Source organism: Malaclemys terrapin, chromosome 8 (assembly GCF_027887155.1).
Source record: "Malaclemys terrapin pileata isolate rMalTer1 chromosome 8, rMalTer1.hap1, whole genome shotgun sequence".
In the NCBI taxonomy this organism is placed as follows: Eukaryota; Metazoa; Chordata; order Testudines; family Emydidae; genus Malaclemys; species Malaclemys terrapin.
In genome coordinates this window covers 57,711,453-58,864,885 of record NC_071512.1, presented here as the reverse complement: position 1 = coordinate 58,864,885, position 1,153,433 = coordinate 57,711,453, and the positions used below count along the sequence as shown (strand labels likewise).

At 42.8% G+C, this 1,153,433-nt stretch overlaps 7 protein-coding genes and 1 long non-coding RNA gene across 14 annotated transcripts; 4 read left to right on the top strand and 4 right to left on the bottom strand.

The window, feature by feature from the left end:
* Positions 1 to 124,406: 124,406 nt before the first annotated feature.
* PLA2G4A (phospholipase A2 group IVA) lies at positions 124,407 to 261,101 on the bottom strand. 2 transcript variants are annotated; one of them, XM_054037838.1, is made up of 18 exons: positions 261,012 to 261,101; positions 231,279 to 231,437; positions 223,945 to 224,026; positions 199,173 to 199,321; positions 179,109 to 179,222; positions 176,562 to 176,599; positions 173,297 to 173,438; positions 167,598 to 167,734; positions 161,043 to 161,265; positions 158,716 to 158,830; positions 151,074 to 151,211; positions 150,427 to 150,519; positions 146,718 to 146,789; positions 143,958 to 144,200; positions 137,257 to 137,441; positions 130,195 to 130,390; positions 129,783 to 129,940; positions 124,407 to 125,465 (listed from the first exon to the last, which is right to left on the bottom strand). In XM_054037838.1, exons 2-18 carry the CDS (start codon positions 231,309 to 231,311, stop codon positions 125,334 to 125,336), a joined length of 2,250 nt encoding a protein of 749 aa, XP_053893813.1. In that variant the 5' UTR covers positions 231,312 to 231,437; positions 261,012 to 261,101; the 3' UTR covers positions 124,407 to 125,333. The 2 variants fall into 2 exon arrangements, with proteins under 2 accessions (XP_053893813.1, XP_053893814.1); XM_054037839.1 differs by lacking the exon at positions 223,945 to 224,026.
* Positions 261,102 to 308,802: 47,701 nt separating this feature from the next.
* PTGS2 (prostaglandin-endoperoxide synthase 2) lies at positions 308,803 to 318,896 on the top strand. Its single transcript, XM_054037527.1, has 10 exons — positions 308,803 to 308,981; positions 310,253 to 310,369; positions 310,518 to 310,661; positions 311,436 to 311,579; positions 312,092 to 312,273; positions 313,102 to 313,185; positions 313,468 to 313,714; positions 315,296 to 315,582; positions 316,285 to 316,432; positions 316,618 to 318,896. Exons 1-10 carry the CDS (start codon positions 308,930 to 308,932, stop codon positions 317,025 to 317,027), a joined length of 1,815 nt encoding a protein of 604 aa, XP_053893502.1. The 5' UTR covers positions 308,803 to 308,929; the 3' UTR covers positions 317,028 to 318,896.
* A 139,709-nt stretch (positions 318,897 to 458,605) lies between these two features.
* PDC (phosducin) lies at positions 458,606 to 515,062 on the top strand. The gene is made up of 4 exons (XM_054038068.1): positions 458,606 to 458,643; positions 510,992 to 511,069; positions 512,669 to 512,829; positions 514,535 to 515,062. Exons 2-4 carry the CDS (start codon positions 511,009 to 511,011, stop codon positions 515,060 to 515,062), a joined length of 750 nt encoding a protein of 249 aa, XP_053894043.1. The 5' UTR covers positions 458,606 to 458,643; positions 510,992 to 511,008.
* A 4,070-nt stretch (positions 515,063 to 519,132) lies between these two features.
* On the bottom strand, positions 519,133 to 557,894 carry ODR4 (odr-4 GPCR localization factor homolog). Of its 4 annotated transcripts, XR_008445934.1 has the most exons (15): positions 557,556 to 557,889; positions 556,322 to 556,446; positions 548,942 to 549,073; positions 548,419 to 548,514; positions 546,877 to 546,983; positions 545,454 to 545,490; positions 545,185 to 545,325; positions 544,334 to 544,429; positions 543,328 to 543,396; positions 541,156 to 541,284; positions 535,229 to 535,319; positions 532,485 to 532,670; positions 526,031 to 526,123; positions 522,988 to 523,266; positions 519,133 to 519,489 (listed from the first exon to the last, which is right to left on the bottom strand). XR_008445934.1 is itself a non-coding variant. In XM_054037770.1 (14 exons), exons 2-14 carry the CDS (start codon positions 556,418 to 556,420, stop codon positions 523,199 to 523,201), a joined length of 1,344 nt encoding a protein of 447 aa, XP_053893745.1. In that variant the 5' UTR covers positions 556,421 to 556,446; positions 557,556 to 557,889; the 3' UTR covers positions 520,904 to 523,198. The 4 variants fall into 4 exon arrangements, 3 of the variants coding, with proteins under 3 accessions (XP_053893745.1, XP_053893743.1, XP_053893744.1); XM_054037770.1 differs by lacking the exon at positions 519,133 to 519,489 and having other exon boundaries at positions 520,904 to 523,266; XM_054037768.1 differs by lacking the exons at positions 519,133 to 519,489; positions 522,988 to 523,266 and adding an exon at positions 525,457 to 525,589 and having other exon boundaries at positions 557,556 to 557,894.
* A 227-nt stretch (positions 557,895 to 558,121) lies between these two features.
* On the top strand, positions 558,122 to 645,995 carry TPR (translocated promoter region, nuclear basket protein). Of its 2 annotated transcripts, none has more exons than XM_054036847.1 (51): positions 558,122 to 558,289; positions 562,178 to 562,282; positions 562,850 to 562,923; positions 566,065 to 566,161; positions 566,525 to 566,628; positions 568,928 to 569,092; positions 569,979 to 570,071; positions 572,022 to 572,102; positions 579,046 to 579,133; positions 579,662 to 579,802; positions 580,520 to 580,611; positions 581,105 to 581,302; positions 581,989 to 582,096; positions 582,730 to 582,956; positions 587,916 to 588,079; positions 588,333 to 588,472; positions 588,570 to 588,718; positions 589,519 to 589,681; positions 590,244 to 590,378; positions 591,287 to 591,427; positions 591,599 to 591,767; positions 593,648 to 593,814; positions 597,773 to 597,925; positions 598,615 to 598,731; positions 600,270 to 600,473; positions 600,587 to 600,771; positions 601,266 to 601,413; positions 602,216 to 602,353; positions 603,604 to 603,735; positions 605,102 to 605,232; positions 605,625 to 605,835; positions 606,521 to 606,667; positions 606,960 to 607,158; positions 607,822 to 608,027; positions 608,864 to 608,925; positions 614,267 to 614,475; positions 614,771 to 615,043; positions 616,010 to 616,158; positions 617,139 to 617,222; positions 621,443 to 621,643; positions 623,261 to 623,392; positions 623,901 to 623,991; positions 624,680 to 624,864; positions 627,128 to 627,196; positions 627,676 to 627,767; positions 634,781 to 634,887; positions 640,268 to 640,363; positions 640,578 to 640,734; positions 642,422 to 642,540; positions 644,702 to 644,800; positions 645,793 to 645,995. In XM_054036847.1, the coding sequence occupies exons 1-51, from the start codon at positions 558,139 to 558,141 to the stop codon at positions 645,846 to 645,848; spliced, it is 7,104 nt and encodes a 2,367-aa protein (XP_053892822.1). In that variant the 5' UTR covers positions 558,122 to 558,138; the 3' UTR covers positions 645,849 to 645,995. The 2 variants fall into 2 exon arrangements, with proteins under 2 accessions (XP_053892822.1, XP_053892821.1); XM_054036846.1 differs by having other exon boundaries at positions 627,673 to 627,767.
* A 27-nt stretch (positions 645,996 to 646,022) lies between these two features.
* Positions 646,023 to 688,333, bottom strand: PRG4 (proteoglycan 4). Its single transcript, XM_054038477.1, has 15 exons — positions 688,293 to 688,333; positions 687,392 to 687,489; positions 683,495 to 683,617; positions 679,292 to 679,411; positions 671,176 to 671,304; positions 666,137 to 666,301; positions 663,415 to 663,848; positions 661,616 to 662,976; positions 660,153 to 661,333; positions 658,465 to 658,548; positions 655,892 to 656,031; positions 648,813 to 648,969; positions 647,797 to 647,991; positions 647,453 to 647,578; positions 646,023 to 646,144 (listed from the first exon to the last, which is right to left on the bottom strand). Exons 1-15 carry the CDS (start codon positions 688,331 to 688,333, stop codon positions 646,035 to 646,037), a joined length of 4,464 nt encoding a protein of 1,487 aa, XP_053894452.1. The 3' UTR covers positions 646,023 to 646,034.
* A 38,741-nt stretch (positions 688,334 to 727,074) lies between these two features.
* On the bottom strand, positions 727,075 to 1,065,960 carry HMCN1 (hemicentin 1). Of its 2 annotated transcripts, XM_054038112.1 has the most exons (107): positions 1,065,302 to 1,065,960; positions 1,017,172 to 1,017,242; positions 998,437 to 998,595; positions 997,543 to 997,665; positions 976,066 to 976,237; positions 972,487 to 972,593; positions 948,686 to 948,806; positions 947,848 to 948,111; positions 940,884 to 941,028; positions 935,390 to 935,511; positions 931,646 to 931,921; positions 915,443 to 915,584; positions 914,905 to 915,032; positions 907,009 to 907,122; positions 905,797 to 905,955; positions 904,681 to 904,875; positions 903,809 to 903,907; positions 901,340 to 901,467; positions 898,875 to 899,019; positions 897,244 to 897,356; positions 894,642 to 894,801; positions 893,871 to 894,045; positions 890,538 to 890,665; positions 887,131 to 887,403; positions 885,801 to 885,896; positions 885,121 to 885,315; positions 882,728 to 882,858; positions 875,487 to 875,634; positions 874,586 to 874,712; positions 873,164 to 873,318; positions 868,719 to 868,997; positions 863,369 to 863,650; positions 862,195 to 862,303; positions 861,378 to 861,547; positions 860,972 to 861,126; positions 859,951 to 860,074; positions 857,570 to 857,671; positions 854,447 to 854,623; positions 851,600 to 851,751; positions 850,226 to 850,349; positions 847,065 to 847,240; positions 845,840 to 845,936; positions 842,835 to 842,957; positions 841,219 to 841,380; positions 839,004 to 839,285; positions 836,992 to 837,159; positions 833,665 to 833,778; positions 824,421 to 824,507; positions 822,848 to 823,039; positions 821,829 to 822,002; positions 819,796 to 819,909; positions 817,643 to 817,788; positions 816,262 to 816,412; positions 811,271 to 811,474; positions 809,690 to 809,803; positions 808,741 to 808,928; positions 808,262 to 808,358; positions 804,307 to 804,468; positions 802,233 to 802,346; positions 801,896 to 802,098; positions 801,541 to 801,622; positions 801,307 to 801,438; positions 800,879 to 801,028; positions 799,771 to 799,930; positions 798,598 to 798,722; positions 797,295 to 797,478; positions 797,008 to 797,105; positions 796,237 to 796,515; positions 795,385 to 795,581; positions 792,916 to 792,997; positions 790,029 to 790,165; positions 783,014 to 783,155; positions 781,798 to 781,942; positions 781,181 to 781,308; positions 780,459 to 780,615; positions 778,286 to 778,407; positions 777,920 to 778,084; positions 777,624 to 777,731; positions 769,208 to 769,345; positions 768,944 to 769,078; positions 767,776 to 768,045; positions 767,203 to 767,393; positions 765,539 to 765,752; positions 764,406 to 764,540; positions 764,007 to 764,197; positions 762,766 to 762,847; positions 761,808 to 762,077; positions 760,801 to 760,971; positions 760,472 to 760,642; positions 759,150 to 759,320; positions 757,996 to 758,166; positions 757,111 to 757,281; positions 754,928 to 755,098; positions 753,571 to 753,720; positions 753,199 to 753,336; positions 752,557 to 752,678; positions 750,660 to 750,897; positions 749,501 to 749,563; positions 748,586 to 748,705; positions 748,289 to 748,423; positions 747,660 to 747,773; positions 746,853 to 746,978; positions 745,584 to 745,712; positions 738,493 to 738,843; positions 732,943 to 733,062; positions 729,460 to 729,586; positions 727,075 to 728,458 (listed from the first exon to the last, which is right to left on the bottom strand). In XM_054038112.1, exons 1-107 carry the CDS (start codon positions 1,065,585 to 1,065,587, stop codon positions 728,092 to 728,094), a joined length of 16,944 nt encoding a protein of 5,647 aa, XP_053894087.1. In that variant the 5' UTR covers positions 1,065,588 to 1,065,960; the 3' UTR covers positions 727,075 to 728,091. The 2 variants fall into 2 exon arrangements, with proteins under 2 accessions (XP_053894087.1, XP_053894086.1); XM_054038111.1 differs by lacking the exons at positions 738,493 to 738,843; positions 914,905 to 915,032; positions 915,443 to 915,584; ... (9 more) ...; positions 1,017,172 to 1,017,242; positions 1,065,302 to 1,065,960 and having other exon boundaries at positions 907,009 to 907,106.
* Positions 931,733 to 940,585, top strand: LOC128842260 (uncharacterized). The gene is made up of 2 exons (XR_008445954.1): positions 931,733 to 931,818; positions 940,338 to 940,585. It is a non-coding gene; the product is annotated as an uncharacterized LOC128842260 (long non-coding RNA).
* Positions 1,065,961 to 1,153,433: the final 87,473 nt, after the last annotated feature.

Sequence of the window (1,153,433 nt, the reverse complement as noted above, 5' to 3'; positions counted from 1 at the left end):
GAACACACACCTCCAAGACGTCACTGGAGCCCCGCCAGAAAGGACTCTAGTAATGTCAAGCCATTTACATCCAGCTGCAGTGTATCAGGTACTTAATAAAGTTAACCCATGGATGCACAAAATCTCACCATTTAGTTACCTGTTCAGTTTGCTAGCCTGTGATGTGAAGAGTGGTAGTCATCAAATGCACTCGTAACTGTTAACTCAAATATTAGGGCAATATCCTTTAGTGCGCAGATGAATTTAATGGGCATTAGATCATGCCCCAAATATCCTTAACTTCCAAACTTGGGCAACGTCCCTGCTTTCAAAAAGAGCCCCTAGCTATATTAGGATTGGATTAATGAGCCTAATACTGCTCTCATTGACATCCATACAACCCCACAAGTTCAGCGGGCTTTCACAGGTATGATTACAGGAGAATGGGGCCCCATGTAGAACCTGATGCAACTTGCATTAAAGTAAATGGGAATCGTTCCATTGACTTCCATGGAAATTGAATCAGGCACAGATGGAAGACTGATCAAACTAAAAATAAACAGAAAAAAATTGATTCTATAGGTAGACTGAAAGGCATTTAACAGACCAACAGAGTAGAGTTCTCACTGTTCCCTGTGAGAGATGTCATTATTTAAATAGATTTAAGTGCTAGTGAATTCAAGCTGATACAGGGAGAAACAAGATCCGACAGCACATCTTGCATATCAGCAAAGGAGGAAACTTTTTCAACACCTTTTTTAAAAATGTTAATTTATTCCTATGCTCACGCCAGCAAACATACAGAGATAGTGACTCAAACAAATTTAATTCCATAATAAACAAACAAACATCTATTAAACATCACACAGACTAAGACAATATACAAAACAGGATGCACAACATATAAAAGGATATCTGTTATTCTCATAGCTAATATGAATCACGTATCAGTCAGAGAGACTACCCTAGACAATCATAATAGGCTACATACATATAAATTTTAAATGTTAAGGTCAAAATATAACCAATAGTAGTAGCAATAAACCCAAAATAGGATAGTAAGTATTCCCCACTTTGATCATAGTCCCTTTCATGATGAATTCTCCCTCTAGTTCTGTGATGAAGGCGGCAGTGCAGGCTTTGTATGAAACAATATTTCATAATGGAATTTCAGTTGACCAGACTTGGTGATACAGCATGGCTTATTTTATCTTACAAGCATAATATGATGATTTTCTTAAGAACTCTGGAGACTAAAAGGTTAATTCTTATGCTGTGGAAAGTCTGGTCTTTTCCTGAAATAAATCACTGGAAGTAACTAGAAAAAGATAAGTGTAAATCAATTGTGTATTTAAGGTTACTACTTTGGCCCCAAAACTGGGCAGGAGCACAAAGCCCAGGAATTGTATTGTGTGCACTTTACATATGCAGTGAGTACTATTAAGAACTTAGCTCCCTTGCAAGTGTAATCACATCAGTGTCTGAGACCATAATTAGTTGGGAAATGTGTTTTGTTCCCATGAACATTTTTGATTAAAACAATTTGGACTTTCATTAAAAAAAATAAAAACTTATTTGGTTTTGCTTTTGGCAACTGAAACCTGAAAAATTTCACCCCAAAACTGAAATCTTTGGTGTTTTGGCTGAAATTGTTCAGTTTTCAGCTTTGTGAGTATATGTGTGGGGGGTTGTTTTTATTTGTTTTGTTTTTTTTGACTCTTACCCTCCAAACCTTCCTCCCACACAATACAATTCCTGGGCTTTGTGCTCCTGCCCAGTTTTGGGGCCAAAGTAGTAACCTTAAATACACAATTGATTTACACTTATCTTTTTCTAGTTACTTCCAGTGATTTATTTCAGGAAAAGACCAGACTTTCCACAGCATAAGAATTAACCTTTTAGTCTCCAGAGTTCTTAAGAAAATCATCATATTATGCTTGTAAGATAAAATAAGCCATGCTGTATCACCAAGTCTGGTCAACTGAAATTCCATTATGAAATATTGTTTCATACAAAGCCTGCACTGCCGCCTTCATCACAGAACTAGAGGGAGAATTCATCATGAAAGGGACTATGATCAAAGTTAACCTCAAATATTTTAACTAACCCACCAGACATGTTCTTGCTCAGTTTAACTCAAATGTTAGACTTGGTTGGGAGAAAATTTGAACACAATAAATAGAAAGATAAGGAGATCTCAACTCATGAAGATTTGCTTTGATGAGGATCCTTTTAAGACTTCAGAACTTCAAAAGAAATTAAGATTTTTCTTTGTTTTAAAATGTATTATTTAAGTGTATTCATGAACTGTTAAATAGTTTTTAATTTAATAAAATATCATTTCAAATTCACCTTTAACATAGCAAGAAAGAACAAAAAAAAATCAAAGGCATGAATAGATTTACAGAAGATTACCTATCAAAACCATGGTCCTAGAATTTTCAAACCCCGAACAACAACACTGTAGGAGGGGGAGATTTTTGATACCCAGTGCCTGGACCACTGTCTGCATCTGGAATTCCAATTGGTAAGCTTATTGCTGAAAGCAGCGAAATTGAGGCCTTTTTGAAACCTTAGCACAACTAACAGAATGTGCTAATGACTATGACGAGTAAACATGACTCTATGCCCTCCTAACTTGAGCTTTTTGCTGAAGCATGCAGTTGTACAAGATAGGAAGTCTGACAATAAGAAGATAAGAACGGCCATACTGGGTCAGACCAATGGTCCATCTAGCCCAGTATCCTGTCTGCCGACAGTGGCCAATACCAGGTGCTTCAGAGGGAATAAACAGAATAGGTAATCATCAAGTGATCCAACCCATGTTCCCCATTCCCAACTTCTGGCAAATAGGGACACTTCAGAGCATTGTTTTGCATCTGTGCCCATCCTGGCTAATAGCCATTGATGGACCTATCCTCCATGAACTTATCTAGTTCTTTTTGAATCCTGTTATAGTCAACTATAGTTAACTATTGAAATACAGCTCGATAACTGATGGAAAATTCCCTGCCTGACAGACTGGAAAACTCTACACTTAATTTCTGCTCAGCATTTTTGTTTGTGTTTAATGACAAAGCTATGTAATACTAACAAATTGGGTGTAAAAAGAGGAAGACACAGTGGACACTTGGAACACCTCGGACATTTCTTGGACACCTCTCAAATTCCCCTGCAAACAGAAGGGTGGCCACTGGATGTCTACAGATCTCAAGACCTTGGGTAAATATTAACATGGGGTTAAATTGGGTTACTCTACTAACCTGTTGTGGACATGAGTAGGTGCTAGAGACTAAATAAAGTAGTAGCTTTAAGTGAAAGCACTTTTGTTTGCCTGCTTGCATCAACTATTTATCAGCCAGATGTGCTGTGTCCCTATTGTTTTATTTCCTTCCACCACCTTGCAAAGAGTAAAGTTACCAAGAGCTTTGGGTAAACAACCCCAGGCAACAACACTACTGAAGAAAAGGAACATTAAATGTAAATGTGCTGCTCGGAAGTATCTAACTGCTTATGTGGGGGTTGAGTGACCTCATACAAAGTTCCCAATACTTACAGCTACTTTCAGGGCTTGTCTACACGGCGCATTACAGGGGTCTAAATTCCAGTGCTCACTAGTATGTTGTGCACTAACTGGCCCGTGTGGACCCTGCTGGTGTGTACTAAAAGTTCCCTAGTGTGCATTCATGTATTCCCATTTCAAACAATAGAGCATCTAGGCAGGGCTATACCTAGGAGACACAGGATATATCTTTTTGCACTCTGTTGTTGCTATGTCAAAAATAAAGGATGTTTTCCTGCTAGATTACGAATTACTCAGTCTCTTCTCTATTTCACATGCAGAATGCAGCATACTTTCACAAGCCCTTATGAGTCACTGTACTAATTATCTATTCTGAGAGCAAGATGTGCATTTGTGACACCAGCAGGTCTGATATTTCCCATAGTATTATGTCTCTCAAATTGCACATCTCTTCAAAAATTACAGATACTGCAAAGCCTGTATCAATTTCCATTCTTGTATTTCCATTATTTATATTTGCTTTAACCCCATTTAGAATGTCTGAAACCTTCTGATGCCGCATTAAAAACAGTTCTGCAAAGTGCTATCAGTCGCAAGCCATCTCACTATGAATGGGCACAGATTCCGTAACAGGCCTCTCCTACATAGCTTCATCCTGCACTTAGGCAAAAATGACTATTTTTTCCTCTGCTGTGGTGCACAACATGGGTAATCTGTATGCTCTTAACACAGCTCCTGCACATCATCTTACTGGAAATAAACAAAAATAATGTCTTCATACTGAGTTCAAAAAGAATTAGATAAGGTGGTGGAGGGTAGGTTACCAGAAGCTGAGACTAGACAACAGGGAATAGATCACTCAGTAAATTTCCTGCTCTGTTCATCTGAAGGATCTGTCCCCAGCCACTGCTGGAAGACAGGATACTGGCTAGATAGGTCATTGGTCTGACTCAGTATGGCCATTCTTATGTTCTTAGGTAAACAAAAAACCACAAACATTGCTTTGGTTGATGTGATGTTGCCAAGTAACAAATATGTTGAGCCCTTGTCCTTGATGTCCTCCTGGTGAAGCAACTCCTGAGTCCTGACATCTTCCTTTTCTATGAATTGAGATTTCCTTCTTTTATGTGTCCTCTAGGCAGATGAGCGTATGCTTCTTTGGTGGTTTCCGCTCCAACATGACAGCCACTGCTCCTTCTGAGTATGTTATTCTTTGTTAAAAAAGAAAAAAAAAAGTCAGCAGCCCATTCCCTTAATTCCGAACTTCTGATTGAAAAAAACCAAACAAAAATAAAGATCCCCAAAGGTTTCTCATTAGATGCTTACCAGCATGACAGGTTGTGGAGAGTTATATAAGGCCAGCCAAGAAATGAGAGGTAATTTCACTCTCAGCTTGGAAATTTGCTTGGACTGCATATTTTAATCACATCAGTCAAGTTCTCATATTATGTCACCTAGTTCTTGATGAGCTGATTTATCTAGAGTATTCTCTCAAATGGGCAGTTGAATGTCCACCAGAAGTGATTCAACAAGGTCACACTCCTACCATCCTGTGATGTGTTAGACTAATAGTAGCCTCCAAATGATGCTTTGCATTCTAGACCTTTAGCAGCTGGAAGAGGTCCTTCTTCAGTTTCTGCTAATCTGATCCAATTTCTTATCTCTTCCTCCATTCTCTGCAAATGATTTGGCAACCAATGACTTTGGGAGAGAGGATTATCTTTGGTAAGCCAGCTGCTGAACTTCAGAGAACAGAAAATCATTCCAGTTACAGTCTGTTTGCCAACCAACCTCACAGAGCTGCGAGAAACAAGGTGGTTTCACGTTATAGGGGTTTATGAAAACATTTTCTTTGCTTCTGATTCATGTGGAGTGTTTCCCTCTTTAGTTTCCCTTTGAGCTGGTGTTCCAAACTATCTGCAAATCTGAAAGAAAAACCTCAGCCAAAATCACCAACTCAAAACTAGCAATGTTTCAAGCTACAAGTTTCCAAGCCAGAATTCCCAAAGTTTGACAATGCTCAGTGCTGATATTTCAGTTCCATCCAACAGAGAGGGAGAATCTAGTCCCTAAATTGAAATCTGGATGTAAAGTGACCCAAAGTTTGGGTTTGTTTCTATGAAATGTTTTGGTTCAGGTTGCTCCCTCTAGTTAAAACCAAACAGTATCAAATCTCAACATGGAGGCCACAAACAGGTGCCAAGAAGTCCACTCTGCCTTTCCCATATTGATAGGTTGGAGAATGGTTCATACTAGATCCCAGCTAGGTAGAAGATGGATTCTGGGAAAGTGCCTGGTATGTAAAAAGGGGTCATAATACACAAGATAGAGAGCCACCGCCATAGCAACTGAACATTTTGCAAGGATGTGATGCATAATTATAAATTGAGCATGTTCTCTCTAACTGTACTCATGTGTTTGAATCAGGACTCAGGTTCACCTGATATGTTCAAGATCTCCATCATGGGTAATTAAGAAACAATGGGAATGCAATTTAATAGACGGTAAACAAAACCATCAAGCTAACAAGGGAAGGAGATAGCCATTCAGCATCATAGCAGAGGAAGGAGATTGTAGAAAACAGATCAGTTTGTATTTTAGCAAATACCAGCAAGGGAAGAAACCAGCAAGAAACTTCCTTCACCAGGAGACTCCATGTTGCCTTCCTCGTGGCTTGAATAAGCTTTAATTTGGGGGAGGGGGGAAATAACATGCAGAACAATCCATTTCAAAGGTTCTCTGAACTATAAGAGAGAGGGGCAAAGAACCCCTAGTTATCTTTGACTTAAGACAACAAAAAGAACCAAGCACTTTGGGCTCTGTGGGAGGTCCTGACTAGAGGGGTTGGTCAACCACCTTGGAGGAAGCTAGATTGGTAAGAAAACTACCTTAAACAAAGACTGTAGCTTGTTTTGTTGTCTTAGGCTCTGGAAAGTGTTTTTCACTTGTATTTGCTTGTAGCCATTTCTAACTCTATCCTTTATACTTGGACTTATTTAAAATCCCATCTCCTTTAGCTAATACACTTGTTTTACTTTAAATATAAACCAATCCAGTGCTGTCTTTGATTTAAAATGAATGTTAACTCCAGTTAATGTGGCAAGCATCTTTAAAAAGAGCAAATGAACCTTAATATCTCTCTGAATGGTCCAGGAGAGGGTTGAACATAGCAGAGCAAATGGTTTTAAGAAAAAAGTGAGACTGGGGATGTTGGGGCTATCTTGCCAGGTGAAACCAAGACTGATGTAGGCAAAAGTGTGGCCGTGGTGTAACAAGCAGGCTGCTGGAGTCAGAGCGCTGAACCATGGCTGCTTAATGCACAGACACTCAATGCATGCTTGTATGCTGGCTGAAAGCACCCAGTCAAGAGAGCTACAGGAGCAGGGCATTTTAAGACACTCTGAATTACACGGCAGGCCGAGACACAATCCCTCACTGCTCTGGACTACACCTCAGAAGGTGAGAGGTCTCTCCACTTTTGTTATGCAGAACCTTCACTAGAGAGAACCTTATGAAGGTGACCGTACTGGGGCTGGCTGCTGGAATTCACTCTCTGATCATATAAAAGAAGTGTCATTGCTCTTTGCATGATCTTCACAGCTCCCATCTGTTTGTTAGGCCAGATTTTAGGGATTAATTTACTCCCAAATCATGGTGAGTCTAAACTTTTGTATTCCTGTTAGGAAGCCTCATGTGAAATTCTGGCCCCAGTCAGTTATAAAATTCTCATGAACTTCGATTGGGGGAAATCAGGATTTCACCCGTAGTTTTATGTAAACTGAAAGCTATATTCAAAGAGCAAGCAGGATGATATTATGCATGAGCTATGCTGTGCTGCAGTTTTATCTTCACAGCTGAATAGGAGTTATAATTTTAGCATACTAACCATAATGTATGCATGGTTTTATCATTAAAAAAACTGTAGCTTTATAATAACCATGCCTGGTAGGATAAATGAGCTAACCTTAATATTACCAGAGGGCTAATATGCAGGAATATGTGTACAGATATATCATTAGCACAGGGTAGAAAGACAAAACACTTCAGGAAACTCTGCTACAATGTATCGGAAGAAGACATAAGGCAGGGGGCTAGGAGGAAGTAGGAAAAGTTAAGATATTGAGCTAGCAAGTAAGTGTTGGTTCTGTGCCTGCATTAAAGAGTAAGCACTTTTCTGTTTAAATAAGAATAGCTGAAGTCCAACAGCTTTATTCTTGTGACAGATCCAGGTTTGGAGCCATTTCTGAACTTCTCAAATTCCAGGCATGTCCAAATCTAAGGTTTATTTTAATGCACTGCAAAATTAAGGAGCAGGCACAATAGGTCAGAGTTCATAGTTAATTATGCCACTGTCCAAGGAATATCTTACTACCGTGCACTTATTGTGTCCCAAAGAGAAGACCTTGTACTTGAAGGAATTCAGGTATGCCTCCAAAAGGAAATCAAAGGAAAATACTAGCAATAAATATGCCTTATAGTAGTACTGACGGAGAAAATTATGCTGGCCTTGTTGTTTGCTAGTTCACTATTTCAAGTTTATGCTTCTGCAGTACATCATCCACTGAAAAATAAAAACAAGAGCAGCTGTAATTCCTTTTCTCTCTCTCACTTGCTCTGTAGTTTTGGGGAGAGAATGTTGGTAGGTAGCTGCTAAATTTGCTTTCAGAAGAGATGGTTCTCCTCCCTTGAGGAGCTCAAGCCCTTGCAAACCTCTGACTAACTTTTGGGTTTTCAATGACCTTCATGTGAGTGTCCCAGATCCCCCTGAGTTCAATGCGGAGCCCTATTGAGTTCAAATCAGTGAGGATCCACTTGTGTGGGGCTTATTTCAGGATCAGGACCTTAGCCTGATCTTGCAAATCCTTTATTTCCTCTCATTTAAAGCCATGATGAATTGAAGATGATTAAATTTGAAAAACAAAACAAACTATGATTTTCAAGATAAAGAGACACCTGCATTTTGCAGTAAGGATAGAAGAACCCCTTAAAATCTAGCTTGGCTCACGTGGGTGCCCTACAAAGATATAAAACTTATTTTTCCTTTCCCTCTCTCCCTTGGTCTGTGCTCCTGTTTCAGAGTCCATACTAAACAGAACTCTCATCTAGTAATGTTCAAGTTATGTCAAACTTTTGAAAGCATGATTTTCATGTGGATCATAATTAGTCATAATGAGTTTTTCCGATTCTACTCCTCAACATCCAGTTTGTAGAAAATGAGAGAGGAATAAATTAAAACTGAGCATCAAGATGTAGAAGAAAGAAAGAACCAATGCTTCCATAAGAGTAATACTTCAGAGAGGAGCTGCTGTTTTTCTGCTGTCCTTTCCCTAAGAGACTTTTCTTGTTCCTTAATATGCTATACCATGATTAGTGAAACTACAGCACTTGGTGTCCTTCAGTGGTCTGTGTCTGCTTTGTACTTGTTGGATGCATTCTCCTTCATGTCACCTTTTTTTGTCATGTTACAAGATAATGATAAGAGCACCAACACCAGGATTCCAGGCACCCTTCCAGGCTTGATGGATCTCTGTGGGTGTTTCTTTCATACATTCCTGAGGAAATGACAGCTGAGCCTGACCTCCTCTCTGCTTTAGAATTTTATTTGCTCTTCATGTTCTGATATATTGCAAAAAAAAAAAAAGCATCTCCCCTGGGCTCCCCCATTCTCCTACCTTTACTCCCATAATTAAAATAGAAAGACAATTATCAGTTTTTTAAAGAGAAAATTAAGTACATTTTAGGGGAATTTGACATTTTTTGCAGGATTTCATTAGTTTTGGAGGAGTTTCACACAATGTTGCAGCTGAACACTGGTTTTGTTAAACAAAAGACCTCAAAACATCCCAAATGTTGTCCCAAAAATCTTACAATCCACTTTTTAGTTCTCAAATATTGTCAATCCACAGGCACTAACTCTCACTGTATTTGAAAAATAAAGTAACAGAGTTTTGCTTTTAAGCCCAGTCTACTCTATTGTTTTTTTCCACGTGTGCTGCTTCTACCATCCTGTCTGTCTGTTCTCTTTCGATTTTCTAATTCTATTCTGGAACACTGCTATCTTTCATCACAGCACCACCAGCATCTTTTATGGCCCAAATTCAGACAACCACTTGAGTACCTGCTTAACTTTAAATCAATAGTACCTCAACTTCTGCTTCACTTTAAGCACATGCTTAAGTGCATTCATAAAGATGGATGAATTTAGGAATGTGCTAATTACATTCCTGAACTGAAGCCACTATTTCTTTATTTTACTCTGTTGTTGATCATTTCTGGTACCTACACATCTGCACATGTTTAAGTCTCATTGACTTACATAGATATGTTTAAAATTAAGCACATGCTTAAATGCTTGCTGATCAGGGGCCCAGACTCCTATCTTCTTTCCATAGACTTATTCCTGCCTTTTCCCGCTTTTAGCTTAATCAACAGTATAATTATTGTCCTGTATTCCTACAAAGTTAAGGAAAAGTTATAATTTTTTCCAAAGATGTCAGCCTTATCAATGAGATCAGCTTTTATAATGCTCAGTGGTACTAACCAGTCTCAGAGATACATTCTAATAATATTGGTTTGCTCTACACTCCACTGCTAATAATAGCATTTCATGAATTGCTGAGAATACACTAGAACTGGCTGCAGATCATACCTGTAGCATCAGACTTTGAACTACCCTGTTCATTCTATGTTTCCGAAGAAGTGGGCTGTAGCCCACGAAAGCTTATGCTCTAATAAAGCTTATGCTCTAAGGTGCCACAAGTACTCCTGTTCTTTTTTTAGAAATGAAAGGATTTATGTTCCCATTACCATCTAGTTTCCTTATTTTGTAAGTGTTCTTCATTTACTATCAATCCCTGTTGTTCTGACCAACAAAAGCACTGTGAAAAAAAAACACACTATTTATACAGTATAGGAAGGACTTAGGAAATAGCACACTACACCTTCCAAAATAGCTTCTCACATAAAGGACCTGCCCTACTAGAGTCACTGTACCAATATTTGGGAATATTTTATTGACAGCATTCTTTGCTAACATAAACACCTTAATGGAAGAGACAAAACAAGAAGTAATGTAAGTTTCTACTAAAAATCACATCCTTCCTAAGTGGTGGAATTGATTTTCAACTCAGAGTAGTACACTGTTGAGCATTTCAATTTCCATAATAAATGACATGCCATTTTTTTAATAAGACAGTAGTGCTACATCTAGTGGGAGTATTATTTACTTGTCCCCAATGGTGATTAAAAATTCAATAGCTTCCCATTATTATTTTCTAGTGCCCATTAAACACTCTTACCTTCCCTGAAGAAGAGGGGCTGGAATCTGTCCTGGCCTCCTGAGAGGCACAGCATAGGAGGTTCAGCCCATGGATAGGGGAGGTAAAGATGTCTTTATGCGAACCAGATTCTGGGCTTCTGCAAGGGCTGAAACAGCACCTGGCATAAAATAGAGTAGCCCATGCTGTTGCTCTATTTCTGCTCTATTTTACAACTTCCTTTTGCAAACTGATTTACAACCTTGAATTCCCAAAGTGCTGAGTGCAATAAGCATGCTTCTTCTTACCCAACCTTCAGGGTTCCATTTACATAGGGGACCGCCTAAGGATAGCTTAGGGACACTTGTGTCAGCCCTACACAAGGGGAATTCTTCCCTGGCCTCTTGAGGCCCCTTTATACCACGAGAGCATCATATGAGGACTGGAGCCTGGACCAAAATCCAGTCCAATTCCTATAAAGGAATAGAAAGGTGATAGTTGCATGGCTCTCTAGAAATGGATAGAGAAGCGCCCTGTACATGTAGTTTTAACTGTTTCATTCTTTGTGACTAATGCCCAGAAACTGCCTGTTTTTCTGCATCACAAGTTGAAGGAAGGAACATGTGAAAGTTTATTATTCATTAATATCTCCCTACTTAAATGTAATTAATCAAAATTATGATGTTGCTTGACTGGAGCCATAACATTGGCTATGCTTTTTGGAAGGCATACAGTTTGGCATACACAGTTGAAATAATTGGAGTACAGGTAAAAGTGAATTAATAAAGTGGAAAAATTCCAGTATTAGTTAGTAAAGTAAGAAACTGACTGAAGTTTGTTAACATTTGGAATGTTAATACCAAACAATGCTGTAGAGGGGGCTCAAAAAAGAAATTCTATAATTAAATCTTAATTTTTTTTTAAAGGTAGGATATATTGTATTTACTTAAGGAACAATAAGGAACTGTGGCCAGTTGAGCGATATTGTCACATGGTAAATAGAATACATGGGCCTGATTCACAATGCCATTACTCCAGGTTTACACCTGTGTAACACCATTGAAATCAGTTCCAGGGAGAAGGCTTATAAAAGTACTTATGTTGTGTATTTAAAACACACACACACACACACACACACACACACACACACACACACACACACATTAAGAACTTAACTAGCGTGGAGGGTCATGTAATGGCAAGTCTGTTACCCCAGAATTTGACATTCCTGCATATACCCCAGAACTTGACAATACAGCAGTAAGCTATTTTGTATGTTCAGCCGCTGCTGGCAGAAAACCAAACATCACATAGCTAGGAAAATCTTAGGCCTTTGTGAGGCAAGGTCAGACAGCTGCATGCTTGCAGTTTGTTAATCAGAATGGGAGGATGAGATAGAAAGTTAACAAGTATGGAAGAGAGTAAAGCAACCTGGGTTTTAAGTGCCCGGACACATTCTTGTTATGACGAGAAATGTTTTGATGATAAGAGATGAGTAGTTTTGCTGAAATTAGGAGAACTGGTGACCCACTAGAAGTCACTATAGGTTAAGTGCTTTGTTTGAAGTTAGCTATAAAAGATTAGGTGAAGGAATATGCTCTGGAGCAGTCCAAGGAAGCTTTCTGTGGGCAAGGATCTGACAGCTAAATTCCCCAGCAGCTAGCCAGAATGCAGGGCCCCATGGAAGGCTGACCACTGATCCCTCAGAACTATTTCTTAACTCTGGGTAAATATACTTGTTTTGAAATGCTCTAAACCCTACTGCAGCAACATGACTGTGTATGTGTGTGTGTGTGTGTGTGTGTGTGTGCATGCGAGCACACTTGCTCGCTTGAGATCTAATAAAAAAGTAGCTTTAGATGAAAGCATTCTTGGTTTGTATCAGACAGATTGAGCTGTGTCCCCATTGATTTATTCCTGACACTGCCTGGAGAGAAACAGTTAAGTTACCACTGCTTTGCGTTCTGAAAACCCTGGGTAGCAAGTCTTCCACACCAGGGTTGATTTCCATCTCTTTGGATTAATTTTTGCTGCTGTTAATATTAATGGAGTGATTCTGCACTGCATTTCTCCAGAATTATGTTGGTATAACTCGACTGATTTGAGCTCCAATCCTGCAGACACTTAGGCACATGCTTAACTGTACTCAGGTGAGTAGTTCTATTGACGTCAATGGCACTACTCATGTGCATAAGTGTTCGCAAGATTGGGGCATAAATCCTCCACGTGGGAGTCCAAGTAGAATGGATGCCATTGTATAAGCGCTCTGCTGTGAAGTGAATTATGTCCAGAGTGAATCAGTCTCAAATGTTCCTCACTAAAAAAACTATCTGATGTGAAAAATGTATGAAACGTTGGAATTAGAAATCAGGTGTTTTTCTGGATTTTCATAGTTTGGATTTAATTTTCAACCCCAAACTCATCTCAGATTTGCAAATGATAATTCATTTGGGTAAAGCTGGACTGAGCTTTGTGTTAGCCTTCTGCTTGAGGTTGCCAAGAAGTGATTTACAATCTTTACCTAAATCCATGATGAACACAATGATTTCAGTTCAGTTCCAATTTGATTTGTCAAGCTCAGATGCCAATAATTTCATAGATTTCATAGAGTTTAAGCCCAGAAAGGACCATTAGATCATTAGTCAGACCTCCTATATATCATGGTCCAATAAATTTCACTCAGATACCCTTATATTGAGCTCAATGACTTTACTATTCTGAGGACTGAAATGTTTTGGTCTAACTAAACTGCTGTGTTCCACAGGCAGAGAACAGGAGAGACCAAGGTGCCACCAGTTCCAATGTTCCTGCAATGGTAGGGAATGGATTAGGTGAGATATGTCCAAATGATCCCAGAAGGCAATCCACACCCCATGCTGCGGAACAAGGTGAAACCCCTCCAAGGTTCCTGCCAATCTGACCTGGGACAACCAGGTATCTAAGCAAGATATTCTGTGTACCACCTCACAGCATTGGTCCAGTGTCCCATCTCCAGCTGTGGTCAATCTTTGATGCTTCAGAGGAAAGCAAAAAAACCCACCCACATAACCCAAAACAGAATATCAATTAAGACACTGGAGGTGAAAATCCAATGTGAACCAAATCTCCCTCCCTCAAAATGTGGGCCTCATAAAACCTTGAGAACACAAGCCCCTGACATTTACACAGCTCTGCTGTTAAACCACCTTCTTACAGTTTTCTTTTTGGTTATAATTTTATGAAAATAAGAGTGTGGGCAATCCAATCAGAAGACAATATACCACAAAGCTCAAACTTTCATTCTTCTGCCATAATTTGGATATACTATTAAGCAATGAAACTTTGTGTTAATTCATGCTCATGACAAAGGTTGTAACAAGAACAAGAAATGTAAGAAATTAATTCTTCATATGGGAAACAGTAAAACTTTAATTCATTCTGATCGCAGTTTCACGTTTTTAATATTATAGTTCCCTTGGGAAAGAAGAAACAAAAGGACCTTGTGAGAGGATTAAAAAAAGATGTATATCAAAGAGACAAATTGACTCATAAATGGTGGTAGAACACACTGTAAACTCTTGGGTAGAGCTGTTGAAAATAAGAAGAAAGCTTTATCTAACTAATGAGACAAGGTAGGTGAGGTAATATCTTTCATTTGACCAAAGTTACTACCTTTCCCAGACCGGAAGAAGAGGTCTGTGTAAGCTCAAAAGCTTGTCTCTTTCACCAACAGAATTTGGTCCACACTAAGATCCACATGTATCCACTTTGGAGTGGATCTTTGGATTACATATGGATGTAGTGAACAGCACTAGCCTGCCCCTAACTTGTGCAGAACACCACCTGAGAAAAGCAGCGGCCAGAATTCTCTCTATGTCTCTAGGCAACAGCAAAGTCATTCTATCATGTCAAGTCCTGAAAGCTCATGGATCCCACCAAATTCCGAAGTGTACTCCATAATGATGACAGATTACCAACAAAACAAGATGCTGCAGAGCCGGTGAATCGCTATGACCACACACTTGCCATCACCTCAACACAATGGTTATGGAATGGCCCTTTTCTCTACATATCACACACCCGTCTGGATGGCTCTTGGATGACTTGAGGCAGATGAAGAGAAAGAGGGTGGTAAATGTAGAGTCAATGACAGAAACCTTGGGCTGAGACAGATTTAAATGCCAAGAATTATGACAAGTCTATGCTGAGGCTATGTTTCAGGCTAAGAGAACATTTTTCTTCTCCTCCGTGGCAAAAATTCTTTGCAAAGAGCTATTATAGTTGCTTAATCACCTCTTCAATCCAGCCTGCAGTCTGTAAAATAATACAGCACCACTCAGTGCAAAGAGCTATTGTTTCACTTACAGAACAGGATATCATCTAATCAAATACACTCTAAGTATCATCAGCAAATTCAAAGAGGAAACAGCTCGCTGTGGGAGTGTTACAGAGAGCTCAAGCCCATGCAGCAAAGTGTTATTTTCATAGACTCATGGAAATGTAGGGCTGGAAGGGACATCAAGAGGTCATCTTGTTCAGCCCGCTATGTTGTTCATCACAGCTGGCCCTCAGCCATGGAATTCATTCCTGGCAGAATGAAGAAAGCTCACAAATCTTACCACACTTTCAGATCCAAATGCAAAACACTGCTTTAGTTGTGCTTTCCATAAAACAACTTATATATTTACAGGTACAATACAAAAACTAAACAACCAATGATGTAACTTACTCCCATCGTTAACTTTGATAATCTAAGTCTGGTTTTAAGCTCTGGAAGGAGGTCTGATACCACCAGGATTGGTAAAATATAAGAATCAAAAGAGAATCAAGGAATCAAAATTTCTTTTTTCTGGGGGTGTTGAATTTGCAGCGGTGTGATGTTATATTTGTCCTCAATTACTAGCCCACTGGGTTAAATCTATAGTAATGCTTCTTGAACCACACACCATTAGTTACTCTGACAGTTAATACCACTTATGCAGTGTTTTAGATAATCAAAGTGTTATGCATTAAATAATTATTCCTCATTGTTCCTTCCTTCTATGACATTTCCATATGAGAGTCTCGGTGCTTTCAGACTTTAACATAAGGCAGCTCACAATTCCTGGGTGAGATAAGTGAGTATTATCCCTACATATTGATGGAAAACTTAGGCACAGAGTTAGATCGATTTTCCTAACACCATGTACCAAGTCAGTGGCAGAGCAGGAATTAGAACTTAAGTGTAACTCACCTCCACCTCAACTCTCTGTCCTTTTCTATGGGGGAGATCTTTGCAAGTAGTATTACCACTTGTCTCTTTCAATAAATTATGTGCAATCAGTAGAGCCTGAGATTTCTTCATAAAAACTATCCAGTGTTTTGCAAATATCTGAATTCCATGGGAGAACCTGTCCATATAAATATAAAGAGCACTTTGGGGTTCAGAAGGATCTATACCTGTTCAGAGTTTTATAACAGCACATCTCATCAGCATAACAAAGTAAAATATCTCCTTTTGTACCTGGCTTTGTTGACTGATTGGAGATTCAGCCAACTGGTACATGGCCAGCAACTTGAGGAGTTATGCAGGTTCTAAGAGTATTTTCTACCCCCAATATTGTTCAAACTTGTTTTTATGCTGATTAAATTTTATTTTGTCCTTCATTAACTCTCCATACATAAACTAAGGTAAGAATTATAAACTTTATTATTCCTCTTATGTGATCACATATTAGTTAGCATTCCTGCAGATAGAGAGTAGATAGATTAATATTTATTTTTATTTACATTTTATTATTTCTACATGCATAAGCATACACCCTTTGAAAAGCATGCAGATAGATTCCAGTTGACCCAAAGTCAACTGTGAGACTTTCCCAACCCATACAACCAAAAAAGTGGGAGCCACATGTGCAGGTGAGGGAAGAAGGTTCCCTTCAGAAAAAGGCTTCATCATCCTCACTAGCAATTCCTATCTGGTCTGTGATCTCATTGTTACATTCCAGGAGAGTTTGTCGGAGTGTAAGACAGGCACCATTACACTCAGGGTACTGGCTGAAGAAAAACTATTCAGAATGACTTGAGCACTGGAGAGAAAATAGATAAGTATTTTATTTTCCAAGTGTAGTAAGAAAGATTTTCTGTGGGAGGGAAGGTTTCTGAGTAAAAATGTTTTTCTTTTATGCTCAAGATGTCTGGCAAAATGGGAAAGAAAAAAAATAACTTTCAGCAGTAACTTCAATGCATTTCTTTTCTCCTCAGGCTCCAGATCTTGACTTCATGGATCTGTCCAGGACACTTATATGTCTGTTATTCCAGCATGATTTATTTTATGTATATTGCTGAGACACGTGGAATGATCCTCATGACATCAAATGCTGTGAGCACAATTTAGTCGGCGGCACTTTCTATCAATTTTCTGTTCTTTCCCTCAGTGAAGTCATATCCCTGAAATGGTTATTAGCCTGCAACAGTTGAGTTTTGTCCACATTAACAGAAGCAACATCTCAAGTGAGAAAGGTATAATAGTGTCCCCTGACCACCAACTCCACAGATGCTTTTCCTCCATACCAAACCCAAGTTACTATATCACTTTTGCCCAGTGATGCTGGATGAACACTCCATTGAAACAGAACCTTACCAGTCATTTGGCTTCCCTATGTCTGCAATGGCCCTTCCTAATGCTTCTGAGACACTGTTTAGGAAGGAAGACCACGACCTTCTTTCTGTCTGTAGTGGGTGCCTACTACTTTTTCTATCTCCCATCAGAGGCCATAGAATTTAATTATTTCCACATGAGCAGTAAAGCAATTGCTGGAAAAAGGCTCCAAATCAAAGAAACCTCATTAAATGAAAATTTTAGAGGAATATTTTTTTAAAAGACATAAAATTAGACATTGTTGATAAAGACAAACTTGCCTATATGTACCTGAAGAAAGCAACTCTAGACTGGCACTATAATTACAACATATTGTTTACCTTAATCCGAACCTTTTACAATTCTCTTCAGTCTGGCAAAGTTGCCTTCTTTCTGTATGACATCTCTTCCCCAGCTAGGGTATATAAGTGCAACTAGAGAACCCATAGAGATAGAGTCTTCTCTTTAGGTGTGGAGAGGATGGGTTTTATTCAGCTCAGTATACCACTGCTGGATGACTTCATTCTTGAGGCTCTATACACCTCTACCCCGATATAACGCGACCCGATATAACACGAATTCGGATATAACGCGGTAAAGCAGTGTTCCGGGGGGGCAGGGTTGCGCACTCCGGTGGTTCAAAGCAAGTTTGATATAACGCGTTTTCACCTATAATGCAGTAAGATTTTTTGGCTCCCAAGGACAGCGTTATATCGAGGTAGAGGTGTATTAGTATCAAGATTATCTAGTGGTAGACAGATTAGAAATGAGAGACCCAGTATCACAATAATACATTTCTCATCATCTTGCTACAACCAGTTTTCTGAGGTTATTATTTACTGCTCTATATGGACAAATTAATTTCTTTCCTTGTATTGGCTTAAGCTAAAAGTCCTCATATCTTTTCATGTTTTAATTTTACATTGATACCTGGGTGCATCTTAAATAATAATAAAAATAAGTCTTTCCTCACTTTAAACACATCCTTTGATCTAAGGGGTCAGACCAGGGTGTTGCTTTAGATGGTTTGCGTAGAATCTCATTAGCCCATTCATCCCACTTTTAACACATTTGGTATTATTTCATTACCATGCAAATAGAAGTAGGCCTTTTGCAGGAAGCCTAATGCAGATTTCTCTCTCCTGTCTTAAGAACCATAACTACAGAGGCATTATTAATTAAAATCATAAATATTTGTACAATAAGTTAACCAATTCATAGCAGATTTAGCCTTTCATATCGCCACGAAAAACCCACAAATTATCCTGAATACCAATCTGAGAACACAATTAGCAAGAAGACAGCAAAAGAAGCACTGGATCTGTGGCCCTGAGAGAAAGCAAAGAGAGGGAGATTTTTGAGTAGAGTGCTGGCTGGAAAGAGGCTTGGAACCATGAGCAAAGAAACTGCCTCCTGCTGTTTGATTCCTAAGGTGCTCAGGGAAACAGGACTTGGTACATGCTGTATAAATAAACAGGATTGTATCAAAGAAATGCCTGACTCCATCAACATCTCCTCCAGCAACATCTCTCCTCCTAATGGAAACAGCCAATGTGCAGGGTCTGGCAGGTTTACTTCTTAGGTCAAAAGGGATAACAAGATGCTGCATCTTGTAACGTACAGGGTTACCAGAAATATAGCTGGATTTTTATCCGCTTTCTTTGTTCTCCATTTAATTTAAACAATTCTATCAAAGTTATTATTTAATTATGATTGGTTTACTATTAGTATGAAAAATATCATCTAGATAGAAGCGATCATTCTAATGTGAAAGTTTATACACCTATTTCAAGTGTGCATCTCTTGGACCACATCTGCTTCTCATGTGACTATTTTCAGTCTAATAGAAATTCCAGTAATTAGCTGAGTTGAGAGTCAAGCTTTTTTCCATAATTAAGGAGAGCGGGACACATTATTTAGCGATCATTCTCATGCAGAAAAGGTATGAGACTTCAATTACATGTGCACACACTGTATAATGAATTGGGTCCATTTTCAGGAGCAATTGCCAGCTGAAACAAATATCATCAGGTTTGCTAAATAATGTAATTTGATTACCAATGTTGATTTCTTATTATGTTTTTCAATAGAGGCAACTTCCCTGGAGGAGCAACAGCATGGCCTAAGAATCAATTATCTGAAGGTTCAGAGAGAGAGAGAGAGGAAACTGAATAAGTGCAATAAGAAAAAGTTCAAGTCTGTTAAGCAGACATCCCTTTCTCCTGTTTAAAAAGGAAAGCACTTTATATGCAAGCAAATCTTGCTCTATTGCCTAGAAATATGAAACAAGCAAACAAGCAAGCAAAGTGATAAAAAAGAGAATATATATGAAAATGTTCACTTAGTTAAAAGCAGCATAAATCAATCTTATAAATACTCACTGAATATTATTAAAACCAGGGCAAAGTCAAAGAAATCTAATGAACTGACTAAAAATACTGGATTAGTTCAGTCATTAAAATTCCAGGCACAATTGTCACAATTTACATATTATGTCAGGAGACAGAGAAGACTTTAAAAAAAAATGCCTAACTTCTAAATGCATGATTGCACTGTTGACTAATCTTTGTAGGCCTAATTCAGAAAGATTTAAGATTTCACCTGCCTTTCACTGTTGAGTACTGTCAGGCAGGTTTTAATATATTGTAGGAGTCACTGAGGTCATTTCACTTGCAAGTTTTATAGACAGACTTATATTTTGTTAGTGGATTTTTATGTGGAAGCTTTGTACCCTATTGTAATTCCAGCTAATCATTCCTGTATGATTAATATAGATAAGCGGCATTTATTAACAGTGGCATGATATAAGCGCCATATAAACAGCACATAAAGGCCATCTGAGGTAGTACAGGAATGCTAGATTAATAGTAGTAATATCAAAGATTCTAATTAATCACATTTTCATTAGACCATATGAATGGATATCATACAAAAGAAACTACAGAAAATGCAATCAAAAGTTTCTGCAAGTTTATGAGAGATACAGACTGAATCTAATACAGGTCAGGACACACTGCTATGAAACCTGATCCTAATCCTCAAAGTTTTGCCTTTGACTTTATTCTGAGGCGTTCAGGCCCAAGATTGCCTACGAGTCAATTTGCTCTTTGGAGGTGCTGTAAATACAAACTAATATTTATTAATATTAACTCATAGTCAGACACTATTTTCGAGGGCTGTCAAGCAATTAAAAAATAATCACGATTAATTGCACTGTTAAACAATAATAGAATACCATTTATTTAAATATTTTTGGATGTTTGTCTACATTTTCAAATATATTGATTTCAATTACAACACAGAATACAGTGTACAGTGCTCACTTTATATTTATTTTTATTACAAATGTTTGTACTGTAAAAAACAAAAGAAATAGTATATTTCAATTCACCTAATACAAGTACTATAGTGCAATCTCTTTATATGAAAGTTGAACTTACAAATGTAGAATTATGTATACAAATAACTGCATTCAAAAATAAAACAATGTAAAATTTTAGAAACTACAAGTCCACTCAGTCCTACTTCAGTCAATTACTCAGATAAGCAAGTTTGGTTACAATTTACGGGAGATATTTACGTGCCAGATGCACTAAAGATTCCTATGTTCCTTCATCCTTCAACCACCATTCCAGAATACATGCGTCCATGATAATGACGGATTCTGCTCAGTAACGATCCAAAGCAGAGTGGACTGACGCATGTTCATTCTCATCATCTGAGTCAGATGCCACCAGCAGAAGGTTGATTTTCTTTTTTTGGTGGTTCGGGTTCTGCAGTTTCCGAACTGGAGCGTTGCTCTTTTAAGACATCTGAAAGCATTCTTCACACCTCGTCCCTTTCAGATTTTGGAAGGCACTTCCGATTCTTAAACCTTGGGTCGAGTGCAGTATCTAGCCTTAGAAATCTCACATTGGTATCTTCTTTGCATTTTGTCAAATCTGTTGTGAAAGTGTTCTTAAAATGAACATGTGCTGGGTTATCGTCCGAGACTGCTATAACATGAAATATATGGCAGAATGAGGGTAAAACAGAACAGGAGACATACAATTTTCTCCCTAGGAGTTCAGTCAGAAATTTAATTAAAGAATTATTTTTTTAACGAGCATCATCAGCATGTCCTCTGGAATGGTGGCCGAAACATGAAGGGACATATGAATGTTTACCATATCTGTCATGTAAATACCTTGCAACGCCGGCTACAAAAGTGCCATGTGAATGCCTATTCTCACTTTCAGGTGACATTGTAAATAAGAAGCAGTCAGCAGTATCTCCTGTAAATGTAAACAAACTTGTTTGTCTTAGCAATTGATTGAACAAGAAGTAGGACTGAGTAGACTTGTAGGTGCTAAAGTTTTACATTGTTTTGTTTTTGAGTGCAGTTATGTAACAGAAAAATCTACATTTGAAAGTTATACTTTCAGTAAAGAGATTGCACTACAGTACTTGTATGATGTGAATTGAAAAATACTATTGTGATGTTATTGCCATAAACTGTGACCGTATAGATCAGAGGTGGGCAAACTACAGTCTGCAGGCCACATCCTGCCCACGGGACCCTCCTGCCCGGCCCCTGAGCTCCTGGCCCAGGAGGCTATCCCTGGCCTCTCCCCTGCTGTTTCCCCTCCCCTGCAGCCTCAGCTCACTCTGCCGCCAGCGCAATGCTCTGGGAGGCAGGGCTGTGAGCTTCTGGGGCAGCGCAGCTGCAGAGCCTGGCCTGACCCGGAACTCTGAGCTGCGCGATGGCAACAGTGTGGCTGGCTGCAGCTGGGCGGCACGGCTATAACGCTGCCAGCCACTGGTGCTCCAGGCAGTGTGGTAAGGGGGCAGGGAACAGGGGGTCGTGGATAGAGGACAGGGGAGTTCAGGGTGGTGGTCAGGGGGAAGAGGTGTGGATAGGGGTCGGGACGGTCAGAGAGTGGGGAACAGGAGGATTGAATGGGGCAGGGGTCCCAGGGCGGGGCAGTCAGGAATGATAGGAGGAGTTGGACAGGGTGGCGGGGGGCAGTCAGGGATAGGGATTCCGGGGGCGGTCAGGGGACAGGGAGAAGGGGTGGTTGGATGGGGCAAGGGTCCCAGGGGGGCCATCAGGAATGAGAGGAGGGGTTGCATGGGGCAGCGGGGGGCAGTCAGGGGCAGGGGTTCCGGGGGCAGTCAGAGGACAGGGAGAGGGATGATGGTGGATGGGGCGGGGGAGGGGCACATAGATAGGGGGTGGGACCCGGCCCATGACCCCCTCCCCCAATCGGCCCTCCATACAATTTCTGAAACCTGATGCGGCCCTCAGGCCAAAAAGTTTGCCCGCCCCGGTATAGATCATTGTTGCAACCAGGGTCCTGTGGTTGCACTAGTTCTTATACAGCGGAATCCAAGTGGGGTGTCTATGGGAAGGTTGTAGTTTGCTGGTTATGATTATGCTGTCTACATGTGTGTATCATTTTTGTACTCAAAGTTAAGAATATTGGCTAAGTACTTGTTTGATTCTAAGTAGCTTCAGGGAAGCATTTGGTCGGCTTCTTCAGAAAGGACTATTCTCAGTAAGTGCCCAGTCAAGAAACATTTAACTGACAATGGATTTTGAGAGATTCCAATCTACATCTGAGCTTTCATGGGGACGTTCAAACTAACATGTAAACAATGGTGTCGGCCTGCAAAAAGCTGAATCATTCCTAGACATGTGACTTGCCCAGGAGATTGCACACAGAAGGGCTATGGAAGCAGAGGCAGCCAGGGAAGAAGCTGTTCACAAAAGAGTCATGGAAACCCAGAGGTTAGCCCTGGAGTTAAAAGACAAAGAGATTGAAGCCCAGAGGCTAGCACAGCAAGATGTTCAGCAGGAGAAGGAAAGAGAGAGGCGGGTAGCCTTGGAGTTAAAAGACAGAGAAATACAGGCCCAGAAGCATGAATTGTCTCTTATGGAGTGGAAGAGACAGAACCCTTCAGCATCTGGCTCCACGTCCCCAAAAATCCACAAATAGGAGTAACTTATGTCCGCAGTATGATGAATCCAGTGATATTGCCGAATATTTCATCACCATTGAGAGACTGTGCACTCTCAATGCAATTTCTGATGCTCAAAAAATGACTATGCTAATGGCAAAATTGACTGGAAGAGCTCTAGACATATTCAACAAGATGTCTATTGATGATGCTTCAAACTATGGTAAATTTAAGGAACTGGTTTTGAAACAGTTTCAGATTACATCTGAAATTTACAGGGTTAAATTCAGGAGTCTTAAAAGGGGATCTGGATTGAGTAATGTGGCTTATGTAAATGAAATGAGAGATTTGTTAGTCAAGTGGGTAAGGGGAAAAGGCATTACAAGCTTTGAAGGAATGTGTGATTTGGTTACTCGGGAAGAATTCCTGAATATGTGCAGTGACGATGTAAAACAGTATTTGTGGGACAAAAAGGTGGATGCAGTGGGTGGATAGGCTGAGTTTGCAGACACTTTCGAGCAGTCACAAGCTGCAATTAAACATAAACCACTGGCAGAGGGGTACATGGTTGGTGGAAAGCAGACTCACCATTTTACCCCTGGGAAAAAGGAGGCTGGGCGTTCACTTTCCCATTCCCCTGTTACTGATCCCAAATCCCCTGTACAAGCAGAGAATCCCAAGAAGTGCTACAATTGTAAGTCCACTGAGCACCTGAGGAATAAATGTCCTTGTCTGAGTGGAAACAGGCAGCAGGTAACACATAAAGCTGCTGTTTCTCAGAGCACAGGGGTATCCCAGGCTGCAGCCTCTTTCCACACAAGATTTGTAAAGGTTGCTTTTACACAACCAAGCAGTGAGCATATGCATGCTGTTAAACTTAATGGGAAAGTACTCCAAGGATGGAGGGACACTGGTGCAGAGATTTCTGTGGTCAGAAGGGACCTGATCCATAAAGAAGGATTTGTTGCAACTTGCCAGGGAAAATGGCAGAATTAGAACTGGTGGGAGGTTACAAAGTCCTTGCATCTTTAGCTAAGGTACACATGGAAACTGGTGATTTGCAGGCTGAGCTGACTGTTGCAACAGTGGCACACAATTTTGCACCGTTTCTGCTGGGGAATGATTTATTTGATGTGGCAGAATCTGATGTCCCAGGGTTGGTTAGCAGCAAGAAGGAATCTTGTGCTGAAAGCCCTGGAGGCGAGGGCGGAGTCACATGGGCTGCTGGGGAAATAGGAGAGTATCTCTTAAATTCATCTGTAGCAGTGAAGAATGCAGCTTTGGGGGCAGGAATGGTTGTAACCAGTTCCTGTAGCCCTGAGGCTCAAGGCAAGTCGCTGCATGAGGGGCTGGATAGAGCCAGCTCCTGTCCTGTTATCTCCCTGGGGGAGGGGAATGTTCCACCTTGTAACAGGGAGGCCATCCCAGATGCTGACTGCCAGGAAGTTGCAAGTCAGCAGGGGACGGGTCCTGCCCTGGGGTGCACAGAGACATGTGCCCGGAAGATGGAAGTTGGGGTCCTGATGACTGCTGTGGTGGGAACGGACCCCAAGGACTCTTGCTAGAAGCAAGTCCAACTTGAGGGAAGGGGGGGGGGTTTTGCTGGCCAGTGAAGGGTCTGTCATAGCTGCTAGCTGTGAGCCCACAGCTGGACCAGGGTCACCTTCCCTTTTGAGGGACACAGGAGTTTCTGATCCACAGGGGATTCCAGAGAGGGAAGTCCAGACAGAAGGTGAGGGGGGACTGGAAGGTCTGCGCACCTTTTGTAGGGAGGCTTTTTCCCAGGAGAAGGGTAAAAAATCTGCATCTAAAATGCCAGACCCTTCTCCTGTGGATCAGGTTTTAAGGGAAAACTGGGAGTCAGATTTCCTGGAGTGGAGACTCCACCCATCTGGCCTGTTGGGAGCAGAGAGTGGGGGTAACCGAGAGACTCTTACCAATCCAAAGCACTCCATCAAAAAATGTTATTCCTGCTCCCCTTGTTAAAGATAACACAGTCTCTTCAAGGCTGGGGGGAGAAAAACTTTGCATTTGGGAAGCTTCACAAGGGAGTGGGGTCCAACACAAAGAAATTCCAGAGGGAGGGGCTGAGGGCAGGCATGGTTGCAGTGCGCCCTTTCCCTGCCAAAGCGTCAAATACATGCCTGAATTGAAAGCCTTCTACAAAGAGGCAGAAGAATCTGTATCAGAAGGCCTACCATGGTACACAAAGGAATTGGGAAATGCAATAGACACTAAACAAGCCAACTTGACACTAAACGAAGCCTGTCCACCATAGATTTACTGTTAATCTTGTGGTCTTTTGCTACTTCATCTATGGGTCAAGACAAGGAAGTTAATATCAGTGGTCAGGGCCGGCTCCAGGTTTTGTACCGCCTCAAGCGGCAAAAAAAAAAAAAAAAAAAAAAAAAAAAAGCCACGGCAGCACAATCGCACCGCTCCACTCTTCGGTGGCAGTTCAGCGGTGGGTCCTTCAGTCCCTCTCTTCCTCTTCAGTGGCACTTCAGTGGCAGCTCAAAGAGGAAGAGAGGGACTGAGGGACTTGCCACCAAATTCCCGCCAAAGACCCAGATGTGTCGCCCCTTGGTATTGGCCGCCCCAAGCACCTGCTTCTTTAGCTGGTGCCTGGAGCCAGCCCTGCCAGTGGTAAACCCTTTAAAGATGTGGAACATACCTGATTTGTGGAAAAAACTTTTGTACATGCTAGGGATGGTGACAAGACCACAAGCATGTTGCTTTTCAGCTTATACGTAAACAGGCTGGAAGCTTAGCACAGCAGCAAAAGCATAACAGGCCTACGCTGCTATGTGGCAGGGGAAACTGAGGCACACCACCTCATGGCATTGGTGGCTAAATGCCAAGACTTCTACACAGGGCCGCCCTGGGGATTCAGGGGGCCTGGGGAGCGGAAGGACCCCCTGCCGCCGAATTGCCGCCGAAGACCCGGAGCGGAAGAAGCTCCGGGGTCCCGGGCCCCATGAGAGTTTTCCGGGGGCTCCGGAGCAAGTGAAGGACCCCGCTCCAGGGGCCCTGAAAAACTCTCCTGGGGGACTGGGGCAAATTGCCCCACTTTCCCCCACCCCCGGGCGGCCCTGCTCCTACACTTTAACCGATGTTGCTATCTGCATACTGTTAGCAATACTGCACCCCAACATGTTTTCAGGCACCCAGAGACCAGGAACACATAACTTTGCTAGGACACCTATGAATAACATCATAGGGTTTAAAGGTACTGGAAGGGTGTGTGACTGAAGACAAACGGGGATTTTACATGTACTCCCTCCGCCATGGACAGTGTCCAAGACTGTGGCAGTAAGTTCAGGAGGAGGATATGATGTTATTGACATGAACTGTGAACATATAGATCATTGTTGCAATCAGGGTCCTATGGTTGCACCAGTTCTTATACAGAGGAGGCCAAGTGTGGTGTCTATAGGAAGGTTGTAGTTCGCTGGTTATGATTATGCTGTCTGTATGTGTGTATAATTTTTGTATTTGAAGTTATGAATATTGGCTATGTACTTGTTTGATTCCAAGTAGCCTCAGGAAAGCATTTGGTCAGCTTCTTGAGAATAGGCACTTACTGAGAATAGTCCTATCAAGAAACACTTAACTGACAATGGACTTTGGGAGATGCCAATCCACATCTGAGCTTTCCTGGGAACATTCAAACTAACATGTAAACAATGGCGTCAGCCTGCAAAAAGCTGAATCATTCATAGATGTGACTTGCCCAGGTGACTGCAAACTCCATCTTGTTGAGGAGATTTTACACAGAAGAACAAAGGGGTTTTCACCCACAAGAGAAAGACTATATAAGGCCCTGGAAACCCCTACATTTTGTCTTCAGCTGTCTCAAAAGTAGCCTCTCCATCCCCAAAGAGATGCCTGAAAGAAACTGGAACAAAGGACAATAAGTACTGGGGTGGGGGTGAGTTATTGCTGGACCCAGAGTAGGAAGGAGTCTAGTCTATAAAAGAAGCTTATTGGAACATCTCTGAGAGTGAGATTTACCTGCATTTAGTTTCCTACTGTATTAGGTTTCAGAGTTGCAGCCGTGTTAGTCTGTATCCGCAAAAAGAACAGGAGTACTTGTGGCACCTTAGAGACTAACAAATTTATTAGAGCATAAGCTTTCGTGGGCAAAGAAGTGGGCAGTAGCCCATGAAAGCTTATGCTCTAATAAATTTGTTAGTCTCTAAGGTGCCACAAGTACTCCTGTTCTTTTTACTGTATTAGGCTTATACTTGCGTGTTTTTGTTTTATTTTGCTTGGTAATTTACTTTGTTCTGTCTGTTATTACTTGGAACCACTTAAATCCTACTTTTTGTACTTAATAAAATCACTTTTTGCTTATTAATTAACCCAGAGCAAGTAATTAATTCCTGGGGAGCAAACAGCTGTGCATATCTCTCTATCAGTGTTATAGAGGGCAGACAATTTATGAGTTTACCCTGTATAAGCTTTATACAGCGTAAAACAGATTTATTTGGGGTTTGGACCCCATTGGGAGCTGGGTGTCTGGGTGCTGGAGACAGGAGCACTTCTTTCTTAAGCTGTTTTCAGTTAAGTCTGCAGCTTGTGGGGGACGTGGTTCAGACCTGGGTCTATGTTTATAGCAGGGTAGTGTGTCTGGCTTAACAAGACAGGGTACTGAAGTCCCCAGTTGCCAGGGAAAACAGGCTCGAGGTAGTCTCAGATGGCAGACCCAAGGGGGTTTATGTGACCTAACCCATCACAACTATTTCTTTTGTTTATCATTTTTACAGTGCAAATATTTGTAATAAAAATAATATAAAGTGAGCACTGTACACTTTGTATTGTGTGTTGTAATAGAAATCAATATATTTGAAAATGTAGAAAAACATCCAAAATATTTAATACATTTCAATTGGTATTCTATTCTTTAACAGTGTGATTAATCATGATTATTTTTTTTAATTGCAGTTAATTTTTTTGAGTTAATCTCATGAGTTAACCTCAATTAATTGACAGCCCTGCTATTTTCCCCTCTGTTAAATGCTGAACAACTGCATTTAGCAGTGACTTCCTGAGAATCTGTGGTCTTTTTGGAAAGCAGGAGAAATTGTAACTCTGAATGTAAAACAGAACATTGGAACCAGCCACCATACCCTGCAATTGCAATATTACCTTTCCATAGTTATTTATTTGCAATGTCTTTGTCACCATGGAAAGAGGAACACACTGCACCAGCCTAAGTGATGGTACAGCCTTCATAGGCCCTCTGTGCACCCATGAGCACTGATATGGACATTCACCCACATAGAACCTTGGCTCCACATTACCTCCAACAAGTGTTTGTGCCTTTCGGGCACAATTTGACCCATTTTATTATAGTTAGAGCTGGTTGAACATTTTTGTTCACAATTTCTCTCATAAAAAAGGGCTTTTCTTTAAAATGAAAACTTTCCTGAAAAGCTTTCAGAGATTTCCCCCCCAAAAGATTCAAAATTTTCATCAAAACTGGAAGTGTTCCTGCCTACCTTTGGTGAATCATGATTTCCTATAGCTAGTACAGTAACACGCACGTTGTACCAGTAATAAATTAGAGGGTTCCCATTCCTACCACTAAACCTTTCAAGAAAGGTCAGTACTGGACAGATTTTCTTTACTTGTGAAACTGTTCCTACAGCACTATTTCTCACTTGCACAATCAGGTTACAATAAAGCTCTAGTTTGTACAAAATATCATAGCCAAGATCATCACACAAGATTTCTCCAGCTGAAGTTGCTTTGTACTTGATTCCTTGTATTGGCTTTCAATCCTCTTCTGTATCACATTCAAACTTGCCACCTTCAGAGCCCTTCAGCTGCATCCTTCCATTCCCCTACTCAAGACCTATGCACTGCTAATGACATGCACTTTGATGCTCCCCTCATTTCTTTCTTCTATGAATGGTACCTACCTTCTCCCTTAATTCACATATGTCTGTGCAAGATCCTTCTTCATTCTGCTTCTTCAGATCCTTCCTAATGTCTCACCTTTTTGGTGACTTTCCATCATAGATCCCCCTACCGTAGTTTCCACTCTAGACACCTCCTGCAAACCTAAAACGTACAAGGAAAATCCAAACAAGTAATTACGTATATTTCATAGATTTTCATCCTCATCGTTTTGTATCCCCTCTATCTGACACTTCTCACTGTAGTTCAATGTAATTTTGATGGTAAACTCTGGGGTAAGGACCTCTCATTTTCTTTGTTTTCCTGTAAAACACCTTGCTCTTTGCTACAGTCAAACTAAGATAGGACTCTAAAATAGGACTCTGTTTGGATTTGTTATCCCATGGTATGAGATTACTTGATGAAAAGAGCCACCAATTTTGCTCTGAAGTCTACAAGCTTCCTGGAAAACATGGACTTATACAAAAGGCACAGTTATCTGACTAATCAGACCAGGATCTATATTTTATAGCGAACCCCCAAAGCTATCTTCTGTCAGCATGAAGAAAGAAATAAAAAGAAGCGCACACAGTCTGCAAGTTGATGATGAGCATGTCAATGATTGACAGGACCCGTGTTAGCTATTAATAAGCACAAACATAGCAATGTTGCCTAGTTTTCACTTGAGGTTGAAGCCAAATATATTGGGATGTAACTAAATACATGGTAGGCTCAGCTGCCTTTCTTTATAATTTGATTCAAAGTCTATTAAGCTGAACTGGGCCACTACAAATTGTGAGACAATTTGATTTGCATTGCTGTTTAAAAAAAAACTATGCTGTTGAGTAAATCATCCTCAAAAGAGTAATCACAGTTAAAGTAAAATACAACAATCAGCAAAATGTATTCATTGACAGTAATGATGGACCATCTTTGTTTAAGAGAATCTATTCAATTAAAAACAAATGGAGTTAATGTGAATTAAAGCTACTAAATCAGGTGCAATCAACAGTCAAGCCAATCTAAAAATTGGTCTGACCTTTAAAGGACACTACTTTGACTTGTTAGACAAATTATTGACTTTCTGAAAAGAAATTACAAAGTTATAAAGAGAAAATAAAATTATTTGGCTCTTCAATAAAAGAATCTAAGACAAAGTAATCTTATATTTTGTGGACCTGTGAGAATGAGGGAGATATCTGTATTATGACCTCAGTTTACCCATTCGGTATCATCTAGCCTGACTGCACAGAGTTAAATCAAAGGAGGCTGTTAGTGGGAAACAGTTAGCCATCAAAACAATGATAAAGTAGTGCCATATAGAATCCTGAGGAGACAATGGGGAACTATTAACTGGGAAATGCCCACCTGCCAGGTTCCAATAAGGCTAGCCAGGTTTACTATTCCCAGGCCCAAGCCTAGGTTCAAAGGGCCACTAAATCATTAAAGATGCCAGCCTATGGAGGAAGGGGGTGACCGGGGAGCAGAGGGTGCAGGTGTGTCTCTGACAGAGAGTCACAGAGAATACCATAGGAGCTGACTGTCTCTCCCAGCCCACAAGCAGGGGATTAATGGAATTTACCCAAAACTTGCAAGGGAAAAATAAAGTTTAGTAAGACCCAGGTAGGTAGAGTTATTCAATCCCTTTGCTCTGTGTACTATGTCCCCCTGGGAAAATAAATAATGCTTTGTTTTTCAGACACTATAGTTGAGTCGCTTTAACTGGCCAATGGTCATAGGCTCTGGAGGAAAAGGGATTACAGGCATCAATGCCAGGTGAGCATGTCACATTAACATGGTTAGCAAACAGTGAGACTGCAATCCTGAGACCCAGTCTAACAGGACAGGATCATGTGATTCCACCCAGAGAGGGGGGAAAAAGTAGTGAAACCTGTCACATGATGGGATTGGAAAGGGGGCTGAAGCAAAGCTCACCTTGCAACCATGACAGGGCCCATAGCCATTTTAAATACTTTTCATATATCATGAGGATAAGATTCACTGACACAGGAATTATCTCCACTGTAAAGCTACAATGGATGGGCCCATTCCCCACTGCTAACTGTTGAAGGTTAAAAGGACATAGATTTGCATAAATCCCACATATTCATTATTCCTAAAATAAGCTGAGATATATTAAGTACATTTAAATTCTTGAACTCAAATATAGAACAATCACCTGTCAGCTTAATTTGGTCTGTAAGGTTAAAAAATATTGTATTAGCTGCTCATTCATTCCAGCTGCTGGAAACATATAATAGATGTTATTCATTGTAGTGTTTAATTGAGCAGGAAAGTGACCACAGCATTAGTCTGGAAGTCAAAGACTCCAGGATTCTATTCGCAACTGCTCCACCCTACTCAATTTGTGGCATTGGGCAGGCACCTTAACTCCTTTCTGTCCTAGATATAAAATAGGAATAGTATCATTGACATCGCTCATAAGACTCTTGTGAGACAATTAATCACTGAAAGGCATTTTGAGATCTGTTGGGAGAGGGAATAATAAAGTTAAGAATAACCCCCTCTCTTCTATACCAAAGAACTCTAGAGTAAGTACCTCTGCTAATCTCAATTGCAAACATATGACACAAAGAGAGGTGGCGTTCGAGTTAGGATGATCGAAGGCTATTTATAGGTCAAAACCAACACTTTAAATTCCACCCGGAAGACAGTAGACAACGATTGCAGATTGAGAGCGTGCTCATGTTGAATACTCCACTTAATAAACAAGATGCCCTATTCTGCACTAGCTTCAGCTTCTGAACTGATTTGAAGTGTCTCTTTATGTGGTGCGTAGTATTGAAAGCTGGTACTGAAAGAGGATTTGGCATGACAAGGACAACACAGCCTCAACCCAATTTGTCTGTTCTTATTGTTTTTAAAGATAGGAAAATGAAGAATAACTTTTCCAGTTGAAAATACAGGAGACTTTTGGCAAGGGTGATGTGAATAATGAGTTAGGATTTCACAATGACAATGAGGGCACCATCCTTACTCTATTAAAAAGTGTTATGGGATCTGCAATGGTCGCTAATATTGATGGCCTCTGATTTATATCTCAGACTGAGATCTCTAGTTACACTATGCCTCCCACTTTTACGATGTTGGAGCATTGGTTCAGTGCTGGGAGAAAAGTATCACCTAGTAAGTCATCAGCTCCATCCTGTGGAACTTGGGTATGAGATACAAATGAATCACAACCCAAGATGGTATGGCTGCAGATTATGAAAATGTGATGTAATATTTCCTTGCCTAAATTATTCAATATTGGTTTACTGGAAAATTAGAAGGAGAAAAGACCTATTAACTCACTCAATCACCAGTGAAGAGCTGTTCTAAATAATACATTTACTAATGATTCACTGAGTCTAGCTGCAAGATCCCAAGCAATGTAGCTTCCATCACTTCCCTTAGAAGGCTAGCTTGCTGTCTTATATGGAAAGTGTTCATAGTATTCCTTTACATAATATCATCCTGTCACTCCTAGCTATACTCTTGTGACACCTGACTCAATTCCTCAATCTTGACATCTTTCTTGTATCCGTAGACAGTTATGTCATCACTTAGCCAAGCTATACAAGTTTAGCTATTTCCATATAAGTGCAATGTATCATTATAATTCTGTTTTCAGGCAACTTCAGGTAAAGTTTCATGCACTGTTATGAAAGAAAATTACAGGAAGGGTGAATGAGGCTGATTTAGACTTTGTAAGTGTTGTTACGGATAGAGTTAAGATTCTCTATGTGTTGATCAGTGACAAAGTGTGTGTGAGAAGGTGAGAGGAAATTGTCAGTTGCCAAGTTTGTCCTGTGGGTATCTGACCAGAGGAACTAGACTGAGACCACCAGTTATTTTAACAAGGTGACTAAACAGTTATAAGGGTAAATACAGGATTTGACATCACTATCAACTCAGTTCAAATTCAGGATAAGGATCTTGGGTAAAGCATCTTTAGCCTATTACTAACACTAACCTTCTATCTTCCACTAACTCAATTAGGCAGCCAATTAGCCGTTCATTTTAGTCTCCACACTGTCTTTTGGGAAATGGACTTCTGAGCTGCTAACTTTCATTATAATATCAATTTATAATATCATGATTCTTACAAAGTAATTCATGATTTCCTGCCATGCTACAGCATTTCACAAACATTTATCTTTATTCAACATGGCCACTGTTTCCCATTACTTTCAGTAAGGCTGAAGCCACCCCTCAGCTCAACATGAATCTACAGCCTTTGCAGGTGGAAGTGAGGCTGATCCTAGCAAAAATAAATTAAATAAATAAATAAATAAATAAATAAAGGCCTCTTCGGAGGACTTCAAAGCATTTTACAAACATTAATGTGTAACTTCACAGCATCTTTGTGACATAGATGCTGTGACAGTACCTCCCTTAAGGCTTTATGGGAATATGACATAACTGGAATATATTTTGTGCTGCCTGTGCCATGTAACATATCTCTGTAAACGTTATGGTCTACTATATTTATTCATCCTATTTGTACACATATATCATTTTGTACTTGAGATTAAGAATATTGGCTGTATACTCTAAGTAAGCTTTGTGAGGCATTTGGTCAGCTTCTTTAGAAAGGAATTCGCAAGGTTAAGTGCCCGATCAGGAAGCACTTGGGGAACAATGCATCTTGGAATGCTCCAATTTACATAAGAAGTCTTTCTGGAGACTTGCAAGATACCATGTGAACAATGGCTTCTGCCTGTAAAGACTGTGAGTCATGCATGGACATGTGACTTGCCCAGGTGAGTCCAGAACTCCATCTTGGAGCTGAACTTTGCATAGGAGTGAGGAGGGGGTCTCCACCCACAAGAGAAAGTCTATTTAAACCCATGGGAGACCCTTGCATTTGGTCTTCGGCTGTCTAAAGAGGGAGCCTCTCCACGCCCCAGGATACTTGGAAGAAACTGGAACAAAGAGGTGTGAGTGATTGCTGGACCCAGGCTAAAAGGAGATTAGTCTGTAAAAGGGAGCATTCTGGAACTGGTGAGGATCTTATCTGTATTCAGTTTGATTAGACATAGATTTGCGCATTTTACTTTATTTTGCTTGGTGACTTACTTTGTTCCATCTGTTACTACTTGGAACCACTTAAATCCTACTTTCTGTATTTAATAAAATCACTTTTTACTTATTAATTAACTCAGAGTATGTATTAATACCTGGGGGAGCAAACAACTGTGCATATCTCTCTATCAGTGTTATAGAGGGCAAACAATTTATGAGTTTACCCTGCATAAGCTTTATACAGGGTAAAACGGATTTATTTGGGTTTAGACCCCATTGGGAGTTGAGCATTTGAATGGTAAGAACAAGCACACTTCTGTGAGCTGATTTCAGGTAAACCTGCAGCTTTGGGGCAAGTTATTCAGACCCTGGGTCTGTGTTGGAGCAGATGGGAGTGTCTGGCCCAGCAAGACAGGGTGCTGGAATCCTAAGCTGGCAGGGAAAACAGGAGCAGAGGTAGTCTTGGCACATCAGGTGGCAACTCCCATGGGGTTTCTGTGATCCAACCCGTCACAGGTGCTGCTGAATGTATTTTGCCTATTTTAAAGAGGGTGGGGGAAGGGAGAAGTGGAATAAATCAAAAGGAAGTTCAGCATTTTACCAAAGTTCATGATAGGAGCTATGAATATAACCCATTCCTCCCTAGTGCCAGCCTATAATTTTAGGCACAAGACTATTCTTTGGGACTTCTTTTTATCAATTGCCTCTTCAGGTCCAAGGTATTTGCCCATGCATGACTTGAGCTGTGTATAAAAAGCATTTCTGTCAAGCTCTCCTGGTATCTTTCACACACACACTAAATTCATTTTTTCAAGTTTAGAAAAGAGTTGGAAAGTTGGATATTAGGCGGCACACAACATTGACACACAGAATATTATTGTCTTTGCTAAGATTAGAATTCATACAGCTGACATGCCTACAAGTTTCCCCAATCTACTAAGTATAAATAGGATTTTCTTTGACCTGAGACATTACCTTTTCATCTATTCTCTCTTCTTTAGACACATAATTTAAAGTATTTCACAAGCACAGAAAGCTGTTACATAGTGGGAGGTAAGAGCAGTTTGCTGAAAATGACCAATTAAACTCTTTCCTGGTTTACACAACCATAGTAGCTTAGCCTCACCATAAGACTAAAACCTAATCAACTCAATACTCTACAACTGTGTTAAATAGTCTCTCCAGGTGCTGGCTGTCAAGGGTAGAGACATGAAATGTAAAGGGGAAGTTGCACTAAGTCAGATGAGCCACAGTCCCAGCAGGGACCAAAAGCTCAGTGACTAAACTCCAAGCAATAGGGACAAATGAGCCCAGTCAACATAACCCCCAAACTGCTCCCCAGAGGTAGGGCTTAAACTAAGAAATAAGGACAAACTCTTTCTTTCTGCCTGGATTCAAAGCCCTTGTCAAACAAGCAAACTCTTCCATAGTCAGGGGTTAAACAGGCTTTGTGTAACCAAGATTTGATAAGGGGCTCTGCCACCAACCACACCCTCACTCTCCAGGAGATCCTAGCTTCCAACACTGCTAATTTTATCTTTCCACAGCCCATTCCTCTTATCATGTGTTCAGAACATGCACTTAGTTCCATGAACCTAGCTCATACCGGCTACACCTTGACAATCCCCCACTTCAGGAAGACAGCTGTAGTTTTTCACAGAGACAGAAAGGGCCTGTTAGCCCTTTTTCTTCCAGTCCCTTGATAGGATCTATGTGTGCTGTCTCACGGTTCCACAGCCACAGCAATTGAAAACATTTAGATAAAGCTGCCTGTAAGTGATGGTTTATTTTTATGCCCATTTATTTGATTCTTAAGAGTCTTTCCCTGATGAGTGAGTGGAAAAGAATGCACATTCAGAGTGTATCCTTTAATGTTTATTAAACATTTTGCAGGATGGAAACTCCCCAAAGACAAGACTGTGGTTGAAGTTCCTCTATGCAGTGCAGAGATATTCAAGAGCTAAGGTTCCAATTATGGGCTGGCGGTGGTGTGAATTTCAGTCTCCTGTATAACTTTTTCCTCTGAAATATTACCTTTTACTGACATTATTGCTTCCTGCCCTGAGCACTGATAAAAGATGGACAGTGTCAATAAAATAGAAGAAACTTTTTTTAATAAAAGAAATAAAACGGTATGTGTACTTTTTATTTATCATCACTATTATTTTGGCTAGAACTGAGAAAAGGGAACTGACATGACATGCTGTTTTCTTAAGGTTTACTAGTATCAGACTGAAACTGCACCCATTATGTACCACTATGAACAAAAGATAAAAACATAAGAAAATTGGAGCATGGTACTTGAGGACCACTTTATTTTTATTACTGCATCTTCCTCATCAGACAGAAGGGAAATAGCTGTTTGGCTGTAGCCATTATATCTCACAATAATCACAGTATAGAAGATGCTCGTCTACTGAATACTCTAAGTATCTTTTTTATTGAATAAGATCATTCTCAATTCTGTCTCTTATCAAGTCTTGAGGGGCTGTTGACTGTTAGTGCCAATAGTGCGTGGAAGCTGGAAAAACTGACATTATCATCATCAGCTGTGATTAGCACCTCCTATTCAGACTAGCTCCTATTTTCAACACTAGCTGAATGCTTTCAGGAGCATCAGATGTGTAGGATATTATGGGGAGCAAGGAAAAATGCTGTTAGGGCCTTGTCTATACTAGGGCTTTAGCCAGTGTGTAGCTACACCGGTGTAGCTGCTTGGAAGCAATCTCCTAGTGCATCAGTGCTTCTTACCTTCATTGAGATTGCAACTCATACCTTACACCACTGCAGCATATCAATAGTAGGGGTTTGCACTAGTGCAGCTACATTGATGATGCTCCACCAGTGGCTAAGGGGTAGCTCCCCAAAGGGACGTAAGCACCTAACTAAAAGAACGAGGAGTACTTGTGGCACCTTGGAGACTAACAAATTTATTTGAGCATAAGCTTTCGTGGACTAAAGCCCACTTCATCAGATGCATGCAGTGGAAAATACAGTAGGAAGATAGATAGATATACAGAGAACATGAAAAAATGGGGGTTGCCATACCAACTCTAATGAGACTAATTGATTAAGGTGGGATATTATCAGCAGGAGAAAAAAAAACTGATTATCACTACAGAACCCCAAGTAGCTGCCACCTAAACCTATAGGCATCTATATTCCCACTGGCAAAGTTCCCTAGGTGTGTAAGTTTCTGCTGATGGGCATATGCAAAGCCACCTGAGCAGTTCAGGGGCATCAAGGCTTCACACCCTACCTCAATCCCAGTAGGATTCACAAACTAGGCCTTGCCTTCAGAAGTCCATTCCAGTAGGTATGTTGAGGCCCCCAACAAAAGGCAGCCAGGGGCAAGTTGAGAGAAAATTTGAGGGTGGGCATGTGTGTCCCCAATATACCCAATGGTTAGTGTATTCTCTGGGGAGGTGGAAGACTTAGGGCTGAAACCCCACTCTGCCCAATTTGGAGCAGGGACTTGCACCCAGGTCTCCACTTCCCAGGAGACTTCTCTAGACACCAGGATACTGGGTATTCTGGGGTGGGTCTTGCTCAATCCCACCTGTTGAAGTTCTTCCACTTTGTATAAATTAAATACACAGTGAGCAGGGAGAGTGAGAATGAGTCTGCAACTCAGTGCTTAGGGTACTCATCCTGGAGACTTGGGTTCCAGTCCCTGCTCCAATGAATATTTAATTAGGTTACCTACAAATTAGGTACTGTAATATCAAGTGTTGCAATGTCTAAGTTCCTTTGTGGATCTAGCCCTAAAAAGCCTAAGGCCTAAGACTGCTATAAAAAACTGATTGTAAGAGGGGTGAGCCCTCTCAACTCCCATTGAAGATTCCTTTGAAAATATGACCCATGCCAAGTAAGTGACTTACAGCATGTGTATGTACATTTTATTTATGGTCCTATACTTAGGATTCTTTTTATCTCACAGCTACTTAAATTTGGAAACAAGTTAGTACATGTAAAGCAATTATTATTGAGCTCATCATATGTTATGTGACAAAGTTCCTCCTCTATCTTGGTGGGTCCTGCACTTACTGCTGGATTTTCTTGCCTCAGAGATTCACCATGTGGGTTGGGGAACAGCCCAGAGACCTTCCCCTCTGGGAGAACCCACAGTCCAGGTCAATTGGGAGGTTTGGGGGGAACCCAGGCCCGCTCTCTACTCCAGGTTCCATGCCAGGGCCCTGTGGACTGCAGTTGTCTATAGTGCCTCCTGTAACAGCTGCATGACAGCTACAACTCCCTGGGCTACTTCCCCATGGCCTCCTCCAAACACCTTCCTTATTCTCACCACAGGACCTTCCTCCTGGTGTCTGATAACGCTTGTGCTCCTCAGTCTTCCAGCAGCACACCCTCTCACTCTTAGCTCCTTGCACCTCTTGCTCCCAGCTCCTCGCACTCCCACCACAAACTGGGGTGAGCTCCTTTTTAAAACCCAGGTGCCCTGATTAGCCTGCCTTAATTGATTCTAGAAGCTTCTTCTTAATTGGCTCCAGGTGTCCTAATTAGCCTGTCTGCCTTAACAGGTTCTAGCAGGTTCCTGATTACTCTAGTGCAGCCCCTGCTCTGGTCACTCAGAGAACAGAAAACTACTCATCCAGTGACCAGTATATTTGCCCTCTACCAGACTCCTGTACCCCACTGGTCTGAGTCTGTCACATATCCCTCCCTTCTGCTCAACGCCAAGGGGTTGGGCAGCTTGAGACGCCAGATAGTGCACACGTGACAAGCCATCGACGTTGCCATGACAGCTCCCTGCTCTGTGTTGCACACGGAACTGGAAAGGTTGGAGGGATAAGAACCATCTGGTCACCCTTGTGTTCTTCTCCTTGTACCGCTGCATCCATTGAAGAGGGGCATGGTCGGTCACGAGGGCAAATCTGCGCCCGAGCATGTAGTAGCGCAATGTTTCCATGGCCCATTTTACAGCAAGGCATTCTCTCTCCACCACTGCATATTTTTGTTCCCTTGGAAGGAGTTTCCGACTGAGGTATAGAATTGGGTGTTCCTCCTCCCCAACCATCTGTGATAGAACGGCCCCCAAACCTACTTCCGATACATCCGTCTGCAGGATAAACTCCTTGGTGAAATCAGGGGCTATCAGTACAGGGTTAGTGCAGAGGGCAGTCCGTAGTCTGTGAATGCTTCTTCTGCTGCGTCAGACCATCTCACCAGATCAGGTCCACGGGCTTTCACTAGGTCTGTCAGGAGGCTTGCCCTTGTGGCAAAGTGGGGGATAAATCGTCGGTAATACCCCACCACACCTAGGAACGCCCGGACTTGTTTCTTGCGAATTGGTCAGGGCCAATTTTGGATGGCCTCTAACTTGTTCACTTCGGTTTTACCAGACCTTTTCCCACAATGTAGCCAAGATATTTGGCCTCTGAAAACCCTATAGCACACTTGGCGGGCCAGCTCGCCTGAAGGTATCGAGGACTGCCTCCACCTTCTCCAGGTGGGTTTCCCAGTTTGGGGTATGAATGACCACATCGTCCAAGTAGGCAGCAGCATAACTATAATGCGGGCATAATAGCTTGTCCATGAGGCGCTGGAAGGTAGCTGGAGCCCCATGTAGTCCAAATGGGAGGACAGTATATTGGAAAAGACCCTCTGGTGTAGAGAACGCAGTCTTTTCCTTTGCGTCTTCTGCAAGGGGAATCTGTCAGTACCCCTTTGTCAAGTCTAGGATACTTAAGTACCGGGCATTACCCAGACGGTCCACTAGCTCATCTATGCGAGGTATGGGGTACGCGTCGAACGGGGATGCTTCGTTTAGTTGCCGGAAGTAATTGCAAAATCTTGTGGTGCCATCGGGTTTGGGTACCAGCACGATTGGGCTGGACCACTGACTGTGGGATTCTTCGATGATCCCCAACGCCAGCATTTTCTTTACTTCTGCTTTTATTTCCTCCGGCACCCGATAGGGCCTCATTGTTACTCTGGCCTCAGGGTTCGTGACGATGTAGTGATATGTCTTGATTGTTCGACCCGGTTTTGTCGAGAACACATCTTGGTTCTGGAAGATCATCTCAGACACCTCATTCTTCTGGTCTGGTGTTAAATCGGGAGACACTCTCACCTGTTTGGAAGGCTTGTTTTCCTGAGTTAGGTCTTTTTGGACCGTTGTGCATGCCTCTTGTGCATGCCAGGGTTTCAGAAGGTTAACGTGATAAATATGTTCTTGTTTTCTGCGCCCTGGCTGCCGCACCTTGTAGGTTACTTCCCCCATGGGTTCAACTACCTCATAGGGTCCCTGCCATTGGGCCAGAAACTTGCTTTCTGCCGTGGGTACCAACACCATAACCCAATACCCTGGTTGGAACTGTCGAACCCATTGCTATCGCCAGGCAAAAGTGCACTGGGCCTCCTGTGCCTTCTCCAAATGTTCCTGTACAATAGGGGTAACCCGGGCTATCCGGTCTCGCATCTGCATTACATGCTCTATTATATTTCTCCCCTCATTGGGTTCCTCTTCCCAGATCTCTTTGGCGATATCTAGTATGCCACGGGGGTGACGTCCGTATAATAACTCGAAGGGGGAAAACCCAGTTGAGGCCTTTGGTACCTCCCGGATAGCAAACATAAGGTAGGGTAGTAGGGTGTCCCAATCCTTCCCTTCCTGACTTACCACCTTCCTTATCATAGCCTTGAGGGTTCGGTTAAACCTTTCCACCAACCCATCAGTCTGTGGATGGTAGACTGAAGTTCTCAGGGTATGTATATGGAGCAGTGTACAGAGGTCCTTCATTAGCTTCGACATAAATGGGGTTCCTTGGTCGGTTAATATCTCCTTCGGTAGCCCCATTTGGGAAAAGATCCCCACCAGCTCTTTGGCTATAGTTTTAGAGGCCGTGTTCCGCAGGGGGACGGCTTCTGGGTAGCGAGTAGCATAGTACAAAACAACAAGTATATATTGGTGGCCCTGAGCCGTCTTCTCCACGGGTCCCACTAGGTCCATGGCTATTCGCTCGAAGGGGACCTCTATGATGGGAAGGGGTATTAAAGGTGCCCTCAAGTGGGGACGGGGACTGTGCAGCTGACACTCCGGGCAGGAGGCACAGTACCTCCGCACTTCTTCATGTACTCCGGGCCAGAAAAACCATCACAGGACTCGTGCCAGGGTCTTCTCTACCCCCAAATGCCCCCCCCAAAAGAGGACTATGAGCAAGACTTAATACAGTGTTCTGGTGTTTTTGAGGTACTAGGATCTGCTGTACCTTCTGCCCCTGTACTGGTGCAACCCAGTATAAGAGATCCTTCTTCATTATTTAGTAGGGTCCTCGTCCCTGGGTTTTTCCTTCCACAGGGACCCCATCTATTTCAGTCACCTCCTTCCTAATGTTGTCATACCTTGGGTCTTCTGCCTGGTCCCGTCCAAAATTTCCTCTCCCGGGGCTAATCTGCCCAAGATCTAGGGGCCCAGTCTCTGTTGCCTCTACTGGTTCAGAAGCATTAGGGTGGGGGTCAGACTCAGGTGCTTCTCCCTCTTGCATGGCCTCTTTTTCAGCTGCGTGGGTCCGCCTACCTATAAGAGCGACCCTCTGGCTTGGGGTCAGTATTCGCATTCCCAAGGCCTTAGCTGCTCTTCTTTCCCTTTTTGTCTTTCTACCCTGTCTGGGAGTGGAGAACAAATCTGGGGATATTTCAGAGAAGATTGGGGATTGACAGTCTGCTGTGGATGCCTCATCAATTTTAGGGTCCCCATCTTTCTCCAATCCCCCTACTGGGAATAAGTTTCCAAACCCTGGGAAGTCCCTCCCTATGAGCACCGGGTATGGGAGTTTAGGGACTACACCTGCTGCTACCTCAGTAATGTTCCCTTGGATCTCAATTTTTACTGGGATGGTGGGGTAGTAACTAACTGTCCCATGGACACATGTTATCCCTGTATGTTTAGCCTGCAGCAACTGACTACGCTTCACAAGCTTCCCTGAGATAAGCATGATAGCACTCCCCAAATCAACCAGTGTTGTGGTCCCTACCCCATTTTGTTTCACTGGTCTGGTATACATATGTGGGGTTAGTGAGACCCCCACAAGGTGGATTAGGGAGCATGGACCTGCCCAGTTCCCCAGGTTACACTGCATAGGCTCCTCAGCATTGGGACACTGTGTAGCTATGTGTCCCCACGCCCCTCAGGCATAACATCTGTATGGAGCCCTAGGCGTTCCCCGGTCTCTTGGTTTGGGCAGTCTAATGTCACGATCCTCTTCTCCCTCAGTGCTCTGACTCTTTGTGGCCTCTAATGGGCCTTCAGCCTCTCTTTTTTTCCACCTGGGCCCTCCTGGTGGCCCAGTCACCCGAACTTTAGGGCTTGGTGTTGCTAGTTTAATCCGGGGTGCCTCTTCCTTAACTGGTCGGGTCAGCTCCCTCGCTGTCCTTCGCCTCTCTACCAGGGCGACAACCTTGTCATAGGTGGAGGGTTTGTTCTGGCTTACCCAGGCACCAAGGTCTGGTGATAGTCCGCTCGTGTATCGGTCGATGACCAGAACCGCTAGTATCTCTTCCGGACTCCGGGACTCTGTTTGCAACCACTTTTGTGTGAGATGGATGAGGTCATACAATTGGGACCGCGGGGTTTTTTCTTCCTGGTACCTCCAACCGTGATACTGCTGGGCCCGCACTGCTGTCGTTACCCCAGATCTGGCCAGGATCTCTGTTTTCAGCTGGGGGTAGTCTGTTGCAGCCTCTTCAGGCAGATCATGGTAGACCTTCTGGGCCTCCCCACACAGGAATGGGGCAAGGATGCCAGACCACTGATCTCGAGGCCAGGCCTCCCGGAGGGCTGTCCTCTCAAATGCCAGAAGATATGCCTCTACATCATCCTCCCATGTCATTTTCTGCAGCCAATGGCTGGCCCGTATGAGCCGCATCCCATCATGGCCGCGATTCAGCGCTGTAAGGGACTTTACTTAGTTTACCAGTTCCCGCAACATAGCTCGGTCTTGAGCAGCCCGGTCCATCAGCAGGCAATTAGTCTCTTGCTGCAGACGCACTGCCTCCTGTTGGGCAGCTGCCTGGACACGGGTAGCCTCCTGCTGGGCCACCGTAGCTTGTATCAGTACCCACACTACGTCATCCATTGTGGTGGAAAAAAAATAAACCCTCTCCCTTTTTTTGTTTTGTTTTTTGTTTAAATCACCCTCCTTCTTCCGCCGCGCTGTGCACCCCAAGATCCCACCCCTGACACCAGTGTGACAAAGTTCCTCCTCTATCTTGGTGGGTCCTGCGCTTATTGGCGGATTTTCTTGCCTCAGAGATTCACCATGTGGGTTGGGGAACAGCCCAGAGACCTTCTCCTCTGGGAGAACCCACAGTCCAGGTCAATTGGGAGGTTTGGGGGGAACCCAGGCCCGCCCTCTACTCCGGGTTCCAGCCCAGGGCCCTGTGGACTGCAGTTGTCTATAGTGCCTCCTGTAACAGCTGCATGACAGCTACAACTCCCTGGGCTTCTTCCCCATGGCCTCCTCCAAACACCTTCCTTATTCTCACCACAGGACCTTCCTCCTGGTGTCTGATAACGCTTGTGCTCTTCAGTCCTCCAACAGCATACCCTCTCAGCTCCTTGCGCCTCTTGCTCCCAGCTCCTCACACTCCCACCACAAACTGGGGTGAGCTCCTTTTTAAAACCCAGGTGCCCTGTTTAGCTTGCCTGCCTTAACTGATTCTAGAAGCTTCTTCTTAATTGGTTCCAGGTGTCCTAATTAGCCTGCCTGCCTTAACTGGCTCTAGCAGATTCCTGATTACTCTAGTGCAGCCCCTGCTCTGGTCACTCAGGGAACAGAAAACTACTCATTCAGTGACCAGTATATTTGCCCTCTACCAGACTCCTGTATCCCACTGGTATGGGTCTGTCACAGTTATATGTCATGTATATCACATGCAGTAGAGTGGTGGTGGCAAAATCTGCAGATGATACAAAACTACTCAAGATAGTTAAGTCCCAGGCACACTTTGAAGAGCTACAAAAGGATCTCATAAAACTAGGTGACTGGGCAACAAAATGGCAGATGAAATTTAATGTTGATAAATGCAAAGTAATGCACATTGGAAAACATAATCCTAACTATACGTATACAATGATGGGGTCTAAATTAGCTGTTACCACTCAAGAAAGAGATCTTGGAGTCATTGTAGATAGTTCTCTGAAATCATTCACTCAATTTGCAGTGGCAGTCAAAAAAGTGAACAGAATGTTGGGAATCATCAAGAAAGGGATAGATAATAAGACAGAAAATATCATATTGCCTTTATATAAATCCGTGGTATGCCCACACCTTGAATACTGCATGCAGATGTGGTCGCCCCATCTCAAAAAAGATATATTGGAATTGGAAAAGGTTCAGAAAAGGGCAACAAAAATGATTAGGGGTATAGAACGGCTTCCATATGAGGAGAGATTAACAAGACTGGGTCTTTTCAGCTTGGAAAAGAGGCGACTAAGGGGGGATATGATAGAGGTCTATAAAATCATGAGTGGTATAGCAAAAGTAAATAAGGAAGTGTTATTTATTCCTTTTCATAATACAAGAAAAAGGGGTCACCAAATGAAGTTAATAGGTAGCAGGTTTAAAACAAACACAAGAAAGTATTTTTTCACACAATGCACTGTCAACCTCTGGAACTCCTTGCCAGAGGGTGTTGTGAAAGCCAATACTATAATGGGGTTCAAAAGGGAGCTAGATAGATTCATGGAAGATAGGTCCATCAATGGCTATTAGCCAGTATGAGCAGGAATGGTGCTCCTAGCCTCTGTTTGCCAGAAGCTGGGATTGGGTGACAGGGCATGGATCACTTGATGATAACCTGTCTGTTGGAAGGAGAGGGGCGGGGCCGGAAGTATAAAAGACCAGATCCGCAGCCCATTCAGGGGGAAACCTGCAGAGGAGAAGGATGTCCTGCTGGTTCCAGAGCAGCCCGAGACGGATCCCTTGCCTAGCTCGGTCCACGCCCCAGATGTGGATGACGACTGGCCTGGAGTGCCCGCTGCTGTTTACCCGGAGGAGCCGGACAATGCCTGGACACCAGAGGTACCCACCCCAGGGAGGCAGGAAGTGGCCCAGGGGCAGCTACCGTAGAGCTGGCTGCAAAGCCCAGACCCCCAGCATCGGCGTGTTGCGGCTGGATCCCCGCCGACCCCGGGGCAGCTGGTGCTGCACCTGCCAGGGCCCTGGGCTGGGATGCAGTGGAGTAGGGAGGGCCTGCATCCCCCTTCCCCTCCCCTTGAGGGGCTGACCCTCATTCCTCTGCAAGGGGCTCCCACTCTGAAGAGGAGTAGCCCCAGCCCCCTGAGACTGTTGTTTGCTGGCTGCCTGAGCCCTGCAAGTCCAGGCCTCAGCCTACCTTTAAGACTATGTTAGTTGTTGGCTGCCTGAGGCCCGCCCAGGCCATAGCCAACCCCCCTTGAGACTGTTACTTGCTGGCTGCCTGAGCCCTGCAAGTCCAGGCCCCAGCCTACCTTTAAGGTTACCGGCTGCCTGAGCCCAGGCAAGCCCAGTACTCAGCTAAACAGAGACCAGCCTGGAGGCAGGCTACCACATCCCTCCAGGGGCCTCCCTCCTCTGGGGTGAGTGAGGGAGCATTACAGTTCCCCATACTGTTAGTGTGGAAGCATATTTTTGTATTTAAAGCATTGGACTGAGATTCAGTTCCCTGGTCTGCCATAGGCTTCCTGTATGATCTTAGGCAAGTCACTTCATCTCTTTATGCTGGAGTTCCCACTCTGTAAAATGGGGATGATAATATGTACTTTCCATAAATAAATCAGTTTTATGTTCCAACATTACTTTGTATTTTTCAAAGTTTCAAGCACCCTGAATCCTTTCCCCTGTTTCAGTCTTTTTGTTAATCTAAATTTTATCATAAAGAGGCAAGAATGACATTTCTAGCCTACTAGCTATGTTGTTAGAAATGTGCTGCCAGATAAATGATCCCATAAATGTACGCTGTGCCGTTCCTGAGAATTGCCAATTACCCATGAGGAATTCAGTGCTAATGTGTCACTTGGTGACATACTGGAAGTCATGGTACTTGGCTATGAGAAAGGGCACGGCTGCCCACCCATGCACCTTCCAAAACCAAAACAAAGGGTCGTACTCCACGGGGAAGCTAAGCTCATTATCAACAAACTCCAAATGCTTGATGAGGAAGCACTAGATCAAAATAAACAAAACAAAATGTATGAGATTCTTATTACAGGGCTAAAATAAGACCCAGAATTTAGATTTCCAAAGTAATCTGGGAAATTTAAACATATCATCCATTAATTTCAATGGAAGATGTGTCTGTAACTGGGTCAGGAGCCTCCTCATCGCCCTCACATAGTAAGGGATGGCTCTGCAGCACCATTCCTTTTCCCCTTTCTTCCTCAAATACTCACCAGAGACTTTCATAAGCCCAATAATGGCTCTTCTTGGGGTTTGGTTTATTAATATGAAGTTCAAAATAAACACACAAAAGTCTTCCACACAAGCCTTAAGCTGGGCACAGCCTATCCTTCCTGAGGTATTCTCTGAGAAGATGCAAGACCCGACTTGCCTTCTTCCCAAAAGGAAAACAAAATTTCCAGCCAGTGCTTTCTACCTAGCCCTTTCTCAGGTCCACTGCAGGAGACTCCCTCTTCCTCCAGCTTCACTCTGAAAACCTCACTTAGCTGTCTAAAGGTCTGTTTTTCTACCCCTGCAGAGACCTGGTTTAGTCACATAACCATCGGTCATAAGTCTTAAGTCATTCTCTCCACTAGGGAATAGAGTTACCATAATCCAGCAAGCAAAAAAGAGGATGGGAGGAGCCCCGCCCCGTCCTGCCCTAGCCCCGCCCCTGCCCCTCCCACTCCCCCCCTCAGAACCCCCAACCCTCCCCCCGCTCCTTGTCCCCTAACTGCCCCCTCCTGGGACCCCTGCCCCTAACTGCCCCCCAGGACTTCACCCCTTACCTAAGCCTCCCTGCCTCTTGTCCCCTGACTGCCCCCTCCTGAGACCCTCCCCCCATCCTAACTGGCCCCCTAGGACTCTACGCCCTACCTGTACCCTGACTGCCCCAACCCTTATCCACACCCCCACCCCCAGACAGACCCCTGGGACTCCCACGCCCCATCCAACCACTCTCCACCCCCTGACAGCCCCCCCCAAAACTCCCGACCCATCTAAACCCCTCTGCTCCCTGTCCCCTGACTGCTCCAATCCCTCTCCCCACTCCTGCCCCCTGACAGGCCCCCCCGAACTCCCAAACACCACCCCCACTCCTTGTCCCCTGACTGCCCCCTCCTGGGACCCCTGTTCCTAACTGCCCTCCAGAACCCCACCCCCTACCTAAGCCTCCCTGTTCCTTGTCCCCTAACTGCCCCCTCCTAAGACCCCCCCAAATGCCCCCCAGGACCCTACCCCCTACCTGTACCCTGACTGCCCAAAACCTTATCCACCCCCCCAGAACCCCCCCCGAACTCCCGACCCCCCCACCCGTCTCTTGACTGCCCCCTCCAAAACCTCCCTGCCCCTTCTCCGACCCCCTGCCCCCCTTTTTGTTGGCCTTTCTTCGCCTAATGTCTCGGTGAACTTGCTCAGGAACTGCATGAGCCGCTCGTCGGGCACGCTGGGCAGCAGTGGGGGAGGAGCTCCAGACTGCCGGAACCGATCTGCGATGCAGGGAGGGAGGGAGAGAGTGATTTCTGCTGCAGGGGAGGCGGAGGACGTGCTCTCTCTGGCTGTCAGAGCCCCATGTAAGTGGCACCATTCGGCCGGCTGCACTGTTAGCCGCGCGCGCTCTGCATGGGGGGGGGAAGTCCGGACATTTACAAATTCCCCCCGGCCGCTATTTTTAGCTTAAAAAGCCGGACATGTCCGGGGGAATCCGGACAAATGGTAACCCTACTAGGGAAGGCAAATCAGCTGTGTCACAAGAGGGCTGAGACTTAACTTGCTTTAAAAGAGGCAGCAATCCTATGACAGCGTCTAAATTCCTAAGGGCATTTCGAAAGCCTCCACTCAGAATCCTATATCTGACCATAAGACCCCCAGTAAAATGCCACCCATTTGCTGGCAGTAATAGCAGCTCACAAGAGATCTGGAAATGTCAACAGGTCATAAATTGCTATGAAGAAGAGGACAATTTACATTTTTGGTCTTAAAGCAATGTGTAAATGTAATCATTATCATAGAGAAAATAATCTGGGCATTGTGCTTGAAGGCCAAATCACCTGTAGTCTTGAAGCCTTGATGTTCCACCTACCTCGCAACTAGTGAGTAATTTTTTTTCCAACTGCATCTTCATATTATTCAATAGAACTCTCCCTGCAGATCAGGCAAGCACTATAGGCTAGAGTAGATTTCAAGATTCCAGGAATGTAACCATTCTGTTGACAGACAACAAGAGGTGTCAGAGCTCTCAGCTCAATAATCAATTATAAATATCTACAGAGCTAGAAGTCTTAGGGGCATATTTTGATTATGAATCACTCTCCCCAAAGTTTCACATGACCCATAAATATATTGCCGCCACTGTAAATGTAATTATATATCAGCATTCTCTACTCAAGAGAAGCTGCAAAAGTCAAAGCACCAGATCCTCAGCAGGTATAAATCAGAGTAGCTCCAATAGCTGCAAGGGAGTTATGCCAACTTACACCATCTGAGGACCTGGCTCAGAAAACACTGCTCTACAGCCAAAATGCTTCTGAAATAAATGTAGTCAAACTTTACTAATTCTGGGTCACTGAGAACGAAAATGATGCTTAAAATTGTTGATTGGCTCCAGTTTTCAAGATATGCTATTGGGTCAGTATATACGACCCTTGACTTGGGAATGGCGGAGGATAAGTGAGTTATAAAGGGAAGGGATCTCAATTTACATATCTATTGGCCATACAGGTAAGGTCAAAATAGTCAGAAAATGAAGTACAAACTCAGGTTTCTGAAAAAAAAAATTAATCAAAAACATAACAGAAAAATTAACTTGAAGAAAAACAACCACTTAGTGCTGTGACACTTGATAATTTAGCTGTAGGTAAAATTATTGTGGTTGGACTAGAGATATAAAATTGTAACATTTGCTATACTTTTTCTGAATACCACAAATGAATGTTTCTGCATGCCTGACTTTGTAATCAGAGGCTGTCAGGCTGCTGTTTGTAGGTAGCTTCATTTGCAAATGCAGAAACACATTTGGTACATCAAAGCTGATAATGCAGGATTAAAAAAATTACTGCCCTACTCAAATTTTCTTATTTGAGTGAAATACTGACGAATTTATTTGTGCTTTTCCATTGTTAAGTTAGTACATGCACGATTGGGCAACTTTCAATTACAGAATACTTGAAGCTTTGAAAATCTTGCATAGGACTAGTTATTAACATTGGTATCATGCTGTGATAAAACCACATTTTTAATCTTACAGTATTTAAGGTACATAAAGCACCACTGCTGTTAGAGATTTACTGGTCTCCCACTGTTCAAGTTAATGTTGTCAGCAATAGTGGAAATTCAGCTTTTAGCTCATAGGCAGAGAGAGAAAAACAATGGAAGGGCCTTTCTTCTGTTAAAAATAACCCGTTTACGCTCGAAAAGTTCGTTACTTTACATACAATTTTGTTACAAATGTATCGCAGGGGAAATACGTTGACATTCATAGTATATGTATAGCTCTTAATGGTCATCACCTTTGAAAAAACAGGATTTTCTCTTTTAGAGGGTGTCTAAATACGGATGTAGGAGCTTAATTGTAGATGCACACAAATCTTGGTCAGAACATGGAGTAGGAACGTTCAAGGCCAAGGACCATGACAATGTTTCACAGAAAGAATGGAAATGGGAGAGATGCAATAAGAAATGGGAAGGAGGGGTGCTTGAAGAGGCTCCATGTGCATTAGCTCAGGAGCCTGAACAATCTCATGTTGTGTTACCTAAATTATTCGCAAGCAGGTTGATCTGTCTGAACTTTTTCAAGTTGCAGTTTTTTCTTTCAACAAATTCCTCTCACAGCACCCTTTTGCTAATCTTTTTGGAGCATTACAGTGTAGAACACATGATCTTGAACCTTCACAGTGAATTAGAACATTGTCATCCCCCGGAAGCAGCCGATAACACTGCTCTACAGCCAAAATGCTTCTGAAATAAATGTAGTCAAACTTTACTAATTCTGGGTCACTGAGAACGAAAATGATGCTTAAAATTGTTGATTGGCTCTAGTTTTCAAGATATGCTATTGGGTCAGTATATACGACCCTTGACTTGGGAATGGCGGAGGATAAGTGAGTTATAAAGGGAAGGGATCTCAATTTAAACCAGAAATGACTAAAATACATCTTTGACTGGATCTATGAATAGATCTATGACTGGGTTTGGACAGTACTTGCTTTTTAGGCAAAACAATGAATGATGCAATCTGAAGCTGGTATTGCGTCATACATGATATGAATTGCATCATGTTATTCCTAGAAGTCATGGATGATGCAATCATAACGAAGCTTACATCACTCTGCTGAACAAATTGCCCTATATCAGCTCTAGAAATCATACAGTGTCGTGCTCTCTTATTTGTCAGTGTTTGATTTTTGCAAAGGGACACATTTCTGTTTAGCCAAAGTGAGCAGAGATGCCTCGTACTTGTGTGAACAGTGCGGATAACTTCTGCTGTGTTTGTGGTGAAGTGACTTTTGCATCACAAAAGCGCAGTATAACCACTATGGTTAAGAAAGCCTATCACCTCCAATTTTGCAGCCAAAATAAAGATCAGGACAAGAGGTGGGCCCCACACATATGCTGCAACATTTGTGCAACAATTCTTTGCCAGTGGTTGAACAGGAAAAGGAAATCAATGCCTTTTGCAGTGCCAATGATTTGGAGAGAGCCAACAGATCATACCAGCAATTGTTACTTCTGCATAGTGCCTCCAGTTGGGAAAGGTGTGTCAAAGAAGAAAAAGTGGACTGTGCATTATCCAAACATTCCATCAGCTATACGCCCAGTACCCCACGGAGAAGGGCTGCCGGTTCCTGATTCACCAGAATCATTCTCACTTGAGTCAGACGAGGAAGAGGAAGAGGATGAAACTTCTGGTCCTGAACTATCAGTGTCACAGGACTCACATTTTCTCCCATCCTCCTCCTCTGAACCACACCTCATAATACAAGGTGAACTGAATGACTTTATCAGGGATTTGGAACTAACCAAGAGTAAGGCAGAGCTGTTGGGCTCCAGACTACAGAAGTGGAATCTCCTGGCAGGAAATGTTAGGGTTTCCATGTTCCGTGACTGTCAAAAGGATCTTGTCCCATTCTTCTTCATGGAAGGTGATCTTGTAGCTTGCAACAACATCGATGGTGTGATGGCAGCCCTCAACATCGTTCACGATCCAGATGAGTGGAGACTGTTCATTGATTCATTGAAGACGAGTCTTAACGCTGTTTTACTGCATAATGGCAAATGTTTTGCCATCAATTCCATCATGCAGTCCATATGAAGGAAACCTATGACAACATGAAACAACTTTTGAGGTGCATAAACTATGACCAACATCAGTGGCAGCTTTGTGGCGATTTGAAGGTTGTTGCTCTCTTGCTTGGTCTGCAGACTGGATACACAAAGTACTGCTGTTTTCTCTGCGAATGGGATAATCGTGCAAGAGATTCCCACTACATCAAGAAAGATTGGCCACTCCGACAGTCATTGGAGCCTGGGAGGAAAAGTGTTCAGCATCCACCACTTGTTGAATCAAGGAAGATTTTGTTACCACCCTTACACATCAAGCTGGGTCTGATGAAGAACTTTGTCAAGGCCATTGACAAAACACAAGCAGCTTTCAAGTACCTCCGTGGAAAATTTTCCAAGGTTAAGTGAAACTAAGATAAAGGAAGGTGTCTTTGTTGGTCCTCAGATTCGTGAACTTCTTCGAGATGATGCATTTGACCATGCAGTGCGTGGCAAGGAAAAGACGGCATGGAAAGCCTTCCAGTTAGTGGCAATAAATTTTCTCGGAAACAACAAGGCAGACAACTACAGGTTGTTGGTGGAAAACCTTCTCAAAGCATTCAAAAGCCTTGGTTGCAACATGTCACTAAAGATTAATTTTTTGCACTCTCATCTAGATTTTTTTCCACCGAACTGTGGAGCAGTGAGCGACAAGCACGGCGCGCGATTTCACCAGGACATTGCAACAATGGAGAAACGCTATCAGGGCAAATGGAGCCCATCAGTGCTTGCAGACTATTGCTGGACAGTGACAAGAGATGCTCCATTTAATGAATACAAGAGACAAGCCAAGAAGCACTGAGTAGACACTGAATAGGACTAAACTATGTACATAATAGTTTTTTGCCTTTTGTTTCATAATACATTTTATTTATATAACCCTTTTGCTGATTTTTAAAGTGTTACATAAACAGGACAGGTGAAATATTATCATGTAAAGCAACCATAAACACATGAAAAGACCTAGGTTTACAATTTATGATTAAAACTCTACTATCTACACAATATACATAGACCTAAAATGTAAAAACTTAAATATCTTAGAAACAGTAGCCAATCAGTTGTTTTAATTGTCATATTTGAATTCAGCACATCAAAATACATAATAAATAGCACATTTTATCTCTGAAGCAGACGACTTCTCAAACATTGTAGACCCGTGTAATTTAACATTTTGATATGAGCTAAGAGAACATTTCATCACACTGAATGTGCTGCTTCCATTGCATAATTTGGCATCTGTGAGCAAAGAGGTTAATATACCTATGAATAATTTGATATTTCTGCACCAGCACGTCACTATTTAATTGCTTTTTATAAAATTACATGATTTCACCATCACCTTCTTCCCTGTGAACTGTCTGCCTCAGATTTCACTGGTCTACTATTTTTGAGAAGTCGTCTGCTTAAGAGATAAACTAGTCTGGAGCCCAACAGCTCTGCCTTACTCTTGGTTAGTTCCAAATCCCTGACAAAGTCATTCAGTTCACCTTGTGTTATGGGGTGTGGTTCAGAGGAGGAGGATGCAGAAAATGTGGGTCCTGTGACACTGATGGTTCAGGACCAGAAGTTTCATCCTCTTCCTCTTTCTCGTCTGACTCAAGTGAGAATGATTCTGGTGCATCAGGAACCGGCAGTCCTTCTCCGTGGGGTACTGGGCATATAGCTGATGGAATGTTTGGATAATGCACAGTCCACTTTTTCTTCTTTGACACACCTTTCCCAACTGGAGGCACCATGCAGAAGTAACAATTGCTGGTATGATCTGTTGGCTCTCTCCAAATCATTGGCACTGCAAAAGGCATCAATTTCCTTTTCCTGTTCAACCACTGGCAAAGAATTGTTGCACAAGTGTTGCAGCATACTCAATAGATATGTAATACAGTTCTATATGTTGCATCATAGAATTTGAGTATATGTACCGCTATTGTACTTTATTCCAGATTATGAACCAAAATCATAAGCTCCATATTTAGCAGAAGCTATATGCAGGCTTCCAGAGTGAGTCATTCTGTTCTTCACTTGCCATCAGGGCCTCCGAGAGCGGGTTCGGGCCCTGGTGAAAAAAAATTTCGGGCCCCCCAGCAAGGGCAGACCAGCTAAACAGGGCTGACGAGGGCAGGGGAAACCGGCCCCAGGCCCCCTTCTGGACTGCCGGGCCCCACCAGGCCCCCTCTCCCCTCATCGGCCCTGCTTGCCATTAGGCAAGAAATACAGAATATGGGGCCATTAGACAGATGTGGGTGAGTGGAAACTTTATGCTAGTACTCCTCTCCTTTTCATGGAAGTCAGCTCCTGATTCACAAGACTTAGAAATTCACTTCCCACACTAAAGAAGCTAATTTCGAACTTGGTGCTGGACTAGCTAAAGCTTATCCTCAAATATGAAGCAAGTCTTCAGGAGGAACTGCGGGGATATTGTAGAATAGCGACCTACACAACATTCTGACATGGTGGTCTTTATTTGTACATTATTTTTCACAAACATCTGTTTAGTATCATTGTGCCCACCCACCAGGAGTGCTATGCCCCTCTGAACTGAACATAGATGTCATTGTGTAGGTTCTAAGTATGTCCAGTTTGACAACCAGACCTATCAAAGGTCTCTGGAATTCTATTTTTTCCTTACAGGTTTCTGCCATTGAAACCAAAGGTAATAATTATGTACATTTCACTTAGGAAATTGAAGGCTGATGGAAAGACTGATGGAGAAGCCAAACAACCAGTAGCAGTGGTAATCTCAATGAGACAGAAGATACTATATATCAGTCTCCCATGATGGCACTCCTCTTTTAGTGCTTTGTTGCTATCAACAAATTAAGCTGTCAAGGCTGGATCCCCACTTTGAACTTTAGGGTACAAATGTAGGGGCCTGCATGAAAACTTCTAAGCTTAACTACCATCTTAGCTCTGGTTCCGCTGCCACCATTTCCCAATTAGATTCCCTTCCTGGGAAGCCCTGAGAAACCTTTCACCAATTCCCTGATGAATACAGATCCAAACCCCTTGAATCTTAAAACAAGGAGAAATTAACCATCCCCCCTCCTTCCTCCCACCAACTCCTGGTGAACACAGATCCAAACCCCTTGGATCTTAAAACAAGGAGAAATTAACCATCCCCCCTCCTTCCTCCCACCAACTCCTGGTGAACACAGATCCAAACCCCTTGGATCTTAAAAACAAGGAGAAATTAACCATCCCCCCTCCTTCCTCCCACCAACTCCTGGTGAATCAAGATCCAAACCCCTTGGATCTTAAAAACAAGGAAAAATCAATCAGGTTCTTAAAAAGAAGGCTTTTAATTAAAGAAAAAAGTAAAAATCATCTCTGTAAAATCAGTATGGAAATTAACCTTACAGGGTAATCAAACTTAAAGAGCTCAGAGGACTCCCCTCTAGTCTCAGGTTCAAAGTACAGCAAACAAAGATAAACACTCTAGTATAAGGTACATTTACAAGTTGAGAAAACAAAGGAAAACTAACACGCCTTGCCTGGCTATTTACTTACAAGTTTGAAATAGGAGAGACTTGTTTAGAAAGATGTGGAGAACCTGGATTGATGTCTGGTCCCTCTCAGTCCCAAGAACGAACACACTCCCACACAAAGAACACAAACAAAAGCCTTCCCCCCCAAGATTTGAAAGTATCTTGTCCCCTTATTGGTCCTTTATGTCAGATGCCAGCCAGGTTACCTGAGCTTCTTAACCCTTTACAGGGAAAAGGATTTTGGAGTCTCTGGCCAGGAGGGATTTTATAGTACTGTACACAGGACAGCTGTTACCCTTCCCTTTATAGTTATGACATAAGCATAGAGGGGGATATGGAAAAATACTTCAAGAACAGCAACCGCATCACATCTACTTTGAAGTCATGGCTGGTTTGGCCACGCTAACTTTTATTTCCTTTGTCTGATGTTCGTTGTATTATTATGTATAATATAGCATACCCATCAGCAACCATACATTCTGTTATGCCATTTTTTTAAAAAAGTCATTGGGTTCCTTCTGAAAGAACACATTCATGCTCTTGTCTACTTTCCCTACTTAAGCAATGCTGTTCTTGCGACTTATAATTTCTCATAACAGCTCTTGGGGAACATTCTTCAATTGGATATGCAGAATCTTCTATATCTTGTTGAGACTGACACTTCTGCTGCTTATTTTGCTGCTCTACCTTTCTTTTATACAGCCTCTGGTACTATCCCAATTGTCAGTGGTACCCAAATTATTTCTGTCCTCGCCTTTATGGATTGCACAAAAATTTAAACCTTCCAGAGACAAAAAACTGCAGTCTGTAACATGTAGGTAGACAAAAGCTTATATGAATCTGCTCACTGAGGACTAGGAGTGTAAAGCAATATGAGGAAACAGTTTTCTGTCATTGCTAATAGTTAGTTTTCTCCAGTATACAGCATCAAAAGACATAATAGTGGCACATGTCCATGCCATAAAATGTTAATGTGGAGTCCATATAGGGTTCACATTTAAATTTTTAGAGCTGGTTAAATTTCCAAAATTCAATTTAATTACTTTTTTGAATAATAACTTTATTCCCTCCCACACATACAATGCACAAAAACATTTGTAAATTTTGTGTGTGCATATGAGGAGAGTGGGGTAGAGAGAGATTTTAAATTAGCTCTGATTTCAATTACTTCTGGATGAGAATCCATTGATACAAGCCTTATCAATACCAGTTCTCAAAGACAATACAAACATGATTTCATATGCAGGGTGTGATACATTTCATAAGGAAGGCTATATGAGCAGTTCTTTGTGTATATATCATTTTCTCAGTGCATGCTCATTTAAAAAAAAAAATCTTGCACCAACTTTGTGACCTACCTTTCATGAATAGTATCACAAGGTGGCGCCTGCCCGAGCACCATCCAACAGCAGGCCGTGTCATGCCAGGAGCACAATTTCCCCTTGAAATTCACCTGTGCAATGGAGTACTGTCTCTCTTAGGGGCAAATTCAAACCCTTTTATTTATATGAAGTGCCACAGTCCAAAGATCTATCATAATAAGAACAGTTCCTCTCAGAACCCCAAAATAAAACAAGGTTACAATGCAGCAGCTCTTCATTCCCAATCAAAAGGTTCCCAGTTCACCCATGCAAGAATCATTAATAGAGCCCTGCAAATCCACGGGTATCCGCTTTATATCTGTGGACATCTTCATCTGCGGATGCAAATATCCGTGGACCATTTCTGCGGATAGCGGTGCAGATGCAGATACAAATGTTATATCTGTGCAGAGCTCTGATGGTAAGAGCTGGGTGGGCAGCTGTGAGGCACCATGGCGCAGACCCTCCACCTGCCCTGGGCGGGGGATCTGGGAGGCAGGGTCAGCGGCCGGGTGCTGCTTGGGCCCCCCACCCAGGGCAGGTGGACGGTCCGCCGCAGCTCCCCATAGCTGCCCGCCAAGCTCTTACCATGGACAGGCTGCAGCTCTGAGATGCCCCCCTCCCCAGACAGAACCTGGTTGGGGTAAGAGCTGCATTGGCAGCTGTGGGGAGCCTGGGTCCCTCCACCTGCCCTGGGCTGGAGGGCAGGGACACTGGGCGGAAGGTGCTCAGAGCCCCCTGCCCAGGGCAGGTGGAGGGACCCAGGCGGACTCCTCACAGCTGCCAGCATGGCTCTCCCTGACTCTGCTCCAGCTGGGGAGGGGAGTGGCTCAGAGCCGCAGCCCGGCCATGGTAAGAGCTGGGCGGGCAGCTGTGGGGAGCTGCGGCAGACCCTCCACCTGCCCTGGGTGGGGGGACCGAGCAGCCCTCAGGCAGCTCCATAGGTCATCCCTCCTCCCTTCCAGCCAGGCCAGCATGGAGCCCAGCCAGGGAGCCGTGGGGAGCCACGGCAGACCCTCCACCTGCCTGAGAGCAGCCCCTGGCCATGTCCCCACCCCACAGGCTCCCTGCCCAACTCTGGGTGGGTTCCCCACAAGTGCCTGTGGCTCTCCCTGACCGGATTCCTGCAGGGGCATGGGGTACCTCAGAGTCTCAGGCCAGCCCCTGCTGTAGAGCCCTGCAAATCCACAGATATCCACAGATAATTTTTGTGGATTGGATGCGAATACACATTTTTTTGTATCCACGCAAGGCTCTAGTCATTAACCACAGTAACCACTCTGTCCTAGATCCTTTAGTCCTTGTTTCAAAGCCCGTTCTCGAGGCCTTCTGTCAGAGAGTTCCAAGACCCACTTCTCTGCCACAAGTCTTCTCCCATAGTTGCAAGCCAAGTATTCAATGAGAGGGCTCCCTGCAGGATTCCACTCAGACGGGCCTCCCTGCCTGCCAGTCCTATTCCTCCAGAACCAGCCCCTTGTTCTTCAGCTATTCCTACAGCCTGCCAATTGGGTCTTCTGCCAGAAAGCTCTCTGCAGGGTAAACTCCACTGGGGCGCTTTGCCTGTGAGTCCTATCCCTGCTCTCCAAGAACTCCCTCCAGAATCAAACCTTTGCTTCTGGGTCCAGCTCAGATAGGCCACACTTGTTCTTTCCTTCTTCCTAGGGCCCACTGCCCAAGCCCGCAAGTTGATGGGGTTCCCCAGGTCTAGCCAGTCCTTCAGTTTCTGACTAGCAGCCCACAGTTTCTGGTCTCCTTTTGGTTTCCTACAGTTCTTCTCCTCAGTCAATTCTGTAAATTTCCTTCCATCTCTCCTTTGTTCTCAGGCAGCTCACTTGCTTTTTTTCCTGACTGACTTACTAGGTCTCTCTCCCTAGTCAAGAGCCCAGACACCCTGTTTTAAGCCCAACTGGGGGTTAGGTAGCCAGTACAGGTGGATTGGCCTCTTTCTTCTTGTGACAGAGAGAGAGAGGAGAAAGCATGGATTTTTGTTCTGTAGCAGTCTGTGGTGGAGTGGAATGCGGTAATGAGAGCTTCACCATATACAAAAAAACAACTCTCTTTCGTGTCATGAATCATGATGAAGCCTTGTCGGTGTAAAGCAGCATACACTCACAGAACCTCTCCAATTTCTGATCAAAGAGGACCTAAGGAAATCAGTTAGCAATTTCTAAGGTGCATACAAATAATCTAAAAGTGATCAGCATATGCAGCAGCAATCTTTTTAAAATTGTCTAAGTGTATTTAATCAACAACATTTATTAAAATATTTAGGTGAACTATAGGAACATTAGTTTGCTGCAGTAATTTGAATGAAAAATGTATTGACAGTATTTTGTTCCATATTTTACATAGTCTGCTTTTACTTTAAAGCTGCTAGAAGTACCATCAAAAGAAAATATTACATGCTATATCCAGTAGTGCAAGATTTGTTTATGGCCTAGCATCTCCCAGAATTGCATTATGTACTTCTACGTGTTTTTAAAAAATCTTTCGTTCAATTTCTGAACTGTTTTGGAATTTATATTCATTTTCGATTATATGCAATTTCCTTGATCTATGAAGTCTGAGGGAAATTCTTTATCCTTTAAGGCAGGAAAATATCTGCTCCTGGAGTATATTTAGATCTTGTAACGTGCAAGTTTTAAACCGCTAAGACAACTCACCTAAAGCAATGGAACTGATTTATAATTGACTTGTATAGTCTTTAATGAGCTGTTTTATTTGCAAACAGAAGCATCCCTGCTATCAATTGTCATGGTTGGATTATTTTTAAAACAGTAGGTTCTTCAGACCATTAGAGCCCAATCCTGCAGAAGTGCCTTTAGTATAGCACCAAATCCCTTCAATTCTCACTAATGTCAATGAAAGTACTTTAACCTCAGCACTTAGCTGATCAGACCCATATTCAATTATTTTTTCCTTTTCAAATGGTTAGTATCTTTTGTATTTCCTAATTCTATTCCCTTGCATGATGATAAGGAAAAGTAAACCCTCCCCACATAAATTATTTCCTTCAGTAATAATATTGACATAATTACAGGTGATGAAAACAATTTCTATGCATTCAACAGCAAGCGGATATGGAATTGCAAAGACATTGTTGCTGAACTTTCTGCACAAATATTATGTTTATAGATCAGCATGTTTGCACAGTAGACAAAACAGAAATAACAATTGTGTGGCTATTTCTGGAATAAATAAAGTGAAAAGCAGTGCATAAAATGATTGCTTGTGAACCAGAATGAAAAGCATGCGGTCAGGTTGGTTTAAAACAAAGATTTGCATGATATTATTGGCACATGATATACATTTGAATTTAGACTACTAAATACAGTGACCCCTGCTATCACACTAAGCCAGAAATCTGAAAGAGGTTTGAACTGTTATCAGAAGGTGGCTTAATCTATATCATTTTACCAACAAGTAAGGTGTTCTGTGTATCTTAAAGTTAAAAGGAAGCAAAACTATTTGGTTTCCCTTTCAAACAATTCAACCATTAATTGCATCTTTGTGAGTGGAATAAACAGAGTGAAAGCCTTTGCTGAAAGTCAGTACAACACAGCATTGTGCTGTCAATCTTTTAACAAGTGGGTCCCAGTTTTTTGTTCCCTTTAGCTTGTGAAAATCTCCATGTGTATATGTGCCCGCAGAGAGGAAAAATTATGGACTCATGAATTTATTAATTGATTTTCCTTTTCATATAAAAAGAGCTTTGTAATATCCCTGACCAAGAAAGCCGGCAACACAATTTGAGAAGCAGTCATATTAATTACTCATCCATCCAGTTAGGTGTTTTTAGCCTTACCTTTTGAATTCCCTAGACACATTACCAAAATTAAAGGTCAGCCTCACAAAAACAGATCTTTACCTGGACATCAAATGGCATCTAGTGCAAATCACCTTTATCTACTAAAACATCACTTAGTAAGCAGCCACTGAATTGCACTGATTCGCCCCCAGAAAGGCAGGTGGATGAAAGAATTAGAGGGGGAAAATACAATTGGTTCACAAAGTGTTTTTCCCCATTTTTAACCCCCACCACCTCTAGCTGACAGTATAGAACAGTTTCCAACCTATGTAATTAGAGATGTGGATGAGAGACAAGAAGCTTTGTGTTGTGGTGGTGGTGGAGGGTCCCGAGATTGTTATTTTCCCTAGGGTTTCTCTTTATTTATTTATTTTTAAATACTTGAGCTTTGATGCATCCCAGAACATTCCAAGGCAAAATATTTGATGTGGAGCTCCAGGGATGTTGTCTTTGGCAGGAATGATTAAACCGTATCCAGAAAGGAGCTAAACTCCATCAGAGACAGAGAAATCACTCCAACATTCTCTTCAGTCTTAACAGCAGAATTTTAGGAAGAAAACGGTTAGGTCTGGAACTCATGTGTTCAGATCCGTATATATCTAGAGGAGGTTTCCAGTTACTACTAGCCAACTGTGATCCATGGATACTTATCACTGTGTTTAGGAATCCCAACTCTTAGCCTTAAGCTTAAAGATTGGGTGGGTAGGATTTGTTAGGAAGGAAAAATGATCAAAATTACACACATGTCTAAAGCTGTCACTGTCCATTGTTTCATTAAGAGAAATACCTTATTTTCAAAGGGGATGAGTTCTTTATCAGGGTAGAAATGGAGCAGTGCATTTGGTGTAAGTGGTGGATATGACTGAGGGGATGGCCCTGGCTCTTACTCATTTTGTGGATCTTTGCCAGAAAATAAAGATTTCTTTGCCGTTCCCATGGCTACAGCACACAATTTAAGAAAGCCTTCAGTTGCAGTTCATCCCAGTGAGTTTTCCTGCCACTATATTTGTATTTCCTTTCTTTTTCATCTGACACAGCTCATCTGTGAGCTAGTGTACCACCATAATATTTCATCAGATGTTCCATTCCTTGACCCAGGGGTTGGGTGATGTTTGTGTTGAGGATGCTCTGGAATTTGGCTGGGTCCATAAGCTCCATCATAGCGGTGACATCTCAGCATGCCCCTTCATGGCCAGAAGTAATATTGCAGCAGTTCTGCCTAGGTTCCCCATTGTCTCTTCTGGATCAATCTGGCTACAGGAGAGACCTGACCCTCCACATAACAGAGTTGAACCCCTTTTGGATCCTCAACATCTTTCACTTAAAGTCCACCAGAAAGTAGCAAATAAACTAAATCTTCAGCCCAGCTAGACTTAGCTGTTAGCCTCCTTCTTTGCAGACTAGCCTCAGATGCAATAAAAAGTCCCAACACTGACCCAGTTCCACCTCAACATTCAGGAGTGCCACACTGTCTCCCTGTCTCTGTCTCCAGCTTGGCTTTCATCCAGCACTGAACAATCTGTCTGCTATACTTCCATCACCAGCCCCCTGCAGCTGGGCTTTCCTTCCTCTAAAGACACACCATGTACAGGTGTAGCAGGGCAGGGATAATTGGACAGGGCTGGCTGGCACAAGGCCTCTGGCCCATGAAGAGGCCAGCCACCCTGTTACAAGCTTGCGAGGGAGTACATTAATGGATGAGCTTTTTTCCTGCTGGTGAATCTGATGTCTGGTTTGGAGGTGACAGTGATTTCATCCAACAGTGATCTTACATTTTCAGGCCAAGATCCTCAACTTCTGTGAACTGGTGTCTCTCCATTGAATCTGGCCCTGTATATCCAGTTCTACACAGACTAGCCATGGTAACATTTTCAAAAGCACCTATGTGACATTTCAAAAAGTCTTTGTTCTCTTTTCAAAAATAACATGCAGTTGGGAACCTAAATCTTACTGAAAATCAATGAGACTTAGTTACCTAAGTACTTGTCGCTTTTGAAAATAGGACATAAGCACTTTTGAAAATTTTACCCCTCATCTAGGGTGTGAGCAGCCATTTATGTGGGTCCAGGGATCATCTATATGAAACCCGTGGAAGGGAAAGTTATGTCCACATGGATGATGAAGTCTCCGCCAATGATTTTTGGGGACTCTACTACTGTCAATCATCATCTTCATGAGCTCTTCTGGAAAATCTTCATTGTCTGGGTATGGGGACTGTAGATTAGTAGGATTTCTCAATTGGTTTTGTCTATTGACTCACATATGAAGTGGCTACCCTCATATGTTTTCCCATTGACGCTCCTTCTGTGTTTGAGGTTGGACTTATGTAGAATAGCTGCTGTTTCCCCTCATCCCACCACCACCACCACCTTCCTCATTGTTTGTATGTGTGTTCAGGGAATATGGTATGTGCAGTTTGAGGTGAGCCAATGCTGGCCCTGCAGCATCAATAATACATGCCAAGGTAGGGGTCTCATTTGCTATGAGGCAATGAATGACAGACTGCTTGTTGATCTGGCACAAAATGCCATGAGTTTGAGGTCTGGCTTAGAAGCTGCATCATGCTCTTCTGAGGGCTGACTGCAGGAAGACTGTAGAAGCATGGGGGAAGATACCTCGTGATTTTGTTTCCAGGCAAAGGTTGGAAGAACTCCCATGAACCTCAGTGGAACAGGTTCAGTCCCTTGCATTTTGCAGTTCCAGACATTTTAGTATAAGTGAGAAATCTTCACTTTCTATTACCTGTTGTTTTGCACACGTACTATTGAATATTTAGCCATATTTTCAGAGCTATCATCAGCATAGTATGTCCATTAGCATTTAATCCTTTGGAAACTCTGGACATGCATGCAATCATTTGACTGAGAATTTGGAAAATGGCATGAGTATAAGGGATAATTCCAACCTAATTCAAATCCATATTAACACAAGCATGTAGCATGTAAAATTTGCCCTTTTTTCTCCTACTTAATCATTCCTCCTATTTTCTGCAATTCTAGAGTCATCTTCTGTGGGGAGAGTAACAAGGAGAGTTAATGTAATTGCTAAATTTGAAGGCTCGGCTACTCTAGGAAAATGTGTTTCATTTATCATATTTAATTCTGAGAGATACCACTGAGCTGCTAATATCGAATAATCCACTTATAGAAGCTGTGCTTATCTGTTAAAATTAAATTGTTTACATTTACAATGCTGTGTAGTAAATATAAATACTCATTATTTAAAAATGTATGGCTCTCTGCACTACATTTACCTCCTTGTGAAGATAATGTTCTTCTCCTTTCATACATGGCTAAAGGGCTTCTGCAGATACATCAGCACCATCTTTTGGTTAAACTGTATCCTGACCTATATTTTTTTATTTCATTACAGCCCTTTTCAGCCAAGACTCTTTTATGGGGATGGCAACAAAACAGCCATGCAACAGTTTGTATTGTACCCCATAGTCAGAACAATTAGACCAATCAAAAACTTTGAAAATAAAAGGTTGTTCAGTAACTCACCATCTGTTCCTGAGAGGGAGATCCATGCTGTGGGATGGTGCAGAAACAGCAAAAGCCAGCTCTGCTCTGAGGCATGCTTCCTCAAGACCCCCACAAGCCTCTCTCTGGCAGCTCCTTGAGGTATGTCTACACTGCAGCTGGGAGCCAGCTACCCAGCCTGGGTAGACAGACTCAGGCTCGAGCTAGCGTGCTAAAAATAGCAGTGTGAGCATTGCAGCTCAGGCAACAGCTCAAGTTCTTTAGCCCACTCGACCCCCTGGGTCTGAGCTCAGGGGGACAGACCGAGTCTCCGCCAGAACCGCAACATACACATTGCTGTTTTTAGCACATTAGCTCAAGCCCTGCGAGCTCAGTTCTGCCTACCCATGCTGGGAGATTCACTCCCAGCTGCATTGTAGACATATAGGAACTGGCTTCTAGGGTGAGGAGGAGCCAAATGGTTGGACGAGCAGACTGGGAGGGAGTGCCTACTCTTTGTGGTATCGGCACCATCACCTAATAAATCATGCAGATTTTCATTGTAAGAAAATGCTTCTCCCCTCCCCTGAAAAGGATTCTTGAGGGCAGCAGCAGTCAATGAGCCTAGGCTAGTTTACCTCCTGGATGAACCACGTTGATATAAGCAAGGAGTCAATGTAAAGGCCCAGTCAGTTGACCCTGGTTTCCAAAGATTTGGGGAAATGCATAAGTTTTGGCATTAATTGTTGGGATCTTGTAAAGATACGTGTTCAGAAATATTGTTGGAAATGATCCTTTATCTACTGTCACATTATAACAAATGAGAAATCCAGTTATTCATTAGAGCTTCTCCAGAGTAGAAGACAGGAGAGCATGTGTGTCTTCCCCTGCCCCTGCCCCTGCGTGGCTGATCCATAGAGCACCTTTGCCTCTGCTCCTAGTTGATGGACTTAGTTTTTCAGGTCAAGTGATAGAGACCTGTGCTTTGAAGCTATGTCTTCTGGGTTCATCCCTTGCTCACAATTCACCCAGGAGGTAGGTGTTTACACATTGGGCTTGATTCTCATTTGCACTAAGGCCTCTCTATTACTGCTCTAGCCTTTAAATGTAATTTACTTTAAGTCTCTTATCCTACCAGAGTAATGTAAAAGGGACTTCATGAAAATAAGATTCAGACCTATTGTTCTTAATTGACGATAGATGCTCACAAACAATTTTTCTATGACAAATATAATATGTTAGCTTAGCCTAGACATTTTTATATTCATGTATTTGTTTTAATGTGATTCTTTATAACATATTTTCTATTTGTCTTTTATACTGACTACTTCTATATCCAGGCCATGAACAAGCTACTAAAAGTATTTTTCTACTACTATATTTCTCCAGCATTCTAGATTTTAAAAAAGTGTTTTCTCCTCTGAAATCATGTAAAAAAGGGAAAGAATAAATTGCTTCTTTGGTACAAAGTCAACTCCACTCCAGTGGCATAATTCTTGGGCCAAATGACAGCACATCATCAAAAGGACTTGCATTTGTTAGATCTTACCAAAGATTTCTCAGCAGGAGAAGTCCAACCAGAGGAAAACTAACGTTTGCGGATGAGGCCAAAGACTGCTTCCCATGGTGTGACCTGCACAGGGACAGAGAGGATCTATGCCAAAGGGATGGCAGAACTTTAAAAGATTTTAAGATTAAAAGACACTTGAACTTTTCACAGAAAGGCCTAAGAAGTAGAACATTAATGAGCACCATAAAAACATTTTCTCTCTCTTGCTCTGTCTAAAAAGAATACATTAATGGGTTTGGAATAAATTGAATGTGGCGGTTGTCTATTAGAATCGTAATTAAATTTATTAGTTTCAAAATTCAGGTTGGATGAAGTAATAGGGCACAAAACATGCAGATGATTGGGGAACCCAGAAATGACCTTGTTGCCCTGACTGCAGAGGAATGTACTAGTCCAATTTTGGTGTCATTCAAGTCATTTGAGGTCAAGTTCTACTTCTAATGAAGTCTGTGAGAGTTTTGCCATTGATTTAAATAAGGCCCTAGAAATATAGCTTAGCCTCATTTAGATCAACAGAATTTTGTCTCTTTGTCCCTACCCAGGCCAAAGGACTCATTACAAATTGCAGTAAGAAATCACAAAGCAGTGTCCAGCCAGATGCACCATCTTTTCTACCAAAGGGACATGTTATATTAGCAGAAGACATGATAACAGCCTGCAAAAATATCTGCAGGTGACCAGAATGTGTCTCACGCTGTTGCTAGGTCTGTATCAACTGTGGTGCTATTAATCCTATTAGAATCCTTTTTAACTTTCATGCAAAAGGTAGCTTTCCTAGGGTAAAACAATATGCAGCATTATGTCTGTTTAGTGTAATACTTTAGATTTCAGTTACTGAAATATATAATCACTTTGGGACTCTATTTTGCATAAAAGAGCCATCATCATTCATTGACATCCTACTCAACGAAGGTAGGTGTATCAGGATTTGCCTGTGGCATAGAATGTTATAGCTCTGTTAATCTACAGTAGGGAAATAATTTATTAACAGCAGCAATACCAAAGTAAAACTTAATATAAAAGAGAAGCAATAACACTTGCAGAGAAATATGTGTTCTACATATAGTAATATGAAGATATTAGGTATATTTACTTCATTGTGACAATTACTGGAGTAATAGACAATACATTTAGGGCCAGAGTCTGCCATCTATACTCTTTTTGGGGGGGGAGGGGGTAGTGCCATACTCTGAGCCAGAGAGTGATACTCAGTCATGCTGAAGAGCACCTTGCCCCACAAGTACTTCCACTGACTCCACTAGAACTGTTGGAGGGCAGGGGATAAGGTACTATTCATTGTGAGTAAAGGTGTCACAGTCTGTCCTTCTGTGAGTAGTATTACTGATTTCAATGGGACTACAAGTAGAGCAAGGTTACATTCAGTGCAGCTAAGGCTGGCAATACCTGGCGCCTAGGAAATTTAAGGTGTCTTCAATCACTTTGTCAGGTTTGAGCTCTCCCTCTGGAGGTATATAGCAATACTATAATAATCAAAATAAATAATAATGGGCCACATTGTGGCCCAAGTGCACAGCCGTGGAGAGCAGTCAGGTCGATTTATATTGTGGGAGATGTAGTCTCTGCAGATCTGCCATACCCCTGTTCCCATAGGTGGGCAGGGATGGGTGTGAAGGGGCAGGGATTTCTCAGTCTTAGCTCCACCCCCAAACATGTCAGCCAGCAGTGTATTTGCTGTGGTGAGGATTCTGTTCAAAGGTTCTGCATGCTATTGGTTCCCCCGCACTGAGCATCCTTAGAGGACTCCTCCATGTAAGACAATGCAGAAGCAACCCTTTGATATGGTACAAACCAGAGTGGGCTCTTTGCTTACACTGCAAAGAACAGCAGCAGAGCTGAGTGAACTCCTCCTACCCAGCCACTACATAAAGCTGAAGTCATTATAACAAGATGGAGCATCAAGACAGCACGAGGTAGGACTTCCGAAGGGACTGGAGACAAGCCTGCCTGAGTGCACTTCAGAGTTTGGGGGCTATGCTTCCACTGACATCAGACTGTGAGAGACGTTTAGCAGATGGGGAAAAAGTAAACAAAGCACATTCACCTATTGGATGTTCACACTAGCAGATGGTGTCACAGTTTTCAAGCTAACTGCATCTCTGACCTCTCCCAGTCTCTCCAAGTGCAACCCCTCAAGCCATGACCAGTCTCGAGTGGAATCACGGGATTCTCCCACTCTCAGACTAGACTCTAGGTTGCAGTCTCCTGTGTATCAAGTGTGATTTACCTGACCTATGTCCAGACCCTGCGATTCTGTTCGGTCCATGGCAATGATATTGGTAGGGTTGCCAGGCATCCAGTTTTCAACTAGAACACCTGATCGAAAAGGGACCCTGGCAGCTCTGGTCAGCACTGCCGACCAGGCTGCTAAAAGTCTGGTCAGCGGCACAGCTGGGGTCCAGGGCTAAGACAGGCTGCCTACCTGCTCTGGCTGCGCACTGCTCCTGGAAGCAGCCGCCAGGTCCCTGCGGCCCCTAGGCGCTGGGGCAGACAGGGACTAGGAGGCTCCGTGTGCTGCCCCCACCCCGAATTCTGGCTCAGCAGCTCCCATTGGCCAGGAACCGTGACCAACAGACTTTCATGAAGCATATTCCAATGGGGGGGGTGTTTTGTTTATCTGTCATAAATATGTTGGGACCGTATTCTGTTTCCCCTAAAAAAAATTCTCATTTCATAAAAAATGGGGAAGTATTGCCTGTTAAAAGCACCTAGGGAAGCTATATAGTGAGCCCCGACATTGTGGATGGGGGCTTGAACTTGTGGTCTACACTAGCAGAAGGGGGTCGATGTAAGATACGCAACTTCAGCTACGTGAATAGTGTCACTGAAGTAGACGTATCTTATTTCGACTTACCTCCCGTCCTCACAGTGCGGGGTCGAGGGCTGTGGCTCCCCCATCGACTCCACTACTGCTGCTCACCCTGGTGGAGTTCCGGAGTCAACGGGAGTGCGTTCGGGGATCGATATATCACACTGGGGGGGAGGGATAGCTGAGTGGTTTGAGCATTGGCCTGCTAAACCCAGGGTTGTGAGTTCAATCCTTGAGGGGGCCACTTAGGGATCTAGGGCAAAATCAGTACTTGGTCCTGCTAGTGAAGGCAGGGGGCTGGACCCAATGACCTTTCAAGGTCCCTTCCAGTTCTAGGAGATAGGATATCTCCATTAATTTTTATTTGATCCCCGATAGATAGATCGCGACCCACCGATCCGTCAGGTAGTCTGGACGTACCTGTGTTACTTTTAAGAGGGATCCTCCTAGCTTTTTTAATTCAGCTCTTGTTGCTACCAACAACACTTGACAAAAGAGTTACAAAAATAATAAGGGCCACTTTCACAAACATCATATAAGAAGGAATAACAGAGGTGAACTAGCAAGAAAAGAAAAGAAGATGGGGAAAGGATTATTACCATGTTGCCAAGAGTGGTCAGGCTAAAATCCATACAATCTGTTTGAAAATTACTGAATTTTAAAACATTTTACAAGACATTTTTGTGAATACTTTTCATTCATTTTTGACCAGCTCTAAAAATTCCTTTGTGAGATAGAAAGGTGTAAGGTGCTTAAAAGTTGAAAGGGTTGGCCTAAGATAGATGTGGAGGGGATCAGAGATGTATAAAGTAAGGGCTTGTCTACACAAGAAAGCATAAATTAAAAGTGAGATTTTTCAACTGACATAATTAAAGTGGTGCTAAAGGCTATGTAGTCACTGATTTCAGTTTAGACCATGTGTATTAGTGTTTAGTTTAAGTCGATTAGGAACAGACTTCAGCTAAACTGAAGTAAGCCATTCATAAACCCAAATAAGTCTGTCCCCAACAGGGGTCGCATTGGTTTAATCCAATCAGTTAACAAAAAGTAATTTAAATTAAACCAGCACTACTTCTGCATGTAGCCAAGGCCTTAGTAACCATTTTTATGTAAATTAGATAAGGCTTCTAAATCTATGTTTGTCTTATTAAAAATTAAAATGTTCTGATTATTTGGAATTTGGGCCATGAATCTACTGAAGTGGGCTTTTTTTTTTCCATGTTACCAGCTCAAGCCTGTTATTCTCCACTGGCTATGGAAACATGAATTTGAACAGAATCCAACCAATCTAAATTCTGTGGGTGCATCTGGTTAAAAGTAGTATTGTTACTCAACTGCCTAATAGCAAATTTGATGTGCCAACTACAAATGATTTTTAATAGGCATTTGGCACAGCACTTGTCTGCTGTGCCATTATCATTGTGAATGTTTTATTTATTCAAAAGTCACTTTCAGCAAACAGTTTACCGCCATTAGATTTGAAATGGTAGTAGCTATATTATGGCGATAATGTTTGATTAGGTACCATTGTATCTGATTAATACTGTATCAGATTACATTATTAAAGCAGCATTACATTAGCTGCTGCCAAACACTTGAATGCTCTGTCACAACCAACCCTGAGTATCCTTTGGGAAGCTAGTCCATTCAAGAGGTTGATTGTCATTATTGTGGGTGTTGACGTCATATACAGACTTCAAATTGCATCATCTTAATGTGATGGGACGTGGCATAGGAAAATAATAGGAACAAGGCATTAAATGTATTTGAAAGGAGTCCATTCGAAGCAGGCCCAGAGCGAGGATGTGTGCACAGAGTGTAGAACTGCATAGGGAAATATCCTCTTTCTTATCCACACACACCACTAAGGAGAGCGAGGAGGGAAGAAGAAACTGATAAAGGTATCCTGGTTCCCCCAGTTGATTCTGGAGAGAGGGATTCCAGTGTCAGGATTTCCCTGTTCCTGAAGTGGGGAGGGAGACTTGGCAGTAACAGGATCAGTCTCTTCACTTCTTTTCCCCCCAGTGAAAGAGAGAGAGAACCAGCAGGAGTTCAATTTTCCTTTGGAAGATGGAGGCAGATAGGAATATTTATTTATTCCCATAATACAAGAACTAGGGGCCACCAAATGAAATTAATGGGCAGCAGGTTTAAAACAAATAAAAGGAAGTTCTTCTTCACACAGTCAACTTGTGGAACTCCTTGCCTGAGGAGGTTGTGAAGGCTAGGACTATAACAGCGTTTAAAAGAGAACTGGATAAATTCATGGAGGTTAAGTCCATTAATGGCTATTAGCCAGGATGGGTAAGGAATGGTGTCCCTAGCCTCTGTTTGTCAGAGGGTGGAGATGCATGTCAGGAGAGAGATCACTTGATCATTACCTGTTAGGTTCACTCCCTCTGTGGCATCTGGCATTGGCCACTGTCGGTAGACAGGATACTGGGCTAGATGGACCTTTGGTCTGACCCAGTATGGCCGTTCTTACGTTCTAGGAGAAAATTAATTGTCCAAGCTAGGAGCTACCTATGGGATACTAGTGCTAGTCTCCCTACCAGTGGGGAGATCCCTTTGAATTCCCCAACTAGATTCTTTCTCCTTCTCCAAATTCAAATTCTCCCATCCGATAAATCCTTCTGTCACCAACCCGTGAAGAGGGAGGTTGGTGATGGAGCTCTGGGAGACCTGAGTTCTCCCTCTGCTTTTTTAAAATCACAGTGAACATGGACAAAGGATCCAACCATTCAGTAATTTGTATAACATGACTTTGAGCACATAGGTATTCCACCAGTCAGTCTTTAAAAACAATTAACTGGGCTCTTGAAAGATATAAAGTGTATCAGCATTTTCATTAGAGAGAAATATCATGGCAAATTCCTTTGTGTGATTGAAGGTGACAGTGTGACATCTTTCGGAACTCAGCAAGGGGTGGGGGGGGGAAGCAGATTTGCAAATAAAAAATAAAATTGTGGTTGTCAGTCCATTTAAAGGTTTTTTAAATCAGAGATTATAATTACTTTCTGGGTGGAACCCTTCCTAGCTTGAAGGGCCCATTCAATAGCTAAAGTAGATCAAAACTGGAAGGGAAGCTGTCACCACACCAATCAAAGAGGAGGGATACGGGGAGTATAGTGCTGTGTACCTAAACCAGAGGGAGAAAGGGAGGCTTCCCCCCTGCTTTCAGCTTAGAGGGGTTGCAGGGTCAGACTTAATGACAACACCAACTCAAAATGTGAATGGTCCCTGTTTGAAAAGGAAATGCACTTCTTGATACCCTCTATAATTGAATGTGCTCTAACGTCCCTGCTGGACACTATCTGTTGCACCTTACAGTTATATATAGTGTAACAGCCTGCCATTAAGGGTCATTGAGGTAGGAGGAACTCTCTTTCAAAAGGATGGTTACAAGCAAGTTAACTCTCCAGAGGCATTAGGGGCTATTGTGGTGCCAATGGACCAAGCTCTCCTGGCTGCCTATGCAGCAACAGCAGGGGCAACTAGGGCTGCTCTCCTGTCTGTTTCAGCAGCTGGTAGAGGTGAAAGTAAGCCGGTACGCCCCGGTATGGCATGCCAGAAAGAGCCCGTGTGCCGTACCGGGGCGGCCCGGCTTCCCCAAGTGGCAATTTAAAGGGCCTGGGGCTTTAAATTGCCACCAGAGGCCCGCTGCTGGAGCCCTGGGGTAGTGGCAGTGGGGCTCCGAGGGCTATTTAAAGGGCTGGGGCTCCCACTGCCTCTACTGCTCAGGGCCCTTTAAATAGCCACAGGAGCCCCGCTGCCACTACCTCAGGGCTCCGGCAGCTATTTAAAGGATCGGGGCGGTAGAAGCAGAGGGGTCCTTGGCCCTTTAAATAGCCCCCTGAGCCCTGGAGTAGCGGTGGGATTCTGGGGGTTATTTAGAGGGTCCGGGGCTCCCGCTGCCTCTACGGCCCTGGCCCTTTAAATAGCCCCCGGAGGCCTGCTGCCAGAGCCCTGGGGTAGCAGCGGCAGCCAGGGGCTCCAGCAGTGGATTAAAGGGCCCAGGGCGGTAGCGGGGGCTGAACCCGGGGCCCTTTAAACTGCTGCCGGAGCCCCCGGCAGCGCAGCTACCCCAGTGGGGGAGGGGGAGGGAACTTACCAGTACAGGACGGCCGGGGCTGGCTCTGACCCCCCCATCCCCACCCCTTCCAGGGGCCAGCGCCAGACCCAACTCAGCCCCATACTGGTAAGTCCCTATTTCTACTTTCACCCCTGGCAGCTGGAGGGCAACAGAAGCAGACAGTTTTGGCTTATGGGTCAATATGGGTCCCTGTGAGAGACAGGGGCAACAAAGACAGCACAGAGATACTGGGCCCAAGGTTTCTGCCAAAGGGGGTTGCCAGCGTGCCATTTGTTACCACCCCTTCTCCAGGACACAAGGAAATACACTGACTCTGTTACTGATTTCTGAGCCAACAGATAAAATGAAGTTTCAGGTCATTTTGCTATGTTTCGCTGAAGTTCTTGAGGTTCACCCATCCCTGATTGTAAGGTACTTTCTGGCTTTCTAACTATGTAACATTATGAACTATCCCTTCTTATCTAGTTATGCAGATCATGTAAAAGGAAAAAATAAACAAGTAAGTATGGATTAGCTCACCATGGAGCACATTAAAAAATAATCAAAGAAGCTTCCATAAAACGTACAGACTAGCTGCATTGGAAAATTTAGTGTTGGTCATGAATGCTATTTTTACATTCCCTTAAAATTATTATTGGTGGTGGGGGGGTGTTGTTGTGTATGTGTGTTTAATACACTAACAATGGAGTAAAACAATGTAAACCCAGATGAGAAAAATCTCTCTAAGTCACATCACAAATGTGAAATCTGCTAAATGAGTACAATTCTGCTTTCAATAGATTAGAATTTAAAGTACTTTTGATCTCTTTTTTCTCTTTTGTAGTCAGAGAAAGGCATATTGCATAAAACATCGGATGGCTTCCTTTGATCAGATGCATATCTTTACATTTTATGTTAATCGGGGAAAAAATAAAGTGTAACAGAGGTAAAGTCACAGATTATTTAAATTTTAAAAATGTCTGGCTCATTAGGGTCCCTGTCCTTAGAACCACTTTTGTGATGTGTGTTAGGGTGAAATGAATCTTTCAGCCCTGGTTAATTAAATCTGAAGTTACAGCTCTAGACAAGTGAAAGGAGTAATCAACAGCTCAGTGCAAAACAAGGTCTGGGCTGGGGGGGAGGTGATTCCTTCTCTGAAACAAGTCTCTGACTAATAACAACATTGAGTTAGTTAGCAGAAATAGTTTCTGTGCTTTAATATGGCCTCTTTGCTGCACACTTGCAGTTCACAGGGACCATAAAGCTGCCCTTACTGGCAGCTAAGGATACCCCAATACGGGGGAATCCCTGGGTGGCACAGAGCCAGCAAAGCTGTATATTACCCCTACCCTTGTAGCACCTGAGCTAGGGTTGTGGCCAGTGAAGAAAGAGTGGCTGGATTGACTTTGTGTTCTGTCAACCCTGGCTGGTGTTATTGCCCTTGGGAGTTTTGTAGCTAGTTAGAGCAGATTTAGGGGCTTCTCTAATTTGGGCTGAGAGCCAGACTGGCCCTGGCAATTCCAGGAATCAAGGAAATACAATGCTGTGCAGACACTATGGGGTCCATGCCATGTACAGCATAGCTTAGAGTCTTATTATGAATTTTAGAGGGTTTTTATTAAGATTGCATTCCTGCTATCCTCTTTTACCCTGATTGTCCCCCTCAGCATTAGAAAAAGAAAGTTAATCAACTAAGAAATTGGAAACAGACTATAAAGGAAAACTTATGATACAAAGGAAGTTGGGGTTGTTAAGATGGTCATGCTTAGAGTAAGATAAAAGCAAGGCTGGCAGCTAGGAAGAAGGTATATATCGCTATTCACTTTTTCCTTACAGCTCTGTAGACTTAACACTCAGCAAAATAAATATAACCACATAATGAAAGGCTGTTTTTCCTTAGACTGTATTTGTTTGCCAAAGAATCAAGCTACTCCCTATACATGCATCACTAAAGCCATCTGTTTCTTTGTAACCTAGGCAACCTAGCATTAACAACAACAGGGGAGAAGAAAAGGTTTCATCTTAAAACATCAAGAAATCAAAAATAACATTCTAGCTGATTAAAGGCTCTTTATCCCAGCTTATCTAAACTGCTTCTCAGCCTACTTACAGTCAGAGATATCTAAGGCAGCTGTTTTTCTCTCCCTTTCGTCATTCACATCAGGAACTGACAGAACAATCGATTTGGATAGGCACCTTCCTAGTGTCTGTCTGCAGAGCACACTCCTGTCTCTTCAGAAGAATTCTAACTCTCACAGCCTGGGATATTTAGGAATAATCAAAGGGATCTTAGTGTTGGTTTAAATTCTTGCATATCTTATGACCCCAGACGTGGAGTAGCCTTTGACAAGTCAGTACTTGATTTTCCAATTAACTGCACCTTGATGATGCATAATGAGGTTTGATTTAGTAACCTACATTTGGGACTGGTCTGTAAACAGAAATTGCATTGATCTAACTAAATCCGTTTTGAGAAATTGGTTTGAGTGACTAAGATCGATTTAGCTTATTTCATTACAGATTAAAAGGGTCCACGCAAAGGAGTTTCAGGCCTGGTCTAAACTACAAAGTTATAGTAGCTAGCAATGTGGACAGGAGCATCAAAAACAAACAAGAAATTTACCCCCTAACCAACACAGTTATGCAAGCAAAACTCTTAGTGAAGAGGACTTCTGTTGACATTGCTAACGTCATTTAGGGAGGTGATATTACTAGACTGACAGAGGAACTCCTTCTGTCAGATACACTGCATCTCTATTAGGTGGCTCTGCTGGCATAGCTATGCTAACAGTGTAGAACAGACATTGACTCACTAATTTAATTAAGTTGATTTAGTCTTGCATAGTTTCGGGACTTCTATAACAATGCCAGTTAGGGGTGTGATTTTGATGACTACAGTTCATACCCAAGAGTAGATGTACACCTCTACCCCAATAGAACATGACCCGATATAACACAAATTCAGATATAATGCGGTAAAGCAGCGGGGAGCACCGAGTCCTTTAAAGCACTGCCCAAGCCCTGCTGCTGGAGCTCCGGCAGTGATTTAAAGGCCCGGAGCTCCCTGCAGCAGCTGGAGCACCGGGCCCTTTAAATCACCACTGGGGAAGCCAGTCCAGTCCAGCACGGCGTACCGGCACCATACCTGATATATCGCAGTCTTACCTATAAGGCGGTGAGATTGTTTGGCTCCTGAGGACCGCGTTATATCAGGGTAGAGGTGTAGTTATATAGTATAAAAGGGGCTTTATATCAGCAGAGTTTATTTCCTTTCCAGCATGAGAATAAGCTATACTGATCTAAGCACCTTTATATTTGTATTACTGTGCTCTCACTAAGGGTATGTCTACACTGGCAGAGTTACATTGCCGGCAGTTACAGTGCCACTCAGAGAGCGCTGAAGGGAAACCTCGGTTGTGTGTTCCCACTGTCAGCTGCCTACCCAATAGCGTGTTCACACTTGTGGTACTTGCAGCGGTATTCGGAACAGTGCACTCTGGGCACCTCTCTCACAGAGCATCTCTTCCTCTTCTGCTGCTAAGAGTTGTGGGAAGGCGGAGGGGAAGGCAGTGCATCCTGGGTCCTGTCCCAATGCCCTGTGATGCTGTAACCCTTCTGCCCCTTTGAGTTGGCAGCAACAAGGGCCGGGTTCTGTATCTAGGGGTTCTGTTTCAATAACGCAATGCAAAACCGGCTCAAGCCTCCACCCAGTGACCTGGGACAATTACATACCACCCCCCTGGGCGCCTCTAAGAGGCAATATTTCCCCTCTCGCAAGCACAGAGTCTGAGTGTAGCAGAAAATGTTTAATAACATGAGGTAAACGACATCAGCATTAAATTGGAAAAACACCACAAACAGGGTTCATAACACAAACTATGAGCAAAAGACCCAACCCAGCAAATTGGGCTGTGTCCTTTCCCTTTGGTTCTTGAATCCAGCAACCCAAAAATCACCTAGAGTCCCCAAAGTCCAACACCCCCAAAGTCTCTTGGGTCCAGCAACCACCCAAAGTCCCAAAAGTCCAACAACCCCCAAAGTCTCTGTCCCTGGTCAGTGCAGCCCCCGAGTAAAAAGGGGGCACGTAGGGTGTTAAGGGGCACCTTACATGATCCGAGGCCAGCCGGCCATCTCTCCATGGGGTTCTGACGCAGCCTTCACCACAAGCCAGTCCACTTCCTGCCATTCCACAAACTGCTCTGCTCTACGAGCTGCTCCACTCCGCTTACCGACCTGTAAGCCACTCCAGCCATCCCCACAAACTGGTCCAACAGCCACTTAGTAATATAGCTTCAGGCTCCCCCACTATTTAACACAGCACTCAGTGATTTCAGCTCATAGTAGGGGAGCCCCAGTGCTGGTGCACCATTGGCCCAAAGTGAATTCAGCTCAGCAGCCTGTAACTAGACTCCTAATGGAATCAAAGTTAGCTCTGCCATTCAACAATGGAGAGAGAGAGAGAGAATAGTGCAATTGGTATTCTAGGCCCTCAAAAGGGGGCCTATGCCATCAGATACACATACCTATCCCCAACTTCTCTCAATTCACTGGGTTGTGGAAGCCATGCCCCTTGTCTAGCAAGTGCTACTTAATTACTGGTGAGTCCCTCTGTCATACAACAGTTCCACTGGCCTTGATTCACAGAATCAGGGTAACAACACTTTATTCTTCCTGCCCCAATAACAGAGAAACTGGGGATCCCACACCAGCCAAAGTAACCACTTTCAGTTGTTGTTGTCCCAGGCTAGGCGGGTGGGTGTGCCTATGCAAACAAGATCAGCCCCTGAAGTTCTTTTCCACCCTTGCCATAATTCACCACCAGATGTCAGGGTAGAGCTTATCCTGACTCTGCTTACAATGCATTGCTTCACATCCCAGCAACCCTGTGCTTCCATCGGCATTTGATGCCATCTTTCAACAGTTTGTGTACAGCGCACTCTGCCTCTTTGGGCTGCAGGAACGGATCCCGCACTGTTGACCAATATGCTGCTCACTCTCACTAACACGTCACAAGTGGCAGTGGAGTTATTCCTTCAACTACAAAGGCAAGAGGAGTTCAACTCTGATCTCGCTATGCATGGTAACTATGACATGAGATTGCTTTTGGAATATTGGCCTGTTCAGGAAACTGAAAGCCAAGACCTTCTTCCCGGACCAGAATATCACTGTAGGGGAAGTCAAAATGCCCATTGTGATCCTGGGAGACCCTGCCTACCCCTTAATGCCATGGCTTTACACAGGTCACCTTGACAGCAGCAAGGAGCAGTTCAACAACAGGCTGAGCAAGTGCAGAATGACTGTTGAGTGTGCTTTTGGCCATTTAAAAGCTCACTGGTGCTGCCTGTATGGGAAGCTGGATCTGGTCGATGACAATATTCCTATGCTTATAGCCACGTGTGTACGCTCCATAATATTTGTGGTGGGAAGGGTGAAAGCTTCACTCAGGGCTGGATCGCTAAGGCTCAGCACCTGGAGGCTGAATTTGAACAGCCAGAGCCCAGAGCTATTAGAGGGGCGCAACGTCGGGCCATAAGGATCAGGGATGCCTTGAGGCAGCAATTTGAAGCTGAAATCCATTAATATTTGTTGCTATGCTCGGGAGTGCAGTGCTTGGAATGCTAAGAGGTGATTGTGATTGGTGCAGACGACGCACTATGAAGGTTTAAGAAAATTGCCTGTTGCTTTGCAAGGCTCTGTTTGCTTTCAATTAATGGAATAAAGATTGCTTTCAAACCAAAACAATTATTTTATTAAAAAACAACAACTGGAGGAGAGAGACAAAAAACAACACATCAGCACTGTGGGGGAATGAGGGAAGGGAGGGTCCCAGGAGGAGGTGGGGTCCCAAGACGGCTAAAGATTTGTGTAGGTCCAGGTATCGTATGCAGTCTTGTCCCTTGGAGTACAGTGCAGTGGGTACTGTACTTCAGCAGGGCAAAACTGCCGAGGGATGGTGTTGAGTGCAGTGGTTACTGGGAGTCTGCAGGGCTGGACTGTGACAGGGCAGGAGTGTAATGCAGCAGATACAGACTGGAGTCAGGAGGTTGATAAGAGTGTGTTGGCGGTGTCTGTGGGGCGCATGGGAAAGAGTTTTGCAACAGTGACTGCAGGGGAGGGCGGGCCTGGAGCTGCTCAGTTTGTAATGTTAGTAGTGCCTGGAATGTGTCTGCTTGGCGCTCCATAACTTGTAAGAGCCACTCTATGGCTTCGTTCTGGCACTCTGTGTTCTCTTTCAGTCCCTCTTCTCACTGTCCTGCCACTCCTTCAATTTTTGTTTTTCAGCCGCATAGTGTATCATGACATCATGCAGAAAGTCCTTTTTAGTTCTTCGTGGCCTCTTTCTAATTCTGCACAGCTGTTCAGCCGGCGATAACAAAGAGGAAGGCTGGGCTCCCAAGGTCATCTCTGTGAAGCCAAAATACGTTTTACAGAAGCAGTTTTGTTTGCAACACAGAGACCACTGATTCAGTGATTTAAAACATAGCCACTATTCACATACCTGTCACTAACTGGCTGACCCCAGGCAAGCACACATGAGCCACAAGACACCCAAAATGGTGAGTAACCACAGGGGCAGGGGAAATCAGTGTTCCCGGACCGTACTGTACACTGGGCACATGGCTCTTGGGGGAGCCAGCACTGTAGGGGGCGGGGGGAGGCTTATAATCATTACTGTCCCCACATTTTCCACAGGCTGTGTTCACTATGGAAGATATCCCACTGTTGAGGGTGAGCATGGAATCAAGGGGCTTCTCCAAGACTGCGGCTTCTACCCAGGCCTTTATGCAGCTCGTCCGTGTGCATCAATGGTCTCCCCTCCCCACTCCCCTATCTCCCCCCACCCCGTGACGGCAGAGTGAAGCAAGAAAGTTACCGTTAATGGGGCAAGAAACAAAGCAGCTCTGCCAAAGAACCTGCAGCAACGGATTGCCCAGTATCTCCATGAGAGTTTCCTGGAGCTCTTTGTAGAACTGGCAGCTCGCGGCCACAGCACTAGAGCGGCAGTTTGCCTCCTGCGCCTTGTGATAGGCATTCCGCAGCTCCTTCACTTTGACCCTGCACTGCAGTGTGTCCCGGTCATGGCCCTTTTCTGTCATCCATCGTAAAATTTGTCCATAGGTATCATAATTCCTATGGCTGGAGCGCAGCTGGGACTGGACAGCCTCGTCTCCCCAAATGCTGATTAGGTTCAGCAGCTCAACATTGCTCCAAGTGGGGGATCTCCTGGTGCATAGAGCAGGCCTGGTCACTTGGAAAGTTGCACGTGTCACTGAGCAAACAGAAAGAGGACTTTCAAAATTCCCAAGGGATGAGGCTCACAGTTGGTCACCTGAGGGCAGGGCAGTAGAGTTGAAACCGATGACCAGAGAGGCAAGAACAGGTATGTGGGACACCTCCTGGAGGCCAATTGCAGCGCTGTAATCGACCACAGCATCTACACTGGCACTGCGATGCTGTAGCCCCAGTGAAGAAAGCTGTAAGCCTCTCGTTGGGGTGGTTTTTTTTACAGCACTTCAACTGCGCAGTTTCTACACACTAAGTGGCTTGGCAGTGTGTACACCTTGGGAGTTACAGCGCAGAAAGCTGCTTTACTGTGCAGAAACTTGCCAGTATAGACAAGGCCTAAGAGGGTTGTACCACACTAACTGTATTGGTAGAGTAAAAGTACAACTTGTGTGTTTAGACAACACATTAGAAACCAATTTATTTAAATTAGTGCTACATCTGAATTTAGACAGGGCCTTTGTTGAAGTGAATTTAAGGCATTTGATTGAAGTTTGATTGACAGTATTGGAAACGATTATTCTTCATTTGTCCATAGAACTGAAACGATGCTGACAATGGTTCCAGTTTACCCAAATCGATGCTTGCCCATGTGGCTCAGCAATGGCCTGCAGGGATAATTTGTAGTGGCAAGAATCTATTCCATTCAGTTTTTGACCTCTCTACCAAAGCTGACATGAAGATTGATAATTTGTGACAATCATGGTGGTGTTTTTTTGTGATGTGAAAAGCTGCTCAATTAGGATTGGGACTGAACCTAACAGTTCATCTCACAATGGCACATCAAACATTTAACAAAGCATCTTTTTCTGAACAACAAATGGTTCTGATCAATGTATTTTTTCCAAACTATACGTTATCTCTACAAACACCAGCTTTAAAGTTTAGATATCCTCTACTTTCACTGAGTGGCCAAAATAATTTGCTTCTACTAGGTAGAATACAGTAGAGCAGAGGTTCTCAAACTTCATTGAACTGCGACCCCCTTCTGATGATAAAAATTACTACATGACCCGAGGAGGGGGAACTGAAGCCTGAGCCCAGGTGTGGGGGCCAAGGGACTTCAGGACTCAGCAGGGAGCCTGTAGCCTGAGCCCCAGGACTGAAACCAAAGCCCTACTGCCCGGGGCTGAAGACTTTGGGTTGCGGTGAAGCTCGAGCTTCGGCCCCAGATGGTGAGGCTCGGGCTTCGGCTTCAGCCCCAAGTGATGGGTCTTGGGCTTTGGCTTTGGCCCAGGACTCCAGGCCCCAGCAAGTCTAACACCAGCCCTGGCGACCCCAGTTTGAGAACTGCTGCAGTAGAGAGCTGTACAGTAACTCCTCACTTAAAGTCATCCTGGTTAACCTTGTTTCGTTGTTACGTCGCTGATTAATTAGAGAACATGCTCGTTTAAAGTTGTGCAATGCTCCCTTATAATGTTGTTTGGCAGTCGCCTGCTTTGTCCACTGCTTGCAGAAAGAGCAGCCCCTTAGAGCTAGCTCGTGGGGGCTTGGAACCAGGGTGGACCGGCAGCATCCCTATCAGCTCCCTAGACACCTAAGTTTCCTTTGTGGCAGCCACCCAGCAGGCTAGCAATTGCCAGAAGTTCAGCTGTCCCTCCCCGCACTACCATGTGCTGCTCCTGCCCTCTGCCTTGGAGCTGCTCCTGGGAGGCTCCTGCTTGCTGGGGAGTGGGAAGTGGGGGGCTAATGTCAGGGTGTCCCCTCCCCCCTGCTCCTGACCCCCCATCTCCATAGAGGGAGCTTGCTGGCAGCAGCTGCTATCTCAACTTGCCGATCTATTTAAAAAGGCAATGTACTCAGAGTGGGGACAGCGTACTTAAACAGGCAATGCACATCTCTCTCTCTCTCTCTCTCTCTCACACACACACACAGGGTGTGTGTCTCTGTCTGCCATGCTGCCTCCCCTCCCTCCATTTGTGCTGCCTTGTAGAGTCTGAGGCTACATTAACAACATGTTAACCCTCGAGGGCTCAGCCGAGTGCTAGTTCATCATTTAGCAGTAAGACATTCCCTGGGAAATATCCCACCCTCTTCGACCTCCTGACTTCACCACCTCAATCATCATTGCTGTGTACAGTATTAAATTGTTTGTTTAAAACCTATGCTGTATATATAATATAGTCTTTTGCCTGGTGAAAAAAAATTCCCTGGAACCTAGCCCCCCTTATTTACATTAATTCTTATAGGGAAATTGGATTTGCTTAACATTGTTTCGCTTAAAGTCACATTCTTCAGGAACATAACTACAACGTTAAGTGAGGAGTTACTGTACAAGAGATAATGATCAAAAAATTAACAAGCTTGTCTAGTTCTTTTACAGAAGCATCATCACTAGGAAACATTGTAATGGAAAATAAATTGTTTTTTATTACTTTCCAGTTAACTACATTTAAACACCACACAATAAATACGCAAACGATGCCATTTGTAAGATCTTTCAATTTTGCCTGGAATTCCTATCAGGAGAGGAAAATGTAGGCTCCAATCCTGCAAACACTTAAGCATAAGCTTAACTTTAGACCCATTGCCTTCAATGGGACATATTCTTACATACACACTTAAGTGATTTGTTGGATCAAGGCAGAGTGCTCATCACTTTGTCAGATTGAGCCCATACAATACAGAAGAGAATATCATGAACACATCAAGAGAGAATACTGATATCAAATTACATCCCAGTACTGAGGGTGAAATCCTTGCCCCATTTAGTCAATGGAAAAACTTCCACAGACTTCATTGGGGCCAAGATTTCACCCTGAATCTGTAATCCCCATGTAAAACAGGGATAATAATACTTACATCATATATCTCCCAAGGGGCATTGTACAGCTTAATTTTTCACATTTGTAAAGAACTAGGATATCCTCTACAGAAGACACTATAGACATGCAACATGTTATTTCATAGCATTATTAGGAAGAATTAATCAATAGTGCAATGAATCTTCTGGATATAGACTGACATTCAGACATGCTCAGACTTTTAATACAAAATTCAGATATGAATAAATATTAATCTGCCCAAGTGTAACATTTTATGTAAGAGACTCTACTTTCCCGCTCATATAAACTACCCATATCTGCTACTGATCTTGCAGACCTACCACCAGCAGCATTATAAATAAATTCTATGGGCCACCAAAACTGATTCTAGCTTGCACTGGGAAACTATTTAAATTCTATTGTAGTCTAATGCAAAAAAAATCAGTCTGGCCAGCAGCTGCACGGTTTGCTACAAACTCAAGCAACTTTAATGACCTGTTTAAATAAAGTTGGTTGTTCACAAGTCAATATACTAATGACTTCCTGATTGCTACAGGTGACTCCTTTTTAGGTAATCAATGCTCAGATAATTGCAGCACTAAGCTACAATAGAAACTTCTTTAAGAAAAAGTAGGTTAGGAATCTATTCCAACAGGGTACAAGGAATATGAATATTAAAAAAAAAACATTTTGGGGGAAGATGGGCCAGGCCATCAGAAGACTTCATGGGACTCTGGAGTCAAAAGACTTCTGAATGCAAAGAATTTAAAAAAAATTTACTGTGTAACAAACAAATTAACCTTCAACTGAAACAAAAATGAAACAATGTTTTTAATTCTGAAACAATCGATGAAAAACCAAACAGACATCTAACTACACAGAACCCTTTCATTAAAACAGCAGTGAAACAAAACAGCGATGTGCAACACAGGGCATGGTGCAAGGGGAGGAGGGCTGAAAGTCACAGATGAGTCTGCATCTTGGATCTGCCTCTTCTGGTTCATGGGGGATTCTGGTGTGGAGTGCTATGGCTTGAAGATACCAGGGGTGACAAAAGAACTGAATCCCAGGTACCACTTTTCTCAGTGTCTTAAGCTGGGGTCTGAGAGGGGAATGGCCTCTGGAAGCATTGCTGCAGGGGTATGGTGGGGCGTCTCAGTAGCCTATACTGGCCAGGAACTACATAACATGGCTGGGTGCTGGTTTGCAGTACTGCTTTTCCTGCCACCTTAAGAGTTCCGTCTTGCATTTTGGCTTTGTATTGCCTCCAGCATGTGCCTCTGCATCTTCCCGTCTTTTCCAAACTGTTTTTGGCCATGGCAATGCTTTCCCTGGCAACTGCCACACTTTGCCACTGCAACAGTCTCCCTCAGTCTCCCTCCCTTGCTGGATTCCCTCTCCATCTTTAGATACTGCCTCAACTTCTGCATTTTTCAGAGGGTTTTCGGGGGGGAGGGGCTCAGAATAAATAGGCACAACCATTTCATCACAAGTTTTCTGTTTCCTCCCCCTCAGCCATTGATAAAGGCCCTATCCTTGAGGGTCTTACCAATACTTGTGGGGGTATTAAAATTGCTTATTGTTCATAATCTTTTTTCTTTCTTTGAAATGCATTTCTGGCTTTCCCTCCCTGAGATTCTTCCCAATCTGGGGGGACCCTCAGAGATGGTAAATAGTATGTGCATTGGGCTGGTTGGTTTTGCAGCTGTGCATTGTAGTTGGAGGTTGGAAGGAGTGGAGGGAGACAAGATGTGTAAGGAGATATGTTCTTGGTCTGCGGGTGGGAATTACATTCCCAGTCTGGCTTTGCAGTTTTGCTGTGCCTTGGAGGTACTTATATAGTGTTGGAGAGGTTAATGGGAACATCTGTGGGTGAGTTGGATAGAAACCCCTTCTACATTCCCTTTAGGCTATCCTGACTCTGGATGACATTACACTGAGGTGGGGGACTAGGCAGCAAAGAATGGCTCTATTCAAACAGGCAAAGGGCAGATGAGTGAGATATACTGTGAGATATACTGTGAAGTTATTCACCAAGACAGTCACCTCCCAGAAGTTTTGCAGGAGTGGAAGGGAGTCACAAGCTATTCTGGGGGAGAGGACAGAAGAGTCAAGGGCATGCACCTATTCCTCAATCTCAGAACACAAATTTTGCAATTTCTCAGCCTTAGATTTTGTTTTCTCTCACCTGCAGACTTGTCGGAAAAAAATGTAGAGGAAAATAGATGGGGTCTGTACTGATTGGCAAAAGCATTCACTGGTACCAATTTGTAAGAATGGATGTTACAGGGCACTTACTCTTTTGTAGCTTTAATGACATGCAGTGACCATGTCTACCTCATGTAAAGTGAGAACACTATCCAAACTTATTGTCCTGTAACCACTATCTTAATAAACTTTTGCATTTCATACAAAAGAATTTTCCCTTATTCAAGTCTGCTGCAGGAGTGGTGTGGACTAGAGACTGCAGCTATGCCATGTGCCCACCTGCCATTTTGAATGGAGTTGAGGAAGGGGGCAGGGATGGTGTTTGCCAGGCAGGACAGCTGAGGGAAGAGGAAAGGAAGATAGGTGCATGGGCACAGTGTAGGCCTGAAAATGGTCAGTAGTCAGGGCTTTAGTAGGAGACAGAGGCTGACTGCCCAGCCAGAGTAGATGCCATTTGGGAAAGATGTATTTGGAGAGTGGGGTGTTCAAACAGACTGTGTGGGCCAATAGAGTGAGAGAGACATGGACCAAGGACTCAGAAAGGCTTCTAGCACAGATCTGCCTGCAATGTCTGCAGCCCTGGGTACCCAGCTAGGATGGGGTGTTGCAATAATAATACATTAAAACAAATATTAATTAAAAAATTATAAAGGTTCCCCTCCATAGAATCAAACTCCTCAGTCCCAGTCTGTGTTGCTGACTGGGAATCAGGGCTGGTTTTTGCAGGGCAGCAATCAGACTTGCCTTCTACCTAGCCAGAATCAGGGATCCTGGCTTTCCAGGGAGGTCTCTTCACTGGCTCCTGGGGCTCATCGTCTGAGGAGTTTTGCTGGTCATCCCTTGGGGTGGGCAGTGGAGACAGAGTGAGCAGCAGGCTTCATAAGCTTCCTGGGTTTGGTGGTCATGGAGATATGTAAACTCCTGTCCAGAGCTCATAAAAAAAATGGCCAGGTTACAGGTCCCCTGCTGGATTTTTTCTTGTTAAACGTAGTTTTAATGTAGGTGGTCCTAAGCTGTTTGCTCTTTATCCAGCACTGCTCAGTGTCCCGATCAAGGCCCCTCATGGACATTTGCTGACCAGCATCCACAAAAAGGACTTTATTCTGATGGCTGGCCACAATAGCTTCCACCGCTGACACTTCTCCCCAGGTGGTGATGAGACCCAAGTCCCGGCCCAGCACCAAGCAGCTGGTACCCAGGAGCAAATGGACAAAATTTGGCTGTGTGACAGTTTATAGGCAGGGAGGGGACATCTTGGGCAACTTGACCCCAGAGCAGGGGAGGCCACACGTGTAAAGCAACAAGTGAATTGTGTGTGGCTGCTAAGCAGTGTGGGATAGTCACTGGAAGAGTGCCAAAGTGTTCTGCAGCAGCACTGTCTGCAGCAGACCACACTATTTCAATTCACGACCAAGGTGGTTCACTTTGAAAGAGGACTCTAGAATTCACGATAAATGCAAAGTCAGTATGCAACGATGAATTGTATCATGTGGACACAGGAGTTTTCAAACCAGATTAATTTGACTTAGTCCAGTTTAAATTCCCCATGTAGATAGGCCTAAGAGGTCTGGAAATTCCCAGCCAACATTCTTTATTAGGATGATCTTAAAAAATTAAGGTAATTAAGTCTGTTATCAGTCAGGTGGAAAGCCACTAGAGATTGGGGGATGGCTAAGGAAATGTTGACTAATCCATATTGGGTTCACATTCAGATCTGATTTATATATAGCATTAGATACAAAGCTCTGCTGGTAAAAGTACTGAAATCTCTGCCATTCATCTATCAGAGTCAAACCCTGTACAAAGCACAAAACTAATAGGATGCTAGATGGTACCTGAATGAGAAAATAGAGTTTACAAATGGCTGGCACCTACTGTGTTATTGATTTGGTCTCTCTCTCTTTTTTAGCCTTCGGTCACAATCTGAATTTTTACCTCATCTTATTCTACAGTGAAGTTTCCTACAAAGCAAACTTCTATCATAAATCTTTTCAAAGAGTCTCTCTCCCCCTTCCAATTTCCAACACAAAGAAACAAAAAAGGAAAATTACATCTGTAAGAGAGTCAGACAGAAGTGCACTACTCCAAAATATCAAAACCCTCTCTAATAGTCAAGTAGAAGAACATTAACTTTGCAGAACCTATTATTTTCCCCAATAAAATACCCACTGGGATGATTTGGCACAGTGATTTGCAGCATAAGCCTCAGTAAAAGCAAAAGAACAATGATCTGAGTAAGCCCCGCTGGACTGCATTTTCAAATCATTGTCTCCAAAATGCCTGAGCTTTTATTTATATGGGCAATTTGGTCTGTAGGGGTTAAGTGAACAACCACTGACATGCTATTTTCAGCACACATGAATGTGCACGTGTGCTGTGCAATCAGACACTCAAACCATGCTTGACTGATTTATGAATAATATAGTGGGCATTTTATAAATGTGCATCTCTGAGTGGTCTATTTTTGTTATTATCTGATCAAAATTAGTGATGGTTGAATTTAAAAGACCCCAAGGTCTGGTTCAAATTACTCACCTGAAAATTCAGAAGTGTCACTGTTTCTTGTCTGAACCTCCCTCAAAAATCTTAGAAGAGCAGCCTCTGATGTGGGTTTTCAACACTTCCACTCAAAGTTCCAGGTGGAGTCAGGAAAGGTTAAACATGAAAACGAAGAAAGAAAAATGACTAACAGCACATTTCCACAGCTCCTAGGATTTTGTTCATTTCCCTGATGACTTTTAGTAGGGAGGAAGGATGGATTTTGTGGTAAGGTACAGGAGTGGAAGAGCTGGATGGGTTCAATTCCCAGCTCTGTCATAGAATCCCTGTGTCACCTTGAGCAAATCACTTCAGCTCTCCATAGCTCAGTTCCCACTCTGTAAAATGGGGGCTAATAATCCTTCCTTTCTCCTGTCTGCCTTGTCTCTTCAGGATAGGCACCGTCTCTCAATGTGTTTGTACAGCACTTAGCACAATGGGGCTCTGATCTTGGTTGGGATCTCTGGGCACCACTGCAATACGGGTAATAACAACAGATGGTTCACACAAAGTGTAAGATTATGCATGTTTGCTCATGGAAGGTATCAAGTTGATAGCTCATAAAATTAAAGGGGTTTTGTGCTTTTCCATAAAGCCGGTACAGCATTGGCTGCAACAGCAGTCTTTCCCGCTCTGCTCTTCCCTTTCAATGTGCCTCAGCCATGACCTCTGAGGTGAGGATTGAGTCAGCTGATGTCAAAGCAGTCCTTGGCTGTTCTGCTGAGACTGCCCACTGAGACGCAGAAGCCCACTGGAGGTTCACCACTCTGCGTCAACAGTTCTGGTCAGCCCTGAAGTACTTATTACACCTAACGTACTGTTGTCATGATATATCCACAAAAGATGGTGTATAATATCTCATTGGAAAACTAACACTGATCATTAATATTCTTGTGTGGTGTATGGATGCAGTGAAGTTATGGAGATGTGCTAGAATTATATTCTTACAATGTGTTTGGCAAGCAATGCATAAGCTCAATCTGCCCTAGACAATGGAATGTGTATTTTTTTGTCTGAGCAGCTCGATCATCAGGTAGAGACAATGAAGGCACATTTGCATAAAAAGTAAACAAAGCCATCAACCTCGCTAGTGGGGGAGATAGCCTCATAACTAGAAAGACAGGAAGGCTGAATCTCAAATCATAAGTAATTGAATCAGCTGATTGGATAGTAATATAAAAGTGTATCAAGTAAGATCTTTTAGGAAAGCTAACATCACACTGGTGACTGATATCATTGTGAAATGTATGTATTAACACTATAAGAGGAATTATGGATACTCACAGATATTATGCTTTAATGTCTCTGTCCAAACATAGGGAGAAACAGGTTTTCCCCAGATAGCTGCCTTACATCCTCTCTACCTATCTCCAATGAAATTAAGCAAGGTGTGACTAAAAACAATGCAAGCCCCATTTACATACAAATCAGCAGCGAGGTGGGAAGTCCACAGAAAGGGAAGAACAGCACAAGTTCATCCCGAGTGTGAGGACACAATAGTGAAGTTGGGAAGATATAAGGAGAGAGAAGAGGCCATCCTGGCATCCATCACCAGGGGCCAGAACTCTTGCAACTGAGAAAGATGGGTCCTTCAAGCAAGGGGGTTGAAATCTCTGGGAAAACCTGACTAGATGGAGTTCTTTCATCTAGGAAGTCTGGGCTGCAAGCTGCAGCATCAGGGCATTAAAGGCACACAGTTCTTTATCTGAACTGGTTCCACCATCTCAATGGAAAAGTGGAACCAGTTTGAATTTACAAGATCTGATTTTATAATAATGCTCAAAAATAGATAGAAAGAAAAATAATGGAGAACAAGTACAAGGACTTGTTTCGGCGATTTGCAATTTTCTTCTGCAAACTTATGTCCTTAACCATGTAAATGTAATGATCACTACCAGGGTCCTATTTTTGTAGGGTTTATTTAAAGCTGCTGGATAGTTTTGAAACAATCATTCTTTAAAGAATAGCACTATATGACTCCTAGCAGCATTGCTTAGTCGGGTCTTTTTAAAAAGAACATTCAGAACTGTGTGTGTTGGATTCTGCTGTTATATTATTATTTGTATTACAGTCATGCCTAGAGGCTTAAAGCAAGTTTGAAGCCCCATTTTCCTGGGTGCATAGTAAGAGACAATCTTTCTCAGAGCATTTAAATTCTAAATAGACATGACAGATAAAGAGGAAACAGAGGCACACTTCATTGGAGGAAACCTGCTCAAGATCACAGGAAAGTCAGTGGCAAAGTCTAGACTAAAGACCACATCTACTGAGGTACAGTGCTGCTCCGTGTGTTCCTATCAGACCCCCTGTGCAACATGAATCACATGTATCTTTCCATGTGCCACTTTCTCAAGTGTAAGGAATATTCAGTACTTCCCCCTATATGCTTCTTTCCTTGTCTGGTGCTGTCTCCCCCTTCCATTTAATTGTGCTTGTTCATTTGTATCAGACATATTACTCTGTATTAGACGTTTATCTTTTTTTTTTCCTGAGCCTGAAAATGAATAATACTCATAGCAATAATTTGGGCTGAGCTGCTTGACTTTAACCCATTGGTTTCTGCTTCAGGCGTCACTGAAATCCCCTGAAGCAATTTTTAAGAAGGTCTTTTAGTAGCAGGCAGGATAGTATGTAGCCAAACGTAGATGTCAATTACAGAGTGTAATATTTATTTTAAGGAGACACTTTCATCTGGAAAATCTAGTCACTTTTTAAAAGAGTGAGCTTCAAGTATCATTCCATGTTACAGTTCCATTGCCAAATTTTGTGACTTCAATCTCACTTTCCTATTTTAAAACATGTTACTGTGGGAAAGATCCATGACAATTATACAAGAGATATGACACTGATTTTACACAAAGTGCTGCCAAAAACAGAAAGTAAACAAACTGAAAAGAAAAGATGTTTCTTTGCTCTTTCAACTGTAGTTTTTTATGTGTCACTTGTAACAAAAGTAGCAGCACAATTTCAGAGAGAAGCCTGATTTAAGTTGACTGTGTTCCTCTAAAACTTTGCATTTTTATATTATCTTTCATTTCAACAAATGCATTTCAAGAAAGTTGACAAAATTTCATTATGCTGCATCAGCCTGTTGATGAAGGTAAATCAGGCATCTGCCTTACACCAGGGTAAAGTGGAGCATGGAAAAAAGTTAAATGACTTCCTCAACATCATATGCAGAGTTAATGGCAGAGATAATTCTGACTTCCAGTCCTCTGCTTTATAGCCTAAACCATAAACACAATCCTTTAAAAGTATCAATTATGCATTTAAAAAACCCTCTGAACACATATTTACCTCACCTACACTTCACTTTTCTGTCTTTTCTCCTCCAGCCAATGAAAAGTAAAACACATGCCATTAAAATGTTTGAGACATAAGGTAGGTGAGGTAATGTCAGTTATTCAGTCAGCTTCTGTTGGTGAAAGACAAGCTTTTGATCTTACACAGAGCCCGTGTAGCTCAAAGACTTGTTTCTTTTCGGCTTTTGTAAAGGGAAATCATGCCTCACCAATCTATTAGAATTCCTTGAGGGGGTCAAACAAAGTGGACAAGGGTGATCCAGTGGACATATACTTGGACTTTCAGCAGGCCTTTGACAAGGTCCCTCACCAAAGGTTCTTATGCAAAATAAGGAGACATGGAATAAGAGGGAAGGTCCTCTCAAGGATCAGTAATGGTTAAAAGACAGGAAACAAAGGGTAGGAATAAATGGTCAGTTTTCACAGTGGAGAAAGGTAAATAGACGACTCCCCCAGGGATTTTTATTGGGGCCTGTGTGATCTGGAAAAAAGTGTAAACGGTGAGGTGGCAAAATTTTCAGTCGATACAGTTAAGTCCAAAGAAGACTGAAAGGAGTTCTAACAAAACTGGGTGACTATGCAAAAAAATGGCAGATGAAATTCAATGCTGCTAATGCAAAGCACACTGGAAAATATAATCCCAACTTCACATACAAAATGATGGGGTCCATATTAGCTTGTTACCATTCAAGAAAGATCTTGGATTCATTGTGGAAAGTTCTCTGAAAACCTCTGCTCAATGTGCAGCAACAGTCAAAAAAGCTAACAGTGTTGGGAAGCATTAGGAAAGGCACTAAATATCATAATGTCACTATCTAAATCCATGGTGCACCCATACCTTGAATACTGCATGCAGTTCTGGTCACCCCTTCTCAAAAAAGGTATATTAAAATTGGAAGAGGTACAGAAAAGGGCAACAAAAATGACTAAGAGTATGGAACAGCTTCCATATGAGAAGAGATTAAAAAATTGGGACTTTTCAGCTTGGAAAAGAAACAACTAAGGGGGAGGGAATATGATCGAGGTCTATAAAATCATGAATGGTGTGGAGAAAGGGAATAGGGAAGTGTTATTTACTCCATGTCATAACACAAGAAATAGAGGTCACCTGATGAAATTAATAGGCAGCAGGTTTAAAACAAACATCAGGAAGTATTTCTTCACACAACGCACAGCCAGCCTGTGGAACTCGTTGCCAGGGGATGTTGTGAAGGCCAAAACTATAACTGGGCTCAAAAAAGAATTAGATAAGTTCATGGAGGATAGGTCCATCAATGGCTATTAGCCAAGATGGTCAGGAATACAATCCCATGCTCTGGGTATCTCTAGCCTTTGACTTCCAGAAGCTGGGAATGGATGACAGGGGATGGATCACTTGATGATTGCCCTGTTCTGTTCATTCCTGCTGAAGCATCTGGCACCAGCCACTCTCAGAAGATAAGATACCGGGCTAGATGTACCATTGATCTGACCCAGTTTGGGCGTTCATATGTAGAAGTTGGTCCAATAAGCAATATTGCCTCACCCAGCTTGTCTCTCTCATATATTGGGACCAACATGGCTACAACACATGGCAAAAAATTAAAATGTTTAACTTTTGGGCCTTTAATCACCTAACTCCCTTTAAAACCACAGTGAGTCAACCTCGTGATGTGTCTGCATGGCTTACTAAGATATTGTAGAATCCAATGTTCCATTTAAAAAGAGTCTCTAGCCCTCACATTGGCAAACAATCTTCCAAAGGTGAACCAAGCATACCCAATGCAGTATTGTTTTCCTGAGTTTTCAGACAACCTGAAACAATATTTCTGGGAGGTGTCAATTCCCCTCTTACTCTACTAATTTCGCTGAGGTGTTAACACAGGAGTCGGCAATGTTTGGCACGCGGCTCGCCAGGGTAAGAACCCTGGCGGGCTGGGCCAGTTTTATTTACCTGCTGACGCGGCAGGTTTGGCTGATCGTGGCCCCCACTGGCCGTGGTTCGCCGTCCCGGGCCAATGGGGGTGGCGAGAAGCGGCGCAGGCGAGCGATGTGCTGGCCATGGCTTCTCGCCGCCCCCATTGGCCCGGGATGGCGAACCGCGGCCAGTGGGGGCCGCGATCGGCCGAACCTGCCGCGTCAGCAGGTAAATAAACTGGCCCGGCCCGCCAGGGTGCTTACCCTGGCGAGCCGCATGCCGAACGTTGCCGACCCCTCTGTTAACACATAAAGGGTCATGACTAAGCTTTAGAGTTATCATTAACTGCTTCATTGTTGACCATTTAACCAGATGTAGCAGGGAACAGGATGCCAGTGAACCCCAGGGGGTGGGAATCAGAAGTTTCTGAAAGGAATGAAATGCAGAGAAGGGGGAAAGGGACAAAAACAGATGAGGGAAAGAGAAAAAAAAGAGCAGAAATAGCAGAGCTCTTAAAGATATTTTTCCGCACTAAGTGATGCTGAAGGTGACCTAATAAGGATGATGAGTAAAAAGTTAGCATTAACTTCATAAAACATCACATGACTTCAATGGGGTCAGGATTTCACTCTGTGAGTATTGTCCTAGTCTGATCACTACTCATAGATCATAAAGTTAAACACATGTATAAGTCTTGGCAGGACAGGGCCTATTAACAGACCAATGCCCATAAATTCAAACAAAGCCTGGAAAGGGACATCCTTACTCCCCAAGATATTTTGGCCCTGGAGATGTTGGACGACTTTGGCTATATTTAATTTTCTTAGGAAAAGGCACATGAGATTTCTATGAATATACAGTTTTGAGAGAAATTGACACTTTCTGCTACATCACAGTTTCCTAAATTCTGGATAGGACAGTAAGAATTGACAAGTAAATAAGGGAGTTTTGTCGGTGATGTGTGGAGGCTGGAAGGGCTTAATACAGGAAAGAACCATCTTCACATAAAGTTAGTTGATCCATATCAGCAGCGCATGTTTAATGCGTTTTTATAGAACAATACTGACATCTAGTGGATATTTTGGAAATTTCCCTTTTCAGTCTGGAATATTGCAGGTCCAGACTCATTTTTAAAGATGGGGATCTGGATTAAATTGGAATCTATGCTTCTGCTCATCCCTGATCTGTTGAAAAATCTACATCTATTTATGATGCATGTAATCAAATCTTATTGTCTCTCTACCAAAACTAATCGGGATGCTTGTCACTTCCTGCTGGCAAATGAGATGAATCCCTTAATAACTACTCAGGTAGTAGAGTGGGGAGGAGTGGGGTATTAAATTCCAAATAGATATACCACAGATATGATACATTTCTCTTATATACGTAGTACACAGTTTCAATGAGGAGTGCCTCACCTGCCCTTTCTGAGACTGGGCAGCATATTCCTCAACCTACCACCGCCCAAAGTCAGGAAGCAAGCAAAGATCCTGAGTGAGGAACATATACAAAAGATTACTTATGCAGAAAACTTCAGAGGTGAGATTCATTACTTAAGCATAACTAATGTTTTCTGTTACTTCAGTTCTACACTTTTATAGCAGATTCTGATGTAAACAATTTACAATAAAAATGAAATTATGACGTGTACACTACTAGGAGTGCCTAGAGGCCCCAGCAAACCTTGAGACCCCATTGTGCTACGTACCTGCCAGCACACTCCTCTGGCTGAGTATGGCTTAGCTGGCTCTCCTCCCCAGTGCCCCCTGCTGATGGTAAATCCAGCACCACAGTGATCCACCTCTTCTCATGACTCAGCCCTCCAGCCAGGTCACACTGAGTCCACCCCTTCCAATAGTCCAACAAACAGAAGTCCAATAATAATTCCAAAACCTTATCAGGTCTCTGTCCCCGATCCTGGTCTCAGTGGTCCTTACAACCTTGTCCCATGGCTCTGAATTGTCCTTATCCCCTTACATTGAGAGTGGGGAGGGAGATTGCTTCATACCACCTTATGCAGTGGCTGAAAGGGAACCTAGCATCTCCCTCTATACCAGGTTCCAGCCCAGGCACCCTATATCTAGCACCAAAGACTGCTCCATCCAGCTCCTTGCTACTATTTCCCTAGACTTCTTCCTGCTGTAGCCTTTCTTCAGGCCTTCTCCCCAGCACTTTTCCAAGCTCTTGTAACGAACAATGCATCCCAGGACTTCACCCTGGAGATCTGGTTCCTGACCCTGGCTGTGTTCCCAGTCCACCACAACCTTCACATTAGGGTTCCTGCAAGCTGCCTTCCTGTAGCGTTCCACTCTCCAGGCCTCCCTGCCTCTGAGTACCCCTTGCTGACCTCCTCCAGGACCACTCTGCTGCTCTTGGATTGAGCTTTTCCCTAGTTAATCTGGTTCTTCCCATTTACCTCAGGCCCCCCAGCAGCCTTCTACCCAGAAGGGGTCCCCAGCTCTGGCCAGTACATCACAACCTTCTCTCCCAGCTTCTGCCTGTCTTTATGCCCTCTACTAAAAAGAGAGCAGCTGCTGGGTGTTCCCTGCAACCCCTTTATGCTTCAAATTTCATCTCTTTCGAGCCATTAGCCAGCTCATCCCCAGCTGGGTTTCATCTTTAATTAGGGCTAGCCCACCCTTCAGGTACAGCCAGGTGGGTTAATTGGCCCCTCAGGCCCACATTTACCCTTTCACTGCCTGTGTGGGGCAGACACATCACAATACAAACCCCAGGTCCCCACACTGAAAAGTTTGCGGTCTAAGTAGACAAGAGGGAGGAGAAAAGGAATGGAGGCATGGATAGGACTTGCCAAAGGTCACAGAGGAAGTCACAGGACAGCTGGGAATTGATCCTAGATCATTTGTGTTCCAGGCAAGTGCCTTAACCACAAGACCATCTTTTCTCTCAAGCACTACACTTGCCTGGAACATAGGTAACTTTCAGTCTAATGTGAATATCATCCCTGGAAACAAGGGATTTTTGAGAGGTATTTTGTGCAGTGCCCTTGTCTTAAGTAGCTGCTTTTCAAAGTGCACAGGCTGCGAAGTTGAAATGTAATCTCCCCAAAGTCCTCTAAAGAGAAATCAGCTTCATTGGTTGCATCTCTACACATAGTATGACCATTATTCCTAAGTCTGAACTTCAGACCCATGAGGAAAACATGGTTTTTATTTCTCCCATCTCTCAGAAGTCAGTAGCAGTCAAGGGAAGAGAAAATACACAATGGTACTGTTTCTTTTAATACATAAGAAAATAAGAACAGCCATACTGGGTCAGACCAAAGGTCCATCCAGCCCAGTATCCTGTCTACTGACAGTGGCCAATGCCAGGTGCCACAGGGGGAGTGAACCTAACAGGTAATGATCAAGTGATCTCTCTCCTGACATCCATCTCCACCCTCTGACAAACAGAGGCTAGGGACACCATTCCTTACCCATCCTGACTAATAGCCATTAATGGACTTAACCTCCATGAATTTATCTAGTTCTCTTTTAAACCCTGTTATAGTCCTAGCATTCACAACCTCCTCAGGCAAGGAGTTCCACAGGTTGACTGTGCACTGTGTGACGAAGAACTTCCTTTTATTTGTTTTAAACCTGTTGCCCATTAATTTCATTTGGTGGTCCCTAGTTCTTATATTATGGGAACAAGTAAAATAACTTTTCCTTATTCACTTTCTCCATCCCACTCATGATTTTATATACCTCTATTATATCCCCCCTTAGTCTTCTCTTTCCCAAGATAAAAAGTCCTAGCCTCTTTAATCTCTCCTCATATGGGACCCGTTCCAAACCCCTAATCATTTTAGTTGCCCTTTTCTTAACTTTTTCTAATGTCAGTATATCTTTTCTGAGATGAGGAGACCACATCTGTACACAGTATTCAAGAGGTGGGCATACCATGGATTTATATAAGGGCAATAAGATATTCTCAGTCTTATTCTCTACTCCTTTTTTAATGATTCCTAACGTCCTGTTTGCTTTTTTGACTGCCGCTGCACACTGCGTGGATGCCTTCAGACAACTGTCCACAATGACTCCAAGATCTCTTTCCTGATTAGTTGTAGCTAAATTAGCCCCCATTATATTGTATGTATAGTTGGGGTTATTTTTTCCAATGTGCATTACTTTACATTTATCCACATTAAATTTCATTTGCCATTTTGCTGCCCAATCACTTACTTTTGTGAGATCTTTTTGAAGTTCTTCACAGTCTGCTTTGGTCTTAACTATCTTGAGCAGTTTAGTATCATCTGCAGACTTTGCCACCTCACTGTTACCCCTTTCTCCAGATCATTTATGAATAAGTTGAATAGGATTGGTCCTAGGACTGACCCTTGGGGAACACCACTAGTTACCCCTCTACATTCTGAAAATTTACCATTTATTCCTACCCTTTGTTCCCTGTCTTTTAACCAGTTCTTGATCCAAGGATCTTCCCTCTTATCCCATGACAACTTACTTTACATAAGAGCCTTTGGTGAGGGACTTCGTCAAAGGCTTTCTGGAAATCTAAGTACACTATGTCCACTGGATCTGCACTGTCCACATGTTTGTTGATAATATTGAACAGAGTGTGGCTTCTACATTCACAATACGTAAAAAGAAAATAACTAATATATTAAAGGTCAAACGCAAAGATAAGACTGAAAATGAGCCCCGGATCCAAACAGCCCTGTGCATTGTAAAAGTTCGATTTTGGAGCTAGTTACAAACCACCTTGTAAGTTTGAAGGCTTGAGGCCATCTCTGGTGACATGAAAATGATGCAATTCAAAACCACAAAGAAAATTTAATCACGGTCTAATTTATGAGGTAACACAACAGAATATCCCCGAGTTCCCAAAATAATCTGAATACCTGAATTACTCACCATACAGCACTCCCAGTTGTCCCAGGTTAGAGACTGGGAGAAAACACAATGAATCCGGGGGGCCCATGAGTCCAGTGATTCTGCTTTTCTCTTTTCGGTTCCTTGCTCATCCTTGTGTCCCATGTCAGTTGCAGAATGGACTTCCATTCCAGTCAGGTACTAACCAGCCCACCTGGTTTTGTGGTGTCTGAAAAGTACATGACAGGGAAAAGATGGAAGAAGGAGTTACAGAATTGCCTGAGGTTAAAAACAAACACAAAATCGCAGAAATTGTTGATGAGATGAAAAGGGGGGGTGGCTGAGTGACCCCCTTTGAAATAGATGTCATCCCAATCTCCAGCTGATGCCTATGTGGGGTACAGATTAACCTACATCTGCCTACTGTGAAGCATGTGGCCACTGTCAGAGACAGGATACTGAACTACATGGACCTCAAGTCTGATCCAGTATGGCAATTCCAGTGTTCCTACGTACTGGATAGCCTAATTCTGCCAGCCTGAGGCTGCTGAGATATATCTTCTCCCTTTTTTCTCTTCACAGTGTTACTAGAGAACAAAACATATAGAACTCAGAACAAGGGTGAGATGGCTCCAGAGATTTCTGGGACATAAAAGATATTTGCCTATAGGCAAATTTGCCTATTGTCCATTTATTTTTACTAAAATGGGCTGTTTCCATCAAGTATTTCTTTCATGCAATCCTGTTTATTTACAAAGAATGGACAACCTGTCCTGTTTCCCTGAACAGACTAAGAATAAAAAAAACAGAAAGCAGTTTCCTTGCTCACAATTCCAAGCTAATTTGAACTTGAAATCTGCCCCAAAAGCTCTCTCTCTTGGCTTTCTCTTTGGGCCACATTACCAAATATTTCATCTGATGTCTCAGAGCTTTCTGCTTGCTTTTTTCTTTTTCTTTGCTGGCTTTCCCACTGCTTCTGACTCATACACACAGCTGCACCAAACAATAGCCAGCCCATGCTTTTGCATTCAATCCCTAGGAGAAAATCCCTCAGACTGCATGAATTTAGCTCAAGCTTCAGCCTTGCCATGTTAGTCTGTGATTTGGGTGGTGGTTTCACTTGTTTCAGCTATCAATAAACAAAGCTGCATTTAACTGCTCCCTCATTTAGCCTTAACTGAAGGTAGTTATCATGTCCACCAGCTTCAACAAGGTTTGTGACTGTCCATAGATCAAAGATACATTCCCTGGTAGCTACCCATCCTCTGGCATAACACACTTTCAAACTGAAATTTCTTTTTCCAGTTTAATTCACAACTTTTCCATCTTTACACCTATGACTGTGATGTCAATACCAATATTTACCAATATTTCAGGTAGTTCATTCCACTGCTGAGATGTCTTTAAAGTGTCTCCTGGTATAAGCAACCCAGAGTACAGGCATTTTATTTCCAAGTAAGAAATATAGCAATAAGTATCTTTTTTTTCCTTCTATTGAAACATTTAATTCGATGCTTTTTCCGTTGTCATTGAAAATAAAGGGAGCAGTTAAGTAATAACTTTAACTATGAATAAGTTATAACTAATTAAAAGGAAAACCCAAACCTTTTTCTAAAGATAAGAACAATCTCATTAAATTTGCTGCAAAGATTTTACCATGGGGAACAAACTAGAAATAGCTTTCAAAAATAGGAATCTGCAAGTTGGGCCCAGGAGATAGTCTACTGTCATTTTGATATAATGTCCTTGTTTATCATAGATATCTGGGAATAAACAGAATGAATGTGCATGGCCTCTAGAACACATGAGGACTGAGTTACCTAAAGAAGCAGGTCAGTAACAATGCTAAAGTTAAAAAGTCAAAAACTATATTGAATGGGAGGGGCTGTGAAGACTGTAAAGCATCACTCCTTCAGTTCCTGCATACTAAGTCTTAGCATGCTACAAGGTACCAACCCAGCTTCTTTCAAACAAACGTATTGGTAGAGAAAATCTCTCTCCTTTTCCATCCTTTAGGAAAGGAACAAGTTTTTATATTAGCTTGAGGGGAACCTCTCTTGCTTGGTAGGCACTTGGGCTTAAATAGTAGCATGGCTTGGAAAGCATAGCACAAAATATTCCATTGTTGGTTCATCCATCCTGATGTTCAGGACTCTTAAAATAAAATGTATCTGTCCTGGGAGATGAGAATGTGATATATTGTTCTCCTTCGGCTTTCAGAAAACTCGTGATATGCACAAGGGGCATTTACACAAAAGCTTCTTTTGTGATTTAAAGGGATCTTGGCCTGAGGAATCTAAATCAAAATACAGTGTTCAGTTCAGGTTTGCTAGCCTATAAAACTAGAGATTAGCTACATTCCCACACCGAAAAAAAAGACAGTTCTGAGCAAGAACATATCTGCCTTTTGAAGGGTTGTTGGTTGATGAAAGAAGCTCTTATACTTATAAAAAATTCCAATATAAGGCTTATTTCTTGGTGTGACCAAGGATTACCTGATTCAGCACTATCATCATCTCTTGGGTAACTGGTTTCTTTATTATTTGTACTGCAGTAGCACCTAGTGGTCCAAAATAAACAACCCTTTTTTTTTTTTTTTTTTTTGAAAAAAAGTGTTTCATTGAAATAATTCCCACCTACTCTATTCCCTTTCTCACAGGAGGATAAATCTGTAAATATTCCGTTGTTACAGTGATATAAGCCAAATGAATACTTGGATAGACAGATAGAATATGCCTCCAACCTTAGGACCTTTTCAGCCAGGAGGGGAAAAGAGGGTGGTGCCCAAAATGTGTTCCATAGCTTGTGGCAGGATGCCTCCTGGAGCTCTCCTTGGGGGGGGGTGACTGTGAACAGCCCCCCAATATGGGTCTGTGCCTGAGTGGTTCAATCTGGACCAGAGCCTATTTTCCCCATCAATATTCTGGCCTAATTTATATAAGACTTGAATCTTTTCCATGTTCAGTGCTTTGCTTAAAATAGAACGATAAATAAATGAGACTATGCAAAATGATTGATGGTCCCTTCACATTTCTAATCTCTGCTAAGGAAAACTCAGCTGAAGTTGATGTCCACAAGGATTTATTTTTATTAATCCAGAAGGATTTCGCTTTTTTTACATTAGAAAGAATGCGGTCCCTTGAGTTATGACTGAGCAATGCAGAATATTGAATTTGAGTCTGCTTTTTACAGTTAACCGTAATCTGTCATCATTATATGTTTAAAACATATAACTCCACTTTGGTTTTTCCTTCTTTCCATTTAATATCATACATTTTTGTTATTATTCCCCAAAGTTTTGCTCTTGCCATGACTGGTATTATTATTCAAGTTAAATTAGATTGTGAGGAGAAAAATAAATAATTTTCAGAAGGGTGTATAAAGTTCTGATGGCTCCCCCCTCAATATTTATGTTGAGAATTATAGCTATTTGGAACAGAATTTTGATTACATGTTCTTAATGGAAAACATCTCTGGAAGTAATGTTGTCCATTAGAAATATACCAAGATGAAAGCACATATTTATCCAATCTGCTCTGGTGTACACAAATAATGGCCTGCTCCTCATACATAACACAGCTTATTCATTACCACACATGGACTCACAAAGGGGTCAGCTGTTCAGTTCAGTATGCAAAATGCTACAATTTACTACTCATCGAAAACTTCTTCAGTCAGTATAATGAACGCTGCTTAAGCCCTTTGACTTCAATGGGATTACGCACATGGTTAAAGTTAATGTATCTAAATGTGTGTCAGATGAGGGCTGATGTGGTGTCTGTTCTGTGGATAGAGACAGGATTTCAGATCTGCAGGACTGTCAGTCCATATCTTTCACAAGAAATAAGACTGTGTAAATATAAAGGTTTTCTGAACATTTAACCTAGATTTTACCTGCTGCAACTTTAGCCTATTATTTCTTGCTCTGTCCTCATTGTCTAGTAAGAATAATGGACCTCTATCCTCCCTAAAGCATCCCTCTATCAATTTGTAGACATTTATGCCTCCCTTCAGTCCTCTCGATCAATACTCTCACCTAGCTGCCGTGTTCAGCTTTGCCTATTACTTTCTTTAATGATTCTTCAATTCTTGACAAAAACAGAAAACATGAGGAATCAAACACTCATTTCCCCAAAATAAAAGCTCATGTTGCCATTGTTAAGTCTATTCTTTTTCAGCTTCTAGCAATTAACTTTTTCGCCTCTAGCTAGAACCAAACTGGAGAACATAAAAATGTCAATGTCTCATCTGTTATGAGATGCAGAGGTTGGCCCCCCTGGTTGCTGGAATTTACAGACTGCTTTTTGGTTTTATCTTCTTTCCCTTTAGTGGCAAAATCAGTTAATCCTGCATGGCATCATAAACATCACAAACAGAACCAAGCTATAAGTCAGTGAGCCATTTCTAGGGCTTTATAGCAATAAACAGCAAGTGCTTTTTAGTTTATTTAAAAGGTTTCATCAATCCACCTTCTAAAAAGCAAAAATACTTAACCCTTTCTTTTTCTGCTTCTCCATTCAGTGATTTCATGCAGAGTCGAAAACAGTTATTAAATTAACTAGTGTCACTGTAATGACCCCTAAAAATGGAAACCTGGGTTTCCTCTAGCTCTCCCTTACAGGGATGAAATGGAATGAAAGACTCAGGAATCTTTTAATGTGCTTACTGTTAGCGTTTGAAAGGTATTTGCTGAGTAAGGAATGTGGCATTAATGCCTTAGATACTGTAAATGATTTGGTAAAATGAAAGGTAGACAGATGAGAAAAATAGAAAATGTAACAATGGAAACGTGCTTATTGCACAGCTGTGGTGAAAATGCAAACGAATCTTATGATGTATAGTGAATGAAACAGATAATTTTATGGAACACATTATAATACTACTATACAAGTCAATGGTACATCCTCACCTAGCATACTGTGATCATCCCATCTCCAAGAAGAAACAGAAAGGGCCAGGCAGTGAAGAGGTTCAGAGATAGGGAAAGAATTCCCCATGAGGAAAGATGAGGATGATTAATGGTGGTACAAATGAGATGAAGAAGAATGGAGGAGATGTATATAAAATTATGAATGTTATAAAACTAGGGTTCAATAACTTTTTCATAGTGAGGAGTGCCTTTTAAATAGAAGTGATCTTATGGTCCACTTCCTGGTTGTGCAGACCTCCTTCCCTTCCACATACCACATATCATCCCACTGATTGTTTAGTGAGAGTTTTATCCATTTGTTGATGAAATGTCACCACTGGAGACCAAGAGAGTCATCAGCATGTGACCAGCCAGCTCTCTGCAGCCCATCAGTGGTCCATGGTCTACCTGCTGTACACCAGGTGAACTGGGAACTTATATTTCTCACATTACAAAAACAAGGGAACACAATGAAACTGGAATTCATTACATTTAAACTGGTAAAAGAAAATGTTTTTCTTTAGAACACAGCATGGAATTATCCTGTGGAACTCACTGCCACAATATGTCATAGAGACTAAGAGAATAGCAGGATTATAAAAGGGATTAGACAATTATAGTTATAACTACATCTAGTTGCATAAAAAATACATATAAACCCTCATATTTCAAGATGTGATCTAATCACTAAATAACAGGGGCTAGGAAGAAATTTTCTCTATGGTCAGGTATTAGATAAATATCTATTATGGGGATTATAGTATGTTCTTCTGAAACAGCTGATACTGGCTATTGTTGGAATCAGGTTTCTGGACTACATGGACCATTGATCTAATCTAATATGGCAATTCCTATGTTCCAGTTCCTAGCAAATATGAAGAATCTCTGGATTCGGTCTTACCCAAATACGTGAATCTCTGTCATTAATCAGAACACCTTCTTCCTGCTGCAATATTATATTGTTATGGAACACACACACACACACGCACACACGCAGAGTCTGTGCTAAAATGACATTTCTATTGAACTACTGCAGCTCATGTTAACAACTCGTATATTCTATGATTAGCATACTCGGGATTGCAAGCTTTTGGGGGCTGGGACAATTTTGTAGTTAGTTATTGTACAATGCCTAACAAAATGGGGTTCTGATCCCTGATAAGAGTCTCTAGGCATTACCACAGTGCAATCAATCAATCAATCAATACTGTACAGTACATATTTGAAAACAATGCACCCATAATGCACTGGTCCTGTTTCCATTGAAGTCAGTGTGAATTTTGCCACTGATTTAAATCAGAGCAGGTGTAGGCTTTTGTTGGGAGAGTAAGCTGAGAAACTGAGTCACAAGTTCACCCAATGTAGGCTTAATCAATTTTCACCTTTCTTTATTCATTTACAGACAGAATTATTGTCACTTGTAGAGTCTGGACATATATTTAGGCCAGACAATAAACAGATAAGATGGAAGAGTTGGAGCCCAAGTTACCAAGTTCCAGGGTAGTGGGAAGCCCTCCTCCACTTCACGATGGTCATCTTAGCCTCTGATCCCTGGTCTGGTCCTTCAATCTCATATCTTAAGGTTCTGGACAAGTATTTCTCCAATTTGGGCCCTCATTCACTGGTTTCTTATATATTTCCACATTACATATTCATTAGCTTTTCTTCAATCAGCATTAAGCTTTGTGTATTATGTACTACACATGCATAAGTTTCAATTTACCCAACTTTTGCTGTTTACATTATACCTTCTCATTAATTTTGCCTGTTGCATTTTAAGAATGCTTTTATTTATTTAAGTTCAGGATATTCAACTGTTATCCAACACCTTAAAGAGAACAATAAAGTAGATAGATTTGCAGATTCTGCTGTACAATATTGTTTACATTACTGTTTCTGCTTCATGCAAGATCCCCAGACTGGATTTTCTCATTTTGTTTTTGTTTAATGTCATGTGCTCTGTCCAAGACGAAATATAAGATCATAGTGAGAACGAGTACGGTAAGCGTATAAACAGTGCAATCTGGGTTTCATTTATTATTGCTGTCCAAAAGATGGTGCTAGGAAACCAGTGGATATTTTGGGAGGCTTGTAATTCAGTCCTTTACTTGGGGAACTGTGAAACTGACCAAATGTGTATTACTAGCAATGAAGTCAGTACAGCAAATACCAGATGGATATCCAGTAGCTGGGTAAATCTTTGGTAGACTAGATAACATTGGAAGATTGCATGCTTTTGCTGTTTGCCAAAGCACCTTTTCACCAGCATAGCTGTGCCACCTTTCTGCTTCTCTCCACGTTCAATCTTGGGCTACTAGGCCTGAGAACTGCTCTAAACACTACCTGATTACTGATGATTTCAAAGGAGCTCTTGGTTAGCCAGTAATGTCACATTGCAATCTGACCATGCTCCCTACATATAAGATGAAGCCAGCAGTGATAGCTTATACCAGCAACAACTCTCCTATGTGATGGATTCTCCTGAAGAAGGGGAATCCTCAGTTGCTGCTTAGCCAGCTTGGGTGGAACAGGAGACCAATAGGCAGGACATCGCTTATTGCTCCTAATCTTTCTCTTTATTTGGAGTCCACCCAGAGTATCCAAGGCTTTAATAATTTACACCATTTGCCAGCAATTCATTTATTGGTTTATTCAGCACAAGGTGTATGTTTCTCCTGGCTTCATTTGACCTCAGCTTCAATTTTATGTTCCCACCTAGATTAATGTTTGAACAGAATACAAAATAAATTCAGTAATAAAAATAATAATTGTAGACTTTCTGCCCCACTCAGATTTTCTGTTTGACTTGCCATAGTTGTGGTTTAAATTTCTTGGATCCCAAATTAAAATGAGTATGCTGTATTCATATAACAAACCACCCTGAATGTAAATAGCATGAAACCAATTATGTCATCAATTATGCATCATGTACTTTAAGGTACTTTTTAATTCTTCCATTTTGATTACTATGTTCCTATAATGTGTTATTGCCTTTAGATTTGGTTCTGAGAGTAAAGGGAGATTTGCATAGGTAACATCACAATGCAGGGGCAAAAAGCAAGATAATAGTCGAGCAAAGGTTTGAGAAAGCAATCTATATGTATTTTGGTCTGACTCCTAGGGAAAAACATGAGTATATGCAAAAAAAAATGTTGTGCAAATTAATTTCCTACAAATATATATTAGGGCTATATTCTGTTTACAGTGGCAGTGGGGGAAAAAAGCCAATAACATGTCAGAGTGCTTCAGGAATGGAATAGAAACAACACTGAAAACAGTCTATAGAGATAGGACTCAGAAAATCTGGGTTCCATTCCTGACTCTAGCACTAGCTGGCTGGGTAGTCTTGAGCAAATCATATCACTTCAGTTGTGGGTAATGATATTTACCTCCTTTTTAAGTATTCTGAGATCTACTGATGAGTTTATTAATTATTATATAAATCAATGAGGTGTCCTCACCAGGAACACTGTAGTTCTGATCACCTCATCTCATGAAAGATATAGGAGAAAGAGAAGGCAACATAGTTGATTAGCATCTTGGAGAGATGAAGACAGATTGAAAGGACTGGGAATGGAAAAGAGAAATAGAAAAGAGATGAATAACAGGGTAAGCAAACTGACCAGGTCAGAGGAGGTAGATTGGTCACTCCTACTGATTCCCTCATAATTCAAGCACAAGGACATGTCCAGGGTATTTCAAAGAAAACAGAAAGCAGTAATACTGATAAAGAATTTTTTTAATGCAGTTTCATAAGCCTGTGAAACTCTTTGCCACGGTTCTCCCTAAAGCCAAGAGTTTAGCATAAATTAATTAATACAAAGAATTGGATATTTATGTTTATAATGAAAGTTTCCATATGATTTTTTAAAAAGTTAGAAAGAGGATTTTAACCCAGATGCTTCATAACCAATCTCTTACTGAGGGGGATAGGAAGAAATGCTATTATTCCAGAATTACCTACTTTGAGGCTTCTTTCACTTTTCTCTGCAGCATTTGGTACTGGCAATTAAGAGAGACAGGATAGTGGACTAGATGGACACTGGTCTGAATCAGCATAGCAACCCCAGTGTTACTGCATTGCTCTCAATCATTGGTATGATTCCTATGAATATTTACAGGACTTAAATACAGTACATCGAGAGCATTCTCTGAGATATACTGAGCACCCACAGCTCCAGTGGGTGACTTCGTTTGGAGCTGTGGATGCTTTCAGGATCAGGCCCCATTTGAGGGACACAGATGGTGTTAAGGTAGCACTAAAGGAATTGAAGTTGTGAATAGCATCCTATCCCTATGCATGCTGTTCTGGTTTTGACAATGGAATGAGTCACAGGTGAAGCGTGGGTCTTAAGGTTGAATTTGTATCACGCTATTTAAATGTACTTTTCCATCTGCAGAGACTCACTGTGATGATTCAAATAAGCTGGTTCTCACCACATAAATGTGAGCTGTAAATATTTCAATCCTAAACTTTACCTTAAGAAGTAGCATCTCAGCATGTACACAACACAGTGTCTCTGCTGGGTTGGATTCTCATCTACACTAAGGCCATTTACACCACACAAATAATATAAAGGGACATTAAGGGGTGTAAATTAACTTCTTTAAGGCCTTATCATGTTGCCAGAGCAACTTAAAGGGGCCTCAGTTTAAAAGAGAATCAGCCTTACTATCTTTTGTGTAATAATTGACTCTTAACTCATTAAGAGCATTCTGTGATACAGGCAGTAAAATAAAACCAGAGAGGTCAAATATCTTTCCTGTTCTGTCTCCAGAAACAGATTAATACATGCCTCCTTCCTGAGGGGTGTGGGCTTATTCTCAGTGTATAAAGAAGACAGCAGCGATATTTTTCACTGAATTCTAACAGTGGGACAACAATGAACTTGAAAGAAACTCTCACAGGAGGAAATCTTCATGTGAATAAGTTATAAACAGCTACACTCTTTTCAACATTATTACATTGGTACAAATAGCTGGGCTAGAACTTTAGAGAGTAGATTGATGTTTTTGTCAGAAAAAGTCTGATTTAATTTGAAATTCTGCAAACAGAAGAATAAATTCATCCTCCCCGTGAAGCTTCACAATTGAATTGAATTATTTATCTTAAAAAGAGAACTTTTCATGCATAGATTAATATAGCAAATGCTTACTATGTTACTCCATTTCTGACTACATGCTTTTTGGAACTGATGTCTAGAGTAAGCTCAAGCTGTTACATTTTACTTGATCTTCTGACTCGTAAGCAATCTGTTGAAATTCCTGTGACTTTTTGTTCTATGCGATCTTTTTTATAACCATACATTACTTTATAGGATCACTTTCCATCTCTACCATGGGACTCTGAACATGTAAAAATTAACCTTCAATCCCTTCTGTTGCAAAATTGCCACCCTCAGGTCTGTTATTGAATGACCAGACAGGTTAAAGTGTTCTCCAACTGGTTTTTGAATGTTATGATTCCTGATGTCAGATTTGTGTCCATTTATTCTTTTGCGTAGAGACTGTCCGTTTGGCCAATGTCACTACTACAGTAGGAGAACACTTTAACCTGTCTGGTCACTCAATAACAGACCTGAGGGTGGCAATTTTGCAACAGAAAAGCTTCAAAAACTGACTCCAACGAGAAACTGCTGAGCTGGAATTGATATGCAAACTAGATACAATCAACTTAGGCTTGAATAGAGACTGGGGATGGCTGAGCCATTACAAACATTGAATCTATCTCCCCATGTAAGTATTCTCACACTTCTTATCAAACTGTCTCTACTGGGCTATCCTGATTATCACTTCAAAAGTTTTTTCTCTTAGTTAATTGACCTCTCAGAGTTGGTAAGACAACTCCCACCTTTTCATGCTCTCTGTATGTGTATATATATCTCCTCAATAGATGTTCCATTCTATGCATCCGAAGAAGTGGACTGTAGCCCACGAAAGCTTAAGCTCAAATAAATTTGTTAGTCTCTAAGATGCCACAAGTACTCCTGTTCTTTTTATTATATGTGTATGTGTTTAGGAATGAAAGTTTTCTATTTCACAACAGCTTTCTTTAACACCCTTGCAAATTAGAGGGACTAGTAGCAATAAAGCTGGTCAATGTTCTGGTAGAACAGTTTTCCATCTGAAAATGATGGTTTAAGAACATTGAAACATTTTGGGGAATATATCAATTTCATTTAAAGTTTTGATGGGAAATTATCAAAAAGTTTTGGTTTTGTTTAACACTTTAACATTTTGGTTAACCAAGGTTTAACATTTTGGTTTTACTTTAGTGATACAAAATTTGACTTGCACATTATATTATTATTTATAATATAATATAAAAGGCAGAATGGTAAAGGCAAAATGAAATGCTTCAACTTTATCAAAACAAAGTGTTTGGTGAGGTCAAATAAAATATTTGGGAATATTTTATTTTCTAAGCAAATTCCAAGATTGTGACTTTTCCTTCCAAGTTGAAACAATCCAAATTTTGAACATTCAGAACTTCTTGCAGAATTTATATTCTGTTTTTTATCCAGCTCCAATTAGCAAGTTTCTATTGCTTTTTTCCAAGAGAAAGAATTCTTTTATGTACAATATTCATAAATTTTGCTACGGTGCTTTCACTATGCTTTAGTGTAAGAGTCAATTATGCTTCACCATTTCAATAACATGAAAATTACAGATGAGACAAACCATTGAGAATGCCAAGGCTTGAGGGTACCAGCCAGCCCTCCAATTCAAAAGAATAGTGTTTGGGGTTTTCACTACCTACATTCCCCCACTTATTGTTGGGTTTTGGGTCACCAAAATTAGCATTCCCTTTAAAATCTATTTTTGACAGCACAGTGGCAATTCACATTCAATCATTCTACAGACAGTTAACGTGATCAATAAGGGTCAAATTGAGGTCAGCTCCTATGTGGTTATACAAAGGAAAGAGGGTATATGCCATCTTCACCCCCTTAAACAGTTGTCCCCTGCAGTCTTACGTGTTTCCAATGCACCTGTCTAACCACAGTTCTGAGAGTGACACACCTAAGCAATTACACAGCTGTTCTGACTATCATACCAACTATCCCCCAGTACTACATACAGTTTCTGTTTGCCTGTTCCACCCTTGCTTATCACCCTAATATATTTTTTCCAAGGTAAAACCTCTCAGCTGGAGACATCCTGCCCCCTTCACAAACTCACGACCTCCTGCATCTGTTGCTGACCATCACGCTTTGATCTCCTCTTTCTCATGAGGATTCTCCCTGACAACTAATGCTAACTTTCTGTCTGTCTTTTCAAGAGACAGGAAATACATTGGCCCTATACTTTGCTTTTGCTAGTGTTTCCACACTTATGTGAAATATGAATTATTTACAAAGTATAAAATAATCTCTCCTAGGACACAAGTGCTGCCATAGTGAAAGCACTGGGTTAATCTTTCTACAGGACATGAGTTTACAGTATTGACTGGATTTTATAATACGAGTTCCTTTCACACTAATGTCCCTTATTGTTTCCTACTGTGTATATGGGTCATGTTTTCTCTGTGGGACAGATTCTTTTCTCACTTACACTGGATGTGAATCTGCAGCAAATCCATTGGGGTCAATATGCAGGGAAATATTTTTAAATTCATAATAGTATAATAGAAAATGATCACTTTGATATTCAGTTGGGACCCTACAAGAAGTATTATTTTAAAAAAAGGCTAGAAAAATGAAAAACGATTTAACATGTCAGTGCAGAATTGTTGGTATCCTAGGTATGCCGTGCTAAAGAATGTTCAGAACTTCACCAGTTAGATAATAGAGTAAGTAATGATGTGTCAGTACTGAATTGGTCTAACTGTCAGATTACAGAACATTATGTAACTAATTTAACACAAAAAGAAATTAGTATTAAGGGGATAAAGGAAAACTGTAAGATAAATTTTGTGCTAAAGTCTTACCCTGTACAACCCCACTGAAGACACTGAGATTGTGTGGGCTGTATATTGGTATGGATTTTGCCCTTTGATATTATTAGCAGAAGCAAATTATTGTTGCTTATAGGAAATTAGAGGTGTTAGCTTTTATGCTGTATAATATGCCTGACACTGCAGAGCTAGAGATGCAAGGCCAGCTTCCGACCTCAGTTACAGTTCGTAAATCTGGTGTAATAGACCAGATTCAGTGGAGTTACTCTGGATTTAACCTGACATAAAACAGATCAAAATGTCTATGTCTCAGCTATCCCAGACATTCTATAGAGCATGAAAGCTAAACATTATAATTTTCTGTAAGCATCTTTAGTTAACATTTGCTCTTTTTACTGATTAGTATTTCTCTACTTAATAGCAATGAGCCAACCTGGCACTAATTTATACTCCATGAAATTCAAATAGCTTCAGTGAGCCATTTAGTTCACAGCACCAGATTCTCAGCCTGTGCAATTAGCTGCAGTTCCACTGAAGTCAATAAAGTTATGCTGATTGACACCAGCTGAGGATGTGGGCCACAGTCTAGCTTTATCTCGTAAGTACCAATTATTTTCTTTGTTTAACATTCTGCAATCTGGCGGTTTAACAAAGATAGTAATTAAATAACCCTCACAAAACCATGAACGTGGGTGACCTTACCAACAATGCTAATGTAACGCCTCATAACAACTGGCTCACAAGAGACTCCTATTGCATGCAGGGCTATGGGGAGAATGCAAGGATTCAGCCATGTTTCCAGGGTGTGCCCCAGATGGTGGGGATGAGATGAGAACAATGGGCCATAAAAGATGGTACATTATTATTATTTGTTTTCAGCACCACCTACTAGCCTCAGTCATGGACCAAAATTCCCTTGTGCTAGGTGCTGTACAACACAGAACAAAAAGCCTGCTCAGTCCCACTGTATACTAGGCTGCCCAGGGCTGGACCATGCTTCCATAAAGCATAGTCCCTTCATGAGTTTCTCATGGCGTGAGGGGAGATTCCTCACCTGCCCTGACTCATATCATTGGCTAAATGCCACAATTTGGTCAAAACTATTTAATCAGTTTTCCAGATCAAGGTTTTCAAAAACAGGAGCCTACAGTTAGACTAAATAAATGGGCTGATTTTCAAAAGTGTGGGCAGCTCCAAAGTGCACTTGGGTGATTTTTGAAAATCTTGGTCCTGCTGTTCTATTATACATTTTCTGAGATCCTAACAAAACAGCGCTGAAGTGCTTATGTTTGTGTCTAATACCGTCTTTAGCCAAAGAACTGGGTTTCTGAATTGAAACTTTCCTCTCGCCTGATGATGTTTAGTTTCATCTTGCACAAACGCTCATGTGGAAACAGGTTTCGAATTCTGCAGCGTTACGCTGACATTTAGCGCGCTTTGTTTTTCAACTGAATGAGCTGGAGCATAGTTCATTTGCCTCTAAATAATGAGTTCAATAAATTGGGCAAAAATGTGAAACAAAATACACACTCATTATTCAGCTGGTAAATGGTGTTCATCAAACAGGCAGGAAGCAGGGGATTGAAAAATAATCGCAAACAAACAAGTTTTCAAACTTTTCTTCTTTATTATCTGTTCTTGCAGACAGACAGTTTAGTGCCTAGGGTACAAATTATGGCTGCCTTCCTCCTCTGGGTTTCCTTGTAAGAGACAACCATGATAGGGTACCGGGTTGCTAATACTGTGGTATGCTTAAAGATGCAAAGGGGACATGTTCTAGTTTCATTTGGAGAATTTAAAGTAGGCAACACTACTTGGAGGAGGAGGGGTAGGGTTGAGGGGATGCAGTCCCCTCAGCTGTATAGGACATCTGCACAGGGCTTCACTGAATAAGGTTGGAATTAAACATATGGTCAAGTGCTTTGCTGAAACAGGGCTCTACTCTTCAGTTGACACAGTAAGAAGACAGAGCCTTAGATTATGAGCCTCTGCTAGTAACCATGCATTACCTAAAGGCTCTAATATTGCCCACAAATTCTAAAGCATCCTTATAAATTAATCTCAACATCAGACTGTCTGACTCAGACCAGCATAACATACTACTCAGCGATTTGTTATTTGAGATTATTTTACTGCCCTAGTCTTAAAAGATATATCAAAAGCTTCATGTAATTAACTCAATAATAAAAAATCACATCTGGCCCCCTCACACTGCTACCAAGTGTTGTGTCTAGACAGACACTTTAAGAGTTTCTTTGATATCATTCAGAATGTCTTACCAGATAATTGCAGCAAAAACATGAATCTTTTAATTTGGGGATGAGCAGATATGCCTGATGTACCTTGGGGGTTTCTTGTGGGAAAAATTGTGCTGTGGCCTCCTCCTCTTTATGTTAATCAGATTTGCTTGCAAGATCCATAGTTTCAATTACATCTTCATTGTTGGATGCAAGCATTCTCATTACTTGCCAATCATTGAAGTCTACTAGTTAGCCATATTTCCCATAGCACATAAAAATGCACATGGAGAGAAGAGTTAATACAGAAAATTATCTTTCTTTAAAAGCATTAAAATTAGCATATTCAATGCTTATGAAAGGTACCATACTGAGAAACCTCTAAACCAAAGGAATCCCTTTACCCATCCATACTATGGCTATGCACACACCTCCATCCTGAATGCTTCAACTTTCACCTGCAAGGGCAACTAGGTCAGCCTCCCATCCCCATTCATTGTTTGGTCCTTCTGCAAAGACTGTCATCAAGAGTGTCCAGAAGTGTGACTTGTGATGTGGCCACTAACAAGCTTGGAAATGAACTGAACCCAGCAACTGACTTCACATAGAGCTAGAGGTTATCAATGTTTGGTCATGAACAGGCGATGTAGATGAGAAAGACTCGATGTCTCATTGCCAACCCCCTAAACTATCCAGGCCTCCTGTAATCCAGTCACCTTTTTAGGCCTCTTATTTATATTTTTGTTAAGCAATGACCATTTGCTTGACTCTGAATAAGACACAAAGGAAGAAACAGCCTATGCCCTGTAGAGCTTAATACCTAGATCAACCACAAAATACCCTGGGATATGCAGAGGATGGGTCTACCTTAGAAAACGATGATATTTCTAGCCTACCCAGAAGCTAAAAACATGGAAAATCTCATCAGAACATAAGCCTCTGAAAGATTTCCAGCCTCTAACACTGTGCTCTGTTCTGATGAGGCAAATGATAAGCAGACAGACTATTTGATGCTTTTTGTGAACCAAACCTTCACACGTATTGAGGTTTGCCCATCCTTTGAGCGAAGATGGAAGCAGAGTTTGAAAGCAAGGGTGTAGCAGTTGGCATGCACAGGCAGGCAGTGCCAAAATCGTTGAGTGGTGAGAGGGGTCCTGATCAAGCCAGGAAACCCATTTCCCTTTTCAGACGTGGGAACACTTCTGGGGATCCCCAGTAACAGTTTCTTCGGAAGCTGGCTCTAAAAATCTCTCCTGCAGAGGAGCACCTTTGCATTTTAGCAGGAATTTTGACAGACTAAAACCCTGCTATCCACATCCTCCCTCTGCAAAGCCTTCTCCAATTTGTCCCTTTTCTTTCTTCAGGGACTTGGAAGAAAGAGGAGCAGGGAAAAGCACAATGGAAGTAAAGAGGGAAGGGAGAGAACAGGAAGACTGAGGCAAGGACTCCGTCCTTCAGTGGCAAGGGTGGCAAAAGACTTGAAGTGGGAAGGATCGGAGTCAGATTTATATAGTGTGCTTTAAACCACAAATCCTTTACCTCCTCATTTCCTGGCAGGCAGAGCTACAACAAAATAGTTGTTCACGGCCTGAAGAGAGAGAGAGAGAGAGACAAGAAGCAGACAGTTTGAAGCCAAGGGAATTTCTGGAGCAGAATGAAGTGAGTGTTCTAAAGAGTACTGAGAGAGAAGAAAGAGGCCTAGGAGAAAAAGACATAGAAGCCTTGAAGCTGAGCGTGAACTCATAAGTAGATGGGACTGAGTTACTGCACTTAAAGCAGTAGCAGTGGGAGAGGGTCCCAGAGCTCAGGCTCCAGCAATGAAACAGCCCGAACCCCAGGAGCCTGAGTTGGCTGGCACAGGACAAGCAGGCGTTTTTCTTTGCTGTGTAAGAACATAAGAACAGCCATACTGGGTTAGACCAATGGCCCATCTGGCCCAAAATCCTGTCTTCTGACAGTGGCCAATGCCAGGTGCCCCAAAGGGAATGAACAGAACACATAATTCCCACCTTCCGGCAAACAGAGGCTAGGGGTACTTCAGAGCATGGTGTTGCATCCCTGGCTAATAGTCATTGATGGACCTATTCTTCATGAACTTATCTAGTTATTTTTTGAACCCTCTTATAGTCGTGGCCTTCACAACATCCTCTGGCAAAGAGTTCCACAGACTGACTGTGCGTTGTGTGAAAAAAATACTTCCTTTTGTTTGTTTTAAACCTGCTGCCTATTAATTTCATTTGGTGACCCTTAGTTCTTGTGTTATGAGAAGGGATAAATAACACTTCCTTATTTTACTTTCTCCACACCAGGCATGATTTTATAGACATCTATCATATCTTCCCTTTGTCATCTCTTTTCCAAGCTGAAAAGTCCCAGTCTTATTAAGCTCTCCTCATATGTAAGCCATTCCATACCCCTAATAATTTTTGTTGCCGTTGTCTGTACCATTTCCAATATATTTTTTTTTTAGGTTGGGTGACCACATCTGCACACAGTATTCAATATCATGCATTTATATAGAGGCAATGTGATATTTTCAGTCTTATTATCTATCCGTTTCCTAATGATTCCCAACATTCTGCTTTTTTAACTGCCACTGCACTTTGAGTGTATGTCTTCAGAGAATTATCCACGATTCAAAGATCTCTTTCTTGAGTGGTAACAGTTAATTTAGACTGTATGTGTAGACATACCCATGATTGCTTAGTGGGGTCCTTATCCCACTGATCAACGTTCATCAGTAGGTAACACCATATCATGCTTTGAAGAAAAAAAAGCCAGAGAGTAAATTTGTTGAAGAAGTTGCACTGGGTAGTCTCCACTTGCATTTACTGGCACATATAAAGGTGCATGTCATCACAAATGGGTAACGGGTTCACACTGTTTTCACAGTGCCTTAATTTGCTTGTCTAGAATTTCTTAAACAAACATAAGAATATACATAACACTCAGAACAATGGCCAGACTCAGCCTTTCCAGCCATCGGTGGTGTGTCTGTTTACATTGTCTGTTATGAGTCTGAGCTTAGCACTAATATTTTAAACAGAAGTTGTGTATTCTTATTCTGAGACCGACACGTCCATATTGATTCATATACCAGATTTCTGAGCTGTCATTTTCAATGATCTACCACCTCAAAACTGGAGATGTGAACTCTGACAAGCCACATTCTCCCCCTAGCACAGATGAAAAGACTCCCAAGATCTGCCAATAAGGAGATGCTATCTTAGGGAATCGGATCCTATCCATTTCTGCTGATTGCTACCAGGGATGTGTCATCGTCATAACAGCATTTGGCAGACCCGGCAAATAAAATTTCCTTTCGCTAATCCTCTGGATTAAAAGAAATTTGAAACAAAAGCAAATATTTGTTTTAAATCTACAGCTGCAAAAAATCAGTCTCTGTGTTTTATAACTATTCAAGCAAAATATTTGCCTCAATTTCACTTAGTGCTGTTTCATTATTCCCTTTCCCTGCTCCCTATAATCCATTTTACAAAACATCTTGGCAAAACACACATTTAGCATATATAGATGATGAACTTCAATCTTACATCTTGTTCCTACTGAATGCAGTGAAAAAACCTCCCATTAACTAGCATAAAAATCCATATTGAGACACTTCTAGCCTTCCTTACAGAGGTGTTGAGCACCCACAGCTCCCATTTACTTTCCAGGGCAAAGTCAATAGGAGCTGTGGGGTGCAGGAAGAGAGACTAAGTACTTGTGACAATCTGGCCCTCAGTGTCACAATTTGGCTGCTCAAAAGATAGAAGCACTTAAATTAGAGAGTGTTTCAGAAAGTGTGTCTGTATCTGCACTGAAGTAATTAGGATTAATTGGAGTTGTGGGTGCTTAGCACCTCTGAAAAAGAGATGACTTTACTTAAGCACCCAAATCTGGATTTTAGTAATCCAGATTTGAAAATATTGACCTAATAGCTTGGCTGGGAGGCTAGTGAATTAAGCAAAAACCTAAATAAAAAAAGACATTAATTCTTGTTCTGGGTCTGCTACAGATGTCCTCTATAGCCCTTGGTCAGTCTCATAACATCTATGGCTAGGTTTCCCTTGCTATGCAATAGAAACAATAATACCTTCCTCACATAGATGTTGTATAGCCTTATTCACTATTGTCTACAAAGCACTTGAGATCCTCAGATTGAAAGTGTTATTGAAGTGTCGAGTATTGTTACAATTAAGTGCAAAATTACAAAGCTGTGTCAGTGTTAAATGTACTTCAGCATTAAAGTCATCCCACTTAGCACAAGCCAGCTTTGAATAAAACCAGTTCAATATTTTTAAGTCAAAGCTGCAACACTGTCATTCAGTTTTCTAAACTGATTCAAAACTAGTGTTGTTAGAACACTGGGTCATTTCCCCCCCGCCCCCCCTCTTGGGATCTGATTAGTTTCTAGAGAATGTCACACAGAAGATTCCCTCAAATTAGAGATCACCTAAAATTCAATATCTTCTCAAACTCCCGATCATCTCAGACTTTAAGCATTTCAAATCTTCACACTACTGATTTTCCACAAACTTAGTTTGTTTGGGAGAGCTCATTAAGTTTTAAAAATGAAGCCAAACTCTGATCTGTATATACTAAATTGTAACTGACTATAAGGTCACATAAGAAATTCCAATTTCTATTATACAAAATGTTGTATTAACAGCCACATGAGTTATACTTTTAAAATACTGTCTTAATAAACACAAGGGAGCAGAATTAAGGTCAAAGTTTTCACGGATCAATTTATAAACCTAATCATTGCATTAACATGACGTTTTTTGCATGGAATTTAGCTTACTGTTTAACTCTTGTGATTTATAATCTTTTTTTGCTGAACCACTATGATCTTTATTTTTTCCCCTCGCGTGAGAAGGGCAAGTTTACATGTATAACAATTTGATGACTCAGAAGATTAGTACACAAATCTAACCCTTATGTAAGTAAAAGAAGTAAGAGTGATAGGTGAATTTACAGCTTCAGGAAATGTCGACATGCTTTCAACTTGAGTGAGCAGCAGGGAAAGCATGTGTCATGTAAATTTGTGTGGTTGTATAACTTGGGTTACTAACATCAAATCCATTTGCTGTTACAGATTGCTTTGAACAATGTCTTCAAAAAGAATCTTTCCAGTGGCCTGTAAGCAGACAGATCCTTTGCCAACATAGAGTGCATTAAAGAAAAGACCTTAGTGGTTTCTAATTCCCTTCCTATTCTTTCTCAAATTTCATCCCACAGACAAAACTTTGGGTCAAAACAGAGATTTGATGCTGACACAATTTTCTTTCTCTGCTACAAACATTCAAATCTTGACATCAACATTCAAATCTTGACATCAACATTTCTTGTGCTTTCCATGTTAGTCAGAGTTCAGCCCACAAATTTGCTCTGGGCAAGGAAACAAACAAACAAAAACAATAATGTAAATAGACATTTAATTCATCTGACCTCCAAATTTGGAAACTCCACCATATGGTCAGTATCAACATGTCGAGACAAGGAATCTGAGTGATGCTTCCAGGGATGAAAGCCATAGGGTCGAAACTTAGTAGGCCTTTCCCAGCAACAGTACAGCTTTGGGGCATAAAGCTGCCTTGAAGTAGTTTCAGAGTAATGTTACACTGGGGGATTCTCTCCATCCATGGGGATCCTATAGTAGCACTGAGCTGTCACAGTAGCTCCTTATTCCACCTCTGTTCACTGTGGAGGGTATTCAGGAAAGGCGACACGGCTGTGCCAACCCATAGATGTAATTAATGACACTTATACAAACCATTTAAGAGGCTGGGGCCTTGATTTGGCCCAGAGAACCTCCATGATGGCAATGACAGGTGAGATGGAAAGAAAACAGCTTGAATCTTGGACCCTGAAATGCATTTGTGGGGACAGGACAGCTTTTTACTTAGAAACTGAGGAAATTTAATCTGAAAATCAGTGAGATACATGAATATGGCTCTCTATGGCGCCATTTTCATAACACACTTTTTAGGGTAGAGCTACACTTCAACATTTAAAGTTTCTGTTCTAGACCCAATCCTGAAAACAGGAATTTTGACCTTGACTTCAATCGGAGCAGGATTGGGCTTTTCATGAGATTTTATGAACAGTCCAAATAAGAGCAGACAATTGCCAGTAATCTTAGAAAATTAAAGCACCATGTTTCTTCCCTTCCCCCAAACCTAGTCATACCCCAAGTGGAACTTGTTGCAGAAAACAGAGGAAGAAAACACACATTTTTTTTTTCCAAATTGTTTTCCTGTTTTTGTTTTTGTTTTTTTTTCAACATTTGAAGGATAGCAACCAGTTCTGTAGTTGGCTGGGAAAAAAAGGTCATGTGCACATGTGAGAGAAGCGATGGGCGCTTGAAAATGTAGTCAAACCTTTTTTAAGTTTAAAATTTTGTCCACATTTTGAAATTTATTTCAACCAGCTCCAAATGCAATTATTATTTTGTTAAACTAACAAACTACTTTGTAGGAAAAACTATCACAACCAATAAAACAGCTAAAGTCTTGAAAAAAAGAGTGTGAATATTGCTGTGTGAATAACAAATGTTTTGGTTTTCTGGCAAATATGACAAGTTGAAGAAAACAATTTTTTGGGTTGATCTGAAAATTTTTCCCATCGAGTTTTGGAGAATCAAAAAGTAGAAAACATTGGGTGAAATGATTCATTTCGTTCAAACTGAAATTAAAGGAAATTTGAAAGCAAAAAATCATTTTGACTTGAAAAATTGGTTTTTTATTTCAAAACAAAACATATCAGGTTTTTGGATTATTTTTCCCCACCCAAAACAACTGAATGAAATCTACACAAATTCACAAAATGTTTCAAGGTGCTCCAAAACTGCAAGTTTCTGTCAAAAAATTTCACCCAGCTCTAGTTATGAATCACAGGACCGAATACTAGGTTTACGCAGAAAACAATTTCATTGGTTTCATGTCATTTGTGAGGAGGTGGGAAGATGTTTACTTTTTCTGGGCTACTATTCACATTTTATATATTTTCTAATACACTGCATGACAATTGTCTAAGCCTCCTACGCTACAGCTGAGCTGAATTAGGTTTGAATGCGTCACTTTCTATCTGCACGCAGATAGATTTCCTCTTTTATATTTAGGAACATTGGATTATGAAAGATTTTCATTTGATTTCGGCTACCAACTGGAGTAAACAAAACCAGACTCATAAATAAATTAGTCGGGGAGACCAAGTCCTCTCAGATGTTTCTCTTGCCAATAAACAAATTCCATTCAAGTGCTTGCAAATGAACAGCAGGCTTTGTCCTAAAAGGGAGGGCATTAGCAGCTATTCTGGTTCTGAATGGTAAGTCCTTTTCGTTTTAAATCCACAGTAACACCAGTTTGTTATCCATGCGGACTCAAGAAAATTTGCTGGTGTAATTATTGGAAAGTCTGTCCTGCACTCATTCATGTTAAAATATTATTGAGAGTTTTGATTTGTCTAATATTTTGCTGCCCTAGTGGTGATGGCCAGTGTCAGACTGACAGCCTTGGCTGCCATATGGTAATAAAATGGTCCCTCAGGAAAAGATTTACAACACTCAAGTGTTCCCTTCCCATCAGAAAAGTGAGTTGTCATAGATCTAGACCCCTTGTGCCGCCAGCTCACCAGACTGCTGTGAGGGGATCCAGATACTGAATCTCCCATGTGCTTTAAGCTTCTCTAGGTCTCAGCAGGATGCAGCACCGTTTTGTCCCTTGGCCTCTCTGCCACATTTCCTGTGCCTGACTCTCAGTGATGGAAAGGGAGCCCTTCAGCCCACCTGCCTTCATTCCCCAAGACCAGGGCTGACCTTTTCTAGAATCCCAACAATGGCATGAGCCTTAGATACAGCACAGAATCTCTCCCAGAGTGACGTTTTAACACCCCTCTGACAAGGATAATCATGGGCCAGATCTGTTCCCAGAAGTGGTTGAAATTTTCCAAAATTCAATTCTTTAACTAAAGGTTGAATTTCAACTAAAAAGACATTTTAGTTAAAATTTTCACAGAAGTTACAGCTTGTTATGGACCAGCTGTACCGGCATGCCTTGCTCATATAAGTCCCATTGGTTTCCACTCTCATTAGTTCAGCACATCTGAGCCCGTATCACGATGAAATGTAATGTACAGTGCAGTGTCTGAGAATTACTGTATGCCTCCTGAAACAACGAATGCCACAAACCAAGTTTTATTTATATTTTGCCATCTGATAACATAATAATGTGATAATATAAATCTTACACTTTGTGAGCATCACAAAAAAAATATATTATGAAATAAAAATATTATCATGTTAACCAAAAGAAAAAACAATATATTTAGAAAAGAAAAATATTACAATATAAAGGTGGTACCAGCTTCTTCCTGTTTTCAATCATTTGCTGCAAACGTTTAAATTATGCATCGGTAAGATAAATTACCTTTATTTTCGCTCTTGTTTTAAACAGGTACTAATTCAAACACAAATAAAACCTATTCCTCAATAAGGGAAGTGTTTATTAATTACCTAGGATTACATGTAAATTTAAGGAGGGATGATGCAGTAACTATTAAGAGAATTTCATTATAATTGCTTACTTCCTCATGGGTATGAAGATCTTAGACAATTAAAAATGGTGCTATAACTCACAATAAAAGGAACTGCCATTGGATTAAGAGTAATCTCTTTGATAAATGAGCAGTTGTTGTAAAAATTGTTTATTGTGAGAATTATCAAATAAAAAATCAGGTTAGCTTTCAGTAGGGTTTGCAAGAAGCAGTGTTGCTAATTGTGATTTTCATTATTTATACGGTGCCAAGTTTGGTGGGAACCTAATGCACAAGTAAAAAGATAAAGGCGGGAATTCCTGGCCCCACTGAAGTCAATAGTTTTGTCAGTGACTTTAGATTTCAGTCAAGGTCCTTGCATTGAAGCGTTTACAATCTGAGGCCCTGATCCTGCAAAGACTTGAGCATGTGCTTATTAACTCTGCTCATAGTGTGTGAGCCAGGACCTCTCAGGAAAAAGGTTTGATAAAGTTCTTGAGCTCCAGCCTGGAATGCTTACCTCTGGTTCTCCCACAAGTGTCTGTTTCCTACTGCACTGCTCACCACACACAGCAAACCCTCCTTGAACAAAGCTGTAAATCCACTACCCTCTTCCACTTCAAATGCCACTTCTGCTGTGACACCTACATGAAATCAGCCAGCTAATGACTGCTGGGCTGAGTGGCAATCAAGTGAGAGCTCAAGAGAGAGGGGATTGGTCCTGCTTTGAGCAGGGGGTTGGACTAGATGACCTCCTGAGGTCCCTTCCAACTCTGATATTCTACGATTCTATGATATTTATTTTTAGAAGTACACCAGACACCCTTTCATCTAATTCACAACCATCAAGCTGTGCACACAGGTAACCTATGTCACCATGAGATCTCATCATCCTCATCATGCTCCTTCCCTCCTCCCTGTAGTGATTGTTACACCCCCTCATTGCATTGTTTTAAATCAGACTGTAAGCTTTCTAGGGCAGTGATCACATCTTTATCTGCACTTGCACAGTGCCCAGCACAATGAGACCCTGATCCACATGGGGCTCTTGGAGTGCTATCCAAATAAAACTAATAAATAATAATAAATTCATACAGAAAACCTTCCCCCCTCACTAACAACAAGGGCCTTATTCACACAGTTCTTCTCACAGCAGGAGCCTTGACATACCTTCATCCTCACAAAAGCTTTTAAGCCTACTGGTTACTTGTCTATCCTTCTGACAGCCCTACTTCAATAGCTAAGATTCAATTGGAACTGTGTGTACGCACACCTGAGGATATAATTTTCTCCTAGTACTTTTTAGAGATTGGCGAAGGGCTGTTGAGAGTAACAGACAAGTTAATTAAGTGCAAAGGACAGGTCAAAAATGTGAGACAGATTCTGTGCTGCCTCACAGCCCATGCCCATGGCTTGGGTGCTATCGCGGGGAGAGAAAATCTGATCAGAATTTGTCCATAGATGTGAACTCAAGTCACTTTATCTTGGAATTTTGTTGCTGCACCTGGTGTTGAAATGTCAGTTCTCAAGTGCTAACCACATGGAGATTTTCTGTGACAAACTTCTCATTGCCCTATATCTGTATTTCATTTTAGAAAGCACGTAAAATCTGCACACCAAATGCAGCCAGTTTTTGAAAAAAAGAAATACTAGCAGAAATTGACCTTAGAGTATAAGCATTTCTTATTCCCATAACTACGGGGTTTGGTGCTTTTCCAAATTAATCACTAACATAGTCCCCCATGGCTGCAGTTTAAGTGGTATATGTCAGAAAATATCAGCTCCTGAGGAGAAATTTAGAAATGTGTGCACGGGCGCATACACAGACACACACATCATTGACAAACATAAAGTTACATTTCAAACATTACATTAGTTAAGGAGAGATGAATTTTTCATTGTCACCTAGAAATTTTAATCCTTTTGCTTAAATCATCTTTGCTGTGAAAATCCATGTTCTCTGAAGTGCTAAAGTTGTTTTCTGCTCCTGAATAGGTATGTGAATCATTGAAAAATTATCATCAGGCGCTAACACTTACTGACATGAATCACTGAGGACATGGAAGGCTGCCTTAATGAATAGTTCTGGAAAACTGCCATTAATTTTTGTGAAAATACTCAAGATTAAAATTCAAAATGTTTTGGGGACAGAACTTCAGCTAAAGCAAATTGTCATTGCTCCATTAAAGTCAGTGGTAAGTTACACAAACTGAAAATGGGACCAATAATCTTTAGTAAAGGTAATTAAAAATATCTTTCTCCCACTAGTTATAAGAATCTCTCTTTCTTTTTTCTTTTTTAAAAGAGATATCACTATGTTCTTTGTGCAAGAAAAACAAAGTTTGAAATGCAGCTCCCTTAGGGATTTTGTATACTGGATTTTTGGCATGGTCAGTCTGGCCAACGGAGAGCAGTGATCAGGGAAGGGCTATCTATAAAATAAATCTATAGGAAGAATCAACATTACTAGCTCTAATAATTGGCAACTGCTGAGAAATTTTATACATTAGGAAGTTGATATTGAATAAGGAGCCAACCCTGTTTACACTGAAGTCAATGACAATTTTACCATTGATATAAAGTGGAATGGGATCTGGGCCTTAGCTTCTAGCTTAAGTATATAGAGCCATGAAATCCATACCCTTAATGTTTTATTGTGTTGAAGAAAGTCAGTGCCTTTATGTTGTAAAATAATTCATCCTGAATTGAACAGGTGTGTAAAATTTATCTCACAAGAGTCTGCATTCCAAGTTTTTTATATTTTGTCACATATTTGAAAATGGCACTGTGATGCTGTTTATAAGAAAGGTGACCATTTATATCACTGTTCTTACCACTCTAACACAATTTCTGTAAATCTTATACACGTGTATCATGTAAGGTGCCAAGGGAAAAGTTATGATTTGCTAGGTATGATTATCCTGTTTGTATGCATGTATCATCTTTGTATCTGAAGTTATGAATATTGGCTATGTGCTGTTATCTTAAACCTGTGTTATATTCTTGTGTGACATCCTGCAGATAGGACTTACATTAGGGCCAGACAGCTATGTATTGATGGCCCATGGAGGAAACTCAGCTCTCACAAAGGGCCATTTAAGAAACTCATCCCATCCAGATAGTTCTTCCTGAGGATGTCTCAGCCAGAAAGGAGCCAATGGCCGCTCCATGTGATTCAGCAAAACATGTAGTGGCACATGATATGCTCATGTGACCCTGGACTCCATGTTGGGCCAGTAACTTTCCACAAACAGGGACAGTGGGCTTTGTTTGGGACAGTAAAATTCCAAGCACATGGCAGAGGATATAAAGGACCCTGAGAGATCTCCATTTTGCCTATTTCCTGCCATAATTCTCTGGATTGCGGGTTTACAACTAAAAGGAGCATCTTGAACTTTGAACTGAGGACCTTCCAATCTTTTGGCAGATACCAGAGAGACTCTACAAGCCATCAATTTATTCCAGGGGTGGCCAACCTGAGCCTGAGAAGGAGCCAGAATTTACCAATGTACATTGCCAAAGAGCCACAGTAATATGTCTGCAGCCCCCCATAAGCTCTGCCCTCCCCCCCCCCGGCTCCCAGCACCTCCCACCCATTGGCAGTCCTGCTGATCAGCGCCTCCCCCTCCCTATCACCTCTCAATCTGCTGTTTTGTGACATGCAGGAGGCTCGGGGGGGGGGGAAGGAATGAGGGCACAGCAGGCTCAGGGGAGGGGGCAGGGCCTGTGGCAGAGCCAGAGGTTGAGCAGTGAGCAGCCCCTGGCACATTGGAAAGTTGGCACCTGTAGCTCCAGCCCCCAAGTCAGTGCCTATAAAAGGAGCTGCACATTAACTTCTGAAGAGCTGCATGTGGCTCCGGAGCCACAGGTTGGCCACCCTGATCTATTCCATCATTGCTACAAACTTGATATAAGGACTTGGAATTATTTGCATGTATGTGATCTATTAACCATTTATAACTCTCTTCTTTTATTATTAAATCTGTAGTTTGTTTACTAAAGATTGGCTGACAGCATGGTATCTGAGTGAGATTCACATTGACCTGGAGGTATGTATCTGATCTTTTGGGATTAGAAAGAACCTCGCATATAATGAAATGGGTTTTCAGTAACCCCTCACTGTATTAAACTTGGTTGTCTGGATGGGAGCCAAGGGCTGGAATGTTTACAGGGGATTGTGTTTGGCTTCTGGTTAACCAGTGTGGTATTACAAAAGCTGTTTTGTTACTGGTTTGATTAATTCTCAGTGTGGCCCTTCCAGGAACCCGGGCACAGTCGCCACTTTAACAAACATTTAAAATGGAAAATATTGAGCGAAAATATTCATGAAATTGGCAAATGTTTTACAAAAATAGGAGCATTTTGAACCAAATTACTTTGCACCCAAAGCATGCACAATTCTGTATTTTTTAAAATAAAGAAATGGCAATTTATGCTGGAATTTTGTAAATGTTTGTAGATGCAAAACAAAAATGTAAAAAAAGTACAAATCACAATGAAACATGAAATGTCACAAAAAATGCTTTCCTCTGTTTTGCATGGCCCCTTCACCTGAGCAATGGTATGTTGTAACGCATGTCCAAATCCAGTTATGTAGATTTAGCAAATTTCTTGAAGGAGTGGCACCTGCAGTACATATCCTATGTATGGTTAGTGCTTGGAGAGTTCTTGTTGAAGTATTTTCTTGCCTCAACATTGCTGAGGGACACAGAGCAGCGGGATGGATTCTGTCTTCTGTATTCAATGCTTTCCACTATTGCTTGCTTCATCACCTGTAAAACAGAGTCAAAGTTCAGGGCAAAGAACTGACACTGAAGGTGGTTCTTTAACTGATGGCAAAAAGCCATATCAGCTTGTACAACTGTTGCTCTTAATACCAGAAGCAAGCCAGTATTGCTTAGAAGAAAGGGCTTTACAAACAAATAAACAGACCATATGTTGAAATTTTTGAAAAAAAGAACATTGTTCCTTCCCCCCACACACATACCTCCCCCAAGAAGAATCCTAACTACTTCTCAATCTCTTATGGTCAATCACTAGTTTGTTGGTTTTTTTAAATAGTAACCTCTGATAAAATATAGGTGACAACTGGAAGACTGGAGAATTTTGAAATGAGAAGGCTGTATAATATGGTAGCTTATTATGAATTATGATTTGTCCTAATACAGTCCTTTTATCATGGTAGCATCAACAATGTGCACGAAAAGACCTGACAAATAAATACCAGCGAAGTGTCTTATTTTGGGGCTCTATCCTGATAAATGACAATGAAAGAAGTTAGTGTGTCCTAGTATAAAGTGAGGAACTATTTTGCCACAGTTTAATTCCTAGGTCATCCTGCCTTTACCCTCATTTTGGTCAAACTAAAAGTCCCATAAGCCTTTGGTCCATGCAATGTGTCTACCCTTTGATCAAAAATACAACAATAAACTTAATGGCTGTGAGGACTTAACAGGGCCCACTAGTCAACGGAGGAATAGCCAGGATTGTCAGGAAAGAACCATAAAGTGGTGGCAGATTGCCCATCTCAATTTAAAAAGCAAATGAATGTCCATTTAAAGAGGTCATTTGCCAGGATATGCAAGAGTCTGGGGAGGCAAAAAGGTCAGGTTTTTTTTCCCCTCTATAAATCACAGCAAACTCAAATATTCACTCTGCCAAAAAGGGAAGAGCACAAGAGCAGCAGCAGCAGCAGCTAAAAAGAAAGAGAAAGCTAAAATCATCTACTTTGGCTTGATTTCATACTCCATGGATCATCTAAAGAGAATGTCTGCACTACTAACTGAATTAGTTGAAGAACCTCATGAATTAGTCATGTAAACATTTCTCATCTGCTGTTTCAATTCTGCTATGTAGACAATCTTGTTATGAAATAATGTTCCGTGCCTGCTATAGAAAATTATACAGCACAAAAGAGGAAGACTGTCTTTAAAAAATGTCTGTGTTAAAAATCCTAATTCTTTGATGTTGAAAGTAGAAGGCAATCTAGCCACTAGGTGGCATATTTTGATCATGTACTTATTACAAAGATCTGAAACTTGCAGCAGAAAAAAATTTACAACTGTTGAGTGAAATCACTAGAACAAAAATATACTTGGGCCCTGATTCTGATCTTGTTTAAAGTAATGTAAATCAGGTGTAATGACTGAAGTAAATGGAGTTACACTGCAGTATATGAAATCAGAATTTGGTCCATATCTGATTTTGGGGTGTAAATCAAACTCTGCAAGAATATTCAGATTTAATGGTAAAATTAAATCATTAATATGTCTTCTGTTTTAAATTTTACTTTTATTTCCTTAGCTCAAACTTAAAAGCATTTAGTGATTACAGTTTCAGCAGAACAAATCAGGCTCTAGCAGACTGATTCTGAGTTCATTTACCAAAGAATTATTTAAGAATTATATATCTTATATAGCAACTTTCATCCATAGAACTCAGACCACTTTACAAAAATGGCAAATGTCATTATCCCCATTTTCAGATGAGGAAACAGAACCACAGAGTGGTGAAATCACTTGTTCAAAGTCACACAGCAAAGTAAGTGGCAGAGCTCAGAATACATCTCATAGATTAAGGCCAGAAGGGACCATCATGATCATTTAGTCTGACCTCCTGCACATTGCAGGCCACAGAACCTTGCCCACACACTCCTTTAATATACCCATAACCTCTGGCTGAGTTACTGAAGTCCCCAAATCATGATTTAAAGACTTCAAATTACAGAGAAATCACCATTTACTTTGGTTTAAACCAGCAAGTGACTCGTGCCCCACGCTGCAGAGGAAGGCAAAAAAACCTCAGGGCCTCTGCCAATCTGACCTGGGGGAAAATTCCTTCCAGACCCCAAATATGGCAGTCAGTTGGACCCTGAGCATTTCGGCAAGACCCAACAGTCATACATCTATAGAATTCTCTGCAGTAGCTCGGAGCCCTCCCCATCTAGTGTCCCATTACTGGCCATTGGAGATATTTGGTGCTAGCAGTCACAAATCAGCTACATGCCATTGCAGGCAGTCTCATCATACAATCCTCTCCATAAATTTATCAAGCTCAGTCTTGAAGCCAATTAGTTTTTTTGCCCTCACTGCTCCCTTGGAAGGCTGTTCCAGAACTTCACTCCTATTTCCCTAGGTCACTGAACCAAATGGCTTCACCAGGTTACCTGGGAGGAGCTCAGATATTGCAATCATGGAACAGTGAAAACAAAAAACAGATTAGATTAGAATATTAACCCAAATTGGAATGAACCCTGAACAAGCACAGGAACTCAGACATGAAAAGCATTATAGATTTCGTTACACTCTATCCAATTCTTCTGTTATGGCAGGAAACTACCAGTACATTAAAATAATCTTCATACACATATAAAATGAAATGCAGAACTACAAAACAGGGAATAACTGGCTAGGTAGTAATGCTGCTTAAAAGGATCTGGGGATTATAAACTCTGGAATAGGCTTCCGAGAGGCTGTGGAATCCCTGTCAGTAGAGGTTTTTAAGAACAGGTTGGACAAACACCTGTCAGGGATGGTCTAGGCCTCAGCACAGGGGGTGGACTTGATACCCTCTGAAGACCCCTTCCAACCCTATATTTCTATGGATCTATAGCTCCTGAGACATTCTTTAGCTGTTTCTTTTTAATGGAAAATATCTCTGTTATTTCAGCAGCATGATTACCTTGGAGCTTACACAGTTACAAGAAGAGATCATCATGTATGACTGTATTTACTGCAGCTCTGGAATTCCAGACTTTAAGACCAGATGCCAAAAGAAAGGGCAAAATTCTCCTCTCTGAATTTCACTGCCCATCTCATCCATCTCTTTCCCCATTTTATACAGGACCCCATCAGTAGAGAATCTGAGCAGTTAAAATAGAAACAGCTACTTCTTTTCTCCCTCCCTTCCCAGTCTGCAGGGGAAATAACTCCACCAGTTCACAGTTTTTGTGTTTATGTGTGCATTGCATGGAAGCATAAGTTCATAAAGAACTTATCCAGAAAAGCTTAATTGAACATTTTTCATTTAGGGCCTTACCCAACTCCCATTACGATCAATGTCAGTCTTTCCATTGACTTTAATGGGCCGTGAGCCAGCCCTTAAAATTTGAAAATGTTGAGGTCAATTCCCTCATCTTGGTCCAGCTGCTTCAGAGTTCAAGTGAAATGAAGCATCCTGGTTGTGAAGGGTCCAGGGTGATCTCTCAGTGAACTAGGACCAAATCCCATGCAGGTGCTTTGAATATCAAGACAGAGATACCAGTCTGTATTCACTGGGGAGCCAGTACAGAAGGGAGCACTGATTGAAGTGTTACAGTGAGTCCAGAGTTGCTAGGCAGACGGGATGCTAGTTAACTCACTGGAGCTTTTTCAGTGTGTGGCTTGCCACAAATATCATGTATTGCAAAAAACAAGTTTGGAAGTAAAAATAAATGGATCACCAAGGCCATGGACAGGTTTGTGTCTGGTACTAATGAATACAATCAGCCGCACATGGAAATTGGCATTTTTTGTCATCATGGCCATTCGGTCTCTTTCCAGAACCAAGACGCCATTAATAATGGGAGCCATAATGGAGAAGACAATCTGTCCCCTTCCTCTCCCTACCAACATCACTTGGTCTTGTCAGTTGCCTTTATCAAGATGCTGATTTGGCCAGTAACTGAGAAAGCTGGGAGATGGTGCTATTTATCTTCCCTGTTATAGGTAGTGTTCTACATTCAAATTGGTCTGTAGAGATTCCATTGAGATCAATAGGATTCTGCACACAAATCAAGGGCAGTATAGGATCCTTAAAGGTTAACTGGCTTTGTTTTTTGAAAGTGAACTTTTCCATCTTACTAGTTGGGCTGTGCTTCCTTTGTGAATTGTGTAAAAAAGATTAATGCAAAACAGCATAGCTAACTGCATATAAAAATACCTTTTTGTGCAAGTTTGCACTTTTCCGCACACAGGCAGAAAAAAAAAATCGAAGACTTTTAGCCAGTAAATTTAGGGGGTTATTCTCATCTCTAGTTAATCCCATCACTAAGTGGACTCTCGAAAGCACCTCTGAACTGGTGTAAATCAGACATTTTACACTGTACTTACGTCTAAGTTATTCAGAGTGTTAAATTCCATTAGATCATGAAGCCTTTTGAAAGCTTCATTGGAATATTGGAAGTTGAAGGTAGAGAACGGCGTATTAGGATCATCAAAAATATCGAAGTCAGCAAAGTCCTTCTCTCTCTGAGTTTCTCTTGGAACACCTATAGAGACAACAAAAAACAGAGACAAAATTTTATCATTTTGAAAAAATAAAAGGAAAAGTTTTAAGAGATGAAGTATAAATTATATAACAATAACTTGCTTTTATATGGGGCTCTGGAAATTCATGGCAATTATGGAAAGATTTCTAGGTATTTCTGATAAAAAGTATTCACAATGTAACAACTGATATATTAATTTATTGTTTCCAGGAACGCCAAATTTTAGTGTCTTTTAGTGTCTATTACAAACACACCTGGAGCTTTGTATTCCCGGAAGTTGATGTTTGCCAGAACAAAGTGGATTATGGTTGGACAGTCTTTCTCTGTATCAGTATTCTTGGGTTTGAAAACATAGCACTCCTTCAGGCCCTCTCGATCAAACACATGTGGATCTATTTTTGGAAAAGGAAGGTTGTTCATTTTGGCCCATTTTTCAGCAAGCAAAATTTCCTAAAAAAGGAAATAAAGTTTCAAAAGTTTACAAACAGCCATCACAGTTGGGGACTTTCTATTGAGGGTCACAGAGATAAACAAAGATAGGAACACTCTTACAAACCATTGCTTTCTGACTGCAGCAGGCGTATTGGCATGAGTGAGGCATTGCCAAATTGGGCTTGATATCTAAACACAAACAACTTTTGGCTTGAAGTGTAGGCTCTCCTTCAAAGATTGCTCAATCCCAAATCATTAAAGTGAAGTTCCACTCTTAAAAACAGGTCTCCAAATTAATTTTCTTATGCAACTCTGCTCCCCAGAGACTCATATCTCATGACTTTATTGATAAAAATACATTTTTAAAATGGTTTTTTACCCCTGTAACTCTTGCAGGGCCAACCAAGGAGGAGCGAAATTGAATTCCACCTTCAGTATCATCATCAAAATTGTTTAAAAAGCCAGTTACATCTGTGTGAACCCAGTGAAAATAATGGGATTGCACAACTGCAATTGAAGACATTATTTGAAGACAATGGGGTTGCACAGCTGTAATTCAGGGCCTAATTTGGCCCACACAACCTTTTTACTAGTGATAATTCACAAAAAAGGGGAGAGCTCATCTTGACTCTCAGATTTTAGGATCAGTTTGTTTTGCTGACGGCTAAAAAAAACCCCACCCATAATTTTATTTTTAAGCTGGCCACCACTGCTATGGAAACCAAAGAGATTTAATCAACACTGATCTACAGAACGCTACATTTACAGAATTACTTCTCCAAGCAGAACTGCATTTTAAAATCATGCTACAGCCAGGATGGAAACCTGGAAAAAAGTATGTTTTCTTCTCGGGACAGAGAAGTAAACAAAATCATTTGCAGACAATGACTCAAAAGCACATAATGTGGGCGAGTTGTGGGAGGGTAGGGAAGATCAGTCTATATTTAACCATGTGTTATCTAAATATAATCAGAACAAAATAGGATTTTCCTTTGGGAAACCATTTTGAACACGCAAGAGACTAAAAGGCAGTGGGTATGAAATAATAATGGGTGAATATAGTCATTGTCTTCAGCTGGCAGATTTCACTATATTTTGAAGAGATGAGACATATTTCAAATCTATTGCAAACAAAGGGCAAATTCTGCACTAATGTGTGCTCTGTGAAAAGCAAGTCAATGGGAGCTGCACAAAGTGTACACATCAGTGCAGAATTTGGCTCAGGTCCTTTTTGGCAGAGTGAAAGTGGCTAGCAGAAAACTACTGTCTACAGATTATAGCTGTTTGCTAGGTAGAGGTATGTCAGTATTTCTGTCATACACTTCAGTGTTCAGAATTAATAGTTCAGTCTTTTAAGAGATCACTTTGAGACAAAACTTGATGCATTTCATTTTTGTTCTTTGCCAAACTCCTAAATGGCTTTTAGAGTTTTTTGATGGAATTTATATGAAGGTCTAAAAGTGCAAGAAACCCTCTTGCTATTTTTAATAAATATCTTAATGTTGCTATATGCTACCTTCCAATCTGCATGCAAAATACCTACCAACAGACAGAAAGCTCAATGCACAAAGAGCAGTACAGGAGTAGGCACTTAAAACCTTGCACAGACAACATAAAAATGAGAGAAAAGAAAAGATGTCTCAGTGGCAATGACCTTACAAGTCAATGATACTAGCTAATCAGGACAATGGACCCTATGCGCCCTTAATGACAAAAAATGGGCGAAATTTGCAAGTGAATTTTGCCTAATTAAGCATTAGACTTCAGAATTCAGTCAATTAAGTCGAGGTGGGGTGTTTATGCAGGGAAGATCTAAGCAGCATGCCAAGTACAGGGACAGTTTGAGTTTTTTAACCTACTATTGTTACAAATAGTACCTAATTACTGTACTTGAAAGAGATTAGAGAGAAGTTCTCTATTTTTTCAGTTTGTTTATTCTTTGCAATTGTCTATAGCTCATATTACTGTTTCCCAACATAGTCAATGGTCAGTGTTGTTTGAGTGGCTCTTACACATGGCAGCAGAGGAGAGAGAAATCTTTCTTTTTTAATTGACAATGTGGTTGTAAAACCACAACAATTTTCAGTGGGTCTCCAAAACAGGTGTATTCCCTGACACTACTTTAAGCTCACTTTTAACAACTGACTAGGATTTCAAACTGATGGTGTCCCTTTAAGTATCCCATGAAAATTTCCTTCCTATTGTTGTTTTTCTGTTGGCTTTAACATTCCTGGAAGACATAAACCTTTCTCTGGTCATTTAGAGCTGTCTGCATGTTTTGTCTGTCTGCTTAGATTGCAAAGGCAATGGATCAGGCATTCCACTCTTGCCACTTAAGAAATAATAAATGTCATTTAACCTTTATTTTGCAGTGAGTACTTTAGTTTAGGTTGGATGGGACTATTCTTAGAAAATCCTAGATGAAACACGGGGCTTACTTTGGCAATGGCACAACTGAAAAGTCTGCTTCACTTCCAACATATTGTATGATCAACTGTATTGCAATGACTGAACAAAGATAAATCTCTACAAGATGATACAGAGACATTCCCTACGTCATATAATGGAGTTGCTCTATGAAGCTAGAGCATAGGAATTCTGGTTCATATTCCAACTATTACATTCTTTCCAGCTAGTAATGTGTATGTGTTTAATCTTAAGAATTCTTACGTCAGCTACACAGCAACCACCTTCCTAAGTAGTTATAACATGCAATAGTTATAAACTTGGACCTTTCTCATGCTATTTCTAATACGATTGAGACTCTTGTGGTACAGTAAGATTGGCGTACACATCTACCTCCCTTTTCCCAAACAAACTGTAGACTTCACCTAACTCCTACTGAATACAAAGGACCTGACTCATGTATACTACAACCACTTTACATCACTCTGGCAGAGTAAAAGGGCCTGAAAATGCATGTAGCAGTGTAAAGGAAGATCAGGGCCCAACAGTTCTCAAACTGCTATAATTTTCACTCTGCAATCCTATCTATCAGGCTGGGTCACTTTCCTGAAAGTACTTTCTAACAGAATATCTGATTCACTTTTGAATGACACCATGCAATCCATTTTGCAGACTTCCTCTTCCTCTAATCATCATTATTGTAACAGATATAGCAATTTCCTCCAAACTCTTTGGAAAATCTTACTGTATCAAATCTATGTATCATTGTGGCTCAGGGATTGTATGTAATTCCATAGGGGAGAGTAATGACAGTCCCTTCCCTAGAGCTAAGAACTGGCGGGGGGGGGGGGAGAGGGAGGACTTAGGCAAATTTACTTAGGTTGTAACACCTCCAGAGAGATACCACAGACAAAGGATTTTTGGATAAATAGTGTGAGTTTAAACTGAATCACAACAGGACCATCTTTCTGGCCCAGCAAATAGAGAGGACCTTCTGTTCAAAAGTGAGCCCCAATCTGCTGGGAAGAGTTGGAAGCACTCACACTGACCAAAGTGCTTGTGGCGATAGAAGGTGATCTCTAGTTAGCTTATTAGCATACATGTAGGCTCTTTTATTGTTTATAATAAGTTTTCTCTGTAATGCCTTTACCACAAGAATAAATGTGCTTGCTTAGAAAAAAAAACGGTGTAGCAACTTAAAATGGTGGGCATTTACACTGCTTATAGCCTCTGAGAAGAAGGTAAAGCAGCTTGCTGAGGCAGTCTGACTTGCTAGGGAATTCACAGTGCAGGCCTGTGCAGCCTAGAAATACCTTGGTCAAGAGGGAGAAAGAAGCAGCTTTCCATCAAGATGGTCAGGGATGCAACCCTATGCTCTGAGTGTCCCTAGCCTTGGTTTGCCATAAGCTGGGAGTGGACGACTGGGGATGGATCATTCAGTGATTGCCTGTTCCTGTTCTGTTCATTTCCTCTAAAGCATTTGGCACTGGCCACTGTCGGAAGACAGGATACTGGGCTAGATGGATCATTGGTCTGACCCAGTATGGCCATTTTTATGCCCAAGAGAGGTGACAGCTGGGGAGCCAGAAGCTGCTAGAGTGGGTGCTCCTGCTAGACCACAGAGAGGGATATAGGTGCAGTTGCCCTGAACTGTGATAACGATCATTATCTATTTTTGAAGAATAGCCCCATTAATCCTGCAGACACAGTGCCAAATTTTCATCTCAGTTATACCCATTCAATGCTACTGAATTCACATCAGTGCACTATATTTTACATTACAAGGGACAGGGACCCATGTTGGTGCAGTGTCAAGCATATGCTTGATGCTCAATATATAACAACATTATATTAATGATTAATTAATAACATAATAAATGGAAATGACTTCCTCTTAGAGCTGGAGAAATTGTTAACTTTCGGATTATAAAGAAAACCTGCTTTCTGGCAGGGAGTTTCTGAAGGTCATAATGTCTGATCCACTTCTCAGCCTTTCCATTGAATTCACTGAGAGTCAGACCAGGTCCTCCGTGTCTAAACCAATGACAGAGAAATTCATTTGGTTTGAAAATCTCTTGTCTAGAAAGAAGTCAGAATGGCAAAGGGAAAGAGTGTTCTAAATCTCTATCACACAGTGCTGGATACTTTAAAAAACAACAACCGGAACTGCTCTGATGAAAAATCTCCAAGCCACGACAACTGGACTCCTAAAATTTCTAACCATTTCTTCATTTAAAGCCTTTGTGGCCAGTTACTGATCTATAATCATACTTTTACATTAGGGTAAAATGTTCAAAAGCGCTTAAGTGACTTCAGAGCCTAAGTCTTAATTTCAAAAGTGACTCAGGCACTGTCAGAGTCTAAATCTCATTAAAAGTTAATAATCCATAGCAGGATTTAGGTGTGGCAATCCAGTGGAATCCTCAGCCCCAAGTTAGGCACATCTACTCCCTATCCAGTGCATGGGGAGAGCTAGGTGCCTCAGAGAGGGATTCACAGTAGTCAGCATGCTGAAAGGGGGAGCCATATAAGGTAGCCCATCGGAAATGCTGAGGAGAGGTGAATGGCCTAGGCCCCACCCCTTAGAGGTAATTAAGTAACTAACTCCAGGCTGGATGAAGATGCCTATCTCCACTTGGCCTTCACAGCTGTAAACCTTCTCCTAGACAAGGCACCTAAACCCTTTCTCACAAAAAACAAGAGAGGGACAGCCAATGGCCTGGGCACTCATCCTGGAATGTGGGAGATCTGGGTTCAAGTCCCTGCTCCAAATCAAGCAGAGTGGGGATCTGAAGTCTCCCACATCCCAGGTCAGAGCCCTTACCACTGGGCAACTGAGCTGGTACCTACGTACATATGTGCACACGCACACTACCCTCCAGCCTCCTCAACCAGCCTCCCGCCACTTCCTGATCAGTCAGCCTTGGCTTTCTTTTGTGCAAAGTCTGATCGAGTGGGTATACTCTGAACAGGCCAACTGGACTTAATCCCCGCTGTAGACAGCACTAGATCAACAGAAGAGTTCATCTGTCAACCTGTCTGCTGCCTCTTGGGAAAGTGGATTACCTTTGCGGATAGGAAAACCTCTCCTGTCAGCATTGGTAGTGTCTACACTGAAGCGCTACAGCTGTGCTACTACAGCATTTCAAGTGTAGACAAGCCCTTAGGAGGCTAGGGAATTTAGGTGGTAGCTGAATGGAGATTTTGAGGATCTCAATATCACATAAATATCAGAACCAGCCCCTTGGTGCATCCAGCCCTAAGTATGTCAGTCACGTCTGAAAATAAGACAGGTACTTCTGAAAACATTACCGCTATTAACTATTTATTTATAACAACAACCTAGCAGTATTTAAACTAAGGTTAAGTTATGTTTACACTGCGCCACAGTGCGGACTATAGGGGTGTGAACTGCACAGCACACACCAAAGTACTGCGATCTAATTGTCCCGTGTGGACATTGCTGTCATGAACTAAAAGGTATCTAGGTCACGTTAGCCCACTCCTGTTTGAAAGAGACTGCGTTAATGTGAACTAGCAATCTTTTTGTTTGCACCAGCTGCATCCATACAGGGCAGTAAGATTGCAACACTTTGGTGTGCTCTGCAATTCACATCCCCATAGCCGCACTGTGGTTCAGTGTACAAAAACCCTAAGTGTACTGATACACGTTCCATAGATGATCTAATGAGTAGCTTATGATAGATAACAAAGGAGGTTTTTCACTTCTTACATTAAGAATTTATCCTTTTGTATTTTGTTTAACACGAGATACACATGACATCAAAAGAAGACTGAAGTAGCAGTTCAGATTTCTGGATGTTTGCTTATTGTAATTCTACTGTATTATGGAACTTCCATATGGTATTTTCTTCTATATTTGTGTCGTATTGTTTTATTTTTATTATTATTAAATGTAAGTAACTTATTTGCTTAATATTGATTATAAAACATTTTTTTACAAGAGGAGACAACAGATCATGGCATGTAGTTTCAAAAAAAGATTTAAGGGACAAATTCTGTATGTCATTGTGCAGGCAAGGTTTCCAAAAAAATCAGGTGAGGAATTATTTCAAGTGACATTTTGTTGAGAGTCAAATCCTACTGACTTCCTCTTGGTAGTAGTCTCTTCTATTTCAGTGGAATTAATCTCCTGAGTAAAGTGAACAGAATTGGGGGCTGAGTAGAAAACTGTTGACATGAAAGTCAATTACTGCAGAGCTGGAGCCATGATGGCACCAAAGTAAGACTTTTTTTAAAAAGCCCTGTGAATGGAAGGGCCTGGAAGCCACACAAGAATGGAGTTTGCCACCAGCATGATGGGAGGATAAAAAGTATGGTCCAGCTTCTCAAAGATATGGAGGTGCATAATTTCCATTGAAATCAACTGCAGTTAGATGCCTAAACATCTTTGAGAATCTGGGCCTAACCACCTTAAAATGATAACACAAACTGAAGGAATGGTCTGGTTTACTTACTTTGAAAGGAGGACTGGAGTCACTTGGCCTTGCAGAGAAATCAAAGGAGATTATGAGATCAACACCTCGCTGAGGTCTTAAGATAAGGGGGTATGGCAGGTTAAAGGTGAGCCCACTATCCACTACATGAATCTTTTTACTCTTCACATCTAGTGGCTCATATATCCTCTCAAACTCATCAGGATCTAGGCAAAACAAAACAAAAAACAAATCCAAAAATCCCCAACAGTTAGTAATTGAATTGGTAAAGTACCCTTCTAATGGACTGTAGAATCCCTCAGAGCTATGGATGACAATTGCATTAAGTAACTTAACTAAATGTAAGCCTAATGTGATCTACTGTAAAGTAAGAAGTCTTAACAAAAAATGTATGTGTGTATTAAAAATAATCACAATAAGATGACTTCCAAAGTGACAGGAATTAGCCCCCCTAGGAACCCAAAGCAAATGGTTATCCAAATCCGATATCTGACTGCAAAATCATAAATGCTCATTGTATGTCCTTCAGTGCCAATCTGCACAACCGAACACTGTGTTGACATCCTTTCAAGGTTCAAGTGTCTGAAATTAGACTTTAGGCATGAATTAACACATTACCATGTTGCTTGTCACATTGGTCAGAACCATAATAATGTTTTACAGAAAAAGTTGTCAAGTTAGAGTCCACAGGCCCGAAAGCATGCAGTGTTCCCTCCCTGATCTCAAAGCTCAATCTGTGTGTGGGAGGAGTTCGGGGGGGAGTGAAGGGGGAAGAGAGGGAGATTTCTCCATGCCCATTTGCACCATCCCAGTCTCTGGATACTCCTAAATAATCCCTGTAGAGGTTGAATATTTTCTCCTAGGTATTAAAGATATTTCTGAAGAATGATTTTTTTCCTTCATAATGTACCTGATTGTACCACATAACAGGACTTTTAATCATAAACCGCGGTTTGCTCCCAAAGTTAAGTTAAAGATGCTTGAAATTTTGATTTAAACAGCGATGTCTGCAGAGGGCACTGTAGTCCAAGGAATGATGAACACTATGGCACCTGAGCACTCAGATTACTTGTTTCTGTTGTCTCTCCCTCTAATACCTACCAATCCAGGGTAGCGTCCAGGTGTGGATGACCTGTGCTATACAGGAAGGCAGACTAGAGGATCTAGTAGTCCCTTCTGGCCTTAAACTCTATGCCTCTGAGTTAAACAATCATGCATACCCTACACAGATGACAGAGTAAATAGTCACCCTTGCAAAGGTATTTTCACGTGAGGAAAAATGAATGGAAATTGATTCTTACTCTAGTTCCTAAAAACCAGGTTGCCCCTTGTACTTCAGGTTCCATGAAGAAAATTTTGCCCATTAAACCTCAAATCAAGTACTTAGATTCTTTTCTCTTTACCCAAGTACAGATTCATCAAATGATGCACCAATTTCCTATTTTGTACCTGAATTTCTCAAGGGAAATCTCCCTCAGAGCAATATGTGACTGAGATACAGGACTACTATTGAGACCTAACCAGACATCAGAACAATATTTCTCTATGCCTTATTAAAAAGCTACTCTTAACTTAAGTTACAGGCAAATAAATTTGGTTACATTATATGTTAATAACACCTTACATTACTGGAAGTGTAAAAACACACAGATTTACTTTGTATGTTTTTACATTTCTCTCAGCCTGGAAAATAAAAGTCAATTGTATCTGTTTTTCTTTTGTTTATACTGCAGCCAATTTACCTTTCCCGTTCTTACTGATATGATGATTGTATTTCATTTGTGTTTGTTTTTTTATGAACAATTTGCTTTCACTAGAATTTAAAAAAAAATTAAATCACTTCATCAATTTATAAAAGCTTTCTTTATTTAAATTTATGAAATTTTAATATGGGGCCAAAATAAAGTTCTTGTTGAGAGGTGCAACAATAGCTCTTCCCCCAAAATGGTTTAGTTAGTTTAGTCTTCTTTTTCAATTTATCACTGCTCCAAATGCTAAGCAGAACAACACATTTGATTTCACAGATGATACTATGGTCTCCCATCTCCAGGATGAGAATAAATCAGTGGTGACACCACTTGTACTAACACTTGTTCTGTATTGTATTTAATAGCACTAATGGTGCTATTCTTTATATCTCCATCTATATCAGCAAAAGTAACAGCTGATAATGTTAAAATTGCTTCCTAATCTTCATCAACAATACAGGGAAAGAAGAAGGAGAGAATATGATCTCTGGTGCCAGACAGGAGGAGCTGCCCTTTGTACCCCAGTACTGCACTCCCCCTAAGGGCTGGGTTAGGAACTGTTGGTTCATCTTGGGTTTGTAGGTTAAAGCAAGGGTGCCCAGGGTAACTGCTCTGTGCATTTCTGGCAGCCCTTGTAAGATATCCTGTGTTTTTCATCAGATTCTGAATGTTTATGGGAACTCCCCAAAGGTTAGCACCTGAAGGACCTAATGCTTGGAACACCTATAGCACTTGCCCCCAAATGTGTGGCATACCCAGCATGTTACCAAACAGATTCGGAGAGTTTAAGTTCAGAAGGGACCATCAGATCATCTAGTCTGACCTCCTATATACCATAGGCCATTAAATTTCACCAACCTACCCCTGTACTGAGCCCAGACTAGGGGATCTATGTAGCACAGCACTCACAGTGACTCCATGAATTGGAGTAAATTACAGTATGTTTATGGATTTTTTGCCTCTCTCTCTAAAGCATCAGCATTGGCCACTGTTGCAGACAGGGTGCCAGGTGAGAGAGATCATGGGATTACTCAGTTGTGGCTGGTCCAGGTTTTCTTTTTAAAAAAAGATACTAGTTTATATTCCTAGGAATTCTGCAAATTATTCTCTGTGAGATGTAGGATAAAAATGGAAGGATTTATTACATGTGAATTCATCAAAGAAAGATGCACCTCTCCTAAGATACTTTCTTATCACATGAAATCTTTTTTTAACAGTAAAACATAAAGTACAGTCATAAATTAATAGAATCTGTGTGTGACCAGCACAGAGTGATTATCCGATATACAAGAATTTGATTTAGAAGAAAGAATGTTTCAAGTATAGCTTATAAAACATGTTCTCATTTTTTATTTCCAGATGCTCCTTGTCACGGCGAGCAATTTAAAGGAAAGTGAGAGAGTTGAAAAGGGCATTCACAACTGACATGCATCTACCATAAAATAGTTTCCATAAGTATTGAAATAAGGAAGCAAAGCCTATGAGATATTTTTTCCCCATTGTTATTCAGTCGGCATTTTCTCAAGAGTGTTTTAAAGGGTGTTGGAATGTCAAAGACACAGAAATAGATCAACAATGAGTCTATATATTAATTATTCAGGAGTTTTCAAGTAGATTTGAGGTTATTTCTTAAAAACAAAAAAAACTGTGGGCAAAAGTTAGATGGGAATTCTACTTAAAATAAAAGGAGACAGCTCGGGCCACACAGAAGGACTGGATTCAATAAAACTCCATCCAGCTGAGGAAGCATATGTTTAAAAAATATATACAGATTAGATGCAGAAGCCAGTCTGGAGTTTTAATTGAATCAAAGCTCAAAGATTTTCAACAGCTGAAATTCTTAATGGAAAAATAAAAAGTGTCAGTGTGAGGACTTCCTGCTCCAAAGGATTAGAGCCAAACATTGGCCTGTTTGAAGTCAGTGGCAATAGGCCCAGGGATTGCCTGCAATAAGACTAGGATCTAGATCTGCAAAAACTGTTTGTTCTGAACAGGTAGCAGTTCCATGACCAGGTGTGAGCAGGGGTGCATCCCCACCTAGCAGTTAGAGTCTGTGGTGACAGTCTTACCTAGTGGTAGGAGATCAGGGAACCTAAGCCCAACCACAACACTGGGTTCCAACTCTAAGACCCTCATAAAGAAGGCTTCTGCTACTTGCGATCCAGCTAACACACTCTCCTGGGTCTCTTCCTACTGCTCTGTCCTTCCTCAGGGTACGTTGTGGCTTGTGGTTGTCCCCTGCAACCCGACCCATGGGCCTCTGCAGGCGGGGGAGTCTCAGCTCCGTGCAGCAGTCCTCCTCCTGGGGATGCTCTCCTGGCATAACCCCTCCGTAATAAATCTACCAAATTGAACTTGAAAGAGAACTCCACAGTTTGGTTTACTTTCCCTAGGGAGATCTGTCTCTCCACCCACCACCCTGCTGTGCTGAGGAGACTCCCTTTTAAGCCTCTTCTCCAACCGGAGCATGCCCAGTATGCCTGCTGGGGCAGGGCTCCTCAGGCCCAAAGTTGTTCTTGCTCCCCTGTCTCTTCAGGTCATCAAGCTGAGTGGACTTTTGGCCTGCCTGGGAAAAGTGTCCCAAAGAGTGGAGCTCTCTTCCTGGTTAAATTTGATGATTTGATTGAGCACAATACCACATAGAGCACCTGTCCTCAGCTCTGCTTACTCTCCTGTCTTGCTAGTCACTCCCCACTAAAGCTTACCTAGAAACAACTGCACAACGTAGCATTTGCAATCCTGCAAAGGGGAAGCTAAAGAATGTTGCCTGGCTGTTCTCCCAACCCCACCACTCTTCTGGGCTTATCAGGCCAATTTGGCTGGTATTTAACAACATAACCCCTGCATGCCATACAAGGGCGGGGAGGGAGGCAGAGAATCATATGATCCTCTCTTGAAAATCCCTTGTGATCTAATGTGATTATGGTGTCTTATGATGTATAAGGCTTTTATTCATGTTTATATGTATTTTATGATAATTGTGTATGTATAATACACTGGCCTGGATTCATGCATGTGGTCATGTCTCCTTCTAGTGGATGGTCCCATCTACTGTATTTCCTTCTGCCAGCTGCTACTTTAAGCTGAAGCATTAGATGCCTGTACTTTCAACGGTGCAGGTCTTGAGTTCAATGTCCACTGATGACTGTCAAGTATGCCTAAGTGCAGCGCTGGTTTTTTACATATACTATGACTTTATAAGTCTGTGAAGGGATCAATGTGAAAAGCACTATACAAATGTCAGCTCTGTTTTTTAAGTTGCCTTTATTTCTGGCCTGTTTAATGTTCCTATTAATAAACAAAAAGAAAACATATTGCTAATTCTGGTCAAATTATATTATTTTTAAAACCATGGGTAATAGCAACATGGATAAAGGACATGAAAAATCATGTAATATTTTGAATTTATTTCAAAGGTTCCTTTGAAGCCACTTCTTTAGACTCCCAGGCTCTTGTACAAATATAGATAAATCCATCAGTAGTATCAAAAGTACACTACTGAATAATCCATCTTAGTACAGCCCCTCTGTTCCTAACCACTGAGGGCCCAGTTCTATTGATAGTTACTGTTGAACAAAGTGTAGGCGTTACTCATAATCATAAGCACTATGCCTGGTAGCTTGCAAGACTGGATTCTAATCTTGTAATTTGAGCAAATACTTAGAAATGCAAAAAAAAAAAAAAAAAAGTCAACAGCAAAAAACTATTAGAACGTGGCCAGGGAAACTCCAAATGACCCGTAGTCAAAAAGAGAGGCGGATCTCTATCTATCTGAGGTTCAAATTTCAATCCAAATGAAAATCCTAGAGGTTGAGTGTTTGATTTTACATACTATGTGCCTTAAATATACTACATTTAATCAAAAGTTATTTTTTCCACAGATCTACTAAGCACTTTCCTGCCTGTTTTAGGCACTATAAATGCCACTATAAATATTAAGATTACCCAGTTGTAAACACCTCTGAGCTGAAAAATAATATTTAGAAAGTGGAGCACAGACGGAAATTACTATAGAGCTGTTCAAAAGGATAGTTACATTAACAAATACACATTAGAGAGTCACTTTGTTACTTGAGCTTTTAAATGACATCTGGTATTTACAATTCCATAACAACAAATTCAAACTTCCCCCTCCTGCACACACACATGGACTAGATACGAAGACATGTGGAAGTGCCCAAAGGATCTATCATGCTGAGGTAGGGATTTTAATGAGGAGAAAGGTGTGTCTTAGAGGACTAGCAGAGTAAGGATGTTCCACACTGGGGATAGCTAGGAGAGAAGCAGAAAAACAGAGCAGCAAGACTGGAGGCAGAGGCTGATACTTTGAGATCTACAGATGAAAAATGCTATATAAGAACTAACTGTTATTGTTGCTGATCTACTATGAAAAATTCAATGAGTAGGGAAGGGTCAGGATTTGTAGACAGGACTGAAGGGGGAGCATTAAGGAAAGAAAATTATGTTGATTGGCAAGACTCATTTCTGCCCCATGCTAATAAGAGAAGATGAAAAGAGCGTGATGGGATATTCCACATAGTCTTTTGTGAGTATTTCAAGAAAGCCAGGAAGTAGCCATGTACAAAAAGCACTTTCGTCAACTCTACCAAGGAAAGAGCAACTCCTCCCCACCCTACAAGTAAGTATGTTGTTCTACCAATTCTGACAGGAAGCCTTAGGGTGGGCATCATACAGAACCAACACATTGCACTTCTATGGAGTCAGTCCTGATTCTGCCAGGAGGCCTTGACTTGCCTCATATAGGAGTAACACATTGCGCTTCACAGCGCCAGTCATCTTAAGGACCTCAACGTGCTTGTAAATATTCAAGATTGCCCCTGTGCAAATATGCTCTTGCTTTCAGAAGTTTTCAGCTGTAAGCATTCCAGTCTAATGATATGTTCCCACAATTATAGCTCACAATTTATTCTTTCACTGACAGAAATGCAGTGCACAGATATTTTGTGAACTAACCTGCGACTGCAGTGTCCATTTCATCCTCCTCCACAGATTCCTGAGTACCCAGGCCTGCTAGAGGGGAGAGTGGGTACCATGTGTTGAGGTTCAAGCCCAGCATAAAGTTGTGTACTTTCCCAGCACGCCCTTCTCTGGTGTTGAAAAGGGAACTATCTCCCACCAAGGCCATCAGCATGCGCTGGACCCAGCTTTCTTGACTGCTACTTTGAAGTTCTTTTTCAGCCTCAAGATTTTCAGAGCCTGTGTGTAAAAAAATGACCAGCAGTGAAACAGTTAACATGAAAAGTGTCAAAATGAGGCTTCAGCTTCAACACCCTACTGAAGCAAAAGGGAGCCTTCACATCTCTCCCAGGACCAAACCATTCCCTGCTTTCATGCACAGCTCAAGTAAATGGAGTCTGCGCAGAGCATTTAAGAGGAGCTAGAGGAATTCTCACTCCTCAACTGTAGGGCATCCATCTAACTTCTTTGCTGCTTCTATAATATCATGACTGTGGAGATGAGAGGGTTCCTGCCATTGTGGGATGGGTGTGGATCCATGTAATAGCACATTCACTGGCCTCTCCAATGCACCCCCCCACCATGCCAGGCCCCTGTGTTCCAGGAAGATTCCTGCTGTATGGCCTAGGCCTTGCTAGGTGGAACCACGGTGGTGGTGCTGCATTTAGGGCCCCATGTGCTGGTGAAGGGGGATCAGCAGCCTTTCACCTGTGTGAAAACTCAGGCCTGTATCTGTATCTTCACAACCATAAGGAATATATAGATATACATAAGGATGTAGATATTGAGCTAAATCTTAAATTCTACAAATCTGCATAACAGAGAAACCTGAGCATTTAATAGTTAAGTTACAAAAGTTTTTCTATGGCTCTTGCTTTATTAAAAAATAATTATTGAATATCTAAATTTGGGGTCAAGATTGTTCTGATAACATCGCCCAAGTAAACTAAAAATGCAATCAAAACATAGCACCTACATTAAAGTAACCTGATTTCCAAAAGTGATGAGCATCCATAGCTTCCATTCAAACCTGCAAAGAATCTTACTGCCTGTGGGGCATGACCTTGAGCTCTCCGAACTCCCACCAACTTCTGTAGGTGTTTTGAGTGTTCAAGGAATTTAGCATCAGGCCCGATGTTCCAAGTGTAGCATTCTCATTTTTCTCTTTAATCCATGGTTCACAATGAGCTGTTTTTCATTTAAATAGGGGCAGAGCAAGTGTCAAAAGAGTAGGAAGTCTGATCTGCAGGTCCTACTGCAGACTTATCCTGTGGAAGTGTGAGAAATATGGCAAGCCCCAGTGTTTACTGTCACAAATCAAGCTGTGTAAACCGCATACAGACATACAAGGCCGTAAATAATGATTGTTTTCTTTATGTTGGACACTATGACACTGAAGCAGGATATCTGCAAATAAATACTGAAATTGGTATCTCTCCCTCCCCATTATTTCAAGTCAAAGGAGAAGTGATGGGCTTCTTATTTGACTAGACCTCATTTTCAAAGGTTTTGTTTTCCTCCTGCCGGTGCTGGCACCATCATTAAAACCTAAAACAGTGCCTGTTAGTTTTGGGTGTCTCTATTTCTTCTACAAGAATCAACATCACTGTTAACAACTATGATGTGGTGCGTGAAAGAATAAGGGATTTTAACATAAGAATGGCCATACTGGGTCAGACCAAAGGTCCACCTGGCCCAGTATCCTGTTTTCCAACAGTGGCCAATGCCAGGTGCTTCAGAGGGAATGAACATAACAGGTCATCATCAAGAGATCCATCCCCTGTCGCCCATTCCCAGTTGAAAACATTTTCATATATAAAAATCAAGATAAACTATTTGGGCAAGATGGAGATAATGGTTAAAAATTCAAAGGTGCTTAAGTGACTTAGGATCCTAAATCCCATTTCCAAATGTGACATAGACACTTAGAAGCCTGAGCCCCATTGCCTTTCAATTAGAATTATGCTCCTAAGTCTCTAAGTCACTTTTTCCAAAACACCAAAGTTCAATTTCCATATTTTACCCAATATGGTGGCCTTAGGCCCAGAATGGCAATACTGATGTCATTCACATGGTATCTGGAAGCACCGGAAATGCTAATCAAAGATAGTGGACTCAGACTGAGCCACACTCAACTGAACTTTAGATTAAGGGCCCTTTGAAATCAACAGGCATCTCTAGCTTACTGGGCTGATGACCAAGCCACAGACACTGGTGAACTTGCTAGCTCATCTACTTCAGTGTGGTGGGAAATACGGCTTGATGAGGTTACTGGCTCAACAACTCTCATGTTCTAGGCTTATGTCAAGATGTGGGCTTCTGTGAGGATTATTAGGGCAGCACTGCTGGCTTTCTGAGCTGATGTTAAGGCACAAGTCTCTGAGTGCTCATTTATTTACCAGCTTGAACAGTCTGGGCTGATATGAAGAGAAAAGCCTCTATCAGGTCTCTTGCTCAGGTCTCTTGGCCTTACTAAGCTAAAGCCAAAGCATATACTTTTTTAAGGTTGCTGGCTCAGGCAGTAGAATTTTACCATTGGCATCAATGGGATCTACAAAGGACAATATTCATGGGTAAGTCAAACGGGATTTGGCCCATTTGGGGGGTATGTACATGACTGATAGCAACAAAGGTCCCTAAGTTGTCTTTTGCCATCACAATCACCTTGCTTTAGCTAGACAAATCAACAGTATATATAGAAAAAGTGCAACAGGTATAGTAAGTAAAACATGCCCTGGACCATGGGGTTTTCCTTACCTTTTGGTCCCTGTGATTCATCTTCACTGTCTGAACTATCATTGCTCACAAGATGTTTTAGCCTAATGTTTTCTGTTGAAAAAAATATACAATATCTTAAATTAGTAGATCTAAGCTTACTAGAAGATCAGAAAAGTGTCAAGGTGTATCATTGTATAGTACTTGTGATAGATAGGAAATGAAAACTAAGCAAGACAGCCGTAGGGACTCAAATAACATTTGGACACAACTTTGAAGAATCTATTGTGTGTAATCCTGGTTTGGAATTGTTGCAAAGTTCAGGATGGGTTTGCCCTTTTTCACAGGAATTCAGCATTATCCAACGGAATTCTCCTTTCAAGGCAGAAAATCCTCTGAAGAACAGATGGAATTTTAAGGTGCAGTCCAGACATAAGCATGGGCAATGCACACTAACATCCATTGTGAATTACAACTACTTATACCAGGGTTGATTTCCCCAAGATTGTAAGCAAAATAACAAAACTAATGACTGCTTTGCAAGCCCACAAAATAAAACTACTTTAATAGAAAATAAGCCTGACAACAAAGCCATATATTCTCCTCTGAATGTATGCCTTTAATTTGTGGTAATGGGAATGCCATGTACATATCAAGTACCCCTCTACATTCTGGGAAATAAAAGAAAACAAGACAATTACATAACTTTAATACAAATCTATTTCATAGGGAAAAATGAAAAACAAAAAACCAGCAGTTAGGCCAAAGCAATTAACTTCAGTGGAGGAACAGGCATTTTACATTTCACATCATTAATCAACAGAATGAACACAAGGTACCTATTTGGCAAAAATCTATTTTCCATCAGGATAAGATCATTGTATCCAAAATAATCAAACTCAGCCTGAAACTGTAAATTACTTGGTGTTTTTCCAAAACCATAAAAGAATATTAAAAAAAAGGTAAAGGGTTTTTGAGAGCTGTGCAATTAAAGCAGCAATACATTCCACAGTCAGATCAAATAGCTCATAAAGGAGATTAATTTACGTGAAAACTATTTTCCAGTCAGCAAATTCTGTTTTCTTTAATTATTTCTGCTACTACATTTAAAGTAAACAACTATGTTTAAAATAATCAAGGAAAGCCTTTCTTGAAACAAATGGATTTTCAATTGTCATTGTCTTTAGTTATTTGACTTCAGCTGAATTATAAGAAAATCATTTTATAAACAGCCTAGTGTTGGAAAATCATCTTCAGCTGATACTGTGGGCAGTGTGTGTTGGAAGAAACAAGCTCACCAAGCTCCCAGTATTCTGACCTCATCTGTTTCGGTGTAAAGATTTAAATTGGGATTTTCAAAGTAGGCACCCAACTGCTACTGAAGCTATGGGAATTTGGTGCCTAACTCCTTTAGAGTCCTTTAAAAATTCCAGCCTTCCTCCCCAAGATAATTTATGATGTAAATAGTCTATACTAGAAATGTGAAAACAAGTAATAAGTGACTGAAGCCGAAAGAGGACTGTCTTCTCATAATTGTTTTGAATAAAATGGAATAGATATCATAAACCAATTGCCTCTGGCTAAAGAAAATCATCCATGTTATTTATGACATAAACCAAATTTTTGTCATTGCAGGACAGAGTTCGTCTTGGGTAGAAAATTCTTTGTTTGAGATTGTCATTTATACCAAGTATATTATCCAATCAAGGATAAGATCAACTAAAACATTAGGCAAGTAGCAACATGCATTTCCAATACTTCTGCTAGCTCAAAACAGAAAGCTTGATTGAGAGAGATTCAGGTTAACAAAAGGCATGTGGAAATTAAATTTAAATGTGCTATACATATAACGCTATGTTGATTATTTATGAGGACTAGTCCTTGTAGGATTAGATATTACACTGTAGAAATCTATACAGACACACAAGAGTTTCTGTCATTACAAATTTTCTCCTTAGATATTTTCACTCTTGAAAACTAAATAGCTACTCAGACACTACTTAAACTACTGTCAGTGCTAACACTATGCAACAAAGACAAATGTTACAAATTCTTGGATGATGACAAAGAATATCTGACAAGACAAAAATTAACAACCAAAAAAAGAAACTATTAAAAGCCACAAATATAGATTTTGAATGTCAAAGATGTATTTTTTTAAGAAAAAGATATGAGAAATAGCTTATTTAATTCTCATGTTCAATGTGGCTTATAGGTTTTGGGTAAAGTCCTGGTTCCACTGAACTCAGATGAAGTTTTGTCATTGACTTTAATGGGCCAGGATTCCATCACATAAGTTTTATAGTTTTGCCACTATAATATATTCAGGTTTCATCACCCTTTCCATGGTAAACTCTCACTTTGAGGTATTTTGTATTTGTCTGTAAAAATTAAACCAAGAGCAAGGATTGTTTTAATGAAAAATGTTGAAAAATATATTTGGAAGTGTAAAAAATAGATATTATTTTTAAGGATTTTTTGCCAGAGAAAAGATCTCTTTAAAAATTCAAAGTGATGCCCTGTTCTAGTAAAGCAACTAAGTACAGGCATAACTTTAAACACATAAGTAAACTTAGTGATTTTTACAGGGCTACTCGTGCTTAAACGTAAGTATCTGCTGAAGTGTTTTGCTGATTAATGCCTAAATTCCTATGTTTCAGTACCTCAAAAATTAACTCAGACAGATTATTATATTAACCAGATTATTTTTTCTTTATGCACTGAGTTTTGTTGCTCATGAACTGTACCAGACAGAAAGTCCTATAAGCTGAATTCTTCTATTTGCCACAAGACAGGAGCAGCATGACAAAGCTAGCTTCCCCATATTGTCCCAGCAATAGTCTCAACTACTAGACAGAAGGGATAGTGCAGTTTTTATGCACAGCCAAACCTCATCCACTCAACTCAGGCTATGGACATGGGTGCTGACTATTCTGGTTTATTTAGTGGTTAAAATGCATTTCATGAGCACCTATCCACAGTCTCTGGACACAGTACAAGAGTAAAAATCATTCCAATATCAAAAGCTTTTAGAAAACCCCAAACTAGCATTTTTAAAGATGTACCTTACCACAACCATCAAGCTCCAACATTCCCCTCCCTACAATGATGTGGACACTTGTCCAGTAGAAAGTGAACGGAGACCACTAAACTAGTTTCACAGAAACTAAACTATCATCAGATGGTAAGAATGGCACTCTGGAATGGAATGGAACTGGCAACCAAAAGGTGAAAAGCTGCATTATCCCTTTATCAATTGCATGAGCAGTCCCATCCTCAAAAGACATTTATTATAATTGCAGGTAGTCATGAGGGCAGGTTCACAGCCTGTTGGCTCCTGATGCTGACCACATCAATCAGAAAAAGCACTTTGGTGTATGTATATTTAAACCATCATGTTTTTAAAAAAATCTGTTTAAAGAATATTTATGTGCAAGACCTCTCCTCTTCCAATAGCCCTGACACAGGTCAAGTATGGTGCCAATTCAGACTACAAATAAATAAAAGTGGGGAAAGTATTGAGAAAGTAAGCCAATACTAATTCTCTTCCCCTGCCCTCCAAGTCCTTTGCTGGTGTCTATCAATGTAAATTGGTGAAAGGAAATTTCCCTGGCTTTTGACATGCAAGAAAAGGTTAACATAGTGTCGTACACCTACACACAGATCTAGAGTGATAGTGATGTTTGAGTTATTAATTCACTAAAATGTTAATACCAGTTGCTGGCTAATAGATTTGTTTTTGTTACATTACCTAATTCTTCCTCCATGGTGGGACCTTTATTATGAGAATTGGAAACTCCAAGTACTCTGTTAAATAATATAGAAAATGCACTGCCCCAGACGCCTGAAATGGGAAGAAAATGACTAAATCAATGGAAACTTGCAGAACAAAACATATATGAAATTATTTAAATAGCTAATTCTACTTTGAGAATGCATTGGAATAACACAAACAATGAGATTTTGGGACAGATTCGATCCTAAACTCAGATGTGCACCACATCATGAAATTCCCATCACTGAATATGGAACCATTCTTGTGGGTTCCCACCAGACTATTCAGATATGACTTTTCATATAGAGAAGAACAGGAGTACTTGTGGCACCTTAGAGACTAACAAATTTATTAGAGCATATGCTTTCGTGAAGTGAAGTGGGCTGTAGTCCACGAAAGCTTATGCTCTAATAAATTTGTTAGTCTCTAAGGTGCCACAAGTACTCCTGTTCTTCTTTTTGCGGATACAGACTAACACGGCTGCTACTCTGAAACCTTTCATATAGAGGTTATTCTTGTGTCAGACTGCTTCTGATTACAGAAAGACAAATTTAAAAGCACTGGAGAGAAGAGAATTGAAATGTCAGTTTTGTTTTATTTATTTATTTTAATCATTCACTTACCCATGAAGAAGTGTAGGGGGTTTTCTTCATGTTTTTTCACCACTGTTCCCATAAAAAATTTACTTCCAAACAAATCAGGAGGCATAAATGTGCCATACTTCGCCATACCAATCTCATATGGACTGAATTCCACCCAATCTGCATGCATTACATAAAGAAATTAGCTCACATTTTTCCTCCAGACATAAATGCAGCATGAACAAAAACAATTAATCTGTAACATACACAAATGACTGGCACCTTTCTCCAAGAGGAAAGAAAAGCATACAAGGATATATACTTGATGGTAAATTGTTCCCTGTTCATCTGCTATAAAATGCCGCAGATATATTTAAATTGAAAGTGTTTCTCCAGGACACATGTAATCTGGGTATGCCACTAGGTCAAGAACCCCTGGAAATGTCTTCCAAGTTATGCAGAAGTCAAAACTCCCTTGACTTCAATGGGAGTTTTGATCCTGAAGTTAAGCTGGAAACCTCATCCATTCTTACCATTCCTACCATAACAAAATTTGTTGAAAAAATTAGGCAGGCAGTGGCAGGGAGAGAGATAGTGAAACAGGCTATACAACATCTGGGTTCCATCTCATGCATCAATGTGAATCACCAACACAAATCCCAACAGTGGCAGCGATCCTCAGAGATCGCTGGATATACAAAATTATGAGTTTCTCTCTATTATGAGTATACTGAAAATATGAAGTATGGCGACATGTAGAGCAGATGAAATTGTTTTAATTTGCATAAAGCTTTGAAGAGACTCCAGAAGTAAAATCTGTATTTCACCAAAGACTAAGACTTATAGTGAAATACAATTAGAACAGACAGGGTTGGGAGCCAGTTAAAAAGTTTACTAACAACAGAGGATGCAAAAACATTGTAACTATAATACAATTTCTTTTTTCTTTATAAAGTTTACATATACAAGGAGACTGTACATTTTGTGGCTTGTATAACACTTAATAAATGCATGGGGTAAAAACTTCAAAAGCACCTGAGTGATTTAGGAGCTTAAGTTCCGTTTTTAAAAGTGACCTACACTATTCAAAATCTAAATCCCATTGACTTGCAGTAGGAGATGGGCTCTAAAATATCTTTTGAAAATGGAATTTAGATGATTTTGAAAATTTTACCCCGAATCCAGTGAAATGCACTCACATTGCAGGCTTCAGCTCTAAATCATGAATTAATAAAAGAAAACGATGGTAGACAAAAATACAACCTAACACATCTTGTCTTCATTCACTTTGTCTTATAATTGAATCAATTCTTTTCAACAACAAGAACCTATTTGAGTGCCCTCATAAATCAATCATCAATACTGAAGGAAGTGAAATATCATTTATCATATGACTTCTTGCTGATATAAATTTCCAAAACATAGTAACCAAGGTGGATAAAAATCAATGATTTTTTTTTAAATCAAAACATTCGGATTTCTTTGATTTAAATCAGATATTTTTGATAAAATGCTTTTTGAGGAAAAAACCTATCTAAAGATAGTTTTAATTAAGATACATTATAGCTCAAAGATATCTCATCATGGAATAGGGATTATAAATTCTAATTCTATAGTACGAGACAATATATTCATGTAATGTTTAAGAAAAGTTTTGTAAATGAGTTCCAATATTTCATGGATTAGGGACCCAATCTTATGGGCTTCCAGGGCTTCTGTATAGATTATTTAGATTAATCTTTCTATCTACCCAATGGGACTCAGTGCTCAGTCTAGAAGATACCATCAGAGATGCTTAGTTTTGCAGTTCTCAAACTGCGGATTTGTGTCTCCAGAGATAACATGCTTGTTAACAGCAAAAATGTTTTAAAATAAATAAGGTATAGAGGTGAGAAATAACAGACCTCAACCCTATTGACCCTCTTCAAATGTGTGTACACAGAGTCAGTCCCTTACCTCTCTCTAAAAGTGCAAAGTTTCAAAAAGTTCAATGAATAGAAGATTGTTGGAGGCGGAATAGATCTGGACAAGGAGAAGAAGTCTGGAGATAAATGTGAGAAGGGAGGGACAGGCAGTAGAAACAAAAGTGAAACTGTTTGAGCAGCATACTCCAGAAGCCTTGAGACCTTTCTGAGTGTAGCCTTCATTGATTTGAGATCTACCTTACCATTCTCTCACTAGAAGGGAAAATGTATAATGGCAGCAGGCTGTAAAAGAGACCCAGTTTGGGAATAAGAACCATTCAAGAAATATATGTTTGCTGACGATGTTTTAAAGAAAATCACACCAGTGAACTGGTGGAAGTCACTTAAGCACTTGGATTCAGAGACTGTTGAAGTGATAATCTCACTTTTAACAGCAGTAGCTTTTTCTGCCAGTGTAGAAAGAATATTTTCTTCCTTTGGACTAATTCATTCCAAACTGAGGAATTGTTTGGGACCTGAAAAAGCAAGAAAGCTTGTTTTTCTTTTCCAGATTATGAACAAACAGGAAAATGAAGGTGAAGATGACTGAGTTATCTGCAGAAGCCAGAATTTTACGTTTCTCATGTTGACCTGGCATAGTCCATTTAATTTTTGTTTTTTAAAAAATATTTCATTTAACTATTATAGTTAAAATTTTAACAAAAACAAACCTGATTTTAAAAAACTTGAATGTTTAGCTAAATTCAAAAATTCATATGCTTGTTTTGTTAAAATATTATATGTTTGCTGTTGAAGAAAAAAATCCAGAATACATAAAGTTGTTTTAGTTAAATAAAACAATTTAAATGTCTATCTGGTGATGTTCTCCCTCCTAATACAGCATGACAAGAAAATCCTCCAAATATTAATGATTAACCTGCTGAATTGGAGATATTTATGAAGTCATTGGGAGGTGAACTATCTGCTTCAATTACCTTTGGTAAATGAAATAACCAAACAATCATTCATTTTGTGATATAGCTGTAAAACTAATCTGAAAAATTTTCAAAATAAATCACTTTAAAAATGTAGAGTGTGTACCTTTTAAAAATGAAACCTACATCTATCTCTGAGTTGTGAAGAATATGTATTAAGGTTATAACAACCAACAAGAATGCACTTTTATGTAGAAATCCATGATTAAATCGAGTCTTCCTGACTAGTGATTTAAATCATGATTTCAATCAATTTGATTTACATCAAATCCACCCTGATAGTAACTTCGTATCATTGACTTAAGGTAAGTTTAAAACATATTATAAACATACCAAAGACTCAGAGAAGAGAGAAGACACTAGCATTCGATTCTTCATGTCAACAAAACTTTTGAATACATGAAAATGCTGCCTATAAGAGAAGCTTTTTAATTTGAAGAAATGTTTTCTTGTATAGAGTTTAATGAAATCAATGTGACTGTGATGTACCAGTATAAATAGCTGCCTAATTTTAGAACACAGTGTTTGGCTAACAACGTGTTGTCTGCAGGTGTTATTTTTTTTAATTCCTTTGAGACAATTAATTCTTGCTTGTGAAAGAAACTGCTTAGAGAGATTCCAGCAAAATGCAAGATGTTAAGCTTATTCTCAGATACTGGTGAAATTCAGAGGTCTGGTTAAAAATAAAATAAAAAGGAAACCATATCTGTCTGAAGAGGAAATATTTGACCAGGACTACTGTGTCATTCAAACTTCACAGTCTGGCAAGGTTGAGTGTGGGGGCTATAAGTTATCTGATCAAATATACCATTCATGCCCAAGCAAAAACACTTCAAGTGTTTCACACATACAGGTACAGGCATGGCAGGAAACAGAGAGAGCCAAAGATAGTAATCTGGAGGTTAATGCACTTTAGCACTTTGATCTTAATAGTGTAACTAAATTTAGGAACAGCATGGCCAGAAAATCAACCAATTAAATGCATCTGTCATAGCCAAGCCTTGGAATTAGCATAGAGGAAGATAATTTTTCTATTCAGACCCAGAGCATAGGGAACTCAAGAGATCTTTTTTCCTATAAGTAACTGATCTCACTTTTAGTCACTCATCTCATTGGAGATGGGTGGTGTCTCAGAGGTAGGACAGGACTCAAACTGTCCTGAGATACAAGCTTTGACCTGAAGGGAAGAAGCTATCATAGTGTAAATAATTATATATCTATGTTCAGTACTCTTTGTAGTTATATCAATACCCTGGTAAGGCAATGAACCTAGAAAAATGTAATTACTGTCAAAACCCCTTGTATTTTGTTTTTCTTATTTCACTGTATAAATCTTGTTTGATAATACTATATCTGGAAATGGAATAGTCATTTGCCCCCTGTAAGGAGTTGTGGTGGTTTGGTTTTGAGCATTTGCGGCAATGCCCTTTTTAAAGGCACTTATATCAGAATAAGTTATGTAAGTTCCTCATCTGAGGCCTGATCCAAACATTATTGAAGTCAAAGGAGGTACCACCAATTGACTTCAGAGTTGCTTGCATCTGTCCCCTGATGTAAATCAGTGTAACTCCATTGTGGAATTATATGGATTTACACTGCTGAGTAGATGGCAATTTTGACCTATTCTGATATGAGGAGGCAGACAGTGAGGAGTCCCATTGGCTTCAATGGGACCTCAGTAAGGGATGCAAAATTTAGCTTCTTGTATGTGGCAATATTGAGAAAGTAAGCGCGCTGTAAGAAAGTGTTTCCAATTGAACCATGCAACTTACACATTAATGTGAAGTGGTGCATTCATGCACCTTACTCTCTCTGAAATGTTGGTAACAATCATGGGTTTGCTATACTCAATTTCAGGTGCAGCAGCTCAAAAACTAAACTTGGATTGACCTGGCTTTAGCTAACTTTTCTTTCTGTTGCAATTTGTCTTTTATATGTAAAGAAATTGGGAAATCCACAGTGGAGCCAGTACATGCTTTGTGAACTCAGATTTCTCACCACAGGTAAATCTCACTAACTACAGTTATATACGCTAGTGCTGTGAATCTGTCAGCTCTTACAAGGGTCACTGTCTGACTTTACTTTAGTAAAAATAGCTGGATAGGTTTTTTTAAAAAGTTATCTCAATAAAAACTTTCCTGAAATAAATCATATTAAATTATGTTTAGTTAGTAATTATTACCATTCTGGGCATGACCGGCGCCATTAGGGTCAGAAATACTATGAATAGAATGAACACTAAGAGCCTTGAGCATAAAAGCAGATGGCAGCTGCATGAAATCTTGCACCATCACCTTTCTGAGGAATGTTATCCTATACAATTAATGCACCTCAACAAGAAGGAACAAGGCAGGATTTATCATACATCCATAACCTAGTAAGTAAAAAAGTGGAAGTATTTTTGTTCAAAACCTACTCTACCTCAAGTCAAGACAAGTTATGCAATTATATAGGGAGGGAATGGCTTAGAAAATTATACTGAATGGAAAACTTCAAGAGCATGGTACACTAAATACGCTGATAAGGATGGCAGTCTTAAAATAACACTGTTAAGTTAAAAGAAATATTTAGAAGGAAAGGTGATCTTGTGTCTCAGACATTAGAGTTGGACTTGCGAGTAGAGTTGATGCACGCCTCCGTCACCTCCATCCAGTGGAAAATTTAAACTTTTCCTCAAAAAGAAAAAAAAAAAATACTGAGAGCATCTTTAGTTTTCAGCTGAAAACGTTTCAGTTTTCCATTGTGAAGTAGAATATTTTTGAGGAAAACAGACACTTTCCACATTTTCATTTGGTCAAAAATCTAAAAAATCTGGTTCAATTTCCATATACTTATGAACTTTAATAAACTTTAATCATTGCTTAAAATTAACCCAACCTCTTTTGTAATTCTCACAGTGGGACCAGTACCAGATTTACCATGGGGCCGGGCCCACAGTCCAAAGGGGAGTCGGCCCGGCCCACTCTTCTCTGCCCCCCCACCCTCCGTGGGGGCAGAAGCTTGATGCTGCCGGCTCCTGGGGCTTCTGCTGTAGCAGGGCAGGCTCTGCTGGCAGCCAAGCTCCTCCCCTGCCTCTTCCCGGGAGGGTGTTACATTCCCTCCTCTCCCCCTCCCTGCCAACTATCAGCTGTTTGCTGGCAGGAGGGAGGGGGAAGAGTGGAGACTCAGCATGCTCAACGCTCCGGGGAGAGGAGGAGGAGAACAGGTGGGGGCGGGGCCTTGGGGAAAGGGCTGGAATTGGGGCATACCCCCTCCAGCCCCATGCCGTGAGCATCCCCATGACCCCAGCCCACACCCTCAGCCCTCTGCCCACCCTGACCCCTGCACCTCCTCACACACACCCAGCCCCCTGCCCTGACCCCTGCACTCCTCACACATCTCCCCATCCCCCTGCCCTGACTCCTGCACCCCCTCACACCTCCCCAGCCCCCTGTCCTGACTCCTGCACCCCTCACACATACCCACACCCCATGCCTTCACTCATTCGCCCCCCCCCATATCCCTATCCCCACCCTGACACCAAACAGGAGCTCCTGGACCCCACCCCATTCCCACCTGCACTCCTCACACCAAACAGGAGCTGCCCCAGGTAAGCGCTCCACACCCCAACCTCCTGCCCCAACCCTGAGCCCCAATTTGTACCCTAACTCCTGGCCAGACCCCACACCCCAACGTTTTTTTACATTTTTTTTATAAAGCACTCTTATCCAAAGTGCTTTACAATAGTTAGCTAACGGTACAAACAATATTTGGAAAGATCATTAAGTGGTCCGTCAAGACCCTCCGTGATTCTCAAGTGGTCTATGGAAAAATAAGTTAGACTCAAGAACAATCAAGGTACCTCCCTTTATTTTCATTTACTTGCTATTACTTATAGGAGGAGGATGAAGAAAAAAAGAATGAAAAACGGGGGCAGGGGGAGATAAGAGAGAATGTTCTTTTTCTTGGCTGGGTCCCAAGGAGGGCCCATGCAAATGAAGCTGAGCCCAGGGCCAGGGGGCCCCACTAACTCTAAATCTACCACTGGCTGTCATGTCACCTGGGTTGGGGATACTGTGTCAGCTGATCCCCACAGTCTCCAACCTACCTGGGCAGTACAGCAGACATGGTCCTGCCCACTAGGTCCTCTCCGCTCCCTAGCCCACCCACCACTTGCTACCCCCAAGGCTTTATTGGCAGCCCTGTTGCCAGGTATCCAGTTTTAGACTGGAAACTCCAGTAGAAAATGGGACCTGAGTGTCCGGTTAGCAGTGCTGACTGGACACTAAAAGTCTGGTTATAGGAGTAACCACATTAGCCTCTGCTCCTCCCACTCCCAACACCCACCCCAGAGGGCTGGAAGAGAACCTATCCTGCAGCTGCGGGAGGAGGGGCAGCTCAGTGCAGAGAGAGACGAAGAGAATGGGCTAGAACCAGGTAGGTACCCACTCTATGTGAGCCGGGGGGGGAAAGGGGAGGAATCCTGTTTACCCCCTCCCCAACCCTGCTGTGCTTTCAGTTTTCCCCTGGCCCCTCCCTTGCTCCAGGGACCAAGCCTAGCTCCTGCCCCATTGTGCTTTTGCCCTGGCCCCTTTTACAATCATTCCCTGGGGGGCCCACAAATATATTTGGCGATGGGACCACAAAAAGTTAATCCGGCCCTGAGTGGAACCAATCATTCAAGATTTATCCAAGCCATGGGATATACTTAGTCCAAAAAGAATTAAGAAGAAGTAGGACTTTTTTTTAAGTTGGGGGGGGGAGAACCTCACAAATGACAACTAAATAAAGAGATTGAAAACATACCTGCGAACATAAGTTCTGACACATCAGGTTTGACATGGAGACAAGTAAAGAGTGGCAGAGCACACTGTGCCTCATTGACTTTCTCTTTCATCTTGCTCAAGGTGGTATTCATCCTCTGCACAAAAAAAAGAGGAGAGAAGTTACATAAAAACTATTGGTAAAAGAGCAGTCTGGAAATGGATGACCTGCTGCTATTGGGAAGACTTCTAGTTTTGTTGAAATCATCAAAAGAGAAGAAGGACCTCCTGAAAAATCAGAATGCATCACCATAAAAGGAGCTAATCTCTATGAATGTCACTATTTGTACAACACATGTTAATGTACAGGAATCAAGGTAGTAAATGCTTAATGCAGCTCCCATTCTCACTGAACTATTTACCATATCTGAGAGCAGGAGGAGACTTTGGGGACCTCTTTGAGGGTGTTTTGAAAATTTGGCAGAGATATGCAGGATGAAGTCAGTGTCTCCCATACACTCTGTTTCCTGTGACTGCTGGGGTAGCAGTATTGGTGGACACTGAAGGTTCTTATCTTCTGTTGTTATAACTGGGCTTGTCTACATGCTATTCCAAAATAGTTATTTCTGATTAATTCCTTGTGTGGATACTCTTATTCCAGAATGAGACTGATTTATTCTGAATTATATCAATCTGGATTAAGACAATTCAGAATATACTACTCTTAGTCCATAATAAGAGCATCAACACATGAAGTTAATTGGAAATAGTTAGTCTGCTTTACATGCATACCTGGCTTTATTCCAGATTAATTTTCATATGTAGACAAACTCTAAGAATAAACATTAAGAAAAATATATCAGAAGGCTAGGAAGGTCATCACAACCTTAATGCTTTCTCTTAGGCTGAACCACCATTTACTAAAATGTGATAGATATAAGAAATGTGATCTACTGCATAGGACAGAATCCTGGGAGCCAAGAATTCTGGGTTCTATTTCCAGTTCTTTCAATGACTTGTTGCTTCAATTTGCATATTCAGCTAAATTCTCTGGGCTATTGTTTGTTCCTCTATATAACAGGAATAGTAATTCTAACCAACCTCACCCCAAGAGCTGTTTTGCCGTCCTCTCTGTCAATATTTTACTGCTATTAACCTTGGAATAAGTCAATATCTGTATAGTTTATTTGTACATATGCACACTATAGAGTATCAGACCAATCTATAATAGTCTATTAGTATATTTCATTACATAAGTACTCTTTGCTTATGGTACATGATTAAAGGCAAATCCTGCTCACATGATTCACTGGACTTCAACAAGTCTATTACATGAGTTGGTCAAGCAGGATTGCCTTTAATACTGCACAACAGTACTATCCTATGGCATCTCTTTCACTTTCAGAAAGTTGGTGTAGCGAGGTAGTCACCCCGCTCCTGCCCTGATGGGCTTAAAACAGCCCTAGGAGAGAGCTGCAGCAGGGGAAAATCTAGGCTGATTGAGGGAAACAGCCATGGGGGGGCCATGCCCCAATCAGGCCACGGCTGGCCCTATAAGAGGGCTGAGGGCTAGAGGCTGAAAAAGACACAGAGTCTCTATCTGGCTCGAGAGAGAGGAGGACCTGGCTGCCTGGGAAGCTAAGCAGGGTACCTGAGGTGGAGCAGTGCTGGAGAAGGGCAGAGCGAGCTGGGGAGCTCCAGCCTAGCAAAACCCCAGGACACAGGCCGAGTTAAGGGCCCACAAAGGGTACTGGGGCTGCAGGGGGGCAGCCCAGAGACAGGCAGAGGCAGCTCGTCCAACCCCCCTTCCAATGATGAGTGGTTTATAGACTGCAGTCCGCCCCAGGGAGCGGGGGCTAGATGATGACTGGCAGTAACCATTGAGGCAAGGTGGGGATAGGGGGTTGGGGGTTCCCCTGGGTGGGGAGACCCAGATTGTGGGATGCTGCTAGGAGGCAGGGCACCAGGGTCTGGGAAGGACACGGAGCCAGTGGCAGGCAAGACACTGGGCTGGGAAGAGCTAATTCACTGGACGACCAGCAGGAGGCACCATGCCGGTGAGTCGCCGCCCCGCCACAGTTGGTGATAGGAGATTCATTAAATAAATAGACAAACTGGATCTGGGCTATTACTTCATAACAGACATGAAAGACAAATGCTGCTTCTTTTCTTATTCACTAAATGTGCATGGGCAGATTGCAATTTTCTTGAATGATTTAGTTATTTGAAATTATTTGACAAATATTCCTGCTACTAAACATGTTTGATAAAATGTTAGTGAGGACACAAAAAGGTCAATTCAAATGAATATCTGCAGATGTTATTTTCCAGTATTCTCGCAGCTCAAATAACCATAAAAAACACACTTACATTTTGGATAAGTGTTTCCCCTATCAACATTCCAAAGATGTCAGTGAATGTTACAGGCTGCCCAGAACGTTTCTTATTCCATAATGCTTCAATGTAGCGTTTGACTTTCTGTGGAGTGAGCAGCAGAAGTGGGTTATGACTGACACAGTTCATCAATTCTTCATTAATCTCCTTTGGTCCTTTCCTTGGGAAATCTGGGTGAGAATACAAAGTTGACATGTACCTGTAATGAAAATACAGTGATCAATAGCTCTGTCAATAAATACACAAGACACTAGGTCCTGATTTTGCAGGATAAAGGCCCAAATGAGCTAAATTTACAACAGACAGACTATCTAAGTTTATATTTCACACAGATTTCCTATGTGATTATTCATTTTACACAAAACCCTGGAGTTTTTATGCAGGAAAAGCTCCCATGAATGGGAAGTCCATGATTTGACCTTCATGTCTTATTTACTCCCTATAAAACAGGAATATACCATGAGTAACATTTTCAAGTATGCTCACTTTTGAAAATGGGACCTAGGTGCTTTTGAAAAATTTTACGGCTGTCAAACGATTAAAAAAATTAATTGCAATTAATTGCACTGTTAATAATAAAATACCATTTATTTAAATATTTTTTGATGTTTTCTACATTTTCAAATATAATTACACCTCTACCCCGATATAACATGAATTCGGATATAATGCGGTAAAGCAGCGCTCCAGGGGTGCGGGGTTGCGCACTCCAGCGGATCAAAGCAAGTTCGATATAACGCGGTTTCACCTATAACGCGGTAAGATGTTTTGGCTCACGAGAACAGCGTGATATCGGGGTAGAGGTGTATTTCAATTACAACACAGAATACAAAGTGTACAGTGCTCACTTTATATTTATTTTTATTACCAATATTTGCACTGTAAAAAACAAAAGAAATAGTATTTTTCAATACTAATACAAGTACTGTAGTGAAATCTCTTTATCATGAAAGTGCACTTACAAATGTAGAATTATGTACAAAAAAAATGCAATCAAAAATAAAACAATGTAAAACTTTAGAGCCTATAAGTCCAATCAGTCCTACTTCTTGTTCAGCCAATCACTCAAACAAGTTTCTTTATATTTGCAGAAGATAGTGCTGCCTGCTTCTTGCTTACAATGTCATCTAAAAGTGAGAACAGGCATTTGCATGGCACTATTGTAGCCGGCATCGCAAGAAATTTACATGCCAGATGCGCTAAAGATTCATATGTCCCTTGATGCTTCAACCACCATTCCAGAGGACATGTGTTCATGCTGATGATGGGTTCTGCTCAATAACGATCTAAAGAAATGTTCATTTTCATCATCTGAATCAGTTGCCACCAGCAAAAGGTTGATTTTCTTTTTTGGTGGTTCGTGTTCTGTAGTTTCCAATCAGAATGTTGCTCTTTTAAGACTTCTGAAAGCATGTTCCACACCGCATCCCTCTCAGATTTTGGAAGACACTTCAGATTCTTAAATCTTGGGTCATGGACCATACCTATCTTTAGACATTTCACATTGGTATCTTCTTTGCATTTTGTCAAATTTGCAGTGAAAGTGTTCTTAAAACGAACAACATGTGCTGGGTCATCATCCGAGACTGGTATAACATGAAATATGTGGCAGAATGTGGGTAAAACAGAGCAGGAGACATACAATTCTCCTCCAAGGAGTTCAGTCACAAATTTAATGAATGCATATTTTTTTAACGAGCGTCATCAGCATGGAAACATGTCTTCTGGAATGATGGCTGAAGCATGAAGAGGCATATGAATCTTTAGCGCATCTGGCACGTAAATATCTTGCGACTCCAGCTACGACAGTGCCATGCGAACACCTATTCTCACTTTCAGGTGACATTGTAATTAAGAAGTGGGCAGCATTATCTTCCATAAATGTAAACAAACTTGTTTCTCTTAGCAATTGGCTGAACAAAAAGTAGGACTGAATAGACTTTTAAGCTCTAAAGTTTTACATTGTTTTGGTTTTGAGTGCAGTTATGTAACAAAAAAACCTACATCTGTAAGATGCACTTTCATGATAAAGAGATTGCACTACAGTACTTGTATGAGGTGAATTGAAAAATACTATTTCTTTTGTTTATCATTTTACAGTGCAAATATTTTTAATCAAAGATAATAATATAAAGTAAGCACTGTACACTTTGCATTCTGTTTTGTAATAATCAATACATTTGAAAATGTAGAAAGACATCCAAAAATATTTATTAAATTTCAATTGGTATTCTATTGTTTAACAGAGAGATTAATCGTGATTAATTTTTGAGTTAATCGTGTGAGTTAACTGTGATTAATCGACAGCCCTAAAATTTTTATATAATTTATTTTTATATCATTGATATATTCAGGCATGTCCCTGGTTTTGAGGATATATACATCACATTAAAAAAATAAGCTGAAGTTAAGAATGAAGAACTACAAATAACTCAAGTGGAAAAAATACAGGAGAATGTTTTATTTTAAAAAGCCACACACACAAATATAACCCATAAGCTAAATTTTAGAAAGATAGGAAGGTATAAGGTAAGCTTAAATATATATAACATGCATGCGGATACACAGAATATAGTCTGAAAAGTTTTACTCAAAGTATATTCTTGTTTTTAAAGGGTTTGTGCATGTATACATACAAACACACACAGAGTTATGCTTATTTAGCTCTTTTCATGCTCCAAATACATTATTTTACATTATTTGATGAGTCAGCGCTCCAAATGTAAATGTGACTATGCATGAAAGCTCCAAATAATTGTTTAAATTGTTCAATTAAATATAATCATGTTAATAAAACTGTACGTGCCAACTGCATTATGGTCTTGACAATTATCTTTCAGCAGCAAATCTTTATCCAGGCACAAGGGTCAAAAACTGAAGTCCTAAACCACTCCTTATTTGGGCAAAACTTCTCTTGAAATAAATGGGGGTTTGATTGACTAAGGGCTTCAGAATAGGGGTCCCAAATGCACTGCATTTCAATTAGATAAAACTTGCTTATTTATATATATGCTTAAGGATTACAAAATTAGAGGAGAAATTATTGCAATAAGCTAACTGTGGCAATTCAGTCTTACTCAGAGAATGACCAAACAAATGTCTCAGTGCCATATTATCAACTCTGACTTCTTTTCATCTAATGTACTTACTGGTATGAATATGAACCCTGTCATCTATTATGCAGAGGCGTTTGGACCAGATTTACAAAGGTATTTAGGCACTTAAAGATATGGATAGGTCAGTGCTTAATTTGTAAAGAAAAAGGTACCTTGGCTCAAGAAATTAGGTGCTGGGGCTCAAACAATTTTTTTACTTTCATAACTGATGTGGCAAACCGAAAGGTCCCGGGGCTATGAACTGCCAAGCCTGGAGGTGCTGGGACCCAGCCCTGGCAAGCCCTGGCACAAATTAAGCATTGAGATAGGTGCGTAGTGGGATTTTCAAAAAAAAAGTCTAAGCAGGTTAGGCAAGTAACCCAATTTGGTAATTATGTCACCCTCTTGTGGCCAAAAGAGATATACTACTACTGTCAAGAAATGTAGATTCTTCACTATTTCAAATTAGCCAAAGCCTGTGTTTGGGGAATTTCCCCCCATGTAGAATGTATACAGTTTAATGGACAACTGGATTGTCCATACATGTTACAACTCTTCTTAAAAGCCATCAGTGTTACTGACGTTTATTTTTAGCCCACTATAATTTAAACAGTTTGTCTACTTTACATCTCTGTATGGATGTAAATACAAATAGCTTTTTGCATAATTTAGGTGGGAAAGATTCACACTGTAATGTATGCAGTAATATATATGAAAATAGAGCCTAGATAGTCCTTATCAGTATATGTTGGCTTACGTCTACTGTACTAATAAGTAAAGCAAATAAGGAAACGAGCATCTTTTTTTTCTTTATATTTGACAAACCAATTTAAAAAACTGCTAAAATCAAATGTACAAACTGGAAACAACCCTCAGTCCAAGTGAACAGTATTTTACACATTTAAGACATTACTCGGCTATACACTTACACTCATACCTAACCTTAAAGACCCAAGCAATCCCACTGCCATCAATGAGTATTCACATACTTAAGAAAAGGCATGTCCATAAGGCTCCAATCCAGCAAAGCATTACTGAGGTAATAAAAATTACCATAATTCCAGGAAATTCTTTAAAACAATAAAATGGAGAGCTGGAAAGTAATTCAAAGCACATATGCTGATGATTAAAACCAAATTGATTTGGCCAGCATTTACACAACTTAGCAGTCATCTCATAAATTAGGACTGAAGTGGAGAAATTTAAAAAGTTGATTGCAAATATATTTTTAAAAATGGACAAGCAGCCAGATATTCCACAATCAGTTTCAAAGTAATTGAAAGATTAAAGAGTTTATAGCAGCATCCAGCTGTTTGTAACTCATCTTTTTAAGAGGTGAAGAACAGAAACATCTAAGCTGATATAACAGCTTTTAAATACTCACAGCAAATGAAGGTTTGATGATTGGAGGTTATGTAAAAAGTACACAGAGTCCTCATGCAGTAACATGTACTCTATCTCTCTTTCTCCAGTCCTCTCTTTTATTGATGTCATTTAATCTTTTACTTTTTATTAATGCCATTTGAAAATTAATAGAAGTGTGGGTTATCAGTTAGCAAGAGCCAGATATTTTCACAATTAAGGGACAGTAAAGGAGTCACATTTTATGCAGTGTTTTAGTGCGTTTTAGAATTTAAAGTAGACCAACTGGGCAGGAAGCCTCTGGGTTCTGTCAGGGGATTTTAGATCAGTCATTTATTCTCACTGTGCTTTAGCATAATGAAACCTATGCCACATGTCCAATGCAAGATTTAATTAGTGTTTGCAAAGTGCTTTGAGAGTTTATGGTAGTGCAAAGTATTAACATGTGTATCAAATCACAGGTGAAACTACAGTGTGTGTGAAAAAAGGAAAATATGATGCGGAAGATCAGTCTATGGTCAGGCAAGGTGACTGACACAATTAATGAGGTAGATACCCTCTTCCAAGATCAAGCACACATCTTGGGGAACAGGCAGAAACCTGTCCTTTCCCTCAAGAGAAGGAACAGGGAATACTCCACCCTTCAGATGGAAGCATAACCCTGTTCCTGGGGGATAAATGGTATGGAAAAGAAAAAACAAGGAGGTACTGGCTAAGTGTCAAAAATAGAATTTCTTTATAATACACAGGACAATTCTGAAAAGGTGATATCACCCAGACTGTGCAGACTTATTCGATTAAACCTCAGCTATTTTTAAACTTATTTTTCTGACCTGATTGGTTTAAAGAATTTTACTATTTTGATTCAAATTCTATTATCTTTACAGTACATCGACATACAGGGTTGAACTCTCACCAGCGCTGTATTTGTTTAAAATGTAGCTCAGTGAGATCCAGACCTCAGGCAAAATCGGCTCACGTTCTGACTAGTAAGTAGCTAATTCAATGAACTTGCAGACTTAACTGAGGCAGGAAGGACAGCTGTTATTTCTCTCAACACAGTTTACCAGGGCTGGCATAAAGGGGAAATATAGGTTTGGCACCAGTCTGATGCTGGCTTCTTTTCTGGTCTCAAACTGAGCAAAAGCTAATAACAGCAAAGGCACTCTTTAACTATATAGGAAAGAAGCAAAGCACCACCAGCACACAGAGTTTCTGCCACATCTTGGGGTTAGCATGAACAAATCACAACATGCCCACTTTTCTGCAAGCCATATTCCATTCTACCCTGCTCTTACCAATGGTAAAGAACTTCATATGGGAACATCCACTGTTAATTCCTCCAGAGAAAATGGGAATATATCTCAAAAGCCAATAGTTGGAGACATGGGCTTCTTTCTGGCACTGTGTGTTCCCATCTTCTTATGTCCACATATGAGATGTCTACTTAGAACTTGGCACATATACTAATGCATTTATACCAACCAGTGTATCTTCACCCTGTAGTGAAATTCTAATGGTCTTGACCCAAGTTCAACAAGACCTTTCATTTCTGCAGCAAATCCAACATGCACACACCCAGGTCTCCTCACAAAAAATCTGATTTTTGTTTTCTTGAGCAAGGAAAAATCATCAACCTTTTTTGTGTAAATTTGTTCTTAAGGGGCTAGAGTCCCTGGTCAAGGGCTCCTATGGCAGAAAGTACACAAGGCTATGGTGATGCCAAACTGTTAAAATCTCTCCTACCTACAAGGTGGCCCACCAGCTTGAAAAGTGAGGACATTGGTTGTATAGTGACATGGCTATTGGAGATGAGAACTGTGTTAATTCAGATCCTCACTGATCAAGCTCCTATGCAACCCTCTTGGAGTTGAAGTTGCCTACATCCTGCCAGGTACTCCAAAATACTAGCAACCGAAGCTCAACTCCATTGCCACTCTACTGCACTGGATGGAGAATTCCTTCCCCCTGGTGACTGTAACCTACATCATAAAATTCATTCTCCCAGTTATCAGTGGAAAGTTTCCACTGCACCAAAACAAAGTGGGGCTGGGGGAGGGCACAGAAAACTTACCATGTAGATCCAGATAGACCAGCAATATATGTTGCACAGTCTAAAATTCCTGATTCATAGAGCGCTTTCATAACTCCAGAAAACCCTACCATGGCACGAAATCCACCACCTGAACCCAACACCGCTATCACTGGTACCTGGGCAAATGAAAAAGACAGCACACAGTAAGATTGGCTTCAAGGATGCATTTTAAAGAGCGAAATATATTTTGTGTCCACCAACCAGTAGCCAAAGACATCAGGCTTATGCAATTAATAGTCACCATTCAACAGTCCCCACAGCAGAGACTCAAAGATGAATCCTTATCTCTATGATGCAGATCTTACAAGATAACCAAAATGGTTCCTCTTAACATTAGAAAAGACATTAAGCCTTATGATCTAAAAATAATAAATCCACAGAATTTTTTTTTTAAAGGAAACACCTCTGAGTAACATCTCAGTGAAGGAGCCAAAAGCAGTGAAATTTCAGATCTACAGCCTTTATCAGAGAGACTTGGCTCTCTCTTTGGAAGGTGTACTAGTCATCTCACTTACTGACAGCTATTGGAGTGGATGCTCATCCACACATAGGTCTTGGACACCCATGATTATTCTTTAGGGGGTCTTTAAATTGGCCCTTATTGCACATCCTTATTTATAATTTAATGATCTAACACATCTTTAAGGGGTCATACGGTTGACAAACTTATTTTGTGTTGAAAAAAATTCAGTCCTTTACTATCAAGTTTTACTTCAGTTCAAGTTTGAATAGATATGAGCTATTTCAGTCAAATAGGAAGGGGAGACGGATGGAAATCCTAACACAGCAATAACTAAAGCTCCACTACCATGAAAAAAAAATTGCCATGTAGAATAATTTTAAGTGTCCAATCCTACATGTTATACACACCCCAAACTCCCACTAACTTTAGGAAGACTTTGGACCTAAAGGATCTAGAGTTTCTGATGTATCTATTATCCTAGCCTTGCACCATACCCCACCACAGAAAAAAGAGTTAGACAAAATAATTTCCAACAAAAAATAGAAAACAGATTATTCTCACAAGATTGAGTACCCAACATTTAAGACAATTGTATATCTGTTTCATGTCATTTATTTGTCAAATCCATTGTAAATAGTAGGCTGTGTACATTGTTTATAAGCAGCTATGGAATTCAATAAAGATCACCAATTATAACAATTCATAATTGCTTAGCTGACTCCCTAACTATCCTCTTCCACAACAATAAAGGGAAGATTTTCAAAGGCACAAATGGCAGATAGGCACCATCTCCCATTGACTTTTATTCCGCTTTGTGCCTTCACATGCTCCTCCTCAATCGTCTATGGACTCAAAGTAGTTAGGGATTAGGGAGGAGGGGAAACTAATAGATAACGAGAGTCCATTCCCTCCATTAACACTGGATACTGTCCTCAGCTTGAGAATTTAACTGATGCTATTCTTGACTCAAGGACAAATGCCAAGTTATACATTTCCAAGGTGGAGCTGTATACGGATATACAAAAAACAGAAACTGCTATTGGATGGCCAAAGTGAATGCACATCAGAAACAAGGGGGGGGGGGGTGGAAATCCTCAAACCAGTGAAGAAAAAAAGGAAAGGGGGATGGAATTTCACTAACAGGGTGAAATCCTTGTTCTATTGAAGTCAATGGCAAACCTCCCATTGATTTAAATGAGGCCACGATTTCATCACTCTCTTTTTCTTAGTCTGCAAATCCCAGGAAAGTCAGTTTGGCCCATAGAGTGGTAAATTAATCCCACTATCTAATCTCTGGTATAATCCCTCTAGTAGTTATCTCAGTCCCAGTCTATTTCGTGAGCTGCGTGAATAAAACAGCAGCAGTAACCAAAATCACTGATCAATTTATACATCTCACTGATGACACTTCTTATACCCATGACAGGAAAGTGCTGTACATTATCTAAAGTATGATTTCAACATGCTATCCAACATGCCAATCATAGTTTACTTAAGAAATATTAAATCAACCCGGGCAAGGTTGTGCAATTATTACCCACAGGGACTAGTGCCTTTCTCTTCATTTAAACGGCATTACTTGCAGAATAAGGTACTGCAAATAAGGGTGGAAGAATCTGGCTCTACTGCATTTTATAACAGTGTGTGATTCTTTTGATGAAAGCAAAAAAATGTTTTAATTTGGATTTTATTAATTTCAATGTTTGCTTCCTGTATGTGCACTGAGACATTTTGATATTTACAGTGGTTAGGAAGATTTTAAGGATGGATATAGGGAAAACAAATTTTATAGTTTACTTATTTATACTTTACATGGGAATTTAAACACACGCTGCAAGTTTTATGTCAACATTGAAATAAATCAGCAATGAACCCCACTTTTGCTTCTTAGATCTAAAACACATAGCCAGTGGAAATGGCTGCACCCAATAATTGCAAAACTTTGGATGTCATCTTTGACCTTCCGCTTTATACAAAAGATTGGATTTTAATTCAGTAAAAGATTAACTGATTAGTGTTTGTACAGCACTTTTCAGATGTAAAGTACCGTATAAGTTCTAGGTATTAATAATTCCAACCACAGGTATTTATTGGCATTATCATTCTTTGTCATTCTGTACAAGGGATAGGTTTCTGTCAAAGAACAACAAAACTAAAGTGAAGAATTAGGACATGCCTGTTTTACTAAACCAACACTGATAGAGCAGTTGCTTTGAACAGTAGAGCTATATTAGTATATTACTCAGCACTTACAGTGTGCTTTAAATTTTGGAAGCTCCTTGCAAACATTAGCTAATTGATCTATAAAAGCAAATCTCAACAGGCTGAGCAGAGGGGAGTTCCAGGTGTAAGCTCATAAGAGGAAAACTATTTAAGGATGCTCCCAAACCATCACTGGTCAGCAAGTCTATTAACCAGTGTAATGGCAGGAGCAGGAAGGAAAGGCTGAATCTCCTTCAGGACACAGCAAACTCTAAAAGGCTGCTCTTTGAAGTGTTGAACAGAGTTCAAGAGAGTTACATTGCCTCTGTATTTAAATCCACAGCCATCATGGGAATCACAGAATTCATGATATAGCGCTTATGGGAAGTGACCCATTGCTGCATGCAGAAAACTCCCACTAATTTTAATAGCCCCCAATGTATCAAAGAGAGTATAGAGCTTAGAGTCATGCCTGATTGTGGTACCTCTTCCCTTGTGGAGAATTGGTTTTGAAGGGATTCTTCTTATCTAAAACTACTCTTCCTCCTATTTTAGCTAGTTACTTAATGTAATTAAAGACCGTGTCAGCGACAGAGAAAAATAATCTTTGCCATAGGAGAGAAGACTCCTGCTGCTGCATAAATGCCTATTTCTTGTATGATCACCTCCTCATTTCCAGCAACACAAATCTAGAACAGAGCTATAGCATGGGCCTGTGTAGAAAGGAAACGGGTAAGAAATATAGCACGTCCCAACCACACCTTTATTAACCACTTTGCCCACTTTGAAAAATAACTGGGTGGCCTAGGGCCGTGCAAAGAAGTAGCTGTTGCTATGAGAGGAGCAGCTCGGCTCCATGCATTTGGTTTCAGTTCATTCAACCAGTGTAAAATATGTGTCGAGTGCAGCCTTGCATATTAGTACTATAGACATAGTAGAGGACAAGTTTATTGCCAGACTTTCCCCACCCCCAACTTCTCAAAACCAGAAAAGGGAGAGCGGGAGAGAGGAATATAAGAGGCTTTTCCACTGTTCAAGGAAAGGTGAAGTGCAATTCTAAATATGTAACTTCCCCACTTGTAAGGCTTTGCTACAACTGCTTTTGTGCAATGCAATTTTCATAAAGGCTTATATGGAAATATGCAAGGAACATACACTGTGAAAAGCAGACACGCCCAAGTTACAAGTTTTCACCTAGATCAATGGGACCTGAGGGAAGATAAACAGAGAAGGAGATGCAGGAATTGGGGATGGAGGGAAAAAAGCCTCTGCAATATTGTGGCGAGCAAAGGGACAGCAGCAATTGGGAAACAAGCTTGCCAGCAATCAGAGAATACAGAACAGCCAATCAAAAGTGTCCCTATTTCCCTATCTGTCAGATGCTAGTTGCTATGCTTTCTGGGCACTGTACACAAAGCTGACCAAACACCAGAATTTGTGTGCCACTGGAAATTGTGAGATTTCACATTCCCTGCAAAAGTCTATCACATTCTGCTAATGCTAAAAGAAAAAGACAGCTCCCTAACCTAAACCCATATATGTGCTGTAAGGACAGTCTTCATTTCAGTATCATCAGCCAGCCAATGTGCAGAGACCAAATAATTGTCATTAGGATTAATTGCTGGTAACAAAAAATGATCCTTAGACACTAATGGCCAGATTTACAAAGGAATTTAGGTCCCTAAAAATGCAGATAGGTGCCTGGTGGGATTTCCACATATGCCTAAACAGGTTAGGTGCCTAATTCCCAGTGAAAGCCATTGGAGTTAGGCGCTAGTCCATGTAGACAGTTTTGTAAAGCTCACTGTGTGCAATCTGTATCTTTAAACACCTAAATACCTTATAAATCTGACCCTAATGATTTGGTTTTCAGAAGTGCTGAGCACCCACAGCACCAGCTGTAGTCAATGGGACCTGCAGGTGCTTATTGCCTCTGAAAAAAATCAGACTGCAAAGAACCAGTCATGCAAGTGTTCTCAGCAGAGTGCAAGCACCTTGTAGGAGGTGCCCAGCACTTTGCAGTATAAAGCCGTAAGTGTCAGAACCAGGATGTGGGCAGTCTTATGGTTAGAGCCAGAGCCCAGCCTAGTGGTTAGATCAAGGGACAGGAGTCAAGCCAAGAGTCAGAGCTGGGGTCAGAAGCCACTAACTGAGGGGTTCTCAAACTGGGGGTTGGGACCCCTCAGGGGGTCGAGAAGTTATTACATGGGGGGTCACAAGCACTCAGCCTCCACCCCAAACCCCACTTTGCATCCAGCATTTATAATGGTGTTAATATATACAAAAAAGTGTTTTTAATTTATAAGGGGAGGGTCACACTCAGAGGCTTGCTATTTGAAAGGGGTCATCAGCACAAAAGTTTGAGAATCACTGCACTAACCAGAGCCCACGCTCAGAGCCAGCATCAGGAGTCAGGAAAGGGAGCAGAGCTGGGGCAGACTGGAGAAGGAGCAATGATGAACTGGCTAACCCAGGCTCAGCTGAGAGGGAACTCAACCCCATGGTTCCTGACACTAAAGATACAATAATACCAACAGAGAAAGAGCTGATGGATCTCTGATCTAACAGAAGTAGTAACTTTCTTTTAGGTGTGTTTTGTTAAGGACTCAGAAAGAGAAGAACCGAAAACTATGTTACAGGCTGTTTAATTAAAATGTCAATAAAGATTAAAAGCCAAGGTTTTGATCCCGAAATGTGCTCCATCCAGGTAGATCCCTGTGCCAATGTAGAGCGCTACTGACTTCAATGGGGCTCCATGAGCATGAAACTCATTGCAGGATAAATCTAAAAAATTAACTTACAACTTTGAGAGATGGCACAATCAGCCTCATCTGATATCATGAATCTGCTGGGACTAAAAGATGTTTATTTGTACTTATACTAAACTTTGAATTGTACCCTTCATCCTATTCTTCATTTTCATGTCTTTCAGAAAGATAGAAATAGGATTGCAAAGGTAATACTGATCTGGCTGCTCAGGTTGTAATTATTTACAGAAGCATTTCAAACCTACATCGCGGGAAGTGGCCAAGTTCTTGCTGTTTTCTGCTCCTAGAAGAGTTTTCATTTTGTGCATGATATTCTCCCTCCGCTGCTGTCGAAACATCTTCTCCTGATCACACAGAGCCATGCTGAACCGGAGGTCAGTTGAAGAGCTGTTTTGCAAAACAGACAGACTGTGAACCCCAAAACAGATAAACAAAATTTTACCTATGATCCCATAGACTTTAATGGGAACAGGAACAAGTGCTAATGGTTTACATTATAAACAATAAAATACGAAGTACTAGATAAATTGCATAATCATACTATAATGTACCACATTCCATGAAGTCATCCTAAGGGGGAAGAATGGTCACAGTGTCTCTTTAGCAAATATGAATCCTCCCAGTATTCAACTCATTTTATCTGGCAGGACTGCAGCTCACAGACTAGTGAACACATGAAAGAGAAGACATAAAATATTCAGCTGCTAGTAATGTATTCTGTGGCCTTTTTAAAAAAATAGTAAAGTTAACACTTATAAAAAGGTTCTAGATTCACAGCTCAGGAACTTGAATTCTCTGCTTATCCACAGATCAAAGACAGTATGAAGAACTGCAGTGAATGCTTCTTTGCATAACCCCACCAGCACACGTTAATGTTGATTTAGAGGTGCTGTGTCAAGTAGTGAGATGATAATTCAATCTCCATGGACACACTCCTTGGCCTCTCTCCTGAGATTGTCATTGAGTGACAAATGTGGTAACAAACTCAGCAGGACTTGCACCAATGTAGTTTAGGCCAGAAGGGATCCCTAATGTATCCAGCAGGGCCTAATTTTTGTATTGGGATTTTCTTGGGATTCCACAGACTGGGCTCCTACTTTCCACTACACATAGTGTAGGCAGGGTAAGAAGTTTCATCTGCCATTTGACCAGGGATGGTTAAGACTCACTGATCTTGTACACCACTCTGAGGGTGTGATCCCCAATACTCCCACTGTACTTTTTATTGCATGACTGTTTATCACTTTATTATGCCCTTAACTTTGACTTTGTGAGTAGTGCCACTGAATTCAATGAGACCACTCATTGAAAGTTAAGCACGTACTTCAGTGTTTTGGTGCATCAGGGCTACAGGCTGTATGTTGGGAAAGGGGTGTTGGGGGGACCTGGCAAAAATCTTTGCTCGCATATACCTCACTGAAAGTGAGCCATTATGAAAGATGAGCTAAACAACTCAGGTATTTTGACAACTTAGTTACTAGACAGCACATCCAAGGTTTCTTTTTGACAAACATACAGACCTGTGAACATGTAACATCTTACATAAAGGGGAATATACATCAAAAGACATTGAATCAAACTATTATGCAGTCAGATGAACAGAATGAGTAAAGAAGAAAAAAGATTGCCTAGAAGCAAGGAACCACCAAAATGCATATAATGGTGTAATTCAGAGAGCAGTGACTGTTGTACTGTACAGCACAACTGAACGAAATTCAAGATTTCTGAGTTTCATCAGTTAAATTAAACAGCATATTTCATATGTGGTCGATGAAAATTACAGACATGAAAAATACAGTAACCAGACTGGCTAAACGCAATGCCCTGGCCTTGGATTTAGGAAAACAGTGGACTGAATGTTGCTGTCATTTACATCTCTGCAGTCTCTCTACAACCAGTGGGGTTTCCAGAGTGTAGCTGGGAGCATAATTTGGCCTCTTGTGCCATTTTGTTAAGATATCCTAATATATTCTGTAATTGTAACACAACATGGCTATGAGGCTTGTATTGAGTTAACATCATAAGCATGAATTAATCACACCTTGTTGTGTCTAAATGTATAAGCCACAGTAGTTCTAGGGGTGGCCCAGTGGACCACACACAGATGCACATCTGCTGGCATAAAGAATAAGATGAAACAAACCCTGGGGGCTGTTTTCCACAGCCCCTTAGCCATAAGGAATCATATTTAATATAGTGACGGTGCCTGAAATAACTACTATAGTTACAGAAGAAAATTAGTCGATTTTTAAGTTCTCTGATTTCAGTTGCTCATAACTTTTAGATTGAAAATTTTGATGCCTGACCTATTCCTCAAAATACGTTGTTTCTCTGAAGAGAGGAGAAACCACACATGATAAAAATTAGTCATATCACTTAATGCACTGATGGGTGGTGTTCAGATACTACAGTGATGAGGATGGTATAAGAATTTAAATAGATTAGGATTAAATAGAATTCGCTCCTCTCCCAAATATATTTATTTGACTAAATAACTTCAGACATTCTTGAAAAATGAGAAGTGAATTTGGAGCAGGAACCATCTTTCTGGTCTGCATTGGTACAGTACCTAGTACAATAGGACTCTGGACCATGATTAGGGCTCCTAGGTGCTACAGTCATACAAATAATTTTTCCTCACTTTCAAAAAATATTATGACCACATTTTTCTTCAGAGGGATCATTCAAAAAAATAGTTGATCTACAAAACCAGGTCTCTAAATAGCCTTCATTGAAGAATTATTTCTTACTTTGTTATGTGCGGGGATGAGGAATGACTTTAAAATAAAGATTTTGACATGAAAATTTGAAGGTGCGCACTAGAGCATTTCATTATTTGAAAGACTTATGGATGTGCTTACCTTTGCACATGGGGCTAAATCCTGGCACCATTGAAGTCAATGACAGCCTTGCCATTCACTTCAGCGGGGCCATAGTTTTATTGATTGTGCATAGTTCCATTAAAGTCAGTTTCAGTTACTTCAATGGGAATATCCTCCATGTGCAAAGTTAAGTATAAGCATAAATCTTTGCAGGATTAAAATCTTAAAGATTGATCTGATGAGCATGCATCTGCAGCTAGATAGCTAAAAGTTGAGATCAGAGTGCAAGATGACTGCAATAAGGATAATTGCAGAGGCTGGCTGCCTACGGAGCTTCTAAAGTTTTGCATAGGAGAGGAACATTGGAAAGGAGAGCACTTAGTGGAGGCCCAGGAACAAGGATCTTACAAACTATAGCCTGGCTCCTGCAAACACTTAAACAAGTGCATAATTTTACTTGCATGAATGATCCCATTTAAGTCAACAGCAGACTTACTTTATGGGCGTAACCTTCACTTTTGGATTGTCCTGAGTTTTCAGTGCTTGATCTTTCAACCTTAATACTAGTTAATTTTGAATTTAATTTTATATACTTTTGAAAAAAAAAGTACGAGGAATAGAAAACACATAAATAGGCTGCTCATACAGTCATTCTCTACAGATTTGTTTGGTTAAGTGAGATACTTACCAGACTTCAAGAAACAATTCCAAAATCATTTCTGTGACCTAAACAAGAAACATGTCAAGCTGATTATCTCATTTATAGAGGAAAGAAAACATATGCACTTTGAATATACACTCATCATCCTCCTTATAAGTTATAAACCCACTTTAAAAAGAGGAAACAATTGACCAAATACGTAAATGGGTTTCCTTAAAAAGAATGAACAGAGTGCTTTCAAAGGAGGTCACACAGTACAGAGACTACAGTTCTCAGTTAACATGAAGAGCATGTGGTGTTAAATCTTGCCTTAGTCAAGACCCATTAGAATATCAGGGTTGGAAGGGACCTCAGGAGGTCATCTAGTCCAACCCCCTGATCAAAGCAGGACCAAACCCCAGATAGATTTTTACCCCATTTCCCTAAATGGCCCCCTCAAGGATTGAGCTCAGAACCCTGGGTTTAGTAGGCCAATGCTCAAACCACTGAGCTATCACCCCCAATTAGCATTGTCAATAAGCATTGTCTTCCCCCATACATTGCTTTGTGAGTGAGTGTCACCCTTGACCAGGAGGTAATTTTTGTTCAGTCCCCACATAATTAAAAATCTTGGCCTCTACTGCCAATAGCAGTACTATCTGTTATTTGCTCCACATGCAGCAGGTACTACATCCTGATCTGGATTTGAAGCACTGACACCCAGCTAAATGATTTTACTGGTCTGAGACACCAAGTCTACCATCACAAGCAAATATGTTTACAATGTGATTTAAAAGATAAAGTGTCCAAGCCCGCAGCCCTTGCACATTATAATAATAATGATAATGTTACAAAATTTTAATTAACTTCTTTAGGCATGCATAAAGACTAAAAGGTAAGAGAAGAATTTATCACAGCTGATGAATGTCAAAGAGAAAGAATAAGATGTTTTCTGCCTGTTTTGAATAACCAGGCCAACAAAACCTCACTATATATTCAAAGCTAAAAGGACCAATACAAATATTCTTTAACCAAACTGTATTTCTGGTGGGGTTTGAAAGCAAAAAATTGAAAAAATGTCAATGCCTGATCCTTAAGGATAGATCATGTCTGTTAGGCATGGCTCAGCGTAAGAAGCAGCCGGAACCAGGCGAGCACTAGGAGCAATTCTACCCCCCTGAACTCTCTGACGCACAAGGGAAATATGTCTGCTATTGTACTCTTTTATGAGTAACCAACTCTCCCACGTAGCACCTGCCCCTAGAAGGTGGAGTACCAGTAAGACCTTTAGAAGGCCATAGTGAAAACATGCAGTGATGCACTGGCTTTAAGAATGTACACACTGAATATTAAACAGACTCCAAAAGTGAAATGCCAGAGTCAACAGCACTCCATTCTCTATGACAAATACAAATATTAGGCACAGCTGGTGTATATTAGTTGTGCATGTTGAGTTCAACCTGATTTGGAATTCCTCACCGTTCTCTCATAAGTAGAGCTGTGTAAAACATTTCTAATGAATAGTTTATTTAATAAAAAAATGCAGCCTTGGTTGACTCAACACAATCTGTGAAGTTGACACAAAATGGCCAGAGGAGGAGGAGGTACTGCTGCCACCCCCACTGTCCTCCCTGCTAGAATATAGAAGACTTTGGTTTGAACAGACCTGGTATAGACCTGAAACTGATTTCGATTTTTCTGATTTTTTTTCAATTTGGTTTCGATTTGGTTGGACCTGAACTGATTTTTTTTTTCTTTCTGGTTTTTCAGAACCACCATTGAACTTGAAAAATCAGTTATTTGCACAGCTCTACTCGTAAGGCTCATCATAGTTTGATTTCTTTAAACAAGGCTTTCCCCTACTCATTGTCTAATGTAAAGGAAAATTAGTGAACCAAATGACTCCATCCATAGAAAAAAAAGTATTTGCAATTTGACAGCAACTTAACATTAACACAAAATATATAAAGCATATTGTTCTCAATTAATTTCAGATACATCAACCCCTTTCCCTCTATCTCTCCTCTTTCCTAACTAAATGATGATTCAAGTCTCATTTCTGTAACATGGCAGACCGAGACACCAATACAGAAGAGTCATCCGAAAAGTGAAAAAGACCAGGTATTAACCAGAGCATTCATAAGACACAAGTACTCAGGTAAGCAATAACTTCCAAAAGAGATGGTGTTAGAATTACATCAACTCTCAAGCTGCAGTAAATTATACCTTATATACATTTCTTAACTGATTTATCAAAAAGGCCTTAACCAGTTACTTGCTTGAAATCAGCATCAGTGAGGAGAAAGTGAGGTCCTTTTGGAAAAGCTGTCAGGGCATGATAGTACATACCTGGGTAGCATGTAATCTGCTACAAAAGCAATAGCTTCTATGTGATCGAGGAACAAGCAAAACTCCCAGGCTGTTACCCAACCAGAATACTGTGTAGCTAAATATAAGAAACCTGAAAAAAGACTTACATTGTGTGCTCTGACTTTCCAAATACCAGATTTCAAGTCAGCTGCTACTGTATTAACATTCATCATCATGTTTGAGACTTTAGCAAAGCAGGCCAAGCTATCGAGATTTGCAACTTACTTCATTAAAAGTAAATGGAACTTCTTTCTTCTCCCCCAGTTTCAGAGAGGATATAAGAAATGTTGATGTGCCAAGAGTCTCATCCATGACATAGTTGGCATCCATTAATGTGATCTACAAAAGATATAAAAAGAGAGCTTTAAAAACAAAAATATAGACTATAGATAGGAACATGTCTAAGCCATTCACTCTGTACTCAGTGACCAGACACAAGCAACAATATTCCTTTGGCACTTAATAGGTTTGGTTTATGACTTAGTAGAAGCTTTTGAGGGTTTGCACTGCACAGATATGAACCACTTACGTAGCACCTTTCATCTGAGACTATCACAGTGCTTTACAAATCTACCACCACCCTTGACAGGGATATTTAGAACGCCAAAAGTATAACTGGGTTCTCCTTGCCAGGCGGGATAAAATTGTATAGGTGGTGAAACTGATGATATACACAATTTAAAAGCCATATACCAAAGATCTTACAGCAAGTCAGTGGCAGCAGTGGGAGCAGAACTCAAAAAGTGTCCTAACTCAAATTATAAGAACATAAGAATGGCCATAGTGAGTCAGACCAATGGTCCATCTAGACCAGTATCCTGTCTTCTCACAGTGACCAATGTCAGACACTTCAGAGGGAATGAATAGAACACGGTAATTATCGAGTGATCCAACCACCGTCATCCAGTCCCAGCATCTAGCCATCAGAGGACAATGGGGTTCCATCCCTGACCATTAAACGTTAATAGACTTATCTTCCATGAACTTACATAAGTCTCTTTTTTTGAACCCAGTTATACTCTTGGCCTTCAAAACATCTTTTGGTGATGAGTTCCACAGGTTGACTGCATGTTGTATGAAGAAGTACTTTCTTTTCTTTTTATTAAACCTGCTGACTGTTAATTTTATTGGGTGACTCCTGGTTCTTGTGTTATGTGAAGGGGTAAATAACACTAACACTTCCTTAAACACTTCCTCCACACCATTCATGATTTTATGGATTTCTATCATATCCCCTTTTAGTTGTCTCTTTTCCAAGCTGAACAGACACAGTCTTTTTAATGACAGGTTTCAGAGTAACAGCCGTGTTAGTCTGTATCCGCAAAAAGAAGAACAGGAGTACTTGTGGCACCTTAGAGACTAACAAATTTATTAGAGCATAAGCTTTCGTGGACTACAGCCCACTTCTTCGGATGCATATAGAATGGAACATATATTGAGGAGATATATATACACACATACAGAGAGCATAAACAGGTGGGAGTTGTCTTACCAACTCTGAGAGGCCAATTAATTAAGAGAAAAAAAACTTTTGAAGTGATAATCAAGCTAACCCAGTACAGACAGTTTGATAAGAAGTGTGAGAGTACTTACAAGGGGAGATAGAGTCAATGTTTGTAATGGCTCAGCCATTCCCAGTCCTTATTCAAACCGGAGTTGATTGTGTCTAGTTTGCATATCAATTCTAGCTCAGCAGTCTCTCTTTGGAGTCTGTTTTTGAAGTTTTTCTGTTGTAATATAGCCACCCGCAGGTCTGTCACTGAATGACCAGACAGGTTAAAGTGTTCTCCCACTGGTTTTTGAGTATTTTGATTCCTGATGTCAGATTTGTGTCCATTAATTCTTTTGCGTAGAGACTGTCCGGTTTGGCCAATGTACATGGCAGAGGGGCATTGCTGGCACATGATGGCATATATCACATTGGTAGATGTGCAGGTGAACGAGCCCCTGATGGTATGGCTGATGTGATTAGGTCCTATGATGATGTCACTTGAATAGATATGTGGACAGAGTTGGCATCGGGGTTTGTTACAAGGATAGGTTCCTGGGTTAGTGGTTTTGTTCAGTGATGTGTGGTTGCTGGTGAGTATTTGCTTTAGGTTGGGGGGTTGTCTGTAAGCGAGGACAGGTCTGTCTCCCAAGATCTGTGAGAGTAAAGGATCATCTTTCAGGATAGGTTGTAGATCTCTGATGATGCGCTGGAGAGGTTTTAGTTGGGGGCTGAAGGTGACAGCTAGTGGTGTTCTGTTATTTTCTTTGTTGGGCCTGTCTTGTAGGAGGTGACTTCTGGGTACTCGTCTGGCTCTGTCAATCTGTTTTTTCACTTCAGCAGGTGGGTATTGTAGTTTTAAGAATGCTTGATAGAGATCTTGTAGGTGCGTGTCTCTATCCGAGGGATTGAAGCAAATGCAGTTATATCTTAGAGCTTGGCTGTAGACAATGGATCGTGTGGTGTGTCCTGGATGGAAGCTGGAGGCATGTAGGTAAGTGTAGCGGTCAGTAGGTTTCCGGTATAGGGTGGTATTGATGTGACCATCGCTTATTAGCACAGTAGTGTCCAGGAAATGGACCGCTTGTGTGGATTGATCTAGGCTGAGGTTGATGGTGGGATGGAAATTATTGAAATCATGGTGAAATTCCTCAAGGGCTTCTTTTCCATGGGTCCAGATGATGAAGATGTCATCAATGTAGCGCAAGTAGAGTAGGGGCGTTAGGGGACGAGAGCTAAGGAAGCGTTGTTCTAAGTCAGCCATAAAAATGTTGGCATATTGTGGGGCCATGTGGGTACCCATAGCAGTGCCGCTGACTTGAAGGTATATATTGTCCCCAAATGTGAAATAGTTGTGGGTGAGGACAAAATCACAAAGTTCAGCCACCAGGTTAGCTGTGACATTATCAGGGATACTGTTCCTGATAGCTTGTAGTCCATCTTTGTGTGGAATATTGGTGTAGAGGGCTTCTACGTCCATAGTGGCCAGGATGGTGTTTTCTGGAAGATCACCGATGGATTGTAGTTTCCTCAGGAAGTCAGTGGTGTCTCAAAGATAGCTGGGAGTGCTGGTAGCGTAGGGTCTTAGGACAGAGTCTACATAACCAGACAAGCCTGATGTTAGGGTGCCAATGCCTGAGATGATGGGGCGTCCAGGATATCCAGGTTTATGGATCTTGGGTAGCAAATAGAATACCCCTGGTCGGGGTTCTAGGCATGTGTCTGTACGGATTTGTTCCTGTGCTTTGTCAGGGAGTTTTTTTAGCAGATGGTGTAGTTTCTTTAGGTAATCCTCAGTGGGATCAGAGGATAATGGCCTGTAGAATGTGGTGTTAGAGAGCTGTCTAGCAGCCTCCTGGTCATATTCCAATTTATTCATGATGACGACAGCACCTCCTTTGTCAGCCTTTTTGATTATGATGTCAGGGTTGTTTCTGAGGCTGTAGATGGCGTTGTGTCTTTTTAATCTCTCCACATATGGAAGCTGTTCCATACCCCTAATCATTTTTGTTACCCTTCTCTGTACCTTTTCCAATTCTAATATATCTTTCTTGAGATGGGATGACCAGAACTGCATGCAATATTCAAGGTGTGGATGTACCATGGCTTTCTATAGTGGCATTATAATATTTTCTGTCTTAATATCTATCCCTTTCCTAATGGTGATGAACATTCTGTTAGCCTTTTTGACTGCCACTGCATATTGAGTGGATGTTTCCAAAGAACTATCCACAGTGACCCCAAGATCTCTTTCTTGAGTGGTAACAGCTAATTTAGACTCCATCATTTTATCGGTATAATTGGGATTATGTTTTCCAATATGCATTACTTTGCATTTATCAACATTAAATATCATCTGCCATTTTGTTGCCCAGTCATCCAGTTTTGTGAGTTCCGTTTGCAATGCTTTGCAGTCTGCTTTGGACTTAACTATCTCGATTAAATTTGTATCATCTGCAAAACTATGTCACCTCAGTGTTTATGCCTTTTTACAGATCATTTATGAATGTTGAACACCACAGGTCCCAATACAGATCCGTGGGGAACCCTGTTATTTACTTCTCTCCACTGAAAACTGATCATTTATTCCTGCCCTTTGTTTCCTGTCTTAACCAGTTACTGAACATGAGAGGACCTTCCCTAATTCCTCCTATCCCATGACTGCTTATTTTGTTTAAGATCCAGGGCCAATCAGAGGAGGGGCCAGGAGGGCCATTTGGCCTGGGCCTCAAGCTTAAGGGGGTCTCCAATTTAGACACTTGTTAATTTTTTGGCATTTGATAAGTTTCACAACTTGTTTTTATGCACATCTGTATTGGACCAAAATGTGACACACTCTCTCAGCTTAGAGCTGCAAATTTAAGCAAATAAGAGATGTGATTTGGTAAAAGACATTTTTTTTGTTAACTGATTGTGACAAGACGGCCAATGTAGTATGGTGGGTCCTGCGCTTTTCTTGGCGGGGGGCCTAAGATGCTACCCCTTGCCCTGCTCTTGGGGCACCGAGGGCCCCACTAGTGGCCCGGGAAGGTGATAAAGGAGGAAAGTGGGGAGTGGTCTGGTTTTGCTCCTTAATCTGAGCCCCAGCCCCTCTCAACCCTTGCGGGTTCTTACCCTCTTCCCCCTTGGGTGGGGTACCTTTGGTCCTTAAATGCTGGGGGAGGGAGTCTCCCTCCCCGGCTGGGGCAGGGTCTCCCTTACTCTGGTTTTCTGATCTTCCAAGTCTCACAGCACATCTCCAAGCTCCAGTCCGCTCTCCTTCCTCCTTCTCCCCTGACTGCTTGAAGCAGGGGGTTTTATTAGGTTGCTAACAACCTGTAGCTACCCTCCCTAGTCTACAGGGAACCATGCCTTAATTAGCCTAGGGCTTAGATATTTCCCCCTACCACTCTCCCACTACTCCCTGTCTCTCCTGTATCACATGATATAGATTTTTTCATATTAAAGAGTTTAAAATATTCATAAATATTAATAAAAATATATCAGTTCTGATGGTACAAGATTAGACAGTGATGAATGTGTCCTCTCAGATCACCTGATTATAGAAACAAACCATTACTAGTGGCTGGTGCTGGATCAAGTGCGTGTTGAGAGAATTGTTACATTTTAGTGTCTGTATAGTTTCACGTCTAGTTGATTAAGGAATTATTTATGTGTGAGAATTCCTCATTATTATCTTCATAGGGTAGCTAAAAGAGATGACTGGTTGGTTGGTTAAGCCTTAGCTTGGTAGCCTGGCCATCATCATAGGCTTTTGTAGTCTACAGGCCCAGATTCAAGGTGAAAATTTGTGAGGACAATCTTGTACAGTGAGTTTCATGAGGACACACATTTGAAATTTTTGGACATTATCCCTCTGTGTGTATCCATGTCTGTTTTTACTGTATATATATATATGTCATACCTTTGTCTTCAGCTCAGCCTGTTATATTATACCTTGCGTGCTTGAGTTTTGATTCAATGATAAGGATAATAACCTATCTGACTGTTTCATTTTGTGTTCTTAATTAATATTCCTTCATTTTAAGTCTTTTCAGCATTTGTGTACATGTTTACAGTAGAAGACTTCAAGTGTAGATAAGCTACTTATTTACAGCAGAATATTTCAAGTGTAGATAGGCTACATATTGACCAGATAGATCACTATTAAGAGGAGATTTGAAAGTGGTGCAAGCAGCAGCTAAGAGCTCAAAGTCAATAACTTCATTTCTTGAAACACTGGAAAACACACCTTACCCAACAAACAATGCTACAGATAATGAAAACTCCGCAACTGCAACAACTGATATTTCAATGCCAATATCTGAACATGAGGACAGTAGTCAAGGAGATATGCCAACAGTAACAGATGCAGCAAAAGAGCCTGTGTACGATCAAGAAACTCAATAGCAATAGGAAGTTGTAGATCTTACGCAGCAAGAGCAATTCATGAGCACTACAGGTTTGACTGTGACTGACATTGGAATTACTGACAAGAACAATGCAGCCCAAATGCAATCTCTTCTTCAAATTAACAGAGGGTCCTGTGGCACCTTTGAGACTAACAGAAGTACTGGGAGCATAAGCTTTCGTGGGTCAGAACCTCACTTCTTCCCTTGCATCTGAAGAAGTGAGGTTCTGACCCACGAAAGCTTATGCTCCCAGTACTTCTGTTAGTCTCAAAGGTGCCACAGGACCCTCTGTTGCTTTTTACAGATTCAGACTAACACGGCTACCCCTCTGATACTTCTTCAAATTAGTTGTTTTCAAATTCCAAGTAACATTCCACGAGATGCTGATAATCATGTTTTCCTACGTGTCTGCTGACAAAAACTCTTCCCAATGGTCAGACCTGCACAAGAGACTGGTTATGATGGAGTACGGAAAAACAAACAATCTCAGTACTGTGCACCTTGCTTCATTTTGAACAAAAGTGCTGCAAATGCATCGGTTCTCTCTGATCAATCAGGATGGAGCATCAACAGATGTTGGAGAAAGTTGAAAGACTGAATACCATCACATGAGAGTTCAACAACACACAAAGAAAACTATGTTGCATGGAAATCAGCCAGTACGGCAGCATCAACTGAAAGTTCAGCTGAGAATTTAGTCTTTACTGAACTCGCTACAGAAACTATTAACTGGAAAAAACTTCTTGAGTGCATCCTGAATGGCATCCTTTTTCTTTCTGAGCGGGGATTGGCTTTCTTTGGTTCCAGTCAGCGTATTGGTGATTGTGCAAATGGAAACTTTCTAGGCATAGTTGAGCTCCTCAGCAAATATGACCCACTTTTATCAGCGCATGTTAAATGTGTTCGAAAATTGCAAGAGACTCAAAAGTGCATGCAAGTCCATTATTTCTCCACCCACATACAAAACTAGTTTATTGAGCTATGTGGGTCATTCGTACAAACAACAATTCTTGATGAGATTCAAAATGCCAGGTATTTTTCAATCATTGTTGATGCCACTCCAGATTGTTCTCACAAGAAACAGACTACTATGGTTATTTGATATATTAAGATTGTAGACAGCTCAAAACTTTCAATTGAAGAAAGGTTTATTTTGTTTGATAATTTCATGAGAAAAACTGGGAAAGAAATTGCTGCTCAAGTACTAGCAAATCTAGAAGTTAAGTTAGACTTTCAAGTCTGCATTGGTCAAGCCTATGACAATGGATCTAATATGGCTGGGAAGTACAAAGGTGCACAAACAGTTCTGCTTCAGCATAATTCAAACTGTATTTTCTCCAGCTGTGGAAACCACACACTAAACCTTGTATGTGTTGACTGTGCTGAATCATGCAAGGAGCCAATTACTTACTTTGGAACTGTTCAGCAAATGTACAATCCCTTCAGTAGCAGTCCACAAAGGTGGGAAATTCTGAAGCAATATCTTCCTGTTTCACTGCATAGGATGTCCAAAACTAGATGGCCTGCACGGATTGATGGTGTTCAATCAGTTGTGCAGCATTTGAATTCAGTGAGAAAGGCTTTAAATGAGCTTGAATCTCTCAATCTCACTGCACAGGCTCGAACTGAATTTCAGTCTATTCAGAAGCACACGTCCAAATTCGAATGCATTCTGATGTCATCTTTGTGGATGAAGCTACTTACAATGATCTACCAAACTAATCTGATAATTGAAGCACACAATGCTACACTTGATGTTGAGAGGGATTACATTGAAAGTCTTATCAATTACATTCAATAGATTTGCGAACAATGGGATGCAATCCTGACTGAGTCCAAATTCGTAACACAGAATATTGGCATTTCATCTGAATTCTCCCCCAATCACAATTTACCTCCTGAATCTGATGCTGAGCAGCATTATAGGGTCAATGTCTTCCTTGTCATCATTGACTCTATTCAATCAGGTTTTACAAATTGATTTGAGTCACTGCAACTAATTTGTACCCTTTTTGGGTTTCTTTGGCAGTTCAACAGACTGAATAATGAAGATCTACTTTCTGCAACTGAACAATTTCAGCAACAGTACAACAAAGAAATCTCAAAAGATCTCAGTGACAAGGTCATCTTCCTCAAACGAATATATTCCATGACCTTAAAATTGGATTGCAAGCCAAAGGAATTGCTTCAAGAAATACTTGAAGTTGAACTCTCTGGGGTGTTTCCTAATATCACAATTGCATTGCATATTTTTGTCAGTTTGCCTGCATCAATAGCTTCAGGTGAACGCACCTTCAACGTGTTGAAGCAGGTAAAGAACTATCACCATTCAACTAAGGGACAAGAGCATTTGAATGGGCTCGCCATGCTTAATATCCAGGGCCGGGTCTGGCTTTTTGGCCGCCCCACGCAAAAAACAAAACAAAACAAAAACGCAGCAAAACAAACAAACAAAAAAACCCTGCTGCACTGCCGGAGCCAGGGTGCAGGGGGGACTCCCTGTGCTACAGATGTGCCCTGGCTAGCGGGGGGAGAGAGAGAAGGGGGGCAGCCAGGGCTACAGCAGGGAGCTGCCACGCGGCCCCCCCGCTGTGTCCCCTGCCGGGAGGGCTCCACACTACTCCGGTCGGCTGGGAGGGAAGGACGCGAGCTGCCTTGCCGGGCTTGCTGCAGGGCGCTCCCATCCTCCACGCCGCTGCCCCCTACAGGGCGGCCGGAGCAGAACAAAAACAAAAAAAAAGCAGCCTTGACTCCTTAGGATTAGGCGGAACGCCGCCTCCTACAAGCTGCCGCCCCAAGCACCAGCTTGCTCGGCTGGTGCCTGGAGCCGGCCCTGTTAATAGGGTGACCAGATGTCCCGATTTTATAGGGACAGTCCCTATTTTTGGGTATTTTTCTTATAGAGGCTCCTATTACCCCCCATCCCGGTCCCGATTTTTCACACTTGCTGTCTGGTCACCCTATGTTAATATCAACTGTGACATTGCACGAAAGCTAGATTTTTCCTCAATAATTAGAGCATTTGCAAAGAAAAAGGCTAGAAAAGCATTTGCTAAATAAAAAAAAATATTGAAATTATGTCTCACTCTTTTTTTGGTGCACTATTTTGTTTTCATGTGTTGTCATTTTTTATTATGGTTAGGGGCCTCAAAAGCTGAAAGTGGCCCTGGCCTCTCTGTACCTCTGACAGTGCCTGTTAAGAGCCTTTGGTGAGGGACCTTGTCAAAGGCTTTTGGAAAGTTCAAGTACATTATATTCACTGGATCACCCTTGTCCACGTTTATTGACTCCCTCAAAGAATTCTAATAGATTGGCAAGGCATGACTTCACTTTACAAAAGTCATGTTGACTCTTTCCCAACAAATCATGTTCCTCTGTGTCTCTGATAATTCTGCTCTTTACTATTCTTCCAATCAATTTTCCTGGTACTGAAGTTAGGTTTACCAGCCTCTAATTCCCAGGATCGTCTCTTGAGCCTTTTTAAAAATTGGCATTACATTAGCTATCCTCCAGTCATCTGGTACAGAGGCCAATTTAAACAATAGGTTATAAAGCAATTTCACATTTGAGTTCCTTCAGAACTCTTGGGTGAATATCATCTGGTCCTGGTTTCATACTACAGTTAAATTTATCAATTTGTTCCAAAACCTCCTCTATTGGCACCTCAGTCAGGAACACTGCCTCAGCTTTGCACCTAAAAAGAATGACTTGTGTGTGGGAATCTCCCTCAATTCCTCTGCAATGGAGACTGGTGCAAAAAAATTCATTTAGCTTCTCTGCAGCAGCCTTGTCAGTGGCCCCACTGATTGTCTGTCAGGCTTCCTGATTCTGATGTAATATAAAAAAAGATTGCTGTAAGTTTTTGTGTTTCTTTTGTTAGTTGCTCTTCAATTCTTTTTGGGCTTGTCTAATTATATTTTTGCACTTGACTTGCCCGAATTAAATCCTATTGAAGAAAACACAAAGGAGGACAGACGTCCAATTTTTAAAGGATCCCTTTTTGCCTCTAAATGCCTCTTTTGCTTTGTTGATAGTGGCATTGTTTTTTTAGTACTCTTACTATTTGGGGGGGGGGTATACATTTAATTTGACCCTCTATTATGGTGTTTTGAAAAAGTTTCCATGCTGCTTGCAGGCATTTCAATCTTGCAACTGTTCCTTTTAATTTCTGTTTAACTTGCTTCCTCATTTGTGTATAGTTCCCCCTTTTTAAGTTAAATGCTACTGTGGGGGCTTCTTTGGTATTTCTCCTCACACAAGGATGTTAAATTTAATTACATTATGGTTGCTATTACCAAGCGGTTCAGCTATATTTACTTATTGGACCAGATCCTGTGCACCATTTAGGACAAAATCAAGAATTGCCTCTCTCCTTGTGGGTTCCAGGATTAGCAGCTCCAAGAAGCAGTCATTAATAGTGTCTAGATATTTTATCTCAGCATCCCGTCCTGAGGTGACACGTGCCCAGTCAATATGGGGATCATTGAAATCCCCCATTATTATTGGGATTTCTGTTTTTGTAGCCTCTCTAATCTACCTCAGAATTTCATAATCACTATCACCATCCTGGTCAGGGGGTTTGTAGTATATTCCTACTGCTATACTCCTATTATTCAAGCATGGAATTTCTATCCACAGAGATTCTATGGTACAGTTTGATTCATTTAACATTTTTAATATATTTGACTCTGTGCTTTCTTTCACATATAGTGCCACTCCCTCACCAGCACGACCAACTCTGTCATTCCTACATATTTCGTACCCTGATATGACTGAGTCCCATTGGTTACCCCCGTTCCACCAAGTTTATGTGATGTCTATTATATCAATATTAATACCAGCCACTCAAGTTCACCCATCTTACTATTTAGTATATTAGTATTTACTATATAACTTTCAGTTCCCTACTCTTTTTAATTACTAGATCACAGTACAGCAATAATTACTTGGCGTAATGCACAAAAATTCCAAACGTGTAAATCTCTACTCTATGTCCAATCAAATCCAAAAATCCATTGGCATATTCTCCATCTCAGCGGGGACCACACCTTTTGGAATGTGAGCTGCATAAGTAAACAACTGAGACTCTGGAACACACTTTCCCATTCCTATTGTTATACCAGTGTTTGGAAGAAACATAACTCATATTTCTGGAGAGACAGAAGCAAAGGAGGGTGCATCACATAGAGCCTTCTTATGGTAATATGTTCTTCATCAAGGACATGCTTACATACACACACACATAGACGTACCGAAGAACATAGCTGCAATTATTAAAATAATAAATGTTCTCCTATCATTCAGAAAATCTTTCAAGGTTGAAAGAAACCTCTAGATATCAGGAATGGGGTTTTTATCATTGACTTGAATGGGAGCAGAGTTAGGCATGTTTGAACTAGAGCACATGTTTTAGAAAAACATCCAATATCATAAGAATGGCCATACTGGGTAAGAGCAATGATACATCTAGCCCAGTTTCCTGTCTTCCAAAAGTAGCCAGTGCCAGACACTTCAGAGGGAATGAAGAGAACAGGCCAATTATCGAGTAAACTATCCCCTGCCTCCAGTCTCAGCTTCTGACAGTCATATGATTAGGTGCACGCAAAACATGTGGTTGCATCCCTGACCATCTTGGCTAATAGCTATTGATGAACCTATCCTTCATGAACTTATCTAATTCTTTTTTTAACCCAAGTAGTCTTTTGACCTTCACAACATCTTCTGGCAACAAGTTCACGAGTTGACTGTGCATTGTGTTTTGAAGTACTTCCTTATGTTTGTAATTCTTGATTAAAAATTTTCCAATAGTGGAGAATCCACCAATACCCTTGGTAAATCGTTCCAATGGTTATATTATCCTCACTGTTTAAAAAAGTAGGCCTTATTTCGACTCTAAATTTGTCTAGCTTTAACTTCCAGCCACTTCATCTTGTTATACCTTTGTCTGCTAAACTGAAAAGTCCTCTATTATCAAATATTTGTTCCCGATGTACGTACTTCTAAACTGTGATCAAGTCACACATTAACCTCCTCTTTGATAAGGTAAATATACTGAACTCCTTGAGCCTTTCACTATAAGACAGCTTTTCTAATTCTTTAATCATTTGCATTCTCTGTGGCTCTTCTCTAAACCCACTCCATTTTTCCAACATACTTCTTGAAGTATGAACACCAGAATTGGACATAATATTCCAGGAGAGGTCACATCAGTGAAAAATGCAGAAGTAATCTCTTCTACCTTTCTACTCCTACTCAAGATTCAGCTGTTTATACAGACAAGGATCACATTAGCCCTTTTGGCCACAGCGCTGCACTGGGAGCTCATGTTCAGCTGATTTTCCACCATGACCCCCAACTCGTGGCTTCCTGGGATAGAGTCCCCCCTCCTGTATGGGCTGCATTCTTTCTTCCTAGATTTTACAATGACTTTACATTTGGCAGTATTGAAACGCATACTGCTTGCTAGCACCCAGTTTACCAAGCTATCTGGATTGCTATGCATCAGTGACCTGTCCTCTTCATTATTTACCACTTCCCCAATCTTTGTGTCATCTGCAAACTTGATCAGCGATGATTTTATGTTTACTTCCAGAACATTGACAAAAACGTTAAATAGCATCAGCTGAAGAACTGATCCCTGCAGGACCCTTCTAGAAGCACATCCACTCAATGATTCCCCATTTACAATCACACTGTGAGACCTATGAGCCAGTTCGTTTCTTAAATCAAAATATTATGTAGTACCAAGCCTTCTAGAAGCTTAAGCATATTACATTAACACTATTACCTTTATCAAGTAAATGTATATCAAAAAGATATCAAGTTAGCTTAACAAGATCGATTTTTTATTAACCAGTGTTGATTGATATTAATTATATTAACTTCCTTCAATTCATCAAGTCTCATATCAGCCATTGCATTATTTTGCCTGGGTTCAACATCAGGTTGACTTACAATTACCTGAGTCACCCCATTTACCCTTAATAAGTATTGACATAACATTAGCTTTTTTCCAGTCCTCTGTAACTTCTCCACTGCTCAAAGACTTATTGAAAATCCACATTAACTGTCCAAGGAGCTCCTTGGCTGGTTTATTTAAAATTCTTGTATGCAGATTATCCAAACCTGCTGAAAAAGTCTAACTTCAATAGTCACAGTTTAACATTCTCCAGAGTTACTGTTGTAATGTAAAGTATTTCATTATCTTCACAAGATATGAATACATCATTTAGCCTTTTCCCAAATACAGAACAGGTATTTATTGAACATGTCTGTGTTTTCTACATTATTATTAACAATTCTAACATTTCCATCCAGTAATGGATGAATACCACTCCTTCTGTTCCTAATTACTTGAAAAAAAATATTTTTAACTCTGCCTGCCATAGATTTTGCCCTGTGTCCTTTTGCTTCCCTTGTCAAGTTTCTACAATTCCTAGCTTCTAACTTATATTCATTGCACTCAATTGCCTCCCCCCTAACCTTCTCTCCTTTATTTTTTAAAGAGGCTGCTTTCACTTCCCCCTCTAAGACAGGTTGCAGCTTTTGGGTCACCTAATATAGTGTTCTTAAACAGTTCACAATTATGCACATTTTTCTGTTTAAATTCTTTCTCACAGATGATTTGCTCACTTTTTTAATTTTTGTGAAATTGGCAGTTTTAAAGTAACAAATATATTAGTGATTTGGTCTTTATTTCTGTTTGCATATACCAAGTATAATCAAGCCTTGATCACTTGCACCTAAGCAATCACTAATTTTTAGTTCTGTGATCAATTCCTCCATCTCTGAAGATGAGGCATGATATAGAACTCCCCATGCTGGATGCAACACCGTGGAAGGATGTACTATGTGTTAGGATGGCAATCATTATTTTAATAATTGTAGTTGTATTTTTAATATCTATCTTAGGGTTTTATACTGCCTCCAATCACCATGGGACCTGAGTGCCATTCACATAAAATCCACAAGAATAGCAAAGTCCCCAGGAGACTTTAATAGCATCTCTGGTACTTCTCTCTCTATGGAATTAAAACTCCTCTTGGGTTGGGGTGTTTGTTTTGTTTTGGGGCTTGACTACACTTGTGAGTTAGTACGCAATAAAGGAGCCCCGTGTGCACTAGCTCACTCCCTGTCCACACTGGCAAGGCACATAGAGCACTCTGACTCCGCGGCTAGAGCACTCCTGGTACTCCACCTCGGAGAGAGGAATAATGTTTGCTGCGGCCCCACTAGAGTGCTGTGGCACCAGTGTGATCGAGGTGTTGCATTACTGCGCTCTGTTAGGCCCCCAGAAACATCCCACAATTCCCTTAAGTCAAATGGCCACTCTTGTCATTGTTTTGAATCGCTGCAGGAATGTGGAAGTGCCCTTTGAAAGCTCCGTTTCTGACATCCGGCTGCTTATCTGCTCCGAGACAAATCAATCATTACTGTGGAATGCTGTGTGTGAGAAAGAGGGGGGGGTAGAGAGAGGGTCTGCTCTTGTCTGAACTTACAAGACAGTATGCTGACATGCTGTCAGCCCCCCAAAAACCCACTCTCTCTCCCCCCACGTACACCCAACACACTCCCTGTCACAGTCGACCCCACCCTACCCCCCTTTGAAAAGCACGTTGCAATCACTTGCATGTGGGGATAGCTGCCCATAATGCACCACTCCCAATGCCACTGCAAGTGCCACAAATGTGGCCACGCCAGTGCACTTGAAGCAGTCAGTGTGGACAGAGTGCAGCGTTTTCCCTACTGTGCTCTCTGAAGGCTGGTTTAACTCAAAGCGCTCTACATCTGCAAGTGTATCCATGCCCTTTGAGTGTGAAGTGCCTTTCTTATGGTGGAAAGGCATTTTTCAGTGTGTCTTCCTACAAAGAGTGTCAAATTCTGCCATTTCATTTTATGCAAAATACAAAGACTTTTCTCAGATTTGCATGTGTGTGTAATAATACAATGCTACAGACAATTTTAAACTAGACATAAAGTTTATATTTTGTGATTGGGCAAGGCCAGATGGATATAGGAAAGTAGTAAGAAACAGGTGTGTTAACCCCAGACTAAACAAATCCCTGTTACCATGGTAACCAAATGGCAGTTGCTCCAGGTTAATAAAGACATCGGGGGCTCATTAAGATCCTTCTAGAACGCAGTGGCGATAGCTAGGTTGATTGGGACACCTCAAGCCAATCAAGGGCTGGCTGGAACTAGTTAAAAGCCTCCCATTTAGTCAGTTAGGCATGCATGCCAGGAGCTGTAGGAGGAAGCCGTGCTGCTGGAGAAACTGGGCAGTACGAACCCTATCAGGCACAAGGAAGGAGGCCCTGAGGTAAGGGTGAAGTAGATGTTGAGGAAGTGGGGGATGCTGTGGGGAAGTGGCTCAGGGAATTGCACTCATCCTGTTTCAAAAAGTCAGCTACCAATAGCTGCTACTACTAGGGTCCGTGGGCTGGAGCTTGGAGTAGAGGATAGGCCCGGGCTCCCCCCCTCCATGATTAATCACAGATACTGTGAGACAGAGAATGTGTGAGGGAGGGTTGCTACTTCCCACTTCCCTTGCTGGCTTATGATGAAAATGGCTCAGTAGGCTGTGACCCTTGCCTGTAGAGAGAGAAGTGCTATGTTGAGGGTCACAGTGAGCTTCTGAGGCTAGCGTAATCTGCCTGGAAGCGCAGCACCCACTGAGACAAGGTCAGAGCTTTGCCACAATTTCTAGTAGTCTAGAGAATTTATATTACAGTAAACCTTTACCACGGCCACTATATATTTTGCTAACTAATATGCAACTTACCATTATTATGTAGTGTCACTGACTCTGTGGTGCTAATTTTCAGGGCCTTATATATCATATGACTCAGGAACCAGCTAAAATCTTTCATTAGTTTAAGTAATCACACTGAATTCCTGTTTATAACATATCTTGGTAGGTCTGCTACAGGAAAGGGATACTTATATAATCTTGGAAATAGGTTGCTGCTGCATTATACTGGAAATCGACTCATACCATAATGCACTAGGTGCCAACTCATAAAAAATTATGCTTTTTAATGACTACATAAAACCATGATGGAAAAAAAGAGTGAGAAACACCTCAAAATCAAAGATGATTTACAAGTTATGTTTTAGGAACTGTCTGAATTCTTACCATAGCAGGAAATCACTTAGTCAGACCATACTATAGCAAAAAGTGAGTAATTCAGAGCATACCACGGTAAGAAATGACTGAGACCACACTGAATTAAATAGCTTGCTACCTATCCAATTTCTTCCTGACATTATAATACATACAAACAGAACAGAAAGATGTGTTATTGCTTTGAGGAAGGCATTTTGGATAAGCCATTAGCCATTACAGTTAGTTTTTAGTAGTCTATCTTTTTAAATCTTATTGAGCAAATTCCATATTCAGCACATTCATGCAACCACATTGAAGTTTGTGAGTCTGTTAGCAGAATTTGACCCATGCTATTTAAGAGGATTCTATTATGTCACTATTACCAGATAGACTAGCTGTACTTTGACTCCTGTTCCCCATCCCCAGTTTCTCACTCAGCTGATTTTTAAAGACTGCAGGAGCTATTGTAGACCTTATGCAGAGAATCACGCCCATGGCTCCTGTTCACCTTCTAAAGCCGACAGCAGGTTGTGAGAATCTGAGATGAGCCACAAACAAGGAAAGCTAATAAAGAGAACCAAATCAAAGTATGGAGTCAGGTAAGTAGTGAGAACTGACAGAGGCTAGGGAGACTATGCAGAGCCCCTGAACTTTGCCAGGATCCCTTGTGACAGATTCTCCTGAAGAAAGCACTGCTCTATCACTTCCCAGTGCCTTAAAATGTGTAGCTCTGCAGGGTATCCTGTTCCCTGCTTCCAATGCATCTTAAAAAAATTTTAAATTGAGATGGGGGTGGAGGGAAACCAAAGGAGATTCAAACAAACCTTTTTAAGATGGAGTTAAAGAATGAGTCAGTAATTTATGGGATAAATACAAAACAAAACAAATGAGGTTAAACTTAAAAGAAACCAAATATGTGAAATGCACATTGAAGGCATTCAAAGAATCTTAACTCTGCCCTTGCTGTGACACTAGCTTCCCATCTTTCTTTCTATGCTCCTTCAGCAGCTACTTGGTAAGATGCATGATATTATAGATTCTCCTTTCTGCTGTGGTAGACTTGGCCTTTGTACACATAATGCAAGAGTAAAATGAGAATATGTATCCTAACTCCTATACTATTTGAATTAGCCAGCAACATGAGACAATATGGACATTCTGCACCTTATAAAAGCAATGTATAGGATAACTGCTTGGAGACATGTGAAATTCTTCCCTGGCAGATAACTGTCATAATCTACCTTACACAAAGGTGGAAAATGTGGATAGTTTCTTCATCACCAATGAGGTCTCTCACTGTATTCCCAGTTATAGTGATAGTTTTAACTAAAATGATAACGTTACTCCTATACAAGGGGTGAAGCTGATTGTCAAGCTTGATGTCATGGGCATAGGACACATTGGCAAGGATGTTTTGGGCTTCTTTATTATTATTTACTTCCTCTTTACAACAAGAGGGTTGAGGAGGGATCACGAAGTAGCATCAGGTGGGTTTCAGAGTGGTAGCCATGTTAGCCTGTATCATCAAAAACAACTAGTAGTCCTTGTGGCACCTTAGAGACTAACAAATGTATTTGGGCATAAGCTTTCGTGGGCTAAAACCCCCTTCATCAGATGCATGGAGTGGAAAATACAGTAGGCAGATATGAATACACAGCACATGAAAAGATGGGAGTTGCCTTACCAAATGGTGGGTCTAACGAGCCAATTCAATTAAGGTGGAAGTGAGCTATTTTCAACAGTTGACAAGAAGGGGTGAATACCAAGGGAGGAAAAATCACTTTTGTAGTGCTAATGAGGGCAATGTAATCAAGGTGGCCCATTTCAAACAGTTGACAAGAAGGTGAGAGTATCAGCAGGGGGAAATTAGTTTTTGTAGTGACCCATCCATTCCCAGGCTTTATTCAGACCTAATTTGATGGTGTCCAGTTTGCAAAATAATTCCATTTTCTCATTGGAGTCTGTTTTTGAAGATTTTTGTTGAAGAATTGCCACTTTTAAGTCTTATTGAGAGTCCAGGGAGATTGACGTGTTCTCCTACTGGTTTCTGAATGTTATAATTCTTGATGTCTGATTTGTGTCAATTTATTCTTTTGCATAGCAACTGTCCAGTTTGGCCAATGTACATGGCAGAGGGGCATTTCTGGCACATAATGGCATATATCACATTGGCAGGATGGGTGCATCATAGGCTATTTCCAGTAATTGCAGGAGAAGGAAGCACTGGTGGACCTAACTTCTGCTTTTTTTCTTTCTTGCTGTTTCTACAAATATTTTCCTGTGAAGAAAAGTGACTCATTCCATTCTGTGCTGATATCTAGCTGGTGACTAGAACAGGGGACTAGAAGTTAGAACTTTGAGTTCTATTCTCAGATTTCCTACTTCCAGGTTGTGTCCTCCAGGCAAATCACTTAGGGTACCTCTTTGCTACACATATAACTAAGGTGATGGGTACCCAGCTGTGAGCAGCTGGACTAGCCTAGCCCAGGTGTGAGCAGCCACAATACAAAGCCACACATGAGTTACTGTGTTCTCTCACTGATGTTGCCCTCACCCATGTGTGTTGCTAAGACTTCAGGGGTCAGAGACCCTGGTTCTTTGTGCTGCAGTAAGCAGATAGGCCTCTCTATGATCCTTTCCCAGTGAATTGTGGGAGAACTTGTCTGTCCTTCAGAGAACATGGGGAGAAACTGTAAGAAGACATTGAAGACTATCAGCACTTGAGTGGTTGAGCCCAATGGCTCTCAACCTTTCCAAACTAGTATCAGAGGGGTAGCCGTGTTAGTCTGAATCTGTAAAAAGCAACAGAGGGTCCCGTGGCACCTTTAAGACTAACAGAAGTATTGGGAGCATAAGCTTTCGTGGGTAAGAACCTCACTTCTTCAGATGCAAGAAGTGAGGTTCTTACCCACGAAAGCTTATGCTCCCAATACTTCTGTTAGTCTTAAAGGTGCCACAGGACCCTCTGTTGCTCTTTCCAGACTAGTGAATCCCTTTCAGGACTCTGATTTGACTTTCATCTCACTTAAAAACTACTTGCTTACAAAATCAGACTAAAAATACAAAAAAGTGTCATAGCAGACTATTACTGAAAATTGTTTACTTTCTCATGTTTACCATATAATTATAAAATAAATTAATGGGAATATAAATACTGCACTTACATTTCAACATATAGTATATAGAGCAATATAAACAAGTCCTTGTCTGTATGGAATTATAGTTTATACTGACTTTGCTTGTGTTTTTTAGTATAGCCTGTTGTAAAACTGGGCATATATCTAGATGAGTTGATGTAAACCCTGGAAAGCCCCTGAGTTCCCCCGGTTGAGAACCACTGGCTTAGCCTGTGTCCTCTCTGCAAAGTGGACAGGTTACCAAATAAGAGCCAGAGTAAACTCTGCAATGAAAATATACCTGTAAACTCTTGACACACTAAAATGGTTAGACTAACACAATATTATAATAGAGTGTGTACAAAAGGCTTAATTAATTAGGGATTGATGGTGATTTGGACTAGATACCTGTACAAAGGAGTGACAGCTCCCTTATGCTCCATAGAGGCCTACACTACAGGGCTAAGTCGATCTAAGTTATGCTATTCCAGCTATGTGAATAATGTAGCTGGAGTCGACGTAGCATAGGTCAACTTACTGCGGTGTCTACACTGTGCTGTGTCGAATGGAGACGTTCTCCCATTGACTTACCTTAGTCTTCTCATTCTGATGGAGTACCAAAGTGGACCTGAGAGTTCTCTGCAGTCAATTTAGCAGGTCTTCACTAGACCTGCCAAATCGACCCCCGCTGCATTGTTCGCAGCAGCGTAAATCTGCGGTAAGTGTAGACATGGCCTCAGACCTTGGGTACAGGCATATAGAAGTAAGTGAAGCTAATCTCCCATTTACTCCCTCCTCTAGCTGGCAGAGAGGAGAGGAGAATAGGCAGAGACTTGGTTCCACCCCCACCTCATTGCTGGCCAAAGTAGATGAGCCAACGAAGGGATAAAATACTAGCTTGCTGCTACTGTAGAGAACAGTAAATTACTAGTCTCAGTAGCAAACAGGTAAGAAATTGTGACTCAGAAGTGTATCAGTGTCACAATGCCACCCAAGGCTGCTCCTGGGATGGTGCAACTTATGTACCAACCCCTTACTCAGGGCTGTGTATAAAAGGCAAAACCTTAATGTTTAGAAAACGTTGAAATGCTCAGATAACAGATGTTGTGTAAGTGCAGAGTGTTGCTGTTTAACCCTCCTGACACTGCTCAACTTCCATTTCTAGCTGTACCTCAGTACATGATTTACCTCCAGAACATTTTCCTGGTTCGGGTCCAAAATAAACTCAAAGGTCTCGTTCCACACAGGGTTCACATTATTGTTGAAGTGTTTCGTTCTCTTTCTGCAGTCAGGTGCTGAGGGGATGAACAGCTCCACATATGGATCTGGAGTGTCAACTGTAGAGTACCAAACAGAGAGTAACATTAGTTAGAACTTGTGTTTGGATAGGATTATCCAAAACAAATTTAGGAAAGGACAAATGCATTGTAAGTCCTCTCATTATACAGAGTAGTAAATGAAAGGTACACAGCTTGATCTTGCTCCCCTAAAGATCAAAGTAGTGATGCCACTGATGTTAATGGGAATAGGAGTAGGCCTTGACTGAGAGAATGATACTGTGAGTAAAGATACATATTTATTGAAAAAATGCTCCAATGTTATTGTAGTTATTTAAAGAAGCATCCCCTGATATCTCTCTCTCTCTCTCTCTCACACACACACACACACACACACACACACACACACAATAGCAACACTATCTGGTATCACAGTAGCAGCAAAGATAGATACCCAATGAAATGGTCTTCAATTACAAATTAAAGATAGATATTTTGGATTCAGGAGAGTCTACCAAAGGTTTTGCAGAATTAAGGAATACAGTAATGAGCCATTTATGTACTTCCTGATCCTGTAAGGATATCCACATGGGCACATCCCTGGGTGGAAACACTGAAATCACTGGGGCTCTGTCCTGGCACAGGGGTCCACCCTTATGAATATCACTATAGGACTTGGGCCTTATTTACATATTCCATTTAAATTGTGGATGTGTAGAGGAATAGCTGAAATTCTAACTATTCCATCTGTATCCAATTCAGAGTATGAGTGATGGGGAAAATGTAGCCTGAAGAGTCTTAATTAAGTTGCTTTAACTATTACCATTTTATTACTAAAAGCAAAAGCCTTGCTAAATCCCATTTGCCCATCCTTTGAAGACAAATAGTGTTTTTTGGACAGGAGAAGTAAATAACTAGTTTTTAACCATCATCATCATCATCATCTGCTCAGAAGCGTGGATAGGTAAATTTTGTAACTAGGATAAAATTGCCATGACATTGCATTTTTAAAAGATAAAAGAGCATTTTGATGATAGATATTTTCTTATATCAGCTTTAAAGGAGAGGATGTCAGATGTATAAGATAAGTGAAGAGAGCAGATCTGATACATATAGTAGGTAAGGGACTACAGTAAGTATACATATTATTGGTAGAAAAGTTGTACCAGTGGTTGATCAGTTTTTTATTTAGTTCAACCTATTCAGTCCATTTTTCTTCAAACACTTATCTAATACAGTCAGTAATTTGTTCCATTTATCTTAACTTTATTAACAACCAAATTTTTACCATACATATTTGGTTTTGCAGCACTAGTTCTCTGATCCTGCAAAGGGATCTGCTAGCCTAGACCTTTATGTTCACCAATCCCTTTGATTTCAGTGGGAGTCTTCGTGGGAATTTGGATCTGTGCTGGGACATCCCACTGCAGGATCAGGGTAATACTGCTGAAATACATGTGCATGATGGTACAAGGAATTCTCTCCAATATCTTCTTGGCTTATCAGAAGTTAGTCATTTGGTCCGATGTCAGAAAACTGATACACATCTTCAGAGGATCATGTCTTCAGAGGTTGTTTTCTGCTTTTGCCCAACAGCCTATTTCATGCAGTTAAACATGTGCAGTCATCACAAACAATGACCATTTTCTTAAGGATCTCTCTTAGTCAAAACAATTACACTGCATTTTAGCTACATGTGTTCTCATGAGAGTACACTGTTTCATCAAAGCCAAAACGTATCAGGTAGACATGTTGATTTCAACAATGCTTTTGACAGGAAGGTTTCTGAGGTCCAGGCATCTCTGGTCACTTCTGACCAGAGAAAAAGAGACAAATTGAAAACTTGATCTTTCAAACAGAAAATGGACATTTCAACACAATTCTGTTCTGCAAAAATATTTGTACAGTTTTGATTTTGTTCGAATGTGGAACGAAAACAAATTTCAAAACCACAGAAGTTGTCATGGAATTTTTGTCCTCCAGCCACCTCTAATGCAGACCCAAGTCAAGCTTCAACTCAGCCTCTCAGTGTTCTATTCAAAGACAAATAATTGGGGAGTGACAGAACAACTATAGATTCTAAAATATTTTCAAAGATATCCTTTGCCCATTGGAGATGTGGAATAATATGCATGTACAATAGGGTGAGTTAAATACTGACCATGCTTTTTTCTAATTAGCGTGACTTGAGGGACTGTACCAGAAATCCAATTCCTTCAATGCATTTTATTTATTAATTGCAAAATTCATAGAAAAAAAACACTTTTAGCTTCCTGTCTATTTTATGGTGAACAGATCTTACTGTGTCAGATTTTTCAGGGCAAACTATGATACACCAGAAGAACTTTTTATTGCTTAGAAAATAAGGAGGGTTTTGAAATATTGTGTGTGTGCGAGAGAGAGAACTTGTAGGATTTGGCAGCCTACATTCCACTCTGCACAATATTTATAGAACTATTTAAAAACCAAGGAAAGCATGGGCAGTCCTTTAAGGTATGTCTATACTGCAATGTATATCCAGGATTAGCAGAACTCAAATTAACAGACACTGCGTTTGATAACCTAGGGCTTGAGCATCTATGCTCCTTAGTAACCCCAGGCCATGAATTGTTGAAGCCTGGGTCCCAACCTGGGTCTCCAGCATCTATACTGCATTATGTGGGCCCAAATCTAACCCTCATAGCCCAGACTTCCTAATGGCCTCCCAAAATGTGACCACTATAGCCCTTTGCCCATGGTGCAGTGTGGGAAAACTTGACTGTCCAAAGTACAAAAAGTCAGTGTGTGGGATTACTTTTGGCAGACTCCAAGAGCATGAGTCCAGTGGGGATGCATCTGCACAGAAATCCACACTGCAAAGAAATAGGGCTTGTACCCTGAGTTTGAACTCAGGCTCCAGCCTACCCGCCCCCTTTTGTCTACTAGCAGATTGTGCTAACTCATGGCTTGGATCCAGAATCCCAGGCCCCTCAGTGGAGGAGGATCCAAGCCTGAGTCAAGACAGTCAAATTCCTATCTACTCCAACTTAAAAAAAAAAAAAAAAAAAAAAAACCTCAACATGACTACTGGCCAACTTAGACTGTGTATTTTAGCTCCTTGGATGAAAAGTAAATCTGCTTTAATGCTATGCAGACCTCCTTCCTGACATCTGGAAATTGAAATGCTGGATTTTGAATATCCTAACACTAACTACTGCAGACCTCTTGGTGCCAAAGGACTAAACTTCTACACATCAGCTTGGTTTTGAACCAAGCTACTTTTGCCATGCTAAGTCAGTCTGTTGAAGCAGAAACTAATGCATTTTGCAGCTAAACTTAAAAGCAGTTACTGTATGACTGGGAGGAAAAATATTTAATTAGCTCAAAATCTCAACAACAAACAAAACTTTCTTCCAACTGTGTAACAAAAATACCTCAGGCCAAGAGTTTCTCAATTGCCCTTTCATGTTTGAAAGTTTACTTTGCAGTCTTTTCAATTGAGAAAATGAAAGTCTATTCCTTTAAGAATTTTATCTGCAGCTGGAAAGCAAAAATACAGGGAGCTTTTATGTGTTGATTAAGAGGAAGTTACTCACACTGCGCAGTAACAATGGTTCTTTGAGATGAGCATCTCTATGGGTGCTCCACTGTAGATGCGTGTGCATTCCTGTGCTTCTGATCAGAGATCTTTGGTAGCAGTGTCTGTTCAGCCTTCACATGCACTCTCCCTTTCTCGTGCTCTGCCTTGAGGCTAATTAATGCTGCGCAAGCGAACCACCTTCAGATCCTTCTCTACCACAGAGTCCCTATCAATAACTTTGAAACAGAAGGGAGAGCAGGTTATGGAGCACCCATAGGGACACCAATCTCAAGGAACCATTATTACTGCACAAGGTGAGTAACTTCCTCTTCTTCTTTGAGTAATGTTCCTATGGGTGCTCCGCTATAGGTGACTCCAGAGCAGTATCCCTAATGGGAGGTTGGGGCTTTGGAGTCAAGTCTGTTATGGATGATGATACCGCAGAGCCAAAACTAGCATTGGAAGCATAGTCTCCAGTGATGGCATAGGGTTCTGTGAGGGTATATGCAAATGCCCAAGATGGCTGCTCTGCAGATTTCCAAGACAGGGACATTCCTGAGGAAGGCGACAAAGGAGGAAACTAACCTTGTGGAGTGTGTGCGAATTCCAGGTAAAGGTACTATATTGCGAACATGAAAACAGGGCTAAATACAGTTCAAGACCCATCTGGAGAGTCTCTGGGCTGATATTGCTGTGCCTTTAGACCTTTCTGCAATGGAAAGGAAGAGCTTAGGAGATTTCCTAGTAGTCTTTGTCCTGTCCAGGTAGAAGGCTAGGGCTCTCCTAACATCTAGCATGTGCAGTATGGCCTCTCTGTTAATATGGTGAGGCTTAGTTGGGAGGGGATTTGGTTGGTTCATGTATAAAGATGAGGCCACTTTAGGAATAAACTTTGGGAATAGCCAGATAGTAACCTTGTTGTGAAAGAATACTGTAAAGCAGGGTGTGCCATAAGTGCTGCTATTTCCCCTATTCTCCTCACCGAGATGACCACCAGAAATGCTATCTTTGTTCACAGGTGTGTAAGAAAACAAGTCGCCATTGGTTCAAAGGGTGATCTAGTCTGGCTCTTAAAAACTAGTTTTAGGTTCCATGTTGGAGTAGGGCATCTGGGTGGGGAAAGGAGGTTTGTTATGCCCTTAAGGAATCTCTTTGTAGTTGGGTATGAGAAAACTGAGTATCCCTCTACCTGTTGATGGTACCACTACGGCCACCAGATGTAGCTTGAGTGAACTGAGGTATAGCCCTGTCTTCTTGAGAGCCAATATGTATTCTAAAACCACCAGGAGAATAGCAGATGTAGGGATAATGTGCCTGGAATTGCACCAAACCTTTTCCACTTTTGAAGTTAAATATGACGGGTAACGAATTTCCTACTGTGTAGTAACACTTCCTGTACCTCCTGGGAGCAGGAGCACTCTATGCATTGGAACTACAAAGAAGCCAAGCCTTGAGCTGGAGGATCTGCAGGCTGAGATGGAGAGTGTGTTGTTCTTTCTGCGAGAGGAGGTAAGGAGTAGGTTGAGAGGGACTGGTGGACATATCGTCATCTGTCTCACTCAGGGGGGAGCAATCAGTATGACGTTTGCTTTTTCTCTTTATTTTCAACAGGACCTTCAACAAGAGAGGGAACTGGGAATGGCGTAAAGAAGGCCCTTGTCCTATGGAAGAAGGAGACCGTCCCCTAATGAGTGCTGTCCGAAGCCAGCCCTGGAGCAATAATGCGGGCATTTCCTGTTCAGGTAAGTAGTGAACAAGTTTGTCGGTGTCCTCGATTGACAAAATATGCTACGAAGTACTATGGGGTTCACTTCCCACTCATGGTCATGTGAAAACTGCCTGCTGTTGTGTTCGGTACTAATGATAGGTAGGCTGCCGATATTAGAACAATGCCCCAGTTCCAGAGCTTTTGCACTTTTGCGCAGAAGTAGGATGATCTGGTGCCTCCCCGATGATTTATGTAGCACACAATGTTCTCTGTCATGAGCTTCATGTGTGTACCTCTGAGCAGTGAACACAAGCGTTCCTGACCACCCTGAGTTCGACAACGTTCGACCTCAGAGGACTACCATTTGCCCTGAGTCATGAGTTGTTGAGGTGTGCAGCACAACCCATGAGAGATATGTCTGTAGTGAGAAGTAATGTCAAGGGAGGGCTGAGTGAACAGGACCCCTGTGCAAACATTTACCGGGTCTTTGACCCTGGAAGGCATCGAGAGAGAGTTGTCAAACCTCTCTTTTTTTGGCCTATAAACAGAGCTGAACCATGTCTGCAGACACCTTATCTATAGTTTGGCATGAAATATTACAAACATACCAGCCACCATGTACTGCAGAAGCTGGAGGAACATCTGGCCAATGTTTGAGGGCTAGCTTGAACTGTCTCTATAAGTATGGACAGGCTGTGAAATCTGTGTTGTGGAAGGAGCGCCCTCACTTGCAGTGAGTCGAGATTGACCCCTATGAACTCCAAACATTGCAGTGGAGTTAAGGTTGACTTTTGGACATTAATTTGCAGGTCCAGGATCGTGAATAACCTCCTCCTCTAGTCCCACCTCCTACTCCTCCAGGATCTCCTCAGGAGGTTCTGAGGCTCCACAGTATATAATGCTGCCCCACATATCCCAACAGGGCCACAGGGGTGGTGGAAAAGGCATGGCTTGGCTGACCCCATGGTTAGTCATACCACAGGGGCTGAGGTCCAGACTGAGGGTATGACTGGGAAGGCCCAGGTTGGTAGCAGGAGGAAGCATAGTGAGTGATGGGAGATGACCTCCTGGCCATTATCCGACTCTCCAGTGGAAAATGGAGGAGCAGATACAGATGTGCATGGATCAGTACTGGTGGTCATTTTGGAGTTCAAGATGTGCCCAGTACTGAGGCCCTGGTACCAATTAGATGAGACTTGATACCTTAGATACTGTGAGGTCCTTAGAGAACCTAAATTCCTTTTGTGCCACAGTATTTGGTACCCTTAGTGGTTGCTGTTATTGAGTTGGCGGTATTGAGGAAGCTCGCAATCTTGGCTGCATCGAGCGCTCTGATGATGGTTGCCTCTTCCCAGAGGAGGCACAATCTCCACACCTGTCCATGATTGGCGTCATCATTAATTTGGTGCCTGTGCCCAGGGGGTCCTTAGGCATACCAGCAGTATCTGTCACACTGGACCCACACAATCTGTGGGTATCGTGTTTAGATGCCTTCAATGCTGTTGGTACCAAAGAGATCGAATGTGCCAGGGACCTCCTCTCACTGGTTCAGGGCTCACTATGAAGGCTTGAGGGTCTCTTTTTGGAGGTCTTCCGGGCATCTGAGGATTTCTTCCTTGGTTCACTGGAAGGCTATGGAGAAGATTTGTGTTGCCTGCAAGACTCTGGACACAGTCAGATACAGGCCAGAGAGCACCCTCCATAAGGAGCACCTTTAGCTTCAGTTCCTGTTTTTCTGGGGATCTGGTAACAGACACAGCAGGAATGCCCATCCATTACCAGAATGGACTCCTTGCAGGAGAGACACTTCTTAAACCCAGGCGACCTGAAAATTCCCCTTACTGGGGGCATTTCCCAGTATGGGGGCAGAGAGAAGGGTAAAATAAATAACGTTTGTTTGGTTTTAACAGGAAAGAAAAGAACTAAAGGAAACGCCATGAGAACTAAGAAGAAAACACTAGAACTAGCTAAGAATGAATTTCGAGAGAGTAAAGTATCCGTGAATGGACTGCTAACGGCTCTATCTCTAGCCTGGAGCAATTGAGAAGGAATTGGGGGTAGTCTGCCCCTGCTGTGCTTATTCACCTTGAGGCAGAGCACGAGGAGGTGAGAGCGCATGTGCAGGGCGAACAGACACTGCTACCAAAGATCTCCAATCAGAAGCACAGGGACACAAATATACCTACAGTGGAGCATCCATAAGGACACTACTCGAAGAAAATACTGATGTAAATTATGCAATAGCAATCAAAAGCCTAGATCTGTTATTTCTTGGGGAGACAGAGACCAAAGACCTAGTACAAGCTATTTCACATATATCACAGTAATATTTGATTTTGTTTGTATTTCAAAATGTTAAAGTTGCCAAATTTCATAGGCAATAAAAAAAACCCTTTAATTCAGTGGAAAAGTAATAATGATCTGAACATTTCAATTTGAAAGTACAGTTTAAAAGAGAAACATTAGGAAATGGTTCAAGGGTCAAATACTGTTAATCTAAAATAGTTTCACCATCACTGCAGGAGCAATAAGTGCATAACATATTAAAGATGCAATATTGTCTTGGAATTGTTCCGAGTCTCTTTTACACAATATATTAACCAGACTGTCTGAAAGAGCAACCAAATGTTTTCAAGAGAAACAATGTAGAACAGTTCATTCATATTTTTCCTGTGGGGTTACTTTTCTGAAATAGTTATCTTTGTTGTGTAGGAAGGTTCCTCTTGTGAATAAGGCATCAGACTATTCTTAACTTTGCCACAGGCTTCCTACCTTACTTTAGGCAAATGATTTAATCTTTCTGTAGTTCATTGATGCCATTCATCCCACCTGACCCATCAGCCACCTCGCTGTACCTTCCCCTTGGATTGAATTCCTGGCAGGCAGACTTCATGCATGAATTCTACCCACTGATCAGAACTGCCCTTTGACATACCTGGCTCCTGGGCATTACAGTTATGTGGGGTAGATTGAGTTAAGCTAGCTTGTTTAAGCTAACTCAATTTGGGCAGGAGGGAAGGCACAGCTTTTTCCTAGTCAGATGGGAACTTGGATGCCAGAGTGAAAGGAGTCCTGAAGGACACATGGGATATGTGGAATCTATACGTGTCACAGAAAGATTACTAACGGGTGTCATACCAGGAAGAAGGGAGTTTATCAACAGTCTTGCTGAGTCCGGCTTAACTGCTATGACAACTGCCTGAGTTTCTTGGCTCTTATGGCAAAGATGTTTGTTTACACATGTAATTAAATATGAAAACAAAACTTTATATTCAAGACTTGTTTTGATGCAAGTCTATTACTTTCCATTTTCTTTTAATTAAAAAGACACGGAGCCTATATATTATTTCAAAATGTCAACTCCTTGGGTCAGGCCAATGTCTTTCAACATGCTCTGTACACTGCCAAAAGCCCTTCCAGCACTCAGTGAACAGTGATAGTCTAAATGACTCTGTGGACATTCATGCACAGTGCTTTTAGCATTAATGACTGGTCAATATACACCTATTTTTTATATCTCCCATTGGGCACTGGATGTCCTCAAGGCCAAATGCCACTCTAGTGGAGCAAGTCTAACAGTTGTACCACTAACCACCCTAAAGGCACGTTCCTGGCTCTGAACTCCACATCTGGCCTTGAACCATTTTAGCCTCATTCATGAATCTAGTCTCTGCATGCTACAGAACCGAAGCTGTGAAAGTATGGATGGCACGATTCCAGATCTGAGCAGAACACTACATATCACAAGGGTCAGCTGATTACCAAATCTGATGGTTGCATCACTCACCTACATGAGACAGGCCCCAAGGCACGTTTTGGTTGTGCAATGCAGAGATGAGTTGATTTCTTATCTGTGAAACAATCTAAATTAATAGTTAACTAACCAGAGACTTTATTTATTCTTTGCATTTTTGTACTACCTTTCATCTGAAAACAGTTTACAAACTAACATTCATTAATCACAAGACTCCTGTAAGGTAGGTATTACTATATTTCTAATTTACATATAGAAAAAAATTGAACCAAGGAAAGCTTAAGTGACTTGCCGAAGGCATGACAACAGGTCTATGACAGAACCATATTAAGGACTGAGGGAGTTCAACACCATTCCAGATCAGACACCAGTAAGAAGTGATCATATTAGCTAGCTTTCAACGGTTCACTGAACTGATACATTTTTCTAGGGGCTGCCCTCTCATGTACCAGAATCTCAGCTTTCATTAAAAAAATTAAGTCTCTAGTTCTTATGCAAAAATAAGCTAAAAATATGAACAGAGGTAATGGTGTCTGCTTGAAGAGCTCAAACATATAAACTTCCCCAGTTCATCTCAATAGATTGTTAACACTGAAGTTGAATGATGACACCTTCAGTGTTAAAGATTTCACTGCTGATGTATGCACAAAAAGGATGGGGATAAACAGATTATGAAAATATCCTGCTCAACCCAGAATCTTGCTGCGGTAAATAGAAATAAAGTGTCACTCTTGAATTCTTTCTGTATTAACCCATCCATTAACGTGTGTAACTCTCAGGAAGATTACTTAGATTCCTGGGGCTCTGTCCCGGGTAGGGAGGGGGAGCCAAGGCAAACTCAGTCTGCCTAGCAACCAATAGGGAATGAGATGCCCCTCCCAGGGAGTTCAGGAAAGGGGAGAAGCCATTTTTGAGTCAGTCTGGAGCCAGCCAGGGCAGGACTGGCTGTGTTGGGAGCTGATGAGTCCCAAGCCTGCATGCAGGGTTCCCGCTGAGAACTGGCCTCTAGGGACCTGAAAGCAAGATCCCTCAGCTGGGCTTTTCCCTCTCCACTGATGACTCCCAGTTTGTAGAGTTTTTCTGGGAAACTTCCCCAGCCAGGCCGAGTTAGCCCTCCAGCTCCCTAGGTGTAGGGTTACCATATTTCCACAATCAAAAAAGAGAACACTGGGGGGGAAGCCCTGCCCTAGCCCCGTCCCCCCTCCACCCCCATCCACTCCCTCCCACTTCCCACCCCCTGACTGCCCCCCTCAGAACCCCAACCCCCCCTGCTTCTTGTCCCCTGACTGCCCCTTGCTGAGAACCCCCCACCCTAACTGCCCCCCTAGGACCCTACCTGTCCCTTGACTGCCCCAACCCTTATCCACTCGCATGGTGGCAGGGTTGTAGAAATTTTAGTGGTGCCCAGAACCCCGCCCCCCCACCTGCCTAAGGCTCTGGGAGGGGGGTTGTGTTAGGGGGAAGAGGTCTGGGGTGCAGGAGGGATGCAGGGTGCAGGCTCTGGGATAGAGTTTGGGTACTGGGTGCAGGCTCCGGGCTGGGGCAGGGGGTGGGTGTGCAGGAGGGGGTGAGGGGTGCAGGCTGTAGGATGGAGTTTGGGGGTGGGAGGCAGTGCAAAGGGAGGGTTTGCAGGATTTGGGAGGGAGTTTGAGGGCAGGAGGGGATGTGTGGGAAGGGGGGAGGGCGTTTGGGAGGGAGTTTGGGGATAGGAGGGGATGCAGGGGTGAGGGCTCTGGGTCTGAGGATGAGGGGTTCATGATTCAGGAGAGGGCTCAGGGATGGAGCAGAGGATTAGGGTGTGGGGGGATGAGGGCTGGGGCTGAGGGGTTTGGGGCATTGGAGAGGCTCAGGGCTAGGGTGGAAGGCAGGGTAAGGGCATTACCCTGTCTTCTCATTAGTGGATGGGGACGCTAGGATCCAGGGGCAGCGGACAGCAGTTGCTGGCTCTGGCAGTACAAGCAGGCAAGGGAGAGGCAGGCAGGGAGGGGGAGGCCCATGGGGAGGGGGGGGCGTGCAGGGCGGGTGACAGTTGGAGGCCAGGGACCCATCCAACACTCCCCCGCTCCCTGACTGCCCCCCCTGGACTCCCCTTACCATTCTGGCTCCACGTGTAGGCAAAATATGCTGCCCGGTGGGTCAGTTTGTGTGTTACACAGGGCTGCAGACAGAGGAAGGGGGGAGCAGGGGAGGCCTCTGGCTGCTGGAGGCCAATGGTCACTCTTGTGTTCTTCTCCTTGTTCTGCTGCATCCATTGAAGAGGGGCATGGTCGGTCACGAGGACAAATCTGCGCCCGAGCAGGTAGTAGCGCAATGTTTCCATAGTCCATTTTACAGCAAGGCATTCTCTCTCCACCACTGCATATTTTTGTTCCCTTGGAAGGAATTTCCGACTGAGGTATAGAATTGTGGGTTCCTCCTCCCTGACCATCTGTGATAGAACGGCCCCCAACCCTACTTCCGATGCATCCGTCTGCAGGATAAACTCCTTGGCGAAATCAGGGGCTATCAGTACCGGGTTACTGCAGACGGAAGTCCGTAGGTTTGTGAATGCTTCCTCTGCTGCGTCAGACCATCTCACCAGATCAGGTCCATGGGCTTTCACTAGGTCTGTTAGGGGGCTTGCCCTTGTGGCAAAGTGGGGGATAAATCGTCGGTAATATCCCACCACACCTAGGAATGCCCAGACTTGTTTCTTGCGACTTGGTCGGGGCCAATTTTGGATGGCCTCTAACTTGTTCACTTGGGGTTTTACCAAACCTTTTCCCACAATGTAACCAAGATATTTGGCCTCCGTAAACCCTACAGCGCACTTGGCAGGGTTTGCTGTAAGGCCAGCTCACCTGAAGGTATCGAGGACTGTCTCCACCTTCTCCAGGTGGGTTTCCCAGTCTGGGGTATGAATGACCACATCGTCCAAGTAGGCAGCAGCATAACTTATGCAGGCGTAGTAGCTTGTCCATGAGGCGCTGGAAGGTAGCTGGGGCCCCATGTAGTCCAAAAGGGAGGACAGTATTGGAAAAGACCCTCTGGTGTAGAGAACGCAGTCTTTTCCTTTGCGTCTTCTGCAAGGGGAATCTGCCAGTACCCCTTTGTCAAGTCTAGGGTAGTCAAGTACCGGGCATTACCCAGACAATCCACTAGCTCATCTATGCGAGGTATGGGGTACGCGTCGAACTGGGATACTTTGTTTAGTCGCCGGAAGTCGTTGCAAAATCTTGTGGTCCCATCAGGTTTGAGCACCAGCATGATTGGGCTGGACCACTGACTGTGGGATTCTTCGATGATCCCCAACTCCAGCATTTTTTTTTTTTTACTTCTGCTTTTATTTCCTCCCTTTTGGCCGCTGGCACCTGATAGAGCCTCATTGTTACTCTGGCCCCAGGGTTCGTGACGATGTGGTGATATATCTCGGTTGCTCGACCCGGTTTTGTCGAGAACACATCTTGGTTCCGGAAGATCATTTCAGACACCTCATTCTTCTGGTCTGGTGTTAAATCGGGAGACACTCTCAATTGTTTGGAAGGCTTGTTTTCCTGGGTTAGGTCTTCTGCCTGGTCCCGTCCAAAATTTCCTCTCCCGGGGCTAATCTGCCCAAGATCTAGGGGCCCAGTCTCTGTTGCCTCTACTGGTTCAGAAGCATTAGGGTGGGAGACAGACTCAGGTGCTTCTCTCTCCTGCGTGGCCTCCTTTTCAGCTGCGCGGGTCCGCCTACCTACAAGAGCGACCCTCTGGCTTTGGGTCTGTATACGGGTTCCGAAGGCCTTAGCTGCCCTTCTTTTCCTTTTTGTCTTTCTACCCTGTCTGGGAGTGGAGAACAAATGTGGGGATATTTCAGAGAAGATTGTCAACCCCCAATCTGCTGTGGATGCCTCACCAATTTTAGGGTCCCCATCTTTCTCCAATCCCCCTACTGGGAGTAAGTTTCCAAACCCTTGGAAGTCCCTCCCTATGAGCACTGGGTATGGGAGTTTAGGGACTACACCTGCTGCTACCTCAGTAGTGTTCCCTTGGATCTCGATTTTTACTGGGATGGTGGGGTAGTAACTAACTGTCCCATGGACACATGTTACCCCCGTACATTTAGCCTGCAGCAGTTGACTACGCTTCACGAGCTTCCCTGAGATAAGCATGATAGCACTCCCCGAATCAACCAGTGCCGTGGTCCCTACCCCATTTAGTTTCACTGGTCTGGTATACATATGTGGGGTTAGTGAGACCCCCGCAAGGTGGATTAGGGAGCATGGATCTGCCCAGTACCCCAGGTTACACTGCATAGGCTCCTCAGCATTGGGACACTGTGCAGCTATGTGTCCCCACTCCCCGCAGGCATAACATCTGTAAGGAGCCCTAGGCGTTCCCCGGTCTCTTAGTTTGGGCAGTCTAACGTTACGATCCTCTTCTCCCTCAGTGCTCTTTGTGCCCTCTAATGGGCCTTCAGCCTCTCTCTTTTTCCACCTGGGCCCTCCTGGTGGCCCAGTCACCCAAACTTTAGGGCTTGGTGCTGCTAGTTTAACCCGGGGTGCCTCTTCCTTAACTGGTCGGGTCAGCTCCCTCGCTGCCCTTCGCCTCTCTACCAGGGCGACAACCTTGTCATAGGTGGAGGGTTTGTTCTGGCTTACCCAGGCACGAAGGTCTGGTGGTAGTCCCCTCATGTATCGGTTGATGACCAGAACTGCTAGTATCTCTTCCGGACTCCGGGACTCTGTTTGCAACCACTTTCGTGTGAGATGGATGAGGTCGTACAATTGGGACCGTGGTGTTTTGTCTTCCTGGTACCTCCAACCGTGATACTACTGGGCCCGCACTGCTGTCATTAACCCAGATCTGGCCAGGATCTCTGCTTTCAGCTGGGGGTAATCTGCCGCAGCCTCTTCAGGCAGATTGTGGTAGGCCTTCAGGACCTCCCCACACAGGAATGGGGCAAGGATGCCAGACCACTGATCTCGAGGCCAGGCCTCCCAGAGGGCTGTCCTCTCAAAGGCCAGAAGGTATGCTGCTACATCATCCTCCCGCATCATTTTCTGCAGCTGATGTCTGGCCCGTATGAGCCGCGTCCCATCATGGCTGCGATTCAGCTCTGTAAGGGACTTTACCTGGTTTACCAGTTCCCGCAACATAGCTCGGTCTTGAGCAGCCTGGTCCATCAGCAGGTGATTAGTCTCTTGCTGCAGCTGCACTGCCTCCTGTTGGGCAGCTGCCTGGACACGGGTAGCCTCCTGCTGGGCCGCCGTAGCTTGTATCAGTGCCCGCACTACGTCATCCATTGTGGTGGAAAAAAATAAACCCTCTCCCTTTTTTTGTTTTTTGTTTGTTTGTTTGTGTTTTGTTTTTGTTTTGTTTTTTTAAATCACCCTCCTTCTTCTGCCATGCTGTGCACCCCAAGATCCCACTCTTGACACCAGTGTGACAAAGTTCCTCCTCTGTCTTGGTGGGTCCTACACTTATTGGCGGATTTTCTTGCCTCAGAGATTCACCATGTGGGTTGGGGAACAGCCCAGAGACCTTCCCCTCTGGAAGAACCCACAGTCCAGGTCAATTGGGAGGTTTGGGGGGAACCCGGGCCCGCCCTCTACTCCGGGTTCCAGCTCAGGGCCTTGTGGACTGCAGATGTCTATAGTGCCTCCTGTAACAGCTGCAGGACAGCTACAACTCCCTGGGCTACTTCCCCATGGCCTCCTCCAAAAACCTTCCTTATTCTCACCACAGGACCTTCCTCCTGGTGTCTGATAATGCTTGTGCTCCTCAGTCCTCCAGCAGCACACCCTCTCACTCTCAGCTCCTTGCACCTCTTGCTCCCAGCTCCTCACACTCTCACCACAAACTGAAGTGAGCTCCTTTTAAAACCCAGATGCCCTGATTAGCCTGCCTTAATTGATTCTAGCAGCTTCTTCTTAATTGGCTCCAGATGTCCTAATTAGCCTGCCTGCCTTAACTGGTTCTAGCAGGTTCCTGATTACTCTAGTGCAGCCCCTTTCTCTGGTCACTCAGGGAACAGAAAACTACTCGTCCAGTGACCTGTCTATTTGCCCTCTACCAAACTCCTGTACCCCACTGGTCTGGGTCTGTCACAGTGGTTATAGGTCATCAAGGGTCCCAACAAAGTACATATACCAATGGGACACTAATCTTACATCTACATCAGGTCACGTGACTGGGGAAAGTCCCGGGTATTATCAGCATGGGCACCGGTGTACTTAACAATAGTGTTTTACCTTGTTATGTTATATTTGTCTCCTGTTTAATATAATTGTGTTGAATATATTGTATTTGTTTGTGTTATTTCTTGGCAGTCTTCAACTATCTGGTAAGTAAGTGGGGATTATCCTCTGGTTAGAATTTTCCTCCCAAGCTGCCCCTAGTGACCCTGCCAGGAAGGAGCATGGGGGGGTGGAGGTACCGCCAAATAAATTAATAGAAAAAAAAATACAGAAGATACACCCTGCTGAGTGGATGGCGGGATCCAGAAGAACCCAGGCCTGTCCATCAAAATCTGTAAGCAGATTGGCATTAAAGAAGGTAACCAGGTGGAGAGGGGGCACTACACGTGATTAGTGCAGGCATTGTACCATCTTTACTCAGAGTGGTGAAGGATTACTCACACAAATAGTTCCATAACGGTCAATGGGACTACTCATATGAGTAAACACTCAGTAGTCTGAATAAGTGGTGCACAGTCTAGCCCAAAGGAAACAGACTCCCTAGCTCTCAATACTCTCATACACACAACACTAGCTGAAGTCAATTAGAGTTGTCAGCCCTATATCTTTAGGATACTAGGTTGCTATTTTACTGTACAATTATTTCTCCCTGTAGAGATGTTGCTGTGGGTTAACTGAAGTTTTTTTTCCCCCATCAGAATGAAACCAGCAGTCAGAGGGATAATGTAGCACACATCCTATTTATTTTCAGAAGCTGCTCTCTGACCTGAATTGGTCTCCCTTCTACCAAATATGACATGCTGCAAACCAGTGATAGAGAGATATACAAGAGGCTTCAACTGGGGTGAAAAAAATCAAGTTTTCACCAACTTTTTTCTAATTAATCACTCTTGCCTCCATTTTTCTTCGTTGTCTAAATGTAAAGGCAGAAAACAGCAATTTTGCCATCCAAAGATGTTTGTCAAGGGAAATGGCAATTTTTTTCCGGATCATTTTCATACCCTTTTCAATGCAACAAGAGTAGCTTCCCAGCTACTCTTGCAACAAGTGATGGGCCAAGAAAGTGGTAATCAGAATTCCTGATGAGGGATAGGCTGGAGTTTGGATTTGTAACCAAATCATGGATAGGTTTGGAGTTGACGGAACTGAAATCTCATGAGCTGTTCTCATTATATTATAGTGCTGCCTACAGGCAAATTATTGGACCATTTCCATGAGATTTCCATTACATCCAGACCCAAATACCTCTTCAGAATTCAGGTTCTGCTTCAGGTCGATACAATAAGAGCATGTTCTCTTTCTAAACCACTTGCTGATTAATTTTTTTTTATTTTATTTTTAAACCACACATTTCCTTAGAAATGCAAAGTTGTTTGTGAAACAGTGTGATCCTTCTGATAAAAGTCATCATCGTAAGATGAAAATTTGATTGCAAATAAAAGTTGCAAATAAATTCACTCTCAGCTTAAGCAAGATTACTGATTATTAAAAGAGAAGTCATCCAGCTAATTTATTTTGCTACCTCAGTACATAATTTTGAATGCCAGGTGAATGTAAGAAACATAATTTATACCTTCCACTTCTGCCATGTCAAAATCTGGAAAGGGAAAATCTTACTGGAAAGAATATCAGCCTGAAGGAACAGAGAGATAAACACTGCAGGTTCCCCTTTTGTAGGAAGGCCAGAAGAGGTTGCAAACCATAGGACCTACAGAAAGCTTAGGAGCTGAAAATTTTAAAATCCTAACCAAGCACTGCAGATGCTGAGATATTCTGTGCAAAAAGCTGCCCCTCCACATGTCTCTCAGCCTCTCCAGCAATTTGACTCTGAGGGCACTCACAGTTTGGCTGTGTAGATTGGAAGTCAGGATGCAACCACTAATGGCAACACACCTCTTCATGCACAATGGCGTTGTGGACACAGGGGACATCCCAGCAACCGACACATGGAAAAGGAGTAGAGATAGCCAGGTTTCCTCTTCCACACCTCCTGCACATTTTTCCGCCTTATTTTCTGAATTTTTTTCTCCTTGCCACACTACAGGTATAGCCTAAGAGCTTGTGTATTGCTATTATGTGATGCAATTGTGAAAAAGGCTAATATTCTGGAATCTATTAACAGGTGTGTCATATGTAAGACATAGGAGGCAATTGGCCCATTCTACTTGGCAGTCGTGAGGCCTCAACTGTTGTAGTGTGTCCAGTCTGAGTGCCACACTTTAGCAGAGATGTGGACAAATTGGAAAGAGTCCGGAGAAGAGCAACACAAATTTTAAAAGGTTTAGAAAATGTGACCTATGAAAACAGGTTAAAAAAACTGAGCATTCTTGAGAAAAGAAGACTGAGAAGAGACCTGATAGCAGTCTTCAGATATGTTAAGGACTGTTATAAAGAGGACAGTGATCACTTGTTCTACATGTCCACTGAAGGTAGGACAAGTTGTAATGGGCTTAATCTGTAGCGAGGGACATTTAGGTTAGATAGTGGGAAAGCTTTCTAACTATAAGGATAGCTAAGCACTGGTATAGGCTTCCAATGGAGGTTGTGGAATCCCCGTCAGAGATTTTTAAGAACAGGTTGGACAAACATCGGTCAGGGATGGTCTAGTTTCACTTGGTCCTGTCTCAGTGCAGGGGACTGGACTTTTGACTTCTCGTGGTCCCTTCCAGCCCTATACGTCTATGATTCTATAAGTTCACTATATGCCACCAGTCAGACAGTTCAGTATGTGGGGACCATTGCTAAATGTTTGTTCAGTAAAGATACCTACAGAAAACACCAATTCAAAAGCTGTAGGATGTGCTAGTTAGAACACAAATAACTGCTAAAAAAAAGTCCTTCCTGGCTCTGTAAACCCAAAACTGAAAGCAAACATGGCTCATGAGATACTAATTCTTATAACAAGACCTAGGACGGAGGAACAATCTCTCTGTTGAGACCATTCTGTGTGAACAGAAGGGAACAACTCTGTGCAGGACAGAGATCACACTTATTATGTACATATAAGAGCCAATGCCTTTCAAGAAATGAGCTGCTATATTCTGCACTAGGTGAAGTAATCTTAAACATAGCCCCAAGCCCAGCACATTTCATTAAGCTAGTTTGGAGATCACAAAAGTGTGGATCCCTGTGGCAAAAATATCCATTGGGAAAATAGGTCACTACCTCCAAGCCAACAGTAGATGGAAAAAGCCACCAGGTGCTACAGTTCTCACCTGACAATCCAGGGGTAGTTCTGTTTATGACCCCAAGACTGAGACTTGACTTGGCAAAGGTCAGACATATCACAGCCCTGTTAATTCCTGTAGATGCATCATCATACTATGAGCATCTTCCCAGTCTTATATGGACTGAGATCTAACCAGAGCTGTCAGAACTATTCCCTAACTTCGGTCAGTTCCTTGGAAAGCACAGATACCACTGTAAAATGAGATCTAAGTGTTATGCACACATTGGTGATACTAGTGACCTAAACATGTCAGCCACCCATACATTTTGGGCAGCTGGGAGGACAAGATGAAGCTCTGAAGAACCCAGCATGCAACAGTCCTTGGGAAAGAGTAAATACTCATTATCACCCTTTAGGACCTCTCCAAGAGGAGAGAACACACCACGATGGGTCATCCTGTAGGTGATTCAACACAGCCTCAATGCAATGGCATCAATAGATGCCAAAAGATCCAACAAAAGCAGTAGAGACATTTTGCCTTCCTCCACCATCACAAGGAGATTGTGGCATGGCAACAATATTGTCTCCACATTACACCCATGCCTTAACCAGGCTAGCAAAGATGAAGGATGTTCATCAGGTAAACATGTGCCTGGTGTTGCTCAAACAGCCTCTTCTCAATAACCTACACCAACTGTTGACGTTGACACCAAGTGTTAGTTTCTTGAGCTGAGGTGTATTTAAGTGTGGCTTCCATCATTCCTTCACATAGGAAGTGTTAACACTTCTTTTTAATAACAGGCATGAGACTGCCCCATAGATCTTTACCAGTCATGAGAGGCAAAGATCCAAATCTCAAATACTCAAGTACAGCTCCATAAATACATCTGAGATCATACTAAAAACAGAGCCAAAGTTCAAGCAGAGAAAATGGTGCATTTCTAATCTTCTACACTGACACTCCTGCATGATGCCAGGCAGACCAGGACTTATCCTGGTCCATCTGTTCATCAAAGTAGACAGAAAACTCCTTGTGAAAAAAAAATGGAGCTCTATAAAATGGTTAAACTAACTCCAACTGTACACTATGCTTACACAAATCTAATACAAAAACTGACAGGAAACACTACTATAGTCTATGACAAGCAACAAAAAAACAAGAACAAAAACAAAAGCTTTCTACTTGAAACATTGCTTCAACGATAAATCTGACTGCAGGCTTAATATTGCCACCAATAATAATACTGAAGAAAAATTCAGAAACATCTTCAAGGACTTCTTTTAGCTCTTATGCCCATTAACCTAGGTTTTCAGAACAGTTATCCCATGCTTTATTGCAAGAATGATTAGATGCCACTCAGACAGCCGTGTGATCCTCTACTCACCTTCTTTTATACAGAGACACCATGCAACGAAAATACATGCAATGCTCCACCATTATTCAACTTGCAGGCATCTAAATCCTGTTTGTTTTATAGAAGCTATTAACAGTGCAGCTCTTGTGCTCCTGGCATAATTGCTAATACAGCCCTCAGCTAGGTAATGGGTGGGTGTCCCTGGTTAACAAGGCGGGCACAATAGCATCCAGGTTGCTACATGTCATGAAACATTTAAACTAAGCTTCACATACAAGAGATGTAGAACAGGTGTGACACACCAGATTACTAATAAGAGACTGACATGGATCAAGGTTACAAAAGCATGGATCATGGCAGATGGCAGTACACATTAATTCTTGTGGCTGCTGTAAAGTAGTAAAGTCTAGAAATAATTCTCAATCCCCCCCATCCCCTCCCCCACACACACTTCTGTCTTATTTCAAAGAGTTTCTCAAACAGTGTGGAAGACCCACATTTGAACATTTGCTCAAAGCCTTCCTAATCATCTTTTAAAAAAAATGTGTCAGTGTGTATGAACTTCCCTATATCCCAGGGCACATTACTGTGGAGGAAGAATAGGAAAGTATACTGCACACTTAATTGTTTCTGTAGGCTGAGCTCACAGCAGACACCAGAGGCTCTTTGCATCCTCCATCCCCCCCTCCCCATAAGCTCCCCGTGTGCATCCCCTTTAATGACCCCTGTGACATTCTATAGTTTGGGGGAGCATCCTGGAACCCCATATTCCTCATTTTTATATAATCCTGATCTTACATATAAAGCATGTAATGCATCAGGGGAAAGTTTATGATCTGCTGAAAGTCATTTCTCTATCCATATTATATATCTATCATTAATGCATATGAAGTTATGAGACTTGTGTTGTATGGTGGTCACTAAAACATGCTATAAGTTGGGGAATCAGCCAGACATTAGCTTCCCAGAGGCAACAGCAAGGAAAGTAACCAACACCCGGGCAGGATATCAATCAACCCATCAACAACCATTGTCCAACAAGGTAGCTACAATGCAATGACTCACCTGCATGAGTCCACACCAGGGGAATTGCTCAACCTTGCTGGAAGACTCAGCATTGCCCCAGACATGCCTGGACTTGTATTTTCCAAGCACATGGACTGAGGGTATAAAACAGAGTAGCCATATGGTTGGCCCCTTCTCCTGCCCCCACCTATGCTGTAAGCAATTAAGACACTCAGAAGAAAAGACTCCAACAGAGGAGATTGGCACACATTTCAAGGGTGAAATCTGTATAATAAGGACTGCAATATCCAGTGGGGTGAGAAAAACTGCTTAATCTAGTTGTTGCCCAATCTAATAGTGTTGAGAGTTTAGACTGCTTGCTTGTATTTTATTTCTTTTGGTAATTAACTCTGACTTTTTGCCTACCACTTAATATCACTTAAAACAGTGATGGGCAATCTGCGGCCCATCAGGGTAATTCACTGGCAGGCCATGAGACAGTTTGTTTACATTGACTGTCCACAGGCACAGCCACTCGCAGCTCCCAGCGGCTGTGGTTCACCGTTCCTGACCAATGGAAGCTGCAGGAAATGGCGTGGGCCAGAGGCACATGCTGGTCACCACTTCCCACAACTCCCATTAGGTGGGAATGGCAAACCGCAGCCACTGGGAGCTGCGCGCGGCCATGCCTGCAGACAGTCAATGTAAACAGTCTTGCGTCCCACCAGCGAATTACCCTGGCAGGCCGTGTGCCGTCCATGGGCCGCAGGTTGCCCACCACTGACTTAGAATCTACCTTTTATAGTCAATAAATTTGTTTTACTGTTTATCTTTACCAGTGAGTTTGTATGAGGTGAGTGGCAAATCTGCTCCAGTTTGACAAAGGCTGGTGTATGTCCATGTAATGAACTGATTAATATATCTACATTGCTCGTTTTGAGCAGAGCAAAACAGTATATTCCTGAGGTACAGTGCTGGGAGGATTTGACTCTGGTGCCTTTCCTTGGTGTGATTCATGAGTGGCTCTGTGAGCATTCATGCAATCTAGCTGGGTATGGGGCTCCACATTCTGTTGTGCTGAGTGATAACAGTGCTTGGAGGGGTTTGCTGCTGGTCACTAGCAAAGCATTGTGATAGACAGCCCAGGCTGGAGAGAGTTCAGGGGGCACAGCGGTCCCACAGTCCCAGGCTTCACCCCGGGGGGGGATCCTATCACACCCTCTATTGCCCCTCTCCCACCCCACACCAGGATCCCACATTTTCCCCCCATTCCAGAGCCTGTGTGCACCCCCATTTCCCACATTCCCCTCCATGGCCCTCCTATCCCCCTTTATCCCCTCTTCCCCTCATACCAAGATACCCCACTCTCCCACCTGCCAGAGACTTTAAGTGCCCCCCATTCCTCCCCATGCCAGGGAATCTATGTGCCCTCCTATTCCCTCTTCCCTCCTATGCCAGGGGTCACCCATTCACCCCTCCAAGCCCAGGACTTTGTGATCCCCTCTATTCCTCCCTATATCTGGGTCCCCTATTCTCTCCTCCATACCAGGGGCTCAGGGTGCACCCCCATCATTCCCCATCCGCCTCACCATTCTTATTCTCTTATTTCTATTTCAGGGTGTCGGCAGTTTTAAACTGTATTGGCAAGTGGTCTTGGGAAGTGGTCTTATACTGGAATCTCTTAATGGCTTCTATCATCCTGTCCTTTCATCTATAGACAATTACAGAGGTGGCTGAAGACGCTTGGTCTGCTAACCAGATGTCAGATGTCCCAGGTATTTCCCCCGTTTTTCACCAACACCAATAGGATTCTGCTCACTGATGCCTAGCACATTCCCTGAAAATTGGGGATTGATCAGATGGAGCATTCAAAAATTTTGCATTAGAAACAAATATCTAAACAGATAAATACTGTTGAGTGGAATGCAAGGTCCGACAAGGTGAGCCAATTTAAGGAGCCCAATCAACCTGAAATGTAGTTATTTTCAAAAAGTAAGATGTGTTTGGGGCCTAGCACCGGGGGCCCAAATCCTCATGTGGTGCTGCTACCACAGAACAAATAATAAATATTAATAAGTTGTAGGTACTACACTGGAACCTGAGTGGTTTATCAATCACTTTTTCCTACTGTTTTGCCAATGTCCTTTGTTACAGTGTGAAAGACCCACACATACTAGAGAGACTGACTGAATATACAGGAAAAACAGTGAAACAAAAGGCTGTTAACTTGGGGGGGAGGGAGGTAAAAAAGTAAAAGTAATTGAGAAATGGTGGCAGATATTTACTCTCTAATTCCTTTCAGTTATTGTGATCTTAAGTGTCACTTATAACAACAGGGCATAAAACACTGTCAGGAAGACTCCAAATGCAGAGGGACTGCCAAGGTCCCACTGCACAAAGAGACAGACTGCAGACAAGCCTTGCACTAGCTCCAATATAACATGAGGGGGATTTACTAGAGTGTGCGGGGGAAGGGACAGCTGCTTTAACAAAACCCCACTGCAGAGGAGCAACCCAGGGTCTACAGTCCTTCCTGTAGTCCAGAGGTGGGCAAACTATGGCCCGCAGGCAACATCCGGTCCACGGGACTGTCCTACCCAGCCCCCGAGCTCCTGGCCCGGAGGCTAGCCCCCAGCCCTTCCCCTACTGTCCCTCCTCCCCTGCAGCCTCACATCGCTCACTCCACTGCCGGCGCAATGCTCTGGGCAGTGGGGCTGTGAGCTCCTGGGGCAGCACAGCTGCAGAGCCTGGCCTGATGCGGTGCTCTATGCTGCGTGGTGGTGGTGGCGGCGGCATGGCACGGCTCCAGCCAGGCGGCATGGCTGCAACACCGCCAGCCACTGGTGCTCCAGGCAGCGCAGTAAGGGGGCACGGAGCAGGGGGAGCTGGATAGAGGGCAGGGGAGTTCGGGGCGGTGGTCAGGAGGTGGGGGTGTGGATAGGAGTCAGGGTGGTTGGGGGGGAACAGGGGGTTGAATGGGGGCAGGGGTCCTGGAGGGGCAGTCAGGGAACAGGGAGAAGGGGTGGTTGGATGGGGCAGCAGGGGCAGGGGTCCCAGAGGGGCCGTCAGGTAACAGGGGTGGTTGGATGGGGCAGGAGTCCCGGGGGGTGGGGGGGTGGGGGCACAGATAGGAGGTGGGGCCAGGCCACAACCCTCTCCCCTAACCAGCCCTCCATACAATTTATGAAACCCAATGCAACCCTCAGGCCAAAAAGTTTGCCATTCCCTGCTGTAGTCTGAAGGCTGCAGTATCAGTCCAAGCAGTGACCCCTGTGGTGATCTCCAGGAGACAGCAAGTGAAGGGAGAGATGACCTGATAATAGCACAGTCATAGCCAAAGAACCAAAAACATGAGAAGCTGACACCCTTCTTTGGAATAAGCAGATATTTTCTTAAAACTGCTGATGTTTTTCATAGGTCATCCTTCCTAGTGGCTTCCTGTTCTGCAACTCTGTCTGTAGAAACACAGGCACAGAGTAAGCAGCAATAATGTTGTTGCCATATATATTCTTCATAGTGAAAGCTGCTTTATTGCTCTGTGCTGAATCAGCAGGGTTCTGGGTTTCTCTCTCTCTCTCTCTCTCTCTTTTTTGTGTTTTTTTTTTTTTTTTGGTCTTTCACCAAACCGCAACCTTTTGAAGACACAACCACCCCCAGTTTCCTTACACTGAGAACTCACTTCCGACTCAGCCTCTGACTTATTCTAGGTGCTGCTAGCAGCATACAACTCATTCATTCATCTTTTTTTGGGTCAAATGTGGGAGAAGAGGCAAAAGTGCCATGTGAACTAATATGAGTGAGCAATGACAAAGCAAATATGTTTAAACAGCAATTCCTGGGCATTAGCAAAACTAGAGAGAAAGCACCAATGGTACTGCGAATACATGACAAGCTTAGAACGCTCCCACATTGTGAGAAGAAACAACTGAACTGGTGAGAAATGAAGATTGGTGAATCAATAACAGTGATACTCACGCATATCACCGAAAGCCCCTTTTGTAACATTTGTGGCTTTCAATACCGTCACAGTTAATTTGTGCGAATACTGGTGTTCCACCTGGAAATCAAATGGCATGTGGTTAAACAGGAAATAAAACTCCCAAAACAGAAATAAATTGTCAAAATAGCTTTCATTTGTCCAAGGAGCAGCAAAAAGAAAAATCCCCTATTCAAAATGTAAGAGAAATGCATACAGGAAAGAACATCTTACAGCTGATCTGCACCCTTTAATTTCTTGTAGCTTTACTGAAAGCTAAGACAATGCATTACATGTAGCCTGATGTTCCTTCAGCCACTCCTACACAACATGTTTTTCCTCCCACACTTTTTTTTAAATTTTAGTTTCAATTAATAACACTCCTCCTCTCCAAGCTTGGTACCTGCTATGAGGCATTTAATTAGTCAATGACAGCTTACCAAGAAGTGAAAAGCTATTTTGCAAGATGTATTATTTTAGTTTGTGTTTTTAACTCCCTTTCAACAATAAAAATGATACAATTATACCTAAATAATGTTGCTGAATATATATGTATATTGTGCATATACCGTATGCGTATAGTTATGCATACAGAGTGTATATGTCCCATGTGTATCAAAATTCAGAGCATAAAGAGACCCTAGCAGAGTAACAGTGAAGAGTGAACACGAAAGTTCACCAATTCAGTTATGCTTCCAGAAGTTAGAATCTCATGCAATCTCGGGGACTTCCTGTTTTCTATCAAACTCTGAAACTTCAAGAGAAACCTCTCTCATGGTATGTCAGCACTCCCAATGCCATAGTGCCTGAATGGAACCAGGAAGTCTAGAGACATGAAAATAGGAGGAAAAAAGTGACAGCCTTAATTTTGCTGAGCCTCAAAATCTGGTTCAGGTCTGTTCTTATTTCATCCATCTAGCCCTCCAATTTGCCCATCCCTGTTATATTGTGGCACTGAAAGCTCGTTCCATATTTTATGAGCATTGTCATTATGTATGACAATGTAGAAAACATAGAATGCATGGCCCTGACCTAAATAATTTATAGCCCATACACATGACATATGGGCAACAAAGCACAGGTCTGGGAGTTGGGAGACCCAAGTTCTGTTCCTGGCTCTGTCACGGACTCCAGTGTGACCTCATATAAATCACTTACATATGCCTGTGACTTAGCTTTCCCTCTGTAAAACAGGAATAATGATATGTAGCCACCTTTGTGAGGTGCATTGAGCACTACTGATGAAATACTGTATACTGCATTATTATTTTACATTTATATGGTAGTAGTGTTTAAAGACCACAATAAGGTTGGGCCCCATTGTGCTAGGCACTATACAAACTTATGATAAATGACAGTCCCTGTAAGCGCTGTCATTAATTCTCTGCATTGATTTCTCAAGACCGTGACTTTTAGATGGCAAAGCTGACTAGCAAACAACTAAGTAACCGTGAGTCAGGGAGAACAGACAAAAACTCAGTAGCCAATCTCAACACATGCTCCTCCTAGCAGTCAGCAGTAAGAAGCTTTGCACAACGTATTGCCAGACCGTAATGACAAAACAAAATGAGAGAGCATTCAGAGTGACTCCAGGAGTATTTCTTCACTACAGAGTTAGCCCAGGGGATCAGCACCCAGGTTTCAGCAGCCTGGGTGCAAGAAGCCACACCACAAAGCCATCCCCAAATTACTGTGTTCTCACCAGTGCTGCACTCCTCCATGTGTCTCACTAGGGCTTCTGAGGCATAACCCATAGTTCTTTGCAGCAGTAAGCTGAGCTGCCCTATGATTCCTTGACAATGGATTGTGAAAAAACTTGTCTGTCCTTCTGGGCACACAGGGAATTGTGGGAGGGCATTGAAGGACCAGCAGCACTTGAATGATTTAACCAATGCCTTCACTGCAAAGTGAGGTTACCAGCCAGAGTGAAAGCAGAACCCAGGTTCTAACCCACATGTTGCGCCGTGCCAGCAAGCCCAGATTGAAAGTAACGCCAAACTCAGATGACAAAAAGAGGGTTGGTGCAACACCCACGTAAGACCTTAGGCTAACTCTGTGGTGAAGACATATCCTAGAAGTTTTAGCATGCCCAGCGCTTTTTGCCTCCCAGGTGCCAAGGCTTAAAAGAAAAAAGAAAAAACAACAACTTCTCCTTATCATTTTGACATTTGCAGCTTAATCGAGCAGTTTTACAAGATAGTTGGGGAAGGGGAGTAACTTTTCATTACTGCCTCTCAGTTTTTGTTTGCTTCTTGATGATACTTTACAACACAATTAATTAGTATATTCTACCTCCACAGGACTCAGGTCTGCTGAACAACATCTGTTTCACCATGTGGTGTTTCTTTATTGATGCTCTTTTAAAGATAGGGTTATAATTAAAAGCAGCAGCCCACAATACATAAACCCACCCACAGATCTCCGCTGCTAGAGAAATTTATCTTTTTGGAGGCCATTACTCTAGAGAACCAAACACCCAGGACCAGAGAAGAAGGATGGACGTTGAAAGTCAATGGGACTTTGTCTCCAACGTGCTTAAGTCATTTCTGAAAATGGAACTTAACTATATAAGTCACTTAGGCCTTGCAACACTGAGCAAAGCAACTTCTAAATACCTCTAAAAACCTGGGCCTTAGGCCTGGTCTACACTACGAGTTTAGGTCAACTTTAGCAGCATTAAATCGAATTAAGCCTGGACACGTTCACACGACGAAGCCCTTTCTTTCGACTTAAGGGGCCATTTAAACCGGTTTCTTTACTCCACCTCCGACGAGGGGATTAGCGATAAAATCGGTCTTAGCGGGTCGGAATTGGGGTAGTGTGGATGGAATTCGACGTTATTGGCCTCCGGGAGCTATCCCACAGTGCTTCATTGTGACTGCTCTGGACAGCACTCTCAACTCAGATGCACTGACCAGGTAGACAGGAAAAGCCCCGCGAACGTTTGAATTTCATTTCCTGTTTGCCCAGCATGGAGAGCACAGGTGACCACGCAGAGCTCATCAGCACAGGTAACCATGATGGAGTCCCAGGATCGCAAAAGAGCTCCAGCATGGACCGAATGGGAGGTACGGGATCTGCTCGCCATATGGGGAGACGAATCAGTGCTAGCTGAACTCCGTAGCAGTAAAAGAAATGGCAAAATATTAGAAAAGGTCTCCAAGGCCATGAAGGACAGAGGCCATAACAGGGACGCACAGCAGTGCCGCGTGAAAATTAAGGAGCTAAGGCAAGCCTACCACAAAGCCAGAGAGGCAAACGGAAGGTCCGGGGCACAGACGCAAACATGCCGCTTCTACGCGGAGCTGCATGCCATGCTAGGGGGTGCAGCCACCACTACCCCAACTGTGTGCTATGACTCCTTCACTGGAGAAACACACAGGGAAGAGGGTTCGGGGTACGAGGAAGAGGAGAATGAAGATAATGTGGATAGCTCACAGCAGCAAGGAAGCGGAGAAACCGGTTTCCCCAACAGCCAGGATAAAGTTATCAAAAGCCATTAAGTAATTTAGGAGCCTGATTCCCATGTTCAAAAGTGACATTTTTGAAGATGGGACTTAGGGGTTTTTAACAATTTTACCTCAATTCCTCTTTCTCCTGCAAAACTAACTAAACCTCTCCAGTGGAAAAGCAGGGAGGAAATCACTCAACCATACAGGCCACCTGGATGGATTATATGAGTCACAGGAATTTCTGCCAGGAATATTCTCCTTCTGATGGCTCAGTCCACTCTGTTGTAAGGTCTGAGGCCTTGTTCTTTGGGTAAGCAGTAGCAGCCATATTAGGAGAGCCATAAACTAAAAGCAGAAAGTCACATCCTCACATTCTATCTAAATTACATTTAAACAATGTAATATCAAGTTGTTAAGAAGGAGACCCTGTTCTAATGGCACCCACTATCCTCAGATAAAGAAACAGATCTTAAGGTGGCTAAAGAAAACTTAGTTTGATAGCATTCTATCTGTCAAGAAATCACTTATTAATAGTTGTGGTTGTGAAATCCTTGTTGATTTATTGTTTGGTCATCATGGTCCCCACCTCCCTATTGTTTATGGGTATAGTATCTGTCTGGTTATTTAATTGTTTGTCTGTTACATAATTAATTTTGCTAGGTGTAAATTAATTTAAGGTGGTGGGGTAAGGTCGGTTAGAGAATTTTGTTACCCTATGTTAGGATTGGTTAGAAAAAAATTAGTATAATGATCAGTTAAGGTACAGCTAACCAGGACTCAAACTTCACTATATAAACGGGGGTCCAAAAGGAAGTTCGTTGGGAACCAACTCCAGGACACAGCCCCAAAGATCAGAGCTGCCAGACTTCAACACTCTGCCAATGACACCATGCAGAAACTGGAGTCCTCCAGATGGACCTGGTCCTGACTGGCCATCAAGAAAAGTTCATCTGTCTTATTGGGAGTGGTGAGCACTGTATGTGTAGTGTGTGAATTCTGTTTTTGGTTACTGTTAATTAATAGAGGTTTTGTAGTATATTACTATGTAAGGCTCTTTCACTGGTAAAAGACCCCGTAAACCCGCAAAAGATTAAGCCCTGAATCCACAGGGAAAGGGTGTTTGCCCGGAGCGCACGGAGTAGTAGAGCCCGGAGCCCACAGAGGGATAAAGTTAGGTGCTTTTCACCTGGAGCCCTAGGAACTGGGAAAGGGTGGGGGTTCCTAAATTAAGAGAGTTATGCCTTGAGCCCTAGGAACTGGGTAAAGGTGGGTGCCCTTGAGTGTGTGAGTAACAGAGAATTTTGTGTGGGTAACACTGTGTACATACAAGCATAGAATTGTCATGAGTACACTCACAGCCATCTCTTTGCACCTCATTCCACACACATACACACTCCTCTCCCTTTCTTGCTACCCCTAGCTTACCCTTTCCTGTCTCTCATCTTAATGTCTTCCTGTCCTCAATAAAAACTCTAGTTAACTTACTTCTTCTCTTACATATGAGGCAAGTAAGTGACAATTATTCACTATTCCTTTTTTAAAAAACTAGTTTGATTACATTTCACTTTCCTACCATTATCCTGGGAATCGGAACAGTGCACTCAAGTTTCATTCAAACTTTTCTGTAAAGTGAACTGGTTTTGAATAAGAATCTTCTGTGCCTGTTGAGAAATTCAAATGGTTTCATATTTTTTTAAAAGGTGCCCATTACCATTCACGCATGGAGATGCTGAGTCACATAATTTAATCTGAAGACAAAATGTAACCGTGCACAAAACATACATCAAAGCATTCTGACTTACATCAATTGTATAACATTTTTACTTCCTTGGTACCAAATAGGAAATTTAATCAGATAATTGGGCTAGGGAGGAAAGGGATTGTTTTGTTTAAACAACTTTTATAAAGTACATTTCCTTCTTTCAAAGGGACACTGTAAACTTTAAAAAAAAAAATCCACACTCGAGGCTATACATATTTTACCTATTATTCTTTCAATCAACACCTAAACATCAATATAACTGGAGAAAGGTTACAGGGAGGAAAATTATTTCTCTAATTTCTGTGCTTCTAACAGTGCAGTTTCACTAACTTCCTGTAAACTCAATAACTCACTCAGTCAATTTCCCCTTCTATTTATGGGTGAGGCTTTCATGAAAAAGAAAAGGGACAACATTTAAAAACTAGGAAAAGATTACTCCTAAAGTTCAGGATTTTGATTATGCTTTTCTGTGAAATTTCACTTTACAACCAAAAAGTCATGAAAATTATGTCTCATTTTAACTCCTATTAACTCTTTTATTGACAATGAACTATGGTTCAACAGGAGAGGAGAAATTTAACTACATTTTGTTTTAAAAACTGCACTTTCCCATTATATTTCTGTCCCATGACAGCAGTCCTACCAAACTTCTCTGAGCAGCTAAATGAAATATAATCTAATGCCCTGATTCAATGAAGTTCTAAAGTATGTTCTTAATTTTAAGCACATGAGTAATCCCACTGACCTCAAGGAGCTACTCAGGTACTTTAAATTGAGCATGTTTTGTTTTGTTGTAAATATCTCAAACAGCTGCATCACAGATATTTGAGCAGGTTTGACATTCCATCCAGGAGAGCACAGCGATACACATACATAGTAGCCATCCGATTACAAACAGCAATCTTCAGAGTTGGCAGGCCATTTTAAACTCTATTAAATAATGCTGCCTGCCAACCTGAGACTGGCATCACAACAGCCTTCACAAAACTTCAGCATGAATAAAACACGTGCTTGACATCCGTTGGCTGCAGACTCATTTAAAGGATGTGACTATAGGGGGAGAAACCACATAGTTGATAAGCGATCATTTCAAGGAAACATGTGCTGTATTTTAGCAACTCAGAAATTCAACATTATGACAAGTATATTGGTAACTACCTCTGAACACACACTGCTTTTCCTGCTGTAACAGGTTTCCCAGAGTTACGAACAATATGTGATCTTATGAACACATCCTGCTTATGTTAGTGATTCCAGTTCAGATGGGATTTGTGATTCCATTGTTCAATGTGCAAAGTTTTAGTTATTTATAGACTAAGTTTGTAGGCGAAGTTGAAGGATTCAAGTAAGGGCCTTCCCTTGACTTCAATAGACTTTGGTTCAGGTGTTAAATTATTTTCAATTTATCACGCCAGTCAAGATTGCGAGAAAAAATCACTTTTAAGAGAAAGTTAAACACATTTGGTGTTGCATTTGTAAAAAATTGGTGAACGCTTCTGCTCTCAGTTCTATCTGACAATCAATTCATGAGAATATTAATAGGAGGAAATATAACTATCAAATTATCAAAGCACCGTATGACTGAACTGTTTATGAGTCTTGAATCCAAAAGTCGTTAAAATTATGATAATTTACAATTAATGTCTAAGGTAATATTTGAAAAGGGCCTACGTGACGTAGGAGCGTAAGTTCTATTTTCAAAGGCGAGTTGGTGCAGAGGCTCCAGCTAGCCACCTGAGCTTGGACCCACCCAACCCCTGGGTCCGAGCTCAGGTGGCTAGCCAAGCCTTCACTGGTGTTGCAATGTCCATGCTGCTATTTTTAGCATGCTAGCTTGTGCCAAGCTAGTGCTAGTCTGTCTACCCAAGCTGTGAGGCTCACCTCCAGCTGCAGTGTAGACATATCCTTGGGAGCTTTGGAAAATTTTACAAAAATATCAATAATATCTATCAAATTTCATTTTAAATAAAATTCCCCTAAATCTATTCTTAATTAACCCAAACCCATACTGAGTCTTTCAAGTTTCATGATGATACTAACACTATACAGTTATTGCTAGTAACTGCTTGCAACAGATGATGCACAATACAACATGCATAGGAAAGTCAAATGTACTCACTGTAATGTGTTGAAATGGATCTATACAAGACATTTTTGGTTGAGATCTTATATGCAGGTATCACAATCAAAGATCTTATTCTTTATGGATCCAATTTCACAATGGACAGACTTCAACGGGTTTCCAAAGTGGACCGTAATACCACAGCTCCTTTCATCACTGCATAATGAACAAAGACCCGTGGTTAAAAATAACATTTACCTTCTAAAACATATTTTCTAATAGAGCAGAGTAACCACCTAGGTTGAAAAGGGTTCCCAAAATTCAGACTTTTAATGAAGACCTGAATTTTGAGATAAACTGAGGATATAAAGATTTCAATCCAGTATAATCTTGATTAGCCATGTTTCTCATGTGATTCCACCCACCTCAATGCAAGTGAATGTTTTGCTCAGCTGCGATTATCCAGAATGTCATGTATCAAAGTGTTTCTCATGTCCTTGCAGCCTTACAGATTAATGAAACAGTACAGTACAATTAGATATATCAGTTATGTACATTCATATACATATACTAAGTATAAATATTATTTAAGATACAGTTCAATCATTTAGCTAACAGTTTTCTTAATGTTCGAATGCAAATTCTCAGTAGCTACCATGTGTACATTTGGTTCCTTATTAGAGGCCAGTTTTTGCTTTAGGCAGGTGCACAGGAGTGTGTGGAAAAAGGACATATGCAGGCCTTTCCTCCAGGGCCGGCTCTGGCTTTTTTGCCGCCCCAGACAAAAAAGCCTCCGGCTGCCGCCGCCCCCCCCCCCCCGCCCCCGCACGGCAGGGGAGGGCGTCGGGGGGAGGGCGGCCGGAGCCCTGTGGGGAGGGCGGTGAGCCCCGGCCGGGGCTCTGCTCTCCCTGGCGGCCGGGGAGAGGGTGCCGGGGGGGGGGGGGAGCGCGGCCGGAGTCCGGCTGGAGCCCTGGGAGGAGGGCGGAGTGCCCGGCCGCGGCTCCGCTCTCCCTGGCTGGGGCTCCGCTCTCCCCGGCAGCCAGAGCGCTGGGGGGAGGGCGAAGTGCCCCGCTGGAGCTTCGCTCTCCCCGGCGGCCAGAGCGCCGGGGAGAGGGCGGCGAGCCCCGGCCGTGGCCCTGCTCTCCCCGGCGGCCGGAGCCGGAGCACCGCACCGCTCCGCCCCCCTCCAGGTGCTGCCCCAAGCACAAGCTTGGTGGGCTGGTGCCTGGAGCCGGCCCTACTTTCCTTGCACAGGGAGAAATGCCAGGCTGTGTCCTGCATGCACACTAGAAGGTACAAGTTGCCCCAAAAAGGGCAAAGCAAAGCTGGCCATTCAATGAGATGGTGAAGCATGCACACTCCCCTGGTGGTTCTGGATGCTCTGTGAGGCATCGTGCCTCCTGAGGAGGTGGGGCAGAAAAGGCAGGCAGTGGGGAGGAGCTGAAGAGCTAGCTTAGGAGGTAGCCAGGAGGACAATTGGATGTTTGCAGTACAAAGAATTCTGCAATTCTTTGGAGGTAATAAGTGGTTCCCATCAGGCTATTTTAATGCTTGCCAAAAGCAAAGGTGGTGCTAGAGGCTTCAGCTCAAATCACACATTCCCAAGGTCTTATATAACCACATCTAAAAAAAGAAAAGAAATAACCAAAAATTAATGGATCACTGCAGCTATTCAGCAGCTACCTTGGGTGGCACAATATTGCTCCTTTCAAGATTTCCATTGTAACTATGAACTAGCAGCAACTGTTTTCCTTGCAATTAGTGCAGAGCTCTACTCAAGTGAATAGGATGTCAATTGGGGCCATACAACCCTTCCCCCCCACCCCCCCAAAAATTCTTTATACAGAAGCACTGAGCCAAACAAAAAGAAGCTACTGTAATATTAATTTAGGAATTGCCATAGTTAGAGATTGCCAAAAGCCCTGAAGAATAAGAGTTTATATCCCTTCCAAAACTCTTGGTATACTTTAATACTTACTATAACAATTTTGGACATTTTTGTTGTTTATATAAACGTTAAATCCCTTCTTTATTCCTGTTAAACTCAATAACTTGTTGCAACAAGTTCTTCAATGCATTGTGTGAAAAATTAAGGCCATCTGAATCAGAAAGGCAGGGGTTAATGTAATTTCATTCATAGTTTTAATGCTGAGGCAGCTCAATTGCTGGGAGAGAGGAAAGAATAATCTCTCTATAACTGAGAGGAAATATCTATTCATACTTAGTTTAATTCTAAGACCCCCCAATGCACAAATACATCTTTTCATATCCTTATTTTAATCTGGACTAAATTAACTGCAGTAGAAAGATCATTCAATTCATTTTTTTCATCCAGATCAATCAAATTTGTCACGGTCACACAAGTGGGCAGAATTTAACTGAAGTAGCACCCACCTACATCAGCAACATGTGTGGCCCAGTGTTTCTGTCTAAGAGTCTGTTTATTTTTCCCTTGGGTCCTACCGAAAAGGAGCAGTAAAACACTCCACTGTCTTTTTAAATTAAGCCTCAATAAATTAGTTAAGGAAATGTTGTGAATTTCAAAGGAGCTCAGGAAGAACATAAAATAAAGGGTATTCAATAACTGTAACCAAAAGGAAGTTTAGGAGCTATAAAACAGGGAACTTGCGGCCTTCTGAGACAGCAGCCAACTACCAACAAGTTAACATGGGTCAGCAAAAAAAGACTGTACTAAAGTGAGGAAATTGGAATCAGGAAGCTGCTGTAAGTTTGAGACTTAAGAGAAGATTTTCAAAGGCACAGGCACCCATCTCCCATTGCCTTTCAATGAAAGCCAGGCACCCCTGTCTTTTATGCCTTTGGAAATCTCCCCATAACAATTTAGTCAAAAGCCTGGTCTACATTTGAAAGTTATACTGGAGTTACTAAGTTGATTCAGGGTGTAATTTTTTACCAATACAATCATACCAGTACCAACCTTAGTATGGGCACAGTTGTAATGTTATAAAGGTATCTTATACTGGTATAGCTAGTCCCATTTGCCTACAGGAAAAGCGATATTAAAGGTGGAGCTGGTAGCGTCATATTATTGAGGTTGGTTTACACTTCCCATTATAAGACCCCGTTATCAATTATTTATAATTTGGCCAAACTAACTGTTCAGGGTGAAATTTTTCGTGCTGAGTGTCTGCCCCAGTCTGACTTGTTTTAGAAAAATGTCTGCCAAAACTGTTCAGTCATTTCTGAGAACGACGCTAGGAAACAATATGTAGTTTTGCCCCTGGTCAAAACTTGTGGCAACCTTTTCCTTGAAAAATCTCTAGTGCCCTCATGCTTTGGAGCAGAAATTTGAAGGTTGGAAAGGGATCACCTTTATCCCAGGGATGTGCATTTTGCTGTCCTCATGAAAATCCACTCAAATTTGGCTGATAAGCCTTTGAAAAACTGCTGTTTTCACACGCTCAATACATCCACTCTTCTTCTCTGATGGACCGCAACTTTGTTGTGGTGGAGAGGCTTGTGTGGGCTAAAGACCCTCAGAGCTACATCTGGAACTTTCATATGCCAGGTAGGGTCCCCCTTGGTGAGCACATCCAAGGCTAATCTGATTAGCCACCACTGATTAACCAAATTTCACAAGACCCAGTAGTGGATCAGACGCATATAGAAAACCTTTTAATACTCTGCGGCTGTGAAGGTGAATGAGGGCTGCAGCAGGAGGGAGACCCCGGTTGTCTTGAATCTTCTTACCACTGTGTCAGGGTTTTCCTCCTGTCAAGTCTTGTGTGGTCACCACCTGCGCACCGGTTTCTCCACGTTACAAGATTTCACGTGCCAAAGAGCTCACACCCGCACAAAGCCCTGCGGTGACAGATGAGTGGCAGTGAAGACAAGAGCAGTGATCTCTAGGAGTTTTTAGTCACAAATCTGCATGCAGGCAGCAGCCGTGTGACAGTCATCTTCTGCTTGAATGAGACAGAAGTGCATTTCAGCAGCAGCGACTGTGACTTAGCAGGCCTTTTTAGGATCCCCTCTGCTCACCCCAAATGGGGAAGGGGCTAGAAAAGGTGCTGTAAACATAGGTCATCTCACACTCTTCCGATTGGATGGCCACATCTAGTGGGATCACTCAACTCCGCGGCCGAAACATAAGATATAAGACAATGAATTTTGCCACCTGTAATGTCCCCACCCTATGGATTCTCAGCACAGTGAATGTCCAGAAAGAAGAACTGCCATAATTGCCAGCAAGCTGGCAAGACTCAACATTGACATTGAAGCTCTTAGTGAGACACACCGGGCTGATGAGGGCCAATTAAAAGAGGATGAAGGTGGCTACACCTTCTTTTCAAAAGGAAAGCCACCTGAAGAGAGATGCATTCACGGGATTGGCTTTGCCATCAAAAATAAAATCACCAGTCAGCTTTTGGAGCATCCCATGGGGATCAACGAGCATCTCATGACTCTTCGACTCAAGCTCAGCAACAACCAATATGCCATGGCTATCAGCACATATGGCCCAACACTCGATAACGAGGAAGACAAGGAACAGTTTTATGGCATTCTTGATGGAGTCCTCACAGCCACACTTAAGGTAAACAAACTTATCCTCCTGGGAGATTTCAATGCCAGAGTCAGATGGGACTCCCAACCCTGGAGCAGCAAAATAGGCAAAAAAGGGGTGGATAATGTAAACCCCAATGGTCTTCTCCTCAGCAAATGTGTGGAGCATGATGTGCTCATCACAAATACCATCTTTAGGCAGAGTAACAAATTTAAGACCACATGGAAACATCCTCTGTCCAAACAATGGCACCTTCCTGACTATGTCACAGTCAGAGCTCGAGATTACACCAATGTCCATATAACAAGAGCCATGAGAGGTATAGATCACTGTTAGACAGATCGTCAATTAGTAAGATCAGTCATCTGCAGCTTGCTCCACCACACCGCAAACACCCAAGACTAAGAGAAATCAGTATAACATCAAAGCGCTTCAGGATCAAGCCAGCTGCCAGATGTTCCAGCAATACCTGTCTGAGAAACTCTCTAACTTGCCTGTTAATGTCATGGACATTCAAGAGCACTGGGATCAACTTAAAAATACCATTCACTGAATGTATTGTGCTGAAATGATAGGACATTCCATTCACCAGCACCAAGACCGGTTTGAGGAAAACAACGAGGAAATCCTAGCATTAATTCAGCAGAAAAGAATTGCATTCTGTAACTGGCAAAATGATTCCTCAAAGCAACAAAAACATGAAGCTTATCACCTGCTCAAAGCTGAAGTCCAAAGGAGGCTACGTGACATCAGAAATAAGTGGTGTCAAGAGAAGGCCTCTGATATCCAGAATTTCATAGACCAGGATGACATAAGAAGCTTATTTCATACACAAAAAAGCTATATATGGGCCAATCGCTGAAGGCCCAACTCCTTTATGTTCCCAGGATGGCTCCACCCTTCTCAAGGACAATACGGCCATTAAACAACGCTGGAAGGAGCACTTTAGAGCCTACGAAATCGCCCAGTCTTTGAAGACACCAACAAATCTATTTCACAAGGCTCAACAATGAAACACCTTGCTGATCCCCCATCTTCTGAGGAAGTCCGGCTTGTCATCACCCAGACAAAAACCATCACAAGGCACCAGGCCCAGATGGCATTCCAGCTAAGGTTTTTAAAGCTAGAGGAACACTGCTCCAGAATAAACTTTACCAACTTCGACAAAATCAGGGCCTGTGAAGAAATTCCACCTTATTGTATTGTAACAACATTTTACAATAGTCAAGAAAGGGGGCAAATCTTTGTGCGGGAACTACAGAGGTATTGCTCTCCTCTCCATCACAGGGAAGATCCTTGCCCAGATCCTACTAAACCGCCTTCTCCCCCTTGCAGAATCACACTGAATCACAGTGTGGCTTCAGGCCATCCCAAGGCACAACTGACATGATCTTTGTGGGACAACAGACTCAGGAGAAGTGCAGAGAGCAACACCAGGAACTGTTCATGGCATTCATCAATCTAACCGAGGCCTTTGACTCTATCAATCGTGATGCCCTATGGGAGATGCTGTGTAGGTTTCCATCATCAGACTACTCCATGATGGGATGATTGCCAACATTCAGTGCAACAACTCAGAGACCGAACCATTCATCATTCGCACTGGTGTCAAGCGGGGCTATGTCACTGCTCCAACACTCTTCTCCTTTACCATGCTGTGATCCTGATTCTCATCTGTGAGTGCCTCCCGTGATGGAATCGGGATTGAGTATCATATGGATGGCGAACTCCTCAATCTCCGACGTCTCCAAACAAACTCTAAGATCACGAGAATTGGCATCATGGACTTTCAGTATGCAGATGACTGCATCATTCTCGCACACTCAGAGGCCGACCTACAAAGTACCCTAAATCTTTTTGCAGATGCCTATCACAGCCTCTGACTCTCTCTCAACATCGGGAAAACCAAGGTACTCTACCACCCCTCACCTGCACAAACTACTCTTCGTACTCCACATATCACCATCAGTGGAGAACCCCTGGAAAATGTGGACCATTTTCCATACCATGGCAGCCATCTCTCCTAAACAGCCAACATTGACACAGAAATTGAATACAGGATCCGCTGTGCCAGCACATCCTTTGGAAGACTACTCAAACGAGTCTTCAATGATAGGGATCTACAAATAGGTACCAAGATCTTGGTTTACAAGGCAGTTGTCATCCCCACTCTTCTCTATGGGCGTGAGACCTGGGTAACCTATAGATGACATCTCAAGCGGCTGGAGTGGTTCCAGCAGCGCTGCCTCAGGAGGATTCTCAGGATCCGCTGGGAAGATTGACCCACTAACATCAGCGTTCTCTCTGCAGCCAATATTAGCAGTATAGAGGTGCAGGTCATGAAACACCAACTCTGCTGGGCTGGCCACTGTGTACGTATGCCTGACACTCCCTTCCCGACGCAAGTACTCTTCTCGCAGTTAAGTCAGGGGAGAAGGGCTCACAGAGGGCAGTGGAAGTGCTTCAAAGACATACTGAAAGTACACCTTAAAAAGGGAGGCATCAACCCAACAAACTGAGAAGACTCGACACAGAACAGAACACAGTAGCGCCACACCGTACACCAAGCCACAGCTCACTTTGAGGAGAGCAGATGTGCTCATGAGACCAAGAAGCGACAAAGGAGGAAAGAAAGGGCACAACAGTCCAGCCAACAACTATGTCTCCTCCAAGATTACACTGGTCACTTCTGTGAGAAAATCTGCAGGGCACAAATTGGGCTCCTCAGCCACTTAAAAACTCATCAATGAACCCCCTTGGCAGACATCAGCCTCACATCGAGGGATAGCCAAAGACATTCACTCTCACTAAGACCTCACTAAGATGCTTTATAGAGACCCACCCCCACACACACACACACACAAAATAAATTAAGGTTGCAAAGTCGAACACTCAAAAGTTAAGAAATGCCAGAATTAAGGTTTCCTGTGCAGCCTTAACTGAGCGGTGCTGTGTTTATGCATTATGATTCAGACTTTAATTACACGATCACATACTATTTTTCCCCACAAGATTCCTGCCTCAGTGCACAGCACTGACTCAAAATTTCAGACTGCCTCTGTTTTTGACAGACTGCTGCCAAAAGAAACAGTAGATGTAATACAATCATGATCTAAAGTTGTTATGACAGCACAGTCTACTTTAGAGAAAAGTAATTTTAAGTTCACCTAAATTGAATCTGTGAATTAGTGTATTTGAATGATCATTAAAATTGCTATTATATTCATCTATATGACACACTACATGAAGGGATATTTGCTTAGATTTTAAATTCAATTAAGATTATCAAACTGATTAATCATAAAATCATAGGACTGGAAGCAACCTTGCGAGGTCATCTAGTCCAGTCCCCTGCTCTCATGGCAGGACTAAGTATTATCTAAGAATCCCTGACAGGTGTTTGTCTAACCTGCTCTTAAAAATCTCCAATGATAGAGATTCCACAACCTCCCTAGTCAATTTATTCCAGTGCTTAACCACCCTGACACTTAGGAAGTTTTTCCTAATGTTCAACCTAAACCTCCCTGGCTGCAATTTAAGCCCATTGCTTCTTGTCCTACCCTCAGAGGTTAAGAACAATAATTTTTCTCCCTCCTCCTTGTAACAACCTTTTCTGTACTTGAAAATTGTCATGTTCCCTCTCAGTCTTCTCTTTTGCAGACTAAACAAGCCCATTTTTTTTTAATCTTCCCTCATAGGTCATGTTTTCTAGACCTTTAATCATTTTTGTTGCTCTTCTCCAGACTTTCTCCAATTTGTCCACATCTTTCGTGAAATGTGGTGCCCAGAACTGAACACAATACTCCAGTTGAGGCCTAATCAGCCTGGAGTAGAGCGGAAGAATTACTTCTCATGTCTTGTTTAAAACACTCCTGTTAATACATCCCAGAATGATGTTCGCTTTTTTTGCAATAGTGTTACACTGTTGACACATATTTAGCTTGTGGTCCACTATGACCCCCAGATCCCTTTCCGCAGTACTCCTTCCTAGGCAGTCATTTCCCATTTTGTATGTATGCAACTGATTGTTCCTTCCTAAGTGGAGTACTTTGCATTTGTCCTTATTGAATTTCATCTTAGTGTTCACTCTTTGCTGATTTATTGGCATTAATAAAGTAGATCCTATTTTATTAGTCACATTGAATATTCTCTTGAAGGATCATAAGTTAGTTTGATCATTTAATGCAGAGAAACAGTCTTCTGATCAACACTATATTCATTTGCATATCAAATATACCCTTGCCACGCCATGTACCTCTTAACATTAGGTTCCCAATTCAAATTCAGCTGAGGTCAGTGGAAGGTAGAAATTTGTTATCTGATGACTGTATGGGGATTTATGTGAAAAGCATTTTGTGACCTCAGTACAGTTCACAGGGACTGTGTGTTTGCACCGCACCTAGCCCAATGGGACCTCTAAGCCTTATCATTCATACATAATGTTTTCTCCTTTGTTCTTTCCATCATCACAAAAAGTGATACCTTGCCAAGTAGTGGGAAGAATGAGTTGGGAATGGTAGAGGAGAAGCCCAGTGCCTGTGCCCCATTTATTGGGAAATGATTTAGGGTGGAGTATGAGAGAGAAGATGATGCAGCGAGAGTAGCTGCGGAGGAAGTTTTGTGGTCGGGGAAGTAGGCATCAGTGAGTACCACAGGCTGGCGATGGTGAGAGATAAAATCATGGATGATGGTGATATTTTTGGCAGATGAAGCAGGCAAAGGGAAGTGGAGAAAAAAGGGCAGGTATAAGATTTGAAGGGGAGGTTTTAATCGGGGCAGAGCTAGTGATGAGGACAGGTGCTGGGGCTGAGAATGAACGGATGGCCAGAGTTGGGGCAGACGTCAATGGTGTATAAAAGCTGAAGCGTGTAGGGGGAGGTAATCAGACCAATGATCCACAGACAGCTCTCTAGTATCTTTTATAAAACCCTACTTTACAGTACCCTCCCGTGAAACAGTAGACAATACTTGATGAGTCAGAGGAAGTCAATAATCCTATAAAATACCTAATCAGTTGCGCAGTGCTGAATATAGAGGGAAAATATTTCTTCCCAAACTCTGCAAGGAATTAATTTATACCCTGAAGCATGAGGTTAAAGTTACCATAGGTTTGTCTGCATAACTTTCCCCTTTTTCAGACAAGTATTGTGTTTGTCCTGGTGACTGGACATCATAAGTACAGTCTTGAAATAAGTTAATTGGCACAGCTCTTCATGTTTTAGCTTATAATTCCAGTGCTTATGCAAAGAGTTTTAGCAAGAGGAAATGTTCATCATATGGGGTGTGACATTGCAAAGGTCCTGTGAAGGCCTGTGACAAAAGCACATTATAATACATAATTATGCTGCATGCCAAATTTGGGAGAAGTTAGACAAATGGATTGCAATAATCATTGATATATTATTATTGCACTGAGTATTTATATATAACGAAGAATACATTCAGAGACCCATGATGCCAACAGAACAAGTAAGTGCTTCCGTGGAAGGAAGATTTCATGGAGTTCTCACATACAAGTTAAATTTTTTTCAGTGTTGTATTTTTTACATTTATTCAACTTATTTATCTAAATCCACAGAAATAACAAAACTAGCTCCAAGGCAAAATGTTCAAATGAAAGATTCCGAAAGTATTTAAAAGTGGAGAAGATCATTGTCTAACTACAATGGAATCTGGACCAGTGGAATGATATTTAGCTGGCAGAGATTCTAAAAACATCTAGGGGGAAACCCAAAGAAAAGTAGTCTCCACAGTGTACTGTGGGACTCCCTGAAGGTTTACATGAGGTACACAATCATTTATTTTTGCCATCAATAAAAGCCCTCCAAAAAAAATCAAAAAGAAGAACTTGAAAAACCTAAAACGGAGTCAATGGAAAAAAGGAAGTGTTTGGGGATCGCCCCAGCAATGACAATTATAGCACAACAATTGTTATCCACATTTTTACTAGATAATTTTATTTCAAGCAAAGAGTGAGATGGGCTCTTTGCAGTACAAGTATTTTTGCAGTACAAGCGGGATAAAGGTAAGAAAAATGGTTGCACCAATTGTGTTAGCTGGAAGCCCAATCAGTAATTCCAGCAATAATCACAGCCTCTTTTTTTTTTTTTTTTTTTTTTAAAGACTAACTAATTTGATGAGGACACAGCGGCAAAATGAGGACAGGCACAAGCATGGAATTAGGGGGCAGGCCACAACTTTTATTAAATGTTAACAAAGGGGGGGGGGTACCCACCCATCACCTATACTTCCCTACATCAGGCATTTAATTGGTTCCATTGCAGAGCTCCTTACCATATAACCCATAACTGGCACCAAGGTTACAGGGCTCCTTACCATATACCCCATAATGTGGGTTAGGTGTTCCTCAGCCCTCTGAGTCCTAGCACCCTCCTCCTCCCCATGAGGAAGACAGAGGGTGCACAGGTTGGGCTCAGCTCACTATTACCACATGGTCTGACCTCAGCCTGTAAAGGCCACAAGATCTCACTCTTTCACATGAGCCCAAGGCCTTTTACCTCTGCGAACTGTTCATTCTATTGTCTCAACTGCACTGAACACCGGCCACAGGTTGCGATGAATAAACACCTTCACCCCAGTTCCTCAGTTAAGGTACTGGGGTGAAGGTGAAGCATGTTCCTACTCAACCCACTGTGGCTTGACGGCGCTGCAAGGATGGCAAAAAACTCCATGGTCCTCTGCCAATTGGCCTGTGGGAGAAAAAAATCCTTCCTGACCCTCTAAACAGGTGATCAGCTAGACCGGCTGCATCTATCAGACCAGGTTCCCATTCCTAGTTTGGGTGGGTAGGATGGACTGCTGAAACAGAGCTGATAGAGCTTCCACAAGGCCCCAGCACAGGGCTAAATCCTGGGAGCTGGGGAATGCTGGCCAATCAGCATCTCTCTCCCTCAGTGGGCCAATGGGTGCTAAAGACTCCCAGGGAGAAGAGCTACCTGTTGTCCCTTGGCAAGTGTCTCCCTCCCTTGCTACTGTGACTGTCCCCCTTTCACTGATGGCCCGCTCAAGTTCCCCTCCGCCCATTGATGTGGGTGGGTGGAATTTGTAGGGTTTTCATTTTGGGGAGCTCAGCCTGGATAGAGCTCCATTTTAAGACCCAGGGTGCTGCAGACACACAGCCCCTCTGAAAACTGAGCCTTAAGTGTCTCAGACTGGGCACTCCAAAATGAAAGCACTTAAAGCCAGTGGCTCATTTTGAAAATTTTGACTGCAAATCAATACATGAAAAATATAAAAGATTATGAAACAACATATAGCTCTAGGTTCCCCATATGAACAAGTGGGATACATTTGTTTGGGGAGGGGGTTGCATATCCCTTTAAAAATGTTAATGGCAAACATACAATAAGAGTTTGCCCCTGGTGTCTTTGGCCAGATATTCTACTTCAGGTACTGTGTGCCATGTTTTGGCAGCTGCCCTGTTCTCTGCAAGGGGATGCATTTCAGAAAGAATGCATATAACCACTAAAGCTGCTATGGCTAGTGCAGTGCAGGAGACTGAAATCTCCAGGCAACTCATTTAAAAAGCCTTAGAAGTAATTTGTACAGCACTTTATAGGATGGTCTTCCGGCTAGAGCAATGGACTTGGACTCAGGACATCTAGCTTTAGTTCCTGGGTCTGCCACAGGTTTCCTGTGTGACCACATGCAAGTCACTCCAGCTCTCTGTACCTCAGTTCTCCATCTGTAAAATGGGGGAATACTTACCATCTCCCACCCTTTTTCTTGTCTATTTAGGTTATAAGCTCTTTGGGGCAGTGACTGTCTCTTACTATATGACTGAATAGTATCTAGCGCAATGGGCTTCAGTCTCAAGTGCAATCTTTCAGCACAGCACTATTGTAAACAATAAACAATAAGTGCTATTTAAAATGCTAAGAACTAATATTAGTGGGTTCTGTACAATTAAAAAAACTTAGTGAGTCATGCTCAAGACTTACCACCCATTTAAACCAAACATGTAAATGTTTCAGTTAAACATCTTCAGTTCAATGAATTAGGCTCTAGAACAAGTTACGCAAATTCTAGAGCTTTCCAGATTTGTGGGTACATCTAAGGATGCATCAAAGCATCCTATAGCATGTGTTCTGCTATGTTTTCACCACAGCCAAGTTGAACCAAGGACTGTGGTCACAGGATACATCATCTTTCACTCAGAACTGTAGCTGAACATGACTCAGTATTAGCATGACTATTGTAGTTTGGGTTTATTTGAGCTTTTAGACACAATTGGTGATAAAGGGTATATCTATGCTACTTCCTTTGGCCTTCAGTTTAATAACATGAAATCATGACAAATTCTTTTTTTTTGGGGGGGGGGAAGTGTGTGTGAACCCTCAAAGTAATTCATTACAACTTTCTAGTAAAATAGGTGTTAATTAAGGTATTGCTGAAATCTTTAGCATCCTGTTTAAACAAAACTAATAAAGTACTATTGCAATATTTTATTATATACATCTAATTCATGGCAAGAGGTTAAATAATGCACATTTGATTATTTCCCCTACAATATTTATAAAAAAATAGATTTTGGGGGGCAAGATGGAAAACGATGCATTTAATGCTTAGGAAAGATTTCTCATTCACAGAACAAGACACAGAAGCATTCTATTTATACACAGAAATTTCTCTACCCAGCACCATCAGTGTGCTAATAGATATGCAAACTCTAGACACAAAAAAATAGTTCCTTCTCCATATCCATTTAATCATTGGCTTCTCTGTTGAGTTGGTTCTGCAAGGGGCAGAGAGAGTTATGTGACACTGGCAGACCAGGAGCCAGCTTATGCCAAGGTCCCCTAGCCCTCATTGAACATTGACAAATGAATAGCTGGAAACCAGTCTGACTCATCTGTGTTAGCATTATTAAAATAGACGTTAAATTTATAAGAATGTGTTGAGTGTTTGGACTTTATGAAATGCATGCATGAATTTCACTTATAAAATCTGTATATCATGTTATAAGGTAATATTCAAGTGTTTGCTTTGTAACTATAAAAGAGTTTGCTAGAACACTCTAAACCCCCATAGCCAGGAGAGAAGCATTACCAAATGTGAAATACTAGTTTACCACAAGAGGTGTCATCTCCTGCCCAATAAAAGGCCTATAGACACCCGACGAACTATTTTGTTCACTAATGTTCCACAAGACTGTGTTGATTGCTCCCACACGCCCACGAAGAGGGGATGTTGATTGCTCCCACACGCCCACGAAGAAGGGATGTGCACAAACCCTCATCCCATCACAGTTTGAACTCTGGGAGAAGGAAATGTAAATCCCTACCAGAAATAACTATCACTATGCTGCCTGGAGTTTGGAGAGGGCAATATTTCTAAGCTTAAACAAGGGATCCCCAAGTTGCTTAGCTTAATGGACATATAGAACTTACACATTACAGCAGCATCTATTACCCTACCTTTTCAAACCTAAGATTGTAACTAATTTGTGAGTGTATATTTACCTGCTTTAACCTTGTATATAACTTATTTCTCCTTCCTACTTAGTAAATCTAACTGGTTTATTACAGGATTGGCTACAAGCATGGTCTTTGGTGAGTGATCTAAGGTACAATTAACCTGGGGTAGGTGACTGGTCCTTTGGGACTGGGAGTAACTTGAATATAGTTGTGATTTTTGTTGTAAGTAACCGTCTATCACGAAGGCAAGACTGTGTGGGTGCAAGATAGACTGGAGTGCCCAAGGCAACTGTCTGTGACTCCATGTTAAGGGTGTTATAGTGCTTGAGGAGTTCACATGTGATACTTGGTTGGTGAAATCTAATTATAGAACACACAGCCATTTGGGGTTTGTGTCCTGGTTTGTAACAGTCTGCCTTGAGATTGGCACCCATGTTTGTGAGCCACTCCAGACAGCTTGATAATGGACCCCTGTCTAGTGAGGTCTAAGACCCTGATCCTTCACTCCGCCCCAGATAGGCACAAACATCCACTTGCATGGAACTCAACCTCATTTCACACAGGGCAAACGACAAGCTGAGCAACAGAGGAGAACTTTCAATCCAAAATGTGAACCTTTACAAAACAGCTTTTTGCGCTATTTGATTGTTCTGGTAGCCCAGGGTCATATCAGTATAGTGCAGAATATATTAATCGGTTTTGATATTCTGTATCTATTCAATTTAAATAAGTAAAGGAGACCCTGCTATGCTTGACAGACAAAGCCAAATCTGAAGACTCCCATCTCCCCCAAAATCTTCTCTCCTTGTCAGCAGGGATAAGCAGCACCGTCCTCCTGTCTCCTACCGGGGCAGGTGTGGAGGTATTTTGCTAATTGGGGGAGGGATAGCTCAGTGGTTTGAGCATTGGCCTGCTAAACCCAGGATTGTGAGTTCAATCCTTGAAGGGGCCACTTAGGGATCTGGGGCAGAATCAGTACTTGGTTCTACTAGTGAAGGTAGGGGACTGGACTTGACTTGATGACCTTGCAAGGTCCCTTCAAGTTCTATGAGATAGAACTATCTCCATATATTATTAAATAGCATGTGACTGCTTGCCTGCTGTTACAAGGGTGTATTTCTGCTCCTCTATGCCTCCCACTACCTCTACTTCTGAGTCCTCTACCCAGCGAATAGTTCCAGTGACTAAATCTGTTATTGCTCAAAGCTTCTCCAGGCGGTGGTATTTAAATTAATTTTCTCTGTTATGCGGCTGCCCTTAGAATTCTGAACAACAGCAGTAAAAACTCCGAACCGCAGCAATGGCACTAGTGTGGTCTCTCTTCAGATTTAGGAAAACAGCACTGCATCAATTCACACTTTCATTCACGTTTGAAAGATTATCTTCACCGCGAGAAAATTAGCAACACAGTCAGACCCTCAGGGGTGTAAATCAGCATAGCTCCATTGACTGACACTAATTTACACCTGCTGAGGATCTGGCCCTCTTCCCCGCCCCCCCCCCCCATTAAAATTTGGATTTGACAGCAATTGATTGTGTTCACCAGTAATGATTTCTACTCATCCCGAATGAGAGGATTTTTCAAGCCCTGTTTTAACCAGATACAATGAATATCAAGAGACCTTGTATAGAAGAAGAAACCCAAACTACATCACAGATAACAACAAAAGATATCAATATCTTAAAGGCAGCCCTAACTGACCTTTAGGAATGCAATATAACCAGTTTTACTTGATCACCAGCCACAGCTGATGACTCAGCATCAAATAATCATCATCTAGGGTCAGTAAAAATAAAACCAAAATCTCTCACTCTCCCCTTGGGACAGCATTTCACAATTAGGGAGTTTATTGGGATTTCTGTGCTGTCTTCTGACGCATCCAACACTGGTCACTGTCAGACAGGTCAGTAGATTAGACAACCACTGGGCCATTCTCTTACATAATTTTCTATGTTCTCAATCTAACTGTCCCTTAGAACATCAGTGGCTTAGCTAGTTGCCAATTCAAACTAGCTTTTTGTATATTAAACATTGGTTAGTTTTTCAACTCAGCCTTGAAAAAGAAATGGAAAATGAAATTATATGTTAATTAGAACTAGGGTTACCATACGTTCGGTTTTTCCCAGACATGTCCGGCTTTTCGGCAATCAAACCCCCGTCCGGGGGGAATTGCCAAAAAGCCGAATATGTCCAGGAAAATGCCGGCCGGGCACTTCCCCTCCCGCGGCTGCTCTGCTCCTCCCCTGACTCTTCAGCTCTGTTTAAGAGCCAAGCTGCCCGAGCGCTATGGGCTTCAGGCAGCCCCCTTGCCTCCGGACCCCAGCCGCCGGCCGGGCGCTTCCCCTCCCGGGCTCCGGCGGTGCAGGGTCCGGAGGCATGGGGGCTGCCCGAAGCCGGTAGCACTCGGGCAGCCCGGCTCTTAAACAGAGCCGAAGAGTCAGGGGAGGAGCAGAGCCACCGCGGCCGGAAGCTCTGCTCCTCCCCTGACTCTTCTGCTCTGTTTAAGAGCCGAGCGCTACGGGCTTTGGGCAGCCCCCATGCCTCCGGACCTTGCGCCGCCAGAGCCCGGGAGGGGAAGTGCCCGGCCAGGGGCGCAGGGTCCGGAGGCATAGGGGCTGCCCGAAGCCCAAGCGCTACCGGCTTCACAGTTTGCCGGGCAGCCTCCAGACCCTGCGCCCCCGGCTGGGCGCTTCCCCTCCCAGGCTCCAGCTGTGATGGGGAAGTGCCGGCCGGGGGCGCAGGGTCTGGGGGCTGCCCGGCAAACCGTGAAGCCGGTAGTGCTCGGGCAGCCCTTTTCGCGTGGCTGGGAGTGGGAGGGAAGAGGGGGCGGAGTTAGGGTGGGGTTGGGCGGGGAAGGGGCGGAGTTGGGGCAGGGCTGGGGGTGGGAAATGGGCGGGGCCAGGGCCCCGTGGAGGGTCCTCTTTTTTTATTTGTTAAATATGGTAACCCTATTAGAACTGAATGGCAGTCAGTATTTTGCATCTCTGTGGCCTTCTCTCATCCCACATTCATGTAGCATCATCATTTGTTGTAAGTGGACCTATGTGAAAGTTCCAATTTTCAGTAGAGGAGGGATCAAGATGCAAAATTCAGGTATGGTTTAAGCCTGTTTCTAATTTCCACTTTACATTTACTTGTTAAAATTCATTTTACTGCCAACAAAAAAAAACCTCTCTTTTTTTTTTTTAAATCTGTTTTTTCAGATGGCTCAAAATCATAAGAGCTGGGTGAAACCTAAGCTGTCTGCTAAGAAAAACAAACCAACCAAGAACAAAAACAGCCATATGTTCAACTGTCATAATATTTAGTGAATTTGACATTGGGGGACCTAAAACTCCCAACTCTCCAACATTATAGTGGCTATTTTTCGCAATGTCATGGAGCTCAGGAGAGAGATTTATCTAAGGAGCAGGGGACTGAAGTTGTGTCTCTTCGGTTTTATACATGGTTCTAGCTGATTTACTACATGACCCTAAGCAAGCTATTTAACCTTTCTGGGCCTAAACTTACCGCTGTCAAATGAAAATAATGCTCACTTAGTTTATAGGGATTTTGGGAAGCTTAATTAAAGTTTGTAATACACTTAGGTCTTTTTTGGTCCAAGGATGCCGATGTGCAAAGTATTATAATTTGTCAGAATAGAAAATAGTTAAATTCACTCATTTCAAGTGGGATTACTTGCATGAGTTACTGCTACTCAAAGTGAATAAAGGTTGCAGAATCTGATCATTAATATGTAGTTACATGCACAAGAAGCTATTCAAGAATCTTTGAAATACACTGCCACACAACTGGAAGTAGAACTGAACAGCTGGGTTCTTTCCCATCCTTGCTGCTACAAGTTATTCCCTCTGTGTATTTGTATAAAATTTTTCACTAATGCCATCATTGACTCGTGGTTGCAGTGCTTCAGCTCTGAGAATAAAAGATAATTGTCCAGTTAAAATAACAGTCCTAGTCCATGTTTTGTCTACAATCACTCTAGAGAAGTGTTAGCAAATTGGTGTCAAAACACTATCAAAAGACATACTAGCGGGGGAGGAGGGGGAAGGACCTTTCACCTAATCAGGACTAATAGCTGCAAACGCAAAGATGATTCTCAATATACTCGAGGGGAGAAGAGGAAGAGAAGAGAGGATATTTGAATTATCCAGCAATATAAGAATGATATATATTGAATGGAATAAAATCCTAAAACAACCCCACAAACTGGATTCATGTTTATACCCGCTGTCTATATGAAGTATGTATGCAGTGTAGTTGTAACTGTGTTGGTCCCAGGACATTAGAGGGACAAGGTGGGGGCAATAGAAGAATTCTATGTGGCTTGAAAGCTTATCTCTCACACCCATAGAAATTGGTCCAATAAAAGATATTACCTCACCCTCCTTGTCTCTCTATGTAAAGTATGAACATTACTTCAAATATTCATTTATGCAAATGCCGACAATTTATAGAACTCTAACACTGCAAGTGCCTCAAAAGCCATAAATGGTTCATAACTAAGGCTGTGTCAACACTAGAACTTTTGTCGGTATAATTTGTGTCACTCAGGGGTGTGAAAAATCACCCCTCAGAGCGACATAAGTTACACTGACAGAAGCACCAGGGTGAACAGCACTATGTCAGCAGGAGGTGCTCTCTTGCCAACATAGCTACTGCCGCTCGTTGCGGGTGGTTTAATTATGCCGATGGGAGAGCTCTCTCCCATTGGTGCAGAGCAGCAATGCAGGAGGTCTTACAGCGGCATAACTGCTTCGGTATAGTCGTGCCGCTGTAAGGTCTCTAGTGTAGACATGGCTTAACTCTTGTATACAATCCCATTTCAGATATGCTGCCAGGAAACATGCAGGGATAAACACCAGGACAGAATGACATAGTTAAATTAAAAAGGTTTCAGATAAGAAGCCATCCTTTCCAACAAAATATTCTCAGTTCTACTAGGACCACGTAGAAGTAAATTGCTAAGCAACAGCAACTGATTTACATAGGGATCCAAACAGTTGCAAATCAGGTTCAAAGTCCTAGTTCCATTGATATCCTATGTAAATCAGTGCCATAAGCCATACAATGTTTTTATGTCTCTGTGCAACAAGTGCCCATGAGCCTGATCCCAAGCTCACTGAAATCAATGGAAAGACTCTGACTTCAGTGGGCTTTGGATCAAGCCACATGGACAATTTTTCTATTTCCCCCCACCTTGACCCTCTAATGTCCTGGGACCAACACAGTTACAACTACACTGCATACATACTTCATATAGACAGATTGACATTAGGTAAAAGTTAGGTGCTGGAGGACATAAAAAAAAAGTTAAATGGAGGCTGCACTTTGCAAATATATTATGTAGCAAGGTTTATGCTAACAAGGAGCTTATGTATTGCCGTGGCTGGGGATGTTACTATGCAACATGTATTCTTTTGCTAAACTTTGTGCTTTTAGAATTGTAAGGCAAACATTTTAATAAATAGACTATTCACAAAATAACACTGAAGAAGTGTATCAGGCAGGTAGAAAGATGTATTTTACTTTGTTGTTCTCTCCTTGTCATTTGGACAGGCAGGGGCTGAGCAAACAGTTCAGTAACAGGCCCAGGATCTAGGTCAGGGTGGGGCAGTAGAGACTCTGTGGCTCAGGCCCTCAGACAGAGGCTGAGCAAACAAACAAGTTTAGGAAGCCCAGGTCCTGGCTCCGAAGGACCTGGGAGAGGGGGAGACTGCCACCCAGACTTTGGGTGGCAAGGGGGACGCAGGCTCTCCCACTCCACTGCGTCCCAGCCTGGGGCCCTAGCAGCGGCAGAAGACCCGCTGCTGTGTCAGTGGGGATCCTGACCGCAACACACTGACATCGGCTCTGGGTGTGCTGCATCCAGGGCCAGCTCTAGGCACCAGCAAAACAAGCTGGTGCTTGGGGCGGCACATTTTTAGGGGCGGCATTCTGGCGTGGGCCATGCCGCCCCTAAAAATGTGCCCCGGCCGCCCTAACTCACCTCCGCTGCTGCCGCTCGCGTGCTGCTGCTCACCCTCCCTCCCAGGCTCTCAAACCCGGGAGGGAGGGGGAGATCCCGAGCGGCCGCGGCGCGCGAAACAGCTGATTCGCGCGCCGCGGCCTTCCCTCCCGGGTTTGAAAGCCTGGGAGGGAGGGGGAGCAGCGGCGCGCAAATCAGCTGCTTTGCGCGCCGCGGCCGCTCGGGATCTCCCCCTCCCTCCCGGGTTTGAGAGCCTGGGAGGGAGGGGGAGACCCTGAGTGGCCGCGGCGCACGTGCTGCTTCTCCCTCTCCCTCCCTCCCTCCCAGGCTTGAGAGCCTGTGGGGAGGAGGAGGCAGGGCTGGGGATTTGGGGAAGAGGCGGAGTTGAGGCAGGGCCAGGGGTGGGGTAAGAAAAAAACAGGGGGGGGGGGGGGCAGCCAAAATTGTTTTCGCTTGGGGCGGCAAAAATCCTAGAGCCAGCCCTGGCTGCATCCAGACTAGGGTCTGCTGCCCCCGGGCTACTTCCTATCTCCCCCTCTAGAGGTATCTGCGTCTGGATGGAGTCTTCCAAGGAATCAAGCACCATGGGCTCCTCTGGGTACCCGGCGAGCGATAGGCTTGGCAGCTTCTCTGGGTACCTTGCCACAGGCAGGCTTACAGCTTCTCTGGGGTCTCGTCAGCGTCTGGCCAGTCCTTGGGTCGGCCACAAACTGCAGGAGTCTCCCTACTGGGCGCTAGGCCACAGGCGTCTGGCTTCTCTGGCAGCCGGGCCTCTAGTGAGTTCTGAGGTTGGGCTTTTGTACTTCCTGTCCTGTGCCCTGACCTCTGGGGGGGGGGGCGGGCACAAGCTTCACTGGCTCTGCCCACTCTGGCATCTGGAGGGGCTCGTCCCTCTCCGGGGCAGCAGGGAACCAGACCGCCTCGCTACAGGAACCCTTGGGCCTTTATGTTTATTAAAAATGATTCTTCCAAACAAAACAAGCCCATCCTTTGAGGCATCTCTATTTTGGAAGAATTCTATTTTAAGTACAAAAATATGGAAATAAGTCCAACGCTGACATTTGACTGGTAATAAACCAATGGGTCTCGTTAAAAATTACACAACGTTTTTCATGTGCTGCCACCAAAAAATTAGCAAATCCTTCCAATTTGGGAACTTAGGGAATTATTGTGTTTCCATTAGAAAATGGGAGGAAAAAATGTTTCTGAACTAGTTAGCACTCGCCATCACTTAAAACACTGAATCAGATTATGCGCTGACATACATGAGATAAATTCTACATTGAAATACACGTTAACTGTAATGGAGATGACAGAGTTGTATTTATGCCCCATTATATGTATTTGAAGTAGTAACTGGAATCTATGGAACAAAACAGAGGCTACATCATTTCATACAGAATAGACAATTCAGTTATCAGCTGTAATACCTACAAGCAGCAAAGGGAATAGAACTTAGCGGGCCACAGCCTGACTCCTGCTAAATTTGCTTTCACCACACCACACTGCTTTCACAGCATGAGGGGTATGTTGGAAAACGGGGAATGGCCAGGGCGTTGCTGCACTAGTGAACCCCTGGCTGTTGGAACAGCACTCTTGAATGCAGTTACTGCCTAATGTAACTTAGAGTAGCCCGAAGGTTGCTCAAAGTTCAGCTGGGGGCTGAATCAGCGCCCAAGCTATCCTATGATCAGGGATCCACATAACTTGAGCCATTTTTGAGATATCAAAAATTTTGGTTTAGACTCTACAGGGAAAATGTGTATTTGTATAATGCAAGTGACTTTTACTCAGTTTTATTCAAAAAGCACCACCGCACCCAAAAAATCATGTTGGGGCTAAGATCAAGCATGCAACATTCCAGCCAAAACAAAATTACTTTGAGAAAGTTATGAAAAAATTCAGATTGGTTAGAATGTGGGTTAGAACTCCGCAATATGAATGGTGTGGAGAAAGTGAACAGGGATGTGTTATTCACTCCTTTACATGACAGAAGAACCAGGGGTCATCCAATGAAATTAATAGGCAGTAGGTTTAAAACAAACATAAGGAAATACTTCAGACAATGCACAGTCAACCTGTAAAACTGGATTAGGGTTGCCAGCTTTGGTTGGACATAGTTCTGGAAGTTTCATTACAAAACATAATCTTTACTTAAAGATTAATCTTTTATTCCAGGACAATCCTGGAGGGTTGGCAACCCTAAACTCATTGCCAGGTAAGGTAGTAAAGTATAACTGGGTTCAAAAAAGAAGTAAATCAGTTTGTGGAGGATAGGTCCATCAATGGCTATTAGCCAAGATGATATGGGATGCCATGCACTGGGTGTCCCTAAACCTCAAAGTGCCAAAAGCATCTGGCACTGGCCAATGTCAGAGACAGGATACTGGGCTACGTGGACCTTTAGTCTGATGCAGTATGGCCATTCTTATGAATCATTTCAATGCCTTGCAGCATATAAACTGCAGTTCTGGAGCCTGATCATTCCATTAGTTGTGCATGTAAGTCACACTGAAGCCTTAGTTGTAGTGACACATCTTACAAAGCCAGACAATCCTCACCCAAGGGGAAAAGAAACATGGGAGACTACAGCTTGTTCACAGAATCAACAGTTGTCAACCATATGCATTTATTGATACATCATCCCCCCAGTGGGAGACAGATCCGTAGGATCTCAAAACCACAGCAGATGACAAGTTATGCCCTCAGCCACCTGGAACTGCAAAATTCAGAGGGAAATCCATGGAGCCAGAGACCCAGACCTCACATCACTGCTCTCCCTCTGACCACATGGTTGCTTTAGGAGATGTGTGGCAAGAGTTACTCATGCCTTCCATCCTAGCCCTTGGAACAGAAATGCTTGTACAAACTGTACTTCAGAAATCTCTGTGCACTTTGCCCAGAGTCAAAAATGGAGTTTTCAATATGAACATTAGAGACAGCAAATTAAGTAGTTCTGTAGCAAAAGAGCAAGTTTGATCAGCTCCTTCATTGTATAAAATGAATATTTCCCTACTCCCCATTAATACGGTATTTATTCATTTCCACAAAAATCGTCCTATTCCATACAGTATTGGGAGCAGGGAGTGCTGGGATTGCTTCGTGCCCTCTTCACTGCTGCCTCTGATTCTCTAGGCTTTGTGACACACACACACTGCTGGAGACTGGTAGAGCTCAGAAATTCATAAAAACATAAGAATGTAATGGCATACTGGGTCAGACCAAAGGTCCATCTAGCCCAGTATCCTATCTGCCAACAGTGGCCAATTGCCAGGTGCTCCAGAGAGAATGAACAGAACAGGTAATCATCAAGTGATCCATCCCCTGTTGTTCATTCTCAGCCTCTGGAAAACAGAGGCTAGGGACAACATCCCTACCCATCCTGGCTAATAGCCATTGATGAACCTATCCTCCATGAATTTATCTAGCTCTTTTTTGAACCCTGTTATATTCTTGGCCTTCACAACATCATCTGGCAAAGAGTTCCACAGATAGACTGTGCCTTGTGTGAAGAAATACTTCCTTTTGTTTGTTTTAAACCTGCTGCCTATTAATTTCATTTGGTGACCCCTAGTTCTTGTGTTATGAGAAGGGATAAATAGCACTTCCTTATTTACTTTCTCCACACAAGTCATGATTTTAGAGACCTCAATCATATCCCTCCCACCCCCCCACCCACCCCCGTCATCTCTTTTCCAAGATGAAAAGTCCAAGTCTTATTAATCTCTCCTCATACGGAAGCCGTTCCATACCCCTAATCATTTTTGTTGCCCTTTTCTGAACCTTTTCCAATTCCAATATATCTTTTTTGAGATGGGGCAACCACATGTGCACACAGTATTCAAGATATGGGCATACCATGGATTTATATGGAGGCAAAATATGATATTTTCTGTCTTATTATCTATCCCTTTCTTAATGATTCCGAACATTCTGTTTGCTTTTTTGACTGCTGCTGCACATTGAGTCAAAAAAGTGAACAGAATGTTCTTTGAGGTATACAGCAAATGAAAGCCCTCAGGGAAGTCTGAATGTCGGAGCTTTGAAGAAATTAGAGTTTTGTTGAAACCACTCCTTTCCTGCACCAAGTTGTTGTAACTCCCAGAGCAATGGTGGGCTCATCCCTCACTAAATTACTAATTACTAAGCCAAGTTTTAGAATTCGTTTTTCAGACTGATAAGAAAAGAATAAGGCTATATCACTGAGAGATAGGAAATACACACTAGATAAAATTCATCCCCTCCTATAAAGTCAAGGTGTTATTCAAAGCCTATTGAAATCAATGCGAGTCTTTCCATTTACTTCAGTGGGCTTTCAAACTAGACCCCTAGTCACCCTGAAAGGGGATGTTACAGAGTAAAACAACTGGAGTCCAATTCAGCAGGACACATAAGGCCACGTCTAACTTTAAATGCTCTAATAAATTTGTTAGTCTCTAAGGTGCCACAAGTACTCCTGTTCTTTTTAAAATCCATGAGTAGCCCCGTTGGCTTCAATGGCACTGCTCACGTGCTTGAAGTTAGGCATGTGCTTATGTGCCTCACTGAACTGTGGCACTGGAAATAAATAAATTCATGGGGAATAAATAATACAGGGGACCCCAACACTGCAATTATTTTAGTGCTTAAATCATATGTGGACTGGTAAACACCTATATCTTTGCAATTCAATTATCTTTTGGAAGTACCATTGGAATATGGACCTTCCTATCTGTCTGATGTGGAAGTTTGTCTTGGCTCCTTTGATACTGTTCCCACATGCACCTCCATCTGTTTGCCCCTCTCCTTTTCCAATGTGGATGTATAGCTGAACGGTTGCCACACAGCCTGAACATAGTGAAGTCAATTCAGATTTACTCAGGCCAGGGCATTTAGACTTTCCCCAAAATTATATACAGCTGGAAACTCACCACCACATTGTAACAGATCTTTCACACTCCAGCACTGCTGGGGAGGTAGTACAGGGAACATACTCTCCATGAAGGTTCCACAAAGCCTGATCATTGGCCTTTGGGGACCATACAGGGGTGTTTCCCAGAAGCTTCAGAGCTGGTAGACAGGCCCTATGCTACCTCATACCCAGCCCCCAATGTATGCACCTGCCACAGGCAGGAAGTAATGTCTTTTTCTTGAGAGTTTGTCTACACGAGGCAATTGACCAGCACAGCTGCAGCAGAATAACTCTTCGACTATAGCTATTCCAGAATAACTCCCCACATGGCCAAAATATCCTGAACAAAAATAGACTTTTTCCTGGAATACTTACTCCACTTTTGAAGACGAGTAGTTATTCAAGAATAAAATTGCTTGTATTTCAGAAGAGAATGCCTGCATGGGGAGTTATTCCAGAATAGCCAATGATACAATAGAGCACCAAGCATGCTCAAGAAGAGAAAAACTAGCATTGACTTTCAGATTTCAGGTTGAGTCTGCAGTGTTGGATGTTAGAAAAGACACTTTCCACTTGCAAACTCTGCACATTTGATCAGGAATCGTTGACACAAAAGCATGTGCTGTCAATAGCTTTCAACAAGTATGTATGAAGTTAATAAGAAAACAGCACAATTTTAAAGTGTTCCTGACTAATTAAAACCTTCCACTCCCACCTCACAAAACCACAGAGGACCTAAACCTCACTCAGGGCTTGTTCAAAAAAGTATAGGGTCCCTGTAAAGCTATTTAATTTGGGGTCAGTTTGTAAGGGCCAACAGTTTGTGTAGGTCCTTCTCCCTACCTCATATAGCTATACCAGGGGTAGGCAACCTATGGCATGCATGCCAAAGGCAGCAGGCGAGCTGATTTTCGGTGGCACTCACACTGCCCGGGTCCTGGCCACCGGTCCGGGGGGCTCTGCATTTTAATTTAATTTTAAATGAAGTTTCTTAAACATTTTAAAAACCTTATTTACTTTACATACAACAATAGTTTAGTTATATATTATAGACTTCTAGAAAGAGACCTTCTAAAAACGTTAAACTGTATTACTGGCATGCAAAACCTTAAATTCGAGTGAATAAATGAAGGCTCGGCACACCACTTCTCAAAGGCTGCCGACCCCTGAGCTATACCATGCCAGATGAAAGAGGTTGTGGTAGGGAGATTTTTAGAGACAAAAATGATAGTTGCACATATCATTTTTGTCTAAAAATCGCCTCTCTAAATCCCACATGGGGAGAGTAAAGATTAAGCCTAAAATTGGGGGAAGAAAATAGGCACACAAGCCCCTAGTGGGCCCAGCTTATTCTCCATAGAGTCCTTCATCAGTACAAAGAGATTGACTCCTCACACCAATCAACACTGGATCATTGACACTGATGAACAGCCCTCTGTGTCCTTGGTGAGGCAGAATGAATGAATGGAGATATCCTATCTCCTACAACTGGAAGGGACCTTAAAAGGTCATTGAGTCCAGCCCCCTACCTTCACTAGCAGGGCCAAGTACTGATTTTGCCCCAGATCCCTAAGTTAGGGTTACCATATTTAAAAAATAAAAAAAGAGGACACTCCACGGGCCCTAGCCCCACCCCTTTCCCACCCCCAGCCCCGCCTCAACTCCACCCTTTCCCCGCCCCTTCCCCAAAGTCCCCGCCCTAACTCCCCCTCCTCCCTCCCAGCCACGCGAAAAGGGCTGCCCGAGCGCTACCGGCTTTACGGTTTGCCAAGCAGCCTCCAGACCCTGCGCCCCCGGCCGGCGCTTCCCCAGCGCAGCTGGAGCCCGGGAGGGGAAGTGCCCAGCCAGGGGCGCAGGGTCTGGAGGCTGCTTGGCAAACCATGAAGCCAGTAGCACTCGGGCTTCAGGCAGCCCCTATGCCTCCGGACCCTGCGCCCCCGGCCGGACACTTCTCCTTCCCAGCTCCAGCTGCTCTGCTCCTCCCCGGACTCAGACTTCAGCTCTGTTTAAGAGCCAAGCTGCCCGAGCCAGCGCTACCGGCTTCGGGCAGCCCCCTTGACTCCGGCCCCCAGCCGCCGGCTGGGCACTTCTCCTCCCCGGCTCCAGCTGCTCTGCTCCGGCGGCGCAGGGTCCGGAGGCACAGGGGCTGCCTGAAGCCGGTAGCGCTGGCTCGAGCAGCTTGGCTCTTAACCAGAGCCGAAGTCTGAGTCCGGGGAGGAGCAGAGCAGCCGCGGGAGAGGAAGTGCCCGGCCGGTATTTTTCCCGGACATGTTCGGCTTTTTGGCAATTCCCCCCAGACAGAAAAGCCGAAAAGCCAGACATGTCCGGGAAAAACCGGACGCATGGTAACCCTACCCTAAGTGGCCCCCTCAAGGATTGAACTCATAACCATGGGTTTAATAGGCCAATGCTCAAACCACTGAGCTATCCCACTCCTAGGCAGACACTAGTGCCCCAAAAATATTCTAGGGGGCCCCTGCCATTGCAGAGCTGGAAGCCTTGTCTGAACTAGCCTGGTCCTCAGTGAGGACTAAGCTCATAGCAAGTTTCAGATCACAGTCTTTTGTTGTTTTTAAATGCACTAGCCCAGTCTATGGTTAGAATTATTAATTATTAGTAAATAGAAAAAGCGTGCAGGAAGGGGTTCACACTCTCAGAGCTCAAACAGCTGAAGGGATTTCACTCAAAACTTTTCAGACATATAAAACAACTTCTGACATTTATAACCACACACCCCTAACAAGTGAAATATTGAGGAATATACAACCATCTGAAAAATAGGGAAGCAAAATGGATACAGTTTTGTGACCTCTGCTCTAATGTGCATCAATAGATGACCATTATAAATCAATAGCAACATTAGTAGATTTTTACATCTCTGTGTATGTGTACACACACATACATACATTATATATATACACACACACACACACACACACACATACATACACGTGCACACAGAGAAAACAGGTCCACCACAGGAAGTTTGAAAACTATTGCTTAACCATTTAGCATATTACGTCTCTATATATTTCACAATGGGTTGCTTCATTAATCATTATTTAACTATTAGTAAGCTGGAGGGAACGATTTACAGCAAGCCTAAAAAAGAAAACAGAAATGGTGAAGTCATTCTTTGAGAAAGCGGATTTAGCCATCTTTGACCTACAAGGCCAACCTTGACAGACAAGTCTGTGACCCCAGGGCTTGAAATTTTATGGTGGACAGGAGACTTTATTTAACATTCTTAAAGCTTTCTGTTTTGATTTGCTGTGAGGATTGTTGTGTATTTATGCCATGTTCATTTAAAATGTATCTTATAAGCACTCTATCTCAAGACAGATTACCACTTTAGAGTATAAGGATTTGTCTACACAGAGAAATTAATCCAGATTAAGATAGGGTGTGAATTTAAAGTATATTAAATATTCCTGATCAATGCCCTGTGTGGCCACTCTTATTCTGGAATAAAAGTGCTTTATTCCAAATTTATTCCAAATTAAGATATTTCAGAATAAGGCACTCTGATTCCAGAATAAGAGCATCCAAACAGGGAGTTGATCAAGAATAGTCATTTTGGAATAACTCTCCCTGTAGATAAAACCAAAGAGAACAGTAAATGTCCTTCCAGAATTATTCACCTTTTCCTTCCCATTGTTAAAATGCAATTTTACTTAAGTAGTAGTGTCTCTCTTTTTCTGAATAAAATATTCTGATTAAAGTAAAATATTAAAGTATTTTATCCATAGCAGTGTAAGAGATCAAAAGGTCCATTACAATGGCCTAGAACAGTGGTTCTCAAACTTCTGCATTGGTGACCCCTTTCACACAGCAAGTCTGAGTGCAACCCCCCCTTATAAATTAAAAACACATTTTTAATATTAAATGCTATTATAAATGATGGAGGAGAAGTGGGGTTTGAGGGTGGAGGCTGATGGCTCTCAACCCTGCATGTAATAACCTTGTGACCCCCTGAGGGGTCACGACCCCCAGTTTGAGAACGCCTAGCCTAGAATATACATTTTTTTGTAGGTCACCAGTAGTTTTATCAAGAGGTAGAAGCAGCAATAAACCAAGTTTAGTACACAATACGTCAGGGTCACAGATAAACAGTGCAGAATGGAACTCACAGCAAAAAAAGGGGGGGAGTAGGTGTGGAGAGGGTGTTCCTAAATGTCTGCAGCTAGCAACAATTCTAAATGCTCCCATATATATTTTTTTATTTTTATGCCATCTTTCCCAGGGCCACAAAGCAATCACAAAGTTTAGACATTGTTGTGATTTGTTTTCCAGCACTTGTTAGTGTTAGACATGTCAACTTAGAGACTGATACCTCACAGGCTGTACATATAGGATGAGATTTTGTTAACATAAATAAATCGATATTTACAAATAATTGTTAGTGCCTCCTCCATCAATACACATTTAAACTTTCACCCTGGCTCAAAAGCACAGAGGTAACTTTCACAGTTTAGGTTTCCTTCTCTGGTAGTGTAGTTGCTCTTGGAATTGGTCCCTAGCAATGATTTGCGGGGAGAAAGAAAATAAAGCCATCCTGCTACAAACTATAGGAAAGAAAATTTCTCTGATAAGGGGATTAGTCCCAGCCTGAAGGATTAGGAATCATGGGATCAGCAACCCACTGAGTTACATGATCACGTGGAAACACATTAAAGTATCCTTATGTTTTAAAAGTTTTCCTTCATGCTCACGATCTGACACACTCCTTTCTGGGTTCAGTTTTGTTTTAATATGGCAAAACAAGTATTTTTAGTATTAAAAAATCACTTGTACTGCTTCCTCGTTTCAAGTTGTAACAAGTACACTTTAAAACTAGATCAAAATGATCACATCTGTTAACTCCCCCCTCTGGCTAAGCTAATTTTTTCCCTTGGTAACCTGACAAAATAAGTAGCAGTTTAAAACAAAATTAAGAAAAACAGACCAAGAATTAGTTGTATTGCTTACAGTTTCAATGCTACATCAGACCCCTCTGGGCTTGAACATCCCTCTTGCTTTCTAGGCAGGATCCTTTTTTTCATTGCTTGGATAGAGAAGTTTTCATTCGTAATAAATGGGTGGAGCTGAAGTGTCAGCTGATCTAGTACAGCTGTCTCTCTGTTAAGGTGGTACTGAGATGTAAGAGCACTTTGTAGTAATACTGATGAACATTGTTTGATACTTTGCATGGAGAAAAATTGCAAGGAGTGAAAGCACAGAGAATCAGACATCTCAGCACCAAGGACAAACTTTAGTGATCAACAGTATGACAGAGTTATCATATTTAACAATTACCAAGTGATAACTTCTTAATATACATATGCAAACAGCTAAAAAAAAAAACTTTGGTGATTGATGGGCATGATCTGAGGTGAAGGCCTTTCAGAAGAAAGAACAAGGAGCTGAAGTTTGTAAGACAGTCTTAAGGAAATGCTGTCAAATACAAAACAAGTGCCTCAAACTCTGGGAATACTGCCTCATTTCTTATGGAAAGAGTATTTGCAAGCGATAATTTGCAGATACTCATTTACAACAGTGTTCATCTTTATAGATCATCTACATCAGGGGTGGGCAAACTACAGCCCGCGGGCCAAATCTGGCCTGTCAGGGCTTTGGATCCAGCCCACGGGATTGCCCCCCGTGGTATCGTGGGCCCTGCGCCACTCTCAGAAGCAGCTGGCACCATGTCCCTGAGGTTCCCAGGTAGGGGGACAGAGGGCTCGTGCATTGCCCCAGCCTCCAGGCACTGCCCCCCGCAACTCCCATTGGCCAGGAACAGGGAACCATGGCCAATGGGAGCTTTGGGCGAGGTACCTGGAGGTGCAGCAAGGACAGCGCATGCGGAGCCCGCTGCCGCCGCCCCCCCAGGGCTGCAGCGCTTCCTGGAGCAGGGAGCCTGCCCTGGCCCCGGTACATGCTGCTGCCACCCTGGCATCGCTTTAAGTAAGCGGTGCCAGGGCTGGAGCCCGAACCCCTCCAGCACCGTGCCCCCCAACTCCCTGCCCTAAGCCCCCTGCCTGCACCTTGCACCCCTCCTGCACCCCAACCCCCTGCCCTGAGCCCCCTCATACACTCTGCACCCCTCCTGCACTCCAACTTCCTGCTGCACCCTGCACCTCTGTGCACCCCAACCCCTGCCCTGAGCCCCCTCTTGCACTCTGCACCCGCAATTGCACAGCACTGGAAGCTTATTTACACATAAACTTGCATTAAAATAACTAATTTGTTTTAAATCAGATCTTTTGTTACTTTATGACAAGTCTGTGTGAGGACACATTTCAAAATAAGTATCCTATTTTTATTAATATTTGTATTACCGTAGCACCTATCAGCCCTAGTTATGGACCAGGACCCTGTTGTGCTAGGCACTGTACAAACAAACCAAAAATGGCCTTTGCCCCCAAAGAGTGACATTTTTAGTAATTTATAGTATAATTTTCAAGAACAGGTAAGCAACATAAGCAGCTATGGGCAATGTCCCTTCAACTTTCAGTGTAAGTTTCTCCAAATTTACACAGCAACCTTGAGTGTTTCACCGTTTGCCAGTGTTCATGCAGGGACCTGAGTTTTCTGACCCACAGCCTAGCCACAGGCTTTGGCCTTGGATCAAGCACTCAGGAGATTTCTCAGACTTTGAGGACTGCTTCCAGACTCTCATGGCTACCGGCAACACAATTGGAAAAGACAGCTCTTGAAACCTGTCACATTAAATGAAGTGACATTTATGTGATGTCTTTATCCATGTGGCCAAATTAGAGAGACAAATAGAAATGGTGTGTAGCAGATTTAATCAGATAACAGGAAAATCTCTGGGTTTTTTGAGATACTACCCTAGAGCATTTATTACTTTCAAAAAGTAGTATTTGCTTAAAGCTCGAGTTTCAAAGCAAACGCAAAGCTCATATGCCTATTTACATATGAAAATTATTGCTGTTTTACTCAGTCAGTTTCCCATTGTCAGCTGTCCCCTGGCATGTATGCATTACAATTGGGTCTTACTAAGTAAACCACAGCACCCATCATCCAATCTCCTATAACTCCACTGGCTCCCTACTTGGTTTATAATTCAGGTTATAGTTATATCTTTAAAGAGGTGTTAAAAATATTTTTATTTTTGCAGTATCATGACCATCAAAACCTCTTATTGTCTGGAGCACTCCCAGGTGGTATAGTAGTGCCTCTACAGGCTGAAACCTGAGTGCATCATTTCTAGTCCTCTGAGTTTTCAGATGGGCTAAACACCCACAATTGGGGCCAGATTCTCAAGAGCTCAGCTCCTATTTAGGCACCAAAACAAAGAGCCAGACTTTCAAGAGTGCTCAGCCTGTTGGACATTGAGCTTTTTCCAAAAATCTAGCCAAGAGTTTGATAATGGGAGCTGCTGGATGCAGAGTATGTTTTTAAAGTCTGGCCCTTATTTAGATGCCTAAATAAGAGCTGAACTCCTTTGAAAACCTGGTCCCAAAGGGGTGAGGATAACAAAAAGAGGGTCTTAGTATTGGGGAATAAAAAGTATGACCCCACTGAGCACAGCAAACTGAAGGGTATGTTTTCTTAAGCCAAAAATTAAAAAAAAAAATGCACCCACATTCTCCATCTGAGGTGCACAGAAACGAACAAAATTAACAATATTATTAAACAACGTGCAGCAAATTAGCCACCACCTCCCTGTCACAATCAAGTTTCCCCAGTCTCGCATATCCCCAGATGTCTGTAATATGATAGAGGTGCAAGGGAACTCAAGCAGCTACCTTTGAATTAGCTTTATGTCCCATCTGGAAGGTGAAAGCCTGTAGGAATAAACGATTGTCGGTGCTCCTTGAAGAAGGGAAAGGTATAAACCCCCCCCTTAAAGAACACATCTTAGGCCTTCACTCAAAAAACAGTCACTTGACATGGATGGCCTCTCTATTCATTGCCCCATGTCCTATCTTCCCATTTTTGAGGAATATTATGAAGAAAATTGCAGCAGGACAGCTCCAGCACTAGGTATGGTTTGGGTCCCTTTGCCTCCTTCTATGTGATTTTTGGCTGCAGATGGTGCTTTTGGCTGGTGAGCTCCTTCAATAACACAGAGGAGAAGGTGGTTTTTGGCATATCCATAGACCTCAGATGGTGTTGCTTGAGTGGCTCTACTTTTTTCCCCCTGATCTGTGCCTAAAAGCTTGTCTTCGTGGACAGTGCTACAGCTGCTGCAGCACTTTAGTGAAGACGCTGCTATGCCAACAGGAGAGCTTCTCCCATCAATGTAGTTATCCATATCCTGAGAGGCAGTTGCTATCCCGTCAGCATAGCACTGTCTACACAAGGGGTTAGGTCAGTATAAATACGTCACTATGGATTTTTCATACCTCTGGGTGATGTTATTATACTGATATAGGCCTGTAATGTAGACCTGGCCTAAGATTGATATGGCAGAGCTAAGAGCCAGGCAGAGATAGAAACAGAGAACTCAGCAGTCTCAGGCTTAAACACAACACCTTGTCTGGGTATTCAGATTTACTCAGAACACAAAGTTAGTACCATTTCTGGCTATATTTCTTCTATGCAGCTTTACAGTCAGTAAACCCCAAAACAAAGTTGCAAATCAATAAACAAGGTAGTTCTTAGGATTCACCAATGCTGCCTGTCCTGGTTTTCAGCCACAACATCCGGATCTTGGTCCCCACAGGAATAACCCAGCCCTTCTCTAAAGTGCTGCATCTAAGTAGGGGGGGAAATATCAGTTGTCACCTGTCTTTGCTGCTTTGTGATGCACAAAGAAAGTCTGAGAGAGTTTTATTTCTGTTATGAAAGTTTTTCTTTTTAATGTATTAGAAATGTCAGGTCTTTTCTGCCTTACTTCTCCTACAAGACTGAAGAGCCAATAGATTTAGGTCAGGATAAACAGCAAGCTAAAGTGACCAGACTATCAAAATGACAAAGGACACCCATTATATCCCCATGCCCCAGTACAGAGCTCATTCCCCATACTCCTTGCCTCCTAAGCTCAGGCTGCCACCAGCTGATCCCCACTACTGCCATCTAGTGATGCCAGTGCTGATGGCTGAGTGCTACTTCCTATAGGTTAACTGGTGGTGCCAGTATAACCCAATGGATAGTATATGCTGTGTGTCCTGTTTTGTGCCCAATCCATATAGAGGATATGGGGCTGTTACAGCTCCCAGTTTGGGATCTTGGCTCTTTTAGTTCAAGCCATAGAGACTCATGCTTTTAACCACAGAGGTGAGGTGACAGTATTGACAAAGATGGAGATTGTCCCAGCAGGCACAAACTTTGGTGGTGATACTGGCTGTACTATTGTAGTTGCTCTCTCTGAGAGCTGAGAAGAATGGCCTCCCAGAGCCTGCAGCAGTAGTCCTGCTGGTGGGGAGGACTATGGGGAGCTGCTAAACATAACACAGATCACGTAAATGTCCCATAAGGCTCCAAATATCCGGAATGGACCACTGGAAGAGTCAGGACATCTAACCGCTTATCCAAGGAAAGGAACCTGATTGTGTGAGGAAGGGATATATTTCAGATTGTTTAGAGACCTTTGGGTTTGATTTCTCTTCTTTAACACAAATGCCTAACAAAGAGATGGAAGAAAAGAGCACTCTTTGTTAAAGATTGAAATACACACACACACACACACACACACACTCAGTTAAGGGTTGACTGAGCTCCTAATCTAAATCTCTGGGTCTCCATGAGGAAACAAGACTTGACAGACCTGATATTCCCAAGGTAAAAATACAACTTTTTCCAGGAGAAAAGCATCAGAACAAAAAAAATCCAAACCCTTTCAGTCCTTTTTATAGATCATAAAGAATAAAAAAAACAGAGACAAACCCAACACTGCATGTCTTTAGAACCACCTCTACTGAGGCCCACACACTATTTGGATATCAATTGCATAGCCTGCAGAGATCCAGTTAAATCCCCACCTCTGGGCGCATTCCCAAGTAGCAGCAGTTGTCAAAAGCACCTCTTATCATCTGCACTTGGCAGAACACATTGCATTTCTTACTTTGGGATGCAGACATCACCAGGGTTATCCCTATCTTAATCACCTGCAATTACTCTTCTTGGTATCAAACCAACTCATTGGTGGTCATCTGAGGAGCACCAGCTTCCAGCCCCACTTTGGTTTGGAACTTTTTTTCCTACTGAGTGTGCCAGCCCAGAACTCAATTTCATTACATGTTTTTTCCTCTATTCCTCGGCTTTCCAAGGGTGGGGTGGATTGCTGGGTTTGATGGGAAGATGAAAGTGGGAGATGGGAGGCTGGAATGGGATAAAAAGTTTGGGGGTGTGCAGAGGTCTCAGAAGATTCTTTACCATCTATAGGCATTGCCTTCTTCCTTAGGAGCCCTGGATTTTGTGTTTGTTTTGGGGGTGTTTTTTGTTTGTTTTTTAATGTGGTTCAGATTCTCTGGTTTGACCAAGTTGCATGTGTTGCCAAACCAAAAGACCCCTTGCTCCCTGGCAACATCCCTTATACCAGGGGCCCTGAAGGAGGGGTATCATCCCTGAAGGAGGCTGTACCAAGAGAGGCCCAGAACAGCCTTAGCAAGTATATATGGAATTGACTCACATGCTCAAAGTTACATATGTGCTTAATTTACAGTATTACTTCTTGGCCTAAATTTTGCTTCTTGTTTGTGCCTCAGAGTTCTAGTTTCCAGCTTGTTCCTCTCAGCCAGTGTGTCAGGCACCTCCTCCAACAAAGGAAAATTGAAAAGCCTGACATTTCCTGTTGGCTACTTCCCCCTTTCCCAATCTCTCTCTTGCATACATATGGCTTTTCTCACCATTCAAAAAATAGACAGCTATCATTTAGGGGTTTTGTTTTGAATGAGGGACATGATCTAGTGCAGTCGGGTCGGGATGGTTTGTTTACCTGCAGCATCCGCAGGTTCAGCTGATCGCAGCTCCCACTGGCCGCGGTTCACTGTTCCAGGCCAATGGGGGCTGCAGGAAGCAGTGTGAGCCGAGGGATGTGTTGGCCACTGCTTCCTGCAGCCCCCATTGGGATTTCCTTGACAGGCTGCATGGCAAAGGTTCCTGATCCCTGATCTAGTGAATTCTGGGAGCAGTGGGACTCCAGTATTCAAAAACTGCCCTTTTCCTAGCAGTCTGTCTTGGAAAGACCCTTCTTTTTCTATTCTTCCTCCCATCTGTTTGATGGCTTTTTCATGATTGTGGCCATCTCAGCCACGGCACTTGATGATCTGACAGATATAGACCCACCGAATGGCATGAGATTATAGATGCAGCCCTGAGAGCCAGAAGAATCACAAACAGAAAAGCCTGAGGTGCAGCAGGTCTGGTGAAACCTTCAAATGAAGAATGGAGCTAGTCTTACACAACCACATATTCCTATTGTGGTTACGCTTGACTCCCTCCTTCAATCTCTTCTGTTGTGTGCTACACCCACATTTGGTGTTGTCTTTAGCTAGATTGTAAGAGCTTCACACAATAGGGCCCTGATCTTGAGTGGTGCCTCAGATTACTAGTGTACTACAAAACAACAAGATCAAGGCCATAGGCCAGGAACATGACCACATGTGGGTACTATCACAGCACTTCTCTGTGCACTGCTTCCTTTGAGCACCATGGACTCTGACAAGCAGCAACCATCTGTCCAAGCAATGAGGAGGCGGTCATGGTAGGCAGGGATGTGATACGTCCTCTCTCTGCAGCAATGGGCCTGGATTCCTACCTCTTTCCACCTCAGATACTCTCACTATGATTTCCAACCATAGGTAAAAATACATAATTTGCCCCTAGTTTATACACTTGGCAGCAAACACCAATACTGCTGCAGCTACTAAAAATCAAAGGAAACTCCTGAACAATAGTAATTTCATGAGATATCCCTACTCCATTGTCTTCCTCTCTTATCCCTAGTGCCATATTTGCAATGTAGCTAGAAACAGAACAAGAATAGAAGCATTGGGCCACTCCAACCTACCACTTTGTAGATATAAATCAAAATCTAAGAAAAACACTGGATTACTGAAAGGGCAGTTTAGCTGCTGAGATTCTCAGTTGCCAGCTTGCCTGCTTTGGAATTCCCAACAAACAATACCATCCTCTTTAGTCTCTTTCTATTCACTTAAAGTGAGAAATGATTCAGTGACCCATAAACAAACTGCCAGCGGTGCCCATTGTCTGCAACAGCTAAATTTAGTACAGCTAATATGTTCCTGGCTCTAACTGTTATAGTTATGTATAACTCATATAATTCAGACCAACTCTTCTTGGAGTTAGAAGATCCAAGCAAGCAGTTAAGAAATGTTGATGCTCTTGGAATTGAAATTCAATGGCTGCAATATGTGGTCAGCGTGGTATTTCATGGTTTTGATGCTAGATACTGCCTGTCCTCTGTGGACATAAAGCACTATGATAATAGGCAGATGGATAGACTATGGACCCATATTTCCAATAGCCACTCCCTGGCTTCCATCTGTGCATTTATGCTGGCACATTCTGAGAGCCCTATATTTGAATGAAAGATGCTATAGATCTAGAAAGGACATAAACCTCCCTCAGCATAGCTTCTTATGTTTATTTACAAGATTTGTAGCCACTATTAACTGATGTACTTTTAAGTGCCTCCATGATACAAGACAGTCCTGACAGTTTCTTTAGTACTTTGCGTGGATTGGGCCTGGAGTGTGTAAGGCTTGGTCTACACTGGGGCGGGGGATCGATCTAGGAAACGCAACTTCAGCTACGAGAATAGCGTAGCCGAAGTCGACGTTTCCTAGATCGAACTAAGTTTACTTACTGCGGGTCCCACGCGGTGCAGGCAAGCTCCCCTGTCGACAGCGCTTCCTCCTCTCGGCGAGCAGGAGTTCTGCAGTCAACGGGGGAGCACTTCTGGGATCGATTTATCGCGTCCAGATGAGACGCGATAAATCGATCCCAGAAGATCGATCTCTACCCGCCGAATCAGGCAGGTAGTGTGGACCTAGCCTAAAAAGCCAAAGATATAATGAAAATACAACTGGCACATGAGAGATTTGAATAGGGGAAGTTACTCACTTTTGTCAGGGCCACCCAGAGGATTCAGGGGGCCTGGGGCAAAGCAATTTTGTGGGGGCCTTCCATAAAAAAAAGTTGCAATGCTATAGAATACTATATTCTCGTGGGGGCCCCTGCGGGGCCTGGGGCAAATTGCCCCACTTGCCCCCCTCCCTCTGGACGGCCCTGACTTATGTATGTGCTTGGAAAATCAGGCCCTCAGTCTCTCACCTAAAAGTGCTTTTGCAAACCTTCCTTTCTCCTCAGACTATGAAATGAGCTGACCCTCCACACCTTTACAAGTAGTTCATTACTATACTCCCTCAAACGTCTTGTGATTTCAAAATAATGTAAAAAAGCAGTCTCATGCAAAAAAGATGCTAGCACTTTCACTACACTGGGTGACTAAACTCATTTCTGGCTAACATCCCAGACCCAGTATGACCTGTCATATCTTGAAAGGAACATAAGTTAACCCCCATATTTCTTTTTTGCTCTACTCTAGAAGTAGAAACCAACCTTAAAGATGGCCCAAGTGGCCAGCTGGGGATTTTCCTATTGTGGAAAGTCAGGGTAGCTGGTTCTACATCACTCCAGGGACAGGGGACTGTTGCAAGCGGCCCTACATTAGAGCAGCCTCAACTTACAACTGTGGCTAAACTAGCCCATGGCAGCCCCATGGATCACTTGAGCAAGAAGGTACAGTCCGTTTAAAGGACTGGGGCCACAGTGTGCCTAAAATCTGAGGATTTCTCTATAATCTTAACCTAGGTTTAAAACGACCAAAACAAAATACTTTCCTGTGCAAAAACCCTTGTATATGTTACCAGTATATTGTATTTAAGTCTTTGTTTTGTTGGCCACGTACCAATTTACCAAATTAGTCACACCATGAAAATAAAGTTAAATATAATGCTTTGGTTAGCAGACGAGGGGGAAGGTTGCTGAGCTGGATTATCTCCCCTAATGGTCAGTTTTTGTAGAATTAAGCTAATTTCACTCCAAGAATTTCCATTCCACTGCTGTTCCAGTACAGACTTGCATTTCTGTTCATTACTTGATGGTTCATTAGGATTGAGGAAAATTCAGTGATTTTATAATGAGAATATTAAATACAATAAACCCGAATCTCATTTTACACTAAGGCCCCTTTACACAACTCAGTCAGTGTAAAGGGGCCTTAATGTGCAAGTAAATTATATCTACACCCACATTCAAGCCCTTTTACACTGCTAGAATGGTGCAAAAGGGTCCCACAAAGAACAGTTATAGATAGAACAAATACTGTGCATCTTTGGTCAATATTTGAATGCTAGTTTTAAAGGTATCCCGGAGTTTATTCTTCCTAATGTTAATATGCAATCCTCCTTATTTTTGTGCATATTGTATGCAAATTTTAAACATGATGCATTTCATACAACACCACACTCTTTGTTAAGTAAAAGAAAGGGAAACTAACCAGCAAAACTAAAATCAAATCATATATATTTGATATTTAAATGAAAATCATAATATTGAGGGCATGTTTTTGCCTTCCAAGCACTGCCCTGTAATGGGGGCTGTGTGGAATTGCATAGCCCACCTGCTAAACAACTGAAAATCCAAACCCTTGAAACTCAAGGCAAGACACCCCTCATATCTTAAGAGGACAAGGCACCTGCAAGTACAAGAGGAGTAGGGACTGTAATTTGTTATAATAGCAATAGCAATTGTCTGAATGTAGGGAATAGGAAGACTTCTTTCCCCATCTCCCATCCTCTAGTACTAACAGATACTGGAGGGTCTGATCTGACAAATCCTTATTCCCAGTCAGTGGAACTACTCATGCAAGTGTTTGAAAGACTGACTCCATATTTGAGAATCTTATATCCTGAAAGATCTGTGGAAAAACTTTGCATGGTCCCAGAAAACCACAGTTGGATCCATTTTGTAGAAGTGAGCTCTTCACATTAAAGGACATGGAGTTGCTCTAACATCATCAGTGTGTGATTCTACATTCCTGGAGATTTTTTACAGTTCAACTCAATAGAAATGATCTGTGCAGGATTACAGTAGCTGTCTGCACTGAACTCACAATAATAGTTTGTGAACTAAAGTGAGTGTGGTATTTTGGGGGGCAGGCAGGCATTACATTTGGGAGATTAAAAGTGTCAAAAAATGATTGTATTGTGTGGACAACCTTGTTTGCCCTTTGGAAAATTATTGCATAATAAACCTTCTCTTGACACCTTATTATTTGCATCACAGATCATTAGTTTTCTGAATACTCCATTCAGCTCTTTCAAAGCTTGTGTCACAGTTAAAGAGTAACAAAGTGCATATTCCCTCACCTTCTCCCCGGAAGGGGTGCATTTCAATTACCATGTCTTTTTAATGGACGGAAAGCATTTTCACAATATCGTTTAACTCAGAATTTAACTCTTTTCACTAGTACAAAGTATACTATGTACAGACATGCAAAGTCTCATTTTGGCTCAATTTTATTTTTAAGTCCGTTTTTAAGCATCTCCACTTTAAGAAAAAAAATATTTAAAAGTATGTTTCACTGAAGCATTTAGAATACTTAATGTTTTAAAAGAAATTCAATTGTTACATCTGTCTATATCAGCATGATTTGTTCAAAGAAGAAATGAAAATGCATACCACTTTTCAGCTGTAATCTCTTTGGTGAGTACTTTGGCTTCCTATGTTATTTTAACCCAGATTTCTGAGAATCTGGATTCTTGTTTCTCTTTCTGCTTCTACTCCCACTGAAGTCCATGGGAGTTTTGCCATTCACTTCAATGGCAGTAGGTTTGGGACATATATCAGAAACAATATTAGAAGTCTGGAAGTACCAAAAATCTGTGTTTTTCACTATTCCAGGCTGCCTATTACAGCTGACAGTATCCTTTGAAATGAGGCCTGCTGTACTACTCTACTGGGCATTCTGAAAAGGAATCATTCTATTATACAATACTATCTGAGGAAGCACCACAGCAATAGCAGCACCCTCAAATTTTAGCCAAATAGTTAGGGTATTCACCTAGGATGTAACCCCATGCTGAAGTTGATGATAAACTTCTGATTGCCAGAAGCTGGGACTGGATGACAGAGCATTGATCACTCAAATTGCCCTGTTTCTGTCCATTCCCTCTGAAGCATCTGTCGGAAGACAGAATACTGAACTAGATGGATAATTGGTCTGACCCACTATGACCATTCTTTTTTGTTTTTGTTTGTGTGTGTGTGTGCGCGCGCGCACACACCTGATAATGACTCTGTAACCTGAGGATTAGAGCACTCACCTAATAAGTGGGATACCCCAAGATCCATGGTCTCCCACCTCCAGGGATACCCTGTTCCAATGACTTTTTAAAATATTATTTGTAATCACTTCAAAAGGAGAGTCTGAGGTAGCCCACATCAGAATATCCCATAGCCTAGGGGCTAGAACACTCCGAGAGGTGGCAGATCCTCAGTTCAAATCTCTTTCCCTCCTCAGATAGAGAGGGACTTGAACCAGGGGGGTCTCCCACATCCCATATATGTACCCTAACCACTGAGCTAAAAGTTACAAGGGAGGTCTTTGTGTTCCCACCACCACCACCATTTGGTGTAAGCATGCCTTTTGGAACCTGATCCCCTAGGCAAGCTCTAATCTCTGGGCTCTGACATCCAGACACTGGGCTGCACTATGCATGCTCAGAAGCAGAAACAGACACCGTCATCTAGGAACTTCTACTGCAAAAATTTAGGCATCAAGAGAGTTTAGACACCTACAGGGTTCAGCAGCAGCTGAGCACATGTTTTGTGAAGCCCACTGGGCCTGATTCTGGGATTTAGGCATCTAAAGTGGCAGTTGGGCACCTAAGTCCTTTCGTGAATCTTGGTATCACAGCAATCTTAAGAAAACAAAGATAAAGACCTACAAGAACCTTACTGACATTATATTAACACTCCCACTGACAATTTGCCACTCAAATGAGCTGATAGACAGTCACTTTGCAAGCAGAAGTAGAGAAACATCTAGGGTAAATGATTAACACAGAAATCTACAGATTTTAAGATTCTGGAAACACATGTAGGTAACATAGGAAAAGTAAGTATTATCCCCAGTTTACAGATTCAGAAACTGAGGTTCAAGACCACCAAAGGATTCAGCTAGGTATACAACAGTCTAGTGTGTGATTTTCCTGGGTGGACAACCTGGAATCACAAACAAGTTTTAGGTGGGTTGCAGCCACTCTCCCTCACTCTCTTACACATTCATTTTAAAAAATTTCTAAGCTGTATACTTGCAGGAATAACCTCAAACCCATGAGTCGATAGAGTAATGTCTGTCAAAATCTTCAAGCAGTCTGTCACAATGACTTTACTCCTTTCATTTAATGAAGGCTGATTCTGTGGTGATGGAATTTTTCTAATATTCCATGGAAATAAACATGTTTCCCTTCGTGTTGCCATTTTGCTATTGGTTTGATTAATGGCTAGTGTCTTCAGTTATTATTTGAATTAAAATAGCAGCTAGAAGCCCCATTGTGACCAGCACCATACAAAACACGCAGTAAGAGAAATCTCCCCTGCCCCTAATAATTACAATCCAAGTAGACATGGCAAGCAAAAGATGGGAGGAGAAACAGAGGCACAGACTGGCAAAAGTGACTCACCTAAAGTCACATAGTAGCTTAATGGCAAAGCTCGGAACAGAACCCAGGTCCAACTTCCAGACTGGCACCCTAACCAATAGGGGTAAAGACTACAATAGGCAAGAAAATTATGTTTGCCCCAATGATCCAACCCTACTATTCCAAAGGAGTATGGAATGTGGTGGGTCACAAGATGATTTTCAGCCATTTAGCAGATCACAGACCAAAACAAGAATGAGAGCCATTGCTGTTGTGGATAAGGTCTGGAACAAGATTATAAAAACCCTTTGTTTGTCACTCCTCATCTTTTGTACTATTGTACTGTTTTATATGCAGATGGTCTTAGGTCACAAAATTATATCTGGATTGAGAACCCCCCAGTGTCTGGGAGGGTTTGAGATCCATATCTGAATTTCTGGTTTGTGTTCACCTCTGTTCTTACTGGATTTATTTTAAATAAAGTTTAATATACACACCATCTTCTCCAGTAAGTGCTAAATAACACAGGAGTAAGTGAAGGCACAATTTAGCCCTAGAACTATGTTAATAAATATCATTTTTATTTATTTGGCATAGGATATATATACACATACACACACATGCCTTATAATTGAGTAAGTTCCAGTGCTGGGCATTGTAATAATGAATCTACAAGCTGTATCCCTAATCTTATTGATGTTACTTGTTTGTTCTTGCATTCAGCTGATGTTAGTTTGACTTGCTGATTTTTCCCCTTGAGTTCCTCTCCCTCCCCACAAGTGGTACTTATTCTCATGGGTGGGCCAGCTAGTGATAAGACTTTCAGGGAACCGTTTATCAATTCTTATGAAATAAAAGCAGAAGTTTCCTGTCTGGAAGACAGGAAGACAAATGTTGCAAGCTTACATTCCTGTAAATACATCCCAAATCTGATAATCACTTCCCACACGAGGGTACTTTGGAAACACTCTTCAGCCTCACAGCTGTCCCTAGTGGACCAGTTATAGTTCACCATCCACTGAGAAGAGACTGGACAATAAGCTTTCCCAATAAAGTGAGACTTTCTTGAGCCAATATACCCAGAGGACGATATTTACTACTGGATGGGTACGAAACCAAAAAATGATTATTAAAAGTGATTAATGGTACAGCCAGTAGTTAAGCAGCTTGCTAAGTCTTGAAACAGCAAGACTTCTGAGCCTTCTTTACAGCTCTGCATGTTCCTGTGTTAGTCCCCTCTAATCACACCTCTCACCTCCAAAGTGCCTCCCCATGTCCAGCAACAGCATTGCAGGGGCTCTTTCAGTTCAGCTGCCCCTTTCGTTATTCTGATGCCACAACAGTCTATTGTTGTACATGACATAGCCCTCTGACCTGGTCAATGCTCAGTCCAGTCCCCCTTCCTGGTTTAGCAGAAAAGTTTCAGATAGGAAACCCTAAAGTCTAATGGCTTTTGAGACTAGTTCTCAACCTTTGTCTGAGGCCCGCAATATTTGTCCTTTTCTCCCCCGATGCCTGTACCTTCCCTCTTAATCTGGGGAAGGGTAGGGGAACCCAAGCCAGCTTTCTCCTCTGGATTACCACCCTGGGACCCTGTTTTAGGTGGATAAGGACTGTTTTTTTTTTTAATTCCTCTGCCATTTCCCTGCTTGTCAACATCTTCACCAAGTCCTCAGACTCTGCAGTCCCCAGCTGAATCTATGGTTCCTCACAGCTTCTCCTTAGCTAGCTATGAAGGTACTTTCTCAATGACTGCTCTCAGCCTTTCCCTTGCAATACAGCCCAGCTGCTGCAGAGTCCCTTACTGTCTCACCTTTTGAGCAGTCAATATCTCCCTCCTCCTGACAGGCATTTCCCCTCAGGCCTCTCTCTGGAGCTGGGGTTTGTGTATAAGGCCTCTTGCCTTGGAATAGTCAGCTGCAAGACTTTTGCCAGATTCCTTCAGCTAAACCCGCTCTCCAATTAGCCTTCCATTCTGGAGGGTTCAGCAGGTCAGTCATCTCCTGGCAAGTCTGCCTGCTCTGAGGGAGGAGGAGGCAGCCTTTTGGCTAGGCCCCCAACTCCTTCCCAGTTGAAGGAGTGAGAGAGAAAGTCTTGCCCTCTCTGTAAATTTTTGGGTCCTTAAAATGTATTAGAAGCACCATTCATTTTCACAACTTTTAGCACTCGTGCTCTCTCCCCCACTTCCCCTCCGAACCCCTAAAGGGCCATGCCAGGGTGGACCACTAGTTGATATTTTCCTCCAAAGCAGACTATTTTGTCTCACCCCCCTAAAGAGATGCTAACCCCACATTTACAGAGAGCAAAAACCCCCAGTTGAGCCTGGGACAAACCATGCTAAGGACAAACTATCACCACATCTGTAGAGGAACATTAACCATTCAATAGGTTAAAGAGAGACAGAAGTCAACAGAACAGTGTATAAGAGTGAACTGGTAGATTAATTTAAACTTTCATACAAGGCCCAAGTTGGAGGCTATTACAGAAACAAAGACGCCATGGGGTGAGAAATGAAGTTTGACATATTAGAAACCAGTTAAGAGGCAAAAAAACAGTAGCAAATGGTTGATTTTGACCACCAGAAAAGAATGCTAGTGAAGACAACTCACCTCTGCATCACCACAACCCCTGATCAAATGTTTTTAAAACTACAAACATCTTATAAATCATCTGCAAGCTTAGCCAATATGTAAACATTAACAAGCAGAACCCTTCATGCTAGATAACAATTTGAGCTCAACAGCATCATCAGCAAGTTTTTAAAAATCAGTATCCTCTTATTTGATGCCAAGAACACAGCCTACTCCAGAGTTGTGCTTATCAAAAAGCAACTCTGTTTCCGTGTTGGCTGCCTCTTCTCTCCCTCACTATATGGCAGGAGAAAAGGTATTTGAGTGGCTTGAGGGAAAAAAAATGTGTTTCCCACAAAAGAAATCACTCTAGTATGTGCCCCAGAACCAAGTTTTTTGTGAACTAACACAAAATAGTGTATTTGCAACCAATCTGACCATCCCTGGCTCTGCATAGAACTTGGCCTATGGTGTGAAATAGTATGAAAGCTGACAACTGTTTTCCAAGGCAGCCTCTTATATCATGTGAAAACACATACTTTAGGAGCATGCACTTTAGCTAACAAATTCAGCAGGAGTATTAAGATCACGATTAGGAAAGCATCCCTACTCAGGATGGCACTTACACACATATGTAACTTTAAGCTTAAATATCACTGAAGTCAAGCACATGCTCAAGTATTGTTCTAATTGGGACCCAGGTGAGCTCTTTCTTTATTATTTAGAAGTCATTTTGGGTCTTACCTCTGAATTGATTGTAGGCAAACTGATGGAGTTAATACTCACTATTGTGATTTTAAAATAGTTAGTTTTTCCACTCTGTCTGTAGAAGTCATCTTAAGAAGATGGAAGGACTTTTCTGACGTTTGTGCACTAGGTGGTAGATATGCTATTAAAACATTCATATTCTTATAATAGGCTTCTGAAAACCAGTTAATGATTAGTTTTGTACGTCTTTTGGTCCTAAGCTTTGCCTCAGGCTGCAAACTGTTCACTCAGACCATTAATTATTTCAGACAATCAATTTCCTAACTGTATTTCCTCAGAATTTATTATATCACCAGCAAGTAAAAGTTTGTGAAGCCAAGAAGTCTACAGTAAGCTTTACTGCTTGATCTTTTTCCATACATAGTGCACCTTTCCAATCTTGGATTTTCCTTCTCATGGTCCATTAGCTACTCATCACCTTACACTTCAATGAGTCTATCTGGAATATTATCACATCTGATAACACCACTTGTTAGCAGTGTTGCAAAGGGTAACAGACATTTCTGGTTTTGACAAATTTGAGTTAATACCTCACCCTTCAGAGTTTTGGTCTTAGGTCTCTAGTCCATCCTTGAACTCAGGTTCTTTCTAAAGGCAGTGAACTGTACTGCTGCTCTGACACCAGACCGGCGCAAAAAAAAAAAAAAAACAACAACACACTTCAGTGCTCACAACTCTTCATTTGTTGTCATTCATATGGAATTTGTGTTTTAAATAGGGTTGAGTGAACCCACAATAACTGAGGTAAGAGATTCAAATCATATTCATAAATGATCTGGAAAAACAGATAAAACAGTGAGGTGATAAAATTTGCAGAGGATACAAAATTACTCAGGAAAGTTACAACGAAAGCTGACTGCAAAGAGTTACAAATGCATCTCCTAAAACTAGGTGACTCAGCAACAAAATGGCAGATGAAATTCAGTGCTGATAAATTAAAAGTAGTGAACATTGGAAAACATAATCCTAACTACATATACAAAAGGATGAGGTCTAAATTAGCTGTTACCACTCAAGAGAGATCTTGGAGTCATTGCGGATAGTTCTCAATGTACAGCAGCAGTCAATAAAAGCTAACAGACTGTTAGGAATCATTAGGAAAGGGAGAGATAACACAGAATATATCATAATGCCACTATATAAATCCATTGTATGCCCACACCTTCAATACTGCATGCAGTTCTAGTCACTCCATCTCAAAAAAAAGATATATTAAGTTACATCAAAAAAAGATACAGAGAAGGGCAACCAACTTATGAGGAGAGATTAAAAGACTGGGACTGTTGAGCTTAGAAAAAGAAACAACTAAGGTGGCATATGATGGAGGTCTTAAAGTGACACTGGCAAGTGACAGGTCTATAAGGTGACAGACTACCTCAATCATATGCCACTCATCGGATTTAGATGATAACTCATTTGTGTGTGTGTTTGCTTGCTTTAACCTGCAAATAACTTTCATTTCTTTTTCCTAGTTTATAAACCTTTAGATAGTTCATTACAGGATTGGCTACAGGCATTGTCTTTGGTGTTAAAATCTAGGGTCCCCAATTGATCTGGGTAAGTGACTGGTCTCTTGGTACTGAAACAAACCTGAATGTGGTGTTATTTTTAGTGTAAGTGACCTTGTATCACTAAATCCAGTTTGTATGGGTTGCAAGATAGACTGGAGAGTCTAAGGGGACTGTCTGTGACTTCATGGTAAGACTCCTGGCAGTGTGACATATAGAATCATAAATGGTGTGGAGAAAGTGAATAAGAGTATTATTTGCCCCTTCACATAACACAAGAACCAGAGATCACCCAATGAAATTAATACACAGCAGGTTTAAAACTAATATAAGGAAGTACTTCTTCATGCAATGCACAGTCTACCTGTGGAACTCATTGCCAGGGGATGTTATGAAGGCCAAGAGTATAACTGGATTCAAAAGGGAATTAGATAAGTTCATGGAGAATAGATCCATCAATGGCTATTAGCCAATATGGTCAGGGACATCTTCCCATGCTCTGGGGTGTCCCTAAACCTCTGAGTGCCAGAAGCTGGGACTGGATGACAGGGTATGGATCACTCAGTAAATTGCCCTGTTCTGTTCTTTCCCTCTGAAGCATCTTGCACGGGTCACTATCGGAAAACAAGATAGTGGGATAGACAGATCATGTGTCTGATCTAGTATGGTCATTCTATTGTTCCACATTAAACATGTGACACTTTAATGTGATGCAGAATGCACACTAGGAAGGCTATGCACGGATATGAATTGCTTGCTACATTAGCCTACATGTAGTATGAGAAGATCTGAATCTAATCAGTCAACTATTCAAAAAAGACACTGGTTTAAAGACCTACTAGTCAGTGCAGTTGTACACCACTAATTTCCTCCCTAATTTGAAATGCTGTCCAGTGGCTCTTAAATCTAAACTTTAATCATGACACAGAAGTTTTCACATTGTGTTATCATCAAATGTAGTACTTCCCATAGACCTTTGCCACTTATTTTTAGCTATAAGCATTGTACAAGTCAGCATGAGCATCACTGATCACCAGAAGAATAGCAGAGGTGAGGCCGCAAGTTTAGCTCCTCCAGATTGGTCATTTTTCACAATTACCCAGAACAATTTCAAGTTTTGTGAGTGGTTAATTGTTGACAATCTTGCATGTAGGAAAGTAAAAAGGATGTGTGTTTCATGTGTGCAATAGTATGCATGTTTTCATTGAGGTTGCATGTGTGTGTACTTTCATATATGAAAGGAACCACTTTTGTATTACATCTATGTATTGAATTTATATGAACATCCGTTATGCACATACATTAGGTATTTTTCTTCCCCATGAGGAGCTCCTGCAAGGGAACAATCCAGAGCTGTACATACCCAGGAAAGTTACACATCGCTTGTAAGGCCAGGAGATGTCCAAGGCTTCAGACACTATTAAAACACACTTTGATTCCATTTATGCTGCAAAATGGAAACATGCTTTAAAGGAACACAATTAATTTTAAATCCAGTCAATTGTTAAAATAAAGTTAGCATACAAAATAATCATACAGCAGACCCTCAACTCAGTCCCCCTACAATTTTTGCAGTTTTGCAATCAATTTCCCTAGTTTAAGTATTTTTCTCTCCTGTTTTGCTGTATGATGGTGAAATTTTAAACATTCGTGATGAAAATTTTCTACCATTTTTGTCAAGTTCCACTAAGGACAAAGTGCTGCCAAAACCACAAAGTAAACAATAAGAAAAATTGGGAGAAAAGGTACATTTTTCTCTAATCTTTTTCATTTACATTAATCTTAGATGTTTTTAATAGTATGTTTAAAAAAAAATAAGACAACTTTTATTGTTACACTAAGTATCTTTGCCAGGAGATGTCACAGCACTGCTGGCTTCTTTAAGGGGAAATGGGACCTCAGCCCCACCTGTGACAAGGATCAGCTCACCTCCCTGGGTGGGGAATAATGCATGAGGTCATGTGATTAACACAGGCCAGGCCTGTGGATATAAAGGAGGAAGGGACAGATTCCTGGGGGAAGGAATTTGAACCAGAGCCTAACATTCCAGCTAGGCAGGGCTAGGAGTACAACACAACACAACACAATGCAGGGCAGCGCAGGGCAGGGCAGGGCAGGGCAGGGCAGGAAAGGTGCAGCTGGCCTGAGAAAGCAGTTGTAGATGACAGCTACAGCATGCAGGAGGCTCCTACAGAGACTCTCAGAAGCCAGGGGAGGGCCTGGAAAGTGGTAAAGGGGGTTGGACTGCTGAGCTGCTGGAGCCAGATTGCTGGAAATGGCAGGCAGAGGTCTGTGAAAGGACTATCTGGACAGAGGTGAGAGTGACTTATTTGGGAATTTCATTTTGAGGATTGTTTTGATATTTTTGTTAATAAGTCCATACCCCTTGGAGAGGAGTTATTGGATGAAAAACCCTTGTGGACTATTTCTGGGAACCTGAGCAGACGGGGAAACTGAGGCTTGGTGCCACAGAGCCACCTTTGGCCATGAGAGGGCACTTGGGAGGTGATGCATGTATTACAGGAGACAACCATGTTATAGTCAGTTCTTCTGCTATAGTTGTATCTGCCCAATGTAGAATGCGATCTGTGCCACTTACTTTAGCTCCACCACTGTCCAAGTCCTGTAATTGCAGAATGATTGGGCTGTTGTAACGCTGCACTATCTACTCCAATTATGGTCTGATCTAAACTACAGACTTACATCAGTATAGCTATGTCACTCAGGGGCACACCCCTGAGCGACATAGTTATACTAACCTAATCCTAGTGTAGACAGCTTTATATTGGCTGGAGAGCTTCTCCCATTGACACAGCTACTGCCTCTCAGTGAGGTGGATTAATTACACCCATGAGACAGTTCTCTCCTGTTGGCTTACAGCATCTTCATTAAAGCTATATAGCAAGGCAGCTGCACTGGTGCAGCTGTGCCAGTGCAGTGCTTTAAGTATAGACCTTTACTAAATCATGTAGGCAGTTCAGCAGCATCTTGTGGTTGATTTTATCAAAAGCTGTGAAGAGATCAAGTAGCATGAATGCTGAGATGTGGCCTCCATCCATGGCCAGAAGGTGGTGATACCAGAACTTTCTCTATGCATTGCCCTAGTCTGAAGCCTAATTGCAAAGCATACAGGATGTTAACAGACTCAAAATGACTCCAGAACTTGCTTGTCACTGCTTTTGCATGATTTTGTCTGAGATTAAGATCTAAAGAAATGTGGTCTAGATGAAATTACTATAAACTGGGTGCACAACTGGTTGAAAAATTGTGTTCAGAGTAGTTATCAATGTTTCACAGTCAAACTGAGAAGAGTTATCTAGTGGAGTCCTACTGGGGACTGCCCTGGATCTGGTACCATTCAATGTTTTCATTAATGACTTGGATAATGGAATGGAAAGTATGTTTATAAAATGTGTAGATAACACCAAACTGGGAGGTTGTTGTTAGTATTTTGGAGGACAGGATTGGAATTCAAAAAGATCTTGGCAAATTGGAGAATTGGTCTGAAATCAACAAGATGATATTCAATAAAGACAAGTGCACATTACCACACCTAGGGAGGAAAAATCAAATGCACAAATATAAAATGGGGAATAACTGGCTAGGTGGTAGTACTGCTGAAAAGAATCTGGGAGTTATAGTGGATCATACATTGAATATGAGTCAACAATGATGCAGTTGCAAAAAAAGCTAATATAATTCTGGGGTACATTAACAGGTGTGCTGTATGTATGACACGGGAGGTAATTGTCATGCTCTGCCTGGCTCTGGTGACACCACAGCTGCAGTACTGTATCCAGTTCTGGGAACAACACTTTAGGAAAGATGTAGAATAACTGAAGGGAGTGCTGAGGAGAGCAACAAAAGTGAAAAAAGGTTTAGTAAACCTGACCTATGAGAAAGGTTGGAAAAAAACTGGGCATGTTTAGTGTTGAGACAAGAGGACGAAATAGTGACCTGATAGTCTTCAAATATGTCGAGGACTGTTATAAAAAAAGAGGATGGTGCTCAATTGTTTCCCACATTCACTGAAGGTAGGGCAAGAAATAATTAGCTTAATCTGCAGCAAGGGAGATGTAGGGTAGATATTAGGAAAAACTTTCTAACTCTAGTTCAGCTCTGGAATAGGTTTCCAAGGGAGGTAGTGGAAGCCCTGTCATTGGAGGTTTATAATAATAGGTTAGACAAACAACTGTCAGGGATGATTTGTGTATACTTGGTCCTACTTCAGTATGGGAAGGCTGAACTAGGCAACCTTTCAAGGTCCCTTCCAGCCCTACATTCTAGGATTGGAGGTGAATGGGGCAATAGCAGTAGAGGTCATCTACATAGACTATTGGCTTTTTGAGGCCTGGGTGGACTATACCCAGATTCTTTTTCATTTTAAAAACTGAGTAAATTTTGTATTTATAATAAGAGATTAATTATGTATGCAACAGGAAGGCATAGTCCAGGCATGTGCTGTACACAGCTTTGCTAACGCACTGCAATCCTGAGCTGAAACAGGCTCAGCCTCTCTATGGCAAAGAATGAGAAATTGTTTCATAGTATAGAGAGTCTTCATGGTGTTTAGAAATGGAGGACAAGGGGACTAAGAGTTAGACCAGTGTGCCCATTTTTACTTATGATCTAAAGACAAGATTTAAACCACGACGCCCTGAGGTAGAAATCTAGTTACCTAATTTTGTAGGTCATCTAGTGATGCTATTAGAAAAAGGATATCCTGTCTTAATAGAAGAAGAAAGTTGCAGCATAAAAAACAGCCACATTCCTGCCCCAGCTAGTGTCGGTGCAGTGGAAAAGCAATGCCCTGCAAGGTACACATCAGAATGTCCTATATTAAAATATATCGCAATAGTTTTCAAAGTCTTTTGTTCATCAAATGTGCAACTAGTAAACTGCAGAACACCACTTAGAACACAATGGAGTTTAGCTCAATGTGAAAGAATGCACCATGAGCCAATGAACAAACCAAAGTTACAATTGATGCTGGAACCTTTTACATTCTTGAGCATTTGCATTATTATTAATGATATACATTAAATCAGCACTGACAGGCTCCTGTGAAATTGGAGCCCCATTGTGCTAGGTGCTGCACAAATAAAAAGTAGGAGATAGACATTTGAATAGACAAGTGTAACGGGGCGGCGACTGACCCCTGCAGCGCCTCCTGTCGGTTGTCCGGGGAATTAGCTCTTCGACCCAGGAGCGCCCTCTGCAGGCTGGTGTCCCACTTCCCGCTGGGTTCCGAGTCCCTCTTGGACCCCAGTGCCCCTTTTAGACCGGGGTGCTGCCCCCTGTAGTACCCCACAGTCTCACTGGGTCTCCTCTCCCCAGGGAACCCCCACACCCTATCCCCACCTCGCCTCAGTCGTAGGCTACTGCCAGTCACCAACAAGCCCCCGCTTCCTGAGGCAGACTGCAGTATAAGCCACTCATCACAGGCAAGGTTGGGTTTGGACCTGCTGCCTCTGCCTAGCCTTAGGCTGTCCCCTGCAACCCCAGTACTTGTTTGGCCTTATACTAGGCCAAAGCCTGGGGGGTTTCCAGGCCAGAGCTCCCCAGCTCCCTTGGCCATCCCCCAGCCCTGCTCCATTCCAGATACCTTCTCTAGCTCCCCAGCAGCCAGGCCCATCTCCCTCTACAGCTAGAGGAGACTATGTGTCTGCCCCTGGCTTCCCTGTCTTTTATAGGGCCAGCTGAGTCTGTTTGGGGCATGGCCACAGCTGAGGCTGCCACCCAAGTAGCCCAGCCTAAGGCTCCCAGCCCTCTCCAAGGGCTGGCTTTTAACCCCTTTCAGGCCAGGAGCAGGTGACCACCCCGATACACAAGACAAAGGGTGAGCAAAAGAACTATTATGCCCATTTTACAAATAGGGAACTGAGGCAGAGAGATTAAATGCTTTGCACAGTATCACACTGGAATTCTGTTGCAGAGACATGAATTTAACCCAGACATCCTGAGTCTCAGTCCAGTGCCTTAACCAAAAGACCATCCCTCTTCTCTAGTTCTTAGTCACTATTGGAGTCATTCAGTAGATTACATTTCTCCAGGCACATCTTTTAATAAGGCTAAACTAAATAAAACAATAGCTCACATATGGAAGCTAGTGTACAAGTCATGGAGAGAAAAAAAACAGGTCAAAAAGTTGGCAGTTTTCTGTATCTTCTGCTGTTATACTGTTTTACTAAATTGTTCCTAGCTTTATTCTAATAAAGGTATCATTAGAGAGGGTTTAGCTTTGCCTGGAAACTCCACCTACAGTCAGATCAGCACACACAATTCTGCAAAGCTCAATGAGATAAATTTGGCCCATGTGCTCCTATTCTATTAACATAGAGGCTCCGAATAATTTTGCTCTTAAGTAACCAAACTTGATCCTGTACACACACAACAAATTCTCAGCCTGGGTGCAAATATGTATAAAAGTAGGTGAAGTTCCTACCTAGCTCTGACCAGAATACACACATAAAGAAACACCTGTCAAAATTTCAGGATTAACTGCATTTTTACTCACTTCCTGGTCTTCCTTGAGGGCACCCACTTAAGGTTTTAGGCTTCCCAGACATCACCTGTGTTCAAACCGGAAGTTTAGACTTGAAATTTTTCTGCACTTCACTGCAATTTCCCAGAAGATCTGACTGGGGTCCAGAACCTGTGGTTAACTCTTTCTCCAGGAGCTATCACAGTGTACATCAGTTACCAACCAGCTTTCACAAAGCAAAGTGCATTTATTCTTAGAGAAAAAGCATTACTGAGAAAACATATTAAAGAATCTACACACATGGTAAAAGCTTATCAGAAATTACCCCAACTCCAACATAGGAGTTTGGCTGGGTTTGCCTCCTTGGTTACAAGTTCATGTCAGGTTTTAGATCAGGACCTAGACTCAAACTGGATAGTTCAGCTGTTTCTTTATACAGCTCAGGCCTTTGATCTCCATAACTTTGTAACCTTTTAATCACTGTCTCCTCAGGGCATAGCTTCAAAAGGCTAGCTTTTTGCATAACCAGGTTGTGGCATTTGCATTAAACACTCCCCAGACATTCCCTAGGAAAGCCGCTTAACACTTACTGCCCTGAAAATCCATGCCTCCCTGGCACATTTCAATATAATTGTTTGAATACCTTACAATCCCCAGATCTCACATCTGTCACAACACCCCCTGAGGATATGGCTTGCCACATACAGTCCAAACTTATCCCTTCCTTGGGTTTGACTTTAATGGAAATGAAAACAAAAACTTTAGACTTAACTTTCTCCGAAGCTTGGCTCTTCCTGGCACTTTCCCTGTATGATCTCAACTGCATTAGCTCCTACCTTACTCAGCCAAAGTGGCACTCCAACCCCTTTAATATCTCAGCTCGAACTAACAACATCCACATCAAGATAAGTCAGCATAAATTTATCTCCATTTTTATACACGATTTAGCAACCAAGTTTAGGGGGACTCTGCAAGGGAGCCATGCGCTCCTTTGAATGCTTTTAGATATGACCCACCCTGATACAATGTGGAATGCTTCATGGGAATTTTTGCCCATCATAACATTATATACATGAGTGTGAGGGGACTGTGCATGGCTCTCTCAGTTTAGTCCTTCATTTGACAGGTTTAACTTGAAGTACTTGGTAAACACATTCTCATTTTAAAGATGAATAAAAATGATAGAGAAAGAATAAGTGACTTCCTAAAGACTGCTCTGAAGCAGACAGTCTTGGGTATGAAAAATGACCCTCAAGAGAGTGAGAGACTTTTTGACAGAGTTAAAGTCTAACATTTCATCCAAATTTTGTGTCTAAAATGTTGTTCAAAGTTGAACCACAGAGTACCAAAATATAAAAGGAAGTTAAATATTTGAGAAAACAAACAACTAATCTTTTCAACATGTAGCAGGAAACTGATATGTGCGAAACCACAAGCATTGCAATAACCATCCTGCGTAAGTAGCAATCTTAATGGTTTGGTTTTGTTTTTTCCAGTTTTTTTATTAGTAGAGGGACCCCTCTATTTGGTCATTCTGCACTGTTTTGTTTTTAAATCCAGCAAATGGCAATTGGGGGTGGGAGGGCGAGGGGCAGAGCTGGGCTAGAACCCACGAGTTTATCTGAGAAGGGCATCTATAGCATAGCTAAAAAAGCTCTAGATTAAATAACGTCACTTTCAAGAGGTTCTCTTTGTACATATTTCACGGGTTACGAGGTGTATGTTTAAACATGAAAAAAAATCCATGTTATTTTCACTTTGTTTTCTTTTGAATATTAAATATAACAAGCTTGAATTGTACTGGAATGTTTCATGTTACCATTGGTTGAGGGAAGAGATTGTTCCATAACTATCAAATAATTTGGGCAAGTTGCCTTAGCTGAGATCAGAGCTGTAGCCTGGCACTGATTTGGCCTTTTTTGTATCAGCTATTTGGCTGGAACAAAAAATATAGCTATTTGCATTGAGATTTAAAATAGTTAAACAAGACTACTGCCTTTCCAAATATTAGATAAAGCTTGTAAAGGATAGCTGGATTATTTGATGAGATTTTATCAACCATAATGATTCTTTTCTTGACTTTCTACTCATGCTGGAAAATTTCTCACTATTTAACCAAAGTGACAATGCTAAACAAAGAGCTCAACAACATGTGGTATAAGAATAATCAGGATAGGACCCTTTCAGTTTCCTTCCAGTGAACACACTTGAAATTATGACAGGTTTCAGAGAAGTGGGCTGTAGTCCACGAAAGCTTATGCTCTAATAAATGTGTTAGTCTCTAAGGTGCCACAAGTACTCCTGTTCTTCTTTTTACTTGAAATTATGTTTCTGTCCATATGAATGAAGCATGCAATATTGCCACAGCAAAGTAGCTCTTAATAAGGGTTTTAACTTAGCTCTTGGGTATTCTAAATGTTTATAGGTTTCCCACTAGGAAGGAAAAAGCAGAAAAATGTATGTGTATAACATTTTGTCATTTTACTTGGTTGGTGGGGACAATTAGCCATGTTACCCAAGGCTCATTGTCCCTTGGGTAATGAATGACAAATAATGAATGTAAATAACAGAAAGCCGGCACTGTGTGAAGCCATAATTTACCATTGAACTATGAGTTCTCTTGAATGGAAAAACAAAACCTATGCAAAGCACTTTGTACATGGAAGGAATTATTCATTGGCTGAAGACAATATCTCCTTTGTATTCATTGTACCATGTAGTGTATCCAATATTTTTACCCTCAGTTCATGCTATATAGTACAACATGCTTTCTCCCCTCCCCCTTTTAGATGCCTATAGAAAGGTATGGTGTGACGCTAACATTTAACTGATTAATCTATAGAGAGTAGAGATAAGAGGCACTCCTTAGACCTCAGCAATGTAACCTAAATGAAATAGCATTTCATAGGTTGATGAATATTAAGCCAAAGGCCTCTCTAAATAACCACAGGTACAAGCTGAAACTGTTTAGATTTGTACGATCCAGTTTATTTTCTTTCAACTGAGAGGCTGAGATAGATTGAAGAATGGATATACTCTAATGTTCTACTAACATACACATTTGGACAAGGAGAAAAATATGAAGACAGAGCCATACCAAGTTAAAGATCGGTTTAGTCATATGGACAAAACCAAGAGATAAGCCAATGGAATACAGGGATAAAGAATAAAAAAACAGAGGTAAAATTTCAGTTTCAGCTGTGCAACTCCTATTCGTTTTAATCTTTTTAGCTAAAACCTGAGACATTTTAAGTTGGATGCTGTCATCTTGGATATTTTGAAACTGGCAAATTGTTTAAACAAAAATTTTCTGATAAAGCACCCTTTATAAAGTATATCCTGATATTTTTTGTAAAAGAAAAATGTCCTGTTTATAAAATTTAATCATTTATCTGATCTCAAGATTTATATGAAGATTTAAGGGCTTCAGTAACTCAGCCAGGCATTATAGGTCTACTAAAGGAGTGGCCTGCAGTGTGCAGGAGGTCAGACTAGAGGATCATGATGGTCCATTCTGGCCTTAAAGCCTATGAGATGACAAACACTGACACAAAAATGTTATCTGCAATAGGGTTCTCTATCAAACTCTCTATGCTCATTCTTTTCCTTAATTTCTCCTTTCCAATTCTATTCAGATTCTTATACTGTGCCCATCACCATGATATTTCCACACCTTCCTGAGGTGCACTAAGTGACATAACTATCACAAGTCATATGTGGGCCTCTTTTTCTTCACTTCTTCTCTCCAGTGGGAAAGTTACATAAGAACAGTTTTTCTGTTTAAAAAAAATAATATTTAACATCTGCTTTGCTGTATGTGGCATTACCTATGACTCTTGAACTCAGGTCTGCAGGAGCAGCCATACTCCAACCTTCCATGTGGCAGATTGCTGACAACTGCTTACCTAGAACTTGAAGCCTGGCCCCAGTTTGAGGCGCTGACCCTGAGATCCTATTGAAGGAGTCCCTGAGCGGCTGATTGGCCCACTGGCCCCACTTAAGCCAGCAGCCGAAACAGGAAACTGTCTGAACAAGTGGGCTCCTCCCTGTTTTGGACTGTGTGCCTTGCACTTTCCAGCTTTATTTCCAGTCATCCTGACCCAGCATGACTCCTGGCATCTGATTCATGGTTTTGATCTCTAGTTTGTCTCCTGCCTCTGACCCCCTGGTATCTTGATCTAGCCTGACTCTGATTTCCAACTCATGGTTGTCATCTCCCAGTATCCTGACCCAGCTGACTCCTGTCTCATGAGTGTGGACTCTGGCTCTGGCCACTAGATCTGGCTTCCCATGACCCGCCATCACGTAAAAGTATGCTTATTATTATTTCAGGAGAAGTCAAAGATGTGCACCTTGAACTTGGGAAGGAAAGTTGCAAGGGTTTAGTATTTTTATCATATATGTTATGGTGTAAGAGGTGCCAATCATCCTGACTACATGTTGAATAATGGAGCAGTATAACTTCCTGCCGCTAGCCCCTCTTTTTACAGGTGTAACAAAAAAAATATTCAGTACTTGTGGAAGAAGATTAATTGAAGAGCAGGGAAAAGGGGAAGTAAAAGAGAATCTCTAGATCTGCTTCACAGAGCTTTCTTCCAGAAAGCATTCAGATGAAATTCTAGGTTTCTCATTAAGACTGACAGATAAGCATGTGAGCTTAATTGGGAATCTTCAGATGTGCTGTGCATAGGAGATATTAAGGCCAGGCACTTAGCAAGATAGAAAAATGGATTGGACATTTATATGGATAACAAGAAAATCCTGAATTGTTATGATAACAAGAAATATAGGACATCAAACCTCACTCTTCAGGGTTTAAGTCAATCTCTGAAGGAGATCATGATAAGACCTAATGTGGGAGGCAGATTATCTCACCTCCGCCTACTGTGGGGTTCTTACCTTTCATCTGAAGCATCCGGTACTGGCTACTGTTGAGATGAGATTCTGGACTAAACAGACCTTGGGTCTGATCCAGTCTGGCAGTTCCTATGTTTCTTTGAGATCATAGCTAATGATTTCACTTGTAAGCAATTTTCTGATAACAATGAAGAGTTATTTATTTGCTTTTCCCCTAAGCTGAAAAGTCTGGAGAAACAAAAATATGTGCCTTCAATAAGCAAACGCATGAGAAAAATCTCAGCAGTGTCTCTGTTTTTCCTCAAGGCATGCTCTTGTCCTTGTTTGTAAACCAGCCATTGGTGTACCAATTCCATTACAAAATGAGACATCTTAACATACCCATGACAGCATAAAGAAAGTGTTTGCACAAACTCAAAACTATTTGTTTCTTTTTATGACTTCTGGCAACACAGATATTCTGATACGTGATGTCTGCCTCTGTTTTTCATAATGTCTTTTTGCAAATCTTCTGCCTCGGGTCCTCTTTGTGTTGGCAGTGTTCTCCAGCATTAAAATTCTTGCTTCAACATGAGTTGTTTCATCACAGTATTTGCCACAGGGTCTTCACCGCCTTCCTAAAGATTAATAGCAACCACAGTAATTCTCTCATTTGCATTGGGGGGTGGGATAGCTCAGTGGTTGAGCATTAACCTGCTTAAACCCATGCTTGTGAGTTCAATCCTTGAGGGGGCCACTTAGGGATCTGGGGCAAAAAAATCAGTACTTGGTCCTGCTAGTGAAGGCAAGGGGCTGGACTCAATGACCTTTCTAGGTCCCTTCCAATTCTATGAGATAGGTATATATCTCCATGAGTTCCTTCAAGCCCTTTTTTAGAAAAAGGGCCATTTGAAGCACTGTCTCTAGTTCCCCAGTTCTTTGAGGACTGTTCAGTGGTCTCTAATACTAGTGAAGCACATAGTTTGGACTTTTACCTCTTGACAAAAAGATTTTAAAAAGAAAATCTTTCAGCCATAGCTTCCATTGGAGGTGAAGTGAAACATCAAAGAGAAAATGGAAAAAGTCAGCAAACCATAACTGGTTTGTGCAATGTTCCTGGTTTGACAATGAAGCTGAAGGCAGCTAACACAGAGACCTAACTCAGGAGATTCAAACAAACAGGTCTTTATTTTAGCTTGGCCAGTGACCACTCTGCACGCACCACAATCTGATCCAGTTAGTTTCACTTTCCGGTGTGGGCCAGTACTACCAAGTCTCTTGAAGTCCCAGTCCACTACAGTTTGCAGCAACTCCTTGGAATATTTTCCCCAGAAAACTTTTCACTGACTGCACCCATTTCTTATCAATTCTCACTTTCTAAGGGCCAGATTCTGTCACCTTTAGTCACATTAGGCTGCGTCGACTCTACGAGCTAGGGATCCAGTTCCCCATCTCAGATACACATACTCATGCCAGCGCTCATCAACTTAGTATAAACAGCAATATAAATAGCAGTGTAGCCATAGTGGTATGGGTAGCAGCGGTGGAGACACAGCTTAGTTGTGCTGAGTACATACCCGAGCTAGCGTAAGTATGTGTACGTAAGCAGGGGAATCACACCTTTCGCTTATGGTGTAAACGTAGCCTTTGTAGCACCTTACTTAACAAGTAGCCCTAAGTAGTACCTTCTTCCTGAATAGCACCTTACTCCACAAGCCATTCCAGAGTTCAAATATCTCTTTTCCAAAGTCCTGGATATACTTTCTTTAATGTACTGCATAATGTCTTTATGGCCAGATGATCCTACTCTTACTCAGAGTGAGTCCCCAGAGTGAGGTGACTTGAAGAGTAACGTACTACTCAGTGGGAGCTCCATGAACAGAGTGTCATGGGGTAGAAGGCAGAGCTATAGCTACACCTACGTCCTGCCCCTACCTGCCCACTCCCCTGGGCAAGCATCCAACATTCAAGCATCCACAAGCTGCAAGGTAGGTAGTCTTCATGCAGCTGCCCAAAGGTATAATAATCCCCTCCCTCTCTCTCTCACACACACACACTTCTCTACACAGTCACAATAGGATTAGATATAACCTACCCTACCTAATGACTTCATATTGCATTAATTCAGAAAGAGTATGGCATGTGATCATGAAACTAAAGACTTTAGCATGATTAAGGCTACAATTTAATCAGGGGTATTTTTAGTAAAAGTCATGGACAGGTTATGGGCAAGAAACAAAAAATCACAACCCATGACCTGTCCATGATTATACCATAAATATCCCTGATTGAATCTTAGGCAGGGAGAGGCGCTGTGAGGGGGAGTCACTGGCAGGGGGGAAGGTCTGGGGGCCCACAGCTGCCTGGGGGGGAGCCCCAGGGGGCTTACAGCACCAGCTGCCAGGGGGGAGCCCCAGGGAGCCTGCTGCCACTCTGACCACCACTGGAGGAGAGGGGGAAGCCCCAGGTGGCCAGTGGCTGCTCCAGCCACCACCAAGGAGGAGGGGAAGCCACAGGGCCAGCCGCTGCTCCAACTGCCCCAAGATGGCTGCCGGGAGCCACTGAGCTGTGGCTGCTCCCGCCGCCCCCAGGACTGCTGCTCAGGCAGGGTTGCCAGAGTAGCAGCTGGTGCGGCTGGCTGTAGAGCCACTCCATCAGCGGCCAGTGTGGCTGTCCCCAGGGCCACCTGGGGAACGCTTCTCGGCTGTCCCCAGGGCCACCCGAGAAGCTTTCCCCAGGGCTGCTGCTCGGCGGCCCTGGGGTCCTCCACACCAGCCACTGGAAGTCACGAAGGTCACAGTAAGTCGTGGAATCTGTGACTTCCACAACCTCCATGACAAACACAGAGTCTTAAGCATGATACACACAAACAGACAGAGTTAAGGTTGCACATACAACTTTTGTATTTTCTGATTTTGAGTGTTTTCCCTTAATATTGCATGTATATGGGGATTTTGTATTTAATACAGATAAATGTCTTAAGTCCTTCAACTGGAGCTAGATTTATGCACCAGTCTTCCATTCAAGTTTTGACTTTGAGACTTGAGCATCATAGGAAAATCTTATCCTTCAGCATGATCTGTTAATTATTATTTTTAGAGAGTTTGTGGGATTCATCTGATGCTTAGATGCAGTTTCAGCCCATGAAGCCAAGGGACAAATCTTAGGAAAGCTTCCTAAACTTGTGTGAAAGATAGAGGTAGTAGAGAATGCAGTAGTTTTTGCACTGTTATAAATTGATCAGATAGCATTTACTCTTTTAGAAGAGGAGCACACTGTTCATTCTCTGAAAAGTGATTGAGAAAAATGTATCAATGTATCAATAAAAGTTAAAAAATCCTCATTCTTTAAACAGAGGTTTTAGCTGAAAGCTGAAGAAGGCATTAAGCTGAAATGTTCTTCTAGTCAATATAAATTATTGTAGTTAATTGTATTCAGAGTTATGACTGTTTTTTTTTAAGTGATGGAAAGTTACAGACTCTGACATTCAGCTAAACAACAGAAGTCTGGAGGAAGTCTGAGAATGGATAAAAGAATTCACTCACAATTAAACAGACGTACTTATAAAGTGATTTGCAGTAATTTAACTTAGAAAGGGAATGTTTGAGTGGCATTCTTTTGGGATCAGTGTTCTCACACCTGCCGTTTCCTTATAAGCCAAAGTATTTCCACCAAATAATAGCTGATATGTTAGTTATTATTTAAAAATGTGTGCTTCAAGCGACACCACAAAGGTGTAGTTAACCTAATGTAAACAATAAATATCTCTTTCTTAAGTAAAATGACAAAAAGCAAATACACGTCAGACACTTTATATAAATAGGTTACAAAACCTTATGACGCATTTTTCACAACAAATGCTGATCAAATGTCAACATAGGAAATAAGAGACCCAAAAGAGCAACATCTGGAAAATGTGGAGAAGGCAATGAAATGAGAGAAAAGTATAAAAGGCCAAACCACAATACCAGAGAATTTCAGAATTACTCAGCTCAGTTCTATTTTATCTGATTGATTATACAATAATATTTAGTTGTAATGTGAAAAACATTTATTCTTACAGATGCATTTCAAATAGGAAGAAAATTCCTATTTGATGAAATATTATGATCAAGGCCTTACTACTGTATTTTGACTCAGGGCATTATCCTGACAAGCCAAACCAAAATCGTGGAGTCAAAATGCTACATTTTTATGCTTGTTTTCTTCCTTCTATAAATTCGCTTGTAAAAGGAAAGGAAAAGTCCTACCACTTAATTAAGATAGTTGGTGCTGGTAGCACTGCCTTTGGTTAAGGTTGCCTTACACTTTCCATTAAAGACCCTGTTTTCAGTTGCTTATAACGCTAATCATTTGGGCTGAAATTTTTCATGCCAGGTGTCTGCCACATACTGAATATTTTCAGAAATTTGTGAGAAGTTGCTGGACAGCAGATCACAGGTCATCATACTTTATGAATTTTACTACCAAGAACACCTGCGGCATTTACCCTTGCGTCCCCTGTCCAGCCTGACAGTCTGGGGAATTGACTCTGATGCCTGCCTTTATCGGGGATATAGACTGTTAAATGTCCAGTTTCCAAAGAATGTTGCAAGGGTAACCCAGGAAATAGAAACATTGGTGATAGTCTGCCCATATCCAAAGGGAAGACAGTATACACCTTTAATCCTAGGACAAATGCAAACCTGTTACAGAGATTGGCGAGGAAGTGCCATAAGATGGCAGGGAACTACTATCTGCAGGAGCTGCCAATGCATACCAGCAAGTGAGGGGGGCCCCCCATACCAAGAGGAGACCAAGGCTAGATCTTTTGGGAGGGATAGTTTCCAGTTTGGGGATTCCCCCATTACTGCCGAGTGGAAGGACTGCCGCGTCAGAAGTTAGTCAAGAGCAGGGGTCTCAAACATGCGGCACGTGGGCCGCATGCAGCACTTGAGGTTATTTTCTGCGGCCTGCGAGCTCCTCGCAGCCCACCTGCCCTTCCCCAGCATTTACATAGAGCGGCTCCGGCCCGATGTGCACCGGGGGCAGGGCAGGCTCCCTGCCTGCCTGTCTGCCCTGCCCCTGCACCACTCTGGGAAGTGTCCGGAACCTGGGGGAGGAGGGGCACAGGGGTGTGTGTGTTGTTGTTGCTTCAGGCACTGCCCCCAGCAGCTCCCATTGGTCTGCCCTGCCCCCAGTGCGCGTTGGGCCAGAGCCCGCTCCCCGAACCTCTCCTGCAGCCAAACCCCCTGTCCTGAGCCTCCTGCTGCACTCCACACACACCCTGCATCCCGACCCCCTGCCACACCTCTCCTGCACCCCAACCCACTGTCCTGAGCCCCCTGCCGCACCCCAACCCCCTGCCATACCCTGCACCCTGACCCCCTGCCCTGAGCCCCCTGCCTCACCCTGCACCCCTTCTGCACCCCCACCCCCTGCCCTGAGCCCCCTGCTGCACCCCGCATCCTTCCTGCACTCCAACCCCCTGCCCTGAACCCCGTGCTGCAACCTGCACCCCAACCCACTGTCCTGAGCCCCTGCCACACCCCACACCCCTCCTGCACCCCCTGGGGGCAGGGATGGGGCAGAGTTGGGGTGGGGATTTCGGGGAAGGGGTTGGAATGGAGGCAGGGAAGGGGTGGGAAGAGGCGGGGCAGGGGCAGGGCCTCATGGAAGGGGTGGAGTGGGGGTGGGGCTGAGGGTGGCGGGGGGGAGGTGTCAGTAATGCGGCCCTCGGGCCAATGTATTAGTCCTTATGTGGCCCTCGTGGTCATTTGAGTTTGAGACCCCTGTTTTCTCTATGCACAAGTGCGATGTTGGGTGTGTTCACGATGTGGAGCACCACATCCAAATGCAGGATGGCCAGCCTTTTTAAGAGAAGTCAAGACAATTAGCCCCCACTGATATCAAAGATGTGAGGCAGCACCTAGAGGAACCGGCTCAAGCAAATATCATTGAGGAATCCAGGAGCCCCTACACGTCGCTGATCGTTGTAGTATGAAAGAAGTGGCAAGGTGTGCACGTGTATGGGCTATCACACTCTGAACCATCAAACAATATACAATGCCTGGGTGGATGATGCCTTGGATAGCCTGAATGGCAGCTGCTGGTTCTCTGTCCTTGATCTCCACAGTGGATACTATCAAGTACCCATGGTACCAGAGAAAATAGTCTGAAAAAATGGTCTCAGAGAAAATGGTCACAGGGAGAAAATAGCATTCATTTGCTCCTTGGGTTTTTACCAATTTAATTGCATGCTTCAGGGAGTGTCTGGGGCTCCAGACACGTTTCTGCAACTCATGGAGCGGGTGGTAGGGGACATGCACCTGTTAGAGTGTCTGGTGTACTGAATAACGTAGTGGTGTTTCGGTGCAGTTTACAAGAACATGAGACTTGGCTGTGCAAAGTCCTGGATCATTTGGAACAGGCTGGCCTCAATTTATCCTTGGACAAGTGCATCTTCTGCCAGACATCCGTGCGGTATGTGGCACACCTAATGTCTGCAGATGGTACAGCTATGGACCCAGAGAAGGTGAAGGCGATAACCACCTGGCCGAGGCCCACGACTCTCAAGGAATGAGTTGTTTCTGGGATTCTGCTGCTATTATCGCAGGGTCATAAAGAATTTTTCGCACATTGTGCATGCACTCACAGAGCTCACCAAGGGATACCCTCACACAAATAAGAAGAAGGGGAACCCACCCCAGCATCAATACTTTTATGTGGGTGCACCTTTCAGAAAATGGTGGACCGCTGAGTGTGAGAAGGCTTTCCACAAAATCATTCAACAACTCACTCAAGCACCTGTTTTGATGTATGCTGATCTCATCCAGCCCTATGAATTTCATGTCAATGAAAGCTACACTGGGTTAGGAGCCGTCCTTTATCAAGAGTGTAAGGGCAAACTCCAATCAGTAGCTTTTGCAAGTCAAGGCCTGACACCGCCTGAGAGAAACTACCCTGCTCATCAAGTGGAGTTCCTGGCATTGAAGTGGGCCGTGACAAAGAGGTTCCATAACTATTTCTATGGGGCCAAGTTCACTTTAGAGACTGATGATAATCCTTTGACATACATCAAGACAACAGAAAAATTATCTGTAGCAGGACACCAGTGGTTAGTGACAATCTCTGCCTATGATTTCACCCTGCAGTACCGATCCGGTCAAACAAACATGGATGTGGATGCTTTGTCTCAGCGGCCTCACTTTAAGGAGTTATCACCCAATGATCTGAATTGAGAGCTTTATGCCAACGGGAGTATCCATTGTGGAGGAACAATCCACAGCCAATGGAGAATGAGCAATTGACTGTCTGGGAGCACCACCAGAAGCCACACCCATAGTCTACTCAAGTTTTACTAGAGTATCAGACCCTCAGCTGCCCAGACTAAAAGATCAAGAGGTGGAGCATGCCCAGAGATCCGATCCACAGATGAAGGACATCCTTTAGCCTTGGGATCCTTTCCCCTTTCCAATGCATATCTGACCAAGTTACCCAGAGAAGGCCCTTTTGCTAAAGGAATGTGACCACCTATTGGTTCAGGATGGATGACTTTATCGAGGACAGAAGCATCCCTAGAGGCCTCACCCAAAGCAATTGGTGCTATTGCAGAAGTACCAGCGAGGCGTTAGAGGCCTGCCACGATCGAATGGGGCATCTGAGAGTAGAGCGATTGGAGGCCCTAGTTCTATTGATTCTATTGATCCCGAATTGGGGGTGATATTGCCCACCATGTTTACACCTGCACCAAATGTATCCAACGAAAGACTCTGCCTAAGCAGGCAGTTCCTCTCGTCAGCATCACAAGTTCGGCACCCATGGAGCTTGTCTTTATGAACTTTCTGTCATTAGAGCCTGACCATCGGGGTACTGCAAATATGTTTGATGGTCATTGACCATTTTACTCATTATGCCCAGCTTATCCCACCAAAGATCAGAATACTTCCACAGTTGCCAAGATCCTTCAGATGCGGTAACTTCTTCAATTGAGCCTTCTAAGTGTAAGGGGACTGTTGCCCCCTTACTAACACTCAGTGGGGGTGTTTTGGTTGGCTAGCTCCCAGCACTAAAAGGGGAAGGGTCGATGGGAAATCAGGAGCCTGAGACTGACAGTCCCCAGGAACAATGGGGAGAGGCCAATGCTCCATATCAGCCTGATTGACAGGGCGGACAGGCTAATCAGGGAGTCAGGAGGCCAGGGGGGTCCCGTCCTCCGTGTGAACTGGAATGCCTGAGTCAGACAGAGTGGGGCCAAGCTAAGGAGAGAGCAGGGGCCCGAGCTAAGCTGCTGGAAGCAGAGCTGCAGCCCCGAAAGCCAGAGCACAGGCCAGAGAGAGTCAGAGGGGCTAGACAAGCAGCCAGGAAGCAGGTCAGAGTTGGGAGCAGAGTCACAGAAGCAGCCTGCAGAGCAGACGTGTCCTGGGAGCAGAGCTGCAGCAACCAGAGCCGGAGAGGCCAGAGAAGCAGCCCAGGGAGCTGAAGGCAGAGCAGCAGCAGCAGCCGGGCTGAGGCAGAGTGGAGCTGGAGCCGGGGCTGGGGCTGGAGCAGTCCGGAGCTGGGTGTGGTGAGCAGCTGGGGAGAGTGAGGGGGACCCTGGGCAGCAGGCCCAGCGCAGGGAGACTCCTCAGCCAAGAGGCTCTGCAGGCCAGACTTGGAGGGGGATTGTAACCCTGACAGGGCAGGGGCAACGCTGGGAATAAGGGTCCTGCCACCTAGAGCCTGAGAGCGTGTGGCCACCGCCAGAGCAAGTGTCCAACCCACAGCGTCTCTGCAGCACAGCCAGGGCCTGAGAAGGAGCCTGGGACCTACAAGGAACAGACTGAACTGCCCTGACATTCCGGAGACACTGTTTGTAATGTCCCCTGCCACAGAGCGGGGTGATGTGTTTTCCTTTAACTTTTCCCATTCTTCCTTATTCTTTTTTAAAATTAATTGTTAATTAAACCACTTGTATTTGCTTTAAATTGTATGAAATGATCAGTGGGTCAGGGAGGTGCCCAGTGCAAAGAGAGTATCCCAGAGTGGGGACACCATAGCCCCTGTCCTGAGTGACCACAGCAGGGTTGGGGGTCAAGACCCCCAGGAATCCTGGGCCCAGCCTTGTTGGGGTTTACGAGGACTCTGCCAAACAGGAGAGTGGAAGGGGAGACCTCAAGGGCAGGGAGGCCTCTGGGTAAAGGAAGTGGAAGCAAGGACTCAGATCCTGTCGCTAGCCCACTTCACCGGGGTAGTGCAGAAGCCAGGAAAGTTCCCCACAATAGCGGGACCATTCCCCCGCTTATATAAGCAAAACAGAATCCCTCCTCTTGCAGACTCTTACTTCAAAGTCTGCACAAACATGGCAGTTCCTTCCCCCATACTGGTCCCTTTGTCCCAGTAATTCACATAACAAGATTTCCTGACTTTTACCTCAGAGCATCAGCCCGCCAAGGGCTCCGCAAACAGTCTCCCCATTGCCTGTTTGGTTTTCTGGAGTAGTTCCCATCAGCAATAACTTTGGTGACAGTCCAAAGGGAGCACCAACTCAAGCTTCTCCACTTCCATAAGGATGTTGCGGTGCCCCACCCCTCTCCAAGACTCTGGCTCTAGAGGAATGTTATCCCTTATAACTTCACAGATGTCAAATGGAATTTCAGAGTAGCAGCCGTGTTAGTCTGTATCCGCAAAAAGAAGAACAGGAGTACTTGTGGCACCTTAGAGACTAACAAATTTATTAGAGCATAAGCTTTCGTGGACTACAGCCCACTTCTTCGGATGCAATTTCATCACTCATATTCACTAGAAGTGGATTCTAGTGTATTCTGGAGGCCATATCAAAGATCAGAAACAAAGGAAAGTTAACATTTTTTCACTACGAATTTGGAAGTGCAAACTACATTTTTATAGAACGATTTCTTTGACCAAACAACATCACACACCCTTTCTGTGAACTACTCACTCATACCTTGCTTAATTCATCCCTAGCTGATCAACTTTTCTGCTTCTCTGCCTTTGCCTTGTTGCTTATTATTTATTTGTATCTCAGTGACATCTAGAGGTCCCAGACAAGAATGGGGTCCCACTGTGCTCAACATTATTCAACCGCACATTAATAGAGTCAAAGAGTTTATAGACTAAATAGTCCAGGCAGGCAAACTAATGGATGATTATCTTGACAGTTTTAAACTAAATCTATTATTGAACATTTATATTAAGTAGGGCTGTCAATTAATCACAGTTAACTCATGCAATTAACACAAAAAATTACGGTTAATCGCAGTTTTAATCGCATTGTTAAACAATAGAATACCAATTGAAATTTATTAAATATTTTTTATGTTTTTCTACATTTTCAAATATATTCATTTCAATTACAACATAGAATACAAAGTGCACAGTGCTCAATATATATTATTATTTATTACAAATATTTGTACTGTAAAAATGATAAACCAAAGAAATAGTACTTTTCAATTCACCTCATACAAGTACTGTAGTGCAATCTCATTATTGTGAAAGTGCAATTTACAAATATAGATTTTTTTTTGTTACATAACTGCAATGCGAAAAAAAACAATGTAAAACTTTAGTGCCTACAAGTCCACTCAGTTCTACTTCTTATTCAGCCAATCACTAAGACAAACAAATTTATTTACATTTACAAGCGATAATACTGGCCACTTCTTATTTACAATGTCACCTGAAAGTGAGAACAGGCATTCGCCTGGCACTTTTGTAAGGCATTGCAAGGTATTTATGTGCCAGATATGCTAAACATTCCTATGCCCCTTCATGTTTCAGCCACCATTCCAGAGAACATGTTTCCATGCTGATGATGCTCGTTAAAAAAATAATACATTAATTAAATTTGTGACTGAACTCCTTGGGGGAGAATTGTATGTCTCTTGCTCTGTTTCACCCATATTCTGCCATATATTTCATGTTATAGCAGTCTCGAATGATGACCCAGCACATGATATTCGTTTTAAGAAGGCTTTCACTGCAGATTTGACAAATGCAAAGAAGGTACCAATGTGAGATTTCTAAAGATAGCTACAGCACTTGACCCAAGATTTAAGAATCTGAGGTGCCTTCCAAAATCTGAGAGGGATGAGGTGTGGAGCATGCTTGCAGAAGTCTTAAAAGAGCAACACTCTAATGTGAAAACTATAGAACTCGAACCACCAAAAAAGAAAATCAACCTTCTGCTAGTGGCATCTGACTCAGATGATGAAAATGAACATGCATCGGTCCGCACTGCTTCGGATCATTACCAGGCAGAACCCGTCATCAGCATGGACACGTCCTCTGGAATGGTGGTTGAAGCATGATGGGACATATGAATGTTTAGCATATCTGGCACGTAAATATCTGGTGACGCTGGCTACAACGGTGCCACACGAACGCCTGTTCTCACTCTCAGGTGACACTGTAAAGAAGAAGCGGGCAGCATGATCTCCTGCAAATGTAAACAAACTTGTTTGTCTGAGCGACTGGTTGAACAAGAAGTAGGACTGAGGGGTCTCATAGGCTCTAAAGTTTTCCATGGCTTTGTTTTTCAGTGCAGTTATTTTTATATATAATCCTACTTTGTAAATTCAACTTTCATGATAAAGAGATTGCACTACAGTACTTGTAGTAGGTGAATTGAAAAATACTATTTATTTTGTTTTTTACTGTGCAAATATTTGTAATAAAAATAAATATAAAGTGAGCACTGTACACTTTGTATTCTGTGTTGTAATTTAAATCAATATATTTGAAAATGTAGAAAACATCCAAAAATATTTAAATAAATGATATTCTATTATTGTTTAACAGCGTGATTTTTTCATGATTAATCATGATTAATTTTTTTAATCACTTGCCAGTCCTACTATTAAGCCTATTACTGATAGAATATGACAACATGAGAAAGCTGAAGACCCATGTCTTACTCTAAATTTGAAGTGTTTCAATAACGTTCTTTCTAAATTATGGCTGAGTCACTATTACATTTTGGGTACTGGCCAAGCTGCTAATGATTCTTTCAAGAATGTATCTTTGTTCTGGACACATACAAGCTTTGAAAAGCAGGAAGTAAGTATTCTTCAATGAAAGAGTGGAAAAGTACAGATTGAAGAAATAAAACTGGTTTACCATGCCAGAAAGTTACTTATCATTAAACAGGATGATATTCTTCCCAGAATAGTAAGGGAAAGGGAAACATTTGAAAACCATTAAAAGAGTTTTGTAACCAATTCTCTGGTGTAAGTGTAAATAGCTCCACTGAATTCTGTGGCATTTCCACCCATTTGAACCAGCAGAGAATTTGGCCCTTTGATTGTGTAAGATAGGGTGATCATATTTCCTATGCTGAATATGGGACACATGGTAAAATTACTCGTATTCAAGCGAGTTCAACAGCAATCAATCAGAACTATGCAGTACCAATGTTCAGATAGCATCTAGTTGACTGAGCCCCTGTTAAAAAGAAATACTACATGGTTGGATTCTTTTTATTTACATTCTTATCTTTATGGCTTTAGGGTTCACATGGGGAAAGGTGACACACATGCACTCCCATACACCTCTCTCACACGGAGGGGCGAGCGGCTGGTGAGCAGGGATCTGGACAGCAGCCGGACCCACCAGTACTGATGGGGGGGGGGGAGGCAGACAGAAAATATGGGACAATTTTCAAGAAAAAGTTGGGAGACCTGCAGGGGGGCTTAAATACGGGACGTCTGGTCACCCTAGTGTAAGGTCATTTTGGTGTGAATCACAGAAAACATGAACATGGGACTAGCCGGGACCTTCTGATTCACTGAGTCCAGTTCCCTGCTATTTAGGTAACCCCATCATATAATTTCATGATCAATAAGTATAGAAAACTCCATCCTAAAACTAGTTAGGTTGTTTGCCCCCACTACTCCTAGTGGAAGGCTGTTCCAGAATCTCACCCCTTTAACGATTAGAAACCTTCTAATTTCCAGCCTAAATTTATTCATGTTCCATGTCTACATGTTGGTTCTTGTGCCAACATTGTCCTTTAGCTTAAAAAGTTCTTCTCCCTCCCTGGAGTTTACCCCTGGATGTATTTATACAGTGCCATCATATCCCTTTGCAGCCTTCTTTTCCATGTCTACACTTCAAGCTGGGGATGGGATTCCCAGCTTGAGGTGACATTCATGTTAGCTCTCATAGAACTAGCATGCTAAAAATAGAATGTAACTATGGCAGCACATGCATAGGACAGGCTAGTTGCCCTGAGTACACACCTATGGTCTCTGAAATCTAAAATAAAATAGCAAATTCTCTGCCCCTATCACTTATCTTCATCTGGTCACACCGTACAAAGCAAACATCTAACAGAAGAGGGCAGTAGCACTCAATAAATCCTTCCCCGTATTAGTTGCATGATTCAGTCAGTTTCTACTGCTTCCAACTATACTTAATACAACACACTATACACACCAAAATATATGCCATTTGGCCAAAAAAAAAATCACTCTTCAGATGTATTTTTATGACTCCCAGGGGCAAGCCACCTAGGAGCCCCAGTCATGGACCAGAACTCCACTGTGCTAGGTGCTGTGCAAACACAGAAGAAAAAAAACGGATCCTGCCCCACAGACATGTCAAAACTCTCTGGGAAGGATGAGTTAGTAGTATCCAGAGGGGAGCAATTCCCTGATAGTCAGGGAAATCAATCCAAACCTCCCACCAATTTAGTGGCACAATTGTAACAAGAATTTCCTAGGACCCTCTTCAAGAGCCCTCCAGGACTAAGGTGCAACACAGTCATTCCAACAGCAACGTTCCGCTTCTAACACCAATGTCACCCTTTGTCATTTGATAGCAGATGTCTGGGGCTTTCTTGGTTGGCTTCCCAGTGGAGGAGTCTGGGTATATTTAAAGTGTAACATATTTAATTCACACAGCTACACCAGTCCTGGAATCGCAGCAATCAAACAGCACTCAGGCAACTCCCTCTTTGAGAAATTTCAGCCCACATACCAATGCTGGGTTGCAGGAAGCTATACTAACCCAAGAACTGTCTCCAACTATCTGCCAGAGCTTCTCTCAAAGGACTACCAAATAAACTAACACAGCATTTCTTCAAAGACTAAAAACTTGCTCGCATGCAAAGAAAACTTGTAAAACAACACGTACAATGCCACCTGTCATGACAACACTATACTTTACGTTGTCATTTCTATGTCTATGCATGGTGGAGGGAAGAGGAGGCCCATCAGGAAATCAGATCCTGCCCCCATGTAAGTTAGAGCAATTGAGCAACTGCTTAACTTACACCACTAATGTAGGTCCCAAAGCAACCTTACACCAATGGAGGATATGCATAAGGGACTTCTGCTCTGCCTCACCCCAGTAAGTCCCTCTAGGAGTACCCTCTAAGTCTGAGGTGTTTAGGTTGACTGGCAAAGAAGTCTCCGCCAGTTTTGCACCAGCAAAGAGTCCCGCTACATAAGGGGAATTTTCCTTTGGCTATTCTGACAATAGCAAACTGGAGAACTCTACCCATTGTTTCTTGCATTAACACTTTATATATTTACAATCATTAAATTTAACAAAATGGATGAAAAATTGGCTATATCCCTAGCATATCCCAGAACCACAGGTGAAGTGTGATTCTATTGAAGAATCAGGGCCGGCTCCAGCATTTTTGCTGCCCCAAGTGGCAGGAAAAAAAAAGCCACGATCAGCACTTCTACCGCCGCTGCTTCGGCGACAATTCGGCAGCAGGTCCTTCCCTCTGAGGGGGACTGAGGGACCCGCCGCCGAATTGCCGCTGAAGAGCCTGATGTGCTGCCCCCTTCCATGGGCCGCCCCAAGCACCAGCTTGCTGCACTGGTGCCTGGAGCTGGCCCTGTGAAGAATGATATAACAATATGTAACTAAGACATAAGTCTCCAGATACAGCAAAACTATTTGTCTTTTTCAATAATATTCCTACATTGCCAGCTCTGAATCTCCTGCTTTAGTTACAGGTTTCAGAGTGGTGGCTGTGTTAGTCTGTACCAGCAAAAACAATGAGGAGTACTTGTGACACCTTAGAGACTAACAAATTTATTTGGGTATAAGCTTTTGTGGGCTAAAACCCACTTCATCCAGATGTATGGAGTGGAAAATACAGTAGGCAGATATATATACACAGTACATGAAAAGAAAGGTGTTGCCTTATCAAGTTGGGGGTCAGTTCTAAAGAGACAATTCAATTAAAGTGGACGAGGGCAATTATCAACAGGAGGAAAAATCACTTTTGTAGTGGTAATCAGGGTGGCCCATTTCAAACAGTTGACAAGAAGGTGTGAGTAACAGTAGGGGGAAATTAGGATGGGGAAATTAGTTTTCAGTTTTTGTAGTTTGTTAGTCTCTAAGGTGCCACAGGTACTCCTCGTTGTTTCTGCCTTAGTTAGAAACCCTGCAGTATTTCCTAGTTTTACATTTTTTCTATGATTATTTAAAAAAATACTTCAAATTTAGTGTTTCTATCAAGGAGGCCCCCAAATCAGCACTGGTTGCAGACCACTAAAAAGGCTTACCATTTGTATAGCTTCCACCTGAGGATCTTAATGCATTTCACAAACACTAATTAATTTAGCTCACAAACTCCCAGTTAAGTAGGGACATAACCTCATTTTATGGTTGAAGGCATTGAAGAAAAGAGGTTACGTGACTTGCTGAAGGTCACATGGGAAATCTGTGGTTCACAGTGAACTCAAACAGACCTCCTGACACCATCTTTTGCTTTCATGAGAAAACCAAATTCAGCACATCAGGCTTTTTGATTCATATTGAAGACTAGGTAACCATCTGCGCTAGGGTTCAAATCACTAGCTCAGCAGTTCTCAAAGTGGGTCACCAGGGCTAGCTTAGACTTACTGGGGCTTGGGCGGGCTCAGGCTTCAGTCCCCACTCCTGGGGTCATGTAGTAATTTTTGTTGTCAGAAGGGGATCAGAGTGCAATGACGTTTGAGAACCTCTGCACTAACTGATTGCGTTTGGGGGAAAAACATCTCCAGAGGCAGGTTAGAATTCTCCACTACGTATGTTCCTACACTATGAAAAACAAACAAACAAAAATCCTGTGGCAGCAACTCTCAGAGCCTGGGTCAAGTGACTCAACCTTTGTGGCCATGTAGGGTGACCAGATGTCCCGATTTTATAGGGATAGTCCCGATTTTTGGGTCTTTTTCTTATATAGGCTCCTATTACCTCCCACCCCCGTCCCGATTTTTCACACTTGCTGTCTGGCCACCTATGGCCATGCTACAGGGCTAAATAGCAGTGCAGATGTTCAAGGTCAGTTCCAAGACTCTCCCCTCTCACTGAGTTTCAGAGATCAGCTCCAGTCTGAGCCCCAAAGTTTACACTGCTATTTTTAGCCCCCCACAGCATGAGGCCAAGTCAGCTGATCCTGGTTCTGAGACTCACTACCATGGGTTTTTTGGTTTGGATATTTTGGTGTTTTTGCTGTGTAGACATATTAGAGTGATATAGGGGCTTTGTCTTATATACACAACTATAGCCCCAACCCCCCCAAAAATGTGTCCCAATTGTTCACACGTGCTATCTGGTCAGCCTAAGACAAACCCTAAGGGGTTTCTTACACTTTCCTCTGAAGCATCCAGTACTGTCCACTAATAGATTAAATGAACCATTTGTCTGAGAATATTGCCATTCCTATGCATCCTTTCTAAGATAGTTAACATATATAAAATAAAGGTAAGTCATCACTAAGGACCTATACATATTCCATAAGAGAAGGAACTAAGTAGAAATGTAGTTAAATTCACTGTATGTATCAAAGTTTGCTGGTGGGGGATTAAACCACTGCTAGCAAGGAAAAGATTATATCATCATTTCTGACTGAAACATGTGATTGAACTGCTATCCTAAAAGATATCAGAGGGGTAGTCGTGTTAGTCTGTATCCATAAAAACAATGAGGAGTCCGGTGGCACCTTAAAGACTAACAGATTTATTTGGGCATAAGCTTTCGTAGGTAAAAAACCCACTTCTTCAGATGCATGGATCAAAGTGGGTTTTTTACCCACGAAAGCTTATGCCCAAATAAATCTGTTAGTCTTTACGGTGCCACCGGACTCCTTGTTGTTTTTATCCTAACAGACAATGCTTAGGCAGAAGTAAAATGAGATGTTGTCTGAATTTTCACCTAATTTTTTTTTCATTTAAAAAAATCATAAAGACCACTGGACCCACTTAAAACATTTAAATGAAATCCTTCTCCTAATATTTAAATGAATTGTTTTAAACTATGAATAATAGTGATACAGTATAATAATTTGATTAAAATCTTAATAAAGAACAATCAAGGACAATCAAGACTAACTTGGCTAACAGCTTTTGGGGAGGTATGGGAGGAGGATCTGATAATTGTCATCATCCCGGTTCCCAACTCTATCTGGATTGTGTTATTTTTGTTGTTGTTGTTTTGTTTTAAGGTAATATTTTTTTCCTGGAAGGAATTGCCTCTGTCTGTCTGTATTGACCAGCACAACAGAACCCAGCCCTGACTGGAGCTTTTGGATATTATCTGAATGTAAATGTTTGACAGGAGTGATCATTCTGAAAAAGTCTTTTGGGAAAATATAGTTTGCTATCAGAAAAACAGATTCAATTTATGCCAAGGAACCATTTGTCCATTTCATGTATATTTTTAAATAGACACCTTGGCCCAAACTTTGCTTGCCTTATTCACAGGCTTAAGGACAGTAGGATTTGAACCAATGCCTACAACAAATACAGGAGATGGTTGGCAATAGGAAGACTCTCAAACTTTCACATGAAACCCAATTTTGAAGTGATTAAAGGACAGAGCTGTGATGTGTATAAGCTCAAATGATACCAACCCCAGGATCTGACCTGGCTGACTCTTCAGTTGTTGAGGAAAATAAAAGGAATACTCCACCTAAAAAATATACCTGGTGAGTCTTTTTTCAGCAGTAATCTGGGAGGACAGCTCTCCAGCTAAAGGTGGGAACCTAAAAAGGCAAACAATATAATTTTGTTTTCCATCTCTAATTTATAATGATATGGTAAAATAAGAAAGTACACAATTTTTCAGTAATACTTTTCTCTTTTTATGTCTGATTTTGTAAGCAAGGAGTTTTAAAGTGAGCTGAAACGGGGTAGGCAAGACAAATCAAACTCCTGAAAGGGGTAAAGTAGTCTGGAAAGGTTGAGCGCAACTGATGTAGAAAATATTGTGGTCTATTTTGAGTTGAGTTGAGCTCATAGTAGGGAGACTTCCCAAAGCAATTACAAAATGTAAAAGTAGATATTATTTTGGCTTCTCTTAAGGGGCTGGGGAGGGAGGCGATTTTTTTTTCGAGGTGGAGGGAGAGATATTGAGGCCAAATTTCAATCGGGGTCGCTCATGTTTTGTTTGTAGAGGAGAAAACTGGAAGAAAGCTGCCGCGGCTGAAGCGCTGGGAGAGCCAGATGATTACAGGAAAGAAAACAAAGCAAGGGTGCTATCGATTCTCTCCGTCCCTCTTTGGCTGCTACATTTGTGCTGGGAGCCACGCACGAACGAACCGCGCCTGGGAAGAGCGGACTCCCCACTCCCTTGCAGCTCCTTCACGCCAGCAGCTTGGGGAGCCGGCAGGGAGAGCAGGGCAGCGGCACGGCCGATTCCTGGCAGAAGAGTCTGGGAGATGGAGCCTCCAAGGTGCAAAGGAGCTCAAACCTGGTGTTCCAGATTTTTGCTAAATCTAGAGATCCTCTGGGAACAGTGTGTGTGAGAGAGAAACACTCATCCCACGTGTTTGGGGGGGGGGGGGGCGCATGGGAAACAGTCTCGGGTGCGAAGAGGTTGGGGATTCCCCCGATCCCATGAGCTGGGGAGGAAGTTGGGGAGGGGGCACCTTTCCCTCCTCTTCACATGCTCAAGGAAATTCCCATTTAATTCAGATGACTTATTGGATATGAGCGCTATTTCCGGATGCACTTTTTACGTCACTCACTCATTGGTCCATAAGTAGGATGCAGTTAATCGTGCACGCAATCTACAACACACCGTGAAAGGAGCAAGAAAGCAGAAGTAGCTGTCTGTACAGAACTTGACAGGGCTACGCAGCAGCAAGTTTCCTCCCGTGAAGAACCACTGGGATATGATTGTGCCTTGCACTTTAATCTTCGGTCTCCTGGCTTTCAGCCAAGCAGGTTAGTACTCAAACCTTCTCTGTCTCAGAGCCGCGGCTGAACTGCCTTCGCTTGCATTTGTTTGCAGTGCTTTGCGCTGTCCTTTTCCCAAAGTTGAGGCTGCCATGGTGCGTTTTGTGTTCTCTTTGTTCTGAGACTTGGATGGAGGCACAGCCTTGAGGGGGCTACAGGGAGAGCGAGATTCAGAATTAATTTTCTAACGAGTGCCACTGCCTTTGGAATAGCACTGATGACACCCCACGCTTTTAAGAAATGGAGTCTCAGGGATAAGAATGTGCTATAGTGACACAGTTGACATAGGAGCCAGTGCAGAACTCATGAGTTGTAATCCAGGAGCTGCCAAGATGGTCAGGGATACAACCCCATGCTCTGGGTTGTCCCTAGCCTCTGGCTGCTAGAAACTGGGAATGGATGACAGGGGATGGATCACTCAATGATTGCCTGTTCTGTTAATTCCTTCAGAAGCGCCTAGCATTGGCCACTGAAGACAGGATACCACAGGGTAGAAGGACCATTGGTCTGACCTAGTGTGCCATTCTTACGTTGTTGTTGTTAGTATTATATTATTAAAAATATCATGTTGATGTCACATCCCAACCTCTCTGATTTACATTTACCATGTAAAAGTTGCTCCTGAGATTCTTAGTAGAGATGGGCACCAGCTGCAAATTTTCAGGTAGCATCCAAATTTCTCCAGTGCTCTGGGGAGTCAAGATTGGGAAGTGACACACAAAACACTGAATCTGGTTTAGGGCTAGGAAATAGGTAAATCTAGGATTTGGAGCTAAAGGAATTATAAATAGCTAACACAGTACCTAATTATGCCCACTTATTATTGAACCCAACTTTCATTGAATTCTGAGAACAGAATTAGGCCTAGAGAAATTATGACTTTTCATTTTCCCCATTCTCTCTTGCCACCTTCAAAACTTGTAGTTATACTACAAGTTTTAAATGGGATATTGAGAGATGATCTGAACATTCTGAGAGGGGTCATCAATTCTCTAGCCATGCCTCCTACATACAATACCAACTGAAAATGAATCACCCATAAACAACCGTCAATATTTTTTCTTCTTATATTAATAGCTTTTAAGTATATCGGTGCAGGGTTTAGTCTGAATTGGACCTACCTACAGTTTGTTTATTTTCTGCCATATTCCTCAGGAAATTGCTTACATAGCTCTTAAAACGTTGCTGAGGGAGATGAAAACATCGATTTATGCATTCCGAATACTATTTTATTAACATTACTCTAATTTTCATTGCAGCTAATCCTTGCTGCTCAAACCCATGCCAGAACAGAGGAGTGTGTATGACGACAGGTTTTGACCGATATGAATGTGACTGTACAAGGACAGGATTTTATGGGGAAAACTGTACTACACGTAAGTCTGAAAGTTATGTTTTTATAGCTAACAATAATGAAACTTGAAAGCTGCAAAATATTGCAGTATTTTACTTTCAGATTTGCATATTATTTAGTCCTCATAAATAATTTACAATATTCTTAATCTTTCCCCTCAATGCTCACAGCGGAATTCTTGACCTGGGTGAAACAGTCATTGAAACCTACTCCGAACACTGTCCACTACATCCTCACTCACTTCAAAGGCGTCTGGAATATAATAAACAGCATTCCCTTCTTCCGTGATTCCATCATGAGATATGTATTGACATGTAAGTATCCTCCTTGTGCTATTATCCTTCAGTTGTAGACATTGGCCACAAGAGTTTAAGGAAATATTGTGTTGCTTAGTGATTTTATATACATACATACATACTTTAGATATATGGAACAGGAGATGTAGAAAGCAGAAGCATGGCATACATTTCACCTCATAATCAGGAGGCAACCACAAGGAGTGGGAGAACAGATGAAAGGGAATTTTTTTATGGGGTCCACCATTGATCAAAATTATTCTGTTATTTTTGTAAAACAAAAATTATGACAGCTAAAAAGCATATAATTTGTTCATCTCTATAATTGAATGTAGTGATTCAAACACTATATTATACACTGACGTTTTCCATTAAATAAGGTTTTAATACTAGAAAGTACCACGCTGTAAATTTGCTCTTAAATAAGGATGGCTCCAAGCAAAAAGCCTGGATCTCACCATACTTCACATTGGGCAGAGGTTCAGACTCAAATTGAAACATCATAGCTTGCCCCTTATCACTGTAACAGGGTGAAACAAAACGCTATATCCCACACCAGCAAATTTTGGCAAAGTTTATATCTGGAGGCAAACTTGATAAGCCTGGCCCCATTTCTACGGTAAAATAACCAAAATACTATCACCTCACTAATTTGAGTAATCCTATTGAAATCAATGGGTCTATTTACAAGAGTAAGGTGGAAAGGATTTGACCTTGTAGCTTAATTAAATTAAATTTACTGTTTTAAGACCAACATTAAAAATACTTTTTTTTTTTTTTTTTAAATTTTAGCAAGGTCACATTTGATTGACAGTCCACCAACGTACAACAGCCAGTATGGTTACAAAAACTGGGAAGCCTATTCCAACCTTTCCTTCTATACTAGAGCCCTCCCACCAGTGGCACTGGACTGCCCAACACCCATGGGTGTTAAAGGTAAGGAATAAAAGAGATTTCCAATGTTTGATTGTGGAGTGTGGGAGAGTCAATTTATTTTGCCCTCTTGGAAAACATTTAAGAGACTATTTTTTACAGAGCTACACTCTGAAATCTGCAACAGTATATTGTAAAATAGTATATTGGATATACTGTACAAAGAGCTAAAAACTAAGTAATGATTTACAGACTCCAACTGTAGTTATTGAGCTAAATGCTAGAAATAAAAGAAAGAAATTGAAAAGGCTGAGCTGCAGATTCAATATAGCAGAAATGAAGATTTTTAGCAATCAACTTGTGTTTTAAATCAAGTGAGTAAGGTTTGTAAAAGTTATAGCTAAGTTGTCAGCAGGTATAAATCAAGTAGCTCCACTGTGGAGCTAGCTCATAGATTTCATATATGATAGATACTTGTTCTAAGGAGAAAATGACATAGCTGGATTGAATAATAAAATAAGTCTTATTTCCTCCAAATGTAAGGGAAAATAAACTGATATGATTTTAAATTACAGGTAAGAAGGAGCTCCCAGATTCTGCAGTAGTTGTGGAGAAATTTCTGCTGAGGAAAAAATTTATTCCTGATCCTCAAGGCACAAATATGATGTTCACGTTCTTTGCTCAACATTTCACCCACCAGTTCTTTAAGACAGATCACCACAAAGGGCCAGCCTTCACCAAAGCTCTCGGCCATGGGGTAAGATCATAAAGTTGTGACTCTCACTGAAAAGAGCAGCAAAGTTTAATCAGCCTTTGTGGCAAGAACAACATCCTTCAGAATGTTAGGAGCTACATAAACATTGTGATGCACATACTACGCAGCATTCTTTGTATTACTGAAAGCCTGACACTGCAGTCCTAAGGCTGGCAAAACTGTTGTTCAACAAGATGGAGGCTTTTCCGGTCCAGACTATAGGAGCCTAAATAATTCTATCAAAAATACCAAATGATTTAATTTTCCTTATCTGCACAGTCTTAATTTTCCAAATGTGGTGTTATTGTTTTCACACAAAGCCATCCATATCTACTGAGACCCCAAAAGTTTTTCTGTTGGACTGTTTCCATCATGCATAAAAAGGCATATACAGTACTGTAAAATAATTGTCATGTGCTACACTTTTAAAAGAGACTTTGCTGTTGAAAAGCAACTATTTCACATGAGTATCTATTATTTCTTTAAAACCAATTCCAGTTTAAAAGTCCACAAGAATCTTACAATATTATATTATATAGTTTCCAGGCTGTCCATTCTTTTAGACACATGTTTGAAGCAGTCTTTTTGAACTGACTGAGAATTTAAAAACTCGTTGTTATGCATTATTTAATCCATTTCTAACAAAAAAGCTGACTTTGTTTTTAAATCTTTATGTAAGGTATTCATAGGGTGCCAATCCTCATAGTATTCTTAATATGCAAACATTTAAGCCCCAATCCAACTCCCATTGACTTAAACAGGAGTTGGAGTCATCCTAAAATGACCAGAAATGTAGTTTGGCTTCATGTTTCAAATACTTTTATTTTATAGGTTGACTTGAACCACGTCTATGGAGAGACTTTGGATAGACAACTTAAGCTGAGGCTACTTAAGGATGGAAAGCTGAAGTATCAGGTGTGTTTCACTTTAAAATTCCTATTGTCTAATAGGAGAACAATGGTATTTTATAATTAACATTTGTTAATAGTATGAATCTTGTTAAAACACAGAGGGCCAAATTCAGCCATGGTGTTAGCAGGTCCCATTTACTTCAGTAGGAGCTGCACACATAAATACAAGGGCAGAATTTGGTCCACAGTCTGTATTTTTAGAATGGGAAAAATAAAATACTGGAGAACGTCTATATATCGTCAGCGATTCTTAGTCTCTCTCTCTCCTTTTTTTTTTTAACTGCAGATGATTGATGGAGAAATGTACCCTCCCACTGTGAAGGACACTCAGGCAGAAATGATCTACCCACCTCATGTTCCTAAGCACCTGCAATTTTCTGTAGGCAATGAGGTGTTTGGTTTGGTCCCAGGTTTAATGATGTATGCCACAATATGGCTCAGAGAGCACAATCGGGTCTGTGACATCCTTAAGCAGGTGCATCCAGAATGGAATGATGAGCAGCTTTTCCAAACTACCAGGCTCATATTGATAGGTGAGTAAACGTGAAAATCAGACTTTCCATATTAAACTATTTTACACAGATATAGAGCACAGCTTCAGGGGGCTGCATTCTCAAAAGTGATTTTGTGTGCCTCCTTATTTTGGGGGGCCAGCTTAAAATACCTTAAAGGTATTTTCAGAGCCTAGGGAGATCAGAACTTTCTGAAAATAGGTCTCTTTAAGATGTCTCAAGCTAGGCACCCAAAAACAGAGGGAAACAATCACTAGTCCACTTTTGAAAATGGAGGCCTTGTTTTTTTTGTTTTTGTTTTTTTAAACAGCTATTAATTATACAGTACATAAAAAAGTTATCAACATGTTACAATGATCTGGGAGGTTTTTCCTCCCCTAGGCAGCTTCAAGAGGTTTAATAATAGAACAAAATTTACTTAGTTTGTTAAATCAAATCACAATGAATTTTTTTTTAAGTTTTCATGACCTATGTTCAGCATTTGACAGTTCATGAGAAAACAGTTCATTGTAACCAGTATCTTGACTATCAAACAGTGGAGAATTCCTAAATCAAGTTGCATTCTGTTTCTTTTACTAAGGAGAATAGAACTGTGAGGTGCATAGTGAGGAAGCAGGAAGGTGAGTTTAAGGCCATGTCTACACTAGCACTTATGTCAGCAAAACTTCTGTCGCTCAGGGATGTGGAAAAAAAAACACCCTCCTGAGCAAAATAAGTTTTGCCGGCATAAGCACTTGTGTGCACAGCGCTATGTCTCCCACTGACATAGATACCGCCACTCGTTGAGCTGGTTTTATTATGTAGACAGGAGAGCTGTCTCCCGTTGGCATAAGGTGGCTACACAAGCGCTCTTACAGCGGCACAGTTGTGACGCTATAAGCTTGTAAGTGTAGACATAGCCTAATTCTCAAATGTCAGGCATGTGCAGCGGATGACCTTCAGCTGCTGCTAAAATGTCTTATCTTCAGTGCAATCGCTGCTCTTTGTTACAGGTTAAGAGAAAAGCTTTTATTCGGTTTAGAATTTAGGAAGTTACTGGAAAGCTAACCCAAAATGATGGTCTCTAGCCAGTGACATTTATTTTCATGTTAATGTTTATGCACACTCCATTTGGGCAAGACAACTAATTGGTTGTCCCCAAATGAAGAATGCAACAGTATACTAAAAGGAGATAGTTGTATTTGACAGAAACAGCAACTCAGAATTGCGTTGAGATATTTATATCTTTTTCTGGATAAAATTGGCAATGTTTTCCCTACAGAAAAATCCTATAGAACGTAATAGCAAATTATGTCCTTGCTATAGAATTGTTAAAGGAAATTATAGAAAGGACACACTTCGCTACTAAATTCTAAATGTTTATTACATTTTAGAACTATCATTTTCATCCCTATTCACTTCTATAAGAGTTTGTAAGAGTTTACAAAGCATTAAGAAATCTTTGACATCTTATGAATCTTCCCCCAAAATATATTTATTTTAGAACAATCCTTGGCTATTTTACCACCATTTATATCCTTTCTTACAAAGTTGGCTGAACATTCAGAATTGTTCAAGCAAACAAAACTGATACACATTTTCCCTGTTTCATTGAACTAACAGGAGAGACCATCAAGATTGTTGTTGAAGACTACGTGCAGCAGTTGAGTGGCTACTACTTCAAGCTGAAGTTTGATCCCGAGCTGCTGTTTAACCAGCAATTTCAATATCAGAATAGAATTGCAGCCGAATTCAACACTCTGTACCACTGGCACCCACTTCTGCCTGACAGTTTTCAGATCCATGACCAGGAGTACACTTTCCAGCAATTTCTCTACAACAACTCTATCATGGTGGAACATGGCCTTTCCCACATGGTGAAATCCTTCTCCAAGCAAATTGCTGGCAGGGTAAATATTCTTACTAAGATTTTTAGCTTTTGGACAGAGTCTAGAATTTTTGTGTGCCAATTAACATAAGCCAGAGACTTGGGTAAAAGTTTACTTGGAATTTCTTCTGTGAAAAAGAAAGATACCTCCTAGTTCAAATAGTAAAATCTAATTCTTCCTAGTACTGGAGTTACCAAAGCAAATGCACTTTAAATGTTATTGTCCAGATTCTTCACTCTTAATACTGACAGAACTCTCACTGATTTCAATGGGAGTTTTATTTGTAGGAAGGCTTCAGGGTCAGGTCAAAAATGGCCTTTTAATTTAAAAAAGGAAAAGGAAAAACTCTTCCAAAGCTTGATATAATCTGGCAAAAAATATTATTTACTTGAAAATAGCACTCATTTTATAGTGAATTTCAGTTGTAAAGTTAAAATCCTAGCAATTCTGGGCCTTAACAAATGTATCTACTTGTAGCAGGTTGCACTCTCAGAGAAGTGCAATACAATAGCTGTATATTATCAATTGGGCCATGGTACTCTCCCAGTGTTAATGGAAATTGTAGGGCTAAAAGCCATTCAAGGGACACTTCCTTACTCAATGGAAATGTTGCCTGAGGAAGGCAAGCAGGATTCCACCCGAAGTTTATACAAACTATAAAAGTTGTGAGGAGTTTACCTAGAGTTCTTATTATTCTTTGTATCTTTTTTTTTTTTGCAATAGGTTGCTGGGGGTAAGAACGTTCCTTTTGCAGTACAGAAAGTAGCTAAGGCTTCAATTGATCAAAGCAGACAGATGAGATACCAGTCCTTGAATGAGTACCGAAAACGCTTCCTAATGAAACCTTTTAAGTCATTTGAGGAACTTACAGGTAAGAGCTATTCTTTCTAATGGGGCCTTTTCTTACAAATGGTTAATACAGTAGATGGGTCACTGTTTGTTTCCAGGATTATATAAACTTGGGTTGTGGTGGGAAGTAGGATTAAAGACCAAAAGAAGAGTGCTAAAAGGTGGGATTTTCCATTTACTATTCTTATTTATTAATAATTATTACAGGAGAAAAAGAAATGGCAGCTGAATTAGAAGAGCTTTATGGAGACATTGATGCTATGGAGCTGTACCCTGGCCTTCTAGTAGAAAGGCCTCGTCCTGGTGCCATCTTTGGTGAGACCATGGTGGAACTTGGAGCACCATTCTCTTTGAAAGGGCTGATGGGAAATGCTATCTGTTCTCCAGAGTACTGGAAACCAAGCACCTTTGGCGGAAAAGTGGGCTTTGAAATAATCAATACTGCCTCTCTACAAAAGCTCATCTGCAATAACGTGAAGGGCTGTCCCATCACTGCCTTCCATGTCCTAAACTCTGAAGCCACAGAAACGGCCACCATTAACGTCAGTTCCTCAAGCTCCTCAATGGAGGATATCAACCCCACATTGCTAATGAAAGAGAGATCCGCTGAATTGTAGTACATTTATTTATTTATTTATTTAAGTAATTATATAAATTATTTATATTTATATCTTTATATTTAAAAAATGAAATCCAGACTATGTCTTACTCAGACAAGGGTTCCACTGATCAAGGCAGACCACTGTTTTTAAAGTTTGCATCACTGGATCCATAATTACAAATTCTGCAACAGAAAGAAGTATTCCAAAGTGAATGGAAAATGGTCCTTTTTTGTTGTTGTTGTTGGGAGTGTTTTGCTATAAAACTTGACAGTAAATGTTTTGTTTTGTCACTTGATAGGCAACATAATGCTACAGGAATAAGTTATTTTGTCAACATATATTTTAATTTGAAAATGAGCTATCAAAAAAAACAAGAAGATTGGATTAATGAAAACTGCAATAATTACTAATTACAGTACCATAATAGTAAATGAATGTAAAACAAATTATGCAACTTTAAATGTTTGTATAAAGTCAGCAAATGAAAAAGTTATGTTTCTCACAAACACTACCTCACTATCATGCACATATTTTATATTAACATTTAATGAGGAGCCTTAACTTTTATTTTCTGACTTTGGACATTGAAACCTATGCTTTAACGTTCCATTAATACTCTTTTTAAAATTAAAATGTACTTTATAAAAATATATAACCTGTGTTTAAATCCCAATTAGGTTTTGGAGTTTGCACAACATAGTAGGGTGGAGGGAAAAATGTGCTGCTATTTAGCTAGAAGTAGTTATTTGCCAGGCTGGGATAACAGGGCATTTATATTTTGATCGCTGTGTTGTATATTGCAAGAAATCATATCAAGAAATTACACAAAATGATTTTATAATAGCACTTTAGATTTTTACATGCAGGGATCATTTCATTATCTTTAGGAGCGGGTGTAGAATGGCATTTTCTATTAAAACTGCTGGGGGATTTAGGTAGAAAGAATGCAATTATTCAGGCTGGAATTGGTCAGAAAACAATTTTGGGAGAAAAAAATGTCCAGGGAGCTTTACTGACCACTTGTGGACAAGGCTTCCGTTTTATATCACATCTGAAAGATACAGTCTTCCCAGCACTGTATATACTGCATCCTTAATATAGGATAGGAAAATGTTAGTATGAATATGGCCCTGTTACAATTTGACTGTGACTTTCCCTAAATTTCTAGTTACTTGTTTTTACACTTTGATTATTTTAATTAGGCTGCTCATTTTAAGAGATGTTAATTTGTAACTTTCAATGCTGATAACTGAACGAGGAACACACAGTCTATTGTACACCAAAGTGTATTCGGTTGGAAGGCTTTTTACAGATATGTTTGGGGATATTTTTTTTTCTATGCAATGCACAAAGTGGAGAAAGCACAATGCACATTAAAAGATGCTGAGGTTTCTTAAATTCAGAACTGTAAATGTTTATAAATGGACTTACCCAAAAACTTTCAACATTAATCCACTCTAGGGAAAAAAAATTGTTTTAAAATCTGCACCATCTTGTTGCCCACTCTATTACAACTCTGAACTGAGTTAGTTTTCAGAATTAGGGCCCAATCCTTCTGTCCCTTTGTATGAAATTCAAAATGAGAGTTCCAGATACAGCCAGTTTGAATGTAGATCATAAGCTACATGGGAAAGAAAGCCAGTCTTCCTCTATTTTGTACAATGCAAGCACAATGTCAGCACTCTAATAACTTATTAATTAATAATATATAATCCCAACTGATAGGGTTGGGATGATTACCATATATGGCTATGAGTGCATGAGATTATTTATATGTAATGTTTTATATTAAATATGTTTGAATGATTTTTCCACCTTTATTTTTTTTACAAAAAGAACATGTTTAAAATACAACTGTTAAAATAAAAAATGTACGGACATTAACTGTGAGTACTGGTATTTCATACTTGATTGCAACAGAACATTTTAGTTGATTCATAATATCATAAGAACAGCATATAATTTTATTTCTCCCATCCCACGCAAGAGTTCATCTTAGAAAATGCATTATGTTTACTAATAATGCAAGATTAGGATAAATCAAGATCTAGAATTTTATAGCTTTTGGCAAGTCCTAATGCAAAGATGTGTTAAAAATTAGCAAAATTTGTGTCAGAAAAGTGTTCCTGATTTTTTGGAGGAGGTGGGGGACAAAAATGTAAATGAAAACTTCCCAACCAATACATGGTCGGGGGAGAGGGATGAATATGAGGAGGGGAAGGCAGCAAAACACGTGGTGTTATACAGACAAAACTACACAGGATCTTTTCAGGGGACAAGACAAAGATGCCACATTTATTATGATAACAATTTGATTTATGACCAATAACTAATATCTTAATCCTTATACACACACACATCCATCAGATGTTCTGCAGCTGCTGCATAGTTACCAGTCCTGAACATAGCTTGAGTCTGTGGCTTGAGTTTGTAGCTTGGGTTCGTAGCTTGTGGTGGCTAACTGGCCAGGAAAGCCAGGCACAAGGACGAGCTGGGTCTCTGTTGGGCATGCACCGATGCCCTTCCATGTTGGCAGCAGAATGTTACCCTCCTCCAAAGTTCTCCTTCTCACCCATCCTTTTTGTAGGCTTTAGTTTGAATCCAGAGTCTATAGGTCTTGCTGTGTCACCCTGCCTCTGGGTTTGGTGATTGATCACCCGTCAATTGCAGATGTGACTTTCAGCCTGGGACCTGGCTTTGATCTTCCTTCTATTGTACCTTTGTTCTTCTCTTTTTGGGGTGGACTCTTCTTACTTTGTTAGGGCTCTTGTCTGCATCTTCAGCCGTTAGTGTTTGAACTCTATTTCATCAGAACAGGCTGAGACTGGAGGTTGATTCCATCATCCATACATACCACATTCACACATCTAAACTAAACTAATAAGATTACAGCAGGGTTTGCAAAAATGAAGGTTGCAGCAAGCCCTTACAAAATGGAGTAAGCGTTTTAAAATGGGGTTTGAATTACAATATGGCAAACAGTGAACAGAAGTTACAATATAGACAAGTGTAGTGGATGGCAAACAGTGAACAGAAGTTAAAATATAGACAAGTGTAGTGGATGGCAGTGAACAGAAGTTACAATGTAGTCAAGTGTAATGAATGGTGAACAGAAGTTACAATACTGAAACAGTGCAAGTCAATGATTTAAGCAGGAATTAGATTGACAGTGAAATTTACAAGAGCAAGTGGCTGAACAGCTATGGATCTTAACAAGCATCTTAACTGTCAATTAGCCAGTTATTGGGGTAACCTGGTTTATGAATGAATGTTGTTTCATTCATAAAACTTTACTTATGAAGTTCCATTAATAAAGAGAACAATTAAAAACAATTTCATTTATCAGTTCTACATTGTGACTCCAGCTTTCTTTAAGAGAAGATTTGGGGGACATAGTAGAAAGAAAGTAAAGGGTCTGGCCATGAGCAAAAGGGAAAGCGAATCAGGATGGGGGGCAATTTTATCAAATATAATTAACCATCAATATAATGAACAAAGAATAGTTTAAACAAGAGGTCTTCATAGCTGATCTCCCAACCATAGGCTGACCCTTGGAATAAGCAATAATTAGGAGACCATGTGATCCACCATGTCAGGCAACAAGACACCAGAGGTGGTATTCCATCTTGGCTGGTTCATCCTCTCCCTCTGGAGCTAGTTGCTGAAATGTGGCCGCTAGAAAGTGAGACACAAATTCTGCAATAGTATTATTTACTTCCATTGTGTTTGAAAACTCACATTTTGCTGAATGTGATTCAGCACACAAACTCACATGGTTCCCATAACTCTGAGATCACAACATCCCCTGCACATTATAGACAATTTCAACAGTCCATAGTACTAACTTCCTGTTCACATCTCATTCTGCAACCAAACATGGAGAAGAACTTCAGAACATGAAATGCCTGAAGAAGACACCCGATGTTCATTTTGTCCACCAAAGGAAAGATTCCAGATATGCCTCACCCTCATCTAGATTCCTGGGAGACTGGTCCCATGAAAATTGAATAACAATGTCCCAAGGACATCAAAGCCCATTTACCTTGCTCTCTCCTACTCCAAGGACATGCTAATGGCTTCACAAGTAAGAGCTGCCCATGGGCATTCCTCTGTCAACCTAGCAAGTTCCATCAACTGTGAAACTATCCTTTTTGTGGGAGTGAGAGGGGGGTATCAAGGAGTAGGTAAAACATGGACTTCATATTGCACTTGGCCAACTAATCTTGTTGAAGCAACAAGGTCAAACATTAATATCAGACCACAACATCTCTAAAGTAGATTGGCCCCACCACCTGTCACAGAAATTCCCTGAAGGGAAGGCTCTGCCATCACTGCTTTCCTGTGCAATATCATAGGACCCTGCTGCCAGGAACCATGTGAGCTGTATCCTTAACAGATCCATAGGGGCAGTAACTACACCATGTGATTGTAGAGCATTCTCCCATAAAGCTCCCCTCAGGGAGAGATGGAGATACAGCACACTCTCAGCCTCAGAGTGCTGGGCTTGCCATGCACAAAGCCTGGCACTGCCTTTTCTGGGTATCTCTAAAGGAGAATGGCATGGATTTCAGCTGCCCTTCCTTTTGGTCTGCGTGTGAGGGGACAGCAGGGGAAGGATAGAGATGGCCTACTGCCGCTGTCCATATAGCCACAGAAGAGGCAGCTAGAACAGTCATCCAGCTTCTAAAATGTGGCTGGAGAGGAGGGAGGAGCACCTAGACCCAACATTACTGCATTTGCCTTTGATGCCAAGCAGAGAGAGAGAGGAAGGGGAAAGCAACCAAGAGCACTGCACTGCTCATGGGGTACAGAAGAGAGACCTATGCTTTTGCTGAAAGGCTTATGACCCCAGTCAGGTGACTTATTGTGGGTGGAGGAGGGGTGTTAGCAGGATAAAGTCATGTGCAGATGGTGATTCTGGCTGCTTCCCACTGCTTCACAGGGCAGTCATAGAGAAGAAGAGGGTCCCTATTGCCCTAAATTAGTGTAGGGACAAGCAGGGTGGATTGTTTGAATGAGGCATATCTATGGGGTAGCTCAATAGCAGAAGGGATCCACCTTGCCTTTGAGCACAGGCAAGTCTGGGATGACACAAAGGGCAAGAATGTTCCTCGGTGTGACCTGCACTATGGAATATTTGCAGTCAGCAAGGTAATTGTTTCACCCTAGGTGCGGTGGGATGTGGTATAAACCCTGATTTTACAGCATAATACTTAAGTAGGTGCAGATCTTTAAGGGTTTGCTCTGCAGTTTTGCCACTTCCTCCAATGATAAAGTCATTGCGGAGAAACTAAATGGATGCTTTGCTTCAGTCTTCACGGCTGAAGATGTTAGGGAGATTCCCAAACCTGAGCTGGCTTTTGTAGGTGACAAATCTGAGGAACTGTCACAGATTGAAGTGTCACGAGAGGAAGTTTTGGAATTAATTGATAAACTTAACATTAACAAGTCACTGGGACCAGATGGCATTCACCCAAGAGTTCTGAAAGAACTCAAATGTGAAGTTGCGGAACTGTTAACTAAGGTTTGTAACCTGTCCTTCAAATCGGCTTCTGTACCCAATGACTGGAAGTTAGCTAATGTAACGCCAATATTTAAAAAGGGCTCTAGAGGTGATCCCAGCAATTACAGACCAGTAAGTCTAACGTCTGTACCGGGCAAATTAGTCGAAACAATAGTTAAGAATAAAATTGTCCGACACATAGAAAAACATAAACTGTTGAGCAATAGTCAACATGGTTTCTGTAAAGGGAAATCATGTCTTACTAATCTATTAGAATTCTTTGAAGGGGTCAACAAACAGGTGGACAAGGGGGATCCAGTGGACATAGTGTACTTAGATTTCCAGAAAGCCTTTGACAAGGTCCCTCACCAAAGGCTCTTATGTAAATTAAGCTGCCATGGGATAAAAGGGAAGGTCCTTACATGGATTGAGAACTGGTTAAAAGACAGGGAACAAAGGGTAGGAATTAATGGTAAATTCTCAGAATGGAGAGGGGTAACTAGTGGTGTTCCCCAAGGGTCAGTCCTCGGACCGATCCTATTCAACTTATTCATAAATGATCTGGAGAAAGGGGTAAAAAATGAGGTGGCAAAGTTTGCAGATGATACTAAACTGCTAAAGATAGTTAAGTCCAAAGCAGACTGTGAAGAACTTCAAAAAGATCTCACAAAACTAAGTGATTGGGCAACAAAATGGCAAATGAAATTTAATGTGGATAAATGTAAAGTAATGCACATTGGAAAAAATAACCCCAACTATACATACAATATGATGGGGGCTAATTTAGCTACAGTAAGTCAGGAAAAAGATCTTGGAGTCATCGTGGATAGTTCTCTGAAAATGTCCACGCAGTGTGCAGAGGTGGTCAAAAAAGCAAACAGGATGTTAGGAATCATTAAAAAGGGGATAGAGAATAAGACTGAGAATATATTATTGCCCTTATATAAATCGATGGTACGCCCTCATCTCGAATACTGCGTACAGATGTGGTCTCCTCATCTCAAAAAAGATATACTGGCACTAGAAAAGGTTCAGAAAAGGGCAACTAAAATGATTAAGGGTTTGGAACGGGTCCCATATGAGGAGAGATTAAAGAGGCTAGGACGCTTCAGCTTGGAAAAGAGGAGACTAAGGGGTGGGATATGATAGAGGTATATAAAATCATGAGTGATGTGGAGAAAGTGGATAAGGAAAAGTTATTTACTTATTCCCATAATACAAGAACTAGGGGTCATCAAATGAAATTAATAGGCAGCAGGTTTAAAACAAATACAAGGAAGTTCTTCTTCACGCAGCGCACAGTCAACGTGTGGAACTCCTTACCTGAGGAGGTTGTGAAGGCTAGGACTATAACAGAGTTTAAAAGAAAACTGGATAAATTCATGGTGGTTAAGTCCATTAATGGCTATTAGCCAGGATGGGTAAGGAATGGTGTTCCTAGCCTCTGTCTGTCAGAGGGTGGAGATGGATGGCAGGAGAGAGATCACTTGATCATTGCCTGTTAGATTCACTCCCTCTGGGGCACCTGGCATTGGCCACTGTCGGTAGATAGGATACTGGGCTAGATGGACCTTTGGTCTGACCCGGTACGGCCTTTCTTATGTTCTTATGTTCCTTTCTGACTGGTAAATATTCTTAGCTCTTTCTATGTTTTTCCCTTTTTCTTCTTCCTGAGGAAGTGAGAGCAGTAAGCGGCAGCCAGATATTTTAGGGATGTAGCTAGCTGCTTGTCTTTTCCAAATTTTAAGGGCCAGATACCAGAAAAGGATATTGCTAACTATGTCTATTAGAGGATGAATCCTCACGAGGCATTGTTTCAGTAGTGAATGTTCAGTATAAAGAAAGTTGCCCTGGGAAAGGGGCTTAACTCTCATTTCATAGGTCCAGAGATTTAGTTGGAAGCATCCCAAGATTTTGATGCAGGAGCTTGCTCTTCAAGTAGTTAAGTTACCCCTTTTTGTTCTTCCTTGATATTACATTTGTGTTATACAAATGGAAATGGTTAGTGGACGCCAGCTACTTCCTGCGCTTAAAAAGATGGACTCTGCAAGATTAGATTGATATGTAGGGTGACCTTACCTCCAGTTTTGGCTGGGACAGTCCCTTTTTTAAGCCCTGTCGTGGAACATCCCAACTCCTTCGGCAAAACTGGGCCTTTGACCTGTTTGCTCTTGCCAACTCGATCAGTTGCAAAGAGCAAACAGGATAAAGATCCACCTTTTTCAAAAAAGTGAGGTGCAGAGGAATGTGCAGGCGGGCGAGCGGCAATGCTAGCTCTGCACAAGGGAGGAGGCAGAGCTTGGGCAGGGAGCAGGCGGGGCTTGAGTGAGCAGCAATGCCAGCCCCAGCCTCAGGTGGGGGGCAAGCAGAGCTCAGGTGAGTGGGGACACCAGCTTCTGTGAAAGGAGGGGGCTTGGGCGAACAGCTCAGGCCAGCCCCACACAGGGAGGGGGGCTTAGGTGAACTTCTTTGGTCAGCCTCAAGCAGGGAGGGGGACTTGGGGGAGCCCCCAGCATGTCCCATTTTCCCTTTGGGAAATATGGTCACCCTATTGCTATGGACAGTTAAAGATATGTCACAATCAAAAAGGACTCCCAAGTTCCTCATCTGCAATTCAGGTGTGAGAAATTAGCTGGATCTCAAGAAAAAGAGGGGAGGAGATAGTGTAAAAAAAATCAATAAAAGACAAAGATTTGAGATTTTCAAATCAATCTAGGGAATTTAGACACACAGGCTGGAAGATGTGTCTAAATTTGCTTGATTGGTGTGAAAATCTCAACCTTTGTTTATAGCCATGTTCATTCAACATGGGGAAGTTCTGGTGCATCCAACACATGCTATCTGCCCAGCTTTGAGTAACAGAAGGACTATCAAAAGGTAAACTAGGAAATGAGAAAGCTGAACACCATCAAAACAGAAATTATAATAAAACCTGAAAGACCTTATCAATGTACAAAAAAGCAAAGTAAAAAACCCAGGACTGAGCCATGATGATCCCACCTGCTAATAAGTTATATGAACATATCAGATCAACTTAATCCAGCACAGAAAAGAGATTGACTAGACAGAAAACAAATCAATGAATCCAAAAGACTGGGGAAAGATGGCGAGAGTAGGAAGGTAACTGACTTTGAGACTTTTGCTTTGTGAGTTTTCTCAAACCTGCAATCAACATGGAATTTCCTGGACACATTAATAGTCTTTAATATAGGTTAACTGTTATAAAAATAATATATGATGTCTATTTCAAAATCATATGTGCTAGCGAATAGAACAGGATAGTTGGACAGAATGGGAAAGGAGATGACAGCATTTTATAGGAATGTGGCAGGGCTTCCAGTGAAGTGAAATTAATATATTTTTTTCTATTTCTTTAAAACTAAATTGATTAGATCTCCAATTATCCAACCTCCTCTCCTAACTAAGCCTCCTTTCTGTAGCACATCAATGGTCTGTGTTCCAGTTCTGTAGACTCCCTTTCATACACACACATGGTATCAGCCAGGTAGTTTAGATAATTGTGATAAGAACAGATTTTAAAATTTTATTAAGATGATGTTAAAAAAAATTGTGAACAGAGTTTGAGCATAGAAGTTTCTGGTTATCAGGGAATAACATACAGATTATTGAGGGTGCAAAGTTTGGCTTAAGATCAGGTGGCATGAGGAATACATAATCTGCAATATCCCCGATTGGGGGTAAAAGGTTGATGGGTCAAAGTACAGACATTGAGATATGAGGGTATGAAGTTCATAGAGTGATTGTGTTTGGGTGTGGAGTATAATGAGTGGATATGATTATGAGGATGTATTGACCCTCATTTGGTGAGATTTAATGTTTAGGGAGTTTATGGTTCCAATTCATATGATCCAACAGAGAAGGTCACTTGGTCCCTTTCTCGTAGTGGGAGAATGATGTCACTCTGGCTCACGCCTCCTGGTACTGTCAGTGGCCGGTAATGTGCTCGATGTAGATATCCCTGGACCATCAGATGGCATCTGAGACCATGAGGTGCCGCATGAGACATGCGTAGCATCAACCGATCCCGCAGGTCCGCAGCACATGCTTGTTGCAGGGGTCCCAGGCGCCAGGGCTCTGACAGTCAGGGCGTCCATCTGCACCTCATAGCCCTTCGCTCTCTACTTTTGTACTTCTGAATCACCATACTTGAACTTTGTGCATCTTACAATAAATTGTGGATTAGCGGTATACTGTATACAGTCATGTTTCATGTGATCTGTCTGGTGGCCTAATTATGAAATAACAAATCTCAGGCTTATATTTCCATTGGGCTCCGTCAAGACTAAAACACAGCTGTCAAACACCATTTAGCATGAAATGATATTTAAACAAGGGGGCTAGACAATCATCCATATAATCAAACTATTTCTCTCCATAGCCGAGGGAATTTCAAACAATGGATAATATAACCTTCCACAAAACATTTTCTGTCTAAACATCAGCAGAGATACTTATGCGCACTGCTTCCTTTAGAACACTGATTCAGTGCTCCACTTCTTTTGACTATATTGCTTCTTAGCATCCTTTCATGGTGCCAGGTACCTACTGCTTCTCTGAAGGCGGTATTTCTTTTCCTGCTATGAACAGAAGTATTTTAAACATAAACAACCAAACCTCTCTTCTCTTCCCCTTCAAAAGTCCTGAGTCAAAACCTCAGCTGGTGTAAACTGACATAGCTCCATGGAAGTCAATGGAACTACCCTATTCCACGAGAGCTGACTGCCTAGTTCATATTAAGGGCAGTGCTACATAGAAGTGAAGCTTGCTTTATTTATCCAAAGCTTTTGTGAAGCTAAAATTTGAGAAGTCAAATATACTCTGTTAATGTTTCAGTCATCTTCTACTGTATGTGTCTTTGTGTCAGTTAAAGTATATAAGACCAAACTCAGCTCTCTGTTACACAACTGAAATTCTACCGACCTCATAGAATCACACTGCTGTAACGGTACACCTTTCAACCCTGTATCATAATTAGGGATGGTCAAATTTTGCTATCAACCAATGTATTTATTTTTTTTTTTGAGAGAGAGAGAGAGAGAGAGAGAGAATATATTGGGATTTTGACTAAATTAATTTTTTTGCAGAAAGCATCTCCTTTCCTTGACATTTTTCATTTTTTTCCCCCCACGAAACCAAAAACCCAAAACATGTCAGTTTTGTTTTTGGGCCAGAATGTTTGGGTTTTTTGTTGTTGGTATTGTCAGTTGGTTGGTTGGTTTTGCTTCCGCGGGAAAGGTTGGACAAAATTCAAAAATTTCCACTGAAAATTTCAAAGAAATGTTTTTGACAACATTTTCCAATTAACTAGCCTTACCGTAACATTTTTTGCTGTTATTCAGTACCTGTTCCCAGTGAGACAATGGTAGAATACAGGCAGTAGCATAACCAAAAGCATCCTAGAAGTGGGTGCCTGACATCTTTATTGTACATAGCAGCAAGTTATTATCTCATATTTCCTTGCAAGCATAAATGGACTATAAGCTGGGAGGGAGAGGGGAAGAGGGAGGGAGAGGGGAAAGATCAATACAAAAAATGCATTTAAACTGGAAAGGAAAAAGTCTTCCGTTAGCACTTTGGCTAACATTCATTCATTTTCCTGTTCTGTTGTTTAAGTATATTTTTTCCACTGGTAACGAGGCGTATCTCGTTATTTTACTCTTATACCGTTGTGAATATAGGTGTGTGCTGCCTCCTTGTTCAGACCTGCCCTGCTGACAATTTTAACACCCATTCATTTTCTGCATTTTTATTGTATTTGTGGCAGCCTTTTCTCTGAGCATGCACCCTTTTGCTCTACCTGGGGGAGCACACTTTCATAGCAGCTACCTGGACAAATTGGGACAATGAAGCTAAAAAACAGAAGAAAGATCCAACACACTAGCCACTGTAGGAAGCAACACCAGGAGGGATTGGATTTTCATTATATATCAGTCATCTTATTTCCCAATGTAGTGTGAAGATCCACCCAAGGAAAACATTTTCAGAAGTACTCACCTAGAAGCTGTCTGCAAGCCTTACCTTTTTGCCTCAGGGTAAAACTAAGAAGCCTAAGTGCTGATAAGAATACATCTAAAAGGTATGCTGGTTGGATCCCCTGACTTCAAATGATGGGTGATTAAAGTTTTGAGATGAAATACACTTTGATGTAAAAAAAAACAAAAACAAAAAAACCACTATAGGATTGCAAAGGCATCAAATTATCTATGTGGTCTTAGGGCTACAGAAGTTTCAGTGAATAGTAATGCAACATCAAAAATGGTCAGAATGCTGGTATTAATTCCAAAATAGGCTTCTTTGGGTGTTTGGTCTTCAAAATCCCCATGATGAGAATTTACACAACTCAGTAAGCTTCCAGTTCTAGTATGTAATCACAACTGTGCTTCTGTTACCTGGACAACATCCATTAATTCTGTTTAACAAACAAAATGAGAGTTGCTATGTGCCTATCAAAGGTAATAATTAGACAAAATTATGTAGAGCTTGTTCAGCTCTGAAATGCTAGCTCTTCCATAAGACAGTGTAACTTTAGACCATCTGATCAGATTTTACTTACAACTATTAACCCAAGTGTTAATTCACTTGGAAACATAAGTTTGTCCTATATAAATCATGACTGAGATGTTCAAAGCAGTCCAGAGGATTTAAATGCATATTTGCCACTGTAAAACTAATGGAAACGTATGTAAATCCCCTAGACTGCTTTGAAAATCTCAACCCAAATGTGTAGATATTTAAAATAATCTTCTGTCCCTACCTGCTATGAATTTCACATCCAAATGTACATTACTCTCCAATTTAATTGCAATTTGCTGACTACCTGATTTATAGAAGAACCAGAATATTCACTTCTATTAATTGCACCCATTCAAAACACTTACAAGCATAATATCACTTTTTTTTTTTTAAGAGAGCCTAGAGGATTCTATCTGTTTTAAGGAAAGTAGTTTGTTTTGCTCCCCTCAAAGTTCATGGCAAACTTGCATCTAGGCAAACTTTTAAACAAAATAAGTGTTATTCGGGTCCAACAGTCTTAAAATTCCCTGAAATTCTCAATAATCCCCAAACAGCCCCTGTAACATCTTTCACAATACTTGCTAGGGCAATCCATGTGCTTAAAGTTATGCACATGCTTAAATGCTTTACTGGATCAGGGCTGAAGGGCAAAACCAAGTAAGATCAGCAGGCTCTGGTGCAGGGGGATTCCTCAGGACTGGAGTAGGTGGAAGGAATCTGTAGTTCCCACAGAAGTCAAAGGGAATTCTAAGTCACTCAATATCTTTGAAAATAAGGCCACTTATTTCAGGGCTTAAATATGGATTTAGAAGTACTCACTCAACTTTAAGCACCCATGTTTGAAAATTTAGGCTATACATTTTTCTTCCCTAGTGGAAAAATACCACAAATCATATAATATATCCTAGGACAACAGTATAACTGGGTTCAAAAAAGAATTAAGTTCATGGAGAATAGGTCCATCAATGGATGTTAGCCAACATGGGCAGGGAAGCAACCCCATGCTTTGGGTGTCTATAAGTATCTGATTACCAAAAGGAGAGACTGGGATGATTGGGGATGGATCGCTCCATAATTGCTCTGTTTTGTTCATTTCCTTTGGAGCATCTGGCACCAGCCACTGTCAAAAGACAGGATATGAGGCTAGATGGTCCATTGGTCTGACCCAGTCTGGCTATTCTTATGTTCTTATGGCGCCTAGACTGAATTTATGTCTTCATTACCAAGACTGGTGGTATAATAGTTATCTTTTAATGTACAGTATATCCTGAAAGCACAGATTTTGGTTTTAATATGTTTTCAGAAGAAGTAGAGCAATCTGAGTTTGCTTTCAGAAAACTTGAACGTCAAAAACAACGGAAAGTAAACCATTTGTGCAACTATGCATTAACAACGCCTACATGTGTTACACACCATGACCTCTTTTCTTTTCTTTTTTTAACACCCACAATATCCTCTGTTAGCGTTTGATTTTATTTCCTTACCTTACTACTACGTTGCTTACAAGAAACTGTAGAATCAAGGAAAGGAAAAAACATATTATGTCATTTAGTCCATCCTCTTGTCAATGCAGGATTGTTCTCTCATGTATTCATTATGCTTGTAACTCAAATGGACAGAAGGACAGAAAGTTCAACCATTTCTGTTAGGAGACTCTTCTGCAGCATAACAGATCTCACCATTAGGCCTGTGACTTACTGTTCACCCTAAATTTCTCTTTTCTTTATCTCATTGCTCCTAATTATGTATCTTTGTGCAAACTCTAAACTAACTCTCCCCCTACTTGGCATTTATGCCTTTCTAGTAGTTGTTGAGGGTTCTGAGGTCATTTAGACAAGCCATACAAACTTAGTTCTTCATTATCAGTTCCCATGGATGCCAATAGCCCATTATCAATGCCCAGAGTTGTAATCTCAAAGCCAATTTTAACTTGATTGCTCAAAACTGCTGAATGCTTGGGCGGGAGGGGAAGATAGAATAGAATATCAGGGTTGGAAGGGACCTCAGGAGGTCATCTAGTCCAAACTCCTGCTCAAAGGGGGACCAATCCCCAGACAGATTTTTACCCCAGTTCCCCAAATGGCCCCCTCAAGGATTGAACTCACAACCCTGGGTTTAGCAGGCCAATGCTCAAACTACTGAGCTATCCCTCTCCCTGATACTTTGTTTACTTTCTAAATTCCTTCCTAACAACAGATTTAATGCTTCCTTCATTTAATAAACTCATTCCACATCCCTCCCCTTCTGAACCCCCTCTAGGAGAACAACATTCTCAGAATATTCACTGTTTGTACCTTGTTTGCTGATTAAACTTGTACACGTTTCCAAAATGCAGTTGGTTGTAACATGTGAGATGTGGATTTTGGCACTACAGTCTAAAAAAAGTGATTATTCTAAAACTTATTAAAGTGTGTTTCAAATGATATCACTCCCCTCCAATATTCCCCACCTGCAGGCATGAAGCGGCAGTGCCCTTCAATCTCGGGACAATGAACCTCCCTCACTGCTGCTGTAAAACAGACTAACACTCCCTCAAGAGAAAATATTGTTACTGGGAGGCAAAGGGAGAAAAAGACTTTTGCTTCTAGTGAATTCCCTGGGAATAGACTGTAGGCTGACACTGTCACTCTAACCTGTCAAATGCAAAAAGGGGTTATCCCAAAAACCTTCAGGAGACAAAACAGACAGAAAACAAAAGCTGTTAAATTATACTAAAAACAAATTTAAGTAAAAGAATGCTAAACAGCTGTGGGGGCACGCCATAACAATTACAATATCTCCAGAACAAAACAACCTTTTAACCTCACCTAAGCAAGAACATTGAGAAGCCCAGAGGGAGTAGGAGTTTGTAATCAGTATCCTCAGACAAAGTATATTAAGCCATGTTGATCTCTGGCCTTTGTACAAAGATTGGGTCATATCATGCCATCAGTGTGGATGAGAAGATAGGTCTTCTTTCGTGTCCGTACAGCCCATAAACTCTGCCCAAAATTCCCAGTAGAAGAGCCAAATATGGTAGTGAGTTTTGTTGCAATTAGCACTGGCTGCAAATAACTTTCACACAAGAACAGCTGTTTTCCACCAAAATATATATCACGAACAGGCTTGTGTATGTACCTGTCCTTAATGGCCTATTGCATGAAGCATTTGGTTTAGTAACTTCAGTAAAACTGTGGATGACCAAAGAGACCCCAAGTATTTATCTTATCATAAACTTTATACATATTTTTATTTTAATCTGTATTTTCTCCTCCACCTATTTGTCTCCCTCTCTCTCCACTCCTTCACTATGCCTGGAGCGGATAAGGCGTGCATCTGACACAGCAGATTCTCCATGAGCTGCTCATGGACCAGACACTGTCTTCCCTGCCTGACCTCACTTTTAATGATGTAGCCAGTTTCTGCTGGCTAAGAGAGTGAATGATGGAATTGGACTTTGAAGATAATTGTCCTGCATGTCAGGAACCTGTATTTGTGATGAGTCACTTGGACATAAAAAGTCTACTTTTTAAACATTCTACCAGAGTGCCTTATTGCAGCTTTGATTCATATTCTTCATTAATCTTTTCCATTTTGCATAAAGCACATTGGCCTTATTATGGGTAAAATTCACCCAAAAGCAGAGGGCCCCTGTGAAATTTGAAGATATTCTTTCCCATATCTGCAAAGCCAACAGAAGAAATGGCAATAAGGTGGCATTTTCAAAAGTGCCTAAGTACTTAGGAGCACAAGTCGACACATCTTGTGTTCCAAAGTCTTAGGCACTTTTGAAAATATTACTCCACATATTATATTTGTTATTAAAGTCAACAGATTGGACTCTGCACCCACACACAGTGGGTATAACTCAAGTCAGCTGGTGCCATTGTTACAATGTCACTTTTCAAACTAGAACAGCACCGTAAATAAGATATGTAAGAATGGGGCAGCCAGTGAAGACACAGATTAACTGGAGTCTTATGGAAAAGCATTAAAACAAAACAAAAAGCAAGCAAGCTACTCAGTTCTTAGAAAAAAAACATAAATAAACTGATAACATTCCCCAGCTTCCTTTTTCTAGGAAGGAAGACAATTTCCTCTTAAGAAATACTACCTGAACATACTTGCTTGTAGATATTTATGTAGATGCATGTAGATATTTTCCATAGTTTAATTTAACCCAGCTATAAATATTATTGTGCATAGTAAGAACCTTTACCAGTGTCTTTTTGGAAAATGCTTGTTCATACAATAAGGTCTGCAATTCCATTGTGTCCATGTTAAGTCTTTGAAATTGCTACTATTTTTTTTTTTTACTGGAATTGCTCAACTGAAAACACCATTTGTAAAGTTCCATGACCCTTCCTAAAAATTCAGAGCATATACCATACAGCGCATTCCAGGCTCAAAGTGCAGTGGAGCAGAATGGAAAACAGGAGAAAGCCATTTCCTTACATGAGTTGTTAAGGGACATAAAAATCAACAGGCATCATTAAGCACCAATCACCATTTAGCCTTATTAAGGTCTCAACAGTAGAAGAATGTTTCCAATTATTTTATACCATTGCATATCAAAAGGGTTAGATGCTTAGTCAAAGCTTATTTGAACCTTCTGACTCTGCACACGTGGGCTGAAATACTCACAAGAAAATGCTCACGTAAGATTTCTGGCACTTCTGCTTACTGTCACAAACCAGAAACACCACAAAAATAGCCTCCCTGAGTTTTGATGCTTCAGCTTCACCCTGGGAATGGAAACCAGAATTAGAATCATAGAATCATAGAATATCAGGGTTGGAAGGGACCTCAAGAAGTCATCTAGTCCAACCCCCTACTCAAAGCAGGACCAATTCCCAACTAAATCATCCCAGCCAGGGCTTTGTCAAGCCGGGCCTTAAAAACCTCCAGGGAAGGAGACTCCATCACCTCCCTAGGTAACGCATTCCAGTGCTTCACCACCCTCCTAGTGAACTAGTGTTTCCTAATATCCAACCTGGACCTCCCCCACTGCAACTTGAGACCATTGCTCCTTGTTCTGTCATCTGCCACCACTGAGAACAGCCGAGCTCCATCCTCTCTGGAACCCCCCTTCAGGTAGTTGAAGGCTGCTATCAAATCCCCCCTCATTCTTCTCTTCTGGAGACTAAACAATCCCAGTTCCCTCAGCCTCTCCTCATAAGTCATGTGCTCCAGACCCCTAATCATTTTTGTTGCCCTCCGATGGACTCTTTCCAATTTTTCCACATCCTTCTTGTAGTGTGGGGCCCAAAACTGGACACAGTATTCCAGATGAGGCCTCACCAATGTCGAATAAAGGGGAACGATCACATTCCTCGATCTGCTGGCAATGCCCCTACTTATACAGCCCAAAATGCCGTTAGCCTTCTTGGCAACAAGAGCACACTGTTGACTCATATCCAGCTTCTCGTCCACTGTGACCCCTAGGTCCTTTTCTGCAGAACTGCTACCTAGCCATTCGGTCCCTAGTCTGTAGCAGAGCAGGGGATTCTTCCGTCGTAAATGCAGGACTCTGCACTTGTCCTTGTTGAACCGCATCAGGTTTTTTTTGGCCCAATCCTCTAATTTGTCTAGGTCCCTCTGTATCCGATCCCTACCCTCTACTGTATCTACCACGCCTCCTAGTTTAGTGTCACCTGCAAACTTGCTGAGAGTGCAGTCCACACCATTCTCCAGATCATTAATAAAGATATTAAACAAAACTGGCCCCAGGACCGACCCTTGGGGCACTCCGCTTGAAACCGGCTGCCAACTAGACATGGAGCCATTGATCACTACCCGTTGAGCCCAACGATCTAGCCAGCTTTCTATCCACCTTACAGTCCATTAATCCAGCCCATACTTCTTTAACTTGGCAGCAAGAATACTGTGGGAGACCGTATCAAAAGCTTTGCTAAAGTCAAGGAATAACACGTCCACTGCTTTTCCCTCATCCACAGAGCCAGTTATCTCATCATAGAAGGCAATTAGGTTAGTCAGGCACGACTTCCCCTTCGTGAATCCATGCTGACTGTTCCTGATCACTTTCCTCTCCTCTAAATGTTTCATAATTGATTCCTGGAGGACCTGCTCCATGATTTTTCCAGGGACTGAGGTAAGGCTGACTGGCCTGTAGTTCCCCGGATCCTCCTTCTTCCCTTTTTTAAAGATGGGCACTACATTAGCCTTTTTCCAATCATCTGGGACCTCCCCTGATCGCCATGAGTTTTCAAAAATAATGGCTAATGGCTCTGCAATCTCACCCGCCAACTCCTTTAGCACCCTCGGATGCAGCGCATCCGGCCCCATGGACTTGTGCACGTCCAGTTTTTCTAAATAGTCCCGAACCACTTCTTTCTCCACAGAGGGCTGGTCACCTTCTCCCCATATTGTGCTGCCCAGTGCAGCAATCTGGGAGCTGACCTTGTTCGTGAAGACAGAGGCAAAAAAATCATTGAGTACATTAGCTTTTTCCACATCCTCGGTCACTAGGTTGCCTCCCTCATTCAGTATGGGGCCCACACTTTCCTTGATTTTCTTCTTGTTGCTAACATACCTGAAGCAACTCTTCTTGTTACTCTTAACATCTCTTGCTAACTGCAACTCCAAGTGTGATTTGGCCTTCCTGATTTCACTCCTGCATGCCTGAGCAATATTTTTATACTCCTCCCTGGTCATTTGTCCAATCTTCCACTTCTTGTAAGCTTCTTTTTTGCGTTTAAGATCAGCAAGGATTTCACCTTTTAGCCAAGCTGGTCGCCTGCCATATTTACTATTCTTTCTACACATCGGGATGGTTTGTTCCTGCAACCGCAATAAGGATTCTTTAAAATACAGCCAGCTCTCCTGGACCCCTTTGCCCTTCATGTTATTCTCCCAGGGGATCCTGCCCATCTGTTCCCTGAGGGAGTCAAAGTCTGCTTTTCTGAAGTCCAGGGCCCGTATTCTGCTGCTCTCCTTTCTTCCTTGTGTCAGGATCCTGAACTCGACCATCTCATGGTCACTGCCTCCCAGGTTCCCATCCACTTTTGCTTCCCCTACTAATTCTTCCCTGTTTGTGAGCAGCAGGTCAAGAAAAGCTCTGCCCCTAGTTGGTTCCTCCAGCACTTGCCCCAGGAAATTGTCCCCTACACTTTCCAAAAACTTCCTGGATTGTCTGTGCACTGCTGTATTGCTCTCCCAGCAGATATCAGGGTGATTAAAGTCTCCCATGAGAACCAGGGCCTGCGATCTAGCAACTTCTGCTAGTTGCCAGAAGAAAGCCTCGTCCACCTCATCTCCCTGGTCTGGTGGTCTATAGCAGACTCCAACCACGACATCACCCTTGTTGCTCACACTTCTCAACTTTATTCAGAGACTCTCAGGTTTTTCTGCAGTTTCATACCGGAACTCTGAGCAGTCATACTCCTCTCTTACATACAACGCAACTCCCCCACCTTTTCTGCCCTGCCTGTTCTTCCTGAACAGTTTATATCCATCCATGACAGTACTCCAGTCATGTGAGTTATCCCACCAAGTCTCTGTTATTCCAGTCGCATCATAATTCCCTGACTGTCCCAGGACTTCCAGTTCTCCCTGCTTGTTTCCCAGGCTTCTTGCATTTGTGTATAGGCACTTAAGATAACTCATCGATTGTCCCTCTTTCTCAGCATGAGACAGGAGTCCTCCCCTCTTGTGCTCTCGTGCTTGTGCTTCCTCCCAGGATCCCATTTCCCCACTTACCTCAGGGCTTTGGTCTCCTTCCCCCGGTGAACCTAGTTTAAAGCCCTCCTCACTAGGTTAGCCAGCCTGCTGGCGAAGATGCTCTTCCCTCTCTTCGTTAGGTGGACCCCATCTCTGCCTAGCACTCCTCCTTCTTGGAACACCATCCCATGATTGAAGAATCCAAAGCCTTCTCTCCAACACCACCTGCGTAGCCATTCGTTGACTTCCACGATTCGACGGTCTCTACTCAGGCCTTTTCCTTGCACAGGGAGGATGGACGAGAACACCACTTGCGCCTCAAACTCCTTTATCCTTCTTCCCAGAGCCATGTAGTCTGCAGTGATCCGCTCAAGGTCATTCTTGGCAGTATCATTGGTGCCCATGTGGAGAAGCAGGAAGGGGTAGCGATCCGAGGGCTTGATGAGTCTTGGCAGTCTCTCCGTCACATCGTGTATCCTAGCTCCTGGCAGGCAGCAGACCTCTCGGTTTTCCCGGTCGGGGCGGCAGATAGATGACTCAGTCCCCCTGAGGAGGGAGTCCCCGACCACCACCACGCTTCTCCTCCTCTTGGGAGTGGTGGTCGTGGAACCCCCATCACTAGGACAGTGCATCTTTTGCCTTCCAATCGGTGGAGTCTCCTTCTGCTCCCTTCCCTCAGATGGGTCATCTAGTCCACTCTCCGCATTAGTACCTGTAGAAATTCAGAAAAAGGATATGCATATTTCTCCAACAGTTGGAGAAATAGGCCAAGTTTTGAAAGAAAGATATGGAATGTGTTTCTCTCTCACCCCAATCTCATTGGCCCATCCCTAACTACCTACATAAGAACATAAGAATGGCCATAGTGGATCAGACCAATGGTCCATCTAGCCAGTATCCTGTCTTTCAATAGGGGCCAGTGCCAGATGCTTACTAGGGAATGAACAGATCAGGGCAATTATCAAGTGATCCATCCTCTGTCATCCAGTGCCAGCTTCTGGCAATCAGAAGTTTAGGGATACCCAGAGCATGGGGTTCCATCCCTGACCATCTTGGCTAATTGCCATTGTTGAACCTATAATCCATGAATTTATCTAATTCCTTTTTAACCCAGTTATACTTTTGGCCTTCACAACATCCCTTGGCTACAGAAGTTCCACAGGTTGACCATCCATTGTGTGAAGAAGTACTTCCCATGTTAATAGACAGCAGGTTTAAAACTAATTTCATTGTGTGACCCTTGATTCATATGTTATATGAAGGGTAAATAACACTTCCTTATTCACTTTCTCCACACAATTCATGATTTTATAGACCTCTATCATATCCCCTCTTAGTCGTAATTTTTGATGAACAGTCCCACTCTTTCAATCCCTCCTCATATGAAAGCTGTTCCAACCCCCTAATCATCTCTGTTGCCCTTCTCTATATCTTTTCTAATTTTTTTTTTTTTTTTAGATGGAGTGACCAGAACTGCACACAGTACTTAAGGTTGGTATACCATGGATTTCTATAGTGGCATTATGATATTTTCTATCTTAATAACTATCTCTTTCCTAATAGTTTCTAACATAGTTAGCTTTTTTGACTGCTGCTGCACATTGAGCAGATGTTTTCAGAGAACTATCCATGATGATTTCATGATCACTTCAAACAGGGTGACCAGACAGCAAGTGTGAAAAATCGAGATGGGGGTGGGGTGTAATAGGAGCCTATATAAGAAAAAGACCCAAAAATCGGGACTGTCCCTATAAAATCGGGACATCCGGTCATCCTAACTACAAAAGACAGGGGTTTTGGAGAATGCTTCCCCAGAGCGAGAAAGGGGTGAAACGGAACAGGCTGGCAGAGGTTTTTTTGATGATTTTAATGCTGCTAAATGACTAATAAAAACAGCTAATTTAGACACCATCATTTTGTATCTATAGTTAGGATTAAGTTTTCCAATGTGCATAATGTTGGAATTACAAAGTTTATTGGGAAGTGTAGCAAGGTGGTGGGATACCCCACACCCCTGCGGAGGGATGAGCTTCCCCTAGCATCAACATGGGCGGAGCCAGTGGATCCTGCGCCCGCCCCTCAGAGGTCACGGTGCAGGACAGGAAGTAGAAAAGCCCAACTGCAGAGCTCACTTGAATGCCAGCCACCGGAGAGGCCAGATGCCTGTGGCCTAGCTCCGGGTTGGGGAATGCCGGCAGGCCGCGGCCGACCCGAGGACTGGCCAGGCCAGCCAGGCCTGCCTCTCGCCGGCTACCCCGAGGAGCAGCCGGGCCTGTCTCTCGCCGGCTACCCCGAGGAACTGATGGTCCTGGAAACCTCCGAGGACACCGCCCTAATCCAGGTACCTTACGAGCTGGAGTCCGGAAGTAGCCCGGGGACAACCGACCCTGGTCTGGCCGCAGCACTGCCAGAACCAATGTCAGTGTGTTGCGGTCAGGATCCCCACTGATAGCAGCGAGTCTTCTGTCGCTGCTAGGGTCCTGGGCTGGGATGCAGTGGGTGGGCCTGCATCCCCCTTGTCACCCCACTTATGGGTGGCAGTCTCCCCCTCGCACCAGACACTCAGTCCCTGCCTAAGGGCCTGAGCTCCTGACTATTTGTTTGCTGCCCTGCCCTGACACAGGGCCTGGGCCCATAGGGAACTGTTGCGAGGCGGTGGGATACCCCACAGCCCCACAGAGGGACGAGCCTCGACCGAGCCCTTTTACAGGAAGAGATCGGGGAAATAAAGGAGAAGGTTGCATTTTTTACATAAGAAATCAGTAACTAATACAATTGCTCATTTGTTTGTTTATAGTTCAGGCTACAACGGTAGCATATTCCCTTAGATAATTACTATAATTCAGTAGCATGAATGAGATAGGTGGAATGTGAGATGATAAATAAGATATTTGCATTTCAAATTACATTGTCATAAAAGTATCCACTTGAATAATTCTTAAAGAGAGCAATCTATCATCAGGAGTTTAAGCTAGTCTAGATTTGTTAGATAAGGCACAAAGCCAGTTATAACATGTAAATAGAAGAGTCTACTGTTGCTATGGATTGTACCTTCTAACCACTGGTCAGACTCTTGTTGCTGTGTTTTCTAATGTTTAAATAAAAATAATTTAATTGTTAAATACAAGTTCTCCGTGCTTTAATAAGAACACATACGTCCACTTACTCCCAATTGTCTGTAAATATGACCCTGAGAACTCAGATGCTAACATGATGAGTGTTATTGAAATGCATATACAATTGAAAAGTAAGTTGTAAAAAACACTTATTTTATAAACACTTTCCTTTCTAGAAAATCCCACCCAGGATTTACTAATTGGCTAGGAGCATGCAACCTTTTCCTTTCAGATGTGGTCCTTGCCACTGTTATCCATGCCTTTGTTACCACCAGATCAGACTGTTTTCATGCACTCTGCTTGGGGCTACATCTTAAAACAGAAACTGAAGCTAGTACAGAATTCAGTGGCTTTGTAACTCACCGGAGCACCTCCCTGGGAACGTCTGACACCAGTGTGCTGAGATCTGCACTGACTGGCCATTGGTAGAGTTTAACATGTTGGTTATCACCTATACATGGCCTACCCCAGAGATCACCTCTCTTCCCATGCCACACTGCCACAGCTGTAGTCAGCAAAGGCGTTTGAGCTGGATTTCCCCTTCATCTAAAAGAGGGGAATGGCTGGTAGATAATTATCTGTGAGGGTTCAGATTCTGAAACTTCTTCTCCCCAGTCTCAATGAGACCAAATTGGGGGCCTTCCAAGCACACTTCAAAAGACAGGGGTTTTGGAGAGGGCTTCCCCACAGCGAGAAAGGGGTGAAAAGGAACAGGCTGGCAGAGTTCTTTCTGAAGATTTTAATGCTGCTAAATGACTAAAAGGCTAGAGTCAGTTTGATAAAAACAAAAATCAGCAAATATGAGACAACTGTCACGCCGATACTGCTGTATGGGTCGGAATGCTGAGGTAGAGGAAAGCTGATGAATGAATGATCTGATTGAATAAATGAACTGCCTGAGAGGAATACTGAGAGTCTAAGGACTGCTGAAAATAAAAAAAATGAAGATATAAAAAAATGGCGGCAAGAAATAACACTATTACAGATGATTAAAGAAAAATGACTGAGATGGATTGGTCATGTGTCAAGAATAGACCCAGGAAGCATACCATACGTGGTGATACATACCAGAGTACAAGAAACTAGAAATAGAAGAAGACCAAGGATGCATAGGATAGATGCAGTGAAGAACATTAAATGATGAAAAAAGTCACAAAGCTGGAACAAGATAAAATGTGGCGGAAAGACTTCATTCAGCCTCATCGTAACTGTTGAGCTGAAAGACAGGAAATCAAAGAATAAGAAGAATGCCACTCAAGTTTTGTTGTAATATTAGTAGTTATAGGGTATCTACAGCATTGTATAGGCATATTTTTATTATTCAAAGAAATAAACAAATTTAGCATGACAGAAAATCCAATACATTTTAAGTGTTTTGTTGCTGTTGTTTTACAGGATACCTGTTAATATTTTACTGTAAGTGCAAACACTTGCCATAGCATTTTTGTGGTTTACAGGTACTTTTTTGGCAGTGATTAACCAGAATGGTATCATTTTAAAGTTTCATTATGAAACATGAAATACTGAACAAGCACGAGCAATGTGGCAAAGATACTGTCTACTCTATGCCATATATGGTGAGAGATTGCTGCTGTCTCAAAACTATTTGGGATGGTGTGCGAAGCTATCTGGTGACCAGATATGACTCAGGCCAATTAACTCAAAATCTCAACTTTTACAAATACAGTTTTTAAGATCAAGAGAGAAAAGAAGAGAAAATTAATATATCAAGATGATAAACATCATGGAGGTAGCAATAACACCTCTACAGTTAAGCAGTGTTGAGTTTTGCACTCAGAGAAGGGTTTCCAACCTCTATTATGTATGAAAAAAGCCAGCATATCCTCCCCAAAATCCCAGCATTGGCTCTTTGAAAAATTTAAATGTGTTAGTTTAGTAATTACAATTAATTACAAATGGGTCCTTTAAGAATCTTACTGCCCAACTTTTTCTGTCTCTAATGATCTCAGTAACAGAATAACAGTTTCTTCAAAGTTCCCATATAGTTAAAACTCACTGAAGTCTTGTAGGTAGGATACACTATTTTTTTAAAGAATTAATGCTAATTCTTTCCAATGATGCTTCATAACTGAAAGGTTGGTGTTTTTTTTGCATTAGATACAACAATGGTTTACTACAAAGAATTCCACAAAAAATTTGCCTCTTTCAAAATGGATGCTATCTCCCATTGTTCTCAATGAGACGGAAGTCACAGCTGCGTTCAGTTGGTAGCCATCTTGCATCTGTCTGTCTCTGTTTCATTACTCTCAGTGTGAATGAGTGTCTTCACTTCCTCATAGGGTATGTATACACTGCAATCAAAGGTCTGAATGCAGTACATGTAGGCATACCCAAACTAGCTTTGATCTTGCTAGCTTGAACAACAATAGCAGTGAAGCCATGTGGCCACTTAGGTGTTCCTAAGACAGATCTGTAGCTAACCTTGTCACTTCCTTTTATTTCCTGTTCCTAATTAGCCATAGCTGGAGGGCTCTTTGGCAAGTTTCTGCAGTGTAGGAGTGAGCCGAGTGAGCTCACTCAACCTCCTCCTGTCACAGCAAGGCGTGGAACACAAATATTCTATCGTATGATAGATCCACTAGCTCTGCCCTCACTTCTCTGGCTTTCCTACCCAAACCCCATTCTTTAAGGATGCCGAGAGAAACCTCACAGTACTGTGCCTCCCAAATCTCTCCTCAACCCGTTGTGGTGTGTCTGGAGTTCTCCATGGCTGTGGAAAATAGAAAAGGTTTCCCCTACAAAAGCTATGGAAGTATACACTGGTGTCAGTCTTCACCCCTTGTTTCTGGTTCGTTATCTCTCTCCTATATAGCTTGTTCTTTTTTAAAAAGCACTATTTAGTAATGATGGCTAGACATGGCATTGTAATACACCGAGGAGACCCCAAAATACCCCTGTACTCCAGCCTTGACCTTTTTGTATAAGAATTTCTAGGAGTACAACACTGTACTATCAGCAAGCTCCTCAGCTCATGTAAATTGGCATAGCTCCACTAACATCAGAGCTGCGGCAATTTACACTCTCTGAGGATCTGGCCCAAGGTGTTTACTTCAATCTACAGCTACCATTCATTAAACTCACTTATGCGTAGAATTCTCCAACAGTCAAATACATGCAGCTCTGATCATTTCTCATATGTTAATGTGTAACTCATGGAATTTAATGGCAGTCTTAAGCAGCTAATGCCTTACGCAATAACAGTAGAAATCTCTGTAACAGCCTTTTATTAACGGCCATATATGTTCCCAAATGTCAGTCCATGTCGTCAACCCGCCTACCTCTTCCGTACGTGTAGCGCTTCATTAATTATTATTGATAGTGACATAGTGCCCAGAGACCTCAGGCAGGAACAAGATCTCCTAGCATAGCATGCTGTACAAGCACAGGGTGAAAGACCATCCCTGCCCTGAACAGCTTACCCTCTAAAAAGACAAGGTAGAGAAGGGGTGAAGTTTCCAAGCATGAAGGTCAGTGCAAAGTTGGGAGCAAGTCATGGTCTGGCTAGTTTCACTTCTCTTTTATTTACCAATTTCTTTTTTCTATTATGGGGCCAGGGATAGAATGAGGGGGAATGGCAGGAGATAGGAGTAAAGAGGAGGAAGGGACTGGGAGGGAGTATGATAAAGAGAGACATTAAAAAGGGAGGAAGAAAAGGGAAGATGGGGGGGGGGGGAGGAAAGAAGGGGGAGAGTGAGGCCTGCAATGGAAGGACTGTGAAGGAGGTGGGGATAAACAATGGAGGGAGAGTAGACTGAACAGTAGGAAGAAGAAGAAGAAGCCAGGAGCAAACAACCAACCAATCAGTTGACAGAAAAAGTCCAGCTTTCAAACTGTGAAATTCGAATTGTTTAACATGTGTCTAAGGGCTGTGAAGGGTTGTGTGTGTTTGAGGGGAAGAGGGCAGAGGCCTCTCTCTAGGTCATAAAAGATGATGATTGGAACACATTGGTTCACTTGAGATATTTGTGTGCTAAAATTACAGTGATTTTGGGAACCCTTACCCTTGATATCTGCTGCCTCCCCCCTTTAAATATCATTATTCACCTACTCTTCTTCTTACCCCATTCACTTTATTTTCACATCTATTTCATCCCTATTCTTGTTTGGTTTTGCATCTCTTTCTTTTTTTCTCTTCCCCTTTCCTTGTTTCTCCCAATTTCCATTCCACACTTCTCTCCCTCCCCACCCCCTTCCCCATCCCCCGTTTCACTCATTCTTTCCAGCATAACAGAACAGCCTGGTCTTTTTATTAAAGAAGTTTCTCCTTCCATGAGCTCCCAAATTCAGACTTAAATAGGAGAGATTGAATGTGAAGGCCTTTGCCAGACAAGTTAGCAATGATTTTCCACATAGTGGCAGAGTCAGAAGCCCCCAAATTTCTAAGAAGCCTGCCCCTATCACTGAAGATAAGCATGAGTCTCCTTCAACCTGCACTCAATAAGGTTGCATCACATCTGCTTCCTGTGAATGCTAAGCTTTCAGGACAGAGTTCATCTCTGTGCCAAAGCTGAGCTTGTCTTGACCAGTGTTCCCTCTAATTTTTCCCACCCATGTGCAGAATTAATTTTGTTATGTGCATCAATATGGAGGCAATGTGTGGGAGGGGGCTCAGGACTGGGGTTGGGTGGGGTGAGGGCTCCAGATGGGAGCGTGGGCTCTGGGGTGGGGCTGGGGATGAAGGGCTCAGGACTGGGACAGAGGGTTGGGGTGCAGGGGGATGAGGGCCCTGGCTGGGGGCGAGGGCTCTGGGATGGGGTCAGGGATGAGGGGATTGGGGTGCAGGAAGGGGCTCAGGGCTGGGGCAGAGGGTTGGAGTGCAGGAAGTGTGGAAGGGGGCTCAAGGCTAGGGCAAAGGGTATGTGGGGGGTGAGGGCTCTGGATGGGGGTCAGGGATGAGGGGCTTGGGGTGCGGGAGGGGTCTCATGGATAGGGCAGAGGGTTGGGGTGTGTTGGTGAGGGCTCTGGCTGGGGGTGCAGGCTCTGGGGTGGGGCAAGGGATGAGGGGTTTGGAGGTGCAGGCTGCCCCAGCTTTCTCTCTCCCAAACTGCACCTGGGCTGGGTGGGAGGGGCACCTCTCCCTGGCCGTGGCAGTTCAGAATACATCACAGTGAACATGTGATAACATGTGTGGTCAATAACTATACCCTGGGCTGGGCTGAGCGAGGGCTCCTCTCTCTGGCAGCTCCAGGGGGGCTGGGCTGGGTGGCCACGTGGCCGCAAAGTTTACAGGGAACCTAGCTTGAGACTCAAGAATCAGGGAGGGGAGGGAAGGACAGAGCAAAGTTAGTATTTTACCAGTTTTGTGTCTCTTCTGTATTGGGCTGAAGTGGGGCTCATTCCTCACCCAACATAGGTTGGAGCAGTATGTGTGCTGCCCAGATTTGATGAGTAACAGTAGATGGCTGTTCTGAAAGCCAGGTATAGCTGAAGGAAATTTCAAAAAAGTTTCAAATTAAAAAAAATGAAACATTTCATTGTTAAGGATTTTTTTGGGAGGGTGGGGAGAGGTGCGGGGTTCCAACAATTTCAGCAAAATTAACAGAAATGTGTGAAATGTTTCAGTGCTGCTGAATTTCCATTTTTTTGCTGAAAAACTTTTATTCAAAAAATGTTACTTAGTTCTACTCAGAATAGAGACCTGATTAAATGCACTGCAGAGAAATGTTTCTTTAAAAAAATAAAACAATAACTCTCCCAGGAAATATGTATTTGGGGTGTGAGATTCCAACAGGAATGGAAAATCCAGATGATGTAGAATTTTAGGAGAAGCTTCTGCCTAAATTGTTTAAGATTAATATAAATATTATTTGCTATGGGGGAGGAGGGAAATCTACTAGGTCAGTGGCTCTCAACCTCTCCACACTACTGTACCCCTTTCAGGAGTCTGATTTGTCTTGCATACCCCAAGTTTCACCTCACTTAAAAAAACTTGCTTACAAAATCAGACAAAAATACAAATGTGTGAGAAGCACACTATTGCTGTTTTACTTTCTCATTTTTACAATATAAATACCGGGATATAAATATTGTGCTTACATTTCAATGTATAGCAGGGGTGAGCAAACTTTTTGGCCTGAGAGCCGCATCTGGTTTCCAAAATTGTATGGAGGGCCAGTTAGGGGAGGCTGTACCTCCCCAAACAGCCAAGCGTGGTCCAGCCCCGACACCTATCTGACCCGTCCTGCTTCTCGCCCCCTGACAGCCCCCCCGGGGCTACTGCCCCATCCACAGACACCCCAGCTCCCTGTCCCCTGATGGCCCCCCGGGACTCCTGCCCCATCCAACCCCCCCCATCCCCTGTCCCCAAGCCCCTCCCCACCGTCCCATCCAAACCCCCCTCTCCTTCCTGACTGACCTCCAGGACCCATGCCCCATCCAACCACCCTTTCTCCCTGTCCCCTGACTGCCCCTGGAACTGCTGCCCCTTACTGCCCCCTGCCGCCCTTTCCAACGCCCCCCTCCTTCCTGACTGCCTCCCCGGGACCCCTGCCCCATCCAACCACCCCTTCTCACTGTCCCCTGACTGCCCCCGGAACTCCTGCCCCCTGCTGCCCCATCCAATCCCTCCTCTCTTTCCTGACTGCCCCTGGGACCACTGCCCCCATTCAACCCCCCCATTCCACGCCCTCTGACTGCCCCAACCCCTATCCACGCCCCTGCCCCCTGACCATTCCCCCAAATTCCCTCCTTCTCAGGCCCTGGCTGTGCTGCAGAGACGCTGCGGGTTGGACACTTGCTCTGCAGGACCCTTTTTCCCAGTGTCGCCCCCGCCCCATCAGGGTTACGATCCCCCTCCAAGTCTGGCCTGCAAAGCCTCTTGACTGAGGCATCTCCCTAAGCTGGGCCCACTGCCCAGGGTCTCCCTCATTCTCCCCAGCTGCTCACCGCACCCAGCTCCAGACTGCTCCAGCCCCAGCTCCAGCTCCACTCTGCCTCATCATGTCTGCTGCTGCTGCTCTGCCTTCGGCTCCCTGGGCTGCTTCTCTGGCCTCTCCGGCTCTGGTTGCTGCAGCTCTGCTCCCAGGACACGTCTGCTCTGCAGGCTGCTTCTGAGACTCTGCTCCCAGCTCTGACCTGCTTCCTGGCTGTTTGTCTGGCCCCTCTAACTCTCTCTGGCCTGTGCTCTGGCTTTTGGGGCTGCAGCTCTGCTTCCAGCAGCTTAGCTCGGGCCCCTGCTCTCTCCTTAGCTCGGCCCCACTCTGTCTGACTCAGGCATTCCAGCTCACACAGGGAGGATAGGACCCCCTTGGCCTCCTGACTCCCTGATTAGCCTGTCCGCCCTGTCAATCAGGCTGATATGGAGCATTGGCCTCTCCCCATTGTTCCTGGGGACTGTCAGTCTCAGGCCTTGGCTACACTGGCAATTCACAGAGCTGCACTTGCTGCGCTCAGGGGTGTGAAAAAACACCCCCCCTGAGCGCAGCGAGTGCAGCACTGTAAAGCGCCAATATAATCAGCACCTACAGCCCTGCATACTACCTCACAGCACAGCAAGCTACTCCCCTCGGAGAGGTGAAGTACTTGCAGCGCTGCGAGAGAGCTCTTGCAGCGCTGGCGGCGCGACTACAATCGGCTGTGAATCCGTGAGTGTAGCCAAGGCCTTAGGCTCCTGATTTCCCCTTTTAGTGCTGGGAGCTAGCCAACCAAAACACCCCCACTGAATGTTAGTAAGGGGGCAACAGTCCCCTTACATTCAGAGCAGTATAAATAAGTCATTGTCTGTCTGAAATTTTAGTTTGTACTGACTTTGCTAGTGCTTTTTATGAAGCCTCTTGTAAAACTAGGCAAATATCTAGATGAGTTGATAGAAGACTTCTGCGTACCCCCAGGGTAGGGTTACCATACGTCCGTTTTTTCCCGGACATGTCCGGCTTTTCGACAATCAAACCCCCGTCCGGGGGGAATTGCCAAAAAGCCGAACAAGTCTGGGAAAATGCCCTCCCGCGGCTGCTCTGCTCCTCCCCTGACTCTTCAGCTCTGTTTAAGAGCCGAGCTGCCCGAGCGCTATGGGCTTCAGGCAGCCCCCTTGCCTCCGGATCCCAGCCGCCAGCCGGGCACTTCCCCTCCCAGGCTCCGGCGGTATAGGATCTGGAGGCATGGGGGCTGCCCGAAGCCAGTAGCGCTCGGGCAGCTCGTCTCTTAAACAGAGCCGAAGAGTCAGGGGAGGAGCAGAGTCTCCGGCCGCGGCGGCTCTGCTCCTCCCCTGACTCTTCGGCTCTGTTTACAAGCCGAGCGCTATGGGCTTCGGGCAGCCCCCATACCTCCGGACCCTGCGCCGCCGGAGCCCGGGAGGGGAAGTGCCTGGCCGGGGGCGCAAGGTCCGGAGGCATAGGGGCTGCCCAAAGCCCAAGCGCTACCGGCTTCACGGTTTGCCGGGCAGCCTTCCCCTCCCGGGCTCCAGCTGCGCTGGGGAAGCGCCGGCCGGGGGTGCAGGGTCTGCGGGCTGCCTGACAAACCATGAAGCCGGTAGCGCTCGGGCAGCCCTTTTCGCGTGGCTGGGAGTGGGAGGGAGGAGGGGGCGGGGTTGGGGCGGGAAAGGGGCGGAGTTGGGGTGCGGCTGGTGTGGGAAATGGGCGGGGCCAGGGCCCCATGGAGGGTCCTCTTTTTTTATTTGTCAAATATGGTAACCCTACCCCAGGGGTATGTGTACCCCTGGTTGAGAACCACTGTACTACGTCCTTTGGAGGTACCAAGAAGAAAGAAAATTTTAGGACGAACTTTAATCATCTCCTTTCTGTGTGTCAGAGACCAGGATAGCTATGAATGTATCAAAAAGAAAGAAAAACAGCCTATAAAGGAAGAAGAAGAAGAAAATGGAAGATGGAAATTTTTTGATAAAACTGTTTTTCATAGGAAAAAGTTTTTCTGATTTAAATGAATTTTTCCATGAATTTGCAACAATTTTGACAAAAGTTCCCACAAGAAAAAAAAAAAGTCAAAATAACTTGTTTGGGAAAAATCTCAAAATTTTGTGTCAGAATTTTGTAATTTCATTTTGAATTTCATTTATGGTTTTTTAATGCTTACAATATTTCCTGACACTGTAAAATAAGGTAAAAATAATTAAAAATGTAAAAAAATTTAAACAAAATACATTTGTAAAACAGATACACTTCATCTCTTGTCCCCAGGGTCACCACAATGCTACATCCTCATACGACTGTTATGACAGCCACCACACTTAGTGAGCTCCATTTTGTGTTCTCATCTACTTCAACTGTTTTCACATGTAAGTCACATGGAAATAGTCATCAGTTCAGAGACATTAATGTGACAGTGGGAAAGAATCTTCTCACGCTGATTAAAGAACTTTATCTCTTAGCTATATGCTCACTCTCTCTCATGTCTCACTATACAGCTTCTGTTTAAAACCTTCCTCTTGCATAGATTAATACTACAGATTAGCGGTTGACATATCTTCACAAGAGATACCTAAAAGACCTAATTTACTTGGAGGACTTCATATACTGCTATGTACATGCAGTTCAGAAATTAGGTATGATGTAGATGCATCAAAGGCCAGCAGAAATGGCTTAAGATCATAGAGGAATATTGAAGTTCTACAAGAAAATGTATTATTATTAAGTGTTAATATATGGGCACCAATAGATCCCAAAGATCTCGAAGGACTGAACAAAATATAACCCCAGGAGTCGGAACTTAGTGGTAAACAGCAACTGCAGGAACATGGAATAAATGTAAACTGGTTTAAGCAAGAACTGATGGATATGAATGACCTAAGTGGCATTAATATTTATTAATATGTTAACCTATAGAATAAGTACACCTCAGTATTATGTGAGTGAGGAAGTTAGATTTGGGCACGGAAGGCTGAATATTAGCATTAATATTCATGATGGTGCTCAGGCCCTATGATAGGGCAAATCACCATGTGGAGAGTTAATTTTTAGTTTTAGCTTAGAGCTGCTTTCCATCATTGTTAGTTTTTCCATCATTTGACCTTTCAGCTCTACCATCAAATATTGGGCATTGAAGAATCTGGACCATCAGACTCATTTGGCAAGCCAGACCCAGGGCTGGCCCTTTGTCTCTTACCACCAGGTCCTCAAGGAAGGGTATAAGTATGCAGATTTAAGAGCTTGTGCAAAGAATGATACCACTGATATCCCCAATACTGTACTACTCCTGTCTTTTTATGTAGCTCGGAGCTTTTCTGGCTTTATTCTTTGTTTTAATAAAAATCTCTAAGGCTGTACTTTGTCCTCAGTGTGAATGTCCTGGCTACACACCCAAGGGCACCAATTAGATAGGGCAGAGCGGGCCTACCCCCTCCCACCGAGTTTCATACAGGAGGTGTGCTCCGAGGTGGAGCTCTTAACTGCTCAGCATGAGTGTGGAATATGAGTTCTGCAGAAAGGTGCTTCTCCCAGCTTGTGTCCCTGGGGCAGGGAGTCAGTGTTTTGTTTACAAACAGAGGCAGGGTGATTAAGATGAGAAAAGGCTAGTAATTAAATCAAGGATCTGGAAGTCCTTAGATGAACCTGTAAAACAGGAATCCCTCTGCAGGGGCAGAGAGGGGGGTTAAAGAGAGAACACAGCGAACTCAGAAGAAATATAGCCAAGCCTTCTGAGCCAACGTTACATTCAGAAAAGAGGAAGATGTGAGCGGCACAAGTGAAAAGAAGGGGCCAAAACCCAGGGAAGGGATAGCAGTGGTATAGAGAAGTTTTCCTTAAAGCCCCAGCTCCTGGAGTCAAGTGATATGTTATGATTTCAGCCTTCATTCTTAAAGAAAAATGAAGTTTCTAGCCCTTGTGGCTGTGGAGAAAGCTCAAAATGTGAGCCCAGTGCACCCTCAAGGTTCAAAAAGCAGAATGTAAATTAAAAGAACACCAAATCTATTATTTTTACATAATATCATTCTTTTCAAGCCAATCTCATGATTTTTGGTGAGCCAGATTCTTGATTTTTTGAACATTTGGGTTTGGCAATACTATGAAAGTAACTTGAAAGTGTCAGTTTCATTCCTGTTTAAAGTTATTTTCTAGTCTATTATTTGTAGTGGGGTAAGACCCCTAGGACCCCCAGGCAGGTGCAATATAAACCACGGGGCCTTGCCCTAATAGGGTGTTTCCAAAAGTTAAATGATCTATTCCAAGCTTGATGAACTGAAAAAAAAAAAAGTGATAGAAAGTAATCTAGGTTTTTCTACAATTGTTTCAGTTGCTGTATTCAAGCGTTAGTAACAAAGTAAGAATATACATTCATTTTTTAAAACTAATCAGTGTCCCTTAAGTGAATTGACACAAGATGTCAGAACAAGTATTAGAGCTGAGTGGATCTAATATTTATTAAATTTTCTTTTTTATATAGGAATTAGAAATTATTATCTGACAGGAGCACTGTAGCTAAGTTATCTGTAAAAAAACCAAGAGTTTTCAGGTAGCCTTTGGAATCACGGTTAAAGTTGCCCCCTCTGCTGTCCCTCAAAATCTGAAATGGTGCCCCTGCACATACCTTGCTTGTCCCTGCAAACCTGATTCTGGGAAAAGAACCTTATTACCATCTGATCAATTGGCAATAAATACAATTATTAACAACCACTATAAGGGGGTCAGGCAACATCCTGCCCTTTGGGGATTTCAGCACTAATCCAGTGAAAAATTGTAACTCGAATAACCCAGACATGTAAACATGGATTAATCCCAACACACCAAAGTAAATGCAAATACTAGTTTTTTGCTTTAATTTGCCACTGATCACAGTAGTTGAAGGTCATTGTGACCATGAAGAAAATATCCAGAGATCTACCTAGGCCTGATGAATATGATCATCATGCAGTCCACATGAGAGTATATTGTGGGTCTTTTGCAGTAAACATGCACGTAATTTTTAAACATTTTCAGTTTTGTTCATATGTTAGGTCAAGTTTCCTCTGACTCTTCCTCATTTTTGTAAACATCAGTGCCTGGAATAAACTCTGTGCAGTTCCTGCTTTCAGATTATCAAGTGTCCTAATGTTCTTTTGGATATATTGGGCTAATATCCAAGGGAGAATCTCAATTTAAAAGCTTCAGGCACTTCCAGTGTTATAAGTAAGTAGGATTTATAGATTTTTCAATTGCTTTTAAGTTTATATTTCCTTCCACTCAGCCTTTGACATTTAGTTCCTTCTCACAATTGCACTTCTGTCACTCCCTGGAAAAAGCTCCCGCAGCTATGGTGATTTAAAGGGATGAGTCTAAGCTTCAAAGTTTGAAAGAGTTCCAGGATGTTCCATAGTTCAATCTATTATAGACAGACATGCAGACAGACAGGCACACTTCAGTGAAGGCTGAAGGGCACTTACTGCAGCCTAACCCAAGCAAAAGGTGAAATCCTGGCCCTGTTGAAGTCAATGAGAATTTTGCTATTGATTTCAGTGGGGTTAGGATTTCACCCAAAACATTTTTAAACTTTCCAATCATAATTAAGGGATCCAGCTAATTTCCCACCACCGGGTAATAAATAATCATTCACTATGAACCTGTTTCTGTCACCTGTTCATCCTTAACTTTGTCCATATAAACCTTCAAGAACTATTTATTTATGTCCCATATGCAATTCGGTCAAGCCAAGCCAACAGCATTCTTATCAACAAATTTCAAGGCATGAAGACGTCTAGGAAGCAGAATCATTTTACAGTCCTCAACATTGTGTGTCATGCTTTGTGGCTGCCCACACTGACATAGTGGACTGTCTCTAAAACACCACCAAAATTCTGCTGCAGCACAAATTCCATGTATGGTACAAAACCAGTTGAGAAGGCCGGAACTAAGGCCTTGTCTACACTACAAAGTTTTGTTGACACTCAAAAATCAGCATAATAAAAATCAGAATGTCATGTTCACACTTGCTCCCTATGTTGGTAGAGTGTGTCCACAGTTGGGGCACTATCATTGACAGTGTGAGCAATGCACTGTGGGTACCTATCCCAAAGTCCAGCTGACACCTTCAGTCAGTAGGTGTTGTGGGAAGGCGGAGCGGATGGTGGTGCATCTTGGAACTAGGCTCAATGTCCCATGACGCATTGCTTTCTGTCCCAACACTCCATGGGCATCTAGCATCCTTTCGTGGCATTTTTCAATGGCCTTTTTTTGCTGTGTACCCCGGCTCAGTGGTTTGAGCATCGGCCTGCTAAACCCAGTGTTGTGAGTTCAATCCTTGAGGGGGCCATTTATGGAACTGGGGTAAAAATCTGTCTGGGGATTGGTCCTGCTTTGAGCAGGGGGTTGGACTAAATGACCTCCTGAGGTCCCTTCCAACCCTGATATTCTATGATTCTATGATCTTTGTGAGAAGGGATGGATCCCGCACTGCTCTCCTATGTTCTTGTGACAGTGTGCTGGGCAAGAACTGCTGACCCGGCCTTCTGTCATGCCAGAACCCATTAAGGGAAGGAAATTGGAGCTAGCTAGAGAAAACCTGTGCCTAATTGGGGAATGAGAGACAGCTGCCCGCCCAATTAGCCCAGGACTACATAAAAGGCTGGAGGAAGGAAGCCAAGGAAGTGAGCGGAAGCTGAACAATAGCTCTTCCCTCCTGGCTGCAGATACTAGAACTCAAGCTGTGTATGGTAAAAAGGTGGCAGGAGCACAACCTGTAAATAAATGGTACCAGTGGTTACTGAACCCCAGGATCTCTGAGTGACTTTGTCAGCATAGCAGGGGCAGGAGCCAAGAGGGCCCTGCTACACCTTGGGGCTCCTCTGGGATCTTGTGCCAGAGCAAGAGTTTGGCAGCCCTGGAGATGGAGGAGACCCTGCAGTGGCTGGTGAAACAGCAGGAAGAGGTACGAAAAAGCTATGCAAACCTTTCAGCAGTCCCACCAGCTACAGAAGCAGGCCTTGCTTAGTGGGCAAGCTGAGCAGCAGAAGAGCCTGCAGAACTTGATACAAGAGCAGGCCAGCATACAACAGCAGCTCCTCCAAGAAATGGTGAGTCCCACAGTGGGGGATGGCATTCGGGCGTTGGGCTTAGGCCTTTGTAAGATGGGCCCTGCAGATGACCCAGGACTTCAGAAAAGCAGACTTTGACTCCCTCAGGGAACTGATGGGAGGGATCCTCTGGGAGAATAACGTGAGGGGGAAAGGAGTCCAGGAGAGCTGGCTGTATTTTAAAGAATCCTTATTGAGGTTGCAGGAACAAACCATCCTGATGTGTAGAAAGAATAAAAAATATGGCAGGTGACCAGCTTAGCTTAACAGTGAAATCCTTGCTAATCTTAAACACAAAAAAGAAGCTTACATGAAGTGGAAGATTGGACAAATGACCAGGGAGGAATATAAAATTATTGCACAGGCATGCAGGAGTGAAATCAGGAAGGCCAAATCACACATGGCGTTGCAGCTAGCAAGGGATGTTAAGAGTAGGGTGACCAGACGTCCCGATTTTATCGGGACCGTCCCGATATTTCCTTGTTTGTCCCGCGTCCCGACCGATATGCGGTCGGGACACTGGACAAACAAGGAAATGCCCCGGAGCCTAGAGCCCGGAAGTGCTCGCACCCCCCCCCCCGCCCCGACTCCGCCCCCTCCTCCCCCGATTGGCTCCCTCCCCGAATCCCCACCTCTTCCCCGGGCTCACCATTCCCCCTCCCTCCGCAAGCGCTGGAGGGAGGCCCGGGAGACTCAGGGGAAGCGCGGGGCCGGGGTGAGTAACAGTCCGGCCTGGTCCCTTGCAGGCAGGACTCAGTTGGGTGGTAGGGCGAGGAGGGGGGCGACCCGCGGGGCCAGGCGGCGGCTGTTCTCACCCCCGGGCAGCGGGACTCGGGAGCAACCGCTGCTGCAGCTCCCACTGCCAGGGCGGGGGAGGAAGCGGCCATGGCGCTCCGCGGCTGCGGCGCCTCCGAACCCCCCGAGCCGGGGCCTGCTGCAGGGACCCAGCAGCGCACACGCTGGGCCCAGCCCCTGGCCAGTCGCGTCTGGGCTGCTGCCCAGCTGGTACTATCCCGCGGAGGCATCGGCCGCCCAGCCCCGTTCGTTCCCCTGCGGGACCCGAGCGGGACGGGGGGGCTGGGGCCTGCTGCCCCACTCCGGGGCCGCCGCGGGATTGCACCAGCTGGGCAGCAGCCCAGACATGACTGGCCAGGGGCTGGGTGCAGTGTGCGCGCTGCTGGGTTCCCGCAGCAGGCCCCGGCTCGGGGGGTTCGGGGGCGCCGCAGCCGCGGAGCGCCATGGCCGCTTCCTCCCCCGCGGCAGTGGGAGCTGCAGCAGCGGCTGCTCCCGAGTCCCGCTGGCCGGGGGTGAGAACAGCCGCCGCCTGGCCCCGCGGGCCGCCCCCTCCTCGTCCTACCACCCAACTGAGTCCTGCCTGCAAGGGACCAGGCCGGAAAGTTACTCACCCCGGCCCCGCGCTTCCCCTGAGTCTCCCGGGCCTCCCTCCAGCACTTGCGGAGGAAGGGTTGTTTTTTTTTGGCCCCGCCCCCCGCCACGCCCCCCCCCCCACGTCACCCCACCCCCCCCGCGTCCCGATATTTGTCTTGGGTGATCTGGTCACCCTAGTTAAGAGTAACAAGAAGGGCTTCTACAGCTATGTTAGCAACAGGAAGAAGGTCAGGGAATGTGTGGGCCCCTTAGTGACAGAGGATGTGGAAAAAGCTAATGTACTCAATACTTTTTTTGCCTCTGTCTTCACAAACAAGGTCAGATCCCAGACTACTGCACTAGGCAACACAGTATGTGGAGAAAGAAGTGGTTCAGGACTATTTAGAAAAGCTGAACGAGCACAAGTCCATGGGGCCGGATGCACTGCATCCGAGGGTGCTAAAGGAGTTGGCGGATGTGATTGCAGAGCCATTGGCCATTATCTTTGAAAACTCATGCCGATGAGGGGAGGTCCCGGATGACTGGAAAAAGGCTAATATAGTGCCCATTTTTAAAAAAGGAAAGGAGGAGGATCTGGGAAGCTACAGGCCAGTCAGCCTCCCCTGAATCCCTGGAAAAATCATGGAGCAGGTCCTCAAGGAATCAATTTTGAAGCACTTAGAGGAGAGGAAAGTGATCAGGAACAGTCAGCATGGATTCACCAAGGGCAAGTCATGCCTGACTAATCTAATTGCCTTCTATGATGAGAAAACTGGCTCTGTGGATGAGGGGACAGCAGTGGACGTGTTATTCCTTGACTTTAGCAAAGCTTTAGATACGGTCTCCCACAGTATTCTTGCCAGCAAGTTAAAGAAGTATGGGCTAGATGAATGGACTATAAGGTGGATAGAAAGCTGGCTAGATCATCGGGTTCAACGGGTAGGGATCAATGGCTCCATGTCTAGTTGGCAGCCGGTATCAAGTGGAGTGCCCCAAGGGTTGGTTTTGTTCAATAGCTTCATTATTGATCTGGAGGATGGTGTGAATTGCAGCCTCTGCAAGTTTGCAGATGACACTAAACTGGGAGGAGTGGTAGATATGCTGGAGGGTAGGGATAGGATACAGAGGTACCTAGACAAATTAGAGGATTGGGCCAAAATAAATCTGATGAAGTTCAACAAGGACAAATGCAGAGTCCTGCACTTAGGATGGAAGAATCCCATGCACTGCTACAGAATAGGGACCAAATGGCTAGGCAGCAATTCTGCAGAAAAAGACCTAGGGGTTACAGTGGATGAGAAGCTGGATATTAGCCAACAGTGTGCCCTTATTGCCAAGAAGGCTAACGGCATTTTGGGCTGTATAAGTAGGAGCGTTGCCAGCAGATCGAGGGACGTGATCATTCCCCTCTATTCGGCATTGGTGAGGCCTCATCCAGAGTAGTGTGTCCAGTTTTGGGCCCCACACTACAAGAAGGATGTGGAAAAATTGGAAAGAGTCCAGCAGAAGGTAAAAAAAATTATTAGGGGGCTGGAGCACATGATTTATGAGGAAAGTCTGAGGGAACTGGGATTATTTAGTCTGCAGAAGAGAAGAATGAGGGGGGATTTGATAGCTGCTTTAAACTACCTGAAAGGGGGTTCCAAAGAGGATGGATCTGGACTGTTCTCAATGGTAGCAGATGACAAAACAAGAAGTAATGATCTCCAGTTTCAGTGGGGGAGGTTTAGGTTGGATATTGGGAAAAACTTTTTCACTAGGAGGATGGTGAAGCACTGGAATGGGTTATCTTGGGAGTTGGTGGAATCCCCTTCCTTAGTGGTTTTTAAGGTCAGGCTTGACAAAGCCCTGACTGGGATGATTTAGTTGGGGATTGGTCCTGCTTTAAGCAGGGGGTTGGACTAGATGACCTCCTGAGGTCCCTTCCAACCCTGATATTCTAGGATTCTATGACCCCGATGCCTTCTTAGGGTTTTTTGAGAGGGTAGCCATCGGGGCATAATGGGATAGGACAACCTGGCCCCTGCGGCTGGCTGCCTACCTACCTGGCCGGCGAAGCCCAAGCAACCTATATGGTTCTGAGTGAGGAACAGGCCAGGAGCTATGAGATAGTAAAGGCAGTCATCCTAGATTGGGTGGGGCTGTCTGCCGAGAAGTACCACCAGAGGTTCCAGGCGGCAAGGTAGACAGGGGGTTTGGAGCCCTGCGCGTTTGTCCAGAAGTTAATGGACTGGGCCACCCGATGGTTTAGACCTGACTCCCAAACATTAGGGGAGATCATGGATGTGCTCATCCTAATACAGTTTTTACATGGCCTCCACGAGAACATAAGGTTATGGGTGAGACGGCACCAACTGAGCCCCTCCACAGTTAGGGAAACCCATTTCTGCAAAGCCGTCCACTATTTCACACGCATTTCCCAGGTCCAGCTATCATTATGAAAGTTATCCAAGGGGGTGGAGTGGAGGGGAAACCGAGAAGTCCCAGAAAGTGGCAAAGACTGTGTGGGCAGAGGTGGGTGGGGGAGCATGGAGAAGAGTTCTGAATGTGCTGCAGGGGAGGGCAGGCATGGATCTGTTCAGTCTGCAGCATTATTAAGGACTTCAGCATCTGCATTTGCTCCTCCATTACTTTAATCATCTGCTCTGTAGCGTCCTTAAACTCCTGATTTTTCTATTCTGCCCTCCCTTTCGGCTTCCCACCAATCCTTGCGTTCCCTTTTTTTCTGCATTGGAGGAGTTCAGTACCTCCAGGCAAGATCCATTAAGGTAGGAAGGCCCCAGACCAGGTTTATTGTTGACAAAGCAGGGTAATAGCACCTGGCAGACTCTACAAGGATACTAAGCCCATGACAATGGACGCAGCTCAGTGGATGGTAGGACTTTCCATTCCCTCCTCAGCTGGACAAAGATACTCACTCTGAGATACATCTTTATACCATGATACAAACAAGTTAGCACTACCTCTGACATAGTTAGTTACTGCCCCCTGACATGGCTAGTTATCTTGTACATGTTGGTTTGATTAAAACATTTCTATTATGTACTGTCATCCTGACCTTATCTTTTAGGAGGGGTCAGTGTGTTTCTGTTCTCTTTGGGGAATGTTTTTGTACCATCCTTGATATCGGGATGTTCTGGTACCACTTGATATCGGGATGTGTTTGCGTGAGTACTCTGTGCTTAGCACTTCTTTGGAATGTGTATTTCTGCAATATCAGCCCTGTTCTTGACAGATTGTGTGAGCAGGTCCTGCCTCATACCAGGTCTCTGATACAAGGGCTTATTTCTCAGGTTCTCTTCCTACTACACAGTTGCCTAGGGAAAAAATATTAAAACTCGTCCACACCTTTCCACAGGCAGAGAGTCATGCTAGCAGATATCTCACTGCTAAAGTTAAGTAGGGAAACAAGGGTATATCTAATACATGCTTGTGGCTTCCACCAGCTCCCTATGCTGCTTGCCTATGTGCTGCTTTGGTCCCTGCACAAGTGATTACCAAATGGCCTGGGAAAGTTTCCTACAACGGGGGATGGAACAGAGCTGCTCTGCCAGGGAACCTTCGGCAGAGGATTACCGAGTACCTCCAGGAAACTTTCCTGGAGATCACTTGATTCCCTTGAGATCTCACCATGCATCAACACCCTCTTTCGCCATACTGATTAGCTACAAGGGAAATGTCCAGCTCACAGAAACACAGCCAGCCTCCCATATTTCTATGCCCTGAACCCACCTCCGCACCACACGAACCACAGCCACTTACCAGGCATCTCCTCTCCTGCTTCTTGAACAGCATATTTATTCACAGCTATACAAGACCTCAGCTGAATAAAATCAAAAAATTAGCTGGGCACTGTGGAATTGGTAGATCTCTTAACTAAAGATAGGGCTTCTGTTTTCAGGATTTATTTTAAGCAATTTTTGAGTTTTATGTCACTATCCAAAAACTGAAGTTTTTCAGGACTCTCTCTTTGAATATACTATAATGAGTAATCGTGTTGTAATGTTCTCTTGTGCATTTTAACTTAGCCTCATTTCAAACAGCACTACAGATTTTGCACTAGGGAACCTTTAGGGCATACCAACAGAGTCTACATGGACCAATTAATGCCCAACATGTTTATGAGCTTTAGAAAATGCACCCCTGTCGTCCACATTACCGTTCCGTATAAACAAACCCTAAGATACAAGCAGCCATTTCCAGTGTTTATTGGATAAACAGTGATTTTTTTTTGAATTAGGGGTATTTTCATCAGTGTTTATCGGTTAAAACCTAAAATTAGAAGACTTAACTGCATGTTACCAGAATTTGACCAAGATTTTCAGAAGCAACTAGTGATTTGAGGAACTTCAACTTGAGGACCCAACTTGAGTCACTTTGAAGAGCCTGATTTCTGCCAGGTGCTGTTGACAACCCAAAAGACCTATTTGCAATATCTAGTGGTTCCTTTTAAAATTAACAACTACCAGTTCAAGTCCCAACCAAGGTGACTGGGAAAAACTAAATACATTCCCTGGGCACCCACAATAGGCAACACTTCCCCTCTCATAAGCCTTGAGTTTGTGTGTATAACAAAGAAACTCTGTTAAGTGGGAAAGGAACATGGCATTAATTTGGGAAAACAGATGAATGATAAACCAACCATGTTTATATGAACAGTAAATAAGAGAGAGAGACACACACACACACATATCCCCACGTAGTTAGCACTCAGCACTTTCTGAAAATCAAGCCACCTAATGTCACCTTTGAAAATCTTAGCCTGTTTTATTAAAATATGTATAATATAATGGGGAGTTTTAAACTATGTAGCTGGGTGCTAAGTGTAGTGATTGTTAACACCCTTTCAATCTGAAATGTAGTTAGGGTGAAAAACAACCATACCCTCTCCCTCAGTACAAGTTAGCAACATCCTCTATAGCCATGCAGTTGTAGAGAAAAAGTGGATGATGATCCTTCAGTGCACTCTGAATCTGAAATTCCAAAAGTTCAGCAGAGCCTTGGGAAACAAAACTGAACTTCAGTATAGCCAAAGGTTTTTATTATTAGACAGCAAATCAATCTGGATGTACCATAGAATGAAGACAGCTTGTGAACAAAATGTTAAACCTGCAAACAAATCATTATATTGTACCTCATCTAATGATCTTAAAAGCATAGGTGCTAAAACTACAGGTGTTGGGGGTTCTGCCATACCCCCAGCTTAAAGTGGTTTCCATCATATGCAAGGTTTACGGTTTGGGTTAATGGTTCAGCACCCCCACTATATAAATTGTTCCAGCATCCCTGCTTAAAGTGCTTTCCAAAATATCCATTCTCACAGTCTTGGCAGGTAGGTAAGTTCTATTTATAGACTAGCAAACTTAGGGACAGATGTTGGTGGAGTTATTTAAGGCAATGGTGATTATGTGGCAGCGTTCCATATAGAACAATGAATCCCCGATTCCCAGTTTCCTCTCTGAGCATTAGACTACAGGCCAGATCATCTGCTTTTCACCAGCTGTGGATCTGAGCCCACATTCTCAAATAACTCTAATTTTGTGGGGGGAGGGGAGGAGGGAATGGAGGGTCAGATGGCTATTAAGAGGCTAATAATCACACATTCAGCGGAAACATCTTGTTCTAAAAGCATGTGAAACCTCATTTTAAAATACTGAAAAGAACTTTTTTGTAGGAGAGAAAGGAAGTTGGCAAAACTGTCCCACACTCCTTTCTGGTTATTTTAAAAGGTTACATGAATTTAAATACACTTCTCTTCAGAAAATAAGATCTTATTGTGCATTGTAGAATTTTAAAAGTTTCAGTGAATTATCACTGGATCATCAGCATAACTGGGAACTTCATTAAACAGCTCTTTCACAATCTGCTTGAGCAATACATCATCAACAACAACATGCTGCAATAGCTGAGAAGAAATTTTACTTTTGCATTCCATATCTTTGCAACATGGTTCTCTATATGCTTAATTACTTCCTCTTAACAATAGCTCCTACAAATTGCTTTATTTTTACAGCAAAATTATATAAAAAGACTAATCTAAATTTTCCATGCAAACATACATACACTCATTTTTTTTAATTTGCTGGATGTTTATTGAAAGCACTATGCAATGTAACAATTAATCTGCAACAACAAAAAATCTAAGTACTACAACTTGTCTTGTTTTCATAATCTTAGGGTTCCATTCTCCACTACATGTAAATAACCCACAAAGGGGAGAGGAAACTCCACCAGTCTGAAACTCAAGGAGTTTTCTTTGAATTCTTTCATCGGGAGAATAAGCCTGGTTTGCTCTAGAACGGAAGAAGCTGGGGGGGTCTGGCCAACTTAATCTGAGGCTCCTCTGAGATTTATAGGGTTCTCAGAAGTTCTGCAGGATACTAGCATCTTCATGCAAGCAGAGGAGTAGTATTTTCAGGGATCCTGCCACCACAATCCCCCCCCTCCCCCGAGCTTTTAAAGCAGTGGCTTAGTAATATGGAAGGAGAAGCAACACAGGCTGATACATGATACATGGTGGTGGGCATGAGCACTGTTAAGCCAACAAGCTGCTGCTGGCTGGCTGAAAAGCCAGTCTGCTGGCCTCTGCAGCCAATCAGGTTACCTGCTGCAGGCCAGCTGTACTGATGTGGCTGCCTCGAGACTAGCTTTGCTGCAGGCCCTGATTCCTGACACAACCCAGCATGTCTTCCCAGGAATCACATCTTGCATGCTAGGAAAAAGCTTTTGGAAGACTGCATGTAACAGTGTCACAGGTAAAGCCTGCCATAACAATACTTTCCATCATTAAATTCAGTTCTATTTAGACTGAGTCTGAAATGTCTGATGGTACCAAATTATTCTAATTTATATCAGAAGATCCTACTCAAGGTTGTAATCTAGTTTACAAACATAAAAATACACAAAACTCAGGGATAAAGATCATTAAAACAATGACCACATCCTTCAACCCACACATTCAAACAAAGTCAAACAAAACTGATGAGTCTTGCCGCATGCTCCGAAGGTCAACAAATATCAATTTGATGGACCAAGGGTATGAGTTCAAGAATCTCTTGGGAAATGCCCTACCAGCAGCCCACTATGAATTAAACTGGGACACTGTAGCAACTCTGCTGATTACAATTGCGGTGGTGTCATATGAACAGATAATTTGTCTCCGACATCCAGATCTCAAACCACATAATCCTCTACAGGTAAAGTACTCAACAAAAAAAGCAAAGGGTTAAATTTTCAAAAGCACCCAAGAGACATAGGAGCCTAACTCTCTCTTTCCAAAGTGACTTGGCACTTAGGATCCTAAATCTCAACAACTTTCAAGGACTTAAACTAAGCGCCTAAATCACTTTTGAATATGGGACTTTGGACTTATCTAGACAGAGGACTAATGAACTCTATGGAGGTACGATTTAAGCACACTAATATGTTATACATTAATTGGTCTGTGTAGACCTGTGGGTGCACACTTAAGGTTCCCTAGTGCACTTTAACATCATACTGTTTCAAACAGCTCTATGTTAAAGCACATTGGGGAACCTTTAGTGTGCACCAGCAGGGTCTACGTGGAGTAATAAAATGTAAAACTTATTAGTGCACTTGAGAAATCACACACACAGACAAACACACACAAAGTGCATTACACTAACACTTAGACAAGCCTTTTAGCTCCTACGTCATTTAGGGGCTTTGGAAAATTTTACTCTAGGACCAAGACAAGTTACAGTAGAAAACGGGTAATTAACAATTAAGCCACAGAGAATTTCTGACTAAATCAATAAAACAATAGAGGCTACAGGGTGGGGACTACCGGGCTGTGTCAGGGGAAGGAATTTGGTCACATAACAGGACTTCTATCACTAGCTTGTATAATTCTATGCAACAGTAATAGTTAAATATTCTATTGGAGGAAGGAAAAGCCAATGACTAGACAAAAGTTGATATAAGGCATGCACTATACAACCATAAGACAATATAATTATTTTGGTTAATGTAAATTATTTTAGGTTCTTTGCTAATCAGCCTCTTGAGAGATGGTATTTTAATTTCTTTCTTGACTACTCTTCATGACTATTTTTCCAAAAATGTGAATGTCTCATGGTATATATACAACATAATTGTTTCACAACTGTCAATGAGATTCTTAAACTCAGGGATATGATTTTAATGTTGTAAAAATACTTATGGAGCAGTCAACATGAAACAAAACCATGCAATGATATTCGACATGGAAATATACATATTTCTTAAATAGGTACTGTCATGCAGTCCAAAATGGCTCATGACTGTGAATGCCTACATCAGGGCAGACTGTCAAAAACAAGGCAGACACCTACATTGGTGGAGTGTTCTATAATTAGATTTCATCAAGCCAGTAACAAATGTGAACTCCTGGATCACTATACCAGTCTTACCATGGAGTCACAGACTGCCCCCTTCGACTCTCCAAATTCTATCTTGCCACCCAAACAAAATGGACTTAATGATAAATGGTCACTTACACCAAAAATCACATAATGTTCAGGTTATTTCCAGTCCCAAGAGACCAGTCACTTACTACAGATCAATTGGTACTCTAGATCTTACACCAAAGACAACACCTGTAGCCAATCCTGTAACAAACAATCTAAAGGCTTATTAACTAGGAAAAAGGAATAAGACAGCAAGCAAACATACACCATCTAAATCCAAAGAGTGACAGAGCTGTAGTGATCTGTCAACTCAAAGTGTCTTTTAGGGCAGACCCAGGGGTAACCCCTTAGAATCTTTGCCTCAGTTTAGTCTCTGGCTCTGTCAGAGTTCAAAACAGCAAAGAGAGAGATGGAAAATCTTCCTGTGACTGTTTTTATTTTCTTTATTCAGCTTCCAAGTGGACAGGATGAGCTTCCTTGCATGTAGCATTCCCCAGGTCTCATAGCGCCATTAACCAATTCTTTGTATTGAGATGTTCTTTGATGGCCGAATCTAATTTTGATAGTCCTTCTGGATGGGCAGAGAGAAGAGACGATTCCCATGCCTGAGTTCACATATTTTCTTATAGCATGGATCACAGACATTGCAAGTGAGATTAATGCATGCAACAACTTATTAGCACTTCATGGAGTAGAAACACTAAATACATTCTTATAAAAAACTAACATCTATTTTGAGCAAAACTAACACATAGGTGAACTGGTCTGGTCTCCAGCTATGAGTTTGTCAGTTCTTAGCTTACATTTCAGCCTGGGCAAGAGATGACATCTGGCCTACCAGCATCACAGGTACATTTTGCAACATGTGCTTATTACATTACAAACACAACAATACACAACAGCAGAAATCTCCCCCACTCACACAGAGCTGCTTAACCTCATTTAGCTCTATGGAGTCCAACAATAAAATGGAACAAAATGGATGGGACTTTACTCATAGTCCTTTTCATGTAAAAAGAACAGGAGTACTTGTAGCACCTTAGAGACTAACAAATTTATTAGAGCATAAGCTTTCGTGGACTACAGCCCACTTCTGCTGTAGTCCATGAAAGCTTATGCTCTAATAAATTTGTTAGTCTCTAAGGTGCCACAAGTACTCCAGTTCTTTTTGCGGATACAGACTAACACGGCTGCTACTCTGAATCCTTTTCATGTAGTCACTTTATTTTCAAAGTCATTTAAGACAAAAGTTGTCTTTTCACCAGTTACTCACAATAGGCTACTTCAAATAAAATTCTGTCTCCAACATGATCTTACCAACAAGATCTCCATTTTACTTCTATCTGACCCCTTTGGCTCTAGCCAACATCAGCCTAATCTTGGCAAAAATTTATACAGTGTATAAAAAAGTACCTCCATTTGGCTCCCTTACCACTGGTTCTACCACTAATTACCTTAGATTGCAACTCCCTCAGGGCAAGGATCTCTCTTTTCCATTTGTACAATACCCAGCACAATAGGGCCACATTCCAATTAGGGTCTCTGGGTACTACCATTGTATAGATACATCTGTGTGAGGACATGCATGTGCTCGTGCACACACGCACACACACAAAAATAATGATAATATTAACTTCTGGCTGGCTTCCTTTATACAAGGTATGATTTCAAGAGAGCTCAGAGTAGGCCTACATCTATTAAGTAAGTCAATTGGACATCAATTGTTTCCTTCAAAGGGAGCAAAGTTTGGCCAATACTGAGTGCTTTTGAAAATCCCACCCATAATGTCCAAAGACCTTCTGGGGACCACAGATAGAGGGAATGGTTCTTAATGGAGGTCATCAGTCCTCCCAGTTGTATTTAATTAAATTGAATTACGCTTTTCTCCTTTTGAGAGTTTCTCCAATTTACCACTCCAGTTTGAATTCACTACACTTCTACCCCGATATAACGCTGTCCTCAGGAGCCAAAAAATCTTACTGTGTTATAGGTGAAACCGTGTTATATCGAACTTCCTGTGATCTGCCAGAGTTTGCAGCCCCTCCCACCTCTGCCCCCCCCCCCCCCGGTGCACTGCTTTACCGCTTTATATCCGAATTCGTGTTATATCGGGTCACGTTATATCGGGGTATAGGTGTATATCTAATACCGAAGCACACATTTAACTTATAACTTTTATGTACCAGGACCACAAATACTTCTGTCCTGACCAATGACTTCCTTGAACTCAGAAGATACTTTCAGGATTTTCACATGTAGTTTCTTTATTTCTCCCTCTCACACTGAAATGGGAGAAGAAAGTGTGCAGACACATGGATCCGGAAGCAAAACACTGCTATGGGATAATAAGTTTTAACCTAAATTGCTATTATTATTCTGGTAGATATGACAAGGGGCCCCTGATTGCTCTGAGATCAAACCTGGCTGAACAGCACTACTCTTGAAAAACGTGCCATGGTATCTTAATGATCACAAGTTGTAAGTGTGATAGATATTACAATCCCATGCAGTATCTTTTGGGGCCACTGTATTAAATTTATGAATCGTTTATGTATGATTGCAAGTGTTCAATACATCTGTTATGTAACTACACTATTAAAAAAGAGAAGTAAATATGTTTCCCCCTTTCCCTACAATTCCTCAAGCAGATCACCTTCCGAGTAGCAAAAATATGATGGCTCTTGACTTACTATACAAATTCCCTTTGAGTTACACATCTTCAATATGTGTATCTCCTTTCCCATATAGAGATCCCACTCACCCAGATCAATTTCTTTGTCCAAATCCCTGCCCCATGTTTTCATCCAGACTGCTTTTTACTTAATGATCCAGTGAAAGATCTGCATTTTAGGCAGAGAAATGAATTTATTTTTTATTGTTAGCAGCTAGACTTTGTATAACACATTAGTAGAATAATGAGATTCCTCCTCCTATGGAACTGTGGTTTATTAAAATATGGGCTGTCCTTGTAATGGACAAGCTTTCATACCCAGTATCTACACAAGAAAAGTGCCAAAAAGAGGATGTAGGCACTTAGAAATTTGGTCACTCTTTTTACTATACTCAGTGGAGGACAACTCCCTAGTCAGCAAGGCAGAATCTTTAGCCAGGTTCTTTGAATATTGACCTGAGCCTAAATAAGTAATAAATACTGTATGACCTAGTATGTTAACATTTTGTTGTAACTTTGCTTTAATAAGTTATTTAAAAAAGATATAAATACAAGGTAAAATTGGAGAAAGATTATTGAATATTTTTTCATCACAAAAAAGACATAAAAATGGCAATTTCTGAATATACATGCTACCATGCAATATTTTATACCAAAAGCTTGTTGTGAAATACCTTCATATGCAGCTGATTTTTTAGGCCTCAATCCTGAATTCAGATCCTTGCACTCACATATAGCCCCACTGACTTCGCTAAATTCCCTTCTTTTTTGCAATTCCCCCAAACACCTATCTTTCTCCATAGACCTTCTACTTTTGAATGTCCTTGTAGGAACCATCAAAGATCCAAAGAAAGAAGAGGGTGATCTTGTTGCCAAGGCACTGGACTGAAACCTAGGATACCTAGGTTCAGCTCTGAGCTCTGCCACATACTCCCTATGTGGCCTTGGGCAAGTCAAGTAATCATTGTGCCTCAGTTTCCCACCTGTAAAATGTGGATAATGCTTTCTTTATACCCACACTTACTTTCTTGTCTATTTATACGGTAAGCTCTTTGGAGCAAGAACTATGTAATCAGAGCTGTAGCCATCATAATAATACAAATAAATAATAGACATGGATATGAAGAAGAATAGCATCTAGAGTCACACTCACTTTTTACCAATTGCCCTGGATTCATAACAAAACTGATCCCCAACTGGGTTCAGGAAGCCATTCTCCCTAATTGTGTATTATTGAACATTTAGATACATTATAAGGTTTTATGCCTCTTTGAAGAATCTCGCACAGGTGGCTAGCAGACAGAAGCCAAATCTTGGGCCAAGTCACACTATACATTTTGAACACAGGGCCCCATTGACATCAATTAAGACAGCAACTTAGAAACTGAGGATAAAATAATGCCATGTATCCACCTTCCATAACTTGTCTCATTGAACTCGGTGGGACTATTCATGTGAGAAGGGTGAGCAGAACTTGGAATCCACCTATTTTTAGTGTGTTGCAGTACTTAAGGCAAGGATTTTTGAAGGAGCCTCAAGTAGTTAGACACACAAATCCCACTGAATTCACCTTAATTCCCTTTGAAAGTTCCAGTCTCCTAATAATGTTGCAGGAGTGGCACACTTTTGCTACGATATTGTGTTAATGATCCTATGATCAATCTACAAGGTTTTTTTCTACTATTCTTTATTATGACAAAAATAATCACTTGATCACAAGTCATTGTTCCTAAGACATAATCCAGGAACTCTGCTCTATCTAATAAACCACACACAAGAATTTGTCATACTTACACAATCCATTGTTTAATATTGCACACTTAGTCACTGTAAAGTTATTTTTCAAGAATGAAATGCTACCATTAGTACATTTACTGTGCTTTCCCACTACAAATATTGACCATTGTTTGCATTCATTAATCCTACATTCCATTGCTAAATGCATTATTGTTGATCTTGCAGTGCTTAGTATTACATTAATCATTCATCCATTTTCACCACTATCAGCGTAAGAGAATATATATATAAAATCCTTCCATCCAGCACACTAAATCTATATTTAGGCACCTAAATAAGTGGCCTGTCTTTCAAAGGTGCGGACAACCCAGAGCTCCCACTGAAATCTCTGCACTCTGAAGTCAATGGGGGCAGCAGATGCTCAGAATCTTTGAACAATCAGTGTCTAATCTTTGTTTAAATGTCTAACTTTGGACCCACTTCTGTTGGTGAGAGAGACAAGCTTTTGGGCTTACACAGAGTTCTTTAGGTATATGCTCAAAAGCTTGTCTCTCTTACCAACAGAAACTGGTCCACTAAAAGATATAACCCCAACCACCTTGTCTGTGTCCTGGGACAAACATAGCTACAACAGCGTAAATATCTGACTTTTGATAGTAAGTATAATTATTCTAGTTTGAATCATAATGCTGATGCTGCACTTCCTTTCATATTGTTTTAGTGAAAAATTATAAATATTTTCTCTCTCATGAACACACTGTTCCAAAAACTACCATTGGACATGTTTTCATGTCAGAATCTTTCAGAACCTTTGATAAGATAGAATGGAAGTGTTTCATAAATCACACTACAGTATTCAGTTAGTCCTTCACAGCAACTTTGGATAGTGCTCTTCAGCAAAATTGGTGGAAGGATTTGTTCCTAAACTTCAAGATGCAGGGAGATCCTTCCATAATATTTATTTTCATATAAATAACTTTGATCATGAGGCACCCATATCCACCCAAATAATTGCAGCAGGACAATTTAAAATACAATGGTCTTTATCCTCCATTCACCTCTAGAGTTGTAAATCAAGAGTAACTCCTTTGAAATCAGTGGTGTTACACTGGTACTAATAATAGGAAAGTTGAGCCCAATATAATTAATCAAACAATATTAAAAATAAAAATCAAATTATTGTGGCAACATTAAAAAAGGATTGGGAAGGGTCATATGTAGGGAGAGACAGGTTAAAATAGAAATATTGCTGAAAAATATCCTAGACCTGAATTCTGACTAATTTCCACTAGATTTGGATTTGGCCCTCTCTCTCTGCTTACCCAGGGCTATTTAAACTCTGGAGTGGACAGTATGGATGGTAGACTAGATTATTTCTTCCAATTTATAAAAGTACACCCATTCAGAGCTCATTAATTTTGTATCAAATGCATCAATGACAATCATAGCAACCGTGTTTCTATTTACTACATGATACAATAAATACAGCAGTCCTGCCTGCTACAAAGATTTGTATTGCCTCTTTGTATTACATACAACGATCAGCTTTTTAAACTTACTTAGTTCATGAACTCAAAAACACAAGAAATCCTACTCAGCAGTGTAAATGGGCACCAGTAAAAGTACTGGCAGAACTTGCACACCTCAAACATGCTTCTCGTTTTATCCACACATTCTCTGAAGGCAGTCAACTTATTATTCTAATTTGGCAGGAAGTGGTAAATAACAGCAAAGACAGTCCATGTTATTTTATGAGTTAGGGTCTAAGTAAATCAGCACATTTGTCAATACCTGAGTAAAAGTCAAATGTCCGAATGTACATCTATAATGAGAACAGTGCTATTAGTTCACTTTTTACCTTCCACTTCTGCTTGAGGAAAGGGAAATGTCAGATCGTCAAGGAAATGCAAAGAGTTATAGGATGTGGTGTCACTAGTGTAGGATGTGCCTTGTCAGAAAAAAAGGGAAGCTCAAGTTTCTCATTGAGCTGCAGTCTGGATAGTTTTCAGTAACCAAATAAGCTGATGCAAGGTGTCTGATTCAAGTATGCTCAGTTAACATAGACTATCATGGCACTATGTGAGTAATTGTCCAGACGCCAACACTGAGGTCTGAGTGGGACGGTCCTACAGTTTGGAAACCACTTCTGTATAACTGTATTCACAATGAATACACCTAAGGGCTAGCATGAGGAAGGATAGCTCAGTGGTTTGAGCATTGGCCTGCTAAACCCAGGGTTGTGAGTTCAATCCTTGAGGGGGCCACCTAGGGATCTGGGGAAAAATCAGTACTTGGTCCTGCTAGTAAAGGCAGGGGGCTGGACTTGATGACCTTTCAGGGTCCCTTCCAGTTCTATGAGATATATATATAGAGATATACCTTTTTTTTTTTTTAAAGCAGGAAACAATTATTTCCATCATCACACTGATCTATAGTGTCCTCCAGTATGGACACACACATGCAGACTAGAGGGTTACATGTAGAGCAGCCTGTGGCTGTCAGACATTGCTGCCAGAATCAGGTAGACACATAAATCTTGTGGAAGGCAGCAGAGACTGGACAGATGCCCTGCATCCAGAGTGTTGAGCAGAGCCCAACCTGAAGGGAACTCTTGGGGACACAGAGCCAGCTCAGGTTCTTAAAAGACAGGAGCCTGAAGAAAGCTACTGCAGACTAAGCTAAGTGGTTTAGACAATGAGGAATGGTCTGGGAAGTGAGCAGTATACTGTGACCAAGGACTGGATCCAAAAGAAAGGGCTACTGGAAAGGTCAGTTACATACAGATAGGGACTGGGGTGGCCTTGTAGACTCCCTGCCCCCACAGGTGGAGAAGCCTGCTTGCAAAAGTTGTGCAGGAAGCGCTGTAGGTGGGGTACAATGCAGAGAGGCCTCCAATGAGACACTCCATGGACTGATCTTGATCAGAAAACCTGCAGGTCACCTGCTTTCCTTTAGTAGAGGACTGATCTGGAAGAGGTAGCCCAGGCATTAGGCCTGAGGATCCTTAACCCTCTGAACTGCCTCCAGGGTCCAAGGTAGGAACCATTAGTTAAGCCACTGTATCAAAGCTGTTTGCAATCTTTCCATTTCTTGCCAGCACCAATAAAATAAAGGATAAAATATCCTTTCACTTTAGCCATTTGTTTGAGTGGCTATTGGGACCAATACCGGATTTATAATGGCGCCATAGCGTCGGGCCCACAGTCGAAAGGGGCCCAGGCGCTCTCTCCTCCGCCCCTCCCCCCCCCCGCTCAATCCTGTGGGGTCAGAGCTTGACGCTGTGGGCTGCTGTGGCTCCGTGGCAGCCTCTGCCGGCAGCCTGGCTCCTGCCCCGCCCCTTTCCCCAGCATGCTATGATCCCTCCCCCCCACCCCCCAGCCAATCAACTGGATCAGCTGCTAGCCGGCAGGAGGGGGGAGGAGGAGAAGAAGAGGCGGGGATGAGGTCTCTCCCCCACCTCTTTCCCCCATGTGCTACATCCCCCCCCCACCCGCTGGTCAGTTGGATCAGCCACAGGCAGGAGGGGGGCAAGGAGGAGTGAGCCACAGCACATCACTCCGGGGAGGAGGAGAAGACAAGGCAGGGTGAGGCCTTGGGAAAGGGGCTGGAATTGGGGCATACCCCCTCCAGCCCCCTGCGTGAGCACCCCCACGACCCCAGCTCAGCCCCCTGCCCACCCTAACCCCTGCACCCCCAGCCTCCTGAGCCCCCCTGGCCCTGCCCTGACCCTGCAGTCCCCTCACACCTCCTCAGCACCCCCCCCACACCTCCCCAGCCCCCTGCCCTGACTCCTGCATCCCCCTCACACCTCCCCAGCCCCCTGCACTCCCTCTCACCCCCTCACACATCCCAGCCCTGACCCCTGCATCTCCCCCATGCACCCCAGCCCCTGCCCTGAAACCTGCACCCCCCTCACTCACTATACACTAGAACAGGGGTCCTCAACCTACGGCATGTGGCACGCAAGCTGATTTTTTTTTTTAATGGCAGGCTGTGGGTCGTGGCTGCTGCTGAGCCTGTTGCCGACCTGGGGTTCTGTTCACTTAGCTGGCAGCAGGCTGAGCAGGGCCAGCAGTGGGCCAGCTCCTGCCAGCCTGGGTCCCAGCCGCCAGCCCCGCTCAGCCCGCTGCCAGTCTGGGGTCCCGGCCGCCGGCCCTGCTCAGCCCGCTGACGATCTGGGGTTCCAGCTGCCAGCCCCTTGCCAGCCAGGGTCTCAGCCACCAGCCCCGCTCAGCTTCCTGACGGCCTGGGTGAACGGCAGGAGGCTGAGCGGAGTCACTGGCTTGGACCCCAGTTGGCAGCTGAGTGAATGGAACCCTAGGCCAGCAGAAGGCTCAGGGGTGGCTGGGACCCGCAGGCTGCCATTAAATAGAAAAAAATCAGCTCGCATGCCACCTTTGGCATGTATCAGAGGGGCATGCGTGCTGTAGGTTGAGGACCCCTGTTCTAGTGTATACTGTACTTTATGGTAATTTTCACTATACGCAATTTTCCTCTAACGCACTGACCGTAGAACCTAACCCTCGTGGACTCCACTGTATTCATTTTGGAAAATTTATAATAAGCGATGCTCCGGGGGGGGGGGGGTGCAAGGTGGAAGTTTCGCCTGGGGTGCAAAATATCCTTGCACCGGCCCTGGATACTGTGTCAGCTGATCCCCACAGTCTCCAACCTACCTGGGCAGTACAGCAGACATGGCCCTGCCCACTAGTTCCTCTCCACTCCCTAGTCCACCCACCACTTGCCCCCCCATTTAAGGCTTAGCCCTCTTACTTTTAAAAATGATTGCTTGCCCCTCTCTCCCCCTCAGGCTTTTCTGGCAGCCCTGTTGCCAGGTATCCAGTTTTAGACTGGAAACTCCAGTAGAAAATGGGACCTGAGTGTCCGGTTAGCAGTGCTGACTGGAAACTAAATGTCTGGTTATAGGAGTAACCAAATTAACTGCTGCTCCTCCCACTCCCAACACCCACCCCAGAGGGCTGGAAGAGAACCTGTCCTGCTGCTGCGGGAGGAGGGGCAGCTCAGTGCAGAGAGACAAAGAGGATAGGCTAGAACCAGGTAGGTACCCGCTCTATGTGTAGGGTTACCATATGTCCGGTTTTTCCCGGACATGTCCTGCTTTTCGGCAATCAAACCCCCGTCCGGGGGGAATTGCCGAAAAGCCAAACATGTCCGGGAAAATGCCGGCCGGGCACTTCCCCTCCCGCGGCTGCTCTGCTCCGCTCCTCCCCTCTCAGACTTTAAGAGCCGAGCTGCCCGAGCGCTACCGGCTTCGGGCAGCCCCCCTGCCTCCGGACCCCGAGCCGCCGGCCAGGCACTTCTCCTCCCCGGCTCCAGCTGCTCTGCTCCGGCGGCTCGGGGTCCGGAGGCAAGGGGGGCTGCCCAAAGCCGGTAGTGCTGGCTCAGGCAGCTCGGCTCTTAAAGTCTGAGAGGGGAGGAGCGGAGCAGCTCAGCTGGAGCCTGGGAAGGGAAGTGCCTGGCCCGCGGCTCGGGGTCCGGAGACAGGGGGACTGCCCGAAGCCGGTAGCGCTCGGGCAGCTCGGCTCTGTTTAAGAGCCGGGCTGCCCGAGCGCTACCGGCTTCGGGCAGCCCTGTGCCTCCAGACCCTGAGCCGCCGGAGCCCGGGAGGGGAAGTGCCCGGCTGGGGGCGCAGGGTCCGGAGGCAAGGGGGCTGCCCAAAGCCTGAGCGCTACCGGCTTCACGGTTTGCCGGGCAGCCTCCAGACCCTGCGCCACTGGCTGGGCACTTCCCCTCCCGGGCTCCAGCTGCGCTGGGGAAGCGCCGGCCGGGGACGCAGGGTCTGGGGGCTGCCCGGCAAACGGTGAAGCCGGTAGCGCTGGGTCAGCCCTTTCCCCGTGGCTGGGAGTGGGAGGGAGGAGGGGGCGGAGTTGGGGCGGGGAAGGGGCGGAGTTGGGGCAGGGCTACGGGTGGGGAAATGGGCGGGGCCAGGGCCCGTGGAGGGTCCTCTTTTTTTATTTATTAGATATGGTAACCCTATCTATGTGAGCAGGGGCGGGGGGGATCCTGTTTACCCCCTCCCCAGCCCTGCTGTGCTTGCAGTTTATCCCTGACCCCTCCCTTGCTCCAGAGACCAACCCTAGCTCCTGCCCCACTGTGCTTTTACCCCCAGCCCCTTTTACAATTATTCCCCAGGGGGGCCCACAAATATGTTTGGCACTGGGCCCACAAAAAGTTAATCCGGCCCTGTTTTGGGACTCACCAAGGCTAGCACTTACAAGGCCTAACAACTGAAGCACCCTTTAATGCTTGCCTCCAAGTTGTGATACATCTCCTGTCACTGAGTATCTCAAGAGTTATGGTACATCACAGAACCAAGCAGTCAATAAGTACAGTACAGATTGTAGTATCAGGAAGCTGGCAGTCTGCAGTGCTTAAAGTATTCTCTGCAGCAGGTTTCCACACTTTCAGGGCTATTTTCTCCAGTTACTGGGCTAAAGCATACTGGCAGGTTTACCTAGCCAGTCATCACTGTGAGGTAGAAAGGGATCATTTCAACTGTTGGACACCAAGAAATTTTATTTTAAAAATTACTAAAAATATTGAGTTTAGAGAAACAAGAAATGGCTGGCCAGCTCTTACTCATTGTTTCTCTTATTGCCAACTCAGGCGCGTGACTCCCACTATTTTAGTCAGAGAGGTTCCTTTACATACCTTAGAGGACACCCTGATTATGAACAAGCTAATTAATCACAATTAATTAGCCTGCCTGGGGCTGAAGCCCTTGGGCTTTGGCTTTACCGTCCCCTCCATCCCCCCCATGGGGTTGCAGGGCTTGGACAGGCTCAGGCTTTGGTCCCCCCGCACTCCCCCCCGGGATCCTGTAGTAATTTTTGTTGTCAGAAGGGGGTCGCGGTGCAATGAAGTTTGAGAACCCCTGGTCTATTGTATTTTACTACTGCAATGGAAAGCAAAGATAAAAGCAAGGTATGGCTCATGGCATAAAGACTGGAACTGGAGAAAGAGGATCAGATTTCAGGATGGATTAAGCGTAGGTGCCAACTCCATGGGTGCTCCAGGGCTGGAGCACCCACGGGGAAAAATTAGTGGGTGCTCTGCACCCACTGGCAGCCAAGCTCCCCTCACCCCCTGCCCCACCTCATCGCCCCACTCCTGAGCGGACCGTATCCCCGCTCCTCTGCCTACCTCCCAGGGTTTCCTGCCCAGCCGCTGCCAAACAGCACACTCCAGGAGTGGGGGAGGAGTGGGAACATGGCGGGCTCAGGAGAAGAGGTGGGGTAATTTTGGTAATGTATGTGCATGGAGGTGATGTGTAACACATATTGGTACACATAACAAAATTCATTCCGCACATGTGTGAGAAAAATTAGAGGGAACAGTGGCCAAGAACCAAAGAATTTGTATTCAATCTTTTTCTAATCACTGTTCATGGAAAACCTCCATCTCCAAGAGTAAGAGAAAAATATTCTTTTGCTACAAAGGGCTAAAACTCTGCCATTTTAAAGATGTCTTAATACTCTTTTTACATGTTGTTATGTAAAGATATGTAATGGGGAAGATTTGTTTTATAATTTACATTTGGGGGAGAGAAAAGAAAGAGGGAGCTTTTAAAGAGATCACAATACTAAAGGAAGGTGTGCTTGTTTATAAGCAATTAGTGTGCGTTTCTTAGGTGATGTAGCATCAAAATCAGTTCTCTAGTGAAAAGGAAGTTTTGCCTCACTGCATATTGTTATTTTAGATTTCAGAGTAGCAGCCGTGTTAGTCTGTATCCGCAAAAAGAAGAACAGGAGTACTTGTGGCACCTTAGAGACTAACAAATTTATTAGAGCATAAGCTTTCGTGGACTACAGCCCACTTCTTCGGATGCATATCGAATGGAACATATATTGAGGAGATATATATACACACATACAGAGAGCATAAACAGGTGGGAGTTGTCTTACCAACTCTGAGAGGCCAATTAATTAAGAGAAAAAAAAAAAAAAAAACTTTTGAAGTGATAATCAAGCTAGCCCAGTACAGACAGTTAAGAAGTGTGAGAATACTTACAAGGGGAGATAGATTCAATGTTTGTAATGGCTCAGCCATTCCCAGTCCTTATTCAAACCTTTATTTTAGAGAAGATGTTTGCTCATCATGTTTGTGAATTGTTCTAGTTTGTGGAATTGTTTGATCAAATCCAAGCTTAGGACACACATGCAAAAAGAGGCTGATAGTTAGCAACACAAAGTATATTAAGGGAAATGTTTTGCTTGGATGCTAACAGTTGATCTCGGTCAGTTTCAACTAGTTTGTTGCTGACAGGAGTAGCAAGTTCAGGTGCAAAAGAAAGTTTTTTTTAATTTAGGGCAATTCTTGTTCTTATCCTGGTAACTCTGTCCTCTGCGATATCTTAGAATACTTCATAGCATAAATTATTGATGCTGAAGCAATAAAAACAAAAAGTTGTACCACATTAATTTTTCAGGGGACTCAACATAGGTAATAAATTTATCAACCACATAATTGGCCAGGCTTGCAAACACCTAATACTCAACTTGACAGTGTGTCTGTAACATAACTTTTAAATGCCGCATCTGATCAACTCCAAGCATGGCCGGCTCTAACTTTTTTGCCGCCCCAGGCAAAAAAGAAGAGCGTCGCCCCACCTCAAGCACCTCTGCATGGATTGAGCAACTGATTGATGGCATCCGTAACAACTTCCAGCATAACACCCCTGCTCATCCTCCAACTACATTTTACACCCTGAATGATTTAGCCCCCAGACAAATAATGGAAGAAGGTAGGCACAAAGAACCCCTGAAGGAGGAAAATTGAAGAACCCTGCCCAGGGGAAGAGGAGCATACAGAGCTGCTAACATGGGGGGAGAATAGAAGACCCTGGTATGGACAGAAGGAGGTATGGGAGGCACATATGACCCTTGGCAGGGAAGGTGGGGGAGTCCCTGAAATAAAGGAGATTGGAGGGTGGCACTCAGAGAGCTTGTGAAGTGGAATGGAAGGATGCAAGGAGGCCCTGATGTGTGCTATGAGCTCAGCCTACATAAGTTACTAAGCATGCACCCCATAGTACTCAAGAACTCTGCTAGAAGAGACATCTGGATTGAGAAATTGCTCCTAGCCCCAGCTTCATTACCTCTGTAGCTGATCAGAGAAGAAATTGGCACTCAGAGTTACAACTGGTTCCCTGGCTACCCTTGTGACAGAGTGCTGAGAACCAACAGCTGAACCAGCACGCTGGGCATTGTAAATCCAGTTAGTTGCGGGAAGGACAGGCTAATTATTAGATCATCCTGGATGAAGGAGAGCTAAGGAGCCAATTAGCCTGTTAACTGCAAGATTAGAAAAAGGAGCACAGGAAAGAAATGCAGGGAGAGGCTCAGGACTAGCTGAGCCCACTCTTAGGGAGGCCTCACAGGAGGGTGACCGCTGCACCTCTCAGGTCCTGAGGAGAGGGCCTGAAACATAGGTGATATGGTAAATAGACTGGTGCACAGGGATCTTAGTGGTGTCGGTGTATGGAACTCAAATATGTGGCCTTGTGAATGTGCAGTCATTGGAGTCTGTGCAGCTCTTTGGGGCAAGAAGACAGACGCAAAAGCGTGCCCTGGTGCAACCCACTTGTTTCAGGGTTGGGCAGAAGTAATCTGCTATTGGCATGGGTGGCAGGTTTGTAAAAATTTTGGTGGTGCCCAGAACCCGCCCCCCAACTCCGCCCACCCCAAACTCCACACACCCCCCACCTGCCTACGGCTCTGGGAGGGTGGTTGGTGGGGGGAGGAGGTCTGGGGTGCAGGTCCTGGGCTGGGGATTAGGGTGCAGGAGGGGTGCAGGGTGCAAGCTCGGGGATGGAGTTTGGGTGTAGGCTCTGGGCTGGGGCAGGGGGTGGGTGTGCAGGAGGGGGTGAGGGTTGCAGGTTCTGGGATGGAGTTTGGAGGTGGGAGGGGGTGCAAAGAGAGGGGATGCAGGCTTTGGGAGGGAGTTTGGGGGTAGGGGGTGTGTGTGGGAAGGGGAGGGGGTGCACGCTTTGAGAGGGAGTTTGGGGATAGGAGGGGGTGCAGGGGTGAAAGCTGTGGGGCTGAGGATGAGGGGTTTGGGGTGTGGGAGGGGATCAGGGCTGGGGCAGAGGATTAGCGTGCGGGAGGATGAGGGCTCTGGCTGGGGCTGAGGGGTTCATGATGCAGAGGGCTCAGGGCTGGGGCAGAGGATTAGGGTGCGGGGGGATGACAGCTCTGGCTGGGGATGAGGGATTCATGATGCAGGAGGGGGCTCAGGGCTGGGGTAGAGGATTAGGGTGCAGAGGGATGAGGGCTCTGGGTGGGGATGAGGAGTTTGGGGCGTTGGAGAGGCTCAGGGCTAGGGCAGAAGGGCCTAGGGTAAGGGCAGCCTGCCTTGCCATTAGTGTATGGGGGGGCATTAGGACCCTGGGGCAGCAGACAGCAGTTGCTGCCGGGAGCAGGGCTCCGCTTAGGAATGTGCTACTTCAGCAGCACAAGCAGGCACGGGAGAGGCGCGCACTGCTTTCTTTCGGGCAGGGGGAGACCCGTGGGCGGGGGACGAGTAGGGGGAGGGGTGGCCGGCAGAGGCTGGGGCCGTTCCAGGCAGGGACGCGGTGGGGCGGGGGGAGACCCGCAGGGGCCGGGGCCCACTCCAGGCAGGGCCGCGGGAGAGACCCAGCTCCAAATATTGCCGGAGCAGGGCCCCCACCCTAAATATTGCTGGAGCTCAGGCACCACAAAAGAATATAACCTGCTGCCTATGGCTATTGGCCCATCCAAAAGCCATTTACTTCCCCCTTCCAAACCAGGCCAGCTCTGCTGGAGGTACATTATCAGGTAGAGTCATGGTTCTACCCATTGCCATCCTTCTCCCTCACTCCCCCTAACCTGCATGGGCAAGAGGAATAAAAGTAACCTTCAGAACCTACTGTGCACAAACAGGCAATGGAGGTAGCTCACATGTGGAGATGGGGGCTGCAAGGGGTCTCTTACACCCCCACACTTACATGTGCAGGCAGAATCTTGGCCAGTACATATCTGGTTATATCAGGCTTTTAAGTTCAATCCTTTATCAAAAAAGCCTCAAGGCAACTCAATTTTGAATCACCACTGTTCTTGGTGACTATGAAACCAGGGCTTTGGAGCTGTGCTCCGGCTCCACTCCAGCTCCAGGCAAAAACCTGCTGCTCCGAAGCTGCTCTATGCTCCAGCTCCAGGCTCTGCTCCAAAGCCCTGTATGAAACTCTGGAAAAACAAAAATCTACCACAACACTAATACTGCCAGACAGAAGAAGCCCAGATAACGTATTAGCTTAGGTGGAGTCCTCAATGGTTAGTCATCTTCCAGGGTACAGGCTTGCAGGAGACAAGACTGTGCATCTGAAACCCTTTAAATGAATTACTACGCTAAGATCTGAATGTCTTTGGACTAAAGCATTCAGACATTTAGGGATCATGTACCAATGTAATAGTAGATCTTGAAAACCTTCATTACAAGAGTAGCTCTGACTTGCAAATAACCACATTTCTTAATTGTGCTGTCAGATAATACAGCATAAATCAGGAAATGTTCCCCTAACAATTGATTAAAGGGGTTTTCTTCCCAATGCAATTCCCTCTTCCCCACTCAAACTCATTGTGACCCTGTCTTAGTAATACTCTATGGCTGTGTGCTGGGTGAAAGCTTCCATATTCATTGGAGGCCTCCAACAATATTAGTTTAAGCAGCAATGCCAATTTACACAGACTGCACTTACTTGAGCAATAACTCAAGATATTAACTTCAGGTTGATAGAAAGATCTGTCCATTGGGAAGGAAACAGATATGTCAGCTTGTCCTTCATTTCAGCACTACCCTCTGTGGATAGGGAGACAACTTGATTTTATAACCTGACAAGGAATAAATCTCCAGAGTAGCTTTAACAAACAAGGTTTGGAAAGGAAATGATGGGAAATAAAGAACAGATCATCTGCATAAGTGCTAACTGGTTATCTTTGTAACACACCTAATTCCTTTGAAGCCTAGGTAATCTCTGAGGACAGCAGCGCTATAGCCCAGAAACACCATATTGAGTTGTAGCATCTATTAACATTTTGTAATCACTTTACTTATATCCTCAGGGATCTTACTATGAGGGACTATCAACACCAGTGCAAATAAAATGTATGGAATGCCCCAATGGCATCTTCCCAGTAGTATGCAATAGAATTCCTACTTACATTCCTGCACATTCTCTTCCATGGATACTGCCAGCTATGTAGTCTATAGCATTGCTCCATTTTTTTCTAGTTTTCTGGGAGATCTCCACATAAGAAGTTGAGTTTATTTATTTTCCCTAAGTCTCTGAAGTGTTCCTACTCTCTCCTCTTATATCCCCTCTCTCCCATCATGTGATCTCCATAGTCAGATATCAGACAGATTAATTAAATGAGACAGAATGGTAAATTTCAGCAAACAAGTCTTTATTGCTGATTTCACAGCTCCAGAGTGTAGATTGGGATTAGCATAACATGAGAGAGAAGAGAAATGTTAGAGACAGAGCAAATTATGTGGCTCTTATAGACTCATAGACTTTAAGGTCAGAAGGGACCATTATGATCTTCTAGTCTGACCTCCTGCACAACTCAGGCCACAGAATCTCACCCACCCACTCCTGTAGCAAACCCTGACCTATGTCTGTGCTATTGAAGTCCTCAACTTGTGGTTTAAAGACATCAAGGTGCAGAGAATCCTCCAGCAAGTGACCCGTGCCCAATGCTCCAGAGGAAGGCGAAAAACCCCCAGGGCCTCTGCCAATCTGTCCTGGAGGAAAATTCCTTCCTGACCCCAAATATGGTGATCAGCTAAACCCTGAGCATGTGGGCAAGACTCACCAGCCAGACACCCAGGAAATAATTCTCTGTAGTAATTCAGATCCCACCCTCTCTAGTGTTCCATCACAGGCCATTGGGCAGATATACTGCTAATAGTCAAAGATCAATTAATTGCCAAAATTAGGCTATCCTGTCATACCATCCCTTCCATAAATTTATCAAGCTTAGTCTTGAAGTCAGATATATCTTTTGCGTCCACTGCTCCCCTTGGAAAGCTATTCCAGAACTTCACTCCTCTGATGGTTAGAAACCTTCGTCTAATTTCAAGTCTAAACTTCCTGATGGCCAGTTTATATCCATTTGTTCTTGTGTCCACATTGGTACTGAAGGTAAATAATTCCTCTCCCTCCCTGGTATTTATCCCTCTGATATATTTATAGAGAGCAATCATATGTCCCCTCAGCCTTCTTTTGGTTAGGCTAAATAAGCCAAGCTCTTTGAGTCTCCTTTCATAAGACAGGTTTTCCATTCCTCGGATCATCCAAGTAGCCCTTCTCTGTACCTGTTCCAGTTTGAATTCATCCTTCTTAAACATGGGAGACCAGAACTGCACACAGTATTCCAGATGAGGTCTCACCAGTGCCTTGTAAAATGGTACTAACACCTCCTTATCTCTACTGGAATTATCTCGCCTGATGCATCCCAAGACCGCATTAGCTTTTTTCACAGTCATATCACATTGGCAGCTCATAGTCATCCTGTGGTCAACCAATACTCTAAGGTCCTTCTCCTCTGTTACTTCCAAGTGATGCATCCCCAGTTTATAACAAAAATTCTTGTCATTAATCCCTAAATGCATGACCTTGCACTTTTCACTATTCAATTTCATCCTATTACTATTACTCCAGTAATAGTTTACAAGGTCATCCAGATCTTCCTGTAAGATATCCTGGTTCCCCTCTGTATTGGCAATACCTCCCAACTTCATGTCATCCACAGACTTTATTAGCACATTCCCACTTTTTGTGCCAAGGTCAGTAATAAAAAGATTAAATAAGATTGGTCCCAAAAACGATCCCTGAGGAACTCCATTAGTAACCTCCTTCCAGCCTGACAGTTCACCTTTCAGTATGACCCGTTGTAGTCTCCCCTTTAACCAGTTTCTTATCCACCTTTCAATTTCCATATTGATCCCCATCTTTTCCAATTTAGCTAATAATTCCCCATGTGGAACCGTATCAAATGCCTTACTGAAATCAAGGTAAATTAGATCCACTGCGTTTCCTTTGTCTAAAAAATCTGTTGCCTTCTCAAAGAAGGAGATCAGGTTGGTTTGGCATGATCTACCTTTTGTAAAACCATGTTGTATTTTGTCCCAATTACCATTGACCTCGATGTCCTTAGCTACTTTCTCCTTCAAAAATTTTACCAAGACCTTGCATACTACTGATGTCAAACTAACAGGCCTGTAGTTACCTGGATCACTTTTTTTTCCTTTCTTTAAAAAATAGGAACTATGTTAGCAATTCTCCAGTCATACAGTACAACCCCCGAGTTTACAGATTCATTAAAAATTCTTGCTAATGGGCTTGCAATTTCATGTGCCTGTTCCTTTAATATTCTTGGATGAAGATTACCTGGGCCTCCCGATTTAGTCCCATTAAGCTGTTTGAGTTTGGCTTCTACCTCGGATGTGGTACTATCTACCTCCATATCCTCATTCCCGTTTGTCATCCTACCATTATCCCTAAGTTTCTCATTAGCTTCATTAAAGACTGAGGCAAAGTATTTGTTTAGATATTGGGCCATGCCTAAATTATCCTTAACCGCCACTCCATCCTCAGTGTTTAGCGGTCCCACATCTTCTTTCTTTGTTTTCTTCTCATTCATATGGCTATAGAACCTTTTACTATAAGGTCCAACTCTACATGGCTTTTGGCCTCTCACTTTATCCCTAGATGTTCTGACCTCAATAAGGTAGCTTTCCTTGCTGATCACTCCCATCTTCCACTCTTTGTAGGCTTTCTGCTTTTTCTTAATCACCTCTCTGAGATGCTTGCTCATCCTGCTTGGTCTACAACTCCTGCCTATGAGTTTTTTCCCCTTTCCTGGGATGCAGGCTTCTGATAGTTTCTGCAACCTTGACTTGAAGTAAATCCACCTTTAGATCCACAAGTTCTTCGGTCCAATCCACTTCCCTAACTAATTTCCGTAATTTTTTAAAGTTAGCTCTTTTAAAATAAAAAAACCCTAGTCACAGATCTATTTTTGTTTATCCTTCCTTTTAGTTTGAACTGAATTAGCTCATGATCTCTTGAATCAAGGTTGTCCCCTACATCCATTTCTTCTATGAGGTCCTCAATACTCACCAAAACCAAATCTAAAATGCATCCCCTCTTGTTGGTTCAGCAACTACTTGGTGAAGGAATCCATCAGCTATCACATCCAGGAAAATCTGAGCCCTATTATTACTACTAGCACGTGTCCTCCAATCTATATCTGGGAAGTTAAAGTCTCCCATGATCACACAATTCCCATTAGTATTTACTTCATTAAAAACAGTAAAGATGTCTCTATCCATATCCAAATCAGATCCCGATGGTCTATAGGACACCCAAGCACTATCCCAGGAGAGGCTCCAGTAGCTTTCTTCCCTTGTCTTATCCATTCCATCACTTCTTATTTCTTTACAGTCTACCTCATCATTGATATACAATGCTATTCCACCACCTTTGCCTTTATTTCTGTCTTTCCTAAACAGCACATACCCTTCAACACCTGTACTTCAGTCATGACTACTATTCCACCGTGTTTCTGTTATCCCTATAATATCTAGTTTCACTTCCTGCACCAATAGCTCTAGTTCCTCCATTTTGTTACCTAGGCTCCTCGCATTAGTGTACAAACATCTTAATTTTTGCTGTTTGGCTTCTCTCACATTCTTTACCCGATTAGGCACAGACATTCTACCGCCAGTATCACCTATTAGACTGGTATCTACACTACCCTTCCTCCTTATGTCTATTCTCCTACCCACGGCTGTATCCTTTCTGACTTCATTTTCTTCCCTCTCAATGTTAAAATCCAGCATGGAGATTACCTGGACATCTCCCAACCATCTCCCCCAAATTCCTAGTTCAAAGCTCTCTTAATCAGTTGTGCCAGCCTCCATCCTAGAAGTCTATTTCCCTCCCTACTCAGGTGAAGTCCATCCCAAGAGAACAGTCCTCTGTCCATGAATGCTTCCCAGTGGCCATACATCCCAAAGCTCTCCTTATAGCACCACTGCCTGAGCCATCTGTTGATCATCATAATCTTGTCACACCTTTGTTGCCCTTCTCTAGGAACAGCAGAATCCCACTGAAGATCACCTGAGCCTTGATTTCCTTAAGCGTCTTCCCCAGTCTGGCATAGTCTCTCTTGATACGTTCCAGCGAGAATCTAGCTGTATCATTGGATTCTTTCCCGCTTCCATTAGGCTCCTCTTCAGCCTCAGGTCCACATCCCGTATCTTAGCACTCGTCAGACAGCACACCCTTCTGTTCTCTGGATTAGCACTAGTTACAGACCTGTCTATTCTTCTCAGTAAGGAGTCCCCAATCATGTAGACCTGCCTTTTCCTGGCGATGGTGCGATTCTCCAGTCTATCCCGTTCCCTCTGGCTGCAAGTCCTCTCAATTCCTATTGTCTCTTGCAATCCTCCGCAACCCATCCCGTATCCTCCTGGGGCTCATATTTGGTGTTATTTCCATTGACTCTTCCCCTCTTCCTATAGGGCTATCTGCTCTTCTCTTCTTCCTTGCCCTCTCACCTTCAGCAAACACCTGCTGTGCCCCTTCTTCATTTTCAAACTCTGCAAACCTGTTCCTGAGCTCTATTTCTCCTTCACTAGCCCGTCTTTTCCTGTGCCTGGTTCTCTTAGTCACATGCTTCCACGGTCCACTTTCCTCACCCAGCAGTCTCCCCTCAGAGTTCTTTGGTCCTGCTTCCATCTGCAAGTCTGAGCTTTTCCATTCAGACTCCTCAGGTCTTTGCTCCATCATCCACTCGAATCCCCTTCTAAACTCAACCAGAGTTTCCACCTGCATCTCCAATCCTTGGATCTTTTCTTCCATCAGCTCTATCAGACAGCACTTCATGCAGATAAAACTCTTTTCAGGTACTCCTTCCAGGATCATGTATATTCTGCAGCTTCCACATCCAGTCATCTTCATTGTGTCTTCCACAGCTTGGGTCACTACCATTGCTGCCTCTGTATCTGTTATAGCCTTCTGACCTAAGTCCTGTTAGTCCGGGAAACACAAACCAAACCACCTCCACCCACAGCAACACAAACCCCCAGCGAACACCAAAACACTGCCAGACCATCACACACTCCCTTCACTAGCCTGTCTGTTCCTCTGCCTGGCTCTCTTAGTCTTCCCCTCAACCTCCCCTTGCAAACTTCCACTCAAACTCCCCTGTTTACAGCTCTGTTTGCTGCCTCCTGTGCCGCTGCAGCTGTCTATGTGGAGATCTCAATCCCTGCAGTTCTGCCAATGCAGCCCACCTTTTCCTTCCCATACCTTGTCTGCTAAAGCTACCTCATCCCACCCAGCACAGGTTGAAATAATAGTGGGATATTTACTGCTTGCATTCAAGCATGATGTGGCATATGATGGGAGGATGTCTGACAGTTCTCAAGCCCCCAGGGGAATCAAGACACCTCCACAACTCCCTTTAGCAGGTCTATGGGTTGAGACACATCACAGATTTCTCCCTATTCTGTTCAACAAAAAGCCATCATCCATTATTTCTCTAACGTCCTCCACAAATGCACTCCATTTCCATAAAACTCCCCTACCCCCTCCAATGAGACTGATATACCCCAGACCCTGCTGGCATAGAATAAGAGTTGAAGACAGTAGGGAGAAAGCTGTATGCTGAATATTACACTTTGCAGTCAGAAGGCTCAACTGATTGTCTTTGCAGAGGATCCCAGAGGTGCCTGAACTAGGGTTACCATATGTCCTCTTTTTCCCGGACATGTCCGGCTTTTCGGCACTCAAACCCCCGTCCGGGGGGAATTGCCAAAAAGCCGAACATGTCCGGGAAAATGGAGGCTCTGTTCCTCCCCTGACTCTTCGGCTCTGTTTAAGAGCTGAGCTGCCCGAGTGCTATGGGCTTCAGGTAGCCCCCTTGCCTCCGGACCCCAGCCGCCGGCCGGGCACTTCCCCTCCCGGGCTCTGGCGGTGCAGGGTCCGGAGCCATGGGGGCTGCCCGAAGCCGGTAGTGCTGGGGCAGCTCGGCTCTTAAACAGAGCATAAGAGTCAGGGGAGGAGCAGAGCCTCCAGCCGCGGCGGCTCTGCTGCTCCCCGACTCTTCGGCTCTGTTTAAGAGCCGAGCGCTACAGGCTTTGGGCAGCCCCCATGCCTCCGGACCCTGCGCCCGAAGCCCAAGTGCTACCGGCTTCACGGTTTGCCGGGCAGCCTCCAGACCCTGCGCCCCCGGCTGGGCGCTTCCCCTCCCGGGCTCCAGCTGCGCTGGGAAAGCTCGGACTGCCCTTTCCCCGTGGCTGGGAGTGGGAGGGGGGAGGGGGCGGAGTTAGGGTGGGGAAGGGACGGAGTTGGGGCGGGCTGGGGGTGGGGAAATGGGCGGGGCCAGGGCCCGTGGAGGGTCCTCTTTTTTTATTTAATAGATATGGTAACCCTAGCCTGAACCAGTCCAGGTTGCATCTCTACCAGATAAGGTTGAGGAAAGAATTGGTCAGACAATGGGCTACCTACTACCGCTGCCCTTTTCAGTTAAAAACTGAAAATACAGTAGCTGAACACCATTGAAAACTCAAAACACCAACCCTGAACATTTAAATGAAAAAAATTCAAGGAAAGCAGACACCTTCCACATGGAAGAGGAAGTAGAAGCAGAAAAAGAGGAAGTGGAAGCGAAAAGAAAAATAAATAAAAAATAATTTAATCAAAACCCCAAATTTCTGTTGATAAAAAGTTTTGATCAAGAATTTCCAACCTTAGTCTACAGGTGTGTAACACCACCAGCAGAGCAGGGCCAAGGTATGAGGGAGCACACACTTTCAAAGGATGTCACAGCTCCACTGTGGCATCCCCTCCCCCACGTGCTCTTGGATTCATTCCTACTGTGCCAACTAGAACGCCTCTGGGAACTGTCACATTTCAGGAAGGAACATACTCTGAACCCTTGCCCCAGCTGGCTCTGGTTGTAAGAGTCTCAGAGACCTAAGCATACAAGCACAGGATACAAGGCCCATTGCTGAGTGAAAAATTGAAGATTTTACTTTGCAAAAAAGGCAATTTTCATTTTCACTATGGGAGCACAAATGCAAATTGTTTTCACCATTGCTGAGAAAGTAACATGCAGCTCTCTTGAAAAGATAGTCTATTTCTTTTCTTTTAAAAAGCAGCAAACCCAATTGACTTTTTTCTTGCCTTTTTTAAACAGCTCTGGTTTGCAAGTTGCAACACTCCATCAGATCAATGCCTGATTATGTCTGACTCATAGATGATTAAGCTAAAACATCAGCTAACAGGATCAAGAAACACTGTGCTTGCAAACAGTTATAAGAAAAATACATTTCTGTTCAATTTTTTCAGTTTTTTCCTGTACATTTTGAATCATGATAAAAGGGAAAGAATATTACAGATACTGACTATATTATTTGATAGTATTAGGTCAAACTTTCTTTATCTGTATGAAGAAATATAAACCATTATCAACTTCATTCTCATCAAGTCCCTGTCTTTTCCTCACCCCTTTTCAATTAAAAATATAATACCTTAAAATGTCTCTTCTGTATACCTTTAATATACTGCTAATATAGATTTGCATGCCAAAAGTGGTTGAAACCAATTATTTAGGTAATAAAGTGTATTGTTTTTCTAGACCTAACAAACTTTAACAAGCACCACTAACCCAGTGAAGTAAAATGGCATATGGTGCACAAATGGCCAACTTCAAAACGGAAATTGGCTTTAACCAGTTGGTATTCTCTCTGGACAACTAGGCCCTTATTCTCATTTACCTTAAAGTTTCTTTATGTTGCTCTGGCAATGTAAAGAGTCCTTAAAGTCGGAGCACATGAGTAAAATGGATCAGGCCCATACACAGTTCTAGGTGAGAGTACTACTAAGTCTTGGTCTTAGCTATGCTAACAAAACCCCTAATGTAAACACAGCTATGGAAACAGAAGAGGTCTTGTGTCAGCTTAGCTAATGGCACTCAGCAAGATGGTGTTCCTCCACTGCCAGAAAAGCGCCTTCTGGCTGTGTACATTTCATCTACGCGAAGGGTTATTATTATTAATGGAGATATCCCATCTCCTAGAACTGGAAGGGACCTTGAAAGGTCATCGAGTCCAGCCCCCTGCCTTCACTAGCAGGACCAAGTACTGATTTTGCCCCAGATCCCCAAGTGGCCCCCTCAAGGATTGAACTCACAACCCTGGGTTTAGCAGGCCAATGCTCAAACCACTGAGCTATCCCTCCCCCCTATGCTAGTATAGGCTCTGTATTATTGACATAACCTAAGAAAGCCATGGGAAGAATGGCATATCACACTCAAACATTGCCTCTGACTGACCCAGGAATAGCACTGATGGTCACCCAATGCAGAGGTACTCAAGACCTGATCTATTAAGTCAATGGGAATTTTTCATTAACTTCCATGTATTTTTGAGTCAAGCTCCAAGACCTCACTCAGAAGGAAGGGAGTGTCTTTGAAGGGGAAGAATTTATTTTTTCAGTCAAATCCTCTACTTATGCCATGCTAATGATATGTTTTGTTTCCTGTGAGTCACCTCGTAGTCTGAGGATAAAGGATTAAAAGGTAGTGTGTATCAGGGGAAGGGCACATGTACACACTTCTTTGTAAAGAACAGTTGTCAAGATTTTCTGTTTGTTTGCATTCTTGTGAAAGCATTAATAAACTGTTACCTCCACACTTCCACTTTGCGTAACTACAGTGCCACTTGATAATGCACTAACCTTTTTTATTTTAAAGATTTAGTTGTTTTTTCTTAGGGGAAGCAGTGTAATGCAGCAGAGGGAGGGAGGGGACTGTGACTCAGGAGACCTATGTTTTGTCCTGGCTCTACTACTGACGTGCAGGATGACCTTGGGCAAGTCATTTCACCTCTTTGTGCCTCTATCAAGCAAGTGGGACTAGTCAGCCATGGCAGGCAGTCCACCTAGGAGATGGAAAATTCTGATTTCAAACCAAGAACATCAAATCTAGCTAATCAGTTTGTAAAAGTTGTGCCAATCTATAGGTCTGCCCTGCTGACTCTGGCTCTTGGAACAAGGTGAATCAAGCATATTTCAGAGTTGGTTTTTCTTAAAAATACCTGTACATTTACCACACTACCCTGACAAGCTAAGAAAAGTAGCCTTAATGGAAATGAGAATCAGACCTTTGAAATTCAGGTCCTCATCTTACAAGTTGTTTTCCATGGGCAGAACCCACTGGAAGTCAAAGGTGCTTCTCACAGGTGTAGGGATCCACCTACACAGAACAACTTGCAGGACTGGGGCCTTATTTTGTAATACATATGAAATCCAAGCCAGCCTGAACACAATGAAAACACATTAAATGTGAACAGAAAGTGTAGCAGGCATCCTCCAGGTGGTTAGATTTGCATTGGTAAGCCATATATATGTAGAATACTGTTGTTAGGTGGTTCGTTTGTTTTTTTAAACTAGGGAACGTGTTTACTATCGTGTGCCTGCACTCCTATGCAAATACCGTGCAACATATTTACAGACTTAGATAAGCTTTTCGTCATTATTACTGTGTACTAGCAAATATCCTTTCCATTTAGACTGTGTATTCTTTATTCCAGTGAAGTAGCTTTTCCTACTGGTTTCTTAAGGGTGTATCAAACTTCCCTTCTATTATTTGCTAAGCTTCAATACATTTCCTTTCAGACAGTTTGAATTTTGATTCTCCAAAACAGGTTGATTACGTTAGTGGCCCTTTAAATCATCATCCTTAGATTGAATATAATTTAATTAGGATACAGTAATTAGTCCATGTATAATAAATACCTATTAATAACCATATGTAAATGAGTTGAATTATCCATGTAATATAGTAATAGAACTGTGGTAAAGGGCATTTAATTAAAAAGTGAATAAAAATATAGGCCTAGAGAGACTTACACAACCCTGCATATTTCCCATGAAAGTGCCTGTCTGGTCAAGTTGGACTCCTGAACAAATAGATGTAAATCTGTGCTGAGTATCCAGGATTAAGAAGGAATCTCTCTTGGGTGCCAGTTACTCAGCCATTGCCCATTATGGAGATTCTTGCACCTTCCTGTGCAGCATTTAGAACCACAGACCACTGTTGGAGACAGGGTATTTGGTTAGATGGAATGATCCAGAATGGCAATTCTTAAGTTTCTATGGAAGGAAAGAAGTAGCCATTGCAGAGCATGGACCACTTGTATTCCATGGTCATGATCGTCCATCCCACTCAAGCCCCTGCGTTCTGCAGCACCCAGATTTTTTTTTTCCATCAAAAGGGTCAAGCAGAGTAGTAATTTGGCTTGTGGTTACAGAGGCACAAATTACTACAGTGATATCAACATCAGACAAGTGGTCCAAACCTCTGGTCCCACCACTAATGAGAAAAGATACAACGTTCTCACAGCTATTACAGGTAAATACAATAATATCATTACCATTATCTGTACAGTCAAAACAGCTGATCTCTTCTTTTATACTTACCCAGCCATTTACTCTTCCCTCCCTACACTTCTTTTGTACCAGGTAGGGACTTCCCTGAGCATTTTTCTTCATTAAAGAGTTTGTTTTTGTAAGAGCTATCTAATAGGTCCTCCAAGACAGAGAACCATGTACACATGCATGCACATGCAGTTTATAATTTTACACACACACTCCTCTGCCAGAGCATTGAATTTTAATACACTGAGCAGAAGAGGGGAGTGGACCGTGAAGGAACCATGTGTTAAAAGCAGTTTTAGGGCTAAACAGTAAATAGCCCTCCTTTGGAGTCACAGAGAGAAAGGAATTAAACTAGAGCTGTTGATTAATCGCAGTTAACTCATGCAATTAACTCAAAAAAATTAATTGCGATTAAAAAAATTAATCGCAATTAATCGCACTGTTAAGCAATAGAATACCAATTGAAATTTATTAAATATTTTTGGATGTTTTCTACATTTTCAAATATATTGATTTCAATTACAACACAGAATACAAAGTGTACAGGGCTCACTTTATATTATTTTGATTACAAATATTTACCCTGTAAAATCATAAACAAAAGAAATCGTATTTTTCAATTCACCTAATACAAGTTCTGTAGTGCAATCTCTTTATTATGAAAGTTGAACATACAAATGTAGAATTGTGTACAAAAAAACCCCTGCATTCACAAATAAAACAATGTAAAACTTTAGAGCCTACAAGTCCACTCAGTCCTACTTCTTGTTCGGCCAATTGCTTAGATAAACAAGTTTGTTTACATTTGCAGAAGATAATGCTGCCAACTTCTTAATTACAATGTCACCTGAAAGTGAGAACAGGTGTTTGCATGGCAATGTTGTAGCTGGCGTAGCAAGATACTTACGTGCAACATATGCTAAAGATTCATATGCCTCTTCATGCTTCGGCCATTGTTTCAGAGGACATACTTCCATGCTGATAACGCTCGTTAAAAAAATAATGCATTAATTAAATTTGTGACTGAATCCTTGGGGGAGAATTGCATGTCCCCTGCTGTTTTACCCGCATTCTGCCATATATTTCATGTTATAGCAGTCTCGAATGATGACCCAGCACATGTTGTTCATTTTAAGAACACTTTCACAGCAAATTTGACAAAATGCAAAGAAGATACCAGTGTGACATTTTTAAGATAGCTTCAAACCCCGACCCAAGATTTAAGAATCTGAAGTGCCTTCCAAAATCTGAGAGGGACAAGGTATGGTGCTTGCTTTCAGAAATCTTAAAAGAGCAAACTCTGATGCAGAAACTACAGAACCCAAACCACCAAAAAAGAAAATCAACTTCTGCTGGTGGCATCTGACTCAGATGATGAAAATGAACATGTGTTGGTCCACAGAGGTTTGGATCGTTACCAAGCAGAACCCATCATCAGCATGAATGCATGTCCTCTGGAATGGTGGTTGAAGCATCACGGGACATATGAATCTTTAGCGCATTTGGCAGGTAAATATCTTGCGACACCGGCTACAACACCTGTTCTCACTTTCAGATGACATTGTAAACAAGAAGCAGGCAGCATTATCTTCTGCAAATGTAAACAAACTTGTTTATCTAAGCAACTGGCTGAATAAGAAGTAGGACTGAATGGACCTGTTGGCTCTAAAGTTTTACATTGTTTTATTTTTGAATGCAGGGGTTTTTTTGTACATAATTCTACATTTGCATGTTCAACTTTCATGATAAAGAGATTTCACTACAGTACTTGTATTAGGTGAATTGAAAAATACTATTTCTTTTGTTTTTTTACAGTGCAAATATTTGTAATAAAAATAAAGTGAGCACTATACACTTTGTATTCTGTGATGTAATTGAAATCAATATATTTGAAAATGGAGAAAAAATTTTAAAAATATTTAAATAAATTTATTCTATTATTGTTTAACGGCACGATTAATTGCGAGATTAATTTTTTTAATCACTTGACAGCCCTAAATTAAACCATTTCACTTCTGTCCCATCCATTCCTCCAAAATCTGGCAAGCAAGTCAGTAGAAGCTTGAGACCAATGGTATCAAAAGCTGCTGATAGTTCTATTAATGCAGTGGCCAACAAGAATGGCTGCTACCCTTAAAAATGGAGGATTCCGAGAGAATAAACAGGCAAATCCTTCCCCACCAAAAAACAAACTCTCTTCTACAATGAGAGCACTAACTGATGTCCTGCATTTAGCTATAAAACAGGTACAACTTGGGTATGACAGGGCAAGCTTCCTCACTCTCTGCCCTACCAGTATAATTTCACCCTGCTCCAAAATGACCACTTCTCCAAATGAGGGGTCATTCATTCTCTTTACATCTCTCCTGAGACTCCTTGCACAACTGCCAGCGAATGCCATGTAGTTTGGTGGCTCTATCCACCAGCTTGGGGACAACATAATCAACCACATCCAACTCCATTTTAGCCTTCAAGGGAGGCTCTTTTATTCTTCTCTTAGGGTATGTCTACACTACGAGAGTAGTTCGATTTTACTTAAATCGAATTTTTGGAATCGATATTGCAAATTCGAACGTGTGTATCCACACTAAGGACAGTAATTCGACTTTGTGAGTCCACACTAATGGGGAAAGCGTCGACATTGGAAGCGGTGCACTGTGGGCAGCTATCCCACAGTTCCCGCAGTCCCCGCTGCCCATTGGAATTCTGGGTGGAGCCGCCAATGCCTTCTGGGTAAAAAAATGTGTCGAGGGTGCTTTTGGGTAACTGTCGTCATCCGTCCATCACTCCCGCCCTCCCTCCCTGAAAGCGCCGGCGGGAAATCAGTTTGCGCACTTTTCTAGTCAGTGACAGCGCGGACACCACAGTACTGCGAGCATGGAGCCCGCTGCGACCATCGCTGCAGTTGTGGCCATTCTGAACGCCTCGCAGCTTATCATCCACCTTTCCCAGAGGCAGATGCAGATAAATCAGGCGAGGAGGCTACGGCACCGCGGTGAAGGACTGAAGTCTGAGAGTAGCACAGACCTGTCAGAAAGCACGGGACCCAGTGCCGAGGACATCACGGTGGCAATGGGTCATGTGGATGTTGTGGAACGGCGATTCTGGGCCCGGGAAACAAGCATGGACTGGTGGGACCGCATAGTGCTGCAGGTCTGGGATGAATCCCAGTGGCTGCGAAACTTTCGCATGCATAAGGGAACTTTCCTTGAACTTTGTGAGTTGCTGTCCCCTGCCCTGAAGCGCAATGACACCCGGATGCGAGCAGCCCTGACTGTCCAGAAGCGAGTGGCCATAGCCCTTTGGAAGCTTGCAACGCCAGACAGCTACCGGTCAGTCGCGAACCACTTTGGCGTGGGCAAATCTACCGTGGGGGTTGTTGTGATGCAAGTAGCCAAGGCAATCGTTGATGTACTGCTGTCAAAGGTAGTGACCCTGGGAAACGTGCAGGTGATCATAGATGGCTTCGCAGCGATGGGATTCCCAAACTGCGGTGGGGCCATAGATGGAACTCACATCCCTATCCTGGCACCGGACCACCAGGCCAGCCAGTACATTAACAGAAAGGGCTACTTTTCCATGGTGCTGCAAGCACTGATGGACCACAGGGGACGTTTTACGAACATCTACGTCGGATGGCCGGGCAAGGTTCATGACACTCGTGTTTTCAGGAACTCTGGTCTGTTTAGACGGCTGCAGGAAGGTACTTACTTCCCGGACCACAAAATAACTCTTGGGGATGTGGAGATGCCTATAGTCATCCTCGGGGACCCAGCCTACCCTCTAATGCCCTGGCTCATGAAGCCCTATACTGGCGCCCTGGACAGTGAAAAAGAACTCTTCAACTACCGGCTGAGCAAGTGCAGAATGGTGGTGGAGTGTGCTTTTGGCCGTCTCAAGGCGAGATGGAGAAGCTTACTGACGCGCTGTGATCTCAGCGAAACCAATATCCCCATTGTTATAGCAGCTTGCTGTGTGCTCCACAATCTCTGTGAGATCAAGGGGGAGACCTTTATGGCGGGGTGGGAGGTTGAGGCAAATAGCCTGGCTTCTGATTACGCCCAGCCAGACAGCCGGGTGATTAGAAGAGCCCAGCGGGCGCGCTGTGCATCCGGGAGGCTTTGAAAGCTAGGTTCCTGAGTGAGCAGGGTAACCTGTGACTTTTCAGTTTGTGTACAGAGAAGCTGAACCTGCCCCCGTTTCTTTACCCAGTTAATGTTGACTATCCTCTGCAGTTACATACCCCCTTCACCCCCTTCCAACACACGTTTAGAAATAAAATCACTTCTACTTTGTTAATGAACACCGTTTTCTTTTTTACTGTTTTCGCGGGAATGTTTTAAACCTGGGACGCAGACTGTGGTGGGGAGCGGGTGTAGTGTAGTGACGCAAATGATGCTTCTAAACTCCAGGATTGACAGGCTCCGCAGTGGTGGACTGGTTGTTTCAACGGAGCCTGTCACCCCTCCTGATCGGGACTGTGTGTATGGGGGGGCTATGTGACTTTGTGGCAGGGGGAGGACGGTTACAGATCCCCTGCTGCGTGGCTCTGTGATCCAGGATAAGGACCGCCGCATAAGATCTGTAACTGCCCTCCCCCGTCACAAAGTCACAGAGCAACCCACCCCCCACCACAGAACATGAAAACCACCTCCCAGACTGACCAGGGTAACTAGTGACTGCACTGTGTATGTGCCCTGCTGCTGGACCTGCCCCCGCCTATGTACCCTGCTAAAGGTGACTGTCCTGTCCAATTACCAACCCCCTTCCCCCCCCTTCCCCCCTCCTCCAAAAGAACATGATGGAAACAGTAATTAACAGAAACTTATTTTTTATTATCAACTACACATGAAACTGGGAGGTGAAACTTGGATGGGGGCTTGTGTGAGGCGGGAAGGAAAGAACTTGTCAAATTTTGGGGAATGAGAACCTTCTACTACTAGAGCTGTCTGCAGGGGTGGAGTGAGAGTTTGCACGGACTCTGCCGCCCCTCCTTCTTTGCACTTTGGGTGAGGGGGGTATGGGACTTGGTGGCGGGGGAGGGCGGTTACAGATAGACTGCAGCGGGGCTCTGTCCTCCTGCCTCCGTTCCTGCAGAACATCCACAAGGCGCCGGAGCGTGTCCGTTTGCTCCCTCATTAGTCCAAGCAGCGTTTGAGTCGCCTGCTGGTCTTCCTGCCGCCACCTCTCCCGTTCCATGTGTGCTTGGTGCATTTGGGACAAGTTCTCCCGCCATTGGGTCTGCTGTGCTGCCTGGGCTCGGGAGCAGCCCATAAGTTCCGAGAACATGTCCTCCCGTGTCCTCTTCTTCCTATGCCTAATCTGCGCTAGCCTCTGGGAGTGTGATGCCAGGCTAGGTTGTGAGACAGTCGCAGATGTGGCTGTGGGAATGGGAAAAAGGGAGTGAATTCCTCAGAAAGATAAATGTAGTTGTGAACAATGAACATAGTCTTTCTCCGTGAACAAGACCATGCACAGCACCTATCACATGCGCATTCAGGGCAAGGTCGAATTCTCGGCCTTCGCATTCAGTGCCTGGGGTCTTGCACTGCAGATCTGAGAAGCGGGGCAGGACACCGGAATTTGTGTAGCAGGCAGACATGGTAAGCCATAGACTTGTGGCAGCTTAAAACTTTAATAGTAGCACTGGCCTCCTTTCACATTGAAAGCAATGCCAGTCCCTGCTGCCAGCAATCCGGCAAGCAGGAACTCTGCCCCTGTCCCACCCCCTCGCGGCTGTCCCCGGGAAAGATCCCTGTATGCTGCCCCTCTCACGCCTCCACCGCGTGGCTGCAAACCAGCGGTTACAGTTCAGTAAAGGAACGGGCAAGCAGTCCCAACACTAACATTCCCCTACCTAATTCAAAGCAGGTCACCATGAGCGACATCACCCTGATGAGGATCTGACAGTGAGAAAGAAAGAATGCTTCGGGAAAGCCTCCAAAGACCAGGGCCGTATGCCGCCCTGCTCTGCAGGGCAATGATCCCTGAGTACTTGCTTGTCTCGTGGCGCGGAAACGTTTCCTGCTACGGAGGACCCAATAAGGCCGCTCTCCCCAGGAACCTGATGCAAAGGCTTTCCAATTACCTCCAGGAGAGCTTCCTCGAGATGTCCCAGGAGGATTTCTGCTCTATCCCCGGACATATAGACCGCATTTTACTGTAGCTGCACTGGCAGGGACTAAACAGTAGAGCGGCTTGGGCAGAACAATCATGCTAAACCGGACATTGTTAGATTTTTTTTCAATAGTTGCACTGCCCAGGACTGAAACGTTAAGCGCCTAGGGCAAACTAATCATGAGAAACCCATTTTTGTTATTCTTAATATTCCTGTTCTGTTAAAAATAAATGTTTAAATGTTTAAAACACTTACTGGCTGATCCTTCCCCAGATTCTGTGTCCGGGTTAACGGCTGGGGACGGTTGGTAGGGGATCTCTGTAAGGGTGATGAAGAGATCCTGGCTGTCGGGGAAATCAGCGGTGTAAGCGCTGTCGACTGCCTCGTCCTCCTCATCTCCTTCCTCATCTTCCCCGTCTGCTAACATGTCCGAGGAACCGACCGTGGACAATATCCCATCCTCAGAGTCCACGGTCAGTGGTGGGGTAGTGGTGGCGGGTGCACCTAGGATGGAATGCAGTGCCTCGTAGAAACGGGATGTCTGGGGATGGGATCCGGAGCGTCCGTTTGCCTCTTTGGTCTTCTGGTAGCCTTGTCTCAGCTCCTTGATTTTCACGCGGCACTGCGTTGCAACCTGGCTGTATCCTCTCTCTGACATGTCTTTAGAGATCTTCTCGTAGATCTTTGCATTCCGTCTTTTGGATCGCAGCTCGGAAAGCACGGACTCATCGCCCCACACAGCGATCAGATCCAAGACTTCCCGATCAGTCCATGCTGGGGCCCTCTTTCTATTCTGAGATTGCACGGCCATCACTGCTGGAGAGCTCTGCATCATTGCCAGTGCTGCTGAGCTCGCCACGATGTCCAAACAGGAAATGAGATTCAAACTGGCTAGACAGGAAAAGGAATTCAAATTTTCCCGGGGCTTTTCCTGTGTGGCTGGTCAGAGCATCCGAGCTCGGACTGCTGTCCAGAGCATCAACAGAGTGGTGCACTGTGGGATAGCTCCCGGAGCTATTAGCGTCGATTTCCATCCACACCTAGCCTAATTCGACATGGCCATGTCAAATTTAGCGCTACTCCCATCGTCGGGGAGGAGTACAGAAGTCGAATTTAAGAGACCTCTATGTCAAACTAAATAGCTTTGCGGTGTGGACGGGTGCAGGGTTAATTCGATGTAACGGCACTAACTTCGACATAAACGCCTAGTGTAGACCAGGCCTTAGACAAAAACAAAAAGTATGGAAAAGTAACAAAAGTGATAGTCCTGAGCTGGACTGTTACTGCAGGGTCCTCTGTTCCCCAGGAACTCAAGGTCCTCTCGGCCCTGTTTCAGCCTCCTGCTGCTGCTGCTTAGGGAGGTATTTGTCTCTCCTGTCCCTCCTTCTCTTCCAGACCTGGGTCCTCATTTATATCTTCCAGCTGGGAATCAGAGCCAATCATTAGCTGCTGCTTAGTTGGATTTGCTGATTCCCAACACCTACCTGCTGGGTTTCTCCTTAGGCCAAGGCTTGCTGCTCCTGGCACCACACATCCTTAAAGGGGCAGATGCCCTGTTGCATGCCATCTTATAAATGGCAGCTTGAGATGTGGACAATTATATTAAACCGGATTATCACTAGCAATGAGCTTGTGTTGCACTGTCAAGAGTTGGATCCAGATCCAAACTTTTCCAAGTGTCCAGTTATGTTCCAATCCAGGGGTTTAGTTTGATTCCTTACAGAGCTGGGCTCTAGATTTGAAACATCCCAGTCTGCAGGACTGTTCAAATCCAAGGTCTTGAGTCTGAATATTATTGAGTTGGGAAAACTCCCAACAGCTTGGATTGAGCCGATCCCTTTTGATAAGATTTATCTCTCTTTATAACAACCATATTTCATAGGTGCCCACTGATTTTGACCTCTAAAATCCATGGGTCAGACTCTGCCTCCTTACTCTGTATGTTACAATTCACAGAGTAACATACAGAGTAAGGTAGTAGAATATGGTCTATATGTGGGAACTGTTTCAATTAACTCACTAAAAAACTTTGAATAAACCCCACCTATTTTTAGTCACACAAGGAACTAGCCCATTTGTATGAAAACCAGTAACTGGGGTTTGCATCAGTAGGGTTGCCAGGTGTCCGGTTTTCAACTGGAATGCCCAGTCGAAAACGGACCCTGGTGGCTCCAGTCAGTGGCATAGAGAGGGCCAGGGGCTAAGGCAAGCTTCCTACCTGCCTTGGTTCTGCGCGTCTCCTGAAAGTGGCCACCAGATCCTGGTGGCCCTTAGGTGCAGGGAGGCTCCATGCGCTGCCCTTCCCGAGTGCTGGGTCCGCAGCTCCCATTGGCCGGGAACCAGGACCAATAGGAGCTTCAGGGGCAGTGCCTGTGGGTGCGAGGGCAGCATGTGGCGCTGGGAGCCTCCCTGGTTGCCCATGTGTCTAGGGGCCGCAGGGACTTGGCGGCCACTTCCTGGGAGCTGTGGTAAGAGCCACCGAGATTCCGCATCCCCTCCCACACCCCAACCCCATGCCCCAGCCCGGAGTCCCCCACACACACCCCAAGCCCCTGCCCCAGCCATAAGCCCCATCGTGCACTCCAAACTCTTCATCCCCAGACCCTCCCTAGAGCCTGCACCCCCAGATGGAAACCTCAACCCCCCACATCCCAACCCCCTGCACCAGCCCAGAGCCCTTTCCCACACCCAAAACCCCTCATTCCCAGCCCCACACCAGAGCCTGCACCCCCAACTGGAGTCCTTGTACCCCCCAACACTCCAACCCCCTACCCCAGTCCAGAGCCCTCTCCCACACTGTGAACCCCTCATTACTGGCCCCACCCAGGGCCTGCACCCCCAGCCAGAGCCCTCATGTCCCCCCACATCCCAACCCCCTGCCCTAGCCGGGTGAAAGTGAGTGAGGGTCAGGGACAGCAAGCCGTGGAGGGAGGGGGGATGGAGTGAGCGGGGGCAGGGCCTCAGAGAAGGGTCTGGGCATGGGCGTGGTCTCTGGGAAGGGGTGGTGCATGGGGTGGGGCAGGGGTGTTTGGTTTTGTGCTGTTAGAGAGTTGTCAACCCTACCCAGGTGACAATCAACAGTATTCTGAGCTGTGAGCAACATTTACTAGTTTTCCATCCCTTTGTCATTTTCTCTTCCCCCCAAAAAAGTGAAGCATGATTTGAATTACTAATGAAATGACAAGGAAAATAGCCTGGCACAGGAAATAACTTGACTCTGGAACTAATTTACGTTAGAAATAATTTGAAGAAAACTAATCTTAGGCCAACTGTGGTGCTGCATCTCTGAAATATTCAGTTATTCAGACTTTCTTAACTTTATCGTCACTTTATCCCAGTGTTTACTCAAACAATGACTCTGTGGAAACTTTTTAAAAAACAAAATATTCACACTGATGTTTCTGACCATTTCTTTTTCTTTTCAAAATGTCATCTTCATCAGCGACTCTCCTCCACAGGCCATTTTCTTCTGCCCCTAATTTTGGATACATTCTGCTCTTTTCTCTCTCTCTCTCTCTCTCTCTCTTTAATAAAGTGTTTTGCTGAAAACAATAGTTATTGGCAGGCACTTCAAAATAGGTTGCGTAGAGTTCAGAGCTGCTGTTACTGGACTGGATATTGCCGGTTATCTCTGAAACGTCACAAGGGGTTTTCTCTGCCTCATTCTCACATCATCTAGACTGAAATGAACATAACGGCCTACACACCCTGTTTGAGAAATATGAGAGAAGAGAAACCCCTGTTTATTGACTCCCTCCTTCAACTAAACAAATAAACCCAGGGTCAGCTTGTTGTAGGACTGGCTAGATCCTGCTTGCTTTACTCATGGGACTAGTTCTGTTGATGTCAGAAGGCTATGAAGCAGGATAAAGAGCACGTAGAAGCTCACAGCTTGCTTTGAATTATATATAGCTAGATCATGCACACTCAGTGGGTGTGCCAATCTTATATTACAGTTGTGGGTGATGCAACAAGGAAACCTGTAATATGGGGAATTTTCCTCCAAAGCACCCTTTCACATGTTCATTAGAAATTGTTTCATCCCAGACCCCTTCCCACACCACAAGGTTCAAGAATGTCCGGTAGAATTTTTTATCCTTAACTGAACAACATCTGCTACAACAGATATTTCCAAGGATCTCTGTAGTTTGAGCAGCTTCAATACTAAAGGCAGAATTTATTCCAGGGTAACAGCAAAATATTTTGTTAATAACATGTGTCATCCTCCCCACTCTCAATTGCATTTTCATGCCTCTAGGTAAATTCCACCATTAATGGAATTTTTCTGGGACAAATATGTAATGTTTCATGGTAATGCATTATGGTGCTAAGGATTATATTACGGCATCCTTTGTGCTGCCACAAGTTTGTTTGGGCAGTAATAATACTAGAGCTTAAGGTCAGAAGAGATCACCAGAACATCTAGTTTGACCTCCTGTAAATCACAGGCCACTAAACCCTCCCAGTTACCACTGCATTGAGCCCAATAACCCGGATTAGTCTAAAGAATTACAGTCCTCTAAAGCAGTGGTTCTCAAAGCCGGTCTGCTGCTTGTTCAGAGAAAGCCCCTGGCAAGCCAGGCCGGTTTGTTTACCTGCCGCGTCCTCAGGTCCGGCCGATCGCAGCTGCCACTGGCTGCGGTTCGCCGCTCCAGGCCAATGGGGGTTGCGGGAAGGGCAGCCAGCACATCCCTCGGCCTGCGCCGCTTCCAGCAGCTCCCATTGGCCTGGGACGGCAAACTGCGGCCAGTGAGAGCCGTGATCAGTTGGACCTGAGGACGGGCTTTCCCTGAACAAGCAGCGGACCCGCTTTGAGAACCACTGCTCTAAAGAGTCAACTATTGTGTGCCACAAACAGAGAATAGGCGTCAATGAAGTATACCAATGCCAGAGGCCCCTGCAATGGCAGAAAATTTATTTTGAGAGATATTTAACCTAAATCTTTCTTGCTGCAAACTAAGCCAATTACTTCTTGTCCTACCCTCAGTGGCCATGGAGAACAATTGACCACTGTCCTCTTTATAAGAACCTTTTACATATTTTAAGATTTATCATGTTCCTTCTGTCTTCTCTTCTATAGACTAAACATGTCAGTTAATATAGCATAATTAATATAATATAATAAACTGGTTAGACAAACACCTGTCAGGGAAGATCTTACAGTATGTCTACACTTGGACCTGGGAGTGTGATTCCCAGACCTATTCACACTAGCTCTCATCAAGCTAGTGCACTAAAAAAAGAGAATGTAGCCATGTCAGTGCGAGCTGCAGGACAGGCTAGCTGTCCCAAGTATATGCCCATCATATACTTAGGGCAGCTACGTGATCCCATAGCTCATGCTGCCACAGAGTAGATATGGGGACAGAATAGGCAACGAGGTTTGTTACAGGGATTGGTTCCTGAGTCAGTGTTTCTGTGGTGTGGTGTGTAGTTGCTGGTGAGTAGTTGCTTCAGGTTGGGGGGCTATCTGTGTACAGACGCACCTGAAGTTTGCCCAAAAAAGTCTTTACTGAACTGTAGCTATAATATTATGTTTGTAATCTTATTTATGAAGCATATGGAGATCAAGTTCATCATTATTGTTGCTTTCCAGTTTTTTCACCCCTTTCTCACCTTTTCATGGATCTAATTTTTCCTTTACATAGAGTACTTTTTCTTTCAGTTCCTTGATGAATGCTTCCAAGATGCCAACATCCACTGAGTAATCATAAAACTATATAATCAGAGCCAGAAAAGATTCCTGACCAATTAAACTAGCCTCAGAAAGAACTCATGACCCCTATTAGAGAAAGTACTGGCAGCAGTACTGAGAAATGGAGAATCATCCAAGGGCACTTGGCTGCAGTCTAAGCTATATTAAAACACACTTTATGACAACAAATGACAGATTTGCCCACAAAGGACTGCTTAAATAAAAACTGGCCAGAGTTCTGAGGAAGAGAAGTATATTTTTAACTAGTTTAAACTACAAGTTTAGCTTACCACATAGCCTGGACCATATTATGCAGAAATATAATTAGGTAGAAGGCCGAAGTCGTCGGCATAGGATGCTATGACATCTAACAAAACCATTTGCCCAGCCAAAGGCTGCACTGCAACTTCCAGAGTCCAGATAGTGGTACTTAATTTCACTAAATAGAGATGACTGCAACTGCCCTCAAGTTTAGGAGAGATTTTGGAACAAACATCTCTCCATAAACATACAGGAAATATGGAGCCTTCCACCAATATGGAAGATTGCTAGTTCAATTTTGATGGAAAGTCATTTACCATCTGTCAGGTGTTCAATGCCCTAGGTCAGTGATTCTCAAACTTTCCAGACTACTATATCCCTCCCACCCTCAGGAGTCTGATTTGTCTTTCATACATTAAGTTTCACCTCACTAAAAATCTACTTGCTTACAAAATCAGACATAAAGATACAGAAGTGTCAAAGCACACTATTTCTGAAAAATTGCTTACTTTCTCATTTTTACCATATAATTATAAAATAAATTGATCAGAATATAAATATTGTATTTACATTTCAGTGTGATACTTGAGCCTATTTTTCACTTGTGAGCCTCATCTGAAGCCCGAGTCCCAGGCAGCAGGGCTGAAGCATGTAACTTAGCTTCACGGGGGCTCCTGTGGCTTTGGGCAAGGGGCAACTGCCCTGCTTTCCACCCCCTAATGCCAGGCCTGCACTTGTGATCCCCATGTCCGGTAACCCGAGGTTGAGAACCACTGATCCAGAGGAGTTGAATATCTCATGGAAGACCTTGGCGTAACCCTACAGGTATATGTACCCCTGGTTGAGAACCACTAATCTAAGTGAAGCAAGTTGCCAATCTCAGTTCAGTTCTTAGTGATATGATGCCAATGTCACCAGAACACCATCACAACAAGCACTAATGGGCCTGCTTGTTGTGGAAAACCAAGGATTGGATGGATTGGATTTACCACTCAGCACTAAATGAGGATGTTACATTATCCAGGGAACAGTCTGGACCAATGAACAGCTGTGTTTGCTGTGAGAGTAACCACTCCTGGTCTGCTCACACACAGCCCCCAGCATTTAAAATTACTCCCAGATATACTGCAAGAGTGCTACAGCCAGTCACCCTTGAATTACACTTCAGAGCAACACCAACAAATTCCCAATCCCAGACAGTCCCCCAGAAATGTACATTTTGTACTGCCCAGCTCTCTCCTGACTAATATAAACTCATATGAAATCCATCATTTTATTAATAGAAAATGATATGTTATCATTCTGTTATCCAAAATGGAACTCCCCAAACACTTCAATCCAAACATATTGGATTAGATTAAACAAAAAACAAGTTTATTAACTACAAAAGATAGATTTTAAGCAATTACAAGTAATGAAGCATAAAAATCAGAATTGGTTACAAAAAAATAAAAGTAAATCAAAACGTAATGCCTAATTTCACAAGCTAGAGTGAATTCAAAGCAAAGGTCTCTCTCACCACATTTTAGCAGTCTTAGTGGCTCAATCTTTCAGTCAGGATCCCTCCCCCAGTCCAAAGCTATTTTCTTTGTTCTTCTGGTGTTGTGGATGCCATGGATAGAGAAAAAGGGAGGAAGACATAGTTTGGAGCCTTTGTGCTTTCCATCTTATATTTTTCCTCTTTTTTGAGGATCATCTCCAGCTGAGATTCAGGAGACAAAGTCTGTGTGGATGGAAATCCCCAGCTGTTTCTTTGTCAAATTGTAAATCTTCACTCATATCCTTTTTCCTGCCAAAGACTGGCCACTCAACCAGGTGATAGTCCATTTGATTTTGTTGGCAGCTGGCTGAGGTGTTGCTAGTCGTTTATCTCTGGGGAACTGGTTTGTGGCTGCTTTTAGTAATATCATACAGTAGAATTTTATAACTTTACATACACTGTTGCCACACATATTTTACCAGGATAATAATAATCAGCAAAATATGAGTTTTCAAATGATACTTCCCAAGGCCTACTTTGTGCATGATTTATTATAGTCCTATAAACGGGGTGAGTATAAGGTGTGAAAAAGTTCCTCCTCTATCTTGGTGGGTCCTGCACTTATTGGCGGATTGTCACATATCCCTCCCCCCTGCTCAATACCAAGGGGTTGGGCAGCTTGGGATGCCAGACAGTGCACACATGACAAGCCATTGGCATTGCCATGATGGCTCCCTGCTCTGTGTTATACATGGAACTGGAAAGGTTGGAGGGATAAGAACCATCTGGTCACCCTTGTGTTCTTCTCCTTGTTCCGCTGCATCCATTGAAGAGGGGCATGATCGGTCACGAAGACAAATCTGCACCCGAGCAGGTAGTAGCGCAATGTTTCCATGGCCCATTTTACAGCGAGGCATTCTCTCTCCACCACTGCATATTTTTGTTCCCATGGAAGGAGTTTCCGACTGACGTATAGAATTGGGTGTTCCTCCTCCCCAACCATCTGTGATAGAACGGCCCCCAACCCTACTTCCGATGCATCCATCTGCAGGATAAACTCCTTGGTGAAATCAGGGGCTATCAGTACGGGGTTACTACAGAGGGCAGTCCGTAGGTCTGTGAATGCTTCCTCTGCTGCGTCAGACCATCTCACCAGATCAGGTCCACGGGCTTTCACTAGGTCTGTCAGGGTGCTTGCCCCTGTGGCAAAGTGGGGGATAAATTGTCGGTAATACCCCACCACACCTAGGAACGCCCAGACTTGTTTCTTGCGACTTGGTCGGGGCCAATTTTGGATGGCCTCTAACTTGTTCACTTGGGGTTTTACTGGACCTTTTCTCACAATGTAGCCAAGATATTTGGCCTCCGTAAACCCTACAGCGCACTTGGCAGGGTTTGCTGTAAGGCCAGCTCGCCTGAAGGTATCGAGGACTGTCTCCACCTTCTCCAGGTGGGTTTCCCAGTCTGGGGTATGAATGACCACGTCGTCCAAGTAGGCAGCAACATAACTGTTATGTGGGCATAATAGCTTGTCCATGAGGCTCTGGAAGGTAGCTGGGGCCCCATGTAGTCCAAAAGGGAGGACAGTATATTGAAAAAGACCCTCTGGTGTAGAGAACGCAGTCTTTTCCTTTGCGTCTTCTGCAAGGGGAATCTGCCAGTACCCCTTTGTCAAGTCTAGGGTAGTCAAGTACCGGGCATTACCCAGACAGTCCACTAGCTCATCTATGCGAGGTATGGGGTACGCGTCGAACTGGGATACTTCGTTTAGTCGCCGGAAGCTGTTGAAAAATCTTGTGGTGCCATCAGGTTTGGGTACCAGCATGATTGGGCTGGACCACTGACTGTGGGATTCTTCGATGATCCCCAACTCCAGCATTTTTTTTTACTTCTGCTTTTATTTCCTCCCTTTTTGCCGCTGGCACCCGATAGGGCCTCATTGTTACTCTGGCACAGGGTTCGTGACGATGTGGTGATATGTCTTGGTTGTTCGACCCAGTTTTGTCGAGAACACATCTTGGTTCCGGAAGATCATCTCAGACACCTCATTCTTCTGGTCTGGAGTTAAATTGGGAGACACTCTCACCTGTTTGGAAGGCTTGTTTTCCTGGGTTAGGTCTTTTTGGACTGTTGTGCATGCCTCTTGTGTATGCCAGGGTTTCAGAAGGTTAACGTGATAAATCTGTTCTTGTTTTCTGCGTCCTGGCTGCCACACCTCGTAGGTTACTTCCCCCACGGGTTCAACCACCTCATAGGACCCCTGCCATTGGGCCAGAAGCTTGCTTTCTGCCGTGGGTACCAACACCATAACCCGATCCCCTGGTTGGAACTGTCGAACCAATTACGATTGCCAGGCAAAAGTGCACTGGGCCTCCTGTGCCTTCTCCAAATCTTCCTGTACAATAGGGGTAACCCGAGCTATCCGGTCTCGCATCTGCATTACATGCTCTATTATATTTCTCCCCTCATTGGGTTCCTCTTCCCAGGTCTCTTTGGTGATATCTAGTATGCCACGGGGGTGACGCCCTACATAAGGTAGGGTAGTAGGATGTCCCAATCCTTCCCATCCCGACTTACCACCTTCCTTATCATAGCCTTGAGGGTTCGGTTAAACCTTTCTACCAACCCATCAGTCTGTGGATGGTAGACCTAAGTTCTCAGGGTATGTATATGGAGCAGCGTACAGAGGTCCTTCATTAGCTTCGACATAAATGGGGTTCCTTGGTCGGTTAATATCTTCTTCGGTAGCCCCATTCGGGCAAAGATCCCCACCAGCTCTTTGGCTATAGTTTTAGAGGCTGTGTTCCACAGGGGGACGGCATCTGGGTAGCGAGTAGCATAGTCCAAGACAACAAGTATATATTGGTGGCCCCAAGCCATCTTCTCCAGGGGTCCCACTAGGTCCATGGCTATTCACTCAAAGGGGACCTCTATGATGGGAAGGGGTACTAAAGGTGCCCTCAAGTGGGGATGGGGACTGTGCAGCTGACACTTCGAGCAGGAGGCACAGTACCTCCACACTTCTTCATGTACTCCGGGCCAGAAGAACCGTCACAGGACTCGTGCCAGGGTCTTCTCTACCCCCAAATTCCCCCCAAAAAGATGACTATGAGCAAGACTTAATACAGCATTCTGGTGTTTTTGTGGTACTAGGATCTGCTGTACCTTCTGCCCCTGTACTGGTGCAACCTGGTATAAGAGAAACTTCTTCATTATGAAGTAGGGTTCTGGTCCCTGGGTTTTCCCTTCCACGGGGACCCCATCTATTTCAGTCACCTCCTTCCTAATTTTGTCATACCTTGGGTCTTCTGCCTGGTCCCGTCCAAAATTTCTTCTCCCGGGGCTAATCTGCCCAAGATCTAGGGGCCCAGTCTCTGTTGCCTCTACTGGTTCAGAAGCATTAGGGTGGGGGTCAGACTCAGGTGCTTCTCCATCCTGCGTGGCCTCCTTTTCAGCTGCACAGGTCCATCTACCTACAAGAGTGACCCTCTGGCTTTGGGTCAGTATTCAGGTTCCCAAAGCCTTAGCTGCCCTTCTTTCCCTTTTGGTCTTTCTACCCTATATCCCCAGAAAGACAAATCTGGGGATATTTCAGAGAAGATTGGGGGTTGACAGTCTGCTGTGGATGCCTCACCAATTTTAGGGTCCCCATCTTTCTCCAATCCCCCTACTGGGAGCAAGTTTCTAAACCCTGGGAAGTCCCTCCCTATGAGCACCAGGTATGGGAGTTTAGGGACTACACCTGCTGCTACCTCAGTAGTGTTCCCTTGGATCTCGATTTTTACTGGGATGGTGGGGTAGTAACTAACTGTCCCATGGACACATGTTATCCCCGTACGTTTAGCCTGCAGCAGCTGACTACGCTTCACGAGCTTCTCTGAGATAAACGTGATAGCACTCCCCAAATCAACCAGTGTCGTACCCCATTTAGTTTCACTGCTCTGGTATACATATGTGGGCTTAGTGAGATCCCCACAAGGTGGATTAAGGAGCATGGATCTGCTTGGTTACACTGCATAGGCTCCTCAGCATTGGAACACTGTGCAGCTATGTGTCCCCAATCCCCGCAGGCATAACATCTGTATGGAGCCTAAGGCGTTCTATGGTCTCTTGGTTTGGGCAGTCTAACATCACAATCCAATTCTCCCTCAGTGCTCCGACTCTTTGTGGCCTCTGATGGGCCTTCAGCCTCTCTCTTTTTCCACCTGGGCCCTCCTGGTGGCCCAGTCACCCAAACTTTAGGGCTTGGTGCTGCTAGTTTAACCCGGGGTGCCTCTTCCTTAACTGGTCGGGTCAGCTCCCTCGCTGTCCTTCGCCTCGCTACCAGGACAACAATCTCGTCATAGGTGGAGGGTTCGTTCTGGCTTACCCAGGCACGAAGGTCTGGTGGTAGTCCCCTCATGTATCGGTCGATGACCAGAACCACTAGTATCTCTTCCGGACTCCAGGACTCTGTTTGCAACCACTTTCGTGCGAGATGGATGAGGTCATACAATTGGGACCGCGGGGTTTTGTCTTTCTGGTACCTCCAACCGTGATACTGCTGGGCCCGCACTGCTGTCGTTACCCCAGATCTGGCCAGGATCTCTGCTTTCAGCTGGGGGTAGTCTGCCGCAGCCTCTTCAGACAGATCATGGAAGGCCTAACAGGAATGGGGCAAGGATGCCAGACCATTGATCTCAAGGCCAGGCCTCCCTTAGGGCTGTCCTCTCAAAGGCCAGAAGGTATGCCTCAACATCATCCTCCCATGTCATTTTCTGCAGCCAATGGCTGGCCCGTATGAGCCGCATCCTATCATGGCCGCGATTCAGCTCTGTAAGGGACTATACCTGGTTTACCAGTTCCCGCAACATAGCTCGGTCTTGAGCAGCCTGGTCCATCAGCAGGCGATTAGTCTCTTGCTGCAGCCACACTGCCTCCTGTTGGGTGGCTGCCTGGACACGGGTAGCCTCCTGCTGGGCCACCATAGCTTGTATCAGTGTCCACACTACATCATCCATTGTGGTGAAAAAAAATAAACCCTCTCCCTTTTTTTGTTTTTGTTTTTTTTTTGTTGCTGCTGTTGTTGTTGTTGTTGTTTTTTAATCACCCTCCTTCTTCCGCCATGCTGTGCACCCCAAGATCCCACTCTTGACACCAGTGTGACAAAGTTCCTCCTCTATCTTGGTGGGTCCTGCGCTTATTGGCAGATTTTCTTGCCTCAGAGATTCACCATGTGGGTTGGGGAACAGCCCAGAGACCTTCCCCTCTGGAAGAACCCACAGTCCAGGTCAATTGGGAGGTTTGGGGGGAACCCAGGCCCGCCCTCTACTCCGGGTTCTGGCCCAGGGCCCTGTGGACCGCAGCTGTCTCTAGTGCCTCCTGTAACAGCTGCATGACAGCTACAACTCCCTGGGCTACTTCCCCATGGCCTCCTCCAAACACCTTCCTTATTCTCACCACAGGATCTTCCTCCTGGTGTCTGATAACGCTTGTGCTCCTCAGTCCTCCAGCAGCACACCCTCTCACTCTCACCTCCTTGCGCCTCTTGCTCCCAGCTCCTCACACTCACACCACAAACTGAAGTGAGCTCCTTTTAAAACCCAGGTGCCCTGATTAGCCTGCCTTAATTGATTCTAGCAGCTTCTTCCTCATTTTCTCCTGGTGTCCTAATTAGCCTGCCTACCTTAACTGGTTCTAGCAGGTTCCTGATTACTCTAGTGCAGCCCCTGCTCTGGTCACTCAGGGAACAGAAAACTAGTCATCCAGTGACCAATATATTTGCCCTCTATCAGACTCCTGTACTCCACTGGTCTGGGTCTGTCACAAAGGGTACAGATTGCCACAGTGAACTCTCCGGGTTAATACCTTGACTGGTACAATTGCAAAGGAAGCCTATGTATCCCACTGGTCAGTGGAAGGTATGTGTCCCCCTCTATGCCCCCCCTAGAGAAAATGGGTCTGTTATAGGCCCAACTTGCAGAGCCTCAATCTTTAGCTCAAGCTTAGAGAGGCATATTTTGAGCTCTGAAGGTCCCTAGTTCAATCCCACGTGTGTCAGCCAAACTAGCAAATATCAAACTTGCACTGTTTCTTCCAGTGCTGTAGCAAAATAGAGGATTTTATCTTCCATTGCAATATATCTGACCTTTCTCAGAAATTTAATTCATTTTAATAATCATATGGACAAATTTGTTCCTGTCTAGAATAGTAATGTAAGAACATAAGAATGGCCATAGTGTGTCAGACCAAAGGTCCATCAAGCCCAGTATCCTGTTCTCTGACAGTGGCCAATGGCAGGTGCCCCAAAGGGAATGAACAGACAGGTTATCATCAAGTGATATCATCAAGTCACCCAATCCCAACTTCTGGCAAACAGAGGCTAGGGACACCATTCCTGCCCATCCTGGCTAATAGCCATTGATGGACCCATCTTCCATGAATCTATCTAGCTCCCTTTTGAACCCCGTTATAGTACTGCAAAAAGAAGAACAGGAGTACTTGTGGCACCTTAGAGACTAACAAATTTATTAGAGCATAAGCTTTAATTAATTAATTGGCCTCTCAGAGTTGGTAAGACAACTCCCACCTGTTTATGCTCTCTGTATGTGTGTATATATATCTCCACAATATATGTTCCATTCTATATGCATCCGAAGAAGTGGGCTGTAGTCCATGAAAGCTTATGCTCTAATAAATTTGTTAGTCTCTAAGGTGCTACAAGTACTCCTGTTCTTCTTTTTGCGGATACAGACTAACACGGCTGCTACTCTGAAACCTGTCGTTATAGTACTGGCCTTCACAACACCCTCTGGCAAGGAGTTCCAAAGGTTGACAGTGTGTTGTGTTGTGTTTGTTTTAAACCTGCTACCTATTAATTTCATTTGGTTGCCCCTTGTTCTTGTATTATGAGAAGGAGTAAATAACACTTCCCTTATTTACTTTCTCTATACCTCTCATGATTTTATAGACCTCTATCATATCCCCCCTTAGTCACCTCTTTTCCAAGCTGAAAAGTCCCAGTCTTATTAATCTCTCCTCATACGGAAGCCGTTCTATACCCCTAATCATTTTTGTTGCCCTTTTCTGAACCTTTTCCAAGTCCAATATATCTTTTTTGAGATGGGGTGACAACATCTGCACTGAGTATTCAAGGTGTGGGCATACCATGGATTTATATAGAGGCAATATGATATTTTCTATCTTATTATCTATCCCTTTCTTGATGATTCCCAACATTCTTTTTGCTTTTTTGACTGCCGCTGCACATTGAGTGGATGATTTCACAGAACTATCCACAATGACTCCAAGATCTCTTTCTTGAGTGGTAACAGCTAATTTAGACCCCATCATTGTATATGTATAGTTAGGATTATGTTTTCCAATGTGCATTACTTTGCTTTTATCAACATTAAATTTCATCTGCCATTTTGTTGCCCAGTCACCCAGTTTTGTGAGATCCTTTTGTAGTTTTTCGCAGTCTGCCTAGGACTTAACTATTTTGAGTAGTTTTGTATCATCTGCAAATTTTGCCATCTCACTGTTTACCCCTTTTTCCAGATAGTTTATGAATATGTTAAATAGGACTGGGCCCAGCACAGATCCCTGGGGGACACCACTATTTACCTCTCTCCATTCTGAAAACTGACCGTTTATTCCTACCCTTTGTTTCCTATCTTTTAACCAGTTACCAATCCATGAGAGACCCTTCCCTCTTATCCCATGACTGCTTATGTTGCTTAAGAGCCTTTGATGAGGGACGTTGTCAAAGGCTTTCTGAAAATCTAAATACACTATATCCACTGGATCTCCTTTGTCCGCATGCTTGTTGACCTCCTCAAAGAATTCTATTAGATTGGTGAGGCATGATTTCCCTTTACAAAAACCATGTTGACTATTTCCCAACAAATTATGTTCATCTATGTGTCTGAAAATTTTGTTCTTTACAATAGTTTCAACCAATTTGCCCGGTACTGAAGTGAGGCTTACTGGCGTGTAGTTGCAACAACACCACATTAGATGAAATTTGCCCTTTTTCTGTTCATGAAGTATCTATAAAAATACCTTATTCAACTTGTTATTTATCAAATTTGTTCAACAGTCAATAGCATTTGGGCTATATATTGTTTGTGAACTGCTTATATTGCATATTCCCTCAAACATTCAATACTTGGAATTTGTTTTTCTAGTCTTTTCTTTTACACTAGTTATATAGGTCATTTGTTTCTGTTCCCTGATCTGATGATATAACCTTTATAAACTTATTTCCACTTCTGCCAAAAGCAAGTTTTCTTTCATTCCAAAACAAAATTTAGTTTTTTGATTAAACTAACCTCAGTTAGTGAGCCAACTACTGGATTTTGCTAACATTCGCACCAACAAAATTTCAAATTGTAGAAATGTAGATGTACATAAAAAACAAGGCTGTGAACAGAAACTTAAACTTTTCAAGTTTCAGTGACTAAAGATATGATCTTAATTCCATATTTTAGGCACTAAATAATTCTGTCCTGATTTGTCAATGGAAACTGTGGAGGCTCAGCACCTCTGAAAAAATCAAGCCACATGTACTTGTGTTCAGAAGTATAGCATTATTTATCTTTGAGAAGTCATGGAAGACCGGAGAGATTCCAGAAGACTGGAAAGGGCAAATATAGTGCCATCTATAAAGGGAAATAAGGAAAACCCGGGGAATTACAGACCAGTCAGCTTAGCTTCTGTACCCAGAAAGATAATGGAGTAAATAATTAAGCAATCAATTTGCCAACATCTAGAAGATAATAAGGTGATAAGTAACAGGCAGCATGGATTTGTCAAAAACAAATTGTGTCAAACCAACCTGATAGCTTTCTTTGACAGGGGTAACAAGCCTTGTGGTTGGGGGGAAATGGTAGACATGGTATATCTTGACTTCAGTAAAGTTTTTGATACTGTCTCGCATTACCTTCTCATAAACAAACTAGGGAAGCTACTATAAGGTGGGTGCAAAACTGGTTGGAAAACGGTTCCCAGAGAGTATTTATCAGTGGTTCATAGTCATGTTGGAAGGGCATAACGAGTGGGGTCCTGCAGGATCAGTTCTGGGTCTGGTTCTGTTCAATAGCTTTATCAAGGATTTAGATAATGGCATACAGAGTATCCTTATAAAGTTTGCAGATGATACCAAGCTGGGAGGGGTTGCAAGTGCTTTGGAGAATAGGATTTAAAATTCAAAATGATCTGGACAAACTGCAGAAATGGTCTGAAGTAAATAGGATGAAATTCAATAAGGACAAATGCAAAATACTCCATTTAGGAAGCAATAATCAGTTGCACACCTGTGAGGAAAGGTTAAAAAACTGGATATGTTTAGTCTAGAGAAAAAAAGACTGAGGCGGGACCTGATAAGTCTTCAGATATGTTAAGGGCTGTTACAAAGAGGACATCAATCAATTGTTCTCCATGTCCACTGAAGGTAGGACAAGAAGTAATGGGCCTAATCTTTAGCAAAGGAAATTCAGGTTAGATATTAGGATAAACCTTGTAGCTATAAGGATAGTTAAAAACTGGGTGAGGCTTCTAAGGGAGGTTGCAGAATCCCCATCACTGACGGCTTCTACAAACAGGTTGGACAAACACCTGTCAGGGATGGTCTAGGTTTACTTGGTCCTGCCTCGGAGCAGGAAACAGGACTAGATGACCTCTCAAGGGCCCTTCCAGCCCTACATTTCAATGATGTTAGCTTCTCTGCTCCCCCACATAGTTCTGAATAACAGTAATGAAACTGACCAGAGTCTTGTTAAATTTTACTGGTTGCAATCCTGGAAAACTCTGAGCAGAAGCTGTCTCTCTGCTTGCTCAAGGAAACAGAACTAAAAAAAGTTAATATTTGGAAAGATATCTAAAGCAATCACTCCACTCCCCTCCCCTTAACTAGGAATTATCCATTTTGGCAGAATTTATGTGAGAAGGAGAGGAAAGTGCATATACAACTCGAGCAGATTTTTGAACACCCTGAAAGAAGGGTAATAAAGTCACATACTTCAGATTATGAACTGACTAGTTGAAAGAGTCAGAAACAAAATCCTAACCCTAACCCCAAATTAACAGGAAAGAACAATTGGCTAGCTGCATTGTGCTTTGGAGGCTAGGATTAAAATTCAAAATGATGTGGACAAATTGGAGACATGGTCAGAAGTAAATAGGATGAAATTCAATAAGGACAAATGCAAAGTACTCCACTTAGGAAGGAACAATCAGTTGCACACATAGAAAATGGGAAATGACTGCCTAGGAAGGAGTACTTCAGAAAGGGATCCAGGGATCATTGTGGACGACAAGCTCAAATATGAGTCAACAGTGTAACGCTGTGGCAAAAAAAGCAAACATCATTCTGGGATGTAGTAGCAGGAGTGTTGTAAGCAAGACACGAGAAGTAATTCTTCCACTCTACTCCACACTGATTAGGCCTCTACTGGAGTATTGTGTCCAGTTCTGGATGCCACATTTCAGGAAGGATGTGGACAAATTAGACAGAGTCCAGAGAATAGCAACAAAAAAGATTAAAGGTCTAGAAAACATGACCTATGAGGGAAGACTGAAAAAATTGGGTTTGTTTAGTCTGCAAAAGAGACAACTGAGAGGGGACATGATAACAATTTTCAAGTATGCAAAAGGTTGTTACAAGGAGGAGGAAGAATTTCCCCCCCCCCCCTCAACCTCTGAGGATAGGACAAGAGGCAATGGGCTTAAATTGCAGCAAGGGAGGTTTAGGTTGGACATTAGGAAAAACTTCCTAACTGTCAGGGTGGTTGTGACATTCCCCTCTGGTGTTATCTGGATTGGTGATCTGCTAGGTCACTCTAATCCTTGACTCTGAGAGCCAGCCTTACCCTGCTCTGCTGTGAGAACCCTCACTCCAGGGCTGTTCATATACAGCCTCTGGCATGTAAGCTGCTCCTTGGATTGTGCAACCGAATGACACTAGCCAATATCTCCAGTCCCAGACACAACCCTAGGAACCTCCATCTTGCAGTATCAAGTTATGCCTGCTGGACTCTGCAAGCTTATATGAATTCATCAATTTAACAAAGAAATTTACATGCACCCAGCTTGTTATCCTCATGGGAGCCTCTGACACACTTCAAACCAAACGCACTGCTTCGGGTAGAATAAACAAACAAATTTATTAACTATGAAAGATAGATTCTAAGTGATTATAAGTCAAAGCATAACAAGTCAGATTTACTCAAATGAAATAAAAGCAAAACACATTCTCAATTGATCTTAACACTTTCAATGTCCTTACAAACTTAGATGCTTCTCACCACAGGCTGGCTGGTTGCCCTTAAGCCAGGCTCTCCCCTTTGATCAGAGCTTCAATCGCTTGGCGTGGTGTCTGTAGATGTAGGTGGAAGAGAGAAGAAGAGCATGGCAAACATCTCTTCCTTTTATCATGTCCTTTCTTCCCTCTTGGCTTTGCGCCCCCCCACCTTCAGAGTCAGGTGAGCATTAACTCATCGCTGTACCAAACTGACCAAAGGAAGGGGGATGACTCACTGGAGAGTCTAACAGATTCTTTTGTTGCTGCCTAGGCCAGCATCCTTTGTTCCTGTGAGGCTGGGCTGGGTTTGTCCCATGCCTGCCCTGATGAGGTGTGAACTGCCTCTCTGCTCTTGGAGAGTTTTTGCCTGGGCTTGCTTTAAACCATGAGAATACATTTTCAGCCTCATAACTATATACATGAAATTATAACCTATAACCTTACTATAACATTACTGTAACAATTACAACAATGCTCAGTGCATTATGAGCCTTCCAAAGACACCCAACATGACAGACTTTGCATTGGATACCACACATTCATTTTATAAAGATGAACATAGGATGTAGGGTGTTCCCCCGAGGTACAGAGCATCACAGTGGTTAAGCACTGGAATAAATTGCCTAGGGAGGTTGTGGAATCTCCATCATTGGAGACTTTTAAAAGCAGGTTAGACAGGAATGGTCTAGATAATTAGTCTTCCATGAGTGCAGGGGACTGGACTAGATGACCTCTTGAGGTCCCTTCCAGTTCTATGATTCTATACTTTCCAACCGGTGACATTCAGCATGCTGACATCAACATACTGACCAGTAGCCTTGCATAATTGATACACTCATAAGAAGTCCTCTTCTTCAACTAGCCTCATACACATATCGCTCCTGCCTGCAGCAAAAACTTGGAAGATGTCATAACATAGTCAGCAGTAGTGCCAGGAGATTAGGAAACCAGAAAGCAAAGAGTCAGAGCCAGCAGCCAGGAAAAAGAGCAGAGACACAGACAAGCAATTATTTTCAATTACTCAGGCCCTGTTTCTGCAAACCGTACTCACACAAGCAGCCCCACTGTGTTTGAGAGTGAGTACTACACTTGAGTAAGGGTTACAGAATCAGGCTCATAGGAAGCATGCTGTGAAGTTCTCTGCTGTTTGTATTTTTAGTAAGTCTTTCCCCCCATTGTGGCTTCAGGGATCAGGGTTCTGTTGAGCACTGGCATCTCACCCTGAGAGAACCAGCAAGGGGGTGGAAGTGCAGTCACTGAGGGGAGAGGAGAGTTCCAGACCACCCTGGATCTTGGAAATCTTGTCTCAGGCTCAGAGCGGTCTCTGTTTTTTCCCCAAACTCTCACTGCCCTCTGAGGCCATTTCCTCTCCCTCAGTGGACCACATTCCCTCTCCCACAAGCAGCTCTGCCAGAAACGCTGGAACAGGGTAGTGTTATTTCAGGGCCCATAAATGGCTCCCTTAAGGGTGGGGAAAAAAGGCTTGTGAAAAAATAAACAGATAAAACTATTGTGTTACTTGGCTTTACTCAACCAAGAAATCTAGCAGGAAAAGACTTTCCTTGAGAGATATCCCAGCATTTTCCATTTTCTGACAGACAGAAAATATCAAAAGAATAACATTTCTCATATTATTTTGCTACTTCCACTTGCAATCCTGGCAACCATCAGGAAGTGCAGAGGTGTGTGAAAAATGGAAATGTAACTCCCGTTTAAAAATAGAAGTAAACACATTTGGCTAAATGGCAGAAAAGATTCCATTTGGTTTCATATCCGGTTTTGGTTGTTTTTTAATTTATCCAAACAGATTCACCTATTCCTATTTAATCATTTTTGTCCAACTGAATGTGGAAATCTATAATCCTAAATAAAAGACTAGTAAAGGAAAGTCTTGCTTACTAATATAAGAATGAACTTGAATGGACGGTTAAGAAAGGCACCCAAGAGATAAGTTAGAGAAAAATCTGTGGTGGAAGCTGTTTTATAGACTGAAAAAATGAATGTAGTACAACCTTGCTTGTCTGAAGATCTCAGAAGATTCCGATTATTAGGTGATTCTCCTCAACAGACTTTTAAGTGTGTGCAAGGTTAAATGATTCTGAGCATACACCTCAGTGCTAATCAGCTACCCAAAGGCTATTTGCCTCTGTAATTCTGACTCCAAAGAGCTGCTAAGAACTAAATGACTAGAATTTCCCTTTTGTGGTGGTTTTAAACTGTATAGGACTGGAGATTTGGTTTTGTGAAGCTCCTGAGTTCTGTATAATTGAAGCTCTAGTTTTCTGCAGGTTAGCAGCCCCATTGAACCAATATATATATATAACCAATATATATATATATGTGTGTGTGTGTGTGTGTGTGTGTGTGTGTGTGTGTGTGTTGGTGGGGGCGGGGAGGGGGTGGGTAGTTCAATCCTGCAAAGCTCTTATGCATCACTTGACTGAAGCTCCAGTTATTCAGTCCAGCTTTGCATGACTTTCTGCATTAAAGTGATAAACATACTAAGGCTAATTATATGGCTAATACACTATGAGAAGGTAGCTGTCCAGTGGGAATTGCTGATATGTAATTAGAAACCTTTAACTCAGTTGTGCAGGTAACTAGTCTATGTAACCACATTTCTGAGTTCTAAATTAACTGAAACCACTCAGGAAAAAGATCCAGCCTTTACTGTAGACAGTTAATTAAAACTTCTAGTCAACATGCAGCAGCAGTCAAAAAATGCAAACCAAAATGTTATTCAGATGTATAGAGAATGGGGGGGGGAAGTATTAATGAAAATATTACAATTTGTTATGTAGATCAATGGTTGCTTTCACTTCAAGTGCTCTGTTCAGTTCTGGTCCTGCCATCTCAATAAGGAATTAGACCCAAAACATTTTAGAACCCAACATAAATGACATGTTATCAGAGATTATTAAAGCAGCTCATCCAGTCCAGCTGAAAGTTTTCAGTAGACTTCAAAGTCTTCATGCTTCAGGAAATAGTCAACAGATGGCTCTTCAGTGAAGTGATGGCTTTTTATAAGTCCCTAGGAAGAGAATGAACTTGATCCTAACCTGAGATACTCAGGTATTCATCCCTTCCTATTTTTGAACATCAGTGACAGCCTTAGAGGATTTTAGAGGGGTTCTTCAGAAATATATAGTAGTACCACACTATGGTCCTGATCCTGCAATGAGCTCTATTCAGGCCGCTGGATTCACTGCAGTGAGAACCTTGCAACACAGCTTCAGTGTCTCAGGTGAGAATCTAAATCCTCCCGAGACCTATACTTTCATGTCCCAAAATTATTGTTTGTATAAAAGAGGGCATAGTGTAGTGATATTTATATATGGAGATTTGATCATTTATAACCAATAGATAGATTGTTTCCCCCCACTCCTGTTTCAGAGATTTGAGGCTCTTTACCTACTTACCTCCCCTTCCCTTTCTGTTTTATGTTATTCTGTGTACTGGCATTACAGCTAGCTCTGGAGACCACCGTTGTCTAAAAGAGTTCAGAACAGAGAGCTCACAGTCCTAATTTGGTGCAGAACTAAGAGGAGAAAGCTCAATTAAAGCACATTCAGTTGGACATTAAAATGTGGAATCTATTACCCTTTTTGTAGAAAGCATCAGACACTATTCATACAGCCTGCTCCCTGGAATTATTTCAACATTCTAACAATCCAAAAAAATACAGACATGTCCTGAATCATTCAAGTTGAGGCAAAATAAACAGAATCTTACATAAAATAAAAAAGTCCAAGGGAAAGCCAGCATGAGTAGTAAGTAACCTTCTGTTTATATAACTGAACCCTCCTTGACCAAACATTTTTTTTCAATTAAGGAAAGCTAAGAAATAGAGAACAGACGTCTAAGACTCCATATGACCTTATTTCCTGTTGAATACTTAATAGTTCTCTGTGTCATTCTGCTGATGTGCTAGAGTGCATTTACAGCAACTGAATTCACTTGGCACCGTGACACGACAGGGAATCTGAATGTTTGATTCAGTTTCTATTATAGAACATTTTCTACAGCATGTAGTATAGTGTAGTGTCTGATCACGTATGACAGTATAAGCCATCCATTTACTACTCATACTACTTGCACCTCATACTACCAATTACTCATACTACTTGCGCCTCTCTCATGCCAGAGAAAATTAAATAACTTTCAGATAAAGATCCAACCCTTTTCAAAGGTGACATATTACTCTGCAAGCTGTTAGGAAAAAAAATCACTCTATTTACACTTAATCACTGAATTGTTTTTAAGTAATTTTAAATTTATCAGATTTTCTAAACAGGACTAGTATACTGGTGTATTCATTGGATACTGTGTACTCTAACATCGCTAGTGCAAGTAGGGTGGTACTCTCCAGTAGACAATACTGGCAAGAGATTTTTAGCTGGTACAGGAAGGCTTGGGGCTAGCACCCCCATGGGGGGGGGGGCACCCTCTGCTTCTTAAAGGAGCAGAACATTGCTAGGGAGGGCATTCATTCTTTATATGGCTTTAACAGCACAATACATATGCTAACATATTTAAACAAAAGCTTTTTTTAAGTTTGTTAGCATATGTATTGTGCTGTTAAGCTGGTTAGGAAGTCCTCAAGAGGGGAGGTGGGGGGTAGGAAGGAGTTTAAACAGTGTTTTTGATTCTGTTTTTCCCCATTGGTCTGAATTATCTATGACATTCATCTCAAAGAGGCAGAGGTTCACAGATTTGCAAACCTAAAAACCTGTGTTATGCTTTAAACCACCTCAGCACATATGAGGTTTATGAACATTAAAAAGTTAACTGCAAAGGAACACTGAATCCCATTAACCTGAATGTGTGCCAGCCAGTGTGCCCTCACTGTTCAGTCACACCTGAACAGCTACAAATTAACCTGGCCCTTTTAGGCTAAACAGAGTCATGTCACTGGCGCCATCTCTGTTGTTACATAACAGATAACAAAGCTCCACTGGGGCATAGTGCTAGCACATAGGGTCTCAGAGAGGTGGTGTGATTTTTCAGAATCTCTTTTGTGAATAGTCATGTAGGTGAAATAGCTGGTACTTAAAATTATGCTATTTTTATGCATGTATATTCATCTTGGTATCAGAAGTTATGAATATTAGCTATGCTTACTACATGTTTGTTCCTGTGGTAATGCCCACAAGGTATTTAGCCAGCACATGAAGAGACAAGTCAAGATGAATGGTCCATTAAGGAACACTTAGCTCACAATGGACCCTGTAAAATGCCTGTCTACACTTAATGAACTTTTTGTGAACGTTCTAACTAGAATATGGGTGGAGGTGATGGACATGTAACTTGCCCATGTAACTCCAAACACCATCTTTCACAGGGAAAACAGATTTCCCTTTACTTGGCACTTGGCAGAAGCTAAAAGGCTTTTAGCTTGGAAACATCTCCATTTTGCCTCTTTCCTGCTCCAGCCTCTGGACTATGAACATGTACTAATGGGAGCATTCTAACCAAGGGACTGAGGACTGTAAGGTAATCTGGAGCCTTCACATTTCCTTGATCCTTTGCAGATGGACTTATGAGTTGGATATGGTACAGAGACTGTTCTAGCCTCATGGATTGCTGATTTCTCCCTTGCAATGGACAAAGATCAGATGTCTGCTGACTTTCTCACATGAGTCAGCAGCCTTTGATGCCTGTGATATAAGCAACATAGCCCTTGCTTGAGTGGTTTTGTTCTTCTTCCCCAAATGTCAAAGCCTGTTCCCATTGAACTCAATAGCAAAACAATTTTTGATTTCAACGGGAACAGCATTTGTCCCCAAGAGATCAGAGAATGTGATTTTGATCAATTGCTTATCTGTCCAGAGAAAGTTCTCATGCATGTTCTGCAAGGCTGATTTTGATTGCCCCTCCTGTATGTCATGCTGAGGAAAATAATAAAACAATTTGGGCTGTAGTTCTATCAAGATGTGCATGGCACACACAGTTCTATGCCTCTTTTCCATCAAACCCAGATGGCGCAGCATCTTTGCTTTCCTAGGGCCTGGCGGCAGGGCCGGCTTTAGCAAGAGTGGGGCCCGATTCCTGGGGGCGGGGCTTGCTGCAAGCCCCGTCCCCAGGAATCGAGCCGCGCCACGGGGGGACGGGGGGGGAGCCGCGCCGCGCAGGGGGGAGAGACCCGAGCCGCGCCACGGGGGGAGACCCGGGACGGGACCCGCGCTGCAGGGGGGACGGGGGGGGGGGACCCGAGCCGTGCCGCGGGGGGGGGGGGGGAGACCCGTGCTGCGCCGCGGGACGGGGGGAGCCGCGCCGGGGGGGGGGGACGGGACGGGGGAGACCCGAGCTGCGCCACGGGACGGGGGGAGCCGCGCCGCGGGGGGGGGGAACGGGGGAGACCCGAGCCGCGCCGCGGGGGGGGGGGAGCCGCGCCGCGGGGGGGGGGGGGGGACGGGACCCAAGCCGCACCGCGGGGACCTGAGCCGGGCCAGAGCCGCTGGGGCCTGCGGGAACGGGCCGCGCCTCCCCGGAGCCCTTCTCGCGCCCCCACCCCAGCTTACCTTGTGCTGCCGGCCCACCCCTGCTTCTTTTCAGACTTCCCGCAAATCTCTGATTCGCGGGAAGCAGGGGAGAGGGCGGGGCGTTCAGGGGAGGGGAGGAGGGGCCGGGGAAGTGAGCTGGGGGCAGGGTTGATAGCTGCAGCGCGGGGCCCTCTTGGCGCGGGGCCCAATTCAGCCGAATCGGCTAAATCGGCCTAAAGCCGGCCCTGCCTGGCGGAGAGCAATACTTAGATAAAGGCAAGCTGGCAGAAGCTTAGTTTGGACATAAGGGATACACTGATAGTGTGTTAAGGGAAAGTGGGGTGATTGTCCTTCCTATCCTTCTTTCACTTAAGAAGTTTTCAGTTTGAGGTGCTGCTGGATCCTCAGTGACACCTGGAAGTACAGATGGCACCAGGGGCCCAAGGCATCATTTTACAAGTGCATCTGTTTAACAGATGCAGTTGTAAAATTTTAGATAGGTAAGGGGAGGGGGTCGGAGGGGATGGGGAGAGTGTGGGGGCCCCAGGCTGGGGGCAGGGCAGAGTCACATGGAGGATCATCACATCACATGTCAGTACCAGCAAGAAATGATTTCTACTTGCACCACTGTCTAACATCTAGGCCTATATTTATAGTGTCCTTCACAAAAAGTCATAGGACATTTTACAGCACAGTATTTTATACCATACATTGTGTGATACTGTGTATGTGCGCAAGGAAATGTGAGGAAAACTCACTAAAGGGAAAACTCTGTCCAGAGCAGAATCCCAGCACAAAGTCCTTTGCATCACTTCAGTCCATTTTGGTCCTTAATGGAGCATAAGTGGGTCTTAAATTATGACCAGGACCTTCCTTACACTGATGAATTTTACTCTACACCTCGTAAACCAGCCATTTAGCTTCCCAGCACTTCCAGGCTACCTGCTGTGGAGTCAGGAACTGAGCCCCATTAGAACCAGAGCTCCCAAGCTCTCTCGCCATGGCAGGGAGCCTGGAAGCCCTGGCATGGTAGGGCTGCCCTAAAGCCATAGAGCCTGGTATTCTGGGGTCCTGGTCTCGAGGCAGTCCACACAGCAGAGCTACCCCAGACCCATGGACCCTGGAAGACCAGGCTCCCTAGCAGCCCAGCAAGTTGGCAGGAATCCACTGGAACCCTACACCTTAGTTTCACCAAAAGTTTATCAAACCAGAGATTTCCAAGCAACATTTCAGGTTCAGCGCATTTGCATTTCATCAAAAAATTTCCAGCAAGCTCTAATCATATGCAGCCACCTTCCTCAGTATTTTAAACTGGCAATATCAGTGCTACCCATACCAGGAACCCATAGATTGCAGAGGGTATGCATATGTACACGAGCTGGTTGGAAAATGTGAATAAAAAACTGAACATGTCAAAAATTAGTTTTCCATAAAAATTCAAAAATTGTCAGAATTTCAATTTCAGAAAAATTCAGTTAGCTCTAATATTGACTACAAGAATTATTTTAATATGTTTTCCCCCAAGAGAAGATTATCATTGAACAAAATGTGTGCATCAATAATAACACTTGGCACATAGGTAGTGCCTTGTTCTAAAGATCTCAAAGTAGTGCTGCCCCTTTTTGACCCGAGCAGCTAGTCGAAGTTTGGGGGCCTGTTGGGAGCAGAAATTGGTGATAGTCAAGTATTCTTTGATGCATTTTTTTTTATTTACAAAGAACATACAAAGCTCCGGCTCTCTGAATGCAGAAGAAATCAAATAGCAGGAAACAACCTCTTTTGATCACACGAGGAGCACCCTTTTCAGCTTGCAGCCCGGATCTAAAAACCTCCTCCCAGGTTTCTTCCAGAGTCAGCCAACCTGCCTTCAGCTGCACCTTCAGGCTGTCTGCCAGGGCCCCCCAGCACTCACCAGTAGCACGGAGCAGGCTGGGGCTGGGGCCGGCTCACTCCACTTCCCGCTGTCCAGTGAGTGTAGGGTGGGCCTAACCCCTGGTGCAGTCCCCCGGGACATGTAGCTCAGGCGAGTGAGTTTAGGGGGGAAGGGGCAGAGTGAGGGCAGGGCTGAGGCAGAGCAGGGGTGGGAAGAGGTGGGGCGGGGGTAGAGCAGGGGCGGAGGCAGCTTTTCTGGGTGGCTCAGCCAGCCAGGGGATTGGGCTGGCCGGGGCCCCTTCTGACTCTGGGCCCGGCACCATGGCAAACCCGGTACGGGCGGTCTCTGTATATTTTCAGTTTTTCTGTGTGTTCTCTCTCACCCCACTCCATCCGAAACACAAACAAGCACCCCTGGTCGCAATACCCAGTCAAAACTTCCACCAACCTGGTGCCAGTTTCTGGACAGACTATTAGGCTTTGTTTTAGGTGAGGCTCCTTAACTTCTCATACAACTGTCTTAAATGGGGGTAAATTCAAACTTATACATCAGTTTGAATGAGGTTTTAACTCAGCCCATAAGAAGGTTTCACCCAGCTCATAATTTATAGTCAGTGTCAAGCAATGTCTGAACTCTGCTGTGAAATACCATTTTCCCTCTTTGACAGAAGAGGAAGTTGGAACACACAGATCTTAAGCAACTTGATGAGGTTATACAGAAGTCTGTGGCAGAGAACCCAGATGACATGTTTCCCAGTCCTGTGCTCTGGCCACAAGACCATCCCCTCCTGCTCTGACTCAGCATTCATATACTGACTGGGAAGCAGGTGACAGGACCTGCTACATCAGGTCTACACTGCTCAAAGTTTCCCATCCAGAGGCTGAATCCTCAGGCAGCTAGCTAAGTTGTATTGATAGCTGCTTTACACTACTGGAGAGAAAAAGAACAGGAGTACTTGTGCCACAAGTACTCCTGTTCTTTTTGCGGATACAGACTAACACGGCTGCTACTCTGACTACTGGAGGGCAACACAAAGCAGCCAGAGCATTAGGTAGAATTTGTATGTGTGTATACTTTTACACCTTGTCTTATCTTATGACCTGACACATTGAAAAAAGGAATGTGAAGGTGTTTATACCTATTGTTTATCAGCAATGTAGAGAAAATGGACTTTCAAAAACTGAACGAATGTAGTGGTCTGGCTAACTCCGTCAGTTTTTCCCCATACGAGCTTTGGCCTGAGTCACTGGAAAGAATTATCCCCTTCCCTAAGCTTCAGAGCCTGAGCTCCAGCCTGAGCCACAATGTCTGCACAGATATTATTAGTGCAATAGCCCAAACCTCACGAGACTGAGTCTGCCAACCCAGGCTCTAAGACTCACTACTGCAGGCTGCCACTCACTGTGCAGACATACCCTAAGGGTATGCGTCTTTCAGCGACATGTAGTGTACACACCCACATAGCCCCCCAGCACAGGTATAAATAGCAGTGTAGCTGGGGAAGTGAGTAAGGCACACCTGAAGGGCGTGGGTATATACACAAGTACACATCTTACAGGCTCTCTACTCGCCCAAACCACACCTCTATTTTTAGCAGTTTAGTGTCCCATTGCCTCGCTGCCTCTGGAGCCTCTCCCCTCCACAGGAAAAGACTCCAGCATTGGGGGAAAAGGGAAGGCAGCGGGGCAAGGTTCTGTCAGCTCCCCACTGTTGGAGCACTTCCCCGTAGCAAAGAAAGACTTCAGCAATGGGGAAAGTGCTGGTACAGGGTATTCCCTGCTGTCTCCCCCTGCCAGAGCCTTTCCTCATGGCAACAAAAGACTGCTGAACCTTTCCCTCTGCTGGAGTCTTTCACGGACATGTGTAGCTACACACTGCAGTCTGTACACAGCTTGCTTTTCACTGAGACTACACGTGCACTACAAGTACCTACACAGCTATGTAGCGTAGACTTAGCCTAAGGGTCTCTGGGACCTGAACTTGTGGACTTGGTGTTTCCTAGCTCATGCTTGAGTGTCCAGACTGCATTTCTGGGTTTACAATAGCTGGATCTGGGTCTCACAGCCATGCCAATGCATCCATACCAATGCATCCACAGCTGTCCACACTGCACGGAACTTTGGACTCAAGTCTGCGGCTTGACCTGCATCCACACTGCACAACAACAGGGCTTGGAACAGAGTCTCAGCAGGACTCGGACTCCGACCCATGTCCTGAGTGCTTGCTGATCCGGGCTGGAATGACTTGTGTGTGGATGGAAAGGAGGCTTGGTCCCAAGCCTGAGTTGGAGCCAGGCCTTAGAGCACAGTGCAGGCATATCCTAGGAGCACAGAACTTGCAGCCCTGAGGAAGGCGAGGACTAACATGCCTTTAAGCTCCCCTCACACCCTCCCAGTCCTGGGCTGCTCTGGAGGCTGCACTGGCCCTTACCATAACTTGGCCTATGTTACTACATCCTCCCAGGCCGCAGCACTGCCTGGAAATGCCACAGCCCTGGGTGCTGTGGCCCTGTCCCTGAGGTGCCTCTCCCACCCCCTGCACGCCCCCTACACAGGGACTTGTAAGGAGGCCTCAGAGGGTCAGCCTAAGGCTGTCTTCCACTATGGAAATCCTCCCCCAGCTGGATACAGAGCTTTTAGGAATTCTTCATGCCCTTTACAACTGTAGTAAAAGGGCCAATACACCCACAGTACATCAACTCAAAATTTATTTTGTCCCTTCACTGCTTCCTTCATATCCTGGCACACAATCATTTTTCTCAAATGCAATGATTTTTTTTAAGAGAATATTTCCTTTTGCAATTCCTTTTTCTGGCATCATCTGCTATAGAGCAATTTCACAATCATGAAAAGCATATAAAACTCCAAAGGTGTTTTGTTGCCTTAAAAAAAAGGGGGACGGGGTTGCATCCACCTTAACCTTATGACTTTGAAAATGTATTTGGCTGCACTTTGAACCCCCTTTATGAGGTATGTCCCAGACTCCCAGCTCTCCCTGGGTGTCAATGGAATATTCAGGGGAGAAAAGTAGCAGAGCATGTAACTTGGAAAACCAGCAGTCAAATTGTTAAGTGTAGCAATCTCACCTAGCACTGGAAGCCAAATCTAAGACTGCATTGTCATTCAAGTTGGCTAACATCTTGTCTACTTGCTTAGAGACAATTATGTAGAAAGAGTGGCTTAGGTCAGGTTTCATAGACAGTCTTCAGTCTTTCCCCCCACCCCCAGCATTGTCACTAGCAGCATCATAGTAGCATCCTGCATAAAACAGGAAATGGACTGCCAAAACATTCAGGGGGAAAAAAAACATGAATACTAGGCAAGCAGACTAATATGTCAACAGTGGGAATCCCAGGCTTAGATACTACCTGGGCAAAACTTTTCATCCCTTATAATAGAATCCATTTATTTCACGGATGACAGTGTAGTAACAATTCTTAACATGGGATTTTAATTTTGCTTCACCCATGTGGAGCTGAGGTGCTGAGCACCTGCAGCTCCCATGGACTTTAATGGGAGCTGGGGAGAAGGAGGGACCAAACCTCCGAAAGATCAGCTTGATAAACCACACTACTTTTAGTACTTCAGGTTCTTCATATCCCAGCAAAGGGAGCTTGTTGACAAGTTTTAGATATGTGTTTAAAATGTGACCCAGCTGTGGTTTCTCTCTCCCCTTTTGAAGTCCCCATCCCCAACAGTACATGTTTATAGGGTTTTGGGAATTGATTGTTTGTTTTAATACTGACTTCACTCAGTCTGGTATCATATTTGCAAAAGTCCCACTGACAACTTCCTCCTATCTGCCCCCTCCTCTTCCCCAATCCTAAATGCCTTAATTCCATAAAATGTGGTCTTGCTCCTCACTGGTCTTAATTAAGCTGTGTTATGCTCCATTTGCTGTTTTTATAAGGCACGTTCATTCGCCACATACTGTTTCGACTTCTCTAAGTATGCTGGAAGTGCAATTGCACCTGGTGACAGCTACTGCCTCCCAAATGTCACATCTCTCTCACTCACACACATTCACACACACTTTGACATTTATTTTTGGCTGAAGTGCCTTGATCTTCACCCTTCTGTTATCCATTCATTAGTGAAAATGCTCCATTGCATAAACTCAATTCCAAATATTTTCTTTGTATCATTTAATGTCTATACCCTGGCAGAACTAGCTCAGTGCCTTGGGTGCATCAAGCATTCTACCCTTCAGCAATCATTTTGTCAGCTTCTCAAGGAAGAGAAAAGTGTCACTGACACAGGACATAGTTATTCCATGGAGGTCTCTGTAGGAGTGAGAGACAGCAGAAGATCATGTATCTTTTATTTATAAGGAGGAAAAATTGTTTCTGCAACCTTTCTGCTTTGTGAATTTCCTCCTGTGTATGCAGATAGCTGCCTGGACTCCTAGAAGCCACTGTGATGTCATTCAGCTGTGGCTAACCCCCTGCCGTCTCGCTAGCCCACCTCTGGGCTGTTCATCAATTCTAAAATTTCTGCAGGAGATAGCAGGAGACTCAGCTGGGACTCCAATTAGAATGAGATGGTGCTTTCTAAATATCTGGCTGAATTTGGGGCCACAAAAGATTTCAATTAGCTTAATATCACTGCTTTGGGGGTTGCTCAACTGTGCAGCAGATCACAGGAAGTCAAGAAGCAGCAAACCCAGATAGTCTCTGCACCTAGTCTGAGACAACATTAAAATCCCAGTTTGACTCTGTTTTGCGACACCACGATGTTGCAAGAATGGCTGATTAGAAAACATTTCCATTTTGCGAAAGATTTTGAGGTTTACAAATTTGTTTTCATTTCGACATGGCACAAAATCATAACCTTTCGAAATTTACCACAAACACACAGAAAATTTTTTGACAGACACCTACTCCAGTATAGCCAATAGCCTGGTGGTTTAGGCACTCACCTGAGATGTGGGAGAACCAAGTTCATTCCTGCTCTACCCAATTGGCTATTCTGGATTGGGTGTCTGTCTCTGTCTTGTGTTTTGACAAGAAATTCCATTTTGGACCTGAGCAACCTTTCAGCTAAACCGATACACTTACACAAAAAGTTTTGGTTTCAATGAACATGCATTTTCCAATAAAATGTTTTGTTGAAATACTCGTGACCAGCTCTACTTGCAACTTTCCACCAATACATGAAGAAAAGAATAGTTTCTTTGTGTATAGACGGCTTAATGATACCATTATTTTGTTGCTTTCCATCTCAAAGTTTGAGACCCACTGTTCAAGAATAAAACACCTGAAGCCAACCATCTTCTCTGCAATTGCATTTTTTCCCTCTTCATTCCTGAAATGATAATTTTTGAACTTTTTGCTGGAAAATTGTGTGAAGTTTTGGGAAACCAGAGATTCATAGACTTTAAGGCAGAAAGATCCACTGTTTTGATCATCTAGTGTGGTCTCCTGCAGGCCAAAGAACCTGACCCAGTAACTCTGCCTGAAGCTCATGACTGCTGTATGACCTATACCAGGCCTTTTAGAAAGATACCCAACCTTGATTTAAAGACTTCAAGCAATGGAGGATCCACTACATCCTCAGGTAAACTGCTCCAATGGATAATTGCCCTCACTGATCAAAAATATGCACCTTATTTCTAGTCTAAATTTGTCTAGCCTCAGCTTCCAGCCACTGCATCTCTTTTTGTTTTCTTCTGCTAAGAGTCATCTATCAGATACCTTTTTCCCTTATAGGTATGTGTAGAGCGTGTTCAAGTCTCCTCTGACCTTCTCATGGATAAACTATACAGACTGAGATTCTTAAGTGTTTCATTGTAAAGGCATGTTTTTCCAGACCTTGAATAATTCTTGTATTTCTTTTCTGAATGCTTTCCAATTTGTTAACACCCTTTTAGAACAATGAATACCAGAACTGGACAGTATTACAGTAACTGTTTCACTAATGCTGTATACAAAGTTAATACCACTTCCCTATCTCCTATTTGATATTCCGCTGCTGATACATCTAAGGATCACATTTGCCCCCTTAGCTACAGCATCTCTCTGGGAGCTCATGTTCTTTTATTCTATCAAAATGAACTACATTTTAGGAAACTGTTCTAACTTCACAATCAACTGGACTAAACCTGGCAGTTTAGCAAAGCTTTACTTCAGTAGCATTTGAAGAAACAGCCTTTTGGGATAAGTGAGTCAACATGTCCATTGCTGCCTTTGCTTTGCAGTTTCAGCAATAAGAGAAAGACTTCCCATATAATTTACCTATTAAAGAAATGTATATGATGAATTGAAATGACTAGGGGAGAAAGACTGGGTGACTCAAGTTGTGAGTTACTGAAACACGAATCTTATTTTAGAACTGTTCAAAAATTGATTTTCATTATTTTTTGATAAAAAGGGTCAATATTTTCTCCAAAACATCCGTTTTTTCAACCTGTTCTCTACTACATACTTTTCCTTCGACTTAGCCCAAGTTGGAAGTAACCAAAAGTTGTTATCTACTGTTCGTTTGGTGACCTACATTGAATGAACTGGTGATCTCAGACCAGGATATGCACATTACCAAAAATGACATCATAATCAGCATGATTATTAACACTCTCCATAGAAAGGTCAAGGATTGACTGGCCTTGGGAAATGAATCCACTCCAAGTCAGGGGTAAGGCATATCGGCAAGCACAAGTGGGGAAACTTACAGGGCTACTGCCCATGTTTCATCTGTTCTTCATATATAGTTCTAGTAGTTGAATTGATTGAAGTGAAATAACAGAAATAACTGTACGGTAGTCCCCCACCAAAATTGTACTCCTATTCGTATAGCACATGTAGTTCTTGTAACAGAAATGCTCTTTTCCCCCACTTAGATAAAATTATTACCATAACACTGAACACTAAACTCTGTCTGAATTTGCATTCAGGACTCCAGTTGAAATCGATGGGGCTTATACATGCTTGCATTCAAGGAGAGAATTTGGAAGGATTGGTTGATATGGTGAAAAATAGTTCCAAGCATTTTAGTGACCTATCTTTACTATAGTCTATATGGATGATCATTTTGCACAAAAGCTGATTCAGACAAAGCAATTACCAGAAAAAAAGCCAACATGCTGAAGCTTCACATAAAATGTAGTTCAGAATTTGTTTTTTAATGACTGCCCAATCCAAGATTAGTGATTGCTGCATGCCTGGTATGAATTATTACACACTTGCTTGTGGGGAATGAGTGAGAAGAGACTGTACTGAAGTGGGAGCCCCTCTCAGGAATTTTGGCCGACTTAGATAGAATCCTCTCTGGAGCTCTGTGAAAGCGCATACTACAGGAGCAGTTGCACTCCCATCCTCACCTAGCCAACATTGCTGGCTGATGCAGAATGAGAGGAAGGTACCATAGGCCCGCTTACCTCCTTTCCTAGGGCATAGTGCCATCACTGAAAGGAGCCAGCAACATTGTGCAGGGGGCTCCAAGTTGTGGAGAAAAGAGAAAATTCTTACATCCTCTTCCACCCTGGCATAACTTATCCCTACTTGATAAACCACATATGAATTTTTGCTTTCACTAGAATCAATACATGCCAAAGCACAAATAATGACAAAGCAATTTGGATTGTACATAATACAATAAAATGTTGCCTGAATCACAGTACACTGTACTTTAAGCCACAAACTGGAAGAACAGCAGCATGCCTTCTCCAGTCTTGGCTCCCAGATCTATTTACTCTACTAGACTCTACAATAGGATCCAGATTCTCATATTTAATCACTATGTAGAAAAAGGAATCAATATTACAAGACTGTCTTATGTTTGTGGGATCCATTAGCACTGAACAAACTATTAATAATTTCTCTGGCATTTTGTCCTAGTTTTTACCATCAGTAATTGTTTATTGAGCTCATGGAATAGAATATAAAGGATATTCCACACATTTTGCATAGAAGTCTGGGTAGATACATCCAGTATTTGACTGGGTAAATTACAATGGGCAGTCAGCACCATCTATTGGTGGAAGAGAGGAATAAAAATTAAATTTAAGAACTTGGGGTATATCTACCATGCAGTTAAACAGGGTCCCAGAGCATGGGCTCCAGCTTGAGCCAAAACATCTACAGCGCAATTTTATAGCCTCATAGCCTGAGCCCAAGTCAGCTGACATGAACCAGATGCGGGTGTTTAATTGCATACACCATACAGATAGGTGTTATGAAAGAAGTCACTAAAGTGTGAGAGAATTCACATGGAAAGAAACAGGATGGTACCTCAGTAGTATTGATATATATATATTGCCAACTTATAAACATGTGTTATATGTATAAACATAGAAAATGACACTCCCTGCCCCCAAGAAACTTACAAACACTGTACAAGGCAAGACAAGTGGGCTGGGGTGATGTGGGGTAACAAAAACACATAAAGTTCTTAGACAATCAATGTTAATAAGATAACATTAATTAGAAGCCCCATTATCTGAAAATGTCAAAGGTTGGATCCTTAACTAAATTTCTATCTTAAAAATACAGGAGCAAATTCTGCCTTGACTTACATTCCTTGAAATCTCATTAATTTCAAATGTATCTGCATATGATACAAGTCAAGGCAGAATTTGGTCATTAAAACACAATTAAGGATGTTTGTGTGTGGTGGGAGGAGAATGAAGTTTCACACACAATAATTTGCTGTTTTTTTCATATTTTTGCAGTGTTTTGCATTGCCAGGAAATCTTTGCAAATATTTTATAATGCAATACCACACAAAGAGCCTCACTTTTTCCTGAAATGTCCATGCAGACCCTTTTCTACTGATGACAGAAGATGGCAACACACTGGAAAGTGTGTCAGATTGCTCTCTAGTGACTAGTGGGGGAAGCAGAGGAGGTGGGCTGAGGAGAAGGCATGGTATGGAGAAAGAAGTGAGAAGGGGGAGACTGAGGAGAAAGAGAATTGGCTGGGGGAAAGAAGGGGCTCGTTCTTTGAGAACCCATGGTTCCCATTCCCAAGAGGGCAAGTTGGGATCACATATAACCAGAGTTTTACCTCCTCTCCCTGGTCCCATCTCCCTTTGGCCCCTACTCTCAGGGCTGCAGCCCTGAGACCCCTGTTCTTCCCATGAAGAAGCATCTGCCAGGGAGCACGCTTCTTCCTGCTGGCCCCATCTAGGGAGCATTCAGGAAGTTCCTCCCAACAATGCTCTGCACCCTTGTTGTTGCACCTCCCTTGCCTCTGTCTAACTGGCTGGTCCACTAGAGGTTACCTGGTAATGGAGCCACTCCTTTAGCTCATGAATTAGATGTCTGTGTTTCAGTACTGAAGATATCACATTTGAACCGCATGGGGGTGTTATTACAAAAACAGGATAGGAGCATGAGGAAAAAAAACATATACATATGAGTCCTGATCCTGTAATTTACAATATGTGGGTGGACTCTAGCATCTGTGCAGAGTCCTAATCAAGTCAGTGGTATAAAATGCAAGATAGGGGGTCAGAGTATACAAACAGAGAGTCACTCACAAATATCTATGTGTGTGTCTATTTACAAAAGTGTGGGCAATTATGCGTCACACTGTGATTTCCAGTCTTCTCTCCACAACCTAAAATTGCCAAAGATGGAATGCCTGATACTTCAAACTAAAAGTGGATTTCACAACCCAGTCTCTGAAAAATTTGTGTGGCCTCAAAATTTTGTGAGCAACAAATGGAAAGACCATGTAACATAATCAGGTGACAAGTATTACAAAAAAAGACTCATCAGTTCATCCATCATTAGAAGATAGAATTACGTTAATCAAAGAGCAGAATTCTTGAGAATTTCAGCATTTTGGTTCCCCACAAGAATAAAGCACCTCTGATCAAACAAAATCCAGCATCGATTGTTGCATCACTTTCTCCCAAGCAACTGTCAGATTCCTCATGGGATTGTGAAAACATCAGAAATTTAAAGAATGATTTGGCTATATTACTTTTTCCTGACTTAATAGTGTCCTTACAATATAGTCATTACAGTATGTGCTCATACTTTTCCCTCCCACCACTTTATGTTTTCAAGTTACTTTAGAATTTGTGGAAAGTGTTGGAGTCAACAGTATAGTAACTCCTCACTTAAAGTCATCCTGGTTAATGTTGTTTCGTTGCTGATCAATTAGAGAACATGCTCATTTAAAGTTGCACTGTCATAAATATAAAGGGAAGGGTAACCACCTTTCTGTATACAATACCATAAAATCCCTCCTGGCCAGAGGCACAAAATCCTTTTACCTGTAAAGGGTTAAGAAGCTCAGATAACCTAGCTGGCACCTGACCAAAAGGACCAATAAGGGGGACAAGACACTTTCAAATCTGGGGATGGGGAAAAGGCTTTGTTTTGTCTGTTCTTTGTCTGTCTGTTCTGTGTGCTTGCCGGAGACAGATCAAGAAAGCAAGCAATCCAACTCCATTAGTATTAGTAAGTACTAGCGAAGGAATGCGTTAGCTTTCTTTTATTTTGGCTTGTGATTTCCTTTGTCTAAGAGGGAGGTTTATACCTGGTTTTGTAACTTTAAGGTTTTGCCTGGGGGGGGGGGAGAATCCTCTGTGTTCTTGAGTCTTTTGTTATTCTGTAAAGTACTTACCATCCCGATTTTACAGAGGTAATTCTTTTACCTTTTCTTTAATTAAAATTCTTCTTTTAAGAATCTGATTGATTTTTCATTGTTTTAAAATCCAAGTGTTTGGGTCTGTGTTCACCTGTACCAATTGGTGAGGATATTATTCTCAAGCCTGCCCAGGAAAAGGGGTCTAGGGGTTTGGGAGGATATTTGGGGAAGGTAGGGCTCCAAGTGTTCCTCCCTAAATGTTTGTTTAAATCACTTGGTGGTGGCAGCGTTACTTAATCCAGGGTACAAGGAAGGATTTGTGCCTTGGGGAGTTTTTAACCTAAGCTAGTAGAAATAAGCTTAGGGGGTCTTCATACAGGTCCCCACGTCTGTACCCTAAAGTTCAGAGTGGGGAGGGAACTCTGACATGGGGGCAGAGCAGTGGGAACATTTTGAACCAGAGATCATTTTAAACCAAAAGCCCAGTAGAATTTTTAAAGGACAATTCCCCCCCCTTTTAGCTGCTTAGAAAGCAGGAGCTGAGGGCAGATAGAGATCTCATCTCTCTTTGCCTGGAGGCAAAGGTATCAGGTTCTTGTAACAAAGGGATGTTTTTAAGCTGTGAGCAGCTGGAGATTTTTGTCTTGTAACTGAGGGCAGGGTAGTTAACTTTCTACAAGGGAATTCATAAGCAGTTTTTTTTTTCTTTCTTACTCTTGAAGTAAGAAAACTGGAATTAGCCAGATTTGAGGCTGAAAAGCAATTAAAAGAACATGATAGATGACCAGAGAAGAAGCTGCCCACAAGAGGGCTATGGAGACCCAGAAGCATGAACTGGAGTTAGAGAGGATAAGGGCTAAGCAGAATATACCAGACAACCCTAGCAATCCTTCTCCAGGTACTGCTTTCCATCCCAGTAAGTTCCCCACCTACAAGGGAGGCGATGATGCAGAGGCCTTCTTAGAAAATTTCGAAAGGGCCTGCCTTGGGTACAACATCTCTACCGACCAGTATATGGTGGAGCTGAGACCACAGCTCAGTGGACCCTTAGCAGAGGTGGCAGCTGAAATGCCACATGAACAGCTACGAACTTTTTAAAAACAAGGCCAGAATTAGAATGGGGCTAACACCCGAGCATGCCTGTCGGTGGTTCAGAGCCCTCAGGTGGAAACCAGATGTGTCATTTACCCGACACACTTACCACATTGTGAAAAATTGGGATGCCTGGATATCAGGAGCAAATCTCCGGAAGAGTTGCCCTTCCTAATGCAAATGGAGCAGTTCTTAGAGGGTGTTCCTGAGAAAATAGAAAGGTACATCCTAGATGGGAAGCCCAAAACTGTAATTGAGGCGGGGGAGATTGGAGCTAAATGGGTGGAGGTGGCAGAAAAGAAAAAAACATTAGCAGTTGGAGCGAATATCAGAAGGGGTAACCTGAAACAAAACCATATCACCGGGGGCAGCCCAAGGCCCCACCTACATCCCAAACCCCTTTTCGTCCCACCACACCAGTCTCCAGCAACCCACCTCACCCCAGTGACCAGTCTGCTGGGCGATGTTTTAAATGTAATGAGCTGGGGCATATAAAGGCCAACTGCCCCAAGAACCCAAACAGATTGCAGATCATTACACCGGAGTCACACCAAAGGTGCCCAGGCCCAGATGCCTCCCAGATACCCTTAGAGCGAAGGGAAACCGTGAGTGTAGGTGGGAAGAAGGTTATTGGGTGGAGGGACACTGGAGCACAAGTGTCAGCTACCCACCAATCCTTAGTGGACCCCAAATTCCGGAGGCTCCAGTGACAATTCAACCCTTCATGTCACAGTCTGTAACCTTGCCTACAGCCAAGTTGCATGTCCAGTACAAGGGCTGGTCAGGAATGTGGACTTTTGCCGTCTATGACAATTATCCCATCCCCATGCTGCTTGGGGAAGACTTGGCCAACCATGTGAAGTTAGCCAAGAGGGTGGGAATGGTCACCTGCAGCCAGGCTAAGCAAACCTTCACACCTAGCTCCGTTCCTGAGCCTTCTACAAGGACCCAGTCTGTGTTACCCGAGACCCAAACTGAGGCGATGGAACCGGACCCTAGACTCATGTCTGTGGCAGCAGTAGTGGATCCAGTCACAGAGACCCAGACAGAGCCAGTCCCAGAACCGGAACTGGCGGAGCAACCAGCACCAGAACCATTGCCAGCACTGAATCCAGCACTTGCAACCCCGTCTACAACTCCAATGCCAGAGTGCACCAGCGAGCCTGCACTGGCAGCAGCAGATAATCCTACGCAAGAGGCTCAGCAGGAGCCTGAAATACAACATAGTGCACCAGCGGAGAGCGGTTCATAGTCCACGAAAACAGCCCAATCACATACATCGCTTCCAGAGGGACCAAGCCCAAGTCCACAATCCAGTGAGAAACTGATGTGTCCAGCATCAAGGGAACAGTTCCAGGCCAAGCAGGAAGCAGATGACAGTCTCCAGGGAGCTTGGACAGTGACACGGAGCAACCCACCGCCTCTCAGCTCTTCTAATCGATACAGGTCTGTTGTAAAAAGAGGACTTTTATACACGGAAACTCTTTCTGGTGGACACCAGGAAGACTGACATCCTCAAAGACAGTTGGTAGTTCCAACTAAGTACCAGGGAAAGCTCTTGAGCTTAGCCCACGATCATCCTAGTGGCCATGCTGGGGTGAACAGAACCAAAGACCATTTGCGGAAGTCCTTCCACTGGGAGGGAATGGGCAAGGATGTTTCTACTTATGTCCGGTCTTCTGACGAGTGCCAAAGAGTGGGAAAACCCCAAGACCAGGTCAAAGCTACTCTCCAGCTACTCCCCATAATTGAGGTTCCATTTCAGCAAGTAGCTGTGGATATTCTGGATCCTTTCCTGAAACAGACACCCAGAGCAAAGCATTACATACTGACTTTCATGGATTTTGCCACATGATGGCCAAAAGCAGTAGGTCTAAACTAAAAGTGTGTGCCAGGGATTAACAGAGATTTTTGCCAGGGTAGATTGGCCCTCTGACATCCTTACAGATTCAGGAACTAATTTCCTGGCAGCGACTATGAAAAGCCTGTGGGAAGCTCATGGGGTGAATCACTTGGTTGCCACCCCTTACCACCATCAAACCAATGGCCTGGTGGAGAAGTTTAATGGAACTTTGGGGGCCAAGATACATAAATTCGTAAATGAGCACTCCAATGATTGGGACCTAGTGTTACAGCAGTTGCTTTTTGCCTACAGAGCTATACCACATCCCAGTTTAGGGTTATCACCATTTGAACTTGTGTATGGCCGCAAGGTTAAGGGGCCATTACAGTTGGTGAAGCAACAGTGGGAGGGGTTTACACTTTCTCCAGGAACTAACATTCTGGACTTTATAAACAACCTACAAAACACCCTCTGAACCTCTTTAGCCCTTGCTAGAGAAAACCTACAAGATGCTCAGGAAGAGCAAAAAGCCTGGTATGATAAACATTCCAGAGAACTGTCTGTCAAAGTAGGGGACCAGGTCATGGTCTTGAAGGTGCTCCAGGCCTACAAGATGGAAGCATCATAGGAAGGGCCATTCACGGTCCAAGAGCGCCTGGAAGCTGTTAACTATTTCATAGCACCCCCCCACCTCAAACCTCAAGCCTCAAATGTATCATGTTAAGTCTCTAAAGCCCTTCTATTCCAGAGAGTTAAAGGTTTGTCAGTTTACAGCCCAGGGAGGAGATGACGCTGAGTGGCCTGAAGGTGTCTACTACGAAGGAAAAAGTGATGGTGGCGTGGAAGAGGTGAACCTCTCAATGACCCTTGGACGTATGCAGTGACAGCAAATCAAGGAGCTGTGCACTAGCTTCGTGCCAATGTTCTCAGCCACCCCAGGATGGACGAAACAGGCATACCACTCCTTTGACACAGGTAATGCTCGCCCAGTTAGAGCCCAACCCTACCGGGTGTCTCCTCAAGCCAAAACTGCTATAGAACAGGAGATCCAGGACATGCTACAGATGCGTGTAATCCACCCCTCTAACAGTGCATGGGCATCTCCAGTGGTTCTAGTTCCCAAACCAGATGGGGAGATACGCTTTTGTGTGGACTATCGTAAACTAAATGCTGTAACTTGCCCAGACAACTGTCCAATGCCATGCACAGATGAGCTATTGGAGAAACTGGAACATGCCCAGTTCATCTCTACCTTAGACTTAACTAAGGGGTACTGGCAAGTACCGCTAGATGAACCCACCAAGGAAAGGTCAGCCTTCATCACCCATGCAGGGATGTATGAATTTAATGTGCTCCCTTTCAGGCTGCGAAATGCACCTGCCACCTTCCAAAAACTTATAGATGGTCTCCTAGCGGGATTGGGAGAATCTGCCGTCGCCTACCTTGACGATGTGGTCATCTTTTCTGATTCATGGGCAGAACACCTGGAGCATCTACAACAAGTCTTTGAGCAGATAAGGGAGGCAGGACTAACTGTTAAGGCTAAAAAGTGTCAAATAGGGCTAAACAGAGTGACTTACCTTGGACACCAGGTGGGTCAAGGAACTACCAACTCCCTATAGGCCAAAGTGGATGCTATCCAAAAGTGAACTGTCCCAAAGTCAAAGAAACAGGTCCAATCCTTCTTAGGTTTGGCTGGATATTACAGGCGTTTTGTACCACTCTACAGCCAAATCGCCAACCCACTGACAGACCTAACCAAAAAGAAACAGCCAAATGCAGTTCAGTGGACTAAAGAATGTCAGAAGGCCTTTAACCAGCTTAAAGCGACACTCATGTCTGATCCTGTGCTAAGGGCCCCAGACTTTGACAAACCATTCCTAGTAACCACAGATGCGTCTGAGCGGGGTGTGGGAGCAGTTTTAATGCAGGAAGGACCAGATCAAGAATTCCATCCTGTCGTGTTTCTCAGCAAGAAAGGGAAAGCCATTGGTCAATCAGCAAAAAGGAATGCTATGCCATTGTGTATGCGCTGGAAAAGCTATGCCCATAAGTTTGGGGACGGCGTTTCCAATTAAAAACAGACCATGCTCTGATGAAGTGGCTTCACACCATCAAGGACAATAACAAAAAACTTCTCCAGTGGAGTTTAACTCTCCAAGATTTTGATTTTGAAATACAACACATTTCGGGAGCTTCTAACAAAGTGGCTGATGCACTCTCCCATGAAAGTTTCCCAGAATCAACTGGTTAAAATCATCCTTGAAATGTGGAAAATATTGTTAGTTTTTATATAGTCAGTAGGATATCTAAAGGTACATGTGTCTTATTAACTCTGTTTTCTCCTAGAGCTCCAGGAAGAAATCACAGCCAGCGTGGAACCGGCTGTCCAACACTATCTGTGATTTGGGGGGGGGGAGGGGCGTGTCATAAATATAAAGGGAAGGGTAACCACCTTTCTGTATACAGTACTATAAAATCCCTCCTGGCCAGAGGCACAAAATCCTTTTACCTGTAAAGGGTTAAGAAGCTCAGATAACCTAGCTGGCACCTAACCAAAAGGACCAATAAGGGGGACAAGACACTTTCAAATCTGGGGATGGGGAAAAGGCTTTGTTTTGTCTGTTCTTTGTCTGTCTGTTCTGTGTGCTTGCCGGAGACAGATCAAGAAAGCAAGCAATCCAACTCCATTAGTATTAGTAAGTACTAGCGGAGGAATGCGTTAGCTTTCTTTTATTTTGGCTTGTGATTTCCTTTGTCTAAGAGGGAGGTTTATACCTGGTTTTGTAACTTTAAAGTTTTGCCTGGTGGGGGAAATCCTCTGTGTTCTTGAGTCTTTTGTTATTTTGTAAAGTACTTAGCATCTCGATTTTACAGAGGTAATCCTTTTACCTTTTCTTTAATTAAAATTCTTCTTTTAGGAACCTGATTGGTTTTTCATTGTTTTAAGATCCAAGTGTTTGGGTCTGTGTTCACCTGTACCAATTGGTGAGGATATTATTCTCAAGCCTGTCCAGGAAAAGGGATCTAGGAGCTTGGGGAGATATTTGGGGAAAATAGGGCTCCAAGTGGCCCTCCCTGAATGTTTGTTTAAATCACTTAAACAGTGGTGGCAGCGTTACATAATCCAAGGTACTAGGAAGGATTTGTGCCTTGGGGAATTTTTAACCTAAGCTGGTAGAAATAAGTTTAAGGGTCTTCATGCGGGTCCCCACGTCTGTACCCTAATGTTCAGAGTGGGGAGGGAACCCTGACATGCACAATGCTCCCTTGTAACGTTGTTTGGCAGCCACCTGCTTTGTCCACTGCTTGCAGAAAGAGCAGCCCATTGGAGCTAGCTGGTGGGGGCTTGGAACCAGGGTTGACTGGCAGCTCCCTTAAGTTCCCTATGCAGCAGCTGCCAAGTAGGCTATCAATTGGCGGACAGTTCAGCTGTACCTCCCCCCACTGCAGTGTGCTGCTCCTGCCCTCTGCCTTGTAGCTTCTCCCGGGAGCCTCCTGCTTTCTGTATGTGGGGACAGGGGAGCAGAGGGGTGCTAATGTCAGGGTTTCCCCCCCCCATTCCTGTTCCCTGCTTCTTTACCCCATCTCCACATAGCAGGGTGGGGGACACGACAGGGCTCAGGATGAAGGGAGCTTGCTGGCAGCAGCTGCTGTCTCAACTTGCTGATCTACTTAAAAGGGCAATGTACTTAGAATGGGGTCAGTGTACTTAAAGGGGCAATATACGCCACTCTCCCACACACACGGTGTGTGTGTCTGTCTCTCTCTGCCATGATCTCTCCTCTCCCTCCATTCATGCTGCCTTGTAGAGTGTGACGCTACATTAACAATGTGTTAACCCTTGAGGGTTCAGCCGAGAGCTAGTTCATCATTAGCAATAAGGCATTCTCTGGGAAATATCCCATATCCCACCCTCTTCGATCCTCTGACTTCACCACCTCAACCAAACTTCACAATCATCATTGCTGTGTACAGTATTAAATTGTTTGTTTAAAACTTATACTGTGTGTGTGTGTAGATAGATAGATAGATAGTCTTTTGTCTGGTGAAAAAAATTCCCTGCCCCCTGTCAAGGCTGCTTCCCCACTTTGAACTTTAGGGTACAAATGTGGGGGCCTGCATGAAAACTTCTAAGCTTAACTACCAGCTTAGATCTGATCCGCTGCCACCATCCCAAAGCTAATTCCCTTCCCTGGGTAGCCTTGAGAGACTTTCACCAATTCCCTGGTGAATACAGATTCAAACCCCCTTGGATCTTTAAACAAGGAGAAATTAACCATCCCCCCTCCTTCCTCCCACCAGCTCCTGGTGGATCAAGATCCAACCCCCTTGGATCTAAAAACAAGGAAAAATCAATCAGGTTCTTAAAAAGAAGGCTTTTAATTAAAGAAAAAGGTAAAAATCCTCTCTGTAAAATCAGGATGGAAAAATAACTTTACAGGGTAATCAAACTTAAAGAGCTCAGAAGACCCCCCTCTAGCCTTAGGTTCAAAGTACAGCAAACAGAGATAAACACTCTAGCAAAAGGTACATTTACAAGTTGAGAAAACAAAGATAAACTAACACGCCTTGCTTGGCTGTTTACTTACAAGTTTGAAATATGAGAGACTTGTTCAGAAACATTTGGAGAACCTGGATTGATGTCTGGTCCCTCTTGTCCCAAGAGCGAACAACCCCCAAAACAAAGAGCACAAACAAAAACCTTCTCCCCCTCCAAGATTTGAAAGTATCTTGTCCCCTTATTGGTCCTTTGGGTCAGGTGTCAGCCAGGTTACCTGAGCTTCTTAACCCTTTACAGGTAAAAGGATTTTGGAGTCTCTGGCCAGGAGGGATTTTATAGTACTGTACACAGGAGAGCTGTTACCCTTCCCTTTATAGTTATGACACCCCCCCCAAATCACAGATAGTGTTGGACAGCCGGTTCCACACTGGCTGTGATTTCTTCCTGGAGCTCTAGGAGAAAACAGAGTTAATAAGACCCATCCACCTTTAGACATACTACTGATTATATAAAAACTAACAATATGTCCCACATTCCAAGAACAATTTTTAAGCAGTTGATTCTGGGAAACTTTCCCGGGAGAGTGCATCAGCCACTTTGTTGGAAGCCCCTGAAATGTGTTGTATTTCAAAAATCAAAATCTTGGAGAGCTAAATTCCACAAAAGAAGTTTTTTTGTTATTCCCCTTGGCGGTATGAAGCCACTGTAGCGCAGCATGGTCTGTTTGTAGTTGGAAACGCCATCCCCAAACATATGGGCGTAGCTTTTCCAGCACGTACACAATGGCGTAGCATTCCTTTTCGCTGATTGACCAGTGGCTTTCCCCCTCAGACAGTTTCTTGCTGAGAAACACGACAGGATGGAATTCTTGATCCGGTCCTTCCTGCATTAAAACTGCTCCTACGCCCTGCTCAGACACAGCTGTGGTTACTAGGAACGGTTTGTCAAAGTCTGGGGCCCTTAGCACAGGGTCAGACATGAGTGTCGCCTTAAGCTGGTGACACTCATCAGTCCACTTAACTGCATTTGGCTGTTTCTTTCTGGTTAGGTCTGTCAGCAGGGCGGCGATTTGGCTGTAGTGTGGTACAAATCACCTATAATATCCAGCCAAGCCTAAGAAGGATTGCACCTGTTTCTTTGACTTTGGAACCGGCCACTTTTGGATAGCATCTACTTTGGCCTGTAGGGGATTTATAGTTCTTTGACCCACCTGGTGCCCCAGGTAAGTCTCTCTGTTTTGGCCTATTTGACACCTTTTAGCCTTAACAGTTAGTCCTGCCTGCCAGATGCGCTCGAAGACTTTTTCCAGGTGCTCCAGGTGTTCTGCCCATGAATCAGAAAAAATGGCCACATCATCGAGGTAGGCAACTGCAGATTCTCCCAATCCCGCTAGGAGACCATCTACAAGTCTTTGGAAGGTGGCGGGTGCATTTCACAACCCAAAAGGGAGTACATTGAATTCATACACCCCTGCCTGGGTGACGAAGGCTGACCTTTCCTTAGCGGGTTCATCTAGTGGTACTTGCCAGTACCCTTTGGTTAAGTCTAAAGTAGAGATGAATTGGGCATGTCCCAATTTCTCCAATAGCTCATCTGTGCGTGGCATTGGATAGTTGTCAGGACGAGTTACAGCATTTAGCTTATGGTAGTCCACGCAAAAGCGTATTTCCCCATCTGGTTTGGGAACTAGAACCACTGGAGATGCCCATGCACTATTAGAGGGGCAGATTATACCCATCTGTAGCATGTCCTAGATCTCCCTTTGTATAGCAGTTTGGGCATGAGGTGACTCCCGGTAGGGTGGGGTTCTAATTGGGTGAGCATTACCTGTGTCAATGGAGTGGTATGCAAGTTCGGTCCGCACTGGAGTGGCTGAGAAAATTGGTGCAAAGCTTGTGCACAGGTCCTTGATCTGCTGTCGCTGCAGACGTCCAAGGGTTGCGGAGAGGTTTACCTCTTCCACGCCACCATCCCTTTTTCCTTCGTAGTAGATACCTTCAAGCCACTCCGCGTCATCTGTTTCCTGGGCTGTAAACTGGCAAACGTTTAATTCTCTGGAATAAAAGGGCTTAAGAGAATTAACATGGTATACCTTAGGCTTTATGTTGGAGGTGGCGGAGGCTATGAGATAGTAAACAGCTCCTAGGCGCTCCTGGACCATGAATGGTCCTTCCCACGACGCTTCCATTTTATGGGCCTGGAGCTTCTTTAAGACCATGACTTGGTCTCCTACTTTGAAGGACCGTTCTCTGGAATGTTTATCATACCAGGCCTTTTGCTCTTCCTGAGCATCCTTTAGGTTTTCTTTAGCAAGGGCTAAAGAGTGTCGGAGGGTGCTTTGTAGGTTGCTTACAAAGTCTAGAATGTTAGTTCCTGGAGAAGGCATAAACCCCTCCCATTGCTGCTTCACCAACTGTAATGGCCCCTTAACCTCGTGGCCATACACAAGTTCAAATGGTGAAAACCCTAAACTGGGATGTGGTACAGCCCTGTAGGCAAAAAGCAACTGCTGCAACACTAGGTCCCAATCATTGGAGTGTTCATTTATGAATTTACGTATCAAGGCCCCCAAAGTTCCATTAAACCTCTCCACCAGGCCATTGGTTTGATGGTGGTAAGGGGTGGCAACCAAGTGACTCACCCCATGAGCTTCCCACAGGTTTTTCATGGTCCCTGCCAGGAAATTAGTTCCCGAATCGGTAAGGATGTCGGAGGGCCAACCTACCCTGGCAAAAAATTCTGCAAATGCCAGGCACACACTTTTAGCCCTGGTGTTGCTTAAGGGTACTGCTTCCAGCCATCGGGTAGCAAAATCCATGAGAGTCAGTATGTACTGCTTTCCTCTGGGGGTCTTCTTTGGGAAAGGACCCAGAATATCTACAGCTACTCGCTGAAATGGAACCTCAATTACGGGGAGTGGCTGGAGAGGGGCTTTGACCTGGTCTTGGGGTTTTCCCACTTTTTGGCACTCGTCAGAAGACCGGACACAAGTAGAAACATCCTTGCCCATTCCCTCCCAGTGGAAGGACTTCCGCAAATGGTCTTTGGTTCTGTTCACCCCAGCATGGCCACTAGGATGATCGTGGGCTAAGCTCAAGAGATTTCCCTGGTACTTAGTTGGAACTACCAACTGTCTTTGAGGATGTCAGTCTTCCTGGTGTCCACCAGAAAGAGTTTCCGTGTATAAAAGTCCTCTTTCTACAACAGACCTGTATCGATTAGAAGAGCTGAGAGGCGGTGGGTTGCTCCGTGTCACCGTCCAAGCTCCCTGGAGACTGTCATCTGCTTCCTGCTTGGCCTGGAACTGTTCCCTTGATGCTGGACACATCAGTTTCTCACTGGATTGTGGACTTGGGCTTGGTCCCTCTGGAAGCGATGTATGTGATTGGGCTGTTTTCGTGGACTATGAACCGCTCTCCGCTGGTGCACTATGTTGTATTTCAGGCTCCTGCTGAGCCTCTTGCGTAGGATTATCTGCTGCTGCCAGTGCAGGCTCGCTGGTGCACTCTGGCATTGGAGTTGTAGACGGGGTTGCAAGTGCTGGATTCAGTGCTGGCAATGGTTCTGGTGCTGGTTGCTCCGCCAGTTCCGGTTCTGGGACTGGCTCTGTCTGGGTCTCTGTGACTGGATCCACTACTGCTGCCACAGACATGAGTCTAGGGTCCGGTTCCATCGCCTCAGTTTGGGTCTCAGGTAACACAGACTGGGTCCTTGTAGAAGGCTCAGGAACGGAGCTAGGTGTGAAGGTTTGCTTAGCCTGGCTGCAGGTGACCATTCCCACCCTCTTGGCTAGCTTCACATGGTTGGCCAAGTCTTCCCCAAGCAGCATGGGGATGGGATAATTGTCATAGACGGCAAAAGTCCACATTCCTGACCAGCCCTTGTACTGGACATGCAACTTGGCTGTAGGCAAGGTTACAGACTGTGACATGAAGGGTTGAATTGTCACTGGAGCCTCCGGGTTGATGAATTTGGGGTCCACTAGGGATTGGTGGATAGTTGACACTTGTGCCCCAGTGTCTCTCCAAGCAATAACCTTCTTTCCGCGCACTCGCAATGTTTCCCTTCACTCCGAGGGTATGAGAGGGGCATCTGGGTCTGGGGATCTTTGGTGTGATTGTGGTGTAATGAACTGTAATCGGTTGGGGTTCTTGGGGCAGTGAGCCTTTATATGTCCCAGTGCATTACATTTAAAACATCGCCCTGCTAAGGTATCACCGGGGCGATGTTGGTTGGTGGAGACTAGTGGCTTGGCCACTTCTGATATTCGCTCCAACTGCTACTAGTTTTTTTCTTTTCTGCCACCTCCACCCATTTGGCTCCAATCTCCCCCGCCTCGGTTACAGTTTTGGGCTTCCCATCTAGGATGTACCTTTCTATTTCCTCAGGAACACCCTCTAAAAACTGTTCCATTTTTACTAGGGAAACCAGATCTTCCAGAGATTTAACATTTGCTCCTGATACCCAGGCATCACAATTTTTGTCAATGTGGTAGGCGTGTCGGGTAAATGACACGTCTGGTTTCCACCTTAGGGCTCTGAACCGCCGACGGGCATGCTCAGGTGTTAGCCCCATTCTGATTCTGGCCTTGTTTTTAAAAAGTTCATAACTGTTCATGTGTTCCTTAGGCATTTCAGCAGCCACCTCTGCTAACGGTCCACTGAGCTGTGGCCTCAGCTCTACCATGTACTGGTCTGTAGTGATGCTGTATCCAAGGCAGGCCCTTTCAAAATTTTCTAAGAAGGCCTCAGTATTATCGCCTGCCTTGTTGGTGGGGAATTTTCTGGGATGGGAAGTGGTACCTGGAGAGGGGTTGTTAGGATTGGCTGTTGTATCCGGCCTAGCCCATGCTAATTCCAGTTCATGCTTCATCTCTTTTTCTCTCAGTTCCATAACTCTCTTGTGGACCTCCTCTTTGGCTTTTTCTTCTCTTTCATGTGCCTCCTCTTTGGCTTTCTCTTCTCTTTCTCTCTGCTCTTTCTCGAGTTTTTTTAATTGAAGCAGTCTCTGATGGTTTTTTTTCATTTTCTTCTGCTTCTAGTCTGGCCAGTTCTATTTTGTTAGCTACTTCTTTGGTAGTCATTTTTCTGTTTTCTTGTGCTGGGCCACACCCCTCTGCAGTTGACAAACTGGGATGCACTCAGCTCAGGCTGCTGCTGAGGTAACAGAGATTTTCTAACTGGCTATCCCCGAGTAGAAAGAAAAAAAAAACAATTCAGCTTGTAAATTCCTTTTACCAGTTGTTTGCTCACTGATTGAACCCTTCTCTTAACAAAGACCCTTGTTAAAAAAAACCTTAACACCTCTGCCTTCAGGCAAGGAGAGATAAGAAATGCATCTACCTTCAGTTCTGCTTTCCAAACAGCTAGAAAGGAGAAAAAAAAATCTTACCGGCTTTTGGTTTAAAATGATCCCACAGCGCTGCCACCATGACAAGGCTGCTTCCCCACTTTGAACTTTAGGGTACAAATGTGGGGGCCTGCATGAAAACTTCTAAGCTTAACTACCAGCTTAGATCTGGTCAAAAGCCACAAACAAAAGCCTTCTCTCCCCCCCCCCCCCCGCCCTCCCCCAAGATTTGAAAGTATCTTGTCCCCTTATTGGTCCTTTGGATCAGGTGACAGCCAGGTTACCTGAACTTCTTAACCCTTTACAGGTAAAAGGATTTTGGAGTCTCTGGCCAGGAGGGATTTTACAGTACTGTAAACAGGAGAGCTGTTACCCTACCCTTTATAGTTATGACACCCCCGCACTCCCATTTACATTAATTCTTATGGGGGAATTGGATTTGCTTAACATCATTTCGCTTAAAGTAGCATTTTTCAAGAACATAACTACAATGTTAAGCGAGGAGTTACAGTACTGAAAATTAAGGCTGGGCTCTTCAGAGAGGCAAAGGAGTTAGACACCCAACTCCTACTGACTTTCACATCAATTTGTCACCCCTTGTTAATCCCACCCCAAAGTTTTGTTTATCCTATGAACTTCTACAGAGTGAGAATAATTCAAACAACCCATTCACTGTCCTAAGCGGACCACTCCTTTTCGGCTCATTCTCCATGTCCATTCAATCCTTGGTCCTCTGTGACCAGCAAGAAGCATATTACTATGGTGGCAGATTTTGTGCTGTTTACCTTTATCCTTTAGTAAATGGACTGTGAATTTATTTCACGTAGGCCAGAAAAATGCCAAAAGTGGGTAATGATTTTTCATCACTATACTGGCTAATTAAAAGTAAAAAGGGTATTGTAATTCACTATCAACACCCTGAGCTGTATATTGTTTTTACATGCTGATTTATGTTGAGAATGGGATTGATTTATTCCTCTGCTGATCAATTCTAAGTCTATGCCATGACCAGAACATCATAAAAAAAATATAGGCTATTTTGTGTTTTAAAAAACAAATTAATACTGATGAAACCTTTACTTCATCAGGAAAAGTCAATGAGAATAACCTTTCATTTTGCAAAGTGATCTGCCCAAGATATATTATATCTATTTCAATTATTTGGATTTAATGAGGAAAAAACCCACATAATATTGCTATATTTGATGCTAGCCCAAACCACACATTGTTAAGTAGGAGATAAGAAGGGAAAGCTTTCTTTAAAGCAGTTTGCATCTTCTGCTATATCACTACTGAAATGTTCACCTGAGCTTGGTTAAACCAACATCTAAAAATAGCACCATGAAACATTTGTGTGCTTTGGGGCAGGTATTGCATTTACACGATAAGCAGCTTAAGCTATTTCTTCAGCATGCAAGATTTCTTTTCTACCAAACCTCTTCTTTTGTGGTGTAGCAAAGCTACGATTCACTGGTCTGGTGCCACTTGCTGCATCCTGGGAATTAGCTCTCCAGCTCCGGATCGCCCTCTGCTGGCCTGCTTGCCACTGGCCCCCATGTCCCTCCCAGACCCCAGTGCCCCTTTACCTTGGGTGCTGCCCCCTGGCAGTACTCCCACTCTCGGGGTCTCCCCACCCAGGGGAACCCCCAACCCTCTATCCCTACCTCACCTCAGTGACTACTGCCAGTCATCATCTAGCCCCCGCTCACTGGGGCAAACTGCAGTCTGTAAAGGCCACTCATCATTGGCAAGGGGGGGTTGGACCTGCTGCCTTTGCCTAAGCTCAGGCTGCACCTCTGCAACCCCTGCACCAGCTTTGGCCTTGCACAAGACCTGCAGCCTGGGGAGTTGCCAGGCTGGAGCTCCCCAGCTCCTTCTGCTTTTCCCCAGTCCTACTCCGTTCCCGGTACCCTGAGCTCCCAGACAGCCTGGTCCTTCTCCCTCCAAGGGTGGAGAGAGAGTCTGAGCTGCTGCTTCACAGCCCTTTTATAGGGCCAGCTGTGGCCCAATTGGGGCATGGCCCCAGGTGTGGCTGTTTCCCCAATCAGCCTACCTTTCTCAGCTGCAGCCCTCTCCAGGGCTGCTTTTAACCCCTCTTAGACGGGGAGCGGGGTGACTGCCCCGCTACAGTGGTCAAGGAACCAGAAGTCAGCAGATTCATAATTAAAGTCCTTGTAATTCATGTAGTTTTAGTTATTCATCAACATTATCATTTCTTTAATTCTGTGAACCTCATGAAACCAACTTTAAAGCATTCTTACTCAGCATCTCTCATAATTACTGTTCTGACACATAATATGGAAATATGGCAGAAAGAGTTATCAGTCAGATGAGAATTGTTTTTATTCACATATGAATATGGAGCCCATACAAAAAAATTTCCTGGGAAGATTTCATAATTTCTTTCAGATTATTTTGCATCTAAATGGTTTCAGAATAAAGATTCCACATAGAAAAAAATTACATGATTTGGTCTCATTTTATTTTAATGCATCTTTTACAGTTGTGTAGAGAAAACTTTAAAAATATGTCAATCTCCTATGGAGACATCTTTGTTTATTTTTTCTGAATTTTTAAAAAAAATTCAAATTTTAAAATAAAAACTATATAATATTCACAAAGCAATATCACTCTCTCTGACAGTGATAACTACATATGAACTCACAACAGGAGTTCCAGCTCTGTACAAATGAAAACAGAGAGTAAAGAAGATTAAAATTGTATTCCCTATGTTAAGGTTAAGAGTACATAGCAGTATTATGGGATAAAATACATTACAGATATATTATCTCCAAAACACACATTATAAACTCTGAGTTAAGATTAACTTTAAAAGAATCCTAACATTTTAAGGTATAGAAATACACAGTTTATGCACCCAAACAACTTTAATTCTGCCCTAAAATAACCATACAATCATGATTGAAGCATAATACTGTGTGTTTTAGACCCAGATTAGATTAAACTAATTTATAAAGAAATTATATTTTCCACATTTTTCCTCTTGTGGTATCATTGCAGGGCAGAGTTAAGGTTGTTTTGCCAACTTGGCTTCATGCCCATTAGGAACAATAGGAGATGATGGCTATTGTGACAAAGGAAACTCTCTTCATTGAAAACTCTGTGAAATAACATTACTCCTCCTTCCTCAGCAGATGTTAACCTTCCAGTTATGAAGCATAATAGCAAAAAGGATCATTAAGCTAAAAAAATGTTTTCATGTGTAGCCAATGCCAAAGATAGCTATGAATTTTAACTCAAAAGAAAATTTGAACAGTGTTATTTTGTAATTTGGGCAAAAAAATAGTCTAACACAGAGTGCTAGATTTCTTAAATAACCCATATTTTAAATTAATTTAACTCAAAGTAATTAATGGATTTTCTTTTAAATTTGCAGGAAATACATTTGGTACTCAAAAAGTGCTGTACTTTTGAGGACAATGTGCTGTATTTTTCATACATAGTGCAGAGATTCAGCAGCTTAACTAAGGGTAAAATTCAGTCTTAACTATGGAACTTTAATGACTGCATCCATAACATAATGCTCTTTCAATGTTCAATATGGATGAAAGTCATATAATGAACAAGGTCTGTGCAAGACCATTCACATCACTGAAGTAATTAAAGGGGGAAATGGTGTAATATTCACTGATACTGATGAGTACTTCCCCAATGGAACTACTAACATATGTACTCATCAGGATTGTACATTCAAGACCATGAGGGTTAAGTGTGTAAGAATTTCAGCCTAGACATGGTTTACACATTAGTGTTACACAAGAATAAAAGGTCAACCTTGAGCTCGCTAAACAGAAGAGATGAGTGGCCATAATATTACTGATACCCATTATATTTCCTCTTGAAGTGTCAGCATCAAGAACTTTGGCATTTTCAAAAGAGGAATATAGGAATTGCCACACTGAATCATACCAATTGCCCATCTAGTCCCCTGTTTGATAGTGGCCAGTATTGACTGTTTTAGAGAAAGGAAAACTCTGATGTGGGCAACTATGAAAAAAACTCACCCATATCAGAAGTTTCTTCCCAATCTCTTCAATTAGAGATTGGTTTGTGGAAGAAAACAAACAATATATTTTGATTTCCATCTAGATTTAAATTAGGGCTGTCAAGCTATTAAAAATTAATCACAATTAATTATGTGATTAAATATTAATCGTGATTAATCACGCTGTTAAGCCATAATAGAAAACTATTTACATATTTTGGATGTTTTCTACATTTTCAAATATTTTGGTTTCAGTTACAATTACTATTATATCCAGTGTTGCAAGATATTTACATGCCAGATATGCTAACAATTCATAAGTCCCTTCATGCTTCAACTGCCATTCCAGAGGAAATGCATCCATACTGATGACGGGTTCTGCTAGATAATGATCCAAAGCAGTGTGGACCAACGCAGGTTCATTTTCATCATCTGAGTCAGATGCCACCAGCAAAGGGTTGATTTTCCTTTTTGGTGATTCAGATTCTGTAATTTCCGCATCAAAGTGTTGTGCTTTTAAGACTTCTGAAAGCATGCTCCGCACTTTATCCCTCTCAGATTTTGGAAGGCACTTCAGATTCTTAAACTCTGGGTCACGTGCTATAGCTACCTTTAGAAATTTCACATTGGTACCTTCTTTGCATTTTGTCAAATCTGCAGTGAAAGTGTTCTTAAAATGAACAACATGTGCTGGGTCGTCATCTGAAACTGCTATAACATGAAATATATGGCAGAATGTAAGGTGAGATATTCCAAAGTGCTCAACTCTGCTTCCACAGTCAATGGAAAACTTCCATTTACACAAATCTGCAAGTGGAAAGGGATATAAAATAAACTCATCTGATAACTTCACTTAGGGTGACCAGATGTTCTGATTTTATAGGGACAGTCCTGATTTTGGGGTCTTTTTCTTATATAGGTTCCTATTACTCCCAACCCCATCCCGATTTTTCACATTTGCTGTCTGGTCACCCTAGCTTCACTTAACCTGTCAGCAACAAAGCTATAAAATGTAGTTTTCCAGTGATATGTTATAGCTCTGACAGAAATGTTACAAAAAAAATCAAGCTGGTCAGAAAAACAGTAAAAAATTTCACAGTTGAAAAAAAAACAAAAACTGTTTTTAACATCTTTTCTAGATCAACGATTTTTTTCTAGATCAAAGTATCTCCAGTGTGTTGTAATTAAACCATTTTTTTTATTTCAAAGTTTTTGTTTGCTTTATTATTTTTTCTGTGAGAATGTTGATCAAAATACATATGTTTTCTAAAACATTTTGGTTTCAACAGAGTGGCATTTGTCATCAGAAAACAGTACTTTTCTATAACTGAGTTGTATTATATTCATATTCACTCTAAGAAGTGCATCTTTCATGTACTGGCAACTGTGCATTCATATTCAGAATTACTTATATAGCTCGTTTAGCAAAGAGGGGTCAAAAAATTGACCAGTGTGCAATTTCCCTGGGCCCTTGTCTATTCAATAACTACTTCCAAAACAAAAAAAAGTCAGGGTGTGCATCATTTTCAGGCCTGAGGACCTTTAGCAACTGTGGGGCAGGCTGGGCGAGAGAGAGCAAGAATGGCTTGATGTTCATAGGCACATGTGAAATCCCCGTACTTTCTTTTGGTGGTTCACCTTGCTGATAAACTATGACTTTAACGGCTGTGTAGCCTTGTCCTGAAGATCTGGTATATGTTTCAGTATTGGGAAAGACATTGTAGCTGTTAACCTTGCCCCTTTAAATTCCATACATTCTGTTCTAGTCGGAGACATGGTCTTCCTGTAATTTGTCTAATCCTTTTGTCAGCTACTTTCACTTCTGGCCAATTCTAGCTGATACAATATCTTCTCTATGCCTATGCTGGTTCTAGGGAACTGAAACGGATCAGAATAAAAGGGTTTGAAAAAAAAATCAGAATATATATGTATATGCTTATATTTTGTTCAGGTAACTTAGAAATTATTTTAATTCAGAAGATTTTTTTCCCCCATCCATTTTTAATTCAAGTACAAATAACTACCATTGTGACACTTTCATCAAAAGAATCTAAGTGTTGTTTGACATGACACGTTCTATACTTTAAACAAACATTCAACATGAGAAAAGTGTTATTCAGAGAGTCTGAGTTGACTCCACCCAAGCAATTAAAGTTCATGTGATCTTGAATTTTTTTCTTTAGTACTATTCAACTGAAGTTTTCTTGTTCTGACTAGTCCATTTCCTCCTTCGCAGGTATTATTCATAACTGCTTTGCTGCAGTCTCCTGGAGAAACTCCCATATCCCTATTTGCCAAAGTCTGTGCTAAGATTTAAAAAGGGTTTTGAACCAAAACCCCAAACTCAAGGACTCTTGAATTTGGATCAAGAGCCAAGCTTTGCAGTTAGGTCTAAAAGGAGATTGTAGACTGAAGTTAAGGAAAACAGTAAGTTTGTGGAGAAATTATTTCAGACAGGGACTGAAAAGGGAAATGCCTCTGGCAGACACTCAAGGAAAGACAATCAAAGGCCTCTGAGGGCATTTAAAACATGCACATTGGGAAACAAAGACTGATGGGAGCCAATTTCCTCCTTAGACAGACTGAGTAGCAGTTTACACATTTCATGCCAGTGGCCACTCAGAGTTCAACATGCTGCACAATCAACCCAGGCACTACAAGGGGTGCTAAGAAAAATTAAAAGGCATAAAATGATCTAAAAAGTTCACTTTCTGGATATAGGCCTTCTCTACCTGTAGTACCCATGACTTGTACCAGTGCAGTTTCCCCAATTTCAAAGAGGAAAAGCAATGCACCAAGTCAGTTTAGACCAGTGTACATCTACATCAGGGGTTTCCATTCATGTAGCTACATGAGTGGCTAAAAAAAACAACAAAAACAAAAACAGTATAGACAAAGCTTTAGATGGGCTAACAAAGCAATGGTAAATAGACTCGGTTCTCTTGAAAACTCTCATTCTAAAAATTAAAACTTGATAATTTATTGGGGTGCTTAGGCACACAGAAGATCCAAGAGCTGTTGGGAAAGACCTAACCCAATAGAACCCTGTGATAAGCCATTTCCACCAGCAGAATGCCTATTGGGAAGATACTGTTTCCCCAAACCCTAGTATTGTTCATTTGACACATAAGTGTGACAATGAGGAACAAAATTCTGAATTTAATGAAACACAGACTGGCAAGTTCTCAGGAACAGCCCTAGTAATTTTGCCAACCATGCTGGAAAACATTTTCAGCCCCAACACCGTCTGGAAGTTACTGTGTGCTCGCCTGCCCCCAGGACCAGCCTGAGTATACCCAGGCTAGCACTCTCAGGCGGAGGATGAAATGTAAAAATTGCACTGAGTCAAAAACCAAGTTTCATAAACTTGGCATTGCCTTGATTGTCCTTTACGCTACACAACTAAGGGTATGTCTGCACTTTTAGCTGGAGGCATAATTTCCAGTTCAGGTGGACATACCCACACTAACTTTGATTGAGCTAGTGCACTGGAAATAGAAGTGTAGGCTGTAGCAGCACAAGCAGCAGGATGGGCTAGACCCCAGGTATAATCCTGCCTGGGACCCTAGGCATATTCTCAGAGCAGCTAGCCCATTCGACCATAGCTACACTTCTATTTTTAGCACACTAGCTCAATCAAAGCTAGCGCACGTGTCTAGTCAAGTTGGAAATTACACCTCCAGCTCAAAGTGTAGACGTACCTTTTGAGTTCTCAGTACTGGACATGTCAACCCATACTAGCTGTGTGGCTCTCTCCCCTTCTAGAAGCTAAATCACAGAGAGGTTTAGGAGTCTGATACAGTTTCTAAGCAACTAAAAATGATTCTCTAGCTCAAGTAGCAAAGACTCATGTTTCTGGATCGCTCAGTCCTGGGTTCAGTCTTCACTGACAACCCTACCAAGGGCATCATCTACACTGTATAGAATGCTATGCAAGTCAGAAACTTATAAGCTGACAATGATGCTCAAATATCATTGAATTTTGTTTTGCAAGGGTTATCCTTAAGTAATCGGTGATAAAGTGAAGATGGTGTGCAGTCTGACCAGTATATTGTGTTTGGATACATCTGACAATCTTGATATGACTCACTTCAGGAAGCCATACCCCAAACTTGGAATGCATAAAATAAATTTACTCAAAGATTAAAAAATGCAAAGGAGTGTCTTGTCAGGGGAGAGTGGGTGTCAGGGCAAGCGAAAACTCCTTGTTGTTACCTAGTTATGAGATAAACAGAAAAATGTTTGATCAAAGGAAACAGATGGTTGTATTTGATAAATGTGTGGTTGGGATGGGGGTTGAATGGGTTAATAAACTAAAAGTGCCTTCAATGCAATTATTGAAACGGAAGTACTGAATTGCTAATAAAAAAGGAGTTTAAGAACACAATGTTTAATTATGGATTTTGTAATAAAGCAGTCTGGGGAAGATACGGGAATTTCCATCTTCCACCCCCTACATGAATAAATTGGCTGTTTTACTATCAATTAAGGCCTATAATTAATAGCCCTATGCCAAGAGTCAAACACCCATTAGGCTGCATAAAAGGAATGACTAAAGAGACAGCTATTTTCTATATTGGTGGTTCCCAACCTTTCTGACTAACAGTTTAGCCAGCAAAGACTTGATATCGGATAACAATTTAAACTACTGAAGTCTTAATTAAGGCTGTTTGAAGAGTAGAAGTAAAAATCTAAGGGTGACCATTGAAGTAAATTGAATCACTTCAAAGAATTTTTAAAACAACTTTTAAAATTGGGGTTTGTGCCCAGAAAGACCCTGCCACCTTATCAACTTTCCTCTTGCTTTAAAAGAGACCCTTTGAAAGGTGTCCTATAATCTTAAATGGGAGTGAATGATTTACAGAAGCCAGGTGAGCATCAATAAAACCTTTTCTGGAGCAATCCCCCAACAAGAACCAAATGCTCTTTTGTACCACAAAGTGAAGAGAGGAGCAAAGGAATACAAATTGGAGAGAATGGTCTGCATGTAAATATCCACAGTTGTATGAGCTCTTAACTAGAGCTGTGTGAAGAATGAATGTTTCAGTTCACTGGCAATTCCAGAAAATGGGAAGAAAATTGCTTTGGGACAAATCACAAATTGTTTTTTAATTTTGGGAAATCATAAAGTACAAAAAATTCACTTTTGGATTGAAGCAAATGTTTCATTCAAGCCTCCTCTAAATGTTTTGTTTTCAAACTTTTTTTTTTTTTTTAATCATTTTTGAAATTTTAAATTAAACCGAAGGAAATTTCTAAACAAAAAATTGTTTTGAACCAAAAATAAATAAATAAATCAGAACACAGTTTGAAAAATGTTGAAAGAAAACATTTCAATTTTTTTCTGATTTTGTTGGGGGGGGGGAGGGAAGAGGTTGTGGGAGTTAGCTGAAACAATTTGCCAAAAGTTATACAAATTTGCAAAATATTTCAGTGTCACGAAATCTGCATTTTGTACCGAAAAATGTTTTGGTCAAATAGTTTCACTCAGTTCTACTCTTATTTTATGTTATTAGTTACCACCAAGTGAAGATCCATTCATTTAGTATGGGGTCTCCAGACTCTGGCCACACTATTACCCTGAAGTAAAGTTCAAGGCTCTTCTGTTCCACACCTTTTCATAAGGATGTGACCACTCTCCGGTTTGCTTATATAAAACGATTGCCAATATCACTTTATCACATCAGACCACCAGTACAGTAATTTGAAATAAAGCCTCCTTTACACAAGCCATGGAAACAAGTCATCTTAACATTAAACCCACTATAATTGTTTCCAGTCAAAATATTTTAGAAAGGAAATCACGTCAGCCAAGATAGTCAAACACGAAGTTCTTGGTATGGAAGTTTTTACACCTTGAATTTCACCAGGGAAACGTATCCTGGAGGAAATAATCAGTTTTATGGAAAATGAACAATAAGTCTGAAAATATACTACAATAGGTTGTGATTCACAGCTTACGTTACTAAGTGGCACTGTTTATTTAAAGCCATTATAAAGTGCACAATATGATGAAGAGTATTGCCCAGTCATAATAAGAGACTCATAAAATTCATCATTTGGTATGTTTTAGCTCACTAAAATAAGCTGTGAAGATTTATGTTCGTTTTATGTCAAAAACATTTGTTACAATGTGACATCCATCGAGGCTCTGAGTTCCATTATTCCACAGAAGTGCTCAGACACCAGGGCAATGAGAGTGGTAGGAAAACTTGAATAAGAAAAGGATGATGTAATAGAAATAGTTACTGGATAATTCACCTCTTGGTCACAGAAATCTTTTTTTCTAGTCTTCTCCCTTCAGGATCACATTAACCATTAAACCCAGGTATTGGGCATAGAGATTTTGTGGGTGCCATTTGGAACAGCCAGGTAGATTAAAAGGGGAGCTGCAGCTATGCATTGACTTGTCATGGTGGAGAAGCGTTGTGCTGGCCAGCTAGATATGGGACATAAAGAGATGCACCAGATGGAGGAATTGCATAGCCACCTGAGGAGACCCATCCCTGAAATGAAAGGGCTGCTCTTCCAGGCTACCCTAGCACTCATACCATTGCTACCTCTGGAGCTGTCCCCAGGGTAGCAAACAGATAGGGAACATAAAGAAAAATGCTACTGTACAAAAAATCATTTACACCAGCAGCAACAACAAAACCCTGCTAACATGCAATGGCTTCACCGTTTCTGAGTTTACCCAGCATCCAAGTTTGCCATCATCCAGGTAAATTCAGTGTCTGCATGTGGAATCTGGATGAATATTTTTATGATGAAAGGACAGTAATGGTGAACAAGGATTCCACCATTACTGTATTAGGAACTAAGTAGTCATGGTCTGCTGTGAATTCTTGCAAAAATGTCTGAGCTACCCATACTGCTCATCATTCAATGTGTGTTCAGTGAACATCTTCAGGGCTACTGGTGGGGGTATTAAAATGGATCCTTCGGGTCATAAAAAGTATTGGGCTATAGCAGGGAAGGCCTTCATTTGAGTGCCTGGACCCAAATCAGTTGTGATGTAAATAGGGACAACTCCACTGAACTCACCAAAATTACACTTGCTTACAATAGGACTGAATTTGACCTGTGCCCTCAGAACATAGTCTAGCATTATAACTATCTAGACAAGCTTTTCATGCTATAAGCCTAAGCTAGTTATGAATTTTTTAGCTATCCTCAACAGATGCACCCTTAAAAAGTGAATTGAGTCTATAATACTTGCTCCACAGACATTCCAGGGCTCTTGAAAGCAAAATGCAACATTACTGTATCTTAGCTAGGAAAAACATGTAATTGTAACTGTTAACCGAAACAAGAGGTCAGGAGTCTCTGTCTCTGGTTCGCCTCCCTTCCCATATCTATCACCAGGGTTTGTGCTCCCAGATATGACTCAGACAGGATAACAGTACAAGATTTATTAATGCGATGGCAAGGACTCCCCAGGTAACAAGGTGAGACGGATAATAAAACAAGGCAGGCTATATCAATAGGGATCTATATACGGGGATCAAAACGACAATGACACTACCATCCCTGGCAGTTTGATTTGATGGTGTCTTCTCCTCTTCAGGATAGATGCAGCACGACAGGACGGTCAGATCCCTCAGATGGAGACAGGACCTCAAAGCAGAACCAGATGAGCACCTTCATGGGTAACTTGAGAGTATTCAGGTAAGTAAATCCCCCCCCCTTTACCTGCGTCATCGTGCGTGGGACAAGCAATCACTATAAGAGATGGATTAGGTGCGTGTAGGTAAGTATATTCCCTGTTTAAGATGTCCCTTGTGGGGTGAATGGCCTACCCTATTAACCCTCAGCCACTTGCTCTACCTCAAACAGCAACAAGACTCTGCCACTCTGGCGGGCAGCGCTGATCTAATGTGAGCACCACCCTTATATAGACGTAGGGTTGCTAGGCAGATTAGCCAATGACAGTAATCATCTTTTTCTGCCTAAACATGAAAAGGCGCCAAATTCAGAATGAGGAGGGGACAAGAAGGGTTTACAAAATGGATGCCTACTTGTCCTTTAGAGGATCCAAGATGGCCTTAGGACTTTTACCTCTACATAACAACAGCAAAATGTCATGCAGTCCAGCATACCTATGTACTCTGGAGTTCTTTGGGTGTTAATTGGAAAGTGTAGGATGTTGCCTTTTTCAGTTGCTTAGACACAGCTCATTTAAGGGTATATCAGTAAACTCTAGTAGAACACATAGATCCAATCTACTTTAAGATTTAAAAAAACCCTAAATCATATATTATGAGTAGCTTCCTGCAGAAGTTAATCTTTACATTCAGAAAAGTGTAAATGTACGACTGAACTTCCAAATTTATTTCAATTTTCATCACTAAAAGTGTACAAATGTAAAATATTGTATAGCTTTTTTTATAGTGATCAAACTATCTATATAACCACAATATAATCATGACCACTGGTTGCATTTAAAATTAAAGTTAATTAAGCCTCACACAAAATACGAGGGAAGCAAGTATTATCCCTGATTTTACTGATAGTTAAAACAGAGGTGCGGCAAGGATGAGTGACACCATAAGGCAGTGACAGAGCCAGAAACAGAATCTGGGTACCTGGGAATGCATTCCCCTGTTCTAACCACTAGACAAACAATGGTCCACATTGAAATTTGAGCACCAGGATTGTTTTTTTCCATTAAAAAAAAAACCAGGATTTATAATTGTGCTAAAAAAAATCAGCTTGGCTGTTAAAGTTATCAAAAATTAAACTAAACTAAATGCAAATTTAACATCTTTCCCGCTTTTATAATCCCCAAAAATGGCTTTGTTTGATAAAAGTAGATTTTTTCAAGATACATATTGCCCATAAGCATTTTACATAGGTGTCTGATGATACAATCTCACTAGCTCAAGGCCCAGGTATAATAATTGGGATAGGACAACAAGATGAAATGTCCATAGTGAAATGCACCCTAAAAGACCGAATTGGACTAAATGTTACTTCAATTAAACAGATTGTGCTGAACGGACTAAGATGAAGTGACATTCATATCCTGACATGTTGTTCTGTTCTCTTTCAATTGCTGCTTCAAACCATAGCCAGATCATGAAGCACATATGAACAGCAGAAGTTGATTCTTCTGTGTAACCAATGGATGGTTTCAATTGCTAACTTGCTGTGGAGATCTAGGGTCAAATCCAGCACTGACTGGAGGGTGAAAGTAGCAGGTACACAGCCATGAAACCAGCACATGGGACATGTTGCCAGAAGGAGTTTTCTCTGCTTCCGCAGTTCCTGGCTATGTGTTGCATATGTTAACATTCACACTAGCAGTTTAGAGGGCCAGATGCTCCATTTAAACCAGACATCACAACCTTGGAAGACATAGTATACATGGCTGGCACACTATAATGCAATTCTACCCTGCAGGATCCCTAAGCCCTATGTCTACCCCTAAGCCTCTCTTTGCCTGCTCTTACTATTGCTTGTGTAACAGCACAACAAAGAGCCCTTAATCCCAAACAATCAAATGCTTCTTTGCCAAAAAAAAAAAATCAAACAAGCCACAGGTAATAAACCAGACAATTTTAAAAAAAAAGTCAATACAGAACGATTCTGCACAGTTCACATATTGAACAAGAAGTACTCGAGCAAATTAAAACAGGGGTCAAGGATCAGCACACACTTTTCCTCCAAAAACAATTGCAACTCTCTGATTTTAATATATAAGAGCTCAAGATGTCAGATTATAAGAGGGAAAAGTTGTCTTCTTAAACTAAGTGCCCAAATGTTGATAGTATTTATTCAGGAAATCATTTAGCTATTCAGGGCTAGATTCTCAGTTGGGATAATTTGTCATAGCTGTCTTGACTTCATTGAAGCTATGTTAATTTACAAATCTGAGAATCTGACTCCCAGTCTAAAAAGCTAACAGAGCTAGAAGAGTACTCATGCTAAGCAAAAAGAAAAAAGGTGTAACTGTTAGGTTTTCAAACCATTTAAATGTTTCTCTTATTTAGGGTGACCAGATCACCCAAGTCAAATATCGGGATGCGGGGGGGCAAAAAAAAAAAAAAAAAAAAAAAACACTCTTCCTCCACAAGCGCTGGAGGGAGGCCCGGGAGACTCAGAGGAAGTGCGGGGCTGGGGTGAGTAAGAGTCCGGCCTGGCCCCGAGCAGGCAGGACTCAGTTGGGTGGTAGGGCGAGGAGGGGGCGGCCCGCGGGGCCAGGCGGCGGCTGTTCTCCCCCCCGGGCAGCGGGACTCGGGAGCAGCCGCTGCTGCAGCTCCCACTGCCGCGGGGGGAGGAAGGCTCCGGTGCATTTCCTTGTTTGTCCAGTGTCCCGACCGCACGTCGGTCGGGACGCGGGACAAACAAGGAAATATCGGGACAGTCCCGATAAAATCGGGACACCTGGTCACCCTACTCTTATTTCACAGATCGAAGTCATAGTAGGTTAGCAAGTACTGACAAATGTAAAAATAGACATTGTTATTTTCCATATATTGAATTTCAAAGCTAATATAATGACTCCCCTTTTCTTAACTAGCAGGGAGAAGAGTGTCTTTATTGGAGGCGACCCCATTTACAACTAGAGAGTCACATCAAAGAATTTTACTCAATATATTACATGGTGCTTCTTTGTGTTGTTCAACATTCATACATAAGCATTATGGAAAAAATAGAAGTGGCTTCTTTCTAAAATTGGAAGTCTTACTCTCTGCACAGGGTTTGCAATAGTTCACACGAGTTAAAATCCCTGCAATGGAGTAGACACAAAAGCTGCAAAGAGGAATATTGTGCCGACATGGCCTGCTCTTTTGTTAGTCCACACACCTTCAATTAGTAACTGCAGAATGATACATCATTTGGAGACAGACAAGCCACGTAGACATGACTGTACAATGCGGTGCTCTATGCACTCACTCTTTAAAATAAAGGTCAGTGCATGCAGTACAAAAAAAACTCAAAGGAAAGTATGTCTAACATTTGACATTTTGGGGAGCAGGGAGGGGAGAGAGTGGTTTAGAAGATTTCTGCCCAGCCACGCAGCAATCTAACAAAGACAGAACAGAAGACATTGCACTAGTCAATTTGATTATTTTGCCTAGCAATTATCTTTTGATAGCATGCTGTACTCCAACGCTTCACAGCCGGGAACTTTCATTACACAGAAGTTCCGCAAGTTGTGAAGTGGCTTCTTTGAAAATAGCCATACAATCAGTTTGGGAAGTTTTTCTTATCCTTTAAATATTTATATTGAAATAACCTGCTGAAATGTAAGTGTATACACTAAAAACCTTGCAACTAGAGATAACCAATTCCACTTCTTAAATCTCTCCCTACCACAGCAAGAAAACAAGTAGAAACCAAAACACACTGCTGGACAGGGTTTACAATTAAAACATTGGAACATGGTAATGGTTTATTTATTCCAATACCAGATAGTGGTTTATCATCGTTTTTGTTTTGGAATAAGTCCTGAAATATCTTCAGTGGGGTTAGATGACTCAGAGAATGCTTGCTAAGAACCGGACACCCTTATGCCATTTTATTATAAGCAAGGTTACGTTTATATCACAGAGGTCATGGAACTCACGGAATCCGTGACTTTCAGAGACCTCAGTGACATTCTCTGCTTCAGCCTCAAGGGCCGAGGAACTGGGGCTGGCAGCCAGCAGGGTCCCGTCATGGTTCCAGCGACAGCCTTCTCATGGGGTCCCCTGCAAGGTTCCAGCAACAGGCGACAGCCTCCTCAGGGGGTCCTCCTCAGGGTTCAGGAAGGATGGGGTCGGGGGCATCTTGGGCGAGCATCTGGGGGTGTCCTGTTTTCTCTTTGGGAAATACGGTCAACCTGCAGCTCCCAGACACCATGGATGGAGAGTATCAGAGGGGTAGCCGTGTTAGTCTGAATCTGTAAAAAGCGACAGAGGGCCCTGTGGCACCTTTAAGACTAACAGAAGTATTGGGAGCATAAGCTTTCATGGGTAAGAACCTCACTTCTTCAGATGCAAGTAATGGAAATCTCCAGAGGCAGGTATAAATCAGTATGGAGATAACGAGGTTAGTTCAATCAGGGAGGGTGAGGTGCTCTGCTAGCAGTTGAGGTGTGAACACCAAGGGAGGAGAAACTGCTTCTGTAGTTGGATAGCCATTCACGGTCTTTGTTTAATCCTGATCTGATGGTATAAAATTTGCAAATGAACTGGAGAGCCTCTCCCACCCCCTCACCCCCACAGCTTCCTGCTGCCGCGGGCAGAGGGGGAACCCCACAGCTCCCAGCCACCATGGTGGTGCGGGAAACCATGGAGCAGCAGCAGCAAAAGTCACAGACAGGTCATGGCTTCAATTAATTTTTGTTTATTGCCCGTGACCTGTCTGTGACTTTTACTAAAAATAACCATGACAAAATCTTAGCCTTAGTTATAAATAACAATACAGGACAAACTGAAAAGTGTAAAAATAAGATGTGATCCACATTAGAAAAGAGCACAAGCACTTTTGCTCTAAGAAAGAAATTGATTTACACTGCAATGACTAAAATGAAGGTCTTTCTCAAGAGAGAAAATTAGTTTTATAGGCTGGAGATGCTGCAGCAGTAGCAGAGGGTTGTGCTAGACTCACCACCCCTTTTTCCTGGGCCCCAAATTGCACAGCAGATAATGTTTCCAGAGCTCCAAATCCAGATAGACAGTAACCACCAGCAGCCCAGCCATCACCCCCAGCCTGAGTCTTAGGAGAATGCAAGAGGCCTCTGCTGGAGACACAGCAATACTAGAGAGGAAGTAGGTTAGCCTGAGGACTATTTTCCACCTCCCTTCCTCCCCACACCCCCCACATGCCAGTCCCTGGACTAAACACTAAGTAGTGTGAGGAGTGCAGGGAGAGTTTTATGTAGCGCCCCCCACCCCCCACCCCCAAGTCCCAGCCCAGGAGCCATAACTCCAGAGGTAAAGCCTGAGCCATGGTTAAGCAGAGACACTCAGGTCTGCTGCCAGAGATGCGCTATCATGTCTTCATGTCACTCTACCATGAGCTGCACAGATGTAGATTAGGAAGGAAAATAAGGACCCTAGAATATTGGCTGGCTGCCACCATAGGTGGAGAGGAAAAGTGAGTTGGAGAGAAAACAGAAGAAATAATTTAGGGCATTTAACTACAAAGAAAATCATTTGCTGAAACATTTTTTTCAAAAAAATGAAATGTTAAAATGTAACAAAATTGAATATATATATAAAAATAAGGGGTGGTCAGTGGCTGGGGAAGGATGGGAATTTAGATCCAAATGAGCTGGTGGAAGGAGAAAAAGGAATATAAAGAAATGAGAGAATTATGTAAAGCTTGTGTTTATACTGTGGACGTTCACATGACATTCACCTGACAAACTAGAGTAACCGTACTTTTATTGTTCACTGGTCCTTCCTTTCTCCTATTTCCACCCCTCCCTATTGTTCGCTAACATCACTTGTTGAGCCGCGTCTAGTTTTTAGGTCCCCAGTCCTGCAGTAGAATCTAGTAGCACTGACCCCCTGCATCTGCATAAAGACTCATTGGATGCAATGGGGTTCATTCTAGGTTCAGGTGTCTATGCTAGTAGATCGACTGCAGAATCAAAGTCTAAATATAGAATGTTCTTCCTCTGGGAAAAAGTCTTATTTTAATACCACCCTATAATTATGACCAGGGGATTAGTATTGGCATTGATAATATTACTCAGTAAATTAACTAATTGCTAAGATTAAAATGATTGACTCATGTAATCCTGGTGATAATTTAGACTATTGTATGACTGTTAGGATCCTATTATACAATACAACACTGCTATTTCATAAGCAATGTTTTTGATTCAAAGTCAGAAGACTTGAAATTCAGTTGTGAACTGAATTGATGAGAAATTCAATATAATGTTGCAGTGAAAGCTTTTATCCCTTTCTCATATGGCTTCAGGTTTAATCATTTAGATAGGAAGATTCCTGTTCTGCTATGCTTAGTGTTTACACAACAAAATTCTTTCTCCTCATATTAAAACCATCCTAAAAACAACACAGGAAAGAGTTTACACAGTCTTAGAGACTGAGTTCTCATACTGCAGGAGTCACAAGCAAAGTCACTTTTTAGAGGTCTGCCACCAGAATAGGGCTCAGAAATAATTTTTAAGTGAAAAACATTAGGCCACTGTACAAAACTTGCCATCCTAGAGCACCCCCCATTATGGTACACTATGGCATTGCAGCCATTCTACCTCAGCTTCCCGACCAAGCTCTTTGACCTACTCCAACCATAGATATGACTCAGCCTTCTGGCCAACCCACTTTAAAGAGTTCAGCCTTTTCCATGGCAACGGAGTCTGTGGATAACCAAAAAACACAAAACAAATTAATCTACATCCCAGCCAGGCTTAGCATCCAGCCCCCTTCCTTATACGCAGGCCCCAGCTGCAACAGCCTGTGTCAACACCCACCAGCAGGCACCTGGGCTTAGGTCTACCCAACAAACCAGTCCATGCCCACCCTTTTATAAAGGGTCCTGGCCAGTCATAGTCCTCAGACAGCTCCTGGCCCTCAACCAGGTAGGAGCAATCTGCCCACTGTCCTCCTCAGTCAACCTTTAACTGCTGGGCTTGCCTCTTCTCAAGCCCACTATCACTACTTAGCACAGGTGTAGCAGAACAGGGCTGATTGGCCCCTAGGCCACCTGGCCTTTAAAGGGGGCTGGCCATGTCATTACAGCCACATTCTCAGCTGGTCTAAGTTGGCGAGCTACACCAATTTACACTAGCTGGAGTCTTGTCCTTTATTTTCATATATATTTTGTCGATACCATGAAGTACTTCTTGTCCTATTTTTTTAAATCTGCTTTGCTGACATAAAATGGACTGTATCCTTTGCAAGACACGTACAACATGAAGAAAGAAACCACTTCTATGAAGGTTTATCGCAGCTATTGCACCTTTTTGGCTCAGACAGCAGCATGCTTGTCTGTGGATCCTGACTGTCCCTCTTGAGTCTTGTACAGGACACACACATTTTGCATTTATACTTATAACTTCCATCCAAAGACCCCATGGCTCATCTTAAACAATGAATTTTAGTTTCAACACCAGTGAGATAGATAAATACTATACTGTCATCCCCATTGTGCAGCTGGAGAAAGAAAGGACTTCTGTACACAGTGCATTAGTGCACACCAAGCAGGGTGTAAATTCTAGTGCACAAGCATGTCATGCACTAAGTAGCCACGTGGCCCCCACTGGCACACATTAAATTTTGTTAGTGAACATTGACATCAAAGGACCCTAGGGAACTGTAGTGTGTACAGCAGAGTCCCCGGAGCCAGTTAGTGTGTGACATGTTGGTATGCACTAGAATTTGCACCCCACCTCATGCATATTGACGCAAAGCATAGGCAAGCCCTGAAACACAGACTGTGATGTGCCCAAGACTGTTGAAAAGAAACGGAAATCCCCAAACTGAAAAAGTTTGAGAAAAAAATTTAAAAGTCCTTGAATTTTCTTTTAAAAAATCATCTATATTTTAAAGTCATGTATGAAGAAATTGTCCCAGCTCCAAAGAGTTTGCTACTTATCCTGTGTGCTACTACTCCTGTGTTTTTGGGGTGGGAGAACCTCATGGTATTTTGTGTTTTGAAAAGCAGCGACTTAAGGATATGAAAACATTCCATGATACAAGGGGATAGACTTGTTGACCCATTAGGATTTCCTTCCTATGGAAATGAGTCTGTGATTATATATTTAAAGATATCTGTGTGTATTGCCAGTTTTTTCCGATTTGCATTCAAAATCCTCCTAGCAGACTTGGATCTGAATCACGTTATGACATACACCACTAAATCAGTAGCTATGCATAACTATCCCTTTAATGTCTGTATCTAAACCTCAATCTAAATCTAAAACCTTTATACTTTTTTCCCCTCAGCCAGGTTCCACTGTCTATAATGCCCAGTCATTAAAAAGCAATCTGTAAAGAGCATCATTCATGCAAAATCCATGAATCAGCATGAATGATCTGATTAGAAAATACAGCAGATAACTTAGAATCTCAAAGATGTCTGGTAACTGAAGATGATACTTAAAAACTGGACAATTATTACAACAGACACGACTCTCCCTGAATCAGTCTGTAAGATCCATTTCTGTTGTGACACCTTAGAGACATCAGACAACCCAGTGATAGCTATGTGGAGCAGCAATCACAGGTAGTTTTATTCATTATTTGCAAAAGAAAAAAAGTTCTCAAATGATCTGAAACCAAGTTGTGCACACAACCAACCTGTGCAACCACATAATCATATTATTCTCATCATCCCTTCCTACCTATTATTTGCTATACTCACTGCTGTCTTGTTTCCAGTTACTTGTCATAGAGTTTAAGGCCAAAAGGGACTCCCAGATCATCTAGTCTGATCTTCTGTACATCACAGGCTGCCAACATCATCCAACTCTCGCACACCAAACCCAACAACTGAAACTAGACCAAAGCATTACAGCTCACAGGAGACTAGATAGTATGGGCCACAGAAGGACTTAAGTGCACCAGTGCCTGAGTCCCATCCCCCCTCCCCCCAGTGGCAGGGAAATGATTAAGCTAGATACAACTAGATAATCCTGGCAAGTGACCTGCTGCAGATGAAGGCAAAAATCCTCCAAAGCTGCTGCCAATCTGACCTAAGGCTTAGTTCCTTCCCAACCCCACATACGGTGGTCAGTTAAACCTTGAGCATGTAAGCAAGAACCAATACCTGAGAAAGAGAATGCTCGGAGTCACCTCAGAGCCCTGGCCCTCCCCATCCAATATCCCATCTCTAGCCAGGGCCATCCCTGATTCTTCAGAGGAAGGAGATAAAAAACAAAATGAACAAACAGAATATATTGGGGAGGAAACATCCTGCCCTGACCCTTGCAGGTGATTGGCTGAAACCCTGAAGCATGAACTTTTAGGAACATAAAACATAAACCAGAAGTGAGCCCCAGGGCTGTTGAGCCCTGCCCTTTGCCATCACAAGCAGCCCCATCGTACAACTGCACTCAGACATTTTTCCAGATCTCTCTTAAAACTAATTAAGTTGTTTGCCCCAGAGACTCTTATTGGGAAGCTGTTCCAGAACCTCAGCCCTCTGATGGTTGGAAACCTTCTTTTAATTTCTAGCCTGAATTTGTTCATGGCCAGTCTATGTAATATTTGTTGTTGTGCCAACACTATCCTTTAATTTAAATAGCTCATCACCCTGGTGTTTACTCCCCCCTCCCCCCCAAAAATGTATTTAAGGCAACCATATTCCCTCTCCACCTTTTTGTTAGACTAAACAAGCCAAGTTCTTCCAATCTCCTCTCATAAGATGAGCCCACTATTCCACTGATCATCCTAGTAGCTCTTCTCTGCACCTGTTCCAGTTAGAATTCATCTTTTTGAACATTGGTGACCAGAATTGTACAGAATATTCCCAGTGCCTTGTACAATGGTGTTAATATTTCTCTGTATCTACTGGAAATGCCTCTCCTGATACATCCTCTGGTCACATTTGCCGTTTTAACCACCACATGGCTTTGGTGGCTTTTGTGTCATCCTGTGATCAACCCACACCCTCAGGTCTCTCTCCTCCTCTGTCACTTCCAACTGATGAGCCTCCAGATTGTAGCAGAAATGTGTATAACTAGACCCTAAGCGCAAGACTTTGCACAGTGTGCTATTGAATTTCATCCCATTTCTGTCACCCCAGTCTTCAAGATGGTCCAGATCTTTCTGTATAATGTTCTGATCCTCTTCTGAATTGACAATGCCACCCGACTTTGCATTATCAGCAAATTTCATTAGCACACATTCCTACTTTTTGTGCCAAGGTCGTTAATAAAAACACTGAATAAGATCAGTCCCAAGACCAATCTTTGAGTAACTCCACTAGTAACCTCCCTCCAGTCTGATAATTCACCTTTCAGCACAACCCTTTGCCTTCTCCCCTTTAGCTGGTTTCTTATCCACCTTACAATTCTTGTACTGATCCTCATCTTCCTTAACTGAACTATGGCATGGTGTCAAATGCTTTACTGAAGTCCAACTATATTAGATCTAATGCACAGGTTAGACTGGCATGAACTACCTTTGATAAACCCATGTTGCATTACATCCCTTTTACAAGTTACTGCCTTTGATTTAATTGTTCTTTCCTTAGTATAATTATTCTTTCTTTATGAGATCTTTGGGCCAGGGACCATATTATCCTGTGCTCATTCATCCATTCAGCACCTACAATTATAACAAGCAACATAATAAATCTATGTGTACATCATGATTTTAAAGTCTACTGAAAACTCCCTGCATTGAGTTCTGCTGAGAAGGTTCAGAAAGAACTGGTTATGATTTGCTTCTGAACTCCTCACCCAGCCCTGCTTGTAATGCCACCTAGTCTCTGTATACATGATGAAAAAAGGTGTAAATAGTTACCAGCAGGCTTCTGAATCATGATACAGTGAAGCTAGTTATTGAGCTAACTCGGTTTCAAAAAGAACCTTTTTCCTTTGTCTAGGAATACCCCTAAAAGAAAGTATTTTTATCTCACCCACAATTGCACAGCTGACTTTGGTAATTTACTGTTTAAATCTAGTTTATGGTGCATATACTGTAAATGCTAGGCTGATAGCACTTGGGAGATTACTGACAATTGTATTGATCTAGCTGCATTGCCAGCATCTTTGATCCAACAATAATACTGTCCCTTGCACTTATATAGTATTATTTATTCAAGGATCTCAAAGCATTTTACAGATATTAAGCCTCATAATACACCTATCTAACCCCCTGTTTATGATGCGTCCATCACCATAATATCTAAGTACCTACCATCTGAGGATGAATAAAGTTAGAGACAGAGATGTTGACTGATTTGGCCAAGTGGATACAGTAAATCACTAGCAGATGTCAGAGTAGATTTAGGAATCTAATTCCTAGTTCCCTGCTCTAACTGCTAGACAACACTCCCTCACTGTTCATGTGAAGGGCAGTGATTTTTAATACTTGGAAACTGTAGAGAGACTATGATTGTGTCATAGAGGTTAGTGGGCTTCACTCTTGCCCACTGTCAGGAAATAACCTGGTGCCAGTTTACGTGAGGACCAAAGTGAACCATAGATTTGCTCCTAATTACAGAGGTCAGTAGACGCCTATGTAACAAATTAAGAAAAAGTCAATACATCTTACTAAGAGTGCCCCCTTACAACTAATAAAGCAGAATAAAAAAAAATTGAAGTGAATGAGGTGCCATATGTCCAGACATAAAAACTTATCTAAATCTCCCCTGTGCACATATTATTGCAAAAGGTTTTACAAGGACTAACTATTCAAAGGAAAAAATGTTTTTACTACTTTTTCTGTTTGTGAAAATGTTTAGTAGACTTTGTTTTTCATTGATTTATTTATTATTTTAAATCATTTGAATATTTTATGTGAACAGATTTCATCCTATGGATGGTTTGCGATCTTTCATGTCCACTATTTCTTTGACTATTAACTATTCATTTAGTTAGTGTTGTGTGACTGGTCACTTAAATCACATTTTGTTCCTGTTATCTGATTGGAATGCTGAAACATCTATAAATAAAGGAGGGAAATAAAAGATATAGAGATGGCTGCACAAGCACTTCTGGTATGAACCTTCCCACTAATATTTCTCCAAAATCATTTAGTGCACTCTGCTTTCTGCAAACATTCTTATGGAACAAATGGTCATTCATAGAAAATTCAGAGGAAATTAATGAAAATATCATCAAAGCAAGTTCACAGCTTTTATTTGAAAGTTTTCATGAATATTTTTGGGCAGGATTCAGCCAACTCCCAATGCACATTCAGATATTACTGGAAAAGTTTTCATTTTATCAACAGACCTTGGGCCAATGACTTCAGAGTTGTCCCAGGGCAGAAGCCAGCCCTTATGGAGTATGTCTACACTGCAATTAAACACCTGCAACTGGCCCATGTCAGCTGACTCAGGCTTTCAGGGCTCGTGCTATGGGGCTGTAAAATTGCAATGTAGACATTCAAGCTTGGGCTGGAGCTCAAGGTCTGGGACCCTCCCCACTTGCAGGGTCCCAGAGCTTGGGCTCCATTCTGAGCTCAATTGTCTACAGTGTAGACTCTAAACCAAATTTTACAGCCCCACAGCCTGAGCCCTATGACACCACTTCAGCTGGTATGGGCCAGCTATGTATGTTTAATTGGAGTATAGACATACCCTATTTTCAGGAGTTTAACCCTTCAGCATGACATCTCACACTACACTGTAACCAGCCATGCTGCATACAATGATGCCAAACACCAAGTTTGAGTGAGCTATTGCCCTTGTGTTAACCAGATGGCTTCAGTTTCCAGAACTGATAATGTAGTGCTTCATCTGAGTGCTACATGCACTTCAAATTTCAGTTTAAAATCATTTTACATTGTTAGCTGAACTGCTACAGGCATCAGTGACTGATGATTTAAAAACCCATTTGGGTGAGGATTGAAAGAGGGAAATCCACAAGGTTCTGATGTCACTTACTGCAGAAGAACAACCAGAAAGAGCCTTAATCAAAAAAACATATTTCTTAGTACTAAAACTGTGTTCATGTCAGGCCAGCCATCGTTCATTTCAAACATCATTTAAAAGACACTTAACGTAATAAGAATGGCCATACTGGGTCAGACCAAAGATCCATCTAGCCCAGTATCCTGTCTACCGACAGTGGCCAATGCCAGGTGCCCCAGAGGGAGTGAACCTAACAGGTAATGATCAAGTGATCTCTCTCCTGACATCCTTCTCCACCCTCTGACAAACAGAGGCTAGGGACACTATTCCTTACCCATCCTGGCTAATAGCCATTAATGAACTTAATCTCCATGAATGTATCCAGTTCTCTTTTAAACGCTGTTCTAGACCTAGCCTTCACAACCTCCTCAGGTAAGGAGTTCCACAAGTTGACTGTGCGCTGTGTGAAGAAGAACTTCCTTTTATTTGTTTTAAACCTGCTGCCTATTAATTTCATTTGGTGACCCCTAGTTCTTGTATTATGGGAATAAGTAAATAACTTATCCTTATCTACTTTCTCCACATTACTCATGATTTTATATACCTCTATCACATCCCCCCTTAGTCTCCTCTTTTCCAAGCTGAAAAGTCCTAGCCTCTTTAATCTCTCCTCAGATGGGACCCGTTCCAAACCCCTAATCATTTTAGTTGCCCTTCTATGAACCTATTCTAGTGCCAGTATATCTTTTTTGAGATGAGGAGACCACATCTGTACGTAGTATTCAAGATGTGGGCGTACCATTGATTTATATAAGGGCAATAATATAGTCTCCTTTTTATTCTCTATCCCCTTTTTAATGATTCCTAACATCCTGTTAGCTTTTTTGACCACCTCTGCACACTGCGTGGACGTCTTCAGAGAACTATCCACGACTCCAAGATCTTTCTCCTGATTCGTTGTAGCAAAATTAGCCCCCATCATATTGTATGTATAGTTGGGGTTATTTTTTCCAATGTGCATTACTTTACATTTATCCACATTAAATTTCATTTGCCATTTTATTGCCCAATCACTTAGTTTTGTGAGATCTTTTTGAAGCTCTTCACAGTCTGCTTTGGACTTAACTATCTTGAGCAGTTTAGTATCATCTGCAAACTTTGCCACCTCATTTTTTACCCCTTTCTCCAGATCATTTATGAATAAGTTGAATAGGATTGGTCCTAGGACTGACCCTTGGGGAACACCACTAGTTACCCCTCTCCATTCTGAGAATTTACCATTTATTCCTACCCTTTGTTCCCTGTCTTTTAACCAGTTCTCAATCCATGAAAAGACCTTCCCTTTTATCCCATGACAGCTTAATTTATGTAAGAGCTTTTGGTGAGGGACCTTGTCAAAGGCTTTCTGGAAATCTAAGTACATTATGTCCACTGGATCCCCCTTGTCCACCTGTTTGTTGACCCCTTCAAAGAACTCTAATAGATTAGTAAAACATGATTTCCCTTTACAGAAACCATATTGATTTTGCCCAACAAGTTTTGTTCTTCTATGTGTCTGACAATTTTATTCTTTACTATTATTTCGACTAATTTGCCCAGTACTGACATTAGACTTACTGGTCTGTAACTGCCAGGATCACCTCTAGAGCCCTTTTTAAATATTGGCATTACATTAGCTATCTTCCAGTCGTTGGGTACAGAAGCCGATTTAAAAGACAGGTGACAAACCCTAGTTAATAGTTCCGCAACTTCACATTTGAGTTCTTTCAGAACTCTTGGGTGAATGCCATCTGGTTCCGGTGACTTGTTAATGTTAAGTTTATCAATTAATTCCAAAACCTCCTCTAGTGACACTTCAATCTGTGACGGGTTCCTCAGATTTGTCACCTACAAAAGCCAGCTCAGGTTTGGGAATCTCCCTAACATCCTCAGCCGTGAAGACTGAAACAAAGGCTACATCTACACTACAGGGGGGAATCGATTTAAGATACGCAAATTCAGCTACGTGAATAGCGTAGCTGAATTCGACGTATCGCAGCCAACTTACCCCGCTGTGAGGACGGCGGCAAAATCGACCTCTGCGGCTTCCCGTCGACGGCGCTTACTCCCACCTCCGCTGGTGGAGTAAGAGCGTCGATTCGGGGATCGATTGTCGCGTCCCCGAGAGGTCGATTTCTACCCGCCGATTCAGACGGGTAGTGTAGACCCAGCCAAAGAATCCATGTAGTTTCTCCGCAATGACTTTATCGTCTTTAAGCACTCCTTTTGTATCTCGATCATCCAGGGGCCCCACTGGTTGTTTAGCATGCTTCCGGCTTCTGATGTACTTAAAAAACATTTTGTTATTACCTTTTGAGTTTTTGGCTAGCCGTTCTTCAAACTCCTCTTTGGCTTTTCTTATTACATTTTTACACTTAATTTGGCAGTGTTTATGCTCCTTTCTATTTACCTCACTAGGATTTGACTTCCACTTTTTAAAGGAAGTCTTTTTATCTCTCGCTGCTTCTTTTACATGGTTGTTAAGCCACGGTGACTCTTTTTTAGTTCTTTTACTGTGTTTCTTAATTTGGGATATACATTTAAGTTGGACCTCTATTATGGTGTCTTTAAAAAGTGCCCATGCAGCTTGCAAGGATTTCACTGTAGTCACTATACTTTTTAATTTCTGTTTAACTAACCCCCTCATTTTTTGCATAATTCCCCTTTTTGAAATTAAATGCCACAGTGGTGGGCTGTTGAGATGTTCTTCCCCCCACAGGGATGTTAAATGTTGCTATATTATGGTCACTATTTCCAAGCGGTCCTGTTATAGTTACCTCTTGGACCAGCTCCTGTGCTCCACTCAGGACTAAATCGACAGTTGCCTCTCCCCTTGTGGGTTCCCGTACCAGCTGCTTCAAGAAGCAGTCATTTAAAGTATCGAGAAATTTTGTCTCTGCATTTTGTCCTGAGGTGACATGTTCCCAGTCAATATGGGGATAATTAAAATCCCCCACTATTATTGAGTTCTTAATTTTGACAGCCTCTCTAATTTCCCTTAGCATTTCATCATCACTATCACCGTCCTGGTCAGGTAGTCGATAATAGATCCCGAATGTTATATTCTTATTAGAGCATGAAATTACTATCCATAGAGATTCTACGGAACATGTGGATTCACTTGAGAGGGACTCTTAGAATACATAGTTTATATTCTCTTTTCTTGACAGCCTTGAGTGATTGCTCATGCTACTTCTGGGACAATCAAATCAAGAACATTGTCAAAATAAATGCCAAGTGTATACGGATTTTATTTTATTAAAGCATCTTCGAAAATCACTGACAAGTATTTACGCTACTTATAGTACCAAGTACTTTCATCAGTAAATATCAAAGAACTTTACAAAGGAAACAAGTATCATTCCCCCCCAATTTTACAAATGGAGAAACTGAGGCACAGAGAGTGAAGTGACCAGCAATCCAGTGGCAGAGCTGGGACTAGAATGCAGGTCTCCCCCTGAGTCCCAATCAAATGCTGTATCCACTATAGTATTATAAGCACTTATACTATAGATATTTATACTACTTATACAATATAATACTTTGCATTCCTCTTTAGAAAAGTATGGTGAACTATCAAGAAGAATTCCATGCATTGCATTTCAATTTTAGAGTCTTTTTTCCAAAATAAAGGTAGATTTGATATTTTAAAGATCATAAAAATCAAAACCAAATCATTTGTCAATAACAAAGTCCCACATTTTTCATGTAGTCACTTTTGTAGAACTTTGAAAATTTGATCAACATAATTTAAATAGGAAAATTGTGATTCAGAAGTCAGCAGAAGGGGATATGAAAACAAATAAAATATTCTGAAACTTACATTACACTCCTTGTGAGGCACATGACTACAGTGTTCCTGAATTGTCCATTTAAAAGACAAACACTGACCTCTGTAGACAATGGGTTTATACATGTAAAATTACTGAATACAATGGCTAATACACATCCTAGGAGACAAAAATATACTTTATATAATCATCTGTTCAAATCTGAAGACAAGAGCCATCAAAATCAAACATGCTCAGCAGCATTTTGCAAACTTTAGCAGCAGCAGCGTATCTCACTGCAGTGGGTTTGATTACAATCAGAGGTATTTCAGTCTGAAAAGAACTGGCAGTACTCAGAGGCAGTGATGTTAAAAAAAAAAAAAAAAACTAGTGCATTTGATTTGCTTGTGCCAGTAAATTGCACCCCCTCTGTACCACAGGAGATAATGAACTCCTCAGAAGGGCAGGTGATGTTTACAGTACCACCATCACCACTGTGGGAAGTCTGTCAACTTGAGTGAAATTGCTTCACAGACCCACCAAAACTTCTAAAGCTGGCAGCACTGTGCTGTGGCAGCACTGTGCTGTGGTGGAGTGAGACAGTGCAACACTGTGATGAAATCAGACATGTAAGCAACTTTGTTCTGTTTGTTCCTCATTTTTATCCAAATGACAAAGACCAGAATAGACTGAATTTTCCTGGTTGGCTCAATGTCATTTTCTATGACAAGCTTCAATCCACCCTTATTGAAACAAAGGACTATCTGGGCTAAAGATAGACAGCTACAGTTTTCAAAGTGTTCTTACAAGTAGCAACTATCTCAACATGAGAAGGAAAACATCCATTAAAAAGCACAGCCTGAGATCAGTTCTTGTAATAAGCATTTCTCTGTGAGTGTGCCAAGCATACTCCACATTGATAGCCATACACATTAATAGAACTGATTGATATTAAGACTGTCCTTTATCAGAAATATTGCAGTCTCCTCAGTAATAAGAAAGACCAAACTAGATAAAACACCACAGGAATGAAGAGTACTTACCAGCTAGCAAAGAGGTAGTGAGCTGTAGCCTACAAAATGGCCTCTTTAGGGCTACAGCTGCTTCATTATGCCAAATTTAAAGGACCAGCCACAGAAAAGCATGCAGGGAAAAAAAGTTCCTATAAGATGCCAATCCTTCTCTAAGAAGAGTTAGTATAAAGTAGGTGATTACTAAAGAAGGTGCTCCTGTTGCGTATGGCTTCTATGTTAAAAGTGTCTTAGCTCAGTTTCTCATTTTGTGGTTGCAGTTTTAAGTCAATTACCAGCACTAATTATTACACCACAAAGTAAAAGAAACTAGCTTATTTCCCTTGCCCAAGATAAGTAAAAATCAAAAAATAAATTAACAGTATAAATGAAAACAAGTACATTTTATATTAAAAATGTGTCCAGCTTCAAGTGTTTTAGTAATACTAGTGAAGACATTTGCTTTTTAAAAAATATGGTTTTAAATTGAGAAGTATCTGTTTAATAGCTCCATGTACTACAGTGCAGTAAAACTCAGAAGGGCTGCAACTACCTCCCCCAAACTTCTGCTTGACAAAACCAGCCTGAAGTTTTATTTTGTTGTTTTCAGATGTTGTACACAAATCCCTTTTGGTTTTGACCAAAATAATTAACCACAGGTTAAGCTAATCTTGTTTTTACTGCCATTGAAAACATAGTTAGGCCTTGATCCTCAAACTGGGTGGGCAGATCCCTACACCAGAGGTCAGGGCCAGCTCCAGGCACCAGCTAAGGAAGCAGGTGCTTGGGACGGCCAATACAAAGGGGCGGCACTCCGTCCGCTATTGGGGCGGCACGTCCAGGTCTTCGGCGGTAATTCGGCAGTGGGTCCCTCAGTCCCTCTCTTCCTCTTTGAGCTGCCGCCAAAGTGCTGCCAAAGAGGAAGAGAGGGAATAAAGGGCCCTCTGCCAAACTGCCACCGAAGAATAGAGCGGCACGATTGAGCTGCCGCCGAAGTGCTGCCAATCGGTTCCCCCCACACACACTTGGGGAGGCAGAAAACCTGGACCCGGCCCTGCCAGAGGTGCAATAAATGGGGGGGGGGATGTTCTCAGAAGGCCCAGCCTCACCCCTCTTGGCCATCGACTGATGTTACTAAAATTCACAGTCCAAGTCTCTCTAGTGGGAGTAGAGGGGAGGGGGGGCAGAGGTCCCAGTCTTTCTGGTGGGAGGGGAAAGGTCCTGACCAGTCCTGATCTCTCTAATGGGAAAGAAGAGGGCAAGGTTCTGGACCAGCTCCTCGCTTCCCAAAATCCCAGGCTGCCATCTCTTTATGCTGTCTTCTCCACCTCTTTCATTTCCAGGTCTGCTCTAGAAGGTGAGATGCAGCAGCATGAGCTGTACAAACAGGCCCAGAATGGTAGGTAATTGCTAGGACAGCTACCCCATGCTGAAGCCTGTGTTGTCACAACATCACGGTGCCAGTACCTGAGCTAGCTCAGATATGTCTAGCTGCAATTGCACTCTGTGATTGCAGTGAAGATGTTCTTAGCCTTTAAAGTTAAAAACAACCCAGGCAAATAAAAAATCAATTCATATCTACTGTGTGCCACCTTGAAACTACATTTCTACTCTGTTAAAGTTTTCCTTTCAATTTCCTTTTGTAGGCAGAAATGTATTTGGATAAGTGTAATGGTTTTTGCGATTCAGTTGGTAATGAATTCCTGGATAGGATTAAAATTAATAGCAAACAACATGGTTTTACCAACCTGATTTCATTCTTTGATGAGGTTACAGATTTGGTTGATAAAGGTAACAGTGTAGATGTCGTATAGTTACGTTTGTGTAAGGCACTTGACTTAATGCCACACAACTTTTTGATTAGTGCTGGAAATATATATATATTATTTTGTTTGGTCAGGAAAACAGAAAATCAGGGAAAATATTTGGTTCAGTTCTGAAAATGTTTATAATTTGTCAACAAATGGAAAAAATCAATTTCAGGTCCGCTTCAGAAAATCACAGGGTGGCATCTCTATGTGAGTCAGCAAAAGGATTGTGAGGGCCTTAATTGTCAGGCTATAGAGCCATTCTTGTTCTTGGGTGCTTTCTTCGGCCTAGTGAATAACTAAGTACTGATACAAAGTGCAGCAACTTCAAGAGCAGACCATAAGAACAGAATAGCTTATAACCTCCTGGCCAAGAGGCTTGCCTGCATGTGGCAGAAGACCTGAGTTCAAGTTCATGCTCCAATGACTATTTAAGAATTTATACAATGTGAAACAATTTCAACAGCCACCACTGAAAATAACTTGTAGCATGAGGGTTAAAGCCCTCCCCTTGTACTGGGGAAGTGCTGAGTTCCAGTTCCTCCTCCACAATGGGGATTCCATCCTGGGACCCTTGAGCAAAGGCCCTATACTAAAGGGAGAGATGCCCGCCATTTTCTAAAGCTGGACCTGAAAAATTTTCCCCAGCTGAAACTAATCAGGTAAAATTTGCAAATCATTTCAGAATGACTGAAATTGCATTTTTTGGCAAATAAACTATTCATCTGAAAAAAATTGCCCAGCTCTAATTTTGATTGAAAAATTAGCATACTGTCCCATATTAATAATAAAGCACATATTAAATGAATTAAGACCTGTCTGCCTGACAGAGCTCAAAAAAAAGTTGCAACATTAAGGTTATTATGCAGCCCAGAAATTGCCTGGCTTTCTATTCAGTAATAATTTTGGAACAACAACAGAATGAATATGTAGGTGATTTTTTATGTTATGGAATGAGGGAGAAGTCATATTCTTCAGTAATATTAAGTGTTTGTCCTCCAAATTAAGTGTCTGTCTGTATGTTGCATTGAACAGAGGCTGAAAGTAGCTTACGTTATGACAAACTTTCATCAGGTAGAAGAACTGCCTCTTTATCTACGGTGTTGTTTGTCTTGCTTTTGCCTTTGGAATTGGTCTAGTAATGTCTGTGTTCCTCTGCTTTTTAATATGATCTTCCATTTAAGTTCAATAACTTTCCACAGAAGTAAAATCTCTCACAAAAAAAGTGGAATAAATGAAGCACCTGGAGTCTCTCAGGGCATCTGGGAGGGACAACAGGACATGGCTGCAGCACTTCTGAATTTTCCTGAAAACAGATAGAATTACAGAGAAACCAGAGCAGGTGATATCTTCCACACTACAACCCATATAAAGAAAATAATGCAATGCGACAGCCCACACAAAGAAAGTAATGCAATGCTAAAATAATTACATTGATATCTCTATGGGGAATAAGTACATTAAGACTGAACCTAACCACTACCAGCAAACAAAGCATGTAATTCCTTGTAACCCCAGACACATTAACATCCCCTAGGGGATTATTTTACCACCACGTGGGCAGAGGGCTTAAATTGTTTAAACCAGTTTGTCCCACAAACTCACCGTTAGTACTCTGGGGTTAGCCTGTGGAACAATTGTACAGGACTTCCCCAATTTTAATTGATTCCTGTCCATCATTATCACACAGGACCAACTTTAAGATACAGAGCACAGACTGTGGGATGATTCTTGGGGGCCCTCAAACTTAGTGTGGAGTGGCATCTTGGGGTCACCAGAAGCCACTGCTGCAGGAGATGAGGAAACCAGTTGTTTGTGCTGGGGCCTACACATAGTTGTTAGTGCCACAGAGTGATAATTTATGGCTCTGTGCCTTTAAAGAAAAAGAGAACAGACTGGGAATAGAGAGAGAGGAAGTAGAAAGAAGAGCAGTGAGGGAAAGCACAGGAGTGACTGGGGCTGAAACTGCAAATGTTGGAGAAGGATTCTGACAGTGCAAAGTAGTAGTTTGGGTGTGCTATGCCTAAAGATTTAACCTGGAACAATAGAATTAAACTGGTCTTACTGTAAAACTAATTCAGTTTGCATTAATTATTTGGGTCACTTTAATCTGGGCAGACATTAGTAAAATTACATAGTGATTGACACCACTCTATGTCAGTGTAAGAATATAAGAACAGCCATACTAGGTCAGACCATGGTCCATCTTGCCCACTATCTTGTCTTCTGACAGTGGCCCATATCAGAGTTTCAGGGGGAGTGTACAGAACAAAGCAATTATGAAGCGATCCAGCCCTGTCTTCCACTCCTGGCTTCTGGTAATCATAAGGTTGGGGTTGCCCTAAGCATAGGGTTGCATCCCTGAGCATCTTGGCTAGTAGTCATTGATAGACTAGTTCTCCATGAATTTATCTAGCTCTTTTTTTTTTAACCCAGTTCTATTTTTGGCCATCACGACATCTCAGAGCAATGAATTCCATACATTAGTTGTGCATTGTGTGAAAAAGTACTTCCTCTTATTTGTGGTAAATCTGCTGCCTATCGATTTCCTCAAGTGACCTCTAGTGTTTGTATCATATGAAGTGGTAAATAACTCTTCTCCATTCACTTATTCCACACCATTCATGATTTTATAGACCTCTATCATATTCCCTCTTAGTTGTCTCTTTGCTAAGATGAACCAGAACTGGACACAGTATTCAAGGTTTGGGCACACCATGAATTTATATAATAGCATTATGATATTTTCTTTCTTATTTTCTATTCCTTTCCTAATAGTTCCTAACATACTGTTAGCCTTTTTGACCTCTGCTGCACATTGAATGGATGTTTTCAGAGAACTATCCATGGTGACTCCAAGATCTCTATCTTGGGTGGTAACAGCTAATTTAGAACCCTTCATTGTATATTATAGTTTGGAAAAACATAATCCCATCTGCATTACTTTGCACTTATCAATGCTGAATTTCATCTGCCATTTTGTTGCCCAGTTTTGTGAAGTACACGTAGAGAGAACAGAAGAGAAGAAAGGGAACCACCAACATTTACAAAACACTCCATAAGCATTCTCCAAATAAGACACCAACCAGATTTTCCAAAAAGCTCAGCACCCAACAGCTCTCACTGTTCTGAATGGATATGGACAGGGCTGGCGCTTCCATTTAGGCAACCTAGGCGGTCACCTAGGGCACCAGGATTTGGGGGGGGGCAGCATTTTGCCGCCCTTGGCAGCAATTCTGCGGCGGGGGGGTCCTTCACTCGCTCCGGGACCTGCCGCCAAAGTGCCCCAAAGACTGGGAGCGCGGAAGGACCCCCCCGCCACAGAATTGCCGACGACGACCGGGATTGCGGAAGGACCCCTGCCTAGGGCGCCAAAAACCCTGGCGCCGCTCCTGGATATGGACATCAGTAAACCATGGTAAACTGTGTTGAACCATCTTTATGCCCTCCAAGTGACATTCGGAAGTACCATACAGCCAAACAGGTCCTGCCCCAGTCATATGTGCACCTTAGGCAATCCCATACAAACAAACAGCTCTTAAGCCTTTTACAGTAATGCTTCAAAATGCTGCATCTTACAATAGTGTTGCTAGAAGGCATGGTATTGCAGTCCTTACCCAGGTACCAGTCCCATTAAAATCTAGCTCCCAGTGTTTTGGACTTTTAAAGCAGGATACTACAATATGTTTTGTAAAAGAGACAGCCCATGAATTCATTTCAAACATGGCAGTGACTTGCCCTCAAGAAACCACTTTTTTCTGGCTAAATAGAAACCTGTCCAGATTTCTCCAGAGTGTTTTTAAATATGCCATCTCCTGAACTACACAATAAAAAATGAGATGAAGGAATGGGTTTTCACAACAGATTTTTTGGTGGCCTCAGAGTGCGGCCACCAACTCTTGCTGGTGGCAGCTTTGACAAATCCGTCTCTCTGTCCCTGCCCCCCACAGTCCTTCAGTGAGAGCCTGCCCCAGGGAAAGTGGGTTGGAAACTCACTAGATGCATGCAGAGTCCCAGGCTCCCCGTGCCCTGGCCAGGTGGGAGCAGGGGAGCTGCCTAAGGGATTGCCCCAGAGACCAAACACTGCAGCCGCCTCCACTGATAAGAACCGCCTGCAGCGCCATGCACACCAGCCCCATATGTCTCCAGAGGTGCTGCCCAGAGCTCCTAAGGAGGCTGCATGGTGCAGGGTGCCAATCCCTGCTAGTGGCACCAGTGCAAACATGAAGGCAGCACATCTCGCTGCCTTTGGTAACATCTATTCTGCAGGGAGAGGCCACTGCTTTCCCCCCACCCCAATATCAGCCCATGCTTTGGAGGCTGTCATGGCCACAAATAAACCCACTGGTGGCCCACTGGTGATCCATGTTGTTAAGGCACAGCCCTGCATTGGGGTCAGAAGCACAAGGGAGCTTGTGGGGGGACTGAGCTCCCAGAGGCCTGTATGAAGGGGAGAATAAGCTATGCCCCTGCCTCCTCCCTTTAGGTTGCACAGAGGCAGCCCCTAAGCACAGAGTCTGCAATTGTGGTTGATCCTTACATGGGTCCCATGTGGGAAGAGGGTCTTTTTGGGATACCTCCTACCCACCCCCACGCACCATGTAAGGGTCGGGGTCCCTGCTCTTTAATAGGTACCACAGTCTAGATTCTCAGTGAAAGTTATTCTTACACTTCACTTTTCATTTATACCACATAAGAGATGATACTTCATTTTGCATGATGTAAAATTTCTCTCTTTCAGACTTGGAGTTCTCAGTTTTTTAAAAATTAACATCTAGGAATGTATTACTATAGCATGACTTCTGCAGATGGTTTTATCTTATTTATGAACAAGGTTCAGATAATAATTCAAACCTATTTGAAACCTAATCATTGTTGTGATAGAAGCTGCTGGTATTGCGCCCCATACAGTAGATGTCTGCCTTAGACATTTATAATACACCTATCACGGCAGTATCAAACTGCCATCTGTAGCTCTTCTTTAGCCTGGGTTGTTTTTTCCTTCCCAATTATATCTATATACTAAAACCTTTAAATCCATCTCAAGCCTGCAATTTCATTGGCCCAGTCTAATGAGCAGAATTTGCTAATTCCCTTATGGTAATCCTATTACCTGTCAAGAGCTATTTCTATAAGGGTCATCATTATCCAGAAGCCTAAATCTGACTCCAGATCTATCTATCCTCAAGTGCAATCCCACCAGTGAGTCACATTCTTCTCCGCTACAAGCGATCAAGGACACTGGTCACATTGGAAAAGTGGAGCTGAGCAGCTGATCTTATCAGGTGAAGTCTTTTACATGTTGATATTTTTTAGAGATAATGTTAACAGGGGAGCAAGATATGATTTTACAATACTTTGCAGTAGCTGTAGAGGTGTGTTAACATTATGCTAAACAGTTTGCAAAAGATAATTGCTATAGAACTTTGTCACTCAGAAAAAGTTTAAGTTCGGTATCAGAGTAAGGTAAAGCTACTGATATCAAAAGTAATAGTAGATTTTTACTTATTCAATTACCAGGTTTTTTCATACATTGAATGTACAGTATACAAGCTTGTTGTATAGTATAGACTGTCACAAGTTGTGCAGTGAACAAACATTGGCCTTGCTTACAGCATGGGCTGTGACAAATTGTTCAGGATAAGTTCTTGATGGAACAATTTTAGCAAGGAATAAATCTATTAGATGCTTGACTCTGTGCGATGCCGGCTATGTCCTGGGAGTAGCTGTGCATCTATCAGTGGGAGCAGGATTGACTCCTATGTCTCCCTGATTTTTAATACCTTTTATGTTCCTGGGGTGAAATCCTGGCCCTATTGAAGTCAATGGGAATTTTGACATTGACTTCAGTATGGCTAGGATTCCACTCATTGTGTTTGACTGACCTTAACTCCACACTACTTTAAAATGAGCTACAGAAGAGTGAATACATGTCATTCTTTTACCCACATGTATATATAACCCCATGATCCTTTAGGGGCTCTTCTGTTGGGGGGAGCTCTTTGTTTTTGTCGCCAGAATGTTTTCAGACCAAAATTTTCAAACCTGGGTCCGAACGTTAGGCTCCTAAATCCTTGTCTTAGGTCTGAGCACCTGCAGCTCCCATGACTGCAAATTAGGTCACTTCTATTTAGGTGCCTAAATACAAATTTAGGCATTTAACTTTAGGCATCCAGGTTTGAAAGTGTGGGTCCTATGCTCACAATTTAGTAACATTAATTATTCTTGTTTTATTTTGCTGTAAACTCATGACAGACAAAACACATTGGGCTAAATTTTGCCCTCAAGCACACCCCCTGCTACACCATTGACATTAATGGGGCTACGAGAGTGTAACTGAAGCATATGAGCCATTGTACATAATGACAAAGAACATGTCTCAGATTAAGTGCATGCTCCTGCACATGTTAATGGGAGTTTTGCCATTGACTCCTGTGGGAACAGCACCTGGCCCATATTTTTGCTGTACAATTCATCATTTTCTAATGTCTCTCTAGATGTATGTAAAGTACAGATCTGCTTTTGCTAATTGACATGTAACTAATTATTAACATTGTGTACTGCTGTTTCACAAGATGTAATCTGATATAGCATTGTTGTTTTTCTCCTTAATGTGCAACTTTTGACAATACAGTATCCACATAAAATATACAAACTTAACCAGTTTTTAAATTTATATAGACCACTGTGGGAATTTCTATCCACAATCAAAATAACTTGGATATCAAGCAGCATCTGCTGAATCTGTATGCAAAGGACATACACAGCCCCTTTAAATCAGTACAATCAAATCCATTTTGGAGTCAGGGGTGGTTTGTGAACAGAGGGAAAAGGAATCTTCTCACACGGAACTGACATGTAAAACCCAAAGCTCTTGTTCTAAGCAGAAGCACAATCGCAGGTCAATGGAACTTCTTTCCACAAGAGCTTTGGATAACCACAATCCTTGCATTCAGCACAATTTATGGAATTTACTGCTTTGCCGTAGCATTCCCAAAGCACGAAGGAGAAATACATTTTAAATGTAATTCCTCTGCCTGCTGCAGCTTGGTGGGAGAAAAGTAAGAGAAGAATTTGAATAAAGTTACAAGATCAGTGACGCATTCAAAGTTTTGTCTTGCCAATGGAAAGAAAATTCATATGTCTTGATACATAACTCATTAGTATTGATAAAACTTGGTAAGGCAAGTGATGGTGATGGGCATCAAGTAAAAACAAACAGAAAATGTGCATAAAATGTTAATCCCAAGTAAAAATATTAGTTACTTATGTCAGAAAGCAATCAAAGGAAAATTAGACTATATAAAGATTCCCTTGCAATACAGTTTTCTACATAGTATAATTTCATGATACAATTCTCTCTAGCTGGAGTCCCTAGACTATGAATTCCATTTGAATGAATAATCAGATTATTCCAAACACTCCTATGAGCCAGGAAATTTGGAGGTAAATGTACCTGTTAGAATATTTGCTTCATTCTGCTCAGTTTATTCTCTTTCATGCATCAGCAACAGTGATAGTAATCTTCTTTATCATCAAGAACCTGGCAATCAAGTGTTTTGAAATGTTTACTGCTCCTAAAAGTATTTGTGCAGAGTTTTCTAGTTTGGACAGGTTGAACAAGACCAGAACTTAAAATCATGTCAGTTACCATCTTGAATTTTTTCCACCCACTTCAATTGTCAACTATTAGCAGCTGATTGCTCACACCCTGCTAGAGTTACAGATTAATCCTCCTTCCCATTTCAAAACTGGGATGTTAAGCTGATTTCATATGTTATAAAGTATTAATTTCCACTTCTATAAATCCACTCACTGCTAATATCATTCTGAAATAGAGTGCTGAATAAAAGAATGGAGTGGTAAATGAATGATGTGGTTTAAAGGTAAATTGCTATGACTAAAGATGATTGCTGCATAGCAGCATATGCCATTCCCTGGTTTCCAGTCATATACAGCATTCATCTCTAGCTGCAATGGATCTTGAAATCATCACTGTTTCCTCTGCCTGACAATACTGTTTTTATCACTGGTACAGGACTGAATACATTTATTTTATTTATATATTTATTTACAGAGTGCTGACAAAGCCTCTGGCAGTGCTTCACATCTTAGAAATCCTGATTTATTTTTATCTTCATCTGTGTCGCAAGGGTTTTCTTGTCCTGAAGGCTGAATTGCACTATTTTAAAAAAAAAATTGACATCCTGTTAAGAAAAAAAGTTAGTCGTTACCTGCATGGCCCATCTCTGTAATAGGGTAGTTTTCAATACCAGTTGTGCCAACAACTACACAGACAGGTCAATTTGCTTGTCCAGATAACTAACATTATAGAAGATTGTAATTCATTTGTCCAAAGGACACTGCTGTATTTACTGTCAGATCTCAAGATGATGTCCACGTCAAGACCTGGAAGACAGAGAAATACTGCATGAAAAAATGGTTTTTCACTTTCCTCCCTGTCGTTTAGGCAAATGGTCCACTCAGACTACTTACAGATGGTCAGTGGTATTGAGAAGGCATAAAAAAAAATCCTCAAGCCACCCTCAGATTTTTATAACAATCAATTTAGCTTTTATGAACAGACAACTGTAATTATGTTTTTTAGTGAAACCTGATTGGCAATATGAATTACTCGTCTACATCCCTTTTTCTCCTGCCTCTTTTTATTTTGTCTACTTGATAATTGGGTAGGACTTGAAATCATGATATTCTGTGGGACCAGATTGTTTTGGTGTTGGATGACAGCTGGTTTGGCATGTAGTATGCTGGGGAGATGAGAGCTCAGCAAAGTTAGAAAATGTATATTTTTTTCCAGGAATGGAGGCCACACAAAGATCCATCTCTTCACTTCATGATGCTAAATGCAAGATCTGTTCCTAATAGGTCTTGAACTAGGCTGGGTGGAGTTGTTCGGGGTGGTCGATAGCATGGTTAGTACAGCTTCCCTACGCTTGGTCATAGAGTTGATTTAGTCTCCTTGTGAAGAATTTTCATTACTTTTCTTTTTATGTAGTCAACTTTCTGCCTCCGATGAGACATAGTAATATCTTGAAAGGACAAATGCTAAGTCCTCACTGCTTGACTTTCAGAAAGTGTCATTCACTTAGGTTCTGGAGGCATGAGTGCTTCTAACCACAAGTTGTCAGTTGGACCCCTGTCCTTCCTGTCTGGTGAAGGTCAGTAGAGAAGACTAGGCCTACCAGTAGTTGAGATTAGCTAATGTGTCCTTCATGGGGAAGGTTGTAGCAGTTTATGGAGTCCTCATATTTTCTTGACTTCAAATAAATCAGTTGTGAGCCACACACTTGCTGTGGTGTTTGCTCTTTTACAAGCTATGCATAATGATAAAATGCCTGTGATAATATTTTAAATCTTTGAACAAATTTTGATATCATTGACCGCAGAGCTTTGTTGATATGTTCATGATTTTCAGCTATAGTTGGTAGTAGTTCTTCAGTGGCTCCAGTGGTGGAGCATAGTTTTGCAACAGAGAGGCAAAGGGTCATTGGTTGTGGGCTGGAGAGAGAGTCCACCCCACACTCACCCAGTATTAAAAGCTGGTGCACAGGATCATAGTGCCATACGACCCTGTATATTTTTTTCCAGAGCCTCAGGTCATAATTTCGAAGAGCCAATGACTACAAACGGTTGTGTAGTCAGAAATGTCCATGAACTTCAGCCTTTGGACATAATCTGCATTAGACAGTAATAGGCTTTTCCTTGAAACTCATATATAAAAATCAAAATATAGGTCATTCTAAAAATAAAAATTAGGATAATGATTTAAAATAAATTAATTGACCATTAGTCACTAATAACTTTATTTGGTATTTCCTTTTAATAACAATATTCCTCAACAAATCATCTGATGTGGTACGAAAGCAGATGTCTATCGTTTAAGAACTACCCTGCAATACAATGTTTAAGTGTGTGCTCAACTTAAAGTTACTAATCTGCAGATAACCTCATCCTTGCCAGTTCCAAGTCTCATTCCCAGCTATTTGTGTATTATTTAAACTGTTACATGACTTCACACCTGATACCTTTTAAGGGTCTTATTTAAACACACAATTAAACTGTTACATATTAGCTACATGTTTGATTGTCCAGAATGTTAACCATCCCAATAGAGTAGTTCATATGACCAAGTAAAATTGAATGATTGAAGTGATAATGATTAAAAATTTCTGCTAAATATGAAAATAATGTGAATCAGATACACTTTTATTCTACAATATATGAAAATATGAATAAGTGGAAAATATAAAGTCTTTGGAATATTATTGTTTTTGTTTTTACATTTGGGTTAATGCAGTTTGGTTGTCTTTTATAAACTGAGTGTTGTTATAGCCATGTTGGTCCCAGGACATTAGAGAGAAAAGGTGGGTGAGGTAATATCTTTTATTGGACCAACTTCTGTTGGTGAGAAAGACAAACTTTCAAGCTTACACAGAGCTTAGCTGAAAAGCTTGTCTCTCTCACCAACAGAAGTTGGTCCAATAAAAGATATTACCTCACCCACATTATCTGTTTAAAATACATACACAATATATATATTATACACATACGTATGTATAAATTCTAACCCGTACAATAAATGTCTTAATAGATGCTATTAACAAGGACTGACCTCTAGTGCTGGACAATCCTCCCAAGTGGATTTATTAAAGGATTCTTCTTCATAGATTAACCTGCCAGGGCTCAAATTTGTTCTCCTCGTTCCACTTAAATGGTCCATACAGAGAATGGAATGATCTAGTACATGCTTGGTTTCCCACAGAGCCCTCTTATAGTGGAGTCTGTTCTCACTGAACTTTATTCTAAGAAAAGAGGTAGCACCATTTTCACATTACATATGCATTGAAATAATTTGTGATTTTCATTCTACTTCACCAGAAAACAGTTTCACTCTAAATAGGTTCCACTAGATGTGCACATATTATAAAATTAATCTGAGAATCTGAAAACTGAAAGATGTTGATCTTTTCTTTACTACCTACTACTCCTCAGCTTTTTAGTCAAGAAATCCTAATGATGACCATAAAAGATGGTATATAAATGTCAAATATGGTTAGTCCTAACTTTCAATTTTCTTCCTATTGAACAAGTAAGTCTGATGCTTTTTTGTTGATGATTTATTTATGTATTGAATTTAACAGAGATTTAAAACATGCAATTGGTTACTCTGGATGTATGCCTATGTAACTGAAATCTGGACAGATTTCATAATGCAGGTACACTGTAATTATACTGTAGTTGCATGTTTGGTGTTTCCATTTGACTCTGTGCCAAAATATATATCCAAAAAGCCCTGTGTCCAGAAGTTTAGCTTGTGACTGAATAATTACTTGTGGCTATCTCTTGATCTTAGCATTGCTATATGTATTATCTTTATAATTCAGGCATACTGAATACTAGAGCTGGTCCAAAAAAATCCAATAAATCAGACATCTTAAATAGTAGCATTAGTTGGAATTTTTTTCCTGCTCCACAAAATCTTCAACTTTTCATCAAAAAAATGAAAAGTTTCAGTGTTCAAGTTTTTGTTTTTTTCAATTACAAATCAAAACCTTTCAAGAAACAGAAACCTTTGAAATTATGTTTAATCAAAACCCCAATTTTCCATCAAACAAAAGTTTCAACAAAAATTTTTCAACCAGTTCTATTAATTATATTAGTCATGTACTTCTGTCACACAAAGATGGGTAAAATTCACTCCTGGACAGAGGGCCAGCACACGACTGTACACCACTTAGGTCACATTTAAGTTCTTAAAATAGGACATGCTGGCTCTCAGCACTGTAGTGAACTTTACCCTGATGTGAAGACTACCTACACTATTCTAATCCTGAGAGAAGGTCAGCACCCACAGTTACCATTAACTTAAGTGGGAGCTTCAAGGTGCTTCTCATGCTGCAGGATTGGGCCCTTTGTCCCTGTTTCTATCAATAACGTTTTTCTTGGTAAATACAACACACTGATACATTCTATAATCAGGTCCCATGACTGCCACAATTCTACAGCTGCAAAACTTACTGCAGTATCAATGGCTCAAACTCAGCTGTTGAAATCTCCTCCCCTGAGCTCTCACATGGCCAGGTGTAACAATGGACTATGGTGAGTGCTGGATCAACACAGTGCACCACTCTCTGCTGCATGGCTCAGTGACATTATCTGCCAACCCCTCTTATCCACCTGTGGAGGGCAGAAAAGTCACTGAAACCAGCTCTGCTGCCTCTGAAAACAATTCTGTTGCCTCTGGAACACATGGTTTGGGAGAGAGCAAAGGAGAGAAGGGAGGAAACAGACATGCCCCTGCGACCAGAAGAAAGTAGTGCTCTGCACTCCCCCCAGATCAGCAATAAGAGGAGGAAACAAAACTGCCTTTTTCCAATCCTAGCACCCAAGAGAAGGGAGCCAAATTCTGGAGCAAGATCCTGTGATGTCTCTATTGCAGCAATACTGCATTCTGATGGGAATTTAATTTTCTGAGGCAGCATAAATGTTCCAAATCAGAAGTTCCCAGTGGATGACATTTTATCCAGCACGTATGTTCACTAGAAACATGAGTGTTCCTCACTAAATCTCACAATGCCATGACATTTTTTGGTTGATCTCAGAGGTCAGTGCCTCAGGAATCAAAAGGCCTTGGGATGTCGCCCAAGATTGTTCCTGCAATGTAGTTATAATGTTTATCTTTACATTGTACTGATTACACTAATAATCTACTTGAGGTTTGTTCAAAAATCAGTGTCTACAAGGAAATTCACATCTAAGTACTAGTGTCTATTGTACTGGTGTGCCACATCTGAGAGAATGAAATGACCCATCCCCAAAGATGCTCACAGTAACAGTGTAGAGACCTTCCCTTTCCCCACCCCTTTCCTGTGTTCCTTTCTTTTCCTCCTCACTTAGCTTAAGAAAGAATAGGGTAAACAGTCTTCACCTGCTAGCATCCCATAGCAAGGTGTCAAGCCCCTTCTCTTGACCTCCCTCCTGTTCACAGGGTGGGGGGAGGATACTGAATGATTCTTGCTAATTCACTGCAGCAGGAGTGGCCCATTAAGAGGTATGCTATTATTTATTGACTCCCACCAGGATAAAGGGTGTTAGAACCGGTTCACCAGCCTGAAAGGCTCTGGACTGAACAGTACTCTAGGAGGAGAGCCAATCCTGGGGAAAAGACTTGCCTGGAATTGGTGTTCTCTTATGAATGGTTTCTTTGTAAATAAAGTCCAGTTGCAGGAATTGGGTGAGTTTTGTAGCATGGTGGGAAGGCACCTATTCACACCACTGCCCTTTTCTCCTACTTAAAGGGAAGCAAACTCATAATTAGTATCTGTAGTTTTTTCCTTCCTTCAGAGCAGAGATCATGAGAACTTTTAACACTCACTAGAAAACTAACATTTTAGCTGCTCCTCTGTACTAGGAACTACGTAGAGTCAATGAAAGTTTCAAAAGTGGGGTTTGCTGAATAAATAAGGGAGAGAAGCACTAGTGTTTCTTTTCTGCCTTCTTCTAGCTGTGCTAGAGCACAGCTGCTCTTCAGCTCTCCAAAATAATTGAGCCTCTGGACGGGGGAGCCATGGGGAAGACCGGTCACTGGAGAATGGTAGTTGGAGGGGCAAAAGCAGACAGACTTTACTGGGGATATGAGGGGCTGCAAGGGATAGATGGAACCTGTTTAGGATGAGGCACTCAAAAACAGCTCTGAAGTACAGCAGGAGAAACCAGGGAAAGCCACTGCTTTCTCTGTGCAATGAACTGCCCGTGGCTCATCAAGGAGAAATCCCACTGCTGAAAACAGGAGGTCCACAGAAGAAGGCAGATGAGAATAGGTGATAACTGCATCTGCAGAGAGGGAGATAAGGGCCATTTCCAATTGACAACTTTTTGCATTAATTTTAATCAACAAAATTGAACAGACAGAAATGGAGCTGAGGTGCAACTTAACTGAGTAATACTGAGGGTTTCTGAGGTTTTTTGGGGTGGAGTTTTAAATGGAGCAACATGCTTATAATAGAAACTCAGTTGCAACCTTAACAATGGAGCAGCTTCACAAACTCTATAATAAAGAAGAATTGATTCAGAAGCACCTGAGGTTTCTCTCACAGTGAGTTCAGCATCCTCCCTGGGATGTGACTGTGGGATTTCAAGAGACTGAATTCTTTGTCATGACTATTATCTTTTGTTCAAATTAAGGGCCAGATCTGATCCAAAGCCCACTGAAGTCAGTGGAAGGACACCCCTTCGCTTCAATGGGCTTTTGGATGAGCAGCTATACTTTTGAAAATCTGGCCACTTATATAGATGTTTAATTATGGATTTAGGAGCTTAATGTTTAGGCACCTATTTTTGAAAATCTTGATCTCCACCCAGAAGGGGCAGAGAGCCTAGAATTATTACCTGTGGGATAGGCCAATGGTTCCAAACTCATGTTTTGGTGGTAGTCCACGTATCATTTGTTGGTGGTCTGCAGCGAGTTGGCCAATCACATGGTACTGATTCTTTTCTATGTTTCCAGCTGCAAAGTCACATTATAAGAAGCTAGAAATATATTAAATACCTTCCCAATGTTACATTTCCTTGTAAACAGTTGTTGTGGTGGCCACAGAGATGTCATGTGATCATAAATGGGAAAGAAGGTGATTTCTCCTATTGCATGTGGGAGGTGTACTCAGATGTAGCCCACACCCTGAGACCCCGGATGAAGGAATGTTGTGAAGGTATGGTAACCCCCACTTGAAGTCTGCCAGCTCCCGGAACTCTGAACTGAGCCTCTAGCAGATCCTACCCTATGATTATAACAAGAATGGCTACCAGATACCTCTGACACCATTTCCCAGTATGCTTGGAATCAAGGGTGGGGAAAGAATGGACTTGAAACTCCTGTGGAGGCCAGTAGGGAGGCTTTTTCATGGGATGATCTGGACAAGTAGTTTGCTGGGCCAACGATGAGCCAGAATGAAGCTCAGGCTCTGAAGCCTGCCCTCCTTCCTAGGCTTCAGAGCCCAAGTCACAACTTCAAATCACTGTCTCTACGGCTATTTTTAAAGTGCTAGTGCATGTCTTGCTAGCCTATGTCTTTCGACATGTACTGAGAGGCTTGCTTCAAGATACTGTTTAGACATACTTTCAGTGGGAGGGCACAGCCTCACCCAGAAAGAAAAAGACTAGGTTCAGTTTTAAGCATTGAGTTTGGGAGTTGAGAGAGAACTGGAACAGGTCAGGGAGTCTCTAATTAACTCGCTCTCCCCACAAAGGGAGTTTTTGAACTGCTGTGGGATCTAGTTCATGGATCAGGTAAATTAAATTAATGGAGATATCCTATCTCCTAGAACTGGAAGGGACCTTGAAAGGTCATTGAGTCCAGCCCCCTGCCTTCACTAGCAAGACCAAGTACTGATTTTGCCCCAGATCCCTAATTGGCCCCCTCAAGGATTGAACTCACAACCCTGGGTTTAGCAGGCCAATGCTCAAACCACTGAGCTATCCCTCCCCCCAACCCTGGGTAAGTAGTTCCAACCCTGAGGAAAGGAGCAACCAAAATGGCAGAGACTTCAGTCCAGGGAGCCAGGAGAGGAACCTCCCCCAGTCAGGGTCAAAGACTTAGTAAGGGGACCCCTTTCTTTTGTTTAAGCCAGCTAACATTCACAGTGCTGGAGCACTCATCTCTAGACTCATCCTCATCAGACCATCTGCCTGGCAGAGAGCTGGGAGTTAGGAAGAGTCATGAGTGTTGTGAGGTGGGAAGTTCGTTGATTTGTTAATATTTAGTGCCTATTAGTTAAACCTAACCCTTTCCTTCCCCAGATCTCATTTTCCTGCTCCCAGTAAACCCCCCCTTTGTCAAATTGTTATTTTGGGATGTGTAATTTTGTTGCTGCGGTTTGTGTTGATGTACTTTATTATTTCTTGTGTACTGAGTTTTATAATCCTTTCCAGCCCGGGTAGCATTATTTATTTTCCAAAGGGACAGCACCCCATGTGTCCCAGGCACAGTGAGGAGTTACCTTGGGTAGCGGCCACAGGCATCACACAAAGGAACCCAGGCCAGGACCCAACCAATGCAAAGAGAGGAAGAAGCCACTTCATGTAGCAGACACCAGGGAGGAAGCTTGAGGGGCTACTGTAGCATAGAATGCAACTTACATGTCTGTAATTTGATCATTTATTTCTGTGCCATGTTGCTCTAATGCAGCAAAAAGTTACTAGAAATGTTTTGTTATAAGCCATGCACATGGCCGCTGTCGGCAGCTTGACAGGTCAAGAAAGAAGATTCCCCTTTTCCCCCTTGTTCTTGTTGTATATGCTGATTGATTCCAGGACTGCTTAAGCCTAGTTAGCAATGGCTAGCTGTGTCTCTTGACTCAAACACAAAATATACAACTGTTGCATAAACCATCCATTGCAGAAATCAGTCATCTTCTTTAAAAATTATATATATAAAATATGGTTTTTAAAAATTGATTTCTGCTGGATTGGTCATTCCTACAAGTGCAGGGGGATATTCCTTTCCTGATGCCTTCTCCAACACTCTGCTGGACAACCTGAACAGGGGAAAGCAGATAGTGCTCTGGAGAGGGTGAGTTAAGAGTTCTGACCATATTTTTCCAACTTGATTGCCTAAAGTTAAGCAAATAAACTCATATTTAGGCATCTACAGAAAAGTTTGGCCTGATTTTCAGAGCACTTCCCTGAAGTGGCAAGTGCTCAACACATCTGAAAATCAAGCCAGGTATTTAGGTTAAATATGGATTTTGGTTCCTGTCTTTAAACACCTAAGTTTGAAACTTTTGGGCATTTTCTTTTTGCAACGAATAGACATTTTCTCACCTCCAACCATATCGTTTCCCAGTACAACCACAGCTTTTTAAAAAAATGCAAATAAAAGCAGTTCAGAGTAAGGAGTTGATAAATAAAAACTAGATTTCCTGAAAGAATAAGGGATCAGAATATCCAAATAAATGAATATATCACCACTATGGTAACAAACATTATATTGGAGCCCTGGTCTCCAAAATTTAACTCCTTTAATTTTAAGGGATACCGTTTAATGCACAGCATGTGGTTTTATTAAATCAAGATTAAAAACATCCCTATTAATATTTACCAAAATGTTTCTCGGAGATAAAACAAGTATTTTTAAATGTCAACATTCTGTTCTAGGTGCACAACCCAAACACAATAGCATTGTTCCAGGACATGATCTCCAGAAAGTGAAACTGACTGATAAAATCTCAAGCTAGTTTAACTTTTCAATCTGAGCAAAATGCAGAAAGTACACATACATAAATAGTGAAGACCAAATTAGATTTTATACTGTACAGGCAAATGATCAAACATGTATATGCACATGACAATGCACACACAATTTTGTGTGCATAATTATAGGCCAAGTTTTGAAGGTTTGGTCCTAAAGGTGTAAGAGTACCACAGATAAAGATTTTTTTTTTTAACTATATGATTTTTTAACCTAGTAGAATCCCTGGAATTCTAACACTGTCCCTCAACAAAATGCTTAAATTGACTTGACATAGCTTTAAGGATCAGTGAAACTTTGAACTGCGTCTATTTAAAATGTTTCCATCTCACCATATGAGGAATTACATAATTCTTCTAAACCGGATAGACTGAGTAATCCACTAACCCTCTCATCACCCCAGTGATCTGTAGTGAAGATGACAGCTTTCTACGTCAGCCCATCCAGGTTTATTTATTTTCTTCCTGCGACATGACCATTTCTTTAATCTGGCATAAACTCCTGTGCCACTGCATTTTGCAACATTTTTAGATGTGGTGGTCTGCAGACTACATTCTGTATGAACATGATTATAGTTTGGGCTACTTGTGTGTACAAAAAAAGCACAGCAATTTCATGCCTCACATGGATGCATTTCACTTGTAGTTAATACAGAAATGAGTATTTGGGGCAATGTTTTCAAACCTGAGTTCCTGAAGTTAGGCTACTAAATGCATATTTAGGCTCCTAAATATAAGTGGTCTGATTGTCACTGAAGTCGATGGAAGCTGCAGGTGGTCTGTCCTTGGAATATCAGGCATGTAGGTAGGAGTATATCATTAGTCACCCAGGTCTGAAATTGTTAACCTTATCTCCCTAAATACTATTTGCATATGTAATTATGATAATAATACATGCATGCACAATAGGAAATGCGTGTGCAATTCAGTATTGACTAGGAGTGTCCCTATTTGAAAATTTGGCTCATGTGGTTTTGGGTCACATAATATGTATTTATTTATTTTGTCATTGGTCTCTCGCTAAAAAGCTTGCGGTTTTACTAGCCACTACAGCAAGTAAAATAATGAGTTAGCCCCCTGTAAGTTGTCATAGTTGTCATGGTAGTAACTACAGGATGGCTCCTGCATGGGCTGAGCACTCTCTCCATGAATCAGCAAAGCATTCAAGCACATCTCAACTTTAAGCACGTAACTTGCGCTCAGCACCTTGTAGATCAGTCTAATCCAAAGCCCATAGAATTCAATTACATCAGTAGGTTTTGGAGCAGGCCCACTGGAAGTTATAATATTAATGGCAGCACTATGAAGTGTATCCTCCCTCCAATCTTGTCATTGGGTGCAAAAGGTCTCAGACACAGAGTAATCTAGTGGTTCTGCTGTATTGGGAGGGGAGGAGAAAAATCAGATTTTAGTTGTCCACACACTGAGTCCATGATACCCTGTGGAATTTAACTCTATACTAGGTCTCTTAATAGGGACTCCTTGGGGGCAAGATAGGCAGAGCCATCCCTTGGGTATGGCGAATCAGGGTGACCGCTCCAGGCCATGAGCTTTGTTGGGCCCTGCAGGCCCACGCGATTGGCCAGCACGATCAGTCCTGGAAGTGACGGGTCCATCCTTGAAGTGATTGATTCGTCACTTCTGCCCCAGGCCCCACATCCCCCTAGGGACGGCCCTGAAGATAAGGGATGGTTGACCACTGGGGACAGAGGCAATAGCCACTGTTCCATGTAGGGGAGAGGTGTAAAGACCATTGTAGTAGATCCAACCTCAGTGCTGGAGCAGTGATCATGTACTGTTTCTGCTGCTGCTCCATGGCCTGTGGGAAGGATTTCTCCTCCCTGTCCCCACAGCATCCACCCCCGCAGTTGTTATTGAGTCATTTAGTACCCTGGATGAGGTACACCATATGTTGTGATAGGCATGTGTAGGACCCCTAGACCTTGAAAGGTGTTCTGTGGGAGTGTTGATCATCATAGCAGTGGAGATATGTCTGCAGCTTTTGCATCTGTTGTTCTGGAAGGGTCTGGTGCCACTTCGAGTTGATGTGTGCTGGACTGTGGAGAGCTTGCTTCTGATGATGAGCTTGGAGAAGTTTGGGGGGGTTGTTTGAAGGCCAGAAGAGAGGGTTCAGGAAAGATTTATTTCAGGATGTGGTCCCCTTTGAGTATGGGTTGTAATTGCATAACGATACCCAGTATGGATTCCAGTATGGGGTGGTACATGACAACAAGGGGTGTGTAGTCAGAGGGAGTTTTATTTCTGTATTGAAGCAGATTCTTTCAGGTATTTGGGTAGCCCATTCCGTGGTGTGATTTACTTCTCTGGTGAAGTGTCCTTGTTTGGTGAAGGCTGTTCTAAGTGTGTTAAGGTGTATAACCACGGACTTTCTCCTTGGAGCATATTCTTTGGTATCTGAGTGCCTGGCTGTAGATATCAGATTATTTGGTGTGTTTTGGGTGGTTATTGGATCTGTGAAGGTAGGTGGGGTGATCCATGGGTTTCTTGTACATTGTTGCCTGTAGAGTTCCAGTGATGAAGTTGATTGTGGTGTCCAGGAAGTTGTTGCTAGTGTGGGAGTGTTCTAGAGAGAGTTTAATGGATGAATGGTACGTTGTTGAAGTTGCAGTGGAAATCTGAAAGGGAGTTTAGGTCATCTGTCCAGAGGACGAAAACATCATCAATGTATATCATTGATTTTCTGGTGTGTTTGTCCAGAAATTCTTTCTCAAGGCGGCCCATGAAGAGATTGGCATATTGGAGAATCATCCTAGTACCCATGGCTGTTACCATGGTTTGGACAAAGTATTTGTTGTTGGATGTAAAATTGTTATGTGTGAGGATGAACTGCATGAGTTGGATGATGAGTTTTGGGTGGATATCTGAGTGTTGTCTGTTGTCATGTAGATAATTAAGGCAGGCAGCAATGCCATTATGGGAAGGAATGTTAATGTATAGGGAGGTGACATCCATGGTGGCAAGAATGGTGTTCTAAGGGAGGTTGTTAATGTTGTGGAGTTTCTGGAGGAAGCTGGCACATTGTGTGGTGAGTGATTTGAGGATGTTTTCTATGAATCCTGATACTCATGTATGATGGTCACAATGTCATGTGCGTGGCCAGATATGATCGGTCTGCCTGGGTTCCTTTGTTTGTATATCCTGGGAAGCATGTGGCAGGTCCCTGGGGTGAGTTCGTGAGGGGATGAGGTTGTAGAGTTTCTCTTGAAATTTTTGGGGAAGGATTTGCTTCTATCCTTAAATTCCTGGGTAATTTGTGGTGTGGGGTCTTCTCTGAGTTCTTTATAGTAAGTGATGACAGAGAATTGTCAGTTGACCTTGTTAACCTAATCATCATGGTTGAAGCCTATGATGGTACTCCATTTGTCTGCTCGTTTGATCACTATCTGGTACTTGTATGTCAGGGACTTTATAGCTGTCCTCCTAGCAGTGGAGAGATCGTGGTAGATGTGATGTTTGTTAAGGATTTCACAGTCAATCTTTTTCTGAAGCAATCAATGTAATGATGAAGAGTGTGGTTTTGTCTGCTGTAGGGTGTCCAGTCAGATGATTCTTTTTTCTTATGACTGTCAGTGAGTATGTGGTAATTGTGAGTGATGTCATCGTTGTTGTGAAAGAATTCTTTGAGGTGGAGTCAGGTTCTAGGTTGGGACAGAAGTTCAAGTCCCTTGAGGAGTATAGATAATTCACCTCTGGTTAGGGTGGTCTTGATAAATTGATGAATTCGGGGTGTCATGTAAAGTCATAAAATCATAGAATATCAGGGTTGGAAGGGACCTCAGGAGGTCATCTAGTCCAACCCCCTGCTCAAAGCAGGACCAATTCCCAACTAAATCATCCCAGCCAGGGCTTTGTCAAGCTGGGCCTTAAAAACCTCCAAGGAAGGAGATTCCACAACCTCCCTAGGTAACGCATTCCAGTGCTTCACCACCCTCCTAGTGAAATATGACCACAAACTAGGAAAGACAGAAACAAGGAAGCTTGATAATACAGTGGATTCACTGGAGATATGAATCAAATTCTTTTAAGAGTTGATGAGTGAAATAAAGAATAGTGGTCTCACCATTCTCCTTATTTGTCAGAGCACAAAGACACCTTACACTTCATCATATTTGGTAGCCTCTGCTCAAAAGAAACCAAGATACTGCTGTTACAGGTCCCGAGTCCAGGTGCACAGGCACAGTCTACACTATACATAGTTTAAATGGTGTTCTTACACACTTCCTCATTTTCAATAGCATTGGCTTCACTCTCAGATTTTGTTTAAAAAAAGAAGAGGGGGGAGGAATACCCCCCTACACCCCAGCAGCAGGAGTTTGGGTTTGGAGGGGGGTCAAGGCTGGGAGTTCAGGTGCAGGGTGGTGCTTACCTCGGGGGGCTCCCCAGAAGGGCAAAAGGCCCTCAGCTCCTAGCTCCGCTCACAGGCACCACCCCCACAGTTCCCATTGGCCATGGTTCCCAGCCAATGGGAGCTGCAGAACCAGGGCTTGGGGCAATGTGGAGGCAGGACATGGAGCTAGGGTCCCCGCTTCCCAGGAGCCAAGTAGGGAGCCTGCCCCAGTCCCACCAACCAGCCCTCCAAGTACCAGTGGTGCCTCCCCCCCGGACCACAACTCTCCTCCCCAGCTCCTGCTGCGCCCCCCCCGACCATGCCCCCCAGCTTCCACAGAGCTCCCCAGGACACCCTCCCAAGCTTCCCCACCCCCCCAAGTTTTAGTCAGGGGTATATAGTAAAAGTCATGGACTGGTCATGGGCCATGAATTTTTGTTTACTGCCCGTGACCTGTCCATGACTTTTACTAAAAATACCCTCGACTAAAATGTAGCCTTAATGATAACCCATTTAGTCCATTAACTGGAATTGTCAGTTACTGCAGTCTTTGCTACAGTGCTGCTGATAATTTAAATATAATATTGAAAGCTACTATGTTTACTTCAATAATTGGTATAAAAAAATGCGGTTAGGGCAGTGGTATGCAAACGTTTCCAGTCACACACACCTCTGACCGTTAACAGAGTCTGTCCACACCCTCCCTCCATTACTGCCCAGTCACGGCTTCCTCAACAGCAGAGCTTGGGCTGAAGAAAAAGCTGGGGGTGGAGTTGGGGATGGGGGAGGAGCTGGGGCTAGAAGCAGAGCTGGGGGCAAAATTGGGGATTGGAGAGGAGTTGGAGCTAGAAGCAGAGCAGGGCTGGAGCCAAAAGGGAATGAGGGAAGAGCTGGGCTGGGGGCAGAGTGTAGCTGGGGGTGGAGTAAGGTTGGAGGTAGAGTGGGACTGGGGTCAGATCTGGCCTGGATGCAGAGCAGGGCTTGGAAGCAGAGCAGAATTGGGGCCTGAACGTGGTGTGGGTAGAGCTGGTCTGAGGGCAGAGCAGGACTGGAAGCCTGGTGCTCCCTCACCACCTCTCATTGGGGCTCGCCCAGGCCTGGAGGCAGAGCAGGACCAAGGGCTGAATTGGGTTCAGGGAACAGTGAGACTAGGATGGAGCTGGGCTGGGGGCGGAGCTGGGCTGGAAGCATAGCCCTCCCTCCATGTGGACTGGCCCAGGCCCCACCATGCACCCCACCCCAAATGTTCCGCTGTGCCCCCCATGGGGTCCCACCCTACAGTTTGGGGACCACAGCATAAGGATGTTCATCCTAGGACTTATATTGCCATTGAATAAACAGACACTGCTACTGTAAAAGCTTCAGTGTTTATGTTAATATAGGTCCCTTTTCCATGCTGAGTAGTAAATAAGCAGTTCCAGTGAAACTACTTGCATTGTAAAGTTGTTTGCAGTGGTGTTTTAGCTGTGCTGGTCCCAGACTATTAGAGAGACTAAGTGGGTGAGATAATATCTTATATTGGACCAGTGAAGAGCTCTGTGCAACTCAAAAGCTTGTCTCTTTAACCAACAAACGTTGGTCCAATAAAAGATATTACCTCACATCCCTTGTCTCTGCATGGTAAAGTACACTTCAATGAGTAAGGGTGAGAAAATCAGGCCCTTAACTAGTAAAAATAGGCTTTTCAATATTTACATTACATCTCTTCAGTTGTGTGCATACTGGCCTTGCAGTGTCTGAAAGCATCTGTCTTAATTCCTGTATAAACTTTATTTAGAAAGATGACTTGAAACGATCATTTCACTTTCCTGGAATGTAGTTCCTGCTGTCTATTTTAGGTGCTCCATCACCATAGTATCTGAGTACCTCACAGTCTTTAATGTATTTATCCTCACAACACCCTGTGAAGTAGGAATATACTGTTTTATATTTTCCCTATTTTACAGAGGGAGAAATGAGGCCCAGAGAGGCTGTGACAAAGTGGGGGATTTTCTTGCTTGTTTTCTTGTTTTCGGTGGGGTTTCAATGGTTTGCATGCGGAGGGGGTGGGACTCAGTTTCCCTGGGTGTTACTGGTTTAACGAGGTGAGGGGAGAGGGAGTTTGTTGTTACTGAGGACCAGAGAGGGAACGTGGGACCCCAGCCAATGGCCTGGAGGATGGATACCCCAGCGACTGGTGCCCTGAGACCCCGACCCGGAGACCCAGCTCAGGAGTCGCAACCGGTTCTGGCCAGTGGGAGGACAATGGCCTGCAGAGTGAGGAGTGACCTAACCAGCCGGTTCCAGCCAGAGGACAGAAACGAGGAGAGGAGGCCCCAGTTTACGGCCCTGTTTACCTGGAGAGAAGACAATGGACAGAGGCGGGGCTTGGGGCCGGGGATCTCAGATGCCCGGCTGGGAAGCAGGGGGGCTCTGGGCTGGAGAGGGGGAGCAGGCAGAACCCACCTTGATGCAGAGAAACTGGGATGTGCTGGGCTGAGGGAGGCCAGGCCTGAGGCCCTGAGAGTTTCCTGTGCTGTGTTCAACTCTCAATAAATCCTCCTGTTTTATGCTGGCTGAGAGTCACTCTGGTCTAGAGAACAGAGTTGCATCAACCCCTTCAGGGAGGGAGGCCCCGGGGGGGGGGCAGAGCGAGTGGACTCCCTGAGGGGGCCCACGGCAGAGACAGATATGTTAAAGCTCAGAGAGGTGCGGCTCCAGGAGGTGGAGGGGCATGACCCTGAGAGAGAGTGGACCCCCGAGAAGGGCTGTCTCACTGAAAGGGACTGCACGGGGACAAGAGTGGGCATGATCTGTGAGTCCGTGACAGAGGCTCAGTGACTTGCCCAAAGTCACACAGGAAGGATGTGATGGCAAAAAGGAATTGAACCTAGATCTCCCAGGCTAGCGCCCTAACCATTGGACACCTACCTGTGTATCAGGACACCTACCCACAGTGGCCACTCACCTTCCATTACCACCACGTTCTAATCCCATCAAAGAAGTTTCTAACATTACTAAACATAACTAACATTACATAACATAACTAAAGCAAATCTTCTGCTACGTATTTAAACACCCAATTACTCTGCAACATTGATGGGCCATAAGAATAGGTAAATTGCTGTAGAAATATATTCTGATACACAGTTGAAATATAAAGTTAACATTTGGTCCTCTGTATTTTAAAGGCAGAGAGATTATTAGATTTGATGATATCAAAAAAGGGACAAAGGAATATATATTAATCTAACAAGTACTTAAAATAATGTTTAAATTTCTATTAAGCAGCTTTGAACTAATTTACAAATAAGCATTCTTTCAAAGAATATATGGCAGGAATTGAATCATGCTTTATGTACAAAATTTAATATTATTGAAATATAAATCTATACCTATTATGAAAGTCACCAAAGAGACCACCAGAGAGACAGGCAGGTCAGAAAAGAAATTTCTTAGTTAAAATTTATTTAAAGATAAAATCAGGTATATAAAGAAAATAAACATCATTAAGTACTATTGATATTCAGGAAGCAGTGATGTATCAGGAACATTAGAATCTATTTATCTACTTTCAGAAGATTAATAATAATTAATAAAAACAATTTTAGCCCCTCTTTGGCTGAGCAGCAGCATCAATTCAAGAACTCACAGGTCAGTCTCCAATTTGGAGCAGAAATCAGTGACAAAGTCAGGTATTTTCTTAGTGAAATTTGTTTATTTACAAGATGTACACCAGTCCCATTTCCCTGAACAGTGGTAGGAATAAACTGTATGCAGACAGCACATTTTTAAGGAATCCCAGGCAAAGAACCATTGCTTTGTGTCAAGAAGCTGCTATTCTCTCTCCAGGGCTCTCAGGCTCAAAGCCGAACAAAAATTGATTCCTTCCAGGAACTAAAACAACAACTCTATCTTCTGAATGCTTAACACACAACTATGTTCCAATCCTGGAGTCTGAAACCTGGGAAACCCTGTAACTCCACATTGTCTCTCCAGACTGCATGGTCTTACTGTGTATGTTTAGACTGCAGCTGGGAACATGTCTCCCAGCCAGTGTAGACCGACATGCACTAGTCAAGCTAGCATGCTAAAAAATGTGGTATGGCGTTGTGGCATGGGGAGAGAATTAAGTGTCTCAAGAGTGAGTAATGAAAAACCAGGGACCAGAACCTCACCTCAAGCAGCTTCCTAAAATCATGCTTGTTTTATGAGGAGTTTGGCCAGGTGCTGGGCACTGCACCCAGCATTGAGCCAACCATGGTGCATGATGACCTCAGCCAGGATGGTGCCCTGCTGGGCTCAGAATCCAGCATGGGGACTGACGGGAGCCAGCAACAGGCACTGAGTGGGCACAATGGAGTCGCTCTATTGCTGAAACTGCTTCCAGAACAGACTTTGGAGCGGTAGCAGCAGCAGCACATCCTGGGTCCATACTCGGAGGAACTGATACACTTCTACCTCGATATAACGCTGTCATCGGGAGCCAAAAAATCTTACCCCGTTATAGGTGAAACCACATTATATTGAACTTGCTTTGATCCACCGGAGTGCACAGCCCCGCCGCCCCGGAGCGCTGCTTTACCGCGTTATATCCGAATTCATGTTATATCGGGTCGCGTTATATCGAGGTAGAGGTGTAGTACCCTGCCAAGAAACAGCCCGCTGTGAACCTCGCAACAGACACAGACAGGACAGACGTCACCCCTGAGCCTGGCTCAGATTCTGGCTCCATTTAAAATATTTATTAATACAGTAATGGGAGGGATTTCCACTCTATGACTCAATGCAAAAGTTATGAGAAGCCTCAGCTAGCAGCATGTATCCACTAATGGCAGATTACATGCCAGCGGTGTGGCTCTCCTTCCACTACCACATGGAGTTCAAAAAGGTGACCGGGAAATGCAAACAGTAACAAACACTTTTAAAGTGTATTTTTACTGGAAAGGCACAGATTTTTGCTAGGACCATTCCTGTTCCTTAAAAATAATTACCATACCTGTAAGTATGCTGCTCTGTAACCATTCTACAGTGTATTGAGCCACCTAGAAACAGTGGGTGGTAATAGCTTCAAGCAGGAATTCCAGATAGGAGTTTTTTGGGAAAGGACCTATTTTCCAGGGCCAGCTCAATAGCTGACCAGCCCACACCATTCATCAATGTGCTGTTCAATCACTATACATTTGAATACTTCTGTTGCATAAACTGCAGGTTTGCCACCAGCAGCTTGGATATCATCTCCCTTTGCCAATAGAGCACCACAAGAACTTTTATGTCTTCCAAAATGTGGAAAGCCTGAAATGACAGAAAAAGTTTTGGTAGCATGGCCACTGATGGAAGCCTTCCCACATCCCCTCAAAAAACCTACATTTTGCAAAAAATCAAAAAAGTAGTTTTGCATTTTTAATGTACCATTGTGCCTGCAATGCTTTTGCTGCAATTAACTAAGCTGTGTTCAGGGATCTTCTGTTGTTTGAAGCATCCTTCTTGCAATATAGTGAAGTTCCATTTGTAAAAGTATCATTTTCTGTCCTTGAAATTCCACAAGGATTTTTTTTGTGCTACTGCAGTGAGCTATTTGAGACATTAACCCTCTGTGTCTTGTCCGGGTTCCAGGCCACTCAATCTCTACTGGCTCTAGGACCTCCACAGCTTGCCCAAACTGCAGCAAAAGGTTGGGCCAACATACGTTCACGGACTGTTCCAAAAGGAAGCATTTCCATGATGAACTTATGATTGACCTTCTGGAGAAGGCCAACAAGCAGGTCCAGTACCAAAGACAGAAGGATTTGGGGCTAGAGGAAAGGCTTAGGCTGGCTGCACAGCTTGAGGACAGGGTTTCAGCATAGGAGCAGGCACTTTCTTCATAGTTCCTGGAACAGGAAGGGTGCCTAAGGGAGGAGGACAGAGCTCAGCAGAAAGAGCTGTTTGAGAAGCTCATATCACTAATGACCGCAAGAATAACAGCTCCTGTTGCATCACTCACATCACGGACTGATTCCCCTGCATGCTACCCTGTGCTGCAGTCCAGAAGCAACTTGGACGTCTCCATCGCTGGGTGGCACATACGAGTGGGCCCCATGAGTGGCTGGACAGGGCAACTTTGCCCCTGCAGCCCTCCCTATTGACCCCCTCCACCTTCGCCCCACAGCAACATGTGCCTGGCAAATGGGGGAAAGAAGGGAAAGGAGAACTGGTGGCCAGGGGCCATGCTGTGGTAGGGAGTTCTGTCTTGTAACTGGTTTCACTTGTTGCTGCACTTTATTTTGTTGTGGGGTTTTTTTCCCTGTAAGTTTGTGTTATCACTGGTGTATTAGTGTGGTAATGGCAGCTGGCCTGCCTGGCAATGGGTGAATGTTGTACTTTTCTAATACATATTTATAAACAAAGGGGTTTTTATTTCCTCTAGAAAGCTTATTTCTATCACTGCTTCACATCATATAGTGTGTGTTCAAAATACACATGATCAGGGACTATTGGGAATTAGTATTCACAAACTATTGCTCAATACCGTTTATCTATTGCAATCCATACTTCAATCACTTCCTTACATTAATCCATACTGTGAATAACCCCTTTCCCCCTATTTCATAAGTGATCATATCATTCAAAAGTACACAGCATGGCACCTAAATTCTGCACCCCATCACCCCCACACAATCAATGACTCCCATACCATCCTCACCCCCAAGAACATTCATATAGGTACTATTCCCCCTCTTCCATTGGACCATGCAAGTCCATAATGTGGAAGAACAAAGCATGCCTGACTTCTGTTGCCCGGGCACATCCAGCCCCAGCTGTGGTAGCTGCACTTTCTGGTTGAGTGTACAGATTCAACAGCCCCTCACTGTCATGGGCCCATTCAGGGAGAAATGGCTCAACTCTGGCTTCACAAAGATTGTGAAGAGCACAGCAAGCCATAGTAATACAGACAGCATCAATGACACCAGCATGCAAATGGGTCTGTAAACATCTCAAATGGGACTTTGAGCTGCCAAAAGCACATTCAACAACCATTCTGCACCTGCTGAGAGTGTCATTAAACTGTATAATTTTGCCAGGATCTCTGAAATTAGGATATGGTTTCATAAGCCAAGGCACAAGGAGATATGCAGGGTCCCCCAGAATAACAGTGTGGGCAGCCTTTTGGTGGGAATAGTGTTCTAGCCTGTCCATGAAGGTAGACTCCTGATTGGTAGAAAACTCCGGCATCATGAACTTCTCCAGTGCAACCCATGCTGATGTTAATAAATTGCCCTCTGTGGTGCACAAGGGCCTGCATAACAGTGGAGTAGGATCCTTTGCGGTTATGTGCTCCTGGAGGAGAGTAAACTATGGGCACATGAGTCCCATCATTGGCCCTAGCGCAGTTTGGAAACAGCATTCTCTCAAAGCCAGTAATTACTTCAAGAATATCTTTTATGCCCACCACCTTGGGGTAAACCACATGCCTGATCACCTCAGAAACCTCTGCCACCACTTCACCCACAGTTGACTTTCCAACACTAAACTGGTTTGCAATGGACCTGTAGCAGTCTGGGGTAGCCAGCTTCCAAACAGCTATGCCAACCCGCTTCTAGATCAGCAGGGGTGGCTGCATGTGTGTTTCTTTATGCTGCTCACAAAGCTCTAGCTATGTAGCTTTCTTCATGCTAAAGTTCTAGACCCACTGCTGGTCATCCCAGGTCTGCATGACAATGTGATCCCACCACCCTATGGCCTTGCTTCAGAAGTACTGGTCTACATAGAGTGCATCAGAGGCTGTATCATGTGTACTGAGAAGCATCAGCCAGTTCAAATCTGCCATGCTTGGGTACTCTTATTCCTCTGCTTCCTCCTCCTCCAGTTCCATCATAAGCTATGTCAGGTGTCTTTGGTGGTTCAGAAAATGCCATTGAAATGTCCATCAGCACCTCATGGAAGCTCTGCCCATTTCCTGACCCAAGAGTGCAAGTGCAAGCCAGAGAAATTCTTTAAAAGGTGCCTCCTCCACATTGCTAGCTCAAATTAAATTAATGGAGATATCCCATCTCCTAGAACTGGAAGGGACCTTGAAAGGTCATCAAGTCCAGCCCCCTGCCTTCACTAGCAGGACCAAGTACTGATTTTGCCCCAGATCCCTAAGTGGCCCCCTCAAGGATTGAACTCACAACCCTGGGTTTAGCAGGCCAATGTGCAAACCACTGAGCTATCCCTCCCCCCAATGCTGGGAGTGCACTGACCAAAATGACTCCAGGCAGGCCATTCAAACTTCCTGTAATGTACAGGGTGGATAGTCAAGTTTTCCCACAGTGCATCATGGTCAAAGGGCTAGAGCTTCAGGTTGCCACTAGGGAATCTGGGATATGGTTGGTTTGACTCAGGTCTGAGTGCTGCAGTGTGGATAGCAGAGCTCGAGATTTGAGCCCGGGTTAGGAAATTCTTAATGTAAGGTTAACAATCAGTATAGATGTTCAAGCCCCGGGTTCTCTAACCTAGTGTCAGCTGACTTGAGTTCCACTAACCCTGGGGTTACATTGCAGCGTAGACATACCCTAAGTGGCCAGATTTTCAAAAGCGTCCACACCCAGCATTTCCCACACCCTCCTGCAGAGTTGTTCTTATTGGAGCTGTAGAGTTCTCAGTACCTTAGAAAATCTAACCACCTCACTTAGGTGCCTAAATGTGAAATCTGCCCTTAACTAATTCATTCTCACACTACCTGGTTAAGATAGGCAAGTAAAGTTTTCCCACAATGCACCAAGGTCCCAAGCTCTCAGAGTGAGTCAGTAGTAGAGCCAGGATTACACCTTAGGAGTTCTTGGCCCCCCCATCCCAGGCTCAGCTCACTAGACTTCTGTGTTATGTTGTTCATTGTTTTACAACCAAATTATGTGAAAATACTTTTTGCAGTACTACAGTGATTCAGCCCAATAAAATATACTTTCTAAAAAAACCCAGCATACTTTGATACTGTTATGCAATGTTTCCACTCAAGCTGCTTTACTCTTGTTGTGGTCAGCTTTCTCAGATTCAAACCTGCAGCAGCCAGGAAATCCACTTAACTGTACTATTTGCTTACCATGTATATTTTTAGATGCATTTAGGGCCAAAAGCAATAGAAAAGCAAAATCTATATGAAAGGGATCCACATAAAAACCCTCATGTTTTTCTAATGGAGCCAAGGATGAAACCTGGGCTCCAGTAGTGTAGCTGCTGACATAGTCATTTGCAGTCTCTAATGCCAGTCCTGGGAGGGAGTTATAGATGCATTTCACTACTACCCCTTTATGGCTCAGTGGATCTACACAATAGTCATATATCTCTGATATATTCACTATTCTCTGTTCTACTGGAGGGCATTCAACAGGATGTTGAATTAACTTTCATAGGGTCCTGTGAACAGCTGACCACAGTATTTATGCTACTTTTGGACCTACATAGTTCACCACAGAATTTGGCAAATAAAGTGAGCAACTACAGTAGAAATACAGAAAAGGAATCAATTTCACAGTAGTTTGTATCTGCATAGCTATATCACATACTATAAGTAGTATTTTAGTAATATCATATGCTGGTACTTCATTATCCGCTCCCCTTCAACACAGAATCAGAATGTTGCCCAGGTACCAGTTTGGATTAATTATTTGCACCAAGAATGTTTGCCCTGAAGAATTTATCACCACGTTTGCTAATTACCTCCACTTGAAACTCACACATACAAGCAGCAGAGTATCCACCTTAGGAGGTATTACACTATGCTAGTTTACCATGAAAAGCACAGATTTGTTACAGAAACATTGGAGTTGGCAAAAATTAAGGTGCATTTCTTTACAAACACTATCTAAAATAAAAATCACTCAGTTCTTACTTACCATCAGCTTTTTAACTCTGGCATTAATTATCTGGTCAAAATTTAATAACATTTACTTGACAGTGACTTTGTAGCAAAAGCCAGATAAAAATATTCTCATAGGACACAAGTAGAGGGCAAAGTATCAAGTACCAAGTTATATCTGCAGAGAAAAAGTGGGAAGTAAGACTAACAGAATGGCATCTTCATTTCTCTGAGTTTCTGACATTGGTCTTGTATGTGGAAAATGCTTGTAGTTTAAACTCCATTTACAGTTCTTGAACAGAAGGGTGCAATGTATGACGTTTCTACTAGCAGGAAGATGAAAAGGTTCACCTCAAGCACATAGTAGCGATTAGGTTGAATAATATGCCTTGTCAGCATTGGGTACATAAACAGATGAATTAGTAATTGGTATCTTTGTCACTATTCCTATGTCAAAGTGCTAGTAGGTTCTCAGTGTTCACAAAAGTCACAACATTCTGTTAAAAAAAAATTGCCTTTTTGGAAAAAAAGAATACTGCCCAAATCAGCTCATTTTGTAACCCCAATGCCCCAGTCTGATCCAGTTACCTTGTACCACTCGGGAAGTACAAATTAGCGTAAAATCAGCCTGTCTGAGAATTCTTCAGGGAAAGGAGAATCCTTGCATGGTATAGAGTCATCATAGTGCCTCTACACACACACACACACACACACACACACACACACAAGTTTAGGGGACATTGCTAGTACAACCAAGTTTAGGGGACATTGCTAGGTTACCTCACTGATTCCCAGCTGACCATAGGGCCCCTGAAGCTGCTTTAATTTACAGCAGGAACCAGCCAGGTCCCCTGACAGCTCCATGATTGAGGGAGCATAAAAGTGGCTTAAAGCCACCTTTGCCTCATCTTTCCCAGCATGCAACAAGTGCAACCCAGCCAGGTCAGAGGAGATATCAGTACAGACACAAGGTATTGAGGTTTGGCTCAGTCACCTCTAATAAACTCTGAAAGTGCAGGATGGAGAATGTATTGCATAGGAGCTATTTGGTGAATAATTCAGAATAATAAATATGATTGTAGGAATCAGGATCCGTTACTGAATGGTTTTCAAACAAAAATGGGAGAAATTTGCAAGGAGTATAATTCCAGCAAATTTTACTAGCTCTTTTCTTCACTAGATTACTCATATTTCTTGCTGACCTATAGGACACAATAAGATTTAGGAAAAGGAACACCCTCGTATTTTAAATTAGCCTTGGTTCAGACACCTTTAATAATGCAGACTGATATGTTGTCCTAATTGCTTTTTATGAGGTTAAGAGAACTATAATTAAATTAAGATTGCATAAGCTTTAATTACAGACTTGGAGCTGCACTGATATCTAAAAGCAGCAGGAAATTATACATTGTACTATAACTAACTGTAAAATGTACTGCTCATCTGTCATGTTACAGTATTCATTATTTGTGTTGACTTTGTCGTTTTAGCCAACTAAGTAACAGTTATGGAAGAGCAAAAAAGTGCCAGTTTGGAACAAGATTTTGAAGGGCAGGCTACACATACAGGTAAAGAAACAAAATTAAGGGACATTTTAGCTCATTGTTAAAAATTAATCAGTGTGGAAGACTGTAATTTTAATTTGCTGACTGGAATTCAGAATGCCTTACACAGGTATATTCAGGTATACTCAGGATCCATTGAAAACATTTTTATGACTAATTCACACCCCTCTTGACTGGACAGGTTACGCAGGGTTGAATTCAGAGCCAGCCTTATTGGTGCTTGAAGCAAATGGCTGCATGGGACACCAAAGCAGCAGTGGCATTGTTCAATGCAAATTTGATGTAGGCTACTTTGCCTCAGTTATTAACAAATCTCCTTTATTCCTTTGTACTGAAAACAACTGTAACCCACTAGCACTGGGCTATAAGTTTTCAGTCACAAAGGCCGAAATCTGGGCATCTTGCTTCCTATATGTCTTTGCCAGAGACATTAATGCCTCCTAGACTGACAAGCAAAAGTGAAATCTTAAAGCTCTCATTTTGTTTGGAGGAGAAATCACTGCTAAAAATTAATCCACAAATGGTTTTGTCATAGCATAATATAGCCATTAAAAACTTTAAACCATCTTTGGTTGGATCTATTCTTCTTTTCTTTTTCCAGTGTCTACTGGCTATTATTTATGTGAAAAGTCACTGTATTCAGTGATGTACAGAACAGACAGGGAGCATGGAAGCATATGTTCTAAACAGCTCATTTTTCTCTCTGTGCCCCAGATGTTCCTGTGCCCTTTCCTCCAGCCCTACCCCATGCAACACCTCTTCCTTCAATTACTTCCCAAATCAGCACTGTTGACCTGGGCCGAGATTTCAAAAAAGGACCCTAAAGTTAGAAGCCTAATAGGGATTTAGTAGCCTAAATAAGTAACCTGAATGTCAAATGTGCTGAGCATTCAAGATCATCCATTGATATATTAGGAGTTTCTGGGTGCCCAGCACTTTTGAAATTTAGGGCATTTATTTAGCCTCCTAATTTTTGGTTCCTGTTTTTGGAAATGTTTAGCCTAGATCTTTTCCCCATCTTATTGGGTGGCACATTCTCTCTTTTTACATGTGGCTCTTTAATATGATGATATTTAGAGCCTTTGTCCTCAAAGATTATGAAGTTAATTGTTTAATTCACAATTATAAAGCAACATACTCACCGAATGCAAAAAGACCCCACCAACTAGCAGTTTAGTAGCTCTGAAGGGAGAATGCTTGACATTTTTTAATTTTTGGTGCAAGTTCAAATTTCATTGACCAACCACCCGATATCACCACCCTGAAAATTTGACAAGTTTTCCTACAATATTTTTTTCAACTAACTATAGATGCAGTTTTTGGAACCATTTGACATTTTGAACCAGTAAAATTTTCAAAATATTTTTGCAAAATGTTTTACTGTTTAATCAACCAGCTCTAGAGAGTAGGATTTGATTTTAGTTCTGTAATCAGAAACTTTTCAGCATTGACTGAGACATAGATATGGGCTATAAAGTCCGTGTTCTGACCTCTTGTTCTGCAGTGTGTATAAGGTCTTTAAATGTGCCCTGTGGTCAAAGACACTGTCTTTCTGAAACTAACAAACAAAATCAAATAATTATGGATCTTTATCTCTCCTAGGGCCCAAAGGCGTGATCAATGACTGGAGAAAGTTTAAATTAGAAAGTGAAGACAGAGATTCCCTTCCTTTGAGCAAGAAAGAGATCCTCAGACAAATGTCTTCACCACACAGATCTCTCAGTAAAGATGATAAAGACACCAGAGAGAGATTCAGTCGTAAGGTAACAAGAGAAAACACAAGTGAATAAATGATTCTATATAAAACATGAAAAAAAAATGTGGTATAAGCACAGGAGGAGAAGCCAGAAACTACTGAATTTAATTGCCACCGATTCCCACTTCCTTTCTGTCCTTGTACAAATCACTTAACATCTCCATCTCAGTTTTCCTCGGCTGCAAATTGGGACAATACTGAACTACCTCAAAGTGACAATGTGAAGTCAATGTTTATAAAGTATGTTGAAGGTGAGAAGGGCAGTGAGTGATACATGTTAGCATTAGTTGCTGAAATGTAGCTTGAGGCCTATTGAAAGCTACAAGGCACTTGGATTATTATAAATAAAATACAGAGAGATCGTGAAGTGGTAGATTATGCTATTCTTGCTCACACTGAGTGGTATTTTGCTTTGCAAGAAGTCCCACTGAAGAAAATGAGACTACTCACAGAATAAAGAACTACTTAGTAGAAAGATGGAAGCATCTGACCCAAAACACACATGAAATAGAACACACCACTTGATCATGACAATCTGGCCAACTGTTGACCAGTGCTGAATCTTCTACCCTCAATAAAGGTTAATGAGAAGACTGTGGTGAGATAATTATCACAGTATCTAGCTGCCTTAGATCTCCTTCAATCTTGTCAATCTGGGTAAATTATTTCCTCCCGAAAACAGATAATGACCAGGGGTGAAATTCTGACCCCATTGAAGTCACTGGCAAAACTCCAACTGACTTTAGTGGGGCCAGGATTTCACCCATTGTGTCCTTGCTGATATTGTTAGATATATCAGTTGCCTTCAATACCATTCACCTGTACCCAAGTAAAGAGAGATGGGGTTTCCATTAAATGTCTTATTTCCTCTCTCTCCAAGATTCCCCACAGGGCAGTTTTGCACAATTATTCTTCTGCCCAAGGGTTTTATGTGGGGTTCCACAGACAACATCTTGTTTCCCTCCTTGTTCAGTGAATACAGAGTAAGAGAGTGTGTGTGTGTGTGTACCATATTAAAACATTTTAAAAAGAGGACACTCCAACCCCCACCCCAACTCTGCCCCCATTCCAACCCCTTCCCCAACATCCCCGCCCCAACTCCGCCCCCTCCCCTGAGCGCCCCGCATTCCCCCTCTTCCTCCCTCCCAGCCACGCGAAACAGCTGCCCGAGTGCTACCAGCTTCATGGTTTGCCAGGCAGCCCCCATACCTCTGGACCCTGCACCCCCGGCCCGGCACTTCTCCTCTTGGTCTCCGGCGGTGGCAGTTGCTCCCTGATTCCTCAGCTCTGTAAGAGTAGAGCTGCCCGAGCGCTACCGGCTTCACGGTTTGCCGGGCAGCCCCCATACCTCCGGACCCTGTGCCGGGCACTTCCCCTCCCAGGCTCCGGGGGGCGCAGGGTCCGGAGGTATGGGGGCTGCCCGAAGCCGGTAGCCTAGGGCAGCTCGGCTCTTACAGAGCTGAAGAGTCAGGGAGCAGTAGCTGTCACCGGAGCCCGCTCTAAGGTAAGTCAGGGATGCTGGCAAAGCTGGGAGTATTTTTCCCAGACATGTTCGGCTTTTTGGAAATTCCCCCCGGACTGGGGTTTGATTACCAAAAAGCCAGACATGTCCGGGAAAAACTGGACGTATGGTAACCCTAATATATATATATATATATATACACACACACACACACACTCTCAGTAATAGAATGCTCTCTTAATATTCACAGATGAGTATGCAGGAGTATGAGCTCATCCATGAGGAGCAAGAGGACGAAAGCTGCCTACGAAAATACCGCAAACGCTGCATGCAGGATATGCATCAGAGGCTGAGCTTTGGGCCCAGATATGGCTATCTTTATGAGCTGCAGAATGGAGAACAGTTCTTGGAAGTCATTGAGAAAGAGCGAAAAACCGTCATGGTCATTGTTCACATTTACGAAGATGGCATCAAGGGCTGTGAGGCGCTAAACAATAGCTTAACTTGCCTTGCTGCAGAATACTCCACAATGAGATTTTGTAAGATAAAGGCATCTAACACAGGTGCTGGAGACCGCTTTTCAACTGATGTGCTCCCAACGCTGCTTGTCTACAAGGGTGGGGAGCTTTTGAGCAATTTTATTAGTGTTACTGAACACTTCAGTGAGGAATTTTTTGCTGTGGATGTGGAATCTTTCCTACATGAGTATGGGCTGCTACCCGAAAAGGAGATTCCAGCACTTGGAAATGGAAATACAGATGATCAAGATATTGAATAATTAGAGAGGGATATAGCCCTTCACTATCTCCTATTTCTCCATATTATTGAGTTGGATCTCAGCAGAACCTCTGATCGTTTAGAGAAGCCTGTGTGTGCTCATTACTTTATATGTGAGAGATACATATATAAATATTTCTTAACTGTCAGTATGTGAACTTTATTTAAAGCACATCTAACAGCCCTCTACATATTTGTTTCTATGGAATCTACAGTAATAACAAAATTAGGAGAAAATGCAGGTGATGATCTTTATAAAATTAGTAATAGGTTTTAAATTAGACACAGGTCTTAAAAGGTAAAGTTAGGCCCTAATCCTGTACCCACTAAAACCAAAAGGTTAGCATCTAATTTCAGTCAGAACAGAATCAGGCCCTTCTAAACTCCTTCCTCAGTGTATGTTACTCCTGGGGGAATTCTGCACCAATGCCTATGTGCAGAATTTACATCACTGCAGATTTGTTTGCTTCCCCACAGAAAAATGATTTTCTAACTGGGAAGTCACAAGTGCGGTCACATGACCCTCCCCCATAGTATGTTTCAGGTGCTGACAGAGAGGTAAATCACTGGGTGTCGGGACTGGGGAAGACCCAGTTGGTGGCTCCTACCCTGTGCTGGGGTCAGCTGCTAGTCCCGGTTGGCATCCGGGCCTGGGTCAGGCCCGCCCCGATTTCTCCTCAGGCTGTAGGAAGCTCTGCAAATTCCATCCCCCGCCTGTGCTTCCTGCACCCATCACTCCTCAGCTGCAGGGAGCAGCTCCCCCATCCGCCCAACCCCTATGCACCCAGACCCCCTCATACTCAGACCCTCCTGCAGAGCCTCCCCTCTCCCCCCCCCCCAGACCCAGAACCCTTCCTGACGAGCCCCACTTCCCCTCTACCTGGACCACCTGCACCAGGATTCACACCCCTCTGAGCCCCAAGGAACTGCAACTGTATCCCCACCCCTCTCCCCCAGCATCTGGATTCCTCCACTGAGCCTCCCAGCCCCCTCTGCCAAGCTCTACCCTCCCCACACCAAGACCCCCCCGCTGAGCTCCAACCACCTTCACCTGGACCCCCCTGCAGCATCCCATTACCTTTGCACCCAGAACCCCAACAAGCCCCGATGCAGCCAGATCCCCCCACACACACGCAGATCCCCCAGTGAGCTGCCCACACCCAGATTGCCCCACACAGAACCCTCTCAATGCACACCTGGATCCCCCCACATTAAGCCCCTTCACCCTTGGACTCTGCAGGGCTGAGCCTGCCTGCATCTAGCACAGAGGGGCAGGCCCTGGGGTGTTTCTAGGGCAGGCCTGGTCCTTGCGCTGTATGAGGGTTGGGTGCAGCCTCACCGCTGAGTCCACGTTCCAGGGGGAGCTGCAGAGTGATCTCCCACCTCCGTGCAGCCAGTGATCTGTGCTTTCCAATGCCATGCTGAAACCTCCACATTTGTTTAACAAATAACATTGGCAGAATTTTTAATTTTTTGGCACAGAATGCCCTCAGGAGTAGTATGTGGGGGGGAAAAAAACCACCCTACACATCTACAGCAAAGAAGGGACTATACGAAGATTATCACCTGAAAGAAGTCACTTGCAAAACTCCCATTGATTTCAGTGGGGCCAGAATTTCACCCAATAATGTTAAAGATAAATCAGTATCTGGGCTGTGAATGTTCACAAGTTACATACATAAGAAATATAGATATCACTGTTAAATATTTGGTTTTGTATTTAACTTTTAATAATTGTGAAAATATGGATTAGTTCATTGCTAAAACAAGATCTCCTCTTGAGAAAATAATATCACAGATACTTTAACCTCTTTGTTAATGCAACCTTTATCAGCTACTTTCCAGTATGGTGGTGTACCATGTTCTGACCATTGATATTGCTTATTTAAAACATTTGTGATTCCTGAGCAATTATATTTTGTGTTTATGTAATTAATCTGAATAAAGCTGAACAAAGAACCAAAACTTCAATAAAAAATGTGAAAATCATTCATAGAATGCACCTTAATGACCCTTATGAGGAAGTACCAAAAAGGTTTCCAACTCATTAGAAAAAAAAAGAGTTGACCAAACTCAAATTTTGAAACATATTAAAAGCGACATGTGGGGAATAAAGAGGCTGTTTGGAGTAAAGGAATGCAAGGGCAATGCACTGAAAGATTTGTTCTCTCTTTCACTGAGAAAACTTCCTTAAGTTTTATAGTTAAAACCACTTAAGAACATCAATTATAGTACAAAATACAACGAAACACAAGTTGCTCATTTGTCACATTTTGATATCACTCATTGGCATGGTTTGAGGCAGAGTGGTTTGATAGTTCTGACAACTCCTCAGGTTATTAAGACGTACACATTTACCAACCTAGTTTACGTTTCATCAAGTTCTTCTCTAGGTTTCACCAGTTTAACTTTGTTATTTCAGTAGTTACCCAGGTAGTTTAGCACAAAATTCAGCCAACAGCTATAAAATATACAATAATTTGAAGCCACTATATTTAAAGCAAAACTGCCAAACCAACGAAGATTAGTATTTATTTTCCTTGCCTGTCACATACAAGATTTATGTAGGAGTGTGGACCAAGGTTTTCAAACCTGCAGTGCTTAAACTTACACATCTCAGTACAATAATTGGCCAAGTTTTTGTAAGTGTGGAACACCCAGCAGTTCCAACTGAGGTCTTAATACTAGATTTTTCTTTCCAGATATGTCAGTGGAGACAAGCAAATGAATATGTAGGTCTGAAAATCTCTCTTATAATTCAAGTGAGAGGGGGACATCAGATTTCAACTGGATCCTTCAGAAATACTATATGCTTCATAGTGAAAGGTTAGATCTTGCAAGGGTGTAGACGTGAGAGAGAGATAGGGACTATTTATTAGTGGTTCCCTATCGTTCTTGTTTATTCGCAGTCCTGACTTCTTCCTCTTTTTAAAAATGCGCGTTTCCCTATTTTCCTAGGCTACTACAGTTAGTGAGGCAAGTGTACTGTTAATACTAAAAAGCTAAGTAATCTCCCTTCCCTTGTCCCCACAGTTCTCACATCACATTCCACCTTTCTGTAGTGAGAGTTGCAGGTGGCCCACACAGAGAGGCAGGCAAGTTCCTGTTTCTTACTTCACCCACTGTTTCCTAAGGGTAGGATGTTTGCTGGGCTCAGTTCTTGTGGAGATGTTAAATGAATTTGCAATGTTCTTTGGACAGGTTTTTATTAATTTACTTCCATTCACTTGTCAAGGAGCAAAGTATTAGGTCTTCCCTGCCCATTTCTCATAAAGAAAGAAAAAAACTTCAAGGTTAGTGTAGAAGGGCTCGTCCCTCCGCGGGACTGTGGGGTATCCCACCACCTGGCAATAGTTCGCTATGGGCCCAAGCCCTGGGTCAGGGTGGGGCAGCAAACAAGCAAGAGCTTATGGTTCTGAGCGTCTGGTGCGAGGGGGAGACTGCCACCCGTGAGGGGAGTGGCAGGGGGGACGCAGGCCCACCCACTCCTCTGCGTCCCAGCCCGGGGCCCTAGCAGCGGCAGAAGACTCGCTGCTGTGTCAGTGGGGATCCTGACCGCAACACACTGACATTGGTTCTGGCCGTGCTGCGGCCAGACCAGGGTCGGCTGCCCCCGGGCTACTTCCGGACCCCTCCTTGTAAGGTACCTGGGTTAGGGCGGTGTCCTTGGAGGTTTCCAGCACCATTGGTTCCTCCGGGTAGCTGGCAAGGGGTAGGCTTGGCTGCTCCTCTGGGTACCTGGACAGGGGTAGGCTTGGGTCGGCTGCAGCCTGCCAGCGTCTCCCAACCCGGAGCTAGGCCACAGGCATCTGGCCTCCCCGGTGGCTGTCTTTCAAGTGAGCTCTGCAGGTGGGCTTTTATACTTTCTGTCCTGCGCCATGACCTCTGGGGCGCAGGATCCACTGGCTCCGCCCATGTTGATGCTAGGGAGGCTCGTCCCTCCGCAGGGTTGTGGGGTATCCCACCACCTCGCTACAGTTAGCCTTGCGTTATACCTGGCGTTTCACCTTAGACTATTTCAATTCCTCAGTGTCCACTCCCAAATCTTAAACATATGAGTTAGGCTTTGATAATCCATTATGCACACTTTTATTAAAATAATTCTTCATCTGACAACACCAAGCACATTGTCAGCACGCTCTGCATAAAATAAAACAGATCTAGATGATTTATTAAATAAGAAATAAACATGGGGATAAAACATGGTCCACTTCCAAGAATCCATGGAATAGCAAATATGGCTAAACTCCAATTTACGTTACAAGTGGTGGCTGGCAGTCAGATTGCAGAGCCACTATCGGAATGTTGCATAATAACGTGAGTTCTTGGCTCAATAAAATACTCCTCTGCTGAATGACACTGTGATATCCTCAAATGCCATATTCTAAGGCTTTCTACTTCCCCCACCTCACTTTTAATGGCTGGATTCTGAAAATAAATGAGCAGAGAATAATTACCTCTTAGACTTTTCCCCACTAAAGATAAACATTAGTATGTCTGGGTGCACGTATGAAGGCACATTAGAAATTTTGAACTTAATAACATTCACTTTTATAAAGAGAGAGGAGGGGCTTCATTTTTTTCAGAAACAATCCTTTGACCTCATACTTCACCAGTTTCAGTTATGGATTTTTTTTTCAAAATGGAGCATTCCTTTTATTATTTCTTATTTGAAATATTACTTTCAAAAGGCAATCACAATGCAGAATATGCTGCACTAGCCATGTTAATTTGAGGCAGATCTGGAGTACAAGAAATCCCAAAGAACAAAAAACGTAGATACAGAAACAGCCACCTATCCCTGCCACTGCATGATTGATTATTCCCTAGAGTAGATCATCTATTGCTTCATTATTTTCAGAACTATCCTTCAATAAATGCAATTTCACTAGACAACTTCCATAAAATCCTAAATCACAATACTGATCATATCTCTCAACCTATGGTACCAAGGAGAAGGTTATTGATACAGGAAACTTTTCATACGACTGAATTAATTGAATCCTTCACCTTATTCTTTAATCCTTCACAATTCCGTATAAATACAAAGAGAAGATTTACACACAAATCTGTGTGGGATAAAGGTAACAATTTGAGGGGGAAGTAATAGAGAGTTGCAATTTAGTTTTTTTTAGGCGCAGGAGAGGCGTGAACTTCAAAGTCTATAAAGAATTTATTTAAATGCCCTGACTAGATTTCGCTAGGTCAGTCAGGGACATGAAGAGATGTGATCCCAGACTGGCTGGCACTGCTATGTTGAAGCCCGTAGGGCAGATGCAGTTATATCAGCAAAACTGCACTTTTACTGGTGTAGTTTGTTTTGCTCATGGGTGGGGGGGGGGGGGGGGAAAAGAAGGAGTGGTGGGACTCAAAGAAACACTTTGCTTGTACACTATACTAGTTTTCTTATACTGGTAAAGTGCTCCTAGTGTAGATGTGCCCTAATAAAAAAGTATGGTGACATTAAATAGAGTTAAGGAAAGACGGTTGATCTGAGTAGACAAACAGGAGCCATGAACTCACAAATTCTAATCCCAACTCCAACAGTGACTCCTTGTGGGGTGTCAGGCTCAATTTCTCCACATTTAAAAATGGGGGTAGAGTTACTTGTATACTTCAGACAGATGTTTGTGAGGAGCACTTATTAAATCACTCACTAAAGCTTTGTTTGGCATTCTACATGAAACAACAGTTTACCAGTCTCAGAGTTCACTATCTATGTAGGCAAAATACTAACAAACGTGGATGAGAACAACATACAAAGCATGCAAATGGGCAGTTATGACAAGTATGGAGCAGACTTGTTTATACATACACACAGTAAAAACATTAGAATTAGGCACTGTGAGAATAAGAATTCTGAAAAGTTCAGATCTCTCTATTTAAAATGCTATATTTTGACCAAGTCATCACAATACCAGCCAGTCAACAATTAACATATTTCACAGATTACTATTTTAAAAGAATTAACCTTTGCAATATGACTTATCCCAAAAACACACACACACAGCTCTTTATTAACAAACTTGGGCTTTGGCCGACCAAGAGATTTATTTTTGGCAAGTGAGAAATCAAATGCCAAAGTCAAGGAGCCCCTACAGGAGAATGCCCTGGCGGCCACTCTTTCCCTTTCTTGAGTGCCTCCACTATGTTCTCTTTTCTCCCCTCGGTCTCTCAGTTGAGATGGACTTTGGTACCAAAGTTCAAGGTCCACCTTCTTTTAGCAGCCAGAAGTGGAGAAGGAATAAAGTACCTACTCATAACTAAGACGACAGACTGACTTCTTCCTACCATTCTCTCAGGAGACAGGAGCAGACTGTGTGAGGAGCAGTTTTTAAAATTAAAAGGCTTGAGATGGGATGGGGAAATTCATCTCCACCTCTGGATATTGCTGAACCATTCCTGCCATTATTGATTTGTCCCTGGCTCATTAAGAAGATACTTTGTGATCATTCTATTTTGCCTGTGGAATCCATCAGATTTATGTCAAATAGCACATATTTGCAAAATAAATTTGCTGCAGGAGGGTGTCCCTGCACTCTGCTATAGGGGCCTTGTTTCCTTCTTCGCCCTTCAAGTTGCTCCATTCAAACAATGCAGCGAGAAGGAAAGAGAGGACATCAGAGATGCCACCATTGCCTAATACAGGCCTCAACCATGCTCCAAGTCTGAAATTTAGCCTTTGGCCAACAATTAAAAAGATTCCTATAATGTTCAAATTTGGTGTGTTACTAATGCTTAATGAAGACAATGCTTTTTATAGCTTCAATTTGCTCTAGGAGTCAGTCTAAGCTTTTCTTGATCCTTAACAAGTCAGCAGTAATTATACAAATCTGTACATCAAATTTTCTTTTACTGGGTTTACTGTTTCCAGAATTCAAAAATCAGACAAAGAGGCTATGAATTTTCACATTATTTCATCTGCAAGTTACCTTTTATTCAAAGTTTTTTGATATTTTATGCTTGATTATGCTGTAGGCTCAAAGCTTTCCGATTTTTTCCTGCAGTTCCAGTACCTTTGCATCTAAACTCATTAAGCTGCAGTTACATAGGTTAAATACTGTTTAATCTGGTACATATCTGTTTATATAGTAATTCGGAACTATATGAATGCCAACAACTTTTGTATAAAAGTGACATTTGCTAACCTTGTTTCAAACATTTTTCCTTGGGGGAAAGCAATAATATACTTTAAAGACAGCATAGACTTACCTTTCTTATTCATATCCCAAACATTTTAATTATTTATCAGCCTCTAAAAATTTATAAAATTATTCATGTCTGTCTGCATATTTGGGATTTGAATATCTGGGGAATTATCTGATACATCTTTCTTCAGGGAAAGACAGGAATTGAGTCAATCAGGATTGGATGGATAAGTCAGATCATGATGAAAAAGGAAGCATATATAAATTCATCATACATCTTAGAGGTTTAATTATTTCATTATTTCTGTTTATGATACTTGAGCTAAAATATTTATATTGTGTGTGTTGGCCTAAAATGGGATTTTGGGGCTGCTACAAACTATTTGCATATTTACTACATCCGTTAACCAACCTGACACACATGCTTTAACAAAAAGAATATATGGAGTGAAATTCTGATGCCACTGAAATCAGGATTTCAATCCTTGTCTCTCTCTTTTTTTTTTTTTTTTTAAATACTTAACAGGACTTTAGCCCATATCAGTGTTAAAGGATTCCTTAAGGCAAGACCTGTCATAGTGGGTAATTAAAAAAGAGCAAATGTTAAGATCCAACAACCTTGAAAATGTCTCTTGAAAAATATAGTAGTAAAGTTTTTAACAATAAAATTGTAATGAAGTAGCAGGGAAAAGGGAAATTTTATTTATTTATATTTTTAAAACAATTCTTCCTGGAAAATAATGCTATTTTACAGGTTATTTCCATCGAAGATATATACCTTTAGTTTCCTGGAAATCTGATCCACCTACAGTATTTGCATGTTGAAACAAGATGAATATATCACTACAATTTAGAACACACCGAACTGGTGTATTTTAGGCAACATGTTTAGTTGCTAATATATGAAATTTGCAAAGCTTCCACTTTTTATTAATGTGAATATTGGTCAATGTTCCCATGATGAATAGACTGCTTCTTTTGCTTGGAGTCTAGTCACTGAAGTAATTAAAGGAGAAAGCTACTGCAAAGATTGCAACTGCAGCCGCTATTACCACACCTAAAACGACAAAGGAAATATAACTTCTGTGAGTGAAGAGGAGAGTACAATCACCGCAAGTCAGAGTGTGAAGAAAAGGAAAAGTGGGAACAATAAGAGTCATTTTTAACATTGCAGAGTAGCACTACAATGCCTAAATATCAGCTTATATCGTTAGTCATATAAATTCATTTTACAAGACAATCTACATAAATTATTTTTCAAAGTGCAAAGTTCTTCAGAGATTCAATTAATCATAAACTTTACTCTTATGGGCCAGATCACCAAAAATCTAACACATCAACTCTACCTTATGGCTTCTTGATAGCAAACTGACTCTCAGATTAAAGGTTTCAGATAAAAGGGACACAAACAAGTTTAAACTTAAACAATTCCAATACATGAATTAAATGTTGTTTCAGATACTGCACTTGCCCCAAGTTCCATGGTCAATTTTTGTAGTTTTACAAATCACATTTTCCTATTGTTTTAAAATGTTTCTCCCCAGTTTTGTTATGCAGAAGATACACAAACACAAGCAGGGCAAACTGGCTGAATACTGAGAGGAAAGGACTGTCATATGCACAAACAAACAAAAAAAATTTAACCTCCAAATTACAGAAATGTAAATATTACTTCTAAAAATATTAAATAAAACAAATGTCAGGTATAAGTAGGCTTTAAGTTGGTGTTGTAGTTGTTCCACTGACTAATCAAATACCAAGTATAAATCAAGATAGACACAGTCTATCTAGTCACATTTTAAAAAGGAAAGATTTTCCTAAAGACTTACTACAATTTCTTTGCTCACCAGCGTGATGTCTGCACCAGGGACTATCATACAATGTTGATTGAGGAAAAACTTCTATGATGGCTGGAATTCATTATCAAGGTAGCATAGCTCATCCTTGCAAGCAGCATAGTGATAGCTGCATGAGCACTGATACAAACTAATTCATATATTCATTCAATGCACCTTGGAAGAAGCCACTTGCCTGCTCTCTCTCTCTCTTTCTTAATTGTCAAAAGAGAGGATATTAAAATGGTGGCTTCCCAGAAAGCAATAGGGCTACCTCAGCCATTTGTTTTAAGGGCAGGTTTCCTTATTATCTGTTTTGTGGAACTTAGATCTGGTTCTGATTCTGAGATATGCTGATCACCTACAACTCCCATCTGTGGAAATATTTTTAGAAGGCTACTGATGTTATATTTAAAATCACCGCTACTATATTGTTTCTCTCATCACAAACTCCCCATGCTGCCCCATCAATATTTCATTATTTGCTTTGGACTTTATCCTACAAAATGCTGAACACTTTGGTCCCGATGTAGCAAAGCACATAAGTACGTATTTAACTTTAAGCATGAGAGTCAGATGCCAACAGGACTACTCACATCCTTAAAGTATGATCTTAAGTGCATGGCTAGATCAGGGCCAGAGTGCCATCAATCCAATCATAGAAGTTCCTCTATGCAGACAACATCTTCTGCGGGCTACAGGCTCTGACCTTCTCTGTGCTGGAAAAGATCCTGAGTAACGATGCTGAAAAGCTGGCCAACTAGTGCAAGACATGGCGTGCCTTCAGTCTAGCATCAGCAATAGTCTCTAACATATTCCACCTCCAAATGCCAACATTAAGAGGGAATTGAACATCATAACGAAAGGCCAGAAGCTGAAGCATATCTAGTTTACTTAGGTGTGACCCTTGACCGAACACTGACACCTGAGCAAGAAAACAGTGAAGGTCAAGACACGCAACAACCTTCTCAGCAAACTGGCAGGTTCTTCATAGGGAGTAGATGCTCCAGCCCTAAGGACCTCAGCCCTTGCTATCTCGTACTCAATAGCAGAGTACTGTGCACCAGTATGGAGACAGTTGGCATGCACCAAACTTGTTGATGTGAAACTCCTCTCAACCATGTGCATCATCTCAGGAAGTCTCTGACTGACTCATCTTCCATGGCTTCCAGTTCTGAGCCACATTGCTCCCCCTCACATCAGGAGGGAGATTGCAGCTGGTAAGCTGCCTGATAAGGTACGTGCCAACCCAAGCTTGCCTTTGTTCAACAACCTTTTTAACCCACCAGCTATACATCTTTCCTCACGGCACCCACTGTGTTTGACGCTGCCATGCCAGAACGTGACAGTGGAGTCCCTGTGGCAGGAAGACTGGTGCTCAATATCAACCACCAATCAGTTCCTCGTCACAGACCCTACTGCTCACCTGCCTGGCTTTGACCTGCCACATCACCAATGGGCCTTCTTAACTGATTCTGGACTGGGCAAGGCCTCTGGTGCAGCCAACTAGCACCGTTGGGGTCTTCGAGACAACCGAAGCTGCAGCTGTGTGGCAGATCAAACAAACAAACAATGATACACATTGTAGAGGAGTGTCCACTAACCAAACTCAGTGGTGGGCTCCAAAAGCACCACTTGGCCACTAAGAACGCTTTTGCTTGGCTCAGCGAATATGCAAACACTAACTAACTAACTAACTAGCAAAACTAAGCCTTTGAAGAGTGAACCAAATAGCTTTTTTTTTTTTTTTTGACCTAAATCTTTGAACTTTTAGCAAGCACATAACTATTTGGCTTAAGCCCACTGAAGAACAAGTCACTTTTTTTCCATTTACTAACCCTATGCTTTAAACTCTAAACTAGATTATGCCGTTTACTATGTCCTCACATCCTGAAATTACTATCAATATTGTGGGAGCAAATGACAGTGAAAGCCTATACATATCAGTTCTACAGTGCCTTAATGGGTTTATTGGAGGTAACATACCCATGTTTTGTTGAAGTTTCAATTGCAGTGTTGCTTTTGTCAATTGCATCTGTTGCGTGTCATCTGTGTTGTCGACAGGTGGCTTTATATCAACTGCACGAAATTGAAAGACAAGTTTAGCAAAACCAAGTATTCTTTCAAAGTTTATAAAAACACACCTATATTTTGCAATCACAATAATTTAAAAAGGACATTAAGTTTATAATTCCTGATCTGCTCTACCAGTGGACTATATTTACCATTTTGTATTATCAGGAGTAATGAAGCATCTGTATTGGAACTTGAGCTGTTCAACCTATTCATGATCTGGAAAAAGGGGTGAACAGTGAAGTGGCAAAGTTTGCAGACAATACAAAATTATTCAAGATAGTTAACTCCAAAGCAGACTGCAAGGAATTACAAAGGGATCTAACAAAACTGGGTGACTGGGCAACAAAATGGTGGATTAAATTGAACCTAGATATGTGCAAAGTAATGCACATATGAAAAAACACAGAAATATACAATGATGGGTGCTAAAATAGCTGTTATCACCCAGGAAAGAGATCTTGGAGTCACTGTGGATAGTTATCTGAAAACTTCTGCTCGAAGTGCAGCAGTGGTCAAAGAGACATACTATTGTATGTCAAGAATTATTATGAAAGGAATAGAAAATAAGACAGAAAATATCACGCCACTATATAAACGCATGGTGCTCCTGCACCTTGATTACTGGTTCTAATTCTGGTCACCCAATCTCAAGAAGGATACACAGGAAATGGAAAAGGTCCAGAGAAGGGCAACAAAGATGATCAAAAGTACAGAATGGCTTCTATAGGAGGAGAGTCTAAAAGATTAGGGCTGTTCAGCTTAGAAAAGAGACAACTGGGGGAATATGGGGGAGATAGAAGTCTTTAAAATCATGACTAGTGTGTGTGTGGGGGGGGCGGGGGGGGAATTATTTACCCTGTCACACACACAAAAACCAGGAATCACCCAATGAAATAGGCACCAGATTTAATACAAACAAGAGGAAGTACTTTTTCACATAATGCACAACCAACCTGTGGCACTCATTGCTATGATGTTGTGATGGCCAAAACTATAACTGGGTTCAAAAAGGACCTTGATAAGTTCATGGAGGATAGGTCCATCAATGGCTATTAGTCAAGATCATTAAGCACTCAACCCCATGCTCAAGGCAATCCTATACCTCTGATGACCAGGAGCGGGGAGTGAAAAAACAGGTATGGATAACTCCATAATTGCCGTTCTGTACACTCCCCCTGAAGCTCTGGTACAGGCCACTGTTGGAGACAGGATACTGGGAAAAATGGACCAGTTCTACTATGGCAGCTCTTATGTTCTTATTAGTAATAATAGTAGCAGCAGCGTAGCACCAACAGAATGCTAAGTGCTTTACAAACCAGTTAAAGAGACAAAAAGGTAAAACTGTGAAAAAGCACTTAAGTGACTTAAATTCCTAAGGCCCATTTTCAACAGCCACTTTGACACTTAGAGCCGAAGTCATTTTTCACAATTTTTCCCAGAACCTCCACTCCAAGAAGTTTAGAAGCTCAGGGGCTAGAAGCTAAGATTTAAGCACATAACATTACTCACTTAAGTGGTTCCATTTAAGTCAGTGGAACAACTGGGAAAACTGACATAAGTAGTTACTCAGGTACATAATGGTCCATAGGTTTGGGTCCTAAACTGGGGCTTTACAAGAAGAAACTAAATTATTTTTTCTTAGAATGAAAAACAAACATTCAGTTTTGTTTGTGTTACTGCACTTCGTGTCCTTGTGCTTTTGGCAGTAGCTGAAATGCAAGGCTGCATATAGTACTTTTTTTTTAAATCATGACTAGAAATAGTTAAAGGAGACCATAGAAACCACCATTTAGATGTGAACATATTTAATCTATTATTGTTACAGGTAATATCTAAGATTACATAATAAAGAGATTGGATGGGGGGGGGGGGGGGGAATATATTTTTTTGGTTTATTTTGTGCGTTTGACAGAACCTCATGTGTAGTTAGTTTCACCCATCCCCAGCTGGATATCTCTTATCACTGTGTAGAAAAACTCCAAAATATAGGAGAGACAAATTTTAAATTGATTGTAAGATTGAAATCGGATTGTAAAACTTCCATTAAAGATGGGAATGGGAGGTGGTGCTCAGGGGCAATGTAATGACTGAAAGTACTTTTCACTTATTTTTTAAATATTGGGTGGGTTTCAAGTTGACAATGGCTCCTGATGCACTGCCCTCCTGTAAACACATTGAGACTATGTGTATATATTTAACAAGTAATATTAGTTAGACACACACATTGAACAAAGCATCCATTAACCAATGCAAAAATATGGCACATAGGGTTCCCAAACACTGAAGTCCTTAAATTTTTCCATATAACAAGTACAGTCCAGACAGTGGATATAAACATTTCTGTACACCTCTTTGTCTGTGTACTTCAATTCTGGCCAATTTTTGAGACCGGGAGAATAAATTTAGAATCCAGTCCTGTGTCTGTACTAAAAGTACCAATGGTTTGGTGGACACTCGTCCAGTTATAATTAGATTGAGCTCACTAATTGATTTCATACATAGAGGAAAACACATTGGCCACTGTTGACTTAGACTGGAAATAAACCACTGATCTAAAGTTGAAGGGCTCTGTATCCCAGCCATTTAATGGTACTTTCAGAATATGTGAATTTTCCCCTTCAAGTATAAAACAGTTTTATGATTTACTTTAAGCATACACATAAAAATTCACCCAGACTGCTTCAGGTGTGCAATAAATAAGTGACTACACGGGGTGAATCTATTAATACTAATCTGCCAATGGTGCAAGCAGGGGCTTCCATTGGCATTTTCTGTAAAAGTGAAGTTCCACTGGATTTAATCTGGGAAAAGTTCTGCCTAAGTGTCCCTCTCCCTGCAAGTATGTTTCAATGTGTTCTTGCACCAGAATCCCTAAAGGCTGGCTTTGTTCTATTTAGAAAAAGATTTTCTACCCAGCAACTAATAATAATAATTTTAAAAACCACTTCTATTAAGGAGGAACTTTGAGCACCAAGTGATTTCACATTTCTAAGTAATATACTCTAACTTAGTAACTTCATCTTTTAATGAAAGAAGAAGAAGAAGAAGAAGAAGAACAAAAAAAGAATTTACAGCCAATTATCAGCAAATGTAAGGAAATGGAGACTGGAATCTAAAAATCATAATACAACCTGTCAGTTGCTGGGTAAATATCTGAAATTTATTGACCATTAAAGTGGGTATAGCATTCAAGTTAATAGCATGAGGAAGATGAAAATGTATTGTTGAGTTGCAGGAACAAAATAATGCCAGTAGGATTCTAGCCTGCATCAAATTAATATATTATGAACATGACAAGGGAAATTATACAGGGAAATCTGTCTTAAGCAACCACTCAAGGGACCAAAGTCAATACTCACTGTAGGTAGCAATTCAACACAGGTAGAGAAGAATTGTACTTTGTATGTTTGGAGATACTCTGGGGTTGTCTTGTAAGACATGCTTTGCCTAAAGGAGTGTTTTTTCATTCAGGTTTCACTGCACCATCGTATCATAGCAGGATATGGAGGCACCACTTGCAGTATTATGTTATGCTGCAGTATTATATCTTGACTGTTAGAAGTTACTTTTTCGATTAAGTCCATACATTTTGCAGAAGTAGAATCTAGATAAGGGAAGTTTTACTTTATCTAAATATAAACAGAACTCCTCATAAGTGAGGCTGCCAGACCCATTCATTAATCTAGAGAAATCACTGTTGAGCAATACAAGGAAGTGCCCTCTGTCTCACGCACTCATTACAGAAATTGCCACACTTCCAGAAGTACTTTCACCATTATATCATCAGCTATTGGAGTAAGTTTAAACTGGATCTGGGTTGATCAGGTGGGTGGCTGGTGTATCATCTGAGATGACTGATGTATGGCTATCTTATGAAATTCTAATTCCATATAACTTACACACAAATTATGTCATTTAAAAATCAACCAAGCTGCCTCCCTTTGTGAAAGCACGTTTCTACATGTTTTTACTCCAGAAACCAATAGCCTTAAACTGGATGTATTTCAGCATAGCAACTAATGAATACAATTGCTTAGCAACTTATTTAATGGGATGCAGAGGTTTCAAGGGCTAATCAAGAATAAAACTTGGGTAATATGTTCATTTACTACAACTACAGTTACCAGAAGATTTGAGTATCAAAAATACCATGTTTTTCCACAGAAAAAATACATATGCTCATCGGTTTACAGTGTGTGTGTAGATCTGCAGTTCAAATATTACAGTGCAAAAAATAATTTGATATTTAAGAACCTATTAGAAAGAAAAGGTAGAAACATTGTGATCTTTCTAAATATATAGTTCAGAATTTTGCATTCAGAAAGAACAACCTCTCTCAGTCAGCATTTAAAAAATCTTCATAACTCTGGTCAGGGTAATGTTGCTGGGGAGGGGGAAAAAACCCATCAGGTTTATATGGCTCTGTGATAACTCTGCTTGTAGGAATGCTATCACTTTGGGAGCTGTTACTCTTGAGAAGGACATTAATGAACATGGTTCACAGGATGGATTAGAAAATAAATAAATAAATAAATAAATAAATAAAATATCTGTTCTTCATAGTAACCCAAAGAAGATTAAAGCCTAGCACACACAATGACCAAAGTCTAAAGCACAATTGATATAATGCTGTGTACAATTACCTAGTGCAGACGCTTTCTAATGCCAATACTCTCTGTCCTTTAAGATCTAGCGAAGGCAAAGTTTCTTACAAAGAACAAGTGAACGATAAGAGATTACAGCTACTAAAACTGTATTTGTGTTAACCTACTCAACGTATTTAATCCGTTGGTGCCAGGAGCTAGGATTTAGTGAAGCCAATCGCTAATGCAAAGCTTTCAGTTGTTCATGGTCAAAGCACTGAAGTACCTTGGAACTACAATCTGAGAGTTGCTTATACTTTTCAGATATGACTGGTTACTTCTTACTATTTTCCGTTTTAAAATGTTAAAGACTGACCCACTGCAGTGGGTCATTAGCAGGAGCCAAATGAAAAGATATAGTAAAAACGCTTTTGTGACCAGCAGAACTATGTAATTCTGAACAGAAATATGGAACTCATCACAATAAATGAGCACAAGAAATCTCATTCCAACCTACACAGTCAACTCTACAGCAACATTTCACATTTTCCTCTTCAAAAATATGCAGGTTTGAAGCAATGAAAGTGATACTAGCTATGATAAAACTAGAAAAGTATTAAAATGTTTTTGACTTAAGACATTACAAAACTATAGAATAAAACTCTTCTAACCATATTGGGGGGAAGAGGAGAGAGAGAGAGAGCATGCCTCAGATATTAAGATATATTATGGGCTGTATTCTCCAACCACAACATTTGACTGTCTCACCTGGAAAGGGCTATTTTTTCCTTATGAGTTAGCCAGCCAGCAACTGCAGTCAGGTGATATAGGAGTGAAACTCTATATAGCTAACTATACCACAAAATACTTCTAATTTAAAAATAGAAAAGTATGAAAAAACAACAACTCATAACTGGAATACAAAAGTGATTATGAGTGTTAATTATGATGAAAAAAGATTTATTTAGCATGCAATGAAATTCCATGTTAATTACCTTAAATAGAGAGCACTCCCCCCACCCCAAAAAAGTCTTGCACAATACACTTGACACAGACAAATTCAAACTCAGAATAATGAGATAAAAACCCTAAACAAAACTCCCAAGAAAAATGCTGGAAATACATTTTTACATTTACTGTGAAAACATTTGTTTTGATGAAAACATTGTTCTAGTTAAAATATTGAGCTACTGAGCAAGTTCTTAACTAAAATATAAGAGGTCAGAAAGTTCATATGTGGTGCAGTTTTTGTCTCTTAGGCTTTAAGAAAATTATTTATAAATGCCTCATGAAATAAGGTCACCAATAACTCAGACACACTGAAATCATGGAGTTTTAAATTAAATTAGATTACTTTCTTGATGGAAGCCATGTATATTTGTACATTGCTGCAATAAAAGATTTAAGATTATTTTTGCATTTTTGTGGATTGTGACTAATACCAACATTTTTTGCCATCTTACCTTGAACAAAGCTCTAGATAGCTGAAGTGCTGATCTATGACACAACCCATGAGAAAGCAATAACATATCAAGTAACTTTTTATATATGAAGATATGACAGCCTTAAGCATCTTAGTCTGTAATTTAAGTAAGTATATTTAAAAGTGTAATTACACTAGTATACACAAGAGCTACAAGATATGAAGTTTGCATCAAAGCTTAAATCTGGCTTTCAGCGTAATGTAATGAAATGAATAAAGTCTGTTTGTGCTGTTGGTTAATTTATCCATAATCCCTGTTGTAGTCTAATTTGGTTCTTTACTCAGATGGTATATTTACCTGTGTTTATTTCCTCGGCTATCTGTATAGCTTCCCCGTGCACAATTTGATCCAACATCTCAAAAAAACGCTCTTGGATTTCGCCAGCCGTTTCATCTCCAAATTTATAATCACACAGCATCACATTTGATCCAGCAATAGAGGCAAACACTCTGTGAGGCAAGACATGATATTCTCTCTCAGAATCTAGAAAGAAAGGGAAAGGAAATACTATACAAGTACTTGTATAGCTATGGTAAAGACTTTTCAATAATCAGCATACATTATACAAGCTGTTGTAAAAAGGACTGTTCAAGGCATCATGTAAAAGTCTGATTTCAAACATTTCCAGCTTAATTGTTACTGTTTCATGTAAGTTCTAGCCACTTCTATTTGTAAATGGAAATTATATTCCTACTAACTAAAACTTTTCATATATTTTTCATATAACCTCTCTTTGGTGGTCCTTAGAAACAGGCAAAGGACCTTAAAAAGGATTATGAATTGAGAATGTTGACAGGCCCTTTAGAAATGATACAAAGAGCACTCTCATGAAGGCTGGAGATAAAGGAGTTGATGCATGTGCCAAACAGTACACAATTTCAGCATCATAAAGGATAGCAAACAATTAGTTATTGTTTTATGTAGTTAGCAGCCATGGAGTACAAGTGCCACCTAAAGAGAGAATGGAAAACTGCATGCAAATGATAAAATCTACTACTGCCACATTCCCCATTTTGGATAATGTTAGCTAAAATAATACTTACAATGAGATTATTTCTCATTACACATAGCACCATAAACATAACTTAATGTCATCCTAAAGTAGATGATGAAGACTATTTGGCAGCATTCCATTTTCCTTTTGGCTAGTCAAACAGTTACTATTTAAAACAAACAAACAAACAAACAAACAAAAAAAACCACACAAAACACCATAAGACATTTTCCTCCGCTCCAACTTAGCAGATCTTAGGTAGGAGAAATTAACATTTCACACAGGTGATGACATAGCATTTTAAAACATTCCTTTAAAAGTATTATACAGTATGTAGGATAATGAATGGAGTTTGAAGGAAAATCTACGCATGAACCAACTGAGATGGTATTGGTATATTAATTTGGTCTCAATGTTTGTAATTATATTAAGATAGCAAAGTTTACTATTATGGAGAATAAATGTATGTAATGAAAATAATTCTGGCCTTGGAATTAATACAAACCCAAATAGCCTTGTAATTCATTCAATACGCTGAGCTGACATGCAAAATATATACCTTTTTATTTAAATGTAAAGTGAATTTTGTATATTATATATATAGGAAACCTCAGAGGTGAAATACTGGAGACTTTAACACCACATGGGCTACATTTGTAAATCTGGATAGGAGCATAACAATTCCCATACTGGATCAGACCGGAGGTCAATCTAGTCTAGTATCCGGTCTCTAACAGTGGTCAACATAAGATGCTTTAAAGCAGACGTGGGCAAACTACGGCCCACGGGCCACATCCTGCCCGACCCCATAGCTCCCGGCTGGCTCTGGCGGGGTGTCGCGGCTGCGAACTCCTGCTGCTGGTAAGGGGGAGGGGAGCAGGAGGTCCTGGGGGCCAGTCAGGGAGGAGGGGGTGGTTGGATGGGGCAGAGGTTCTGGGGCGGTTGGTCAGGGAATGGGGAACAGGGAGGGTTGGGAGTGGGAGTCCCGGGGGGCCTGTCGGGGGCCTGTCAGGGGGCGGGGATGTGGATGGGGTCGGGAAGGCAGTCAGGGGACAGGGAGCAGGGGGGTTGGATAAGGGGGTGGGATCCCAGGGGGCAGTTAGGGGCGGGGGGTCCCGGGAGAGGGTGGTCAGGGGACGAGGAGCAGAGGGTGGTTGGATAGGCGGTAGGAGTCCCGGGGGAGGGGGGCTTTCAGGGGGTGGAGGTGTGGATAGGGGTCAGGGCAGTCAATGGACAGGGGGGTTGGATAGGGGGCGGGAGTCTTGGGAGGGGGTGGTGAGGGGACAAGGAGCAGGGAGGGTTGCGGGTTCTGAGGGGGACAGTCAGGGGGCGGGAAGTGGGAGGGGGCAGATAGGGGGCAGGGGCCAGGCTGTTTGGGGAGGCACAGCCTTCCCTACCCAGCCCTCCATACAGTTGCGCAACCCTGATGTGGCCCTCAGGCCAAAAAATTTTCCCACCCCTCCTTTAGAGTAAGGTGTAAGACTCCTGTTGCAGGCAAATGTGGTATGGTCTGTTCCGCATATTAGGTTTCCTCCAGATCTCTAATAGTTAGGATATGGATAATTCCTTTTTGAAACTTGCCAAGTTCAGTATATTGTTTATTGGGTGGGGACATCACAAAAATAATTGGCTGATTCTGACTAAGTATCAAAGCCCTTCTGTATTAGAGATCTTGATGCTGCGTCCAAGACTATGGGGTAAACCTTACTGTACTCAGGGTCAGTTATGCCAAGAAGGGAATAAAGTGGAAGTTTAATTTACACTCAGGGCAAGAAGGCATTTAATAAACATTATAGGGGGAAAATGCAGGCCGAAAGAACAATGCCTGACGTTGAATGAAATCCTTCTGAACTGGACAGCTGAAAAAAGAGGCAAAGGAGTGACAAATAGAATTTGTGTTGCCTGATACACTTTTGTTTCCTTCTAACTACACCCAGATTTCAGTACTGCAGATTGAATCCTGATGACTATCAGTAAGGAACTCCAGGAAATCAAAAGGCAAATTACATTAGAAAAAGATAATTTGCTTTCTTCTCTAGGCTCTTACTTTTTTTGTCGGGTGCCTCATTTATAAGCAGATCTTCAAACAATATTGCACAACGATCAGAGAGTGTGTTTATTATATCCCTCTTTAAAGCCTGCAAGGACAAAACAAAACAAAAAACACAATAAACACCATGCCAGCCAGTTTGCAAGGTATTTGTGATTATCAAGAAACAGACAGTGTGTATAAAAAAAAAAAAGTCTCAGTTTGTCCTATGCATTTAGGCCAACTTAACAGTGATATGTATTAACAAAATCAAAATATAAAAAACAGGAATAAAAAAAAAGCCTGACCAAAAAAAAAAAAAATGTTTTTCCCTTTCAGTTTTCCTAACATAACAACAAATCATCAAGAAGTGTGGCTTTGTTATCATCTCTTTTAAATAAGCTTAAATATTGAAATTCAAGCATATGACCAAACTCAGGAGACTGGGTTATATTCTTGGCTCTACCACAGATTTCCTGTGTCCTCTTAGCCAAGTTACAGGCTCTCTTTAAAACTTGCCTATTTCCACAATGATTTTGAGAAACTTAGCCCTGGTCTACACTACAGGGTTAGGTCGATTTTATAATGAACGCGTCTACACAAGCAGCCCCGTACATCGACATAAAGGGCTCTTAAAATCGACTTCCGTACTCCTCCGCAGCGAGGGGAGTAGCGCTAAAATCGACCTTGCTGGGTCGAATCTGTGGTAGTGCGGAAACAAATGGGCATTGTCCTCCGGGAGCGATCCCAGAGTGCTTCAACGTGACCACTCTGGACAGCACTTTCAACTCCGATGCACTAGCCCAGGTACACAGGAAAAGTCCAGGAACTTTTGAATTTCATTTCCTGTTTGGTCAGTGTGGCGACCTCAGCAGCACAGGTGACCATGCAGTCCCCCAAGAATCTCAAACGAGCTCCAGCATGGAGCGAACAGGAGACACCGGATCGGAATGCTGTATGGGGAGAAGAATCTGTGCAGGCAGAACTCCGATCAAAAAGAAGAAATGCTAATACATATGCCAAAATCGCACAGGGCATGATGGACAGAGGCTACAACAGGGACACACAGCAGTGCTGTGTGAAAGTCAAGGAGCTCAGGCAAGCCTACCAAAAAACAAAGGAGACAAACTGTCACTCTGAGTCAGAGCCCCATACATGCCGCTTCTATGATCAGTTGCATTGCATTCTAGGGGGGGGACCCTACCACTACCCCACCACTGTCCATGGACACCTGCAAGGGGGGAGTCTTACACAACATGGAGGAGGATTTTGTGGATGAGGAAGAGGAGGAGGAGGAGAATATGCAGCAGGCAAGCGGTGAATCTGTTCTCCCCGGCAGCCAGGACCTTTTCATCACCCTGGAGCCAAATCCCCCAAGGCAGGATCCCTGACCCTGAAGGCGGAGAAGGTGAGTGCACATTTGTAACTACACTACAGGGTTTAAAAGCAATAGTGTTTAATGTTTGATTTGCCCTGAAGACTTGGGATGCGTTTGCGGCCAGTACAGCTACTGGAAAAGTCTGTTAACGTGTCTGGGGAGGGAGCGGGAATCCTCCAGGGACATCTCCATGAAGCTCTTCTGGAGGTACTCTGAAAACCTTTGCAGAAGGTTTCTGGGGAGGGCTGCCTTATTTCATCCTCCACAGTAGGACACTTTACCACACCAGGCCAGTAGGAAGTAGCCTGGAATCATTGCAGAACAAAGCATGGCAGCAAATGGTCCTGGGTTTTGGTCGCATTCAAGCAACGTTCAGTCTGTATCTTTCTGTGTTAGCCTTAGGAAAGTGATATCATTCATGGCCACCTGGTTGAAATAGGGGAATTTTTGTAAGGGAACAGTAAAAGGACCCCGTTCATGCTGGGCTGTTTGCGCTTGGCTAAGAGGGATCATCCCTGAGAATAGCCACGCGGTGGGGGGAGGGATGAAGGGATCATCCCAAATAGTCACGCGGAGGGGTGGGAAGAAGCGTGTGCTGCACATGCACCTGAAAACCACAGCCCCTCCTTTTAAACGGCAAACCCAACCGGCATTGCTTGCTATGGGAAAGGAGGGCGCTGCAGTTTGAAACCATTCCCACATGTTATGAAGGCAGAAGAAGCCAACCCAGCATACCCTTTGGCTTACCATGGTTGCCTGGAAACCAAATTCTGTTGCCCAGCCATGTGTGATGTGTCACCATACCGGCAGGCACTCAATATAAAAGGGAAAATGCGACCTTCTACCTAAAGCACATGTGCGGTCTGCTGTGAATTGCTTGATTCACTGTGAAAGAGTCTCCCTTCTGTTCTCAGAAATGTTTTCGTCTTAAATTTTACTCTCCCTTTTTATCCCCCCTGTAGGTGCAAATGTTTCTATGCTCCCCGTATCATCTCCATCCCTGAATTTATCGCAGATTAGAAGGCGAAAAAACCCGCACTTGCGAGGACATGTTTTCCGAGCTCAGGCAGTCCTCCCGCATTGATAGGGCACAACTGACTGCATGGAGGCATTCAGTGGCAGAGTCCAGGAAAGCATTAAGAGCGCGATGAGCAGAGGCAGGATGCAATTCTGAGGCTAATGGAGGAGCAAACGGACATGCTCAGGCATCAGGTGGAGCTGCAGGAAAGCCAACAAGAGCACAGACCGCTGCTGCATCCACTGTACCACCGCCTGCCCTCCTCCCCAAGTTGGATATCCCCTCACCCAGACGCCTAAGAACGCGGGGAGGGAAGCTCCGGGCACCCAGCCACTGCACCCCAGAGGATGGCCCAAGCAACAGAAGGCTGTCATTCAAACAGTTTTGATTTGTAGTGTGGCTACAATAAGCAATGTGGCCTTGTCCTTCCCTCCTCCCCCATTCCACCCTGGAAACCTTATCAGTTATCTCCCTTTTTTTTTTTTTAATTAATAAAGAAAGAATGCATGGTTTCAAAACAATAGTGACTATTTCCTTTGCCAGCTGTGATCGAAGGGGGGAGGGTGGTTGGCTTACAGGGACTTAAAATCAACAAAGGGGGCGGGTTTGCATCAAGGAGAAACACACACAACTGTCACACCGTAGCCTGGTCAGTCATGAAACTGGTTTTCAAAGGCTCTCTCATGCGCAGTGCAGCAACCTGTGCTCTTCTAATCGCCCTGATGTCTGGCTGTTCAAAGTTGGCAGCCAGGTGATTTGCCTCAACCTCCCACCCTGCCATAAACGTCTCCCCTTTACTCTTACAGATATTATGGAGCACACAGCAAGCAGCAATAACAATGGGAATATTAGTTGCGCTGAGGTCTAACCTAGTCAGAAAACAGCGCCAGCAAACTTTTAAACATCCAAAGGCACATTCTACCACCATTCTGAACTTGCTCAGCCTGTAGTTGAACTGCTCTTTACTACTGTCCAGGGTGCATGTGTATGGCTTCATAAGCCACGCGAGCAAGGGGTAGGTTTGGTCCCCAAGGATAACTATTGGCATTTCAACATCCCTAATGGTAATTTTCTGGTCTGGGAACAAAGTCCCTTCTTGCAGCTTTTCGAACAGCCCGGAGTTCCTAAAGATGCGAGCGTCATGCACCTTTCCCGACCATCCCACGTTGATGTGGATGAAACGTCCCTTGTGATCCACCAGTGCTTGCAGCACCATTGAGAAGTACCCCTTGTGGTTTACGTACTGTTTGGCAAGGTGGTCCGGTGTCAAGATAGGGATATGCGTTCCATCTATCGCTCCACCACAGTTAGGGAACCCTGTTGCAGCAAAGCCATCCACTATGACCTGCACATTTCCCAGAGTCACTACCCTTGATAGCAGAACGTCAGTGATTGCATTGGCTACTTGAATCACAGCAGTCCCCACAGTAGATTTGCCTACTCCAAACTGATTCCCAGCTGACCGGTAGCAGTTAGGCATTGCAAGCTTCCACAGAGCTATCGCCACTCGCTTCTCAACAGTTATGGCAGCTCTCATCTTGGTATTCCTGCGCTTCAGGGTGGGGGAAAGCAACTCAGAGTTCCAGGAAAGTGGCCTTAGGCATGCGCAAGTTTCGCAGCCACTGGGAATCATCCCATACCTGCAACACTATGTGGTCCCACCAGTCTGTGCTTGTTTGCCGGGCCCAGAATCAGCATTGCACTGTAGCAACCAGCCCCACTTCTGCCATGATGTCCCAATTGCCACAGCCGTGCTTTCAGGAACGTCTGTTACCATGTCCTCATCACAATCGTCCTTGTTCTGCCGTCTCTTAGCCAGGTTCTGCACATACTGCAGTATAACGAGCAAAGTGTTTACAATGCTTGCAACAACAGCGGTGAGCTGAGCGGGCTCCATGCTTACCGTGCTATGGTGTCTGCACGGGTAACACAGGAAAAAAGGCGCAAAATTGATGGTCTGCAGTTGCTTTCACAGAGGGAGGGAGAGAGTGACGACATGTACCCAAAACTACCCACGACAATGTTTTTGCCTTATCAGGCATTGGGAGCTTACCCATAATTCCAATGGGCAGCAGAGACTGCGGGAACTATGGGATAGCTTCCCACAGTGCACCGCTCCGTGAGTCGATGCTAGCCACGGTAGTGAGGACGCACTCCGCCGACTTATTGCGCTTAGTGCGGACATACACAATTGACTGTATAAAATCGATTCCTAAAAATTGACTTCTATAAAATCAACCTAATTTCATAGTGTAGACAGCCTTAATTCATTAATGTCTGAAGTGCTTGGCACTCCACACAGAAAGCTGTGATAGAATAATTAGACTATCGAGACAAATACTGCTCTCACATACGCGCCTCCTGCATTAAAACCACTCACTCCATCAAAACCAATTAGAGTACAATATAGCCTGTTACTGTAACTGGTATGTTAAATAAAACTGTTTTATGTGGTTAGGGGGTTTCCTTTTGTTAAACGAAATAGAAGTTAACTGTTTATGGTGCTTTTTAGTTATTCGGAATGCTAGTTTGATTTTAAAAAGGTGTTTCTAGTCAAAAGTTAGTCATGTTAAATTTATAAAACCTGCTTCATCAAGTCACAATATTCTCTGTGTTGTATTATTGATTTTAATGTATTTTAATTATGAACATTAATGGGGACAAGATTATGGCAAAACTCTTACACACTTTGTGGGTGCAGTGTCCAATGGGGCTTGAATTTTATCCTTTGTCTTTAGTTTGGCTATGTCTACACTAGCACCTTTTGTCGGTATAAGTTACGTCACTCAGGGGTATGAAAAAACACCCCTCTGAGCGACATAAGTTACACCAACAGAAGCGCCAGTGTGGACAGCACTGTGTCAGCGGGAGACACTCTCCCACTGACATAGCTACTGCCCCTCGTTGGGGGAGATTTAATTATGTCAATGGGACAGCTTTCTCCCATCGGCATATAGCAACTACAAACAGAAGTAGGAGATTATATGTATGATTTCAAAACATGTGATCTGTTACCACACAGAAGGTTGCAACATGGAAAAATACTGACTGTCATGTTCAGTACTTTTTTGGACAATATTAGAAGTGCAGCAGGACAACAGAAAAGATCACTTTGATTTAGAAGTACTAATCCTTTAAGTACATTTGAAGACAGTAGCTGGAATATCTAATCTGCCTACAGTAAGTACAAAAATACGTAACATACAAAAGTCATTCCTTTAATTTTAAGAAAACTTTACACCAAGCATTACCACCACTAGACTAAGAGTAAGTTAGGATTTCTTAGGAGGACAAAAAAACCACTAGAAGAGACCTAAAATGAACTGCTTCTAAATAAAATTAAACTTTTGAAAAATTTATTTTCTTGCACAATAAAAAGGACTTCCAAAAATTCCCAACTATCACTCTAGCTGTCTGGAGTTCAGAATTTTTGGAGCCCAATTTGGACCTCTATTATCCTACCAAAGGCAAAGGTAGAACAATAATTTTATGGTTCCAGTAAAATATTTGGGAAAAGCAATGAAGGAGAGTGATCACTACATTCAATACCTGAATAGCATCTTTAACTTTTGGCTTGTTATTATGGATGTAAGCTCTGCATTTCACAGCACCTTTAAAATTTATGAAACCACTGCAGACTTGCACTGTTGCTGTAGATCTATGGCCTGAACTCTGGGACTGAAAGATAAACACATTTCAATCATAATGTTAGCTATGCATCTGCAATATGGTCAGTCATGAAGCCACAACATATTTCAATTAACAGCACTTAAAATGTTAAGTACTTGGTAAAATGTGTTATTTCCCCCCTCACAGTTTATACCTTTTAGCAAGTAATGTAAATATGAAGATCTGTCTTAACAGTTTTGTCCTTTTCCAGTTGGTAAACTCTTTAAAATTTGCTTTTCCAGGAACCTATACTTTCTTGCAATTAATGTATTTTATGTTTACTTCTCATCAGCATGCAAATAGACATCAATGGTGATACTAGCAAGGTTGTGAAAATAGCTCCCTCTGCTTGTTTTTGAAGTTTGATCACTACTGTTTCAACTAAAAAATGTAAGCATTTTGCACATATTAGGGCTATAGAATTAATTTTATTTTCAAACAGCTTATTGCTAATATTAATACAGTATCTTCCCAGTAGCCTCCCTCGTACACTACTTTTTGAAGCCTTTTTTTAAGTGACAGAAAGTTTGTCTACTTACTGTATTAGTAAGTATAATCTAGAATATCTACGTTGTGGTGTTTGAGTATTTTTCTTAAAGCAGAGTCATCCACCAGTCCTAGAATTAATTAGGAAGAGATATTTTATCTGGTCATATCAAAGCTAATATCCATGGAGTCCTTAACCTATTTTAGGGCAAACTATAATGTTTCTGTGGCAAGAGGGAGACCATTATGGAAATCCCTTCAGTCAGATGCTCTCCCTTGACTATCCCAAAGACGTTCACAGAACAATTAGTGATTCCAGTATAAACAATATTGTTGGAGACTGATAGCTTGACTGTAAACATCTTCCCTTTGTATAGAGCATAAATAGGCATGTCTCACAAGAAAAATAATGCAAGTTATTACTATTTTGATTAAATTTAAAGATGTCATGAATTGTGTGTAACCTTCAACAGGCCACTTGGGCCCTGATCACACAAGCTATTTGAAATAAGGCACTTTTTGGCATTTTTTTTTTAGAAGGGAGAGTAAATTAACCACTGAAACAACTTAACTAGGAACGTAATGGATTCTTCATCACCTGAAGTCTTTAAAATCAGACTGTATGACTGTCTTCTAAAACAGTGGTTCTCAACCAGAGGTATGTGTACCCCTGAGGGTACTCAGAGGTCTTCTGGGAGTACATCAACTCATCTAGATATTTGCCTACTTTTACAACAGGCTACATAAAAAGCACTAGCAAAGTCAGTATCAACTAAAATTTCATATAATGACTTGTTTATACTGCTCAATATAAAATAAATCAATAGGAACGTAAATATTGTAATTATATGGCAAAAAGAAAGTAAGCAATTTGTCAGTAATAGTGCGCTGCAACACTTTTCCATTTTTATGTCTGATTTTGTAAGCAAGTAGTTTTTAAGTGAGGTGAAACTTGGGTGTACACAAGACCAATCAGACTCCTGAAAGGGGTATAGTAGACTGAAAAGGTTGACAGCCAGTGTTCTAAAAGATATATGCTCTAGCTCAACCAGAAGGTATGGGCTTGAATCAGAAACCACTTGATAAAAATGCTATGGTCTGTGTTATATAGAAGGTCAGACTAGAGGAGCACAATGGTCCCTTCTGGCCTTAAGATCTATAAACCTTTTTGGTGCATGTTATCCCATACCGCCACACAAAGCTCCACTGAAGTAAATGGAGCCTTGTAGGTGCAGGATTCTGTCCAAGATGAGCAGTTTACAGAATTTGACATCTCTAGGCCTCAATTTCCCTCCCCTCCAACTATACTACATGATCCTCAAATGTTAGGTGCTCTATCAGGACCCGATACTCCCACTGAAGTCAATAACTTGAATAAGTCCCTAAGTACCAGGATTATATTAATATGAACAAGAATTACTCCCTATAGTGGGAAGTAGTTATTTAAAAAAAAAATACATTTTCAATTTTTATTTCATGTCCCTTTTTTAGATTAGGCATCTGAGAATACAGCTTTATGAAATACTGCACTTAACTTTACTGGCATTTTCCACACACAATGCTTACCAATTGCGTCAGAACCTTCACATCAAAGGGTTGAATACTGTGTTGAATATTTCCTCTTGAAGACTTTTTCTGAGATAAAAGAAAGGAAAAAATGGTATATGAAATATATAGACCATTTATCTGTATCTACCATATCTAGGTGCTCCACTGGCCCGTAGCACTGTAGTACCCGTTTGTAGATTTTAGAAAGAAAATTGAGATATCGAAACAACCTTAAGGACACAGTTAACTAAATGTTAGGAATCTTTGGGAAAAAATTGTTAGTAGTGGTTTTAGTACCAAAACAACTGCACAGTTTTAGATGATCTCATGAGAATCTTCTTGAGTGGCTCGCTCTTTACCTCCAAAACTGCAACAGCAATAAAGCTGTTGAAGTCACCCATAAAAGTCAATCTAATCTTCAGCATATGGGCAGAGTTCTTATGCACCAGTCCTCCCTAACTTATCCTTCTTTTCACTACTGCTAGAATCATCTCTTTTTTGCTTCAAGGACGGGTGGGGAATAGGCAGCAGGTTTAAAACAAACAAAAGCAAGCATCTCTTCACACAATAAACAGTCAACCCGTGGAACTCTTTACCAGAGGATGTTGTGAAGGCCAAGACAATAACAGGGTTCAAAAAAGAACTAGATAAGTTGATGGAGGATAGGTCCATCAATGGCTATTAGCCAGGATGGGCAGGGATGGTGTCCCTAGCCTCTGTTTGCCAGAAGCCAGGAATGGGCGACAGGGGATGGATCACATGATGATTACTTATTCTGTTCATTCCCTCTGAAGCACCTGGCATTGGCCACTGATGGAAGACAGGATACTGGGCTACAAAGACCTTTCGTCTGACCCAGTATGGCCATTTTTATGTAAGAGAAAAGCAATCCTTTACATTAAGTACATGGCACATGCCAGTTAGAAGTAAAATATTCTACAGAAGACCTTTCAGCCACTAATATTACCATACCAGTCATTTTGAGTGACACCTGGATATTAATTCCATGCTATACAGCACACACCTGCCCTTCCAATAGCTCTGTGTCATCGTCTTTAGCTTGCCCGTTGATCAGAAAAACACCTTCCTCTATCTGTTTTGCCCACCGGGTTAATCCATTCTTTAAAAACCAAAAACACAGAAAGATTGTAAGTATATATTTTGGGAAGAAAGCATCTCTAAAAATAAACTACACTTTTGAATATTGCCACAAACCCCACCAACACTCCAAAACTACTGTAATGCATATTTAAATCATTAGCCAAAGAAAGACATTAACAAATCCTAACCAAATTTCAGACCTCTCATCCATCTGTATCATACTGATGGACAACATACTACTCACAAGACACCTCTTAATCTACATTTCCTAAAGTAAATAGAAATATTAATTTTAATCTTTATTGGCCTAAAAATAAAGCTAATTTGCATAACCACCTATACTGAGGACATGACACCTGGATTTTATTTTTCCATAAGATAGGGTGGGGCCTATTAATAGTGAATGGGCAATGAGAGCACCCCATTTTCAAATCTTATCAAAACCAGATCCTGCACTGAATGAAGAGAAAAAGGAAAGCTGCTATCTTCTTTACACATTCCTAATAATGTTTCTGAATAATTTAAATTAAATAGACACAGGAAAATAAAAATCTTGAAAGATTCATCTCCTTATGCTTTTTTATGCTTAATGCAGCAAGTGAGTTGTGCATAAGGAACTTATTACCTTATAGATTTAACTGCCAGTAACAAATCATTAATTCTATTCCCCTATCTACTCCATATTTTCATAACACATTATTCATTTCTAAGCAGTACAATAGTATGTACAATATTAAAGGAGTAAGAAATACTGTATTGTTATTGTTTAGTTACCCTTGTATTTTTCTCTAGTTCATAGTTGACTGATGTAGCAGAAAGTGGGATGTGGATATTAACATTAATTGTGCATTCCAAAGACAGCCAGAAGGCAGACAGGCCACTTTGGTACTTCCAGTCTGCTGGCTTAGCTGAACTCTGGGAGGAAAAGCAGGGTTTTATTTTTAAAATGTAACAAATATATGGCTTAATACAATGTTACAAATCTGAAATAAAATCCATTTCTTCTGAACTTTATAAGTCTTGAATACAGTAGTCAATCTTACCTTTGGATCTTGCATATCATAGGTTCGACAAAGTATCCTTTACTAATTAAGGAAAAAAAAATCAATGAAATATGCTTAAAAGGAACAAATAAACAAATATTTTAAATTAACTTGTAGTTTATCATCTATGTTTACTATCTTCTTATTTTTCAGAACCAAGTTTTTAATATTGTAGAGAATGTTCTCACATTGATGGGAATAAAAAAAAAAAAAAGTTTCACTTGTAAACTACAAGTACTACAGGAATGATGTAACTGCCTTTCAAATATGTATCAACACTGATAGCTACCAATGGTGATAGGTATTTTCACCTGCAAGCCCTGATGTCTCCCATACTTCTCTACAATTGTGCTCTCTCTCCTGGCCTCCTCCAGAGCAACACTTCTCCCCCATAAATCTGTTGAGCCTCAGTTCTTCCCGATGATCCTCACCTGCACAGCTATTTCACTGACCCACAACATTCTTCCAACCATGCCTGTTATTTCCCCACCATAATAAAAAATAGTTTAAAGATTGATTATTACAATTGCAAGTTACAGTGCCACATAGAAAGACATCAGATGTTATTTTGGTTGCCTTTGATATTTAAAACAAGAACATCACTTTTACAAACGGAATGTGGGAGTGAAGTAGCGGAGCAGGTGAGAAGTAGCAATATGCATAGATAGTGCAAGGGAAAACCTGAAGATGTTGCTGGGAAGAGGCTCTCCTTTCTGATGAGCCATAAGTGGTTTATTAAAAGAGATCTCTACTCCCTTGTGCTTCCACATCCAGGCCCCTCCCTGCTGACCACCCTCTTTTTCCTCAACTTCCTTCCACCAATAGAAACCCCAATATCTTTATCCTCATTCTGAACAACCAGTGTATAGCCTTCAACTCCGACAATAAATGTAACATAGAATAGAAATCTGTGTGCACTAGTGTAACTTCTACATGAAAATTACTACCAAATACATTTTATATGAAAGGGTAATCTAACAGAAAAACATCCTGCATTTACTATTTGCAATCAGACACCGTACCCACCTATTTACATGCATCATACAAAAATTAATATAATGTAATTTACCACGGCCACACCAACACTAAAATCAATCAAAATGCATGACCATATAACTAGTAAACATGCTCAAAAGTTATGGCTGCACATCGGTTGAGCAGAGTGAGGGTGGAAATGTGGGCTGTGAATGGTGGAAGGACAGGAGCAGGGGAACTGATAAGTTGAGTGCAGAGCAGATGCCTTGCTTTTTATGATTTGTGTTAATGGAATATCCATCCTAGCAACCCTTGACACAAAGATAATAAAGTTTTTGGGAGGCAATAAGTATACAATTAGACCAGACAGATTAGATAGATCCTGCCCTATATTAAATTTCAATACACTATCAAAAAACTACATTATATTTTTGCTATAGAAGGATACTTCTTTGTAGCAGAACAAACGTGAAGAGCCGCTCTGTCAGAGACCTCCTCCTCAGTAAAATTCCAGAGCCTCTTTTTAATTATAGACTTTTCTACTGAAAAAACTAGCTGAAGAAGAAAAAAATGTTAAAGGATTTTTCTTCATAGCACAAACAAAAATTTAAGCAAGTAGTTATAATACAGCTCTGTATTTCAGTTTTAAAGCAAAATAGCATTTCATTTTCGCTATGGGTTAGTTTCTCAGCTGTATAACACTTTGTAATAGAATCAAAACTTGAATATTTGCAAATGCACAGGCTGCAAATATACAAACTGAAACTGATGGAAAGATCTGTGCAAACCCTTGGGAACTGCCACTCTGATGCCAGCATCCATTTTCCAAGGACTTTATGGCTTTTAAATTATAATTTAACATGAAATCGGACAGTCTGAAGGTTGGCTCGTCTCAGATCATCCCATTTTCAGATGGTACAGGAACTAAAAATACGTGGTTTTAGTTAGGTTGTTTCAGACGTTTAACGGCTGCACCATCACATATGAAAGACTCAAGAGCTGGAGATGATGTTAATTAAAATATCGAATATGCAGACTTTACATTGAACAGCAGCTTTCTGTACATGCTACAGTACAAAGCAGCACAACCACTATCATACAAATCTTCAAAACAAAGCAATCTACTGACTGAATTCATTTTGCACGTTTTAAAAAACTCTTCATGGACTTGCTCATGCCCCGCTCATAGACCTGGTTTCTTTCTTCACCTTCCTCTTCTCTCAGTTTCTCAGTACAATCTGACTGCCTTCCCTGCAGCTTCTGATATTTGCAACAGCTTTCTCATATCTCTCCATCTCATCAACTGTCTCTTCAGACCACACCTGAAAACTTAAAGTCTCATTTGCCTCCACATTTCCTGTTCCCACTTCAACCATTTAACTCTGTCAGACAATTTGGAAGACAGTTGGTATGAAAAAGACAATACATCAAATAACGTTATATAACAATAATACAGAAGAAAGAATCACTTAAATTTTGTTCTGTAGATAACTTACCCAAGATGTGGCAAAGAAGTATCTGTCCCAATATTGAGTAACAATCATAATGCTTCCACTGATATATAGGTTACTGGTGTGACTGGTAGCACTGCCAAATATAAAAGCTGCCCCACACTTCCCATTATAAGAGCTTCTTTTCAGTTGCACTTTGTCAAACTTTAATCACTGGGACTGTAATTTTATATGCCAGGTGTCTGCCTCAGGCTGATTTTTGTTTGTGCTTTTTTTTTTTGGAAAATTTTAATCAAAATGTTTACAGATGTTTCCAAGAATAATGTTGTAGAAACATATATTGTTTTGCCCATGTTGAAAAATTCAGGCAACCTTTTACTGCAAACCATTTATCTGGGATATTTTTGATTTCTGTTTTAGTGAACCCAATTAATAAATACAGCTAAGACCGCAGTGGTAGAAAATTACTCTGCTGCACAAATTAAAAAAAAAAAAAAAAAAATCCAGCTCCTTCCTGTGGACATTATCTATGCACTTACCTTGCGCAAAGCATTTTGGATGTTTTTTGCCAGCTCTGGAGCTGCAACAATAAATACACCAAGAACTAGCAGTCCTCCTGGGAGCATTCTAGACAACTTACAAAATAAACAGAAAAACAAATTATTAATTACTATTATGATTATAAAGTTCTATAAACTACATCACTTGGTTTACTATGGATTTTTTTTTAAGAGGTATCAGAACCCAGATGTAGAATAAACTGCAAGGCTATTTCTCACCTTCACATTCTCTTAACTTAAAAATACTCTATTATTGCATTTTATCATCATATATTTCTTGCAAGTTTTGTGCCCAAAAACTACAGTGCCACCTGCTTTGCAGAAAAGACGTAAATATACTACTTTTAATATTGGTTGTAGTTGTGTAAGTTTTGATCAATTAACAAATTCAGTCCCATCAAAGGACTCTTGAGAAGACTCTTATGCATAAAATTAAGATTTGAAGTTAAGAATTTCAAACTTATTTCTTACACTAACTATACATCTTCTGAAAGTGGTTTACCTGACTAGCATGTCCTGTTACCCATTCTTCATCAATGTCAGCCAATTTTGGATGATAATTTTTGCTTTCATTTTGCTCTTCTCTTGGAGGTGTTCGAATAGCGAGAATCACGTAATCTCTTTGTGGGGAACACTTTAGGGGGAAAAAAACAAAGCACAAAAGACTATGAGGTTGGTATTGATTTTTAAAGATAATCACAGTGTAATATAAAGCACCTTTTGAGTTGCTCTGTAGTTCATCTCTATAATACTCCAGGTTTGGGGGGGGGGGGGGGGGGGAAGGGGGTTTAAAAATCACACATGGAAATATTTTTTCTCCCTTGTCTTTAACTCTTAAATATACTCAAAGAGGTAAAATTTAGCCCCAAACAACATTATTTAGAAAACATAAGTCTAATAGAGGTTTGGCTTTTTTTTTTTTTTTTTTTTTTTTTTATTCTTGTTGAAATCGTTTTGGTTTTGGGGGTTCCCCCCTCCCCAAACAAAAACACGCCCTTGCAGAGCTTGCAACCCAAGCACTGCAGTACTGTGCTAGTGCAGGAGAACCTGTAAGTGAAATTTACTAAATTGAAAATAGACTATTAAATTTCACTTTCATTAACATTTTCCAAACCTAGAGAAGTAAAAAATAAATAAATAAATAAATAAATAAGTCAACAGTGTAAGTAGTGGTACGTGGTTTTTTTTAAACTCTTCATTTTTAATAATCTAAAGAGTAACTGGTGATAGTAAAAAGTTGTAGAAATAAGTAATATTACTTAAGCAACATGTCATGTAATTAAAGACTATTATGCTTGGTGCATCATTTTAAAAGTCTCAAAGCTCTAGTTTCCTCATCTTTCAACACCTCACCTAATTACCTGCAAGGCTATTCAAAACACAGTTCACAAAAAAATTTGTATAATGGGAAATGAATACCCTTGCTCACCCAAGGGTGTGTTTTATGGGTACGTCTACACTACAATCATGGGGTGTGACTGCAACTCATGTGGACATACCCGAGCTTTAATCTAGCTAGTTCAGGTACCAGAGCAGTGAAGCCATAGCAGTATGGGTAATTCCTAGAGTGGCTATCCTGCGCTGAAGCCTGTGCTGCCACAGTTTCACTGCTCTGGTACCCGAGCTAGTTAGATTAAAGCTCGGGTATGTCCACACGAGTTGCAATCAAAGCCCATTATACCGATATAGACATATCCCAAAACTACTATACCGTTTCCCCACAAACTTCAAGAGACAAAATAAGGTTATCTTTGGCTAGAAATCAAGAATTGTAAATTTCAGAGAGATCGGAGCAAGTGAGAACAGAGGTGTAGGCCTGGTCTACACTACGAGGTTAGGTCGAATTTATAAGCAATGCGGCTACACAACCAACCCCCGTTCCGCCGACCTAAAGGGCTCTCAAAATCCACTGTTGTACTCCTCCCCGACGAGGGGAGTAGCGCTAAAAATCGACCTTCCTGGGTCAAATTTGGGGTAGTGCAGACGCAGCGCTGTGCAATTCGATGGTATTGGCCTCCAGGAGCAATCCCAGAGTGCTCCAATGTGACGGCTCTGGACAGCATTTTCAATTCCAATGCACTAGCCAGGTACACAGGAAAAGCCCTGGGAAATTTTGAATTTCATTTCCTGTTTGGTCAGCGTGGCAAGCTCAGCAGCAACCCAAGCACTGCAGTCCCCCAAGAATCACAAACGAACTCCAGCATGGAGCGAACAAGAGACACTGGATCGGATTGCTGTATGGGGAGAAGAATCTGTGCAGGCAGAACTCCGAACCAGCAGAAGAAATGCTGATATATATGCCAAAATCACACAGGGCATAGTGGAGAGAGGCAACACCAGCAGCGCCGTGTGAAAGTTAAGGAGCTTAGCAAGCCTACCACAAGACAAAGGAGGCAAACGGTTGCTCCGGGTCACACCCCCATAAATGCTGCTTCTATGATCACCTGCATGCCATTCGGGGGGGGGGGGGGGGGGGGAGGGGAATGCTACCAGTACCTCACCACTGTCCGTGGACACCTGCAAGGGGGGAGTCTCACACAACACGGAGGAGGATTTTGCAGATGAGAAGGAGAATGTCCAGCAGGCAAGTGGAGAATTCGTTCTCCCCAGCAGCCAGGACCTTTTCATCACTCTGGAGCCAATAACCTCCCAGGGCGAATTGTTCACAGACCCTGAAGGCGGAGAAGGCTCCTCTGGTGAGTGCACATTTGTAACTACACTCCAGGGGTTAAAAGCAATTGTGTTTAATGTTTGATTTGCCCTGAAGAATTGGGATGCATTCGCGGCCAGTTCAGCTACTGGAAAAGTCTGTTAATGTGTCTGGGGATGGAGCGTGAATCTTCTAGGGACATCTCCATGAAGTCTCCTGGAGATCCTCTGAAAGCCTTTGCAGAAGGTTTCTGGGGAGGACTGCCTTATTTTGTCCTCCATGGTAGGACACTTTACCATGCCAAGAAATCATCCGGGAGAATAGCCATGCAGTGGGGGGAGAGGTGGCTTACCATGGCTCCCTGGAAATAGAATTCTGTTGCTCAGCCATGTGTGGTGTGTCACCATACCGGCAGGCACTCAATATAAAAGGCAAAATGCGACCTTGTACCTAAAACACACGTGCTGTTTGATGTGAATTGCTTGATTCACTGTGAAAGAGTCTCCCTATGTAACTTCTTAAATTTTACTCTCCCTTTTTATCCCCCCTGCAAGTGCAAATGTTTCTATGCTCCCCGCATCAACTCCGTCCCTGAGGTTATCGCAGATTCCAAGGCGGAAAAAAACAAACTCGCGATGACATGTTTTTAGAGCTCATGCAGTCCTCCCGCACTGATAGGGCACAGCCTAATGCATGGAAGCATTCGGTGGCAGAGGCCAGGAAAGCACTCAGTGAGCGTGATCAGAACACGCAGGAGGAGATGCTGAGGCTAATGGGGAAGCAAACGGACACGATCAGGTGTCTGGTGGAGCTGCAGGAAAGGCAACCAGAGCACAGACTCCCACTGCATCCATTGTATAACTGCCTGCCCTCCTTGCCAAGTTCCATATCCTCCTCATCCAGACGCCCAAGAACGGGGGGGAGGGGGTGTGTGTGTGAAGGCTCCAGGCACCCAGCCACTCAGCTCCAAAGGATGGCCCAAGCAACAGAAGGTTGTTATTCAAACAGCTTTAATTTGTAGCGTGGCTACAATAAGCAATGTGGCCTTGTCCTTCCCTCCCCCGCCCCCTTTTTTTTAAATAAAGAATAAATCGATTCAAGACAATAGGGATTTTATTTCCTTTTCCAGCTGTGGTCGAAGGAGGGGAGGGGGACTGGCTTACAGGGAAGTACATTCAATGAAGGGGGCGGTTTTGTATCAAGGAGAAACACACGCAACTGTCACACCATAGCCTGGTCAGTCACGAAACTGGTTTTCAAAGCCTCTCTGATGCGCAGCGCGCCTAGCTGTGCTCTTCTAATCAACCTGGTGTCTGGCTGTTCAAAATTGGCCACCAGGCGGTTTGCCTCAACCTTCCACCCCACCATAAACGTCTCCCCTTTACTCTTACAGATATTATGGAGCACACAGCAAGCAGCAATAACAATGGGAATATTAGTTGCGCTGAGGTCTAACCTAGTCAGAAAACAGCGCCAGCGAGCTTTTAAACATCCAAAGGCACATTCTACCATCATTCTGAACTTGCTCAGCCTGTAGTTGAATTGCTCTTTACTACTGTCCAGGGTGCCTGTGTATGGCTTCATAAGCCACGGGAGCAAAGGGGTAGGCTGGGTCCCCAAGAATAACTATTACATTTCAACATCCCCAGTGGTAATTTTCTGGTCTGGGAAGAAAGTCCCTTCTTGCAGCTTTTCAAACAGCCCGGAGTTCCTAAAGATGAGAGCGTCATGCACCTTTCCCGACCATACCATGTGGATGTCGATGAAAAGTCACTTGTGATCCACCAGTGCTTGCAACACCATTGAGAAGTATCCCTTGTGGTTTATGTACTGTTTGGCAAGGTGGTCCGGTGCCAAGATAGGGATATGCATTCCATCTATCCCCCCACCACAGTTAGGGAACCCCATTGCAGCAAAGCCATCCACTATGACCTACACATTTCCCAGAGTCACTACTCTTGTTAGGAGGTTATTGATTGCCTTGGCTACTTGGATCACAGCAGCCCCCACGGTAGATTTGCCCACTCCAAAGTGATTCCCGACTGATCAGTAACAGTCAGGCGTTGCAAGCTTCCACAGGGCTATCGCCACTCGCTTCTCAACTGTCAGGTCAGCTTTCATCTTGGTATTCCTGCACTTCAGGGCAGGGGAAAGCAACTCACACAGTTCCATGGAAGTGGCCTTACGCATGCAAAAGTTTTGCAGCCACTGGGAATCATCCCATACCTGCAACACTATGCAGCCCCACCAGTCTGTGCTTGTTTGCCAGGTCCAGAATCAGTATTCCACTGTATCAACCTGCCCAACTGCTGCCATGATATGCCAACTGCCACATCCCGTGCTTTCAGAAACATCTGCGTCCATGTCCACCTCACAATCGTCCTTGTGCTAGTGGCTCCTAGCCACGGTCTGCACATACGGCAGGATAACGCGCAAGGTGTTTACAATGCCCACAACAGCAGAGCTGAGCTGAGCGGGCTCCATGCTTGCCGTGCTATGGCGTCTGCACATGTAACCCAGGAAAAAAAGCACAAAACGATTGTTTGACGTTGCTTTCAAAGAGGGAGAAAGGAAGGGAGGGGAGACTGACGACATGTACCCAAAACCACCCGCAACAATGTTTTTGCCCCATCAGGCACTGGGAGTTTAACCAAGAATGCCAATGGGCAGCGGGGATTATGGGATAGCTACTCACAGTGCACCACTCCGTGAATCGATGCTAAAACGGTATTGAGGATGCACTCCACCAACCTACTGCACTTAGTGGGGACATACACGATCGACTGTATAAAATCGCTTTCTAAAGATCGACTTCTATAAAAACCGACCTAATTTCGCCGTGTAGACATACCCTCAGATTATACCTGATTATTCAAATTTAACAATGGCAGTTGCTGCCTCTCCCAGCATAATACACACAATGACCTGCAAATTTGATGCAGTCTATCCTTCACATAAGTCTGTAATGAAGATTTACATATAATATCTTCAATAGCTTTATTGCTGAATCCTCTGCAGTATATGAACTTCAAGTGGGACAGAAATGGATACTTTTCCTAAAGGTGAGCAGACATGCTGGGTCCTTAAAAGCACTAGTGTAAAGACTGTAAAGCATTAGGACATCAGAACAACCAGAAGCTAGCAAACAACACAACTTTGAAGGCTGCAATTTTTTTCCAAGAGGATTCTGATTTGTTCCATGAAGACAATGACCACCACCACTGACCCGAGAGCCAGAAAGAAGAAATAATCTACAGCATATAACTCAAATAGCAGCAGCTAATAATTGGATTGAAATGGCAGCTAGAGCAGTGGTTTTCAACCTACGGGTCGTGACCCGGTACTGGGTTGCGGAATGTAAGGCACTAGGTCACTGTGGCTCTGCTCAGCACCACAGACGTGGCCATTAAAGGTCCCATTGGCGGTGCTGCCTAGCAAGCTAGTCCCTACATGTTCTGACACCGCGCTGCGCCCCGGAAGCAGCCAGTAGCAGGTCCGGCTCCTAGGCGGGGAGGCCACGGGGCTCTGTGCGCTGTCCCCGTCCTGAGCACAGCGCCTCCGCCTAGGAGCAAGACCTGCTGTTGGCCGCTTCTGGGGTGCAATGCAGTCTGCAGTGCCAGGACAGGCAGGAAGACTGCCTCAGCACCCCCTCTGCACCGCTGACCAGGAGCCGCCCGAGGTAAGCCCATGCCCCAATTCCCTGCCCCAGCCCTGAGCCCCCCCAAACCCAGAGCTTCTTCCTGCACCCCAAATCCCTCATCCCTGGGCCCAGCCCAGAGCCCTGACCTCTGCCTGCACCCCAACCCTCTGCCCCAGCCCTGAACCCCCCCCAAACCTGAAGCCCCCTCCTACACCAACCCCCTCATCTCCAGCCCAGAGCCTGCCCCCCAGCCCTGACTCCCTCCCGTGCCCCAACCCTCTGCACAAGCCTCCTACACCCTGAACCCCTCATTCCCGGCCCTACCCCGCAGCCCTCACCCCCGACCCTAACCCTCTGCCCCAGTCCTGAGCCCCTCCCACAGACCAAACCCCTCATCCCAGTTCTGTTGGGTCACGGGCATCAATAGTTTTCTTCAACTGGGTCACTAGAAAAAAAAGTTTGAAAACCACTGAGCTAGACGATACAGTCAGAGACAAACGCCCCATTGTGCTAGACCAGGGGTCGGCAACCTTTCAGAAGTGGTGTGCCGAGTCTTCATTTATTCACTTTAATTTAAGGATTCGTGTGCCAGTAATACATTTTAACGTTTTTTAGAAGGTCTCTCTCTCTGAGCCTATATATTATATAACTAAACTATTGTTGTATGTAAAGTAAACAAGGTTTTCAAAATGTTTAAGAAGCTTAATTTAAAATTAAATTAAAATGCTGATCTTACGCCACCGGCCCGCTCAGCCCACTGCCGGCCTAGGGTTCCATCCACCTAGGCCGGCAGCAGGCTGAACGGGACCGGTGGCCGGGACCCCAGACGCGGCAGCGGGCTGAGCGTCTCAGCCCGCTGCCGCTCAGCCCGCTGCCGTTCGGGGGTTCCGTCTGCCGGCTCCTACCAGCCAGGGTCCTGGCTGCTGGCCCTGCTCAGCCTGCTGCCAGTCTGGGGTCCCAGCCCTGCCCACATAAAGTGGGTACCTTGTCCCTGGTTTTAGCCCATTCTCTTTCTCTCTGCACTGAGCTGAGGGTGAGAGTGCACAGAGCACAGGGCTGGGGGTTGGGCTGCAGGGTCTGGCCAGGAGCTAGAATGAGGGAGGGGGCTCAGGGTTGGGGCAGGAGGTTTGGGTGTGGAGCGCTTACCTGGGCACCTCCCATTTGGTGTGAGGGGTGCATCTTTTTGGAGGTGCATAAATGTAGTTCCATGCCATTTACTGTATCTTTCAGACAAGATTTCAAAAACCAAGTATCTAAGTGCTCAGTGGGTACCATGGCAGCTTTTATAAAAGTATGGTTTTGTCCTTTGTCAAAATATCCCCTTCCTGTCTCATACAAGTTCAACATTACAGTTACGAGTTTGATCCTACACCATTAAAGTCAATGAGAGCAGGATCAAGTCTGTAGCTTGATATTGATGTGGGATGCAAAGTTGCTCAAGTCACTAACACAGGATCTTTACCCTAGCAGCTACATAAAGAAGTGTTACCTTTGAATATAGATTATAAGCCCTATATGAACATAATGTTAATCTGAGTTACACATCCACAACACAGAAGCCTATTCACTTTCATATAGATTTGAACACTTACCTGCCCTACCAACAGGCCAGTGACACAACCCTTTGGCTTGGTGCTGAAGTCTGAAAGATACTGTCCAACAGCTTCTTCCACAAAATAGCTTCTGCCCATTACTGCGAGCTTAGTCTAATTTGCATCTATAAAAAGAGAATATATTATTCTACCTTTTCAGATACTTAATCCGAGGACATAAGGCATAGCATGGTAAGTGTACAGAAATAAAAAGTGTCAGAAAAACACCCTGAATGTGTTAGTATGACAGTGACCATTATCAAAGTTACAATGAGCCTTATACCTGTAATAGCTTCACTGAAGTTCTAAAAGTCTCTCTATGGCAGAGGAAAGTGTATTCTTTTATTCTTAACATACTTGTATGAAAAAGAGGTATTTTAAATATGGTAACATATGTGAAATTGACATATCAAGTCAAATATCAAATTAAAATCTAGGAAAAAATAATTTACAAGTGATCTATGAAACAACCTTCAACTCTTAATGTTTTAGGAGTAGTTCACTTCCATTTGTTCACTCACACATTCACAATTCTCACACAGTCAGACCACTATCGCTAACCTATAATCAAAATAGCAGCAAACACCTGCTGCCTAGAAAAATGAAAGAACAGTCCTGCTCAGCTACATTCTACAATATTTGTCTTTCGCAAACATTCTTATTTCCCTTCTTCAGACATGACTTGTTTTTTAAGTCACTGTGAAGTCTGTCAAACAGGCCCGTTTTACACTTTCCATTTGCAGATTTAAAAACAAAAAAAAAAATCCCTGAACGCAAAATGTAGGATCTGGACATATGGGAAGAACTCAGGCGATTCTCCCGCTCTCTCTTTCCCCCTCCCGCCATGCTAACGTACCTCAATCAATTTGACTCGCTCCTTCCAAAGGCACTAACTAAAAAGTTCAGATCTACACGACAGAGCTGAGGGGCGACGTTCCAGCCCCCAAAGAGTACAAGGGACAAGCAGACACGGGGTTACAACGGGATCCACCTCTCTTAACTGAGCCACAGCGAGAGCCGCCAGCTAGTGCCACAGAGGGGAGACATTTCCCACCATTCCCTCCCGCAATTCGGCCTCCCTCAGCTAGGTCAGACACCCGCCCTTCAGACACATTTTCCTCTCCCCCAGCCAGGTCAGATTCCTATCTCCAAGGGCCGGGCACCCTCGGCGGGGCCGGCCGGCCGGCCAGCCAGCCGCCTCCTCCTCCTCTACGCACGGCCACAGCAACCTCACCTGCTTACTGGGCAGTGGCACCAGCTTCTCTCACAGCTCCCTCCACGCCCAGCACAGATGTGTCCCACATGTCCACATCACCAGGCTGCGCCTCTCCTCCCGGCTCAACGAGTGAACTCTCCCTCAGAGCGTAGGTTGATGACGTAGACGAATCACTGGGCCCAACAGGAGACAAACCTAATGGCGGGAGGATGGGCCCCGGGTGTTACTGCCCATCGGGGTCCGCCATGTTCTGTGTGGCGGACGTAGCAGCACCTCTTCCTTGCCGATCCAGTCTCTGCGAGAAGACGAACGCTGCACTGCTAACCAACAAAGACTCCTCTTTGTGAGTTCACGCGGTCTAATTAGACAGGCTGGGACGCAGTGCCTCACTCAACATGGCGGACAGAACGCTACCTCCGGAAGCTTTCGCACAGGAGTTCGGCTTCCGGTGGAGGTTGAACACTACGTTTCCCATGGCGCCCTCTGGAGGGCGGCTAATGCGCATGCTCTGTGCGAGCTGGGAGGCGAGGTCGCCGCGCTGTGTCCCTTCCCCGCGGGGCCGGAAGGCGGCAGAGAGAGGTTGGAGAGGCTCCCTCTCAAGATGGCGGCGGTGCTGCAGCAGCTCCTGGAGCGGGCCGAGCTGGCCAAGCTGCCCAAGCCGGTGCAGGGGAAGCTGGAGCGCTTCCTGGCCGATCAGCAGAGCGAGATCGACGGGCTCCGAGCCAGGCACGAGCGCTTTAAGGTGGACAGCGGTGAGTGGCGGGGCGGGGAGCAGGGCATGAGGTGCGGGGAAGGGACAGTGGAGGGGCTGGGGACGGCATGGGAGAGAGGGGTGATATTTGTACGGTGCTGTCCCTGCTGGGCTGCTCCTGCTGCAGGGTCCGGACCTGAGTCTGCTGCCAGGCGGGTGGGCCGGGGCCCTCATAGGTGTCACGGGCCGGGGCGAGGACAGGCGGTCCTCCCGCGGCGCTGGGCGCATGATGCTGCCCCGCACCGAGGTTCACCACCACTGAGTACCGGAGGGACCGAGTCTCGACTTGTGCCTGTTTGGCAGGAGGTGGGCTACAGTGGGCACTGGCTAATCGTCATCACTGAGCCCGAGCCAAGAAGCAAAGGGACAGTGCCAGAGGCAATGCTGTGTGGAGGTCTCATGTTGCTGACATGGGCGTATAAAATATCCCCCACGGCTTTTACATCTGTATAACTGCAGTGGCTGAATATTATGCATTTGTTCTGTGAGGTGGATTCCTTGAATTTTTACACTCTTGTTTTCCACTTAAGTTCTGGGTCGCAGTGTTTGTATACCACAATAGGAGTCTGTTCTTAGTGTCAAGTATCAGAGGGGTAGCTGTGTTAGTCTGGATCTGTAAAAAGCAACAGAGAGTCCTGTGGCACCTTTAAGACTAACAGATGTATAGGAGCATAAGCATCCAACGAAGTGGGCATTCACCCACGAAAGCTTATGCTCCAATACATCTGTTAGTCTTAAAGGTGCCCCAAGACTCTCTGTTCTTAGTGTGAAGTTACAAATTATTACTTTACATTAAAACTCTTAAAAATAATGTAACGTCAGGGGGGATGCACGTCCTACTGAGTGAGATTCTTTACCTGCTCCCCGAGTTAGCCAGATGCTTGAGGAAGAGCATCAGAGGTTTGTTTGATCTACACTGCAAAAAAGCACCGGCTGCAGTGGGTCTGCAGGCCTATGGCACTAAAAATAGCCATGCAGATATTCCCATTTGGGGTCTGAGCCCTAGGGAGGGAGTGGGTTTCAGAGCCTGAGCTCTAGTGGGAACGTACACATGGCTATTTTTAATGCCGTAGTACAAGCCTGAGTCTGTAGACCCAGGCTCTGAGACTCACTGCTGTGTTTTGTTTTTGTAGTTGTTTTTTGCAGTCTAGACATACTTTGAGTGGGCCCAATCTAGCAACACTTCCAATAAACTCCATGTTTGAGGCTTGAACCTTTCCAGATAATCTGCCATTGCTTGAAGTAAGGCTTTTAAAGGATGGGTTGGAGATGATCCTTGCAACACTTTCGTTTCCTGAGGGCTGTTATACTAATCCAGGGTTTTAGGCTAGCCAGTGGTCCCATCTGGCATTACATCTTAGAGACCATGACATTATTGATATAAACTTATTGCCCTGGGCCCACTCAGGAAGGCAACATATCTTAGTGGCTAGAACACAGGACTGGGACCCCGGAGACCTGGATTTAATATCTGGCTCTGTGACTGGGTAACTTTAGGCAAGATACTTCCCTTCCCTGTGACTCAGTTTCCTTGTTTGTAAAACGACATTAATGATACCGATCTTTGTAGAGCAATTAGAAATCTGACAATGAAAAGTGCTGTCTAAGAGCTAAGTATTATTAGGGTATTGAAGTGGGGGGCAAGAGCATTATTTAATAATTGAGCATAGGTGAAACAGTGTTGTACAATCAGGAGTTCATTTCTCAGCTCTGCCATAGATTTCCTCTGTAAACTTGCCCTTAACCTCTCTATACCTCAGTTTTGCAATCTTATAATAGGGATAATATTCCTGCCCTATAGTGGTATTTTTGAACTTAAATCATTATTGGTTGAAAATGTTTTGTGATGCTTTATTGGAAGACTATAGAAGTATTATTTATTATCATTTTCATAAACAATCTTACTCAAGTAAAACTTTTAATCGTCCAAGTGTTTATAGTTTAATTTATCAGTTTAAGTAGGTTAGTGGTTGTCTGTAAACTTCAATATTCTCATATACATGCTGGTGGTATATCATTATATGAAACTGATGTAGTTTATACAGATGAGAAAGGTTTATAGTACATGTTAAGAAAACAGCACTTATCTAAAAGTCCGCTAATCTTTCTTGCTGTTATTTCAAGAAAATAGTAGCATCACCAGAAATATTATCTCAGATATTTACAAAGCATTCTTGAACACTATAGAAAATCTGAAGTGTGACTTTTATTTCAGTTAGAAAGCAATAACCTTTACATATCAGTGTTACTTCTGGTTGTGATATTTTCAAAGTCCATAGTGATGTACCCATACAAAAAGGTTCTTTACCAGAAATCATTGTTGTTAACAGTTTTCCAAGTTAAGGTTGTAAGGGCAAATTTACACCCAGTTTTATACTGATTTAATTATATTGGTTTAGAAATAAGCTGTGGTGGTATAAGCACTTATATACTAGTATAACTGACCACCATAGGGAATTGCACTAATTTAGCTATATGTTGCTAAACTAATATAGTGAAATCAATCCAAAAACTGGAGTAGACTAGACTTTAGTGCAGTAGTCACCAACCTGTCGATCGTGATCAACTGGTCGATCCTGGAGCCTCTGCAAGTCGATCACGATCTCCAGGCCACTAAAAGTCTGGTGGCGCAGTGGGGCTCAGGCAGGCTGCCTGCCTGCCCTGGCCCCATGCCGTTCTCGGAAGCGGCTGGCTGCTGGCACGTCTCTGCAGCCCCTGAGTGGAAGGTGGCTCCGCACGCTACCCCAGCACCATCTCCACAACTCCCATTGGGTGGGAAGCAGGAGCAGCACTTGTGGGTGTGGGCAGTGCACAGAGACCCGCTCTCCCCCCACCCACCCACCAGGGGCCGCAGAGACATGCCAGCCGCCAGCCTCTTCCAGGTGCAGTGTGCTGAGCCCCACTGCACCGCCTGCAGGGAGCCGCCTGTGGTAAGTGCCTCCCGGCCGGAGCCTACATCACACCAAACTCCCTCCCAAAGCCTGCACCCCTCTCCCTCTCCTGCGCCCCAACATGTTGCCCCAACCTAGAGCACCCCCCTGCACCCCAACTCCCTCCCAGAGCTTGCAGCCCTTACCCCTTCCTGCACCCCAATCCCCTGCACCAGCCCAGAGCCCCCTCCTGCACCAAACTCTCTCCCAGAGCTTGCACCCCTCACTCCTGCACCCCAGCTCCCTGCCCCAGGCTCAGCCAATGCACACCCCACAGTTCAGAATGCTACACTGATTTGTGACAATTCCTGAAAGATTTTTGATCTATAAACCACAAATGACACCAATAAAAATTAAAACTCATTAAATGTCCAGTGGATTCTATCAGATCAGGTGCAGTGTGACCATATGACCCCTGCACCCAAACTCGCTTCCAGAGCTTGCACCCCTCACTCTTGCATCCCAACACCTTGCCCCAGACTCGGCCCGGAGCCCTTTCCCACACTCCCAACCCCTTGGCCCCAGCCCAGAGCCTGCACATTTACCCTCTGCCCCAGCCCGGTGAAAGTGAGTGAGGGTGGGGTAGAGCAAGTAACTGAGGGAGGGAGGAATAGAGTGAGTAGGGCAGGGCCTTGGGGAACGGTCAGGGCCTCGGGGAGGGGTCGGGGTAGATCCTGTGTTGATCTTAAATTCAAAAAGTGATCTTGTGCGTAAGAAGGTTGGAGACCACTGCTTTAGGGCAATGCACGTGGAGAAATGTAAAACAGAACTGAACATAGTAACAAAATTATTTAAACAGTGCTTAAAAGTAGGTAGCAATATAGCACTTGGCTTAAAAAAATGTTTTTTCTTCAGGGTCTACTGAAAGAGCATTGTTTCTAGTTGCATTTTCTGGTAGATATGGTTCTCTAATAAAAGCTGATTATGAAGTAGTGTTAATATAATGTGGTGTTCTGCAGAACAACAGTATTTTGAAGTGGAAAAGCGTCTGGCTCAAAGTCAAGAGAGACTTGTAAACGAGACACAGGAATGTCAGACTCTCCGTCAGGAGCTAAACAAACTTGGTAAGTATAACCACACGTTGATTAGCAGATTGGAAAGTTGTTTTTCTGTTTATAATAAATACATCTTTTGAACTTATTTTGAAATGCTTAATCTAAATAAGAGAGAAAAATCTGTCAACCAAACTTCTTTCACAGAAGTTAATTGATATTTTTGGTTCAAGTCCCTGCTTTCTACAGGCTTTCAGTCTGTTTTACTGGAGTAAACATCTTATTTACATTCTACTCAAGGAACTAGGGGTTAGATTCTACAAACTGATTTGTGCAATGCACACATATGCCCATAAGGGTCAGGTTGCAGGATCAGGCCTGAGACGCTGATATGTCAGTGGCTTCCAGAAAGCAGATGAGTAGGAAAAAACTACTTTTGTTTTTTAATCACAAGAGTACCAATTTGGTCAATGGCTTGTATATTGGATTTTTAATTTTGGGGACATTTTTCTCTTCTCAATTTTATATTATTCTAAAGCAGGAACATGAATTTTACCAACTGGATATAACTAATGCACATGTTCTGGTAATATTAAAATGTTTCCTTTATTTTCCCTCCTTGTCCCTCTCCTCCCACAGATGAGCAGTTGAAGTCATTGAATGAGAAAAACAAAGAACTTGAAGCGGCTCATGATCGCAATACAGCCATACAGGTATAGAATCACTGAGTATGCAGTATGCAAATATAGCAATAGATAGTTGAAAGGCTTTAGAATTTAGGGTGCATATTTTGTTTGGACTCTTGACAATCAAAAGCTAGATATGCAAATAATGCCTTGTCTATTCAGGAAAGTTGTGCTCTTCAAGTTCCGGTTCAAGCTCCACTGTGGGCACTCCTATTTCTGATTAAGAGTTACTTATTTTAACAGGTTTCAGAGTAACAGCTGTGTTAGTCTGTATCCGCAAAAAGAAGAACAGGCAGGTGCCACAAGTACTCCTGTTCTTCTTTTTACTTATTTTAACATAGCTTAAAAGTGTTCCCAAACAAATTAAATTAAACCCTAGAAGCCTTACTTTAATTGAAATAAGCTTCTGCACAGGGGTTTATATCAGTTTAACAAAATTGGTTTCAAATTGATATTCTTGGTTCAATCAGTGCAACTGTCTTGTGTAGACAAGCCCATGCTACTGATGGCTTTCTTCGCAATTTCTTTTTTCCCCTTTGGCCCTTTGATTAGTTTGTGGTTAATAGCGTGTTGTCTAATTTGTTCACCAAATAAAACCAATTCAGAGAACTAATGCTGTGACTAGAGTACCTTTTGTTGATACCACAGTTCTGGTTCTAGGCTTTATCCTTAGGCACATTCGGAACAAGTTTTATTTGTGAGTTTGGAAACCCATTTGGACTTTGAGCTGTTTCTTCTGCTTTTCTAACAAAGAAGAGCTGACTATGCTTACTGGAGTCCAGAGGAAATCTGTCTATCTTGCACTTGTGAGGAAATCTCTATAGCAGTTGAGTAGTAAAGGTAGGAGTAAGAAAACATCACTGTTCAATAAACAGTTCTCCTAGACCGGGGTTATTCTATCTACTACCTAAGATCCACAAACCTGGAAATCCTGGACGCCCCATCATCTCGGGCATTGTCACTCTCACTGAAGGACTGTCTGGATATGTGGACTCCCTACTCAGACCCTACGCCACCAGCACTCCCAGCTATCTCCGTGACATCTCTGATTTCCTGAGAAAACTACAATGCATTGGTGACCTCCCAGAAAACACCATCCTAGCCACCATGGATGTGGAGGCTCTCTACACAAACATCCCACATACAGATGGAATACAAGCTGTCAGGAACAGTATCCCTGATGATGATACAGCACAACTTATTGCTGAGCTCTGTGACTTTATCCTCACGCACAATTATTTCAAATTTGGTGACAATATATACCTCCAGACCAGTGGCACCTCTATGGGCACCCGCATGGCCCCACAATATGCCAACATTTTTATGGCTGACCTGGAACAACGCTTCCTCAGCTCTCGTCCACTCATGCCCCTTCTCTACCTACGCTATATTGATGACATCTTCATCATCTGGACCCATGGGAAGGAGACCATAGAAGAATTCCACCATGATTTCAACAGCTTCCACCCCACCATCAACCTCAGCCTGGACCAATCTACACGGGAGGTCCACTTCCTAGACACCACCGTACAAATAAGCGATGGCCACATTAACACCACCCTATACCGAAAACCCACCGACCGCTATACCTACCTTCATGCCTCCAGCTTCCACCCCGGTCACACCACACGATCCATCGTCTACAGCCAAGCACTGAGGTACAATTGCATCTGCTCCAACCCCTCAGACAGAGACCAATACCTACAAGATCTTCACCAAGCATTCTCAAAACTACGATATCCACACAAGGAAATAAAGAAACAAATCAACAGGGCCAGACGTGTACCCAGAAGCCTCCTGCTACAAGACAGGCCAGAAGAGAAAACAACAGAACTCCACTGGCCATCACCTACAGTCCTCAGCTTAAACCTCTCCAACGCATCATCAGTGACCTACAACCCATCCTGGACAATGTTCCCTCACTTTCACAGACCTTGGGAGGCAGGCCAGTCCTCGCCCACAGACAACCTGCCAACCTTAAGCATATTCTCACCAGCAACCACGCACCGCACCATAACAACTCTAACTCAGGAACCAACCCATGCAACAAACCTCGATGCCAACTCTACCCACATATCTACACCAGCAACACCATCACAGGACCTAACCAGATCAGCTACAACATCACCGGCTCATTCACCTGCACGTCCACCAATGTTATATATGCCATCATATGCCAGCAATGCCCCTCTGCTATGTACATTGGCCAAACTGGACAGTCACTACGCAAGAGGATAAATGGACACAAGTCAGATATCAGGAATGGCAATATACAAAAACCTATAGGAGAACACTTCAACCTCCCTGGCTACACAATAGCAGATGTAAAGGTAGCCATCTTACAGCAAAAAAACTTCAGGACCAGACTCCAAAGAGAAACTGCTGAGCTCCAGTTCATTTGCAAATTTGACACCATCAGATCAGGATTAAACAAAGACTGTGAATGGCTATCCAACTACAGAAGCAGTTTCTCCTCCCTTGGTGTTCACACCTCAACTGCTAGCAGAGCACCTCACCCTCCCTGATTGAACTAACCTCGTTATCTCCACACTGATTTATACCTGCCTCTGGAGATTTCCATTACTTGCATCTGAAGAAGTGAGGTTCTTACTCACGAAAGTTTATGCTCCCAATACTTCTGTTAGTCTTAAAGGTGCCACAGGACCCTCTGTTGCTTTTTACAGTTCTCCTAGAGTGGCTGATACCTCTATTCTTTTTTTTTTTTTTTCTTTTCTTGGACATAGGGTACCCTTTTAGAGTACTCTCAATTTACATTTAAAGGTAAAGAAGTTGATATGCTGTACCATCTCAGAATGAGATTACATTTCATAAACTAATCAGGGGCATGGGATGAAACCTCCAAGAAAACTTCAGGGTGTTGCATGAAGTTATGTTGATTTTTCCCTCTGTGTCAGAACTGAACAGATGCCCAGCATGGTAGTGGAAATCAAAGGCAGACACAAGATTCCAGTTTGTTTCAATAATTGACTTGCTTGAGCAGTTAAACACCTTCCTGTATACTAAATAGTAGGATTGCTTTCACACATACATTACAAATGGTTAGGATGATAACCTCTGCTTACTACAGCATTTTCCCTGTATGATAGTAAGTTTAAAAAATGACCACGACTTTTAACATAAAACTGATACTTTTTTTTTTAATTGAAGAGTCAGCTTACTAGAGCAAAAGAAGAATTGGAAGGTGAAAAGAGAGATTTGGTTCGAACGAGTGAGAGACGCTCTCAAGAAATTGAACACTTAAATGGTATGATTAGTCAATACGCTAAAACCATAACTGATTTACACCTGCTTTGGGAGTCAGACTTAAACCTAAACTCAATAATGGTTCATTATCCAAATTTGTATGGGTAACTCCCATTAATAGATCAGAAAGGAATAGGAGTCAGATTGGTAGAGGAAAGTGGTGGGGGAAATGTAAGTGCAAGTGAGGGGAAAAGCCCAACAGCATTCTCGGTGATATTTAATTGTACGGAGACACATATTGACAATTAAGTCTTCTCATAAACAGGTAGCCTTCATTTCTAAGGTACTAAATCTGATTTATTTACAGTAATAACTGATACTGTTTTGAATGTTTGGCATCTTACATTGTCTCTGGTTTTCGTAGAGGATGTTAAACGTCTAAATGAGAAACTTACGGAAGCAAACACAGCAAAAGTGGAGCTACAATTAAAGCTGGATGAGCTTCAAACATCGGATGTCTCTGTCAAGGTAAGTAGTGTTTTACATGGATTACCCTTGTCAGTAGTGAGAGTTCCAGTGACTTACCTACTTAATTGATGTCTTTGCAATGTATCAATAAGAAGATAACTACATGTGGTATAAAAACGAGTCTTCTTTCAAAGGACGCAGGCAAACGTCTTTGTCATAGCAGGAAAATGTCATTTGTAACCTTCCAATAAGGTTAAACTGTTCAATTGTTTTCTGTAATTCATGCAAACTGGTCTTACTCTAGGGCTGCCAGTATCCATGAAATCAACTTTCTAGACTTCATTCCTGGTTGTAGTGATAACGCTCTAGTGCAGGGGTCTCAAACACATGGCCTGTGGAGTTATTAGCTGCAGCCTGCCAAGCTTCTTCTCCCCCCCCACCCCACCCCGAGCTATTTCCTGACGCTGCCAAGCTCCCTTCACCCCCAGCACACCGCATCCCCGCTCCTCTGCCTGCCTCCAGGCGCTTCCCGCCACCAAACAGCTGTTTGGCAGCACTTAGCGCTTTCCGGGCGGGGGGGGGGAGGGAAGGAGTGGGGAGCCACGAGCTCATGGGAGGAAGCGGAGAAGGGGCAGGGATTTGGGGAAGGGGATGGAATAGGGGCAGGGAGGGGGTGGAGTTGGGGTGGGGATTTTGGGGAAGGGGTTGGAACGGGGGCGGGGAATGGGTGGGAAGAGGCGGGGCGGGGGAGCCTCATGGAAGGGGTGGAGTGGGGGTGGGTCCGGGGGCAGTGGGGGTGGGGGTGTCAGTGATGCGTCCCTCAGGCCAATGTACTAGTCCTCATGTGGCCCTCCTGATCATTTAAGTTTGAGATCCCTGCTCTAGTAGCTGATCCAACCTCAAGGAAACAATAGTCCTACAGAATTCTAAATTAACTTCCAAAGGCGGTGCTAGGAAGTTTGACCTTGGTCAAATGACCTTAGTCATTTATCTTGCTAATATATATTCTTTGCTCATCCCATCGATAACTTTGAGCTTAATGTTAGAAGGTCCCTTATCTTTTATTTGTATCAGACTAGAGTCCTCATAACATACATTCAGTTTTTTTATTTCATATGAAACTGGAACAATCAGTTAAATAAAGAGCCATGTCAAAATATTATCTGTCGGCATTTCACATTGCTTCTCTTTAGTAGTTCAAGGTCATGTTAACTTACGCTTGTGCAGTGCTACATTGGCATCTGTATCAGTTCGTTTCCAGGAGATTTGTAGGGCAGCCATATGGAGTTTCCTAGATATTTCTGGAAAACATTATTCCTTGACTATCCCTAACTAACACAATGTAGCTTTTTGTTCCATTCTAGTAGTTGGAACTCTTACAGAGGTTTGAATATGCTACTACTTGGGAGTAAATGGGTTTGGTCTTTTAGCTCAGACAGTTGTGTTTCTAGGTCAAGAGATCCCTGGTTCAGTCCCCAGGAACCTGTTACACATGGATTCAGCCAAATGGCTTGAATCTGTATTTGGCTTACTGAAGTTATGAAACCTGACTCGCTCTTCCTCAGTATCATTTTGTCTCTGAGTGTTTGTTTGAGGCAACGTTGCCTTCATATAGTCAAACAAGTAAGCAAACTATTGTTGTTTTGACTATTGTATTGGCACACTGACCCTTTTGATACTTTGAGGCTTATACGTGGTGTTTAGCCTAGTCTCTCCTTAGACATATTCATCCAGCTTTTAAGTCTCCAGAAGTGGGGATCTGTTATAGCACTCTATTTTAATTTTCTTTTTCCACGTCTGTAATTCCTGTTTTTTAAAGGCTGGGTCATATCTTTTTATGTTTGTGTCAAGCATAGCACAATGGGGCCCCAAGGCTAATTATGGCCTTTGGCCCCTATTTAAACTTAAATGGAAAATAATATCCTTCCATGATGTTGGACACTTTTTTTTTTTTTTTGCCTTTAATGTGCTTTCTGTCTTGTACCTGAAAAGGAGTTAGACACTAATACCTCAGCCGGGGCAGGTTTATGCTACCTATTGAAGAGACAGGTTAACAGTCTTAGAATTCCAATGCTAGAGTCATTATTCTCTTTCATAAAACGATAGCAAGGATCCAGGAGTAGGCATATGTCACGGCTGAATTGTTTCCTGGAGCTTGAAGACAGGAAAAAGACCATTCTAACTTGGTGAGGCTCCTGGATGCATGGCTATGCATGGGTACATCATTAACCCCAAACCTGAGCTAGCCACTAACACACTCACATGCAATTTGTGAAGAAGTTTTGCATAGAAAGTAGTCTTGTTACAAGTGCCAATTTATTTAGTTTTACCATGCTGTCTTTCACAATTTTATTTTTAGTATCGTGAGAAAAGGTTGGAGCAAGAAAAGGAATTATTACAGAATCAGAACACGTGGCTGCACACTGAGTTGAAAGCCAAAACAGATGAACTCCTGCTTATTGCCAGGGAAAAGGGAAATGAAATCCTTGAGCTTAAATGTAGTCTGGAGAACAAGAAAGAAGAGGTAAAGTAGTAAATAATACAAATATTTTTTCTAAGTAATTTTAAAAAAGAAAACAAAATTTAGTCAAGATATGATAACAATTATCTGGAGTCTAATACCCCTTGACTACTTGAGTGAGGAATTTTTATAGCACTGACACTCTTCACTATGGATTCAATTCCATGTAAAGGGGCAAATTTTCATGTACATTCTTGAAGTTTTGGGTGATGTTATGTTTTAAGGTAGGGAATTGTGCTTTTTTTCCATTATGTGCTTTGGTCACTTATAGTTTTCAGGGAATGAATATATTGGTATGGACATCTAAAGTAAGGTAGAGCAATTGAAGATTATTTTTGTAAGATTAGTGATGATAAATTAGAAGTAGCTGAAAGCACAAGGTGTAATACAACGGTGCTAGTGAAAATATACAGAAATACAATTTCTTGCTAAAAAGAATGTTTGTTTTTTTTAAAATATGTACAAAAAAATTGTACTGGTAATGCAGCCTCATTTTAGCATGTATTTTTTTGAGTGGGAGAAAAACATGGGGCTTTATTTTCAAAATAGCTCATCACTAATCAGCTCCTATTTAGACCTCTACTTAAGTGGTCAGCTCCTGTTAGGCAAGTAAGTGAGGCAGCCAGATTTTCTGTGTTCTCAGTTGTCATAAGCGCCTGGATGCAAAGCACCTTTGAAAATCTGGCTGCTTTTAGATACCTGCACAGAGGCAAAATTCTTTAGAAAAAACGGCCTTTATATTATCGCTTGTGAAATTAGAAACTTTGAAATGTATATTTTGGTCAATAATAATCAGATAATGCATTTCTGTTGAAATACCATTTGAAAAATATATGTAGTTGTAAATGAAAAATAATCATCTTATGTTTAATACCTGTTATTCACACAGGTTTCCAGAATGGAGGAGCAGGTAAACAGCTTAAAATTGTCAAATGAAAATTTACAGAAACATGTGGAAGATCTTTTGACTAAATTGAAGGAGGTAAGAAAACCTTTTCTAAACTGTAATCTAGTGTGGCAGCATTTAAGAGAGCTTCAGCATTTTAACTAGAAAAATTATCTCCTGTATCTAATAGAATTAAGTACAATACTACCCTAATCTGCCCCATTGTACCGAGGTATTGTTGGGATTGCCAATCTATAGAGGGGAGGGAGTTTATATTGCAGGCTGCAGTGCCAAGGAAAAGCAGAAAGGACTCTGATAGGGGGAGAGTATTAGTTTTAACTTACTACTCTCTTTCTTATAAAGCAACTTTGAGCAAAGGTGGGTGGGAGGAGGGTAGGAGTTTAAGAAAGCTTTTACTTAGGGCCAACAGCTTCCAACTTTTACAAAAGTTCCAGACAGTTTTTTTGGGGGGAGGGAACAACAAATATTCTCCTGTAATATTTGCCACTCAAATGTTACAGCTTTTTGGAAGTGTATGAAAGCCTAAAAATGAAATGGACTGGCATATTTTCATATCCGTTCTGAGAGAAGTGCAAAGAGTAAAACTGGAAAAGAAACATTGAACAAACTAGATCTCTCGATTCTGTTGTAGTAAGCCAATGTTACATATGATTGAAACATTGATAAAGAAATGTAAAATTGTTCTTTTAATCGTTTTTGCCCCAACCTGACTTTTGCTTTTTCATTTGTATATATCATTTATGTGATGAATCATGTTTTCTCAAATGTAAATTAAAATGGCTGGTTTTGGAAAAAAGTCAAACTTCTGAGAGGGGGGAAAAAAAATCTCATTCAATAACTTGCCCTTTTAAACATTGTGCGGTCTGTAGTACTGTATATCCGAGAAAACATTTTTGTTTTTGAACTTCTATGTATTCTGACAGCCACAGTATAATTCTTAAACTTATAAAAACCTCACTTTGAACATAAAAACTCCCGTGCTGTGTCAGACAAATGGTTCATCTATCACAGTATCCTGTCTTCTGACAGTGGCCAGTGCCAATTCTTCAGAGGAAATGGACAGAACCAGGCAATTATTGAGTGATCCATCCCTTGTTGTCCAGTCCTTGTTTCCCTCAGTCAGAGGTTTAGAGAAACCCAGAATTTGGGGTTGCACTGCTGACCATCTTGGCCAAGAGCCATTTGTGGACCTTTCCTCCATCAACTTATCTAATTTTTTTGTAATCCAGTTATACTTCTAGCCTTCACAACAACCCCTGGCAACAAGTTCTACAGGCTGACTGCATTGTGTGAAGACCTACTTCCTTATGTTTGTTTTAAACTTGCTGCTTATTAATTTCATTGGGTAACTCTTGGTTCCTGTTTTATGTCCTTATTTACTTTATCCCCACCATTCATGATTTTATAGACTTCTATCATATCCCTTCGTCGTTGCTTCTCGAAGATGAACAGTCTATCTTTTTAATCTCTTCTCATGTGGAAGTTGTTCCATCCCCTTAATCGTTTTTGTTGCCCTTCTCTGTACCTTTTCCTATTCTGATATACCTTTCTTGAAATGGGACGACCAGAACTGCACACACAGTATTCAAGTTGTAGGCATACCGTGGATTTATACAGTGGCCTTATATTTTCTGCTTTTATTTTAGCCCTTTCCTAATGGTTCCTGATATTCCTTTAGCTTTTTTGACTGCTGCTGCACATTGAGAAGATGTTGTCAGAGAACTAGCCATGATGACTCTAAGATCTTTCTTGAGTGGCAATAACTAATTTGGAATCCATCATTTTGTATGTATAATTGGGATTATGTTTTCCAATGTGCATTACTTTGCACTTACCAACACTGAATTTTGTTTGCCATTTTGTTCTCCCATCACCCAGTTTTGTGAGATCCCTTTGTAACTCTTAGTTAAATCTAAAGCTGATGGCAATCTTGAGTAATTTAATATTGTCTGCAAACTTTGCCACCTCACTGGCTTTCAATTGAAACAGAACCAGTGCTATGAATTCATGTTTTTTATTCATCAGGCAAAAGAACAGCAAGCTGGTATGGAAGAAAGATTCCATAATGAACTAAATGCCCACATAAAGTTATCTAACTTGTACAAGGTAAGTTTGGGAATGTTGGATACATTCATATTAGAATTATATGGAAGTAGGTCCAGGGTTTGGGGTGTGGTACAAGTCAGACTATTTCCCCAGAGCTATATTTCTGCTTGTATAAAGTGTTAATGTGAGATGGGGGGATGGTTCTCTTCCTTAATCCTCCAAAGTCCTGTTTAGTTTCTTCTGGCCAAGAAGATAGTGACTTTTATCACATACATTTTCATTAAAAGGAACAGATATCTCAAAAACTTCATAGACAGCATAGGACACTAAGCATAGATTTACTCTGACATGTTGAAAAATGGATATGGGAGAATAAGCTTGGGTTGGGCAGTTGATATGGCCAAATGCTTGAAATGACCCTAAGTTTGTAGGTGTGGTAATGATGGTGTTATTTCACAATGCATTTAAAATCTTACATTGCTCAACTCAGACCTGCTATTTTACTTCATTCTACAGATTAAGCAAAACTGCATTTAAAATGATAGAGGAAGTATCTTACCTCCTGTATGGAATTTCCTTGTATTTTAAATGTGTTAATCATGATAAAGTGCAGTGCTCACTAATAATGGTCTTAATCAATGCCTGTGCAACTTATTTTGTAGTCTTGCAATATTCTTCTGTGTGGCTCCTAAAACTCCACTGAAATTAATAGTGCCAAGAATTAATGGTATAGTCGGGAAGTGAGCAAGCTGGTGCTGTATTAGCCTGCAATAAATCAGTAATAGGCTGAAAAGCTATCACAGTCAGGGTTTAAAGTTTTACCTACGTAAAATTGAATGTGATAAAAATTAATGTCTTACAAAAACATTCAACTAGAATTTCAGTATGATAAATGTAAGCTGAAATACCTGCAAATAATAGTAGAGTTACCAATAACCCTTTTGTAATCTACTGGATTACTATTCTACACATGTAATTAGTCAAAGAGCTGACTGAGGAGGTATCTGACCCATTAGTGACTATCTTCAAAAAGTCATGGAAGTTGGTAGAGATTCCAGAAGACTGGAAAGGGGCAAATATAGTGTCAATCTATAAAAAGGGAAATAATGTCAACCCCAAGGAATTACAGACTAGTCAGTTTAAACTTCAGTACCTGGAATGATAATGGAGCAAATAATTAAGCAATTACCGTATATACTCATTCATAAGCTGAATATTTTTGGTAAAAAAATGATGCCTCAAACTGCGGGGGTTGGCTTATAAACAGGTCTACACCAAAATTTGATGATTTTAAACTCTATGGAATAATTGAAGTGAATATCTAATACATTATCGTTTTGTTTACCTGGAGCGTCTGCAGGCAGGGAGCCCCTCAGCTCCCTGTGGCCGCGGTTCGCCGTTCCCAGCCAATGGGAGCTGCGGGAAGAGGCGTGCTACTTCCTGCAGCTCCCGTTCGCTGTTCCCAGCCAATGGGAGCTGCAGGAATAGCGCACCTCTTCCTGCAGCTCCCATTGGCTGGGAACGGCGACCCACGGCCCCAGGGAACTGAGGGGCTCCATGCCTGCAGACACTCCAAGTAAACAAAACGTCCCGCCAGTGGCTTACCCTGACAGCCTGGGAGACAAAGTTTGCCGACCCATTTATTGATGTCAATACTGCAGCCTTTTAAAGTTGCAAAGGCTTTGTTTAGTGGACTAGATTGGCTTGAAAGGAATACTAAAAGAGTCTGTTATCCCCACTGACATGCCAGTCTACAGGGCTGCTTTGAAATAAACAAAGAACAATAATAACACTGCTCTACAGCCAAAATGCCTCTGAAATAAATGTAGTCAAACTTTACTAATTCTGGGTCACTGAGAACGAAAATGATGCTTAAAATTGTTGATTGGCTCTAGTTTTCAAGATATGCTATTGGGTCTGTATATACGACCCTTGACTTGGGTATGGCGGAGGATAAGTGAGTTATAAAGGGAAGGGATCTCAATTTAAACCAGAATTGACTAAAATACATGTTTGACTGGATCTATGAATAAATCTATGACTGGGTTTGGACAGTACTTGCTTTTTAGGCAAAACAATGAATGATGCAATCTGAAGCTGGTATTGCGTCATACATTATAGGAATTGCATCATGTTATTCCTAGACGTCATGGATGATGCAATCATAACGAAGCTTACATCACTCTGCTGAACAAATTGCCCTATATCAGCTCTAGAAATCATACAGTGTCGTGCTCTCTTATTTGTCAGTGTTTGATTTTGCAAAGGGACACATTTCTGTTTAGCCAAAGTGAGCAGAGATCCTCGTACTTGTGTGAACAGTGCAGATAACTTCTGCTATGTTTGTGATGAATTGCCTTTTGCATCACAAAAGCGCAGTATAACCACTGTGGTTAAGAAAGCCTATCACTTTTATTTTGGCTGCAAAATTGGAGCTCAGGACAAGAGGTGGGCCCCACACATATGCTGCAACACTTGTGCAACAAATCTTCGCCAGTGGTTGAACAGGAAAAGGAAATCTATGCCTTTTGCAGTGCCAATGATTTGGAGAGAGCCAACAGATCATACCAGCAATTGTTACTTCTGCATGGTGCCTCCAGTTGGGAAAGGTGTGTCAAAGAAGAAAAAGTGGACTGTGCATTATCCAAACATTCCATCAGCTATCCGCCCAGTACCCCACGGAGGAGGACTGCCGGTTCCTGATGCACCAGAATCATTCTCACTTGAGTCAGAGGAAGAGGATGAAACTTCTGGTCCTGGACCATCAATGTCACAGGACCCACATTTTCTCCCATCCTCCTCTTCTGAACCAAACCTCATAACACAAGGTGAACTGAATGACCTTGTCAGGGATTTGGAACTACCCAAGAGTAAGGCAGAGCTGTTGGGCTCCAGACTACAGCAGTGGGCTCTCCTGGCAGGTGACGTTAGGGTTTCCATGTTCCATGACCGTCAAAAGGATCTTGTCCCATTCTTCTTCATGGAAGGTGATCTTGTAGCCTGCAACAACATCGATGGTGTGATGGCAGCCCTCAACATCGTTCACGATCCAGATGAGTGGAGACTGTTCATTGATTCATCGAAGACGAGTCTTAAAGCTGTTTTACTGCATAATGACAATGTTTTGCCATCAATTCCAGTTGGTCATGCAGTCCATATGAAGGAAACCTGTGACAACATGAAACAACTTTTGAGGTGCATAAACTATGACCAACATCAGTGGAGTTTTGTGGCGATTTGAAGGTTGTTGCTCTCTTGCTTGGTCTGCAGACTGGATACACAAAGTACTGCTGTTTTCTCTGCGAATGGGATAGTCGTGCAAGAGATTCCCACTACATCAAGAAAGATTGGCCACTCCGACAGTCATTGAAGCCTGGGAGGAAAAGTGTTCAGCATCCACATTTTATCTCTGAAGCAGACGACTTCTCAAAAATTGTAGACCAGTGTAATTTGACAGTGATAAAGCAGGTGACATTCCTATATAAAGTCCTACAAAATCTGTAACTACAATAATAATCTATTTTCATACTAGTATTTAAAATGAACGGTGAAATCAAAAGAAAACGGTATTCTTATCACGCAGCGTTCAAACTTAGTTGTTGAATATGCAGAAGCAAACAATAATTGTGCAGCTGCTCGTGAATTCTGTATCAATGAGAAGCAAGTAAGAGAATGGCGAAAAAATAAAACAGTAAAAGACATGCCAAGAAAAAATGTCCAATGAGGTGTGCTTCATTTCCTGAGCTAGAGAAAGATCTCAATAATTGGGTTGTTGACTGTCAACAAAATAGGTACATTATCACTAGAACTGGAATTCGTCTGCGTGATCTGCAAATGTCGAAAGACGACAAATACAAGTCAGTAAAACCATCAATGTTTGTCGCATCAGCGGGTTGGTTGTACTCGCTTCATGAACCATCATGGTTTCTGTCTTCGTCAGCGAACAAAGATAGATCAAAAGCTGCCAACAGATCTGGAAATAAAAATCGAATCTTTCCAAAGGTTTATTATAAAATATCGAAAGGAATATACATTTGAACTGTCATAAATAGGAACTATGGACAAAACACCAATGACATTCGATCTCACAAGTAACAGAACGGTAACTGGTGTTGGTGAAAAAACAGTTTTAATTAAAACCACTGGCCATGAAAAAAATCCATTTTACGGTGGTTTTATCGTGTTTGGCAAATGGATCAAAGCTTCTTCCTGTTATTTTTAAAAGAAAAATCTTGCCTAAAAACATGCAATTTCCTGCTGGTGTCATCGTACGTGCACACAAAAAGGGATGGATGGATGAAAATGGGACTGTTGAATGGCTGGAAAAAGTGTGGAATAAGACACCAGGAGCAGTTTTCAAGAAACCTGCTATGACGGATGAGGTGAAAAATGTGGCCAAAAATATGAAAACTACTTTGTCTGTAATACCTGGAGGCTTAACTTCAGTTCTACAACCGCTTGATGTCTGCCTGAACAAACCCTTTAAAGACAGGCTACGCAAAATGTGGTCTGAATGGATGTACTCAGGCATGGTGAAGTTGACAAAAGGCAGGAATCTTATGAAGCCCGAAATCAATCTGGTCGCCCAGTAGATCAAGGACGCGTGGATGTCCATTCCCTCGGAAATGATAGAAAAATCATTTAGGAAATGCTGTATCAGCAATACACTCAACGGGTCAGAAGATGATGCCATATTTGATGATGACACAACAGAGGCTGATGATAAGGAATCTGAGTCTGAAGACGACACTGCGGACATCTACGATGACAATGCAGGTGCAACTGTGACTGAAGCAGAGTTTAATGAACTGTTTGGTGAATCAGAGACTGATTCAGACTTTGAAGGATTTTAAGACTTTTTAAAGTCTCTCATTGTTCTACATTACTTGTTTTAAATATCCATTTACTGATTTTAAATATTGACTGTAATTTTAAAGGTGAATACATATTTGTTCAGTTATTATAACAGGTTTTTCATTAGATTACATTAAAATAATTCTAGCAAAACTTTTGAGTGTTTCTTGTGATGCCAGCTTTTAAAATATAGCAGGGGTTGGCAAACTTTGGCTCCCAGCCCGTAAGGGTAAGCCGCTGGCGGGTCGGGACATTTTGTTTACCTGGAGCATTCACAGGCACGGAGCCCCTCAGCTCCCAGTGTGCGCGGTTTGCCGTTCCCAGCCAATGGGAGCTGCTGGAAGTGGGAACGGCAAACCACAGACACTGGGAGCCGAGGGGCTCTGTGCCTGTGAACGCCCCAGGTAAACAAAACGTCCAGGCCCGCTAGCGGCTTACTCTAATGGTCCAGGAGCCAAAGTTTGCCAACCCCTGAAATACAGGGTTGGCTTATGAAAGGGTCATACAGTTTTTGCAGTTTTTACCTAACCATTTTGGGGGTCGGCTTATAAACGAACGGGCTAATGAACGAGTATATACGGTAATTTCCAAACACTTAAAGGATAATAAGGTGATAAGTAAAGTCAGCATGGATTTGTCAAGAACAAACTGTGTCAAACCAATCTAATGGCTTTTTTTGACAGGGTAACAAGCCTTGTGGATGGGGGGGAAGCGGTCGTCAACAGTGTTAACACAGTTGCAAAAAAGCAAACATCATTCTGGGATGTATTAGCAGGATTTTGTACGCAAGACATGAGAAGTAATTCTTCCACTCTACTCCACACTGATTAGGCCTCAACTAGAGTATTGTGTCCAGTTCTGGGTGCCACATTTCAGGAAATATGTGGTTTGTTTAGCGTGGAGAAGAGACGACTGAGAGGGGACATAACAGTTTTCAAGTACATAAAAGGCTGTTACAATGAGGAGGGAGAAAAATTATTCTCCTTAACCTCTGAGAATAGGACAAGAAGCAATGGGCTTAAACTGCCCTTGCTGCAATTTAGGTTGGACATTAGGAAAAGCTTCCTAACTGTCAGGGTGGTTAAGCACTAGAATAAATTGCCCAGGGAGGTTGTGGAATCTCAGTCATTGGAGATTTTAAAGAGCAAGTTAGACAAATACCTGTCAGGAATGATCTAAATAATAAGTTCTGCCATGAGTGTAGGGGAACTGGACTAGATGACCTCTCAAGGTCCCTTCCAGGCCTATGATTCTCTGAATTATACGTATGTGTATGTATGCTTATATTTAATAATATATAAATAGAAGTTTGCTGTTATTTTTAAGTATAAAAAATAAATATTTGCTTAACAAGGTTCATTATGCATGAGGTTTTTATTAAAACAAATTTTGTTTATAAGAAAAATCTACAAAAAATGTAATTGGCCTCTAATTTTTGTGCCACAGTTTTTGAGTGTCCATCTTATATAGGGCCAATTTGCAGAGTTGCTGAGCATCCGCAGTGTCTATAGACTTCAGCACGAATTGTGGTTTCTCATCATTTCTGAAAATCAGATCCTAGCAGTCTAAATCTGGGCACCCAAAATTAGAGGCAAGTTCTAGAGAGGTGTGGGCCTTAACTTCTTTCTGCTTCAGTTGCTCTCCCTTTAAAATGGAGGATAATGTTTTTTCACGGGAGTGTTACAGAGCAGTAATTCTATTGTTTGTACAGCCAATCACACTGAGATTCTCAAAAGAAGGAGCTATTCAAGTGAAAAGTATAGTATAAATGCTAACTTGCCAAAAGCATTTATATTTAAGAACGAAAACCTCACACTTTAGAAAAAGTTTATAAATTTGATTATTTTTATAGACAGCCGGGCGCCTAAAAATACTGCCGAAATACAGCCATGCAAACATGTTAAATAACTTTGGTTATGTCAATAACTGACCATTTTCCTCTAAAATGGGGAGTTAGCACCTGAATTTCATGACCCTTAATAACACTATTGCTGGGACTTACACTAAGGGACAACTGTTTCCAATTAGAGTAATACGTTGGTGTGTGTTACATATTTATACCAACGTCTTGTTGATTCCTGGCCTCTGAGGAGCTACCTTATTTGTAACTGTTCAGTAATAAAAGATTAAATAATACACTTCTATTTAGAGTGCTGCAGATGATTCAGAAGCAAAGAGTAATGAGCTGACACGAGCAGTAGAGGAGCTGCACAAACTTTTGCAAGAAGCAGGTGAAGGTGAGAAGCTACTTATAAAAATTGCATAGTCTTTAATGGTTTTGTTTTCTGTTCCTTTTTAGTTAAACAGTTTGAGTAAAAACACCCCCAAAACAATGGCAGTTGTGAAGGGAATTTTTTCACTATTCATCTGTGGGAAATGTTATTTAAATGTTGTGTTGAATTGTCTTGTTATAGTTATAAAAAACTTTAAAAAATCTTTGTACATTCCCATGATGTCTGAATGTACTTGTAGAATTTTCTTAACGTTATTGTGATTTTGAGAAGATATAATTTCTGCAGAATGTCTTTAAAGAAATTTGACCTATGTCTTTATGTCTGTCTGTCTCATTATTTTAGATTGGCTTTTCCTAATCTTGCTGTTTAATTTTTAGCCCTCTTCTGCATTCAGCAGAATACCAGTTAATGCTTTCTTTTTAAGATGAATGATTTAATGTCCTTCATAGAAGACATTTAAGAAATCTCTTTAAAGATACTTTTGTATACTTCACTCTTTTTAAAAGAGAAAAAAAATATATGTATTTTTAGCTAACAAAGCAACAGAGGATCATTTGGCTGAGATGGAGGAGTCTAAAACTGCAATGGAAAAAGAACTCAGAGAGAAGATTAGCAAGTTAGAGAAAGAACTGGAGAATGCTAATGATTTACTTTCTGCTACAAAACGTAAAGGTAGGATAACACTTGAACTTTTAAGTGCCAGATTTTATATATTAAGTAATTTTCAAAAAGGGGTTTTGCATTGCAATTTCTAAAGCAAATAAGGGCACTAAATCTTCATCTATACAATATTATGTATAGATGGGACAATATTATGTAGTAGCAATCAATCTAAATATATCTGCTAGAGTCCAAATACCAGAGAAAACCAATTACTGTTGTGTTTTGTTTTAATTTTATAAAATGTGGAAGGTAGCACTTTTTTTTTTTTTCTTTTTCTTCTTTCACTCTGCTAGAGTGTCACTTGTAGTTTGGCACAGTTGAGCTCTGCCAGCCATTATATTTCGGGGCATCCCTGCTATTTAAATTGTTTGTTTATATTTTGTGATTGAAGGCTCAAGAATCTGACATTGAGATTGTTTGAACACTTATAATTAGACTGGACAAAGCACTATATATTATAAAGAACAATTTTACACTAGAATTAGGTGTATTTTATTTCTAATTTCTAAGATTTTAGAACCAAATGAAATTTTTTCCTAGTTGTTATTTTTGAGGAGGTTGATAAGACCTTATTTGTAGTGATTGTTGTCTATGTACAGTATGTGTTTCTTTGAGCATATGTGCATAGTATTTGTGTACTAGATAGTATTCCACAGATGCTTACATTTTATTTCTTTCTATTTTATGTATGATTTGACATATGTTTTGGGGTTTTAACCTATCCAGGAGCTATACTGTCTGAGGAAGAGCTGACAGCTATGTCTCCTACTGCTGCAGCAGTAGCCAAAGTGGTGAAACCTGGAATGAAGTTAACCGAGGTAGGTGGAATTAGTTTATTATAAATTGATGACTCAAAATCCATTTATCTATTTGGGTCTTTGACTAAAATCTTTCTTATAACATTAACAACATGGATACAAAGTATTTACTCGAGTGTCCATGGCCCTAATCCAGCAAAGCACTTGATCGCTGCTACACTTTAGAGGTTCGCTCAGAACAGTATGGGTTGTGTCACTGCCTTCCCTGTAACCCTGGGTGCCTCTGTGCTCTGCGGCTTTAGCTCAGAGTGCTGACACCATCAGCCTGCTTACAGCATAGTGACCTTACCCTGACTTCCATCAGCCTTGGTTACTCCTTGCAGGATGACACCAAGGCTCTTCCAGTCCTGAGTCTCCATGGAACAGTCTCCTTTGTACTACTCAGCTCCGCTCACTGTAGCACTCACAAACCATATCAGATTCACTGCTCCTTTAGATAAGTGTTTTTTGCGGTGGTTGGTTACATTTTTCAAAAAATGTTTTCTTGACACAGCTTTACAATGCGTATGTGGAAACACAGGATCAGCTACTTCTGGAGAAGCGGGAAAATAAGAGAATTAATAAGTATTTGGATGAAATAGTACAAGAAGTGGAAGCCAAAGCACCAATTTTAAAACGGCAACGTGAAGAGTATGAACGATCACAAAAAGCTGTAGCCAGTTTGTCTGCTAAGCTTGAACAAGCTATGAAGGTCAGTATGGATATTAAAAAAGACAGGAAATGACTTGTACAGAGCATGCAGAAGATTTATTGTGCTAATCCCCTAAATTTGTAAACATAGTGAATGGATTCTAGTAAATGATGTGTTGTGCAAAAGAAACTGTTTTGTGCTTTCCAGTTCTTGAGCGGTTATGGACAAGATTGTTCATGATCTCTGTTACAGTTCTAGAACAGTGTGTTTTACCTGTAGTCTTGTGACCTTCTGTGAGAAGAAAACAAGTTTATAATTAAGGCTTTACATAGTTGATCTTAATTTGAAAGGGGGCACCAAAAATAGAGGATTGAGTAACTAAACAAAATGGGATTTAGATTTCCAATTCCAATTAATTATCATGGAAATTGGGTTTCCAAATCCTTTAGGCAGCTTTGAAGAATACAGTCCTATAATTTTACTGTGTGGCGTTATCCAAAGTAATTAAAGTATAATTTGCAAAAGTAATTATCTGGTTTCTTTGAGTTTTGATTGTGGAAAAAGACACTCAGACTCCAGCCTCAAAGGAGTAAACAAATACTTGGTTGTTTTGAGGCACAATAGCTGTATTTTTACTACAGTTATTCAGAAAAAAATGTCACCATATTTGGCATGATCACTGAAGCAGAAAGTGTTGATCAATTCTGAGTTTGTAGATGTTTTATATAAAAATTTGTTTTTTATAGGAAATTCAGCGATTGCAAGAGGACACTGATAAAGCCAATAAGCATGCTTCTGTACTGGAAAGAGAGAACCAAAGACTGGAAATACAAGTGAAAGACCTTTCACAGCAGGTTAGAACAAATATTACTCATTTATTTTTCCTAATACAGTAGTGGAATGCTCTCACTCTTGTTAACTCAGTGATCAGTTGCTGTATTGTACATTCTGAGATTGGCTTTGTGTGAAGTACACCTCTGATGTTGCTGATGTCCTTAAAAGCATTTCCCTGGGGCAATGTCCTATTTCCGTTTCTGCTTATAAAATTAGATTAAGTTCAATTTATCAAAAGCTTAAGTCATCTTTGGGAGAACATGATGCATGTCTGACATAGAAAATTGCGATATGAATTGGATTTTGTTTTTGTGGAGTGGAAAGTCCACTGATCTGAGCACAGGATCGTGAGCCAGGAATACCTGAGTTCAAGTTCTGACTCTAACATGGATTCTGTGACCTTGGACAAAGGACTGAACCTCTGTCTCACTGTAAAAGGATAACTCCTATTAACCTCAGAGGGTTTCAGTGAAATTTAATTCATATTTGTAAAGAAAACTGTGCCAGTCAATTTTAATTCTAGACAGAATACTTAATAGAAAGTTAGAAAATACAGAACTCAAGTGTTTTGCTTCTGAAGAGTTTGTCTGTAAAAATAAATTTTGAAAACCAAATGTAAGTTATAGTTTTATAACCTGAATGTTCTTTTTCAGGTGAGAGTGCTTTTAATGGAACTTGAGGAAGCCAGAGGCAATCATGTAATTCGTGATGAAGAAGTGAGCTCTGCTGACATAAGTAGCTCTTCTGAAGTAATATCCCAGCATCTAGTGTCCTACAGAAATATTGAGGAACTTCAGCAGCAGAATCAGCGTCTCTTGGTGGCTCTTCGGGAGCTTGGGGAGGCTAGAGAAAAAGAGGAACAAGAAACAACTTCATCTAGGTAAACTTTCCTCCTTCAGCAAAGTTTTCATACTTGCCAGTAACAGAACATGAAAGTAAAGGGTTTAATCTGCAGCAAGATTTAGGTCAGTTATTAGGAAAATCTTTCTAACTTGATGATCATTAAACTCTGGAATAAGTTCCAAGGGAGGTTGTGAAATTCCCATCATTGGCAGGTTTTTAAAATCAGGTTGGACAAACACCTGTTAGGGATTGTCCCTGGAGCTGAACTTCTTGAGGTCCCTTCCAGCCCTACATTTCTATGGTTGTATGTTAAGCAGAAGAATTTTCATGTTGAGGTTCATATTAATTTACTTGCAAAAGCGATAATTATTTTCAAAAGCATTAGTCAGCCAAAATTTAGGCTGCAGATTAAAATTGTTGTGAGGCTTCATACTGCATCTCTTCTTTTTTCCACTATTTTTCAGTTCAACCCACACAAACCTTGCCACCTTCTATATATTCTTCCAAAACTTTGGCACTTTTATAACTTCTTGAAATGGTGCTTCACATTTTCCAAACAGATAAATATGTTGATGGATGAAAACATATACCAAGCCCACGGTCTTAATTTGTGCCTTACATTTATGTAATAGGAGTTGCATTGAATGCTAGGTTTTTTACTTTGCCTAAGGATTTCCTTATTAATCTATTTAGACAAAGTGAGTTTAAGATTTTTGGGTTGATAGTGTCCCCTTAATAAGTACTTTACTTTTAATAGTTACTCTTCATAGTTGATGACTAATAGTTGATTTGTATTGTCACCAAATGATCGGTGAATAAAGACTGCACACAGTTATGGCTCAAGTGAGTGGCTGCAACTTCATTCGTTGGGCTAAATTTGAAATAGCAAAACCCATTACTGGAATTAAAGCTGGTCCAATGTGCTTATGTCCTCAAACTATGACCATAACAGACAAGTTTCCTAGCAGACTCCACCTTGTGCAATACATTTGCAACTAAATTCCCCCCCCCCAACCTATCCCAATTTTTGTTTGAAGAAATGTGCATGAATAAGGGGCTGCCTCTAAATTGTTCTTGGTGGAAAAGGCCCTTGCCCATCTTGCCATTCATAGAATCATAGGACAGGAAGGGACCTCGAGAGGTCATCTAGTCCAGTCCCCTGCATTCATCTCATGACTAAGTATTATCTAAACCAGCGTTTCTCAGATGCGGCCACTGGGGGCTTTTCTTGCAGTCACAGCCTTCTGGGTGGTTATTGATTGGGGGGCAAAGCAGTGGCCCCTCTCTGAAGACACGAAAGCTGGAAAAGCAGGCAGCCAGTGAGTTCCCCACCTTCCCAGGGGCGGTGGGATCGGGCTTTAGCTCTGGGGTGAGAGGTGGCAGGCTCCAGCCCTGGGGCCTTGGGCTCTGTTCTCCGAGCTCACCACCCCTACTATCACCTCTGACCCTTGCTGTCTCTCCTAGTGCCCCATTGCCCCTGGCTCCCGTCGCCTCCATACCCACCTCCCCATCCAGGGCTCAATTTGTCCCCGGATTGCCTGGGCTGAGTAAGTCTGCTGAGAAAAGTGATATTTGTGTGTTTAATATCACTTTTCACAGCAGACTTAGGAGCTAGCAAGTCTAAATAAAAAAGCAACCAAAAAAGCAAAAGAAACAATAAGAAGAAATACAAGAACATGCAAAGCACCTTATTTGTGTTTCTATTCTGTTTAGGTCCAGTAAAGAATAGAGACAACTGTACATTATTTTTATTATTGAGTCTGCAAAAAAAAATCCTATATACGTGTCCAAATGATTGTAATTTATTTATGTGCATATTCATTTGTTTTTCCTAAAGTTAATTAAGTGTTTTAGGAAAAATTGCACTATGAGGCCACCAAAAAATTTGTCGTGAGAACCCCTGATCTAGACCATCCCTGACAGGTATTGGTCTAACCTGCTCTTAAAATCTCCTATGATGGCGATTCCACAACCTCCCTGGGCAGTTTATTCCAGTGCTTAATCACACTGACAGTTAGGAAGCTTTTCCTGATGTCTAGCCTAAACCTCTCTTGCTGCAATTTAAGCCCACTGCTTCTTGTCCTATCCTCAGCGGTTAAGAAGAACAATTTTTCTCCCTCCTCCTTGTAACAGCCTTTTATGAACTTGAAAACTATTATCATGTACCCTCTGTCTTCTTTTTTCCAGATTAAACAAACCCAATTTTTTCACTCTTAGGTCATGTTTTCTAGCCTTTAATCATTTTTGTTGCTCTTCTCTGGACTCTCAAATTTGTCCACATCTTTCCTGAAGTGTGGCGCCCAGAACTGGGTACAATACTCCAGTTTAGGCCTAATCAGCGCGGAGTTAGCAGAAGAATTACTTGTCATGTCTTGCCCACACTCCTGTTAATATACTCCAAAATGATGTTTGCTTTTTTTACGACAGTGTTACACTGTTGACTCATATTTAGCTTGTGGTCCACCATGACCCCCAGAGCTCTTTCTGCAGTACTCCTTCCTAGGCAGCTTTTTCACATTTTGTAAGTGTGGAACTGATTGTTCCTTGCTAAGTGGAGTACTTTGCATTTATCCTTATTGAATTTCACCCTGTTTACTTCAGACCATTTCTCCAGTTTGTCAAGATCATTTTGAATTATAATCCTATTCTCTAAATCACTTGCAACCCCTCCCAGCTTGGTATCGTCTGCAAACTTTATAAGTATACTCTGTATGCCATTATCTAAATCATTGATGAAGATATTGAACAGAACCAGACCCAGAACTGATCCCTGCAGGACCCCACTCATTATGCCCTTCCAGCATGACTCTGAACCGCTCATAACTACTCTGGGAACGGTTTTCCAACCAGTTATGCACCCACCTTATAGTAGCTCCATCTAGATTGCATTTCCCTAGTTTGTTTATGAGAAGGTCATGTGAGACCATATCAAAAGCTTTACAAAAGTCAAGATATACAACGTCTACTGCTTCCCCCCATTCACAAGGCTTGTTACCCTGTCAAAGAAAGCTAGTAGGTTGGTTTGATTTGTTCTTGACACAAATCCATGCTGCCTGTTACTTATCACCTTATTATCTTCTAGATGTTTGCAAATTGATTGCTTAATTATTTGCTCCATTATCTTTCCGGGTACTGAAGTTAAGCTGACTGGTCTGTAATTCCCCAGGTTGTCCTTATTTTCCTTTTTATAGATGGGCACTATATTTGCCCTTTTCCAGTCTTCTGGAATCTCTTCTATCTTCCATGACTTTTCAAAGATAATCGCTAATAGCTCAGATATCACCTCAGTCAGCTCCTTGAGTACTCTAGGATGCATTTAATCAGGCCCTGGTTACTTGAAGACATCTAACGTGTCTAAGTAATTTTTAACTTGTTCTTTCCCTATTTTAGCCTCTGATCCTTCCTCATTTTCACTGGCATTCACTACGTTAGATGTCCAATCACCACCAACCTTGGTAAAAACCAAAACAAAGAAGTCATTAAGCACATCTGCCATTTCCACATTTTCTGTTATTGTTCCCTCCCACACCCCCGTCATTAAGTAATGGGCCTACCTTGTCCTTGTCTTCCTCTTGCTTCTAATGTATTTGTAGAATGTTTTCTTGTTACCCTTTATGTCTCTAGCTAGTTTGATCTCGTTTTGTGGCTTGGCCTTTCTAGTTTTGCCTCTACATGCTTGTGTTGTTTGTTTATATTCATCCTTTGTAATTTGACCTAGTTTTCACTTTTTGTAGGACTCTTTGATTTCCTGGTTAAGCCAGGGTGGTCTCTTGACATACTTCCAATCTTTCCTACGCAGTGGGATAGTTTGCTCTGATGCCACTAATAATGTCTCTTGCCTCCATAAAGTTACAGGTACTTTGAAACTATGTGAAGAAAACCTAAATAATAGCAAAACCTATGAACCTGTGGTGTACATATAGTGGATGCTCATGGAAGGTGAAAAAATCCCATCTCTTAAGCGGGTCCGTGATATGGGGACCAATGCCAATCAGCCATAGTCTAGAGCAGTGGCGGGCAACCTGTGGGCCGCATGCGGCCCATCAGGGTAAGCTGATTGCGGGTCACAATGCATTTTACGGACGTTGACTGTCCATAGGCACGGCCCCCCGCAGCTCTCAGTGGCCGTGGTTCGCTATTGCCGGCCAATAAGAGCTGTGGGAAGCAGCGGCCAGCACATCCCTGCAGCCCATTGCTTCCCACAGCTCCCATTGGTCAGAACAGCAAACCGTGGCCACTGGGAGCTGCGGGGGGCCATGCCTGCAGACGGTCAACATCCGCAAAATGTCACGCAGCCCACAATCAGCTTACCCTGATGGGCCCCATGCGGCCTGTGGGACGCATGTTGCTCACCACTGGCCTAGAGCATGGCAGGAAATGTGACAGAGACTTGGCACCCTGGCCACCAAATACTAGTCCAGCTGTGCTGCAATAAAGTCAAAGCCTAAAAGCATTGCCAGGGGATAGGAAGATCCTCTTGCAAGCAGAGTGCAAGAATTTATTTCCTTGTAGTATCCAATTTATCCCATCAATATATGTGGGGAAGAGGTAGCCAGCCAATTGACTGGCATATAGCCTTCCCCCTGCTTAAGAGGCGGGAATCTCTATTTCCCCAGTCAGATTAATCAGTGGCATAGCGGAACATGTTTTGTTTGCGCTACATGAACTGCAAATGTTTCTGTGTTGTCAGTTTAACAAGGTACTATAATTGTACCTAAAAGTTAAAACAACTGAGAGCTCAGATAAGATGAGCAATAGGTTATCTGCAGATATGTGACTCTGAGTTATGTTTGCTCACGTTTTAAAAGTCCCTGTATCTTTGCTCAGAACTCCCAGTGATACTAATTAAAGTTCCAAGGATGGAATAAACAGTTTTGAAGGCCTCTTGTGATTACGTAGTTTAAATGCCTCTGTAAAAATGCCACCTTGGCTAATAATCGTTGCTGTCTAAATACAGTTAAAAAGAAAACAAAATCCTGTCTTTTCTCTGTTTCAGAATTTCTGAGCTGCAGAGTCAACTTGAGGAAGCCATCCATGAGTTAGAGAAACTGCGTGAAGCACGTCATGTTCAACTGCAGCTTGTAGACTCTATAGTTCGTCAGCGTGATATGTACCGCGTACTGTTAGCTCAGACAACTGGAGTTGTCATTCCAGTGCAAGGTTAGGCTTGTGTTAGCAACTCATAAGTTTCCACAGTAGTTGATAGCTTTCTAAAATGATTTATGGAGAGGACTGGAACCTTTTTTTAGTTGGTCTATGTTGTTCAGTGTTTATCATTAGATGGCATATGGAAAATATGAAATATATAAGTTTTTTGCTCTAAGAACTAGCCTGCCCAACACCAAGTGACTGATATTCAATCTTCTGTTTGTATATTTGGTGATTTTAAAATGTAGCTTTAATTTTTATAAAGCTTCAAGTATGTTGCCAGAGGAGATTTCTTTTACATCAACCCCAAAACGTTCAAGTATGCCTCAGGCCATGTCAACTCCTGCTCCAGTATCAATGACTGAGTCAGCAGAGGCAGTAGAGGCTAAGGCTGCACTTAAACAGGTACACTGTGGTTTTTTAATAAACATTTCAAATAATTTGTTTTTTTTTTTTTCACCTTGTAATCTTCTTAACGACTGTTCCTTAATGCTTGCTGTAGCTGCGGGAAGTTTTTGAGAACTACAGAAAAGAAAAGGCAGAGAATGACAAACTGCTAAATGAACAAAATGAAAAACTTCAGGAGCAAGTCACAGACTTGCGGTCACAGAATGCTAAGATGTCCACCCAACTTGAATTTGCCTCCAAACGGTAAGTTGGTGATTATTACATTTCCAAGTAGAACTCCATTTTCCTGTCTTACATGGGAGAAAACAAGTTAATTGCTTGGTGTTAGACTATATAGTATGTTTGTTGATATGAACTGCCAATAAAATACCCATGTTTCCAATTGAGTGAGAATACAGTGGCCACACACAGGCACAGTAGGTGCATTGTTACATGGCAACTTTATAATTCCACAGAAAAGCCCAAAACGGATAGCATGTTGCTACTCCAAAAAAAAAAAAAAAAAAAAAAAAAAAGTACCAGTGTTACTTAATCCAAAGTGGGAGCCCATAATAAATTCTTTATTTAAAAACAAAAACCAAGAAATCCAGCAAGGGAACAACCCAAACATGAAACTTTGGATCCTTTATTTGAAATACAATTTACTGGATTAAAGCTAAAGAGTGAGAGAAACCTTATATTTTTTAAAGCCATAGGAGCTTCAGTAAGTGGAAGAGAAGGGTCTGTTTTGCCTCTGTTAATTGGTCATTATTTGTTAAGAACTAGCCATACTTGAATATTTGAGTTAATATCATGCATCATATTCAGAAACTTGATATGAAATGGAGCAGTGCTTTAGAAAAACCTATTTAATTTGCATTGTCTTTTCCAATTCAGCTAACCTTTTACAAGGCTAATATCTCTGTAAATCATGCTTCAAACTGGTACATGAAAACATAGCATGTTCATGTGAGTGTATGCACCCACCTTGTAATTCAGTGCAAGTCATTTAACTCAGGAATATAAACGACCTTTTTTTGTTTGTTTGTTTGTTTCATTTAAAGTTATGAGATGCTGCAGGATAATGTTGAGGGATATCGTCGAGAAATAACATCCCTTCAGGAGAGAACTCAAAAGCTCACAGCAACAACTCAAAAACAGGAACAGATAATTAACACCATGACCCAGGACTTAAGAGGAGCTAATGAAAAGCTGGCTATGGCAGAGGTGATTGTACAACATTTTCATGCAACCTGTATTCGTGTACACTTCAAATTTAGTATAATGACACAGTAAATTTCTATTCCATTGTCTTGAAAACGGTTAGAATTTGAACCAGTGCTTCGCACTACCTGAAATTTTTAATTCAGTGGAATCTAGTACTAAATCTCTTAACTTCATGCCTTGTGAAAACACTGGTTGTTAAAATCATGTCAGTGTTGGAACATGTATATGTGAGATGATTTTATTTACCATCACAAATAGTGAGAGATTCAGTAAACTGTTCTAAGGGCTGTTTTCTTCAACTGATGAATAGAGTGAAGCTTTTGCTTTTGGCTAATGTTAGTCAGCAAGCTAAAGTTTTGTAATTCCAGCCTTATTTACTTAGATTGTAATTTGGCTTAAATTTCAGAAATTTAACATTTAGAAGAGTACTTGACTGGCTTTGGTTACTTATCTTGATTGTTTTTCAAGAAGTTATACAGTAGGTAAATTTTGCCCAAATTAACTAATGCACAGATTTGCTGTTAAAATGCTAAATTTTGATTTGTAATCTGCTCTTTTAAAGGTGAGAGCAGACAACTTGAAAAAAGAGAAGGATATCTTGAAGATGGCTGAAGTTCGTCTGACCCAGCAGCGAGAATCTTTATTAGCTGAGCAAAGGGGACAAAATTTACTGCTTACTAATCTGCGAACTATTCAGGTATAATCAAATGCCATCCTTTTTGTTGGATGCAAAAACCATGTGAACTGGAGACAGAGTCTTTTCAGCTGATAACACTAAATGTGTAACACTTCCTTTGTCAGATTTTTCAAGAATTAGTATAATGACTTGGCATGTTATATTCAAGGCTTTAAAAATACTGATGAAAATAGCATGTTTCAAGATATTATCCAATGCCTGATGAAATCATTGAATTCAATAAGCATTGGATCAGGCCATTAAACAGCAATCATTGTTTCAAGTCATAAATAAACATTCATTACTTGAATATGTTACTTAGCAATTTCATCAGTGAGCAATAATACTGTTTTCAGTATGGGCATCGTTTTTATGCACTTTTCAAAAGACAAGAAATTATTCTCCTTCCATGGATAATATAACCATTAAAATGCAAGTGACTATAAATTGTGGATCAGATCAAAAAAGTGATTACTTGTTTCATTAACTCTGACAAACTTGATTCTGGTCACTGCCTGACCTACTAATTTTGTTTTCCTGTTACGCTGTGATGTGTTTAATACTTCGTTCATAAATAATTGCTTAAGATAACATTCCTAACAAATTCATCATTAATGATGACTGAATGCTTCTTTAATGACACATCTTTTTTAAAATACATGCCGTTTGATTTGTGTAGTTACAAGAAATTTTACTAGAGAAAAATTTGGCAGGCAGTAAAAATTCATTTTTCATGGTGGTAACAAGTTCTGCTGTGTTAGTTGTAACATCTTGATACTTGATACAGCATACTGTGTGATCAGTAATTTTTTGTGGGGGGGTGACGGTAACGGGAATGGTGTGGAGTTAACTCCTACTAAGTGATTAGGATTTATTTACTTGTCTGAATTGTTCCACCTGGTAGCAATTGCATTTTGTGCTTTTATCAGGTGATACTGGAGAGGTCCGAGACAGAGACTAAACAAAGACTCAACAACCAGGTAGAGAAACTAGAGCGTGAGATATCTCAACTAAAGAAGAAACTAGAGAATGAGGTGGAACAAAGGCACGTGCTTACCAAAAACCAAGATGTGAGTACTTGTAAGCAATTTTTTCTAATTGATGTTTAAGAGAAAAATAAATGAAATTGCTTACCAGCTTACAAGATCTGCTTAATCATTATATTTTTGTCTTGTATTAATTATGTTGGATTTTTATGCAATGTGTCGGGTATTGCAGACTCAAGAACATTGCCTTTACAGGTTCATCTGTTGGATACTAAGAGACAACTTGAGACTGAAATGAACCGTCACCTTAACACAAAGGAACTGCTGAAGAATGCCCAAAAAGAGATTGCCACATTGAAACAGCAGCTGAATAATACTGAAGCTCAGTTAGCCTCCCAGACATCGCAGCAGGCTCCTGGAAAAGGTAAAGTGAAACGGTGACTTATTGAAACATTTGCCAGTTTGAAAGCTGCCTGATGAAGGAGGAGACTAGACTGATTTATGTCCAGTGTTGTATTCCTAGATTTACACACAGTCTCTGAAATCAGAAAACCTCATTCTGATTACTCCAACATGTTCAGATACAGTTTGACCAATGTGAGATATAAAAGAATTCAGATGGATCAGACTTAAAAACAGGACAAATCAATAGGTCTCCTACGTAGACTTGAAAGCTTACCTTTATGTGAAATGCTATTTTTTAAATACATCTGATCTTCTAATTCCTCATCCTCACCATCCTAATTAATTGCTTAGGGTAATGGGTGGAAATTTCTGAATTTGCATTTTATGTCATAATTGCAATGTAAGATTGTGGGTGAAATCCTGGTTCCGCAGAAGTTCATGGCAGAACTTCCATTGACTTCACTAGGGCCAGTGTTTTACCTTATATCTTTTAAAGCGGCAGATTTTGTGATGTATACTTTCAACAGATAGCAACTAACTTTTTTAAAAGTCCTGTTTTCATGTATGCTTTAGTTGTGTGTTTAAGATACAGGATTTTATGATGTTTTGGTTATGAATTTATTTTAATTTGTTCCACTGTGCAACATTTAGATCTACATATTCTTATTTTTAGCAATAGTTACAGATGAGAAAGGACTTACCTCATTTTTTTTTTTAGTGCTTAGGATTTTCTAAAAAAAAAAATTGTTTTGGCTTGAAATTTCTCATGTTTGTTCTGAGCCTTAAAGGAAAACTTCTAATCGTTGGAAAATAATTTGGTTTGACTGTGTTTTTAAGACATTTATGAACCTTGAAACTTCTTACTTGTTAAAAAAAAAAAAAAAAAAAAAACAAACTTTTTTATTCCTATAATATCCCAAAAATTCTACGTTTTTAAAAAATATTCAAATTTAGTGTGTACATTTTCCTCCAAATATGAAAGGGCACTTTATCTTTTAAAAAGAAACGTTTACAGAGATAATAAGATTATAAGTAGAGACCCATGACATTTGTTAAAACTTTTTATAGTTTTTCATTTAGTTTTGGGAAATTTTGTGTTACTTTGTTTTATCCATCCCAGCAGGAGTAGCAGAGGATCCTTCCATGGGGCGGTAAGAGGCTGAGAAGGTTCTCATGTCCCATGGGAGGTGGGAGGCCTTGTAGGGTTTCAGGGTGAGACCACCCAACATTTGCTCTGCTGCAGCAGTGGTTTTTGCCCCATGAGGCTGAGTCCAGCTTCCCGTTCCAGGCATTGTGACCTGGTGGACAGGGTTACAACACCACTCAAGTTTTACCTGGCCATCATGACAGTAGGAGGGCAGTTGGGCCAAATTTGAGCAAATAGTATTGCAAATTTTGGTTGCAACACCACTCACTCAGATTTGGCCTGGAGACCGCATCACGTCATGATAGAGAGATGGCTGGGCCAAGCCTGGCAGCACTGCGACCCCATGCACCAGGTCACAATGCAGGGAACTGGGTCCAGCCCTGTGGGGCAGGTGCACCCTTGCAGGGTGAGGTATTGGGGCAGGAGGGCACAGTTGCTTTATTCTGTTTTGTATACGTTTTTCATTTTATTTTATGTGACTTCATATTTGCGAAAATCACAGGGCTCTAATTATAAGGCTAGTCTTACCAGACTACCCTCGTGTGTACTGTCTCATCTCACTTCTCCCTTGCAGCACTACAAAACTTAATATGTACGGCCAGGGCAATGTCTAATGAAGTTAAGTTGCTTCCTGTGAAAATCACAAAGTAATGCCACTGCTTATCTTATCTTCAGAAGGTATAACTTGGACATAATTTACATCTTAAAGACTGAGTTCTAGTTTATTAAATTTATGCATTTTTATATCTTAGGACAGTCTAGTGCAAATGAGGATGTGGATGATCTTGTTAGTCGACTAAGACAAGCTGAGGAACAAGTTAATGACCTGAAGGAAAGACTGAAGACTACTACTAGTAATGTGGAACAGTACAGAGCTATGGTTCTTAGTCTAGAAGAATCCCTTAATAAAGAAAAACAGGTAAGTGTCAATATGTATTTAGCCATTAACATTACTTGCTAAATATAACAGTGTACATCTTGGTCATATTTTTCACTGTATTAGTACTCCGACTTATGAGGAGTTCTGTAGCCTGTGTTTCATGGGATGTCACAATCAGAAGCAAGTATTTTGCAGTGCCTGTTAGTCTTGTGAAATTATACCATTTCTTTTCAGTACTTACTGTCAATAGACTTTCAAGCAAACTGCACATTCAGGTTTCCTGCATACTTTAATGCCCATATGCTAATACAAGGGTCGGCAACCTTTCAGAAGTGGTGTGCCGAGTCTTCATTTATTCACTCGAATTTAAGGTTTTGCGTGCCAGTAATACATTTTAACGTTTTTAGAAGGTCCCTTTCTGTAAGTCTATAATATATAACTAAACTATTATTGTATGTAAAGTAAATAAGGTTTTTTTAAAATGTTTAAGAAGCTTCATTTAAAATTAAATTAAAATGCAGAGCCCCCCGGACCGGTGGCCAGGACCCGGGCAGTGTGAGTGCCACTGAAAAGCAGCTCATGTGCCGCAGGTTGCCTACCCCTGTTAATATAACTGAACTGTAAATTTGAGGAAAGGCTGACTCCTTGCCTGACTGTCTCCAAGTTCAAGAAAGTGGCCTCAGCCCTCACAGGACCTTTGGAAATGTAGGCATCGCATATGAATCAGATCTAATTTCTGTCAGACATTCTATATAATCACTTTTATCCTAACGGAGTAAACTTTTCAAATATGCGAAAGAATACTTTCTAGGCACACTTCAAGCGTGAAGGCAAATATCCACATCCTATTTGTAAAAAACATCACTGCCTAAACTGCAAATGCAGCCCAATGTTATAAGTTGTCAGTATGTCTTTTAGATTCTTGATTTGTCAAAGTAGAGAATACCCAAATACATTTTGTCTGGTGATCAAAGTTCTATCGTTTTTACTAAAATTATGGCATCCAACAGATCAAGTACGTGTTGCTCTGTATCCAGCATCCAGTCCTCTTCCCCTCCAATAGTTATTGCAAACATTTCATTGAGGCATGAGTTTTATACATTGTACAAACTTTAATATGTAATAAGATATTTCAGCTGATATATATCCCAACCTAGTTATTCATAGATTCTAGGACTGGAAGGGACCTCGAGAGGTCATCGAGTCCAGTCCCCTGCCCGCATGGCAGGACCAAATACTGTCTAGACCATCCCTGATAGACATTTATCTAACCTACTCTTAAATATCTCCAGAGATGGAGATTCCACCACCTCCCTAGGCAATTTATTCCAGTGTTTAACCACTCTGACAGTTAGGAACTTTTTCCTAATGTCCAACCTAAACCTCCCTTGCTCCAGTTTAAACCCATTGCTTCTTGTTCTATCCTTAGAGGCTAAGGTGAACAAGTTTCCTCCCTCCTCCTTATGACACCCTTTTAAATACCTGAAAACTGCTATCATGTCCCCTCTGTCTTCTTTTTTCCAAACTAAACAAACCCAATTCTTTCAGCCTTCCTTCATAGGTCATGTTCTCAAGACCTTTAATCATTTTTGTTGCTCTTCTCTGGACCCTTTCCAATTTCTCCACATCTTTTTTAAAATGCGGTGCCCAGAACTGGACACAATACTCCAGCTGAGGCCTAACCAGAGCATAGTAGAGCGGAAGAATGACTTCTCGTGTCTTGCTCACAACACACCTGTTAATACATCCAGAATCATGTTTGCTTTTTTTGCAACAGCATCACACTGTTGACTCATATTTAGCTTGTGGTCCACTATAACCCCTAGATCCCTTTCTGCTGTACTCCTTCCTAGACAGTCTCTTCCCATTCTGTATGTGTGAAACTGATTGTTCCTTCCTAAGTGGAACACTTTGCATTTGTCTTTGTTAAACTTCATCCTGTTTAACTCAGACCATTTCTCCAATTTGTCCAGATCATTTTGAATTATGACCCTGTCCTCCAAAGCAGTTGCAATACCTCCCAGTTTGGTATCATCTGCAAACTTAATAAGCGTACTTTCTATGCCAATATCTAAGTCGTTGATGAAGATATTGAACAGAGCCGGTCCCAAAACAGACCCCTGCGGTACCCCACTCGTTATGCCTTTCCAGCAGGATTGGGAACCATTAACAACAACTCTCTGAGTACGGTTATCCAGCCAGTTATGCACCCACCTTATAGTAGCCCCATCTAAATTGTATTTGCCTAGTTTATCGATAAGAATATCATGCGAGACCGTATCAAATGCCTTACTAAAGTCTAGGTATACCACATCCACAGCTTCACCCTTATCCACAAGGCTCGTTATCCTATCAAAGAAAGCTATCAGATTGGTTTGACATGATTTGTTCTTCACAAATCCATGCTGGCTGTTCCCTATCACCTTACCACCTTCCAAGTGTTTGCAGATGATTTCCTTAATTACTTGCTCCATTATCTTCCCTGGCACAGAAGTTAAACTAACTGGTCTGTAGTTTCCTGGGTTGTTTTTATTTCCCTTTTTATAGATGGGCACTATATTTGCCCTTTTCCAGTCTTCTGGAATCTCTCCTGTCTCCCATGATTTTCCAAAGATAATAGCTAGAGGCTCAGATATCTCCTCTATTAGCTCCTTGAGTATTCTAGGATGCATTTCATCAGGCCCTGGTGACTTGCAGGCATCTAACTTTTCTAAGTGATTTTTAACTTGTTCTTTTTTTATTTTATCTGCTAAACCTACCCCCTTCCCTTTGCATTCACTATGTTAGGCATTCCTTCAGACTTCTCGGTGAAGACTGAAACAAAGAAGTCATTAAGCATCTCTGCCATTTCCAAGTTTTCTGTTACTGTTTCTCCCTCTTCACTAAGCAGTGGGCCTACCCTGTCTTTGGTCTTCCTCTTGCTTCTAATGTATTGATAAAAAGTCTTCTTGTTTCCCTTTATTCCCGTAGCTAGTTTGAGCTCATTTTGTGCCTTTGCCTTTCTAATCTTGCCCCTGCATTCCTGTGTTGTTTGCCTATATTCATCCTTTGTAATCTGTCCTAGTTTCCATTTTTTACATGACTCCTTTTTATTTTTTAGATCGTGCAAGATCTCGTGGTTAAGCCAAGGTGGTCTTTTGCCACATTTTCTATCTTTCCTAACCAGCGGAATAGCTTGCTTTTGGGCCCTTAATAGTGTCCCTTTGAAAAACTGCCAACTCTCCTCAGTTGTTTTTCCCCTCAGTCTTGATTCCCATGGGACCTTACCTATCAGCTCTCTGAGCTTACCAAAATCTGCCTTCCTGAAATCCATTGTCTCTATTTTGCTGTTCTCCCTTCTACCCTTCCTTAGAATTGCAAACTCTATGATTTCATGATCACTTTCACCCAGGCTGCCTTCTACTTTCAAATTCTCAACGAGTTCCTCCATATTTGTTAAAATCAAGTCTAGAACAGCTTCCCCCCTAGTAGCTTTTTCAACCTTCTGAAATAAAAAGTTGTCTGCAATGCAGTCCAAGAATTTGTTGGATAGTCTGTGTCCCGCTCTGTTATTTTCCCAACATATATCCGGATAGTTGAAGTCCCCCATCACCACCAAATCTTGGGCTTTGGATGATTTTGTTAGTTGCTTAAAAAAAGCCTCATCCACCTCTTCCACCTGGTTAGGTGGCCTGTAGTAGACTCCTAGCATGACATCTCCCTTATCTGAAACTGCTCTTCAAAAATGCCCCCCAGTAGGATGTTGAAAATATCCCGAGTTATTCAAAAATACCATTAGCTATACTTTCCAATGTCCCCATGACATTTGGCTATCTGAGATTGAGAATCCATTTTTTGGCTTAAAATGAGGATTGCATGAATGTGAAACATAAAATGTAAATCTTTATAAGGAAAGTATGGAACACAAGCAGATCTCATGTACCTTGTAGTGTGTGTGGATCTAAATTTTTACTGACCGCTTGACCTTTTGTCTTTTTTTTTTTTTTTTTTTGTAAAGGTGACCGAGGAAGTTCGTGCAACTGTTGAAGCCCGTTTGAAGGATTCTTCTGAGTATCAAGCCCAGCTAGAAAAGAAGTTGATGGAGGCAGAGAAGGAAAAGCAAGAACTTCAGGATGAGAAACGTAAAGCTATAGAGAACATGGAGCAACAGGTATAGAGTGCTGAATGTTCACCTTCCTTGTGTCTACAAGAATATGTTTGCAGTTAGTCTTTAATTGTAGTTTTCATTTTAACTTCTATGCAGAAAAGGAAAGCAATGCAGTCTCCAATGCTAATTTGTTGTACCTTTCATAAAAGGTTTTACAGGAGTGTAACTCAATTAAAGGATGCTATATTAAAATATATGAATACATATATTAAACTCTTATCCACTCAGTCCTTCACTGTTTCTCTTATCTTATACTTTGATCAGTGCTTGAAGGAAATAGCGTTGTGACACTAGCAAAACCAAGCTGGGGTGTTTTGTATGTATGCCAAAATTAGGGCATCCAGGCCCTTTAATTTTCCGTTTTATATTTGGAAAATGGCTGATTTCCTTCCTCTTGGAGTTGAAATTAACAAGACTGCTGTGCAACCAGCATCACTGATGGGAACTCAGCTGGGAAAGCATAGTTAACTATCTCTGAAAAGGGAGCGCAGAAGACCTGAATTCGCACAAAAATGGCTCTATTACATTAATAAACCAAAATCTAAATCTCACCAGATTATAACCATTTAAAATTCCTCCTTTGGCTCTAAATTATTCATATCTTGTACCTCTTCGTGTTCCTTCTTTTAAACACTGTGTTATAGTACTTAATAAATTACATTGTCATATTCCATTTTATTTTCTTCCTATAGCTATCTGAACTGAAGAAGAGTCTCTCTAATGTGCAATCTGAAGTCCAGGAAGCTCTTCAAAGAGCAAGCACAGCAATAAATAATGAACAGCAAGCCAGGCGTGACTGTCAGGAACAAGTAAGTTTTGGTTTTAGCTATAAATGGCCAGATGCAGATTGTTTGTTTGATAGTTTTGTCTCTGTCTGGAGCCAAGGACAAGTTTAACTTTCAGTGCAGTTGGTCAGAGAAATTAGTGGAAATAGAAGAGTATTACAGGAGCAGTTCGTCCATTCCTATGACATGATTGTTTCCTAGACTGTATTTCCTGGTGCGTTATTGCCTTGATGTAATCTAAATTTTAAATAACTAGAGTGTTAATTAAATAGACTTTGAATATAAAATCCTGCACTTGTATAAGGCCCCAGTGTGAACCTGCCGCGGCAGGGAGAGGCGCCCCTCCCTTGGCGTGGCCCAGCCCTGCTGGAGCTGCCGCAGCCGCGAAGAGGTGCCTCTTCCCCAGCCCCGAACTTCCGCGGCACAAGAGGTCTGGGAGAGTCCTCTCTTCCCACCGCAGCCCTGGGGCAGCCTGTACCCCAAACCCCTCATCCCCGTCCCCACCCCAAAGCCCACACCCCAACCCTCTGCCCCAGCCCTGAGCCCCCCAACCCCTCATATCCAGCCCCACCCCAGAGCCCGCACCCCCCAGCCAGAGCCCTCATCCCCCCCCACCCTAACCCTTTGCCCCAGCCCTTAGCCCCCTTTCACACTCCAAACCCCTCAGCCCCACCCCCACCACATGAATTTTGTTATATGCACCAATATGAAGGTGATGTGTCAAACATCACCTCCATATTGGTGCACATAACAAAATTCATTCCAAACATGGACGTAAAAAATTAGAGGGAACACTGATTGTGGGATGTACTTAACTGATCTTAATGGATTCTTACTTAACTCTCCAGAAGAAGGTGAAAACTAAAGTTCTCGCCAGTATATATTAGGGGAAAATTTATTTCCAAACCCAATTTTGACAATTACTTAAAGTGCATGCTAGCAGCAATAACTGTAGCAAAACATTTTTGCCAGTACTCTGAGAAGATAAGTTTGGTGTCAAGTAACTGCTGGTTTTTATAGTGAATCCTAGTCACGCTTATTTTTCTACATCTGAGAATTCCAATAACTCTTTCAGAAAACTCCATTGTGTAGCTTATGTAGATTGAGTGTTTAATTGCCAGGGATTTTCATGTGTCTTTGCTGGTCCTTTCCCCCCTTTTTGTATTTATTTCTCTCCATAGTTGCAATCAGCAGAAATACTTGAACAAGCTCCTATCCCTCTCAATGCAGAATTTAAAGGAAGAGGGCTGGTAATAGGGCATATAAAAAGTGGATTTCATCCAGCTGGCTGCCAGAGCGTTAATATTTAGGGATATATTCAAATCTGCATATCTGTTTTCTCAGGCTTTTGAGAATCACATGGGTTAAGGGATAGGGACACTTTGAAGAGGTGGCTTAGATTTTATTATTAGTGGCTTATTTTGTTTATCAGGATTGATATACAAGAGAAGACAAGTCTAATATTGGGAAATTTCCCTTTTTGTATTTATGTAACTTTTGAACGCGCTATGGAGGGTATGTGATATACTTGAAGAAATATCAAAGTACACTGTTTCTCACAGGCAAAGATAGCTTCAGAAGCTCAAAATAAGTATGAACGGGAATTGATGCTTCATGCAGCTGATGTTGAGGCCTTGCAGGCTGCTAAAAGTCAAGTTGCTAAGAATTCAGCAATAAGGCAGCAGTTAGAGGAAGCTACTCAGAAAGCTGAATCTACACTTCTGGAGTGCAAAGCCTCATGGGAGGAGCGGGAGAGAATGTTAAAGGTAAGATTTTTCTGGCTTCAGTGACTTTTCTGAAGTGTATAGATATCTGTAGTGTTCAGACCCATGCAAATTAAAATTCATCATGACCAAACAGAAAAATATTTCTGTCGTAGGATGAAGCTTCAAAGCTTGGGTCTCGCTGTGACGACTTAGAAAAACAAAATCGATTATTACATGAGCAACTGGAAAATCTAAGTGACAAGATGGTGACCTCTGTGAAGGAATCCATGCCAAGTGCATTGAATGTTTCTCTCAATGAAGAAGGCAAATCACAAGAACAAATCTTAGAAATTCTCAGGTAAATTTAATCCTAAACTATTTTCCTTAATCATTGTGAGTAATTTCAGTTGCTGAACTGGTTAGTTCACCTTCATTTTCTTTTTTGGAAAACACAGAAAATTTCAAAATTAAAGTGGATTAATTTTTAACTGATATTAGCTATGGTGACAGCCTTTTGCCCTGCTTCAGTAGTAGCTGAGATAGGTGGAATTGCAACTGCTGAATGGTCCCAAGTATCATATGTAAAAGATGTAAGCAGAGACTTGTCTGAAGGGCTTGGTATCTCCTGGTAAATGTTGGTGGCAAGAACATTCCACAGAGTGACACCTTCCCAGAGTAGGATCAAGTGTTCTTGTTTCCTTTATTTATTGGTAGATATTAGGATTTGCTTTTGAGTCTCTTCAGTCAACTGCCATTTTTATTTTCTTTTAGCAGCAGGCGTCATTCTGACATGGGTGTCTAGATTTAAAATTCCTTTTTACGCTTGAGTTCAAATGACCCCTTTTCTTATAGATTTATACGCCGAGAGAAGGAGATTGCGGAAACAAGGTTTGAGGTGGCCCAGGTGGAGAGCTTGCGTTATCGTCAAAGGGTGGATCACCTGGAAAGGGAGCTCCAGGAGTTGCACGATAGTCTGAACGCAGAGAGAGAAAAGGTGCAGGTGTGTACATGAACTGTTGGTTACACTTTCAACAAACTGGCTGAAATGTCTTCCTCCTTATTCAAGTCTTTTCCTACTTCAACTGCATACGTCTATGCTGCAGCTGGGAGTGTGTTTCTGAGCTTGGATAGACAGAAGTACTAGCTTAGCTCAAGCTAGCTCACTAAAAATAGCAGCGTAGCCGGTGTTAGCACAGGAGGTGGCTCAGGCTACCAGTCAGAGTCTGAAGCCAGCCAGACACCCTGAGTATGTACTTAGGCAGCTAGCCTGAGCCACCCATCTGTGCTATCCTCAGCTATGCTGCTATTTATAGCAGTATTTTTAGAGCTCTGTTTGAGCTAACATGTGTCTACCTGAGTTGGGAAGCATGTCTCTCATCTGCGGCGGAAACATAAGCTAAAAGCTAAGAATTGTGCAAGAGTCCATTGTATTTGGATTGGGATTGATATTTGTCCAGTTGCACTAACTTTGCTCCTAGCCCGATGAACTTGCTCTCAAAAGCAGGATAGCAATTATGCTTCGAGAACTTGTTTTAACAGGTATAGTTGTGCAGAATAGATATTTAGGAAGCAGTCAAAAGAAATGTTTGGAGAAATGGTACAGAGAATCAAATGGGGAAGCCTGCTATTTTCATGGTTTTTAAACAATATATTAATTTCTTCATTTAACTCTTTTAAAAGTGTTTACATGAGTTTATGTACACAGTGATAGTTTTCTAAAATGGAATGCCAGTGAATGTTGTTTGAATGTTTATGTCCAAAGAAAGCTAAACCAGTTTGGATGATTTTCTTTGACCTAACAGATAACAGCAAAAACAATTGCTCAGCATGAAGAACTAATGAAAAAGACGGAAACCATGAATGTGTTGATAGAAACTAACAAGATGCTGAGAGAAGAGAAAGAGAGGCTAGAACAAGAACTACAACAAATGCAGGCAAAGGTTAGTGATGAGACTTATGCACAGAGTTCTCAGACACTCGGTATTTGAAGGAGAACTTGAATGAATCATCATCTGGGTTTGTTAGACATATAAAATATCACTAATTGCAGTAACTATGCTTAAAACTTGATTATAAAGTGGGGGACAATCACTTCAGACACAACTGAGAGGATTTTCAATATAATTAAGATGTCAGAGGACAAGGCCCTGTTTTCTGTGCAAAAAGTTTCAGGCAGCTTTAAATAAAGTAGAAAAATCAGTAGATACTCTTGTTTCAGAGTAGCAGCCGTGTTAGTCTGTATCCGCAAAAAGAACAGGAGTACTTGTGGCACCTTAGAGACTAACACATTTATTTGAGCATAAGATTTTGTGGGCTACAGCCCACTTCATCGGATGCATAGAATGGAACATATAGTAAGGAGATATATATACACATACAGAGAACATGAAAAGGTGGGAGTTGTATATATCTCCTTACTATATGTTCCATTCTCAAATGAATTTGTTAGTCTCTAAGGTGCCACAAGTACTCCTGTTCTTTTTGTAGATACTCTTGGCTAACAATACGCTTTGATCAGGACTCTCATTAAAATAAAAGAAAGATAAAGGGATGGACTGAAGTGGTGGGCCGTAATTTTATTAACTTAAGCCACATATAACACTGGGCATGAGTGCTATCTCACACACCAGGAATTTAATGGTGTCCATTGTGATTTACAGGCCTCCCACTCCCATCATATAACCAGTAACTCAGGGTTGACCCTCCTCAGTCTACCCCTAGAACTCAGCTCACTTCTGAATCTTCTCCTCCTCTTCCCCACCCACTTCCCCCCATACACACACAAGATAAGTAGAGGATATTAAGGGGGACCTCAACTTGTGAAGGCTTCAGGCCTCCTCTTTTACAGGCACAAGGTCCACCAGTGAAATCTTAAGTGTCATTTACTTCTGGGAGTGCTGCACCTTTTAGCCTTTATCTGCGCTAGCCAGTGGAGACACCCCTGAAAGCATGGAAAGGGGTTTAAATTGGCCTTTGTGCTCCACCATCAATCAGCTTTCCCACTTCTCCCCTGACTGGCCAGTGGGAGGCGGAGAACCCGAGGAGGAGGAGGGACCTAGCCATGGCCTTCTCAGGCATGCGCTCTCCCATTTCTCCTTCTGGGCTGTACATCACTCTGCCAGTCTGACCAACATCCCCGCTGCTCCCCCAGTGAGATGGGGGTATATTTTAATACCTGATGATTTCCCAGGTGCGTAAGCTAGAGGCAGACATCCTACCTTTACAAGAGTCTAATGCTGAGCTAAGTGAAAAAAGTGGAATGCTTCAGGCAGAAAAGAAGCTGTTGGAAGAGGATGTCAAACGTTGGAAAGCCCGGACCCAGGTGAGTGCGTCTTTTCACAGAGGAAATCCAAATAAAAGAACTCAAATGTTCGTAGATCAACCCCATTTCCTGAAAAAGTGGTGGAAGACTGAAATGAATTTGATTTGTGAAACATCACCAATGAATGTGTATTTATAAAGCTGGAATTTGTTAGGATACCATGAGTTTGCCTTGTCACTCTGCCTGATATGGGACACAGCTAAGAGCACCAATCTCAGGTCAGATTGCCAGAATACAGGGCATATACCCCAGGCTGGTGGTGTAGTCTATCCTAAGTCTTCACCAAACCGGTAAAAATGTGTGCTTCCAAATTACTATACTAGTTATTATGGAGCCACAGACAGTCCCCGTCAGGCCCTCATGCATTGCCCAGACAAACCATTTATCTGTGATAAATGATTATTAAAACCAGAAATAACATGTATTAGATTTTTCCTTTTCCAAAGAACCAGCCACTTACCCACAGATCAAAATATACTTCATGATCTCACCCAAAAAACATGCTTCAGCCAATCTTTAGTAACTAAAGATTTATTAATAAGGAAAAGAAGAGTGATTAAAAGATTAAAATGAATCATATACATTACAGTTGATTTCAGAGTTTGTAGATCAGGATAATAGCAGTGATGTTAAATCAGCCAGTTTGTAATAAGTTTCTCTGGGTCATCCAAATGATTGGGAATCCTCAGTCCATTGTTTAAAGCTTCCCTTTGTTATAGAAATCATAGTCCAGAGATGAGGAGCAAGAAAGAGGCAAAAGGATAATGTCACAGTCTACATTTATATTCTCAGTCCAAGTGCATGGAAAGTTAGTCTCAAACCTGAGTCATGAATCACATGTTCTACGTGTCCTTGCCGATTCATGAGGCATCAATTGTCTACATGCTCTCTGAGGCATAGTTGGAAGGGGCCCACTGGAAGAGTTGATTCTCCTTAATGGTCCATCAACCATAGCTGACTGGTCTTGATTTAAATCTGTCTTGTGTGTGTTACCCAGGAACACAACATGTTTGAGATACAAACACATAGCAAAGATTCATAACTTCGTATGCAATGATACAACACGCATTTAAACAGGATAACATTGTTCAACAGCTTACAACTTTTCCAATGATAACTTACAAGGTATACTTTGTTTGAGATTTATCACAATTGTGCAACAGTGGTGATACCTTAGTGGTGATACCTTAGTGTAAACATGGTCATCTTTTTTTTATACAATATCACATGTCTAACTTAGAGTGCAGTTCTAAACCATCATTGACAGAGCAAAAAGCAACAATCACCAACATGTATAGATTCTGTAGAATTCTAATGTTTTCTTTTTGCAAGAATCAAGACTATTCAGATTACAAATATCTTTCAGCATTTACTGAGCCAACAGAAAGACACTGATCTTGAAGAATATCGGAAACTCCTTTCAGAGAAGGAGGCAAATACCAAACGCATACAACAGATGAGTGAAGAAACAGGCAGGCTTAAAGCAGAAATAGCAAGGTACGGTATAAGGAAACTTGTGGAAAGTTCTGCATACTAAAAGTCTGTTTTACTATGTAATATTTAAAATAAGACAACATCAGGAAATGAAACTCCTAAATGTCCCTATATAAGTGTTAAGCCTTTGGTGTTTGTTCAGCAATTTAACTCCTTTTTATACTTCTAGTTATAGTGAAGTGTTAATTTATTTGGAAACAGGACATTTAAAATAAGTAGCCAAATGACTCCAAATTTAACTTTTATAATTTGATTCAATATGGGTACTTTACTTTACTTTGAATATATATTCACTCATGGTGACTATGACAGTACAAAAATATAGCAATATCAAAATGTATTGTTTATCTCTTGGCAAGATCTCATGCATCTTTTCATCCAATTTTGGTATTTAGATCTAATGCATCTCTGACTACAAGCCAGAATCTGGTCCAGACCCTCAGAGATGAGCTATCTAAAATAAGAACTGAAAAGGACACTCTTCAGAAGGAGTTAGAGAATAAAGTGGCTGACATACAAGAAAAAGTCAAAACTATAACACAGGTCAAGAAAATTGGACGACGATACAAGACTCAGTATGAAGAGCTGAAAGCACAATATGACAAGGTAGATGTAAATTCTGATTATTTAAGAAATTGAACAGTACATTTTCAGCAGAGTCTTCATATGTATTACTGTTTATAATATCTGAATTAGTTTTAAAAACTAAAAACGTGTCTAACATTACTTCTGATACAGAAAATTGCCTATGAAATTCTGGCTTTAACTTTGAAATGTCCAAAGAATAATATGCTGTATGTTGTTTGAATGTGTGATGTATGAAACAGCTCTTAAGAGAGCATCATAATTCCTTTCTGTGGGTAGGTCTACACTTACCTCCGGGTCCGGCGGTAAGCAATCGATCTTCTGGGATCGATTTATCGCGTCTTGTCTAGACGCGATAAATCGATCCCGGAAGTGCTCGCCGTCTACGCCGGTACTCCAGCTCGGCGAGAGGAGTACGCGGCATCGACGGGAGAGCCTGCCTGCCGCGTCTGGACCCGCAGTAAGTTCGAACTAAGGTACTTCGAATTCAGCTACGTTATTAACGTAGCTGAATTTGCGTACCTTAGTTCGAAGTGGGGGGTTAGTGTGGACCAGGCTTGTATCCTGCTTAGACCATTTCTGATGATCAGTGCCCATCTGGTAGTGTTGTAGAAAGCTATCACTTTTATACACATCTGATGGCTCCCTTTTAAAAAACAAAACAAAAAACCCACAACCCAGACCTGACCAATTTGCAATGTTTCAGGTGGTTGCTGAGACATCAACACAGTCTTATGCAGAAGAACAAGAACAGCAAGCTTCTGTCCAGGAAATACAAGAACTGAAAGAGTCTCTCAGCCAGGCTGAGGTAAAGACAAAAGCCCTGGAGAATCAGATTGAAAATTTACAGAAGGTAAGAAGAGAGCAATATTGTTAGTTTCTACATATGTTTTAAAAGCACTTTACAAACAAATCTTCACTGTACCCTGTGAAGTATGTGTGTTCTCTCTCTCTCTGTGTTGGAGGAGCTGGAATATTATACCACTGAGAACTTTTACTATCTTAACTAAAATGATTAGTTAGTACCTCAGCTCATTGGCTGTGTTTTGTGTCTGACGCACTCACCACCTAGTTTTAAGGTAGCTTATTATAGCTGGTAGCTAAATTATCTCTTTTTTTTTTTTTTTTTTTTTTTTTTTCTGCAGACTATAGCAGAGAAAGAAAGTGAAGCCAGAAGTCTTCAGGAACAGATATCTCAGCTACAGTCAGAACTTTCTCGTCTTCATCAAGATTTGCAAGAGAGAACAACACAGGAAGAACAGCTCAGGCAGCAGATAACTGAGAAGGAGGAGAAGACTAGGAAGACCCTGCTGGCTGCCAAGCAGAAAATTGCACAGTTAGCTGGTAAGTTACCCTACTCTGTCTTAAGGGTTTTCCATTTTTTTCATTGGTTTTATGTAGAAACTTTCTGGGCTGAAACCCTGGAGAAAAATGTGGTCTTCTTGGGTAAACTTCAGCCAGAAATTAACTATGATGTAAACTGTAAGTTTCTAAAATTAAACTTTGAATGTAGCTGTTCATTGGGCAGGTTTTTTAGCTATATACAGTTAGTTATGCAGTGTTGGAATCTGTAAAAATGTTTGACTTGGTATCAGTTAAGAGGCCAATAACTAATCTGAGAGTTATTTTAGATGAGTCAGAGGATATTGTCCTTGCTTATCACCCAGGTATTTATCCCACATAAGTTACCCGCACAAAGGACATTCCTTTCTTTCCGCAAGTTCAGTGTTAATCAGGAAGGAATGACATTACTAGTGCCTGCTTTCTGAGGGTTGGAGAAAACATACAGTCCTTTGATATTTCAAATTTACAATTGCTAACCATGTTTTCAAAAAAATCACACAAGCTATCACTAAGAGATAGTTTTATCACTTACAATCTGTTAGTACACATAGGTCTCTGCGTAAAGAACTTCATTAACTTATAAAAGCAAACAGACTTTCAGTGCACAAATATTTGGTAGGCAGTTTTACAGTGAAAAAACGGAATGCTTTGTTACTTGATTAGGTACGAAAGAACAGCTGACAAAAGAAAATGATGAGTGGAAACAAAAGAGTAGTGCATTAGAAGAGCAAAAGACTGAGTTGGAGGTGCGGATGAGTGCACTCAAATCACAGTATGAAGGTCGCATTTGCCGCCTGGAGAGAGAGCTAAGAGAGCAACAAGAGAGGCACCACGAACAGCGAGATGAGCCTCCAGAGTCTACTAATAAGGTAAGGTACAAGATATGTGAAGCTTTTGTTAGCTGTATTAGCATATGTAGTGAAACAGAATGGTTTGTGTCTAACAATGTGTGGGCTTTGAGTTCACAGTAACGGAGCAGTTGTGAATTAGAATAGTTCCTGTGTGGTGCCCCTTCCCTAATACCATATCTCTGATAGCAGGTGGAAATTCAACAGACACAACCTCTTCCAATGGTGCTTCCAGTCTTTTTAATACCCAGAATAATGTGGCTGGAAACCCAAAACAGTACATACCACCTCCAGTGTCCCAAAGCCAGTTGGCCTTGGAAGGAAGGGAAACAGCTCTTCGGTGCATTAGACGTTAATAACAAAAAATTTGTTCTGGTGGGATTCAAACTTTCCCTTGCTAACAAAAGCATATAATTATTTTACTGACTAGGTTTCACCAGAGGAGCGTTCAAACAGTGCTCCTCTCATTGATTCTGTCTGCAGTCTTATATGCACATACAATATCACAGGACTATGGTGCTAACACTTTGAGCTTGCATCCTGGTCCAACAGTAAATATGATTCTTTCCAATAGAACAGAATTAATCAGTACTCTTTTTGGCTGACTGAAAAAACTGCATTATCATGGGTATCCCAGAAAATACTTGACTTGCTTCAGCAAGCTCAGAATATTTGAGAGTAAGCATGGAACTTCAACTGGTATTCTGCCAAATCCGTAGTTGAAACAATTGTAATTAAGGAGATCTGTCTACTGAAGCAGTAATCAAAATTGCATTTTTGGATTATTTTATAGAGCCTGCTGGCTTAATGTTTGGCTATGGAATCATATAATGTACAGAAACACTTATGTCTAATAGGTTCCGGAACAGCAGAGGCAGATTACACTTAAATCTACTCCAGCGTCAGGTGAAAGAGGAATGTAAGTTGCAGGTTCTTTTTTGTCCAGTTGCTATGTCTATATTTTTTGTTTTGAACTGTAGGAATGAATTAAAATGAATTAAAGGCTTTTGCATTTAAGAATTTTTGAACAGCTTTTGGAAGTTACTTACTGCTTAATGCTAATACTGAGCTATGGACTAACTGAACTGTCTGCCTCCTGAGGCAAATCTAGCCAGTTAAGTCATTTACTGCTAAACTGTCACATTTAGGTACACTGTGAACTTGAAATCTAGTCCATTTGAAAAATTATAAGCCATTTCAAATACTACGCCAGGCTGTGAAGATGTATAATCTTTATGGCTTTATAATCTGACATTTCTGTTCTTGGAACAGTTTTGACCCCGGGTGTTCTTGTAACAATGATACACATCTTTGATTTTTAAAATCCTGGTATCTCTTTAAAATAAAGTTCTGAACTTGAGAAGTGACTGTAAAAATCACTTGCATCATTCTTATTCAGCACATATTCTCCCTCTGTATTAAGCCATATCAGTTGACTTCAGTGACAATTATAAGGCTGTGTCTACACTGCCACTTTCAGTGCTAAAACTTTAGTTGTTAAGGAGTGTGAAAAACACACCCCTGAGCGACAAAAGTTTTAGTGCTAAAAAGAGCCAGTATAGACAGCGCTTTATCACCTGGAGCCATGCAGATTTCTAGTTAATCACATCTATCAAGTCTATGGGGTTGTGCACCGGGCATAATTTGCCCTGCAGAATCTTTTCTAGCGGAGATACGCAAGAATGATAATTGTGAACAAAACTTTGAAGGTAGCTGTTGATTATGGAATCATAAATATGTAGTGCTGGAAAGGACCCCGAGAGGTCGTTAAGTCCAGCCCCCTGCACTAAGGCAGGACCAAGTAAACTTAGACCATCCCTGACAGGTGTTTGTCCAACCTGATTTTGAAAACATCCAGTGATGGGGATTTACAACTTTACTTGGTAACCTCTTGTTAATTTAACTACCCTTGTAGTTTTTCCTAATATCTAACCTAAATCTCCCTTTCTGCAGATTAAGCAATTATATCTTGTCTCACCTTCAGTGGACATGGAGAACTAATCACCATCCTCTTTATAACAGCCGTTAACGTATTTGAAGACTGTTTATCTTGCCCTCCCCCCCGGTTGTCTTTTCTCTAGACTTAAACCTACCCAGTTTTGTTAAACCTTTCCTCATAGGTCAGAATTTCTAAACATTTTATCCTAGGCTAGGACTATAACAGCGTTTAAAAGAGAACTGGATAAATTCATGGTGGTTAAGTCCATTAATGGCCATTTGTCAGAGGATGGAGATGGATGGCAGGAGAGAGATCACTTGATCATTGCCTGTTGGTCCACTCCCTCTGGGGCACCTGGCATTGGCCACTGTCAGTAGGTAGGATAGTGGGCTAGATGGACCTTTGGTCAGACCCGGTACGGCCGTTCTTATGTTCTAACAATAATGATAAGAACATAAGAACGGCCATACTGGTTCAGACCAAAGGTCCATCTAGCCCAGTAACCTGTCTTCCAACAGTGGACAATGCCAGGTGCCCCAGAGGGAATGAACAGAACAGGTAATCCATCCCCTGTTACCTATTCCCAGCTTCTGGCAAACAGAGGCTTGAGACACCATCCCTGCCAATCATGGCTAATAGCCATTGATGGACTTATCATCAATGAACTTATCTAGTTCTTTTTTGAACCCTGTTATAGTCTTGGCCTTCACAACATCCTCTGGCAAAGAGTTCCACAGGTTGACTGTGTTGTGTGAAGAAATACTTCCTTTTGTTCGAATACTTCCTGCTGCCTATTAATTTCATTTGGTGACCCCTAGCTCTTGTGTTATGAGAGGGAGTAAATAACACTTCCTTATTTACTTTCTCCACACCAGTCATGATTTTATAGACCTGTATCATATCCCCCCTTATTCAGACTTTTAAGCTTGAAAAAGAGATGACTCTTATTAATCTCTCCTCATACGGAAGCTGTTCCATGCCCCTAATCAATTTTGTTGCCCTTTTCTGAACCTTTTCCAATTCCAATATATCTTTTTTTGAGATGGGGTGACCACATCTGCATGCAGTATTCAAGATGTGGGCATACCATGGATTTATATAGAGGCAATATGATATTTTTGTCATCTTATTTATCCCTTTCTTAATTATTGCCAACATTCTCTTAGCTTTTTTGACTGCTGCTACATGTTGAGTGGATGTTTTCAGAGAACTATCCACAATGATGCCAAGATCTATATCTCTCTCTCTCTCTCTCTCTCTCGAGTGGTAACAGCTAATTTAGACCCCATGATTTTATATGTATAGTTGGGATTATGTTTTCCAATGTGCATTACTTTGCATTTATCAACATTGAATTTCATCTGCCATTTTGTTACCCCATCACCCAGTTGTTGCTCTCCTCTGGTCTCTTCAATTATAAACATCTTTTCTAAAGTGTGGCGCCCAGAACTGGATACTACTCTATCTCAGGCCTAACCAATGCCGAGTAGAGCGGGACAATTACTTACCATGTCTTACATACGGCACTCCTGTTAATACACCCCAGAATGATATAAGCCTTTTTTTGCAACTGCAGCCATTGTTGATTTTCAATCTGTGATCCACTATAATTTCCAGATACTTTTCAGCAGAACTACCACCTAGCTAGTTATTTCCCATTTTGTGTTCTGTGACAGACCCAGACCAGTGGGGTACAGGAGTCTGGTAGAGGGCAAATATACTGGTCACTGGATGACTAGTTTTCTGTTCCCTGAGTGATCAGAACAGGGGCTAAACTAGAGAAATCAGGAACCTGCTAGAACCAGTTAAAGCAGGCAGGCTAATTAGGACACCTGGAGCCAATTAAGAAGAAGCTGCTAGAATCAATTAAGGCAGGCTAATCAGGGCACCTGGGTTTTAAAAGGAGCTCAATTCAGTTTGTGGTGGGAGTGTGAGGAGCTGGGAGCAAGAGGCGCAAGGAGCTGAGAGTGAGAGGGTGTGCTGCTGGAGGACTGAGGAGCACCAGCGTTATCAGACACCAGGAGGAAGGTCCTGTGGTGAGAATAAGGAAGGTGTTTGGAGGAGGCCATGGGGAAGTAGCCCAGGGAGTTGTAGCTGTCATGCAGCTGTTACAGGAGGCACTATAGACAGCTGCAGTCCACAGGGCCCTAGGCTGGAACCCGGAGTAGAGGGCAGGCCCGGGTTCCCCCCAAACCTCCCAATTGACCTGGACTGTGGGTTCTTCCAGAGGGGAAGGTCTCTGGGCTGTTCCCCAACCCACATGGTGAATCTCTGAGACAAGAAAATCTGCCAATAAGCGCAGGACCCACCAAGATAGAGGAGGAACTTTGTCACAGTTCATTATTTGATTTTTTTTTCCTTCCTAAGTGTGGTACTTTGCACTTGTCTTTATTGAATTTCATCTTGATTTCAGTCCAATTCTCTAATTTTTCAAGGTTGGTTTTGAATTCTAATCCTTCTAATATTCTATCCTTCTAATATTGAATAGTACCAGACTCAGGCCTGCAGGACCCCTAAAGATATGCCCTCCCAGCTTTAGTATAGTCTTTCAACCAGTTATGCTCTCACCCTAAAGCAATTTCATATAGACTACGTTTCCTAAGTTTGCTTATGAGAATGTTGTGGTAACAGTGTCAAAAGCCTTATTTAAATCAAGACACATCACATCTGCTGGTTCCCCCGATTCACTAGTCCAATTAGGGTGACCAGACATTGAACAGTTTGTCCCATGTACCGACCAAAGTATGGTCGGGACACCATTTCTCCTGATATTTTGTTTTGGGCGCGGCGGCCCTTTTTTTGCTTAGGCGGCGGTGACAGGCAGGGGTGACTTTGCAATTGTTACACTCACCCGGCACGTCCAGGTCTTTGGCGGCACTCTGGCGGCAGGTACTTCTTTCTTCGGTGGCAAGATTTATTACCCGCTACCGAAATGCCGCCAAGGACCGTCAGCGACTGAAGGACCCGCCGCTGGAGTGCCGCCGAAGACCCGGACGTGCCAGGTGAGTGTAACAATTGAAAAGGCATTCCCCCTGTGGCGGTCCTGATATTTTGGAGTTATCATCTGGTCACTTTAAGGCCAGTAATCCTGTGAAAGAAGGAAATTAGGTTGGTTTGGCATGATTTGTTCTTGACAGATTCATGCTGTCTGTTCTTTATAACCCTCTTATCCCCTAAGTGCTTACAAATTATTTAATGATTTGTCCCAGTATCTTTCCAGGTACTGAAGTTAGGCTGTCTGGTCTATAATTTCCCGCATCCTCTTTGTTCCCTTTTTTTAAAGATAAGTACTCTCCTTGCCTTTCTCCAGTCCTTTGGGACCTCACCCATCCTCCTTGAGTTCTCAGATAATAATTGCTAACAGTTCCAAGATGGCTTCAGCTAGTTCCTTAAGTACCCTAGGATGTATTTCTTTTGGCCCTGTTGAATTTAATACATCTAACTTATACAAATATTCTTTAACCTGATCTTTCCCTATTTTGACTTGCATTCTTCCCTTCTTGTTGTTAATATTAATTGTATTGAGTATCTGGTTACTACTCTTCTTTTTTAGTGAAGACTGAAGCAGAATAGACATTAAAAACCTTAGGCTTCCAAATGTCATCTCTTACTTGGTCTCTTTCCCCACTAAGTAGAAGCCTACACTTTCGTCTTGCTCTTGCTGTAAATGTATTTGAAGAGCCTTTTATTACCTTTTATGTCCCTTATTAGCTGTAACTTGTTTTGTGCTTTAACTTTTCAGAATTTGTTCGTACTTGCTTGTGCTATTCTTTTGAACTCCTGAGCAATTTGTCCATGTTTTCACTTTTTGTAAGATTCCTTTTTGATTTTTCAGGTCATAAAAGAGCTCCTAATGGAGACACATTGGCGTCTTACTATTCTTCCTATCTTCCTTTGCATCAGGATAGTTTGCCATTCTGCCTTTAATGTTGTGACCTCTAGAAGTTGCCAACTCTCCTGTATCCCTTAGATTTTCTTCCCATGGGACCCTGCCTTCTCTGTATTTGTCAGTCGTCTTTTTGAAGTCCACAGTTCTTATTCTGCTGCTCTCACTCATTCCTTTCCATAGAATCATGAAATCTATCATTTCATGATCACTTTCACCCATGTGGGCATCCCACCAAGTCTCCGTGATGCCAATTAAATAATAATTTAGCTTAGATACTAGTACTATGCCATGATTTGTTTTAAATGTTGTTGTGAAAAACAACAAAATTTTTTAAATCAACATTTGATATTTTGTTAGAAAACTGAATTTGATACTCTTGTAAGTCTGACCCTGACTTTGTTAACACAAATAAAACCAGTGTCCTATTTCCAGTGCTAGCACTTCAGATCCACCAACAGCAAACATTAAGCCAACACCTGTTGTGTCAACTCCAAGTAAAGTGACTGCTACTGCCATACCCGGGAGTAAATCTACTCCAAGAGCAAGTATCCGTCCAATGGTTACTCCTGCTACAGTTACAAATCCAACCACTACTCCAACAGCTACAGTTATGCCTACAACACAGGTGGAAACCCAAGAAGGTAAGTGTACTAAATAAAGGGCAACTATCTAAATTAAAATAACCTTAAAGGGGCTCCTTTACCTTGAAATCTAGTCAATTTCAGGGTTAAATATAACTTCTGGTATTCTACCTGACCTTGAATCCCCTTGCTAATTTTTTTGTGCTTTTACAGTTTTTATACCTTTAAATCGGTTAACAGGCTATACATGAGAAACATTAAATCTTACTATCCACTGCTTTCTCAAGTGAAAAGTAATGTGAACTGTACTAGATAATTATAAGCCAATTAAAATGTGCTACCATTTGCTTTCCAGCTATGCAGTCAGAAGGACCAGTAGAGCATGTTCCGGTCTTTGGAAGCACAAGTGGATCTGTACGCTCCACCAGTCCTAATGTCCAGACATCTCTCTCTCAACCCATCTTAACTGTTCAGCAACAGACTCAAGCTACAGCTTTTGTGCAGCCCACTCAGCAAAGTCATCCTCAGATTGAGCCAGCAACTCAAGAGCCACCCCCCACCATTGTAGAGGTCGTACAGAGCTCACAGATAGAAAGGCCCTCCACTTCCACAGCAGTGTTTGGTACAGGTTGGTTTCATTCTCTAAATAAATATACAGGGCCTAATCTCATGGTGTGCCCAAACCACTACAGATCCTCATTGAATCAGGCCATAATGCATATAATAGCAGCTGATGGCTTCGTGCTCAAATTGTGGGGTAGGCTTTCAAAAAGACTGAGCTCTGGCCTACCTTCTTGCACCTGCCAAAGTGTTACCTTTTAAAAAATGTGACCTAGCACACTTCTAAACGGTATCCTAGCTGAAACAAGAAGTGAATGTTCACATGTCTATTCAAACTAATGCTGGATGTTAAATCTTGTTTGCTCCAGAAGAAAGCAGGATCTCCCCTCATTCGCTTCTCAATTTCCTCAATCTTGCTTTGGTATGAAGATTCAGAATTTAATATAAAGGTTTGTGTCTAAACTTTATAAATGACTACTGTAGGAAAGCAAACTAAATCAACTGAACTGAACATATATTCTGTGATTGTACCTGTACTTTCTTCAAACCCCCCATCTAGGCCTTAGATGGCAATATAAAAAAAATTAGATCTTACTGCTGCATTGAGCATCTGTCATTATAGATGCTTCTGTTATTTGCAAAATTTACCCCCAAAATTACCCATTGTAACTATTTTTAATTGTCTTTGCTGCTATGCACGGAAATGTTAGCGACCACGTTCTGTCAGGAACAAGACTACTGAAAAAAAAACAAAAAAGCTGAAGCAAATCTGGGTTCTGGTGGACTTTGAATAGGGGCCAGTTTCACAGAGGGAGGCCTGCAGCTCAGAAAGCTCTGCTGCCAGCACTAGTGTGTTCATCCCCAGGAGCGAACAGCAATACGCTCCTATCCAGTCCCAAGTGCCATGGTTGAGTATAGAGCAAGAGGCAGTCCCTCAGAGAAAAATCTGAAATCATCTGGCTTTCTGCCAGTTTCCTAAACCCTTTTTGTGTGCCATAATGCTCTTTAAAATAACACCCAGGGCTGTTTCAAGTTTCAGCTACCCCAAGTTCTTCCTTGCCCAAGCGTCCACGAGAGGAGGAAGAGGATAGCACAGTAGAAAACTCGGAACAAATTTCAGAGGAAACAGTGGATATACCTCTTCCAAAGAAACTGAGAAGCGTACAGAGAGTTGGACCTGAGGTTTGTAAGAAGGGAAAATACTTCCAGTGAATAATTTTACCCTGCCCAGAATTTGAGATTGGAATAAGCTTTTGACAAGGATCCTGTTTCAAAAGCTTTTAAAATTCTGTTGCTGGCAAAGTCAGGGACCTTTTGTGAAAATGATAATTGACAAACTCTTTTTCCTGTGGTTCTCAACCAGGGATCCAAGGAGACCGAGAGCAGATTTCAGGGGGTCTGACAAGCAGGGCTGGCATTAGACTTGCTGGGGCCCAAGGCAGAAAGCCGAATCCCCACCACTTGGGGCTGAAGCTGAAGCCTGAGCAACAGCTTCATAGGGGCCCCAGGCAATTGCCCTGCTTGCTACTTCCTAATGCCGCCCCTGGCTTTTATATGCAGAAAACCAGTTTTTGTGGCACAGGTGGGCCATGGAGTTTTTATAGCATGTTGGGGGGCGGGCTCAGAAAGAAAAAGATTGCAAACCCCTGCTCTATACCATTAGAATAGGCTACACCTTGAACTTCCAAATAAAGCAAAAGTTATAGCATTTAATGGCAGGGGCTTTGTGTTAAAGAGTAGAATTTTTATTAGTTTAAGGAGAACACTGTTAATTTGAAATCCATGCAGTTGAGCTTAGCAGTATTTTGAATACGCCTTGAAAGGAATGAGGTGGGTGTCAGGAAGGCAGGAGATGCAGAAATTGAAAATGAGAAATAAGGCTGTGGGCAAGAGTTTTAGCAGTGTGGATAGAGAGAAGGCCAGGTCTTTGAGTTATGGAGAAAGAAGCAGCAATAATATTTGGACATGGTCTGGATATTCAGATGTAGAGAGAAAATGGAATCTCATATGACACTATGAGGAGATGTCAGAAAAGCAGAAATATGAGATTGGATGGAGAGAGGCTAGTCAACAGTCACAAGATAGGTATTGTTCATTGATGTAGAAACGGTAGTTGTCTGTCTGACTGGCGCTCTCACTATGAAAAATACATGCTTTTTCAGGAGGAAGTCACGGCAGAAGAAAGCACTGACGGTGAGGTAGAAACTCAAATTTACAATCAAGATTCTCAAGACTCCATTGGAGAAGTAAGCAAAAAAAAAAAATCTTAATTTTAATTGTAGCATGAACAGCCCTTCCCTGCAAATACCACTTTTGTATTTTAACACTTGTGGAAGTTAGCATTGTATATCAATCTAGTCGCTACTAGAAAAGCGTCCGTTGATGGTAACATCTTTGTGAAATGTCAATCATAATTTAGAGATTTGTAATGGAAATCAGTTTGTATAGATTATAACAATTTTTAGGGCTAGAAGTTTCGTTCAGTGTATATTTAATTTTGATTGCGATTTTCACATACCTCCATAGATAGTAGTTGGCATGTGTATATATAACTTCACATTTTCAAAGAACTCACTCACTCATGCCCTTCACCCCAATCAGGGTATGGGCCGCCAACCACAGATCTCCAGAGTCCTCTATCCTAGGCCATTTGCTGTAGGTGGTTCCAGGTATAGCCCGTTTTTATGCTATCAGCCTGAAGGTCGCGTCACCAGGTGTTTCTTGGACGGCCTCTTTTCCGCTTGCCTTGGGGGTTCCACCGCAATGCCTGCCTAGTGATGTTGGTTGGCTGCTTGCGTACGTAGTGTGTGTCCTATCCAGCCCCACCTTCTCCTTCTAATTTCTTCCTCTGCTGGAAGTTGACGGGTCCTCTCCAAGAGGTAGATGTTGCTGATGGTGTCTGGCCAGCAGATCTGGAGAATTCTTCTAAGGCAACTATTTATGAAGGTCTGGATCTTCCTGGTGGTTTTTCAGTTGTCCTCCAGGTTTCAGCTCCATACAATAAGACTGATTTCACGTTGGAATTGAACAGTCTAATCTTTGTTGCCAAAGACAGCTCTCTGGAGCTCCATGTTCTTGAGCTGTAAGAAAGCTGCTCTTGCCTTACTGATCCTTGCTTTTGATGTCTGTGTCCGTGCCACCCTGTTGGTCGATGATGCTGCCTAGGTAGGTGAAGGACTGCACTTATTCCAGAGGGCTTCCATTCAGTGTGACGGAGTCATTACTGATGGAGTTAATCTTGAGGATCTTGGTCTTGTCCTTGTGGATGTTGAGGCCAACCTGTGATGATGTGGCTGCCACTACGTTAGTCTTCTCTTGCATCTGCTGTTTGCTATGCGAAAGGAGTGCAAGGTCGTCGGCAAAGTCCAGGTCATCAAGCTGGGTCCACAACGTCCACTGGATTCCGTTCCTGAGCTCATAAGTGGATGTCTTCATAATCCAATCAATGACAAGGAGAAAGAGAAATGATGACAACAAATATCCTTGTCTGACTCCGGTTTGCACCTGGAAGCTGTTTGTAAGCTGCCCTCCATGGATCACTCTACAGCGTATGCCGTCATATAAGTTCTTAATCAAGTTAACCACCTTTACTGTGATGCCATAGTGCCGAAGGAGCTTCCAGAGAGTCTCTCAATCCACGCTATCAAATGCTTTCTCATAGTCAACAAAGTTGATGTACAACGAGGAGTTCCATTCCATAGACTGCTTGACTATGATGCAGAGCGTTGCTATCTAGTCCGTGCATGATCTATTTTGCCGGAAACCTGCCTGCTCATCTCGTAGCTGTGGATCGACGGCATCCTTCATTCTCTCTAAGAGAACTTTGTTGAAGATCTTCCCTGGCACCGACAGAAGTGTGATTCCTCTGTAGTTGGCACAATTTCTGAGGTCTCCTTTCTTGGGGATTTTAATAAGGTATCCCTCTTTCCAGTCTGCCGGAATCACTTCTTCCCATATCTTCTCAAAAAGGGGGTACAGCATTTCCACTGAAGCATCCAGATCTACTTTCAGGGCCTCTGCTGGAATATCATCAGGTCCAGCCTTCCTGTTCTTCATTATAGTGATGGATTTTCTGATCTCATCTCTGGTAGGTCTATCACAATTGATTGGAAGGTCTTCATTGGCTGGGTCAATGTCTGGTGGATTTAGTGGTGCTGGTCTATTTAGGAGTTCCTCAAAGTGCTCCGCCCATCTATTCATCTATTGTTCTATTTCTGTTATAGACTTTCCCCGCTTGTCTTTGACAGGACGTTCTGGCTTGCTGAACTTTCCACACTGTCGCTTGGTGATGTCATACAGCTGTTTCATATTCTCATTGTATGCTGCCTGTTCCGCTTCTGCTGCCAGTCCATCCACATAATCTCTCTTATCCTTCCTAATATTCCTCTTCACTACTTTATGGGCTTCAGCATACTCTTCTTGCGCTTTAGCCTTTGCTGCTCTAGTCCTGCTGTTATTAACTACTGCCTTCTTTTTCTTTCTATCGTCTATCTTAGTCAAGGTCTCTGCTGTGATCCACTCTTTCTGCTGGTATTTCTTGATTCCAAGCACTTCCTGGCATGCTGACCTTAGGCCTAGTCTTCACTTACCGGCTGGTCCAGCGGCACGCCATCGATGTTCTGGGATCGATTTATCGCGTCTGGTCTAGACGCGATAAATCGATCCCGGAAGTGCTCACAGTCGGCGCCGGTACTCCAGCTCGCCGAGAGGAGTACGCGGCATCGACGAGGGGAGACTTCCTGCCGCGTCTGGACCGCGGTAAGTTCGGACTAAGGTACTTCGAATTCAGCTACGTTATTAACATAGCTGAATTTGCGTACCTTAGTCCGATTTGGGGACTTAGTGGGGACCAGGTCTAAGTGTCTCTCTCACTTTCTGCCATCTTCCTCAGACCGATCCTGTAGTACTGAAAACTTATTCTTCGGCGTCAGTCCAAAATCTTCCTTGATCTTATGATCCTTCAAAAGGCTGACGTTGTACTTCGCTCTTCTATCTGACGCGTCTATCCAGTTCTTCTTCAGCTTCAGCTTCAATCTGGCCACCACTGTGATGGTCAGACACTACGTCTGCTCCTCTTCTAACTCTAACGTCCTGCAAAGATCTTCTGAACTTCTTACTAATACAGACATGATCGATCTGGTTTTCTGTCGTGCCTGCTGGCAATACCCAGGTACTCTTGCATCCATCTTGTCTCGCTAATGCCTAGTAGGGTCAGATTGTTGTTCCTCATCTCTGCTGCGACCTGCGCCGTCTTTCTTGACTCGTACATGGTCCTCACGTTCCATGTACCGATGGTAATCCTCCTAGTTGCAAGAAGGGTAATCGGCTTAGTGGCTTCCTCACGAATTTCACCACCCAGCGTCATGCGTCTTCGAGTTGAAGGCCCTTCTTTTTCCAGGCTAAAAGTCTCTGTTGTTGGCGTTTCTGTAGCAAATTAATTTTTTACGGGGTGGAGTTGCTAGCCCCATGCCCAACCCTCCTCCTTTATCCTGACTTGGGACAGGCAGATGGCCCCAAAGGAGACTCTGGTGGAGTTTTCAAAGAACTATATAAACATTAAGTACTGCCACTGAATTATGTAATAATTTTACTTTTGGGGGAAACTGGGAGATAAGGATTAAAGGAGTCACATCAGAGCCAGGATTGGAGTTTGTGAGTTCTAAATTCTTAAATTTCTTGCTTTGTTCCTGCAGACTACACTGCTTTTTTTCATTTTTTTGGCTTTATGTTGCAGAAAGATTCTGTGACAAATAATTGAGCATGTTTCAATCAGCAAGGAACTGGGGGGGAGGGGGGGGGTCACAAAAGAGTATAGGCAGTGAAGACAATGTCATTAGTTCTGTTCAGTACCTTAGACTTTCCTTTGTATTTATTTAAAGACAGATTCCTTGTCATCTCACCACCAGTTTGACATACTACTCTTTTGCATGTTGATGGGCTCCTCTAACAGAGCTGTTGTAATTGATTTGGCCAGTTCTCCTTTCTCCCAGCTGTATGTGTATTAGGGCAAACCAGAGTACATTACACATATGCTACCAGCGAGGCTCTCTTTACATATTCTCTGGGCACTTCTCCTTATTCAGGCACTATGCCCAGATTGTCCCAGAATGCATCAATACAAATATAATTGCCATCTTTGGTAGGTGTGAATTCATGTAGTAGCATAGTTTGTGGACCCAGCAAAAAGCTACTGAGTGGACACAACAAAAATGTGGTTGTTGCCACCAGTTAAGATGAGTGTCACAAACAGATTACAACAACACAGCTGTAGTGTAGAGTGGACCCAAATCTGATCTAGGTTCTGAACCACAAGTGGTGACACAGCTGCTTTTAGCTGCACTCATGGAGGGCTTTAAAAGTTAAATGGAATTGGAAATTGACTTAATCTCTCCTGTGGCAAACATTTTTAAAAACACATATATGAACTATCACTTTTATTTTAGTAACTTTCCTTTATCTTTGAAAGGGGGTCACCCAGGGAGAGTACGCTCCCATGGAAGACAGTGAAGAAACATCTCAGTCCCTCCCAATAGATCTTGGACCTCTTCAGTCCGATCAACAGAATACCTCATCGTCCCAGGATGGCCAGTCCAAGAGAGATGATGTCATTGTGATTGACAGCGATGACGAAGAGGATGATGATGAGGAAAATGAAGGCGAGCAAGAAGTATGTCTGGCTTATTTGTAGTTTGTGATCCTCAATATCTTTGTGCAAATAAACAGCTCATCCTGCAGGTGGCTGCCAAAAAGCAGTTAAATTGTTTTGTTTTGTTTTTTTCTTTGTAAAGACGAACTCACAATTTACAAACTTCTGCTGTTTAACAATAAACATAGAAAAGCATATGCAGTCTTAGAAGTTCTGTGCATCCATTTACCTGGCCTGAGCAGGATTAAAACGATACATTTTCTCATTGATGCAGGAAAAACTAAGCACACAATTCCTGTTAATAGGAATTCTGCACTTATTCATACAGCTGGACATTTAAATTTATTTACTCAACTCAGCTTGATTTTTTGAACTGTTGTGAAGTTGACTGAAGCACTCATTTATATAATGAAATGTCTCTGCTAGCCAGGTTGTGGAGAGGTTTTCAGCACAGAAATAAGTTTGAAGTAGCTTTTAAAAAAAAATTCCTATCCTTAAGTGAAATCCTCAGTATTTCTGGCTTCACAAAAAAAAAAAAAAAAAAATCAACCAATCCCCAGAATATATCACACTGACATTACCAAATACCTTGAGTTTTTCTGTTATTAACGTAACTTATTTATACAGGTTAAACCCGTCTAGTCCGGCACCCTCGGGACCTGACCGGTGCCGAACCAGAGAATTTGCTGAACCACAGGAGGTCAATGCAGAGTGCCAGTGGGTCTCCATAGGCGTGGGAAGTAGAGGGGGGGGGGGGGGAATGGATGCTGCAGCACCCCAGGCTTTGCACCTAACATGGCCCCCTGCCCGGGTGCCCCACTGCCACCTGCCGTCCCGGCCACTGGCCCCCCCGCCTGGGAGTTCCGATGCCGGCCCTAGGTCCCAGCCATTGCCCCCCCTGCCTGGGGTCCCAGCCACCGGCCCCAGTTCCTCCTCTTCCCTCCTGGAGTTTGAACGCTGCAAATCAGCTGTTTGTGGTACTCCGGAAGCGCTGGGAGGGAGGAGGTGGAGTTGGTAAGCGCGGGGCCACCGGCGCACGAGAGGCATGGGGAGAGGGGGGAGCTTTGCACCGGTGGATGTGCCACACCACTAATTTTTCCCCATGGGTGCTCCAGCCCCGGAGCACCCACTAAGTCGGCGCCTATGCCAAACCATGGACGTTGCCAGACCAGGGAGTGCCGGATTAGCGAGGTTCAACCTGATCCCCTGAGACTCCAGTTAGGATCCCAGCCTCATTATGCCAGATCCTGTACAAACATATACAATGACACAATCTGTAACCCAAGAGAACTAGCTTAAAGCAGGCATATTTTAATTAGTCACTATATAAACTTTTTCATGCATCTCTGTCACTGCACATTACTCCAGATGACAATCAAATTTTTCACTTGACCTACTACATTTGAAGTTTGTATATGCCTAAAAATGAATTCTGAACATCTCTAGAAAGAGACCTTCAGAGAAAATCTATCTGTTCATTGCACACTACAAAATGATTTAGCCATTCTCTAAAATGGCGATAATGATACTAACCTCCTTTGTAAAGGGCTTTGAGATCTATAGATGAAAAGTACTATATAAGAGCTAGATATTATCCTTTTGGGCTTTTCCTAAAGCTGTGTTATGCTACATTTGTAGGATTATGAAGATGAGGAAGAGGAGGATGAAGATGATGATGAAGATACAGGAATGGGGGATGAAGGTGATGATAGTAATGAAGGAACTGGGAGTGCTGATGGCAATGATGGATATGAAGCAGATGATGCTGAGGTAAGAGTAGCAACCTTTTGTAGACATATGAGATCTCTTGAGGTAATTGTGATGTTACAGCTTGTTCCTATTGTAATCCACATGTTGAGAAAGGAAAACCTTAATTTGAACTGATCCAAGTAAATTGGATTTTGTGGTTAGGTGATAAATATAGTTCATGTTGCAACTGGTTTTCTTCTTCAGTAAAAAACTTTTCAATGTGTGGAAAGGTTGGATAATACAAAGTACAGGACACAGCATAAGCTTTATAATACTAGAATATGGTAGCTGTGAAGCTAGCCAAGTGTAACTCTTAACAACAAATGTTTATTAGTTGAAACATTGAATAAATGATATTTTGATAGGTTTTAAAACTTGTGTAAATGTATACATGGTTGTTCTTTACAACTATGTACGGTATATAAAATCTCTTAAGTTTTCATCTTTCCTATATGAGCTTTTTCTATTCTCTTTCAATTATTGGCCTGGGTGGAGTTTTGCACTGAATCACTGTTTTATGTATTTTTAGGGTGCTGATGGTACAGATCCTTGTACAGAAACTGAAGAGAGCATGGGAGGTGGAGAAAGCAACCAGAGAGCAGCAGACTCTCAAAACAGTGGTACAATTAATCTGTGCTATCTCTAAAGTCTCTGGTTATGAGGGGGGACGTGTGCAAGCATTTTGAGCTCTTTCTGTTAAAACATGTATTTTTGAATTTGAGGTGGAAAAGATAGATTTACTGGAGCACACTTTGGGGTGTGCTCCAGTAAAATTCTATAAGCTAACTAGCACTGGGTGTATTCAATATTTGTATGGAAAACATTACTTGCAGAAAGAGCTGTTGATGATTCAGTAGATGATCCTCTTCCCTCTGAGTCATTGGTGAACAGTTGCCTATCATGGTGCTAATTGTTTCTTTAACATATAGACATGCTGTCTTTCAAATGACTTTTTAAATCCAGGCACTGTTCAATTGTCACTGTTGGTCAATTACTGCTTTTTGCACGCATAGAAATGTCTGCTTTAGCATGTTAATCTATTTTCAGTTTTGATGTATGTTCTGTAAGTTTTTATTGCAGCTTCATCTCAAACTACTCGTGCTTCAGGATTGATTCCATTTGGGTGATGGGTGAAGTGACCCCATATTCTTTAGAAAGTATTACAGTGTACATCAATTTTTTTAAGTTGTCGTACTTCTATCATTGCAACTAAGGACAGTAAATTAAAAAAAGTACTGCCTGAATTACTCTGGTCATAGATTTGTGGAGTACAGTGTTTTTATTGTGTGATATTTCCTTGCATTTTAGGCGAAGGAAGTACAAGTGCTGCAGAGTCCACTTTCTCCCATGAAAGTTCAAGAGAACAGCAGCCAACATCTGCCTCAGAGAGGCAGGCTCCTCGGCCACCTCAGTCACCACGCAGACCACCACATCCTCTACCTCCACGACTGACTATTCATGCTCCACCCCAGGAACTGGGACCACCAGTACAGGTAGGAAATCACTCAACGCTTTAGAAAATTAAGGAAACTACTTAATTATGTAGCTTTTTGTAAATAAGGTGTTAGTCCTGTGTATTTGGTCCAACTGTATTACTTTTATATGATGTCTTACAAAAAGGAAACATACAGATATTAATTGAAACAGCTGAGCAAATTAACTTAAATTTCTCATCTCTTGAAATGTGGCAGTGATTTTACTTACTAGCTGTACAAGTGAAATGACCATTACAAGCAGTAAGGCAATAGTGATGGGTGTGTATCCAGCACTGTTCTAGTCAATACTTGTCAGTATTTCCACTCTAAAAGCAGTTTTTGAGCAGGCTGTAACTCAACAAGATCTGATTCAGATTTTTGTTAAATATTTTTTGCCCAGATGCAGGTGTGGCATAAGGAAACTCCCACTGTCTTCTCAGCTAACCTTTTTGTGCCCAATGCCTTGCCTTTGAGCTGTACGTGACATCTTAAGATTCTACAGAATTTTAAGCTTTCACTTTAAAAAAAAAAAAAAAAAAGTCTTATCCTTATGGTTGCAAAAAGATGTGATTGTGATCTTATTCTTTACAGTCCCCTTGTTCTAAGAGGTGTGCACTGTTCCAGTTTATTTCTATGGGGTGTTTATCTCTGAACCCTAGTGATAGATTACATGTCAACATTAACTATTCCACTTTACCAGAAACTTCAGCTAGCATGCTTATATTTCATGGTTGGACCTAGCAGTGGGTAAGGAAGGTTGGAAAGCGGCTGTTTTTAAAAGCATAGTGCTACACAGATGAGTCCTGCAGTGTCAGGGGATCTCTCCTTGACTCTCAGTGTATGAGCCCGCCCCATGTATGAGGTGTGGAAAATGTTGCAGCTAGTGAGGACAGAGACAATGATTTTCCCTGTACTTTCGTCCTCTCTTGAAAATCAGGGTTCTTTTCCTCAGTGTAGCCGGATGGGGAGCTGAATTGGAAGCACAAATTGCAGAGTGGGAAGAGGAGCAAGGCCTGTGCTCAGCTAGGTACATGTAACAACACCTGCCAAATTTCAAATCATCTCTGCCCCAAGAAAGAACAGATAGAAAAGAAGAATAGAGAAAAAATAAAGATCAAAAAAACAAAAAGTGCAGAGAGAAAAAAGGTAGCACACAAGGAAGGATGGGATAAAAGAGGTGGGATAGATAGGAGAATGGGGAAAGAATGGAGAAAGAAGACAAAGACCAGAAACCACATTGATCACGGTTGGAAGTTGAAGCTAGACAAAAATTCAGGCTGGAAATAAGGCATACATTTTTAATAAGAGCAATTCATCATTGGAACCATTTACCAAAAGTTGTGATGGAGTCTCCATCACTGGCAATTTTTAAAACAAGATTTAATTTTTGTAAGAGAGATGCTTTAGGAATTATTTTGGGGAAATTCTGTAGCCTGAATCTGTATGGGACCTTGCATACTTTATTACACCGAGAAATGTTGAATGCAGCTGTCAGTAGGCTTCTACTCCGTCTGCCTTGACTAGGTCTCATTGAGAGTTGGTCTGCACTGCTGCTTAATTGGTTTGAGAATTTAAGTGGTGAGCTATGCTGAGCATGCTTCCTCCACAGTACAGTGAGCACCAAGAGAGAGTGGAAGAATGAATGCCAGAAGTTTTGACAGTTCCGTGCTCAGAACTTGAAATTTTTTAAGTTTTTTAGGAAAAAAATTAAACTGACCTTAATAGTCCTAACTTAAACACAATTATAATTGTTCATAAATTTTTCATTTGGTTTATTGTGCTCTTTCAAGCGATTATAATATTTTGTTTATTTTCTAAAGCCTTTCTGTGTGTGGTGAAGTGCACAAAAAACCCGCTCTGAGCACTTCACACTAAATGCTAAACCACTGAACCATTTGTTTAGATTATACTAAAATTGTGTCTTGTGAAAATGATTTAAATGCCATTGATACACTCACTATTTCCTCTTTACTCAGAGTTCCTATATTAGTTTCCCCCCTTTTGGGTGTAATATTGTCTCATTTTGTAAAATAGTTGATTCCACCTAATTCGGGATTGCTTTAACTATAGGAATTAAGTGCATGATTAAATATATCTGGAATATGGCTTTCACCAATAAACAAAAATATGCTAGCTGGTTTTGTTACTCAAGTCATGCTTTTGGTAGAAAGCCAAAATAATTTATCTTTTATCACTAAACTTTATTCCTGACGATATTTGCATGTTGCTAGAATCCCCAGGAAACATTTATAGCACTTTTATTCCTCCTTTTACTATAAAGAGAATCCAGATGACTCGGAGGCAGTCAGTGGGACGTGGGCTTCAACTAACTCCTGGTATAGGGGGCATGGTAAGTAAATGGCAGTCTGCTCCTAAAAAACCTTTATTGAGAGAGCACTCTGAACTTTGTAGTCTTATAAGACTACCAGAGCAGTAAAGAATTCCTTGGGTGTTTGTGTAACATTGCAGATAGGTTTAGTCAAGCTCTGGTTTTCATGTTAAGGGGACTTCCATCCCTTAACTTATTCCAAATGTGAATACCAGGCAAGGTGTGTTAAGTATAAGATGAAGCTAAAAACGTTTAAGAATCTGGGTCAGTTTAGACACAGCCAATATTTATTACTATTCTTTAGGAATCAATCTTTTAAAATACTTTTTTATTTTGACATTGGTTCCCTTCACACTGTTGACTAGACAAATAATAGTTAAAGCTGATGCATCTGTTTTTTTGGGAGGGAACAACCTTTGTAGATGAGTTTTATTTAGAAGCAAGCAGAGTAGGAATAATGAATATATTTTAGCTTCTGATCTTAATATTTTTTTCAGCAGCAACACTTTTTTGATGATGAAGACAGGACAGTTCCAAGCACCCCAACTCTTGTGGTACCACATCGTACAGATGGATTTGCAGAAGCAATTCAGTACGTAGAAGTCATAATAATAAAAGCAAGTGCTCTTGTATATTTTCCTTTTATAATAGTTGAATGGTTCTTTGCTTAAAGGTAAATGAAAATATAATGATTTAATGATTGTGTAGTAAGATACTAAATAGCATTCCATCTACTAGATGGTTAAGAGAAAGTCACAAATATTGAGTTGTTTGAACCGTACATCATAAAACGGGGTTCAGAAAAGTAAGTTTCTGATCTCATTCTAATGTAGTGTAACCTATTTGTTTAAAAAGTCATACAGTTAAATTACTAGGGCAACAGTGGGTTATCATGCTACTTTGAGCCCCTCTTTTGCACATTCACATTAATGCTAGAAGTGACAAAAGCATGTTTTCTCAATATTGACTATAAAGATAAGTTAAAATACACTAGCAAGCTGCTGTGGAGAATAGTTGCTTATCCCAACTTTGGATAGAGGAGAGTAGAGGACATGCTCAGCAGGCCACTTACAAATTAGTTGTGTAAAGCCATATTTAAATGTTCTTCTTCGAGTGCTTGCTCATATCCATTCCATTAGGTGTGTGCGCGCCGCGTGCACGATCGTCGGAAGATTTTCTACCCTAGCAACACCGGCGGGTCGGCTGTGGAGCCCCCTAGAGTGGCGCCTTCATGGCGCTGAATATATACCCCAGCCGACCCAGCGCCCCCTCAGTTCCTTCTTACCGCCCCTGACGGTCGTTGGAACTGTGGAGCGCTGCTTAGCTGTTCTCCACTCTCCCTAGCTTAGTTTGTTGTATCACAGTTATAGTTATAGTTATAGTTCTAATGTTTATAGTTAAATAGTTAAATAGTTTAAAAGTTGTTCTAGTTGTTCTAAGTAGTTCAGGGGATTAAGGGGGTCGTCTCCCCCTTTCTCCCCCGGCCGCGGGGCCGGGCTCATGCCCAACGCTCCCGGCTTCAAGCAGTGCGCCTCCTGCGCTAAGCCTATGCCCACGAGCGACCCGCACGACTCCTGTCTGAAGTGCCTGGGAGAGTCCCATCAAACAGACAAGTGCAAGATCTGTAAGGCCTTCAGACCAAGGACCAAGAAGGAGCGGGACTTTCGGCTCCGGCAACTCCTGATGGAGGCGGCACTTAGTCCGGACGCTCCATCTACAAGTCAGGCCCCGGCACCTAGCACCTCGGTGCGCAGTGCCCCGGCGGCACCGGCTATGACGACCACGCGAGTGGCGTCAGACAAGCCTCCCCGGCACCGGACCTCGTCGGCACCGCAAGCAGTGCCTCGGCGCCGGTCATTATCCCCGGGGCATAAAAAAGCCCATAAGACGGGGACATCCGTGCCGAAGACGCCGGCTCCCCCAGTGCCGGGGGTAGAGCCGCGTCTGCCGGTGGAGCACCGGAAACAGGTGCCTCCAGCACCGTCGACTCCGGCGCCGAGGCCGTTGAGTCCGGTGCAGATAGCGTCTCCACCGAGACCGGCGGTGATACAGTGCCTCCCGTCGACTCCAGAGACCTTCGCGGCGGCGAGAGACTTAATAGCTCTCACGGAGCCGGCACCGCCTCAACCACTGGCACCGACTGCACCGTTGACTCGCCCGGTCCAGTCGAGGGGGAAACCTGCCTTGATGCGCCCTCCATCACAAGGGCTGGAACCTCGGCACCGATCCAGGTCCCGAAGCAGGTCCCCACGCCGCTCGCAGTCCCGGCACCGAATATCGCCTCGGCACCGGTCGTACTCGCGGCCAAGATCTTCTTCGCGGCACCGCTCTACGTCTCGGCACCGCTATGATCGTCGGCACCGATCAACGTCGAGACGTAGTTCTCGGCACCGCTACGGTCGACGCTCGACGTTGAGAGGCCGCTCCCGGCACCGGGCATACTCCAGGTCCTCGTCGAGGTCCAGATCCGACTCCCGGCACCGACGAGGTCATCGGCACCGGTCGCGGTCCCGGCACCGATCGCCGGCACCGCGTAGAGATAGATCATCTCCGGACCGGCACCGTGCGGCACCGCAGCCAATCGGAATCGTCTCGACGCTCTCGGCACCGCCGTGGCCATCGAGATCGGAGTCCCACTCCTCGGAGGACCTCTCGAGATCGGCATACCCCCCTCAGGGGCAAGCCGAGGAACAGGACTTGGGCCATTGGCAGGAGATGGCAGAGGACCATTCTCATGGCCCATCTCACTGGTCGTTTTGGACCCCGTGGGCGTACCATCAGGCGCAAGGGGCTCCAATTGCTTCGACCTCTCGCTCCGGTCACTCCATCAGAGGGGCCCCGGAGTCCACCATTTCGCGGCCTCCGCCAGGGGGCATGGAGGCTTCTGTGTCCGCACCACCTGACGCCCTGGACCCAGGCGCAGGTGATGCTCCAGCCCAGGAACAGAGAGACCAGGACCAGCCCTTGGATCCTGTTCCACCGGAGGCATCTTCCTCTTCTTCTCCGGATGAGGCAGTGGCGGGCACATCGTGCACAGGCCCACCTCCAATAGATCTTCGGGCTCACCAGGATCTTCTGCGCAGGATGGCCCGTAATATGGACCTGCAGGCGGAGGAGATAGTGGAGGTGCACGACCCGATCGTGAATATCCTTGGAGCGGATGCCCCATCGAGGGTAGCGTTACCCCTGATCCGCACGATACAAATCAATGCGGATACGATATGGCAAACTCCTGCCTCTATCCCACCCACAGCGAGAGGGGTGGAAAGGAAGTACTTTGTCCCATCTAAGGACTATGGGTACTTGTATACCCACCCCCAACCGTGTTCACTGGTGGTGGAATCAGTGAACGCACGAGAGCGCCACGGCCAGCAGGCTGCAGCGCCTAAATCAAAAGAGGCTAAGCGGCTCGATTTGTTTGGCCGTAAGGTATACTCAGCCGGAGGGCTACAACTTAGAGCGGCAAACCAACAGGCGCTACTGAGCCGCTACAATTTCAACTCCTGGAACTCTATGGGAAAGTTTAAGGAGTTGATTCCCCAAGAGTCCAGGGAAGAGTTTGGGGCCATGGTAGAGGAGGGCAAGAAGGTGGCTCGGACCTCCTTGCAGGCCTCCTTGGACATAGCAGACTCAGCTGCGAGGACCCTGGCTTCGGGTATCGCTATGCGCAGGATCTCCTGGCTTCAGGTTTCGGGTTTGCCTCCGGAGCTGCAGCAAACCCTACAGGATCTGCCCTTTGAGGGACATGGATTGTTCTCGGACAAGACGGACTCTCGCCTGCAGAGCCTCAAGGACTCGAGAACAATCATGCGCTCCCTGGGGATGCATGTTGTGGGCCCTCAGCGCAGACCATTTAGGCTGCAGCCTCAGCGCTTCTACCCCCCCCCCCCCCCGCCTCGTCAGAGACAAGACTCGGCCCGGAGGCGAGGGCGAGGTGGTAGGAGAAGATGGGCTGGCCCTCAACCCGGTCAGAACCAGGGGCCACCAAGACCACCTTCAGGTCCTAGACAGAACTTTTGAAGGTGCGGTCGAGGACGGCGCCCCAGTCATCCCCCAGGATCCAGCCCCCTCCTTTCAGGATCGTCTCTCCCACTTCCACCGCGCTTGGTCCCTTATAACTTCGGACTGTTGGGTCCTCCGCACGGTGGAGAGGGGATACGCTATCCAGTTTTCTTCTATCCCCCCCTCCCACCCCCCTTCCCCGTCCCTCTTCAGGGACCCTTCTCACGAGCAACTTCTTATACAGGAGGTTTCTACGCTCCTGGCCATGGGGGCCATAGAGGAGGTTCCGATAGAGTTAAGGGGCAGGGGATTTTATTCCCGTTACTTCCTGATCCCCAAGTCCAAAGGAGGTCTGCGGCCCATCTTGGACTTGCGCGGACTCAACAAATTCGTAGTAAAGTTGAAGTTCCGCATGGTCTCTCTGGGGGCCATTATCCCTTCCCTCGATCCTGGAGACTGGTTCGCCGCCCTCGACACGAAAGACGCATACTTTCACATCTCAATTTACCCACCTCACAGACGCTTCCTGCGATTGGTGGTAAACGCGATGCACTACCAATTTGCAGTCCTTCCCTTCGGCCTATCCTCGGCCCCAAGAGTGTTCACGAAATGTATGGCTGTCGTGGCAGCGTACCTTCGTCGGCAAGGGATACAGGTGTTCCCGTACCTAGACGACTGGCTGGTACGCGGTCGCACCAAGGAGCAAGTTCAAGCTCACGTCCACATAATAGTGCACACATTCAACGAGTTGGGCATCCTACTCAACAAGGACAAATCCACTCTAGAACCTACCCAGAGAATAGAATTCATAGGCGCAGTTCTAGACTCCAGACGTGCACAAGCCATCCTGCCAGACAACCGATTTGGCACCATCACGAGCCTCATTCAAGGGCTCCAGACGTTCCCAACTACCACGGTGAGGTCGTGCCTTACCCTGCTGGGTCACATGGCTTCCTGCACGTACGTAACCAGGCATGCCAGACTTCGGCTTCGCCCACTCCAGACCTGGGTGTCGTCAATATATCGACCACATCGGGACAGCCTGAACATGGTGGTCACGGTCCCGATCTCGGTCCTGACCTCCCTCACCTGGTGGCTAGATCACAATGTGGTCTGCGAGGGGATGCCATTTCACGCCCCACAACCCTCTCTGCACCTGGTCACAGACGCTTCATCTCTGGGTTGGGGCGCCCATCTCAACGAACACCATACCCAGGGCCTGTGGACTGCACCCCAGCTAGCCCTGCACATCAATGTTCGGGAACTGATGGCGGTGCGCCTGGTGTGCCAGGCATTTCTCAACCTCCTACGTGGCCGATGTGTGTTAGTTCTCATCGACAACACCACGGCCATGTTTTACATCAACAAGCAAGGAGGAGCACGTTCGTCAATTCTATGCCAAGAGGCCATTCGCCTGTGGGACTTCTGCATCGCCCACTCAATCCATCTCACGGCGTCGTTCCTCCCTGGAGTCCAGAACACTCTAGCGGACCGACTCAGCAGGTCCTTCCAGACGCACGAGTGGTCTATCCGTCCGGACATCATACATTCCATCTTCCAAAAGTGGGGGTTTCCCCAGATAGACCTGTTTGCATCTCGAGACAACAGGAAGTGCCACGTGTTCTGCTCCCTACAAGGTCGAGTTCCGGGCTCCCTCTCGGATGCGTTTCTCCTTCCCTGGAAAGACCACCTGTTTTATGCCTTCCCTCCGTTTCCTCTGGTCCACAAGGTACTGCTCAAATTGCGCAGAGACCAGGCACAGGTAATTCTGGTCGCTCCAGCGTGGCCGAGACAACATTGGTACACCACACTGTTGGAACTCTCGGTTCAGACACCGATCCCGCTTCCGTTGTGTCCGGATCTCATCTCTCAGGACCACGGCCGGCTGCGTCACCCCGACCTGCAATCACTCCACCTCACGGCGTGGCTGCTCCATGGTTCACCCAGGCAGAGCAGCAATGCTCGCACTCTGTCCAACAGATTCTGCTGAGCAGTAGGAAGCCCTCAACACGCACCACGTACCTGGCCAAGTGGAAGCGGTTCTCCTGTTGGTGCGAACAACGAGCCATGTCCCCGTTGCAGGCACCCATTCCTCTCATTTTGGAATATCTCCTCTCCCTAAAACAGCAGGGGTTGGCGATATCTTCAATTAGAGTTCACCTGGCCGCTATATCGGCCTTTCACCCAGGGGAACTCGCGTCCTCGGTATTCTCTAACCCGATGGTCGTTAGATTCCTCAAGGGCTTAGACCGGATGTACCCACAACAACGTCAGCCCGTTCAGACGTGGGACCTCAACCTGGTTCTCTCCAAGCTCACAGGTCCTCCATTCGAGCCACTGGCCACCTGTTCACTTTTGTACCTATCCTGGAAGACAGCCTTCCTTGTAGCCATCACCTCAGCAAGGCGCGTTTCTGAACTCAGGGCGCTTACATCCGAGCCCCCTTATACAGTTTTCCATAAGGATAAAGTGCAGCTTCGTCCACATCCTGCCTTTCTCCCTAAGGTGGTTTCTCCTTTTCATATCAACCAGGACATCTTTCTCCCGGTCTTTCATCCCAAACCACATGCCACTCGCCAGGATCAACGTTTGCATTCCCTGGACGTACGAAGGGCCCTGGCCTTCTATATTGACCGCACAAAGCACTTTAGAAAGACGACACAACTCTTCGTTGCAGTGGCCGACCGAATGAAAGGCTCACCGGTCTCCTCACAACGCCTATCCTCCTGGATTACGTCTTGCATCCGGACTTGCTATGACCTGGCAGGTGTCTCAGCACCGCACCTCACCGCTCACTCCACGAGGGCCCAGGCTTCCTCGACGGCTTTCCTGGCACAAGTTCCGATCCAGGACATTTGTAGAGCAGCGGTTTGGTCATCAGTCCACACATTTACAGCTCACTATGCACTAGTGCAGCAGTCCAGAGACGATGCTGCTTTCGGATCAGCGGTTTTGCACACAGCAATGTCTCACTCCGACCCCACCACCTAAGTTGGGCTTGGGAGTCACCTAATGGAATGGATATGAGCAAGCACTCGAAGAAGAAAAGACGGTTACTCACCGTTGTAACTGTTGTTCTTCGAGATGTGTTGCTCATATCCATTCCAAACCCGCCCCCCGTCCCCACTGTCGGAGTAGCCAGCAAGAAGGAACTGAGGGGGCGCCGGGTCGGCTGGGGTATATATTCAGCGCCATGAAGGCGCCACTCTAGGGGGCTCCACAGCCGACCCGCCGGTGTTGCTAGGGTAGAAAATCTTCCGACGATCGTGCACGCGGCGCGCACACACCTAATAGAATGGATATGAGCAACACATCTCGAAGAACAACAGTTACAATGGTGAGTAACCGTCTTTTACAGTATTCTTTGAAAGCGATTTTACTATTTTCTTACTAGTGGAGTATTTTTTGACCCTATCATTTTGATGCAGCCATAATGGAGAAACTAATTCCTTTGGATAATGCTGATAAAACTAAGTGTTATCTATGTTTGGATACTAATCTTATTTATATCATAGATAATTTGTTTTCCTTATTCAATTAAAATAATTTTATTATAGTTTTTAGTTTATTAAACTGTTTACAGCACATTATGCATCTTTGTAGTTCCCCCCAGGTTGCTGGAGTTCCCAGATTCAGGTTTGGGCCTCCAGAAGATATGCCACAGACTAGTTCCAGCCACTCCGATCTTGGCCAACTTGCATCACAAGGAGGTAAATCTGTGTAATACCTTTGTTTTATGATTGTTAGAAAAAATGTAAACAGCTTGAGTAATTGTCACCTCCATTCCAACTATATCCTTGTCTGTACTTCTGTGTAGTTGTAGGAATGGTAGAAGGACTAAGGAGGCAGAGAAGATCTTATCTTCTTGCTTATCTAGTACTGTTAGCTTTGTCATTTGTAACTACTATTAATGTAAGGATGATTGACAGTTTAGGCTCGGAAAGACTCGATTTTTATTAGTAAATGTAGGTAAATGTCAATTTCACCATACATACACAAACCGATGAAAAAATATTTTAATTGATGATAACTGAAATTTAAAGATAAGCAGCATTTTTCTTACTTTGAGAACTTAGTTTGTTTTAAGGATGTTTACTTTGTATATTTTGACATGTGATGTTGACAACTTTTTGTGATTTCATGCTTATAAAGCTTTAACTTTTCTGAATCTCAACATCTATTGTCGTTAAATAATTCTTACCCTCCACCTCAATAATTTCCAGCAACTGTGAAAATATAAATAGACACACATAAAAAGTTGCTTAAATAAACATGGATATTATCTGTTAAAATTATAAAATTAATTCTGCTAAGCCTATGTTTAGCCATTTAGAATAGCATGTACAAGTATTGGGAAAACCAACACTAACGCAGTGAAGTAGGTACCTTGTTGAGCCATTGTGTTGTCAGGCAGAGACTGCCTGCGTCACCGTATGTGACAAATTGAAATTTGATTTCACTCAAGCAAAATTAAAACACACAAAATAAAACAGATGCTTTCAAATTGCACAGCATACAGTTCTCTAGCATGTCTTGATGTGAGTCTCTGTTGATCTTCTCACCATTGGTTCAGGTGTGTCGAGATCTATTGTACTCAGTAGATTAGCCTCGATGTCCCACAAGAAAGTTTTTGTTACTGTCACTCTCGTGTGTGTATTGCTATATCTGGGCCTTCCATGCATAACATACGAAACATTAATCTGTTCCAAAGACCAAATCTCTACTCCCCTGTCTCACTTTAAACTATTTCCCAATTGGATTAGTCTCTGCTTCCAGGAGGGATACTGTTAAGCTGTGTGTCAGAGTAGCAGCCGTGTTAGTCTGTATCCGCAAAAAGAACAGGAGTACTTGTGGCACCTTAGAGATTAACAAATTTATTAGAGCATAAGCTTTCGTGGGCTATAGCCCACTTCATTGGATGCATAGAATGGAACAATATTGAGGAGATATATATACACACGTACAGAGAGCATGAACAGGTGGGAGTTGTCTTACCAACTCTGAGAGGCCAATTAAATAAGAAAAAAACTTTTGAAGTGATAATCAAGCTAGCCCAGTACAGACAGTTTGATAAGAAGTGTGTGAATACTTACAAGGGGAGATACAAACATTGAATCTAATGGCTCAGCCATTCCCAGTCTTTATTCAATCCTGAGTTGATTGTATCTAGTTTGCATATCAATTCCAGCTCAGCAGTCTCTCGTTGGAGTCTGTTTTTGAAGTTTTTCTGTTGTAAGATAGCCACCCGCAGGTCTGTCATTGAATGGCCAGACAGGTTAAAGTGTTCTCCCACTGATTTTTGAGTATTATGATTCCTGATGTCAGATTTGTGTCCATTAATTCTTTTGCGTAGAGACTGTCCGGTTTGGCCAATGTACATGGCAGAGGGGCATTGCTGGCACATGATGGCATATATCACATTGGTAGATGTGCAGGTGAACGAGCCCCTGATGGTATGGTTGATGTGATTAGGTCCTATGATGATGTCACTTGAATAGATATGTGGACAGAGTTGGCATCGGGGTTTGTTACAAGGATAGGTTCCTGGGTCAGTGTTTTTGTTCAGTGAGGTGTGGTTGCCGGTGAGTATTTGCTTTAGGTTGGGGGGGGTTGTCTGTAAGCGAGGACAGGTCTGTCTCCCAAGATCTGTGAGAGTAAAGGATCATCTTTCAGGATAGGTTGTAGATCTCTGATGATGCGCTGGAGAGGTTTTAGTTGGGGGCTGAAGGTGACAGCTAGTGGTGTTCTGTTATTTTCTTTGTTGGGCCTGTCTTGTAGGAGGTGACTTCTGGGTACTCGTCTGGCTCTGTCAATCTGTTTTTTCACTTCAGCAGGTGGGTATTGTAGTTTTAAGAATGCTTGATAGAGATCTTGTAGGTGCTTGTCTCTATCTGAGAGATTGGAGTAAATGCGGTTATATCTTAGAGCTTGGCTGTAGACAATGGATCGTGTGGTGTGTCCTGGATGGAAGCTGGAGGCATGTAGGTAAGTGTAGCGGTCAGTAGGTTTCCGGTATAGGGTGGTATTTATGTGACCATCGCTTATTAGCACAGTAGTGTCCAGGAAATGGACCGCTTGTGTGGATTGATCTAGGCTGAGGTTGATGGTGGGATGGAAATTATTGAAATCATGGTGGAATTCCTCAAGGGCTTCTTTTCCATGGGTCCAGATGATGAAGAGGTCATCAATGTAGCGCAAGTAGAGTAGGGGCGTTAGGGGACGAGAGCTAAGGAAGCATTGTTCTAAGTCAGCCATAAAAATGTTGGCATACTGTGGGGCCATGCGGGTACCCATAGCAGTGCTATTGACTTGAAGGTATATATTGTCCCCAAATGTGCAATAGTTGTGAGTGAGGACAAAGTCACAAAATTCAGCCACCAGGTTAGCTGTGACATTATCGGGGATACTGTTCCTGATAGCTTGTAGTCCATCTTTGTGTGGAATATTGGTGTAGAGGGCTTCTATGACCATAGTGGCCAGGATGGTGTTTTCTGGAAGATCACTGATGGATTGTAGTTTCCTCAGGAAGTCAGTGGTGTCTCGAAGATAGCTGGGAGTGCTGGTAGCGTAGGGTCTGAGGAGAGAGTCCACATAAAAAGACAAGCCTGATGTTAGGGTGCCAATGCCTGAGATGATGGGGCGTCCAGGATTTCCAGGTTTATGGATCTTGGGTAGCAAATAGAATACCCCTGGTCGGGTAACCTGTGCTCTAACTTCATTATTGCAAAGCAAAGGAATAGGGCTGGCATTGTGTTCTTGAAGGTAGCTAGATAAAGATGAACCTGAAGCTGTGACTGAATATGATAGCCCACTGAAAATGCTTTCAATTCCTATGAGCTTGAACCTGGGGACATCCAGCGTCAGTGCGTTCCTTATGATCACAGCTGCTGTGGTAGAGTACAGAAGAGAGCAAGTCTTTGAGATAGATATGCCCTTGTCTACGATGATGGTGGGCAGGCAATTGCTCATTCTTGTCCTTGCTGCTGTTGTGCAGCAAGCGGTCTCCCTTCTATGCCTTCCTGGCAGCACAGAAGCAACTGTAAGAGATTTGCTAAAGCACTCATTGTAGGGGTGGCACTGAGCAAAGTAGTGGATTGAGAAGAGTCAGAAAAGCAAAACGGAGAGAAGATCAAGAACTGAGGGCAGTAATATTTTGTTGAGAATTATAGCACCATCACTAAGATAAGCTTTGGAAAAAGAAAAATTGCTAGGGGATTGCACATTTTATAGCTTGTATAGGCAGATCTTATTGCACACACGAAGGGCTCCCTGCATTCCTCCAGTCTTCCTATAAGCCTCCTGTGTGCCACTGTCTCATCCCTCATATCCAGGGACTCCCAGCAGTTCCCTCAATCTCCCCCAGACAGGTGTTCTGTGTGCCCTGCATTCCTCTTTCTCTCATACCAGACTCCTCCTTTCTCCTCCCTACCAGCTGCTCTATGTGCATGCCCATTCTCACTTCCCCTATGCCTCCCATTTCCTATGATAGAAGATCTGTGTTCATCACCACCCGTATCTGGATCCCCCAGCCTCCCACCTGTCAGGAGTTTTGTGTGCCAAATACTGTCCTTCTCTCCCATTCCAGGGTCTCCCTTTCTTTCCCTCCCCCATGGCATGGGCTCTGTATGCACCCCTATGCCCTCTTTTCCCCTCCCACCATACCAGGGTCCCCAAACCTTCTCCCACTAAGAGTTCTGTGTGCCCCCTATTTCAGCTTTCCCAGTTTCCCCCCACACCATTTCCATCATGTCAGGATCTGTGTGTATGCCCCTACCTCACCACCATTATTTTTTTTTCCTGACTGGAAGATCAATCATTTAGTGTGTCAACATGTTAAACTGATGAGAGGATAGACAGAGATGAGATAGGAGTATTATTGTGCTGGAAGGCATTAATGGGTGATGTCAACTAGTTTGATCTTCAGACAACTGCAGAGGTGTTCAGGGTCTCTGGTTTGTGCTAAAGAGTTGGCAGTGGCTTCATGTATCCACAGTTTCACCCGTTGAGTTTTTCTGTTCTATCCAAAATCAAGAGGGTGGCCATTGATGCCGAGAACATTCCCTGGAATTGATTGGATTCAGAGTTTAAAAGTTACTGCATTGCATGCATGCATGCAGAAATGCCATCAAGTTAAGGGTAAGGCTTTCACAAGCTTGCCAAATGAGACATTTTCATAATTGCATAATTACCTAGCGCCTGTCTCTTTTCATAGGTTTCAATAAATTTAGGGGAAATTTTCTCATGTTAACGAACCTGGGTACTTAGCAGCACAATATTACTTTCTGGCCTTTTTGGCAAGACTTGGCTCTAACATAAATTGATCCTGGTTAAGATTCTCTTGCAGTAGTAAAAGTCTGACAGATTTCAAGTAAACCGTAAATATCATGGGATCTTCCAATATTCATCTAAAAAGGATATGACCGTTTAATCGAGGTGGGAGTGAACCAAAGCTTAAAGGATGGGCTGTTTTAAAAAAAATAGAGTAAAAAATATTCAGATTGCTCGAAGGCCCAGACTACTTCTGTTCAACCTTAAATTCTGTAAAATAAATTTCCCATTACTGAGTGACACATTTATTTTGGAAATAACTTATCTTTGTTTTAAGTAGCTTAAACTAAGTTGCATATGTACAATTAATAGGATTTTCACTCATAGAATTGAAAAAAAAATTCCAAGTTGGTCAAAGGAAGCATTATCTAATGGTTAAAGCTCAGGTCAGTCATCAGAAGATTTAGGTTTGGTTCTTAGCTCTCACTGATTTCCTGTATAATCTTAGACAAGTCACTTAATTCATCTGCATCTATTTCCCTGTCTTTAAAATAGAGATATTTTATTTAAAGTGAGAGTGTACTTTTTCATTAATACTGAAGAACTTTGGGTTGCAGGTTCAACATAAGTGCAAACTAGGTTTACTCTTGAGTAATCTCAATTACTCAGTCTCAATATTTAAATACAAACCAATAGATTACATCGGGGTTGTACTAGGACTAGTATTGTACTGTAACTAGTTTGCCTTCAGATAATGGTATACTTTTCTGCTGTCTAACAGGCTTTCACTACATCCTTAATACCAAGAGTTGTTTGTTGTAGGTCTAGGAATGTACGAAACACCACTCTTCCTTGCCCATGAAGAAGAATCTGGTGGCCGCAGTGTCCCAACAACTCCGCTGCAAGTTGCAGCACCAGGTGAGAATCAGTATTGCGAAGTGTAATGATAATATTAGATGCTTTGACTTCCTAACAAAATGCATAATATTACTGTTATGTTGTTTATTGCTGTGGGTGAAAATATTACTGCAGATGGAGTTCTTGTAGTACCCAATATTTTAATAAATTGGGTATGTATAAGTACAAAATAACCTTCTCTCTTAACTGCTTTTCCTGATTTTGTTTTTTAAAGTGACTGTTTTTACTGAAAGTACCTCAGCTGATCCTTCAGAGCATGCTTCTCAGTCTGTTCCAATGGTGACAACATCCACTGGCAGTTTATCCACTACTACTGAATCTGGAGTGGGTGATGATGGGGATGAGGTTTTTGTGGAGGCAGAATCTGAAGGGTAAGATACACTACTCAGTGGATTAAGATTTAATTTTGTATTTGAGATTTAGTTTTACATGCTTTCATTGCATTTCATTGTTTGAGTGTGTCTGTTGTCTGTTAAATTTTAGCTCTATTTGGTCCATCGCTGGGAAGGATCACCAGCACTGAGTGGTTTCCTAAATTAGTTGTAAAATGAATCTGGTGACCTTTTGCCTCCTTCAATACCAACTTCTTCTTTTGGTCTCCCTGTATTGAACTATATTCATCTTCAAAACAGGATTAGCGTGGCTTCCACTTTATGGTGGAAGATGTTCACAAGCTAATCCGCTTGCAGTGGAAAACAAGAATTAAACTCTGAATCAGAGGCTTATTCAACCTCTGACACTGGTAGTGGGATCTAGAATTTCTAGACATCTCAAAATGGTCACAGATCAGTGTCAGATTTCCTTTTTTCCGAACAACTTAATTTACTACTTTGCAGAAATAACAGAAACAAAATGTAAATCTTTTAAAAGAATATAAACACTTTCTCGACACCCAGATCATGAGTGAGTTGAGCATGCATTTCCTTGATAAATGGATTGATGCAATGGCTCTCAAAACTGGTCTGCTGAGCACTTCAATTAACTTGTGGATCTGTTACTATAATAGTAGTGAAGTATCCATCAGGCTTTATTCAGTGATAGTTGGAGCCCACTCTGGGACTGTCAGGCTTTCCAGAAACCTAATTTTTTTTTTTTTTTTTTTTTTTAAAGCATCTCTCTGCTCAACTGCTAAATGCTTTTTTCTTTTGGGTGTGTTGTTTGAAGTTCAAGTGTCAGCAAAATTTGGAACACCACCAGAAGTAGACACATACGGGACAAAAACAAACTAAGAGTGACCTGGAGAGCTGTGGGGCTTTTGGCAGAGGGTAGAATTTGATATTAACAAATGTAAAGTCCTGCACCCGGGCAGGGGAAATAAAACAGCACAAATGGGGAGTTAAGAGGAGATAATACAACCAAACAGCCCCATAGATTGTTTAAAATGATTTTATTTTTATTTTGTTAATTCTGCCCTCAGATTTCCATGTAATCAACTGATCTAGTTGTCCTTCCATTGGACTCTGTAGAGTGCTCTTTAAGATAGCTTTGTTATTGTCTTTCACTGTCTTGGCACTGGCTTTTTGAAAAATCATTAATCCAAGCCTTTTAGATATTGCATTGAAAAGGACATTTTGGGCAAAACCCTAGGAACCATCTCTTTTTCCCAGCCTTTACATTTCATATACTGGATCATACTGCATAGTCTTAATGGGTTCCATTTAAATTAAATATTTACTTCCCCCTTACCCACTGACCTCTGTAATATGGGGAGCAGATTGGTGTATAAATTCTTCCATGCCACATGGTTTTTACTCAAGTGCACCCAAATAAACATTTTTTTCTTCCTCATTTTTCTGATCAGGCAGTCACCCTGGTGGTGTGCAGTGGATGGGTAGATGAGTGCCAAAGAGGATTTGTCTGCCTTTATTTTTAAAATACTAATATCTCTAATTTCTGGTAACAACGTAGAAAAAAAGTGAAGTGTATGTATGAAAATACCCATGGTAAAACAAAAATCAATTTCCTGTTAAATTACAGAATTATCTGTGCTCACAGGGAATTATTGATTTTTCTTGAGTTTTATCACCATTGTTCGACACCTGAATTTTTATGTTCCAGAATTACATCAGAAGCTGGTCTAGAAATTGATAGCCAGCAAGAAGAAGAATCTGTTCAAGCATCTGATGAGTCGGACCTCCCTTCCACCAGTCAGGATCCTCCTTCCAGCTCATCAGCAGGTATTGGCTCCCTTCCTAATACAGATTGCTTCATACTCTTTTGTAGGATGCTTGTACCTCAAGCCTTTCCCCAGTGCAATACACATTGTTGGCAGTGGAGACCAAACTAAGACCAACTATTTTGAACATTTAATGTCCCTTCTGAAGCATAACTTTATTTATACTTATTGTTGTCTCCGTAATGGGTCAAAAGGAAACTTAGGTTAGTGGTGTGGCCATCCTTAAGAATACACTCAACTTTCTCACCCAGTGTGTTGACAGATTGAATTATGAGTGAATCCTAATCATTATGGCAGCATTGTGTAAGATAGGGTGGCAATTTGTAAGCAGATGAGTGGCATATATCCTGAATCTGGAACTTCTTCCACCGTAAGTGCTTAAACTTGTATTGATTTTTGTTTTGTGTCAGTTGATAACATGGATAAACCTCTAAGACATCTGGGTTGCTTATAAATAATCACAGGTTTGCCAGAACAGTGGTTCTCAACAAGGATACTCGTACCTCTGGGAGTACGCAGAGGTCTTCCAGTGGGTACATCAACTCATCTAGATATTTGCCTAATTTTACAACAGGCTACATAAAAAGCACTAGCCAGTGAAGTCAGTACAAACTAAAATTTCATACAATGACTAGTTTATACTCTTCTGTATACTATACACCAGGGGTGAAAGTAAAAATAGGGACTTAACGGTACGGGGCTGGGTTGGGGCTGGCTCTGGCCCCTGGAAGGGGCGGGGCCTTGGGCGGAAGGGGAAGGAATGGGGGGGGGGTCAGAGCCAGCCCCGGCCCACCCTGTACCAGTAAGTGCCCTCCCCCGCCAGGGTAGCAGTGGTAACCAGGGGCTTCGGCAGCAGTTTAAAGGGCCCAGAGCTTGGCCGTCGCTACTGCCCCGGGCCCTTTAAACCGCTGCCGGAGTCCCCGGTTGCCGCTGCTATTTAAAGGGCCCAGGACTCCCCTGCTTCTACCACCCCAGCCCTTTAAATAGCCCCCGGAGCCCTGGGGTAGCGACAGGGCAGTAGAGGCAGCGGGAGCCCTAGCCGTTTAAAGAACCCCCGGAGCCCCGCTGCTACTCCAGAGCTCCGGCAGCAGGGCTCTGGTGTCAATTTAAAGGGCCTGGGGCTCCAGCTGTTGCCCCAGGCCCTTTAAATTGCCACCTGGGGAAGCCGGGCCACCCCGGTACAGCGCACCGGCTTACTTTCACCTCTGCTGTACACTGAAATGTAAGTACAATATATTCCAATTAATTTATTTTATAATTATATTGTAAAAATAAAAGTGTGTCACTATTACTAAAAAATTCCTCACTTTCTCATGTTTTTCTCATTTTGTAAGCAAGTAGTGAAGTGAGGTGAAACTTGGGGATATGCACGACAAATCAGACTCCTGAAAGACATACAGTAGTTTGGAAAGGTTGGGAGCCACTGTGTTAAAATATCCCTTTACTAAGTGACAAATTACAAGTAACATGATGGGCATATGAGTATTCACAGATGCAAAGCTTTGTTCTTTTGTTAATCCATTGGTGGTCTAACCATTAGTCTGTCGCTCCATTTTGAAATAAAATGGACATGAGAATCTTTGGAGAGTTTGACATTTTTTCATCTATTTAATTTCCTTTTCCATTTGGTGAGGGCAACAGACTGTGAGTATCTGGACCATATTTTTGTCATCAGTAACTAATGGAAATAGAACTTTTTAAAATATCTTGAAGGATACTCACTTCAAAAGAAAATTTTAAGGTCAGATTGGGAATCCCTTCCTGGAGTTGTGATTATGTACTTCAGTGGGACTACTCTTGTGAGTATGGGATTCAAAATTTAGTCCCAGTGGAATTTTTTAAAGGGATGTGATGTAAGCAATGCAAAAGTAAAAGGGCAAGATTGTAATTAGATGCATTTGGTCTTAGCTGCAAGTAATTTAACCCAGCTAGTGAGTTAAAAAAAAAAAAAAAAATCAAAGGAAAACAAACATACTTGTTCAATCTGAGGCTTTATTATTATTTGAGAAGATGTTAATGAAATATGTTGCACCCTCAAGTTTTTAAAATATGAAAGACAAGAACAGCTGTATGTTAATTAAGCGATGGACTCACTAACAGTTACAAATTATACTGCAGTAACAATCTTATATATTCTTTCTGAAACTCTTCCTTCTCTACAGACACAAGCAGTAATCAGCCAAAGCCTTTCCGGCGTGTCAGACTTCAGCCACCAACATTAAGAACTGGTGTCCGTGGTCGTCAGTTTAACAGACAGAGGGGTAAGTGGCTGTCAATGTTCTAATTACTGTGACTATGTCTGTACTCTTTCAAATGACCTCTTAATTTTCTTAACCCTTTTGAAACTGCATATCTATAATGCCACCAGAAGTATACATGATGAGACATTGAATAATGCAGGGTCCCTGCCCCACAGAGCTTTAAATATATATTATCCAAAGCATTCATTTGGCTGACAGGCAAAAAAAACTACAGAAAACTTCCTCCTTCTGTAATACCTGGCTCTGATTTTAGAAGGCATATAAATTGCAGTCGATTTTAAACTTACTTTTTTTTTGGCAATTTATCGCTTGGACATAAGCTTGATATGATACAATTCTGATCTTTAAGATTACTCCCAACACAATTTTCCTATTTAAAATTTAAGATTTTTGTGACATGATGTCTGGAATCATTATGCTGCTTTTTAAAGAAAATTAAATGATTGCAATTACAGAAGCTTATTATGTTAGTATTCTCCAGATTTTACTTTGATTGCTACTAATGATTTTTAACTATAACAACCCCCCGCATTTAAAAAAAAAAAACCCTACCCAGATTAAATTTATTCATCAACATAAATATTAAATATTCTGCATACACTTGTGCTAGTGCAGATACATCTGTTAACATTCAGATGCTGTGGATCTAACCATAAAAAAATGCACTTAAAGAACTAGAAGGAATTTCCATTACAATCCCATCTATTGTCACACATTAACCAAAAGGCTGGCTGTTGAAAAAGGAGGGTAACCCACTCGACCCGTAATTCAGCATGCTGTGATTGTGACTCTTCTGGCCCCTGGAATGAAAGTCCACAGTAATACCTCCTTGAGCTAGGCCATCACAGAGAGAGAGAGAAAGAGAGAGATTGCTAACAGAATTTTCCACTGCACACTCATCTCATCACCAAACAAAGTGGCAAACTGACAATGTTTGATTATTGGAGTGGGGAAAAGTACTTGCATTAATACTCTTCTCTTTCCCTACACAGGTGTAACTCATGCAATGGGAGGCAGAGGAGGCCTAAACAGAGGCAATATTAGTTAAAAGTTCTGTAAAGTAATTGAAGCTGTGTATACAGACTGTCAGATTGGCTACTGTTGCTTAAGTGTAATGATTGCAGCGCTAAAAGCAGCATTTTGTACGTAGATTGATGTGCGCACATTTCAATGTCTTTATTAATAAAATTAGACAAACTCAAAGTAAAATGGCTTCTTTCTTTAAAATCCTGTCTTACAAATCATCTTTAGGACACTTATACCAGTCCTTGGATACTGTCTGCCCAGTCTGAGAGGTAACTGATCTTGCTATTCTGCTGGCCACATTCACATTGTAGTACTGATCTGCAATGAGAAAAGTGCAGTTTGAGTGGAAATTAAAATTCCAGATGTAGGAAGTCTTTAGTAATAAAAAGCTCTCTGATTAATGTGCTGAGTTAACATCAGATGCCTCTTTCCTTTTTATTGTCACGTTGGCAGAACTGGTACATTATATCACACTTGATGCACATGTAGTTGAGAGAGAGGCTTTAATATCGGTTTCCAGACAAAACATTTCATTCGGACATTTACTTTTTTTAGTCACCCAAATTTGAGTATTGGCAATTATCTAATCTTACCCTATAACAGTTATAGCCAGCTAGCGCCTGGAAAACAGTGCCACTTAGTTGAGTCACAGTACCCCATTTTTATAAAAGCAGTTCCCTTTTTAAAAAGATACTGGCAGCTTGTCAAGTCTCTTGACAAATACTACTTTGAAGCTTTCACGCTGTTCAGAGGTCTCCTGTGAAATATGAACTTTTTTTGAAACCCAAACACAGCTGATTCAGATACACTCAAAAATCCCAGAAGATAGTGTTTTAAACAACTGAACGTCCCTCAGCTAAAGTCTTGAGAGTTAAGGGGAGAATGTTCTTTGTCTCTGCTATCTCATGCTCAGTTGAATTCTGTGCCAGCACTTCTCTGAAGGGTCTAAAGAGTTTAAGCCTTTTCTTAAAACTGTAAAAGTGGCACCTTCTTATCCTCAGGTGTGCATTGTCTCACTTATTTCATAGGCATGATAGGAATTGTCATAGTGGATCAGAGCAGTGGTGATCCTAGTCCAGCATCCAGTGCTTTAGAGGTAGGTGTAACAACAAAATCCTTCACTATGCCGTTACGGGATGCTGCCCAAAGGGAAAGTTTCTCCTTAACCCCATTAGAGGTTGACTTATGCCCTGAAGCACAGAGATTTAAATCCTGAAGTGTTTGAGTGAAATCCTGACTTAACTGAAGTCAGTGGCAAAACTCTACCACTTCAGTGGTGTGAGGATTTCATTCTTGAATGGTTTGTCATTACAATGACCACTCCAGATAGTCTTGTTATCCCTATAAATGTCCAATCCTTTTTTAATCCTGTCTGCTTGACATCTTGTGGCACTGAGTTTCACAGGCTAGCTATTTCTCTGCTGATCATTTTAAGTAGAAACATCCATTTATTCAGGGATTATGGGCGAAGCTTGAGTTATTGTCTTTTTTTTTAAGCCTAAACCCTAGTACTCATTAACTTCATCTTGGCAGTTCTCTTGCAGTGGAAAGGGTAGGTAACTTCACATTTCAGAAAACTACACTTGCCTTTGAGATTTGAATTAACGTGTTTTAGCTTTAACTTACCTTTAGAGAAAACATAGTAATCATAGCCATCTGGCCTTCGGTAGTTAGGTATTGATATAGCTGAGTGAACTACTTTTGGAAATCCTCTCCAGTAAGAATTTATTTTAACCTCATGATGTAATATTCCTGCAGACAAGAAAATTGCTTTAAGTTAGGAAAATATATTAAAACATGGGCTGTGCAAAGCTATAACTTGGGAAGAGAAGCTGAGAGAGAACAGCTGCTAGGATGAAGAGATTTAAAAGCAAACATTCAAGAAATTGAACAGATGAAAAATGCTGTCCTTCAGAAACTATTAATTTTAAAATGAAGATAAAAATCATTTAACATTAAATATAACTGACCAGATGGATTATGGTTGATTCTGAGAGTGTGGTACATGACTGGTGTGCGGTACTCGATTGCTGATCTTATTGCACGTTCAAAGCGTCTCCTCTTGATCACAGCTCTGTGTGTATAAGCTGGGTATCTAACATATGCTTTCTTTTTGCACTTTTTGGCTGGTTCTTGATTGTAGATATAACGTTGAACGCTGCCACCTGAAGCAGAAGTTTGTTCCAATTGTGAAAACAGTTGAATCAGAAATGTCATTAGTACCCTAATATGAACTTGCTAGGCTGGGAAGATAAGAGTCCAAAGGCTATTGAGGAAACTTTTTCTGTTTGAAATGCCTCAAAATTACATATATAACTTGGAAGTATGATGCTAACAGGACCTGGTCCTAACATTTGTTTACTTCTGTGAGTAGTTCTGTTAAAGTCAATGAGACTATCCATGGTAGTAAGTACTATTCTGAGTAGCGTGAATGGGATCAATACCCTTGAGAAGAAAAGGTGAAATTGTAGGGCACTAGCCTGATGCTGCAGGCTTTCTGCTTACACAATTCCCATTCCTCAAGGGAAAGGATTGCAGGATTGGGTCTATTTTACTTGTCTAGCTGTTTTAATCTGAATAGGTCCTTCAAATGTTCCTGTGTAGATGCTATACCATTCAAATAAGATAAATCCAGTGCTTTACAAGGAAAGAAACCATGACTGAGAAACAGTTCCATACATAGATATGTGGTGATTGGTCTATTTTAGACCTTACCATGCCCCATTAACTTGTGAATGGAATAGTGTTCAAATGATGGTAAAACTCCTTCTCATAACCCTATCCTGAAAAGTAAACTTCCATGATCACTTTGGCATTCAAAGGCTATCTCTGAAGCCTCAGGTTAGCTCAGGATCTTCTGGTGCTATGTACTGTTGTCATCACTTATCTGTTGCCAGACATGCAGTCTTACTTGAAAATGGAGCGGAGTTTTATTCCCAAAAGAAATAAGCTGAATACTTATAACATTTGTAGACATGAAACATACCTCTCTTGAAAAAATACACAGATTCTGGCCTTTTGTTGTGTTGTGCTACCGAAAGAACTGCTACTATTTTCCCACTTAGTCCTGCAAATCCTTTTGCAATTTGTTTGGGATATCCCACATCCTTCACATCGTTAGTGAAACGCCAGTATTGGGAACCCTGAGGATTTAAACAGAAACTTTTACTTAAGGAGAAAAAAATGTCCATTTCTGATAGGTTTCAATGTAGACTACACAGGTGATTATGAAATCCACATCTAATTACTGTTATCCGTCAAAATGAGAAATTAATGTTGCTTATGTTCAAGAGATTACTCTGCAGGCTCCTTAAACCTCCATTAGCGCACAAACCTTTTCACCTACCAGCAGCCACTTTACTTTTGTGATAGAGAGAGTTCCCCCTATCTCAGCTAAAGCTAAGTGCTGGGCTTTCTAGAGAATCCATGTTTCACAGCTGCTATTTGACACTCAAAATCACTCCCACCCAAACTACCAGACTAATCTGTTTGCAAGGTCTGCATATTTTATCCTGGCATGGTAGGCTGAAAACTGTTTCTAGACTCTTAGTAAATATTTATATTACAGTAATGTCTAAAGGCCCCAATCAAGATTAGAACCTTATTGTGCTGGGTATTGTACAACACAGAAAAAAGGACAATTGCCTCCCTGAAGGGGTTACACACGTGTGACATTAGCTAATTAAAATAATGCAAATCATTGTTGCTACCACTGTTACATAATTGCAACGAATCTTACACAAAGTGTGATGCGTGGGGTTAAGCATCCTGCAGACTAATTGACCCAGAGTCAACCTGTAGAGATATGTTAGAAATGGTAATTAGGGCCATTCCATGGTAAATAGGCTAGACCTTTGAAAATGCAAACCTATATTGTTAGAAGTTAGGGGTAATACTAATTGTATGTGTACACTCATAAATGTTAGCCATGTAAACAGAAAGTTTGTCACTGTAGCTATTGATTCAGAGATCAAAAGGGAATATTAACATTAGATGAATCTTGGGTGCAATAATGTCATTGTCTATATGTCTCTTTAAAGTTTGTGGTAAAGTGCTTAATGGGTAAATTATCTTATGTTAATCCATGTAGTTAATTACCGGTGAGATTTAGGAAACAGAAGGTTACATCAAAAGCCTATTGTTCACCCAGGACTGTATGATGAAGTGGCTTCTAGAAAACTGTATTAAAGACCCTAGAGTCCCAATCCTTTTTATCTCCGCTCTGCTTGAAGCTTCATGCAGTGAAAGCTTAAGCCACAAGGCTGAGATCCCAGTCCTGACTGGACCACCCTGAATATAAATATTGGACTATAACCTATGAACTAATTCTGAAAGAACTCTTTGCAACTAAAAAGCTCACCGTCTCGGCTATGAATCTGAATCTTAAGAATTGTACTCATGTCTGTATGTATATTGATCTTTTAACCAATACTCTTTTCTTTTTTAATAAATTTTAGTTTAGTTAATAAGGATTGCCTGTAAGCATGTATTTGGGTAAGATCTGAAATATTCATTAACCTGGAGGGTAATGTGTCTGATCCTTTGGGAATGGTAGAACTTTTTTATATGATGACTAAGATTTTCAGTAATCCTCATCATATTTGACTTGGGTGTCTGGGTGGAGTCCCAACCCTGGGTTACTTCAAGGGAACTGTGCTGTTGGGTTCTGGGTAACCTATGAGGTATTATAAAAGCTATTTTGTGCTGGCTTGGTAAATCTAAGTATTGGAAGGTCCACCAACTTTGGGGATTGTCTGCCCTATTCTTTGTAGTTCACCCTAATTGAGTGACCTCAATTGGCTCCCCTGGGATGCTAATCACAATACTAAAGGCACAAACAGATGAAGGGATGGGGATATAATATAAAAGCATCTGAATACAGTGAAAAATTAGTATAACTTTGTTAGGTATACGTAATGCAGATTTTCAGGGCTAGGGGGTGCAATTAAGAACTTGCAGGGATCCCAGAGAGCTTGAGATGGAGGGGGAGAAGATAGGGTGAAAATAGCATTAAGGACTCCCCAAAAATGAGTTGAAGAATAAACAATTACATGTTATTAAGTAGGAACTTTGTACAACTAATTTTTGCTCTCTTTCATACAGCATTGTGCCTTCCAGCAAAATAAGGAGAGAATGTACCAATGAATTCAGATTTTATGTTTAACTCAGTATTTTAAATTACTCTGCTTAAGGAAACAAACACCAATGGTTAGCGCTGCTGTAATCATTACATGCAGTATATTTCCAAAAGGGTGCTGGGGGCTGCCAACTGTGCCAGATAAATTACTCTTCTGATAAAACATGTGCGGGTTGGGGGAGAGGGGATGAAGGGTGGTTCATGGCATCAATAACATTTTTCCTGCTCTACTATTTATGTCCCCTGACTGTTAATGGTGCAGGGAGTTGGAGACTGAAACACAGCAGCTGCTGCTTTCCCTTCACTTGCATCATAAGGTGACCTGAAAGAGTTCAAGACTGATCCATGAACATGTCCTATGCCTTCAGTTAGAGCTCTGGTCAGAATCGTGTGTGAGAGAAATTTTCCCTCCAAAAAGTTTAAATCAAAACTGAAGCTTTTTAGCAGGAAGCTTCGATACCCACAAATGTGGATTTTACTGGAGTAAATTTTTAAATAAGTCTTTATTTCAAATTGACATTTTGAAACCGTGAAAAACTTGTTTAGATTTCCATTTTGTTTTTTGGAATAATCTCCCCCCACTTACTCACACTAACATATTTCTTCCTTTTGCATTAGCTAAAAAAATGGGGGAGGGATCTTGAAAATCCTTAAATTGAAAATGGGAACCCCAATTTGCTGATTCCAAAAACAAACATTGTTAAAAACGAAATAAAGCTTTTATTTGCTTTTGAAGTTTTCTGCTGAAAACCAACATTTTGACCAAACAATTTCAGACCAGAATTTTTCCTTGAATAGCTCATAGGAGAGATTTCAGCTTTCAAACGAGCCCATCCTTTTCTCAGGCCCTAAGTCTGGACCCTTGGAAAGCAGAAATGTATCAAGAATTAGATAGGTATTCTGCTCTTTCCTCCACTGTTTTATTCCCAACTGTGGACTTCATGACTACGGACTCCCAGTCGCAGAGAAGCCATTGCTAATCCCCCCCCCCCCCCCCCCCAACATGTAAAACAATAAAAAAATCATCAATATTTCCAGAAATAAACTATTTAATTTTCATTATAAACAGTAATATAAAAATAAAGGACTAGGAGAAAGGATGAGAAAAATTCAAACTGATAAATACAAATGTCTATATCAATAGAATCCTGTCAATAACTGCCAAATTGTTATTGCAGGTTTCCAGAGCATGCACTAATGCCTTGGCCATCCAAACCAGCGGTATGCAAAATTCAAGCTTTTTGATCAATAAAGTGTGTCATAGATTCTAGGACTGCAAGGGACCTCGAGAGGTCATCGAGTCCAGTCCCCTGCCCTCATAGCAGGACCAAATACTGTCCAGACCATTCCTGACAGACATTTATCTAACCTACTCTTAAATATTTCCAGAGATGGAGATTCCACAACCTCCCTAGGCAATTTATTCCAGTGTTTAACCACCCTGACAGTTAGGAACTTTTTCCTAATGTCCAACCTAAACCTCCCTTGCTGCAGTTTAAGCCCATTGCTTCTTGTTCTATCCTTAGAGGCTAAGGTGAACAAGTTTTCTCCCTCCTCCTTATGACACCCTTTTAGATACCTGAAAACTGCTCTCATGTCCCCTCTCAGTCTTCTCTTTTCCAGACTAAACAAACCCAATTCTTTCAGCCTTCCTTCATAGGTCATGTTCTCAAGACCTTTAATCATTCTTGTTGCTCTTCTCTGGACCCTTTCCAATTTCTCCACAACTTTCTTGAAATGCAGTGCCCAGAACTGGACACAATACTCCAGTTGAGGTCTAACCAGCGCAGAGTAGAGCGGAAGAATGACTTCTCGTGTCTTGCTCACAACATACCTGTTAATGCATCCCAGAATCACGTTTGCTTTTTTTCCAACAGCATCACACTGTTGACTCATATTTAGCTTGTGGTCCACTATAACCCCTAGATCCCTTTCTGCCGTACTCCTTCCTAGACAGTCTCTTCCCATTCTGTATGTGTGAAACTGATTGTTCCTTCCTAAGTGGAGCACTTTGCATTTGTCTTTGTTAAACTTCACCCTGTTTACCTCACACCATTTCTCCAATTTGTTCAGATCCTTTTGAATTATGACATCCTCCAAAGCAGTTGCAATCCCTCCCAGTTTGGTATCATCTGTAAACTTAAGCGTACTTTCTATGCCAATATCTAAGTAGTTGATGAAGATATTGAACAGAGCCTTACCCAAAACAGACCCCGCGGAACCCCACTTGTTATACCTTTCCAGCAGGATTGGGAACCATTAATAACTACTCTCTGAGTACGGTTATCCAGCCAGTTATGCACCCACCTTATAGTAGCCTCATCTAAGTTGTATTTGCCTCGTTTATCGATAAGAATATCAAAATAATATTTTCACAAGAATGAACACACCTATGCATATCTTCTTGTGAGGTCTTTGGTCCCTATGCTGAAATATTTGTCAGTTATTCAGTTTCTCAAAACTATTGACTTGTCCTGTATAAGAAGAGCACTATGGTCTTGGAGCCTTCGTGTGATTTTGTTATGAAAAAATGCCTCTTTAAAAAAGGCATTGTAGGGCTCCATCTTTGAAATTTTATATTTGTATTTAATCTCCAGCTCAAATTTGCTCATTTGACAAGTAATGTTTTTCTTAACTACCAGTCCTAGCCTCATTCTAGGCTATAAAAGTCAAGTTGGGTTTGTGTGTTTTCCTGCTTGTTCATCACCAATAAAGAACTTTGGTTCAAATTACACTCTGGCATACACCCGTGCAACCATAGTGCTTTCAAATTATGCCCTGTAACACCTGTGCAACTATATCAGTCAAGTTACTGAGGCCTTGGTTACACTGGCGCTGTACAGCGCTGCAACTTGCTGCGCTCAGGGGTGTGAAAACGCGCCCCCCTCGAGCGCAGCGAGTGCAGTGCTGTAAAGCACCAGTGTAATCAGCGCCTGCAGTGCTGCACGCTCCCTCACAGTGCTGCAAGCGACTCCCCTCGGAGAGCTGTGAATCCCCAAGTGTAGCCAAAGCCTGAGGCTTCACTGAAGGCTGCATATTTAAAAGTTCTGTTGATTCACAAGTGGACTCACTCCCATAGCTGCATTGGCTCTGCAGGACTAGCAAGATTAAAAAGTAGAAAGGCTTTGTCTACACAGACATGTTAATCCCCACCCCTGAAAGACAGAAGTTTTGCCAACAACAAGCACCAGTGTGAACAGCACTTTGTCTGCAGGAGCACTCTCCTGCCAACAAAACTGACTCTGCTTGTTGGAGGTGCAAGTTTTTTATCGTCAGGAAAGCCGATAAACAGGCTACACTCTGTGACTTTTAACAATACAGCTGTGTTGCTAAAAGCTGTGTATAGCCTTAGGGCATGGCTACACTCGGAACTCCAAAGCGCTGCTGCGGGAGTGCTCCCGTGCGAGTGTGGTCGCAGCACCAGCGCTGGGAGAGAGCTCTCCCAGCGCTGCAAGTACTCCACCTCCCCGAGGGGATTAGCTTACAGCACTGGGAGCACGGCTGCCAGCGCTGGGGCACTGTTTACACTGGTGCTTTACAGCGCTGTAACTTGCTGTGCTCAGGGGGGTGTTTTTTCACTCCCCTGAGCGGGAAAGTTGCAGCGCTGTAAAGCACCAGTGTAGCCATAGCCTTTGTTTTGTTGCTGCAGTAAACAGAAGATTCTGAATACAAATGAGCCAATTTGTTGAGTAAGCAGCTTCTGTTCATAGTACAGTCAGCCTTACTCTTTCTACTTGTTTTGTAGGAATTTCTTATCCTCCAGTGGGAATTGCATCAAACAACACTTGAATACTTTAACACTCCTTTCCTGTTAGGAGCAGTTAATAGTACCGAGACTGGACTTTACATAGCTGTGCTTGTTACACTGCAGATGGCTTAAAGAGCAGGCATCCCCCATCCATATCCATTGTTTGTTCACATATAACCAGTACTTGAAGTGGTCTGAATTCACCCCCCACCCCCATCAATTAATTCTGCCCCCAACCCTCCCATCAATTCTGAGGTTCTTCACTGCCAGCCCTCCCTGGCTCAGTGTTGCTGAGGAGCCATCTTTTCCTTGCTCGCAGGAAGGGAGGAGGTGCCCTGAGCTGCTGGGCTCTTTCTGGTTGCCTTTCTCTCCTATGAAAGTTGGTGTGAGGGGATGGAGAGCTCTACCAGGCTGCTGTACTTCAGGAGGCAGGCAAATGGAGAAAGCAGCCATTCAGAAAGGGTTTTTCCTCAGGTGGTACTAAAAATGTGCACACCTCAGCACCCTTCTTAGAAATTCTCTTTCCCGGCTCGGTGCACTTGAAGGACTGTGTACTGTATAACTTACAAATCATAGAAAGAGCACTGCATTCTCTGCTGCAAAGAGGATTTTTGTCTTGTCATAGTACTTGGGATCATTCTGCCTGTTGCAGGTTCTTACCTCAGACATACAACATGGCAATAGGAAAGGAAACCATGTTAAGGCATCAGTGGGAGCCTGAGTGTCACAGCCCCCATACAGCTGCAGCTTGTTAATTCTAGTATATTGTTGCCATGGTTTCGGTAGTCCGTTTTACATCTATATAATGAGCGTTTGAGCACAGGAAAGGATCCAGCTTGACAACTCTGAGAACTGGTATTCTCTGGCTATAGAATGCATACAATACAGGCCTCTGCAGCGAAAGCTACCCTTTGTGGGCTCACCAGCATCCTCTCTAACTGTCGTAGAAGGGTTAATTCAGACTGCATGTCCCTTCAGTCCTTGACCTTTTTCATGAGAATGCCAACAGGAATACTTGTTAAGGCAAACTGGGCAATTAGACAGCTGAGCTCATGAACCTATTTCTTTACTATTACCCTTTGCTATACAGCCCTTCATTGTTTTGTTTTTTCCATTTGTAGAGGCATCTGTGAAATTAAATCTTTTAAAACACTCAAACTAAGCAAGATAACTTCCCTACCTTAAAGAAGAAGGTTTTGCCATCACAGTTGCATCTGGAAAAGACAGTATCGATGGGGGATGGAATACCCCAACCCTCAGTGATTTTACGAGGGGACACTGTTGGCTGCCTAGCTGAATCCAGCAGCCAGTAGTAATGACCTGCAAAATAAAAAATAGTTCTAGCCCTGAAAAATCTCTCTGATGTGCACCATTTTGCCCCTACTTAAACTTTTGTATTTTTAAATAATAGTACAGACAATGCCACATATAGAAGAATTCTAAATAGTAGAAGCAAGGACCACAGAGCCACCCTCTTTGAAATGGCATAACATCCTCTCTAAGGGCTCAGTCCTGCAAGGCTGAGTGCCCAAGGTAACAGAGGTGGCTCAGCACTTAGCAGGATCAGACCCTCCATGTAATTGCAGTGCCTGGAGCCCAGAAGCATCTGCTGGAACAGTAACATTCAGCAAGCTTGGGGGAGGAGGAGGACACGGGAAGTCTGCCTAACCTAAGTGGCTGAGGGCAGCAAAATCTGTGCAATGCTGCTGGGACAGAAAAGAGGAGGAGGAGTTTGACTGACTTGACAGAACAGCCAACCACAACCTCAGAATATCCTTTCTATGTGATCACCTAGCCACATGCATGAAGCCTGCACAAACACACTGTTTGGGAAAAGGGCATAGATGGTGCAAAGCCCCTTTGTTCCCAGAAAGAGAAACCGTGCCATCCTGCAGACCCAGCTTCACAGGGAGGCTTCATCCCAAGCTAGCTGTCCCCAAACAGCTGAAGTACAGAAGGCTTTGAGTGGGGAGAAGAGCCAGCCCTTCCCTTCACCCCTCACACTCATCAAGCTACACATTACGATCAACAAGGAACTCTCACATTCCACTATTCAGCAGGGGAGGCCTAATTCCCCACCTCCCCTATTAGGCCTCATCAAGGCACCTGGCTTTGAGCAACCTAGGTCCACTCCAGAAGGCAAACTATCTGCACTGAAATGAGATGATACCACAACACTGAGTACTGGCTATGCTACATGTAGTGTTACATACAAAAGGGATCAGGGGTGAGTGAAGGGCTAGTCTGGAGCCCGTCAGGCTCATGTGAGGTCAATAGTTCGGGTTGGTGACCCCAAGCACCCACGTAGTAGTACACAGAGGTTCACTCCAAGGGCTATGGGTAAACTCATGGGCTGCTCTCACTTTTTATTATTTTGTTCTGTTTGTGGGACGCCAGTCACATCTAATTATTAGAGGAGATATGATTATTTTGAGGGGTAGAGTGTCTGCTGTAGAGTAATTTATTTGGATATTAATTTCCTTTGATTTCTATGCCTTTTCTATCTCTGGCTCCTATCTATACTCCTTATTTTAACTACCTTTTTCTCTGTTAGTTTCTTAAAAGTCATCTCGTCCTTGCTTCCTACAAAGTTTTAATAATTGTTAATGGGGCTGTTTGTTCATGTATTCATCAAACACTAGGCGCAGGCAGAATTAAAAAATTAGAGAAGGGAGCAGCAGTGGGAGTGGAGAAGTTATTAGTGGAGGATGGAAATTGGGATGGGTAAAGGCATGAATTGGTGTTCTGGGGTTCCTGCAAAGAGAAATTTCCATGGCTTTTCTGTAGCCCATATCCTACTTAGCACAATAAAACTAACTTATGTGTAGTTGTCCCCGAAGTTATGCATCGTTATGCCAGCTCCCATTCAGTACAGTAATGCCTATGTGTGTTTATTTTGTTAAGCGGTTTATTTTTTACACTGATCCCAGAGCTGGTATTACAGGTAGTCTTCAGACTCAAGTAGACATTCCTGTATCAGGCCTTGTCTTGCACTACAGAGGAAATTCGATCTAAGCTACGCAATTTGAGTTACACGAATAGCGTAACTCAAATCGACGTAGCTTAGATCTACTTACCGCGGGGTCCACACTACGTGATGTCAACGAGAGATGCTCTGCCATCGACTCCCCCTACTCTTCTCGATCCGGTGGAGTATAGGAGTCGACGGGAGAGCGATCTGCAGTCGATTATTGCTTGTTGATCCCTCAGTAAGTGTAGACAAGCCCTCCGTTACATTTAGAAGGTTTACTTCATCACTACAAGGGCTAGAGAATTTTTTGAATGAAATCTTAGATTCTGGAGCATAAACATTGCAATAATTTAACAATAATGTGCCATATGCACCAAAATAAGTATCCGGTAATTACATTATATTGGGTCCCCTGTCTGTAACACATACTCTAAAATGAACCTGTGGAAGTTGAACTTTTTGAGAGTCAATCAATTGTTTGTAACACACGCAAAATGCATCACATGGCATTTTCATTATATGTTTACATTACACTCCTGGTAGTGATTTGGACAGAGCACCACTCACAAAGGCAAATACTATGCCATGTCCTCTGCCACACTAAGGGTGAGGCCCTGGAAGTACTATTGAGCTGTTGCCTCCTTTTGGCATCAGGAAGTGGGACTTAAAAGGACAATAGCCAAATATATATTATCTGATCATTAGGAAAGGCCAAAAAGTAAGTACTTAATTAAAACATAAGTGAAGGCATGAAAATGATAAAAATCCAGTCGACCACTCACCTCGGAATACAGCCAATGTTCCATTTGGTAAAGCAACTATTCCATCTGCTGGCTTTCCGTTACACAAATTCTTATCTCGTTCATCTGGTACAAAATAATTAGTGTATAGTTTTTTATTTAAATGAAGTTGAAGCTCAAAGAATAGTTTAAAATGCCTTGGGATTGTCAGGTAAAATAAACCTCTTGGTAATGGAACAGACTCTTAGTTCCATTATTTATTGGAGTGTGCACAGGGAAACCTATACTTTGTATTCATCAACTTATTACACTATAAAAAAGCATAAAAGTAAAACTTTGAATAGGAATGCTGCAGACAAGCACCATTCCTTCCTAGTGTTTGAGACTATTCAGGAACCAGGGTTCTGATTCCTACATTTATGTTACAAGTAATAGCTATTGTTCATTTGACATATGTTATCCAAAGTTTTAACCTTGATATTTGTTACCAAAGAATATAAACTCCGATACTTTTATAGAAATCTATAGTTTTCTTTTGTTAATATTTTGAGTACCTGCATTTCAGAAAAAAAATTGGGTAGAATTCTAAGTATACCATAATAAATAACCAAATTAATTAGCTCTCACATAAAACGCATATTTAATTTTGTATCCATTTCCTGCCTATTTAGTGGATTGCTCTTCTTTGTTTAAATACTATCTACTAAAAACAATGCTTATTTGAAAAAGTCTAAAAGGGCTGAAATATTGTGCATTGGGTAAATGGATTTAGGTCTGATAAGAACTGAGTCAAATTGTCCAGAAATCTCTTGTAGAAATTTGAAAAAAGAATTTACCTCTTCTGTTTTGTTTTAATCAACTTTTCACAGTTCTCTGTACTCTGGGTTTTAGCTCGGAAACAAAAAAACTGCAGGAAATTTTCAATCCTTCATAGTATATCTGAGCTGTCTCAAACCAAGAGGACCTGAAAATATTTTTCTTGTCTCCTCTTTCATTCACATAGAGCAGATATAGATTTAGGCTCAGACCCTCGAATGTATTTAGGCATCTAGCTCCCATTGATGTCAACTCTCCATTGGCTTGCACCTCATGCTGTCATTCACACCAATTAAAAGTGGATGCAAAACCACATCAGAATTCTCCACTCATAAGTGTGAATGAAACAGACACCATGTAATGTTTCCTGTAGCTCTTTTTTTTCTTAAGAATGAGTATATGCGTAGTTTAAGTTATGTAATCATAAAGGATGGATACTCTAGAATACTCTACTCTAGTATTTAAATATTAGGTCTAGTGGTGCCTACTTGTAGCAAAATATTCAGGAATATGTGAATTTGGAAAACTGTCAAAGGAAAATAATAGGGCTAAAATTTAATTAAAATATAATGGATAGTGAGGGCAAGAACAATATTGCAGCTGGAAGGAGTCCTGAGTCTTGTTTTTTATTGTGGGTATCAGTGCAAAATGGCTGCCAAATTAGGTCACATGACTAATAGTTGAACTCTAGCCAATGACTTGCTGGAATACTTTCATGAGACTTGGAAATCTCCCTCTATCCTTATTCCTTGACCCTGTTTTGATTCATATGTTCCCTGGTACTTACAGTCAATGTTCCAAGTAATCTCTTCTGAAACATATGGTTCCTGAAATGGAGACATGCTCTGGCTATCTGAGAAATTTCATTTGTTCATCCCTATAAATATAAATGTTACAATTGTAAAGAAATATACCTTTGTAAGTTGTGTTGATCTTGTCCTGTAGTTTGGAGTCTGTGTGTATAGTGGGGCTTCTTTCAGGAGCTTTAGTTGAATAAGATATTGATGAGTATGTTTTAGTGGGGAAATGTGTGACTTCTCGTCTTTCTTCAGGCCTTGTGGTTACGAATCCGCTTGGCAAGGTGGAGGTATGATGCATATCCTTCTCAGCTGAAAAGGTTGAAGACACTATTGAATGTTTTACTGACGTATTTGTGTTCATAGCTATTGGACTTTCCTTGGTAATTTCTTTATCTGAAACAAGATCAATGCTGGTATTAGTTGTAATGCCATGTGACGTTGTTTCCTGTTTTTGAGGGATAGCTGAATTAGATTTTGTTGTTGTCCATGTTATTTTCGTAATGGTTTCCAACCTGTTGTTTTCATCATTGCTATTAGGATTAGGTGTACCTCTCAGTGGAACAATAGAAGCTGTGAATGAGATTGCTGGGTAGTCTATAGAGTTAACTTGTTTGGAAGAGGTAGGATTTTGATTGGGTCCCTCATAAGGAACAGGAGTTTCTTTAGGGTTTTCTGTGTTTCTGCGAGGGAAATTACTGTCTGGAAGAGTCATTGGATTAATTGCAGTGGGGCTTGAATTATCTATATGTTTCTCCTGCTCAGGAGTGACTGGGTGGGTAGCTGGTTTCTGAGCCAAAGAAGGACTGATGATGATCTTGGAAGTTTGTAATTTTTCAGTTGGAAACTGTGTTGTGTTTTTCTGGGTGGTTGTATCTGTAGTGTATGTATTTTCAGAGATGTCGTTGGTTTCAGTAGTCTCCTTGGAAATGGAAGTTGCTGTAGATCTTTTAGTAACAGTAGAAGTTTCTTTTGTGGTTTCAAAATGGACTTTTGTTTCAGGGAGGTCTTTAGGCTGAGAGGTAGAAAGGTTTATGGGTGGAGTAGCAGTAATTTGTATCGCAGACTTAGTGTTTTTTTCAGGTTCAATGGTGGGTTTGGCAGTCGCTTTTACTGGTGGGATTTGAGTGACAGTGGTACCAGATTTATTTTCTGTTGGTGACACAGGTCTTCCCTGGGAGCCTTTAGCTGTAGTGGACACCTCTTCAGAGACAGTCAGTGTTGCTGTAGTGACAGTACTGGCAGTTGTATCTATTTTACGTGTTGTAGTTGCCTGTTTATCATCAGAAGCTTTTTCTTTTTTATCCACTGTAGCTGTCTCTTTGGTAGCAGTTGTTACCTCTTTTTTATTGGTAGTAGAGTTGTCTCTAGTGACAGCATCTGTTTCTTTTTTATTTGCCATAGTTGTCTCTCTGGTAACAGTGGTTATCTCTTTTTTATCAACTATAGTTATCTCTTTATCAGCAGCAGTTATTTCTGTTGCATCACTTGTAGTTGTCTCTTGGAGAACAGTATTTATCTCTCTTTTTTCATTCATGGTTTTTTCTTTGGCTGCAGTAGTCATGGCCTTTGAGTCCTCTGTAGTTCTCTCTTTGATAACAGTAGTTAACTCTTTTTTCTCTTCAGTTGTTGTTTCTTCGGTAGCTGTAGTTTTCTGTCTGTTATCTACAGTCTCTTCTTTATCTGCAGTTGTCAGTTCTATAGCCACAGTTGTTACTTCAGCAGCAGTAGGTGTCTGTTTAGTGGTAGTTTGTGTCTTTTTAGCTGCTGCTGTTGTGTCCAGTTTAGCTGTTGTCATTACAGATTTTTTAGCTGCAGTAGCTCTGGATGCAGTAGTTGTGGCTTTATCTATTGTGTCTTTTTCATCTGTTGTTATTATATTGACTGTAGCTATAGTAGTTACGTCTTTTTTATCTGCTGTTTTGTTTTTTTCATCTATTGTCATTACAGTCTCTTTGTCCACGGTAGTTGTGTCTTTTTTACCTGTGGTGGCTAGAGTATCTTTAGTTTCTGTAGTTGTGTCTGTTTGAGGTGCTCTTGTTACAGTCTCCCTAGCTGCTGCAGTTGTGGCTGTTGTAGCCGATATTACAATCTCTCTATATGCAGTAGTTGTGTCTTTTTTAGTTGTTAAGTATTTTTCATCTGGACTCAATATAATCTCTTCACCTACTGTAGTTGTGTCTTTTTTAGCTGCTGACGTTACAGTGTCTTTAGCTGCAGCAGTTGTGGCTGTTTTAGCTGTTGTTACAGTCTCTCTCTCTGCAGTAATTGTGTCTTTTTTATCTGTTGTGTCTCTTTCTGCTATAGTCATCACAATCTCTGTGCCTATGGTCGTTGTGTCTTTTTTACCTGTGGTTGTTTTCTCTCTTTCATCTGTTGGCATGTTTTCTTTGTCCACAGTAGTTGTAGCTTTTTTGTCTGCTGTTGTTACAGTGTCTTGAATTTCTGCAGTTGTGTCTGTTCTAGGTGCTTTTGTTACAGTCTTCCTCGCTGCAGTAGTTGTGTCTTTTTTAGTTATTAAGTCTTTTTCATCTGGAGTCAGTATAATCTCGTTATTTACTGTGGTTGTGTCTTTTTCATCTGTTAACACATTTTCTTTGTCCACAGTAGTTGTATCTTTTTTGTCTGCTGTTGTTACAGTGTCTTGAATTTCTGCAGTTGTGTCTGTTCTAGGTGCTTTTGTTACAGTCTTCCTCGCTGCAGTAGTTGTGCCTTTTTTAGTTATTAAGTCTTTTTCATCTGGAGTCAGTATAATCTCATCATTTGCTGTGGTTGTGTCTTTTTTATCTGTTGTTTTTATAGTGTCTTTAGCTGCAGCTGTGACTGTTTTAGGTGTTACAGTCTCTCTCTCAGCAATAGTTGTGACTTTTTTATCTGTTGTGGTTATTGTTTCTCCAGCTGTTGCAGTTGTTGTGTCTTTCTTTTCTGTTGTTGTTACAGTCTCTTTGCCCAGAGTAGTTAGGTCTCTTTCATCTGTTGTCATTACAGTATCTTTAGCTAGAGTAGTTGTGTCTTTTCTGCGTATTGTTTTATCTGTCGTCGTGCCTTGCTTTTCTGTTGTTGTTATAGTCTCTTTAGCTGCAGTAGTCATATCATTTTTATCTGTTGTCTTCTCTATGACCGTTGTGGGTGTGATTCTTTTACCTCTTGTCTTCTCTGTGACTGCTGTGAGTGTGACTCTTTTACCTGTTGTCATTGCCATTTTAGCAGTACTAGTTCTGTCACTTTTAGCTGTTGTTGCTTTCCTAGCTGTTGTAGTCATGTCTGTTTTAGCTGTTGTTATCTTCATAGCTACAGTAGTTGTGTCACTTTTAGCTGTTGGCTCTTCAGCTGTTTTTGTAGTGTATTTCTTAGATGATGTTGTTGTCTCTATCACTACAGTAGTTTTGTCTTTCTTAGCTGTGGTCATCCCTTTAGCTGTAGTAGTTGTGGCATTTTTCATAGCTGTAGTACTTGTGTCTTTAGCTTTAGTGACATGAGCTGAATTAGTTAATGCTGAGATCTTAGTCACACTTGTAGTTGTAGGTTGCATGTTGGTCTTCGGACTTAATGTCTTTGTAGTATTCATTTTGAAGGGCATAGTAACTTGATCTGGCTGGGAGGCAGGGGTCTGGCTAAAACTTTCTTCTGACAAAGGAGCTGCTGTTGTACCTTTATTTCCTTGTCTTGAAATTTTTCTGTCAGGGCGCTTTGCAGTAGGAGCAGGCCTGGTACCCACATTGTCCAATCCACTGCCAATCTCCTCAGAAATCTCTCTTATTTCATCAGATGTAGAAGTCCTGGATGAAGTTCTTCTGTTTTTTGAGTCTTGCTCTACAAGAAGTGCATATCAAGTTAAAGCACCACTTTTTATTTTCTCATATTTATGCAGCATTCTAGCATTTGTTCTTTTGGATTTGACACAGTAACCACTCATATTTTTTTTGTAAACACAGATGGAAATAGTTGCAACTCTTATGACTTGTACCAATACCTCTTTCTTTTTTTTCTTTTTCTTTTTTTTCTGTAAAGTTGCACTGTTTTAACTTAAATAAGTTTAGAATCCTATGTGGTTGGTGCAAAACTCTGTGGACATCTTAATTCAATTTAAATGTATCTTTTATCAGTTTAGTTTAATTCATCAGGAGAAAAGAAATTGAGTTAAGCTAAATGGTAAAAGCCAGGTTTAAACTGTGTTAAGACTGTCCATGCAAGATTTTACATTGGTCTAACTAAATTGGTTTAAAATTACACCTTTAGTTAAGTAAGTGCACCTTTGAAAATAGAAAGGCCTAAGTTATTTTAATTATCACAGACTTATGCCATCTACATTTTTATGTCCTTATGAAACTATCCTAATATTGTGACATGTGGTGATGCACTGTGTTGTGTTCTTCCAATGTCAGTTGGTTCTCTAACTGTAATAACAAATGGTGTGAGGAAATGGGAAGTCTCTCTAGGGTTGCCAACTTTCTAACTGCACAAAACCGAACACCCTTGTCCTGCCCCTTCTCTGAGGCCTTGCCACGCTCACTCCATACCCCCTCCCTCCATCGCTGGCTCTCCCCCACCCTCACTCACTCTCTCATTTTCACTGGGCAGGGGAAGGTCCCTTTTCGACCAGATGTTCTGGTGGAGACAGGTTAGATTTTTTTTACCTTTTCTAGTTGTTAAATACACGAATGGTAAATGTAGATGGTGCTGGGCTGGAAAAAGGATGTGTTCTAGAAAACCCCAGCTTCTGGCCTCACTGGGTTAATGACATATTATACTTGTAATATAAAAGACACAGGGCCCAGCAATTTTGAGAGCAACACTGTGTCTGCAATTCTATCCTGTATGTACCTGCAGTCAACCCCAGCGTGAGAGCCTGCTATGGCCCTTCCAGGGGCGTGACCTTCCTCAGTCAGGGTAGCAAACACTCCAAACCACTCCCCTGACAAACCCACTCACATCCTTCTTCAGAAAAGAGATTTCAATGTGCCACACGGTCTAATCTCCCTCCTACCAAAGTTCAACATGGATTACCTAAGCCTGCCTAGTGACTTACTTACTATGTAAGTTTTTTTACAAAATTTTGGGTTTACTCTGGTTATATGTAGTTTTGGTGGGCTTTTATTATTTATTTTTTTGGCTTCAGATGCTTTATTATATATGAAGGAGATTGTTTTTCATTTTTAAAAAAGGGGATAGAGCTATTGGTGCACATTGAAGACCTGAAAAGGAAGAGATGCTGCATTAGCTAAAAGCGGACTTCTGCATGCTGCTTAGGATATTCCAATTCTTCCATGGAAATATATTAATTTTGGTCTCTTTCTGTGTGAACCATAAATGGTGGCTCTGCTCTGAAAAGTGACCCTGTAGGAATGGCAACATGGGGTTCTATGTTTATTGTCCCTTAATGAGTTCTGTATCAAATGTTCTCAGCTTACAAGTAAAATCAGGTATGTTGTCTGCCTTCCAGACCTGAAAACTAAGCCTAGGCGCTGAGATTCAAGCTAGGTACATTGCCAGTAATAAAGGTTCAATCTGAACATGCATTGTTTTGTACTGTATTGCACAGTATATAAAAGCCATTCCCATAACTGACCTGCTGTCCCTTACGCCAACAGCAAATCTGCTCAGAAGCTGCTTCACCATATATTACTGCTCATGTGTAATGGGCCAAATTTTCAAAACTTATTCACCAAAACTGTATGTGTATCAGTTGAACCTGATGCACACACAAATATGGGACTTTACAGGTATAGTTCATTGATTCATTCATTAATGTGCTTCCAATACATTAACCTTTGACAATCTTTGCCCCACATGTCCTCTCTAAGGTCCTGATCTGGTAACCTGTTCCAAATACCTGTACAGAACCCCATGGACCTCAGTGGAGCTCCATGTGGGTTTAATGGTCTGCCCATGCAGAACATCTTGGAGGATCAATACATAAAGAATTTAATCAGATGCTAAATTAAAAAATTTAGCAAAGAGGAGAGTTTGTGGTAAATCCTTAAGAATTCCTTCAACACAGAAAGACAAGCATGCACTGCTAAGCATCAGCTTCTATTATACCACTGTATATACAGTTTAAATTTCATTTCTGTATTAGGCTATTTGATCACAATCCATACCTTTCATTGTATCCTTCACTTTTCTATTGTTTTTGTTTTTAATTTTATTTGTTTGGTTTTTTTCACTGGGGTTTCTTGCTGAAGCCTTTGTTTTCCGAATTGTTGTGGATGACAACGAGGAAGACGATGAGGAAGAAGATTTCTGTTTCTCAGATTCTGAATGTTCTGCAGCCAAGTAAAATAATTGGTGAAAACAGAAAGTCATGCAAAATAAGATGTGTAAGAAGCTAATGCACAGTTTAAAACAAAATTGCTCTCAAAAGATAAAGATTTGGAGTAAATAAGATGAAGATGTGAGGTGTAATTTGAAATTTTTTGCCTCCTTAACCATCAATGAATGGAAGCAACACTCAGTAGGAGGTAGCAGTGCTGCCAAATCTTGTGATCATATTGCATGAAAATATGACCCCATGGCAGCCTCCTTTAATATTGGAAGACTGATTTTAGAGCAGAAAGTTCTGAGGTTTATTCCCCATTTCATGTGTGTATGGCTGAGCTGGTGGCTGTTGTCTATGTAAAGGCAGTGACAGATCAGCTGTAAAGGGGTTTAAAATCAGAAAAAGCTCAGGATTCTAACAAAGAGTGTACAGGACCTGCAGAATAGACTAAAAAGGGAAAGTCCTAAGAATTCAAATTCAGACTTTCTGCCTTTGGAGAAAAAAAAAATGGGGACACGGGAAAGATATAGGGCCTGATCCTCCTCTAATTCATGCCAGTGGAGTTACTTCAGATTTATTCTGAGAGAGGAGAATCAGGCCCATAATATTTGTCAACCAATAACTTATTTCAGACTATATATTAAAAGGGGGTCATTTGAAAAGCTTGGCCCTTAAATTTTTAATCATATTTAAACATACATTTATCCCTATCTTCTGATTTTAGAATTGTTTGTAATATACACCTCTGAGATATAAGTGGTACATAACCAGAAACCCTGTGGGGCTAAAGGCATTTCAAAGGAGTCTCCCGTACCTGAGAAAAATTGGCTTAGAAGTTTTTTTGTAAACTTTACTGGAGATCTTTAAAACTAATAAACAGGAAAACACTCTCGTACAGGGCTTTTCAATCTTTCTCATATAGTGGACCACTTCATAAAATTTATGATCCCTAGGAGGATCTGCTTCCCTCTGAATCTCCTAATCCCAACTGCACACCTTCCCTGTTGTTATGATAAAGCTTTGTTATCTGACAAGTATTAATAGGAGAATAGTAAGGCGACAAAAGGAAAATTAGCTCACTTTACTGCAACTGCATGGTAACATCTTGGTTACAAGTCCTCCCATTTTGTATTCTGTGCTTTATTTCCTCTCCATGAACTTAGATCAAAACCTGCTTGCCTTACTCTTTGTTAGTAGTCCCATTGACTTTAGTCAGATTCTACTTGCATATCTAAATTGATCAGGAATTGGCCTTAAGTGTATAAATGCCTAATCTTTCATTGTATCGTATCTCCAAAATATTGTACAGTTTTGTTCTGTCCTTCTATATGATTTGCTTCAATTTTGGTGTTATCCACTATCCGACCTAAGTTTACACACCTATTTTCCCAAAAACCTGACAGACATGCAACGTCTGCATGTGGTTCAGAGCAATGCTCATTTAGCTTCTCAAAAAAGCCACTGGAAATCTTTAGATCTGGGTGTGACAGTGTACCCCATAAGGCTTTATGGGGAGGGGGTGCTTATAAATGTATGTATGACATAACTGGAATATGTTTTGTGCTGCCTGTGCCAGGTAACATAACTCCGTAAAGGTTATGGTCTACTATATCTATTCATCCTATTTGTATATATATATATATATCATTTTCTACTTGAGGTTAAGAATATGGGCTGTTTGCTGGCTTGGTTTCTAAGTAAGCTTTGGGAGGCATTTGATCAGCTTCTTTAGGAAGGAATTCGCCAGGTTAAGTACCTGATCAGGAAACACTTGGGGAACAATGCATCTTGGAATGCTCCAATCCACACGAGAAGTCTTCCTGGAGACAGGCAAGATACCATGTGGACAATGGCGTCGGCCTGTAAAGACTGAGTCATGCAGGGGCATGTGACTTGCCCAGGTGACTCCAGAACTCCATCTTGGAGCTGGACTTTGCAGAGGAGGGGGGTCTCCACCCACAAGAGTCTATTTAAACCCGTGGGAGACCCCTCCATTTTGTCTTCAGCTGGCTAAAGGAGGAGCCTCTCCACACCCCCCCAGGATACTTGAAGGAGACTCTAAAGTGCCACAAGTACTCCTGTTCTTTTTGAAGGAGACTGAAACAAAGGACAGTAACTACAGGGGGTGTGAGTGATTGCTGGACCCAGGCTAAAAGGAGATTAGCCTGTAAAAGGGAGTGCTCTGGAACTGGTGAGGAAATTATCTGTATTTAGTTTGATTAGACATAGATTTGCGCATTTTATTTTATTTTTCTTGGTGACTTACTTTGTTCTGTCTGTTACTACTTTGAACCACTTAAATCCTACTGTCTGTATTTAATAAAATCACTTTTTATTTAGTAATTTACTCAGAGTATGTATTAATACCTGAGGGAGCAAACAACTGTGCATATCTCTCTATCAGTGTTATAGAGGGCGAACAATTTATGAATTTGCCCTGCATAAGCTTCATGCAGGGTAAAACGGATTTATCTGGGTTTAGACCCCATTGGGAGTTGGGCATCTGAGGGCTAAAGACAAGCACACTACTGTGAGCTGTTTTCAGGTAAACTTGCAGCTTTGGGACAAGTGATTCAGACCCTGGATCCGTGTCTGGAGCCAGACGGGAGTGTCTGGCTCAGCAAGACAGGGTGCTGGAGTCCTGAGCTGGCAGGGAAAACAGAAGCAGGGGTAGTCTTTGCACATCGGGTGGCAGCTCCCAAGGGGGTTTCTGTGATCCAACCCGTCACACTGGGCTATTGCTAACAGCAAGCATTGCTGCTTAACGAGTGTTAGACAACACTGTGATAGATCTGTCTCTCTGTAGATCACCTGGAAGTGCTCTACAGACCACTGTCTGAGAAACACTGCACTTGTAAACGTACTGTAGGAACAATACTGTATTGGCAAAGCATTATAGACTAGGTCTTTCTCCCGTTTAACATCTGCAATATACAATAAATGGATTTGGATCCTTTTTAAAGATTCTCGCTGTCTTTTAAAAAGTTAAAATGAATGTAATTTCTTTACCTTTGATCCACTGTATTATCTCTCTATGGGAAATTATTGCCATTATTGCAAACTCCACTTTGCAGGAGTTTTAAAGGTTTATCTGTTTAAAAACCCTCATACATTTGCCTAGGGTTACCATATTTCAACAATCAAAAAAGAGGACGGGAGGAGCCCCGCCCCCATCCTGTCCTAGCCCCGCCCCTGCCCCTTCCACTCCCTCCCACTTCCTGCCCCCTCAGAACCCCCAACCCTCCCCCCCACTCCTTGTCCCCTGACTGCCCCCCAGGACTCCACCCCCTCCCTAAGCCTTCCTGCCTCTTGTCCCCTGACTGCCCCCTCCTGAGACCTTCCCCACATCCTAACTGGCCCCCTAGGACCCTACCCCCTACCTGTCCCCTGACTGCCCCAACCCTTATCCACACCCCCACCCCCTGACAGCCCCCCCCAGAACTCCTGACCCATCTAAAGCCCTCTGCTCCCTGTCCCCCCCCTCCTGGGACCCCTGCTCCTAACTGCCCTCCAGAACTACCTAAGCCTCCCTGTTCCTTATCCCCTAACTGCCCCTTCCTAAGACCCCTCTCCCTAACTGCCCCCCAGGACCCTACCTCCTACCTGTACCCTGACTGCCCAAAACCTTATCCACCCCCCCAGAAAGCCCCCCCTGAACTCCCGACCCCCCTCCGCTCCTTGTCCCCTGACTGCCCCCTCTTGGGACCCCTGCTCCTAACTGCCCTCCAGAACCCCACCCCCTACCTAAGCCTCCCTGTTCCTTGTCCCCTAACTGCCCCCTCCTGAGACCCCCCCACCTGTACCCTGACTGCCAAAAACCTTATGCCCCCAACCCCCAGACAGCCCCCCCCCGAACTCCTGACCCATCCAACCCTCCCCCTGCTCCCTGTCTCTTGACTACCCCCCCACCCCAGAACCTCCCTGCCGCTTCTCTGTCCCCCGGCTCCCTTACTGTGCTGCAGAGCAGCGCGCTCGGAAGTGGGGAAGGGGAGCAGGGTCGGAGCTCCAGACAAACGGCCGGCGATCTGTGAATGCAGGGAGGGAGGGGGAGGGAGAGAGCGGAGGGGAGTGGTGTCAAGTTTCAGGAGAGAGGAGGGGGGAAGTGCAGGAAGGGCTCTGGCTCTGGCTGTCGGAGCCCCGGCTGCTCTGTAAGCTGCGCGCACGCTCTGTATGGGGGGGAGGATGGGAAGTCTGGACATTGACAAATTCCCCCCGGACGCTATTTTTAACTCGAAAAAGCCGGACATGTCCGGGGGAATCCGGACGAATGGTAACCCTACATTTGCCATGATTGACCCCTGGTGTTACTATTGTAGTGAATAGAGTTACATCAAGTTTGAATCTGTCCCAGTCAATATAAGCATATGAACTTCAAGGTCACCCTATAATCTAACAAGTTATTATATACTATAACAACACTAGGAAAAAAAGGTATTTTGCACCTTCCACAAAATTATGGGTATTTTCTGAAATTTTATGCAGCCTGGCTTAACTGGAGCATCAGACCCTTGCTGTGTCAGTTTCCCCTCTCAGCTCTGTCAACACACTGCTGTCCTGAACTATTGTACTTCTGTTTTTACAGTCCTGGACTCTTCCTGAAATTGCTAATTGTTCATATAATCTTTATTTAGATGTGAATGAAAATCCACTAGGGATCAAAGAGAGATCACCACACTTTTCTAACATTTATATTAGCAGGGATAGATCTTAAAAGCCAATAAGCTCTTCTCTAAGAAGTAGATGATGTAATAAGTTTTATAAATAAGTCTGGTAGCTGTCTGGTAATGTCTCATATTAGCTTTCTATATCCAGAACTGTGGAATGACCTTTAATATTCATTCAGGTAATGCCCAGTTCCATTGCATTTGTATTCTTTCCTACCTTCCATAACTTCATGGGATTGTACTACTTTCTTTGGCTTCCTCTTCTTTGCATTTTTAGATGACCGTTTGGCTGTTGTTTTGGTGACCAAAGGAGCTGTTCTGGATGATGATGATTTCGTAGTAAGTGCTGAAGCCAAGAAAAATACTGTGTGTTAATGGGAGTTCCATTCTCATTCAGCATCAAACATATAATCGTTAGCAAATGATATGGAACAGCTGCAATACATTTCCATTATAAGTCTAATTTTGCTCCACTCCCTTTATTCTCCCAAACTTTTGCAAACCCGCCCCCCCCCCCCCCACCCACACACAAGTTCATTTTCAGCCTGAAGCTTCTCATGCGTAATCTAAGGACAGAGAAGGCCTTTTTTTCTGAAAGATTGAGATTAGTTGAACACTTTTCACTAATGGGATTTTGGGGTGGGGAGGGTGTTCGCTTTTTTTAATTTTGTTTAACTTTTATGTCCACTTACTCTAGCTAAAAAATGTCTTGGGCTACAAACTTTGAACATGTTTTTCACATTGGTCCTCCATGAGAACTAACTCATAGTCAGAGTGTTATCTTTTGAGAGGCCCTAAACATTTTTTAGTTATTTAGTTCATTCTCCATACATATGACAATTTCCAGGAGAGGTGGCCTTCAAGAATTAATAATTCCTTGAGAGAGAGTAGACATGGAGCAAGTGGGCAAAGTCAGATCTAGGGGCGGCTCTAGCTTTTATGCCGCCCCAAGCACAGCAGGCAGGCAGCCTTCGGCTGCTTGCCTGCGAGACGTCCCCGCTCCCATGGTTTCGGCGGCATGCCTGTGGGAGGTCCGCCGGTCCCATGGTTTCGGTGTACATGCCGCCGAATTGCTGCCTAATCCGCAGCACCAGCGGACCTCCCGCAGGCATGCCGCTGAAGGCCGCCTGACTGCCGCCCTCACAGCAACCGGCAGGCTGCCCCCCGCGGCTTGCCGCCCCAGGCACGCGCTTGGAGCGCTGGTGCCTGGAGCCGCCACTGGTCAGATCCAGATATTAGATTAGTCCCCTTAGGTTCAATTTTGAGATTAAATTAGGGTTTGGGTTCAGATATATTGTTCTATATATGTTCTATATATGTTCAGCTATGTTCAAACCAGAACCAGAAAATAATTTGGGATCCAGCAGTGAATCTAAACTGTGAGTTTGGATCAGGTAGTGAGACAAATAGCAAAGGTTCAGGTAGCAGCCAATTGTCCAGCCATGCCAGAAGAAAAACAGGACGCAATGGAGATAGTTTCACTATTTTATTCACTTAAAGTATCGGGCAACAAATTGTACAGTGCAGGTCATTATCCTTTTTTTATTAATTTCCACATGATCCCTGTAGTGGAACTCCCTGAATTTGGGGCTGCAGCAGGCCAGTGGGCCTGTGCAGACAGGGACCCAATCGGGGAACGCCTTATAGGGAGCTAATCAGGGCCCAGATTGGAAGGAGCCAATCAGGGCCAGGCTCAGCCCTATAAGAAGGCTGCTCAGGACAGGAGCAGGCGGTCTGTCCCAGGCCTTTGACAGGGGAAGGTCTGTCTCCAGGCTGGGAGACTAGCACCCGGGACAGCGCAGTGCTGGGCAGGCCCTAGGGAGCAGAGGGTAACTCCAGCCCAGAGTCTGTCAGGCTGCAGGCCCTGAAGGGAGGGGCCAAAGGGGAAGTGGCCCAGGGACGTGGACAGATGGAGGGAGAGAAGGAGGGCAGGACGGCTGCCACTAGAGGCTGCCACATCAGCCAGGACGCAGAGAGACAGCTGATTGATCTCCCCCCTGATCCCCCGGAAGGGGGCGAGGATGAACTAAGGGGCACTGCTGGAGGGCAGTGGCTTGAAGAGGATGCCGTGAGCTTGGGAGCAACGCAGGTCCGGACACGCCACCCGAGGACAAGATGATGGACGGGACACCACCAGGAGGGGGCGCTCCACTGGACAGAGCTAATTCCCGAGACAACCAGTAGGAGGCGCCAGGTCCCAACCCCGTCACACGTGGTGAAGAACATGGGCATAGCGGTCCGCCCCTGACACAAGGGGCAGAGCAAAGGACTAGGCAGTTTGTGCCACAGCGAGAGACTAAGAGAGAGACAAAATGGTGGAGAATCAAGACTTTTATTGGAGGGCTTGGGTGGCTCCGCTTGCCAAGCAGCAGAGCGAGGTGCTCTGGCTGCTACGGGGGTGGGCATCCAGACCCTATAGGGGACCAGGTGCCAAGGGCGAGAGGCCAGGGCTGGGCCTGGGCTCAAGCAATGTTTCGCCTGTGGGCGAAAGGGCCACTTCAACTGGGAGTGTCCCTACTGGGAGGGAGCAAAGAGGCCCCACCCAGAGAAGGCACCCCCAATGAGAGTAACAGCGGGGACCCCAGCTTGTTGGGTCTGTGGGGAGCAGGGACACTTAAGGAGAGAGTGCCCCTACAGGGCTCCCAAGGCCCGGGCCAGCCCAGAAGGAAGGGCTAGGGCCAGAACAAGTAGGGATAGGGCCATGGCAGGGGGAAGGCGCCAAGGGTGCTTCCACTGCCACACCAAGGGCCACAGAAAGAGGCATTGCGCCCTGAGGCAGAAAGGGGGAGTGCCTGAAGCCAAGGCTCAGTCTGGGACTAGCCGCCAGGAAGGGGTAGTCCAGGCTGAGGCCCCCAAAGAGAAGGGGTCTGGGGTACCCGCATAGGGGCCGGGAGGGCTGATTTGGGAACCCAAACGGAGCTGGGAACCCACGTAGGACCAGGGAGGTCTACGGTGGGGACCCAGACAATAGAGGAAGGAGTCAGGTTGCTCCAGTTAGTGGAGGACCTGCGCTTTGAAAGATTCCCTGAGGGCCCAGCTGCGAGGAGCACAGGGGCGCTAGGGAATCCCCCCTGAGAGGGCTCTTAAGGGGGAGGGTGTGTAGTGGGGCGGCTGTCCCACTCCCTGAATTTGGGGCTGCAGTGGGCCTGTGCAGACAGGGAACCAATCAGGGAAGGCCTGATAGGGAGCCAATCAGGGCCAGGCTCAGCCCTATAAGAAGGTTGCTCAAGACAGGAGCAGGTGGTCTGTTCCAGGCCTTTGACAGGGGAAGGTCTGTCTCCAGGCTGGGAGACTAGCACCCGGGACAGCGCAGTGCTGGGCAGGCCTGGGGGAGAAGAGGGTAACTCCAGCCCGAAGTCTGTCAGGCTGCAGGCCCTGAAGGGAAGGGACTAGCCGGTGCGAGGGGCCGAAGGGGAAGTGGCCCAAGGATGTGGACGGACAGAGGGAGAGAAGGAGGGCAGGACGGCTGCCACTAGAGGGTCCCTGGGTTGGGACCCAGAGTAGTGGGCGGGCATGGGTCCCCCCACCTTTCCCCCCCTTGCCTTGCACCCGGCCGACGGAGTGGCCATCTAGAGCTGCACCAACCCCCTGCCAAGAGGGGAGTGACTGAGGCAGTTGGCCAAATCGGCCAGGACGCAGAGAGGCAGCTGATTGATCCCCCCCAGAAGGGGGTGAGGATGGACTAAGGGGCACTGCCCGAGGGCAGTGGTTCGAAGAGGACGCCGCGAGCTTGGGAGCAACGCGGGTCCGGATACGCCAACCGAGGGCGAGACGACAGATGGGACACCACCAGGAGGGGGCGCTCCACTGGATAGAGCTAATTCCTGAGACAATCAGTAGGAGGCGCCAGGTGGTGAGTCCCAACCCCGTCATAATCCCCAACCATGTCTCAGCTATCCTGCTGCGAGGATTCTACCACCCTCTCCTCATATGAGGTGAAAAGGGACTATAAAAGCAGAGGAGTTGGCTCATCATTGCTCCAGATGTAGGAGCATCAAATCTCCCTTACTCGACCCTCTTAAGGGTTGCTTTCCTTCAAATCCTTTCCCAATCCACTTTATTCGATAACCGTATCCCTTCTATACCAAGTACCTGCACTAGACATCTACCACTAGTTTTACATGCTAAGTTGCAACATTATAATTAGGGCTTCGTGTTTGTCATGGAGGTCACGGAAGTCATGGATTCCATGACTGTCCCTGACCTCTGTGACTTCTGCAGTGGCCAGTATGGATGGCCCAAGAGCCACCTGAGCAGCTTGAGCAGTCCCGGGCTAGTCGCACCAGCTGCTGCTGGAGCAGTCTCGCCCTCGCCCTCCCCTTCCCCTACCCCCCAGCAGCAGTAGTTTGGCTGTGGGGGGGCTGTGGGTTGGGGTGCAGGGCAGTGCTTACCTGGGAGGGAGGGGGCTCCCCAGAAAGGCAACAGGAACTCCCCTCCCTCAGCTCCTAGCTCCACATGCTTCCTCTGCCTGCAGGCACTGCCCCCGCAGCTCCCATTGGCCTTGGTTCCCAGCCAATGGTAGCTGCAGAACTGGGGTTTGGGGCAGAGTGGAGGCAGCATATGGAGCTAGGAGCTGGAGGTCGCCGCTTCCCAGAAACCGAGTAGGGAGCCTGCTCCAGCCCCACCAACTGCTCCTCCCCAGCACCCGCAGTGCTCTCCTGGGCTGCACCCTCCCAAGCATCTGTGGCACCCCCAAGCACCTATGGCATCCCCCGGGCCATGACCCCCCACAGCAGCCGTGCCCCCTCCCCAAGTTTTAATCGGGTATATAGTAAAAGTTATGGACAGATCACGGGCCATGAACTTTTATTTACTTCCCATGACTTGTCCTTGACTTTTTACAAAAAAATACCCGTGACTAAAACATAGCCTTAATTATAACCTACTCCACCCCAGTGGACCCCAGACCTCCTGTGGGGAAGGTGGAAAAAACCACCCTGCGTTGGCCAATCTGGCAAAGAGAGAAAAATTCCTTCCCAGTTCCTCAAGGAAATGGTCAACTAGTGTAATTCCCACAGTCTGTCAAGAGAGAGTCAGTCCTTTTGCCAGGTTCATAGGTGGGAGGTTGGTAAAAGATGGCTTCACTGCGTATGCATAGGGTATAAATGCGCGCACTTGCGTACCACTCTTCTGGTCAGCAGGAAGGGCAGTGCAGTGACCTTCTCTTGACATCAACCCAACTGCCTCCTGTCCATCCCTGTAACCTTTCCTCCACCTTTCCCCACCCATTGAAGGGGGGCCCTTATAAGAGCCCATGTAAATTGCATGAAAGAAATAGCTAGAGCTCAGAAGATTTACAAGCTTTTTTTGTTGCAATCAAAGACACTTATAAATATCATAAGAGAAATAAATGTGGTTTATGCATTTTTAACTATTAGAACTTTCATGTGATCATCCTTACACTCATTGAGTAGTCCCTTTCTCCCCAAGTAGTCCCATGGAAACCAACGGGGCTAGTGACACATTAAGCTAGTATTCAAGGTGAATAAGACTAGGAGAATAGAGCCCATAATTTATATTGAGGAATGTATGCAATTATTGAATGAAAATGCTTTGGGGCCTGGATCAACTCCTAGTGAAATCAGCAAGAGTTGGATCAGGTCCAGGCAGGTGACTTTTCACGGGGGAAAAAAAAAATAAAGAGGAGGATGTAGGAAAAAAAATTACTTCAGAAGTTGTACATTTTTTTAAAATCTTTTTTACATGGGAGTGCTATATTAACAATGATTTGTGTGAAGTGTGAACTGTTTATTGAGCTCCACCCCAGCAATGCATCAGAGCCTAGTAGAGACTGAAGTGATTGGAATCAACATTGCAGAGAGGAGACAGGATCAACATGCATGGCAGCTTGAATTTCAGCAGCCACGACAAGGTCAGGATAGCCAACTCTGCAAGGTGTCCCCTAAAATCTTTTTAAAAAATAAACAAATAAATGTTAAATGGTCTAACTGCCAGTTAGCTTCAGCCATTCAAAAATGGTTTATTGCTACAGCTTTAGGGAATTCAATGAAATACAATAAAATAAAAATGTGAATTTCATTTTTCTTCCTACAGATGAAGATGATTGTGCTCTTAATAAAAAAAAGTCAGGTCTGATTTTTATTAACACTAAGACCCTTTTACCCATCGTGCTGGAAGTGTACAGTACAGGGGCCTTAAAGTGGCTCTAAATTGGTCATTGATTTTGCTCCTTTGCAAATAACCCTGACCACTTGTCAAACTTTTAGGGGACTTGCGGCCCAAGATAACAATTTGACTGAATTTCATTTTAGACAATTCTGTACATTTTCTGTCACTTTTTCCATTGCCGCTACAAAATGAGACTTGGCAATGTGTTATGACATTTTTAACATGGTACAATATGATATTCATTAAATTTTGGTAAGACATTAAAAAAATCCACCTTTGTTAGGTCAACTATTCTTAAGTAACCTTGCTTGCTTGCTTGCTATTTAAAGAGTGTTCACAGACTGAGCAGTGAAAGCAAAAGAGGTGCCATTCGTATGGATTTCCTCCAATTTAAACATTGAATAGCAGATACACACCTAAGCTTTGCAGCAAAATGTGGTTGCCTCCCTATTTTTCTCCTTTGCTATGCAATGCTAATGTTACTTGCAAATCTATGATGCAATTGCTTTCTCTGGGAAATTAGGGGAGGTGGAGTGAAAGTATTCACTATAAACAAAACTTTGCTTAGATAGTTTAGAAATGAGCAAATAATTTAAATATTTTTGTAGGCAATAATTCTGCAGAAGAACATTCATTTTTAATCTAGTTCTTTCTGCTCTTGCATTAGTAAGAGAAGGTCTTATTTTAAGCACCAACTGAAAAGAGTCAGTGTTGAAGCAGAGGTCTGAGAAAGCAGGAAGCAAAGAGGGTAGGGAACCCAAATCAGTGATGAAAATCAGACAGTGTCACCTGATGCACAGAATCTTCCTAGCAGTTCAATTGGACAGAGGGAAGCATTTAAAGGCAGCAGCCTGGTAGTTTAGACCTTAAATTCATGTGATGTTCATGAGTTAGTACAATATTCCCAAGACTTTAATTAGATGTTTTCACTTTTTCCACACAAAGTAAAACAAAAAACCTGGTAGTGGTTGGTTAAAAATGTTCTGTGAACAGAATAACATTTGGGATGGTAATTAATTTTTTTTTCCCACAATGTTCATGTTGATTGTTGAACTGCTGACTTTAATATTGGCTACAATAATGCCCTGGAGATTCTGTGATCTCAGAAGGTAGTATCTCAGTGCCAGCTGCATATATCAGTTTCATGCAGATAAGGGTATTAAGGCACAGATTCAGCAAAGCACTTAAGCAGATGCTTAAAGTGTATGTTTAAGTGCTTTGCAGAATAGGATGGGATTGCTTACATGATTAAAGTTAAGAATGTGCTTCCATGCTTTGAAGCCATGTCTTAGTGCTACTGAAAGCTTTAGAATAGATCTCCCTGGAGAATGAAGTTCTGCCTTTATCCATAGTACAGGTGCAGCTTCGAAAGCAGCAAGACATGGTTTGTCACACTACCCTGCCATATACATATACATATCAACCCTAACCTACAGGGAACACCTGCATGGGGTGTGGGGGTGTGAATTTTCCTTGTCTAACCTCTCTGTACCCTACATGCATAGAGTCAGATTCTCTGCAGGTAGAGTAAATTTCAGACTATATCCCATTACCAGTACTCTGAGCCATCCAGTTCCCCACACTTAAACCTTCAAATTCTACATTTGCATGTAATGACATTGAAGTCATTGGAGTTATACCTGCAAAGAATCTAGGCTTGAAAGTAGTATTATAAATCATGGGCCTAGAATTGTGGGGTGTGGATGTTCCATATAAAGACTAAAAAAAAAAAACAAATTTAAAAAATCATTCCCTACAAATTCTTTTCTTTCTGGTGATTTCAGCAGTTCCTGTTCATAATAAAGCTCCTACTCTTGAGAGTCTGTTTTGTTAAAGAATTTTTTTATCACTAGTTAAGGACTGTATGAAAGCATTAGCAGTTAGAAGACTCAGAAGGTAGCTCAGAGCAGTTAATTCAGAGAAGAATGCCAGTAGGTATTTCAGAGCATCTATGTTCAAATAAAGGAATGTAACCAGACCATTAATTTAATCACCTCCTCATAGTTCCTGTTTTCCATATGCGAGGGTTCTGTTAATGAAAGGCAATGATTGATCCTATTTCCATTGAAGTTAATGGCAAAATTCCTTTAATGTGAGCATTATTAAGTACAACATATGTGGCGCTCTTAATCTGCTGCAACACTTAGGCAGCTACATTAAATACATAAAATACAGAAAGCCATTTATAAGGAAAGTACACTCACCTTCTTCACAATGTTTCTGATAGTCTGGACAGCATTTCCCAAATTTTTCGCAGTCTGCGTCACAGTCACATTCTCTCCCTCTTACAAAAGTTTCAAAGCAGCGTCCTTTACAGGAGAGTTCTGCACAAGGCAAAGCAAGAGGTTCAGCCTTATTGCCTGCTTTTGTTGTTGTTGTTCTACAGTGGAACCCTTTTATAGTGAAGTCATTAATTTTTGTTGCTATAAAGAACAACTTCATATAAGCACGTAGTCACTCTGAGTTTGATCTGAAGCCCATTTAAATGAATGTAAAGACTCCCATTGATTTCAGTGGGTTGGGAATCATGTGCTGTAACTGGAACTGCAGTTTGCACATTGTGGTGTACTGAAACAATTTAGGATTTACATTCTGCTTCACTAGAAGCTGTTTCATTATCTCAGAGTTCACTATAAGAAGGTTCCTTTGAATAGGATTTCCTTCCCCCTAGTCAGAGGTGATGTCTGTGAAATATTGGGCCAGATGTAAAATGTTTCAAAGAGGGACTGAATTTAGATTTAACAAAAAAGTTATACTGGGCCAGATTTTCAAATGGGCCCCTCAACCTCTACACCATTTTGCATGAGCAATTATTTGTGTCGCCAACATTAAAAATAGTGCACATGGAAAAAAAGGATTTGCTTGAACATGTCATGGGTTAGACTGTCTGATATACACATGCTATTTTTGGAACGTGCAAATGGCTATGCATAGAAAATTACACAGTCCTTTTCTGCAAATTTGTCCCCAATGTTAATTAAGTACAAAATTATTTTTGTACCTTTTCATAACATAATATCAGTACTAATATTTAGATGTATAATTATATAGTATTAATTCATTTTGAATTATCTATTCTTAATAATCCATTGGGACTTAACTTTTAATAACCACTACGTTTCTTGCACTGCATAATAAATAGTAATGGTCAATTTATCTGCTTGCAAGAGTGTGTGCAGCTCGCATTGACATCAGAATTTTATATAAATTACACATTTAAGAACAACATTTGTCCTTAAATGTTTACAATATCTTAACATATTTGCTGACGTTGTATAGGATGTGTATTACAGATACAAATTTTACTATTTCAATGGTCATATTGGACCTGAAGTCACTGGGAGTTGAGGATACTCAGTACCTCCCAGAACCAGGATCAAAATAAGCAATCAGGTGGTAGTTACACTGTTTAGCGTACAGGCAATGAACCCAATCCTGTAGCCTCTCTGTGCCTGAACTTCCTATTGAAGTTCAGCTCTGATTATGTGCAGGGCTCAAAATCCTATTTTAGGTTAAATATGAATTAAGTGCTGGTAGGATAATTTACAGCCAGATTCTGACCTCACTTACACCAATAGAAAGCCAGAGTAGTTCCACTGATGTCAGTGGTTTATCTCCCGATATGTACCACTAGAAATGAGATCTGGAGTTGGCCCTTAAATTAGTGATAAGAAAAGTTGCATTCATAAACATCTCTCTGACATCCTGCTAACGCCAAAATCAGTCAGTCAGTCATTTTGCTCCATGGGATTCCTCACATATTTAAAGTGAAGCACATGTTTAAATGCTTTGCTTGATCAGGGCCTGTGTGCTCAGCAAACAGAACATATAGCAACATTTTTTAAATCATGGAGAGCATGCTTTTTAAAGGATTTTAGGTACACTGCCTGTCTACCTCTGGACCTTGAAAAATCTAGCCTGTAGTAACTAAACAGGCTATTGTCTAATAAAGAAAATCTGCAACATTTAATTTCATACAAACATATCATTCAAGAGAATTGAAGGAATATTGAAATTACTCAGCAGGTTAACATTTTGTCTTATTCAAATCAGGTTTATGTGAGCCATCAATACACTCAGTTTAATATTTATGACTGGATTAGGGTGACCAGATGAGGGAAAGAAAATAGCGGGACACATGGGGGGGGGTGCAAAAAAAACCAAAAACGTGGAGTCAGTCCCGGCGGCAAAGCAAAAAAAACATCCAGCGCTGCCAGCGGATATCGGGACAAATTGTGTCCCGACCGATCTTTATTGGGACGGTCCCAATTTTATCGGGACGTCTGGTCACCCTAGACTGTGTTAATCACAATGCAGCGCCCTTCCATAGGGCTATTTGTGCAGTAATGTACCACTTAGTATGAGTAAGGGTAACAGAGTTGCGGCTTATGATTCTGTAATGACAGAACTAAAAAAATCCTACCTTAGAATGTTTCAGCATTGTTAGAACTGCAGTGAATAGTACACTATGGTTATCTTAAGGGCTTGTCTGCATTGAGCAATTAGTCCTCACCAGAAAGTATAAATTCTAGTGCACACTAGCATGTTGCACACTAACTGGCCCATGTGGACCCTGCTGGCACACACACACAAAGTTCCCCAGTGCACGATAACATAGTATTGTTTTAAACCGGACTATATTAACGTACACTAGCAAACTTTTAATGCACACCAGCAGAGTCCACACAGGCTAGTTAGTGTGTGACACTCTTGTGCACCCTAGAATTCACATCCCTCTGGTGCAGATTAATGTACTCTGTGGACAAACGCTTAGTCATAAACATGAATTTAATGCATTGCTGCCTCACAATTAACCTAATTTGCCAAAATCCTTGTAAAAACAGATCGAAACATGCATATTTGCACTGTTCAGTGGCATGTCAATTATAGGAGAAATATATCTAAGTCCAGTATTCATTCTATCTTCTTCTCCATCAGTCTCCCACAACATTTTCAACTACATGGACTCAGCAAATGGAAACAGAAGTGAGTTTTAAGGTGGCAAATTTCAACTACCGTATATACTCGTTCATAAGCCAAATTTTTTTAGTAAAAAAGGGAAGCACCAGAGAAGGGGGTCAGCTTATGAACGGGTATAGAGAGGGAGAGGTGGGACGCAGCCCCTCCCCCCAACAGAGGGAGCAAGGAGAGGCAGCACAGCCAGCAGAGCCAGAAGGGAAGAGGCGGGGCCAGAGTCTCTCTGCTTCTGGCCACGCTGCTCTCCCCTCAGCCTCCGAAGTAGCTGCAGCTCCGCCTGGCAGGCTGCAGCCATGCCGCTTGGCTCCGCCCGCCAGAGCAGGCTGTGGCCGCGCTGCCCGGTCCGCCGGAGCACGCTGCAGCTGTGCTGCCCGGCTCAGCCCACTGGAACATGCTGCGACCGCGCCACCTGGTCTGGCCCACCGGAGCAGGCTGTGGCCATGCTGCCTCGCCTGCCGGAGCAGCTCCAGCCAGGTCAGAGACATGGTCCCCTGGCCCTCCCCTGATAAGGTGGGAAGGAATGGGATGGGAAGAGTGTGGGGGTCCTGGGCTAGGGGTTGGCTTATGTGGGGGATGGTCACAGGGGTTACTCCCCTGACTCCCAGCTTCTCACCCCCCAAAATTTCCCCACCAGTTGCTGTCCCGGCCTGTCAGGGTAAGCAGTTGGCGTGCTGGGACACTTTGTTTACTTAGGTTTACCTCCATGCCTGCGGACGCTCGAGGTAAACAAACCATCTCGGCCCACCAGCAGCTTATTCAAATGGCCCGGGAGCCAGAGTTTGCTGACAACTAAATTATAGGGTCGGCTTATGAAGGGGTTATAAAAATTTTCCATTTTTACTTCTCCATCTTGGGGGGGTCGGCTTATAAACAAACCAGCTTATGATCGAGTATATATATATATACTTTTTCTTTAGAATGTATAGGTCCATATTGAGCCATCAGTTTTTTAAACAGGAATACCTTATTCAGTAGTGATTTTTGGCTTAAAAATTGATAGCACAATCTAATGCAAAGTCCATTGAAAGACTCCTATTGACTTCACTGGGCTTTGAATCATGGCCTTTGGCCCCCATGGTTTTTAAAATATTGCTTTAAAAAGTTTTTTAAAAAAGCACTGAACAGGATTGGCCTGAATAATTTCAGGTAAAATATTAACCCCTTCTGTGCTGCTCTGCCAGTCTTTAAAGCAGGGCACTTTTCTTAGTGACAGCCTAATTATTGTAAATGTGAATACTGGACTTTTTGAAGTGGTGATTATCCATGAAAAACTTTTATTCAGACATGAGACAACATTTATGAGAGGGAAACGAGAGACAAAGTAAAGCGAAAGAGACGTATAAACATTGAGAAGAGCACAAGGTATAGGTGCAAAAAGAAATAGGAGCAGAGCTCATGATCGTAGAAACTGACTGGGTTTAACAACTTACCCTCTGTGCAGAATCTCTTGTAATCGTGGCAGCACTCCATGTAGTGTAGACAGCTATAATCACAATGGCAGGGAGCCTCTCTAGAATACCCTTCCCCACATCTCCCTGCACAGCTTGATAAATCTAAAATCATACAATACTAGTTTTAAACATTGCCAAACTAGAATGGTTTGTAAGGAAACAGCGAATGGCAAAGTAGTAAAATGGTTTTGCTTATAATGACTAAGCAAATGAAATCCTTAAGGGGAAAAAAAAAAAACAATGGGCCCAATCCATCTCCCACTGAAATTTATAGGAGTCTTTCCATTGTCTACAGTAGGCCTAGGATTGGGCCCTATATTAGGGGGTATAATAGGTGTATTATCCAGACTTCAAAAGAAAAGGTTTCTGCTATGGGATATTTTCAAAGTTTGGATGCACTAATTTAAGTCAAACCCTGGTGTGGCTTGTAGGAGGCAGGTTTCTTCTTTCCAGTTAAACCAAAATATATCAACTGCATATGAAAAAAATGTGGAGTTGTTTTGCTCCCACTGAAATCAGTGGCAAAACTCTCATTAACTAGGAGTTGGAGTGGGCCCAAAACATGTTAATTTGTGTGTATTCTTTGAGCTATATTGAATACTAAGATCTAGAATGATGAGCTATGGTTAGGGTGACCTGATAGCAACTATGAAAAAACAGGACGGGAGTAGGGGGTAATAGGCTCCTATATAAGAAAAAGTCCCAAAAAATGGGACTGTCCCTTTAAAAACGGGACATCTGGTCACCCTAGCTATGGTCATACTATCACAATGCATAAATTCATATTCTAGTTTAAAATTAGAAATGAGCCTGCGCTTACAAATGCAGACAGATTTCAGGGGTTTAGTACATTCTAAAGTTCAGGGGTTTTGAGGTTTGAAATTTTGGTTTGGTATATTATGGAAATAGATAGGGGACAACTGTAGGGTGACCAGATGTCCCAATTTTATAGGGACAGTCCCAATTTGGGGGTCTTTTTCTTATATAGGATCCTATTACCCCCCACCCCCTGTCCCAATTTTTCACACTTGCTGGTCACTCTAGACAACTGTGTGGTTCAGGTCTGCATCCAGTACTGTGTTTGCTAACTTCAATTGCCCTAGTTTTGGGCGTATGTTGAATTGGGGATTGGTGCGTGGCCATCTGTCATACTGAATGAGTCAGTTGTATTGTGAGCTATCAGCATTTGTATTTTACTGGTCATAGCTTAGAAAAAGCAACTGACCGGTAAGACCACACTTGTTTTCCATTTCACCTTTTAATTTTGCATCCCACTGATGATGACAATGTTTAACATGAACAGAAAGTTTTACTTCTTCAAAACATTTTGCAAAAAATTAAGTAATAAATTCCAGATGGAACACTGAGACAGTGCAGTTCTGCTATGAAAATAACTGTAAAAATGGCTCTATGTGGCTTTCAGTGTTTATTTTGTTTGGTGACTTCCAGAACAAATTTGCTCCAATTACAAATAAAAGATTATTTTTTCCAACTGCCAGCACTGCAAGCTCAACCTGGGATCTGAAAGGCAAGCTAAATTCTCGCCTGCTTATCATTAGTTAACAGAAATTCTGAAGGCCATATTCTGCTTTCAGTGACACCTGTGCTATCTCAATGAAGGCTCTGTGTGGTTACAGAGGTATAACTAAGAGTCTGTCTACACAGAAAAAGCTATCAAGCTAGCACAGGCAACAACAGTGAAGATAGCTCAGCATGGGCTTCAGATCAGGCTAAGGACCCATGTGTGTGCTGGACTCCTACTACCTATGCTGCACTGTCTTCACTGCTTTTGTTCCAGTAGTCCAGAAGACATACCTTAAATGCAGAATCAGAAGGCACTGGAGATGCACAGGTGCCACTGACAGCATAATAAGGGGTGTATAATCTTTATTACTGGCGATGATGTGTAGGAGCAGGAGACAACCCTGGTTGACTTTCAGATCTCAGGTTGAGTTTGCAAGACTGCTCATTTAACAAAGTTGTTTTGCTTGTACACTGGTGAATAAGATCACAATACAAAGGAATCCTGTGATGATGTTCTTACAGTCACTTTTCAGAACAAGACTCCACTTTAAGGGACTGCCTGATGTCAGAAAGGGAGTCAGTTTCAGAACTAGGATTAGAATTTAGGAATCATTGGGTCCCAGCCTGGCACAACAGGATAAAATATATTCTTTCTTTTTGTTCATATGGATTCTTTATTTTCAGCGGAGTAACATTCATCTTACAGAATGGCTTCAATGCTGGGAGATCACGGATAATCAAAGATAGTGGGGGAACTCCCTAGCTGTGCATTTAGAGATGAAAACCTAAGTGACAGATACGACTGTTTTCACACTGAAATCACCACAACTTCTAATTGTAGTCCATTATCTTGTTCTTCTAGATCATACAAACATCTTGGAACAATACCCCCAGTAAATGAACACACACTAGCGTACTAACAGCCTCCCCTTCTGGTACTGAAATGTGCAAGTGAAGCATCCTTAAATCTGAACCAGGAGACTGTACATTTAGTAAACAAGCTGAAAAAAAGACTCAAGACAGTGAATTGAAATGTTGAGAAGCAACAAGAAATAACACATAACACAGCACCGGAGACAAGAAAAATTTTCAACAACAAACACTGTACATATGTGGGTGTATCAAGAGGAGGGGAGGCGTTGGGATAAAAATAATAATTAAACTCTGCATTTACATAGCACTTTTTATTACAAAGGCAAGTAACTATTTTCATTTGCAATATTCCAAAGAGTAGCTGCGGTTCTAAGATGAAGTAATTTGTCAAAGGGAACACTATGAGTAGGTGAAAAAGTCAGGAGTTAGAACCCATGTCTCCTCACTATCAGTCTTATGCATAGCTTGTTACACCACAGTTGCCCCTCCATGTAAGAGAGATGGGTGAGGAGAGAACACAGGTGAAATCTGGATTCAAGATTAAAAGACAATTTTATGAATTGTAGGATGAGAAGTTATTTCTTAAAAGAAACCCAACAAAACCAGAATTGGTTTTCATGCATTCTTTCCTGGCAGTGAGTGTCTGATCCCTGTTGAAGTCAATGCAAAAATTCCCACTCACTTGAAAGGGAGTTCCATCGGGCCCTGAACTGATAAAATTTGATTCCTGCCTTGTAAAGAGTGAGAGCTGTTGAGAACTTTTTTGTGTTACTGCTATACAACTATGTAATATCGGCTACTGTAGAAACTTAAGTATTTAAATTGCTTAAGAATTATAGCAGCAAGCTTAATATTTGCTATGCTGTAGTTCCTTCCATTTTTCAAAAAAGACGCTATCTTGGTTAGTAGATGCCAAATTTTAAGAGAGAAATTAAAAGAATCTATAATATTAGAGAAATTAATGCCACTAGAAGATTGCATGGTAGTATCAAAAGTGTGTTCAGATAATATGTTACTGACAAGGAAAGTGTTTAGTTAGCATGTTATGTACATGCCTTGTTATGATTCTGATCAGTATCTAACCACTCCTGGCCAAATTAATCAGTGATATAATTGCAAGTACTTCACTGGATTATATCAGCAATGGATTTGACTAACTATATCATTTAGAGGACAATAGGATATGCAGCTTATATCTACAGAAAGAGAGTTATAGATACACACACAGCATGTACATATACATTTTACGACATTGAGATTTACAAATTATTCCACTTAAAAGATCAATTTATATTGACATATGTTTTAAAGGATTCTCAGATTTTGGCAAACTGAATCATGATAGCCATGTTGGTAAATTAGTTGTAAAATGTAGTAGTTTCTTAAGACATGTTTGCAATGAAGGAATCATTTATCTGTATTAATTTATTTTTCCAAATATTCCAAACAGCCTTGCTTCGGCTTTGTATTTTACAATACCTTGAGAAGAAGCTTGCTGAATCAAGGATGCTGAAAATAACACCAGGGATATGTAATATATATTCCACACCATGGTTAATTTAGGTACTGAATCCTTCCTGAAAAGAAACACTGTATTTAAAATACTCTCAGACCACTATATGAAACACTATTTAGTTTATACTAAAAAATAAAATGCAAATGAATGCTTTAGTACCTAATAAAAGTCACGTAACAACTTAAACATCAGTTTGAAAATATAGAGAACTTGATAACATAGAATTACGCCATGTATCCCCTAATAATAAGTTGATTATGCATTAAACTTTGCAGAAAAATAGATGTAAATAACATCATTACTTAAAGTCTGTTTCTGTAAATTATATCAATTAATGGCGTTAATATTTTTCTAGGAGTCCCTAAATGTGAGGAACATAGTAAATTAGATACATTTATTTAAGCTGATTTTCTTTACAACGATTTCAAGATAACAATTTCTAATGATATATTACTGGTAAAAACACTTATATATTTAAAAATTGCTGTCAAAACAGAGGTTGTCAGACAAATTAATCAATAGAGTAGGTAAAAATGTAATCCAACAAACTGTTACCCAGATATCTCATTATTTTTTAGAACAGTCGTTTAAACTTTTTTTCATTTGCGCACCCTTTAAAATATGCAAATGAAGGTGTGGACCCCTTTGGAAATCTTAGACATAGTCTGGAGACCCCAGGTTGAAAACCACTGGTTTAGAAATATAAAGATGTTCAGTGGGGATGCTAGATAAAAGTGGTTCTTTTTGCAAAAGGAAAATACAAATTGTTATCTCCATTCTAGGTCCTTCAGGAAAGAATATCATCTTTTTGAAAAAGAGTACTTTGAACAAAATATTGTGAATAGAGATAGGTATTGCACTTACCTTATAAAGGATATGTCTGCTTTCAGGGATATTTCAGACATCTTATATATTGCTGTAAATATACTGGGATGAACTAATTACCCAACGTGTTAGACAAAACCAACAGTGACAACCTATGACAGCAAAGTTTCCACATTATTTGGAAAAGGTTCCAGATGGCTAGACTTAAGCAACATCTGGAAAACACTCTGATTAAGAAAAATGACTACAAAAATATATTAATGAATTAAATTTAGGCTTATTAGTCAAAACACAATTTTAATTTTGTAGTGAAATGAGCAAATTATCTTTTGACAGTAAATTATCTGGTAGGGATTAGATCGTATTGCACAGCAGTAGCAAATCATTGCAGGCAAACTTTGAATATATTTTCTTTCCTATCAAATCAAACAGTAGTTTAAAATGATGCACTATTATGTGCTATTAATACCAGCATTTCTTCTCAAATAGTTCTAAGGAACAATTATAATACTATTAATACTTAATTCATATGGTACCAAATAATGGACCAAATCTTGCAGCCCACACTTGGTACTTCCCATTGAATTGAATGGGAATTTTTTTCCTGAGTAAGAACTGGCTAAAAATTGAAGGATTTGGTCCAATCTTTAATTTACCCAATGCAGAACATGTGATTAATTGTAAGCATTACAATGCTCAAATTACTCTGATAATCAAGATCCTTATCTATTCCCTATTGAATAGATTCAGAATATTGGAGCATTATGTACATACCCTGCTTTTTCAAACTAAATCACACTATAGATGGGTTCCTTCAAACTTTTAATTGGCCCAGTTCAGGCAAAGATTCCCTGTTCAGGAAAGTAGTTGCTTAGGTTTTCCCCTGAATTAGGGAGAGATTTAAGCACATTCTTGGTGCTTATCTCACTTGGGGCCAATATGGCTTGTACCAGATTAATTATTTGGTAATAATAGAACTGCTTTGAGATTAATATAGTTTAATGACATGGGGGAAAGCCTCAAAGCTCCCTGTGTACATTTATAGTCATCTACATTCCATAACCTATAAAGCACACTTGTATCATTTAATTTATTCATTTTTATGTTATTTATTTCATTTTATAAAAGTGCTCCTTTCCAGTATTCTGAGGACATTAGAATAAGGCCAGGGCCAGCCTTAGGCACAGTGAATCAGAGCAATTGCCCGGGGTGCCAACTTCCAAGGTTGCCAAATCAGTGTTCTGGGAGGAGGGAGAAAGAAGGGTGCCACATCTCGCTCAACTAGTGTGTGTGTGTGTGTGTGTGTGTATGCGTGTGTGTGTGTTTCCCCCACCCACTTGGCTATGGGAGATGAAGGGTACCAAAAATATTTTCTACCGTGGAAAAACACCTAGGGCCAGGCCTGAGTAGGACCAACATAAAAAAATGGAAACCCTCCTATTTGAAAAAGAGCACTTTGAACAATATATTGTGAATAGAGATAGGTATTGCACTTACCCTACAAAGGATATGATTTCAGACATTTCATATATCGCTGTAAATATACTGAGATGAACTAATTACCCAACGTGTCATGAATAACATATATGATACATTTGATGCATATAATATTTTTATCTAAGGATCTCAATGCATTTGACAAACAATCCTCCCAATGTGCTTGCAAGGTGAGCATTATTTGCAGAAAGGGAAACTGAGGTACCAAAAAGTTACAGGATTTATTCATGATCTCACACTGGAGGTAGTACCATTATATTATATTTATTATCTAGCGATAACATTTCAGCTCATTTTTTCCCATCAGTTGACTCAGTGAGAAATTTACTTGACAATGCAAGTGTGTGGTGGGGAGGAATAGGAGAATTATTTATAAATATTTTAAGCCAGGAAAGGAGAGGAAATTGGTTAGGGTGGTCCCAAGGGGGATGCAACTAGCACTACTGTGATTAAATAGCCTTGCCTGGAAAATAGCGGGAGCCCCATTGCTTGAGTCATTTAAAACTAGACTGGACAAAGCACTTGAGAATAGAACAGTCTTGCACTGGCATCTATGGGATGGAAAAAGTGACCTAATTGAGACTCTTCCATCTGTAGTTTCTAAGAGCCTATGATAGCCAATTCATAATGGCATTAGCAAAGTCTCTCATGAGAAAAAAGCATCAGATACTAAAGAAAAACAAAACCCATATAACAGAATGAATGCCTGCCCTCCTTTAGTACTGCTAGAATTGTATTAAATCATTCTAAGAAATATGGCCAGAGGCATATATTAAAAATGAAGATGGGTAATTATGTTTTGGCTATTGGATTTATTGTATCTTATAGATGTATTAAATTTGATAAAATATTTTTATAGCATTGTATATTGTTCGAGAATGCAGATGTTAGATTTTCTGATGAAAGAAGCTGTTGCAAAACATACCAGCATTAGGAAAGGCTCTCCCAGTCTGGAAGTTCAAGCTGATTTCACCTGCAATTATGTTCAGTTTGAATGTGTTTTATTTTTATTTTATTTTATTTATATTTGAGTCAACTTTAATGCTCATGTAAGTTTCTTTAGAACTAGTGTGAGCCAGGCTTAGAATCTGAGCCAATACTCTGCAAGTTTCCCTAGACCGGCTCCAGGGTTTTTGCCGCCCCAAGCGGCAAGAAAAAAAACAAAAAACAACCGCGATCGCAATTGCAATTGGCGGCAGCTCCACTGCGCCGCTTTCTTCTTCGGCAGGAATTCGGCAGCAGGTGCTTCCCTCCGAGAGGGACCCGCCGCCGAATTGCCGCCAAACAGCCCGATGTGCCGCCCTTTCCCCTTGGCCGCCCCAAGCAGCTGCTTGCTGGGCTGCTGCCTGGAGCCGGCCATGCTTCAGAGCTACAAAACTTTCAGCTAATCTAATCTTGAGCAGAGATTGCCAGTAGTGCTGATTTCTGCCAAACTGTGAGGTGGTTTAGTAATGTTCTTCATAGAATATCAGGGTTGAAAGGGACCTCAGGAGGTCAGCTAGTCCAAATCCCCTGCTCAAAGCAGGGCCAATCCCCAGACAGATTTTTATCCCAGTTCCCTAAATGGCCCCCTTAAGGATTGAATTTACAACCCTGGATTTAGCAGGCCAATGCTCAAACCACTGAGCTATCCCTCCTTACCTTCATTTCCTAACCTAAGTGGCCTTCAGCAAAACTTGGGTTTAAACAGTGGAATAAATGACACTACTAGTGCTTAAAGTTAAGCAGATGCTTATTTAATGCATTGCTGGATCAGGACTCTCATCTACATACAGCCTATAATTGATAGGTGGTGTGATCGCTCCTGAACATATCTTTTACTTATCTTTTTGGGTTGTTGTGAGGTTTCAGTAATATTTGTGAAGTGCTTTGAGACCCTCAGGTGAACAGTGCCATAAAAAGACAAACTGTTAGTATTATTGTATTATTATTACAGAATAAGGAATTGTGTTGTACTCAGTAACTGAGCACTGTAAGATTAAAGCTGGTTGAAAAATGATGGAAAACTTTTTGCAAAATCATTCTGACTTTTTTCAGGAAATCCAAAAATTCAAAAGGTTGGTGAACTGAAAAAAATTGACTTGCAGTAACTTAAAATGAACTAATGATTCCTGAATAATCCTCCCTGAAAGAATGCCCATAAAGTGCTTGTACAATTAGATTAATAATGTAGAAATAAAAAGACCTAGGCCTAACTGGAATACCCATATTGCCCTCAGTCATTCAGCGCGATCTGGAAAATGACTGTTTCTGACATGCATGCACATTTTGGTGCTAAAGATTGTGATTTGTCCACAGGCAGACAGAGGGAGCAGTGTAGAGCCACACTGCTCCTTGGGGAAACAACGGGTATATCTACACTGCAGCTGGAGGTGTAATTTCCATCTTGGATACACATACCCTCGCTAGCTCTGATCGAGTTAGTGCACTAAAAATAGAGATGTTGCTGCAGCGACACGAGTAGTGGGATGGGCTAGCGCCCAAGTATGTATGTAGGCTTTCAGATGGCTCATACTTGGGCAGATAGCTCATGCTTGTGCCGCCAGTGCTACACTTCTGTTTTTAGTGCACTAGCTAGTCAAAACTAGCTTGGATATGTCTACACATGTTGCAATCACACTTCTCAGTTGCAGTGTAGACATGCCCTTAGTGAGGCCATGAGTGGGGAGTGTATGCAGGAAGAGATGGTGGAGAAATGCAGCCAGAAACTCTTTTCAGGGATTAGTGTTCTATTGGGACATAACCAACTTTTGTGTGTGTTTGTTTACAATGTTACTCTCTACATCTGATGCAAAGGGAAAGATTAGGAAGAAGCATTATCTAGTGGTTAGTGCATGGGAGTGAGGAGCTTGGTGGCCTATTATTGGGTCTGTCACGGATTGTGTGACTTTGGACAAGATGCTTAGGCCCAGATACTCAAAGGCATTTAAATGTCTAGGCACCTAAATACTTTTGAGCATCTGGGCCTTAACCTCTGTAATTCAGTTTCCACATCCATAAAACGAGGTTAATAATACATGCCTACCTCCCAGGACTGTTGCAAGGCTTATTTAATTAAAATTTGTAAAGTGCTTTGAAATCCTTGAATTAAATTTAAGAGCCCTTTCCTAGTGGGGCCCAAATCAACCAATCTGTTCAAGTGCGTCTTAATCAGCACCAGGCAGCGCCTGTTAAACATCAGTAATGAGAGAGAATGTGATCAGGTAAACATATAGGGTAGGGCTGCCAATTGCACTTAACTCAAGTGATTAAGTCAAAACAAATTAACTCAATTAAAAAAATAATTGCAGTTTTAAACAACAATAGAATAGCAATTTAAATTTATTATAAATATTTTGGATGTTTTTCTACATTTTCAAATATATTTATTTTAATTACAACACAGACTACAAAGTGTACACTGCTCACTTTATGTGATTATTTTGGATTACAAATATTTGCACTGTAAAAAAGATAAACAAAAGAAATAGTATTTTTCAATTCACCTTGTACAAGTATTGTAGTGCAATCTCTTTATCATGAAAGTGCAATTTACAAATGTAGGATTATTTTTTTACATAACTGCACACAAAAACAAAACAATGTACCTACAAATCCACTCAGTCCTACTTCTTATTCAGCCAATTGCTAAGAAAAACAAGTTATTTTATATTTACGGGAGATAATGCTGCCTGCTACTTATTTGCAATGTGATGTGAAAGTGAGAACAGGTATTCACATGGCACTGTTTTAGTCACTTGACAGCCCTCATATAGGGGCATATGTAAAGTTTAATTACAGAGGTAGCTCAGTCTGGATAAAGATAGCAATGATTTTGATTTGATCTTTCGTTCTTGTCACATAAGACAGCGCTGTGCACTGAAGACTCATATAAGATTCTTTTGGATTTCCTTAACAAAATTGTTAGCTTTATTTAACGCATGCTGAAAAGTCCAAGGCTTTTTTACAGAAAGATAGCAGTATGACTGGCTTTAGAGCCGGTATTAGATATGCTCTAGTAATTCTTTGCACAGTCCTTTTCTCCACATAACTATTTAAAAACTGGTTCATACTATCACATTAGTTGCAACAGTTTATCAAAATGGAAATTAATGATAGTCTTGAGGTTAGGTACTGGACTAAGCCCTCTGAAGATCTGGGCTCAATTCCCAGCTCTCTTCAAGTTCTGCGTGACCTTAGCCCATTCACTCAGGCCAAGATCCACAAAGGGACTTGGGCATTGCAATGCTCAGCATTATGGCACATGGAAAATCACAGGAGCGATACTGTGAACTACAGAGCCTGAGTTAGGCCCCTAGGTGTCCAATACAATGAATGGGAAGAGAGAGGCACCTTAGAATGTGATTGACAAAAGCCAGAATACTAGACAGGAAGATGCCTAACTAGCCAATCCAAGATGTTGGTCAGAGGGTGTGTTTTAACCCCCACCGCTCTCACAGAGATAGACGCCTATGTCCAGGCTGCAGGAAGATGCCTCCCTCTGCTTGGGATTCCCAGCTGCAAGCTGTCTCTTGGCATGAGGCACTTGAGTCATTTTTGCAAGAAACCATGGGGTGGTGAGAAGAACCGATGTCGTGTCTTTTAGCCCAGTGGTTAGGGGACTCACTGGAATATGAGAGCTCTCCAGTTCAACTCCTCCCTCTACCTGAGAGGGAGAAGGGAGTGGAACAGGGATCTACCACCTCTCAGGTGACTGCCTAAGGCTGTTTGGATTCTGGGTCTCCCATGTAAGTGCTTTAACACCAGACTACATAGTCATTCCTATGCTTGCTTGCTCTCTCTGGCCCAGTGTTGAAGCTGTTGCACTGTGGATAAATAATGGAAGAATCACTGGGCCTCCCTGCTCCCCATCTGTTCTGTGGAAGCTCGCCTACAGGGGCCCAATCCAGTAGGTGAGGTCTGAGCATGCTTTTGGGATTGGGCCCCAAAGGAATGCCTATCTTTTCCTGGTTTATGCATCACTGTGGGGCATAGGCATCTGGAAACTTGACAAGGGGATCCAGTGCACAAACTAGAGGCAGAAATAGAGGGGCCTTAGGGAACATTTACTGTAAAACTTTAGGCGATGAGCAATTTTTAGGTGCCTATGGGATTTGGTTGTTGCTGAACAGGTTTTTATGAATCCCAGTGGGGTTCTGATTCTGGGATTTAGGCTCCTAAAGTGGCAGTTAGGTGCCTAAATCTTTTTGTGAATCTACCCTGCCCTAAATACATAGATAAATCCTTAAACCCAATATTGATGCATGCTTAGCCCATGCAAGAATTTAATTATTGGATTGACACACTGTGGAAAGCAGACATCTAACAATTAAATCTCTGCAGCATAGCCATATGACAAAATGGCTACTAGAGGATGTATGTTACACAATATAATCAAGCAACAAAAAAACAAAAGTTCAGATAATTAAAGTAAATGACACTTGTGCCATAGCTGATTTCTGTCAATTATCCTTTTTTTTTTAAAATGGGGAGTCACCTCAAATCTCTTTTCAAGTTGTTGTTCCATATGAGAAAAGTATGTTTGAAGAGAATGTGAGTGAATGCTGTGCTGTTAAAAGATGCCATCTGAACAATTTTGGGAGTGAAATCCTTTATTTACGTTAATGACTTCCCAACATTGATCCTCTGCCAGCATAACATAACTCTGACCTGAAGAGATTAATCTGTATGCCTGCTCAGCCATGGCTTCTCCCCGAATCCGGCCAGTTAGTTCGATTTGTGGTGGTTTTAGGATATGATTGCATGCCCACCAGGAGCTGTACTGAAAGTAGAGCCTTGCAAATCCACGGATATCCGCTTTACATCTGCAGATATCTGCATCTGTGGATATCCACAGATCGTTGTATCTGCACAGGGCTCGAACTGAAAGCACCAGTTGATTTCATAAAGACTAGTGAACAGACAAACATGATTTAAAAAAAAAATGTGGTCATCACCCATCTGGGCTGTGTTTGAACTGGTGCTTAATATGCAGTACCTTGTTACCATTCCACAAATAGAGCCACTCCTGAAAAGTTTCCTTTTAAAAACGGGTTTGCTATATTTTTTGGTCTAATAAATGTGTCTAACAAACCTGGAGTCAATTAGCCAAATTGATGTGAGGACTTGATTAGTTTCTGGGAAGGGTACTATTGCCCCAGCTGAGTTTATATAAGGACATCTGAACTGAGTAAGAGGGAAAATAAGCATTAAAAATGATTAGTAGATGAAAATGTAGTTAGAATTCTATTGATCTTTAAATAATAGTTATGAGTTTGTAAAAAGCGACAAAGAGTCCTGTGACACCTTATAGACTAACAGATGTATTGGAGCATAAGCTTTCGTGGGTGAATACCCACTTCGTCAGACTTTACAGATCCAGACTAACATGGCTACCCCTCTGAGTTATGAGTTTAGGTCTTTTAAATTTTAGCATTGAAGAGCAGTAGAGAGGGTTTAATAACAAAATAAATCTAAGTATGATCAGAGGGAGAATTATGAGTGTCAGCGGAGAGAGGCCAGCGTGTTTTGGAAGATTACAAATGGGGCTCTGAGGAAAACCTTGATGAGCTGAGGAGAGATCTTTGCTCCTGTTGAAGAGGCTTATGCAGCTCTAGACTTAGCTTGGGAAGATTGGGGAGCAAGAGCCAGAGATCCTAAGGGAGGAAGAGTGTAGTTTCACAATAAGAGAAATAGTCTGCTCTGGAAGCTGTTAGCTTTCTCTCTCCTTCTTGTGTAGCAGTTACTTGGTGCTCTCTTCTTTCCCAGAGCTGCCTGCATTTTATTTGTTGTACACAAATGTATACAAGGTGGAATTAATATTTAAGAACTCTTATATATAATCCCTCTTTGAACTGGGACCAGTAGCAGCATTGGCTTTGTTAGCAGTTTATGAAGTATTAGCATTATTGTAATTAATTATCCTGTAAAATATCTGAGCTGTAATGATACAGAAGTCAACTGGTCATATCCATTCCGTCTGAGAACTAATCAGTTTTATATCAATTAAGCAGACAAAAGACTTGCTGCATTTCCAATTATTATAAACACTGTTAGAACAAAACCTTTATAATTCTTCTCTCAGAAAAATTGGAGAAAACGTTTTTAAGGTCAGTAAGTAGAGAGAGCAGTTTAGTCAGAGAACATTGCTCCATTGCCACAGATATAGCAGATAAAGTAACAATCTGATATTTGTGTGAAAAACAAATCTAATAGTGCTAGCCAGACCAGCAGCAGAGGTACTATTATATTTGGCCCTTCCTACTGAATGCACCTTTGGAAAATATTAAGCACGCTGGAGAGCAGGAGTAGGAATGATGGTGGATCAATTGGCTGCTAGCTTTCAGTTTGGTATGTCTGTCAGATATATGAAATTAGGTTTCCTTTGGAAGCTGACCCTAAGACCATTCACCTGTGCATAAATGGTAATGTTGTTTATTTTACAGGCACTAACAATATGCTAGGGCAACTTTATATCACAAAGTTGTAGCATGGAATAATTAAGGCTGCCCACGGCTCTGACCATTCTGTGCTGAAGTGCCTTATTTTGCCCAAAATAGTGATATAACTAATACAAACTAGACCATAACTCTTGATGGCTTTTCTGAGGAAAAGCCCCTTTAGAAACAACCTTTCAGGGATGGGGTGGGGCTCTGCTAAACGGCATCTCTATAAGCTCCCAAATGTGTGGCTTTCCTGTTTAAAAGCTGACTCCAAAGAGCCCACAGGTGAATTAAGCTCTCCAATTATTTCTCCCCAATTAGGCCCAACAGGAACCATATAATTCTGAATCCGTTCTTTGTGAATCTCTGGCTCACAGGTAGTTATACTGCCACAAAATCATTTTACAGAATAAATCGTATACCCATATTATTTAAGCTGTTTTTGGTTAATATAGCTACAGAATCATAATGAATATTTTGTGTGTGTGTGTGTGTGTCGGTGGTTTGAGCATTGGCCTGCTAAACCCAGGGTTATGAGTTCAATCCTTGAGGGGGCCACTTAGGGATCGGGGCAAAATCAGTACTTGATCCTGCTAGTGAAGGCAGGGGGCTGGACTTGATGACCTTTCAAGGTCCCTTCCAGTTCTAGGAGATAGGATATCTCCATTAATTTAAAAAAAAAAAAGTTATCAAACCCCATTTCAGGACGTAACTAATCTCCAGCTGGGATCAGGAAGAAATCTCCTCCCTTTCCTGTGTCACAGTCTGGATTTGGTTATTTGAGGTTTCACACCTTAATCTGAATCATTAGTATCACGGGTAGAAACAGGATACTGTACTCAGTTGACTATTGGTTCTTATATGCTCAGGAATCAGTTACAGAAAACCTGTTGATGTTCCCTAGTACAGTGCCAATGAACATGTCTGACCTAGCCATGAAGGTATTCTCTAGGTAGTCAACTGATATGATTCTCTGTGTGTATATTTATACATTTGTCATAAAAATATTTTTACAGTACTCAAAATCTGCCAAATGCATTACAGAATAAATAAAAAAGACAAGGCCCCACTTTGCAGAGTTTATAATCTAATTTTAGTACATCAGAGAGATGTGTCTGAAGGGGAGGAGTTGATAAGTTTTCTTGTCATAAGCAATATTTTCTATTTTCAGAATGAGTTACAGGTTACAGTAAGTAAAGTAATCATTAGTGATAATATTTAAAAATACATACCACCCTTTAGACATACATTGTATTTCAAACAAACCAGAAGAAATGGATTGTCAGAGTTCCATATGTTTGATTTTTAGAGGAAAATATTAGAGCTGTTGATAAAAAGACTTGTAGACAGAGTTTTATCAAAGAGAACTCTCCTGAGAGGACTTGGCACATCCATGGTTATGGATTAAATGATATACCTGAGGGACAAGTACTTAGATTATAATTTTTGACACAGAACCCATTTTAAAACTGCTTGTAAATGGCAGATGCCCATCTTGCTTAAGTCCCTTAGCTTGGTCAGTTTTGATCTATTGCTTTTGGGGGAGTCTTAAGGACTAAATCACAGACTGCAAAAGTATAATTTTAATAACCAAAATTATATACAGAGGCCATGCTGATCTGGTATCTCAATGTCCTTTTCAAATTAACCATGGAAATTGTTATATTTTTCTGATAATTTTTCTTTCTCCTTTTTTGGCTGCCATGATAAACATTAGCTGGCATGATGATCATTAGTGACCTTTTGATTGCTTAATGTCCTGTATACATTGAAGGATAAGTGTAATGATTCAGATCATTATAACCTGACCTGAACCTTCTCCACAAATTCAGTATGAATTTGAATCTTTTTTTGGTGTGGTTTAAAAGTGTTTTGACAATCTTTTTCCTCATTTACATAAAGCTCTGTATGCTTATGGTTTTGGCTGAGAGCAAAAGTATTACATGCCACTCCCCACTCCCCCAAAAACCTCTTTAGTGTTTCACTTAGGGGTACAACCAGTGAGCATCAGAATTCTCAGGAAGCAGCCTGTTCCTATCAGACTTCTAGCCTGATTTCTTTACCAAAGTATTTTGAATGAGCTTAAGTTTCTGGGTACCTATACTTCATACTGAACTGAACTTCCAAATATTTGAAAGTTCATCCTCCATTAATATTAGTGACCTAGGAAAAAGAAACTAAAATACATAAAGATGGAGAAAGTATAGTGGATGCACACCAGAATGATTAAGGAATTCTGGGGAAAGAAACTGAGGACAGTCTAGTGAAATACAACCTCTGTACTAAAGCTACAAAGAGACCAAGTAGCCCTGATGAAGCAACATATTTTGGTAACCTAAAAAACCAGGACATTCCTATCTGAAATTGTCAAATACTAGGGGGAAATAAATTATAAATAAAGCTGTGAATGTACTATTCCACAATCATCTTCAGGCAAAAGTTTGTGACACAGAGTATATGCATACATGAGTGTATTTACCTCTATTAAGGAAAGGTTAAATTTCTGGCTTTGACAGGCATCAAAATTGCTATATGAAAAGATAGTCCAAGTGCAAATGGTGGGTATGAATATAGTGTAAACACACTAAAGTGGTATTATAATTGTACCCAGATACTGCAATAATGGAAACATGATAGATTCAGAAATATAATCTCAGATAATCTAAATAGCTCAAACTTTCCCATACTAAAAAGGATAATGTTTCAAGCCTATATGGCCAAAAAGCAAGTCTTAGAGTCTGAATATACTATAAATATGCTAAAATGATATTTATATAACTGGAAAAGGCTCTCTCAGTCTAGTTATCAAATGTCCCTTACTAAACAGGAGATTGAGTGGTTAAAGGGTCTTTATCCAGGTATGAAGAATGAAGATTTCAGCTCTCTCTCAAAAACTAAACTTCTCAAAATGGACACCAAAGTCTATTAACAAATCATAGAAATGAAGGACCTCAAGAGAGCATCTAATGCATTCCCTTTCCCCTCCCCACCAACATCCACACACACAGAAGATTAAGTATACCTAGACCCACGGCTGGCTTTAGGCACTGCGGGGCCCAATTCGAAAGAGCTGCCGCCGAAGACAGCAGCGGGACTTCAGTGGCAACTCAATTGGCTGCCGGTGCCTTCGGCGGCACAGCAGCGGAGGGTCCTTCTTCCACAACAGCGATCGAGCTGCCACCGAAGTCCTGCCGCTGTCTTCAGCAGCAGCTCAATTGGCTGACAGTGCCTTCAGCGGCACGTTGGTGGAGGGTCCTTAGGGATGTTGCGGGGCCTTCTTAGGGGTGCGGGGCCCGATTCGGGGGAATTGGGTGAATCGCCCTAAAGCCAGCCCTGCCTAGACCATCCACAGCAGGTATTTATATAATCTGTTCTTAAACTCTCCAGTGAAGAGGATTCCACAGCTTTCCAAAGTAATCTGTTCCAGCACTTATCGTTTGAAAGTTTTCCCTAATATCTAACCTAAATCTCCTTTGCTGCATACTAAGCTGGTTGTTTCTTGTCCTACCCTTGGTGTTCATGGAGAACAACTGGATCTCTTTCTAACAACCTTTTACATATTTGAATACTTGGCATGTGCCCCCTCAGCCTTCTTTTCTCTAGACTAAACATGCCCGATTCTTTCAACCTCATATGTCACGTTTTCCAAACCTCTTATTTTTGTTGCTCTCCTCTGGATTCTCTCCAGTTTGTTCATATCTTTCTTAAAGTGTGGTGCCCAAAACTGGCCAGATTACTCCAGTTGAGGCCTCACCAGTACAGAGTAGAGCAGAACAGTCACCTCCCATGCCTGATGTATGGCACTTCTGTTAGTACATTCAGAATATTTGTCTTTTTGACAACAGCTTCACATTGTTGACTCTCATTTAATTTCCAAGCTACTATAACTCCCCACATCCTTTTCTGCAGTTCTCTTTCCTAGCCGGTTATTCCCCATTTTGTATTTGTGCAGTTGATTTTTCCTTCTTAAGTGTGGTACTTTGCATTTTTTTTTGTCTTTTTTTTTAAATCTCAACTAAAGATTTGTGGATAGTTTGATTTCTAGACCCAAACCACCAAGTAGGCCAGTTGAGACAGTGTTAAAGCTTTATCCCAAATGTTTTATTATTTCTTTGTATTACCATACTGCTTACGAGCCCCAGTTATGCTAGGTGCTATTCAGGGCCCAGTTGTGCTGGGTGCTGTATAAACACAGAAAAAAGGACAGTCCCTACCCCAAAGAGTTTACAATCTAAGTATAAGATGAGAGACAATGGATGGATAAGGATTGACCAGCCGGGGCATACTAGGAAACAATAAGACCATATTTGTTAGTATGATAGCCAGTATTCTCAGTACATCAGCAGCCTAAGGGCTAGTCTACACAAGGCAGTTTATGTCGACCTAATTATGTCAGTGTCTACACTACAGCCTTCCTTCCACTGATGAAAGTGCCTTACTACACCGACATAATAATTCCACCTCCATGAGAGGCGTAAGTCTTATGTCGGTGTAGTTAGGGTGACCCAATGTCTGTCTAGACACTGGGACCCTTATGTTGACAGTCTGGTCAATTTCATGGCACCTGCTGTGAAATTGACATGAAAGCCCCCGTTCCCCTAGAGAGCTGGGTAGCTGGACCCTGTTCCCAGCTAGGAGCTGGGGCGAGAAGCCCGAGGGGCTTCAGACCCAGATCCCAACTGGGAGCTAGGATGGGAAGCCGGGACAGCTTAGAATCCTGATCCCAGCTGGGAGTCGGGGCGAGAAGCCTGAGGGGTGTCCCCCCACCCACTCTCTGCCGGGAGCCAGGCAGCCTTGTCAGTTTCATGGCTCAGGGAGCAGGCGGGGAGGAGAGGGGGACTGAGAAGCCCTGGCAGGTTTCCCCCGCTCCCTGCGGGGAATGGGGAGTGAGGGGGAGGTAGCCTCCTAGGAGCCCAAGAGCCTGCAGCAGCCAGGCTCCTGACAGGGAGCTGCCAAAGGAACTGAGAGACCAGGCTCTCAGCTCCCCACAGTGCCTCTGTTAGATCAGTGGAAGCGCTCCTGGTGAGGATGCCGACCACCGACCCAAGGAAGGCAGTGTAGACATGCACTACCGCAGTAATATAGGTTGACTTAGGTTTGTAGTGTAGACATACCCTAACTATTGTCAAGATTTTTGTAAACATGATGGGGGAAAAAGAGCATTTTAAGGAAGGATTTGAAGGAGAATGATGAAGTGGCTTTGCAGATGTTTACTGGGATGTTTACCTACTCTCAAGCATGAAGGGCAGCACAGGAAAGAGCACAAAGGTGCTTGTTTGAAAATGTAATAAGTGGAGGATGGAGGCTGACATCATGAGGTAAATGTTGACCTTTCAATACTGAATGAGAGATAAGTAGGATGGGGATGGGTCATGAAGGGCCTTGAAAATGGAAACAAGTAGCTTGTGTTTAGTGTGATAGAGAAGAGGGAAAGGGTGGAGGGATGAGGAGGTCACATGGTCAATGTTACAGGCTAGGAAAATGATCTTTGTAGTAGTGTTCTGAATGGATATGAGCAGAACAAGATGGCATTTTTCATGGTGTGGGGCTGCAAAGGACAGACCGATCTTAGATGTTACACAGATTCTTTCTGCATAAAAACTTTTCCACAATTCAAATGAGACTTTGGGGAGCCACATTCTCCATGTGCCAGAGGCTGGGGTATTGAGACTTGGGAAGGCATTGGTGAATGCACAGATGAATATTTTACCAGAGATAGAGTCAAGGCACTGGTATATTTTTGCCAATGTTGTGATGGTGATCGGTTGATTTGCAGACACAGGATGTGTTGTAGAAAACGGAATTTAGGGTCAAGAACATGACACCAAGATTGTAGAGCGACAGTGAGCAGAAATAGGAGTTGTGAATTGAGGAAATAGATGGAGATGGTTTCAGGTGCTAAAAGAGACTCTCTTGTCTTCGACTCATTTACCAGCATTCAATGTGATGACTCGTCTGTACCTAGCAAAGGCTACAGTCAGATGCTTGGCAAAATTCTAAGGTTGATGTTAGGATATGAATAACATTCTGTTCCAGTATTGCTGGGTGGGTTGGTGAGCATGACTGAGCAATACTCAATGGCAACACCCGAGAATTCTTCAAAGCTTCTTTCTGTCTGCTGTTACTCAGCTACATCTATCATTTGGCCAGGAGACGTCACAGCAAGTTTGTAGCTATTGTGACATTGAACTCCCCTTACTATATTTAGACCAGTACATTTCAGAAATGAAATCTATGAAGGTCCCAGATTAGAAGAAAACCAAGAAAAGGTTAGTCATTTCAGCTTTATTGAAAGGCAACATAGTAATATGAATTTGTCCTTTCAAATCTTTATAATTTTTGCAAGAATTTTACCATCAGAATGTAGGGCCAACAGTTATTTTGGAGACATTACCTCACTATGAATGGATCAGACCATAATTGCTTTCCATTTACTAAATCTTGTATCATGCACATCTGTTGCAGAGTCCTGTTTGGTCAGTCAAAACAGTTTTGCCATTACATAATCTGCATGGGGGAGACAACAACATAGTCATTTCCCAACTTCCTGACCTTGGAATTGAAACATTGATTGCATTGAGTATTATACTTTAATTCCTTCACTACTGAGGGAGTTGCAGCCTCCTGAATGAATTTTGTCATTTTGTGTGAGGGGAAATTTTCATATAGTTGTAAATAGTGTTCTTTCTTAGAGATACCTTAAGAAAACTACACAACCATTATTTTTCTTTGCAGACCACACAATTTTAGTAGCATTTTGTTTTTGAGGACATAACACAGTAAAAAAAATGTACCCAATGTGGACACATCCAATATTTCTTAAAATACAGGTAAGCCTGTGACATATGCTCTGTAGAAACGTGTGTGTGTGTGTAAATATATAAAAATATTGTTGTGATCAGTACATACGGGTATATAAATGCTAGAAAAAATAGTCTATGTATTTATTAATCAAAAAGTGATGAACACAAAGGAAGTCAAATTTGTATTTCAGTGTTGGAATTAAAGCTAACCTTATACTTACTTGATGAATCTTCTAAATGCCAAAGATGCCCTAGCACATATATACTGTTATCCATTTCCGAAATAGCAGCTTAAATCCAGCTTTTCCAGCTGATGTATATTTTACCAGTTTTGAACCAATATCACTAAATCCTGGAAAACTTTGACTATTCCCACTAACACCAAATGTAACTCTGTCAAATAAAAGGAAACAAGAATATTGGCATACCTCCGAAATGCACTGCCTGCCAGATCCTGTTCACATTGAAGCTGGTGGCTACCTTTCCATTCACTTGTATGAGAACAAGATCAGATCTCGCGTCTTAAGCACAACAGTACCATATATAATATATATACCATCTGGAGGGAGAACAGGTTTGTAAAATCCCACTTTGTCTCTCTTTCTGCTATGAATGTCATGTTCTACTCACCCATAACTTTTTGGCTTGAACCCAAAAAAGTAATTCAGCCATAGGTATTATGGCACATGTATACATTTTCTGTAATTGTACATGTAGTGATGATTTCAGGAATATATAACATGTTTACTTTAAAGCTTTTTACGTTATAACTCTCTGTGTCTGAAGCAATATCAAAGAGTGCTGCAAAAATCATTCCATTTTCCATTAACCTGTCCACAAGTCTTTCTGGCAGAGCTACAGGCAACATAAATATGGGCACATTTTTGGATTTCCTCATATGTTCTGATTTACAAATACTATTTTGTATCTTTCATGATAAAATTAATTTCTGTGGGACCAACCTTCTATCAAACCCGAGAAAATGGTGCGTGAGGTGCTTACCCAAATACTTTTTACTTAATTCCCAAATGTGTCTGCTGGGAATTAGAGTGGACACTTGACTGACCAAATGTCATATCAACACTGTTTTTACCAACAGCACTAGCAAAGTAGTATATTTTTATTGTTTGTTTGGACAGATGATGCAAAACCAAGCTGGACAACGTGAATTAATGCCCCCTGAGCACATGTGGTAATAGAAGAAATAATTTCCTATTACTCTCAGAATTCGGATGATGGTGATTGTGGTGACTTATTTTGCAACATTTAAATAGTGCCAGATGCCTTATGGTACAAATCAAATTATGGTCCCTATGCCAATGCAGTCCAAGAGTCTGATCCAAAGATCATTGAAGTTGCTGAAGTCTTTCTGTTGACTTTCACAATTCCCACTGACATTCTCATCGATGGAGCAGAGTGCACATCCGCCATGTATGCATGGAGCAGCTCCAGGAAAGCGTGTCCCCCTGAAGTGCAACATCTTTAGTGCTACAGTCCGGCTTCCCCTGTACTCTGGGCTGAGGCACATATATAGCAGAATCTAACCCCAAACGTTTAGAGCCAAATTCATATTTGGTAAATGCAGATACACTGACAATGAATTTTATTTCCTAAACCTGGACAGGTCTCTCTAAAGAATCTAAATGAATGAACCTTCACACAGAGATGAAAATGTGCCAATCCCCTTTTTATAGCAAATATGGTGTGAGCCCTATTTTCTGATTCAAGTTGCCCCCGGTATGCTATTGAAAGGTGGTGTCATTTATAGGCATTCAGATACCATGGTGATGTATGATGTTCTATAGTACATACACAGATATCTCTTTTAGCTCTTTCTCTTTATATATATATATCAATCATACAACACCATGGTATCCAAATATATATATATAGTGCTAAGACAGAGTTAGTTATAGTTCACATTTGGATAGGTGTGGCTCTATAAATCTATTGTGCACTATAATACTGTATCCGGTGTCCTTTTATGCCTTATCCTAGTTCACACACCCATAGTTCATCTTGTTTGGAATGTTGCTAACTCTTGAAGGGAAGTGTTTCTATGAATTGGTGTTCCTATGAACTGATCTATCCACTATCCTCTGCTTTCTTCATATCACAGGTCTACATATTCAAACATGAGGCTGGAGAGAATGGATACCTGGAAATCCAAAAATGGGAGCAGCTGTTATTTGCTAGTATATGATGAAAATATTGTCTGGCTGACTGGGCCATCTGCAGCCCAAGTTTCTTATACCAAGCTAGAATTTTCTCTGTGGCATCATTTGTTTTTATCATTTGCTGTGTTCTGACTGCCCCTCCTATATGTTTGTTGCACTCAACAACGTACAAGGATTTATTTCTAGGTGTGTCCTGCCAGGAAGCATCAACAGTGCTCTCGTAGTGGATCATTGTGGAGAATTACACATCACTTTTGTCTATATATTCCAACCAATGTTTCCTCATATCTGAGAGCACTTATTTCTTCATGCTCCTGCTTTTTGGCAACAAGGTTTTGGAGTAGCCATTTCTGTTTGAGTAGCACAATCTTCACCTCTATCTAAACAATACAGAGGCCTAAACAAAGTGATTTCTAACAGTAATCATACAGAGTCTATAATAAATGATAATGAATGGAAGCCATTCAGAAGTAGGGAGGGACTGGACTTTATTTAAAATTGGGCCTGATTTTATTTTATTTTTGTCTCTCAAACTGTGGGCCAGCAAGGGATCTGTTTCCCCCCAATATGCACACTAAGTGACAGTTTTTGACAGTATGACCCACTGCGTCTGATGAAGTGGGTAGTCACCCATGAAAGTTTATGCTCCAATACATCTGTTAGTCTTAAATGTGCCACAAAACTCTCTGTTGCTTTTTACAGATCCAGACTAACACGGCTACCCCTGTGATATTCATATATCTGACATTGACTTACTCTTTGACCTTGGGAGTGTCATTTAACATCACTGTACGTAAGGACAGTAACTCTGAAAAAGAGTTAGATATTCAGCTGAATGTGAGTTCCCAGTGCAACTCTGTAGCCAAAAGGGCTAATGTGATCCTTAGAAGCATAAACTGGAGAATCTCGAGTAAGAATAAAGAGGTTATTTTACCTCTGTATTTGGGCCCGGTGCAATACTGTGTCCAGTTCTGGTGTTCACAATTCAAGAAGGATAAATTGGAAAGAGTTCAGAGAAGAGTCACGGGAATGACTAAAGGATTTAGAAAACATGCCTTATAGCAAAAGACTCACGGAGCTCAGTCTAGGAACTCTGTCGAAGAGAAGGTTAAGGGGTGATTTGATTACAGTCTGTAACAGGGGTGGTCAAACTTACTGGCCTCCAAGCTGCATACAACAATCTTAAGAAGTTTGAGAGCTGTGGCACACCTGCCAGGGGCCGGTGATTGGGGCTTCAGCCCCACAGGAGGCACCTGACAGAGCTTGGGGCTTCAGCCCCACTCCTGCTGAAGCCCCAAGCCAGGCAGGTGTGCCCCACAGGGCTGAATCCCCAAGAGTCCCCTCCCTGCTGGGCAGAAGCTCCTACCCATCAACCCACCACCCTCAAGGAGCGGGACCGCTCGGGGACCGAGCAGTGCCCGACAGCCGCAGACATCCTCCAGGAGATCATCGACCCTCACTCCCTGGTGGACGTCTGGCGCGACCACCACCCGGACGACGTCTCGACGTTCACCTTTGTCCGGGTGGAGGCCCATCAGTTGTGCCACTCCCAGTTGGACCGCATATATCTATCACGCTTCTACCTTCGATGGGCCCACATCTGGCCAGCCCTGTTTTCGGATTACCATCTAGCCACCATGATGGTCTCTCTCTGTGCGGAGAGGCCAGAGCCGGCCTATTGGCATTTCAACAACAACTTGTTGGAGGATGTGGGCTTTGTGGTGTCCTTCCGGGAGTTCTGGCTGGCCTGGCGAGGGCAGAGGCACGCCTTTCCCTCGGTGCGGCGGTGGTGGGACATGGGGAAGGTGCGCACCCGGCTCTTCTGCCGTGACTACACCTGGGGCACCAGCCGACGGAGGGATGCGGTGATAGGGCAGTTGGAACGGGAGGTCTTAGAGCTGGAGAGGTGTCTGGCCACCAGCCCTGAGGATCCATCCCTCTGCGGGGCGTGCCAGGAGAAGCGGGAGGAGCTCCGGGCCCTTGAGGACCATCGGGCCCGGGGTGCCTTTGTTTGATTCCACAACTGCCTCCTTCGGGAGATGGATCATCGCTCCTGCTTCTTCTACGCTCTGGAGAAAAAGAGGAGGGCCAAGAAGCACATCACCTGCCTCCTGGCTGAGGACGGCACCCCCCTCATGGATCCTGCGCAGATGTGCGGGAGGGCTGCGGCCTTCTACCCAGGCCTTTTCTCTCTGGATCCAACTGATCCTAATGCTTGCAGAGTGCTCTGGGACAGACTCCTGATGGTCAGCGCGGGCGACCAAGACCGGCTAGAGCTACCTCTCACTCTGGCCAAGTTCTCGGAAGCCCTCCACCACATGTCCACCAATAAATCTCCGGGCAAGGACGGGCTGACCATGGAGTTCTACCGCATGTTTTGGGACATCCTCGGCCCAGACCTAGTCACTGTCTGGGCTGAGTCCTTGCAGAGCGGGGTCCTCCCTCTTTCGTGCAGGTGAGCCTTGCTTGCCTTATTGCCGAAGAAGAGGGACCTCCGCGACTTACGGAATTGGCATCCCGTCTCGCTCCTCAGCATGGACTACAAAATTGTAGCCAAGGCCATCTGGCTGCGGCCAGGGTCCATGCTGGCGGACGTGGTCCATCCAGACCAGACCTATACTGTCCCAGGTCGCACCTTATTCGATAATTGAGGGCACTGGTGCTCAATCAACTAGTCCTGTCCATGCTCTGGTACCAACTCAACACCCTGGTCCCGGCCCCGGGCTTCCTGGCCCACCTCCAGATGGTGATTCTGGAGTTCTTTTGGCCAGGACTGCACTGGGTCTCTGCAGGGGTCCTCCACCTTCCCTTGGAGGAGGGAGGGCAGGGCCCAAAGTGTCTACACACTCAGGTCCATGTCTCCCACCTCCAGGCCCTGCAGAGGCTCCTGTATGGTGCAGGTAGTCCAGCGTGGACAGTACTGGCGCACACCTTCCTGCGCCACTTCTGAGGGCTCTGATATGACCGGCAGCTCCTTTATCTCCATCCAAGAGGTCTTCTGCAAGACCTCTCTGGGCTACTGGTCTTCTACCAGGACCTCCTCCGGACCTGGAAGCTGTTCTCAGCGACCAGGTCCGTGGCGGCCACCAAGGGAGCAGATCTCCTCGCGGAGCCCCTGCTACACAACCCCCAGCTCCATGTGCAGGTGGCGGAGTCCTCCTCGGTGCACCAGAGGTTGGTCCTGGCAGAAGTCACCAGAGTCGGAGACCTCCTGGACTACAACCAGGGAGACTGGCTGGATCCCCTGACGCTCGCTCAGCACATGGGGCTCTCCAGGCCTCATATTCCCTAGTGCCTTCTTCAGGAGGTGAGGGCCGCTTTGCTGCCCGCTGCTCAGGCCTACCTCGACCAAGTCCTGTGACAGGGTATGCCCCACCCACCCTCCATCCCAGGCCCTCTGGACTTCTTCATCGGGCCCCTGCCCCATGGACCCAACCGCCCCCCCTCCCCCGCGCCATACAGGAGCCTTCACTGCGAGCTGGCTGCATGACTTGCAGCTGGTTCATTGCCAGATTGCACCAAGGAAACATCTATACACGCTCATGCTCCACACCCTCCACTTCCTTACAAAGTGGCGGGACCTCCTGCCACCTGTAGAGGGTGAGGAGCCCCAGTGGGCCAGCCTACTCTGCCTTGGTCCCAAGGCCCACTGGGGATATCAGTTGGCAGCTCCTTCATGGGGCCGTGAGCATGGGCGTGTACTTGGCGCGGTTTACCCCCATCCCGGACACCTGCCCCTTCTGCGGCGTGAGGGAGACCCTGGAGCACGTTTACTTGGAGTGCACCAGGTTGCAGTCCCTATTCCGGTGCCTCACAAATATTCTTTTATGCTTCTGGCTGCACTTTTCCCCTCATCTCCTTATCTATGCATTCCCCATCTGTGGCCCCACAAAGCCACGGGACCGCCTTGTCAACCTCCTCCTGGCCTTCTATAAAACCAGGGAAAGGAGGTTGGCTGATGGGGTCTCCTGTGACTCTGGGGCCTATTTCCAATCCTCCATCCGCTCACGCATCTGGGCAGAGTTCCTCTGGGCGGCATCCGCTGGCTCCCTTGACGCCTTCGAGAAGTAACACGTTGTCCGGGGTTCTCTGCTCAGGGTCCCTGTCAGGTTCCCTTCGTTTGACCCTTTGACCTCACTCCTGTCCCTGTTATCTCATTAGTTGTCCCCCGGAATTATTTGGTTTCCAGGCCCTGTGGATCCTCCCCTTAGGCTGGGGGGAAGTCCTTTAGCTGCAAGGCAGAGGCCCCCAGTCTGGTAGGTGGAGAATGGGGGGATGATGTGGGGTGCTACATGAGCTGCACTTTAACAGCAAAAGAGCCCCATGTGGCTCATGAGCCACAGTTTGGCCACCACTGGTCTATAAGTACCTCCTCAGGGAACAAATACTTTAAAAGCGGACTCTTTGATCTCACAGAGAAAGGTACTCACTGCCAATTTTTAAATCCAGGTTGGATGCTTTTCACAATGATGATATTGACCAGTGTGGTGTTAGTTGTACAAAATATGCCTTGGGAAGAATCATTTGAAAAATATCCTTTCAGCAGTGTGTAGAGTGTGACTAGAGGAGTATCTAGGGTCACGGGGCAAGTCTATTTGACATCAAGGATTCCATTTCTTATTGTTCCTAGTATATGTGGTCAATGGTGAGTCATTTATGATGATGATATATATTTTGGCTAAATAAAGTGTCCTATTTTGAAAGAAGTTGGATATTTTCTTCAGGATCACTGCTGGCTTCCATTTTGTGACTCTTTGATAACCATAGATGGCTTATTTTTGTGTACAGTGATGCTACTGGGTACGTGAAAGATGCCATCATTTCACCTTACTGAGTGTGCACAAAAGAACTACTGTGCTATTGAGACCCACAACCTCATTAAAACACCCCAAAACCTTTCAAAACAACTTCAGCCATGAGATTTTTAGTGCTGTTTTAGTAAACACTCTGTAGGGTTATGCCCATATCTAGGTCCTCTCTCACTTTAGATATTGCTACCGCTATCCATATACTGATAGAGAAAAGAAAATTAAGAATGAAAAAAGCAAATCCTAAACAGACTAAGGCATTCTATTTCAGAAGAGCCTTCATGAAAAAGAATTAAATGTTGTTAGCCCCTTTCACCTGAACGATTAGCCAATATTCAGAATCTTGCTAGTTGTTTTTATTAGGAGGAGAAATTGATTATGGAGTCAGGAATATTTGTATGCAATCCTGTTTGTTTACTAAGATATATACTGATTCCTGTTTTCAGGGAAACCGGACTTTAACAGCAAGAGACAGCTTCTTTGCTCACAGTTGCAAGCCTGTTCTGGTATATTTGGGGGTGCAGCGAGATATCCTTCATCTGTGAAGACAAACTACCAGTGGGCTTGATCTTATGAAAGGTGGATCTCAGCCATCCTGGTTGAAAACACTGGGAAAAGGACTTGGGATAAACTATATTGTAGGCAACAGGAGAATGTCATGTGAGTTAAGATTAGGCTCTAGAAAGCATGTTGTTGTTGTGTTTTATATGTGTCATTTGCTCCAATATTCAAATTTTTGATCCTTTGAATCTCTGTTCTTTGATAATAGACATATTCTTGTGTTCACTATAAATATGTCAAAGTGCTGTGTGTTACATAGAATGGGGATCCTGAGGTGAATCTTGCAAGCTGGGGTGTACTATTCCTTTGGGAGTAGCGAATCTGAGAGGTCAGTGTGCATTCAGTGGAACAGGGACTGGACGTGCAGAAGATTTGGTGGTTATGTGCGCCTATTGCTAACCTGTACAGAGAAGGCAAAGCCTGCAGAGGCCTGGAAGGCAGTGCATTTATTGCCAGAGGCCGGTCCACAGTAGGCACAGACAAGACATGCTAATGCTAAGGGCGGGGCACAACCCGGGGCACTGTGACTCAAGTGCTTGGTTTCTCAACCTCAGTAGCACATTAGCGTTTGCTTTTGCACTGAACACATACAAACTGATTCAAAGTCATGTCCGAAGAACAGATGACGGTGATAAGAAGAGACAGAGAGGGAGATGCTCTTTTCCATACACAAATACAGCGTCACTGTGTGTACAGGGACTGATAGGTTTAAAGCAACCATATCTATTCCACTGAGATTTGACTAACACAGCCACAATATCTTGATTGGTTTAAGAGGCGGTGTGGAAAATGACCTTCTTTGGAGCCTCTGCCTGAATGACTACGCCCATCAGGGAATGAGTGGTATTGCCACATAACTTGTCCCAGTGCTGCATGTCCTGTCCTGAGCTGTATGTAATCAGAGGGTGGACACTCAGATTCCAGCCACATGAGATAATCACATATTTTGAGTTTCATCATTTTAATAAAAAGCAACAGAGAGTCCTGTGGCACCTTTAAGACTAACAGATGTATTGGAGCATAAGCTTTCGTGGGTGAATGCCCACTTCGTCGGATGCATGTAATGGAAATTTCCAGGGGCAGGTATAAATATGCTGGCAAGAATCAGTCTGGAGGTAACGAGGTTAGTTCAATCAGGGAGGGTGAAGTCCTCTGCTAGCAGTTAAAGTGTGAACACCAAGGGAGGAGAAACTGCTTCTGTAGTTGGATAGCCATTCACAGTCTTTGTTTAATCCTGATCTGATGGTGTCAAATTTGCAAATGAACTGAAGCTCAGCAGTTTCTCTTTGGAGTCTGGTCCTGAAGTTTTTTTGCTGTAAGATGGCTACCTTTACATCTGCTATTGTGTGGCCAGGGAGTGTTGAAGTGTTCTCCTACAGGTTTTTGTATCTTGCCATTCCTGATATCTGACTTGTGTCCATTTATCCTTTTACGTAGTGACTGTCCAGTTTGGCCAATGTACATAGCAGAAGGGCATTGCTGGCACATGATGGCATATATAACATTGGTGGATGTGCAGATGAATGAACTGGTGATGTTGTAGCTGATCTGGTTAGGTCCTGTGATGGTGGTGTTGGTGTAGATATGTGGGCAGAGTTGACATCGAGGTTTGTTGCATGGATTGGTTCCTGAGTTAGTGTTGTTATGGTGCGGTGCATGGTTGCTGGTGAGAATATGCTTAAGGTTGGCAGGTTGTCTGTGAGCAAGGACTGGCCTGCCTCCCAAGGTCTGTGAAAGAGAGGGATCATTGTCCAGGATGGGTTGTAGATCACTGATGATGCATTGGAGAGGTTTAAGCTGAGGACTGTAGGTGATGGCCAGTGGAGGTCTGTTGGTTTCTTTCTTGGGCTTGTCTTGTAGCAGGAGGCTTCTGGGTACACGTCTGGCTCTGTTGATTTGTTTCCTTATTTCCTTGTGTGGGTATCATAGTTTTGAGAATGCTTGGTGAAGATCTTGTAGGTGTTGGTCTCTGTCTGAGGGTTAGGAGCAGATGTGGTTGTACTTCAGTGCTTGGCTGTAGATGATGGATCATGTGGTGTGTCTGGGGTGGAAGCTGGAGGCATGAAGGTAGGCATAGCGGTCGGGTGGGTTTTTGGTATAGGGTGGTGTTAATGTGGCCATCACTTATTTGTACTGTGGTGTCTAGGAATTGGACCTCCCATGTAGATTGATCCAGGCTGAGGTTGATGGTGGGGTGGAAGCTGTTGAAATCTTGGTGGAATTCTTCCAGAGTCTCCTTCCCATGGGTCCAGATGATGAAGATGTCGTCAATGTAGCGTAGGTAGAGGAGGGGCATGAGTGGACGAGAGCTGAGGAAGCGTTGTTCCAGGTCAGCCATAAAAATGTTGGCATATTGTGGGGCCATGCGGGTGCCCATAGCGGTGCCACTGGTCTGGAGGTATATATTGTCACCAAATTTGAAATAGTTGTGCGTGAGGATAAAGTCACAGAGCTCAGCAACAAGTTGTGCTGTGTCATCATCAGGGATACTGTTCCTGACAGCTTGTATTCCATCTGTGTGTGGGATGTTTGTGTAGAGAGCCTCCACATCCATGGTGGCTAGGATGGTGTTTTCTGGGAGATCACCAATGCATTGTAGTTTTCTCAGGAAATCAGTGGTGTCATGGAGATAGCTGGGAGTGCTGGTGGCATAGGGTCTGAGCAGAGAGTCTACATATCCGGATAGTTCTTCAGTGAGATTGCCAATTCCAGAGATGATGGGGCGTCCAGGATTTCCAGTTTGTGGATCTTGGGTAGTAGATAGAATAACCCCGGTCAGGGCTCCAAGGGTATGTTGAATTGTTCCTGTGTTAGTGTAGGGAGTGTCCTGAGTAGATGGTGCAGTTTCTTAGTATATTCCTCAGTGGGATCTGAGGAAAGTGGCCTGTAGAATTTAGTACTGGAGAGTTGTCTGGCAGCCTCCGTCTGGTAGTCAGACCTGTTCATAATGACCACAGCACCTCCTTTATCAGCCTCTTTGATTATAATGTCAGGGTTGTTTCTGAGGCTGTGGATGGCATTGCGTTCTGCACGACTTAGGTTATGAGGCAGGCGATGTTGTTTTTCCACAATTTCTGCCTGTGCACGTCGGTGGAAGCATTCTATGTATAGGTCCAGACTGTCATTTCGACCCTCAGGAGGAGTCCATGTGGAGTTCTTCTTCCTGTGTTGTTGGTGGGAGGGTATCTGTGTACCAGTGCACTGTTCAGTGTTATCTTGAAAGTATTCTTTGAGTCGGAGGCGGTGAAAGTAGGCTTCCAGATCACCACAGAACTGTATCATGTTCGTGGGGGTGCTGTATTTATACCTGCCCCTGGAAATTTCCATTACATGCATCCGACAAAGTGGGCATTCACCCATGAAAGCTTATGCTCCAATACATCTGTTAGTCTTAAAGGTGCCACAGGACTCTCTGTTGCTTTTTACAGATCCAGACTAACACAGCTACCCCTCTGATACTTGACATCATTTTAATAGTTTTATTTGAGGCAGCTTTGAAATTCAGCTGCCAGTACTAGAAATGCATTTGAGCTGAAGAGATACTAGACCTCCCATTTGAACCAATAGTCCTGGCATATCTGCAACACTGATTTAACAGTGGTCATCACTTTTGTCTCATTCTGCTCAGTTATTACTTGCATTCTGCCATTACTTACTGCAGCATTGAATCTCAATTGACGGGAGTGTTTTATAGGTCAGGTCCTAATCCTTCTGACTGTGGCTATCCATCCTCTCTAATGTGCACTGATTATTTATTCTTCTTACGCTAGCACCTCAGGGCTAGGCACTGCACAAACACATAGTGAGATAGAGTTCCTGTCCCAAAGGGTTTAGAAGTCTATCAGGTCAAATCTTCAGTTGGCGTGAATTGGCATAACTCCATTAAATTCAACAAGCTGGTTAACTGGGTGCTTCATCTTCAGCAAATATTATTACTGTGTTACAGCCGGAGCCTTTATTATCTCTTATGTGGAGATTGCCTCGAGGCAAGGATCATCAGAAATTTCATCCTTCCTGAGCCCCCTTCCAGGGTTTTTTCCCACTGGTGGGCTGATCCAGGCCTAGAAATGTGATTAGACCCAAAAGGGCAGAACAAATAATATGTAGGGATCCCTTCACCCACCGCTCAAATGCAGCCACATCTGAAATGAGACTGCAAGTGTTTGATAGAGAACAGCATATTAGGGAAGGATGTGAAGATTAGCATACCCTACTGAGAATGCAAGGAGAATGTAATTGCCTGAATTAGAGTTTACTTAGGTATCAAGTTTAAAATCCCTGCTGTTTCCAAATGTGCCATTGAATGTGTAATAACCAATGGTGGTCAGGACGGCCACCTTATGTCCTTCCTCTAGGTTCCCTAACATTATGCCTGAGGCCTCAGTTCAGTACTGATGCTCAGGGAGGAGTTACTGAATCACCAACATGGCTTCCTGCAGCTCCAGATGTTCCTTCTATAGCACTATGAAAGTACTGACCCAGCCACGCTACTTAGCCTGGGAGATCTCGCCTGGTTACAACACAAAGTGGATAGGGCAGTCCGCTGAAGCACTATTCTAAATTCCATCCAAGAGGGGGCAATAAAGCACATGCATGCAGGAATTCAATAACATTGCAAAGCACTGATTGAGTGCTAATAAAGTTGCATATTAAAGAGGAATCTAACACACTGCTGCAGCCAAAATGCCACATTTTGGAATTCAATTTCTTCTATCTTATAGTAGGCAAGGGTGTTTTGTGGGAGAGGGAATGTGTTAAGTAAAATGGACAGCGTAATGTCCTAACAAAGGCTCACCTTCACCATATTATTCTTTTAGAATAAACCAGGCATAGAGGAGAAAGGACACTGCTATCTTTGAAGAACAGTAAAAAGCTCCTGGAATAAAGAATACTGTGATGGAATTATAGTTTAAAAGCCAGCCGATGCTTTGAGAGAGAAGGTAGCCAATACCACAAAGAAGGCACAATATCTGAACCCAAATAAAACTGCAATCTATCAAGTCTATTTTAATTACATAAAGGTCAAACCAAGAAACCCATATATTTCATCTAATAACAGTAACAGCTGGGCATTCCTTATCAGAGATGTACCGAGCTGAATCGTACTGAGTAGGTAGCTGATATCAAATATAAATTCATGTGATTATGGATAATCTTGATGTGGAACTGAGCTTCAGGGAGATTCATGAGAGCAGATGCATGCAGTTAACTCGAAAAGCCACAGGATGTCATCCTCAAACTACCAAAATCGATAGGCTCAGCTCTTGATGGTGTGGCATACCGTTCACATTTTGCTACAGTTTTTCCAGGAAATATTTAGACTATGCTGTCTGAGTATTTTAATCTGCTTCTGATGTGGTTTTAATAATCACTAATCTCCTTCAGACCTTTGCAACTGTTACCTCAGAGTAAATATTTTAGGAATGCTGTGAATACTGTTTGTGCCCAGTGGCACAGAGGCAGCAGTAATACATTCACCAGTTGCGTGCTGCATTCTGCTCTATTCAGCTACTCCAGCAGTTAGTTACCCCATGTGTGAGTGAATGACAGCTGGCACATATAAAGTTGTTTGTTTTTCTTTTTTTAAATATAAACATATTCAATCTGGTATAAGCAAAACACTGATCTATATGTCTAATGTTTAGAATGATTTGAAAATATTTAGCTGTAGAAAAATTATTTTAAATGCAGTAGGACCACAGGAAAAAAATACTTGTTTCTATCATCTAGTCCAGGGGTGTGGCACTTAATGCTAGTTGCTGGGTCAGGGAATAAATTTAGGATTAACCACACTTTTCAGTCCACAGTGGCTCTCCCACTGATGTAAATGGCAGATTGGCATCAGTGGTAGAATAGGACCTTTATATACCAATAGACCTTTTTAGTTGATTTGTTTAGTACCTTATTGTCATAGTCAACAAAAGATACCCTCCCCTTTAGGACCATAGCTTTTTCTGCCTCATCCTCCCTTCTTGTCTCCCCAGTTTTTTTTTTCTTTCTTTTCCTTCCCTGGCCAATTCTCATTTCCCCCAGGGGCTCTGCTCCCACCACTTCCTCATTCCATCTGCTTAAAATGATCAGCAATGAAATATTTACTGTTGATACTGAAATACCATCACTGGGACTTACACATGGCACACGCAGGATTTTAACTAGGGCAGGAGTGTTCATGGCTCTGTTATTGGTTCTGGCTGTCTGAAGACTAAGGCCTGGTCTACACTACGACTTTAATTCGGATTTATCAGCTTTAATTCGAATTAACCCTGCAACCGTCCACACAACGACGCTATTTATTTCGATGTAAAGGGCCCTTTAAATCGATTTCTGTACTCCACCCCGACGAGCGGAGTAGCGCCAAAATTGATTTTAACATTTCGAATTAGGGATAGTGTGGCCGCAATTCGATGGTATTGGCCTCCGGGAGCTATCCCACAGTGCATCATTGTGACCGCTCTGGACAGCAATGTAAACTCGGATGCACTGGCCAGGTAGACAGGAAAAGCCCCGCGAACATTTGAATTTCATTTCCTGTTTGCCCAGCGTGGAGAGCACAGGTGACCACAGATAGCTCATCAGCACAGGTAACCATGCAGGCTGATAATCGAAAAAGAGCACCAGCATGGACCGTGAGGGAGGTACTGGATCTGATCGCTGTATGGGGAGAGGATTCAGTGCTTGCAGAACTTCGTTCTAAAAGACGAAATGCAAAAACTTTTGAAAAAATCTCCAAGCGCATGATGGAGAGAGGCCACAATAGGGACTCTGAGCAGTGCCGCGTGAAAGTCAAGGAGCTCAGACAAGCCTATCAAAAAACAAAGGAGGCAAACGGTCGCTCCGGGTCAGAGCCGCGGACATGCCGCTTCTACGCCGAGCTGCATGCAATTCTAGGGGGGGCTGCCACCACTACCCCACCTGTGATCGTGGATTCTGGGTCGGGGATAGTCTCATCAGCGACGCCTGAGGATTCTGCCGATGGGGGGAGAGGAGGAGGATGAGGATGAGCTTGCAGAGAGCACACAGCACTCCGTTCTCCCCAACAGCCAGGATCTTTTTCTCACCCTGACTGAAATACCCTCCCAAGCCTCCCAAGCCAGTAACCAAGACTCTGACCCCATGGAAGGGACCTCAGGTGAGTTTACCTTTTAAAATATAAAACTTGTTTTAAAAGCAAACGGTTTTTAATGATTACTTTGCCTGACTTTGCATTCGCGGTCAGTTCAGCTACTGGAAAAGTCTGTTAACGTGTCTGGGGATGGAGCGGAAATCCTCCAGGGACATCTCCATGAAGCTCTCCTGGAGGTACTCCGAAAGCCTTGCCAGAGGGTTTCTGGGCAGTGCATCCTTATTCCCTCCTCCATGGTAGGACACTTGGCCACGCCATGCTTGCAGCAAGTAATCTGGTATCATTGCCTGACAAAGCCTGGCAGCGTATGGTCCCGGTGTTTGCTGGCATTCAAGCAACATCCGTTCTTTATCTTGTTGTGTAATCCTCAGGAGAGTGATATCACTCCTGGTAACCTGGTTGAAATACAGGAACTTAATTAAGGGGACAGAGGTGGCCGTTCCTACTGGGCTGTTTGCCTGTGGCAGAAAATAAATCCTTCCCTGCAGTTAGCCAAGCGCAGATGGGAAATTGGGCCTGAGTTTTTCGCGTTTGGCTAGCAGGGATCTTCCCTGTTACCAGCCACGCGGTGGGGGGAGGGGTACCGTGATCATCCCAGAGAATTCATGGCGGGAGGGGGGCGGCGGCGGGGGTGGTGGTGGTTAGTTTGGTGCCTGCAGGGATCTTCCCTGATACCAGCCACGCGGTGGGGGGGAGGGGTACAGCGATCATCCCAGAGAATTCATGGCGAGAGGGGGGGGTGGTTAGTTTGTTTTCTGGTGCTGCTGAATGTTAACAGAAAAACCGCAGCACTCTACAGGCTATGCTTGGTATGTGGGAAAGGAGGGCGCAGAAGCTGTAAGACAATGGCTTACCATGGCCGCATGCAAGCCGAATTCTGTTGCCCAGACCTGTGATCTCTAGCAGCAAAGCCACAGGCACTCAGCATTAAGAGGCAAAATGCGACCTTGCACAGAAATCACATGTGCTATGTAATGTGAATAGTGTTGGTCACCGTGAAAGAGTATAAGCATTGTTCTGCAAAATGTAGCTTTTTAAACAATTCTCTCTTTTTTCCCCTCCCTACAGCAGCTGCAAATTCCTCAAGCCTCCCTCCTCCATCCCGAAGGTTATCACAGATAAGGCGTCGTAAGAAGAGAACGCGAGACGAGATGTTTTCTGAAATTATGGAATCCAGCCGCAGTGACAGAGCTCATCTGAATGAGTGGAAGGAAACAGTTTCAAAGTATAGGAAAGAAGCCAGTGAACGTGAGGACATGAGGGACCAACGTGAGGAGAGGAGGGACCAACGTGAGGAGAGGAGAGACGCTCGAGATGAGAGGTGGCGGCAGGAAGACCAGAGGAGGCAGGATGCAACGCTGGGGCTGCTGCGTGAGCAAACAGACATGCTCCGGCGTCTGGTGGAGCTTCAGGAACGGCTGCTGGAAAACAGACTGCCGCTTCAGCCCCTGTTCCACCCTCCCCCCTCCCCATGTTCCGTATCCTCCTCACCCAGACGTGTAAGAACGCGGGGTGGGAGGCTCCGTACACCTTCCCATTCCACCCCAGTAGACAGCCCAAGCAAAAGGCTGTCATTTTTTTAACCTTTTCTTTGTGGCTTTTTCCTTCCCAGCAATCCTCCTCCCAAATACCACCCGGGTTCCCTCCCTCTTTTTCTAATCTATTAATAAAGAATAAATGATTTTTAAATGATAGTGACTTTATTTGGTTTGAAAGAAAGCTGGGGGAAGGGGCAGGGTGGGTTCCTTACAGAAAATCAGTCAATAAAGGGGGCGGGTTTTCATGAAGGAGAAACAAACAGATATTTCACACTGTAGCCTGGCCAGTCATGAAACTGGTTTTTAAAGCTTCTCTGATGCACAGCGCTTCCTGGTGTGCTCTTCTAATCGCCCTGGTGTCTGGCTGCGCGTAATCAGCAGCCAGGCGATTTGCCTCAGCCTCCCACCCCGCCATAAAGGTCTCCCCCTTACTTTCACAGAGATTGTGGAGCACACAGCAAGCAGAAATAACAATGGGGAGATTTCTTTGGCTGAGGTCAGAGCGAGTCAATAATGATCGCCAGCGACCTTTTAAACGGCCAAATGCACATTCTACCACCATTCTGCACTTGCTTAGCCTGTAGTTAAACAGCTCCTGACTCCTGTCCAGGCTGCCTGTGTATGGCTTCATGAGCCATGGCATTAAGGGGTAGGCTGGGTCCCCAAGAATAACTATTGGCATTTCAACATCCCCAACGGTTATTTTCTGGTCCGGAAAGTAAGTCCCTTGCTGCAGCCCTTTAAACAGAGTAGTGTTCCTGAAGACGCGAGCGTCATGAACCCTTCCCGCCCAGCCCGCGTTGATGTTGGTGAAACGTCCCTTGTGATCCACAAGTGCTTGCAGCACCATTGAAAAGTACCCCTTGCGGTTTATGTACTCGGTGGCTTGGTGCTCCGGTGCCAAGATAGGGATATGGGTTCCGTCTATCGCCCCACCACAGTTAGGGAATCCCATTGCAGCAAAACCATCCACTATAGCCTGCACATTTCCCAGAGTCACTAACTTTCGTAGCAGCACCTGAGTGATTGCTTTGGCTACTTGCATCACAGCAGCCCCCACAGTAGATTTGCCCACTCCAAATTGATTCCCGACTGACCAGTAGCTGTCTGGCGTTGCAAGCTTCCACAGGGCTATCGCCACGCGCTTCTCAACTGTGAGGGCTGCTCTCATCTTGGTATTCTGTCGTTTCAGGGCAGGGGACAGCAAGTCACAAAGTTCCATGAAAGTGCCCTTACGCATGCGAAAGTTCCGCAGCCACTGGGAATCGTCCCAGACCTGCAACACTATGCGGTCCCACCAGTCTGTGCTTGTTTCCCTTGCCCAGAATCGGCGTTCCATGGATAGAATCTGCCCCATTAACAAAATGATCTCCAAAGCACCGGGGCCCGTGGTTTCACAGAATTCTGTATCCATGTCCGTGTCCATGTCCTCATCATGCTTGTCGCTGCGCTGCCGCCGCCGCTGCCTCCTCGCCTCGTTTTTCTGGTCCTGGCTGAGCATAAACTCCACGAGAACGCGCGAGGTGTTTACAATATTCATGACTGCTGTCTTGAGCTCAGCGGGCTCCATGCTTGCCGTGGTATGGAGTCTGCAGTGTTCACCCACTCAGGAAAAAAGGCGCGAAAATGGTTGTCTGCTGTCCGTTGCTTTCATGCAGGGAGGGAGGAGGTGAGGCTGTACCCAGAACCACCTGCGACGATGTTTTTTGTCCCATCAGGCACTGGGATCTTAACCCACAATCCCAATGGGCGCAGGAGACTGCGGGAACTATGGGATAGCTATGGGATAGCTACCCACAGTGCAACGGTGCAGAAATCGACACTAGCCACGGTACTTGGACGCACACCACTGAATTAATGTGCTTAGTGTGGCCGCATTCATTTCGACTTTATACAACCTGTTTTTCAAATCCGAATTATATAAATTCGGATTAATCCCGTAGTGTAGACATACCCTAAGGCAAAAATCACTGCAGCCTTTACACTCAATTCACTTGCTAAAAGTTCACTTTGCAAACCTGAAGGCTAGAAACTTAGCAGTTGTTTTTTTGTTAAATGAAAACTTAGGCTTTGAAGAAACTGACTATGCCACATGTTCCACATAAATATGTGAAGTGGGCCGGATCAGATACCTTAATATTTCTAATCTAGTCTATTTCTGGTTGCTGTGTAACTGTTCCCTACGATAAGACATCCAGTGCTTTTCTCATTCCAGTTTCAAATAACTCTAGTGAAGGGACTTTCACCACCTCTTGGGAGACATTCCACAGTTTAATAGATGCATTAAAAACATATTCCTGTTTCTCTGCCAAATTTCCTCTCATTACTCCCTGTAAAAATCCTTGGATCAACTTAAGCAATCGCTCTTGCTTTTGGGATTCACACCCTTCAAATATTTCCATCACTGTATAATTCTGCAATGAGAAAAATATATTGGCTGCTTTTCCCTCAGAAATGATATAAGAATCTATAATTTCTCTGAAAAATAACTAATTTGCATCTTTCTGTAACACATTCATATTTAAAAGATATTCCACCATCACTGAAAGGGTGGGGAAGCAGTGTACCTCTATTAATGGGTCAGTCAAGCAGAGAGATTGGGCAAGGTTCTTCCTGCTGGCATAGGAATGGTCCCAAAGGTATTACTTGGCTATTTGCTTCCATTTTCCAGAGACTGTAGGGGGTTAAAATTATGCAGATATCCACTGGTCTTACATCTACATAGTAATATAATGAGACATTTGGATTTGCCAGTATCATACTGGAGCTGTGTCTTAGTACTGAGTCAAGGAAAAGTATCACCTCCAACACAACCAACATTGCTTCCTGCAGCACCTGGATTTTCTCTGTATCTCATCTAACTATGCATGTGGGTCTTGCCAAATACTATGTCTGATGAGCTCCTGTGTAGAATGGGCTGCCATTCAGTTCCTTTTTTTTTAAGGCAATTCCTACAGAAAATGTAAATATTTTAACCTTTTCTTAGACTATTATTTTGTGTAAGGACCATATTTACTTGTGTGTTTGTACACAATGGGCCTCTCATCTTGAGTGGGGCTTCTGAGTAATACCTTAATGGAAGTGGCTAAAAAATATAAAAATGAAGACTTTAAAACATGGACTTAAGGGCCCAATGCTGTAGATGCTATGTAGGTTAATCAGAGAGTTCTGTGCATAAACTGGTTGCAGAATTAGGCCCAAAGATAGTGAGCAACAAAACTTTTTAAAAAGGCAAAATGTTTAGTAGCTCTCAGTAGAACACTTCCTTCATATAACGCTTATTTTTGGCTAAGGGTAACTCTGAAACAAACATGTATGTGTTGTGTGCAAGTGCACTCAGTCATCTGACTCTCAACTTTGTTAAAATGAATTATAAATCCTTTAATAAGAAGCAGCCCACTTTTCAACATGCGATTAATAATATGGGATAGTTTACGTAGTTGCCTTTGCAGCGCCATTCGCTCTCAGACTTAGTCCAAAGTAGTTGTGATTCTTTTCTCTAAAGTGAAACAGATCAGAACCTTGGGTACATCTATACTTACCTCCGGGTTCGGCGGTAAGCAATCGATCCCAGAAGTGCTCGCCGTCGATGCCGGTACTCCTGCTCCGCGAGAGGAGTACGCGGAGTCGACGGGGGAGCCTGCCTGCCGCGTGTGTACCCGTGGTAAGTACTTTATAGTTCTAACTAAGGTACTTCGACTTCAGCTACGTTATTCACGTAGCTGAAGTTGCGTATCTTAGTTCGAACAGGGGGGTTAGTGTGGACCAGCCCCTTGTTACGTAGTGCAAGATGTGAAGGAAGAGAAAGAGGGCGCATTACACAATGTTTCCTTTTTATTTATAATTTCCTGTCAGCCAGTAAAAGAGTGAAAATGGTAAAGAGCACAATAACCCTAATCCTTCTATTCCCCAGCGGCTTCCAATCTGTGACATAATTTTAACATAACTGCTTCCGTATGGGGAAGTAGCTTGTTGGCTTGCCCATCTCCTCCCTTTTTGAACTTCAGTTGACCACCTGAAAAGAGCAAACTTGCTGGTGGCTATGTCTGGGGGATTTTAATTGATTTCCCACTGGAGAATTCCTGACCCTTAAAGGAATTAACTTGCCTAGACTCAACAGGAAGGAAAGTAGAAATGGAGGAATTCAACAAACTTATCAGCACTGAGAGGGCCTAGAATTATTTGCTGCAGCTTTACATGAAATGTAGATTTTTCCTCCAGCTTCACTCTGTCTAATCATAGCCCCTTGAGAAGGCAATTAACAGAGAACTACAGACTCTTGTTGTCTTCCCCCTTCCCCTTGCTTTTTTGTGACAATCTTTGCTTCATTCTCCATGCTTTTTCTTCTATAATCTTAGCTTTAGCAAATTTTTATCATTTAAAAAATATCCTTTTGTTTTGGTTGGTGGCCCTCACTGCAATATTTGGTTGCATGACAAATTAAAAACAATCAACCCTACTTGCTAATATTTTCCCACTTATCTTTATGGAAATTAAAATACACTGCAAAATCCTGGAATAGAAAGGGATTTCAATATATTGAAAAATAATGGGTTTACTAATACAATAGAGACTAATAGTATAAGGCCTTAAGCCAAATTGGATGCTTTTAGTGATTGTAAATATTTTAATGATTGTAATCTTTTACCCCTTCCTCACCGACGTCTGAAAGTTATTGTCTGAAGGCTTTTAGGGTTACTTATGTGCAGGGCCATCCCTAGTGGAGGTGCGGAGCCCGGGGCAGATCAGCCTGTGTAGGGGCCCACTCTTAACATTTTTTATATGTTAAAATCTGGTTACAGTGAACTTGAAACTTGAACAGTGAAATCTGGTTACAGTGAACTTCAAGGGCAGCTGCTGGCCGCAGGTTAAATATTGACAGCGCCCAGCTGTATAATTATGTTATGTTATATTGTAGTTCTTTTTTATAATTATAATGAAGTTCATATAATTAAAAAAAAACTCTCACCGTTCACGATCAGTGTCGCACCGCTTACATTCTGAAATCCACCTTCCTGGACATCCTTGCAGCAAACTTACTTCCCAGGTGCACATGGTTTCGCTACCCTCAGTGGATTTTTTTTTTTTATTTAATGTAATTACACACTCGCAACACTGAGCGCCCATGTCTCAGGAGCTGTGTGGCTCTTGGAGGGCCTATATGTACTGGGGAACCCCAGAACCCTCCAGCATGGAGGAGGGGCTCTAAGATCTGTTTTCTCTGGGGGCTGGGAGGGGAAGGGAAGGTGGAAAAGCAGATGGATGGAGGACCCCAGACCTGGGGGCTGGTGGAGAGAGCAGAGTTGTGGGACCCCCAAGTCCTGATACTGCGGGGAGGGGGAGCCCAAGGCTGGAGAGCTGAAAGACAAGGAGGACCCTGAGGCAGGGAGGTGATAAGGGCTGGCTCTGGCCTGGAGGTGGCATTGGAGAACCCCACCCAGTGCTGGGAGAGGGGAGAAAGGGAAGTGTGGAGCACTGGCAGGACACCAGTGCAGAGCGAGGGATGATGGAGACTACTGGCAGGCACTCACCTGTGCTAGGGTGGAGGGTCCCACCAGAAAAGGGAAGGGTCCGTCCGAGGCGGAAGGACAGGGTCAGCCTGCCCTGGCACTAGTGGTTGGGGGATGCTAGGACTCTGCGGTGGCAGGCAACGCCGGGAGCCAGCAGAGTGGGCTGGGGCCGGTTGCTTGCTGCCACTGAGACTGAGCCCGGGGCGGGGGCGGCTGCTGGCAAGAAAAGTAAACAACACCTGGGTGGTTGCGGGGCATGGTCATGACCCCTGCTGATGGCGCCGGGCCGCCCTGAAGCGCAGGGCCCACCCAAAGCACAGAACAACTCTGCCTATGTGAAATGAGCTGTTCTTAGTCCAGTTCCTAGGGGGAGGTTGTTTACATCACTAAGCCACCATCACAAGAAATCCTGGACAGTGCCCTGATTAGTGTCAGCAGGAACGATGCTCTTGTGGTTTAAAACACTCAGGACTGTCTTCAGTTCCCAGCCCTGCCATAGATTCCAAGTTACTCACTCACTCTGTGCCTCAGTTCCCCATTTCTCCCACCCTTTTGTGAGTTTTGTTTAAAGATATTTTTGGGGCAGGCTATGTGCATGCACAGCACCTGGCACAAAGGGGCTCAGGTTTTGGTGGGAACTTTAGGTACTGCTGCAACATGAGGTCAACCACTGAACTTTGTGGTGGTCCTGAGGTGCGGTGGTGGGGAGGTTTGGGGTAAGCTTGCATTGCTGTTGGCAATACCAGCTCTGTTCTGTACATAAAATGACATCGCAATCTGAGGAGTCCTTGTGCTGTATATTTATACCTGCTTACTGTGTTTTCCACTCTATGCATCTGATGAAGTGGGTTATATCCCACGAAAGCTTATGCCCAAATAAATCTGTTAGTCTCTAAGGTGCCACAAGGACTCCTCGTTGTTCTTACTGATACAGACTAACACGGCTACCACTCTGAAACCTGATAGAAATTTGAGGCACCAGTGTTATCCGTCTAGCACCTTTCACTGATTTTACGTGTATGTGAACTATAGAAAAATATTGTTTATTAGCAACCTCTAGGCATATTTACAATAAAACCCAAGTTAGTAACAAAATAATTTCCCTTCTGCGCAACAGTAGCAAAAACCCACTCCCCTGCTCAATCAACCCTGTATGAACTAATAGTCCCTGAAGAGTCCCAGACTTGGGCTTCATTGATGAATGGGGGACATGGAAAGAATTCCCAAGCTGAGGGCTCTCCCAATTTGTGCCTTCAAATTGTACAAATTCAAAAGATTGTCAATTCTTCTTTCAGCTGCTGGGTTAGAACTAGAGATGTGTGACTAATTCGTAGCAAGTAATTTGTTCTATGAAAAATTCTGCAGTAATCTCACAGGTTAAGAAAAAGTGAACCTTTATTTGATTATTTCTGATGTAACATTATCCTTTGGTAAAAATGTTGTTACAAAAAACTCAAGATATTGCATAGAAAATACACATGGGGGAAAAACCACATATATACATTTCATAAAAATAGAATACATCTTGACAAAATTACTTCCAGAGTTTGTTACCACCTTTATACAGTGTATTGACACCTAATATTTTGCTGAACCAAACTTGCTAGATTTTGGGGGGGGGGAAGTTCCATTTTTGAAAACAAAACAATCAACCAGCAGTAGTGGAATGTGGAAAATTTGGAGCTAAATTAATGGGTTATACCAAAATGTCAGAGTAAGATTTTTATAATGAAATATCTGCTGTCTAAGGTGGAAGTAGCTGTGTAATTTTTTCTTCAGAACAGTAATGGCCTGGCTGAAATCACATGAATGTCACAGGTTCCTATTCCAAAATTTCCAAGTGAAAATAAGCACCAATATGGCATCCATTTTAGCATTTTTGAGTGTTGAGTGGTATTTTTCCTTTTTTGACCAAATAAAACAATGTACATACAAACCTATTTCTATCAAGTATTTGGTAAGAAAAATTTCATTTTTCAGCAGATACATTTGTAAAACATTTAGCAACCCTTAAAAATCAGAAATATATCTAGTTCTCTGTTTAGCTTCATAGGATTAGACTGATTTTTGTCTATTACTTTCACCACTAAAATTCCACCTTGCACGTCTGATTTGCTCTGGTGAATTTTCAGAACCATCTGTGGAAAGTTACTGCTCCAGTGTAATAAATAAAGCAAGTGGTAAAGGCTCCTTAGAACCATGGATTTTTTTTAAATTGGAATAATGGAAATATTGGCATCTGCAGGGAAAGCATAAGAAAAGAGCATAGCACCACTTTCACATTGCAAAGTTTGCAACTGTTTTTAAGAGGAGGCAGTACTGTGAGTCTGGAAGTGGTAATACCCACTGGCACTTTCGAATATGGTTAAAATACTTCAATTACTGGTTGAAGTGTGCTTTTTAATATGGATAGGCAGACACAGCTATATAAACAATGAAAGTTGTCTGATATTCAATGTTTCCATCAGTGCTGTAGGACAAAGCTCTGACTCTCATCCGGTACGTCTCTGGCACTTGCAGTGGCCTGGTTGTGAACACTATGCCTTTTAAATTTTCATCTCTGAGAGCAAATGGGATTGTTGGGTCCTCATCTACCATTAGGAAAGTTGTTCTGGGATGCATCACTTGATCTTGAGTGTAGACAACCAGTCGAATTAAATCCTGATTGGCAGCTATTCCAAATGGCAGGGAAACGAGTTTGTATTCCAAGGCATATGGGCTAAGGGCACATTCCAGATCATTAGGTGGGCAGTTCTTGAGACAGAAGCTAGGAATAAAAACAATACTTTGAAGTAGCTAGGCAGAAGGTATTATGCAGGTCACTATAATTTAGTACAGAATTAGGGCATTATGCAGCAAAGGCCAAATTCCGGTGCACATGCGTGCCACAGTTACTTCAGCATAGACAACCTGATCTTGTTCCTTTGAAACCACAACCATGTTTCACTGATAATAGAATGCCCTGGAAGCCACAGAGAAGCACTAAAAATATTGATAGCTTTAAAAAGAAATCCTAGATTATTTCTTGTTTTGGTTGCTATAGTCAATAGTGCATCATTTTAGTGACCAACCTCGTAAACAACGCCAAAAAAAAAGGCTTGTTTGGGACAGCTTATAAAATATTTAGGCTTCATTCTCCATTTGGTGTGTATGACATATTACAGAATTTTGCCTCCAAAATTAAAAAAAAAGATATTGAGTGGGGATGTTTGTTCTCAAGGATTAGTAACTATTTTGAAGTGCTCTAAAAATATAAATGGAAGCATCTAAGCACGGTCCAAAAATAAACTAGAGCCAGAAAATGTCAACGAGCAAAAAAGGCCCCATCACTGTTTGCTGAAGGAAACTGAATCAGGAAGAATCTGAACAAAATCTGTCATGACAGGGTTTGAAAGTTGGTGTGTCGGATTCTATTGGTACACAAACAGTCTGACCTTGCTTCCACTGAATCAAACATTAGTAATATTGGATTCGTGATGGCAGCCAGAAGTCACAACTTTTGTGTAAATCCACTGCAATCTAATTCTATTCTTTATCAATAACATGAAGCAACAATGCATATATATCACTGTCACCAGTGACTAATCTTTGTACAGAGAACAGGCCCAAGACTGTAACTGTAATCCACTGGTGTGGATCTCTGCACCGATGCAGAATTGTACTGATGTCAGTGGGATTCTGTGCTAGCAGATTACACTGCAGGATCAGGGCTAATGTTTGGGGAGAAGAAAGAACCTGAAAAAAAAAAAAAACTTAAATAAAGCATACCCAGAAAGAGGATCTCGTTGATAGTTTGGTGGACAAGGTGTATCTATACACTGGTAGCTTCCTCTCATGTTAAAGCACATGCGATTTGGTCCACAGTGAATGTTCTGTTCAAGGCATTCATCGACATCTGATTGTAAAGAGATGCAGATAATCACTTCTTTGTATTGAGGTGAATTTCACAGGTACAGGAAAAACTAAGCACATCACTGTCATAAAATATTGCCAGACAACAGTATGTACCATATGTCTGCATGCAAAGTAGTCTTCCCCACTTCACGTTTCATGTTCCTATTCTTAGAACTCTGCCTCGGTATTTGATTTAGTGGAACTAGTAACCCCAGCAATATACATTTATTGTTGTTGTTTGTATTGCGTGAGTGCCTAGGGCCCTGTTGTGCTAGTTGCTCTGGAAACACAAAGAAGAGAGAGTCCCTGCCCTAAACTGCAGCTACATTGTCATTGTCCTTGAAACAAAATCTTGTCATGGGCTTTGGTGGACTATCAGGTGTGAGGGCACCATTTTTGGCTGATGCTGAGGACATGCTAAGGATTAGTTTGGTTTTGAAACCTGTTTTACTTCTATCAGTGAAACGTTGTGGTCAGGGTTAGGGACATATTGGAAGGACCACATGGGCAAACTTACAGAGTAAGAAGTAGTTTGAAATAGTTTACATAGTCAGTTTTCTGAGCATCACCACTTGGTTTAATATTGCCTCATGCCATCAATCTGATGTAGACAATCTGTGCTATACCCATGAAGCACATTAACTAGAGACTGCAAAATATTTGTGCTGAAATTCCATGCAGGGAAACTGCAAAGGTTTGCATCTTGTTTTGACTTAGCAAAATTGTTTTTAAAATGGCTCTGTTTTTTTAAATGTTTTTTAGGAAACTAGACTGATTTTGTGAACTTTATATGAAATGCAAAAACCTCAAATATAAAGGTCTCTTGGATTTTTATCAAACAGATACTACACTCCACAGTTTGACTACTTATCCGAGCCTTAAGAGGCTCAAAACACTTTTCTGGAAGCCTTGTGCAGGAAAATGTTTTATCAGGATATTTCAAGTATGTGCTGGCTGTAGGTGGGCAAGGAGTACCTTAAAAACAGTCTCTCTCTCTCTCTCTCTCTCAGTATTTTGGCTAAAGCCATCTGTAATCAGAAGTACCATCAAAGTTAGATCTGCATTTTGAATACTCCAAAATTCAGAGGAGTTTGGATTTGCGACAATAAGGCTCAACTGCACTATTAGGGTCTGAATCTAAATTCAGACTCCAAACTACAACCACTCCTAACCTCAGTTCTGAAGAGATCAGATCCAGAGTTCTGTCTCTTTTGCTGGCCCTGCGTAGAAACGAAATGCTTGATTTCTGTATATGCTAAGACCTCTTTACAACACAAATAACCAATAGCAATAAAAAAAAATTATGGTTTGCAATTGAAAACATAGTGTATTCTTTAGTGTAAGAACAGCATTTAATGGCTTCTTATTGGGATGAAGAATTTAGTGAGGTAAAATTTTAATGCCAAATATTTTGGTGTTTAACATCCAGATGTGCCAGTCAGTACCCACAGATATATCTGGTGCCTATATATTTTCTAGTGATGGAGGGACCTCTGAATCAACTTGGATAAGTATCCAAAAAAGATCATGTGCTTGTCTGAACCTCTTGAATCTGAAGAGTGAGCTGCAAATCTTGCAAAACAGGCTTGCTTAAGCGCTCCATCAAGGCAGGCTGTTCTTCAGCCATTTACAACCTTGCTTGAGGCATTTCTAGCTCTGCTCCCATCCAGAACAATTACAGCAGGATCCAGAGTGGCTCATGTTGCTTAGTATATGACTCGGAGTTGATGATAAAAAATTGATTTTTTTAAACCTATTTAAAATTATGACACTCTATGTATGGTCTAAACGTATTATAATATGTTAAAATAGAAAATATAATATTAAGCAGGACATGTTTACTGCCAAAATTTAAAGAAAATTACACAGCTGAACTGATGGGAAGTCACTGGTTAAGCACCTTGAAGTGCTGAACCAGCTTTTGACTGCAGTAGCATCTTGTGCACAGGGAATATTTTCTTGATTTCAGTTTATTCAAATAGTTCATTCAAAGTTAAGAAACTGGGAGTTTAAAAAGCAGGAAAGCTTGCTTTCTTCTTCCAATCTATGAGTAAAAAAGTAGGTATGAGAGGATATCTACTAGTTCTAAAATCTGGAAGGACATGGTGGCCATAAACAATCAGTTTGATCTGTGAATTGAACTAACTGATTTATTAAACAAAGGAAGTATTAAATGTAAAACCATGTTTTGATAAACTACTTTTATGCATCCAGCATATTTCAGGTAGTTCTAATTAATAAAAAAAATAATTTTGAACATTTTAATTGACTCTGAATTTCCATCCAAACAGAGCTAGTAAATAAGAAATGCATCATTCAACATTTTCTAATGTTATAAAAATTAAGAATCTGAATAACTTAAGCTAGAAAATTGCTTAAATAAATGTGTATAGATATCCTCCTGGTTAGCAAAAAAAGTACCACATTTAGTGCAAAGGCTATATTTAGTTGCAAATCAATATATTTTAATGATTACCAACCAATGAGAATCAGCCTTGCTTTAGGAAAATAACAAAAGGTCCAAAAGCAAAACACGATTAAAACTGATGATTTAAATGAAGGTTTTCTGCTTGTTGATTTAAATCATGATTAAAATTAGTGATTTAAGTAGCTTTGATTTAAATCAACCCTGAAATTGCCTGTATTGTTTCCTTGCTGAGCACCATTTTTTATTTCAAAATTGTGCCCAGATAGGCAAAAAGTACAAATCAAACAGATGATGAGGCCAGTGGAGGCTCTGAAGTGAGGAGGAGACAAGTCCCCGGTGGCCTGTGTTTTCATCATAGCATCTTGGTCTGTGATCTAGCTTTGCCACCCTCACAGTAAGCATAGAGTAGTTTAGAAAAGGTTTGTTTCTAGTTTTCAGCAAAGTCTTACTTTATCTGAGGTGGTTTACCCAATCGAATGCAGCCCAAAGGAGCGTCCATCCCCCCGTCCCCATGCTGTGCTCTAAAGCACTGCTAATTATGTTGCTTTCTTTGTCTCTTCTTTCATATTTAAAAATTGTTCAATTCTGGGGTTATTTCCTGATATACAACTAGTCGATACACTGAAGGTCACAAGTAGAAATGGAGCCAAACTCCCAGCTTCAAACAACCCAAATCTGGGATATATTGAAATCTGAAGCCATATCTGAATTTCACAACTGGCTTTATAATGGACTGAACCAAATCCCCAAGACTAATAGCCCCTGCACTTTGGGATGTTTGAAAGTTAGACCTCAGTTTTGGGGCTTGAGTCTATATCTAGCTGCAGTTGCAATAGAATGGCACATGTTTGTTGATAGGAAACAAATTAAAAAATACTCCATCTATGTATTCTCCACATACACACAGATCTGGAGAGATATTTACTTACCTTGGCATGTTTTGCCATTGGGCATAAGACGATAACCAGTGGGACAAACACACTGATAACTTCCTAGGGTGTTTCTACACTCATGCTGACAGGCATCTCTGTTTTCACATTCATCAATATCTGCAAAAAAAGCATGAAAATTAGATATTCAAATACTGAAGCAGACTGATCTCTGTCTTTTTGCTAACCAGATCAGACTGGTCTGATCTCTGTATGCAGAAACTTCCTCAGACAGTATACTAATACAAAAACCTTTGAGTGATTAATCTCCATCTGTATGCAGTGCACATTCTGAGCTGCTTGGGAAGTTTCAGGATCTCGTAGTGTCATCGAATGGCCATCTAGCAAGTCTGAGAAATCTTTTCCATTCAAAATACATGTATTCAGTTGCTCATAATTAGTTTCTCAATTTTTTCTTTTGGGCTGACATTTTGCATGTCTGGCCTCAATTCCTAAGTGATTGATAATCATAATATATTAGCTCTTAGGGATCCCTCTGTGACATTGCACTCCACATGATTCTATGAAAATATGCTAATGAGTGTGAATATAATTGTGATGTTGTGCAGTCTATATGGTTTTATAAAAATATGATAAGTGAATATAATGTAACTGGGATATGCTTCATGCAAAAGGTCTCTTGTAAGGTATCATTACAAAGCTTATAATCTACGGAGTGTGATCATCCTATTTGTATAAATGTATCGTTCTTGTATCTAAAACTAGAAATATAACCCTGAGGTCCTATTGTAATTACGCAAAGGCTGTAAATGGCTCTGTTTACTTGCAAGCCTTCCTGTGAGTCAGGCCAGGAAGATTGAAGGCTTGGGGTCACCCAGGACCTGTGACTATGTCACCTGGTACTGGAATCCATCTTAAACCTGGTGCTTTTCCATTTAGAAGGAGGGGTGGGGACCCAGAGAGACAAAAGATTCCCACCTTGTGCCAAAGCTATATAAGGGGGTGGAACAGACCAAATGAGGCAGTCATGAGAAATCCCCTAGCTACCACCTGAGCTGGAACAAGGACTGTACCAGAGGAAAGGATTGGGCCCAGACTAGAAAGGAGTCTAGTCTATGAAAGAAGCTTATTGGAACAGCTCTGAGGATGAGATTTATCTGTAATCAGTTTCTTAATGTATTAGGCTTAGACTTGCGTGTTTTATTTTGCTTGGTAACTTGCCAGGGTGGATTTGATTTAAATCACTAGTCAGGAAGACTCGATTTAATCATGGATTTCTACATAAAAGTGCATTTTTATTGGTTGTTATAACCTTAATACATATTCTTCACAACTGAGAGATAGATGTAGTTTTCATTTTTAGAAGGTACACACTATACATTTTTAAAGTGATTTATTTTGAAAACTTTTCAGATTAGTTTTACAGCTATATCAGAAAATGAATGATTGTTTGGTTATTTTATTTACCAAAGGTAATTGAAGCAGATATTTATGAAGTTATTTGAGAGGTGAATTATCTCCAATTCAACAGGTTAATCAACATTGGAGGATTTTCTTGCCATGCTGTATTAGGAGGAGAACATCACCAGACAGACATTTAAATTGTTTTATTTAACTAGAACAACAATGTTATGTATTCTGGATTTTTTTCTTCAACAGCAAACATATAATATTTTAACAAAATAAGCATATGCATTTTTTAATTTAGTTAAACATTCAATTTTTTTAAAATCAGGTTTGTTTTTGTTAAAATTGTTTTTAACTAAATAAGTGAAATGCAATTTAAAAAAAAATTAAATTGACTATGTCAGCCAGGTCAACATGAGAAACTTAAAATATTGGCTTCTATAATCTTTACAGAAGCCCTTGGACCCCCATAAGATTGGGTCCCTAATCCATGAACTACTGGAACTCATTTACAAAACTTTTCTTAAACATTACATGAATATATTGTCTCATACTATAGAATTAGAATTTATAATCCCTATTCCATGATGAGATATCTTTGAGCTATAATGTATTTTAATTAAAACTATCTTGAGATAGGTTTTTTCCTCAAAAAGCATTTTATCAAAAAAATCCAATTTAAATAAAAAAAATCCGATTTTTTAGATTTTTTTTTTTTCAAATCATTGATTTTTATCCACCCTGTAACTTACTTTGTTCTGTCTGTTATTACTTGGAACCACTTAAATCCTACTTGTTATACTTAATAAAATCACTTTTGCTTATTATTGAACCCAGAGTGAGTAATTAATACCTGGGGGAGCAAACAGGTGTGCATATCTCTCTAGCAGTGTTATAGAGTGCGGACAATTTATGAGTTTACCCTGTATAAGCTTTATACAGAATAAAATGTATTTATTTGAGGTTTGGATCCCATTGGGAGCTGGGTGTCTGGGTGCTAGAGACAAGAGCACTTTTGTTTTCAGTTAAGTCTGCAGCTTTGGGGCACATGGTTCAGACTCTGGGTCTGGGTTGGAGCAGACTGGCGGGTCTGGCTCGACAAGGCAGGGTTCTGGAGGCCCAAACTGGCAGAGAAAATGGCAGCACATCAGGTGGCAGTCCCAAGGGGGTCTCTGTGACCCAACCTGTCACACCCTCACCTCTTTCTGATATAAGTTTTCTCAACATGAATATTATACATTCCACAGGGAGAGGCCAAGCTGCTGGCATCTAGTGATGGAAAGCAGAGTCTGGGGAGAAGAAAGAGGGGAATACCATGGGGCAAATTGCCTACAACACATGGTCTGCTGTAGGGCCCACAGGCAGTCAAATCTTCCCCAGAGAGTAGGGGGAGCTGTCTGAGGAGAGGACTGAGTCAGGGTACTCAGGAAATGCACTGATTTGGCACATTGCCAGTGGAAGCTTCCACTTATGGGCGCTGCTGTACCAATTTAAAGCTTTCCAAAGGGTGAATCCCTCCTGATGTGCAATAGCCTCCCTCACAAGTTTCTGCCTCCCTTGCCAAGGTGGGACTTAAGCTCAATATCTGGTAAGACAGCCAGAAAATTAGTCTATGCTCGTTGTAGATTTTTTATAGCTCCAAAATAATGCAACAGGTTAAGATTTTCCAAGCAGGCTGGGGGATTTAGACACAGACCTTCCTTAATTCTAATTCCTTAAACTGCTTGAAAACCTCCACTTATTAGGGTAGTAAGTCCTTACTCAAGTTAAACTTACACTAGCTCAGGCCTTGTGTGGTTTACATTTGGGAGGAACATCTATTCACATTCCTACTCCCCCACCTCTGTCTCACACATCGTTCTTTACATAAAATTCAACACAAAATGGTGAAAGGGATTTTTAATTGTAATTCCCAGGGTGTGTATCTTAACCAAATCTTAACTTTTCTCCCTCTCTTGGGAAAGGAGTCTCGTGGATTATATCCTTTTCAGCTTAGACTATGGAAGAAATTAGTTTAAAAATCTAAATTTCAGTTCTACTGAAATGACTATAAGTATATTACCTGAAGAACTGGATCCTTTACAATGGACCCTATCTCCCATCTCCTGCTGACTTCAATGGGAGCTGGATCAGGGCCCAAAAGATCAATTTAAATCTTTAGACTGAGAATGCATATTCCAAATCTTTGACTAAAATAGTTGTGTCCACAATAAACGGTGCTAACTAGAAAACTATCAGAAGTCAGTACAAGTTTGGTTAAGGTCCGCATGACTGCAACATATGTTTATTAGCATTAATTATTAAGTCTTCTGCGACTAAAACAGGGGTAGGCAACCTATGGCACGCGTGCCAAAGGTGGCACGTGAGCTGATTTTCGGTGGCAGTCACACTGCCTGGGCCTGGCCACCGGTCCGGGGGGCTCTGCATTTTAATTTAATTTTAAATTAAGCTTCTTAAACATTTAAAAAACCTTATTTACTTCACATACAACAATAGCTTAGTTATATATTATAGACTTATAGAAAGAGACCTTCTAAAAACATTAAAATGTATTACTGGCACGCGAAACCTTAAATCAGAGTGAATAAATGAAGACTCGGCCCACCACTTCTGAAAGGTTGCCGATCACTGGACTAGAATATACTACATGAGGATTAATAGCTATCTTGTGAGCATGTTGTGTCTATGATGTGCATCATTAGCACCTATGGCAGTATGTGCAGATTATCTGAAGCAGCATAGACTTCTCTATTAAATGCATTCAGAAAAGTTATAGTGAGGGCCAGACTTCCTCACCATGAATAGTACCTTATGCAATATGACTGAATATCCCATTGAAGTCAATAAGAGCACCCGAGGAGTAAGGGTGAAAGCATCTGGCTTTAAAGCAGCATATTTGATGAAGATTAAATCACTCTTCATGTCCTTTGCTAGTTGTCATGCTGCTCACTCTCTTTTTGAAAATTAAAGTGAGTGTCTGCTTAAAGGTCATCCCAGTCCCCATGTTCCCCAATGCAATTCTGCCCATATTTATTATTTGCTTGTCTGATACAGAAACAAAACATGCACAAGAGTGGCGCTGATGTGTATTCCAGTCCCCAGCCTTCTTTCTTGCCTGTTGTCTAGGCTGCAGTGAAAATGACCAGCAGATATTAGAGGGTTTGGGTAGTGCTCATCCACTGCCAATAAAGATTGCCTTAGGAAAGATGTCTGAAACTCTTAACTGCTAAACATGAAGAGATGAATCCTATTGCCCTAAAATAAATCAGTCAACAACATGTGCTAAGGGGTCTTTGATTTCCATGGGAGCAGAATTAGGCTTGTAATAATAAACAATAGTAATGCTGAAAACACCTAGCCCTTCTTCCTTGGACTTCACAGATGGGGCAACTGAACTGTAGATGGGCAAAGGGCTTGGTTTTCTGAGGTGCAAATCACCTGCAGTTCCCATTGACCTCAGTGGAATCTGTAGTTGCTCAGTACATCTGACAATCAGGCCATTGGTGACATGCCTACAGTCACAGAGTGGGCCAATCACAAAGAAAACCCATGTCTCCTTACTCCCACATACAGAGAAAGGGCAATTCTGTCTTTCTGACCTTTTGCAGAGCATCTTGTTTGTCTGATACGTTCGGTGGGTTGCAGGGAGTGCTGTCACTTCTATGTTTCACAAACTATGGTATCCATTTCAAACCATTCTAAAGTGTGTGTTTATGCTGCACTTACATATGTGACTAGCCTCTTCCCATACTAATGAAGCTATTGTTTCCACAGTGTCTAGACCAGAAATCATTATTCAGAATCTACTCAGGCCAAATTCTCGCTGAAGTCAAAGGGAGTCTGATGTGAGTAAGATTTTCAGAACTGGATGCATAGTGACTATTGGTTTTCAAAGGGAAAAAAGTCAGAGGAAGGCTAATACACACAAAAGGGAAATATAGTAAAACATTATCCGTTTGAGAATATACAGCAACTGACAAACAAAATATGAGGGGTGTGGGTGGGGAGGGCTTCCACAAAAATTTTACTAGCACCTCTTTGGAAAAACATGCATAACTCATTGAAAATACATCATGGCAGTAAAAAATGTATGGCACCCTACACCATCATGCTTCGAAGCCAGCGACAAGAAAGCTCAATATGTGAAGACAAAAAAATTGGATAGACATGGCTGACATTTACCTATACATTTGTCATTTCGTGCCTCATAGCCTCCAGGGCAAGTTTCTCTAATATTCCTTCTAGTCCTGGAGAGAGGTATTCTGCTGTTTCTATACTCTGAGAAGGAGCTGTAGAGATCTGAGGCGGGCCTGTAATACTGTTGAGGTTGATAGTTGTCTCTCACAGGGGAGAATTGAGCATAGTTATAGTTATTGTAATAGGTGCCATAATTTGGCAACCTCTCCAATCCAGCGCAAGATTTCCCATCACCTAATAAATGTTGTCCAGGTGGACAGATACACTTGAAGCTGCCGGGGGTGTTGGCACATTGAAATGCACACGGTTTAGGCACTTGTTCACATTCATTAATGTCTGCTCATATGACATGATCCAGAGCAACAAACCATATAAAAAGGGAGAAAAAAAACACACACACATACAGAAAAAAATACATCAGTCTTGGGAGCAAACCAAGGACATAAATGAGATCCTGAAGTCAGTAAAATATACAGAGCCCAATACCAAAAAAAAGTGGGTACATTATTTTGTCTTACTCTTCCCATGAAACTGGTTAGGACATGAGACTGTAGCACTCAGTTTTTATCCTGTGTGGATTAAATCCCTTTAAGGATTAGCACACGATACATCTGAGGGATGAGGTGGCTGTGAAATGGGGGGATCTGTGTTTATTCCTTTCACTCCATGCTTGCAAGGGCTGAGTGAGTCCTATAGGGTAGTGATACTCAGACTGCAGCTTGTGAGCCACAAATGGCTCTTTAATGTGTTTGCTGTTGCTCTTTGCAGCACATATTAAAACACTGGGTAATAATTAAATCACACAATCAGGATGCTTTTACTATGTTATTAACCAATTAAGTTATCAACTTGCACTAACTTATTTGCTGTGAGAATTATATATAAACTAAATATCTCCCATCATACTGTTTAAATATGATAGTACTCTAGTAAATTAAACAATGAATTCACACGACTGGGGCTCTTTTGGGTAATGTTGATCACTAATTTGCCTCCTGAACCACTGAGGTCTGAGTATCACTGCTCTAGTGACTGAAGTTATCTGACAGTCAAATTTAAAACCCCAAACTTCACTGAACGTTGATTTTTCCCATACTAAAAATCCCATACTGTTGGTAATTTCAGATTTATTTCTTAGACTCTTTCTGGAAGCTCCACGAGCAGCATTGATAGGCTATGGGGGAAACTGTGTCCAGCTCTCCTTTCCATGTAAGACTACTCTGTTCTTCTGGTGCCTTGGGAGTACATAAAGGAGAAAGGAGCTGTAAGGATTCTACCCCCAAAAGGCATGTGGAAAAATCCAAGAAGCACTAATATATGTTGTGTATCCTTGGTAGCAGCACTATTTCTAGTAACAGGGGAAGATGAGGTCCATTCTACATCCTGTGATACTGAGGTAGACGGAGATAAATTACTGAGATTTCTGGGCTGTAATACTGAATTTTCACGCTAGGGTGAGTGATAATGATTGTTGACCCTTCAAAAAGTCCAGAGATTTAGTTCCAATTTACTTTAGTTTGAGTAAGAATCCAAGCTTTTAGTTTGTGAATTTTCTCTGAATGATACAAAGAATTCAGGTCTGCAGAGCAGAGCAAGAATCTCACAACAGACTCTCTGGGCATTATTTGGGCACTTCCACTTCTGGATGGAATCAGGAGGAATCAACTTTTTTGCATTTAGTACTTTTTATGTACATAGATTCCAAGGCCAGAAGGGACCACTGTGATCATCTAGTCCAGGGGTGGGCAAACTTTTGGGCTGAAGGCCACATCTGGGTATAAAAATTATATGGTGGGCCATGAATGCTCACGAAATTGGAGTTGGGGTGTGTGTGGGGGGGTGAGGGCTCTGGCTGGGGGTGCGGGCTCCGCGGTGGGGCCAGAAATGAGGAATTCAGGGTGCGGGAAGGGGCTCCGGGCTGGAGCAGGGGGTTGGGCTGCGGGGGGGCAGGGAGGGGTAGGGTTCCAGCTGTGGCAGAGGGGTTTGTCGTGTAGGAGGGTGCTCTGGGCTGGGACCGAGGGGTTCAGAGGGCAGGAGGGGGATCAGGGCTGGGGCACGGAGGGGTGGCTCAGGGGTGCAGGCTCCAGGTGGCGCTTACCTCAAGCAGATCCCAGAAGCAGCAGTATGTCCCCCTTCTGGCTCCTATGTGGAGGCGCTGCCAGGCGGCTTTGCTGCGTGCTGCCCCGTTCACAGGCGCCGCCCCTGCAGCTCCCATTGGCCGCGGTTCCCAGCTGATGGGGGGCGGTGCTTGGAGTAGGCGCAGTGTGTGAAGCAGAGTCCCCTGGCTGCCCCTAAGCGTAGGAGCCGGAGGTGGGCCATGCCACTGCTTCCAGGAGTCACGCGGAGCAGTCCCTGACCCTGCTCCCTGGCTGGAGCACCAGAGCGGGGCAAGCCCTAAACCCTGCTCCCCGGCGGGAGCTCGAGGACCAGATTAAAATGGCTGGCAGGCTGGATCCAGCCCGCGAGCCATAGTTTGCCCACCCCTGATCTAGTCAGACCTCCTGATCTAGTCAGCCATAGAACTTTCCAAAAATAATTCCTACAGCACATCTTTTACTAAACATCCAATCTTGATTTAGAAATTGGCCATGATGAAGAATCTGCTACAAACCTTGGGTAAATTATTCCAATGGTTAATTACCCTCACTCCTTATTTCCAGTGAACTTGTCTAGCTTCAACTTCCAACCAGTGGATTATGTTATACTTATATCTGCTAGACTGAAGAGCTCATTATCAAATATTTGTCCGATTTCTAAGCTTGACAAAAAATTCAGTTTAGGTTCAGGATCAGCAAAGGTTCTGGTCAGTTTTTAATAAGCTTCAAAATCCAATCCTAGTCAAAATGTTACCATTTTCTTTTAGGATTAATAGTTTTGCAGGAGCACATGAAGTACTATAAAGGTCCTGATGCAGCAGGGTGAGGAGTTGCAGGATCAGGCCCAAAGTTTGTTCCCCCACCCTGAGAATGGAAGAAACATCCACATTCTTTAATCATAGAATATCAGGGTTGGAAAGAATCTCAGGAGGTCATCTAATACAACCCCCTGCTCAAAGCAGGACTAATCACCAGACAGATTTTTGACCCTGATTTCTAAATGGCCCCCTCAGGGATTGAACTCAAAACCCTGGGTTTAGCAGGCCAATGCTCAAACCACTGAGCTACACCTCCTCCCCCCCCCCCCCCAAATGTGGACATATGAGTTGTGATTCTGACACCTACACACCCAACAACTAAAATTTTCAATTAAATAATATTTGTGGTAGGCAGAGATCCCTTAAGCGCAGGGGACTGGACTGGATGACTTATTGAGGTCCTTTCCAATCCTACACTTCTATAATTTTAGGGGAGGTGCTCTGGTTTTTCAATAGTATTAAAATTAGGAACATTTCAGGAACTTTTCACCTTTTTGGATGACTCAATCAATATAAATGTTCTTGAAGAATGGCTTAAAAAGGGGGGAGGGAATGTACTGGCGATTTATTTGATACAATAGAAACTAACATACTTGAAGGATTGGAGTTTGGAGTCTTAACAACACTGACTGGGGCCACAAACAGAGGTGAAAGTAAGCCGGTACAGGCCGGTACGCCGTGCTGGACTGGACCGGCTTCTCCAGTGGTGATTTAAAGGGCCCAGGGATCCAGCCGCTGCGGGGAGCCCTGGGCCCTTTAAATCACCATTGGAGCTCCGGCAGCCTGGCTCGGGCAGGGATTTAAAGGTCCTGGAGCTCCAGCCCCTGCGGGGAGCCCCGGGCCCTTTAAAGTGCCACCCGAGCCCCGCTGCCGGAGCCCCGGAAGCTGGGCTCCAGCGGAGATTTAAAGGGCCCGGGGCTCCCTGCAGTGGCCAGAGCTCTGGGTCCTTTAAATCACCACCAGTGCCCTGCCACTGCTACCCCAGCGGTGGCAGGACTCCGGGGGCAATTTAAAGGGCCTGGGGCTCCCCACAGTGGCCAGTGCCCTGGGCCCTTTAAATCTCCGCCGGAGCCCTGCTGCCACTACCCCAGCCCTAGCCCGAGCCCTGCCGTCCCGGGGTAGCAGCGGCAGGGCTCCCATGGTGATTTAAAGGGCCCAGAGCTCCCCAGCAGCCAGAGCCCTGGGCCCCGGGGCTCCCAGCCACCTCTGCAGCTGGGAGCTCCGGGGTGATTTAAAGGTCCTGGGGCTCCCAGCCACTGCCGGAGCCCCAGGGCCTTTAAATCTTGAAAGGCCCCACCTCTTCCAATTGAGGCCACACCCCGCTCAGGATTCTGGAGTACCAGTAAGTCCTTTAAGTTACTTTCACTCCTGGCCATAAAGCATAAATTCGGTCACAAGTTTTCTAGGTGCCATTGCTAAAGTAATCTCAGAATGCATGTTTAAAGTAACTTGGCAATTAAGAGTAAAACAAGACAGTGACTGCTGGATGATATCACATCTTTTATAAGGAAGTCCTCAGCAACTGCTCTTTGTTCGTTAGTGTTGTTATGGATGGTGTGCCAAAGAGACAATAAAGGAGCAAAATGCTAAAAAGGGAAAGAATGTAATGGGGGAATGACTTTTGTTTTAAAGACTTGTTTCTGGTTGTTTATTTATTTATTTATTTGGCTAATACTATATTTCTTAAGACATCTGTTAACATGTTCATCTCTAAGCCCTCAGAATGAATAGAACTGACTGAGATTAAGATCCGTAGCCATAACAAAACTCTATTAAACTTCTTCTATGTCCCTCCATTATTTAAAGAGGTTTTTTTAAATTTATCAAACAAGTTATAATAAACTTTGTAAAGTACATGTAATTTTAATTTACATAAAATTACATATCAATCTTCAAAATAACATGAAATATTGCTAAAAGGTGTCATTTTGGTCCCTTTTGGAGATATACAGGTCTTAACCCTCAGACAGAAAGCAGTGATGCTAGTCTTTTAAAAGGGACATTGTCCAGAAATGTAAGTCAGGAAGGTAGGGTGTACAAAAAGTGTTTACAAAATCTCATAGGATAAAAAAATGTGTTTGTTTTCTCTGACATTCTTAAAAAATGTTATAGTTTGAGATTGGGATTTAAATCTTCGTTTGCAGTATTACTCTAGTGTCTAGTGCAGGAGAACCAGTGAGAAAGGATGCTAACTATAAATAAATAAAACTGACTAGTTAATTTCATTGTTCCCAACAGAATGAAAAGCAGAAAAATAGACAATATAAATGTCAGAGAAGATATTTGATTTAAAACATTCTTCCAGTTTCATTATTTTCAGGTGTTCTAAGCAACACAGCTAAGGATTTTTTAAATGAGATCAGAGCCTCAGCGGTATAAGTCTGCATAGCTCCACTGGGTTCATTGGAGCTTAACTGATTTATACCTGTGAGGATCTAGACCATGACAGCACCCTCTAATGTGTGATTAAGAGGCAAAATATAATAAAAACAAAACATATGGGTAAAGAAATCTTGAAACTCTGTGCAGTTAGTTACTTTACCTACAGCATTTTTTACAACTGAGGTTTCAAGGTTTCTTACCTGTGCAAAACAGTTTTTGGTCTGTAAAATAAGCTATATCCTTTGCAATGAGTTACAGATGAGACATATATGAAGATATGTAAATGATGAAAATGAAAAACTCAGTAAAAATTGCAGCCATTTTTACAGGAGCAGCATATGTGACAAAGTAGAAAATTAAAAGCAACAAGTCACAGTTCTGCATTACACCAAAGCCATGCTTAGAGTGCAGGTGAGCACTGACCATATGGCAAACCAAAGCATTCCAGACAGTATCCCTTTGATTATGCAACATGAATATCAGGTGTTGATCAGAACATTAAAAAAAACCCTAAAATAATCAGCTTTTAAATTTGTAAAACTAAATTTTCGAATTAGTCCCTAAAATGCACTCCTTTCTTTTGGTATTAAAAAGAATCTAGGCTTTTCTGTTTCAAATAACACAACTTTCCAAAGCAGTTACTGAGCATTTAATTATCAAGCTTTCTATCATATCATATATCTTACTATGGACTACACTTGACATATAGTAGTAACTGAAACTCCCGTTAGAGTTCCGTGAGTGATGCACCAACATTTTCACAATAGTTTCACTGATAAGCTAGACAAGCTATCATATTTTTAAATATCCCATACAAAACATTAATCAAATTGATCCTATTACCATTCTAAGGTCTGTAGAAGTCCAGGAACTGATATCAGTGGAAATGTTTCATACACTTGAACTGACATTATAATAATGCCTAATAAACTGCATTAAAATATCTCTGCTAAAGATATTAAAATGCTATGGTGAGAATTCTTTTACTTGAGGCTAGACTGCCCCTGGCCCTGTGCGAAAGGGCCCATTTATGGAAGAAGCCTTTACCACAAATAGTGCCCCATACACAACAGCCAGACAGAATCAGTGTCTGTAGTCCAGTGAATGTAGGGACTTCGCTCTCCCTTTAGGGAGAGAGTGAGAGGCAGAAAAGCAGCAGGGCTCCCTCCATGCTGACCAGGAGACCTAGAGGGGTACACAGCTGTAACACACTGCATCATCCTAAGGGACTGTTAAATGTGCACACTCTTGCTCACAGAGTGAGTTCTAGGATGGACCATGCCTCCGAGCACACAATCCCTGCTGGAATTCCCTTAGGATGGGCCAACTCCAAACCATACTCTACCTAGGCCTAAATCACCCAATCTGATCCCAAGTGTGCAGCCTGCATGTACATACCCATCTTTATTGTTAAAGAAACTAACTAACTAAAGCAAACAGATTCGGAGTTACATCTGCCATGATTTCCTACAGTCCCCTAGAATGCCTGGATATTGTAGCACACATGAGATACACCCTACAAGACCAATAAAGCACTGTACACTGGTACAATTAAATGCTTTAACAGAGTAACTGTCATTAGTAATTGTTTGAAGTCTGTTTAAGGAAAAGACATTTAATTTTAATTTAGGGGATTTTGAGTACCCAACAACAGACTGTATAGCCTACAGCCTTCAAAAGGGATAATGTCCCTAGGTTTATTACAATACAAAGAGGAGCCAAAAGCAGTAATTGAGACCATGGAATGGTATTATTGTAGGCTGGTTTCCACTCAACATACCCAGACAGGGTCTTCCAACTCCCTGGGAGCGATACCCTCTTGGACATACGCAATGGTAGCTCCCTCGTGTATTCTCACAAATCTGGTTGTACCTGCAGTGATGGGTACCATCTTTGCATTCGTCAATATCTAAAGGGAACAGAGGTAATTAGTCGTAGTCAGGGACGGCTCCAGGCACCAGGCAACCAAGCACATGCGGCGCGGGGGGGTGGTTCTGGCGGCGCGGCGCTCGGCGGGGAGGGCGGGCTCCGGTGGCACAGCGCTCGGCGGGGGGGGCTCGGCGAGGTGCGCTTTTTTTTGCTGCTTGGGGCAGCAAAAAACTTAGAGCTGGCCCTGGTCGTAGTCATGTTTTTCTGAAGCCCAGGTTTTCTCTTTCTAAATATAGAGAACAAAGTTACACCAGGGAGGGATCTGGTCCTGTATTCACAAAATAGCTGGTCATGGTGGACATAATACATTTCTCATCTATGACAATAAGATTGGATATCAGTCTGCACCAGCTGTGTGACAGATGGTGGTGGGTCTGGATTATACTGGGAATGGAGATGGATGTAAGCAATCTTTCAGCTGAGTTGCATCTATATAATTCAATCTTTTTATAAATTTCCAGATGATTATTACCAGGTTTTTAATCTTACCAAATCCAAAACACTGAGGTGGAAATCTGCCTCCCCCTGGTGTCAGTTGGGGATTTGACAAGGCCCCTTGCATTCCTTATGATTAAAGGCACCCTGATAAGCAACAGGGACTTGTAATCTCTCTATAGAAACCTTAAAAATATATTCAGGAAGAACAGGTACATTCTGCAGGATGTTCATATATAAATCCAAAAGGGGCACAATATCCCAGCCTCCAACACTCACATGAATTTTCTAGGACTGAGAGTGAAGGGGGAGGGGAGAGAAAAGGGAATTCAGGGGCCCAACCACTGTTTTTCCTCAAAAAAAGAGAATAGAGCAACAAACACATCCTTCTACCATTTGTCCACGGGGGGGGGGGGAGGGGGGCAATGAAAGCCTGTGGGTGATAGAAAGTCTTGCCACTTGTAACATGTCCCTCACTAATTAACATGAATTCTCACCAAAAAATCACAGTGTATGCATGCCCTTGAACCAAGGGAAGTCAGTGCTGCTGGGTGCGCAGCACCTTTGAAATGTAGGCCATTTCTTTAGGTGGCTAGAGAGTATTTTGAGTAACCAATTTTTAGAAAATATTAGCCATGCCCTTTGTTTTAGAATCATTATATGGTAAATAAACCAATGTACCCACCAATGCATGTTCCGTTTTCTGCTTTGGTCATTCCATTTGGACACAGGTCAATGCACTTATAACCACCACGTGTGTTTTTGCAGTGCTGATCTGGTCTGCATACATTCTGCCTGCATTCATTTACATCTTAATTTAAAAAAAAAAAGAATTTAAATTACTAACTGATTTTCTTATGCTCTATTCCCAAAAGCCAAGACAACCCCAATTTAATTATACTAGGTAAGTACCTTTGGGTACGTCTTCACTACCCGCCGATACGGCGGGTAGCAATCGATTTATCCAGGATCGATATATTGCGTCTCGTTAAGACGCGATATATCGATCCCCGAACGCGCTCACCATCGACTCCGGAACTCCACCAGTGCGAGCGGCGGTAGCGCAGTCGACGGGGGAGCCGCGGCCGTCGATCCTGCGCCATGTGGACCCCAGGTAATTCGATCTAAGGTACTTTGACTTCAGCTATGCTATTCGCGTAGCTGAAGTTGCGTATCTTAGATCGATCCCCGCCCCAGTGTAGACCAGCCCTTTGAAAATCTGTGTATACAGTCTGTATGTGTGTATCAAGCACATTTGACAGTTTCTCTTGCACTCTGCCCATTAATCCATTTCCACTGAGTCTACTTGTGTTTTGCAAGCCCACTCAAAAATTGTAAAAGCTTGCTTCCCGTGGTTTAGAAAGGGATCCAACAAAGCAGGGGATTCTTTGTTTCTGCATATACCATAAATCTTCTATAGGGAATTTCATTTGAATCATGTTAACACATTACATTGAAATCCATTCCCCTGACTCTATAGTTCATTTCATACCCATGCATTTTCTGCCTTTTAGCTGATATCCTGGGTCACAGCCACAGTGGAAACTTCCTATGGTATTGAAGCAGCGCTGATGACAGGAGTTGAACTCTTGGCATTCATTAACATCTGTTGAATAATGCAAAGCCTTAAATGTTATAGCTGTGGATCTTGTAATAATTGCAACAAATTGTGCTTTGGTATATTTCACGTTGTAGGCTCTGCTTTGATCTAAGATTTTATCCTTCTCCTTTTCACATATTGCCCTCCATAAGTAGTCAGGCAAGTGATTGTTACATGAGAAAGAACTGCACAGTGACATAGGAGTGAAAATTTCTGATATAGATACAGGAAAGTATGCTTACCTCACTACATAACAAAGGAAAACACATACTGGACTCAGCAACAAGAATGTTATTTTGTTCTGGGTAGGATTTTTCCTTTAAGATGTAGACAGTAAAATGTCACTGATAAAGTGTCACTTACCAGAATGATCCAAGAACACCTCTGTATAAGTGGATATCAGGAATCAGTAGGAAGCTTATTCCCAGAGAGCCAAGACATTCTTGGGAAAGTTACTTACAAACATGGCTTAAATAAAAGTAGTGTCAGTTTATTAGCACTAAGGTCAGAGTACTGCACACCTTGACAGCTCAATCCATCAGATGTTCTTCTAAAGCCAATTCCACACCTAACCACACAACGATAGGAGCCAATGATATTCTCACATTCCTGAGCAGCATGGCAGGTATGTCCACCTAATGCACATTCATCAATATCTACAATAAAGTGCAAACAATACAAAATTTGTTCAGTAAATGAAAATATTTTGCACCTTAGGAAATAATAAACCATTCTGGTATAACATATGAATGCCATCAGCACATTTTATGTTCTTATGTTGTGTCCAGTCTGTGCATGTCATTTGAAGTCTGGCTTACCCTGACACGTTCTTCCATCTGCTGATATGGTGAGGCCCCTGGGGCAGGAGCAGTAATAGGTTCCTATAGCATTATGACATGCATGAGAACAAGGATTTCGCACTGCACATTCATCTTCATCTAAAAAATAAAAGTGATCAATTTTACAAGAACCTATGGGATTCCATGTGTGTCTCAGTGATAGAACAGGACAAGACTCTCCCTGGCCTTTCTATGGGTTCACAGAGGGTACAAAGTGTTTTCTCCCTCTTTATGCTCTTGTACAATGGCCAGGGACAGCAAGCTGACCCCATGCTCACTGTAGGGTTCTACCTGTCATATAATCCCTTGTAGGATACCCCTGAAACTAAAGCATCTCTATATTACTCCCAAATCAGGCCAGCGCGCTAATCACATAAGGCCTAGTTTCTTCCTTGTGTTGCGCCTGTTTGACTTTAGTGAAAGCCAATTAAATTCTGTAAAGCTACACTGGAGTATACTGCAGCAGAGAATCAGGCCCACTGTATTTTAGGAAGCCAGTCAAGACAATTGACATGGTTTGAATTGATCTGTGCAGCAGAAAACAACAGCCTTAAAAAGTTTCCATTCAAGTCAAATGTTTCTTGAAAGTCTCTTTGTATTTCTTTAGAGTTTGACATCTTCACAGGAATCTGAAGGAGTGAAAAGTATGTGTATGTAGTAGATATTTGTTGTTCAAGTTAAGACTCTATTTTTAAGAGACAGTTTCACTTACAAATTTAGGGTCTGATATTGTTGTCCATTTGGCGTTTTGCTTGAGTTAGATCTATAGGACTGAGCAGTTCAATTTTAAAAGTGATTCATACTCTGTATGTACCGCATTCAATAACACGGTATAAAAGCAACCTGTGTGCTGTGTATTTGATTATATTTTTGTGTTCATTTTCATTTCCTTACCTGAACAGTAGGGCCCAGTAGAGTTCAGACCAAACCCAGCAGGACACTGATTGCTATGGTCTCCTATGGGGCAAAGGAAGCCAACCATTACCAGTAATGAAAAAATATGACCAACTCATGGCTTTGAGAAGATTAAAATATTGCAGCCTAATGATTGGCTAACCAAGTAATTTCAATCAGTGGCACAGTCTACACTTTAAAGCTGAATATAAACTTGGCATTGAGGGACTCCACTGTATTTCACTGATTTCCCATAGTGAGTTGTTCAGTGAAGGCATGGTTTGAAGACAACAGGATTGCACAGGTTCATCTGGGGGCACAACTTGGTCTTCAGTTGTTCTATTACAAGCAGTAGTGCATGAAACAGCCCCAAACTGACTTTCAAATCTCGGGGTAAGTTGGGGGCTGGTAGTTAGGAAAAAAACATCTTTTACTTTGGCAAATGAAATAACTGTGATCTAAAAATAGTGAGACAGTTTAAATAAATTCCCCTCTTCCAACCTTTCTCCCCAGCAATGACATTTTAAAAGGTCCTTTTTAAAGATAAAACCACACCTAAAAGTTCTACTTTTTTAATAGGCCTAAAATGTAATTATGAGGTGCAAAGGGCCTTATGCTGGCCACTTACATTGAATGAATTTAACCCTTTCTATTTGCAGCACTGTTGCTAAAATTAGTTTTTGTTTCCTTTTTTTTTTTTATTTTTTTACATTGCGGGTTTTTAGTCTTTCAGGTGAACCTTTAGGATAATATAGCAACAATTTAGGAATGATTTAGAGGCTCTTAAACTTTTCTCTTTCAGTTTTTCAAAATGGCAGTTTGAAGCTGTTCAGAGGTATAAGTAGTCCCAGCAAAAGTGGATGGGGGGGGGAGGGGGGAGGAAAGTGCAGGAGTGGAAATCAGAGGTATCAAATAAATACATAGCTATATAATAAATTGAAAGTGACATCAACATCAACGTGTGCCATCAACATGTGTATATGTGTACCAAAATGATCTGAACATCTCAATGCTCAATCGCCTCCTCTTCCAAGATCATACTCTAGTGTGGAGGATATTCTATTCTCCCAGTATTCTTCATTCATATTATCTTTTTATTTTGAAGTAAGCCTTACTCTAAATTGGATACATTTTCCATTAATAAAGAATCAAACAATACCTTTTGCAATGGAAGCATGGATTCTAAAAGCTAGTGTTTCTTCTAGTGGGTTGTACTCTGTTGCAATAGAGGAAGCCCGGAGTGTTTCCAGCAGGAATGGCATTTTTCCTCGAGTGTGATCATAGGTAACGGTGTGGTTCCATGTATATGGTACACTAACTCCATCTATGGTGAAGAGCCGTGTAGAGTAGGCATACAGTCGTCCAGGGCCAGTCTGAATATAGTCTTCCGTGTAATCCTGAAATACACATCACAAATCCAGATCTCGGTACCAGCAACTGGATTCTCTGGCTCAGCTAGTTTACTGCAAAAGAGGTTTTTTGTTTTTAACTAGCATGAGATGTATCTAGAGAAAGGTGCTTTTTAAAAAGCTGGACAAATTGTACTGCAAATGGCACATGGCTATTTAGCTTCAGTTACTATAACTGTTGAATTTTAATGGCTCCCACTATATGTCCCTATTATTAGTAAGGAAATAACTGTGGTAACTGAGAAGCCACAGTCTAGTAGCAATTGGTGGATCCTGACTTTAATGATGGTGGCTGTATGACCATATTTCCAACTCCCATCTCCACACACACCCTGACAACCATAAAAGGTCCTGATTGGTTTGATAACAAGATCTTTTGTGGTCTGAAGTGCTACTAGCAACCACACAATATTTATTATGTAATAATCTAGGAAGTTTACTAGAAATGATAAGCTAACTAAACAATTTACTGCAGAAGTATTACACCACAGTAAGGAAACTTTTATAAATATTTGGTGGCGCTGCACATTGACTGTTCCAAAATGTCAAAAAAATCTAAATATCCTTATTTACTATACCCAATATTTATATATTTGGATTGGTTATCCATCAACAAGCACATGCAGATGTTACATTTATAATTTAAAAAAAACATTCTTTCAGGATAAAAAACAGTTATCAAATCCATGATACATAACCCTCGATCCCTATTGTTAATCCAAGCAAAATCTTCCATGGCTTGATCAAGCAGTTAAGACTTGAAGTGTTAAATAGTGACTTTTGTGGGATGATGGAGTGAAGGGGTTCCAGAGGTGTGGAATGCCCTGTCACTAGCCATGATTAGTGCAGCCAATGAGTAGTAGTAGACCTCTTTCAACAGGATGAAACTAACAGACAAGGCAATGAGATTATAACCTCTTGCTTTGAAGACTGCAAGACAATCCAGTCTGTATCTGATCATTTTTGGGAAAAAAAGTATGGGAAAGTCCTCACGTTTAGAAAAAGCTAATTCTGTAAGAAAAGTGAGGCAAGTCAGAGTAATTAGACTGCTCACCATTATGGACAACTCCATGGGACAAGACGTTAATGCTATGGCACAGAAAAAGGTCTTCCTTACCTCTGCCACAGCCACATTATAGAAAGATTAAATCATCAAGATTTTATGCAACCTGACACAGCATGTTTTCTGCAGCCACAGCTCTAGCCTCCATCCTTGTAGATGACCTGTGACAGAAACCTTTGAGGACATTGTGAAGGTAGGGAATGCATAGATGCCAGACTGTCAGTGTTCGTGGCTAACAAGTTGTGAATAATACTCTACAAAAACTTTGCCAGGGTTGTGCGAAATGGAGGACTAGCATCACCCTTAGAAAGGTCTAGAATTTAGCTTGGCCAATCAGCCTTTTGCGCAAGATAAAACAGGCCATCCACCTGACAGCAGTAAACCCTCACCCCATCTTGGAGGAGAGGGTGATCTGATCATGATAAAAAACTTACCTTCACATGTCCAAGCCAATCATAAAAATAAGTCAGAATACTATAACATAGCTTATGGTACTGTTGATGGCTGTATTAAAATATGTTAGATAAGAAAAATATAAAACTGAAGCAAGAGTGCAGAGATGTCATTTTTGCTAGCAATTTTACCTTCACGCTAACATCAGCTGAGGACTGTAGCTGCAGAACATAGCCACTCACTACCACATCCAGCAGTAATGCTCCATCTGAATCCATACCACGGGCAATATGAGTCATTCGCAAAATCTCTCCTGTGAATTTTAACACACATTGATTTGTAACCTATCATGATTTGTGATTTATGTTAACTGCATAGTATTTGAATTAGGTCCATGTTGAACCATGTTAATTTATGTTAACATGTCATTCTTGTGTTTAACCACTACTTTGCCCTATATTAATCCTCAGATTCAAACTAGGAAAAGTGAGTCTATAAAGCCTCATGTTCAGCTAGTTATCCAGAACATGCCGCTGTGAACAAACATAAATATGGTAAATGATACACCTCTACCCCGATATAACATGACCCGATATAACACGAATTTGGATATAACGCGGTAAAGCAGCACTCGGGGGGCGGGGGTGGGACGACTGCGCACTCCGGCGGATCAAAGCAAGTTTGATATAAAGCGGTTTCACCTATAACATGGTACGATTTTTTGGCTCCCGAGGACAGCGTTATATCAGGGTAGAGGTGTATTTATTAAGCAATTCAACCTTGTATTATGCTTGTCACATACAAATAGAGATTGTGTCCCATTGTTAACTAACCAGTTGCAAACTCCACTTGAGTCTCCCTCTTGAAGATTGCGTTGGTGAGAGTAAATCCATTCACTGCTTCTCCAATTTCCTTTGCAGCTGCCCAATAAATAGGATTTAGAATGGAAACTAGCTTCCTCATTGCTGTACCTAAAGAGAAATACCATACTTCTTTAAAAATGCTCTTTGTGTGCTCCTCCCTTCTCTTGATGTAAAGAGAATGTAAATATATTAGAAGACCTCCACCTCCCTCCTGCCTATGAAAAATTGAAGCCAATTCCTTAAAATCTTGGATGGTGCCTTAATGAACGAAAACTGAAAATTGACAAACCTAAGGAAGATTCCTTTGTTTACTTATAACTCAAGAAAGCAAACTGAACTTACCAAGACTGCGAGGGACATTTGTGATCTTTGCTTGTATTATTCTAGTGTCAGAGTCAGGGCTATCTGTTACTGTGGAATTCAGGAAAGCAATTCCAAATTCAACATCATTAATATTTCCAATAACACTTCCTCTGGCACGTGGAGGCCCACCTGTTGGGGGAAGTGGAAAAACACCCCATGAGTGAAAACTCAATTTTGAAAGAAAAATATTCAAGACTAGCACTGAGTACTCTGAGAGAACACAAAGTTCTCTATGTGCATGTGGACTTACATTTTATGGAATGTTTATTCATATAATATTAATAATCATAGCACCTCATATCCATAAGGATACCAGGACCATTTTTAAATGTAAGCTGATGTATAAATTATGACAAAGGGATTACTTTATGGACCACTGAAATGCAGCCACTTCTGGGTAAAAAGCAACAATTGTTGAACAGTGCAAACTGGTGCTACACAACAGGTTACGGCAGGTAAGAAAGTACAACTAAACAACTGAAACTACTGGGGAATTCAGGCAGGCGGAATGTAATTATTTGGCCAGGACACTGGAGTGTATTAGTCATACCAGATGTCAAGCAAGACTTGTGTGTGTTCCCACTCTGTTTTAGAAAAATAACAACTGACAAACAGAACGTATTGGCAAAGAGAGACGTGTTTTCTAATTTTTTTTTTAAATGTATTAATATTATTAAATAGAACCTTTCACTAGTATAGTACCCTTATTTTGAGGATGCATAAGTGATTTTCCCATATCACTTTCAGATTTACTCTCACAATATCATACATCTAGAACAGTGGTTCTAAATCGTTTCACTATTGTGCACTATTTTTTAAACTAAAGATAAGAACTGATTGAATTAACCATTGCAAACATAGTTCCATTTGCTGTTTATGAACCATTTGGAAACTAGCCTGCATTTGTGCAAATATATTTATTTATTGATAGTTCAGGTGAACAATTTTCAGTTTTACACCTTGTTCAGTGTGACTATTATTTATTCACTTTTCATGTGATATGACTGGCTGCCTAAGTTGCATGGTATTTTTTTTTTTTCAACAATGCAATCATGGAGCAGAAACCTTTTAAACACTGCGGATTTTGAGTTTAATTGATCAAAAGTGCCTCTGGAAATTCCTCTTGAAAACTGTCAAATGCTTCAGCATATAGCAGCATTCAGCTGACTACAGTTTGCCAGTGAATGGTTACCAGATTCTATGTAAATGCTATGACATGTCTGGAGAAAGGATATGCTGAATGGACAGGCTTACTCATTACTGAAAGATTTATAAATAATAAACTAGGCGTTTTTTGGTTCATTTGCTTTGGTGTTCAGTCTCTGAAATAACATACCTGGACATGCTTGGATGTTACACCTGGACAGCTGTGAAGAGTCTCCTGGGCAAGGACGTCCACCATTTGAAGGGGCTGGATTAGTGCACAGTCGTGTTCGGGTCTGCTCCCCTCCTCCACAAGAAGCAGAGCATCCGATCCAACCTTGCCATGTTCCCCAGTTTCCGTCCACTATAAACAAGGATGGAACGTTGAAACAAGTGGCTTTTTGTAGCAGATATGTCAGATTACACATAGATAGGGTTTTTGCCGCCCTAGGCAGCAGCACTCCTCCTCTGAGCATTCTGCGGCGGGGGTCCTTCCGCTCTGCGTCTTTGGGGCACTTCGGTGGTGGGTCCCGGAGCGAGTTAAGGACCCATCACCGAATTTCCGCCGAAGACCCGGAGCGGAAGGACCCCCTGCTGCCCAATTTCCGCCAAGGGCGGCAAAATGCCACCCCCACAAATCCTGCCACCCTAGGCAACCGACTAGGGTTGCCTAGTGGAAGCGCCAGTCCTGCATACAGAACAATGAATTACACTTCAAATATAAATTCCATGTTGATAAAGCTGACATCTTTAAAAATAATCAAACAGCTTCAAGGATGGCGTACCATTTTCAATGATAGTTCTGTAGGCAGGGTTGCTTCCCCAAAAAGTACAATACCTTTGAGATTGTTCATGCCCATATATCAGCCTTACTCAAAAGAAAGAGGACTTTTCAGGGAATGTTTCCAGTGCAATGGATGAGGATTTAGCAGGGAGATATGTGACTAAATCCCCATGCATCATACTGATAATATACCCCACATAACTAGCCAAGAAAATTATATGCACAATATGGGGCGGTCCTTGCCACCACTTCTATGGCTACAGAGTCCCCCTGCCAATGGAATGCACCATGGCTCTTCTGTGCAAAGAGTGGGCATAGGCTGGATTTGGAAGTCCTCTTATGCCGCAGTGCAGGCAGGTTGCAGCGAGAGAATCTGCTGCCTGGATTCCCAACCCAGACCAAGAGAATGCTGGAGACAGAGACTGCTTGTAGCCTTCATTTGTGGGCTGAGCACTGAATCCATGGATCTGGCTCTATAACAATAGAAGACTGTTAATGAGCAGAGGTGAAGAGCTCAGACTGACTCCCATTCAAAAGTGGCTCAGTTAGGTAGCAACTGAATGCTGTTGTCACCTGACAGCTGTTTGGTTGCCTTGTGTAAAAAGAACTAGTGGTCTCAGACCTGATCTTAGTGAGCAGATGTCCACATTCAAAATCTACTGTCATTCTTGCTAGCAGTCTCACTAGAGACGCCAAATATTTGACCGGGGCTTGGAGACTGAACTACCCTCTTAATCCTAGAGGTGGTCAGGGATGAAGCACATTGATGGTCACTGAAGGGGAATAATGAGCAAAAGAGGGTCTTCCACCTGTGGGGCCAAGAACTGGCATTTCTCACAAGTGCTAACATTCACATGGACCAAAGGGATCATTATAACCAATTAAACTAAAACAATACCAGATGGGTGCCACACAGAAGGAAAATACATTAATCATCAATAAAAATCAAATATTTTTAGATCTGTTGTTAATCATGGCACAATTGAATGCAATCCATTTCTGGATTACTGTTGTAAATACTGATCTGAGCCAAGATACCCCCATGGACTTGATAACAGGTTTCAAATCATGGGGCTTGACTGGTAATTCAATGGAACTCAGTGGGGTTGAGCAGGGTATAGAACTGATGAAATAAGAGGAGCATTAGGCCATATAAGGCTGCTTGGTAAAAACACATGTTTTAGCTATCCAGGAGAAAGCAACTAGATTTGGTTTCGGTTTTATTAGATGTACTGACTTTGCTCCTGGAATACATTATAAAAGGTCAGTGGTATCCTCTGTAAAATGTCATTAGTGTGAGAATTAAGAATTGTTGGGAGTATGAAGGGTTTCATTTTCACAAGCTATTTGTCTTTTGATTGTTATTTCCCTGGTTTATATAAAATATAACCCCTTAAAAGGATAATCATTTTAGTGTGACAGACACTTTATTTTTTTAATAAGAACCCAGTCAGACTGCATTAGATCTTTCTACGAAGTTGGACATAATTACAGAACTTTTTTCTTTCCTGCTTGCATAGTATATACATCTTGGTCTCTGAAGAACGTTAGAGGAGGTTTATTTATTGCCTTCTGTTACCATAGAAGCTCACCAGGGCATAAGTCAGTGTTACATCTCTGTATCTGCGTGTCAGCCCCTGCACATGCTCTTCCACCATTGACAGGGCGAGGATTGTCACAGGTCCGATATCTCCTCATCTGGCCTCCATTGCATGTTCGGCTGCAAGTTCCCCAACCACTCCATGGACCCCAGTTGCCATGAACTGGAAATTTTAAATACAAGTCTTTACATACACTCTGCATAATGACAGCAGATATGGAATCAACGAACAGTTAAATCAGAAAATATATTTTCTGAAGAGAAATTTTTCACACAATTCCAAGTTTACTGCTCTTTTAGCTAAAAAATGCGAAATTTAAGCCTCCAATTAAGTCATTTTTTCCACTGCAGGGCTATTCCACCCTTGAGCCCTGTAGTTCAGTGCTTTACTACTTTAGGAAAGCATGCAGCATATAAGTCAAATATCTAATGGAGAGAGGTACTGAAAAAGGAGATTACACTGATGGTGGGTGTAAAATAGCAAGATTGTGACTTACAGATACTGCCTGCAGCTCATGGAAGCACACTGCTTCTAATGTTGCTGCACGAGCTCATACAACAGTTACTACTGCTATGTTGTTTAGCAGTGCTTACTCCCCAACTCCTGGCCTATGCAATGGTGCAGCTATGCTGACTGATGAAGAGGCTGGTTGGGGATATGGATTTCCTCTCATCCCTCCTCCTTTGGGGAGTCTAGTGCAGCTTCTGATGTTCAAACCCCACTTTTCATTGCTTGGAGCAGGATTGGGTCAGTGCCCTGTGCAAGGGCACAAGGTGAGAAAGAAGACTTTTTCCGTTTCCCCCTATTACCATATACACCCTTTGAGAACCCATGTGCAGGAAGGCACAATCTAACCCAGTCATCCCAAACACTTACTGGGGCAAGGGTCACTGTTGCAAAAGTCAATCTGTACGTCATTTCCTTCACATCTGTGCCCTCCAAACTGAGGGGCTGGGTCTGAGCAGTCCTTTGTCCTCTGCCTGGTACCTCCTCCACAGGATACAGTACAGGCACTCCAGCTGGCCCAAGCGGCCCACTTTCCATCCACTGGTTAAAAATTGATGACATTGTACAATGAAACTTTCACTTTTTAAATAATCAAATCTAGCATAATTGTATCAGCAAAATACTGCACTAAGTGTTGTGCTGAGTGACAATCCGTGCAACCCCTTGAACTACAATAGGACTGCAAGGAGTGTAACCCAGAACAGGATCTGGCCCATTACTTTTTTACTTAAATTAAAATCCACCTGTTAGCATAATAGTTGCAGTGACTGTCCATCCACAGTGACTTCCCAAAATTCTTGTGTGCCTATAAGTAGGTCAAACAAGTAGGATATGTAATAACTGAAATCACCAACACAATAAGATGGTCAGTAGCAGTCAGTCAGTGGAGGTGCTGAGTCACCCAAAGGGAATCCTCAGCTACTCAATTAGTACAGCTTCAAGTCTCCTTTTCACCACTAAGAGGGTAGAATAGGGATTTATCATAGGACATGGCACTGTGTGTGTTCAAGATTCATAGCATTTAAGGCCAGAAGGGACAATTAGATCATGTAGTCTAACCTCCTGGATATCACAGACCATTCAATTTCACCCAATTACCCTGTATTGAACTTATATTAAGGGAGTGTTTTGAAAATTGAACCTTTCCTGTCCACATATAGATGTGGAAGATTAATGAATAGCAAAGGGTAATTAGACCTGGTGGGAAGATCTGCAGAAATTACATGTTTAGCTGCCAAGGATTTACATACTACTTTTACACAATGACAAGCAACAGGAATGGAAACATAGGGAAGAGCAGGATTGGGAGGGAAGGGCTAGTTCCATATGTTACGACTGTTAACTCTTTTCATAGTGAATGTTGAGTAGGAACAAGGAACTAAATTCTGATTTTCTCAGGGATTGCAGTATTTGCCACCACAAATGGAGCAGTTATACTAGCTCTAAGTACAAACTAGATAGAGTTTTGAGAGGAAACAAATAGGCTAGTCCTTTATTTTCTGTTTGTATCTTATGCTTCTTACCTGGACAGTGTCTCTTGCTGCAGACCTGCATCTGTGTATCAGGCCCCTCACAATATGACCCATCAAATGATGGGGGAGGGCTATTGCACAGCCTCAGTCTGGTCTGAGTACCTTTCCCACAAGTATCACTGCAAGATCCCCACGGCAGCCAAGAGCCCCAGGCACCTTCCACTGTCAAGATAGCACAAACAAAAACTACATTTAAACTACAGAACGGCTTTAACTTGAAGTTCAAAATCAAATAAAAAGAAAGCGATGTCTCTGAGAAGTATTCACAGTAAAATTATTATAACTCCATTTTCTCCATTACACACTGTCCATAAATTAAATATTCTGAATCAGCCATTGAAAAACCTGTTCCCTGAACAACAGCTGAAACTGACCAGCAGTTTCCAGACAGATATTAATACTTTCCTTTTTGTTTCCTTAAAACATTACTTCACCTGACCACAAACTTGGAACAACAGTGATTCTGCCAGGTGATTGAAGTAGGCTTGGGATCAGACCTGCTGGTTTCCTTTCATAAATCACTGAATTTGACAGTCTTGTAGTGGCACACAATCTCGGTGGGAAAGGGGCTTGCTAGCTGTATAGCTCGTACAGCAGCCCCACTGGCTAATATACAGCAGGGACCAGCAGTTAGAACTGTTTTTGTAGGGCACTACAGGAAACTGTCTCAGTGGATCAAAGTGCAGCATCACAGAATCAGAGAAGTCCACGGAGGGAGAGAATAGTAGGAAAAATGGCAATAATGAATAGACCTATCCAGTCCAAATGTACTAAGCAGAGAAGATCATAATTAAAAATTAAAAGGACATTGTCGAAGAAAATACATACATAATCTGTGAAACTGATAATACCTTAAATTACTAAACCCAAAAGAATGTATTTTACTCTGCACCTTTTATGCTGCTTAGTAATCTTTTTTCCACTTTGGACAATGGGACTAGAGTGGTCAGTTTTATTGCACTAGCATACAAAGCTGATGTGTTTAGGTTGCAAACTCTTCAAGGAATGTTAAAATCAATATAAAAAAAACTATGAAAATATTTTTCATGGTCAGTTTTATAAACCACCCTCACCTCCATATTTTAAAAACCTAAATTTTGGACTTAAATTTCAGTAAATTGAAAACCTTTCAATTACTGCAGGTAATTTTTAAATAGATCAAATAGAATGTCATTTTTTTCCTTTTTTCCCCTACCATAAATGATTTCAAAGTGAAAGAGGTTAAGTATGTGGGCTTTAGAGAAGAAGAGATACCAAACTAAAAAGTTTTAAAGATCAGTATCTGCAACTTATAATGAACACACTCTTCTCACCTGGACAAGGCCTGATGTTACACATGATCGATTCCACAGCATTGCCATCACATGGTCTTCCGCCATGTTGAGTTGTTGGGTTACTACAAGTTCTGGTTCTAGTCTTGTTACCTTGTCCACAGGTTCTCGAACACTCTTCCCAAGACCCCCACTCTGACCAGGTACCATCCACTACATAACATAAAAAAAACCATCATTTTACCAAATATATTATAGAAAAGATCCTCTCCCCAATAAGTCAAAGAATTCCAGACAGAAGAAACAATAAAATGGTGATGTCATGGAGATCTGTTAAACATACACTGTATGAGTTCATTAAAGAAATCTACCTGGACATGGTTTGTTCTGGCAGCTGCGTATGTCTGTATCACGCCCCTGACAATGCCTCCCACCATTTGCAGGGAGAGGGTTGTTACACTGACGGATCCTCTTCTGAACACCTTGACCACAAGTTACACTACATGGTCGCCATTCAAACCATTCTGAAAATCCGCCATGCACTGCAGTGGAAAAATTATATTTGAGCATTTATAATGTGTGTGTTATACAACCAGGCTCAGGAATATACTTTCTCAGCGGTGTTAAAAGATCTGCTAAATTTTTGCATTTCTAGAAAAAAAAGATCAAAATAACCCTGCACAAGTTCAGAGGCTACCCTCAGATATCCAGATAGCATCACATTATTGTTAGTGAAGAATTCTTCATGCTTTAGTTGAGAAAATACTTCAGGTATTCTGGCATGGTTATCACTTATTCTCCGACATTAAAGATGAACTCAAGTTGTGGAATGTGGTCTGTAGGCAGCATCTCAGTTCAGGATCATCTCTATCATAGAGTCTTTGGGCATATCTAAACTGCCCTTCAGTTCACACTACAGGGGTCTGAAGAGCATTGTGCACCAAAGGGCTGTGGTGTAATTCCCCGTGCAAACGCTGCAGGTGCAAACTAAAGAGTTCGCATTAACTCTTCAAATAAGACTACATTAAGTAGGAATCTTTTCATTTGCACCCACAGTGTCCACATGGGGCAGTTACAGCACAGCACTTTGGTTCACACTGCTTTTCACACCCCCAGAGTCCAAACTGTGGGGCAGTGTAGACATGCTTTTACATATTCCTTCACTCTCAGCTGCCTGTCTTGGGAGCATGCTGAGGATGATGACAGTTGAGAAAGTGGAACAAAAGTACAACATTTTGTGAAGAAGAGATACACTGACATGTCCCACTAGACTTAACATGTAAATGTAAGGAATATAAAACCTTGGTCATAGTTATTCTGTTTTAAAGCTGGAATCTCGCGATTTGGTAATCACTAGACAGCACTTTGGTGTACCTGCCTTGAACAGTGAATGGCACTCGGACAAGGATTGATCCCATCAGATTTCTAGCCACACATTCATATTCAGAGGTATCCTCTTTCTGTGCTGCAACAATACGCAAGGAGCCATTAGACAAGACAGTCACTCTGTCATTGCTGAGGATAGGATGGCCTTGGCGGGACCACTCAATGGTTGGAGTAGGTTCTCCATTTGCTTGGCAGTTCAGGATTGCTGTTGTACCAGCATCAACCACCATCTCTACTGGTTCAACTGTAATAACTGGAGGACCTGAGAGAGAGGAGAGATTGTTTTAGCATCACTGCATTCTGCAATAAATGGCTACAAGAGCAGATGACATTTTTTTCTTTGGACAGAGGTTTGGTCTGAGAAAAAGCATGAAATCCTACTTCATTAATTTTGGCATTAACTACTATTATACATCTCCAGAGATCCTTGAGACAGACAAGGTCGATGGTGGAAATTAAACATGACCTAGAATACACAAACAATGAAAGTGGTATTGTGGTTTGTATTGTGGTAGCATACACAGGCCCCAAACAGGATTGAGGCCCAATTCTACAAACAACTAATACCATCAGTAGTGAAAAACACTTTTTCAATTAATTCTCACAATACCTAAATGTGGTAGATATTATTCCCATTCTATACACAAGGAAACAAAAACAGAGGTAAAAGGTTTGATTGTTCTCTGAGTTATAAATAGAGAAGAGATGTTTGAAAATTCTGTCAATAAAAAAAATTATTCTAAAATTCCATCATTTGTGTAAGAATTAATTTAAAGCCCAGTTCTGCCCTCAAGAATATGCCAAAGACAGAAAAAGCAGTGAGGTGCCCAATTCCCATTGGTGAATTTTGACTGTCTCCTCCCAAAATTACAAAGGGACTTGCACACATGTATCCAAAGTCATCTTCTGGCCCCACTCTTGTAGCGCTAGATATCTGATTTGAGTCTTACTCTGAAGCATTAGTGTCACACTGCGCTCAACCACGCCGGCATCATTTGTAGCTATACATGTATAGTCACCAGCATCTTCATTCTAAAGGACAAACAAATAATCATATAAACTATCAACCTACATGGAGTAAGTTAATCTTTTCACAATGCATTTCCTGTCAGTGAGTTTGCTATAGTACAGTATGGCATGCAACAGACCTTAAAGAAGTAGAGGGAAATCATTAATTAACAACTACCAGAAAAGTTTATCATACAAGCTGCCAGTCTTTTAAACTACACCCAAAGTGACTTGAATTAAAAGGTTAACTGGGATGGGAGTTTGTTACAAGCAGGTGAGGATAGAGAGAAAAACAAGAGAACTGCATCCAAGTAGTATCTACATGGAATTCTTTCCAATGTTGCTTATGTCCTTTTGAGAAACTTAGTCTTTTTCTGAAACGTATATGGTAGGTTTCAAGTCATCTAAGTCAAAACCATCTGCTTGTTAATATTGTAGATTCCTATATAGTATGGTGCTGGATTTGTAAGTATATAAAGTAGATTATAAATGCAGCAATACAAAGAGAACTATAGACTACTATTGTTACTACCCAGTAACCAAAAGTTTTAATAGCAATTTGAACATTTTACTTTTATTAATAATAAGCTAATGTCTGTTTTTTTTTCTTCAACTATTTACATTTGTAAATCTAGAAGCTTTTTCTAAAACCTTTTATAAGGGCCACGTTTTCAACTGCAGCTTCTAAACTTGAATGTGCAAATCATGAACATGCAATTTGAACATGCATATTAGGAGTTGGGGAGCCAGGTTGAACTTTCGAATGTAGGATTTAGGTACACAAGTAATTAAAATGGGGAGGGGGAATTCTGGTACCATTCTAGCCAATGTCAAAACTCCCACTTACTTCAACAGAGCCAGGATTTCATTATCAGATTTTGTATGCCCAAGTTTTGAGGCTTTGTTAAGTCCTATTGAAAATGCAGCTCTGCAAGTTTATAGGGGATAGACAGAACAGATACAACATTCCCTTGCTTTGTTAGTGAGGTCACAGTAATTTGAGCAGGATATTTTGGACTGCATTAAAAAAATTACATCTTTTTAAAATGTAGAGTAACTACCGAATATTTTTTAATAAAGGCAAATTTATATTCAGTTAAAATACATACCTTCTTGGATAAATTTATTTACTTACAATAATTAAATGTAACATACAAACACATTTTAATGACTAGTGACTCACAACAGTGCCATAGATGGCAAGAGAACCATTGCTGAGTTGTCGGATCCTGTTGCTAATCTGAATGCTAACTCCTTTTTTGCTCCAATGGATTGTTGGAGGTGGATCTCCTCTGACCTCACAGTTCAATATAGCATTACCACCCAAGGGCTCAATCCAGCTAGAATAATAATCCCCTTGGAAGACCGGAGGCTCTGAAAATGATAAAAAGCAAAGCGAAAGCAAGAGATTCTAAATGAAACTACTGATAGGAATCCGCCATTCTTTGTTTTCATAAGATCTGAAGTTCAACTTGTTACCCCTTTTCCAATCAACCATGGCAGTGCTATTGGATACAACTAAAAATGAGGCTGTGTGAAATTGCCACTGATTGTGCCTGATATTGCAGTTATTTACACATACCTTTGACATACACAAATCCAATAGCCTTTATAGAGCCAACTGTGTTTTCTGCTGTACACACATAGGTACCAGAGTCGTCTTTAGATACTCTTTCAATAACTAGTTCACTGTGTCCATTAGCATTGTCAAGTTTTGCTGTGGGGAGAAGAGATGTCTTTTAAAAACACTGAAGTAGCTCTGGAAAATATCAACAAGTGATACATATTTTACAGGAATAGGTTTAGATGTACAGGGCTGCTTAGCAGCATGGCTCAATGGCATGCTTCTATAAAAGAACTTACCATTGCGTTCGACTAATTTCTGAGACATCTTTGATTACAGACCCTATTATGCCTTTCCCTGTCTGCGTGTCTGTTTTAGAGGGCTGAACAAGTCAGTCAAACAGTGTTCGTTGACTGGTCACTCTATTGTGAATGAATTTGCCCTGCTTCTCCTTTCAGTCCGTTCATGTTTTGCATTCCACCAACAGTGACGTTTTATTCATACAGGTGCTTGTGGAAGTCATCTTTTGTGCTTAGATGCTGGAATATTTATTATACCCAATGTGTACATTTTAATATGGGACATGCAGCTTGACACAAGGGGACAGGGTTCCTAAAGCCCTTCTCCAGAGTCCAGGAACAGAGGCAATTTAATGTTAATTGTAGTTTTGGTATTCTACGCTAACAAGTTCCAGATATTATCATTGTCTAGACCAGTGTTTCCCAAACTTGGGACACCCCTTGTGTAGGGAAAGCCACTGGCGGGCCTGGCCGGTTTGTTTACCTACCGCATCCGCAGGTCTGGCCGATCGCGGCTCCCACTGGCCGCAGTTCGCTGCTCCAGGCCAATGGGAGCTGCTGGAAGCGGCACGGGCCAAGGTGAATCGCGGCCACTGGGAGCCGCGATCGGCTGGACCTGCAGACGCAGCAGGTAAACAACCCAGCCCAGCCCGCCAGGGGCTTTCCCTACACAAGCGGCGTCCCAAGTTTGGGAAACCCTAGTCTAGACAGTTTGTTACACAGGCCATACTATGTTTTTCCCCTTATGAACTTTATACTGTAATCTCAAACTGACATCACTGCACACTAACACCACTTCTGGAGGGGGAAGAATCTGTGTCAGACTGACAATTAAGTACTGATATCACTCACCAGGAACAATATTGTTGTTAAAAGTCCAAGATATTTTGGGTATCGGAGTCCCAGTTGCTTTACAAGTTAATCTGAGTTGTTCTCCTTTATTCAAAGTTATGTCTCCAGGCAGTTCAGTGAAAGCTGGGAGCACATGGACCATTAGGCTGACAGTGTGTATATCTTCACCAACAGCATTGCTGGCAACACAGGTATAACTACCAGAATCTTCAGGCTGAAAGAAGGGGGGAAAAATAGGGGGAGGCATTGGAGCTCGAACATCATCAATTGTAATGATGGGGGGAATCTCAAAAAATTTGGAACTTCAGTTCAGTTGGAATGTTCATCTGACTGAATTTAAAATTTTGGCAACTTGCTAGTAATATATTGGAAGCTATGATGAGTCAGTCTCGTCAGCCTAACTTGATGATTGAATGAAACAGAAACCTGAGTGTAGCAAACCCAGCAGATTACCTGAGACTAATACATCACAGCTATGGCAAGGACAAGTAAGTGAAATAGGCTGACTTCCTATTCTAACCTTAAAACTGGCTGGAAGCCATGCACAGAACAGCTTGGTATCAAAATAATGGAGCTGTCCATCTTACTGTCCTTCCAATTGAAGGTACAATAAAGAGGTCACACTACACAGAAGAGAATCCAAAGAGCTAAGAGGGAAAAGGTAAATGCGACTAGCTGTTGAGCTTAATAATAATTTCAGGAATGGCAAGTAAAGTAGACAAAACTAGCCTTAAATGTGGCACTTCATAACATTAAACTGGACCCCACAATCCTTATGCTGGCAAAGCTCCCCTGCCATCAACAGACATTTTCCCTTAATAAGGACAGTATGATTGGAACTAGTGCGACTCCTTCTAAGACAAAGGTATATGATGTGGAAGAGAAGAAAAAAATGTTGGGCAAGAAAGGGGATGTCAATGTACTGATCTGGAATTTCCAGATGTTAGCTGACATGCAGGCTCCTTGGTGAAAATGCCCAAATGGCCAAATCCAAGAACTTTCCATTGCAAGCTTTGCAGAAATATTTCCACTATTTAATACATTTTAGGGCTAGATCTGAATGGTACTGGGCACTTCTTGTGACATGCTGCTTGCCCATACCTTCCATTGACTCTAGGGAGAGCTGAAGACGTACAGCACCTCACTGGAGGCATTCAACACCACCTGCTCACTAGAGGCTTTACAATGGGCTGACATTTCATCGTGCTGTACATTTCTTAGGCTGTAAAAATAACATGCAAAACACTAGAAAGGAGGGTGCTGACCTTATAAATAAAAACAACAACAACTATGATTCACAAAATCCTTCAGTATACTTATTTAAGAGAGCACTGGACTGTTTTTACAATGTGTATTCTATGCAGTTATGTTCTAAAAATGTTGTGAATTTATCTCCCATGATCAGCACTTTTGGAACCAGTGGTTCTCTGTTTATCCACAGAATAGGTAGCAATTGGGTAGTTTCAGAGCATGTTTTCCATAAGTAAGCCTACACTGTGCCTCAACCCTGACCTGCAGGGACTTTCTTTTGACATAAGAGTTATAGACTCCCCACAATCTTTCTGTTCCTTCATTTCAGACAAATAAAATCTTTCATGCTGCTCAATTTTCACGTGAAAGAATACACAATATATAATGAGGACATTCAAATTCATAACACTTACAACAGCATTCTCCAAAACGAGATCTCCATACTGCATAGCCCTGTATTTTCCTACTGTGTCTGGTAAAGGTATATTGTCTTTCTTCCAGTTTATTGTTGGTGTTGGGATACCATCAGCCACACATGACAGAACAGCCTGGGAATTCTCAGTGACTGTGTGCTGCACCTCTGAACTACGGATTTTAGGTGGAACTATGGGGAGATTTAAAAAGAGATTAATTACTGTCTATAGTTTTCAGCCTTCCATTCAGCCAGATACTGGTGTAGGAACATCAGAAATGACACATCAGACCAGACCAGTGGGTCATCTAATCACGTCTCCAACAGTGATCAGTATCCAAAGCTCCAGAGAAAGGCGTGGAACCTACATAACAGAAAATTATGTAGAGACATACCCACAGGGGCTGGTTCTTCCTAAAGTGGTTTGCTTATGTCATAAAGCCTGAGTTTTATGCTAGCTGGTGTAACTATCTGGAAGTCTCTCACTACAACTTTGGCCTCTAACACATCAGTGCAAGAGACTTCTGTCATGATAATTGGCCAGCCTATGTTATTCCTTTCTAGTCGTACTTACTGTGCACAACGAGTTCCATGCTAGAACTGCTTGATCCTGCCACGTTTGCAGCCATGCATGTGTAATGTCCAGTGTCACCAGGCTGTACAAATGCAATCTGCAAAGCCCCAGTGCTGAGAATTCGCTGCCTGAAGGACTCTGTAACCTGCTGTCCTTCTTTGTGCCATGTGATCTCAGGCACTGGGTAGCCTTCCACTTGACACTGCAGAGTGGCAGATTTATCCACAGCAACTATGTATTTCTTAGAATGAGGTTTGATAACTGGAGGAACTGAAAGAGAATGAAGAAGTAAAACACATTGTTCGGAAATGTATAAACTTAAACACACATACACAGATACCCACACATGCCTTATTTCCTATCCAGAATAATTAAAAAAAACAGTTTACTCTTCTTGCTAAATAATTTCACCTATCAGTTACAGTTGCAAAACAGCATCCAAATCCAAGTGCAAAGTAAAGTAAATAGATGACATTCTATTGGTAGCACACCACGTCCCCTGCCCTGGTGTGAAGGAAGGTGCAGAGCTACATCCTTCTGGGCAGGGGCAAAGAACAATTCCAGATCTGGTGCTCATCTGAGTGCAAAGCTCATGCAATGAGCAATCGCACACAGGCATTTTTCATGTACTAAACACTATAAGAACAATTGAATGGCAAACTGACATCATGACTGATACCTCTTAGCAATACCTGTAATGGTGAAGGTCATGAAGTTAATAGGGGCTGTACTTAATGGCGAATTGTGGACCATTACCAGCACACCTTACAAAAGTATTCTTTGTTGGTAGCAGCTCAAGTGGGTTTGTCATGGAGGTCTGAACCCATCGTGAAGCATATGAGAGACAATCTGTTAAAGCCCTATTATTGCACTGCATGGTCACACAGTAATGACAATTCATAACCCAGCTATATTTTTGGTTTCCATTGCTCTCCATGTGAGATAAAAACCAATCTTGTTTTTCTTTTTGAGGTGTACCCCTGTCTCTGAAGGTAGAGAAGAAATGTTTGCTGGCCGCTGCAGGGAATTGACTAGTTCTATTATTTTTTTGCAGGAACTAATTTTACAATCTTTGGTCCATATACATTGCTCAGAACAGGGATCTCACTAACCCGTGAATATGCACAGCTTTCTTGTGTATAAAACTGGAGTTATGGTGATGACTTACCTTGAACTTTTAGCTTAATCTTCCCTAGGGCAGTACCAGCTGGATTCTGAGCCACACACATGTAAGTGCCAGCATCCTCAACAGCTGTTCTTGCAATCTGTAAACTACCGCTGGGGAGAACTGTATAACTATTGCCTAAAACATGCATAAGAAAGGTAGAAAAAACATTTTTATAGATAAGGTAATTAGACCAAAATCTTTAAAGAATGAGAACACAAGTTTAAATGCTACAGCAGAATTATTAGCATCATAAAGCTAAGATACCTGTTGTGTTTACATTGATGCCCTCCTTCTGCCACGTTATTATGGGACGAGGTGTACCTGTTGCTTCACACGGTAAAAGAATGGGGTTGTTCAGGATAACATCTAGTGTTCCTGGCTGCACCTGAATAGCTGGTAGCTCTATGAATTGGAATGGCACAGAAAGAGGCAGTTGATTAGAAATTGAAGTTATTTACCAGTAACTGGATGTTCTTCAAGATGTGTGGTCCGTATCTGTATTCCACACATGGATATGGCTGTGCAGCAGTGTTTTTTTTTTTTCTAAACAAGCATTGTCCATTGGCCTGCACTTGTGCCATAGCTTTCCTCATGCTCTGAACTGAGGGCATAAAGCGTGGTGTGGGCACATGCCTCTCCAGTTTCCGACTCTTACTACAGTCCAAACAATAGGCAGCAGAGAATGGACAGTGGAATACAGATAGGGACCACACATTTCGAAGAACCTCCAGTTACAGTAAGTAACCTCCATTCTTCTTTGAGTGATGGTCCCTATGTGTATTCCACACATGGGAGATTAACAAGCAATAGTCAAACAGGAGGTGTGCGTGAGGACACAGAAGTGACATCTGACCCTATTACTGCTGTCCCCATCGCTGTTTCCACAGTGGACAATTGGACCAAAGTGTAATGTCTTGTGCAAATTTGCCAAGAGCTCCAAGTAGCTACCTTACGTATCTCTAGTAAGGGTACATCTCAGAGATGTAACCGAAGCATCCTGCCCTCTCGTGGAATAAGCCCCCATCCCTTCTAGGCGGACGGGGTGGGTGAATACAAGCTAGTTGGTAAGAAAGGATAATATAACCTGAGATACACTTAGAAAGTCTCTGTGCCATTATAGCTTGACCCCGTTGATTACTCTGCTATGGAAACAAATAGTTTAGCTGTCTTTCTAATGTCCTTTGTTCTTTGTAGATAAAAAGCCAAAGCCCTTTGAACATCCAGATGCATCCTTCTCTCTTCCTCTGAGGCATGAGGTTTGGGAAAAAATGCTAGTGAATGGATGTCCTGAGTCATATGAAACTCAGAAACTACTTTAGGGATGAATCTGAGGTGGGGGCATAATGAGACCTTTTCTTTAGAGAATGTAGTATATGACAGTTCCCCATGTGTCGTCCCCCCATCATCCCCCCCAAGCTCCCTGACTCAGGTTAATGTTATAGCTGTTAGAAAGGTCACCTTCATGGACAGATCAGCCATTGAGCATGTCACTAGAGGCTCAAAGGAAGGTTTATTAAGATATGATAGAACAAAACTGAGGTCCCACTAAGATGTGAACTTCACCAATGGTGGAAAGGATCTGAGAAGCCTCTTCAGAAATCTAGTTGTGACAGGATGAGTGAAGTTCATATGGTTACCCACCCAAGAGGGAGGAATTGGTAACGATGGGTGCCTCAGGAGTTGGTGTGAGGAAAGGGATCCCCACTCAAAACTTCTCTGGTTTTGTCCACCAGACAAGAGAGTCCAACACCTTGGATGGAACAGACACCCTGCCATTTATGTTGCCCTTCTCTGGTGAGTACATGGAGAGAAGCTAGGCTTGTAAGCAATGAAGATGAAGCCTGGTGAGTGGTGTCATATGTTTGCATGAGGACACATGGCTAAGGAGAGAAAGGCATCCTGAGTATGATAGGTACTTGTTGTCTGAGAGTGCTCATGGCCTGAAACCTCTCAAGAGGTAGGTACGCTCTTGCTGTGGTCGTATCCAGCGTTGCCTCTCTAAAGTTTATGTACCTCGTGGGGATCAATGTGGATTTTTCATGGTTGACGCAAATACCAAGGTAAGCCAGAAGGCTAAGGTGCCCACCAGACTTCTTCTTGGGAGTTGCCTATCAGAAGCCAATCATTGAGGTATGGGAAGCCTGTAAATCCCACTCTTCTCATCCAAACTGCCACCACTAAAAAAAAAAAAAAATCTTTGCAAAGATCCTGGGTGCTGTGGCCAGTCCAAGGAGACGACTCTGAATTGGTAATGGTCTTGACCAAAAGAGGAACCTGAGGAACCTCTTGTGGGTTGGGTGAACGTCTTTGTGAAAGTATGCATCTTTCATGTCGAGAGCCATGAACCATGTACTCTCCTATAAAGAGGGAATTATTGACACAAAGGAGCTCATGTGGAATTTTAGTTTTCAGATCATCATGTTCAGCTGTCGTAGACTGAGAACAACAGTTACAGAAAGGTAAGTAACCATTTATTTTTCTTCTAGTGATTCCACATGTCCATTCCATTGTAGATGACTCACAAACAGTTTGAACAAGCGAACTTGGAGTCTACTTGAACAAAGATTGAAGAACAACTTGTCTGAATCTGGCTTGGTCTCTGGATTGATGAGAGATGGCATTGTGAGAGGTAAAAGTATGGAGCGGTGACCAGGTACCTGCCTTACAAATATGCAGAATGAGAATCCTGGCCAGAAAGGCTGCACAAGTCACCTGTGTCCTAGCTGAATGAGTCACCACTCTATCCAGAGGTGTGACATCTGTCAATTGGTTGAGACTGGTTGGTCCTTTACTCCACCTGAAATGTTAGACAAAAATCTGAATGGTCTAATCCAGACTGTGCAAAAAGCCAATGCTCTTCTAAAAGCTAGAGTATGAAACTTTTCCTTCTCATTACTCATATAGGGTTTGGGAAAGAATATTCATAGATAAATCTCTTGATTTAAATTCACATACCATTTTAGACAGGAATTTAGGGTGAGGCCGAAGGAAAACCTTTTCCCTAAAAAAAATTGCCATAGAAAGGCTCTGATACCAAAGTTCATAGCTCTCCCACATTTCTGGCAGAGGTTATGGCAACCAGGAAAACTACTTTCATTAACATGAACAGGGAAGAAGTCACTAGTGACTCAAAGTGGGGGGCCCATCAACTTTTGCTAGTACTAAATTTAAGTTCCACTGCAGAACCAGATTATGGTTCTGTGGGAATAATCTAAGACAGGAGTTCTCAAACTGGGGATTAGGACCCCTCAAGGGGTCACGAGGTCATTACATGGGGGGTTGCAAGCTATCAACCTCCACCCCAAACCCTGCTTGCCTCCAGCATTTATAATGGTGCTAAAATATTTAAAAGGGTGTTTAATTTATTAGGGGGGGTCGCACTCAGAGGCTTGTGATGTGAAAGGGGTCACCAGTAAAAAAGTTTGAGACTCACTGATCTAAGCAAATCTTTTAGAAATGTGATGGACACAGGGTTTGAAAAAAAATGACCAGTTATCCATAGCCACCAGATGAACTCTAATGGAACTAAGAGCCAATCCCTGTTGCTTTAGAAAGAAAAGATAATCCAAGATATGCCTCTCAGTGAGGACCAGACAGAGAATCTCTTCCATTTAGCAAGGTAAGTAGACCTAGTCAAAGTAGGACTTCCTGTACCCCCTTAAAGCAAACTTCAGCAATGAAGCATCCACATAGTCAGGTGGAGAGCCTGAAGGTTGGGATGAAAAAGGTGTCTGTTGTCCTGGGAGATAAGATTCACCTCTCTCAGGAGAAACAGCAGAAGTCTGACCAATAGTGCTAATAGGGTAAAAAAAACAGTATTGACAGAGCCATGCAGGGGCTATCAGATTAAGGTGAGCAGAATCTTGCTTGACTTTGGATAACACTTTGGGCAGGAGAGGAATGGGAGGTAAGGCATACAATAGGGCATGAGTCCAGTACTGATCCTGGTACCCCACACTAAAAAGATAGTGTTGTAAAACACACCTATAACTAATTATTTACAGAACCACTATACAATACTAAACTAACACTACAAGGTACTATATACACGAAAGGATATGAAAAAAAAACAAGTATCAGAGGGGTAGCCGTGTTAGTCTGAATCTGTAAAAAGCAACAGAGGGTCCTGTGGCACCTTTAAGACTAACAGAAGTATTGGGGGCATAAGCTTTCATGGGTAAGAACCTCACTTCTTCAGATGCAAGTAATGGAATTTTCCAGAGGCAGGTATAAATCAGTATGGAGATAACGAGGTTAGTTCAATCAGGGAGGGTGAGGTGCTCTGCTAGCAGTTGAGGTGTGAACACCAAGGGAGGAGAAACTGCTTCTGTAGTTGGATAGCCATTCACAGTCTTTGTTTAATCCTGATCTGATGGTGTCAAATTTGCAAATGAACTGGAGCTCAGCAGTTTCTCTTTGGAGTCTGGTCCTGAAGTTTTTTTGCTGTAAGATGGCTACCTTTACATCTGCTATTGTGTGGCCAGGGAGTGTTGAAGTGTTCTCCTACAGGTTTTTGTATATTGCCATTCCTGATATCTGACTTGTGTCCATTTATCCTCTTGCGTAGTGACTGTCCAGTTTGGCCAATGTACATAGCAGAAGGGCATTGCTGGCACATGATGGCATATATAACATTGGTGGACATGCAGGTGAATGAGCCGGTGATGTTGTAGCTGATCTGGTTAGGTCCTGTGATGGTGTTGCTGACCTACACCAGCAATCACTTAAAGACCAAAAATTCTCACCCCTTGGGTGGAACAAATTAATGCTTCTCAGCCCTCTTAAGCGTGGGAGGAACAGAAGCAGGAGTGTGCCAAACTACCTTTGCTGTATGCATAATGGCCTTGTTAATGGGGAGGGCCACTCTACAGGCTGCAGCATGTCCAGTAACCTGTGCTGAGGATCCTGGACTTCCTCAAGGTGAATCTGTAGCTCTGCTGACCCCCTGGGCATGAGCTCTGGCTATTATTTAAAGTCTTCCAGTGGAGATGGAAGACAACAAATGGTGAAGACTTGTCATCTGGTGAAGACAAGAAGATTGCTCCCAGAACCAGCAAATCCAGCTCATCTTCCTCCTCCAAATACTCTGATGGGGCTGGTTGTGGGTGGCAATGGCAAATAGGGCTTATGCAGTGATCCTGGGAGTCTAGGGTAGGAAGCCCACAGCCCCCCAATATTGCCAACAGATGGATCAACTGGCACTGGAGGACCCCAAGGCATAGGGTACAACCTCTTCATGAATTGTGTCTGGTCGGAGGCTGGAAGTCTAATCTTCGAGGACTTCTGTCTGGTACCGCAGAGACTCCTGTGGTGCCTCTGACTCATCCAAAGAGAAATCCAGATCCTGCAGTACTGGCAGAACCTATGGTACCAAAGGTTGCACCTTGAGGCTGGCAGGTGGGATAGGAGAATGACTCTGCGTCCCGGGGGTAGTCTCTTCCTCTGGTATAATGTCCTGGAATAAAGCCTGTCTCAACAGAGAGGTTAATGCAGATAGGGAAGAAAAAAGATGTCCTCCGGGGTGACTTAGGTCTCAGACTACCCTGGGGTGAAAGGACAGTCCATTGCTGGAGCTGGAGCTTTCTTGGTCACCCATGACACTTGGCTCCCTCAGGGCTGTGTCACTACCAGTACAGTAACTCCTCGCTTAACATTGTAGTTATGTTCCTGAAAAATGCTACTTTAAGCGAAACCATGTTAAGTGAATCCAATTTCCCCATAAGAATTAATGTAAATAGGGGGGTTTACGTTCCAGGGAAATTTTTTTTGCCAGACAAAAGACTATATTTTATATTTATTTATTATTATTATTATTTTATACATATATATATATATATATATATATATATATATATATATATATATATATATATATATATACATACAAACACACACATACACACACACACTATAAGTTTTAAACAATGTAATACTGTACACAGCAATGATGATTGTGAAGCTTGGTTGAGGTGGTGAAGTCAGAGGGTGCCAGAGGTATTTCCCAGGGAATGCCTTACTGCTAAATGATGAACTAGCACTCGGCTGAGCCCTCAAGGGTTAACACATGGTTGTTAACGTAGCCTCATACTCTACAAGGTAGCACGAATGGAGGGAGGGGAGACAGCATGGCAGAGAGAGAGAGAGAGACGTGCATTGCCCCTCTAAGTACGCTGATCCCACTCTAAGTACATTTCCTTTTTAAGTAGCTCAGCAAGTTAAGACAGCAGCTGCTGCCAGCAAGCTCCCTCTCTTCTGAGCCCTGTTGTGTCCCCCCCACCCCACTCTGTGGAGATGGCCCGATGGGGTAAAGGAGTGGGGGCCAGGAGCAGGGGGGAGGGGGACACCCTGACATTAGCACCCCTCTTTCCCCCTTCCTCTTGCACAGCAAGCAGGAGGCTCCCAGGAACAGCTCCAAGGCAGAGGGCAGGAGCAGCCAGGGCCGTCCTTACCCATAGCAAAGTACGCAACTGCGTAGGGCACCAGGAAATTTGGGGCACTTGCACAGCTGTGTGCTGCTCCAGCCCCTGCTCCGGCTCTTCCCCAGGGCCCCTGCCCCACTCCGCCCTGCCTCTTCCTGCCCCTGCTCCGCTCTAGCCCCACCCCTACTCCCCTGAGCTCTGCAGCAGGGCCGGGCCTGCACTGGTGGGAAGTGCAGCGACCCGGCCCCAGCTGCGCCGCCGGTGAGTGCTGGAGGGTGGTTCCCCCCTACCCCCAAGCCAACCCAGTCCCCCCCCACTCATCACCCTGCATAAGGCCCCAGAATTGCTAGGGACAGCCCTGGGAGCAGCACACAGCAGTCGGGGGAGGGACAGCTGAACTGCCCAGCAATTGATAGCCTGCTGGGCAGCTGCCACACTGGGAACTTAGGAGAGCGGAGAGCTGATAGGGAGCTGCCAGTCCATCCTGATTCCAAGCCCCACCAGCTAGCTCCAATGGGCTGCTCTTTCTGCATGCAGTGGACAAAGCAGGCGGTTGTCAAACAACATTATAAGTGAGCATTGTGCAACTTTAAACGAGCATGTTCCCTATAACAATGAAACAATGTTAACTGGGATGACTTTAAGTGAGGCGTTACTGTACTGCATTGGCTCTAGAAGTGGATGGGAGAACCTGGAGCTGTTTTTCCTGAGTCTTCACCATCAGAGCCAATGTCAGAACCGTCAGAGCCATACCCTTGCGCACCTCCTTCTCCAGCTGAAAAGATATACTCAGGCCTAAGTCCTCAATGCCCATGTGTACTGGCTCTCCCAATTTTGACATGATCAGGGAGGGATCCTCTCTCTTCAGGGCAGTTTTAGAGAAAGATGACTCATCCCTGCATCTATGAGAGTTCCCCTTATCATGTGAAACTTCCTCCTTAGGCTTAGCAGTCTTAGCCTCCGTCCCCAAGCTCATGCTTGGAGGGGTACTGCCTGCTTGCTGAGACTGATATACAAGGGGATGTCCTCAGTCCAGAACTGATTGGGGTCCCATTCCTTCGCCATCATATATTTTCTAAGTCTCAGTTCCCAAACCTCATGAATTCTGGGGGAAAAGGAGCGTCAGATGCTGCACTTGGCAGAGATGTGAGCCTCACCCAGGCAATAGAGGCAGAATTGATGTTTGTCACTCACAGAAAAGGAGAGGGCAGGAAACACAATTTTTGTACCCCAGGACACTGGGCACAATCCCAGACTTCTTCAGGGGTGGGGGGGAAATTCCATGTGGGGAACAGAAGAGGGAAAACCTATGTTAGGCTACACTATAAAAACTACAAAACTGCTAAAAACTAAATATACAATATCTTTAGAGCAATGATGCAGTAGAAAGGAGCTGAAAACATCCAAGATTCCGACTCAGACCAGGTAGTGCTAAGAAGGAACTGGACAGGCGTCGACCCACCCCACCTTTTATGCCCTCAGTTTGGCGCTCAGGAAGAGCTAGGGTGCATGTGTGGGCCAACGGATACTGCTTGTAAAAAAAAATTCCAGACTCAGCTCCAGGTACACTTGCATACTTACGTGTAGAATACACATAGTGTATATTGAAGAAGTTGTAATATTTTTATGGCTGGAAAATAAAATGAAGACAAATTGTACAATGTGAGAGGCTAAGAACATTTAACTATTGAAGGCTGGATTCTATTATCCTTTTGATGAGCCCAGTAGGACTACTCTTGCATAATATGGAACTACTCAGCATATGGATTATAGAATTTAGCCCTGCGTATTTAGTTCACCTAATGAATCTATTTTAATTAAGCAAAACAACAAAACAAACAGAAAAAATCAAAGCAGGTCATACCTGTCGCCAGATCATAATATCTTAGGCATTAGAGTTGGAAAAAGCTATCAGATCATTTAGTTCATGCCTTCATCAATGCATGATTGCTTTCTACATTGTATTCCGAGTGCTGAATCAGTCTAAATTTAAAGAGCCCACGCTTTGTAGCTTCCACCAGATACAAATAAATTTATGCAAGGTCAAATTTTCACACACTTACTTATGTTGAATGGTATCTTACTCCACAAGTAGCCAGTATATCTATGAAACTACTCACATGAGTAAGATACTACTGAACATGAGTAAGACTGGCACGATGTGGTCCCACCATTATTGTGTGTTATTATTCTAACATTTTCTTTTCAAAACCAACTAAAGCTGTTTATAAAACATGTTTCTATTCAAGTTCCCACCTCACCCTGAACATGAAGAGTAACATGTCTGTGTGCAGTGCCAGCAGCATTCCGGGCCACACATGTATACCTTCCTGCATGGTCTAACTGTGCAGCAGTTATTTCAATTGTTCCTAGGGCAGAAAAAAAGAGAATTCATTATACAGTATTGTAGTATATTATACTTCTTACGTTCAAAGAAAATAGAGAAACCATAATACCGTTTAAGAACCCTAGATTTTTATTTTAAAATATTTACAATGAAAATAGTAATGCACCTTCTTCTAGCATTTTCTGCATCTACTCAAATCATGCATAATACCTGAAGACAGAATCCTGTAGCCATCTCCTCTGGGAAGGAGCCGTATCCCATTTTTGGTCCAGTGGATTGAGGGGACAGGAACACCCGAAGCAGTGCAGGAAATTACTGCTGGAGACAGTTTTGTTACCAGAAGATCTGTAGTTTCATCTGCTATGGATGGGGGCACTAAAGCAAGGAGAACACTGTTAGGATTATCGACCATTCTCATGTCATATAGAGGTTTGCATATAGCAATGTCCTCTTTCTTAACAAGAGTAAAAGCTCAATAGAATAAGCATCAAAATTACAGTTCTCATTTAAATAAAGGATTGTCCCGAAGACATTTGTGGTGTCATAATATATGTGCATTTACAATGTCTGCTTTACCTTGTACAATGAAATCAATTGTTCTTTGATCCTCTCCTGCATCATTTGATACAGTGCACACATAGACTGCAGTGTCATCCACAGTGGGAGAAATGATTAGTAGGGAACCTGAAGACAAAAGCCTGAAATAAAGCAATTAAAAGATATTGAAACATCTCTTCATTCAGCATGTTGTCAGTCCATTGAATTCATTGCCACAAGAGGTCAGATTTTAATATTGTTGCTGGATTTTAAAAATGGCTGCACTATTTTATATATTTAGTATTCATACTGCAGCTGCATGGACTAAAGATTTGACTGAACACAGGACTTTCTGTTCTAAAAGCACAGACCCATAACTATGAACTAAAAGGCAATCTGTTAGTTATAGAATTGTTATAGAAAACTCTGTGAGACAAGCCAACAGAGGATTATATAATTACAGACATGCAAACAAGTCTGGGATTTCACAAGAGAAAGAGAAAGAGAAAGCTCAGCTGAGCTTCAGTTCATCTGCAAATTTGACAGGATTAAACAAAGGCTGTGAATGGCTATCCAACTACAGAAACAGTTTCTCCTCCCTTGGTGTTCACACCTCAACTGCTAGAAAAGGGCCTCATCCTCCCTGATTGAACTCACCTCGTTATCTCTAGCCTTACTCACTCTTGCTTGCATATTTATACCCTGAACCGGGAAATTTCCACTATATGCATCCCAAGAAGTGGGTATTCACCCATGAAAGCTCATGCTCCTATAAATCTGTTAATCTATAAGGTGCCACAGGACTCTTTGCTGCTTTTACAGATCCAGACTAACACAGCTATCCCTTTGATACTTGACAATAGAAGACAATGGTACAGAGTCACAATGTTACTACAGTAACATTAATGGTAACATTAATTACTTGCAAATGGCAACTGTAAACATTTAATGGAAGTTAGGTAAGAAGTCAATTCTCACATTTCAGAGTGTAAGCTGAGCACTATAAGGGTCAGGAAAGATTTCCCACCTACACAGTAAAACAAGAGCACACAGAGATGGAGCTCTTTACATGGGGATCTCGCTGCTCTGGCATGGAATGGGAGTCAACACTGGGCAGGGCCGATTCCAGGGTTTTGGTCGCCCCAAGCAGCCAAAAAAAAAAAAAAAAAAAAAAGCCGCGATCGCAATTGCAGCAGCAATTCAGCGGGAGGTCCTTTTCTCCCAGCGGGAGTGAGGGACTGTCCGCCGAATTGCTGCCGAATACCTGGACGTGCCGCCCCTCTCCGGAGCAGCCGCCCCAAGCACCTGGAGCCGGCCCTGACTCTGGGGCCCCTAACCCATTGCCAGTATCCGATTAAGAGCTCTCTGTGGGAGTGGAATCTGGGCCACTATGGGGAGCCAATGTTTGGTGGGGTCATGGCCAAAAGAAAGCAAAGTGTCTCTCCCATCATCCCTTTCCCGTAGGTCAGCCCTGACCAGAGAGAATCCCTCGCAGCCTGGCTTTGGTGGAGGGTAGAGATATGAGACACTGGGGTTCCACAGTAATAAAGCCACAGGGTTTGAATGGTATGGGGTTTGCTCCCACCACTCTTTCAGCCGGGGAGCAAACCCCATACCATTCCAGGGGATCCTCAGGAATTTTTCTCACCCGTGGCCATTCTTTGTGCATCATTGTGTCCCATCTGGCCAAACAGCTGCAAACTGAGAACTAATTGCTGTTCTGAGCTGCAATAGTTTGCTCTTAGCAAAAGTTAGTACCTCACTCTGGCAAAATCTAAATGTTTCCAGGGTCTACAGGGCCCATATACAAATGGGATGTCTGAGTGTTTCTCTCTGGTTTTCTCAGTGTTTCCACCAACCAGGAACATAAATACCATGAAAAGAGCATATCTTACATTATTTTGACCTCTTCAGTGGATCTTAGAGGTGAATAAAAAACATTAAGTCAAATGCAAATAGGGACACCTTGTTAAAATACAAGGCAAAGAGTAGAACTTTATTACTAAACATGTGTACATCAGGTGGCAGGAATGTTTTATTTAAACCAGTTCACCAGTAAACCAGTTCAGTACTACTAACAGTCATGCAATGAAGTTTGTCTATTTATTTAAAAGCAAATTTTAAATTAAATTAAAATAGGCCAAACCAATCTCAGAATAGATTTGCACCAGAGATGAATTTAGCCCACAACAAAGATTAGAGCATTTCTCACCTGTATGTATTCTGATTCTGATCAACATTAAGGAGATGCCCATTCTTCTTCCAACTTATTGCTGGCCTGGGGATTCCACTGGTGTCACAGGGCAGGGTGGTTTGGACATTTACAGTAACTGTAATATTGGTGGGTCCAGGAGCGATAGATGGAGGAACTAAAGAATATATGAAGCCCAGGTAATTTTAAGAGAATGTATATTTTTTCAAGTTGAACTATTTGAAACTATCCTTTTCTGTAGCATGGATCATTTGACATATATAAATTTGCCAAAAAAATGCACTCGGGAATGTCTCTCAGTTCTGTGTATATTCTGTTGATGTACACACACCAGTTAACAAAGAACAACTGTTTTTTCTGTTCACAAATATTTAGGCAGTGTTCATAACACGCAGAATTTCTAAGGGCTTACAAAAAAAAAAAAACTAGAGAGAAGCCTTAAACAAAATTCCAGATGTGAATAATCCTGAATTTTGGGGACATCTATATTCTGTGCATGGATCTGACTTTCATTGATCCCTTTCTCTATAATGGCCTGAACCTGTGTCCCAGATCCAAATAGCCCAAAGCCTGAGAACTTGAAAAGCAGGCTCTGAGTTGCTTTTCTGCTGTTCCAGTCCATTATTAATAAAGATAGATTTCAAGATTCAGCAACAATCAAGAAATCCAATGTGTCCAGTTTTTGTAGAACATTTGTGTTTATCTGAAAAAGAAATATTTACCCTGGATCTGTAGATCAATTCGCTTGCGTTCAGTACCAGCTGTATTGGTTGCCATACACAAATATCGTCCAGTGTCGGTAACGTGTGCTGTGTGAATGTACAGGGAACCATCCTCTAACACTGAATATCTAAAACAAAGTTATAGGCATTAATTTAATTTTTCATGGCAGGAACTGTGGCTAAGTTGTGAGAAAAGAGAAACAGAAGAACACAGGGGGCACAAGGGTAGGCAAAACGTGTAGCACCTTAATTTAGCCATATATAATTTTCCTTTTTGAACATATTATACTCATTCTGCCTTGAGTCTGTCTTTCATCACATCTGCTACACCCCTTACAAAGTAATTATGAAAACTGACTCCTACAATGACTTTCAAATGGAAATATATCAGCTTTGTATATGTTATGAAAGAGATTTTTATTATCACTCATTTAAACTGAGAAAATCCAAGTGATGAATGAATACACACTGAATGAATGAATACTAACATTAATACTGAGTTTGTGAATGTAAAATTAATGCAAATAAAATCCCAAGAGATTTCACTCCAAGTCTTCTATTACAAATACATTGTTAAAAAGTTTCTACAGAATGTTATTCTGACCATTAGATGCTACCTGGCATTGTTTCCAGCAAAAATAGCCCCATCCTTTCTCCATGTAATTCTTGGGGTTGGCACTCCTTCTGCAACACACTCCAGAACAACAGACTTATTTATATTCACAACAACTGTCTGAGGACCACCTTTGATTGTCGGAGCAACTGTATAAGAAAGAATTCCACATGATATTAGAGAGAGAGCTGTATTCTGAACTGTTTTAAATTAGACCCATGGGAATGTCTGCTATGACAAAGGAATTGTGCCCCCATGAGTGTACCAACAAGCTTCTTTAAATTTAATACAATACATGAAAGCTGGTATGCTGTAATGGAAAATTAAAGAAAAACTTCTTATCTTTTACAAATTAAAAAGATGATAGATTTCTATGCCACCTACTAATGATCTTAAATTGTTAGAGCTGGCACATGGCATGGTCTCAGCACAGGGGAATGGACAAGATGACCTCTTGAGATCCCTTCCAGCCCCACATTTCTAAAATTCTAAAATTCTTTGATATCTTTTAAAAATCAGGAAATCAAGTAGGACATTGAGACTAGCTGTTCCAGACTATGTTTTATTACACGCAAACCATTTGTTTGAACTGAATCTAGGATTTTGACTCTGGCATGAGAGACTGAAATTAGGTCTTAGCCCTCTCCCCATAGCTGTACTTCAAAATTAATATCTGTGCCTTTGCAGACTGCAGTGTCTTGTAGTAGTATGGCCCTGTCTTAATAAGAGAAAAACCCACTCTGAGCCATGTTAACAATCTTATTGGGAAATTTATGTGTGGCCAGGAAGGTCCTATGCTTAGCCTCCCTTCAGAGCTGTTTATTCATTTTGTTCCATGCATCAACCAGAAAAATATGCGATAGAAGCAATTCAGACATCACCCTGCTCAACGGAAACCAAATGCCTCATCTCTGCAAAGCACCTCACCCTAGACCTACAATGGCATTAGGCTTCTAACTGGCACTGATTTCAGTGGAATATCTTTGTGGATATGGGCCCTATTGACTTTTATAACACAAACACACATGGGGGCAGAAGGAAAGTTCCCTGGGCTATCTTAAAACATTCTTTAAAGTATTTTTTGGATTGATATATTAACAAAATTACTATACTTTTGCTTATTGGTTGTGAGGAGTCCGGTAAACATATTCCACCTTTTCCAACTCTCAGACATACTGTGCAAAGATTATAATAGTTAAGAATTAATCCATATTCTTTACCATTTACAGTCAGCACAAACTTTCTGGTAGTTTTTCCTGCTATGTTACTTGCCACACAGGTATAGCTCGCTGTATCACCTAGGTCAGCATTATTGATCTGCAGATATCGGCCACTGGATAGGATGCGGACTCGAGGAGTTGCCTATGGAAAGTTCAACAAGTAGAACTAATTTTACCATGGTTTTCCATTGTACTGAAAATTCATGTTACAAAGTAATAGGAGGTTTGATAGGGTGGCCATAAGAACATAATGGGTCAAATTCATTGATGGCTTAACATTCATTCTTGGTGAAGTTACAAGGATAAACAAGGGAGACAAGGGGGATGGGGTAACATCTTTTATTGAACCAACTTCTGTTGGTGAGAGAGACAAGCTTTGGAGCAGTTTCCTAGACCTGAAGAAAAGCTGTGTGTAAACTCAGAAACTTGTCTCTTGCACCAACAAAAGTTGATCCAATAAAAGATATTGCCTCACATTGTCTCTCTCTTATCCTGGGACTGACACAGCTTCCTCAACACTGCATGCAACGATAAATAAGGCTCTGTTACATCTCTTAGAAAATTTAGTTGAGTTTTAAAATATTGATGGCAAATTATAGACTCAATCATGAATTCATTACTCAGGAATTTTGCCTGAACTGGGGATTTGTGACCAAAACGATTAATTATAAATGGTTTTTTTTGGTTTTCATGTAAGATGGCAGTTTGATGGCACAAAATTGAAGTGCATTCTTTATCCACACCCAGGCATATCATTGGTAGAAGAAATAAAAGCTTTCCCACACTGCTCTTTCAATGTGCCACAGCCTTGACTTAAAAGAATCATTTCCATCATGCAACAGATTAGCCTCTACATTGAGACTGCCTGCAAGGATGTCAAAGGTGGTACGGATCCCTGTCTGTTTGGCACTGCACTGAGTGTGAACAGATTGTGCAAAAACAGCTATTAGATGTGAATTGCTTTTGGTCACTACCAGTCTGGACAAGATTTGTACTGGTGTACTATAGTACTGCCAACTCCAAGTGTTCAAACCATCCAAGGGCCCACACCATCCTGAAACTGGCTTAAAAATCACGACGGGTTCTTTTAATACTAAATTTGGTGTTAACTTCTCTTATGGTTTCTGAACCTTTAGGCCTCCAATTCTGCAACTCCTTCTCTGCAGGTGGACTCCAGGCTAGTACAGAGCTCCACTGAAGTCAATAGGGTCTCCCATAGTCAAAGGGGTCCACCCATGCAGAACAGATTGCAGCACTGGGGCCCTAGAAGTGAAATAAGCCACCTCCCATTGCCAAGCTCTTGGGCAGAGGCTACTTAAAATGCCGCATATTTGTAATAACTGGTATTTTTTGTATATTTGTATTTACTCCTCTTACATATTTCAGCACAATTGCTATGACCTTAGAAGCATATTATATATATATATAATAGAATAGAAATTAATTCACTGTCAATGCTACTAAGTAGTTTTAAATATAGTACCACATATATATGACAAAACAAAGGCAAGAAAATTATAAAAAGAAGAACAGGAGTACTTGTGGCACCTTAGAGACTAACAAATTTATTAGAGCATAAGCTTTCGTGGACTACAGCCCACTTCTTCGGATGCATATAGAATGGAACATATAATGAGGAGATATATATACACACATACAGAGAGCATAAACAGGTGGGAGTTGTCTTACTAACTCTGAGAGGCCAATTAATTAAGAGAAAAAAAAAAAAAAACTTTTGAAGTGATAATCAAGCTAGCCGAGTACAGACAGTGTGATAAGAAGTGTGAGAGTACTTACAAGGGGAGATAGTCAACGTTTGTAATGGCTCAGCCATTCCCAGTCCTTATTCAAACCGGAGTTAATTGTGTCTAGTTTGCATATCAATTCTAGCTCTGCAGTCTCTCTTTGGAGTCTGTTTTTGAAGTTTTTCTGTTGTAATATAGCCACCCGCAGGTCTGTCACTGAATGACCAGACAGGTTAAAGTGTTCTCCCACTGGTTTTTGAGTATTTTGATTCCTGATGTCAGATTGTGGAAAAGCAACATCACTTGCCACATAACCTCAGCCATGCTGAACACAACGCCATCTACAGCCTCAGAAACAACCCTGACATCATAATCAAAAAGGCTGACAAAGGAGGTGCTGTTGTCATCATGAATAAATTGGAATATGACCAGGAGGCTGCTAGACAGCTCTCTAACACCACATTCTACAGGCCATTATCCTCTGATCCCACTGAAGATTACCTAAAGAAACTACACCATCTGCTAAAAAAACTCCCTGACAAAGCACAGGAACAAATCCGTACAGACACATGCCTAGAACCCCGACCAGGGGTATTCTATTTGCTACCCAAGATCCATAAACCTGGATATCCTGGACGCCCCATCATCTCAGGCATTGGCACCCTAACATCAGGCTTGTCTGGTTATGTAGACTCTGTCCTAAGACCCTACGCTACCAGCACTCCCAGCTATCTTCGAGACACCACTGACTTCCTGAGGAAACTACAATCCATCGGTGATCTTCCAGAAAACACCATCCTGGCCACTATGGACGTAGAAGCCCTCTACACCAATATTCCACACAAAGATGGACTACAAGCTATCAGGAACAGTATCCCTGATAATGTCACAGCTAACCTGGTGGCTGAACTTTGTGATTTTGTCCTCACCCACAACTATTTCACATTTGGGGACAATATATACCTTCAAGTCAGCGGCACTGCTATGGGTACCCGCATGGCCCCACAATATGCCAACATTTTTATGGCTGACTTAGAACAACGCTTCCTTAGCTCTCGTCCCCTAACGCCCCTACTCTACTTGCGCTACATTGATGACATCTTCATCATCTGGACCCATGGAAAAGAAGCCCTTGAGGAATTTCACCATGATTTCAATAATTTCCATCCCACCATCAACCTCAGCCTAGATCAATCCACACAAGCGGTCCATTTCCTGGACACTACTGTGCTAATAAGCGATGGTCACATCAATACCACCCTATACCGGAAACCTACTGACCGCTACACTTACCTACATGCCTCCAGCTTCCATCCAGGACACACCACACGATCCATTGTCTACAGCCAAGCTCTAAGATATAACCGCATTTGCTCCAATCCCTCGGATAGAGACAAGCACCTACAAGATCTCTATCAAGCATTCTTAAAACTACAATACCCACCTGCTGAAGTGAAAAAACAGATTGACAGAGCCAGACGAGTACCCAGAAGTCACCTCCTACAAGACAGGCCCAACAAAGAAAATAACAGAACACCACTAGCTGTCACCTTCAGCCCCCAACTAAAACCTCTCCAGCGCATCATCAGAGATCTACAACCTATCCTGAAAGATGATCCTTTACTCTCACAGATCTTGGGAGACAGACCTGTCCTCGCTTACAGACAACCCCCCAACCTAAAGCAAATACTCACCAGCAACCACACATCACTGAACAAAACCACTAACCCAGGAACCTATCCTTGTAACAAACCCCGATGCCAACTCTGTCCACATATCTATTCAAGTGACATCATCATAGGACCTAATCACATCAGCCATACCATCAGGGGCTCGTTCACCTGCACATCTACCAATGTGATCTATGCCATCATGTGCCAGCAATGCCCCTCTGCCATGTACATTGGCCAAACCGGACAGTCTCTACGCAAAAGAATTAATGGACACAAATCTGACATCAGGAATCAAAATACTCAAAAACCAGTGGGAGAACACTTTAACCTGTCTGGTCATTCAGTGACAGACCTGCGGGTGGCTATATTACAACAGAAAAACTTCAAAAACAGACTCCAAAGAGAGACTGCAGAGCTAGAATTGATATGCAAACTAGACACAATTAACTCCGGTTTGAATAAGGACTGGGAATGGCTGAGCCATTACAAACGTTGACTATCTCCCCTTGTAAGTACTCTCACACTTCTTATCACACTGTCTGTACTCGGCTAGCTTGATTATCACTTCAAAAGTTTTTTTTTTTTTTTTTCTCTTAATTAATTGGCCTCTCAGAGTTAGTAAGACAACTCCCACCTGTTTATGCTCTCTGTATGTGTGTATATATATCTCCTCATTATATGTTCCATTCTATATGCATCCGAAGAAGTGGGCTGTAGTCCACGAAAGCTTATGCTCTAATAAATTTGTTAGTCTCTAAGGTGCCACAAGTACTCCTGTTCTTCTTTTTGCGGATACAGACTAACACGGCTGTTACTCTGAAGAAAATTATAGTTTAGTTCCCAAACTGTACTTTAATTATAATCCTCGTGATAATGAAAACTCCACTGGGTCCTATCTTTAAAAAACAAAATCTACTGCTCTGTTAGGGCCTGATCCAAAGCCCAATTAAGTCAATGAAATGACTCCCACAGACTTCAATGGGCTTTGAATCAAGCCTCTCTAATGTATCTATTAGTTAATACTCTTAGGGCCTGATCCTACATTCCTTGTGAACCCAAATATCGCAGTCAAACCATTCCTAGAAGTATAGTAATGTCAGATACACCTTTTGTTCTGCTGTCAGAGATGATAATGGTGCACAAACATACCATTAAACAAACACAAGATTTAAGATTTGGTTATTAGAGACAGAATAGGAGAGAAGATTGAAGTTTTCCCAATGGAAGAAGACAGAACTAGTAGGGAATGAAGTTTCATTTAAAAGCTCATAAGAGGGTATAACTAAAAACAATGATGATTTTCAATTAAAATAATGCTGAAGTACTACCATCCAAAAATCGGTATTTTCCAAAAACTTCCCTCTCCTCATTGTGAAACTGTCCACTTTTCCCAAGGCAAAGCAGGATTACTCTTTCCACTCCTGGGTGTACCTCCCTCTGTGTTTCTTTAATATTAGTGGATGACAGTCCTCCCTTGAGGTCAGGAAAGCATTTGGCTAATTATGTACACAACTTGAACATCTCATTTTTACTTATTAGGCAAAAGTGATCTGTCTCCAGTCAGACTTCCAAGATCAAAAAAAGAAAAAGATAACTGTGCCCCAGAAATATGGGAGATATATGCTGACATAGCTACACTCAACCATGGAAAGAGTAGTGGGGGATAAAGGAAACCCAAATCTTGTCGTTGCACTTCACCTGGCAATTTTTTTACAAAGGTATGTGTGGACTGCACAGTTCTTTTATTAGAATGGTGTGAATGTAGAGCAGCTGAGATGTTCTAAATAGCTCTGCAGACTGAAGTCCTCTATTGACCCACAAAATATGTGCAGGGTAGTGGAAGCATCAGCATCCTGCCAAACTAATATGCCTCAACCCTAACTTGAAGGACTCAGTTCAAGGGCTCATAGTAGGACTGGTTAATACTTCAAAAATAATTCCCAAATGTCATGTGAATAACTGATTATCTTTCAACACTATTCGCAAAACATCTTAATTTTTGTTTTCTGCAAACACTTGTATGAATGATTTTTTTTCTTTTCTTTTTAAACATAGGAATGTTGACAGAAAACAAAAGCCTCAAATACTTTTGCAAATATGTTTTCCAGGAAGGTATATGTCAGAAGCATTCATGCTGCCTTCTTCCAATCTCTTTCCAGCCTCCTGTTTATAAAAGCTTGTCATCCACGTAAGAAGTAGAAATAATACCAGGTGACCTAAGTGGTCAACTATGTACCACGAAGGAATAGCACCCAAAGGAATTGTGCTTATCTCAGATATAGTGACTGCAGGAGCTTTTGTTGAAGTGGTGCCCTTCCTGTCTCTAGACTATCCCTCAAAGGCATAATCCAGTACTCATTTAGCATCCAATATTATTTTGTTCTTTAAATATACATTAAATAAGAGTCTTATGGATAGGAATTTATTTCTCTCTAAAGAGAATAAAAGAAACCTTCTTACACACAGAGGACAGTGGAACACTCTGTGAATCCCATGAGCACTCTCTATTTCCAAACATTTCTTCCTTTTATTGGAACTGGACAAGTGAAGCTGGAACTGTCAACAGCCTATTTGTACTGGAACCTTTTTTGGTGCAGTCATGTCTTTGCCAGTTAAAACACTCATGTTCTTTGTGCTAACTCAAACTTAATGTATAAGTATCATCCACTGTTATTGGGGTGCGGGGGGGGGATTAGGGGAAGACAACGAGGGGACGGACACTTGAGACACACACAGACAAAGAATGTCTGTGCTCATCCTAAATGGATTACAGTGAACCAAGAGGTCATGGATGAAGTCTGGAAAGGGACCAAAGTTAAGGGACTAACAAACTGATGGTTCACATGGATTTACCTTTTTCTTTCTGAACAATTAAAGGGCCAATATAAAGCAAAAACCTGAGTTTGCTCAGCACAGTCTCCAGGAAACCCAACATGACATTAGACAAGGCCAAGTAGTCCACTGGGAAAGGGCTATGTGATTGAAAATCTATGTGGCCCTACAATGGATGATGAGCAATAGAAAAGTCTCCAGTTGAACTACTCTGTTCTTCCTCCTTTGACTTAACCAATAAGGATGTGATGCCTCACTGCCACTGCATTAAATTCTGAGTCAATAGGTGCATTTGGTGCAAAATTGTGATGATTAGCAGAGATTAAAGTAAGCTACTTATTTCTCTTCAATTTAAAGAAATTTCTTTCCTTTCTAAATGTTACTAGAATATGAAGATTCATAATATACCAAAGTTAAATGTATAGTGTAATCTTTCTCAGCTACCTTTCCTGGGAAGCCATTCAGGAGTATACCGAAGGCTTCTAGGATTGCTCAAAGGATCCAGGAGGAGCAAGGGATCCCCCTAAAGGAAAAGAGAACAAATCACAGCGGGATGACCAGTTCATGAGGTCACTGTCTTCATGTACTTGTTTAAGTCAAGTTGTATTTGGACCAGGGCTACTCAACAACCTTCTCTTGACCTCAAGGGACCACAGCTCAACTGTGCTGAAGGAGCAAGTGAGTAGAATCAGAAATTTAAGTTCATGCCCTTTGTGCAGAATGCAAAGATGCGACAAATTTGTGAAAATAACATAGCAAATGTACCTGTAAACGTTCTCCATCTTTAAGCCAGGTGATCGTAGGAGGTGGCACTGCATCTGACTTGCACTCCAATATAACTTGTCTGTTCTGCAACACAGTGAGATCCTGTGGCCCACTGGCGCCAGCAATGTTAGGGGGAACTGTTAAAAAAAATTGAGAATAAGAAAAGCATAACAAATATGAACTTTAATTAAAACATTTCTATGGATAGAATCCCAGTGTGTAATTCTCAAACAAGGTTTTGTGATATACCAGCAGAGCAGCAGTACAATTAACTGCTTATGCTTTTCATTGCCAATATCAGGTCTGGCTTTTATCTGCAAAATATATCACCCTTATTTGACTAGCTATAACCCACTTCCTAAAACCGCATGTCACAAACCACTAACTGATGGAAATTAGTTGAAAGTCCATTCTCTGTGAAGAAACCAGCACTTAGCCAGATGAAGTCAGGATACCTCAAGCTCCATAACCCTCTTCATCAACAGTCATTCACTGGATAAGCAAAACCTTGATTTGATAAAACTTCTTCACTGTAGGAAGAATTCATGTAGGAATTGTGCAAGTCTGCAAGAAGCAGAAGGCTCACTCATCTGTGAGACATCTTTTGTGAATTTACTTCTGCTACCATATAGTCATTTAACACTGAGTTTTCTCCCTAGGGCAGAGAGGAAATTATTTTGCAGTGTCTTATTCTTCAGAGACTAGATTGACAAGAGCTAAGGTCTATTCTAGATCTAGAGGAGCTGACATACTGATTCAGCTGCCATTTCTTTTATTTTTTTTTATATAATATGAAATGTATATTGTAAATGTGTGTATACACACACACACACACACACACATGTGTGTGTATACACACACACACACACACACATGTATCCTGTCCTCTTTATTCCTTCTCAGTCTTATTGAAAAAGGCCAAAGGACATTAATTCCTCTAACTTTCTTTGTTACTCTGATTTCCATTATAATTGCTTGTGTTTTATTTTAAATAACTAAGTTTGCAATGTTCCATCATAACTGTGTCATGTTCTGAATAGCTATATTATATACAAACATTAAGTAACTACACTTGATTTCATATCCTCTTTCTGAGGAGGTGTATTGTCACTTCTGTTTTCGTGACCCTCAGTATACAGATTTATAGATTCCAAGGTCAGAAGGGACCATTGTGATCATCTAGTGTGACCTCCTGTATAACATGGGTCATAGAAAATCCTCAAAATTATTCCTAGAACGTATCTTCTACCAAAAACATCCCGTTGTGATTTAGAAATCACCAGTGATGGAGACTCTACCACAACCATTGGTAAATTGTGCCAGTGGTTAATAATCCTCACCGTTAAAAATGGACTCCTAATTTCCAGTCTGAATTTATCTAGCTACAACATCCAGCCATTGGATTGTGTTATACTTCCATTTGCAAGAATGAAGAGCCCATTATCAAATATTTGTTCCACATATAGGTACTTATAGACTGGGATCAATTCACCCCTTAATCTTCTTTTGGATAAGCTAAATAGCTTGAACTCCTTGAGTCTTTCGCTATAAAACAGATTTTCCCATCTTCTAATCATTCTTATGGCTCTTTTCTGAAGCCTCTTCAGTTTTTCCAGAATACTTCTTGAAGTGTGAACATCAGAACTGGACACAATATTCCAGGAGTGGTCACACCAGTGGAAAAAAGATACATAATATAACCTTTTTACTCCACTGAAGATTCACCTTAGTTAGCCCTTTGGCCAAAGTGTCACACCGGGAGCTCATATTCAGCTGATTATCCAACATGATCCCCATGTCTTTTCCCAAGATAGAGTCCCCCATCCTGTAAGTATGGCCTTCATTTTTTGTTCCTAGAAGTGTGACTTTATATGTCACAGTACTGAAACGCATCTTGTTTGCTTGCACCCACCTTACCAAGCAATCCAGTTTGCTCTGTATCAGTGACCTGTCCTCTTCATTATTTACTATTCCCTAATCTTTGTATCTTTTGCAAATTTGATCAGTGATGATTTCTTGTATCAGGGGGTAACCGTGTTAGTCTGTATCTACAAAAACAACAAAGAGTCTGGTGGCACCTTAAAGACTAACAGATTTATTTGGGCATAAGCTTTCGTGAGTAAAAACCTCACTTCTTGCATGCATCCGAAGAAGTGAGGTTTTTACTCACGAAAGCTTATGCCCAAATAAATCTGTTAGTCTTTAAGGTGCCACCAGACTCTTTGTTGTTTTTGATGATTTCTTGTTTTCTTCCAGGTCATTGTTCAAAATGTTAAATAGTGTAGGATGAAGAACTGATCCCTGAAGTACCATCCTAGAAGCACATCCACTCAATGATTCCACATTTACAATCACATTTTGGCACCTATCAGTTAGCCATTTCTTAATCCATTTAATGCGCTATGTTGATTTTGTATCATTTTAGTCTCCTAATCAAAATGTTATGTTGTACCAAGTCAAATGCCTTATAGAAGTCTAAGTATAGTGCATCAATTACATCTGTCTACTAAATTTGTACTCTCAGTGTTTCCTTTCATTTGTTTATCCTTTTCCTTTTATAATTTTAGTGTAGTTAATTTGTAAAAGGGAAGGACTAATAACTAAATAACCTTAAAGGGTACTACCAACTCCACTTCCTCTAAAATAGGTCTGCTTTGTTACAGAGGTCCTTACTTAGGACCTAGTCCTTGGATCTTCTGTTCTAGAAAGGAAATGACAGATGCAGTCCAAAACCTGGTAAGATCACTGAAAATGGTACTCGAAGAGTTTTTTCTTTGTCAGGCATTATTCACTAGATAACTTTTTCTAGCTTTTAAAAGCAGTAGATAATTCAGTATTAGGCTTATAGTATTAAAGCATGCTTTAATTGTTTCCAGATCAAGCTTACCATGCACTCGTACTAGATATTCTTTATCATCATCTCCTGCAGGACTAGATGCCAAACACGTATATCTTCCTGTGTCTTCCACCTAAAGGACACCCAGATAACTTTAGTAGAAACTTCAGAATATGGGACCAATTCAATTAAAACAGCAAAAGAAGTAGTGATGTTCGCAATTGTCTTTGATTAGCAGATATCGGTTAAAAAACACAAGGGAAACAGAAGAAAATGGACAAGTAATTCCTGAGAGAGTAAGCAACCAGAAATATTTGAAAGCTTGTTTATTTTATTTGGGGTAGATTGTGGCCATCAGGCCACAACCCTTTGTAGAGGTGGTGTGCAGCTGCAGCATCCCAGAAAAAAAGCACCAGGGCTAATGTGCTTCGAGCAGATACATTCTCTTCTGGTGCGGCTCTCTGCAATGAACAATCATTAGGATGGAATAGATTGTTCTCTGAATGCATCAGCCCATACAATGGGCCAGCATGGGACGAAGGGGAGGAAATGGAACTCTGCCTCCTCCCCAAACCTTTCTTGGCATCTTGCTCCCTGAGAGAAGGTAGCACTAACAGTGCCTATGCTCTCCAGAGCACGGGAGCACACAGATGGCTATTATGAAGAGGTCCTTTGCCTGCCTACAAGCTTTTTGGCTCTCCCCTCTCTCTGCTCTTGCACAGCCATGCAATTACCTCTCTCAATCTGGCCTTTACATAGGTATTCTTGTAAAATGTATCTTTCTGCCCCCGAGAATTATTTGAGTTCTCAAATATTTACTAACATCTTTATTATCTTCTGTGCCTCATAAAAAAATAAATAAAAAAAAAAAATAATGGAGATATCCCATCTCCTAGAACTGGAAGGGACCTTGAAAGGTCATCGAGTCCAGCCCCCTGCCTTCACTAGCAGGACTCATAAATCGTTCTGTGTAAAGTCTTGGAGGTGGAGGGAGGAAGGGGTTTATCATATGAGCAACAACAAAATATTAGTCTGGATCTGTCTTTGTCCAACTCTTCCCATGATACTGCATGATAACTACAAAGTTGAAGTCCAGCTGTCTTCATAGTGATTAGGGTATGTGGTTCTAGTTTTTTAGGGGGGGGTTTAAGTCTCGGTTTAAATTGTCTGAGTTGATTGGAATTTTTTCTTGTATGGTCTTTATTAGTTTCTCAGACCACTTCCTTTCCTAGTTCCTATACAAATGGTTGTAAATCCTAGTTCGCTTGCCTCTGTGGTCCATCCATGTGTAAAACAAGGGGGAAGGGATCACAGACAATAGAAGAAAAACAAAAAAATAGACAGAAGAGCCAAAAGGGAGGGAAAAGAGGAGAAAAACAGAGAGGTAGCAGGGTAGATACAGAAATTAAGACAGAAGGGGAAGATACACATCAGAGTCCCCTGTGCTGTCTGCCCTGCTGCCTCAGGATGCTCCACTGAAGGCAGTTCAAAGGATTCTGGAATGCATTTGAGAGTAGCTTGGGCAAGGAGAGGGAAGTGCCAAATCACAGTGTCAACTATGGTATCAATGCACCTGCAGCTGGGTCAGGGTTCAAAACAATGAGGCAGAAAGTGAAAAATATCTTGTCCAGTGCAACTGCAGGGGGGATTTTGCGTAGGCAGAACGTCATTACCCAGTTTAGAATTTGGCCAGTCAAACTGATTAACTCTCCTACTCCGCGGAAAAGCGTTGCAGGTTCATTAATGACCACAAGTTGTCAGGACCTTGGCTTTACACCAATAGAGGGATGGTACAGCATCTCTTAGCATTATGCTGGATTATAGTTTAAAGACTACAGTTATGTCTATGAATGAGGGGTGTTAGTTCCCTGTTTGTGTACACTTACTCATGCTAGCTCTCATCAAGCTAGTGCAAGGATAAATAGCAGTGTAGCTATGGTCAGGGCTGGCTCCAGGCACCAGCCGAGCAAGCTGGTGCTTGGGGCGGCAGCTTGTAGGAGGCGGCATTCCGTCCAATCCTAGGGCAGCACGGCCGCTTTTTTTTTTTGTGGTGGTGGTGGTGTTCCGCTCCAGCCCCCCTGTAGGGGGCGGCGGTGTGGAGGATGGGAGCGCCCTGTAGCAAGCCCAGCAGGGCAGCCCACGTCCTTCCCTCCCAGCCGACCAGAGCAGCGCAGAGCCCTCCCGGCAGGCGGCGGGGCCAAGTGGCAGTGCCGACTGAAGCCCTGGCCGCCCCCCTTCTCTCTCTCTCCCCGCTGCTCCCTCTGCTAGCTGGGGTACATCTGCAGAACCGCTGGTTTTTCTTTTTTTTTTTTTTTTGCTTGGGGCGGCCAAAAAGCCACAGCTGGCCCTGGCTATGGTAGCATTGGTAGTGGCAGTGGAGGCACAACTGAGCTGTGCAGAGTACAAACCCGCCTGAAATCAGACTGTAGACATAGTGTACCATGAAACTGGTGATGAGCCTAGCTTTGCAAGCTAGTCCAGGGTTTGCAAAGCGAAACTTAATTTACATGTGTCAGTCACCTGAGCACTGGCTATTCGAAGGACCTCTCCTCCTCTCAGGACATGAACATTGTCATTTTGTGGGAGTGGACGCCCATCCTTCATCCATGTGATTTTGGGGACTGGGATGCCAATAGACATACAAAAAAGCTCCAGTAGGTGGTTAACAACCACAGATATCTCTTCTGGTTGATCAGATCCATTGATATGAGGGGGTTCTGCAGCAAGGAAAGACAATTCATGTTCTTTACTAACAAAAATTCAGATTTATAAAACATGATGGGCAATCAAATGGTTACAGTAGTAGATTCCAGATTGATGTGTTTTATTCCTGCTCAATCACCTGTGTGACATAGATCAACTCACATGAGTTCTCTTTGCCTCAGGTTAGCAACATAAGCGAAACATAATCTTATTTTTCTCTGTTACATGGCTGTTGTGAGACTAGAATAGTATGTGTAAAATGTTTTGATATCCTTGGGAGGAATACACTATACAGTAAAAGAGAATTTGTATTAGATCTTCATGTAAATGAAATAGGTATAACATGGTCAAGCTATGCCAGTTTACACCAGCTGATGATCTAGTCCGTTGAATTTAATTTCTGTTACACCGAAGTTACCTGGTTAAAGCAAATTATTCTGTACATCAATATGCTGATTTATATTTAGCATGTTGCTGTTACCTGTAAATCTCAAATACCAATATACAAATTTTCACCATGTTCACTCAAAGGTAAATTCCATCCCTTTAATTCTGCTATCTCATGAGCACTACTTCCTGAAAATGTTCAAAATTTCTAAAGACTTTTAAATTATTGTTTCTATTTTAGGCATATTTTTCATCTTGTCTGAATGTAAAATTAAAACTTACCCAACACTTTTAGGGTAAAGTGCTTGCTGACTTCCCCCGCTTCATTGGATGCTATACAGGTGAATCTACCTGTGTCATCAGTCTCTGTCGTTGAAATGTGAAGGACCATTCCTTGATTACTTATAGTCAGATGGGTTCCAAGGCTTAGGGGTTGTCCATTTTTAAGCCATACCATATTGGGGATGGGGATGCCATCAGTAAAGCACATCATAGAAGTTGGATTGCCTTTTACTATAGTCACTTCCTCTGTTTCTCCTGCATTGTCCATGGTTGGTGGTACTGCAGAGAAACAGATATAATTATGGAATACACTCACACACTAATTCTTAATATAAAATAAATGCCCTGTTAAGCAATTAAATTTTCTAGGTTTCTTACACTTGTGGGGTGTGTGTGTGTTTGTGTGTGTGTGTTACAATTCAAGTAGAAATAATGCACCACATTTAATCAAAGGAGAAAAGTCTACAACATGTTATCTGAGCCAAAAAAAGTAAAGAGGGTTTTAAGGTTCAACTCCTCTTACTTTACAAAAATGTTAGCAAAATTTAAAGTTTCCATATAAAACATTTGCCAAATATCTACTTAGTAAAGTCTTCAATCTTGTGTTGATAAGAAAATAAATAGAATTTGTCCTCTGAGAGGCAAAATCTCAATGTTCTCAATTATCCAGAGAGTTTCAAACAGGGGAAGATTTCTACCCTCCTGCTGTTACACTTAAAAAATTAACTACAAAATGCAACTTTTTTCACTTAATATCACAAAGAAACTTACCATAAACTTGAAGATTATAGTGTTTATTGTCCACTCCAGCTCTGTTAGATGCTACACAAGTGTACACACCAACATCAGACACCTGAGCTCTCACAATTCTGTAAAGAACACAGCTGCAGTTATCTCACCCATGGCTACCATATGGAATGCATTGCTCCAGACATATGACAGCGTATGATTGCAGAGGGCAAAATTCTACCCTGGCCTACACCAATCTCAGCAGAGTTGCATTAGGGTTAACTGAGGGCAGAATTTAGCTTAGATACCTTAGATAACTGAAAACTCACCTGAGAATCTGTCCAGCTGACAACAACCTGATCTGGGATGAGATAGAGAGAGGAAGCCCATTCTTAAGCCAGTTTATTTGTGGTGGTGGGGTGCCAACAGCAGTACATTCAATGTTTATGGAGGCATCCTGTAGGGCAATTAGCTTCTCTGCTTCATCTTTATTATTAGCTATTGCTGGTGGAACTAAATTACATAACAGGTGAATAAGAGAGGTGTTAAAATTGGCTGTTCAAAATTATTCCTGTTCTAATCGTAGCTCACCTTGTCCTGAACTGCAAGATGTTACAGGCATTGCTATTCTAACCAAAAAAAGAATCTCACACAAAACATTCCCACAGGATTCAGCAAGAACAGAGTGTCCAAACTTGCCAACCAATAGACCTTCTGATATTAGTAATTGTGGGCCACAGCTAACTTACATATATATTTACATATTTAAAAATCAAGTGCACATAGTAATATTTACTTAGATTAGATTAATAGAAATTGCTTGCGGACTTCACCACAATTGATCACACAGGTACATGGTGCCATATTTTCCCACCAAGAGGTTTTTATTCATTATGAAGGAGCATACTTGTTGGCGCTACCCATACAAATAGTCCTGTTGGGCCTGATTCTTCCCAGTCCTGCTCCTGGGGTAGTCATTCACTCATGTGCCAAATGAGCGTAAAATACTCCCAAAAGCAGAACTCTCTGTTCACTCACACAACTGGTAGCCCTGACACCCATTTTTACAGGTGTAAATGGCTACACACTGTGTTAGGCAGAGAATGATTAGTCTCACTGTCCTCAGTTGTGACATTAAATCAGGAGGATCTGGTACAAAATTATTTCAGATTATTGTTTGGATTAATTTAAATCCTGAGTAAAACAAAGTTTAAAACCTGCTTCACTTCTGCATTACTCTAATTTTAAGAGGGCATAATTTGACTGAGATCAACAGAGCTAAGATGTGTAAAACTTGAGTAATGAAGTATTGAATTAGGCCCATATGGTGTCTTTCTCCACCAAAAAAAAAAAAAAAAGTCATTTTGGGTGGGTTTGTTTTGTTATGGAATATACCATAGGAATTGACTTCTGTTCATCCCAAAATTTATTACTCAGCAATGGTTTCAATCATTTTGATCCGCTGCAGTATGTTATATAGAACACAATATGATATCTACATCAACAAACTACACAGGAATATAGATATATAAGACTTACCTAGGCAGTCACTTCTTGGCCCTATCATGTGAGTGGTAACAAAGTCAGAATAATAGGTCAGACTTCAGTCTGTCACATTTTTTAAAAACTCACCATAAACATTCAAGTTGAAAATTCGATCTTCTTCTCCTGCAGGATTAGTAGCCACACAAGTGTATTTTCCCACATCAGACGTGAGCACTCCGAAAATGTTTAAGGTGCTGCCATCTAGAGTCACTCTATAAAAAAAGGTTGTAGAATACAATGAGCTTGTTTGCCATGTCATAAGAAAAAGTAAATAAACAGCTAGTATGTACATTTCAATTAAATTACTTCCCCACACACTTTCTATGGAAATTCAGTTATAAATCTATTACTCTATTCAAAATTTTGGCTCCCAGAGAAATTTGTTTTTAAATCTATTTTTATGAACGTATTTCATAAAATTCTGGTTTAAGGACTGAGCTATTTTAGCTTCCATTTAGATCCAGTTCCATCCAATTGCAGTCAAAATGTATCCATCATTCTCAGAGTATTTTTACATACAGCTCCCACCTCTTAAACCTCATCTGATAGGAACAACTATTTAAATAAGAAACTTAGGGATATTATGTGCCAATCTCTGAAATACTTAAAACACAGAATCATAGAAGATTAGGGTTGGAAAAGATCTCAGGAGGTCATCTAGTCCAACCCCCTGCTCAAAGCAGGACCAACACCAACTAAATCAAAATAAAATAAAAATAAAAAAAAATGTAAAAATAAAAATAAAAACTTTGAGTAAGATATCATGTCACTTTCCCAGATTTGTGTATCTAGTTGTATAGGCCATTGGGGGTACTCTAAGTTGTGCCTCTGGAGTGGACCTGGTATCCCCACAATTGCAAAGACATAAAGATGGCTTACAAGCAACATTTGTGCCCCCCTACACCCTGAGCTGTATCAGCACCAAACAGCTTGTCCTAAGGGTCTGGTACGTTGTCTCACAAATCATGTATGTATCAGATCTACCTTGTGTATAGCTACTTATTCTGAAGTAGGCAGAAGAGAGGGTAAACAACATCTGTAACACTATTTGGTTAGCTAGATATATTATATAAAACAAAACAGATGAGCAACAAATCTACATAATTAACAAAATATCCTAGAATTATAGAAATTAAGGACAGAAAAGATCAATGTCACTTACTAAAGTTAAGTTATTCAGGTTCATAGTTTTATAATTCTTCTGCCTATGCCTTGAGGAGGTGACAGACTGAGAGAACACAGGGTTTTATTTTTACTCACTTTATTCTTTGTGATTCATTTCTGGTAACTGGGTTTCCATCTTTAAGCCACTGAATAGCAGGTCTGGGAATTCCTTTGGCATTGCAGACAAGCTGGATACTTTCCCCAAGGAGGACGCTGACTTCACTTGGCATTTCAGATCCAACAATATTTGGAGGAACTTTTGGGAGAGGGGGTGAAATTCTAATCAGTTAGTTAAATGGGGATAAACCAGGAGTAACTCCATTATTTCAATGGAGTTTCTCCCATTAGATCAAATTAACAGGGTATGTATATATTCCTCCTGATGGGATGTTTACAAAGGTGACTAGAAAAATCAACTTTAACCATTTGATAATCCTTCCAGTGTGTACAGTAACCAGTTCATGTTCAGCAGATTGATAATAATAGATAATGCTACCTTTAGCATCTATTATAGCTATGCAAATAAAATCTATTGGATACCCTGATGCAGCAAACACTTAAGCACATATTTAACTCTGAACATGTGAGTAGCTCCAATGAAGTCCACAGGATTACTCACACACTGAAAGTTAAGCACATGTTCAAATGCTTAGTGTCCCTGGTGACGTAGTGACACATTACTCAGTCCTAACCATTATTCCGTTACTCCATTGATTTTTTTTTCATAAAGAAGATGTGTGTCAGTTTTCCTTTATAACCTCCTTTTGGCATCAAACATCACCTAGCAAAAGAGCCATAGCATACCATTGCTCCTGAAACCCTTTTGGGCTCCACAATGTTCTACTCACACTGATATTCGTGTTGCACTAGTTTCCAGTGTGATGGAGCCAGTTGCTGTGATCAGCAACGATCATATGGAAACAGTGCAATATAGCAAATAAACCTATTATTTTCAAACTGCAGTATAATTAGATATAGAGAATATTCTTTTGCATACCAATTTCTGAATAACATTGCAGCAAGGTTTTGTTATCCTTATTTTTTGCTATTGGTTGCCTGATAGAAATAATGGTACTAATTCTCCGTTATACCAGTTTTATATAGCTAAATCATCTTCATTGTCTTCAGTGGACTTAACACCAGTTTTATGCTAGTGTAAGTGGCCAGTAAGTATGATTCTGTTTAGTGCACACACATACTGTACCTTGAATGGAAAGGATGTAACTCTTCTGTGCTTTTCCTTCTACGTTTGAGGCTATACAAGTGTAGTTTCCACTATCTGAAATCTGAGAGCGGGAAATCTGCAGTTTGCTTCCTCCAGACAAAATATGTATTTCAAGTGAGTCAGAGTTTTCTGAAAACACACAGAAAAGAAAGAGTTGATTAGTATTAGAACTAGTCAGAAACAGCAAACACATTTTGTGAAAAAAATTCATAAATGTATCAAAAATTTAAAAAGATTTCATCACGCTCTAGTTCATATAAGGGGTAGTTAATATGGGGATGGAGGGAGGAGAAACAAAAGAATAGACCCTGAAAACACCACAGGAAAGACACACTGTGATCTATTATAGGAAAGAAAACGGAGGGGTGGGGGAGAAGAAGAGTGAAACCAGGAAGGAAAAACATTACCTATATGCTTCCCATTCTTTAGCCATATTAGTGTTGGTGGAGGAATTCCAGTAGCATCACATGCAAAGGTGACAGGATTACTGATTGTTTCATTGATCCAGTCTTGTTCAGGGCCTTCTATAGTTGGTGGAACTATTAAATAGAACAGCAGCTGCATAAATACCTTAGTTACCAAATTCCTTAGGAAACTGACTTTGGTTCAATTCTACTGTAGATAACGTGGTATATGCTCACCATAAACATTAAGATGGAAATTTTTATCATCTCGCCCTGCAATGTTTATGGCTTTACACACATACTGGCCAGTGTCAGACACCTAAAATGGAAAAAGAATTTTTATGTACTGGGTCAATTTTCCTGAAGATAACAACAGACCTTTTAACACTAGAATCCACTAGTGGTCATGGGCTCTGCTATAGTTAGACTTAAAAAAGGCTCTGCCATTTGTAATCAGAACTTGATTCAAAGCCCATTGAATTTAACAGAAAGACTCCCACTGACTTCAATGGTCATTGGGTCAGACATATAAAGAGCAAAAATAACTGGTCAACAATAGTGACAAGGTGTGCATTAGACTAATTTAGTATACCTCAGCACTCTTGATTTGTAGCATTTGTCCATCTGCTAGGATCTCTATGTTTGCAGACTCCGTGATCATGCGTCCATTCTTGTACCATGTGATAACAGGTGGTGGGACTGCATTGGACTCACACTCTAAAGTCACTGGGATTCCCACTCTCACAGTCACCACTGCAACAGATGCTCCACTGTGGTCTTTAATATTCGGGGGGACTGGAGAAAAAGTTAAAAGAATTATTTTCTTCCTTGTTCTGTGAGGAGGAGGAAAAAATCAACCTAAGGAAATATGGAAGATGTCCTCATTTCATAGTAATAAATATTATTTAATATGATAGTGAAAAACAAACCATAAACAGTAAGGAAACTCTTTTTCTTGCTTTCTCCAGCTTGGTTTCTGGCTATACAAATGTATTCACCACCATCTGAGAGTCTAGCTCGAGGAATTTGCAGAGTCCGACCACCTAAAGTGATCCAAAGAGAGAAGGTGAGCTAAAATAACTTTTAGATTTATTCTGTAGTTATTGTATTAATCTGAAATGAAATTTTGCAATAACATTTTCTACGAACTGCAATTTAGGCATTAGATTAGCATATGATTCTAAAGAGCAGCACTGCTCTTGCTGACTAGCACTGCCTAACCCTTAGAGAAATGTCCTTAGTGAATTACAATTTTGGGGTGAAATTCTTGGCTGGTGTAAATGGGTGAAACACCACTGAAGTCAATGGAGCTTTCACCAGAGAATTTGGCCCATTAATACTCTTCTTCACCCACTTTTCCTTCACAGCTACTTCCTCCCCCCTAACACAATCATGGCTTTTCCACTTAGCTCCCCGACAATCCCCTCCTTCCTTTACTGCTCTCACATGACTTCCCCCATTTATGGACTAGCTCTGTCCAGATATCTGCCTGTAGGCCATAGGCCTGCATCCCAGCTGCCAGTAAGTAAGTTCCATGTCAGTTATTTCCCATACACCTACAAACGTCCACCCCAGCCAATCCATCTCAAGCATGTCAAATCGGAATCCATAGCAGGAATTGGGTTGCATTAGGATCTCTAGTTTTCAACATCAGAAGTGGAGGATTGGGTGTACATCAGGGTAGTTTCCTGACATGATTCCTGTGACAAATAGGGCAACTTCCTGTAATATCCTTGAAAACCCTTACTATATTAAGGTTATGTATTATTGTGGGCCAGGATTGCATGTAAGCTCTCGAGGGGGAAAATGTGACAGATGTGAGACCTGAGAGTTCAGGAGACTATACTGAAAATATGCCAGACATGTATGGACTTTTGGCTAGAGAAAACTCCAACTCCAATTATGCAAAAACACAATCTTTTGAAGCTATCTCTGAGGAGAAGGTCATCGTCTGCTGGTTACCAGTTACAGAAGATCAAGATCAAAGGTCCAAGTTGTATAAAGAGATAGTTGACCTGCCCAACCTTGGTTGGGTTCCAGATCAAAGACAGATGAACTTGTAACCACCAGAGCCCTAAGCTGGAGTTGAGGGTAACCTCCCATAAGCTTTTTAGCATGCATGCAGAGTATTTTATTGTTTTAATATTTTTCTCTGTAATGCTTTTACTTTAAGAAAAAGCGTGCTTGCTTAAAGAAGTTGTTTGGTAACTTATAGCTGCAGGCAATACACTGGTCATAGCCCTCAGAGAGGTGCTGTCCTTTTAAGCAGCCTGGCTTGCTGGGGATATCACAGCATAAGGCAAGGAGCTGTGCAGCCTTAAACTCCCCAGTCAGGAGGGAGTGAGACATGGGTCTCTTCCCAAGAGAGGTGACAAGTGGGAGCCAGAAGCGTAAAGCGGGTGCCCTTGGTGGACCACAGATGTAGTTACAGGTGTAGTTACCCTAGAACTGTAACAATTCCTACTCCACTTACTCCCTGATAGATGCTCCCAGCCCTTATTGTCTAAGGTCCCTGCAGTATCTTTGTCCTAGAAACCCTTAGGAAATAATGAATTCCCCCTGGGAATTAGCAAGGTTCTTAAGGGTTGAGTTGAGGGGCCAATTCCCATTGAAGTCAGTGATAGGGTGGTTGTTTTTTTGCCGTCTAGACAAATGGGATTTGGACTGGATCCTTAGTTAATAAAGTGACTGTCTCAATCAATCATTGTTCCTTTGAAACAGTCTGTGCTATATGAGCTGTCCAACAGTCTGATCCACACCAACACAAACGGTTGTTTGTTCCAATCCTTCCAACCTGATTGTTTCTTTTAACAGTGACCCCATTCAAAAGCAAAAGAGATTCTAAAATATTTTCACCATAAGAGGCCAGATTTATTACTTGTATAACTCCACTTAATGGAGCTACACCCGGAGTAAAGTTGGCGCCATTTTGCTGTCATATTTATCTACATAAAAGGAAAGGATGAGACCCCAGAGTTTACAGAAACAGCAGCGATTCCTCACCAGGCACAATGAGAGTATTAGTATTCAAGCTGATAGGTTTTCCATTCTTGAGCCAGCTGAGATCAGGAGGTGGGAAGCCAGTGACCTCACAGGTCAAGGAGATGAAATTATTCACCACCACAGTCAAATTCTCAAAATTAGTACCTACAACACTCGGAGGAACTGCAGAAAGAAATACAGTAATAGAACATACCACAGTGTCAGCAAACAATACTCCCAAAGACCCTCAATTACAAAGCTGAGTTGCTGAGTGCTGCCAAATGACTGAGTTAAAAACATCTCTCACATCCCATGCACTGATCCTCAGCTTTCTGCAAGTATCTGGAAATACTGTGATTAAAGCCAATCCTGCCCTCATCCCCTTTTCTACAATTCCCTAAAGCCTTACCAATGCACCCACAGTTTCTTCCCTGTATGGGGACATGTCAGGGATGACCTAGCCTGTGCTGAAAGGGAGAGTGAGTAATTCCAGATTAAGGAATTTTAAAGCAAATCATTTCTCAGGACATTTGCTCTGTAATAACTAGATTGGAAATTACCTTGTCAGGGTGAACAAGAGGACTATACATCTTTTTGCTGATTTTGTATTTTTATTCCTGTTTTTTCTGCAATATTTTCATTACTGAGAAACCCCAAAAAGATTCCTTCAGAATAGGGTTTTTTCCCTCCTTTCATGTCCAGACATGATTTATAACTGGTCAGCTGTGCAGTCTAAGATACTGCTATGTATGTGGAGGGGCTTCCCAAACACAAATTAATTTAAAAACAAAATAGTTCAAAATTTGGTCCTACTCTGCATTTTCACTTTAAAACAAAATATTTGTAAATATATTCCTTTCATTGAGATCTGAATTCAGGATTCCATGTTTCTTCTGCAGAGCTGATACCAACAACTCTGAAAGAAATGCAGGAGAGAGTTACTGGCTTTCTTTTGAGTGGTATAGCCATTGCGGGGATGACAGATTCCAGATCTTAGATCATGACGAAAGGATGTGATCAAATGTTCTGGGTCATATCCTCCCATTACTCTCCAGCTGCTTTGTGTCATTTCAGTGACACAAAGCAGTGGTCATTAAGTCAGGTTTATGGCTATTTTGTGGCACGAAGAGGCATACAGCAACCAGAGTCAACTAGTGAATCTGGCTTACAGTTTTAAAATTTAAATATGCTGGTCCTGTGTGATCAATACATTTGTTCAACATGAGTATAAAATTCTACCACTAGTGTAAGTGGAGAATTCCATGTACACCATGTACATTGTCGTTATCCACAGAAATTTGAAAATCTTGAAGTTCAGAGATCAGGTTTACAAACAAATGTTTGAAAATCAGGATAGCAGAAGAATACTGTAGTTTAAAAACAAAACCTGAACATCAGAAAGTCCAGAAATACCCTGTTAAAGTTCCAACAGCAGTCTTGGGATGTGATCCCAATGGAAAGTCTGCCATTGACTTCAGCTACCTTTGGATCACGTCCAGGGCGGGTGCAAGGATGTTTCGTGCCCTAGGCAAAACTTCCACTTTGCGTCCCCCCCGCCCCCCCGAGCCCTGTGGCAGTTCTCCACCACCACCCCGCCCTAAGGCGCCCCCCCGTGGCAGCTCCCTACCCCCCCTCCGCCATGAGGCGTCCCCCCCGCAGCAGCTCCCCCCCTCCGCCCTGAGGCACCCCACCCCCCCGTGGCAGCTCCCCCCCAGCCCAGGGAGCCATGCGGCAGCTCCCCGCCCCAGCTCACCTCTGCTCCGCCTCCTCCCTGAGCACGCCATCGCTGCTCCGCTTCTCTCCCTCCCAGGCTTGCGGCGCCAATCAGCTGTTTGGTGCCGCAAGCCTGGGAGGGAGAGAAGCAGAGCGGGGCGGCATGCTCAGGGGAGGAGGCAGAGCAGAGGTGAGCTGGGGCGGGGAGTTCCCCTGCGTGCCGCCTTCCCCCCTTACTTGCTGCAGGCGGCCTTCCCCATGCCCCCGTACTCCAGCTCCCTCCGCCTAAATGCCGACAACGACCGGGGCAGTCGAAGATCAGGCCGCTGCGGTCACCGCCGAAGGACCCGAAATGCCACCCCCAAAATGCTAGCGCCCTAGGCGACCGCCTACGTCACCTAATGGGTTGCACCGGCCCTGATCACATCCTTAACTGTGCCTTGAGGTGGAAGAAACCCACTAATTGCCACATGAAAGAAATTTAAATCCTTCCTGCAACATATATGGATTAGATTAGAATAGGCTTTTTTTGTACTATACAACTGAAATTCCCATGCCCTTTACAGGAGAATAATGGGCTGATCTTGTGAAGGCATATAGATTACTGAGGTCTGTGATTGTATTCAGGGAAGACATGGATAAAGGTGATATGTCTTATCTGATGTTTTGAATAGAGCAGGTTATCAAACTGATAAGGGGTTCTGTGTGGATCATATGCAGAAGGTTATGTTATATGCTGAGATCTCTGAACCATACCACGATGGAAAGTGTGGATGCAGTCTCCAGTGTCTACTTGGTAGGTTTACAAGGTCATAACCCAGTATGACGTTTTCTATGATATAGTTTATAAGGTAGATCTTTAGCCTACAGCTGAAAGTTAGAAGGAGGAGTGGACATTGGTCAGCAATAAAGGGGTAGAGTCAAAGTTAGTGCTGAAATCTTAACTGAATATGTCCTTTTTGCAGCTTTTCACCTAAATCACCTGGATCGATCGGTCTTCAGCTGTCGTTAAGACTGCGCCGATCACAACACATCCGCCATTCTTCTCGCATTCTTGCCTTTCTTCTCCATGATCATCCGAAATGTTTAACGTCATCTACCCATCTTCTAGGAGCCTGACCAGGTGGTCTTTTCTGTTCTCGCGAGTACCACTCAGTAATGATTGCGGTCCACCTATTTTCCGTGAACCGTGCTATGTGGCCTGCCCATCGTATCTTATTATATCTGCTTTCCATGACAATATCTTTCACACTGCTGTGTTCTCTAATCATTTCATTTGGGATACGATCCAGAAGGGAAATTCCCAACATAGCTCGTTCCATTGCCCTTTCAGCTACAACAGCCACTGTTCTTCTCTCTTCGTCAGCTTTTAGTTTTTTAAAATAGAAAATGTTCTAATTTCCTGACTGCATTTACATTAGTTTTATACTCGTGAATCTGAAAATCCCATCTTTCCAAGTTTATTTTATTCTAACAATATCATGCTAATGTTATTTTAAATGGGGTTATGAATACTGTAACTCTATTTCAGCAAAATATTTATCCTCGGAATTTTGGGGGTTTTTTAAAGAGAAGAAAAGTAAGTTTCTAAAACATTTCTATTCCTCATTATTTTTAAACATTATTTTTCATTTAATTTACATGTTAATTTTCAAAATTAATTTTCTTGAAAAATGTTATTTAATAAAAGAATCACAAAACATGTTATTACCCTATATCCTTGCAAATAAACAAATCCCTCTAATTTAAATGTGACAGTCAATAAAAAGACATTGCCTTGCACATAAGACAATAAAGATTTTTACATTGGTGCAATTGGCTTCATTACAGCAGTTCCTTTCATGGCCTAGTGCATCACTCCAGAAGCTTTATTTGAGGGCTTAGGTGGGATTTAAATACTGCAGAGACATTGTGCAGGTCCTCTGCACAGGAGTGAATTTCACCTATATAGAAATATATATGGTAGCAGTGAGCTGGCGCTGCAGAATATCAGCAATACTAAGTCCTCCATTCAGCAAGGTACTTATGTATGCTCCTACCATTATGCACATGAGTAGTTTCATTGACCTTAAGGGCACTAACTAAATGCTGGAAGTAAGGCACATGCTTAAGTACCTTGCTGAAATTAGTGAGTTTAAATTAATACAGAATCTGCAGACTGTTTACTTGCAACTGAAATATAAGCTACATGAGCAGTAACACAGCATTAATTTCCTTTATTTCAAAAGGGAAAAATCAGCATCTTAGGAATTAGAAATCTTACCGTGAACATTAAGGTTAAAATACTTTTTGGCACTTCCGGCTATGTTCTCCACAACACAGACATACCTGCCAGTATCTGTTATTTGGGAATTTAGGATCTAAAAAAGAAAATAGGCTTCAGTAGAACTAATAAGAGGTCATTTACAATTAAAACTGCAAGATATGTAACTGCTGATGTATTAGTGTTATTATAGGGATAACAATAACCAGTGTCATGAACAGGTCAGCCTAGGGAAGTATGCACTCCTGCTACCCACACGGTACCTGCTCTGCCAACCTGCATGTTTCAATTGCCGGGAAAGTAGGCATCTTTCACATTTATTTTTAATTTTGTAGGAATTTAATGAAATCCTCTTAAATGAGTTAAAAATAAAGGCCTGATTCTCCACACTCTTTCACCATTTTAATACCTGTGTAAAGAACAGAGTTCAGAATCAGGCCTAACCCTTTAACTGTTCTACCAACACCTTCCACTTTTACCTGTAACATCCTTCCACCAGATAAAGACTTGTGTTGCTCGTCTTCTGCTAGGAGCTGGCCATCCTTTTGCCAAGTTATGCTTGGAGCGGGGCTGCCAGTTGCCACACATTCCATCACTGTGGTCTTGTTCACAAGCACAGTGACCTCTTCAGGCAAATCAGCATCAGCTCCGTTAATGGATGGTGGCACTACAGAGCATGCAAAGCGGAACAAGGAGATTGCTATATAATACTATATAAGCAGTGATTTCTTTGTGAAAGTGCCAGAGGGATAGAGCCACACATAGATCTTGAATTTGCAGGTTAAGGTAAAGAGAACTTCACAGTTAATTAGGGAACAATAATAAAATCCCAAGGAAAAATACAGCACCAGATTCACAGCTGGCATAAAGCAGCACAGCTCCAGGGACTGCAATGGAGCTATGGCTATTTACACCAGTCAGGATCTGGTTCAGAATGGAGAAGAGGGGGAAGTTGAGTTTTTAGAGCTAGGACAAAGGAGGATTTCCAAGGCATTCCCCTCATCCTATTAATGAATCACTGGTTTTAGCAGTTTTAGAGCTGGAAAAAAACTGAGTACACTCAAAGCCAAGGCAAGAAGCACAAAGATTTCTCAGAGTATGTCTCTGACTGGATCATACAAGACTTAGACTTTGAAGCCATCCAACCCAACTTATGGAACATTCCTACAGACTGTTAGGAGTAACTCCAATGCAATTATATAGAAATTATCTAAAAATCTATAGCATTAACAGAGAACAATGCCAATGATATAGAATTCTATAGCAGGGATATATATTTTTATTACCTTTTATATGATCTTACTGAGCTATTCTATATAATGCAATCATTCTCTATTAATTTCGGTAGGACTTTTCCTTTAGGGTCTTTTGCCATAAAAAGTGAATTTGGAATTTTTTAAAATAGAAAATAATGCAAGATTAGCTCACAGAGCACATGGACATCATATTGAATGGAATCTTCTCCAGCTTCGTTTACAGCCACACATGTATATCTCCCTGCATCTTCTGCCTGAGCCCGTGGAATCTGTAACACTCTGCCTCCTGGAGGGAAAACACATTCAAGATTTAAATCTAAAATCAAGTGATTTCCATCACTCAAACATACCACATTCCTTTGGAGACCTGAGTCAATGACATCATGAATGACTGGGGGCAAAGAACTGGGGATGTAATTTTCTCCCCATTGGTTTGTCTTGAATGATCACTTTCAGTTCTGGACTAATTAAAGCTTTTTGTTTCATAGTTGCTTTCTCCACATCCAGCTTGGTTTTAGTTGGAAGTTTATAATAAAATGTTAGCAAACAATTAATTCCATTGGAAGGAATCTACATTCTTTGGAGACATATCAGCAACAGAGTTGTTGATCAATCTAGAAGTGAAACTTTCCACAGTGAGCTAATAGAAAACTTTGTCATTGACTCCATTAGAGAATGTATACCTAACTGTAGAATATTTGCTCTTTGGTAAACTATGCATGACTGGAAATTTTCACTCTCAGTGCTCAGTTATATGTGGTTTTACTCTTTGATTTTCTTCTATATTTAAAATATTATCCCTTAACAAATTGGTGCAATTCCCTCCCTGCTCAGAGAAGAGAACAAATGTTGGAAATAATATAGAACTAGATTGTGGCTGGCCTCTGAACAGATAAGCAGAGATGGGGAGAGCACAAAGAGCCTATATGCCATACCGCCACCCTCTGCACAGAGGCCAGATAAAACTGCTGTCCTAAGTGCAGGAAGTACTCCCTACTAGTGCTCCCTGGAGCATGAGCTTCTCCAAAGGGATGGGTAGCAGGCGGCCATGGGCCTGATGCCAACCTGTCTGCATGAGGCAGGGGAGCTGATTAGCTAGGCAAGAAAGTGCATTCTGAAGCCTCTGAAGAGGTGCTGCAGCAAAGTGTGCTCTGAGGAGCTCTGGGACACATTTGTATCACCCAGACAAAATCCCTTTTGGAGCTTCCTCTGGGATGATGTGTTTCTGCACAGCCCCTTACTCAAGGCAGTAGCTAAAGGGCACAATCAAGCCCACAGAATGTGAACAAATCACCTATTTGCAAGTTCCATAGGGACTGTTCCATTTTAGTGTTTCCATGGCTTTCACAATCGATGGAGAAATGTTACTACTCCAAATGTGATTGTTTTGTTAAAATGAAATGCAGAAGGAAATGTAACAACAACAGTGGATTGTAGGTGTTGTTCAATGTCTCTGTTGCATATTCACCTATATCTGTCAATCAGCCAGTAATAGCTGAATGTCCATATTCGCGATCTGTTAAGCGATTATACTTTAAATAAAGAAGAGGGTGAAAAATCAAAAGCATATATAAAGTCTGAGCACTGGGAGTGAAAATTTCCAGTCAAGAAAAAATGGATTGAGAAGGATGCACATCCAAAATTAATTATTAGTAAATTGAGTACTTTGAAGATGAAAAATGCAATTGCCAGATAAGTGCTAAGTATTATCATTATTTATTAAGCTCATCAGGGGATCTGTTAAAATACCCACCTGGTAATATCAGTACTTTATCACTGGAGCTCAGAGGGTAGCCATCTTTATACCATGTGAGAACAGGAGGGGGCACAGCATTGGTCTCACAATACAGAGAAAGAGGATTGTTGACAATCACATCTTTGGTTTCTCCACCTCTGCCTGTATCTACTGCGTTACCAACTTCCCATGCTCTGGGAGGTTTTTGGAACCTAGGAGGAACTACAATTCAGAGAGAAAGAAGAGGTTAGAGTTAGGATTTTATAGCAGAAATCCATATTTGGACAATCTAGTAACAAAAAAATACTGGAGTTGTTAAATAGCATCTTTAAGCTACGGCAAATAAGCATTCTAAATTAGATCCCATCACATCAGCCATGTACTCCATGCATAAAAATCCCAAGGCCCAGCAGCAGTGTGAACCTGGTCATGCAAACAGTTTAAGCACTACTGATTAATGTACTGGGCACTTCCTGTAGGTTAATAATTGACTAAACAGGAAGAACTGATTAAAAAAGAAAAGCCAGGAGAGGACATTACTCCAAGTTAACTTGAAGCTATTTGGGACAAGTATTGTGTTTATCCAAGATTTTCATAAGTGACTAGTGATTCTGGATGTCCAATCTGAGACATCTTAAAGGCACCTGATTTTTTTAAGAAAAATAATTTTTAGAAGTGCCTTATTGTTTTACCTATCATCACTGCTCTTACAGCTAGTGTGGGCAAATTAATAGGTTTTCTTTTTCCTGCAACCTTTGTTCAGGTAAAACTTCCTGTGAAATAAAATTTGGTGAACTATTACACAAGAAATCAACCTAACTGCCAGAGCTAGCACACAGGCATGGGAATGAGGAGACCTCATATCTAGATGAGCTCTGTCAACCACTAGCTGTATGGCCTTGGGTAAGTCACTTAGCTATCAGTGCTCATCTTCCCCCTCTGTAAATGGAAATATTTGACACTTTCCTTTCTTTGTAAATAGATTTTAAGATGAAAAGTGCCAAGTATGTTTTCTCTCTCTTATGCAAAACAAGTTATAAAAACATTTTTAAAATGACTTTTTGGAGCTCTTTTGTGTTTGCATACTGTGCCTAGCACAATGGGGCTGCAAACTGGGGCCATTAGTGCTACTGGGTGCTGTAGGGAGAAACTTAATATTGATGCAAAAAATGATATTAATAAAATGATTATATATTTTTTTAGATTGTTACAAACTTGTTTGTACCTTTACTGAATAGAAAATATAACTACAAGAATGTCATAGCCAGGATGCTTGGGAACAATACATATGTTTAGCTGATTATGTTACAAAACATTTAATCTAATCAAAGAAATACCAGAAGGTTTCCGCTCCTGTCTCCCAAGGACAAGCAAACCTCAAGAAGAGAAACCACTTAAAACATTCATTCTAAAAAGGAATGTGGGATGTGTTATCAGAGTCATAAATCTAGGTTGTAAAGTAGCCATACTAATGCCTTTTCTTTTCAAAGGAAAAATTTTGCTTGTGTTTTTGAAACTCCAGGAAAAAAATATGTGTAGTTGGAAATGTTTTAAACTTTTGTTTATTTCTTAAATGTTGAAATGACAAACACCTTTGTGAAAGCCATGCTTGCAAATACATTAGCTAAATGCAAAGCTCCAAATATAACTCCTTAAGTCATTGCTATGTTAATAGTAAAATGCTTTAAGTACAACCTGGAATCTAATGACCTTGCTAAACTGACTACTACTACTATTAAGAAGCCACTTAAGTGTAGAATATTTACATTAATGGGGAATTAAATAATTACTGGCAATGCACAAGCAAATCCTCACTGAACTCAGGAAAACAAAAAAATTATAGTTTGAAGACAAAAATCTTCAATGTAGAATCAACAACTTAAGCTAAAGACTTTCTAAGAGTAATTGAACTTTAAAAGACTGTTTTGAGAACTGAAAATCTTGATATAAAGAACAGGAGTGTTGGTGGACTTGTTGAAAACAGAATTTCTTTTCTGTCAAACTCTAATAAAAATGAAAGAATATTTAAGAGAATGGGCTGAATAAAATGAAAGAGTTGATGTCTGATGCTGTCCAGCTACAAGAAGAAAAAAGGCAATTAAAGAAATATTATATAAAGAAACGTTATGGTCCTGGGGCCGGTTTTGTTCAACATCTTATTTCATGATCTGGATGATGGGATAGATTGCACCCTCAGCAAGTTCACGGATGACACTAAGCTGGGGGGAGAGGTAAATACACTGGAGGGTAGGGATAGGGTCCAGAGTGACCTAGACAAACTGGAGGATTGGGCCAAAAGAAATCTGATGAGGTTCAACAAGGACAAGTGCGGAGTCCTGCACTTCGACGGAAGAATCCCATTCACTGCTACAGGCTGGAGACTGACTGGCTAAGCAGCAGTTCTGCAGAAAAGGACCTGGGGATTACAGTTGATGAGAAGCTGGATATGAGTCAGCAGTGTACCCTTGTTGCCAAGAAGGCTAACAGCATATTGGGCTGCATTGTAGGAGCATTGCTAGCAGATCGAGGGAAGTAATTATTCCCCTCTATTTGGCACTGGTGAGACCACATCTGGAGTATTGCATCCAGTTTTGGGCCCCCCACTACAGAAAGGATGTGGACAAATTGGAGAGAGTCCAGAGGAGGCAACAAAAATGATCAGGGGGCTGGGGTACATGACTTATGAGGAGAGTCTGAGGGAACTGGGCTTGTTTAGTCTGCAGAAGAGAAGAGGGGAGGGGGGGTTGATAGCAGCCTTCAACTACCTGAAGCGGGGTTCCAAAGAGGATGGAGCTCAGCTGTTCTCAATGGTGGCAGAACAAGGAGCAATGGTCTCAAGTTGCAGTGGGGGAGGTCTAGGTTTCACTAGGAGGGTGGTGAAACACTGGAATGGGTTACCTAGAGAGGTGGTGGAATCTCCATCCTTAGAGGTTTTTAAGGCCCGGCTTGACAAAAGCCCTGGCTGGGATGATTTAGTTGGTGTTGGTCCTGCTTTGAGCAGGGGGTTGGACTAGATGACCTCCTGAGGTCTCTTCCAACCGTAATCTTCTATAATTCTATGATATTCATAAGGTGAAGAGGCTTCCCAGGGCTACCTATGAAGTCATGGAGCCAAGGAAAGAACCCACTTGAATCTAAATAAGCCTGAAAGAGGTGTGTTTTCCTCTAATTTTGTGAATAGGAAGGAGAAGGATATAAGAAATTCTGAAGTGAGCACCACATGCACACACACACCTGCTAAGAGAGCAGCACTCCATAACTAATCCTGTCTCTCTCAACAAGCCAACTTCCCAGACAGACAGGAAAAGTAGAGAAGACTCAAAAAGAAACCAACTCAAGGGAAACCTGCCCAAACTTCAACATAGATTGGTGAGAGAAAGTTAACTAAGATAATGGCAAGGAATTAGATTTAAAACTCTTATAATGAGTTTACTGGAATATTGAAATGTTGTAGAACTTAAAAGACTAACAGTTTCTCCTGTTAATCATCAAATGGTTAACCATATATTCCTGGAAAGGAGACAGAGGCTAAACATTTAATAGTGGGATTTAAGATCCTTGATATTTATAATTGGTCTGTATTAAGGCAGCTCTTTACATAGCTCCTTCTAAGTACTAGTTTAAATATTTAGTAAAGATTTAGTTTAGATCACTTACTTTCCCCAACTATTTATGTATGGCAAATTAACTTGTTTAAGGGCAAGTGAAGCCTGTCTAGTTATTACTAACCTAAACAGTATAGAAGTATTTAATAAGGGGACTAGATTAAATGACCTTTCCAGTTCCTTTTAATTCTATCATTCTATGATACCTAAACTGAATACACAATAATTCTGGGAAACAATATACTATACTTTGGTCTTAATTTACCAAGAGAAAGTGACCCACCAAAGGTGGGTTCATTCACAAGGGTATAATCTATTCTCCACAGGGTTAAAAGCTCTCCACAGACAGGCATACAGAAGAGATTGTAATGGAAGTAACTAGTTTATCACTTGTACTCTGTCATGTGTTGTTTTGTTTAATGATTTATTTTTCTTTAATAATACAATAGCCATGGTTAATAATTGTGATTAATTTGCTTGGTCTTGATCAAGTGTCCCCTAAGGCAGGGGTTCTCAACCTTTTTCTTTCTGAGACCCCCCCTACCCCTCCAACATGCTATAAAAATTCAATGGCTCACCTGTGTCACAGCTACTGTTTTTCTGCATATCCAGTAGATTAAACACCCAGTGTTAGTGGGTAGCAAGCAGGGCTACTCATGCACCATGCCCCAGGGGCCTCCTGTGAAGCTAAGTTGCTCAGGTTTCAGCTTCAAGCCCTGTGTGATGGGGCTCAGGCTTCGGCTTTCTGCCCTGGGCCCCGGTGAGTCTAATACCGGCCCTTCTCTGATTTATTTTAGTGGACCTCCCGAAACCTGCTCACAGCCCCCACTGGGCCCCAGATGCTGGTTGAGAACCGCTGCCCTAAGGTATGTAAAAGAATCCGTGTGTCTAAACAGTAGGAGCCACACCCCTGAGTTGACAGAAACAAGTAGTAGACCTGGCCTACCCTTTCTCGTTTCTCTGGACTAAATAATTTTTGTAATTTTTAAAATAAAATTAGTTGGCATCCAACAATTGAAAACTACCCCCTTCCACTCCACAATACAATATTATGCATTAAAAAGTTAACAAGCATATACATTTCAAAACACTTTGTAGATGAGACTGTTGATCTTTCTTTCACTTACATCAATGTAATTCTGTTGGTTTTAGGTTTACACTAGTGTAAGTTAGAGAAGAAAATATAAATTTAATAAAGAGCTCATACTTAAAATATTTTCTCTGACTAAATACCTAAAAAATTAGAGCAAGCAGGTCAAATTACCCTTGGTCTAGATTGATCCAATGGGGGAGAAAAAGAAGAGTATAAACAATTTCAGTGCTCCAAAACAAATATTACAAGAAAATGACTCACATTGACAGAATAGGAGAAATTTATTATTTGAACTTTGTTTCCCTCTTTACCTTGTATGTTTACATCAAATTCTATTTCATCCTCTCCAGCAACATTGGATGCCAAACATGCGTAACGACCAGTGTCTGATATCTGAGCTTCCTTTATCTGCAGAGTCCGGCCACTGGCTTGGATGGTAACATGAGCATCTGGTTTAATAGGCTGTGATTTAATTTAAACAAATTTATAAGTATTAAATAAAATAAATACTTGAAGTATTAAGAATCATGAAAGTAATCTGATGGTACAGCCTTTTTGCTCTAATATGCCAGTCAAATTACTTACTCCTACCTTGACATGACTACTTGACAAGCATTTGAAAGGAAGTTGGGAATAAGAAAACATGTTCGTTTAAACTCATCTCTTTCCTTTCTGATTGTCTTGGCTTTGCCAGGAGTAACAGAAAAACATATCTATTATTATCATTCCCAATAACATTAGGAATCACACTCCAGCCAGTAGGCCTGATCCTGTGAGATGCTAAGCATCTCCTGAATGTGCTCAGCCTATTAATGTGCCTATGGCCTAGAATATAGCAAAAAGTCACATTACCATGAGACTAAGCTTCCAGTCTAATGAAATATATGTGATAAATGTAAGTGAAGAAACTTAATGGGAAAGGAGCCCTTTATGGTAATAAAAAGTTATTAACAAAGAAAAACATCTACTCTTTCCAAGCAGATGACTTAGATTATTTTATTTTAAAATGCAGTTAATCTGAAGAATGACTCTATAAAGATAATGTTGTGGTGCCCCCAATTCATTCCCTTTTGTACTCAGGCTCTCATTGTTTTCCCAAAATCTGCACATGGAGGATGCCTTTTGGAAGATCAGCTGCTTCTGGGGCATTGTCACCTCTTCCCAGAACCCAGTGGAGGGTTCTCTGCAAGTTCTAGAGAACCAGGGTGAGGAGGGGCAAGGCCAAGATGGCAAAGGGAGGAGGACTGAGGGTGGGACCAGGATGTTATGCCTCTTTCCAGCACAAGCCTTGTGAGGAATCTGTGCAAGAGGGGGTATATTACCTTCTGTGCAATGACCACTCAATACTAAGGAACAGGCAGTCTCAGGCAGAGGAAGTCTGGCAGCACTGTCCCACCTGCTCTGCAAGTGAACCAAAGGGAGAAGTAGGAGCTCTAGTGCCAGTGTGCAGAGGGACCTGGCCTATTGCAGATTCCCTGAGATCCATAAAATTGTGGGGTGGTACCACTGTCCATAATATCGGGGGTGGGGGAAGGAAGACGACAGCAGGGAGGCATTGATTTCAGTGGTGCAAGATCAGGAGCCATGTGTGCACCTATGGTGCTATACAAATGTTGATTAAAAATGATGATAAATATTCAACTGCTTCTGTAAGAAAACCACCCATTAAAAGGAATTAAATTTGTGACTGACCTGTCCATCCTTATACCAGCTGATGGCAGCAGCAGGAATCGCATGAACTTCACACTCCAGGGTAAGGCTGTTGTTTATTTTGATCTTCACTTCTTTAGGAGAGAGACCCATCCCTGAGATGTCTCCTTTGTTAATGACGGGTGGAACTGCACAAAAACAAACATCCCAAGGAAGTGAAAGAGATTTCCCTGACTGAATTAACATGTTATACATCATTTAAAATGAACCAGACATAGGGAAACCAAGTACAATAATCTTGGAGTAAAAAAATACATTCCTTTGTGATCCTGTTCTCTGAGCACCACAGCTGAGTTATTACAAAACAGCAGTGCTTAACTTTTTGGTGAAAGTGCACCAGACTACATCCTTGACTGTCCCACTCTACCATGTACCTGGCTTTCATGCTTACCTACTATTTAATCAAAAATAATAAAAATTAAAGCCAGTATTTTCAAAAACGTGCTTAAAGTTAGGCTTTTGAATCCTTAATTAGTAGAGCTGGTCAAAACTCAGAATATTCTTTCCATGGGAAATTCTGACATTTTGAAATTTGTTGTCATTCAGATTCAGAATTTTGAAATTTGCCACAAAATGAAATTTTTTGGGGGAAAAAATAAGTTTTGGGTCAATGAAAACATTTTGTTCCAATTTTGACTTGACATTTAAAAAAATATAATTTATAATATAAAATAAATGTCTACATTCCCACAGAAAGTTTTGATTTTGAACGGTTATTTTCTGGTGGAAAAACATTCCACTGAAAAGTTTTTGACCAGCTCTAATCTAAATAAGTGGCAGCTCCAAGTGAAGCTCTATTTCAGGGGTCGGCAACCTTTGGCACGCGGCTCGCCAGGGTAAGCACCCTGGCAGGTCTGGCCAGTTTGTTTATCTGCTGCATCCGTAGGTTGGGCGGATCGTGGCTCCCACTGGCCGTGATTCACCGCTCCAGGCCAACGGGGACTGCAGGAAGCGGCGCGGCCGAGGGATGTGCTGGCCGTGGCTTCCCGCGTCCCCCATTGGCCAGGAGCAGCAAACTGCGGCCAGTGGGAGCCATGATCCGCCCAACCTATGGACGCAGCAGATAAACAAACTGGCCAGGCCCGCCAGGGTGCTTACCCTGGCAAGCCGCGTGCCAAAGGTTGCCGATCCCTGCTCTATTTCTGTTCAGTGTCACCGTACAGCCTTTCTTAAATGGTGATCTCTCTAGCACAGAGACCATCTTTACATTATGGTATACAGAGCCTAGCTAGCCCAATGGGACCACAATCCCTGACTGGGTCCTCTAGGTACTTCTCTAATTCAAATAAACAATAATACTAAGGACCTCTCAGGACCCCCAACCCTCCCCCTGCTCCTTGTCCCCTGACTGCCCCCTCCTGGGACCCCTGCCCCTAACTGCCCCCCCAGGACTCCACCCCCTACCTAAGCCTCCCTGCTCCTTGTTCCCTGACTGCCCCCTCCTGAGACCCTCCCCCCATCCTAATTTGCCCCCTAGGACCCTACCCCCTACCTGTCCCCTGACTGCCCCAACCCTTATCCACACCCCCACCCCCAGACAGGCCCCCAGGACTCCCACGCCTCATCCAACCACTCCCCACCCCCTGACAGCCCCCCCCAGAACTCCCAACCCATCTAAACCCCTCTGCTCCCTGTCCGCTGACTGCTCCAATCCCTCTCCCCACCCTTGCCCCCTGACAGCCCCCCCACTCCTTGTCCCCTGACTACCCCTCCTGGGACCCCTGCTCCTAACTGCCCTCCAGAACCCCACCCCCTACCTAAACCTCCCTGTTCCTTGTCCCCTAACTGCCCCCTCCTGAGACCCCCCCACCCTAACTGCCCCCCCCAGGATCCTACCCCCTACCTGTACCCTGACTGCCCAAAACCTTAGCCACATCCCCACCCCCAGAAAGCCCCCCCGAACGCCCGACTCCCCCCCCCGTCTCTTGACTGCTCCCTCCAGAACCTCCCTGCCCCTTCTCCGACCCCCTGGCCCCCTTACTCTGCCGCTCAGACCAGCATGCCAGGGAGGAGGAGCAGGTGGAGGAGCTCCAGACTCAGAAACCCTAGTGAGCAGCAGAGTGGGTAAAACTGTAAAGAAAAAATGGAGGAATGAGAAAATATTAAAACGTATTCCATTGTTATCACAAACTTACTGTAGATTTTCACTTCATAGTGTTTCAGTGTTTCCCCAGCTTCATTTGTGGCTATGCAGGTGTATCTACCAGCACTGTCCTCCTGTGCATTTAGAATCTGCAGAGATCGCCCTCCTGCAGAAAGATTATATTATTCACTAGCATTAGCACCCATACTCCTGATCCTCAGGTTATTAATGTTTTCTGCAGTCATACTTTCAACCCTGAGAGCTAAATTCTTCTCTTGGATGTGCATGCACAACTCACATTGAACTCAGAAGGAATTGCACATGTATAATTTAGGTCAGGATGTGACACTATGTAATAATGAATGTACAGTATCTGAATTGGGTATGGGCTCGCTTTGTCTGAATAATTGTGCTTCACCTTCTCTTTTCTGTGAACAAGTAAAAATGCATTAATTCTATATATAGGGCTGGATCTGAGGCACTGTACTGTAGTTTAGTTTCAGCCCTGTACTTCAAGTGAAAAGATGCTCAGTGTAGAGAATAGAGAAAAGATAACACTCTTATGTGAAATGTTGTGAATATTAGTGAATCAACAGGATTTGAGGCTCCAGATATGTAATTCACTCAAATTGCCTGTACACTTCAGCATGCATCAGTTTCCTTCTCACAAATTCATGCTTACTCGTGATTTATACTCACTCCATTCTCAAAGCACAACCCCAGTTTTAACTGGCTAAAACTCCCTTCAGCCTGCATTCCCCCAGTGAAGTCATTTAATTCCCACATACTAGTAATGCTCACATTTCCTCCCACAGGTGCAAAATTACCAGTAGCAAAGTGTAACAAAAGTGTAATATTCATTTTCATTATATTACCTATAATCTTACCAGAAATTTTTTCCCTTATTTCATATGTCCACAAAGAGCTAGACAAGAGATAATCCAACAAAAGGACAATTATTTTTTTACTTTCTTGATGGCAAGCTACTAATAAGCTATAAAAAATGCTACAGTAGAACCTCAGAGTTATGAATACCTTTAGAATAGAGGTTGTTTGTTACTCTGAAATGTTCATAACTCTGAACAAAATGTTATGGTTGTTCTTTTAAAAGTTTACAACTGAACATTGACTTAATACAGCTTTGAAACTTTACTATGCAGAAGAAAAATGCCGCTCTCTCTATTTGTTAGTACTTTACATTTAACACAGTACTGTACTGTATTTGCTTGCTCTTTTTTTCTTTCTTTCTTTTTTTGGGGGGGATGGGGGAGGGAGGGATGGGGTCTCTGCTGCTGCCTGATTGTGTACTTCTGGTTCCAACTGAGGCGTGTGATTGACTGGTCAGTTCGTAACTCTGGTGTTCGTAACTCTGAGGTTCTACTGTATCTTATTTATTTAGCTTTTCTGTTTGTGCTGTCTATCTTCACTTCCTCTCCAGTTATACACCCCTATTTTTGAAGTGTTCCCATTATTTTCACAGACAAGTCTAAAGATTAACAGCACAACGTAGGACATATTTTTAGCAGACCTCCTTAATTCTGCTTAATTAATTTGTGGGCACATCCATTTTATATTCAAATTGTAGTAAGAGGGTAAAATTGCCTAATTTGCACAAACAGATCTTCCTGCAAATTTTGCAGACACAATTAAGGAGGTAAACTGGAAATTTCTATAAGTCATTCAATTGCCTTTTTAATATGGATACGATGTAGTATGGTCATGAATACGTTTTAAAGTTATCAAGCGATAGTGGTGATGTGGGTTACTGTGTGTCGTTATCAATATTTCAAATGAAGTTACCATGTTACTATTATGCTGTTACCACCTAACTTTAATTATTACATTGTAACTGTGCAATTAACTTGGCTCACCACCATCGTTTTACAGAGCAAAGAGATAAATATTATCTGAAAGCATAAAAATAATTAATTAACTAATGTTTGTGAAACTCTTTGAGATCCTGGGATGAAAAATGCTACATAAGTATAAAGTGATGCCATTATTACAACTAATTGTTTTGATTTATGAATGTGTCATCTGATTAGTGACAAAACATTTATTTTATTTAAGAATAAAAATAATTACCCGGCAAAATTCGGATATTTCTGTTAGATTCCAGTGGAGCTCCATCTTTTAGCCAGGTAATTGTAGCTGGTGGGTATGAATAAGCCTCACAAGCCAGGGATGTGGGGCTATTCAGGATAACAGTGACGTCTTCTGCACTGCCATGACTGTCTGTACCCGCAATGGTTGGAGACACTGGGAAGCAATAAGAAGATCCTCAGCAATGGAACTGATAGCCATTAAAAGCAATTTAAGGCTACAATAACTTTTAAATGGAGAACTGCTGGTGTTATTTGAAACCTCTTTATAAAGAAAATTCAACATCCTGTTTAGAGGATGTGCATCACTACTAGGCATGTGTGAACTGTTCACAATGAAACCCAGAACCAGGCAAAAGTCCTATAGCACTAGCTGAAGCTCTGTCTGGTTTTTTGTTTTGTCCTGAAGTTGAAATTCAGCCTACGTTCATAGAGCCTGTCAAATGGGCAGGGGTTGGAGGGGAGAGGGGGAAGGGAAGAAGGCTGGCCACCAGCCACTACCCCACCACCTCCCATGGACTATTATTGACTAGGGGTCAGCAGGTCTACTGTCTGATCTTCCTGAAAGCTATTGCTAGGCAGGGAATGTGGGCCAGGATATGAGAGTATGTAAAGAAACTCTACTGTATTAGTTGTAGTCTGTAACGTGATAACCATCATAATAAAATAACAGGTGGTCTGAGTTTTTATGAAACAATGTTTCCTTTAATGGTGTCCTTAACACATTTCTTCTGTAAAACACAAGACAATGCACTGTTTTGTTCAATCTATATGTAGATTAATTCCTGTTCTAACTCCCTGTTTTCCTACCTAACTTGTTTCTTCTTAAAGGTATAAGTGCCTTATTAATATTAAACACTTTAGCAATTATACTGATGTAAATATTTAACTCTAGTCAGGTAACTTAGACATTGCTGTTATTAACTGTTAGGAACCCCAGCATGAATATCTACCTTTCAATGAGATTAATACCTTCTTTAGATAACCAGCACAATCACTTACCAAGTACACTGAGACTGTAACTTTTACTTTTGTCACCAGCTACATTGGTTGCAACACATGTATATCGCCCTGTGTCAGCAACTTGAGCGTTGGTGATTTGAAGAAAACGTCCACTGGACAGAATCTGGTGATCTCCATCCTGGGTAAGAGGCTGACCATCTTTTACCCATGTAATCTGAGGTACAGGATTCCCTTAATAAAAATACAATTAATTGTAAGTGTTAATTACTGTAGCCTCTAGAAAATGAAAAGTTACTGAATAGAAAAGAACATTTTTTGTGTCCACTTAAAATTTCCCTTTTAAGAAAGTTCTATAGAATACATATTGTATAGCCCTATAGGTTTTTGAACCATCCTCTAGAATTTTATATGAACATAAGAACAGCCATACTGAGTCAAACCAATGGTCCATCTATTCCAGTATCCAGTTCCAACAGTAGCCAATGACAGGTGCTTCAGAAAAAATAAACAGAACAGATAATCCTTCAAGTGATCCAATCCCCTGTTGCCCATTCACATCTTCTGGCAATAGAGGGTAGGGTCACCATCCCTGCCCATCCTGGCTAATAGTCATCGATGGATTTACCTCCATGAACTTCTCTGGTTCTTTTTTGAACCCTGTTAGTCTTGGACTTCACAACATACTCTGGCAGAGTTCCACAGATTAACTGTGCGTTGTATGAAGAAATACTTGCTCTTGTTTGTTTTAAACCTGCTGCCTTTTCATTTCATTTGGTGACCCCTGGTTCTTGTGTTATGAGAAGGAGTAATTAACACTTCCTTATTTACTTTCTCCACACCAATCATGATATTATAGACTTGTATCATATCCCACCTTAGTAGTCTCTTTTTCAAGCTAAAAAGTCCCAGTCTTATTAATCTCTCCTCATATGGAAGCTGCTCCATGCCCCTAATCATTTTGTTGCCTTTTCTGTACCTTTTCCAATTCCAGCACATCTTTTTTGAGATGGGGTGACCACATCTCCACACAGTATTCAAGATATGGATGTATATAGAAGTAATATGATATTTTCTGTCTTATTATCAATCCCTTTCCTAATGGTTCCCAACATTTTGTTAGCTTTTTTGACTGCCGCTGCACACTGAATGTATGTTTTCAGAGAACTATCCACAATGACTCCAAAATCTTTCTTGAGTGGTAACAGCTAATTTAGACCCTATCATTTTATATGTATAGTTGGGATTATGTTTTACAATGTGCATTACTTTGCACATAACAGGGATCTACTTTTCTGTTAAATTCTACAGAATGTTTAAAAAATAAACTATAGAAAGGTTTTTTCTATTAAGTTCTATAGGATATTTCTCTTAGGGTTATTTACTAAAAACACATTCATTTAAAAAACCTGCTGCACTGACAGTGATATTAAAACATTTAAAAAAGAACCGTCAAGATAAAAAGCCAAATTCTGGCTTTCAGCTATTTGTACACATACACTCAAACAACTGTGGTCAAAAAGGGAACTGTGATGTGGACAACTAACAAACACACCAAGCTGCTGTGGGTTTAGCTGTTGAATAGGGAACATATTGTGACATTGCAAAGCCTTACCTATGACTTCACAAGTTAATGTAACACTGTGTTTTTCTTTCACTTTCACATCCTCCAGTTTATTCTCACCCACAATCCCTGGAGGCACTATTAGGGAGAAAAAAAAGCATAATATTGCACACTATTAGTTACACCACATTTAAATATAACACTACAGACCTATATTGGTATAACTACATCACTCAGGTGTGTGAAAAATTCATACCCGAGTGCCGTAGTTATACTGACACAATCCCCTGTGTAGACAGTGCTCTGTTGGCAGGAGAGCTTCTCACGCTGACTTAGCTATTGCCTCTCGGGAAGATGGATTAATTATGCCAATTGGAGAGCTCTCACCCGTTGGCTTAGAGTATCTTCATTAAAGTGCTACAACAGCAGCACAACTGCATCAGGGTATGGCTACACTACGAAATTAGATCCAATTTATAGAAGTCGTTTTTTTAGAAATCGTTTTTATACAGTCAATTGTGTGTGTCCCCACACAAAATGGTCTAAGTGCATTAAGTCGGCGGACTGCGTTTACAGTACCGAGGCTAGCATCAATTTCTGGAGCGTTGCACTGTGGGTAGCTATCCCACAGTTCCCCCAGTCTCCGCCACTCATTGGAATTTTGGATTGAGATCCCAATGCCTGATGGGGCAAAAATAGTGTCGTGGGTGGTTCTGGGTACATGTCGTCAGGCCCCCCTCTCCCTCCCTCCCTCCCTCCATGAAAGCAACAGCAGACAATCGTTTCGCGCCTTTTTTGCTGGGTTACCTGTGCAGACACCATACCACGGCAAGCATGGAGCCCGCTCAGCTCACCGTCACCGTATGTCTTCTGGGTGCTGGCAAACGTGGGACTGCATTGCTACAAAGCAGCAGTTCATTGCCTTTTGGCAGCAGACAATGCATTACGACTGGTAGCCATCGTTGTCGTATTCCTGGGTGCTCTTTTAGCTGACCTCAGTGAGGTCGGTCAGGGGCGCCTGGGCAGACATGGGAGTGACTCAGCCAGGTCATTCCCCAGTCGTACTGCACCGTCTTCTGGCAAGCACCCAGGAGATGATGATGGCTAGCAGTCGTACTACACTGTCTGCTGCCAGCCTAAGATGTATAAGATAGATGGAGTGGACCAAAATAAGAAATAGACCAGATTTGTTTTGTATTCATTTGCTTCCCCCTGGCTCCCTCCCTTCTTCCGTGAAATCAACAGCCTGCTAAACTCAAGGGTTTTGAGTTCAATCCTTGAGGGGGTCATTCTGTGTGACAGTTGTTTGTGTTTCTCCTTGATGAAAAGCCACCCCTTGTTGATTTTAATTCCCTGTAAGCCATGTTGTCAGTCGCCCCTCCCTCTCTCAGAGCAATGGCAGACAATTGTTTCGCGCCTTTTTTCAGTGCAGACACCATAGCACTGGGAACATGGAGCCTGCTCAGATCACCGCGGCAATTCTGAGCACTGTAAACATCACGCACATTATCCTGCAGTATATGCAGAACCAGAACCTGCAAAAGCGAAACCAGGCAAGGAGGCGACAGCAGCATGGTGACGAGACTGATGAGGACATAGATATGGACATAGACTTCTCACAAAGTACGGGCCCCGGCAATGTGCACATCATGGTGTTACTGGGGCAGGTTCATGCCATGGAACGCCGATTCTGGGCCCGGGAAACAAGCACATACTGGTGGGATTGCATAGTGTTGCAGATCTGGGACGATTCCCAGTGGCTGCGAAACTTTTGCATGCATAAGGGCACTTTCATGGAACTTTGTGACTTGCTTTCCCCTGCCCTGAAGTGCCAGAATACTGAGATGAGAGCAGCCCTCACAGTTGAGAAGCGAGTGGCGATAGCCCTGTGGAAACTTGCAACGCCAGACAGCTACCGGTCAGTCAGCCATCAATTTGGAGTGAGCAAATCTACTGTGGGGGCTGCTGTGATCCAGGTAACCAACACAATCAAAGAGCTGCTGATATCAAGAGTAGTGACTCTGGGAAATGTGCAGGCCACAGTAGATGGCTTTGCTACAATGGGATTCCCTAACTGTGGTGGGGCGATAGACGGAACCCATATCCCTATCTTGGCACTGGAGCACCAAACCAGTGAGTACATAAACCAAAAGGGGTACTTTTCAATGGTGCTGCAAGCACTGGTGGATCACAAGGGATGTTTCACCAATATCAACGTGGGATGGCCGGGAAAGGTACATGACACTCGCATCTTCGGGAACTCTGGTCTGTTTCAAAAGCTGCAGGAAGGGACTTTCTTCCCAGACCAGAAAATAACCGTTGGGGATGTTGAAATGCCTATAGTTATCCTTGGGGACCCAGCCTACCCCTAAATGCCATGGCTCATGAAGCCATACACAGTAGTCAGTAGCTGTTCAACTATAGGCTGAGCAAGTGCAGAATGGTGGTAGAATGTGCATTTGGATGTTTAAAAGTGCACTGGCGCAGTTTACTGACTCGGCTAGACCTCAGCGAAACCAATATTCCCATTGTTATTACTGCTTGCTGTGCGCTGCACAATATCTGAGAGAGTAAGGGGGAGACGTTTATGGCAGGGTGGGAGGTTGAGGCAAATCACCTGGCTGCTGATTACATGCAGCCAGACATCAGGGCGGTTAGAAGAGTACAGGAGGGCATGGTGCGCATCAGAGAAGCTTTGAAAACCAGTTTCATGACTGCCCAGGCTACGGTGTGAAAGTTCTGTTTGTTTCTCCTTGATGAACCTCCCCCCCCTCTTGGTTCACTCTACTTCCCTGTAAGCTAACCACCCTCCCCTCCCCGCTTCGATCACCGCTTGCAGAGGCAATAAAGTCATTGTTGCTTCACATTCATGCATTCTTTATTAATTCATCACACAAATAGAGGGATAACTGCCAAGGTACCCCGGGAGGGGTGGGGGAGGAGGGAAGCACCGGGTGGGGTGGGGGAGGAGGGAAGGACAAGGCCACACTGCACTTTAAAACTTAAAAACTTAAAAACTTTAAAACTTATTGAATGCCATCCTTCTGTTGCTTGGGCAATCCTCTGGAGTGGAGTGGCTGGGTGGCCAGAGGCCGCCCCCATCGCGTGCTTGGGCGTCTGGGTGAGGAGGCTATGGAACTTGAGGAGGGTGGTTGGTTCACAAGGGCTGTAGCAGCGGTCTCTGCTCCTGCTGCCTTTCCTGCAGCTCAACCATATGCTGGAGCATATGAGTTTGATGCTCCAGCAGCCTGAGCATTGACTCCTGCCTTCTGTCAGCAAGCTGATGCCACCTATCATCTTCAGCATGCCACTTACTCTCTTCAGCCCACCACCTCTCCTCGCGTTCATATTGTGCTTTCCTGCACTCTGACATTGTCTGCCTCCACACATTCTGCTCTGCTCTGTCAGTGTGGGAGGACAGCATGAACTCAGAGAACATTTCATCCCGAGTGTGTTTTTTTCACCTTCTAATCTTCGCTAGCCTCTGGGAAGGAGAAACAAATGCAGCTGGTGGAGGTAAAAAAAAGGGAGAGTGGTAGTTAAAGAGACACATTTTATAGAACAATGGGTACACTCTTTCATGGTAAACCTTGCTGTTAACATTACATAGCACATGTGCTTTCGTTACAAGGTCGCATTTTAATGGCTTCAACCCTCCGCCCACCGCGTTGCTAACAGCGGGGAACATTTCTGTTCAGCCCCAGGCAAATAGCCAAGCAGGAATGGGCACCTCTGAATGTCCGCTTAATAAAACCACCCTATTTCAACCAGGTGACATGAATGATATCACTCTACTGAGGATAACACAGGATGTTGTTTGAATGCCAGCAAACACCGGGACCACACGCTGCAATGCTTTGTTCTGCAATGATTCCCGACTACGTGCTACTGGCCTGGCGTGGTAAAGTGTCCTACCATGGAGGACGGAATAAGGCTGCCCTCCCCAGAAACCTTTTGCAAAGGCTTTGGGAGTACATCCAGGAGAGCTTTATGGAGATGTCCCTGGAGGATTTCCTCTCCATTCCCAGTCACGTTAACATACTTTTCCAGTAGCTGTACTGGCCGCGAATGCCAGGACAAATTAATCATTAAACACGCTTGCTTTTAAACCATGTCTAATATTTACAAAGGTACACTCACCAGCGGTCCCTTGTGTGCCCTCAGGGTCTGGGAGCACGCCTTGGGTGGGTTCGGGAGTTACTGGCTCCAGGTCCAGAGTGAGAAACAGATCCTGGCTGTTGGGGAAACTGGTTTCTCCGTTTCCTTGCTGTGAGCTATCTTCCTCATCCCCAAAACCCACTTCCGTGTTGCGTCCTACTCCATTGACGGAGTCAAAGCACAGGGTTGGGGTCAGGGCCGGCTCCAGGCACCAGCCGAGAAGCTGGTGCTTGGGGAGGCAGCTTGTAGGAGGCGGCATTCTGCCCAATCCTAGGGCGGCATGGCCGCTTTTTTTGTTATTGTTGTTGTTCCGCTCCGGACGCCCTGTAGTGGGCTGCGGCGCAGAGGAGTGGAGCGCCCTGCAGCAAGCCTGGCAGGGCAGCCCCCGCGTCCTTCCCTCCCAGCCGAGCGTAGCGGCGCAGAGCCCTCCCTGCAGGCGGCACGCACGGAGGGGCCACGTGGCAGTGCCCCGCTGAAGCCCTGGCCACCCCCCTTCTCTCTCTCCCCCCACTCCCTCCCCCTCCAACCCTAGCCGGGGCACATCTGCAGTGCAGGGAGTCCCCCTGCACCCTGGCTCTGGCTGTGCCGCAGGTTTTGTTGTTGTTTTTTTTTTTGCTTGGGGTGGCCAAAAAGCCAGAGCTGGCCCTGGTTGTGGTACTCGTGGCTGCATCCCCTAGAATGGCATGCAGCTCATCATAGAAGCGACATGTTTGGGGCTATGACCCGGAGCGGCCATTTGACTCTGTTTTTTTGGTAGGCTTGCCTGAGCTCCTTAATTTTCATGTGGCACTGCCGCGAGGCCCTGTTATAGCCTCTGTCCTTCATGCCCTTGGAGATTTTTTCAAATGTTTTGGCATTTCATTTACTGGAACAGAGTCCAGCTAGCCTGGATTCATCTCCCCATACAGCGATCAGATCCCGTACCTCCCGTTCGGTCCATGCTGGAGCTCTTTTGCGATTCTGGGACTCCATGGTCACCTCTGCTGATCAGCTCTGCATGGTCGCCTGTGCTGATCAGCTCACAATGCTGGCCAAACAGGAAATGAAATTCAAAAGTTTGCGGGACTTTTCCTGTCTACTTGGCCAGGACTTTTCCTGTCTACTTGGCCAGTGCATTTGAGTTGAGAGCCCTGTCCAGAGCGGTCACAATGGAGCACTCTGGGATAGCCCCCGGAGGCCAATACCGTCGAATTGCGTCCACACTACCCCAAATTCGACCCGGCAAGGCCGCTTTCAGCGTTAATCCCCTCATCGGAGGTGGAGTAAAGAAATCGATTTTAAGAGTCCTTTAAGTCGAAAAAAAGGGCTTCGTCATGTGGATGGGTGCAGGGTTAAATCGAGGTAACACTGCTAAATTCGACCTAAAATCGTAGTGTAGACCAAGCCTCAATGCAGCTGCACCAATGTAGTAAGTGTAGTCCTGCCCGAAGACATTGTCTCTGTGTCTGAACGTATTGTTTCTTTCATATAAAAATAACAAATGGCTTAATCAGACCTACTAGGAACAGGCCCACATTGGCAACAGAGAAGACTTACAATATCCCAGCAGGATTTACAGGTAACAAAATGTTCCACTCTACAGCCAGCCAGCACCCCCACCTCAGTCTCCCCTGCTTGCTCCTTTTGAGCTGGCTAGTCCTTGTGACATGCTGGTGAGGAGCAGTCCTTGCACCCTCAATACAAGGACTACATTTGTGACTAGCCCTGCAGGGGAACACAGGAGAGAATCTGCTCATGACCTCTGTTACCACTTGAGCACTTGCTCAAAGGTCGACCTGCAGTCTGACCCAAAGTCTGTTCTATTTCTAACCACCTGTGTGCATACAGAAAACACACATCCGTGCAAATTATACACAAACAAGAAATACAGGCCAAGATAAATCCTCCTCTCACTCACAGTAGTGTAATTCCCCACTAATTTCAGGAGAGTAACCCCTGGTTTATGCCAGAAGAAGCAAAATCAGATTCAGGACGATAATGTTTGCATCACTGCTACCCACACTCACTCTCATTCATCTGCAGCTTTAGAGCCCAATTTCCTGGAAACAACCCCTATATTTTCAGTACTGTGCATAAATAGACAAGGCACATGAAAACTGGTTCATTAGTATGTGCACCAACATGATTAACAATGACAGGAGGCAAGCTGTGAACCTCTTACTCCCATTTGTGAGCCACCCCATTGGCACGATATGCTTCATTTATTGTTGGGAAATGCACAACACAGTTAACTCTATGGTTTTGGAGAAGCAATTGCTTCTTTAAATGAAGCATTTTGTAGTACTTGGGCAAAGGAAAAAGGAGTTAGGATTCAGAGCACTAATAAAGCATAGAGGCTGAAGAAGAGGAAACAACATGGCTATAAGGAGGACTGGTTGGTTCTCTGAAGTATAACAAGGGATTTAGAGAGAGCTTCGTAACTGGGAAGGAAGAGAAGATGAACTAGGGACCAAATTCTACCCTCATGTAAACCCAAATAGTGCAGGTGTGACATTGCACTCCATAATGTTTTATGGAAATATGCTTATGAGTGTGAATATAATGTAATTGGAATATGCTTTATGCAAAAGGTCTTTTGTAAGGTATCGTTACAAAGCTTATAATCTACTGAGTGTGTTCATCCTATTTGTATGAATGTATCATTCTTGTATCTGAAACTAGGAATATGAAGTATAACTCTGAGGTCCTATTGTAATTATGCAAAGTGTGGGCCATTAATGGTGGTTTGGAAGTTTGATGGCTCCCATGACTAGGACAATTGGCTGTAAATAGCTCTGTTTACTTGCAAACCTTCCTGTGTATGTGTAGGCCAGCCCAGGAAGAATGGAGGCTGGGGGTCTCACAGGACATGTGACCATGTCACATGATACTGGAATCCATCTTAAACCTGATACTTTTCCATTTAGAAGGAGGGGTGGGGACCCAGAGAGACAAAGGATTCCCGCCTTGTGCCAAAGCTATAAAAGGGGGTGGAACAGAATAAAGGAAGCAGTCATGAGAAATCCCCTAGCTACCACCTGAGCTGGAACAAGGACTGTACCAGGGGAAAGGATTGGGCCCAGAGTAGGAAGGAGTCTAGTCTGTGAAAGAAGCTTATTGGAAAATCTGTGAGGGTGAGATTTTACTTGTAATCAATTTCTTAATGTATTAGGTTTAGACTTGCATGTTTTGTTTTATTTTGCTGGGTAACTTACTTTGTTCTGTCTGTTATTACTTGGAACCACTTAAATCCTACTTTTTATACTTAATAAAATCTCTCTATCAGTGTTATAGAGGACAGACAATTTATGAGTTTATCCTGTATAAGCTTTATATAGAATAAAATGGATTTATTTGGGGTTTGGATCCCATTGGGAACTGGGTGTGTAGGTGTTGGAAATAGGTAACCTGCTGAGTGGTTTTCAACTCAGCAGGTTACCTATTTCCAACAAGACCCCGGGTCTGTGTTGCAGCAAGCTGGCGTGTCTGGCTCAACAAGGCGGGGTTCTGGAGTCTCAACTGGCAGGGAAAATGGGCTCGAGATAATTTCAGCATGTCAGGTGACAGTCCCAAGGGGGGTCTCTGTGACCGAACCATCACAGCAGGACTGGACTCTAGATAGCTAGATACACCAGAAAGACAGGAAGTGAAGAATTTTTTGCTTTCACACAATTTAGCTGTGTTACCAGTAATTTGGAAGTGAAAGTTAATTTTTAAAAAACATTTCAAGATATAGAATTTACTTTAAACTGATGAGAAAATAGTAAATTAGATCAGATCTTAAGCACCTGATAAGGAGTAAAAGAGTTTAAAATGAAAGCAGGAGAACAAAAATAAATCAAGCCTACAACTCAAACCATGGGCTGAAAGCTGGAGAAACTACTTCATTGTCAGTGGCTAAAACTTGTCCTCTGCACAATGTGCTTAGTGGGGTGGGGTGATGGTTACTGGCAGACTCAGCCATGGTGGTAAGGTCAGTGGACAAGCAGACATGGCTAATACATGGCACATCCTTGCCAAGTGTGATGAAATTAGGGCCAAACCCTCTTAGTCTGAGTGTATGAGCACTGCTAAAAAGGCTTTTATGAGAGTTCTACATTAAAATGTGACTAGACAAAAACAATAAATGGGAGACATGGAAAAAATGACAGATGAAATCAGACAAGCTCAGGACTGGTTTGAGGAAAGTTGGGCCAACTATTACTGCTCACAATAAATTAAAAAAAAAAAAGAATTACACACACACACAACACAACCTTGTCTCCAAAATAATTCAGTAAATTATCAACACTAAATTATTCCAGACTTTTAGAAAAATATGACATAGTTACCTCAAATATTTTTTGCAAATATAATACTAATAATTCCACACCAACATGTCTGAACATGTCTGAACAACCTGGCTTGCCTGCCTGCTACAAAGTGATTTATGGAAACAAATGCCAGCTTGACTGCCAGTATCAGAATGGGCTGTTAGTAGCTCTGTGGTACCTGTGGTACCCTCTGTTTACAGCATTTACTTGTTTAACTTGGCTGTTTCAGTTCACAAAGGTTTTGCACAAACATTTTGTTCAGTGCCCATGAGGTTCTACCCTGAGTGTTTCTCTGAGCTCTGGCACTGAATGAAATGGATTCACAGTATTAAGTTTCACACGGTTTACTGTGTATACTGCTGTAATTTTTACAAACTGAAAATAAGTAGTTATCAGTGATTCCATTATATGTTGTCATGCCTAAATTATATTAATTTTAAAATGAAACCATAGCCAGTTTACATGTAAGTCTGACTTGTTTAAAATTGATTTTCAGATTGTTATCAAGTGAACTTTCACTTTTCGTAAGGCTTGTCTAGAAGAACATTTAGTGCGCAGCAACTTGGGGTGTAAATCTACAGCACACTAGCATGTGGCACACTAGGGAATTTTTTCAAAGGGGAGTAGATGAAAGTGCTCTAGGGAACTTTTAGTGCATGGTAGGAGGGTCTACCTGAACAGTGCATGGCACGCTAGTGCACTGTAGATACGCATCCAGCTTGCTATGCACTAACTGTTCATCTAGACAAGCCCTAAGAGGAACTATGTATAAACTTTAATATAGATGCTGGTGAAACATACAGTATTACACTTTTTATCTACTTTCATCAAAATCATATACTTACCTAAAACTGAAAGGCCAAAATGTTTCCTTGCTTCTCCTGCAGCATTGGTTATTATACAGGTATACTGACCAGCATCTTCCACTTTAGTCTGCATTAAACGTAGTGTCCTACCCCCTGAAGAGAAAAGCCACAAGAATATACAGGTATTAAAATAGCCTCCAAAACAAATAAAGGATGCCAAAAATCCCACACTGAATGCATCCAAACCATTTTTGTGATTTTACAATCACGTTTAAAAATAAATTATCTCCTGATGCTATGTAAAAGACTCTCAAACAGTAGAAACTGACTGGGCTCAATTCTGCTTCCTTTGAAATCATTGGCAAAACTCCCATTGATTACACTGGGTCAGGATCAGACCCTAATCCAGTAAAGCATTTATGCCTGTGCTTAACTTTGATCATGTGACTATTCCTATTGGAGTCAGTGGGACTATCACCTATATAAGTGCTTTGGTGTACACCTCGCTGGCTACACATGGAAAACAAATGTACTAAACACAAGATGCTATCAAATACATAAATTAAGAAGAGCATTTTTTTTTAATTTTCTCTAAATATATTCTAATTTTAATATTATTTTTAGGTATTATCCATAAAAGTAGGCAACAATTTTAGTAGGCAAAAGGTAATTTCTTATTATGTTGATTGCTTCTCCTCCATCAACATCCTCTGAGCGGTGTACTGAGCAAACATCTGCAGAGGGCTGTGTGTCTTCCCTCGTATCTTGTCCTCCCCACACTTGCACAGCAAAAGTTGCACAGCTTTGCTGGTAGGGTTTGGCCCCATCATATATATACTAAAACTTGCTAAAAGCTCTTCCATTTCCTACAGCTATTATCTATCTTCATGCAGATGTGATGTGATGGGTTTTTTCCCATGTTTTTAAAAGGAACCATATGAGAAAAAACATGGACAAACAGAGGAGGATTCAGAGTGAATGGAAGCAGTGTGTGGGCCACTCCATCAGTTTTTGATCCCCTGCCACACAAAGCATGCTTTTGATCTACAGAACTGAATTGTTTTGGCAGAGTTAAAGGGTGAACTATTTTAAGATATTAATTTAGGGATTCTTCCCTCAGCATCTTCACAAGCAAAACCAAAGAAAACTCCAAACTTCAACTCTAAGGCCATAAAAACAAAAAAACAGAATTCACCACCACTCTGTGCAGTTTTCCTGAGTGATTACACACCAGCATGTAAGGTTTACAAGAAAACAAGGCGTGGGGTAATTGTCAGTTTCCCCCTTCACCAGCATTCAGGGATAACTTGAGGACTTTCCATGGCTCATCTCTCTGAGTTCAGCAGTGACTGAGCACTGTGGAGTTAGTGACATCAGAGTGGGTTGAAGCAATCAATGGACAGAATGGAAACAACTGATCTCAAAAGAGGTTGTTTGAGGTGATGGCAATATCATCTACACAGCAGAAAGCCAACATCAGATCAAAAAATAAGGTTTATGTCACATAATTACCAGACACCCAAACTCTTTTCATACATACTGTGGCTAAGAAAGGGAACATATAACTGGAAATAGGACTAACCTTTTATGTTCAAGTGTAGAGATGGGAAAATTATTTCAGATAAAATAAAATATCCTTCAAATCTCCAGATGCAAGTTTTAAACAAACTATTTTGAACTTCTGACAAGGTTCTGTTTGTTTTCCATTATTTTTCCATGTTCATGCTCCTCTTCCAAGTTCTGGGCAAGTTTGAGAACAGAGGGGCTGAAATCCCAAGAGAGGGGCTGCTTTGGGTAATGCATCTGGCCCAACCAGAAGAACTAGAAACTTCATGAAAATCACTTCTCATTAGATTTCCAGTCCAGTTTTGCAGACCCAACTTAAGAGAAGCATCCTAACTTATCAATTTCTCCCAGCCACACTCAGTTGCCAAACCTTGCACAGGTCATCCTTTAATACTTGAACATTGAAAAGGGCCTGAGCCAAAGCCAACACAAGTCTATGCAAAGACTCTCATCAACTTCAAAGTGTTTTCGATTGAGTCCATATATCCCTTTGTTAGCTTCAGAGCTGCTAAGTCAATTATGTATTTTAAATATGAAGTTACCAAACAGCGATCACATGCAGAGAAACACTGCAGGTGTCAGTCATGCAGGAGGCTGCTCTCTCCCCTCTCTGCAGTCTTGGAGCAATGTGGTTCATTGGAATGGAAATCACAGTCTTCTCACTTAGGACACTCTTGTGTCAATCCTCCCCTCAGAAAAAGGCATAAGGGCCAGGCCTTTCTAGATGGCCCCAGCAGACTGAGGTTAGAAGTCAAAGATCCCAATTGCACCTGCAGCTATCACTCAGATGACTGGCCAATCAGATTGGCCAGTGGCAGAGTCCAAAGTCATAAGGGTTGATTGCCTGGGACACTTCTCCTGCCTTAGTGTAATGGGGCTCCTCTAGATGCAACAAGCTTTTTCCTAGCTCTCTGCCTCGGGAGGGGACATGTTTCCCCACCTGCTTGGCTATAGGTTAGGCACTCAAAAGCCTGTACTTCCTTTCATTCCAGCTGATGACCTGCTGTATGGTGTGCCCAAGGGCTGTCATTTTTGGCTTTTATCAGAAGGTGCTCTGTCTTATCAAACCATCTTAATTTCTTGTTCTGTGTTTGCTCTAGGGTTAGATCTGATTGGCTTTGAGGTTAAAAAGGAATTTACCACTTTAAATCCAAGGGCACACAAGCAGGTTTTCCTCTGGTTCTGGTATTTAGAGTCACTGCAGACCCACATATATTCAAGGGAAAGTTCTCTTATTATTTGGGTTTTCATTCTGTTTTATGCTCAGTTAGTGAGTCCTTGCCAAAAAAAAAAAAACCAAAAAAAAAAACCAAAAACAAAAAAAAATATGATCCAGAGGTAAAAGCTTGATTAAGCTTAAGCTGACTTCATGGTGCACATGCACACTGAGAGCCTCACACCTATCAGCACCCACAAGGTAAGCTGTTGCCATTTGAAATGGCTCTGGAGATAAATGTTCCTATGCATAGGCCCTTACCAGGTTGGACCAATCAACAGGTTGCCAAATCCCAGAGTGGGATCTCACTTGTAGATGTTAGCTCTTGCACACCACTGGATACTGGGCTGCAAGCCATGCATTGCAACAGCTCTGAGATTCTCAGATCTGCACAAGTTAGCATAGCTCTAAATGAAATTTGGTAAGAACTTTCTGCTTGGTTCAGATTTGGTTCAACTGGCTATTTAATAAATGCTGCAGCCAATCTGACCCTAAGCTATGTGTGTCTTTCTTTAATGGACAAGCACTCAGCAAGAGTTCCTATTTCTGCTTGTGTTATTAGTAGATCAGACTCTCAACTGTACCTGACAGAATTCTCACAGAGCTATTCAAGGGGATAGGCCTTCCATTCTTCAGCCATGTTATTGATGGCAGGGGAATTCCAGATGCTTCACAGATCAGAGTGACAGGATTTTTCTCCACCGTGCTGATGTTTTCAGGCACTTCCAGGTCACCTACAACACTTGGAGGGACTACAAAGCAAAACAAAGGAAAAAACACACCTGATAACACTGAATAAAAATAACTAAGATTAATTCTGGATAAGGCACACCACATTCTTTAAACTAACAAATTAATTCACTGCAGCTAAAACCATCCTGACCAGTATGGGACTGCACAGTTGCAGAGTAACTTTATTTTTCTATTCTAGTTACATAGTAACAAAGTACCATCATTTTAACATTTTCAGTCTTCATATTATTGAGACATCATGTCACAAAGGCAGAAGATATAAACATCTTGGACCTGATTCTATCAATCCCCTTAGATCCTTTTGTGGGTTCAGAATCATAGTTAGTACACAATATTACATTTTGCTTGCTATGTCCATTTTACAGCTAGTGAATTGTTAAGAAAAATTGTGTCAGACTGCCAGAATACTGTACTTTTTCTAATAGAAAAAGCAAAAATATGATCTAACCCCCCCCTTTTCAGTGATTTAAATAACAATAGTAAATCTCTTGTCGGTTTTTCATTGTTAGGAAGAGGAATAATTTGATGTTTTGCACGGTTCCACATTTTACACTTCCATGCAGGAAGTTCAGGCTTAGGAACAGATCTGAGTCTGCGAGCATATTAAGTTTACAATTTTCTCTTCAATACATCCAAGTTTAATAATAAAATAAGAGAAGTGTTAGAAATAAAAAAAGAAAATTTGCCATCCCAGAGGCTTCCAACTAGAAAGAACCCCAGTGTAATTTTCACCTCTCTTTTTTAATAATTACAGAAATAAACTTATTTTCTTCATTTTCAACTTAATTTCTTCTTCTCTCCCTTCCTCTCCCTTTCTTCTCTAGTTGCTGTTTCCCTTTCTCATTTTATAGGAAGACTTTAGAATTGGAGATGGGCTGCATGGCTCCTGTTATCTCAAGATGTTCATAAACCTTCGTGTTTCAGTGGGATCTGTGGCAGAATACTTGTCAAACAGACCATGTTAGTGATGATAATCAGTCATCCTCATCCATTGATACAGTAGCTACCCTAACCCGGTAGTCAAATAACCTGTGTCTGATGAAACAGGAAGGATAGCCAGAGTGTAGATAAAGTCCCATTCTGAATAGACTGGACACAGTGATTTTTGAAATCACATACCATGGCTTTTCTTTTAAATGCAGATACTCACACTGTAATCCATGCCACTGAAGTTAGGTTACTGAAATGTACTCTACCCGGGGCTATAAATGAAACCATTCTGATATTGCAGCTAGTGCCTGCTCATTAATTGTTCCTTCTTGCTGGATGCACATGCACACTTGTGCTCCATAACTTGCATAGGCTACCAGCTGATTTCTGAATGAAGTTTAGGGTTTGGTTTTAACCTGTAAAGTCCTAACTGGTTTGCATTCTGACTACTTGAGAAACTGTCTCTATCCTCATGCAATACCTTAGCAGCTGTGATTCTTCAGTGCATCCAAGCTAACATCCACCTAGTTTTATCAGGTGAGGACGAGCAGCAGCGTTTTCTTGGTTTCTCACTCATTTCCTATCTTGGAGGATCTGAGCCCAGATTTGATTACCTTCAGGATGCTCTGCAAGACCTGACTATTTTCCCAGCTTTTTCTTTAGGATGAAGCTGGGATGGAGACGGGGGTTGGTTTGATTTTAGGAGGGCTATGTTTAGGGATTAGAAGATTTGTATTTGTTTTGTTTTTTAAAATAACATTTGTGCTTTAATCTATGTAATGTGCCTAGAGCATGTGATAGGCACAACTGGAACATCTACAGCAATATGACAACTGTTTCCTTACTGCCCCCGGGTAAACCTGAAAACATATCTGTGTCTACCTTGCCTGCTCCATTCATCTCCCCTACTCACCATGAATGTTTACATCATATTTCCTATCAGTCAGTCCTGCCACATTCACAGCCACACACACGTAGCGGCCAGTGTCAGACACTTGGGCGTTCTTCAGCTGAAGAAGATGTCCATCATTCAGTATTTCTACTCCCCTCCCGTTGACAAGGGGACGACCATCTTTCATCCAGGTTATTGCTGGCTGTGGGTTACCCAGTACTTTGCACTCCAGTGAAACATTATTCCCTCGGGTTACAATAACTTCAAATGGGTGGTTCCCACTGTTCAGTATAGTTGGGCGAACTATTAAAGAAAAGGAAACAAAATGTAGAACTTTAGCATGAGAAGCGGAGGTTCAGAATGTGCACTGATTCTTACACATAAGAATGAGTGAAGTACTTAAAAGGGAGATCACCAAGAAACACCACACTGCTGCAGAAAGTGGTACTGGCAATTCAGTAGGTTGCACTCTGTCTTCTGAGTCGATACTCAGATAATGCTTGGTGTCAGGAGACACTGTGCTACTGAAGCTAAGATGTGAAAAAACATAAGCATGTAAAAATGTCTTTACCACTTGTGGTCAATGGCTTTTTTCACAAGAATATAAGTATTAATCCTAGTATTTTGGCTAATTTCCAGTTAAAGTATTAATTTATTAATTGCATTTTAATGACTTAATATTCACCTTGCAGTTTCAAATGGCTGCTTCATTCTTATTCAGTTTCAGTCCCAAATAGTTGTGTTGAGCTGCTGTAGGTAGATTTCAACTTAAAGGGAGCTACATTTCAGTGGTAGGTGAAGTGATTCCTGCCTGTGTGTAAGGATCCCAAACCACTTTATAAACATAGAATTATAGGACTGGAAGGGACCTCGAAAGGTCATCTAGCTTAGTCCCCTGCACGCATGGCAGGACTAAGTATTATCTAAACCATTCCTGACAGGTATTTGTCTACCCTGCTCTTAAAAACCTCCAAAGATGGAGATTCCACAACCTCCTTTGGCAATTTATTCCAGTGCTTAACTACTGTGACGCATGGCCAGAAAGGGTTAAACATCCTGAAAAATAAATAACCCTCAAAAGACATGTAGGAAGATAATGTTTGTGTTTTTGTGTATTTACATATGCAGGAGTAGGGTTGACAATGTAATCAACAGTCCCTGTCTATGCCGTAGTCTGATAATTCAGAGATCAAAAGAACATCCTAGCATTTAAATGAATTGTAAACATGGGATATCTCTGTATTCATCTCTCTTTGAAATGTATAGCAAATAATCTGTGAATGGTGGAGGAACAAGTAAATTGCCTTATATTAATTCTATAGCTAAGTTCCGGTTATGGACCCCCTTCAAAGTCATCCTAATTACATTTTGTTCCCAGAGGAACCCCCAACTTGTCAAAGAGGACATTAAATTGTATAAAAGATCCTTGGGTCCTGCCTTCTTGAAATCCATTATCTTTATTGTGCTCTTTTCCCTGCTACCATTCCTTAGAATCATGAACTCTACCATTTCATTACTACTTTCACCTAAGCTGCCTTCCACTTTCAAATTCTCAACCAGTTCCTCCCTATTTGTCAAAACGTGTCTGTTTGTTGAAATGTTACAGGATTTTTCTGCCTGAAAAGCGTTCTATATCTGCAAGGTTTTTAAAAATTTCAGTATTTAGTTATTCTCATCATTTTTCCTTAGCTGCCTTTTTTTAGGCTGTCTCAGTATTGTGTCCTTTACTATTTACAATAACAGATAATGTATTTGTTGTATAACATGTGTGTAATAAGGGTGTATCAGAGCATTTCTGTATTATACCACATGCAAAACATACTCCTAAATAAACACAGCCTATATGTAATGTTATCACTGCAGAAAGTAATGTTCAGGATGAATTCAAGTGAAAATCACTTTTGCATCTGTATCTGTTATATATCAGAACAGACTCAATCAATTCCAGGAATTTCCCATCTGGTGGCTGGACTCACTGTCAGGGTGCCTTACATATTATTTCAGCTGAGCTCTGAATCAATATCCTTATGGTATGCAGCCAGCAGGTTTTCAGGTGACTCCAAAAATTAAACCTCACTCTGGCTGAGCAAGTAGGATCTTGTGCTGATGTTGTTCCATCTGGAAGTCACTCTCTGAAAACCTTACAGTCTTAACACAGCTTTACTAATTAAGGTTTCATAACGTAATTGATTTTCCAGATCTATAACCATATAAAGAATATTACATAATGACCTACCATAAACTTGCAAATTGTATTCTTTCTTTGTGTTTCCAGCTATGTTTGAAGCCAGACACATATAGGATGCAGCATCAGATTTTTCAGCAATTGAAATCTGCAACTGTCTGCCTCCAGACAGCACTCTGACTCTTCCTGTAGGGTCAGCCGGCAATGGAGAACCTGCAAGAGAGATTCTTTCAGATAAAAACACAAAGAATGGTAATGAGGTTGTTCAGTAAATTCCACTGGCTCTTTGTAGAAATATCTGAGCCTAGAGTTGCCACTCATAAAAATAAAGAAGTTGCTTAGACCCAAATTTTCAAACTTGGATGCCTAACTTTGGATGCTTATCTCTGATTTGTGCATTTGAAAATCGTACATTTGTTTATGGAGGAGATTTTTGAAGGTGCTGAGAAGTGTGAGCCCTAGGTGCTCAGAAAATGAAGCTGCCACTTTCAAATGTTTTTCTCAATGTTGAAATTTTTAAATTTAATTTTAGGCACCTCAGTGTGAAAATGTAGGCCTTAATATACAGTAATAAGACAACTTGTATTTGCCTTTTTAACTTCTATAACAGGGGTCGGCAATGTTCGGCACGTAGCTCACCAGGGTAAGCACCCTAGCGGGCTGGGCCAGTTTCTTTACCTACTGACATGGCATGTTTGGCCGATCGCTGCCCCCACACACCGCGGTTCGCCATCCCAGGCCAATGGGGGCGGTGGGAAGCGGCGAGGACCGAGGGATGTGCTGGCCGCGGCTTCCCGCCGCCCCCATTGGCCCGGGATGGCGAATCGCGGCCAGTGGGGGCCACGATCGGCTGAAGCTGCTGCGTCAGCAGGTAAATAAACTGGCCCGGCCCGCTAGGGTGCTTACTCTGGAGAGCCGCATGCCGAACATTGCCGACCCCTGTTCTATAAGATGACAAAATGACTAAATGATAATGCATCATAATAAGGATTTGCCACAATTGAATCTTGTTCGAAAATTCTATTAAGTAAAAGTAGTGTTTTATAACAAACATTTCTCTTCCTACAACTCCTACAAAATTCAGTTAGGTTCAGGCATTCAGATACCACAAAGAACAGCGTCCTAAAAAGAACATAGATATACAGATAAATAGATAAGACAGGCTGGAAAGGCATGTTTAGACTTAAACACTGGGACTGATTAAGAACATAGGAATTACCATATTGGAACAGTTCAATGATTCTATCTTGTCTGATATCCTGTCTCCAACTGGTTAATGCTTAAGGGTCGTGTGGAAAAATTCAAAATGGCCTAACTGTGCAATACTAAATCATAAGGGGGACATATGCTGGTAATCAGTTTATACCCTGAAGCACAAGGATTTACAGATCCCTCTGAATATTGATTTGGGTAAAGGAAAGTTCAGTAAATCACAAATGGCAATGACTGTACCTAGATACTATTGTCATCACGCTGAGGCTGGGCATGTAAACAGAGCCTAAGGAAATCCCACTGAAATTAGCACTGAATTTCAATGGCATTTAAGCACCTTAATTTCCTTAGGCTCCTATGAAAATTCCTCCCAAAGTGTTTGAGGGGAAAAATGGTGAAAATTGCAAGAAGAAAATTAACAATTTCTTTTGTAACTATTGACAATGGTAACTCACTGTTCTTTTTCCAGGTAAGGCTTGGTGGTGGAATACCACTGGATTCACATACCAAACTGATAAGGCTTCCTTCAGTTACTGCCAGTTGGGAGAGTTCATCTGAACCATAAATACTTGGTGGCACTGAAAACAAAAAATACCAAAAAATGCACTCAGTGAACCAGAATGAGACTGGCTAATACTGGGCTAATGTCAGACCTGGTAAAAGCAAATGGAACACCATCGTGCATTGAGCAGGACACAGGTACTGCATCCACTGCCCTGGAGGAGTACCCCTTTGTGGGGTACAGCATACTCCCTCTGGGTGACTGGCTCCCTCCTCCAGGGGAATCTGAGCAGTTCCTGCCCCCTGTTGAACACATTCTCTGCAATTCTGACTGGCTCTAATGCAGGTTGCACCATAAGAGGAGGCTCCTATGCTCTTACCTACATTACAGACCTGCCAGGCAGAATCTGACCCCGAATGATTGCCCAACTCATTATCTTAGTTTATGAACCTTTAGATACTATAAGTCTGCAAGCTACTCAGCCCCTTTTAAAATTCAACCACAGCCACGATCTTGATTATGTCCTTTGGCCACAAAGTCCTTGATTGTCTGCATGCTTCCTCAAGAAGCATGACCTTTTGCTGAGTCTAATATTGAGTGTCCCCTCTGTTCAGTTATTATGCAACAGGAAAGGAAGCACAGGAAAGAAAGGCCAATCCATTTTCACTCTGATCTTCAACAGTTTTTAATATTTTGGGTCAGTTCCCAAAGAAGGGATAATGGCCTGCTTGGAGCTGGGGAGGCAACTTTTCTTAACATGCAATAGTAAATCCTTGAAAATCGACCAGGAGAAGCAGTGGATACCTCAGGCTGAAGTGGGAGAAGGGACTCTCACTAGTGAATGGCTTATCCAACACATTTCTACCACACGAAAATAGGAAAGCATTTCTGTCTGACACTGTAGCCCTCTGAGTCCCATAATTTTTTATTAAGCAGAAACAGATGCATGAGTTTCAACACTGGCGACAGTAAAGCTTTATACTGTATTATATTGGTTTCAAGCTCTGGTTTCATTTGTTCTGCTTCAAACCATTAAGCTTATGCCAGTCTCCAAGGAGACAAATATTATCTTTAGTACATAGGCTGTGTTCTGAAAGTTTCTGCAATTAGAGTTAGCTCTGGGGATCTCACTAATACTCGGAACATAATCAGACGGACACATTTCCTGTATTTACCACTCAAAAATATGGCAAACACCATTTCTGCTCCTAGGAGTAAACAAAGGATTTCATTCTAAACAGTTAACCACAGATGGCTTTTACAGGCAACTTTTGGTTTCCATTAAGTTTTTCTAGTCAATGCTGCTAACGAACACAAAATTATCTCTTCCTTCAAAATGGTATTAAAATGCTCTCTGCACACAAAAGGGGCAAATCTAGCTCCCTCTGCTGATGCCAGAGAAGAATCTTTTGCAACAGTGAGAGTCTGCTGTAAAATTGGGATTGGATGTAAGGTGGGAGATGCAGAGAGTGGATGTGTTGCTGGTGTGTGGAGACAAGTGTGTGGAGACTAGGTACATCCAAGGCATCGTCCACATTGTAACACAACCCCCAAACACCACATAAATGCCAGTCTAAATTAAGATTTTATATCACCTGTTTTTCAAATAAATTCTGATTTATGAGGGTTCAGGAAAATATAATATTTATCTAGAGTATCATGCTTTATACATACAAAGCCAGATTTTAAAAACCTGGCCTCCCTTTTGATGACTGCATTTAAGAGAGAACAAGTAATTGCACCTAACTTTGCAGGTCACTAACAGGAAGCCAAACATTAGGCTCAAAATATGTGCACTGAAGACATATATCACCAGAATAAAGGAATTATTTAGTTTTGTTAAGGTTATTTTTTTGTTGTTCATAATGGGTGAAATTCAGGCAGTATCAATGACCAGCACAAGGCATATATGCCCTTCTTAGTCCCACTTACACTCTATTTTGAGGATTTATGTGAACTTAAATGGTTCTTGGGTCTTGTTCTGGCCCCCTGCACTGAGGTGAATTTCACCTAAACAGGACAGTTTTCATACCTTTATAATAAAACAGAATCAGCAGTCTAATTGTCTGTAAACCAAGTCATTTATCACATTAAAGTCACATGGTTTAGGATTCCATTCAGGTCTCACTTACTTGGTAGGGCACCATCCACCAAACTTGACATTGTTTTAGATAACTATACTAAAAAGTAGTAATCAGTCATACTAATCACATATTGACTGATATCAGAAAATTGCAATCAGATAATTGTTTATGACTGGTGACAGAATAAACTGATTATGATTTTTTAAAGTACATTTATGGTCAGAAAATGACTATGCTAAAATAGCACCTTCTCAATATCTGCAACATGTCTGATTTCTGATTCATATCCGTCTACTATAAATTTTTTTTTTTACTACAGTTATTGTTATTACTTACAACTGTTAAACTGTGCAGAATGAATATAACTATGAGAGAGTAATCTGGATTCTCAGACTCCAAAATTGCACACCCCAAAAACTCAAATTATGTGGGTTTAATCCAAATGACATTGGAGTAAACAAATTAGTTAGTTATATATCTAACTACTCATAGTGGATATGTACTGTTTATGCATGCAAATCTGAGACTGTGGGGTGTCTAAAAGTTAGATTACATTAATTTAGAAGCCAAATTGAAGTCGTACTGAAAATGTGGCCTAATATTTTTATGTGGGCAAAACTGTCCTTTTGCTCTCTTCACTCCATGTATCATAATGCATAGGTATACATTTTAGGTTTGCCTGAAGGTAACATTTGTGTAGTCTCATGTTAATTTCTAAGCTCCTTGTGAAATATTAAGCATGGCTTATTTATATAGGCAGCATAGGATCAACCTCAGAAATGAACTACATATGAAACACAGTGTGCTCCAGCATTATGCTTCACAGCTTTACTAGAGTTTTGTCCCCAGGCTTGGTATAGTATTATAGACTTACCCCAAACATTGACATTATAGTTCTTTTCTGTTTTCCCAGCAACATTTGTGGCTTCACAAGTGTAACGTCCAGTGTCTTGAACCTGAGCTTCTTCAATCTAGAAATAAAATTAAACCTTTTGACTCTCATTTTGATGAGTAGGTTGTTCTTTTGTGTAGAGAGTATTATGTATTAAATGTTATTAGGGTGAAATTGTTTATTTTTACATCAGTCAATCTAAAACTTTAAACATAAATTTAGCAGGGATGATACACTGTCCTAAAAACCCAGGAATATGTGGTCCTGTCAGGGCTCCTTCCCCATTCTGAACTTTAGGGTACAGATGTGGGGACCCGGATGAAAGCCCCCTAAGCTTATTTCTACCAGCTTAGGTTAAAACCTGGTATGCTGCCACCACCAAGTGATTTAACAAGAAACAGGGAAAGGACCACTTGGAGTTCCTCTTCTCCCAAAATATCCCCCCAAGCCCTTACACCCCCTTTCCTGGGGAGGCTTGAGAATAATATCCTAACCAATTGGTTACAAAGTGATCAAAGACCCAAACCTGGGTCTTTGGGCAATGGAAAAATCAGTCAGGTTCTTAAAAGAAGGATTTTATTAAAAAGAAAACGTAAAAATCATCTTTGTAAAATCAGGGTGGAAAATAACTTTACAGGGTAATTAGATTCAAAGAGCCCAGAGGAACCCCCCTAGCCTTAGTTTCAAAGTTACAGCAAAACAGGGATAAACTTCCCTCTAGCAAAGATAAAATTCACAAGTTGAGAAAAAAAAAGATAAACTAATGCGTCTGCCTGGCTGTTACTTACAAGTTTGAAATATGAGAGACTTGTTCAGAAAGATTTGGAGAACATGGATTGATGTCCGGTCCCTCTTAGTCCCAAGAGTGAACAGCCACAGAAACAAAGAACCCAAACAAAGCCTCTTTCCCCCTCCCCCGCCCCCGCGATTTGAAAGTATCTTTTGTCCCCATTGGTTCCTTTGGTCAGGTGTCAACCAGGTTACTTGAGCTTCCTAACCCCTTACAGGTAAGGAGGAATTTAGGCTACCCCTATGGTTATGACAGCTCCCCATAGCACTCATCCATTATTCATATTAGCATCAATGGGACTAATGCTGTAAAGATCTCCTCTCAAGTAGCTGGTAGCCTGGAAAAAGAATAGTGCCTTCATGACTGATAAGCGGCTGGGGAAGTAAGCGCTACAGGAGTCTCACAAGTGAACTTTACCTTCAATACACTTCCATCTTCAGAGGTGCTGAGGCCTGGTTTCTTCAGCAAAGGTCGGCCATCTTTGAGCCAAGTCAGCATGGGTGGAGGAATGGCATTGCTCTGGCAGCGCAGCTCCACTGCTTGGCTGATGAGCACAGAGACATTCTGTTCTTCTCCCATAATGTTTGGTGGAACTAAAACAACACATAAAACAAATAATAAATCCCCTGGCCAACACATATTATTTTCACAAGACACACTGAGGAGTTAGTACACCCACCTAATAAAAATAAGACGACAGCTATCAGCCAGTTTGGCACCTTGTGTGTGGAATGAAACAGCTGGTCTACGATCACGTATCAGAGATACTGTCCCAATTGTGTACAAAGAGTTCTCACCACGAGAGATGTTAATGAAATTCCGAGTGGAAAGAAATGGTGAAATTCTGCTTGCAGGGAGATGGTGAAGATACAGACTAAAGCTATGTCTTCACTATGGACCTTACAGCGGCATGGCTGTACCACTGCAGCTGTGCTGTTATAATGTCTCCTGTGTAGCGACTGTATGCCAGTGGGAGAGAGCTCTCCTGACAGCATATTTAAACCATCCACAGCAAGCGGTGGTAACTATGTCAGTAGGAGGCACTCTCCCGCCGACATAGCACTGTCCACACCAGCACTTTTGTCGGTGAAACTTATGTCAGTCAGGAATGTGTTTTTTTCACACCTCTGACCGGCAAAAGTTTTGCCGACAAAAATGCTAGTATAGACAAAGCCTAAGGCAAGCAGGCAAATAGTTGTAATATAATTTAGCAAATGAAAACTGCAGAAAAGTTTTTAAGTCCCAGACTGAAAAGTCAGAGGACATTTAGAACCATGGAACAAATATGGTTCAGAGGGCTGGAATAAGAAGCAATTAAATGAGGAAAGAAAAGACAGACTTAACCTGCTTCTTGCAGTGCCATGATGGCTAATGTTGAAACTATCTCATGTTAGGTTCCTTAAGGAACCATTAATGGAAATTAGCAATAGAAAGTTGTTGAGGAACTCTATGGCCCAACTTCATTTTACTCATCTGCTACACTTTCTGGTCTTTGGGAAGTGAGGATAATTTTGCCCAGAGCGGGCTGAATGTTTATGGTTCCAGGCAAATGAATGATAATTAATGATTTAATCATCATTAGTTCATAATCTACCATTCTATGGTTATCCTCTATTTGTTATGTATGGTATTTGCTAGCTAGTTATTACATTTGCTGAGAACAAACACTATAATTAAATGCGTGTAGCAGTTTCTGTGACAATTCCCACCTCCCACTAACCCCCCCCACCACCATTTTCACACATGTATAACTTCCTGGGAAAAAAAATCACCTTTTGGAATGAAACTTTCCCCTCTACACAGAGAAAACGTTTGGGAAGTCTGAAAGCTCATCAGCTATTTTGGAATGGTAGAAGAGTAAAAAAAACCATGCACACTTTTCCTCATTTTAAAAATGGAAAAAAAATCCCCCCCCACCATCCCTCAGGTAACTAAAAAGCAACTGCATCAGTACTCTTCAATCCATAAAAAGCAACTTAGTGTGCTGTTTCAACCCTTCTTTCCTTTCCTGCTATATTTTTAAAAGAAGGCAAATTAAATAGAAAAACTTTATTAATACAACATTAAGTTGCAGTCAAAATATAATAAATCAAGAACTGAAAAAAGTTGAGGTTCTAATAACAACATTTGCTTGGCTATATTGCACATGTCTAATGGGGTTTTTATTTCTGCTCTGTATCACACATCTGCAATGTGACATAAAAGAGGCTGCAAGAACTTTAACTTTTATACTTCCTTTTATTTTTAACTGTGCAACCTTAAAATTCTATAAATGATGTGTAATATTAAACAAAATATAGGGGAGAGAAAAAGGAAACACTGGGATTGTCTGTGAAAAATATCTAAAATGACCTAAAGAAGAGTACTGTGTAGCTTGAAAGCATGTCTCTTTCACCAGCATAAGTTGGTCCAATAAAAGGTATTACCTCATCCACTTTAGGAGAAATACCACAAACCTTCTTCAAAACAAAGATGTTTTCTTAATTAGTGCATATGAGATTAAAACTGCCCCAAGGTACTACTCAATACACCAGCAATACAGCTCTCAAAATATCATGAGAAAAAAACCCATAATATAGTCTTGCTTTTCTTAACACAGGAAGTACTAAACAGAACAGCTGATATCGCAGCTTGGAAATAATTTAGGGGGAAAGTCTGGTCTCTGTGGATAAGAAATATAATAACTGTAAAAAAAATCTGTTTATCTTACTTTCTTTGTAGAATTTACAAAAGGCCTAGATTCTTCATGACAGTTTGTGGAACTGAACATTGAAAGCTGACCTGATATTGCAGAAAGCTAATTTATTTCCAAATATTTTTCACCAATTACTTCTCCTTTCAGCTACGTGACTTGAACTATGTTCAAAAGGAAACTGCATTACAAAACTGAGAAGCAGGGACTAAAAAAAATAGAGAATCTGTTTCTGAAGAAACAAAGGATTAAAATGAATCTATTTTACAGGATATGTTAACAAACTTGTTCGAATTCCTAGTTTGGCCAAGTATGTACCAAGTCTCTAACCATCTCGGCCCCAGTAGCATTCCAAATTCTTCTCTCCCTCTCATTTCTTAATTAGTCTACCTACTGGAGTTAAGTATTAACAATAATAATACTTTTTGGTGACAGCCTTCAAAGCTACTCAAGATTCCATGCAGCTGAGTTTAATCCAGACCAGTCTCTATTTCAATGCTCTTTTTAAGTATGCATCACTACAGTGCATAGAACCCTCTGTCACAGCTGGTGAAATCTCTCACCTTTGCTGTAACCTCAGAGAGGACAAGTACATCCAGTAATGGGTTGTGGAGACTCTTAGAGAAGGTCCCACCAGCTCAAGACTGAGAAACATTGGCGGGGAAGTGTGGAGGAAGCCTAGCATTGCCCTGTCTCTTCTATACTTGTCTTGTAGATACACAGAGGAACATATTCCTTCTCAGTATCTGGTCTCTTTCCTAGTTTACGTTAGATTGGGCCCGGCCTTCCTTAAAGTAGCTCTAAGAGTTGAATCCTTGTTATGGATAAAAACAGTTTGGGCATCAATTTCAATGTTCATTCTATAGGAAGCTGTCAAAATGCTCACCGTAAACTCTGAGATCAATATCCCTTTGTTTCTCCCCAGCAGCATTCACTGCAACACAGATATACTTTCCTGTGTCACTGATCTGAGCGCTAGTCAGTGCCAAGACACGACCCCCAGAGAGAACCTGTAAAAGAAAGGTTGAAAGGACACGTTCATTATACACTTCTTAGTTTCTCTAGTAATATACTGCAGTATATCAGAGTTAGAACCTCAAAAAGAACAGGAGTACTTGTGGCACCTTAGAGACTAAGAGTTAGAACCATTATCTTTCATTTTGAAGCAAAAAAAAAAAAAAAAAGATCCTATTACATCTCTTTTCCCTTTCCCCTGTGTTTCTCCCAACTCAGATCCTGCAAAGACTGAAGCACATGCTTCATTTTATGCAGGCCCCAATTGGGCTATTTGTATTCGAAAGTCTTTTCAGGATCTGGGCTTTAGCCTCTTACTCTCTGCTTCACACCTATTTTGCCTCCCTCTCTGCCTGGTACAATCTCCATTTTCTACCACATTCCCTCTCTCCCCTCTTTCAAATCTCTCCTTAAAATCTACTTCTTCCGGGAATCATCCTTTCCATCTTCTCTTCTCCAACTCCCCAGACTGCTTTTTTCCCAACTATTATTTTGTGTCTTATCTTGGCTATCTCAACGGGAATCCTTTCTTAGCACATACTTGTAACTTTCAATTTTACTGTATGGTGCTATATACATTCTTTTTATTAATAACAATGCTACTAGTTATTAGGGTGACCAGATGTCCTGATTTTATAGGGACCGTCCCAATTTTTGGGTCTTTTTCTTATATAGGCTCCTATTACCCTCCACCCCCATCCCGATTTTTCACATTTGTTGTCTGGTCACCCTACTAGTTATCATGGCATTGTATCCATGGTTAATATTTCCCTAAATTCCTTTAATGAACATTTTTGTTTACATTTACTATCATTGAAAAAGTGCTAGGTTGACAGCCTCTATTTATCCACAGAACAGGTTTTCATAGGCAGCTACAGTGCAAACTTCCCCAAATTGCCTGACCAGTGTGGCCCAGTCTTGACCTCAAATGAATCACCTCACATTTTCAGCACAGTTTAATTTCCCTTTTCATTCATTCCTTGGGATCTCTGAGAAGTGCCAATTTTAGCTGTATGAACTCTTGACTGAGAGCACCAATTAATTTCATAAAGGTCACAGAGAGCAATCTTCGTATCATGGTTACTACTAGCATAGGCTAGATTGGAACCAGTAACCTTGAGAGGAAAGGCACAACATGCCTCACTAAAAAACCTCTAAAAATCCAGTTCCATTAAAATGAAGTAGTTTTAAGTACCCATGTCAAGATACCAAAAAACCCACAAGTACTAAGGTTTGCATCAGTTACCTGGAGTCCATCAGAAAAGCTGGAAACAGGGCTACCATCTTTCAGCCAAGTCAGAATGGGTGTAGGGATACCTCTGGCTTCACATTCCAACCTCACTAGATTATTAACCACCACTGCCACCATCTCATTCCTGCCAGAAATTGATGGGGGGACTGAAAAACAGAACAAACTTAAAATAGCTATGGAGGAATATAAATCACAACAAAATTAAATGGGCCACTTACTTTTGGAAAGAGTTTTTCTTCCTGCAGCTGCGAGGCAGTACATCATTTGTCATTTGTCCACACTGTGCCAAATCCTGCTCTCTTTACTTACATAAGTAGTCAGATAACTTCAGTGGAACTACTCGTGTGAGTACGGTGAGCAGGATTGGGCCCGTAGCCCAGAGGGCAGCCGTGAAAACCAGAAATTATAACATAAAATCTGAAAATGTTCTCTCAAATGTTTACAATACTGCATTTAGACCTTGTGAAAGATCTTACCAGTGAGTATTAAAGCAAAATTTTTAATCTAAATCTAATGAAGCAAATGCATATGCAATATAGTAAATCAACCTTGTGAAATTGACATGAAAATTTACAGGTCCAGGCGCCTACAAAATCTACCTGCCCATTTTTTACACAATAATGAAAAACATCTTAACTACACATCATAAATTAATTGCTTCAGGTGAGTGGCCGAGTAGAATTTTGCAGGGCTGTATTTAAAGGGACACTTGCTTGAATTTTTAAATAAATTGCTTTGGCCATCCTTGTGTTCCTTTCCTTTTATGTTTGCTTTCCACAGACATTCAAGTGAATGAACTTTTGTATTCTACAAATATTTGTATCATTGCAATTCAAAGTCAAATGAATGAGTATTTGCAGAAAATAAAATTTCGATGTGCATGTGGGAAATGTTTGACTCATCTAGTCAGGAAATTAAAACAGTATCATGTGACATATCTTACCAATTACAACCAAGCAATATAGCTTAAATATTCAGTATCTGTAATAACAATTTAATATTTGCAGAGAACCTTTCATGATTAACATAGAAAGAAGAGAATTTCATGATCTACTCACAGATGTTCTATGTATAGAAAAAGAGGGTATGTTAATCAGATAAATTATTCATGGCAAACTAGTTGCTCAATTGTATTAATGAGTGAACAATTTCTGGTAAACCATGATGCAGACTAATCATTCTGCCTTATAAATAAGCTCTAGTAGAACCAGAAATGCTGGAAGATAAGCAGTTATATACACTTTGCCATAACAAACATCCATTGTTCTTTGATAATTGCAAATGTTTTATAATGGTGAGAAACAACTACAAACATCTTCAGACAATGAAATCATATGAATATACTTTATTTGAATTCAAAAGATTTGGCACCTACAAATAGTTCTATAACTCCCTTCAATGTTAAGATTGGAGTATTGTTTTCTAAACAATGAGAACACAATGATAATTTATGCTGTAGCTACTGTAACCAAAACACTGTTTTTACAACAGAATTTGAATAAAATGAGATATTAATGGGATGAGAAATATGCTCATACACTACAGTGATGGGCATGATACAAGAATCAAGATAAGATAAATATATGTTCATTAAACTCAATATAACTTCTCCTGTGTTCTGCCATGAATCCTTTAGAGTCCATTATCTCCTCATTGTTCATAACTTCCACTTTAAATTGAATGAAATATTGAGAAATAATTTACACATGATGATCATACTTATGTAGGGAAAAAGAATAATATTATGATCTCATGCTTCATAGTGTAAACTGATCACTGGATAAGTCAGAACGGATTCTCTTCCCAGACCCATTAGGTACACACTGAACTGGCTACGTGCATTAGGAACGGTTTCATCTTTCTTTGATACAATCAGTACTGGGTGACATGTTTTGATCTGGAATGGCAAACAAATCCTGTGAGTCTAATCTAGCTGGCTAACCCAAAGGGTATTAAACTGAACTGAAATTCCAGCATCCATAAAAAGAGGCCCATGTGTTTAGGAGTTATTTTTTAATTTTTAGCTTTGAATAGAAATAATGACCTTGGCACCAAACATTTCCTGGGAATTAATGACTGTGTGGGGTTAATTGCCTTTGGCTGTGTTTCGGGCCATCAAATTCTCTGAGATGGTCATTAATCCCAAGGAAAGGCACTGCCCAAGGTCATTATTGGTTAATTAACATTAAAAGGAATTACATACTGTTTGTGCATCTCAGTGTAATAATACAACCTTGACACCATTGTGCCAAATTCTGGCAGCAGATTAGCATGGAAGGCTCCCACTGAAATATGTTGTGTGTGCACAAATTCTGAAGGCAAAATTTGGCTTAGGGCTATGGACTAGCATGCAAGACCCACTGAAATCAGTGAAAAATCTCCAACTGACTGAGGGGTTTTGATCAGGTTTTTAGTGACTATAAAGACTCACAATTTCATTTAATTGTATACAACCCAAATAAAATTTCTTCTAAAACCTCTGAACTATGAATCAGCTTCTGTTTTCTTTCTATAGTATAATTACCTGTTGTAGTGTTCAAAATGATCAACAATAAACAATACCCCATACCTTTTCAAACTGCTGAAGCAGCAATATTTAAGTCTCTGACAGATTTGGCTAAACTGCTCTCTCTTATCAGAATTGACAAACATCTTCAATTGAGTTTTCCCATGTCAATGCTCTAAGGAAAGAAATGTGGCCTTCGTATTCTCCACAATTCCTCTCAGAAAATGATTAGTCATAGGAAGGAGCGTATTAAGTATGTGTAATAAAACTGGAAAAGAGCAGGCAAAATGCACATAGATTTTCCTCAAACTGTTTTTATGACGTGCAACACTTACCATGAACCTGCAGGTTGTAAAAGAGCTCAGCTGTTCCTGCTGTATTGACAGCCACACATTTATAAATGCCAGTGTCAGAGATCTGGGCACTGTCAAGCTCAACGATTTGCCCCCTGTTTAGGAACGTGACACTTGCAGCACTAGTGAGTGGATGACTGTCTTTGTACCATGTGATAGCTGCAATGTGAAATAAGAGAGAGGGAAAAGTTACTGACTGTACCCTTATAACTGGCAGTAACAAAGCTAGCTCTATGCAACAATAGAAAGATACTTTCCAAATTATCTTAAAACTTTCAGTCTTTGTTCAAATGCTGGTTAAGCTTTTCTAAAAGCTAACTAACAATAAATCAATATTCACTATATTTAAACTACAGTAATAATAAAGTTATAACAATAGTAGTGATAACTACTAACTTTTTTGTAAGGTACTGCATAGACCTATGACATTCAGTAACAACAACAACAACAACAACTATAATTTTATATGTATATAGATACTTCCATCCCAAAGCAATTTATCACTTAATAAACTGTTATATTAAGCATGTATATAGGGGCCACTTAATCTACTACTAAACTGAAATACAACTGTTTAAAAATACACTGCAACATGACAACACTTCAAGGCAGAAAATCCCAAATACTACATTAAACTGAAACTCATGTGGAAGCTTATAGAGGCAGAATACAGTAATCCTAACAGGAGTTAGACTAGGGTGGTGGAATTAGAGTGTTTGGGGATTATAACAGACCATAACTGTTGAGGACCTTTACTTTGCATCTCCGTCACAAGATGGCCCTTCCATCAGCTCAGTTCTCATTAACACCTTGCTGGGACACTGGTTCCATGCTTACTCAGATGAAAGTTTTACCTACTGAATCACTTTTTACAATACCTACGTTTTCTATGAAAGTCTCCCATCCAAGAAATGCATTGGCCTGACTCTGATTAACTTGTGAGAACTGCATGCTGATCACAACACAAGGTAGTGTGACTGCACGCAACACCCTATTTTTTTCAGTTATGTCAAACAAGATTTGTTGTTGCTTTTCAAGGCCATATCTTGCCATCATTTAGCACAAAGAATTCTCATGGAACTGAACAGGAGTTTGAGATTAAGAATTATGGTGAGATATGGTAAAGTAGCATTCTAGCACAACAGTGTAGCAATTAACCTTTTTTTGTATTTCAAGGACCTTTGATGCTCCTTCACAATGTTATACAGAGTTGAAAACCCAGCACAGTAATAGGGCTAAATGCTCTGCCTTTTACTCCATGAAGAAGGGAGTGAGATTTGCCTTGGTGCTTCTATTCCCTAATCTAAATAGTGATATACTAGATTATTCATTGGGAGGTTTTTTTGGAGGGTGGTAGGGTTGTTTTTGTTTTGTTGTTAATTTGTTTTAAGTTTTTTGGGGGGCATGCTTAAGTTGATCCAAGTGGAATTTTTGCTCTGCGCTGAAAATTCATCGTGTTAGACAGTTTGTAACACATGGCACTATATCATAAGTAGAAGAGCCGGTAGAATTCTATGAATTTAATCATTTTAAAAAACGAATCATCATTAGGTTTGAAAAAACAGTGCTGAGGAAAAAAGAGTCCATGCCAAGTGGGCGCAGGGCAGGCTCCAAGCACCAGTGTAGCAAGCAGGTGCCTGGGGCGGCCAATGAATAGGGGGGCGGCACGTCTGGCCGTTCGGCGGCAATTCGGCAGCGGGGCCGTCACTCCCTCTCGGGAGTGACGCCGAATTGCTGCCGTAGAATGAAGCCAATCACGGCTTTTTTTTTCTTTTTTTCCCCCTGCTTGGGGTGGCAAAAACGCTAGATCCAGCCCTGAGTGGGCAAACAATCCTACCCTTTGGAACTGTTGATATCTTACATCTAACTTTCTACAGATGTAAATGACTACACAAGGATGACAGGCGCTGGAAAAATCAGATCCAAAAGGTACAAAGTTCAGTTTGGATGCTCATTTGAACTTTAGTCAAAGCTTTTTTCTAGAAACTGGACTATAAACTAAATAAAAATAAGCCCTCTTGCAGAATTTCAGTATTTCCTGAGTTTAACTGGGCAGCAAATGCTACAAGAACAACCTCTCTCACATTATTATAGTTCTTTCACTTCCTGACACAAGCAGGAAGTTCTCAGAAATACAGATTACAGAAAGGAAAAAAATGCACACTTCTCAAACCTTAAAAGAGGTTCAAAGTGGGAAAGGATCCAAACCAAAATCCTGGATCTAAAAACATTCAAACAATGGAGTGTTTGAAATCCAGCTTCTTGAGCTTGTCTTTCAGGTTTGTTTCAGCTCAAGTTTTAGGTAAAGATTATTTTATATGAAGGGATCCATCTGTCCTAATTATGAGCTAAATATTGAGGTCCTTACTCAGGCAAATTCCCATTGGAGTCAATGAGTGTTTGACTAAGAAAAATAACGAGGAAGGATTTAGCACTATAAGAATAAATGTGAATTAAATTATGACTACATATATAAGGCCAAATTTTCAAAGGCTGGCATTGAAGGTGCAGTTCCAAAAACATGTGTATAACCTACCACCATCTCAGCAGGCCAATAAGGAAACAAACTTTGAGGTTTTCCGTGTACACTAGGCCCAGATGCAAAGTCCACTGAAGGGTATGGAAAGACCCAGTGGATTACAGTGGGTTTTTGGATGGGGTCCTCAGTGTTGGCCCATTTTTGCATTACACTGGGTTTTGTAAATTTGACCCACACTATGCAGTATTAACCTGATAAGATTAGATGAGTGGATTTGTTTTTGTCTATTTTTTCACAAAAGCAGGTAGTATACAATAACATCTGCTAACATTGTTACTGACTGTGGACATGGCCGGTGGTATAGTTATGAGAGGACAATTTATCCATGTTTCTCACTCATTTGAATGGGAAACAGTGGGGATCACTGAATCCCAAGTACTTTAATTTTAAATTTCATCTACTGTACATCACTCAAATTTATTAGAGCTTCCCATTAGATATTCATTGTACTATTGATTTCACAAGTTTAAATACTAGAGATTTATGTTCACATTAAGAATCTCAATTACCATCAGAAGCCTTTAAAAATGGATAACCTGTTAACAGACTCATTTTAACATACATACTTGGCAAAGGATTCCCAGATGCTTTGCACTCAAGGTGGATTGGGTTATTCACCACCACTGTTTCATTTAACATCTTCCCTGCATGCTCCAGACTGGGTGGTTCTGAAAAAGGACAGAAAAATTATGGTTTAATTCGTTTAGCCACACAGTGGCAGAACATCTCTGCACAAAGCACTCTGTATACTGAAATACCGTGCTTATTTACTGCTGAATGTCTGGGGAATATCCCACACCACCTTTTCGTAGGCCCTCCACAGATGAGCTCCCATCTGCAGTTGGACCATTCTCTAGTTATACAGGCTCTTCAGCATTAACAGAAATAAAAGCTTCTTTTGCCAATAAAGTAGGTGGATTTGACTCAAGATACACACAGCTTGAGTGGGGTAGGAAGGGGTCAATTTTGTAAAGTCACTTTTCTAACATGTCAAGCTTTTTAATCTCGGGTTACCATATTTTGTGCCTCCAAATGGAGGACACTCCACGGGGCCCCGCCCCCGCCCCCAGCCCCGCCCATGCCCCAACTCCGCCCCCTCCCCAAAGTCTCCGCCCCCTCCCCTGCTTCCCGCGAACATTTAATTCGCGGGAAGCCTGAAGCAGGTAAGGGGGGGTGTGGGGGGAGGAGGTGCGGCCCAGGCTGGCCCCCCCGGCAGCTCCAGCCTGGTCGCCCAGCACTACCGGCCCCCAGCGGCCCGGCGCCCCCCCCCGGTGGCCCGGCCCCCCGACCGGCTCCCGGCCCGGCCCCGCGGCCCAGCGCACCCCCCCGGCCCCGCGGCCCAGCGCACCCCCCCGGCTCCCGACCCCGCGCAGCCCCCGGCCCTGCGCAGCCCCCGGCCCCGCAGCCCAGCGCACCCCCTGGCCCCGCGCAGCCCCCGGCCCCGCGGCCCAGCGCACCCCCCAGCCCCGCGCAGCCCCCGGCCCCGCGGCCCCACGCACCCCCCCGGCCCCGCGCAGCCCCCGGCCCCGCGGCCCCGCGGCCCAGCGCACCCCCCGGCCCCGCGGCCCAGCACACCCCCCGGCCCCGCGACCCCGGCCCGGCACTGCGCCCCTGGACCCCGGCCCGGCACAGCGCGCCCGGCCCGGCTCCCGGCCCGGCACCATGCCCCCGGCCCTGCGACCCCGGCCCGGCCCCGCACCGGCCCCGGTCAAAGAGGCCCCGGCCGAGCCTTCCTCCCTCCCGATTTTCCCGGACATGCCCGGCTTTTGGGGATTTCCCCCCGGACGGGGATTTGAGCCCCCAAAAGCCGGACATGTCCGGGAAAATCCGGACATATGGTAACCCTATTTAATCATACTCTGTTTACATTTAAAATGGCTGTATCGAACTGAATGCTGCAGAGAGCTTTAATAAGGCAAGGCACTTTACTTTACCTAGCCCACGTATGTTCTAGATTAAAAGGTGGCAGACACACAAGGCAGTGACACACACAGCACTGCTGACAGGAAGAGTAGAGGGAAAAAGACAAACTAGTGTGAGTCAGTCTCAGGACAAAAGCAGCTGGATAGATCAAATATGGCTTTAGGAATACAGGAGAAGCAAGGTTCCTCTTTTCCATCCTGATGAAGGTAGGTGCTGCAATCTCCCATTTAATTTAACATTGTTGTGTTAACTTGCATATTCACAAATCAAACAGATACAATAGAAATCACAGAAAAACCACCACATCGCCACAAAGGGGTTCCAATCCAACTCCCATTGAAGTCACTAGAAAGAAACCACATGACTCTAGTGGAAGTTGGCTCCAGGCCTGGCCAGGAGTTTTGAAGCTCTGAGGTTCATATATTTAAAGCATGGTCAAACATTTATCAAACTTACATGCAAATAACTCCTGAACTTTCCTTACTCCCTTCTGTATTGGTTCATCTGGAAATTAAAAATCCTTTCCAGAAGTTTGAAAGAATAAAGGATCCTAACATATGAGAGAAAATGTTTCTGCAGAAGCTTGCAAAGAATGCTTGTTCTCACAAGATTTGGGTCCAATCAGTAATGCCGATAGTGGTGCCTTGTTTCTGGGTCAAGAACACAGTTTACCTCCTAATGTCTTGGAAGCTTCTCTCAACTCAGCTGTAGTGTGTAAAAGAGGATGACACACTGAGTTTACTGGAGAGAGGTGCTCGTTCCTGTGACATTTGGTATCAGATGATGCAAAGGCCCTGTTTCCCCCCTGAACTTCTTGGAGAGACAGTAATGAGTTCAGACAAAAGCGGAGTGACCAGAAAAGGAGGAAAATGGAGTGACACATCTCTGCAGATAATACAAGTGTGGGAAGCTAACACAGCCTTCCTGAATGTGCTCAAAATAGAAGAAGTGAATGGACAGTTAGAAGCTAAAAAGTGGCAATTTTAAGGCAGCTTTTTTTAATGAGAGGCTGAAACATCATTACCGTGCACATGAAGCCGAATGTGCTGCTGGGCTTCTCCTGCAGCATTTGTTGCCACGCAGGTGTATCTACCAGCATCTTCCAGGAGGGCCTTGGCAATTTGCAGAATGCGGCCTGAAGACTCCAGCTGCCCCAAAACAGAAAGCAGAGAATAGATTTGCACTATGACTCCAGACATAGCCACTGAGATGAATGATAAGATACACATTTACACTATATACAACGTCTCATCTTCTTTTCAGACTGGGGCTTACATTCACACAGGAGGCCTAGTCTTGAAGGTTAGAGAGCCCCTGAGCCACAAGGCTGTGATGGCTCCTTAGCTGGTTCAGCTGTGAAGAGAAGAGATCTGGATGGCAAAGGACAGGCAAACACTGTGAAGCAGTGGCTGCAGGCAGAGAGGGCTGCTACTGCATGGGACTGCTGGCAGGATGCCAGAAGCCATTCCAGTCTAGCATAGATCAAAGCAGCTTCAAGCCCCATTGCTGGAGAGCACTGAGGTGCCAAGGAGTTACGAGCTGAGGCATGGATTTGCACCAGATCAAGCCTCTGGGAGAGCCACACAAACCTCTCCAATGTGAAGGGCTGTCTCCCAACACTCAGAATCCCACAGTCCAAGGAGAGTAGAAGATTTAGGTGCCAAATTGACACCGAGGTGGTGCTCAGAGAGAAATTTACATCATCCTGCTTCCCAGTCAGCAAATGAGTAGTGCTACACCCAATAGCTATCCCAATTCTGGAGAATTAAGTATAGCTGAGAGGTGTGGACACTGTATCTACAAACTAGACTTCCAGCAAACACAGCATATGGATTTCTAAATGGATTCACAAAACGGAACACTGCAAGTCAAATCCCAAATTCCTTACTCAGACAAAACTCCCATCGACTTCCAGGTGGATCTTTAGCATTTCCATAGCATCGCGTGAGAAATAAAAAAGGAGAGGAAAACTAATGGGGGTGTGTGTTAGCACTTTAGTGTAACTATCTTTCAAATTTTGGATGCCACAAAAGCATTGTGCTTACTCGAATATTTCCTCTGGCTGTGTTTACTGGCTGGCCATCTTTTAACCACGTAATGGAAGGACTGGGTATACCGTTGGCTACGCATTGCAATGTCATGGGTTTGTATACCGCCACAGCTCTCTCAGAAGGGCCAGTGGATTTGATTGTTGGAGGAACTGCAAGACACAAAACAAACAAAGATAAATCACTATTTGAAAGTATTAATGTGCAACCTACAGAATCTCTCAAATGCAAATGGCTTTGATTATTACAATTCTACTCACTGTTGTCACCAATTTATCGCAACATTTCTACAAATTTTACAGTTCTGTATAAAAGTACAAATACCTTCTTGCTAATGAAGGTATGCAACATCCTTTTAATATAAAGTCAGTCTGCTGCTTTTTTCCTCCCTTGTGTAACATACCATGCACAGTAATATCCAATTCCCTTTCATGGTCTCCTGCCTTGTTTGTTGCCACACACTTATAGCGACCTGTGTCCGACACTTGAGCCCGGGAGATGAGAAGTTTGCGTCCATTTAATAAGAACTTATATCCATCTCCCTCTTCAACTGGCTGGCCATCTTTCAACCACCTAGCGTGAAGAAAGCAAAATCTTAAGACACTTATTTTTTTTAAAGTGGGTGACAGTCCAGAGACATGTTTCTGTTAACTAGAAATAGGAAGCTACCGTACAACTAGAGGTATTTTTCAAGGAAGCCTGGAAATATTACATAGATTTCTGCTTCTTTGGGGCTCCCAGAGATAAGTAAGGGCTTGAAGCGAGCTACCAGGAAATGGGAAGCAGACACCAGAGAAGGAAAAAGGAAGGAGGCAGGCACTGGGGGAGGCTGCAGAAAGGACAGCTGCCACCAAAGGAGAGGGAAGGGGACTGAAGTGAAAGATTCCATGCAAGAGGGACCATAGTTACCAGAGGAGAGGGAAAGGAGACATCAGTAGAGGAAGGGTCATTAGTAGCGTTCTGCCACTTCTTTTTAATCCAGAGTGGTCTCTGAAATATTTACTTTGGTATAACCAACAAGGCTACTTTAAAAAACAAAAGAGGGGGGCAAAATTCTGACCTGACTGAAGTCAGAGTTTTGCCATTGGCTTCAACGAGGCCAGGATTTCACCCACTGTATTTTAGTCTATGATCAAATGGTATGGTCAGTGCATAACAATTACTTCCAAGCCCATCTAAGCAAGTGGTGGAATTTATAACTGACATACCAACCCCCTTACATGATAGTTGGTGGAGGGGTTCCTGTTGCTGGACAGTCCAGCTCCAGAGGGCTATGAAGGATCACAATGTAGTCTGACGGTTCCTCTCCCCCTTCCACAAGTGGTGGGACTGTAAAGTGATAAAAAACGTACCAGAATAAACATTTAAATATCAGAAAAAGTGTCAAAAACAACCACATATTGTAAAACATATATCTTAGCACCCACCGCATACTGGAACAGGGTATTAAATTGGGTTCAATGTACAGAGTTGTGCCCTTGCAATGAAGGGCACCAAACAGATGGTGTCCTCTGTCCTATCGTTTTTATTGCTCTTGTGTGGCACTTAATTTATCTAGGGCCAGATTCCCCCTACTCCCTCTATGCATGGAGAAAGGAAACTAAGAGCCTTCCCCACCCTCCTTTCAAATGGCCCATCTGATCCTTTGGGGATCATGGCACTCCAAGGGAGTGGGAAGATGGGCGGAAGGCAGGGCCTTCTGTCCCCACCTCATTCACAGACCAGCAAAGTCATTCAGGGGACAGTAAGCTGGGCATACTGCATCTGCAAGCCTGTGGCCCCCAATGCTCCCCTGTGGTGGTGGTGTCTCAATGCACATCTGTGCCTACAAGGCATAATCAAGACCTTAAAGAATAGTAGCACCTACAATACAAGGAGCCTTACTATGCTGGAAGTTGCTATTTCATGACTAGCATTTGCATGACTCATATATAGAGATGGGCCAACGAGGCAGTGTTCAGATCTAGATTGGAGTGAAGGTTTCAATGGAAAGAGAGAAACATTTTTCAAAGGAAAGTTTAGGATTTGCATAATGTAGCCAAAAATGTACAGGCAGCCTAAAAATCGAAGAACCCCTTGATATTATTTTATTTATTTATTTATTTTGCCGCTGTGATTTTTCTCCTGTCCCTGATCTTAAGGCCCATTTGGAAGACATCTGTGTGTCCTTCCAAGTGATGTTTACAATCTCCCTCATGAAAACTGTCCCAGAAGTAGTCTGAAAGCAGCCGTCCACAGGCCTGTCAAACTTGGCGGAGAAAACGTGGAATGGCTGGGCTTAATTAAATGTGACGTTTGACCCACTGAACTGCAGTTTTGTGACACCAGCAAAAATAAGTACAGGTTTAATTCTGATGCAAGTTCTGTAAAGAAATTGTTCTGCTGCTCACGCACCTAAGATTTCAACATCATATTTGATTTCTTTTTCTCCTGCTATGCTGGTGGCCACACATATGTACTGGCCATGATCGGCCTCTCCAGCATTCAAGATCTCCAGTTTCTTCCCACCAGACACAATGTGGAGGTTATCACTTGCTTTCACAGGCACGCCATCTTTTAACCAGGTAAGGAGAGGAGGGGGGTTGCCAGCAGCTTTACACTCCAATGTCAGTGAATTTCCAGCAATCACCTGCTTGTTCTGGACTGTGTCAGAGCCACCCTCAATAACCGGAGGAACTAGAGAAGAGGAAAATATATATATATTGCAAGTGATTAACTTTGCAGCCAGAAAATGTATTAACAGCAAATGGGTCCGTTCCTCCCAACCCCCTCTGGCTCTACCTAATTTTATATTATGTATTATTTTATGTGAGACATCTTTTGTCAGAAGAGGTTAAGACAAAGTACTTATAAAGAACAGTTAACAATTTAATAGACAGATGCCCTAGCTGATTGCTCACCACTTTATTAAAAGAGATGATGAGGCTCTGAGATGGAAGAATAGAGACTAAGAGTCTTAAGTCAGGTGTGACACTGGCAGACCAGATGCCAGCTCATGCCAAGGCCCCAGGCCTCACTGAACACTAACAAATACATAGCTGGCAACCAGTCTGGCAAACCTGTGTGTTTGTATAGTTAAAACAGTTATAAGAATGTGTTTCGACTTTATGGAATGCTTGTAAGATGCTGCATGTATGAACCCTACTTATAATATTTGTATCCAGTGTGATAAGGTAATGTCTAAACGTTTGCTCTGTTAGTATAAAAATGTTTGCTAAGGGTATGTCTACACTGGCAGAGTTACATCGCCAGCAGTTACAGTGCCACTCAGAGACTGCTGAAGGGAAACCGCTGTTGTGTGTTCACACTGTCAGCTGCCTGCACAATAGCATGTTCACACTTGTGGCACTTGCAGTGGTATTTGGAGCGGTGCACTCTGGGCAGCTGTCCCACAGAGCATCTCTTCCTCTTCTGCCACTAAGAGTTGTGGGAAGGCAGAAGGCATTGAGGGGCATCCTGGGTCCTGTCCCACCTAGCCACCAAGTACATTAATCGGAAGGGGTATTTCTCTATGGTTCTCCAGACACTTCTGCATCACCGTGGGCATTTCATGGACATTAATGCAGGCTTATTCGGAAAGATGCATGACGCATGCATTTTTTGGAACACTGGCCTATTCAAGAAGCTGCAGGGACTTTCTTCCAGGACCAGAAGATCACCCTAGGGGAAGTCGAAATGCCCACTGTGATCCTGGGAGACCCTGCCTACCCCTTAATGCCGTGGCTTAGGAAGCCATACATGGGGAATCGTGACAGCAGCAAGGAGTGGTTCAACAACAGGCTGAGCAAGTGCAGAATGACTGTTGAATGTGCTTTTGGCCGTTTAAAAGCCCGCTGGACCTGGCCGATGACAATATTCCTATGCTTATAGCCGCATGCTGTACACTCCATAATATTTGTGAAGGGAAGGGTGAAAGCTTCACTCAGGGCTGGACTGGTGAGGTTCAGTGCCTGGAAGCTGAATTTGAACAGCCAGAGAGCATGGCTATTAGAGGGGTGCAACGTGGGGCCATAAGGATCAAGGATGCCTTGAGGCAGCAATTTGAAGCTGAAAGCCACTAACATTTGTTGCTATGCTCAGAAGTGCAGTGCTTGTAATGCTAGGAGGTGATTGTGATTGTTGCAGACGAGGCACTGTGAAGAGTTAAGAAAATTGCCTGTTGCTTTGCAGGGCTCTGTTTGCTTTCAATTAATGGAATAAAGATTGCTTTCAAACCAAAACAATTATTTTATTAAAAAACAACAACCCAAGGAGAGAGAGAAACAAAAATACACATCAGCAGTATGAGGAATGAGGGAAGGGAGAGTTCCAGGAGGAGGTGGGGTCCCGGAACGGTTAAAGATTTGTGTATGTCCAGGTATCATATGCAACCTTCTCCTTTGGAGTACAGTGCAGCGGTTACTGTACTTCAGCAGGGCCAAACTGCAGAGGGACAGGTGTTGAGTGCAGCGGGTACTGGGAGTCCGCGGTGCGGGACTGTGACAGGGCACAAGTGGAATGCAGCGGGTACAGAATGTTGATAAGAATGTGTTGGCCGTGTCTGGGAGGGTGCGGGGGGGGGGAGGGGGGGCTCATGGGAAAGAGTTTTGCAACAGCGGCTGCAGGGGAAGTCGGGCATGGAGATGCTCTGTTTGCAGTGCTAGTAGCGCCTGGAGTGTGTCCGCTTGGCGCTCCATAATACTGAAGAGCCGTTCCATGGCTTTGTTTTGGCATGCCATGTTCTCCTTTTGGTCCCTCTTCTCGCTGTCCCTTCAATTCTTGTTTTTCAGCGGAGTAGTACATCATGACATCACGCAGCAAGTCCTCTTTAGTTCTTCGTGGCCCCTTTCTAATTCTGCGCAGCCATTCAGCTGGAGATAAAGAGGGAGGCTGGGCTCCCAAGGTCATATCTGTGAAGCCAAAATGCAACATTTTACAGTAGCAGTATTGTTTGCAACACACAGACCACTGATTCAGTGATTTGAAACACAGCCACTATTCATATACCTGTCACTAACTGGCTGACCCCAGGCAAGCACACATGAGCCACAAGGCCCTCAAAATGGTGAGTAACCACAGGGGCAAGGAAATCAGTGTTCCCAGACCGTACTGTACACTGAGCACATGGATCTTGGGGGAATCTTGGGGTGGGTCCTTATAATCATTACTGTCCCCACATTTTCCACAGGCTGTGTTCATTATGGAAGATATCTCACTGCTGAGGGTGAGCAGGAATCAAGGAAGGGTCTTTGCCGAGACAGCAGGTTTCACCCTGGCCCTTATGTGGCTCGCCAGTGTCCAGTAACAGACCTCCCCCTGAGTGATGGCAGAGTGGCGCGGGAAAGTTACCGTTAATGGGGCAAGAAACAAAGCAGCTCTGCCAAAGTACCTGCGACAGCGGATTACCCAGTATCTCCATGAGAGTTTCGTGGGGATCTCTGAGACAAATTCCCATGAAGTGAGGGAGTCAAACAACACCCTGCTGTTCCACTGCTCAGACTAGGCATGTGGTAGTACACATCATAAAGACACAAGCCTGCTTTCTGCAACCCTCTTGTCCCCAACAACTTGCTTCAGCGATTCCCAGAATCAAAGTCACTTACCAGGGGCCTCCTTTCCTGTTTGCGCTTTGCCAACATCCGACAGCTGTGGCTGGCTAGCCTCCTCTGGGGTAGAGAAGAGCTCCTGGCTGCATGCATCTATGACCTCTGAGTCATCCTCTGCCTCTGGGTCCCACTCCCCCTCCACATCATCGTCCAAGATTTCCTCTTCCTGGCTCAGTCCACTCTCAACTAGCATGCGAACCACCGAAGTATTCACAGTGGCCTTCACAGTAGAGGTGGGGTCACCACCAAGTATTGCGTCCAGATCTTTGTAGAACCGGTAGCTTGTGGGCGCAGCATTGGAGCAGCGGTTTGCCTCTTGCGCCTTGTGGTAGGTGTTCCGCAGCTCCTTCACTTTGACCCTGCACTGCAGTGTGTCCTGGTCATGGCCCCTTTCTGTCATGCTTCATGAAATCTGTCCATAGGTATCATAATTCCTACAGCTGGAGTGTAGCTGGAACTGGATAGCCTCCTCTCCCCAAATGCTGATGAGGTCCAATAGCTCGGCATTGCTCCAAGCGGGGGATCGCCTGGTGCGTGGAGCAAATATGGTCACCTAGAAAGATGAGCTGAGACCACTGCACGCGTCCCTGAGCAAACAGGAAGGGGACTTTCAAAATTCCCAAGGAATTTAAGGAGTGGGACTCTCGGTTGGTCCCCTGAGGGCAAGGTAGTTGAGTTCAAACAGATGACCAGAGAGGTGAGAACAGGCATGTGGAACACCTCCTGGAGGCCAATTGCAGTGCTGTAATCGACCCGGGTGTTTACACTGGCACTGCAGCACTATAGCCTCAGCGCAGAAAGTTGTATGCCTCTTGTCGGGGTGTTTTTTTTTTACAGCGTTGCAACTGCGCAGTTTCTGCGCCCTACATGGCTTGGCAGTGTGCACACCTCAAGAGTTACACCGCAGAAAGCTGCTTTACTGCACAGAAGCTTGCCAGTGTAGAGAAGACCTAAGACTGTAAATCCCATGCAGTCAGGAGAGAAGCATTATCAAGTGTGAAATACCAGTTAACACCTCTTGTAGTGATCTCTTTCCCAACAAAAGAAGGTCTACAGACATCAGACAAACCATTGTGGATGAAAGACCTGTTGATTGCTTTCCCCACAACCCTGAAGAGGGTACATGCCCAACCCCTTGTCCCATCAAAGCTGGAATGTAGAGGGAAGGGAATAAAAATGTCTGATAAGGAGAATTCATTATTACTATGCTGTCTGAACTCTGAGGGGCAAGGATGTCTAAGTATATGCAAGAAGTCCTCAATTGTTTTGCCTGGGTTAGCCCGAAAAGATATACCGAGTTTGCTTACTATAGAAATTTCTATTACCTTTTGAAACCTGACTGTACCTTATCTGTGTGTGCTTTAATCTTGTAAATAACTCTCATTTCTTTTTCCTAGTTAATAACTCTTTAGCTAGTTCGTTACAGATTGGCTACAAGCATGGACTTCGGTTTGAGATCTGAGTACAGTTGACCTGGGGGTAAATGGCTGGTCCTTTGGGACTGGGAGTAACTTGAATATTATTGTGATTTTTGGTGTAAAGCAACTATCTACCAGAAAGTCCAGTTTGCCCGGGTGGCAAGATAGACTGGAATGCCCAAGGCGACTGTCAGTGACTCATTAGTAAGACTATAAAAGTGTTTTTTTAAGAGTTCACACTTGTTACTGGATTGGTGAAATTTAATTACAGAGAATACAAACAGTTTGGGGGTTTTGCCCTGCTTCTTGACAGTCTGCCCGGAGGTCGGCATTCATGGTAATGAGCCATCCCAGATGTGACATTCAGGAAACTTAAGATGACAGGAGGGGGGAATGGGGTGGGGAGAGAAAGAAGGGATTTGTGGGGGGAAAGTAGTTTTAATGTTTCCTACTTATAAAAGGTACCAACTGACAGCTCTGAAGACAGAAGCCCTCTTCATAGCTGCATAGATGATATTAGATATAGCGCAGGCTGTGACAGTGCAAGCTTTCCCATGCTGCCTTGCTAATGTGTGCCGAACCTTAGCTTCAGCAACCAACTCTGAGTGACAGGATACTTCAGTCCTTCGGGAAGCACTAAACAACCTAGCTCTATGAGAGCGCAGCTAGAGTGTTGAATAAGCATGTTTTATAAGCCAGAACAAATGGTGAACAAGCATGTTAAATACACTCTCTCTTTACCATAGACATCCACTTGATATATTTTTTCCGCAGTGCCAGCAATGTTGATCACCAGGCAGGTATACTTAGCAGAATCCGAGACTTGAGCCCGAGGAATCTGAAGGAACTGCCCCCTGTCCACATAAAGAGCTTGTGGACTTGAAATAATCGGGTGTCCATCTTTATACCATGTAATGGTAGGGGCTGGGATTCCCCTGGTTTCACATTCCAGCTTTATTAAGCTGCTGAGCAGTGTGGATATCTCAGTAGTAATATTTCCTCCTTTAATAGTAGGTGGGACTATGTAAAAAGATAAAACAACAGCATTAAAACCTTATTGCTAGAGTCCGCATTACAGCAAATTTGTGCCGCTATAAATGGGTTAAACATTACAGTGTCGGAAGATTTAAAGAACTTTTGGGCTGATAAGACCTCCAGCATCCCCAACACATTCACCAATGCAGTTATCCACTTTCAGCACAAACATCTGTGGCACACTAAGAGCTCGGCGCATGTAAGATGAATGGAATCTAATAAGAAAGGGCCACACCATACCTTTAAGGCACAGCCCATTCTGTCTTCTGCAGCTCCCCAATATGTCCGTTGAGCAAGGCCCTTGCTATACTTCTTCCAGGATGCACTTACTCCCCCCCCATAGGACATGGCTCTGTTTTTACCCCATCTTTCGCAGGTAAGTCTAGAGCAGTCCCTCCACTGCTCAGTCAGCTAGTGCAACTACTGAAACCAGTGACCTGTTGTTCAGAAGGGCTGAGTATTCAAGACCCCCTATTGACTTCAATGGGAAATGCTGGGTACTCAGCACTTCAGAAAATAAAGTCACTTACTTATAAGCCTAAACAGGCACTTAGGAGCCTTGATTTAAACTCCTATTTTTTAAAATCTTGACCCAGAGTCACTTTTATCACTCATTAGTCAATGGTACTTATATTTTTCTAGCAAACAAGCTTTTCATGTAAAATTATCCAACATAAAGAGTTCACAAATCTCTGAAAAGGGCAATAAAAACACATTGCAATTGGCAAAACCTAAATTAACTGCTTTACTGCTCTTGAAAGTACCAGATTCATCTGGCAGACACATACCTCCTCTGCTGCCAAACATACATGGTACACCCTAACATACACTGATTTCCATTGAATGTTCATCTAAAAGGGCAGCACAGAAAAATCAAGTAGAGTAGGGAAGGGGGTTAAACCAATGAGCTGGGTGTTTTAGGTTACCAAATTATGCCACAGCTTTATCCTGGTTAAATAATTTACATATAAAATAAAGCTATAAAATATGCTAAAACCTACTTAAATGAAATATAAAAATGTTTCAGCAAGTGATTTCACATACAGAAATTGAGAACAGTTGGAATAGTTTTAACATGCTGTCTTGGGAAACGATCAAAGGCAAAACAAGGCTTCTCTCTGCCTCTTCTAGCCCACAGCTATACTAAATACTGGGAGCAGAAGAATACACTAACAGACACTGACTACATCAGTAGTTCTCAAACTTTTGTACTGGTGACCCCTTTCACATAACAAATCTCTGAATGAAACCCCACTTATAAAATATCATAGACTTTAAGGTCAGAAGGGACCATCATCTAGTCTGAGCTCCTGCACAGCGCAGGCCAGAGAATCTCACCCACCCACTCCTGTATCAAACCTATGCTGAGCCATTGAAGTCCTCAAATCATGGTTTAAAGACTTCAAGGTGCAGAGAATCTTCCAGCAAGTGACCCGTGCCCCACGCTGCAGAGAAAGGAGAACCCCCCCCAGGGCCTCTGCCAATCTGCCCTGGAGGAAAATTCCTTCCCAACCCCAAATATGGCGATCAGCTAAACCCTGAGCATGTGAGCAAGACTCACCAGCCAGACACCCAGGAAAGAATTCTCTGTAGTAACTCAGATCCCATCTAACATCCCATCACAGGCCATTGGGCATATTTACCGCTAATAGTCAAACACCAATTAATTGCCAAAATTAGGCTATCCCATTATACCATCCCCTCCATAAACTTATCAAGTTTAGTCTTGAAGCCAGATATGTCTTTTGCCCCCACTGCTCCCCTTGGAAGGCTGTTCCAGATCTTCACTCCTCTGATGGTTAGAAACCTTCGTCTAATTTCAAGTCTAAACTTCCTGATGGCCAGTTTATATCCATTTGTTCTTGTGTCCACATTGGTACTGAGCTTAAATAATTCCTCTCCCTACCTGGTATTTATCCCTCTGATATATTTATAGAGAGCAATCATATCTCCCCTCAGCCTTCTTTTGGTTAGGCTAAACAAGCCAAGCTCTTTGAGTCTCGTTTCATAAGACAGGTTTCCATTCCTCGGATCATCCTAGTAGCCCTTCTCTGTACCTGTTCCAGTTTGAAATCATCTTTCTTAAACATGGGAGACCAGAACTGCACACAGTATTCCAGATGAGGTCTCATCAGTGCCTTGCATAACAGTACTAACACCTCCTTATCTCTACTGGAAATACTTCACCTGATGCATCCCAAGACCACATTAGCTTTTTTCACGGCCATATCACATGGGCGGTTCATAGTCATCCTGTGATCAACCAATACTCCAAGGTCCTTCTCATGACCTTGCACTTTTCACTATTAAATTTCATCCTATTACTATTACTCCAGTTTACAAGGTCATCCAGATCTTCCTGTATGATATCCCAGTCCTTCTCTGTATTGGCAATACCTCCCACAGCTCGCGACCCCCCATGTAATAACCTCGCAACCCCCTGAGAGGTCCCAATCCCCAGTTTGAGAACTGGACTACACCAAGATAAAGGTGACAATAACTAAATACCAAATGCAGTCACTCATCATTTATAATCCTGGCTGTCATCCAGCTGTTAAAATTCTCAGTTTTTCCGTATTATAGGTCTCAAGGGGAAAATCCTTCTCATGAATTTCACTTTATGTATCTCTTCAATTCCAAAATTTTAATAATGAAAGTTATTGAAGCTACATGAATTCTCCTGAGCATGTGGGAAATGTCATTAAAACAAACAAAAAACAAAAAAAAACAAGAGGACTAAAGAGCAAAGAAAACTAAGATCTAATAGGAAATTATGCCCGGATTCCCCTCTCCCTCTCCGAGCATCCGTCTATATGCCCAGGGTTGTACCCTTTGGCATTAATGGCATATCCCCTTTGGCTCTCTAACTACTGTCCAATTTATCTCCTCCCTTTGTTTTTGAAGACTATGAATCTGCTCACTGCTCACATTACTTAGATTTTTCCTCAAGCTTTCTCCTCAATCCCCTCTAGCCTGTCTTGCTTTCTTTCCATTCCACTGAAACCACCCCACCCATGGTCGCTAGTGATATCCTCAATTTTTTTGCCAGCACATCACTGTCTTCCTACTTTTACAATGTCACATTTAACCTCCTATAACTCACTTTTTTTCAGGCCAACATAGTCTCCCCCCCAACTATCTCTCTGCTCTCATTTCCCCCTATACTCCTCCCAGCTCGCAGGCTTGACTGGACCTTCACTGATGCTGCCCATTCCAAATGGAAGGCTCTCCTCCCTCTTCTTATCTGCCAGGCACGTGAGTTCCTCTATCAAATCCATTCCTCCCAGAAATCTTTCTAACCCTGTTCTTGCCACCAATAACTCCCATACCTACCCTTACCTAAACATATCCCACCGAGAAGCTTGAATTGTCTTTGCTCGGCTTGTCCTTATTATATTGCAAGGAAGATGCCTTACTCTGTTTGTAAAGCACCAGGCAATTGTGCCATATAAGTGAGTCAATAATCAAGAATAATTAAATGTTAATATAGTTAGCTCCTCTGCGCCAGATCCTCAGCTGGCATAAATCAACATATTTTCATGAAATCAATAGAGTTACACCAAATTATGACAACTGACGACCTAATCCTTTAAATCTATAGATCTAACTCTTTTGGAATGCTGTATATTCTAAGCCATTCTCTGCCAGATTTTCTTCCCAATTCCCCCAGACCAATTTTACACTGGTGTAATTCCACTGGCTTTAGTGATCTTTTACTTCTGATCTACACTGGCATAAATTGAGGAAAGTCAGGCCCTCGCTGTATTAAACAAACAAACAAACAAAAATCAACAAAATTAAACTAACTAGATGATAACATTTCAGTTGATATTAATTTTATAAAGAACTCAGAGACTACAGGTTTATGAAACTGCTCCAAAATATTTTCAATAGCTAAAAAAATCAAGAAAATATACCTAAAGCTGACTTAGGCCCCAGTCCTGCTGAGTTTTATGTACATGCTTAACTTCACACATCTAGGGAGTCCCCTGGAGGTCAATGGGAGGACAGATAAATGTAAAATTAAGCATATGCACAGTTCTTTGCAGGATCAGGGCCTTAATCTGCATATTGTTTCCCTGCAAAACAGAAAGCTATTTTATTGGACAAAACAGAAGAATGCCTAATCCCAGAGAATTTTTTAAATTTACCATGGATGATCAGCTTGACTTCCTTGACTTGTTTGCCAGCAGCATTGGTCACACTGCACTGATAGCGTCCTTTGTCGAGTCTTCTAGCACTCTTTATGCGCAGAACTTGTCCTTTGTCCAGAAGTTCGATATTAGGATCTCCCAAAAAAAGGGGCCTGGAGAAAAGTTTATTTCATTTCCTGGCACTGTTCTCCCTATCCCCACAAGTATGTGTTAAAATAGTTTTTTTTAAAACCCTTCTAATAGTAATAAAGAATATTTAAATGAAAAATCACTGCAATAAAATACGAATTAATATTTAGCACTAGAACAGAACTTTTCATGCAAAGAGCTAAAATTGCTATCCAATGGTAGTTAACTATCATTATTATTATTCCCATTTTACAGAAGAAACCAAGGCACAAAATACACCTCTACCCCGATATAACGTGACCCGATATAGCACGAATTCGGATATAACGCGGTAAAGCAGTGCTCCGGGGGGGGGGAGGGAGGCTGCGCACTCTGGCGGATCAAAGCAAGTTCGATATAACGCGGTTTCACCTATAACGTGGTAAGATTTTTTGGCTCCCGAGGACAGAGTTATATCGGGGTAGAGGTGTACTTAAGTTTTGACCAAGGTCACACAGTATGTCAGTGGCAGAGCCAGGCATAGACTAAGATCTCCTGATTCCCAGTCCCCTTCTCTAATTATTAGACCATAATGACTCCCTTAGTAATGACAAAATGTCTCTGTTTAGTAGATAAAAGCTCTGAAGTCTATACACCAAAGAATAGCAAGCCATTGTCACATCGGGATAGCTGGTTTTGCTGGCAAAGAACTACATTGTGACATGTTAATGCTATTTTTTCAGCCTATTTATAGTACCATTTTTGTTTTTCAGCTAACATTTGCACTGCAAAAATTCCTCTTTTAAATGGGCTTTCCTGAAAGAAGAGCTGAAGAACTGAGACATGCAGTCTAAAGTTATAAAATCTCAACTCTATATACACAGCAATATAGGGCACTATTTGGAAAAATGTTTAACAATTTGCTCATAGGTACTATCCACCACCACCAAAAAAAATAGCCATTTTAGCAAAGAAGTGACTGCACTTTGAACAACATTAAAATAATCTCTATGGAATGACCTCAAAGAAGTGGCTGTGTGTTTGTCTCGGTTTGTGTGCTGTATGGTTTTACCCACCATAAATATATACTGCATGTGCCACATTACTTACAAATTGGCATTTCGCTATGAAACAGCAAGATGATATACTTAACCACACAACATCAACATATAACAGTAGTATGAGTCTGAACTGATTACAATGGCATACCACTGACTGATTAGTCATAAGCAGCACTTGATAGTAGAGTGCATCTGTCTCCTTTCTCACCCATCATAATGTCCTTGCCACAGACAAAGAGGGGGTACTTACTTGCCATCTTTGAACCACTGAATGACAGGAAAAGGAGAGCCTTTGACTTTACACTCCAGACTGGTCTCTTGGTTGAGGGTGACTGAAACTTCCCCTGGTGTGTCAGCACTTTTTATGTTTGGTGGAACTTGGAAAAAGAAATGTTACAATGAGAACTAAACATGGCTAACATGGCGACTAAATGTGGAAGACTTGCTGACAATGGCACTAACTGAACAGATTAGATCATGGTGGCCATGAGTTCAGGATGACCATGTAATCAGTATATGTAGCAAAGCTTCAACCTTAATTGTGAAAGTGAATGCTGCAGCCACGGGCGACTCTAGCTTTTTTGCCGCCCCAAGCATGGCAGGCAGGCTGCCTTCGGCGGCATGCCTGCAGGAGGTCTGCCGGTCCCAGGGCTTCGGTGTACCCGCCGCCGAATTGCCGCCGAATCTGCGGGACTGGCGGACCTCCCGCAAGCATGCCGCCAAAGGCTGCCTGACTGCCGCCCTCGCTTGGAGCGCTGGTGACTGGAGCCGCCGCTGGCTGCAGCTGCTGTTCTATAACACCTTTCTATTGTGCCTATGATCCTTCACACAGAAAGCAATTCTGCACAAGTGCTGGGGAACTGACTGTATGGCACAAGAAAATCTTTCTAGCCTGTCATCTGTGTTCCATTAGTAAAATATGCACAAGACATTAAGATAAAATATCTTATATCCAAAGTCTGAGATGGAAAGCAGCTTTTTGTGTATGGTACCAAAAAGATGACAAAGTTCAAACAACATAAGATGTTATTGTGTGGAGAGATACTATATCCTGTATTTAACATGACCAAAAAAAACCCTGCAATGTAATGACTTATAAGTACCAAATACCATTTTTTCAGATTACCAACTTTAAAGAGCACAGTACTAACCTAGCACTTCTACATTAAATAGCTTCTCAGAACTCCCTGCTATGTTAGTTGCTTTGCATGAATACTGTCCACCATCAGTAGCAGCAACCCTAAGGAGCTTCAGTATCTTCCCATTGTGCAAAATCTGGAGAGTACTACTTTCCACAACCTTAAAAAAAAAAAAAAATCAAAGAGATCAGCATTATGTGGTCCAGTTACATCAGCCAAACACTGCAGCTGGATTTTGAAAAGAAGTTAGTAGTTTTTCTTAAACAATAATCTATCCACTTAATGTCCCTTCTCTGTCACAAAAGACGGTTACTCACCGTTGTAACTGTTGTTCTTCGAGATGTGTTGCTCATATCCATTCCAATTAGGTGTGCGCGCGCCGCGTGCACGATCGTCGGAGAATTTTCTACCCTAGCTACACCCGGTGGGTCGGCTGTGGAGCCCCATGGAGTGGCGCCTTCATGGCGCTGGATATATACCCCAGCCAAACCAGTGCCCCCTCAGTTCCTTCTTGCCGGCTACTCCGACAGTGGGGAAGAGGGGCGGGTTTGGAATGGATATGAGCAACACATCTCGAAGAACAACAGTTACAACGGTGAGTAACCGACTTTTCTTCTTCGAGTGCTTGCTCATATCGATTCCAATTAGGTGACTCCCAAGCCTAACTTAGGTGGTGGGGTCGGAGTGAGACATTGCTGTGTGCAAAACCGCTGACCCAAATGCAGCATCGTCTCTGGATTGCTGCACCAGCGCATAGTGAGCTGCGAATGTGTGGACTGACGAGCAAACTGCAGCTCTACAAATGTCCTGGATTGGGACTTGAGCCAGGAAGGCAGTCGAGGAGGCCTGGGCCCACGCGGAGTGAGCGGTGAGGTGCGGCATTGGGGCGCCAGCCAGGTCGTAGCAAGCACGAATGCAGGATGTGATCCAAGAGGACAGGCATTGTGAGGAGACCGGTAAGCCTTTCATCCGGTCGGCCATGCAATGAAGAGTTGTGTCGTCTTCCTAAACGGCTTTGTACGGTCAATATAGAAAGCCAGGGCCCTGCATACGTCCAGAGAATGCAAATGCTGGTCTTGGCGAGTAGCGTGTGGCTTAGGGTGGAAGACCGGGAGAAATATGTCCTGGTTTACGTGAAAAGGTGAGACTACCTTGGGAAGAAAGGCAGGGTGGGGGCGAAGCTGCACCTTGTCCTTATGGAAAACTGTGTAATGGGGCTCGGACATAAGCGCCCTGAGTTCAGAGACGCGCCTTGTTGAGGTGATGACCACAAGGAAGGCTGTCTTCCAGGATAGGTACAGGAGCGAACATGTAGCCAATGGCTCGAACGGAGGCCCTGTGAGCTTTGAGAGAACCAGGTTGAGATCCCACGTTGGAACGGGCTGGCATTGCTGTGGGTACAGTCGGTCTAAGCCCTTGAGGAATCTAACGACCATCGGGTTAGAGAAGACCGAGGAAGCGAGTTCTCCTGGGTGTAACGCCGAAATAGCGGCGAGGTGAACCCTGATTGAAGATATCGCCAAGCCCTGCTGTTTTAGGGATAGGAGATATTCAAGTATGAGAGGAATAGGCGCCTGCCAGGGGGGCGTGGCTCGCTGCTCGCACCAACAGGAGAACCGTTTCCACTTGGCTAAGTAAGTGGTCCGTGTAGAGGGCTTTCTACTTCCCAGCAGAATCTGCTGGACGGACTGCGAGCATTGCCGCTCTGTCCGATTCAGCCATGGAGCATCCACGCCGTGAGATGGAGCGATTGCAGGTTGGGGTGACATAGACGGCCGTGGTCCTGGGAGATGAGATCTGGACACAAGGGAAGTGTGATCGGTGTTTGAACCGATAGCTCCAACAGTGTGGTGTACCAGTGCTGCCTCGGCCAAGCTGGAGCGACTAGAATCACCCGTGCCTGGTCTCTGCGTAGCTTGAGCAGTACCCTATGGACCAGTGGAAATGGAGGAAAAGCATAGAACAGGTGGCCTTTCCAAGTTAGAAGGAACGCGTCTGACAGAGAGCCCAGAGCTCGCCCTTGTAGGGAGCTGAACGCGTGGCACTTCCTGTTGGCTCGAGATGCAAACAGGCCGACCTGGGGAAATCCCCACCTCTGGAAGATGGAATAGATGATGTCTGGGTGAATTGACCACTCGTGTGTCTGGAAGGACCTGCTGAGGCGGTCCGCTAGTGTATTCTGGACTCCAGGAAGAAACGATGCCGTGAGATGCATCGAGTGGGCGATGCAGAAGTCCCACAGGCGAATAGCCTCTTGGCATAGAAGCGACGAGCGGGCTCCTCCTTGTTTGTTGATGTAAAACATCGCCGTGGTGTTGTCGGTGAGAACTAACACACAACGGCCCTGCAGGAGATTGAGAAATGCCTGGCATGCCAGGCGCACCGCCATCAGCTCTCGAACATTGATGTGCAGGGCTAGTTGGGGTGCGGTCCACAGGCCCTGAGTATGGTGCTCCCCGAGGTGAGTGCCCCATCCTAGAGATGAAGCGTCTATGACCAGATGCAGGGAGGGTTGTGGGGCGTGAAACGGCACTCCTGCGCAAACCGTCTTGTGATCCAGCCACCAGGTGAGGGAGGTCAAGACCGAGCTCGGAACCGTGATCACCATGTTTAGGTTGTCCCAATAAGGACAGTACACCGATGATACCCAGGCCTGAAGTGGGCGAAGCTGAAGTCTGGCATGCCTGGTTACGTAAGTGCAAAAGGCCATGTGACCCAACAGGGCAAGGCACGTTCTTATTGTCGTAATCGGAAAAGCCCTGAGCCCTCGAATGACACTTGTGATGGTATGAAAGCGATTGTCTGGTAGAATAGCTCGGGCACATCTGGAGTCTAGGACTGCCCCAATAAATTCTATCCTCTGGGTTGGGTCTAGAGTGGACTTCTCTTTGTTGAGTAGAATGCCCAACTCGTGGAATGTGTGTGCTATTATGTGGACGTGAGCTTGAACTTGCTTTCTGGTGCGGCCACGTACCAGCCAGTTGTCTAAGTACGGGAACACCTGTATCCCTTGTCGACAAAGATATGCTGCCACGACAGCCATACACTTTGTGAACACTCTGGGGGCCGAGGACAAGCCGAAGGGAAGGACTGCAAATTGGTAGTGCACCTTGTTTACTACAAATCGCAGGAAGCGCCTGTGAGGCGGATAGATCGCTATATGAAAATATGCGTCCTTCATGTCGAGGGCGGCGAACCAGTCTCCAGGATCCAGGGAAGGGATAATGGTCCCCAAAGATACCATGCGGAACTTCAACGTTACTATGAATTTGTTGAGTCCGCGTAAGTCTAAGATGGGTCGCAGACCCCCTTTTGACTTGGGGATCAGGAAGTAGCGGGAATAAAACCCCCTGCCCCTTAACTCTGGCGGAACCTCCTCTATGGCCCCCATAGAGAGGAGCCCAAAAACCTCCTGTGTAAGGAGATGCTCGTGAGAAGGGTCCCTGAAGAGGGACGGGGAGGGAACGAAGAAAACTGGAGAGCGTATCCCCTCTCCACCGTGCGAAGGACCCAACGGTCCGAGGTTATAAGGGACCAAGCACGGTGGAAACGGGAGAGGCGATCCCGAAAGGAGGGAGCTGAATCCTGGGTAGTGGCTGGGGCGCCGTTCTCGACCGCACCTTCAAATGTTCTGCCTAGGGCCTGAAGGTGGCCTAGGTGGCCCCTGGTTCTGACCAGGTTGAGGGCCAGTCGACCTTCGCCTACCACCTCGTCCCCGCCTTCTGGCGAAGTCCTGTCTCGGACGAGGCGGGGGAGGGTAGAACCTTTGAGGCTGGGGCCTAAAGGGTTTGCGCTGGGGCCCTGGGACATGCATCCCCAGGGAGCGCATGATCGTTCTCGAGTCCTTGAGGCTCTGCAGCCGAGAGTCCGTCTTCTCCGAGAACAGCCTGTGGCCCTCAAAGGGTAAATCCTGCAGGGTCTGCTGCAGTTCCGGCGGCAAGCCCGAGACCTGGAGCCAGGAGACTCGCCGCATGGCGATACCTGAGGCCAGCGTCCTTGCGGCCGAGTCCGTTATGTCCAAGGAGGCCTGTAAGGAGGTCCGTGCCACCTTCTTACCCTCCTCCACTAAGGCCCCGAACTCTTCCCTTGAGTCTTGGGGAACCAACTCTTTAAACTTCCCCATAGAGTTCCAGGAATTAAAGTTATAGCGGCTCAAGAGCGCCTGCTGGTTAGCCGCTCTGAGTTGCAGCCCTCCCGCTGAATACACCTTATGCCCAAACAAATCAAAGCGCTTAGCGTCCTTTGATTTAGGTGCTGCAGCCTGCTGGCCATGACGCTCCCTGGCGTTCACCGATGACACCACTAGTGAACACGGTTGGGGATGAGTGTATAGGTACTCATAGTCCTTGGAAGGGATGAAGTACTTCCTTTCCACCCCTCTGGCTGTGGGTGGAATAGAGGCAGGAGTTTGCCAATGGCATTAGCCTGAATTGCCCAAATCAAAGGCAATGCCACCCTGGATGGGGCATCAGCTGAGAGGATGCTCACCACCGGGTCCTGCACCTCTACTATCTCCTCCGCCTGAAGATCCATATTACGCGCCATCCTATGTAATAGCTCCTGGTGTGCACGAAGATCTATCGGGAGCGGACCTGTGGCGGTTGTGCCCGCCACCGCCTCATCTGGGGAAGATGAGGAGGATGCCTCAGGTGGCAAGGGGTCTAATGGCGGGTCCTGCTCCAAGGGTCCCTGAAGCGGAGCATCGCCTGCCCTGGGTCCAGGGCCTCAGGTGGTGTAGGCACGGGTGCCTCCATGCCCCCTGGGGGAGGGCGGGAGATGGTGGCCTCCGGGGCCCTGGGCTCAGAGCGTGCCGAGCAAGAGGCTGATGGTGGAGCCCCCTGCGCCTGGTGATACGCCCACGGGGTCCAGAACAACCAGTGCGTAGGTCCCTGTGCAGGATCCTCTGCCACCTCCTGCCAGTGGCCCAAGTCAGCCGCAGCAGCCTGCCCCTGAGGAGGGTATGCCGATCTCAAGGCCCCATCGGAGGAGCGAGACGCTGATCTCGAGGGCCAACGCAGTGCCGAATGCGTCGAAATCGGCTCCGGATGATACGGTGCCGATCGGTGCCGGTCCAGAGGTGATCTGTCCCCGCGCGGTGCCGGTGAACGGTACCGGGATCGGTGCCGGTGGCCATGGCGGTGCCGAGATCCGAATCTGGACCAAGACGAGGACGACCGCGAGTAGACATGGTACCGGGAGCGGCCCCTCGAAGTCGAGCGGCGCTCATACCGGTGCCAGGAACTACGTCTGGAGTTCGATCGGTACTGATGATCGTGACGGTGCCGAGACGTAGAGCGGTGCCGCGAAGAAGATCTTGGCCGCGAGTACGACCGGTGCCGAGGCGATAGTCGGCGCCGGGACTGCGAGCGGTGTCGGGACCTGCTCCGAGACCTGGAGCGGTGCCGTGAGTCCACGTCCTGAGACGGCGGGCGCACCAGGGCAGGCTTGCTCCTGGATTGCACTGCGCAAGGAGCCGACATGCCGGTGGTTGGGGCGGTGCCTGCTCCATGAGAGCAATAGGGTCTCTTGCCGTCACGAAGGTCTCTGGGGTGGACGGAAGGCAAGGCTCCACCACCGAGCCTGCACTGGACTCAACAGCCGCGGTGCTGGAGTCGATGGTGTAGCAGGCACTTGCTTCTGGCGGTCCAAAGGCGGACGCGGCTCTACCCCCGGCACCAGGGGAGCCGGCGTCTTCAGGACAGCAGTCTCCTGTGCCTTGCAGGATTTCTTGTGTCCCGGAGATAAGGACCGGCGCCGAGGCCCCTGTGGAGGGCGGGGTGCTGAAAGAGGCCGGTGCCGTGAGGCCTTGTCCCATTCTGCCCGCAGTACCGGTTGGTGCCGCAGGGGTGCTGCGCACCGAGGCACTCGGTGTCAGGGCTGGACGCGCCGACGGAGGATCCGGGCTAAGTGCCGCCTCCATGAGGAGCTGCCTAAGCCTAAAGTCCCGCTCCTTTTTGGTTCTCCGTCTGAAGGCCTTATAGATCTTACACTTATCTGTCTGATGGGACTCTCCTAGACACTTCAGACACAAATCGTGCGGATCACTCGTAGGCATAGGCTTAGCGCAGGACGCGCACGGCTTAAAGCCAGGAGCCTTGGGCATGAGTTGTTCTCCCCCCTTTCCCCCGCTAACTATTTACAACTATTAAAAAGTAAGATGAATAACTATCTAACACTATACAACAACTATAACTACGACTATCTACAGAAATAACCGGATAAGCTAGGGAGAGTGGAGAACAGCTATGCCGCGCGCCACAGTTCCAACGACCGTCAGGGGCGGTAAGAAAGAACTGAGGGGGCGCTGGGTCGGCTGGGGTATATATCCAGCGCCATGAAAGCGTCACTCCAGGGGGCTCCACAGCCGACCCACCGGGTGTTGCTAGGGTAGAAAATTCTCCGACGATCAGGCACGCAGCGCGCGCACACCTAATTGGAATCGATATGAGCAAGCACTCGAAGAAGAACCATAATACCTTCAAAGAACAATGTAAGTTATCAAGCATAACCTGTAGGTAGTTATATAATAATGGGCAGATAACTGTATGGTAATATTATAATTTGCAGTTGTATGATAATCAAATCTCCTTTTTAGTCTCTTTGTTGCAGGGGTTAAAATACTTGTCCTTCTTTGTAAAGTGTTTTGAGATCTAAGATACAGATTATAAGGTTTGGGGGGAGGCTGAGGCTAGTTTTTGGAGAAGGCTTGAAAGGTGCTTTTCTGTTGCTTTGATTTAATGAATACGTGAGTTAATTTATTACCTGTGCACAATTCAGTGGTCATCACTGTGAGTTATGTGATCATATATTTAATTAGTTACAAAGATACCAGTGCTTTGTGTATGCATGTTTTTATTGTTGCTTAAATCTAAAGCCAGGTCAACACTACAAATTTCTGCTGGCAGAAGGTATGATCCCTGACCAAAATAACTGTGTTGGAATAGATGCAAGTTATATTGGCAAAATTGTGCTTTTACCAGTTTCACTTGTAGACGGTGGTTTTTACTACACTGCTACAAAGCTTTTCCAATATAATATAATGATATTCCTATACCAGTAAAGTGCTACTAGTATAGACATACCCTAAGTAAATAAATATATTTTATTTTATTTAAATGAGCTCTCTTCTCAAGCTTTATGCTATAGTCACCAAAAAGGCTTTAGAAAGCTAATGCGAAATCTGGTGGAATTGGCTTTTGTACATTTACAGTCGTTTCACTTAATTTGCCATGAAATCAACAAACACTGCATACCTGGACATCATCTTTATACCATGTGATGATGGGAAAGGGGTTGCCTGACACTTCACAGTAGAGATTCACAGGCTGATTAACCACTACAGATGCATTTGTCACCTTTTCTTGATCTTGAATTTCAGGAGGAACTATAATAAATTATGTTAAGCAAAGATTTATTTAATCAAAAATGCCATGGACATAAACATGTAAAAAAGCAAAACCAACATGTTGTCTTAAAGTTCTGCACATTATTTTCATCATGTCAGGTTTTTCTTTATAGCTGGTATTTATTAATGCACATGTAATAGTTTTATGCTATAGTCAAGTGTCTGTTAATGTCTGTGTCATCAAACCTGCGTTGGAGTAAAGGGGTTAATACCTCATATCAAACGGTGTTAGGTTAAAAGCTGTCTCACTGTACAAGTTATCAAAGGTAGATTACAGTGGAAGCTGTGTATAGTGAACTCAGATACAGCTAAATACAATGTAAAGTCCTAAATCGTTTCAATGAATTGCAACATTCCAATTGCAGTTCCATTTAGTGTGACCCTTCTCTGGGGATGAAAATTTTCTTTGGGGAAAAAAATGATTTCATTGTAAGAGGAAGGGATCCTTTTTATAAAGAAGTCTCAGTATTAAGAAGAGAATGTCGAGGTTAGCCAGGTGAGAGGCTCTCTAACTAAGATCTTACTTTGGCACTTTCATCAGGCTGATACTTGCTAGACGGGATACAAACTCCAATAGAACCCTTATCACTTAGTTTCCTTCTTCCTACTGGTTTAAGTATAGTCCTTTATTTTAATTTGACACATTGCTAATAATAATCATGGTTGACCCAGCACAGATGCATTGTGGGAAAGGGTGTAAGGAAACCCTTCCTCCTCTATGCTCTCGGGAATGAGGGAGGCCCACTAACAATACTGGAAGTGCTCAGTGTCCCAGAAGGGGCCTACCTCCAGGGGATAGGAGAATCACCATGATTCTGGTCCCTCACATTGTACACTGACTTGTGAATGCAGAGCTGCACTGGAGGAAGCATATGCTACACCTTTTCCAGAGGTGTAGCAATGGCCACTAGTGATCACTCTCTCTACAAATGCAGCTGGAGGCATGATGCCTGCTCCTGTCTTGTATAGGTATAAAGGGAAGCTACTTACTTTTGTAACCAAAGTTCTTTGAGATTTATGGTCCCTATCTGTATTCCACTGTGGGTGTGCATGTGCTCCACATGCCTGAGACTGGAAAATTCTTCCAAGTAATGTCTATTGCTCTGTAGTGGCCCTTACTCTCCTCGTAATCTCTGCCAACGGTTTAAGAGGCAGTGCAGACCAAATAATCAGACATGATCCAAAGCAGAGGGGAAGGAGGATGAGTAGTGGAATATAGATGGTAACCATACATACTGAACATTTCCAGTTGCAATAAGGTACGTCATTTCCCTTTCTTCTTGGAGTGATGGTCCATATGTCCACACATATTCCAGTGTGGGTAACTCAGAGAGGATGAGGTTATGAGGATGCAGGTGGTATAGCTGCTTGTAGAATCGCTGTCCCAAAGGAGAATTGGACCAAGGTGTAATGTCTCATGAGTGTGTGGATGGAACTCCACATTGCTGCCTTGCAAATATCAAGGAGCAGCCTGGAACCCCACAGAGCCTATGATCTATAGGGAAAGCAGGCAACATCCTAATGGATCCCATGGTAACTGCACTGGAAACAGAGCTGCCTATGGTGTTCCTCTGAAAGAATGATACTGAGGGAGCGAGGTAACCATAGGCTCTCTGCGCATGCCTGTGCCCTACCTCCCCCTGCTAAATAGAGTAGAAGACACAGAGGGGGTGTTAACACTGCTTGGGGCTGTGTTAATTCCTGTGGGAATTTCCTATTGGAAATAAACCAGGTTAGGATGGAAGTACACTACACAGAGTAGGTGCTATGACAGTCCACTGTCTCCTGATACATGCTGTAATAGACCCCCTACCAGGTGGTGTGGTAGGAGCTTTGTGGGGTGGAGAGGGGAGAATGTCATGGAGCAGCTTCTTCTCCATTCTATGCTAAGTTCTTCGAGCAATGACTCCCCTCTCCTGCATTAATAGAGGGGCATATCTAGCACTTATTCTATAAGCTCTTTGGGGGCAAACACCTGGTCTTTTACATGTTTACCAAGTGTCATGTAAATTTATGGTTGTCTACAATAATCATTTGGTTATTTGTGTAAACAGAAGTTGGTTTCTGCATTAAGCATAAGTCAATAGAACTAACAATCAATCAGGTAGCTACAAGTACAAATACTCAGATTTGCTCCCACAACTACAAAAATGCAGGCACACATTTTGTGTGCGCAATTTAAAAAAACAAAGGAGAAACTGCCCTTTTGAAAATTACCCCTTAAGAGCTATAGTTATTTACCATGAACCTTCAGATTGTATTTTCTTTCTGTGCTTCCTGCTTCATTCACTGCGAGGCAGATGTATTCTCCATTGTCGTACGGTGTAACTGAAGCAATGATAAGCAGTGTCCCATCCTCCAAAATTGAAATGCCTGGCTCATTGCCAGTCAGCTCCCTGCCATTACGTAACCATTTGATGACAGGTTTTGGGGTGCCTAATGAGAGAAATTTATAGAACTTCAAGAGACTTCTTGCTTAATTTGAAAAAAGAAGGATTGATATTACTTTAGAGCAGTGCATGGGATAAAAATGTACAGTAAGAAAAATCTTTGCTGCAGCTTCTGTAAATCATAAAACACACTGCAGTTTGAACTGGCACAACTGGCTAAAAGGGCTTGGGGACTGAACTCTCCTTCATGCTTAGAGGTAGTCCCTGCCACTCCAACCATTGGGCAATGCGAAGAACTCTTGCACTGTCATTGTCCTACAAAAATATACTACCTAATTAGTTAAATTACTTAGTATCAATGGCACTTTTTCTTACTGTTAAGTTTTTTTTTTTAATATCCTGGTGAGATGTTGTATTTAAGAAGGACTTTACATTTTTACCTTTCCAGAAAACACCAAGATGCATTGCAACTATGAGTGCCTAAGAGAAAAAAAGAGAGTTATCAGCCACAATGGTTACAGTGTTGCACACCTTTTGCTGGACATGGAAACGCAACGCGTTGATTTGCAACTCTTTCTTGAAATGGAGTGTTGTAAGGAGGGTCAAGAGCATCTACTGTAGGAGGTTCTAAAAGAAAAGCAGAAACAGAGTAAATAATCTTAGTCCCTCCTCTCAAATGTCAAAACATACTATGTACACAGGCAATTTACACCTCTTTTTTCCTTCCCATTCTCGAATGGCCTGATTCTCATATCCTTACACACACTCAGTAGATGGTAGTATTCCAGCAGTCCCATTTATTTCACTGGGACTACTTAAACAGTAAACTATGACTCTGTGTGAATTAAGATTTCAGAATCTAGTCCAAATTGGTTTGCTCTGACAATTGCTATATTTACTCTGAAGGCAGAGGATGTTTCTGCAAAATGTGATGGAAATTGGACAAACTGTTTTGAGCTACAGATCATTAAAAGAATTATCCTGCTTTGAAATTTTGATTCTCTTAATGTTTCTTTGTCTTCCTGTAGCTCAAAGACACCATCCTACCCATTCTGACTTTCTGTCTTCCATCTCCTTGAAAATTCACGTGCTCGGTGTATCTGAAGAAAATAGTTCATAATTAAGCAGTTATTAACATTTTTTGTTGTAGATCGTTCTGAACCCAATCCTGTTTAACAGTTTTAAATAGGAATTATGGGCCAAATCCAAAGCAGTGTTAATGCTCAGAATATGGGCTTTAAGACCATTATAAAATGAGAAGTACCCCCACTGAAGTCAATGGAATTGTATCCATGTAAAGCAAGTAAGTGTGGGAAGACTCAGACATTATATTTGCGTGAACATGTTGCCCACTGTTGGCTGTTTGCATTTTAAAAGGAACAAGAGTCCTCCTACATGTAGAGCTAACAGACCTGTTCCTTTAGCTCAAGTGACAGAGGTTTGTGCTTTTGGAGCACCATAATTAAGGCTGATTTTGATCCTCCTTGCAATATCAACCAACCACAAGAAAGTCCCTTTCAAAATTAAAAGAATTAAAAAGTTTTGTTTTGTTTCATATTTTTGCAAACTATCTAATGTTTCTTTGTGCCTCTCCCTGCTCAAAACAATCATATCATATTACTGCATTTGAAACGTATGTAGATTTTGATATTGGGTCAGGCAGCAGTGTCATTAGTGATATGTTTCCTAAGTAGGATCAGTTACAGGTCAGTGGAATCAAAGATCCTCTGACTCACTGAGTCTACCTCTCTGAAAGTGCAACAGTTTATCTTCCCCCACAACACAAGGTATATCATATATTAAAATAAAGCTACACTTGAACACAGCTGTAAGTCCAAGACTCAGGCCATGTTATAAATACCTTGAACTTGTATCGTTATCTCCAATTCATCACTGCCAGCTATGTTACTAGCAACACACTTGTAGATTCCAGAGTCTGAAAGCTGGACTTTGCTGATGCTCAGTGTTCCATCCGGATTGCTGATATACTGTCCTCCATCTATTAGCATGGTATTTCTGCCTTTGAACCAGGTGACTGTTGGGGGAGGGATCCCTTGAGCATTGCACGGTATATCAACTCTGTGACCAACGTGTACTTTCATAACTCGAGGCCCACGTTGTATCTTTGGAGGAACTAGGCAAGACAAATAAATCAACGGTAATGAGAAAAAGAAGATCTGGCAGACTATTCATGGAGGAAATATGGTCAGTGTTATCCTTTTAGAAAATACCTTTCCCTTGCCCAATGCAATTTAATGTCCCTAAGTAACATCAAGCAATCAGAACTGAATGTTCCTGAAGACAAGATTTACAGTACGCCATTGCTTAAGTCATTTGGAGACTCTACATTTAAAATCCTAAAACATTATTTCCAAAGAAGTATTGTACCCTCATTCTTCCAAGCACATTTTAAAGAACTCCTGGGTACTGGCTGCCCATAGTACAAAACAATTCAAAAGTTTTAAGATAAAGTCAATTACATTTGCTCTTTAACATTCTAACTTCCTTCCTCTTAATCCCAACTATGTATGAGGGGAGGGATAGCTCAGTGGTTTGAGCATTGGCCTACTAAACCCAGAGTTGTGAGTTCAACCCTTGAGGGGGCCATTTCAGGAACTGGGGTAAAAATCTGTCTGGGGATTGATCCTGCTTTGAGCAGGGGGCTGGACTAGATGCCCTCCTGAGGTCCCTTCCAACCCTGAGATTCTATGTTTCTAGGCTAAATTCAGACAAGAAGATAAAATGTGGCTGGAATAGATTTCTGCTGGTCGCAAAGAATAAAAGCATTGTAAATCAACATTATAACTGCCTTGCCCCAATGCTTTTCTTTATAGGAATCACTAAAGATAAAAAGACTCAAGTAGGGACAGGCAATTGGCAACTCCTCCTGTGTCCCATGGAGCTGGGTCTGGGGTTGAGAGTGAGTCCACCCTGCACTCACCCTGGGCGGCAGCAGCTCCTGTGCCCAGCAGGACTGGGGCTAGGTGTTGAGAGCAAGCCTGCCCCATGCTCATCGAGGGCATGGGCAGCCATGGCTCCTGGGTCCCAGGCCTGGTTCCCCACTCCAGGCATTGTGCCTTGGCACATTGGGTCACAGTGCCTGCTGCCTCTCTGCTGAAATACCGTTCACTCAAGTTTCGCCCAGTCAGGGCCCTATCATGACATGGGTTGAGGCTGCGGGATGAGTGTGAGGCAGGTTCACTCTCTGACCCCACTTCTTCCCTGGGCCTGCCCTCCACATTAGCCAGTGAGCAACCCACCTAGAGTCTTCCTACATGGAAGCTGTGGACAGAGAAGCCATGGTATCCATGACTTTTTCACCACCATGACAAACTGCAGCCCTACACATAAGGAATCTCTGAAACAATTAACTGTTATGTTCATGGCAGAGAAGTTAGATAAAAAGAGAGAACTTAGATAAAATAATGTATATACTCATGCTACTACTTTATTTCTTTGAATTCAGAACAGTAGCACACTAATTTTTCCTACACATGTGCGGAATGAATTTTGTTATGTGCACCAATATGGAGTCACATATCACCTCCATTTTGGTGCACATAACAAAATTCATGTGGCAGAGGTGGGGCTGAGGGGTTCGGAGTATGGGAGGTGGCTCAGGGCTGGGGCAGAGGGTTGGAGTGCAGGGGGGTGAGGAATCTGGGGTGGGGCTGAAGATGTGGGGCTCCAGACTGAGGCAGAGGGTTGGGGCGCAGGAGGGGATGAGGGGTTTGGGGTGCAGGAGAGAGCTGGGGCAGGGAGTTAGGGTGCGGGGGGTGAGGGCTCCAGCTGGGGATGCAAGCTGGGGATGAGGGTTTTGAGGTGTAGGCTGCCCCAGGGCTACGGTGGGTAGAGAGGACTCCCCCCAGCTCTCTCTCCCCACCGCAGCAGCTCCGAGGCTGGGGCTATGGAATAGGCACCTCTTCCCCGTCCGTGGCAGGTCCGGGCCAGCGCTGGGTTGGGGCGCCTCTTCCCTGTCCATGGCAGGTCTGGGCTGGGGTCAGGACACCTTTCCCCAGGTCACGGCAGGTCCGTCTGCAGTCCGGGCCACCAGTGACGGTCTGCTGCTTTGGGCTCCCCGTGTGAGTCCAAAGCAGCAGACGGTCCCTCACCGGTGGCTAGAGGAGTGGCAGCAGCTGTGGGCTCCTTTCCACCCCCACACTCCCATCACTGGCAGGCAGCTGGCGGCTGTTGCCTGCTGCTGATGGAGGGTGGGGACAGAGAGAGGAGCCCTCAACCAGCCAGCTGACAGGAGCAGGGGGGGGCGCGAGCGAGGAGGAGCAGCCCTGGGCCAGTGGGCCTAGAGGCGCATGGGGGGAGGGGCCAGAGAGGAGCCAGCGCTTCAGCTGCTGGGCTGCAGCGCAAGTGAAGTGGAGGGCCAGGCCACAGGGCCCCTGCTAAGTGTGGGCCCGGTGCCATTATAAACCCGGTACTGTCCAGGCCGGGCTGGGTCGGGGCTGGGGGAGGGGCACCGCAGCAAGTCCGGGGCTGGCGGAGAGGCATCTCTCCCCGCCACAGCCCTGAGTGCCTGTGTGACACTTAATAGGCTGCTGCACGGCCATGCGACTTAGAGGGAACTTAGCAACTCACCCCATCTTTCTCTAGGATGGATGGTTACAAACTGACTGTGATTCCATGTTTTCCTATAGAGTCCTGCAGCTTGCAAGCAGAACCGGGAACACCCCCCGGTCCCTCCACACACACACACACACACACATCACTTGCAATTCCAGCACACTTCTCAATATACCACATGAACAAGACTGCAGCCCTTGCCATTATAATACTTACCAGTATCTCAACATTGCAATGGAGTCTGTGCAATTTTTTGATGCCCAACTGAAATATCATTAGTTTTTCCACTATACTATACCACCATGAGAAAAGGCAGGCAAGTAGATTCTGTGTGCCCCCTGGGTAGGTAAATATTAATGAAAGTTTTGTAAATATTTGTGGACATTCTGGCTACTTTGCATTAGAACTGCAGTTCTCAGCCCATAAAGCTCTGGTGGTTCAAGGAGGGCAAACTGATCATATGATGCTATATTTCCTCCAGATTTCCACTTTCTAAATCACATTAAGAGAAGAGAAGGAAGTAGGTTATGTGATAGCAAATGGGAGGAGGGTGTAGTCCATGTGATATTAAATGAGACAGGGAGATGCCTATGAGAGGTGGTTCACACTATGAAAAAGTTTAGGCACTTCAATTCCAGTTGCTTCCTTAGTATAACCTCCACAAGGGATTATTCTTGTAGTTAAATAACTCACCATATACATTTAGCTTAACTGACTGCGTCACATTCCCAGCAATATTTGTGGCCACGCAGATATACATTCCGCTGTCTGAAACTCGCGTCTCAGTGATCTTCATTGACCCTGAGGGAAGGAAGGTGTGTCTGGAAAAATAGGAAACATGTATAACTGTATAAATATTTATTGAGAGAAGAATGAGCTTTACTTAGACATTACTAATAAATACCATGAACCAGGGCCGTCCCTAGCTATTCTGGGGCCCTACACAGCCCCTCTCCCCCCCCCCCCCCCCGTGGGAAGAGGTGGGGCGGGGGCAGAGCAGGGGTGGGGGCTTTGGGGAAGGGGTGGAGTGGGGAGGGGGTTTGGGGCAGAGCAGGAGCGGAGCCATGGGGGTGGGGCAGGGGCTGAAGCAGCACGCAGCTGCCCCAAATTTCCTGGTGGCCTACTCAGCTGCGTACTTTGCCTATGGGTAGGGACGGCTCTGCCATGAACTAAAATAATCCTGTTTAGCATGACATTTAGTGCAGTTGAGTAGGTTTTTATTTAACTATAATTGTGATTTATCATTCCTAAATTTTTCCTAACTCATTACTGAATCAATAAATTCAGAATACAAAGCAAATCATCTGAAACATGGCAGGATCCACAGGACAAACTGTAGGTGTTCCAGATACTCACAGGACTTCTTAAATCCTGTTATTTTTCTACTGGAAACAAACTTTTTGAGGAATGTGTGATTCATGGGATTGGTAATAAGGTATGTAACCTTTCACGTAAGTCACAGGCTCAAGGTCAGCCCAAATCAGCAGCAACAGAAAGTTGCTATTAACTGATTGCTCACGTTTAGTCCATTTGGTGAAGTCCACTTCATTTAGGGAATAAGGATGGTCTTGTGATTAAAGCACTAATCAGAGAGTCAGGAAGGCTGGGTTCCATTTTGCACATCTGGTTCAGTGACATGAACAAGTAACTTTATTTCTCTGCGCCTCAGAGTAGAATGAGGATAGTAATACTTCCTTACTTCAAAGGGATGATGTGAACAAAAATGAATAAGTGTGAGTTGCTACAGCAACCATACAAAAATTTACAAATAAATTCTCTCCCCATACACAAGAGCACTCATTACAAAAACCACCAGCACAACTGTAATTTCTAACTGTTGCAGTCTCAGGAGAAAGGGCAAAATCTGAGGGTCAGACTTTGTCATTAAGGCCATGTCTACGGTGTGCAGCATAGGTGCAACTACATCTACATGCCACAGTGAAAAGCACACCCTGTTGACACTGCAGTGTGTAGCTACACGTATCAGTGAAAGGCTCTGACAGAGGGGAGGCAGCGGTGAAAGGTTTCAGCTGCTCCCCACTGCCAGACTGCAGCAACAGGATATGCTGTGGCAGAGGGGAGGCTGCAGGGAAAGGCTGAGCCACCGCCCCGGCCACAGCCTTTCTCCACTGCCAGAGCCTTTCCCTGTGGCAGGGAAGAGCTCCAGCAGGGGGGAGCTAACAGCCTTTCCCTGCTGTGGAGAAGGGAACCAGCGGCAGGGAGCTTCCCTGCTGTTCAAACATTTCCCTTTGGAGGAGGTGGTCTCCAACAGAGGGGAGCTGCCAGACCCTTTCCCCGCTGCTGGAACCTTTTCCTGTGAAGGGAAAGACTCTAGTAGCAGGACACTACAGCATAGACAGCAGCATAGACAGGAGGCATGCTTTGGGCCAGTAAAGAACATGTAGGATATGTACCCCAGGTACATACTCACACCTTTCAGCCATGTCTTTACTGGGTTACTCCATGCCTCACCATCTCTGTTACTATTTATATCCATACTAGGGGGGGCTGTGTGTGTATGGATACTACATGCCACTGAAAGAATCCTGCAGTGTATACGCACTCTAAGGCACTGGCCCATATTGGGGGCTGAGACTTCACCCCACTGCGTGGCAGTCTCTGGGAGGTTCTAAAAGGGCACAGCATGCTCTCCCCTATGTCTGGCCAGCTCTTCTGGCTGGTGTGGTGGGGACAGGTCCATGCCCCCTTTTCAGATGGGTTGGGGCCCTGATGGTGTTAGCAGGCCCTCTATTCAGGGGAACTGAAACTGTGCCTACCCCTTAGCTGGGGAATACAGGGGGAGAAAATGCCTCCTTCGGCCCTCCCCAATCTTGTACAACACCACAAGAGTGGGGGCACAATCTGGCCCAGAATAAGCTTGGGGAATAAACCATCTCAGCCCTAAAGATGGTCCCTGCCCGTAAGGACTGAGGTACCTTAACAGGGCATCATGAGGAAATCTTGTACCACTGCTGCCCATGCTGTAACTGATGGGCAGACAAAGAACTTCAGTCTCCAGGGCAGCCAGTTCAACACTTTCCATAAGCCCTAAACTAATATGTTTTCACATTTTTAAAAGCAGCTGGAGAGTTTCTGAATCCAAGATACAATGGCAATAAGTAGATGCGTGCAACCAGTTTTAAACATTAACTGTCATTCATATTCTATTAGGAATTCATATTTCATATAATACAGACAATTCTCCCCATAACTCAGCGATGAAAGATATAACCGTAAAATAAAATGGAACTTTTAAAGATTTAAGATCAAGCACAGATGATCAGTTCTAGGTGCCACCATAAAATAAATATTAAATCATAATAATGAGGTGTCTGTGTACAGAAGGCTATTTGGACTTGGCCTCCTGAGGAGTGAAATACTGTGCTGACTTCTAATGCTTGTTTTTGCTTATAAATGCATATTGGAGTACGATATGTACCATGACTGAAATATGGCTTTAGTAATGTTCAGAGCTTTAAAAGACAGCCACGAGGATTAAAAGCTCTCTTTCAAATTGGTTTATTTACATCTATGAAATGTTTTGTGATACATGTTGTAAGAAATATGCTAGACAAAACAACACAGTATTATACAGAATATAGAGGCCAACAAAGACCATGGTGGGATTTTAACAGGCCTGTAGAATTTAAGAGATGGATTTTGCTCTCACTTCTCTTCCCACCCGCCCGCCCCGCCCCCTCCCAGTGTAAATGCAGAGTTAGTCCAGTGACCACAATAAACTAATTCTGGTGTTACACTGGAGGAACCAAGAGCAGAATCTGAGAGCCTGGGAAAAAAATATAAAATGCCAACAGGAAAGCCTAAAAAAATCAGTTCAAAAAGGTAAAAAATGTGCTGAGTTTGGGAATGAGAATTTCAAAACCAGCTGACACAGAAGTACAGATTTTCCAATGCCTTACTCACTCACCAGAATGGAACAGGCAGTTAAAAAAAAATAAAAACTTCCAAAAACCCGAGAGCTTAGAAGAAATTGCATTTTGTTTTGTTTCTATCACATTTTGTTACCTTGGAGAGAATGGAGAGATAAGCTGCATTTCTTTGGCCCAGGTAATTATGGGGGGTGGCAAACTCTTCACCTCGCATGGAAGTGTGACATCTTCCCCTGCAGTCACTGAAATCTCTATAGGTTTGTCATATGTACCTCCTTGCTGGTTTCCAGGCCTGGACACTCTGGGTTTCACTAAAATAAAAAACATATTAATAAAGTGAAATAAATATGTTGTCTATTTATACATGCGTAAGATAAAATAATGTGTTGTAAATTAAACTTTTTCAGATTAGACTATCCTACATCATATTCAGTATACAAAAATCCAAATTTATTTATCCGACTATCCTGGAGCATAGTCCAAACCTTCAGATAAACAGGGTTTCAGATGACAGTGAGAGATAGTCAGAAAGCATCCAAAGGAGCACTCGAAGGGCTTCACTCTTCTCTCCCACAAGGTGTAATTCCATTAACTTTTGTAGAGTTTTTGCCAGTTTACCCCAGTATAAATGAAATCAGAATAAGGCCAGAGGTCCCCAGTCAAAGAGCTCAAAGAAGTGAATGCCAGACAACTGTACAAACCAGACTGCTTTAAAGGAACCATACTTCTTGGAGCATAATCCCTTTAATCTCACTACCATGCAACCCTGGGGGCCACAATTAGATATTGGTTAATGGGAAGTTTGGTAAACCTGAGTTTCACTTCAGATTTTCCAACTGAATGCATTTTGCAGTTGAAAACAGAGCTTGTTGGAGGCTAAATATGTTTGGTTTTAACTTATACTTACCATAAACAGTTAGTTGGACTTTCCGTGTTGCATAACCAGCCGCATTTGTTGCTGTGCACATATACTCCCCAGTCTCCTCTCCTCCTGGTGAAACTACATACAAACTTCCATCAGACCCAGCAGAAAATTTCATATTCCTGGGAGGAATCAGCTCTCCTTTCTGTGCAAAATAAAAATAATAATAAAAACCCTATGCTATTTTTTCTGAGAAAATTCAATGTACAAGTGCTTGATCAAATAGAAGTCAAAGCTTCCAAAGATAAAATGAAGCCTAATAAAAACATTTAAATTATGAGAAGAATCAAACTTGTTAGGGCTAAAAGTAGCTTAGAAAGAGTTCATCTAGTCCAGGAATGGGCAAACTTTTTGGCCCGAGGACCACATCAGGGTGGGAAAATTGTATGCAGGGCCATGAATGTAGGGCTGGGGCAGGGGGTTAGGGTGTGGAAGGGAGTGCGGGGTGTGGGAGAGGATGCGGTGTGCAGGAAGGGGCTCAAGGCAAGGGATTGGGGTGCAGGAGGGGGCTCAGGGCAGGGGGTGGGGGTGTAGGAGGGGTGCAGGGTGCAGTTGGGGGCTCAGGGCAGGGGGTTAGGGTGTGGGGTGCAGGAGGAGTGCGGGGTGCAGGCTCTGGCCTGGCACTGCTTACCTTGAGAGGCTCTGGGGTGGCAGCAGCGTGCAGCGGGGCTAAGGCAGGCTCCCTGTCTGCCCTGGCCCCGCGCCGCTCCCGGAAGTGGGCAGCATGTCCAGCAGTGGCTCCTGGGAATTGGGGTGGGGCAGGCAGCTCTGCCGTGCGCTGCCCTCGCCTGTGGGTACCACCCCCAAAGCTCCCGTTGGCCGCCGTTCCCTGTTCGTGGCCAATGGGAGCTGTGAGGGGTGGTTCCTGCAAGCGAGGGCAGCGCACATAGCCCTCTGCCCACCCATCCCTCTCCCAGGGGCCGCAGGGACATGGTGCCGGCTGCTTCCGGGAGCGGCGTGGGGCCAGAGCAGACAGGGAGCTTGCCGTAGCCCCGCTGCGCCATGGGGCTGGCAATTCTGCAGGCCAGATTGAAAGCCCCGATAGGCCGGATTCAGCCTGCGGGCCGTAGATTGCCCACCTCGATCTAGTCCAGTCCACCACTGCTTCCTCCCCTCCCCTCATCTGAAAACAGTCATTCATAGGTACACCTCAAACTGCATCTCAAACGGTTGAATAACTAAACTCATCCCCCAAAATATGTTCCAGCTGTAAGGCTCCCTTAAGAGCTGGACTTCTGACACAATGCTAAGAAAGCACTCAGGAAGCTACTTGTAATGCACAATAACTTTATGTAACTTACAAACTTATGAACAATGGTACATATTCTTATATGCCTTACATGTATTTATATTAACTATCTACAAATACTCATTTATACAGATATATGTCTCTTTTATACAGATTTTCAGCCAAATTTTCAGCTTCACCTGTGTCATTAAAGTTCACTGGATAACACCAGCATAATTGAGAAGAGAATTTGGCTCACTGTATATAAGTAAGGATCTGAGTACTTGATTTGGGACAACAGACTTCAATTCGACACTGCTGCTTTAAACTTTATGTTGAGGAATATGTAATATCCACATATTTAATATAATTCAGTAGGCCAAATTCTGCCCTTAATAACAGCAATACAACCTCCAGGCAATCCTACTGAAGTCAACAGAATAGTACATGAGGGTAGAATGCAGGCCCAATGATTATATCAGAGATGAAAACAAAATAGCTTGGATACCATAAGAACTCTGACCCAATCGTCACCCATATTAGGAATGACCAGAAGTTCTGAAACATCTGGATAACGTTCTACACTGTTTCTGGGACCACCCTTTGCTTCTCTTTTCAGCAAGCAATATGAGTGCAAGTGCAGGGAATCATAACAGAAAACCTTGTGAGCTTTCCATCCTAATTCTGGAGGCTCAAGAGATTTGGAGACTTCTACCATGTCTTAAATTGTCATTTTAATCTCAAATAAGACTATAAAGGCACCTTCTTACTCAAAAGGTCTGCTCCCTTTGTGCATCAAGAATCATATTTAATAAGTTTAATGACAAAAATAAGCTTTTATTGCTTTTTACTCCCATTAGCCTTGTAAAGCCAACACAGCTGAGAGAGACTGAACTGGACTCTATTCCTTCTTGAGTACCATGAACAGAATTGCTTACTGAGTTCCAATCAGTTACATAATGTCCCCCGAAGAAGCCATTATTACATACTCACTTTTCAGAGCAGAAATTCACTTTAAATAAGCCTCCAAAATGAATCTGAACTCTCAATCTGTGGCAGTTTGCCCATCCCTAATTTTTCAAACCACAATAATTATATTTACATTTTCCAAGGCTTTTAAAAAAAAGGATCCAGAGATAACCAATAAAGTCTTTCTAGCTTTTCAAAGTGTGGAAGCTGAATGTGTCGCAGCCAGAGAGTACTGCATGGAAAAACAGAAGCAAATATGAATAAAGAGTGTTTTCTAGGTCCCTTAGGATAGAGGTTTTTGGCTGCCTTCATTGTACATAGCTCCTGTTATAGCTAAATCATGTGTTCAGTTCATCTTTTAACATAAACAGCTCAAAGTTTAAAAGTTACCTTGGACCAGACGATGGATGGCTTAGGAACTCCACTTGCTTTGCATGGTAATGTTACTGGGATTCCTTCAATTGTATTGAATATCTGCTGTCCATGCTGAATGATAGGTAGAACTAAAAATATATACATACACACAGATACTTATTTTAAACCATGGTATAATTATCATACTGTATTCTGTACGCCATCAACTGCTATTCAGCAAAGAAGACTCAATCTACATAGAGTGGGCCTTGAAAATACCTATTAGAATAGGGAGTTGGGAAATTTCACTCTGCCCTCAGTGACTCAACACAGACTTGGCACTACCGCCCCTAAGGTGTGGTCTATAGTACAAAAATTACCTATTGCTGACAATGAGTGTCATCAGCAAGTTAAATACTAGTTTGGGTGCACACAACTTCAGAACACGTGTAAAACCATGACAGACTATGTTCAGCATAATTTCAGAAAGCCATGGTTAGGACATCCTTCAAGAAAGTTTTAAGCAAGGTTTCTGAAATGGTGCTGGGCATGATTTGTTCTCCTCTGCACTTGCAGTGAAAATGGATGCAGCTTATCTGCTGATGAACCCACTGCCATCAATGGGGAACTTCTCTAGGACAGACCACTCCAGGCCCAAGGGCAAGAGGTAGGTCACTCTCCATGCTCATTCAAGCTTTAGTTGTTAAAAATGCTAGTAAAGGTTTTTGTAGGGAATGTACTGGCTTTTGCAGCAACTTGATTGAGACCTCCAAATCAGTTCCCACAGACCCCAAACAGCCAAGAGATAATAAAGACTTTAGTTCACTATCAAACTGGCCTGATTCCTATTTAGTGACAGAGACAAAAGGCTTCATATTCCTACGCTATCCTACCCTTATATCCTAGACTCTTTAACAACACATACCAACTTTTTCACCCCACCTCATGTTTCCAAGATCTGAAAAATCTTCCCAAAAAGCTGCTCACAAGAGAGAGTTTGTCAAACTCAAAACAGTTGCAAAGCATTGGCTAATAATGACATGTACAGTGCTCAATTTTGTACTGAAAAGGATGTTCCAGCATTCTCAGTGAAATTTAAAATATGTCTCCCTTGATTAATTTAACGTGTAAGAATTTCAGACCATGACACTACTGGGTCACTACAGTGCAAACATTAATTTCACCATGAGTGAGTGAGAAACTGCCGTTTTTGATGGCATTAAAAATGCAGCTTTGCCAAACGATTTATTTTTAAGCATTGTACTCTCATGAGTTGTGCTCCCTTTTAATAGTTATGTAACCTCTTAGACAGCACTTGGCATAGTACTCCAATAAACTCCCACTTGTGTCTCTGTTTTGTTAATAAAGTAAGGGAGTCTGCAAAACCCATCACTTGTAGACAACTAAATAGAAAGATTTTTATGGATGTCAAAAGTCTTTTTTGACCTCTTTTTCAAAAGGGGCAGGCTTGATCATTTAACTGCATTATATGCAGGGTCCAGATTCTCCATTGCATTAATCCACATTGTAATTCCATTGCGCCCAGTAGATTTGAGGTATTATTGTAATTTTAAATTAAAAAAAAAGTTCTCTCCACAAGCTACTGCTTCCAAAAAGTGCAACCTTATTTTGAAAACAAATGGAAGCCCTGAGACCATTTCCCTTACCAAATACACTGACGGTGGTAGTTTTGTTATTTGTCCCAGCTACATTACTTGCCATGCAAGTATATTCCCCTCCATCCTGTAGCCGAACTCTTTCAAGGTGCAGACTCCCGTCACTGCGAACATTAACGTAGGGATTTGGGACCAACTAGAGAAAGAGGAAAGTACGTTTTAACTATGGAAAATACATACTTGTATTATAGCCCTAAGTATCTCAGATACTAGTGGCTTTGGTTTAATAACTCGGGCCGTTTTTTTTTTTTTCAAAATCATGTTCATACAAAAGAACATTCCTTCACCTGTCACATGAAATATATTTTGAATAGGATTTCAGTAACATCAAATAAGGCACCTTTTAGTGCTGGAGTCAGAAAAAGAGTATTTACTCTATGACATAGTACACATACATAACATGCTTCCCAGTTAATGCTAATGGGTGCTTGTGACCAGGCTCATTAGCATGGAAGGGGTCAAGGAGCTGCTTTGGGCTGGAGTGGCCTTTCACACTGGCAAATTGTGCCAGGACTGGAGAGGTAAAAAGAGGGAACTCGACCTGGATGGGGGCAACCATGGGAAGGGAACAGGCTGTTAAGCATCAACAGCCCTGGAGAGAGGACATACAGCCTACAGAGCCGCTGCCCTTGCAGAAAGAGGGTGCAGGACCCCTGAGTTGAAGTGGAGAAGAACTGAGGCTGGCACTGGAGCCCACTGAACACTGAGGTGGACATTGATTCTCCCAGGACTCCTCTGAAGAAAGAGAGGCCCATATCCCGAAGGGAGCTGTTCATATCCCATATCCTGGAGGGAGTTTTTTTCCTTTGCCTTTCTTTTGCTTAACCCCTTTTGCTAACTACAGGCTGTTAGGTGGACACAAAGAGTAGATGAGACAATTGAGAGGCTCTGGCTGGAAGGTGAGCACCGGCCTGCTAAAAAGATGTCCTATAGCACCCACTGGGGTAAGATGGAGTAATTGGACTCATGTGCATGCACTCCCCATAAAGCCTGAAGGGGACGTGCTACCATGACAGATTCATGACAACTGGAGGAGAATATGGGTAGACTGATCAGCTCTGGTATAAGGAGAAGGGACTTTGTTTAAAAAAATACGGATCTGGATAGTTTATCAAAGTTGGCTACAGAAAACCGGAAGCGATAGCAACAGCAGCAGCTGGCTTTCCAACAGCAACCACAGATGGTGCAACAGCAGCAACAATTAATTAGAGACCTAGCAGTACAACCACAGAAGCAGCAGTAATGCCTAGTGCAACAAATTCTGTCCTTTTTCTTGTCTTCATGGGATTCATCAACAGGGACCCCACCCCGCTGGCCACACGAATGCCAGTGAAGCTTACAAAAAAATGGTGACGACCTGGAGATGTTCCTTACCACCTTTGATCAGGTAGCAGTAGCACTGCCATGGGCCCTGGCATCTTGTTGGCCCCTCATCTGACCACATCCGCCCTGGCTGCCTACTGGGGGCTCGACCCAACAACCATCCAGGATTATCCCAGAGTCAAGGCAACCATCCTTCATTACTTTGATACCTCAGAGGAGATGCACCATCATTGCTTTCAGGAAGAGAAGTATCCGTTGGCATCCAGCCCCACATGGTGGCCCAGAGATTGAGGGTGCACTGTTGGTGCTAGCTAAAACTGGAAACCTGGATGGGGGAGCAGGTTGCTGAACTCATTCTGATGGGGAAATTCACCCAAAACTCCCCATCGGGGGACAAGGATGGGTCCTGAAGCACCAACTAGAGACCTTGGCTGAAGTGGTTAGCTTAATGGAAAACTACATGGCTGCTGACAGCCTGCCAGGGATGCCAAAAGGAAACCAGATGGGCCAGGAGTCCGAGACAACTAGTGGTGAAGGCTGGCCAAGGTGAAAGCGCCTACCAAGGGGCTCTTCTTGCCCTGCCCCCAGGAACTACAAGAGCCTCCGGGAGGGGTACAAGGTCCAAGACAGGACACTGTGGAAGAAGTGACAGCTGAGGGAGAAACCCATGTGGGCAGAACGCAGGCCCAGCCACGTCCTCTGGGGAGAATACCCAAAAGGGCAGAAGGAACTATCCCAGCTGGAAAGCTTGACCTGGAATCAGGGAATGAACCCAGGGGCCTGTTTCTCACATGATCGACTGATGAGTCTCCACAAGGATTGCCCCTTTATGGATTGTAATTTCTGTTCCTATCAGCTGGAATCTCAGGCTAGCAAACCTTAATGTTGACATATTTCTTACATGGAACTCTCGTGTGATCACTTCCTTCAGTAATGAAATACCAATTATTTGCTGCAATCTTTTATTTACAACTTTTTTTCTACCATACAAAAAAATGTATTGCTTAAGAACAGTAGCTATATTACACTGTGCTAAGTTTATATCATGCCTTAAAATGTTAAATGCATATTTTTCTCCCTCAGGAAATACAAAACTGCAAGACTATACATAAAAATCAAAAAGAGTGTCTTACCACCATATCATTTTTAATCCATCTCCGCCCTGGAATTGGGTTTCCAGCCAGCAGTACACAAGGCAAAGTAAGCTGCTGTCCTTCAATTACATTGGCTACTGCTGGGCTCATTCCAATTAGGGGCGCAACTTGAATTTTAAAAAAAAAGATATTTAGGCATTTCTATGTGCTTGCAAAAAATGAAATACTCCTTACTATCATTATGATTTACAATAGTGGCTAAGGACCAACCAAGAATGGGGCCCCATTGCGCTAGCTACGGTAAAAACACCGAAGACCTTATAATTTAAATATACAAGACAGACAAAGGGTAGAGGAAAGGCAGAGTGAACAACGTGATGGCCGGCAAATGTCATGTTAGTGCCAAGATATATTTTGCGGGGGGTGGGGGGGGGAAAGAGGGTCAGTCAAGAGACAACTAGCTAAATGTAAAGACAAGGGAAGGGATGGGGGACAATGAAGGTATGAGGGCAATGAGGACACAGCACAGGAGAGAAGAGAAGAGGAAAGCATGAGAAGCAGGTGTGAAGCGAAGCTGAAGCGAAGAGACAGTGAGTGCAGGGTTGAGGCAAACAGTCAGGCAACATAGGTCAGAGATTGTCCATTCAAAACTATAAAAACAGTATTCCCTTTGGGCTTGACTCTGCATTTCCTGTACACTCAAATTCTATTGATCTAAAGTCAAAATATTTTTTTTTATTTCTTGTTGGTAGCAGAATTTCTAGGAATAGAAATAGGTAGGATCACAAGAGCCATGACCAAGAGGTGACTTCCCTTCTGAGCACAAGCTATTAGGTCTCATGGGAAAGGTCAACAGCTCGGCAGAAAGTTCTGGATGCCAATAAACATCTAACATATTGCTTACCAGTTCATAAACAGCTTCACTTGTTTGTTTGCTTTTTAAAGTGACCTTGAAATAGCGAAGATTAAACAGAACGTTTAGATAGGTCAAAAACTGACTGTTTATAAAATGCTGCTTGCTATGAATGTAAAGATTCCTGACATGTGGTCCAAGATAATAAACACTTTACTGGATGCATAGATGGACCCCCATTCACTTCCTCCTACAAACGTACACATTTCACAGCATTATGTCTAATTATTTTCATTTCCCACTCTCTACAATAAAACCAGTTACTTAAAGATAACTCTTGTACAAACTGTACATTCACTGTCTTCTTAAATCACAGAGATTTCTTATACTCCAATTTAATCAAGAAGTTGCCTTGAGCACTCTCCCTGCTACCTTCAGTTTTTAAGATAAATTATGGCAGGAAACCTCTCCCACTCCCCATCACAAAATGTTTTCATGATGAAGATTTTTATGCCTTTAACAAACTTTTCTAAGAGGAGGAGGATAAAACAAAACTGAGGATAAGTACCTTTTTGAAGATCCATTTAATTAAGTATAGTTGGAACTAATTCAAGTCTTGCAGCAAGTCAAAAGATAAAAAAAATGTTCTAATGTGCAAAACTCAATGATTTTAGATTATACTGTTCCATGTAGATATTCCTATTTCAGTTAGTATAAGTATGTATATATACACACGTCTGATTTGCAAGTACACATCCTATTTTCTTGTACAAGTTCTGTCAAATGATTATGTGCATAAAACTACGCATGAAGATTTGGGTGGGATTTTCAAAAGCTCTGCTCGCATTAAAGTTAATGGCAGTTTTACCATTGCCTTCAATGGGCCAGTTCAATCACTTTTGAAAATCCTACCTAGGGTCCCTTAAGGTGTTGAATTCAGTATAGCAGCTTAAGGCTATCGGGCATAACCAAGGGCCTAATCCTGCTCTTATTTAAGCTAAGGGGAGTTTGGGGAGAAGGAACAGGCCCCAAAGGAAGGAACAGACCCCAACAAGGAACAGGCCCCAAACTTCTAAACAAATTTGTATGAAAATAAATTATACTCTTGGACAGGAATAGTTCTCACTAAGGTCCAAATTCTGAACTGGCTTACCTCCTGTGCAGCCCCAATGAACTCAAGGGTCTGCACTGGGTGTAAATCAGCACAGAATTAGGCTTATTATTTTAATTTTTAAAAAAATTGTATTCATAACATAGTTCTTCTAATTTAAAAAAACGGATTATTCTATTTTGGACACAGAAGAAATTAACTTGTTTATTAATTACTTCTTATATAAAAATAAAATTATTGGCAAAAAAATTAGAGATGGGTTCACAGCACCTAATTCAAGTCTGGAATTCCCACACCCCAAAGTTCAGAAGTATTCACATTCAGGATTTTTGTTCACCCAATATAAAAAGAGGGAGCATTTGCTAAGTTCAGATTCAATTCCAGGATCAGATTTCAAATACCATCAGAATTTGGGGATGTTTCAATTCGAAGTATTTGGTTTGGGCTCATATCCAACGAAAGAGTGGTCAGATATATTACAGCTATAGAACCTCTATCAGTCAATCCTTTTGCTAGGTTAGATTGAGATGTTAACCCGCCTTACCCAGTCCTGTTACTGTTATTGTGGCCGGCTGTGACTGGATCTTTCCAAACTGGTTTTCAGCTTCACAGATGTAAGTTCCCTCATCACTGACCCACAAATCTAAAAACAAATTAAATTGAAAAAGGACGAGATTGCATTGTCTTAAACTGTTTTGCACTAAAAGGTTGCAATGCAAAAATATTTCACTTTTAATATAATTTTACTTGACCATTCCTTGTCACTGGCCACAATGGAGAGAACCAATGTCCACATAAGAGAACTTGAAGAGGAATAACGCATTATGTATATATATACTGCTTTTCATCCCAAAGGATTTTAATGCAATTTACAAACAGTACCTACTGGAATCACTTCACCCACCTAAGAATATAACTGTCTGGGAGGGAACAAGGCAGCTGTTTAACAATGCAGAACAATACCGCACAACTGTTTAGAACAAGAGGTGAAGAATACAATAGCCAACTGAAGCTGCAAGAAGAAATTAAACAGGCAGAATGTACAATAGCTACCCAAACTAGGACTTGGCACAAACAATGGAGTTAACATCCTCTTCTCTTGCAAACATTCCATGGAATCTTTAGTGTCAACAATTGGCCAGGACCCAAATTTTAATTTTACCCCAAACACTGTACTTCTACAGCACTGACATTATTCTCACTCAAATACAAAGAGATTCAAATGGTAACTGAAGTGCATTCATTCCTGCCGCCAGAATGCCAGTGGAATTTTGGTGTCAAATGGATACAGTCTGTACTAAAAACTGACATTGTTAAAGGCAAAATGAATACTACAGTATTACAGTAACTTTGATAAATACATTTTATACAGTATAGATGTTATGATCTTGTCTTTATAGATTTTTGTCTACCTACTGTTAATAGACAGGGCACCCGTTCTGAGCTGACTGATGGAACTAACTGCAAAGGGTCTGGAGAAAAGAGGGGCGCCATCCAACCGTCTCCATTTAACCTTTGGTTCTGGGTAACCCTGAACATAGCAAGGCAATGTCACGTTTGATCCAATATCCACAGATTCATCACTAGGTTCCTGTGTGAAAACTGGGAGAGCTGGAAGAGATGGAATATACAGGTCATAAAACAGAGAAATAACATGGCATTAATATTTCCTTTGCAGTTTAGGTTAAACTACAATTTCAATTATATGTCCCATCATACAGCACCTAATATCCAAATAGGTTCTAAATTTAGCAAAACCTTGCAACTGCAGTCTTGCATCATAATTTATTTATTTTGGGGGTATTCAACAATATTCTAGGCACCTCACTGAAATAAGAATATACCCAATTCTGTGCAAATGAGCTTACAGACTAAGACCTTGGCCCTGTAAGTTACACTGCATGGGATGACCTCTACACTAGCAAAGACCCTCTCTGACAAAAGCAGGACTCCATATGGACACAAAGATCTGCCTCCACAGAGTAACTTACAGAACTGGAGCCAATATTCAACACGGTACAACAAGTCAGTGTCATTGTCAGACCAAAAAGGGTTGGGGAAAGAGGAGAGGAAGGGCAAGAGTGGCAATAATGTTGTGTGGTTATTCAGGTCAGTGCATGTGCACATCTTCATGCTTGCACTGCTTTAAAAAAAGCGGAGGGGGGAATGTTTCTCCCCTCCCTTCACTTTTCATGAGCTTTGCAAAAAGAAGTGAGGAGGAGGGAAAGTTGTAGGAAGGATTTGAATGAGGCAAGGGAGCTGGCTTGATGAACTACACTGGAAAGTATTCCAAGTATACAGAGCTGAATGGAAGAAGGCACAGAGACATTTTTGAAAGGAGATGAAAGAGGAATGGAGTTTGGTGATATTGACAGAGTGAAAGGTTAAGTGATCTGCACAACCCTTCACTAATAAGCACAGGTTAAGTTGTTAATGTGAAGCCTAGGTCTCTAATTGTGAGTCTTTCCAATGTCAGGAAATGGAAACATTTAAATCACGGGCAGTTAATGCACTTAAATACAGGATACTTACAACCAACATCTAAAGTTATCTTGCCAGATGCTCTTCCTGCATCATTGCTGGCCACACAAGTATAATCACCAGCATCCAGATCCTGCGTTTCCTGGATCTTCAAAAGACCCCGATTAGAGTCAATGATAAGAAACATCGATGCCCTCAACTCTAGGTCACCTAGGTCCACATAAAAAAGATAACATGAAATAACAGAGTATTTCCAAAACTGTTTCCAATGAAAGAAATATCCTTTTCATTCCCAATTTGAGATTACATCATTGTTTGATTGTATTTAATTATGCACTCCCAGATAAATACATTGGCTTCCATTCAACAGAGAATGAGAACATCCGCCATTACATTAGACTGGATAAAATCACTTTTTTAAGAAGAGCTATAAAGCCTCTTTCTTCAGTGAATAAGCCAGCCTCTAACTGATGGGGGTAAGGAAGAGACTTTCCTTATGGGCAGAATAGTTCACTAGGAGTTTTTTGCATCTTCTGCTGAAGCATCTGGTACCAACCACTATCAGAGACAGAAACATGTACCAGAGGATGCATCTGCCTGATCTTTTAGGACAATTCTTATGTACCAGGGCTATTGGGATTCCAGAAAACACAGGATGTTTAATTGAAGTCTTTTCTAGTATTCAGCCTATTTCAATAGTTTACACCTTTGTGCATGGAACAATAAACCCTTTTTTCTTGGAGTTCATAATTCAGTTTCTGAGGGTGAGGGAGAACCTCATGTAGCTCTATGATGACTCTCTGAGTGCCCTTCCACTCCAAAAGTGGGGGTCTCTAAAATCTTGATGGTAGGAGAAGTAAAGGGCTCCTTGGGCTTTTTGAGGGGGTTGGAGATTCAATTACCAAGCATAGAAAAATGCATTTGAGATTTTAGTCACATATATCTAAACATTCTACAAAGTAAGAAGGCCATTATTTAGAAGATACAAGATTCGACTCACCACTCTGTTACACTCATTTTACATTAGTGTAACTTCACAAAGTCCATGGAGTTAAAACAGTAAAACAAAGTGTAATGTATCAGACCTTAGAGGTCTAGTGCTGTATCTCCAAAATTAGAACCTCATGGTTTAGTCACCATTTCGATAGTAAACCAGCTTTTAGCACTATTAAGTCACAAACCGAAGTAATTGAATAAGATACCATTGTTCAGTAAATAAACCAAACCAAGCAAAATAGATCCAGATGGATGGAAAAAATGCACCTTTAAACCATTTAACTTGAGGAGGTGGGATCCCAGTGGTTTTACATTCCATTACAGTCGTGTCTCCAAGGGCAACCAGAATTTCACTGTGAACTACAGTCAACTTTGGGCCCTCTGGAAAAAAAGAAAAAGATTAGAATTTTTTTCAAGTAAACAAAGAATGTTTACTTTAAATATTTGTTACTTAAGTTAGGATGGTCTCCAGTTTCCTCTTGTTACATGGACATTAGACAGAATATTTTAACTAAAGCTGGTCAAGCTTGAGAATCTTAGGTGAGCTGCAAAATATTGAGGGAAATGGGGAGAATAAAGAAACTGGAGTGGCGGGATAACTGAAAGGTGAGTGGAATAAGGAGTGAGAAATAAGAAGTGAGAGGATTTGAATATCCAGAGGATCTGGAAAGATTCAGAGACTCTCTCTCGGTGTCTACTTCCCAATATTAAATAGGTGCAATACTGTAGTGCTCAGAGACATACTGGGCTCGCTGCGCTACAGACACATTTATTATTACTCCTGAGGGCATTCTGTGCCAAAAAAATTAAAAATTCTGCACTAAAAAATTAAAAATTCTCTCAATTTTATTTGTCAAATAAATGTGGAGGCTCCAGCATGGCATTGGGGAGCACAGGCCACTGGCTGCACAGAGGTGGACTCTGCAGCTCCCTTTGGGACACGGACTCAGCAGTGAGGCTGCATCCAACCCTGACACAGTGCAAGGGCCAGGCTTGCCCCAGAAACACCCCAGGGCCCTGCCCCTCTGTGCCAGATGCAGGCAGGCTCAACCAGCCAGGGTTCAAGTGTAGAGGGGCTTAGTGTGGGGTGATCCAGGTGTGGATTGAGAGGGTTCTGTGTGAGGCAATCTGGGTGGGGGTGGCTCAGTGGGGGATCCAGGTGTAGAGGGATCTGGCTGCACAGGGGCTTATTGGGTGGTTCTGGGTGCAACGGTAATGGGATGCTGCAGGGGGATCCAGGTGAAAGTGGTTGGGGCTGCGGGGGGGGGGAGAATCTGGGGGGGGGGGGATAAAGTTGGCAGAGGGGGTGTCCAGATGATGGGGGAGTGGGGCTCAGTGGGATGGGGATCCAGATGTGGGTGGCTCATCGGGGTGGTCCAGGCAGTGGTGAGCTGGAGCCGGTTCGCACCAATTCGCAAGAACTGGTTGCTAAATTTAGAAGCCGGTTTAGAACCGGTTCCTAAAGGGGCAGGCGGGTGGGCAAACTCCGGTCCGCGGGCCACATCCGGCCCACGGGACTGTCCTGTCTGGCCCACCTGAGCTCCCAGCTGGGGAGGCCGAGGCTCCCCCGGCTCCTCCCCTGCTTCCCCCCCTCTCAGAGAGCCTCCTGAGCCCTGGGGAAGCGGCGGGGCTCCCATGGCTATTTAAAGGACCAGGGTGGCAGCGGCAGCTGGAGCCCCGGCCCTTTAAATAGCCCCTGGAGTCCCCCGCTACCCCAGGGCTCTGAGGAGCTATTTAAAGGGCCAGGGCTCCAGCTGCCTCTGCCACCCTGGTCCTTTAAATAGTGCCTGAGCCCTGGGGAAGCGGCGGGGCTCCCGCGGCTATTTAAAGGACCAGGGTGGCACAGGCAGCTGGAGCCCCAGCCCTTTAAATAGCCTCCACAGCCCCCCGCTCCCCCCCAGGGCTCTGGGCCCATACTCACCTCCCGGTTCCCTACCGGGTCTTCAGCGGCACTTCGGCGGTGAAGACCCCCGCTGCTGAAGTGCCGCCGAGAGGACCTGGTAGGGAACCGGTTCTTAAGATTTGGGAGCTCATCACTGGGTCCAGGAAGAGGGGGAGTGGGGCTCATCGGGGGGGTTCTGGATCTGGGGGGAGGCTCTATGGGAGGGTCTGGATGCACAGGTTGGGCAGGTGGGGGAGCAGCTCCCCGTACAATGATCCCTCCCCCTGTAGCTGAGGAGCGATGGATGCAGGAAACCTGAGGGAAGGTAGTTTACAGCTGAGGGAGAAATCTGGGGTGGGTCTAACCCAGCCCCAGATGTCATGCAGGGGAAGAGAAAGTCCCCTCCTTCCCAGCCCAGCCGAGACTAGCAGCTGAGCCTGATTCAGGGTAGGAGCCATCAGCTAGGCCTTCCCCTCTGCCCCATAATGATTTACCTCTCTGCCGGCTGTCCTGGGCACCTGAAACATATTGCTAGGAAGGATCACATGACCGCTTGTGTAGCTTCCCTTTGCTTCCCCATCAGAAAAAGATGGTTACTTACCTCTCGTAACTGTTGTTCTTCGAGATGTGTTGTTCACGTCCATTACAATTAGGTGTGCAAACTTTTTCCCTTAGCAGCTCCCATCAGGACGGCAGGGGAGCTACAGTGGTGCCCTTACAGCAGAGTATATAGTACCCTGCCAGCCCGACCCCCCTTTGGTTCCTTCTTGCCATTGACTCCAACAGAGGGGTAGGGGGGTGGGTATTGTAATGGATGTGAACAACACATCTCGAAGAACAACAGTTACGAGAGGTAAGTAACCGTCTTTTCTTCTTTGAGTGATTGTTCACGTCTGTTCCAATTAGGTGACTTCCAAGCTTACCATCGGAGGTGGGTAGGAGTCACAGAATGATTGATTGGAGGACAGCCCTGCCAACCGCTGCATCATCTCTAGCCTGTTGGTTGACAGCATAGTGGGCTGTAAACGTGTGGACTGAAGACCAGGTAGCTGCCTTACAAATCTCCTGGATGGGGACCTGCGCCAGAAAGACTGGTCGAATGGGCCATGATTGGTAGGGCTGGGACCTTGGCCAGCTCATAGCACATGCGAATGCAGTCTGTGATCCAGGACGATATGCGTCGCGCAGAAACTGGAAGGCCCTTCATTCTATTGGCTATGGCCACGAACAATTGGGTTGATTTGCAGAAAGGCCTCATGCGCTCTATGTAGAATGCTAAGGCTCTTCGAACATCCAGCGTGTGTAAGCTGCGGTACTGCGGGCTCATGTGGGGCTTTGGAAAGAACACCAGTAGGCGAATGTCCTGGCCCATGTGGAATTGGGAGACCACCTTGGGGAGGAATTTAGGGTTCATTCTAAGCTGTAGCTTGTCCTTATGAAACACCTGTAAAGGGGTTCAGAGGTGAGAGCTCTCATCTCAGACACCCTCCTTGCCGATGTAATGGCCACCAGGAACGTTACTTTCCATGAAAGGTAGAGGAGGGAACAAGTGGCTAGGGGCTCGAAGTTTGGAGAGGCTCATGAGTTTGTAGAGGACCAGGTTCAGGTTCCAGGTTGGGACTGGTGGACGAGAATATTGGAACACCCTCTCCAGTCCCTTAAGGAAGCACCCCACCATGGGATTTGAGAACACCGAGCACCCAGATTCCCCTGGATGGAATGTTGAGATAGCCAACAGGTGCACTCTGATGGACAAAAGAGAAAGGCCTTGTTGCTTGAGTTGTAGGAGGTAGTCCAAAATAATCGGGATAGGAACCTGGAGCGGTTGGAGATGCTTGGGTTCACACCAGCAGAAAAACCTTTTCCACTTTGCCATGTAGGTTGCCCTGGTGGAAGGTTTCCTACTACTGAGGAGAATCTGTCTCACTGGCTGAGAGCACTGGCTCTCCATGGGATTTAGCTACGGAGTTTCCAAGCCATGAGGTGCAGAGTCTGTAGGTTCGGGTGGAGAAGGTGCCTGTGGTCCTGTGTGATCAGATCTGGGTAGAGGGGCAGGGCTATCGGGGCGTCTACGGACAGCTCTAGGAGGATCGTGTACCAATGCTGCCGCGGCCAAGCCAGAGCAATAATGATTACTGTCGCCCTGTCCCTGCGAATTTTGAGTAGAACCCAGTGGACCAGCAGGATTGGAAGGAAGGCATACTTCAACCCCTCGCCCCACAGAATTAGGAATGCATCAGAAATCGAACCCGGACTGTGGTTTTGAAATGAGCAGAACTGAGGGCACTGTGTGTTGCTCTTGGTGGCAAAGAGGTCTATTTGGGGATAGCCCCACCATTGGAAAATAGACTGTATGATGTCCGATCTGATCGACCACTCATGAACGTGGTAGGACCTGCTGAGGCGATCCGCCAGTTCATTCCGTACCCCGGGGAGGTAGGATGCTTCCAGCTGAATGGACCGGGCTATACTGAAGTCCCAGAGGAGAAGAGCCTTGTGGCAGAGGGGTGAGGAGCGGGCTCCACCCTGTTTGTTTATGTAGAACATGGCAGTGATGTTATCTGTCAGGACTGTCACGCTGTGACCTTGCAAAGTGGCGTGAAAGGTTTGGCAGGCCAGACAAACTGCTCTGAGCTCCTTCAGGTTGATATGGAGAGGTATCTCGTCCCTCGACCACAGACCTTGTGTCCTCAGATCCCCTAAGTGTGTGCCCCAGCCCAGACCTGATGCGTCTGTTACTAGCATCAGAGAAGGGTGGGGCTTGGCGAAGGGGACCCCTGCACAGACTACTGGTCAGTCCAGCCACCAACGCAGGGATTCTTGGACCTGTCCTAGAATCATTACCACAAGGTCCAGGTGGTCTCGGGACGGGCAGTAACATAGTGCAAGCCATGCTTGTATGGGCCTTAGTCTCAGTCGGGCATGCTTGACCATATATATGCAGGCTGCCATATGTCCGATTAGCTGCAGGCAACTGTCTGACTGACTGTCGTGGTGAGGTATTGAAGTGAGGACTTAGGTATGTTGAGGAGGAGCCCCAGCCTGTGAAAGGTGTCCCTGACAATTGTCACTTGGGACTGGACCTCATCCTTGGATCGACCTGACAGTAACCAGTTGTCAAGGTATGGGGTACACTTGAACTTGCCTTTTTCGCAGGAAGGCCCCCACCACCACCATGCGCTTCGTGAACATGCCAGGGCTGTGGACAGGCTGAATGGGAGTACCGTGAACTAGTAGCGTTTTTGGTTTATTACAAACCGGAGGAAGCGTCGGTGTGCCGGATGGATGGTGATGTGGAAATAAGCATCCTTCATGTCAAGGTCAGCGTACCAATCTCCCGGATCCAGTGATGGGATGATAGTGCTTAGGGAGGCCATGCAGAACCGGAGTTTGACTATGAATTTGTTGAGTCCACGAAGGTCTAAAATGGGTCAAAGACCCCCTTTTGACTTGGGGATTAGGAAGTAACAGGAGTAAAACCCTTTTCCCCTTAGCTTCTGCGGAACCTCCTCCACCGCCCCTCACTATGAGGAGTGAACGGACCTCCTGCATAAGGAGCTGCTCATGAGAGGGGTCCCTGACGAGGGACGGGGAAGGTGGGTGGGGGGAAGGGAAAGAGGAGAACTGGGCCGAGGCTTGCTGACCCTGGCGTTCCTTTTCATTAACTGCTGAAACGACAGAGAGCCGGGAGTTGGGTGGCAGAACAGGAACTCGTAGCCCTTGGATGGGGCGAAGTATTTTCTTTCCACCCTCCTGGCCGTTGGCGTGATGGAACCTGGGGTTTGCCATATAGTATTATAATTGCTTTGTATGGTCTTTATCAGAGGGAGCACAACTCTGGAGGGACCTTCAGGAGCAAGGATGTCCACCATCGGATCCTCCTGCTAGACCATTTCCTCCGCCTGGAGGCCCATGTTGAGGGCAATCCTGTGGAGAAGCTCTTGGTGAGCCCTATGTCGATCGGTGGTGGTCCTGAGACTGATGTACCCACCACTGCTTCATCTGGGGAAGAAGAGGACGTGAGCTGCTTTTGGTTGCCCTCGGGCTGACCCTCCTGCAAGTCCCCATAGGCCTGGGCCACGTTGGGGCCTGATGGGGCTGCCATCTCCTGAGGCATCGTCTGACTTGGTAACACCACGGGCACTGTGCCTGCCACTGTCAGCTGCTCTTGGGGATCCGAGGGCGGCGTAGAGAGTGTGGCCCCTCTCGCCATTGAAGCATGCCTATATGGTGACCTGGAATGGCATCGCGTAGAGTGCCTGGACCTAGAGGCTCTGGAGATGGTGCACTGTTGTTGATGGTAGGCCCATGGGGTCCAGAAGGGCCACTGTTCCGGAGGTGGCCACTGTGGCTGCCAAGCTGAGTGTGAGTCTCTGCTGGCCATGGTCCGGTGCTTGCTGTAGCTGGAACGACTGGAGTCAGCTTCGAAGCCGGAGGATACCGACAGAGAGGACCAAGGAGGTGCCGATCCTTGAGCAGCTGTAGGGTGCTGTGAGGTACAGGCCGGGGACCGGTGCCTGGATGATTGGGACAACAAACGGTACAGGGAGTCTTGGGACTGGAACTGATGCCCCTCACACGGTGCTGGGAAGGTTGCTGGTGCCACGCTCCACTGCCGGACGATCGATGGCATCATGGAACGGCATCTAAACGCTGACACAGGTGTCGCAGGTACGTCTGCCTCCGGTGCCGAAAGCTCATGTTGCACTGAGCTCGAACAGGAAAGGTGCCGAGTCGGTGACCTTGAGCGGCGCACCATTGCTGGTTTCCCTCTGGACAGCACCCTGCTGGGTGGTGCCGGAGGCTTCTCCCTGCATGGCAGGGGATTTGGCACCGACAGCTCAATGAGGTCCTTCCCTGCCTCAAATGTGTCGGGTGTGGAGGGGTGTTCCAGGACCTTCTCCAGACACTCATCAGCACTGAATTCGCTGGGTACCGGACTCAACAGGGCCTGTGGCACCGGAGTCAACGGTGCCAGTTCTTGGCTCGGGCCCACAACCTGTCTTTGCACGTCAGAAGCCTCTCTAAGCATCTCGGCAGCTCTTTGGGGAGAGCGCCCTCTTTCCCCCTTCTTATGAAGCTTAGTCGGTTCCGGAGAGGTCGATCGGTGCCAAGGTTGGGTGGCCCACCTCGGTGCCGGCGATTTACGGTGCCTGGGTGGTGCCTGATCATGCACCAATGCCGGGGCACTTTGCACGGAGAACCCGGGCCTATTATTGCCGGGCGGTCTGGGGCTGGTGCTTGTAGCGCAGCCTCCATGAGCAAGTGCTTAAGACGAAAGTCTCTTTCTTACTTAGTGCACGGTTTGAAGGCCTTGCAAATTTTGCAGCGCTCAGCCTGATGTGCCTCTCCCAGACACCGGAGACAGGAGTCGTGAGGATCGCTATTAGGCACAAGGCACAAGCTTTGAAACCCTGGGTTTGCGGCATGCCCTGCAGCCCAAGGCTGGTGCTAGAACTAGCTTCTAGACACCTGAATACAACTGTATTTAACTATCTGATAACTATCTAAGAACAATTCTAACTAGAAGACTGAAAAACTAAGGATCACTCGCAAGAGAGAGAAAACGTTCCAACGCCATCACGGACGGTAAGAAGGAACTGAAGGGGGTTCGGGCCAGCAGGGTACTATATACACCAGCATAAGGGTGCCACTCTAGGGGGCTCCCCTGCCGTCCCAACAGGAGCTGCTAAGGGAAAAATTTTCGAACATCCGTGCACACAATGCACACAACCAATCACTCGAGGAAGTCATTTTTCTGCAGGAAAGCAAAGAAATATGCAGGGGACATAAATTCTACGCATGCGCAGTGGAGCAGAATTCCCCCAGGAGTAATACATGCACCAGAGAGCTGGTCTAATATGAAGGGTGATGGGAGAAGACTAGATTAAAGTTATCCAGTGGGAGGGATAAGGAAAAAGAGAGAAGTCAGTTGAGGCCCATTTGCCTCCTATGTTCACTGGCAGGTAGCACTGCTCATTGCGGATCTAATTTTTTAAACACACTATTTCTTATTGTAAAATTAAAACTAAAATAAACAGAAACATGAGAGCCATAAATGAAGAAACAGTAACAACCACCACCTTTAACATTATCAATATTTACAGTTTGTTAGAAAACAGAGGGAAAATTTGTTAAAATTTTCAGGATTTTTTAATTTTTATTTGAAAATTTATTTCATTAGAAATGTTCTGAACGGCTCTATCAATATTCTTCAACTTTCCCCCTCAGATCATCTGTTTGTTTTTTAATTTCACTTAATTGTTTCTTTCTATACTTGCCAATGTATGTGAGGGTAGAAGTCTGTCTCTCTGTCCCAGCTGAGTTACTGGCCAAACAACCATAAAATCCTGCGTCTTTTGGAATGGCATTTTTAATTATCAAAGTGCCTTCTGGGGTCAACCTATATCTGGGGAGGAAAAAAAAGTATGAACAAAATTCAGTAGTCATTGCGAAAACAATCTCATGTAGTGGCAACATCGTGTGTAGATGGTTTTCATATATGCATGTGTTTTGTATAAATAGTAACTTCCATCAGAGCATCTCAAAGTGCTTTGGAAGCATCATCAAATTAAGTCTTGCAATATCCTTGTGAAATGGGGTAATCATAATATCACCATTTTACATATGAGAAAACTGAGATTAAAGGGCCAGATTTTGGAGTTTACTCAGCTTCCTTTTTTTCCCCCCAAGCACTATTTACAAGTCTCACAGGCCTTTGAGGTTGGTAGGAAATTTTCATTCAGAACATTTCATAATTCCTGAACACTATCCTCTTCAAATAGAAAAGAGGGAAAGGCAACAAGCCCATTACCATACCTGTCTGATCCCATGATAAACATGTCATTGTGTGTCCAGACTATCTTTGGCTTTGGATAACCTGTCGCAGAACACATTATAGACACCTTGGAGCCTTCTGTAAAAGACTGATTCTTAGGTGATACGACAACTTTGGGTGGTTCTGTTAAAAATAAAATAATACTAATAATATTGAAACATCAGCTTGACTTTTATGATGTTCAAGTTTACAGCCATTTACAGAAAACCTTGATAAAAAATTGGTCTATACACGCTTCAGACACATTCTTATGATGGAAAACACCACTAAGAAAGGACTGACCAGAATTTTTTCCCCCATTGCCTCTTTTTTAATACTATTGATGATTCTGAAATCTGCGTGAAAAGAGTAACAAAGCAGCAGATGCAGCTCAAAAGTATAAATAGTGGTTATCTATTTATAGAATCCCTTTTATCTAGACTAGTTCTCAAAATGTTTCATATTACATACTTCTTAAACTAGAGAGGTCTTCTTGTAGACACCTCCCCTCCCAATTGCCCAACCCCAAGCCTTGGCAGGAGACATGCATGGCTAGATGAAAAAGTAGTATTAAAGAGAGTATTTAGGTTACAAAGAGAAAATAAACCCACATATTCATTTATTTCAATTTGTTTTAAAATGTAACTGTCCAAATCTCAAATGCAGCGGGTGCCAGTTTTACATGCTTTTGAGTGTTGTTACAAACCTAAAACCTAAGCCAGATTTACCAAAAAGATTCACCAAGGCTCACAAACCTGGGCTGAGTTATGAGCAAGAGGTGCCAATTTATTACTTTGAGTGGAAACTATGAGAAACTTTGTAGTTTCAATGGCTTCAACTCCAAACCAGGCAAAACTTAGTCACTTCAGCTGTGTGTTTTGTGTGTTTATTCCAGCCCAGATGTCAGCATGAAACTCACTGAGTGGGAATCCACAAGAAGGGAGACTTAAGAAAAAAACTATTAAAAATCCTTGAAGACTAAAAGACCAATGAGTTCTGGATAACACCCCTTGACTATTTAGGGATGGGGGAGCAAAGGACCAGCAGGGTGTAAGCAGCATTTAGGCAGCTCATAGGATTTCTAGCAGCCCTCTCTACAGGGATACATTTAATCCTGGGTGACAAAATTAAATACAGACTTGAAATATAATATTTTTAAATGAAATCATCAGCAGTCATAGTGGAGCCAATCTGCATCTGTGGTGCTGATGATACCCATAGTGTTATAATGGGTTCTCTAGGGGAAGAGACTGATCAGAATCAATGAAGCTGCTCAACAATGCCCTAGTCTGATTTCCCCACTAAAGCCAGCAGACTATCACTACCGTTCATTTTGGCAAGTAATGAATGTGCCCCTTTTACAACACAGTCTCACATGCCTTCATGCACTTTTAGGGGAGAATCAGCAGCAGTTGATGGATTATCAGGAGAAGACTCTTTCAGGAGTAATTGCTGATGATTCTCGCTAATGCCTTCTACAGTAATGTTGCATTTGTTTCATCACCACCACCCACTATTGGATTAGCAGTTTATTGCCTCCATTGCTGCAGCCTGTGTTACAATTGCCTTAACTGCATCTGTCTTTACAATCAGTGCCAACCGTGTACCATTGGAGTTTTAATACATGTCCTTCTAACAGATGGCTAGTCTCCTTGCTGGCAACCACCAATTACACTGAACAGTTAGGGTTAGGCAGTTTGAGTATTAAGGTGAAAGTGGACTTCAAGAGTCAAGTTACAAAGACCAGGATGCATACTGCTAAGAGAGGAGTCACTCTGCAATTAAAGCCAAGCTAGAGACTGTTAAGGGTCACACAGTGAATAAATGTGTAGCACACAGGTGTGAGGACATCATCCCTTGGGAGAGGGTGGGGTAAAATCTGCACTTGTGCTGGAAATATACATACATTATTGCTGACATTAAAGTAACAGTGAAACAAACAGCAACAGCAAAAAGCAACAGAGAGTCCTGTGGCACCTTTAAGACTAACAGAAGTATTGGGAGCATAAGCTTTCGTGGGTAAGAACCTCACTTCTTCAGATGCAAGTAATGGAAATCTTCAGAGGCAGGTATAAATCAGTATGGAGATAACGAGGTTAGTTCAATCAGGACAAGATTTAAAAAAAACCTAATCTGGGACTCCAAGTTCATGCTTGGATGGTCACAGGCTACCTAATCAGCATGGGCAACTGATAGCAGCATTCTCACAGTCCCACTATTTCCCACAGCTTAATTTTTTTTTTAAACACATATAAGAACTTGTCAAGAAGAGACGTAATTTACAGGTAACACACAGTGATACATCAATATGTATACTCTCCCTTTCCTTCACCTTCAGAGAGTAAAGGTGGTCATATATGGCATACTTATATATACGGGGGACCTGTATTTGCTTCAATGGGAAAGGCTGCCAAATAAGACCCAGAGTGTATTGCATATTATTTTATTGTATTGGTTGAGGGGAAAAATATGTAAAATATTAGCACAATGCTAATACAAATTATGCATTTGTGTGTGGGATAAGCAACTAAACATAGTGGAAATAAGGTTATGATGACTGCATGATTAACGACATAACTCTTCCTAGTTTAGTCACTGGAGATCCCTCCACACTTAGTTTAAGATGATGTGAAAAGAGTCAATTTACAGGATGAATTTTTTTCCTGTAAATTTCACATTCTTCTTCCTTGAGGGCTTTATATCTGCATTCCATTTGATGACCTACATCCTATCTTTCCTTAACACTTAACAGGACCAGTCTATACTTCTTTTTTCTAGAAAAGAGAAGTAGTTCACTACATATTGTTACAGAGCAGAAATAACATGTAAACCCTCTTTATTCATAGTATGTGGTCATTCAATCAGTTAACTACATGGCAACTGTTATATAGTGCCAATGTGTTTACTATGGGCTTGTCTACATGACTGTTTAAGTCGATGTAAATTACGTCCCTCAGGGGTGTGAAAAAGCCACCACCCTGACCAATGTAACTTACATTGACTTAAAGTGGTGTCTACACCACACTATGTTGGCGGGAGAAGATCTCCGGTCAACATAGCTTCCACCTCTCATTGACGTGGAGTAATTATCTTGACAGGAGAGCGCTCTGCTGTCGATGCAATGGGTCTTCACCAGACGTGCTGCAGCAGTGCTGATTTAGTGCAGTAGTAAAGACAAGTCCTATGTTATTGCAAAATAAATACATGACAGTTTCTATCTTCTGAATCGGAGTACAGCTTATAGGGTAATGATTTAGGATTATACCCATCCAAAGTACCAACTGATCCTACAGGTTTATAAAATTAAACACTGCAATGAAGCCCTCTTTGATATATTTTTGCATAACATCACTGGCCATTTTCATCAATATTTTTAACAAATAATAAGGCAGCACTTATATAACACTTTTCTTGCAGAGATTTCAATATACTTTAAAGAGGATGGTATTACTGTCTCTATTTTACAAATGAAGAAACCGAGGTAAAAAAAAAATTTAAAGGTTTGCCCACGGTTACACAGCAAGTCCATGGTAACTCCTTAGTAATGGTATGACTTTTACATAGAAAGGTCTATCAAGAAAGTTACACATTTGGGGCAATATAGGTTGGCCAAGGCATAAGCACTATTAGTCAGGCCAGACTCACATTTGAGTTAACACAGAGTCTGTACCTGCAATGGGCTGATGAGACTCCTTAACCAACTGGGATTGTAAACATTAGCCAACTAAGTCTCGCTACCCCTGCAGAGCAGGCAAATACATACCATCACCACGGATACCAGAAGCTTTATTGTTTGCAAACATCAGAGATGCCACAATAAATTCCTCCAAGGGTTTCTAAAAGTATTTTTGAAGTTTAGTTAGTGGGAACATCAGCCCATAATTTTAATGCAGGGTTCTGGTTAAGTGTGTTGTCTAGTGGTCAGAATAGGGGAATCATATTCAGGACTTCATGACTGTGTCCAGCTCTTTCAATGACTCATTGTGTGACATTTGACAGAGCTCTAAGGTCCATAAGCAAAAATGTATGCAGAGTTACATTGCCAAAGGCAACCACCACATTTGCATCTACGGAGCAAGGAACTAGTTAGGGCAGCAACTGATTTACATGCACAGTTTCAGTAAATATGGACACCAATGTAGTTAAGCAAATTCCTATGAATTTTTGCTCATGAACTTATGGTCTCACTTATTTATGTTTAGGCCTTACCCTACCGGTTCTTCAGTTAAACCTCCCAGTTCTTCCTTTTAACTATCTATAGAATAGATATAACAACACTGTCATGACTAGGATGTAGGCTATCTGACCTAGTGGTCGGAGCGGAGGTCAGGCATCAGAATCAGGTTACTGGGAGGCACAATCTGAGACATACCTAGGGAGACCATTGTCTGTCTTAAAGCCAACAATCCTAGTTTTACAGAGCACTCGTCCTCTCCAGTAGGGTCTTAGCACCAGAAGTGGCTTTTGTCCAGTGAAAACGAGAAGAGGAGACTGCATACAAGATGATGCCGGTGGGGGCAGTACCTCCATGTGATGTGACACAGGCAGGGGTGGGCTCACACAGCTCTATATATCACTAACTCCCAGTAAAGTCTCCAAATAAAGCTTCAGTGGTATCAGGGCCGGCTCTGGCTTTTTGCTGCCCCAAGCAAAAAAAAAACAAAAAACGAGCGGGGCAGCCGGAGCGGCGAAGCAAAAAAAAAACAACACCACCACATTCAGGGAGGCCGGAGCCAGGGTGTAAACTTTCGGTGCCACTTACTTGGCAGCTCGTGGGTGCCTCCCCCAGCCGCGCTGGCTAGCGGGACTCCCTGCGCTGCAGACGTGCCCCAGGCAGTGGAGTGTGCACCCCAGCTAGCGAGGGGGAGGGAGATTACAAAAATATTTTTCATTACTCTAAGCAACCTTTTATCATGCTCTTTCACTGTATGTTTGGAAAAACCCATTTGGATAGTAGTAATTGAAACAGCATTTGTACATAATCATATGACTTTTTAATAGAACATGAAGGAGGATTGTCTTGAAGCACCTTAGAGATTCAGTAATTCTTTGTTGTCTCTTTACCGCCTCAAACAACAATTCTTTGGAAAGGCATGTGATTTAAATTGTTCGCACAACTAGCAATGCATAAACAAGTACAACCAATTAATTGTGTCCAAATCAAAAGCTATCACAGAAAAAGGCAATAGTTTTAGTGACTTGCATAAACATTTTGCAAATTTTGCCAATAGGGTGTGATTTTTGCAAAATTCACTTCTATAACATACTGACCACACTAACTAGGCAAATCTCAGTCCTTACAATCTGGCCTACCTGCAACCAAGCAGAGCGCCCCATTATCTTCAAGAGGATTTCACAGAGACATCGGTATCTGCCTACATGGATCAGATAGCTTGGATCAGATACCAGGATTAGAGCCACCATGTACTGGCCACTCTCTATAGGCCTGATTCAATTCCCAATGGGAAAGAGTCCCAATTAACTTTAATGGGCTTTAGTTTAATAGTTTATTTTCAGATGTGAGCAAATATGTATCATATGTCTTAATTTAAGTGGTAGGGCTCTGTACTTTTGGATCAGAAGAATCATCTCCACTTATAACCATTAAGAACTATGTGGTCAAAGCATGCAATAGAGGGATGCCTGTGAAGTTCTGTATGGCCATCGATTTGTTAAAAGATCTTTAATTCTGCATTTGTAAGTACCAGGATGGAGGCACACAATTTTGATCTTCAATTTTTTGAACATCTGCAGTATGTTAGTGTCATGAATGCACATGCCAAAAAACTACAATAAGATCAAAATCTGCTTGCAACAGATATTAACATATATGTTGCTGAGAGAAAAGAGAGGATGGAGTTAGGATGATACTGTGCATTCCCGCCACAGACTGGTATTTCTACTTTGAAGTCAATTCTGGCACAGAATCCAAGTTGGATCCATTTCTAGGAAAGATTATCTTTATGCATATGCACATATACAGTCAATATATTTTCAAAAGGAATCTTTCCTTCTCATCTGACTTGTATTAGCTTAGATCGTATTTACCAATATGCATTGGATTTTCTATGGTTTCATATTAAATAGTCATTGTAGTATTTCACATTTTTGGATTGTGAACTAGATGAAAACAGCTGTGTAAAAAGAAGGCTCACAAACACAGTTCAGCTACTGTTGCAATGACAGAACTGAAGAATACACTTGTTAAAGTATGTATCAAAATCAATAAATAATATTTATTAGATACATGCAGAAGACTTCATTATCAAGTAGCCACATAGATTGTATTGGCCACAATTGCATGCACTTAATTAAAAGAAAAGTACAACCTTAGGGAATAGTTCTCCTTCTCTGACGCATGGAAGATGCACCACATATTAATTGTGGAAAATATAATGTATTTTTTTGCAAGAAGGGGCATCATGGGAACATTAATATAAAAGTATGCCATATTCACCATTATTCCTCAAAGGACCTCTCAGAACCCTGAGGATTACTACTTCTATCCTCCTCTTTCCTATGTCTTGTGATTCCTCCAAACCTAACCAGATTCCTAAATTAGCTATGTGTTGCTACACAAAACAACATGAGGCACCAAAGCATGCTCTAAACCCTAATGTCACAGCAAGGAAAGACCAAAGTCTGTCTCATTCTTGGGTCATTGTCTGGTAATGCGTAATGGCATCTGAGAGGAGAGTAGCTGGCCTATCCTTGTCCATGGATTACAAATACGATCAGTCCTCCTTTATTTTATTTTTATATGCACTTCTAAAATCTTCTGCATTTACCAGACATCTCACTTTGGAAATGTCTTCCTGGCCATGTCCCACTATTCTATCCTCTATGAACTTATCTAATTTTTTTTAACCCAACTATACTTTTGGCCTTCACAACATCCCACGGCAATGAGTTCCACAGGTTGACTGTGCATTGTGTGAAGTTGTGAATAGTGTGGGGGGCACAGAATTTCTATGGCCTGCATATTTCTGTGCCCCCCCAACCAGAATTTAAAAAAAAAATATCTGCAGGGGGACATGCACCTCTTCCCCAGCAGCGCATCTGTTCCAATATGCCTGAAACAGCCTCAGAAACAGGGGGTGGGAGGGAAGATGGGGCTGGTCACGCATGCCTGTGTGGTTATTCACTGTGGAGGGGGTCTGAGCATACGTGCGTGCCAAAAAAAGAGAGAAAGAGAGAGAGAGAGAGAGAGAGAGAGAAACTCTGTCTCTCTCGCTTGCTACTGCAGCTCGCTGGTGTACAAGGGTAGGGCTTTTTATTATGCACGAGGCAGGCTATGTCCGGGAGGCAGTGTAGCAGCCTGCCTGCTAGTTAATTGATCTCATTCTCTGATGCACAAATGTAGCAGCCTGCCTGTGTAGTAACATTGTTAAAGTTACTGTTGATGGTTAATTGATCTCATTTTCTGAGGCAGAAGTGTAGCAGCATGCCTATTGTTCCTATTGTTAGTTAACTGTTCCCATTCTCAGTCAATTCCCCCAGGAGCATAAAACCTGTAAGAGTTTTAAGGCCCCTACATTGCCAGAGTGATGTAAAGGAGCCTTATTATAAATGATAGTAAGGGAATCCTCAGCTAGGAAGATCTATGTGCTTTTTCACTTTTTTCCTGTACCAACGTGGCACAACGGGGTTAGATTACAGCTCAGGATTTATTTTACTTACCCATTAAAAAAAAAGACTTTGAGGGCAAATAAAACATTTACCAAGCAGTCAATAAAATGTCAGGAAAATCAGAACCAAGCACTTCCCAAAGTACCCAGCCAGGTCCAGGACAATGATTAACAAAACTGTATGACTTTCATGTGTGAAAGTATGAGCAATTTAAAATGACATTCTACTTTTTGTTGTTGTTGTTGTTGTTTGTGGTGTTCTGTAATGTGATTTAAATGAAAATCCAGGATTATAACTGGAAGCAGGATATTAGCTACCAAGTGTTTGTAAGTTAACTTTCATGTGTTTAGGAAATGCTGAATAGTTATTGTGACTTTTTCTGTATTGTAGGTTAAATAAATTACCAAAACAATTGAAACTGGTGTGATTATATTGCATTATTTTGACAAATAAAATATGCAGAATTTTGAAATTTTTGGCACAGAATCCCCCCAGGAGTAGCCATTCCTCTATCCCTCTAAGTTCCTCCTCTTAAAACAGTCATCTTTCAAAAAGCCTATAGATTCTAGTTCTTCCCCCTCCCCCAAGGAAATGCTAACAAACTGGCAATATAGAACAGGAAATCCAACCCCAAATCATAGAACAAGACGTGATATATCTAGTCATTCAGTCACTTGGCTTGTTGTTGCATTTAATTCCCCATTCTTTGCCTGTACTTTGTTTCCTTCAACACATAATCTCTTTGGAGCAGTGGCTCTTATTCTCTTACTGTCTGTAAAGTGCCCAGCACACGTTGAATACTATAAAAATAATAAATAGTAATAACCTCTTTTTGAGGTTCATAAATGACAAACAATCACATGTTGAAAGCATGGGAAGTATTTGATGAGAAAGCTTTGTTTGCTTAGCTTTTAAATTGTAACGCTCTGCAGATGATCTCATCCAGGGATATTATCTGAGGAGGCTTCCCAAACCTAAGCAAATATAACCCACAGAGAAGCTTAACAATGCAAACACAGACTTCACTTAGATTTTTCCCCTAATTCCCTTTCACTGCAGGAAGGAAAAAAGAATATTTTTCTGTATGATCTAGCTAGAGTCATTGAATGGGAAACCCTGGGAGAGAGAGACATTATTAAACTTGTGATACTCACTAATTTCCCAGAGAAAATGTAGGTGAGGTAATATATTTTATTGGACCTACTTCTGTTGATGAAAGAGACACACTTTCAATGTATACAGAGCTCTTCTTCAGGTCTCTGGATAGGTTGCTCAAGCAATCTCTGACCCCCTTCTCCAAACACATGTATTTCCTGTGTAAGAGACTAACTTCAAAAAACAATGTAATGACTATGATTGAGACTGCTGTGAATGGTAATTAGCAGCAGCTGAGCCATCCAGACATATGGATACCTACTGATTTAATTCTTTTGTATCAAAGAACATTGCTGGGAGTTTAACTGTTTTATTTCCTGTTTTGAAAAGAGTGGAAGTACCATAGCGATAAGAGACTTTAGCTAATAACCTTTTCCAAGCTGTGTATTTTAATCATCTTAGATAGCTCCAAGAACAGTGGATAGGGTTACCATCCGTCCAGGTTTCCCCGGACATGTCCGGGTTTTTCAGCTTTAAATGGCCGTCCGGGAGGGATTTCTAATAAAGTAGAAATGTCCGGAATTTCCCCCTTCCCCTCACGCAGAGTGCGGCGCGGCTGATTGGATGCCTGGCCTGATTGAAAGCCGCTCGCAGCCACTAGGGCCTCTAGCAGCCAGAGTCCCTCCCCCTCCCCCGCTCCCTCCTCCCCCACAGAGCAGCGCGGCAGTGTTTGAGTCCACATGGAGCCCTCAGTTCTCCCTCTGCCGGGTGAGCAGGGTAGGCGGCGGGGGGGTGTAGAGGCTGCAGGGCAAGTGGGGAGCAGGGGGCACAGAGGCTGCAGGGGCTAGGGTGTGCAGAGGCTGCAGGGTGAGGAGGAGCAGGGCAGGCAGAGGCATAGAGGCTGCAGGGGCTGCGGAGCGAGTGGGGAGCAGGGAAGCACTTAGCAACCCCCAACCAAGATCAGAGCGGGAGGGAGGAGGGGGAATGCGGGGTGCTCAGAGGAGGGGGCAGAGTTGGGGCAGGGACTTTGGGGAAGGGGTTGGAATGGGGGTGGAGAAGGGGTGGGGTTGGAGTGGGGCCGGGGCGGAGAAGGGGCGGAGTTGGGGCAGGGCCGGGGGCGGGACCGGGGCCCCGTGGAGTGACCTCTTTTTTAAATGTTTGAATATGGTAACCCTAACAGTGGAGAAAGAACCACTTTGCTATCAAGACTGCTTAATGTTTTAATTTTTTTAGGGCTGAATAATCTTGCATTTCCCCCCCTTTAAAGTATCAACAAACGAGGTTTCAATACTCCAGTTTCATTATCTTTTTTTTCCCTTTTGTGCTGGGAGGATCTCAGCATTGTATTATGGACTATTCCTTTCATTTTATATGGAAATCTGCGCTATGTATTTGGGGTTGGGGATGTCATGCCAAGAGAATGAATGGTATGTATACAAACGTTTCATTCTATAATGTCTTTATTTCCCTGTTATCTTTCTTTTTCTCCTACAACTGCTGCCAAACTGCATTCATAATGCTTAACCTCTTGTCTCACCAGCACAGGGGGAATATTAATGCTGGGTTGTCCAGCAGAGAATACACCAAAGATATTTTGGGCAAAAGATTCCCCAGGATAAAAAAGGTTGGAATTTCCTCTTACACCACTGTACATTCACTTTCCTGGAATTGCTTCATTACACTACAATAGGTGAGCAGAGATTCAGGCCCAAAGACTGTGATTAGATATCATGCTGTGTTCAACACTGCTTGCTGCCCTCTAGTATTCTCAACCAGAGCTAAACATGGTTTTGTCCTTGTTGTGGACAAGACCAAACCATGTACAGCAGGGGAGCCCAACTTATGGCCCACTAGAGCATTTCATAAGGCCTGTGGCCTGCTTCAACAGACCATACTCAGGGCCAATTCATTAGTATTTTGTCATCATGTTTACATCATTTTAGTTTACAAAAGTGTATAAATAGACAACACTATACCTAGAAACAACCTATCTAAATACATATGAAACAAGCTGAACTGACAATATAAATCAATACAGGTGACTTTAAATCCTATTAAAATATGTAGAATCTGTTTGCCCACACAAAGTTGTGGTTATGTTTATGTGGCCCTCTTGTGTGATAAGGTTGGGCACCACTGATGTACAGTACGCCCAGGGCCAGATTCTAATCTTGATTCCGAGTTGCATTGGGGTAAATCACAGTGATTTATCCAAATCTGTTCCCTGGCATAGAAATGTGGTTGACTTGTTAGGACAAGAGGTTGAGAATGCTTTCTTACAACAGGTATTCAACATAGTTGACTCTGTCTACATCATCAGGAGTGAAATTATTTCAAATGCTATCTTGGCAGGAGGTAGGTGGGGGAAGTTGTCATATTTGACACCTAATGTCAAACATGCAGTTTTTGTAGTACAGTGTCCACAGCATGTTCACTGAATTCCTGTATTGGGTACCACTGAGATCTTTCTATCACAGCACCACTTGTAACAGGCTGAGGCAAACCTTTCAGTTGTGACAAGAAAAATCCCATTTGAACCTTTACAAAAATGCTTAGCAAAATAAATAGACAATAAAGTTGTCAGACTACTGTAACCCCCAAGGAGATTACCTAGATTCCTGGGGCTCTGTCTGCTGGCAGCTCAGGGAGAGGCACACTGTCCCTGGTAGGGAGGGGGAGCCAAGGCAGACTCAAGTCTGCCCAGCAACCAATAGGGAGTGAGATGCCCTTCCCAGGGGGCTCAGGAAAGGGGAGAAGCCATTTTTGAGTCAGCCTGGAGCCAGCCGGGGCAGGACTGGTTGTGTGGGGAGCTGGTGAGTCCCAGGCCTGCATGCAGGGTTCCCACTGAGAACTGGCCTCTAGGAACCTGAAAGCAAGATCCCTCAGCTGGGCTTTTCCCTCTCCACTGATGACTCCCAGTTTGTAGAGTTTTGCTGGGAAACGTCCCCAGCCAGGCTGAGTTAGCCCTCCAGCTCCCTAGGTGAGACCGGTCACCACGTGGTCAGCTCTGCTCTGGCTGCTAGTTCAGGGCTGCTGCCTGCTGTGTGTGTGTCTGGACGTTAGGCTAGGAGACTAATTTTGGATTTTAGTATAGTTGTGTAATCTGCACCTTGAGCCCTGCACTCCTTTGTGGTGAGGGGAAATCCTGGGATCGAAGCAGCCTGACTCCTGCCTGAAGAGGATCCCTGCCAGCAGAGATCAGCCCCTCTGCAGTGACTGAGGAGTCCAGAGTCATCTCTGAACCTGAGGATCATTCATGGTGTTTGTGAGTGCACCATCTTTTAGTCAGTCAGTCAGGGAAATTGTTTTGGGGACCCCCTACTCCCTGAACTGTGTCCTCAAGCCAGGGAGTAAGGGTTTGGGGATTTTATAACCTGCTACCTATTAAACCTGTGGAAGGACTTATCGCCTTCTCCCATTCGTGAGTCCTTTGGGCTGTACTGAACCCAGTCAGCCACACTGCTAAACCACTGCAGAGAAGATATTGTGGTCATAGGTCATCAGGGGCCCCAAACAAAGTACACGTACCAATGGGACACTAATCTTACATCTGCTACATCAGGTCACGTGACTGGGGAAAGTCCCGGGTACTATGAGCATGGGCACCGGTGACCCTCAGAATAGTGTTTTACCCTGTTATGTTATATTTGTCTCCTGTTTAATATAATTATTGTGTTTTTGTTATTTCTTGGAAGTCGCCAACTATCTAGCATGTAAGTGGGGATTACCCTGTGGTTAGAATTTTCCTCCCAAGCTGCCCTGGTGACCCTGCCAGGAAGGAGTGAGGGGGGTGGAGGCACCGCCAAATAAATTCATAGGGAAAAATACAGAAGATACACCCCGCTGAGTGGGTGGCGGGATCCAGAAGAACCCAGACCTGTCCATCAAAACCTTTAAGCAGATTGGCATTAAAGAATGTAACCGGGTGGAAAGGGGGCACTACACTATGAATACACCAAATTAATTATTTATCATGTGATGCTTGGAATATAATACAAAAAGTTTGTAGCTTTCGTTCTTATTGGAATGTGACACCTCATGTAAATAAGCTCATCGACACAAAAAGCTGACCTATATGCTGTTTATCAATAGGCTAAACCACCAGCAGCCAATGCTTCTTTACCTTCAACAAGTCCCTATTTTTGTGAGATGAAAGCACAACATACTTCATTTCTTATTAATCTGTTGCTACAATCATGCATGAAATGCTGAAACTGCTGAAAGCTAAACTTCTCTATTAATCCTTGACCAACACAAACCACAAAGGTTTTCCCACACAATACAGCTGTGTTGCAGAGCCAAAGAACAAAGTCCAAATTCTATGATAGTATTTCATTGCTGGAATATTCAGAGCTGGACTCAGAGCTGGAAATCTACAAAACCAAGATTTTGCCAATAAAATTACATTTTGGCAATATGTAATGTTTTGAGGATTTGAATTTTAATGGTACACATGAAATTCAACAGTCAAAGATTACCAAAAATGAATGTTTTCAGCAAAAAGGACATTGGTTACAAAAATAACTCATTTATGCTTCCAAGACAGAAAGATTTGAGAATCCCAGATATGAGAAACATTGGTAATATTATACAACTATCAGGACAACATGTTCAAATATGGATCTACTCTAATATACATGCATGTATCAAGTTAATATTTTGTTTATAAGACTGAAAAGCCTGGGAAAAAGGCAAAGATCACATGATTATGGAATTTCTCTCTCCTCCTTGTGGAAAAAATAATCCTAGAAAGATATACTGATTAACATTTCATGCTCCTGGACAGTCCTTACCATCACACTGTCACATGCTCAGAAGACACTCTCCAGGCTCCTGGTCAGTGCTCTGAAGCAACCGAAGAGAAAACAATACACGCCAGTTTCAACACTAGACCCCAATCTGGTATGAGACAGAACTTTGGGAAGTTCTGTTAGTGCTGTGTAGACCCCCAGACCATGTAGTCATTTTCATAGTGGATAGCTCATAGAATGATAGAGTTAAGGCCAAAAGGGATCATCTACTCAGACCGCCTGTATATTACAGACCATCAACAGCACCTCGGTACCCGCACACCAAACACAACCACCCAAATTAGATAAAATGTCAAAACCCACAGGAGATTAAAATATTGTGTGCCACAGGCATATAATCAGAGGGACTGGGATGCACCAAAGGACAAGGCCCCTGCAGTGCTGGGAATTGATTAATGATACACACCCAGATGATCCTAGCACTCAACGTGTGCCCCATGTTGTAGAGGAAGGTGAAAAATCCCCAAGTCCCTGCCAATTTGACCTGGGGGGAAATTCCTTTCTAATCCCACATATGGCAATTGATTAGACCCTGACCATGTAAGCAAAAACCAGCCAGCCAAGAATATGAGAGAGAAAATTCTCATGACCATTTTAGAGCACCAGCTCGGCCCTGTCCAGTGTCCCATCTCCAGATGGGCCATCTCTGATGCTTCAGAGGAAGGAAACAAAACAAAACAAGAAAACAGACTGTTGGAGGGGTAGGGGAATCCTGACCCCTGCAGTTACCTTAAAACAGTCTTTGGGCCAAATCAACAACAGCAGCAAATCCTAGACAAGTCCTTAGACACCTTACTAAGGCAAAATTACCATTCAGTGAGTGAAAATGGCAGGATTGACTTCAGTAGGACTAGAATTTAGCTCTTTAAGGCTCAGTTCTGACACCTTGATTCACATTGTTTTGTACATCACTCCACAAGTAACCCCAATATTTTCAATAGGACTGCTTGTGGAGTAAGCTATTACTCAACGTGAGTAAGGGTTGGGCACTTAGTACATTAATACAAGAAGCTCCCATTAATATGGGATGTATCCCATCAAAAAAAGAGGGAATACTTCCAGTTTAAGATTTAACTTACAGGATCATATAGCCCCTTTTTGCAAAAATCAGAATTGGCATTTCTTCATTACTATTCTTACTATTTTAACTTATAACTTTCAAAACAAAGGTTTAAAATAATAAACTAACATGAACAGCTTCTGTCCACTCATTTTTAGAGTTAATGACACCTTCCTACAGCAAAGAACATAAGAAAAAAGTGAAACTAATTCTTTCATGATCCAAAATGTAGTAAATTTCTTCATGTTAGATGTAGCTCTATAACAGTGTGCTTTACTATGAATTAAGGAGCTAAATTCATCCTTGGTATAACTCCACAAGACTTCACCAAGCATGTATTCAGCCCACTATGTTGACGTGGCCACAAATTCCTTCTTTACAATGTTATTAATGATGAGATTCATTTTTTCATCCCTTCATTTATAGCCAGATTCATTCTTCTGCTGCCCAGTATTCAGGCCAGAGAGATGTGCAAGCACAAGGTTACTTCCCAATAGATTCCCTCTGAGTGTTATTCCATAGATTAGCCAGTAGTGAGTGCTGTATTTGATGCAATTTATTGACATGGATCAACACAGCAACTCCATACATTTGGTACTTTATTTGGTTCAAAATATTTCTAAAATGTATTTGATCATAGAATATGACACCACATAACTCCATTTCAGCTTACATACACAATATATTTCAGAGTGTGGAAGTGGATTACGCACTCCAGAAGAAAGTAGGAGGATGCCACTGCAGAAATCAGAGGCACAAGGTGGGTGAGGCAATATTTTTAATTGGACCAGCTTCTGTTGGTGAAAGAGTCAAGCTTTTGAGCTAAGCAGAGCTCTTCTCCAGGTAGCTCAAAAGCTTGACTCTTTCACCAACAGAAGTTGGTCCAAAACAAGATATCACCTCACCCACCCACTTTGTCTCTCTAATATTCTGGGACCAACACGGTTACAACACTGCAAACTGCAGATAGCCACATTCAGCTGCAGTTTAGTTTTACTACCTACTAGTGATATTCCAAGCATCTTTCATCAAACTCAAAAGAAAACAACTGTCAGTCTCTGAACTGACCCTGTCTAAACCATCTGAGAGGTTATCTCAGGCATGTTTTAAACAGTTAGCAATACCAGAACCAGCCAAAATGTAATTCCGATCTATTTGATATAATCAGCCTCATATATAAGTGATTTGAAACTAAATATTTTGCTGAGACAGCAGCCAACCTCTTTAGCTTTATTGTAATAACCTGCCAGAAGTCATTTAGTAATTGTGTTAAGCCTCCCAACTGGTTTATAGACATTAGGAAGAAAATCTAAATCCCATGAAGGGGTGGGGTGGGAACTGTAAGAATGCTTCTCTTTCTCCCCTCAATGGCCTTGAACAATTGCCCTTATGGAAGACCTCTGAAATTTAATAGAATATTAATACATGGTTTTGTGTTTTTGTTTTGTTTTTGGGGTTTTTTTAAGCTCTGCTCTCAGTTTCCACAGGCTTTTACCAAATTGCTCAAACGGGCAAAGTTGGTATCAAGGAGAAGAAAAAAAGGGGGGGAGGGGCGGAAAAAGAAAAGAAATATGCTTCAAAAGAAGATTAACATGCATCTTCTTTGTTACCTTGTACTGTGAGGAAGACAGAAGCCACAGTAGATCCACCTTCATTGGAAGCAGTGCAACTGTACTCGCCAGCATCTGTGAGCTTTACAGATTTTATTTCTAAAGACAAATTGCTCATCATCCTTATTCGGGAGGGCTCCACAAGCCTCAAGTCATTGCCATTTCTCTGCCAGGTGAGATTGTAACGCACTGTGCTTACGGTTAGACAGGTCAATATGGCTCTCTCCCCAGGGGTGACGGTGACATTATTAGGAACCTGAACCACAGGTGGGGGCTCTACATGGAAAGAATAAAGAGAGAGAATTCAGAAACTATTAGGCTCACTTGTAGGTACTTTGTAAGTAACCATGATAAGACAGCAGTAGTAGAAGTAAAAAGGCATACCATTGGGTTATTTCATACTTAGTTTCATTTCACAGCACTGAAGCCAGCACACTGGGGTCTGATCCAAGGCCCACTGAACCAAAGGGAGCCTTTCAATGAGATCTGGATCAGGTCCTAGATTTGTACAGGCTGCTGTGTGAAAAAGAGATTACTGAAGAGCTACCCTGAAGACAACAATACTGTACATGTGGGCTTTTTCCAGTGCCACTAAACAGCTCTTATATTATCATTGTGTTCTTCAAATGTTAGTCTCAACTTGGGTTTTAATGGATTTTAATCTTTTTGTTCACATCAGTGCCCAGTCTATGCTGCAATTCCCCCCATATTTTGTTGTTTTCTTTCTGACTTCCCTCTCTGCTCCTTTTTACCACTGACTTCCCCTTCAGCAGAATGCAAACTCAGTAACTTTGAACTGGATTGAATTTTAGACACACAGTGGTTTCAAATTAGGTCGAATGATCCTTGTTGAGTCATCCCTGAGTAAAAGAGACAACAAATGCAAACAGGAAAGGAAATTTAAACTCATATAGCTTTACTGGGGTTTTGCCCCACACTTCTTTTGTTTAAACCCAGTGGCGTTTGTTCTTAAACACAGAAACACAGATCTGCAGAGGATAATAGTCTGAGTGTGACACAAATGTCAAAAGGTGGAGTAATTTACCAAGATAGGACTGAAGTCAACAGATTACCATAAGCAAAGCAAAGATAACCAAACAGGAGTTCTCTGTTAATGGAGAAAAATTCATCCCTGTGCTGAGTAGAGTTGCCAACTTTCTAATCGCACAAAACCCAACACCCTAGCCTCATCTCTCCCCCGAGGCCAGCTCCCTTCTCCCACCTCTCCCCCGAGTCCCCGGCTCACTGCATTCCCCCTTCCTTGGTGGCTCGCTGTCCCCCACCTTCACTCACTTTCACTGGGCAGGGGAAGGGGGTTGGGGTGTCGGAGGGGGTGCGGGCTCTGGCTGGGGGTCCGGGCTCTGGGGTGGGGCTGAGGGATTCGGAGTGCAGGAGGCAGCTGCAGGTTGAGGCAGAGGTTTGGGGGGTGGGAGAGGGTGAGGGCTCTGGGCTGGGAGTGCTGGCTCTGGGGTGGGGCTGGGGATGAGCAGGGCAGGGTGCTCTGGGCTAGGGTTGAGGCAGGCGGTTGGGGTGCGGGAGGGGGCTCTAGGATGGGGCCGAGGACGAGGGGTTTGGGTGCAGGAGGGGGCTCCGGGTTTGCGGGGGGTGGGCTCAGGGCTGGGGCAGGGGTTTGGGGCACAGGCTTATCTCCGGCGGCTCCCAGTCAGCGGAGCAGCAGGGGTGCTAAGACAGGCTTCCTGCCTGTCCTGGCATCGCAGACCGCGCTGCGCCCCAGAAGCGGACAGCAGCAGGTCCGGCTCCTAGGCAGAGGCGTGCAGACGGGATTGTGTGTTGCTCTCACCCGCAGGCACCTCCACCCCCCAGAAAAGGACTAGCCTGTCTTAGCCAGGCAGCACCACAGACCGGACTTTTAACGGCCTGGTCGGCAGTGCTGACCAGCACCACCATGGTTCCTTTTCAACCGGGTGTTCCGGTTGAAAACTAGACACCTGGTCACCCTAGTGCTGAGGGACACCCAATCAGCTCATTTAAGATCTCACAGTAGGTGCACAGGCCTTGGGCTGGATCTCTGCACAGTGGTGAATTTCTTCAAAAGCCCTGGGCACCTGGGTCTGGAGGCTTGCTTTCCCACAAGTATGGTCCCCGTGGGCTCCCCAGCAGCAGTCATCCTTATAGCCACCACCCCATCACAGCTCACCCAAGCCAGGGGAGAGGGAAAGAAAGCCAGAGTTGCTTACTAAGGACTGAGTTTTGCTCCTGCACCTTGCACACACAGTCATATCTTTGGTAAGTTACTCCACCTTTTGACATGGATATATAGCTTTTATCTAATGCTTTTTATCTGTAGATATCCAAGCATTTTACCAAGTAGGTCAATATCTTTATCCCATTTTACAGATGGGAAAACAGACACAAAGAAGGGAAGGGACTTGCTCAGCAACCCAGAGGCAAAGACAGGAACAGAACCCAGGTCTTTAGAGTGCCAGTCCTGTGTTGTATCCGCTAGAACACACTACCTCCTGTTGATCTCATATACACATACATTGTATTTACCAATGTTTTATTCAAACACAGAACCAAATTCCTCACACTCAGTACACATGCCTTTGTTGGCCCTTTATTTAAGATGTCTGCACAAACTAACAAGCTATTTGACAATTTAAGATTTAATACTAGCAGGAAAAAACAAATGCAAATGTTTGCTTTTTCTGAAGTTGAAGAATTTTGAGATCGTTCCAGTACCTTTCCTACAGCAGTTGACAAAAATGAACAATCTGTGATATACTGTCTGTCAACTTGATAAACTGAAAATACTTGAAAAGAGTAAGTTTATTTTGCTGGGAGTAAGAAAATTCAAATAATTTTGTTTCAAATATTTTTGTGTAAGAATTTCAAAGTGTCTTCCTTACATCATCCCAACTGCACAGTTCAAAACATATAATAATTCACATTTACATAGCATCTTTATTCTGCAAGAATACCCATATGAATGATACATAACAGGAATTGTTTCCTACAATATATTTTCTAGTGCTTTTGTCTGGCCCAGTTTTAAATGACCCAAGTAATGAGCCTTCAACCACTTCTTTGGGACAATGTTCCACAATATAATGAATTTCACTATGAAGGCATGTTTCTAGATTCAACCTAATTTTTCCTTTACTTAATTTCATCTAATTATTTCTTGATAATCCTAACAGGAATTAAAATAATAATAATTAATAAAAAACAAAAAAAAATCCAAATTTCCAATAAATCATTAGGAACTTGCTTTAAAACCAAAGTAGAATTAATTTTAGATGCAAATATTTGTAATTTCACAGCTATCTGATTTGTGCCTACAATCGGGGAGTTAAGAGTGTAATTGCTAAGGTTTCAGACAAAAAAAACATGGGTGGATTCTCTCAGGCTGCAATTGCCTCCAAGTGCCTCCAAAAGAAATTCAGCCGCTCACATCTATTCAGGGAAGCACTTAAACATGTGCTGAAATCCCACTGACTTCATGGAAGAGTGTTAGAAAGAATTCGATGGCACTTTACTTAATACGGATGGATTTATTTATGTGCTTAAATGCTTTAAACTGGGGCCTAAATGCTTCCATTAAGGTTTTGAAACGTGCTATATTGCAACAAAAGAACATACATTAACATAAAACATTTTATTGATATTGGATTGCCATAATTTATGCCACCCAATGTTGCTATTTTCTGTTAAGTAAAAATGACCGTATACCAGCACTTTACAATTTAGTAATCTAATACAGAAATAGTAAACAACATTTACCTGACACATCCAGAAATGTCTGAGCACGTCCAGAGCCCACACTGCTAATAGCAATGCATTCATAATATCCTTCATCAGACAAGGAGACCTTGGCAATTTCCCAGTTCACACTAGACGATTCTCTGTAAAATTATAAAGCCTCTGTAACTGCTTGAAAGGGATGAAGAGGAGAGCATGAAAGGGTCTAGTTTCCTATTGATTGGCATGTAACTTTCAGTAAGGCTAATGAAAATTTCACATACGGAGGAAAAAGCAGACCCTTTTTAAATCCCTTTTGTTTATGCATTATATTGCATGCAGTTTTTAGGGTCTGATTTAAATAAGAAGGTGGGGGAAGTGATTAGACTTTTATGAGTATTAAAAAGCATGGATTCCTTACACAATACATCCATGGAGACATTTGAAAAAAAACCCATGACAAGTAGTCACATGGTAAAATACAAAACTGTTGTCGCTCACTCAGCTATTTCTACTCTTGGATCAGCCTTGGATTTTTTTAAAATGGAAGAAAGTATGAAATACTGTTATATTGATTATTTATCAGCAAAGTATGCACAGAATGCACCATCCCTTACAATGATGCAGACTTGTTCCTTCTAATTGTGTGGGTCAGCTCCAAGGGCCAGTGCAGTGAGGGATGGAGTCTCACTCATACTTTCTGCACCCCATGCTTTGGTTTGGAGTACCTTATGCCCGTAAGACACACATGGCGCAATCTCTGCACTTCCCTATCTGTCCCTATCCCTTGAATTAGGAGAATAGCATGGTGAGTCTGTGTGCAGAAGACTCTTTGACCCCAAAGTAGGACCAGGAACAAATATAGTAATTCAGCATTCTCCATGTCAGCTTACTAGCCACACACATGGAAGCAAATGGAGCAGTAAGTGTAAATACAGAAAGATACAGAAAATAGTAAGTAAAGTCTGTGAGAGTTGGGTTTGGTAGAAGTTGCAATCAGATGTGGGTAAAATAATCAAATGAGCACTCTTGAAATACCTGGCTTTTTCCCATAGGACATATCACAAGTAAATCTGCTGGTTTATAGTCCCTTTGTCATTTATAATGCTACAGGGGGAAAAAGTGTTACTGTCTGTGCTTCTTAAAGAAATTGTGATGTCTTCTTAAGATTCAGCAGCTACATTTTTTACGGCATGATATGGTGCAAGTATTACAATGGCCTTCTAATTCTGTATCCCATTGCTGACTATGATCTGTTGCTACAGTAAGTAAATATATCTGATGAAGATGAGGCTGAGCATGATGCTTTTGGCAAAACACCTTCCACAATATGGGAAAGCTGCGTACTAGTGTTCCCACTGCCTGCCCTCTTTTTTATCTGCCCAAAGTCTTGGATTAACTCCATAAAATGGTTTGGGATACAGTAGGAAGAAAAGATTAGATACGAAATAAGGCCACATTTAATTTGGTATTATAGTAAAAAGTTCAGTGCTTCAGCATTGTGAGGCAGTAGAATCTGTTTGCACAAAAGGTTAGGCCACAGATAACAACTGCAGAGTAATCTTGGACTTTCTGCTTATTCCCTCGGACCCCATGCTCATTACAAACTCACATATCAGAGCTGTTGTTCCAAGGCATTCACCAGTGCACTGCCAGCAATGGAAATGCTAGTTACCGCTAGCAGCCAGGAGATGGTAAGAACATTTACTTAAGACAGGGGTAGGCAACCTATGGCACGCGTGCCAAAGACGGCACATGAGCTGATTTTCAGTGGCACTCACACTGCCCAGGTCCTGGCCACTGGTCCAGGGGCTCTGCATTTTAATTTAATTTTAAATGAAGCTTTTTAAAAATTTTAAAAACCTTATTTACTTTACATACAACAATAGTTTAGTTATATATTATAGACTTAAAGAAAGAGACCTTCTAAAAACGTTAAAATGTATTACTGGCACGCAAAACCTTAAATTAGAGTGAATAAATGAAGACTCGGCACACCACTTCTCAAAGGTTGCCAACCCCTGACTTAAGAGATCTGCATGCTTCTCCCAAATATAAAGTAGAATTGCTCTTCAAGGAATATATACATAACTGCATTTTTAACAATCTTGTTTCTTTTCTGTTTCCAGCTTTATCTTATACACCTTAAGTTACCCTATCACAATGCCTGTTTATTTAAAAAACTTAAACTGGCAAAAAAGCATAATATGTGCTTGAAATATAATTTGGCCAACTCCCTGCAACTTCCATGTCAGTTCTTGGTGCTCAGCACCTTTCAACATCAGGCCCTGTCTTTGCTCAGATTGTTTTAATTTATTTTACTGCACATTTTACTTATTCAATTAAAAAAAAAATACATGCAACTTGTGGATCAAGATGCTTATTTTGTCAGTCAAGGAAATACTAGCACACTCCATTGGTCAAGCTGCAAATGCTGATGGCTGAGTATCATCCTTGCTCTCAGGTGGGGTGGAAATGAACACCTCAGGGTAGGTAGATGTGGCACCCCAATCTGCCTGTACAGAGCGAATATGGACAGAATGCCTCAGGGGCAGAAGGGAAGCACACTGCACAGTGTTCCTTGTACCTGCTGTACATACTGTACCTGTCTCCAGATGCTAGCAGACATCAAGGCAGTCCTTGGCCACACCACAATCTATCTGGCTACACCACTTTGGGTGGTACAATTATCTAGTTGAGCTAGCCAGCAACCCCACTGTACTCAGGTAGTAGTGGGTCCTTGTGAAAGAATGTGGGCTAATAGGCTCTTGCATCCATTCAGGAATGTATTCTGTGTGTTTGGCTGACTAGGATACAGACTTAGCTAACTGAACCACGAACATCAGTGGCTTTACAGTGCATAGCTTTTACTAAACGAGCTCAGGGCTGCATTCTTTGCTGCCAAAACTGCATATTTCATTTTCAGTTTTCATATTCTTTGGTGATCCCATTTAACATTTCTCTCCTACACAACAAACACAGGGGGGATTTTCAAAGGCACAAATGGTAGTGAGGCACCAAACTCCCATTGACTTTCAATTGAAATGAGGTGCCTAATTGCCATTTGTGCCTTTGAAAGTCTTCCCCTGCGTCTTTTCAAACCAGGAGTCACTTGGACAAAACATCAGACTTTTGAACGCACAGTTACTCTGAGTCCCTCACCACTCTATTCTCCTTCAGCTAAAATAATAGTTACGGTAATGATACTTCATACTTCATATGTAGAAAACCATATATCTCAATGTGTTTCACAAAGATGAGTAAGCCTTATTAGTGCTACTTTTACAAATGGGAAACTGATACACCAAGGAGTAAGTGACTTGCCAATAGGGTCATAGCAAGATCTTTTGACTGGACCACAACACTATACAGTGGGCACACTGAAAAATTTGTTGCAGTTTTAGAGATATTTCTGATTCCAGCAATATTCACGACACTTAAAATGGGGCATAACACTAGAGCCACTAACATATCTAGAACTAGAATTAACTATTTTTAAGCATGTCCACTGTAAATGCTTTTAACTCATATTAATCCTAATGTGATACCACAGCCAGAATACACAACTCTCATGATCAATAAAATATACAAATATATGAACCAAGCATATAAACAACCATTTAATAAACTGATGTAGTTTGGTCATCATCAAAGTATAAAATAAAACTCATCAGATGAAATGCAATAATACAACCCAATTATACAGTTAAACCATTCATAAATAACTGAAGATGGACCAGTTCAGTACGGAACTTCAGTACACCTCTACCTTGATATAACACTGTCCTTGGGAGCCAAAAAATCTTACCATGTTATAGGTGAAATCGCATTATATCAAACTTGTTTTGATCCACTGGAGTGTGCAGCCCCGCTCCCCCGGAGCGCTGCTTTACCGTATATCCGAATTCGTGTTATATCGGGTCGCGTTATATCGGGGTAGAGGTGTACTAGTAAATCACACCAAATAGCAGCCAAAATAACTAATTAAATTGTGCATTAGTGGCATCAATTCAGATATTTCATGGGGGAGCCCCTACTCATCCTCCTCCCCCCCCCCCCACAGGGACCCCAGGTCTCCCTCAGGGAAGGAGAATCCCCTCTCTTTTACCCACACAGTGCATGAGCAGTGTTGCCAGGATCTCAGTTCTTGGTAGACTCCCCTGAGCTCCACCATACAGGAACAGATTCCCAGTGGACCGGGTCACAGCACGACTTGGCGTGGATGCACCTCCACCAAATTTTAGTGGTATTGTGACCCTGTGTACCAGATTGCAACACCACCCACTGAAATTTGTCCCGGCTGCCCCTCTATCTGTACAGAGGGGTGGCTAGAGATAATTTCAGTGGCACTGTAAGCATGCCTCTAGACTGCTCTAGTAGCAGCTGTCCTGATTTAGTATAGGACCACTGCTTAAAGTTGTCAGGAAATGGCTCTCCCAGTTCTGAGGTCTAGGGAACTTTGAGCAAGTGCATAAAACTTGGGAAGGGCATCTGTCCTCACCCAGCGCCCCCAATTGGCACCAGTGCTGTGCATCTTGCTCAGTAGCATTTGTCTTGAAGAATATTTTGTTAAGTCAATGTAATATTCAGCTCCATTCTACAGATAAGTAACATGATCACTAAAAATGCAGCTTGGTACCTATTATGAAAAAAATAAGTAAAATATGATATTTGATCATTAAAGTATGAAGAGAATTACAGAGCAGGAGAAGTATGTGCCTAGAATGTCTAAATGTAAATAGCACCTCATAAAAAATGGGGCTGCAGAATTTTACTCTGCCAAGAATTTACAGGAGGGTTTCAGAATTTATTTGCTCTGTTATCAGGTATAGTTGCTATAGAATGTGGTCTTCATTCTTCTTCTGAAAGGTTTGATGTTTTAAAAGAGGGGATCGTGGTTAACTTTTCCAGGAAATATTTTCTTAGACTTGGGGGTATTGTTTTTTTGTTTGTTTGATTACTATTTCATTGTTCCTGGATTGTTCTATAGAGAAAGAGACTATTATTCCCTTGGTGTCTGCATGGTGGTGGTGTAGACGGAGTCCAGAGACCCTTGTGATGTATTCCGTGGAAGCTTTCCCAAAGAAGAGAATGATAAAGCCCTGGAGCATAATAAAGCAAAGCACATAGATTTCTGCTGGAACCATGTGATCTCTCTGCCTACAAACAGAAAATGTGTTCCCCCCCATCCCCTCACACACCACAAACCCACAACAATATACAATCTTAATTTCCTCATGCAGTTATTTGCTTGTTATTCTTTGTTATTTGCTTAAATTCTCACAACTGATCCAAAAAAATCATTAACATGGCTACTATGTAAGATTTGTCATATATCGGTCTTACATAGGTCTGACTTTAGTGGAGCAGAGTTAGGCCAGTGCTGAGTACTTTGGAAAATCCCACCTTAAATGGGCATTCACCATTATGAACAAAGTACAATACAATCACCCAGATTAAAGCTACAAAAGCTGCTCCAAAGTTTAATTTTGATTTTTTTAAATGCCCAAAATTATGTTAGGGAATGGTTGCTTACCTGAAGAACTGATCCATTCCCAGTTTTATTCCATTTCTGCTGAAACGCTGAGTAAAAGGTATAAGACTTTCCACATGGCAAGATATATACCCTGGCTGCAGGTAGTATCCTGGAGTTTTCTTGGGCATTATAACTTTCGGAGCATCTACAGAAAGCAAAATATTCATAAACAAGTTATTAGCAGCTACTCACCTACACTCCATTCATTGTGATTAATACACATGCTAATAATCTTTTCCTTAAAGTCCAGATTTATCAAGACACTAAGGGTATGTCTACACTACGGGATTAATCCGAATTTAGATAATTCGGATTTGAGAAACAGGTTGTATAAAGTCGAAATGAGTGCGGCCACACTAGCACAGTAATTCGGTGGTGTGCGTCCAAGTACCGGGGCTAGCGTCGATTTCTGCACCGTTGCACTGTGGGTAGCAATTCCATAGCTATCCCATAGTTCCCGCAGTCTCCTGCACCCATTGGGATTGTGGGTTAAGATCCCAGTGCCTGATGGGACAAAAAACATCGTCGCAGGTGGTTCTGGGTACAGCCTCACTTCCTCCCTCCCTCCCTCCCTGCATGAAAGCAACGGACGGCAGACAACCATTTTCGCGCCTTTTTTCCTGGGTGGGTGAACACTGCAGACTCCATACCACGGCAAGCATGGAGCCCGCTGAGGTCAAGACAGCACTCATGAATATTGCAAACACCTCGCGCGTTCTCGTGGAGTTTATGCTCAGCCAGGACCAGAAAAACGAGGCGAGGAGGCAGCGGCGGCGGCAGCGCAGCGACAAGCATGATGAGGACATGGACACGGACACGGACACAGAATTCAGTGAAACCACAGGCCCCGGTGCTTTGGAGATCATGTTGTTAATGGGGCAGATTCTATCCATGGAACGCCGATTCTGGGCAAGGGAAACAAGCACAGACTGGTGGGACCGCATAGTGTTGCAGGTCTGGGACGATTCCCAGTGGCTGCGGAACTTTCGCATGCGTAAGGGCACTTTCATGGAACTTTGTGACTTGCTGTCTCCTGCCCTGAAACGCCAGAATACCAAGATGAGAGCAGCCCTCACAGTTGAGAAGCGCGTGGCGATAGCCCTGTGGAAGCTTGCAACGCCAGACAGCTACCGGTCAGTCGGGAATCAATTTGGAGTGGGCAAATCTACGGTGGGGGCTGCTGTGATGCAAGTAGCCAAAGCAATCACTCAGGTGCTGCTACGAAAGTTAGTGACTCTGGGAAATGTGCAGGCTATAGTGGATGGTTTTGCTGCAATGGGATTCCCTAACTGTGGTGGGGCAATAGACGGAACCCATATCCCTATCTTGGCACCGGAGCACCAAGCCACCGAGTACATAAACCGCAAGGGGTACTTTTCAATGGTGCTGCAAGCACTTGTGGATCACAAGGGACGTTTCACCAACATCAACGCGGGCTGGGCGGGAAGGGTTCATGACGCTCGCGTCTTCAGGAACACTACTCTGTTTAAAGGGCTGCAGCAAGGGACTTACTTTCCGGACCAGAAAATAACCGTTGGGGATGTTGAAATGCCCATAGTTATTCTTGGGGACCCAGCCTACCCCTTAATGCCATGGCTTATGAAGCCATACACAGGCAGCCTGGACAGGAGTCAGGAGCTGTTTAACTACAGGCTAAGCAAGTGCAGAATGGTGGTAGAATGTGCATTTGGCCGTTTAAAAGGTCGCTGGCGTTCATTATTGACTCGCTCTGACCTCAGCCAAAGAAATCTCCCCATTGTTATTTCTGCTTGCTGTGTGCTCCACAATCTCTGTGAAAGTAAGGGGGAGACCTTTATGGCGGGGTGGGAGGCTGAGGCAAATCGCCTGGCTGCTGATTACGCGCAGCCAGACACCAGGGCGATTAGAAGATCACACCATGAAGCGCTGTGCATCAGAGAAGCTTTGAAAACCAGTTTCATGGCTGGCCAGGCTACCGTGTGAAATATCTGTTTGTTTCTCCTTCATGAAAACCCTCCCCCTTTACTGACTGATTTTCTGTAAGGAACCCACCCTGCCCCTTCCCCCAGCTTTCTTTCAAACCAAATAAAGTCACTATCATTTAAAAATCATTTATTCTTTATTAATAGATTAGAAAAAGAGGGAGGGAACCCGGGTGGTATTTGGGAGGAGGATTGCTGGGAAGGAAAAAGCCACAAAGAAAAGGTTAAAAAAATGACAGCCTTTTGCTTGGGCTGTCTACTGGGGTGGAATGGGAAGGTGTACGGAGCCTCCCCCCCCGCGTTCTTACACGTCTGGGTGAGGAGGATACGGAACATGGGGAGGGGGGAGGGTGGAACAGGGGCTGAAGCGGCAGTCTGTTTTCCAGCAGCCGTTCCTGAACCTCCACCAGACGCCGGAGCAGCCCCAGCGTTGCATCCTTCATCCTCTGGTCTTCCTGCCGCCATCTCTCATCTCGATCGTCTCTCCTCTCCTCACGTTGGTCCCTCCTCTCCTCACGTTGGTCCCTCCTCTCCTCACGTTCACTGACTTCTTTCCTATACTTTGAAACTGTTTCCTTCCACTCATTCAGATGAGCTCTGTCACTCCTGCTGGATTGCATAATTTCAGAAAACATGTCCTCCCGCGTCTTCTTCTTACGACGCCTTATCTGTGATAACCTTCGGGATGGAGGAGGGAGGCTTGAGGAATTTGCAGCTGCTGTAGGGAGGGGAAAAAAGAGAGAATTGTTTTAAAAGCTACATTTTGCAGAACAATGCTTATACTCTTTCACGGTGACCAACACTGTTCACATTACATAGCACATGTGATTTCTGTGCAAGGTCGCATTTTGCCTCTTAATGCTGAGTGCTTGTGGCTTTGCTGCTAGAGATCACAGGTCTGGGCAACAGAATTCGGCTTGCATGCGGCCATGGTAAGCCATTGTTTTACAGCTTCTGCACCCTCCTTTCCCACATACCAAGCATAGCCTGTAGAGTGCTGCAGAAGCCTGGCCAATCTCAGCCAGTTGGGGGGGGGGCAGTGTGGGGGGGCTTGTCTGGGCCCCTTCAGGCAAGTAGAGTGCTGCGGTTTTTCTGTTAACATTCAGCAGCACCAGAAAACAAACTAACCCCCCCCCGCCATGAATTCTCTGGGATGATCACGGTACCCCTCCCCCCACCGCATGGCTGGTATCAGGGAAGATCCCTGCAGGCACCAAACTACCCCCCCCCGCCGCCGACCCCCCCCCTCGCCATGAATTCTCTGGGATGATCACGGTACCCCTCCCCCCACCGCATGGCTGGTATCAGGGAAGATCCCTGCAGGCACCAAACTACCCCCCCCGCCGCCGACCCCCCCCCCCTCGCCATGAATTCTCTGGGATGATCACGGTACCCTCCCCCCACCGCGTGGCTGGTAACAGGGAAGATCCCTGCTAGCCAAACGCGGAAAACTTCAGGGCCAATTTCCCATCTGCGCTTGGCTAACTGCAGGGAAGGATTTATTTTCCGCCACAGGCAAACAGCCCAGTAGGAACGGCCACCTCTGTCCCCTTAATTAAGTTCCCGTATTTCAACCAGGTTACCAGGAGTGATATCACTCTCCTGAGGATTACACAACAAGATAAAGAACGGATGTTGCTTGAATGCCAGCAAACACCGGGACCATACGCTGCCAGGCTTTGTCAGGCAATGATACCAGATTACTTGCTGCAAGCATGGCGTGGTCAAGTGTCCTACCATGGAGGAGGGAATAAGGATGCACTGCCCAGAAACCTTCTGGCAAGGCTTTCGGAGTACCTCCAGGAGAGCTTCATGGAGATGTCCCTGGAGGATTTCCGCTCCATCCCCAGACACGTTAACAGACTTTTCCAGTAGCTACAGACTTTTCCAGTAGCTGAACTGACCGCGAATGCAAAGTCAGGCAAAGTAATCATTAAAAACCGTTTGCTTTTAAAACAAGTTTTATATTTTAAAAGGTAAACTCACCTGAGGTCCCTTCCATGGGGTCAGAGTCTTGGGTACTGGCTTGGGAGGCTTGGGAGGGTACTTCAGTCAGGGTGATAAAAAGATCCTGGCTGTTGGGGAGAATGGAGTGCTGTGTGCTCTCTGCAAGCTCATCCTCCTCCTCCTCCTCCTCTACCCCATCGGCAGAATCCTCAGGCGTCGAGACTATCCCCGACCCAGAATCCACGAACAAAGGTGGGGTAGTGGTGGCAGCCCCCCCTAGAATTGCATGCAGCTCGGCGTAGTAGCGGCATGTCCGCGGCTCTGACCCGGAGCGACCGTTTGCCTCCTTTGTTTTTTGATAGGCTTGTCTGAGCTCCTTGACCTTCACGCGGCACTGCTCAGAGTCCCTATTGTGGCCTCTCTCCATCATGCCCTTGGAAATTTTTTCAAAAGTTTTTGCATTTCGTCTTTTAGAACGAAGTTCTGCAAGCACTGAATCCTCTCCCCATACAGCGATCAGATCCAGTACCTCCCTCACGGTCCATGCTGGTGCTCTTTTTCGATTATCAGCCTGCATGGTTACCTGTGCTGATGAGGTATCTGTGGTCACCTGTGCTCTCCACGCTGGGCAAACAGGAAATGAAGTTCAAATGTTCGCGGGGCTTTTCCTGTCTACCTGGCCAGTGCATCCGAGTTCGGATTGCTGTCCAGAGCGGTCACAATGATGCACTGTGGGATAGCTCCCGGAGGCCAATACCATCGAATTGCGGCCACACTAACCCTAATTCGAATTGCTAAAATCGATTTTGGCGCTACTCCGCTCGTTGGGGTGGAGTACAGAAATCGATTTAAAGGGCCCTTTACATCGAATTAAATGGCGTCGTTGTGTGGACGGTTACAGGGTTAATTCGAATTAAAGCTGATAAATCCGAATTAAAGTCGTAGTGTAGACCAGGCCTAAGGGCTGGTCTATACTAGAAAGTCAGGCTGGCTTAAGTACATTGCTCAGGGCAGTGAAAAATGTCATGTCCTGTGCAACATACTCAAGCCAACCTAGCCCTGGTGTAGACACCGCTAAGTCAATAGAGGAATTCTTTCATCAACCTAGCTTCCACCTCTTGGAGAGGTGAATTTACTACAGTGATGGAAGAACCCCTTTTGTCACTGTAGTTAAGGTCTGTACTTTAGCACTGCAGCTGTGCCGCAGTAGCGTTTCTAATGTAGAAATGCCCTTAGCCTAAACAAGGCCAAGGTGAAGCTAAGATTTAAAGGTGTTATATTAGATCATGTTAGCTAGCACAGCCTAACCAAACTTCTAAACCTCTGATCAAGACAAGGCAAGCTGTACTTTAGTATGTGTTAAGCTGGTGGAGTTAAATTGGAATCTTCAGAAGTGGTCAGTCTCTGCTTCTACTGAAGTGGTAATACTCTCACAGATTTCAATGGGAACCAAGTTAAACTCTGTCGGATTAGCGAATGCTAAAGTAATATTTGCTTTGCGTTGACTAGAGCATTAGAAGACATTACTTAGATCAAGATAGTTTATCTAGGTAACAAGATCTAACATTGGACCTTTAAATCCTAGTCAAACCTAGGACCCAGGGAGCAGCAATTCAGCACAGAATCTCAAGAGTGACAAAATAAAACGAGACAAATTTTTACCCAAAAAAATAGAGAAGAAATTAAGTAAAAAACCCAGGAAGTATGGGAAAATGTCTGTCTGGAAAATGGCAGCTCTTGAATACTTCGGAAAGTTCTTAGAAGTGAAAGTACCACTACAATTATATTTCACACTACTGAATGTACAATATCTTCCTTTATTATGCTTTTTTTTTTCTCTCCGTGGCCTTGTCTTCACTCTGGGAAAGAGTGTGTTCTTAACTCCTGTTTACTTCATGATGAAATTTCAGTGTAGACATGGCAAGTTGTAGTTTCAACACTTGTTAGGCTATATCTTCATAGTAAAAAAGGTGTGTTTTTACATCAACTTAGCAATCTCAGTGTAAAATCCTAGTGAAGACAAAGCACTGTAGTTTTTACTTTGATGTAGCTAATTAAAGGAGTAATAGATAGCTAACTCGACATAAAACACACACACACCTTTTTACAGTGTAGTTATAGCCTTAGCTGGTCAAGATGAAACCATAAGCTCCTCCCTAGTCAGTCAGTCCCTCAGTTAGCTAACACCAATTAAAACTCAAACTTGCCTTGTCTTCATGTTAAGAACACACATTTATTCCTAGCACACTTCCGGGTATGACTACATTACAGTTTTTACTAGCCTTTGCAACTCTAGCTTTAACTCTAGATTAAAAACTCTAGAGAAGACAAGCTCAATAAGGCCTGATCCTTAAGCATGCTGAGCAGCTACTGAGGGTCGTGGGCATCTATTGGTTTGAATGGGATCTGAGAGGCCCAAGCATCTATCAGGTGGTTTGCAGCACTTTTTCAAGATCAGGCCCTGAATATTCTTTCCTTGCTAATTCTGGCTCTATAGCAACAACTGCTAGTAGTGTGGGTTTATCTCTTACTTCCCTCTCACACCTATTTCTATAATGAGAAAATTTTACCTAGAAAATAGAAATGAAATTAAGTCACTTAAATATTAAGTGTAGAAAAATGTTTCTTTAAAAATTGGCAGTTCTTGAATAGTTTGGCAAGCTCTTACATGTGAAAGTAGAACACAATTTTTTCCCCACACTACTGTACATACAGTATCTTCCTTTATTATCCAAATGTTTTCTCTCCATGACCTTGTCTTCCCTCTGGGAAAATTCATGTTAAAATTTCAGTGTAGACAAGGCAAGCTGTATTTTCAACACTTGTTAGATTATTGTACACGAAATTCAATTTCAAACTAAAATTCTCCTTAGTAGATGCCTCCAAGATGCTCAGAGTGCATTGTATCAAGTTGCAAGTTTTGTAGGCAATGGGGTAAGAGAAGTTTTCCTCATTATATGGGCAAGTAGAAAAAAAACATAAGTCATCCATTCCATTAATTCAGGCATAATAAATGTTCACTGAAGTAAAATAAAATAAAATAAAATAAATCTTACCAGGAACAATACTAGAAAATGAAACACTTGACACTCTCTGGAAGAGATAATCATCCTTGTCATACCCCATTATTTTAACAAAAAAGACTTCATTTGGTGGGATGAAGTCAGTAATATTCCATATTCCATAGGGTTTTCGATCAGGATAGTATTTCACAGGCATCGTCTTAAGGAGCTCCCCTGTGATACTCAGAAGTTCTAGACGGTCCACTCTAGCTGGAAGAGAGATCCCTGTTGTATTCAATAGCACATAGGTAGGTATTCCTATGAAAACAGAAATATATTGTTGTAAGTGTTAATAAAATATAAGAAAAGGTTAAACTCTGGTAGATGTGTGTCTCCAGCCCCCCAGTAAATGCACACAATTCAGTTTAAAGCACTCTCTACCAGCTGTTAAGAAACACAAGACAGTGTGTTAGCATTGATAACATGATGTGCTTTATTTAGGATTCAATTACTAATTTCCAACAGGTGCTTATAAAGCCTCATTAACCCCCCGCACCCCCCAAGGGGCCAAATTGAAACATTTTACAGTCTCTAAAAGTAAAAGAAGGGAAGTTGTAACTCTGAGCCATACCAGAAATAAAAACATTGGGATTCACAGGACATAAAAACTCTAATACACAAGCGTAGCATAGTATCATGGGGCATAACAGGTAATGGCATCATGAATGGAATTAAGGACAGGGCATGGCTCCCTTCGGAACCTGTCAATGATGGTCCGAGTTTCAGCAGAGGCTAATTATAGAGAACAACAAAGTATATATTTCTTCCCTACGGTCTGAGCATGTTGCCTCCCCAAACAATTAAATACAGTAGAAATGGAGCACAAACTGACCTTGCACTGGTCTGCTGGATGCTTTTTTGAAGTCTAGTGTTGGCTTTCTAGAAAAACCAGCTCGAAAATCAATAGTACTGAGACCTGTTATACGAACAGAGTGCCTTCCACTGCTGGACGTCTGAAAAATATTGAATTGAAACACTGTTGGAGCAATTTGCACTTCAAACTTTGCAGTCCTTTGTAGCGTCCATTGAGCTCACTAGACTTTAAGTAAGAAGATATCAGATGTTATAAACAAAATGAACCATTTAAAAGCCTTTGTTCTAGATAGGGTGACCAGACAGCAAATGTGAAAAATCGGGACAGGGGGTGGGGGGTAATAGGAGCCTATTTAAGAAAAAGAACCAAAAATCGGGACTGTCCCTATAAAATCGGGACATCTGGTCACCCTAGTTCTAGATAACGGACCCTTCTGAATTTAGTGCTTGTGAAAAGAGAGACTGAATGAAAGTGATATGCCTCAAGGACATACTATGATGAGTATCCATATGAGGCCAAACATTGCTCAACATGGTTGCATGACTGCAATGGGGGGACGTGTATGAGCAAAGCAATCAAGATTAGAGAGTTATAAAGTATACGGGTAATTTTGTAAAGCAAAAAAACCCAACAGAAGATAGCAAAAGATTAGTGTAAATAGTTTCCCATAATTCACGGGTTTACTTCCTGTATCAAGAAAATATATTTACCCTTATATTTCCATTAGACAATAAGCGCTCTTTTTAAACAAACGTCACTCAAGCTTTAGCAATGAAGCAGATGAAGCTGACAGGGGGCTGCAGACAGGGGAGTTTGAGAGGGAGTTTGACAGAGGGAGGCCTACGATGGTTAGGAAGACCCGCAACAACTGTTCCAGCACTGCTTCTGTCTCCTCCACCTGCGCCTGTAGCCAGACAGAGCACCTGAGCATGGATGCTTCTACCCAGATCCTGGTGTGGTTTTGCAGGGACAGTAACTTGCAATTCCCACTTACTTATATCCAGGCTGGGGGGACCATCCAATGTGCCTGCTGGTGGAATCTCTCTAGCAGCAGGTGGGAGAGCTACAGGAGGAGGTGGCTAGGTTGAGGAGCATCCAAATCCACGAGCAATTCCTGGACAGTGTCCACGTGGAGACAGCTGAGGTAGCTGTCCGAGTACACAGGACTGCTGACACACCACTGGTGGAGGAGGAGAAGGCTCAGGGTGGACACTGGCAGCTGGTTACTTTTGGCAGCAGGCAGTGCTCCACCCCTGCTCCAAACCCTCCCGCCGTGGTAATAGGAAACCATTATGCTCTTCTTGATACAGGAGAGAAGGAATCACCCCCTACAGCAGAGGAGGAGAAGCCTCGTACCCCTAAGGCTGGGAGGTCTGCTGCCACCAGGGCCGGCTCCAGGGTTTTTGCCACCCAAAGCAGCGGGGCGGGGGGGGGCGAGCTGCGATCACGATCGGTGGCACTTTGGCGGCAGCTCCACCGCGCCGCTTTCTTCTTCGGCGGCACTTCGGCAGCAGGTCCTTCCCTCCAAGAGGGACCGACGGACCCGCCGCCGAAGAGCCAGACGTGCCGCCCCTTCCCCTTGGCCGCTCCAAGCACCTGCTTGCTGCGCTGGTGCCTGGAGCCGTCCCTGGCTCACTCTCTGCTGAGGGGGACAGAGGCACCCATCTGTCGCCCTGACATTTCATCTCGGGAGGTATGCTGCCTGCCGGGGGCCCATATCCAAGACGTTACAGAGGCATTGTCGAGGATTATCCAGCCCTCTGACTAATACCCCATGCTACTCATCCATTTGTGCACAAATTATACTGCGAGGTGTGACACTGAGCGGATCAAGAGTAACTACAGGGCTCTGGGAGTACAGGTGAAGGAGTTTGGTGCACAGGTGGTATTCTCTTCGATCCTTCCTGTCAAAGGTAGGGGCTGGGGCAGAGACAGGTGCATCATGGAGGTGAATGCCTGGCTGCGAAGATGGTGTCGCCAGGAAGGCTTTGGCTTCCTTGACCATGGAATGCTATTCCAGGAAGGACTGCTAGGCAGAGATGGTGTTCACCTGTCGAGGAAGGGAAAGCCTATTTGGACACAGACTGGCTAACCTAGGGAGGAGGGCTTTAAACTAGGTTCAACGGGGACAGGTGAGCAAAGCCCACAGGTAAGTGGAGAACATGGAGACCTGAGAGATGGGTTGGAAACAAGAGGGAGCGTGGGCTATAATGGCAGAGAGAAAGGAGGGTCAGGGCAAAACTGGGAGACAAGATTAAATCAGTATCTTAGATGCCTATATACAAATGCGAGAAGTATGGGTAATAAGCAGGAAGAACTGGAAGTGCTAATAAATAAATATAACTATGACATTGTTGGCATCACCCGAAACTTGGTGGGATAATACATATGATTGGAATGTTGGTATGGATGGGTACAGCTTGCTCAGGAAGGATAAATGGGAAAAAGGGAGGAGGTGTTGCCTTATATATTAATAATGTACACACTTGGACTGAGGTGGAGATGGACATAGGAGACAGAAGTGTTGAGAGGCTCTGGGTTAGGCTAAAAGGGGTAAAAAACAAGGGAGATGTCATGCTAGGAGTCTACTACAGGCCACCTAACCAGGTGGAAGAGGTGGATGAGGCTTTTTTTTTAACACAAATACAAGATTTGGTGGTGATGGGGACTTCAACTATCCAGATATATGTTGGGAAAATAACACAGGGGGGCACAGACTATCCAATAAGTTTTTGGACTCCATTGCAGACAACTTTTTATTTCAGAAGGGTGAAAAAGCTACTGGGGGGAAGCTGTTCTAGATTTGATTTTAACAAATAGGGAGGAACTCAAAGAGAATTTGAAAGTGGAAGGCAGCTTGTGTGAAAGTCATCATGAAATCATAGAGTTCACAATTCTAAGGAAGGGTTGAAGGGAGTACAGCAAAGTAGAGACAAAGGATTTCAGAAAGGCAGATTTTAGTAAGCTCAGATAGCTGATAAGTAAGGTCCCATGAGAATCAAGACTGAGGGGAAAAACAACTGAGGAGAGTTGGCAGTATTTCAAAGGGACACTATTAAGGGCCCAAAAGCAAGCTATTCCGCTGGGTAGGAAAGATAGAAAATGTGGCAAAAGACCAGCGTGGCTTAACCATGAGATCTTGCATGATCTAAAAAGTAAAAAGGAGTCATATAAAAAATGGAAACTAGGACAAATTACAAAGGATGAATATAGGCAAACAACACAGGAATTCAGGGGCAAGATTAGAAAGGCAAAGGCACCAAATGAGCTCAAACTAGCTACAGGAATAAAGGGAAACAAGAGGACTTTTTATCAATACATTAGAAGCAAGAGGAAGACCAAGGACAGGGTAGGCCCACTGCTCAGTGAGGAGGGAGAAAAAGTAATAGGAAACTTAGAAATGGCAGAGATGCTCAATGACTTTTTTGTTTCGGTCTTCACCGAGGAGTCTGAAGGAATGCCTAACATAGTGAATGCTAAAGGGAAGGGGGTAGGTTTGGAAGATAAAATAAAAAAAGAGCAAGTTAAAAATCACTTAGAAAAGTTAGATGCCTGCAAGTCACCAGGGCCTGATGAAATGCATCCTAGAATACTCACGGAGCTAATAGAGGAGGTATCTGAGCCTCTAGCTATTATCTTTGGAAAATCATGGGAGACAGAAGAGATTCCAGAAGACTGGAAAAGGGCAACTATAGTGCCCATCTATAAAAAGGGAAATAAAAACAACCCAGGAAACTACAGACCAGTTAGTTTAACTTCTGTGCCAGGGAAGATAATGGAGCAAGTAATTAAGGAAATCATCTGCAAACACTTGGAAGGTGGTAAGATGATAGGGAATAGCCAGCATGGATTTGTAAAGAACAAATCATGTCAAACCAATCTGATAGCTTTCTTTGATAGGATAACGAGTCTTGTGGATAAGGGAGAAGCGGTGGATGTGGTATACCTAGACTTTAGTAAGGCATTTGATACAGTCTCGCATGATATTCTTATCTATAAACTAGGCAAATACAACTTAGATGGGGCTACTACAAGGTGAGTGCATAACTGGCTGGATAACCATGCTCAGAGAGTAGTAATTAATGGTTCCCAATCCTGCTGGAAAGGTATAACAAGTGGGGTTCCGTAGGGGTCTGTTTTGGGTACGGCTCTGTTCAATATCTTCATCAACGACTTAGATATTGGCATAGAAAGTACGCTTATTAAGTTTGCAGATGATACCAAACTGGGAGGGATTGCAACTGCTTTGGAGGATAGGGTCATAATTCAAAATGATCTGGACAAATTGGAGAAATGGTCTGAGGTAAACAGGATGAAGTTTAATAAAGACAAATGCAAAGTGCTCCACTTAGGAAGGAACAATCAGTTTCACACATACAGAATGGGAAGAGATTGTCTAGGAAGGAGTACAGTAGAAAGAGATCTAGGGGTTATAGTGGACCACAAGCTAAATATGAGTCAACAGTGTGATGCTGTTGCAAAAAAAGCAAACGTGATTCTGGGATGCATTAACAGGTGTGTTGTGAGGAAGACACGAGAAGTCATTCTTCCGCTCTACTCTGCGCTGGTTAGGCCTCAACTGGAGTATTGTGTCCAGTTCTGGGCACTGCATTTCAAGAAAGATGTGGAGAAATTGGAGAGGGTACAGAGAAAAGCAACAAGAATGATTAAAGGTCTTAAAGGAAGGCTGAAAGAATTGGGTTTGTTTAGTTTGGAAAAGAGAAGACTGAGAGGGGACATGATAGCAGTTTTCAGGTATCTAAAAGGGTGTCATAAGGAGGAGGGAGAAAACTTGTTCATCTTAGCCTCTAAGGATAGAACAAGAAGCAATGGGCTTAAACTGCAGCAAGGGAGGTTTAGGCTGGACATTAGGAAAAAAGTAATCACCCTAAGTGTCAGGGTGGTTAAACACTGGAATAAATTGCCTAGGGAGGTTGTGGAATCTCCATCTCTGGAGATATTTAAGAGTAGGTTAGATAAACGTCTATCAGGGATGGTCTAGACAGTATCTGATCCTACCATGAGGGCAGGGGACTGGACTCGATGACCTCTCGAGGTCCCTTACAGCCCTTGAATCTATGAATCTATGAATCATACCTTGCTCTCTAATATCCTAGGACCAGCTCAGCTACAACAACATTGCAAACATACAGTAAATGATTGTAGAAGCTCTGAGCATGGCAAATATGCTTCATACTTGTACTTCTGAAAAGAAAATTCCAGACTCCTTAAACTTCCCATCTGTTCTATTCAATTTGTTGATTTTAGAAATAATGATGTTCACTCACAGAAAGCCCCAGCCACTCTGCAAGTGAGCTGGTAAGAGTTTAAAGGCTGAACCAGCAATCCTTAATCAAACAAAACTCTCACTGAAGTCAATAGGAGTTTAGAAGCAAGAAGGGCAGGATCAGCCCAAAAACGAGAGTGAAATCAAAGAGTTAAAACATTGTTTTGATGTGTGTGTGAAGGGATTTTTTTATTTTAATGCCACATGGATGGTACCTCCTTAAGAAAATCATTCATGCTAGAAAGTTCTACTTAAAGTGAATTGGCAAAGACAATCTGGCATTTAAATCAAGAAAATATAGTTCTCCCAGTTTTGTGTAGTCATATATTAGATAAAAGCAACAGAGGGTCCTGTGGCACCTTTATGACTAACAGATGTATTGGAGCATAAGCTTTCGTGGGTGAATGCCCACTTCGAATGCTCCAATACATCTGTTAGGCTTAAAGATGCCACAGGACCCTCTGTTGCTTTTTACAGATCCAGACTAACACGGCTATCCCTCTGATATATTAGTTAGTTACATAAACTTTTCCAAAAGTGTAATATGGACAGCAATTTGCTGAACAGAGCCAAGAAGAGGAATTCAGCAAACCTAGCAGGCAAATCTGCCCTCCAGTGATTATAACTAGGCAAACAGAGAGGACGGCAGGTTTCATCTCCATCCTCAGGTGAGACATGCCAATCAATTCAAACAGGATTTTTAAGTGCAATTCAGCAGTTTGTCTGGCAGGCAGGCAAGTAATTAACATAAGAATGGCCAGAGTCTTCCCTAAACTTCATGCATAGAGAATGCAGCCTGATTTGTATATTTTTACCTACAAAGTAAATTCTCTATTAACTCTCCTCATTCCATTGGGAGTACAGATTGAGAGGAATTATTTTATCTAGTCATAAATGTATAATTTTTTAGATCTAGTGAAAACTCTGCTCATGATTATTTTTAGATGAAGCAGTTGTTTTTCATAACTGGCTGCCTGGACAATCAGCCATCTAGGCATTATGACAAATTGGTGTCTGTCTTACTGGAACAACCACTATTTATTTCTATTAGTTAGCCTTTCACCTCAGAAAATCACTATGTAAAGTCTTTTTAATATAAACCAGCTGTTAACAATATTAAAGGATACAAAGTAATATTAAACACAATACCAAATAACTCCTGTTATCAAGAGTTAATTGCCTGCTAAATGTTCATTGGACAAATGGAGTAACAAAGTTTTCTTTTCGTAGTTTTATACGACATCTGTATAAGACATTTATAGCACAATTAAAAATTTTGCAAAGCTTTCCCTGACTTCTTCAGATGCTGTAAAATCTTAATGCAAGCAAAACAGGCCAAGGATCAGAACTGGGTGGACTATTCATAACAAATAATACATGTGACGAATATTTCTGTTAGTAAATTATCCAGAGACTTGAGTATTAGTGACATTGTTTATTACTAAAAATGGTTTTAAAATACTGTTATTTTTAGTAATAACCTTTTTATTGTAGTACAGCCTGGAGTAGGGTTACCATATTTTAAAAACACAAAAAGAGGACACTCCACGGGGCCCCGCCCCCGTCCCAACTCCACCCTTTCCCCGCCCCCAGCCCGGCCCCAACTCCGCCCCTTCCCCAAAGTCTCTGCCCCAACTCCGCCCCTTCCCTTGAACGCTCTGCCCCCTGCTCCTCCCCCCTCCCCTGCTTCCCACGAATCAAATGTTCGCGGGAAGCCTGAAACAGACAGGCAGCAGGTAAGCTGGGGCTGGGGCTGGGGCTGGGGCTTGGGCTGGGACTAGGGCTGGGGCGGTGGTGGTGGGGGGCGCGAGGAGGCGCGGCCTAGTCCGGCCCCCCCGGCCGAGCGGCTCTGGCCCCGGCATCTCCGGCCTGGCTCGGCTCGGGCCCTGGGGCGCTGGCCCCGGTTCCAGCCGAGCGACTCCGGCCTGCCCCGGCCCCAGCGGCTCCGGCCCCAGCAACTCCAGCTCTGCTTGGGCCCCGGGGCACCAGCCCCGGCTGAGCGGCGCTGGCTGGCAGCCGAGCACCCCCAACCCTGGTCCCAGTGGCTCCGGCCCAGCTCGGCTAAGGCCCCGGTTCCAGCCGAGTGGCTCCAGCCCAGCTCCGGCCAAGCGGTGCCAGACGGCGGCTGAGCACCCCCCAGCCCCGGTCCCAGCAGCTCGGCTCAGGCCCCGGTTCCAGCCGAGTGGCTCCGGCCCGGCCCTGGCCCTGGGCAAGCGGTGCCGGCCGAGCACCCCCAACCCCGGTCCCAGCGGCTCCGGCCCAGCTCGGCTCGGGCCCCGGTTCCAGCCGAGTGGCTCCGGCCCGACCCTGGCAGAGCGGCACAGGCCGGCAGCCGAGCACCCCAGCGTCACCGGCTCCGGCCCCAGCCCAGATCCAAGCCCCACGACCCCTCCCTATTTTCCCGGACATGCCCAGCTTTTTGGAATTTCCTCCCGGCTGGGGATTTGAGGAACAAAAAGCTGGACATATCCGGGAAAATCCGGATGTATGGTAACCCTAGCCTGGAGGCCCTAATCAGGATCTATGCCCCATTGTGCTAGGTGTTGTGCAAACATCTAGGAACAAATTTAAAGCTGTTGGATTGTTTTCAAACTATGTTTTTTGCCTATTTGTGTTGCATAAAGTCACATATTGTCGTTTTTGCTCCTTGATTGTCTGGCTGAATGTTTTATAAATAGAAGGAAGGAAATCAAAAAGATGCAAAGACAGCTGCATAAGCATTTGTTATGTGAAATTTTGTGCAAACACGTATTCATCGCACAAACATTTGCAAGACTTGGAACATTCCAGGAACATTATTACAAACAAAAAACAAAACAAAAAAATAATTCAAAATATATGTAGGTGAAGAATAAAGAGGTATTTTTTTATTAAATTAAGAAATGTGGTATCAGACAGTTTTTTGATTTTTATGTAATTTGTTCCATGCAAGCTGAGGAAATTCAAACCATCATAGCTAGGAGATGGGGGAGGGGGTGTGCTAATTGTAAGATTCTATTTACATATAGTTATTTACAGGTTACTACAGTTGCATTACAGGTTACTACTTTCGCATTAAAAGTAGATTTCAAAGGATGTGTTCATTAAATGGGATTTATTCTGGCCTGCTTTATCATTACATTCCATCTAAACAGCCGGATTTGGCTTGGAGGCTGTAAATGGGTAATTATAATGGCCATTTAAGAACTCTCTTGTTCACAATAATTACAAGCTTTTCTATTGACTCCTTTTTTCTTCTTCTGCCTTGTATGAACAGCCATTTAACCTAAATCAGCAGGGAAGCTTCTGCTACATCCTCCAACAGAAAAACTGCAAGGTCTTTTTGATTCACAATTCCTGCCTTGTAGGAAAACAAAACAGTGCTTAAGGGTATCTCATTGCTGACTCTTCTCAATGGGATTGCCTCCTTCTATGCCTTGCTGACAAACCTTTTTATCTTAACAGGTCTGTAATTGTGTTAATGGCCTGTAACTCGTTGCCAGCAAGACCTTAAGGAGTAATTAGATGCAATCACCTACCACAGCTTCTATTATGGAGCTAGTAAATAAAGATTTCAAGTTATTTCCAAGCCAACCTGCGGAAACAGTACCTTTAAAGTACAGTTTGAAGCACTGACTTCATCTTTGGTCTTTGTTGGAAGGCTTTTATTAACCAAAGTGATGCACCATGTATAGTGATATATTTATTTTATTATGCAATAGACTGTGGCTTTTAAGACCTGTCTCAGGTTTGGGGGAGGAGAGCAGCAGGACCCCCTAGAGAAATTTTGGTTCTCTGACAGCATTTCTCCTTGGTGCCCAGAGAATACATATTGCACTGGCAGTCCCACCAGCTTGGTGAAAGTGTATTGAGTGCACCCTTCAGCAGAAGGTCAGTTCTGTTGACTGATGCAGAGTGGAAAAAGGAGCCATGGACTTGTCCTCAGACCCAGTGATAAGCTGCCAAAATCTTAACAACCAGTTCCCTCCTCCTCACCCCACGAGGGGGTCGTGGTCCGCCCCCACTCCCCGTGACTCCTGCCCCATCCAACCCCCTGCATTCCTTGATGCCCCCCCCCCCCCAGGACACCTGCCCCCATCCACTCCCCTTCCCTGTACCCTGACTGCCCCCCGCCGCCCCATCCAACCCCTCCTCTCATTACTGATGGCCCCCTGGAATCCCTGGCCCATCCAACCACCCCTTCTCTCTGTCCCCTGACTGCCCCTGGAACCCCTGCCCCGACTAGCTCCCACCGCCCCATCCAACCCCTGCTCCTTCCTGACTGCCCCCCGGGACTCTTGCCCCCATTCAATCCCCCTGTTCCCTGCCCTCTGACCGCCCAGACCCCTATCCACACACCCCACCACCACCCCGAACTCCCCTGCCCTCTATCCAACACCCCCTCCCTGCTCCCTGCTCCCTTACCGTGCTGCCTGGAGGTGGCTGGCGGCGCTAGAGCCACGCCGCTCGGCCAGGACCGGGGCCAGGCCAGAGCCGGTCAGCCAGGGCCGAGGCTGGAGCAGATCGTCCGGGGCCGCTGGGCCGGAGCAGGTTGGCAGGAGTCGGGGCCAGGGCCGCTGGGCCGGAGCAGGTCGGCCAGAGCTGGGGCCGCTGGGCCGGAGCAGGTTGGCCAGGGCCAGAGCCCCTGGGCCGGGGCCGGGCCCAGAGCCGTTGGATCAGGGCCGCTGGGCCGGAGCCGCTGGGCCGGGGCTGGAGCAGGTCTGCTGGGGTTGAGGCCGTTTGGCCGGGCCACACCTCCCTGAAACCCTCCTCGCACCCCCCCGCCCCAGCTCACCTGCGCGAAGCTGCTGCTTGCTTCTCAGCCCTCCCAGGCTTCCCGCGCAAACAGCTGATTCGCGGGAAGCAGGGGAGGGGGAGGAGAAGAGGGGTGGAGTGTTCAGGGGAGGAGGCGGAGGTGAGCTGGGGCCGGGGGCGGGAGGGAGAGCTGCCGGAGCTTTACTGGTTGTTAAATTTAAAAGCCCTTTTAGAACCGGTTGTCCCCCGGGACAACCGGTTCTAAAAGGGCTTCCAAATTTAACAACCGATTCCCGCGAAGCGGTGCGAACCGGCTCCAGCTCACCACTGCTCATACCATCTTCTCATTGAAACAAAGGCGAGTGCTTCCATTAGCATCAGCAAGGAGCATTGTGTGCACTCTTCATCAGGGCTGTGGCAAGAAATCTCCTTGTTTAAACATATATGTATCCACTTAATTGGCATTCTGACAAATCTAGAGTGGAGACAACTAGACTTGGTACAATGCAATTCAATTTACTCTAGCCTCTGATTTAAGGCCACACTTAGGATTTGTCTACACACAGGACTTGCACTGATTTAATTAACCGTTGATGAACCTATCCTCCATGAATTTATCTAATTCTTTTTTGAACCCAGTTATGCTTTTGGCCTTCACAACATCTCCTGGCAATGTGTTCCACGGGTTAACTTGCACTGTGTAAAGAAGTACTTCTTTATGTTTGTTTTAAACCTAATGCCTATTAATTTCATTGGGTGACCCCTGGTTCTTGTATTATGTGAAGGGGTAATAACACTTCTTTATTCACTTTCTCTATACCATTCATGATTTTATAGACTTCTATCCTATAAGAACATAACATAAGAACGGCCATACTGGGTCAGACCAAAGGTCTATCAAGCCCAGTATGCTGTTCTCTGACAGTGGCCAATGGCAAGTGCCCCAAAGGGAATGAACAGACAGGTTATCATCAAGTGATCCATGCCCTGTCACTCAATCCCAGCTTCTGGCAAACAGAGGCTAGGAGCACCATTCCTCCCCAACCTGGATAATAGCCATTGATGGACCTATCTTCCATGAATCTATCTAGCTTCCTTTTGAACCCCGTTATAGTATTGGCCTTCACAACACCCTCTGGCAAGGAGTTCCAGAGGTTGACAATGCATTGCATGAAAAAATACTTTCTTGTGTTTGTTTTAAACCTACTACCTATTAATTTCATTTGGTGGCCCCTTGTTCTTGTATTATGAGAAGGAGTAAATAACACTTCCTTATTTACTTTCTCTATACCACTCATGATTTTATAGACCTATATCATTTCCCCGCTTAGTCGCCTCTTTTCCAAGCTGAAAAATCCCAGTTTTATTAATCTATCCTCATACACAAGCTGTTTTATACCCCTAATCATTTTTGTTGCCCTTTTCTGAACCTTTTCCAATTCCAATATATCTTTTTTTGAGATGGGGCGACCATATCTGCACGCAGTATTCAAGGTGTGGGCGTACCATGGATTTATATAGAGGCAATATGATATTTTCTGTCTTATTATCTATCCCTTTCTTGATGATTCCCATATTCTGTTCGCTTTTTTGACTGCCGCTGCACATTTTGTGGATGATTTCAGAGAACTATCCACAATGACTCCAAGATCTCTTTCTTGAGTGGTAACAGCTAATTTAGACCCCATCATTGTATATGTATAGTTAGGATTATGTTTTCCAATGTGCATTACTTTGCATTTATCAACATTAAATTTCATCTGCCCTTTCATATCACCCCTTAGTCATCTCTTTTCTAAGCCGAACAGTCCCAGTGTTTTTAATCTCTTCTGGTATGGAAGCTGTTCTGTTTTGTTGCCCTTCTCTCTGTAACTTTTCTAAGTCTAGCATATCTTTTTTGAGATGGGGCGACCAGAACCGCACAAAGTATTCAAGGTGTGGGTACACCATGGATTCATATAATGGCATTATGATATTTTCTGTCTTATCGTCTATTCCTTTCCTAATGGTTCCTAACATGTTAGCTTTTTTGACTGCTGCTGCACACTAAACAGATGTTTAAAACAGATGTTTTCAGAGATCTAGTCACAATGATTCCAAGATCTTTCTTGAGTGGTAACAGCTAATTTAGACTCTATCATCTTGTATGTATAGTTGGAATTATATTTTCTAATGTGCATTACTTAGCATTTATCAATATTGAATTTCAGCTGCCATTTTGTTGCTCAGTTACCCAGTTTTGTGAGACCCCTTTGTAATTGTTTTCAGTCAGTTCTGGATTAGATTAATTTTGTATCATCTGTAAAATGTTACCACCTTACTGTTTACGCTCTTTTCCAGATAATTTATGAGTATGTTGAACAGAACAGTCCCCAATACAGATCCTTAGGGGACAACACTATTTACCTCTTTCCATTGTGAAAACTAACCATTTATTCCTACCCTTTGTTTCCCGTCTTTTAACCAGTTTCTGATGCATAAGGGGACCTTCCCTCTTATCCCGTGACTCCTTATTTTGCTTAAGAGCCTTTGTTGTGGGACCTTGTCAAATCTTTCTGAGAGTTTAAATACATTATATCAGGGGTTGGCAACGTTTGGCACGCGGCTCACCAGGGTAAGCACCCTGGCGGGCCGGGCCAGTTTATTTACCTGCTGACACAGCAGGTTTGGCCGATCGCGGCCCCCACTGGCTGTGGTTCGCCGTCCCGGGCCAATGGGGGCGGCGGGAAGCTGCGGCCAGCACATCCCTTGGCCCGCGCCGCTTCCCGCTGCCCCCATTGGCTCAGGACAGCGAACCGCGGCGAGTGGGGGCCGCGATCGGCCAAACCTGCCGCGTCAGCAGGTAAATAAACTGGCCTGGCCCGCCAGGGTGCTTACCCTGGCGAGCCGTGTGCCGAACGTTGCCGACCCCTGCATTATATCAACTGGATTACACTTGCTAAAAAGAATGGCTCAGGTGTAGGAATCTCCCTCACATCCTCTGCAGTGAAGACCAAAGCAAAGAATTCATTTAGCTTCTTCACAACTGCTATGTCTTCCTTGAGCGCCTGTTTAGCACCTTGATTGTACAAGCAGCAAAGAGTCCTGTGGCACCTATAGACTAACAGACATATAGGAGCATGAGCTTTCGTGGGTGAATACCCACTTCTTCGGATATTCACCCACGAAAGCTCATGCTCCTATATGTCTGTTAGTCTATAGGTGCCACAGGACTCTTTGCTGCTTTCACAGATCCAGACTAACACGGCTACCCCTTTGATACTTGATTGTACAAGTGACCCACTGATTGATTGATTGACAGGCTTCCTGCTTCTGATGTACTTCAAAAAATAATTGCCTGTTAGTTTTTGTGTCTTTTGCTAGTTGCTCTTCAAATTATACTTTTACATTTGACTTGATAGAGTTTATGCTCCTTTTGATTTTCCTCATTAGGATTTGATTTCCAATTTTTTGCCTCTAATTGCCTCTTTTACTCTGTTTAGCCATGGTAGCATTTTTTGGTCCTCTTACATTTCTTTAATTTGGAGTACACTTTTATTTTATTTGGAGATATATCTATCTCATAGAACTAGAAAGGACCTTGAAAGGTCATTGAGTCCAGCCCCCTGCCTTCACTAGCAGGACCAAATACCCTAGATCCCTAAGTGGTCCCCTCAAGGATTGAGCTCACAACCCTGGGTTTAGCAGGCCAATGCTCAAACCACTGAGCTATCTCTCCTCTATTGCGGCCTTTTAATAGTTTGCATGCAGCTTGCAGGCACTCCATCCTTGTGACTGTTCCTTTTAATATCTGTTTAAACTAGCTTCCTCATTTTTGTGTAGGTCCCCTTTCTGAAGTGAAATGCTACTGTTGTTAAATGCTACTTTGGTATTTCCCCCGTACAAGTATATTAAATTTAATTATATTATGGTTGCCATTAGTGAGCAGTTGAACTATATTCTTTTCTGGGACCACATCTTGTGCTCCACTTAGAACTAGATCAAGAATTGCCTATCCCCTCGTAGGTTCCATGACTAGCTACTCCAATAAATAGTTATTAATGGTGTCTAGATATTTTGTCTCTGCATCCTGTCCTGAGTTGACATATGCTCAGTCAATAGGGGCTTAGTTGAAATCACCCATTATTATTCAGTTTTCTGTTTTTGTAGTCTCTCTAATGTCCCTTGGCATTTCACAATCACTGTCACTATCTTGGACAGGTGGTCAGTGATATTTTGTTCAAGCATGGAATTTCTATCCATGGAGATTTTATGGTACAATTTGATTCTTTTAAGGATTTTTACTATATTTGACTCTATGCTTTCTTTCATGTATAGTGCCACTCCTCCTCTAGTGTGACCTACTCTGTTATTCCTATATATTTTGTACCCTGGTTTTACCATGTCCCATTGATTATTATTGTTTCATCAAGTTTCTGTGATGCCTATTATATCAATATCTTCATTTAATACCAGGCACGCAGGTCACCCATCTTAGTATTTAGATATCTAGCATTTGTATACAAGCACTAACAAAATTTGTCAATATTTCTCTCAGTCAGTCAGAATAAAGTCTAAAATGGCTGTCCCCCTGGTTACCTCCTCCATCTTCTGAAATAATGAGTTATCCACAACACATTTCAAGAACTTACTGGAGACATTTTGTGTTTTGCTGCATTACTGTTTCCAATGTCTGGGTAGTTAAAGTCCCCAATACTACCAGTTCCTGAGTTTTGGAGAACACCTTTTACCTTGATTTAGCTGGTTCAGGACAAATGAATTAATGTGCTAATCTAAGTATATAGTATATAGTAAGTATACGGGGGGAGGGATAGCTCAGTGGTTTGAGCATTGGCCTGCTAAACCCAGGGTTGTGAGTTCAATCCTTGAGGGGGCCACTTGGGAATCTGGGGCAAAATCAGTACTTGGTCCTGCTAGTGAAGGCAGGGGGCTGGACTTGATGACCTTTCAAGGTCCCTTCCAGTTCTAGGAGATGGGATATCTCCATTATTTTTTTTTTTTTTTTTTTTTTTTTTTTTTTTGTAAGTGAAGGTAGTTGATACGTCAGAGTTAGCTAACATGCTAACCCCAACATAACCTCAATCACTTGTTCTAATCTACACATACACACTTAGGCTTGTCTACACACTGAAGATGCACTGTTTTAATTACTAAATTCATGCCTTTAGTTTAAGCAGTGCAACTTTATGCATAGACCAGGCCTTACAGTAGTTACCAGGTGTAAAGAAATGGTTACTCACCCTGTGCAGTAACTATGGTTCTTCAAGATGCATGTTCCTGTGGGTGCTCCACTCTCAGTGCGCTTGTGCCCACTGCACCTTTGATCGATGATCCATTCAGCCTGTGCATGCGTTACTCAATCTCATGCTCTGTGCTGTTATATAGCGCTGTATAGGAGAACCAGCATTGGTTCATTCTCTACCACAAAACTCCATAGCAGAGAACTCTGAAGTACAGAGGACGAAGGGCAAGTAGTGGAGCACCCATTGGGACACATATCTCAAAGAATAACAGTTACTGCACAATGGTGAGTAACCATTTCTTCTTCTTTGAGTAGTGTCCCTATAGGTGGTCCCCTTTAGGTGACTTCCAAGCAGTTCTCTTTAAGGAGGAGCAGGCTTCGGAGTAAAGTCCAGTATTAAAGAAAGTATAGCTGAGCTCAACGCAGCATCAAAAGCTGAGCCATGAGTTATTGCATAGTGCTCAGCAAAGATACATATAGAGGTCCACATCACAGCTCTACATAGTTCAATGATGGGAACATTTTTGAGAAAGGCTGTAGAAATGGAAATAAATCTCATAAGTGAGTTTGTATATCTGAGGGTGCTTGGAGATTACAAGATTGGTAGCAACAGCTAATGCAGTCAGATATCCACTTGGAAAGTCTATTTAGAGATCTGTCTGCAATTGAAACAAATAATTTGGTCTTTCTGAAAAGTTTAGTCAAGTCAAGATAGAAGGTCATAGCTCTTCTGATATGAAGTGTGTGTAACAATGCCTCCTCTTTGTCTAGGTGAGGTGTAGGGTGGAAGATTGGGAGTTGAACGGGTTGGTTAATATGGAACTTGGAAGATATCTTTTGTAAAAACTTGGGGTGTGAGCATAATGTGACCTTGTCTTTGAAAAAAATCTTGTGAAAGGAGAGTATGCCATAAGAACCTCTATTTCTCCAACTTGTTCAGCTCTCACGATAGCTATCAGAAATGCTGTCTTCATCGACAAATGGAGAAGTGAGCAGGGAGTCATCGGTTCAAATGGAGATCTTGTAAGATGTTTAAGAACCAGATTGATATCCCAATCCAGAGTTGGACATTTGACTGGTGGAAAGAGATTTCCAAGTCCAATCTGAGGAACCTCATTGTCATTGGGTTGGGGAATACGGAATATCCTTTTATTGGAGAATCTTCTTAGCATATATGCTACGTGCCTCAGGTGGCACACGACCAAAATTCATCATCAAATTTGATCTGCTGGTTGGATCGTTGGATCGCAGCTTGGGCTGCGTATTGACAGGAATGCAATGTGAGCACTGAGCCATGAATGGAAAGCTATGATGGATGACAGGTGAACTCTAATGGAACTCAGAGACAGTCCTGAGTTTTTTAGTTCAAGAATGTAGTCAAATATATCTGATAACTATCAGGCTGTTGGTGGAATGTGTTTGAGGTCACAACAGCAGGCAAATCTTGTCCATTTTTAAGTGCAGTGTATAGATCGTTTTCTGCTCTGTAATAGCACTTTTTTTACTTCCTCTGAACAGATAATCTCTAATCCTGTGAACCATCAACCAGCCATGCTTTGGGCCAAAGAACCCTAAGATTGGGGTGAAGGATCTTCCCACCTTCCTGGGAAAAGAGATAAGGAGTGGCCTGGAGAGTGATTGGTGAGTAAATGGCCAGCTGTATCAGGTAAGGAAACCAGGTTTGTCTGAGCCAGATCAGGACTCTTATGACAATACTAGGTCAGAACAAAGGTCCAGCTAGCCCAGTATCCTGTCTTCTGACAGTGGCCAATACCAGGTGCTTCAGAGGGAATGAACAGAACAGGTAATCATCAAGTGATCCATACCATCCATTATAACAATTCTGGCTTTGTCCTTTTTTATTTTAAATAGAACTTCGGATATTACAGGAGTTGGGGGGACGGATGCAGACAGTAGACCCAATGACCACTGACGGTGCAAGCCATCCCCCAAGGATCAGTGACCCAGCCTGCCTCTGGAGCAGAACTGATTGCATTTCTTGTTTACTGTCATGTTGAACAGATCTATTTGAGGGGTGCCCTGTTGCCAGAATATGTAGGCAAGTATGATAGAATCTATCTTCCACTCATGGTCTTGAGAGACGTGCCTGCTGAGTGTGTCCATGATCACATTCTGAACTTCTGGGAGGTAAGCCGCTATAATGACATTCTAATTGCATATGCATCAGTTCCAAAGCTTGACAGCCTTGGCACAAAGGGAGGGGGATCTTACCCCTCCTTATTGTTTGATACAGAACATGCATGACATGCTGTCTGTCATGACCTTTATGAGTTTGCTCCTGATTAGTGGTAGAAACTGGAGACAGGCATATCTGACTGCCCTGAGATCCAGGAGGTTGATGTGCGGAGTGGTTTTCTGAAGCATCCACCTGCCCTGTGCTATGTGGGTGTCTAGATGCGCTCCCCACCTGTGATGTTTTCTGATTAAAATATGACCATGTAAATCAGTGTTGCTACCACTGTTATATAATTGCAACAAATCTTGTACAAAGTATGTCAAGTAAGGTGTCTATGGGAAGGTTATGATTTGCTGAATATGATTATGCTCTTTGTATGCATGTATCATGTTTGTATTTGTAGTTATGAGTATTGGCTCTATACCTGTATTTCAAATATGTTTGCTCCTGTGGTAATGCTCACAAAGGTATTTAGCCTGCACATCTTGAAGAGACTATTCAAGTTAAGTGGCCCATCAAGAACACTTAACTCACAATAGACCATGGGAGACGCCCATCCACGCTTGATGGACTTTCACGTGAACAACTAGAGTATGGATAATGGATTCGGCTGTGACTAAGCGAAATCATGCATGGACATGTGACTTGCCCATGTGACCCCAAACACCATTTTGCTACCTGTAATTTTCCACTAGCTGTGCTGAGGGCTTCGTTTTAAACAATAGATTCCCCTCCACATGGCAGAAGCTATAAAAGGCCCTGGAAACATCTCAATTTTGTCTCTTTCCTGCTCAAACCTCTTGTGATGAGGCGAAGACTCACTGGCGTGGTGCCTCCTGCTGGTTGTCCAGGGAATTAGCTCTTTTCCAGCTCCAGAGCACCCTCTGCCGGCTGATGTCTTGCCTGCCGCTGGCCCCTGTGTCCCTCCCGGACCCCAGTGCCACTTTATCTCAGCCCCCAGCAGTAACCCACCATTGGGGTCTCCCCCCCAGGGAAACCCCCAACCCTCTATCCCGACCTTGTCTCAGTGACTACTGCCAGTCATCATCTAGCCCCTGCTCACTAGGGCAGACTGCAATCTGTAAACCATTCCTCATCGGCAAGGGGGGTTGGACCAGCTGCCTCTGCCTAATCCTGGGCTGCCCCTCTGCAGCCCTACTACCCTTTTGTGGGCCCTTAACTCGGCCTGCAGCCTGGGGCTTTGCTAGGCTGGAGCTCCCCAGCTCCCTCTGCCCTTCCCCAGCACTGATCCACCCTAGGTACCCTCTTCAGCTTTCCAGGCAGCCAGGTCCTTCTTTCTCTAGAAATCTAGAGAGAGAATGTCTCTGGCCCTCAGCCCTCTTATAGGGCCAGCTGTGGTCTGACTGGGGCATGGCTCCACCTGTGGCTGCTTCCCCCAATCAGCCTAGCTTTTCCCTGCTGCAGCCCTCTCCAGGGCTGCTTTATCCCCTTCAGGCAGGAGCGGGGTGACCACCCCACTACACCTCTGGACTATGAACTTATACTAATGGGAGCATTCTAACCAAGGGACTGAGGACCTTCCAATGATTTGGAACAACCAGTGACTTAACAAGCCAGCACTTTATTCCATCACTGCTACAAGCCTGATCCAAGAACTTGGATTGTTTGTATTTGATTCCTTTAACCAATTTTAACTCTCACCTTTCTTTCTTTTTATAAATAAACTTTTAGATTTTAGATACTAAAAGGACTGGCAACTGCGTAATTATTGGGTAAGAGCTGAGTTGTATATTGACCCGGGTGTGTGGCTGGTCCTTTTATTTGATTGGTTTTAAAGAACCACTCATCTTTAAGTCTAGTGTTTTTGGTGGTGATACAAACTCTGGAATACCTAAGAAAACTGCTGTTCTGACTTCTCGTTACCCAGTGTGGTGAAACAGAAGTTTACTTTTTTTTGATGGTTTGGTATAGCTTATGGGAGAATAACCACCAGTTTTGGGGTGTGTCTGCCCTATTTCTCAGCAGCTTGTCCTGAATTTGGTATTCTCAGTTGTGACCCACAAAGGCACAGTTACACCACCACAGCAACGATATATCTGTTGTTATGATAACTGCTGGGAGAAGGACAAGTGAAAGGGACTCCCGCACAAACATTGTGAGGATATTTCCACCAATTGAGAGATTTCTTTACAAAGATGGGTATGGAAAGTAGTGTAGTTAGACTGCCTTTTCTGTGACTAAACAGTCCTCAGCCACCCTGAAGGCATCACATTTGCAGTCTTGTATGTCTATAATGAAAGTAGCAGCTGCCATATGCCCCAACAGCTGAAGATAGCTCTTGACTGGGAATTTGAGAAGTGATCTGGATTATATTGACTATGTTGGATAGGGCCATGAATCTGTGCATTGGGAGGTAGGCACTTGCCGCCCTTGAATCAAGATGAGCTCCTATGAATTCTAACTTTTCCACTGGGGTTAGGGTGTATTTTTTGAATGTTCAATTGCAGGTCCAATTTGAGAAAGAGGTCTATGGCTTTGCAAGCTGCCCATGAAGTTACATCCAGAGAGCAACCTTTCAGAGGCCAATTGTCTTGGTAAAGGAATACCATGATGTGACGCTACTACTGACATAATCTTTGAAAAAAGAGAGCACCCTGTACTGAAAGTGGTCCTGACTGACAGTAAAACTTAGGAATCTTTTGTGGAATGGGTGGACTGCTATATGAAAATATGCATCCTGGAGTTCAAGGGCTGAGAAACAATCCCCTTGGTCCAGTGACAGAATTACTACTGTAAGTGTCACCATTTTGAATTTTTGTGCCTTCATAAAGGTGTTGAGTAGTCTTAAATCTAGGATAGGTCTCCAACCACCATTCTTTTTTGGAACCAGTAAATACATGGAATAAAACCCCTTTCCTCTGTGCTGCATGGGAATCAGTTCTATAGCACCCAAGAGAAGAAGAAAGTCTATTTCCTGTCATAGCAGGTTCTCATGAGGGGCGGCCCTGAAGAGGGATGGGGAAGGAGGCTTAGAAGGTGAAAGAGAAGTGAAGTGGATGGAATCTCTTGTGGAGATGATCCCCAAAACCTACTTGTCCATAGTGACAGACTCCCAATCCTGCCAAAAGTGGTAAAGGCGATTGCTAAAGGGAAGAAGGCAGGTGGAACATTGCAGTTGATATGAAAGGAGATGGCAGCTCAGGACCTTGACCATCCCATGAAAATTGGTGCTTCAAGGTGGAAGGTTATGTGGTTGAAGTTTGGGAAGTGGCTGGTTTTCTCCTCTGGAACCTGTCTCTTGCGTTGAGGTTCTGGGAACCTGAGAATTAGGTGGGGTGGGAATCTCTCTGGGATCGTCTACCATATTCTAAATCTCCTTATAAATCCTGAGAGCTGAAGCCAGGAGTCCCTCCTCATAACTACCACTGTAGAAATCGAATGAGCAGCAGTATCTGCAGTTTTCAGAGAGGCCTGCAAAGATGTTCTGGAGCCCAGTTGGTCTTCTGCAATAATTGCCTGTAATGGCTCTCTGTGTTCTGCTGGTAGAATGGATACTCAGTAAAGGAGTTCAGCTTGGTATAATGTTAATGGTTGCACTTTGCCATTAACACCTGGTAGTTGGCGATTCTGAATTGTAAAGTAGCAGATGAATATAATTTTCTACCGAACAGTCCGAGGCACTTATGGTCTTTATCATAGGCCACAAATTTAGCGTGATGCTGCCTTCCATGTTTTTTAAGCACCTCAATCACTAAAGAGTTAGGAGATGGATGAGAAAATAAAAATTCTGAGTCCTAAGAGGAATCATAATATTTTTTGTCTGCTCTCTTGCATGTGAACGGAATTGAGGCCACGGTCTGCCAAATAACCTTTCCAAGGTCCAAGAGGATTAAGCTGTATGAAGGATGACCAGAAGCTTATAATGTGATTCTTTAATCTCTGCAAGAGGGAGCTGCAAAGAATTCGTGACCCTCTTAGAACTGTTTAAAATCATCAGCCAGAGATGGTGGAGGTGGCATGATCACTTCATCCAGAGATGAAAAAGAGATGTTAGCTGGTGGAGAGATCTCTTCATCAGTCCTAGCTTCCTGTTCCTCAAAGGTTTCTTCATGATGTTTCAATCTCCTGGAGGGGGCGGGTGATGAAGGTTGTTTATCTCTTTGATAGGTAGTGCTCGAGGCCCTAGAGAATTGCTGGTGATAGGCTACCAGTGTGGTCAAGAAGGTGGTATATATGGCATGGTTGGAGGCATCCATGAGTGCTCATTCCAGTGAGATAGTGGCTGTGGATGTCTCTCAGGAGTAAGATCAACTTCCTCAGAGACCTCTGGAAGAGAGCCTCTATAGGGATGGTGTGGAGAACCTTGGACAGATATTTGAGGGACTGAGGCAATATCTTCAACAGAATCCTCTTCTTCCAACTCACTCTGAAATAGTGGACCACCGGAAGAAACATGACATGTAACTGTCGGTACTGGGCAAAAATCTGAAGATCTGGAGGTCCTTGGTACCAAGAATATATCAGAGTTGAGCAATGGTGAGTCAGGCATTTCAGACCTGCAGCACCAAGCATGTTGTCGGTACCGTGTCCATGGCCTGCACCGAAGCGACAGTTTGTGAGGGAGTTGACTATACCATGAATCCCTAATGCTCCAAGGGGAGTCCAGACGAAGCTAGATCAGGCAGGCGTCTTCAATACCGAGCGAGAAGAGGAGGACATCTTGGAGCCTGGAATTTTTTAGTCTTTATACTTAACTGTGCCCTCGGTACCTGAGGGGCAGCAGTCTCATGGGTACCAGACAGCAGTGGGCACCAAAGTGGCTGAAGTCATTGGAGACCTTGACACCTTTGAGGTAGATTCCCTACCTGGAGAATTTGAGAGACAATCTTTGGGAGTCTTATGAGAGGAATCGTGGATGCTCCTCTTAGATGCCCCTGAGGAATGCAGTTCGGAGACAGTGAAGGCTGCAGATTTATTCTGAGATTGGCATATAGGGTGTGAGGGGAGTGTCTCCTGGCCAGCATCAGAGGCCACACTTAGTGACCTCTCCATCATGAGGAATTTAAGTTTGATCTCCCTGTTTTTTCTGGCTCTAAATTTTAATGACAGACAGAAAGTTGCACTTTTGGGATATATGAGATTCCCTGAGGCAACAGATACACCGGGAGTGTCTGTGACTCATCAGGATTGCCTCCTGATGTAAAAGACAGTGTGTGAAACCAGGAGAAACTATAAAAAGGCTATATCAATAAATAATTTGGGGGAGGAGGTTAAGTTTTTTTTTTTAAACTACAACAGCGGAAACTACTACTAACTACTACTAAGAACAACTATAATAAACTAACTACTAAAAGAGCTAAGGGTTCACAGTTCAGGTAAAACTCAAAAAGGACAACTGCTAAAGCTCTGCCTCAGGCCAAGGCAGGTGAGAAGGAACCGAGAGTGGTTCACCCATGACGTGCTATATAACAACAGCATGGAACATGAGATTAACATGCATGTGCAGGCCGAATGGACACTGCTATGAAAAATCTCCAATCAAAGGCACAGGGAGCACAAGCACACCTAGAGTGGAGCACCTATAGGGACACCACTCGAAGAAGAGCAGGTGTTCTTTAGGCCCTTCATTCACTTAATACCAATTTCCTGTTCTGTTATTGCTGCTAAACAAGTTGGTATTACATCTATCAAGGCCTTTCCAGGGGCTTGTCTACACTTACAATGCTACAGTGGTGCAGTGCCACTGTAATGCTTTAGTATAGACACTACTTTTGCTGACAGGAGGGATTCTCCCATCAGTGTAGATGATCCACATCTCTGAGAGGCAGTAGCTAGGTTGCCTAGCGCTGTCTACACCAGGACTTTGGTCATCTTAACTATGCTGCTCAGGGGTGTGTGGATTTTTCACACCCCCGATCAAGACAGTTATGCTGACCTAATTTTCCAGGCCTAAATCTTTTAAGGCCCAATCCTATGAATGCATATGCAATGACAATACTCACATGTATAAATTTACTTGTCTATTTGAAGGATCGGGCCCTACTCTCTCTGTTCAGTGTTCATTCATAGAGTAATGCATCAAATAAAAGATCGTCTGAACAGTTCATAGGCCTACAAACCAAATCCTTGGCCTGCACATTGTACTCCCTTTCTCTCACATGTCCCACTGTGCACAGAGAGCCATAAAGCAGCAGTCTCCCCCTGCACATGCTCTCTGACAGCACAGCAAAAACACACCGTGATCACTGTGTTTTGCTCCTGTGTACAGGAAAAGGACAAACAGGCAGGAATTGACCTAAAATAACTCTCTAATTTTTCTACTACCTGGGCAAAGTTTTAATTCTACTGCCATCAAAATTAGTGACTGCACATCATACACAGAGACAATAAGCTAATACCTTAATCGTCCACATTCCCGGTTCTGGATCTTTTACATTCACCACCTTTGCAGAGTTATGGATATTTAGCAACTCATTCAAGCCAGATCCTTTCCTCATCTGCTTACCTAAAACACAAGTAAACATGGAGTAAATATATTTTTCTTAGCCATGTCACACATATGGTTACTATATGACTTATTAGCTAGCTCATTTTATGATATTTACAGTAATCTCCAACTTCAAGCTGTTACTGGAAATTCTGTCAGGATTCTAAAAATGCTCAAAGAGTCATTCTAACTTTTCCATTCATTTAATAACTTTAATACATCTCTGTGTGGTGAGTAATGACTTACTGATATAAGAATCAAATTATCAGGCAAATAACTTTCTCTTCTTCCCAGAACAAACTGATGGCAAATGAGAGGTAGAGGTTTGGTGGCAGATGCTGTGTATGGCCAGTTTTCATTCAGAATTTTAGAGAATTCTTCCATCAGTGATGGCACTGATAGTACTGACCAGCTGCCAGCATGCTCACCCTTCTGTCCTCTAGACCTGCACTTAGCAGGGTAGATGGCATGGTGGTAGAAACACTGTTAGCCAGTCCCCACTAGCAATTCCACTGTTGCTAGCACTGTTGGTGCTGCACCAGTGTATTAACTTTAAGGAAGTTCCCCACTCTTGTTCAAACTTCTTAAATTTTCATTGTGAATTTAGCCTGGCTATCAGGTACATTCTGCCTCAGTAAGGGAGTACCAGTTTTCACAATGTCTTGGTATTCAGATAAGTTTATAGGCTAGAATCGGTTCTCTAAAGAGACGCTCAATTACCTACTCTGCTAATCATTAAGTGCAGCTGAACAATATGAGGAAGAGCTCCAAAACAGCAGATGAAGCTCAAGTGCAGGAAAAAGGCTCAAGTTTGGGTACTGGATATATGGGCCACATTGTTGGCTGATGTATATTGGCATATCTCCACTAATTTGGAGCTATGCTGATTTAAACCAGATGAGAATCTGTCCCTTAGAACATGAACAAGAAGGGCCGATTGGCTATATCTGTCCAGATCCTCAGAGGAGGCTGAGAAGCACACAATGCAGGTGAGCATTCCTTTGATTCTGAGTTGTGAGCATGCCAGATTGGTCCCTGGTGTAAATTAGAGCAGCCTACCAGGTACTGATATAGCTGACAATTAAAAGGGACACACTGGCCATGTCCTTTTCTCCCCAATCTTCCCCCTGATGTCAGCACTGGAGGGAGGACGAAGAATAGGGACCTCTGTGCCACAAGTGGTGCATCCCATCAAAGTGGGGTGATCTTCCTGGGGCTGTACACGAGGGCGTTGGGGCTGGGTTGTGCTGGTGGTGTGTCACAGGCAGCTGCACAGCACAGCCAAGGATCTGGGACGTTACAAAGAACAAAGGGATGGAATTGTTTTCTGATTCAGGCCCTGATCCTGGAATCAGAGAGTACCGGATTTAGTGCTTAATGCAGCAAATAGTCACACTGAAGTGAAAGGGACTACTCAGGGCAGTAAACCCAACTCTGGCAGTTCATGTTTACAGGATGAAGCCCCAGACATGATAAACTGAAAGCACTGTCATGCAACCCTTAAACACATTTTCCCAGATTACCCATGATTTGAAAGTCACTTTAAACAACAAAGGGTGATATGCATTTTTAAAGTGTACAAAGTAAACAAAGCACATCTGGCAGAGCTAGTATTTAAGGCAGAACACCACACATAACTGTGTTAATCGTGCTCTTCAGAGACACACTCTAAGCAAAGTCCCCCTTCCTGTAAACAAAGGAGGAATGCCTCAGATGGAAGACTTGACCGGAGTGCCTTGCAGAGAACCCATGCTGTGAAAAGGAACATTTCATAGACACTTTAAAGAGCTCAAAATAAATCTCCAGCTGAAAGTCCCTCAGAGCCCAGAATGCACAATCTTGAATTTTAATTTCTGGAGCATTACACAGGCTCCTATGGACTCTAACTTATAAAGGAGTAATAAATCTATTAAAAATACCTTTATTTATAAATAGTATTCCAAATCAGTAACCTGCATTATTTTTTTCACCACTAAATAACTATGGGCACATGATGCAGAGTTTGAATTGGAATGTTCTCATGGTTCAGGTGTGTTTGATTCTTGGTTTTGGTTTGGTTCATAACTTGTAAGGGCCAGCTACCATATTCAGGTATGTTCAGATGCTGAGCTCCAGTTCAGCCCCGCTGTACACATATGACATGATATAGCCAAAACCGATATGAAAACAGACAGAAAAACATTTGCCATGTAAATCAGATACTAAATAAAATGGATATGGTAGAAAATCATCAAGGGTCAAGAAAGAAAAGTTGTATGTTGTGGTTGTGAGTTCATCAGAGGGCACAGCTGTTAAATAAGATAATTAAAAGACTTTATAATGGCATTAAAAGACCAAATGCCTTCATGCTAGCAATGACTATTTACAGTGCTATCACTTCTAGAATTGGGCAAATCCATACCTCATGGCCACACTAAAGAAAACCCTTCAGAGTAATTCATCTGTAATTACTAGATTGGATAAAGCACTAAAAACCATTGTAGAATAGAATTCTGCACTAACTGGGGATTTTTCATGAGAGTTTAACAGATTTAAGCACCCACCTCCGTTAAGCCCTTTTGAAAATCTCACTCTGGATCTTCCAGGTCTCTCCCCAGATGAACAAAATAGGCCTTTTTCATGATTCTAGGACTCACCACTCCAGAATACATTCTTGGAGCAAGTAGGAGGAAAGTCCCCGTATCTATTTTCAAAGTTTTACAAACTTTATTTTCACTGAGAAAAGCATATTTAAGAGTTGGTTACTCTCAAATAGGCTTTTTCCAGTCAACTTCCAAAACAATAGCTTAAATTGTCAAAGGGAGGTGGGTGCTTCTCCTTTGAAGCAAATATTGAGCCAGACAACAATCCCAGTTACTGCTGTATAAATTCAGAGTAACTCCACTGAAATCAACGGATTACTTCAGTTTTATGCCAGTACAAATCTGGCATAAGGTGTAAGATTTTTTTAGAACTGTAAGAATTTCTTTCTTGCCATGGAAAGCATACTTGAGCATAAGCAATAAAGCAGGAGAAACAGTGCCTATTTTGTGAATAAACACAAGCTATTCCAGTCTTCGAAGCTAGCAATGTGGCACCCTGCATGCAAGCAAGTTAATTAAGAAAAGTCAGGAAGTATTTTAGCCATTTACATTTCTGGGAATTATGTGATTAAACTGCTGAGTAACCTGGCTATATACTCCTCCAACTTTTCTTATAGACTGATCAGCTAGGTTTCAAAATAATACAAAGAAGTTTAGACCCCATCCCGCTCCCACTGAAGTCAATCAAAGTTTTACCACTGGGCTCGTAGTTGCATCAGTATAAATTCAGAGTAACTCTCTGAACTCAGCTGAGTTATTCAAGAGCCACATAGGTGTACGGAAGCAGAACTTGGTCTACTGACTTCAATGGGAAAAGGACCTGGCCTTTCCTGTTGGAGAGTGCAAAGCTGGGTTGTCTTGTTTATTTTTCCCCCCACTAAATATAAAGGAATATATAGATATCTCACCTAATGGATCATGAATTTCAATTACTGGAGAAGGGCCACTCAGTGACACTGTGACCTCTTTCAGACTGGGATCAAAAGGAATTTGCCAAGTATTTACTGCCAAGGTTAAATGGTCTGTGGATAGGAGATGCACTTTGGAGGCCTGCACCGCTTCTTCTACCCACTTCAACACCTACAAGAAAAAATAATATTCATGTCACAAGACAGCATGTAAATCTTCCATAGCACTGTTTATTGCAAGTTGTAGGTACTACTTTGATCAATGTTTTGACTGCTATGAGCAATGATCCTGTCACCTAGACACGTTAGAAGTGTGGTTATCAAATCACTGAGAAAGTTGCGTGGTAAAAGACTTGCCAATGCTAAAAGTCCTGCTTGCCTGATCAAGCACTTCCACCAATATCAGTGAAGCTATCCTCCTGATAAGATAAGTAGGATTTGGATCCATATCAGGTAACTACAGCAGCCCAGAAATAAAAAAGACAAGAGTTGCAATATCCGATTTGGGGATATCTGTAGGACAATAAACAAACACACAAACAAACCTCTAAGCTAAGGTATGCCTTTATTTTCATTGTGTGAAATGAAAACAGACAGAAAAACATTTGCCATGTAAATCATATACTAAATAAAATGGATATGGTAGGAAAACATCAAGGGCCAAATTCTTGTCACCTTACTCATGTGATTATCCTTGCTGAAGCCAATGGGACTGTTCACAGCAGTGGTTCTCAACCTGGGACTGGGGCCCCCTAGGGGGCCATGAGCAGGTTTCAGTGGGGTAGCCAAGCAGGGCTGGAATTAGAGTTGCTGGGGCCCAGGACAAAAAGCTAAAGCCCCAACACATGGGGCTGAAGCTGTGGCCCTGACTCCCACCACCCGGGGCTGAAGCCTGGGCAACTTAGCTTCGCGGGGCCACCTGTGGCTTGGGGCCCAGGCAATTGCCCTGCTTGCTACCCACAATGCTGGCCCTGGCTTTTATATGCAGAAAAACAGTTGTGGCACAGGTGGGACATGGAGTTTTTATAGCATGTTGCGGAGAACCTCAGGAAAAAAAAGGTTATAATACCATATGTAATTAACCTATGAAATGTACTGCCACGAGATATCACTGAGACCAAGAATAACAAGATTTTTAAAGGATTAGATATAGATACAGATATTGAGAACCACCACAGTTATAATGGTACATAAACGCTCATGCTTTAGGACATATGCTAATCATGAATTCTCTGGGTTAGGAAAAAACTTTCCTTATACATGTTATGCCATAACATTTATGGAGTTTCTTGAACCTTCTTTTGAAGCATCTGGGACAAGCCACCATCATAGCTGGGATACTGGACTAGCTGGACTGCTGGTCAGATCCAATGTGACAATTCCTATGACACTACATAAACATTTACATCAGGACTGAATTTGTCCTTAGGAGAATTATGATCCTTAATATTTTGCATTTGTGAACAGCATCAAATCAACACAAGAAAGTAACATAAATTACCAAAGTCCAAGGCTCTGTATTTCCGCTGCAGCTGCCAGTGATCTTACTAACAGAGCTGTGAACAATTTGGCACATTTGCTTGACAGCGCTTTATGCAAATTGTTTTTGGTACTGGTTCACATTCCCTGAGTTTCAGAGTCAATCAAGCCCTATAGTTCAAGGCTAAAGCCAGTCAAAACCACTAAAAATCAAATCAAAATCATGCAAGGTTTAAACCTTTCAGTAAACCTGGGTTGAGTTTCAAATTTTTACTACAGGAGAAAGCTTGACATGTTTCGTGGGATTTCAGGTTTCACGGTGTTTGCATAGCTCTTATCATGCTTAAAACAAAACAAAGAGCATCACCATGACACCTCTTTAAATCAGCTGTTACAGGGGAAACAGTGAAGGTGATATGGCCATAAGCAGCGACTCTGTAAGTGCTCCAGGGCTGGATCACTCACAGGGAAAAAATGGTGGGTGCTGAGCACCCACCGACAGCCTCTTTATCAGCACCTCCACCTCCCCGAGCACCTCCTGCCCAGCAGGGGCCCTGCCGAACCCCACCAATCAGTGCCTCCCCTTCCCTCCCCGTCCCATCCTATCACAGGCCATTGGGCATATTTACCGCTAATAGTCAAAGATAATTAATTGCCAAAATTAGGCTATCCCATTATACCATCCCCTCCATAAATTTATCAAGCTTAGTCCTGAAGCCAGATATGTCTTTTGTCCCCACTGCTCCCCTTGGAAGGCTGTTCCAGATCTTCACTCCTCTGATGGTTAGAAACCTTCATCTAATTTCAAGTCTAAACTTCCTGATGGCCAGTTTATATCCATTTGTTCTTGTGTCCACATTGGTACTGAGCTTAAATAATTCCTCTCCCTACCTGGTATTTATCTCTCTGATATATTTATAGAGAGCAATCATATCTCCCCTCAGCCTTCTTTTGGTTAGGCTAAACAAGCCAAGCTCTTTGAGTCTCCTTTCCTAAGACAGGTTTTCCATTCCTTGGATCTTCCTAGTAGCCCTTCTCTGTACCTGTTCCAGTTTGAAATCATCCTCCTTAAATATGGGAGACCAGAACTGCACACAGTATTCCAGATGAGGTCTCACCAGTGCCTTGTATAATGGTACTAACACCTCCTTATCTCTACTGGAAATACCTCGCCTGATGCATCCCAAGTCCGCATTAGCTTTTTTCACGGCAATATCACATTGGCGGCTCATAGTTATCCTGTGATCAACCAATACTCCGAGGTCCTCCTCCTCCTCTGTGACTTCCAACTGACGCATCCCCAGCTTATAACAAAAATTCTTGTTATTAATCCCTAAATGCATGATTTTGCACTTTTCACTATTAAATTTCATCCTATTACTATTACTCCAGTTTACAAGGTCATCCAGATCTTCCTGTATGATATCCTGGTCCTTCTCTGTATTGACAATATCTCCCAGCTTTGTGTCATCTGCAAACTTTATTAGCACATTCCCACTTTTTGTGCCAAGGTCAGTAATAAAAAGATTAAATAAGATTGGGCCCAAAACCGATTCCTGAGGAACTCCACTAGTAACCTCCCTCCAGCCTGACAGTTCACCTTTCAGTATGACCCGTTGTAGTCTCCCCTTTAACCAGTTCCTTATCCACCTTTCAATTTCCATATTGATCCCCATCTTTTCCAATTTAGCTAATAATTCCCCATGTGGAACCGTATCAAATGCCTTACAGTAAGAAGGTTCCCACTAATTCTGGGGGCTTACCTACATGGAAAAGTTCGATGAGTTAGAACTTGTTTACACAGGAGATAACAGATTATACAAATACAGATTAGAAAATACAGATTATGCAAATATATTAATCTAATTAGAGCATTCTGAAGCTATATTAAGGACTGTAATAATCTCTCCATAATATAATCCAATGGCCTAAATTTGTTACAATTACAATATTAAAATTATTAATTGATATCTCACATTATTACAATGTCTCCAAGGATCCCAAAGTGCTTGACAAATTTTAGATAAAAACAGCAACAACAGAAATGTAGCCATCCCTGAAGTTGGAATCAGAGATGCGCTGACAATGGTCCTGATCCTGCAAGCAATTACATACATGCACAACTTTAGGCATATGAATCATCACACTGACTTTAACCTCCACTGATGCCAAATGATGGAGTTCACTTAGGATACATCTACACTGCAATTAGAGACCTGAGCCCAAATGTCCACATTGCCATGTTTAGCCCCGGAGCCCCACGAGCCTGAGTTAATTGACCTGGGCTCTGATACTCGGTGTCATGGGGTAGATGTACCCTTAGATTGCTTCAGTGGGACTGCTCATGTATATAAGGTTAAGCATGTGTGTTTGCAGGATTGGGGCCAGTATTTATGAAAAGGGTTTCCCATATTAGCATTCCCATTAACCCAGGATGAATCTTGTATAGCAGTTTGCAAAGCATACGATGAGAGGCTGTGGAATCTATTAATTTATTTCCCCATTTGAACACACATACTTTCTCATAACCATAACAAAGGAAGCCACTAAGCAAAGAGACCTAGAAACCTTGCTAACAAACTTTTATTAAGACACGCTTTGCTGGATGTGTTTATACTTTATTCCTTGAGATATACTTTGCCAAAATTAACACTGGTATAAGGGATGCAATTCTATTGAGCTTTATCTTCAGAGGAGTTTATGCACCGTTGCAACAGAGCTGAATTTGGCTCACTGAATATTATTACAGTACTGCACCATGTCCCAGTTTGAGTAATTTCGGGGGCAAGTGGGAGTATCATCCAGTGGGAAATTTATGAAAATTCTTATAAATCAGTGCAACAGTTTGTATTTCAAAGGCCAAAAAAATTGCTCTTCAAAATATTATTATGAGACCCCTGGATGTCCTCTTTGGCAGGGATGATTTAGGAGTTTTCATGGGAGTGCTGAACTCTATCAGAGCCCGGGAAATCATTCCATCCCTCCTTTCCGTTTGGAAGCAGAGTTTTAACAAGGCATTGCAGCATATCACAGGGTGGAATGTGACACCCATTGAATGGTGCATGGCAACACAATATATTTCAAGACAAAAATGGAAGAAGAAAATTGGATCTAGTTGAAAATGCATGGGGGACTTTAAGTAAACAAAATACACCTTTACCCTGATATAACGCGACCCGATATAACACGAATTCAGATATAACGCGGTAAAGCAGCGCTGGGGGGGGCGGGACTGCGCGCTCTGGAGGATCAAAGCAAGTTCGATATAACGCGGTTTCACCTATAACGCGGTAAGATTTTTTGGCTCCTGAGGACAGCATTATATCGAGGTACAGATGTAGATTGGTTCTTTTGCACTATTCCAGCTGCTCTGTGCAGATCAGCAGCACAAAGCAGCTATAAACCCAGTTTAACCAGCCATCTAAGGATTCCAGGTGGCAAAGACACACTGTAACAGCTTGTAGACCACAACACACCTGCCCGAAGTAGAGGGCAAGGCAGCAGATATGCAGGCATGGCCAGGTATCCCTCACCCCCAAGAAATCCCTGACTGCTAGAAAGGTCCCAGGAACCATTGGCAACTGTGACTGCTTTAACTTACATCAGGGGACCTGCTGATCCCTGGACTGAGGGAAAACCACCTTTGTTTCACCTCCCTTGTCCTGGAGCAGTGCTTAATTTGTGCCGGGGCTTGCCAGAGCTGAGTCCAGCACCTCTAGGCACCTCATAGCTCTGGAATCTCTGGGCTTGGTGCGTCAGTTATGAAAGTAAAAAAATTACTTGAGCCCTGGCCCATCTTTCATTATAAATTAATCACTCTCCTGGACTAAGCACAGCTCAGCATAGGATCTGGACTAATGTAGTTACCAGGGCTTGATCCTGAATTACTTATACAATCCTTACTCAAGCAGAACTCCCATTGACTTAATTATGGATACCATAAAACATCCAAGTGATGGACTATAGTTGATCAACTAAAATACATGCCTAATGTGCAGCTGTATAGCACTATTTGCATTGTGACTTTTGCACAGCACACAGCATAAAACACATTTTGAAAATTTCCCATTGTTTATCTGCAGTATGGCAGACTAGCTCTAATTTGAAAATACCTGCATAAACGAATATTTAGTACTTATGTTTTATCTGTTCAGGGCCTGATCCAACTTCCAATGCTAATAATCTGGCACCTTTTTAGACCAGTGATATCATACCTAGAAGGATAACATCTCCAATGGTTCTGTTGGTCATCCAAGTTCTATCAGTCAAAATCACTATTCAAGGATTAGCATAGGGATAGAAAGTTGGTAGAAAGGAAGAGAATGAGCTCATGAGTCTACAGCTCTGATTGAAAACCATATTTTAAAAAGAAAATCCTGTCAAAATCTGATTTTGTTTTCTTCTTGTTCAAGAAAATTTTTAATGTGACAGACAACGAGATAATGGCAAGAATAAAAAGAGGAAGGGGAATCTTAATGAGAAATACGGGACAACAGAGAAAATCAAGAACTGTCCAAGTGGTATGTTATTAATTCTTCATAAATATGCAATAGAATTTAAGTTAATTCATACTGAATGCTGAAATGTAAGTGCATATTTCATATGTTTTTGTTTAAAGGCATGGGATCAATTTCCCTCAAGTGCTGCCTGTGATAAATGGACTCCTTTTACGTTTACCTTTTTATAAAGCTGAACATTAAAAGAAAGCCAACCCTAGGGCACTGCAGCAAATATAATTTATTTTATCCACAAAGGGCCCCTAAATTCTACTCGGTAGGTCTCTGATGCACTACATATAACTAGTGGATGAGTCAGCAACACCATCAGAAAAATTGATGAATAAGCATCTTCAGAACAGTAATTTAGGAATAGTTATTACAATAAATGGATAAAGTGGTTCCAATAAAAGAACCCCCAGTTTGAATCTCAGTCAAAACCCTACTTGATTTTTTTGAGCTTTGAAAAAAGTTAAAGTTTTCATATGTCTCTGTATTTCCTGTTTATTTTCTCCAAAAGCATAAATATCTATTGTAAGTATTCGTGTGGCCTCCATTAACACACCATCTTTCATGTTTTACCCCCATTTTACAGATAGGGAACTATGGCACAGAGAGACCATGTGTTTTGCCCAAAATCACAGAAGAAATCTGAACCAGAGCAAGGAATTGAACCCAGGTCTCCTGACTCTGAGGCTACTGCCATAATAGCTGGACTATCCTTTCTCTCAATGTGACAGTAATGTGAGAAAAGTTACTCTGATAGTATTTCCAGCCAGGCGTAAATCAGGAAGTACCAGATAACTCATGAGGGTAATTTTTGTGTGATTGCCAGCCTGATCTCTAGGCCAAAGAAATCTGGATTACTGAAGGGTCTGAACATCCCTGAATTTTGAAGAAATTTTGATCCAGATCCATAGCCATATCATTACTGCTGGTTTTTGAGTGCCAAAATATATGGCACGCAGTTCACAAAACTTAGTAAAGAAATTAGGTAAAACCCTGGCCCCTTTGCAATCAACAGCACAACTCCCATTGCCTTCATCAAGGCCAGGATTCCACCTGTGATCCCTACCCTGAAAAGTATGATTTAAATTCATCATGTAAAAAAATGTTAGGATTACAAATTAAAACAACAAAAAAGGATGAGGAAGCAAGAGAAGAACAAGGGTAATAATAATGAGGTTACTCAATAATGGCCTGGTCCGGATCCCATTCAATCCAATGGAAGATGGATTAGGCCCAAAGCAGTTACTTATCTTGATAGTTAATTCAGGTTTTGTACCTTTCCCTTCCTTCACTTCCCATTGGTAAGGCAGCTGAAATCAAGGGAGGTATTTGGGAGTGCAGTTTTAGGGAGGGTATTTCAAACGCAAGGGAGCAACATGGAAGAAAGCATAAAGACACCAGGAAAAGGAGGCAGCCATAGGGATGTCTGTCTGCGTCATTGGTGAAGTGAAAAGGATGGGAAAACAAGAAAGGAAAGCAGATCAGGGACAAGAAATTCAAGAGACTGAGGTTCAGGGGTTTCTCTAGCTTTGGACAAACATCTGAATTCTTGGATGCTTAACCTGACCAACTGAGCCTCTGGAGAATCACCCATCACATATGGCTTGAGCTGAGGAATTTCAACTCATTATGAAGACATAAACAAGCAGCAATAGACCAAAATAGAAAAAAAGGGGGGGGAGGCATCTTCTTTCCTGTTTACACCATAGTTTGGATTCTCTTAGTAAAGTCAACAGAAACAATCTCTACATGTGGAAATAAAGCAGTTGCTAGACAACTAAAATTCTCATTTTAATTACTATAGCACGTCATTAGTTTCTGAAGCCAAATCACTTCTCTGGCTAGTGCAGCTGTTCAGAAATACAGTCCATGGGAGGAAATGGGGATCAAGTTTTGAAATGAGATGATAAACTAAAGATGGATTAAAAATGAGAAAAATAAATACAAAAATACAGAACAATCTTGCACGGAAAGAAAAACAAGCTATGGAAAGAAAACAGATTCAGCAAAGGAAAAGAAAATGTAGGTACTATAAAACAAATGACAATGAAGGCATCACAGAAAGTGTTAATGTTCTAGAAAGAGCACCTTTTTTCTGTACAAATATTAATGAAATATTATTACTCAAGCATTATTACCCCATTTTGCAGATGTGTTGACTGATTTGGTCAGCAAGCCAGAGTTTGAAAAGTCGTGTGTACAATCCATAGCTCCCAATGTTCAGTGATGTGCTTCAACCATTAAAGCAGAGGTGGGAAAACTACGGCCCGCGGGCCACATCCGGCCTGTGAGACCATCCTGCCCGGCCCCTGAGCTCCTGGCTGGGCAGCTAGCCCTTGGCCCCTCCCCTGCTGTCCCCCGGCCCCTCCACAGCCACACCGCTGCGCGGGCAGTGCTCTAGGTGACTGGGCTGCACGCTTAGGCAGGGCAGCGTGGCAGTGTGTCTGGCTCCGGCCAGGAGGCGCAGCTCCAGACATGCAGCTCTGAGCGGCATGGTAAGGGGTCCATGACCAGGGGGTTGGATATGGGGCAGGGAGTCCTGGGGGGCAGTCAGATGACAGGGAGCAGGGAGCAGTTGGATGGGGCAGAGATTCGGGAGGGCAGGGGATGGTGAACAGGGGGGATTAGACAGGAGGTGGGGTCCTGGGGGGCTGTCGGGGGGCAGGGGTGTGGATAGGGGTTGGGGCAGTCAGTGGACAGGGAGTGGGTTGGATAGGAGATGGGGTCCCGGGAGGCGGTTTGAGGTAGGGGTCCTGGGAGGGGGCAGTCAGGGGACAAGGAGCGGGGGGGGGTTGGATGGGTGGAAGGTTCTGAGGGGGGCAGTCAGGGGGCTGAAAGTGGGAGGGGTTGGATGGGGCGGGGGCCAAGCTGTTTGGGGGGCACAGCCTTCCCTACCCAGCCCTCCATACAGTTTCGCACCCCAATGTACCCCTTAGGCCAAAAAGTTTGTCCACCCCTGCATTAGAGTCTACTCTAGACCATACCCCCTCTTTTCCAACTGCTTCCACAACAGATGGTGGGCTATGCCTAAACACATCTAGTAAACGTGCTACAGCAGCTCATTACTTCAGTATTGACTCTTTAGACCAAATTCTAACTTAAAGGACATACAGAGAGGTCTCAGTGAGTTTATTGGGAATTATGTATATGCACCCGAGGGTGTAACTTGGCCCTTGGTATATTAATTAAAAGGAACATGAGACTCAACACCACTCTGCGGTCCAAACCACAGTGTACAGACAGGGAGTGATATGTATTCATTTGAGAGAAATGCAAGAAAACAATGCCACTTAGGAGTTTTGGAAATTTTATGGTTGGAGGGCTGTTAGTGTTGTATATTCCATTATGATTCCATCTGGCATGGAAGTAAATCTGGAGAAGATTAATACCAAATACACATTTTACAATGAGACCCAAAATATTGTATGTATGAAATGTAACATGTTGAATATATAATGACTAATGTGTTATAAAAGACAGAATATTGGCATAATGGGAGGAGACAACTGGAATCAATTTGCTGGCTTATTTTATGAATTTCAGGGTAGAGAATTGTATTCCCTCCTTCAAACAGAAGTAAGATGACATTTTCTCACTCTCTTTCCAACCTTGATCTACCTCCTTACAAATAAAAAAAAAATGCTTATCTTAAAAACTATCTAAAAGGTACCAGTTCCACCTAAGGATTAAGCTCTCATATAATGGTGGACTTTAAAGTAGCTAAACACAATTTTAGAAGAGTCGATCAAAAGCAATTGAAACACTAAAATATTTGCATGCTTGCTTTCTAAAAATCTATATTTGGTTTTAAAATGACTTTAAAATTTCAACTTAAAAAAATCAATCATAGGCTGATAACTTTTATAACAATTTAAATCATCATAGTTAACATAGGGGGCTTCTGAATTAGAGTTCACAGTAGTGCAAGGCAAATTTTCACATTTTCCAGTCCCTGCTGGAGCTAGACAGTGCAGAGGCAATGAAAAACAGTTACTGGGGGAAAATGGTATTTGAATATTTACAAAGTTTCAGCTTAATTCTAGGACAGATCTGCATGTTAGTTCTTATTTTATCTTAATTGATCCATCCATCTTTCATCCTTAATGGAAACATCATCTTAACTTTCAATACATGCTGTGGCTTTGTAGATCCCTGAAGACTTCTTTGCTACAATTTGACAATGTGTCTAGGGATTGCATGCAGGGCTAGGAGCCAGAACTTCCAAGTTATAATCCCTGATTTGCTGTGTGATTTAAAGCACAGGTTATGTTCTCCGTTGTCTCAATTTGCACATTTGTAAAATTAGGATGATGGTATTTACCTACGCTTCAGGCATGTTGTGCAGTTTCATTAGTTCTAATTATCCAGCTACACACATCACCATACTGCACACATCACCATACTAACTAGCATGTTTGTAAAGAATTTTGAAAATATGAAACACCATAGGGCCCAGTCCTGTGAAGTGTTGGGCATCCTCAACTCTAACTAATATCACTGGGAGTTGAGGATGCTCGGCACCGTGCAGGATGTAGCCCTAAAAGTACTGAAGTATGTTTATGATTGGGAGTATTAACTATTCACAAGTAACATTTGTCCAAAACTCTCCAGAAATTCAGATGCAAGAACCAAGGATGAGTTATTATTACTCCAAACAAACTAGTCTCCGAAAAGACACATTTTCCCCATTACTGTACCTGAAAAAGATATTAAGTGGAATTTTCCAGTCTCCTCTCTAAAGAACCCCTCTCTAACCTGCCCTCCCCCTCCTCCCAAGCTGAAATGAACAGTCACTGACTACATAGAGTAGTGGAACTGCTGCTAACACAGAACCCAACTGACTGATGAAGTGCCAACATGACACTTCCCAAAAAACTCTTCTTCTATGGAACACAAGACTTTACTTAACACCCTGAAAATAGGACTGGTACTGAACTTCTAAATGTTTAGTGAAATCTGCTTTTATTTTTAAATATACAGTTATATGGTAAAATTTAATATTACCATTTGGGAGGTGATTTTTTTTAAGCTCTCCAGTGTCTCTACTGATAATATAATTACAGGATGTAGGTGATAGTTATGGTCTGTTTTTTATATTTTTACTTTGTGAAGAGTTTACTTTGTGTAATCGCTCAGGGCTAGGTGGTGGCTTTAGGCACTTCAGGTGGTAGATACACTGCAAAACCTCAGGAATAGCCCTGTGACTCTCAGACACCTTTTGAGGCACAGTTCCCTCCCTCCTTGGATGGTGGTGGGAGTTGAGTAGCAATTTGCTGCTGGCTTAAACCAGTGTTGGGGGACAGAGCCAAGACTCTGGACACTCCCTGTCCACCTGGAAATAAGCGTGTGTATGCCCAGACCCAAGGTCCAGGTAGGTGAACACAGGGAAATAAGAGGTGGTCTTGAGGGAGGGGAGCGTTTCCTTACTCTTCCCTATTCCTTTGTATGGTCAAATGGTCCAAGTCACAATTGAATCTATCAGATTTTTACTTTGTGCATGTAGCTGTGATCCAGGGGAGTAGGGCAGACATTTATACTCAGAATTAAAGCTACCTTTGGAATACCTGATTTATTAATTATTATTAATAATCGTTTGTCTGGACCAGGACTCCATTGTGCTAAGCGATGTATAAACACAGAACAAAAATGGCATCACTATTACGAAGCCAACAGTTACCAAGAGTTACCCCACAGTATTTCAAATACTGCTGCTATTTCCTCTTTTAAGTGTAAGGAGAAATTGATATCTTGGACAGTCTGTTGTAACAGCTGGCACACAATTACTCTTTTAGTGGGGGCCAATAGAACTGAGAGGTCAGGGGGATGTAGCCTCACCCTCTTCTCTGTCAGCTGAATTACTGTTTACCTCCAGTACAGAAATTAATATTAAAAACAGTCCTTTCAATTCTGGGGGTTATTTTAAATGCTTTGGACTCTTGTCAGCACTGCAGAGGCCAACAGAGCTAAGCAATAAAGCTGGATTTTATTCTGGTTCATGCATCAACAACAGGAATGGGAAGCAGAACGTACTGGCCTAGGACTCAGGAGACCTGGGTTCAAGTCCCTACTCCACACAGGGTGTGTGTGACTTGGTTAAGTCACTGAGTCTCAGTTCCCCACCCATAAAATGGGAATAATGGTACTTCCCTATGACAACTAGGAGTGGGCAAACTTTTTGGCCTGAAGGCCGCATCTGGATATGGAAATTGTATGATGGGCCATGAATGCTCACAAAATTGGGGTGCGGGGGGGGTGAGGGCTCTAGGGTGGAAATGAGGAATTCAGGGTCTGGGAGGGGGCTCTGGACTGGGGCAGGGGTTTGCGGTGCAGGGGGGAGTGAGGGCTCCAACTGGGGATGCAGACTCTGGGGTGGGGCTGGGGATGAGGGTTTGGGGGTGCAGGAGGGTGCTCTGGGCTGGGACCGAGGGGCTCGGAGGACAGAAGGGGGATCAGGATTAGGGAAGAGGGTTGGGATGCAGGAGGGGGCCAGGGGTTCAGGCTCTGGGTGGTGCTTACCTCTTGCAGCTCCCGGAAGCAGTGGCATGTCCCCACTCCGGCTCCTATGCAGAGGCACAGCCAGGCAGCTTTGCACACTGCCCTATCCATAGGCGCTGCCCCTGCAGCTCCCATTGGCTGTGGTTCATGGCCAATGGGAGCTGCAGAGCCAGCGCTTGGGCGGGGGCAGCATATGGAGCCCCCTGGCTGTCCCTACACATAGGAGCTGGACAGGGGACATACCACTGCTTCCAGGAGCCGCGCGGAGCCACAGCCCACATGGACCGGGGCAAGCCCCAGACCCTACTCCCCGGCGGGAGCTCGAGGGCCAGATTAAAATGTCTGAAGGGCTGGATGTGGCCCCCGGGCCATAGTTTGCCCACCCCTGAACTATCAGGTGCACGGATTCAATGGTTATGGGGGGCACATAAATACCTAAATATAGACCAGAATTGCTTACTAAACTCCAGTTAGTGAACCCTGTGGAAGCTGGTTGAAAGCAATAGCAGTGGAGCTGCACTTATGTCATGGAGGGCAGAACTTGGCCTGCAAAACCATTATTACTCATGATGAGGTATGAGCAGGGGAAAAAAATCTGCTTGGATTCTCAGATCTGGGCTTGAGGGTGCAGAGCTGATTGTTAGTTAAAAAAACAAACACACACCTTTGCTTGTAACCAGGGCCGGCTCTAGGATTTTTGACGCCCAAAGCAAAAACAATTTTGGCCGCCCCCACCCCCAGTTCTTTAATTACCACACCCCCCACCCCGCCTCAACTCCGCCCCTTCCCCAAATCCCCAGCCCTGCCTCCTCCCCCCAGGCTCTCAAGCCTAGGAGGGAGGGAGGGGGGGAAGCACCGCCGCGCCGCGGCCACTCGGAGTCTCCCCCCTCCCAGGTTTGAGAGCCTGGGAGGGAGGGGGAGACCCCGAGCCGCCGCGGTGTGCGAAACAGCTGATTTGTGCGCCGCTGCTCCCCCTCCCTCCCAGGCTTGAGAGCCTGGGAGGGAGGGCGAGTAGCGGCGCGCAAATCAGCTGTTTCGCGCACCGTGGCAGCAGCAGCGGAGGTGAGCTAGGGCGGCCGGGACACATTTTTAGGGGCGGCATTCTGGCGCCGGCCATGCCGCCCCTAAAAATGTGCCGCCCCAAGCACCAGCTTGTTTTGCTGGTGCCTAGAGCCGGCCCTGCTTGTAACCCGAGCATATTAGATATGCAGCTCATCATGAGTCAATAAACATGGACTCATATTCAGAGCAGAACTGGACTTCAATTTTTAAACAAATACATATGTGAGTTTTACAAGCTCACAACTGAATATCAAAGCTAATTCAAATAACCCAGCTGTTCTACCTCTGGAAGTAACTTACCAGTTTGATTATAATTTTCCCCAAAGTGTAATCAGCAATTTTGGGAGACCCCATTTTCCCTCCTTTATTCCTAAATGGTTTTCAACTCTCCTGTAAAATCGACTTTGAAGTAGTTTTTTTTCCCTTTGGGATCCTTACAAGAAATCCCAAAATGTGTAATTTTGCCAAATTGTGGCCTGATTAATACTATGGAGGAAAAAACAGAAATAATTTACAACATTTCTCCAGAGATTTCACCCCCTTCTCCTCCCGTCGTCAGGTCATCCCTTGGAATGCATACAGAAACCTGGAAAATATATAGAGCATGGACTATTCCCATGTGTTTATTCTGGGTCATAAAAAAGATTTTCAAACACTCAAGGCAAGAATTTAAAGTTAACTATTTAATTGCTTAATTAGCTAGTTCCCCCATGCTTCCTGAACAGAAAGCTAAAATCCTGATTGTCTTCTAGGGTGCACCCACACATACATTATATGAGGGAAAGCAAGATCTGAAATAGTGTAGAGAATGAGCACTGTGAAAATTATACCATAAATATTATATATACACATGCATGTTATAAACCAAAAACTGGCATTGAAATATCATTAAGGTTGAAAAATCAAGCACTCAGATGTTAGGACAGCGGTGGGCAAACTATGGCTTAGGGGCCACATTCGGCCCTTCAGACATTTTAATCCGACCCTCGAGCTCCCGCCGGGGAGTGCGGTCTGGGGCTTGCCCTGGTCTGTGTGTGCCGTGGCTCCGTGCGGCTTCCGGAAGTAGTGGTATGTTCCCCCTCCCCCAGGGAGCTCCGTATGCTGCCCCCGCCCCAAGCGCCGGCTCTGCAGCTCCCATTGGCCATGAACCACTGCCAATGGGAGCTACAGGGGCGGCGCCTGTGGATGGGGCAGCGTGCAGAGCTGCCTGGCTGTGCCTCCACATAGGAGCCAGAGGGGGGACGTGCTGCTGTTTCCGGGAGCTGCGTGAGGTAAGCACCACCCGGAGCCTGCACCCCTGGCCCTCTCCTGCACCCCAACTCCCTGCCTTAACCCTGATCCCCCTCCTGCCCTCTGAGCCCCTCAGTCCCAACCCAGAGCATCCTCCTGCACCCCCAAACCCTCATCCCCAGCCCCACCCCAGAGCCCACATCCCCAACTGGAGCCCTCACTCCCCCCTGCACCCCAACCCCCTGCCCCAGTCCAGAGCCCCCTCCCAGACCCTGAACTGCTCATTTCTGGCCCCACCCCAAAGCCCTCACCCCCCCACTCCGCCGCACCCCAACCCCCAATTTTGTGAGCATTCATGGCCCACCGTACAATTTCCATACCCAGATGTGGCCCTTGGGCCAAAAAGTTTGCCCACTCCTGTGTTAGGAAATGCCAGAATAAATGTTGCCTGTTGCAGCCCTGCCTGTAATTCATACGTATTTGCATTTGTAAAGTCATGTAGTCCCCACAGACTTGATGGTGCTGATGATCTTGCATTTACAGCATGCTTTTCTAATCTAATACTGTAGTAAAGTCTGCAAAGTACTTTGTGAGTCATTTGGTTGAAAAGCATGCTATAAATGCAAGATCCACAACAGTGGAGGTGAGGTGCGTTTTATTTAAAGCCCAAAATTGTCATCACCACAAATATGCAAGAAACTAAATGCAACAAAACTAATATAAAAAATATAAAAACTCCACTTTTAATAACAGAATGTAGCCCTGGTTCAAGGAAGGATATTCCACACATTTTTTTTTAAAAGAACGAATAAGCTATTAATAACTATTGTCACTGTTTTCAAGGTAAATGCACCTTTGACCCCTTTATGGGGGTCTTCATGGCCTCCTTAAGGCCACCCACTTAGGACTCAGGTGGCTAGCAGTCACCTTTCTTGGGGCAAAGTCCCATGATATTCTTCAGTTTGGACCAAGATTTAAACTGCAGATTTCTGCAATTTATTGTGATCACCTCGCCATGTCTGACTTTAGTTCAGCATCTACCATCCTGTTCTCTCAGGGGCAACTAGTGACCAGCCAGCCTTCATAAAGCAAAGTATTATCTATTCAGAACAAAAGCATTGCAGAGGAAACCTATCTTCAAACCATCAATAGCTTCTATGCAGGTCTGGCTTACAAGGTTTCCACCTGGATACCATGGCAGATTTCAAAGTATTTCAGATCCTCTCATAGGACCTGTACCTCTGGTCACAGTGGCATGTCAGTCAGTTCTCGGAAAGAGTGTGTGAGAAAAGACATACCTCCAGATGTAAGGGAATCTTACAGTATCTCTAAAGAGTATGTCCTCACAGTGGTAATGAAGCTATGTGGTTTCTCCACAAACTCTGACACAATAACAGATTAATTAATGAAAGAGTTTCCTTTCTAGAAAAAAAAGTCCACCATAACTGGAACATTAGAGGGTTTTTTTAAAAAATAAAATTGTGATAAAAGAAAATTAAGGCCCCTAATCCTGCAGTGAGCTCCATGAAGGCAAGTCTCTTTCAACCAGATGGAGGCCCATTGAGGTTAGTGAGGTTTCCCCTGCAGGGAATAGTTTGCAGGATCAGGACATAAATAATTTTGTATCTGACAAATCAATTAAAATAGATAAAATAATCTTATCAAGAAAAAGGAGACAAAGTGAGTAAATTGCTTACCAAAGAGTGTTCATTTTAGAATAGATTTTATAAAAGAAAAGCCCAATATTAGAAACATTGCTGGGAAATTTTAAACATATTATAAGACTATTACTCTCAACTAGTTCAAAAAGAAGTATTTAAAAAAAGTCTCTGGATAATATTAATTTACTTAAATTAGACCACCAATAACAAATTTGATCTTTTGAGGAAGTTGTCAATGAAATCTTTTTGCTTCCTTCTAATGCTGCCCTTAGACCAGAATTTTACAAAATAAGTAAAAAAAAACCACATTGTTCTGCTGCTGCAAATCTGTAATGTTCTGAGTTCAGAGTTACCGATGAAAATGATGATTAATACAATATTTCAATTAAAGGGAAAGTTAGGGAGAATTTTAACTTTGAGATCAAAATACTATCTAGTGTTCTGGCTTTAAGGTTGGAGGATCTCCTTCCTAATTAAATACACAGAGACTAGGTTTGTTTTGTCAAAATATGACACTCCTTTGACACTGTTAGAGTCCTAAATGTCCTGCACATCGCCAGGTAAATAACAAAGCTCTTCAATGAGACTATTCATATGCTTAACACTTTACTGGACTGAAGTCTGACCCCAACATAATTTTGTCACTTGACACAGAGAAAGTCTTTGACTCAGTTGAGTGGAACTATTAGTTTGAGGTGATGCAATGAACAGGAATAAATGATGATTTCTTAAACTAAACTGACCCTGTACAGTCCTCCTACTGCTTCCTTGATAATGAATGGCAGGCGAACAAAGAGTTTCAGTGTAATTAGGTGGAAGGCAAAGATACCCTTTCTTCTTATTTGATCTTTCTCTTGAAATCATTTCTCTTGAAATCATTGTATGTATGATTAGGGTAAAAGCGCAGTAAATTTAGACAAGACCTAAGATACTAATAGATCCCAATTTTACTGTGATTTAAATCAAAGGAAATTTTATCATTGACTTCAGTGGGAGCAAGATCAAGCCGTAAATAAATAGGCAAAGCCATTCAGGCACAAGAGGAAGGTTATATCTTCCAGTGTTGCAGTAGAAGCATAACAACATTTCTTACTATGGAAGGCTTTCTAGAAGAAGTGGGCTTTTTGGAGAGATTTCAATTAAGAGATGATTGCCCTTTGTTCCAGGACTGCAAAAATACAGCATAGTCTTTTATTCTTCTTGCGACCATGCAAATATTGGGTGACTACCCAAGTATTGTTCTCTTTGTTATGTTGTGTTTACTGGTAGCTAGTTTTTCTTTTTTGTTTAGTTAGTTAACATTGCTTCATTTTCCACTTAACATACAAAGAGCAAGGACAAGGATGTGGATTTGAAAACTTCGTACATTATAAATAGTTTTTTTGTTTGGGGTTTTTTTTGGACAAAGCAATAAAAATAGTTTCAACAAAACAAAATACTGGCTTTGCAGGATATTCAAATTCAGCTATTTGAAGCCCTTTCCAATTTATAATTCAGCATTAGCAGTGAATAGATCCAAAACAGTGATTATGTCTTAAAATTTATATATTTCATTCTTTATAGATTACGGACCTACACTGATGAAAGGGATAGTAGCATTTATTTCTGTTAAAGCCCACCTGAGGAATATGCTGTCAATTGTGGATATGTATTGCCACTGTGTATTCTGTTTATTAGCATCTGGACTTCTGGTGGACTCATCAGCATATTTGGGTCCCTTCAGGAAGTAGAAATTCTGGGCCAGAACCTGGGGTCCAACTGATCTGTATGGAGTGCTGGGACGTTTGTTTTGGTATGCATGCACATGTGGCAGCGCTTTGACAAATGTGTTGTAAAAAACTCACCTTAACACTCCTCTGATCCTGCTGTTTCTCTGCACAGGGTCTACACTGAAAAGTTACACTGGCGTAACTATCTCTCTGAGGGTGTGAAAAATCCACACTCCTGAGAGATGTAGTTAAACCAACCAGACAGTGCTAGGTCTCAGAGCGTGAACAATCTGAACCTTATTCAGTAGTTTACTATAAAAAAAGTGCTGGGGAGTGAGGGGGAGTGAATTACTATTGAATCTCCACTGTAAGTTTTCATATTTGTAGTTTAAAGGTGGATTATCCTGAACAGGTATAAAGGTCTGTGACAGAATGTATCCCTGTGTTCACACCCTACACACTATTGTAATAATTTTTGTACAAGGCATGTCTTGTAAGGTATTATTTGAAAACTCATAATTTGCTGGTCAATATTGTCTGAATAAAATAGATGTGGTAACATTATATGTGAAGTTATAAGATTTCACTGTATGATGTTATTAACACATGCTACACAAACAGAGGTTGGCAAACAGGTCTGTCCTAAACAAAGGAATGTGTGTTCTGCTTAATTTGCATTTAATCAGTAAACAGAGAGTCATCAAGCAGGAAGAGGAGACAAAGAAAGTTCAAACAGGTGAGAAAAAAGCAGCCAGGAACATCCTTCCCCACAGACTTTTTGTCCCCTGACAGAAATATTTTTCAAGAGGAGGACTGAAATGATAAAAAGGAGGGACAGACACCCCAAGGTACACCCCACTTCTCGGCCAATCAATTCACTGCACCTGAAGAGACAACGTAAGCAATCTTTGGATTGGGATAGGGGTCCTGACCTAGGACATTTGGTCAGTAAGACTGCTGAAAGCATGTGGTAAGAAAACTTTGCTTTGAATTGAATATATGTTGTTAAGTTAGGCACACATTGCATTTTCTCTTTATTTTTCTTGTAACCATTTTTGACTTTTATACCTCATAAATTATGCTCACTTAAAATCTCTCTTTGTAATTAACTTGTTTTACTGTTTTATCTAATCCAGTGTGTTTAAATTGAATTGTCTGGGAAACTCCATTTGGAGTGGCAAGTTATGTGCATATTATTTCTATTAAAGAAATAATAGATTTAATATAGCTTGTATTGTCCAGGAGAGGCCTGGGCGGTACAGGACATATATTTCTGGAGGGAAATCGAAGACTGGGGATATTGCTGAGGTCATCCTGCAATATAACCAAGGCTGGCGAGAGCCAAAGTACAACCCAAATGTGGCTGGCAGACTGCAGTTGCACCCAGCCACTCAGGGTGAGACTTGCATGCTGGGAAAGCTGTTTGTGAGCAGCTCAGGTGGGAACTCCTTCAGCAAGGTATTATAAGGCACCCAAGCTTGCAGGGAAAGGGTGACAGCAGCTCATTAGTCTAGATAGTACCCTAGATTAGTCTAGATCCTGTACCTTGGTATGTCACAAGATCCTTCCTTTGACTCCCCATACAGGTGACTCGTATTACTGGGGCTGGAAAGATGGAGGCCCCACTATATGAGGAATAGACAAATGGAGGCAAACTGCCAATAGAATATTATATGTTAACTCTTTCTGAAAAGTCTGATGCTTTGTAACACCAAACAGATATACTAGGGGAGCAGAGAGAAAAAATAATGTGTTTATTATATCACTGTTCCCTATCTACAGAACTGGCCAAAGCTGAGCTCCCCACTTCCAACTCACAAAAAGAAAAATCAGTACCCTGAATTTCAAGTTCTGAAAAAGGAAGTTTCCTGTTAATGTTTTCCACTAAGTTCGTTTTAAAAGTTTCTATTCTGGGCTAGTTCTATGAGACCAGTGGCTTTGGTATTAAATATTTCACTGTGCTGGATGGAAACAAAGTGACATATTTTGCTTTGTAGGACTGTTTGTATAGTTTGGGATTTAGTTGTTTATGTGTGCTGGTTTTGGTTGTGCTTTAGGTGGAAATTTGCTGGAAAAGAAAAATGGCAGCATGATAACTTTCAAGTTTCACACACAAATTATTGTAAAGTTAAAGTCAGAAGTTGTACACAGTCCTAACAGACACTCACAACTCTCTCTCTCACACACACACACACACACATCACACATGATTTATTCCTTAAGAAGTAGGAAGGTAGGGATACCTTCCCCCTTCAAGGGGAAAACCATGTGAGACGCTTGTCTTTCTAGTGACTTTTAACCAGAGCCAGTGCTAGCCCATTGGGGGCCTTAAGCCGGAATATTTTGGGGCTTCCCCATACTAAAACAGGCAAGTTTTTACAATAAAAATGAATAGGGGGCACCCTGGAGCTGCACGGGGCCCTAAGCAATTGCTTAGTCTGCTTATTCCTAGCTCTGGCTCTGCTTTTAACCCTCTGCCAACAACTTAACAGGGATACAACCTCATTTCTACCAGATAAACCAAGTGCAGCAAAACTGCAAAGCACCAGCAACATTTATGGAATCAGACAAAATTGTGACAAAGTGAAGTAAACAAACTATTTTTGTTTAGATTTTACTTATTTATAATAAAAAAAAAAATCACAATCCAGTGACGCAATGTTGTGTACATCAGGAAGTCAAAGTCATGTTTACAACATTGACAGATGATTCCAATTATCCAAATAACTAACGTGTGACGTTGTCTTCATCAAATTAATTCTCATGCATTTGGGAAATGTCAGTTCTGTTTGTAATAATATAGAATCTGAAAGTCACTGGATGTTCTATAGAAAATATTCATTTTAGTCTATGGTTACCAGCACTTCTAATTGGCAATAATAAAAACCATTTATTTAGAACAGAATCTGCTCCGTCATCTCATTTAGTAGTAAACCAATGGGATTACTCATGAGCAAGATACTGCACAAAGACTCTAGTCCAGAAAGGTGCTCCACAAAGGCAGGCTGAAGTCAGTGGAGCTCTTCACAATACAGGAGTCCAGCCTGTCCTAACAACATAATTAAAATTGGCAGAATCAGGCCCTTAAGAGGTCTGGCAGAGGGGTGGCATAGAGTCAATACACCAGGCCTACAACAACCAGAATTCACCTATGTAAAATTCCCAAGAATCTGGCTAAACCAGCTCTCTATCTGCTTTGTACCTCAACAGCAGCACAAAGGAGTTGGAACAGAACCAGAATTGGGACCATTAGGCATATGGAGCTATTAAATGGAAGCCCATACCTTATATCGCTCTGTATATAGTAGATAGTCATAAAAATTAATTACAAATTACCTCATTAACTTGCTTTTTGTCCAAATGGAAAACTTGACCAGAACTTGTTGAGGCAATTTCTTCGTAGACCTTGTAACCAATATGTGACCTATCATCACAGTCTCCAGTCAACACAAATACAACCTGGGGTTTAAAAAAGAAAAACACACAAAGGAAATGAAAATATAGTCAGTCAGCATCTATGGCAAACCTCAATGGGAAAAATCTTACTCTCAAACGTAACAGCAAAGTATGCCAGAAAAATTGAAAGGTTCTCCCTGCTCTGTGCGATGGACACCCATTTCACTTTTGATTAATCTACTCTGAGTTCTGTACAAATGAGATGTACACCCCAAAAAAGGCAGGCAGGGGATTTGGAGCACAGCTGGATTCTGTACCTACTCCAAACATAATACTCTAAATGATTTCAATGTGATTTTTTTCAACTGGCGTTCCATATGGAAGGCGAAGCCCATCAGGATTGAGTGATGGAAAGTGACTGATTGACTGAAGAAAACAGACATACAGAAATCATGTCAAGAGGGGATGAAATAATAAATCTTATATCAGCACTTTTTATTCCCAGAGTAATCAGTATTATAACTCTCAGACGAATCCACAGACACCAATGCAACTGCCAAGAGGGCCAAGAAGACAAATATTGGCAGTAGAATATCTTATAGTATTTAACTAATAACCTTAATTAATGTCCCTTTAATTTCAATTTTTATTAATCAGATCAATTTAATTTACAACAAAATAAACACTAGTTGCTAGAATGGCAACAGTATGACCTCTTTTACAGCGAGATATCACAAATATCTTGGAAAGGAGTTTTTCTGGACAATGCTGCTATTGCATTGGTAGTAAATGGGTAAATAAACAGGAATGGTAAAATATGAATCTTCTCCTTACCTGTGACTGCTTCTGCTGAATGAGCTGCAGTACTTCATGTGTCAGCCTATAATCTTTGGATCGTGCATCAGTAAATACATAGATGAAAGAACCAGGAAGAGAAATTTCTAGAGCAATTTTGATTGCACCAATGCTCATCTCTGGACAGTCACCACCACCCTATTCACAATTAGAGAAAGAAAGAAATTAAAAACAATCACAAGAAAGGAAAATGGATGTTAGGTATAATAATTGGTTTCTTTTTCAGAAAGATCAAGGCAGATTTCTTTTCCAGCTTCTAGCATTTTATCCTTTTTTTTAATTCACAGCATTGCATGGTTTCTGAAAAATACTTATTTTATTTAAAAAAAAAAAGGGCAAGCCAAGTTTTAAAATTTCCCATTGATGGTCAAGTTGTAAAAAAAAATGCAATAAAGATACTAACAATCAAACAATGTCCACCTCTGCAAGAGCGTGTCTGAGCAGGGATGCTAGTAACAATGAGGAATGCATAACACACTGACTGATCTATTCCTTCCTACCCACCTACCCATACCCAGAATCTACCTGCCATTGTACACAATGGGCCATGTTCTGTTCTCAGTTACCCAGGCAAAAATCTGGTTTAGCTACATTGGTTAGATTTACACCTAGATAACTGAGAGTAGGAGAAATAGCTCAATTAGTTTATAGTTTGTTTTTATGTGTATGCGCCCGTGAAATCTCTGTCTCTTGCAGTTACAAGCCTACCTCACTGGTGACAATGTAATTGTTCCAGTGGCACATAGCACTACTGGGAGGTCATGGACATAAAGGGAGAAGTGATCTCTCAGGTAGCCAGGACAATCCTATGGAGGACTTTGAATATCAGAACAGCGAGACCTTGAACTGGACTCTGCACTGGGGAGCAGAGTGGATAAAAATCAATGATTTTTTAAAAAATATATATATAAAAAATCAGATTTTTTTTAATTTAAATTGGATTTTTTTGATAAAATGCTTTTTGAGGAAAAAACCTATCTAAAGATAGTTTTAATTAAGATACATTATAGCACAAAGATATCTCATCATAGAATAGGGATTATAAATTCTAATTCTATAGTATGAGACAATATATTCATGTAATGTTTAGGAAAAGTTTTGTAAATGAGTTCCAATAGTTCATGGATTAGGGACCCAATCTTATGGGGTTCCCCTGGCTTCTGTATAGATTATTTAGGTTAATCTTTCTATCTGCCCAATGGGACTCAGTGCTGAGTCTAGAAGATACCATCAGAGATGCTTAATTTTGCAGTTCTCAAATGTGGATTTGTGTCTCCAGAGGTAATGTGCTTGTTAACTGCAAAAATGTTTTAAAATAAATAAATAAATAATATATAGAGGTGAGAAATAACAGACCTCAACTCTATTGTTCCTCTGCAAATTTGTGTACACAGAGTCAATCCCTTACCTCTCTCTAAAAGTGCAAAATTTCAAAAAGTTCAATTAATAGAAGATTTTTTGGGGATGAAATAGATCTGGACAAGGAGAAGAAGTTTGGAGATAAATATGACAAGCAAGGGACATATGCTTTTTTGTTAAAATATTCTATGTTTGCTGTTGAAGAAAAAAATCCAGAATACATAACATTGTTGTTTTAGTTAAATAAAACAATTTAAATGTCTGTCTGGTGATGTTCTCCTCCTAATACAGCATGGCAAGAAAATCTTCCCAATATTAATGATTAACCTGTTGAATTGGAGATAGTTCACCTCCCAATGACTTCATAAATATCTGCTTCAATTACCTTTGATAAATGAAATAACCAATCATTCATTTTCTGATATAGCTGTAAAACTAATCTGATAAGTTTTCAAAATATATCACTTTTTAAAAATGTATAGTGCAGGGGTCGGCAACCTTTCAGAAGTGGTGTGCCAAGTCTCCATTTATTCACTCTAATTTAAGGTTTCACATGCCGGTAATACAGTTTAACGTTTTTAGAAGATCTCTTTCTTTAAGTCTATAATATGTAACTAAACTATTGTTGTATGTAAAGTCAATAAGGTTTTTAAAATGTTTAAGAAGCTTCATTTAAAATTAAATTAAAATGCAGAGCCCCCTGGACCGGTGGCCAGGGCCCAGGCAGTGTGAGTGCCTGTCAGGGTTCCCTCCCCACTCTGAACTTTAGGGTACAGATGTGGGGACCCGCATGAAAGACCCCCTAAGCTTATTTCAACCAGCTTAGGTTAAAACTTCCCCAAGGCACAAATTCTCCCTTGTACCTTGGATTAGGTAAATGCTGCCACCACCAAGCGATTCAAACAAAGAATCATAAAGGACCACTTGGAGTCCTAGTTCCCCAAAATATCCCCCCAAGCCCTACACCCCCTTTCCTGGGGAGGCTTGAGAATAAACAAGATGAGCACACACCAGACTTGGGTTTTTAGAATACTAAAAAACCCAATCAGATTCTTTAAAAAAACAGAATTTTATTAGAAAGAAAAAAAAGGTAAAAGGAGTACCTCTGTAAGACTAGAATGGAAGATAATCTCACAGGCAATTAGATTAAAAACACAGAGGATTTTCCACTAGGCAAAACCTTAAAGTTACAAAAAGAAAAAAACAGGAATACACATTCCCTCCCACCACAGAGAAATTCACAAGCCAAAACAAAAGATAATCTAACACATTTTCTTGCTAAATACTTACTAACTCTATAGGAGTTGGATTGCTTGCTTCCTTGATCTGTCTCTGGCCGTCCCGTCCCCCCCCCTGATTTGAAAGTATCTTGTCCCCTTATTGGTCCTTTTGGTCAGGTGCCAGTCAGGTTACTTGAACTTCTTAACCCTTTACAGGTAAGAGGATTTTGTGCCTCTGGCCAGGAGGGATTTTATAGTACTGTATACAGAAAGGTGGTTACCCTTCCCTTTATATTTATAACAGTGCCACTGAAAATCAGCTTGTGTGCCGCCTTCGGCACGCATGCCATAGGTTGCCTACCCCTGGTATAGTGTGTACCTTCTAAAAATGAAACCTACATCTATCTCTGAGTTGTGAAGAATATGTATTAAGGTTATAACAACCAACAAGAATGCACTTTTATGTAGAAAACTATGATTAAATCAAGTCTTCCTGACTAGTGATGTAAATCATGATTAATCAAATCCACCCTGCTGGGGGAGAACCAGTATATGGAGCTTAGGCCAGGGGTTACAGGGGATGTGTTCATAGTAACTGCATTCCTAAGCGGGCGGCTTCAGAATTTATACTAGTTGGAAGTTGTTGAGATTTTTTGGGGTGGGGAGGAGGGGTGTTTAATCAAAATATTGTTAAGTATTGCAAAGTTTAGCATTATCTAATTTAATTTCTCCGCTTAATTTAAAATTTATGGAAAAATAACGCTTAAACAAAAGTTCATATTTCTTGCATAAATATAATGTTTGCCTGTAGAAGACAGAACTTTCAAAGCATCTGAACTATGCATCACATCCCTGCAAGAGATGAGAATGACAAAAAACCTCACCACTTTTGGAAGTAAATGCAAAACTTAGGGCTTGTCTGCACTTGAAACGTTACAGTGGGAGGGGTTCTCCTGTCAGCATAGTTACTCCACTTCCACAAGAGGTCAATGGAAAAATTCTTCAATTGACCAAGTACTGTCTACACCAGGGGTTAGGTCTGCCTAACTATGTGACTCAGGGGGTTGGATTTTTCACACCGCAGGGAGATGTAGCTATGCCGATGTAAATTTTCAGTGTAGACCAACCCCTATTTCTTCTACTTAGCTTTCCCATAGTAAATTCCTCACACACATACACACACACACCCCAACACACAAAAACAAATTTATGTGATTAAACTACCTCTCCAGGTTGAGAAAAAAGAAAAATATAATGTTATTGTTTTTTCTATACTTTGGAGGCAGTCCAATATCACAATGAAGGAGAGATTAATAAGACTGGGACTTTTCAGCTTGGAAAAGAGATGACTAAGGGGGAATATGATTGAGGTCTATAAAATTATGACTGGTGTGGAGAAAGTTGTGATGGGTTCGGTCACAGAGACCTCCTTGGTACTGTTATCTGATGTGCTGAAATTACCTCTGAGCCTGTGTAGCGGGGTGGTTACCTGCTCCCGCCCTTCGGGCTTAAAACAACCCAGGAGAGGGCTCTGGCTGGGGCAAGAAGCCTGGGCTGATTAGGGAAGTTAGGCTCAGCTGTGGCCAAGCCCCAATCAGGCCCAGCTGGCCCCTATAAGAGGCAGTGAGCCAGGAGCCCAGTCAGTCTCTCTTTCTATCTTTAGAGGGAGAAGGGCTTTGCTGCTAGGGAACATACCTGGGTACCTAAGGTGGAGCAGGGCTGGGGGAAGGCAAGAGGAGCTGGGGAGCTCTGGTCTGGAAACCCCACAGGCTGCAGGCCTAGGGTATGGCCAGCTGGGTACTGGGGTTGCAAAGGGGCAGCCTACTGGTAGGCAGAGGCAGCAGGTCCAAACCCCTTTGCCTGTGATGAGTGGCTGATACACTGAAGTCTGCCCCAGTGAACAGGGGCTAAGTGATGACTGGCAGTAGCCAAAACTGAGGCGAAGTGGGGATAGTGGGTGGGGGTTCCCCTGGGAGGGGGAGACCCTGAGACTGAGGGGTTCTGCGAAGGCAGCAGAAACCCAGTAAAGGGGCACCGGGTCCTGGGAGAGACACGGGGGCCAGCAGCGGTAAGGTGGATCACCGGCCTGCAGAGGGCGCTCCGGAGCTGGGACGAGCTAATTCCCACAGACGACCAGCCAAAGGCGCCACCGGGTGAGTCCGCGCACTGCTACAGCCCATTTTCCCTGTCAGCGTGGGACTCCAGAACCCTGCCTTGTTAAGCTAGTTATGCCAGCCTGCTGCAACACAGACCCAGGTCTGAAACACGCCCCCAAAGCTGCAGGCTTTAACTGAAATCCACTCAGCAGGTTACCTGTCTCCAGCACCCAGACACCCAGCTCCCAATGGGATCCAAACCCCAAATAAATCCATTTTACTCTGTATAAAGCTTATACAGGGTAAACTCATAAATTGTCTGCCCTCTGTAACACTGACAGAGAGATAGGCACAGTTGTTTGCTCCCCCAGGTATTAATCACTTACTCTGGGTTCAATAATAAACAAAAGAATAAAAATTAAGATTTAAGTGGTTCCAAGTAATAACAGACAGAACAAAGTAAGTCACCAAGTAAAATAAAGCAAAAATACGCAAATCTAGCCTAATACATTAAGAAACTGAATACAGGTAAATCTTGCCCTCAGAGATGTTCCAATAAGCTTCTTTCACAGATTAGACTCCTTCTTAGTCTGGGCCCAATCCTTTCCCCGGTACAGTTCTTGTTAGTTCCAGCTCAGGTGGTAAGTAGGTGGTTTCTTATGACTGCAGCCCCCTTTGTTCTGTTCCACCCCCTTTTATAGCTTTGGCACGAGGCAGGAATCTTTTGTCTCTCTGGGTCCCCACCCTTCCTTCTAAATGGAAAAGCACCGGGTTTAAGATGGATTCCAGTATCAGGTGACATGATCACATGTCACTGTAAGACCTCATTCTCCATTCTTTCAGGGCTGGCCTGAATGTACCCAGGAAGGTTTGCAAGTAAATACAGCCATTCACAACCAATTTTTCTAGTTAATGGGAGCCATCAAGATTCCAAGCCACCATTAATGGCCCACACTTTGCATAGTTATAATAGGACTTCAGAGTAATACTTCATATTTCTAGCTTCAGATACAAGAATGATACATTCATACAAATAGGATGAACACACTCGGTAGATTATAAGCTTTGTAATGATACCTTACAAGAGACCTTTTGCATAAAGCATATTCCAGTTACATTATATTTACACTCATAAGCATATTTTCATAAATATATGGAGTGAAACATCACAAAAGTAAATAAGGAAGTGCTATTTATTCCTTCTAATAACACAAGAACTAGGGGGTCACCAAATGAAACAAACAGGTTTAAAACAAACAAAAGGAAATATTTCTTCACACAATGCACAGTCAACCTGTGGAACTCTTTGCCAGAGAACGTTGTGAAGGCCAAGACTATAACAGGGTTCAAAAAAGAACTTGATAAATTCATGGAGGATAGGTCCATCAATGGCTATTAGCCAGGATGGGCAGTGATGGTGTCCATAGCCTCTGTTTGCCAAAGGCTGCTAATGAGCGACAGGGAATGGATCACTTGATGATTACCTGTTTTGTTCATTCCTTCTGGGGCACCTGGCTTTGGCCACTGTTGGAAGACAGGATACTGGGCTAGATGGACCTTTAATCTGACCCAGCATGGCCATTCTTATGTCATATATATATATAGATAGATAGACAGACAAAATATGATGCTTCTAAAAATCTTCCAGATCTCAGTGAGGTTGCATCTTTGAATGGTAAGCAATGGAATGTTAATCTGTTAGGCTTTGTCTACACTACTACTTTTGTCAGTAAAACTTTGGTCTGTCAGGGGGTTGAAAAAACACACACCCCTGACTGACATAAGTTTCAGCAGCAAAAGTGCTGGTGTGGACAGCGCTATGTCGGCAGGAGAGGCTCTCCTGCCGACATAGCTATTGCTGCTCATTGGGGGTGGTTTAATTATGCCGGCAGGAGAGCTCTCTCTTGCCAGCAAAGAGTGGCTACATGGTAGACATTATAGCAGCACAGCTGTAGCTGTACAGCTGAGCCACTGTAAGGTCCGTAGTGTAGACATAGCCTTAGTAACTATAAAGGTTGTAATCTCAAAGAATTGTTTACATATATGCTCCCAAAGTAGGAATACTTTATCATCTTCTAATGTAAAGAGTATCTGTTCTTTAAATGTAATTCTAATTATAAAGCCCTCCAAAATGTCCCTTCTGACTTTTATGGGAAAAGCAAGCAATAAAGCAGACAGCCAAAACACTGGGAAAAATAAGTCTCAAAAAACCCTTTTTGATTTTAATGTGTCAGAAATTCACAATGTTTTTGTATCCAAGAGGATAGCTCAGTATATCCCAATTAATTTTAACTGTTGTTATTAAGAGTCCTCTTCAACAAATGACTCCTCTGCTTTGTGTGTTACATGTGGCGACAAAGGCTAGACAATGGTTACTTCCTACAGTCCTCTTCCATTAAGGAAAACCTCTCGCTAGTCACACTTAAAATCTCTCAGAGTATTGTTACACACCAACGAAGTGTTCTATTATGCTAATGTTTATTTTCCATATAAATAGTAAAACTACTTTGTTAATCACTATACACAGCGTTCCCAGTACAGCAGGAAACAGAAAACACAAAGGGCTGCCTTTTCAAAAGGTAGATCACAATACCAAAAAAAGTGATGGAGGAGAGCAGCTTTACATATCAAACTTTTCCTAATGAAAAATTCCTTTAGAATTTTTTTTTCCAAATTGTAATTAAAAATGCTTATAGTTACGTCCTGAAATTCCCTGGAAAACTAGTGTTAGGTTCAGTCTAGTTTGGATAAGCACCCAGGAGCTCCAATTAAATATCTGAATTTATCTGAACTAGCCACATTTCTGAGGCCTAAATTTAGCCTTGGTTTAACTCAACTGACTTCAAATATAGTTGCATCCACTTATACTATGGCTGAATTTGGCCCTTAATGTGCAAAATCTGACTGGAAACATCGTTAGAAAAGACTCTTCTCATTAAAACAATGATAATTTTTCTATTGGGCTCTGTAGCGGGGCGGCCTGGCTTCCAGGCGCCCCAGGAAGCGATGAGCCAGAAAAGCTGCCAGAGTGGGCGGAGCCACCGCGGCCTGTCCCCGCCCCCCGGAAGTCAAGGGGCGGGACAGGAAGTATAAAGGCCAGGCCCCAGCGCTCAGTAGCTGGCCGGCAGCGGGAGAGGACAGACGCTGGTGCCCGAGCTCCCGCGGATCTGAGCCTGCCGAGAGCCCGGTATCCCGAGGAGGACTGGCCGAGCCTGCCGAGAGCCCGGTACCCTGAGGAGGACTGGTCGAGCCTGCCGAGAACCCGGTACCCTGAGGAGGACTGGCCGAGCCTGCCGAGAGCCCGGTACCCTGAGGAGCGGTCTGAGCTTCCCCCCGCCGAGGGCCCAGAGGGAGCGACAGACCTACCTGGTGCTCGGGGCCCGGAGGAGCCCATGATCTGCGACCCAGCAGACGGAACTCAGGAGGAACAGGTACCCATGGAGGAGGAGATGGGAAGTGGCCCGGGGATAGCAGACCCCGAACCCATGTCAGTGTGTTGCGGTCAGGATCCCCACTGACCGCGCGGCAGACGGGCTGCTGCGGATAGGGCCCCGGGCTGGAACACAGTGGAGTGGGTGGGCCTGTGTTCCCCCCTGCCACCCCGCGCCGGGTGGCAGTCTCTCCTCCTCCTTGTCCAAGGGGCCTGGGCCCCTGACAGACTATCCGTTGGCTGCCCTGCCCTGACCTAGGGCCTGGGCTAACCCAAACTGACCCAGCCCCTGCTACAAGGCCTGGGCCACTGACTGACTATTGGTTTGCTGCCCCGCCCTGACCCAGGGCCGGAGCTGTTAATTGTGTGCTCAGCCCCTGCATCGGGGCCTGAGCTCAGAACTGTTAATTGTGTGCTCAGCCCCTGCATAAGGGCCTGAGCTCTGAACTGCCAATTGTGTGCTCAGTCCCTGCATCGGGGCCTGAGCTCAGAACTGTTAATTGTGTGCTCAGCCCCTGCATCGGGGCCTGAGCTCAGAACTGCTAATTGTGTGCTCAGCCCCTGCATCTGGGCCTGAGCTCAGAACTGCTAATTGTGTGCTCAGTCCCTGCATAAGGGCCTGAGCCCTGAACTATCAATTGTGTGCTCAGCCCCTACCCAAAGGTCGGGGCCCTAACTGTTATTCGCTTTGTAGCGGGGCGGCCTGGCTTTCAGGCGCCCCAGGAAGGGACAAGCCCCACCCCGGAACTACTACACGCTCTATTAAATTAAGGACAATCAGGGGCTCCTTCTATAACTATTAGCAGCTGAAAGCCTGTGCTGTCACACTGCTATAATTCAGAAAATCCTGTGTAAAAAAGCCAAAAATGGTTGAGATCTTAAAAACTGGATGGTAACAAACATGGGGTTCGTCCTGCTTTGAGTTGGGGTTGTTCCTCCTTTGAATAGCGGGTTGGACTAGATGACCTCTTGAGGTCTCTTCCAAACCTAATCTTCTATGAATCCCAGTGATGATTGAACCTGGTGATAGTCTAAACAAAAAGAGCTCGTCCTTTTTAGCTATTTCCATTGCTTCACACTGACTCAACAGACATTGTAGGCTTCAGAGTGATGTCTGAGGTTATCGTGTGTGGTAACTGTGTTATATGAGTGATTGCATTGATTTGTGTGTGGGTTGTGTTGTGCTGAGAAAGTTGTGTAGATTTGTGCGGGTGGTGAATGAGGGGTGTGTGCTACTTTGAGGGGCTATTTGTGCTTGGGGTTATTGTGTTTGCTGGTTGTGTTTTTGTGTGGATGGCTGCATTGATTTGTGTCTGAGGGGATTGTGCTGGGAGATTTGTGATTTGCGTTGAGGGATCAAATCCTGGCCCTACTGAAATCACTGGAAGTTTTGTCATTGACTTCAGTGGGACCAGGATTTCATCCCTGGTTTCAGCTCCAACTGCTATAGTAGCAAGAACCCACCTTTTAAGAGAGTATGTAAGAGAAGCTGGGAAATTTCCTTTTCGAAATATGCAAAGTCAGGGGCTTTTCCCCCAAGGTTTGTTGATTTAAGCAAATTATACCCTTTTTTACATACTCAGCTCTAGGGTGACCAGACAGCAAGTGTGAAAAATTGGGATGGGGGTGGGGGGGTAATAGGAGCTTATATAAGAAAGACCCAAAAATTGGGACTGTCCCTATAAAATTGGGACATCTGGTCACCCTACTCAGCTCATCCTTTTAGGATGCACGTTCCCTTCCATACAACTGGAAAGGAATCTCTCTGGAGAATTTCATCTTTTGGAATATTCTTTTGAACAGATCACTGATTTAGCAGAACTTCAATGAGAATGCCACAAAATACAGTTCCCCCTTTTAAATTTCATGTAGATTTGAGAAACACACTGCATACATGAAGAAAGAATAGGGTCACTGTATAATTAGGGGAAAAGAGAGTAAAGTGTTTTTTTTTTTCCATATCCTGCCATCATTCAGTGCACAAAATTCTCATTTAAGTCAATGGGTGCATTGCATTAAAACTAAAAAAGATGATGGTAATACATAGTCCTCTCACCCTTACTCTCGAGATAAGGCTCACTGAAATCAGTGGGACTAAATAATAACAGTAAAGGCTGAAGGATTAGGCTTGTATTGGAAGCGCCCCCTCTAGCGATTTGTTTAGTCTCTGCTTTTGTTTTGTGGACAGATTGATTTTGTTATCCACAAATGACCCCATTAGATGGATGTCAAGTTTAGCCTTGATGTTCTCCAATGAAGACAAATTTCATAATCTCCCTTGGCAGCTCATTACACTGTCTAATTGTTCTGATAGTTACAAAGCTCTTCCTTAACATATTTAATATTTGGCATGAATTCAGTCCATTTTGATTCATAAGAATAACTGCTCCATGTCCTTTCCTTCTGCATTAATCTCTCTTGTTGCAATGTAAAGATGATCTGCTTCTCAAACTGTTTTTTTTTTTTTTCCAGTGCTTTCTTTCAATTCAATTTCCTGTGTCTCTTAAATGCTTTACTTGGAAACACACAAATGGCAAATGGTTGGAAAATGCTTCATTGTTCTGGGAAAAACCCAGGAGTTTTAATCAAAATATTACACAGTTCCAATTACTTTTTAAAATTTAAATTTCTGGTCTTTCAAATATTATAGTTCATTCAAATGGATGCATTTTGTGTACTGATATTAACTTATTTAAATGCCCACAGTTTGAATATGAAGTTATTAAAACAATATGCCATTGGCTAGAATTTAAAAAAAAATAAATCATAACCTAATAGAAGTTTATAGTAATTTTTAAACAAGTTGTTTGGAACTAAGACTTCGTGCTAAACATTTATTACAAGTTTCATCTAATCTGCAAATTATTTGCAAACATTAGCTTTTGGCTTCTTTTCATTTAGAAAACAGCAGTTTTTCAAGTTATTTTTCTCTATGCCAGTTATGAAAAACAAACTGAGGGTGGCAGCCATTTTTAAACTAGCTAATTTAAGACAAATGTCAAAACAGGGTTGTTGGGTTTTATTATTCAAAATATATTATTGTTTTCTCTGAATTTCTAGTTTAGAATTTTCTGCTACATTTTAAATTGTATTCATTGTGTTACACAAAAGAGCACCACCCATTTACAAGTAGCTTTTTATTAAAAGGATTCCTAATGCCAGTTTTCTAAGCCAGATCTGCTCTACCTCCCAGCTAGTCCCCTCATGGAGGTGGGTTTTTATAGCACTGGGAGGGCTATCTCCCAGCGCTGGTACCGCAACTATACAAGCCACGTTAAAGCGCTGCCATGGCAGCGCTTTAACGTTGCCAGTGAAGACATGCCCTAACTTAGGGATGGTCAACCTGAGCCTGAGAAGGAGCCAGAATTTACCAATTTACACTGCCAAAGAGCCACATTACTATGTCAGTAGCCCCGCATCAGCTCCCCCCAACTCCAACCTGCAGTGCCTCCCAGCCGCCCCACCAATCAGTGCCTCCCGCTCCCTCCCCACGCCTCCCGCCCACCACAATCAACTGTTATGCAGTGCACAGGAGGCTCTGGTGGGGAGGGGGGGAAGAGTGAGGGCATAGCAGGCTCGGGGGCAGGGGTGGAGTGGGGGCAGGCCTGGGGCAGAGCAGGGGGTTGAGCACTGAGCACTCCCTGGCACACTGGAAAGTTGGCATCTGTAGCTCTAGCCCCAGAGTCAGTGTCTATGCAAGGAGCCACATATTAACCTATGAAGACCGCATGCGGCTCCAGAGCCATAGGTTGGCCACCCCTGCCCTAACTGCAGCTCCACCCAAATCCTTCACCTAGGGGCCCAATTCTGATCTCATTTACAGCACCTTTAAAGCAATGTAATTCCAGTGACTGCATCAGTGTGAGATCCGAATCCGGCTCTAAGGCGATTCCCACTCTGAGCCATCTGACTGATTAGCACCGCTACTAACACAACCCAGGAGATTTGCATGACAACAGAGAGTGCTTCAAGAACTGCGTCAATCTGATGGAAAATTTACCTTTAATCAGCCTGTGTCAGGTGGTAACCTGGTGGATGATGTCACACAACCTTTCTTATATGTATATTAACTAAATTAGATATTTTGTAGAGCTGGTTGAAATGTTTCAAAATTGCAGACAAATTTTTCCCACACGAAGAAAAAAGACGGTTACTCACCTTTGTAACTGTTGTTCTTCAAGATATGTTGCTCATATCCATTCCAAATAGGTATGCGCGTGCCGTGTGCACGATCGTCGGAAGATTTTTACCCTAGTAACATTTGGTGGGTCGGCTGAGGCGCCCCCTAGAGTGGCGCCCTTATGGCACCGGACATATGCCCCTGCCGACCCAGTGCCCCCTCAGTTCCTTCTTGCCGGCTACTCTGATAGTGGGGAAGGAAGGCAGGTTTGGCATGGATATGAGCAACACATCTCGAAGAACAACAGTTACAAAGGTGAGTAACCGTCTTTTCTTCTTTGAGTGCTTGCTCATATCGATTCCAATTAGGTGACTCCCAAGCCTTACCTAGGCAGTGGGGTCGGAGTGAGATGTCACGAGTGAAGGACCGCTGAACCAAATGCCGCATCATCCCTGGACTGCTGCACTATGGCATAGTGGGAGGCGAAAGTGTGCACGGATGACCAAGTCGCTGCCCTACAGATCTCCTGTATGGGCACATGAGCCAGAAAGGCAGAGGACGAAGCTTGAGCCCGAGTAGAATGGGCAGTGAGGCGGGTAGTTGGGACACCAGCCAAGTCATAGCACGCACAGATGCATGATGTAATCCAAGACGAGATTTGCTGTGAGGAGACCGGGCGGCCCTTCATCCGGTCTGCCATCGCTGCGAACAGCTGGGACGTCTTCCTAAAAGGTTTTGTTCGTTCGATGTAAAAGGCAAGAGCCCTACGAACATCTAGGGAATGTAGCTGTTGCTCTCATCGCAAAGCGTGCGGCTTCGGAAAAAAGACCGGGAGGAAGATGTCTTGGTTGACATGGAAGGCAGACACCACCTTAGACAGGAAGGCGGGGTGTGGTCGCAGCTGTACCTTGTCCTTATGGAACACCATATACGATGGGTCCAATGTGAGGGCCCGAAGTTCCGACACTCGTCTAGCCGATGTGATAGCGATGAGGAAAACTGTTTTCCAGGAAAGGTACAGAAGCAAGCAGGTGGCCATCGGCTCGAAGGGGGCACCCATGAGTCTAGATAGGACCAGATTGAGGTCCCACATGGGGGCCGGATGACGAGTTTGCAGGTACAGATGTTCCAAACCCTTGAGGAACCTGCTGACCATGGGATTGGAGAAAACCGAGCACCTGTTTTCGCCAGGGTAGAAGGCTGAAATCGCTGCTATGTGTACTCTGATGGATGAGACATCTAGGCCTTGCTTTTTCAGGGACCAGAGATACTCTAGGATGTTAGGTACTGGCACCTCCAGAGGGACAGTATTGCTCAAGGCACACCAGCAGGAGAAGCGCTTCCATTTTGGCCATTCTATGTGAACCTAGTGGAGGGCTTTCTGCTACCCAAGAGTACTTGCTGCACTGAACTGGAGCAACGCAGCTCAGATTGAGTTAGCCATGCTGCATCCATGCTGTGAGATGGAGGGACTGCAGGTCCGGATGATATAACCTGCCGTGTTCCTGAGTGATCAGATCCGGCCACAATGGTAGAGGAATTGGTTTGGTCACTGATAGATCGAGGAGTGTGGTGTACCAATGCTGTCTGGGCCACGCCGGAGCAATCAAGATTAAGCGGGCCTTGTCTCTGCGTAATTTGAGAAGGACCTTGTGGACCAACGGAAATGGAGGAAAGGCATAGAGCAGGTGGTCTTTCCACGGTATCAGGAAGGCATCCGACAGGGAGCCTGGGGAGCGTCCCTAGAGAGAGCAGAACACCTGGCACTTCCGATTCTCGCGAGAGGCGAAAAGGTTTGTGGGGAAATCCCCACTTCCGGAAAACGGAATGGATAACGTCCGGACGTATCGACCATTCGTGAGCCAGGAAGGACCTGCTGAGGTGATCTGCCAAGGTGTTCTGGACTCCTGGGAGAAACGATGCCACCAGGTCGATTGAGTGGGCTATGCAAAATTCCCAGAGGTGTATGGCTTCCTGACAGAGGAGGGACGACCGCGCTCCACCTTGCTTGTTGATGTAAAACATGGCTGTTGTGATGTCAGTGAAGATTGTGACACAACGGCCCTGAAGGTGTTCGCGGAATACCTGACACGCCAGGCGTACTACTCTCAGTTCCCTTACTTTGATGTGCAGGGTTATTTCTTGTGCGGACCAAAGAACTTGTGTGCGAAGGTCCGCGAGGTGAGCGCCCCAGCCCAGAGATGACGCGTTGTGGTCAGGACTAGAGAGGGCTGTGGGGCATGGAATGGCATCCCCCCGCAAACAAAGCTGGGGTTTAGCCACCAACCCAGAGAGGATAAGACCTCCGTTGGCACCGTGAGTACTGTGTCCAAACTGTCCCGGCCTGGACGGTACCCTGACAAGAGCCAGGTCTGAAGTGGACGGAGGCGTAGTCTGGCATGTCTGGTCATGAAGGTGCACGAGGCCATGTGGCCCAGAAGACTGAGGCACGTGCGTGCTGTCGAGGTCGGGAAGTTTTGGAGGCCGTGAATAATGGGTATCATGGACTGGAAGTGGGCCTGTGGTAGGCATGCCCTGGCGAGATTTGAGTCCAGGATCACCCCAATGAAGTCTATTCTTTGGGTTGGCTCCAAAGTGGACTTTTCGATGTTGAGCAGCAGGCCCAGTTGCCTGAACAAGCTCATGATGAGCCGACCATGAGACCGCACCTGTAGCTCAGAACGACCCCAAATGAGCCAGTCGTTGAGGTACGGGAACACTTGGATCCGATGTCAGCGGAGCGAGGCCGCTACGACAGCCATACACTTTGTGAAGACCCTTGGTGCTGTGGACAGGCCGAAGGGAAGGACGGTAAATTGGAAATGCTGCTGGTTGACCACAAAGCGAAGGAATCGCCTGTGCGGCAGGTAAATTGCTATGTGGAAGTACGTGTCTTTCATGTCGAGGGTGGTGTACCAGTCTCCAGGATCCAGGGAAGGGATAATGGTCCCCAGGGAAATCATGCGGAACTTCAACTTTACCATGAATTTGTTGAGTCCGCGCAGGTTCAGGATGGGCCGTAGTCCCCTCTTTGCCTTGCGAATTAGAAAGTAATGGGAGTAAAACCCCTGCCCCTCAAATCCTTTGGGATCTCTTCCACTGCTCCGATAGACAGGAGTGCCTGTACCTCCTATAAGAGGAGTTGCTCGTGAGAGTGGTCCGTGAAGAGGGATGGGGAGGGAGGGTGGGAAGGGGGGGGGTGAAACAAACTGAAGATGGTAATCCAGTGTCCACCATGCGTAGGGCCCAGCGATCTGACGTTATGCAGGACCACGCAGGAAGGAAATAGGAGAGGCAGTTGAAGAAAGGCGGGAAAGGATCCTGCAAGGAGACTGGTGCTCCGTCCTCGGGCGCACCTTCAAAAGTTTTGCTTGGGCCCCGCCGCTGGTTTTGCGGGGCCCTGATTCTTGCCTGATTGAGGACCAGATTGTCTCCTCCTATTACCACGACCACGCCTTCTAGCGAAGTCTTGCCGCGGTCGAGAGTTAGGGTAGGTGTGCTGCGGTTGGGGCTGGAAGGGCCTACGTTGCGTCACTGGGGTATGCATGCCCAATGAGCGCATGATGGCCTGGTTGTCCTTCAGACTCTGAAGTCTGGGATCAGTTTTGTCTGAGAATAGCCCCTGGCCATCAAAGGACAGGTCTTGAATAGTCTGCTGCAGCTCTGGTGGAAGACCGGACACCTGTAGCCATGAAATGCGGCGCATAGCCACGCCCGAGGCTAGAGTCCTAGCCGCCGAGTCCACCACGTCTAAAGACGCCTGCAGGGATGTCCTCGCCACTTTCTTGCCCTCTTCTAGCAAGGCCCCAAACTCCTCCCTGGACTCCTGGGGAACCAACTCCTTGAACTTCCCCATCGAGTTCCAGGCGTTATAATTATAATGGCTCAGGAGGGCCTGCTGGTTAGCTACCCTGAGCTGTAGTCCACCCATTGAATAAATCTTGCGCCCGAATAAATCCAGGCACCTAGTGTCCTTGGACTTAGGGGCAGGTGCTTGCTGGCCATGTCTCTCCCTCTCGTTCACAGACTGTACAATGAGAGAGCAAGGTTGGGGGTGAACATACAAATATTCATAGTCCTTAGAGGGCACCATGTATTTCCTCTCCACCCCTCTGGCCGTGGGAGGAATAGATGCTGGGGACTGCCAGATCGTATTGGCATTAGCCTGGATGGTCCGAATGAAAGGTATGGCTACACGTGTGGGGGCATCGGCCGATAAAATGTCCACCACTGGATCCTCAACTTCCATCACCTCCTCCACTTGGAGATTCATGTTCTGTGTCACCCTACGTAGCAATTCCTGGTGTGCACAAAGATCAATAGACAGTGAGCCAGAGGAAGACATGCCTGCCATGGCCTCGTCAGGCGAGGATGAGGAGGACACCCCCGGGACTAGCGGATCCTGGGGAAGGTCTGGTTGAGGAGGGTCCGGTTGCCCTAGGTCCACCATGCTAGGGGCATGGGCCTGATCTGATGGCAGGGCAGTCGCCTCCGAGGCTATCGGGGGAGGGCGGCTCACAGTGGCCTCAGGCATCCAAGGCTCCGAATGGGCAGAGCAAGAAGCGCCTGAGGGGACACCTTGGGCTTGGTGGTATGCCCAAGGAGTCCAGAAGGAACATTGTGGGGGTCCCTGGTCAGGATCCTGTCCTTCATCTTGCCCCTGGCTAGCACCATCCGCGTCTTGGCCCTGGACGTGGTAGCCACTCCCCGCTTGGGACGACATCGAATTTGATCGTGAAGACCAAAGCGGTGCCGAACACACATGCTGCGTTGCACCGTCCCGCTCTGTCGCTCCGTGCCTGGGAGCTGGAGACCGGTGTCAGGGTCTCAAGTGGTATCGCGATCGGGACCGATAGTCATAACGGTGCCGGGAGGCCGATCTAGATCTCGACGAGGACCTACGGCCCAAGTGGTGCCAGGATCGGCTGCAAGACGATCGGTGCCAGGAACGGTGCCGGGAGCTGGATCAATACTGATCATACCGGGAGGGAGACCTTCGTGAAGCAGAGCGGCGCCGCAAGTATGACCGGCGCTGAGATGGGGATCGGTGCCGGGACTAAGAGTGGTGCCGAGACTGGAACCATCGGCGGGATCGGGACCGCAACCTGGACCGGGGCCGAGATCGGTGCCGAGCTGTCTCGCTCTGCGATGGAGGTTGCATGAAGGTTGGCTTCCCTATGGATGGAACAGTCCGCACCGGCGGTGCGGGAGGGTGAGACGGTCCAGGCTCAGTCAGTGCAATCAGGTCGTGAGCGGTGGAGAAGGTCTCCGGAGTGCACGGCAGGCCGAGCTCAACCACGGTGTGCACCGGGGAGCTTGTATGCACCGGACTCAACGGCACTTGCGGCACCGGAATTAACGGTGCTGGAGTTGGAGCCTTTATGGGGCAGTCAGGCACGGGCTGTTGCTCCAATGGGGGCACAGGCCGCACCTGCAACTGCACAGGAGCAGCAGGTGATTTGTGCTGCTTCTTGGGCCGCGGAGACAGCGAGCGATGTCGCGTCTGTACCGGTGCCGGAGATGTCCAGGGGCGAAAGTCTTTGCTGGTGCAGGGTTGTTCTGGTGCCGGAGGCACAATTCAGACCGACGGCACCTGGTCTGAGCGCGGTGCTGAGGGCACCGGGCTAAGTGCCGCTTCCATTAGGAGCTGTTTTAAACGGAAGTCCCGCTCCTTTTTTGTCCGAGGCTTGAAAGCCTTACAAATGCGGTACTTATCTGGTTGATGGGATTCCCCCAGGCACTTCAAGCAGGAGTCATGGGTGTCTCCCGTAGGCACTGGCTTGAGACAGGCCGAGCAAGGCTTGAAACCAGGAGACCTAGGCATGGGCTCTGATACCGGGGAGGAGGGAAGGGGATAAACCCTGATTCCTCCAAGTACTAGCTACACTATCTACAAAACTTACTATTAACTACCCTATAACTGTTAAAACCACACTAAACAACTATCTACAGTACAACGAGTAAAGAGCTAGGGAGGTGGAGATCAGCTATGCCGCGCTCCACAGTTCCAACAACCATCCGGGCGGTAAGAAGGAACTGAGGGGGTGCTGGGTCGGCAGGGGCATATATCCGGTGCCATAAGGGCGCCACTCCAGGGGGCGCCTCAGCCGACCCATCGAGTGTTGCTAGGGTAAAAATCTTCCGACGATTGTGCATGCGAATCGATATGAGGAAGCACTCGAAGAAGAAATTGAAAAATTTCAACAAATTATTTGCAGTTTTTCACCCAGCTGACAGAATCAGAAAAAAAAAAAAATACAAAATAATTCTCAGAATTTTCCAACTTGTTCTAGTATTTTGTATTGTTGAACAAAATCAGTAAATTTAGTCACCCTGTTGTAGAACAAGTCACATGGGTGTCAACGATGCATTCAGGGCAGCTAGCATAATAGGGCCTGACTAGGGCCTCTAGTAGAAACAAGTGAGAAAGAAGGCTAAGGAAATAAGGACCATAACAAGTACCATATACAGAACAGGTAAGTGACTCACCTGAACATAAAGTTCCCGGAGTTCATATTGAAATTTCTTGGAATCTGTGGTAATTGTCACTGGGCCAATTTCTGGGATGAAAAGAAAAAAATGAAAATTGTGTAATGAGATTGCAGTAAAATCCCAAAGACTATTAAATTACAATTCCCCTGAGAGTCAATAATTTCAGTCATACGATCTGGTATTTTTAAAAGTTTTTTTTTTTTTTTAAATAAAGAAAAGCAATAACATTGTTTTTAATGATAAAAGAGCAGAATACTATTTCAAGGCACTGGCCTGTATTGGGCATCATCTCTCCCATCCCCAGCATGCAAGGGGAACATATGCACTACACCACACCTTTTGACAGTGAAGCATGCTCCCCTTTCTGCAGCCAGCCAGCTCCATGTAAAGCAAAATACTGCAGCTTTCAATTACTAATTTTTGACACAAAACCCTTTGCATATTAGCACTTGGAAAAGTATAGCCATTTATATGACCATGTTAAAGGAGAGTTGAGGGGTTAATGCAACAGAGGGCTGCTGACTTACAGAGAAGGTGGGTCTGGTTTTAAGTCTACCAGTCTTGAATAATTAAAAACAACTCTGATAATTTTGTACAAATATTATTCTTAGTTCCATGTGTCTTAAACACATACATATACACTGGTCTGTCTGTATGTGTCTGTGTCTCTCACATGCATGCACTGCTGTTTTCTTTTGCCCCGTATTTTTATTACTCCTGGTGATTGGGAAGGGGAAAAAAAATAGTGGTTGCACCAGAAATTAATACGAGTTTGTTCCAGATGTAATTGTATGTCTGAGTGTGAGAAACTGAAGTCCTTTAGTCACAGAACAGATCAGCAAGCTTCTCCCACCAATGTTACACAAATGTGCCTCAAGACCCAGGCCAGGCCTGAAGGGCATCTCCCCTCTAGAAGGGAGAACATAGTTCAGCCTCCATGCCTGTTCACTCCCTGGTCTCTCAGATCAAGGCTGCCAGCAAAAGCACAAATTAGAAATCAATTCCAATTCTGGGTTTTGTGGTGTAGGCATGTGTCCACTGACAACCAACCTGAGATCATCAAATTCAACTCAACTGGCCATCAAACCACCAGGAAGTAACTTTCAGTAATCACAGGGCTCTATTCATAATGGCAACATAGAGGTGGAAGTTTAAATATCACATTAACACACACATACCCCAAGCCATCCATTCCCTCCTGATGTCTTCCAAATCATCATCCAGTGTGCTTATGACAAAAGTTCCCCAAGTGGCCACATTTATTTCCCATACTCACTATAAATTAGAGCTTTTCTAAATGGGGAGATAAAATAGCTATTTCTGATTCCCAATTAACTCCATAAATGGATGCTCTTAATCTGGAATAAAAGCATCCATGCATGAAGTTAATCAGGAATAGTTAATCCACTTTAAATCCACACCCTTCCTTATTCCAGATTACCTTTCATGTGTGGACAAGCCTTAAGTGAGTATTTAATATCCATGTAATCTTGATATTTTTTCCTTTCCAACCATCCAGACAAAGCTTCACTTGATAGCACTTTCAGCAGCAACCATGGCTGCAGTCTAGCATGATCACACAAAAGGGTTTATTTTGGGGCTGTGTTTATGAATGCCTGGCGCTGTGTAGTTTTCACTTGATTTACAAAGGTCACCAGAGAGATCACAGAAAATATTTCCTAGTGTTATGAATTTATAGATGCCTTAAGACTTTTATTATGGCTTTGATTTGAACCATTTATCCATAAATGCTGTTTGTTAAACTATTTAACACGTTATAATTTCATTTAAAAAATCTGTCCATTTTAAGAACACTGTGTTCTTCTTTGAATAATTTTGTTTCCCCATTTCCCCTTTCCCATCCTAATCCTGCCTCACATTCACTCAGCAACTCATTTCTTCTTCTTCCGCTCAGGCTTTTTTAAAAGCATATGCCTGCAAGAAGTTGTCTCCAAACAGCTTAGGTTGAGGTCTATCCACTGACAACCATTGTTCTTAAAATAGGCTGTGTGTGTGTGTGTGTGTGTGTGTGTACACACACACACACACAAAACCACCAGCTCATTTATTTCTTCATCCACTCTAGGAACTAGACTTTTAAATCCCAGAGCAGTAAATGCTTTTGAAAATATTTTCTCTGCTTATCAAAGAGAGATCCAGAAACCCACTATTGGAGACATGGAGCCAGATCCTCAGATGATTTAAATCAGCATAGCCAATTTAAACCAAGTGAAGATCTTGCCCAGTTTTAAACAGGGTGGGAACCCTGTCTTTGAAAGTGAACACCAAAAAAAGACAAATATCTGTACAATTAGTTTTCATCTTGATTTTATTGTTGGGGTTTTTTTTCAGATAAGTGGAACAGTTACACTCCAATGCCTTGCGTCTCATACCTGCTGGACATACAAACACTGACAAGGTGGCTAAATTCATAATTTTCCTCCATAAAGTCATTTCCCATTATTGCATACTGGCAATTGGAGACTGAAATTCCATAACAAGCTTGAGAGAGAAAAAAAATGGGATTCAAGCATCTTCACAGAATAATTAATTTGGATTTTACCTCAAGATGGTGAAGTTGTCAATATACAGTAGCAATTAATTTTAATCACTCTGAGAAATTCAGCACATGTATTACTGCTAGTAATGTGTCTTTGTTTTTTTGCTGTAAGATGGCTACCTTAACATCTGCTATTGTGTGGCCAGGGAGGTTGAAGTGTTCTCCTACAGGTTTTTGTATATTGCCATTCCTGATATCTGACTTGTGTCCATTTATCCTCTTGCGTAGTGAAGACACTTGCATGAATGCACAATAGCAGATGTTAAGGTAGCCATCTTACAGCAAAAAAACTTCAGGACCAGACTCCAAAGAGAAACTGCTGAGCTTCAGTTCATCTGCAAATTTGACACCATCAGATCAGGATTAAACAAAGACTGTGAATGGCTATCCAACTACAGAAACAGTTTCTCCTCCCTTGGTGTTCACACCTCAACTGCTAGCAGAGCACCTCACCCTCCCTGATTGAACTAACCTCGTTATCTCCACACTGATATACACCTGCCTCTGGAGATTTCCATTACTTGCATCTGAAGAAGTGAGGTTCTGACCCACGAAAGCTTATGCTCCCAGTACTTCTGTTAGTCTCAAAGGTGCCACAGGACCCTCTGTTGCTTTCTATAAAGGACTGTGACTCTTGAAAATGTGCGTGAAATAGTGGCTGGCTTTGCAGCAATGGCAATAGATGGCATTCATATCCCAATTTTGGCCCCAGACCATCTTCTGACAGAGTACATCAATAAGAAAGGAGTACTTCTCCGTGGTATTGCAGGTGCTTGTGGATCACCGGGGTCATTTCATTGATATTAATGCGGGGTGGTCAGAGAAGGTGCATGCCACATGCATCTTCATGAATGCTGGCATGTACAGAAAGCTGAAAGCAGCGGCTTTCTTTCCAGATCAGAAGACACTAATGCAGGATGCTGAAATGTCCATAGTGATCCTGGGAGACCCAGTGTACTTCTTACTCCTATGAAGCCTTACATGGGAAACCTAGACAGCAGCAAGGAGCACTTCAACAATAGCTGAGCAGGTGCAGAATGACCATTGAATGTGTGTTTGGCAAAGTAAAGGCTCACTAGCGTTGCCTTTATGGCAAGTTAGACCTCAATGAGGAAAATATTCCCATGGCCATAGTGGGCTGCTGTACACAGCTTCACCAATATTATGCAAAGGGGGAAAGTTTCCCTAGGGGTTGAGCATGGATGCAGATCGCCCAGCAGCTGATTTTGAGCAGTCAGATACCAGGATTATTAGAGGGGCACAACAGGGGGCTATTTGAATCAGGGAGGCTTTGAAGCACCATTTTGACAATGAGCACTAGTAATGTGTCTTTATGTAATGCATTCTGCCATGTTTTATTTACTTGCCATCTGGAATAACCATTTTGATGATTGCTTCCTGAATGTGATTTGTAGTCTGCAAATGTGCCAACTGCCACAGCAGCAAGTACTGTGTGTAGGAGACAAAGATTGATTTTGTTTCAGAGTTGTTTTTTTTAAACAGGAATAAGCAACAAACAGAAAATGCCTTCTTGAAAGGGACAAAACAGTGAGAGAAGCGCTCTCCTGAGGGAAGTTTTGATAGCTGTGTGTAAGTCTAGCTATCACTGGGGAACCTGTCCGAAGGGGTAAAGTGAACGGGATACTGCAATGGGCCAGGAAGATGCAAGAACATAAGAATGGCCCTACTGGGTCAGATCAAAGGTCCATCTAGCCCAGTATCCTGTCTTCCAACAGTGGCCAATGCCAGGTGCCCCAGAGGGAATGAAGAGAACAGGTAATCATCAAGTGATCCATCCCCTGTCACTCATTCCCAGCTTCTGGCAAACAGAGGCTAGGGACACCATTCCTGCCCATCCTGGCTAATAGCCATTGATGGACCTATCCTCCATGATTTTATCTAGTTCTTTTTTGAACCCCGTTATGGTCTTGGCCTTCACAACGTTCTCTGGCAAGGAGTTCCACAGGTTGACTGTGTGTTGTGTGAAGAAATATTTCCTTTTGTTTGTTTTAAACCTGCTGCCTATTAATTTCATTTGGTGACCCCTAGTACTTGTGTTATGAAAAGTAGTAAACAACACTTCCTTATCTACTTTCGCTACACCAGTCATGATTTTATAGACCTGAAGCATATCTCCCCTTATCCACCTCTTTTTCAAGCTGAAAAGTCCCAGTCTTATTAATCTCTCCTCATACGGAAGCCATTCCATACCCCTAATCATTTTTGTTGTCTTTTTCTGAACCTCTTCCAATTCCAATATATCTTTTTTGAGATGAGGCGACCACATCTGCACTCAGTATTCAAGATGTGGTTGTACCATGGATTTATATAGAGCAGGGATCGGCAACCTTTGGCACGCGCCGCTTCCTGCAGCCCCCATTGGCCTGGAACAGCGAACCGCAGCCAGTGGGAGCTGTGATCGGCCAAACCTGTGAACGCTGCAGTTAAATAAAGCGTCCCGACCCACCAGTAGATTTCCCTGACAGGCCACGTGCCAAAGGTTGCCAATCCCTGATATAGAGGCAACATGATATTTTCTGTCCTATTATCTATCCCTTTCTTAATTATTGCCAGCATTCTGTTCGCTTTTTTGACATCCACTCAATGTGCAGCGGCAGTTTTCAGAGAACTATCCACAATGACTCCAAGATCTCTTTCTTGAGTGGTAACATCAATTTAGACCCCATCATTTTATATGTATAGTTGGGATTATGCTTTTCACTGTGCGTTACTTTGCATTTATCAACATTAACTTTCATCTGCTGTTTTGTTGTTTCCTACAGTGGGGGAAGTAAGAAAGCAGCTCTGACAAGGAACCTTCAGCAGAAGTTTGGTGAGTACCTCCAGGATTCCCATGAAATCTCAGTGTATAGTAACAAACTTTTGCGCACAACCCCCACTGCGTAGCTGCACAGGGGAATAAGAAGCAGATGCAAACACAGCTAGTCTTGTATATTTCTATCCCTTAACCCACTTCTAGCTTATAACAAAGCAAAGGACAGCTCTACCTCATGTAATCGAGCAGTATCAACTCAAAATGAGCACTTACCAGTGCTCCCTTCTCCTACATCATGTGTGCCAGAGATGGAGTGCTGGGACTGAAACTTCAGGGGTGAAGAAGAGGTCCTGGCTTGCCACGGTACTGGATGACCCAGTCGCCTGTCCCATCTCATCCTCCAACTCCACTTCCTCGTCCACCATTTTGTCCTTGGGGTTGAATCCACTGGCCACTGTCTCCAGCCCCCTTGAAGTATCCATGGGGCTTGTGGCAGTGGGGGTCACTGCTGAGGATGGTGTCCAACTCCAGATCTCCAGCGCAGCACAAGAGTGACGGTTTGACTCCCTTGCCTGAGCTCCTTGATCTTTGTACAGTACTGATGTGTGTCCTGTTATTAGGCCTTACCCAGCATGCCATGAGAAATCTTCCCATAGGTATCAAAGTTCCTACAGCTGGAGCACAGCTGGGACTGCACAGTACGGTGACCAGATGTCTTGATTTTATAGTGACAGTCCCAATATTCAGGGCTTTTTCTTATATAGGTGCCTATTACCCCCAATCACCGTCCTGATTTTTCACACTTTCTATCTGGTCACCCTACTGCACAGTCTCCTCTCCCCACAGAACCAGCAGATTCAGCAACTCTGGTGTACTGCACGCAGGAGATCATTTAGTGCATGGAGCCGCCATGGTCAACTGGAAAGATGCAATGTGAGCTGTTAACGCTGAGCAAACAGGAAGTGGAATTTCAAAAATTCCCAAGCCTTTCAAGGGGGGTGGGGAGGGGGCAGATGCCTTTGTACCTGAGTGCAGAGCAGTGGAGTTCGAATTGCTAACCAGAGCGGTCAGAATGGGCATTGTGGAACACCTCCTGGAGGCTATTTGTGGCCACATAACTAAGCATGGTGTCTACACTGACACTGCGTCGATCTAATTTTGCCGCAAAAAGCTCTATGCCTCTCATCGAGGTGGTTTTATTTTTTTGGAGTAGCAGGAGAGTTAAACTGGCAGGAGGAGCATTGTAGTGTGTACACCTCCACTGTTTTGTCGATGAAAGCCAACTTTTGTCAGCACAACTGTATAAGGTAGACAAGGCCTGATTTTCCAACAATCATGACACTTGATATGAATACATCCTGATAGTTCACACTGATTAGGCTGTAATTTTATTCCTTAGTTTTAAAACAAAGTCTTCCAAACTAACCTGGGGATTTTAGGCCCCTCTCTCTCTCTCTCTCTCTCTCTCTCTCACACACACACACACACACACACACACACACACACACACACACACACACACACTTACATATGAAAGGATTTTTTAAAAAAGGAATGGTTGCATGTTATTGAACAAAGACTGGACTTTCTAAAACTAAAACCACAAAACTCAGCTTAATACAACCAATATGGTGTTTGGTCAGTTGCTTAGGGACAGGCTCAAACACCACTACATAGAATTGTCTGCCAATGAATTTGACAGCGATTAAGAATGTTGATATTTGCCTCCCCAAGACAAGTTTGAGAAAAACATTCCTTGGTAAATAAACAGGAAAAGTTCTCAATAAGTAAACTGATAAGTTGTTCACTTTAGTGTATTTAAAGGACTTTCCACACTGTCATCTGGCTGCATGTTTACATGAGAGTTGGAGAGTGATCACTCAGGGAAATCCTAAAATCATCCTGATTACAGATAGCTCATAAATGCTGCTATGGTGTTTGTAGTTTTGGCAAACACCAGGTAATCCTCATACAATACAAAACATCTATACAGTAGAGATTTGGTATGGAGGGCTGGATGGTCCAGAAAACTAGTAAAGACATATGGAGTCTTTCCCCACTATGCCATCAGTTCAGTAGTGGCTGAAAGTTGTTTGGTACCATACGATGGATGTTTGGCGGCCTATGTGAAATAAGTGGTCTTTGTCCAGTTCTACAGCAGAAAACTACAATAACACGGTAATTAAAGCAGACCAACTAAATACTGATTGGTCAGTGAACTATATTCTTACCCTGAGGTGTTCATTCCTCTAGGTTAGCAAAGGCAGCATCAGGGAAAATTGACAACTATGCCCAGGCTTCACCTTATTATGAATAAAGGCCTTATTCTATGGTCATTGGTCAATAGATTTGAGGCCTGAACTGGTTCAGGATTGGGATTTAAGGCATTAAACCAACCATGAGGAACTTAATTATGAAAGGCAGGTGGCCTTTACTAACTGCCTGTTTTCATCATGCCATTGCAGTACAATACCTACTGGCCCAAATTCTCCCATTTAGTGGCATAAATTTGAAGTAGCAGCAGAGTTTTACCAGAGTTACATCAGTGTAAGAGAGCAGACTTTGGCCCTATGTGCCTTTAAAACTGTCCAGCTACAAGCACATTTGGCCACTTCTTTTCTAGCTAATATGTGACTCATGAAGGAAATAAACCAGTTTTTCCCCCATACAACATAGTACTTTCCTTTAGTTTAGATGGTCTTAAGATTAAAATGAGGAACACTAACCAATTACACTTCTTATCAGTTCATATTGTACAGTATATTGCTGTTTTACATTAAATTGAAGTCAGATACTGAAATGCTACCTTTGAAAGAAATGTTTAAGACAAGACATCATTGAGTATATCCAGTTATTTAGAAAATATACATTTTTGGAAAATGAAAAATATATGTACTGCAAAGCAAAATAAAATAATGCATACACCGTGAAAACTGTACAGCCTTATTAGATAACCACCTCTCTTAAGAGATCACCCCTCAAAGTTAAGTATAATTCTGCTCCACACTTTAATTAGAAAGCTGCCTTTAGAAAGCAACTGATTTTTATTTTCACTGTACAGTGTACCCTACGTTTGTCCTTTCAGTTAATGTGAAAGCTTTAATCAGAACTCTCTATAGTAAGGCCAAAATGTGCAAATGTGAGTGCCTACAATTAGCTACATAAATCTATATTTAGTCAAGTAACAAGTGTCTTGGTTTTCATACAAGTTGAGCAACCCTGCTTCCCAAGGGGAGTTTGGAGTGCTTGGCTCAGGAAAAATCAGGATACTTGTTTAGGGGAAGATTTTCAAAGGCACAAATGGCAGTTAAGTTAGGGTTACCATCTTTTAGTTTTTAAAAAGGAGGACACTCCATGGGGCCCCGCCCCTTCCCCGCCCTCAGCCCCGCCCCAACTCTGCCCCCTCCCCTGAACGCTCCGCCCCCCTGCTCCTCCCCCTCCCCTGCTTCCCACAAATCAAATGTTCGCGGGAAGCCTGAAACAGGGAGGCAGCAGGTAGGCTGGGGCGGGGTGCGGCATGGCTCAGTCTGGCCCTCCTGGCCGAGCGGCTCCCTTCGGTGGCCGGCTGGCCGGCCCAGGCCAAGAGGCTCTGGCCCCGGCATCTCCTGCCCGGCTTGGCTCGGGCCACGTGACCCCGGCCCCCAGCCCGGCCCCGCGACCCCAGCGCCCGGCGCCCGGCCCCGCGACCCCGGCCCGACCCCGCGCCTCCAGCCCCCGGCCCTGCGCCTCCGGCTCCCGGCCCGGCACCACGCCTGGCCTGGCACTGAGACCCCGGCTCCTGGCCCAGCCTGGCCCCTGGCCCGGCCTGGGACTGCGCCCCCGGCTCCCGGCCCGACCCCGGCTCCCGGCCCGGCCCGGCTCCGCGACCCCAGACCCGCCCGGCCCCTCGACCCCGGACCCCAGCCCGGCCCTGCGCCCCCGGCCCGGCACCGCGCCCCCGGCTCCTGGCCCGGCACCGCCCCCGGCCCGGCGACCCCGGACCCGCCCGGCCCCGCGACCCCGGACCTCGGACCCCAGCCCGGCCCTGCGCGCCCGGCCCTGCACCCCCGGCTCGGCACCGCGCCCCCGGCCCGGCCCCGCGACCGGCCCGGCACCTGGACCCCAGCCGGGCATCACACCCCCGGCTCCTGCCGAGCACCGCCGGCCCCGGCCCGGCCCCGCACCACCGACCCGAGCCCCAGAGGCCCCGGCCGAGCACCACTGAGCCCTCCCTCCCTCCCTCCCGATTTTCCCGGACATGTCCGGCTTTTGGGGATTTCCCCCCGGACGGGGATTTGAGCCCCAAAAAACTGGACATGTCTGGGAAAATCCGGACGTATGGTAACCCTAGTTAAGTAACCACATGTAAAAATGTTGGCATAAATACATTATGCTGGAAAAATCCTACAGATGGTAATGAGCTCCAGTACTGCTTCCTATCCCATATCTGGAAATCTGCCAAATATACCAATATGTAATAGGCTGTGGGAGTGGTCTCCAGACAAGAAGAAGTTACCCACTATAGCAGGATGGTTACCCCACTCCTGCCCTAAAGGGCTTAAAACAGCCCTGGGAGAGGGCTGTGGCAGGGAAAGCAGCTAATAGGCTGATTGGGGCATGGCCCAGCTGCGGCTGCTTCCCCAATCAGGCCTCAGCTGGCCCTATATAAGAGGCTGGGAGCCAGGAGCTCAGCAGTCTCTCTCTAGCTGTCGAGGGAGACAGACCTGGCTGCAGGGACCTGAGCGCAGCAGGGCTGGGGACAGACCAGAGGAGCAGGAGAGCTCCAGGCTGGCAATTCCCCAGGCTGCAGGGCCTGGTCCAAGGCCCATAGAGGTACTGGGAGGCAGAGGAAGGCAGCAGGTCCAAACCCAACCTTGCCGGTGATGAGTAGGCTGATACTGCAGTCTGCCCCAGGGCGTGGGGGCTAGGCAATGACTGGCAGTGGCCTTATACTGAGGTGAGGTGGGGGTTCCCTGGGGAGGGGAGACCCTGAGAGTGAGGGGTTACTGCCTGCAGCACCCCAGATAATGGGGCACCGGAGTCCAGGGCGGGACGCGGGGGCCTAGCGGCAGTGGGACACTGGCCTGCAGGGGGCGTTCCGGAGGCTGGATGAGCTACTTCCTGAGACCACCAGCAGGAAGCGCTGCAGGGGTGAGTCCTGCATGGCTACACCCACTCATCCTGTTTATAGGGAATGCTTCACCAGTCAACAGCCCCAGACCCTACAGCCCATCTCCACTTGAATTGCGACTCACTCACCCTCCCTCTCCCACTCCAAGAAACTCATTTTTCCTGTTATCTAAATTGTAACAGCTAGGAGTATCATAAATCTGAATTAGGGATGTAAATATCATTTACCCAATTAAAGGGAGAGGGGTGGGGCTGCTCCAGCCAGCAGCCATGGGTCTAGGGTCAGTTGGCACACCCTGGGGCTGCTGCTCCAGGCAGCAGGGCTGTGGCTTGGGTCGACTGGCTGGCCGACATGACCCGGGAATGCTGCTCCGGCTGGCCAGCGGGGCTGGGGTCAGCTGGCTGGTGTGGCCTGGGCCTGCGGCTGGGATCAGCCGGTGGGGACAAGGTCGGCATGGCTGCTTCGACCGGCTGGGAACTGGGGGTTAACGGTTAAGCTGGGTTAACCGGTAATACTAATGCTTACTAGTTAACCAGTTAACCATTTACTATTTTACATCCCTAGTCTGAATATGGGGTAAGTTGTGGACAATGCAATATTTCACATGGAGCGTCGTGAAAATGATGAAGAATCACAGGAAGAGTTGCTTTCTGCTAATATTGAACACACAACTATATTAGAACAACAAAAATAGTATTTTCCCTCAAACTTCTCTCTCTGATTCACTGTAGAGTTTCTGACTCTAACCTCCCCAAGTCCCTTATGTGTGGCTACTAGCTACAGATTTGAAGAGCCAGTACACATTTCTCCTTTCATACCTCCAGACGAGTGGCTTATTCTTGGGGGAGGGGCATGTAAGGATAGAATTGGGCCCTATGTTCTGGGACTTCACCCAACTACTGTGAGGTGACATTTTATTGTGATATTTTCTTTCTCTGTCAAGAGAAATTGATAACTACAGATGTGAGGAAGAGGAGGAAAATATCTATAGTCCAAAATCTCTCCACCAGCAGCCCCAGAGAATGTAAGTATTAGTACTCCCTTACATCACCATCTGGGAAGAACAATTTGTAACGTAAGGCCTGATTCTGCAAGATGATGAGCCTCCTTAACTCCCACTGAAGTCAATGAAAGTTGTGGGTGCCCTCCACTTCAAATTTGGCAATAGGCACTTTACAGGAATGGGTCAACAGTTTATCTACCCAAGAAAAGCCCATATGATACATGCGCCACTGGAATCTTTACATACATAAGCAGTCAATTATCCATTTCAACTGTAGCTTGGTGAATGCTCCTTACAATCAACAATTCCTCCCTTGGGCTCTGATCCAAAACCCAATGACCTCAGTGGGCATTGGATTGAGCCTTTGCTGCTGAGTGGCTCAATAGTTGAAAGATTTCATAAACTATTAAAATTTCTTCCTACATAATATCCTCTAATGACTCAGCTGGTCTTGGCTCTGAGCCTTCGGCCTGGGTTTAATTATATTAATTTCAGAAAAGCCCCAGAACTGCAATAAGCAACATTTACAAGATCATTTCATTGGGGAGGGGCAAGAGAGACGTGGGTTTTTTTTCAATAGCAGTGACTTTTTACTACGTGCAGCCTTAATTGAGGCTAAAAAAACAATAATTTTAAATTAAAAAATTCACTTTACTTAAGAAGGGTAATGTTTAAAGGAGTGTGACTGGATACAGAACTTTTCATCTCCAGGTTGATATTCAAATCAAAACCAGATATCCGATGATAACAACATTCAAAGACTGACTATTTGGTGATGAGCCACATGAGTTGGTGGCCTCGGTCCATTGGATAGTATCATATCCCAATCACCAGTCTCACTGCACCTTCATTCCAGTTTCAGCAGAGAGTTCAAGGTATGAATAAACCCATAGACTGAACTGCCTTCTCATATCTAGAGGCAGCCCCTCCAGAACAAATCTGAGGCCCATTGACAAGGCAGTGAACAGATCAGTTCCACTTCTGCTTTCCACACTCCCTGGACTCTGCAGAAAAAGGACATCAGCCTGCATGTGTTAATCTGGCACCCTTCAAAAGCAGTGCATTCATTTTTACCAGTCAGTGAATAAGAGAATGCACAGGAAGTTCTTAGAAAGACATCCCCAAAGTTATGCATTAGTAAAGGACACAGCCTCCCACAGTAACACTGAAAGATAACAATATGACAGAGACACTAATGCTATCATGTAACACCACAGGACAGCATAAAATCTTTCAGGCTGGGATTTTGAACAGGAGACTAATGGAGTTAGGTGCCCACCTCTAATTGAGATTTAGTGGGAGCTGGCTGCTTATCTCCCTTTAAGCGCCTTTGAAAATCCCAGCCTTGTAATGACTCCTGGATGTTTCTCTTGTGCAAATGTAGAACTTTACCTGAGGGTTTCAGCTTTAAAAAATTAAAGTTGTTCAAAATTCTTGTAAAACAAAACATAACATGGAGATCTGCAAAATTCTTGAGGGACAAAAATTGATAAGGATCCTGTGTCCAATGTAACTAGTGCTGAATTTAGCTGGTGGGAGCAAAGCACAGATTTTTGCAATGTATATTAACTAACTGCAATAAGGAATAGTAACAAAGTATGTGCTCATTAATCCACAATGGAGTGTAGCCTACATGAATTTAATATATTATATACTCTTCCCTTTTTAAAAAAGTACAGTGGTATCACTCAGACTTGACAGATATTCTCAGCCTCTATTTGAGGGCATGCAAAATATAGTTATGATCACATTGTAAATCCCCATTCTCTCCGTTGGACAACTCTAATAAGTAGCGCTTTATTGCTCTTGGTGCCTGTAATTTGGAGGACATTATACAGTACCCAGAATGGAGTCAGAATTATTAGCTGGGATTTAAACTAATGAAATACGGTTTAAATTAAATAAGCTTGAAGGTTTAACTCTAGTTCCAAGAAAAATATACCACTTAGAAGCACATCCTCGCTGGTAGACAGAAAACTTATCATTATTGGCAAACAAACATGGAAAGCTAGAGGCCAAGAACCCTGACTCCATGCGGTTAAAAACCAAGGCAGTGCCAATGGGCATTAAATGTTACAAATGTTTAAAAGGATTGATGTGAGCCAAGTCTTTCTTTTGTGGGGGAACAAATGAATTTCCAGGATCCTGACATCGGTAAATGACCCACCTTCCAACCTATTCAGTGGAGCCTTTTGAACTGCCCTATACATCTGGTCTCGGTAAGAGGTCCAGCAGCATCATTTCTAAAATTACTTTCATGGTTTCCATCCAATTTTCAATGGATGATTGCCTAAATTACAAAAACGACTGCCATAGTTGGCAACTCAGTTGATAAGTCCCATGAAGACTGAAGGAGCCATGAAGAGTGTATGAATCTCTCATTTCTAGGTGGTCCCTCTAGGTCAGAGTTGAGCCACACTTGTGAGGCATTGTGGGAAAATTCTGATTAGCTGCTCCCCGTACTGCACCTCTTCTGTGCATAAAGAATTTTAGTTTTCAAGGTTGTCAACCTACCACTTTTCAAGAGTACAGAAGTTCACACACTATTTATCGTTTCCAGATAAAGTACTAGCAAAGTAAAAATACTTTTGTTTACTCTATTATATGCAAGCTTTGCCCAACTAATTTGCTTCTTTCAATCTAAACTAAAAGATAAACAACTGATAAGAACCACACCACTGCTTCCTTACTGTACTGAGCAGCATGCAATGACAACTATTTACTGAAACTGATCTACGTTCCTAACACATACTATCGAAAAGGGTCATCAGATTATTTTTTGGTTTTGTTTTTTTCCCTGTTAATGGCAACCTTTTTGCAACCCAGGAACAAACTTTTACAGTTCTTTATCCATGATGAACTATAGCTCAGTCCAGGGCTATGTTGTATGAAACTATTTCTGTCTCCTCTTTTGCTATGTATATATTGGCAATGCTTTTTCAACACTTATAATGGTGTTGGAGGAGGAAATAAATATAGCTACAAACTGTGCAATGCTATTTTGGGACAGACAGTCTGAATATTTTATTCTTTTAATGTTAATTCAAGAAAGATTGGAAACTATTTTTAAATTCAAAACTTAAAACAGTTGATAATATATTAACAAATTAATGTCATATATTGTAACATCCAGGACAGATTCCATTTCCTTTCCTTTTAAATGTGCCCAAGGCACATAATAAACATTGAAAAAATGGGTGGCTCATTCTAAAACTCCAGCAACAAAACTTTCCTGAAGGCTACTGAGTATTAAACATACTTAGCCACTCATCTACACAAGATAGAAACAGAACAGCACTCCCAACAACAGCTCAGTGTTCTTGCAAGCAAGATTCTGTTACTTAAGAACAACTGACAGGCGATTTACATTTGTGAGTGCCATATATACACCACACAACAGTCATGCTTGTAGCTTCTCAGGGTAGGTCTTCATTGCAGAGTTAAGCAATCTACACTCAAGTTACTCCATTGGAGTTAGCCTAGCTCTAGCACAAGTGGGCACACTGTGAAATAACACCTGAGTTGCTGTGTCCACATTGGCACTGTACTTACTGGTGTGTGGCACTAAGATTTCAGTGGGGCACCCACATCCCATGATTCTTAGCCATATAGTCAACTAAGCTGTCTATTAATTCTTTCCCAGTTAATAATGGACAAACTCATCTATGCTTTCTGGGCACATGTGAAAAACTGTGGGAAGGCATCATAGGACAAGTGGCATTTCAATGGCACCAGCCTGCATCCATACTACACAGTGGTTGCATTAGCAGCTTGTGAGTTGTGTTCATCTGAGTTTTAACCTATACCCAGTCAACTGAAGTTAAAAGTACCGCTGCACTTGAGTTAAGGGTTTGGCGTGTGGACAAGAGTGTTGCCCTAACACTACTCATGTTAGAACTCGAGTTCACTTTGCAGTAAAGACAAGCTCTGAGGACAGGATATCAATATGTGACAGGCGCGGTAGGGGAAGGTCCTTGGGCACACATGCACTGCCCTGCCTGCCATCAGTTACACCAGCAGAGCTGCCTGATGTTTCCCCTTCAGATGGTCTGAATACTCTACAGGGGCTACAGAAACCAGAAAGCCATGCTTATTTTGTATTTAAATTGACAAGGATAGGACCTGGAATCAGAGACATTTCTGGCTTTCAAGGACACAATCACTCTAGACCCAGGCTATCCTTACATCAACAGTTTGTGATTCTTTTAGCCTCTTTTACCTACTTTGTATTGTAAAAGCTAAATTAAGAATTGATCAGTGTACCATGCATAGGTGTTTTTGTGTGTTTTGTTGGGAGGGGGCGGGGGGAAGTGAGTTGAAAGGTGACAGGATAGCACAGTTGTCATTCACTGGGAGATCATATGCAGTTCCAATGAATTTTAGTTTGTTTATTGTTTCTTCCTCCCATTCCCCATATAAGGGTGAGAAAACAAAAATAAAGATAACCTAAAATCCACCGAAATGCACATAAGCCCCCAAGACCACTTTATTTGAAAAACTGTCTCTTGAAAAATTTTTGCTCTCTCATCCCCAATTCATCCCAGAACTGGTCAGTATAACTAGTTCAGAGCAAAGTAATGGATAAAAGTAGGGTTACCATATCTAATAAATAAAAAAAGAGGACCCTCCACGGGCTCTGGCCCCGCCCATTTCCCCACCCCCTAGCCCCGCCCCTTCCCCGCCCTAACTCCGCCCCCTCCTCCCTCCCACTCCCAGCCACGGGGAAAGGGCTGACCCAGCGCTACCGGCTTCACAGTTTGCCGGGCAGCCCCCAGACCCTGCGCCCCCCGGCCGGCGCTTCCCCAGCGCAGCTGGAGCCCGGGAGGGGAAGCGCTCAGCCGGGAGCGCAGGGTCTGGAGGCTGCCCGGCAAACCGTGAAGCCAGCGCTACAGGCTTCGGGCAGCCCCTATGCCTCCGGACCCCGAGCCGCCGGCCAAGCACTTCCCTTCCCAGGCTCCAGCTGAGCTGCTCCGCTCCTCCCCTCTCAGACTTTAAAAGCCGAGCTGCCTGAGCCAGCACTACCGGCTTTGGGCAGCCCCCCTTGCCTCCGGACCCCGAGCCGCCGGAGCAGAGCAGCTGGAGCCGGAGAGGAGAAGTGCCTGGCCGGCGGCTCGGGGTCCAGAGGCAGGGGGGTCTGCCCGAAGCTAGTAGCGCTGGCTCGGGCAGCTCGGCTCTTAAAGTCTGAGAGGGGAGGAGCGGAGCAGAGCAGCAGGAGGGGCCCGGCCCGGCCGGCATTTTCCCGGACATGTTTGGCTTTTCGGCAATTCCCCCCGGACGGGGGTTTGATTGCCGAAAAGCAGGACATGTCCGGGTAAAACTGGATGTATGGTAACCCTAATAAAAGTTAACTTGGAGGGCTTGTCTACACAGAGCAGAAATGTGCCCCTACAGGGATGTGATTTTGACAACACAATGTTAATGTGCAATAGGGAACATTTAGTGAGCACCAGCAGGGTCTACACAGGCCGAATAATGTGCAGTATGCTACTATGCATTAGAAAATCACACTCCCATAGCGTGCATTACCCCACCCTGCAGACCAGGGATCAGCAACCTAAGTACCCTGGCGGGCCGGGCCGATTTGTTTACCTGCTGCATCCGCAGTTTGGCCGATTGTGGCTCCCACTGGTAACAGTTCGCCGCTCCAGGCCAATGGGGGCTGCGGGAAGCTGCAGACAACACATCCCTTGGCCCGCGCCGCTTCCCGCAGCCCCCATTGGCCTAGAGCAGCGAACCGTGGCCAGTGGGAGCTGCGATTGGCCGAACCTGTGTATGTGGCAGGTAAACAAACCAGCCTGCCCGCCAGGGGGCTTACCCTGGCAGGCCGCGGGCCAAAGGTTGCCGATCCCTGCTGTAGACAATCCTTAACATTTTATTTACAAGCCTATCCTGCAAGCTAAACCCTTCCAAAGAATGGCAGAACTACTGTTGCAGCTTGAAGTGCCTCCAAGTTGCAGGAGTCATTCTCTCCAAATCAGCCAAAAGAAGAGCTCATAGGATATCAGCTGTAGCATGGCTCCTCTGCACAATGATGACCACAATCTGGCCCTTTATGCTTTAAAAATAAAGACAAGTTTGAAGAATAACATCCAAATCCAATTTTGGTTTTCTAAATATAGGTCTGATCCTGCAAGATGTCAAGTGACTAGGGTGGGAGTTGGCCTCTCAGTAGAAATTAGCATCTCACTGGATTAAGCCCTATATGGGCAGTCAGACTCCTCAACTAATAAAAAAGAGAAGGAAAAGTAATTTCCTCACAATTTGCATTAGGGTCTAAAATTCTATTTCAGTGTTACAAAATAACAATGATCTCCATACATGTCACAGACAAAGACATCTGGTGGTAGATTTGCTAGAATTTTATTTCACCAGAATAAATTCAACTGGTGAACACATTCATTTCTAAAATTTAGTTTACTTATATTTAACATACCTGTTCATCAGACAGGCAGCTCCACTAGTAAGTGACATTAAACAAACTGCATTTCCCTCTGTAATATACTGAAAGGGTAAAAAGCCCTGAAGAACGGAATGCTCTGAATGGTGCGCATTCATTAAATGGGGAGTGGGGGGTGTTGAATAACCCTAATGAGGAGGAGATGTTTAGGTCAAAAGTAAGTGCTCTGTGTCTGTTCAAATAAATCTGTTTCCAATTTTCTGCAAATGATTAGTCTTCAGTATCCTAGGGTTGAGTGGCTGAACATACAAAGGAACAGCTATTCTGAAAATGGCCCTAGAACTTTATTCATCCTCATCAACAAAGTCAGTGCTAAGAGATGACATTTGTTAGTAAGAAAGGCATAAAAATAAAAAGAGGATTAAATAAAATGTCTACATGGACATTCATTTGTATTTACTTTAGACTATTTTGATAAAAGAATTTCTTTGTAGCAACTTTTTTCCCTCATCATTATTTAGTCTCTCCATAAAGAGAAGCTGAAATAATGGAGCAATCCAACAGATATTACTGAAATATTTTAGAAGTTGAAATAATAGAACAATCAACACCCAGAAAAAAATTGAACCCTTGCTCTCCTGTTCACATCTAAAATTGAGTCTGTTTGACTTATCTGCCTATCTGTTCATCCATTTAAATGTTTATAGCAAGCCCATTATTCTAGCATCTGAGCACTCATGAAATGTAAAAGAAATGGATGGATATTATACAAATGGAAATCATTTCAACATCTGTCATTTAGAGCCCACCTCTGCAAATCCCAAAGCAAGTACTAAACTCTTCTCACATGAGTAACTCTGTCGACGTAAATGAGTCTGCTCAGTTGAGTGAAGTTACTCATATACATCAGCGTTTGAAGGATCAGGGCTTTACCAAACAGTCCTTTGGAGAAATCCTACTCATTTTACTCATGAGAATAAGCCCCATTTACTTCAATAGAGTTACTCACATGACTAAGGCAAGCATGATAGACACATAATGAAAGTCTTAATTTATTTTTATTTCCTGACTCTGGGTCCAATCCATTCCCATTGGAGTCAACTGAAATAGGATTAGCCTCTTCATGCGTGTTTAAATATGCAACGAAAGGTTTCATTTTCTTCTCAATTACACCATTTTCACACCACTGTAACTCCATTAACATCAGTGGAATTACTCCTGATTTATACCAGTGAGAGGAGAATCAGGCCCTTAGTGTTGCATTAAGGTTTTGCATTTAATGCACTGGTATTTAAAAGGAAAAGGAAAAAAATCTCATGTGATGGGGTTGTAAAATACATTAGCAACCATTTTACAGTTACCATGAAAACCTAGCTATATCACTGTACAGTTGCCCAATGCACAAATCTACAGTGATAGAAGCAACTGGGTAATTTAATTTAGTTTAAAAAAATTATTGTGCATACATTTATTAATTGCTTCTAACTTCATTAATTTTTCTCCAAGCTCAACCAGTAGACCTCACAGAGGTCTAGCAATCTATGAAATGTGAACTTCCCTAAATGGATTTTTTAAATCCTTTTTGGCATTCACTACCTGCACCTGTAATTACATGAGGAAATATATGTCTAGTTACCTGACCTGTAGTGGAATAAGGTAGTTATACATCTACAAGTTCTCATTTGTATGCTAAATTAGTCAATCACAAACACAAAATGGGAAGCTGGGCTTCAAATATTTGAGACCTGACTAAGGCCTGATCCAAACTAAGTCAATGGAAGTCTTTCCACTGACTTTAGTGGACTGGATGGGGCTCCCGGTCCTCAAAGCTTAGCCATTTTTGAATTATCCATCTGCCCCAAAAACCTCCCATTTGTTTCTGAAGTAGAAAATCTTTCAGATGGAAGACAGGAGTTTCCCTACATTTGCATAACTCAAAAATGGTTGAACATATTCTCCTAAAAGTTTCCAGATCAATTCATCATTGGCTCAAAGGAATACAAAAAGGAGATTTATTTTGGAAAATTACCAGAAAATGAAAACAGAGACTTATAATGAAAGTCACCTGGCAACCTGAACAAAATAACATTTCATGACAAAGTTAATTTGCAATGAAATTTGAGGAATTTTTGCTTATAAGCAAACACAGATGTTGGCAAAAATTTAGCTTTCCAACACTTTGCTAACAGTGAAAACTGTGAAGTCATTTTTAAGGAAAACAAACTAAATCAGAAAGTTTTACTATTTTGAAACATGCCATTTGACAGTTCAATGTTAACAAATGTATGTATTTGCTCATGTATAAATATCCATGCTTCTTCAAAACTTCTTACAAATTATTATTATGGAAACAAGCTCTGGCCTTGAAAATGTCCATATAGCAAAGGCATATTTTAATACCTAACAATGCATTATGATGTATCCAATAACATCCTTTAAGAATAGATTTTTCCAAGAATAACAAAAATAAAGTAATCTGAGAACAGTTTCTAGACAAGTTGTGACAAACTCTACACACAACTTGTATTCGGTTTACTAAAGCTTACTGTGTGTTGAGGATTTTTTCTAATGTCCAGTTTGCTTCTGACTTCAAAGGAAGCAGTGACAAAACTCTTAGGCTAGGTCCACACTACCCGCCTGATTCGGCGGGTAGAGATCGATCTTCTGGGATCGCTTTATCGCGTCTCATCTGGACGTGATAAATCGATCCCAGAAGCGCTCCCCTGTCGACTGCAGAACTCCTGCTTGCCAAGAGGAGGAAGCGCTGTCGACAGGAGAGCTTGCCTGCGCCACGTGGACCCACAGTAAGTAAACTTAGTTCGATCTAGGAAACATCGACTTCAGCTACGCTATTCTCGTAGCTGAAGTTGCGTTTCCTAGATCGATCCCCCGCCCCAGTGTGGACCAAGCCTTAATGATTTCAGTGGAAGAGGTTCAAGACCTCCATCTTTAACTATTACAACATAAGAGAAGTTCCTAAAGGACATCCATCCCCATAATCTTGCATAATAGACCCCCAGAAGTTCTGCTACAAGAGATCTCTCAACAGCCACAGAGGAAGGAAAAAGATATGCTCCTATAAACTAAATTCCCTCCCTCAGATTACATTGGTCACTGCCTTCAGATGAAATTGTTGAAGTAAGAGTTTGGCCCTAAGGCATTCAGTGGATCTATATGAATATTTAATTCAATAAATCCTGTTACATGAGTGTGATGCGTAGGAAGGAATGGTTCCAGCTCTCTATAGCTGTGGTGCAGGCAGTAGACTCTGATTCTGAAGGCACTGCCATTTACTTGGCTGCTGGCCTGTAAACAGTATTAGTTTAATCACCACTATGGAAACAGATGAGGTCACAAGCTCATTGATTCACTTGAGTTTCATAGTACAAAACTAGATCCCCAGCCTACTCCATAATTATCAATCTGCTTCTAATGCTCTATCATCATAAGAATAAGTACATTAAACAGAATGCAGACAAACACTAAAAACAATGTTACTTATACGTTTTAAACTGCCATGTGCAGAGACTATGAGAGAACCAAATCTGGGAACAGGGGACACACACATAGTCTCTGGGAATGGTGTAAGTCACCGCCAGTCACTCTCTTCCCTTCACTATATCTACACAGAAGCACTGAAATAAAATAAGGAGGGAAGGACTTCAAGGTAAATATATGATGCCTTGCTGAAGTTGTATCCTTTCTACAACCACAGGGATATTGTAAACCAGGTTGATTACGGCTGAATGGAATGCAGACCAGGGCACCAGAACCTCTGTAGAAGTGGGGGGCCACCGGCACCAGAACCACAGGGGCCATGCCCTCCCACTTTTTAACATGGGCATAGTTTGGGGGACAGTGTTGCCCTCCTAAACCAAAAGCCTTGGGCAGGCATGGAGTGGTGCCAGCAGGGCTGCGCTTCATGGCGAGGAAGCTGATAGCTGTGATCAGCTCCCCTGCCGGAAAGTGAAGCTCTGCCAGCACTGCTCCATGCCTGTCTGAGGCTTGCGGTTTGGGGGTGGGAGGGGCCCATGTTAAAAAGTGGGGGGCCTCCTGACCCCTCCAGTTCCAGCATCTTTGAATCCAGATCTACCAACATTTTGGTGTCCTCTCAACAAACTCCAAATGAACCCACTTATACCACCCCCACACATTCTCCCACTGTTCTTGTAGGCCAACTCCTTTCATTACTCAGGCGACTATTCCTCCGAGGCCCAACCAAGTGATTTTCCAACCAAGTGAGGCAACCAACCCACCTCAGCAGGAAGCTGCTTAGAACCACCTAACTGCATGGCATATGGTGGCCTGCTGTTCTCCCTCTGATCTTCTGTTGAATCCAGGTTGTCTCTGATTGCTAGACCCATATTCCAAGGATCCTGATTTAATCTGACCCAATTAATGGCATATTATATTTACGTGCATATATACATGCTGCAAAATGTGCATTAACACGCATTCATTCTGACTGAACAGAGAGCTGCCTCTTGTACAACCTGTCCCCACTCAGTAGGAATAAATTGTGGTGGGAGCTGAGTGTTAGAGACATGATTCTATGGGGCAGCCACATATGTATGCATACATGCATAAAATATGCAAAACAAGCTTCTTGAACTCCGATCATGACTACAGACACACACACCCATGATTCCTGTAATGGAGGCCCTCCAAAGTGGTTTCTCCACACGTTTTCAGGAAAGCCAGAATGAAGGCAGCCACAAGTTGTGCTAAACCAGGCAGGATTCTAGGGTCTGATGTTGGGACAGGGAGTGATGGTGGCTGGTTGGTTGCTCAGTTGCCACAGGGGTCCTCCTGTCCTTTGCCCTCTTCCTGAATGGGATGGGAGAGGTTAAACAAGGGATTATTCATGACACAGACCAAAAAACCCATGACATTTTTAATTTATTTTATTTCAACTCAGACTGCTTTTTGCCCCCTTTTTGTATTTTTAAACTCCTCTGGGTATAGCCTTTTATTTTATTTAAAGTGAATTTTGCAATGTAGTATTACGCCAGCGTGCTTTTGGATCTGGGGGCTACAGTTTCAAGCTTAACAGAATGAAAGTCACCTCTGCTACTTGTTTTAGAGTTGGAGACTCTAGGAATACATAAAGACCAAAGTAGTGACCACACAAGTACAAGGCCTAGACTGTTTTACAAGTTTTATTAAAGTTACAATTAAAGTTATGATTACCCAAGCATATAGAAATTCTATACAGACCTATGCACAAGTTATAAATATAGTTATATTCAGAGCCTTAATAACAGTGTTAGGGTCTGATGGGTCTCTCATCAGTAGAGGGATGGTTCCTGCTGGAGTCTCCCATAGGGAGCTCAATTTTCCCATTCGGGGCATACCGTTTTTATGATGTGATTCTGTCTATACCTACATTCAGTACATGTCCAGACAAGTGTCAACCCTCTTTTCTCTTATTTGTCTGTGTCCCCTGGAAACTTAAGGGACCCCAATTTTCTATAGGCTGTGTACGTTCCCTTTATTCTCATTAGCACTGACACACAACCTGTATTCTGTGGTTAAGACACATGTCAGAGACAGATGTGCCTTTACAGTATTTTTATGATCTAATATTAATCTTCTGGGTAATTTTGTGCAATTTTATCACTTGGTTCCTCTTTTCCCATAATCTTAAGGTATGGGGTTATTTTCCTGTCACTTATATCATCATTTCTTGTCTCTAAAATAGGCCTTAAATATCTAAGCTAAAGTCTTGCAGGCTTCCACCTACAGGTTCTTGTGTTTCAGCTTGTCTTACTCATGTCTTATACTTGGTTCCTCTAAATACTGATCAATCTTATACTTTTATAATCCTACAAATTAACTCTAATTAACATACAATGAATATATGTAATATAACATATTGATTAATCATAACATCACACAATAAATGAATAATAAACTAAAATCATTGGCTACAGGGGGCATTGGTCCCTTGTGCTTCTGAATGTTTCAGGAACCTCATCCCAAAATGCACAAAAAATACCGACACAGATTGGGGGGACCTCCCGCTCTGTCACTTCTGGTTCATTGTTTTGCCACCTCCCAAATACCATTCCTTTCTCAGGCACTGATCTCAACTCCCTCCTCTATGCCCTACTTTCTGCGGGCTCCTCTCTTGTTTTCTACTCCTGCTGGGCACTGCCCCCTGTCCAACTCCCACTCCTAGACACAGTCCGCAGTTCAGCTTCTTTCCCTCTCACTAGATACTGAGCTGGTCAAGTCTTCTTCCTCCCAGGATACCACTCCTGGCCCCTGCCCGCTCCTCAACCCTCTCCCTCTGCTTATCTCCTGGATACTGTCCCTGCCCAAATACCTCTCCTTCCCCAACCTCAATACTGCTCCTGCTTAGCTCTGGGAGAGTTCAGCTGCCCTGTGGAGAACTCCCTGCAGTCTGGAGCTGAGGGGTAAGTGGTGCATGCTCCTGGCATCCCTTTTCTGCTTCCCCCCCTTACTGCTGGATAGAGGAAGAGAATGCCCCGGCCCTGCATGCATGCGCTGCACAGCGAGCACAAGTAGGAGAGCAAACAGATGCTTGTGCTACAGAAAAAGGCAAATGCCCCTGCAGCCTCTGCTTGTGACAGCTGGACTTGCAGCCTAAGGCCTTCAGCTCCATCTCCCAGCTGCATCAGTTACAGCTCAGGCAGAAATCCTGAGCTGCTGGGAACCTTTTGTGAGAGGCCAATTTTTAATGCCATAAAATTGCAGCATTCAAGAAAATATTGCAAGAGTTGACAACCCTGGACTATGGAGCCTAGCCCAGTCATTGGGCTGAAGTAGCCTCCACAGAGCAGCTCCATGGCCTAGGATTTCACCCAGTCATCTCCCTGTGCAACAGCTCAGCACCCAGCCTGGCTATGCCACAGGCCCATTAACGAACCTACAGGAAACAAAATAATCAATAGAAAAAAAAGTGCTAGTAATGCTATTGCCAGGTCTCCATATGACTGTTAAGGATTTTTTCCCTTATCCTTTACTAAGAAGTAATACATGGTCTTCTTTTGATGCCACATTTTTCAAATATTGCAAAACCCAAAACCATCTGAGAGGACATTTTCTAGGCAATGGGCCTGCTCCCATGGACTTCCATGGCAGCAGGACTTGGGACCAAGAAGCTGTCCATATTCAAATTGCAACTGACTGAAAACATGTTTTTCATTCTGGTTTACTGAGCATACATGAGGGTGTTCTAATATTTCATCTCAGTCAAATATTTGGATTTGACTCATAATTGAGCATACAATGAAGAGTTACAGGGAAAGAGAAACTGCTGAACTTCAGTTCATTTGCAAATTTGACACCATCAGCTCAGGATTATACAAAGATTGTGAATGGCTAGCCAACTACAAAAGCAGTTTCTCCTCCCTTGGTGTTCACACCTCAACTGCTAGAAGAGGGCCTCATCCTCCCTGATTGAACTAACCTCGTTATCTCTAGACTCATTCTTGCCTGCATATTTATACCTGCTTCTGGAAATTTCCACTACATGCGTCTGACGAAGTGGGTATTCACCCACGAAAGCTTATGCTCCAATACATCTGTTAGTCTATAAGGTGCCACGGGACTCTTTGTCGCTTTTTAGAGAAACAGAAGACAGAGACTTACTATTTCATAGGGGAAAAAATGACATTTGCCATTCATTGCCAAATTATAACCTCTTCTCCAAGAATGGAATTCAGCAGGAAACAACCACAGAAATATTTTAATAGCTTTCATGGTGTGGAAGCCTGTTGAATGTGCCTTATCTATCAAATCCGAGTAATGCCAATCTGGATAGCATTTATCTAAGCACCATGGTTAATCATTGCTGGCTAACCTGCCAGCACGAAGGTGGATGGGAGAAGAATAAAGTAGCACTGCTGTACACAGACTTACATTAGCCCCATTTGACAGCACTCCGTGCTCCAGCACTGACCATAAGCGAATATGACATCACCTACCCAGGATAGTCAGAGCAGGAGATTAATAGATGTCAGATCGCTAGTTCATGGCTCTGAAGATGGAAAAGGAAAATCAAAAGATCATGATGTAAGTGTGAACACTCAGCAATTTTTAAGAAGCCAGGGGAGGGAAGGAAACATTTCTGTTCATCTTAAATATTGATATATTCTATTTGGGGTTACAAAATTCCATTGAGTTGGAGGGAGGGGCTGCAGCACAAGCAAACCCTATAATAATTTGAAAAGTAGATGTTTAAAAAATGAAATCAGAACATTAACTTTAAAAAAACCAAAACACAACACCACCTTCCTGCCAAGCAGGAGGATTAATGCAATCAGTAATAAAAGCACACAAACAAACAAACATGGTTGCCCTTGCTTTCAATTTGCTCACTTTGAGTAATTTATGTAAAAGAAAGAATTTCATTGGTAATTGTACAGATTGTTAAAATCAGCTAGAACATGAAAAAGTAACTTTAAACAACACACATTTCTCTTGATCCCTATGCTTTTCCAGTATAATTTGGCCCTTTTACAGCAGAGGCTGGGTTGGTCTAGCCCAATCAGAACGGAAAGTACCCAGAAGATTGCTGTAGAAATGTACAACCATCACATGAAAAGTTCAACAATGGTCAGAATTACAACTGACTGAATAATTAATTATTTGAACAATTAAAAATTAACTAGGCACTATTAAATGTGAAACTGTCAAGTTTCACAAGAATTATCATCTGCAATTAATTCTTTGGCTAGCTCTAGTTAGAAAGACCTTTTGGGTCCCTAGTCTCTGTTTGCCAGAAGCTGGGAATGGGCAACAGGCAATAGATCACTTGATGATTACCTGTTCTGTTCATTCCTTCTGGGGCACCTGGAATTGGCCACTGTCGGTAGACAGGATACTGGGCTAGATGGACCTTTGGTCTGACCCAGTATGGCCATTACGATGTTCTCCTCTGTGAGGAACTCAGATTTGCAGCCCAGAGGACATGCCCACTGAAACTTCAGAGTCAGTGCCATAGCCCTGACTTATATAATATCTCCGGGACAGCCTGAAGTGCATTCACATCCCTGCTATCCTAACACTCTGCAAATACCAGAAAACCTCTGCAAAACTCTTGGTGCCTGGCCTGCTCCCACTGAAGTCAATGGGAGTTTCACCACTGACTTCTGTGAAAGTAGGTCTAGGCTCATAATTTGATCTACACCAGCTGGTGTTTCCCCTCACACTGGTGAAATCCCTAGCTGCCCTGTTAGCGCTGATCCCCATCCTCTTTGTGCTGACACAAAGGTTGGAGTGGGGCTGAGGATAATAGTCGCAATGTTTATTTGTATTTACATTTCCCATGGGCTTTTTAAATGCCTCAGGGATCCATCCGTAGGGCTGAAACAACAACAAATCTGGTTTTCTCATTAGTTTCTGAAGAGTAGAAATCCCACAAAGAGACAAGATCTTGTATTATTTTGGTCCCATAAATGATTCCTTAAAGCATTTGTAATTGTAATTGGAAAATGTAAAGAAAGACACAAATATGTTAGTTTGTCAGAACAGTTACTTTTTCATCTCTATTTGGGATCGTGTGGCACAGCCCCACTGCACATCTTATACCTTTACATATGTGCATTCAGGAACCTGTTAGTCCACATACAATCATTCTTCCAAGTGAATGACAGCCTCCTCAGAGTAAGTCAGCAGAATTTGTGCTAACCTAGTTTCAGGCTATGTCTAATGGCTGTTTATATATCATAGCAGGCTGCCATTTTTCTCCCCTTCTGACCTTCTCCAAGGGAGTCAGATTTTCAACAAGGTACAATATTTCTTTCATCCTCCCTAAGGAATGAGTGAGGAGATCAGTGAATTGCGTGCACATATGTAAAGACAGCATATTCCTAGGGGTTTAAAAAAAATAAACACGCACAAAGTATCAGAGTACATAATATTGTTTTAGATTTGGCTAAATGTAGGTTAAAATACTTAAAGTATTGCTAGGCTAAACAGATAGAAAAAAAGTTAATTTCCCATTAGGAAAAGAAATATGGTACGACCATCTCTCCTTCCCATTATGCACTTAAAATCCTATATTTTTGTCCTACTCTGCAAATTTTCATTTCCTCTTTACTTGTAATTGACATGGGGCCCATTTCTCCTCTTCCTTACATTTATTTTACACCAGGGCAACTCCACTGACTTAGTTGACTTACTCCTGATTTACAGCTGGGAGATTGGAGTCAGGCTTTTTGTTCCTCTGTTTTTTTCTCACTTTTTTGCAAGAATCAAGCAGAGTTTTTCAGAGAATAAGTATAAGAACTAATGAATTTCCACTGATGATCTTGATAAGACTCCGGTATTGCTTAGGGAAAAAATCAACCACACCCAAACCACAAATCCACCAAACCATTAAAAAAAGCATAACCCTTAAGAGATCATATAAACTATGTAACAGTAATACAAATGACCCAAGCTGTCTCACTGAGAGCAAAAGCAGACTATTCTCCTTCTGATAAGGTTAACTGTCAATAATAATGAAAATTACATCTGCATATCTAGGAGAGAATAAACAAATGCTGAAGCTAGTCTTAACTTAGATAGTCCTTACTCTTATTAATTTAAATTAGGCACTTGAATGCTGCCCCGTTGTAGCTTTTAACTTTAATGGCCTTTAGCTTTGGCCTTTAATATAAATCTTCCTAAAGGAAGTTATATCTAGTTATATCTAAAGGAACTGTTATATCTATGTTTACTGTGGTAGCACCAAAGAACATAAATCATTTCAATATTTTACAAGAAATGTAGCCTCTAAGACTTAAAAAAAGTGTATGTTATAGCATGTCTTCCGCTAAATACTTTTAGATATTTTTTTCTTTTTCAACTTTCTGATATTAACTAAACTAAATATTCTTCCCTCTATTCCTTCTGCCAAGTGGAGCCAGCAGCACCCAGGGCCGGGTTCAATATCTAGGGGTTCCTTTCCATTGATACAACACAGAACCAGCTCAAGCTCCCACTCACCTGGGAAATTTACACACCATCCCTGGGCACCTCTGAGAGGCAATACTTCCCCACTCAGAAGCACAGAGTCTGAGTGTAGAAAAGAAACTTTTACTAAAAGGAGGGAAGTAACTTGGCTTTAATTTGGGAAAACACTGCAAACAGGGTTCATAAACATAAACCATGAGTAAAAGACCCACTCCCAAGTAGGTTGGGCAGTGTTCCTTTCCCCTCAGGTTCTTAAGTCCAGCAACCCAAAAGACCCTTTCACATGCCCAACCCTTCTCTGCACCCCACTCACAGTTGCTGACAGTTGGTCAATGCAGACCCAGAGTTCAGAGGTGCATCTGCAGAGTTCACCTCCCCCTTGGTTGTGGTAAAGAGTTACTTTACTCACTCCACTGCTCAGGCACTCACTCGCTGCCAGCCACCCTGCTGGCCACTCCTGCCGTCCGCCTGCTCACCACTCTCAGCGTGCCTTTCCACCAACCAGCCTGCTGGCCGCTCATCGCAGCGCTCCACCGCTGCCCTGTTGGCCACCTGCTCACTGCTCTTACCACACCTCTCCACCAGCCACCCTGTTGACCACTCATTGCACCTCTCCACCGCACCGACCACTCATTCACCAGCTGTCAGTCGCCTTCTGCTGCCACGTGCTGTGACCTCTGTACATCAGTCTCTTAGTAATTTTCAGCTCTTTGCAGGCTGGGCCGAAACACTACCCCATCTCAAGTGATATCAGCTCTCAGTTATTTTTAGCTCTTAACAGGCAAGGCAGAAAAACAGTCCTATAACAACTGATTCAGCTCTGATTAGACATTTAACATAACAAAGAGGCACCTAATGAAACCTATTTAGCTCTATTCTTTGAACAGTGGGGAGGAACAGGTTAAACCAGTCTAGGGAGGATCCTTGATGAGGGTGTACAGCCTCCTGGCTGGGAATACCTTCCTTCCTTTCACAGGCTGCTGACGTTCAAGCCCCTGGCTTAATGAGGTTCTTTCATCTGAGGGTGGCCCCCTTATTTGGGACAGGTTAAACCCAGTCCTGCTTTCCTGTAATCCTACAAAAATTACAACATCGGTAACCATATTTCACTACTCCTGCATTCAGTACTAAGGTGATTTGTACCCAATACCAGCCAAAGTTGATCACTTTGACACCACTGTATCTGATGAATATGAAAGCAGAGCAGGAGCAAATTGTATTTACATAAACACACCCAAGTCATTCCCCCTCTCAGCTAGCTGTCAGGGAAGCATTCATTCAGACCCTGCTTACGTTTATATAGCTTTATTACTTCATCAAATGTAACTGCAGCAACTTTTTTTCATAAACACACCTGTAGTCACTATTACAACTTAGGCCAGCCCTCCTGTTTCAATGAACAGTCTGTCTATAGTGACTGGATCCAACCAGTGCTTAATTTGTGCTGGGGTTTGCCGAGACTGAATCCCCGCACCTCTAGGCTTGGTAGTTCATAGCCCGGCACAGTTGGGCTGACTGCATCAGTTATGAAAGTAAAAAAACCTGCATATGTCCCAGCACCTCTTTCATTACAAATTAAGCACTGGATCCAACTACTGAATCCCACATGCTACTAACCCCCTGTGTCTGGATAGTGACTCGTCACTTGTTCCTGGATCTGTGAGGCACATTCCCAGGAGCAGACACCACATCTGATACCCTTCATGGGCAGTAGGACTCTGCAATCCACCTGCCTAGACCTCAGAAGCAGTGCCATAGTCCTCCTGAACTCTCTGTTGCTTAAACCCATCGCTCCTCCCTGCCCCTGAGTCCACCTCAATGTGGCAACTCCAGTTTCCTAGTCACACCCTTCAGGGAAAATGTGGCAGTAAAGCAAGGAAACACAGGCTTAACAAAGGTATTTCTTAACCACAAACAAACACTTTTATTCTTAAAAGCACAAGAAGTACAGATCTGTGGAAAACAACAAATTCCTGAATGTAATACCTCTCTCAGTCTGACCTCACAACCTCTGTGAGTGCTGGGTTTGGTCCAAATCCTTAGGACAGCTTTTCCTGTCTGCTTGGCTGGTACTCCTTTAAGTGGCAATGGAATGGCTTCTCTGGACCATAAAAGGAGCTCTGGGATCATACCTACCAAATATAATTCATCTGGAGTGACAGTGACAAATTGGGTCAAGGTGCCTGTGTCTAATGCACAGGACTATGAGTGAGGACTCTGGGGCTCCATTCCCAGCTCTACCACTGAGAAAGTCACCTAAGCTCCCTGTGCCTCAGTTCACCCATCTGTAATATGAGACTAATACTATGGATGTACCTCCCAGTAAGTGAAAGTACCCTAAGATCCCCAGATGCAAGTACTCTCATTAATTTATTATTAGCTGAGAGGGAGGAAGAGACTGACTGGATCAAGAAGCACTCCCTCGCTTCACACATTCACATCTGCAAAAATGTCACACAAGGAACTATACCTCTACCCCAATATAACGCTATCTTTGGGAGGAAAAAAATCTTACTGCATTATAGGTGAAACTGCGTTATATCGAACTTGCTTTGATCTGCCGGAGCATGCAGTCCTGCCCCTCCAGAGCGCTGCTTTACTGCGTTATATCCAAATTCATGTTATATCAGGTCGCGTTATATCGGGGTAGAGGTGTACTTAGAGCGTGGCATCTAGGCAGTGATGAGCTCCCAAAATCCTAAGAACCGGTTCCCTACCGGGTCCTCAGCAGCACTTCAGCAGCAGGGGGACCTTCACTCGCTCCGGGTTTTCAGCGGCATTTCAGCGGCAGGTACTTCACCCGGAATGAGTGAAGACACACACACACACCCGCCGCCGCCGAAGTGCTGCCGAAGACCCGGTAGGGAACCATGCGGTGAGTACAAGCCCCACGTGCCTGTCTCTCCCCACCCCCACCCATCCGACCCCAACCCACGTCCTGCCCCCAACTGCCCTCCTCAAAACCCGCAACCCATCAACCCCCCCTGCTCCTTGTCCCCTGACCACCCCTTCCCGAGACCCCCCACCCTGACCTCACCCCCTACCCAACTCGCCCTGCTCCCTGTCCCCTGACTGCCCCAACCCTATCCACCATCACCCTGACAGACCCCCAGAACTCCCACGCCTACCCAACCCCGCCCCCATTCCCCGTCCCCTTACTGCCCCCCCCCAGAGCCTCTGCCCCCTCCAACCACTCCCTGCCCCTTATCCAACCCCTCCTCCCAGCCCCGGCCCAGCCCCCTTACCATGCTGCTGTGTAAGGATGCCACACGGCCGCTGGAGCTCGCAGCCCCACCCCCTTACCATGCCACTCAAAGCAACAGGAGCTGCAGAGCTACCCAGAGCGCTGGCGCCGGCAGTGCGGCGCGCTGGGGCTCTGCGAGTGGGGGAGGGGCCGGGGGAGCCTCCCCAGCTGGGAGCTCAGGCAGGACAGTTCCGCGGGCCGGATGTGGCCCACGGACTGGAGTTTGCTCACCCACCTGCCCCTTTAGGAACCGGTTCTACACCGGCTTCTAAATTTAACAACTGGTTCTCGCGAACCGGTATGAACCTGCTCCAGCTCACCACTGCATCTAGGTATATACCATGCCTCCCAGAGCCCTGCAGAACAGCCAGAGCCTTGCCTTTGCCCTATTCCTTTTTGGGGTGGCCAGCACCTGCTGGAGTGTTAGAGGGTGCAGCACTTGAGCTCAGGAGTGCACAGGGCCTGTTGTTACTATTGGTATTAAAGTGGTGCTGAGTGATTCCAAATAAGATCGGGGCCCCACTGGGCAAGTTGTTTTACAAGACAAGACAGCTAGAGGGTGGAAAGGAAAACAGAGGCACAGAGAGATAAAGTGACTTACCCCAGGACAGCGGCAGAGATAGAACCCCGGTCTCCTAACTCTCAGTCTGGTGGCTCTGGCCAGTAAGATCCTGATCCAGAAAGGCTTTTAAGCATGTACTTAACTTTAAGCATTTAAAATCATTGATACCAATGGGATTACTCCCGTATTTAAAGTTAAGCACTTGCTTAAGTACTTTGCCAGATTAGAGCCTAGATTACTAGCTCCCACACAGCAGTAGTGAGGCCACAATCTGCTTTTGGGTTTGTTAATAAAAATACATGTCATTAGAGAGGACAAAAATCACAGTAAAGATTCATTTTGAGCTATTCTTCACAAGACAAACAACATACTTTTTTCCTAAACTGCCTTTTTTTCCTTTTCCCTTCCTTTCTCTCCAAACAATTAGAAGACCAAGATTACATTGGTTCAATGAGCTATATTACGACCTCACTAACTAAACAAAAAACTCTGTCCTTGGAAAACAGACTCGGACATACCATTGTGCACTTAAGAGAACTCAGGAAATGTTTCAGTGATATTCAGCATCCCCAGAGACGCTTAACTTCAGCTCATGAAAATACACTAGTGTCTAAGGCATGAAAATTACAATGGCTTCCTGCATACACCCCCTCTAGGTCATGAATCTAATTTAAACAACATGGCAGGAATCCAGGAATAACCTACAGTCATAGATTAGAGCTCTTATCCTAAACATGCTAACCTGGACTTCTATCTGTGTCTTTTTTCATTTAACTGTGAAAACATTTTCTCCCTCTTAAGTAACTGATGATAGTAATTCAATTCACTCCACTACAGCAGGAATTTTCAGTCTGAAAATTCTCTGCTTTCAGTTACATATCAGTGTACCTGAAAAATAACTCTACTGATTGTAATGTTGTTACCCCAGACTTACACTGGTGAAATGAAGTACAGAATTTGGCCCTATTTTAAGTCGTTTCTTTGCCATGAAGTGTGTATTAAGGACTGCTGACTTGGTACAACAGTCTATGAATTTTTTTTAAAAACTCTTCATATTTTGTAGTGCTGCAGTTAGAACAATAGCAGACATAAAAGGGGAAGGGAATGTTACTCTGATTCTGAAAAATGGTGCCAAATTACAAAGGAGGAAAGTTACAGCTAACCCTTCATTTAGACTTCAATCCCACAATTAACTCTGCCTAGGTGGACCCCCTAAACCCACGTGAAGCCCTGTAACTTCAACAGGACTCAGTCCAGGGATCTACCCAAAAAGTGTCAATTCCAGCATAGGAGCTTAGTTTGCAATTGTTTCCTCACACACTTGTTAACATTCTCTTCACACTATACTGTCAGATGCAAGTTTTTCTTTGTGAGTCATGTTACGTGGTATAAAGGCCCCAATCCTGAAAACACCTATGCATTTGAGCTAAATGTAAGTAATGTTATGCCCCTTGCTTAAGTGCTGGCAGAGGCCTGTGGGTAATGAGTCCAACACTATGCAGGATATAGATTAGATAGACAAAACAGGTAATTAGATTAGACTACTGAAAATAAATTCATTATTTTCAGCCCTGTTTTGCTATGTGAGATGCATGCAACTTTTCTTATTGACTTGGTGTCTGAGAATGTGTCATTTTCATATTATCCTGCATACTACCATTAATACCCTGCAGATTAAAATCTGTGGTTAAATATATTTTAGGAGGAGAGCTGTAACTAGAGCAGAACTAGATAATTCCACTCTGAGCTTCTTGGAACAGAAGGAAATTACCAATGGTTCCAAAGGCAGTCAGGATGGAAGAGCACATCAGATAGGCTCATATATCTTAATAAAAGACCTGGGGTCCCACAGCCTGCCTGCATTTGTAACAAGCTTGTAAAGTGTGTGTCATGTCCTCCCACTTCTGACTTATCCCCATAAAGAATAACAGCCTACTACTGCCAACTAATTAGGTTACTCCTTCCGTTCAAGTGGAAGGGAATGTGCTTTGGCACTGAAGATCACAGATTCAAACCCTAGTGATGGCCTGCACTACAGGCAGTTACACATTAATATTTTAATACTAGGTTTAAGATTAGCCAAACTCCTAGACCTGCCTCTCCCAGACAGGATTAGCAAACTGCTACACCAAGCTTCATGTTAAGGAGGGAGAAAAAGTGTTCTTCTTAACCTCTGAGGATAGGACAAGAAGCAATGGGCTTAAATTGCAGTAAGGGCGGAAACTTCCTAACTATCAGAGTGGTTAATTACTGGAATAAATTGCCTAGGGAGGTTGTGGAATCTCCATCATTGGGGATTTTTAAGAGCAGGTTGAACAAACACCTGTCAGGGATGGTCTAGATCAGGGGTCGGCAACCTTTCAGAAGTGGTGTGCCGAGTCTTCATTTATTCACTCTAATTTAAGGTTTCACGTGCCGGTAATACAGTTTAACGTTTTTAGAAGGTCTCTTTCTTTAAGTCTATAATATATAACGAAACTATTGTTGTATGTAAAGTAAATAAGGTTTTTAAAATGTTTAAAAAGCTTCATTTAAAATTAAATTAAAATGCAGAGCCCCCCGGACCAGTGGCCAGGACCCAGGCAGTGTGAGTGCCACTGAAAATCAGCTCACGTGCTGCCTTTGGCACGCGTGCCATAGGTTGCCTACCCCTGGTCTAGATAATACTTAGTCCTGCCTTGAGTACAGGGGACTGGACTAGATGACCTCTCGAGGTCCCTTCCAGTTCTATGATTTTATGTTAGGACATAGCATAGTTAACTGCAGAGTCTCCACTGCAGAGTCAACCCAGGTTCTTAAAGGGTTTTAGTCCAAAACCCCACTACTGTCCACACACAGAAACCTTTTACCCACATTTGGAGTTGATTTTAATCCAACCTAATTTACCTGATTAGGGGTGTGGGTTAGAGCCCAGGCTCTATTTTCACTCCAGCTGGGTCATGCCTACTTTACAGCAAAGACACATGCTAAATCACTCAAGTGCTGATCGTCTTCCAATGCCTTCCCACAATTCCCCCTGAAGGGCAGATAAATTCTTCCACAAATAGCTGGGAAAGAATCCTAAATCCTCTCAGCACAAAGAGCTATGGGAAGCCAGGAGCACCCTGTGCCTGAAAACCCTGTGTCTGGCTCTGTGGAATTTGATAGGGCAAGGAGCCCCTACAAGTGACTTCAAATGACAGAGTCATTGGGAGTCTGGCCTGAGTGGGTTGGAGTTGAGCTCATGCATCCAGAGGCAAAATTCAAACGGGGCAGGGTTTACATACTTTCAACAAATAGAAACAATGGAAGTTCTATACGGCATCAACAGAAGTAGCATGAATGATGCTTAAAAACAAACACAAAGTTTATTCCAATTACAAAATATAAATCTTGAATAGGTAATGGACAAATCAACAGCTCATCAAATAATAGACAACAAAGAGCAAACTTGTAAAAGGGTAAAATATGAGTATAATAAATCAGAATAATAAAACTAAACAGGAAATTCCAAAGACTGCCACTAACTATGAGCGAACCATACATAGTACTGTAATTTATGCATAAAAATGCATCCTTCTCAGCAGCAGCAAATAAAGTGCATGCAGACATCAGACCAAATTAACAGGAGAAAGCACAGTTCCTCAGTCTATCCTGATCCTCTTAACAAAATTGTCAATTACCAAAGCATAGAAAGTAGATCAAGTAACACCGCAAGCCTCTTTTATCAGTTGCAGCTTTTGTCATCCAGGATCTAACAAACATATGTTCCCAATATTTCCTTTGATGAATGTGTCTCCTTCAAAACCAAAACACAGCGCATATGCCAACACCAAATCTTTGATTGGAGAGCACATACCAATTAGCCTTTGGTTTCTTTTTCCTATCTGTAGGTTTCCCCCATTACATTTGTCAAGCCACTTTCAAAATCAATTTACTAAATCAAATTTCTGCCCCTTCCCCACCAAGTCCCCTCCGCACTGACCTCTTGGTTATCTGATTCCTAATCAACTACCTCACCTGACTAAGGGCCAGACTGAATACACTAATTCACCATTGGGCTTCTGTACAAGCCTGTGTGTGTTATTTGGAGGTCTGCTACAACTTTACCTAAGTTTCCATGGCAGAGAAGCTAGATGGCATTTTGACTGACTCTGATCCCAATACCAAGGTCATTCTGCATTACCTTTGAGCCATGCTTATTTAAAACTCTCAATAAAATATTAAAGGAATCATCACCAATCCCTCTCATCTCCCTCACACTAAAAAAATAGTTAAATTAAAAAATCAGACTTCTAAATTAACTTGTATATTTGAGGACCTCCAGTTGTAGCCACCATGGGCTGTGATCTTGAGGGATCTTATAAGATAAACATAGTGGAAGAAAAGCTCAAGTACTGCAGAAAGTAAACTTAGTGATTCAATGGGAGCTACTCTTCCCTCTGAGTTACCAACAAAACAGTGTTCCTTTGGGGTGTTAAAGGATTCTGTGCTAGCAGAGATGCCATCTTTCACAGAAGATATTAAATGGAGATCTCCACAATTTGCAGTCATTAAAGAATCAAGATTCCAGGGCACTTCTTATTAAGAGAGTTAACCTGGCCATACAGCAAACCGAATAATTACTTTTTGTCTACTTCTACATCCCATTGGCGATTGCATTCTTCACTTTCTCTCCTACACTTGTGTAGTGTTGCAGTGCACTGTTAGCCAGTTGCTGAATTCCACCACAGAACTGGCTGACATGATTACTATATTTAATGTTTATGAAGCACCTTGGGATAAACTGTGATGTATACATTCATACATATAATTTTCATTTGTAATTCTTTTTTGAATAGGCTTTACCTTTCCAATTAGAAAATGGTAACTAAGGGAGAAATGGTGACTCCATTAAAGTCAAAGGCAAAACTCAATCAATGAGACCAGGATTTCATCCTAAGAGACTGCTTTTCAGGTACACTAAGGTCCCTTCAAAATGCTCCAACAGCATAAGGAAGTGTGTAGAAATGTCCCCCTTAAAATGTCCCCTGAACAACCTCCCCAGCCATGGTAGAGTGGACACAAGTGCTGTATACCAGCACTGCTCCCAGCCCCTGATGTATGGGGTGGGCTGGGGACAGCTCAGTGTGTGGCTGGAGTATACTGCCCTGTGACTACTGTTCTCTGCTTCCTAGGACTACTTATAGGGAGTCCTGGGATGCAGAACATACATTGGAGCAGTCCTAAGGCTGCTCCAGTTTACACTGGATTCCAAAATACAAGGAGTGCAGAAATGGTTCTAAATCACCTTTCTCCCCCATACCTTGCCCAAGGGCAGAATAGAGTAACTGAGCATCAGACCCTAAGTTTTAACTTTTCTCACTGCTTGATTTTTTGAGTATAACAAATGATCTTTTATGGTATTTAACCTGAACTTCACGTTTTTTCCCCTTCACTGAGGGCTTTTAATATTAATATCCCACTGCACAAGGCATTTCTGTTTTATTTTTGATAACTATCTTTCAGCAAATCTGCTGTAAGTGAAAGAGATTAGCAATTCAAGAGCCAAGTATTCTGTGGTTGATGGTCAGTACTTGCAAAATTCTACCCTCTTCATCATTTCCTTTAGAATATATCACTAAAAATGATTGTATGATGAACATTAATACCTTGATTAAAGTGAGAGATGGCATGTAATATTTATGCCTCCTGGCTCACAGTGTGTTCACCTCATTGCTGTGCAGTCTCATAAAACAATTACTGATTCCAGAAGTAAAAGGGACAATGTATATAAATCTCAGGGCAGGGAAAGTGTAAAGAGCTTTATTCATAGCTTGAAGGCAGCTGGGGCTCCATGTAAGGGGACTTCCTAAAAGAGTCACGTGACTTTGCTGGTGGATTACATGTTGCCCTCTATGGGCTGGCCCACCTAGAGTACAACAGAATGCCTTCCCAAACACCACTTACTCCTATAACAGAAGTGGAAAAGGTCTTGAGATACAAATCCTGCTTGTGGTGGAAAATAAATGTTAGTGTTAAGACTCTGTTTGAATGATTGTATATTGCATAACACTACTTAGAAATGAATTTGATATTTTAGTATTGCATATTTAGTGTTTGAACTTTGCCTCATGGGAGCTTTTAGGAACAGGATGTGGCATTTAATTATACAGTGTGGTTGAAACTGAGAACAATACATGGGAGATCTTGCCTGTGTGCCCAAGGAGTGGAAGATGCTACTTGTGTAAACTTCAGAAATTTGATTTAATAAACATATATTTTCAGAAAGCAAACCTCATTCTCAAAGCTGTAACATTATAATGAGTGGGGTTTGGATGCCTCAGGCATTGCTAATGACCTACCAAGCCTTTCACTTATAGGTCACCAGTTTGAATCCAGCACAGATGAATATGATGACACCTATGTAAGGTGATTTTGGTGGACCATGGTTCTAAATTCCATGTCACAAATTCATCATGCTGTTTCGCACTAAAATGAAAGTTCTTCATGGTAGGAACTGTGTACAGAGCCTAGCCAATGCGACCTGGATCTCAGTTGGGTCCTCTAGCAAGAACAGAGGCCAAAATCTTACTTATGAAAAATTTGCAGAAGTTGGCAACAATGTAATTGTCACAAACCTTTAGGCTGTGGGCAGAGGGAGTTCAAAAATCAGAAGACAGACCAAAAAACATGATTTAACTTTTTTGGACAATCTCACAAAATGTTGGGTCTGCCTCATGATTTTTGAACTTTTGGTGTTGGCAATAATGTCTTTTGCTCAAGCAGTAGAGGTTCCTGCTTTTAGATCTGGAGTACCTAGGTTAAACCTCTGGGGATGACCAAGATGATGGTCGTCCTATTATACAACAGTATCACAAAGGCTTCAGTAAAGGATTAATTAAGGTCACCAAACACATTTACTGTTTATCACAGAAATTTCAGTAGAGATGGACACGATATGTAGATCCTGTAGTATATCCCTTCACCTGATCAGAGTTATTGTCCACAGTTACAGTACAGTAGATTAAAAATACCAGAAATCCTTTTCTTACACATATTTGATCCTCAAAGGGTGAAAGTCAATGATTAATAAAAATATGCAAATAGGCTCCACCTTGAGTCCTAGGGTAGCTGAACATTTCTGCTGAACTGATCAGTAATGAAATAATTAACAATCCTGACATTCAAGCAAGCTTAATTAGATTTCAGATTTAGCACCTTTTGAGCTGAGTTCTTGTTTCAACCTAATCAGCAGACTCAGTAAGACAGCATTGCAGTGCTTTGCATTTGGGAAGTTATCTTTTAACCATTAATGGACAAAAACTTAAAAATACCATTCCAAGGGCACTCATTGCCCTAAGTATGCTTCCAGTGAAATTAATAATAAACCTTCCATTGAATTTGTTGAATTCAATGGAAGGAGGTTTAGGCCACTCCTGCAAATTTCTGAAAATCTCACCCATAAAGCTTAATTCTTCAGAAACTTCTGGGGCCACCAGAGAAGTGCTGGTCAGGAGAATTAGTTAGTACAGCCTGAATCTGACCCCTTATAATGGAAATAGCCTATCTCCTAGAACTGGAAGGGACCTTGAAAGGTCATTGAGTCCAGCCCCCTGCCTTCACTAGCAGGACCAAGTACTGATTTTTTTTTTTCCTCCTAGATCCCTAAGTGGCCCCCTCAAGGATTGAACTCACAACCCTGGGTTTAGCAGGCCAATGCTCAAACCACTGAGCTATCCCTCCCCCCTATTGAGTAGCTAAAAACTAGGGTCAGAACAATCATACCATACTTGTTAATTTATCAGTCATATTTTATTCATTATATAGTTTAGCTACATAACAACTCATATTTCTATTGATAAAAGTAGTATTTGAATTGAGGGGAGAGAAAAAAAAGTGATTCCTCTGCCTCTAGTGGAGTTTAGACATCACTCTGACAGCTATGCCTGGGGTAATTTTTATGCTTGGCTCACACGTATGCTTCTGGACAATACACCAGATTCCACCAAATATCAGGCGTTATCAAAACTTTACCCACAAGAACCTGTCCCCGAGACCTTTTCTGCAAGCACTTTATTCTTTCTCCCCTCAAAATTACCCAAACACTGGATATAAATATGTATCAAACAATTTAGTCTACTTAGTAAGGCGGAAAGATGTCCTGAATGCAGAGGGGAAAAGCTCCTGTGCAACAGAGAACGCTCGCAGTGGAGTGGACCAGAATGTGAGAACTCAAGCTGGTGTCTTCAGTGGCTGATGGACTGGAACTCCAGTTTGCACATAAGCACTCTAGAGCAGAAGAATGAGTTAGCAAAATATGAGAGAGGGCGCCATGTGACCTGTCTCCCTAGAACGTGCACAGCTTGCACCAGTCTTGCTTAATCTCTCTCTCACACAGAAATCTTGATATCTCACTTTTTTTTCCCATGTGCAAGAATAACTGGAGGCTCTCTGGTAGCTTTACTCCACAGCATCAAGGGTCAAAAGAACCACACCCTCACATCACTGCATCTGTTTGCAAGCCTCAAAGCCATTGTACCAGCTTTAGTAAAACATCCTGAATGGTTCTTTCCACTGCCACCACACAGGATGCAAAGAATGCTTGTGCTACAACACACTGTTGCACATAAAAGACCAATCCCAGTATACTCTGAAAACTCATCCACACATCTATTCCCACTGAAATTGCTAGTTCTAGGGATGCAACAGGGATATGGTGCATTAACTAGAATGCTATACAGTTATATATCAATCCATTTTCCTTCTCCCCACTAAAACATAAGGTCTGAGGTTTGAAGTGTTTCCCTCTGTGACATTCTGTACTTCGGGGGAACACCCTACACCCCTATGTTCATCCTTATAATATGATTGTGTGGTATCCAATGCAAAGTTTGTCATGTTGGGTGTCTTTGGAAGGCTCATGATGTACTGAGCATTGTTGTTATGGTAATGTTATAGGTTGTAATTTCATGTATATAGTTATGAGGCAGAAAATATGTCCTGATAGCTTAAGCAAACCCAGGCAAAAACTCTCCAGAAGCAGAGGAGTAGTTCACACCTCATCAGGGCATGTATGGGACAAACCCAGCCCAGCCTCACAGGAACAAAGGACACTGGCCTAGGCAACAACAAAGGATCTGTTGGACTCTCGAGTGAGTCACCCCCCTTCCTTTGGTCAGTTTGGGACTGCAATGACATAATGCTCACCTGACTCTGAAGGGGGGAGGCAAAGCCAAGAGGGAAGAAAGGACATGATAAAAGGGAGCGACGTTTGCCATGCTCTTCCTCTCTCTTCCACCTCCATCTACAGACCTCACCACCAAGCGACTGAAGCGCTGATCAAAGGGGAGAGCCTGGCTGAAGGGCAACCAACCAGCCTGTGGTGAGAAGCATCTAAGTTTGTAAGGACATTGAAAGTATTAAGATCAGCTTAGAATGCGCTTTATTTCATTTGACCAAATCCGACTTGTTATGCTTTGACTTATAATCATTTAAAATCTATCTTTGTAGTTAGTAAATCCTGTTTGTTTATCCTACCTGAAGCAGTGCGTTTGGTTTGAAGCGTGTCAGAGATTCCCCTTGGAATAACAAGCCTGGCATGTATCAATTTCTTTGTTAAATTCACAAACACATATAAGCTTGCAATGTACAGCAGGCATAACTGGACACTGCAAGATGGAGGTTCCTAGGTTGTGCAGGGACCGGAGATATTGGCTAGTGTCATTCAGTTGCACAATCCAAGGAGCAGCTTACATGTCAGATGCTGTGCGTGAACAGCCCAGGAGTGGGGGTTCTCACAGCAGAGCAGGGTAAAGCTGGCTCCCAGAATCAAGGATTGGAGTGACCTAGCAAATCACTGTCTGGATAACACCACAGGGGAACGTCACACCCTCCCCATGGGAACACAAGAGAATTATGTTCAGAAAGTCCCCTCCTCTATCTCCCCCAGGGGATAGAATAGGTAAAAGGCCTTCTTATCTAGGGTGCCTCTAATATACTTTAACCTCCTAAAGTAAAAGTGGCTTCAGGCAGCCAATTTAAATGAGTTCATAAATAGCCTGAAAACTTTACTAGACACCCATTAGCCAGAGGACTATACCTCCTGGACAAAGGCTTATACAAGTGATGAGTGATGGCCCAAAATGGGAAAATTCAAGGCAACACACTGGAGATAAGCTATCAGAGGAGCTCTGAATACCACAGTAATACTGGCAAGTGTCTTATTAATTTTATTTTGCCGTTGCTTGGGAAACATATAAGCAACAGCAGAGGCAATGCTATTGTCTATTTGTAGACAGAAATACATTGGTTCATATTTGCAACCATAAGGGAATACTTTTAAACCAAAGTTCAAATTGTGCAGAGATAGATGGCTTACTGTTACTCACTGGGGACAATATACCATGCATTATGTGCAAGTGGATTTTTCAGTGCTGTAGTTGACACAAAGAAGGGTTCATATTTTACCATTCCTGCACACAGCTTCACATCTCTCTTTACCATTGATTAGGCTACACTGCAGCACTTTTTCATTTCAAAAGTATGAAACCTTTTAATTCAGTGCCACTAAAAGGTCTGTTGTTATGTCTTGTGTTGTCCCCAAGACATATAATCATGTATCCAAAAAGAACCCTCCTATGGCCTTCTGAACATGTTCCAAACTATTGTATAGCACAGCAACCAATACATTGTAATGGCAATGCCAGCCAACGGTATGTCAAAGTAATGACACTGTAAAGTTAAACATGGTATTGTGACCGTACTCCTTTTCAGGATTAGTGGGCAAAGCACAGAAGTGGGACTATTTGAGATGTGGTTCTATCCGCAGCTCTGCCACAGATGACAGACCCATTATGTGACTCTAAAAAAGTCATTTAGCTTTGCTAAACCTCTTTCCCCGTCTGTAAAATGGAGATAATACTTTCCTACCACCTATAAGCATGACATAAAACCTAATTCATTTATGTTTGTGAAGTGCTTTGAGAGCCTCAGATTGATGATCCTGCAGAAGTGCAAGGTGTTAATTAGCAAGTATTATCAAATTCACTAGAATGTTCACACAATCCTCAGTGTGACATTATTACAGAAACACAACTTCCATCAAATTCTCAAGAGAAAATAAGACCCATGTCTAAAACAAATACATATAAAAAGTTTTTCAATAAAATTACACAAACAACAACAATTATTGGTTCTCATGTGGTCCAAAACATTCAAGTTAAACATAGCAGAACATTGTACTCCATTTCTGAGGAGCTGGGTTGGGAGTGGGAACCTTCCTAAACATTTGGGGCCTAATTTTAAAATGCGTTCCTTTTATAAGAAGATCTGGAATCTGGGTGTCACATTAAGGTGCCATATTTATAACTGGGCTACCTTTAAAAATACAAGATGTGTACAACATATTGTTCATGTTCTCTCAGTTACATATCTAATACATTAGCTGAAATTTATATTTCATGGTAAAGTAATTATCTTACCTTCATTTTTCCTTGTAAATTAAGATAAAATTATGATTGTTTATTCTTTAAAACAGACATTTACTAAAAATATTTGTTTAAAATACAGCCAGAACCACATGGGACCAAATTCCTTTCTGGTGTGTCTCCATTTGCTTTAACAAAGTAGCACCAAGGATTAATCTGTCCCATTAGTCTCATTTTCCATTCCAAAATTCCTTCATGGCATAAAAGAGCGAGCTGGCTGGCCACAGTCATTAAATACAGGCATTCTGGATCTGGTCCTACTCCCACTGAACTCAATGAGAGTTAACTAGTGGGATGTCAGATCCAAACACAGACAACGGCAAAAATAGTCTTTGATCTTGAGCTTTAGTTCTGATGCAAAATTTCCCTGTGCCAACCCTCCTTAATTTAGTTTTGTAATAAAACTTTGCCATGGGATATAAATGTTTGCTGGAGATTTCTTTGTCAATAGCAACCTGCACAGTCTATGCAACTTCTACTTTCTTCTTTAGGCATTGGCAAACTGATTGCCAAACCCCACTCAGATATACTGGATGCTTCACAAGTACATGGAACTTAACACAGTGGTTAGTTATTATCAGAAGACTGGTCTGGGGTTAAAAAAGGGGTGGAATGGGATTGATCAAAACTACCCAAAATTTCAATGGAGGGATAAGATACAATCAGAACCTAAATCCAGAACTTAGTTTTGTGCGGACCACCATTCTGGACCAATCCAAATCCCAGATTCCAACTCTCAAACTATAGGTATTCAATCTCTCTCTAAATAGGTCCCATCTCTAGTGGTTAATTTTTTCTCTTCTACAAGGGGACAGTCATTTGGCTTAGGTGTTATTAAAACTGTATTCATCTCCACCACCTCAAAAACACATTGTGTCCATACATTTATACTGCAGCATTGAGATAACATATAACATACTGTACAATATATTACCATTTGTGTCCGAGATAACAGGACTTTTAAAGAACTCAGAAGTCATTTGATAGTTTGTGTGTCAGAAATGGATAAGCAGGGCACAATCTTTTTTTTTAATGAACATTTACTTGATGTGATGCACCAAATAACTTTTTGTTTAAAAAAAAATTATGACTGACAAGACTGGACTTTCCTAATAAGCATGGCACACTGGAAGAGCCTCAAAGTCTTTCAAATGACATCACAGCTGAGACCACGACACGCAAAGATAGTGGAAGTCTTTGAAGATGAAGGTCTAATTACCTACTGCATTCATACTGTGGTCCCACACTCCTTGCAGGACACCTGTTGGAAAGTATACATAATGGACACCAACACCTCACAAAAAAAGAAGAACTAGCCAGTTTGCCTGTCTGGCAGCTGAGCATAAGGCAAATCACAGAGTGGAATCATTCAAATCTTAAATAATGACCAGACAGGCATAACTTAAAGAATCTCTCATAGCCACCACTTCAACTAACAGAATTTCAAAAAGAATAGCATTAGATATGGGCCAAGAAATGGGACACAATGCAGTCTGAGAGCCAGTGATTATTATTCTAGATTTGTAGGAATTCGACTCTGTACTAGATCCATAAGATTAGTGACCAATTCTGGAACACAGAGTTTCTTAACCATCTTCTGAAGCACCTGGTATTGGCCACTCTCAGCGATAGGATACTGGACTTGACACAGATATGGCAATTGCTGTATTCCTATGATTCAAGGTAGAAGAAGCCAATATGGGAGAAATTGCTATTGGCTTGTGGGGGAGGGGGGGAGGGAAATTACAGAAGTAGAGTTTTCAAAAATTAAGAAAGCAAAAATTATTGTAGATTTAAGATGACAGTATTTATTTTCCACTTTAAAACATTCACTGAAGTGGACCAAATGATCACTTTGTACAAAATCTTGACTTCCAAGGCTATATGTGGAAGCTGAGCTTTCATCTAAAGATGCAAAACAGATTATAATAATGTAAAATTTGATACTGCAAACAGGCTTTGCTGAATGCTTTCCAATGTATAAGGGTTTAGTTATCATTTTAATTACTAAATGAAATGTTAACATTTAAGTAATCAAGGAAAGGGATTTCCTGGGAGGTGGAAGGAAAGAGACAATGAGGGGAGGGGGCTTCCTGGGTTTTGGGAAAGAAAGTGGCACTGGAATTGTGGTTCCTGTGCATTGGGGGGAGCAACAAAGAGGGATGGAAGACAGAGGTGGGAAACCAGACTGAAATGAGAGCAAGGAGACTGCAGAGACAGTGAAAAGAGGAGGGGAGTGAGAGACTGTAAAAGGAAAAACCATAGGGAAGAGTAAGCAAAAGAAATAGAGTGACTGAGGGAGAGAACACAAAGGGGATTGGAATGAAAAGAGGATTTATGGAAATGAGATTTAAAAGTAACCTGCAATACAAGCAAAACATTGAAAGAATCACTGAAATATAAGTTTGGTGTCCTACCCAAAGCTAGGGAGGAGCAAAGGGAAGGAGCAAATCTATACTAACTTTTTTTTAATGTCTTTGCCTGACAAAAATTACCTTCCTGCTTTTGGGTTTGAGAAAAGTGTTCCAGAACAAATCATCCTAAAAAGCAGAGCAGCTGGTTAGCTGTTATAGTGAATCACTCTATGTGGGGAATTTTTTTCTGTTTAGAATGCATTTGGTCAATCTTCCATTGAAAAATAAAAGTTTTAAAATTAAAAGGCAAGAAAATCAAAAGGGAACTGTCAACCTGAAATCCAGATGATTTTTTTAAAATGACATAAAAGTTGTTTCAGACCCTACAGTCAACCCAGAATCCCCCCTAGCTGATTTTTGTGGCTTTACAGTCACCATATCCTATTTTTTAAGTGTGTGTTTCAGGCAGCAACAGAAAGACAAAGGAAACTGACTGCCTTCACAGAAGAAATAGTGAAACTCACTGGTTTCATAGAAGGCAGTCTGATATCATGATGGACAACCTTATAAAAACATAGTAAATATAAAAATGCATCAAATAGACATACTGAAAAAAGAAAATATGATTTTTTCAATAATCTTTCAGCATTATAGATATTAGCTGTTATTTTTGACAATATCAGGTAAACATTTTGCAGGCAGATATCTGGAAGGGGGTGGTTCTCTTTTTTACATTGATGGCATCACTCAAAGCGCCTAAATATCTGAAATAGGGGGAAGGGAGTCCTACCTGAGTTCCTGTGACTGATTCCTAGAATGTTGCAATCTGAAGTGTCTCAGAGGAAACTAGAACCAGGAAACTCATGTTCTAAAACAGATTTTTTTGGTTTGGGATTTTGTTAAAAAAAGTTTGGTTTGAACTTCTGTGTGTGCTGGCTACTTCAAGACACTAAGAGAGGTTTGACAAGGGAAGAGGAGAAAGCCAGAGAAAAGGGATAGGAAAAGGACAAAAAACAGATACTGAAAAACAGGAAAGCAAGATATACAGCAGAAAGGGAAAGACGTGAGCTACAAAAGCAGCACAGTAAAATAGCTACTTGTTTCACAGAAAGCTTGTTGAAGAAGTACACGAAGACTACAAACAAATGTGCGATTTTTTCAGAGGAGGCAGGAGACGTGATTCTGTTGGTGTAGGTGATGGAACTCTGTAGTCCAAAATTCTTTTATGTTCTTTAGTAGGACGAAGTCTAGTTTTAACATAAAATGGCTTTTGCAAGAGCAATAGTGGATCCTTTCAAAGTCTGTGTGCGTGTGCATGTTTTAAAATCAATTTGTGCGTATCTGATGGGGAAATACAGGCGTAATCAGCACTCAGAGGTGACAATGCATATTTGTGTATGCACATGACAGGAGGGAGTGAGTTAACAGAATGTAACTTGTTAGTGGCAAATTATTCTGGTTGAGAATTCCATATAAAAAGGGTGACAGACATTAAACAAGATATGTATGCACTGATCTATGAAAGTGCACGAAGTTGACTTTTATTTTTTATTTAATTTCCCAGGAGAATTCTGTGCTTTGTGCTACTTGCTCACCCTTTCTAAAATGTGGTTGCAACCCTTTGCCTTTACATATTAAATACTGCATTTACTTAATTCAGCAGATGACACCAAAATCTTAACACACATACACACACACACACACATAGATCTTCCCAGTTAATTGGACTTGGAAAAATATTTCCTTACCTGGATCGTGGAAAGGCACCAAAGCAAAGTTGTAAAGTGGTTTCTTAGGTCTTTTCAGAGAGGTTTCCAAAATTTTAGATGCACCTTCAATAACTTGAACTAAGTCATCATACATAGAGCCAGTCACATCAAACACAAATGCCAAGGTGGATGCTCCCTCTGGGATTTCTTCAGCTCTGGGCTCCTCTGCACTGGCATCTTGTGCATAGCAAGAAGAAAAGAGAGCCAGCAAGAATCCTATGCAGAATCCCACTCTCCAGATAGGGATATTTCCACGGGAAATCATTTTTCTCCCCAGTGCCTAAGTAGCGTGCTTAGTACTCACTAAGTGTCAGAGGGCTTCCACTGCAGTGGAGAAATACATTTGAACTTTTTAAAAAACAAACAAAACAAAACCTTTTCTGCACAACTTAGATCTGAATTGCTCTTCCCCTCACACCCACACACTCCACCAGCCCTTTGAGAGAGGAAGGGAGAGTGATGCAGCAGCTTTTGTTTGTGTGTAATTTCTGGTTTCTCTCCCTTCCCTTTCTACTTGTCTGCAGGACTTTTGTAGCGTCTCATGGAGTGAGGAGAGAGAGTCCCATCTATGCCCTACTGTGTGTGTTGCTGCTGCTGCTGGAATCTTTGGCAAGAGGCAGAGAGAGGCTCCCAATGTGCTGCTGCTGCTGCTGTTGGAGTCTTTGGCCAGAGCCTGAGGTTCCCAACTGCTGCTGTGAGACACAAGGAGCGGATGCCTAGCCCAGCCTCGGCTTCCCATTGGTCACCCGTTCTCCCCCTGCATTTGCCTTAGAGGCCCTTTTTCAGGGAGACTTTTAAACATGTTTATTGGGTCACTTGAGTGCCACAGAATCACTTGGAGCAAAACCTTCAGTGATAACAATAAAAGCAGGACTGAGCCATAAGCAGGAAATTCGCCCCAGATGTGTGGTTTCCCCACCACTCTGTGACAGTCAGGGGAGCTGAATGTTTCCATTAGTGATTAGGAACAATGTACTCACCAGGATTGGGTCTGCACATTCCTGAGCTAGGAGGACATGGATAATCCTAGTACTCCCTCTCAACCTGAGGGGCGGGGAGATCCTGATATGAACCCCTCCTTCCACAAAGGGGAAAATAAGCTGACTGCCCCTCACAACCTGCCAGGGGGCTGGGGGGGAGGGAGGGAGAAGAAATATTTCCACTGGGCAGTGCAACCCAAGGAATTTCCCCAGTGACCCTCGGTCCCCCCCACACACACACCCCAGCTCTTCTCCATTCACTTACATTTGCAGTGATCTGGAGTAAAAAGAAATCACAGTGGCCTACATCCTTCCAATCTCTTTGTGGTCTAGCTAGCTAGCCTAACCCACACACTACTCAAGCTTTCACTCCTACAAGTGGAGAGTGAGGCAGGGATTTCCCTACACCCCTCCTAGGTGTAACCCCCCCCCCCTGAATTTCCCCAACACCCCCCCTCAGTTTTGTGAATTAATTACATGCAGTTATGCCAATTTAGTGACTGTTTGGAAATTTGAATTGAAATTGAAACATTAATACACACTTTAAAAGCATATATAGTGTATGATAAAATATGTGTATCTGAAAAAGTAGAATAGATTTGAAAAGTTTGAACATAGACTAGCTTCCTTATACAGCTGTTGTTTTTTATGACAATGTCATTCATTTCGGTGATGTTGGCCAACTTAATAATTTCAAATGATGATTTGTAAGCAAAGTCTAAATGAGCTCTCCCTGACAGCTAGTGATGAGCTGGGGGCTGGGGGGAAAGGTTTCAGGATCAGATTGTATTTACATTCACACCTAATCTACCTAGGTATCCAGCAAACAGAGCTGCATTGCCCAAGTGATAGATTTTGGCTGGGGTTGGATTACAAATCACTTGAATGTGGGGGAATGGGGGACAAAATGTTGTTATTCTTATTGTCAGAGTAAAAGGCAGTAGAACTGTACTTAACCTGTTCTGATTGAGGGCATCAAGAGAGAGTGTGGGGACAGGTGTTTTGTTTGATGGTCTGCTTAAGTCACAAGTACTATTTGACTTGTCCCTCTTCACTGTCTTTTGTTTTGGTAAGTGACCACTACAGCTGAAATAACTGATAATCAGGTCTAAATGCTTAGACCTGCTGTTGGACAGTGTTTCTGTGGAAGAGACGGCCCAGTCTGCACTAGCAGTGAGGTTCCCCCACTGAGAGCTCAGTTGAAATCACTGAGAACTGTGTGGAACCTCAAGAGACCAACTAGCAGAGGTCACAGTGGCAGGTGGCAGCAGAAGGTGATGGCGCAGGGCCATTGGCAACAGAGCGATGGAATGAACAGTGGCACAACAACAGTGGCCAGAGCAAACAGTGAGCAGCTGGAGGAACAAGCAAGGTGCCTTCTTGCCCCCCATGTGGGAAGTGAACTCATGTGAAAGGACCTCTGAATTCTGAGTCTCCACTGACCAAGGACAACACTGATGAGTGTTAATGAGGCTGTTAAGAATGCTGGAGACACAACAAAGTTCATGTGAACAAACATGGCTGTGGCATCATACTTTCTATTTAAGCAAGAGATACCACACGCTACAAACTGGAGACCAATGTTATGTGCATTATCACTTGTTCATCCTGAAGTTGAACACTGGTTCCGAACAAGACCAGCAAATGCTCATTATCTTTCTGCAAGAAACTCGACTGACTGGCTAGAAGCATGTGGTGCAACAGTGAAAGATTCAACAGTCGAAAAAGTAAAGAACTCTCTCACCACATTCAAAAAATTTGCATACATGGCTGATGAATACACCAATGCAAATGGGCATCAAGTATTAAGTCATTGTGTATGTTATCTTGATGTCAGTGATAGGCCAGTAGATGCATTTCTAGATGTTCAAGTTATAGAAGACACATCAGCTGCATCTATGACAACCCACAGCTTAGAAGAGTTAAATGCTTGTGAATTGGACCCCAAAGAGATGGCTGCTTGTGCATTTGATGGAGCTGCAAACTTCTCTGGAAGACATGGTGGAGTACGAGCTTTGCTCAGAGAAAAGTGTAACCCTAATCTCTCCTATACACACTGCAGAGGCCATCTACTCCAACTAGCACTAGTATGAGCTGCAGACTCTTCAAAAGACATTAAAAAAGCTATACATTTAATATCTTCATTATATTATTTTTTCAGCAAGAGTCCAGAAAGACTGAATATCTTGGAAAATATAGCAGATACACTGGGACTGAAGTTCAAATTAGTCCAACCTGAGAAAACTCTCTGGTTTTCTCATGAGCGATCCTTGGCTGTTGTCTTTAAATTACTCCAGCCATTATTACTGGCTTTGGAAAGTACCTACCAAGATGGGATGGATCTAAGTAGTGAGGCTGGTGGATTACTTTTGCTACTACGTTCAGAGAAGACGATTGCCATTCTCTCTCTTGTAAGTCTACTTTTGAAACCACTTGGGTCATTAAACAATGCCATCCAGGCTTCTGCTACAACAGTAGTAGATCTTTGTCCAGCAATAGAAGCTACATTTGGATCAATCAGAGAGCTATCCATTGAAAAAGTACTGGAAGAAGCAAAGACTTCAGTCCAGAAGTTGACTAATGAAGGTATTTTTATTGATCCTTAAGTGAAGAGGACAAGAAGTGTTTGTTAAGACAACTGAAAAAGTACACAGACTTGATTCTTAAAAATCTACAACACAGACTTCTAGATTCTACTCAACCTCTATGTAGCTTTTACAGATCCCTGTCCTATAAAACACTGACAGTTGAGTGGAGTGAGGCACTACCAGCAATGGGGCTACCATGTGCTCAAGATAGAATAGAGAATTTGAACACAGAGTGGAATATCATACAACGAATGAATGAAGATTGGACTTCAACTGCTTTTTTATCATCACTAATGGCTCGACCCGATCTTTGTGCTATGTTTCCTGGGATGAAAGAAGTAGGAATTCATCTCTTGCTCCTCCCAGTCACAACAGCTACAGCTGTTCTTTTGCCTCATTGAATAGAATTTTGTGTTCTGAAAGAAGTTGCCTTCTGCCTGATCATGTGAATGAACTAATGAGCCTATCAATTGAAGGAATTGAAGTACTGGACACATGAGAAGCCACCAAAGATGAACACACTGCATTTAATAAATTCATTAACAGAGTTGTGCAAAATTATAACAAGAAACCAAGAAGGATGTAGATGTAGTGCTTCATACAAGGCTTGAGTAGCCAACTTTAATTTGTGTGATGGTTTTAAAACATGAGTTAAATCTAATAAAATGGTCATGAAACATTTTTCAGTTTTTACTATGGTGCCATACAGCTCACCTTCGCCCTCACGGTCTCACTCCTCATCGGCCCTGACCCTCGCGACCCCCATACATTCGAACACCCCCCCTAATTTCAATTCCTGGGGAAAACACTGGAGTGAGGTGTTATTTCTTTAATATTTGGAGACACTCGGATATTAAAATGCTGGAGGGCCATAAAAACATCTGGATAGATAAGCTGCTAACAGACAGAAAAGAGCAGCCTATATCACCCTACCACCACAAAAGTGGAAGGAGGGTCACAATCAACACTAAAGTGGCAGCAGGTATTTTCTACCACTCTCCTCAGTCTGTCCCTCCTCCCTCCGACAGATGAAACACTGGTGGGAAGGGTGGCACATGCCCTGCCCCCAATTTTTTGCCCCCTTCTTCCCCTCTATTTCTTGTTGAATACCAGTGTTCATTATCTAGCTGGCTAGTTGCTACTCCTGGTCTGTTCCACTGGCACTGCAGCCTCCAAATGCTTCTGGGGACCTGGCAACTCAACAGAGCTGCAGCGAGCTGGATCACCAGATAGTCCACCCCCAGTAGCTGGACTTCACGTTTCCCTCCCCAGGGAACATGCCAAGTTTCAAACATGCCAAGATTCTAATCTCTTAAAGCAGATGCCTGGAGTCCTACCTCACAGAAGCAATCCAAGGAGCCCTAGAAGTGGCAGTTCAGCACCATGAGCAAACTGAGTGTGAAAGGAGGCAACATTCAGGAGAAAATTCCTTAGAAATGTGGGGGAGGGTGTGTGTGTGCACGCACGTACACACACACACACACTCATCTCCTTGGGGACATAGATAGCAATGCAGAATGGGGAATAACAACAATATGGACTGTGGTGTCCTGGGAGAAAGGCAGCAGTAAAAGTGGGTGATAGGGTTGCCAGGTGTCTAGCTTTCAACCACAAAGTCCGGTTACCCACAGTAACCAGCCTCTGCCACCATGGGGCAGGAAGAGCAGCAGCTGCGGCTAGAGCCTAGGGGAGCTGCTCTCTGCTCAGCTGCTCACAGAGAGAAGTGGGTGGCTGGTTCCCGACTGGCTCCAGCCTCTCCAGCACAGAGGTAGGTACATGGAGGAATCCTGTCCACCCCCCTCTGCCCCGCTGTGCCCCAGTTTCCCTGCTGTCACAAAGTGTGGGGGAGTCAGGGCCCTGCACCCCCACTTCCTGCAATTCACCATGACTCTCATCCAGCCAGTAAAATGGAAGGTTTATTGGACGACAGGAACACAGTCCCAAGCAGAGCTTGTAGATACAACCAGGACCCCTCAGTCAAGTCCTTCTGTGGGGCAGGGAGCTTAGACCCCAGTCCTGGGGTTCCCTCCGTTTCCAAAAGCTCCAAAAACTGAACCCCCCTCCAGCAGTCTCACCCAGCCTCCCCCCAGCTCCTCCTCCAGCGTTTGTCCAGTTTCCTGTGCAAAAGGTGTCACCTGTCCCCAACCTCCCCTCCTGGGTTCAGGTTACATGCTCAGGTATCGTCCCTCAAGTTAAGTCACACCCTGGTATCCCATCACCAATGCAGACAGTCCCAACAAAACTCCCCTGCAACACTCCCCGGTCAATCTGCCCCACTCCCTACTCTGTCACACCCTGCCCTGGCCCCTTGCTCCAGGGACTGACCCCCCTCCCTCTGCCTTGCCATGCCCTGACTGCGCAGGCAGGCAGGCTCTGCATCAGCTCCTCCCAGCCGGCTCTGCAGTTGGCAGGTGAGTCCTGGGACAGGGAGAGAGCGAGCGACGGAGGGAGGGGGAGAGAGAAGCGAGGGGGGCCTGGAGGAAGAGGCAGGGCAGGGCCTTGTGGAAAGGAGCAGGGCAGGCCAGGGCCGGCTTTAGGCCGATTCAGCCGATTCGGCTGAATTGGGCCCCGCGCTGCAGCTGTCCGCCCCGCCCCCAGCTCACTTCCCCCTCCTCCCCTCCCCTGCACGCCCCGCCCCCTCCCCTGCTTCCCGCGAATCAGAGATTCGCGGGAAGTCTGAGACGAAGCAGGGGCGGGCCAGCAGCACGAGGTAAGCTGGGGTGGGGGCGGGAGAAGGGCTCTGGGGAGGCGCGGCCCGTTCCCGCAGGCCCCAGCGGCTCTGGCCCGGCTTGGCTCCAGCCCGGCCCCCAGGGCCCGACTCCGGCCCAGTCCCCGCGGCTCGGGTCCCCCCCACCCGCACGGCTTCCGCAGCGCGGCTCGGATCCCCCCCCCCGGCGCAGCCCCCACCGCGCGGCTCGGGTCCCCCCGCCCCCCGTGCAGCCCCCACTGCGCGGCTCGGGTTCCCCCCCCGCACAGCCCCCGCGGCGCGGCTCGGGTCCCCCCGTCCCGTCCCCGCGGCGCAGCTCGGGTCCCCCCCCGTCCCCGCGGCGCGGCTCGGCTCTCCCCCCCCGTCCCCGCGGCGCGGCTCCCCCGTCCCCCCCCGTCCCCACGGCGCGGCTCAGCTCCCCCGTCACCCCCCTGTCCCCGCGCCGCGGCTCAGATGTCCCCGTCCCCGTCCCCCCCGCGGCGCGGCGGGGCTCGGGTCCCCCCCCGCGGCTCAGGTCCCCCCGTCCCGTCCCCCCCCCCCGCGGCGCGGCTCGAGTCCCCCCGTCCCGCCCCTCCCCCCCCGCGGCGCGGCTCAGGTCCTGGGGGCGGGGCTTGCAGCAAGCCCCGCCCCCAGGAATCGGGCCCCGCTCTTGCTAAAGCCGGCCCTGGGGCAGGCTGTCCAGTTTTCAGCAGTTAGAAAGTTGGAAATCCTAGTGGGTGGTGGCATATGAGGAAAGGAGTCAGTGAGGAAAAGGGAACCACAGAAGAAAGGTTACTTGGTGAATGGGGACAGGGAAAAAGAGAAAATGATAGAGATTAGTGGGGCAGAGAGAAAGAACAAGACTGAAACAGGATAAATAGCTGGAGGTGGGGCAGAGACAATGAAAGGGAGAATGAACAGATTGAAAAAAGAAAGATTGGAAGGAAAATAAGGCCTGGTCTACACTACAAAGTTAGGTATCAGAGAGGTAGCTGTGTTAGTCTGAATCTGTAAAAAGCAACAGAGGGTCCTGTGGCACCTTTAAGACTAACAGAAGTATTGGAGTATAAGCTTTCGTGGGTGAATGCCCACTTCATCAGACGCAAGTAATGGAAATTTCCAGAGGCAGGGATAAATCAGTATGGAGATAACGAGGTTAGTTCAATCAGGGAGGGTGAGGTGCTCTGCTAGCAGTTGAGGTGTGAACACCAAGGGAGGAGAAACTGCTTCTGTAGTTGGATAGCCATTCACAGTCTTTGTTTAATCCTGATCTGATGGTGTCAAATTTGCAAATGAACTGGAGCTCAACAGTTTCTCTTTGGAGTCTGGTCCTGAAGTTTTTTTGCTGTAAGATGACTACCTTTACATCTGTTATTGTGTGGCCACGGAGATTGAAGTGTTCTCCTACAGGTTTTTGTATATTGCCATTCCTGATAACTGACTTGTGTCCATTTATCCTCTTGCGTAGTGACTGTCCAGTTTGGCCAATGTACATAGCAGGTATAAATCAGTATGGAGATAACGAGGTTAGTTCAATCAGGGAGGGTGAGGTGCTCATGCTGGCACATGATGGCATATAAAACATTGGTGGATGTGCAGGTGAATGAGCCGGTGATGTTGTAGCTGATCTGGTTAGGTCCTGTGATGGTGTTGCTGGCCATCGTTTATTTGTACTGTGGTGTCTAGGAAGTGGATCTCCCGTGTAGATTGGTCCAGGCTGAGGTTGATGGTGGGATGGAAGCTGTTGAAATTATGGTGGAATTCTTCCGGGGTCTCCTTCCCATGGGTCCAGATGATGAAGATGTCATCAATGTAGCATAGGTAGAGAAGGGGCGTGTCATAACTATAAAGGGAAGGGTAACAGCCCTTCTGTGTACAATACTATAAAATCCCTCCTGGCCAAAGACTCCAAAATCCTTTTACCTGTAAAGGGTTAAGAAGCTCAGGTAACCTGGCTGACACCTGACCCAAAGGACCAATAAGGGGACAAGATACTTTCAAATCTTGGTGGGAGGAAGGCTTTTGTTTGTGCTCTTTGTTTTTGGGGAGTATTCGCTCTTGGGACTAAGAGGGACCAGACATCAATCCAGGCTCTCCAAATCTTTCTGAACAAGTCTCTCATATTTCAAACTTTTAAGTACAGCCAGGCAAGGCGTGGTAGTTTTATCTTTGTTTTCTCAACTTGTAAATGTGCCTTTTACTAGGGTGTTTACCTCTGTTTGCTGTAACTTTGAACCTAAGGCTACAGGGGGATTCCTCTGGGCTCTTTAAGTTTGATTACCCTGTAAAGTTATTTTCCATCCTGATTTTACAGAGATGATTTTTACCTTTTTCTTTAATTAAAAGCCTTCTTTTTAAGAACCTTATTGATTTTCCCTGTTTTTTAGATCCAAGGGGGTTGGATCTTGATCCACCAGGAGTTGGTGGGAGAAAGGAGGGGGGATGGTTAATTTCTCCTTGTTTTAAGATCCAAGGGGTTTGGATCTGTATTCACCAGGGAATTGGTGAAGAATCTCTCAAGGCTACTCAGAGAAGGGAATTAGCACATTGGGAGTAGTGGCAGCGGACCAGATCTAAGCTGGTAGTTAAGCTTAGAAGTTTTCATGCAGGCCCCCACATCTGTACCCTAAAGTTCAGAGTGGGGAAGGAGCCTTGACAGGGCGTGAGTGGACAAGAGCTGAGGAATCATTGTTCCAGGTCAGCCATAAAAATGTTGGCATATTGTGGGGCCATGCGGGTGCCCATGGTGGTGCCACTGGTTCAATATGGAGCTTATGCTCCAATACTTCTGTTAGTCTTAAAGGTGCCACAGGACCCTCTGTTGCTTTTTACAGATTCAGACTAACACGGCTACCCCTCTGATACTTGACACCAGGCAAGGCACTGCATTTAGCCGTATGGAATGGAAATCTATCAACCTCAAGAAGAAACTTGCACAAATACAGACAGATATCATCTTCCTTTCCAAATGCAAACGGATGGACATCATACCAAATGGATTGAAGGTGAAAAATCCACTGCTATCTACATACTGCACAGACAACAGTGAGAGATTATGCCATACACTATCAAAGAAACTGAGGAACCACCTGATCAGCATCCTATACAGCAAACAGAAAAACATCAAGAAAGAGCTCTCCAACCTGGAGACTTTCATAAATAACCAACCCTCCACACAAATGGACTTTACTAAAATAAGACAGGAGATCTACATTACACACTTCACCTCTCTACAAAGGAAAAAGGACCATAAGCTGTCTAAAATCCTACCGGCCACATGGGGCCACAACAGGGGTATCCCTACCTCACCCAGCAATATCGTCAATTTATCCAGCTACACACTCAACCCAACAGAAGAGTCTGTCCTATCTCGGGGACTCTCTTTTTGCCCCAGCACTCCCACGAACATGATACAGTTCTGCAGTGATCTGGAAGCCTACTTTCGCTGCCTCCAACTCAAAGAATACTTTCAAGATAACACTGAACAGTGCACTGATACACAGATACCCTCCCACCAACAACACAGGAAGAAGAACTCCACATGGACTCCTCCTGAGGGTCGAAATGACAGTCTGGACCTATACATAGAATGCTTCCGCCGACGTGCATAGGCAGAAATTGTGGAAAAACAACATCGCTTGCCTCATAACCTAAGTCGTGCAGAACACAATGCCATCCACAGCCTCAGAAACCACCTTGACATTATCATCAAAAAGGCTGATAAAGGAGGTGCTGTTGTCATCATGAACAGGTCTGACTAACAGAAGGAGGCTGCCAGACAACTCTCCAATACCAAATTCTACAGGCCACTTTCCTCAGATCCCACTGAGGAATACACTAAGAAACTGCACCATCTACTCAGGACACTCCCTACACTAACACAGGAACAAATCAACCCTTAGAGCCCCGACCGGGGTTATTCTATTTACTCCCCAAGATCCACAAACCTGGAAATCCTGGATGCCCCATCATCTCGGGCATTGGCACTCTCACTGAAGGACTGTCTGGATATGTGGACTCCCTACTCAGACCCTACGCCACCAGCATTCCCAGCTATCTCCGTGATACCACTGATTTCCTGAGAAAACTACAATGCATTGGTGACCTCCCAGAAAACACCATCCTAGCTACCAGATGTGGAGGCTCTCTACACAAACATCCCACACACAGATGGAATACAAGCTGTCAGGAACAGTATCCCTGATGATGACACAGCACAACTTGTTGCTGAGCTCTGTGACTTTATCCTCACGCACAATTATTTCAAATTTGGTGACAATATATACCTCCAGACCAGAGGCACCGCAATGGGCACCCGCATGGCCCCACAATATGCCAACATTTTTATGGCTGACCTGGAACAACGCTTCCTCAGCTCTCGTCCACTCACGCCCCTTCTCTACCTACGCTACATTGACAACATCTTCATCATCTGGACCCATAGGAAGGAGACCCTGGAAGAATTCCACCATGATTTCAACAGCTTCCACCCCACCATCAATCTCAGCCTGGACCAATGTACACGGGAGATCCACTTCCTAGACACCACAGTACAAATAAACGATGGCCACGTTAACACCACCCTATACCGAAAACCCACCGACCGCTACGCCTACCTTCATGCCTCCAGCTTCCACCCCAGACACACCACACGATCCATCGTCTACAGCCAAGCGCTGAGGTACAACTGCATCTGTTCCAACCCCTCAGACAGAGACCAACACCTACAAGATCTTCACCAAGCATTCTCAAAACTACGATACCCACACAAGGAAATAAGGAAACAAATCAACAGAGCCAGACGTGTACCCAGAAGCCTCCTGCTACAAGACAGGCCCAAAAAAGAAACCAACAGAACTCCACTGGCTATCACCTACAGTCCTCAGCTTAAACCTCTCCAACGCATCATCAGTGACCTACAACCCATCCTGGACAATGATCCCTCACTTTCACAGACCTTGGGAGGCAGGCCAGTCCTCGCCCACAGACAACCCGCCAACCTTAAGCATATTCTCACCAGCAACCACGCATCGCACCATAACAACTCTAACTCAGGAACCAACCCATGCAACGAACCTCGATGCCAACTCTGCCCACATATCTACACCAGCAACACCATCACATGACCTAACCAGATCAGCTACAACATCACTGGCTCATTCACCTGCACGTCCACCAATGTTATATATGCCATCATGTGCCAGCATGAGCACCTCACCCTCCCTGATTGAACTAACCTCGTTATCACCATACTGATTTATACCTGCCTCTGGAAATTTCCATTACTTGCGTCTGATGAAGTGGGCATTCACCCACGAAAGCTTATGCTCCAATACTTCTGTTAGTCTTAAAGGTGCCACAGGACCCTCTGTTGCTTACTACAAAGTTAGGTTGACATAAGCCAGCCTGCACACAGAGGAACAGGAAAGGATGGGATGATGGGTAGGGGGAGAGATGTAAGAGTGACTTGCAAATGAAACCTAAGCACTGAGAGAAGCTTTCCTAACATGTACTGGGCAAATTTCTTGTACCTCAGTTTCAGCTAATTGACAGGAATAAATGTGTATCTAAAGTAAGCAAGAGTCTTCATGGTGTGGGATATCTGAGAGGGGTCAATTACTTAAACTCAGCTCCCAAAAATAATATTTATGTTTATGCAATATGCAGATATACTTAGTGGGGCAAGCGAGTGTAATATAATGCAATAACTGTACACACACTGGGGAAGGGCCAAAACCAAATATCTTACTAACACTATTACTTTCACTGGATTTGGTTCTTCTCTCAGATAGTCCCTCACTCCAGCAAACACTACCTTAAAATATTCTTATAGAAGTAGTATTACGGTAGCAACTAGAGGCCCCAACTTTGATTGGAACCATTGCTCTAGGCACTGTATAAACACATAGTAAGATAAAGTTTTGCTTGGAATAGCTGACAATATAGAGAGAAGGTGGGAGAAAGAAAGTATTTTTATCCCTACTTTACAGATGCGGGAAACTGAGACACAGAGCAATTCAAGGCCAGATTTATAAAGGTATTTAGGCATCTGAAGATGCAGATAGATGCCTAGTGGGATTTTCAAAAGCATTTAGGTGGCTAACTCCCATTGTCCCAAGAATCTAGATTACTTGAATCCCTTAGCCACAAACCATCCTTTTTATCCCATACAGGTGTGTATAGGAGGAGTTAACAGCAATTACTGAAGTTAATAGCAATACATCAGTTTCAACCCAGAGTGAGAAGAGAACCAGGCCCTTTGCTTTCCATGGGATAAGTCATGTGGCTGAGGTAAGCAGAGTCCAGTTTAGTTATATTTGATACAGTTATGAAAAGTATTTTTTTAACTCATATTATTCATTTCCCCCATTATTTTACAAACTTTAATCAGTAATAAACTACAGTGCTCAAAACCATCATTCTATGACTGGAAAATTAATCATGTAGAAACATTTGCTTACTCCAATCAAGTTATATGCCTGGAATTGGTTTATAAAAAACAGATGTTTACATTCTTTCCCCCCTTCAACACTGACGTCATAAGAAGAAAGTACATAACCAGAGCTATGCAAAATGTTCACAATAAACCATGGAGAACTTGCCTTGTGTGGAACTTCACTGGCAGAAAACTCAAACCAGGTTAGTCAAAATGCTCACATATCTTCTGAATAAAGATGCACCCAAACCACAAAATTGGAATACAAATTTTGAACACTTCAGAGACTGGAAGTATTGGATCCAGGATTTTGTGTCAGTTCTTTATAAAGATAAGTTCCTGTTAATGTTTTTCCTCACACAAAGAGCAGCCACATACTCTCATTGTTGTTACTTTTAAATTAAGGAAAACAAGAAGAAAGAACAGAAGTAATGTCTTCATGAGAAAGTAGTTTATCTCCCCTGTAACATACTGCAGTAATTCTTAAAACAAAATGTCTTTCACATGGACAAGTTCTTAAAAATTTAAAGGCACAGTACAGGGAAAAGTAAAATAAACTACAGTTTCATTAGAAGGAGAGCTGATATATTTAGATTGTCTAACAGTTTCCCTTATATAAGATTCTTATTTGTTTTGCTTTCTTTTAGAATCTCTAACACCTTCCCTGTTTGCAGAAGGCCTTTGAAATTTGCAGGAGGAAAGTCCTCTGGCTAGAGAAGTGCTTTTATCATTGTCCCATGAAATTCCATTCACGTTTTGCTCAGATACAATCCACTGGAAAAAAACCCACCATTTTTCATCTGAAACTTGCATTCTACAGGAAAGTGTTAGCAGCATGCCAAAATAATAACTGAACATGAACATTCTAAGGACAGATCCAGGCCACTGCTAAAGCAGCAGCCACTGCAGTGGGAACAACTTGAAGCTGCCAGACCAGTTGCAGCAGGAAAGAGAGCCAAGCCAGGTTCCCTCTAACTAATCCCTTGGACCTAGCACATCATTCCAGTGGCCCATCCCACACTGCAGCACTGTATGGTACACAAGGCAGAAGCTCCACAGCTCATGGATGAGGGGGTTGAGGAAGGAGAGGCTCTGGATTGTGCCCACTTCAACTACTCTAGCACCTTCCCACATTCCTCATCCCTGGGATAAAAGCCATCTCCCGCTATCTACTAAATGTAGTTAGCCCTGTACCTGAGTAGTAATCTATAGTCCAATGCTGAAAGGCTCAAACCCTTCTCATGCTGCATTGTAAGAGAATTGTCACAGTTGCCTGTAACAGAATTTGGTTTTACTGTTGTTTTTTTAAAGATACACCCAGGTAATTACACACAAAAAGACTACGTATAAAGAACTTTACTTAGTTTGCAAAATCAAGCACTGAGAAGTTAACAACGACCAGATTTGTGATTGTCCATGCAGTCTCAATTCTTCCTTTTTATGTGTTTGCATTATAATATGCAATATTATACTAATTTCTTCATTTCCTGACTTTTAAGCACTTAATCATGTAACCTTAATGTTCTTTTAATGTATGCTTTTTGTATGGAATTTGTCTGGTTATCCTAGGTCTCAGGTTAGGAAGAGAAAATAAAAAAATTGGACCTGATTATCTACTGCCTTGCACCTAGCACAGTCATTCAGATCTTTGTACAGTGAGCATATAATGGCACCATTATAGGTTGGCAACATTTTTATATGTGTTTTGCACAGCTGTAAATGATTACACCAGGTGTATTACAGTAGAGTATTAGACCCTTTGATTTCTGCTCTCCCCCAATGGGTCTCAAATATAATACCAACAAAATGTCCAAGAAACAAAATGTACTATTGTCCAAGAAACAAAATGGAAGATAGGCGGGATCAGGTATTGGAAAAGAGATATAAAGGCTTTCACATTTAGGAAACAAGTTTGAATTCTGCTCAGGTCTTTCGGTGACTGAAAATTGTTACCTTCTAATGCCTGTCTATGGGAAATGAGTTTCTGGTTGAAGTCCAGTTCACAGTGAATAAGTGTCCAACCTTCAGAAACAACTGAAAATGTTTTCTGGTTTCCTTTGAAGCTAAATATCAAAACAATTGTATTTAAAGCTCTCATTACTCTTAATTACACAACAGTCTGCCATTATAAAAATACACAAGATTCTTCCTCTCTCAGATCCCATAGACCACACTCAGCAGGCTACATCTACCAGAACCTTTTCTCATGATGCTCCCTCTTTGGTCAGAAATCTCTGCACGTACACCAGATGCTTCAGACCATTTGGCCAAAGGCATTTGACAAATTTCCCCACATATTATAAACATAAAACTCTTCTTCCCACACCTCCTCTAAATCCCATCTTCTTGCTTTATTTGGACTTGATTCTTTGTTTTAAAGAAAGATGGAATCACTGCTGTTAGTTTGGGGTATCTAGCTATTGATTCTCTCTGCAAGAATATATCCTGTATATAGACGCACTGTTAGTTAGGAGAGATTACATACGGAGGTCTCCAATTTATAAATTGTGTACAAAACTTTCTTATGTAAGTACTGTTAAGCTGTCACTTATGTTTTTATATATTTTATGTATACACACACTAGTTATTGACATAAGCCTAAATAATCATGCGCTTGTAATAAGATCAAATCACTACTCTATAAATTCAACATGAAGTGATGTTTTGGGTCTTGATTTCCAGTTTCTCACAAGCTAAAACAAAAATAACTGGAAGTGTTATGTGTGATGCATATGCAGTATGTGGCATGGATAGGGTTAAAATGTCACCCATGAACAGGAATGCTACAACAGGTTTTTACCCTTGTTGCAATTCTTGCTGACAGACTTTAAGGTCAGAAGGGACCATCATGATCATTTAATCTGACTTCCTGCACGTTGCAGGCTGAAGCTCATTTCTCTGTTATGAAGAGCAAACAGAGGTTAAAAAGGGGAAAGGGTTGAGGAATTGTTCTTTGGTTAAGTGTGGACAAACACTAGGACTCAGATTCACACAGAGACCAAAAAGAGAGGGACTTTCCATTTTGTAGGGGATTTTGTTATATAGATATCACCATGTGAAGTAAGGGTACAAAACCTAGAAGTGTTGCAATTAAACCTGGACCATTTCCAGCCAGCAACTTCCATTTCTAGAGCTGTGAAGGGGGCCCAGCTTTAACATGTTGTGGTTTTAGAACAAATCACTGCTTTCCTGTTCCTTCCTCTCTCTCTCTGGCCAAAACATTGCCCCTTATAGCTAAAACTCTCCTTAAAACAACAACAACAACAACAACAAACCTCCAGTGTGCAATCCCATTCAGAATGAGATGAAAGAGGATAGTCTGGATGTTTCCCTAGTTTTCACCAGCTGTAAACTCTCACATTTGCTAGAGTCTGTATCAGCATCAAGAAGCCCAAACATTCAAAAACCTCAAGTTTATACAACATAGTAAGTGTGGAGTTCTTTTTATTTGCCTTCTGGTGTTTAATTTTTCAGAGTCCAATTGGGTCACAAACTTTTCTCCACAATCATAATGGATAGAAACTTTCACTAATAAATAAAAATAAACCAAGATTTTCACAGAATCAATTTTGTCTAGTACCTGGGGCTTTAAGTAAAACATCAACTATTGAGAGAGCTGGCAATACTGTAATCAAATAGTGAGGTTCTGATCTGAATTTTCCAAAAGTTCAGGTATATTTGGATCTAGGGTTTACATACAGGGTAAATATACAGCTTATATCCTCCAGTTCTCAACTTCTATGTTTTGGGATGTTTGGTTCCAGAGTTCTGTTTTGAACCCATTCATACTTTGTATCACATCTTCCTACATCCTGAAACGTAGGTATTTCCAGCCTCACCTCTGCATTGTGAGCCCAACCACCATTATTAGGGAGGCAAATTTTTACATGGCTTTGGCAATCAGTGCATTATAGCATATGACGACATGAAGGAAGGAAGATGTGCAGAACTTAGCTGTCATAGACATACTGTGAATGTTTATGGAAAGGCATTGAACAGCCTTTAATGTAGATGTTGCAAAAATCTGAATATTTTTTGGCACATGTTTCACACTCCAGTGATCCCCAAAAAATCACACGAAGATTTAATCTTTTACCATTTTCAATCTCCTTCCTTCTCTACCCTACAGAAGTTTTCTTATATATAAATGTCATTTTGATTCACAGCCAAAACCTGGAAAAACATCACCGCATGTAATAAGAGAATAAAAAGCTAGCTGTAGGCAGCATGAGGTACTGGGGACATGAGGAGTTTAACAATTGATGTGCACAAGCCACAAGAATCAGTGCACATTTTTAAAATTTTCCACAGTGCATGGGGTTTTGACTGAGCATGTATGCTCATATTTTCTAAGTGAAATAACTTCTCTTTCAATTGTAAAATACCATTTATTTTACAAAACCAGGATTGTGCAGTGGTCAAAACATGGGAGTGGATGTCAAGAGCCCAAGTTCTATTTCTCGCTGGGCTGCAGACTTGCTTGTGCTATTATTTAACGTTTGTGTTACAGTGGTGCCTGAAGGCCACAGCCAGGTTGGGCCCCAGTGTGCTTCACCCTGTACAAACATATAACTGCCAGTTCCTGCCCCAAAGAGCTTACAGACAAGACAAGACAAAATGGGTGGAGAAGATTTAAAGAGTGGTTGGACAGACAGGATAACAAATATTATAAGTTTGTTTAACTTTGGGCAACTGATGGTCACTACCTCTTTTCCTAGGTGGTTACTGGGGTCCCAATCACTGTAGTATCTGAGCACTTTACAATCATTAATGTATCCTTACAAAATTCCTGAGAGATAGGGAAGCATTATTCCCATTTTACTTATAGAGAACTGAGGCACAGAGAGATTAACTGATTTACTGAAGGTCACATAGGAAGCTTGGGGCAGCTGCAGGAAATGAATCCAGTTCTCCTAAGCTGCAGTCCGGTGCCTTAAAACCATCCTCCATCCCTCCACTGTGTCTCAGCTTCTCCAGCTGTAAAATGGGATAATGTTTCTGTCTCTCTCAAGAATGTTAGGGACATTCATAAAAGTTTTTTACATGATTTGAGTCCACTGGTCATCAGGAGCTATTGAAGTTCAAAGTGGTGTTAATTTTGCTTTATCATTTGTTTCAGATGTAACCATATCCCAGGCTTTTTTTTTTTTTCTCAATGTAAACACATCTTTTAAACCTACAATCCAAAACACTTGCCTGGTCTGGAAATCTCAGCATTGAATGTAAATATCTGCTTCAAGAACTGAATATTTTAAATGATCCAATCTCGTGTCATTCTTTCTGAAAAGAAAAAAGTAATCTCATATCTTGAAAGCACAGATGAAACCATTCTATGAAGTTTATATTCAAACCTGAATTTCCCCAAAGATTACATGTCCAAATCCAGGGTTTTTAATTCCTACACACAAGAGTACTTGCTATTTTTTTTATATGCATGCAACTCAAACTTGCATGTCTACATAGCCACACATTCATGCAAGTCTTACTTGTACTCACACACACTGGCTGTGTGTGCAAGATGGACACTTACAAAAGTACATTGAACAACTTTGTGCACCCACTTGAATAAATGGGTAAAGAATCCCATTAGATTTAAAGGAGATGTTGTAGTCATGAACAGTGCAAGTAACTTTTTTTAGTTTACTAGCAGTTCTGAAAAAAAAATTGTTTCAGGTAACCCTGAAATCAACTTTTTTTGAATTTTTGCCTAATCAAAAAAAAATCCATTTTGGGTTGAATTAAATGTTTTGTTTAACCCAAAACTAAACATTTTGCCTCAATTTTAGGCATTTTTAGAATAGAGGAAATTTGGAAAGAAATGGCTAAATTTACAAAGGGGATTTAGACCCCATTCATAAAACAGAGGAGAAAGTGGTGGTAGCGGTGCCCCCCTTATAGCCATTAGTCCAGTACTTAGGGCACTCACTTGGGAAGGGGCAAGCCTTGGGTTCAAGCCCCTGCTCCAGAGTGAGAATTTGGACTTCCATCTCCAAGGTTTTACTCACTCCCAGGTGAGAGCCCTAATCACCAGGCTACTGGCTATTCTGAGAAAAGGCCCTCTCAATCTCTCCAGCTGATGCTGTTATACTTTGTATACATATCAAGATTTTACCAAAAATGCAGGACTCATAGTTTCTACAAATATTATAAAATAACTTCACTGCAACTATATGAACATCAGAGACTGGCATATCAGAGCCACTTGACATACTATAGTATGCATCCTCTACGCTTCAAAAAGTGCTCATCTGTCTATACAGGACATATCCATCCAGTTTCTCCTGGACATGCCCTCTCAAGTACAGTATGATGGAAAGAGTGATTCTATATCCCTATGTCAGTTTATGTTTATTTTTACATATATTTTGATGTAACAAGATGTTACCTGTTTACTTATAACATTTTTGCTGCTTTTGCAAACTGAGTAGTTTCCCATTGGATGTAAGAATGTGTCTTGCTTCCAAAATACTGGAATTTTTGCAAAACTTTTACAGCATTATTCTAACTAATTTGAAATTTTAAAACTTTTTATTCCAGATTGTTATGAGATTACTATTAACATAGGCTGGGATTTTCAAAAGGAACTAAAAAAGCTAGGTATTCAAATCCTATTGAAAAAAAATCAATGGTCAAAAAAGAAGTGCTAGCTAGAAAGTTTAGCAAAGAATACTACTTCCACCTACTGGCAAATTAGAATAAGATATCTTTGGAAAATGATTACAGAAAAGAGGATTTTTTTTTGTTTGTTTCTTTGTTTAAGATTAGTATAGTGCACAATATGGAGCCAACTCCATATTATGCCATAGCTAAGGTTGAAACTAACTTTACATTATAATCAATTTTGATGTACACTCATCCTCTCCGAAAAATACATATTTTCTGTAGCTATTTTACACTGTGGTTTCCTGCTGAAGGATAATTTTTGGAGAAAGCAAGTTTAATCAGACAAACCTATTTGGTGATATGAAAGCTTGGGGGAAAACATCAATTTTTCACTTTCAGAAGAGTCTTTAATATTTACTTAAAACATCACATCTTTAAAATGCCTTGAGCCAGAAATGCCACATCTGTTTTATTAATTTGTCCTTAATAAACTCTAGTGTCTGTGTATTTTTGGAAGGTCTGGTAAATAATCTATGGCCATTGAAACCTCTGACAAAATCCACAGAATCCGTGTCAAATTCTGTAAAATCACAACGCAAACTCGAGTATTTCAAGTCCAAAACAGCTACCTGTAGACCTCTTAAATTTTGAAGCAAACCAGCTATATCAAAGAAACATTTCATAGATTTGAAGGAACTTTGCTGCAGTACCAGTAACCCAGTTCTACAATCCTTTATGTTAAAAGTAAGTAACACCTTTTCCTAGGTTATTCAATGCCTAGCCAAACTCAGCACTGGGACAAAAAGCAGCTGAAGTGATGCCAGTAGGAAGGGGAAAGTATTTCAAAGAACTTGTGTCTTCTATAACATCCCCCTCTACTGAATGCATTTGTCTTCAGCTAATTATATTAATCCTTAATCTTGAGTTCCTTTTGGACTCCTCAGCACTACTGAATGCCCAAATATTGTATGGTGTCAAAAAGTGCCCACTGCGATTTATAAATGGGCAAAAGTCCACCTCCATCTAGGCCAGTCCAAAGGGAATTTCCTTTGCAACCCCCCTGCACCCGCTCCATAAACTTATCCCCCTTGCACCTACCCATGGAGGGCCAAATCCTGTACTCTATTCTGAAATTAAGGGGAGTTCTCCACCGCATTCACGCAAGGACTGCAGGATTCATCCCATAGTTCTGATCTCAGATACAATAATGCAGCCTTCCTGTACACTTCTCTGTGGAGTTGGCTGGTTTAACTACTTTGCACATTATTAAATATCCTGTTTTAAACCTCTTCATTGGTACAGTGCTAAATAACCTCAGACACTCAAAGTGTGTTGCCCTGCCTTTTAAATAAACTAAGTACACAGAGTTTATAGCACTAATTTTTTTTTAAGAGTCAGTTCAGTTTTTACAATTAGGCCCCATGGTGGCCTTTAAAATTCTGCTAGTCTGTAATTTAGCACCTCACTAATGGTTACCCAAGTGTAATTTTCCAAAAAGACTAGGAAACTGGAGAGCAGTTTCATTACCAACACAGATTCCATTCTACACACTCGTGCTCTTTAATAACATAATGGAGACACTCTTAAAACCAGGAATGTGTTCCATGCTTTTTTAAGTTTAATGTGTACAATCTATGCTCCTTTTCTGGATAGTGGGAGGCATCTGTGATGCCTTCTATTTTCCAGGGATAGATGGATGAGTTAAAAGACCCAAGCCTTTACTCACAATGAGAATAAAAGCTTATTGGAGCGTTCAAGACAATTTGCAACACTTCTCCCTGCCCTTTTCCAGGGTCAGCGAGTTGTATGGGCCCATGATGCCAATGGTCACCAATATGAGAGCATGGGAGCCCAGCTCCACCAAAGTTCGGGGCTGAGTCTCTCCTGCAGCCCCGACTGCTGCCCCCATGCACCTCCCCTGGAGCGTCTCCTGGCCTCCCCCACCAACACCACCAGCAGCGCAACGGGGCTAAGGCGGCTTCCCTGCCCACCTGTTCAGCTTCCTGCAGCCCCTGGAGGGGGCATGTCTCCATACGCTGCCCCCATCTCGAGCGCCGACTCTGCCAGCTGCAGCCAATGGGAGCTGCAGGGGTGGTGCCTGCGGGCAGCAGCGCATGGAGATTCCTCGGGCCCCCCGCCTAGGAACTGCAGCCAGAGGTGGGTGCGTGTCACTTTCAGGAGCTATCCGAGGTAAGCGCTGCACCCCAACCCCCAGCCAAGACACCAAACCCAAACTCTGGCAGGGAGCAGCAGGGTTCCTCCAGGGTAGCCAGGAGCAGCAGGGTTCCCCCCTGCTGTCCGCGGTGGCCGGGAGCTGTGGGGGGCTCCCATCACCTGGGCCAGTGGGGGTACCCCGCAGCTCCCTGCCTCTGCAGGTGGCAGGGGCCCCTGCAGCTCCCAGCCGGTGCTGGCTGAAGTCACGGAGGTCTTTGGAAGTCACAGATTCCGTGACTTCTGTGACCTCCATGACTAAATCACAGCCATACTAATAGTTACTTACTTATATCAAGGGGCAGAAGTCTGTATAGTGAGGAATCATGTGGGTGTCAATATATTACCACATGCTGGATTTTTTGTTTTTCAAATTCACCTATTAAAAAACCCAGGAACCATGCACTTGTGACCATGTGCCCACACACACAGAGTTAAAAAAGCATTATTGAGGCTGCAAAGTTAAGCACTGAAAAGTTAGAAAATAACAGAATTAAGGTTGTCTGTGCAATCTTAATTCAGCTCCTTTGTGTATATGCATTATGAAACAGTCTTTAATTATATACTATTTTTTTCCTCTGCCTCATAAAATACACAGGATGGATCTGCTCTGGGAATGACTCAGGGTTCTGTAGTGAAGGAGGCTGTTGTCTGTAGGACCCCTGCCTTGTTTTTTGCAGAGGCTGGAAGATGTGTAGTCAATGAGGCAAGACGGAAACTCCTCCACAAATTAGGCACACTATAAAGGGAACATAATATGGTATATTTTCCCTTATAGATGCACACTTCTTTGCTCTTTTTATTCTCCTTTACACATTCTCCTCTTTCTTCAATAGATTCTCCACATCGCCTCTTTTGTGCCTCACATCAAAAGTGAATAGAAGATGCAGCTACTCAGTACCTCTGAAAACCAGACTACATATTTTTATATGCTTCCACATCTTTTCATATTCACTTCCATCTGTATTTCTTGTTTTTGGACTGGAATCAGAAGAGGAAGTGTCAAAATACTGTGAGGAAATCTGTCCTCAAACAATTTCTAGCTCTTCCAGAAGCAGATGGTACTAAAAATATTGCTATGAAACCTGTTTTCTTAAGATTTGCAACCCCAGTAGGTTCCTATAATATTTTACAGCTACATAGCAGCATTCACAAAGGTGAATAAGAATACTATTATCGTATTTAACATATGGGGAAATGAGGCACAGAGGTGGAGTGATTTGTGCAAGGTTACACATACACCTCTACCCCGATATAACGTGACCCAATATAACATGAATTCGGATATAATGTGGTAAAGCTCCGGGTTGCGGGGGGAGGGCTGCACACTCTGGCGGATCAAAGGAAGTTCGATATAACGCAGTTTCACCTATAACACAGTAAGATTTTTTGGCTCCCAAGGACAGCGTTATATCTGGGTAGAGGTGTACATAGCAAGTCTGAAGCAGAGCTGAGACAAGAACTGAGGTCTCCTAGTTTCCCTGCTCTAACCAGTAAACCAGCAGACATACTGCCTTATACCATGGATGAGAATCAAAACTTGCATGTACTGCTTACATGAATCAAAATTACCAAGCCTTTCAAGGTCCACCCTTCACTAGCAGAGATGAAGAAGAAAAGGATTATAGAAAAGAAAGGATGAGATCTTTCTAATATACTATATTCAGTGCCAAAATATATGTGAAGTTGTAAAATCTCACAATTATGTTACTACTAGATAGAGAAGTTGTCCTGCTTTATTTCATTTTGCTACTCCAGCATCATAAGTAAGCATCCAATAACATTCCAGAGAGACTGTGAAAGAGGATAAGAGAGGGAGAAGAGCTTTTGTAGAAGAAAAGCAAGATACCATATCTGCTTTCTAACTCAAATAGGGTTACTTGAGCTCTGGATGAACTGGAACTAACCTAAACTTTTGCTTGAATAATGGGAAGCCATGTTACAGCTTTTAGCTAGCAATAGGCACAAACACACACGACTAGATCAGAACCCCCTGAAATTTGGGGACGTTTGGATCCAGAAATTAACTTTGCTAAGTAAGTCTTTCTGGGCATTCAAAACTTTTAATTAACTCTTTTCTCATTTCTTTTCCTTTCTGCATGCCTCTCCACTTCCTGGTTCTTTCAGAACTCAACTCAGAAGTGCAGGAACTCATAAGAAGGGCTGTTCCTATGGTATTTCTGGTCTGACCAAAAACAGTCCATGTCTGAAAACTTGTAATCAAACCTATGTTTGCAAGATTCCAAACTCAGTTTTCCATATTCAAGAAGTTGAGATGGTTTATATGAGGTCTGTCAAGCATCCACAATCATAGGTGTTTTTCCAAATAGAACTTTCAACCTTTACAGTCTTGACTGAGACAAAGACTACGTAAGTTAACAGGGGCTTTCCATTGCCTGCAATGTACTTTCAATCAGGCCCTATATGGACACTTCAAAGTGCATCACCACAGCACAAGCTGAGCCCCGCAGTGAAACTGTTAAAAATAGTTACAAACAACATTTTCACTTGGCAAGGGGTTGTAATGGTAGCTGTCACTTGTTCGGTGCCCCTACCTATAACAAAGTTTTGCCAGTGCCAGGCCACAAATTAGAATTCTTGCAGAGACTGACATATAGGAGAGAAATATGACTGACTAACTGGTCTGAAGCCAAACCAGAGGGGCATGTGAAATAAGTAAGACCATTCTACTCTTACTTGGTTGAACGATTACACCCTGAATAAAAAATGGGTTGTGAGCACTAAAGAGCTTGCCTACCCTAGTCCGACAGGGTAACAGCTTCCAAGTTTCTCTAAGAAAACTAACATTGCTACATTTAAACAAACAAATTGCTCTTTACAAATAGAATCTTTTTGTCAGGCCATCCACTCCAGAAGATTTACCTGTTGGATTGAGGTTTCTGGCTCAGATGCTGGAAGCAAAGGGTTGTTTAATGGTTAGAGCTTGGAACTAGCAGTCAGGACTTCTAGCATCTATTCCTGCCGACTGTGCAATTTAAGGGAGTGAGGTAACATCTTCAATTGGACCAACAGAGCTACACAGAGCTGAAGAAGAGTGTGTCTCTTTCACGAACAGAAGTTGGTCCAATAAAAGATATTACCTCATCCACCTCATGTCTCTAATATTCTGGGACCAACACTGCAAACTATTATGTAATACATTGAGCCAGTCATTATGGGCCTGATCCAGAAACTACTGAAGTCAATAGGAATCTTTCATTGACTCTAATGGCTTGTAGGTCAGATCCTTAGTCTCGTTAGTACCCAGCTTCCATAGCAGAAAAGCAAGATACTGCAGCTGAACTTTCAAAATTGGGTTATAGAGTATTTTGGAACTTAATGGTTAAGGTCCAGGTTCTGACACCCTTACTCACATTGAGTAGTACCATACCTTACTTTGGTCATGGTCCCATTCAAACCAATGTTACTACACCCTGAGTAAGATACTACTCAGCATGGATTAGGTTATTACAATTTAGCCCTAGAGTTACATTAGCATTTTCAGATCTCGTAGTCATGTGTTCCATTTCTGATCTTAGGTTTTCTGCAACCATTAAACATGAGGTTTTGTTTTTGCTTCTCTTGCACCACATAACCATTGTAATAACCCACCGTTTTTGTACAGAGGGCATCTTGCACTAAAATTTGAGTAAATCCTCATGTCAAATTACTACAGAATTGGATGTTTGCATATATGTAAGCAGTAACTCACAGAACACAGTTAATTCCTTAAATTGTTTTGTTTAACAGGCTCTGAATGTACATAGGCAAGCACTTAAGTAGATGTCTCATTTCTCAACTCAAAAATAAAAAGCAAAAACATACCTAACTGAAAAGAGCAATGCTACTCTAAGATGATAAGACCACAAGTAACAGTTCCCCTGTTATAGAGAGATGTAGATACATGCATTTCTATTCATAATACTATTTATACAAATATGATACAACCCTTATTGAATTTATCCTTGCATAAAATCCTCACTTAAGTCATGAGTAAAAATGTGTATGGTGTGCTCGTACTTGTCTCCATTTCCACATATCCCTAAGCCATCCAAAAGTTCAGCATGGTTTGCCATTTTTGCTCAAGAGAGCCACAAGAACTGAAACAACAGGGTTGCTGGTAAGGTCAATACTAAAGCATATTGAGCTGTGCAAGGAGGACTGGACTCTTGTGCCTACCAGCACTATTCCTGCTTCTGTCCAAAGGTATAAGTTACTCATGTTCACAAGCACTAGAATCCAGTCATTAATATATTTACAAAAAAGAATAATACTGTAAAAGGATTGGGTGGGTTATAGGGGGGAAATATAAACAGACTGATGTTTTTGAATTTGAAGAATGGTGAAAATCCAGGCAGCAAGGCATAACATTTAAAAAAGCTAAACAGAAGAAGAAACCAATAATAAATTACTGATGAACCATGACAATCTGACTGATGCTATATCTATGTCAATTTCCTTGAATAAGATGATGTAGAAGTAAGAGGGGTCAACATTTCAAAAATCATTGGGAGCTAGGGCTCCTAAAACACTGAAGCAGTTTGGAAGATTTTACCCCATGGCCTTAAATATTAATAAAAATTAAAACTGGATCCTTTAATACATCAGCAGCTGGTGAAGATGAGAAAATAGTGGGTACACGAAGGGATGTTGAGGACATTGAAAAATTAGGTTAGTTGTATGATTCAGGATGTAGGGATTACATGAGCTATACAATAAAAAGGTTTAGCACAGAGGATTTAATTGTTTGTGTTTGAGATATTTTGTTTTAATCCACCCCCATTGCTGCCCCCTCTGGATTACTTTTCAGCATTTTTCTTCTTGCCTGTCAGGACAAGTTAGCTACTACAGTTCCAACAAATATTATGTTCCTTTATTAATAATGCATTTAAGGATACTTATGTATGAAACAAACATTATCCCTCTTCCTACACCGCCATGGAGTTTAATGCAGCTATGCTTTAACCATCCTATACTAACATTTAACTTCATGCTTCAGGGTATAAACTGGTCTCTGCAGGAACCACATCATGATTCACATCTGGGATGACGAGCAGAGCAGTGGCTGCAGAACTTTCGGATGAGGAAAGCCACATTCATGGGACTATGTGATGAGCTTGCCGCAGCCCTGCGGCACAAAGACACGAAAATGAGAGCTGCCCTGCCATTGGAGAAGCACATGGTGATTGCACTGTGGAAGCTGGCTACTCCAGACTGCTACCGATCGGTTGCTAACCAGTTTGGAGTGGGAAAGTCGACCGTTGGACTCGTGTTGACAGAAGTGTGCAGGGCCATTAACTGCATCCTGCTCCAAAAGACTGTGACTCTGAGCAACGTGCGTGACTTTGCATAAATGGGCTTCCCTAACTGTGGAGGGGTGATAGATGGCACGCATATTCCAATTCTGGCACCAGACCATCTAGCCACAGAGTACATTAATTGGAAGGGGTATTTCTCTACGGTTCTCCAGGCGCTTGTGGATCACCGTGGGCATTTCAAGGACATTAACACAGGCTGGTCTGGAAAGGTGCATGACGCACGCATCTTTTGGAACACTGGCCAGTTCAGGAAGCTGCAAACCGGGACTTTCTTCCCAGACCAGAAAATCAGCATAGGTGAAATCGAAATGCCCACTGTGATCCTGGGAGACCCTGCCTACTCCTTAATGCTGTGCCTTACGAAGCCATACACGGGGCACCTTGACAGCAGCAAGGAGTGGTTCAACAACAGCAAGTGCAGAATGACTGTTGAGTGTGCTTTTGGCTGTTTAAAGGCCCGTTGGCACTGCCTATATGTGAAGCTGGACCTGGCCGATGACAATATTCCTATGCTTATAGTTGCGTGTTCTACGATTTGTGGTGGGAAGGGTGAAAGCTTCACTCAGGGCTGGACTGCTGAGGCTCAGTACCTGGAGGCTGAATTTGAACAGCCAGAGACCAGAGCTATTAGACGGGCGCAACATGGGGCTATAAGGATCAGGGATGCCTTGAGGCAGCAATTTGAAGCTGAAAGCCACTAATAGTTGTTGCTATACTCAGGACTATGCTAGGACTGTGATTGGAGCAGATGATGCACTATGAAAGTTTAAAATAATTGTCTGTTACTTTGCAGGGCTCTATTTGCTTTCAATTAATAGAATAAAGATTGCTTTCAAACCAACACAATTCTTTTATTAAAAAACAACCGGAGGAGAGAGATAAACAAACAAGAAACACATCAGCACTGAGGGGGGGATGGGTGAAGAAAAGTGACAGGTTTGGTTACAGAGACCCCCTTGGGACTGTCACCTGACGTGCTGAAACTACCTCTGAGCCCATTTTCCCTGTCAGCTTGGGACTCCAGAACCCTGTCTTGCTGAACCAGACATGCAAGCCAGCTGCAATACAGACGCAGGTCTGAAACATGTCCCTAAAGCTGCAGGCTTTAACTGAAAACCACTCAGCAGGTACTCCTCTCTGCAGCACCCAGACAACCAGCTCCCAATGGGATCCAAATCCCAAATAAATGCATTTTAGTTTGTATAAAGCTTATACAGGGTAAATTCATAAATTGTCTGCCCTTTGTAACACTGATAGAGAGATATGCACAGCTGTTTGCTCCGCCAGGTATTAATCGCTTACTCTGGGTTCAATAATAAACAAAAGTGATTTTATTAAGAATAAAAATTAGGATTTCAGTGGTTCCAAGTAATAACAGACAGAACAAAGTAAGTCACCAAGTAAAATAAAGCAAAAACAGGCAAGTCTAAGCCTAATGCATTAAGAAACTGAATACAGGTAAATCTCGCCCTCAGAGATGTTCCAATAAACTTCTTTCACAGACTAGACTCCTTCTTAGTCTGGGCCCAATCCTTTCCCCGGTACAGTTCTTGTTAGTTCCAGCTCAGGTGGTAAGTAGGGGGTTTCTTATGACTGCAGCCCCCTTTGTTCTATTTCACCCCCTTTTATAGCTTTGGCATGAGGTAGGAATCTTTTGTCTCTCTCTGGGTTCCCACCCTTCCTTCTAAATAGAAAAGCTCCAGGTTTAAGATGGATTCCAGTACCAGGTGACATGATCACATGTCACTGTAAGACCTCATTCTCCATTCTTTCAGAGTTGGCCTGAACGTACCCAGGAAGGTTTGCGAGTAAACAGAGCCATTTACAACCAATTGTCCTGGTTAATGGGAGCCATCTAGATTCCAAGCCATTATTAGTGGCCCACACTTTGCATAGTTACAATAGGACTTCAGAGTAATACTTCATGTTTCTAGCTTTAGATACAAGAATGATACATACAAATAGTATTAACACACTCAGATTATAAGCTTTGTAATACCTTACAAGAGACCTTTTGCACAAAGCATATTCGAGTTACATGCTTATGAGTGTGAATATAATATTTCCATAAACATAAGGAGTGCAACATCACAGGAAGGTCCCAGGAGGTGTTGAGGTCCAGGGACGGTTAAAGATTTGAGTATGTCCAGGGATCATATCCAACCTTCTCCTTTGGAGTACAGTGCAGTGGGTACTGTACTTCAGAAGGGCTAAACTAAAGAGGGACAGGTGTTGAGTGCAGTGGGTACTGGGAGTCCGCAGTGCTGGACTGTGACAGGGGAAAAGTGGAATGCCGCGGGTAGAGACTGGAGCCAGGAGGTTGATAAGAGTGTGTTGGCGGTGCCTGGGGGGCGCATGGGAAAGAGTTTTGCAACAACGGCCGCAGGGGCGGGTGGGCACAGAGCTGCTCGGTTTGAAGAGCTAGTATCGCCTGGAGTGGGTCCGCTTGCCACTCCATAACTTTTAAGAGCTGCTCCATGGCTTCATTCTGGCGCACTGCATTCTCCTTTTGGTCCCCTTCTCGCTATCCCGCCACTCCTTCAATTCCTGTTTTTTGGCCATGGAGTGCATCATAACCTCACACAGAAAGTCCTCCTTAGTTCTTCGTGGCCACTTACTAATTCTGTGCAGCCATTCAGCCTGTGATAAAGAGGGAGGCTAGGCTCCCAAGGTCATCTCTGTGAAGTCAAAATGCAGCATTTTACAGAAGCAGTATTGTTTGCAACATAAAGAACACTGATTCAGTGATTTAAAAAACACAGCCACTATTCACATACCTGTCACTAACTGGCTGACCCCAGGCAAGCACACATGAGCCACAAGACCCCCAAATGGTGAGTAGCCGCAGTGGCAGGGGAAAATCAGTGTTCCCAGATCCTACTGTACACTGGGCACATGGCTCTTGGGGAGAGCCAGCACTGGGGGGGGGGAGGAACCTGGTAATCATTCCTGTCCCCACATTTTCCACAGGCTGTGTTCATTATGGCAGATATCTTGCTGCTGAGAGTGAGCAGGGAACCAAGGGAGGGTCTTCTCCAAGACTGCGGCTTCCGCCCTGGCCCTTATGCAACTTGACTGTGTGTAGCAATGCCTCCCCACCCCTGTGATATCAGAGTGGCACGGGAAAGTTACCCTTAATGGGGCAAGAAACAAAGCAGCTCTGCCAAAGAACTTGCAGAAGCGGATTGCCCAGTATCTCCATGAGAGTTTCCTGGAGATCTGAGGCAGATTCCCGTGAAGTGAGAGAGTCAATCAACACCCTGTTCCACCGCTCAGACTAGGCATGTGGTGGTATGCACATCATACATACACAACCCTGCTTTCTACAACCCTCTTGTCCCCAACAACTTGCTTCAGCGATTCCCAAAATCAAATACACTTACCCTGGGCCTCCTCTCCTGTTTGTGCTTCATCAAGCTCTGACAGCTGTGACTGGCTAGCCACCTCCAGGGTAGAAAAGAGCTCCTGGCTGCATGCATCTCTGACCTCTGAGTCATCCTCTGCATCTGGGTACCCCTGCTCCAAAATTTCCACCTCCTGGCTCCGTCCACTCTCAAATGGCACGTGAGCCACCGAAGTATCCACAGTGGCCTTTGCAGTGGAGGTGGGATCACCACTGAGTAGCACGTCCAGCTCCTTGTAGAACTGGCAGCTCGTGGGCACAGCACAGGAGCAGTGGTTTGCCTCCCTCGCAGTGTGGTAGGCGTTCCATAGCTCCTTCTCTTTGACCCTGCACTGCAGCATGTCCCGGTCATGGCCCCTTTCTGTCATGCATTGTGAAATCTGTCCGTAGGTATCATAATTCCTATGGCTGGAGTGCAGCTGGGACTGGACAGCCTCCTCTCCCCAAATGCTGATGAGGTCCAGCAGCTCGACATTGCTCCAAGTGGGGCATTGCCTGGTGCGTGGAGCAGGCATGGCAAACTGGAAAGATGCGTGCAGTGATCTCAGTGTATCACCGAGCAAACAGGAAGGGGAATTTCAAAATTCAAAGGAATTTACGGGGTGGGGATGACAGTTGGTCATGTGAGGGCAGGGCAGTAGAGTTCAAACTGATGACAAGAGAGGCAAGAACTGGCATTGTGGGACACCTCCCAGAGGCCAATTGCAGTGCTGTAATCGACCAGGATGTCTACACTGGTCCTGAACCCTGGCACAGAAAGCTGTACGCCTCTCGTCAGGGTGGGTTTTTTACAGCGCTGCAACTGTGCAGTTTCTGTGCACTAAGTGACTTGGCAGTGTGTACACCTCAGGAGTTACAACACAAAGCTGCTTTACTGCAAAGAAACTTGCCAGTGTAGACAAGGTCTTAGTCTTTCAAGGAGGTCTGAGTACATTCCTACAAAAATGTCTCCAAGTTCTCAAAGAAGTCTGCTCCATCATGTCATGGTGGTCTAGCTTCACAGAATCACGTCTAGAAACAGAAGAGACTTATTAGAGCACAGTGCCAATGCAAGGGATTTTTTTTGGTCTAATTTTTATGTTGGAAATGAAGAGAAGAACTATAACGCAATGTTGCACAAAGATCCACTCTCCCCAGGTAGGCTGTGATACTGGAAAGACTTATTTATGCACTTGCTTTTAAATTTACTCATGTGAGTAGTCCCTTTGGCTCCAATGGAATTACTTCCACAAAGTGAAGTTAAACATATCTAGTATATCTTGGCCAATTGGGGCCTTATTGTATTATCATACTAATTAGTCAACATATCACCAGCTAAAAGTTATTCTGCTAGAAATAATCATTAGTAATTAATAATGTACTGTTACAAAAGTAGGCCAAATCCCATGGAAGTTTTAATGTTTTCATTAAAGGAACGCTCCACTATTTTTTAAACATTCATTTAATCTTGTTTTATTAAGCAATTAAACTGGCTTTTTCTTTTTTTTAAAGAGTCAAAAAAAACTAACTAACATTTAATGAAGAGCCTGGAGTCTACCATTATGACAGGAATGTAGCACTATAACAGAGTAAGGAAGAAGGATGTTGTTGTATTTAAGCCAGGGCCTGATTCTCCACTATACACAGTCTAAAACAGTGGAGAACGAGAATCAGACCTTAGTGTACATGTCAATCATAAATCTAAAAGTGCTTTTAATTATATATCTGCAAAATATTTGCCAGGTTTTGTCTAATTTAAAGACTTATCTTAATGATTAGAGTGTTGGGGAACAATTATAGATCATTAATTAAATTAAAATAAAAAAGCACCTCAAAATGCAATGAACAAAATCACTGATTCAACTTTTTTGTAATGATTCACACACATAAGGTTGGAGTTTGAGTAAAAGCCCTTTGAAAACCCATGTTTGAAGAAGAAAGAAAATATTGATGTTTTGTGGTTGGGGCGCTCTTTAACTCACCCCATCCTCACATCACTACCACTTTAGAGTCAGGGGGTGCAATGATACACACATACCAAATTACAATATGGAAACAAAATTAAAGAAATTGCTAAATGGTAAGATTAAGAGCTTTGTTAGTTATATTTTAATAATTTATAATTATGGATAGTGAATGAGTTTAGATGCAGTACCATTTAGACCAAGGCCATGCGTGGCACGAGTTTTGCTTTGCCAATTCTTCTCCTTTAACATAGATTCACTGATTTACTTAAAAATGGTGCTGACAGGACAAAGGTATGTATTGTGCTGGAAGCTTTTGGGGTGAAAGGTACGTAAACCTGTAATAACAGAAAGCCCCCTTTTCCTAGGAAAACCCATAAGGAGGGTGATGCAAACTGAATGACATGTAAATTGTATAAACTGCAAAAGTTGTGCAACTGAAACTTCCATATGCGTATTGTACGGATTATATAAAAGAAACATTTAACATTGGCCCAAATAAACAAGGCCCAAATTGGAGAAACACCAGACCAGAAACTGATGTTCAGGACTGAAGGACCAGAGGTGGTGATGGCCACTATGAAGTATAGGAGAACTTCTCAGTGCCCCAGAATGTGGTAACTTGGGCCCCCTACCTTTTCAGCCTTATCTGTTTTTCATAAGACATATATTCAGACACTATAAGTGACAATAATTCTGTCTCAAATTGTATAAATACAGGCAAAAATTGATTAAGCCTAAATTGGGTGGACTTGTGACTTAGTTTCCCACCTTACACTCCCAACAAGAGCAAGGAACTTGGTATTAATAAATCTGGCTTCTATTTCTATCCCTTCCACTGACTGTAAAATCTTGGAGAAGTGATTTAATCCTGTATGCATTAGTTTACTTATCTGTAAACTGGGAATATCAATAGTTACCTAACCTCACTGAGATGTTATAGAGACAAATCAAGTAATGTTTATAAAACATTTTAGAAAACCCCAAATAAAAACCTATGTATATAAATGCCAAGACTATTCATATTAAAGTATTTCAATTAGCTGAATGGAATAGGATTGTAAGGGGTTTGACTCACCCCTGCAGCACCTCCTGCTGGTCATCCTCAGGAATTATCTCATTTTCCAGCCAGGAGCACCCCCTGCAGGCTGGTGATCCACCTTACCGCTCTCCAGCCCCCCCATGTTCCTCCCAGGACCCTAGTATCCCTTCACTGGGTTTCTGCCCCCCTTGCAGAACACCTCAGTCTCAGGGTCTCACCCCCAGGGGAACCCCCACCCCCTAACCCACCTCGCCTCTGTGTACAGCTACTGCCAGTCACCATCTAGCCCCACTCCCTGGGGCAGACTGCAGTACATGCCACTCATCACAGGCAAGGTTGGGCTGGACCTGCTGCCTCTCTCTATAGCTGGGCTGCCCCTCTGCAGCCCCAGTACTGGTCTTAGGCCTTTAGCTAGGCCCACAGCCTGGGGTTTTTCAAGGCTGAAGCTCCCCAGCTCCTCTAGCCTTCCCCCAGCCCTGCTCCACTCCCAGTACCCTGCTCAGCTCCCTTGCAGCCAGGCCCTTCTCTCTCTACAGCTGAGAGAGACTGTCTTCTTGAGCTCCAGTCTCAAGCCTTTATAGGGCCAGCTGAGCCCTGATTGGGGCATGGCCCCTGCTGAGCCTGCTTCCCACTCAGTCTGGGCTGTTCTCCCAGCCCTCTCCCCTAACCCTGTCAGGGCTGGAGTGGGTAGCCACCCTGCTACAGGGATATATTTTTGCTGCTGTATTTACTAGCTGCTAAATTAACTTTTGTTACTGTGTAATGCAGCTGAGTGGTATTGATAGGTGGATTGTGAGTTTAATTGTGATCGTGGCTTGTGTATAGGCTTTTTTGATTATATAAATATAGGTGGTAATCATTTTAAGTTGATATGTTTTAATCTTTGTTAATCAGCTTCTAAATCCACTTGTAAAGACCCTTCCATACACACCACCATCACATCTACCCAGTATCAGTAGAGGCAAGATATGACAGCTAGCAGGTTTTTTTATTGTAAATGTAATCTTCAATAAAGGTCTCCATCTCCATCTGGAGATTCAAAGAAGAATTACAACAATGATACCCAACAGAAAGACTAAATTCTTCTTTGAATAACCATATTTTTGGATTGGGGGGGCAGAGGAATAGATCAAACCACCTTTTCTTCACAACCCCTATGTTCTAATATACACCTCTACCCCAATATAACGCGACCTGATATAACACGAATTCGGATATAACGCGGTAAAGCAGTGCTCGGGGGGGGGGCGAGGCTGCGTGCTCCGGTGGATCAAAGCAAGTTCGATATAACGTGGTTTCACCTATAATGCAGTAAGATTTTTTGGCTCCCGAGGACAGCGTGATATCGGGATAGAGGTGTATTTACATAGCATATCTGATTCTATTTGATCTTCAAGCTTTATTTGTTTATTTAAAAGATATTTTTCACTATTGGAAAAAAGAATCAATACCATTTTCATCATCACCTTTATTTCCTTAGAATGCACGAACCCACACCCTGCAAAATGGATCTAGGTTCATGTGCTGTATAGCCTCACTGTCCTTCGTAAGTAAAGAACCTTTAAAAAGATATTACCTTTGGCAATAGCATGCAGAGTGGTTCAAAAGATCATTCATCCATACAAAGGAAGGGCCTGTCCAATGGTCGGGGGAGAGGGGGGAGGGAGGAGGAGTCAGTTGCATCCAAACTCCATTTTAGCTTTCTATGCAGACTTTTTATTCTTCTGCCAGACAAACACAAGAAACATGGAAAAGTAACAAAAGTGATAATCTCTGACCTGGATTGATAATGCAGACCCTTTGAGAGGCAGACCTCCCTATTAAAAGGAGCCTCTCCAGAATTGTAAAAGCCACTCCGGTCTTTGATAGCACGGCAATCAGGTGGCAAGGATAATAATCTCAACTAACAAGGCTGTCTTTTTGAGATACTTCTTAGCCCAACCAATCTGAGGGCATCAGGGAAGCAAAAGCCAAGGAAGAAAGAATGCAATGTTGTCTCAGAAGAGAGAGTCTGCTTAGCTAATATTCTGAGGCCGTGTCTACACTTCAGAGTTTTGACAAAAGTTATGCTGCTATAATTAAAAGCGCTTTAAACCAACTGCTATTGCATGTCCACACTCTACTCGTGTCAGCAGAGCGCATCCACACTAGCAGCTCTTCCACCAACACACAGAGATAAGTGCACTGTGGGTAGCTATCCCGCTGTGCAACTGGCTACAAGGTAGGGTTACCATATTTTGAGCCTCCAAAAGGAGGACACTCCACCGGGCCCCGGCCCCGCCCCCAGCCCCGCTCATGCCCCCGCCCCAACTCCGCCCCTTCCCCAAAGTCCCCGCCCCAACTCCGCCCCCTCCCCTGCTTCCCGCGAACATTTGATTCACGGGAAGCCTGAAGCAGGTAAGAGGGTGTGTGGGGGGGGAGGAGGCACGGCCCAGGCTGGCCCCCCCCGGCGTTTCCAGCCTGGGTCGTCTCGGGCCCAGCCCCCGGCCGAGCACCCCTGGCCCGCCCAGCACTGCCGGTCCCCGGCCCAGCCCCCGGCCCCCCGGCCAAGCACCCCCTGGCCCCGCCGGCCCCCGGCCGAACACCCCTGGCCCGCTCAGCACACCTCAGCCCCGCCGGCCCGCTCAGCACCCCCCGGCCTGGCCCCCGGCCCCCCGGCCAAGCACCCCCCGGCCCGCTCAGCACCCCCCAGTCCCGCCGGCCCCCCGGCCCACTCAGCACCCCCCAGCCCGGCCCCCGGATCCCCGGCCGAGCACCCCCCCGGCTCCGCCGGCGCTCGGCCCCCGGGCCCCCTGGTCCCCGGCCCCGCCGGTGCTCGGCCCCGCATGTCCCGATTTTCCTGGACATGTCCGGCTTTTTGGGATTTCCCCCCAGACAGTGATTTGGAGCCCAAAAAGCCAGACATGTCCGGGAAAATCCGGACGTATGGTAACCCTACTACAAGGTGCTTTGGGAACGGTTTGCAATGCCTCATGGGACAGGTACAGTGTCACATGATGCAGGTTTCTCAATCCCATCATTACAGGGGCAGCCTACTAGATTGTCAGCCGCTTTTCAAATGAAGTGTATGTGGGAGTCGAGGGAGGGGGGAGGGTGTGCGACAGGGAGTTTGTGTGTGTGGGAAAGACAGAGACAGAGTGTGTTGGGGGAGAGTGAGAGAGAGTGGGGGGAGGGGAGTGTGTAGGGTTACCATACGTCCTCTTTTTCCCGGACATGTCCGGCTTTTCGGCACTCAAACCCCCGTCCGGGGGGAATTGCCAAAAAGCCGAACATGTCCGGGAAAATGGCAGCTCTGCTCCTCCCCGACTCTTCGGCTCTGTTTAGGAGCCGGGCTGCCCGAGCACTACCGGCTTCGGGCAGCCCCGTGCCTCCAGACCCTGCGCCGCCGGAGCCCGGGAGGGGAAGTGCCCAGCCGGCGGCTAGTGTCCGGAGGCAAGGGGGCTGGCTGAAGCCGGTAGCGCTCGGGCAGCCTGGCTCTTAAACAGAGCCGAAGAGGAGCAGAGCCTCCAGCCGCAGCGGCTCTGCTCCTCTTCGCCTCTGTGTAACTGACCCGGTGTCAGTTACACAGAGCCACCGCGCCGGGAGGCTCTGCTCCTCTTCGGCTCTGTTTAAGAGCCGGGCTGCCTGAGCGCTACCGGCTTCAGGCAGCCCCCGTGCCTCCGGACCCTGCGCCGCCGGGACCCGGGAGGGGAAGTGCCCGGCTGGGGGCGCAGGGTCGAGAGGCATAGGGGCTGCCCAAAGCCCGAGCGCTACCGGCTTCACGGTTTGCTGGGCAGCCTCCAGACCCTGCGCCCCCAGCTGGGCGCTTCCCCTCCTGGGCTCCAGCTGCGCTGGGGAAGCGCCGGCTGGGGGCGCAGGGTCTGGGGGCTGCCCGGCAAACCCTGAAGCCGGTAGCACTGGGGCAGCCCTTTCCCCCTGGCTGGAAGTGGAAGGGAGGAGGGGGCGGAGTTAGAGTGGGCAAGGGGCGGGGTTGGGGCGGGGCTAGGGGTGGGGAAATGGGCGGGGCCAGGGCCCATGGAGGGTCCTCTTTTTTTATTTTTGAGATATGGTAACCCTAGGAGTGTGTATGTGAGAGAAACTGTGTGTGTTGGGGAAGTGTGGGTCTGCATGCTGTCTCTAACTTCAGACAGCAGCTTGACCAACCAATCCTGAGGCAGGGGAGGGGACACACACACTCCCACATCAGCCCCCAGCTCTGTACAGCACAGCAGTCTCCCCCTCCCTCCTCACTGCAGCAGCAGCCCACTCTGCCTGCCTGCAGTTCTGTGATTCCTTCCAAGTTCTCCCACAGCCTCCTCAGCTACAGGGAGTGGCATCCTCAGCAGCTCTCTGAGCTCTCCACACTGAGGAATGTCAAAGCTTCCAGGAGCTTTGAAAGGAGAGGGGCGCATGCCTGCAGGGCAGCCAAGTTCAAAACAGTGAGCAGAGTGGTCACGGTAGGCATTGTGGGATACTGGGGGAGGCCAGTTATGGCGACAATGAACAGCAATGCCGCTACACTGACACTTCATCACTTTAACTTTGCTGCAAAAAAGCTCTATGCCTCTTGCCAAGGTGGTTTTATTTTGTCTGCAAAACAGCCGAGTTTTGACGCCAAAAGTAGCTTTGTAGTGTGTACACCTCCACTGTTTTGTCAGCAAAAGCCTTTTGCCAAGAAAACCAGACAAGGCCTGAGTCACGATTCCTGAAACATGCAGGTACTCTCAGTGTATATACACCCGTGTCTTTGGGGTACTGGCAAAAGCCCAAACTCAGGTGCACTGAAGTCCTTGTGATATGAATAGACAGAAATTAAAACAAGGCTGAGATTGGAGACAAGTAGACTCAAGGGATAATTGTTCTTGCCCTCCATATCTGTGTCTTTTACACTACCCAGTTTATCCCTAGACTATGCCAGTATAATCATCTTGGCATTGGTTCTCTGACTTTACCTCCCCTGACAGAGGCAAAAGTAGCTTTATTTCTATTGCTTTCTCATTGTGTAGACAACACTTTTTGAGAATAGTATCAGTATTTCCACAAACAGAACAATCACATTTGAGCCAAAGTGAATACAACAAAATATATATTTATTTTCAGGTGCAACAGAGAAAACACACAGAAAATATTAAAGTTTAATTGCAACATTCAGCATCTTATTTATGTCTGATGAAACTTTTCTATTATTAGTTACAGAATACTGAATAAACCAAGGAGCTCGAGTAGCAAGGAGTTAAAAATGGTGTTTCCCAGAAAACATGCATTGCTAAAATACCAGTATGTCCATATGCAGTGAGTCTTGCAAAATGTAATGTAGAATTATCTCCCCTAACTATTATAATACACCATTCCATTTTTGAAATCTTATTTTACCATTGCAATATTACTGTTGTACTTAACAATGAAGTGCCCTAGTAACTCTGTTCACAATGCGGTGTGTCCTTGATGACATTGTCAAAAGGCTACTCTGCTGTTCTTTAATTAACAGGCAACTCCTTAGATGGTGGGCCAATTATTTCTTGCCACACAATGTTTTAAAAGATGTAAATAATTAATTTAAGCAAAAGAGCTCAAGAAACAGTATCTATTCAACTGCTTTTTACCCAATCTTCTCTTTGGTATATGTGACACCAGAGGGTTAATCAGCTTTCAGGAATTGCCAGGGAAGGTGTCCTGCCTGCAGGGTAAAATCAGACACTGAGCATTGTCCTGATGAGGCAATGTTTTTATTTTTGTTTCATTTATTATGTTTTGTAACTATATAGACAGAAGGGGAGTTTGTATGCATGGAATTCTAGAAAAAGTCACAGATTTCACCGTTAGCATGCTCATTTATTGAATTATTCTTTTAAACACTCACGTTATTTTCTTAATTTGTCCTTGGGTTCTATGACAAAGGTGAAACTACCCCACATCAGATCAGGCATTTCCCTTGTTAAAATGATAAATAAGCAATTCAGAGTTCAAGATTGTTAGCCACAGAGTTTTAGTGTCATACAGTCAGGGTTAAATGTGTCTAAAAAATGGGGATAAGGTTTCATTAACAAGCAGAAGATGCTTCACCAGACATAGCATATGCAGCAGAGTTAGTTACAGTTCTGCCTTTTATTCCAAGAGCATATACTGGTGTAAGGACATGATTACATAGTCTATATAAAATCTATAATAGTTCCATGAAGTAATATTCTGGAGCTCATTAGTCCAAAACAGATTCAATTTGCTTAATCCCAAGGGGCACCCAAAAATTCAATAAATGGGGTACTGGGAGTTCTATTCCTCTCAGAGGAGGGATCTTTTCTTCTTTCTGCATTGAGTTGGCTTCAGTGGATTGGAATCAGAGATTAGTGAGTGGAATGTAAATTACATCTGTACAGGGCAGGTCTGGAAAGAATTTTTTTTTTTTTTTTTTTTTTTCAAAAAAGTGTTCATGGACATTTAGGTTGGACAAATTTTAAGAGAAATCTTTTACATTCTCACAGGGATTTCTATCGAAGAAAAATATTGAAGAAAAGAGGATTTTGCCAGAGAAGGATTTTGGGTTAAGCTATGTAAAAAGTGACTCAGTTTTACCTTTATTTAATGTAAGTAATAATTATAGTAAAACTATAATTAAGTTACATTCTTACAGAACCAATTTGGCAGAGGAGGTTATGGTTCTGACAAGAAAAACCTATTTGTTTTTGATCTAGTTAACTTTCTGAGTTAAAGTGTTGGTGTAGCTCATGTTTATTGTTTTATATGCAATTAGGCTACATATATAATTTTAGGTCACTGGTGTGAATCAAGCATCTGGAGGCTTTCCAAAGACCAAGACTGCAACGGGAGGCTTCTAAAGGATCTAAAGATTTAGTTAGTGGAAAGCTAGAATTCTACAACTAGCTAGCATCAAGTTCAGCAAAAGTAGCAGACATGTAAAGTATATGCAGTTGTGCAAATACTAACACACAAAGAATACATTCTAAGGTAATCATAATTGTGAACAATTCACTAACCCCCACCCCAACCAAAAAGTGTTACTATCTTTTTAACAAGGATTATTTATAATATAGTTCAACCATATCTAGCCAAAATATTTTATTTCTGTATCAGTTTTCAGTCCCAGTTCTCTGTAGACATCCCCATAAAAGTCTGTCTTAGCTTTTATCCAAGTGGTCTCTTCTCACATTTGGTGTTTCTCAAAGCAGTTGTCCTTATCCACCCTTTACTTCAATAAAAACTATTTGTTCCTTCTTTTCCCAGGTCAGTGGTCTGAAATACCTCCCTGTGCTATTTAGATCCTTAATTGTCTACAGGTGCAGGTACAGAACTACAAGGAAATTGTTCCACACTCAAGAAAGAAAGAAAGAAAGAAAGAAAGAAAGAAAGAAAGAAAGAAAGAAAGAAAGAAAGAATTGTCTTGACAAATCCTCTGAAGCTCTTAAGCAATTACACTTCAAATTAATAACACACAGCAACATAGATGGCATCCTCTTTCTCCTCATTTCAATCTCCATTAGAAGCACAAAAGAGAAGTGAGCCTGTTACACAGATGCATATACATAGCTGTCTATTGAACCTACACATCAAGCTAAATGATATATCCTAGTGGCATCTACTTCCTTTGCAGCAAAAAGCTAAACTGAGCTCTGGAGTAATGGCATTTCATTGCATCTTAGCAGCAAATATAAGAACTTAGGAATTACCAAACTGGATCGAGCTTGAGGTCCATCTAGTCCAATATCCTGTCTCTGACAGTGGCCCATCACCCACACCAGATGCTTCAGAGGAAGGTATAAAAACACCTCAGCAGGCAAATGTATGGTAATCTGATAATACAGTGCTCATGAACGGTGCCAAGTTGTCAGTTTAATTGCTAAGTGATGTCTTCTCTTTATTCACAGAACAGGTACAACAATAGGCAGTGCTAATATAGTGCATTATGCTTTGCCCAATATAAATTAACCCTCAAACAGCTACTCCTAGTGGTGAAAGTTACTTCAGTCTTTGTGAAGAATCAGTCCTTGGCATCTGTGCTGAAATTGCCAGGTAGGGTACCAATTACCAAAATAAATAAATAAATAAATAAATAAATAAATAAAAAATCATCACTGTAACTAACTACTCAGGTGACTGACAAAAACTGGTTCTTCAAGAGGGTTGGTTTTCTAGTAGGGGTGGAGCAGATACTTGGGATAACATCTTAAGTTGCCTAATAGAAGATGGTCTTTTGTACTATACTGAAAGGCAGTTGTGACAGTGGTTTAAAAAAACAACAACAAAAACCAGGATGAGCATTAATGGTGAGTGATTGAGGTGACCAACTAGGGAGCCAAAAAAGGGCTGGACTTATAAGTGAATAAGCATCTTCATTTACTTATTTGGGAAGAAGGAGTGTCACAAATCTGGCTTGCCCAAGGATCTATCCTGCCATTAGGAGGACAACTATGACCAGCTCATTCTTGACTACTGAACATTAAGTATACGAAAATAGCCTTTGGTCACCAACATCAGGGGTCACATGGATACAGTATCCTCTTTTACGCCTGGGGAAGTTCTGTGCCAAAAAAAAGAAAAATTCAGTGCACAATATTTTAAAATTCTGCAAAATTCTGCATATGTTATTTGTCAAAATAACACACTATAATCATGCCAGTTTCAATCATTTGATAATTTATTTCAAAATACTGGCCAGTAAGTATGTCTGTAACAATACAGGCAAGAAAAAAGATTCAGAAAATGTTTTTTGACAAAGAGATTCCTTACTAGGCATATTAATGCAGAACTTTGAGTAATAATTCATTTAAACTACAATAAGAATATAAGAACAGCGATACTGAGTCAGACCAAAGGTCCATCAAGCCCAGTATCCTGTCCTCTGACAGTGGCCAATGGCAGGTGCCCCAAAGAGAATGAACAGACAGGTTATCATCAAGTGATCCATGCCCTGTCACCCAAACCCAGCTTCTGTAAACAGAGGCTAGGGACACCATTCCTGCCCATCCTGGCTACTAGCCATTGATGGACCTATCTTCCATGAATCTATCTAGCTCCCTTTTGAACCCCACAATACCCTCTGGCAAGGAATTCCAGAGGTTGATAGTGTGTTGCATGAAAAAATATTTTCTTGATGAACCTATCCTCCATGAATTTATCTAGTTCTTTTTTGAACCCTGTTATGGTCTTGGCTTCACAACATTCTCTGGCAAGGAGTTCCACAGGTTGATTGTGTGTTGTGTGAAGAAATACTTCCTTTTGTTTGTTTTAAACCTGCTGCCTATTAATTTCATTTGGTGTCCTCTTGTTCTTGTATTATGAGAAGGAGTAAATAACACTTCCTTATTTACTTTCTCTATACCACTCATGATTTTATAGACCTCTATCATATCCCCCCTTAGTCACCTCTTTTCCAAGCTGAAAAGTCCCAGTCTTATTAATCTCTACTCATATGGAAGCCATTCTATACCCCTAGTAATTTTTGTTGCCCTTTTCTGAACCTTTTCCAATTCCAATATATCTTTTTTGAGATGGGGCGATCACATCTGCACACAGTATTCAAGGTGTGGGCGTACCATGGATTTATATAGAGGCAATATGATATTTTCTGTCTTATTATCTATCCCTTTCTTGATGATTCCCAAGATTCTGTTCGCTTTTTTGACTGCCGCTGCACATTGAGTGGATGATTTCAGAGAACTATCCACAATGACTCCAAGATCTCTTTCTTGAGTGGTTACAGCTAATTTAGACCCCATCATTGTATATGTATAGTTAGGATTATGTTTTCCAAGGTGCATTACTTTGCATTTGTCAACATTAAATTTCATCTGCCATTTTGTTGCCCAGTCACCTGTTTTGTGAGATCATTTTGTAGCTCTTCACAGTCTGCCTGGGACTTAACTATCTTGAGTAGTTTTGTATCATCTGTAAATTTTGCCACCTCACTGTTTACCCCTTTTTCCAGATTGTTTATGAATATGCTAAATATGACTGGGCCCAGTATAGGTTCCTGGGGGACACCACTATTTACCTCTCTCCATTCTGAAAACTGACCATTTATTTCTACCCTTTTTTTCCTATCTTCTAACCAGTAACCAATCCATGAGAGAACCTTCCCTCTTATCCCATGACTGCTTATTTTGCTTAAGAGCCTTTGGTGAGGGACCTTGTCAAAGACTTTCTGAAAATCTAAATACACTAAATCCACTGGATCTCCTTTGTCCGCATGCTTGTCGACGCCCTTGAAGAATTCTAGTAGATTGATGAGGTAAGGATTCCCTTTACAAAAACCATGTTGACTATTTCCCAACAAATTATGTTTATCTATGTGTCTGACAATTTTGTTCTTTACAATAGTTTCAACCAATTTGCCCGGTACAGAAGTGAGGCTTACTGGCCTGTAGTTGCCAGGGTCACCTCTGGAGCCCTTTTTAAAAATTGGTGTCACATTAGGTATCTGCCAGTCATTTAGTACAGAAGCTGATTTATAGAGACAATACAGAAATGTATTTCCTGCCCACCTTAGAAACAGTGCAAAGGCTTGGAAGAGTCAGGGGTAACAGAGGACTGAGGGAGAGGGAAGTAATTGCTGGGAGGTGCCTGGGTGTGAACTTGGAGGATTGTTGGGTGTGGATGGGAGAAGTATAGAACAGGTTGTTTGGGGAAGGGTATGGGGGGGATAGTTAGGGAGCCTCCATCATGCAGACTCTGGCTGATGCCTAGCCTCTCTCATTCAGTCAGGCACATCTGCCCCTCTCCCCATGTATTCCTGCACCTTCCCCCTCCATATGTCCTTGCATCCCCACTCAACCACCTCTCCTCCTCCCATATCATGTGCCCCTGCACCCCCATCCACCTGCGTGGCCCTGCAACCCCAGTCAGCCATCCCCTGAGTCCTTGCACCCCCAACTCAACCATCCCTCCTCTGTCCTCATGTGGCCCTGCACCCCAACTCCCATTCAGTCCCTGACCCAGTCTGTCACCCCACTGTCACTAGCCCTTCTGAATCCCAAACTGTGACACCCACCCCCAGCAGCTTCATGTGCCCCAGGCTGTCTGTCCCCCTATATCCTGTGCCTCCTAACCTTGCCCTTTGGACAGGGCTCTGTGAAGAAGTCAGCTTGTTTCTTTTCCCTATCTGTAGCCTGGCCTGCTCATGCTCAGGAGCAGCTGCTCTCTGTTCTGGTACCACAGCATCCCCTGGTGTGGAAAATGAGTAACTGCAGCATCTTTCCAGCAGAATGTATTTTCTGCGGGGGAAAAAAATTCTTCATGGCACATGAATTCTTCATGTGCACAGTGACGCAGAATCTCCCCAGGAGTACTCTTTGCGTTGCTCTGAACTATCTACTTTTCCCAGCTGCCTATTAGGGCTTGTCTGCACGCAAACTGTTACCAAAACAACTAAATCGGTTTTAAATTTCCACCCTTTGTTATTTCAGTGCAAGTCGGGGGCGGGAGGGACTCAATTACAGCATCTATACACACAGCCCTGTCCCAAAACAACAAGTGATGTGAATTCAGACTGAATTATTTTGTCAAGTATCAGAGGGGTAGCCGTGTTAGTCTGGATCTGTAAAAAGTGACAAAGAGTCCTGTGGCACCTTATAGACTAAGAGAAGTATTGGAGCATAAGCTTTCATTGGTGAATACCCACTTCGTCAGGTGCATCTGACGAAGTGGGTATTCACCCACGAAAACTTATGCTCTAATACGTCTGTTAGTCTATAAGGTGCCACAGGACTCTTTGTCGCTTGAATTATTTTGGTAACTCTGTGTGTGTAAACAAGCTCCTACTTTTAAATGAAATTTTCACCAGTTCTCTGGAACTGTATCTCTGCCCTGAAAAAAATCTATTGCAATGGCATTATGAGTTCCATGTTTTTATTTTTCAATGGCTTCCAAGTCTGTTTTCAACAAGATGGTATTTCCAGTAGCCGGTCCTGAAAACTCCACTTGGAATCTGAAAATCAAGCTGGGAAAATCAACCTTATTGCACATCATTCCAGTAATGAAGTTTCTGTAGGCCAAATTATGCCCTCAGTTCCCTTTGCCTTAAGGTGATTTGCAGATGTGTAACTAGATTAGGGTTACCATATTTCAGCAAGCAAAAAATAGGATGGGAGGAGCCCCGCCCTAGCCCCACCACCATCCTGCCCTAGCCCCGCCCCTGCCCCTCCCACTTCCCCCCCTCAGAACCCCCAACCTTCCCCCTGCTCCTTGTCCCCTGACTGCCCCCTCCTGGGACCCCTGCCGCTAACTGCCCCCCAGGACTCCACCCCCTACATAAGCCTCCCTGCCTCTTGTCCCCTGACTGCCCCCTCCTGAGACCCTCCTCCCATCCTAACTGGCCCCCTAGAACCCTACTCCCTACCTGTACCCTGACTGCCCCAACCCTTATCCACACCCCCACCCCCAGATAGACCCCTGGGACTCCCACGCCCCATCCAACCACTCCCCACCCCCTGACAGCCCCCCCCCCCCCAGAACTCCCGATCCATCTAAACCCCTCTGCTCCCTGTCCCCTGACTGCTCCGATCCCTCTCCCCACTCCTGTCCCCTGACAGCCCCCCCCCAGAATTCCCAAACACCCCCCCCCCGCTCCTTGTCCCCTGACTGTCCCCTCCTGGGACCCCTGCTCCTAACTGCCCTCCAGAACCCGACCCCCTACCTAAGCCTCCCTGTTCCTTGTCCCCTAACTGCCCCCTCCTAAGACCCCCCCAACTGCCCCCCAGGACCCTACCCCCTACCTGTACCCTGACTGCCCAAAACCTTATTCACACCCTCCCCCAGAAAGCCCCCCCCCGAACTCCCAACCCCTCCCCCCCGTCTCTTGACTGCCTCCTCCAGAACTTCCCTGCCCCTTCTCCGACTCCCTGGCCCCCTTGTTGTTGGCCTTCGCCTAATGTCTCTGTGAGCTTGCTCAGGCCTTCGCCTAATGTGTCTGTGAGCTTGCTCAGGCCTGAGCCGGCATGCTGGGCAGCAGTGGGGGAGGAGCTCCAGACTGCCGGAGGCGATCTGCGACTGCAGGGAGGGAGGGAGTGCTCTCAGCTGCAGGGGAGAGGAGGGGGAAGTGGAGGAGGGGCTCTCCCTGGCTGTCGGAGCCCCATGTAAGTGGCACCATCCAGCTGGCTGCCCTGTTAGCCGGGCACGCTCTGCATGGGGGGGAAGTCCGGACATTTACAAATTCCCCCCAGACGCTATTTTTAGCTCAAAAAGCCGGACATGTCCGGGGAAATCCGGACGAATGGTAACCCTAAACTAGAATTCAGTATACAATTTTGCTGATAATACACAAGCTGGAATTTCCTTTTAGCTGCATTGGCTCTGCAGGATAACAAGATAAATACTAGTAAAAATGTATTTTTGTCTTTTAAGCAAGTCCTATGAGTGCCAATATGCAACAGAACTGATGAAAAGTCCCTAAAATTGACTCTTCAAGGAAAGATGGCACTTCATAGTATTTTTCACATTGCTATATGGTTCTGTTGGTTTGGAAAAAATTCTTAGCGAGAACATATGTCAAAATAATACACACTTCTAGCTGAAAAATACACATCCATAAAGAAATAATCTCTATACTAATAACTAGCTAGAGCTGTAAGCTTAAGGGACCAAGTGTACACTGCTTAGAATTTAAGAACCCTTAACACTACCAACCACAAGGTGGAGATCTACATCACATATTAGTTTAAAAAAAAAAAAAGAAATTGGATGCTATCAACATGCAAACCTGTTTATCAAATGTTAGGATTGTTAGCATTTAGATAACATGCATACCTACAAATAACTTTTGTTATAATGCTAGCCTTAGAGGTGAACACAGTGCAAATCTGTATCAGATGCTGTTTTTCCAAATTAGAATCGTGTCTGATATACTAATTGTGCACTTTCCTTCCAACTACATGTACAAAATGTCCTTTGAAATCTGACCACTACAGATCATCATCATACTGGTAAAAAACATGCTACAATGCCCATTTGATTTTATTTCTGCTCTGCAGTATATTTGTATTGCTTGGATCAGGCGTATAAGCTTCCTTCTGATAAAGATGCTTAATCTGAGGCGTGCTCATGCTGACTTTTGTTTTTAAAGAATAACTTGCTTTGAAAACATATCTGGATATATCATGTTATAAGCTCTCACTGCTACTCCCTCTGCTTTAGAAAAGAACTGAAAACCACCTGCAGAATGGGAAATTTGTTTCTGCTCTTTTCCACAATGTGGTCTGAATGCAGGACTAAAGGCCAGAAACTCCTGATTCCTAATTCTAGCTCTGAGACTAATTGCTTCTGGGGACTAAAGCAAGTGATTTATACCTCCATACCTCAGTTTCTCCATCTTTAAAATGGAGGGATACTATATTTAGCTACCTCATGGAGTCTTTGAAGAAGTAGTGAGTTAACATTTGTAAAGTTCTTCATGGAAAATATGGTTATTAATGCCATTCCTGTTTCTGAATTAAGAGATCATACAGAACTCTATACCAGGGGAGTCTGGTCCCACATCTCAGCAAAATGTCATATCTCTTTCCCCACCCCTTCTTTGCTTCCTCCTCTGGACACTATGATGTGGGTATTTTATAATAAATTAAGCATCAAGATACTTTAGGCTGGAAGAGAGATTTATGAAGGGAATGAAGATCGTAGCATCTCTGTGAGATTTGTTTTCCATGTTTTACAAAGTCAGTAAGCGTAATGGCAATGTTACACAAGATCTTGATTATCCACTATAGAGGAAACTTAAAAGTCCGACACCGGAACGGCAAAATATGAAAGCAAAGATTACAACACAAGAGGTTTTGTTTTGAATGTTAACTGCTCTGTTAAATCATTCCAGTTCCTTTCTTCTCAAAAGGGAACAGAACAAGCCAAGTCATGTATACAGAATAATGGTATGAACTTACTGTTTATGGAAGCTGTTGGATTGGCAGCCTCTATTTAACCACAAAATACATACACCACCAGCAGAAGTGCAAAATTCCCAGCATTGCTCTGTTAATATGTCTAAATCTTGATCCAGAGGAATCATCTTTAAGACTGATCAATTCTTGGATTTACCCAAACTGTGCTTGACACAAGACCTGATTAGGAGGTGGTAGGGTGTAGGATGGCCAAAGATGGAGTTTTTCAAATATTGTTTAATCCATAAGCATTGTTTAAAGACGTTTAAAGGAGTTTAAGGCCAGACAGGACATTCAATCATCTTCTAGCTTGACCTCCTGTATATCACAGGCCATTAAATTTCACCCCAATATTGAGCCCACTAACTTTGATTATATTACAGCATTTCATACCTCAGGGAGACTGAGCTGGGTGCCACAGGCAGGGAACAGAAAAGAATGAGTTGCCAACCAATTCCTGAGGCCCCTGCAATTGCAAGGAATTGATTAGGTGAGAGATGACCAAATGATTCTATATGGTGATCCATGCCTCATGCTGTAGAGGATGACAAAAAAGGTCCCTGCCAATCTGAGAAGGAGGGAAATTCCTTCCCAACCCCAAGTCTGGTGATCAGTCTGAATCTAACCACTGGAGTAAAACACACCAATCAAACAACTGAGAAAGAGGATTCTCTGCACCAGCTTATAGCACCAGTCCACCTCATCCAGTGCCCTGTCTCCAGCTGTGGCCATCCTTATGCTTCCAAGAAAGGTGAAAAAAAAATCAATCCCAGAATATATCTGGCCAATTGTGCATCAGGGACACAATTCCTTCCTGGCTGCTGCAGGTGACCAGCTGAAGGCCTGAAGCATGAGATTTGATTATCATCCTTGTCTTAATGCGGAGCTGCAAGAGTTATGATGATGCTGAGGGAAACACAGATATTTCTGTTCTCTCCATGGCCCACTGTGACAGGACGTACAAGCTCAAGACCAGTCAAGAAAGGGCTAAAATATTGCTCTGGGAACAGACAGCCCCATCCCACCATACCTGCAAAGCATACCAATCTTGGAGAAGAAGCCTTAAAAATAGAGAAGCTCAGTTCACAGGGGCCCAGCCTGGGGAGAGGGATAGAATTCTTATCCTCAGTACCCAGAAAGGAGCACAGCAAAGAGACAAGCTATTTTCAATTGCCTGTGAGCAGAGTGGTAGGACAGAGAAGCTGATACTGCTCTTTATTTTTGTTAGCTTCCTTTCCTTTGTTGCCTTAAAAACTGGAAGTAGGAGCTTGATCCTGGGGTAGAACCCCACTGAAAATACGAGCCCCCCTGAAGAGAAGTATCAGAGGGGTAGCTGTGTTAGTCTGAATCTGTAAAAAGCAACAGAGGGTCCTGTGGCACCTTTAAGACTAACAGAAGTATTGGGAGCATAAGCTTTCGTGGGTAAGAATCTCACTTCTTCAGTGCATCTGAAGAAGTGAGGTTCTTACCCACGAAAGCTTATGCTCCCAATACTTCTGTTAGTCTTAAAGGTGCCACAGGACCCTCTGTTACTTCTTCCTGAAGAGAAGGTGGATAATATAGGTAACATCCCAGGGAAGCAGCAAAATTAAGAGGTCTGACCAGACAGACCTTAATCATTTGCTACAAGGGTCCCTGGGTAGAGGGAAGGAATGGGTTCCCCTACAACCTTATCGGGAAGAACCCAGACACAAGGGACCAGAAAGACTATTAGGCCTGGACTAGGGTCATCAACCTGATGTGAGATCCTGGGATTATTGGGTGAAAACCCTGGTTTAGCCTGAAAGGGGTGAAACTAAAGGTAAAAGGCAACCACAAGAAGACCAAGTCAGCAAGAACACCGAGTAAAAAACCTGGCAATGCTGTACCTAGCCACAAGGCAGCAGACACATGAACAAAGGGAATGGATGGGAATTTGTAGATTCACAGATATGGACTTCAAGGCCAGAAGCAACCCTCCACAAGCCACAGAACTTCTCCCAGAAGCTGGATTGATGCATATCTTTTACAAATATCTAATCTCACTTTAAAGACTCCAAGCAAAGGGGAGTCCACTAATACCCGGATAAACTGTTCTAAAGTTTACTGCCCCTCACCACTACAAAATGGCATCTTATTTCAAAATTGAATTTGTCTTACTTCAACTTCCATCCATTGGATCTTGCTATGCATTTGTCAGCAAGACTGAAAAGCCCTTGATCATACTAATGTCTTACTAATATGTAATTATCTATACTCCCAGAGGCTGCTCAAGCCAAACTGCTCCCATAGCAAAACTTCAGTATGCCAACCCCTCTTATAAGTTTGTGGGAGGGACTCACTCCCCATCCACCCCTGCAATCCTTCCGCAGCCTCCTCCACCCCCTGGAACTGGGACTAGGGTGACCAGATCACCCAAGTCAAATATCGGAAGGCGGGGGTGGGGGAACCCACCCTTCCTCCACAAGCTCTGGAGGGAGGCCCCGGAGACGCAGGGGGAGCACGGGGCCGGGCTGAGTGAGAGTCCGGCCTGGCCCCGAGCAGGCAGGACTCAGTCGGGCGGTAGGGAGAGTAGGGGGCAGCCCGCGGGGCCAGGCGGCGGCTGTTCTCCCCCCCGGGCAAGCTCGGCGGCTGTAGCTCTGACGCCCGGGCCCAAACCCCCCGAGCCTGGGCCTGCTGCGGGGACCTAGCAGCGCGCACGCTGCGCCCAGCCCCTGGCCAGTCGCGTCTGGGCTGCTGCCCAGCTGGTGCTATCCCACGGTGGCCCCGGAGTGGGGGCAGCAGGCCCCAGCCCCCCCGTCCCGCTCGGGTCCCGCAGGGGAACGAACGGGGCTGGGCTGCCGATGCCTCCGCCCCGGGGCCGCCGCGGGATAGCACCAGCTGGGCAGCAGCCCAGACGTGACTGGCCAGGGGCTGGGCGCAGCGTGCGCGCTGCTGGGTCCCCGCAGCAGGCCCGGGCTCAGGGGGTTCGGGCCCGAGCGCCAGAGCCGCAGCCGCCGAGCTTGGCCATCGGCCGCTTCCTCCCCCCCGCGGCAGTAGGGTGACCAGATGTCCCGATTTTATAGGGACAGTCCCGATTTTTGGGTCTTTTTCTTATATAGGCTCCTATTACCCCCCACCCTCTGTCCCAATTTTTCACATGTGCTGTCTGGTCACCCTACACGGCAGTGGGAGCTGCAGCAGCGGCTGCTCCCAAGTCCCGCTGCCCAGGGGGGGAGAACAACCGCCGCCTGGCCCCGCGGGCCGCCCCCCTCCTCTCCCTACTGCCCGACTGAGTCCTGCCTACACTGGGGCCAGGCCAGACTCTCACTCACCCTGGCCCTGCGCTTCTCCTGTTTCTCCGGGGCCGAGGAGGAGGAATGGTGAGCCTGGGGAAGAGGCGGGGATTCAGGGAGGGAGCCAATCGGGGGAAGAGGGGGCGGAGTCGGGGCGGGGGGGCAGGAGGGGGTGGCGAGCACTTCCGGGCTCCGGAGCATTTCCTTGTTTGTCCAGTGTCCCGACCGCACATCGGTCGGGACGCGGGACAAACAAGGAAATATCGGGACAGTCCCGATAAAATCGGGACGTCTGGTCACCCTACCTGGGACCCACTCCCTATCTGCCCCCCACAACCCTCACTAGGCCTCCTCATTCGCCATCTCCCTGGGACCAGGGACCCCCTGCAATCTTTCCCTGGAACCACTCAGCTCAACCAGAATAGGACTTAGGCACTCTACTCCCATTCCAGCCTGCAACCCCGCCTGGCCCCCAACAACACTCTCACCTTTCCGGTTTAGCTTCTTGCTGTCAGGCTCCGTAGCAAGGAATGACCACAGTGAGGCAACAGGCAACAGAGCCCATGAGGCCCAGGTGCTGAGCAGCAGGTGTGGGCTTGGGGCCCACATGGAGCATGCAAATTGCTCTGCTTGTGGCCAAAACAGCAGCAACACTTATGGTGCTACCAGGACCAGCCCTGAGATGCTCAGTACCTGAATCACAGCTGCAATCTTACCCGTGCTGAGGGTGGGGAGCACACCCCCAGCAGCCTATCTAGAGACCATTTGCTGCTTCTCAGAGCCCCTGGGGAGGGGCCGGGAGCACTTCACAGGAAGCTCAGCAAGGGGCTGCTTCCTGCTTCTCAGTATCCTGGCTGGCAGCCCCATCAGCTTCGCCCCCCACTGCTACCCATGGAAGGAACCAGGGGAGGTTCTGTAATTTCCTGCCTTCAGAATAGCGTTGCCAACTTTCTAATCACACAAAACCAAACTCCCTAGCTCTGCCCCTTCCCCTCCTCCGCTCACTACATTCCCCCTCCCTCAGTGGCTCACTCTCCCACACCCTCACTCACTTTCACTGCTCTGGGGCAGGGAGTTGGAGTGCGAGAGGGAGTGAGGGCTCTAACGAGGGGTGCAGCCAGAAATGAGGGGTTCAGCCTGTGGAAGGGGGTTCCAGGCTGGGGCAAGAGCTGTGGTGCGGGGGGGTGAGGGCTCCGGCTGGAGGTGCAGGCTCTGGGGTGGGGCTGGGGGATGAGGGGTTTGGGATGCAGGAGGGGGTTCCAGGCTGGGGCCGAGGGATTCGGCATGCGGGAGGGGGCTGCGGGTTGAGGCAGGGGATTGGGGTACAGGCTCCGGGCTGGTGCCAGGGATGAGGGGTTCAGGGTGTGGGAGAGGGCTCTGGGCTGGGGCGGGAGGGTGAGAGCTCTGACTGGGGCTGCAGGCTCTGGGGTGGGCCCGGGGATGAGGGGTTTGGGGTGTAGGAGGGGGTTCCACATCTGGAGGGGCTCAGGGCTGGGCAGAGGTTGGGACTTGGGGTTGGGGCACAGGCTTACCTTGGGCGGCTCCCGGTTAGCGGCGCAACGGTGCTATGGCAGGCTCCCTGCCTGTCCTGGCTCTGTGCTGTGCTCCGGAAGCGGGCAGCTAGTCCAGTTGCGAGGTGGGGGGCCAGGAGGCTCTGCGCACCGTCCCTGCCCTGAGCACCGGCTCCACAATCCCATTGGCTTGGAACCGCGGCCAATGGGAACTGGGGGGACGGTGTCTGTGGGTGAGAGCAGCGCACGGAGCCTCCTGGCCCCCCCACCTCGGAGCTGGACCAGCTGCCCGCTTCCAGGGCGCAGTGCAGTGCCAGGACAGGTAGGGACTAGTCTGCCTTAGACCCACAGCACCGCCAACTGGACTTTTAACGGCCCGGTCAGCAGTGCTGACAGGAGCCACCAGGTTCCTTTTGCGACCGGGCCTTCTGGTCAAAAACCGGACACCTGGCAAACTTACTTCAGAATTCTACCATGCTATGCAGCTGCCTAGTTTGCCTATGCCTGGAGAGGCCTCTGTATACACAATGATAAAGTTGTTTCTCCACCTTCTCTTTGATAAGCTGAATAAGGTTGAGCTCTTCAAGTCGCCCCCCGTGAGGCTTGTTTCCAGCACCTGGATCATTTAGTGGCCAACATTTGAACTCTCTTCAGTATTTCCACATACTTCTTGAAGTATGGACACAAGAACTGGACACAGTATTCTAATAGTGGTTTTACCAATGGTGCATACAGAGGCAAGATCACTTTCCTATTTCTATTTAATATTCCCCCTTGTATACATCCAAAGATTTCATTAGCTGTTTTTGCCACAGCACTGCACCGAAAACTCTTGTTCAGGCAATTATCTTTGATGACCCCTATGTCCTTTGCTGAGTCACTGGTGTTCAAAACAGAGTCACCCATCCTGTAGATATTGCCTGAATTCCGCGTACCCAGCTATTTGGCTTTATTAAAACACATTTTGTTGGAGTCTGGCCATATAACAAAGCAATTCAGGTCACTCTGTAACAGTAACCTGTTCTCTTCATTATTTACTACCCAGCTAATCTTTGTGTCATCTGCAAGCTGTGCCAGCAAAGATTTTATATCATCGTCTAGATAGACCATTTATAAAAATATTGAATAGCTTTGGACCAAGAACCAAGCCTTATGGATCCCACTAGAAATAGTCTTGCTCATTGATGGTCTCCCCTTTCACAACTACATTTTGAGATCTGTCAGTTATGTTTATAATCCATCTAATGCATGCCCTGTTAGTTCCATATAATGCAAGTTTTTAAATCAAGTTTCACATGGTGCTAAGTCAAATCCCTTGTAGAAATTCAAGTACATATCATATCAGCACAGTTGCCTTTAACAACCAGACCTGTAATTGTGTGTGTGTGTGGGGGGGGGGGGGAAATCAGATTTGTTTGACAAGGCCTGTTTTCAATAAAAAGATAATAACTGGCATTAAATATAGCTGTAACCTCTAATTCTTTATTAATATAATCACAAATTCTGTTGTTTTGCTCAGAATCGACATCAGGCTAACTAGGTTATAGCTGGTCATTCCTTTTACACTTTTTAAATATTGGAATTATATTGGCAGTCTTCCAATCCTCTGGAGTCGCTCCAGTTTTTCAAGATTTGTTAATAGTTAGCACTAGTGCTTCAGAGTGTCATTCTAGAATCTGGTTTAAGAACCAGAAGGAGTTGATCTGCACTCTGAATTAATTGTGTTTGATCCTTTTTGCCTACATATTTGACTTGACATTTTCTTTGCTTAGAATGTAAGATCAACGCATGAAAAGTAGAATCGACACAACTTTTTGCAGAAATCCTTTTAAACTTTTTTGTCCCTATATATAAGTAGATAGGATTATTGTGCCAGTTGTTAAAAATATAATACAAGAGTTAAAATACTGTAGGATCAAAGAAGCCTGTAAAATAAGCAGGCACTAGTAACTAATATATCCGAGACCAAATGTTAGGCTTAAGAACTTTAAGGAAGTGGAACTGAACAGCTTCAGAAGATTAATAAAGGGCTAGAGATCTTCGTTTGATCATACCCAGGATGGTAGTGACTAAAAGTTAATCTCATGCAATGTTCAGTGGTCTCTGTGGCTATTAGCAGTTGCATGTACAGAGCTGCAAAGAAGAAACTATTTGTACAACAGGAATTTTTATTTATTCTATTTAAAATATTCACCTTTATAGAGAACATCTCTCTTTTACAGAGCACTCCTTGAACAGTGGAATATAGTTCCTCCTAGTCAGAAATTACCACTATCTGGCATTAATTCACACCCCTGGCAGTCTCAGACCAACCATTTATAGTGGTGCCATCTTACACTATTTTAGTCACAAGTCTCATGATATTTGGTGTTTTTCTTCAAGTCCCAGCTCTTGGAACCAGCTGTTCATGTAAGAATCAACACTTTCATTTAAAAAAATTAAAAGTTCCTACCCTTTCAGGGTTATGAGAAAAGCTTGAAAATGAGTGCACCCAACTGGCTTAAAAAACAGACGGCTAAAGACACCCAAAGTGTATTATTTTTAAAAATAATTTTAAAACAAATCCTGTGATTTTGGAGGGCCCTAACTCATGATCTTTGAACACTTAGAGTTGGTAATACTATATTTTTATTGAACTAACTCTCACCCCTAGAAATGATTCCTCCCAATCTAGTTTGAAGCACAGTTGGGCAAGGTAGAGTGGGGAATTATGCACTTCTGCTTATTGTATTGTAGGAGAAGCAGACAACTATCTCCTGTACTGTCAATCCTGTACCTTTCACCAGGATTAAATTCACTTAAAAAATCCAGAATTGAAATTCACAGTCTTGCACCAGAACCATAAATATAATGCCATACCTGACTGATGCGGAAAGTCACTTGTGAGGTGTTATTGAAAGGCACATACTGAAAACGATAATAAGAATAATTGCAAAAGGCAATTACTCAGCTCTTGCCAGAGGCTGTATTGGATTTATGTTGTGTTCTTTTAAAAGCAAGGAAGGCATGCACACTAATTCCAAATCAACTCTGTATTTCTCTACTTACAAAACTTTTACGAGTCTGTAAAAGATGGATATGAGGCAGATGGTGTTTTTTTCAGGATTATGAAATATGCAAATCACGATGCCTGTAGAAAATACATATCACAGCGATTTACCATATCAGATTTACCATATGATAAATATTATGAAATTAAAGACTGCAATGAGAATATTTTACCTTTAACAAAAAAAATTGGGAGCAGCAGGCACTGCTATTCTGAGTTTAGTGATCACTGCAAACTGTGGCATCAAACAAGAACACAAAAAAACAGAAATAACCAACAGATCAACAGTCCATCTATTGCATTGCTTTCCAAACTCTGGGGTGCAGGGGCATGACAAGGTTAACTGGGGGGTCCCAAAGACCTGACTATCGACTCACTAGCTGAGTCTCCTGCTCCAGCTCCTGCCACTACAGCCAGGCTGGAAGATCATGGAGGAGAAAGGGATGATGAGCAAAGGGGTAGGCCTCTACCTGCTCAGGAGGTGAGGGGGGAGCATTCCAGCTCACCCGTCTCTCCAGAGACTAATACACATGTGCCCACTTGGGAGGTAGTTCCTCCCTGCCCACACATGTTGGGGGTCATACCACAGCCAGGGGAACTTGCAGCTTGTGAGTGATTCCAGAGGAGTCCAGGGGTGGGGGTATGAGGAGAGGGGCTATTCCTCTGGGAAAAAAAGATAATGAGACAAAGACAAGTAGAAAGTGGCACTGTAGATGGTCAGTTTACCAGAATGTGCATTAAAACATGTGCTGTTCACTTACAGTGTACAACAAAATAAAAATCATGCAACCATAACTGCTAATATAAAATATGCATTGAAGTTTCTCATCAGCCCTATCCCATGCATCAGTCAAACCATAGTTACTAAATGGGATAATCTTTGAGCAGAATATCATGCCATCAACATTTCTTTCCTTGTGGGAAGTATGCAAAGCTTGTGTCTTAAAAAACAGAACAAAAAGGAAAAAATTCACTTCTGCCTGATCAGACAAAAAATACAGATGAAGTCCATGGGCTAAATTTGTCCCTGGTGTAACTTCATTAAAGTTCCGTTCTAAACAAATCAATGTGTTGCAAAACAAGAAGCACAATGACCTGAATCTTACACACAAATTTGGAGTAGAAGCCTAACAGTAGGAGCCTGTTGGAGCCAGCCTCCAGCTCCAAAACCACAGACCTCTTCTACTTGTGCTAAAGGAGTACTCCCATGGCTTCGGTCCCATCTACTGTATATGCTAGTCTCAGAAAAATACATCCTAGTTCACTCATACACAATGCCAGTGCACCACACTTCGAAGACTGGGAATTTCACTTGCGTGAGGACTGCAAGATTTGACCCCAAAATGACAAGTAAAAGCAAAAAGCTTTTACTGTTTGTTCTCCACATATCTTCCCACTTCCTAGGTTCTGATTTACCACTAATCAGCAAATTCAAGGCACTTTCCACTTTTGAAAGGAGAGAAAACACTTGGGCCCAATTCTATACCTAAGTGCGAGTTTTGCCTCACTAAGCAGAGAGTATGCAGTGCAGGGCTGGGTATTTTGAGTAATACTCATGTTTATAGGGAGAAGGACATTTTTTTATTCCCAAAGAAGTTTATGTGAAAAAAAATTATTCAGAGTTGCTGCCTTGAAAGATTTTTACTATGTGAATTAAATAACCCCAAAACCAGCATTGGCTGACATATCTATAAGCATCACTGGGATTACATATTATGTATGAATAATTAGTTTGCTATATTACCTTTCAGTAGATTACCAAAAGATCTCCCTTACGTAACACAAAAATAAGTAGCTCTGAAAATAGTGACTCATACCCATCTGCTTCATGCTAAATCCAGTGGTATACAACCCCATTGTTCAAACTTTAATAATTCCATTCAGATCTATCTTTTATCTTCTGCTTTGTTAGTAAAACCACTTTAATACCCACAGTATCTGCTAAATCCATAAAGCTTCTGCATTCCACACAGCTCATCTTACTACAAAAGCTTACTACACAACATAGCAGTTCTTTTCATGGTACACGTTGATTAGGAATGGATACATTGCTGCTCTTTCAAAGAGTGCAACAAACCTCTAAAGCCAAGAAAACAACTCCAAGTTACCAAGGCAAACACTAATTAGCCACAGTTGATTGCTTGGTATTCCACTCCAGTTAGCCACCACACATCATGTATTTCTGTAACTTCAGTAGTTTAGCTGATTGATTTGTTTGCATTTATCTAAAAGATATGCTGTAGTGCAAACAGGAATTATTTCAGGGAAGTTGTATGGCCAATTTTGTATAGAAGGGCATACTAGATAATCACAGTTATCCCTTCTGGCCTTGGAATCTTTGAATCTATGTAATAGAACAAGCATAAGATTCAATATGGCTCTCTCCAACCAGGATAAGGGAAAACCAGGATCCTTGTGAAAATCCATTTCAGTATCAGAAGTGTTCACTAGTTTTATGATAAGTGAAAATGTGCACTGGAAACAGTGTTGTTTAATAGTTAGAGCAAGAAGTAGAATTCAGAGCTTCTGAGCTCTAGTCTCAGCTCTGCCACAGACTCACTGATCCTTAGGCAACTCACTTTAACTCTTTGTGCTCCAGTTTTCCTATCTCCACAATGGGGACAGGAATGATATTTCCCTACCTCAGAAGCGGGGTGTGAAGTTTAATAATGAATGTTTTCAAAGGCTTTAAGTTGCCTCAAAGAAAAGAGAGGTGAGAACAGCTCTTAAGGAATCCTGAGTATGAAGTGCTCCTTTGTCAAGGCTCTGTCAATCCTTCATGAGAGCCAAGATTGACGCTGCCCTCCCTGCTACCAAAGCAGGAAAAGCAGCTGGCATTGATGACATCCTTCCAGACTTCCTTAAATATCTTGGGCCGAGAGGATGTTAACATGATTCACAGAAGTCATTGCCATCAGCAAACTCCCAACTACGTGGAAATGATCAAAGATCTTTGCCATTTTAAAACCGGAAAGAGCCCTATGACCCCAAAAGCTACTGCCCTCTCTCTCCCCCCTCTGTACAACATACAGATTACTGGAGTGGACAATCCTGCCAAAGCTGACCCCTATCCTGGAGACTGCAACTCCCCTGGAACAGGCAGGTTTCAGGGAAGACTGAAACTGCTGTGATAAAGTGCTTGCACAGACTATACATATTGAGGCAAACTTCCAGCAGAAGCTAACGGCTGCAGCTTTTATCAGCTTAGCCTATGACACCATCTGGCACAAGGACCAACTGCTGAAGCTATCCAACCTGCTTCAATGTGACCAGACATTTGACTCATTAGGTCAATGCTTTCAGACAGAACATTCCATGTCCATTTCAGAAGTCCGATTAGCAAAAAGCAGGGTCTGCACAATAGCCTTCCACAGAGATCAGTGCTAGCTTTTTAAACATATAAAAGAGAAGTGCCTGAAATGGCATGCCACAAGTTCATTTATGCCAACAACCTGGCACTAAACGACACAGGCTACAACACTCAAAGAAGCACAAGCCACAGTGTTACCAGATTTGCCCATTACTTTGGGGTATGCTCACTTATTCGGGTTACTCCTCTGGGGAAGGGGGTTCTGTAATCCTGTCAATGTACTGCTTGTGTCACTTGTGTTTACATATGGAGCTCTACTTCTCCCTTCTGCAAGTCCCCTCCCAATGGAGCTATCCTGCAGGACCTAGGGTCCCTAGGGCTGGGTTACTCCCACCCCAGAACCGGATGAATACCCACACACCCACACGTACATTAACAGAGCAAGTCTGAGCAGACCAGGTCAATCAGCACTGTCAAGCTGACCCCTTATATGTCTCTGGACTCACTGGGCTGGAGGAAGCAGCACTTTCAAGCTGTCTCTCCTTACATGCCCCTGGGCTCCATGGACTGGGTCAAGCAGCACTTTCAAGCTGTTACCCTTATGCGTCCCAAAGTCAGCACGTTCCTATCCCCACTCCCCCTACACCCTGGTTCCCCAGGAACACAGAGGTGTCTGGTATCAAATCCCCCCGTTGATGGGGTGCTTGCGCTGAGCGAGTATCCCCATCACATCCTTGCCCCATGGTACCGGGTCTGATCTTCCATCCATTGCAGCCACCGCATCAGTTGTTGTATCCAATAAACTAGCAGAATCAGACCAATTGCTAGTATAATTTGGAAACCAATGATCACCACAATGGGGTGAAGCATGATATTCAAAAGACCTGTTGCACTGGGGTTCCACCCAAGCAAAGTCTCCCACCAAGAGTGATGGCCTGTGTTTTTACCTTAATGGCAATGAGACCCATTTCCAGTGAAATGGGGGAAACCTTCTTGTAGAGCTCAGGATAGGCATTTAAATGTTGTACAGTTCATATAGGCACCGTAAACTTAATATTACAACTAACAATGGTGGTTACATTATAGAAACAGCGATTAACATAAGGCACCATGGGTTGGACCCAATGTCCATTAATTAATACAATATTACATCTTGTCCTTACACACACACATGCTTTACCAACATAGACAATAACAGACCCCTCTTCCTGGATTACATCTAAGGAACATTGAGACTTATTCCCAGGTTACCCATTCATCAACCCTTATGGCTAGTTCCAATCAAGGGAGCACATGCAGGTGCAATGTGAATTTAAACCAAATTGCTGGCATGAGCTTGTCACAATGTGTGCCCCTTTAATGGAACTACCCAGTCTGGGGGATCTTGCTGAGCCAGGTCATGTCCAGCTAAAGTCCAGTTCAGCAGTTCCCAGTTTATGAGGAACCGTGTGATATTCTTGCCTGCTGGTGTGATCAGAGACAGCTGCAGTTCCTCTCCGGGTAACGGAGGTGTCTGAGTTCCAATGACAATGATAACAGGTAGGGGCATGGTTGTTCCCCAAACAGTGGAGGAAACCAGGGCTACCCTGCGCCTTCCGGCACCCAGGAGGCTGTCACTGGGTGTGTTTGAGGGTGTATGTCCCGTTTGAGACCACAACGGCTTACAGAAGAATGGGGTGGAGTCTGGTGTGGTCTTAGTTTCATAACAAAAATTGAGTGACTTTCCAGTGGCACTCTGGGTGCAATTGGCAACGCTTTCCCAGGGGCAACCCGAGGAGTTGCCAACAGCATAAAACTGGTAGCGATGCTGCAGGGCCACGGGGTTGCTCCCAATCCCATAGAATCCATGCATGTGGCACAGCAATTTTACTTTCTGGGCTCCAGCTGGCAGGCACCTGCAGAGGTTCAGAGGGATCACAGATACAGCATAGAGACTGGACAGCATCAGACTCCAGACACTTATGAACAGCAGGGTGCTGGTGCACCAGTGAGATGTCATGGCTCATGTATGGGACCTGTGAGGGGGCAGAGAAGAGAGAAAAACTTCCCACACTCCCCCCGTATATACTGGGAGAGACGGGGACCAATATTACAGGGTGAACATGAAGCAGTGACCTACGTAAGGGTGGCCATAATAAGTTAAGGATTTTTCTGGCCTTTTCCTGTCTCAACATCAGGGTAGGCACTGACCAGCCCACTCGATGCGTATTTTCCAATGGCTCAAAGCCGTTCCTTCTTGCTGGCCAAGAAAAGTGGCCGATAGGATGGAGAAGACAGTCTTGAGGGTCAGGTGGTTTATCCTTCCATTCTTTGAGCTGTGAAGAATGAAAACATTTCTGCCAGGGTTTTCCATTTTTCCCATTTAGGATTTCTACCTGACAAACACGGGGGCTGGCCCGATTCACAATAGAGCTGCAGCCATCCCAGGTGTGTGTAAAGAGCTGCTTAGCAGTGACAGAGGCAGTGTTAGTTTTAGTAGGGATGGTTTCCACCCTGGATTTTTCTAAAACAAAGTCAGTGGATTCATGCACAGTTGAGAAACTTTGGCAGCTAGAAACTGAACCAAATTCCTCAGCACCTACACTGTTGCTTGCTACAGGCACTGATTCATTCTGAGCTAACTCAGTTAACTCACTTCCACACCTTTCAGTTGCAGCAAACTGCTTGCAAAAGCTAGCATGAGGTTTTACTCCTTCGGCACTTTTAGGCAACAATTCATTTTCCCCAGAAATTTTGTCCTTTCCCTTTTCAGCTAGGGGTTGCTCTACAGAAACATCTTTCTGAGCATTTTTCTGGGTTTCAGTTAAGTCCAGGATGACTTCTGAGACAACTGACATATCCTCAATCAGCATAAGCTGAGAGGCACATTCTGTCTGCTCCTCAGACAGAAGATTGGAGACAAACTCTCCCCCAACAGATAAACTGCCGTTCTTAACATTCACAAGGTTTGGAATTTCCTCCCCTTTGTTCCCAGACAAATTTTTGGAGATTGGGGTAGCTCCCTCCATGGGCAAGTGATTACCCCCAACAGACACAGGCTTAGGAACACTTCCTTCCTGGGTTTTAGTTGAGTCCAGAACCACATCTGGCATAACTGACAAATCCTCAGTCAGCATAAACTGAGAGGTACTTTCTGCCTGTTCCACAGACAGAACACTGGAGACATTTTCTTCCCCAGCAGTTAAACTGCTTTTCTGACTAGACAAACAGTTTGAATTTCCCTCCCCCTTGTCACAGACCACATGGCTTTTTACAGATAAACACTGGGAGATTGGGATGGCTTTCTTAACAGTCAATTGGGGACTGTGGATGCCACTCCCAAGAGACAAACCACGCGAGACAGTTTCTCCCTCATACCCATTGAGCTGAACCTGCTTAGTGGTGGGTCTCCCTTCGGAGATCCTATTCGCTAGCAATTGGGCTAACATCCCTGGGTTTCCCACTGTAGCCCTCACAGTGGGTCTCCTCCATACATTGCACTGACGTCTTGCGTGCGGAACCGGGCACCCCTACTGATCGTCAGACTCCCAGAGCCTCCACTCAGAAGAGGGGGCAGGGATCTGGCTTTGACAGGGAGTGGACGTGGGGGATGGACTCCATACCGGGGCAGTGGGTTGTGGGGGAGCTCCCTGCATTAACTCCGTTTTCCACATGACCTGAGACAAAGCATTAATCAGGATGCTGAGGGGTTGGTGATCATATTTTCCCATATCCTCCCCTAAATTCACTAGCTCCTTCCAAATCATGTTCCTAAGGGTCTCCTTGGGTCGGCGCTGCCCAGGGTTGTGGGAGATAGGGGAATTAGAATTTGGAGGGCTCCTGGCCGAGTGAGGACCATTATTTGTAAATGTGATAGCCTGCACAGGCTCTGAGATAGTCTTTTTGCTGACTTGTCTTTTTAAGACCCCAGTTTCTCTCAGCAAATCTCCTGCCTGTTTGATTTTTGCCACTAGTTCATTCCAGGTTAGATGTTCTAAATCCACAGTCCCCATGGTCAATTTTGTCTGAGAATTTAGTCCTGCATAAGTGCTTTGTACTAATTCATGTCCCTGATACTGGAAAGTGATAATCCCATTCTCTTCTGTCTGGGGTAATGAATCAGAGAGAGCTTCCAGTATTTTCTTTCGAATTAGGTAAGCTTCTGGGGCCTCTCCTGGTTTCTGCTCTTCCATTATATACAGTTTCTTAAGGGAAGATGCAGGCAGTAATATTTTAAGAGCACTTATCATCCTTTCCCGGGGTCCAGGGGCAGTCCGCTCCCAAGAACCTATGTCTATGTCTAGAACATCTGCATCACAAGGAGAGGTGCATAACTGAGCCAATTGGGTTAAGTCCATGCCATCAGTAGAGGGGTACATTTGCCAAACACAGGCCAGCCATGCAACGGCTGTGTCACGGTTCAGTGGCCCCAGTCTCTCAGCAATAGCCTTGGCTTGACTAGGAGACCACCTTACTACGTCCGTGACCAGCTCTGTTGTGGGAAGATCAACTCCTGCAACTATGCGCTTAACCTCTCTTGTGGAAACAGGGGCAACATTATGCCTGTGTGGCCAATCGGGGTTAAATGGGGCTTGGGGGACAGCATCAGGGGGTATCTTTATTTTCCCAGGGGGCTCTAAATCAATATCTTCTCTCAACCTTACAGCTGCTACCACCCCCTTATGGGCACTAAGTTGGGCACACAATTTACTAATTTTTGCCTCACACTTCTGATGATCTACTGCTGCCTTTGCTGCCCTGTTCTCTTCTGCCAAGAAGCGAGTTGCTGCTCTTGCTTCTTCTAACAGAACTTTTGTGTGTGTTAACTCTTTTCTATACTGTTCTGCATTCCTGCTTGCCTTGTCTCTCTCCTCTTGTATATCTCTGAGTACAGTCACCATTCTGAGCTTTTCTGCTATCAGTTCACACCCGTCTGTCTCACATTTATTCAAATGTTGTTGTAACTGCTTTTTCTCAAGCTCTAATTCCTGCCCTCTCTTTACCATTTCAACCATGTCCAGACATGCATAAAATAATGCCCATGCAGCAGCTGTATCCTTTGCACTACCACGTGGCTTAACGGTTGTGCAATATTGTTCAAAGCTCAGACTAGCTTCAGTTAGGGGATTCTCACCCTTAAAACACCCCCTTTCCCAGGGGCATTTCCCCTTTTTTATTACCCATCTCTCTAACCTATTGGTTTTCTCCTGTCTCAAGCAAGCAGCAAAAAGGTCTTTTTCAGCCATCTTTATTTCCTTATTTCACTAATGATCTCCACCAACAGCTCTTTCTAACACCTTTACTTTGAAGGCACTACTCTTAAGTCCTTATTTCACAGTTCTACAGGTATTCTAAGCACAATTCTTAACAGAAGGTTACCAAATAGTCTATGAGAGAGAGACCTTACTAAAGGAGCTTGGTCTGAAAAAGGAACAGAAAGAAAGCTTACTCAGGTCTGTCCCTCAGTTTCCCCACTCCACAGCAACTACTCAACAATTACCACGTGATTAGAGTCACGTGCTGCCCGCATTCTCCACCAATTTGTTACCCGATTTGCCCATTACTTTGGGGTATGTTCATTTATTCGGGTTACTCCTCTGGGGAAGGGGGTTCTGTAATCCTGTCAATGTACTGCTTGTGTCACTTGTGTTTACATATGGAGCTCTACTTCTCCCTTCTGCAAGTCCCCTCCCAATGGAGCTATCCTGCAGGACCTAGGGTCCCTAGGGCTGGGTTACTCCCACCCCAGAACTGGATGAACACCCACACGTACATTAACAGAGCAAGTCTGAGCGGACCGGGTCAATCAGCACTGTCAAGCTGACCCCTTATATGTCTCTGGACTCACTGGGCTGGAGGAAGCAGCACTTTCAAGCTGTCTCTCCTTATATGCCCCTGGGCTCCATGGACTGGGTCAAGCAGCACTTTCAAGCTGTTACACTTATGCGTCCCAAATTCAGCACATCCCCATCCCCACTCCCCCAACAAAATTGTACTGGCAGTAACCTACTCGATGAGCAAACCCCACAGTATTTTGGGCACTGCAGGGATCTTTAGCTTAGGTAAAAGAAGCATTGCTGTAGAGTGAATGGGGGAAGCTAAAAACACAAACGAGTAAAGTTCAGCAAGAGAGAGAGAGGCAACCAACTTAACCATAGAAGTTATTTATTGAATAATAGTGATAACTACACAAGGAGGACTAAACCAACTTAACATACATGATTAAAGGTTAATACCTAAGGTAGAAAGGAAAACAGAGAGAGAGAAAGAGTGGGGGATCTCACCCACTCCATAAGGCTTGAACTGGTCGGGGTTCCCAGGTGATGGTGGTAGCTGAGGGTCCTGAATGCTGGAGACAGGCAGAGCCCCCAGCACGATCAGTCAGAAGATGGAGTTCCAGTGGAACTGATGCATAGTTTGGATCTAAGCATCAGAACCCTGACTAGAGGGTGAGTAGGGAATTTTGTAGAGAAATTACAATGGTTCAAGGGAGAACACTAGATTTGTTTATAGGTAAACTGATGACTCAAGGGTTTTCTTTAGACTAGACAATAGGAGCTGATCACTCTTGGCTATGGGTGGTGCTTTCTTCCAGGGAGCTCACAATGCAACGAGGCTGCTTCAGTATTTGGATATCAATTAAGGATTCATTATTAGAATTGGTCTGATCACTGCTGAGCTAGGTGTGTGTGTAGGTGTAGGTTCATTAGCATCTGGAGAAGAGATTCCCAGGATGCAGTGCTTCCCTGCTTTTTCTGGTCCCAGAATTCAGTGTGGTTCTCTGTTCTTCATTCTGTATGTAAATTGAGATGTCTTCCTGTCCCATCTTTCATGCAGATGAGGCTAGGGGAGTTGTCTTTGCTCTCCATTCTGTATGCTAATGGAGATGTCTTAATCTTGTCACCCTTGTCAGGAGGGGTCTAGGTGTGTCTCCCAACGCCCTTCACTGCTCTCTGCAAGTTTTCTTTTTCTGATGGGTTTTGGTTTAGGCAGAGGCTGGGTGGGGGGGTGTCTTTCATGAGTCCGGCTGGATACTGCACCCTGGTTCCCCAGGAACACAGAGGTGTCTGGTATCAACAGGGCCGGCTCTACCATTTTTGCTGCCCCAAGCAATAAATAAATAATTAAATAAAAAGCCGCTCGGACTGCCGCCCGAACTGCCAAAGCAAAAATTGGATGGAATGCTGCCCCTTAACATGTGCCGCCCCAGGCACGTGCTTCCTCCACTGGTGCCTGGAGCCTGACAAGAAACCTTTAATGCTGATCTGAAGTAGATGAAAAAGCATTTTCAATATTGATGGCTCAAAACCAATCCATCAAAAACAGTGTTGTCAGCTTCCATCTCAGCAATTCTGAAGCTAAGAGAATGCTGAATGTGAACTTCTGCAGCAATCATCCACGATCCTAACACTGCTACCTAGGAGTCACTCTTAATCGCAGCCTTACCTATCAACATCTGAAGCAGGTGAGCTATAAAATGAAGAGTCGCATCAATATCATCCAAAAGTGAGCAGATTCTAGGTCGGATTGCAATGCTTGAACACTACAAATGGCAACGCTGGCTTTATTTTATTCTACAGCTGAGTACTGTGCACCTGTTTGGGGAAGAAGCTTGCACATGGACCTCATTGACATCCAGCTAAATGCAGCTATGAGACTCCCCACTCCATGATAACCTAGTTCACCCACCTCACACTTGCCTTAAGTCCCGCTGACCATTTTGCGTGGCTGGAAAAGTTCTTCTGTAATCCATCTTCAGCCCAGAAGACACTTGGTGGATACAATGGGCAAGCTCTGACAAGCAGCTCATAGACAATCCCACCATTGAACAACCTGTTTTCTTACTCCATTGAATACAGTGGATGGCCAGCTGTATTAGGTTACAGGGAAGAGGTTCACACCTGATGCACAAATGGAGAATTGAGGATTCACTGCAGCGCAAATAAGGAGACCTCCAGACCATCAAACACGAAGTTCACACTTTTTCACAATTTTTCATTTCCAGGAGGTTTTGCAAAGGTGTACTCTGCTCCTCCTCAAGCCCTTGAATGGATTTCAAACCTTTCAACTAACCTGTAAATGTTGCTATATCCATACAAAAGAAGTTGCCTCAAAGTCACGGTGTATGGTATCACTGCACATTTTCAGGCAAATGTCAATCAAGCAATTCAGCAATGAGTTTCAAGTTATCATTCTCTTGAATGGAACAAGTCAACCCTAACTCTGGCTCTGAATCTGGAAACCTATTTATAAATTCATAACTATTATATAATGTTTTTCATCTATAGATCTCAAAGCCTATTTTATAGATGGGGAAACTAAGTCACAGAAATCACAGTGACTTACTGAGGTCCCATGGCAGGTAAGTAGCAGATTCAGAAACAGAACCTAGTATTCCTGACTCCCATTCCAATGTCTTCGCACTTGGCCACACTGTCTTCCACCACAACAACATGGGAAAGGTTCTGGCTGCTCTTACACAGGTATGCAAGAGGGCTACGGAAAGGAGGCACAGAGTCTATTCTCATTTCATGTTTACCTGTGCAGAGGTTTGCCAGCAATCTCCAAGCCCAACATGTGAGCAAACTATAAAGCTACCCCATTCTGCACTAGATGGCTGCTGCAACCATGAGTGCAATTCTGCATTGTTTTAAAGGCTGTAGCACTGGTTGCTACTGCATGCACTACGCTATATGCATCCTGCCTGCCTCTGGCCACTGTCATCAGTATGGTGCCCAGGGCTGGATTTATACCTTCTGCGCTCCTAGGCCTGGTCTACACTGGTTGGGTTGGGGGGAATCGATCTAAGTTACACAGCTTCAGCTACATGAATAATGTAGCTGAAGTCGACGTACTTAGATCTACTCACCACGGTGTCTTCACTGCAGTAAGTCGACGGCTGACACTCTCCCGTCGATTCCGCCTGCGCCTCTCACCCTGGTGGAGTACCAGAGTCGATGGGAGAGTGCTCGGCGGTTGATTTATCGCATCTAGACTAGATGCGATCATCGACCCCCACAGGATCGATCGCTGTCCGTTGATCCAGCGGGTAATGTAGACAAGACCCATCTTCAGCGTGCCCTCTCTTCCCCCCCTACAGCTGACCTTCGTATTGAATAGTTTTAGAGAGATAAGGCACCCCTAGAACACTGGCGCTCCAGGCATGTGCCTACTATGCCTAATTGGAAATCCCGCCCTGGTGGTGCCCCTTCACAATCTGCATATGCAAAAGTAGCTAATAAAGCCCCAATTTAGCCTTAAAACTTATAACATTAGAGCACTGCACAATGAAAAATATGTAAGTCTGAAAGTACTGTACAATAATAAACAATTCTCTCTCAAACTTTGGATTAGATACCTGATGACATTATAGGGAGGTGAAAATACTGAACCCATATAGCAGCTAAATAAAGCAGCCAGGACACTCAGAATTTACATATTCCATACACATTAAGATTATTTAGGAAGGGCAAGGAGTGGAACTGTTCAAAAAAATACACTAGACTCCTTTCATTCCAAATGCAGATAGGTTTCTCAAGTGTGTCCTAGATCATGAGCTCAGCAGACAGAAAGGTCATATTTCTGGTGTGCATAATTTTCTGATTGCCTAATGTTTTTTTATTTCTGCCTGTGTGCATCAGGTGATTTAAACACAAGCCAAGAGACACTGAGGACAAATGCCAGGGACTTGACAGGGAGCCTGTATCTCCCTGCTTTCTGTTAGTGCCTCTTCTTCCACTTTACATTTGTTCTGTAATTAGAACTTCTTTGCCTCAGGTGAGAGGATATTTACATATTTTAGCTGAGGTTAATATGAAGATTGGTTCAGAAAAATTCAAGGACATATTTTTATCATCCATTTTCTTCAATTAATTTCGGGCTCACATGACAAGTGCTTGATTGGCTGTCCTGGATAATGTCCTTTGGTTATACACAAAGCAGATACAGCTGTAGTGCAAACTTTCCCCATACTATGCCACCATTGCACATCAACCCTGATGTGGAGGAAGCACTTCTAGGGACAAAAGCGGGGAAGTTCAGCCTCCATAACTATTCAACATTTGGACTCTCTTCTGAGATTGCCAATTAGGGTGTCTGGTGTAGGGTTGGGTTCTGTAAAGCTGACACTGCTCAACTTGAACTGGATCACCATCACAAACTTGATATAAGATTATAGCTTTCAGGCACCACTAATCTGAACTTGATTTGAATTGTTGACCAAGAGATGGAAGACTATATCCTGCTAGCAATCTCCTAAACAATCCATTTCCCTGAAGTACTTCTTCGCACATGCCTATATTGATCCAATTGACTATGCAGCTTCTTCAGAGTCCATATAAACCTAATTTTCTATAACACTTTTCAAACTCAAGATTCCAAAGTACTTTACAGTAACAACAGGTATTGACAGTGCACTCATCTTGAAGGATAAAACAACTAACCCCACCCTATAACATTTCACTGTAATGTCAATATTAGAGATGAACCCAAGTTTTAGCTGTATAGCTCCCATAACTGAGCCCAATCCAACAGTCAGTGACTAAGATATCACCATATGTTTGAAATGGTAGACTGTACTGTCTCCAAAAGCAGTCATTTAGAAATAATCAATCAGAGCTTTAAAAATCAATTAGATAGTGATGTGTGGAGATGAAGTGAAATCTTTAAAAGACGCACTGATGTTTTAGGAGTCCAACAATTGAATATTAACCCCTTTCCGAGAACTATCACATCCTCCATTATGCAAAGTGCCTCAACTGTTTATTACCATGTTTAATAATTCATAACATCTCAGAGGAAGTAGATCTTACAGTCAAGAACAAAGTGATTTCTCCCAAAAAAGTTGTCCTTTAAAGTAAAAAAAAAAATTCAATGAATATCAATGTTTATTTGAAGCAGTATTTTGATTTTTATCAATTTTAAATTGTTATAGTTGTGGGAAATTATGGGTTTTAAGCATTTTGTTCTTTTTTATCAGTTCAAATTTCACAGTTGTGAAAAATTATGGGGACGGGAGTCAGATAATTATATAATGACAGTATATGGTGAGATTTAAAAAAACAAAGCTTTACAAATGTTAAAACGCAAATTGTCAACATTACATGTCAAAATATACAAAAGTTTCTATTTTGATGGAAACATTTTCTTAGTCAGTTTGTGTGTGTGTGTGTGTGTGTGTTGAAATCAAGATTTACTGATAAAAGTCTAATCCTTCCAAGACTCATTTTATTGCAATGGGTGTCTTATAAAATGGGAGATTATTAGTGACATTAGAGGTTAAGGACTATTGCCTTGTACTAGATCTAGTCATATAGTGAACAGCCTTGTAAAAAGAGAACCCTTAATACACATCGCCATGGAGTGTTGATAAAGCATTACACATTAGTGTAAGTTTATAATTACCTTCTGACACAATAGATCAGCCTGTCATGCTAACTCTAATGCACTCAGAGGCAGACCCAGTAAGGTACCCTCAACTCTTGGTGGTGTCTGTGGGAAATGAGGATGCTAGTATACAACATTATAGGATGCTAAATAATATGGTGGCCCACCTTCTGGCAAGAATTTATTGAAGGGGGAGGCTGTAGGGTGCTTCTCCCCACTACCCTGACAACAGGAAGAATCTTTAGGGTGAATCTCGGATCCTTCCTCTACAACTGGAAGTAGAGAGCTCTCTTCCAACAGCTGGAGTCTTCTTGGCAGGCCTACCCTCCACCCCAAATCCCTAAACCATAATCCTTTTTGGCACACATGCATGCGAGTGCACACACACACACACACACACACACACACACACTCTTCTATGGATGATTTGAAGTTGAGCCTGTGTAAGGCATCTCCAACTCTGCTTTGAATTTTCCTTTCCTTTGGGATGCAACAAATATCAATGCATGCGGCAATTTAGCAGAGGCACCAGGGTTTACCAGAGACTCAGCTGGGCCCCAAAACTTTTCTATAAAAGTAATGAGGAGCCAGAGCTCAGAATGCAACATGGTGCGCCATTTACAGAGGCCAAGAGATAGAGAAGGGCAGAAGGCAGCAAAGGAGCTTTACTACACAAAGCCTAACCACATCATTACCTAGAGGTTTAATGCTTCTGCAGGGACCAAAGACAGGGTTAACTTCTGCATCAAAGTTGAGCATATCATCCTATTGAAAACCAGCTCCAAATTCTTTCTTTAATGCAAGTTGGGCCGAATTCATCCCTGGTAGACCTACATTGACTTCAGTGGGCTGAAAACAGAGATGAATTTGGTCTAGCACCATTGCAACAGAGCCTTCCTCTGGCTTGACTGTTAAATAGAAAATGAACAACAATGCCCACTGTGCAAAGAACACTGTTTTTAGTATAGAGAGGTGTTAAGGAGAAGGGAATATATTCACTCAGAAAACTAGAACAGGTCTATTATCCATCTAACCAGGAATTCTGTTTCTCACAATCACTAATGCTAGATCCTGTGAAGACAAGAACCCTCTGTTACCACACACATCCCTCATATAATTAACCTAGCCAATTCTTTCTGACTTCACCTGGTAATCAACCTGAAGCATGAAGATTGGTAGCCTTTATAATTTCTTCCTAGCTAACTGCAAAGTAAGGTTAGGAATCATTTCCTGCAATGTAGAGAACAATGCTCTAGCAGCATGAATGTCTCTATGTGTTAAAGACTTGTGTGATGATCTATTGTTTTTCATGTCATTGTATCTGTGTACATAAATATTAATAAAATGATAGCCAAACAGGAACTGAACCCTCTCTGGGAACGGTTCTCATGTTGCATACCCTGGGAAACAAGTAGTGAAATGAAGCAAATGTGTGAGAGCTATTGAAAAAACAATCAACATGGCTATCTTTTATTGTGTCTATCTTGTGAGTAAAAGAACCCTTGAGAAATGAAACAAGTGTGTTTGGGTTGTTTAAATGTTTTTGACTTTTAACTTTTTTTAAAATAAAAACACAAAATATTGTTTTCCTTGAACAAAGTTACATAATAGATTTGCCTGATGATATCTAGGAGATTTGGGGAAATACAATAATTTAAGTTCTTTTCCTTCCCTAGATCTCATTAATTTCTCTCCTACTATTTCAAGTATTTGAGGATATATGCGCGATGCTAGACAAAATAAAATTATAATTTATACCGCATCAAGAATGTGCAGTCTGCTCATGATTTTCTTAAGCAAATAGCCAGTAAATAATAATGACTATTTGCAGAAAAAACAGTTATTTGTTCTGTTGGGCTACGAACCAGAATAACAGAATGTCTCACCATTTTAAAGACCTTTTCATTTTTATTTATATATGGAATAGAATATTTATTATTTGCATTTGAGACCCTTTGGGGCTCTAAAAGCATAGATTTTAAGCAGTGCAAACCAGCTTATCCTTCTTCTTATACTTTATAAGAATAAAGTGCTCATGTCTTCCCACCATCACCACTGCCCCAATAAGATATTAGGTCAAAACCATACCTGGGGTTACTAGTTTGTGGACTTACACCAGGGTAAATCTGGCCTACCATGTTTAAAAACGACACCTGCTGGGTTTGGGCGGGGGGAGAGGGGTAATGGCAGCATCTATATTTTTTAGAAACCCAACCAAAATTCCAGAACCAAAACACTCCTGATATCTGAGGAACTTTGGATTTAAAATTGGCCAATTCTAATGTCCCTAAAATCTTCACCTTATGTAAATCAGCCTAGCTCCAACTGAATTCTATGGAGCTAGGCCTATTATACTGGCTGAGGATTTGGACCATAGCCTTTTACAGATAAAGGAGTACTGGTTATTTGTCTTATAATACTTGGCATTTCTATAGTGCCTTTCAGCCAATGAGATTTAAGTGCTATATAATAGTTATCACAGCAGCCCTGTGACCTAGTAAGTATTATGTCCATTTTACAGATGTGCACACTGAGTCAGAGAAGATAAGTGACTCATCTGAGATCACAAAACAAGTCATTAGCAGAGCCAGGAATAAGACCCATTCCTCTGGTCTAACCAAAGCACCATATACATTACATAAATTTAAGGGAGACCACACACCAATGTACCAGTTAAAAACTACATCTTACTTTCACAAAGCACATCAACCCTGTGGTTTTGGAACAGTCAAGGACTTCCAAGTCATTCAAATAAACTTCTCTGCAACAAGAAAGGTCTGGGCTAGATATTGTTACCATTTAGAGTATCTGCATGAAAATAGCACCTAAAGGGACCAATAAGTGATCAGAAATACTATATACACCACCATCCCCCATCCCACTCCCAAAAAAGCCAGTCACTGCTCTAAAGAGCTTATAATCCAAGTAATAGTAATAGTATAGGATACTACAGTCACATGAACACTGAACACACAGACAGTGTTACAACCCAGAAGGACCCAAATCTCAAAAAAAGAAAAAAAAAAGGAATTGATTTACTAGAGGATTAAACAAAAGGCACTTATCAAAAACATTTCTTAAAAGGGGCCATTTCAAAAATGATGATGAATAAAATTAATTAACTGATTTAATTGTGAATGCTCAGAAAATTCATTCTGTACTCAAAGGACAGGTGCTGTAAATTTGAGGCAGTTGTAATACACTATTCATATATATTGAGCAGGTATGAATAAAAGATAGGCCTACATTTTCTAAAAGTCACTAGCAATTTGGGTGCCTCAGTTTTAGGGTGCCTAACTTGACACCTCTTAAAGGGGGGCTGTTTTTCCCAAGGATGGATATTCAGCACTTGCTGAAAATTAGGCCTCTTTTTAGGTGTCTCAATATGGGCACCCAGAACTAGTTAGTTTTTCAAATCTTTGCCTTAATCCCTGCTTAAGTGTAATTCTTAACTAACTATGGTGATGCTATGGCACCGCCACAATAGATTTTCATTGCAGTGTTAAGTCAATAGTAAAAAACAGATTAACCAATATTTTGTTGTGTCTTCTTTAGTTGTCTAATCCAGTTGAATGGGAAGAGTAAAGTGTTTGCTCTGTGTAAATCAATGGAAGGATATTTGGCCAGCTAGCCATGGAATTACTGAACTGTAGAATTTCTCTGGGGAATTTTGGTTGGTATTAACAAATAGTGTGGCACAGCCATTTTCTCATTGGGAAAGTAATTTTGCCAATTTTTATTCTGTAGCATAAGCTGAGAAGGAGAAAGTATGAAGTTTTATAACTATAGTTAATTCGTTCCAGCTTAAGAACTAAACATTACTTCATCTTTTATTAGGGCATTGCATATCCCTCCCGTCAAATGACTTTTTGCTGTAAAGGTTCACGCCTGCCAAAATTTTAGTGCAAGGTTCTGGTTTCACATGAAAGAGTTGATGACATAAATAACACCTAAAGCAGACAAGTGGATGCATGAACATGCTGTTTTATATGTGTCATTAACTGTTTTGTATGAAATTCAGAAACCTGAACTTGGGTCTCAGTAGTTTTTCTACTCCAATTTAATGCTTAGGGAGCAGAAAATTAGGCTAATACTTACACTAGAAGTCATTTGTGAATTTTTCAACTGTGTAAAAGCATCTGACCATGTAATGGATGTTTATTGTAATAATTAAGGAGAACAAATTACAAACAGGAGAGCATATTTGGAAGTGCTGAGTGTGAGGAAATATGGGGAGATTACTTACCTGTAACTAGAAATTCTTTGAGATGTGTGGTCTCTATCTGTATTCCATGGTGGGTCATGCATGCATATCATGAGCCCGGAACCAGAGAGTTTGAAAGCAGTATCCATTGGTCCACACGTGCACCCTGTCTCACCTCGTGCCTCCAACCGAGAAGATAAAGAACCAACCGCCTCTCCAGTTCCTTCTCTACCACAAATCATATAAGATCTGAAGCAAAGGGGAAGGAGGATGGAAAGGGAATACAGAGAGGGACCACACATACCTCGGCCCGCGCCACTTCCCGCAGCCCCCATTGGCCTGGAATAGTAAACCGCGGCCAGTAGGAGCTGCAATCGGCTGAACCTGTGGACGCTGCAGGTAAACAAACCGTCCTGGTCCGCCAGCCGATTTCCCTGATAGGCCGTGTGCCAAAGGTTGCCGATCCCTGGAATATAGCTGTCAGGGTTCCCCCCTGCCTACTCTGAACTCTGGGGGGGCAGATGTGCAGACCCGCATGAAAGACCCCCTAAGCTTATATTCTACCAGCTTAGGTTAAAACTTCCCCAAGGCACAAATTCCTTTCCTTGTCCTTGGATAGTATTGCTGCCACCACCAAGTGAGTTACACAAAAATTCAGGGAAGGGACACTTGGAATCCTTATCCCCCCAAAATACCCCCCCCCACTCCTTCACCCCCTTTCCTGGGGAGGCTTGAGAATAAACTACCAATCAATTGCCTTAGCAATGTGAGCACAGACAAGACCCTTTGTCTTTAGGACACTGAAATCATTCAGGTTCTTAAAAAATAACTTTATTTATAAAGAAAAAAAAAGAATCACACCTGCAAAATCAGGATGGAAGGCAACTTTACAGGGTAATAAAAAGATTTAAAACCCAGAGGATTCCCCTCTGGGCTCAGCTTCACAGTTAAAAAAAGAGGAATAAAACTACCTTTGTAGCATAGGAAAATTCACAAGCCCAAAAAAAGATAGCCTAACGCATTTTCTTGCCCTACTTACAATTTCTGTGGTTTGAGATGGATTATTCCAGGTATATTTTCAGGAGATATTTTGCCTGCTTGGCTTCTCCCTCCATCCAGAGAAGGAACAACAAAAGAGAACAATAAACAAATCCTTCCCCCCCAGATTTGAAAGTATCTTCTTTACTCATTGGCCCTTCTGGTCAGGTGCCAACTAGGTTATTTGAACTGCTTAACAATTTCTCCCATCTTCATGACAATAGCATACGGAGGCTCTGCCATCATCACTCCAAGTTCACCAACCCTTCTCATGGAGGTGATGGCTATAAGAAAAGTGATTTTTATGGAAAGGAGCAAGTAGAAGGCTCGAAGCAGGGTCTTGTGAGTCTGAGAGAACAAGGTTTAGGGCCCACTGGGGACTAGGCTTCTGAAAAGTTGGGAAGGTTATTAGACCTTTCCGGAATCTACTGGTCAATGGATGTGCGAAGACCAAGTAGCCTTGAGAAGGCGGATAGTATGTGCTGATTGCCACCAAGTGGACTTGCAAGAAGCTGATGGACAAATCTGATGTCTTCAAAAATAGGATATACACCCCTACCCCAATATAACGCTGTTCTCAGGAGCCAAAAAATCTTACTGTGTTATAGGTGAAACTGCGTTATATCGAACTTGCTTTGATCCGCCGGAGTGCGCAGCCCCACCCCTCTGGAGCGCTGCTTTACCGCGTTATATCCGAATTCATGTTATATCGGGCCGTGTTATATCAGGGTAGAGGTGTACTCTAAGATGAGAGGAATATCTGTAATCTCTGTGAGAATTCCTCATTGGTGTGTCCAAGAAGACAAGTGCTTCCTTTTAGCTAGGTAACATTGTCTAGTAGAGTCCTTTCTACTACTAGAGAGGATGTCTCATACAGTTGTTGAGCATGAATGTTCTAAGGATGATGCACATCTGAATACCAAGCCTTGAGGTGGAGCGGACACAGATCAGGATGCTTGACCTTCCCATTATACTGTGTCCAGAGCTCAGGTAAAGTTGGGAGGATGATTGGTGGTTGGGATGACATGCATAAGAGGTTGGGAAACCAGAACTGTCTGGACAAGAAGGGGGCAATCAGGATGACCTGCATTCTGTCCTGCTGCATTTTGCATAGAACTTGTGGCAGGAGTGATAGCAGAAGGAAGGCATGCTTGAAATGGTCCGACCAAGGAAGAAGCCACTCCCAGGGAGATGCTCTGCGACATAGGGCTCATCTGGAACAATATGTGGTGCGTTTCCTGTTTGCTTGAGAGGCAAACAGAACCCTGATTAGGGTTCCCCATAGACTAAAAATACTGTGCTATACCGAACTGTGGAGCTCCCACTCGTGGTCAACTGCAAAACGTCTGCTGAGGGAATCTACAAGCACTTTTTGTTTCATCAGATGGTAGGCTGCTGATAATGTAATTTGATTGCTGACATGCCAGTTTCAGAAGCTGACTGCTTCTGCACACAGAGAGGTAGATCTCACTCTCCCTGCTTGTTGATGTAGAAGACAGTCATAACATTGTTTGACATTATAAGGACATGGTGAGCATGGATGATTGGAAGAAAGGACTTGCCTGCCTTCTGGACTACTCGCAACTCTAAGATATTGATGTGCACCCTGGACTCTCAAGATGTCCAGGCACCTTGTGCTGTGTGGCTGTTCATGTGGGTCCCCCAACCTAATAAAGATGCTTGCATAATAATGGTCCTGTCAGGAAAGGAAAAGAAAAATGGGATGCCCACACATACCCGACAAGGATTAGTCCACCATAGCAGGAAAGACACTGGAATGTCACCATGAGGATCATGGAATGATGGCTTGGGGAGTATACAGACTGCCGCCAAATTTGAAGGCAATGAAGGTGGAATCTTGCAAATGGGGTGATGTAGGAGCACAAGGCCATATTACCTAAGGGAGACAGACATGTCTTGTCAGGAGCAACCCTCCAGTACCAGTCTTGAGCTTTGATGTTGTTCGTGGTTTGGAACCTGTCCTTAAGCATGTACGCTCTTGCAGTGATAGAATTTAAGGTTGTTTTGATGAAGTCCAGAGATTGTGTGTGGGTGAGAAGAGATTTTTCTGCATTTACATTGATTCCCATTGAGTAGAGATGGTGTAGCATCATTGAAGTTGATGAAGAGGCTTCCTGGAAGGACTTGGCAACAAGGAACCAGTCGTCAAGGTAGGGGAAGAAAATGAGACCACAACATCTGATGTGGGTCGCTACTGACAATATTTTGATAAAGACTCTGGGGGCAGTCACTATTCCAAAGGGGAGTACTCTGTACTGAAAATGTTCAGAGCCCACCATAAATCTGAGAAAACATGTGGGTGGGATGAATGTCTATGTGAAAGCAGGTGTCCTTCATATCAAGACCTGTGAACCACATGCCCTTTTCTAAAGATGCAATTATTGTTGCCAACATGACCATGCAAAACCTGAATTTGCGAATGAAGTGGTTGAGATAGCGGAGGTCGAGGATTGGACTTGAAATCGCACTTTTTTGGGGTATCAGGAAGCAGGTCAAGTAAAACCCTCTCCCTTGGTATTGAGAAGGGACGTATTCTATTGCTCCTCACTGTAGTAAGGAGTTCACCCCTTGTTTGAGAAACTCTCATGAGAGTGGTCCCCAAAAAGGGGGGGGGGGGCAGGGAAGTTTTAGAGGAGGAACAAATGCAAACTTTATTGTATAACCAGAATCAATGACGTTCAACACCTACTTGTCCATTGTTATTGCACTCCAGATGTTGAGAATGCTAGATGACCCCCAAATGGTGTAGGAGAGTCAGGCGGTGCTTGGCTTAGTGTTGCATGGCTCTTGAGCTCCTGTCAAAAATAACCTTGAGCTGGGGGCTGAGATTGAGATGCCGAGCCTGTTGTACAGGGTGTAGGGAAGTGGGACTTTTGAACCCTCTGTCTCTTCCGTGGTGATTCATAGGGCCTCTGATGGAAAAACTACTGAGCCATATATCTAGATTTGATTGATGGACAGTGAAACTTCCTCTTAGGGGTACGGATGTATATTCCCAGCGAGCACAGGGTAGCCCTGGAATCTTTTAAGGTATCAAGGCACTCATCTGTCTTCTGGTTGAAGAGGTGTAATTCACCAAAGGGGAGGTCCTTGATGGTATTCTGGACCTTCTTAGGGAATCTTGACACATGGGCCAAGAATATGACGCTGGCAATAGCCATAGTTCTAGAGGAGGTATCAACTGCATTGACTGCAGATTGGAGGGCAGTCCTGGCTCTCAGTTTGCCTTCATTTATCAAGGCTTGAAAACAAACCCTGTCCTTTTAGGGGAGACTGTTAGTAAACTCCACAAATTGGCATAGTTCAGGGAATCACATTTAGCAAGTAGCACCTGGTAATTGGCTATCCTGAAGTGGACACTAGATAAAACCTTTCTTCCCAGCAAATCCAAGCATTTGCCCTCTGTCAGCAGGAGTAGGCCAAGGATATTTTTGTCTATCCCTTTTAGAAGTGACATGGCCCACCAGTGAACAGGGAGTGGGGTGAGAAACAAACATTCTGCACCACTGGCCGACACATAACGCTTCTCTCCCCCTTTGGCGGGTAGGAGCACAGGTGGCAGGAGTATGCCAAACTGTCCTAGCTGGCTCCACTATGGCTTCATTAATGGGGAGAGCTATTCTATTGGGTCTGGAAGTGAGCAGGATGTCTACGAGTTTATGCAGGGAGTCTTGGACCTCCTCAAGAGGAATATGAAGCTCTCCAGTAACTCTGCAGAGAAGGTCCTGGAACTGCCAACAGGTGCAGGGACATAGAAGTCACTGCTTCGTCCAGGGATGATGGCAGCAGTCTTGCTGGTTCCTCTGAATCTAGATTGTAATGTTCCTCCTCTGTCCAATCCGGGGGCAGATCTGAACACATTAGAGGGGAAGCAAGAGTTGACTCCCTGGCAGATTAGATCGACTCTGCAAGGGGGTACCGATCCCAAGGCCTCCAGTACAGACAGTAGGGGGGTTGATAGGTGTTCGCGGGGGCTCCTGGGCATGGGGTACCAGCAGCTCAGAGTTAGAAGAGGTGGAAGTTGGTCCCAAACTGGTGTGAGTCTCACGAGGGTAAGGGAAGAGCAGCTCATTGGATGCAGGGCAGGCTCAGGCTTTTTTGCCGCCCCAAGCAGCAAAGGAGAAAAAGCCACGATTGGCAGCACTTTGGCGGCAGCGCAACTGCACCGCTTCATTCCTCGGCGGCGGGCCCTTCGGTCCGAAAGGGACTGAGGAACCCGCCACTTAATTGCCGCTGAAGACCTGGATGTGCCACCCCTTCCCAATGGCCGCCCCAAGCACCTGCTTTGTTTGCTGGTGCCTGGAGCCGGCCCTGATTGGATGGTTCAAAATCTCCTGATGAGAAGGCTGATTTCAATTCCAGTGGCGGTACTGTCAGTGCCACTGGAGGGGAGATGTAGTCTGCATATGGGACGGGTGATAAGCTCCTTCCAGCAGTCGATTCTCTCAGAGGTGATATCTCCTTGGAAACAGAGAAGTACGATGAGGGAGGGGATTCTAGATCCAAGAGAGTGAAAATGTCCCATGGGGCTACAATAGATATAGATCTGCCCAATCTGCTTGTCCGGTCCAGTACTAATGGAGTTTATGTTTATGGGCTTTCCTGTTGTGCCTTTGGAACTTAGGACGTCCTAAGTTCTAAACCCTCAGGGGCTGAGCTGGTTGGCTTGCTTACACTTCTTTGAAGTGGATTTTAAGGAATACGTAGTCTCATGCTTATGAGAGGTCTTCCCGACAAGACTCAGCCATTGGGTCTGTTGGGGCAGAGTCTCCTGCATCAGAGTTGGACTTTGCAGCAGCAGATGCACTCCTTGCTGAATCAGGCCGATGTACTGGGGGAGGGGGGCAGGTGTTTCCCAGCCTGGGTCCAATTGGGGCCTCATGGCCTCCTCCACGAGGTATTTGAAGAAACGAAGTTTCTGCCCTCTCAAGTACAGCTGGAGAATGATTGGCAGATACTACACCTTGCCATGATGTGAGCTTCTCCAAGGCCATACAGGCAAAAAGGTTTGGATCTGTATCCACATTTGAACTGTGTAATTTGATAATCTCTTTCTAAGAAGTCTGACATCTCTGAAAGTTTACATCTAAATACATATCTGAAATTTTACATCTTGGGCCTATCTCCAATATATACATTAAAAAGGTATGTTTCTACTCAACCATGCCACCTTGTGCTGTAATCCCATCAGACTGTACAAACTAATCAGGGTCTGACCTGGTTAAAACTTGGATCAGAAATATCCTAGAAAGTGTCCAGTCTCCACTGCATACTTAGTCTGGGCTCCTACTTGCACATTGCCTGTCACCTCCCTCGCACACACATAAAGCTCTGCTCCAAGTTTAGTTTTGCTTTCTACCTGGGGTAGCTGGCCCACCTGTGACTATAGGCTCAAGTCCAGGTACTGCTTTCACTCAGGCTGGTAACTCACCTATTTTGCAGTGAAAATGCAGGCAAAACCACTCATGTGTTTATGGTCCTCCTATACCTCCTCACAATTGAAGGGCAGACAAGTTCTCCCATAATTCACTGGGAAAGAATCACCCAGCAACTCATCTTATTGCAATACAAAGGACCATATGGCATGCCTTCAGGAGTTCCAGCAACAAACAGAGAGTACAGCACATGGGCACTGACAATTGGAGGATTGGCAGAACAGGCAGTTAGCCCCCCAAAAATGTAGGGATTGCATTAATAAAAGTTTGGAACAGAAGCTCATTTATCACACTTTCTTAAAAGTGGACAAATTTAGTCATGGTACAAAACTATTCATGGAAATGATTTTCAGCAGCTATTATTTTATTTAACTGTAGCCCTCCCAAACTAAAGAAAACCTGTCCACATCCCTGCAGCACCAGAGAGAACACAGTAACTCAAGGGTGACTTTGTAGTGCAGCTGGTCAGACCCAAGTGCCCATCAACTGAGTTAACTCTGCAGTGAAGAAACATCCTTAGGTCTCAATCCAAAGCCCACTGAATTCAACAAAAAGCCTCCCAGTGACATCAAATGGGAGTTGGATCAAGCCCTTAGCAAGCTAACCTCTCTCATTTGAAGAGCAGTTCAAATGTTTCACTTAGGTTGCAAGTGGAAACAAGTTTGGAGGACATATTTCCCTAGTCCCTGTTTGTCCACATCAGAAAATCTGAAAGCGATTCAGCCTGGTTGGAAACTCTTACTCAGGATAGGCCCAAAATCAGAATACCTAATAGTGTTAACAGGTCATAAGTGGAATGGCACAGAACTGGCCTACACTATATTTGGCTCTGGTCTGTGCTATTAACGCCTAACTTTCACAAGCACCAGGTTGCCTCATGTGTTGTTTTGTTCTTTTGGGTTTGTGTGGGGTTTTTTTTTTTTTTTTTTTTTTAAGAGGACTATTGCCCCGACCCCTATGATCCAAGAATATTCTTTTCCCTTCTGTGTCAGAACTGAAATATTGGTAGGGCAGATATAGAGTAACTCATATTACTGCTGCCTACACTTTGGCCGGCCTGCAGATAGAATTTCTAAAGCTGTTGACCCTTTAGCCTTAACCAACAGAGATATTCATCAGAACAATCATATATTGCTGTGTATATCTGCAGAACCTTTTATGTTCTCAAAATAATATGACTCTTCCCAGCACCATCTGAGTAAACTTCTGTCTGCTCTGCCTTTTGCATCAGAAGGTGGAAAACAGCTGAATAGACACAGGATAAATGGTAACATAACTAGTGGCGGGGTGGCGGGGAGAGAATGTTGATTTCCCACATGCTTGAAAGAAGTAATTTCTAGAGGCTCAATGAGTGTCACAACTTTTCTTGTTCATAAAATCCACAATAAACACAGACTATATTAATACAGAAAGGAGTCTACCAGTCCTTATGAATAACCTGCATTCTTCCACCGGATCCAAGTCAGTTACCCTTGGACTGAATTCCTGTTTACTTTGTAGTGAATGTGAGAGACTTGTAGTCTGCCAGAAGCTGTTAGGACAATAAAAACACAGCCAGAGGCTGTCAAGAGTGTGGAAGTCACAGAGAAAAGTCAATTTGTTAACTTTTAGGCCAGAGAGAGAGAGAGAGATTTGCCAAACAGAATAGGAGGCTGAAGATTGGTATATGTATTATGCATATTATTTTAGTTCAAAAGACAGATTGTCAAGTACTTTTTCCCCAAAAGGTTAATTGGCTTTTCTTCTTTGATTATAAGCACGAAGAGGAAATTTCTTTCCTTAAATCTGTCCTTTTCAATTTGGCTAAGATAAGTATTTTCTCCATCCATCTCCATGTCTTTCCTACACAGAGTACCAGCCAGCATGGCTGCATTTTGGATTCATGCACATCTTGCAGAAGTGATTTTACACAACTTTGAGATAATCTTGTGCTCCCTCTGCTGACTCTGTAGTAGTTCAACACAACAGTGTCAGTCCTATATAAACTCACTATTGTTTGGGGTGTTTTTATTGTGTAGTTTTGCCATGATAGGATAGTGATTTTAAAACCGAAACATTCTATTTACTGTTCTTTCCAGAAGAAAAATATTTGTAGTCTCCACAAGGTCTTCAAGGCCAGAGATTTGACTCCAGAGACCAACTTATTGGAAGTAAAAGTCAGCTTAACATAGAAGCCTATATAAAACCCAAAACTAAAAAAAACCCACACACACACACTTATTTATATAGTTTGTTAATTTTTATTGCATTTTAGACATTATTACATTCTATTTAATCAGGGTGAACTTGTATATCAGTTTCTATATTCACATGAGCTGTATTCCCCTAGTTGATAAAGCTTAAATATTAACTATTACATAGGGTTACCATATTTTAGTTTTAAAAAAGGAGGACACTCCACGGGGCCCCGGCCCCGCCCCAACCCCACCCAACCCCGCCCCCAGCCCTGCCCCAACTCCGCCCCTTCCCCAAAGTCCCCGCCCCAACTCTGCCCCCTCCCCTGAACGCTCCGCCCCCTGCTCCTCCCCCTCCCCTGCTTCCCGCGAATCAAATGTTCGCAGGAAGTTTGAAACAGGGAGGCAGCATGTAAGCTGGGGCTGGAGCTGGAGCTGGGGCGGGGTGCGGCACAGCCCACTCCGGCCCCCCTGGCCGAGCGGCTCCCTCTGGCGGCCGGCCGGCCCAGGCCAAGAGGCTCTGGCCCTGGCGTCTCCCGCCTGGCTCGGCTTGGGCCCTGGGGCGCCTGCACCTGGCCGAGCACCCCCGGACGAGCACCGCTGGGCCCTCCCTCCCTATTTTCCCGGACATGTCCGGCTTTTTGGGATTTCCTCCTGGATGGGGACTTGAAGCCCAAAAAGCCGGACATGTCTGGGAAAATTCGGACGTATGGTAACCCTACTATTACACAATTTCCATTTGTGACAGGTTGGATCACAGAAACCCCCTTGGGAGCTGCCACCTGATGTGCAAAGACTACCTCTGCTCCTGTTTTCCCTGCTAGCTCAGGACTCCAGCACCCTGTCTTGCTGGACCAGACACTCCCGTCTGCTCCAACACAGACCCAGGATCTGAATAACTTGCCCTAAAGCTGTAAGTTTACCCAAAAACAGCTCTCAGAAGTGTGCTTGTCTTTAGCACGCAGATGCCCAACTCTCAATGGGGTCTAAACCCAAATCAATCCGTTTTACCCTGCATAGAGCTTATGCAGGGCAAACTCATAAATTGTTCACCCTCCATAACACTGATAGAGAGATATGCACAGTTGTTTGCTCCCCCAGGTATTAATACATACTCTGAGTAAATTATTAAGTAAAAAGTGATTTTATTAAATACAGAAAATAGGATTTAAGTGGTCCCAAGTAGTAACAGACAGAACAAAGTAAGTCACCAAGCAAAATAAAATAAAATGCGCAAATCTATGTCTAATCAAACTGAATACAGATAATCTCACCCTCAGAGATGCTTCAGTAAGCTTTTTCTCAGACTGGACACCTTCCAGGCCTGGGCACAATTCTTTCCCCTGGTACAGCTCTTGTTGCAGCTCAGGTGATAGGTAGGGGATTCTTCATGATGGCTCCTCCCCCCCTTTGTTCTGTTTCACCCCTTTATATATCTTTTGCATAAGGCGGGAACCCTTTGTCCCTCTGGATTTCCACCCCCCCCTCACTGGAAAAGCACCAGGTTAAAGATGGATTCCAATTCAGGTGACATGATCACATGTCACTGCAAAACTTCATTGCCAGCACACACATATACAGGAAGACTCACAGCCATCTGCGGATAATGGTCCTTGTTAATGGGGGTCATCAAGATTCCAAACCATCATTAATGGCCCACACTTTACATAATTACAATAGGCCCTCAGAGTTATATTTTATAGTTCTAGTTTTAGATACAAGAGTGGTACATTCATACAAATCGGATGATCACACTCAGTAGATTATAAGCTTTGTAATGATACCTTACAAGAGACCTTTTGCATGAAGCATATCCCAGTTACGTTATATTCACTTATTACCATATTTTTCTAAAACCATATAGACTGCACAATGTCACACCATTATAAATTGGAAAATCAAAATAGTTTCTCATTGCATGTAATTTATCTTTTTGAAGTAAAAGTTTATCTCCCTGCCAAGTGTTTTGAATCATTCAACTGGTGACCAGTTGGCGTGATGACAGGACATACAAATCTCTCTCTCTCTGTTCATTTTCCTCTTCACTCTTTCTAGTACTTTTGTAAAATCTCTTCTTATCCCCCCTAAAGCCATTTTCTAGTCTTATCTGTTTTGCTTTTAAATCTATTTGTTTTGAAGTTAAGGACATGTTTAAGTGCTCTCCAGCCATGGGTGATTTGATAAACTTGCAGTAGTAATACAAGCAACGGACAGAAATACCCTCAGAGGCTCTTGCAGTATTTCTGGCCCCACCAGAAATCTTACATTAAAGCCTCTTCCACAAGATTTCCAGTGTAATTTTGCAGACCCAAGAGGTTTGGAAAGCTTAAACATGGTTCCGATAAACATCCAGACTTTTTGATGATTATCCAAACTGTACTGAACTTCTGAAACTTTGAGGCTTGCTCATCACCACATAGAACATACCCTTGAACTCACCTGCAGTAAGATTGTGGCAATCCTTTCAGAGATCTATGATAGTGCTATGCCTGCATGAAGCCAGACAGAAATTCATCAGTTTGATCAAGTACGTATGGGATTATGACTCAACAGATGCAACAAGAACCAGAGAGTGACTCAGGAGGGATATGTTCAGTTATAAATACCATCAAGATAACACTATCAATGAAGGAAAGAAATTATTATTCACAGTCTCTGAAAATGCAATGACTTGAAGCTAAGGAAGAAAAGGTTTAGAATAGATATTAGGAAAAATTTCTTAGCAGTGGACAAATTTAGCAGTTACATTTCCAAAGGAAATACCTGAAGCACCGTGATTGTATATTGGAGAACAGGTCAGGTAAAGCAATAGCAGGAATGGGATAGTAAGTAATCAGGAGTCCTGCAACAATGCCTTGATTCCCCCACTTCAGGATACATGCAACTCCCACTGCACTGCAGGGCCCCCTGAGTCAGAATGGATAAAGCAGGTGAGCTTTTCTGGCTTTGCAGTCTTTTGTGATTATTTTGCTTTGTTGCTCTTGAAAACTGTAATGAAGAAATTTTATAAGCCAATAAAATCAGTAGTGATAATTACCAAAACATACAAAATGTATTTTCCATCACACATAAGGCAAAGCAAATAGCAAAGGAAAAGTATACCGTTGCCCTTCCTTACTCAAGAAAAATCATCAGGAACCTGGGCAAACAAAAGATCAAGGCCCTGATTCTTTGGTGCAGCTGAGCCATGTCATCTGGCTTCTGGGCTAGAACCCAGCATAAGCTACGGTTGGAAGGAGGTGGCTGCAACTCAAGTTCTGTGAAATTCTCAGCTGTTGCATTTTGCAAGGAGTTGAGCAAACCTAAAGATTCTGGAAATCAACTTTAAAAGGTCTCAGACCTCAACCAGGAAAAATGAATCTCTCTCCAGCTTCCCTCCCATATAGCCCCATTACTCATTATGTCTCACAGAACATTAAAATAGAGAAACAAAACCATAGAGAAGGGTACAGGTTCTTCAGGAAGGACAGGCGGGGGGAAAAGGGAGGAGGTTGAGATAGCAATAGGAGACAGATTTGTTGAAAGTCTTTGGGTAAGTTGTAAAAAGCCAGGGTAATGTCATGGTAGGGGTCTACTACAGACCACCTAACCAGGAAGAAGAGGTGGACAAGGGTTTTTTTTAAACTAATAAAATCATCCAAAGCATAGGACTTGAAGTCCCTCATCACCACCTACCCACACATCTGTTGGGAAAAAAACACAGCAGGGTACAGATTATCTAACAACTTCCTGGAATGTATTGGAGACCATTTTTATTTCAGAAGATGGAGACAGCTACTAGGGGAGAGGCTGTTCTAGATTTGATTTTAACAAAATAGGGAGGAACTGGTTGAGAATTTGAAAGTGGAAGGCACCTTGGGTGAAAGTTATCATGAAATGATGGAGCTCATGATTCTAAGGAATGGTAGGAGGGAAAACAGCACAATAAAGATAATGGATTTCAAGAAGGCAGACTTTAGCAAACTCAAAGTTGGTAGATAAGATCCCATAGGAAGGAAGTCTAAGGGGAAAAACAGTTCAAGACAGCTGGCAGTTTTTCAAAGACACATTATTAAGGGCACAAGAGCAAACTATCCCACTGCGTAGAAAAAATAGGAAGTATGACAAGAGATGTCATGGAATAAGAGGGAAGATCCTTTCATGGATTGAGAACTGGTTAAAAGACAGGGAACAAAGGGTAGGAATAAATGGTAAATTTTCAGAATGGAGAGGGATAACTAGTGCTGTTCCCCAAGGGTCAGTCCTAGGACCAATCCTATTCAACTTATTCATAAATGATCTGGAGAAAGGGGTAAACACTGAGGTGGCAAAGTTTGCAGACGATACTAAACTGCTCAAGATAGTTAAGACCAAAGCAGACTGTGAAGAACTTCAAAAAGATCTCATAAAACTAAGTGATTGGGCAACAAAATGGCAAATGAAATGTAATATGGGTAAATGTAAAGTAATGCACATTGGAAAAAATAACCCCAACTATACATACAATATGATGGGGGCTAATTTAGCTACAACTAAGGAAAGAGATCTTGGAGTCATGGTGGATAGTTCTCTGAAGACATCCACGCAGTATGCAGCGGCAGTCAAAAAAGCAAACGGGATGTTAGGAATCATTAAAAAAGGGAGAGCGAATAAGATGGAGAATAAATTTGTTAAGTCTCTAAGGTGCCACAAGTACTCCTGTTC

Excerpts from the sequence above, each read along its gene's own strand:
- PLA2G4A (XM_054037838.1), bottom strand. The coding sequence starts at position 231,311 with ATGTCTTGTATAGATCCATTTCAACACATTACA. Across the intron at positions 146,790-150,426 it reads CACCATGGAGGAAGAATTAG|AAAACATTAGGCTAAAACAT; the intron begins GTAATGTAACAA and ends TTTTTTCAACAG. Across the intron at positions 137,442-143,957 it reads AATGGACACTGCAGTCGCAG|ATCCTGATGAGTTTGAGAGG; the intron begins GTTAGTTCACAA and ends TGTTTTGCCTAG.
- PTGS2 (XM_054037527.1), top strand. The coding sequence starts at position 308,930 with ATGATTGTGCCTTGCACTTTAATCTTCGGTCTCCTGGCTTTCAGCCAA. Across the intron at positions 312,274-313,101 it reads CCAAAGCTCTCGGCCATGGG|GTTGACTTGAACCACGTCTA; the intron begins GTAAGATCATAA and ends TTTATTTTATAG. Across the intron at positions 315,583-316,284 it reads CCAAGCAAATTGCTGGCAGG|GTTGCTGGGGGTAAGAACGT; the intron begins GTAAATATTCTT and ends TTTTTGCAATAG.
- PDC (XM_054038068.1), top strand. The coding sequence starts at position 511,009 with ATGGAAGAGCAAAAAAGTGCCAGTTTGGAACAAGATTTTGAAGGGCAG. Across the intron at positions 511,070-512,668 it reads AGGGCAGGCTACACATACAG|GGCCCAAAGGCGTGATCAAT; the intron begins GTAAAGAAACAA and ends TATCTCTCCTAG. Across the intron at positions 512,830-514,534 it reads GAGAGAGATTCAGTCGTAAG|ATGAGTATGCAGGAGTATGA; the intron begins GTAACAAGAGAA and ends TAATATTCACAG.
- ODR4 (XM_054037768.1), bottom strand. The coding sequence starts at position 556,420 with ATGGGCAGAAGCTATTTTGTGGAAGAAGCTGTTGGACAGTATCTTTCA. Across the intron at positions 541,285-543,327 it reads TGAAGGTTCTGACGCAATTG|TCCCAGAGTTCAGGCCATAG; the intron begins GTAAGCATTGTG and ends TTTATCTTTCAG. Across the intron at positions 526,124-532,484 it reads AGCCGAGGAAATAAACACAG|TTGATATAAAGCCACCTGTC; the intron begins GTAAATATACCA and ends AATTTCGTGCAG.
- TPR (XM_054036846.1), top strand. The coding sequence starts at position 558,139 with ATGGCGGCGGTGCTGCAGCAGCTCCTGGAGCGGGCCGAGCTGGCCAAG. Across the intron at positions 562,283-562,849 it reads TCAGGAGCTAAACAAACTTG|ATGAGCAGTTGAAGTCATTG; the intron begins GTAAGTATAACC and ends CTCCTCCCACAG. Across the intron at positions 640,364-640,577 it reads GCTGCAAGTTGCAGCACCAG|TGACTGTTTTTACTGAAAGT; the intron begins GTGAGAATCAGT and ends TGTTTTTTAAAG.
- PRG4 (XM_054038477.1), bottom strand. The coding sequence starts at position 688,333 with ATGTCTGAAATATCCCTGAAAGCAGACATATCCTTTATAAG. Across the intron at positions 662,977-663,414 it reads CTAAGAAAGACAAAACTACT|ACTGTAACAACAACAGAAAA; the intron begins GTAGTGATAGAG and ends CTGGGCAAAGAG. Across the intron at positions 647,579-647,796 it reads AATCAACCATAATCCATCTG|GAATATTACATCATGAGGTT; the intron begins GTCAGTTATATT and ends TCTTGTCTGCAG.
- HMCN1 (XM_054038112.1), bottom strand. The coding sequence starts at position 1,065,587 with ATGATTTCCCGTGGAAATATCCCTATCTGGAGAGTGGGATTCTGCATA. Across the intron at positions 842,958-845,839 it reads CTATAATGTCAATGTTTGGG|TGCCACCAAGTATTTATGGT; the intron begins GTAAGTCTATAA and ends TTTTGTTTTCAG. Across the intron at positions 729,587-732,942 it reads CAATGGCAAAACATGCCAAG|ATGTCGATGAATGCCTTGAA; the intron begins GTAAGTAAATAT and ends CTTTACAATCAG.